Raw genomic sequence first — 1153433 nt, 5'->3', positions numbered from 1 at the left:
CAAACAAATTGACAAAGTAGCTACAGGGAAATAGGATATAATTCATTATGGATAACAAACAAACAAACAAAAAATAGAAATAATACAACCAACAACGTTTGGGTAGAATAATCAAATGCAAAAATACTAGATGGGAAACAACTGGCAAGGTGGCATCTGTAAAGGGAAAATATAAGGCATAATGTAAGCTGTCAGTGCTACATAACTGAAAAAAAAAAAGGCAATTATACTAAATGTATATAGAGAAATATGTTTTGCAAACTACTTAAAATAATTCTTTGAGGTTGGCAAGGCTTCCACTGTCTAGTGAGCCTAGTTTGGGGCCTTACATTTCAAACAAAAAATTGTCAATTAGATTCTACAGGGGACAGTAACCAGATGTCTAATAAGCATAGTCTATAGAAACAGCCAGATTTATTGCTCATAGAAGCAAAATGACTGACGTCTCAAATATTAGGAAGCAGCTGTAAAGAGAAAGGAAATAAGCTATTCTCCATGCCTGGAGAATGAGAAAATGGCATTGAATTCCAGCAAGGAGGATTTAGTTAAGAAATATGAACATTCTCTAATTAAGCTAATTAAGCTAATTAAGATATTTTATTTTATTATTTTGTTTTTAAAATTTTAAACAAATATTTTTAGTGAAAGGTTAAATTTGCAATGTTGTAGGTATAGGATTCTGTCTTGAATCAAAATGGGGAACTCGAACCTTTGAAGTTTTTTCCAGGAATCTTTTTTTTTTCCCCCCAATTCTTTTGATCTTTATCTCCTCAGCCCAATGGCTGTGGGAAAAAAAATAAAATAAAATAAAAAAAGAAGAAAAAAAAAAAAAGACCCACACTTTATAATATTAGTTGCTAATTTTGATTTTTTGAAAAGGTTTTCTTTTTATTCTAAATTTTATCTCATAGTTTTGTTTATTATCATTGTATCAGTTTGGCATTGTATCAGTCAGAAGGCTTTAAGTATCATAAGTATCATCTTAGGATATCCTTTTCATCGCCTGTGGCTTGCACTAAGATGAAAGGCCTCTTAGAAAAAAAGTAGCTGGTGTTTTCTGTAGTGTGTCATTTGCAACAGAAAAAAATAAGATAAAATAAAATTTATGGAGTTGATCACATTCACTGAAAATGTGAAGGACTCATGAGAATACAAATAACTGTAGTCCCACTGATGATTTGAGAAATGTATATGACAACACTGTTGCAGGAATCCTATCACCTTTTCACCTCAAATGCTTGTATTCTAAAACTTTGCTTACTTAAGATCAATCCTTGTGGAAGTTTTAAATCCAACCACAAAATGCATTGGCTTTTTATTTAAATTCTTGCTATAGTTTTGCTTTTTAGCCACTTCCTCCTTCTGGAACTGTTTGGCTAAACTTCTCTATGTTATATATTTCATATCTCTTTTGAAAGCCCACATTAAAAATATTTTCTTCTCTATTTGTAAGATTACAGTTTCACAATTTAAGTTACTATTTGTTATAGTGCATTACGTTTATTAGGAATAGTGTTACCCTTCCATTTTACTTTAATAAAACAAACAACTTTAGTGTTGTTTCACATTTCCCAGTCTAATACAATACACATGAAATATCAAGTATTTATTTGCTGTTTCACATTTATTCTCTCCTTTAAAAGAAAAGATATTAAAAGCTGGGGGCTAGTTATATTTTATTCAAATGTCTGTAGTCTTGTAATGTTTTGAGGAAAACAGCTCAGCTCATTTTTGTTTGAAAAAGATTAGGCATTTAATTCAACAGCCATTTATGGAATTGTAAAGGAAGTTTTCCTTGGGGCAAGTAAGAACTCCAGCCAATGTTTCTAGAAATATTTAGTCTAGGAAGGAAAGCATAATAGTTACACACAAAATACTGCCAAAGCTGTTCTCTGCTTCATTTCAATATCATCAGCTGTTTAATGATCTGAGAGAGAAGATAATGGCATCAAATATTGACATCTGAACTGCTCCACTAGATATTAGTTTTCTGTATGCTATTTTGTCTTTTATGATCAACCCTCTCATACATACTTTATTATTGTTATTGGCTACTAGAGTCTGGAACTAAGGAAAATGTAGCCAAAGGAAATAGACACAAGAGGCAAGGCAATGGAGGCCAAAAGAGAGAGAGACATAGGAAGAGAGGGGGGAGAAGAGAGAGAGATCTGTCAAAGATTAGAATTGGCTGGGAAATTGCTAGCTTTCCGAATACTCAGTGTGAAACAACAGAAAGAAAAGATATGGATCATTAATGCGGCTGTTATGAAATTCTGTAAATTAAAGGATAGAAAATCTCAGTTAAATGACTGTTTCCAACTTCCCTTCTCCAAAAACATCACTGATGACTAAAGGATAACAGATATTTCAGATATTAACACAGTAAGTGTTAAGCTGATGTGTTCCAAATTTCAGATTTTTAATACAAATGCACCATTCCAAATTAGGTTTCCATGTTTCTTGTACCATATACCTGTACATATATCTCACACCATAAAGGTAACTGAATAAAGTACAAGGAATTATACAATATATGAAGTATATTAACACAATATAGTTGAATAAAACACAGTTGTTGACTTTAGTGACAAAGCAAAGAGCTGTTATTTGTTTATTATTATTATTATTATTTAAGCATATACTTAAATATAATTGTAGTCTCTGGATGTGCTTCATTTGGGAAGAAAACAAGGTATGACAAGTTTTCCCCACACACATATATCAGAAATAATATTCAAAACAAAGACTTTGTATTTCCACATGACTTAGGAAAGAGCTAGATTAGATTAGATTTCATTCACACTAAGTCCCAAAAAGGGACATAAGCATTCATTTGACATTTTCAGATGCCTGAATTGAAAATTAAGCTCCTCGAAGTCCATGCAGTACTATTACCTAACTCTGTCACTACATGACTTCCTGCTTCACCATAGTCCTCACCACAGACCGCAGGGGACTTCTGCTCCAGCGCCTTGAGCACCTCTCCCCCTCCTTCTTCACTGACCTTGGTGCCTGCAAGGCTGTTCCTCACTCCTCTCACTCTCCCAGCTGCTGTCTGTCGCAGTGTTTTTTTCCGTGTCTTAAATATGCTCTCACAGAGGCGCAAAACAACATTGCTTATTGGCTCAGCTCTGGTCAGCAGTGGGGCCCTTACCAAACATGGGGCAGCTTCTAGATTCTTCTCACAGAAACCACCCCTATGGCTCCCTGCTACCAAAACATTGCAAAATAAACCCACTACAGATATAAGTCAGGAGAGATAAGTATATTTATCCCTTAAGACATTTACTTAAGATCTGGATTTACAGCTTTCTTGATACTTTCCCTAAGACAAAGCATAGTTCATATTGTGTTAATCTTTATAAGATGTGAGACAAATAAAAGTAAACTTGCTTAAAAATTATTTAAATCTTTCAGAATATGGATATACCTTACTTTCACATCAGATCTTTATAGAAGAGTCAGTGACTGACTTGAAAATTTTCAATTATTTAATCATTGTTCCTGTTTTGAAACTTGTGGAGAAACAGAAGAGTGCAATGACTCTGACATTCATAAGGGAGAACATAAATACATGTAAATGCAAAGATCCCCATTATTTACCACATTTGACACAGATGTGTGTTAAATTCCTTCTTTGCTTATGCAGATTTTAACAAGTTTAAAATTTAAATCTCTAATTTAAAATCTCTAATAAAATAAAGTAAAATAAAATAATAATCTGATCTTAAAAAAAATAATCACAGAATCACAGAATCATCTAGGTTGGAAGAGACGTCCAAGATCACCTAGTCCAACCTCTGACCTAGCACTAACAAGTCCTCCACTAAACCATATCACTAAGTTCTACATTTAAACGTCTTTTAAAAAGACCTCCAGGGATGGTGACTCAACCACTTCCCTGGGCAGCCTATTCCAATGACTAACAACTCTTTCCATAAAGAAGTTCTTCCTAATATCCAACCTAAAACACCTGGCACAACTTTAGCATATTCCTGCTCATCCTATCACTGGGCACGTGGGAGAATAAGACTAATCCCCACCTCGTTACAGTCTCCTTTAAGGTACCTATAGAGATTGATAAAGTCACCCCTGAGCCTCCTCTTCTCCAGGCTGAACAAACCCAGCTCCCTCAGCTGCTCCCCGTAAGACTTGTTCTCCAGACCCCTCACCAGCTTTGTTCCCCTCTCTGGACTTGCTCGAGCTCCTCCATGCTCTCTTGTAGTGAGAGGCCAAAACTGAACACAGCCCTTGAGGTGCGGCCTCACCAGAGCCGAGTACAGGGGGACAATCACTTCCCTAGCCCTGTTGGCCACACTGCTTCTTATACAAGCCAGGATGCTGTTGGCCTTCTTGGCCACCTGAGCACACTGCTGGCTCATATTCATCCGACTATCAACCAATACTCCGAGGTCCTTCTCTGCCAGGCAGCTTTCCAACCACTCATCTCCCAGCCTGTAGCTCTGCTTGGGGTTGTTGTGCCCCAGGTGTAGGACCCAGCACTTGGCCCTGTTGAACTTCATGCAGTTGACCTCAGCCCATCGGTGCAGCCTATCCAGATCCTCCTGCAGAGCCTTCCTACCCTCGAGCAGATTGATACATCCACCTAACTTGGTGCATGTATGAGTTTGAGGATGGATTTAGACTTGAGACTCTTAGATTTCTTTTTTTTCTTTATGCTGCTAATATAGACTTATGAACTATAAAGAAATAAAATACATTATATTAAAAAATACTAACAAGTGGATCCAAAATCGATCTTGATGTTAAACTTAGTGATTAACACCATTTAAGAATCAAATTAAAAGCAATATCAATTATTTCTTAAAAGAAAATAGGTATTGTAATACTACCTGTATCTATCTGTACGTTAATTATCACTCTTTCTAATATCAGCAGTTTTCAGATCTTACCTTTGCTATTTGATAAGAGCACTTACTACTACAGTGGTAAGATTTTCATCAGCATGAAAACAGATTTCTGTTACAACTCTTCATATGTGTTGAACTTGAAATATGGTTACTTAAAAAATAAATAATAGTCCCTAGAAATTCCTAGTACATGCCAAACTAATTGTTGACAGTACTTATAATCTCAAGGTAAAGTTGGAAAAAAACATGAAGAAGAAAACAGATGAAGGGGTAGTAATCTGACTTTTAGAATTGCTTGCCATTTATAATAAAATTCAAATTAACAAAATACACAATAAATTGAAGCAGTCAAAAACTGAATAATTTTTGTGAACTCTACATGGACTACTGAAGGATGGACACATCGTGAAGTAATGTGTCTTTCAGCTTTGTCTTGCAAAGCCCATGTAGACATAACTGAATACAAACCCCAGTATTTTTATGGAAAGATTTCTATAAAACTAGTTCAGGACACTTACACAAATTCAATTCTGGATTGGATTGTAAGAGAATGTATAAACTTCAAGCTTTTATTTCACTAGAAATCTGATAAATGTACTGCTCATTTCTACTTCCATCTGCTTGGACTTGAAAGTTTTATTCATGCTCGATTTAAAATCCTGGATTTAGCTGCTTTAGGGTGGCTTGATGTGATTACCTATCCTACCAACTACAAGTCCTGCTTTCTCTTCCTGAAATGTATTTTCCTTTTGGCTTTCTGCCCAAACACTGTTAAGAAGCATTAGTCCCAAGGCAGGCCTCATCCTTTTCCAGTTAAATAGACTAAGAAGTGCTGATTCCACTATTTTACTGATATCCCCACTATATTACTCTTTATTTTATGGCTTTTCTCTGAATGCTCCCTGACATAAGAACTTGCTGTTCATAAAGTGACGTGATTGCTTCTTTCACACAATTATAAAAGAACTCAATAGCCCTGTTGCTTTTACCTCCACTTCACTGATCTGAACACTGTTTGAATGTAAATTTTATAAACTAGTATTTGTCTGAAAGGAAAGCAAGATAGCACTCTTTTAGTCACAAGGAAATATTTTGATAATTTTTCTGCCTTTCTTCATGAGTGAAGGTAGATAAAGAGATACAGGAAGGGCAGTCAATGCAATTCTGCCACTTATTTTCCATTTATCATAATCTTTTAATATTTTTTGATCAATAATTCCAGAAAATGAAAATGTTAATATTGAAATGTGAGGTGAATTTGTAAAAAAAATTACTGAATTCGGTGATAAACTCACACAGATTTAATGAAGGAGAAAATGTTATTGCTGGTATATGTGCATATGCAACATTGTATTTGCTATTACATCCATGCTATATACAGGATAACAAATAATATAGCTATTTCAGAAAAGTGAATCAGGATCATATTAATATGCCTGTGTTGAGCCTGAGAGAGATATCACAGACTTCCCCACAGATCACACATTTGCAATATAGTGACCTCTCTTCTTCCCTGTGATTCTCTGCCATGTGAGGGCAGTTGCATCTGCAATCTCTTTGTGATAGATATACTCACAATCTGCAGTGATTATGTCTAGCTGTATAACTACAACCACAACCTATTACAATGCTGTATGTGGATGTATAGAATCCTAGAATCATGGAACACCTCAAGCTGGAAGGGACAAGCTCAACCTGGTCACTGAGTTAAGAATAACAGAAAATGTTTTTATAAATATATTAATGGCAAGAAGAGGGCCAAAGAGAATCTCCATTCTTTACTGGACTCAGGGGAATATGACTACTGAGGATAAAGAAAAGGCTGAGGTTGTTAATGCCTTCTTTACATGTGTCTTTACTAGCCAGACCAGTTATCTTTGGGGTATTCAGCCTCCTGACTTAGAAGTCTGGGACAGGGAGCAAAAGAAACCCCCCACAGTTCAGGTGGAAAGAGTTAGAGACCTGCTGCTCCGCCTGGACTGTCCATGGGGCCAGATGGGATCCACCTGAAGGTGCTGAGGGAGTTGGCAGATGTGAGTGCTGGGCCGCTTTCCATCATCTATCAGCAGCCATGGTCATCCGGAGAGGTCCCAGATGACTGGAAACTTGCTAATGTGATGTCCATCTATAAGAAGGATTGTAAGGAGGGCCTAGGGAACTACAGACCTGTTAGCCAGGAAAGCTCGGTACCAGGAAAGGTGATAGAGCAGGTCATCTTGAATGCAATCACGTTTCATATGAGAGACAACTGGGGGACCAGGCCCAGTCAGCATGGGTTCATGAAAGGTAAATTCTGCCTGATTAACTTCATCTCCTTCTACGACTGGGTGACCTACTTGGTGGATGAGAGAAAGGCTGTTGATGTAGTCTACCTAGACTTCAGCAAGGCCTTTGACACAGTCTCCAATAGTATCCTCCTGGGGAAGTGTGATGTGATTGCCTAAAGTAACTTGGAAAATCAAACTACTTTTCATATTCTAAAAAGAAAAGTACTACACTGAAGAGGTTTTCAGGGCCGGGTGCAGCTGCATGACCCAAGTGTTCCCTAGGTTTCTAACATTGGATGTTACCCCACCAGGGGAACCTGGTGTGCTAACTCTAAGAAACAATACAGAGTGTAGAACGGCGTGGAGACACTGTGGCTAGGCTTTGACAAGAGGGGGACTCAATTGCTCTTGTGAACACTGAAACTGATAAAGTGCAAATTTGCCACCCTGAGCCAATAACCTGTCCTGTTTTTGACAAAATGCTGTACTCTAGTGAAATTTTGCTCATTATAAAATCACTACAATACCAAAACACACCTTCATCCCAAAAGCTACCGGCCTCTGAGGTGTGACCCCCTCACTGAGCATGAGCTCTGAATTTCTCAGAACCTATACCTTTAAATGAAGGCAAGAAGACTTTTCACTAATCACAATTAAGATATGCTTGACTAGAGTTACTCAAGCCCCACCTTAAGGATAGAAAATGATATAAATTGGCTGAAGGAAGAGGAGATGTCAGGGAAGATACCACTATCAGGAAAGATACCATCATGAAGATACAATCACGAAGATACCATCCTGACTTCTGGATCAGTTGATGGGCTGAGCCTCTCTTCCCCTCCTTTCCGCTCCCCCCCCTCTCCAACCAACCCCCCGTCATTGGGATGACTTTGGGTGAGATTTAAGTGCTTGAATAACCTCTAGAGTCTCAGTGTCTGTAACATGTTAATAGCAAGGCTATACACCTGAGCATCTCATGCATGCTAGCTTGCCTTTGCAGTCAGTAAATTATCGCTGGCAATCCAAAGAACCGGTGTACCTGTTGCTGTAATAAATTGCACTTAATTGCATTGATCCTACCTGTGATAGTTCTTACTTAGCATGACTAGAGTAAGGGCGTGTTAAGCTGTTGGAGAATCTGTGCTCGTGATAGTTCAGGATCCTGAATCCGGCCAGGCCCACATCGGTTAATACGTTAATGTTGAATCTGTGACCGCGATAATCAGTACCCTGAATCCAACCAGACCTGTAACGGTTAACCAGCTATAGCCCTTTATGATAGCCCTTTTGTGACAGGAAGCTGGCAGCCCATGGCTCGGACAGGTATAGTCTTTACTGGGTTAAGTGGTGTTCCCCAGGGGTCAGTGTTGGGGCCCATCCTCTTTAATATCTTTATTGATGGTTTGTATGAGGGAGTTGAGTGCAGCCTCAATAAATATGCAGATGACACCAAATTGAGGGGAAATGTCAATCTGTGGGAGGGTAGGAAGGCCCTGCAGAGGGTCCTGGACAGGATGGATCTATGGGCAGAGGCCAATGGGATGAGGTTCATCATGGTTAAGTGCCAGGTCCTGCACTTTGGCCACAATAACCTCATGCAGCACTACAGGCTTGGGGGAGAGTGGATCAAAAGATGGGCAGAGGAAGAGGATCTCGGTGTGCTGATTGATGCTCACCTGAACATGAGCCAGCAGTGTGCTCAGGTGGCCAAGAAGACCAACAGCATCCTGGCTTGTATCAGAAATAGTGTAGCCAGCAGGACCAGGGAGGTGATCGCTCCCCTGTATTCAGCACTGGTATGGCCACACCTTGAGTATTGGGTTTAGTTTTGCGCTCCTCACTACAAGAAGGGCAGAGAGGCCCTGGAACGTGTCCAGAGAAGGGCTACAAAGCTGGTGAAGGGCCTGGAACACAAGTCCTATGAGGAGCAGCTAAGGGAAACAGGGTTGTTTAGTCTGGAAAAGAGGAAGCTCAGTGGAGATGTTATTGCTCTCTACAACTGCCTGAAAGGAAGCTGTGGGGAGCTGCGGGTCAGCCTCTTCTCACAGGTAACTAGTGATAGGACTAGAGGGAATGGCCTCAAGTTGTGCCAGGGGAGGTTTAGTTTGGAAATTAGGACACATTTGTTCTCAGAAAGAGTAGTCAGGCATTGAAATGGGTTGCCCAGGGAAGTGGTGGAGTCACTGTCCCTGGGGGAATTCAAGGAAATGTTGGATGTGATGCTTAGAGACATGGTTTAGTGGGTGATCATGATGGTAGGGGGATGGTTGGACTAGATGATCTTGGAGGTCTTTTCCAGCCTTAATGATTCTAAGATCATTGAGTCCTATTGCTGATTCCACACAGGATCCCACAAAAGCCAGACCATGTTTCTGAAAGCATTGTCCAAATATTTCTTGAACTCCAGCAGGCTTGGTGACATGACCACTTCCCTGGGGAGCCTGCTCCAGTACCTGACCACTCTCTCAGTGAAGATACTTTCCCTATTACCCAGCCTGCCCCTCCCCTATCCCAACTCCATGCCATTCCCTCAGGTCCTGTTGCTGTCATCAGAAAGCAGAGATCAATGTCTGCCCCTCTGCTCCCCACAGAAGGAAACTGCAGGCTGCCATGAGGCCTCCTCTTCTCCAGGCTGAATAAACTAACTGACCTCAGCTGATCCTTATACATCTTGCCTTTTAAAGCCTTCACCGTCTTTGTAGCCCTTCTTTGGACACTCTAATATCTTTATAACCTTCTTATATCATGATGCCCAAAACTGTACATGATACTCGAGACAAGGCCACACCAGTGCAGAGTGCAACAAAGAGAAAAGAGCAGAAGAGTGGCTTTAAAGGGGAAAGCTAGACTTTTTTCTTTTTTTTTCCCAGTGGAAAAATACTTTGCAATTCTATTTCTAGGTTTTTATGATGCTCCAACTCTTCCAGCAAGAAAGAAAATGTCTTATACAAGGTCTCATATGACTGTGCATTAACAAATGTTAAACCTACCACTGAGAAAGAGAAATCAAGACTTCTAAAAATGCTGATTCCTTTAGGATGAATTGTAAAAACATTATAGGAAGAATGTTTAAAAACAAGGTGTGGTGGCCACAGTTTAACAGAATTTATGCTGATAACTCAGGCTTTTTTTTTTTTTTTTTTTAATGCTTTACAACTCAGCAACAATAGAATCCTGTGAGTTCCACCATTGTTACACAGTTGTGGATCATGAAAGAGAAGTGCTTACTTAGGTTTCTCTTAAACTTACTGCTTCTCAATTTAATTGAACACCAATCAGCTTTCCTTTTACATGATGACTAATCATTACCATTTCCTCCATATGTTATGGAGATCTCCAGCATCATCTTTGACCTCAAACAACCATCTCTTCAAAGTTGAGTATTCTTAGTGTATTTAATAATCCTTATTATGGTTGTATGGAAGTTTGTATTTCTGATCATCATTTTCTGATTAGCTCTGCACGTTTTTAAACTATTCTAATCATTTAGATTAGAGGTGAGCAAAACAGAATTCAATGTTAAAGATGAGGTTAATCATCAGTACCTTTTAACCTCAGTGTACTCGGTCTGGCTGGGATGGAGTTAACTATCCCTGCAGCAACCCATTCAGTACCATGCACTGCACTTGCAGCTAGAGCTAGAACAGCACTGGTATCACACCAGTGTTGTGTCTGCTGCTGAGCAATACTGGCACAGCATCAGGACTTCCTCTAATCACCCCAGAGCCAGCAGGCTGGGGATGGGCAAGAAGTGAGGAAGGAACATCACCAGGGCAGCTGATCTAAACCAACCAAAGGGATATTCCATTCCATACCATATGCCACATGCAGCAATAAAAGGTGGAAGAAGGAAGAAGAGGGCTCTAATTGTGAAAATGTCTGTCCTCCTGAACAATGGCTATGTGTGTTGAGGCCCTGCTTCAAGGATGTGGTCAAGCATTGCTAGTTTGTCAGCAGTAGAGAGTAATTTCTTCCCTCTGCACTTCCACACAGCCTTTGCTTGATTTTTTTTGATTGTTTGTTGTTGTTGTTTGGTTTTGTTTTTCCTTTCCCCCTTTCCTTTTTCCCTTTAGTTAAATTATTTAATTGAAAATATTTTTTCCTTAATTATTTTTTCCTTTAGTTAAGTTATCCTTATCTCAACTTGTGAGTTGTTTCTTTCCTTTTCTTCTTCCCCTCCTCTTCTGAAATAACAGTTATGGTGGAGTTCAGCTGCCTAGCAAGGTAAAACCACCACAAACATTTATTCAGATGTTAGCATAATGATGTTTGTTTTTTTCATAGGTGTTGTGGCTTAGATCCAGTGGGCGGCTAAGTACCACACAGCTCACTCTTCCCAGGTGGGATGGGGGAAGAGAATCAGAAAGGTAAAAGTGAAAAAAACTATGAGTTGAGATAAAGACAATTTAGTTAGTAAAACAAAAGCTACATGCACAAGCAAAGTAAAACAAATTTATCCTCTGCTTCCCATTGGCAGGCAGGTGTTCAGCCTCTTCCAGGAAAGTAGGGCTTATCATGTGTAACGGTTTCTTGGAAAGACAAATTCCATTGCTCTGAACATTACCCTTTTCCTTCTTCTTTACCCCAGCTTTTATTGCTGAGCATATGGTATGGAATATGACTTTGGTCAGCCTGGGTCACCTGTCCTGGGTGTGTCCCCTTCCAGCATCTTGGACATCCCCAGCCTCCTTGCCAGCGGGGCAGCATGAGAGGTAGAAAACTCCTTGACTCTTTGTAAGCACAGCTCCACAACAACTAAAACCATCAATGTGTTATCACAAGAAATCCAAAACACAACATTGTGAGAAATGAAAGAAATGAAGAAAATTAACTCTGTCCCAGCCAAAAATATAATAACTGTCCATTCTTAAAAATTCCATAAGTTTTATTTGTCATTTTCACAATCGTTGAGTGAAATTTAACAAGTGTCTCCATGACTCCTAGAACTCTCTCCTGTAAAGTAATACCTAATCTATAGGTCATCATTGTGCACCCTCATTCTTATTATTAGATATTTAGCTGCAATGATAATATAGATTAGTTAGGCTTATTTACATTTCATCAGATGTAGAGCTTAGGGATATGGTTTAGTGGAGGGCTGTTAGCGTTAGGTTGGAGGTTGGACTCGATGACCTTGAGGTCTCTTCCAACCTAGAAAATTCTGTGATTCTGTGATCCCTACTAATTTGATATGATCAACAACTTCATCAATTTAGTCTGATCTCTTTCTGCTTCCCTTTTTCTTTATCTCATTCATAAAGAGGTTACAGAGCACAAGCTTTGTCTCATGTTTAAGGGGAACCTTGTTCCTTTGGAGAAACCAACCATTTATACCTAACTTTAGTAACTTTAGTCTCCTATCCTTTAAACTATTATTCCCCAAGAAAACCCAAGGACTTGAGCAAAGTGTTTTGTTTTTTTTTTTTTCTTTTTTTCTTTTTTTTTTTTTTCCTTGAAAATCGGAATCATAGAACAGAATCATAGAATATCCTGAGTTGGAAAGGAACCACAAGGATCACAGACTCCAAATCAAATATAGAATACTTAAAACCTTCATAATTACCTTTTCTATGATATTCTGTAAAACTCAGATAAATCATTCTCTCATCTGTTTTACGTATAGATATGTTTATGGCTTACTTTCCATTTGAGGAGTCAAACTAACAGGTGTATATTCCCCTTGATCTTTTCAGGTCACCTTTTAAACAATTGTTTTGCAGTTGCCATCTGTCATTACTCTGAAACTGAGGAAAAATAAGCAACAGCAACTACAGCTACTATTCATTTCTATCAGTACTTTTTACTGACATTTTAAATTTCTGAGGCAGTTCCTTCCAACATCATCCCCAGTAAGAAACCAGTAAGAATAGTAAAAGAGAGTCATTTAGCCTTGGGCTGGTCTTTGGCCTATTCTCTATTTTATCTGCATTCTATATTGCTGTGTTTGTTAGTGTTTGTTAGTGTTTGTTTTGTTTTTCTTAAATACCTTACCACTTAATTGCAAAGTTCTAACACAGGGTTGTGTATCCCTTTGTAGAGTTTTTCAAAACAGTGCACAGGAACACTCCAAAGCAGAACCAAAATAGAAAGTAATAAAACCAAAAGATACACTGTGATCAACATATGCTTATTCACCTTTTCCTTCTAGTTTCCTTTCTCTACTGGGCCTTTTAAGTCAGCTGCATCTCATCTTACTGATGATGGCCATGCCATCTCTCCGTTATCCCTGTAGAGTACTCTGTTCCACTACATCAACTCCAAGGCACACAGGAGGATAAAGCTGAATATCTCTTTTCCTAGTGTAGTTTTCATTCTTTCTAAACAACTGTGTATAGTCATAGCTCAGGTTTCCTAATATCCTGCTGACACCTGAAAACAGTTTTCCAATCTCAAGGTAATATTGCTGCATTAACTATACTGCTATTCTCTTGTGATGCTGATATCACAACAGTCTTCATCTGGTTCATAAAAATATAGTCTCTGAAATACTTTCACTTAGTTAATCATGCGTCAAACAAAAATAAAAAATACTCAAAGCTGATGTGGATAAACTTATTAACAGAAAATAAATACTCTAGTTATAGTGAAAACAAAGGATAAATATTCTTTCTGATGGCATGTTTTTAATATTGAATAGCAAGTACAATTATTAGATGTTGAATTTAAATCACTTTTCCACTGTGCCATTTGAATGAACTCCTATTAAAGAATACAAGGTAAGTTAATCTCTTAAGTAGAGATGTCTTAGAAACATCTCTAGAAATAACCATTTTTCAAATGGTTTTCAAACATAAGAATTACTAATATTGACAAATTCTGAAATCAAGTTTCAGGTCGCTGAGAACAATATTTATTTATAAAATGGTGTTATCAATCTCCTTCATACACATAAACATTAAATCTGTCCCCATCCCTCTGCCCCTTTGAAAAGCATGGACTACCTTAAGCATGTTACTGCCTTATCCAAGTAACATTTTCCTAATTAATAGCGTACCTGAATTTATTGTGACAAAATTTTATTTGCTGGAGAAATGTTTTTCAAACAGGTCTCAGTCTAAAGGGAAAGAAATTATTGTGAAACATCTTTTGAATATTGAGAATGGTTGGCTTAAGCCTGACAAGATTGTTTTATTTTTGCTTCCAATTATAAGTCCAGATCCATAATTATAACCCCAAAATTGCACTATGTTTACAGCCCTTTAATTTCAATGCATCCCATATGGGTTATAGTATTAGTATTTAGAATTTGGATCTGGATATGTGATTTTCAGATCAAGATTCTGGTACATGAAAATTCATGTACAGTTTATACTTTTTTTTTTTTTTTTTCCCATTCCATATAGCTCCAGTATTTTAGCAGACAGTGAGTATATTCATTTTCTATTTTATTCAAAACTGAAAAAAAACAATTGCAAAAGGATCGGTAGTTAAGCTAAAATGTATTCAGTTTTTAACTGGTCCCCAAAATGACAAGTACTTCTCTAGAATATAATCACAGATATCTTTTTTAAAAGTCAGAGACTGAAAAAACAAACAAACAAACAAACAAAAAAAACAGCAGTAGACAGTCACATAGATTTTCCATTAAGTATCTTCTACTAGGTAGTTAGGGAACTCAGAATTCTTACTTACTTTTCAATAACATAATTACTGCCCTTTCTTATAAATATAGCTTAACTTCAGAAAGAAAAGGGGTAGTTATTCCAGCCATGTATACCCCTACAAGGTAGGTGCCTATATTTGGGTTAGCCACATTAACACCTAAGCTATGTTACTTTGACAATCACAGGAGATAATAAGTGACATTGGGTGGGATACACCTGATGTAGAGAAGTCTATGCCAAGTAAAAGTAATGTGTGAAACATTACTGAAATGTGAAAGAAATTCACATTAGTGAAAGAAATACCAGCCTTCCAATTCACATGTAATCACCTCTCATTCTCTTGTACAAAATTTACATGTATGTACATTCATCAGTGCTATTTCTCTGCAGTTAATGGAGATAATTTAACTCTCTTCTAGAAGTTCTTGACTATCTCACCTACAAATGTATCCTAGATGACAACTTGGGCAAAATGACTAATTTAGAAGACTTAGAAGTTAAATGAAATAAACTGTAGTGCTCACTTCTAGCTAAAGCTGAACAAAATGTCTTTTTGAATACGTTGCTGTATGATTGAATCATTCCCAACAACTCAGGACACAAATTCAATACTGCAATGAGCAGTAAAGACCTCTATTGATCTCACTCATATTTGAACCATAGATTTTTACTACACAAAACGATGCCATAATTTTGGATTCAATTATTGTGTGAAACATTCCCATGTTGATCGAAGCTTCAAGACCATTCTCTGAATTTTCCCCAACATCTTTAGTGAATCAAACAGAAAAATCTAGTGTGAGCAGCACAAGAACTACACATAACACTTGTACACAATTTATGTTGTTTCTTTTCAGTTAGGTTGTAGAAATATTTCAATATAAGAAATATCTAATTATAGGATTATTATTATGATTATTAAGAAACCGAATAAATAATTTAAATGTCTTTGTAATACATTCCTACTTATCATCAACTATCATCATTAATAGTTATTTCTTATATGAAATAAACTTGATAATGGCAAACAACAATCTCATTCCTACACTGTAACATAAAATGATCTGTTTGCCTACATTACTTCCAAAGAATATAGAAAGATTTGTTTGTTAAATTAATCAGAAAAAAATAATAATGCAAAGTAACAGAAATTCATGATCAAGGCAAGCCAGGGAGGTTCCTGAGTCCTGTAAGACAGGAAATGTCATTTCTGTCTTCAAGAATGGAAAGATAGAAAAAAACAGAAAACTGCAAACTGGCCAGCCTTATCTTGATCCCTGTAAAAGGTGACAGAACAAATAATCTTGGGAGCTTTTTCCAAACATATTAACAACAAGAATGTGATTGAGTGTAGTCAGCTTGGATTTACGAAGGGGAAGTCATGCTTGAGCAAGCTAATAACCCTCTCCAATAAAATTACTAGCTTGGAGGATGAGGGGAAAGCAATGTATGTATTTTATTTTCACTTCAGTAAGTAGATGATCTGGATGATGGGACAGTGTGCACCTGTAACAGATTTGCAGATTTTACAAGACAGAGAGGAGTGGTTGATACACCAGAGAGTTGTGCTGCCATCCAGAGGGATCTCAACAGGTTTCTGAAATGGACTAACAGGACCATCATAAGGTTCTGAAAAGGGAAATTAAAAGTCCTGCATATGGAAACAAATAACTACATGGCACCAATACAGGATAAGAGCTGACAGGCTGTGAAGATGCTTTGCAAACAAGGACTTATTTTTTTACTGTGGGAGTGTTCAGGCATCAGCACAGGTTGCAGAGGCTGTGGAGACTCCAATCTTGCTGTTATTTAAAACCTGATTGAACTCCGTCCTGGACAACCTACTCTAGTTGTTTTTGCTTTGAGCAGGCATGTTGGATTAGATGGTCTTTAGAGACTCCTTCCAACCTCAACTAATTTGCAATTCCGTAGTATGTTAAGGTGGTCTGTAATTAATTCAGGGACCACCAGCAGTGAGGTCCTGGGACCAACTATTCTGCCACTAGCAGAATGTAACTGTCATAATAGCATCTATATATATTCTAGACCACTCCTGGAGTCCAGTGTCAAGTTCTAGGGCCCCCAGACAGACATGAAGCTACAGCAGGGAGTCCAGTGAAGGGCTGAATGAAGGGCAATCAAATCCAATGAATCAAATCAATCCACTAGCAGCACCGAATTGACTTTGCCAAGTTAGGTGAAGCAGCAAGAAAAGCATCTTACATGTTGAAAAATACAGTCCCTAACATATACACACATCCATATAAACATGTATTTTCTGAATGGTTAACATGAGTAGTCATTGGGAAAAAACAAACAAACAAACAAACAAAAATTCTTGTACAAAAATAAATTAATTTGTACAAAATGAAAAAAAAATATCATTTTTCACGTTGCTTTTAAAAAGTTTTTTAAAGTGATTTTCCTGACTTAGGTCCATCAGGACCTTAAAATGTGTTTAAATATATCAATTTAATTCACTATAGAAATCATTCAAAATTATATTTTGAAGGGGGGTTTACATGATCTCTGTATCTCTGAATTGTTGTAATTTTCACAAACCTCTCACAAAAATCATTTTCGATTTTATTGTAACTCAAGGCTATTTTTTTCAGTTGTTAATCAAATGTCCTCTGGTCTAAAGTAGCAATCATAACTGGCATTTTTAAACCTAATTGTATTATTTTAATTGGTTTGGATATATAGGTGATTCAGTAACTTAGTGTAATTCTCAAGTTTGATTGGGAATAAAGAAAAGGAAACAAAGCTTCTTGTAAATTCTGTCATGCTACCTTGAAAACAAATAATAAAGAGTGATCAAATTTATGTATAGTCTTGTTACTACTGAATATGTTAATTACTTTTTATCAAAACAATTTGACGTTACTAGGAAACAGAGTGACAAAGGCCACAGGTGGTAATGAAAGGATTAGTTATCAGAAGTGACTAATAATGCTTGAGTTGCCAAAGTAACCAGATTGTCTCCTAGAAATGTATGCTTTGACATTCACTTATCAATGCTACTGAAATGCAACTCTTATCATGTCTGCATAGCAAATTTCATTTCCGTGAAAGTGATGAATATGCAGATTCTTCTATTATTTGAATGTTTCATTTATTTCTTTTTCTGAGCTGAATGCATAGCAGAAAATAAATGCTTCTTGTTGGTTGGTTTCACTCCCTGAAAGGGTTAGGTAGTGTCTTCACTGATTTTTCTTTCTTACAGTTTTGTTTTTGGGTCTTTGGTGATTATGCAGTAATTTCACTTTGAATTAAAGGGTAATCATTTCTCTTTCCTACCTCAAATTATTTTTTTTCCTGTTGTCATACCTCACATCACCTTTTTAGCTGCATACTTTCATTTACATATGATAAAATATACTAGTTATGCTGTTTCCTGGCGAATCAAATAATTTTGTTTCAGATTTGTTTTATATCTGTATTGCTGTGAAACCTCATTGGATCTGAGTCAAAAGAACCTTACAACTTCAGCTACCATTTGCATCTCTGGAGAAAGAGAAATTATTGAACCAGAGAATCACAAAGCAGTTGAGGTCAGAAGACACCTTTGGACATAATCTGGTCCAACATCCCTGCTTAAACGGGGATACCTAGAGACAGTTGTCCATGACCAAATATGGACAGCTTTTGAATGTTTCAAAGTAGGAAGATTCCACAACCTGTTTCAGGAACCTGTGCCAGTGCTCAGTTACCTGCACAGTAAAGAAGCATTTCAGAATGAAATTCTGTGAAGTTCAGAAGGAACTTCCCATGTTTCAGTTTGTGCCTATTGCCTCTTGTCTTGGCACTGGGCACCCCTGCAAAGAGGCTGGCTCTGTTCTCTTTGCACCTTCCTTTCTGGTATTTGTAAGCAATGATGAGATCTCCCCTGAGCCTTCTCTTCTCCAGTCTAAATAGTACCAGATCTTTCAGCCTTTCCTCATTGAAGAGGTTTTCTTTCACCATTTTTGTGGCCCTTCATTGGACTCCCTGCTGTAGCTCCATGTCTGTCTTGTACTGGGGGCCCTAGAACTTGACACTGTACTCCAGGAGTGGCCTAGTTGAGAAAAAAATATTATAGAAAATATTACAGATGTTACTATGACAGTTACATGACTGCAGGGTTGCAGAAAGGAAAACAAACAAACAAACAAACAAACAAACAAAACAAAAAAAAAAAAAAAAACAAAAAAAAACATCAAAAACAACAACAACAACAACAAAAAAAAAACAAACAAAACAAACAAACAAAAAAACACCTTCTAATGAGATCTTTCTGAGCAAGTCAAGGCCTCAGAAAATGTCCTGGTACTGTTACAGCACTGTTGGTATTTTACTTATCTCAGACCCATCAGTGCAGCACTTCTTGCTCAGGGTTTCAAGGAGAAATAGATAAAACATGGAACAGTATAGCAAATATATAGGTACATCAATGAAGAAGTATGAAACAGGAATCAAAAGAAGGGAATCTCATGTTCAGTGCTTGGATTTAACAGATCTGCACTACGTGGAGCCAACTATTTTGACTTAAAGTTTTGGTTTTGGCATATGTGCAAATTATTACCAATTGAAAGACAGTACAAAATCAAATCCTATTTCATTTGTTTATAAGAAAAATAATATGAATTTCTCACCTTTGGAAATTGGCTGTGAAAAATATCTGTATAATTTTCACCAACACAGGCATACAGTGTCATTGTGGGAATAAGTGACTTCAGAGTTTTTAAAGCGGGAATTCAAAACATTTCTCAGCTGTTGAATATTGCAGAATGCTCTCAGTACAAGATATATATAAAAAAATGCAAGCATATCTCATTCAGAAATCAAGCAATAAATTATGAAATTTATCAAGAACTTATCAAGAATTTATCAAGAAATTTATCTGAAATTCTGGGAAATACTTTGCTGTTAAAACAATTTTTTCATATTTGTAGTACTGATTATCGAATGAGATAAGATTTATCTCCCCTGTAATTGCAGACATCTAAAACTTAAAGGTCTAAATTTCATTGTTTGGATGCCTACAATGGCAGAGTAAAATAGACTTCACTGTAAGGGAATTTGTTTGATCTATGTAGATATGTATTTCAGGATGAGATAAACTGTCTATCATTATATATGTCTCTTCTTGACTGTAAAGTGAACCTGGGAGTTCAAGCTCAGACACTGAAGTTTCAGTTACTGATATTATGGGTAAAACTATCCGTGGTTACAACAATACACAAAAGACTGTTCAAACAACTAAGATTTGATGTAAATGTAAAAGCAGTAAGTTGACATTCTGTGGTTGCATGGATACCACAAAGAGTAGAAAGTAATCTTGAGAAATGTGACTGAGAAATCTTTCTGAAAAATGTATTAAAATGTTTTAGAATTATTTAAATTAGCAATGACTAAGACATTGAGACTGTTCTACAAAAACATCATATCAGTACCATCCAAAGCTTAAAAACAGTATTAAATGTTATAGAAATATCCTTACTCCTTAGAAAATCAACAATTTCCTATTCTAGACTGATTAGGATCTGCAAGCCATGTTGATTCGTTAACAGCTTGAAATTGACTGATTGAATTCAATGTCAATGGGCCTATTTAGAGAATATGCTTGGTATCACAAGTGTGGACAAATCTGGCTTTTCTCAATTGTTATTTTTTTTTTTCATTGAACTCAAAACTTAGTCTAAAAGCTAAGAGATGTATAATTATTTACTAGTTCAGATCCAATTAGACATGAACATTTTTCTTAAAAGGTTCAGGTACACATAATTTCCTTCTTGAATACTTCATTCTGATGCTTTCCTGTTCAGGTACTGATCAAGAATGCACCAGAATACGGAATATTTTTGATTTCTAGGAAAACATACATGGTGGTGAATCTGCAAGTCCTGACTGTGACTTACAATAATTTCCAAAGTGGAACACTTAAATCAGGAGAACAGATTAAGCTGGAGCCATTTGTCTGCTCCAATAATTCCAAAAAGCTATTCTACCGGTGTCCTGGTTTCAGTTAGAACAGAATTAATTTTCTTCCTAGTAGCTGGTGGAATGCTGTGTTTTGGCTTAGGATGAGAAGAGTGCTGATAACACCCCGATGTTTTAATTGTTGCAGAGCAGTGCTTATACCAAGCCAAGGACACCTCAGCCTTTTGCTCTGTCCTGCCAACAGGCAGGCTGGGGGTGCAGTAAGAGCTGGGAGGGGACAGACCCAGGACAGGTGACCCAAACTAGCCAAAGGGGTATTCCATACCATCTGACGTCATGCTAAACAATATATAGGGGTGGCTAGCCGGGGGAGGGGGCCGGACTGCTCGGGGTTAAGCTGGGCATCGGTCAGCGGGTGGTGAGCAATTGCATTGTGCATCACTTGTTTGTACATATTATTATTAGTAGTACTATTATCATCATTGTATTATTATTATTATTATTATTTTCCTGTCTTATTAAACTGTCTTTATCTCAACTCACGGGCTTCACTTTCCATTTCTCTCCCCCGTCCCAGAGAGGGAGGGGTGAGGGCGAGCGAACGGCTGCGTGGTGTTTAGCTGCCAGCCGGGTTAAACCACGACAACCGGACACTCCAGAATTTGCCTCAAGGGACCTAATCCCTTTTATGGGTGGCCAAAATTTTCACTCACAGTACTTGTAAGTAACAGATTACTGGAAGGTTTACATTTATTATGAATTGTAGACCTAAATATCAACAGGTTATAAAATTAACCACATCAACACTTCACATTTGGAACAAAACTCACACAAGATGTAAAATTAATATAAACCTATATGTATAAAATGGTCCTGGGATAATATGTCTATCTTCTTCAACATATCGAGCATTATGTACAATATTAATTTTTAATACTTATAGCATTAACATGTTAATGCTATATGTTAATGTTAATACTTATAGCATTAGGCATATCTCAATATAAATACTTATTGAAGAAGAGTTTTATTATACTAGAAGACAAGAAAGACAACAGGATTGGAATCATGCAAAGAATATATACAAACTACTAGAGTGATTATGAAAATGTTTTACTTGGTTCCTTTTATTGTTGTTGCTGTGAATTACATAGTAAGGGATGAATACTAACTAATACATGTATTTCAAAGGGACTAAGCAGCAAAGCAGATTCTGGCTAACTGTTACTATCTCTCACTGAAATACCTAATACATTTAGCAAGGCTAGATGTGTGTTGTGTATATGAACCTTACTCACAACCTCTCCTTTTCTGTCTTAACTTTGTTGTTATTATTAAATAGTAATCATGCCTGAAGTTTCTGCTGGAACAGGGATGGCCATGTTGTTAAACACTCAGTGCACAATGCTCATTGCACGCTTCTCTAAGGAGTTACTTTACATGAGGCAAGTAGGGCCAAAGGGGAAGGAAGGATGTAACAAAGTGATTTGCTCAAAGTCAGTGAGCAGAGTCAAGGGCAAAAACTGAACCCAAGCCCTTCCAGTCTGATGTCCCATCAGTTCAAGTCATTTAGCTCCACGTTATTATATGGCCTTATTTTAAGCCTCCCACTTTCCCATAATAGCAACCATTTAATATTTAATGTTGATAGAAAGTGTTATTGGCCTTGCTCTTAAGCCATATCATTACATGTTATCACGAAGACAAAACAGAACAATCAAGAAACAGACTTTCAGATATGATGGTTAGAAAAAACAATCACAAACGTTATTCCCATCTATTTCATGTGATATGAAATGCTTTACTGGGTAATATTGGTAGTATGGGAACAGTTGGATCCAATGATCTTGGAGGTCTTTTCCAACCTTAATTAATCTGTGATTTCATCTGAAAATTTTCCATTATCTTGGGAATTTGCTTAAAAGAAATGTTTGCATAGATTCAAAGTGTGTTACTCTGTCCATCTGAATTCAAAATTTAAAATCATATGTCAAAAGCTACCAAAGATACACAACATAGTTTTTACTGACATAATTTATATCATGAAAAACAAACAAACAACAGACAACAATAAAAACAATTGCAAATTTTTAATACTACTATTTTATGAGATCATATGGTTGGCAGCTCTCATCAAACCCAAGTCCATCCTGAAGGGAGAACTTGGTTTACTGTCTTCTTCAGGATGAAGACTGGCATCTGGGCTGGATGAGATTCTTTGTTCCAGTGAAACCTCTCAGAACAGAATATTCAGCTCTTGTCCATCTCCTACTCCTCTTTAGGAGGACTTTCTGTAATCTGCTTTTGAATTCCCTGTAGACGATCCATTCTGTTTCTTCAATAACCTTAATGTTAGAAAATGTATTGCTTCTAATACCCATTTATTTTTTCATAAACCCGAACAACATATATTTTCTTTTCTTTCCTTTTTTTTTTTTTTTTTTTTTTTTTTTTTTCCCACATGGTTACTTTTTTTTTTTTTTTTTTCAAGTTTCAAGGTTTTTTCTTAACTTAAAATTTCATTTTCCTCCACCTTTCTTTAGAGGTTGTATCTTCTCATAATTCTTATTATCCTGAATAGACTACCCACAATTGCTCCTTAGTTGTTGTGCCCAAACCTGGACAAAATATCCCTGCATCACAGGACTAAGTATTTTTATATAACTTTCAGATTTTGGGCAATATCATGTATTATTATTATTATTATTATTATTATTATTATTATTATTATTATTAATAATATTATTATTTACTTCTGATTACTTTTCAACTTCTAACCATAGAAACCTTACTATTTGAAATGTTATATAGTTCTGTATAGCCTGTACTTAAAATATGATTTCTCCTAAATTCTTTTTTCTATTTACATTTACTGAATCAAACACTATTTTATTCCTAATGTATTCTCATATCAGAACAATTAGAATTCTTATCTGTTTATTTAATGTTGCATATTCAACTACAAACAGGTTTGTGTCATTTGAAAATTGAATAAGCATTGTTCCTATTTTCTCATCCAAATCAATATTGTGAATATTAAGTAACACTAGGCATAGAACAGACCCTGCAGAATCCTTCCAATACATTCATCTAAACTGACAGTGAAACACTGATAACTATTCTTTGAGAATGACTTTCCAATCAAGGTTATACACTGACTATACAATCAAGGTTATGTATAGCCTGCTAACAGAGCTGATAACAAGTAAATATTCAAAAAGAGGATAAAAGCCTAGAATAGACCTCATGTGACTTAGAATGTATTGTAAACTCATAATCACATGCACTGTTATATATATGTTAAGAAAACAAGAACAGAGAATATTTCTTATTCAAAACACTAGTCACTCTTACAGCATGAAAAATGGTTTTGCTACACTCTCTTATTAGCAACACCATGCATTATACAACAGCACTGCTTGTTCAAACTGTTTTTCTGATACGAAACACTGCATTTCAGAAAGCAACCTCTATTTTAATATTTAATACCTCAGCATATCTAGATCTCTGAAAGTAGCAAGCTATTTAGGCAAGTAGAGCACTTCGTGTAATGTTAAAAGCATTTCTGGCATTTTATGTTATCTGCTTTTTAATGACTGTATTTTCCTAACATTAAAAATGAATTAATATCCCTTTCCTTAAGTAGTCGGCTGAAAGCTGAAAGAGTAAATCTGACAGGGTTACTCATACCTAGAATATATTGTAGAGACCTGCATATCAGTTTGTTTTTCATGCTTTTGAAAAGTAATGGTTTTGCTTCAAAACCAGTATCTCCAAAGCTCATCACAGTTAGGCCTGGGCACCAAGGAGGTTTTTCATACATTTGTTACCTTCAAATTTCTTTAAACTGGATGGTCAAACACTAAGTCACCATGGGCTTTACTAACATCTAAATCAAGTGACTAGGGAGCCATACCAATTCCTCAAAATTACATATGATCTAAAATTTACATAATGAACCCTCAGAGCTTTTTGGTGAAGTCAGAAGAAGGCTGGCAACAATAAAACAAAAACCAACCTGTTTTTAATTTGCCTTTTTTATTTTTTTTTTTCAATTGTTTTTTTTTTTTTTTTTTTTTATCTCCAACTTAAGCTACTTCATTATTCATGCTTCCATCAATATAAAATATGTATTTATGTATGTATACTTAGGCAATTTAGTTTTTTTCTAAGACTTTTGTCTGTCCTTAGTAAGAATTACGTGTTTTATTGTTTATAAAACAGAGACAAAAAAGACAGTTAATTGTATCTCTGAGGTAAAACTGGAATTCTAGGATTATAATATAACACTGTGCACTGCATTTCTGTGATTTCTCATTTTTGGTGTTTCTATTTATTTATTTACATTTTCATATTTACTTCAGATTATATATTGTGTTCTGAAAATTACCTCTTCATTCTAACCTGTGATTGGTCCTATATTTTATCAGACTTTTTCTCTTTTTAAGCCCTCTAATAAGAAATAAAAGATAAATTTAAGATATATCTGAAAGACCTAATTTAACAACATTTTGTTACACAAAAGAAAGTCAAAATTTCTCCAACAAGATATAACTATAAATAGTTCTGAGTAAATAAGTAAATAAATAGATAATTCTATCAGAACCAAACCAATAAAAAGAAGGAATATTCTGTGAGACAGTTTGCATATTGGGAAGCTTTTATTTTATTTTATTTTATTTTATTTTATTTTATTTTATTTTATTTATTTATTTATTCTCACACTTCGTTACTGTCTTTTAAAATTTCTTAGAGATAAAGATAGTGCTTTGGCACAAAAGCTGCCATAAAGATCCATGTGACCTAATCCCATTCTAAACATTAATTCTTCCACCATGTAGACATCATAGTTGTAGAATAACAATGAACTACGGGTAATGTTAGAAAGACACATACAAGTATTTTTTCATTAACATTACACTATATACTACAACTTCTGTCAACATTTAATGGGAAATTAATGCTTTATCGAGAGTGCCATTTTAACCATTCCCTAAATTAACAATAAAACAAATTAGATGTAGTGGCAACAAAATCATGCAAAATAATTTCAAAACCCAACATCAAAGACTTTAATGAATAGCTAAGAATTCGAACACATATCTGCTTGACCTTTGCTCTTTTGAGATAAATATACATCTTGAGATAAATATACATCTTCAATATAGAAAAAGAAGCAATAAAACACTCTTCCTTGACCTTGCTGTGCAATGCTCTAATAGCTGCATTAGCAGTTAAGAATTAAGCCAAAAAACTGTCCTAATATTCTCTAATCCACGTGATTCAGGTTTCTACAACCTGCTTGTTACCCTAGACCCAGAGATTCTATGCTATTCTGCTCATCGGGAAATAGAAATGGTACCTCCTTAGAAAGTATGCATGAAAGTAACTGCTTTTGTATAACTGCAAATAAAGTTTCACTTTGATCTACTTTCACATTTTAAGCTCACTGTGTAAACCCAAAAATGGTCAAACTAGTACTATGTAACTTGAATGGCAAGATTAGCTATAGCACCTATTCTAGGCATGCCGCGTGAATGCGTTTTGCAGCTGTGTTGTAGGCACCTTGAAAATGTTATCCTCCATTATGCTGAATAAAAGTTTGATGCTAGTGGTTATTATATATTGATTTCCTTTTAGAAGCAACAGTTCCTTCACCCACATTGTATATTAGTCTCATGCATTTTGACATTTGCAATGCAATATCTTAAAATAAGTTGAATAGGCCATTTGTCCTATCCACTGGAATTACCCTGTGGAAGCAATGGTAAATATGTGAAAGATATTTCAAAAATTTAATCAAAATCATCTACATTGACTTCTAAGAAAAAAGCTGCTGTTTGCAGACTACCAAACAGTGCTCTACCATCTTGACCTATTAGGCTACACAAACTTTCCCATAAGGGAAAGCAACCACTTTTCATCCTAGTAGTACCGCTACAATTAGCCCCCTACTGAGCTGTCCTTAGCCGAGGGCTCAATTAAGAAATTATATCTGAAGAACAGCATTTCATTAGGATAAACTATAAATTCATTATATACTGTGTCTACTTCAAACTAGTTTTTATGAGTCATTTAATGAGACAATAACTGTACATGACACAGGATATTTGAAATCCCTAATAAGATGTTTGTGCTGTTATGTGTCATCTATATGCCTTGGCTTTGTATTCAAAACACAGACAGTTAGGAAAAAAAGAAAAAAGAGAAAAAAAAATAAAAAAAGGAAAGTTATTAAGGGTCTAAGGGTCACTGGAGTACCTGAAATTCTAATTATTTTATCAATAAGTTTAATATAAGTCAGGGACAGTAGTACTTCAGTGAATCACATAAAAATTAAAAAAGAGTGACTAAGATTTGCTTTAAAAAAATAAGAAAATAATAATAATAAAAATAAAAAGGGACACTCTCTACCTGTGAAAGTTTTGTTACCAAATTCCTCAGGAATTTAAATCAGCATTAATTACAAGCAGATCTTAAGTGATTCAGAAAACTGTTAGGGCTTAGTTCTGCATCTCAGAAAATGTGAATAATACTGTGAAATATTAGAGCAATTTCTGAGGCAACATACGTGGTCTTGTATCAATACATTTTTCACAAAAAGGCCAAATCTGCTTCACTATAGTCTTGAATAACTCACCTTTCCTCCTTGCGTCCCCTTCCATTCTGAAGTGGAAACCTATGTATGTATTTACATTTCCCTTCCTTAATTCTATACCTCAGTCCCAGCTTGAAGCTGAGTGTAAGGAAAACAGTTCTCTTCAGGGGCACAGGTGGTTACCTTGTCCATTATTCAGCCAACAACAGGCAGGGGATTTTATGATAGCACAACCAGGAGTACAAGAGGCAGTCCATGAGGACTTATACCACTTTGCTTCTCCTTACTGGTAGCACTCCCAACCACTACATGCCTCTAAGAATGATGTTGCCTTGTCTGAACCTTTCAGTAGAGTGAAAGGGGACATTTCTCACTGTGGTAGGTGGTGTTCATGCCTGGAATTCTGTTTTCAAGTTGCTGCATTTCAGTGGCCTCTGTGTGAGAGAGAAAAGTTTCTCAGACAGGCTTGGCAGTTATGTTTTGAACATTTGTGTTGTTCCTGCCATACAATGATAACAGTACAAGCAGATGGCAGGCCTGGTATTGGTGGATTTATGCAAATTTATGCAAGTCCAAACTTAAAAATACAGTCTGAGGGTTAGGAAGGTCTTGCTGTCAGGAAAACAAAGTTCCTGCCAAGAAGAATGAAGCTCTGTAGAAAACTTAGGGCATTTGAAGCAGGCAGGCAAAAACTTCAGAAAATGAAACCTGAAGGAGAATTAAGGAGAATTAAGGAGAATTTTTCTTCCCTGCAGTGGCAGTTTTGCCAAAATGGTGTTAAAAGTATTATGTAGTAGCCACCATGCCCATAAGTATGTTCCACCCAGCAGTATCTGGAGGCAAAGAGATCTGAATAGCACAGAAAGGCCTGATGGACCCACCACACAAGAATGTCTCAGGACAGGATTAATTTGCTAACACCCATTTAGCCAGAATCTTCTTGAATATTTGATGAAGAAGTTTCTGTTCAACCATAAAATTTTGTTTTGTCTTGCATGGTGAACAAATGTTAGAAGAAGTGGCTTTGCTTTTATGTAATATCAGTTGAGCTTTCATCCATACTGGAGACACAGAAAACAACTCAAACAGTGTTTGGATACTCTTCCTTCAGATTTCAGTGAATACAGCAGCAAACTGAAGGGAGCAATCAAACTGTGGCCAAGTTTGTCTTCAGCTTTACTGTTTTCCACTTGATTCCCTATGCCCTGAGAAGCCCAAGGTAAAAACACATTTACATGGCTTCTTTGTCCATCACTACTGCTGTATGCTCTTCCTAAAAACCTTCATTTGGTTATCCTGAAAGTGCAAGGTTGGCACCATGCTTTTTGTCTCCTTCCCACTGTGATCCAATGGAGAGCAAATGTAGTGGCCATCCGTGATCACCTTACTGCTTGTGACGGCTCTGCTCTCACCCCAGCTAGGAGACTCAGAGAAGCTTTACATATGTAGATGATTGATTTCTTGTTTATGTGATATATTACTGTTATTCAGGAAACAACCAAGGACACTGAATCTGAAAGTAACTATAATTCTACTGTTCAAGTGCCATAACTTTATACTGTGTAGCTACCTTTAAAAATATGATTGGGTATTATGTTTCTGTGTTATTTTCTTGCTGGAACACAATAAATTCTTGTCAAGTCTGCTAAAACTGGAGGATTTTTATTCAGCTAAAGTTTAAATCAGTCTGACTTATGCAAAATTTAGAGGGATAAAAAAGGTGCCCTTTGCCATATCTCACTGATACTTTGTATACCTTGAGATCAATGTGCTTTCCAATATTCATTGTGATGGGCTTTATTCTAAATTCCCTGGTGCAGCAGACAGTGGAAAATAGGAACAGTACTGCTCCATGGAGATTCAGCTTGGAAAAAAAAGGCTTGGAGAAGATTTTCCCATTACCATTTTAGGATGCACAGTTGGGGTCATTTTTGGTTCTATGGTCAGGCAATAGCCTTAAGACCCTTTACCACTAACCTTTACCTTGGTTGATTATGCGGCCTGTCATTTGGCACCTTCCTGTTGCTTTCTTGGCTTCATACTTAATGGTCTTTTATTGGTGGCAAAGTCCCATCATGCCTTCAAATTGTTAAATCCACATCTGATATCTAGTGGGGGAAGGAGATCCAGACCAAATGGGTAACTGTAATTTTACTGAGGAATTCCATGCCTCCAAATTACTCCTGAATCACACTGTGAGAAGTGTGCACAGGTTGAACCTGAACTCTGAATTAACTGGGTAAGGAACAATCTGTCATTGAGCTACGTGATGAAATAGTATTGAGTAACAAACTGGATTGCAAGTAAAAATAGAAGGTGTGCTTTTACTAGAAACATTTATTTTATTTTATCTGGCAACCCCACTCACTGCCTTTCTTTAAAAAAAAATATAAAAAAAAAATACAGAATCGTTATTCTCTGTCTGCTTTCTCTATGATTTACAATTTCTGAAGGATTTTTCCAAGGATGATGAGGGACAAGATCCTTGTTAAAGAACACTTTGAATCTCATCCAACAAAGATGACAATAAATCTTCAAACCACTTCTGACCATATGTCACAACTCCTGAAGGCAAATGAATGCTTTTACAGCTTTTAAATAATCTTAGCGAATAACAGCTGTTAAGACACTTCTCCTCCTCCCCACTCTTTCCTTTCTCACAAACACAAGGGGAAGGTTGTGCTCATTCACCCTGCATCCAGCATCACACATCATGACCTGAATGACTGTAAATTAAACATTAAAAACAACATGAAAGTTCTACTTAATGTATGCACATTAAGAAACCTGTTATCCACACAGGTCATGTAGCCTTCTAAGTAAATTGCCTTACATTCTTAAACTATACTACTGTTCAAGTGCAAATTGTATTTACTATGGGGTTTCTAGTGCTAAATCAGCTCCAGACACAGAAAAATAAATAATTCTGTTAACTTCTGTATAGAATACGTGCAATAGCTGAATTCTATCAATCAGCCATTTAAGTATTGCAAATACATAAAGTATTTCCTACACTTAATATTATGATTTTTGTATCTGTTTTCTCCTTTGAAAGGCTCAGTTTAGTGCACCAGAAGGTAATATAGAATATGAAAGACATACCATTAAGAAAATGGCATGCTCGCTTAAAACTACAATGGAATGTGTGTCTCTCCACAAATAATCTTGTGAGTTACGCAGAACTGTCTAACAAACCTGGAAGAGGACAGTACTGAAAGGGAATGCATTTATACTTAGTTTTATGTATCAGATAAGAGCAAACATTATGGGCTACATTTAAAAAATATTTGTAGTCGAAAACAATACATAGAAGTGCCTCAGACAAGACTGGTCAGTCTTTATTTACTGGAAATGGATGATTTCTAGAAGCTGAAGACTTCACCGCTAGTGAAATGCTATGTTTACTGGATTCTACTTATCTAGGTATTACACATGGAATCCAAATACAGAGAATATTCTGTGTTCAAATATACCATTTAGTTCTTGATATTTCTTGCAGAATTCTGAGTCTACAAATCAGTTAGTGAATTTCAAACACACACACACTTTTCCTTAATATGAGTAATAATACATGCGATAGACAGGAATAAGGAATCTGATTATAATGTTCTAAATATTCCTCATTACATTTATCTGTTAAACACTAACAACAATGACAACAAAACAGGGCATTTGCTGTATTTTGAAAATCTTCCTTGGCATCCAGGGCTATGTTTATTATAATCTAACAACTATCTACAATTTACTGTAATGAATGGATGCACAAGTCACTGTGTTTCAATATGTGCTGTACATTTAGGAGCCAAAGTTCCATGGGCAAGAAACAGAAGAGAACTTCATCTCCTGAGCTGTGCTCAGATGTTTACAATACTTTTTAGCACAAATATACTTTTAAAAGTCTAGCCCCTCATTTTTTGAAAGTTTTACTTTCACAAGCTTGATGTCAGTCTGGCTGGGAGCATGGAGCTTGTAGCCATTTATACCCACCTGTAGCTATTTATTCCCACCTCTTCTGCCCTTGGAGCAGAAAAGAGTGTCTAGTAGTAAGGCGTTTGTTGACTACTTGACTCTGCCAACCTAACAGACAGACAAACAAACAAAAAAGCAGAAGATGGATGGCATCTGGAATCTATTTGGGCACTGGGATGAACAACTTGGAATTTCCTCAATGGCACAACAATTATTTTATACTTTACATTTGAGGCAATGAGTTGATTTCTACATTTCCCCCCTCCCTCCCCACACACACCCCAAGAAACAGAAGCAAAGAAACAGTTGAAGAATGCAGTGGTGGCTCTCACTTTAAGTGAAATATCTGCATTTAACATTCCCCTCAGTCTATGCCTAAAACTTTTCCTTTCCAAGCAAATGCCCTCATGTCTTGTGTAATTTAGAAAACATTGTCTGTGGTGAGTGAACAAACAAGAATATGTAGGTTCCTGAGGTCCATCTCAGTATTACTAAGTGAAAATAATAGTTAAGCACCACCACCACCACCTTCCTCTCCTTCCCTCCACCCCCTCCCAAATTATAAATGATTCTACTTACAAATTTATAAATCCATTCTATACAGACATAGACATATCTTCCTGCAAACTATACTCACAACTAAACTTGTTGTCTGGAAAATGAGGTGTCTTCACTTTCAGGACATAATGAAATGCATGGCATAGGACGTTTGCTGAAAAAATAAGCGGAAGATGGTATGCATATGCATATTTATTTGCTATGACAAATGAAAGAAATGACATACGCACATGCTTTCAAATCCAGCCAAGTTTCTCTGAGCTGTTTTATACTTCCCATTAATTATATAGGAGAAATGGGAAGAACTTGAAGCAGTCTTTAAGGAGAGAGGCAAATAAATAATTGAATACTGCATTGCTTCAGATAGCTTTCACATTCTTTAGCCCCAAGATATCTCTTTCAAGCTTCAGGGAATTAATAAATTAGACCACTGATCCATCTATTATACCTGCTTCAGGGTACCACAAAAAAAAAAAAAATAAAAAAAAAAAATAAAACAAAACACTGGAAATAGTTAATCTTGCAATTTATTCTCCTCTACTATTGCTTAACATCTTCTCAACTACAGAAAGAGAAGAGAGAAGAGAAGAGAAGAGAAGAGAAGAGAAGAGAAGAGAAGAGAAGAGAAGAGAAGAGAAGAGAAGAGAAGAGAAGAGAAGAGAAGAGAAGAGAAGAGAAGAGAAGAGAAGAGAAGAGAAGAGAAGAGAAGAGAAGAGAAGAGAAGAGAAGAGAAGAGAAGAGAAGAGAAAAGGGAAGAGAAGAGAAGAGAAGAGAAGAGAAGAGAAGAGAAGAGAAGAGAAGAGAAGAGAAGAGAAGAGAAGAGAAGAGAAGAGAAGAGAAGAGAAGAGAAGAGTCCATTAAAAGTCCATTAAAAAATGGATTTTAAAGTGGATCTATTTATTTATTAATTTAGTAGAATATGTGAAAATACAAACATTTATTTCCAAATATTCATAGAAAACATCTATACTTCTTCCAAAGGTATTTTTTCTTAAATATTCATGTATGTTCTTTTAGGAAATGCTTGTTTTTAATATCAGATATGTTAATTTTTGGAGTTATGATAAATCACAAAGAATTATAGGAAAAAATATGAAAAAATATAAGGTAATATATTCATGAATTAATATAAGAAATGACAGTTCAATCTACATTTAGCCAAAATTCATGACCTGTGTTATTTCTAAATTGAGCTTACATTCATGTGTGACTTGAGAGCAGGCATTCCTGTTTTTGTAAGGGGAGGCAGGTTAAGGAATAGTAGATGGGAGTGTCTGCTATTTTTTTTTGGCATTCATTTATTTCTGATTAATGCTTTAATTTAGTATAGACAATCCTCTCAATAAGACAGTAGAATCTCAAAACTGGCACCTTCTCCACCTCCATTTTTAACAATCTTCACAACCAACAGTTGTCTTCCTGAGAATTTTCTTCAAAATCTCCTGTTGAAAATTCATGTCCATGGCTTCACATGTACTTTGTAACATACATTCTGGTTAAAATATTTATGCTGATATTGCATTGACCTCTCTCTCTGTCTCTCTCTCTGTCTCTCTCTCTCTCTGTCTCTCTCTCTCTCTATATATATATATTTATTTTTCTTCTTCCTACCAATGAAAACACTGTAAAGGAGTTGTTACTATCCCTTTCCTCCCTCATGATAAAGAACACCAGAAATGCTGCAGTACAATATGGAAGAAGATTTAAACATCATCATTAAGCTTTCAAACTGTCTAGCTCCAGATTTAGCTGGTTTCTTTCTGCTGATGTCATTTAATTATAAATGCTGGAGCTTTCAGCAGCATAGAATGTTTGGTTATGAGTGATTAAGTGTGTATAAAGTTTTTACCAGCACATTAATCATCAAGTATAGAAAAAAGCATGACACAGGTTAAAAATTCACTGCTTCACTGCCCATGGGAAGTGTAAAGTTTTAACAGACAGTCAAAGAGTACTTACCTTTAGTACAGGCCAAGTGCTGTGTAAGATTTCTTGAATTTGCATTCCCCTAAACAGTATTTTTCTTTTGTTAATGAGAGTAAATGTCTTTTAACAGTATGAATGGCGGGACAGCAGGAACAACCATAATGGCAAAATCAGATTAGGAGTTTTAATTAGTATTTATACAATGCTTATTCCTGGAATCTAAACCAGACACCTAAGAACAGACTATTTCATGTTGAGGTTAAGGGATACAGATACCTCGATACATCTAGTTATTTACCTGCCAATCTCTTCCCAAACTGCCCACTTTCACTATTATGTGATCCAGAAGAAATGGGTTTATGTTGCAGAGTAGCAGCACAGAAATTCCACAAAGCCAGACTCCACTGTGGTACTTTTTCTAAGTTTACACTTAGTAAAGGTCTGTCTTCTTTCCATTTTCAAGTATGTCCAACTGCAAGCACCATTCTGACTTGGAGTCTTCTAGTGAGCTTGCTAATACTTTCACACTAAAGACCTTTCCTAAATGTCACTTGTGTATGAGTACGAAAGTCCCTTTCTTGGCTTCTGTGGCATTAGCCTGCAGATTGGGCCAAGTTACATCCATGTATCAAGACTGAAAATAGCTTGTAAAGCTAGGCAACTGCAAAAGTATCTCCAGCTGTGCAGCTTCTGTATTCAATCCTTCTTTCTCCCCTAACTGAGTGAGGATTTTTTGATGTACCTAAACATTTCCCCTAACTCAGACAGGCTAAGATAAAAAGCCCTGAAAGGCAAATACAAAACAGAGAACATTTGCTAATGTTTATAGTAAACTATACTTAAACTAGATGTGTGAACATGAAATCTAAAATATTTCTCTGTATATGTAGCTCCTCAAGACACCCTGAGGAATGCTGCTGTCCTGCATTCATGTTGCATATCTTTAATGCAAATTTGTTACTGACAAAACATACTGTTATTATAGACTACTTATCTGGCTGCATTTGGCATTTATGCACACATTCAATTCTTCCAAATTCCCAAATTTAATTACCTCTTTGACTTAGTCAGGAGATGATTTAGACAGCCTTCCCACTCAAAGAAAATTTGTCCTGCTGCTGCTGTAGAGATGCAAGCACTGCACTGATGTGGCAGAACAGTGTTTTCTCCTGTACTTGAATGACCGACTACAATCTCTCTGGTTTATGAATAATTCCTTTTTGAGTCTGTATAAAAATTTCAGAGTGGAAATTTCAGTGACTCTATTTACATTTATAAAAATAGATACATTTGTATCGTAACCTGGAGATTATCGCATATACTTGGTATTAATATGAAAATTGGATTAATGTATTTAGCTCATTATGTGACCTCATAGACAAATATAAAACACTTTCATAAACCCAGCTGAGATGTTTTGGAGTGACTGTCCCCTATACTTGCCTTTGGTAGCTACTGCAGTAACTTGTAAACTGGGAAGTCTAGTAATGCCACCATCTAGTTAGGCAAGAAGCACCAAGATAGCTGCAGGAATTTGAAAGAAATTATGAACTGCAGAAATACAGATAGAAGTTTTGCAATGTGCAAGCCTCAAATGCAGTGGGAAGCTTATTTTAGCACTTAGAAATTAAAGAAGATATTGATAAGAGGCCATGTAGATTTTAAGTGGTTTTTATTTTTATTTATTTATTTATTTATTTATTGGTGTGGTGGTTTTATTCCTTATCCAAAATAGTAAAGTAATAATGATCCTTCAAGTAACATCAAAATCCACTGAAGGTTAATAATCAGGAGAAATATTAAGGATATTTTAATACAGTATATGAATGATTAGTATATGATATGATGTATTTAATACAGCATATGAATGAAGCTTGTTTTTTAACCTGTTTGTAACTTGGCTATTGAAGATAGAAAAACTACATTTCAAGATTTCTATTTCTCTCACTCTCTCCCTCTCTTTTTCTTCATGCGGGAAAACCAAATGAGCAAGTACAAAAATGGTCAACTGTAACTATGATTTGCACCATCTCTTTTTTTGCAAACTTTAAGCTTTTTCCTAAAACAGCATATGAAGTCTGCACAGTTGATCTCCAGAAACGTATTAACAGAAAACATGGAAACTCAAGCAAACAACTACAATAATGTCATGTATTCTTACACAAACTGATTGAAGATTTATGAATAAGAAATTAATCATATGCTGTATTAAAATATCTTTAATATTTCTCCAGATTATTAACCCGCAATGGATTTTGATGTTACTTTAAGGATCATTATTACTTTGCTGTTTTGGATAAAAACACTTATCTGCAAGAAGATGTGCTAAAGCATAACTATTAAGCAATTACATTACAAATAACTTTTGTGTTCCTCCCAAGTAATCATCTGATGAATAATATAATATAAGAAATTTTACAGTCACATGAAATAAATATGGTATGTGTAATGAATTTGCATATTAAGGCTACCCAGCAGAAACCACTAACTGTTTTCTAACATTAACATAAAAATAAAACCCAACTGAGATTTCTTTCAGCCTCTCCCTGCAGGACCAGCTACACCTCCTTTAAAGTGAACTTTCAGGATAAAAAAGCAATAACATGATGAATATTCTAAAAGGTCAACATTAATTAACTGCATTAATGTATTTTACCTAGAAACAGCTGTTTGAGGACATTGCTTTCTTTCACATGTATACCACAAAAAGTTCCTTCAAGAATGTTTCCATGAGAAGGCACTTGAAGGAAAATGGTTAGATAACGGGACTTTGTGAACACTTCTATCCTCTTGGTGGGTGTGTGCATACTTTTCTGTGTTTATGTATACATATACACACAAACTTTTTATGACAAGTTTACTCAGATCATTAGTTCAGCAATTTCAAAGTGTGAAAAAGGAAACAAATCATATCCCATATATATCTCATGTATATATACATATCCCATATATAAAGCGCCACTGAAGAAAATCAAACATCTACCCAGATGATGTGAAATTAGCTCCTGTGTTGGTTGAACTCTAACTTGCAAATTTCATCTAAAATCCTTGCATGGATTCAGCTACAAAGAAGTTGTTACTACAAATGATTCATCACAATGTTACCTTCTCTCCTAAAAAAATGGGACTTTCCAACTCAAAATAATCCACCTGTTTGTGAGCGACAAAGTAAATATGTTCCTGGGCTTATGTCTATGTTTACATCATGGGTTATCTTTAAATCATCAAGCAGTACACCACAATTGCAGGGATCTGTGGAACAAAGAACTTTCTGCTTAGTTTGATGGATTATTTTTTTTTTCTCTACAGATTCCTTCTAGTTCATTTTCGTGGTGCACAAGGGATTTACAGAAGCACATCTACTTTAGTTTCATCCCAAAGTTCTTCACTTTCTGCACTCCAGCACTGTTTCCATGATAGTAATGAAAACATTGAAAGGTGGCATTATGATAATATCTCCTTTAAAAACATACTGCTCAACCCAAATAAAGTGTTAATGTAGATGTTCTTACTGTGAAGACATTACATAAAGTCATTCTTCAACTTGACCTATCTCTCACCCCCTTAAAAGATGCAAGATATGAACATTTCTCCTGAAAAGTATTAAACATCTCCATCCATGCACATTTCACAACTCATTCCAAAATGCACTATTGCCCCAAAATGAAGGAAGAAATCGTCTGAAATAGCTTCAAAAGTCTAATTGTCATTCTTCTGCAGAATACACCATGTTTTGGCTTAGGAAAACATTTTGAATAATGATTCTCATTTGCAACACTAAGGTCTCACTTTCTCATCTGTACTGATACCACTGCTGTGGGTTTGTTAGGAATTTTATACTAATTAATGTCTTCCTTAGATCCACCCACTAATATCTGTAGTCAGATATTACTTTATCACTATAGCTTTCTTTAAAATAATCAAATCAAATCAAATCAGTCTAGTTGACTGTATCCAAAACTCAATAATGTGAATTTTAAATGTTTAAAAAGAAAACTGTTCTTTTAATGGTCCAACTTTTTAAAGAATTTACCAGTTGCCAGGTGTTCTTCTGGTTCTAGAGACAGAAGCCAAGTTTCACCTGTGTTGTAACTATAAACTCTTGTTGTGAGACCTTCAAAGACTTCAAAATTTTTCAAAATTATCTTGAATGTAAGGAGCATTTAACTTGCATTTGCAAATAGTTATATTTACAGTAGCCTTTAGTTTTCTAACACGAGTACTGTCTTAGTTGAAAAACCTTTTCCTCACTTTCTGTCCTAAGGGCAACTAGAGCTGTTACAACCCTGGAAATAATGGTAGTTCAGGGGTTCATGCTGAAGCTTATCATGTTGGACATCTGGAGGCTGACTTTTACTTTCCTAGCATTTGCAAGTAACAAGCCTGTTTAATGGGTGTTTTTGGAGAAGAAAAACAGCAGGCAAACTGTTGATATTAATTCTTGCTCTACCATGGGAATATGTTCTAAGAGAGAATGCAATCTCTTCTGCAACCCAATCTGTATTACGATTATGCTTAGGAAGCCAGTGCTGAAAGGCAGATCTAAAAATTCTGTTTACAGTTTGGGAGAAATGAACCATTATTTCCAATCAAAATTCCAAATAGTTTTTCCTGGAATATTTTTTTTTATTTTGTCTCCCCAGATGTAAATTTTTTATACTTCAATTCTTTTGTGGTAGTAAATACTGTGCCCTCCCCCCCAAAAAATAAATAAATAAATAAATACACACACACACACGGAAAAGGAAACATTGCTCCAGTTCATTTAGAGACCAAATGTGCTTTCTCTATAGATGATCATGATGGGGAGTTTCATATTTTTCAGCCAACTACTTAACAAAACAATCATCATCTTATTTAGCTCATATATAATATTTATTACTGTATTTCAGGCTGACTAATCAGTAAAGCCTTCATTCCATAAAAACTGAAAGAACTATTAAAATGATATGAAGAGGATAGACATGACATAAAAGAAAGACCTAAAAATATGTGGTGTTTTTTTTTTTTGTTTGTTTGTTTGTTTGTTTTTTCCCCTTTGAATAGTATATAGGACTCTGCATTCTTTAATAAGACAGAACATAAATCACTTGTTATAAAGCTTTTCTTTATTAGGTAATAAATATCCTGGTTTCAGCTGGCATAGAGTTAATTTTCTTCCTGGTAGCTGTTTTACTGCTGTGTTTTGGAGATGCTGTGTTTTAAGGGTGATGCTGATAACACACACGATTGTATTGTTGCTGAGCAGCGCTTACACTGAGTGAAGGATTTTTCAGCCTCTCATACTGCACTGATGGTTCAAGAGATGATTCAGAAGCTACTGCCTAAAAACTTTCCACTTGATTTCAGAGTGCAAATGCCAAAGCTAGCTCATTTTTGTGAGCTGATAGTACCTTAAACATTTTTCCTCTTGTGTTTATTGAACAGCTTATCTCATTTGAGATCTCTTCATCTGCATGCAATTGTATGGCATTTACAGTGATTGCATTTTTTTCCCCCATTTATTTATTTCCCAGTTAAATTATAACTCAAGGAATTTTTTGATATCTGTAACTTTCATGCTGTCATGTGAGGACATTTGTACACATAGCATGCATGCACAGCTCTTCTTTGATCTCCTTCTGGGTGTACATGATAGTCTTCAGTACTGGAAGCCAGTTCAGTGACTTACTTCTGTGGCCGAGTGAAAGAATACTATAAAGCTTCCCAACTTCCATAGAAGGATGCAGACATTAGGAAGTGGAATCTAATACAAAATGGTCACCTGAAGTTATAAATGAGACCCACAGAGTGAGAACGTCAGATTTGTGCTTCTGGATAAGAAGTTTAAACTTGAGGGGAAAAAATAAAAAATAAAAATTAACTTGATGGTGTTCTGATTGTTTTAAGTTTCACACACCACAAACTACCACTCCTATAGTCAGTCTTTGCTCAGAGCAGCTCAGAACAGTACTAATGGTAGAGCAGATGTAGTTCTGTACATATCAGTTCAAAGCAGTACTATTTATTAATCTTTCAAGTTAAAAAGTATTAAAAAAGAAAGAAAGAAAAAAAAATGTAGAAAATACTATATGTCCTGAGAGTGCAGTGGTCAGGTTCCTAGGCTTCTTTTATTATGAAGATGAAAAAGGCCACAGAAATCTTAACAATGCTGCAATTCTGCTGTTCATGTTCTCTGGCATTTTTGTACAGGAAACCCAACTGAGTTTTTAAAACAAACCACTGAAGCACAATATCAACTGCAAAAATGATTAAAATAGATATATATTTTTTTAATAGATTTAGTGATGTTTTTACTTTTGTACTGTTTAAGACTGATTTGGTTCTTATATTTACTCATCTTTTGTCATAAAGCATTTTCTTAAACCTATCTATGAAATAATATGTCATGTTTCGTTTCATAACATCTTCTACAATGAGTGTAATGTCTGTATTTCTGGTAAATCACAGATTTTCTAGGAATATTATTACAGAATGATTGATTTGCTTTCATTGCCATTCCATTTGAATTACATTAAAATCTCCTTCTTTTAAATGCTGAGTGCAATAGACAAAATAATCATGATCTTTAACCTAAACGAAAAATCTTGAATGTGCATGAAACCTTGAAAATATGCTGAATACATTCAGATAAAACATCAAGAAGAAAACAAAACAAATCTCTAAGATAAAAAGAAATAAAAGAATCTCTATGCTTCAAATTTCCTTGGGTGATAAAGCTGAAGAAATGTAGCGTTTGACTGTTTTTTCCTCCTCTGATGTGTTCAACAGGGTTTTAGTTTTGCCACCAACAGTAAATAACACTTCATAATATCTATTAGTGTGGCAGTGATCTATTAATTCATTTAGAATCTGTCTTTCTCCTGAAAGAAAGGAAGACTCAGTGACTTGTTGTAAATACTGGGTATATTGAAGTCAGAGAGAATTTTATGTTGGCCTTTACAAATGTGAACTCCAGCTCATATTTATTTTGGCAAAGAAAAGATACAGTGTCACAAGTGACAACTTTGAGAAGAAAAAAAGAAAAATATTTAATGAATAAATACTTATCAGAGTTTATAGGCTATATAATCTCTAATTTTGTCTTCATAAATCTCTAAGTCTAATTTTGACACAGAAAATCTATAAATTTGGAAGTCTCTACTGGAATATCCAGCAAACTGAAAAACAGAAAGTAGCATACTATCCTTAAGCGTGCTACAGGCGGTTTAACACTTGATATCTCCTCATGAATTTTTATAAAGAAAAAGTATATCTGAGGTACAGTGAATGAGATTTGCTGCTTTATTATTACTAGGCCATATTTACATGCCCTCCAGACACAAAATATTTACCTCTTCCCGATAAGTCACCTCAACTATAATCAAGAAAGTGGCTGTATTTGTCCAGTTGTAACATTCTACTCCTCTGGCAATATGAGGATGTCTTGATAGACAGTGGTAATTTATGACACTATTTGTATCTGTCATTTCTAGAAGCTATCTAATTATGCCTTTAGAGTAAAGTCTCACGAGTGATCAGTTCAAGAACTTTGCCAGGCTCGAGAAAGTAGACAAATTACCTCAATATGATGCTAGTGAAAGACATTAAAAATGCCTCTCCAAGTTGAGATGTAGATCCAAGTATCTTAATTATCCTGGAATATTCAGGACAGTCTAAAGGCCTGAGACATCACAAAAGATACTTTAACTGCTGACATCCAGGAGATTGCCAAGTTTTTGAATCCAGCAGCTCCTATTGCCCTTAGATTTTAATTTGCCAGCAAAAGAAGACATTATAACTGCGTGCAGTTATAACTGCATTGTTAGCGGCTATGGCTATAATACTCTCTCAGGATAGTTAAATAACAGCTGTCTGCAGGCATCCATAGCATTTTCTGATACTTCACGAAAAAAGTGAAATATACCATATGCAGTCATCCTCTCAAATCTTGTGAGGTACATTTGACAACTCTTCAGGCATCTTAGAACTATTCTTCAATGAAAATCATCAGATAAAAAAAAAAAAAAGCAAATTTATGGATGCTTACATTTTTTGCCTACTAGACTACATGCAGTTTTCATACCTTGCAGCCTCAACCTGTCATTCTGAATAATTTTATTTTACAGAATCATTCTGTGATTTTTTTCCTCACATTGTGTTCCTCTAATAGACACAGCTTAGTGTCTATTAGTATTTAGTATAAAATCAACCTGTATTACATACATATGAAAGATTTGAGACTTTATGGTTATGTAAAGACTTCATATATACAAATAGATTTAAAGTTTGAATTATTACTGGAGTTATTTATTATTTATTTTTTACTCACTGAAATAAAAAGAAATAATTCTTTTTAGAACCTTTTATTTTCCTTTAACCACATCTACGAATACAACAATTTAAATGATGGTGAGTATCCTGTTTTGATGTACACTGTGTAACTCTAGTATGCATAAAGAATTAGGCTGTTTCATCCGTTTTCCCTGATTGACAACTACTCTGTAATTATGATATGTTTTAAAATGACCTCAAATGGACCATACATCTTTCTGTCTATCTATCTGTAAACAGTTACATTACAGAATAACAGAATGGCCGAGGTTGGAAGTGACCTCTGAAGATCATCTAGTCCAACCCCCCTGTCATCTAGAGCACACTCCGCAGGATGGCATCCAGGCAGGATTTGAATATCTCCAAAGAAGGAGACTCCATAACACTTCTGAACAACCTGTTCCAGTGCTCTGTCACCCTCACAGTAAACAAAGACCCTCTCATATTCAGCCTTCCTGTGCTTGATATTAATTACTATCCAGCTCTGTGTTTTATAACTTTCGCTTTTATGTTGTCTGTACGCAACTTCATAAATGGTTTAAATTTGAAGATCCCAAACAGAGTTTTTGTAATGCATTTCTCTCATTTACTGTTGTTTCTGGGGTATATTTTCAATTACTGTTGTGAAGACAACCTAGCTGCATGGTAGGAAGGGTATGAGCATATATCATTGCCTATGAAACACTCAGTAGTATGAATTTGAAGGTTTGAATTATCTCAGATCTGATAGACATGAAAGGCTGCACATGCATACATGTATGTAGCTGACATGCACAGTATTTGTGTCAGCTACCATATTGGTGGCTGACTTTTATGTACAAAAACCAAACAAACAAACAAACAAACTGGAGGAGACTGATACACTAGGCTAATTGAGGAACAGCTCATAAAAGAGAAAAATTTTCTCATAAGAAAGTTAACGCTTTCTGTCAAATTTTAACTCATTAAGAAAGGAGTCAGCAGTGTGCTCAGGTGGCCAAGAAGGCCAACAGCATCCTGATGTGTATAAGAAGCAGTGTGGCCCGCAGGGCTAGGGAAGTGATCGTCCTCGGCTCTGTTGAGGCCACACCTCGAGTACTGTGTTCAGTTTTGGGCCCCTCGCTACAAGAAGGACATTGAGGTGCTTGAGCGAGTCCAGAGAAGGGCGACGAAGCTGGTGAGGGGCCTGGAGAACAAGTCCTATGAGGAGCAGCTGATGGAGCTGGGCTTGTTCAGCCTGGAGAAAAGGAGACTCAGGGGCGACCTTATCGCTCTCTACAGGTACCTCAAGGGAGGCTGTAGCGAGGTGGGTGTTGGTCTGTTCTCCCACGTGCCTGGTGACAGGATGAGGGGGAATGGGCTTAAGTTGCGCCAAGGGAGTTTTAGGTTGGATGTTAGGAAGAACTTCTTTACCGAAAGGGTTGTTAGGCATTGGAATGGGCTGCCCAGGGAAGTGGTGGAGTCACCATCCCTGGAGGTCTTTAAAAGACATTTCGATGTAGAGCTTAGGGATATGGTTTAGTGGGGACTGTTAGTGTTAGGTCAGAGGTTGGACTCGATGATCTTGAGGTCTCTTCCAACCTAGAAATTCTGTGATTCTGTGATTTGCACACAGTTAACAAAAGGTTGAAAATGGAATCAAACGGAGCAGTAGAGAAATACATTCTTCAGGTTTACAGTCACAGATGTAGGTCACATTTGTGTTCAGACCTAGCCATGATAACACAGGATTAAGCAGAGATCGTTATGAAGCGTCTACCTGCTTCTTAGTCGAGTTTTACAGCCCATGCTAAGCACTTCATTGGCATGGACAAAATTAAGATGATACAACAATTTTAGAAGCGTGTGTATAGCTTTCTAAAATCCTACTTCTAACAAATATTTTAACATTGGAAATATAAAGGAATAGAAAATAAAGTTTTTCTCTAGAGATGAGAGATGGTATATTACCATCTATCTAACAGGATAGATTAAAAAAAATAAATAAATAAATGTGTTAAAGAAAAGGAAAGATCGTTCTGGGGAAATAAGACTGGAATCTCTCTGCTTACGTAACTTTCAAGGAAAGATAATGAAATAAACATCCTCTGGCTGATCTGAAAACAAACAAATTAATAAAATAAATTCATATAATAGTATGCAGAATACAGAACTGTTATGGATCCTTAAGTTTTATTACACTTCTGTAGTAGTTCTAATATGTCGCTAGCCTAGAAGTGTTAAACTACATAAATAAGCAGTACACATCTCTTTATATAAATGAGTTGGAAAAAAAAAATGGAAAAAAAAAAAAGTAAAAAACATTAGTTCATTTGATTAAAACTGTGGCCAGAAGGTATTATGAACAAACACACATATGATAAGTTCTGAAACTGCTCTTGAATTTTAGAAGTTATTATAATATTTATGAAATTCATTTTATGGAAGAAAAATGTTTTTTAGAAAATTTAATACTTCACAGTCACATAATAATTCACATAACATGTATTTCTTCTATCTCTTTTCCTTGGCATTTTATCCCATGTGACCTTAGTTGGTCCCTTTCTTGATGCTCAGAAGAAATGAATCATTGTGTAAAGGTGCCAGATTTCCCTAAATACACACACACACAAAAGTCACCAGCTACAACTGGATATACTGGGTCTGTTTTCAGTGCCCTTTGCATATTTCCTTGATATTTCCATTAATGAATACAGGAATCAAAATTCCTCTAAAACCATGATGTTGAGGCTCTCTCTCTTATCTATAGCAGTCAGTAAATACTAAATACTAAATACTATTGTTCATATTTAAAACTGAAGTGTTGAAATGAAACCATCAAAAACCTTCTAAAATATTTTTAGACACAAAAATAGGCAACCTGAATGAATCCAACTATTTTCTATGTCCCGTAACAAGAAAGCCCCGTAACTTTCATAGCAGTTGCATCAAAATTTCTGTAGATTAGCTGCCTGAATTTTTTTAAATTAATTTTATGAAGAATTTTATGAAGAATTTTAAGAATTTATGAAGATCGTAACTATACGATCTTTTCTCTATCTGCCTAAGTTATTACACTATGCATATTACTGTTGGAAACCAGCAATACTGTTTTTGCACTTTTTACATATATATATTAAAAAAGTATGAAATTCTATGCTTAATTTAAAAAAAAAAAAAAAAAAAAAAAAAGATGATAAATCTGCTTCTCATAAAGACTAATACTATGTGCATCAAATTAATGTCTTTGGTGCAATTCAGCTCTAACGTACAAACCTTAGTGCTTCACTCATCTACCTAAATATAGCTGTGTAGTGCCATTTAAGACACCCAGGATTACCTGAGCCAGCCAGATACATCAGAGTACAATGTGAGCACCAGGACCCTCTGGGCACACATCTGGAAGGCAGATGTTTGCCTTGGGACTTGAAATGGCAATGGACTACTGTCTGCTTATCTGAATCACTGATCAATACACTCAGTGTGGTCTGGAGAGCTATTCAGTTTACCCTGAAGTAGACAACTCTACACAGGTAGCTACAATCTCTATCTGAATCTGATTTCTAACACAGGAAAATAAAGCGCTTGAAGAAAAAAATAGAATAATTTCTGTGGTTTATATTTTTTCAGTTTTGGTATGAACACTCTATGCTACTCACTGGTACACATTTTGTCTATGCAGTAGGCATAAATAAAAATATTCTGTCAAAATGTACATGGGTAATCATATATGTGTACTAAAGTTTGAATATGTTTGTGGTATATATCATAGATATATCAATACCATGGCTAATAATAGTAGCAGATTTTTGACGTTAGTTTGAACTGTATATTGGTTTCATCTAATTAGATGTGACTTGGAAATACATCTACAATAAGACTAAAGCAATCAGGCGTACATGACATTTCATACTAATCTTTATCATTGATATCCGTTACTATTAATGGTAACTTAAGCTTTATGTGATGAACATTCCTAACACAGTTACCCTGAAAAAGACTACGATAATAAGGGAAGTATGTATCTTGCTGATACATACTTAACAGCACTTATGTCACTATTAAAACCATATGACATTCCTTTTATTTCTACGGTCAGATGAAATTAGGGACCAATTTTGAGTTGTCTTTAATAATTAATCATAGCACATAGATTCCATTCTAAATATTTCAGCAAATCAAAACAAAACAAAACAAAACAAAACAAAAAAACAACCAACAAACAAACAAACAAACAAACAAAACAAAAAAAAAAAAAAGAGAGAGAGAGAGAGACAGCACTTTTATGGGCAGGCAGGTTTGCATTTCCTGTCTGTCACAAAAAAAAAGTACTTAGTTCTTGATTACTGCTTGTTTTCAGTCCAGAACTAGAAGTCTAGTCTCTACTTTATCTAACAGAAGTCTGGGATAATATTTTGGCTCTAATAAAAACTGTAACAAGAAACATCTGTCAGATTTTAATGTGAAAAGATTTTCCATTCTGAAAACAAAACAAAACAAAACAAAAACAAACAAACAAACAAAAAAACACTAATATTTCTAACTTGGGCATATTGTGAAATATTTACCACAGTGTTCAAACTATTTTATACAAACACAACTATATACATATGTGCATATTTAAAATTTATTTTCTTTCTATTAGGTATTTTATGTAAGTTAAATAAGCTTGAGTTGTTAGTTTGAATAGACTGAGGAAAGTAAAAAATTAACCAATTAAAAAGAAATATTATTTTTTTATTATTGTCATAAAAAGTTCTATAAACAAAATATTTATTTGACACTGTTGCAGCATACATATTTCATTTCTTTTGACATATGAGTCATTGAGGCATATAAAATACAGAAGGAATGTATTTATAAGAGCTCATATTGCACTGGCATTTTGGTAACAATACTATAATGCAAGGAATTGTTTGTAAATAGGCTGAGGTGACATTTTTGCGTCCAGGCATTTTAATATAATTATATTTGCACAGTTGTGACATTCAGCCTTAAGAAAAGAAGACTGAGTGGGGATCTTATCAATGTTTATAAATACCTGAAGTGTGGGAGACAAAGGGGTATGGCCAACCTCTTTTCAGTGGTTTGTGGGGACAGGACAACGGGCAAAATGGCCACAAAATGGATCACAAGAAGTTCCGCACCAACATGCAAAAGAACTTCTTCACCATGATGGTGACGGAGCACTGGAACAGGCTGCCCAGGGAGGATGTAGAGTCTCCTTCTCTGAAGATATTCAAGGCCCATCTGGACATCTACCAGGGCAGCCTGCTCTAAGCAACCTGCTTTGGCAGGGGGGTTGGACCCGATGATCTTTCGAGGTCCCTTCCAATCCCTACAATTCTGTGATAACTATGAAACTAGACAGTCTAGGTTAGAACACTACTACTGTCTAGACTTCGTGCTTACATTTCATCTGGCCACTCATCTGTGATCACAAAACATGTTCCATTTAGTGTCCTACTTGTTAATTTAGATAATCATGTCTGTATGTGCAAATATACATAATTATTATATGTTTAAAATATCAAAAATATGTACAAATGCTGAATTTTGATATCACTTTTTTTTTTTTTTTTTTTAATTTTATGAATAATGTACTTGGAGAAGGTGATACACCAAACTTTATTTGTTTTACCTAGGATTTCTTACCCTGGCAGAAGTCAAAGACTGAATGTGTCACTAGCTTTTAAAGATCTACCTTGCAGGGAAACCTAGGTCAGAACCTTTAAAGAATCTTTATATTTTGTTAAGCTTCTGAGTACATTGACAAATTTACTTTCTCCATAGAGGTTGATGCTTTATTCTATTTTTGTGTTCTGAAATAAAAGACAAGCCTGTTTATGTTAGCTGGATACATTTGGAGGTATTGAACATCTAGATTTGTGTAATGGCCGTTAGAATAATGTAAAATGGAAATTGTGGTTCAGAATGTGGGTCTACATCAGAATTGCTGAAAATCTATAACTAGATGACCCAAAACCTTGGATGACATTACCAACAGGATCCTTTGTCTTACCTAGGATGTCTTACCATGGCAGAAGTAAAAGATCAAATGTGTCACTACCTTTTAAACACCTATGTAGCAGGGAAAACCAACCAACCAAACAAAACTAAGTTTTCCACTACAAGACCTATGGACACTACAAAAGGAATTTAATGAACAATTAAGCCCTGATAATACGGAGTTACAAATCACTGCAGGTCTTTTGAACTCTCTTAGCTATACATAATAGCTAGTCTTTTGCAATCTACTTGGAATATTCACAGACATGGCTTTCATTAAACAAGTAAACAATAATGAAATTATAGAACAGATGCTTTTAATTGTTATTGTTTATAAATTTAGCCTTCCTTTTTTTAAAGTCAGTTACTTATAGAGATACTGAATCACTCCTCCTGTTAAGGATTTTATTTTATTTTACTTTTTTTTTAAATTATATTGTACATTAAGTGATTGAAGATAGATAGAAAATGTTACAAAATAATTCATTGAATATGAAATTTGAGACCTTTTTTAATACTTTCATATTTTATAACCACCAACAGTTCCTAAATATATTCTAAGAGCAACAGTATATTATACAACTATTATGATTTAATGTTTATTTTTGTATATTCTTCAAGATCACACTTGTCTTTTTAGCTTATTAGCAGACTCTGTCTGAAGAGTTTTTATTATAACTTTTATTTCACTCCATTATGTATGGTAGTGTGCTTTTTTTCAAAAACAATCACTATCATTCAACTAGATGGCTTCTAATTTCATTATCTTGCAATTTATGTATTAAACAGACTATGTCATTTTCTCTAATTATAGCAAATTTGGTTTTAGTTGATGAGGTGTGTTCATCTGGCTTTGCAATAATTCCATTTTCAGATTAATGGTTTACTGTTATACAGATCTCTGATGCTTTTCTAATTAAAACCTTTTCAGGTAAAATACACTTCATTACACTTATGGTAAACATGTTAATCCATTAGGATTATCTGATAGTCCAATGGTCCTGGATGACCAACAATTTGTTTGTAGTATTTTTAAGTATACAGTATTACAAATTACATTAACATAGCATGTTTAAAACACAATATTCAGTAAACTAATAGTTAAAATCTGAGCTGGTAAGGGTTATTTTTGTAGTTGTTTTAACCAAAAAATGTATACAGCTGAGCTGACAATAGGGACATTTTAAGCACTGATTCTTTCTCCCTTTCTCCCTTTCTGTCTTTATTTATTTATTTATTTAACATGGCATTATTTTCCAGTTATTTACATTAGTGGTCCATGTCCCTGTTGGAGTAGTCTTCACCCTAGGGAGTAAGAAATTAGTTGAGTTGCTACCTGACCGTCCTCCAAGAACTCAAAGCTTTTCTAATCTGCATGACTATGATGCTTTAGGGAAAATGTTTTTCTTGGGGCTCCCTGGAAATCCAAAAAATCCAACACCTATTACAACCTGATGCACTTAATAAGAGAAATGAGCATGGGAAAGAAAGGAGATTTGGGGACTGGATTTGTGTGCTGGAGATCCATCTGGCTCGTGTGTGTCTGGAGGTATAACCAGGGCTACAATGATACTTCTAGGACACCATGGGCATCAATGTATGGGGACAGTATATTATTCTGGCAGTGTAGTATTTGTCTGTAAACTTATCCAGCAAATAAGACTTTAAGTTACAGGTTTCATAGAATTGGTTGATAAGTTTTCATACTGTTCTTCTGAGGCAAAGAAAAGACGACTGGCAACTAAAGAAAAAAAGTTCTTCACCAAGGGCAGCTTATGAAGTAAGCAGCACAGAACGGCAGCTGAAGGTGTATCATGCACTACATAGTGTATTAGCAATGTAGTTCAGAAATATAATTTTCAAGGTATCTCAAAATTTTTCTTTTAAAATTTATCTAACATTTATTAATATTAAAAAATATAACAACATGTGGGCTAGTTGAATTTTAAAAACTCATTATTAATCTATTAATAGTTTGAGCAGACAGTTCGTACTTCCTTGTCACTGCTGATCTGCTTGGTTATTGCTGACATTTCTATTGGCAACAACTGCCTGAAAAGCCACAGCACATAACTGTTCAGAATAAGCAAGGATGTGTCCACAGAACAGTTGCAACCTCATTTATTCCAGAAAAGAAAGAATCACAGTATGCAAGAAACAGGCTATTTTTCCTCTCATTAAAATATATATTGGTCTGAATAACCATTTTAACCAATTACCATTTTCTTTGTATTTTGGATTTGTTAATAACAAGTTTAAAAGAGAATAAAGGAGATAAATATCTTTAATTTTATACTTCATTTTGCCTTCAAAATACTCAGGCAAGCTGCACATTTCTCCTGTTTACTACTAATTCCTGCCACCTGGTAAGCTGAATATAGAACATTAGTAGGGGAAACATTTAAGCAATTAGAAAGACCACAGAAACTTAGGAAACAGAAATATGTTTTAAAACACATACACATTATTTCAATAGTAAAATTTCAAGCAGATTCACTGCTCTAACCCCACAGACTCATCATAACCTAATCAACTGCATTTCCAGGTTAAAAAAGAGCTTTCATCTGAAATCATTGTTTAATCCAAGAGTGCACTGAAACCACTGCCAACAATATGCACTTGTATTGGATAATCATTCTTTGTATTCCTCAAATACAATTTGTCCATCTGGTAGTTCTTATCTTCTACAAATTTTGGGGACCTTCTTTTTCCATCTGTGTTTGTACAGCACCAATTAAAATTGGATCATGATGCTCAGTTCATGCTAATAAACACTATGAAAGTGCAGATAATAAATTATATGTTAAATAGTCTTGGAGAATGAGGTCAAGCTTCACAATAGGTTTTCAGAAAAGGGAAAAAATCTTTGAATTCTGTGAATAACAATTTAAAGAAAACAATTATGCTTTTTTTTTTTTTTTTTTTTTTTTTCTATATATATCACAAATGTTCATGTGTTATTGAATCAAAAAGTGAAGCTCCAAATTACAAACTTTCACGTCTTGTTTGTTTTCATGCTTTCCGCTTAAGTTGAAGCTCAAAATGCTGAACCAGCATATTCAGAGTCCTTTGCTGGAACTAATCCCTCCTGATTATATAATCACCTTGGAAAGTTATTAATTTTCCAAAAAGGAATAAATATTGTTACTCATTGATTTACAACGCAAAGATTCAAACTCTGTTAGCCAGCATTTATAGACCTCGGGTTTAGACAATCTAGGTAGGCATTTCAAACATAATACTTTAAAATGTCAAAATTAATATAGGTCTTATCAAATGTTTTCTCAGATTAAGAAATTTGGACTGTCTTACGTCTCTGTCAACTTAGCAAAATTTCTAATAGCCAAATATTGAAGCACTAAGTGCTGTCCATTTTTTAGCATTATGCCACACTCGCAAAAATCAATCAATAAAACAAACAAACAAAGAAACAAAAACACAATTCTGAATGAACTCTTGGATAAACTCTTGCTGAATGAAAAGACTAAATAAGTAGTAATTTCACCCAGCATATCCAAACTTAAGGACAGAGATAATTGTTCGTAAGCATATATGGAAGGGAAAAGGTAATGCTTACATTTTAACACACTGTGAAATCTTAACGCAATGTGAAATCTTTTGCATTCTAACAGAGATCCTCTTCCTTCAGAGTCTTTATAAAGCAGACCATGAACATCCCAGGGGTAAGAGAGCAAATATGGACCTTAATATCAGATATGAAGTTTATAGTGCTATGAGAATAAACTGGCCAATAACATCAGTAACCATTAATAATAAATAAATAAAACAGGAAAAAAGCAAAGCAATACAATAAGTGAAAGTTCCATAAATGTGTAATTTTATTCTGTGTCATTTTTAGGCAGATACTTTCCAAAATCATCTGCATTTCAGTACTGGAAAGAAGATGCAGACCCATAGTCTGAATATGAGGGTTTTTATTTGACCTTACTAATGCTAGCAATTTATGATATCAGCCCTTGGTATATGAAGTCATTACCTAGCCTTTCCAATGTCAGGGAAAAAATGTCTGGATAGACTTCAAATTATATTATTTAAAATAAAATAAAATAAAATGGAAATATGAAGGCAGATGAATTGCTTCAACACCCAGCTAAACTTCATGACAAAAGAATGAGTATAAATACAGTTTTGTTTTTCTGTCCCACTAATTCAAAGTTTCTTTTTTGCACGCTCTTCCTCTTAATTTTCTGTGCAACTTAGATATTTAGAGAGAAACAATATTGGAAAAAAAAAAATATATATATATATATATATATATATACAGCTTATCCTAGAAAAAAATTGAGGGCTGACACTGGATTGGAAGTATTGGCTGAGCTACTTGCAAAGAGGTTTCCTGATACACACTTATAACTGTGTTGAGGGATTTTTGAAACAGCAAAAATCCCATGGCTTGTTGTAGCTGAGCAAACCAAGCTACCAGGGCAACTATGAGAAGTTCCCATGACAGTGTTCCCACATCGCCCAATTGAGGAATTCAGAAAAATATTGTTACCAGTAGCTGGCTTCAAGGACAAGGTCTATGTGACTGCTAATCACAAGGGGGTTGTTTTCTTGCAGGTGGGGTTGTTTTCTAGTAGTTGTTTGTCTGAGTGCTTTTGACCAATAATCTTGTGTGAAACACTGTCTGCCCCTGTTAAGTTCACTATAAAAGTTAGGCTATTCGGGCAATAAAATGGAGCATGATCTGACTCTACTGGTGTCTGTCGTGCTTTCGGCCGTGCTTCCTGCAACATAACTGTATTCTCTGAAGCTTTTTTTTTTTTTTTTTCCTAAAGAAATACATGCTATTCGCTTTAAATTACACAATATTCTGTTGCCCTTTATACATCTATGTCTTCTGCTAAATGCATAAATAAATGACTAATTTAAAAGCACTATAATTGATCATTTTGGCAAGGCTTCAATATAATTACATTATCTTACCTGAATATCTACATTACCTAAATTGAGCTATAACTATCTTCTTATTGTTAAAGCAAAGAAGCAGCTCATTTTGTGAGGAAATACATTAAAAATTAGTTTCAGTCCTTCTCAGTTCATATTTTTAAGAGAATATGGCAGTCTATTCAGTGTTTATTGTTATGCTCCGGAATTGCACATCTACGTTCATATTACTGTCTCCCAGATTCATGGTTAATTTTATCTATGTATCTTGTTGTCTGTTGCCATCATATCCTAGCTTCTAGTGAAGCAACTTTCTCAAAAATCTTCCTTGAATGAAACATGCTCTTTGAATTATAAAGTTTCTTCTCCTTTTCCTCATTTTTTTCATGATTATCATGACTACCATGCTTGAACAACAGGCCTTTTAAAAGCAAAACAATATATTCTTTGTGGACGCATGAAATATCAACTGTTATCAAAATCTGTTGAAAATGTTAGTACCATAACCATATGGATTACTTAACAATTATGTTGTGATTTCTTTAACTCTCAAGTACTTTACACAGAAAGCTATTATGATTATTTTATTGGAGCTGTAATAGCCAACTGGGGCCATAAAAATATATCTAGATGTTTAACTAGTACTGAAAACTTTGAACAAAATTATTTTGTTAGTAATACTGAAGTGAGTTCTGTCATTAAAAATGACTTGTTAAAAGCAAAACCAAAACAACAACATAAAGAGCAAACAAACAAAAACAGAGAAACAAAACCCACCACCTATACGTGTCCCTGTTGAAAACAAACAAACAAACAAACAAACAAACAAAATAATTATTTCTTCTGCATAAAACACCTGATTTTCAGGTGTGGTGTGCACTCATAATATTCTCATGGTATTCCAGAAATAATTATTACACAGGATATTTGAGAATTTATGAATATAAGGTAATTTACTTTTTTATTTTATTTATTTTTCTTGACTTGCCTTTTGTAATTCTTCAAAAATTATTTACAAATTTTCCAAAGTTGCCTTTATTGTGAACTTATTTCATTTTTATATTTTAATTAATATTGATTACGCAAAGTTTAATCTACAACTACTACCACAATGAAGGTATATAAAGTGTACATGTATATAAAAAGTACATGTTAATAATAAATTAAATAATATCCTGTATTTGTTATATGAGTTAAAAGATGTCCTGTATTTTTTCCATACTAATTGGAACACCTGATTTAAAACAAAACACGCAGACAACTTTTTTTGAAATTCAACAGTGAGAAAAAAATGCTGTTTGTTTCATGTTCTGTAAAATTCCTGTCCATTTAAGTCTCATTAACACTTTCTTTCTACCTCACAGTAAAGTGTATTTTCACTAATGTTGCCCCAAAGGCAATAGAGTTGTTACTAACCAATTGTTACTTTCACAGTTTCTGCTCTTCACTTAACTGCCAAAAGAGTCATGGTTTTACTAATTTAACATTTCTCCATTCCCAACAAAAAATGAGAAATACAGTTTTGGTATGCTGCACCATTTTTAGTGTAAGCATCAGGCTTGGCCCTGTTCCTAACTAACTATTGTATCCACTTCGAAATTATAATGAGGATTAGTAGTTTCTTCTTAAAGCCAACAAAATATAAACACAGGTAACACTGGCCTCTGCAACAGGACAGGGAACTCAGATTTATACATTACCTCTGCCAGAAGCTGGGTAGAGAAAACACTTCTGTTTTTCCTGCACTTACCATCACGAACCATGCTGCTTGCAGCTTGACAACCTACTCAATGCAAGAATTTGTTAGTTATACATGTAGTTCTTGCCCTGTTCTGCCTGCTTGTCTACATGTCTCCCTGTTTGCTGTCATAGAGCTGCTGGATCACACAAGAGCTGGAGAGCTGCTACCTGGTCTCCAACCACCATCTCAGAAGGATCAAGGAGGGTTTGGTGACATGGCTCATTCTAGAGCCAGCCTTTCGGAGATGATGGGAATGCTCATCCAGAACAAAGGGAAGGAGCCTTTCAAGGGAACGATCTCCTTTCAACTGCTGGCCACATTCATATCAACATTCTTGGTGATCGGAGAGTAGTCATAAAGTACATTAAAATAAATAAATAAATAAATGTAAGATGTATCTTAAATGTACCTTTAGTAGACATAAGCTCCTCAACAGAGAGCTGCTGACCCAGAGACATTATGGCTTTTCAGAAATTAAGCAAAGTTCCAAGGGTACTAGGAGAACCAGCAGACACGTAAAGAAAACTTGGCTCTACTGTGGACAATACTAACATAAACCAGAATATTTAACCCTGTAACCCCTTTTCAGCAATGGCTAAAATATAGATATGGATAAGGTAATATGGATAAGGTAATATATATATATGGATAAGGTAATTGTGTAGGGATAAACTTCTCTGTGACATTCATGTAGTCTTTGTGTACCTGCAGCATACAGCTTTCTTGATTCAGAGATGACAGCTCTGCATTTGCTGACTTTTTACATTGCTCCAACTCCTGTAAAATCTTAGTATCCACAGTAGCCTATGGCAAGCAGTTTTACAGGTTAAAATACACTGCACAAAACCCCACCCCCTTTGTGTATATATATTGTTTCTTGTTATTGTTATTCCCAGTGAGTCCTCCCAAGACCTGGACTTAAGCTCCCCTACTAAGGGAAGATAACATTTCAAGAAGAGCATGGTAATCTCTGCCAGAAACTTCTGACAGCAACACAGCAACAGAAGCCAAGGGCTTCATTAGCCAGCTGACATGAAATTTATAGGCCTGTTTTGACTTCATGAAGAATTCATAACAGATTAACTAGGATAAATACCCTGTCTACAGATAGACTGGATGGATGGCAGGTACACACTATATCACTACCATACATGTATCACAAAAGCCTGTTCCTTATTTTCATCAGTTCAATGTGTCCTATGGGGGAGCAGAAGCAATTGGCAAGACAGTGACCCACTGATTTTTTGCCTCACATCCTGGGTCCCTCTCTGCCTACACAGAAAAAAATGAATTTTTTTTCTGAAGAAAATCAGGGTAGATTATGTGGCACTGAATACTTAGGTCTTGTCATGAAATACAGCTGTGGCTTGTTGCCTATCAAGGAAACAAGACTGGGCTCACTGATGAAGGAGTAAACACAGACATTTAGTCTTTCTTCCTTTCTTCCTTATGAACCCGCTAAGGACCACATACCCTCTGGTACAATCTGCATTTATCAACGCACAATTATTTATGCAAAACAGTTTAGATGTAATCAGTATTTAAAGGTTCCAGATTGCCTAAAATTGCCCATAAGACATTCAAATTATATTGAGAGAAAGCTGAGTATGTTACTGTACATCTAGAGAAAGTTGAAAACACTAAAACATTTTATTTTTACTGGGCTTTAAAAAGTCAGTTGATTTCTATCTTCCTTGTTTGGTAAATCTCAGCTCCATTTTACAGCCTAAGAAAGAGACTAATTTATGGAAAGATTCAGTAACAAAATAAAATCTGAGCTCAAAAGTTAACTCTCATAATTACTAGACTGCTAAGAACTCTGAAGAGAAAAAGTACTGTCAAGTGCAAAATGATAAAAGTTCTTCATTCTAGTTAAGGGGAAATAACTCTTATGTTGAGGACTAACTCTGAGTGAGCTCCCATTGAAAAAAAAAAACAAACAAACTCTTAAAGTGTGTTTAGATAAATTTTAATTGAGATGTGATATTATTATTATTATTATTATTATTATTATTATTATTATTATTATTATTTATTGTGGCTTTGGTCTGACTTCATGATTGGTTTTGCTTCTTACAATTGCTTACATAATTTCAGCACGGTGGCAAGGTTCTTCTGCAGAATGCAGAGTGTACTTAATGATATTAAAAAAAAAAAAAAAAAAGTTTTCTTGAAGAATAGCCTTAAAACTCTTACTGAGCTGTTTATGAGGTCATTCTTACTGAAGACAGGAGGATGTTACTTCATATAGTTGAAAGACTGTATACACACAAGAGACATAATCATTTTACTAACTGAATTTTCAAAAATTCATTCACTTGTTCAAATGTTGTTTTGTCATTGCATTAAATATTTATCAAAAGAGTGAGAATGTTATTATAGAGGTGTAGGCATAGGAATATTAAAGTATTTGACACCAAATCTTGCAAATACTATAAATAAATAAGTAAATGCACAATCTCTTAAAAACTCTTATAACTCTTATAGTGATATTGTTTTCATTCATATAAAAGTAAACTCTCATTTTAGAATATTCAGATAGTACTACAACAAAAGGCCAGGTCCAGCAGATCTGCTAAGAAAAGGATGAGAGAAGATTCAAAAGCCTGCCTGTTGTACTTGTCCTCATTCTAAGTTAATGCAATTACATAAGCTAAAAATAAAGTTATTCTTGCTTTTCAGCAGCATCAAAGCAGAGCTGGACCCCACAGTGTGCTCTGAAAAAACAGTGGTGCTACAGCACAGCAGCATTTCTCATCACTGCAAGCATTTCATCACCTATCACCTATTTTTTGTGGTGGGAACAGAAGGAGCAGTGACAGTGATTCTCATAAAAAAATAAAAATAAAAATCTAGGCAGGCATTATGCCTGAAGAGAGAGATGGCTGAGAGTGAAGCAGGTAGCTACTCTTTATTCCTCATGCTATTGACTAGGATCAGCATGTCAAGCTCATCTGTCCTGTTTCGGCTGCAAAGCAGAGGACATACATAACAGTACTTTGCTCAAGTAAATCTGACCTGTACATTTTCAAGTGACAGCGTCTTAGCATCACTGGGTCTAACAACTGAATTTAATGACAACATCAGGGATGCATATTGTCAGTGTTCAATAAGTTTTATGTGGAACTTCAGTCTTATGCATCAAATTAAATTTCAAATAATCTTTCAGGCATTTGAATAATTTCAGATGTCATTGCTGACTATACATATTTCAAAGCCCTTAAAACACATTCTAATTTCTAACAGATTAGTTTCTAATTTTACATAGTCTTGAAATGTAAAAGCCTGAGTTTTCACTATGAAATACATTTCCATTTTGTTGTTTCAAATTTACTGGTCATATGTTTCAGATACACCCACTCCATCTCCATCAGTGACCCCTCAAATGATTATTTTAAGAGAAATAGGCTTAGTTTATAACAAATCAATAGCCTGAATTTGACAATAATATCTTGCACTAATGGTTTACAGTTTACTCTGAATTTATTATAGGGATTATCATAATCTGTAATTATATAACAAGTATTTAATGTTAAAAATATTCTTTTGCTGGATCAAAGTACTTATCACTTTGTGAAAACAAAACATTACAAAAAAAACAAATTCAAATTCACTTCTTCTGTTGTGCAGGGAAATTTTCCAGATCAGAGAGAAAGAAAGAGAAAGAAAGAGATGTTCAGGTGCTAGAGACTTTCACTACAAACCATCTGTTAAAAATCACTTCCTGGGGTAGACACGATTAGAAATGTATAGATAAGCTATCAGTGAAGTCACAAAACAAACAAACAAACAAATGGGCTAACAAGGGCTTTCCCTTTTACCTGCCACGTTGAACTCCTGTGTTATCTATCATCATTTTACAGATATTTTTGGATGAAAAATCCCACAAATTTGTAGGTTTGATTTACATGAAATTGCTAAACATTTTGTTTGTTTGTTTGTTTTTGTTGTTGTTAATATTTTTATTCACCTTCAGCCTTCTGAAATTGTGTCATGAAGATAAAACTGTTTGCATTATCTATCAAACTAATGATCTTATTGCAGTCTTGGACATCTTCATATATAACGTGTAATGAAAATGAAGAGAGTCTTGTGAGATTTGGCAGGTGGGGAACAGACCCAAAAACCTTTTGAAAAAGTTGCATTTCTAGCAAATGTATTGCTGATTGTCTTCTGCACTAAGCACATAACTTACATGATACAAACTATCTCCCAGTATATCTAAGCAACATGTTCTTACAGTCAGCCTGGGATTCATTTCTGTCCAGCCATCCAAAAGGAAAATATGACCTTTTCCATCTACTGTAAAAATAACTACGTAAAAACGTGTGTCCTTGGTTGTTGTTGTTTACCTTCTATTTAATTGTGTCTGTGTGCATAAGCATAAATGAAAGCACAAATGATTTTTGCATTAGTAAGTGAAAATCTTTTCTCCTATTATCATTTGTAATTTTTGCATAAATAAGTCCATAATCTATATTCACTTTGAATAATTAGTCTTCATTTCATACTCATATTCCCCTCTCATTCAATATTTTCTTAACTTTCATGGATTATAAACCACATAGATCAAGTAACTCCAAAGACACACTGTTCTTTCACCATGCAGGTGAAAAGAACATTTTCAATCACCAGTCACATTTTCAATCTTGATTACATTACAGTAGGTTTTGTCTTTAGATCTGACTTTCCTTCATGATGCCTATGCATTAACCCACACACTTCCAATTTTGTTAAAAAGTATTCCTCAAAAAGAAGTACAAAAAAAATCAAGATACCGTTTCAGTATTGTTTCAGTGAATTAATTGTTATGCCTCATTTTGAGAACTCTTACATTTAATGCTTTGTATTAAAAGCTGTTAGCATTGACTGACTTTTACTAGGAATACAATTATTTATGAAATAGTAGTGTCAACTTTTCAGTATCCAAATATGAAGCTACATGTCCAACACACTGTATGATACAACAAGATTGATGATTCATCCTTCTTTTCTTTTCTTTTCTTTTCTTTTCTTTTCTTTTCTTTTCTTTTCTTTTCTTTTCTTTTCTTTTCTTTTCTTTTCTTTTCTTTTCTTTTCTTTTCTTTTCTTTTCTTTTCTTTTCTTTTCTTTTCTTTTCTTTTCTTTTCTTTTCTTTTCTTTTTTCTTTTCTTTTCTTTTCTTTTCTTTTCTTTTCTTTTCTTTTCTTTTCTTTTCTTTTCTTTTCTTTTCTTTTCTTTTCTTTTCTTTTCTTTTCTCTTTCCTTTCTTTTCTTTTCTCTTTCCTTTCCTTTCCTTTCCTTTCCTTTCCTTTCCTTTCCTTTCCTTTCCTTTCCTTTCCTTTCCTTTCCTTTCCTTTCCTTTCCTTTCCTTTCCTTTCCTTTCCTTTCCTTTCCTTTCCTTTCCTTTCCTTTCCTTTCCTTTCCTTTCCTTTCCTTTCCTTTCCTTTCCTTTCCTTTAATTCATTTGGATATGTGTAATTTTTTAGAGCTAACCACTTCACTTCACATACAACATTCCTAAATTTTCATCAGATTGAGATTATTTCTGTTTGTTTGGATTTAGGACCAGTTTCACCTAACTATTTAAAAGGTTTTTTTATTTTTCTTTTCTTTTTTTTTTTTTTTCCAGAAAACTTTTAAACTCTAATTGTTCAATGTTTGTGGTTCATTTAAATAACATGACAACGTATGTTTTCATTATAGATCATGATATAAACATAAGGACTTCTAACCTCACTTGAAATGAGAGATATTATTCTATTTTACATTTCTATTGATGAATTAAATGACTGAGCATAAGCCACAAAGGAATTTTCTTTTTGAAATATCTGCTACCAAGAAGGCATTGATTGCCCTTTTGAGGTCAGCCAGTTGAGGGGGTGGGAATACAAAAAAAGTAGTTTTTCTTCCACAGAAGAAAAGGTGAAATTTTCCATATTGAGATTTCAAGATCCAATTAAATATAAGTTTATGAACAACAAAAGAGACTTAAGAATTCTATTAAAATCATACTACCAGAGAACAACTAAGAATACCGTAACAGTAATGTCATTGCAGCAGTGAAGAAAACTGTTCTATTAGCCTGACTGTGAAAATCAATCATCAGCATCACATACAAACTAAGCTGAATGAACCTCATTTAGTATTCATTTTAATGACAGTTACATACCCAGGTCTTCGGGCTATGAGCTCCATAATACATAATACTTCTTTCACCAATAATGCTTGCTTTATGAATAGAACAGTAGGCATTTCACCACTAATCAACAGAGGCACAGGCACTTTTTCATTGTTTTCTTACCTCTCCAGCATATCAAATAACATGAACTAGCTACCAGAACAATAATGGGTACATTTGTGTATGACAGTTCTTTCATTTCGAACCACTCAACAGTTTTTATTGCATATAAAATACCATTGTGAAACAAAAATATTTGTTTTCTTGCTCTTTTTTTTTTTTTTTTTTTTTTTTTTTTTTTTTTTTTTTTTTTAGGGATGGGGTGAAGGGGGAAGAGGGAGGTATATTCCTTACTATTGATTTCAGTTGTGGAAGATTTGCAGATTGTAACACATATATATTAGTTTTAAGGAGGCCTTCAATCAACTGCCCAGAGATGCTGTTAAAATTGGCAGATGACAACAAAAATAGTATTTGAGCATAGTGTTTAATTGCTACTATGATTGATGACGTAGTCAGAAACCTATTGATCTTTTTGAATTGCCTGGTCCTGAATTAATAAACTTCTGTTAAATGCATTATTCAGTCATGTCTGCTCTATGCTTACTATATAGTTAAGAATCCAATGGATTTACTCCACACTGCACATTAGAGCATCTCTGAGATGCAACTGAAAAAAAAATAAAAAAATAATATTTGTCCTTTCTTTTTCTCCCTCAACACAGTAAACTTCATCTCCTGCATGTCCACTGGCAAGGAAGATCGATGATGTGGTGATTGCAAAATTATACTGCCAGACAGTACCAGCAGAATTCTCTTGCATACTGCACCAAGAAAATGCTTTTTTTTTTTTTTTTTTCTCTTCTATTTTATAGTACTATTTTTCCACCAGGTTTGTGAATTTGTCATCTGTCTGTGAGATTTATACTAGTGTTTCACCTCATGGGGAAATTAGCCAGTGGGTTCCAAACAGAAACAAGTAAGACTTCACGATAACATAAGCCTTCCTTCACAAGTTTCTAAAACTGTTAAAAATGTTTGATTATTTCCAAACATCTTGGGTGGAATAAATAGAATTGCAATTAAATCCTATCTAAGTGTTTTGAGATCTGCTAATTGAGCATTCAGTGTAAAACCTCAATGTTATTATCTATTGTGATTCTAAAACTATGAAAAAATAAGCAAGCATTATTTAACTTTCACTGCAACTTTATCTTCAGTTTCATGGCTAAAATTCTTCCTCAAATATTTCACCAATCAGTATTTTCTGTAATTGATTTCCCTAAATAGTTTTTCTATAAAAGATTTTTAATTAAATAAACTGGTTAGTTAGAGGTTCAAAATGTTTTGAAATAGAAACTCAGAAGTGTCTTTAGAAAATGCCTATATTTTTGTTAGTTTATTTGGTTTTGTTTCTGTCTTGGGCAAAGCTGTCTACATGTTTTAGCCCAAAGTTTTGAATCTTTTCATTTAGCTCAAAATTTCATGTTGCAAAAAAAATAATAATAATAATATTTAACTGTCCAAAAATGATTGGCTTAGCTTCAGAAAGTATATCTATTTAAGTTTATATATTTCTATTTCAATACATATTTTATTATATAACAAAACCCAGAATGACATAATAACAGGCTAATACTAATGATTATTTAAAAAGAAAAACAAACAAATAAACAAACAAAAAAGACAATCTTATCAGTAATATAAAAAGCTTACTTGTTAGAATAAAATAAAAAAATAAACTCAATATAAGTGTCTGATTGTCTGATAAACAGTAATGTATCAATAAGAATTGTCAAATACAATAGAATGTGCATTCTACTATCTGAAATTTTTAAACAGTGTTCAGGCAGGAATGTCTTCACTAAATGTATCCCTCATACAGCACTGCATGAAATTTCCTGGAATAGTAAATAAAGCAAAATTATACAAGGCTCAAGACTTATTCTACCACACAGTGTTAAAGCAGTATGTTTCTGGAATGTATTCTGTTGTCACAATGACCTTTTTTTTTTTTTTTTTTCTAATTAACTTCCTTTATTTTTTATTTTCAATTTAAAAAAATGTTCTCAATGACTCCAAGATGGACAATTTAAATCATATATATTTAATCAATTAACTATTTAAAATTATTATTTCAAGTTCAAAAAATATTATCATCAAAGTCTCAATAGTCTCAAATATTTATAGAAAACAGGTGGTTAATAGTTCTACCTTTTCTTTATATCTCCATATACAAACAATCAACAGCTTTCCATAACAATTTTATGTATGTACATATTTATTTATTTATTTATTGTTATGTTGATAGCAATCCATTACTCTGTGAAGGCAAGAATGAATTTCTAAAGACAGTAGTCATGTAATTAAGTGACCTAAACTCACATTTTAAGCCCCCTGAGACCTTTGCATAGATATTCCTATACAGTCTTTCCTTGAATATCTGGGCATAACCACTGACTTCAGAAATCATGAGTAGTGTGAAGTATCTCTTTGTAAATACTACAGTATGCTGTCTTTGTTTCTGCTGCCTTTTTACATTTGAAAAATGTACTGCTCCATGTAACAGTTTTTATAGTTGCTGCATTCTTGTTGCTTTTATTGGCTCAATTATATGTAGTTATGTGAAGTAAATTTCTTTACAGAAAGAAGTTACACTTTAGGCATAAGTCAATTACAGACTTTATAAAATTCAGGTGTGTGCTTTTGAAAATATCAATCTTTTATTGACCAAATTATTTCTCAGCTGAAAAGAAATGAACAGAAGGATGATATTCATCAAGTGAAGAGTAATTATCCAGCTAACTCTTCCTTTAACTGTTCATATTGGCTGTTTTTTCACTATAGGAATACAGTTCAATTCAATTTATGGTGGTTTTGTTCAAAGTAGTTTTTCAGTGTATACTGCAAACTTCCTCTAGACACTTAAAAGAAATTGAATTAGCAAGCTGCTTATCAGCTTGCTATTGGATTGAGAGCAGCCCAGAGGAGAAAGACCAGGTGGTGTTGGGTGATGAGAAGCTCAACAGGAGCTGGCAACGTGAATTTGAAACCCAGAAAGCCAACTGGATGCTGGTCTGCCTCGAAGTGTGGCCAGCAGATCAAAGAAGGTCATTTTTCCCCTCTACTCTGTTCTCTGTTCTGGTACCTGGAGTACCGTGTTTAGGTCAGGGGCCCCAGCACAAGAAGGACATGGACCTATCAGAAAAGTCCAGAGGAGGGCCATGAGGGTGATCACATGTCTAGAGCACGTCTCCTGTGAAGACAGGCTGAGGGAATTGGGATTGTTTTTCCTAGAGAAGAGGAGACTCTAGGGATACACTATAGTGGCTTACCAGTACCTAAAGGGGGCTACAGAAAAGATAGGGAGAGACTCTTTATCAGGGAATGTAATGATAGGACATGGAGTAATGGCTTTAATCTAAAAGAGGGTAGATTTATATTGCTCTTATTAGAAAGCTCTCACCTCTTAGAGGGTGGTGAGGCACTGTAGCACTGTAGCCCAGAGATGAGGCTTTAAGCAACTTGTTCTAGTGGCAGGGGGCTTAGAACTTGGTGATTTTTAAGATCCCTTCCAACCCAAGCAATTCCATGATTTTATGATTCTATGCTTCTGTAATCAGAGACAAATTTCTGAAGCAGTGGAAGGAAATACATAATGGCTGACAAGCAGGTCTTGCTTTGATTTTCCTTTGTGCCTGGTGTTGTTTGGCCTTAACAATAGCGATATGAAGGACTGTAACGTGATTCTGATCTCAGTGGAAAAGCATAAAACCCTTCATTTCAGTTTCCCAGCAGAGGGGATATGAGGGATATAGAATTTGTGCATAATCACAGAGTAACTAATTTCATATATGCATAAACATGAGTACTAAAATAAGACAGGCTGAAGGACAGCCTCCTCTAGGAATTTGAACTCAGCACTAATACACATGCTCTTAGGAGCATTTCCACCTTTGAAATATTTTGTAATCAGAAAACAATGTAAAAGCAAAATTTAACTTATTTTCATAAGATCATAGAATCACAGAACCACAGAATCACTGAATCGTCTAAGTTGGAAGAGACCTCCAAGATCACCTAGTCCAACCTCTGACCTAACACTAACCAGCCCTCCACTAAACCATATCACTAAGCTCATAGGATATCATAGGATAATGCAGGTTGGAATGGGTCTCCAATCCAAACTCTTGACCAAAGCACTGTCACCTACAAGGCTGACAGCATCCCAGTCCTCAAGACCTTTCTTTTTCCTCAGTATTAATCAATTGTTCAGTTGACCACACAGAATGTATCGGGTGCCATCTGAGATTTCCCAGGGAACCCATCAAGGCCTGCGGCTGCTAATCCCAGAAGAGCTGAATTTCCCAAATGTTGGTAGCAACTTTCCTAAATGCCCAGTCCTATCTGCCAGCCCTGCACAGGTGTCTCCAGCTGCAACATGTCTCATGTTGTGCCTAACATATCTGTGTGGGCAACCAGACTGATGATGGTCTAATGACAAGACAGAACCACCTGCTGCCCAACACATGCACCAAAGGGCATGCATGGAGCACCACCAGGCCTGCTATAGGAGCAAGCATTCAGACAGCACCAAGAATGGAGCTGACCCCTGCCTTTTCCTCCCTTAGAAGGAAGCATCCCAATGAGTAAATAAATAAGTGAAAAATTCTTTCAGCTGAGGTATTTTTGTTGTTTGTTTGTTTGTTTGCTTTTCCTGAGCAGAAGATTGATTTCCAACTGGCCAGAACAATTCATTTTCTTCTGAGAAATGTTCTGAAAATAATATACTGTATTAACCAATACCAGGACAAGTAAATATTAGAAGAGCATACTTCAATTAATTACCATCATCACCTATTCCATTCCATAATACTTATTCCTTATGATGTATAACTTTTTATTTATTACATCTGTTATTTCTTATATCCAATACATGCTAGCTTAAATATCATGTCAATACTGCCTTTACTTTTTATAACAACCTTCCTCACACAAAGGATCAAATATGCTTAATTTGATTCAACTCAAGAAAGTATTTATTAACAATGAACTACTGCCTCAGCTCAACAAATTTGCCTTTATGCCCTTTCAGAACATAATCACAGCTTTTATGATACATATATAGTGTTTCCAGATAAGTATTGCTTTTTTTATTTTTTTTAATACAATGATGTTAGTAGTTTCTGCAACATTGAAGTAGGCTCATATATAAACTGTAGTAGAGGTATCAACAGAATAAAATATGTACGTATGTCTTAAATATAACGACATTCAACAAACAATGCAAAAGTCCTCCTCCTATGTGCTACCATCTTCTATCATGGATTCCATGAAAAGAACTTTTTTTTTTTTTTTTAATATTTTGGGATGAATAGAAGTTTTAATTCTCAGGAATCTCTCCAGTGTGTAAATGAGTCTTGAAGAAAACTTAAGAAGAGACCAGAGGAATTTTATAAACTACTTGATACCTCAAATGAATAAATATGTCAACAGGAAAATCAGTGGGAGGGCAGAACCAGACTGTGATAGCAGGGAAACAGTCCTTTTGTCTTAACACAGTCTACACAGATTTTGTCCCCAACCCACATAAACAGTTTGTCTGCAACATGGACAAATTCTGAGACAGAAGGACAATCCTCTTGACACAGTGGTTATACTGATTTTTCTTAGCACAGCAATGACACCATCATCAATGAGAATCTGGAAAGGATTATTAAAAACGTTGGCCCCAAATTCTGTATGGAAATATTCTTTTCTCTAAATAATCAATAGAATCATAGAATCATAGAATATCCTGAGTTGGAAGGGACCCTTAAGGATCATCAAGTCCAACTCTTGACACCGCACAGGTCTACCCAAAAGTTCAGACCATGTGACTAAGTGCACACTCTTCTTAAATTCAGACAGGCTCGGTGTAGTGACCACTTCCCTGGGGAGCCTGTTCCAGTGTGCAACCACCCTCTCTGTGAAGAACCCCCTCCTGACGTCAAGCCTAAATATCCCCTGCCTCAGCTTAACCCCATTCCCGCGGGTCCTGTCACTGGTGTTAATGGAGAAAAGGTCTCCTGCCTCTCAACACCCCCTTACGAGGAAGTTGTAGACTGTGATGAGGTCTCCCCTCAGCCTCCTCTTCTCCAGGCTGAACAGGCCCAGTGACCTCAGCCATTCTTCGTACGTCTTCCTCTCCAGGCCTTTCACCATCTTCGTAGCCCTCCTCTGGACACTCTCCAACAGTTTCATGTCCTTTTTATACCGTGGTGCCCAGAACTGCACACAGTACTCGAGGTGAGGCCGCACCAGCGCAGTAAATAATAAGTATAATAAGTAAACTTAAAATTAGATGTCTTACCTTAATTTTTATTTTTTTTAAAGAATTAATAAATTTGAAAAAATTAAAGAAAATTCTTAAAAAATGCAGAGGAATTTGTTTGAAAAAGTACATTTGTCATTCTTGGTTGGAAAAATGGAGAACTGTTAGAGGAAAGATGAACATGTTCTTATATTGCATAGTTATATAATCATTTTATTTCATATTTTATATTTTAAAAGTATAAAAGTTTTAAAACTGAAAGACGAGATTTCAATTTACCAAAACAAAGGAGACTGACCAATTTATTCTTTCTACCTTTCAATTTTCTTCCACAAGTAGTTTCAAAATTTCCAAATAATGTAGAACTTTTTTTTTTTTTTTTTTTGTTTTGTTTTTAATGTGAAATTTCTAATGGTTTATGGTTAAATTTGCACAGTAATTAGTAGCACTATGCAGTAATAGTCAATTAGAGTTTTTTTTCTAAGAACATTTTATTTAAACAATTTTTATTGTATTGCTATTCCCTGTCTCTTACAACTTTTTACTGTATGGTTACTCATTTGGTAGAATGTCACTTACAGTGTTTGCTTTGTGAAACTTTTATATTCACTGAGCCAAAAAAAAACAATAGATGTTGCACTGCATTTTTTTGTGAAGTAATAACAATAAAAACAATTAAGAATATTCACCTCTATTTATGCATGTCTAGAAGGTAGAAGTATTTAATTTCTCACTGTATAATAATGCTAACATTCTCCATTTAACTTAATTTAATTTGAAGTAAATTATAGTTCAGCCCTCTAATGTCATTGTTTTACTCAATGAGCTTAATTCAGGTCTGATGTTTAGATTAGTAGTTTTGATTATTCTGTTTGCATCAGCAACTCCTTCAGTTTATATACAAATGAGTCCAGAGCTTGAGGAAATAAAGTTCATGATTCACTAGACTCATCACATTAGATTATTATAAATAGGGAAATGATGGCATTAACATCAAATCAAATGAACATAAATTTAAATAGAAAGAAGATGCAATAGATAAAGATTGCAGTGTCCGTCCCCCCCCCCCACCCCCCCCAAAAAAAAAAAAAAAAAAAAAAAAAAAAGTTTTTGTTTTGGAAAGTCTTTTTAAAGAAGAAATAGCCTTAGAAGATTTCTAGTTTCTTCCTTTGTGTCCCACCAGGTCTCATGAACTTGTGTATTCCGAGTTGAAGCATTGAAGCACCTTATTCTTTTGAGTTTTTCAGTTCTTTATAAAATAAAAACAGGAAGACTAATCTGAATATGTTCTAGAGAATATTTTCCTTTTTTGTTTTTTTGATTTCGGTTTTGCTTTTGCCTTATTCAAACAAATTTTATTTATTTATTTTTTCCTCCATGCTTCAGTTCCCACACAATTCTGTTCATTGTCTTCATTCATATCTTTACACCAAAATTTCAGGACTTAGCTTCATGAACACAACTAAAAAGTCCCAGAAGTCATCATTTATTACAGGAAGAGAACTCCAAATGCATATGCCTTTTGTGGCTCCAAAATGTCATATTAAAGCCTCACCATCCACAGAGTAACTTTTTCCACATACTATTTTAGTAAAAGATCACCCACTTTTTTTTACTTTTTTTTTTTTTTTTTCATGAAAAAAAAAAAAAAAAGTAAAAATCACAGACCGGCTTGTATCTCACTGATGCTAAAAAATTGTAGGTACATTGGTAAAGCAAATACAACATTTCACAAATCGTAAGCTTGGTATTATAACATCATAAATAAAAATACCAAGAATGCCTGGTGAAAAACACCTAGAGAAGTCAAGAGCTAGCAGTCATTTTGAAGTTTAGTCTTCAATGTCCTGGGTGCTGCTACTAATCTGACTCTTACTTTAAGCAGCAGTGCAAAGTCAATGCCCTTTTTTATTCCTTACAGACTCAAAAGTCAGTCCATTTCTCATCAATCTTTGGAGATTATCAGAATATCATGTACCTATAACAATTACTAATTCCAGTCCTCCAGAAAATGTGAATCAGATTCAAGAGTGTATGTACAAATGAATTGGAACCGCCAACTTGAATTGTCAATCAGGACAAATGATTCAAGGACAGGGTATGTTCTTTTGAAAACTACATTCCTTTGGTTTTGACAAAATGTCTCACTTATGCTGGTTATGGGAATGGGATTATAAAATCATGTACCAAGTGCGTTATCTAGATACCTGTAGCAGAATCTAAACTGTACAAGCCATGAGATCGTTTCCTTGACTGCCGGGTATAGCCTAGAAATAAACCTGTCTCTTGAAATATTATTACATGAATACAAGAAGGCAGAAAGTCTATCAGAAGTCTCTGGACAATTTACAAAGTAAATACATTGGATTCAAAATCACATATTTTTTGTGGAAATGAGGGGTTAAATTTACAATGAATATGACACATTAGAAACTGAGTGAGTGATGCAATACCTCTTACAGGAAACAAAGGCTGAGGCTAAAAGGCTGAAAAATTTGTAGTCCAAATACAGAGAAATAAAACACCCAGAAAGATATTTCTCATTGCAGGGTTGTCCTTTCTTCTTTTGTTCTACATTCATGTATTTGTTGTTGTATGGTAAAACTGTCTATAAACCTATAAACCACTTATTTTAACCTGGACTTCCTGGGGGGGGGGGGGGAATTAAAAGAAGCTCAATGCAAATGTGCATAGGTAGCAATTAAAGCAGAAAAGTCTTCCAAAAGTATCCCAAAAGTATGAAAGAAGATACAAAGATACACTTAGGGTTCATCTCTTTTGTACGATGAGTCAAAAATGAAGAGAGAAGTGGCTTCTCCCAGAGGTAAAGGCCATTGAAAGAAAAATGTTGACAGCAAATGAGACATTTCTATTTCTAAAGTCCAGGTAGAATTCATTGCAGCACACACAAAACCACTAGTTTAATATGTGTACTACCAGTTACACTAATAAATCTGATTTTGAAAAATTGTGTGCATGTATGTATTGCAAAAGGTGTTGCACTATTGATGCAGTAGGAATAGAACAGCAACCTTTATTAATACTAGGTTACACAGTCACCTACACAGCTCTTGGCTGCAATGCAATACATACTTTCTGCAAAAAAAAAAAAAAAAAAAAAGACTTCTGAGAAAGTACAACCTTTCTGAGGAATAGAGTGGTATTCCGCAGAGCCAGGATCTGTGGTCAGGAATCAATACAGCTTTCTGGAGGTGTCTTGTTTGGTTAAATGGAGAGTGAGCAAAACAGAATGATGTGCAGTATAAATCCATAACACTATTCAAATGTCATTTGAGGTGGCTTCAAGGTTAACAGTCGTTGCTATCAAATAAGCTGCCAGAATGGCAGGAAGTTTTCGTTCACTGAGAGGTCTAAGGTCTAATGTGGTAATTAAACCCAGAATACAAAATAAACTGTTCTCACACAGCATACCAGTGTGCAGGAGAATCCTAATGCATAGATAGCATTGCTGATTCTTATTGTGTAAAGAAACCACTATTGCTGCTCAGGCAGCTTTAACTTCTTTTAAGTATCTGGTATATTAAGTGCTTTCTCATGTTTCTGGGAGAAACAATCCTTCATTGCTTCCAAAGGGGAAAAAAATAACTAAAATCAAAACAAAAACTAATTTTTTGTCACTTGTTACAATTGTTTCTAGCTGAAGCACATTTACATTTTAACCAGCTCACAGAGCTTTAGAGGCTCTAACACTGATACAGAATAAAACAGTTCCTAGAGAATGGAACTTCTCAATCAAGTTACAGTCTCTTTTGGTTCTGAGTTTAAAATGTTGGTGTACTGTGTCTAGACATATCTGGGCAAACCTGAGAATACTTCAAGCACCTTCTCTACACTGGAAATGTTAGTTTCTTATGGAAAGGCTATGGAGTAGCTCAAAACTTATTATCCTTCCTCTGCTAAAACGTTAATGGACAAAAATAGCATCTGCCATACAGGTGGCTGCATAGTGGAGTGAGATGATTATGAATTTCTTGGAGCATTACTAAATTAAAAGCTGCTGGTCATAAAGAGGAAGATCTTCCCTAATGGCAAGTTTCTGCTAGATGAAAGCCAAACACAGCAGGCTGCCCAGAAGACTTGCAGGGGCTAAAATGAGTCTCCTCTACCCTACACTCCAAACACCAGACTCACCAAAGGACTGGCAACAGAATATAGGCTATATGACAGATCTGTAAATGTCAAATGTTTCAAAGAGGCCTGTTGAGTAGGCCTCTGCTAAACTTCTACAGCTTATCATCTTTAAATGGGTCAGTTCAGATTTCCAAAGTGCCAAAAACCTGTTTGTATCTCCCAAAAGTACCAAGACATTAATGTTTAGAGCTAAAGCAGTGATATTCAGTGATAGTTAGAAAGGGCCTCTGAAAGGATTTTTGAACCTGAGATTTGGCCTCCTAGACCTAAAAAAATGCACACTGAACCTAGATACAATTATCTTAAAAGCTTCTGTGATTTAATAATTGAGTATATCCATATAGGAAAATAAAGAGGGCAAAAATAATCTCAGGCATGGAATGTCTCATCACCCACTTAGTTGTTTAATTGTTAGTTCATTCCTCACTCTGGTCAGATACAGGAGACTCGATACAGCAATTGGTTTTAGTCATGTGACTGGTGGATATCTGTCCACAGATGCATATACAAACAGAGGGAAAAAAAAAAAAAAAAAAAAAGCAGTGCAGCATTCTAAAAGAAAAAAAGCTTTCACATTTTTTATTTTTGGCCTAATAAGATGTATTTGCCTTAGGTCCTAAACCAACTGCAGCATTATCAATTATTTAGTTCTGTAAGGATTTATTAAAAAACAACAAGAAAAAAATATTTACATTATGCTGGACTAGACATTATAGTTCCTGGAAGAAAACAAACTCTCTAAGTTGGAAAATATTAAGCTTTTAAAGTAAATGATTTAATAGTCTTTTAACTGTGGAATATACAGAGCAATAATTCTGACAAAAGGTGACTTATCTTTCTGGGACAGCCATCAAATTGCATGTGCAGATTAGATACGTGCTCCAAACTGTATGCATAGAGGTACTAAAATCACAAAGTACTGCTGAAAATGTCCAAAATCATCCCTTGTGTAACTGTATTGAAGCCAGGGGAATTATGCTCGTGAGACATTTGTCACGTTTATGGGCACATTTCAATCTCTGTGACAGCAGAACAAAGGCCCTTAGCAGCATGAACTCTGACAAAAGTTCTCATAAAAGAATGCAAGGCACTGGCACACAAAATGCATTAGTGACTAGTTCAAGCCCAAAAAGGGACTGAATGAGACTTGGTAGAAAAGGTTTGACCTAGTAACTTGTGTTTACATGCATATGTGAGCTTCCTGTGTAATCCCAAGAAGGTTTTAAAGTTGTTCCCCTGGTAGGACTGAGAACCTACAGTATTTCCATCAATGTGATAAGTGCAAATGGCATGTCTCAGCAATTTACTGGGGTGAGGTACAGAAAGGAATAACTGCTTAAAACATAAAACTGTCCAATTTTTTTCATAGAGTTCCTCTCCTTCATCCACCTTAGCATACCAGTGTGCAGCATACCAGTGTGCAGGAGACACATTAAATGAAAAATAAAATTTAAAAAGTGGAGGAGTGAGTAAAATAAAGTACATATAAACCTGTGTCACAAATATGAGCAATAGATCTGTAATTTCCACCTGAAGATTTCTGACGATGTCTGAGTGATTATTTAGGGGGTTAATAATCACGTCTACACTTTTAGTATTTCTTCCATTGTAAGAGAATATAGAATTCCAGGGTGAGGAAATTATTTTGTAAACAAAACAATGCCTTAAAGACAGATGAAAGAATGACAATAGCAACTACTACACTTGGTTTTGCCTTACATTGCTCTTGTCTTAATGAGGAGATTGCTACTGAATGCTGACACAACCAGCCAATGACACAACTGGCTCATCTTCCTATCTTCTTCACCTTCTAATTACTGCACAGACTGAAATTCTTAATGAGCCCTGGAGTGGAAAGTGGAAAGTAAAAGAATACAGACATAGAGCTTCAACAAGAGCAATACAGTAAATAGAAAACGGACATTGCACATTACTGTATTTAATAAGATAAATGATTAAAAAAGAAAAAAAAAAGATATTTTTAAGTATGCATAAAATTGGATAAATTCAATTCAAAGGGAAACACACTAATTAAAGAGAAGATGCTTAATAAGCACATGGACTAATATATATATATATTTTTTTTTTCCTACCACTCCTAAAACAGGGAGAATGGAGGTGCTGTCCTAAAGACATATTTTCAGGTACAGATCCTTAGAAATTGAAATCTATAAAGTGAATGCTAAGCGCAGCAAATCACAGAGTGTAAGTGAGATAGATAGGCAGCTCTGGAAAATGGTTATTCAGTATAGATTCAGATATGCTATGATCCCACAAAATGTAGAAAGAATGTAAGAGCAACATCAGTATATAGGCCAATTACCCATAGTTTCCAGTACAGGATATAGGACAAAATTAGACTATTCCTTCCACTTAAAGATGAAAACAAAACAAAACAAAAACAAAACCAGCATTCATTGACTTGTGTAAAAATAATGAGTCAATGGTCCTTTCTCTATCCTATTAAAAAATCAAATTCTTTTTTGGTAGCAGCCAGGATATGCAGTACTACAGACTACATAGACAACAGTAGAATGTCTGATTATTTTTAGAAAAGAATGTAAAGAAAATAAGGCCTCATTAAAAAATAAAATAAAATAAAATAAAATAAAATAAAATAAAATAAAATAAAATAAAATAAAATAAAATAAAATAAAATAAAATAAAATAAAATAAAATAAAAAAGAATATAAAAAATCAGAATGTGAGAAGCTCATTTCTTAAATAAGTAAATAAATAAAACTCATATGGTAGGTTAACTAATGCTACAATATAAAAGACTGCTCTTCAGAAAGAGAGACAGTTAACATCAATATACTGAGTAGATCTACTAACTAGTATACTGGAAGAGAAAATTGACTAAACAGTTGAAACCTGAAGGTTGTAATTTCAGCTAATAGCATGGAAGATTTTAAATAACTACACAAAGATTTCCACAAGTTAGGAGACTGAATAAGAAACATCAATTTCTTATAAAATACATCATGATTTGCATAAGGAAAAATGCATAAGTCTTCTAGTTTGAAATAGGGCATTTATCTAGACTTTAAATAAGGCTTATCAGTGTACAATACATATGAGTTAAAAACAAATGGGGTAACTTTTGCAATTAAAAAGTAGTAATTTATAAGTAGATATGAGAAGGATATAAAATTGCTAGTGTATGTCAAAAGGAAGGCGACAAAGATGGTAATGGGTCTAGAGAGAAAGACATATGAGGAACAGTTGAATACAGTTTGTTCACCCTAGAGGAGACTGAGGGGAGACCTCATGGTGGCCTACAGCTTTCTCAAAAGGGGGAGCAGGGAGGCACGCACTGATTTCTTTCCTCTGGTGATCAGCAGTAGTACCCAAGGGAATGACATGGAGCAGCATAAGGGGAGGTTCAGGTTGGATATTAGGAAAATAATTAGGAAAATAATTTTTTTCCAAAATAATTTGGAATAATAATATTTTTCACCAAAATAATTTGGTGAAGAAAAAGTTCTTCACTAAGAGGGTGGTCAGGCTCTCCCAGGAGTACCAGTTTCATTGCCAGGCTCAGTCATGGCACTGACACTGTTGGAATTCAAGAAGTATTTGGACAAAGCTCTCAAGTGTGTGGTTTGATTTTTAGGTAGTCCTGTGTGGAGCCAAAAGTTGGACTGCATGATCCTTGTGGGTCCCTTCCAACTCAGCATATTCTGTGATTGTGTAATTTTTTGTTATACAAAACTCTCTTCAGTTGATTCTGACAATTTTTCAATAATGAAATATAGAAGAATCTGAAAGATACACATTTCATATTGATTTACTTTCCAAATTTTAAATAATTAGCTAGTTTTTCGCTGACATATTACAATGAAATCTGCATGTTCACTGAAGACCTTTTATCTGTAGCTTGCTTTGGTTCTTATTTATCTGAACAGTGTAACAGAGCAAATGGAGTCAGAATTGGATCTTCTGTACTTTGCTAGGAAGATCATCTCTTTCTATGAGGTCTTGTTAAGAAGGTTTTATTAAATATTTATACTGTGTTTAACTGCATAGAAGGACACATGACAATCATATGGAAGCTATCAATGGTGCATCAACAACAGGGCAGATCTTCACCACTATTTCTAGTCTTCTGGGTCCCATGTGTTCAAGGAACTACCTGTGTTTTGAAGAGCAACAGGTAAATAAGCAGAAAAATCAGTACAAGAAAAATTAGATAGTTTAAAATAATAAATAGTATTTGAAATAATCTGGGTAGAATGGCCCATTTACTTATGAGATCAAGCTGTCACATGCAAAATATTCAACTAAAATCTAGAAAATTCACAAACACAGAGATTACCAGCAGGCATAAATATTCTCAATTTACATAAAGGAAAGCTGTTCATTAAGACATTGGATGTGAGAGTCCTTTTTTTTTTTTTTTTTTTTTTTTTTTTTTGAAATAAACACAAATATTGCAAAATACAACTTCTGAACATCCAGTGTATATAATGCTACTTAAGACCCTAATGTTCCTATATATTGTAAAAAAGATTGGATGAGAATGTCACACATTAAATATGTGTCTCTACAGCATCATTTTTGCAAAGTCACCTCCCAGACCAAAATCATACTTTCAATACTCCTTAGTGTGCTGTCCTTTATGTCATTACTATGCAGGTTCTTTTTTATCCTGGTGAATTATCAGTTTCTTTCTATGATTTAGCATGCTTCAAGGAGATCTGCAAACTCACTATCTCCTCAATATATCACTGTGGGGATAAAAGATTAGGAAAGAAAATAGTGGATTTCAAGAGTGGGGGAGGCTCTCCCAAGAATCTGATAGACTCAAAAGGTTAATCTTCAGCTACACCTTGTTCATTAGTCTAAATATACATTTAAAACATCAATGTGCATAAAAGTACTTTGTCAGTACCCATTAAGAATGTGCATTGCATATTTCAGACATGTCTTAATAGTAATAGGCACTGAAAAGCAGGCACTGTTCATTGTTTTAATGACTGGTTTTCCCTCTGAGTGCACTGTGAAGCTATGATGCACCATAAAGTGACACTGGTATGCCCTGTGGACATGCTAGACCTTCTCTTCACAAACAGAGAAGGACTGGTGGAGGATGTGATCGTCGGGAGCTGTCTCGGGCAGAGTGACCACGCAATGGTGGAGTTCACTATTCTTGGCGAGGCCAGGAAGGGGACCAGTAAAACCGCTGTATTGGACTTTCGGAGGGCTGACTTTGAACTGCTCAGGACACTGGTTGGTGGAGTCCCTTGGGAGGTGGTTCTGAAGGGCAGAGGGGTCCAGGAAGGCTGGGCGATCTTCAAGAGGGAAGTCTTCATGGCGCAGGAACGGTCTGTACCCACGTGCCCAAAGACGAGCTGGCGGGGAAGACCGGCCTGGCTCAACAGAGAATTGTGGCTTGATCTTAGGAGGAAAAAGAGGGTTTATAAGCTTTGGAAAAGTGGGCAGGCCACTAAGGAGGACTTTAAAGAAGTAGCGAGGCTGTGCAGGGACAAAATTAGGAAGGCCAAAGCTCATCTGGAGCTCAATCTGGCTACTGCCGTTAAAGATAACAAAAAATGTTTCTATAAATACATCAACACAAAAAGGAGGACTAAGGAGAATCTCCATCCTTTACTGGATGCGGGGGGAAACTTAGTTACAAGAGATGAGGAAAAGGCGGAGGTGCTCAATGCCTTCTTTGCCTCAGTCTTTAGCGGCAATACCAGATGTTCTCTGGATACCCAGTACCCTGAGCTGGTGGAAGGGGATGGGGAACAGGATGTGGCCCTCATTATCCATGAAGAACTGGTTGGTGACCTGCTACGGCACTTAGATGTGCACAAGTCGATGGGGCCGGATGGGATCCACCCAAGGGTACTGAGGGAACTGGCAGAGGAGCTGGCCAAGCCACTGTCCATCATTTATCAACAGTCCTGGCTATCGGGGGAGGTCCCAATCGACTGGCGGCTAGCAAACGTGACGCCCATCTACAAGAAGGGCTGGAGGGCAGACCCGGGAAACTACAGGCCTGTCAGTTTGACCTCAGTGCCAGGAAAGCTCATGGAGCAGATCCTCCTGAGAGTCATCATGCAGCACTTGAAGGGGAAGCAGGCGATCAGGCCCAGTCAGCATGGCTTTATGAAAGGCAGGTCATGCCTGACGAACCTGATCTCCTTCTATGACAGAGTGACGCGCTGGGTGGATGAGGGAAAGGCTGTGGATGTGGTCTACCTTGACTTCAGCAAGGCTTTTGACACTGTTTCCTACAGCATTCTCCTCAAGAAACTGGCTGCTCTTGGCTTGGACTGGCGCACGCTTCGTTGGGTTAGAAACTGGCTGGATAGCCGGGCCCAAAGAGTCGTGGTGAATGGAGCCAAGTCCAGTTGGAGGCCAGTCACTAGTGGCGTCCCCCAGGGCTCGGTGCTGGGGCCGGTCCTCTTTAATATCTTCATCGATTATCTGGACGAGGGCATCGAGTGCACCCTCAGTAAGTTCGCAGATGACACCAAGTTAGGTGCGTGTGTCGATCTGCTTGAGGGTAGGAAAGCTCTGCAGGAGGATCTGGATAGGCTGGACCGATGGGCTGAGGTCAACTGCATGAAGTTTAACAAGGCCAAGTGCCGGGTCCTGCACGTGGGGCGCAATAACCCCAAGCAGAGCTACAGACTGGGAGAGGAATGGTTGGAAAGCTGCCAGGCAGAGAAGGACCTGGGAGTGATGGTTGATAGTCGGCTGAATATGAGCCAGCAGTGTGCTCAGGTGGCCAAGAAGGCCAACGGCATCCTGGCTTGTATCAGGAACAGCGTGACCAGCAGGGCTAGGGAAGTGATTGTCCCCCTGTACTCAGCTCTGGTGAGGCCGCACCTCGAGTACTGTGTTCAGTTTTGGGCCCCTCGCTACAAGAAAGACATCGAGGTGCTTGAGCGGGTGCAGAGAAGGGCGACGAAGCTGGTGAGGGGCCTGGAGAACAAGTCCTACGAGGAGCGGCTGAGGGAGCTGGGCTTGTTCAGCCTGGAGAAGTGGAGGCTCAGGGGTGACCTTATCGCTCTTTTTAGGTACCTCAAGGGAGGCTGTAGCGAGGTGGGGGTTGGCCTGTTCTCCCACGTGCCTGGTGACAGGACGAGGGGGAATGGGTTTAAGTTGAGCCAGGGGAGTTTTAGGTTAGATGTTAGGAAGAACTTCTTCACTGAAAGGGTTGTGAGGCACTGGAACAGGCTGCCCAGGGAAGTGGTGGAGTCACCATCCCTGGAAGTCTTCAAAAGACGTTTAGATGTAGAGCTTAGGGATATGGTTTAGTGGAGGGCTGTTAGCGTTAGGTTGGAGGTTGGACTCGATGACCTTGAGGTCTCTTCCAACCTAGGAAATTCTGTGATTCTGTGATTCTATGAGCAAACCATTCAATGAAAATCAAGCAATTAAAAGGCATAATGTGTGAGTGTGACTTCTAAGTAGCTATTATTTCAGAGACTGATTTAAGTCCTGCTTCTTCACGCTGTTATAAGGGAGGTGAGGATCTAAGAAGACCTTCCTGATATTGGCCAACTATACTATTATATGGACAGTTGAAAAAAAGACGCCATGATAAGGCTATTATCCCATCTCTGACACAATATATTTTATTTTATTTTATTTTGTTTTGTTTTATTTTATTTTATTTTATTTTATTTTATTTTATTTTATTTTATTTTATTTTATTTTATTCTAATCATTCTGCTAACATAGCTACACTGTGCAAGTAAATATCCTGCAGCAGACAGATTAATTGCTTCTGCCAGTTAAGGACAAAACTATGCCTATACTGCTAATCATCCCTGAGTCCCAGGCCATGTAATGAATTCCCTTCCTCTCAGTTGGACAGGCAGTAAAGTAGCTTGCAGAGCAGTCCCACTCCCTCATGTTGTATCTTTGTGGTCATTAGACAAAATTGTTTGATTTTTAAGCTGTTTCAGTTTGAATACATGAAATAACAGGCTGTTTTGCAATAAGTCAGAGTCGAGTGGTATGTACACAGCATGCTGCTCAGGGAGTGAATGATATAACATCAGAACATATGGTGTCTTTGAAAGTACATGGTCCATTGGGATGACATAGAGGACTGTGTAGGGCAGAAAAAAAACACCTGGCATGCTTCTGGCTGAGGACAATTTGTCCTCAGATTCAAACATCTCCTGAACTGCATCTGAGTTCAGCTTGGAGGAAGGAAACACTTTGGTTGCTTTACAGGAGAGCCTGGGAATTAGCTAACATATCTATCACTTCATAAAGAAGCAACTGATTTATTTGACAGTGCCAATGCAACCCAATAGTCCTTTCTCACTGATATTGAGACCCAGTTGCATAAGTATATGTCTAGTGTGCCAGCAGTTCTGTAAAACTTGAAGGTAGGAGGAGAGGGTTGCTCTGCTAAGGACTGGGCCAGTGGCAGAAGAATGATCATACCATGACAGTTAAGATCATAGTAGCTGCTCATGATGGAAATGAGCTTCACCTGGCAGCACCTCTAACATTGCTCACATTGTTACAGAGGAAGTGCAATCTCCTCTTATTGCTAAACATGCCAAATATGAGTGAATATTGGAGAGCAACTTTCTACATAGGTAGGATAAAGGAGAATGTTTTAAACTAAGAGAGAAGATTTAGGTGGAAATTCTTCACTTAGAAGGTGGTGCAGCACTGGAACAGGTTACCCAGAGAAGTAGTGGATGTCCCATCAGTGGAAGTGTTCAAGGCCAGGTTGGATGCAATCCTGGGCAACCTGATCTAGTGGGTGGCATCCCTGCCCATGGCAGGGGGGTTGGAACTAGGTGAACTAGCGTGAGAAACTAAGTTGCGTTTTTGCAGTAGATAACTAATTTTCTGTATTCCAAGGTAGTTGTGTAGTCATAATAAGGAGAAATGCTAAGTAGATAAGTGAACAGTAGAAGGCCTCACTGTTCCAAAATAAGGCAGAAGCTTGAGAAGAACAGGATGAGCAGTGTGAGAACAGTAAAACAAAGATCACACGTTCTCAAAACATAAGAAAGGAGAAATTAAAGGGTTGAAAAAAAAAGAAAAAAATTACATATAGAGGAGCATCGAGTAGCTGGTAAACCTGTAGCACTCAGCCAATGAGGAAACAGGGGAGATGATCAGGTGTCAGGTAATAGAGAATAAAAGGTTGTGATTTGATGCATTCCTAATTGAATCACCATTGGAATCACAAATAAAATAGCTTCACAGAAGATCCTGTCTGAAGAAAATTATTTGAGATTTTTCTCACACTGAACAATAGAAAGTTAAGAAAGTTAAAGGGGTAGAAAGTTAAGGTCCGTTTCAACCCAAGACTTTCTATGATTCTATGAATATATGTAAAGTATTGCTTCCCTCAGGGTGGCAGCCTAACTGGGAAGTATAAGAATAATACAGGTACTTAAAGTCCAATATTGTTTTTCAAAAAACATAAAGATCATGAAAACAACTCTGTACCTCTAGCACGGTTATAGCATACTCACAGTTGTCACATGAGCAGTAACACATGAACAACTATATTCCATTCTCAACATGGGGAGTCAGAGGACTGGCAGGTTTTTAGCATGACCTAACTTTTATCTTACGCTATAAAAATATTGGAATGAAAAAATAACCATAGTGTAATTTCAAATACTTTGAACTGAGGAGATCTTCTGAGTCTTCCCAACACCCACATGCACGCACACTTATACACACGAGTAATATTTCAGGATTGTGCTGACACTACATGGCACTCTAAGGAGACCCAAGTGCTGCGTTACCTGACACAGTCACTCCCCTTCAGTGGATGCTGGCCATGACGAGCATAGCCAGACCACTCTACATCACTTGACTGAGTGAATGCTTCAGGAACTGATACATTTAGCCTTGTAGATTCAGCCTGCAAAAATGGCTGAACAAACAAATATGCAGAAGGTAAACACAGACTCATGATGACTTTGGAGTGTCAGATATTGCTTGTTCATAGGGCTGACTTTAAATTATTCGGGACACTGGTTGGTAGAGTCCCTTGGGAGGTGATTCTGAAGGGCAAAGGAGTCCAGGAAGGCTGGGTGCTCTTCAAGAGGGACATCTTAATGGCTCAGGAGCAGTCTGTCCCCATGTGCCCAAAGACAAGCCGGCGGGGAAGAAGACCAGCCTGGCTCAACAGAGAATTGTGGCTTGAGCTTAGGAGAAAAAAAGAAGGTTTACAATCTTTGGAAAAGAGGGCAGGCCACTTGGGAGGACTATAAGGATGTTGCGAGGCAGTGCAGGGACAAAGTCAGAAAGGCCAAAGCTCATCTGGAGCTCAATCTGTCTACTGCCGTTAAAGACAACAAAAAATGTTTTTATAAATACATCAACACAAAAAGGAGGACTAAGGAGAATCTCCATCCTTTACTGGATGTGGGGGGAAACTTAGTTACAAGAGATGCTGAAAACACTGAGGTGCTTAATGCCTTCTTTGCCTCAGACTTTAGTGGCAAGAGCAGTTGTTCTCTGGATACCCAGCACCCTGAGCTGGTGGAAGGAGATGGAGAGCAGAACGTGGCCCTCATAATCCACCAGAAAATGGTCGGTGACCTGCTACAGCACTTGGATGTATGCAAGTTGACAGGGCTGGATGGGATCCACCCAAGGGTACTGAGAGAACTGGTGGAGGAGCTGGCCAAGCCGCTTACCATCATTTATCAGCAGTCCTGGCTATAAGGGGAGGTCCCAGTCGACTGGTGGCTAGCAAACGTGATGCCCATCTACAAGAAGGGCTGGAGGATAGAACCAGGGAACTATAGGCCTGTTAGTTTGTCCTCAGTGCCAGGGAAACTCATGGAGCAGATTATCTTCAGTGTTATCACGCGGCACTTACAGGGCAGCCAGGTGATCAGGCCCAGTCAGCATGGGTTTATGAAAGGCTGGTCCTGCTTGACGAACCTGATCTCCTTCTATGACAAAGTGATGTGCTTGGTGGATGAGGGAAAGGCTGTGGATGTGGTCTACCTTGACTTCAGCAAGGCTTTTGACACCGTTTCCCACAGCATTCTCCTCAAGAAACAGGCTGCTCACGGCTTGGACTGGGGTATGCTTCTTTGGGTTAAAAACTGCCTGGATAGCTGGGCCCAAAGAGTCGTGGTGAATGGAGTCAAATCCAGTTGGAGGCCAGTCACTAGTGGTGTTTCCCAGGGCTTGGTACTGGGGCCGGTCCTCTCTAATATCTTTATCGATGATCTGGATGAGGAGATCGAGTGCACTCTCAGTAAGTTTGCAGATGACACAAAGTTAGGTGTGTGTGTCGATCTGCTCGAGAGTAGGAAAGCTCTGCAGGGAGATCTGGATAGGCTGCACCGATGGACTGATGTCAACTGCATGAAGTTCAACAAGGCCAAGTGCCGGGTCCTGCCCCTGGGGCGCAATAACCCCAAGCAGAGCTACAGGCTGGGAGAGGAGTGGTTGGAAAGCTGCCTGGCGGAGAAGGACCTGGGAGTATTGGTTGATAGATGGCTGAATATGAGCCAGCAGTGTGCTCAGGTGGCCAAGAAGGCCAACAGCATCCTGGCTTGTATAAGAAGCAGTGTGGCCCGCAGGTCTAGGGAAGTGATTGTCTCCCTGTACTCGGCTCTGGTGAGGCCACACCTTGAGTACTGTGTTCAGTTTTGGGCCCCTCGCTACAAGAAGGACATGGAGGTGCTTGAGCGAGTCCAGAGAAGGGCGACGAAGCTGGTAAGGGAGTCTGGAGAACAAATCTTATGAGGAACGGCTGAGGGAGCTGGGATTGTTCAGCTTGGAAAAGAGGAGGCTTAGGGTCAACCTTATCACTCTCTATAGGTACCTTAAAGGAGGCTGTAGAGAGGTGGGGATTGGTCTATTCTCCCACGTGCCTGGTGCTCACTGAGGAATTGCTGTTCACCAGAACTAAACACAGGGTAACATCTATATTGTTATTTTTGTTTTGCAACTGTTTGCTACAGAGAGTGTGCAGTAGAATTAAAAATACCTTTTTACCAACAACTGGTGGTTTTCAAATGACAATTGTTTCTCCTTTGGAAGATCATAAAATTTCAATTTTGAAATATTTAAAATCTTTACCTTTGTTTCAACCTTTATTTTATTTTATTTTATTTTATTTTATTTTATTTTACTTATTTTATTTTATTTTATTTTATTTTATTTTATTTTACTTATTTTATTTTATTTTATTTTATTTTATTTTATTTTATTTTATTTTATTTTATTTTATTTTATTTTATTTTATTTTATTTTTTTCTTTCTTTCTTATTGTAGTCTGTAGCTAACACTGTTCTATAAGCTGTCCTTTAGGATACTAATAACATCATTAGAAACTTTTGTTACTGCCTCTAGAAATTCTTTAAAACCCTGCAGCTGAAAGAAGGAAGGAAAAGCAGAAGAAAATTAGAATGAAAATATATGCCTTAAAAGGCAGTTATTTAAATACTTTAAATAATGCCTAGGTTTTTATAAAAGGAAGCAGTCATGCTTTCCTCATGAAAATATCCAATTGAAAGTTCATATTCATTATTTCTTCTTAATAAGGCAACGATGAGGAAAAAAAAAATAATTAGTGCCAAAATCTTTGTAATTGATTGGATGCAGCTGATTGTTTAATAATATACTTGGAACTGTGTTCTTCTGTCTGGACTAGAAGATTTGATATATAAACATTATTAAAAGTTCATGGCACAATTATGGAGCATTAATGTGCAGGAAATATTTCCATGAACAGTAGTTATTTTGCATATCTGCATGCTTTTATTTTATTTTATCTTATTTTATTTTATTTTATTTTATTTTATTTTATTTTATTTTATTTTATTTTATTTAACTTTATTTCAGATGAATGACAGCAATGATTTTGTTTAGGTACAGCTTTTAGAGAATTTAGATTCATTCAGTAGCACTGAAATCAAGAGCACTGTATTTTTCAGGAAAAACAAACAAACAAAAAACAAACAAAGAAACAAAAAACAGGGTTTAAATTCAGAAATATAGTGACTGCACAGACATCTATTTAAAAATTCCCATTTTGATAATGTATTAGGAAGAATAGATAAATTACTCAGTACAAATCAGTACAGATGAACTGCAATTGTCAATTTATATGTACTTGAATACATGGTATCAATACCACAATGAGACCCGCAGGTTTTGAACACAGAGCTGTAACCACAGCAACATTGACTGAGGAAGAGAAACACACAGGACTAAAATTTAGCCCTAGATGACTGTGAACTTAATGACTTTGAACTCATTGGCTGACCTTGCATATGAAAAACATATTTTCAGATACTTTTTTTTTTTTAATGTTTCTTACTCTGAGTCCTTTAAAATGGCTTAAAACCTGAAACCTAAAGATTAGTTCCATTTAAAATAAATAAAGTAAATTTTCTAAATACTTCTGTTCATAGAATCATAGAATCATTAATGTTGGAACAGACCTTCAAGATCATCTGGTCCAACCATTACCCTACTACCAATGTCACCCACTAAACCATGTTCCTAAGCACCAGGTCCAACCTTTCCTTAAACATTCCCAGAGACAGTGATGCCACCACTTCCCTGGGCAACCCATTCCAATGTCTGACTACACTTTCTGAGAAGAAATGTCTCCTAATTTCTAACTTAAATCAAAACTGGACACAGTATTTGAGATGTGGCTTCACCAGAGCTGAGTACAGGGAGATGATCACCTCCCTGGTCCTGCTGGCTACACTATTCCTGACACAAGCCAGGATACCACTAGCCTTCTTGGCCACCTGGGCACACTGCCGGCTCATGTTCAGGTGAGCATCAATCAGTAGCCCAGATGCTTTTCCTCTGCGCAGCTTTTGAGCCACTCTCCCTGTAGCACTGCATGGGGTTATTGTGGCTAAAGTGCAAGACCTGACACTTAACCATGTTGAAACTCATCTCATTGGCCTCTGCCCATCCTGTCCAGGTCCCTCTGCAGGGCCTTCTTACCCTTCGGCAGATCGACACTTCCCCTAAACTTGGTGTCATCTGCAAATTTATGAGGGTGCACTCAAATCCCTCATCCAAGTCATCAATAAAGATATTAAAGAGGATGGGCCCCAACACTGATCCTTCAGGAACACCACTGGTGACTGGTTGCCAGCTGGATTTCACTCCGTTAGCCACCACTCTCTGGGTCTGGCCATCCAGTCAGTTTTTAACCCAGCAATGTGTGTACCTGTCCAAGCCATGGGCTGCCGGCTTCTCCAGGAGAATACTATGGGAGACTGCGTCAAAGGCTTTGCAGAGATCTAGCTAGACTACATCAACAAGCTTTCCCTCATCCACCAGGCAGGTCACTTTGTCATAGAAAGCAATGAGGTTGTTAAGGCAGAAGTTGCCTTTCATACTAACTGGGCCTGATCCCCCAGTGGTCTCACATACATTGCGTTCAAGATGACCTGTTCCATTACCTTTCCTGGCACTGAGGTCAAGCTGACAGGCCTGTAGTTCCCCAGATCCTCCTTACAAGCCTTCTTATAGATAGGTGTCAAATCAGCAAGTCTCCAGCCATCTGGGACCTCTCTGGATGACCATGACCACTGATAGATGATGGAAAGCAGCCCAGAAATCACATCTACCAACTTCTTCAGCACCCTCAGGTGGATCCCTTTTGTCCCCATGGACTTGTGACAGTCCAGGTGGTGCATCAGGTCTTTTGACTGTTTTCACCTGAACTGTAGGAGGGTTCTTCTGTTCCAGACTTCTAGGTCAGGAGGCTGAATACCCCAAGGATAAATGGTCTGGCTAGTAACATAACACATTTACAAGGTGTGTGAATTATATAAAGTACTGGTAACTGTACTGTTTGGAAACTGTATTATTACTTACATACACCTTTCATTGTCTAATATGGTGTCAATTAAAGAAGGATCTCCCTTGCTTCCATCTCTACCCTCAAAACACATCTGGGACAAAATTATTGGTTCAACTTCTTGAGTATGAGAAGTTCTTCCAGGATAAATGTCCCCTGAATTTGTATCTAGATGAATTTATTGCTGTCAGTCTATTTCTATTCTTTAAATGAATGTATATTCTAAGTTCTTTTAAATTCATATAATACATTATCTAAAGCAAGGACCGGATTCTTCTCGTGTTCAAGATGTCTATTACACAAAAATAAAAACTACTTTAATAGGAAATCAGATGCATATACTGTTAAACTGTGATGTAACAATTTAATTTATTTTTATCACATTAGCTTTTACAAACTTTGATGAGATTGTATCTGAAGCTATGTTAAAGTAAGAGTCTACTTTACCACTAATACCAGCATTTTATGGAAGGGAAGAAAAAAATGCGACAAGAATTTGAACTTCTGAAGAGGTGTGGGTTTTACTATGTTTTCTGCAAAGTTTCCAGTAATACTCACTGTAGGCTGTTAGTGTAGTCACTACACAAAATAAGATTGGTTCTCCTGGGCCACACTTCTATAAATTTTATTTTTGACAAGAGTGGCAAAGGCAATAAAAAACAGTCAAGGGAGACATACTAGGAAACTATAAATATAGTATTAAAAAAGCTTGCAAAAGGAGAATTATTCACTTAGAAGGAGCACAGTCTCTTCTGTACTTCCATTCAAAGCCAAATAAATTCTCCATGGCAGCTCCTAATAACCTCCACAGTTATTCAGTGAATTTGCCCTCAAATTACAGGGTAATAAAAGGATAACAAACCCTTGACTGACTAAATGAGGAGGTGGGTCCTCAGTAAAAGAATGACCTTCATTACTTGCCTTTTTCTTTTGCTTGTCCAGCAAAGTAATATCTCAAAACTACAACTAAATCACTAACAATTAAGAATCTAATAAATCTTTGTTATACTTAAATCATTCTCGGGAGCAAAACTGTGTCGTCTAGAACTGGGTTACTGTTTGTTTAAAAGTTAACAATGGAACAACAGTAACAACAACAAAAACAGCTACCCTTATTTCAAATAAGAATACCAAGACATTTGGTAGCATTATCTCTGTAAGAATATGGTCACAGGTTTTGTTTTTTTGATTTTTTTTTTTAAATTATTTTTTATTATTATTTTTTAATTTCAGATAATTAACATTTTTGCATAACATGTAATTGCATTTAGCTGGTTAAAGTCAGGTCTACCTCATAGGATGCCACCTACATATATCCTGAAAATTTGAAAATTACATCTGTGAATACACCTGTTCTGAATCTGACCTGCTTTCAGTTTGACATCCTTATGAAGAGGAAAATAATCTAAATTATTTTAAACAAGAATTTGCCTGGATAATTACATTGCTGCAAGTGAATTCCTACATAAACTATTACTTTCAGTAGTTTAAAAATAGTTTATTTCTTATTAGTCCTATTTCTACATATGCAAGCTTCTTTAAAGAACTTTCTATGCAATAATGTTAGGGGCATGATCCTCCAAAATTCTTAAGTCAAAGACAATATGACCAGTTTTTAAGGGTACAAATATCTACTGCTCTTCATCATCCCTTTTTAAGGACTGTCAGTGCACAGAAGACCAGAGTCCTCCTCTCTCCCTGCTCCTCCCCTCCCCCCAAACAAAAAAAAAAGCTAGAGTTATTCAAGGCAATCACACAGCCTCTAGTCTCACTGGACATAGTCATATTCTTACATGTGCTGACTTAAACAAGTTTTTCAAAAGTGGTGTAACTGTTATATGAAAAGGTTATTATACAACCTTATGTTGTTACTGCCTTACAGTGCACAGGAGCCGACTTACTGTAAACCACATATAAGCCAGTATTAAGATAAATGCAGTGGTAGGTGAGGAAGAAAAAAAAACAGAGGCTTAAAATCTCTGCAGATACCTCAAAAAAAAAAAACAAAAAACAAAAAAAAAAAAAACACGTAATTTAGACAGCAAGCACACAAAAATACTGTGCAAAATAATGTAGATGCCCACTTTCTTCTCTCCAGGTATCCACTAGCTAGGACTTTTTGCTTTCATAAAGTTAAAAACTTGATAGAGTTTTTGAAAAGGAAACTGAAAGTATCATAATTTCTAAAATTGAAAGAAACCTCATAATTTCTAAAATTGAAAGCAACCCGAGCAATCAAAATAATTTTCAAAATGATTTCACTGTGGAATACTGATGTTGATTTTGATTTCACATTGATAAAGTCAATGACTTAGTGTTGATTTCATTTACCCATGCAAATCATTGATTTTACCACACCCTCTACACATAAATGGGAATGAGATAAATTACAAAATGTATGTTCTATTTTTTTTTTCTAATTATGTAGCATGTGAGTAAAGACATTTTATATGTTTACTACAGTCAATATTCTACTACCATTTCTCCTTTCTGAAACTGAAAACTAGAGCCAATCATAGATTGCAGTAGGAAGTCTTTCCCACATATACATTCCATTCTACCTTGGCACCTCAAGTAAAGGATTTTACAAACTTATTTCATTGAACAGGCATATGAACCACATTCCATTTATTCCATCTTCATTAACTGTTTTGTGCATGTTGTAAAAATAATTCTGTGAGAGGAAGCCCTTTTAATTTTCTTTTTTCACTTCCTTTTTTAATAATAAGTTAATCATCCTCTTTGAAAATATGAGTGAATCATTTTTTTTTTTTTTTTTCAGAAGATAAACAGGGCTTAGGTTTTAAAAGTTATGAAGAAATTCAAATTCCACTTTTTTTTTTTTTTTTCCATTGGTACACATTAATAAACACTGGTGTCTAGATATACTTATTTATAGATATATGTGTATATGTGAACTGTAAAACAGAGTATGTGACACATTTTAGAGACAAAACTGTATGATGGGACATTTCTTTCTAAATTATCTTTCTTTTCTACCGAGTTTGTAACTTTTTATCATATATGAATGTTTGTAAAAAAACACTTGCAATTAAAATACTTTTGTCATCTTACATTTTATCACACAAAATCATGTGAACAAAGATAAAAATATTGCCTTATGTTTTCCACACACTTATTAGATGATATTAAGGAGTACAGATTGGATTGTATGTATTGGCTGATTTGTTTTATTGACTGCAGAACAACGTTTAAAAATGTACAAATGTTGGTTATCAGGATAGCATGGCAAGCTACAGGTAAACAGAAACAAAAATAAAGCAAAATTAAACAAACAAAAAAAAAAAACAACAAAAAATAAAATAATAAAAATTAAAACATCAGAAAATGAGACTGTGAGTCATCATATGGCATTTTTGACTCATTGTTGAACAAATGTCTCAGACTGATGATCTATGTTACTGGAGTCAGAGTCTTTCAAATCAGACATGGAACTATGCCCCTGTTTGCTTATAATTATACAGAGGTTTAGAGGTTTCTTATGCCATTTATTTTTTATTATTTTTTTTAACAGTTATAAGTAGAAAAACCCAGACTCACCTGTACTGATGTTGGTGATGTGAAGGGATGCAAATGCTTCTAATCCAAAAAAGACTATGTGAAATACCTACAATTACACTTTGGGGTACTGAAGGACAAATGAAATACTGTTTTTAATCAAAAAGAGAAAAAATGTTTTTCTAAAATGCAGTTATATTACTCATTTTCTTCCAAATTCACAGGTATTCATCATAGCATCCCAAAGCAGCAGAAATAAACAGGATTTAGCAGATTCTTCACAAAAATCATTTACCCATTTTAGGTCTGGTGATTCCCCCGGAAGAAATTTTGTCTTATTATGTTGGCTAGATATATTAGCCAGCTCTAGGGTTCTGACTATGCTGTCTTCACTTTTTAATGTAGTGAGAGTGCTGTGGATAGAATCACCTTAATAGAGCTGGCAGAACTACATTCTAGTAGCAGCTGGAAATCTTGGAAATCTTCTGTAATCCCTAATTGTTCAGCTTATTTTTTTTTTTAGGGCTGTAGTGTCTAATATTATTTGCATCATATCAACAGTTCTGCTAAAGCACCTTGTTCAAACCTGGATTTATTATACAATTCTGCAAAAACTAGTGAGACCAAAGAGGTAAGTACAATTACAGTGCAACACTTTAAACAGCTGACACAACATTTTTAGGTAAATATTCTTCCATTTTTCCTAAAGGAATGGCATAAAAAAAGAAGAAAAGAAATGGAAGGAAGACCTATAATAAAACATGGGATTCAGGGTCAAGGGACATGCCCTGCAGCTCAATGCTAGTTGAATTATCCATACTTTTGCACTGTACTGGGTCTGTCTGGGGTGGAGTTAATTTTCTTCATAGCAGTTTGTATCATGTTTTGTTTTATGTTGGTGACCAAAACAATGCTGGTAACACACTGATTTTTTAGCTACAGCAGAATATTGCATCTGTTTCTCACTCTGCTCCCCCATAGTGGTGAGTGCAAAAGAGTTTATGAGGAGACACAGCCACGCAGATGACTCAAAGTAAACAAACAGATATTTCATAACAATAACATAGAGAATCATGTTAAGAAGAAAGGAAAGGAAAGGAAAGGAAAGGAAAGGAAAGGAAAGGAAAGGAAAGGAAAGGAAAGGAAAGGAAAGGAAAGGAAAGGAAAGGAAAGGAAAGGAAAGGAAAGGAAAGGAAAGGAAAGGAAAGGAAAGGAAAGGAAAGGAAAGGAAAGGAAAGGAAAGGAAAGGAAAGGAAAGGAAAGGAAAGGAAAGGAAAGGAAAGGAAAGGAAAGGAAAGGAAAGGAAAGGAAAGGAAAGGAAAGGAAAGGAAAGGAAAGGAAAGGAAAGGAAAGAAAAGAAAAGAAAAGAAAAGAAAAGAAAAGAAAAGAAAAGAAAAGAAAAGAAAAGAAAAGAAAAGAAAAGAAAAGAAAAGAAAAGAAAAGAAAAGAAAAGAAAAGAAAAGAAAAGAAAAGAAAAGAAAAGAAAAGAAAAGAAAAGAAAAGAAAAGAAAAGAGTTTAGGGAGTTTAGTCATCAGGAATAACTGGCTGTGCATTGGGAAGCAGTGAGTGATCAGCTTTGCATCACTTGTTTCTTTTTGCCATCCTCCTCTCTTCTTCTACTTCTCTTTAACTTATTAAATATTTTTTATCTTGACCCACAGATTTTCTTGGTTTTATTCCTTTCCTTGGTTTTTGTTCCTTTCCCACTATGGGAGTGGGAAACAGGTGGGTGGAGAGGGACAATGGGTGAGTGGCTGTGTGGTGCTTAACCATCTAATGAGGCTAACCTGCAACACACATTCATGAAGGACCCTAATCATTTTTCACACTGAATAACTCTGATAACTCCTAAAGTGACACATGGTTCTACCCCAATACCCAGTATTACACAGAGATAGTTCGTTGCTCCCTTATATGTGTAGTAATAATGAATTAACCCACATTCTCTTCACATCCTCTGTGGGTGAAAGTTTGGAGGTAGCAGGGAGAGCCCTCTCCCTTACTCTGCTACAAGAGGTACTGCTACTAGAATCAGCAGAAAACGCTACAAATTACAGATGTCCATAGGCAGAATATCTTAATTTGTCACCTCTAGTTAGCTATTTCTGCCCTGAATTATTTTTTATGGATACAACTCCTACCTTTTGCTTGTAGAACTGTGTATTTCTCAGTGTTATTTGAGGATTTTAAGGATACAAAAGTTATCTAGGCAGCTTCCAGCACTCAAGAAGATAACAAATGTATTTTTAAAGCAGAACAATCTGAAGCTTGTTATGCTAGAGGCAAATTGTTAACCTTTTCACTATATAATAACCCATGGACATGAAGAAAATAATAGGATGTGGATCACAGTTCATTTTATTTTCTCCCTTTATTCTTTAGAAATTTAATTCACCTCAGATTAAATGGCAATTCTTTCTTTGCCATTAAGCTTTCCAAAAATAGAGTATAGTGTTTAAATATCATTTACATCACAGTCAAAAGAATAATCACATAAATAAGAATTTATGAATAATTAACTGCCACGAGTATTACATTAGCACAATACTATTTTTAATTTATGGGGACCACAATGGCATCTTTACCAATCTGGCAAGGGGCAAGTAGCAATTAAATTAGCACACTGATTAACTGACGACTTATTGTATAGGCATACAGAGTGTGATTGATTGATTGATGAATCTTTTCACAAGTACACTGTGATCATGGCACAGTATACCAGTACAACAAGGAAAATCTTGTGTTAAAACAGTAATCTCAACCACAATAATATAATATAAGTCCCATAAATTTACAGAAGCATTGTTAATGTTATTTTCACTGAAAAAAATAATTATTTTGTTATCATCAAAAAAAGGGATGATTTCTAAATCCTGTCACAGCTGCCATAATCTGCTGAACACTTACAATTCAGTAGGGAGAAAAGAGCTCTGCTTAAGTGCTCTACTAATGATACTTCTGTTTGAAGAGTAACTGAAACTTTCAAAACACTCCAAATACGCACATTTTTATATTCCTGATAGTGAAAGAAAATAGAGTTGTGTTTTGTTTCTTTGTTTTGTTTTGTTTTGTTTTGTTTTCTGTTGTTTGTTTGTTTGTTTTTGGGGGGGATAGGGAGCAATTTGTTTTTTCTCCTTCAGAAAATGTCAGATAAAATATGAACTCTACTTTTGTGCCTTTTTTCTGTTTATCCAGATGTCTACTAATGTGTATAGCTCCATGGAAACAGAACAGCTAACTAAAAAATCTAATAAAAAAAATGAGTACAGAATTTGAAAAGGAAGCTTTTGTTGTGTGTTTCTTTCCTGGTAATAACATGTGAAACAAATACCTGAAAGTTTATTAAAAAAAGCAAAAGTTAAAGCACGGATATCCATTTTTACGTGATAGATCAAGTTGGTATCTCAAAGGAAATATTGAAGATGTAGGTGGTTGGAGCTTTCAAAAAAATTGTTTCTCATTTAGTCTGCAGAACAGATGCTTCCCACACAAAAGTGGAGTTGCTTTTAGCAAAGATGGAACCTCAGGTCATCATTGTTGAAAGGGACCACATGTACACAGTCCCCACCTTTCCACATCCAACAGGTAGCTGCTCACACAGCTCTTGTGTTTTTTCAGAGACAGGTTCACACTACTGTTCTCCCTGATTAAGACATAACTTCAAGTTTATCTGCTTGCTTTCATTCCCAAAGATACTGTTTTTATTCCAGTACAGTACTTGGAAAAGGATTGAAATACCAGAGGTATCTAAAGAGCAGAAAAAATGTTTCATATTCTGTTCTGCTTTCAAATTTCAAAATATTGCCTGCAGATAAGATTTATATGTTTTACAATTTCCTTTCTATTCCCAAATTATCCAGACAGGGGTATTAAGAAACAGAAATTGATGCTATGAATATTTATCCTTACTCCACACAGGTTTATTCTCTAAATTTTCTGTTAAAGATGGAACATATCTTCATTATACAGTTTAGACTTTAGCAATTGTTTTTTATTTTGTTTCAGTCCTCAAACTGATTAATTTGATGATTAATTTTGACGTTAATTTTCTTAATATCAAAAATGTGTAGAATACCAAAAAGAGAAAACCTGTGCTCTAGCAGATATGATAAAAGTTCACTTATGAAGGTTCACTTAAAAGTTCACTTATGGAGATACGTTTATTTAGTTAACAGATCAAAATAAGATGAATAAGTACAGATAGCTTTTAGATCCTTAATTCCAGATATAATACAATTGGAATCCTTCAGGCATTCATCTTTTTAAAATAAGATATCCCTTCAAATTCCTGCACTCCATTCTACTCCAATATCGATATCTATACCTGGGGCTCAAGAGAGGGTCATACAACATAAATGAAGTGTTAGCAAAGAGCTAACAGTTCCACTATTGTCAACAAGGAGGAAGTGTTTTGCAGAATGCAATTAGATTTTTGATGGGACATTTTCTGGGGATGTGTATCTACTTCCACATTTTATGTAGACAGCTGAGGACCACTATGTTTACCATATGTTAATTTCTATGTACATATTGTTCACAACCACAGAATCACAGAATCAGAAAATCACAGAATGGTTGAGGTTGGAGGGGACCTCTTGAGGTCTTCTGGTCTGACCCCAACTATTTGTACACAATTTCTCAGATGTCCTCTTCATCTTAGTCCTTCTGTTTCAACAAGCCACAAAGCATTGATTTCACATGCAATAGGGCTTATGAAATGGTCTTTTTGTTCATGAATGTTAGCTAGCAAGACCAAATGACAAAGTAAAGTAGCAGAATGCTACTGAAGAGCTGAATGCAGCTCTGAATACAGGGCTTTACTGTATTCTGCCCTACCATGCCTATTCCTTCAAAACAGACACTGCCTAAGACAAAGCAGAAGTTGATGTTAAGCCATTGTTACTAAATATGTAAAGCACTTCCATTTAACTTATCAACTTGAAAGTATTAATAGATTATGCTTTGGTTAAATATCTTGAAAATTTGGGGCTGTTGCCCATGGTCTGTTTCTAAGATGCCTATGATAGCCAATGAACACCTCCAGACATCTGAAAGAGGAGTTTGGGGACAGAATAAACACAGAGCACTTCCCAGCTCAAAGGCAGGTGCCAGACAGATATGTGCAGGGTGTTTCACCTGCTTGTGTTGTACAAAGGCCTGCCTATGTCTGAGGCTAGGTGATTAAAAAAAAAAAAAGCCAAGAGAGCAGACACAACAGGCAACAAAGCAGCCAGGTGGAAGAACTGAATCTGTGAATAAAAGCACATTTCATTACCATACTGTGCTTCAGGAACAGTACTGTGACACGAGCCTATTCATTTCACAAAGAACATACAAAGAGGGATTCATTGTCATTTTCTCCTCCAGCACAAGAGATCCTCGGGACTCTAATTACCAGCTAACTTTTCACATCAAGAAGGGGAAATGCTGGTAGCATATATGGAATTTGTTTTTAAGGTAAAATTGTGAGCAGGTTTTTCTGATGAATCACACAACAGCAAATGTAAGCATGTTTACAAACTCCAAAATGGACAAAGAAATTTCAAATAACACTAAAAGAGAAGAGGTGCAAACGGGGATCAAAGCAGCATCTGGTGCTTTCTGAGAAAACAAGAATCTGACTTGATACTAAATGATACTTTGCTGGATTAGTAGTTATCAAAGGCTTCAGTATAAAAGCATCAGATGAACTGAGGAGATGACCAGCAGCCTGTCTGTTGTAATCTAAAAGAACTTTTCTACAAAGTAAACAATGCTAATCAAGCTTTGATTCTGAATTTACTAATGGAATTGATCTACATGTATAACTTGAACTGAAAAACTCAGAAATCATGTTTCATAAATCAGGTATAAATCAGTCATCTAGCTATGAAATTAAGCTTGCCAGAACATTTAGACAAATTTTGTGCATATAAGAAATCTATTCATAATAAAATGAAACTCAAATTAAGAGATATGAGATTGGATGGTTAGAATTTTTGCAATGTTGCAACAATATAATAGACCTGAAATCAAGAGGGGGTAATGGTAAACCTTAAGCCTTAAGCCTTAAACCTTAAGGTAAACCTTAAGCCTTCAATAGTTACTCAATGGTACAACCATAAATACTGTGCTTAGCAGAAAAGAAATAATTAATCACTGAAAGGAACACTTACACTCCAGAAGCCAAGACTACTTCTTTTCATCACAGAACAATGAATTCTTTCAAAACAAATACAAGTTTCTGTAAAATATGTAGGGAGTAAAGAAGCAAAACAAAACAAAACACACACAAACCACAACTGTAATAGGCTTGGGAGTACAAAATTGAAAAAATCATGTGGAAAACAGCCACTGTGAAACCTACACAAATCATGAGTAAAACAAATTTTTCCAACAGTGATGTGCATATAGTAGGGATATCTACTGCTTTCATTCTGAGACACACTGATGACTCTTAAACCGGCTTGTATTTCTGTAAAAGGTCTCTATCCAATTTTGATAAGAAGATCAATTTTCTGACTTTCCAGAAATATTGGACCAACACTCAAGATCATTTCTGGCATGTCATGATGAAGACTCCTTTTCTGCAAGTCCTTTCTGTTTTAAAGATTACAGATATATTTTATTTATCCTACTTTTACAGTACTATCAAGACTCATCAGCAACTTCTCGTGGAAAAGTGAGAGGACAAAAGCAGATTGTTAGCATCACAATAGTGTTTCCCTTCTCTAAGGTCTTAACGTGAGATAAACTGTAGATTTGGATGCAAATTAGTGGTGCTTCATCACATGCCAAGAAATAAGTTAAAATAAATCAGATCTCAGCATATAGAAGCATATGTATGAGTAAGTGAAATGAAGATCTGTTTATGTGTATGGGTGCAGTGAAAAAAGTTTATGAGAAAAAGACATTTTTGAATTTGTGTTATGACCTTAAATCTGCTAGTAACTTTGTCCTTCCAAAAGCCATACCCAATTTTTAACACAAATATATTTATCTTGTTGAGTGAAATACTAACAGACAGTGGATTATGAAAACAAAAACAATAAAATGTAACTCGTAAAAGGTTTTGCTGTACTCAAGAGTAAGGTTATCGAGCACTAATTCACACAACAAGCTTGCAGACACCTATGTGTAGCCAGTCATCCCTATGCTACCTTATAATCAATAGAGAGAAATTGGCTCCTCTAGAGGGTTGATAATTTTATTCTGTCTGAGAAATGTGAGGTGACTAACTGCCCAAGACAGAACTTATCCAAAAAGAATGATATAGATCTTTCTACAACACGGCTCACAATAAAATAAGTATGAATAGAATTGTTGCCTTTGCACAGTGACTGAGAAAGGTAGGCATTTACAGAGCCTTTCAAAAGTTTCCTACAATTGCAAAATTATGTCACTGCCTAGGGTTTCAGGTCCCAGTTTAGAGTCTGATTCTCATGGGTGTAAGGCACCCAGTGGGCATTCAGTGCTTACCAGCTGTCATTTTGAAAGCATAACTTTGAAAGATAAATGAGTTAGAGAGACTTCACATCTAAGAACAAAACAACAGATCCTCAGACTATTGATGATACTTGTTAGAGGTCGTGTCTTTCTTTGTATGTACACATATCAGAATTAAGGTCTTTAATGAAATCCATCTAATTTAATTAAGGCAACCTGACCAGCAAGATCATAACAGATAGCCCAATACTTATGGCTGTAGCTAAGGTCACAAAGAATTTCAGGGAAATCCTCCAAGTTGAAACACCTGATGTGCTGGAAGTATTAACATTAACAGCAGGTTACCTTTTTCTATGTAAAAGATATTAAAGAAGACTCTACTTCTGACTTAGATCCTTACTGGTGTTTAACCACAATGTCAAAGAGTTTCCACTGTGAAGCTATTACATCCGAATGAGAAGCTTTGGAAGAAATTGGTGCTTCAATGAAGTTGTACATCAGTGTATGTGGTTCATTAGAAAGTGAAATGTGTTCTTTTACATTTAAATGGACAAGGAGATGAAAACATTAAATTGTGTTTCATTACAAATAAACATAAGACTGCCCATTTGTTATACTCTCTCCCCTGACTCAGCTGGTATGCAACCAAATCACAAATACAAGCTGGGTATATGAGAAAACTGGGTATCTAGATACTATTTGATAAGCTTGTGCGTTTACTACACTTAGAGAAAGATGTTGATTTGCATCCAGCAGAGTAACTAATATTCTGTAGCTAATTGTGTGCAATGCCATGACGGAACATCTAAAGGACACTACTGCATACATCTCAGAGGAATAGGAAGATTTTTCATTTATAGCCACCCATCTGTCTAGTCAAGGCAGAATTATGTGCAAGCACAGTGCAGAAATTGGTGTGCCCTTCAGGAACACCTCTCCTAGTGCAATAGCCCATCTCTCTGCTCACTCTACTTGATTCACACAGTAGTTTTCCATTTTAAAAGATTCTGTATATTGTACATGTGATGACAGGCACAGAAATTTCAATTAGAGCTTTATAAGGGAGAAGACAAAAACAAAACCTATTATCAACATGAGGAACCACAATTACCTTTTAATTGTTCCCCAGTACAATATTTACATTGCTGATGTCTCCCAGTGGGACATCATGTTGTAAGAGGAAAATACTGCAATTTTCAGCTTCAAGAAGTCTTGCCCAAATGTAGCTGACCAAAGATGAATGTTCTGCTCAAGCACAGAAAATAAGTTTCTATGCAGATTTAGATGACTCAGGCATTTTTAACAGTATTTAACTGTTGAGAATATTTATAACTTATAGTTCATGATAAACATGAAAGTCAAGGGAATTCATTATTACCCAGACTTCTCAGTGGCATACTCAGTGAACACACCTCTTAAAGACAGAGAAAATGTTTTTATGTGTAAGAGTATATCTCTCCATCACCCTGAAGCTCACAGAGATCCTGAAGCTGATGTTGACCATGCTCATGTGTCTGGATGAAGTTGCTCAGCATGATACACTGAACAAAAATGCAACACTACACCTAACACAGAACATTTCTCAGTAGGAATACAGCTTGGATATGGCTGCATACGAATACAGTTACATTGCTTTTAAATTATTTAATTGTAGGTTTTATCACATGATTTTAGAGATGGTGTGAGATATTGCCAGCTTCAGTGTTTTTGCATTGCTACCATTATGTAGTATAGTTGTACAGTGCTGCCAGTGCAAGATTATATTAGCCTTGGAAAAATGCCTTTTAAATGTCTTTATTGCACTTTCAGATCATCTGTATTCTGAGTAACTGCCTTTTCACCAATTAAAAAAAAAAAAAAAGTGTATTCTGTGATATATGCTGACATGTTTGCTATGGTATATTTGCAAGAATATCTGTGTTTGTGGGAGGCATTTTCATGCTTTATTTCTGGCAACAAGCATTTGATCAACTTATATGGATTTCTACTTCTTACAGTTTTAATTTACCCTGTCTCTTCTGACTGTTCAATACAGATCAGAATTTCTACCACTTCTTTATGAGAAAAACTGCAATTTCATTTCAAACTTATTACTCACATCATACTAATCAGTGAAAACAGATTAACTATAACATACATAAACAAGAAGTAAAGACCCCAGCTTTGCTCACATTTCTGATATTTCCATGACTTTTAAGAAGTTACTGTACAGATTAATCAGTTATATCTTGAACTGAAATTGGTGATACTTTTTTTTTTTTTTTTTTTTTTTTGAGACTCCTTTCATAAAAATGAACAGTGTTTCATTCTCTGAATTTGTGGGTCATATTTAACATTAAGAACTTGTATATGGATGAGTCATCACAGAAGGCAGGTCAGGAAATGCTCTAATAGTTCCAGACCTATACCTTCCTACCAAGACCTATTTTCTGTTTTTCTCACCAAACCTGTGCAAATCCAACAAAGTATCTGGGCTTTTGTGTGGAGCCCAAAATATATCAAGGCTGAGCAGGGAGAGGTTTTTACATTGATATATCTGAAGAAAAAGGAAACTTTAGATAGACATTATTTGGGGAAAAAATCAGGGACAGATAATTAGGTATTTTTTAAAGGCAATAAATGATGTTTCATTTTTGCATACCAAGATGAACAGTATGATAGGATATCTTGAGAAATTATATCATAAATCTCCTCTCGCTTAGCCTACATGGCCACCATAATTAAGGATTTTGGAACTAAGAGATTTCCAGATATCCTAGATGAGGGAGATTCAGGAATTTGCCTCAGGGAAAGCTGAAATTGGGAGGCACATTTGAATTTTATGAAAATCCTAATATAGAAGCAAGTAAGATCCCTGAAAAGAGATGGGAAGGGTAGAAAAACAAGTGAAGAGAGTGCAAATAACACTGTGCAAATGGATGTGTATGTGGAGCTGCCAGCCTTGGTGAAAAAACAAATAACACCAGTGCAGAAAGTAGAGATGGGAGGTGAGGAGATGCTGCACAGGAGAAAACATGGAATTAGAAGGATGGCAATATGAGGTTCTGATAATGGGAGAGTAGACGAGAACTAGGGAAGCAAAAGAATAAAGAGTCCTGGGTGTATGTGGTAAGCTTGACATATTTATGAAAAGCTAATTAGCAAAGTAATGAAATATAGAAATATTTTATACAAAATATTTGTGATTGTATAACAGAATCACCAATGTTTGGTATCTCTAGACCACAAACTATTAAAAGTACATATAGTACATATGCAAAAATTTATAATGGAAAAAACTGTAAATACCAGTGAAAATATTTTACACTAATTCAAAAGATGCTGGCAATTAGAGTATGGAGTAGTACCTTAAAAAAAAAAAAAAAATTATCCCCAGCACAAGTGAAATATATGAGATGTCCTTGTTTCAAGTATTTAATATTTTACTTTCTGATTATGCTACTTCAGCAACAAAAGCAGTTAGTGACATAGGAACAAGACTACAATCATCTATGTAACACATACACACACACACACAAAGAAAAAAAAAAAAAAGACCGGTCAGACAAAACAACACAATGGCACAATGGAAAACAATAACAACAACAACAACATGTATAAAGGTTTTTGGAAGAGAAAATGAAAGACAATTAATTAAGTTATTAATTAATTAATTAATTAATAACTTATTAATTAATTAATTTCTTAAATATATCACAGACATACTCTTAATCTTATGTGTGGTAGTTCATTTCAACTTATATTTATATTTATCTTCATTTGCAGTCATTATGTTCCTTTTCTGGCATACTAACTACTGCATTTCCAAATCATATCTGCCACGTAGGAAAGAGTCAGTTTTCCAGTTTATGCTAAATTTAAATTATATATAATATAATATATAATAATAATAAATATTATGGATAGTTATAGACTTATATAGACTTATTATAGACAGATAATAAAAAAGTTACTGTGTCAACTAAAATTGTTGACAGAAAGGCACGGAGATAACCACTGTTCATGTTTGAGGATAATTTAACTGGGGCATGTTACTACTACCTGTTTCTGAAGCTCAGTGTAATAAATACAAAACAACATTCCCAGAGGGGTAGAAGGTCTGCAGAATAATTTTTGAGATAGTAAATATTCCATATGTATCATTTTGTCACAAATCTACCAGTTAAAGCATAGTCACGTGAAGTAGCATCTCCTTGATGAAATGGAAATTCTGAGATTTTAATAAAATCCCAAATAAAAAGGAGCTCAAATTTCAGAGAATGCCAATTCTCTGTAATAATATATTTCAAAGAGCACCACCTTCTCAAGAAATTTGGTACATTGACATTTTGTACATTACTGAAAGACTTGCAAACAATATAATGTGCAATATTTCAATAAAATCAGATTTATTACAATACAGTTGATTTGTTGGCTGTTATCTACAAGAATGTTGTATGTGGAAAAGGACTATCGACTGTTATTACTTAAGTATAATAAAGAAAATCTAAGTGTCACAGTATCTGGGTTGTAAAAAAAACTAAAAGAGCTCTGTGAAAGAGTGCTAACCCTGTATTTAAAATCATGACGTTAGCAAACTAATATATATATATTTAAAATATTTATTATGATAGGACAACATCTCACTTTGAATATCAAGCTGTCTGTCCATGTAGAGGATCTAAAATGAAGATTCATTTGATGTTTGAAGTGTCATCACTAACACAAGAGGACATAAAAGAGTAGATTTAGTTGTTACAGGGCTCTATTGGGAGATTTTAAACTCATGAAAACAGGCCAGACAGACTGGTGCTTGACCCAAGAACTGTGTTAGTGTTAGCTCGCAATAGTAACGGAGATATACTGTGCTTTTTTTTTCTGAATGCTATTGTGTGGTATTTTAATCCAAGTTGTATTTTAAAGATAAACCCACAGGTATGATACAACACCATTAAAAGACCTCACTGCCTTTCACTTAGTTTTCTACACCCACTAGACGCAGGCCCATGCATCATAAATGACAAAATTCACATAATTTAACAAAAACAACCATAGACCATCATCTAATTAATGCCTAAGCCTGAAGGGGATTAATTGACAGACCTCCAATAACATCAGTGTAAGTATTAAAAGGCATCCAGAATTTTTAATTATGCCACAGAGCCCTAAAGCGCAAATTTGTTGGGATATCATGACTTTCTAGAGCTACTAAGAGTAGAAACACTGTCACTCTAGACAGTGGAAGAAGGGAAAATATTTGGGTGAAAGGGCTGTTTGGTTACAGATAGTGAGTGATTGTCTGTAGTAGGAAAAAGATTTTGTGAGAGAAAGAAAGCAAGCTGGCTGGAGTCAAGGGACTGAGTTAAAGCTAAGTGACTGTCGAGCTACAGTTAAAGGAGCTCTCCAGGTGGGAATTTCAGAGTTGTAGAGATTCCCCCAGGCAGCTTCTGTTGCAGCTCACTCAATTTGTGTGTTGATTAAAATCCTGTGTGGAGTGTCCCAGGCAGTTGTCCTATGCAATTGATCAAAATTGATCAAAACTCGGTAAGCCACTTGAAAATATCCAGAAGAAACTATCCACTGATGCAAAAATAGTAATGTCTGCTACATCTACTTAAGAAAGCTAGGAAATATTTTCTATATCATTTAAGACAGTTTCTAAATGTGGACCATGAATGCACTGCAGTGGTCAAATAGCAGCACAGGCAACCAGAAGACAGGTTTGGGAAGTCTTGTCTGATATAAAAATGCTACTGTAAAGACCTTTGCTGCTAAGACTCCTTTTTCCATCCAGACACTGATCAGCTATCCTGTTTGAGTGATTTAATTCCCTAGACAAGCATTACTGTATGCAAAGGTCCAAACTGTTGGGGGTGTGTTTTGTTCGTTTGTTACTTTACTATTTAACAAGAACTTTGTCTGAGCAACAATTACTTGGTATCAAAGAAACACAATTCAGAGAAGATGTAGATCTGTCCAAGCTCTACAAAAAGCTGGGTGAGGGTGCTATTGATATTTCTTCCACCACCCACCAAAGGAGGATGTATTATGGCAAGAAATCACAGTGAGATGGGAACTGCAGAATAACTGTTTCTCATCTTCCCATAGTTTGGGCTTCCCCAACATCCATAAAACTGTAAGATTATATAAGAAAATAATTGTCAACAATGCAGTTAAAATCCAGCTCAAAATTACAAGGTGATAGTTATCTAATACTTGCTTAAGAAGATTCAGCATAAAGTTGATAAATGGCATGTCCTATGGGACATGCACCAAGAAATATGATCTAATTCTACTTTAAAATAAGTAAAACAGAATAAAATAAAATAAAATAAAATAAAATAAAATAAAATAAAATAAAATAAAATAAAATAAAATAAAATAAAATAAAATAAAATAAAATAATAAATGAAGGAAAACAATGCCATTTTTTTCACTCTTTATAGTCTCATCATATAGTCTCATTAACTTCCATATGCAGTTTCATAAAACCTTGGACAAAAGTTTCAAAAAATAAAGTTTTATTTAAGTAGTAAAGCCCCTGTCAGTATCATCACATGTGGAAGTGTCATTATTAAAATCACACCACATCAATTACTAAATTCAATATATGTAAGATAGCCATTGAATAAGGAACCTTTCCTGTGAACTGCTTTACTGAAAGTTATAAGAACATACTAATGTAGAGCTTAGGGATATGGTTTAGTGGAGGGCTGTTAGCGTTAGGTTGGAGGTTGGACTCGATGACCTTGAGGTCTCTTCCAACCTAGAAAATTCTGTGATTCTGTAATGTACCAACAACAGAAGTTCTCCTCCACAGAACTAGTAAATATTATTAAATTCTTTCACACAGCTTGCTGCTCCAGAAGCAGGAGAAAAGAAAAAAAAAAAAAAAAAAAAAAAAAAAAAAAAAAGCACATAGTTAGCAAAATATTAAATTTATTTCAACATCAGGGTAATCTGATGTAAATTTTGTATTTGCTGCAGTGCACACACCAATCCGTCATTTTCTTCTTCCCATATATGATAGACTCACCTTCTTAGCAAGGAAGCACTGATATTAAATGATATTAAATGATATTAAATGATATTAAATGTTCATTTTATTTTATTTTATTTTATTTTAATTTAATTTTCTTGTTTTTCCGTTTGGATTATTTTCACATTTCCACTACTTGATTACTTCTTTCCTATATTAAAAACAGCCTTTTAATGAAACATCAGTTTAACCTGGCAATTCTGCAGTGTTGCACTGAGCTCAGCACTTGCTTTGTATTACATAAACATCCTGACAATTTTACAGGATTATTAAAATAAACTTTGAGGAATATTGTATTAAAAGTAGCAATGTCTAAGAAGGAGGAGAAAAGGCTTACATGCACTCATAAGAGTACTTCATCCAGATTTATTTGGAAAAATAAATAAATAAAACAACACTAATGTTTTTAGGTCAGTGGGTTAACAACAAACACATGAGATAGATGAATAATAATAATAATAATTTCAAACCACTGACAATTTTTATTTATTTATAGAAATACTATGGTTGGAGAGCAGTGATGTGCAGACACATTAAATACTGCAGATCTGCAAAAATCTGTAAAATAAACGTGTGTGGGGAGACAGACTGTGAAAGAGTACTTCAGTAAGAAATTATGTTATGCATTTTCTCCCATTTGTTAACATGCATCAACTGTAACAGTGCAATCACACTCCATTGTTGCCTTTATGTATTTAGTAGTGTGCTGAAGGCAAAAATTTACAAAGCATTTCCATACACAATGCATGAAAAGTGTGAAAGACTGCATCCCTGTATTTCCGCTCTGATTGGCCACATTAAATGAGACAGTGTGGTACAGCCTCAAGATGCTGAGATTGTGCACAATTTCTCATCTGTGAACTTCATTCTATGTAATCAACAGATACACAATTCAATCCTGCACCTGTAACCATCCCCGTGGCCCCTCCAACAAGTCAATTCCATATACTGGTCCCAACACGATTACTTTATTGACATTTCTCAGCTGAGAGACTTTTGCAAATACCATCCAATTTTCCAGCTCTTTCTAAAAGATCAAAAGATGCACCTTGCATAGTAGACAGGAATTTACACTGATGAGTGTCTATTGTCTTGAATACAAATGCTGTTTGTGGTGTTTGCCCAAAGCCATATGTGTATGTCTCTATAATAACTAACTGCAGTTAGACCGCTAAAGCACATTTGTACCAGAGATAAAATATGTTTGTGTTGGAGAATACCTTTTGCTTGAACAACCTCCAGGCTAAGATCTTCAAGGCCTCCTAATTACAGAGGATGGTACTGGGCTTCAAACGTGTCATTCCAAATAAAACAGCTGGAAAGAGCACATTATTTTTTCCTTGGAAATTATAATGATAACGATAGGCTATTGCTGTAGGTAATGGGTCCTGGCACAAACATAGCTTTTGGAAGCAAACAGCACTGGGTTCTGGGTTCAGTTGTGCAATGGGAGTGAATAGAATGGACTCAACAGCCAAAGGACAACATAGTTAAGGTACTAAACTAAGTTTTCTAAGATTTTCTTTGGAGTACAGAAATAAGTTCGTATTTTTTTAAACCTCCTAGACAGTGATAATTTCTCAAACCATAGACTTTAATATTTTAGCTGTCCACATTAGGCAGAACATTGCTCTTTCTGCTGAAAATCACATATTAAGGTTAGCTATAAAGCTCACTTTATCATGTTAATCACTTAAACAAAATGTTTAGAAGATGTGAAGCCAATTTATAGTATTTTTTGAGAACACTACTAGGGAATATTTTCAAACACCTCTTCAAATCCCCTGGATTTTGATGATCAAACAGATGACATTAACTTTAAAACTATTCAAAATGAAAAGCTGTGGGACTTTGGCCACCATATGCTCATTGAATCATGAGTTATACACAGAAAAAAAAAAATCATAAAAGTTACTTTGAACAAATTAAAAAAAAAAAAACATATTATGATCTCTGTGCTGCATAACACATATGGTTAAAGGGATTAATTTTATAGTATTGGATGCTTATACCAAGAACAAAAGAGTGAAAAAAGATTTTATTAGGGTATAACTAGTAAACATAATACTTAATTATTTCAAGTGGTGATGCAGAGCATATCCTTCATGAATAACTTACTTAAAATACCACCTCTTCAGAGTGTATACATAATAGTATTAAAAGTACTCTAATGCAGACATGCATCTTCATAGCAGTTTAAATATTGTATTGTACATATTAGATCAGAGAGCAGCATTACAAGAAATAAAATTTAAGCACATGTCTAACAACGACTCTAAAGTAATCAGTACCACAAACATAAAAATAAATTGTACTATAAAATTCTGAGGCCATGTTAGAGCCTTGCTTATCCTTGTTTCTGATGTAAATGTTTTTACAGCATTACTCTGAATTTCAAAAAACACTTCTCCTACCACATAATTAAATTTTATAGAAATTACAAGAAATACTATTTCTTTTTCTTTTACTATTCAGATTTTTTTTTTGTCTATGTTTTATATATAGCTCTAATTTTTCTTTTAATATTCAGAAAATCTGAATACATACAGATATATACAAATCGTGTAATACTGGGCATGTGACTCAACACAGATAGATTTGAATAAAATAAGTTATTATTTTTTCTATTCTTGCTATTAAACCATACAATACAATGCAAAACTGTTTTATTTCTCATTCTAAAATCTGATATATTCAACTAAAATACCAATTCAGAGAAACGAAACTACTTGTAAAAATAATATGAAAGGATATGTAGAAAACACAAATTATGGATATTTTTCCATGGCACCATGAAAAAATATGTTGACCTATTTACCAACTCCTGAAAATGCAGAATTGTAATAATAACTCAGTTTTCTTAAAGGAAATTAGAACTCTTGCACCTTGAGAGGAGTGGAGAAGAGAGGAGAGAAGGGTGGGGGAGGGGAGGCAAGGCAAGGTGAGGGACACTGTTCTGAACATATACTACAAAAGAAGATTCCACATTATTCTTCAGCTTATGATCAGCACAGTCTTCATTCAGTCTGACTGATTGTTCTCATTCCTGGAGAGTCCCCAGAAAGAGATCATAAACTAAAAGCAAATAGAGGTGGGTGAGGATCTGTTCTTATTATACCCCTGACTACTCATTCCCATGTGCTCAGGGACTTGTGTAGACCAAACATAGCAGAGCAAGACAATGGAACTAACTCCAATGTTGAATATTCTTCATAATACAGTTTATAAAGTGTTGATTTGATTTGAGAAGATAAATTACTGGGAAAAGAAACCTGCAGCCATGACTTTTTTACTATATATGTTTATCATATTACACATATATTGCTTTATATGTATGTGTTTACATGTAGTGTGTATTTTATATACACATTTATTTGTATAAACATATAAAAGTCACATATTTATTTGTGTAATATATATATACATATATTTTAAAATGTTTATCATGAAACTGATTAAGGAGGTATTGGGGAGGCATTGGGGAGGCAAGGACAATCCCCAGACATGGACTGTATATCTCGAAACAAGACACTGGAACTCATGATAAGGAAGCGGCAGACGGACAGAGAAACAAACGTAAGGACTATAAATCTCAAAACTGGACATTGGAATTCATTATAAAGATACAACAAATGGAAGAATTAGCAACAACCAGCTCTTGCAATTAAGAAACCTGCCAATTCAGCAGATTCCTGACCAAAGGTGAAAAGTACACTGTGAGGAAGACTCGGGGTCTTCCTCCCAAAGACCCCTGCCCACGTCCCAAAGACCCCTGCCCACAATTCTTGGAAGGCTCTACGCAGGCGCAAGGTGCCAAAAGGCTAATTAGCATAAGAAGCGAGGGAAGGCGGGGATAGGTAATGCATATGTATAGGTGCTTGTAGAATATTGATAGATTGATTGTATAAATTCAAGACTGCTTTTTGCTTTGGGTATGCACGATAGGTGGAGAGATCCCCCGTGCATCCAGCGCTGCAATAAAGAATATACCACTTAAAGGAATTTCGGCTTCGATCTTTGAATCAATCTGGCGACCCAGATGGGACGACCACTCTGCCGGACCGCAGGACTCGCTGGGGACAGGACTCCCTAGGGTACCCCCGGGATTTCCCGGAGGGACTCCTCGACTCACCGGATCACTGCGGAGGCAGACAAGGACCCCATCATTGTAAGTGAGTATATTCTTTATTCTGGTTTGGTTTTCTGGTAGACCGGTCATCTGGGACTGTCCAGTAAGTCGGAAGGTGACTTCTGCAGGACAGTATTTGGTATATACTTTGTGGTTAGTACCACAAGTATATCTGGGGACCTTGGGGTCCATCTGTATCTGGAACTGTCTGTAAGTCAGAAGGTGATCTTCTGCGAGGCAGTGTTTGGTATATACTTTGTGGTAAGCACCATAAGTATATTTGGGGACCTTAAGGAAAGAGCTCGCTTTAAGGTCCATCTGGAATTGTGTTGTCTATTTCGGTTTTCTGACTAATGGAGTATGGTATTTAACTTTGGTTATTGTTACTGCGATTTTGGCTATTTTTCTGGTGGTAATAGTAGGTTCGTGGCATTGTTATAAGAGAGATATCGTTACGGTGTTACACAGTTCGGTTTTCTGACTTATCGCATGTGGAATTTGACTCTGACTATTGTTATTGTGATTTTAGCAATATTGCTGGTAATAGTAGCTTTGTGACATCGCTACTGAAAGATATTGTGTGCCTGTAATTTTGTGAGTGATACATTTTTGTGATACACTTTTGTAAGTAACACGTGTATTCTGAAAGTGTAAACTGGAAAATGGGGGGGCAAACAAGCAGTGAAATTTTAAAGAAAAGTGTGTTAGGATGTGTTTTAAGTCACTGGAAGGATATTGGAGGATCTGCCGGTGGAAGTGTGAACAGGAAAACATTGATAAAATATCGTAATCAGTGGTGGCCGCTTTATAAGCTGGAATGTGGAGAAAAGTGGCCCCTAAATGGAACTTTAAACTATAATATTTTGCTACAGTTAATGTTGTTTTTTGAGAAGCAGAACAGGATGAAATGTTGTATACTGATGTTTCAGCATCTTGGTGGGAAAAGGTACGGAATTAAGTTGGCCCCGGACTGAGCCTTTGATGATGGCATTAGAGAAGTACAGGCTGGAGAAAGATAAAGGAAGTGTTAAAAGGGTTGTTGAAAGTGTTAAAGGTGTTTGAAGTTGAATGAGCAGGGAAAGAGGATGTAGGAATGATAATAGTTCTGCCTCTGCCAGAGGCAGAGATCTTAAAATCATGGGTGTTAGCCCTTTGGGGCAAAGGGACCATGATGAGTCCGAGAGAGTTCTCACAGAAACAGAAAAGCAGTTAACTCTTAAAACAACCTGAGTTCTTGTGCGAGCTCAGATTGCCGATGGGACCGCTCAGGGAACTGTGGACAATTGCATTCCCCTGACCGACCCCCACTAAGACCCAAATCATCCTGAAAATTATGAACGGTTAAGTAAATACTAAAACCTGGATGAATTGGGAATTGAGAATATGATTCCAACAAGGTCTAAAAGAAACCCCTATGGAATTTTTGGACCAACTCTGAAATGTAATGAAAATAAATAAATAAATAAATAAATAAAACAGTTTGGACCTGGCTTCGGAGGACAAATTGACTAGCCTTTTCCTAGGGTAATCGACCCCTGATTTCAACAGGAATAACGGGGACCTGGGGAATCTACCCTAGCGGATCCTCCACTGGTTATAATGAAGCTAGCAGAGGAATGGAAGCGAAATTTCTTATTGATATGGGGCAACGTATTCAGTTCTAAATCAAGCATTAATGCCTTCACAGAATTATTATGTTAGGGTAAAAGGTGTGTTGTGGTTTAACCCGGCCGGCAGCTAAACACCACGCAGCTGTTCACTCACCCTCCCCCTCCCTCTCTGGGACGGGGGAGAGAAATGGAAAGTGAAGCCTGTGAGTTGAGATAAAGACAGTTTAATAAGACAAAATAATAATAATAATAATAATAATAATAATAATAATATGATGATGATGATGATGATGATAATAGTACTACTACTAATAATGTGTACAAACAAGTGATGCACAATGCAATTGCTCACCACCCGCTGACCGATGCCCAGCCTAACCCCGAGCAGTCCGGCCCCCGGCTAGCCACCCCTATATATAGTTTAGCCTGACGTCAGATGCTATGGAATACCCCTCTGGCTGGTTTGAGTCACCTGTCCTGGGTCTGTCCCCTCCCAGCTCTTACTGCACCCCCAGCCTGCCTGTTGGCAGGACAGGGCAAAAGGCTGAGATGTCCTTGGCTTGGTATAAGCACTGCTCTTTAACAATTAAAACATCGGGGTGTTATCAGCACTCTTCTCATCCTAAGCCAAAAGACAGCATTGTACCAGCTACTAGGAAGAAAATTAACTCTGTTCTAACTGAAACCAGGACAAGGTGTAACCGAAAAGGCTTGTTTTTGTGAACCTTTGAAGTACAAGTTAGGGAAACAATGGGGCATACACAGATTTTTATATATGCCTAGCTCCTCATGGGCACTCTTAGGTAGAGATTTATTAGAGCAAGTAGGAGCAGAAATTGTCTTTGAAAAAGGGAAAATGGAATTAAGTATAGGAGAAGAACAACTAACAAATGTGTTAAGCTTGGCACTAATACAAACTGACCCTAAAAGTGAAATACCTTTAGAGATCATAGATCAAGTATGTCCAGGAGTTTGGGCTACTGAAACCCCTGAAAGAGGTAAAACTGTGACCTTAATAATTATTAAATTAAAGCCAGGAGAGAAACCCGTTAAGGTTAAGTAATATCCTTTGAGGATAGAAGATAGGAAAGGAATTAAAGAGATAATTAATAAATTTTTACAGTATGGATTATTGATTGAATGCGAATCAGAATACAATACACCCATATTGCCAATTAAAAAGGCAGATGAAAAAGCTATAGGCTAGTTCAGGATTTGAGGGCCATAAATAAAATCACTGAGGATATACATCCAGTAGTGGCAAACCCTTATACTTTGCTGACTAAATTAAAGAATAGTCAAGTCTGGTTTACCGTACTGGATTTAAAAGACGCCTTCTTCTGCCTAGGCTTAGCCACAGAAAGCCAAAACCTATTCGCCTTTGAATGGGAAAATCCCGATTCAGGCAGAAAGACGCAGCTTATGTAGACATTACTACCTCAAGGATTCAAGAATAGCCCCACTATTTTTGGAAACCAATTAGCAAGGAAACTCGAAACATGGATGCCTCCGGACACTGAAGGTGCTTTGTTACAATATGTACATGATCTCTTAATATCTACTGAGACTAAAGGGAGTTGTATTCAATGGACTATAAGTCGTCTTAATTTTCTGGGTTTAAACGGATATCAAGTCTCTTGACAGAAAGTCCAGCTGGCTCAACAAAGTGTGACCTATCTGGGATTTGAAATTTCGGAAGGACAACGAGAACTAGGAACTGAACATAAGGAAGTCATTTGCCGGACTCCAGAACCTCAAATGGTAAAGGAGCTACAAACCTTTTTAGGAATGACAGGTTGGTGTCGCCTTTGGATTTATAATTATGGACTATTGGTAAAGCCTCTATGTGAATTGATAAAGATTAACCAGTCAAAGTTAGTCTGGACTGGAGAAGCACAAAAAGTCTTTAAACAACTTAAACAAGAATTGATGATTTTGAAATATCAAGCAATATTGGTAGAACAGGACAACGTGGAAATTGTGATAACTAATATTGTGAATCTAGCCTCTTTTCTTAGTGATGCTCCGGCACAGCCTGTGATTCACGATTGTTTAGAAACTATAGAGACTGTGTATTCCAGCTGACCAGACCTTAAGGAGGAGCCCATGGAAGATGCGGAAGAAACTTGGTTCACGGATGGGAGCAGTTTTGTTACGCAAAGACAACGTAAAGCTGGATATGCTATAACAACTGCTCAGCAGGTAATTGAGTCTAAGCCTTTACCCCCTGGAACATCAGCTCAAAAGGTGGAGATAGTTGCTCTCACGAGAGCATTGGAACTGGCAGCGGGAAAAAGGGTAAATATTTGGACAGATTCTAAATATACATTCGGCGTGGTACATGCTCATGGAGCAATTTGGAAAGAACATGGATTGCTGACCGCTCAGTGAAAACACAAAGTATGCTGAAGAAATTTTAAAATTGTTAGAGGCTGTAAAACAACCAGAAAAGGTAGCTATCATGCATTGTCAGGGACACCAAAAGGGGAACACCGATTTTGAAATTGGAAATCGATTGGCAGAGGCTAAGCAGGCAGCTGAAATAACTGAGGTGAAGGCATTGTCTTTGATACCAGACGGTAAAATCCAAACTATATCCAAATTATACAAAAGAAGACTTAAAATTAATTGAAGATTTGAAAGGTAAAATGAAACCAGATGGATGAGTATATTTAAAAGATAACCACATAGTAATACCCTCTAGTTTGACATGGCCCATAGTTCTTACAGAACACAATAAAACGCACTGGGGAGCTGGCACACTGCATAAGAGCCTGAGTCAGACATTAGTGGGACGATATGATAAAACAAGTAACTCAACAATGTAGCATTTGCTTACACAATAACCCCAATACCAAGAATAGAATAAAATTTGGAATAATCGGTAAAGGAAATTATTCGGGGCAACAGTGGCAAATTGATTTTTCAGAACTCCCTAGAAAAGGGGGGTATCATTATTACTGGTTCTGACTGACACGTTTTCAGGAAGGCCTGAAGCCTTTCCCTGTCGAACAAACAAAGCAAGAGAAGTGGTTAAAGTCTTGTTAAATGAAATAATACCATGCTTTGGGATTCTAGTAGCAATGTCTTCTGATAGAGGTTCACATTTTTGTGCACAAGTGGTACAACAGATAAGTAAGATTCTAAAGATAGATTGGCAACTGCATACCCCTTATAGACCACAGGCAAGTGGACAGGTAGAAAAAATGAACCATTTAATTAAACAATAAATAGCTAAAATTGGATAAGAAGCTAATTTGTCATGGCCTCAATCCCTCCCTTTAGCATTACTTGGAATTAGAGTTAAACCTAGAATAAAAGGGAATTTGAGTCCCTTCAAAATCTTATATGGAAGGCCATAGCAATTTCTATTTAGTGGAGAGGACCTAACGCAGTTAGGATCAGAATATTTATATGCTTATATAACTGAACTTCAGAAACAATTAAATAAAGTACATAAATTTGTTTTAGGGACCAGGGCTAGAGGGTTGGATCAACCAATCCACCCCTTTAAGCTCGGGAATTATATATATATATAAAGACTTTTTCAGGACAACCCCTACAGGAAAAATGGAAGGAAAGTGGATGGGAGCATACCAAGTATTACTGACAACACACACCGCCATTAAGATTAAGAAGCAAGCAGCTTGGATCCACAATTCAAGGGTGAAGAAGGCCCCGGCGAGGATATGGACCACCACTCCAATTGGACCAACAAAATTACGGTTTTCCAGATCCTAATGATTGCAGGGGTGCGGTTCTCGGATTCAGGGTGGGCAACTTGGGATGAGAACTTACACCTGACCTTAATACAAACAATTTCTCAAGTAACTAATAAGACGAACTGTTGGGTATGCACCCATCTGCCACAGCATGGGAATAAGGGTGTATCGTTAATCGGGATTCCGTTGCCTGCAAACTTATCTTGGACTAATTTGTGGGAAAACACATCTTGGGGTTGAAAATATTAAGAAGTTTTGGAACTAGAAGTGAGTAGCTTCATGCCGTTAGAATCCTATTATGTATGTGTACAAAGGTGTAACTCGCCTAAGGGTATAGGAAAACAGCATTGTATAAATACGGATACTACTTATGTGGGAAATCAGACATCTTGTAATTGAACAATTGATATTAGTACGACTAGCAGTTGGGCAAATCCAACCAGCTGGCCAGTACCAGAAGGAAAAGGGTGGTATTGGCTATGCAATGATACAGCCTGTAAGGTCTTGCCTGAGAATTGGAAGGGAACTTGCACTCTTGGAGCGGTAGTCCCCAATATGACAGTACATGATGTAGTGCCTCGAGGTTACTTGAGAAATCATATGCGGAGAATCAGACAAAAAATTAACAATCCATTGATAGAGAGACACACCGCTTTTCATAGTTTTGTTTGATGGTTTATCCCATGGTTAGGAGTGAGTGAATTGGAAAAGGCAATAGTTAATATTTCTGCAATTATAGAGAAGTTAGAAAACAAAACTCTGGATACTATAAAGGCTCAACAAGAAGAGATATCTAGTTTATCACAGGTAGTATTACAAAATCGGATGGCCCTAGACTTGTTACTGGCCGCTCAAGGGGGAGTCTGTACAGTAATAAACACAAGTTGTTGTGTGTATGTAGATCAGAGTGGAAGGATCTCTACCGACCTGGAAGAATATGGAAGCAGACAAGGGGCCTACATGATATCAGTAAAGATGATCTTTCGTGGAGTTTTAGTGAAATATGGAATAAGTTAACCTCCTGGTTGCCTAATTTTCAATGGTTGAAACAAGTGTTCATTGCTCTAATCGCATTAGTAGTGTTAGGAATATTTGTGTGCATGTTGTTTAGATGCCTGCTTTGTTGTGTTACTGTAAATAATGAAAGTATCTGATGCAAAAGAATTTGCATGGGAAAAGAAAAGGGGGGATTGATTAAGGAGGTATTGGGGAGGCATTGGGGAGGCAAGGACAATCCCCAGACATGGACTGTATATCTCGAAACAAGACACTGGAACTCATGATAAGGAAGCGGCAGACGGACAGAGAAACAAACGTAAGGACTATAAATCTCAAAACTGGACATTGGAATTCATTATAAAGATACAACAAATGGAAGAATTAGCAACAACCAGCTCTTGCAATTAAGAAACCTGCCAATTCAGCAGATTCCTGACCAAAGGTGAAAAGTACACTGTGAGGAAGACTCGGGGTCTTCCTCCCAAAGACCCCTGCCCACGTCCCAAAGACCCCTGCCCACAATTCTTGGAAGGCTCTACGCAGGCGCAAGGTGCCAAAAGGCTAATTAGCATAAGAAGCGAGGGAAGGCGGGGATAGGTAATGCATATGTATAGGTGCTTGTAGAATATTGATAGATTGATTGTATAAATTCAAGACTGCTTTTTGCTTTGGGTATGCACGATAGGTGGAGAGATCCCCCGTGCATCCAGCGCTGCAATAAAGAATATACCACTTAAAGGAATTTCGGCTTCGATCTTTGAATCAAAACATTAAAATCAGAAAAAAATAGAAATATATATATGTATAAATATATATATATATAAATATATATATTTATATAATATATATACTATATAATATATATAGTATATATTTATATATATAAATATATATATATAATATATATTGTGTGTATATATATATATATATATATATGTATATAGTCACCAGTGTTGTCCCCTGTCCCTCCTAGGAAATCAAGACAAGAGGAAAGAAGGAAGGCATAAAATGTTCTTATTTAGGAATACAGACAGACCTATTGACTACAGCATCCCTTCTGAGCAGCTCAAGGAGAATTTTCAGCACCTGAAGCACATAAAATGCCTCCTTAAGAACTCTGTCAGGCTTGGGACTACATACAAGAATGTAAAGCTATTTAATCAATCTGCCAGGAAACTGAAATAACTAAGGAAAGTTTCTATTATTAGGCATACCTGCATTAAAGTGTTTTGGGTGTATTTTTAGTTTATTTGCTTGCTTTTTGCTTTTCAACCTTAAATAGTTCCTGTATATATCTTTTTAAACAAACACATTTTCCCTGCGGCTTTTAGAGAAAAATAAAAGAAATAGAATAATCTTTACTGATGAGAGAGCATGATAGACAGCAATATTTCACCCTTATAGGTCTACCAACTTTTAAAGCTATCTCTCAGCACCTCATACTTTACTCTGATATATGCTGTAGGTGATGGGGAGCACAATGTACTATACTAGTATATGCAAGTAATATTTAAATCAAAGCCACATTTTAGAAATTATTGGTAATAATTATTAGAAAACAGCTTATACTTAGCTTCTGAAATTATAAAATACTTTATAATTTGTACTGTGAAAGGGTTAGGATGGTTGCTGCCACAGTTTTCCCTTGTACCAGCTATCATTCTTCCAAGCATGTCCCTGGTACTGTGGATCTGGGCTGTGATGCTGTGAATGTGTTCTTCCTCTACTTCGGCCTTAGTGCTGCAAAATGATACTCAATATACATATGCTATAGTAGCAAGCTCCTGAGAATTCAGCATACTGCAAAACCACAACAGTTTTTTGGTTTAAAAGCCATGATTCACAGTTGCATGCTGAATGCCTGCAAGTAGGACTTGCTGAAACAGCTCAAGTGATGACCGCCTCCACTGTACGCCTCTCTCCTTCCTGGAAGTTACATGAGAAGCAACTGAAAAGGACACCTGCCTCTTCCCAAGCCACTGCTGTTTAGAACCCTGTGCACTTTGTAAACTTAAATTAGCAGTCTACATTAATAAAGCACTCTGTTAAGTACAGCAGCAAAGGAGCAAATAACCATTTTTTCTAACCATGTTGCCTTGGAAAGGTGTAACTATTCTTGCAAAATATCTGCAAACATGAGCTGGGGGCCTAAGTATCCCCCTATAGTTTGCCATTGTGGTTTCCACATGATATAAAATATCACAAAAGGGCCATCAGCAATCACAAAGGCATGATTAGAATTTCAGATAATTTTCACCAAACTGGAAAGCTGCCCACTTTGAGAAACAACTTCCATGTGTAGTACGATTCTTCACTGGCTTTGACAGGCTCTCTGATGCCTATAAGGAGTTTCCTAATGATTTCAGGATTTCATTGAATTGTAGGTTAGTATTTTTACAAATTCTCTGGATAGTAGAGTAAAATAATTGAAGTGTTTTATATTTCTCAAAGTGAAAAAAAAAAAAAAAATACAAGCTATATCTACCATGTTGTTCACAAAGAAGTTATCTATAAATCAAATATATTCTGAAAATAAAATATAACCAAATGCTATCAACTTGCAGAAGTAATTTAAGGCATTATCTGACAATTTGCATAAAAGTACCCTAAAACTGACTGAATATAGTGAAAATGCAAATTAATTTAATATCACCTGTAAATAACCTTAAGATATGTGCAAATAAATGGGCTGAACTCTCATTTTTCTTGTAAGTACAAACACTTACTAGAGTTATTTCAAATAACTTATGCACATGTTAGAAATTACCATTCTTTTGTTTGTGACAGCTTCAGGAATTATTTTTCAATGACTGCTATATTAGCTTGCTGCACTGATTTTTACTACTATTATTGATAATGTATTTTTCCAGCTATATAGCTGTATATAGTTGTATTCTGTATTCCAGTGAGTGCAAAATTTGGGAGTTATATTATATTCATGCTCATTTATGCTCATTTAGAGAAGGTCATATTAGTCATATAATAATCTCTACACCTTGAGGTATTTCCATGCCCACTATATTTGTTTTTTTCCTTAGTTCTATTGTTAAGTATTATTTGTATCAGATATAGACCTAAACTTAAGTTATGTATAAAGAGAGTTTGTGTGTGTGTGTGTGTGTGTGTGTTCTTTTACAAAAGAATGAATCCCAGAGCATTTTAAGACTTTCTGCCTCAGTAAAGTTTGTGCCTTTCATTCAGGTACCCTGCTCCACAATACAGATGGCATATTGGTCCTTGATGTGTTGAGAAGCATATTTTTAAAACAGATTTATTATGCAATGTGGAATTTCTCTGCATCAGCTAATTTGGGCAAAATCGTGAAGTCAACCCTCTTATTCCATGACTGAATTCATATTGCAGTGAATTAAAAACAAACACAACAAAGCAGTCATCTTCAATTGTTTTGAAGAAGCCATATTGCTTCTTTGACACAGTAGAAACAAAGTTAAAATTGCAAACATATGACTTCAAAGACTTCAAAATCAGTGTGAATATGTTTATCAATATCAAAATGAATATCTGAACTTCACTCAAATACAGGCATGTCTGCTGCATGTCTGCTGTCAATGATATAGTATTGCTTCTGTCATGCCTTGCTCAGAAAGGACTGAGTGGACTTACATGTTTTTATTTTTTTGTTTGTTTGTTTGTCTAAATTTAGTCTGCTACAACCTTCAACCTTTAGCCCACTACAACCTGACAAAGTGCAGAAGATACTAAGTAATGCTTAAGGTATTAAGTTTCTGTCAGTAAATCCTGACTTTGGGAGCAGCTGATATATATACATAAAATATATATAATATAAATATATAAAATATAATATTTAGGATTATAGAATGATGATATGGAGGACTTCCAAAAGCAGACATTACACTTAACCCCTCCTAGTGTTTTTCACATATTTTCAATGAACTATATTGAATTCGCTGTTCCTTGATAGTTGCATGCCATCTGCTCAGAGGTCAAATTAGATATATCTTAATAGGAGAACACCAATTCTTGGAAAGAACTCTTGGTTAAAGAAAAACGGTTTTGCTTTTCAAATAAACAGCTAGAAAATCTCTCCTCCAAAATTAGAAGGCCATAGATTTAACAGAAGTGGTTAAGATTTAAGGTTTTTGTTATTTTATTTTTTTTTTTACAAAATAAATTTACTTGCTAAAATAATGATACAATGGCACATTCAAAATCTCTTTTATAGAATTAAAATGAAATGAAATGAAAAGAAATGAAAAGAAATAAAATAAAATAAAATAAAATAAAATAAAATAAAATAAAATAAAATAAAATAAAATAAAGTCACTGCATTTACAGCCAGAAACAAGATGATTTGCTTTGTGTCATACAATCATTTAGGAGTTTCATTCTAAGACCTGGGATTTGAAGAACAGTTTTTTTATGTCCAACACTAAAATACAGACCAATACAGAACACTAAAATACTCAGACCAAATCCTTGAAATCTGAGAGGTAATTAGCTGTGTAACCACACAGTTATTAAAGTTTGAATTTATAAAGCTACAAATATATATACATATATATGATTAGAGATATTTTTCCATAATGAACTATCCCTTACTATCTCACTTTTTGCATTTATATATCCAAATCTCTTGTCATACTTCGAAATCTTGCCTTCCTGCCTTTTCTGTTTCTGGTAAATCATAGTAAGTGAAAAATAACAGTACTTATTCAAACAAAAAATGCAAAGAGAAATAAACTGAGTTAAGCATCTGTAAGAGAAGCTTAATTGTTGCTACAGTAGGATCATAACCAAGGCAGCTGTCAGCTTCTACCTACGGCTATCTTTTTCCATACAAAAATCATTTAAAGGATCATGTCAGGCTATGCTTCATCATCAAAAATACTGTAATGTGAAGAGCAGTGTTGCTTGAATCATGGAAGAAATTAAATTAGTACTATTAAATAAAAAGACAGGAGGTATAAATTCACAGAATCACAGAATCATCTAGGTTGGAAAAGACCTCCAAGACCACCTAGTCCAACCTCTGACCTAACACTAACCAGTCCTCCACTAAACCATATCACTAAGCTCTACATCTAAACATCTTTGAAAGACCTCCAGGGATGGTGACTCTGCCACTTCCCTGGGCAGCTCATTCCAGTGCCTAACAACCCTTTCGGTAAAGAAGTTTTTCCTAATATGCAAACTAAAACTCCCCTGGCACAACTTCAGCCCATTCCTCCTCGTCCTGTCACCAGGCACTTGGGAGAATAGACCAATTCCCACCTCGCTACAGCCTCCTTTAAGGTACCCATAGAGAGAGATAAGATTGCCCCTGAGCCTCCTTTTCTCCAGGCCAAACAAGCCCAGCTTCCTCAGCCGTTCCTCGTAGGACTTGTTCTCCAGACCCCTCACCAGCTTTGTTGTCCTTCTCTGGACTCGCTTGAGCACCTCAATGTCTTTCATGTAGGGAGGGGCCCAAAACTGAACACAGTACTCAAGGTGTGGCCTCACCAGAGCCAAGTACAGGGAGACGATCACTTCCCTAGCCCTGCTTGCCACACTGCTTGCCATACAAGCCAGGAAGCTGTTGGCCTTCTTGGCCATCTGAGCACAATGCTGGCTCATTCTCAGCCGACTATCAACCATCTGTAGTGGGTTTACGTGGCAAGCTTTTGGTAGCAGGGAGCCATAGGGGTGGTTTCTGTGAGAAAGATCTAGAAGCTGCCCCATGTTTGGGAAGGGCCCCATTGTTTTCCAGATCTGAGCCAATAAGCGATGTTGTTTTGCGCCTCTGTGAGAGCATATTTAAGACAGGGAAAAAAACGCTGCGCCACACAGCAGCTGGGAGAGTGAAGTGAGTGAGAAAACAGCCTTGCAGGTGCCAAGGTCAGTGTAGAAGGAGGGGGAGAAGTGCCCCAGGCGCCAGAGCAGAAGTCCCCTGCGGCCTGTGGTGAGGACCATGGTGAAGCAGGATGTCCCCCTGCAGCCCATGGAGTACCACGGTGGAGCAGGGTTCCACGCTGCAGCCTGTGGAGGAGACCACGGCGGAGCAGGTGGCCCTGCACCGACAGAGGCTGCCACCTGTGGAAGACCCCTGCCAGAGCAGATTCCGGGCCGGACCTGTAGCCCGTGGAGAGGAGACCACGCAGGAGCAGGTGACCTGGCAGGAGCTGCTGTCCGTAGGGGAGCCAGGTTGGAGCAGTTTTCTCCTGAGGGATGGACCCCGTGATACGGACCCATATCTGGAGCAGTTCTGGAAGAGCTGCTGCCTGTGGGAAGCCCACGCCGGATCAGTTCATCAAGGACTGCATCCCGTGGGAGGGACCCCACAGCACAGGGGACGAGAGTGACCGAGAAGGAGCGGCAGAGAAGAAGTGCTGTAGACTGACCATAACCCCCATTCCCCCGTTCCCCTGCGCCGCTCGGGGGGAGGAGGTGGAAGAGGGTGGATGGGGGGGAAGGTGCTTTTGGTTTCTTTCCTTTGTTTCTCACTTCTCTAGCTTGTTAGTAATGAGCAGTAAATCTTACTGTCTTCTTATGCTGAGTCTGTTTTGCCCATTAAAATAATTATTGTGTGATTTTCTCATCCTTATCTCAACCCTTGAGCCCTTTTCACATATTTTCTCCCCATTCCTCTTTGAGGAGGGGGAGTGAGAGAGCGGCTGTGCTGGAGCTCGGCTGCCCACTTGAGCGACACCATCACTCCCAGATCCTTCTCCACCAGACAGCTTTCCAACCACTCATCTCCCAGCCTGTAGCTCTGCTTGGGGTTATTGCGCCCCACGTGCAGGACCCGGCACTTGGCCTTGTTGAACTTCATGCAGTTGACATCAGTCCATCGGTGCAGCCTATCCAGAACCTCCTGCAGAGCCTTCCTACCCTCGAGCAGATCAACACACACACCTAACTTTGTGTCATCTGCAAACTTACTGATGGTGCACTCGATCTCCTCATCCAGATCATCGATAAAGATATTAAAGAGGACCGGCCCCAGTACCAAGCCCTGGGAAACACCACTAGTGACCGGCCTCCAGCTGGATTTGACTCCATTCACCACAACTGTTTGGGCCCAGCTATCCAGGCAGTTTTTAACCCAAAGAAGCATACCCCAGTCCAAGCCGTGAGCAGTCAGTTTCTTGAGGAGAATGTTGTGGGTCATGGTGTCAAAGGCCTTGCTGAAATTGAGATAGACCACATCCACAGCCTTTCCCTCATCCACTAAGCACATCAGTTTGTCATAGAAGCATCACTTTGTCATGGAAATTGCTGGAGTATGGGCAGGTAGTCCATAGCATCATTGTATGCTCTCTTGATCTCACACTCTTTCTATAGCATCTGGTAGTGGTGACCCTCGTTGCACCATATTATATTATACAACTCTTCAATTTGATCTGTCACTATGTTCTTATTGTAGATAAAAACATCTATTTTTGTTTGTTTGTTTGTTTCTTTATTTGTTTGAATCTTGGTGTATTTAAGCTTTGGACCATGGAACTACGTGATTAATATAAAGAAAGCTAAAACTTGTATGAGCTGTTTTTTTTTGACATCCTCATACAGTTATAATGTAAGGAAGACAAAGTTATATCCTCAGTCACTTCTATTTTGTTAAAAATGCAACAGGAAAAAGTCAGAACAAACCACCTACATTACCTGGCATCACTATCTTAAATATTCTCTCACACTTCTGAGTAAATACTTTTCCTAATTATATGTTTTGTCTGGAGCTCCTCTGCTTTTGGTTGACTTCTGTCCTATATATTCATTCCATGAACACAAGTTTCTCAGAAGTACTCCCTATGTTTTTTCCTAGCCAAAAGCAGAAGAAAAAAATATTTTTCACCCTTCTATTTTTCAAATATTTCTGACATGAGATTTTTCTTGAAATAGTCATCTTTCATCTTCTGAGATCATTCCTGTTTTTCTTCCTACTTCTTTAATTTTGTAGATGAGAAATTCCTGACATTCTCAATGAAAGCACTCTAAATTTTTATGTGTCTCAGAAAGTTCTTAACTGTCAGCTTAAGATCATAATGGCTATAAAAGAATTCTTAATTTGGCCCTGTCTGAGACCTTTTTACTCTCTCTTTTATATGTCAGTGAATAACTACATTCTCCTCCTAATATACAAAACTTGGGACTTATTTTTCATGGTAGCTATAGTTCCTAATAATCAGGGATATGTGCAAAATCTTTTGGCACAGTTTCTTAAGCAACATAGCTTTTCATCTTGAAATATACATTATTGAAATATGCCAATGCATTCCTCAGGTTCAGAATCTGATCCTGTGTCTTCATTGGTGTCTCCATCTTTTAATCTGTCCTTTTACCTGTTCATTCACAACTCTGTACTGAAAATATTTCCATGTTATTTTATTCACAAAGTCATTCTGTGACCTCACCATTGTTGTTACAGCCAATATTAAAACTTGTCTTCATGTTCATGCCTGACATGAAATTCTCACTATGCCTATTATCCTTCAGTCATGGTTCTTTAATATCGTGATGCTAAGTTTTACTGTCCACAGATTAAAATGTTCAACCCTTCTTATTTTATGATGTTCCAGATATTTCTGAGGAGCTCCACACAAACAGTCAGATGTACTCTCACTCCTTCAGAACCTTCAAATTCTCCTTTATTATGTATGATGTTTGTAAAAAACAAGGAAAATGTTTCTTCCTTTCTTTCTAAATACTTCTCCTGCTTCTTTTGAATTTCTTTTCTGTTTACATGCATCTGCTATTTCTTGTCACACATTTAGTTCTAATTTGGAGAAGTGGGGACATCCATTATTTTTTTACTTGTGTTTTATTATTCCATGATTTGGGATCTAAATATTATGGAAACAAATTAAACGTATAATTGTTCCTTATGCAGTGAGGAAGCAAGTGAATTTTTGATTCACCAGAATATGTAGGATCTAAGGCTTTTGCAAAATGTTCTTGCTCATAGGTTTCCAGTTCTGATCTTCCCTTAAAATATTTGAAAGCTGTATACAAGCATTTCACTTTCAGAGTCTTTTTTTTTTTTTTTTTCAGAATTATGCACAATAACTTGTGACAATTTCGATTAACGTTCCTCTATATGACAAGCAAAGAGATATTACAATAAGTGTATGCACTTTTCACAAGAGAAGGAAGTGTTTAAACAGTCTTTTTTCATACACATCAGAAGTTCCTTCAACTAAAATACCATACATCAATTTGACAGAAGAGCAAGATGCAGCAAAAGCAGTCCTGAAACAGATTTTTTTAGCTTTAGTAATCAATTCATAAAATACTGTGGAGGAGAAGGGTCCCTGAGAAAACTCTCTAAAAAGATACATAACATAAAATCTTTCACACCCTTTACAGGCAATCAGAATGTTTATAGTGTTCCTTTAAGTACAACTTCATTTCCCTACTTCTTAGAATATAAAGTGAAAAGCACACATTGAAAGCACTGCTGGAATGTGATTGACTGACTTCTTAAAACATGCAATTTAAGAACTTGAGCAACTGATGTCTTTCATGAGAATTCAAACTAACTTTAAGAATTTAGTGAACTTTTCCCCTCTCAGCTCACCAGAAGTGTTATTCTTTCCTTCGTCTGTTCATGTATAAATTTGAACCAATCACATTTCCAAGTAGCTCTGGGATAGCTCAATCATTTTTGAGCTTTCTGGGTTATAAGGGCATAGCAAAGGACAAAGAGTATCTTCCAAATCTTGTAGTCAGATATGATCTTTGACTGCAGATCCCACAGATAATAACCATAGTGTCCCCAACAGGTCTAAATTAAATTAACATCTGTGACTTGGGAACTGATACATGATAGCATTATTTGAAAAAAAATGCCGTTTCATTTATAACCCAACTTTTCAAAAAGGATAGATAAGTTTTCAAAAAATCCATACACATGTCTAGTTGCTGTACTTCTGTAATATTTTCCATCCCTCCAGGTAACTGGAGAAGACTCATCTTTCTTCAGTCACATTGCTGACAAACCATTCCTTTTTCAATGTCACTGGAACTTCACTCTTCGTCATTTTTTGGCCTCTTGAGTCTTGAGCAATACAGTTATGTCTCTATGGCATTTTGAAAATGATACTGACTTTTTTATAGACAAAACTCTAACCCAAGTTCCAGTTAACATAACTAATGATTTATGATCAAGAAAATACCATTAAAGTTCTGGGTCCTGGACATATTACGTAATGTCACAAAAGAGATTATCCTTTGCGGTGCTTTCAGGTTTGTTTCGTAGTATTTTAAATATCTCAATATTTAATAGGCAAATTATTGAGAGATAAATTTGGAACCACAAAATCCAGGGTTGCTTTGCTTGTTTTCAGGAAATTTTTTAATGAAATTAGAGATGGCAATTGGCAGGCAAATGTCAGAATACAGAGGAAAGAGGACCACATAATAACTGCTATGCAAAGAGCAAACTACAGAATAAAAGCATCTTTGGTCAAATAAATAAATAAATAAATAAATCTCCCCAAATAAAAGAACTAAGAAATAATACTGCTTCTAACACTTTTATACTAATTATAGAATAATTAATTCCATTAACACAGTTAAGAAATGACTTTATAAACGCTTTTCATCACAAGATTGAAAAGTACAGATTCATCACAGAGAGGAACAATGCAAATCAGCTTAAAGCAGAATTTTCCCAGATACAAGACTGTGTGTGGTGCTGGGTGGGAAATACATGGCTACACAGTGACAAAGATGCTCCCATTTTACCCAGCTATCAGAGAAAAAGTCAAAAAAGGAAAAGAAGTGACATTAGTAACAAAAGTTGTTGTTTATTCCTCCATCTGGAACTTACTATACTTTGTGCTGTCACTTATCATTATTCTATTTCATCTGTTTTCTTGTTGTTTTTTGTTTGTTTGTTTGTTTTCCAATTGAATTATGGCTATTCACATTAGCAGTATGGAAAGCACAATATGTAGGGCTGAACCACATCTCAGTGTTATGAACCTTATAGCTTTCTGATAAGTTTTAGTTTCATAACCAGCACATAGTATTCAGAAGCGGTCTATTTAGAAAAAAAAAATATTGTGGGGATGAATACAAAATTTATCAGTGTCCTCTCAAAGTGGTTGTTTACCACTGTGTCAAGGAATAGTTATAACTTGGCAATGAACTTACATACATAAATTCCCTATTTTTAGTGTAACGTAGAATCATAGAAGCACAATGTTTAGGTTGGAAGGGACCTTAAAGATCATATAATTCCAACACCCCAACCATGGCAAGGGAAATCTTCTGCTAGGTCAGGTTGCTCAAAGCCCCATCCAAGCTGGCCTTGAACACCTCCAGAGACAGGGCAGCCACAGTTTTTCTGGGCAGCCTGTTCCAGTGTCTCATGACCCTCTAAGTAAAGAATTTCTTCCTTATCTAATCTAAATCTATCAACCTTCAGTTTAAAGACATTATTCCTCATCCTATCACTATACTCCCTGACAAAGAGTCCCTCTCCAGTTTTTCTGTAGGCCCTCTTTAGGTGCTGAAAGGCCACTATAAGGTCTTCCTGGAGCCTTTGTTTCTCCAGGCTGAACAACCAGTTTCCTCAGTCTGTCTTCATAAGAGAGGTGTTCCAGTGGTCTGATCATCCTTGTGGCCCTCCTCTAGACTCATTCTAATATTTCCATGTCCTTTTATATTGGGGCCCCCAGAGCTGAATGCAATATTCCATGTGGAGTCTCACAAGAGCAGTGTAGAGAGGGAAAATCACCTCCCTTGACCTTCTGGTCATGCTTCTTTTGATGCAGCCCAGGATATGGTTGACTTTCTGGGTGGCAAGCAGACATTGCCAGCTCATGTTCAGTTTTCATCAACCAAAACTCCCAAGTTCTTCTCCTAAGGTCTGCTCTCAATCTATTCTCCACCCAGACTGTTTCTGTGCTTGGGATTGTCCCAGCCCAGATGTAGAACTTTTCACTTGGCCTTTTTGAATCTCATAAGGATTGCACAGACCGAACTCTTGAGCCTGTCCAGGTACTTCTGGATGGCATCTCTTCCCTCCAGCATGTCAACTGAACCACACAGCTAGGTGTCATCCACAAACTTGCTGAGAGTGCATTTAATTCCGAGGTCCATGTCGCTGACATGGGCATGTTAAACAGTGCTGGTCCCAGTACTGATCCCTGAGGAACACCACTCATCACTGATCTCCACTTTGACACTGAGCCATTGAACACAACACTTTGAGTATGACCATCCAATTCCTTGCCCACCGAGTGATCCATTTGTCAAATCCATGTCTCTCCAATTTAGAAACAACTATTTTACTGGGGACAGTGTCAAATGCTTTGCACAAGTCCAGGTAGATGACATCAGTTGCTCTACCCCTATCCACCAATGTTGTAATCCCACCTCAGAAAGCCACCAGATTTGTAAGGCATGATGTGACCTTATTAAAGCCATGTTGGCTGTCACTAAGCACCTCCTTATCTTCCATGTGCCTTAGCATATTTTCCAGGAGGATCTGTTCCATGATTTTGCCAGGCACAGAGGTGAGATTGACTGGCCTGTAGTTCCCCAGGTCTTTATTTTTTCACTTTTTAAAGATGGGGGTCATGTTTCCCCTCTTCCAGTCAACAGGAACTTCCTGGACTACCATGACTTCTCAAATATAATGGATAGTAGCTTAGCAACTTCATCTGACAGTTCCCTCGGGACATATGGATGCATATGTCCTCAGGTCTCATCAGGTCTCATGGATTTGGACACCTTTATGTTCCTTAAATGGACTTGAACCTGAGCTTCTCCTACAGTGGGTTGTTCTTCATTCTCCCAGTCCTTGCCTTTGCCTTCTGGGAGTTGAGCTATATGTCTAGAGCACTTGCAAGTGAAGGCTGAGGCAAAATGTCACTGAGTACCTAACCTTCTCTGTAACCTGGGTAACCAGGTTCCCTGTTTCCTTCCAGAAAGGTCCCTACATTTTTCCTACTTTTCCTTTTATCACTTTTATTACATACCTGTAGAAGTCTTTCTTGTTGCCCTTGATGTACCTGGCCAAATTCAATTCTTGTAGGATTTTAGCTTTCATAACCTGATCCCTGGTTTTTCAAATGTTTTCTCTGTATTCCTTTCAAGCTATCTACCCTTCCACCCTCTGTACACCTCCTTTGTCTGCTTGAGTTTGGTCAGGAGCTCTTTATTTATCAATGCAGGCCTCCTGGTGTTTTTTTCTGACTTCCTCTTTGTTGGGATGTGTAACTCCTGAGCTTGGAGGAGGAGATCCTTGAATATTAACCAGCTTTCTTGGGCCCCTCTTCCCTCCAGGGCTTTATCCCATGGTACTCTACCAAGTAGATACCTGAAGAGGCCAAAGTCTGCTATCCCAAAGTCCAGGACAGCAAGCATACCGTGCTCCCTCCTCACTGCCTTTGGGATCCTAAAATCCACTATTTCATAGACACTGCAGCCAAGGCTGCCCTTGATTTTCACATCTCCCACCCTCTTTGTTTACATCTCCCTCTTTGTTGGTGAGAATGAGGTCCAACACAGGTCCTTTCTTCATTGGCTCCTCTATCACTTGGAGAAGGAAATTAACAGTAATATATTCCAGGAACCTCCTGAATTGCCTATGCCCTGCTCTGCTGTCCCTCCAACGACATTGAAGTGGTTGAAGTCCCCCATGAGGACCAGGGCTTGTGAACATCAGGATGCTTCTATCTGTCTATAGAGGCCCTCATCTTCTTGGACTTCCTCATCAGATTGCCTGTAGCAGACCCCCACTACAATGTCACCTGTACCTGCCCTCCCTTTAATCCTGACCCACAAGCTCTCTGTCAGCTCCTTATCCATGCCCAGGCTGAGCTCCATGTATTCCAGCTGCTCAATGATGTAAAGGGGGATGCCCCCTCTTTGCCTCCCCTGCCTGTACTTCCTCAAGAGCCTGTATCCTTCCATCCTAACTCTCCAGTCATGGGAGCCATCCCACCATGTCTGTCTAATGCTAATGAGGTCATAGCTCTGCAGGCATGTGTACAACTCTAATTTCTCTTGTTTTTTCCCCATGCTGTGTGCGTTAGTATAGATATTTAAATTGGGCCCATTATGAAGCTGACTTATTTGCTGAAGTGCCTACAATTCCTTTGTGCTGCTCCTCAGGTGCTCTTCCACTGACCTGTGATCCTTCTCCAGGTTCTGGGCATCTGTTGCTGACACTGGTGCCTAATTGGGAGCAGTGGGGTGGACTGAGGTTCCCCTTTCCCCAGAAACCCTAGTTTAAAGCCCTTTTTACCAGCTTTGCAAGCCTATGACCAAATATACTTTTCCCTTCTATGATAGGTGAACCCCATCAGCCCCCAGCAGACCAGATTTCTCAAAGTGAGTTCCATGACCTAAGTAGCTGAATCCCTGTCTGTAGCACCAGTCTGGTAACCATCTGTTGATTTGCCAGATTTGACTGGCCCTTTCAATCCCTTTCCTTTGACCAACAGGACTGATGAAGAAACTACCTGTGCTCCTGATTCCTTTATTGCTGCTCCGAGGGGCAGCTCTATAATCCCTCTTGATACTCCTCAGACTGCTCCTGGCTGCAACACCTATGTATGGACCGATATAAAATAGTATATGAACCAATGTAAATTGTACATGGGTGTTTGTTGGATGGAGATACTTTTCACCAAGTCACCAGACAGGAGAGCCATGTAACACCACACTTAATTCACTCAGAGTTGACATTCAAACACAGTAATTGATACCTGGCCCATGAAAGTTATATGTGTTTCCTTAAGGAAATGGTTGTTTCAGTTGGAGGAATGGTAAAAGGAAGTCCTAACAAAAGTATAAGTCAGTAAGGCAGAAAGAACTGAAGGAGAACAAGTAAATCTATCCTAATGGAATTCATGAAAAGAGACTAGTCACGAAGTTAACAATCCCACCAAGAAGCATTTCTCTTTCTTAAGGTGAACTGGAACTACATGTAAAAAGTATAATCTTCTATGTAATGCATATGGCCATAGAGATACCTTTCAGTTTTATCTTGATGTCAGAAAATAAAGCTTTTTTCTTTTTCTTTTACTTTTTTTTTTTTTTTTTTTTCTCTAACTTAGTGATTAGGTTTTATAAAATTGCAAAATAGGCAGCACAGTAAAAAACATTTTTCCCTCCTTTTTTATTTTACTTTTTATTGAAATTTTTGTTTTAAACAGATTTGAGCCAAGATTTTTCATCCAGTACTGCTTAGCAGATTTATAAGTGGTATTGCAACATGCTAACAAGTGCTCTATGTCCTCAGAATAATTTTCAGAACAACTTAAGTGCAACAAAACATTCCTTCCTTGGAAAGTACCTGGATCAGCTTCAGAGCTTGCAGGTCCAGGGTCCAGAATTGAGGATGTGTTTTTCAGTGACTACAAAACACAGTTTTGCACTGGGGAATCTGAAGCATTCCCAAGGAGCTTGTTTTAGATCTCTTTCTTGACAGATGGATAAAGATCTGCTTAATGCATTTCTAAGATCATGGGTTTAATGAATACATCTAGTAGTTCTGACTGGTTAATTCTCTTGACACCATCTCCATTTAAGAAACATAGTGAATCACGCAGGAATTCAACACACTAACTTAGAGCACAGATGTAGTACATCTGTCAGAACAAATGTGACCTGCCTAGGAAATACCAGAAATTTAGGGAGATCACTTGAGTAAAACAGTGTGGATGATAGTCAGAAGAGGCATGGAGAGTATTTTATTATATTACATAGTGCATGCATCTGCTCATAATCATGAAATATGATCATATAGACTAAAGCAGTGGATTTATGGTAGGTATGGAGTGCCTGGAAAACAGATGATTTGGGGAGGAAAGCTGAAGAGATATGCAACAAAAGTCATATGCAGGAAAGAAAAAAAAAAAGTCAATAAAAGAACAACTATTGAGTGTTACTGGCTTTGGACTAAGCAATTCTCCAAGACAAAGGACTATTATTTTTTGTATTTGAGTTAAGATTAAATGTCTGTTGGTATGTTTAGCAAACTTGTATTGTGAATTCATTTCCACAAAACTTTAGAAAAATGGACCAATTTAACAACACAAAATACTGTCTTCTCACATTAAGGAAACACAACTTATGCCATAGTTAATGTATTCGTAGGCATCTCCCTATGTGACAGCTGAATTTTGATGTAGAACTGTTTACCTGTGCTCTAAGAAGTCTGCAGTCATGAAAGATTTCTAGCAGAAACAACAAAAGCATGCCAATAACACACGGGATTGTCAATAACTTAATGATCATTTATATCATACTACTGAAACATGTCATCAAATACTAAATGCTATAAATGCTTCAAACTCTTCAAGACAAATGAATGTGAATTTCTGGCCATTTTTAAACAGGGAATTTAGAAAAACAGTAGTCACACAGTTCCACTAAGAAATTCCTGTATGATCATTACTCAAAATCATATTCTTTTAAATAAGTTATACTTCACCTATTATAATAAGATTGCAGCTTATACAAAGGACAAAAAAATGTTTCTGAATCAACTACTACTGATTTTGAGATAACGATGAAGCAGATTCCTTACATAAAAATTACCAGAAAGGTAGCAGAAGTTTTGTTGCTTCCTAGTGAACTCCCTGTTAAAATAAAATAAAATAAAATAAAATAAAATAAAATAAATAAAATAATAAAATAAATAAAATAAAATAAAATAAAATAAAATAAAATAAAATAAAATAAAATAAAATAAAATAAAATAAAATAAAATAAAATAAAATAAAATAAAATATAGCATGAGTTTAACTGCACTAAACTGTCAGTTCAAGGCTGGCCTCTAAACTCCAGCCTCTATATATTCAAAAGCTTGTATATTTATCTGTGGGTAACATGAGCATTGGCTTTTTTCTGTTGATGGAGAGGAGAGGAGAGGAGAGGAGAGGAGAGGAGAGGAGAGGAGAGGAGAGGAGAGGAGAGGAGAGGAGAGGAGAGGAGAGGAGAGGAGAGGAGAGGAGAGGAGAGGAGAGGAGAGGAGAGGAGAGGAGAGGAGAGGAGAGGAGAGGAGAGGAGAGGAGAGGAGAGGAGAGGAGAGGAGAGGAGAGGAGAGGAGAGGAGAGGAGAGGAGAGGAGAGGAGAGGAGAGGTCGGGGGTGGGGCAGGGCGGGGCAGGGCAGGGAAGGGGTGGGGCGGGGCAGGGCGGGGCAGGGCAGGGCAGGGAAGAAGCTGCATATATAAAGGCTCAAATAGTCATTGAAAAGTCAAAAAAAAAAAAAGACATAAAAGACATTGCACTTTTTCAAAATTTCATCACAGACTACAGTGTTTACAGGCACTAATTCTATTCTCCACAGTAGAAGTTTCCTTTGGATTTAAAACCCCAGAATTAACATTATTTTAAAAAAAAAGATTCATCTCTCACACGTATGGTTTCTGTGAAAATTTAGGGCAAGATAGGAAACAAAATTGCAGGGCAAGCAGGTGATCAGGCCCAGTCAGCATGGGTTTATGAAAGGCAGATCCTCCTTGACGAACCTGATCTCCTTCTGTGACCAAGTGATGCACTGGGTGGATGAGGGAAAGGCTGTGGATGTGGTCTACCTTGACTTCAGCAAGGCTTTTGACACCATGACCCACAACATTCTCCTCAAGAAACTGGCTGCTCTTGGCTTGGACTGGCGCACGCTTCGTTGGGTTAGAAACTGGCTGGATAGCTGGGCCCAAAGAGTTGTGGTAAATGGAGTCAAGTCCAGTTGGAGGCCAGTCACTAGTGGCGTTCCCCAGGGCTCGGTACTGGGGCTGGTCCTCTTTAATATCTTTATCGATGTTCTGGATGAGGAGATCGAGTGCACCATCAGTAAATTTGCAGATGACACAAAGTTAGGTGTGTGTGTTGATCTGCTTGAGGGTAGGAAGGCTCTGCAGGAGGATCTGGATAGGCTGCACCGATGGGCTGAGGTCAACTGCATGAAGTTCAACAAGGCCAAGTGCCGGGTCCTGCACCTGGGGTGCAATAACCCCAAGCAGAGCTACAGGCTGAGAGAGGAGTGGTTGGAGAGCTGCCAGGCAGAGAAGGACCTGGGAGTGATGGTGGATAGTCAGCTGAATATGAGCCAGCAGTGTGCTCAGGTGGCCAAGAAGGCCAACAGCATCCTGGCTTGCATAAGAAACAGTGTGACCAGCAGGGCTAGGGAGGTGATCGTCTCCCTGTACTCGGCTCTGGTGAGGCCACACCTTGAGTACTGTGTTCAGTTTTGGGCCCCTCGCTACAAGAAGGACATCGAGGTGCTTGAGCGGGTGCAGAGAAGGGCGACGAAGCTGGTGAGGGGCCTGGAGAACAAGTCCTACGAGGAGCGGCTGAGGGAGCTGGGCTTGTTCAGCCTGGAGAAAAGGAGGCTCAGGGGGGACCTTATTGCTCTGTACAGGTACCTTAAAGGAGGCTGTAGCGAGGTCGGGGTTGGCCTGTTCTCCCACGTGCCTGGTGACAGGACGAGGGGGAATGGGCTTAAGTTGCACCAGGGGAGTTTTAGGCTGGATGTTAGGAAGAACTTCTTTACTGAAAGGGTTGTTAGACATTGGAACAGGCTGCCCAGGGAAGTGGTGGAGTCACCATCCCTGGAAGTCTTTAAAAGACGTTTTGATGTAGAGCTTAGGGGTATGGTTTAGTGGGGACTGTTAGCGTTAGGTCAGAGGTTGGACTCGATGATCTTGAGGTCTCTTCCAACCTAGAAATTCTGTGATTCTGTGATTCTGTGAAAATTCCAGTCACAGTGCTGAGATATTAATTAAGACACATTTTTATAAACATACATCAAAATAAATCCTCTTCCTTCCTCACGCACTTTAACATTACCTTGATTAACATTAAATTGTACATAAATTTTCTTGTTAAATTATTAATTTTTTAAATTATTTCTCCAGAACAGACTGAATGACTGAAGCAAGAAAATAAATGTATATTTTAGATTTTGGTTATCTGCTTTCAAACCATAGGGCTGTTTGCATATCCCCCTCTTTAGCCAGCTCCTACAGCTTAATGAATAAAACATCATAAACCACAGACTGACCACAAGGTACTTGAAAGTGCACCAAGCTTTTTTCATTTGTTTTTTAAAAGGGTGAAGTCTCATCTGCATGCAGACAGCTATCTATTTCTTAAAACAATTGACATGGCAGTCTATAGTAAGAAAATTCATTCCAATTCTCAGCAGGTGGAGCTCCTATGTTTATCCCTATCCCCACACTTTTGAGATTTGGTCTGGATTTGGACTCCTTATCATTACTCTTTTGCTATGGCCACCCTCAGATTTCCAGGAATTCCTTTACTTTTGCAGCCAGCAAGCTATTTAGTTCTACTTTTGCTTTTCAGAAAGATGCTATGAGATCTACTTCAAGAAAAGGAATCAAATTATAATTTTATGAACACAGTACATATTCTAAGAAAGCATCCCTGCTGCCTCTGGAAAAATAAAAAAATAAAAAAACCACCTTCAATGTATTGGTGTAGTAGGATAAGGTAAAAAGTGTTCCAGTGGCTTCATGTGAACTTCACCAAAATTAGATAAACACCAACATGCAAGTATCTTCACTTATTTTGACACTCTTTTGCTGTTTCTTTACAGCAACAGATGTAATCTTCAATGAAAATGCTTCTGATTAGCAGTGAGAATCTTCCCCAAAAATTAAAATCAACTCAAAGTAAGTGTAAATGTTTGTAAGTCCAATTCAGAATTTATAGTGAAGTAGAATTCCAAATGTTTGGGTCTGAATAAACATTTTGGAACAGAAGTACAATTATGTGATTATGAATAAAACAATTTCTGCTTCCAAACTCTATTTTATGGTACATTGTGTCTAATTTTTTTTTTTTTTTTTTTTTTTTTTGGTCATTGTAATAGTCATGAGGACCAGATGACAAAAATAATAACGTTATGCTCAGTGGTATGCAAACTGATTACAGTATATTAATGTATCATATATATCTAACTGATGTAGTTCTATCACTGTTTCTGATTTTTGAGTTTAGGCCACTACATTTACACACTCAAAGTGAGATATCTCAGGTAAAAGCTTATAAATAAATGAAAATAAATGTATTTCTCTTCCAAAACCATAACAGTTTCACATTTTAGGAAGTGTCTTTCAAATATTGCTTAGGAAGAACTAGAAATTAAATTATGTGTTCTGTAATTTCTCTCACAAAGTGCACAAAGTACTACAGTAAGTTAAAACTTCTAGTATTTTTTATGATATCAGAAGCACAGCTACTGCAAATTATTGGTGTTTGCATGCAATTCTCAGCACTGAAACATCTATGCTAAATCCCACAGCTCAGGGAAATAGGCCCCCAGTATAACAGGCATTTTATGAAGAACAGGATAGTTATTATGCAGCAATAACACTCAGTTGATCTTGGTCCCCGATCTACTAGGCTGTACACTCATCCATGCCATAATCTCCCATCCATTTTCAGGCATGTACTCATCCTAGATACTCTTTAACAACTGAATTACTGTGTAGCCATCATTCTTCCAGAGCCTTCTATATCCAATCTCCTTGGAAGTGATTGTGTTGCCTGCACTGCTACTGTCACCACTACATTGCTTTACTGGCATTTCACAGACATGGAAAGGGGAAAATTGAGATCAGATTAATGAAAAACAAAATAAGATATATTTGATGTATGTGTTCCTAATACATTAAATTTCAGAGTTGTCTCTATACATTATTTCAGGAGCTTATCCCTTTGGAAATGTTTGAAATGAAGTGGGAGTTTCCTTATCTTTCCCATTTGATTGCTTCCTCCTCTCTTTTTCTCTTTGTCTCAACTATTACAGTGCTTGTATTGAGGCTTGCTGTACTATGAGCCTGATTTTGATGCACAATCTTCCTCCTTTGGGATATAGAGGAGGACTGTTTCTCAGGGGACAGGGCACTTCTCTGTCCTCCTTTTGACTCCATGTGATTTTTCAAATATGGGAGGAAGACAATACCCTTCTTTGTGAGATTTTATATCTCTTTATGTTTTAGCTTTCTTCTTGCTCTGAAGTCTTCTTTTAGGTCTGCATATCTTGAGAAAAGTAGCAGAAATTGCATGGTTTTGAACACACAGCTGGCATAAGAATGATATTTAAGTAGTTCTTCCTCTTTTTTACTCACTACAGTACTCCATTCATCCCTTAGACCATAAAGAAAAACCATTATATTTAAATAATTATTTTATCTAAAGAGCCTAATCTTTGTTAGTTCCAGCTCAAATCAACAGATATAATTAATTTGATATTTATTTCACAGAAACCAATTGAAATTAGAGGGTCCAGACTAACAACTGTGTCTTCCTTCCCCATTTCATATCCACTCCACTTCTAACTTCTCTAGGAAATCCAGTGAAGCTACAGGCTATTGGGCAAGCACAGAGAATAAAATGAGCACATTTACTGCATAGAAGGAAAATTATAACCTCCTTACATCAGGCTTACTGAAAAGTAAAATATTAACAATATGACTTACAAGAACAGTCACCAGTAGTTCTGTGACACTAAAAACAAACAAACAAACAAAACAAAACAAAAAAAAACAACAACACATGTCATCCATCAGGTCTACCTCAGGAGCATTCAGCAAAGTAAGCAGCTGGATAGGTATGACACTACCATGAAGTTTTGTGCTGTTAGGGATAAAGGCAGTTACACTGTGGCAAATTATGGAATCAGGGTTGCAATGACAGGAATCAGGGAAGAATTTTTCAACTGCTGCACATACCAGCCTATCTCCTTCTTCAGCAAGTCCCCTTTTCCTGTCTCTAACCTCCGATGAAAGCTTTATAAAAATGTGGGGCAGATGGTCAAAACAATCTTGACCATTTGTGTAATTTGAAAGTCATTGCAGCACAACTAATGAATTTTTATTACACTCCCAACTGCTGAAATCATAAAATTGATGTGTGTTCCCCCAAAGCCTTCATGTTTTATTTTTATCCTGTTAGCAAATTTGGACAGATTGTATGTTTTAGGTTTCATCTTTTCCTTCCCAGAATATAGACCAATAGAGTGATTTTTTTCTTTTTTTTTTTTTTTTTTTAAAATTTCTTCATATGACCATTCACCTTGCACAAAACTTCTAAACCTAATATGCTTTCATTATATTTTATGTATGCTAATATCAGTATGAATCATATACAGCTGCAAACACACACAAGACTGTAAATGCTTGTAGAGTGTCAGCGCATCTTGCCTTTATGAGACAACTGTTATTTCATTATATCTGATGCATGTGAGTTGTCACTGTAACAGCAAAGTGTTGTACATTGTATAGAAGTAATGACTGACTTCTGGGAAAAAGGGTGGGATACACAGTAACATCCTGTAACACCTATATATGCTCCACATTTTAACACACTCAAAATCATGATGAAATTACCTGCAAGCATACTGTGTAAAACTTACCACAGGTAGGCTGATATTCAGTTCTTTGTTATTTAGAAACTGTATCCTAAACTAATAAACTGATTGGTTAGACAACTAAAATAACAAATATATATTTTGACAGAATTCAAACTGATGTTAACACACTAAATAAACCAAAAAGAAAAATCTTTACAAGGGAAGAGTGTTGACAACATTTGTCATTTAAACACTTGTTGGCAATAGCTCAGCTTGTTAACAGGCAACGAAAGACTGCTCTATTAAGCTCAGGGTGATGCTAAACTGGTTTCATAAAAGATGATAGCAATTTTCCTTACCACCAAGTGAGACTGCCTGTTGAGAAAGACTGTGGCACACTACAGGTCTTTGCTATTCATAGGTATTGATTGTAATGAGTAAGACATTTTATTACTATCTAGTATTATACTGAGTTACACAAACAGCTATGCTTTTATTAGGGGATCATATAAAAGGGAGTCATATAAAAATTACTTAGACTACTCCTTAGTTTAATAGCATTTCCTTTTAATTTTAACTGAAGCAATATTCCATGCAAATAATAAAATAGATTACATAATCCTTTGTTTTTACTTTAAAGCCAGTCTCTGAAAAGGATATGATTTTTTAAACACTACCTTTTAGAGTTTACCTATCAGTTTCATAAATACTTCTTCCTAAGAAGAACTTTCATTAGTTCTTTCTAATGAAAACTATATAAATTTTTTTTGTGCTAAGTGAAATTCTGAATTCTTGGCATCTGTCCAGTGAGTGGGAACCTGGCTTCAGCAAATATTGCAAGACACCCCTAATGAGGCATAAGGAATAAAAAAGAACAACAGAAAAAAAATCCACCAAGAGAGAGGGAAATGTAAACCTATTTAATGGCCAGAGGAGTAGAGAAAATCACCATCTCAGCTCTTTGAACTCATTTTGCATTCTGAAGACTCCAGGCATCATACTGCACAGTAGTACTTTTTATATATTTGTATCAGTGTTGCTATTCTGACATAAATCTCTGTTGGAGGGATGTTTTAAACTCCCTAGTTTAAATATTCTGCTAGCCAAAACCTGGTAAATGCAGGACATAGGAACAAGATCTATTCTATTTCATATGGCAGTTAAATTATACTGTCAAGATAATCCTCTCTGCTAGAGGCAGGAGATCTCCGATAAAAGCAAACCTCTAAATGAAGTTCCTATGGAACACTTTCGTAATCAGTCTATTGAAAGACCTCAGATGTTAAGTGTCTTAGCTGATGCTGTGGCTGCAGCTCTGCCCTCTTCCACACCTAGAAGATCTGACTTTATAACTGACGTTATAACTGTGATGCTGCCATTTCACTTCAGTAAAATTCCATTTGATTTTAACAGAATCAGACCTGTGTAAAACTGTTGTAAGGAGAATGTGAAAGAGGGCTCCAGACTAAAAAGGTTCATAGACAATCTCAGTCTTTATGTTGCTGGATATATATGTTGGGTTCTTCATTCCCCAGGGAGCAAGATGACACTTAGCATTCAGGACTGCTTACAAAGTTTTCGTTAAGTCATCACTGTGTATAAATAAGTTTAGTCTTGTGATCAGTAAATAAGATTTTTCTTTATCGTATATTCTTGTAAACTTTTAGGGCCAAAGAAAGATGATACACACACTTCCTCAGAGCAATTCAGGTCCTAACATTCTCCTTTAATAGTACTGCATTCTTAGCCATCTACCCCTCTGAGGTGGTTTTACTGTGCTGGGCAGCTAAACACCACAACCACTGTCTCACTTTCCCTCTTTAGATGAGGAGGGGGAGAAGTAAAGCAAAGAACAACTCACAGGTTGAGATAAGGATAATTTAATTAAAGGGAAACAATAATAATAATAATTAAAAAAGATTATTATGAACTAAACAATTTAACTAAAGGGAAATAAAAGGGAAAGGGGAAAAGGTAGGGGGAAAGGGAAAATAAAAAAAGGGAGGAAAACAAACAAATAAAATAAAGGCTATGTGGAAGGCTCTTCTTCCTGTTTCCACCTTTTATTGCTGAGTGTGACATCTTATGGGATGGAATATCCCTTTGGTTGGTTTAGGTCAGCTGCCCTAGTGATGTTTCTCTCCTCACTTTTTGCCCACCCCCTAGGAGGGTTAGAGAAACGCCCGATGCTGTGCCAGCACTGCTCAGCAGTAGACACAACACTGGTGTGATAACACTGCTGTTACAGCTACAAGTGCAGAGCACAGCACTGTATGGGCTGCTGCAGCGAAAGTTAACATTCCAGCCAGACCCAGTACACCCTCCAGCTCCAGTGACTCAAGCAGTCGCCTAAAGAAAATTTGAGGATGAATCTGGCCTGTGTTGCCTACTATTAAGAGTTCATGTCTCTAATTAAGCATTTTGATTTGCCATTCATTCTGGGTATCCTTTCTCTTCCTCGCTGCAAAAATAACTTATTTCCACTTTTTTTTTTTTTTTTTTTTTTTTTTTTTTGCTATTTTAGGTCACTTACCATGCCCAAAAGTTAAACTACTAGTAAACTTTATATTGCCCAGGATCTATGTAAATTTAACCATGTTTTAACCATGTTACCTGTTAGACATTGGAACAGGCTGCCCAGGGAAGTGGTGGAGTCACCATCCCTGGAAGTCTTTAAAAGACGTTTAGATGTAGAGCTTAGGGATATGGTTTAGTGGGGACTGTTAGCGTTAGGTCAGAGGTTGGACTCGATGATCTTGAGGTCTCTTCCAACCTAGAAATTCTGTGATTCTGTGATTCTGTGATCATGTGTTTTCATTTTCATCTTCAAACTGTCTCCAGGGGAGCAGCTCTCCCTACACAGCTTCTGCTCCATTTCTGCCTGGGACACAGCTAAGATAAATGGCAATTTCTCTAAAAGTCCAATTTTCTTACTGCAGAAACCCCAGATTCCTTTGGTAAAGACCTTTCAAATATCCCTAAAGATACCGAAATTCTGCCAAGTTAGTGTATACCACAGCCCAAAGTATCAATCACTGATCACCTGTGTCTTCTTTCAAAATACACCTTCAGCATTATTAACATTAGAGAATTGGCTATACACATCAGCTTTTCTTCCTGTGGTGCTATTTCTATTGTATAATACATGCTTGCACAATTGTTTTAATTTGAATCTACAGAAATACATGCTGCATAGCAGCAAGCAGATCAACCCCTGTTTTTAATAAAGGAACACACCGATGATTAAAATTCCTGATGACAGGTGAATTACTGTTAAAATCTATGATTGATTTCTAGAAGAAAGATCTGAAGCAGCAGGGAATAGAGCAGCTAGCAGAAAGCTTTAATAAAAATCAAGGTAATAAACCTTTTGCAAATATCAATTTTAATTATTTTTAAATTGCCTTTTCCTCTTCCATCTCTTTCATATGGCCTAATCATGTGAAAAGTTAATCATATTTTATAATAAAAAACGTTTATTGTTCTGTTTTTTCATCACCTCTATTGGAGTTTTTCAACAATATAAGGCATTACACTAAAATGGGAATTTCTTCAGCCATCAGTGCACACAGATGTTTTATAGTAAAACTGTTTCACATCAGTAAAGGCTATTTATTTATTTATTTATTTATTTATTTTAACACAGGAACTGCAGATTCCCAAGCACAATTACAATTTTGCAAAATATTTTTATTTCTAAATTCCTGTATAGCATTTTTAATAGTATCTGTATAATTACTGGCCAATCTCTTTGTTCTGATAGGCTTCTTTACTTAGAATATTTGAACTATTTGCAAACAATAAAAGAAGCAGATCAACTTGAAAGCCTTCACAGTTAAAGCAGTTAAAGTTTCTAAGATGCTTAAAGAAGTTGTAGAAATGACATGCAAAGCAAAGTTGCAGCTGAAAATTAAAGTTTCCTTCAAATTCTTAGAAGACCAATGCCACAGATCATTCATGTTCATCTCATACTCTTCCTCTCCCACAGGCTGAAGGGGATTTTGGCAAGAAAAAGCTTTCAAGATACTTTTATGTGGGCTGAGAGTTACAGACCACTGCATCTTCATTTTTAGAGGTGAAAGATGTAGCAAATTGTGAAAAGTGATTCATTTAATGGAAGAAAAAGTGCCATGAGGGCCACTAAAATGTGGCATCCACAGCAGGGGAATATCTGGGTGCTTACAATTTTTAGTTTCACTCAACCCTCTCTGTTTTCAAAAGAGCTTTTAGCTTACATTGTATTAATCTTCAAATGGATGTTAATGAAGAAGAACAAACTCTGTGATGACTGGAATTGATCAGCTCTAATTTGCGCCATGCCATGAATAGAGGCATGAATAGAGGGTATTTTAAAAAATGTATCACAGTCAGGAATTTAATCCAACTGACTTTTATTTATTTATTTCTTAAAAGTAATTACTGAACTTTCTCAAGCTTTACTGCCATTATTATGACCACCGTAGTTTAACTCCAGAAGTGACTGACCTGCTCAGAGACAGATAAAGAGTAACTCCAAGTAAATGTTTCATGGTTACTGTCTTCTGCAGGGTTTACAAAAATTATTTAGTAGTTTGATATAATTTTTTTTTTCCCTCAACAAATAAGTTCTTCCTAGATAGGACATGGAGCCAACTGACCAAAGGACAATTGATAAATTGTATCTGTAATACATACATATATGAAATACATGTTTTGTGTATGGGACCAAACAGATGTAGAGCAACTTCTTGTGAAAGAAGACCACTTATTTTACCTAAATATACAGATAATGATTTAATATTCACAAAATAATGTATTTTATATTCTTACTCTCAGTTCATCTGATTTGACTTTTAAATCCACATATCTTATTAGCAGTGGCTGAGAATCATGGGTTATAGCCCCTTTTCACCTTTTCTGACACATGACTAAGGCTGCAGTACTGCAGTGGGAAGGGAAGGGAAGGGAAGGGAAGGGAAGGGAAGGGAAGGGAAGGGAAGGGAAGGGAAGGGAAGGGAAGGGAAGGGAAGGGAAGGGAAGGGAAGGGAAGGGAAGGGAAGGGAAGGGAAGGGAAGGGAAGGAAGGGAAGGGAAGGGAAGGGAAGGGAAGGGAAGGGAAGGGAAGGGAAGGGAAGGGAAGGGAAGGGAAGGGAAGGGAAGGGAAGGGAAGGGAAGGGAAGGGAAGGGAAGGGAAGGGAAGGGAAGGGAAGGGAAGGGAAGGGAAGGGAAGGGAAGGGAAGGGAAGGGAAGGGAAGGGAAGGGAAGGGAAGGGAAGGGAAGGGAAGGGAAGGGAAGGGAAGGGAAGGGAAGGGAAGGGAAGGGAAGGGAAGGGAAGGGAAGGGAAGGGAAGGGAAGGGAAGGGAAGGGAAGGGAAGGGAAGGGAAGGGAAGGGAAGGGAAGGGAAGGGAAGGGAAGGGAAGGGAAGGGAAGGGAAGGGAAGGCTTCCCACTGCAGTACTGCAGCCTTAGTCATGTGTCAGAAAAGGTGAAAAGGGGCTATAACCCATGATTCTCAGCCACAGAAGGGAAGGGAAGGGAAGGGAAGGGAAGGGAAGGGAAGGGAAGGGAAGGGAAGGGAAGGGAAGGGAAGGGAAGGGAAGGGAAGGGAAGGGAAGGGAAGGGAAGGGAAGGGAAGGGAAGGGAAGGGAAGGGAAGGGAAGGGAAGGGAAGGGAAGGGAAGGGAAGGGAAGGGAAGGGAAGGGAAGGGAAGGGAAGGGAAGGGAAGGGAAGGGAAGGGAAGGGAAGGGAAGGGAAGGGAAGGGAAGGGAAGGGAAGGGAAGGGAAGGGAAGGGAAGGGAAGGGAAGGGAAGGGAAGGGAAGGGAAGGGAAAGAAATAAAGAAAAAGAAAGAAACTTCGTCCTCTACCCTGTAACTTGAAATTGTACAAGGAAGAACATTTGCTATTTACAGAATTAGTTTATTGGATTTATTTATTTATTTATTTATTTATTAATAGTAAAAGCTGTTGTACATATTAGCTCAGTTTGATGTTGCATTTTTTAGTGGTAGACAGAGATAATACAAAACATAATGTAATTTACCACTTCATTTCTTCATAAAGTCTACCCAGAAATATTTACTGCTCTATGTAACAGTAGAGGAGTTTAGCAAAATGAGTTAAGTAGGGAGCCTGAAAAACTATAAATAATGCTCTATGCTTCCCTAAGTAATATTTTATTCTCTAGTGAGTGAAATATCAGAAGATTCTTTTTTGATACTGCATCTGCCCTGACGTATGTCTAAGACATCTAAACTTGAGTTAGTCACCCTGCACTAGATTTATGTATTTTCATTCTTCGACAAAATGGACTGTTCAGTTTGCTCTGCCTGTGGACTTTGACAAGAAATACTTGAGCATATTTTTAAGCTTCTTATTATTTTTCTCAAGTTTCTTCTCAAATGTCAGTCACAAAAGAAGATTAAAACTAAGAGATTTTAAAAATAAAATGACAATAATACTTGATGGGCTTTGTTTGCTTTCTGACATCTTCATTTACAAAAGCACAATTCTGTTACTTCAGAAAACAAACAAACAAACAAAAAAAAAACTATACATACGCTTGCTCACAACAACAGAATTGTAGACCTCTTTTCAGACAATGGAGAGACAGAATGGAGAGAGAGAATACATAACCTTTCTAGCTTCTGATTAACACGATTTGTAACAGTTTTTGCCTCTCTAGCACCGTCCAGCAATCCCCTTAATCACTTGCCAGATATGAATTTGGGGGAGGAATCTGTTTCCTTTTCCTTTTCAATGCCAGTTCTGGTAAACACATTTCTCTTTGAATACCTGTAATAGAAAGGTAGTTATTTTAACTATTTCAATTAATATGCCGTTTGGGACACAACTTTGTAGATGTACTTTGTAGAGTACTGCACTGTGACACACAGTAGGTATGAGTCAACCTTATGTTAGCAATCTTTGTTCAGTATTCTGCTGCATAGTGCAGACCTACCTTCACGTATTCTTATAGAAATGGATGGAATTCAGACAAAAATGTACACTTCTCAATTCATTAGAGCTTGTAAATGACAGAAGAAGATGAATGCTAACCTCAAAGGTTAAAAGGTATAATTTCACAGGCAGACTTCAAACTTCACTGAAGATTTTTCCAAAACAGAAATTGAAAACATATTTTCAATCAGAAATAAATTTGGGCAGTCCAAAAGATGGTAGTTTCAGAATGTTATGAGAATGAGAGAATAAAAACAAGGAGGTAGATAGAAAAACAACCTGTAATCAACATATAACCACTTCCAGTGACTATCATCATTGTTCCATTTGACTTGAGATTATTTGAACCTACTGCCCACTGAGAAGTGCTCGGTATGAAAGAAGTTGGTCCTGAACAAAGCACACAGTTGTGAAGGTTAAAAATTTATTTTGAAGCTATACAGTTTAGTTTCAAGACAAATTTATTTATTTATTTATTTATTTTATGCATAGGTTCTCACTAATTTTAATGGATTACTTGATTCAGCAACTTCAAAAATGTCCCAGAGCTAACACCAAAGGATACTACATCCAGTTTTCAGTTTGCACAATAAGGATGCAGAGCCATCCTCAGACCTAAATTCCATCCCCATATAATATAATACAATACAGAACATACTTATTTAAATCTAACTACCTTAATGACGACCTCTCTTCATAGAACCATAGAATCATAGAATGGTTTGGGTTGGAAGGGATCTTAAAGATCACAACCAGTTCCAACACCCCAGCCATGGGCAGAGACACCTCCATTTAGACCAGGTTACCCAAGATCTAACCTGGTCTTGAACACCTGTAGGGATGGGGCATCCACAACCTCTCTGGGGAACCTGTTCCAGTGCCTTGTAGTGTCTTCTCTGAATGAAGAATTTCCTCCTAACCTCTAATCTAAATCTCTCCTCTTTTAGTTTAAAACCATTCCTCCTTGTACTATCGTTATCCGACCAAGCAAAAAGTTGCTCTCCATCTTTTTATAGGCTCTCTTAAGTAGTGAAAAGCTGCAATGAAATCACCTCTGAGACTTCTCTTCTTCAGGTTGAACATCCTCATCTCTCTCAGCCTTTTTTCATAGGAGAGGTGCTCTACCCCTCTGATCAGTTTCGTGGCCCTCCTTTGGACCCACTCTAACAGGTCCACAACATTCTTCTGCTAGGGCCCCCAGACCTGCATGCAGTACTCCAAGTGGGGTCTCAGAAGGACAGAGCAGAAGGGGATAATCACCTCCCTAGACCTGCTGGCCACTCCTCTTTTGATGCAGCCCAGGATGCAGTTGGTCTTCTGAGCTGAAAGCACTCACTGCTGGTTCATGTCAAGCTTTTCATCCACCAGTATCCCCAAGTTCTTGTCCTCAGAGCTACTCTCAATGAGTTCTTCATCCACTCTGTACTCATACATGGGGTTGCCCCAACCCAAGTGTAGCACCTTGCACTTCAACTTTTTGAACCTCATTACACTTACACAGTCCAACATTTCTCACTTTTCCAAGTCCCTTTGGATGGCATCCATTCCTTCTATTAACTGTACCACGCAGCTTATTGTCATCAACAACCCCACACAGCGCTACAGGCTTGGGGAAGAGTGGCTCAAATGCTGGGCAGAGGAAAAGGATCTGAGGGTGATGATCAATGCTTGCCTTAACACAAGCCAGCAGTGTGCTCAGGTGGCCAAGAAGACCAACAGCATCTTGGCTTGTATCAGGAATAGTATAGCTAGCAGGACCAGGGAGGTGATTGTCCCCCTGTACTCAGCTCTAGTGAGGCCACACCTTGAGTACTGGGTTCAGTTTTGGTCCCCTCATTGCATGTCCAGGGAAAGGCTACAAAGCTGGTGAAGTGCCTGGAACACAAGTCCTATGAGGAGTGGCTGAGGGAAATGGGGTTATTTAGTCTGGAGAAGAGAAGGCTCAGGGGAGACCTTATTGCTCTCTATAGGTACCTACTATAGGAAGTTGTGGAGTGCTGGGGGTCAGCCTCTTCTCACAGATAACTAGTGATATGACTAGAGAGAATGTCCTCAAGTTGCACCAGAGAAGGTTTAGGTTGGAAATTAGGAGACATTTTTTCTCCAAAAGAGTAGTCAGACATTAGAATGGGTTGCCCAGGGCAGTAGTCAAGTCACCATCCCTGGGGGTGTTCAACGAAAGGTTGGACCTGGTTCTTAGGGACATGGTTTAGTGGGTGATATTGGTAGTAGGGTGATGGTTGGACCAGATGATCTTGAAGGTCTTTTACAACCTTAGTGATTCTATGATCTGCAAACTTTCTGAGGGTGCACTTGAACTCACTATGTCACTGATAAAGATATTAAACAGTATCAGTCCCAAGATGGTGTCCCTTGAGGGACACTTTTCACCAGCCTCCACCTGAACTTACAGCCATTGACAGAACTGTCTGGGTACAGCCTTCAAACCAATTTCTTATCCACTGAGTGGTCCACCCTTCAAATCCACCTCTCTCCAATTTGGTATGTCTCTTCAAAGGCCTTGCAGAAGTCCCAGTAGATGACATTGGTTGGTCTTCCCTTGTCAGCTGAGGACGTCACTCATCATAGAAGGCCACCAGATTGGTCAGGCACAATTTTCCCTTGGTGAAGCCAAGCTGGCTGTCTTGGATGACCCCTTTGTCTTGCATGTGCCTTGACATTGCTTCCAGGAGGATCTGTTTCAAGATATTTCCTGGCACAGAGGTGAGGCTCATTGGTCTGTAGTTCTCCAAGTATTCCTTTCTACCTTTTTTAAAAATGGGACTGTTGTTTCTCTTTTTCCCGTCACCAGAGACTTCTGACTTCCATGACTTTTCAAATATGGTAGAGAGAGTCTTGGCAACTGCATCAGTCAGTTCCCTCAGGTCCCTGGGATGAATATCATCAGGCCCCATAGACTTATTTCTGTTCAGTTGTATTAGGTGGTTTCAAACTTGCCCTTTGCTTACAGTGGGAGAGACTTTGATCCCCCAGTCCTAAGGATGCAGGGAAATAAGTGATGTGGGAAGCCTGACTGGCAGCGAAGACTGAGGTAAAGAAGTTATTGAGTAGTTCATCCTTCTCCATGTCTGTTGTTACCAGTTCACTCTTCTCATCCATCAGAGGGGGTACACTCTCCTTGGCCTTTCTTTTCTGAGCAATATACCTATAGAATCCCTTTCTTTTATTTTTTGTATCTCTTGTCAAGCTCTGCTCCATCCGTGCCTTGGTTTTCCTTATCCCATTCCTGTACATCCAAACTGCATTCCTGTACTCTTCCCAGGCAATGTGTCCCTGTTTCCACTGCCTGTTCATTTCCTTCTTGTGCCTCAGTTTGACCAACAGGTCCTCACTCAGACATCTCAGTTGTCTGCCTGCTTTTATACTTAGATGTAAAGCTCTTGTGCTCTAAGCAAAACATCATTGCCATGTCTGTTCAGCATCTTTGTCCCTAAGGACAGCATTCCAGGGGATCTCATCCCCTGGATGAAGTTATGATAACTAGACAATGAAGCTCCTCAAATGGTGCACAGTGGGCTGCTGATGCATCACAGAAAGTGATGACTAGGTCTTTACATAGGTAGAAATTCACTCTTTGGAAGTTCAGGGTCCTGACTTTGCTCTTCACCAGGCCCATATTCCTCAAGATGAGGAACTCAACCAGAGCATGGTCACTGCAGCCCAGATTGCCTCCAGTCATAACCTTTTTAATGAGTTCATCTGCATTAGTGAGCACCAGGTGAAGTAACGTTTCACCTCTGGTTGGTTTGTCTAAATTCCTTGGCCAGAAATTTATCCTCAATGCACTCTGGGAATCTCCTGGATTGCTCACAGCCTGATTTGTAGCTTTTTCAGGAGACATTTAGGTGGTTGAAGTCCCCCATCAGGATGATATAATGTGTGCGTGATGCTTCTTGTAGTTGAAGGAAGAAGACCTTGTCAACAGTCTCCCCTTGATCAGGAGGCCTGTAGTAAATCTCAACCACAAAGTGTCTTTTATTGGTGTGGTCAACATTTGTCCACAAGCTATCAACCCATCCGTGGCTGTTCCTCAGAGGAAGCTCTTCAAAATCAATCTGTTCCCTAATACTGAGGGCAATACCCCCACCCTCCCTTCCCAGCATCTCTCTTCTGAAAATGTGACCAAAATTATTACAATCATGGAAATAACATAAATAACAGTAGAGGACAAAAACAGGCTTATCTATGTCTCAATTCAAATTGTTTTTCTCTTTATATTTGTATATATTTTTTTTTCACCTAAAATTAGAACTTGCTAGTATCATCACAGAATTGAGTTTTATTATTTTTTAACTTATTAATTTCTGGGTTCTCGTCTTGCTTGTTGATTCTTCTCATCTTCCTCTCCCACCCACTTTTGGTGAAAATTTAATTAGATAAACCATTATAGCATTGCTCATGTCATTACCAAAAATATCCAATACTACAAGTTCAAGGACACATTCCTACAGAACACACAGCAGCTTGACAAGGAACAATACACTCTGTGTAGTTTTCCAACTAATTACACATTCACATAATAGCGAGTTATTTTTATTATTATTATTTATTTAAGCTTTCATATGAAAATGTTATGTGAGTTAATGTCGGAAGTTTTATTTTTCAAGACACATTACATGTCTTCATTCATGTTCTTCTCAAGAACTGTTATCCAGTCACAAAACTATATTAGACTGATATTACACAATTTCTCCTTGAAAAAAATCATTCTGGCTATTACTCATCTCCCTGCTATTTTGCAGGTGCTTACAGTTCATTTGATTTGGTTATTTGTTCCAGTATTTTTTTCTACAAAATTTAAATTATGCTGATGGTCCATAATTTCCCAGTCGTTCCTTCCTCTCCTTTATAAAGTCATGCACTGAGTCAGCTTTTTTTGAGTTCTAAAACTTCCTCTTCCTCTAAAACAACAGAGAACTGCTAATGGACCTTGAGACTTAAATACTATAAAATAAACTTCATTAAGCCAAACTCATTTAAAAATATCTAATTTATCCATGTGCTCTTTCAAAAGCTCTTATATAATTCCAGTCTAACATCTTATCCCTTTCTTAGGCATAGTAATTATCTGAAGATAATAGGCCTAATTAAGTAAAAAGATATTAAACATTTTTGCATGTTTAGTATAATTTTTCAGTTTCTTTCCTTCCCTATTTGGTAACATATCAACAATTTTCTTGCTCTTATTAACATGTTTATGAAATGACTTTCAGTTTCCTTTTTTTTTTTTTTTAAATTTAAACAATGCATAGTTATGTCTCTTGGCTTTTCCAGTTTTCTCAGCCTTCAATTTGGTGCTACTTTATGCACACCAGTTTAGTACCTTGCTCTAGTTTTCACTTTCTGAGGGATTTTTTCCTGCCCTTAGTCCACTGAAGATGTCAAGACTTAGTTAAGGGAGCTAATTCCTAGGCTTCACAAGAATCAGGATGGTTTGTGCTTCTCCCTTAAACATATTTTCTAGGAGGAAATGCCAGTGCTTGTAAATGTTTTTCCCTTAGATTTAGATTCCCTTAGATTTATTTGCAATGAGATCTTAGTCAACAGTCCTACTAGTTTTCTTTCTTATAATGTATTTGTTTTACTACAATCTGCACTTTCTTTTCCTTGATATAATAAATAAGTAAATAAATAAATAAGATATAATAAATAATAAAGTGCTGCAATGCCTGGCTATAAGCTCTATAGAAGGGACAGGCAGCATAGAAGGGGTGGTGGTGTGGCTCTCTATATTAGAGAGTCTTTCGAGGTTGTAGAACTCGAGGTTGGGAATGACAAGGTCGAGTCCCTTTGGGTTAGGATCGGCAGGGACAACAAGGCTAGTGTCCTGGTCGGGGTCTGCTATAGACCGCCGAACCAGGATGAGGAGACGGATGAGGAATTCTACAGGCAGCTGACAGAGGTTGCAAAATCGTCAGCTCTTGTACTCGTGGGGGACTTCAACTTCCCTGACATATCCTGGAAGCACAACACAGCCCTGAGAAAGCAGTCTAGTTGTTTTCTGGAGAGCGTGGAAGATAGCTTCCTGACGCAGCTGGTTAGTGAGCCTACCAGGGGAGGTGCCCCGCTAGACCTTCTCTTCACAAACAGAGAAGGACTGGTGGAGGACGTGATCGTCGGGAGCTGTCTAGGGCAGAGTGACCACGCAATGGTGGAGTTCACTATTCTTGGCGAGGCCAGGAAGGGGACCAGTAAAACCGCTGTATTGGACTTTCGGAGGGCTGACTTTGAGCTGCTCAGGACACTGGTTGGTGGAGTCCCTTGGGAGGCGGTTCTGAAGGGCAGAGGGGTCCAGGAAGGCTGGGCGCTCTTCAAGAGGGAAGTCTTAATGGCGCAGGAACGGTCTGTTCCCACGTGCCCAAAGACGAGCTGGCGGGGAAGAAGACCGGCCTGGCTCAACAGAGAATTGTGGCTTGATCTTAGGAGGAAAAAGAGGGTTTATAAGCTTTGGAAAAGTGGGCAGGCCACTAAGGAGGACTTTAAAGAAGTAGCGAGGCTGTGCAGGGACAAAATTAGGAAGGCCAAAGCTCATCTGGAGCTCAATCTGGCTACTGCCGTTAAAGATAACAAAAAACGTTTCTATAAATACATCAACACAAAAAGGAGGACTAAGGAGAATCTCCATCCTTTACTGGATGCGGGGGGAAACTTAGTTACAAGAGATGAGGAAAAGGCGGAGGTGCTCAATGCCTTCTTTGCCTCAGTCTTTAGCGGCAATACCGGATGTTCTCTGGATACCCAGTACCCTGAGCTGGTGGAAGGGGATGGGGAGCAGGATGTGGCCCTCATTATCCATGAAGAACTGGTTGGTGACCTGCTACGGCACTTAGATGTGCACAAGTCGATGGGGCCAGATGGGATCCACCCAAGGGTACTGAGGGAACTGGCAGAGGAGCTGGCCAAGCCACTGTCCATCATTTATCAACAGTCCTGGCTATCGGGGGAGGTCCCAATCGACTGGCGGCTAGCAAACGTGACGCCCATCTACAAGAAGGGCCGGAGGGCAGACCCAGGAAACTACAGGCCTGTCAGTTTGACCTCAGTGCCAGGAAAGCTCATGGAGCAGATCCTCCTGAGAGTCATCATGCAGCACTTGAAGGGGAAGCAGGCGATCAGGCCCAGTCAGCATGGCTTTATGAAAGGCAGGTCATGCCTGACGAACCTGATCTCCTTCTATGACAGAGTGACGCGCTGGGTGGATGAGGGAAAGGCTGTGGATGTGGTCTACCTTGACTTCAGCAAGGCTTTTGACACCGTCTCCCACAGCATTCTCCTCAAGAAACTGGCTGCTCTTGGCTTGGACTGGCGCACGCTTCGTTGGGTTAGAAACTGGCTGGATAGCCGGGCCCAAAGAGTCGTGGTGAATGGAGCCAAGTCCAGTTGGAGGCCAGTCACTAGTGGCGTCCCCCAGGGCTCGGTGCTGGGGCCGGTCCTCTTTAATATCTTCATCGATGATCTGGACGAGGGCATCGAGTGCACCCTCAGTAAGTTCGCAGATGACACCAAGTTAGGTGCGTGTGTCGATCTGCTTGAGGGTAGGAAAGCTCTGCAGGAGGATCTGGATAGGCTGGACCGATGGGCTGAGGTCAACTGCATGAAGTTTAACAAGGCCAAGTGCCGGGTCCTGCACCTGGGGCGCAATAACCCCAAGCAGAGCTACAGGCTGGGAGAGGAATGGTTGGAAAGCTGCCAGGCAGAGAAGGACCTGGGAGTGATGGTGGACAGTCGGCTGAATATGAGCCAGCAGTGTGCTCAGGTGGCCAAGAAGGCCAACGGCATCCTGGCTTGTATTAGGAACAGCGTAACCAGCAGGGCTAGGGAGGTGATCGTCCCCCTGTACTCAGCTCTGGTGAGGCCGCACCTCGAGTACTGTGTTCAGTTTTGGGCCCCTCGCTACAAGAAGGACATCGAGGTGCTTGAGCGGGTGCAGAGAAGGGCGACGAAGCTGGTGAGGGGCCTGGAGAACAAGTCCTACGAGGAGCGGCTGAGGGAGCTGGGCTTGTTCAGCCTGGAGAAGAGGAGGCTCAGGGGCGACCTTATCGCTCTTTTTAGGTACCTCAAGGGAGGCTGTAGCGAGGTGGGGGTTGACCTGTTCTCCCACGTGCCTGGTGACAGGACGAGGGGGAGTGGGTTTAAGTTGAGCCAGGGGAGTTTTAGGCTAGATGTTAGGAAGAACTTCTTCACTGAAAGGGTTGTGAGGCACTGGAACAGGCTGCCCAGGGAAGTGGTGGAGTCACCATCCTTGGAAGTCTTCAAAAGACGTTTAGATGTAGAGCTTAGGGATATGGTTTAGTGGAGGGCTGTTAGCGTTAGGTTGGAGGTTGGACTTGATGACCTTGAGGTCTCTTCCAACCTAGAAAATTCTGTGATTCTGTGATTCTGTGAAATCATCTTATGTCCTCACTAAGCAGGTTAAAGAAGGTGAGAGTAAACCCTGTTTGTACTTTCCACTGTGTGTTTCTAGGGGCTTCCTGCTGCTATGAATCTGCCTTCATTGAACCACAGAGCTACTGACACCAGGAAGGACCTTTGGAAGTGATAACTGAAGTCTTCTGCACAAGGCCAGGATAATTTCAAAGCTGGATCAGACTGCTCAGTGTTTCAGATCCATCGTTTTCTGAAAAAGCCCAAGGAAAGGTTGAAGGGTATTCCACCACATCCCACAGAAGTCTTTTCTCTCCTTAAACTCTGTTGAAATATTTTTTGTTGAAATTTGTGACAGTTACCTATTGTCCTTCCATTATCTACTTTTGAGAAGAATCTAACTTCATTTTCTTTAGAATGTCCTACAGGTAGTGGGAAACTGCAGTTAGATTGCTTTCAGATTTCTTTTCTATAGGATAAACAAGACATTTATTTCTGCTTCTCCTTTACGTAATTCTCCAAACACGTTACAATCTTAATGACCATCCACTGAACACGATCTGGTTTGCAAGTATTTGTTATTATGGGGCACAAAACCGAACATGGTTTTCCAGATGTAGTTTCACCAGCAGAAGTAATGAGAAGTCCCTTTCACCAGCAGGCTATGCACTTAACTGCTGCAGCTCAGTAGGCAGCTAGCCTACAACATTGCAAAGGTGTACCATGGATCAGGTTTTTATCAGCCCCCAAATCAGGTTCTTCTGCAGAGCTGCAATGCAGGGGTTTGTCCTTTGTGTGCTACTGTATGGGGTTACTCCAGTCCAAGATTTTGTTTTTAGCTGCATGATATTGCTATGGACCTATTCCTGTAGCCTGCTGTGACCCTTCTGAATGGCAGCCCTGCCCTGCAGGCTCTCATCTGCCTTTAATCCACTCCAGTGTCAGCCACAGATGTCATCCCATCATCCAGCTGTGAATAAGGATGTTAAACATTCTCAGTCTCAGTCTCAGCCCCAAGAAACACCCTTCAGAGATCTGACAGTAGGACTTGATACTACTAATCATAACCTTTGCAGCATAATGATCCTGGCATTTCCCCTTCAATCATGATTTTTCCCTCCACCCTACCTACCCCTCCAGTCCACACTGCCCTGCTTTGGTTAACAGGACACTGTAGACAGCTTTGACGTTGTTCTCTTCTTGTTCTCTGTTCTCTTGTTCTCTGTACGCAGAGATAGCCATTTCATCATGCAAAGCAATCAAGCTGGCCCAATGATTTTCCCTTGGCAAATCTGTCAGCTCCTCCCAATCACCTTTTATTTTATGCATCTGCAAATGGTTTCCATGATGATTTGCTCCATATTTTTTTTTTCCAGTGAATGAGGTGAAATCAATTGGCATATAGGTCCCTGGATACTCCTTCCTGCTTTATTTTTGAAAATGGATGCAACATTTGCCTTTTCTTCATCATTGGATCAAACTGTTATAACCTTTCAAAAGTACAGTGGCCTGATAATAACATCAGCCAGCTGCCCTTCATGAATTTTGTGCCTATCCAGCTTGCCTGAATAGTCCTTAAATTGATACTGACTACAGTGGATATCATCTTTTCCAGGTAATAACTGGTGAGCTGGTAGACTTGAGATAAGCCTTACCAGCAGAGGCCCAGCACAAGGAAGGAACCGAATAGATAAGTTTTTCTCTGTCCTACATCACCATGTTGCCTGCCTTGTTTTGTTGCAGGCATTTCCACATCTTGCTGTGTTGCACCTCTAGCACATGGCAGGATTTTCCATTAGCTGAAGATTTACGCTTTGGATAATTCCAATACTTGTTCACAAAACATCCTCATCCCCACAGGCAGCAATGTTCCATTCATCAGCTTGCAATTTTCAATGTAGAAGTAACAGTATTAAAATTGCAAACCTAGTGAATTTATTTTTTTATTAATTTCACAACTCGCTGTATGGAACTTTGTTTCAGACTAATCAAATTTGTTTGTATTATGAAAAAATCACTCATTTTATTCTTGTTTTCCCTATTTTAAACACTTCAACAAAGTTCCTACTTGTCCATTTGAAGTTTTTGCTTAACTCATTCTACATAACCTTATTTGCTTTAGAGGTAAACTTATATATATTCTTGTGCATAATGACTGAACATTGCACATTTCTGAATCAGGCTTAAAAGGGAAATTGAGATACTGCAAACCATCTGCAGATAATGATGCACTTTGGAATGCTTTTAGAATTTCCTCTAGGCTGCTGTATTACCTGCCAGAGGCTAATATGATAAAAGATTCATCACAAAATGTTCCTTCTATAGCAATGAGACTTTTTTTTTCTTTTTTTTTTTTTTTTTTTTAAACTTTCATTTGAAACCTAAACCAGTGGTAAAGCACAAGAAAGAATATTTTGCAACTGAAAAATCTTTGTTAAAACCATAATCTCTGTGGCATATTCTTACATGAACAATGTGTGGCAGAGGCATCCATACATAACACACATAGTTATTTTTGCTTACAAAAATATTATATATTTTCTTTGCAAAATGGATCATTCACTTTGGCACAAGAGCCATAAAAAAGGGTCTATAAATCCATGAATTAGTGTTTTTTGTTTGTTTGCTTACTTGCTTGCTTGTTTTTTTAAGGAAGCATCATGTGAACTTACTCTTCCTCATTCATATACAATTTGGATATGAATGAATATTTTGCAAGGATTTTGCCATCTACCAGAAATAACACAAATCAAAATAAATGACACGGGATGAGGATGACTTACGGGTGAAAAAAGGTTGAAAACAGATTGTGAGGCTGTTTAACTGTCAGAACAACACACATTCTAGCAGCCTACAGCAGCTGTCTGACTGTGCAGTCCAGTATCTCCAAAGACCCAAAGACAAAATCATTGCTGGAACCTTCTAAGTTCAGCAATGTTAGTCCATTTTCATCAGTCATAAATCATACCTTATAACTGCAACTTAAAGTGTTCAAATCAGGATCTCCCTTGTTATTTATTTATTTATTTATTTATTTATTTATTTATTTTTTCTCATAAAACCTTCCCTGGCCCAGAGGGCCTCAGAATTTGTTAATTCACAGCAATAAAAATGTGCTGGTTTGTGTCTGTCATACAGCTTTAAACATCTGTAAAGATTTACTTTTTGCCAGAAAATATATGTATACCCTCACCCCCCAAATTTTAAGTTATTATTTAAAACATAATAAGGAACAAACATGCAATATCCTTCAGATTTTTTTCCTTTTGTTGTTGCTGTTGTTATGCTCTGTTTTTGTTTTTGTTTTTGTTTTTTTGATTGTTTTTGTTTTGTTTCATTTTTTCTTAATTAACACAGAATTTAATCTTTGGAGGACAAAAGAAAGTTATTTGGAAAGGTAAAAATTTCTTTAAGTGGATGAAAAATCTTAGTGTATGCAAACATTTCTCAGGTTAAATAATAGGAGTTAATTTCAATGTTTAAAAGAATACAAATCCAGCTTCTAAGCCTCAGCAGTATCTATCCAATCTATAGTTCATTCATTTAATCCCAGACATAATTTATAGACATTGCCAAGTGGGGAAGTAATTGCAAGAGGGAAGTAATTTAATCAGAAGTTAACCAATAGTTGTCAGTAAAAAATAATTAATTAATTAATAATAATAATAAAAAAGAATTAGCAGTAAGTAAAGTACTTGTTCCGCCCCCCCTCTTTTTTTTTTAGCTTTGTTTTTTAAGCTTTATTTTGCTTCATAAGCTCAATGCAATAATAAAGATTAATTTTCTGTGGCAATCATCTTCAAAGGGAACTGAAATGAATACATACATTGTAGAACTATACTGATAAAAAATGGTTCAAACAATCCCCATTATTTAAAATAATATTGTAAAATGATACTCATTATAAATTTTCAGCTTATTTCTCTCTATACATTTTTGATTAACACAAAATATACTACTTCCAAGTGTTACTATGCTTGTGCAATGTATTTATATCTATATGATTACTATCTTCAGTGAAAGGTTTAATATCAACATAAATGTCATTACTGGAAATGTTTCAATTTATATTAAAAAATGAAACTGTAAGATCAGCAACAACTGTCTCAACCAAATCAAATGATTCTTCCCACAAGCCAAATATAAATGTTCTCATTTTATTGAAGTTACACATCTCTTTCATATGAAAAAAACTGAGCCATTCAGCTTCATTTCTAAAATTATCCCTATCAACTTTGCTGACTGTCTTTACACAGGACTTATAAGTAGTTTGAAAGGATTTCTTCTGAAAGAACTTGATCCTTTATAATGGTAAATAAAAATTAAAATCTGACAATTAGATTTTTATATAATATTGGCAATTCCAATCTTTTATTTTTATATGATATCTGTGTACATATTGACATTGAAGTCTAGCAATATTTCAGTTAGGTTACTGTGATGTTGTGGACACACTGGTTTCACTTTACAGTTGAGTAGATCAAAATAAAAAAGTATATTTCTATTTGCTAAACCAACTCCTTTTCATTTTTGGATTAACATGACTGAAAAAAATAATGAAATAATGTATTTGGCCAATCTTTACTGGTGGATCTTAACAAAAGGAATAAAAGAAACATAGAACATTTTCTACCCACTTTTGGGGACACCAGAAAACATACTCATTTGCAAAATCCCTCCAAAAAAATAAGAAAGAGGTCACATAGTGTACAGGAATTTTTTACATTTTTATGTATATTTTCGTGCTGTGATAAGTAAAAATTCTGGTAATATGAGAGATCTGTTTTTTGAAATAGGGTCAGAGACAAAATGAAGTATGTACAATAATATCTGAGAAGACATGAGGAATAACAGACACAGGTATCCAGGTGAAGTAAGTCTCCTGACACAAGGTTCAGAGATGTGATACAGACCCTTTGGGAGGATCTAATCCTAATAGATCCTGAGACCCAGCAGCTGGGGAACAGACAGAAAGCACAGGATGTCTCAAAAAGATCTAATCTCAATATAGGACATGTAAGTTGAGACACAGACAGTACAAAAAAAAACAGATGAAAAGCTCTTGATTTTTCTTTAACAACCTGTGGAACAATAAGCAATTCTACAGAAGTTTGTCCCAGACCCATTTTTTTTTCAATATTTGCTATGTGATGCAGAAGAGACTGTGACAGAAGTTAAAAAGAGGAGTCAAATATAACACAAAAAATGACATTTGTAGTATGTTAGAAAGGGTTTGGGGCTATAGGATTGATCCCTATATACATGTAGTGATATACATCACTAACCATACATGACACTTCTGCAGGAAGAGTGCTATCGCTTTGCATGTGTTAACATGAATATTTTATATGTGACACTGAAAGTATTTACTTTCTTCTACTTAGTACTAGCAGACCTCATCTAGAGAATTGTCAGTATTTTGGAGCAATTTTATCTAGACAAATTGGAAAGCCCAAATGAAAACAAGATGCAAAAATAACAAAATATATAAAATTAATGAGGAAATGTTGAGAGGAGCCCATGAGGTGCAGCCAAGAGGAAGTGGCAGCAGAAAGAACCAAGAGAAGATGAATTTGACTAGAGTAGGTAGAAGCTGGCATAGAAAGCATGAGAACAATTTTTCTTGTGGCCATGGTGGATAAGAAGAGACCATCTTCATTTGAAGCAAATAAGTTTTATGTCTGATCTCAGGAAAAGCATTCTTGATTTAAGAATAGCATATACACAAATATCTGTCACATACAGACATACTTGATCCTGCTTAGTATAGGTGCTGAATCAGATAATCTCTTCAGTTTAATTCCAGCTTTACATTTCCATGATTTAATGATTTCAGCTGTCTGAGAAACTTAAGATTTCTTATATGAATATCTACTTAAGATATTAAAATTAGGGGCACTATTTTTGAAAACAAAACAAAACAAAAACAAACAAACAAACAAAAAACACACAGAGTGACATAGCTTCAGAAAAAGACGTAAAACCTTTTGAAGCCCAAGACTTATACAATATAGGTTAACTCAATAATAATGTTTCACAAGTGCCACTAAATGAGTGATTTTAATATTAGTGGCTGGATGCAGATACACCAGTAGATTCTTCTTTCAGTTTTTAAAGTCCATTTTCAAGATACTTTTTAGATTGAGGTCAACTAAAAGGATTCTCATCTCCTTTCTCCTTAAGGTCAAGTATGTTTTAACACTTCTCACGTGTAATATGAAAAAAGAAATAACAAAACCCCCACACACTAAGTTCACATATAGACTGTTTTGAAGAGAATAAATGCTGCTTCTGTGTTTTCTGGACTACGCTTTTCCTCCTGCCAGCATTTCTGCACTTCCCAGGTGTTGATGCTGGCCATCACACTAGCACCTGATGAGCACTGGTGCCAGCACCACCACTCCAAAGGCTCTCTAGAGAAACAGGAAATAATTGGTACAGATGACACTCTTCTGCTAGTGGATGAGAGCATTTCTTCTGCAATAAGTTAGGTTTTATTTTTAAATTCATTCTCATATGGAAAGGAAAGTAAATAATAACCATTTTACTGCCCACTGCCAACAGCTAATTACACAAATATACATGCAAAGCCTATATACACACTAGCAAAATCTGTTAAAAGATATATGGTTTATTACTATTTCACAAAACATTTGAAGAATTAGAGTAACAAATATATTTAAAAGGAAAAAAACAAACAAACAAACATATTTTCATCAGATCAGGCAAAACTAAGGTCTGCCTTCTAACATATTTGTCACTATATTTCAAGAGGAAAACATATTTAACTGAAATGGTCTGAGAATTAAAGCAGCATTCATCTGAAACAGCTGAAGTATTCAGCTATTAATAAAACCAATGAGCTCTAACCAATGAAATGTGATGCCCCTTAACTTCCTTAAACCAATTTATTGTTAGGCAGTTTATGAGCAAGATCCATACTAACCTCATATCAACTTCAAACAAAGAAAATGAAACAATGCCTAGAAACATGCAAACAATTACTAACCAGTATATCTGACTGAAAATCACACTAACTCTATAAAACATGCAAAGTCTTTTACTGGGGTTGGAGAAAGGGGTTAGCATGATCCCTACACGGGTATATTTTCCTTTCGTTGTCTCGGACTGCATAAAGAAAATGCCATTTGTATTCTCTTCATTAATGACTTAATCAAGAAAAGAAATTAAAAGTAAACATAGATATATTAACCTATAAATTTCTCCTTTATCTGAGCACCAGCCTTTAATTTCAGTTCTAAGGAAGTTTAGTGCCTGAATGATTTTGTTTTTACTAAAGACTTAGTGAATTTTCTGTGAATTATTAAATTATTATTTTAGTGAATTATTCCACAATGATTTCTAGGTAAACAATGTTGATAAAAACTATGATCTTTTTCATAATCTAAAATAATTGTTTGATTTTCAACTTAATCAATGTGGTAAACGTACAGTTTTTATATAATTTCCACTTCCTAAATCTTTATCTTATTCAGAATTTATAGCCACCATAAAAGCAATGTTTTTAAGCCTTTAGTTATTATCATGTAATTCATTTTACAGAAATATCTGGATTGCATAATGATACACTATGCTCTTGATTTTAAATGTATTCTTATGCAATACATAAAAACATAGATAAATAAACACGTAAAAAAGAGGATCTGAATATTACCTGAAAGCCATTCCACAATAGTTTTGTATTTTATATATCCTATACTAATATTCCTCCAAACAACACACAGAACATAATAAAGCCAATAGAATGTTGCATTAAGTCTGGGGCTACCTGGACTTTATGTAAAGCATTTGACAGTCCCACACAACATCTTTGTCTCCAAATTGGAGAGACATGGATTTGATGGCTTAACCATTCAATGGATAATGAATTGGCTGAGTTGTCACCCTCAAAGAGTTGTGTTCAGTGGCTTGATGTCCAGGTGGAGACTGGTGATGAGTGGTGCCCCTTGAGGGACTGTATTGGGACCGATACTATTCAATATCTTTATCAGTGACATATACAGTGGGTGCACCAACATATATATTGAGTGCACCATCAGCAAGTTTGCAGACAACACCAAGCTGAGTGGTGCAATCAGCCCACTGGAGGGAAGAGATGCCATGACCTTGACAGTCTCAAGAGGTGGGCCTCTGTGAACCTCATAACGTTCAACGAGGCCAAATGCAAGGTCCCGTATCTGGGCTAGAGTAATCCCAAACATGAACACACAGGTTGTATGACAAGTGGATAGAGAGCAGCTCTGAGGAGAAGGACTTGAGGATACCTGTGGATGATCATTATTTAACCTATAGACTTTCTCTTGTTGTATCATAATCACACACTTTTATTGTAAACATAAGCTTTTATTGTAAACATAAGCTTAAATAAGCTTTCAACTTGTACATCTTTCTGATGTCAAGCTTTCAACTTGTACATCTTTCTGATTATGACTATCATGTTATTGTCTACTTCAAAGTTCATATGTTGTAAAGGGATAGTTAGCTGCAATTTGGTTTTACATATACTTATAATATATATGTATGTTAAGAAATTTTGAAACTGGTAGTTTGTCTCAAGCCTTTCAGTTGAATGGAAGTACAATATCATGAATCATCCCAGTAGTTCCTGGATAAGAGCAAGTGTTTTCTAGTTATAAAATCAGCACAGAAAACAGTAAATAATGCAAAATTGTTGAAGACAAAGCAACTATTGGAAAACCTTAGATTCCATGGTAATGTAGGATATTTCATAGAATCACAGAGTAGTTGAGTTTTGAAGCACAATTTTTATCTTGTACTGTGGAACCCAGAACTTGACACCTTGCTCCAGGCGTGACCTCAGCAGTGCTGAGTAGAGGGGGAGGATCACATCCCTCCATCTGCAGGCAATTCCTCATCCAGCCCCAAACACCCTTGCAGCAAGGGCACATTGCTAGCTCATGTTCAACTTGGTGTTCACCAGGAGCCAAAGGTTCTCTGCTTTCCAGCTGGGTGGCCTGTAGCATATATGAGGTACCTGAGGTTGTTCCTTCCCAGGTGCAGGACTTTGCACCTGGGGAGAAACAGCCTGCAAGGGCAGGCTCATCAAACAGCCTGCCCTTGCAAATTTTATCACATCTCCCTTTTAGAAGTTGTTTGGTTTTATTTTTGTTTTTAATCTAAACTGCCTTTATTTATGTGCTATCACTACTTTGATTCATGCCATCCATATTACCATTTTGTTATCCATCATGAAGACAAACTGCTATTCTGTTTTTCTCAGTAATGCAGAATCTTAGTACTGAAAGTAAGATGTGATCAGTTCTTGACTGAGATATATTTAAGTGTCTAAATATGAACAATTTCCCACTGTAAATTGAGAGTTATACTCAGAACATAGTCTGTACAGAATATCTGCCATCTTTTTTAGTATTTATTAATTCCTCATCTTTGGGATGCACTAAGCCATCTCAAATAACACTAGGCCCATTTAAGAAAATGACTTCTGCCCCCAGTGTTCTTGAAGGCAGAGTTGAATCTGGCTCCACTGTTCCAATCTCCATCTGGGCTGGGCCCGTATTCACCAGCCCTAAATGCGTGCCTCAAGAATGCCAGGGCATATCATATAGCATTAAACACCTTCATTCAGGTAACTGAATCCAAAGCCCCTACCCTTACTGACAAAGTTCATTTGCAGACATTTAGATGGCAACTGGTACTGAATCTGAACCTCAGACTTCAAAGATTTTAGGGTCTTAATACGCCTTTAACAACAACACTGACAACCTCTTTCAATGAATTCCTTACAACAAGGCATATGCTATAAGCCCAAACATTCTATATATAAGACAACTAATTTCATTGTTACTTAAGTGTACTATTACACAACAATTATGGCACTGCTGTTCCCAGTAGCACTACCTGATGCAGAAGGGCAGTGTTAGAATATGTTGTGGCATACCTGCATCCGTTTTTCATAATTTGAAGTTAGTGTTGCTTTAATTCATCATTTTTCTGGTGTTCTATAATGTACTACTATATTACAGGAGAATTTAGAATTATTAAACTCAAGAGATGAAAGTGCCCTTGGTGACCCTAACTCTGGTGTAGACTTCTGGACAGCTAACGTACACTTGCTAGGAACCACAAATAAACATTACCACCAGACTGTTAAAGCAATTTCACCAGAAGATAGAGACATACAGAGACCAGGACAAACTCTCTTGCTGCTATTACAGTTTTCTCATTTCCGATGGTGCATAATCCTAAATAACATCTCAGCTGACAACTACATGACTCACCTGCTTAAAGAAAAAAAAAAAAAAAAAAAAAAAAAAAAAAAATTGTTCATATAAGGAGAAACAGGACCTCAGAAACTATTCATTACCATAGCGCCTTAAGACTCTCACAGCATGATTTTTCAGATCAGCTAGCAATCTGGAATCATCAGCACTCTTATATAATTCTAGTGATTCTCCTTTCAGTCATCTGTTTTTTGTTGTTGTTTTGTCACCATTAAAAAAAAAAATCTGTTTTTTTTGTAGTCAACATTGACAAAACACTTTATACCTTGATAATTATGCAAAGAGCAAACTGGTACATGGAAGAGAAGCTATACAACAAGGAAGGAGGAAAATGAGTTTCCAAGGAGAATGTGGGAAGTGGAAATAGAGACAGAAAAGAAGAAGTGGTATGAATAAAGGAGAAAGAAAAGGCATGGCAGGAAAACACTGACACAAGGAAGACCGATGCAGAATAAAGAAAGAGCTGTGAAGAAAAAAATACTGGAATGAATACGATGGCATAAATGACAAAGTCTTACAGAAAGGGCATATTTCACAAGCAGAACAAAATAGATGCAGCTAAACTACCAGAACTCATAGCATCTAGGTAACTGAAAATTTGGCAGCCCTGAAAATGGCAGCTGAAACCAGTAAACCCAATACATCTTAGATTCTTAAGACTGATGACAACAGCATGTGAAAACATTATTGGAAGTACAGGGTGAATGAACAAATCAATAAAAGAAAACTTGAAAGAAACTTTGCAAATGGAAAGAAATTTGTTGTTCATATTATTGTCTTGAATTACATTTGCAATTCTACTTGTAATAGAAATATTTGGAGAAACGAACTACAGTACCAGAGGGAGCAAGGATGAGAGATGGAAAGATGAATCTTTCATACAGAAAGATGTAGGTCCTTTTATTATAGGCGTATGTATTTATTATTTCTCTGCTCAATACTTTTCAATCTATATCACACTGCTATGAATTTATTGATTTTAGCTGGCACAGGCAATTTGCAGTGGAAGTAATGACCCCAAGACATATTTGGAGAATTTGTCACACTTTGTAAGCCAGTTACTTCATGTTACTACTGTTGGAGATATATTCTTCAGGGTCAGGACACTTAAGTTCAGTGTTACTACTGATGTTTAACTAATTAACTAAAAATGATGTAAATCAGACTAATACCCTCAGTTTTATTACTTTTTGAAAGTTATTAGAAGGTTATTAGAAATGTAAGATATATTATTTAGTTGTGTTATAACTGATCATAGATTTAATTTAGACACGAAAGTAACATAATTCAAGTTGATAATGTTAATTTTTCATCATTTATGTTAACTTAACATATATTAAAATATATTTTTACAAGTCAAATTGAAATTTTAATGCATTTCTACATGAGATATATTTTGTCTGAAAATGTAATTTTGTGAAAGAGAAATTTAGGGAAAAACAGATTATTCCAACTAAATAAAATTTATTTTAATAAAGTTCTTGATTAATAGAATTGTTTATTTAGGCAAAGAAAAGAATATATAACTTTTTCATTTTACTTTTTTGTTTGTTTGTTTGTTTTTATGAAGTGGAAGGTATGACAACCACCATATCAAAAAAAAAAAAAAAAAAGACATTACATTACACTAAACATTCTGAAAAACACAAAGAGCTTGTGATATCAGGACTCAAGCTTCAGTTTGCAAAGCACTTCAGAATTTGTCTAATTTTAACACCTTGTGTCAGATCCACCTGCTGCAAGCAAGGACGTTATATTCATTGTTGCAAAGAACTGGACCAAAGCATACAGTTAAAAACTAATATGTTAATCACAGATTATAAAACCATAAAGACCATAAAGACCTGCATGTTTCTCTAATCTGGCCTGCTGTGTAATAAAGGACAGAGGATTACCCTGACTCTATTCTAGTTTGAGCCATGCGCTTGCAAATGTTTTTCAGTGCCTGAAAATCTTTTTCTCCCTCAAGTGGAAATTGTTGAGAACATATAAAAGATATGCCTGTTTCCTCCTAAGTACACAATCATCACTTGTAAAAAATGTTTTAAAAAGGAAAATAATATAATTAATGTCAGTAAGAATAAACTAATGATGGCTCATTTTGCCTCACTTTAATATTCATATTGTAGTACCTTTCTGAATGAGATAATAGAATCATAGAATATCCCGAGTTGGAAGGGACCCATAAGGATCATCAAGTCCAACTCCTATAAGATGCTATACAAATGAAAGTTTAAATGTTTTTCATTTTTTTACTGCTTTATTAAGCACTCATATCTAATCTCAGAAACAGTAGATTATTGATGACCTTGACCTTTTCTGCTAATACTGTTTTTGAAATGTTATTCAAAGTATATATAGGCTATTCTAGTTAAAAGAGAAGCTCTATTTTTGTCAAGAGTCAAATTATACTGATATACAATGTAATATGGCTAGGACCCTGTCAGTCCTTATGAGCCCATGGTGCTTGCATTATGGATAGCCATCATAAATAAAATAGGAAGCCTTCTCCAAAGAAATGCTAATCTTCATCCTGATCCTGTGGGGAAGATGGCATAGCATATGAAGAATAAGGAGTTCCAGTCCTCTTGCCTGGCAATTTGTGCTTTGAAAATACGCAAAGTGTGAATTATATTACACATACTTACAAATTAAGCATACATATCATTTATTCTCTGTGGAAAGCAATAGGAAGTATTTTTTTTAATCACTTTTACTCTAGTTAAAAATTGTATGACTATTGAGACAGATATTCTGCTAATCATAACAGTCTAGAAATTTGTAACCTGCTTTCAGATGAAACTTATTCAATGTAATCACAGAATCACGGAATCACAGAAACACAGAATCATAGAATCACAGAATGGGTGGGGCCTCTGGATGGGGCCTCTGAAGATCATCTAGTCCAACCCCCCCTGCTGAGCACATTGAGCAGGATGGCACCTTGAGCACGCTGAGCAGGATGGCATCTAGGCAGGTTTTTAATATCTCCAGAGAAGGAGACACCACAACCTCTCTGAGCAACCTGTTCCAGTGCTCTGTCACCCTCAGAGCAAAGAATTGTGTTGATAATTACTCAGCTGAAAAAACGTGATTGATTTTAGCTGCCTTGTGCCATCTGAGGTTTTTCACCACATCCAAACCACTCCAGTTGGCCTAGAGGGTAGGACACCTGTATCTTTCTGAAGCAGCATCTGTAAGACAGATGGGTATCTCTAGTGGGATCATTATGGCCAAACAAATCATATTCATTGTGTTAACTTTAATGTGAGCTGAATAGTACTCCTGGCCACATTGACTACTTTGCCTACAACTGCAATGTCTCTACAGAAAGTCTGGACCCCTTGTTCACATTTAGGAGTGTATACCTGTGTTTAGGTGTTTATTTTGAAGTTGAATCCAATTCTTATTTAATTTTCAGTCATCTTATGGGAAGCAGAGTAGAAAAATGAATTTCCCCCAGTAAATGAAAATACACATATGCATGTGGATGTGCAGAACGTATTTCTCATGGTGTGCACCACTCACACCACAGTACTACAGATGCTGTCTTGGCACGTGCACTAAAATATTGGGAATCCGTAATCCTTAAAATAGTTTGCGAGCTGTATACTCATATACTATACGCACTCCAGATGTTAGAAGGTCCTTTGCAGGCCTCCTGTCAGACCCTGCATAAATGAGTAGAAAGAACAAAAAAACTCAGTTCCTTTAAGCAATTTTTGAGTCCTCTAGTGAGCTTCAGAATCAATCAGGAAGCACACAAACCAGGAAGCAGAAAAAGCTAATGAGATAATAAAAAGGAAAACATATGAGAAGTATGTTTCTTTGCTTTGGTAGCACTCCAGGTAGTATAATCACCACTATGTAATTTCTTCTTAATTGTGTTATAAAAAGTGTTTTGTGTAGCTCCTGTCAAATTGAGTTAAACTGAGGTAAAAATAAGTAGAGGGTCAGCAAAGGATGAACCAGTGCAATGGGTTGATACATTCATAGTAATTGTTTTTTAAAGAATGTAGACTAAATTCCTGAAATTAGTAGTTTCTGAGAAAAAACGTTCACTTTCACAATAGAAAAATATGAAAAAGGTATAAATATAGGACAGTCTTGACACTACATTTTCTGCATTTTAGTTGTTTACCTGTTGCAGTTACCATTATTTAAAGCACTAAATCCTATACAATATCAGGTTTAAAATGTTTTGTAAAATGAAGAACTATCCTCTTTTACCAGGGTTATGCTTTAAAAAATAACATTTGTCCATATTTACTAGAGAGAATACATGCATTGGGAATCACTCCAGCTTGTTGCTTAAATGATATGCATTTAAAATGTACTGTTTAATTACATGCTTAAAGTACCTATTCAGTTTGAGAAAATGTAGTAAATTAAACTTTAAAGTAAAAAAAAAAAATGCAGTAATATATTCATACATTTTGTATAAGTAGCATTATTTATGCAAAAACTATAACCAATTTAGGCTAGCATATAATTACAGTACATTTTTAGCAAGTGTGCTATGTCTATATGAATATACTCATAGTAATTTTCTGAAAATAAATGGGTGATGGTATGCCACAAAAAAAAAAAAAAAAAAAAAAAAAAAAAAAGAAGAAAAAAAAAGATACAAAATCTTATCTTGGCTTCTTCCATTTATCTTATGAATACATATATATATATATATTTATATAATGGTAAATGTGTACGTATGGAAAAAGGGGCCTTTTAACAAACACTGACTTTTAGTGAAAACGTCTTTAACCCATGTCTTAACAGATCAAAATACATACTTTTTCCACTGTCCCTTGTATATTATAAACATCTTTTCTCCTCAAAGGATAAAAATGAAAAGAGAAAGCATTCCATAATTTGAGGGCCAAAACATATGAGCAACATTGTAAGTCACTGAGGAAAACAGCTCTGGAGCCAACAGTCCAGAGGACTGAGGAAACTAACTTTTCCTTTTGTTGTTGTTGTTGTTGTTCAGGTGACTGAATATCTTTACATTATCGCAATCAGTATGAATATACAAATTGAAAAGATATTGATTAAGAGAAGGGTCTCTTGAACTTCTACTCATATCTGTTATTTTTATTGCTACATAAATACTGTAAATTTACAAAGCGCAAATGAAAGAAGTACTTCAAACAGATCATGAAATATCATCAGTGGCTTAAGCTTTCACCATGTCATCACAAGTCATACATTATTTAGTATTTTCCTTAGATATCCATTTAAATATAATTATTCAAGACTTCCAACTTTCATCTGAAACAAGAACCACATTTATTATAAGGAAAAAATACAAAAAATGATAAGCATGTATAAAAAAGCCCACTACAAACATTAAATTTGTTTTCATCCTATTTCATAATTAAGAGATTTGTAACTTCTAAATATATTATTAGATCTCGAAACCTAAGATCTAGTAAAACACAAAAATCTAAGGAAAAATATATCAGAGAAAAAGAAACCATAAAAGGATTAATGCTGCAAAGAAGGATTTTACATATCTTGTAATGGGTTTGAAGAAGATAATTGAAAGTGCAAAGGATGGTGCATAGTGTAAAATAAGATATTTTTTTTCTTGTCGTTGTTGTTGTTTCCTGATAGATACTGTTCTGAAGGCACAAAAACATGAGAATATAATAATACCATTGCATAAAAGTAAACACTGCTAACAATATAAATGGGAACTGGAACCATAAGAACATCATTATCCTTCAGATTGTCCAAGATTAATGCCAGCTCAGATATGATGTAAAACCTAACATAGAACATAACATAAGACTGAGAAATGCCAAGTTTATGGTCTCAGGTTTGCCAGGATGTGCTTAAACAAGCAGGATTTTCTCTGTCTTGCACTGGAGAAGTAGGGCTCTGAGTAATCTTTACCATGCCACCTCTATGCAAGTACAAGAAGCGTGGAAAATGTATGTGGGCTACTTTATCAATGTCTTCTTCAGATGCACTAGAAACTATTGAATTTTGCCTATGGGAACAAAACAAAACAAAACAAACAAACAAAAAGCTATAGTATCAATCCATCGAAATCTGAAACCACTACAAAGCAGACCTTGGACCCTTATCTCCAGTGACCTGTATATACATTTCACTTTTCAAATAATGATAATTATATTACCAAAAGTAACCGTAAAAATTGAAACAAAAATCATTTCTAAACATTTGTTTTCACGAAGACATGCTATTTGTATTCTACTCTTGCATTCCTGTTATTGTTGATGCAAAGCTCAGTATGATGACAGTACTGTATACGTCTCTGTATCTCAGCCCAGCATGGGGAAAGACATATCTGCCTTTTTACATCGCCTATTATCTTCACTTAGTTACTTTGCTCTGGAGAAGCTCCTAGTGAAGGCTACAGGCCTGTCTGTGAGTAATACAAGACAGACTGTGAGGCTTCTCTTTATTCATTATCAACATTGCAAAAACTAGTATAATATGAACTCATCTTAAGATATATCTGAACTCTGTCCCTCTGCACGTACAGTAGAACTAGAAATGTTCAGCCAAGATGGAGATGACAAAGATAAATGAAGGTATGGATCAACTTCTGTTTGAGAGGAGATTAAATAAATAACAACACTTAACTGTAAAATAAAAACGTAAAATCAATAATGTTATAGAGATGATGAATAGGAAACCACATGCCTAAAGAACCATGCACCATAGTACAACTATCAGAGGGCTATCAAATGAAATTATTGGGTCATTCACATGCAACAAGAAAAAGAAGATTCATATAGCATCTGGACAATGCTGAAATTCTTTTCATCAGGAATTTACAAGTGCCAAACAACTAGATGCATTTATATGAAAATCTAACAGAAGCTATTTAAGGGGAAAAAAAAAAAAAAAAACACTCCAGTTTAGAAAATCTCCAAGCCACAGATCACATACAATCACAGTCAATGTATAACTTTGTGTTGATGCAGATCTTACATGCTGTTCTAAGCATTCCCTACTGGGTCTTATTTGACAGAAGAAACTCAGGCTTATGGACAGGGAGTTTGATTTGGTAACCAAGGGTTAACACAAGTTTTTAAAACAAGGAGTTAAATTTAGATTAGGTAGTAACTTTATATGGGACAGAACAAAGATCCTTCAATGCATCATTTGTCTGACACAAGGTAATTGAGACAAACCTTTTTTATAGTGAGGGTGACAGAACACTGGAACAGGCTGCTCAGTGGGGTTGTGGAGTCTCCTTCTCTGGAGACATTCAAAATCTGCCTGTACGTGTTCCTGTGTGACATGATTTAGGTATTCCTGCTCCAGCAGGGGGATTGAACTTTCAAGGTCCCTTCTGATTCCTAACATTCTGTGATTCTGTGTAATCACAGAATGGTTGAGGTTGGGAAGGACCTCTACAGGTCATCTGCTCAAGCAGGGCCACCTACAGGCCCATTGATTATAAAATGAATATAACCACCATTACAAATCTCCTTAATGCAGAACAATCACATAAGACTTCTACACCATCTGCTCCTAGTTCCCAGCAGTGTGTGTTTTCAGGACTTTGTAAACTAGATTTGCATTTGAGTGTTTGACACTCCTTTGGGAATCCTCTTCTATGAATTTATTCAGTCATTGAACAGCTATGTATGTATTTTTGGACTCCAGAGCTGCCTATGGAAATAAACTCCATGATTACATTACACACTGTATAAGAAAATATTTTCTTTTCCTCAATTTTGTACCTTTTAGCTGATAATTTGATTTAATGATCCATGATACTTGCAAGAAAAAGTGAATAATCATTTTTCTACTCATCCCCGGCATGATTTTATAGGCTTTTATCTTATCCACCTTTAGTTACTTCTTGTATCTTACTGAAGCCTTACTCAGAACTCCTTGCCTAGACACCACCCCATATCTACGATTAAACCTATCATTGCACTCCATTTTATATTGATAGATATAGATAGATTCTATGATTCTATGATATCTAGATAGATAGATATTTTATAGAACTATCTAGCTCATAAATGCATTTTTAGTTTGAACAGCCAGTTTAGAGACAATCCCTACATATGAATAGATAAAACTGGTTTTCTAAAACATGCCTGTCTTTATATTTATCATGACTGAACTTCATCTGCAGTGTTACCACCTTCTTACTGAGTATCTTAAAATCTAAGTTTACTACCCTGTATACTATACCCTGTATACCCAGAGTATACTACCCTGAATAATTTAGTATCACTAGAAAATGGCACCTACTATACCATTCTGCATATATAGGGATAAATAGCTGTGAAATTCCACTATTCTACTATTGTGAATATTAATTATTTTTATTCTTTAACTTCATAATTATTCTTTCCTTCATATCCTTAAGCATAGGACTATGGGAAGATGTTCCCTCTTATCCCATGGAAGCTTAATTTCTTATTAAAAACTTGATAAGAAAATTTGCTGAGAGACTTTTGCAAATCCAGGATGACTATATTAACTATTCAGCCTTTGTCCATATTTTCCTTTACTTCTTTCAGAAGACTTTAGCAGACAGAAACACTATTTCCCTCCACAAAAGAACAATCCCTACTATAACCCCTACAATACAGTGGTATTATCCTTCTGTTCCTCAGGTCCAGATTACACTTTCCAGTAATTTGCCTGCTTGCCCACAGGTAGAAGAGCACAGGCCAGTACTATATGCATTTACTCCAAAGTCAATGTCCAGAAATTTAATTGATAGGTTTGCTTCCATATTTTTCAGTATCAATACAGTATTCATCTTTATCTTTGCTAATTTTTAAACTGTCTCAGTCAGGTCCGGAAATACTTTCTGTCTACTGGTAAGATACTTTATCTGATTACCCAACACTTTGGATTTTCAGGAAAGCAAATTCATAGTTCTGTTTGAATGGTTATATTTACACTTTCTTCTTTAAAATACACAAATAAATAAATAAAATTAAACTGAACTTAAATATTCTTCTTTCTAAAATAAGAGAAAAATATTTCTAACAAGGTTTGTAGAGCTTAGGGATATGGTTTAGTGGGGACTGTTAACGTTAGGTCAGAGGTTGGACTCGATGATCTTGAGGTCTCTTCCAACCTAGAAATTCTGTGATTCTGTGATTCTATCTAAGGCCCTCCCTTTCCCCCTCCCCTCCAAAAAAAAAAAGTCAAATGAATAAACTTATTTTACTGTTTGTAATATGATGACTGAGCACTTTATTACTTGAGGTAAGACTGCTCTCACATTTCCATGAAACAGCATATTGAATAAAATATGCTAATGACATGGTCTAAAATGAAAATAACAACAACAAAAGACTACTAGTACATAAAATATACCACTTTTTTTTTTTTTTTATATAATATAAGGAATTATGACTTTGAAAATAAAAAATTAATAATTAAAAAAATAAACAGCAAACTTGTACAGGCAAAGTTTTTTTTTTGTTTTTTTTTTTTTTTAAATTGCACATGGCAAAGGTCAGTTACAACAGGGGGGGAAAAAAAAAAGGAAACTTTCATAAAAGTTAAATGAAGCATTTGTGATGCAAAATCTGAAGAGCAGTTTATGATCATATCCTATGAATACCAACTAACCTTGGGCTAATACAATTCTCCCCACCACAGTACTATGAAAGACAAGCTTATGACCCATGACCAGGAACAAAGTATTTGTACATGGTTTACAAACTTGTGCTTAAAATCAAGAAAGGAGTGTTCACATTAGCTTTAATTCTGGTGACCCTGTGGCAACAGCAGTGAGAAAGGGTAGCTCTGAGATCAGCCTTGGCAAGCAAGTCCAGATCGCACCAGCTTCACACAGCCTACTGTGAAACTCATGCCATAATATTTTACCTGTGATAGTAAGATTAACATCCCCATCACTCTTTTCACTGTTTAGTTTGCTGTGTGAACACCAATGACGCTATGTAAAACCGTCTGATAGTATAAGTTGATACCTGTAAGCAGTTAGAAAGTCAGAAGAAATGATTTACTCAGGTATCAAACTTAAAACCTAAAGTTCACAGCATCTTCTCCAAGGAGATTTAGGCAAACTTATCAGAAAATTCAGCATGTTTCATGGCCTTCGGAATGTCTCCAGGCACTTCAGCGTTCTCCACAGTTTCCACCAATGTTATTCACTTAATAGCTCCTTGTCTGAAGGCACTACAGACCTATCATAAGCATTGCCCACACTGTTAGGGTGAGTGCCTCTGTTTTAAGCTTGTATATTTTATTTCTCAAGTGTAGCTGGCAAAGGTTACACATTCATCATCACTGCCCATAGCTCATTTGACAAGGAATAGCCATGAAGTTTTGGTGTCTTGATCTCCTGTAATTGTTCGAGTATAAAAGATTTAAGAATCATAGTTATGGTTTCTTCAAACTGTGTGTTTGTCTCCAAGTATATCAAAACCTGTGGAAATTCAGAATAGTATAGATAAGAAAGGGTTTTAATCTGGAAAATAGAATATTCCTCAGATTAAAGGGAAATATCAGCACATAATTATCTCTTGTTATGCAAGATGACAAGGACTTTTTTGGTTGCTATGCAAGAGGAAAACATGACCCTTGTAAGTGGCAATATAACAAATGACAAGAAAAATGGTTAAATATTAGAATTATTGTATTTTTAAGTTACATTATCAGAACTTTGTCTTTTTTTTTTTTTTTACTTTTTTTTTTTTTTTTTTTTTTTTTTTTTTTGCATATCAGTAAAATATCTTACCCATGTAAGCCTTATAAGTAAGGCTTGTAAGTAAGCCTTAGTATGTGTACAACCCTTAGAAAATCTTCAAATCACATCACCTATAAGAAAAGAACAATATTCTATATTCAAACCTGTCAGTACTTTCCACTTTTCTTTGTAAAAATACATCCCACTACACAACTGTAGGCACATACTTCAGCTTTGCCCTTTGTTATCCCTTTGTTGTGTCTTGTAAAGTATGTGAAAAGTCTTCACACTTTAAATATTAGGTAGAATGCTTATGGTTGGAAAATATTCAAAACAAAATTTAAAAAGGCTTGCTATATCTAATGAATGTTTCAAATATTAAGACAAACATGTTCTTTTCACCAAAATAATAAAAATATTCTAGTTTTTATAACAACATTTTATTATGCCATTATCAGGAACAGAGAAAGCTGTTTTATATATAAAGTGTGAGATTATTTGGTCTTTTAAATGGTTATCAGCAGGATTCTAGGCTTGTAGAGACAAGAATAAACTGGAGAGGAGAGGAGAGGAGAGGAGAGGAGAGGAGAGGAGAGGAGAGGAGAGGAGAGGAGAGGAGAGGAGAGGAGAGGAGAGGAGAGGAGAGGAGAGGAGAGGAGAGGAGAGGAGAGGAGAGGAGAGGAGAGGAGAGGAGAGGAGAGGAGAGGAGAGGAGAGGAGAGGAGAGGAGAGGAGAGGAGAGGAGAGGAGAGGAGAGGAGAGGAGAGGAGGGCAGGGGAGGGATTCTAAATAACTCATGGTATTATGAATAACTACATTAAAATTATGTAAGAAAACATCTAAGGAAAAAGACACAAAAAGCATTTCTATGCCTATTAAACACCATTTACTGTATATTGTGCTTAATACATTAAAAAATTATATCCCAGATCCAAGCTGGAGGATTATATGACTATCAGACTTGAACTGTGCAATATTTGTGCAATGAACTGTCTGTCCACTTAACTGTCTGTTTTTGTTAGAAAATAGGAAAGATTCTTCTGGTACCGAATTATATTCATATCTACATGTCAAAAGCAAGTTCAAAGAAGCTGAAAGGTGGACTATTCATAAACAGCAGCCTTATTATGCTATGCTTTCTGCATAGTTTTATTAGAGGAATGTAGCATGAAGTAATTTTACAAATGTCTTTAAATTGTAAGATATAAAAGATTTTTTTCTCATTCTAATAATCTAAGTACATAAACAGAATATCAAACAGCTACTGTCTTCATAAAGTATTTACTTATTTATTTATTTCACTTCTCCCTGTTAGGTCTTAATAAAGGAAAAAAAAAAAAATGTCATAGAAAACGGCTAACTAGCCTGATAAACTTTTGAAAAATTCAAAAGCTCTAACCCCACAATAATCCTAATCTGAACTGCCAAACATAGCGTGAAGTTTTTGTGATGTATATCCAACTATAACCAGCATTATTATAATGGCACTGTCATTAAAATTCTGTGTTACGTCTCATTAATGCTAGAAAAAGATGAAAACGTAACCTCTAATTTATTTACAGGAGACAGGAAGTTTCAGCACTTATATTACACAAAACTTTCCATGACATTCCATACTTTCAGGAATATACAATTTTGCTGGTGAAATAAATAAATAAATAAATAATCTATTAAATCTATTACCTAGAATCTATCTGTTTGAGGGTTTTGGTTGGTTGGTTGGTAGGTTGGTAGGTTTGTTTGTTTGATGTTAAGTATGGAAAAATTATTTTGATATTCCATTCCAGGCTACAATTAGACTGGAAAAGAGAGGAAAAGATTTGCTTTGCCAAAGCTTTAAATGTTCTTTCTTCAGTTTATTTGGATAGCTTGTCAGTTTGCTCTCTGGAGCAACAGAGTGAAATGCATAAACAAAGCTGTCTTGAAAAACATACTGGATCTGAACAAAACAATATCCTGGAAGACTTCTCTCCTAACATACTCTATGAAAATTAATTTGGCAACTAAAAGCTCCAAAAAATCCACAGTGCCCCAGTGTGCCCTGGTTCAAGGTTACTGTGGTTAAGCAGGGCATCCCCTAGAGTGTATCTTCTCACTGCTCAGTGTGCTGAAAATGAGAGCAGCACCAGAAACTGTGAGGACTGAGGCATCCGTCCTGAGGCTGAGCTGCTTTCAGCTTGAAATGCAATGTATAGTGAGATGGAAAGATGGAAAGGCCAAGGATTGTTTGGAAACCACACCTAAGGAACAGATGGGAAGAGGAGTGGGTAAGAGCAGTGGAAGATGAGGGTGAATACTAAACACGCTGAGGGGGAAGGAGAGCTTTGCATCAAGTAGGTAAGTGAAGAAAGCAGGTAGCTCATGAACAGCTTCCGAGTAACTTTGCTCCTTCAGCACATCCATCTTAATCCATACACATACTGGGCCTCTCTTCTCAAGAGTGGAGGGAAGGTGGCTCAAAATGGTCCTTATTTTCTCTCTCCTATTTCAGGCATGGAGAACCAAGAATAGAGAGCAGAATGAATTTAAAACATTGCCAAATATTGAAAAAAAAAAAAAAAAAAAGAAAAAGAAAAAAAAAAAAAGGCAGGGCAGGAAAGGGAAGGGAAAAAAGAAAACCAACATCAAAACTTCAAGACTTTTTCTGGTCTTGTGTTTTTTTTTTGTAGCAAAGGTACTGACTGCTGCTTTGGCCTGTATCTAGAATCTCCTGAGAGAATGATTGCTGTTTGGCCTCAATGGCAGGTCAGGCTGGTAACTCTGAATCAGAGTGGAAAGCACTAAAGAAAGCTGCAATAAGCAGAGTGATGATCTCATGGTACACTCTCAAGGTATGCTTTCCAATACAGAAATCTGCTGTGCGATTCCTTATTACTGGTGCTCCCATGAAAATCAGTAAAAGGCAGTATTGCATAAACAGCAATGGCAGGGTGTAACTTTGCAGAGGAAAGTAGTCTTCCAGGAGGGATCTTTTACGATATAAATCCAGTGAATGTGGTACTAATTTAATGGGAATATTTTTAAATGTAAAAATCAGGTTTCAGGATGAGAACTTAATGTAACTATTTTGAAACATAATTCTGGAACAGTTAACAAATTCTGCATTACAGTATATTATCTGAAGTGTATAGGTGAAGGAAACAGCTAACCTTCATTTGTCAACATAAAGTAATTTAAATTGTGTTTGTTTGTTTAATTTGATCTCCATACTACCACTGGCATTTGAGAGAAAAACTGTATCCAGCAACTACCTGGAAGAAATTCCAACAAAAGTATATAGATATGCTACTAAAAAAATAAAAAAACAAAACAGGTCAACATGATGGAAAAAATAATGGATAAAGAAATTGTGACCTCCCTGGAAGACAGGGAGAGAAATAATAAGAGGAAAAGAGGGTAATAAAGAATAAAATATTTTCAAATTAGACAAGCTAGACAAAGGTGGGCTGGATGTGACACTAACAGTGTTACAGTCTAACTAACAGTCTCACCTAGGGAGAGTGATCAAGTGGCTGTATGGTACTCAGCTACCTGCCAGGGATAAACCACAACAGGTTTGAAAATGTGAATGAAAGCATCACTGGTTGTGACTAATAGACCATAATTCTTGTGCACCCATTATATTGCATGAATAAATAAAGAATGAAAAGGATATATATACATATATTTGTCTTTAAGAAATATTTTGTTTTTAACCTACACAATAAAACTGAATTGCAACTTTTTCTATCTGTGATTAGTTTTACAGATTATTTTCCACCCCATAGATTCAGTAGTTTGAAGCAAGACACCAAGCAAGAACTGTTGTTTTAAGATCAGCTCTTAAGACAGTAACACACATCTGTGGTTCTACTGACAGCTACTGCTCTCTGAGGTGTATATATTACAGTAATAACTGCAATGTAAACCCATTAGAAACTATAAATCAAGAGAATGACGTCTTGTGAAAGACAACTCATAACTGAAAAGTTTTCATACGTATGGATTTGATATGTATATGATTTGATAAATAGATACACAAAAGTCAGTGTCTACAATTTTACAATTAGCATTGGAAACAATTAAAAACTGCGGAAGAATACTGATGTCTAACCAAATAAAACCATGCATTTAAGGTTTTTTTCACAGGTCTAGTTTGCATAGCTTTGTTCGTCAGGTACTGGAACCCACCTTCTCTCAGTTGTCCTTCTAGGAGTATATCCTACTTCTCCAATCTCATCTTAAATTAGCCTGCAACTTTCTTGTTTTGCACTTCTGATCCCCATTTCCACAACTGTTCTCACAGTGGATATCTGACCATACCCAGTGCAATATTTGAACAGTAGCAAACTTCAGAAAAAAGTGTTTCAGTGGAAATCTGTCCTCAGGTGATGATGGCAAACAATTCAGGCTGCAAGCCAACACAACATTGCAACATCAAGTTATCATATTGAAACTCCTCAATTAACCATAAGTTTAAATTATTTTATTAGAATGATTAACAATTTCTAAACATACTACTCTGATCTTCTACCATGATTTCTGTAGCCTTTAGAAATTATGAATTTCTTCCAGATGTTTTGCTTTTCCATATTTTTCCTACTGCACAGTATGTGTCTATAATATAAGACATGAAAAAATATCACATAGCTCATTGGATGCTTAAATGTACCAGTTTTAAATGTGTGATTTTGACCTCATCAGTGTCCTCAATCAATGAAATGAAAATGGTGGTTGTCATAACATCATATCTTGGATACATTACGCGGGAATCAGTAATCAGAGTCTGATCCTCACTAAAACTGCTGTTAAATGTATTTGCTAGTACTAAGCTTGATTAAATAATAATAGAGAAAAAAAAAAAAAAAAAAAAAAAAAAAGATTTCTAGAACTCAATAAGCTAATCAAAATATCTTTGAGCAGACCGGAGGGGAAGAAGCATCCTACATCCATCTTGCCATAATCTTGGTCCACTTGCAAAATGCTGCAAAAAAGGAAAAAAAAAATCCTTTCTTGTCATAGACACTATGTCATTGCCTAAATGTGTCTTAACGTGCGTGTATGTCACATGCTACAGATGTTGCAACAAAGATCAACATGTTTGAAGCACTGTTCTGAAAGCAAAACACATTCTGTGTTTAAAAGACTTTTTGAAAAATATTCCTTACCTTCAGAATGAGACTGTCTTCCTTCCTTCCTTCCTTCCTTGTAATGGAAGGAAGGAAGGAAGGAAGGAAGGAAGGAAGGAAGGAAGGAAGGAAGGAAGGAAGGGAGGGAGGGAGGGAGGGAGGGAGGGAGGGAGGGAGGGAGGGAGGGAGGGAGGGAGGGAGGGAGGGAGGGAGGGAGGGAGGGAGGGAGGAAATCAGATATTTGAAGTACACTTAGGGAGAACAAAGATGCCTAAATTCAGGAATGTTAACCTGAAGACCTGAACTCAGGTGAAAGCTAACTCAAGGAATATTTTTTTTGCTGTTCTTGCTGCTCAGAAGGATCCTCCTAGGTGCCTAAGAATTTCCTTTGGCACATACATACATTTTCACCAGATTTGGGAATACTGAGAAGTTATTATATAGCTAATTCTAAACATACAAATTAAGTTGCTAATCTTCTGCTTGATATCCATGATGAACTGAGTTCATGACATGTTCTTATGACACACTGCATCAGGATGAAGGACCTCTAAAGTACAATGTTAACAAGCCTTTTTAAAATCCAACACAATGTGCCAGTATTCACCATTTTTCAACAGCTCAGTGTAGCTTAACCTATTTTCAGTTTGTCACCTACAAATGTTAGACGATGAACTATCTCAGGGTAATCCATAAAAATAACAAAAACAGCACATATACAAACAGTAGACAAATTTGTTATGAATATATATCTAAGATAAAATACTATAGGGGAAAAAAAATCAAACTCTTGACTCAGTGGGTCAAAAATATACTCGGGATGTTTTCAAGAGATGATGGTTCAGCTCCTTTCTTCATCTACTGCAATTCAAGCCCATGTCACCGTGTACAATATTATCATTGAAGAGATACTCAGTCCAGGCTGATGAAGGTTTCAAATAAACTCAAAGAACAGTGTTGAACTAGCCTGGAAGTAGCTGGCAATTAGCACAGTGGATCCATATATACCTTAAGATCTCTCTCTTTCTAGATCCCTGCACAGATGCACAGGGCAAAAATATTTCCTAAGAAGACCCTTCTTTCAAAAATATGTTTGGAATCACTTTCCTATTTCATCCAACACCAATAAAAATCCATCTGTTCCCTTATGTGCACTTGTCTAGTGGATTCAGATCTTGTTTGAGGTGGGAAAGCTGAACATCCAAATTCCCCAGAAACAGCCTTCAAAGTGAATTCTATATCATTCTGTCTGGGAGAAAGCACCCTCCAGCTTTTTTGGTCAACAGAAGAAGCAAAAAGCAGAGTGTGATTCTGTAGTTTTGACGGTAAATCACGCAAGTGAGAGAGAAGAACCAGTTCCTTCTTTGAACACTGTTTATGAAATTTATTTGGCATCAGTTAACATATGGATCTAGACCACTTTGAACACAGATTCAGAAACCCTAGACTCCCTGTTTTCTCAGTAGCAGTTATGCTGTCTCACACACAGTTCTCACCCTTGTAGCTTACATTGTTCTCATGCACTAGATAAAATGCTGATTCCTAATGTAATTTCCAGTCTTGGCATTTAAAGATCACTCAGCATTCAATAGCTAAATCTTATTTTTATTAGTTTTTTGTTTGGTTGGTTTTTAGTTTTTTTTAAGTCTTCTCATGACTGCAAAATCAACTTTATTCCCAACTTCCTCAAAAAGGCCATCCAAAGGAGAAGATGACTTAGTTATAAAAGAGGCAAAATTAGCAGTCATGAAAAGTATAGAAGGCTTGAAATGAAATATATACATGCAGAGGTGGTAAGGATATAAAAGCAGTGACATTGACAATGTCATGTGAAATAGGAATCTGCAGACAGGATTTTTACAGACACTGAGGTCTGTAAGATACTGTACTTACTGCACAGTCAATACGTCCTTTCTTAGAAAGGAAGGAGACGTGAGAGATGGGTGTTGATGAGAAGTCCATAGCCAGTACATTTCCCCTGCAATTAAGCAACAGGTTTACCAAGCCCTGGGGAACCTCCTCTGCATTTTGTGGACCCCATTTGAACATTAGACCCAATGTGTCTAATTCTAAGAGTAAGACTGTCCTCAGACCTAAAAAAAAAAAAAAAAAAAAAAAGAGCAATATACATCAACTAGCAGAAATAGAGAAATAGCAGGGACAATATTAAATGTCAAGTTCATATTTCTATAAAATATTTAAATACTTATTAATATACTATTTTAAACCCAATACATAATTCAAGACATAAAAGACTCCACGTAGGAGAAGGAATTAAAAGAAAAATCTAGAGTCACTTATCAGGACACAATGCTTCATCAGGGTGGGAACACAGTAACTTTTAGGTAGCATTTATGTGTTTGAAACAGTTGGATCCAACAGCCAGGAAAACAGAATTTAAGTACTGACTCAGAGTTACTGCAGTAACTATGCCTCTGCAGTAAGTATGCCTCTCTTGATAGTATTTTAATCAATTGCTCTTGAACTTGGGCAATACGTCTGCTGTATTACTGTATTTCCCAAGCTATTATATACAACAAGTTTCAAGCTGTTGTAATTTATAAATGGACCTCATGTTGTCCTCCCAGTTATTATTAAATGCAACCACAAGCGACCATTCCAGTACATACTCCACCATCTCTACAGCAATAACCACACTTCAAATTTGAAAAAGGATACCAAGAAATTAACCAATAAAATAAAATAATATAAAATAAAAGGTGGGGGGGGAAGGGAGAGGGATGAGGAGGAAATAAAGAAATATCTCATACATATGTTTCAGGGTTTCTCTGGGCTTCCTCAGAGGCTGAGGAAGCAAAGAGGACAGTTTATAATATAATGAATAGATACAGTGAGCTTTGCATGATTACACTAATAACAAATCTCAATTTAGAAAATATCATAGTTTGTAATGTCTTCATTCCCCCCAAATATCTAATTTAGCAATGTTCTTATCCTATGTTGGTAACTATACACTACCATTTACTTAAAGAAATTACAGTGGAAATATATTCTTATGAAGGAATAACGCATTTTATTGTTAGACAGAAGTAGACAACTGAACTGAACAAAGGAAAGTGGAGATGATTCCATGTGACTTCAATTGCTGATTTTAAATTTTATTGCAGTCCTTGGATGCTATAGCAACTCCCATTTTTGTACATCTTGCAGAATGCAGAAACGATCCCACAATGGTTTAAGGGCATTATCTCCAGTGTTTAAGGGTCTTTTCTTGGGGACATCACAGACCAATTCACATTCTCATATAGCACCTTGGGAGAATGGAGGGGGAGGCAGGGATCACATGTTTAGGGCAAATTTTCAGAAGAGCACAGAATTATCTTTGGTTGTTCACACGAGTTTTATATAGAACCTCAATAAAAGCTTTTAAAAACTCCATCCTGAAAGTAAAGATATTAGGTCACCAGTGATGGTACATCAACCATTTCTTTCTAAGCCTCTTAGGGGCTGAAAACCTTTTCCAAGAAACCACTTTATATAGAGCCATCTCTTTCTTTGGGAACCACAAATGTATACGAAAAGATAGAGTTTGTTCCCATTTAGATGTAGTAGTGCAGTCTATTCGCAGCAAGCAATAGCAGAAAACACTACTGATAGTACATTTATTCTCTTAGTGGTTCTGAAAGGGACCTAAACATACCTCTAGGGTATTTCTATCCCCTCACTTGTTTTAAAAACTACCATTAGGTCATCATTCCTATCTTGTGATAAATATGTGTTCCTGGGTGTTTTTTGTTGGAGGGGAAGGAAGTTTTGTTTTGTTTTGTTTTGTTTTGTTTTGCCTTAAATACTGTTTTTCTGGTAACATTCCCATTTACAGACCCACTGGCTGCAATCAAAACTCTTACAAAAGTTATGCAATTCTTCTGCATCGTGTGTGATAAACCTAAACTGTACAAGCATCTGCTTAGCTTAAATAAATACGCAGGAGATACAAGGTGGCTTCCTAAACTGTTTATTATGAAATTAATTTAAATGGTAGGATCAATGATCAAGGACTCTCTCGCATACACAGAAAAAAGACTTGTTATGATTGTGGACTTAACTGTTTCTGAAAAGACTCTTATATGTGCCAGAGGTAAAAATAGATTAACTTTTATGACCTCCTTTACTGAATATCTCCCAAGCAATACATAAAAACAAAATAGTGACTTAAGGTAAGAGTTCCCAACTGCTACAATGATTTATCAAAATGCAAAAATAAGATATAGAAAACAACAGTATCAAAATTAAAAATTGTTTCGGTATTTATGTACATAACAAAAATCTTTCCACATTTTGTACTTCAAACATTTTTAATGTTACATTATTTTTCTAGTCTAAAATTCTGTACTTGCCTTAGCGTTTTGCTAAGATACAATAACATAAAGCTACATATTCTGAGTTCACATGTTATGCCCAAAGCTTGAGACACCTGTTGAGTAATAATATTGGTAGTACAAAAGGCAAAAATTCACTTTTCAGTGAATGAGAGGCATATCTTAAAGTCTGTTGATCCTAGACAAATCCTTTTAAGTCTTCTTAGGAATGTTTTTTATACAAATTTAGCACACACATCTCCATCAGGCATTGCTCTGTTCATCACTTTGAAGTAAGCAGTCACTAAAGCATCACTCGAGGAACCTTAGGGAGGAAGTAAAGAAATCCCTTCACTTCTTCCTCGGTGCCAGAGGTAGTCATCATGAGGAGTACTCAGAAAAAAAAAAAAAAAAAAAAAAAAAAAAAAACTAACACACAAACAAGCAAACAAACAAAACAACAACAAAAAAATCCTTTCTTACATGGCAAGTAAATAGACCAGATCATTCTAGCTCAGGGATGGCAGAGGAAAGCACTAGATTTTATTTGGAAATATTTTCTTTAGGATAAGCAAACTAAAAGGGACGTAGGGGTCTGGAGTTAAGCTTCAATTAATAGAAGGAGAGTCTCTCCTGAGAGAAAAGCAAGAGAGATTAAACCTTTCAGAGAGGCTGGAGCAGTGAAGGAAGACTGCTGTTATTAAGTACAGCATTAATCCTGTTGTATCTTTCTGTGTTTAGGTCCCATTATTGCAAATGTATATTTAATGGCATGGTATTTAGTTCTTAAATTGGGAACATAGCCTGAATGATTTGACAGACAAGAAGACATCCCTGATGAAAGGACAGAGTAAATCTTTAAACAAAAACAAAAGTACTGAAACATTAGCCTCCCCCCCCGCCCCGACTATTTCTAGAGCATTCAGAGATTAAGAAGTATATTTATATGGAACAGGATATTTTAAGGATCAGCACATCAAACATGAGGAAAGGAAGATGGATTTTTCAATGTTTTCCTGGAAATAATCAGGAAAAACTCTCTGGCACATTGCATAACAGAGCATACTTGTAAACTGAGCTAGTTTATGATGGAAAGATTAAAACAAAACAAATAAAATTCTGAGAAGTGAGTTGCTTTTTTTTTTTTTTTTTTTTTCTCCACTCAAGAATTTTAAATCCTGCCCAACCTTTCGGCAAGCAACTTATTAATAGCTAGCCTAACTAAACTTCACTTTTCTGACCTCAGTCCCATTACTAGACCTCAAACATTTCACTCTACTTGATTTTAAATGTCTCAGTTCTCTGTGGTTACAAGCTGTAGCATCAATGCTGCTCCACTATATGAAATACTATATGAAATACGGCTATACTGAGAATACAACACAACAGCTATATTCATTCTCCCTGAACAGTTCCTATCATAGGGTTATGTATGCACTATGTTGCTCACAAAGAACAACACTGCATTAAAACCATTTTTCTCAAAGCACTTCTATATTTAAAAATTAGTAATTTCACCACCGAAGGTACACAGTTTTCTAGCTAACCTGCTTTTAGAAATGTTCAGTGCAACAGTGCATATGGGTCACTCAGAGAAGTTTGGGAAAGAGTCAGCTTTGTTCCTCCCACAAACCATTTGCAGGATTCAAGAATCAGCAAGGAGCTGTGAATGCCTGCTAAAGGAGATTCAGGGGACCTTTATCAAAGGGACAGGGTAATTCTATTTGTAAGTTCAATAAGGAAAAAGAGGGTTCTGCAAAGAATGAAGAATGTCTGGAAGTTTTTCCTGCCTTAAAAAAGGTGTTTCACAGTCATTTATTTTCTTAGATTGATGAGAATTATCTTCCTAATATTTCATTTTAGGCCAGAGGCACCCAAGGTGTAAATGTTATCCTCTAATGAAGTATGTAACTGTAGTATATGTGCATACTTAGATGTACAGATGTATAGCTGTATCTATCTGTCATCTATCTGTTTACATGCTAAATGACTGGGAGCATCTTAACCTGAGCGATCTTAACCTGATTTATGAGGTCCTACTGGCTAGGGTTAGGTTATTTTAGTTCAGGACAAGTTGTTTTACAAGACTAATCTTGTGATCCAAAGGCCCAATAAGTTTGAGGGAACTGTGTGTGAGGGAAGTTTCTGCCCAGTATAGATGGTCCCACCACAAGATCCCTTTTATCTCAACAATATAGGAGAAATGAGGAGAAATTTTCCACAGTTCCTGCAGTACCCACTGGTTATAATAAGACATATTGAGCTGTCATTTGAAGCTGATGTTAAAGCATTAAAAACTCAGTTGATGAAGACTAAGCTGAGGAAAATCTCTTTGGAAATGAGCTGTTTGGATTCTGATCCAGGTTATATTTACTGGGGGAAGAAAATATAGTGAGAAAGAAGGAACTGCAAGGGAAAAGCTAATGCTGATGCCCACAGAAAACAAAGCTGGAGACTTATTTCCTCTCTGGGTAGCCAATCATCTGACTTTCACAGGTGGAGAAAGTGGGAGCATTACTACAATATTTTTCAGTGTTGTTACTTTGGGAAAGGATGAGATAACCACCAAATCATCTTGTAGTGTTCTCTAAATATTTGGGGTTTAACATTTACATACCAAAGGAAAAAAAAAAAAATAAAGGAAAAAAAAAAAAAGAGGGCTACTTAAACTCGAGCACTGGTTCTACAACAATCCCCAGTGTTTAATTAGAATCCAGTTCCCTGAGTATTTTAAACTGTTTTAACTAGCCTTCTTCAAGATAAGTCTAACTGGGTTATCCTGAGACCAATTCCTGACAGCATATAGACAAGGCATAGCTATTGTTTTTCAGTATTATAAGCATGATAACTTTTCAACCTGTGTGTGCTGAAATACTCCTGAGGAAGGCTCGTCTGGAGCCAAGATGACCTTGCTCTTTGTTCTATTATCTGAAGTGGTATGTCCCATTTTCAATATTTTCTTGCAACATATACAGGACTTTAAAAATCTCTATTAGATGATGACCAGGTGGAAAGATTTTGTCTGTCTCATCTGTCAGAATTACATGGGAAAACACTTTTGAAAAATACTGGGTTTTATGGCACATAATGATAGTGTCCTTGACTCAAATAATGTTGTGGTTAAAAGACTATGAGGTAGAGGATTGAAATTTGCATCTTTTATGTCCTCATCTTGTGGGAATCATAACTTTTTATTGGCACTTCAAATGTGGCCACAAAAACACACTGAAAGCAGGCTACCATTAACATTTGGTAAGAATGTTAACAGCTTAACGTATTTCATTATGGGGTAAAGATAGAAGGTGAAAGTTCATCAAAGAGTATGTAAAAGAGTATATGTAAACCAAATCGTAAAAACTTCAGCAACCAAAACACATCAAAATTAGATATTGTAATAAAATTTCTCATTTGAGTTGCCAGCCTGGGGTTAGAGGAAATGAAAACAGAGAAAGCAGATTAAGTATATTTGACAGTTTTGTAAGTCTTCTACTGCCAGTGCTTCAAGCACTCAAAAAAATCAGAATATTCTGGGGCTATTTAATGGTCCTTGAATATAGCTGAGTTTGTTTGGTTTTGATTTTGTTTTTACAGTAAATGAAATTAAAAGAATATAAGTCCCCACTCATGACTTTAAGTCAGAGTACACTGTTGAAATTTCCTCTTTGCTGTTAAGAGTGGCACATATTTGTCCCTGTAACAGCAAGCCAAGATCAAAAAAGTGATACCCCATCTAATTCCCTGAAGTTTCAATCTATTATCAGTAACCTTTCAGAAACAAGTTAACTCAATGTTACATTCCTAAGTAATAGACTGTTTCAAATACATGCACTGAGGAAAAAGGCAAAATGATTTCTAGTACTTCATAGCACGAGAATTCACCACAATGACATAAATCTCCATATTTCTACATAGCATTTCTAGACTATTCTGAGCAGAGAGCTTTTATTGATGAAGAAAGGAAACCCCAAGGTAAGTAAAGTTACACTTTCCTACCTTTTATCACACTAAGGTCCATAAATCTATTACTGTACAATTTTTTACATTTATGATCTTGAAAAATCTATGTTGCTCGGAAATACAGATCATATTGTAAATATGGAAATTCAAAACTAACTTTATATATTATATATATATTTTTTCCTCTAGTTTATATGACCAAAGCAGAAATAATAAATTTATGTACCGATAGCCATTCATTCCTATAGATCTCAAAATATATGTCATGACTTCCCTCCCTCAGATTGATAGTACTATTATAAAAGCTCTGATGCTTACCTGAAAGGAAGAATGCTATTCAGATTTATTTTGAAAATGAATGTTATGTGAGTTATAAGAAGTACTTGTCTGAATAGTGCAATCCTATCTTTTATCGGTAAATGTTTCCAGTTTCAAAAGTGATGTTTGCTTGAAAGTTGTGCGTATAATTCTGTAGTCAAATACAACTCCTGACAGTGATATGTCTGTAAAGCTCACTCTGTCTCTCTGATCTTCATAGGTCTGTAAGAATAATATTCTAAGGTCTTAACATTTTTGGTCTGAAATAAAAATAGGTAACCCTAAGAAATAACTTAATATTGGCATTTCTAGGAAAGATGCTTTTCTTCAAATATGCTGATAATATAGTATAGCAAATTCATTTACTGTTTTTGTGCTAACTCATCTAATTATAAGTACTTATTACTGGTCACCTAAAAACTATTTTTCCTTTTATTTAGTGTGACATTTAGTGCATGGTTCTAGGTTTTCTATAAAGACTCACATTACTTATGCAACTTCTAGGAGTCCTGGTTAGGATGAATCAGTTTTTCTTTGAACAGAGATCTCTGAATGAAAAACAAACAAACAACAACAACAACAAAAAATTCAATATGAGATATTATTCAGATATCTCCCTCTTTCCTATAATATGCACTGCACTCCAAACTACTCTAGAACAGGAAAGCACATAGCACACAAAGTTTTAGCAGCTAAATCAAACCCTGTGCTGGAGAAAGGCTACAACTAGAACACACATATACATATTTTTCCCTTCAACTTCAACAGGATTTAAGAAACACCAAAACAGAAATTCAGTAGAAGCTTGTCTATGAAACAAATGAGTAGAAAATTTTAAAGTATAAAGTATATCCTAAGAAGAAACTAATGTCTCACAAATTCTTAATACTTTGAAAGGAAAAAAAAAAAAAAAAAAAAAAAAAGAAAAAATTGCAACTGATTAACAAAGAGTAGATGGATTTCCAAAAGCCTTCTGATAGCATCCATGAAAGGATCTTTAAGTAACCATGGGAGAAAAGGGAAAAGTCTCTCTGTTTCAATAGATGGTCAGCACACAGGAAATAAATGTTAGAAATAAATGGTCAATATTTGCAATAGAAGAAGGAAGAGTCACCAAGAATGTCTCTCTTGTTCTTGTGCCATTGAACTCATTTCTGAGTTTGAGAAAACAGGATGAAGAATGAAGAGAGTCTGATGACATGGAATTACCCAGAATAGAAAGAATCAAAACTGACTGCAAAGAGATGTGCAAGGATCTCACAATACTGAGTCAACTTGGAAAAATAAATAAATAAATAAATAAATAAATAAAAGAAGAAGAAAAAAAAAAAAAGATGAAATTCTCAGTTGCTATCTGAAAAGTACTGCATATGAAAGGCAAGAAGGAACAGTCCTAACATATGGATACATAACCCCAGGCTCTTATAAATTTTATTAGTATTGATAACCAATTCAAACCTTTTGATTATTGTTCTTCATGCATAGTAACAGTTAAGAACAATTATTATTATTAATTACAGGAAATAATATATATATATATTATTTTTTTACTGTACAAACTTGGCAGGTTTAAGTGGCAAAGTTTTGGTAGCAGGGTATTATAGGGTTCACTTCTGTGAGAAGAATCCAGAAGTGAATTCATTCATGTTAGGGTCCCACTGCTGGCCAGAGCCAAGCCAATAAGTGATGTTGTTTGCGCCTCTGTGTGAGCATATTTAAGAAAGAGAAAAAAACTGCTGTGACACAGCAGCTGGGGGAGAGAGAGGAGTGAGAAGCAGCCCGGAAGACAGCAAGGTCAGTGAAGAAGGACGGGGAGAGGTACTCCAGGCGCTGGAGAAGAAGTTCCCCTGTGGCCTGTGGCAAGGACCATGGTGAAACAGGCTGTTCCTCTACAGCCCATGGTGTACCACACTGGAGCAGGGTTCTACACTGCAGCCTGTGGAGGAGACCATGGGGGAGCAGGTGGACCTGCACTGAAGAAGGCTGTGGAGGACCCTTGCCAGAGCAGAATCCGAGCCAAATCTGTAGCCTGTGGAGAGGATCCTATGCAAGAGCAGGTGACCTGTCAGGAGCTGCTGCCTGTGGAGGACCCAGGTTGGAGCAGTGTGCTCCTCCTGATGGATTGACTCAGTGGTATGGATCCATATCTGGAGCAGTTCTTGAAGAGCTGCTGCCAGTGGGAAGCCCACTCAGGATCAGTTCAGGAAGGACTGTATCCTGTGGGAGGGACCCCATGTTGGAGTAGGGGAAAAGAGTGACTGAGAAGGAGCAGAAGAGACAAAATGATATAGACTGACTGCAGACCCCATTCCCCAATTCCCCTATACTGCTCAGGGAGAGGAGGTGGAAGAAGGTGGATGGGGGGAAGGTGTTTTGGGCTTCTCTCCTTTGTTTCTCACTTCTCTAGCTTGTTAGTAATAGGCAATAAATTTTACTGTCTCCCTACTCTGAGCCTGTTTTTCCCATCTTGATAATTGTTGAGCGATCTCCTTGTCCTTATCTCAATCCTTGATCCCTTTGCATCGCATTTTCTCTCCCTTCCCTTTCAAGGAGGGGAAGTGAGAGAGTGGCTGTGGTGGAGGTTGGCTGCCCACCCAAGTGAAACCACAACTTATAATGCACAACACCAGCACGACAACTTCAACAGGATGGAATACTCAGAAAATGTATCAAGAAGAAAGACCACAATGAATAAACATAAGAAAAAGCTTCTGTACTTAATTTTTGAAGAGATTAAATAAATTAGGAAACTTTAATTTGAAAACCAGTTACATTTAGATTTTATTTTATGAATAATGTCTGCTGTATGCTTGTCTTGGAGTAGACCAGCTAGTTATGTCTCATTTTATTTCTGCCTTTTCAAGATGATGATGCAGACTCTGCCTATATCATTTATATGCGATCATAGGTTTGGGGGATGGGAGTAAAGTAGGAGAAAACCATATTATCTTTTTTTGTGTGTGTGTTTTTTTTTTTTCTAGTATGCTCCTTGAAGTCTACTAGGGCACCAGCTATAGTAATTATGTCAGAAGACAGGAGAGGAGGATGAGAGAAGATAATACAATTTCTTTAGAATGCAAGGAAGGCACAAATGAAATTAGATGTGGGCAATGAACACATTTCAGAATTAGAATTTAAAATTAAGCCTTGAAATTAAGCCTTCAACATGAAAGATCTGCTTCTGGGAAAACCATTTCAGTTGTCAGTTGCTGTGGAGACAGGTAGAATTATGGAGAAGGAGGAGCATTTATGTTGCCAATGAGTCACATGTCTTACTGATACCATACTGCTGGCTGGTACAAGGTTATGGAGCTGCAGATAGAAGCTGCATTACATGCTGCAAACTTCAACATAATGAAAAATGTTCCTGAGATTATGAAAACAAAACCTTCCTTCTTGTGACAGAAATAATAATAATAGGAAACAAGTTTCTCCGTGTACACACAAAATGGTTAAAGTGGTAATCTGATAATGTAGAAGTGGCTTGTGCCAACTGAAAAGTAAGGGATACCACATGATGGTATGTCTCCTAAACCTGGCAACTTCTTCAAATTGTGTAATTCAGTCTTAACTCTAACCTCACTAATAAGTGAGGATGAGGAGATAAGCTAGCTTTCTCTCGTTCGTGGACTTTTGAAGGAGGTCTTGAACTTTGTAGTATGATAACCACAGAAACTCTCAAAAGGAGACAGAAACAATAATAAACTACTCAAGATTAAATGAAGATTCTAGTCTGCTAAAAGTAAATCATTCTAAGAGCAACATTTGAAATAAATAAATGCTTTAGCTTTCAACTCATTTTTTGTGGTGTGTTCAAAATAAGTCTGCATTCTATTTCTGTATGAACCTGGCACTTTAATATACTTACAGCAGTATTTTAGCAGCTGCCGCTTGAACTGAATAAACTGTTTTTTTCACCTCTCTGGAAGAGTTTATGCATATACCAAGCATTAGCCCTTAAACTCTGTTTTTTCCCAGCCTTTGCAAGTGACAGGTCCATGCCACTTGCAAAACATGTTTTCTCATTAGTTATCTCTTGGTCCCCTGGTGACCAATAGTCTTGGAGTAGAATAAACTTCATAAAGAATAGGATCTGTGAGTTAAATCCCCAACAACCCTGTTCATGCATGTATGAACCTGCGTCTCACTCAGATGCTCAGAAGAATCAAATCGTATATCATCTCTATTACTTTTTTCTTTCCTAAATGCCCTTCTGACTTTCCTTTTAGCTTTCCTAATTGAAAAGTAGTATTGTGGTGCTATTTTGTGTATAATTTGAAGCAAATCTCCTGATTTTATCAACTGGTCAATGTTACGGAATACTTAATTGTGCAGCTGATCTAACATTTTTCATCAAATTGTCCGTATTAACACAGTCCCTGTCCATTTTAACACAATTCTCACTAAGTTAATACTTTACGAATACCAGGGAAAATTATCACAGTGCAAAGTTTCTGGAAAGGACTTTTCTTTTAATGAACTAAGACATGATTGAGCAGAGCAGAGATCACAGGGAGACGAATGTGTATTTTATACAGAAAGAATGTGTATTTTATACAGAAAGAATGCATAACAAGAAGAAAGTCTAAATTCAATACACCTTCACTATAACTTTTATATAGAGTCCTGCTTAAAGATCATTATGAAAGTTAAGAAATTTAATATTTAAAGAATAAAACCATTTATTCTGTATCTTATGCATATGTATCACAATAGTAAACAATACAGGTCTAAACTGGATTTAGAACGGTTAAGATTGGGTATTTTTCAGTCTGTAGGACACTTTTATTTTTTTTTTTCTAGTGGAAAGTGTTTTGTGAACAGAGACAGGACTTGAGGCTAGAGAAAGGATAATCTTATGACGTCAAGAGCATTTCTCTGGAGCACAACATTATACCACTATTTTTGCTACAGTTTCCTGCATCTCAGCCAAACTTTCACAAATGATTTTCCATGTACATTAATACTTTTCTAGCATCCAAAATCAATTATGATGGAGCCTGATATGCAGACGTAATACTTGGAGACTGCAGTTGAAAGTATTAGTACTGCTCTGAAAAGGGTTAAGTACTCTTTCAACACAAACCGAGCATCTGAAAATTTAAAAACCACATTTCTTGCTCATCTGTGACAGAAGAAGATCTCAGAAAGCATCGTGAAAATAACGGGTTTTACTAAATTTCCTGATATGGTAGATATGCAAGAAAAGGCTATGATAATATTTTATAGCCTTGCCTAAGAAAAAAAATAAAAAAATCAAATTAAATCCAGTAAATAAGAAAAATAAAGTAATTGCATTAGCACTATTGATAAAAGATCACGTACAAGTATTTGTGAATGATTATACAGCTAGAACTATCTTTACTCATACATACAAGGGAGCTAAACTAAAGTTCCTGCAATTAATTATCTATATTTTTCATAAGCAATGATACAATTCTAAGTTTCTAGTAATACACTAGGATTTTTGGCCCTGCTTGAGAGATAATGTAGTATTTTGAAGTGTTTTAAGGAAAAATATATGCTACAGATACTTATGAAAATCAGTAAACTAGGGAAAAGTGCATCACTAAAGACTGTACTATTCTGTATTTCATCTATTATGGTCTTGACATGAAATATGTACTGGTAAACTATTTTTGGAATGAATTGAGAGCTCTGTGTTTTCTGGGAGGGAGGAACAATATCTAAACTGACAGTGAAACAAGATTTACAGAATAACTTTTGAAAGAACAAGCAGGAAAAAGGAGTTAACACCAGTAATGATTTAGATATTTTACTTAATAGCCCTAGTACAAGATCAAACAATTTGTTTAGCTTTAGCCAAGTGATTACAGACAACTGAATGCAAGCGTGGGGAAGGGTGTCTCAAAAGAAACAGGATATGTGTGTTTTTTTTTCTCCTGTTTGCTATGTTTTAATATATACATTTTTTTGTAATATTATCAATGTAATATTATCGATGTCCCTCTGAAACATAGCAACTGTCAACAACCGGAACAGTAAAGATGCAGTGAGATTCTGATCCAGCATACCACTCCATGTCATTAGTTTTGTTTCAGTGGGTTCCATCTGAGCGCTAACAGAATAACTTGCTGAAGGGGATTGAAATAAGAAGTGATGTGCAACTGCTGTCTGCATTGCCTTACAATATTTTATATGAACAATATGAACTGTATTTATATCACCTACTTGAGACAGATAACGTGAATGTTTCAGTGCCTCAGATTTAGGCACCTTACTGCAAGAGTGATTCAGATGGACTATGCTGATGGTCTAGACTCAACCTGTAGCTAAAAAAGAAAAAGCAAGAAGAAATCTGTGGTTGTATAAACATTAGCAAATAGAGCACTGCAAAAAAAAAAAACCTGAGAACCTGACATCCACACTACACATACTAAAGTTTTGAGATGTATTCTGATCTGGGACTGTGGATTTGAGTATCTGGTAATAATTGAAGTACTGGTTAACCAAAAGAAGTCTAGCTTTTATTCTCAAAGACATTTCTCTTTGTTCTTTTTCAGGTAGTTATGTTGTGTTCATGGCAGAAACATATGCTGAGAATCAAAACCTTTAAAATTACCTTTTCTTTATGAGATCATGAACAATTTATATTTAACAATTTAAGTCTTTGAAAAAATGTACTTGATTGAGCGAGAGTGATTAATTATGAGAATAAAAGCAACAGGATAAAAGATGTGTTGAAGGAACTAATCACAACTATGAAGTTCAGAGACTAGGAGTACTGTCAGAAATACTCCAACAAGCACTTGTGCCTGATGAGATTTTGAAAGCAAATACAATTCTACAGAGTTTATATGCAAAACAAGCAAAAACAAATTAAAGCCTCACATCCGAAGAAAGGTTACAGCTTGCCACTTCCTTCACCTCTGTTTCCCTCTGTGTGCTATTATATGCTGCTTGTGGAGTGCCTCTTATCCTTCCTGCACTTTTTATTTCCCATTTGCTTCCTGTTTGATCCTATTGCCAATGGGCTTCCAAGTATTTTTCTCTTTCAATTCACCTCTTCTACTTCTCCCTAGAATCATAAAGAAATACAAATTCAACCATCATCTCAGTCCAGTCCTCATATTTTCCTCTTTTTTTTTTTTTTTTAACCTCCATTTCTATTCAGATTGAAATCTTTTTTTTTTTTTTTTTTTTTTCCCCTAAAACCTTCTGATGCATTAAACAGTACATAATAATTTTATATAGTGATCACAGTTCCTGGTTCAGCATTTGTATATGTATTTTTTGTGTCCAAAATCTGAATCAGTAAGAACTATGAACTTTTTGGAAGGAATTAGTAAGTAGTATGTTTGTTTGTTTTAATAAACTGTTTCCTTGCTGTACAGATATATATAGTAAGAAGCCAAAAATCAGCACTCAGGGTAGGCTGTTTTGCTTACAAGAGTCAGTAAAATAGTTGTACCTTGACCGTGTATTTTTTTAACATGATTTTAAAGTCAAATAAATCATGGTTAAACAAGGTGCGGGGAGTACTGCAACAATTTAATGTTAACAGAACAATGTGTAAGAATGATTTTGCTGATACACTAATTTTCACTTTCCATGGATTCATATTACACTACCATATTATTATTATTATTATTATTATTATTATTATTATTATTATTATTATTATATCATTTAATATTTTTTTTACTGTATTGGTGTTTTTCTCAGAAAATTTTGATATATTTGCCTGTCACCAAGCCAACAGTTAGGACACACCAAAAACATCAACAAATACAGTTAATGCCTATAGGCAATTTGCAAGCCAGGAGAGGAGATTAAGGTATCCGTAAGTAGATCTGTTAGGTCTGTTATGACATGCATAGACTGATTTAGACTGAAGTTACATCTGCCTTTGGTATTCATCACTTTTAGGTAGTAAGAGTTATTTCTCATAATCTGAAACTATCTTCTTTGGTCAGAAATTGTATTCTTTGCTTTTTTTCTAATATAATAGAGAAATTATACTTTTTGTTGTAACTTTTTTCAAAGCTCATGTATACCTTAAAAATAACTGTGGGGATTGAATATTCATTTTATATTTGTGTTTGATTAAGTTGATTATTTTTCAGCATTGTTCAACAGGATGAAAAAGCTATTGGCAGCACTAGGTGTCTCTGCTCCAAACTTGGTGGAGTAATTATGAAATAATGGCATTAAAAATTACCATGCTAATGAAAAATTGAATTTTCCAGTCCCAAAATACAGTATCCTTCTTTTCATCTTAAGAGTCAACATCTCAGTAAATGGTATATGAGTAGTGTTTTGCTTGGAGCTAGCTCATTTTCACGGCAATTTTGTCAGGCTGCAATCTAGGATAATGACTTTTTTTTTTTTCCCCCTCTATGTTTTGAAGAGGATTTTGACTTTTCTGATTACAGCAGAATGACAAAATAGTACATTTCAACATGTTACTTCCACTTCTGTCTTACTACTGCTTTTTTCTTGTTTTGTCCTTTGTCTGTGTTGATCCCAAAGTGCTGATAATTGATAAGTAAAAATATATTTGTACATGTACAGCCTTTATTATTTATCCCTCCTTCAAGCATGAGGGGGAAAAAAAAAAGGTAACAAATTTCTCATTCCTAATTTCTTCATTTGATTTCCTATCCATTCTCAGACAGATTTAATACCATCATCTACTCCAAATCACATTACTCTCTACGTGGTATAAAACTAAAGAGAGCAGTGTTATTCAACATAAGTAAAGTTATTTTACACAGGAGTGGTTAAGGATGTTTTAAGGATTGGGGTTGAAATATCTGACCTTGTGTGAAGTTCAGAAACACACTTACATATGTGTGTATGCCAGGTTGGCCAGCCTGAGGATCCCACACTACAGGTCTGGTGAAACATCCTTACCCGGGCCCCACCATACCACTCACAACTGAGTGGGACATCACCAGTGCTTTTAATACAACAACCAAGACTTGAAGATACAGAAAAGCTGATTTGACTCAGACTTATTTGACAGCAGAGCAGGATAATATATTGTCTTCATCACCCACCAGTGACCCCTCATAGAACTGTCCTTTCTGCTGGCTCATGAAGCTGCCTCTGCATCTTTTGGGCACATAACGATTTTAGCATGCAGATCCAAGGACCTCTGCTGTGATGGGAACATGAGGGACCATTGGTGGCTTTCAGACCCCTTTTGACAAAGGATAGGAACGTACCGTTTTTAAGTGTTGTAGTCTATAAATTAAATAAAGACACGCATTATATTGGGGTCAGAAAATTACTTTGTAAACAAGATTCCACTATTGTCAAAATTTGCGCAACACATAACTTGAAATTATAAAAGATTATTTCAGTTATTGTGTCTTTTCTTCTTGCAAATATTGCTGGACTTGAACTTTGTGAAGGAACAAAGCATTTAGGAGCACAAAGCACACAAGTTTGCTCTTCAGAGATATGTGAAAGTAGAGGAACAAAGACTGAAGGAGCTCCCTTCTGTATCCACAAGGATAAAAAGTTTCTTACATGTTGGTTTAACCATTGAGCAAATAATTAAAAATTTCCAGAACAAATAGTCCAGGAAAAACTCAGTACAGAAACAAGTCCTGGCCCTTCTAAAATCCAAAAGTTTTGCCATATACTTTGGCAAAACCGGTAGCTGGGAAAAATTTCAATGATAGATCATGAAGAGATGATTTCTGAAACATAGATAAAGCCAAACTCGTGTCTCACAAGCTAAAACTGTAATTCTAAGACAGGTTGACAGAAAATGCACTGGAAGGAGACTAAATCATGAATGTAAGAAGACCACACTCAGTAACACTTTTGGTGTAACTGGCAGATAAAGCTGCTGTTTGGAGTGTCAGAAGCAGAATATTAAGATAATTTGAAAATAATAATAATAAAGCATTAGTAAAAGACTGAGTAATAAGAAAAGCAGCATGGAGTGAAGCTACTGAATATTTATGATCAGTTTATATTTATAATAAAAGCAATACAAATTAAATACAAAGACCTGGCAATGATCAGAGGACAATGAATGAACTCTAGTAACCTAGACAGATAGAGGACATTGAATTGGCAACTCTTCTGACAACTCAAGGAGAATGACTGGTTGTTAAGACTTTTGTATCTATTATGAAACAAGCAAACAAACAAAAAAAGGAAAACCTTTTCTTGAATGCTCTGTGTACAAAACAGGTTTATTGTCCACAGAGGTAAAGGACTCATCAAAGGATGGGTACAGAAAGAAGAGCATTCTGAGACCATGTCAAAGCTTTGAGGTGTACTGTGGGGGCTGTAGAGATGTTGAAAATGCACAGCATATTTCAGGAAGGACCACAGAGAGGAAATCAGAAGGGACTAAGTGGAGGGACTTTCAAAAAGGCATCACACAGGACTGATGAAATCCTTAGTCACTCAGGAAAACATAGTCAAAGATATGTGATAAATGCATCATGTTAATTTCCAAGTTAGCATTAACCAAGTTTCTATAAAATGACTATAAAATTCTTAATAAGAGAGGCATGATTCCAGTTTTATTTTTGGATGAATAGCAGTAAGGAAGGAATTCCGTCAAATAATCTCAGCCTTTTATGTTCACCCATCATCATTCCACCATATATACACATCCTTAGTCATGGTTATATCTATGTAACTGCATGAGAAATGCTTCTTCAGTTCCTACATCTTCCTGTGTTACAATTCAGTAGCAAAATGAACATAAAACTACCTCAGTCCTCCCTGCCCACTCTGCATCCTACTTTCTCTAAAAATAAAATATATTATTAGTTGTATGTATTCTACTATTTTTCTCATTTTCTCATTACAAAGCTCCTCTGAAATTTTCTGCATAAGTCCTGAATGAATATAATGTCCTGAATGAATGAGAATATAATGATGTTAATCACAAAGGAAAGCTGTTCTCATTTATTTTACTATTGCCTGAAATAACCTTGCCAAAATGTTTTCCATCCTGTTAATTTCATTTTAAGTATTTACCTTCAGTTCACATTTATATACTGTTTAAATTGATGTTTGTGCTGTTTTCCACATGAGAAGATTATTAGAAGGAGTAGGAAAGATCATTAGTGAAGGTCAGCAAACTACAATCAATAGATTCATCACATCAGGTATATCGATTCATCAGAACTTAATTTCCTTAAACTTTGTGATATTTGGAACATCTCTTGCATTTAGATGAACAGCCTCTGGATTTTTTGAAAAGTGGTCCAATTAAAAAATAATGAAGCTATTCTTTCTTAAACTGACTCATTATCCTGGTGGTTTCAAACAGCATCTTAGAGCTCAATTTTACATCAAATTATCTTGTGCCTTTTGGCCAGTGGTACCTTTGTAACCTTCTAAGGTGCTTCTGAAGTCAAGTGATTTCCCCAGGAGAAAATATTAAAGCTGCTGTTATTCCCACTGTCGAGATTGTATTTAGGCTCAGAAAGCAAATAAAACTTATAGTGAAAACAGGCAGAACCCATGGGACGTTCAAGGCCTCTCTTCTACCTTAACCTTAATGGAACACCTGAATAGTTTCATCTCAAGCAAAGAACACTAAGATTTCTGCTGCTAAATCTCCATGGAATACTTTCTTTACAGTGTTATTAATAATAATTAAAAAAAAAAAGTAAATAAATAAATAATTTAGAATGAAAAACATTCTTTTGGCAGGGGTCTATGAACTAGGAACTCCTCTACCCACCTCCCACTCCCACTAACAGGAACAAAAACACCTTCCAAGTAACGCCTTCTCTCTTTCATATACAAATTTGAGGAAGAATTAACCCATTCTTGGAGATACTAACTACTGAAATCTCACATTTAATGTTATTCTTTATATATTTCCACTATTTATTTCTGTGCATTTCCAATAGTTACACCCACTGCTTTTTCACAAAGACTCACTCCAGCGGAGAATAGAAAATATTTCCTTGTAGGCTCCTACACCCACAATTATTGAGGATTCTGCTCAGTGGGAGTAGGCAAGACTTAACCCTCTCAAGCTGTGTGATTCCTTGGAACAAAACTGATATATCAGAAGGGATTAAGTCATCTGAGAATCTAAAAGTTGAAGGGTGACTTACACCAGAAGTTGTGTTAAACCAAAGTGGGCCCTAAAGAACCTCACTTGTCAACATACAGATGCTTCTTTTTAATGCAGTTTGTTCGTTTAGAGTACTTGAAGAAACAAGGCCTGTTATCACTACTGACAAATCCTAACAAGGTAATAGTAACATCTAATTCACTCTGTTTTGTCCAATTTAGGATATGCAATGCAATGAATTTCCCATAAAAACCCTTGGAAGATTATTCCATAAACCAAAGCATTTCTCAAACTGCTTTAACATTATTGGTGACTGATTGCAATCTAGCATTTGATTACTAATAATTTAAATAACATTACCAGCACAGAAAGAAAATAGGAATTGTTAAAATATTACACAAGGAGAAAATAAAGGAAACAAACCTTCTATCCTCAGCTATTTTCAAGTTGTTTGAGATTCTTTATCAAGAAATTTTCTAGATATGCAATGTTTTCAAGATAATAGCAGTGTTAGCCTACTTTAAATCTACCTCATGTTTAAATAGATTTACTATAGACAGATTTCTCCTTGTCAAGAAAAAATAATTTTTACATCCTGATCTCAATCACTTTATTGAAATTCTTTTGCTTTGCATGCAGTAACAATTTATTAGGCAGAAACAGAATGAAGAGTGCCCTCACCTCAAAAAAGGGTTCCAGATCCACCCCAGTTGTTTCAGTCAGCTTTACACCTAAACACTTTATACCCAAAAGAATTATACATTTATTGGGCTAGAGCCTAAAAGACTGTTTCAACTCTTCCAAAACTGTGTCCTGCTATGTGCATACAAACATGTACAGAAACAAACATTGCCTCTGGCTTAGCGAATATGCAATTATTCATGCACTATGGAATTGCTTCAAAAGAAAATATCACATGCATACCTCCAGAACAACGAAGATATTTTCTCAAAAGTTGAGAAGTGACAATTCAAATCTCCTACTCATCACCCTCATTCTCAGGAGTGTAGTCTTAGGTTAGATTCACTGCCTGATTACTCACCACAATTGTTGTTATGCGTTATATCTCTTTATGCACTATATCATGTAGCCTTAGATACCTATATGAAAACTCCATCCTGCAAGGCAGGAATATACCTAAAAATAAGAGGTTTTCCATACACACAGAGTTGTCCTAACTCTTTTTAGGAGCATTAAATATTCCAGAAACACAAGAAATGGTAAAAAAAAAATATATGATAAAAATGATAAAAATGTAAAAATAGTGAAAATGGTTAAAATATAATAAATGGTAAACATTTTTTTCTTCTTTTGAAATATGGAGGTATGCATTTGTCTATGTAGAAAAAAACACAAAATATTCTGAGCAGAATAGAAAAGGAATGATTTAGAAAGGAGTCCTCCATAAGCAGTTGAAAAAGTAATCAGAATATATTCTTTAGATCGTCTTTGCAAATTAACTCCTCACTCTTGAAACACATGCATACAGCTCTCCTGTAGAATTAGATCAAGATTTTTTTTTTCTATAACTCTTTGTTTGAATATTAATTTGCTGCTACATGTAGAATAACTTGGTAAATATCTTTGCTCCAAAGAGCTCTAAATGATTAGCATTTGCAGATCTCAGAGGAAAAAAAAATAATAAAATTATAAATAAGAAAAATGTTTATGGAACAAATACTAGTAATATTTAAAAACATGTTTTTCATATTGATATAAGAGTATCAAGACCACAAATGTGTACTAATCATAAAATGTAACTGCTAACTTACTATCATCTTGAAAAATGCTTACCCTACCCATTTTAAACTGGCTCTTGAAAAACAAACAAACAAAAAGCTCATATTTGTGAATTGAAACTAATTAAGATTACATGCAAAGGTATAGAAACAGTACTGTCTTTGGTTTTATTCTATCAGTTATTTCAGCATGACTCATCTGAACAGTCATTGCATTCAACAGTTTGATCAGCTGCTAACATCACAGAATGGAACAAAAGATTAGCATTTATGTATCAGCCATTAAAATGATGAGCCTAATTTGCCAACTCCATTAGTCTTTCTAGAAAGGTTTATTGTTTGTGCTGTACAATAACTGTAATAATGATGTTGAAATGACTATAAAAACTAACCTAAAACTATATAAATCAATGGCAAAGTTACATGCAGGATTCTTTAGCCCAAGTGCAGTTTATGGACCTGTATCTCATTCATTCAGCAACACAGACTAAAAAACTGCATGAATCTGCTCTTTATAATTTTATTCATCTTTCATTTGATTTTGTTCATGTTTCAGAAAAAAAGAAAAAAAAAAAAAAAAGGTCCATTAAGCACGAGGGATGGCATTGACCATCCTACCACCAGAAGAATAAAAATTGTTCTAGAAGAAGCAAAACTAACAATTAAAACTATACAAATGTTAAAAAGAAAATTGGACCTCACTTATGATCCAAAATGTATCCACAGTGAAAAAAGCTGTCTTGTATATGACAGAATTTCAGCATAGTTTTTGAGTGATAGGGGCTGTTCAGGTGCATGAGTATATACAACTATCCATACACTGTGTTTACTCATAATGCACAGACTGTAATATTTCCAAGTGTTCTTCTCAGAAGAGAAAGCATTAATCTCTTGGGTAGCAATTGGGATAGATGAGCAATTTCAATCCATTCATCAGATATGCAAAAATTCCATTTGGTCAACAATCTGTATTTCTGTTTTTCCATCAGCAACTACATTTAGTACACAAGATGCAAGCAAGAGTATGTGGTTTGCCCAGTTTCTGTACTGATTCTGCTGTGAACAGTGATTTACAGTGTCCAGCTGGAGCTGTTTTAGTGAAAAAAACTTTTTTTAGAGGAAACTCAGACACTAAATTACTAATTAACAAGGTACAAAGATGCTTCCACAAAGGATCCATCAATTACTCCAGTAATCTGAATGGGATATGAAGCTGGTGCCCTTTAAAAGGACAACTGAAAAATTAAGCAGTATATTTACTTCCACTATATTTGTTATTTAAGTAATAGAAAAATATTGAAACAATATATACATTGCTATTTTATGATCAAGTGACATGTAAGTCTCATGAGTTAATGTCATAAATATAAAATGTATTTTTTTTTTGTAGAAAGGACTGCACACTGTATTTGCTCAGTGGTTCACACAATTAAATTATAATTTTGAATTCTGATAATCTATTGCTTTACTTAATTTTGCAAAATAATAATAATAATAGTAAAAAGGAAGTTAAATCTCAATTAAATTCTGCCACTCACTGCAATTAATGGAGATGGGCAAAAAACAGTTTTGGCAGAATTTGACTAAAAAAATCCTTGTAACAAGTGTGCATGTGTGGCACGACCAATCTGATTCTGGTCAATTTATACATGGCTTTCAGTACTATGTCTTAGTAATTAAAGAAAAAAGAGGCTTTGGAGTTCTCATTTGAAGAATGGTACAGGATTTCTGAAGATCAACTTTAAGAACAAACAAATTGCTTTTTCAGTGTTCAATTTCAGGTAGCTGTTCCTTCATCAGCCAGGCTACATTGCAAAGACAGGTGTTTGTATTTAATCAATGCATTTTAGTTATGTTCCAGGTATTCAATTAACAATGCTCATTGCTAGCCAATAGCAAGCATGATGGACCATCTTGGAACAGAAGCAGTCAAGGAATATTGCTCCTGGCTTTTCACCAGTTCAATAAATAAAGCTCCCCTGTGCTGTTCTTTTAAATACCTTCATTTTTAAATTAGATTTTGATTTTCTGCTCAGAAACAACTGTATCTCTGCTGAGCTATCACAACCTATTTTGCAACTTTGATTAGCATGATCTTTCCACCCACCCTGCTTTTTTACAACTGTACTGCTAGCAGAGTATAGACTGCTTCACAAAATAAACAGTAAAGATTTTATTAAGGTGGTTTCTTTTGCAGGCCAACTTTGCCAATTTCTTTTACAAACTGCATTAAATATGTACATGTTATGCAAAGTTTAGACTAGATAAGAATATTGTAAATTGCAAGGACTCTAATTGTTTAAAGAGAATATGGTCTGAGTCAGAAACTGTTCAAGAGGTATTTTCCATATCTCTCAAAAACACAGATACTGATGATGGACAAAATCCTATATTGCTAAAGTTTTAAAGCCAAAAGCTAATATAGGAGAAATAAATATTTATTTTCTGCTTATACTGTGAGTCAACTTTTTGAAACTAAATAAAATGTAGTCACTGTTTGAACTCTCAGCTTCTTTCTTTGTCAAACATTGTGTTAGTTTAATAGCTTTGGAAAATGCTTTGTTTGGCCACTGGACACTGGGTGATCATCATCCCTTTACTTTGACAGATCACTGCATTGTTTGAATTTCCTGGGAACTAGAACACATTTAAAAACAAGGGCATTGATAAATTAAAAAGCATTTAAACATTCTGCAACAGTTTCTGGAGTTGGCTGACTGATCACTTATTACATGCAAGGGTACTTATTACATGCAAATAACTGTTCTGCTTCTGTTTTAAACAATTTATATTTCAACAGTACCTCTACCATAAGCTCAATTTTATTTTACGTGTGGAAGCTGCATATAGTTGTGAATGGGTACCCTCAGGTGTAGAAAAGATTTAAAACATGAAAATAACAATAAATGGCAGTATATAAACCTGTGGACTAATAATCCAATCCATTTGCCTCATAAACCACAAATTTCAATATGCAATAAAATCAGCAGACACCTAGTAAACTGACCACATGAACATGATAAGAAGCAGGCAGTTCCCTAAGCATTCTTACTATGATCACTCAGACCAGGCAGATGTTCAGCTCATTCAGTTTTGGAGAACAGATGACTTTACTAGTACAGCTTGTCAATTTTGGTGATGCAGTAATAAAGTCAAGTGCAAAAGTGAGGATAAAATGCAGGAATGCTCAGCTGTTGGTAATTTCTCCTCAATTATACCATAAAAGTACTATACTACTGGCACATTGCATTGTGCTGCCATGTGAAAACAAACAAACAAACAAACAAATAAATAAATAAATAAATAAAATATTTCACTTTCAGTTTCATGATAATCTTAAGGTACCTACCAGAAAGCCACCATCAAAAGAACACATTTAACCTTTCTGACAGAAAACTCCCATCCAGAGGGTTAGGAGTAAATGAAAACATACTTTGACAGTCAGAATCCAAGTCTTTTGCAACTTTTTTTCTTTCTTCTTCTTCTGGTAGAAAGGAAGTATAACCTAGAAACTCAGAGCCTGCTCTCTGAGGTTATGGAGCACAGTTAAATAAAGTTATGACATACAGAACTGTGCAAAATCTGCATTGTTCTCTCTGAAACAAGGCAATTACATATCACACATTGAGCTTGATTTATCAATAGTTTTGCTTTCACAAAGTATACGAAGCAAAGAAAAAAGCTCTGAAGGAACCATTTAACATTGGAAATGCCAAAACATCTTGAATAGAACTTTTTCCATTTTAGAGATTTGGACTGATCAGGCCACCACAATCTGCTTTATACTGGATATTTAACCACCTAGATGATAACAAAAAGGAAAAATCTGACTATACAGACCAAGTAGGGCTCAAAAAAAAAAAAAAAAAAAAAAAAGGACCATCTCTGCTCCCTCCCTTCTTCTTTGTATCCTATTCATCCAAAACTTTGACTAGAATGAATGCACTTTTTTCAGCCTGGTTGCCTTCTCCTCCATAGGGTTTTAACTATGAGAAGGACCTTAATACCTAACCCAATGATTGCAAAGTGACTTGAGCAATGAGAGAAAGAAGTATCCCCATTCATGTTTCATTCATTTTCCAGAAACAGTCCGCTCTCCAACAGTTCATTCTACCTTATATTTTCTCCCCTGTTCTCTAAGTCAGCTTTTTACTAACCTCATTTCCTCTATCTAGAGCTGTATTTTAGGACTCCAAAGCCACAGATGGCAACACTCACAGAAATCCAAAACTATAACACAGATCAATGTGGCATTTAGAAGGCAAGAGAAAGGGTTGTTCTAGATTCAAATGCTGCAATCATAAATACCAACACTTTATCTAAAAAGTTACCCATTACATGATTGAAAATGCCAGAAAAATGAAACTTAGAAAAGAGCAATTGAAAGAGAAACATTTACAGAAGATAGGAAACTGTATCCTGGACTGATAAGAACCTACAGCAAACATACACAGGAGTCTGGTGGGAGCCTCCCTGGCTATAACCATCAATCAGCACAATCACACTTTGGATAGGATAACTGCACATAAAGATCCTTTCCCTAATATTATGCTTCACTTCTTAAAACATAATTCAGTTTAAGAAAGCCACTCTAGTTTCCTATATTAATTACTTTTTATGGGCTGTAAAAGGAAAAATCCAAGGTCAAAAGGGAGCCCAATAGCCCAAAAGCCAACTGCAAACATCATATGTGACAACTGCAGTGAGACACTCACAGACTACATTTTGCCAGATTCGGAGTACTTCTATATACAGTAACAGTTCTCACAACCATGGCAGAATCCATATACCTACTCACGCTATACCATATTGGTGTCTGATACCCAGCTGTGCAACAGCCTCACCCCACGCGTTGACTTCCCTCCAAGATAAATTCAGACGGGTGTCTCTGCAGTGTTTAGTATGTTAAGCACCCAACCCATAAGTCAGTTGGACATAGCCAAAAATACCAGAGGCTGCCACCACAGATGTGGCAAAAGCTAATGCTATGGAGGTTCAGGAAGAATCTGTTTCTGGCAACAGAAAGGATTTGTTTTTTCTTAGAAGACAGGTTGTATTGCTTACTTCTTAGTCAAGCATGAGCTTTGAACTAATTAGATTACCCAATCCACAGGATTGGCACAGGTGCCTTGGCCTTTGATCTTTCTGACATAAATGAACTGAACTCTGCGTAGTTTTTCATTTTGCTTATGTTTGTATTTGTGTGTGCTTGGGCATGTTTTTTCAGAGTGCTCCTGTAAAATAAAGTTTCAGCTGGATCACAAATACCTGTCCTGGTAAGTGTGTAGCTTGCCTGTTTTTTTCAGTGCCTAAATGTGGCTTTGAGGCCATTCCAGATAAAAGTCGTGCTTTCACCTCCATGTATGCATGCACAATACATTATTCTGTAAAGCATACTGAACTGAATAGCCCTTGTAAGGCACCTGTTAAAAATAGTTGAGACTTCCACTTATTCTGGGAAATTTTCTCTGCTATTTTAATCCCAACAGGTCACTGAGCAGGTCCGAGGCTCCATTGTTATCAGAGTGTCTGTAGAAATGTTCCTTTCAGGAGAGGAAAAAAAAAAATAGCTCTCAACGCTCCGTATCCTTTACATCTGCTACTCAGCTGGAAACGCTGTTAAAAGGCCATTAGAAGCTTAAGGTAACAGACCTCGCAGGCTGCGAGAGCCAGAGAGCAATTTGCTGTTTGCGTTAGGAGCACCGGCCCTCGCCGCTCCCTCTCCGTGGACCGAAAGCAGCTCCTGTCGGGAGAGGTGGAAATCAATCCCCAGCCGGGGGCCTCCCGGCTGGGCTGGCGAGGGACGGCAGAGCCGCCTCCTGGGCGCGTCCCGCCTGTGCAGCGCGGAGCGGCGGCTGCACGGGAAATGCGGAGAAAGCCCTCCCACCCCGCAGCCGGCCCTCACGCCTAGGGCGGGCCGGCTCGCCGGCGGGTAGCTCCCGCAGCCCGCGACACCGCTCACCCCTTTCGGGTTCGGAGCTCGAGAGGCTGCGTAGGAAGGTACCGACGCTGCGCTTAGCTCGAAGAAAGAGGTCGTGTTAAGTGAAGGAAGTTCATATGAGGGTGCTGGCGGTCTTTGTGGCAGCCTCCTAGGACACGGGCTGAAAAACGCTGTGAGGGAAAGGCTGGGTTTGGAGCGTGTGCAGCAGCTCTGTAGCAATAAACGGTGAAGAAAGCAAACCTTCTTTTCAGAATGCTTTAGGCTGTTTTTACATACAGAAGAATAAAGTGCTATGAATTAATAAAGTGCTATGGCAGGCACATGTTTTCCTGCCATCTGCAACACATTTTAAATTCCTTTTGCATCTTGTAATATATTCTCTCTGTTTAGCATAATAAGTACTCTGCTTTTAAACTCCAACCTTTAAATGCTGTTCCTAGGAATTTGTGGAGAAGTATTAATTCTTTTACACATATTTAAGCTGCTAAAAAAATTATGTCTGGCAGTATGAACAGTCAAAACCACAGAATGAAGGCTCCCATCCCGGGGAGATAGCACCCATTAACCAGGTATGAAGGGTAGCATAAAGTCATAGTTCATTGAAAATGTAATTTCATTTTGCTAGTAATGGGAGTGCTGATACTTTGATACTGTAATGGAGTTTTAAGCACCAAGCTTGTTATTTCAACTAGAAACTTTAATGTAATTATGCATTTTCACTTTGCTAAGCAGAAAGGAAGATTAGTATGCATAGTTTTCTTACACATATCGTGGGGAATAAGACAGAGATCTCTGAGTGATATTGCAAGATCCTCAAGTCATTCAAAGAAGTGGCAGGTGGTAATTTTAAAGACAGATTACCCAGGAAAGCTTTTATTGTTGATCACTTGTTATAAGATTTGCCATTTGCAAGTAATTGTACATTCAGCTGAAACTGACCTTTTATGAGAGCCAAGTGGTAATATAAATGAAATGAATATATTCTTTATTGCAGTAATATAAAAAGAATGGCCTGAGCTTTTAACATAGTGCTTGACCTCTCTGATGTCTGAACACCACCTAATCTCAGGAGTATTTCACAATAGCATATGATGAAACCAGTACTAATACAGCATTACAACAGTTTAACACAATAGCACTTAAAAGTGTGGAAAATATTATAGCTTTAGGTATGCTTTTGGATTATAAATCAAACAGTTTATAGAAAAAAAAAAAAGATAATTAGAGTACCATACACTGAAATCCATCATTACACTAATTATTAAAGCACTGCTACTTCTACTTTAAATCCTCTTTTCCAAAATACACTACCATAAAATCAGATCAGAAAACTCCAGATGCTAAAATTTATAATTCTCAGTCAAAATCAATTATTTATAAGCATTAAAAACATGCTATTTCTCCTCCAAGGCCCTGATCTTACAAAGAGTACTTTCAGGTTTAGATGTGCATACATAAGTTGTTTTCACTTTAATAGAACTGGTCACATACAAACCAATAAATATGCACAACAGTGATAGCAAAGCCAGGTCTTAGAAAAACTATACTCCCTCCTTGCTAAATGCACACATGCACTCACAATGGGAAAATAGGGCACGTCATAAGGGAGTGTGACCAGAGAGTCTCTTGCTGTTGTAGTTACTGAAATCACGGAGGTGAGAAGCAGTCATACACAAGGTAGAGGATACTTTTACAACAGGGTTAAAACAAGACAAGCACAGTAGATTACATCAAATTCCACATCCATCTTAATTTTCGCCACTAAATTCAGGAATGAATTAACCTCCAGTGGCCCAATTCAGATTTCACAAGTTTGCATTGATTATATTATTGATTTCAATAAGGCTATTCCTTTTTTATACTCATGAGACAACTACACATGGTTTCTTTGAATCCCCATTTGTTCACAGAATTCTCAGTGACATCAGTAAAGAAACGGTAAAAGAAAACATTAATTAAGAAGCACTTTGACATGGACATGGTCAGGAGAATTTTCCACTGTTCTTCTGTAAATCTGTCATTACATATTAGAACTACTTAAAGCAAAGAAAAACATTCATATATTGGAATATTTGGCATGGACTAATAGCTCAATTGCATGAGTGACTACTGAGTTTATTTTTATTATTATTATTACCACTTTAGAGCTACAAGCAACTGTGTTATGTTTGCTAGTTTTCTTCAGCCAACACCTCTAAATTATGCCAGTATGAAACCCATTCATCAAAGTACAATTTCAAGTGACTCCTGACCTTCAAAATGAAGGGTTTGCTTCTGCTTTCATTTCAGTTACTTTCACTATAGTGTCTATGTGTTGCCAAAATCTCACCTCATTCATCATCTGCACAGAACAAAGCCCTCTAACTTCTTAAGAACTATTTAGAATTCAACATCTTTATAGAAGAAACACTTCTAGTGTTTCTTTAAATACACTATTAAATACATTATTATTCAACATCTATTAAAAAAAAAAAAAAAAAAAAAAAGGCAACAAAACAAATCCGACAACAGAACAGTTTGAGGTAAGGACATGCTCCACCTTTAACTTTGATGTCTCATACTCCTGGTTTCCCATACAATGCTTACTTAAAGTTACTAAAATCATGGCTGGATTAAAAACAAGTATAGTTAACAGATATGTGATGTGACTTCACTTTTGAATTAACTTTTAGGTGACAGATTTTCCTAGACTGAAACATTTCTATAAAGTCATGAAGAGCTCTGCTCAGAACTCCTGAATATTGGATTACAGTAGCATGAACCTGACAGTTCAATTCTTTTTCAAATGCAGGATGCTCAGTTCTATAATAGGACAGATTTTACAAGGATATCCCAGTGTACGACACAAACTACTGACACCCACCCTGTGACTGATGCTGGTTTTGCACAGAATCAGGCCCACAGCAGCATAATACATACACAACAAACATTCCTCTGTCTACCCCCTCATCATTCACAGGCAAAGTTCCTTTATTGAGGACTTACTTCCTTTGATGACCTGTGTTGTAAACCATCTTTATATGTCATACTCAGTGTAGGTCACAGCACCAGAATTTGGTGATCAGACAAGATGTTAGATGCAAGCAAGCTGGTTACAAATAACTGCTATACAATTTCATTGAACAATTTAGCATTGTTATAAAGGCATAGCAGATGACCATAATTATATCACTACCAACTTCAACACATTTCATTTGTAATAAAATACAGTAGGCAAACCTTGCCTTACAGTGCACAAACAGGTAGCTTTTAAAATCCTATACTTCCACCTTCTCCATTCAGCATTTTATAGTGAATGCTGGTATAAATAATTTTACAAAAATTTATAAACAAGTTTGTTTTTGTTGCTCCTTTCAGCAGAGGGGTACCTAGCCTCTGTGTGTCCATAGCCTCTTTTATTTAAATAGACTGTTGAGCTCTTCGCATGAGTACATCTGTGCTACCACTTCAGTTTATCCAGTTTCAACAGTCCTTGCCAGAAAGTAGCTTTTTAACAAATGACAAATGGAAACATATGACTACTGCTAAATCAAAAGACATCAACCATACTGTGTATTACTATTTTCTATCATATAACCAAGTCATCAATGAAAAGTCTCTTAAAAACACACTTGTTCAGAAATATGAACATAATTAAAGTACTCTGAACTCTTTAAAACATGGGGCCTTTGACAGACTACACTTGTTTCATAACAGTAACAAATTGCTTTTTTAACCAAATCAGCATGGTGGAAAAGGACAGAAAGAAAACAATTACTCTGAAATCTGTATGTTAATTGCTTTAATTAAGCACTTCCAACATTGTGCCTGGTTGCAAATAGGTAGCTTTCACATTAACAAGATCTCATGCTTCACAAGCAGTTATTATAAAACCTCTCAGCACCACAGGAAAAGTGTTCTCTGATACACACCTTCAACAATCTCAATCTTCCAACAACTGAGTAGGTACACACAAACTGTTTTAAAGTTCATACACCTATACACTAACTAACCAAAAGTCAGATAAGCCACAAAGAAAATAAACAACTTGTAATAAGAAGTGCAGAAAACAATAATTCACACCTGCATAAAACATAAAGTATGTGTTCCTTGTAAACCTTAAGAGGAAACTGAAAAGTAATTTTAGATTTAACTATTATTAAATATTTAGCTACCATGAGTCTTTCTGTATTGGTACATGTTAACAAAAACTTGCAAACTGAGTAACCAGGAGAATTTCTTAAAAGTGCATGGCATCTTTGCTTTGAACATTCAAAAAATAAGTAAGACAATAAAACTGGTCTGTGAGCTGAAAGCAACAAGTGTTTAAACAAACTTACTAAAACACTGAAATTCACTGGAATTCATTCTCCTTTAATTATGACAGGGAATATACCCTGACATATATATGACAGGATATACCACCCTGTCTCCAGGCAGATGGAGTAACATTAAGCAAAGGGAAAGAAAGTATGACCACAGGGTCACAAGAGAGATTTCATAAAACTGTGCATATAACAACAAGCAACTTAAGCAGAAGTTTTTAAATAAGAACACAGAAAGACCAGACAATTGGTGAGCCCAAGGGATGAAGGTGCCTGTGGAACAGTAACATGGACAGGCCCCACTCTCTCCCGCTTTGTTCCAACACATGTTAGTAGGTCAGACCTACTTGTCCAAAGGAACCACCAGGGCTATGCAGAGACGGGATCTGTTATGCATTGGCAACATGGAACAAGCTTCCTAACATTTTTGTGAAATACATCTTCACTGTCCTAAGATATTCCACATTTATCATTCCTCTTGAAAAGTGCTAAATTGTGCACAGTAAGTAACTGTGGCTTTATTTCACCTCAGGAAAAATGTACTGCTTCCAACTTTAAAAAGGAAGCAAGCTAACTGAGGAGCATCTAATTCACTGTACTAACAGCAAAATCTAGCAGCAAAGCGTTAGTGGCAAAGCAGAAACCTTTCTTGAGGGCTCAAGCAGTCCAATTTGAGCAGCTCAAGCTCATGCCTTCTCATATTATTTCTCTCTTTTTGTCATGCTCTCCAATTGCTAAAGGATTATCTGCCTCGGACATATTTTCATTCAATCAGTTCCAAAGATGCAATATGGATAAGGGAAAAGCTGGCAAATAAAAATTACAATTGTAATAATAATAAAACACCTTTTGTACGTAGACTGAGGTATAACCTGTTGTAGGCATGTTTCAGCATAAGGAAGAGCTAACTGACAGGCTGCCCGGCGTCTCCGGCTGCGGAGCGGGGGGGGGGAAAGGGGGGGAGATGGTGCGGAGAGGGGGATTTCTCTCCAGCAGCTAATGCTTCTGATCTTTTTGGGCTGCGCCTCCAAGAGGCTGGCCTCGCCCCGTCAGAAAGGGCAGCGGCGGCGGCGGGGGCACGGAGCGGCCGGGGACACAGGAGACAGCCTGCCAGCCTCGGCGGCCCCAGGCAGGGCTGCCTCTCCCCCCTCCTCCTCCCTCACGCCCCGTCCCCGCTGGCAGTGGGCAAAGTTATTGCCCCCTGCACACAACGGCAGCAAGAGCCACTGCGGAACAGCTTTCTGCCTCCAGCAACCCGGCTGCAACTCTCAAGAAGTTTCTGCAGGCGAACAAAATCGCTGCTGAGGCTCACCCGCGTCCTCGTTTTTTTTCCCCCCTTTCTTTCCTTTTTCTTACCCCCACCCCCATAGCTTTTTTTTGATGTTTCATAAACCCATTCATTTCTTTACACGCGCGCGCCCCGCCGGCGAGCACCGGGTGCCCCCGGGAGCCGGCAGAGCCGCTCCACGCCGCGCACGCAGCCGAGCCCCGCATCCGCGGCGAGTGCGCGCAGCCGGCTGCCGGTGACACCCCTCCTTCCACCACCACCACCATCACCCCTCCGCGACCCCAGCCCCTTACCTGCGATCTCCTGGTAGGGCACGCTGGCCAGGCTGAAGCCCTTGGCGCTGTACGCCTGCCGCACCTCGCCGCAGCTCCGCGCTTTGCTGTCGGTCCCCGCGGCCGCGGGCGGCAGCAGCAGCAGGAGCAGGAGCAGCCCCGCCAGGGCGCAGCGCGCAGCCCCCCGCGCCACCGGCATGGCGCGGCGCGCAAGTCCCGCGCAGCGCGCAAGTCCCGCGCCGTCGCCGCGCAGCCACCGCGCCGCCGCCGCGCCCCCCGGTTGAGGGGGCGGCGGCCCGTGAGCCCCCCGGCCGCCGAGGCAAACTTTTGGGAGGCGGGGGGAAGGTGGTCGCGCACACACACTCATGCGCGCACGGTGCGCAGGGAAAGAGGCAGCTTCGTCCCTCCGGCTGCTGGTCCAAATGCAAAAGGGTCTCGCCCCCCGACAAAAAAAAAATAATAATAATAAAAAAAAATTAATGTGGTGGTGGGGAATCTGGCTATAGGTGGTGGAGATTGACACCGCGGGCGCGTTGCTGCGAGCGGAGTCCCGGGTCAGCGGCGGCGCGATCTGCCGCGGAGCTGCGCCTGCCGCCTCTGCGAGGCTGGAGGTGGTGGAGAAGGCAGCCGGCGTGGGGATGGACTGGACAGCGGCTCTGTGCGTGCGTGTGTCTGTGTGTGTGTGTGTGTACATGTGCATGCGTGTGGTGCACTGGGTGCGTGTGCCTGTATTTACAGGATCCGGGGAAACCTCTGCTCCGCGCAGCGCTGGAGCAGCCTCCTGAACCAGGCAGGGCGAAATCCTGGAGGCAAATACAGCGAGGGAGAGACACACACACACACGCACACACACGCGCGCGCACACACACACGCACACACACACACACACACATGCAGAAACGTGCTACACATTGCATATCTGAAATACAGGAGCAGAAAGCAAATCCTGGCGTGGATCGCTGTTTGCTGTCGGAAGGAAGGAAAAGCACCCACATCTCTGAAAACTTCCTCCTCACCACAAATCCAGGCACTCCTGGCCCTAAAATTACAAACTGCCTGCTAGTGAGAAGTCATAAAAGGTACTCATCGACAGTTTTGCTCTCTGTAATGTCAGATTTGGAGTGGGCCTCATAAATACTTTTATTTTCATTAATTATTATTTGTTGCACATGTAAATGCCTAAGATGAAGAGCTATAATGAGGAAGAGCCCATCATCTAAAGGAGAGGGAAGGAAAGCTGTTTCTGTGCAAGAGACAGAGCAGAATGAGGGAGAGACCAAGAAAAAAAAAAAAAAGAAAAGAAAAGAAAAGAAAAAGCAGTCCTTGACCCAGGTAATTTGCACCACCCTAGGAGAGGAGAACAGGGGACAAAGCCATAAATTCTCTCCTGCAAATGAGCACCTGCAAAGAACTGAATGGGGGAAGTGAAGAAAATTCCTGCAAGGTGAATTCAGTCTCTGCTTAAGGAGAAAGAAAAATATTCTGTTCTTAAGTGTTTGATAGTAAAATCCAAAGTTAGAGCTTGAAAGGATTTATTGCAGTGCTTTTTACAAGTGCTGTAGAGAAGTGTGATATTTTGTCAAAAGTATACAGACAGAGATGTCAGGCCCAGGAGGAAGTGAAGCAGGCCAACAGAAGAGATAAAAGACCACAAGCTTTCAGGCACACTTATCAGTGAGAAGCCACACAGCAATGCCATGTCAGTATCATAATTCAAGATGGATTCAAATTAGACCAAAATTATTAGGTACCAATACTACTGTAGTGTCACAGTAACTGCAATATTAGTCTTGGGTCTGGGCCAGTGTATACAGGATGGTCTCACCAGTCATATACTTCCCTAGCCTCCCTTACCATTTTCACTCTCCCACATTGTCATTTCTTACTCTTCCCTCTCCTTTTCTCTACCAACAGAATGATGGTGCTCTGACACTACTTTTGTACCTGCAGAGAAGCAGAATTCACATGTGCTTGCTTTGTCCTTCCTCTTCCTAGCAAAGTTCTTGGATGTGCAGAGCCAAGGGGCCCAGGAAAGCGTGTATGAGCAATGAATTTTGTTAGAAGAGAGTCTTGTAAGCCAGCCAGTGGTAATATCTAGGTTTATCTAGAGTAAGACAGGATAGAAGTCCTCTGTTACCTGCCCGCTGCAAATAATAAGCTGCTTCTGTGTGGTAGTGACACCAGATAAATGAAATGTTAGGCAAGGTTCATAAATTTACTACTATTTGGAGAAGCTTCAGCAGATCTTAAAATACATCCATGTCACCCCAAGATAGGATCAAGAGGGTGTTTGGAATGTTATGTGTACTTCTTTTGGAATGCTCAAACTTTCCTCTGCACTGTGGTCAAAGCAGAGAGTTAGCTTACCACATATGACAGACGCCCCCACAATCCAATCTTTCTCAACACTTCAACCCAGAGAAAAATTATTTGACACAAATTCAAAGATGCACATGAGTAAAATCAGAGCAAACTGGTTCAAAATGCAGAAATCATTGTAGAAGAGAAAAAAAAAAAAAGACATGATTAACTCAGGAGTTGATCTAGTTAATCAATATTTCTTTTCCAATAAAAATGTAAATTTGCTAGAAAGGAGAGCTTATTCACCTCTTTTTTTTTTTTTTTTTTTTCATTTTTTCTTTCAAATACCAGTTGAATTCATACCTTTGATAGTAGTAATTTATATAAGGGAACAATAGTATGAATTAACATGTATATTATATGGAAAACTGCTGTGGGAAACTCAGACTCATTTCCATCCTTGAGTCCTGCCTCTGACATAAATGGTCAAGACATCTGGCTGCATCGCAGTCCTACATGTTAAATGATCACTTGTTCTCCCAAGAGCTCTAATTGAATCTCACGTTTAAACACAGATATTTTTACCACTTCCACAAATCTCCTACTCATCACATGGGAGAATCATTTTGCATTCTCAGTACATATGTAATTAATTTTATACAAAGTGGAAGATCTCCAAAGAAAGCCCAGGTCAGAATGCTCTCCAAGCCAGTGGCTTTAGCAATCCCTTAGAAACATAACACCTCCTATCAGGTATGATAGGCATAAGATAAAATCTCTCATATTTCAGTACCTAGACTATTAGGATATTTCATGTGGTCTCACTATATCTACCCTTTTTCAGCTGTCTGAGCTTACAAAAACACATAACTAGCATGTTGCAAAAGAGGTGAAAACGCCTCTTTAATTTGTTATTTTAGAAGGAGGAACAAGTGACCACTGGTTGCTGATTTAGAAACAATTTAATATATATAAAATGTTAAATAAAGCCTTCTTCCTCCTCCTTGACATGGTGATTAATACCTTCCTGGTTAAAGTGTTCTCCAGCTGAGATGGACTTGATTCTGAGTTGCTGCATATTGGTGAATTCTCAGGCCTCTAAATTGTCTGGCAAATGCCTAGCTTTTCCGACATCAATTTTGGGAAGCAACAAATTCAGTTAATTTGCATAAGCACCAACAGGAAACATTGAGTTTTAGTTAATGGAACATTTTAATCACCAGGGGGTTGCTTTTGCTTATTTTCTATTTCTGTGAAAAAAATAACATAACATAACATAACATAACATAACATAACATAACATAACATAACATAACATTAAAATAATAAATACATATTTTATTTTATTTTTTTTAAATATTTTCCTTGCTTTGCAACCAGACTGAAAATCAATTATTTACTCATGTGGAGATCCCCCACCACCAAACTTGTTCAATGTAGCAACATACATTACTCCTTGAATGAAGATTTTGCAATGCATCTAGTTTTTAAGTTTACCATGACTATGGGCCTTGTTGTTGGTGATGTTTTTTTCCCAAGTTATTCCAAGTACAAAGTGTTCATTCACATCAAGTTCTACTGATTGATTTTTTGTGAACTCTTTCCCACAGTTGTGCCAAAAATGTGGAAGATGAATAATTTTTAACCTTTGTTTCCAAATACTTTTATAACAAATGAATTAAAAGTAATAATTCACACTACATCATAATAAAAATGTCAATGCAAAGTGGAGCAACAGCCAGCATTAATTCCTCCAACCATTGGAACACTCTGCCCCACATGGCTGAGACAGTTTTATAGTGCAGGAATGGAGCTATGAAATCTCCAAACAATCAGGACGAAAATAAATATTGAATTGCTGCATCATTTGCCAAGCAGACATCACCCTGAGCTCTGAACAATTCAAGGACATGGTGGAAAAATATGATTATGAATTTCAAAAATTGTAATGTGTAGTACATAGGAATGAAATTGAGATTGTAAAAGGAAGTTGTACTCATTTTTTCATATTTTTGAGTTATTTCAGTTTGCAAACATGATAAATGATGTTACTTTGAAAGATGCATAGATTTATTTTCAGGTGTTATCAAAAAAATCTTGTTGATGTCATAGGTATTAAGGGGACTGTATAGACAAAAGCATCTTTCATCTGACTTGACAACAAAGCTTTGGCAAATGTCAAAAAGTTCTATAACTCAACTTTACAAACAAACAAACAAACAAACAAAAAAAAAAAGCTGACTTCTGGACTCACTGTTAAATCTATGTGCTCCTTAGACTTGCAGCTTTCATATAACAGACTTCTAGCAAGAAGGTTTCATGGGATGAGGCAATAATCAGTGGGATTCTTAGATGTTCAATAGAATTATTGCTGTTGAAGTGACTCTGGTGTCTTAGTTAATTTCTAAATGAGGAAGACTCATTTAGAATTAGCCTCAGTCTGTGGATAGAAGGCCTTGTAGAACTGTAGCCCTGCATGTGGGAGTGGCAGGACCTTTTCATCATCTTAAGGGGAGATCCAGTCCTGTACAAATATCCAGTTTTTTAGAGTTCAGAGCACCTCCTGGATATTGAGGACCAAGTCACATACACTCCAGGTGGTACCTACATATGCCTCAACAGAGAAATATGAACATGTTCCTTTTTTGCTAAAACTGTGTGTACAAATAACATGAAGAAAATATTCTTATTCTAGGTCTACGGTGTCTACCTCAGGTGGACATGATTATTTAAAAGCCCAGAAATCTGTAACTTTATGGTGATGACATAACACTGTGAATGAAATTAAGCTATGAATTTGTCCCAATAAAACTTTTTGAAATCAAAGACCAATTCAATGAAGGCATACATGACAGTGTGAAAAGGTCCTTTGTACTTTTTTTTTTTTTTTCCATGTTGCATCCAGAGCCTTCATTGATAGTCTTCCTCCACACCTCACAAACTGATTTTACTTATCATTCTGTGTTAGAAGGAGATTTTATTTCCCTTTACACTGTATAGTGTTGTACTGGGTTTGGCTGCGATGTTAACTTTCCCTGCAGCAGCCCATACAGTGCTGTGCTATGCACTTGTAGCTAGAACACCAGCTACACACCATGCTAGTGTTTTCTGCAAAATTAATACAAAATCCAATTCTTTCCAAAAAATAAGCTCTAGAAGCACAGGTGTGAAGAATTCATCTTGCTCTTGAAGTTGTACTCAAAAAATAGAAATGTCAACACAGCTGGTAGATAAGTCCTTTCAGAAAAGGTTTTCAGACTCATGGCCAAGAAAAGAGACCTGCTAAATATACAAAATAATGAAACACAGCTAGCTTTCTTTCCTCTGAAATTTTCAGAGACAGAAGGTAAAAAAATGATCTAAGATTCCATATGCTCAGTTACACATAATATAGGAGGCTTAGGCTCCCATAAAAAAGGTTTATAAGTGGTAATCAGTGATATCATATTAATTATAAGCAGTAGTGTTTGTTCTTGAAATCTGCAGGCTATGCTATTTTGGGCAAATAGCAGCATTTTATTTTAGCTGTTCATTTTATGAAACCTTTTGTGAACAAATTCTAGAAGTTTATGACTCTGTATTATAAATATCATAGTGACTGAATGGGTAGGTGGAAATGCCTGGGCTTTGAAGTAAGAGTACTCAAAGGGTTGACAGAACCATTGCTCCTTTTAGCTGATGAGTACAGCAAATCATTCAGAGCTGTTCATAATATGTTTTTTTTTTTTTTTTTTTTTTTTTAGGTAGTGTCATGTAATCTGCCTATATTTAATATAAATAATGGACCATATGGTGTTCTCTGTTAAACAAAATTCCTACATTTAGTTTTTCTTTAGAAAAGTCCACTTCCAAAAAGGGAAAAAGTTGAGTGATTTTTAATACCATAACTTTTCTTTAAAATAAAATAACAAAACCATCAGTGCACATATAGAGAGAAATTTGGTTCTTACACTCAATTTCACTGAAGTCCAAAACATTTTTAAAGCTTGAATAAACATTGGAAAAATTCCAAAATCCAAGAATTTGTAGATCTTAAACTGACCAACCACTAGCATTTTAAATATTATGTATTGCTTCTTTTTTGTTTTTATGATGCTTTTCTTCTAAGTGACAGTTCTCTACCTCAGGCCAATTTTGACCAGATCTTTCAATAGTAAAAGACATTTTTTCATGAATAAAAATATATACAAATTAACGTTTATTTTCAAATGGATACTTTTATGAATATGCTCTTCTCTAGTTAATCCATGGATAAGATGCAACATCTGTTTGGATTCTTATCTGTGCAAGAAGATTACATTAAAGATTCCTAAAAATTGCTAAGCATCTTTTTATCCCTGTTTTCCTGCACCATCCTATTGTCATTAGAAAGTAACTATTGAAATAAAACAAAACAAAAGCACTTGAAACACAAAGAAAACTAATAATTTCCAAACAGCATTTAGACTATAGATTAATATCTTTTTTACTAATATTATTTAATTTTAAACAGATGCAGAAGTCAGAAATGAATATTCTATACTGAATATCATATCAATATTACAGAGCTGTAAACATTCAGCATGCTATAGATTACCACCAGAAAGTCTAACTAATTTAGATAATAGTCCAGAGTAATGCAAAAGCCAAAAGGTTTCCATTTATGACAATTTGCATTCATATCTTGTCAATTTTGTATTTTCATATTTGTTTTTACGTTCAGTTGAAAATTGAGGCAATGTTATGCAATGGACAGAACATGGACATTATTTCTGGTAGAAAACTACAGTCTGATATGTGCATTAAAACTGTGAATGCAAGGTTTATAGTTTTTAAATTACAATTTCTGAGCAATGTGTTTAAAAGTATGTGATATGTTCTCTGAAAAAAAAAAGATCAAAGGGCTTAATATATTTTGTAAATTACAGCTATAATGATTCCATTTGCAAAAGATGCAATTTGCTGGTCTATTTTCATAATGAATGGGAGTCTAACGAATCACACAACCTTATACATTCAGCAAAAATAGAGGATATGTTAGACTTCAATTGGCATAAGCATTATGATAATAGTTGAGATTTTATTGGTGACTAGATTTCCTTTCATTTCTTGTCACTCTCACCTTATCAGCTTTTCTTGGCTATTTTAGTTTTCTTTACAGAAGGAAAACATCTTTTAGCAATATCACTGAATGAAGTGTGCAGGAGGAGGCTGCTATGGTGCATTCATTCTTGTACACACACAAGTGTTCTGGAAAAGAAAGGTCAAATTCTTAAGTAAAAATAGACAAGAGGACACTCATAAGGATTAAAGAAAAATGCATCTCAGGTAGAGTTGTATCATTTCATTTTCTTTTGCACTTTTAACAGAAAGATGTTGCCAACTCCTTGTCATGGGGTATGCATGGTGTGTACATGTATAATAAATTTATAATTGTATAGAACGTAAAAAAAAATAGTCTTTCTTTTTTTTTTTTCCCCATGGAAGTTGTATACAGATTTCAGTGGGTTTGCAGAGAGATTAGACAAGTTAATGGAAAAGAAAGAAGCTGAGAATAACTAAACAGATAGAGTCAACTTCTGGTTTAGGAATGATTTGAGAAACCAGTTACAGAAGGATGACAGGTTATCTTAATAAATGTATCCTTTTCTGTTATTTTCATTGGCTCCTGCTTTGGACCACAGTCAGAGAAGAAAGCCAGCTAGGTCTATCCTTTGCTTAAACCCAGTCTGGCTATTTGTATGTTACATTCTTTCTTTGCTTCTTTGTTGTTGGGGTGACAGAGCACTGTAAAAGGTTTCCCAGAGAGGTTGTGGAATCTCCTTTTGTAAAGATATTCAAAACTCATCTGGATGTCATCCTGTGATATGTGCTCTAGGTGATCCTGCTCACCAGGGCAGTTGGTCTAGATGATCTCCAGAGGTTCCTTCCAACCTCAACAATTCTGTGATTCTGTGATTCCATGATAATGTAAATGTAGAGAAAAATCTTCTCTCTCTGGGTTTGGAAAAACATACCAGTTTCTAAAGTACATCCAGTGAATTCAAACCTCCATCATGGGGGGATAGAGGTTTGTAGACCCCTCCCCCCCATAAACTTGCATGCTTTGTAAATCCCTCATAAACCTCCAGTTCATCAACCAGATGCTCTTCAAGCATTATAGAGATTGACAAAATCTGACTCTTTTGCACTTCCCATAGCCAGGACTGTTCACAAATTATCATATTCTACAAGATCACTGGCCAGACAAATACAGTATCTTCCTTCAGAAAATATGTTCTCCTTCAAAGGAAAACAAAATCCTTCCCTTGCTTCCTTCTCTTCCATTATGTCCATCAGACTTACTACTGAGTGACATTACATGGGAAGGGATTTTTTTTTCTAGTCCCCGAAGTAGCTTCTAGTTTAATTCAATGTAGCTCATGTTCGTTTGAACTTTATGTACATCAGATGGCAAAACAGCTAATATTTTATTAACAGTGGTGTAAAATTCTGTAGCTGTTTAGCCTCAGGTTACTAAGTTTTACACATTGAATCAAATAAAAGGATCACTCCTCCTAAGGAGATGAAAGCTCAGAGAATCTCTCTTCTATATTCACCCTCCTACTGTTCAGATTGATGCCTGTCTACCTTATGTTCTTATGCAGTAAGTAATAATTCCAAGTTTATGGGGAAAAAAAAAAAAAAGTTTCTCCATGAGTTTCCCCCATTTCCATTTGTGGAATGAAAAATGAAAGGACTGAATTCATTTAACAATACTTGTGTTCAGGTAGTTCTGTTGAATTGCATTTTTGATACAGAAAAATCAAATGTGGCCACTGACCTGTCCCTATTCAATTCCTTTTTGGCCTATGAGGCCTTCTTGCTTCAGCTACAAGAAGCCTCACATTCACAGTCTCTCATCATGATGGAGGATTTCAGCTACCTGTGTGTCTGCTGGAAAAGCTACACAGCAGGATGTAAGCAATCCAGCAGACTCCTAGAGTGTATTGAGGATAATTTCTGGGCCAAAGTATTAGACAAACTAACCAAAGAAGTGTTTCTGGACCTGGTGCTGACTAATGTGGATGAATTCATTAAAGAGGTAAAGATCATAGGCAGTCTGGACTGCAGTGAGCATGCCCTGGTTTAGTTCATGATCTTGAGGAATATGGACCTGCTGAAGAGCAAAGTCAGGACCCTGGGTTTTAGAAAAGTGAACTTCTAGCTGTTTAAAGACCTAGTGGATAAGATCTCCTGGCGTACTGCCCTTAGGGACAGAGGAACTGATCAGAGATGGCACCTCCTTAAGGACACTTTCATAGAACATAAGAACTCACAATCTCCCTGTGAAAGCAAGGAATCCAGGAAACAGATGGCTGTGCCAAGACCCGTTGGTCAAACTGAGGTACAAGAAGGAAATGTACAGGAAGCAGGGAAACATGGCCTGCACAGAGAACAGGGACACTGTTCAGATGGATGAGAAGGGAGAACCGGTAACAACAGATATGGAGAAGGCTGTGTGGTGGTTTTACTCAGGTGGGCAGCCGAGCTCCACCACAACCACTCTCTCACTCCCCCTCTCCTCAAAGAGGAAGGGGGAGAAAATACAACACAGAGAACTCGAGGTTTGAGATAAGAAAGGTTTAATTAAAGGGAAAGGGAATGGGAGGAAAAAACAGAGACAAAAGAAGCAATCAGTCCGCGCGGAAGCACAGAGAGAGGAAAAATTATTCTCTACTTCCCATCAGTGAGCGGTGTTCGGCCACGTCCTGGGAAGCAGGGCCTCAAACGCGTAGTGGTTGTTCAGGAGGAACAGCCCCCTCCCCCACGAGAGCCCCCCCTTTTATTGCTGAGTGTGACATCAGGTGTTATGGAATATCCCTTTGGTTGGTTTAGGTCAGCTGCCCCAGCAATGTCCCCTCCCCATCACTTGCCCACCCCCAGCCTGCTGGCTCTTGGGGGCTTGGAAGGAGTCCTGATGCTGTGCCAGCACTATGCAGCAATAGACACAACACTGGAGTGATATCAGTGCTGTTCCAGCTACGAGTGCAGAGTACAGCACTGTGTGGGCTGCTGCAGGGAAAAGGTGACTCCAGCTCAGACAGACCCAACACAGGCTGAGGTACTCAAAAACTTCTTTGCCTCAGTCTTCACTGGCAGTTAGGCTTCTCAAAATAATGCATTACCTTTAACTCTTTTGTGATAGTTAGGTTTGTATTCAGCCTCCCTTGGTCTTCAAAGAGTAGCTGGCTTTAGATATAAAACAAATATTTTTTTAAATATTTCAGATGCACTCTACCTTGTTTCCAGGATCACAGATTTTAAATGGAGGCATCTTTCTCTCAGATACTATTTCCATTCTCATATGAACTCTTCATCAAGATATTCCAGTATTTATTTTTTTTTTTCTCCAAGAGCTGGGACTTAATATTAGGATTTCAAAAAGTAATAGGAGTGGGAATGACAGTTCATTCATAGAAAGGAAGAAGAAAATATGGGCCACTTTTTTCACTGCAAGTAGTTCTTTGCAGTTTCCTCTGCAGCAACTACAAAATTGTGAATTCCAAAGCAGTTTAAAACACAGTAGAGAAACTGTGGGAACCCAGAAGATAAAGGTGTATGTATTTATATAGGATCCAGTAGTATACCTGATCCTTATGCATGGCTTGCTCCCTTGTGATATCATGCTCCACAGGCATGTAACAATAATATGAGTAATATATGGCCCCACAGGCATGTAACAATACATGTCAGGAGGCCAGCTGCCTGTGGAAGACCTTTTGCCTAACCTGATAAGGAGAAGATAATTGGCTAAAACACTTCTGATGAAGTCTTCAGATTACTTCTTTATGAAGACAGCAAGCCAATACCCTGCCTTCCCTAGAAGAGAAAAGTCAATGAGGTAAAAAAGAGTCACTTTCATCCTCAGATCTTTGAAAATAAGTCTCTCTGTGGAGTCAGAATATCAAGACAGATATCAATTCCTTTAGAGTAAACAGAAGAAATATAAAACATTTTTTCTGTGTTATCTGTGGTTCCAGTGGGAGTTTTATATACAAAGATTGCTTAATATGTAGAAGGTCATTTTTCAAGAAAAAAAAAAAAAATAAAAAAATCCACTTTTAATTCTTACACATCAGTATAGGTGCTTTCAGTAGTGATGAGACCAGATGACTGTCTGAGTTTCCTCCTGCATAATTTTTTCTATGACTCTGTGACCTCAACATGATATGCTATATTTTGGGTGAGAAATAAAGCTATGCAAAGAAAATAAAATATAATCCTTGAAAAAAAACTTGGAGAAGAGTTCCATCTCTCTCTCAATCCTTTGGAATTTGCTTTGCAAAATGGAACAGCAAAGCTGGCTTGGGAGGACAGAAACTTGGAAGTGTTTCTTTGAGATGGAGCAGAGCTGCAACTCTGTGATGCCTATTCCTAAAATGCAGCCTCCTGCATTCTTTTCTTCCTGTACAAGTGGACTCATCACAGCTCATCATCAGTACATCCCCTTTCTGTTTCTTTAATTAGTACTTTCTTATGTATAGCTAAAATGGCTTCCTGGTGCTTGTTTTCTAACTAAAATATGTATAAATCCTATCACAATAAATAATTACAAAATCTACATCTGATAAAACTCACAATTTTACAATGCTTTTGGAAACCTTAGAAATCACAGTTATCTTAATAACAATTTAAATGAGCTTGGTATCCTGGCACATAGAGTGTGCAGATCCTGCTGTAAATCTGTTTTCCCTTTCTCCCAGGCAAGAGCTACAGAAAGAGTCTTTTAATGGTTTTCCTACATCTTGTGCTTGTTTTCAGATGCAAAGCTTAAAAAACAAAGCTAAACCATGAAAATAAAAGAAGTACTACATTACTCTAATCTGGATAGAATTATTGCAATTGATACAAATCACAAATGCTATCTCTGCTTGTACCTTATGCAGATTACATATTTTTAAATGGATACACTAAATGTATTGTCAGTCTAGTCATGTGCAGCAGATTGTATTTAAACACACAGTCTACCCATGTGCAAGGTCCTTTTATTTGGATTTCAGGTTAGATTAACTGGAGTCTCCTGTCTCCAGCTGTTGAAGAATTCCAGAAAACTTGATCCAGACAATGAACTGAAATAACTGATAACATGCAAAAACATACTGTTATGCAATAGAGAGTAACATGAATAAATAAATAAATAAACAAACAGATATAGGATGGACTTACCTAGATATCTAACCAGACAGTAAAATAAAATAAAATGTGTGAAGAAGGAAGTGAAGGGGGAAAAACATAAATAATAATAATAAAAAATCCTGTTATTGCTAGAATTGGCATATTCCTCTTTCTAAGATTATTTAAGATTAATGTTGCAAACATTAATGTTGGAGATATTCAAGGCCTGTCGATGCCTACCTGGGCAGCCTGCTCTAAGGAACCTGCTTTGGCAGAGGGGTTGGACCCAATGATCTTTCGAGGTCCCTTCAAACTCCTACAGTTCTGTGATACTGTGATTCTGTGATTAATCCAAAAGGTAACCTTTGTTTTTGATAGGAAAAAATACCCCAAATACTGAATAATGTCATTATAGAATCAGTCCAAGAGCTTCAAGCTCTGTTTGTCCATATTGTAGCGATTCTTTTCTGTATATTTGCTCAAGGATTTTATCTGAATGCAAGCTAAAAATTTCATGCAATCTTATCAGAAAAGTTTGTGGCAGAACTTTGCTACCTCATATCTGTAATCTGCAAGTCTGAACACTGCTTGAATACTAAACCACACACATCTTGGAAAAAACGCAAGGATTAAGCAGGAAGATGCAAAGCAGAAGAGACTCAATAATTTAAGTCTTAACGCAGGGGACATGTAAGGCACATGCAAATAGTTATCTGAAGAGCACATTTCCATACCCCATATGCAATCCTTCCATTACATGATCCTCTTATTTTTGTCAGTTTGTAATGAAATTACACTGGCATTGTGACATAGTGTGATCATTGGAGTGAAAGAGAACAATACAAATATTGTGCGGTACACATTTGCTGTGGTGCAAAAGAAAGATTTCATTCACTATCTTCATTGCCATCTTGAATTCAGCCCTGTAATACCTTTGCAGAGCTTCTAGGGATAAGTTTAAATGCTCACATAAAAGTGGCAGATGTTTTGAATTTAAAAACTGCAATTTATATAATATTTTCCAAAGTATATGTGAAAAAGAGCATTAACAAGATTAAAAAGAAATCTGATTCCCACTTGCAGGATAGTTTCTGAACATTAAAATAGTATGTTTATTTTTAAAGGTAATTAATACAGTATTGAACTGCAAATAAGCATGTAGGTGTTTTTAGAGAAGTTATACTCATCCAAGACATTTATGCTCAAGTGATAAATTGTTTTTTTGAAAAGAATGACTGTTTATCATGAATTTATGGGGGAGTAGTCATATTTATCATAAACTATTTGATCAAAAAATTAAGAAGAAAATATTGGATCTTTCCCCTGACCATCAATAGCAATGATACCATACCTTGCTTTGAAAGGAGAATTGAATGATAAGCTTATTTATTTAAAATAATGTTGCAGGTATAGAGGTTGCAAACATGTATTCTATGCACAACACATATATATGTTGTATTATGACCTGAATTTAGGCATTTCTTACATAGAGAGATTTATTACCAAATCTATGGCTAATACAGAAGGTGAATTTAGGACAAATACCATTTATCTTCCCTGAAAATACTGGAAAATTACATGCAACTACTGCAAAAAGAAACAAAAGAGTCACAACTGAAAATGTCATTTGTCATCATTAATACCTGTTTAGCTTTTATTTTATTTATTTATTTATTTTTAAAAGAAAAAAAAAAAGGGGGGGGGGGGGTGATTGGCCCCTCAGTTCCACTAGACTGTTTCACAGGTGATAGAGATAACTCTCTGAAGTCTTGATGGGAAATAAACACTGTATTTTATAAATAAACTTTTAATTTCCATCCATATTTCTTCAATGTATTTAAATGTTTCCATAGGATTTATGGTTTATATTTTTTATAAAGTTATGACAAAACTTCTGTATGTATTGCAGAGTCCCCAATTAAAGATACCCCAAGTAAAGGTGACCAGTGTTAATGAGACACTCTCCTGACAGTGACCACTGTAAATATATTCTATTTAGGCCATTAGACCTAAACCAGGGACATATTTATGGAGATGTTAGTTTAGCAACAGGTGAGATATTCTGAAACTAGCAAATCTTGTGCAAAGTATTAGCTCCTGAGAATTTTACAACATAGTTACTTTCCAAAGGGAAATGGAATATTTGAGCTTAGCAGGAAGGATGAAGTTTAAAAAGTCTCTAAATAGAAAGACAGTGACCTCAGCTTACATTACTGTTAACAAAACATTAGTGACATATTCAGTGACCTCATATATTTCCACTTTACCTTATCTTTTTAGCTACTAAAGACATCTTGAAATCTAAAAGGGTATGAATGTTCATGACTATAACTGCTGAGTGAAGCCAGACATTTTTAGCTAAGAGTTCCCAAAGAATATAAAGCTGAAAACTGTTTCTACCTGTGAAACCCTCAATTATCCTGACTGATAATTTGGGAAGGTATAGACGGCACACAATGTATATGGAATTGATAGCCCTCCTGTGGGCTATCCTTCATCATATTAGTGTTTTCTCCTTTCTGATTTTCTTACCTACATTATTTTGTGAATGCCACAAAGTGTTAGGTACAGAGCAAAACTATGCAATATTAACCCACATTAACTAAAGAAAGTGAAGCTAGCTAGGAAGGAAAAAAAATGACAAAACGGACTGGTTTGAATTCACCCAAGACACCATTTCTCACTAGAGAGTACACTGATGGAATGAAATGTTGACAGAGTAATAACAATATTCTTTTTAACATTATAAAAACTAGAATGAATATTCACAGCAAGTGATCAAAACCTTGGATAATAGGAGGAAAATGGTGAAAAAATATGTTTATTCCACAACAATACTACTAATAAATGAATAAATAATTTTATTTACCAGGACTTTACAGAAAACAAGGAAGGAAATGATCTTATCTTAAAAAAAATAATAATACTTAGAGTAAATATTCTCTTGATTCAACCTCTAGCATCCTTGTAATAAAAATGTTCCTTTAACACATTCAATGATAGAGTATGCTTTTATCATCTCAATCTCTCTGTGAAGTCTGAGCAAAAGTATTCTGTGGGTGGTAGAATAATGTCATTTGAGTCACAGCATAATTCTCCAGATGCTGGAAAAGGAGAGAGTTTTACTGATAAATATTTACCTATTTAAAGAAGCCAACAGGAGTGCATAATATTTAATCATATCGATTTTATCACTTACCTGAGAGTGTTTAATGCATTGAATTCCAGCTTCCAAAGCATTTAGAATTCCAATACAGGAATAAATTTCAAAGATTATATACCATATATGTGATACAGCATGTAAATTTTAAATGATATAATTTTCCTGCTTTTTCCATTTTTCAAAGGACTTGTAAGTCTTCTCCTGATCTTCATTTAAACAAACAAACACACGTTACGCTATGTATACTGTCCTGTATCTACTTATTTTATTAGGTGGAAAAAAACACAAACCCTAAGACATTATGTATAAGGGAAATGGAAGTATACTGAATGTATGTTAACACAAGTTTTCAGGTCCCTAATAAAATGAATGGACTTAATACAGTTGCAAGACATCAGTTTTTAAACATTGGTATCAGCTCTTGTGTTTCTAACCTTGTTGGGTAATTTACTACAATGCTTGATCCAGTCATTTAAAAACATATCCTATGCAAAGTCTTACTAAATTTTACCTGGTGCAGTGGAGATGTTTTACTGTGAGGGTGGTCCAAAACCAGAACAGACTTCCTGATTAGGTGGTTGATGCTCCATGCCTGTCAGTGTTCAACAGGTATTTGGATAATGCCCTTAATAATGTTCTTTAACTTTTGGTTTACCCTGAAATAGTCATGCAGTTTGATTCAAGGTCCCTTCCAATTGAACTATTCTAATTCTAATTTTGGAGCTTTTGACCTTAAGATGTCATATGGCTCAATTAGAACATCTGCTTTTATTTATTCCATCATTGAATATAAGTTCCATTAGTTTCAGCTGTTATCAACAGCTAGCTCAAACTACCTGTTGAAAGGCCAGCCCAGAAACATATGTATTCATCAGGAAATTATGAAAAACAAGACTGAGTATTTAATAAAGTTGTTTGTGTATCCATGCAGGACAGAATCCTTTCAGATCAATACAGAAAATGGTTTTCTATTCAGTCCTTGCACTTAAGAAGAAATTTCCTTTTCTTACCTTATCAACAATGACATGTAAAATAACAGCCTTGTTCCCTTGCTGCTTCCAGAAATCAAGGGTAGAATATTGAAGACATCGTGTCACCCTATACTACAGAGGACAGGCAAGTTCTTTAGGGATCTTTGATGGATTGAGGACTGGCCACAGGGTTTTGGTTATAATTAGAGATATACTATCATATTAAAAATTAATTAATTAATTAATATTGCTTGTTATCTACAATTTCTAGTACTTAGTTTGTAGTTGCACAGAATTTTTAACATTCTCAGTCATACAGGCTTTTCAGTCACCTTGACAGACCTTCTGCAGGTCAGATCAAATTCTTATCAATAAGTGTGTGATAGAACCATGAACTAGACTCAGGCTTTGTGTAAAGAACATGAGTCAGTCAGTACTCAGAGGAAGAAAATGACAGTGGGTGCATCCTTGGCCACAGGGGAGATCATGGATTTTGCTATCCAACAGAAGTTCTGGTCTGTCTGACATGGGTCTTCCTGACGCCTGATTTTACAGACAGTGCTCCCTGTGCTGTTGCACTTCCCTGTTCCAGGACAGATGTCACCAACTCCTGGCAACCTAGCACCTGTGTATTAATAACACTGACGGGTTAAGCTGACCTGGCAGTGGGTGTTCTTCATACCTCCTTGGTGACTCAGTATTTAGGTCTTGATAATAATGTTCTTTACCATGCTGAAAATGGGGTGATGGCCTGGGATGGGGGGAAGAAAGGGACAAGAGTTTACATTAATAGCTCACTTACATATTATGGATATTTGCCTTACTGTTGGTTACACTAACCATAATGCCAGGAGTCAGGAGCAGGAGTTACCAATCACACACTGGTATAGAGATATGTCCCAAAACAGTGAGCTAGATATTTTTCTGATCCTCCCTCTCTTCCTTCCTCCCTCCTTCCCTCCCTCCCTCCCTTCCTATTTTTCCTTCCTGTGCAATGACAGATTTGAATCATCAGGTCAGCCTCAGACTCTGCTTTCTGAGACCACACTTTTTCAGGGTGTATTCTTGGAGACTGAGATTGCTTATTTCATAAAATTTTGGGTTGAAACATTTGATCAGTGCAACAAAAACAATGAAGAGACTATTCACTCTTCTGATCCAGTCTGGCATGATAAAAAATTAACTCAGACCTTGCTGTGTTTCATTCAGTAATAAAAAGATAACAGAAAACAAAACAGCTCACTGGGCAGTATGTAATGTAAAAATATATCAGTAGCATACTACAACACACAGAAGAAAACTCTTGAAAGAAATACCACTAACTCATTCTTGCTATACAGAATGATATTTCAAATCAATTTACCTTACATCCATGCAATTTTTTATCCTTGACTATATTGTGAGGTTGTAAAGATTGCACTCGTTGACATAAAATGTATTGTTTCTTCAGTTGAAAAGACTCGGAGGATTTAAAAGATATAATCAGAATGCTTTGAAATACTTCCTTTTACTAACAGTTCAGAATTGATTTTGTAAATGAAAAGGTGAAATATTAATCAAAAAACACCGGGAGAAAAAAAAAAGTGACGATGAAAATAAGTAGGTGAATTTGAAAGTTAGTTTAATTAACACAACTTTAATATTAACAGATAAAGTTATTACTGTACTGATCATTTGCTTATTTCACTAATGGACAGAGAGTATAAAAACAGGATACAGTACCCCAATGTAGCTTAGCATAATTTCATAATTTTCTCCAAACCCCTTCAGCAAAATTGCATATCTTCAAATGCAACTCCAATTTGCATTCCCATAGCATCATTATAACTGCACACAAACTTTGAGGTTATCAGTGACCTACTTGCGTAATGTAAATTCTGCAGTGAGTAATACCAAGGACTTGATTTTTCTGTGGGACAGGTAGAAAACCTAGGAATATAACAGTTATGTTTTTAATGCTTATAAATGCAAATAAATGTATTATTAAATTATTACTAAATCATCTCATTATACCAAATAAATCTTCTCAAACTTCATAAGTCAAACACCCCAATGATTTTGCTCCAAATCTCAAGGTTTATTCTGGCTGTCAAACTTAAAACTACATATTCTAAGTTGCCAGACATGACTTGTCCAAAATATTTGACAACATGGTTGACATGCAAATGTAAATGTACACTGTATGCAAGTAATTATCATATTGAAGTTAGTAAATAAGGCACTAACGTGTAGTGCCTTGTTTAAACCTTGTAGTTTAAAGATTACAAAAGATATTCATAAAATAATCAATATTTCTTTTTCTCTCTTAAAAGAGTTCTTAATATATACATTTGAAATGCTCATGTATGTCTTATTTCTCATAGTCTAAGCAGCCTTCAAGTTTTGCACAATTCATTTGAATCCCAGTTTTTCAGATTTCTCTCACTTTTTTTTTCTTTTTATGTAAAAACTTAAGGTATTATGAAGTATGAAATTAACATCATCATTATGGATTTATTATTTTTCATTCTTTCAAGGGCCATGAGCATTTCCATTGTCTTTTATATCACATTTTTCCTGTTTCATGCCTGGGGATTTTAGATTTTTGAAATCTTATAAAAATCATCCTTGCAGCTACCATGAGACTCAAAGCAAGAAAAAACTCTATCTGAAGAGGAACTAAAAGACTATTGCTTGAAAGCATTATAATTCAGCATTAGGAAAAAAAAAAAAAAAAAAAAAATTGTCACACTGGTGACCGCAACATTCATACGTTCATATTTCCTTCAAAGAATTGTGGAACTGTATTTGTTTGTTTGTTTAAATAACTTAATTACTTCATTTAATAATTTTAATAAATGGATAAATGTAGAATTCTTTTGGGGGCGTTATTTTTTAAGTTTATACAAAGACATGAAATTAAAACTTCTAATCCATTAAATCATGACTAAAATTATGGTTCAAAACAAGAGAAATTGTATGGTACTGAAGCTGAATCTTCTGTCCTGTTGGTATTTGACAATATTTTTTCATCTTCATAGTTATTGTAAGTTTTGACTTCAAATGTTGTAGCTTTTTTTTTCATTTAGTGTAGGCTGAAACTTCATAGAAGGAGTTAAAAACAAGAAACAAAAGTGGCAGATCAATAAGAAAGCTGATATAATATTTTAGATACATGTCATTGTACTACTCATAAATGTTAAAATATATCAGCTGCATGAAGATATATTTTTTATAAATTCAATCAAAAACGTCTTGAAATTCTTGTTTTAGTTTAATTCTAATAAACAAAATTTATAGTTAAACAACGTAACTTTAGCTGTTTTCATTCAGCATTAAATGAAAAATCATTAACAATTTTTACTGTGAAGATATGAGAGTAGTTTCTTGGTAAACACAGAGCCACATAAAATCCACAATGCCATATGGAAAAATATAAAATAAAAAAGATAAAAATACTAGAAAACTATTATTTTTTTTTTCAACATAATTGCCAAAACTTGATAGTTCTTCCATTACCACCTACCTCTTTGTGCATCAGTCCCTCTGAAATAATGCAGCAAGCCTAATTGTTCAGGGACCTGATCCTGCTGAAAGCTATCTTCCTCACCATCCTTCTGAGAAAATACCGGCAAAAGGAGTGTGGGAAAGATTGGGAAGGGTGCAGGGAGGATCAAGTGAAGGTGAAAAGAGAATGGAATAGATGGAAAATGCAATATCTCTGCAGCACCAACTGAGGCTAAACTACCAGAGCTCTGTACACTGTACTGAAAACCATCCATAGAAAATTAAAGAAAATGGCAGGAAGTGTAAGCTGCAACTTGAGGAAATCCATACAACAAAACACACTTGGTGTTTTAAAGAAAAACATAAAGACCTAAGATATTCACTCTTAAGTTCCCAGAAAGCCGCACAAACTAGTTGTGGTAAACGTACTTTATCTAAAGAAATAAATTCACCTTTAAGGAAAGAAAAGATAACTATGCAGCTTGGCATTTTAAGCTTTATCCTTGATTCATGTCTTTAGGAAACTTTCTTCCTATATGCAGTAGGAAACTTGCCTCATCAACTAGCTCCAGCATCCTTGCTGAATCTTGGGTGCAGACTTGGAACATCATGGCAACCACAGGGATACACTGCAAGAAATGACATAAAGTATATGTCCCATAATTAAGGGAATTAGGGGATTTTTTTTCCTGGTAGACAAAAGCAGGAAAGTGACACCAACAGCTTTGTAGTTGGTGGCACCACAAATAATGAAGTTTTCACCAGTCTTGTGCAACTCTTCCACCTCTACACCACTGTAATCAACACCATGATAAATACCTATGACAAACAGCAAAATTCAGGGGAATTTACTTATCCAGCTGTAGTAATTCAGTTATACCAGGGAAGGAATGAGAAATCCTGTAAGTCCATAAGACAATGAGATCTGTGTACCACATGGAAAAAAAAAAATGCTATACAATGGATAACAGAAGAATTACAGAATCATAGAATGGTTGAGGTTGGAAGGGACCTCTGGAGGTCATCTGGTCCAACCTGCCTGCCACCCAGAGCAGGTTTCCCAGGACCAAGTCCAAGTGTCTTTTGAATATCTCCAAAGAGTACCAGTGTGCCATCACCTGCATGGTAAAGAAATGCATCCTGGTATTTAGACAGAATATCCCATATTCCTATTTTGACCCAGTGCCTCTTGTTCTGACACTGGACACCACTGAAAAAAGACCGGCTCTGTCTTCATTACATACTCCATTGGGGCATTTATAGACATAGATAAGTTCTCCCTTGAGATATGTATGTAAGATATTTTAATAATTAAGATATTTTTGTATTTATATAAATACAATATATTATGTATAAATATATTAATATATCATTAATATATAAAATTATATATAAGTAACATATTACTTATAAATATATATTAATTACTTATAAATATCTTTATTTCATAAGCATAAATTAATTTATGCTTAACTTCATAACTCAAGTAACTACACATAGCCAATCCTTGGAAAATCTGTCCTTGCCACCCCCCCTTTTGTTTGCATATACATGTACAGTAATAAGACAGTATATGAGATCCAATAAGACAGTACAGCAAAGTATGCTACCTTTCCCCTTTGTATTATTTTATTGACACATCACACTCTCTCTCAAAAACAACAACAAAAAAAAAAATCCTTTATTTATATTTTGTGTGTTGCCTAAGGGTTAAAATCAGGGTTATTACTGCTGGCACTGGCTGAAGCAATCCTTCGGATATGATCTTTGTTTTTACTCTCTGTGAAACCCTTTAGCTCACTGACTACGCTGATGCTGAGTGTGAAGAATGAACCTGCCAATCATCTAGGTATTTAAAGCTATTGAACCCTGATAGACCACTCAACTAAGCAAGTGCTTTTCACTCACACAAATTTTAAAATAACCTTGTATCTCCCTTTTGAAAAAGAAATCATGCTTATAGAGAAATCCAGAAGCACAAAACTAATAGGGGAGAAATGCAGTGTTCAAAGACAAACACAGCAGTGGGGTTAGCCTATTGCAACAATTCTTTGTTTATGATCATGTATATGAGAATATAAGACTAAAGAAGAAGATATTTATAGTGTTAAGAAAGTTCAGGATTTATTTTTCAGATTAATTGTTGCATGGTATCAGTTAACAAGAGAATATAATCACAAAATAATCAATTTTGAGTGAATTGAACCCTATCATTAAAAACTTCAAACAACAATATTTATAAGAATGCAGTGCCATAAAAGTACTCTGTGAATCTTAAAACAATAACATTTTACTGTGGTAAAATAAGACAAAATAGAAAATAAGCTCAGGTAACTAACTTTATGTACATGTTAATTAGATTAATAAGTTTTTTACAATCTTTTGGGAGAAGATTGCAATAGCAACTGCATCATTTACGCAAATTGTATCCAAATATACAAAATAGACATAACCAGATTATGAATTAAATTTCTTTTAAGTGATTATTCTGAGTCTATTTCTAGAAAGCAGAAAACCTTATTAAAAGCATTGTCTTTCTATATAAAAGTGAGAAAAGTTTCTATTTTTCTTTTTTATCATACTAGAGTACTACATACAGAAAATAAGTATTAACATTACTTTAAGTCCTCATTTTTCTCCCTTTTGGGATTGATTTTGAATCAATGCAAGTTCTTTGAAAAATTTCTGAAGGATTAAGCAGTTTAAACAAAATACGACAGCTTTACAGCAGCTAGAACTCATCAGAAGTTTGAGTTCAACATGTAGCAACATCCTCCTTCCTGAAGAAAATATGTGGGGAAAAAACATTCCTATATTGAATTAACTCCCTAGCATAACAGAACAAGCATACTATTAGGGAATATCAGAACTTTATCAGGCTTGTTTAGTCATGTCTTGCCTTTATTTGGAAATGCAGAAAAAACTAAGACATAATACCTTACTTAGATATGAATTGTTATGCATATATGTTATATTTTATACAGGGTAATGATTTTCTTTGCTGAATCTATAATGGTTTAAAAGCATATTGCCCTTCAGAAAGCAAAAAATCTGTATTTTGAAAGTATCGTTCCTTTTAAGACTTAGATCAAAACCTCAAAATCCAATTATTGAAACTTGAAATGACCATCAGACCACTGTCACAATGAAACTTATTATCCTACTCCTTCAAATCTATTATTTTAGCCCTTTTAAAATTTAAAAAGTGTAATATAGACAGCAATCAATGAGCCATCCAAACTTCTATCAGCAGTGTATTATGACAACCTGAAAAATTCAGTTCAGGATCATTTTTGTGCTTTTGGATTCCAGCTTTGAGAACTGCCAAAATTCTTAAACAATGGAAAATAGGAAAAGTACAAGACACAGCTTGATCTCTTTCACTTCAGACATACGGTTTCACACATCTGCTGTAGGACTTTTGTTTTAATGTTTGTACGAGCACTTAGCTTAAAGTTTTTCACTTAGCTATACAGAGAAGAAAGGATGAACCAGTATACCAGCAATGAGGTTTCTCTACCCTATGTCCAACAGACTAATTTTTCCAAATACAATCCTGGTTTAATGGGATGACACTCTCTTGTCAAAAAAGATTATTCAAAAAGTAATTTAAATACTGCATAAAAAAAAAAATGTATAAAAACTGCATTAAAACAAGTAGTATGCTGTAATAATTCTGAGGTCAGCAAGTTTAAAATAAAAAATAATAATAATAAAAAAAAAAGTGGAATAGTTGTCTATACCAGTAAAAGGGAAAAAAATAAAAACAAATTTGTGTCTAAAATAAACAACATCTTATTTCATTTTTCTATTTTCCTGAACTCTGGAATTGAAATTGGTTCTAAGTTGTAGGGTTTTTGTTGTTGTTGTTGCTGTTGTTTGTTTGTTTTCTAATATTTTTATTATTTTATTTTTCTACTTACTATTCTGCTTTTATTTTAACCCTACCTAACACATAAACGATCTCAGATTAAGTGCAACATTTTTGACTTGTCAAGATAAAAAGAATTGAATCATATTTTTCTTTCATTTCTGTGAAGTCTGCATATGCACATTCTTATTTTAGAATAAGAGTAGTTTATTTAGATGTCCATGAAATGTTGATGTTTCATATATATATATATTATATATGTATTTTGTTGTTCCATTCTGAACTAGGAACAAATCCCAGATTACCCGTCCCTAAATCAAATCAAGGGCTCTTCATATTGAAAATTCTAGGCCAGCAGAAATATTTTCCTATTTAAATATGATTCTTGGGATGATTATAGGATTTTAGCATTAGAAACAGAAAATCAATGTAAGTGCCATTACATTTACATTTGTCTTTGAAAAATGTGGCTACTTTGAAGGAGATGATAGGTAAAAAGTGAAGAAGAGTATTGGACCTACATATGTTTCTTGAAATGCTTAAGGAATGTGTTAGGAACAGAGTCTCAGTGCTGCTACTGGCTAATAAAAAAGCAACAAAATAGAATTAAAAACATGCGGAAAATACTCCAGTAATTAAAGTTGTCAGAAGTGAGAATATGCAAGTGTTTCTCTGCAAAAATACAATATTTTCTGAGTTACAACCAGACAACCTGTAATGATCTGATTACTTTTCCATAACTCAAGTACTATGTGACTGTATTGTCCACCTCACATAACATGTAAAAATACAAACAATGAAGGGATATTAAACAGATCAGCTTCCATTTGTAAAGATGGCTATGCCAAACATATTGCACTTTAAAATTTATGTTTTATAAATTGTGTTTATAAATTGCACTTTATAAATTGTGTTTATCCATAATAAGCAAAACAGCAATTATCAATAGCTACATTATACTCAGACTTCCAGACAAGGAAAGAAATAGCAAACCTAAAATCTACTGGCAGCTTTCTGAATCTCACAACATCAAAGTCTTCGAGTACTAGTCCAACTGCACCCAACGTTACTAACTTCGGTTATGTTCCAAGAAAACAAACAACATACAAATAGCTATTAATACCTTTCTCCTAACACAGCTTCTGACCTCTTCAGGCAGCATTACTGATCCGCACGTCTGTCTCTTACTAGCCAGCCTACTGTCCTTTATCGTTTTTCATAGTGGGCTTGTTAGCTGGACTTGAGGTTACTGCCCTGCCTGCCTGGTATGGTAATGAGGCTCAGCTGCCCTCCATAAACGTATACAAGACACAGAGAAAGCTAAAAAAAAAATAGCAATGAGGTTTCAAAAAGCTTCTATCAAGTCCCTGGCATCAGTTATTAATCTATATAAGTTTATCTGGGAACTTCATCCAGGCTAAAAATGTAGAGCTTTCCTTTGGACACAACAGATTGACTTGCCAAACCTGCAGGACCTTTCATATTACTCAGCAAAAGGAAAGAACCAGCTCCCTGTTCTTTGGGAGAACATACAAAAATAGGATAGCTAAACACTTTGAGCAGCTTTTAGCATTTCAGACATTCCAAGTAGGTGTGTTGGGAGTGATTCACAGTAAATTTTGTGATGTACAGAATCTCTCAGCTGGTTTGTAGGGTAAGCAGTTTGTACTCAAGTTTAGGAATTGTGTTTATATAATGCATTATTTATATACTTATATAAATATATAAGTATATAAAGTATATAAGTATATTTATATACTGCATTTTATACACTCTCATGAGTGTTTTGTGAAGGTCCTAACCAACCAGGCTCCACTTTGTCACTGTGTCCAGAGGATAAGGCAGATGTCCTCCCTGAAGACATTACAATTTTTATTTTATTTTTCTGTGTCAGAGGACTCAACTGAATGCTGTACAATTTGTTTTCATAAAACAAGGGATGTGGAGAAGGCAGATCACATGCACCTCTGAGATATGTTCAGAGTAAAGCTGGGAAGGACTAGGATGAGCTTCCAAATCTCTCAGTCTAGGACAGGTATGCACATGATGACCTGATTTTAACAAGTGTATTAGTTACAGAGACAGGCTAAAGGGAAGTTCCCGTTCATTGAAAAAGAGTATTAATCATATTTTCAGGCACCACACTACCACTGATTATCTGCTCTCCTCTCTGTCTTAAAAGAACCCATAATACTGAAACTGAGAAAAAATAAATAAATAATAATAATAATAATTAAAAAAAAAAAAAAAAAAAAACACGCATTTAAAGCAGCAGCAGGCCTAAAGTTAGCTAACAGCTACCCATGCCTGAAATCCCAGTACTTTTAGAATTGCCAGTTTCTTAGGAAAATGAAATTAAGAGAAAACACAGGTGTCTTCACCACTTAGCATCCAGATCCTGGAAACTACATATATGCCTGTGCACTGAAAGATGCTAGTAAGATGATGAAGAATCAGGAGAACATGGCATTGACACACATTTCCTACTTTTTAAGACTTGTTTACAAAATTCGAAAACCATTCAATGACAAAATAAAAGCCTAGATTATATTCCCTGCTTATCTAGAAATATAACAGAGCCGCATTTCCAAGTGAATACATAGATTTACTTGTTTTCTGGCCACTGGAATTTTACATTCTTCAGCACACTGCAACAGCCTCATTGCATAGAAGAGAATATAGCTTCTGCTTTGATAGTCTCATAGTAGCTTTAAAATGTGAATTTATGGCTTCCTAGACTGAGAAGAGATGGGAATCTAGATCACCTACATCTATTTCCTAGGAGAGTGAGCATATTCTTCCTCAGCATTTTAAAAATGATGTATATAGTAATAATAATAATAATAATAACAACAACAACAATACTAGTTATCTTCATTATTATTATTATTTCTACTATCATAATATAATTATATTTAATAATTCAAATAATATAAATTAATATTATATTATATCAATCATATCATATTATATTATTAATTGTATTAAATATATGTGATATACACATAAAATAATATTGTACATATAATAAATTAATTAATTTTATGGTCATATTATTTTAATTAATTATAACATGTTATTATTTTCATTATATTAATTATATTATCTATTATGTTAATGATATTTAATTATATCTATTATATAATTATATTATTATGTTATATAATGATGCTAATAATAATAATAATAATTTATTAATATAACTATATTATAAATTTTAATATATTATAATTATATCATAATTTATTATTATTATTTTTTTATTATTATTATTATTATTATTATTATTATTATTATTATTATTATTATTATTATTATACGATTTGTCTTTAGAAAGACCTGGGTATTACATGCGTTCAAAGCACATATGATTTGCAGGGATCAAATGTGCTTCTGCTCCAAAGCAGACCTGATGTAGACAATAAAGTGACCAGCTGTAGATGTTTTTAATAAATTGTTAAGTGTTAGTTTTGCACTAGATCATTTAAAATTTAACTTTATACTGTTTTAAGAAGCATAAAACTTTCTTGAAGCTGGTTCAGATATATGTTTCTACTCAAATACTTCTAGTATAGCACCTCAGTTATTTTTTTTGTATCAAAAAGGAATACATATTAAACAAGCAGGACAACATTTTTTTGGACCAACACAAGATCATTTTACACTACCCTAGTTTTGTCAGTGGAGCAATAAGAAGGCAAATTTTGGGGGCTATGTAAACTCTGATTAAAAATTTATTGGAATAATATTTAAAATCCAATGTATAAAATTAAAATGTGTAGAAATAAACAGAGTTAGCATGCTTTAGAAAGTTCTACTGTTTCTTTGGGAATAATATGCATAGAAAGAATGAATTAAAATTACAAAAATCATTCCTCATGGAATTACTAGCCAACTAAGACTAGAAACAGTGGTGAGAAGAGCTGGGTGGTCATTGGTAGTCATTTATTGACAATCATTAGTTTTTCTTACTTTTGTGACAAGTAAGAAAAGTAATGAAAGTATTGTGGATGGTCAGGGGTTCAGCTCCTGAATTGTCTTGATGGTGTTAATAGTTCCCAAGGTTCAGACCAGTGGGACATTCAGCATGAAACCAAACTTCAAAATGCTGACCTTGTAGCAAAATCCAGAATAAGGCCAAAATCCAACAGAAGACCAAATGTGAGCTATTTTGACACCCAGCTTTTGAGTGGCTGACATCTTCATTGAATCCACATCTTTCTACACACGTACCTCTTCATAGGAACGTAAAATTGGAACCATGACAGGACGTGATAATATGAACATTTTACATTCAGCTGCATGGTAATTCCAAATTCTGTTTTGGTGATGGTGGTGGTGGCGGCGGTTTTATTGTTTATTCATTTATTTTTATTATGATGAAAAACCGTAGCCAATTTGGCTGCCTGATATTAGCCACATCTTGCAAACGTAGGCAGCATGAGAAGTGTAAAAATATAATTGACCATTACTACGTGTCTATGCATCTCTGTTAGGTCCTTGATGCACTAAGGGGTATTAAGTACTGTATTAAGGTGTCTTCTGAGCTCCAGATCCCCTATCTCCTCAACACATTATCTTTTGAAATGTGCTCAAAGCCTAAATATGACACAATTAAGCTTAAGCACATGAGGCTAACAAGTGGACCAGTCACAGAAGAAGAATGGCAAGAATTAAACCATGGTTTCTTGGCAGATTAACATCCCCTCCCCACCTCCCCCACCCCTCCATCCCACCCACTCCCATTCATGTCTGATACTATTTTCCTACTCTCTTTCTTGAGCCTTTGAGCTTGTGAGACAAGACAATGAATCAATTCAGAGAGCTGTTTTGACTTAAAACTTACATCTTTTGCTAGGTTAGCTTTTGACTGGCCACTCATAAATTCAGATGGCAAGAATCCCAAGGATGCATTTCTTTTCACTGTGATGACTAACATCAGCATAACACTTTTTTGTAAGATACATACTATCTCTGGACAGAAAGATCTGTTTATTGGATTGAACTTTGTTGAAAGCTAATTTTGAGGTGATAGACCCAAGAAGATGAAAAGACCTGTTTTGACATCCAAAGGTATACTGTTAAAATACCAATATATGGAACACCATGTAGCTAATTAACTTTTACAGTCAGTATATAGCCAATTAACTTTTTCACATTTACCATATGTTTATCTTCCTGCAGGGAATATTTCCAGGAGGAAAACATAATGGGAGATAGTTTTGTCTTTTATATGGGAATAAGATCTGTTGTTGATAGCTACAAATTCTTACATAGCTCATAGTAGCTTCAAAAGAGTGTGCTGTTTCAAATCAGGGAAGTGAAATACAGGAATTTGGTAATGAATTTCATGGTTTCACGATGTTCATTTCCATAACTGGTTAACTTTATAAATGTTCTTATGTTTTTTCCTTGACAACACCCAAAGCACTCAGTATCAGCAGTACTCAAAAAAGAACAGGATATCAGTTCAGTGAAGACACTAGCTGAATAAATTATTGTAACACATTGGTACAGTGTAGTTCCAAGCTCACTCACTGCTTCTCTTGGGAATCACCATAAATTACTATAATACAGTACTGTTCCAGGTCAAGTCTCAGACCATGTAGCTGTGGTGAAGGCTACAGCCCAAACCTTTATAGAAGGATCTAAAATATTAGTAAACATCTGCTCTTGTAAATAAATGATGATAATTTTTTTCTGCTCTAGATAATAGCCATAGTACCACTGGTGTTCCTATAGCTTTCCTCTCTTCAATATCACCAGACAGAAACATTACAGTCATCTTACAAACACCCAAAATGTGTTAAATGTAGAAAGCTTGACTAGAATTTCAAAACATTTTCTTGAAATTATGAAACTAAAATATATAAATGTATGCACTGACCACCTCCAAAGTCTGACATCGTCTTTGAGCTGTTCGGTAGTTTAGTTCCCCAGTTCTGTTTGCTATCCTGGTCTCTCTCCAAAAGAACCATTAGAGTACAGTGAAATCTCCTTTTTGCAGCTGCATTTGCAAAAGGTTTCCTTCCAGTGGCAAGTCATAGGGACCAGGACTAATTCTTGACCAATTGGAAGATGCTAGTTTGTGCAGATAGATCGAAGGACTTCTGGGTCTCACAAGTGTGAAGTAGCCTACACAACTGGGTCACTAGTATCACTGCACTTAAGAGAGGGAAAAACACTATTGCCATTTGTCAAGTGAAAGAACACTTGCTGCTCTAACAGCAATAGTAGAAGAAGAGAGAGTTGATTGGGTGTTCAGGCAGGTAAATTCTCAAATCAGAAGAACCTGAATGAAAGGAACTAACGAGGAGTAATTAAGTACTGCTGTGGTGAATTGGTTGTTGTTTATCACTGTCTGCAGTTAAATAGTCAGCTCATAATTAAATAAGACTTGCTAGAAAAGGTGCAAGTGTTTGCACACAGGATTTTTCAATTTATTCCAGTACAGTAGCTTATATATTTATTTGATTAACAATGACATTTATCCTAGAATTGCAGTGGTAAAATATTTACTAGGGTAGTTGAGATAATTTATATGAAAAATTGTATGAAAAAATAGATATGAAGGATTATCTCAGTTATGTCTGGCTAAAGGTTGGATCTTAGAACTAAACTCTATTGTTTAAAATATTATTTGAGCTTTCTGACACTGTGTTTTTAACATAAGCATATAAGTAATTATTAAAAGAGTAATTTTACAGCTGCCAGCATTTTAAAAATATGAAAGGAAATATTCTGATTTCAACACTATAACTTGACAAAGGCAGTAGAATATCTAACATGAATAAGACAGAAAAAAAAATATATTTTCAGTTAAACAATAAAATATTTTCTATAAATAGCTGGGGGAAATACACTTATGGGTCAAATTAACAGTCTTCCTCCCTTTTCTTCTTAAAATGTGAATAAACTCAGCCAATGTAATTAATGTATAACACTTTATTTTTGTTATATAAAACTACTGGTTTCATTTTGAGTTATTGAGCACTTTCTCATTTTAATGTAGGTACACATTCAAAATAAAAAAATACATATCAAAATTTTAATTTAAAAATTGCAAAAAAGATATTTTATTCTGAAGACTAAGCAACTCATTCTCTCTCTCTCTCTACATATATATATATTTTGTTTAAATTCTTCACTAAATTTTCAAATTTTGTTGATCACTCCAAAATGTCACTTATCTCACAACTAAGCATTTATTGAAAAAATTATCTAACACTGACAATGATCATACATCAGCACAATAATCTATTAGTTTCAAATATGACGTCTTTAAATTAAATGGATGGAAGAAAGGTTAGAAATAATCCAAGAGCACCATATTAAATAAAAAAATATATGTGAACATAGGCTATTTCATAAGATCTGAGGTTCCAGATAATCTTTTTTTTTTTTTTTTTCCAGGAGTACAATAGGTACTTATAGGGGTATATAATATATAATGACACACTGCCTTTATAACTCACACCTTTCTGAACTAGCAGGTTGTGGTCAGACAGGGTCACAGAATCACAGAATGGTTGTGGTAGGAAGCTGGCAGATCAGGTTATTTAGATTAATAATCTTCAGTCTTTCAACACAAATTCATCTACCTCACACAGAATGTGACAAGTGAAGATTTATTTTAATTATATATTTAACAAGTGTCCACATGTATATTGTGAAAGTCCTTTTAATGGACACTAACTTTCCTGGAGTAATTCTTCCAGTGCACTTCTGGATGACATCTATTCTGAACTATTCAAATGCAACAACTTTGATTCTGGAAGTATTATTGCTCTATTTATTATCTTCAAACCTGCTAATAATGCTTTAATAATGCTTACCTTAATGCTAACCCTAATGATGCTACCTTAATTGTTGGCAGCCTTTTTCGATTTAGTAAAAATTACAGAAAACTGATCTCTGAATAAATCATTGTTAATAATAATCAAATACAATTGGAAAATGCATCTTTGTTTTCTATTGTATGGAAGATAGGCAAAATGCAGGTACAAGTTTATTGTGGAAAGCAAATGGCTAACATGACTTTGGAATGAAATTAAATTAAATAGAATCCCCACAGGACATAAGATGTGCTAAATCACAGGGTAATTCTGCTGCTAGATTTCTGTCTTGAAACATAAACTGAAATATGCATCTATCACAGTTTGAAGTTTTCTCATTAACACTTGGCTTGACAAAATTAAAAGATTTCAAGTATTGTAATACATATTATTTTCTTCAACCCTCCAACATTATAAGCCTTGAAGATTGTGAGTACTGACTTTTCTTTACATTCTTTATCAAATTCTTCCTCTAACATATCATACTCTTCAAATGACTTCTGATTACAATACTCCTCAAAAACAAACTCCTCAGCTATATACCATCCATCCTTACATTTGAATTATGCCCTGTTGAATCTTTCATCACAGCAATGTTGTAGATCAGCAGGGACAGTTGAGAGCAGATATTGAAAAAGGACAGAAATTTGTATGTTTTCCACACAGTTAATCACATTTACTCATTTTTTTTAATTTATTATTTTTAAGGGGAAAATTATTACGTCCACATGTATTGTGTTTAGATGTAGAGCTTAGGGAAATGGTTTAGTGGGGACTGTTAGCGTTAGGTTAGAGGTTGGACTCGATGACCTTGAGGTCTCTTCCAACCTAGAAAATTCTGTGATTCTGTGTTTTTCATTTTAAATTAAAAATTAAGGTCTAAATCTTTTTTCATCTTGATTTCCTTATAAACTTCCTTATTAACATACTTAGTTCTTATTTATTTATTAGCCTTATCCACATTTCTACTATGTGACTTTATAACAGTTTACTATTTAGAAACTTTATAAATCAGAATTATATTTTCATACTTAATTTCTCTTTGTATAATTTCAGTCTAGTTATTTATGAATATTGTTACTATTGAAGCTGTTCTGCAATTAGTACAATCAATTTTATACCAAAGTTTCTGTAGGTTGCTTTTTTTTTTTTTCATATAAAATTGACACGTCAATATTGTCTGTTTTTTTTTGTTTGTTTGTTTTGTTTTGTTTTGTTTTGTTTTTTTCAATATATAGTGCACTACAGGAGCTAAAATTTTTGGATATAATTTTTCATCAGATCTATTGTCTTCTAAATTCTATTTCCCCCTATTTTACTTTTTTTTTTTTTTGAAAGTGATTTCTGATTTTGATTGTATTTCAAAAATTGTCTTAAAATTTTTTCAGGTTCAGTTGTCAGTATGTATTGATTCAAGAAACCAAAATGTGTCATTGAATATACCTATAAAAGCCTTTTAAGGCAAGTAACTTGGGTCTTAAGAGCTAAGAATGGGCAGTTGGGTAAGGGATTCAGAGAGACAGGTAACACAATCAAGCAGCGCACAGAGAAAATGATCTCTGAAAGAGCATTTAAAATGAGTATTTTTGGCTAATATTGCAATTTTCAAGGGGGAAAAATCATTGATGTGAGAGATGAAAAAAAAATCAAGTTCTTTACTTGTTTTCTTGTGTGGGTTGGAAAGAAAGGCCATAACTTAGAAATATAATGCATAAAAAACCTGCAAGTCTTAAGTTTATTAACTATAACTTACACTCTAATTCTCCTGCAAAAGTTGTGTCAGTTATTTATGGTAGTGCAATTGTATTGCCTTCTTCTGCTGCTTTTGGTACATTTAGACTTCATGATTTTTACATGTCTTAAAATATTTTCTTTTGATCTTTTTATTAATGAGGTGACCTTCAAAGCTCATGGAACTGGCAAAGATAGTTGTGATGAAGTAGATGAAAGAATGGATGAAGAAGATGAAATGTAGGCAGGGATGGACCTTAGAGGCAGGACTGAAGTCTTAAGGAGCCCATGCTAGGGCACATTTATGCTAGCTGTATGACAGTCATCAGGGAATCATGCAGAATGTATATTCTCAAAATTTTCCTTGAAGTGAACCAGAAAAGTCATTTAAAAGCAGCTTGGGAAGAGATAAGTCTTAGGATAGCAGTGAAGCTTAAATCTGTTACAGGGCATAGATTAATGTAAGGCTGAATGCATTGCTTCAAGGCATCTGGACTGTCCCAGGGATCAAATGCCAGTCAGGACTGTAGTTAGGCAACTGAAGATACATCTACGGCACTCAAGAGAGAGATTAAAGATAAGTCTGATTTATAGTTTCAGTTGGAGACATGGTTATTTATAATACAACATTCTTGTTTGATGTTCCTGTCTACATTTAATTTTTTTTTATTTTTTTTCTGATAGTGATATCTCTTGCTGCTATTCTCCCAAGCCCTGCTCATTTTTCCTTTCCTAGTCATATATAATATATTTTTGTGAGATCTTGCTTACACATAAATATTTTAATTTGGTTGGTGTCCATTTTGCTTAAAGGAATAGCTTCAGAAACATCTGCATGTAACACTAAGTAGTATTATCTTTGAAAGATAGTTCTTGATATCATAAGAAGTAGTTAATACATATTTAAAATATAAATAACTTATTTTTAATTCACATCTTTTAATATTTTAGCCGTGATGAGAAAAATACATAATTCTCTGGGTAATTGATTGATGCTAATCAAAAACTATTTCAGTTGTCATAGTCTGATAGGGAGAAAAAAAAAAAAAAAAGTCTGTGTTTTTGGGGCAAGAAAGGGAAGCTAGAGGAATCATTCTAAAAGACATCTAAGTGAACCACTTACATAAATCACGAAAATAATGGGGAGAGTTGTGGGTTTGGGAATATATACGTTACAGAATGCTTACAAATGAAACTGATTCATACTTGTACATATTGCCCTCAGAAACATGAAAGTATCAGTTCAGTAAGGCTGAATAATTCTAACAGCAAAATTTGCCTGTTTCATAGGTTAGATTCCTTAAAATTAGGTATATAAGTCAGAAGTAGTCATTCTAAAATGTTGGTGATGGTGGAAGAAAACAGGTACTTTCTGATTAATCTGGCCTTTTTCAAGTGTCTATTTTAGGCTAAGATAAATTATGGTTTGGATCTCTGTTTCTCTCTGCCATCACTAAAAGTCATTTATGACAGACTTAAATAACATTTTGGATGCTTATAATCAGAGAATAATACGCCTCCGTCCACATCTTCCAACCATGCTCATAAAATGAAGACCTGAATACCCACCAGTCTCATTCTTTAAAGTGGGATATTTCCCCTCACTAAGTACCTTTCTGCCTTCAAACCTTCCAAAGGTGTTTGCACCATGAAACACGGAGGAGCAGAACTGTGAATAAAATACTTCAAAGTTCAAAGGGATTCCAAAGATAAAATTTCTTGTTCATTCATGAGCAAGATAAAAGGAGTAGAACTTGTAAAAATATGTCATCTCTGAAAATTAGATAAACTCAGAACAAAATAACTTTTATTTTCTGCAAAGAACCAAAAATAGTTATAAAATATTTAGTTATATTTAAATTTATATTTATATTAGTTATATTTAAATATATATTTAAATATTTTATATAAAATATTTAGTTATAAAAATATAAAATATTTAATTAAACAAATAAACCTGGGGGTCTTGGGTTCATTTGGAAAAAGTTTATGTTTGTTTGTTTTCTTCTCCTAAGGTTAAAGTAATTACTTTGGTTAACAATTATTATTATATATATATATTTTAATTTATTATTCTTTTCAGTCATTTTTGACAAAAGGTTATAAAGGGATCAGAAGGAAAGGGGTTTCAATATATCAGTCAGTCACATAATGATTAAGAGCTGACATGTCCTTGAAGACAGCTTCATAAAATGCAGGAGTTTTAAGACAGCTAGAAAACACTGTATATGCAACTGGATCTCTTTCTCTCTCAAACACATGCATCTTTCACTTTGTAATAGGGCTTGATTATGGTCTTCAGATGTAAAGAAAACCCTGTGATCCTATGAAGTCATTTTTCCACCAGTGCAAGATAAAATGGCATGCACATTTTCAAGTCAAGATAAGCTTTTGTACCGGTCTGGCTGTGATATTTCAATGTTGTACATTGGTTTGAAAGTTAGGTGTTGGTCTAAGACTTTCATAGAATCATAGAATCATAGAATATCCTGAGTTGGAAGGGACCCTTAAGGATCATCAAGTCCAACTCTTGACACCGCACAGGTCTACCCAAAAGTTCAGACCATGTGACTAAGTGCACAGTCCAATCTCTTCTTAAATTCAGACAGGCTCGGTGCAGTGACCACTTCCCTGGGGAGCCTGTTCCAGTGTGCAACCACCCTCTCTGTGAAGAACCTCCTCCTGACGTCCAGCCTAAATTTCCCCTGCCTCAGCTTAACCCCGTTCCCGCGGGTCCTGTCACTAGTGTTAATGGAGAAAAGGTCTCCTGCCTCTCGACACCCCCTTACGAGGAAGTTGTAGACTGTGATGAGGTCTCCCCTCAGCCTCCTCTTCTCCAGACTGAACAGGCCCAGTGACCTCAGCCGTTCTTCGTACGTCTTCCCCTCAAGGCCTTTCACCATCTTCGTAGCCCTCCTCTGGACACTTTCCAACTTTATATACATGAAAACATTCTCACAGGGTGAGGAGTTAATGAAGGAAGGCTAAGCTAGATCAAATTATATGACCAGAAGCCAGGAGTACATATACAAGGAACTACCACACATCAGCTGAGGTTTGTTAAATTGCTGCACTACAATGACTTCTTCATTTGTATCAACCTTTGGCTGCTCTTTGAAATCTACTATATTTTCTTATAGTGAGAATTTTAGGTTATAAATGCATTGTTTGTAGACTATTTCTCCACTTTTTACTGGCCAATTTCCTCCAGCTAAGCTGAATTAATCAACAGCCTCAAAAAAATAAAAAAAAATAAAATGGGGGGGGGCGAGTGAAGGGGGCAGTGGACAAAAAACACTTACAATCCAGCTATGTTAATTTCACTTAAACTTCTTAACTGAATTATATTATTGATTTTGCTTAGTATTAGATTACCAATATACATGTAGAATGATACTTAGTAGTGATATAACATTAATTATCAATAATGAATCAGGTTAAGATAACTTAATTTAATATGCTATAGATTGTACACAACCCACATTTTCAAGGTACTCTTCCTTTAGCACATGGCCTGCTAACATTCCATGTATAAGTTGAATGTATCAGGTCAGTAGCATAGAGTGAATTATTCCTTAACTCAGGACATGTTTTCAACATCCTTCTCTGACTCTGTTTATACATTGGCTGGCGGAGTCACATGTATCTTTTTTGGTACATCATCCTCATGTTTAATCTTGGAAAAGCTGCTGGGGACAACTCAGTAGTAAACTAGTTGAGGAGCTACAGTTATGTGATTGTGTTAATCGGGGGCAGTTCTTAAGTATGTTTCCTCACCTCTTTTGCTCTGCAATATAGACTCAACAGGCCACCCCCCTTTAGGACCCAGTAAAGTATAGGTGACCTGAGTTATGCTGTTAACCTACTACCCATTTGTAGTGAGGTCTGCAAACATTTTTTAGCATATGGTTTCATGCTACCGCAGAGATTATAACCTCTGAGGATACACATGAGACATGATGCACAAGGAACGTTCAATGGACTCAGTGCAGCAAAGTGCTACTGTCATGAACAACAAGAACAAAAACAAACAAACAAACAAGCAAGCAAACAAAAATATCCCAAACAACAGCTGTCACAGTTTCTTTACCATTTGGAAAATCTCTCCTGCTTTCAGGCAAATATCCTTCAAGACATTCAGGATCCTACTCTCCTGTCAGAGTCGATCACTAAATCACAAAGTCTCTCTCTTCCCCCCTCCTCTTCTTCATTCTCTCTCTTTCTCTCTTTGTCTCTGTGAGGTTTCTGGAAAACGTTGTAAACAACTCAGCTACTTTGTCAGACCCTGAGAGATTTTGTCCAAACTGCTGCTCTCCTACAAAGAAACTGCAGGAAGTTGCTCTGTCTAACTTCAACCAGAATAGGTTATCACTAAAATTTGACTGGCATTGTCCCTGCCTGGTAAATACATCACCGACAGCCTATGGTAGATTACACAGTGTACTTTATTTCCCCTCTGCAATACAGTTGCTTTATAAACACCAGATGAACATATAGCCTTTCAAGTGTAGATTCCCTCTGCAACATCCTGTGTTGTGCCTCCATTGCCCTCTCTGAGATCATTTCACTGAGATACATCTATGCTATACATTTAAATTGCAGTAAACAATTTATTTCAAAATGTTTGTTATGAGACGTAAGTTATACCAATAAATTCAACACACTCTACAAACTCTCAAGAGAGACTAAGGTCATCTGTAGTACACAGCATTAGGAAGGATGAATCATTCCTATCCTCGCATTTATCAAGGCTGATATCCATGACAAGCTGAAGTAGAATCAACAGTCACAGAAGAATAGTTAGCCCCTGAATTAAAAGAGCATTTTAAATGGTTTCTATCAATCCATAAGCTTACCCCAAACTCTTTTTCCCATACTCTGCCTTATGTTGAATACTGATGAAGCACCATCCCATTTCTATAGCACCCATTCAGGTTTGTTTTCATATAATACTGGTATTGCAAACATGCTCTTTGTTTAGACATTTGAGACTTTCAGTTAATCTCAGAATTAAATGTCTGTTTTTTTTTCTGTAAATGTTAGACTTCATAAGTTATGAAGACATGAGTATACATATTATCAGGAGAGAAAATCTGGTTGTTTCTATCCAATGCAAACAGACCAAGTCATCAAATTCTCAAATGCAGTTGTGCTTGATCTTTACACAAGATCATATTATACATACCGATCCTCACCAAAAGTGGCAGGAAAACTCTGTAAGCATTCAAGTGCTGGGCAAGGGAATACATTGCAAAATATTAAAACTGTAGAGTCACACTATGCATGAACTTTTAAAAAAATCCACAAAGCAAGAAAATATATTTCACATCTGAATTTCTGAATCTTGTTGAAAGACAGTAGGTCTTTAATATTGCACAGTTGCAGCTGAATAAGGAAACAGATAATTCTTTAAGAGATTATTTGTTTATTTTGACTTCAGTTTCTCAGGGGCATATTAGAAAATATTTCTTTTGGGGAAACAGGACAAGAATTATCAAGTAAAAAACAAACAAACCAACAACAAAAACAACAAAAGCAAGCAAAAAAAAAACAAACAAAAAAAATATAGGCAAGCATGGCATTATAATTATATTACCAGTCACAGAGTAGTCCTTCCTCAAAGGAGAATATATTACAGTATTCATTTATAAGATCTTTTAACAGTCTTGTATGATAAATGTCATTTTGATTTTGTCTGGTATTCTGTTTTGTTTTGAGATGATACTTCTTTACAGTTTAATTTTATTAATGTGGCAAGTTAGAGGATGATGTTCTGGATCCACATAGTGAATTATTCATTACATTTCAAATATTAAATTGTCATCAAATGCTTTCTCATCTGCATTACATAAAGTCATGCTGAATCTCTAATGTTCGGACTGTCTGAATGAAGAACCTCTCAGACATTGTTCAATCAAAATATACTTGAGAGAAAGCAGACACAACATTTTGATAAGCATCATGACTACCCCATAGTTATGCTTTTTTTTTTTTTTTTTTTTTTTTTTTTTTTTTTTTTTTAGCAGGAGGAATCCTCAGAGATCACCACATCTCTACTTCTTAGAAGTGCCTACTCAAGCATGAAAGTTTTTTTATTTTAAATCAATTATGATTACATTATTTAGTGAGTTTCTAGGGCTCCTGATTCTGATAAAGTAGTTAAAATTACATTTTACAGTTCTCTAATTTCCAAGCCAAAAATTATAATAGGCTATAAGGCTATGTAAGAAATATGATACTGTGTTCAAAAATCTGAATGTCACTTTAACAAAGCCATAGGCCCCTTTGGAAAAGTGTTCTCTCCCATTTTCTATGTTCTCTTAGAAAATTAAAATATAAAAATGTGGAAATAATAACTATAAAAATATGTTTGTTATTAACTTGGAAATATTCAACGGTAAATAAGAAGGTTAAATAACATGTTAAAAAAGACTATTTTAGAAGATATATTTTTTATATATATATTTGCAGAATTTGTTGCTTGATCTCTAAAAAAAATATGTTGTCTTTTTTTTTTTTAATTTTAGCATCTTAATGACTTAATTTTCTTTAGTATTTCAGTTTCATAAGCACAAATAATTGAAGTAAAATTTGGATCAATCAGATGCATCTATTTTTTGTTTGTTTTGATTTGGTTTGCTTCTGTGTCATTGGAGGTCTGCAAGACCTCCACATAGAGGTAAACCTGTGTTTCATGCTGTGCTACTAGCTGTTTTCATTTACATCCTTAAACATTAAAAAATGAGACTCTCCTCGTGATATGCTGTAATTCCCAGCCATTCCTAACAGTTTTTAAACTGTGATTCAGTGTTAAGTCACTAGGTGGCATGTGGCAATGAGGAGAAGGAAGTTAATATTACATAGTTCTGGTGAGTGCCAGCTGCACTCACCAGAACTCAAGATGCCTTGAAGCAAACATGTTAAGAGTTTGCCCTCTTCATCTGTTTTATTCACTTGTTGGGCCATAGTCATCTATTGCTAAACGTGCTTTTTTAGCTCATAAATGATACTAAAATGCAATCAAATATTTACTTTTTGTAACTTCATGAAAAATCATTCTGTGTGCCTTATAGTTGTAGAAATTGAGTCTTTTCCACCACTCCCATTCCTAACCTGTTGAATGCACACTTCCTTTATAAAACTAGAGAGCTGCTTGCTATGAACATACCTAAAGTATAAAGAAATAAATGAAAAAATTAGGGACAAGTTGGGGGCGTGGGGAGGAGGAGATGTCGGTATTCTAATACACACATGGCTACATTATTCTGTTATGCTGATATCATTAAAAGAATATATTGTCATTCCAAACATTAAACTTAAATAAAATTAATAAAATAAAATAATAAAATAAAATAAAATAAAATAAAATAAAATAAAATAAAATAAAATAAAATAAAATAAAATAAAATAAAATAAAATAAAGTAAAATAAAATAAAATAAAATAAAATAAAATAAAATATATGTTTTTGTCCCAGCTGTACCTGAAACTGAAGGGAAAAAATTCCACCAGATAAGACAGCTTTTCAACATGGAAATCTGTGTAAAGGTGGAAGTCCTGAAGCTAGAAACACAGGAAAAATATGTCTATTTATAGAAATAAGTGGTAGGAAGAACAGCAAGGTGCAAAACAAATAAACAAACACACACACACAAAAAATAAAATAAATAAACAAACAAGCAAAAAAGCTTCTCTTTCATCCCTTACCCTTTAAGAGAGTTTCTATCCATGTTCTAGAACACTGATCATAGGCTATGCCATAGAACTATGTCAAAATATTTGTGGAAGGAATGGACTACTGTTTTGGTTATGTGTGTCTTTAGAAAAACACCCGTCTTAAATTTTATACAGTATTGGTCAGAAGACAGCCTATGGTTGTCAACTGTTTAGAAGTTTTGGCATCCTGCCATGTGAACTGTGTTCTCTTCTTCTTCTACCCCTGAACACTCTCTTTGCAAAGGTTTGCAAAGGTACATGAAAGATGAGAATTTAGTAAAATGAAATTTGGTGGTACTGAATGAAGAATAATGATTGAATTCCAAAAATATAACCAGTAAAAAAATGCCTATTGTAGATGTATATAATGCTTTGTCTCACCGAAAAAGTCAAAATGAATCTCCTCTCTGGCCTTTTGAAAATTTCAAGTCCTATGGAACAGTAGCAAAACCATGTGCCACCAGATAGTTCTGGTGGACCTCAACACTGATCTTCTCCATTTCATGTTTCTGTACCTTGTCTTCTTGCCACCAGTACTTCTAGCTATGTAACACTGAAATGCACAAATTCTGACCTTACTTAACCAAAAAAAAAGAAAGGAATATCTGCACACTTAAGTACATTTAAGTGCTCTAAACATGCAGCAAGCAAGGTCACAAGGACATATTCATCAGGAGACTCTTGCTGTAAGTTAACATAAATGTAGATGTTCCCCAACACCATAGACATTAAAAGAATACACAGGAAGTACTGTATTTTTTCATCAACCTTCACTTGTTCAGTTCTCTACATAAATCTCATCATTGTTCCTAGAAAATGTGAGATGTTATTAATGCCCTCATGGATGAGAAGCAAAGATTTCTTGTTTTGTCCAATTTCATAGTTCACCAATTCCTACCTATAATTTGGCGTGTGCTTTCTAAATGCAGATTAGGGTTCAGTAGAAAGTTTTCTTCTGGAGTTATGTGTACATTAGAAGTGGCAATGATTTTGCATCATGAAAGAAGTATATCTAATGATATGAAGTCATAAATGATATGAAGTCATAAAAAAGAAGAGTAAAGCGTCCATTAACAAGAGAAGAAGAAAATGTTTGGAAGTGAAGCAGACAACTGAAGTTACTATTTCTCAGTACAGGCCTTATTGTTAGTCCCCCTCATCTTTTATAATGAAGTAAATGTTCTTCTGTCTGGATAATTGAAGTACAGAGTCAGAAGGTCATTTAAGGTTAAACAGGAAGTTCATAAAACATAATCCTGCTTTGCCTATGTTGACAGAGAAATTACCCCTACATTTGTGATTTTTATTTTTACTTTGGCTGTTTGTATGTAGTTATTTTTGCTTTTGCTTGATCTGACACTTTTCTTTCTGAACCTGACCTTGATGAACTTCCTTAAATTTTTATTATATGTTATGTCCCAGTTTTTGTGGATGGCTAAAATTAAATTTCTCTTTAATAAGGCGATTTGTCTTAGCAGACATTGATTATCTACTTAAACTAGCATTTAATCACTCTTAATAAGACTGCAAGGTACCTTCCTAGTATACTGAGGAATAAGAATTGTGAAGGGAGAAAAAGGGGTGGGAGTTGGAGGAAGAGAGAGACAGAGGTGTTTGTTTGTCACTGAAAACTTATCTAGAATTAACAATGTATTTTGAATTCATATATATGAGCTAGTATGCCTACATTTGATTAGTTGTCCAGACTATTTTCATAGACAAGTCTAATTTAAGATGACTGTTTATTAACTCTAAGGGGAGCACTGCAAACTAGTTCAATTGTAGCGTTCTAAAGTTAAGTGAGATGTATCCTACCCATGCAGACAATATATTTAACTGCTGAGGAAAGCTTTCATGTTGATAGATATTCAGCAAAAAGAGCAGTACTTGTTTCAGAATCACAAGGGATGAGAAAATTTCCCAATTTTGGATGTCTAAGTCCATGCTCAACTCTTTTAGAATAAATTTACTTCTGCTTCTGATGTTTGTATAACGATGAGTTAAATCATGGCTTGAAGGCAGTATATGAACAGAGACATTCATGTCATTATTGTCTTCCCTTATAAGAAAACTGTTGCCTGATGTTCAGGCAAACGGCTGTTTACAAAAGGTTTATCATTACATCTGCAATACTCCAGATTATTTTGACTACATCTATATAAGAGTTGGCACTGTACAGTAATACCTAAATGAGTATTTCTGCCATTATCAAGGCTACTTCAAAAAAACTGAAATATGGTTGAAGTACGTTTATTGTGGATTTCCAAGTGTTTCTAGCCTATGACCACTCGAATTTGTACTTAAATTAGTGTAATGTTTCTTACATCATGAATTTGCAAATGGGGAAACAACAACACAATATAGTCATTGTCACAAATCTTGCTTTGTCTTATGTGTATATGTGATGGAATGACAAAGAGTAAAATATAACATTATATTCCTTCTTTCTACATGTTATTTCTAAACTTATCATTTAACCTTTATTCCAGCTACACTTACACAAATTTATCTAGACTTACATATTAGTCAGTTGAATATGAGCCAGCAGTATGCTCAGGTGGCTAAGAAGGCCAACAGCATCCTAGAAACAGTGTTTCGTATGGAAACATCCATAAGAAACAGTGTGGCAACCAGGACTAGGGAAGTGATTGTCCCCCTTTACTCAGCTCTGGTGAGACCGCACCTTGAGTACTGTGTTCAGTTTTGGGTCCTTCACTACAAGAAGGACATCAAGGTTCTCGAGCATGTCCAGAGAAGGCAAGAAAGGTGGCAAAGAACAGCAAAGAAGGGCAACAAAGGCCAAAGAAGCTGGTGAGTGGTCTGGAGAACAAGTCTTACGAGGAGCGGCTGAGGGAGCTGGGCTTGTTCAGCCTGGAGAAGAGGAGGCTCAGGGGTGACCTTATCACTCTCTACAGATACCTTAAAGAAGGCTGTAGAGAGGTGGGGATTGGTCTATCCTCCCACGTGGCCGATGATAGGATGAGAGGGAATGGGATAAAGTTGCACCAGAAAAGGTTTAGGTTGGATATTAGGAAGAACTTCTTTACCGAAAGGGTTGTTAGGCATTGGGACAGGCTGCTCAGGGAAGTGGTGGAGTCACCATCCCTGGAGGTCTTTCAAAGATGTTTAGATGTAGAGCTTAGTGATGTGGTTTAGTGGAGGACTGGTCAGAGGTTGAACTAGGTGATCTTGAGGTCTCTTCCAACCTAGATGATTCTGTGATTAGATATTAAATACTAGACTGTCTTCATAGTCTAAAAAATACTTCCTTTATTGAAATACTTTTAAAATTACTTAAAGACTCATTAGATGAGTCTTTAAGTAATTAAATGTAATTTTAAGTTTACATTAAATTTAAAGTTTACATTAAATTTGCATTAAAGTTTACTTAAATTTACATTTAAGTTTACATTAAATTTACATTTAAGTAATTAAATGTAAATTTAATTTAAGTAAATTAAATTAAAATCATTAGATGGTCATTAGATGTTTGAAGTAGATAAACAGAGCAATGTCCATAAATAAACTCAGAAAATGTCATTGTGCTAAATTTCAATGAATTGATCTCAGTTAATCACAAGCATTATCTCCTAAGTGGAGGACTATTCATTGATGTGCAGGACTTTCCAGTTTTACCCATGATTACACTTTTGGATTAGCTGATCAACTCCAGACAAAATTTAACTTAATGTTTTCTACAGTAGCTTAACTTTTATTCATCTCTACTGAGCAATGATCAGCTTTTATCTTTATTTTTCTACTCTCCTGACTTCTTAAAAAGTTGGCTGTGATTATTATGAAAAGATTATGCAGAAAGAGTTTTTATAATAATAATAAATTAAATATAAAAAATAAAAATATAATGGCAATAATAATGGCAAATAAGCATTGCTAATAAATTTTCATTTGACATTTGTTGTAGGAGTATGTTTACTGTACAGCTAAATAAAAAAAGCTAGAATAAAAACATAGCAAAATATATCCCAGACACAACATAAAGGTAAAAATAACCCCCCAAAATCTACAGCCCATTAAAAGAACAGTTTTAAAACAGAAGGATGTCTGGCTTTGAATTCCAGTTACAATGGTCTTAAAATCAGAATTTCCTAGTTTGCTCCAGTGCCTTTCCTACTGATGACAACGCAAACATCCTACTATACAGAAATCAGGAATGTATTGAAAAACATAAAGAGCTGTATGCTATAACAATATCCACACCACTGAAATCATTGCAATTAAGCTTTAGCCCTATTAGTTATATCCATTAACATTTCAAGACTAAAGTGTGACTTACTCAGTGTTTTGTTAGATAAATAACATCATAAGTATATAAATCATCCTTTTGTTGTATATATATCTCCCATACAATTAAGAGTTTAAATTGGTATAAACATCTCCTAAATAGCTATGAATGCAATGTACATTACAAGAGTTTATTCTCTTGTCACAAAATTACCCTGTTAATAGAGCTGAGGAAAAAAAAAAAAAAAAAATGAAAGGAAGAAAAGGAAGGGAGGAAGGGAGGAAGGGAGAGAAAGAGAGAAAGAGAGAGAGAGAAAGAGAAAGAGAGAGAGAGAAAGAGAGAGAGAGAGAGAGAGAGAGAGAGAGAGAAAGAAAGAAAGAAAGAAAGAAAGAAAGAAAGAAAGAAAGAAAGAAAGAAAGAAAGAAAGAAAGAAAGAAAGAAAGAAAGAAAGAAAGAAAGAGAGAGAGAGATACTAGGAGCAACAGCCTGAGCCTGTGGGAGATCTGACTGTTTGGGGAATGCGTTTGGCAAGTGAAAATTTTCAGACATTTCAGGTATGTTACAGTTCTGTGGGACATTTTGGTTGGGGAATTGGAGACACAGTGATCTGGTGAATTTGTTTTACTCTAAAGTTTACCCACAGTAACACAGATTAACTAAATATGGAAAATTGTATGCATGTGACCTTGCTATTAGTGAAATGCTAATTTTCTGAAAGTCATCAGTGAGCATTTTGACAAGATATATTTACAGAGAAAAATATGTATAAAAAGTTTTGTATCTGAGAGACACATATTTAAGAAGATTGGTTATGGACATCAAACTTTCACCCTGTCTTTTCATTTGAATACAGAATGGACTGCCACTGGTGAAAAATTGTTTCCAGTTGTTTCCAGCAGCTTTAATCTCTGAGCAATGGATTGCATGTTCATTTAATTTCCAAGTATATGTATCACTGACCACAAGTGCTTCTGATTCCAGATGTCTCAGAACGAAACATCCTCCAAACCAGAGCTTCCCAAACAGGTAGGAAAACAAAATCTACCCCCATATTGTTCCAGGTTCATAATATCTTATTGAAGAAAAATTTAAAATTGTCAACCATCTTGAAAGTGTTGACCATAGGCCTGCAATTACTTTGAATTTGATTGTATCCACTGGAAATAGAAATAGAGCATTTTTTTCAGTGCAATACTGGTTATTTAGAAAAAAAAAATATACTCACATGTTTCTCCCTATACATTGAAATACAATAAATAATATAATTACAGAAAAAATAAAATTTTTTCTGTAATTACAGAAAAATTTGACAATGTGGAACAAGAATTCCTGTATTTCTAAATGAATCCTGTGTTCCAAAGAATACTATTGTTTTCCAAAATCTGAAATATCCTGTTTTTGTTGTTGTTGATTTTAATTTCTTTCTATGATATAGCTTGCACACTGTTCCTTTTGCCCCATGCCTTTTGTTGTGGGTTAACTTCAGTATGCAGCTAAGCCCCACACAGCTGCTTGCTCTCTCCCACTCAGTGAGATGGGGAAGAGAGTTGGAAAGGTGAAAGTGAGAGAACTAATGGGTTGAGATAAACAGTTTTCTGTGTAAAGCAAAAACTGCATGTGAAACAAAGGAAAACAAGGAATTTATTCACTATTTCCAATTGATAGTCAGGTGTCCAGCTATTTATAGATGAGTAAGGCTCATCACATGTAGGGGTTACCTGGGAAGACAAACACCATAACTTCTCCCACCTCTTCTTTTTCCTTTTTTTTTTTTTTTTTTTTTAATCCCAGTTTTTATCACTGAGCACAACTTCTTGTGCACCCCCAGTCTAATCTCTGTCAGGGGAGCATGAGAAGCAGATAAGTCCTTGACTCTTGAGCAAGAACTGCTCTGCAAGAGCTAAAACATTGGTGTACTATCAACGTTTTTGTCACAAATCCAAAACATAGCAACTTTGAAGGAGATGAACTCTATCCAAGATGAAGTCAGTACCCCTTTGCAGTTCTGTCCCTAAAACCAACTATTTCACAGGGCTGCTTGTATTAAGAAACTATTAAAAAAAACATTCTGTGATGTGACATCATCTAGAGGCATGATTCAGTTAAGTGAATTCTTAAGGATTAATTTGTGCTTAGAGAGGCTGATCTTTGTTTGTTGCTTTAATAGTCAATGAAGAGAGACAAAGGCTTCTCAGCTGCTAATTTAGTCTGTAAAGTTAGGTTCTTCCAGAGGATGATTCAAAGCAGGATCCTTCCGTTTTCTCAATCAATTTTACAAGAAACCAGACTTTGTTAGTGCTATTGAGATATTCCCTAAAGACTTGCCTTTTAACAAAAGTGAACAGTCTAAAATACTTAAAAGGCTTCTACAAAACCCTTGATGCCAGACTTTGTGAGTACTTCAAGCTTTTTTGTGCATTACACCATACCTCTATTCTATGAGATATTACCTCTGTGTAGATAGGAAAAAAAGTCACTTGTATCATCACTAGAGGTATTAATCCTTTAAGTACGAATAGGTGCCTACTCTTCATCATTTAAAGAGAGCATCATTTAAATTACAGAAATCAAATGGAAAAAATAAAACATGTCAGGGAAAACAAAGCATGTACTGGGAAATTTCAGTCAGACATCTTAGCTCTCATGAACCCTTCTGTCTCGGGTTGGTAAAAGGATTTTCATACAATAGGATCAGCTAATCATGTAAGCAAGATTATGTTATAAAAACATCTTAGTTTCAGCTCTTTGTCCATCTTCTTCATCTTTTTTTTTTTTTTTTTTTTTTTTTTTTTGGTCCATAACATAACATTAAGTAATGGAAGACTTTTGTCTTTTTAATAGTTCTACTACACTGAACGTAGATGCCAGGTAAAATGAAAATGTAAATACTAAGCCACACTGGCAATAGAGACTGTTTAGATAACAGTTAATAATTTCTCTTAAGAGAAATGGGGGAGTCAACAACTATAGTTTGACAACTGGGGAGTCAACGACTAAAGTTTTAGTCTAAATTTGTTGTTGATTTGATAGCCCCTTAAATTACTACCTCCCTGTTCTTCTTCATATGTGGGCTTCCCCATACATGGAGGAATACAGTTTTGTTACAAAAGGTCAGAATTTTAAAGCATGTTACCTCTATTTTTCATATAGATGAAGATAGATAACTCGTCTTAATCTATCATTGAATGCTGCTTTTAAAAGGTCGAATTATATTAAATTACTTGTACTTGTATTTTGCTGACTAACAGCATCACCTGAATCACCTAAAGTAATAAGAGTTACAGTGTACAAATACAGTTTAAAAATTAAAGGAATAGAGAACTAAAAGTTTTACTTTTGAGGAAGGCTCATCAGAATAAGACATATATTCATTTTAAAATATATTTAAAAAGATATGTTTATTTTAAATGTTTGTTACACTCTTTAGAGATCAAGCCTATTCATTATGATTCAATGTCAATGCAGTCACTTCTAAAAACTGGAATTCTTTCACAGTTGTCATTATATGAACAGTGTTATGAACAGCATGAAAAAAAAATCCATCGTTGAAGTCTTGTTAAGATAGCAAGGTGATAAGTTCAAGTATGCCCTAAGTGAACAGCTAATTTTGCATCAACTGCTCTCTCTGCCAGCAGAGACTATGTAAATGGTGTTCAAAGGAAAAATAGATGACCTAAAATCCCAGTGGAAAAGTTGACTACATAATTTGCTATCAGATAGAAAGGAGCACACTTACAAAATATTGATATCACCTGAGCTAGCATATTATATGGAATATAATTCTTAAACAAGCACCTTATATATATTATGATGTTTAAATTAATATATTTTTTGCTTTAACAAAAAATAATTTGTATCCAAGTTGTAAGAACTGCATAATTGAATAATTCATTGTGCATTAGAAATAGAATAAACTCCAAGACTTTGAATTAACTGCTATCTAAAAACCTAAGGTTAATCACTAAATTAAAATAATAATAAAATAAATTTAAAAAAAATAGGTATTTTACTGCTGGAAAGGTGATCACCTAAAGGAAATAATCTCTTAAAAGCTTTAGTACAGTCCTATCACAATCACTGAGTGTCAGCAGAAGCTTTAGAAGGGAATAGATATTTTAGTGGAAAAAATAGCAAGATTTATTTTACCATCCATTTGTGATGAGAAAAAAAAAATAATGATTAAGTTAAAAATACATGGAAAGTGAATCTTTAAAAGGTTTAATTTTAGGATTATGCCAAAGACTGGAGATTTGAAATCTGAAGTTAAAGAGGAAATATAACAGCCAGTATTTGCTAATCTCATTTTTCCCAAATTTCCTCAGGTAAAATATTTTATTTCTCTGTCCATGATGATAGGAAAACCTTTCAGATTCTCATCTGAGTGCTTTTGCAGATTGAGAAAATGGGTATAAATGTACTGTTCTGGAGATAATAATTATGTTTTAAGTGCAGTTCAAAATTTATTTTTAATAAGGAGTTGCAGTTTTAATTGAAAATTACCTTTTACAGAAGACATCTCTCTACTCTTTCTTTGAAAAAGAAATCTCTCTATATATATATATATTTTAAGCATCTTGAAAAATGTTAATGGAAAGCTGATAAAATTTAGAGATACTAAATTCATTAGTACATCTGCAATCTATCTTTCTCAAGTTCAGCTCTCTGAAAGTGATGCATTTATTTTAAGTTAACCAGCTTACCTTCATATATGATGCAAGGAATAAAGTAATCCAGAATGATGTATCTCACCTATAGGTTCTGAAAGTCATTGAATGTTTTACAGAGATTTTCACCTCTTATGTATATAATTTCATCTGCTGTTAATAAATATGAATGACAAGGCAATTCACCATAGGTGAAAGCTAATTGAAATGAAAAAAAAAAATAGTATTTACATTCTACTAAATAGCTTGTTCCAGTGGCTTTGTTGCCTAACCTAAGGTGGTTTAGACAATTCAAAAAAAAGTTTCATTCATTTTTAGGTCTTAAATATTCACTGTATTTACAGTCATTCTGCTTTTAAATATTTTATATAAATATATATATTTTTACAATCTTGAAATTGTCACTTGTCCTGTTGAGACCATTATCTAGAATGTACCTTAGTTTAATGCAGAAAAATTGCACTAATTTCTGTCTTCCAGCCAGATGCCTCCACCAGACTATGGAATACTTAAATAGTTTCTCTTGTAGCTGACTTCAAAACTTGAGGTAATTACTTTATCACAGCAGGTTAGAAAAGCTATGTCTGGCACAGAGGTTGAGTCCTGAAATAAGTATAGACTTATGTTTTATGCATCTTGTAAAGATAAATTAACTTGATTCAGGAATTTCTGATCATGAAAGATTTAGCTCTGGAAAATATGGAAAAATTATCACCCATTCCAAATAATGTTTCTATTAAATAATTATTTTTCCTTTATTAGAAATTTGCATGTGTCATAGAAAAGACATCACTCAAAAGCGTGAAGATTCATCCCAGGCTCCTGGTCTCCTGGTATACAATGTGTTTGAGGTATGCTGCAACAGCAATATGGGCCACAAGTATAGGACAGGGTCCCCCAGTATAAGACTGCCTGCAAAGAGTGGAAGACAGGGGAACAGCACTTTCTTGCTTCCCATAAAGCTTCAGTGCAGGTGAAACATATCAAACCCCTAGAAAATGGAAGAAACTCCATGTTTTTTTCAGCACAAATATTTCAATAGGGTGGCAAAACTTTTGTGGACTTAAATGAGGCTGGAATTTATCTGTCAACACATTTAAGTAAAAGTCTTCAATGTCCTGTTACATGAATTTGACTCCTAGTTCTCTATGACTGGACTTTTGGAGAGAGCAAAAATAGAGGTAAAATAATCCTACTCAGTTGTACGTTTTGTTTTGTTTTTAATAACCTTTTACGAGTTACATTTTATGCTGTACTCTGTTTTCAGTCTTCCTAAAGGTATTAGGTTGTTTTCCCACACTCTTATCTTTCCAAATAAACATTTATATAACCATATGAATGATGTTTCAAGTAATAGCAATATTTTAGTCACCATAGAAGATGTCAATATTAATCTTGCTGTAAGTGTTATATAAAGACCAATCATCATTCAACAGATGATGAATGGGGAAAAGTATCATTACAGAAGTATTTAACTTCTTAAATGCAATGTTGGAGAACAAATGTGACTAACAATTGTATTAGTACTGAATAGCTTTGGCTATTCAGATTTGGGACAGCTGGCAGATTGCTATGTCATTATGAATCAACAAGAAATGGTGTTAAGTTTGTATTGATCTGGTTTTCCTTGTAAGGATTCAATAAAAAATAACCTTAAATCATTCAATTAAAATTAATTAAATGAAAATGTGTTCTGTTAAAAAAATATATATATTCTCAGTTTGAAGTGGTCAGATTTTGAAAAATTTAGGGAATTATTGACAGTTTTGAGAAGCTAACAGTGTTGATTCACAGAAGTCCCAAGACTCCGTCACATTCAAAAGAATTATCAGAATTCTGGAGAAAAAAAAAAAAAAAAAAAAAAAAAAAAAAAAAAGTGAAAAGATGGCATGGGCTTTACTGATAGAAAAATCAACTGTAACATTATCAGGATTAAAGCTGCAGAAAGGAAGAAAGAAAACACTTAAGAAAAAGTGAACAAAGAAAACACTTAAGAAAAGCCTTAAGTGCTGGTATAAGTGTTCTTGAGTTGTCTGAGTTAGACTACTGCAAGAGAAATTAGAACAAAACCAAAAGCAGTTTTATTTTTGTAAATATCCATGAATTAAGACAAATACATCTTGGAAGAGCTACCTCAGACACCAGAAGCAGTCTAACTGTATTAGCACAGAACTGCCAAAACCAATATACTGTCCTCTTCCATTTTCTTTCAGAAGGATGGGATAAAACATGTAGGCAACAGCTTGCAAAAATGTGAGCATGTCTACATGTGAAGGAAAACGCCAATGATCTTATTGTCTGATGTGAGAAGCACTTGATCATTTCTGTCATGAGACCTTTGAAATCCCAGATATGAAAACAACTCTTACATAATCCTACAGAAACTCCTGGAAAGGGTGGAAAGGGGGGAGGGGAAAGGGGTAGGTAGAAAAAAAGCCAAAACTGAAACCCTCCAAAACTGTGGAAGCATGTTCTCAGCTGTGTTAAGTAGTATGGAAGGAAATAGAGTATGAATACAGTCATCCAAATGATCACTCTTTGCAATAATGTCCTTCAAATTATGCTGATACTTATTTCAACCCATCCCTTTTATATAATAAAAATGAATTTTAGGGCAAAGTGGAAAGATGCTGGAATCACACAAAGCTTATACCTGAATTTTGAATTGCAGATTTTGGAAAGATATATCTTCATTGTTAACCTGTAGAAGTGGGACAATTGCTTCTTATTTAATTGTATCCAAACTGCAATTAGAATAATTTTCAAAAATTTTGTCTTGATTAGCTATTCAGGTACATACTTCCCAGATATGGTGAAACTCAGCATGTAATTTTTTACACTAATTATTTTAATTTGTATCTACTTTTTCAAAGATTTGATAGAAAGTAAATAAAGTAATGCATTGAAGATTTCAAAATAAAAAGAGGTGAAATTATCCTTGAGCTTATATATATAAAGACAAAACAATGTCTCTTATAATAAAAATAAACATAAGTGCTCAAAAAAATATGAATATTGCTCATACAGCATTATAAATTATATTTCATTATATTCCTAAAAGTTATGGGGCCAGAAACTTTCTGCTTTGTATTTAAGTCAGATTTGCACTTACATTTTAATTATATTAAGAAAAAAAGTTCAAGAACTGCACTAATCATATGAGATAAATATTTAGATCCTTTCTCAATTGCATTTCCATAAAAGTATTACATTGGTTTTAGGTAATGTACACAAACCAAAACAAAAACAGTGTAAGATACAGAATAAAGTCCTATTGTAATAAAATGAAAAATTGCCTTGTAAAGAAAAACAAAGAATAGTATCTCATAAGTAACTCTGAGTAACCCTGATCCTCAGTTATTTTGGATAACTGGAAAAAAAAAGGAAAAAAAAAAAAAAAAAAGATAACAAAAGATCAAAATCAAGAGATGCCAGCTTTTGCTGGAATAAATCTTGCACCTCAGGAAAAAAAAAAAAAAAAATTATATATATATATATATATATACATATATGTAGCCAGCTAGGAGACTTTTGTTTCTCATTTAAAAATTAAAAATTAAAAATCTTCAGTCAGGAAACAATGCAACAAACTGGAACAGTGTGATAAATTCTGGTATTACCTGGAAGAGGTTGCAATAAGAAAATAACTTGGAGAGAACACAGTGATCTTAATACTTTGTTTTAAATTATGGCAGATCTTTGGATGGTTATGTTATGCACAAATAGATAGTGCTTTATTCTTTTTAGAATTAAATTTAGTATTTTTTTCCTTTCTTTTTTAATTCATGCATCTTTCAGTGAACATCAATTATAGGTTCTTTGGGACTTACTATATGACACTGATTTCTGATATTCAACGGTAGACAGGCAAATATAGCTTTGACCTATTTTTGACAGAGGTGAGAAAATGGGAGGATATTAATCTACAGGCCATAATATCTTTGCAGAAAAATCTGATCAGCTGATCATAATGGGAAGCCCCTCTGTTCTCTGCTTGGTTCAGTCCTTGAACAATGTGGACCTCTGAGTTCCCTGTGTGCCTTCAACATTTGATCCCAGCTCTCTCAAAGCAGTCCAGGATTCTGTATTACTGTCACTGGTAAAAATAGTGTGAGTAAGGAAATTTGCTGTTGCTTTTGTTTTGTCAGATATTTCTAGAATGAGAGATAAGTTTCTACAAGATGCTGTGGATGATATGCTCTATTCATTTTCCTAATTCTTCATGATCAAGTTAAAATTTAACTGCTCATAAAAACACATTTAGGAAAATATGAAATAATGTGTTGTAAAATATATGCCTATATTGTAGTACATACATCTATCCTGCTTTCTCTGGTAAATTGGTAGGATAAGAGAATACAGATATCACTTTTGGACAGAAAAAAATACCTGTCAGATAACCTGTCAGGAACTCCCCATTTCTTTGTTCAGGACCTGAATTTAAGTCCTTGCTCTAGTTCTTTGCCCATGCAATACTGCAGCTGTGCATGTACCCAGCCCTCAGCTGAGGAGTCCTTTTCTTCTGGGAAAATAGTCCTGATCCAGCCTGTGTCATACAGTTCAAAGAAGCTCAGCAGCAAGCATGGCTCCCTCTGAATGTCACCATTTCCAGTCCCACCACATGGTGCTGGAGGTGACAACAAGGTGGACGAGGCCATTGGCCTCTGAAAGAAAGGGTGCTGTCAAGTCATTTGTAAGCAAAAGGAGCAGAGCAGGACTAGTGATGGTTATCATGGTCAGCAAAGAGCCAAGTAATCACTAGGCAAACCTGTTTCAGAAAGTCAGGTCTGAGGTGGAGCCAAGGAGTCCGCAGGTCTGTATCCAGCTGGGCATGGTCACACCTACAGCATAGCTCAGGCAAGGGCCAGAGGCTGTGGAAGGCATCTTCTCAGCAGGGGACAGACACCTCCAGCAAGGCCAGTGGGAGGTCCTTCTGCCACCCAAACGATTCTCCCAGCTGTCTGTTGCAAGGTTAGATGGGCAACCTAACCTCCCAGAATAAGGGAAGCTGCAAAGCCCATGGACAAATTCAGTCCCATGACACTGACTTTGGCCTTCCTTCAGTAATATTGGTAATGAAACAATGGAGAATATTTCTGCAGGGGACAGTGGAGTCAAAATAGCACTGAGGTATAGGAAGGGTATTTAGCAAGGTATCTTCACACCCTTATTCTATGAAATCTCTATGAATACCAGAAAGAAAGAAAGAAAGAAAAAAGAAAAAAGAAAAAAAGAAAAAAGAAAAAAGAAAAAAGAAAAAAAAAAAAACACTTTAGTTAAAAATGCTATGATTTGGTCAAAACCAACAAAAATCTTGAAAATGTGACTTTTAAAATAGAGATTAGACATCTCAAGTCAGAAGCTGAATTCTCTGATGCCTTTATGATACCTACAGCTCTATTTAATGGTTGCTTCAAAATCATTATAAGTCCAATGTGACTACTGAGAGGTGGAAGAACCATTCAAAACTTTTCCTACATATTAGTGAATAAAAAAGCTGAGATAACGCTTTCAAATCAGGTGGCAAATTCAAACCTATGGTGTACTGAATTTTATAAATGTATCTACGTAACACAAGACAAACAAAGCTCACTTTTGCTGTTAGGAACGTAAAAAGACTGCTGTGTATTTACAGTAAATTCTTAAATGGCTGTTAATCTTCACAGATCTTCACATTTCAAACCTACTAATTTACAATTATTTCCATGTGCTTACTGTTTAATTTAATTTTTTTTTACTGTTGGTTAATAACTGTTTTTGCTGTAGTGAAGAGTGTTAATTACTCTCCTGAATCGTTCTGTAAGGTGCATAATGGAGAACATTGAATAGTTTAATTACAGATCATTTTTGCAGGTATAAAAGCTGCTCATTTCATAAGTGCGATGTGACCCATAAGTGTAATTCAGTGCAGCATTTTGACAGCAAGATCAAATGCTTAATTTATTGTGGCAAGGAATTTCTTTTTGGAGCTAAGAGCTTTATTTTTATGTTAACAAGGGCAAGAGAAAAAAATAAATCTTAGTTTATTTTGTTGTTGTTCTGTAGTCTTCTTCACAATTGATGGAAAAATGTAATTATAATTATTGAGTCCAAAACGAATCTCATCATCTTCTGACTAATATTCACAGTAAATACTTTATTTTGTTGCCCTTCTACAAATGCAGTTACAAAGACCTAAATGATTACTCAATTTGACCTATTATTTTTATCTTTAATTTTCAAAGGGGCCTCACTTCTGTGTCCCTTTAGATGTGCATTTTTTTTCCTGCAGAAATAGTCTGTGCATATTTTTCTATAAAGTAGCTAACACACATACTCATATAAGACCTTGGTAGAAATCTGACTAAATAAACCTGTAGGAAAATGGGTTTTAAATACATTAGAAAGCCTGTAAATTTTCTTCCTTATGCTTTTGAATATATAACATTACAAGAAATTTAAACTTTTAAAACTTGTTTTGAAACTACAGTTATTCAAATATCTTAGACATGAAAGAACTTCAACTAGAGGTCGATTCACGTGTTAAAGATAGTGGTCTGCAGCCATTTTTTAAATCCTGAAACACGTTGACTGGCCTGTTGTTGCCAATCCAGATAGGCAAAGGTCTCCCATACATCCTCTACAGACAAAACTTCTGTTTTACCAACCCTGTGCAAAGGTTTCACAGTCTAAAATGATAGTGCTTGTTTAAACATGATGAAAAAGATTCCGTTCCTGAAAAATATTAATTTAAAAGAGGTACTACACAGCTTTGTAAGAAACAATTAGGAATCTTTTATAAAGGTTTTTGTAGCTGCTAAGTTTTTTATTGTCTGAAACTACGCACACAGAAACCTATTACATGATCATCAGGATCACATTCTTAGATATATGCAGATATTTCATCTGCTGGAGCTAAAAGGTATGAAGGAAGTTTCCAATAGTAGTGAAATAAGAACAAAGTACCATTGGGGTGAAAAATAAATAATAGTAATAACAATAACAATAAAAGTAATAATAATAAATATATAACTCTAAAAGTGAACTTGAAATTTGTTTAATAAATTGTTGTAATAAATGACGACTGAGAGGGAGCATTGAAAGTGAACTATTTCAAATTTTATTGGTGAAGTTCAAGACAATACTTACTCTCTTATAAAGAGATGGTGTGGTAATTTTGCCCAGCTGGGCAGCTGAGCTCCACCACAACTGCTCTCTCGCTCCCACTCTTCAAAGACAAAGGGGGAAAAAATACAATGAAAAGAGCTCAAGGGTCGAGAAAAGAACAGGGAGATCACTCAGCAATTATTGTCATGGGCAAAACAGACTCAGCATAGGGAGATTAATAAAATTGATTACCTATTACTAACAAGCTAGAGCAGTGAGAAACACACATACAACAACAACAAAACCAAACTAAATTAAAAGCCATCCACCCTCTTCTACGTCCTCTATCTACCCTCTTCTACGTCCTTCCTCAGTGGCACAGTGGAATGGGGAATGTGGGCTAAAGTCAGTCCTTGACTCTTCATCTCCTCCACTCCCTCATGGTCACTCTGCCCCTGCTCCACATTGGCTCCCTCCCACGGGATGCCCTCCTTCCCAAACTGAGCCTGCAGGGGCTGCCCACAGGCAGCAGCTCTTCAAGAACTGCTCCCACATGGCTCCGTACCACAGGGTCCATCCATCCCCCAGGAGCAAACTGCACCAGCACACATACCCCACAGGCAGCAGCTCCCTCCGGACCCCCAGCGTGGGCTCCTCTCCACGGGCTGCAGCTCTGGCCTGTGGCTTGCTCCTGTGGGGGCTCTCCATGGGCTGCAGCCTCCTCCAGGCCACATCCACCTGCTCAACCGGGGGCTACTCCGCGGGTTGCAACATGGAGATCTGTTCCATGTGGGATCCATGGGCTGCAGGGGGACAGCCTGCTCCAGCACCTGGAGCACCTCCTGTCCTCCTTCTACACTGATCTTGGTGTATACAGGGCTGATTCTCACTCCTCTCTCTCCCAGCAGCAGATTTTTTTTTTTTTTTCCCTTTCTTAAATCTTCTCTCACAGAGGCCCAGACAACATTGTTTATTGGCTTGGCTCTGTGCAGCCAAAGACATCAGTCCCATTGGAGCTGGCTGAAACTGGCTAACTGGCTCTTATGTCTGACATGGGTCTGCTTCTGGATTCTTCTCACAGACGCACCCCCTCCCTCAGCACCCCACTACCAAAACCTTGTAATGTAAATCCAGTACAGATGGGAACACAGATACCATCTAGAAAACTGTGATTAGAAGAAACATATCAAAATACTCATTGAATACTAAGATTGTAACTGGCCAGAGCAGACAGATAAGCGGGTCTAATAAAGTTATAAACTTTAACAAATAGAAAATATATCAATAGAATGGACTTCTCAGAGCTGCAGGCATATAAAAAGAGGAGACAATGTACATATTCTTGAGAAATTACAGAAATGGACTGAAAAATTTGCCTGAGCCTAGTCATATGGAAGCTATTAGATGAGTTTTGCTTTTCAGATCTTTGTTGCATTGTATGGAAACTACTCCTACATTGACAGTCCTTAATTTTGAAGATTCATCCTTATGTGGCACCAGTTCCTTTGGGAACCAAAGAGAAATGTCCATCCTAAAAACTGCCATTTCTCCTTTCCAGAAAGAAATTGCATTCAGCAATACTATGGCCACTATAGCATAACATTGCTATTGTATCTGATAGAGGTGTCAAGTATCTTGGATGAATTGATTCCAGTCCAAGCTCTTAGGGCTTTAAGGACATGCTTACAAAAGGTAATATATCAGTCTGTTAGACACACCTCAGCTAGCTCTAAATGATGCAGTGTGAAGTACACAGTGCAGTACAGTACTACAGATGTAGATTTATGCTCCATTAGACCTTGGAAGCAACATAAGCATGCTAAGGTAACCCCCAGCAGGTACAGGCACAGTGTGATGATGATGTGCCTCTGCTGCCTGCAGTTTCAGGATTAGCTGGGACTCAGACTCTGCTTAGCATTGTACTATGCTACACTGCCCAAATATACTTACAAATTCCCACATTTGTGGGGTTCTTCAGTTGGATCCTTCTGTTCAGCTACAATATATGAGCAGTATATACTATACACTGTGTGTTTAAAAGCTGTAACAGCAGTTTCCAGTGACCAGGAGTCCCTGATCTAAGCAGGGCCCTTCTCTATGTTTTCCATCCCTAGGTTCTGAAAAGACTGGCTCAACCCTTCTTTTCTTTGTCTATAACTCAAAAATGGAACTTAGAATACAGGCCACAGTAAGTTAATGTTTGCCTTAGTACACTTGAGACTGTATTGACATTAAAATAATTGATAAACTTAACTAAAAGAAAACATCTATATGTCACTGAAGATCTGAGCTATGCAAGTGTTGAGTGTGTCAATATAATTAGTTTTGACTAGTATTTCATTAAAATAATTAAATATTTGAAATGAAAGATATCATATAAATTACTATAGTAGTTAATTATGTATGGGAACTAAAAAAAAAAAAGAAAACTGTAAAGAAAGTTGTAGATTGAATGGATACTATAGCAAAATAAAAATTTTACCCAGGACTTCTCAATATTGTACTTCAATACTGTATTTTTTTCTTCAAAGACAATAGTTACCTGATAACAATAAATTAACTTAACTGAATTAATACTGCAGTTTAGTCTCATTATATCATGTCGTTATATCGTGCTATATAATACATTCTATCAACCAAAGTTGAGACTCAGTCATGTAATCAGACTCCTCTGATATTTGGGCATTAGGAACCTGTCACTTGTTGATGATTCAGACCTCAGAGGTTTGATATTTATACTCTCATCTCTTGGTGTCTAATCTGGAGTGAGACACCGGGAAGACCACCCCAGGTGATGCTGGAGCTCCCTGAGCTGAAGAAGGACCTTTCATACCCATCAGACAGGACTGGTAGAGCACACGTTTGTTTCAGTGTTGTCCCAGATTTAGCATCCCAGGCTAGAGATGTCTATGAAAGCATTCAAGCCCTAGAAAATTAGGCCTTCCCATAATAGTAACTGTCTGAAATGACTTTCACAAAGATTTAAAGTTTTCACCTTTCGAATAACAGCTTTCCTTAGAGGAGGTTGAGTCAATTCAGCCTGAAAACCTTTCATCTCCTGAGGCAGTATCCTAACTATTATAATATTTTGGGAAACAATTTCCCTTTTCCACATCTGAAAACAGGTATTTACCTCTGTAGCCAGAAATACAGGAGACAATGAGACAGAGGAACAGCAAGAAGACAAGACTTGTTTATAAAGTCTGACTACAGGGTATTTATCCAGAGCTAGTAAAAATTACTTCTGGCTTTGGCTTTCAAAATTTCTATACAACCGGTCATTGTTTAAAGTATGTAGTGCATATTGAACAGGAATCAGAAGATGGATCTGCTTGTGACTGAACCTTTACCAGCCGTCAAAAGACTCCTAAAAGAAGAGCAATGAAGATCAGTGTCATGGTATAGTGGTGGACTTTAGTACTAGGATAAAGGTTGGACTAGATGCTCTTAGAGGTCTGTTCCAACCTGAATGACTCCATGATTCTAAGATAACAAATACTCAGGCAATAAATATGCAGTTTAGAAGGAAACCTTCAAAGCAACCAGCATTCAAGCCAGAAAATCAGTGACTTACTGCCCACATGAGAAGTACAAGTTAATTGTAAGTTCAGTTACCTAAGATCAATCACCTAGTTGCAGTAACAAAATGTATATGAATTGCAGATAAAACAGCCATGTCAAAATAAATAAATAATGGAGACACCTGAAGTCAAAAGTAAACACTGGAGAGAATTGAAATTTTGAATGAATGCTATAAAGTAACACATTATAATAATACTGTTAACTATGAACAACAATTGCAAATAGTGAGGGCAAAATGCTTGAACTTTTCTAGATTATTTCATTGTTTCCCTTACAGATTTAAAATTAAATGTAACATTTAAATGAGAAAAAGCTTCCCTGGACTTAGACCTTGACTTTAAAAGGAGAGAGCACTGTCTTGAAGATAATGGGATAAATCTGTTCATCTGTTTATCTGGTAATGATAAACAAACACATCACTAATTGGCATGCACAAATTTTGTAGACCTGATGTTAGAATATTGCTACCTTGGGATTTGTCTTTGGAGAGAGTGGAACATCAGATAGTATTTTGCAACAGAAACGCATTTTATGCTTCACTAAATAGGTCTAAATAATCAGCTAAAAATTTGCACCTCAAGGCTTGGATTATATGATATGCATAAATGTGTGTGTATATACATACACACACACACATACATGTATATATACACACTATATATACTGTAGTGGTATATACTATATCTATATATGTATATAGGCATATAGGTACATAGATATATATAATATCTATGTATGTAGCACATTTTTGGTAACTGAGAAAGGAAATGTATATATATACTAGAATTCTTTACATTCTGACATTATGAGTAATAAATTCAGTCAATATATTACATAACAGTGTTAGTGACACTAGATTAACATCAATGGCAGCAGGCCCAGTAGCATCCTATAGAAAACAAAGGAACATAACCTCTATTTCCTAGAAACTTCTTTACAATATGTCACCATAGAGAAAATGGTGTCTTGATAACCATATCACAGATTAACATCATTACAGTCCCCAAAGACTACTTAGTTCTCCCCAAACTCCTTGGCATCATCTTTGAATAAGGGAGACATGAACACTTAATTTTATAACCCCACATCAAACTCATCCTAACACTATTCTTCTGTGACTCACAAATCCTGCTCTTGCCATCTCAGCTTTTCCTCAACATAGACATAAAAGAGAGAGAGTTCTCAGAGTTTTAATTTTGATTTCTAAGTCTTTCAGTCTTAGGTGTTGTTTTTGTTTGTTTGTTTGTTTGTTTGTTTCTAAATCAGTAGAGCTTTCATAGCTGAAGGTGTGGAAAAAAAAACACACATACAAAAACAAACAAACAAACAAACAAACAAAAACACAACCCTTATTAACACTGTTATGTCAGAAAAATCATTTATGCAGGGATATTTCTGCTGACAGAGTCTTTGTCAACTTAGTTTATGTCATTCAGAAGGTTAGTGAGAGTATGATGGCAGAAAAGCATTTTCAGATGCCATACTTTGCATGGCATCTTTGCATTGCGTACTCTAGGGGCTCTACTGGGAAACCACTCGAGATAACAGAACCAGTTGTGAAGACATCAGCTCACATTTGGTGATGTCCTTGACTGATCACATTTGATGTAATTCTTTATGTATGTGTCTCCATCGCCTGAGTTCTTGTGCTGCTGTGGGTGCTGAGGAGACTCACACGGATAAGATGATATACACAAACTTACAGGGTATAAAAATTGTTACAAAGGGTGTAGGTCCTGGACTACATTGCTGTCTTAAATCCCGCTAGTTTTCAATGTTTTCTTTGTTCTGTTAATCTGATATTTTTACATCTCTTGGCAATTTACATGATTGTCTCTGTATAAAAAGTCAGGAAAATGGAAAAGAGTGTCTCTTAAACATGTTCATGATAATAATTAAAATGGATGATCGAAGGTGAAATTATTTTTCCTATAATTCATATCATTTATTTATTTACTGAGAAAATAATTTGATAGCCCTTATCTAAGCAGTGAACAGGCAGAACCACTCTAATACAACCTCATCAGTATCTAAAACATATTCCACTTTGATTTCTGACAGGATATTTTGGGTTAGCACCTCTTCAGCACCTTCATTTACTGAAACATGCTCTCTTCGCTCCCCCCACCCCCCCATAATCTTGCAGATACCTTGTTTACTTCCTGCATCTCTGGTTTGTATTTCAATTTCATTTTTTAAATTATTATTATTGTCATTGTTTGTTTGTTTGTAAAGAAAATTATTCATAGGTTTCAATATCTCTGTTCTTCAGATGTATCTGAAAACATTGACTGCCAATCATCCACTGAAGTTAAACCACATTATTATTTTTCTGTGACAATCTATTTGAAGGCAATTGTTTTAATAAATTGCTTCACTTCGATACTTCACACTGGACCTGTAAGCATCTGACCATCTGTACTTTCCCAAAATGACACTATCAAAATGCCTATTAAGAGACAAAGATATTTGCTTTCTCCCCACCTCTCACTTTCATGACTATGTGTCCCCTGGTCAGTTGTCCCTGGACAGTCCTCCATGATTTTTCTTTTTCTTAGTGCAACATAGATGAACCCAGAAGAATAAACGTACAAGATAAATTATAAGATTATATACTTACATACATGCATACATATATCTATTTATCAACACACAACTCAAATTATTTTAAATCTAGTCCTACATCTAAAAAATAGATGAGCATTCAACTTACCTGTCAAAAAGACTTTTATAGGGATATTTTAACTGACTGAAAGAGGTCCATGAAGAAACTCATAGGAAGGTGATGATGCTTCAAGGCAGTTCACATAGTTTGTGGTTAATATGGGAATGAAGCTCAGCATTCAAAACAGAATTATTTTTAGGTATAGAGCAGTTTCACTGAAAACAAACTCTACTCACCTCTTTGCAGTATCTCATTTCTCAACAGTACAAGCATTTTTCAGACCAATCCTTTTAAGGGAGCTAGTTATATTATTGTTTGTGTACATACATGCACATCCACATATGCATAAAAATTACAAATACATTAAAAATGGTAACTTTGTGAATCTCTAAATCACTAGACACTGTCTTGAAACCACACATTCACCTCATTTCTGTCAGTGAATTTATAATCACTAGAAAGCACATAAAGTTGGTATTGATGGTACGGATTGTCTATCAGAGACATTTTTCATTTTTATGCTTTCTGTCTTCTGCTCTTAACTATCCAACTAACTTGGCCATTGTAGAAGGCTTTTGAGGAAAGGTTAAAAATAGTACTTAGATGCAGAAGGGAAAGGGAGATGCAATTTCACAGAGTTAGCCGCACACTTACTTTTGAGGTTCTGGACTACGTTGCTTAGAAGAGATGAGAAAAACATTTAGATCACATGCCAGCCCTCAAAATTGGCTGTTATTGCTAGATGGCAAAAGTAAAGACCCACGAGTCAGCTCTATGTACAGATGCAAATCAGACTACATATGAATTTCTCTGTTATGATGGGTCTCAAAGGGGATCCATTAGAGCTCAATTAAGAAACAGCTTGATGTAAATTTTCTTTTTTATTTTACTTATTTATGTTTTCCACACATGATGCAAAGGAGAAAAAAGTTACCAGTGAATTTTGGAAGCAATCACAGTCTCTCTTTGACCATTTCATTTTTGTATAGCTTTCTGTTTATTTTTCTCTTGCACATTTTGCTTACAAGCATGTACTTTGCCTACTAGGTCTTTCTGGGAATTTGTTAAAAAAAAAAAAGAAAAAAGAAAAAAAAAAAAAAAAGACAACAACAACAAAAATAGCCAACAAAGCAACAAAACAACCACAAACTCATTCCTCACCTCAAACCTTGTGAGTATTACATAGCAATCAACAAATTAAATGATTTTTTTTCAGTCTAAACAATATCAAAGTGAGCAACAAACAATATTTCAAGATAAAGAAAAGAATTCTGAAAATGATGCATTATTCAGAAGTTTTAGAAGTGTGATTTTCCTTTCACTCATTTATCTTTTGTGACCTCTTAAGAAATCAGCAGCTCAGTGCCTTCAAGGCAGGGTAGTGAAAAGTGGCTGTAATTATTAGTGACAAGTGTTATTTGCTTTACCTTGTCCTGAAATATATGAACAGTAGCTTGCAATTAAAGTTACTGAATAGTAATTAACTACCATCTTGACAGCTGGTGTTAAACCCAAAGTCAATACACCTCAAAAAAGTTCATTTTGTCAACAAAAAAACTGTTTTTCTTTTTCTATTTGTTTAGAAGACAGTTTAGACATTTAAAGTTAAAAGATATGATTGAGACATGCTTTTGTACTGGACAAAACGCCAGCATAACTTTTTTCTTTTAGCAAAAAGTATTTTTATCTGACACTGCTGATTCATCCTAGTTACAGAGTGGGCAAGTATCCCAACAGGAAATTTTGTGTTTCAAAAAATCAACACAAAATTTTCCCCGCACTTCAGGGAAAATTAATCCTATTGAACAAATTAAAATAGATAAATAAATAAAAATAATAAAGAACTAAACTCAATCTGCCACAAATATGCAACTTAATTTGAATGGAGGGTGAATGATGTTCTGTAGGGTGAATGCAGAAGACCAGCAGATAGGAGGCCGACTATCAACAGTGATACCTCATGGGCATTCAGATAATCCTGCCTGCTTCATCATTTTTCCAGTTCATATATTAAGCTGTCATAAAAAGCTGAACCATTAGTGTTGCAGAAGACAGTAGTAATAGAAGGAGATTTATTTCCTCTATTTAATATGCTGTATTACTTTCTATATTCTGCTCATTATTAGTGTAGGTAGGTCATCCAATCAGTTATCAGTTAAGCACCCATAACAATTTCAGAGAAGCGTGCTCAAATAACAGTCTTCCTAAAGAATGAAATTATTCAGTGTGCTCTTAACTAGGTGTGATACAAAGCAAGCAGATAAATGCAGCTTAGTTCTGTTGTGCAAGATATTAATCCACGTATTCTACTTACAACAGCATAACTATAATAAGTACGTTTAAGACATAAAATAATAATAATAATAATGATAATAAAGATAATAAAGATAATAAAGATAATAATGATAATGATAATGATAATGATGATAATAATAATAATAATAATAATAATAATAATTCTATTAAATTCATTATATTTTGGAATTCCCAGGACAGGCTAAAACTTAAGCTTAGGCATTACTGTCTGTGTCTGAAGGATTTTTCAAAAGTCTACCTTTGATTAAAGAAGATAATAGAAAGGTATGTAAAGAAAATAAAACAACCCTTTACTATGCTCAGTTTCTAACTCCCATAACTGTAAAGACTATACTAAAGCCAAGGACAGCCTCTTCAGTTGTAATAAATGACTGATTCCCAAATAAGCTGCAGCGTACTTGCTCTCTTCTGGATCCATGGGTATTCTACTATTAACGTGAATGTTCAGAACCTGACAGACCCAGTCCTCTGAGGACCCAAATATCAGTCAAAATACATGGGGTCTTAAGGGTTCTTTTGGTCATTCTATCATACAATACTGGACCATTTTTAATTTACTCTTTCCTTTTCTGGGGCCCCTATCATTCCAATTTCTAATCATTATTCCTAATGGACTTTCTGGTGGTATGTCTGGTAATTTGCTCCCTTTCTTCTGGTCCCTGGTCTTTGATTTTGTCTGAATTTTATTATGGCAATTCCCACAGCCCTTGGTTACCTTAGTAAGAGTGTCTTGCAGGGGGTTTAGGACCTATCACCCACCCACGAATCCTATAGGAATCACTTTGGTCCTTCACCAGCCAAGTCCCTTGTGGGAGATTGGAACCGCGGTTAGAAGATCTCCACACTCGTTTCGGAACTAAGTTCCGTCTCAGTCACATTCTTACACACACAGGCAACCGAATCCCACCCAACCTAATGGTATATGCCTTAAATACGACTCCGTCATCTTCGTTCAGATCTTCGTGCACAGAATTATGGGCAAAATATAGTGCTGCAGCTGGCAAGGGATCTCATAAAAAAATTAAAATCTTTGTTTGTCTTTATTCAGGTTCAAGATGGCATTAGTCCCAACCCGACTTGAACAGAAGCCACCAAATGGTTGGTTGCCTCTCCTAGATCAAATCAGAATTCAGGAACCAAAGCCATCCTGGATGAGCCCCCAGTTGTAATAAATGACTGAGTCCCAAATAGGATTGCAATTAAAGCTTACAATTTATTAAATGAATAGAGGCAAGCAACCAGTGCTAGATGTGCTGGGAGTCTCTGTTCCACCAAGATGCACACAAGTTACATCAGGTGGCTGCTTTTTATGCTCCTAGGCTCATACATATTCATTACTACTTCTAGAAAAGACAGGGTTATTATAATTAGTACCTTGAATCCGAACTCTCCCACTGGTGCATGCGTACAAGGGTATGTAAGACAAAAGGTCACATTTCATTATATCATGCAGCCCTAGCATTGTTCCATATTGACATGAATCAGATGAACACATTTCACAAGTGATGTCTACCAGGCTACTTACGTGTTTGGAAGCTATAGTTTTGTGGTTGGGTGGATTTATCAGTGAAGTAACAAGCCTGAGAACTCTCAGCAGTCCTGTCACAAGATGTTGCACTGAAGTCTGTCCTTCTTTCAGCTGTGCCTGAATTAAATAGGGGACACAGTTATTGCAATAATTATCCAGTGGGATAAATTAGTCCTATGGTTTACTTTCCTTTTAAACAGTTCTTTCAGTTTGTGTGGTCATTGCATGTTATAGTAGTCTGGTAGTTTGTCTTGTTTTGCTATGATTCTTTCTTTCCAGGATGGGCTGTTGTGATCTGTCTTCAATTAAGCCACAGAATCACTGAAGGAAATAAAACAGACTTTAGAATTCATAATAATATTTTACTTGGAAGGGACCCTTGGAGATAATCTCATCCAAAATCACACTCAAAGCAGGACCAAATTTTCCCAAGTGGGAAGTATGACAACTTTTATAGTATCTCTTCCCAACTGAAGATACAGCAGCTTCCATAATGTAGTGCTGATACTGATTTCTCCATACATTAGGCTAGTTTACCTGCTGATGAGGAGGAGAAATAAAAACAATTAAATTCTCCAACTAACTTTAAAATGTCTATAAAATATGTTGTTGAAACTAGAGAGTTAGCATTAAGATATCTTGGGTCCCAGCTACCAAAATATTATTCTATTTAATAGTCTGCATGGGAGAACAGGTGCTGAAGCAAGCGTCTCATTTGATGTTTTACTTAACACATTTTATAGATCTTACAATTTTCTCTCTTTTAAAAATTTCTTCCACTTTTACTTCTCTGTTTATCTAACCCTGCACTTCTGTATGCCACAAATTAGAATGAAACAGCTGCATAATTTTAATTTAGATTTGTTCCTTTTATCATCCTTTCTAATGACCCTCATACCAGCATTAGAAGTCAAAGTGAAATGTAAATGGGAGAGGGAAAATACTGTTTGCAAGGGTGGAAAGAACAAGCTTAAGGGCGCCTAATATATCCATCAATCAACCTGCAAAGTATAAGTGATTTTTAAGAGACTTCTTAGATAACTCTCAATTTTTCCTAGAATTAATCATTATAGAATCAAGTGGACATCTGGTTAATTGAACTCTAATTAACAGAAACTATATGTCAATCAGAGATCTATGAGGACTTCACAATATGTTCCTCTGGAATATAGTGCCTTTGCTCTTGTGTAGGTCCTAAAATTTGCAAAGCCAGAATATAGCTTCTCAGAAGTGATTCTTTTCTTGTACATCACATGACTTCTGAATGTAATGCTTCCAGTGTTTCGTTCTTCACTGTAGGGTAGAAATCACCAACCTTCTGAAAAGCTTTTGAAATTAAACGTGTCAGACCTGAACAGTTTTCTCCACAAAGAGCCCACCAAGCCAGTGTAAACAATATTAAAGGTCCTATAGTGAAAAAATACTTCTTTATGGCTTTATCATAAAAAAAAAATCAAGGTAATTATGGAAGTACAAATGAATACTCTAATAGGTAGTTTATTTATTTTTCAGTTAAAATTTCTTAATGACTTGCACACAGACCTCAGTTTAAGAACCTAAAGAGCAACCCCTCATAGTCTCAGAGTCCCTTGTGCCTCCCAAGAGGAATGGGCTACAAGTTGCCTAAGGTAGCTTGGACTAGTTTGTCTCATTTTCAGTGTTCCAGTCCAAAAGGATTATTTTTATATTTACTGTGTACTTGGACAAATTTCACTCAATTATTTCTACCTTGATTCCCAGCCCTTCTCCAAGCATGATTGAAATATCTGCAAGTTTTTAAAAGCTGTGAAAAGAAGTCTTAAAAATGTCAACATAAGTTTCCTCCAAGGAGTACAATGTCTGTGGTGGGCACACATCGTGCTAATTCAAAAACTGTCAAACAGGAGTCAATATAGAAAAATATCAACCCCACAAATCTTAACCAATCTGGGGAAATACTATCATGAAACTATATGGCAATTATGGAGCAAAGGGAGAGATAAGACAAATTATAGAATTTAACATTATTATTAGTGGACTATTTTTATTTTTTAAATTGTGTTGTTGAATTGAGTGCTGTGCACTTGATAGCAGTAAAAATTCAGCTGCTGACTATGGCCATCTGCTAGAAAACAGCTGCAGGTACTTGCTATATATAAGCTTTTGTGGTGCAAATAAAGTGGTGACAATCTAACATAATGAATAAAAGAATATAAATTCTTACCTACTCCCAATTGCACAATAAATTTGAAATGTAAATGTATTAATTTTATATTAAATATATTTTTTTTAATAAAAAAGAAAATTTCCTTTAAATCCATTAGATACAAGATTTTCTTAAACAAAAAATGTCATGAGCTACAAATAGGGACTTTATGGCATTGTAATTAAGAAGTTGAATGCAAAGTAATTGAGAAGGTCTCTATGTTTAACAATTGTAATCTCAGATCTGTAATCAACTGTACCTCAATTTAGGTGGTTTTCACATTAAAAACAAACAGACAAACAAACACACTTTTCTGTCAAAGAAATACTTCTATTTGCACTTTTGTTTTTCTTTTATTTTTATTACTGCTGTAATTATTTGTTTTGTTATGAACTTCAAGGGATGTCACCTGATGCTCCTTTTTCAAGTCACATTGTCTTGGCACCCAATGACTGCACAGAAGTAACACAAACACCAATCACAGTAGGGAAATTACATGTAGTATCTTCAAATTAAAAATGTCAATTTTGTATGACTTTTTTATAGTGAAAGCAAGACCATTGCCAGAGAGGTCAAGTTGCAATACAGATTTAGATTTTTACATTTAGTATTCCACTTGTAAATTGGTGTCTAAAATGTCACTGTATTTGTGGGAGGTTTTAGACTTGATTCAGGTGCCTCTTACGATGTCACATGGTGACAAATATTACACAAGATAAGTCTGAAGTAATGAAAAAATAAGTCTGAAAGTCCTGTGTCCTTCCGGAGTAGTATGGGCTGAATGGAATAACATTGATATTTCAGATAGTGCCATTCACTACTGTCTTATCAACTGTTGGTAGCCATGAGAATCTAGAGAGCGATGCAACATATGGCATGATATCATGATACTTATTACCAAAATAAGCCCAACTACGTTGTCTAGATATTTTCTTCTTCTTGAAGAAACAAAGTGAATGCGACAAGTCTGATTTCCCACAATTTTTTTTTCTTTCTTTCTCTTTTTTTTTTTTTCTGACAATTAGATTAAAGAGAAATTATATATGTACATGCGTATATTGTATTACTCTGTAGCTCACTGACATACCAAACACAGCTAGAAAGGTTTCTTGGTTTGAAGGAACCTCTAGACGTCATCTGGTCCAACTCCACTGATCAAGCAGAGTCACCTAGAGGTGGTTGCCAAAGACTTGATAATCAAAGTTACAATTGTAAGCAAACAAACAAACGAACTAATCAACAAAGCTTACAAATACTTCATTCATTACCTGAGAGATTTTATTTGTTTTGTTTTGATTTGTTGTGTTTGGAAAATTTCAGCTTCCAAGGTCATAAAATACAGAATTACAGCATTCAGTTACCTAAACAAAGACATGTAGGACCTTGAAGTTTCCATCATCCACCCTTCGTCTACCATGGTCCTTTTTTAGACCTTATAGATCTGTGCAACTCTATGAACAAACATTAGAGTATCTGTAGAGGTATTACTTGCCCATTTTTAAGCAACAAAATTACTTCTTTCTGAATTGGAAAGAAACATGGAATACATGAGAAATACATCTTAATGAAAATGTGAGAAATAAAAACATCTGTAAAGATTAATCAAAACATTCTGCATCAGTAATTTCTAAAACATTTCATCTCAGTTTTGGCTTTTATTTTTCATTTTATAGATGTATTTATATTTTAATATTAAAAGTCTTTTTCTTCTGAAGAACAGAAAATAGATTTTAAAAGGCCATAAAAGCTTTGACAGCTAAAAATACATTTCTTACCCAGAAATTCAGTGAAACTGTCTTACAAATAGATTGTTTTTATAAATCATGACTTTTTAAATTGAAATATCCCACGTGAAATTTTTAGACTATTTCCATTTATGACATTTCTTTCAAATATAAAAATATACAGTACTTCTATGAGATGCAAAGAAGGATCTTTTTTCTAACTGACTTCATAAGGAGGGTTTTAAGCTAAGAATGTGAGCAGCCATGGGAGGGAGTGATAGAGTTGATGAGCAAAAGGTGACGTGAAAGGAACGGAAGACAAAATCAACAAAACGGGGCTTAAGCAGGGTCACCTCCAACACTTACATGTAAGCAAGGAAGTGCTTACAAGGACTATTATAGATAAATCTCCCAATCCCTTTCTCAAGGGTTTCTCAATTCAATATTCTGGGGTGCCTCTCTTAAGTGCCTGTCTACTAATGCATGCAGTATGGAGATAATATAATGAGTTAGAAGTCTGTGTGCAGTTGCAGGGTTCCGACTTTGTTGGGACCATGGAGATGTGGCTGGATGTGGCTGGATGGCTCCCATGACTGGAGTCTTGCAATGAAGAGATACAAGCTCTGGAGGGAAGACAGGCTTGGAAGAGAAAGAGTGGGAGTTGTCCTTTACGTGAGAGAGCAGCTGGAACGCATAAAGGTCTGCTTTGGGATGGATGAGGTGCTGGCAGAGTTTATGGGTTAGGATTAAAGAGAAAAGAGGTAAGGGTGCCATAGTAGGTGCCTGATACAGGCCACCCAACTAGGAAGAACAAGAATATGATGTCCTGTACAGACATGTAGGAATCACCTCACATTCACATTCACAGAGCCTACTCCTCATGGGGGACATCAACCACCCTGTTATCAGCTGGAGGGACAATGCAGCTAAACCTAAGTGATCCAGGAGGTTCCTGAAATGCATTGGTGATAACTCCTCTAAGTGATAGAGGAGCTAACAGAGAGGTGCTATGCTGGACATTATACTCACCAAAAAAAAGATGGGCCCAAGAAAGCTGGCTAATTTTCAAGGATCACCTTCTCCAAGCAATGCATCCCAACAAAAAGGAAGTCAGGAAAAAATGCCAGAAGGCTTATATGGATGAACCAGCTGTTCTTGGCCAAACTCAAATACAAAAAAGAAAGCCTACAAAGGGTAGCACTAAAGTCAAGTTACCTGGAAGGAATACAGAGATATTGTCTGAGCAGAGATGAAGTTAGGAAAGCTAAAGCCAAAATGAAATAGAATCTGACCAGGGATATCAAAAACAACATGAAAGACTTCTCTAAGTGCATTGGTGACAAAAGAAAGACAAGGAAAAATGTGTGTCTACTGCTGAATAAGATGAGAGACTTGATTACAAAGGCCATGGAAAAGGCTGAGGTACTGAAAGTTGACTTTGGCTTGGTCATTGCTAACAAATTTTCCTTCAGGAATCCCAGGTCCCAGAGATCAGAGGGAAAGGATGGAGCAAGTAGGATGTACCCTCGGTGGAAGAGGACCTAGTCAGGGAATACTTGAGCGAATAGTACATACATAAAAGTCCATGGTATGTCCCCATGAGTGCTGAGGTTGCTAGCAGATGTCAGGATATTCTCAACTGTCCTTGATCAATCATAGGAACTGGGAAAAGTGTCTGAAGACTGCAGGAAAGCGAATATCAATTCTATCTTCAAAAAGAGCAAGAAGGAAGACCCATGAAAGTACAAAGCCAGTCAGCTTTGATCCCCACAAAGACGAAGGATGAAATAACCTGGGAAATAATTTCCAGGCACGTGAATGACAAGAAAATCACCAGGACTAATCAGCATGGATTCACCAAGGGGAAGTCATGCTTGACCAACTTAAGCCGTTGACTCCCTGGAGAGTAGAGAGATCTTGCAGAGAGAACTTGGCTGGGTAATCGCAAACTCAACAAATGTCAACAACATCAAATTCCCTCTGGAATGGGGCAACCCTGGATATATGTATAGACTGGAGGATGAGAGGCTGGACAGCAGCCCTGCAGTAAGGGATCTGGGGTTTCTGGTCAATGTCAAATTGACTATAAGTCAACAGTGTAACTTGGCAGCCAAAAGGGTCCTGGGGTGCATTGCTATCCAGTTCAGGGAAATGATTGTCCCACTCTGCTCTGCACTGGTGCAGCCTCACCTTGAGCACTGTGTGCAATTTTGGGCACCACAGTATAAGAAGGACATAAAACTATCAGAGAGTGTCCAAAAGAAGACTACAAAGATGGTGAAAGGTCTCGAAGGCAAGATGTATGAGGAGCAGCTGATGTCACTTGGTCTGTTCAGCCCAGAGAAGAGGAGACGGAGGAGACCTTATTGTAGTCTACAGCTTGCTTACAAGGAGGGGGTAGGTGCTGATCTGTTCTTTCCGATGACCAGTGATAAGACCTGAGGGAATGGTATAAAGCTTTGTCAGGGGGCATTCAGGCTCAATATTAGGCTTTGTCTGAAAACCAGGTGCTTATTTCCTGGCTTCCTGCTGTGCTCTTCAAACCAGTGTGGGCTGAAGAACTTCTTGATACTTCACAGGCAATTTGTTATATTTGTCCTCTAGTTCTTTAACAAGTTGGAGACTCTATTCTTAGGGGAACAGAGGGCCCTATTTGTCGGCCTGACCCTACCCGTAGGGAAGTCTGCTGCCTCCCTGGGGCCAGGGTCAGGGATGTTGCCAGGAAGCTTCCCAACCTGGTACACCCCTCTGACTATTACCCTCTTTTGATAGTCCAGGCGGGCAGTGACAACATTGAAGAGAGAAGCCTGAAGGCTATCAAAAGAGACTTTAGGGGGCTGGGTCGGTTAGTGGATGGAGCGGGAGTGCAGGTAGTGTTTTCGTCCATCCCTACGGTGGCAGGGAGGGGTTCAGAGAGGACACGGAAAGCCCACCTGTTAAACACGTGGCTCCGGGGCTGGTCCCAACACAGAAATCTTGTTTTTTTTGATCATGGGGCACTTTACTCAGCACTTGGCCTGATGGCCGCAGACGGGTCCCTATCTTTTAGGGGAAAAAGGATCCTGGGCCAGGAGCTGGCAGGGCTCATTGAGAGGCCTTTAAACTAGGTAGGAAGGGGGATGGGGCTGAAGCTAGGATTGTTGGGGCTGTGCCAGGGGGAACAATGGCAAGGCCGAAGGATAAGGCAATGGCCCAGCTGAAGTGCATCTACACCAATGCACGCAGCATGGGAAACAAACAGGAGGAGCTGGAAGCCATCGTGCAGCAAGCAGGCTACGACTTGGTTGCCATCACGGAGACGTGGTGGGACCAGTCTCATGACTGGAGTACTGCAATGCCTGGCTATAAGCTCTTTAGAAGGGACAGGCAGCACAGAAGGGGTGGTGGTGTGGCTCTCTATATTAGAGAGTCTTTCGAGGTTGTAGAACTCGAGGCTGGGAATGACAAGGTCGAGTCCCTTTGGGTTAGGATCGGCTGGGACAACAAGGCTAGTGTCCTGGTCGGGGTCTGCTATAGACTGCCGAACCAGGATGAGGAGACGGATGAGGAATTCTACAGGCAGCTGACAGAAGTTGCAAAATCGTCAGCTCTTGTACTCGTGGGGGACTTCAACTTCCCTGACATATCCTGGAAGCACAACACAGCCCTGAGAAAGCAGTCTAGGAGGTTTCTGGAGAGCGTGGAAGATAGCTTCCTGACGCAGCTGGTTAGTGAACCTACCAGGGGTGGTGCCCCGCTAGACCTTCTCTTCACAAACAGAGAAGGAATGGTGGAGGATGTGATTGTCGGGAGCTGTCTTGGGCAGAGTGACCACACAATGGTGGAGTTCACTATTCTTGGCGAGGCCAGGAAGGGGACCAGTAAAACCGCTGTATTGGACTTTCAGAGGGCTGACTTTGAGCTGCTCAGGACACTAGTTGGTGGAGTCCCTTGGGAGGCGGTTCTGAAGGGCAGAGGAGTCCAGGAAGGCTGGGCGCTCTTCAAGAGGGAAATCTTAATGGTGCAGGAACGGTCTGTCCCCACGTGCCCAAAGACGAGCTGGCGGGGAAGAAGACCAGCCTGGCTCAACAGAGAATTGTGGCTTGATCTTAGGAGAAAAAAGAGGGAAATCTTTGGAAAAAGTGGGCAGGCCACTAGGGAGGACTATAAGGATGTAGCGAGGCTGTGCAGGGAAAAAATTAGGAAGGCCAAAGCTCATCTGGAGCTCAATCTGGCTACTGCCGTTAAAGATAACAAAAAATGTTTCTATAAATACATCAACACAAAAAGGAGGACTAAGGAGAATCTCCATCCTTTACTGGATGCGGGGGGAAACTTAGTTACAAGAGATGAGGAAAAGGTGGAGGTGCTCAATGCCTTCTTTGCCTCAGTCTTTAGCGGCAATACCGGTTGTTCTCTGGATACTCAGTACCCTGAGCTGGTGGAAGGGGATGGAGAACAGGATGTGGCCCTCACTATCCATGAAGAACTGGTTGGTGACCTGCTACGGCACTTGGATGTGCACAAGTCGATGGGGCCGGATGGGATCCACCCAAGGGTACTGAGAGAACTGGCAGAGGAGCTGGCCAAGCCACTGTCCATCATTTATCAGCAGTCCTGGCTATCGGGGGAGGTCCCAGTTGACTGGCGGCTAGCAAACGTGACGCCCATCTACAAGAAGGGCCAGAGGGCAGACCCGGGAAACTACAGGCCTGTCAGTTTGACCTCAGTGCCAGGGAAGCTCATGGAGCAGATCCTCCTGAGAGTCATCACGCAGCACTTGCAGGGCAAGCAGGTGATCAGGCCTAGTCAGCATGGGTTTATGAAAGGCAGATCCTGCTTGACGAACCTGATCTCCTTCTATGACAAAGTGATGTGCTGGGTGGATGAGGGAAAGGCTGTGGATGTGGTCTACCTTGACTTCAGCAAGGCTTTTGACACCGTCTCCCACAGCATTCTCCTCAAGAAACTGGCTGCTCTTGGCTTGGACTGGCGCACGCTTCGTTGGGTTAGAAACTGGCTGGATAGCCGGGCCCAAAGAGTCGTGGTGAATGGAGCCAAGTCCAGTTGGAGGCCAGTCACTAGTGGCGTCCCCCAGGGCTCGGTGCTGGGGCCGGTCCTCTTTAATATCTTCATTGATGATCTGGACGAGGGCATTGAGTGCACCCTCAGTAAGTTCGCAGATGACACCAAGTTAGGTGTGTGTGTCAATCTGCTTGAAGGTAGGAAAGCTCTGCAGGAGGATCAGGATAGGCTGCACCGATGGGCTGAGGTCAACTGCATGAAGTTCAACAAGGCCAAGTGCCGGGTCCTGCACGTGGGGTGCAATAACCCCAAGCAGAGCTACAGGCTGGGAGAGGAGTGGTTGGAGAGCTGCCAGGCAGAGAAGGACCTGGGAGTGATGGTAGACAGTCAGCTGAATATGAGCCAGCAGTGTGCTCAGGTGGCCAAGAAGGCCAACGGCATCCTGGCTTGTATCAGGAACAGTGTGGCCAGCAGGGCTAGGGAGGTGATCGTCCCCCTGTACTCGGCTCTGGTGAGGCCGCACCTCTAGTACTGTGTTCAGTTTTGGGCCCCTCGCTACAAGAAGGACATCGAGGTGCTTGAGCAGGTGCAGAGAAGGGCGACGAAGCTGGTGGGGGGCCTGGAGAACAAGTCCTACGAGGAGCGGCTGAGGGAGCTGGGCTTGTTCAGCCTGGAGAAGAGGAGGCTCAGGGGTGACCTTATCGCTCTCTATAGGTACCTCAAAGGAGGCTGTAGTGAGGTGGGGGTTGGTCTGTTCTCCCACGTGCCTGGTGACAGGACGAAGGGGAATGGGCTTAAGTTGAGCCAGGGGAGTTTTAGGTTAGATGTTAGGAAGAACTTCTTTACTGAAAGGGTTGTGAGGCATTGGAACAGGCTGCCCAGGGAAGTGGTGGAGTCACCATCCCTGGAAGTCTTTAAAAGACGTTTAGATGTAGAGCTTAGGGATATGGTTTAGTGGGGACTGTTAGTGTTAGGTCAGAGGTTGGACTCGATGATCTTGAGGTCTCTTCCAACCTAGAAATTCTGTGATTCTGTGATTCTGTATCAAGTTTTTTGATCTTTCTAACAGGAAATATATTTTTTCAGCATGCCAGAAAGTTGAGTCATTTAAACAAATCTACATATTTTAAGTCCACATCAAAATTATTGTCAGCATTCTTATGAAACTCTGTGTCTCAAGGCCTGTGATTTAAATAAATTTATATTGCCTCCTATCACTTCTCCTTTACTAAGAGAAATAAATAAATAAAGGGGGGAGGGGAGAAATAAAAGAAAATAGTGGAGCCCAACCTCACCTCTGTTGTCACTTTCCCCCAAACCAAAATATATTGAAGCTAAAGCTGAGCCATATGATTACTTAGGACATGTAAAAGAGAGTTTTGAGTTCCTGAAGAATATATTCTAATTTTTCAGAGTGAAGATTGTTTTACACTTCCAAATCTTTTGACATTGTCAGTAGACATATGGATGGTCCTACTCTATATTGAAATATATAGAAATCTATATATATCAGGTCCTACTCTATATTGAAGTAACAATGGAGGTAATGCATTGCCCCATGCTGTTCTTGAGATGGCAACCAAACATCCAGACAGAGAAGGAGACACAGGACTTCTAATGCACAAGACCTAAGAAGCCTTTACAGCCTGATTAACAAAACTCTGTTCAACATTAGAAATGTTTTCTGCTTTTACAACAACATGATTTCTAAGTGTCTGTACAATGTTATGCACTTTTCCAGCCTGTAAGATAGGGCTAAATTATTGTTCCAATTTTTCAGAACAAGGAAAGGCAGATGGCTCCTTCCAGGTAGTCATACCAGACAACAGCTGTGACAATCTATGCTGTTTTCATGATGTGCCCCAGGGTGCCATCCCCATTCCCTGAGCCATTTGGTTCAAAGTATCTTGCTTCAACTCTTTTCTTCTTAGGCCCTCTTTAAAATCAACTAGCCATTTCTTCACTGGAGTGGTTCCTAAATTTCAGTTAAAGCACTGGCCTGTGCCATCCTTCTAGCTCCAATGCCTCTCATCCATGCTACTCACAATCCTGTGCTTCTCATGTAACTGAATAATCTTTCAGGTTTGGGTATTTTGAATCATACTCAGAATGTGTTAAGTTATTAAACCGCCACCACCACTAAAGCCTGTTGAGGAGCAGAAGAAAGACAACAGGTGAATGAGCCCAATAACCATGCGAGTACCAACAGCACCCTGACTCTGCTTTTCCCAGGGCTGCCTAAGGATAACAATGATCCCACTGCCCAGTGTTAAGCCCCTACAATAAGTCAAGGGAAGAAACTTCCTCCTCAAATATGGACTGTAAAGTGGCATTACTGAAACAGGGTGTAGCACACAGTATGAGTTAAAGGGGGAAGAACATTTTAGGACTGTCTAGAGCTTGCTGTGGAATATTTTTAAGGTACTCTAATGTGCAAGACACATTATAAGATGTTTATGGAAAGGACCAAAGGCAAGACAAGGAATAGATGAAGGAGGAAAAAGTCTGGAAAAACAGAGGAAAAAGGAAAAATAAATAAATAAATAAAAGCATAAACTGGTTACCAGTCAGTGCACTCATCTGAACCATACAATTCAGCATTGCAGTCTAGCTATGTTCTCATTAAATCATACATGTATTTGCAACTATGTTCTATGTCACATGTTTGACTGCATATATGCGAATACTAGCCAACTTCAAGACGGATTAGCCAAGTACATGCATATAAAAGGTCAGGACTGGGACATAAAACCTGGGGTCTCATAGGCTTAAATGCTAACATTTGGGAAGAGCAGGAAATTCAGGGGCCAGCCATTGGATAGACTGAGTGTCTAAGGCCAGCTTCTGGACTTACGTGTGTTTTGTTCTGCAAATATATATGTTTATATAAATACAGGTGTATGTGTAAGTGTATGTGGGTCTACATAGTTCACTTCTGTACTTCAGTCCCAATCAGCTGGAAAAGCATAGGATCATGCTGTTCATGTTTGTTTGAGTTTACTTAGGTGCTGTTCTCCACCCATGATAGCATGTGGTGACTGATTGCGTGTGTGTGAATTTTGTGTGTGTGTCTGTACATGCATGCCTGTTGAAAACTTAGCTTAGCCTCACAAGTGGCTGGACCTGTGGACAGAGAGCTTCAGCAGCTGCATCTATGGACTGTGCAACGCCTATCCTGCTGTATTCTTGCAGGTAGATGAGGAATCTCTTCACTTCCAGTAACTTTGATTTCAGGTCCTTCAGCAGATATCCCTTTACAAAATGCCTAAGATAATGAGAACTCTGTTCACATCACTGTATGCTTCAGTTTTTATAGGCTGATACTGACTGTGTGAGCTGTCTGTAGAAGTATGTCATATGGGGATGTACAAAACACACCAGATCTGCTGGAACAAAATAGATACATATGGTTAGGTGAATGAATCACATTTTCAGTGTCAAATCCTCCAGATGAACTCAGTCTGCTGCTCTTACCCAGCCGTGGCTGTAACCACAAAACCCCTGGAGTTAACATGAAAGACAGTCAAAATTTCAAATTGTTGATAAACCTCCAGTCCAAAAAGTGACTGCAGTATTATTTTATATCATTAGGATATTGCAATTCATTTTTGTTGTTATTGCTGTTGTTGATTTTCTTTTTGTGTTGTTGTTTTGTTTCTTTGTTGTTGGTAGTGGTGTGTGTATGTTCAACAACAAATTAACTTTTCAAACTAAAAAATGTTTTATCAGAAATTTAAAAGTTACAGAAAATGTCAAAAACAAAATTGAGATTATTCCAGCACTTTGCTGCTTTTAAATGGGAGAACTTTCTCAGAGCCGACCCTTTAGAGAGAGATTTTTAGTTTAAATAAGTGGAACAATTTTGTCAAAAAGAAAATATTAGAAAATTTGTAAACAGAGAAGCATTTATTTTCCTGTAAAGGGCAAAAAGGTGAAGATTTAGAAGTGAAAAGGCAAATGAAAAATGAATTTATGTTAAGATTGAACACAATTCCCATTTTCTTCTTTAGTGTTTGCTGAGATGGGAGTTTCACATATAAACAATGTAGTTTGGTAATACAAGGGGGTGGAATTTAAATAGACAGCCTTTGATTTAAGAATATAAATATTTCAGAAACACAGTGACTTTCATATCAAGGCACAATGATTTATTTCAATGTTTATTGGGGTTATCCATAATAGCCTTTTAGTGTGTAATGGTCAAATTTTAGATGATTCTTTGTTTTAGATTCTATTCTGGGGTATTATTTTTAGTACTTTACCTTTCTGGTATGTTGTAGGAAAAATATAAAAAAACTTATATATCTGATGAGACTCTTTTTACATTAACCTCCTCATATAGAGTTATTTCAATGTTTATTTATTTGTAATGAAGTAGACAAGGCAGACATGATTTATATATAACTATAAATCTATATAACTATATTATATAGCTATGTTATATAGCTACATTATATGTTACATATTATATATATAACATACATATCTAACTATATAACTATATATCTATAACTATATAGCTATATATATCAGTGTTGTTCTTTCTTCAAATTTGGGGATGAAACAATTTGAAATCTCACAGAAGATTCTCAGTGAGTCTGTCCTATATGTTGTGTCAGGTGGAGAAAACAGTAATCAGTCTTTATTAATCACAGTCCCCTGACAATCTAATCAAGAACTGGCACTGTTCCTCCTCCATGCTTTTTTAGTTCACTTCTTACTGTGGTATTTATGTATTGAATATTGCATTTATTTGCTTCATTGTGAGTTTTACAAAATTTGGCTGCAGACTAAGTCAGTAAAGTGATATTGAAAGTGAAGTTTTAGAACTGAAATTTCTGGATTCAATCTTAGAAGTGCTTGACACTAGAAATCTCATTCAACATAATTATGTGATTTTTATTTTTATTTTTTTTTTGTCATACAAAACTGTTAAGAGCCTTGCTCTTACTACGTTTCTCTTTTCTCTCAGCTTTCACCTATACTCGGGGTATGGTAAAAGGAATTACTCAAAGGTCTGCTCCTCTTCCTTCCTTCCTCCCTCCCTTCCTTCCTTCCTTCCTTCCTTCCTTCCTTCCTTCCTTCCTTCCTTCCTTCCTTCCTTCCTTCCTTCCTTCCTTCCTTCCTTCCTTCCTTCCTTCCTTCCTTCCTTCCTTCCTTCCCTTTCTTTCCTTTCTTCCTTTTCTTTTTCTTTTTCTTTCTTTTATTTTTTTTATCATCCTCATTTTCCAAGTTTATTTTTTTCTCCTCCATGTGTAACTCATAAATGAAATAATATAATGTGAAAAAAAAAAAGAAACTAAGCAATATCAATTTGGTCTGTAGCAAAAAAAACCAATAATAATAATAAAATAAAATCAAGAAGAGAGTAAAGAAAGGAAAAAACCACAATACATTTCAGATGATCTCTTTTTCAGTCAGCTCCAACATTCATTTTACTCTCTTTCTCAATCAGACATCAATAAATGTAGCTAATTTCTGCTCACTAAGAATGCTGTAAACTTACTGATAATTTGTGACTACGATATACTTGCATTTCCTTAGAAATGTAATTCAAAGGAAAATAAAGTATATAAGAAAACTTATAAGAAACAAAACAAAACAAAACAAAACAAAAAAAAACAGCAACAACAACAAAAATACCACAAAAATACCAAAAATACCAAAATAGGAATTGATGAATATTTGCAGCTACATATACCTTGTAGTATACCTGCCATACAGCCAAACATCACACAACTATTTGCTCCTTCCTTCCCCACCACCTGCCCCACAGTGATGCAGAAAAGAAAATTTATAAGAGACATTCAAGAACTCATGGACTGAGATAAGGACAATTTAATAAGAAAGAGGAAAAGAAAACAAAAAGTGATGCATAATACAGGTGCTCACCACCAGCCCAGTCACTCTCCTAGCAACGGTGGCCTGCCTGACCAACTCTCCCCATTTTTACTGTTCAGCTGTCATATGGTGTGGAATATCTCTTTTGCCAGTTTGCATCAGCTGCCCTAGCTGTGTCCTTTCACCACTTTTTGTGCACCCCTAGCCTTCTCTCTGGAAGGGCAGTATGAGAAGCAAAAAAGTCTTTATCTTGGCCCTTAGACATATAAATGCTTTAAAATCAAAAATAAAACTAAAAGATATAGAGTATATATGCAGGCATACTTTCTTAAAAATTAGGTCTATAAATGAATAAATTGCCAAGTTATATATGATTTGTAAGCATGCAGCTTCCTTTAATACATTGTACAGATTCTATTTAAACTATAATAAATCATTATATAAGTTTAATACAGTTAATATTACAGTTTAATAGAGCTTCTTAAAATTTGGAAATGTAGAACAGATTTCTCTTAGATTGTATCATTCTGAAGCTGAGTAGGTCCTTGAAATGAGCTATGTGTTCATCATAAGAAGCATCTGCAGATGTCCAGATTGTTACTGATACTTTTATTCCAAAAGTCCATTATATATGTGTATATATATATGTACACATTTTATATGTATTTATTTATAATTAACCATAACTTACAAGGGACAAAATTTAATTGTGCTGTTGTGTTCGCTTGTTCCTAGGTTATCAACTCATTCACAGAACAAAGTGGAACTTTCTGAAACATTGGTTATGCTTTTGCAGTAGCTCTTAAGGTCAAAAAATAAAAAGTGTCAGGAATGCCTGTTGTTTTGAAACCTACAGACTACAGGGTTTGATGTTGAAATCAAGAATTTACTGATATTTGTTGTTAAGAAATATGTTCATTTATAATTCTCATTCAAAGATGTCAAAATGTCAAAGATGTCAAAGATTTCAAATCTTGAATTATGAGGAAAGGGATTCTTTTTTTTTTTTTTTTTTTTTTTTTTTTTTTTTTTTTTTACGGGGAACAGGTCACCTGCCTCTCCACTCCCCCTCACAAGAAAGTTGTAGACTGCGATGAGGTCCCCCCTCTGCCTCCTGTTCTTCAGGGTGAACACGCCCAGTGGCCTCAGCCGCTCCTCATATGTGTTCCCCTCTAGGCCCTTCAACATCTTCATTGCCCTCCTCTAGACACTCTCCAATAGTTTAATGTCCTTTTTGTACTGTGTTGCCCAGAACTGCACATAGTACTCGAGGTGAGGCCGCACCAGCGCAAAGTAGAGCGGGACAATCACTTCCCTTGGCTGACTAGCAATGCTGTGCTCGATACATCCCAGGATATGGTTGGCCCTCCTGGCTGCCTGGGCACACTGCTGGCTCATATTCAACTTGCTGTCAACCACAACCCCCAGATCCCTCTCTGCAGGGCTGCTCTCCAGCACCTCACTGCCTGGTCTGTACATATATCCAGGGTATACGTACATGTATATATGTAAAAATCTTTAGAAATGTAAATATCTTTAGAATAAAGATATTTATTCTAAATGTAAATTCATGTAAATATTTTTAGAAATGGGAGTTGCAAATTAGGGGGCAATTTAGAATCATAGAATCATAGAATCATAGAATATCCTGAGTTGGAAGGGACCCTTAAGGATCATCAAGTCCAACTCTTGACACCGCACAGGTCTACCCAAAAGTTCAGACCATGTGCCTAAGTTCACAGTCCAATCTCTTCTTAAATTCAGACAGGCTCGGTACAGTGACCGCTTCCCTGGGGAGCCTGTTCCAGTGTGCAACCACCCTCTCTGTGAAGAACCTCCTCCTGACGTCCAGCCTAAATTTCCCCTGCCTCAGCTTAACCCCGTTCCCGCGGGTCCTGTCACTAGTGTTAATGGAGAAAAGGTCTCCTGCCTCTCGACACCCCCTTACGAGGAAGTTGTAGACTGTGATGAGGTCTCCCCTCAGCCTCCTCTTCTCCAGGCTGAACAGGCCCAGTGACCTCAGCCGTTCCTCGTACGTCTTCCATTTAAAATGCATTCTACTTTTAAAACTGCTTTTAAGTTACTTTTTTTTTTTTTTTTTTGCTATTGTTTTCTTTTGTTTTTAGTTTCCTTGTTATTTCAGCCAGTTATTGAAGTTATTTTTCACAATTTGTCTCATTTTCTCTGATATTCATCTGGTTGATCCTATACAGAAATCATAACAATGTAAAAATGTGACATTCTATTTAATATAAATCTGATTACTGCTACTATTGAATGCTTTAGATTTCTTAAATTTTTGTCTTTTAAGAAATACATTGATGGCTTGAATAATTCTTACAGTGAAGCTAGAATTCTGTTGCTACAGATTTAATAACAGTGTTTGGTAAGAAATTTAACAGGAATTAAGTTTAAAAGTTTAGATCACTCAAACAAACAAACAAAAACTTTATAATAGCACTGCTATTAATTGAGGAGCCTGAAAATTACAACAAGCTATAAAAAATAAAATAAATAAATTATTGTATTGAATAATGATGTGTTGTCTTGGATATTTACAGTATAGTAGGTGGGAAAATACATCAGGAAATCATAGTGTATATATTCTTTTTAAAAACAAACAAACAAAAAATCTGTATTTACCTCTTGTCTCTTTTCTACCTTCTAGCTATCTTCTCTAGCTTCATGTACATTTCCCAGAACAACTGTAGCTTAGAATATTTTATAGATGAAAACCGTTGAATTAAATATGTAAGTGTATATGTAATATAAGTAACAAATTGTTGCTACATATATTTATTCATATTTTATCATATACTGTAGTCATATGCAATCAGTCTCAGCATGTAGACAACACTTTCTCAGCAGCTCATTTTCATACAATTGAGAGGAATATGGATTTTATAATGGTCAAAATGAAGAAATGTTATTTGAATTATGTGTGTCCATGTGAGGAAAAAAAGTCTCAGTTACTCTGTCTTGTCAAAAATTAGTTGGTAAGGCTGCAATTCTTAAAAAAACAGTTCAAATGAAATGTTCAGACTAATACCTATTTACATAGATAAGCCTCAGTGTTATTTGAATTAATTTAATATGAACATATGATCTTTCAGTTGACAATTCTTTATAACAGAGGCATATATTTTGTAATCTTTAAGTATTCAAGTAGAGAATATTACTTAGGAAGCCTCAGAGAGATCTTGAAAATAAGATGCTATATTTACTTAAGGAAATCTTGTTTTTGCCACAAAGCTTATTTTAATAGTGAAATTTTGCCTACAGTATGTCTCATGACAGCCAGCTTATGTATAGGATTTCCTATTGTGCCCAGTCTGACTGAAACAGAGTTAACTTTCCCTGCAGTAGCCCAAACAGTACTGTGCTCTGCATTTGTAGCTAGAAGAACATTGGTATCACACCAGTGCTGTGTCTACTGCTGAGCAATACTGGCACAGCATCAGGGCTCTGTCCAGCCCCCTCAGAGCCAGCAGGCTGGGGGTGGACAAGCAGCTGACCTAAACCAGCCAAAGGGATTTTCTATAGCATATGATGTCACACTCAGCAATAAAAAGTGGAAAAAGGAAGAAGAGGGGAGGGGTGGGCTCCTGTTGTGAAAATATCTGTCCTCCCAAATAATGGCTACATGTGTTGAGGCTCTGTTTCAAGAACTTGTCAAGCATTGCTCGTTTGTGGGAAGTTGAGAGTAATTTCTTTCCTCTGCACTTCAACATGGCCTTTGATTATTTTTTTTTTTTGTCTTTTCATTTTCCCCTTTTCCCTTTAGTTAATTAATTAATAATAATTCTCCCTTAATAATTATTTTTCCTTTAATTAAATTATCTTTATTTTAACCCGTGAGCTGTTTTTTGTTTGTTTGTTTGTTTGTTTTTCCTTTTTTTCCTTTTCTTCTTCCCCTCTACTTCTGAGGAAGGTGAGAGAGAGAGTGTTTGTGGTGCAGTTCAGCTACCTAGGAAGGTAAAACCACCACACCTATATGACTACTTCACTGTGAGACTGAGCAAAATAAGAGCAAGCAGGTACCATAGAGAGATATGATACTCTGAAGACCATATATTTCAAGAAACAAAAATGGAAGAAAACAGTGATTACAACAAGGTACTTTGTCTAATCACTTTTTGCAATTTTCCTTCTTAATGCTAACTACTCTTTACTTATACTGTAGTTATAGTGTACTATAATATTAAAAATATGATGACAACAACAAAAATGATGTGACAATTTTTGATTAATAGAATAAAATAGACAATTATATTGAAATCAAATTAATATTTCATAGAATATCATTCATCTTAAATTATTTTCTATATCTCTCAAAATACTTTTTGTCCATAAAACCAAAAATAAATCCCATTAAATCTGTGAAGCAGGACTACATCTACAATGGCACAAACAATAATAATTTGACAATATGATAGACAAAACCAATTTGATACATTTATATATTTTTGCCATTTTTAGTCAGTAATTAGATACAAATTTTATCATTTCATGTGAATATTAATTATTTAAGCCATTTATAACAACACATAATCAGTTTTAATAATTGTAATCTATAATGCACAGTATTTATTTATTTCAGTATCTGTCCTTAACCATAATATATAACAATAGCATAATATTTAGCTAAATTAATCAATAATCATTGACATCAATTAACTTAGATCTTCAAATATTAAATACTGGGCTTTTGTACTGTGCAACTCATTTTAGATAATTTGCCAGTGTGAGTAGCTGCAATATAATCTCTTCTTGGTGATCTTTATTTTATAAAATTGAGATGAAGAAGCAGGCAGAAAAAAGAATGAAACATTTGCTTCTCTTGAAGGGAATTTCAGAATGTCAGAATTACTGTTGTGAAACCATTGTGAATCCAAATGATTCCTTTATTTATTAGTATGTCTTCTTTCATTTCTTAGTCTTGTGAATTACCAGTTCTTTCTGTAAAATACTTATTTCACAATTTTACACTCTTGATATTTATTTATTTAATTATTTTTAAGGAAAGTTTAGTTGAGGTTCACTGTTATCGAAGATTATCAAGCTCTTGTGACGGGTTCCTAAACTTCCATTATATTTGATTTGGCTTTTTGTACTCTCTTTCTAAATTCCTTTCCTAGAAACTGAACTCTCTCAAGTTCTCTTGGACATTTTTCTACAAATTGGGTTTGGGTTAGTGTTCTGGCCTCCAATTCACTCAGAGCATGGGTGAGACACCGAAGAATTGACATTTACTAGAGCACCAGACTTGTGCTGCCTTCATGAGCAGAACCATCACCAATTAAAAAAGGAGTACCTTGCTGTTTACCTGGATTGATAATTCATTTATGCATAATGATCAAGTTATTACTTAATGTTATTTGCTATATATACTTTGAATTTCTTCCCATTATAGATTATTCAAAGCTTTACCAAATAGGAAGGTACAATTTTTTTCACAGGCCATAAATATTTCCATCTTTTTTTTCATAATATTTCATTTTTCTGATAAACTTTTGACTTCCAATAAAACCCTATACTCATCCCTAATTCATATTAAGATCTAAATCAGTCTTTCAGATTTTCAATGGTTGTCTGAGCTCTTCAAAGATGTTATCCTGTTATAATAGATGATAATGTTATCAATAAAATGTTCAATTTATTCTCACTACTTAAAGTTTGCATTATAGCCAGCAATCAAGTAGGTTGGAGTATTGTCTGGGATACAGAAGTGCAATGAAAGTTTCATGGGGTGATGATACTCCATTGTCTGATACAGCATAATTGTTCATGATGCAGTGTATGTTGAAAGGAAGCTAAACGTTTTTAAGAAGATGTTTATTTTTACTAACTTTCATGAACATAACAATTGCAAAGGTACAGTCTGTTAATAAAAATATGTAAACTTTCAAACTTGAAATTCAGACCAAATTATAAGCATCACTTTAAAGCAGTAGCATACTGATCACAACAAATAGATAAAAACATTTACAGAAAATATAGTAGTATATTTTAATATACTATAGTATATTAAATATTATATTAGTATAATTTAAAAAAGTATATTATATAAAAAAGTATAATTAAAAAAAGTATATTAATATAATATAGTATAGTAGAAGTAAAATAAAGTATTATATATATGAAAGTGCAATTTTACCTATGTTTTATAAAACAGCAATAAGTATGTTTTATAGAAACTATAATTTCTGTCTGCATTTTTACGTGAGTCATGGAAAACTAAGGCAATTCAAAGGAAGACTGTGTTAAATCTACAGGAGGACAGTATGACAAGACTGTTCAGGGATGTGTGAGTGTATGGTTCACTCCAGTTGCCATGGGGCAACAGATGCCTACAAAGAACAGTGATATGCAGTGTATATATTTGTCAAAGAGACTCTTGTCAGACATATTTACTTGAACATCTTTAACTGAAGGGATTAAATTAGAAGCCTGTAACATTGTGGCATGTGTTAGATGTCTGAGTAACTATTAATACAATTTACAGAGTAACTGCCACACATTATGCTAATAGATTTAATTTATTTTATATATTTAAAGACGATATAAAATATTCAAGAGAGGGCAAGTAGAGAACAAAGCTGGAGATGGGTTTCAGTTATCTGGATATCTCCTGTCATTTTAGAGCCTGTGAGGAATACCTTTCGGTCTCCAGCTGCACATCCAGCAAGGCATGGATCACTGGGAAATGTTGGAATCTGATTGCCAACCCTACTCACATAACGTCGGTACCTGTAGCATCTCAGACTTTAAGTGCCTATGTTAAGCAATTCAATCCAATCCAGAATGACCACTAGAGCAGAAATAAAAAATCTGTGCAAACTATATTATCGATATTAAAAATAAAAATTGCATTTTAACATGAGTTTACCATACTCCTCTTCTTCTTCTTAAAAAAAAATAAAAAAAAATCTCATGAATACCTAGTGGTAGGTTTATGAAACTTGTGGCCTTGTAAGAAATATTAATATTAATAATAACAATATCCTCTCAGTTCCTAGTAAATCAGTTTATTATTCATGTAAACATATCAAAATATAATAAATTTAAGCACAGTCTCCTGTGCTTGATACAATCTTTCTCTTTCCATTAATAATCCACTATTTAAAATATAAGAGCATTTTCAGCATATTCACTATTTTGGTATTTGAAATCGTAGTCCCACAAATCAATCTATTAGCTTTTTAACTCTATTTTATTATTATTATTATTATTGAATTTCTTTTCCTACAAGCTTTCTTCCTTTGAATAATGCCTGGTTGTTCTTTTGCAAAATGACATACATGTTTATGAAACCTCATGACTCAAGAAATATGCCAAGCATTCACAATAGAGAAATCTCACAAAATGGAAGTACTCTCTTGGTCTAATGAAATGTAGTCATTAAAATGCATTCTGACTTGTAAAAATGAGGTTTTTTAGTTGTCCTCTGTTCTGTATTCTGAATAGACTTACAAAATAATTTGTTTTATAAGAGTTAGGATGTCATTAAAAAAAAAAAAACAACAACAAAACAAAACAAAACAAACAAACAAACAACAACAAAAAAAACACATTGTTCCAGTGTTTAGTTTAATACCAGGGCTAAATTTAGAATTAATGAACAAAGCAACCTAAGCTATAGCCCTTCATTAGATCCTGGCTCCAAGGAACCTGAGCTTATTTACACTGGAACTAAAGGAAAATGCAAATTAAAGGTGTCCATATAAGTAAATATGGAATAATGTATTCTGCTCTATATATCTAGCAACCGAAGATTTAAAAGTAGACAATATCAAGAGAAGTTCCTTATTAATCCAAATTTGTTCACAATACCAAAGTATTATGATTGTTCCAATCATAAAAGTGATCCAGTAGTTTTCCGTGACATTTGTTGATTGTATTATAATCAAGCATGTGTGAACTGTGTTCTGTTAGAGGGAGTGGTGAGCAGAATATATTTCTGGTAAAAAATACGAGATAAAAATGAGAAGAGTAACTATTTTCTTTCTACTCAATAAAAGAGAACTTCAGATGCATGCATAGAATAGGACAATGATACACAACAGGTTCTGTTAATAGAGCTGGCACAAGGAAAGACTGGAGACAGATCAGTGTGGGGGGAAGGGTACAAGTTTGTTGGGGTAGGAGAGAAGTGATCCACATGCCCTCATGAGGAGATGTTGAGAGAACGGGGCTAGTTTGTTCTGGAGAAGAGAGTGCAAGGTGGATCTTATTTCTACGTACAAACATCTAATGGGAGGGTGAAAAGAAGATGGAGCCAAACGTCTCAGAGTTGTACAGTGGAAAATGAGAGGTAATGGACACAAGTTGAGCACAGGATAATGAAATGAAATAAAATTGTCATACATGAGAAAAAAAAATAAAAAAAATAAAAATAAAGAATGCCATAAAGGTGGTCATATAGTGTAATAGGCTGTCCAGGGAGGTTGTGGAACCTACATTTTCAGAGATATTTAAAAATTCACTGGACATGTCCTTGAGCAACCTGCTGAACATTCTCTGAATTAGCATGCTGGTTGGACTAGATGACCTCTGGAGGCCCTTTCCGACCTCTATGAATCTGTGATTCTATCCTCAGTTTGAGGACAATCCTTCAAAGACATAGGAAGTTTTCATTTGAATGCCTTTCCTATTGCTCTGGATAAGTAAGGAAAAGAAGGTGTAGGAATGTTAGGCCACAAAGAGTTGTTGGTTACTCTTTTTCCTTTTCTTCCAAGTTCTCAAAAGATAAATAATACTTCAGATTCCCTGTAAATTGATTAAGATTTTACAGATAATCCAGATCAACCACAGATTAGCAAAAAAAAAATCTGAATTACCAATTGCTTAGGCTAGAAACAATTCATTATGCTAGATCCAGGCAACTTAATTCTGACTATACTTATGTCAAATATAAAAGGTTCAGGCCTAGGTACCAACACAGACTATATCTTCACATATAGCTTGATCTGCCTCAAAATTCTCTTGTTACAGAATCACAGAATTTCTAAATTGGAAGAGACCTCAAGATCATCGAGTCCAACCTCTGACCTAACGCTAACAATCCCCACTAAACCATATCCCTAAGCTCTACATCTAAACGTCTTTTAAAGACTTCCAGGGATGGTGACTCCACCACTTCCCTGGGCAGCCTGTTCCAGTGTCTAACAACCCTTTCAGTAAAGAAGTTCTTCCTAACATCTAACCTAAAACTCCCCTGGCTCAACTTAAGCCCATTCCCCCTTGTCCTGTCACCAGGCACGTGGGAGAACAGACCAACCCCCCCCTCGCTACAGCCTCCCTTGAGGTACCTATAGAGAGCAATAAGGTCGCCCCTGACCCTCCTTTTCTCCATTGTTATTGCAATGTGTTTTTGAAAGTGCTCAAGTTAACTGTAATGTAGGTTTTCTCAGGTGATGACATGACTAGCAGTCTGTAGAGCAACCAAATTGATATAGTACTCCTTATGTGACATCCATTGAAGCAGCATAACTTTATATCCCAAGAGATAAAACTTGCAGAGTCTGGAAGAGAGCAAGATGCAATCCTTAGATGAAGGAATACCATGTCACTCTCTAATGCCTTAACTACTAAGTAGTATGAAAGGTTCTATTTTCCACCTATGAAGAAGTGAGCAAACAGTTTTCACCAAAAGACATTATTTCAGTTTGTGATTTTAATAGACTTCACGATTTCTGAGTTTTAGTTTCTTATAGGTGTTTACCCAGGTCATTCCATTTAAGCAATACAATTTAGGTGCTTAGGCTCCCAAAATAATCAACCAGCAAAGCTATTTTTCCTGTACACTGATTCTATGAGGAACCTGGGTAGTTATGTTAGATGATCAGAATCACAATGGCTCACTCACTAACATTCACTTCTCAAATATGACCATACTTAGGAACATAAAATGGGCTGAGCTATTTTTTCATCACCTTAGCCTATTATAAACAGAAAGAAATAGCTTTTGTATGAAAAGCATTTTTGTCACTAACCTGCATTGAAATTTACAGCAGCCAGTGCTAAATATACAGCCCAAACTAATTAACAGCCTAAACTAATTAATAGGAAATGCTGATGAGAAGAATATGTCTTAAAAATTTATCTTTTCAAGGCTGTGAGTGCTGTTTGAACAGATCTAACAGATCGCTAATATGTAGTGGAGAAGGAGACAAACTGGACAGGAGAAAATGTAATTTCATTTTGAACCACGTTTTTAAACTTTTATTTTGAAGTTGAAAACCTCAAAGTTTTGCTTTAGTAATCGTGTAGAATCTGAAATAGATCATTTTGACCTACACATTTAAACATCTTCCATAGTCAATAGACCAATTTAGGCATTTTCAGAAGATAGTTCTCCCTACTTATCCTAAAGTGTTTTTTTCATGATTACCTTATGCTGAACCAGTGCAGTGCCCCCACTGAGAGAAGTGATCCTGCCTTCTTTTCTACCTGCAGCCACATTTTTTTCTGTCTGTAAGCACTAGTTATTGTAATGCTTTGAAAGGCACAGGAATGGTACATCCATTGAATCCAACTGCTTTCAGAAAAATGAAAAAAATATTTTGAAGCAATTTATAGCAAGCTCAGCTGCTTTTGAATCAACTCCCCTAAACCACATCTCTCAGAACACCATTCCTTCAACCCCATTTAAGCTTTTCAATATACAAATATAGATGAGATTGATAGCAGGATTAACACTATGGCTTCAAGTATCCTATGATGCTTATTTCTGTATTTCTGAAGTTACTGTTCAATCTCAGATTACCCAGAAGCTTGTATCAGGCCAAACTTCTGTAGCAGGGTTACACAGAAATGATGGTTTTGGCTCTTTTCTTTTTAAATTATTTCCTTATCGATTAAAAAAACAAACAAACAAACAAAACAAAACAAAAAAAACCATTTCCTTTTCTTCTGCATTGCTGAGAAACATTTAGAGAAAAATAAATAAATAAAAACACACACATGCACACAAAATTAGAATAATAATAAAAATAAAAGCACCACAGGAGTCTGGATGACTTTTAATCATGTTTTGTTGTTGTTGTTGTTGTTGTTGTTGTTGTTTTCTGTTCATTTATTTTTCATGTTTTCTTCATCATAGTACAAGTAAATGCAAACAAAATGAAACAAAAATTGATATATTGGATCAGATCCTCAAGTACTGTAGATCAACAAAACTGTTTTGTTTTTCAGGAATTTTTACTATTTCCTACTAATTAAGTGTTTAGCCTACTGTAATTCCATCTTGAAGCTCTTTTCAGAAGAAAGATTTAAACTCTTTTTTCAGATTCCCTTGAAACTGTGCATATGATTTTTCAATGAAAAGAAGTTGGGAAGAAGTTTTGATGTAAAATAGCAGTAGGGATATTAGTTATATTATTTACCATTAACAATTAACCTCAGTTCACTTCCTATCTTGCATGTTTTCTTCCGCCATATATTCCTGAGATACACATACCTTGTATTTTCTTTCCACGTTGTAAATTTGTCATATATATATATTAGTGTTTATGTATCTTCCACGTAATAACCTATATTTTCATGAATTTCTATATTCTAATACTTCTGTCATTACTAAAAACAACCAATAAACCAAACAATAACAACAATGAACAAACAAAAAAAAAGCACACATGTATCTATGGTAATAGATATGGTAATAATTGGTAACTACCTCTACATTACTTAGCAGGATATGCAACAATTTATAGCACAGTATTCAGAATATATAGTCACAATGCCTCAGTGTATAGATAACTTCAGAAATACATGTGCAAATAAATTCGTCAGGTTCAGCTTCCTTCTCTCCCTTTTCAGTTGTAGCTGCCATATCTATCTTCTCGTTTCTCATTTTGTAATATCTGCAGTCTTAATTAAATTGCTAAAATGATGTTCCATTCATGTTTTGCTGTATAGCATCTGCCACTGCTCTCTTCAGCTATGTAAATCACCATACAAATGTCTAATTCATGATTTTTCTCTCTCTAATGAGGTCAGAGTGTCTTGTATATTCTCAGAGTACATGAAATTACTTCATTACATATACCTTGATATGTGCAGAATTTGACCAAAGTAGAGTTAGAAAGTTATATGTTCTCACCCAGAAAATACACTTTTAAGTCCTTCCCTTCCCTTCCCTTCCCTTCCCTTCCCTTCCCTTCCCTTCCCTTCCCTTCCCTTCCCTTCCCTTCCCTTCCCTTCCCTTCCCTTCCCTTCCCTTCCCTTCCCTTCCCTTCCCTTCCCTTCCCTTCCCTTCCCTTCCCTTCCCTTCCCTTCCCTTCCCTTCCCTTCCCTTCCCTTCCCTTCCCTTCCCTTCCCTTCCCTTCCCTTCCCTTCCCTTCCCTTCCCTTCCCTTCCCTTCCCTTCCCTTCATTTTCTCACCTCACCTTGACTTGCTTCTTTTGATGTAGTCATGTTGCCCTGTCTTCTGGCACAGTTTCTTATCACTTCTCCTTCATTTCAATATTTTCAATGACATTTATTTCTGGGAGATGAAATTTCACGGAATCACGGAATTGAAGGGGTTGGAATGGACCTTGAAAGATCATTGGGTCCAACCCCCCTGCCAAAGCAGGTTCCTTAGAGCAGGCTGCCCAGGCAGGCATCCAGACGGGCCTTACATATCTCCAGAGAAGGAGACTCCACAACCTCCCTGGGCAGCCTGTCCCAGTACTCCGTCACCCTCACCGGGAATTCTTTCGCATGTTGGTGCGGAACTTCCTGTGCTCTATCTTGTGACCATTCACTTTGTCCTGTCCCCACAAACCACTGAGAAGAGGTTGGCCAAATCCCTCTGTCTCCCACATCTCAGGTATTTATACACATTGATGAGATCCCCTCTCAGTCTTCTTTTCTCTAGGCTGAACAGACCCACGTCTCTCAGCCTTTCCTCACAGGGAAGATGCTCCAGGCCCCGTATCATCTTTGTGGTCCTCCGCTGGACTCTTTCCTGGAGATCCCTGTCTTTTTTTTTGTACCAGGGAGCCCAGAATTAGACACAGTACTCCATGTGAGGCCTGATGACGGCCAGAGTAGAGGGAGAGGATCATCTCCTTTGACCCACTGGACACGTTCGTTTTAATGCACACCAGGATGCCATTGGCCCTCTTGGCCATGAGGGTACACTGCTGGCTCATGGTCAAACTGTCATCCACCAGGACCCCTAGGTCCTCATCCTCAGAGCTCCTCTCCAGCAGGTTGTCCCCCAGCCTGTACTGATACATGCAGTTGTTCCTTCCCAGGTGCAGGACTCTACACTTGCTCTTATTAAACTTCATTTGGTTTCTTCCTGCCCATCTCTCCAGCCTGTCCAGGTCTCACTGAATGGCAGCACAACCTTCTGGCATGTCAGCCACTCCTCCCAGCTTTGTGTCATCAGCATACTTGCTGAGCAAAGACACTATTCCCTCATCAAGTTTGTCCATGAAGATGTTGAACAAGACTGGACCCAGCACCAACATCCACTGCTCTCCCATCATCTACCCAGCTGGTGATGCCATCACAGAAGGCAATGAGGTTGGTCGAGCACAACTTCCCCTTGGTGAATCCATACTGACTACTCCTCATAACCTTATTCTCTTCCAATTGCTTGGAGATGGCATCCAGAACAAGCTGTTCCAACACCTTTCCAGGGACAGAGGTGAGACTGACTGGCCTGTAGTTTCCCGGATCCTCCTTCTTGCCCTTCTTGAAGACCAGAGTGACATTGGCTATCTTCCAATCTTCAGGCACCTCTCCTTTTCTCCAAGACCTTTCAAAGACAATAGAGAGCGGTTCAGCAATCACCTCTGCCAACTCCCTTAGCATACATGGATGCATCCCATTGGGGCCCATGGATTTGTGTGCGTTGAGCCCACTCAGACGCTCCCAAACCACTCCCTTGTCAACAAGTGGGGAGATCTCCACTTCCCAGACTCCTTCTCCTCCCTCCAGTGTCAAGGAGTCCTGGGGGGGAGTCATCATCGACCTCCTCCTCCTGATCTGGTGACCTGTACTAGACCCCCACAACAGTGTCCCCCATATCATCTCACCCCTTAATTCTCACACACAAGCTCTCCACTTGTCCTTCACCCTCCCCCAGGTGGAGCTGGGTACACTCTAACTGCTCCCTCACATAAAGGGCAACCCTACCACCTCACTTCCCCAGCCTGTCTTTCCTAAAGAGGACATAGCCCTCGATGACAGCGTTCCAGTCACGTGAGCTGTCCCACCATGTCTCTGTGATTGTAATGAGATTGTGGCCCTGTGACCAAACACAGGTCTCGAGCTCATCCTGTTTATTTCCCATGCTCCACACAGGCACTTTAGGGAAGCAGCAGGCACAGTTACCCCTGGAGGGATGCAAGAAGAAAAAAAGTCCAGACAGGGTATTGGGATCATTACCTTCTCTGAGAAGCCCTCGGACGATCCTATGGGACAACTCAGAGGTTTTTCCCTACTATCTTCAACAGTGACAATTTCACCTAGCCCTCCTCTGTCACTTTTAGCTCCCCTCCCTTGTCAAACCTAGTTTAAAGCCCTGGTAATTCGCCCAGAGAGCTTTCTCCCCAACACACTTGTGCCCCACTTGCTGAGTTGAAGTCGGTCAGCAGCCCACGTACCCAGCTTCTCAAAGGGCTGCCCAAGATTGAAATACCCAAATCCTTGGTCCAGACACCACCCCCTCAGCCAGTTGTTCACCTGTACCATTCTCCTTCTTCTTTCTGGGTCTCGGTCACCCAGAGGGAGGACAGAGGAGAACACTACCTGCGCCCCTGATCCCTTCAACAACCTTCCCAGGGATGCAAAGTCCTTTTTAATATTCCTCATTTTTTTAGTTGCAGCTTCCCAGGATCCAGCCTGAATGAAAACAAGAGGATAGTAATCCTCTGGTTCAATAAGCTGTGGCAGAGTCTTCCTAACGTCTCTGACATGTGCCCCAGGAAGACAGAACACCCCTCTGGATAGGTTATCTGGGCGACAAATTGGAGCCTCAGTGCCCCTCAGCAAGGAGTCTCTGATCACTAAGACTCTCCGTTCTTTTTTCGTGGCACTGGTTGTGATGCAGTGCTCCGCCCAGCCCCTATCCCTATGCTCAGTACTTCCCTCAATCTTGACACGCTTTGCAGGGTTGCTTCCTGGGTTCGGACTATTATCCAGACCCTCAACCTCATCCTTTTCCCACCTGAGAAGGGAGTCACCTACAACAATTACCCTTCTATCTTTCTTGGTGGAGGCAGTCTTGAGGCGTGGAGTCTACTTCCTCTCCCTAGGCATCCTCCTACTACCTCATCCTTACCCACCGGTCTCTCAAGCTCCAGGGCCTCAAACCTGCTGTGTAAGGGCACCTGGGAAGGTGGGGCCGGCAGGGGGGGGCGTTGCCTGCAAGGTCAAGGAGGGACCTGCTTCCATTCCTCCTCAACTCCCAGGTCCCCTCCCTCTGCCCAACTGTGACAGGGCAGGGGGTCCACCCCCATTTGGGGTGTCTCAGCTCAATACCTTTCCTTCAGGCCTGACAGGCTCCACCAGTCTATCTCCCGCTCACACTCCCTGATGGCATTCAACCTCTCCACCTTGAGCTCTGCCACCAGGTGGACCAGGTCATCCACCTGCTCACACCTCACACACACACAGTATCTCCGCCTCCCTCAGATGGCAGCAACAGGCTCAGATACTCCCTGCATCCAGAGACCTGAACTGCCTCATTTTTGAGCAGGCACTCAGTCTGGGTCACCAGACTTTCTAGAAAGAGCATTCTGCCTAGTGCAGACCATGGCAGTTTAGCTACAGGCATACAGCTGGTAGACGAGCTGTTCTCCTAACCAGGGACAGATGCTCTGCCCTGCCTGTGTGAACTGCCATGCCCCACCCTTCTGATGCACTATGCCCTGCTTACCCGTCTGGGTCACCGCGCTTCTTAGGGGCTGCTTTTGAATGTCCGGGTAGAGAAGGGCGCTGCTGGCTCTGCCTATGCCTCGTCAGCCTCCCTCGTGAGGGCTGCCAGGTCCTGGCGGCTCCCTTGGCTACCTCGAGTGGCCTCAATGACAGAAAAAAAGCTCTGCCTGTCCCGATGTCCTGCTCCGCTGCAGAACGCATCTGCCCCGGAGCCAACCACCTTGGCAAGTAAGATATTTAAGATATAAAATATATCTTAGATATATTTTATATCTTAAAATATATTTTATATCTTAAATATCATATATTAAATATTATAATAATATAATATTACAATAACATAATATAATATTAATATAATATTATAATAATATAATTTTATATATCTTAAGTATTTATATGTTTTATGTAAGATATATTATATAGTAAGATATTTAAGATTATATATAAGTGTGTGTGTGTGTGTGTGTGTGTACAGCAAAGTACTCAGCTTTTTGCCCCATTACCTCTTTTCTTCTGTCTGCCCCTGACATGTTTCTTTTTACTGTTTTAATATTAATGAGCCTTCTTAAAAGTAAGGCAATTTACTCTCCAAATTATTGGTTTTATCACTCTTAGTCTCAGGTTCTAAATGTTCACACAGCATGTGATAGGGAGGTTAGATCAAAAATTGATATGAATTCAATTTAAACTCCAAGACAGGGAGTGAAGGATGTTTTGAATCTATTTCATCCTACTTGTTTGTACTTTTCTGTTTTATTACATTTCTTCAAAGAAAATCTTCAGATTTTATCTTTATTTGGGAATATATTTTTATGGATTATTTATGTGTGTACTTATAACGCTTCAACTTATAACTCCAAAATATTTGGGTATAGGTGACCTGTAATTTTTGCTCACTTACAGTTCTGGAGGACTTCATTTTTGAAAAAAGTCTGAACTTTGTCATTCAATCTCTAGAGAAAATAATAAAAGCTATGTGGATCATTTCAGATTTCAACATCATTTGGGGTGATCTACAATGAGCAAACTGTACATGAAAATAATAAATGAACATTTTATTTTATCTGACGTAATAATGAATCTTATTCTTAAAATGAACCCCTTTGCTGCAAGAAATAGTTCAAAGGTTAAAGAGGAGCATTTAGGAGAACTGGAATTTTACTGACAAACAAGGTGCACTGTACTTAAAACTGAGTATATTACTTGAGGCTCCATAAACACAATGCAACTTGAAATATATGTCTGTGTTCTGGCTACACTACAAGTCCCGAAATCACAAAGGCAGAAAGCCCAACAGCAAGAAAATGTGACTTGTAGATTATTTCCCATGGCAAGTAACCTCCTACAGACCTGTGAAAGAATGGCTGCACATTTAATATCTTGCTGCCTTCCACAGCCATTTCAAGTCTGTGATTTTGAAGTTCTGGGATTTCTGAGTACTGCTGTACTTACCAGGTGTTTTTGCTGGCATTTCATGATTCCCTCTTGGACTTGTCATGTTTATTAGCTGACACTCATCATCCTGCACTGCATGTTCTTGAAGCCAGGGAACATAAACATCACTGGAAAGCAATTTCCAATATTATTTCAGACACTCAACTCTGCTACTTCCAGAGTTCATCCATTCTAAACTGTTTCCTTAATCTACTCCTCCTGCAAAGACAAATTGTCTGTTTCTTTTCAAATAACCTTCAGATTCCAGGGTGAGAAAACCCGTAAACTACTGAAGCAAAAAGACTGTTAGACTGGAAATACTTTGCAAGTAATGAGTCATTATTTAATTGCAGCTGTGCTACGGTAGATTTTAAGCAGCAAACACCACCACCCTGTGTTGTTGTTCTGTCTGCAAACCTTTAATGTTTGCATAGAAGAAATCTTGGTTGCATAAAAGACTATTTGAGCTATATTGCATGTTAATAAAACTTCTGTAAATGCAAAAACATTGTTCAAAGAGTACAAACTCTGGAAGTGTTAATAATGAATCAGAAAGTCTCTTGCACCATTTTCATTAAATGCCAAATCTCTGCTTCTAACTCCTTGGTTATATGTTTTTCTTAGTTGTTTATGAGATGAATTATCTTTCCAGTTTTGATGTGCTGATCATAAAAGACCATTCCCATATTTGGATGCCTTCCCAGAGTTGTATTATACTGAGATAGTGTAGCTCAGTTTTTATATACTTACATGGGCAAAATAATGGGTTGATGAGAATTTCTAGAAAGAAAGAAAAACAAAACAACACAACAAAATAAAACAACATCAAAAAACATATATGTTGAGCAGTATATATTTTTCATAATTATTTCAGTAAAATCATGGAAAGAAAAAGAAAAGTTAATTCATGCTGTAAAATTCATGTTAAGATTACCTAAATACTTGTACATATGTTAATGACATTAAAAACAAACAAACAAACAAAACCCCTGATTTTCAATTGTATAACAGCTAAAAGGATGTCTATTCATAGAAAAAAAAAAAAAAAAAAAGAAAAAAAAAAAGAAAAAAAAAAAAAGACTAAACACCTCATTAGGGAGACAGTCATAAAAAGCTTGATGCTATGTTTATTTGAAATACAAATTTCTGTCATGATGTTTTTTGTATAATTTTAATAAAAGTCATTCCAATAGTCATCTGGTCAAGAGGTCCTGCCATAAGCTTTTAAAATAGTTTAATATAGATTGTCACTTCCCCCCTTTACTTTTTTACATTACCTATTTTTTTTTTACCTCAAACGAGATTTAAACTGCCCCTATGGTCATAACATTTTTACATGTCATTTTCAAAGATTAGGCTCAATTAGAAGTGATTATAACTCCTTCCTTGTTTTCATCTTTCTCTTCCACCTTTCCTAGCAGCACAATGCAGCATCAAAATGACAACAGTTCTTTCAAAATAGTTCTGTGGACTATAGCAGAGCAATATGACATTTCTTTGTAAATAGTTTCCGTAGCCAGGTCTGATGATGGACCAGTGAGTTAATACTTTATATATACTGAGAAATATTTTTTTAGCTCATGGTAAACTATGGCAACAGTCCCGGAGCATGGTGCAGATCATTAAAATTCTTGCTAATGCAGTATTTTACTAGTATCTACTGAAGAGTGAGGGCTTAATGCTAACTGCTATACACTGAGTTTGGAATCCATTATTTTTTTTTTAAGAATGAAAATAAAGTCTCAAAATAATCTTAATCTTAAATCTTAAATGATATAGGCATAAACAGGAACTTCTTTCCATTATTATTGCAATGGTGAGAAATTAATATATTTTTTTCTGTATAAATATTAAAAAAATCCAGAAAATATGAGAACAAGAAACTAACTGAAGTGCTTTGGCAGCTGTTATTTGTTAAACTAATAATACTAGGTTAAAAAGAATGACTACTTCATTGAGGAGGAGAAGGTTGGACTAGAACACAATCATTTTTTATCAGAGCACATTACATCAAGTTTACTGATATAGGTATGACATTCATAAAGTTAGTCCTTTTTGAATCGTTCCTTACTTGACAAAAGTCATAAGGGTATTTTCCACTTTCACACCCCTAGCAAACATTTAATTGAGAAATTTTCACTGCAGAAATGCCACTAGAAATTCTTGACACAGTCTGTCCTGTCTGTCTATATTATCAGTGTATTAGAAAACTTTTTGGCCCACAGTTGTTGATTGCATTGTAACGCAGATTACCTTTCACTCTTGCCACATTACATTCCTTGCCACCATCCATTCCCTGTTTATTTTATGACTGAGAGTTTAATTAAACCTGGAGTTCTGATGAACTGGAGTTCCCATTCCAACTTAAAGTATACTTTATATAGTTATATATAAATATATAGTTATAGTTATATATAAATATATAGTTATATATAAATATATAGTTATACTATGTAAAACTCCTGAAAGAAAGTGTTTTGTTTTGTTTTGTTTTGTTTCGTTTTGTTTTGTTTTTGTGTGTGTGAGTGTGTGTGTGTGTGTCTTTCATAGTTTTTTTTTTCTGTTTGTTTGTTTTTGCAGTAGTTCTTCAGAACTGTGTCTTCTAGATGTTAATATTTTCTTCAGACACAGAAACGACTGAAGGATACCCCTTAGATTTGTGTCCAAAGGAGTGTCTGGATACCAGCTAAAAACCAGTCTTTAGATATAAAACCTCTTCATTCTTTTTCTTCATTTTCTTCTGTGGTTGCATATAGTTGTTTAGTTGTTATTCACTTTAGCTAGTGTACCATTATATTCATCCATTGCTTCTGATACTTAATTGACATATTACATTTACATCTTTTAATGAAATAAGTCTTGTATATTAATCTCTCTTCCTTTTCCCTGTTGATGATGTGCACTAAAAAAAAATGGGGAATTCTACCGCTTAGGTAATGGAAAACACAACAAAGCACTATAAACATATCCTTTCAAAAATAACAAGTTTGAGTATTCTATTTTTACATCTTGTGTCTGTTTTGGAAATTATTTTCTTTCCAGTGATTGCCTAGCCCGGCAGATATTTAAAATGCACATTGCTATTTTCATTTTTAATTGTATGCCAAAAGAGCTAGTGTGTCTTTAATGAAACAATGCACAAAAAATACAAAGCTATATTTGGCAAATACTGTCATCTTAATTCAGTTTTTTAGACATTTCTCAATATTGCTCATTAAGTTTATTATCACAAATGAAGTTTATACAATCCCTGTTTGGTATGCAGTGGTGACTCACACATAATAGAGTAAGAAATTTCTAATAGTGATGCAATCCCACAGGAACTATCTTTTTACTTCTGAAGTAATGCAAATAATATTCTGTGTTACATTAAATTAGCACGAAGCTGATAAAAGATAAAAACTATCAGCTGTATCATTCTCAATTTTGCTGTTCACTGGTAGTGCTAGCAGCTGCAGCAGCACATTCTGAATGATAAACCTGAAGAACAAGTCTTTTAATAGAAGCTCTATATGTAACAATTGTCATATCATGCTAGAGGACCAAAAAAAAACCCTGTAATAATCCAGTAAGTCGCTTATGTGTTCATCTTGATTAAATGAAATGCTAAATATGGCAAGACTGACAACCTTTAAAAAAGATCTGTTATAAGTCATGGCTGTTATAAGTCTTTGTTACAAGTCTTTATTTTAAGTCTTTTGTTGTTTTTTGTAGAACTAATTATTTTGGGATATTTCTGTATAAAATACATAGACTTGTGAGTTGGTGTTTTTGTTGTTGTTGTTGTTGCTTGGTTTATTTGTTTTAGTGTTGTTTTTGTTTTTAATTACAATTATATACCTATTTTCCTAATAGGTGAAAACTAAACTGTGGGAGTTACACTAAAGTTCATTCTTAGTTGAAGAAAATAAGTAATGCGTATGGATCACAACTCAGGGTCTATGTTTTGAGAAGGTAGCATCTATACTACAACTAAATAAATTTATATATGTTGACACCCACTTATTCTTGACTAATCAGCAAGCCACATATATTGTTCATGTAGGCCTTTTGTTTACAGATATTAACTTTAATATCCACCTATATTAAATACTGTTCTTCCCAGGTTTCCCAACTATTTTGAGTAGGAATAAATTAGATTGTCCTTTCATGGGCTAGCTAATGTTCTTTGAACTTTTTACCAGCTACACCTTCTGGTGTTTATATGTTCAGGTTCTAGCTCTTTCCTATCCGTTCTCTGTTAAACCAATTTCACGAAGTGTACATGGAGGAATTATTTTCCCAATATTCCAAATCAAGCAAGAAATCATAAATAAGCACTCCTTTCCTTAACTATCTTTCTGAGTTGATAGTGTAAGTTTATTCAAGCATGCTTGCTTAAAAGTAAGTTATGTACTTTCCAGATTATTTTATTCTAAGACATTTTATAAGGTCTAAATCCTTTCCTACTTTTCACCGCCCTCCATGTTCACTGTATCTCTCTGCTTTGCTGAGTACACTTTCCTTGATCTTTGCAAAGAATAAACCTATTTAGGAACTTCTGTCTTGAACCACCATAATTGTAGATTGCCTCCAGTATCTAGGGACTAGAATATTCCTGTTTTACATTCCTAGCTGACAAGAGAATTACATAAAATTAACATGATGGAGAGATTAAGATTATCAAATAAATCCCTCTTGGGTTTAACTCATATTATGATACACATTTATTTATTTATTTTTTATTTCTAGTCACTTTATTTAAAACTCAAAACTGCATATTTTAAACACTTTACATATTTGTTCTAAAAAAAAAAAAAAAAAGTGTTGAATTTACAAAAGCAAGAGCTCAAGAGGATAGAAATTTTGAGAATTAAAACTGTCTGTGATATATAATATTGTCCTCTGCATTTACATGGATGTATGTAGTTTAACACCTGGATCATACAGGGAGTCTTATTCAGAAAATACACTGCTCACTAAGATGCTTAAAGTGAAATGCAGGAATTTAGAAGTCGAATACAATGCCTAAATTCCAATCCAAAAACCCACTAAAAATCCCCAAATCCTCACCAACAGGTGAACAGATCTTGACATTATTTGGAGAAATGTACTGAGAATGTACATGGCAAAGATTTGGTCATTGCTTCTAAGTGTCCTGTATGCAGTGACTGTCCACTATAAAATATGTAGCAACCCTGGGAGCAGAAGTAAGATGCTCAGTGAGAAATAGTTGTTTTCTGTATTAGGAGTGTATTCTGTACTCTTAAGTCATAGAATCATAGAATGGTTTGGGCTGGAAGGGACCTTAAAGATCATCTAATCCCAACCCCTCTGCCATGGGCAGGACCACATTCAACTAAATCAGGTTCAAAGCCCGATCCAACCTGGCTTTACAGGGAGGGGACATCCACAACTTCTCTGGGCAACCTGTTCCAGTGCCTCACCACCCTCTGAGTCTAATCTAAATCTACCCTCTTTTAGTTTAATGACTTTCCCCTTTATTCTATCACTACACTCCCTTACAAAGTGTCCTTCCTTACAAAGGCCTCCTTTAGGTACTGGAAACTTGTTATAAGGTCTCCCTGGAGCCTTCTGTACTCCAGGCTGAACAATCCCACCTCTCCCAACCTGTCTTTGTAGCAGACGTGCTCCATCCCTTTACCTTCATGGCCCAAATTTTGCATCCCTAACTCTACTATGGCTTCAACTGGCAGTAGTAGAGAGGGTAGATGGTATGGAATAAATGTGAAATTTGGAAGAAAGATTAATTTTTTCAAACATCTTGAATTCTCCAATCTTATATAGAAGTTGGTAACTATCTTTTGATCCTTTTTTGTTGGCCATATTTTCAAGAAAATTATTGAATTAGGCTTTAAATTCATTTTTAGAAAGATGTTTATGCAAGCACTGTGGGAAAGCATTTACAAAGGTTTCACCATACTTTGCACTTTGTCAGCTATCGCAGCCATTTTAATATAGTAAAACTGCAACAGCAACACATTTTCCAAGGAACCCTTATGTCTATTTGATAATTGATCTTACTCTCACGATTGTTCAGGGTGTGTCCCAATACTTTGTTACTACTTATTCAAGACTTTTTATGAAAATAGAATAATTTATTTCCTGAAAAATTCAATTCTGTGTTAGTTTTACCATTATTCTGTCAAAAGGACTATTATAATATGCCTTAAAATGCTGAACTAAAGAATACTGGTCAGTATTACTGTCTGTTGATGTGGAATATGAAAGATAAACTCTAACGAGTTGTAAGAACTGAGGTTGTATTTCTGCCTCCTTGTGCTGAGCAGTAGGATCAGTTTCTGTTGCAGAAAATAAATAAATAAACACATAAATAAATAAATAAATAAATAAGCATAATCTAATGGTGCAGACACTGCTTTTTCCGTAGGTGGATGAAAGCCTGGGATCAAATCTCACATGGATAGACATCGTCTTTCTTCAAAAAGAAGCTCTGAACATTATCTGTTTTAGTTAATTGATTTTAAGCTTAGTGCATGAATCTTTCTCTCACACATAGGTAAGGATAGAGTCAATATACAACAAATGATACGATTTTATTTAGCTTAAAGCTAAACATTTAACTACAGTTCAGAAAATGCACATGCAAGTGCTACACAGGTGAAGAAGTTTCATTGATGCCATCAATTTTTTTGACTTTGTTTAAAAAAAAATGAATTTAAATGAATCTTTCGTGAAGCATGAAAGACAGAGCACTATAGATCTTAGAATACCTTTATTTTTTCTTGCCAATGAATCACAGAATCACAAAATTGTTAACTTTGAAAGTGACCTTTGCCATGTTGATAGCCCTCCATTGGGTTCTTTCCAGTATATCCTGTACTGGAAGGGGAAAGGACACAATGCTCCAGGTGCAGCCTTACCAATGTTGAGCAGAGTAGAAGGATCACCTCTCTTGACCTGTTGGTGATACTTTGCCTAAAGCAACCAAGAATACTGTTAGCCTTCTTTGCAAGGAAACCACATTGATGATTCACATTCAACTTAGTGTCTACCAGGACTGCTAGTTTTTTTTTTTTTTTGCTTTCCAGTTGTGTGGTCCCCAGCCTGGTGCTTGGGGTTTTTCCTCCCCCAGTGTAGGACTTTGCATCTTTCCTATTGAACTTCGTGAGATTCTTGTGAGCCCATCTCTCTACCCTGAAGAGATTCCTCTGAATGGATTCACCAGAGCTCTGGTGAATCAGGCATTCCCCCCAGTTTCATGTAATCTATGCATTTACTGAAGGTGTAAAGTATTCTCTGACCTGTCCCTTCTCCAACAAAAATACATCTTACATGCTCCAGCCTTTCAGTCTTCGGGACCTGGAATTCCTGAAGGTTGGTCTTACTGGTAAAAGCTGAGGCAAAGAATTCATTCAGTTCCTTGGCCTTTTCACTGTCCTGGGTAACCAGGTCTCTCATTTTGTTCATCAGAGTTCTTGAGAACATGTAAAATAAAATTTTGTAATGTAAAATAAAATTTTGTAAAAAGTAAATTTATATATTCATCTGCCTCTAATTTCAGCATTCTTAGAAGGAGTTCATAAATTTAACCTTCACACCCCAAAACAATTCACATAACTTGTTAACTCTTGACAGTTGTTTAATGGATGGAGTTATTTAAAAATAAGTCTACAGGATATTTCTCACCTAGTTGATGTGTCTATAAAAATATTTCATCTATTTCCAAAACTAAGTGAACAGTTTGTCAGAAAGTATATCTAATGTACCTGAAACCAGTAAATTTCACATGAAATCCACTGAAATGTGTCTCAATGTAATTTGCAAGATTTAAAAGTTGTTTTTCTTTTTTTATTATTTTATTTTATTTTATTATTTTTATTATTATTTTCATTATTATTTTTATTATTTTTATTATTATTTCATAATTTTATTATTTATTCAATCGTTTTATTATTTTTTTTTCATTTTATTATTTTTATTATTTCATTCTCTTCTGCTCATATAGCTTGACAGTCATTGAGTTATTTATCATCCACTCAGTTGATAGAATCAGTCTATATATATATATATATTAAAAAAAAAAAAAAAAAAAAAGTGTATTAGAATGGTTTAGATTAGATAGACACCATGCATCTGATAGAATAACCAAGTGGTGACATTTGGTTGTGACTTTGATTGATTTAAGTGAAGTGAATACTTTCATTGATCAGTCAGACTGAATAATGCTCATATACTTCACAGTGACTAAAATCAGTGTTCCCAGAACAGCACCATGTGCTTTCATTCTCCAAAACAGACTAGCAAAATGCTCCACTGTTCTTACACCTGACAACTTTATTTTCACATGTTCAATTTAGTAAAGCTCAAAAGAAATTCCTAAAGTTGTCTGTCTCATAAAATGTTAACCAGATCTCTTACCAAGAAAACTGTTCCACTGTAATGTTCCAAAAATAATGGAAAATAAAATGGACAAGAAAACCACAAGTGACTTGGATAAACAATGATATTTGCTTGAGATTGCTTATAGGCATACAAGGTACAAGAAGTTTTATGCTCATTTAAAATAAATGTTTACTGTTGTAACAAGCAAGAAACTACCTTTAACTTAATGCCTAAACCTGATCTTAAAGTGTTCTGAAGTACAGTTTACTTCAGGACTTTAAACTGTATAACTGTATTCAGAAAACACTTCAAATAAAATCATTTATTAGTAAGAAAGGCTTCTAGGAGGGAAAGTTTACCAGGTGCCAGTCCAAGTGTGTTAAAGCATGTGTATGAGAACAAGTAAAACTGTAAAAAAAAAAAAAAAAAAAAAAAAAAGTCTATAAAAGTCTATAAATACTAAAAATTGATGGGCATATGCTAGGAATAAATACTAGATACAACTCTTCTGTATTTGCTACACGATTCTCGATGATATAAGGATGAAATTGTTATAACTAAAAACCCTGATCATGACTAAATTACTGTTTTAATTAATTATTTATCAAATATTTATTAACATTTTCACTAAATACCTGTTTTATTCTTTTTCTGTTTTTTTTTTTTTTTTTCTCATTTCAGTCTTCTGCCGATGAACAATTCTCTTTTTCGTGGTGTAACATAACAAGAAGCATCAATTACAGTAACATGATCAATACGAACCCAAAATCATCAATTCCATGAGCATCAATTCCATGAGCAGCTGAAAAGCCCCAGTAGTACTGGGATGGTATAACAAGAAGGTGCTTAACTGTTACAGAAACTGTTCTCTTCTATGGTGCCTTCTCTTAACTTGTCTGATCTTAAATTTTATCAATCATTCTTATTAACCATACAAAACTTTTTTTTTTTTTTCATATTATAAGACCTTTACAAATGTCCTGCAAGTTCTGCCATTTTGTTGACAGGGTTTCATTCAAAATGTGGAAAGAGCCATTTCTTTCATTCCTCTTCTGTTAAGATGACCTAACCCTATTAAATCAGTATTTAAAAGTACTCTGAGTGCACATGTTGTATCCAAAGGACAGTGTCTGTTCGTGAAAGCTCAATATAGGGTCTTAATTCAAAACCTATTAAAGCAGAGAAATCACTGGGAAACAAAAAGTACTGATTCCAGTGTCCATGGAAAAAGTCAGTAAATGCAAAAAAAAAAAGTGTTCATTAATGTACTGCTGTATACAACATTAAGGTACATTCGTCACAGTGAATGCAAGTAATGGACAATAGAAAACCATAACAATGTACTTAGCAGTGAGTGGAGTTCTCACAGTGTAACTGGGGTTCAGGGAGCAATTTGACAAAGAAGGTCATACAGCAGATGATTATCAGCTTGCTTTTGCAAGGGATGTTTGACAGGAAGTGCATGGCAGATTGTGTCAGGAGAAAAGATTCTCTCCTGCTAATAGAAGGAAACAAAATGAGAGATAGCAGGGAAGGTGGGGCAACAGAATACTTTAAAGACAGTTAATGTTATATTAAATTAGGGGAGTCAGAGACCAGACTGCAGAAAACAGAAAACAAATTCTGAGTGATAAAACAGAAGGTAATATTGGTGGCAGTATATCTGATCTCAAAGGAAAGAGAAAAAAATTGCAGTTCTTAAGACAGAAAGTGGCTGCAACATCATTGAGAGCTTTAGCTCTGATGCACTGATTTCCTCACACATTTTTTAAAAGAACTAAAAGACAATTGCATCATATTGCATCAGTAGGGAACTGATATGAAGAATAATAAATTTAATAAAATAAAACAACAAGTTCTTTATTCTGGGAGCAAAATATTCAATTGAGGATTTAAAAGTTCTCTATAGTCCTGACATTTAAGACTGCAGGTTTTGTTAAGTAGTTAATTTACATGAAGACCTCAGATCCTAGACACTGTGCAGGGAGATGCCTGGTAAGAATGATGAGTGCAGAGGTAAATCAGAAATCCTAGTATCTTGTTGTGCTGTAGGGATGTCTGTGCATGTGTGCGAGTGCATTTTTCACCTGTTCATGAACACAGATGATGGGTATGTTTTGGATCTTACCTTTCCTAAACAGCCTGTGGTGATTGCAGACCTCTTCATTCGTTTGTGACAGTGAAGTAGATAGGATGAGTGGTCAGTAAAGGTTCCCTACCTTTGCAGACCAAGAGAGTACAAATTCACACCTCTTCAGATCCAAGCGGCTGTCTTCATCAACCTAATTTTCAAGCTACCAGCACTTCTAAGACCAGGGATCCTGTGCATTTTTTGATCTGAAGTGGTGTTCCTGCAGGCAGCTGCTGTTAGAGCAAGAGGCACTGAGACTGAAAAAATAAAAGTAGATTTTGTTTTTGACTGATTAAATTTCCAGCTGGATCAGTAAGTTGATCTGACTCACTACAGAGGTTATTTGAAACTGAAATGCAGGAGGCAGCAGGAATGTAAAACTATAAGTGTAGAACTGTCTATAAAAAAAGTATAAGTGTTTGCACTGTCAGTATAGGACTGTTCCACATGGGCTTGGGGAGCTCAGGAAGTCACAGTGCTGGTGGGGACAGGGAGAGATCAGATTACATGTTATCCCATTGAACAAGTAGGAAAAGCAAAAGAAAAAAAAAAAAAAAAAAAAAAAAAAAAAAAAAAGTTGAAATATTTTAAACAATTTAAAATAAATATTTTTTTGTTTGTTTTTTGAAAAATAGCAGAACTGCATGAAGGACAGATGGCCAGTTGGGATATGTGGGATGTGGACATGGAGGATAGATGGTCAGTTACTGGGAACAAATGGTACAGCTGCAAATAGTCAGCCATAGAAGATAGTGTCACACAACTTGAAGTGTTTCAGTAAGAAAGATTTACAGAGGGAAAAAAAAAATATATATATATATATATATATATTTGTATTTGTTCATCAGAAATTGAAAAATATCTTCAGGAATACATGCCTTTCCTTTTATGACAGTATTACTCATCTAACTGGCTAAGGGAAGCCAGTAGGTGCAATCTTTTTGGATTTTGACAAAGTTTTCAGTCCTGTCCTGGTTCAGTCCTATCCTGTCCTGTCCATAGTATCTGTCCTGGTTTTGACTAGGATAGAGTTAATTTTCCTCTTAGTAGCCGGTAGGGTGCTGTGTTTGGGATTTAGGATGAGAATAACGTTGATAACATGCTGATGTTTTTGTTATTGCAGGGCAGTGCTCACAGTAGGCCTAGGACTTTTCAGCTTTTCACACTGTCTTGCCAGCGGGCAGGCTGGGGGTGCAGCAGAAGCTCGGAGGAAATAGACCCAGGACAGCTGACTGGCCAAAGGGATATTCCATACCATCTGACATCATGCTAAACAATTAGTATGGGGTGGCTGGCCAGGGTGGGGGGACCGGCTGCTTGGGAATAGGCTGGGCATCGGTCAGCAGATGCTGAGCAATTGCATTGTGCATCACTTGTTTTCTACACATTAGTAGTAGTACTACGATTATCATTATTATTATTTTCCTTTCTTTTCTGTCTTAATAAACTGTCCTTATTGCAACCCATAGCCTTTCACTTTTTTTCAGTTCTCTCCCCCATCCCACAGAGGGTGAAGGTGTGAGCGAACAGCTGTGTGGTGCTTAGCTGTCAGCCAGATTAAAACACAATAATATCCTTGTGGACAAAATGTCCAGTTTACAGCTGGACAAGTGCATAATACAATGCATGAACATTTGTCTGATGGGTTGGGCTTAAATGGTTATAGTAAATGGGGTTACATCAGGCAGGTGACCAGGCATTTGTGGGGTTCCCCATGGTTTAATTTTAAGGCCATTTCTCTTCAATGCTTTTATAAATGATCTGAATGCAGGACTCATGGATATGTATTAAGTCTGCAGATGATACTAAATTAGGAGGAGCTGTTTACTCCATCCAAGGGTAAAGAGGCCTTACAGAGACTTCGTGAAAAAATAGAGAACTGGACAATCATGAAGCATAAGAAATTTAACAAGAGCAGGTTCTGGATTCTGCACATGGGACAGAGCAATCCTGAATATATCTATAAATTGAGGGATGAGATGTTGAAGAGCAGCCCCACAAAAAGATATCAGGGGGGCTTAGTCAATGACAAGATGAATATGACCCAACAACGTGACCCTGATTCCAAATGGGTTAACCATATACAAGGGTGCATCAATCACAGCACTGCTAGCTGGCTGAAGGAAGTGATTGTCTCACTCTACTCTGTGCTCTTGAGCTCCACAATATAAGGACATAAAACTATTAGGGAATGTCCAAAGGAGGGCTATGAAAATGGTGAAGGGTCTAGAGGGGAAGATCACCCTCCTCATACATTGAAGAGTGGCTGAATTCACCTGATTTTTTCAGCCTAGAGAATAAGAGACTGAGAGGAGACCTTGTGGTAGCCTACAGCTTCCTCACAAGGAGTGCAGTGGAAGACACTGATATCTTCTTTCTGGTGACCAGCAATAAGATACAAAAACAGCACAGACAAGTGTCAGTGTCAGGGCAGGTTCAGACTAGGTATTAAGAAACTGTTCCTCACTGAGAGGGTGATTGGGCACTGGAAGAGGCTCCCTCAGGAAGCAGCCTTGGCACCTAGCCTGCCAGAGCTCAAGAAATATTTGGACAATGCTCTTAGGTGTATGGTTTGATTTGTAGGTATTTGTATATGGAGCCAGGTGTTGGACTTGATCATCCATGTGTGTCCTTTCCAACTCAAGATTTTCTATAACTCTATAATTCTATGATACAATGCTGATACATTCTGATAGATAAATAAAAGTGAGATAGCAGAGATTCCTTCTTACATTCTAACAGAGATGCACAGAATCAGTGTAGTGAAAACTATGAATGTGTAGATACACAAATATGCAGCAATATTTTTACCAGACCTCTTGCTACCTGAGAGCTTTGTGTTATATTACTACTTGAAAAACAATTTTGAGTCACTGTGCTTGATTTGTATATTATATTAAATATTAACATACCAGTATTAATTACTAATATTAATTACCAATATTAATTACTAATAACATATCAATATTAATTACTGATATTAATTACCACTATTAATTACCAATATTAAATAAATGTTTACTTGTTGCAATGAAGATGTTGAGCTATAGGTCTGCCATGTTATAATTTTTACACATAAAATTGACATTATTTGAGTACACTAGAAACCACTTGGTTTTTAGGAAACATGTGCATTCACATCATTTGAATATATGACAAATTGGAAGTCATTTGAAAAAAAAAAAAAAAAGGATTTTTCAGATGTTATATGAAAGGGCAGCTGTCCTGGAAATCCTGACTATAGTATCTGTTTATTTTTGATGTAAGACTTAGTTTATATCCTAACTAATAATCCTTATCTTTTTAATTTGCCACTTGCTTTTAAATTTTGGCTTTGTAATCAGCATGCAAATTTTCCTTCTGAATGACAGTTGAAAGAAAAGAAAAAAAAAAATATCAACCAAAAGGAAGAAAAGCAAACAAACACTATATACTTCCACTGCTTGCCAATACCCCATTTTATTTTACATTTAATTTTTTTTCAGGATCTCATAAAGACAGATACGTATCAGCACAAAAATTTAGTTCCTAACTCTGACAGTTGATGAAGATAATAGAGAATCAGAATTTCTTTGCAGAATGTACAATGTCCTTATGGTCATAGCCAGATGTTTTCAAAAACAGGAAACTGTACTACAAAACAAACAAACAAACAAACAGCTTGAAGGAAAGGTCTCCTTAGCTAGATTTATTAAGATCTTTAATATGCCATATGGCGGCTTGGCTCTTCCAAGAAACACAGATCTTTGGATGAATGTACTGAAGAGTGCTGAGCAGCACTGGTGGAAAAATTGATGCCACCCTGGGGAAAGACATGCTTTCAGCAGTATTTTTCACTAGTGTCAGTTGTGATGCATTTCCAGGTAGTCCGTTTTGCCCCAGTATGCTTTCAATCAAACCAGTGATCTCCATTTAGCCTGCTGTTTAGAGGGATCTCTAGACATCTTGGTTACAAGGAATGGAGGGCATTTATAAGGTTTGTCATATTATCTAACACAGCTTGCTTTTATCAGAATAATTCATGCAGGAAATCCAAACAAAAAGATTTGCAAAGGTTTTAAAAGCCATTATTCAAGTACATGGAAAAAAAGGCAGAGCACACATTGCTTAAAGTACTGGGGAAATCAGCAGATTTTTTTTTCCTTTACAATAACTGAACACAGTTAACTTTTGCCTATTAATACTTTCTGTCATCCAGGAATAAATGCTTTTATAGCAGTGATTTCCAGCAGAGCATTGTGCTTCCCTTTCATTAGGGAACTATAGAATTTTATAGTTTTATATTTTTACAGGAGTTAGGAAGATGAGCTGTAATATGCATACTAAATGCATCCTCAGAAATAGCGGTCTTACAAACCGCTAGATTTGCTCTTTACAAACCACTAGATATAATTCAATTTTATTTTATTTCATTCAAATCCCTTTTCTATTATGACATTTTCTCTCAAAGCTACATTACTTGACATGTTGTAGCATTAACCAGGCAGTAAAGAAACTAAAGAGAAATACTTAGAAGATGCAAGGACTTTCTCATAAAGAGGCTGATGCTGCCTGTGAAGGCAGTAGCAAAAAGGGAAACGGAGGTTTAAATCTTTCCCTTCCCTTCCCTTCCCTTCCCTTCCCTTCCCTTCCCTTCCCTTCCCTTCCCTTCCCTTCCCTTCCCTTCCCTTCCCTTCCCTTCCCTTCCCTTCCCTTCCCTTCCCTTCCCTTCCCTTCCCTTCCCTTCCCTTCCCTTCCCTTCCCTTCCCTTCCCTTCCCTTCCCTTCCCTTCCCTTCCCTTCCCTTCCCTTCCCTTCCCTTCCCTTCCCTTCCCTTCCCTTCCCTTCCCTTCCCTTCCCTTCCCTTCCCTCTTCCCCTTGTTTTCTTTCTCATCCATTATCTTCCTCTTTGCACTCTTCCCTCCCTCCCCTTCCTTCATCCTCCTCTTCCCCTTTCTCTTTCTCTCACTCTTCCCTCTTCTCTCTCCCTCTCCTTCCCTCTCTTTTTCTCTCCCTCCTTTCATTTATCAACAGCTGTTAATAAATACTACCAAGAAAATTTTCCCTGAATATAAGACAGATCATAACAAGACATATAAGACAGATATAAGATAGGTAAGTGTACCTTGTAAGCAAGCTATTTTGATTAAAATAAATAAATAAATAAATAAATAAATAAATTACACCTAATTTTAGGTATCCTTCACATGTCTGTCATTCAAGCTGATCTTGGCAGTTTTCAGAAAAAAATACTTTGAAGATCAAAAAGCTAATGCTAATAAGTATAAGGCTCCTTTTTGTGCACTTCTACTCTGACGCAGCAATAGTAAAGTAATTGTTCAATACTCTCAAAACTTCTTGCCATTAACTTTTATGATCTTTTTAAGAGGACTTCTCTGTCAATGAAGGTAATAGTTGACAAAAATATATTCCAGAAAAATAAATTTTATTTACCCTTTGAGCATTTTTAGAAGATATTTGTATAGCAGTATTTTCAGAAGATCATTCTGTTTATAAGTTTACAAGCTGTTAGCTCTATTTCCTCTCAAGCAACTAAAGTGGAAATCACTTGTAGATCTTAAACAATACTAGACTGATAATTGCCATTTAGTCCTGTTAGAAATGGCTCAGGATTCAAATTAGGATTAAATAAAAAAATAGGATTTATTAAAAGAATATAAAGGAATAGAGGTAAGCAAACAGCGCTGGGTGCACCGGGAGTCTCCGCTCCACCAGGACCCACACCAGCCACATCAAGTAGCTGATTTTTATGTTCCTAGATTAATACATATTCATTACTACTTCTAAAAAAAAAAAAAACAGGTTATTATAATTAGCTTCCGGGATCCAGTCCCTCCTACTGGAGCATGCGCATCAGTCTCCTCTGGGGGTCTCTAGGGGTCTTTCATGCAGAAGGGTCGTAGTCTTCCTCTCCAAGTCCTTCCCCTTTGTACTCCTTTGGCACCATACCAAGTTTATAGAACATTTTCTGCAAGTCTTGTCTCCCAGCCATCCTTCAGCTTCTTTTTTCTTCTTCTTAATCTCTTGGCCACCTGGCCAGATACCAGAGGTTTGCATAGTATCCCATAACAGTCACTAGTTGTTATCAGTTGTTCTGAAACCCCCAGACATCAAAGACTTCATACAAACACAAATAGCTTTCTTATTGACACTTCATGAGTAATTAAAACATTCTTCACCAGCCATTCACAGGGACAGTCACACCTATAGCAGTGTTAAGTTAATCTCGAAGAAGACAGGAAAAAAGGCTGTAACTGTTAGAAATAGAAGTCCGGAATAACAAAAGCAAACAGGTTCATAAATTTAAGGAGTATTTTCTGAGGACTTGATAAATTGACTAGAATGAGGGGGAGACTGGGACACACTGCATCTGTGGTTCAAGAATTAAATTGCCAATGCAGGGCCCAGAGGCAGACAGGACTGTTCTTTATGGACACGAATTGTTAAAACATTCCTAACAGTCTTGTTTACAGTTCATTTCCAAAATGAAGCAAACAAAAAGATTTCCTTGGCTCTATGCTTTAGAAATATTTAACTTTTATATCTTCAATGATATATATGAACAACAAACATTAATAATTTTATCACAAAAGTGATTAGAATTTACACATTTACATGCTTTTCCCATAACAATTGATATTTTCCCTAGAAACAATGTTGTTTGAATTTATGAGTTAGTGAATGAAGAAAAATTACCAGCAAATTAGAGATAATATAAACATATTTTTAGTTTTGCCACTGGAAAATAGTGTTTTCAGTACTGGCAACAGGATCATTAGCCTTTGTATAATTAATCTGTGATACTGAGTCATAACCTGTGGCAGTGTTACTCTGTAGTCTTGCCTTAAAGCAGAGCTTTACTAACAAAAGCCTGTTCTTATTGCTGTTTTGGTGGTGGTGGATGTGTTTTATAAAACAAAATCTGAGATTATCAGACCTTCAGACTGCTACCCAGCCTTGTCGGTTTTAAATATCGTCTGAACCAAGGAAGCAACTAATCACTCCTTTGGAAATGGACTGAAAATGTAATATTTAATCCATTAGATGTTAAGGTTTTGTTTATTAATTTCATTAGGAAAGATCAAAAATGCACCAGCCTTTCCTTTTAGGTTCAGGCCCTCTCCATCAATATCCATTGGAAATTATTTAGTTGTTTTTGAAGTTTACAGCTTGTAGCTGAAAGCTGAATTTATGTGTAGTCCTGCCAAACTGAATTTGTAGCAATGCTTCTTAGATGGAAGGCAAGATTATGATATTTTCTTCTTTCTAAGAAAAATTTAACTTGCCTGGTCTAATCATGACCCTATGAATATAACTAGTCTGAAATCCTATCACCAGTTCTTTCTTGCCACAGGGCTGCAGTGTTGGTTGGCTGGAATTAACACACTAGAAAAGTAATTGTATTTATAAAGGCAATTAAACCTATGCTTTTTATTTAATGGGTGTACTTTGCTGTTGAATATGAAACCCCCTTACTCTCTAGATCTTGGAAAGGCTTTTTTTTTTTTTTTAAATGCATTTAACCTCAATTGAATTTTCTTGCATGACATTATTCATCCTTCTTATTAACATTTTCATAATCATAACTATATTTAGAATTACTTTAGCTGAAATAAAGAAATAATTAAGGCAATGTTACTTTTCTTGCTCCTGCTGGACATCTGAGGTGGGTCTTGTTATTTGTTATCTCAAAGCTTTGGTACCTTATGTAATCTAGTCATCTAGGCTCTTTTTACAGAGAACTGAGGAAGACTCTCTTCAGTAGGTGATTCATTTCTCCTGTCATAGAAGTTTGTAGTAAAATGTGATGTACTGCAAATGTCTCACAGTTAATTAAGAGAGTGCCTGGATGACAGAAGGCCTGAATCAAACACTTTTCTTTCAGAAAACTAAGCTTAGGTAAGATGAGTCCTACCTCTTCTGTCTACAAGCTCAACGTATTTTACAAGGAAGGTCTTGTAAAGAGACCTTTGGAAGGAAGTTTCAAAATACAAGTTTTATTGTGGTAGATTTCTGTGAACCAGTTTTGAGTATACATGATTTCTGTGAACCTCCTTTGAGTATACGTGAATCTCACAAGAAATCCAAACCACCTTCATTTGATATTTGGATAAGAACTTTGGTGGAGAACTTTGACTTTTCCTTTTTCAATCAGTTTCTCAAACTTTTGTTCAATAACTCAAAGTTTTTGTGCAGTCAATAGTACTCCTCTTCCAAGATACTAACAGACTTCAATATATTTCTTGGTTTTTGGATGAGAACTTCATAGAATTTTGTCAAGGTTTTTTTTTGTTGTTGTTATTGTTATTGTTTTGTTTTGTTTTGTTTTGTTTCGTTTTCCAGACATTTAATGACAGAATGGATGAAGATGGTTGTTTGAATCTCTACACTAGAACTTTCTGAGAAAGGGAAGTAGGGACCACTGTTATTTCCTCTATTAATGACAAAATATGTTATTTGATCACTAATGATGCTATTTCAGCTGTATAGTCTTGGTGAAGTGTCATTTAATATAAATCATAATTTCCTATATGCTGGTATTTACAGCACCTTTGGTTGGCACCTTTGGAAGTGCAACAAATGAGCCCTTAAGGCCACAGTAAAATACTGGTATCTGTCTGTTTTGTGTATTACATTTATTAGATAATTAATGATGTATTATGATTATATCTTTTAAACAGAGGATTAACAACTGGAGAAAACACATAAGGAAAATACTTAAATCTATGCTTACTTCTTCTGTCATAGTCTTAGAAATGTACTTGCAAACATGACATGTTTATGTTCTGGTTCATAGAAATTTCCTACTGTATGGAGTTGGAGGTACATAGCCTTTATTTTCTTGACTTTTTTTGTTTTTTTTTTTTTGAGAAAGTTCAGAATGAGCTGGGCTGTACCTTGTGCGTGTCTAGATTTAGTAACATCTAGAAAGATTTAAAGTATTTGTTTTGGTTTTAACTTTTAGTTATAAATGAGAGTAAGGGAATATTCTGAAATTCCAAAATGGGCAGTCTTTCACGATGTCCTAACGTAAATGTAAATAAGTATATAAAAGCAGAGAGAATCCTTAGCATACATTCAAAGTTTCAATAAAACCATTAAATATGAAACAGATCAGGAGGTATGGTACAAATCCTGCCATGAACTTATATAGCATCAGAGTGAACTATTGATAGTTTCTTTTGGAGAAGATAAAATATTTTTTTGAATTTTTATCTATTAGAGGTTCTCTGCACATTGGACATTGGACATCAATTGGACATTGATTACACTGCCCTATGGATTTCATAATTAAAGCTATTTTAGTCTCACAAAAGAAAGAATATAAGATCTCATGATGTGTTTACTGTGTCATAAAGAGTACAACAACATTTAGATGGGATATTTGAATTTGGAAAATTCAATTTATTTCATAGACTCACTATTCTGAAGCTTTTTGAATAAATGAGGATTATTTATTTATTTATTTATTTATTAAATGGATGAGATACAGCCTGAAGGACAGCAAAATAAAATACAGAGTTCAACAAGCAAGAGTTTTGTTTTTAACCTCACAATCTGAGACTCACCATGAACATACATCATATAACAAAAGCTATAATTTGTGAAAAGCCCGTGTCTGGCTTTGATGTAAAGCTATTTCAATACAATGTGCTGTAGATCACAAAAACTCAAGAACATTTTATCTTGCAGTGTTTGAGAAATTATAATTACTAACCTTCATGAAAAGTAGACTTAATTTTACCTTAACATTTGATAGCTTTATATATAAGCCTTTTATATAAGCCTTTTTTGTGTTTTTGAGATTTGTCAGGGTGACAGTACAAGAAGCTAACATCTTTTATCTAGCCTTTGAACAAACAACACCCACGGCAGCACTGCAGTCTTCCTGACATTGCCGTGTTAAAGTATCATCTTGAACTCCATTTTGGAAGAATCAGTGATAGACGTTGGCACAGTTCACCTTCTTGTTTTTCAAATATCAGCCTTGTTGCTGAAAATGCCAGTGAAATATATTAGTTGCAACATGTCTATAACTGCAGTGTTCTTCAACATATATACTCAAGAAAAAGCTAGAAAATTATGCAAATGGTGTTAATAATTTGGCTAAAATTGTGCAACCTGAAATTGAAACATGTCACAGACACCTTGGTTTATTCAACTTCTGTGATAATTAGGCTAGATTCCTTGGAAAAGACTAGTATATCGTAGAGATAAATTATTTTTTCTGGATTATAGGTTTTCGGATAGGTGATAAGGTGATATCACCTATCAGAAGGTCATATTTTATCAAGAAAATGGAAGTAAAAATAGGAGAAAAGAGCACTGTGATGAAGAAGATGGTGTATATAAAGAGAAATATCAATATTACTGCCTACAAAGATACGTATGATAGATATATGGCAAGTGTATACTCTAGTTAAACTCTGGGGGCTGAAGCTGATTGGTTCAGGCCAGCAAGAATCAGACTATATCTATAATCTATAATCTATAATCTATAATCTATAATCTATAATCTATAAACTATAAGCTATAAGCTATTATATATAATATATATAAGCAAGTGAGCTATTCAGGGATGTCAAACACACACACACACACACACTTGAGCAGCAATAGAAAGACAAGGAATTTATTAATTACTTAGCTTGTTAACATACCAACCCCTGAGTGATGACAAGGGTACCAATGAGCATGATGTTTTTCCCAGTCATTTATGTCCATTACTGTGAGACCCAATAGTTCAAGGATACTTGGCCGGGTCATGATAGGCATCCTTCACTGTGGTAGGCATCAATGTCTTGCAGGCATCGCTGCAGAGACGATCTTGACCTTGGCTGATGTTTTCACCCACTGACACAGAGACACTTGCTCTGTTTATAGGTTTTGCCACTCCCAAACCCAGGGAGCACATGATTGGTAGCCCTGGCCTCAGGAAGCACTCGTCAATCCCTGATGGCTACTGTGATCACACACAGCCACATGGCCAGTGCGTACTGTGCTGATGGCTGTATTGTTTCATGTTGAATGACTTGCAGCATGGTGCCATATCGCTGAACAAGCAATATGTACTATCACAAGGTCAGAGTTCTGCCTTGCCAGCTTCACAACAATACATGTACCTGTTTCACATTGGACCAACCTAATGTTTTTTAGTACTGAAACAGTGTAACACACCTAGCCACTTAACAATGAATGAAGAAATGCTATTTTCCTTTTGAGATAGAAGAGCATGGACTCACAGGAATTCTTGAGTCTTAAATCACGATCTGCCCACCAGGGTTTGCTTTCTATTTAATTATAGTCTTTTTGTTTGTTAGTTGTTGTTGTTGTTCTTTTTTTACTATATATGATTAAGAAAATATATTGTGACAGTCATCATAGGAGATTAAGAAACTGCAAAATGGATGCTGCATCTTGGACTGAAAAGTGTTTTTTAACACAGGACAGGGAGGGACCTCTTTATTCATGAAATGTGCTTACTCTATCTCAGACCATAAACTCACATAATTACTTCCCTAAACATAGCTAGACCTATCTGAAAAACAATATTTTTGAGGGTTGTGTTTTTTTGTTTTTTTGTTTTTTTTTTTTTTTCCCACTAGTGTCATCAGGAAATTTGCTGAATAAATTTACAGTTTTATGAATTTGGAAGATTCTTCTAATTTCAAAGTTGAAGTTTGTTAAAATTACTGACAGATGTCAAATGAGAAGTATGTGCCTGGAAGCAAAAGCTGAATTTTGCTTACCACAATATCTTTTACCCAAGGTCTTGACTGGCTTTCCCTCATATTACTGATTTTTGGGGTATAAATAGTTACGGGAGTAAGCTATATAAACCTGAATAATATTGGGATTCCCCTTCAGCAGACCATGAACAAACATACAAAGAAACAGATCTACTCTGAATATCATTAGCCAAAGTAGAAACAAAATTCTAAAATTGACAAGTACAAAAATCTAAATAAAAATGTCATGAAAAAATAGTGACAGGGTAAGACATGAGAGAAATAGTAAAATGAGTATGCAATTGCAGGGATGAACTGTGATTGTACATCTTTGTATGACTGTGTAGTGAGTGATTGTAGATCTGTGTTTTTGCCTGTATTGCCAAAGAACTTGACAGAGGTTATAGTTATGTAGGGATATAAAAAACACTGAGGGTAATATTTCATATGTTAATTAGTATTTTGGCCCAGTGTTTAAGTTCAAATAGGGAAAATAAGAATAGTGGATATTGATGACATTGGATCTTTTTCATATTTCCTTGTTTTGAAACTAGATTTTTCAATGCACAGAAAAGCAATGTTTCTCACTGAAGATTGGTACAGAAATTGATAGAAATAGTTATGAAGTATGTTGATTTTTTTAGAGATCAAGATCACAATAAGAAAGTGAATGTTCTGTTTTTCTCCTGAGAATTCAATAAGGTGTATGATGTGCTTTTCCTTAACACAGAAAGATGTTCTTCCAAAATCATATTATGACTTAAACAAGAAGAAACCACACCTGCTAAAAATAAAATAATATAAATAAAAACATATAAAACAACGTATAACATAACATAACTTAAAAATTAAAAAAAAAAAAAAATGGAAAAGAGTGCTGGTATTTTTAACACTTGCTTTTTAACAAGTGTTTAAAAATATAAAATATAAAAAAATATAATATATATATATTATAACATATTATAATATGACATATTTTATAAATTTTATAGTATAATATAAAAAGTATAAAAAATATAAAATATTAGCACTTGCTTTTTAATATTATAAATATTTATACATATTTATGTGTATTGGTATAAGTTAGAAAATATTTTTCCTTTCCTCATTTCTGCCCTAAGTGGTACTTGGTTAGTATTTCAGTACTCAGAATTCTGATTCCCATTAGCAGACAGTTTCAGCTAGGACCAGGGAACCCATTAATAATCTTGGTTCTTCTCTCCTGGAGATTGCTGCCTTTTCAGCAATTATATGAGTGATTGTCCTTTCTACAACAATTTAGATGCTAATGTGTTTCTTCAAATTGCTAGACTGTAAGCTGTGGCAACTCAGGAGCAGACATGTTACCTTCTAGGGGGACAACAGCCTCTCTTAGAAGCATATAACAAAAAGCTGCTCCACCATCAAAGATCATACACAATGTGATTTACACACAGACAGCCTGAAATCTTGTGATATTCTTTATGGACTGTGTCAGTATGTCATGCAGGAATAATCAAATATAAAATGCACAGAACACTTAGGGAACAGGAATGGAATTTCTGAGGACTTTCATCAGCGATTTCTATTAAGCTAGTGTCAGGTTTTCATCGCTCTCTCTTTCTGTCTCTCTATCTCTCTCCTTTTTGCTTTAGTTTAATGAATAACATTGAATTTGGTCTGAAAAATTTATATTAAGTTAATACAAAACTAAAGACAAAATCTCAGTAGATATGAAAAAAAATCATTTTTATTTTCTTGGTAAACCACAGATTTCGGCATGGTTTATTTTATTTATTATTACAAAATCTATCTCTATCTGAAATAGTAATGAACATTGCTCAAATTACTATGTCGGTTTATGGGATTATAAACCTCTCAAATAAGATGATCTGAAATTCCAGTTGTTTTCTAGAAAACCAGTAGGTGATTTTTCTGTGATTTTCAGTTTTGTCACAAATACCATTTAAAATATTTATCTATTTATTTATTTATTTATGTATTTTGCTGGGGAAAACCTTTTTTTCTGCTCAGAATTTCTCAAAAACTGAAAAGATTTTGGAGAGCTAAACCACAGTATACTCCATAGTGTAAGCTTATTTTCCAAACTTCTGTTACCTACATCTTAATTTTAAAAAATGTGGTTAATAGAGAATAAAATTATCTGGAATTCTTTCATTATTTGGATTATTATTGAATTATTAATTATCTGGATTGCTCTTCACTGATAAGATTGTTAGCTTTTGTACCTCCTGCTGTACTGTATGTGGTGTTTGAAAATCTTCATTCTAAATGCAATAAATCCCTGGGACTAGCTGTATTTTATCTCTGTATGTATGGGTTCTATCACTGCTGGAAAGAGAAAAAATATATATATATGATCAGAAAGCATTTGTAATTTCAAAATATTTTCAAAATATGTCCTTGTTTTGAAACTAGATTTTTCAATGCACAGATAAGCAATGTTTCTCACTGAAGACTGAAATATTGAAATTATTGAACTGTGATCTGTATGATCTGTATACCAATAGCTGTCATATATGAGGTGTTATTGGCGGAAGACACGAAAATAGTCATCAAAATCCAAAGATTTTACTAATCCTAAGAGGTTACTTAGGAAAAGGTGAGGATTAAGTTTGGTAGCTAAACACGAAGAAATGTATTTATTGCTTCATGTGGCTTATAACAATTTTTAATTCTTCTGACAGAAACAGATTTCAAGCAAAAAGGACCAGATTCAATTTCTAGTACTCTTTTATTAAACTCATAGGCAAGTGTGCCTAAAAACCCATCTAGAAGAACAGAAAATTCAGCTGCATTGTTTGTGTGCTCAGTGAACAATGTCTGCTTTGTAGAAAGCAGTAAGTTACATAAGTGGTACTTCAACAAAGTCAAGATTTAAATGAACCATAAATAACCTAACTTTTTGGCAAACCTCAGAAATCTTTGAAAGACGAAGCTACTATTCTTCAAAGTACACTTGCAAAGTTATTCGTGGTGGATATGGAAGGTAGTCACTACTCTCTCCATACATTTTAATCGTATTCAAAGTTTATTGATCAGCTTAGTACTCCAATTGTTGCTCTTACCAAAGTCATAGAATCATAAAATACCAGGAACTTGAAGGGACCCACCAGGATCATCGAGTCCAACTCCTGGCTCCACACAGGTCTACCCAACAATTCAGACCACGTGACTAAATGCACAGTCCAAACACTTCTTAAACTCTGACAGGCTTGGTGCCATGACTACGTCCCTGGGGAGCCTGTTCCAGTGCATGACAACCCTCTCAGTGAAGAACCTCTTCCTGACATCCAGCCTGAACCTCCCCTGTCTAAGCTTGACACCATTCCCTCAGGTCCTATCACTGGTCACTAAATAGAATAGATCGATGCCTGGCCCTCCACGCTCCCTCATGAGGAAGCTGTAGACTGTGATGATATCTCCCCTCAGCCTCCTTTTTTCCAGGCTGAACATCTTCCCCTCTAGGGCCTTCACCATCTTTGTAACCCTGTTCATCCATGAAGCAAAGAAGTCGGCTGCCTCTTAAAGAGGTGGTTTACAGGGCTCACCTACCAATTCCAGCTTCAAGAATCTCTGTCTTCCTGCTGAGCTGGGAGGTCTTGTGTGTGGTAACAGACTGATATTCTCATACCCTCTTTTGCTAGCATGAATTGTGTTAGTTGTTCATTAGATATGAGATATAGTGAATAAAAAAATGTTGTAGCAATCTTTCCACCTACTTTGATTCCCCTCTCACCCAGGGGACCCCAAGGCCACATTTGTCTGGACAGGACTGTGTTTCATTTACCTCTTCTTTCCTCTGCAGCAACATCTTCTCTTCAAGCCTCTTCCAGCCCTGCTCCACCTTCTCAAGTTTTGTGTATGCTCTGTTTGCTCTGTTATTTTGTTATTTCAGAAAGGGTTAACTTACATGCAGGCTTTGTTCACCAGAAATGGTGAATAAATGAATGGTGTCTGTCTCCCTGGCTTTAATCCTGGCTTTAATACCACTACCAATTCCCCCTCACCCCCTCTCCCCCACACACACTTATTAAGCAGCTCCTTTTTTTTTCCCCAAACATTTGCAAACAACTCTGAGGACCCTTTTTCTGCCTCAGAATCAGACAAGAGCACAGTAAAGGTGATTTTCCTATAAGAATAATCAATAAATCCAAATAGATTCAGGAAGGAAATAATTATATTCTCAACACAAGAAGAAACTAAAGAAAGAAGAAAGAAAGAACTGGGTATTTGATTATTCCATCAGTGTTTCAGTGTTTTATTTTTTCTCTCTCTTTATTTATTTATTTTAAATAAAAATATTTGTTAATGGTATAAGATTTTTTAAAGATGTGAGAAAAACAAAGAACATATCAAGGGTAGGACATAAGTAGAAGTTACAATCAAGTCCTCCCCAAGAGGTATGGTCTTTTGCGTTTGCAGATTCCTGTGGCACATACTCAGAAGTGGTTATTGTGCAGCTAGGAGATATGCATGAAAATCCCAGTTAAACATTTCTTTATGTACATTGGTGAAGCAAAAACAATTGGGCAGGTTATCAGTTTTTGTTTATGGCAGTTTCCAAGGATCCAAAAGGTAAAAGAGGTAAATGAAAATATTTTTAGAATATTAATAATAATCATGATAATATTTCACACTTCCATGAAGTCCTTGCCTGGAAGATCTAAAAGCACACTAGAATTGCTAGTGATTTTAACTATAGCCCTAGTCTCACCTTCTTCTGATAATTTCTGCACCTTTCATGCTATATTATATTGCAGAAGGATTCAACATATATGTTTGCTTTTCAGATTAGAATGAGAGATCTAAATTATGTCAGAGTCAGATAAAGTGACATATTTCTTTAATCCATATTTAAATGGATAGTAAACTAGAACCAACCTGTAGCATGGTATTTTGTGGAAACAGTTTTAAAGCTATTAAGAGGTAGGACTCAGACCAGGCCTGAATGGTGGTGTAGAAGATCAGTCCTGCTACTGCAAGTATCTAAATTCCTCAGGCAGTTAATGAAGAGAAGTAAATACTTTAGAAGCTATTTTTCTTCTAGCAGGAGAAGCTGCAAGGAATTAGCTGTATTTAATCCTATGCTAAAAATGATATTTACCTCTTTTCACACATTAAATGAGTCAGTCTTGAACTATTCATTGCTAGAAGAAATCTATATGACCATAGATACCATTCTTAGTATGAGAGGAATCACTTTTTTAAGGTGCTTCACTGATTATGAGGGCTCAGTTAAGGTGGCCACACAGAAGCCTTTTGGGATTCCCTAAGGCATCTGGCAGGAGCTGGCACAAACATTTCAGAACATGGTAGTAAAAGCCCCTGCCTCTCTGAAGTACCCAAAAGGGTGCATCTGATCCTTGTATAATTGCATAGTCCTGTAACATGGTATTGCTGTTGCTGGTAACCTTCCATTAGCTTTGTAGCAAGTTTTCAAGACCTCTGGGCTGAAGCTCATCAGATTTGCTCAGTGACCTTTTCCTGATGTGCCTGTAGTTTTGGTTGGTTTAGTTGTGGCTATATACACTTACATATATATATATATATACACACAAATATATATATATATATATACACACAAATATGCTGTAGCCACCCAGTCAATATATATATATATATAATATATATAATATATATAATATATATTATATATATCATATATATATTATAATGTGTATTATACATATATATTATGTATTATATCACACAGAATTACAGAATTTCTAGGTTGGAAGAGACCTCAAGATCATCGAGTCCAACCTCTGACCTAACGCTAGCAGTCCCCACTAAACCATGTCATATATGTGTATATATATATATAAATATAATATCTATATATAATTATATCTAGAGATATAATTATATTATATACAGATATATATATATTGACCGGGTGGCTACAGCAAATTTGTTTTACTTTTATCTTCATATGAGACAACTATATTTTTATACAGACAGAAGTGACAAGCAGTTAGTCTACATAAATGAGATACCTATGACTTTAACACAATGACATAATGGAGAAAAATACAGGCTTAATGTAACAGCAGAAGCTTTGAGAATTGTAGACACAGGATATGTTGTAGAGCAGCACAGAGACAAGATGATAAAGGACAGGGCACAGGGCTTGCAGTGGAGCCCCAAGGCTATAAACAACTCACCTGTGTTCAGTTAGGAAATGCAGACCTCAAGCTAGACAAAACTGGTTTTAAGGGTAACAAAGAGAATCTTATATAAATAAGCACTAACTTATATAAATAGCACCATACATAGTAAATTCAGATTGGAGCCACAGAGCAATGGTGGAAGAGCAAAAGTATACAAGCATGTCGGCCAACATATGCAAATGACACAAAGTGAATCCTGAGGTGGGAAAGAACCATCAACGTCAGAATATTCATATAATCATAGAATTATTTGGGTTGGAAAAGACCTGTAAGATTATCTGGTTCAGCCTTTAACCTAGTACTGACAAGTCCATCATTAAACCATGTAACTAAGCTCTACATCTACGGGATTTTGAAGACCTCTAGGGATGGCGACTCAACTTCTTCCCTGGGCAGCCTGTTCTAATATGTCACGACACTTTCAGTGAAGAAATTCTTCCTAATACCCAACCTAAACCTCCCCTGGTGCAACTTTAGGCCGTTTCTTCTTGTCTTATCACTTGGTGATTGGGATAAGAGCTTGATCCCCACATCTCTATAGCTTCTTTTAACCAAACGAGGCATACAGCTATCCAAGCCATGAGCAGCCAGTTTCTTCAGGAGAAGGAGAAGAATAAGTGAAGTCTAGGTAGACCACATCCACAGCCTTTCCCTCATCCACCGAACACGTCACCATAGGGAATGTTTCCTTTTTTCCATATGTTTTCTTCTTTTGTAGGAGACTGGGATCGTCAAGCAGGACCTGCCTTTCATAAACCCATGCTGACTGGGCCTGGTCACCTGGTTGCCCTGTAAGTGCCATGTGATATCACGCAAGATAATCTGCTGCATGAGCTTCCTTGACACTGAAGTCAGACTGACAGGCCTGTAGTTTCCCATATCCTTCTTCCAACCCTTCTTGTAGATAGGTGTCACATTTGCTAGCCAGCAGTCAACTGGGACCTCCCCAGATGGCCAGGACTTCTGATAAATGATGGAAAGCAGCATAGTGTGCACATCTGCCAGCTCCCTCGGTACTTTCTGGTGGATCCCACCTGGCCCCATAGATTTGTGTACATCTAAGTGGTTTATCAGGTCACTAACCATTTCCTCGTGGATTATGAGGGCTTCATTCCGCTCCCTGTCCTGGTTTGCCTCTTCTTCCAAATGTCATAAACCCGCTTTTTCTTCCCTTCCTGAGCTCTAGCTACAACTCTGTTTAGCCAGGCTGGTCTTCTTCCACACCATGTCTTCTTTCTGTATGTGGGGGTGACCTGTTGTTGTGCATTTAAGATTTCCTTCTTGAAGAGCATCCAGGCTTCCTGGATTCCTTTGCTCTTTAGAACTGCCTCTCAAGGGACTTCACCAACCAGTCTCTCAAGACCAATTTGGATGAGGCCCTGGGCAACCTGATCTATAGAATACTTCACCTGTCACTTCATCCTGTTGTGTGATCTATAACAGACTCCCACCATGATATCTGCCTAATTGGTCTTCCCCTTGATTCTTACCCACAAACACTCAACCCTGACATTGCCACTGTTCAATTCTAGACAATTAAAACACTTCCTAACATACAGGGCTATCCCTCGTCTCTCCTTCCTAGCCTGTCCCTTCTAAAGACGTTGTAACCATTCATTGCAGCACTAGTTATGTGAACCATCCCACCATGTTTCCATGAGGGTCTCTGTCAAGCCTGTTTTTATCCTGTTCCTGCTTCAAATCTAGTTTAAAGCCCTACCAGTGAGCCTTGTTAAATCCCAAGCAAGGATCTTTTTCCCCCTTAGAGACTACCTGTGAAGATCCCTCAGATGCTGATGAATCTCTGTAATGACCTCTTCAGCAGTCTGAAACAACCAGTTTTAAGACTCAGACAAACAGTGGAAGGGTGAAAATAACACTAGAAATAAATAAATAAGTTGAGACTAAGAAGTGTATTCATTACAATTTATTTGTGTTGTTACTCTCGAGACTTTTTCTGTATAGAAATACTCTAACTAGGTAATTATGCTTTCTTTCTTTTGCTAGAATAATTAAATTGAGACTAATAATGATACTTGAATTACATCATTAAGATTTTAATTATATTAACAGCAAATCCCTGGTTTTATATATGGCACATTTCCATATGTGGCACATTGCCACATATATATGGCAAAAGATTGAAATCCAGGAAAATAAGACACTATTTCAAAAAATTTATTTTAACCAAGTAGTGTGCAAGTCTACTTGCATATTTGAGCACAAGTGGTTTTCTCCTGCCCTGGCCATTTAGATTACTAAGACTATTACTATTACTAAGACTATTACTAAGACTAATTTTTAACACAAAATGATGTATTTAATAGGAAAATAGATGTTTTGTTTTGTTTTGTTTCATTTTTTTTTTTTTCTGGAACAGTCATATAGGTAAGAGTACACAACATAAATTTTTATTTGCTCAATTATTTTTTTGTTTGTCATGGTATAATACATGTATAAGCATTTTAGAACAGAGAAATACAACTTGCTATTACCTGTAATGTTGGATGCCCCTCTAAAAGCAATCCTATTCTAATAAAATTATTGTTTCAGTTTTGCATGTAAATAAGCTATGCTTGCAGTTATATCCATGGAATTTTATACCGTCACAAATATGTAAAAGAACCTCTCCCATGCACTAGTTACCAGATCTAACAAATGCTCTGACAATATAAATACCTACATTTATTCTTCAGCATCATGTTGTTCTTTGCTTTTATCAATGGACTAGTATCACATATTTTGTTTTACTTGAATAGACTTCTGATCTTTTAAAAAATAAAATAAATAAAACAACAACAACAACAACAACAACAACAAAAAACAAAATAAAATAAAATAAAATAAAATTTAAAAAGACAAGGATTTTAAAGATAGCTCTCTCTACCAAAAAATAAAAAATAAAATGTCAACAGACATTAAAAATATGTTTAAGAGCCAGTATAAAGGTATTGAGTGTATGTAAACTGTAACTGCCCAGGAAATAACATTCTCCTATTATACCATACCAATCCCCTACAGTCCCTATATGGGACAAAAAATAGGGAAATGGCTCAGGCTAAGATATACTGATGTATTGGGCAGTATGCTTCTACCCATTGGTTAAAAAGAAATCTGTTATGGTCTCTCATAAGTAGCCTGTATATGAATAAGATCAAGCATAGCTTTGATTTTTTCAATTTATTTATTTATTTATTTATTTTTAATGATCATATCTTGCTTTAGATAATGAATTATGAATCTGAGATGCAACTATGGAAACATTTTTTGTATATAAGGTTATGTTAATAAACGGTTCTGATGTTTCTAATATTGTGTTCACCTTCTACAAATGTTTTAATTAACTGCCATGAGTACTCTGACCACCAGTGTCATTTTCTGTGGAGATGCACAGTGAACTAAACCAAAGTGATCTTTAGAGATCATCTGACCTGTTTCACTGCGCTGTAAACTCTTGTACCATAACAAATGGGAGGGAGTGGGGCACTGAGAGAAGACAGAAAATCAGAAGCTGTCACTGAGAAAAACCTCCAAGTGACTTAAAATCAAGTCTTAACAATTGATTTAGACTGCCTGACAAACTTGGAGAGAAACAGTTGTGACACTTAAATTAGGCATGCACAGCAGGTGATCTTAGCATAGACCTGTGCACTGTAACGGGTAATGAGATGCGTCGATCAAGTCCTCCCAGCCACAGAAGATCTGCATGTTATTCCTCTTCAGTGGGAACTGGTACAAGAGCTTCATAGGGTATCAGATATATTCTCTGGCATTTCACATTTACAAGTTCTAAAATGAGTAAAAGATAAAATTTCCAAAAGACTGATGTAATTTTTTTCTGTATCTGAAAGTCAAGCAGAATTTTTGTTTGTGTATCACCAGCAGGCAAAAAAAAAAAAAAAAAAAAAAAAAAAAAAAAAAAAAAAAAAAAAAAAAAAAAAAAAAAGTTAGAACTTTATTAATAGCTAGCTAAGCTTTTAAAAAACATAATCTATTTTTTCTTAGAGCTACATTAGCCTAATGTAGGTTAAAAAAAGTTTTGTTGCTGTTCCTGTTGCCTTCAGATGTGTCAGAACACAGAAAAAGAGCATAATTTGATGAATAAGATTCATGTTTACACAATTATTTCAGATTAGAGCTGAATGTTCAAAAAATAATTAAAACACACACACACACACACACAAAACAACAAACCAGCAACAACAAAAACAAAAACTCTGAGGCAAAGATAATATCACCATTTACTTGATATTTCCAAGAAGATGCTATGGAAATTTTAATGCTAATCTGAAATCTTAGATACGTAAATCTGTTATAATCTGAACATATAAGTCATCTGAGTAAACATATGAAAATATCAGTATAGAGAAATAAATTAAATTTTGTATGTGTATCTCTCCCTTTCTCTGTCTCTTTCTCCAGCCTTTGCATGGTAAGGAAAGGAAAGGAAAGGAAAGGAAAGGAAAGGAAAGGAAAGGAAAGGAAAGGAAAGAAAGGAGGAAAGGAAAGGAAAGGAAAGGAAAGGAAAGGAAAGGAAAGGAAAGGAAAGGAAAGGAAAGGAAAGGAAAGGAAAGGAAAGGAAAGGAAAGGAAAGGAAAGGAAAGGAAAGGAAGGAAAGGAAAGGAAAGGAGAGAAGAGAGAAGAGAAGAGAAGAGAAGAGAAGAGAAGAGAAGAGAAGAGAAGAGAAGAGAGAAGAGAAGAGAAGAGAAGAGAAGAGAAGAGAAGAGAAGAGAAAGAAGAGAAGAGAAGAGAAGAGAAGAGAAGAGAAGAGAAGAGAAGAGAAGAGAAGAGAAGAGAAGAGAAGTGAGAAGAGAAGAGAAGTGAGGAAGAGAAGAGAAGAGAGAGAGAGAAGAGAAGAGAAGAGAAGAGAAGAGAAGAGAAGAGAAGAGAGAAGAGAAGAGAAGAGAAGAGAAGAGAAGAGAAGAGAAGAGAAGAGAAGAGAAGAGAAGAGAAGAGAAGAGAAGAGAAGAGAAGAGAAGAGAAGAAGAGAAGAGAAGAGAAGAGAAGAGAAGAAGCTCAATCTTACCAAATAAAAATATCATAGATTTTTGAAAGGTTGTATTTTTTATAATTTTTTATTCATTTAATTCATTTATTCATTTATTCATTTGTATTTTTTATTCATTTATTCAAGTATTTTTTTCCAAGTAACTGTACTAAAGAAATTATTCCTTACAAGTTTCTCTCACCTTATGCTCATTTCTATTTTTTATTGTACTGAAACCAGATACACAACTTTAATAGTAATATCCTTTGCAATTTCAGTATAAACATCATTTGAATGAGTCGTCTATCTGAGAAATGACACATTGAGTAAAACATTCCTACTTTAAACCATATCAGCTGCAATACATAAAAAGCCTATTCAAAACAAAACAGAAATAATCTCATTCAACAAAATTATTTTGTTATTTTTTATTTTTAGATTCAGAAAAGTTTGTACTCTTAAGATGCTTGAGTGGAAACAAATGAAAGCATTTACAACAACCTAGACCTCCATGCTATTTCTTAGGTCACCTGGAGATCTCAATAGCTGCCCTGTGCTTCCTTTATGATTATGCTGTTGAGAACAGCCTCTGCATACCAAGGCTACTGAAGCTGACTGTCTTGATCCATACTGAATACTGTCCACTATTTTTTGTTGGTATAGATGTTTTTATACAGCATGTTAATGATCACTAGTTTAGATTTTTTGTTTGTTTTTTGCCTTCTAGTTTCCCTGTTATATTCTATTTTTGTACTCATTGCTTGCCAATGACTATTCCTCAAATCATTTTTGGGTTTAATACAGGCAACATTTAAGTTTTTGTTGTTGTCAATTATTTTTTTTGTTGTTGATTATTTTTGTTGTTGTCTGTTTTGTTGTTGTTTTACAGTTGCCAACCTTGGAGTGACAATTCAACCATGTTCCCACAGATTCCTGTAAGGCTGCCTCTCTTGCAAGGTAGTCTTGAGACAAATTGCCAAAGAGTGTAGGTCCCTATGTTCCTCAAGGCCAGGCTGGATGGAGCCTTGGCCAACCAGATCTAGTGGGTGCCATCCCTGTCTATGGCAGGGGAGTTGGAATTAGATGATCTTTAAGGTATCTTCCAACCCAAGCCTTCCTACGATTCTATGATTCTTTCCTTATTCTGATATGTTTAAGTACCTAGAGAGGGTTAGGACAGGATGGGGGGAATCTGGTCTACAGGTTGTTGAGGGAACTCCAGACTTATTACAACTGTATTTGTATTGCCTGTGGAAGTGGTCCAAAATCTAGATGGTTCATATCTGTTTGGAAAGAAAAGACCTAGTTTTCCACTCAAGAAAGAATCTTAGAAATGGCAGTGTAGAAAATAAGGAACAGGACATAAACAAATGAAGCAGTAAAAGAGTAATAACATCTGAAGAGGCCTTAGGACATAATTGCTATAATTATTTGAAAATGAGGCTTGTATTTCTAAGGTGTTACAGAATAAACTGTAATCTTGACCACCCAGTGCTACCAGTAGGTACTTTAGTTACATAAGAAAATGTAGAATGGGAATTAAGTGCTTTGGGTTATCAAATCTTGAGTATTGCATATTGTTAGAATTCTCCAGTTAAGAATATCTTATACAAAGATTTATTTCATCTCCCTTGAAGGAACTGGTACCTTTTAAAAAATATATATTAAAAAAAAAATAATAATAATAATAAAAAAAAATAAAGGTGTTGGCCTAGACAGACCTTACTGGTTTGAGCTGAAAAACAAAATGAATGAAATCAGATTTTCTTTCCCTGAATTATCAATGTCATAATTTCATTGTATGATGAGATGATAAGTGAAGTTGGAGGACTGATTTACAAAAAAAAAACAGAAAAAATAAAGAGGTCAAGTAAAATCTATACCCTGGCAAACATGCTTATATAATGATATTTGCCTAGGCATGGAATTGCTCTTAGGAATATTCATTTGCTTTTCTAAACATTATTTTTGTTTACCTGAATGTTATCTTGTGTTTACTAATGACTAGTGAATACATTTGGAAATAAAAATATTTATATATGTTTCTTTATATTTATCTCATATAAAATTAATTGCTTTTGCAGTCGAGGAAGAGTTCTAGATACGAGGTTAGTGCATACAATACTATACTTTTTTTTTCTTATTTTTTTGCTCTTGTGAAGGAAAAAATAACTGCAAAATATTCTTAAATGATTTATTGTCAAAATGACATAGGAATTAGTCATGCAGGATAATCAAATCTTATAACAGTTATATATAATATACCATTAGTACTGTGCAACATTTTAGCTTACTTCATGTTATAAAGTGTAAGAACCTGAGCTGCAATTCAGACTGTGATTCAGATTTGCATTCATGTGTCACCATGTCAGCTAGTTAGGTCCAGGTGTGGATGATGGAGATCTGACATACGATTCACTGGCCCACACATAGATATCTAGATCTATTTGAAATACTCTAGGTCATTTAGCCACCAGCTGCAACTCCACACAGAATCCTTTTAAGGAAGCCTCTGGAATTTCTTTTAAGTCCTGCATTCTGATGAGGATGCCTTGGATGCTTGAGGAAATCTCAGGTTGAACTAGCCAGACACTTTTGGGCAGCTGAGTTCTTTTCTTAGGTGTCTGCTGTAATAGGGCTTCATTGACTGTGTTGACAAGGGACTCGGGTCTCTTGCTCATAGAAAGACTTGAGCCCCTTTGTAACAGCAGCTTGATACCTGGGAAATTTTCTCACAGCATCTCAACTGGCATTAATTGCTGGTGTTTTAACAACTAAATGTTACCTTGCTTTTTCACTGACTGTAATGACAGCATAGATACATATAAAATATATAAACATCTGTATGTAGACATATAGATTGAGATAACATATGATTGAATCCAAGCCCCACTGTTCACAGATAAAATGCAATAATTTGTATGTATGTGTATACATACAAAGTATAAATACGTAGTTTTTCTGAGCTGTGAAAAGTAATCCCTACCAAAACTATCTGAGTTTACACTGTGTTTGTTTGCTGGTTTGTTTGTGGTTTGTTTTTCTCTTTAGTGAGAGAAGGACAAATTCTACATTTTCTGTTTTACAGGATTCTCTTAGATGAAGATAGGAGTTTAAATACAAAGCTCATAAAGTGCTGTGCAACTCTTTCATCGGATGATATCACTTGTTTGTAGGGTTGTGATTTGCAGCACAGAGTCCACATGGAGACCAAGTTGTTCTTGGTTTACCCAGGAGTTGATACTATTTAATTTTTTAATGAGCTAAGCAATACAACAGCAAGTTCTCACAAATGATACTGGGAAAAAAAAAAAAAAAAAAAAAAAAAAAAAAAAAAGATACTGGAAAAACTGGAAAGATCAGCTGATACACCAGATAGTTATTGCCATTTGCAGGGATGTTGCCAGGATGGAGGGATGGACTGACAGGAACTTCATAAAACTCAACAAAAGGAAATGCCAAGTCCTCCATCTGGGGAGGAATACCTCCATGCAACAGTGCATGCTGGTGCTGACTGACTGGAAAGCAGCTTTGTGAAGGAGGACCTGGAGTCCTGCTGGACAGCAAGTTGAACATGACACAGCAATGTGACATGAAAGCAAAAGCAACCAACAGCTTCCTGCACTGAATTATGGAAATCATTGCCACAGGTCAAAAGAGGTGATCTCTACTGAGATTTTTACATGATGAAGATTTTGAAATCATGAAGATTTTTTAATGATGGGAACATCTTTCATTCAATGGGGAGGCTGAGAGATCTGGGACTGTTCAGGCTGGAGAAGAGAAGCCTCATGAGGATCTTATCAATGTATATAAGTATTTGAATGGAGGTTGCAAAGAAGGTGGTACCAGTAACAGGACAAGAGGCAATGGGCACAGACTGAAATAGTATAGAATCATAGTGTAGGTAATATTAAATGTTTTTTTTAAAAAAGTGCTATGATTGTTCAAGCAATGGAAACAGTGGCCCAGAGAGGCTGTATAATTTCCATTGTCAGAGATATTCAAATACCAGTTGGACTTGTCCTTGGGCAACTTTTTCTAGTAGACTCTGCTGTGAGCTTAGGGTTGCTCTGGATGAGCTCCAGGGGTCCCCTCCACAGTTTTGTGAATCTGTGATTTTGTGGTCTCTTTTTACAAATCTCTTTTAGTGGGTAATGGTGGTAGGGGGATGGTTGGACCAGGTGATCTTAGAGGTTTTTCCCAACCTCAGTGATTCTATGATTCCATGGTAGTTAATTTACTTTTTACACAAAATATTGGTAAAGAAAACATGATTTTGCATGAATATACAGATGTTACAAAAATACAGGAAAAATATTATATAAACAACTTTGTTAATATTCATGCCTAAAGTCAGAGAGGCTGATGTTATGTAACCTGTCATAAATATTACTTTATCCACCAGAGCCTTTATTCTAGGCTTGTGACTAGGGATAAGCAGATGACAATGAAACATATATCAAGACAGAGCTAAACAGTTACCAAAGACTGAGAAATAATGTTACCAAGCTCATCAGCATAAATGTCATGTAATCGGCCATTGTTGTACTTCCTACTCCAGTTGTGTCTAAAGTGCTGCCATCGTTGGTTTGATGGATTTGCTTTACATCACTGAGGTTCATCTTGTCTGGCACCCCTGCTGAGACAAATAAGAAAGCACAGTATGATGCCTTGTCACTACTAGTAACATGCTATAGCTAGAAAAAAATATATATATATATTCTCAGCACATGGACTGTCACAGCTTGGTTTCTGATTCCCGTGATACTGCCAAATTCAAAATACTTTATAATTGCATCTAAAAACACATACACTATACTATATGGCTATTCATCGTTGAAAGTAATTCAGAGGCCTGCCAGCTCTGAACAAAACTGTTCTTGTAGAAATATATCTCAACAAACATTTGCAGTCTGAAATGAACAGTTTTGCAAGTCCCAGCTGTACCTAAAAGACCACTGCTCACACTTTCTTGGATTTGAAGGAAAAGGGAAATAATTTAATGTCAAATTGCTTGTGTCTACATCCAAATAATATTCCAAAACAACATATACTTGATGCAGGGTATATAACAAACTATGTTTGTTGCTATATAAAACCCCCCTTTTTGGCATAATTTAAACAGACTTTAAAACATTGTAAGGCAAAATTGTAAATGTAACTTTAAACAGGAAACCTTTTACTGAGTTCCGTCTGAATATTTTTACAGCTTTGGACCAAAATAAATATTTCTCCATCTCAAAACAGTGCTTTTTATAAAACAAGTATGTAATCACCCATTTTATTTCCTCTTCATGGTTAAATAATCAGAAGGGCTTGGAGACATTTTTAGATTTGGAAGCATTGTCAGCTACTTGTATTTTCTATTCATACTTCTAGACTGTCTGATCCCATATAGCAACTTGTGGCATGCCACTATCAATCAAAATTAACAGATTTAAATCCAGTGTTATTACATGCAACAAATATTGACATTGTAATTACACTGAGACTGAAAAAGTCTTTATATAAAGCAAAGTCAATATTTATGTAATTAGGTCAATACATATATAATTCAGAAGGTAAGCTCTACTGTTGGAACAGCACTACTAGAATGAAGCTCAGCTCTACTGAGCTGACATTGATTTTACAGTCTGTTTCTGCATTATTATTCATTGTGTAGGTACTTATTTCCTTTGTATCATTAGTAAAGTTGAGTAAACTACTGATTTTTATTTTATTTTTTTTAGGGGACTGTGATGAAGTATAAATATTTTAGTCATGGATTTTTCCTCTTTGTTAAGCTAGTTTAACAGAAGCTACAAAGAATCACTGTGTTTGAAAGGAACAACTTTTTTGGTGCTTGTGTTAAAAATACTCTTTTCTCTAAAAGCAGCTTGAAAGCTGCTCTTTGAGAACTTGCTGTATGTACTTAAAATCTCCTTCCTGTAGCTTTGAAAAACCGCATTAAGGGAAGAGTCAGATAAAGTCAATCATGTTGTCTGAAAAACCTGCTAGAATGAATTTGTCTTCTTTGCTGCTGTACTCAGACAGCAGAATAGACTGCTATTTTGTGTGGATTTATTGATCCAGTGCTCTTGCCTGGAATTTGTGAAAATTAGCTCCATGAGTACAATGAAAGTGGACACACAAGGAGGAAGAGCAACAATAGAGGCTGAGAAGGAGTGAATAAATTCCTTCTTGTCATGCACATTCAGTAGTAATCTGTCTAGAAAAAGATCAGTCACTCAACACTTCACTGAATGGACGTTTGGTAGATCAAAATGTTTTTTGTTTGTTTGTTTGTTTGTTTGTTTGTTTCAAGGATGTTTTAGAAGTAGATCCAAAAGGATTTGGTGGGGAGCAGGTGTGGAGGGGTGGGAGAGGTGTCATTTCTCCAGAGCATTAGTGAAGAATCTCCTTATCTAAAAATTTCAACAGTCAAAAAAAAACAAAACCTCTAACATGTACAACAAAAAAGTTCACCAAGTGCTATAGGTATAACAAAGCAGATTTCTCCCAGTGTATTTACAGATAATCTATCACATGAAATGTATGGCCTTATCTTAAATATCCAGGATTTTATCTATTTATAATTAAAGGTAATTACCAAAACAAGGAAAATTTCTAGATTTACACTTAAAAAACAGTGGTCTTCAACTAGAGTGTGTGATCTGAATCTGAAGAAAATGAGACAAGTTATTAATTACTAACTGAAGAGTCATCTTTAATAGCTAGTGAAGATTTCATTAACAATAATATGGAAAATACAAAAAGAATAGTTTTCTTTTTATAGGACATGTTCTCTCTCTCTCTCTCCATTTTTTTATTTTTTTTCCCTCTTTCCAACCTGAAATGAAAACTGCAAACTTTAGAAGTTCCAATGAAAAGAGTGTCTATTAAAAATGTTCAGCCATAGCAATACATTTTGCTTTCATCAACTGAAATACCACAGAGTGCTGAATATTTTCTCTGATGTTAAATGGCTATACTTTAAGATTGCAGTATAAACATACAGCAACCCTTTCATCTGTTAAGCCCCATAGATCTATCCCACAAATTTGACTGTATTGAAATGAGAAGTGGAAAAAAAAATATACTTAGATATGATCTTAAGAAAAAAAAATCACTGAACAGAAAAACACTTAAAAACAGTATATTTTAACAGAACCAGTTTTGTTGGTTTCATTGTTGTTTCCCAAAGAACAACTTTTTTTTTTTTTTTTTTAGTTTTCAGTTTGGATAAGTTTTATTCCTATACCATACTTTATATTTAAATAAGTAAATCTGTTGTCCATTATATACCTGGATTTGAAAATGTATGCCATCTTTCACACATCATAGTTAGTCATAGAAGTCATCCTTTCCTCTAAATGAGTGTAACTTTCTTAGTCCACAACAAACTTGTAATAGTTGTAAGACCTATACAAATATTTGTATTTAAAAAAAAAATAAAAAAAAATGAGCAAATGAGCAAATGTTTGGATTTAGTTTCCTCACATTAGACTCTGAAATTTTCTTAAAGAAAATGCATTTAAGATTACCAAATCTTTTAAGTGATGTGTGATAAATGTCTCATTTATATCAAAATCATATTAGAGCTAATATTTTGACTGGAAATGGTGAAATTCAGAAATAATATTCAGAGTTCTTTCTGAAGGAAAGCCATAATTGCAGCAGAGCAGAAGATAAATCTCTAGAATCCAAATATAACATTTTCATGAACCTATATAAAGTAAAATAGTCAATGATCACGTCTCCGACTGCAGCATTAGCTGTGAAATCCAGTTATTGGCTGCAATTTAAAATTTTCTTAGTCAGTTTTAGAAAAGATTAATCAATAAAAGAATTACAGCAAACAGTGTGATATATATAACAGCATCTTATTATAACAGATGCAAAGTATTTCTAATGTTCTTTTAGCTTCTTTTAAAGATATCTAAAGCTTGTGAAATGTAGTGATACTGACAGCCTTGACATCTGACCTGCTAAATTTTCCAGAATATCTACAGCTATTATACAATATCCTTTCAATACACAGCAGCAGATTTTAACTTTGATTTGAAAAGTCATACCTTAAGACATGGAAGATTTTCATTTGACATGGAAATTTTCTATTGAGATTATCAAAATCTTGCAAAAATGGGCTATGACTTTTAAACAGTCTAGGAACCATGCTAGGATTTAAAACTTTTTAAACGTTTTAAACAGAACATCCTTTAATAGTGGCCTGGTTTGAAACCAAACCAGGATTTTTTTGTGTATCTGCAGTCTAACCTCAAACATCTTGCTACCTTAGCTGCTATTTGTTGGGTAGCATATGCCAGAGCTTAGAAGGCTTTTCAAGGGAACAAGAAGCTAGCAAATGAATTTCTGTGGGAATCTGGTTGCACATAAACCCTATCAAAGCTTTACAGAGAAGGAACTACTGGATTTCCCTCTGTGCATCTGCTATGGTTTAACCCCAGCAAACAGGTGTCCAGCCACTTCCAGGAAAGCAAAGCTCATCATGCACAACAGTTTATCAGGAGGAAAAATGCCATCACTCTGAAAGCCATCCACTTCCTCCTTCTTTACCCCTAAGACATGGAATATATATTTGGTCAGTCTGGGTCAGGTGTCCTGACTGTGTCCTCTCCCAGCTTCTGGTGCACCCCCAACTTCCCCACTGGCAGGGCAGCGTGAGGAGGTGAAAAGTCCATGGCTCAGTGTAAGAGCAACTAAAACCATTGGTTTATTATCATGACTATTTTTCACCAAAAATCCAAAACACAGCATTACACTACAAAGAAAAACATCACTCTACAAAGAAAATAAACTCTATCCAAGCCAAAACCATGAAAGAATTATTCTTCTTATGACATTCCAGAAAATTCAAAATACAGCTCTTGTGGCACAAGCATTTATGAGCCTCAAATATGAGGAAGAACTTGAGAAAATGGGATAGTGTTTCAGATAGTTAGGAAACTATTCTGCAATGTAGCTTTTACAAGACAACATTCCTCTGAAGTTGTGTAAAATTCTCCTAAGCAGGGCACATAGTTATTTCAGTCACTATATATATAATCTAAATATCAGGATAACATGTGAGACATGGAAAAAAACAAACAAGCAGACAAACAAGAAAAAACAGTTTGATAACTGGTTCAAGCAAAGTCCCAAAATTCAGAAAAAATATCATAAAGAAGATTTAGAAGAGGGTAAAGAGATACATAGAGTTTAAGTGAACAAAAGGAAAGGCTGCTATACTGTAAACATATGTATAATATGAATTTAGAAATGTAATTTACAGTAGCGAGATACCTGGAAAAAGACAACATTGCAGGGAGTTGGACATGAATTTATTCATATCAGTAAGGGTCTACAACATTTTGTTGAAACAGAAGCAGTTTGATTTAGGTGCAACTGATAAAGTAAATGGCATAATTTATAGGAAAAGGCAAGAAAGAAGACTAACATATTGATTAAGAAGAATGAAGGTATGGTGATAACAGAGTAATAGGTTCTGAAACTTATAGATAGCAAGAGCTAAGACTATCTCCTTATTGTGTCAAGAAAATACCAACATTGATGAATATCAACACATTTTTGTCCTATGAAGGCGAACACAGTATTAGTTTGATTATTATAATTCACTGTAAAGACATCTCAATAATGATTATGCAACCAAACATTAAAAAAGGTATTAGTTGATTTTAACAAACAAACAAAATAACAACAACAAAAAACAACAATGAGAAAAGAACTTTGCACTGGCATTCCAGAAGTTAAAAGTACATAGTAGTTACCATTTTCTTGATCAGATTTTTGCCAGCTGAAACTTTAAAGCCTTTAAAGGTCTTCTCCCTTTCTTTTACTGTTCCTCCCAGCTTTATTCCTAATTCTATAATATACAAAAACATTTCTAAATATAGTTATGCTAACTAGATCACAGAGCTATGTTCAAATGCCTTAGACATGCTTCTGTTTATATGTAGTGGTTTCTGTGACAATTTCCTTTTCTTACTTTAAGAAACATATAAATTTGCTTACTAAAAAATCACGATATATATATATATATATATAAGAAAAGAAATATTCAGTATTGATCAGATCATTCTCCAGATGGTGTTTTAAAGCCATTAATCTTAAAAAACTCACAAAATACTTAATGGTATCCGGTTCTTAGAAAGAAAAGTAGAAACAATGAACTATGAGTAGTATTATTCAGAGACACTTCCAAGTGAAGTTCTTGTGATAATGGCTGTGAAGTCTCAATGAAGGGAGAGAAAGATGGCTGAGAAGAACTACCTTATGAAGGATATATGGCAAATGAGGCCATATTCATATTTTTATGACTGTATCTATATTTGCAGAATCTACATGTAAGGTGTATACCTAAAAAGAAAGCATATGCATTTGTCACATGAACATAGGTCCTTATAGTACACATACAGATGGTGTATACATCTTCTTTAGGAACTCTGTATGTCTTTAACATATTATATAAGTTTTACCTTCTCCATTGAGCAGTAGCTGAAATGAAAAAGAGCAGAAGGCTGTAGTAGGTGATCTAAGAGAACCCTTCCTATCTCAACTGTTCTGTGATTCTGTAAGTATTAAATGTTTCACAATTCAGCACTGGTAATAAAGCAAATGAACAACAAAAATGTATTTCAATAAAAAGTATTAGAAAAGAAAGCGCACACATTACTTTACCGTTCTTTGACTGAATGGCTTTTGAAGAGGGGAATAGTGATATAAGCCATATCCCTGTTGAGAAATTGTCAGAAATTAACATAGTGAAAAATGTGTCTGTTTTAGTTTCTTTAGTTTTCATTTAATGAAGAAGAAATTAACAGCTGATTCAAAGAGGCTAAAAAAAAGAAAAAAAAAAAGTCAAAATTTTCAAGCATTTTTCCAGTGAAAGGAACCTCCTTTGGGAGGTTTTTGGCCTTAATTTTAAAGAAAAATAAATTATCTAATAATGCACACGAATTTGCCATATCTGAATTATAAATCAGTTTACTCAGATGGACTTCTTAACATCTCAAGCATGTAGTCTTTCATATAAGTTCTGTTTGATTCATGGTTCATGTGAAAAGGGCTTAAAGAGTCAAAATGATTCATTTAGAAGTAATGGAGGATTGCTTTATGGAATTTATAGCTACATAAACTTTTGTATACTTGTTGTCACTATCAATTAAATTAATGAATCAGCACAGAAAATTAGCACAGGATTCACCAATATTAAAATTGTATGTTGTAAGATGGCTCTCATTCCTATCCCATTGTGTAATTTTGTGAGGTTTAAAGTCTTAATTTGGGTGTAATAAATTATTGTATCTGGTTGTGTCAATCCCAATAGGTTGTCAGCAACTGTAAGGTGAAAGAGCAGAAAAGGTTCAAAACCAAAATGCATAGATTTTTCCCAAACACTAAAGTTTCTATTTCACTAATTGCTTCTGCCTGTGACCATTGCCTGGTGCTTTAGAGGTTGGAGTAGCGATAGAATATAGTGAACAATTTAGATAACCAGACCACTGGGGCACCTAACTTCTGGCACTGATTAATGTGTGCCCTGGAGCATAGGAATACATATTTATAATCCTTATAAAATGGAATGAATTATTCCATAATTCTCATAAATTCATGCTACTTTCTCTACAACTACTTTGCATCATGCAAGAAGAAAGCAAAGTAAAAGCAATAAAACAAAAACAAAACAAACAACAAAACAAACAAAAGCACCAAAGATTGAAAATGTGCTTAAACCTTCACAGTTGCATGAGATCATTTTTAACTATAAAGGCCAGAGTCTTTTAAATACATTAAAAATATTCAGTACAGCTCTTTTTAAAATCACAGATGAACTCATGTTTTGGCAGAGCAGAATTTCATCTTTTTTGCTATAGTGGCTATATGCATCAGTATGTATTAGAAATAAATAGCTTAAGTGTGAGCACCATCCCTAATGTAACATAAGGTAGTCTTATGCTGATACTAAACTGGTGAGTTTAAGAAGATAATCACAGATGATACCTAAGGCATTATTCATTCCACTTCATTTTTCATTTCTATACTGTATATACTGTGTATTACAAAGAGGATTTTGTTGCCTAAACATCGCTATCTACTGACATGTTAGATGCTGAGGAGGAGTGTATTGCACTTGACATACACCTACCCATCCAAAAGAAGCTTGTTTCTTAAAAAGCCCTGTAAGGATGTTTTGGATATACTAAAGCATCTCCAGTGGCATTTGGCACTTCTATTTAGACAACTGGATCCTGTACTGCATCAAAGTTGCAGCTTCCACAACAGTGAATGTAGAGAGACATTAGTAAATGCAGCAGAAGCAAACGGAGTACTCAGACATAGGTATATAGTCAGAATTTGATTACATTAATTCTTTGTTCGTTCATTCACTACTGAATGATCAAAAAATATTTTCTTTGAATTAAAGTCAAAACTTTAAGTCAAAGTCATAACTTTGTCTTTAAGCATTTCTTGGTTTCAGCATTAAGTTTGTTTGGTGTTGAAGGGCTGCCATTTTGTCAGGAAAATAGTGAATCAGAGTCCAATGTGCACAAACATCTCTGAGGAACCAGTATTCTATGAAAGTATTTCCTTCTGAAATATGAAAAGATCCATTGTAACTATATTTACATAACTAAATACACATCCCACAAGGAGATCCTTGAGTTAAGGTGGTATTGAGTGGCTTATGTCTACTGTGCTCAGATATCAGTTCATAGAAGAAACTGCTGAACAAATCACAACTACGTACTGCAGTGTCCTGCATCCCTTCTTAGCCAGAGGTTGTCTCCTTGGCTAGAAGATCCAATTATTGTTTTATTTTAGTTCAAAGTGCCTGGAAACAAACAATCAAACAAAAACAAGAGGGCTGTGCTGCAACTCACCAGGTGGTGTTTTAATAACTCAAAACTGGAGGAGCATATAACAGGTTCTGGGATATGATATCCAGGCATGGGAAAGTGTTTTGAAAATAACAAGCCAACTGTTGAAGGACTTTCTAAGTCAGAGAAATCCAAACCTTCAGCTGACTGGCTTGTGCTGCCTTTTGGAAGCAGTCCTTGCAATGAATTATCCACAGAACATGAGGTTTGTTTTGGAATGGGGATGGTTTTCCTTATCACCTAACCATGGAGTGAACTGACACTTATCCGGTTTTCCAGTGGAAAACTGGAACTGAAACCAGGAGACAAGGCGCAAGCTGAGATACTTGGCGGTACAGATGTAGCCAGTGAAATTACCAAAATTCAGAGAATTGCTTAGTGTCACAGGAAGGTTCTGTACTTGGACATTGAGGTGCTTGAGCAAGTCCAGAGAAGGGTAAAGAAGCTGGTGAGGGGTCTGGAGAACAAGTCTTACAAGGAGCGGCTGAGGGAGCTGGGATTGTTCAGCCTGGAAAAGAGAAGGTTCAGGGACGACATTATTGCACTCTACAGGTACCTTAAAGGAGACTGTAGCGAGGTGGGTGTTGGTCATCACCTCGCCTCTGTTGCTGGCCAGTTATTTCTTTCAATGAAAAGCAATCATACAAGTTTTCACGTCTGTTTCTAGGAAAGGTAGGTCAGGAACCTGTTTCAAATCCCAGACCAGGACCTTGAGTACAAACACCAAAGTATAAACCTGATTTATTTGCTACAATTCAAGGTAGGACAGTGAAATGTCTATTGATAATTTACCTCTATCTTGCCTTCACAAGGGGAGATAATTTATGACTAGGACTTTTGTTTCCATATACAAAGTATGATGCCAATCATGCCATCATTACTTTTTTTTTTTTTTTCTTTTTTTCTTTTTTCCTCATAGTAATCTTTGCTTTATCCAGTCTATTCTTAAGTGGCAGAGATTTCAGCAGTTTCTCCAGGGAAAGTTATGCCACTGCCCATATAACGTAGTTCTCCTTAACAAGGTGCAGGTAAGACCTCTTTGAAACACATTGTACTGAGCTGTTTTGGGGTTTTGCTCTATCTAAGCACTAAATGATCTTAAGAGTCTTTTCCAACCTAAATGATTCTATGATTCTATTATTCTATTATTTTATAAATATAGATATTGTTATGAAGAAATTTTCTGAAATAGGTAGTAGGTGTTTATTTGGAGGAAATAATTTGACCTAAAATAACAATACACTATTCAATGCAAATAACAATTTTAAATGCACAGGCAATACCAAGATGCAAGTAATCTCACCTACAAACAAGGAATGCTGTTACAGTCATTAGAAAGCAGTTAAGAAGCCTGTCTAATAGCATCAACTAAGAGAATTCTGCATGGTTAGACATATGTTTGGAAATGAATCTGACATATCATGTTTAACAGCATATGTTTTATGAAATTTGTATATTAGAGAGGAAAAAAAAGTGTAACCAATGATCTTAATATAAGTCTGACAAGTCCTTTGAACTACAAGAGCAGCAGACATTAAGTCTCTAGTCTAGTATTTGAAAGTTTTCATTCAAAGTTGTCAGTGGCATTTGTTTCATATTATATATTAATGAACTTAGTATTTCCATGTAGAAAACAAAGCTTTTATGATTTAATGCAACAAAGACAAGTGATGTCACAAATCAAAACATATCAATTTATTTTGCATTCTTTGAGACTCACAAATAGATTACTTTATTTGTTTAAACTGTTAACGTATATTAGGTTTGCTTGAAGGATGACTTTAACATATAGCAAAGTATTTCATGTCTAGAATACTTGCTTTTGTTTTGGACACAAAGACATAACTGTATTTTTCCTCCGAGGCAGAGAGAACCACAGTAACCTTCATTAGCTCTTCTGCTATTGCTTTCTCGCCCAATAACCTCTAAATCCATGTTCATTATAAAACATGTTCAGTGCTCTTGGGAGCTGAAATCAGTATTGTAAATAACATCAGTTTTAGATTAAGAACTCCATCTTTCCATCTTTTTTTCTATTTTTTAACCTTTATCATTAACTTATGCAAAAGCTTCATAATCAATACAAAGTGATAGTAGGGCTAAAGCTCTATAAATCAGACTGGGTAGAAGTAAGCACATTCTTCATTCTTTGAATTTTCATCTGTTCAGTGCTAATTTCTGAGTCAGAATTCTCATATAAATTACCGTCCTTCAGAATAATTTACCTACATGATTCTTTTCTATTTTTTTTTTTTAATCTTTCTTAAATTATCATTATTTTGCTCTAGAAGGTTTATAATCAACAATTCTGGTCTGAAGAATGCTATCATCTAGAAGAGAGATGAATTTGAACTGAAACTTGTGAAAGTAAGACACAAACTCTGAGAAAGTTTGGGTTGAGGAAGAATGCTACTACTTAGGCCCTTTAAAAAATACATATATACAAATATATATATATATATAATATAAATATATATATAATAACAATAATAATAATAATTTATTTATTTAAACTTTTCAGATTTCCAAGATTTATGACTCAATTTCACTGCAGCAGTTCATTGTTTTACTGTTTGTCTAGATGTTGCTTTTAAAATAAAGGTATAAAGCACATCTTTTCTAGAAGTTAAGTGAAATCATTCCACATTTATAAAATGATTACGTAATTTTAGCAATTTATTCTAGTTATTCCACCTAGAACACCAGTTATTCTACTATCTTTAAAGGAAATATAACATGTATATTAGCTTAATCTGCCCAAACACTGATATATTAAACTGTGCTTATTTTTCATCAGTAAATCAGTAATGCTTGATATACATGGTATGAGTGCTTGTAGTGATTTCCTCATCTTGTCTGCCAGATGTAGGAATATAAACCCACCTGTTGCCATGTGCAAGATCCCCGTAGAGAACTAAGTCAGAGTGGAGAGTGATCAGTTCTATGATCTTTTTTTTTTTTTTTTTTTTTTTTTTTTTTTCTGAAGTAGTTTTATTGCATCTTAGAACGACTTCAATGTGGGATCAGATAAGTATTGTCAAGAGAGATAAGGATCATGATATTTTAACCTGGAAAAGGACTTCATTTGTCAGACAAACATAACACCATAAAGCACCCAGAAACATGATGAGAAAAATATAATCTGCTGCTGATTTCTGACCTGAACTCACATCAAAAACTGGACTACCAACAAAGAAGAAAGTATGGAACAGTAGAGAAGGTTGATGCCCATGTGTCCATTCCCTCCGTGTAAACAAAAACACTTTTTTGTTGGTTTTTGTTGGTGCTTGTTTTTGTTTGTTTGTTTGTTTTTACTTATAGAAAAGAATGAAAAACAGAGATCTTCCCTAGTTACTAATTTCTCTTCCTTCCTGGGACAACTTTTGTTTCCTCAAGTTTTAGCTAAACTATAATGTTGGAAATGTACCAAAAGCATAAGACTCAAAAGAGTTTAATTCCCAGTATCCTTTTAAAATTGCACTTTCTGCTCAGATTATGAGGTCTAAAAAATACATTTTTTCATAGAAATTTTCATTTCAGAGACAGCCCTTTTTGGCAGAGTGGTTCATTTACTTTCAGGTTAGATGAAAGCCTTTGAAAAATACTATGTGTTTGCTGATGAATATTGATCTGCATTCCTCAGTGTATTTAGTATATTTATTATGAAATGTCATAGAAAGTCTTGTGTACATCCCACAAGCATAAGATTTTTTAGCTGAAGGTACAAAACATGAGCATTTAAACACTGAAACTAGTGCATTCTTGAAATTCAAGGGTAACCATCAGCAATTCAAAGACTAAACCTGTTACCTGTAGCAGTGCTACCTCTCACTGGCAAAGCTGATCTGGCAGAATTCATATCTGTAGGCAGGTTACACATAAATATATGGTTCTTATTCAGAAACATACAAATAGTAGTGTTTTTCTGGCTCCCAGACATCCGTACTTGAATACATCTGTTCTGCTCTTCACACCCCATAGCCTAAAGAAGCTGATCATCAACTTGATTAGCTTTTTTTGTGTGACTAGGGAAAAGCAGTTTCTAAGAAAAGTTTATCTGTCAGTTTTCAGGCTTATAAGAGAAAGAAAAAATAAATAAATAATAGAATTTAACAAGAAGTCTCAGGATAGCATGTAGGAGAAAAAAAAAAAAGGTTGAGGAAAAAGGTGATTTCCTTGTTTTCCAGGTGAGTGGTGTGGATATGAGTGAAACAAACAAAGAGAGAAACAAAAAGTATATTGTTTCAAGAGTTTTTTGGCTTCTTATAATATAATATAGTTATAATAAGCTATATATTGTAAGTAATACATTATAAGTTCCTTACTGTTCCTTACTTCTAACTGAAAAGGAAAGCCCATCTAACTTAACTTACAGTGAAACATTAAAAAACAAACAAACAAACAAACAAACAAACAAAAAAACACACTGCTATTTCTGCTTAATTAATATTTGATAATTCATATAGCTTTTTTCAAAGTAGCTTTTTACTCACAAGGTACCTCTTCATGAAGAACATGAGTACAGATAGATGAGAAACAGATGAACTTTCATAGTCTTGAGTTTTAGCTTGAAGATTTTAATCCAAGACAGAAAAAGTTGAGCGAACAATGAATGACAGTTGAAAAGCATAGAAAAGAAAATAAATGAAGAAGACCTCTACAAGAACTACTTTTGGTGCTTGGGAGACACTAAAACTGCCATAAAGCCATTTCCAGTGGGGCATGGTAAATTGAACTCTAGTATTGTCAGTGAGGAGTCATCTGAAAATGTTAAAGAAACTACTTTTTCATGCATGGGTGACAGGATATATTGTGGAGTCATTTTGTATGCTTTCTTTCCATTTCAAGACTTCAAGCCCTTATCCTGACCATTTCCTGTCCTTTAAGCAAAATAAATGTTCTTCATGAATCTAAGTATTAACAGATGAAGCATCAACAATTTTTTAAGTGACAATACAAGAACAGGAGATGGTAACAGAATGATTTTGGCAGATAAAAACTTTTAGGAGAGAAAGAAGCATTATGGTAAAGATTGGTCTCAGATTCCAAAGGCAGCACAGCAGAGCAAGCTTATACCCAAGAGTTTATGAATGTACACCTGACAACAAAGAACAATAATTCACATACATACCCTTTGTGTATGTTTCCTAGAGACTTGTTAAGTTGAGGTGTTGAGGTGCCTAGCTCCTCCTAGAGCTGATATATTGGACATTAATAGAAAGGGAAATATTTACAGTGGAGTTGAGCCTGGATATGAAAGTTTCAAACATATGATACCTCTCGGAGCCCTGAAACTATTCTTGTCCTCAAAAATTAGAGTAGGTCAATTGCAAGGAATTTTCAAAGATCAAGTCCACCTGTCTGACCTTTTCATGGCTAACTGAAAGTTAAAGCATATTATTTAGGATATTATCCAAATGCCTCTTGAACACTGATAGGCACGGGGAATGAACTACCTCAAGAGTAAGTCTGTTCCAGTGTTTGGCCATTGATGAGATGGTTTTCATTAAATATTTTTTTTCCTTATGTCTAGTCTGAACCTCCCCTGGCAAAGGTTTGTTCCATTAACATGTTCCATATAATCACAGAATCACAGAACGGCTTTGATTGGAAGGGACTTTAAAGATCATCTAGTTCTAACCTCCCTGCCATGAGCAGGGATGCCACCCACAAGATTAGGTTGCCCAGGCACTCATCCAACTTTGTCTTAAACATTTCCAAGAATGGAGAATACACAACTTCTTTGGGCAACCTGTTCCAGTACTTCACCAACTTCTGCATGAAGAATTTCCTCCTAACAACTAATTTAAATGTCTCCTCTTATAGTTTAAAACCAATCCCCATTGTCCTACCATTATCAGCTCGATTAAAATGTTGCTTTCCATCTTTTTTATAAGACCACTTCAAGTATTGAAAAACTGCAATGAGGAGCCTTCTCTTTTTCAGGTTGAAAATCTCCAGTTCTCTCAGCCTTTCTTCAAAGGAGAGGTGCTCCAGCCCTCTTAATTTCTTTGTAGCCTATATATATATATATAGGCTATATATATACCTAGTCTTTATATATAGCCTATATATATACCTAAACAAGTTTTTAGATAATACATCTAGAATATATGTGGATACCTTAATACAGTGTTTTGAAATTTAATGGCCTGCATTATGCACATTACCAGACTAAATGGTCAAAATGGAATCCATTTGTCTGTGGAACTGTTAACTGTTAATGAGGTAGATTGAAATCCTCTTCAAATGGAATTAATATTTATTAACTGGACTTCTACATGATCTCTCCACCCAAAATCTCTCCAATTATATAAATTCAAGTATAAGTGCTCACAAACAGGATAGCCTGACCTGATAATCTTGTCTTGAGCAAACTTACGGAATGTTTTGTTAATTCTTGGAATACTTGTTGTTGTTGTTTATTTTTATTGAAAATATAGACAACATTTCAAATACTTAATATTTACCATAAGACTATTATGCTTACTCAGTTTGACATATTTTCTTGATCTTCTATAATTTGCAGATGCCTTTGATCTTTAAAAGACATAAAATCAAAACCAAATTTAAATGATTTCTATTATGAGATTATTTATGTCAGGAACACTTTTGACTTGAAATGAATTCATATGTTTTAAATAAATAAATTTCTTAAAAATAGGGAAATCCTTTACTAGCTGAATGTTGACAGATACTTACCTGAAACACTGTACTTAGCACTGTCATAGTCAAATCCCCAAGCACAATCTAGGCACTAGAAAATCTGTTCTGAGCCTCTTCCTAATTCATTGTATTCAGATGATGTTTTTCAAAGTGTTCCTCTGTACAAATACTTTACCCAGAAAGATATTGTACCTCTGGGAATGAAGGTGATTTTTATGGGTTCTTTATTGGTGCTATGAACCTGAGAAACATATGACTAAAAATGAGTAACTTTCCTCCATGCCTGTCATATGGCAATATAGATATATATAAATATATAAGGAATATTTTAAAATAATAATAAATAAAAATATAATATTAACATACAATAATAATATAATATATAATAATGTTATATAATAATAACGTAATAAATAAATAATATGTATATGCACTTAAGGAGTATTTTAAAATAATTTGTGGTCTAAATATTCCATAACACTATTAAAGCTACAGCAAGTCTGTGCTCAGCATTTTTACCGTGTAGAGTGAATATGAAGGAAAAAGATTACTACTCAAATCCACATTTCCTAGACCAAAATTTCAGTTTATATAACAAAAATTACTTGCTCCATCCATTTTCCTTCTCTCTCCAACTCCGCCCCCCGCCTTTTCCACTGGTGATCTCAGTATAGAAGGAATCTGGACCATATTTTCCAAAATAATTGATTCAAATGTAAATAAATACATATTTATTTAAGAACACCCTGATGTACTTTCAGATATTTTACAAGAGAAAGAAGAAAGAATTAACTGTCTTTCCTTAAAAATAAATGAATAAATAAAGACTACAGTTGTCAGCATTAGGAATGTTGATGTAAAATCAAGGTGAATGTTAAGGAACAAGTGTGTTAGAAATCAGCAAGATTTGCATGATTACCTAATTTGATTGTGTTCACAACATTTGGTCTAATTATGGATACCCTCTATACCTTTACAACACTGTTCCCATAAAGAAACATTTACAGATTTGCTGCCTCTACCATTTTACATGATATCTGAAAGACTGGAAACCCAGAAATCCTAGCCCAGTGATCACTCTGTATGCACAGAAAGTCAAGGAAAATAAAGCATGTGCCAGCAAGCTTACCATAAGATTCATTATAACTTCTTTTAGTGTTGGCAAGACTGGATTTACAAGGTCAGTGGTTTATTGTCTGCCTCCAAGCATAAAGCGTGAAAATGATGATATTTTAGTAAAGCTTTCTCTTAAAAGATATAGTTGCTCTATGGTGAGTTTCACTGATACTTGTTCCTCGGACAAAATTGTAAATTTTCCACAGGGCAGAAATTCAGCAACTTTGCAGTTTCTTGAAGCACATGTTTAGTCAAAGATATATCAATAGCAGATATGTTTTTGTTGGTTTTGTTTTATTTTTGTGGAAAGGTATATACTTTCAATTTCTATCCTTTGTAACTATTGAAATATTTCTATTACGTTCAAAATTAACATTCAAAACATTCAAAAGTCTTGATTATGGAGATATTTCTGTGTACAATGTAGGTTTATATGTGTCTGTTTTTATTGTATTACTTTTCTTATATACTCTGAAGTACAAACCAAAACAAAGAAAACATACACACAAATATATAGATTGTTCATTATAAAAAACAAGCTATTATGTCATCGTCAGTATTTTGGTATAAATGATTTAAGCATTTCACTATTTTGACTATTGCTTTAACCATAGAAATAGTTACTTTCCACTCTCCACTTTATTATATTGATCTATTCTCATTTATGTCTTCCAATACACACAGCAATAATGTGTGTAGTGTTTTTAAGGGACACAGTCTGAGACATCTCTGTATGTATGTTATTATAGTTGTAAAAAATGTAACTCTATATCAGTTAGTAACAAATGCTAAGGAAAGCCACTGAGACAAATAGTTAAATAATTTAAAATAATTAATTAAAATAATCAATATATAATACGCAAAATAAAAAATAAACATATATAAATAAACAACAATAAATATATTAATAATGTAAAAGAAATAGATGGAAAATATGGCGTACAATGGCAAAGAGACTTTTCTTGAAGTATTTTTGGTTTTGGAAAACCAAATTTTTAGTAAACCAATGTAATGTTAACATTCTCACCTTTCCTTGTGGGATTTGATGAAACTAAGAAATGCCATATTGTTACATATAATTTTAACTTGTATTAAATCTGAGTAATTTAAATCTACTAGGGATAATGAATTTCTCATATTACCTGATGAAACTCAAAGTGAACTCTTCATTCCATGCCAAATAGTAAGGCAAATACTGCTGATCGAAATATTTCAGTGTTAGTTTTAAAGATTATTTTTTTTTATGACCCCTTCATCTACAGAATGAAATAATTAATATGAAGAATGAAATTAATATGTGCTAGGTCTAAACCTAGCACAAACATGACACATGAAGAATTCTTTTCAGCTTTCCAGACACATAGATTTGCTGTGAAGTTGCCAATATACAGCTCAGTGAAATAGAAACCTTTTTTTTTTTTTTTTTTTTCCAAGTAATAGTTTTTTGGTTTTGTTTAAATTCTGTATTAAATAGATTTCATAGCTCCCTGCCAAAATTTATTTTTGGTTTACACAGCAATGACTAGCTGATAGGCAAGAAATACTAAAAGCTGGTCTTTATTTAATTGTCTATTTTTAGGCTGGGTTGTTGTTTTTTGTCCTTTATTGAAATCCAAACAAAAGTGTTTATTGACTATATTATTTCTAAGTTAGATGCCAATAAGAGCTGAAAAGTTACTTTTAAGAAAACTTTTATTTATGTTATGTAATTACTTCTGAATCAACAATGCTGAACTGTAATATATTAAAAAGAACTATTGTTCTGAATATCTGCTGCTCTCTAAATATTTCCAATATTTACAGTACAAAGTTAACTTTTTTTTCCAAGACTGGAATTCTCTCGTGATCTTTTAAACAATGTGAAAATCAGTAATGTGTGAAGGTTATCAAAATCCACTCAAATATTCAGAGAAACATTGTTTCAAAAAGGTTAGATTTTATTGAGTCTGCACTGATAATATCTAGCTTGAGATATTATATAACTTTGTATCTCTGTTACTAATGCTACCCAAACCACTAAACTATCCCAAATGGTTAACTGGAAGAATAGAAAACTGTCTTGAAGCATTTATTACTGGGCAAACTGCTTCATATCTGTATGTTCAGCACATCTATTTCAATTTGTTTCTCGTACAAACTAATGCAAAAACAAGAAATCACCCAGAGAAAGAAACAGGAATCATATTCAATGATTTCAAAGCACACAATAAACCAATTTAGCTAATAAAACATCTAAAAGATACTTTCAGCTGAATATAGTTTTATCAGAGCATCTAGAAAAAAAATCTAGGTGTAGGAGAGATTTTCAATATTTCAATCATTCTATGATTCTATGAATATTTAACTGAAGTAACTGTATTTTTACTTCTAAAATATGTTTTTGTCTTCATGTATGTGTTTGCATTTGTTTATATCTTGCTTTCTGGGGGGTACACAAGTACATCAGGAAAGTTATATATCTGGCTGAAAAATAAATATATTCAGGAATATTTTACATTTGTTTTAATATTAAATGGAAAAAAATACAAATTTCATAAATTTTTAATTTCAAAAATTGCCAAATTGCCTTTTTTTTTCTTTTTTTTTCTTCCAAGAAGATAGGCTTTCAAATACTTACAGGCAAAAACTGCTACCTGTGAGTTTGCTGCCAATGGTCTCTGATACAATCAGACCACACTTCTAGGAGATGGGTACCTAGAAAGAATATGAAAGACTCCAGTGCTGCCTGCTGCCTGTTACAGGATGATAATGGGGAATAGAGCCCATCCATACTACGAGAACTTTACAAGCTAGGGACAGCTAAATAGCTGACAAGTTCAAAACTTTAGATCTTCAAAGATATCCTGAGTGATGGGATCAGCTGTAGAGACCCTGGTCATTCAAATTGCACCTTTGCAATTGATAAATGTCTGTCTGCATGGTAGTTTTGCCTCTAAATGTTGTCTCTAGTCCACTATTTTTAAAAGCAATTTCTGAACAAATTGTAGGCATCACAGGCTAAGGTGGACAAACTTCCTGCAGAAGTTCCTTTAACAAAATAAATGAAACAAACAAACAGAAAAGTGAATCTTTACAGTGTTCAGCTGGAAGATATATGTGCAGTGAAACAACGATATCTACATAATTTCTGAGAAGTGAGAATGGATTCAACCTCCCATACCCACCTGACACAGATGACACAGATAATTCCTGCATTTCTGATATATTGTACTCAGACCAGTATGGAATTTACTGGGTTTATTTAATTTTATTTATCGATTTATTTATTTATTTCCGCAGAATTTACTGGGAATATCTGGAACAGACTAAACATGATTTAGGTACTGTTCAAACTATCTATCCATATATGTACTGATGCCTGACTTCCAGTGTCCAGATGGGCATTCCTGATCGCTGTTGAATTTACTGGTAACCAAAGAATCAAGATGAGAAAACAGCATTTGAAGCATTTCTTCTCAGTACATGAAATATTTTTGGTCTTCTCTCAGACTTCTAGAAGCAGTATGGAAACATCAGTCTGACTAGTCAATACAATAATAAGAAATGTTAGTTTATGCAAAAGTAAAACAAAATATCTAGATAAAGAGGAAAGACACATTGAAGTATGTGCATGCCTGTGAGTAGACCTGTGGCTGAACAAAAGGAAAAAATAGATCAGAGCAAAGGCAAATAATTGCTAAGAGTGGTTGTTGTGGAGTGAGTACATTGTAAACCAATATGATCTTTAGAAATTATTTCATGCTTTTGCTACCATCTGTTTTTTTACATAACTTGGTGTCAAGGAGAACTTTATCCCTTTCTGACAGACTTTTCTAGCAGTGGAAGGTTGTATTTCTTGAACTGACCTTCAAATTCCTAAACAAAGATACTAGATCGAATACTTTTAAGCATTCCTCTTGGTGATCCAACCATTCAAATTTGTTTGTGATACATGCTTTAGATTTATACATGCTTTATATCTGCTCCACCTACACTTAGTTTCCTTGTTATGTTTTTTGTTGTTGTTGTTTCTAATGTATCTGTTTGTGCACTATCATTTCTTTGTTGCATTTACTAATTTCATAACAATTACCTTAATTTTTCAAAGCAGGCTATTACTGTTAGGAGGAATGGAGATGAAACTGATGGAATATGTATTCTGAATGGAGCTCAGGATGGAACTGACTAAAATATGGATTTCTGCATTCGTTATGTGTATCTACAATGAAGGCCTTGAAACATAGATCAGTAAACTACAGAGGAAGGCCTTGCACATATGTCTTTGCTCTTGATGACGTATCTGAAATGTTGAACCACATAACAGGGAAGAAGCCTGGGTAAGGCATGGGTCTCCTGGGAGAATGAACAAGTCTCCAGGGTCTTTATGATGTCTGTGAATCCCAGCTGGGAAATCACTGGTATGATGAAATAGGAGCAGCACTTGTCTCCTGAATGATGATAAATGGTATGTGATTCAGTTACTTACATATAAATCATAGAATCATAGAATTATAGAACATATTGGGTTGGAAGGGACCTCAAAGATCATCTAGTTCCAACCCCCTCCCATTAGACCAGGTTGCCCAAAGCCCCATCTAACTGACCTTGAAAAAATTCAGGCATGGAGCAGCCACTACTTCTCTGGGAAACCTGTTCCAGTGCCTCACCAACTTCTGCATGAAGAATTTCCTCCTAACAACTAATTTAAATGCCCTGTCTTATAGTTTAAAACCATTCCCCATTGTCCTACCATTATCAGCCCGTGTAAAATGTTGCTCTCCATCTTTTTTATAAGACCACTTTATGTATTGAGAAGCTACAATAATGTCACCCCTGAGCCTTTTCTTTTTCAGATTGAAAATCTCCAGTTCTCTTAGCATTTCTTCAAAGGAGAGGTGCTTCCAGCCTTTAACATATCCACCTCCTTGTTCTGGGGTCCCCAGACCTGAATGCATCACTGCAAGTGGGGTCTCACAAGGGCAGAGCAGAGGGGGACAATCACCTCCCTTGACCTGCCGGCCATGCCTCTTTTGATGCAGTCCAGGATGCAATCTGCCTACTGGGCTGCAATTGTGTAATGCTGGCTCATGTCAAGCTTTTCCTTCACCAGAACCCCCAAGTCCTTCTCTGCAGGGCTGCTCTCAATGAGTTCTTCTCCCAGTCTGTACACCTGTCTGTGATTGCCCCTGCCTAGGTGCAGCACCTTGCACTTGGACTTGAACCTCAGTAGATTTACATGGAGCCACTTATCTAGCTTGTCCAGGTCCCTTTGGATGTGATCTCTTCCTTCTGTTGTATTGACTGTAACACTCAGCTTGGTGTCATCTGCAAACTTGCTGAGGGTGCATTCAATCCCACTATCTATTTTTTTTGATAAAGATATTAAACAACACCAGTCCCAAGATGAACCCCTGAAGGATGTCACTCATCCCACTCATCCCCAGCCTCCACTTGGACATAGAGCCATTGACCACAATTCTCTGGGTGCAGCTTTCAAGCCAATTCTTTATCCACTTAATGATCCACCGTTCAAATCCATATCTCTCCAATTTGGGGATCAGGATGTCATGTATGACTGTGTCAAAGGCCTTACAGATATCCCTGTAGATGACATTGGCTAGCCTTCCCTTGTCAGCTGATGCAGTCACTTCATCATAGAAGGACACCAGTTTGGTCAAGGAATTACTAAGGGATATTTCAGGCACTGCCAGGTATCTTGCTTAATTACTTATTATCACATGAGAAGAATGAGGGCTTTATGTTAAGATTTGTGTTTTAACTGTCAGTCTCATGTTTCAGATACCCTTGTCTTGGACACACTTGGGTGGTGCTAGTGTACTGGGTCTGGCTGGAATGTTAACTTTCCCTACAGCAGCCCATACAGTGTTGTGCTCTGTACTTGTAGCTGGAACAGCAGTGTTATCACACCAGTGTTGTGTCTACTGCTAAGCAGTGCTGGCACAGCATCGGGACTCTCTCTAACCCTCCTACGGGGTGGGCAAAAAAGTGAGAAAAGAAACATCACCAGGGCAGCTGACCTAAACCAACCAAAGGGATATTCCATACTATATGATGTCACACTCACCAATAAAAGGTGGAAACAGGAAGAAGAGGGGAGGGGTGGGCTCTCGTTGTGAAAATGTCGGTCCTCCATCTGAACACCAGCTACGTGCATTGAGGCCCTGCTTCAAGGACGTCGTCAAGCATCACTCATTTGCGCGAAGTAGAGAGTAATTTCTTTCCTCTGCACTTCCACATAGCCTTGATTTGTTTTATTTGTTTGTTTTCCTCCTTTTTTTTTCCTTTCCCCCTCCCTTTTCCCCTTTCCTTTTTTGTTTTCCCTTTAGTTAAATTGTTTAGTTCATAACAACCTTTCTTTTATTATTATTATCATTATTATCATTATTATTATTATTATTATTATTATTATTATTATTATTATTATTATATCTTTAATTAAATTATCCTTATCTCAACCCGTGAGCTGTTCTTTGCTTTACTTCTTCCCCTCCAAATCTAAGGAGGGGGAGTGAGAGTGTGGTTGTGGTGTTTATTTGCCCAGCACTGTAAAATCACCACAGCTAGGCACCTATGAAAACATGTATAGAAGAATCTCACTCTAGCTGTTTTCCACTCTGAAGCTAACAAAAGTTGGTGTGCATTGGCATCGTGACAATGTTTGTATTTAACATGTTTTCTTCATGGTTCATTTCTGTTTACCTCTGTTTAAGTGGACTATAGATATTCCTGCTTTTTGACATCATGAACTTAAAATTTGTCTTTCTTTGCTTGTGGACAAAACAATTTCATTAAATGACTATTCAGTTGCAATGAACAGATGTCTTATCCAGATAAATAACCAAAGGAACATTTATTAGAAGCAAAATGTTTCTAAATTTCTTCCAAGACTGATAATTAGATTGAGATCTCACAGGTGCCTGTGAGAAAGTGCAGTTCTGCTGATTATCTGACTGTTCGCTGCCCTTGGTTTTCAGAAATGGAATGATGATGGATGTTGATGATGCGCACATGAAATTGTGAGAGAAAATAGTATACTGGTTGTCTGAAAGAGTTATGGCAAATTCCTATTTTTATTCTATTCACACACTCTGCATTATCATTTGAAGACAGTCACTTGCATCCATACGGAAGTGTGTACAAGTGGACCGAATTTCTAATGTTTCATAAGAAATTAAACTATTCACTCATATCTTCTTAGTTCATACTTTTTTCCCTGTATTGATATATATTTATACATTATTATTTTATTTTTCAGTGCTTATATTTTATGATCATTTGCTACAAATCACACATCACATGGTTACTGTTATGAACATGTAAGTTTGGATAAGGCATTGATGTTAGACATTGAGGTTTTGTTGCTTCATCTTAAGTGGTGTGTGATGATGATAAAAAAGAAAAATGGTATTCTGATGTATACATTACGGACAACTGGATTTTATCCCAACTCCTGTAGCTTGTTAAGTACATTTTTTTGTTTGTTTGTTTTCTTTCCAGACAACTATATTTCCAGACAACTATTCAGTTAACACAAAAGTACATGAGAGCATGTGTTTAGGCAGAATAATCAAGAAATGGCAGATCCTCCTGTCTATAACTAACCTTACCCAAAATGTCTGAAAAGAATGAGGTAGCTAAAATGAGTCTTTTCCTTTTGTGTTAATCATAGAATCACAGAATTGTCTAGGTTGTAAGAGACCTCAAGATCATTGAGTCCAACCTCTGACATAACACTAACAATTCCTCCACTAAACCATATCACTAAACTTGACATCTAAACTTTAAAGACATCCAGGGATGGTGACTCAACCACTTCCCTGGGTAGCCTATTCCAATGCCTAACAACCCTCTCAGTAAAGAAGTTCTTTCTAACATCCAACCTAAACCTCCCCTGGCACAATATTAGCCCATTCCTCCTCATCCTGTCACCAGGCATGTGGGAGAATAGACCAACCACCTTAAGGAGGTTCGTCTATTAAGGCTACAGCCTCCTTTATGGTACCTGTAGAGTAATCAAAATAAAATGATATATGATACAATTAGCACTCTTTCTATTAAAAGAAAAAACTGTGGAGACCTGTATCTTGGTCATACTGACCTTCATTCAAAGTGACTTTCAGAAGAAGGGAGCTGGAAAATGGTTGTTTATGCCTCAGTCCAGTATTGCAATTGATATGGTACCTTAATGCTACATTCACACCCTTCTGAGAGTTCTTTCAGAACATAAAGAACAAAAACAAAACAAAACAACAACAACAACAAAAACATTTATTCTACTGGTGCTTTCAATTTCCTTGTTTTCATGAAAACATGTCTAGTGTTATATATTGCTATCTTATGAAAGTTCAGAACATATGTTGTAACAACAAGGCTGTGCTCTCTAATCTACACTTCTTGTTATTTGTTATCTTTATAATCCTTCCAAATTCTATACCTGCACAAGAAAAATGTTTCTTTTTATTTTCTTCTTTTTTTTTGAAGTACAATGTGAATCATGTATTACATGATTACATTTCTTCATTGCTCCTTCTCCAGCACATGGAAAAATATTGTTTAAATCAGGAAGAGTGGACAGTAGGAATGTGAAGGGAAAAGTGTCTCATTTAAGAGTCTAATTTCTGCTCCAATTACTTCCAAGTACAGGTCCAAACAATGATCCTACTATTTTCTTCAATATTTCCTATCAATTTAATCTCTGCAGGGGGTAAAATTTACTACATTTCCAATGTCTTCCACACTTTTTTTTTTTTCCTAGAATCATTTTCTAAATCAGAAAATTCTAGTTATAAGTGTATATGGCACCTCAAGTTTGACAGAACTCCTTTATTGAGATATCAAATTTCACATAGCTATTAAAATGGAATAAAAGTATCTGTCTTTCCTGAATCAAAAAACAATATGCTGAATAATTCTGGATAGTAATACATGTACATATCTTGAAAGGAGCTTAATACTGTCTGCCATCTGATGATCATTGGTGTTGGCAATATCCCCTTTAATTAAGGTTTTCTGGACTTTCCATTAATGATGACTAGCTTTATTCTTGCCAAAAATTAATTATTAAAACACAAAAATATCTGCATATTGTTTGTAGAATGAATTCCAATTCTATTTTTTATTTGGAAATGCTCAGTCATAAGGATTAAAGTGTATCTGATTGTCAAGAGATTAAAGGAAAACATACATTAAATCCTATTTTTTTTCATCTTTGGCAGACTTTTCTCTTGTGGGATCATCAATCAAGTTTTGGTATAAAACAGTTTCAGTGGTTGAGAGATTATGCTTTTGGTGACTTATAAAATCTTTTTTATTCATCTGCAAATCTATAACTATGCCCAATTACATATGTTTGAGTACACATGGATTAGAAAGTTGATTTTTCACTTAAATGTCTGAAGAAAACATTCTTTTCAAATTCTTCTCGTTGTGACTAAACTCTGCCTTCTTCATTAGAGTTACGTAACTGACCATGCTTCCTGTGTAACATGGTGAAAGTTCAAAACTTCTCTCTAGATTTTTTCCAAATTTACTATTTGATGTCCTTAGCTGAGCTGGAATTCATACCACAGTCATACCACTATGACATACCACTGTCATAGAAAAAAAGGTGGTCTTCTCTCTGCACCATTCATGGCATCAGACAACACAGATTGGTGGAGTGGCCGGGAAATAATCTGATTTATATGTAATGGAAACAAATGTCTCATTGAGAAGGGAATGTCTCACTGGCTAAATGTCTCACTGGCTAAAGGCATGAACTGATACCACAACTATGAAACTGGGGAAGGAGAGGAAGGAGGTGGAATCTGCAGGAAAAGACTGGAACACTGGAAACCATTTGGCTGGAAAAGGTCATTCAGTTCAATAGAAGAAAATGAACAGGCAGGTGGTGAGATGGACAGGAAAATTACATTTGTGAATGAGGAAAGTAACTAAGCAAAAAATGATAGAGCAGAATGATGAAAAGATCAGCTGGTGAGGCAAATAGACTTTGACATGAAGCTAGAGAAGAAAAGGTGAAGGAGGGAACAAAATACAAGCCTAAAGCACAATCAGAGTGTTAGTTTGTGAAGCCATGTGGAAATGACTGAAAAGACAGATTAAAATCAATTACCCTTGGGTTAAGTGAGCACCAAAGACAGCACTAGAAAGGAGGATTATCACTTACAGTTGGAGGGACAGTAGAATTGCCTAACTGCTGATATGGCATATTTTTTGTTTTGCTTCTGATGTTGTCATGTTATTTTAGTTCAACCAGCAGAGTTTTTACAGTGGATCTGAAACTTCAAGTCCCACTGGCAGTCACATTAAGTAGTTATATAATAAGTAAGTAAATAAATAAATAAATATGGTTTTTGTTTGTTTGTTTGTTTGTTTTTGTTTGTTTTGTTTTGTTTTGTTTTGTTTTCCTGAGATAATTTCTTCTTTGCAGTTTGTTTTTTTAGACCCCCCCCCCAAAAAAAAAAAAGAAAAAAGCTTATGACCAAAAATTTTTAGAGAATTATTATATGATTACAAGTTGTTCAGTTAAAATCATGAAAAGTAAGAATTAAAATTACTTCTACAGAATTGATACAGATCTTTTATTAGATATTTATTACTAGATTAGACAGAGTTAGGGAGTGTTCTATTATGAGAGTGAATCATTTGCAATTTTATATTGTTAGAGTAACCACTAGCAATTTTTGTCCTGAGCTGATACAAACTCTCCAAATCCACTTCCATTCATAGGCTGGAAAGCTGTATGAAACAGATACCATTGCTAATAGTCTTGTTGTTTATGGACACTCTGTTTTGGCAGGTGAGAGGATTTAAATTATCCATACCAATTGGCTTTAGTGTTATAAAACTGTCCTATATACATTTAGTTTACTGGTATAGACAAAGCCATATGATCCAGCCTTTTTTTTTTTTTTTTTTTAAATTTCAGATTCTCATAATACTTTTTTTCTTTCTTCTCTCTGCTTAAATTCCAACAGTTATAAATGACAACTACTCCATGTGATGATAAGTAATATTACCTGTCCTGCATAAGTAATCAATTGCCTATACAGTTTACCATGAAAATGATTCTGGAGTTTTCACTGTTAACAAACTAATTCAATTTTACTTTTACTAAAAAAGCATGCTCCGAAAACAAAAACAACAAAACAAACAAACAAACAAACAATAAACAACAAGGAAGAGTATATTTGCTTGTACAGTCTGTCAGATGTGTAAGATGAGTATGAAGAGTCCTAAAGGCAGATGAGAGATTAGATTTGGGATTCAAAAGTTCCTTTATAGCACTTAGAATAAGCCTACTCTGTTATTTGTCTTTTGTAACAATCTGATGTATGCTTTTACAAGGTAACAACTGGTGATACTGATCTGCTTGAAAAAAATTGTACCCAGTTTGAATGTCTCTGTAATAGTAATAGAAAGCATGGACTGGACATTCTGTGCAAACCACAGAAATTGGACAAAAACCTTCTTCAAAAACCAACAAGAACTAATTTCTTATAGCTGTTCAACTGAGTAACTAACTGTAGAAGAAAAAAATAATCTAATAATAGGTTTAAAAATGCAAAACAAAACCTTCCCCACTAGTATAACAGAGTTTGGGCATCTAAATGCCTTTAAAAATCTAGCTACACACTCAAAGTGGAATAAATAAATAATAATAAATAAAATTAAAAGGACATTCTCTACAACCAGAATCTTCTCATTATAATCATTGTCATCATCATTGTCATCATCATCATCATCCATGTTTACCATTGTTTTCTTAGTGTACCATGAAAGAAATATAAAGTTCTCCCACCGTGAAAAAAAAAAAAAAAAAAAAGTAGCAAAGGCAAAAATCTCGGGACAAAATCATAGACTTATAGACCTCATAGAATCATAGAATCACAAAATCATAGAATCATAGAATGGTTTGGGATGGAAGAGACCTTAAAGATCATTCAGTTCCTATCCCCCTGACATGAAAATGGACACCTTCCTGGTCCACTAGACCAGGTTGCTCAAAGCCCCATCTAACCTGTCTTTAAACACTTCCAGGGATGGGGCATCCACAGCTTCTCTGGGCAACTTGTTCCAGTGCCTCACCACCCTCTGAGTAAAGAATTTCTTCCTGATGACTAATCTAAATCTACCTTCTTTTAGGTTGAAGTCATTTCCCCTTGTCCTATACTCCCTGATAAATAGCCCATCCCCATCTATCCTGTGGCCTTCCTTTAGATACTGGATAGTTACTATAAGGTCTCCGTGGAGCCTTCTCTTCTCTAGGTTGAACAACGCCACCTTTGTGGCTGTCTTAATGAGAGAGTTGCCCTTGATCATCTTTGCAGCCCTCCTCTGGACTTGTTCTAATAGGTCCATGTCCTTCTTGTGCAGGATGATCCAGAACTGAGCACAGTACTCCAGGTGGGGTTTCACAAGAGCAGAGTGGAGGGGGAGAATCATCTCCCTCAACCTTCTGCTGGTCACTCTTCTTTTGATGCAGCCCAGAATACAGTCGGCTTTCTGGGCTGCAAGAACATATTGTCAGCTCATATTCAGTTTTGTCTACCAGTACCCGCAAGTTCTTTTCCATAGGACTGCTCTCTATCCTCTTGTTGCCCAGACTGAATTCATGTTTGGGATTGCCCTGACCCAGGTGCAGGACATTGCACTTGGCTAGTCCCAGTACAGACCCCTGAGTGACACCACTAGTTACCGGTCTCTACCTGGATATAGATGACCTCTTTGAATATGACCATCCAGTCAATTCCTTAGTCACTGAGTTGTCCATCTATCAAATCTGTCACTCCATTTTATGGACAAGAATGTTTTGCCAGACAGTATCAATGAGTCCAGGTAGATGATATCATTTTGTCATGTACAGGTGAATAGACTACTTGAAAAGAGGGAAACCCAAGTTCAAATATCTGCCCAAAGTACAATAGAGACTTGAATCTCTGCATTCACCAGCCCTACAGTCTGTAGGTTATTGTTGTTGGTTTTTTTTTTTTTTGTTTGTTTGTTTTAGCTTTTATTTTTTTTCCTTTTTGCTTGTTTTGTTTTCCTCCAAATTTCTGTCTTCCAACATAGCATGAATCTAAAAATCATCAGTAATACAGGTTGTATCACGGTTTCATTTACAATACCCTTTCCCATGAAAAATAGCTCTATCACAACCAAAACAAAACAGAAAATCTTAAACCACTTTTCTTAGAAAGTAATAATTATGGTAGAACTCTATCTCTCATTAGTTTATCACTGACAGTAGTTCTTTATAAATAAATCACCTTGTTTCTTGTACTCATTACAACTTGAGGAATATTTCAATAAATAATTCAATAAAGATATTTTGAAGTGTGTATTTCAGAAAATGAAGGAATGGTCTTCATGCCCATTTTAATTGTTGTACTTTTTTTTTTTTTTTTTTTAAGTTGTATTAATACAGAAAAGGTATGTTGTGACACCTGTATTAATACAGAAGAAAAATAGTAATATCCTGTGTGCAAACTACCATTTCCCCTGTCACACTGAACAATACCGTTCCATAGTGAGAAGTAAAATTTTTCATCTTCCTAACTGGTCAGCCTGTCCTGTAAGCAAGTCATGAGCTGACATATAAGTGTGTATGGAAGAAGCTAGATTTCTAGTGCATTTCACTCATGGTCATTAGTTTCACAGTGGTAAAACAGATAACATGAGCAATACTGCTGCAGCCAAACCCTACAAAATGGCAGATTACAATGACCATGACATTCTTAAAATCATAAGGAATTTACAGGGAATGATCCTCATAATTTTGGTGAAGGCAGATAGTCTAAAAAAATCCAGTAGAAATTAATGACTTTTAAACCAAGCTGATACTAAAAGACTTAACCTAAAAGAGGGTAGATTTAGATTAGACATCAGGAAGAAATTCTTTACTCAGAGGTAGGTGAGGCATTGGAACAAGTTGCCCAGAGAAGTTATGGATGGCCGATCCCTGGAAGTATTTAACGTCAGGTTAGATGGGGCTTTGAGCAACCTGGTCTAGTGGACCAGGAAGGTGTCCATTGTCGTGTCAGGGGTGTAGGAGCTAGATGATCTTTAAAGTCTTTTCCAACCCACACCATTCTATGATTCTATGAAGAAAAGACAAAGATTTTTACTGATGGCCAAATAAAAAAAAAAAAAAAAAAAAAATCCACACAAAACTTCTTTATCTATGCTCTAGTATGGGCATAGTATTTAAAATTCATGCAGTTTGATGCATTGATCTAAATAAAATAACTTCATGTCTTGTGAAAATGAAGGGTACACACCATTTCACTTTAATTAAAAATAAAAACAACACAACAACAACAACAACAACAACAAAAAACACCACTTGAGTAAACATTAAGACCATTTAATTAAGATTGTGTGGGTTTTCTTATTATGTTTTATTATTCAGGACATGAAATTAGAGGATACAAGCAGCTGGAAGAACTCCTAATTTAAGCATTTTATATACTCTGTGGCTAGAGTACTTGGTCAGTGTTTTTGAAAAGAACATCCTTTTCTGAATCAATCTTTTCTGTTCAGAGAGTCTCATACTTCTTATTCTGCCCCAGTCATATTCTTAAATAGTGGAACCTCTCCACTATTTATCAAATATTTCAAGCTGCTGCTGCCATTTTTTTAAACTCATTTACATAGAGTATTCAAAAATATAGCCAATCAGGATTCTATGATATCTAAAAAAAAATCCACAATGACATTGAAAATGGGTTTTAATGTACAGTAAGAAGATCACTACTTTCCTTTTGTAGCTGTGAAAAACTTCCATGATTTATTATTTTATTGTTTTTTTTTATTATTATTATTATTTTTCATTAGACATAAAAACTACATTTAATCTCAATTAAATTTAATCACCAAGAAGAATCCAACATGTATGTTGGAAATTTAAAGCAAAATATTTACAGTTCAAAACAAATAGAGACATTTTTTGTGAAATAAAAGTGTTTCCATGGACTACAGTGGTGCAACAAACAGAATGTCGGGTGAGAAGTATATTCAACATCAGTCATGAGGAAATCTTATTCCAAAGTAGATGACCTATTTATTACACTTTGATAAAATTTTTCTCTGTAAATTTTTGGCACAAAATGCTAGCTAGAATAGATTTCTAGGGAATTATGGGTATTTGCTTTCTGCCTTTTCATTGTACACACTAATACTGCCTGCCTACCTATGTACCTACCTTATTTCCTGTATGTATTTATGTATATATGCATATACGTGTATGTGTTTTTGTGTATATATATTTATATGCATACATATGTATACATATGCATGCAAATGTTTTTATATGCCACTTGGCATGTTTTATTTGCTTATGACTTTAAACAACACATCATTTCTGAAATTTTTAAGGCAGGTTTCATCTGAAAAAATATTTTACTCATAATATTATACACTTCTTTAATTCTTTCTTAAAAAAAAAAAAAAAAAGTGTACAAGAACTTGAATGCAGTGATACCGTTCTCATTGCAACATTTCACATAGTCAATCAGGCTGAAAGAAAATATAAATGATGGATTTTGGAGTTTGAACTAGAGGCATCCAAAGGACAATAAGCACAGTAGACCTGTGCAAAAGCTGGCAAGTGTGATTTTCTGAGTTTTAAACCTTGTTTTTCACAGAATCACAGAATCACAGAATTTCTAGGTTGGAAGAGACCTCAAGATCATCGAGTCCAACCTCTGACCTAACGCTAGCAGTCCCCACTAAACCATATCCCTAAGCTCTACATCTAAACGTCTTTTAAAGACTTCCAGGGATGGTGACTCCACCACTTCCCTGGGCAGCCTGTTCCAATGTCTTACCCTTTTGGTAAAGTAAGTAAGGGTTTCCCCCCTTACTTATATGGTTTTAAAGTTCAGCAATCACTTTAAGATTCTGAACTATCTGAAAGAAGTTTTTTACCAGCTTCATGAGACCACATACCTGGGTTCATTTTGTTTAGATTTACAGAACAGATTTTTTTGTTTATTTGTTGTTTTGGAGTCTTTTTGTTTGTTTGTTTGCCTGTTTTAGGAAATTCTATGTTTTGTTTTCAAAACATGTACTCCATTAAAGAGGCTGAAATAACATTTTTATAAATTTGAGTTTTTACAAAAGATGCATAGGCTCCAAAATTTTTAAATTATGCCCAATAGTAAGCCCATATTTTAACCAAAATTGAGTTTTAGATGATTTCCAGTTTAATTTCAAATGTTTTTCTATCTTTAATACATGTTATTACAATGACGATTTTATTGACATAAATAATCTAGTAGAATAAAAATAGGATTGTAGAGAACACTAGCAATTTGGGCATCATTTCAGAAAAGCACTTAAAAGGAAAGTAACTTCATCAAGAGAGACAGCAGACTACATGAGACGGAGTAGAAGACTGTCTCAAAAAGTAAAAGATCCCAAGAGAGTTAGAATTTGGCAGGAGTATAAAGCCTCAAAAATGGAATTGGATGGATAGGAAATGAATGGAAATTGGCCAGAGATGAACGAGCATTTTGAGGCAACTAAATTGTTTGGAAGGCTGTGATTGAACCTGAAAGCTGTGCTTCAAACTTTACCAAAACTTATCTCTGTGATATTGTAGATCTGGTCATTAGTATGAAATCCTAGTAGCTGGAGAGGACACTAAATAGTATGACAGTCTACAAAATCATGATCAATTGAATAAAAAATGATTTTTCACTCTTCTTGTTAATAAAATAATAAAAGGCAAAGAAATTAAGTTAACGATAGTCAGATGTGAGACACAGTGAGACAAAACAAGTAAGATGAAATAAACAAACAAACAAACAAAAAGGGAATTATGTTTTCACTAAACATACATGAGCTGTATGGAACTCCTGCTACAGGAAAACCCAGCCAGAACTATTAAATACAAAAGGCTCAATTTATTTACTTAAACATTTGGTGCTTATTTCATTTTATTTTTTTTAAGCATTTAGTGTTATTTCTGATACCTTAGAAACCTGCAAGTGACCTGTAAACCTGCAAGTGACAAAAAAAATGTTTCCTTTCTTGATCAGAGTTGGTGAGATAAACTTGAGTACTTCAAAAGAGAATAGGCATTTGTGCTTTAGCATCTGAACAAAATATGTATATTTTAGCATGAATTGGATTTCCCTTGAGGTTCTATTGACAGTCTTGACTAGACAGTTCATTAACTACATGCAAGTCCATTAACTATAATTAAAGCTTAGACATCTAGCTCACATCTACACAGTTGCATGGAGACATTTAAATGATATCATATTAATGTTTCACTGAATACCAAAAGCAACTACTTTTAGCTCAAGAAATGGGCAAATTGCTGACCCACCAAAACTGGGAAAATATGCCAGGAAATGATCAATAATCATCGTATTCTTGCTGTATTTGTAAATCACTAACTAAAGCAGCTACCATTAGACAGTGAATACGGATAATGCATAAAATAGATGAAACTAATGGACCTTGAACCATCCCAGCATAACAGTTTATGCAACAGCATATCTTTATGTTGTTCTCTGGGAACAGTGTGTTGTGTATTCTTTCATCTGAAGTTCAGATGAAATCAGTAAAGAGAAGTTATAAAACATGAGCTGTATGAAACTTAACTGTTCCCCAAAGGATTGGAGTCTAGTTAAAAGAAAATAATAAATAAATAAATACATTAAATTAAATAAACTTCTTGCTGCAGGTCATGGCATTTGTTTGTTTGATCTGCTTTATTTGAAGGCATAAACACATTCAAAATATCAGGGACCTACCAAGTCTATGTTTCCTAAACAACTCATTTTCCCCATTTCTCCCCATTCTGCCATTGCATCATTTGCATCATTGCATGTCTGTACTGCAAACCTTGGTGTCTTTACCTTCCAGCTATTTCCAATATTTCTTTACATGTTCTCTAGATCTCCATTTATAACAACAATTTGCACAAACCAAGAGCAATAGGTTTTATCAGTGGCATCTTGGTAATGGTTAGTTCTGACATGGTTTAATCCACTTCTCCAAAGAGAGCCTAGGTGCCATTTGACAAAGAGAATGCACCATGGGATGTTCTCAATAGGCAGAGTATATAATACTTTTTTTCTTCTTGGAGAGGAGGAGTCCAGCCATATGATTTTAAAGTGTCCTAACATTCATCATGTTTTATTTACTAACACATATGTAACTAAGTTTTGCTGTTTGTTGTTGTTTTTCCCCAGAAATTATTTAACCCACTTCTCAAGCAGAGTTGCAAGCTACCCTGGGGTACCAAAACTTATTGCAGATTTATTATTTATTTCTCTTTTATCCGTTATCTTTGCACTTTCTATGTGCTTATTCTCACATTAATGTTTTAAGTACCCTCTACATCTGATCCTGCTATGAGCTTCAGGTGGTTAGGTCAGTGCTCATATAAAACTTCACTGTGCTTTCTGTGAAGCAGCTAGTTCAAATGTAGATGCTATGAATTCTGTTACAGTAATCCTTTCTCCCCATAAGGAGAAATGGTTTTTAATAACAGCTACATCATGATGCAGTACAAAGACAAGGTAAATAACGCATAGAATTTCAGAAAAGTGTACAGCAAGAAAAGTTATAGCTTTATTTCTAGAAGTAAAAAGAACAAATTCTTTACAGAAAAAAAAATATATATATATTTTCATTCTTTTCTCATAAATTGCCTAACCCACTGACATCCACTGGAATGGAGATGAAACTAGTCAACGCAGTTACTGGATTGCAATGCCATTATGTACACTGGGTTCCAGGTACATGCCACATCATTAATCTGTTGAGAAGACTGAGATGGCTGTGCAATTATCATGGCCGCATTTGATAGTAATAAAGAAAACTTTGCTTTCCAAAAAATTTTAAAGGACAAAGAATGAATTAAAATCTTTTAAAAATGTCATAACGGAACTAACCTCAGACTGCTACTAAGAACACAGTCATAAACTACAGGTTGTTCACTCCAGAAACTTGGGAATTTGTGATAGGAAGATATAAGTGTATTTAAATTCACGCCAAGGGACCTATAATTTAATCATTTCATTTCTGTATAAATTGTTTTTCAAAAGTTCCTAGCTATGTATCTAATAGTTCCTGTTGCCTTCTGAGTCTTAAAGGAGAAATGTGAAAAGGGTCTGGGACTGACCCTGCACAATAAGTGATTTGAACTGTATCTTGTGTGATTGAATGTAGCAAACATTTCAGAAAGTACTGTACACTAAGAAAACCACAATCATTTTTTGTTATATTTTTTCCAATACTTATTTAAACTAGATGTACTTTTTAATCCATCAAAGTCTACAAGCCCTTGTTATAAAAATAAAACAAAATACATCAAAACAAAACAAACAAACAAACAAAAACCTTCCCAAGCACATATGACTGTGAAATAATAAGATAGAAAGTTGTGGTGGCTTTACCTCGCTGGGCAGCTGAACTCCACCAAAACTGCTTACTCACTCGCCCTCCTTAGAAGAGGGGAAGAAAAAAGTATGCTGGAAAGAAAAACAAATAAACAAACGAACAAAAACCTAATGGGTTGAGATAAGTAATTTAATTAAAGGGAAAAGGAAGAAGGAAAAAGCAAAACAAAACAAAAACCAAAAGGTCAGGCCTTGGATATACTTCTGTGATATCACACAATAAATGTTTTTTTCAGTCTGATAATAAACCACAGTTAATTCTTTCGTAAAATAGTTTTCCAACAGTTTTTATCCATGTTGCAATTGTTTAATCTGGACAGTATTTCTTTTGATTGTTTATAAGACTGCCATGTGATAATTTCCAAACCTTTCTAAAATATAGTTATAAAAACACTAAAAATATAACAACAAAAATAAAGATATAACAACATTACTCTCCCTTCATCTACACCTTTTATTAAAATGTAATGGATGTTTAGTTGGAGACTTCTATTTGCTTCCCATGAAATGTTGCCAATTACACAGTAACACAGTTCAGTATTTCTGGAAATTCATGTTTCCTGGAGGTATTTAATAGAACTTAAATTTCACCACTATTTGATAAAGTAAAAATTAAATGAAAGTGTCTGACTCTTTGAATTAAAAGCAGTTTAGCAGCATGGAGTGCTGAAACCAGTTTAATTTGCTTCATATATTCACTTTCTGTTTGCAACTAACTGGATTTTTCTCTATAAAATACTTTCAATTTAACATTATATTATGTGAATCTGTGCTGAGATGTAATTCAAAGTAACTCATGTTTTTGCTATATTGTGTGCTTTTCTCTGTAGTGAAAAAGTTTGGTTTTGCAGAATACTGAATAATTTGCATTGACACTATGTTGATATTAACTTCCTAAGGACAAATTACCATTTATATTAAAGACACTCTGTGGAAAGCAAAAATACAAAAGACTTCCCATACACTCATTTTACTTCATCATCTTGGCTAAAGGCCCTCCAAAAACTTCCTTCTGTTACAGTAAATTGTGAATTATTTTATCCTGCAGTACAATGTCATATTCTATCAATGATATGATCCTATGCATCATTTTTTTCCAGCTACATTAATATTCCTGAAGGTTCAAAGACATCATATCATAACACTTGATGTTCATTTACACCATTAGTTTCAGTGACATTTTGTGCTGAAAAACAGCTAGAAGGAAGAGTAGAAGTATGCCTTCTGTCTTTTACTTAATTATTCAAACAACACTGCAGGTAATGTCAGTAAGAACATAAAAAGGGAAACCGTACAACTCATAGCAAAATTTTGCTGAAGCAAATTCATAATCTTTAAAGAAGAAGAACAAAAAAGATACTGGAAAGCTAAGTAGTCAGTATAAGAGCCATGAGTAAGCTTCATCATGATGCAGCTGTGCTTCAGAGACACTTTTTTTTTTCTTTTTTTTTTTTTCTTTTTTTTCTTTATAGAAATGTGAATTTGGTGTTTTCAAAAAGACTTTATGAGGAAGACCACCACCTTATTATTTCATAATAAGCACATAATAAGCACAGAGTGACTCCAGAAAAGTAACAATAAATAAATAAATAAATAAATAAGACTGTGCTGATGAGAAGTAGAGAGCATTTTTTTAGGCACTGCGCACTGCTAAAATGCCTGATACCCAAAGGTTCTGCCAAACTGTCTTTGGCCAATGCTAGATTTTGGTCATGCTTCACTCTTATTGACAACACATATGTCTCAGTATCAGTTAAATGAATATAACTAGGGGAAAGTCAATGGATGCAAAATATTTTTATTTCAAATATGCAGATTTAAAATAGAAGTTGGCAGAAGGAAAGAGTGGACACAGAACTTAACAAAAATAAAAATAAAATTAGTGATGGTTGATTTAACTGATGGTAGGAAACTTATATGTATTCTCCCTGTTTTCTTGAGAAGCTTCTTTAAAGGTTTATACTCCTGTTCCCAGTAACCAGTGTTTTCCTAATCAACGTCTTCTTATGCTTCTGCCAGGGAAAGCGGATGGACAACGCAGGGAAGGGGAAAATACTGCCTGTTTTAAGGCAAACAGAAAAAGTGCGTGCACACACACACATACACAAAATCAATACCAGGAGAAAAAAGTAAGAAATCATGTCCAAAGTCAGCAGGAGTTAACTCTTCACAATCTAAGAGTGAATCTCTTAGATTGTGAAGAAATCTTAGATTGTCATAGAAATCTTAATTGCACATTGTATCCTGGAGTTGTTAACTTACAAATAAAATGTTATGTTGGGGTAGGTATGTTAGATTGCAAGTAATGCTGTTTGCCCAACAGGTTTACAAAATATAGTCTGCAGATTGTACTGATAAAAATAACGTTTCTGTATATATTTCACTTATGTAGGAGGCTAAATCTAAGGTGTTATTTTCTTTGCATGGGACTTGAAGATCTGTCTTTGCTATTTATATTTACTGACCACTGAGGACAGTGCTAAAAGGTTAAACTATGAAATCACTTGCCAGTTGCTGCTGGCTTCTCCTCTGAAGGTTTCTGCAAGTTCCTTCCTGACTACAGTTGTGAAGGAGACCTCTGTTGCAAATTGTGCTTCTGCATTGCTCAGTGTCTTCTATCAATGCATGCTGTATGCCCTCTCTAAATGTGTAACTTTTTCCTAGTACAAACTTAAATATAAAATAACCATACTAAACATTTCTTTGTATGTTCAGGCACATTCTGCTTCATTTTAATATTTATTTTGCTTCTTCAGATATTGATGTTAGTTCCATCATTTCAATTCTTGCTCTGGCACTGCATCATTCATTGGATAAATTCACTCTTGTGATACTTTCATCCTACTGCTCTGTCTTCTGTCTTATCCTCTAGCACTTGTCAAAACCTTGTATGACCCTTTATATTAATTTGTTTGAATATTTGCTTTTGATGCTCCCAAAATGTGATGCTTTAAATTTGTCATATCCTCAGAAATCTCAACATATGCTACCCATTTCATTTATTTGACAAAAAATGTGTGTCATTCTCCCAGGCTAAATCTAGGAGACTATTTTGATTTGATTAATTCTGCCTATTTCTGGGGTCATAACAGAGAAACCTAAGGCAAAAACTCCTAGGGCTCCTTTATAGTTCATGGGAGACAGTAAATTTGCTTTCCAGGGAAAATAAGAATGCTGTGAGAAAGTGTTTTAGGCAACAGTAAATTTCTTTCTCCATTGTCTGTCTTAAGAACTTAACATGACTGCAGTTCTAAATTAAATCCCTATAGTAAAGTGGCATGAATGCACTAGTTGTTGTTTCATTATTCTTTTTTCTTTTGATTTGTCTTCATACATGAGGAAAGACGTTTACATTCACAGAGCTAAGCTATATCCATGAGAGAAGACCATGTTTATTTGGTTGTCAGAGATTTTCTTTGCAGACATCATCCCATATGCCAAAAAAAAAAAAAAAAAAAAAAAAAAGAAGAGTATCATGCCTTGTCTGAGCCATCTCAAGGAGATTTCTACAATATACACTGAAAAATCATCAGTGTATGAAGAATAAGAACACAGTAAAATATGCAAAATAGTATTAAAATATATGTTACTTGTTCTTAAGTTAGTTTTATTAGTATTAATATTTGTGTTCTTATTTGTCTTAGCATTAAAAATTAAAAAAAAAAATGCAAATAAAACCACAGGATTTTTATATTGCTACATAATGGGAAGAAAAGAAGCATCAGTTATGGATTCATGTTATATTTTTGCACTGTAAATATCCTTTAGTAGAAGTTGATTTGATCTGAAGTATAATCCTTTAGTAGAAGTTGATTTGATCTGAAGTATAACATTTTCAGGTACATTAATGCCAGATATGAAAGTCATAGTAGTTTATACAGTATCGCTAGTAGAGTTTTTGTTGAAGCTATATCTTCTTGAACACTCCTGGAAGAATTTTTCTGATTATAAATTTCCTCAAACAATCTGAATATATTACTATATTTTAATCGTGTGAATTTACTCAGACACTTAAGTGTGTGATATATTCAATAATATGTATTGCCATTGTTTCTCTAAACAAAGAAGCTGGGCAAATAGAAGGGGGAAATTAGTTCTCTGATTTACATCTAGAGAAAGACTTATTTTGTGCAATCTACACAAAGTTATGAATAAATGTATATATATATGCAAATGAATATGCTTCGATTCATTTCTTCCTTTTCTTTTTCTTTTTTAATTCTGTTTATGAATTTATATTTCATTTTTTTAAAAGTAAGATAGCTACCATAAACTGCCAGGCTAAATGCATGCAAGTGTGATTGAGCAGCTGCTTTGTTTCATTGTCTCCCTGACTGACAGTGTTTGTTGAAGACCATCCTCTCTTATCCAAAGCACTGATTTATATTGATGAAATATAGGAATCATCTTTGACTGTTAAAATTATGAACATAGCTGTTCCTGTTCCTTTTTTTTTTTTTCTTTCTTTTTCTTTTTAAGTTATAAGCCTCCTACAAATATCACTTTAATAGAAAATAGTTGGCAAATGTAAGTTCATATCCCTAGTGAGAATATGATTAATGTGGTTCAGTGAAAATGACATGGTCACAAACAATCAGTCCAGAAAAATATGGAGCATTACCATTTCCTTTTGAATTCAGTAGAAAATGAAGTTACTCAAAAGATCACTAGAAATATTCAACATGATAGGAAAGCCCAAATGCACTGGAATTTGCACTGGTACTGCAGACCCATTTTACTTTTAAAATTGTTTGTTTCTCAGTACCCCTCAAATGAGCTAAAAAAAAAAAAAAAAAAAAAAAAAAAGAGAGAGAACCAAGAGAGAACCATCCAAGTTTAATAAGTTTAATTAGTAAGTCAGCACTAAAGTGTAGTAAGCATTTTGAAAAAAAACACATGTAAAATGAGTACTTCTGATCCTTTTACAATTTATTAATCCTCAAATTGAAATAAATAAATAAATAAAATATCAGGGTGGTACTTCATCGAGGCTTAAAAGCAGTAGAGAAAAAAAAAAAAAAAAAAAAGGCCTTGAAAATCAAAAACAAAACATTAAAGTGGTTTTGCAAAATAACATTAACGTTCATGAAATAATCTTGAAGTGGAAATTGTTTTTGGAATTTGGGAAATGTTCACATAGTGATATATGTTATCGTAAGATGCAAAACGCAGCAATGAGTCAAGAGTACAGTTAAAGTAAATGCAATATTAAAAGAGGAAAAAAAAAAAAAAAAAAAAAAAAAAAGACTACAAATTCCTGAAAAAGTCAATTTCTTTGGTAACTGTATTTTTTTCCACTTTCATAAATACTTTTGATTACCAGCCTCTTCAACCTTTTTCAAAACAAACAATTAATAAAAGATTTGTTTAAATCTAGGATTACCTATATTAGGCTTATTTCAAGGCAAGTGTTTACTGCTTTGTTTATTTTGAGAACAAGAGTGTTTCAGTGGGGTTTTCAAAATAAAGAATATAATTTTAAAACCTCTTTTAGGCAAGGAAATTTCTTTGGATATTTTTGCTTCTGCATTTGTTATAATAACTTTAAATTGATCTAACGTACCAGTGACATCATTTGCATGTTAAGATTCACTAGGATTCTGAGAAATAGAGAAATTCTGAGAAAAACTATTGATTATGGGCAGCTTCTATGTTTTTGGCATTTTTTTTCCAACTATAGCAGCTGGCAAAATAATAGATATTCTCCCTACAGCCTTTCTTGCATTTATGTTTATATTATCACAGCTAAAACAACACTACTATTAGAAAAATATTGTTGTGCCAAGGGAGTTATTCAGATTCTACGCGTTGTGTGCTATTTAGGCAGAGGAAGACAACAGGCGCTGGTCTAATCTCACCAACTAAGCTGCTTTTAGTTGCCAATGTCTTGGGAAAAAGGGGCTGTCAGGCTCCTCCAGAGCCAGCCCTGCCTGTGCCTCGATTTTTACCTCATGCCTACACCCAATTTACCAGCCCCTAACAAGCTGCATCATTTCTGCAACAGAGATGCTGGAGACATTGGTCTCCGCATGGGCACATGACTTGACCTGACAGATATGTTGGAGGGTGCTGTAACTCCTTTTCGTTTTTGAAGCAGACACCCTTCTACTCTTGCAGGCCTGCAGTCCTGCTTTCTCAATGGAGGTAAATAGGTCCAGGTCCTCTTCTTCCTACCTGTACTGCTCTCTGCAGAAAACAGAACCAGCACCTAGGCTTCTTTATGGGAGTGATACCATCCATAGCCATCATTATTTACTGGTAAATCATTAATTACAGGTAAATTATAAACTACTGATCATCCATTAATTTTTGGTAAATTTCCTGTCATAGTGTTGGCCAAGGAACCTAAGCTATCCTTCAGGAATGACTAGACACAGAGAAAGCACAGGTTAGTTGTTCCTGATGGCAGTTTGAGTGTAGCCATCCTCTTCCAATGAATAGCTATATGGGATGTGCTACACAACGACACTTAATTCAGATAAGATCCTGATGTAGCCTAGGTATAGCCAAAGCAAGAATGTGTCTAGCTAGGACTACAGCTAGGTGAAGAATCCAGGTTTCCATAGCAATAATAAAATAAGAAAACAAACAAATAAACAAAACAAACCATGTTTCACTTCAGAAAATCCATGTAGAATTAGTATGTTTTTATAGAATACCGACATAGAATACCGATATACTGAATACTCTCATAAGAGTATAGCCCACTGTGCAACAAACTTCTGAAATGTATTTGTAGACAGCTACCTTGTGCCCCCTGGAGTTTTAATAAACCAAAACAAATTATTTTCTCTCCATCTCCAGTCATTTATGGATAAAGTATTCAGATTTTGAACAAGAGTTTAATTCCATGAACTATGGATACAGAATTCATGAATAGATTTGCAATGTTGTGAGGAAGTTTCATCAGCTATCCAGAAAGCAATATTAATTGTGTAATTTGTCAATATATATTTGAATGCTGCAAAAAGGAGGAAAAATGAGGTAGAGATTGGTGTAATAGCATTGTAGAAATGAGTGTTCCCAAATATTTTAGATACTGATATTGTGGATAAGAATCACGAGAATTACCACTACAAAGAAATCTACAATAATGACACACGGCACAAGTGACACTAAAAGTTCAGTTATTTGGATCCGTTTCTTTACTCTCACTTCTGCCAGCCTGAACATCTATTTTGGCTATTAAACAGCTTTAGATTTGTGTCTAGCTCAAATACACTTAAATAGATTGGTCTGAGATTGAGGTATTGCTAAGCTGCTCCTTGTGCAATTGCCCCTCTTTAGGAAATGCTTATTCTTGTTTGTTGTGCCTTTTTATCTAGGAAAGCCACTAGCTGAGAGAAGTCTTCTGTAGTGAAAATATTCCGTGTTATTTATTTATTTATTTATTTATTTCCCAAAAGAGCAAATGGTTGCAGCTCTTTTGTCAGTTAAAATATTTGTGCTTTTATGGCATAGAAATGTAGCAAATACAAAAATGTCAATATAAATCAAATTCATTTCCTTAATAACAAACAAAATATTGCCATTTTAGTCACTTGAAGACAGATTCCTACTTTAGCAATATGAACAGCTCTCAGAATTGATAAAGGCTTTCCAAGATAAGAAAATTTCGAGCTAAACCTGGAAGAAATCCATCTATTGAGAAAATGAATATGACTTTCAGCTTTGCCTATGTAGTAAACAAAGAAAAAGAACTACACAATCTGAAGGGGATCTGCAAGTATAAAAAAGTATATTCTTGCCAATGCTGTGGGAATCAAAATCTCTCACATGAACTGCCAGTTTCTACATTCTATTCCTTTTTTTCACTTGTGAAAGTCAAATTACTGCTAGTATCAGGAGTTTCAGAAGAAATTTCAAAAACCCATACTTGGAATGATTTCCATTTTCCCACTAAAATTGTACTTTAATTTAAGTGGAAGTAAGAGGGGTCAAAACTCACACACAAAAACAATTTTTTTAAATACAGAACTGTTTTGAAGTAGAGCTACCATTAAACAGTTTAGCCAAACCTTTTACTACTGCATGTAGCTTTGAGCACCAACACCTGCTTACAATATGGTTTAATATTAAACAAGACCAGCAAGTCATCTCTGTGGTTTGCCGTATGGTGTCTCACCTGCTTTCTTTTCTACACAAAGCCTTGATTTGAGCTGCTCTTGTTGTTTAATATGTTAGTCTCTGACTACAAGTCTATCTTCTCCTTCTCAGTCTGTCATCCAGAAGGAGTTGGCAAAAGTACCTGATGAAACAAATGTGTCCTGTCACTGGTCAGAAACAGCCTAGGTATTGAGGTAGGAGCACCAGTTTCTTCCATCAGCAACCATAGCCTGTTTTCCTGATGGAAATCAGGAAATTGACATCACATACCTGGACTTGTGGAAAGTGACACTGTCCCCCCATGATATCTCGGTCTCTAAATTAGAGAGATGTGGCTTTAATGGATGGACTTCTCAGTGGGTAAGGAATTGGCTGGATGGTTACACTTAAAGAGTCCAGGTGGTCAAATGTCCAGGTGGAGATCAGAGATGAATGGCATTCCTGAGGGGTCAATACTGGGACCAGCGCTATTTCATGTCTTTGTTGGTGACATGGACAGTGAAATAGAGTGCACCCTCAGCAAGTTTGCCAATGACACCAAGCTGTGTGGTGCATTCAACACACCTTGAAGGGAGAGATTCCATCCAGAGGGACCTGGACAGGCTTGAGAGGTGGGTCTGTGTGAACCTCACAAAGTTCAGCAAGACCAAGTGCAAGGTCCTGAACCTGGGTAGGGGCAATCCCATGCACAAATACTGGCTGGGTGAAGAAGATTGTATCTCAGTGGATTGAAGGCAACTATGATGAGAACCTGGGGTTGTTGGTTGATGAGAAGCTCAACATGAGCTGGCAATTGTATTTGTAGCCCAGAAAGACAAACGTATTCTAGGCTACATCAAAAGGAATGTGGCCAGCAGGTTGAGGGAGATGATTCTCCCCCTCCACTCTGCTCTTCTGAGACCCTACCTGGAGTATCGTGTTCAGTTCTGGAACCTCCAGCACAAGAAAGGCATGGACCTATTAGAACAAGTCCAGAGGAGGGCACAAAGATGATCAAGGGGCACCTACGAAGACAGGTTAGAAAAGAGGGTAGATAGATCAGTCTATCTAAAGAGGGTAGATAGTCATCAGTAAGAAATTCTTTACTCAGAGGGTGGTGAGGCACTGGAACAGGTTACCTAGAGAAGCTGTGGATACCCCAACCCTGGAAGCATTTATGGCCAGGTTGGTTGGGGCAACTTTGGTTTCTTTTATTTCTTATCCATTTATGCCTGGATCCTGCTGAACTACCCAGCATGGTGGGTAAAGAGAGTGGGCAGGGAGGATCTCACCCATGCTAATGATGCCACTGCCCAAGGCAGCTGTCTCTGCTAAGATGCAGCCCTTAGTGAAGCCTAATGAGCCTGTTTAGGCACTGCTGCTGCCTTTTTCTAACAGCGCTCCATAAAATAGTCTCAGGGTTTCCAAGAAAATATATTTTAAAATTTTTAAATGTCCACCTATAGATACAAAAGTGTTGAGAAAACAATAGTTAGTTGTCACAGGTATTCATTTAAATGTTTCAGATTTAAAAAAAAAAAGTACACTAACAGAAAAAAAAAATACAATAGGCCAAGTGTAATATTTTCTTCTTTATTTTAAAGACCAGATATTACCCATAGAGGTAAATGATTTCAAACATAAAATCAGAAATACTGTCTCATTGCCTCCTCATGCTCATTTCATGTTCTCTGGCACAACTTTGACAAACTGGCAATCAGTAAAATAAAAAGTCTAGTAGGGACTTTAAGGAGTAAAAGCAAATGTATGAATGTGAAAACATAAGTCTCACACATATGTTGTTAATGACTGTTAATATAGCTTTTTTAGGAGTTTTACCAATGAAAATATGCAAATGCCATTATTTTTAAAAGCACAAAAATAAGTTGATTACATTAATAAAAAATAAATAAATAAAGCCTTCCTGAAAATAACAGGCAACTCACTAGGGCATCACTGACCTATTCCTTTCTTACTTATTAAATGAATCTGAGGACTGTTTCTGGGGATTGTATTGATTGTGTTTTAAAAATGACAGATGACCTCCAGATCAGTTCACACACCAGTGTCTCTTAATGGAGCACAGAAATGCTTGTCAATGGTGCCCTCAGAATTGAAATAGATGTTGATGGACAAGACCTTCAACTGCCTATTAAAAATATGTATATTTCCCCAATTAAACTGATCTTTTGTTGTTGCTGTTGTTTTCTAATGAGCTTTTATTGATTAGGTTTTTACTGCTACAGTATATTAAAACAATGTTCACAACACCATAGTTAAGAATAAATATGTAATCACTGTCATTATAAAATGAAGTTTTGTCACAGGTTTATAAACAGGTTGATGTTATTAGCTGTAAATATATCCCTCTCTAGTGCAGTACAAAATGTACAAGCTTGACTTTTTTTTTTTATTTTGAAAAAAAAAAAAGTATGAAATTTCTATCAGTAAAACAGGTAGATGCATAAATATCTATTACTTCTCACAAAATGTAGCAAGATTACTTCTAGAGGAGTCAATATAGTGGTTGTACCTCAAAATTTGCTAAGAAGTTTTAGTGTTGAAATATGAAAACAAAAAATGTTATTTTAAGCAACACCTATGATACTGTTACATGTTTGTTTGTTGTTGTTGTTGTTGTTGTTGTTTTGTTTGTTTGTTTTTCTTCCTACAGAGCAATAGTGCAAACCAAATAGTAGTTTTAGAAATTGTGGGTATTATATGCATTTTCTCAGTGCCTGCTTTTTCTGTTGTGACATCCATTGTCTACATAGTACTTCACTACGAAGTTCTGTTAAAAAAATAAATAAATAAATAAATAAATAAAGAGATCTCGATCATAATTACAGCAAATTGTTATTGAATACATGTAAGGAAAAAAAAAATCAGGTTATTTATAATCGTTTATTGAGTTACTCTGCAATGGGGCTTTCCTGTTTTTGTTTTCATTTTCTAAGAGAGAAATAAGTGTTATAGAATTGTAATTGAATCTACGCTGAAGCACATTAACAATTCCTCCAGCTTGCTGTGATAATACTTTTTTTAGAAGTACTATCAATCATCAAAAATATTTGTTTCAAAAGTATTTGCATTTTCTCTCTGCTTTTTCCTTCTTTGAATTAGATTACCCTCCTCTGTGAGGAGAGCTGGTAATGAAAATAGTACTAGACCCAGAGTGGGCTCATGTATGGGGCTATAACACATCACTTTCCAGCTTGACAGTTTTTAGGTAACAATAATTCTCTGTGTGATTCTGGCTTGTGTCAATTACACATACCTTTTTTACACTGTAGGTAAATCTGAAGTATTTCTGTAGTTATTTTTCTTCCCATTTTGCATTTCAACTCTCATGACTTTGGATTGAAATTCTTCACATCATTTGACATGAATCCCATTTGTTCCATCCCAAATCCCATATTTTTAAGAGTTTAAGTGAGGTAATGGATATAATATTAATTCCAATAAAGACACGAATTTCATTCCAAAACTCCTGGGGTGACATTTAGACTACCTTACTCCATCCAAGACTGGTGCAGGCAGATTTTGGACTCATTTGTCTTGGCTACATGAGTTAGGATGGACACAAGGTTCTCTCTCTGCAGTTTGAACTGAACAACCATGGACCAGTCTAGAAATCATGCAATTGCATTTATCTTTCCCCTGTGCTAATATGTCTTGCCTCTCAATAAAGAATATCCACTCTGTTACAGCATACTGTTAATGTGTGTGGAGCATAAACCAGACTCAGTTTAAGTCTAGCCAGCTAGGAAAACAGACAAAGTAAATTCAGAATTTCAGAAGGCAATTCAGACTATTTCTTTTTCAAGTGCCACCATTAAAAATACCTAAATCAGTTGTTGCTCACAAGTGAAGGTGAGCACTGTAAAAAGAGAAAATCTGGGCTTTCCCCAACCTCTTTTAACGTAAGAGCATTGGTATTTTCAGTAACTGAGAATATACTGAACCACAGACTTTCATTTTCTTATTCCAGACAGACAACATTTCATGGGTGAGTGATAATAAATAAGGAGCTATATTGTGTCACCCGATGATTAAGACATGTTAAATAGAGGAGGACAGTATCAGATCCTGGTACTTGCTCCAGGTACTGTTGTGCATTTTCCATTGTCATTAGTATGTAAAAGAGACTTTGAACAGGAATGAAAAACATGATATCCATTCTCCACACCCAGTTACAAAATGTGATAATTTCTGAGTGAGATGAGAAGATTATTTCTTGCTTAAGTGAAATAAACAAAATTGCAAGAGTATCAGAAAACAGATGACACTGAAAATGCAATGATTCATTACCTTAACATTTGTGATATATTATTGCATCTTCAGCAATCTATAAAGTTATTGGTAATCCCATAATGAAAGCACAGCAGCAAATTTTGGATGTTGGAGGGTGGCCCTGACATCCAAAGTGCTCACAAGTTCAGAAACATTATAAAAGGAAAATATGCAGGAAATAAAGCCTCTTCAGAATCCTTCAAATAATATTACAGTGTTGGAAAACAATTCTGAGTCAACACCTGAAATGCTATCAGCAATAGTCCTCTGACAAAGTGTTTTTTAAAAAGTGTGTATTTTTTTTAAAGTCCTTCCAATTATAAGAAAAAAAATACTTTAGAGATTATAGGTAGGTGAATAAATTTGTTGACAGAATTATTTTTATTATTTTCAACTCTTTTAATGGTTTGACCATGTATTATTTTCATTTTAAAAAAAAAAAAAAAAAAAAAAAAAAAAAAAAAGAATAGCATTTCATGGCTAGGTGTATTTACATTATATTTCTATAAAGAGTTTTTATTCTGTTTGTTTTTTAATTTTAAATGTATGATCACCATCCCTGAATGTATCTCACCATCCCTGGAGGTTTTTAAAAGATGTTGAGATGTAGATCTTAGTGATATGGTTTATTGAAGGACTTGTTAGTTTTAGGTCAGAGGTTGGACTAGGTGATCTTGGAGGTCTCTTCCAACCTAGATGATTCTGTGATCACTACATTTCTAGACTAAACAGCTTCATTCAAGGTCTTGGCAGAGGCTGAGAAAAATGTTATATTCTGTTTCATTCTAAGGTAATGACCAAAGAGTAAAGACATTTTATTTTACCATAAAATGGGAAATTCATAATGAAATTTTGTACATAAATTAATTGTAACAGTTACTTAACAATGATTACTGATCACATTATTTCCATATCAATTTTATACCTCTCAAAGGGATTCAAATGGTATTTTTGCATACCTTGGAGTTTTCTCGGTTTAGTTATCACAGAATCACAGAATCACAGAATTTCTAGGTTGGAAGAGACCTCAGGATCATCGAGTCCAACCTCTGACCTAACGCTAGCAGTCCCCACTAAACCACATCCCTAAGCTCTACATCTAAACGTCTTTTAAAGACTTCCAGGGATGGTGACTCCACCACTTCCCTGGGCAGTCTGTTCCAATGTCTAACAACCCTTTCGGTAAAGAAGTTCTTCCTAACATCCAACCTAAAACTCCCCTGGTGCAACTTTAGCCCATTCCCCCTCGTCCTGTCACCAGGCACGTGGGAGAACAAACCAACCCCCACCTCGCTACAGCATCCCTTGAGGTACCTATAGAGAGCGATAAGGTCGCCCCTGAGCCTCCTCTTCTCCAGGCTGAACAAGCCCATCTCCCTCAGCCGCTCCTCATAGGACTTGTTCTCCAGGCCCCTCACCAGCTTCGTCACCCTTCTTTGCACCCGCTCAAGCACCTCGATGTCCTTCTTGTAGCGAGGGGCCCAAAACTGAACACAGTACTCGAGGTGCGGCCTCACCAGAGCTGAGTACAGGGGGACGATCACCTCCCTAGCCCTGCTGGTCACACTGTTTCTGATACAAGCCAAGATGCCGTTGGCCTTCTTGGCCACCTGAGCACACTGCTGGCTCATATTCAGCCGACTATCCACCATCACTCCCAGGTCCTTCTCTGCCTGGTAGCTCTCCAACCATTCCTCTCCTAGCCTGTAGCTCTGCAAAAAGCCTGGATTTCTGTGATTCTCTCTCTCTCTCTCTCTTTTTTTTTTTTTCTCCTCATCATAAAATTAGCTAATGTTTAATTTAAAATGTATATCCTAGTTGCTTTAATTCTGTGCCTGTGAATAAAATTTTAAAAGGCTCACGAGCCAGGGCTATAGTAAATACACCAGGAACTGGAGCAATATGCATTCCAAGGCAAAGGCAAATTTCTGGTGGGTTACCATGGTTTCACTAGCTAACTGGACAAAAATAATAAATTTTAAACTAAGGTGAAAATAATAATTATTCAGCTTTGAATTTTAGAAGAAAATACATTGAAATATCCCTTTCCTTAGATGAATTGTTTCTTTATACAAGCAAACATCTATGGAAAAAAAAATCAATCAAACAATAACAAAAAAGAGGCTGACCAAAATTTGTAGCTTGTAGAGGTAACATCCTCTTCATAAGATAAAGTATCAACATTGTTGTAACTGTTAGAGTTGTCCTTCTGACTGCAACTCTCATACTTATTAATCTGATGCACACTTGTAATGGAAATGTATTTCATAAATAAAATGAACTGTTCGTTATCCTCACTGGTTCATTTCCCAAACCAAAATTTTTGGCATGAAATCCTGCCCCTATATATCCTACACTAAAATTTTCATTAATCCTAAAGCAGCTAGTGTTTCACTCTTTCTTATTGGCCTTTAAAAGTATCTTATTATGAAAGCATAATGAGAAGCTGATATACCTGTGCCATTAGTAATAAAAGACCATATCAGAGCTTTATGCTAATACAAAGCTTTGTGGTGACTTCGCTCCTGAGGTTTCCTTGCATTTCAATGAAATAGAAAATTCCACTGATAATAATATAACACATTCTAATTAGGATGGTGGAAGATGAAACATGGTTCTGTTGTTTCAAGGACCCAGGAACCTTTTAATTATTCTATAAATACAGCAGGCACATAATTTAAACAGAATCTGACTGTATAACAGGGTGTGCTAAGCCTTTACGTACCACTTTCCATCTTTAAAGTCTTGAGCAAACACTGACTAAGTACACTAGGTATGCTGATAAATTTGCATTAAGTGAAGGAATAGCTTTTCTGGCAAGGACTAGGAAGGCTAATTGCCATGGTACTGTGAGCTGTATACAAGTCAGAAATAGAGGCTCTAAAAAGTAAGATGGGGAAGTTAACTATAGAAGAATAAAGAAAAACATTTCCAGATAAGAGAAGTACACTTTTCAGCTAGAATACAATTTGTGACTTCAAACAGTGAAAAGTGAGTGGAGAGATGCTGTGAGAGAAGTAGTTTGTGCAAACAGGAGCAAGAAGTCTTATTTAGATTTTGACTCTTTTCATAACAAGCTCTGCTAAACATCTGAGTGCATTAACTTCTATTTCCCCTGCTATGTTTACACTCCTAGTTTCTAACATACACTTATTTGTTTTGTTTATTCTTATTTGACATGGCAAATGATTCAAGTTTCATCAGGAAAATCTTTAATCACAGCTTTATCATTGCTTCATATTGACAATGTAAAGCACTCAAAAGCAATAAATCTGATGGAAAAACAAACAAACAAACAAACAAAAACAAACATAAATTTAGCTCAGAAAAAAAAAGACAAGAAATAAAATTAGTAAACTTGAGGGCTCCATGTAGGCTGCCATCTCATTTCTGGGTTGTTACATTACACTTTCTTTATATATTAGGCTTTTACTTTTTCAAAATCATAAGAAATTGAAATACATTTGAAAAATAAATAGATAAAATATGAGATTCTCAGGTTATTATATAAGCAGCTGGGGTTTAAGGAAAAATAGCTAATCTTATTAACATGTTAAAAATGTGAATGTGGATACTACAGCTTACTGAAAGCATTATGTTTACTCCTGTACAGTTTTTTGTTTTGAAGTTTTTAAAAATCTAGCTAAATGTGAAGACTTTGACTAACAGCTGGCCAAGCATGTTGATTGGAAAGGAACTAGATAAACAGATACTGATAAAAGTATCTTTTACTGAAGTATGTTTATGTGTAATTAAATCCCAGTGATTACTGAATATATATATAGTGTTCTTGAAAATTATATTAAAAGATTATTTTAGAAAGAAATGATAAAACAATATCTATGTTGTTGCACCTTCTAACTACCTCTTCCAGAACATAAAATAATTAGCACAAGCTGTTATTGATTTATTGATTTTTCCAATGTCCTAGTGCATTTTCTTAATGCAGCTAGACTTTGCAAAAAATCAAAACTACCCCCCCCCCCCCCCATACAAAAGCACTGGAAATAATGAGCTTTTAAAGAAGTTCAGAAGTCACCATGCAGTCCCAGTTATAACATCTCTTCATCCATTTACATTTTATATAATTTAATAAAATTGGTTTAATAAAAGTTGTAAAACCAAAGTCTGAAATCCTTTCATGATGCAAACAGCGTGGTCAGTGCAAGACATAACATTGATCCATATTAAGCATCTATTTACTTATTTAATTAGCTATACAGATTCTGGCAACTGGTTCCACAACCAGGTAAGTGGCTAAGAAGTGTCTCACAGTACTGTCTCAGGAGCCTCAGTGTGGTGACGCTGAAGCAAGCTAGCAGACATCTGCATTCCACCTGCAGTCATCACTGAACAGTGATTTGCTTAGCAGAGCTGAAATTTTTGGTTTTGCTCTGTAAACTCCTGAGTAGATTGGCACTTGCTATTTCAGAACTTGTTTCTTTGTACTTGCTCCTTTTGCCAGAGATGGATTGAGCAATCACAGGTAACCTTGTTTCTACTTGCTATATGAGCATGTTGTCACAGAATCACAGAATCATTAAGGTTGGAAAGGACCTTCAAGATCGTCTGGTCCAATGATCACCTTACTGCCAGTATCACCCCATTAAACATGTCCTTAAGCACCAGGTCTAACTTTTCCTTGAACACCTCCTGGGATGGTGATGCCACCACTTCCTTGGACACCCCATTCCAATGTCTGACTGCTCTTTCTGAGACAAAATGTCTCCTAAATTCTAACCTAAACCTCCCCTGGCGCAACTTGAGGACATTCCCTCTACTCCTGTCACTGCAAGTCTTATCACTCTGTGAGAAGAGGCTAACTGCCAGCACCCCACAACTTCCTTTCAGGTAGTTGTAGAGATCCACAAGGTCTCCCCTGAGCCTCCTCTTCTCCACACTAAACAACCCCAGCTCCCTCAGCTGCTCCTCCTAGGACCCGTGTTCCAGGCCCTTATATGTAAAGGACTGCTCCATTTGATATGTTCTTTTACCAGGGGCTGTAATTATTTTACAGGCTGTAATTATTTTACAACCAAAACCAAAAATAGCTTTTGAATTTGAGAGATAGTACAAGCAACTAGCTGAATGTGGGAATTTATGTTTACCATGGAAATACAAAAGGCAATTATAACCTATGCTCAAATTCTTACTGGAAAGATCAGTAAAGTAAATGTTCATTTTTAATACATCTAAATTTTATGTTTTTCCATGTTAAATACATACACTATATCACATATAGTTACCTCTAGTAAAACCATTTTAACGTTAACTGCAGGAGAACATTCCTCTATAATATGCTTCTATTTTTAAGCATTCTTTGTAGTACTATATGGATATTCAATTTAGCAGCCTAGAAGGCAACTACTGTAAACACCACAATCCATTTAAGAAAAGTAAAAACAATTCATGGAATTTTTAATCCAAGAAAAAAAGTTGTGAGTGACCAAATGGAACTGCAGATTGAGGCTTAGCTACTATAGGTCATACTGTGTTAAAGATTTACTGAAATAAAAGGGAAGGGAAGGGAAGGGAAGGGAAGGGAAGGGAAGGGAAGGGAAGGGAAGGGAAGGGAAGGGAAGGGAAGGGAAGGGAAGGGAAGGGAAGGGAAGGGAAGGGAAGGGAAGGGAAGGGAAGGGAAGGGAAGGGAAGGGAAGGGAAGGGAAGGGAAGGGAAGGGAAGGGAAGGGAAGGGAAGGGAAGGGAAGGGAAGGGAATAATAATAATAATAGTAATAATAATAATAATTAATAATAATAATAATAATAATAATAATAATAAGTGGTTTAAATACAAGCTACTGGTTGCCTCATATGTGCTGCCTGACAGGAAATTTGTCTGGGGAAGCTGAACACTTTCACAAATAAGCTATATGGGCATTATTCCTATCTTTTGAAATAAATCATCTATAGGAGTGTCTTTGCAGAAAAAAAAAAAAATCTTTACAGTGATTAAAATGTAATTGCTCACTGGGAACTTGTTGCATAATTCAGTATCTGTCTCTATAATGGGAACAAACTGTATGGTTTGAACATGCTTTTAGATGCAGATTGAGCTCTTTTCTATCTCCAAGATGAAAAGCAGCCTTGGACTTGCCTGATAACTGCATTTGATTTTAGAATGAAAGTAGACAGACAAATTGGGAAAGAAAAATTTCAGGATCAAAGCTCCATCACAGAATCTTTTACAAGCCTGAGAAACAGAATACAATAGTTAGGGTGCTTTTATTCAAAGGTGTATCAAAAGTGCATACTTGATTTTAGAGACAGATTTGCTTTATCTTTGGGCTAGCACAGATAGAGCAGAAAAATAACCATGGTCAGAAAAAGCTTTTGCTTGCCCATTCCTGAGGGTGCTCCTGATGAAGGTATAAATACCTTCAAAGGAAGGTATTTATATCCCTTATATTTTAATATAGTATTAGTCTTTGTAACCCATTTGCCAAGGGTTGTTAGGAGGCAAGGTCTAGAAATACTCAAAGCACTTTCATTAAATACACACACACACACACACACACACACACACACACACGCATATTGGGCTCGGTTTCAGTCTACTATTTTTATTTTCTCATCCAAGGCTTTAGAAAAGTGGAAAAAAAAAAAAAAATAAGCCCCCCAGTAAGCCCTTTTCACTATCAAGATTAAATCAGTGTTTAGATACCCCAAACCACTCACCTTTACTGCTATTGTTTCCTTCCTAGGTAGTTCTAGTGAACATGAAAAACACAATTTCTTTTGTTCATACAAAAATAAAATTAGGAAATAGATTTTCAGAAAAGGCAATGCTCAAGATACCAGATATATAAATGCCATATATTTATGCAGATCACAGCATATTGGACCCTGTGCTCTTGCAAAATTCCTAGGTTCTCAGAAAGGTTGTCAAGAATCAACAATATAGAGATTCAAACATACAACTGTACATGCACAAAGACAAATTTTGTTTCCTAATGTCTATCCATGATCCATCACAGTAATCTCCCACCCCCATTAAAAAAATAAAAATAAAAAATCAATCAATCAAACAAACAACCAAAAAAACTAACCTAGTTCCTCAAGGGCAGTGTATTTCCCAGAAACATACCTAGGCATATCCCCTAGGTATAGGTCACCTAACTCACCTTCCATCATAATTCAATATTTTGAGAAAACAAAGATATATGAATTAGGTGTGTTTGCAGCTGCCAATTTGTTTAGTAAAAGGATTTTCCATAAATTTTGAAGCAGGTGGAGTTTCCTATAGGATGATGGTTTCATACCCAGGTATGCTGCATTGTCTTAGCTCAAATGATAAAAATACCTGAAAGCAGGCCTGCTAGCCTTTGAGCAAGTGCATGCACTGGTGGTTTTGTAACTGCTGATGTCTCTCACAGAGAAATCCAAAAGCCCTCCCCCTAATTATTTGTGGCCATAAAGCATCCAGCTGTATCTGTAAACATGTCAAAGTATTTTCTTCACTTGACATAACCTCTGTCCTGTTTGCCTTCAGTATCAGTTCTTGACTTTTTCATCTGGGAGATGATATCTGCTAAGAAATGGTTTATTTTATTTATGTTGGTTATGTTTGGTCTGGACAAAGAGATGACATTGCTGGAGCCCATAGTGTTTCACAAGCTCATATACAGATTATGTTAGATGTTATATACAGCCAGACCTGCTCATGGCCCAGCAATGTTTCTCTGCTGACAATCTGTGTGTGCTCATGTTTGCGACCACAAATTTATGCAGGAATCTTTAAGAATGAAGAACCCCTGGAGCCTCTTTCACAGAAAATATTTGAATTTCAGCTTCCAAAGGGAATTCCTTGAGCATATATAATGGGCCAGGAAGGAAGACAATAGAGAAATCCCTTAACCTCCATGACCTTAGATGGAGTCAAAATAGGCCAAGGGTAAGGAAAAACAAGAGAAATATAGAACAATGTTGATCAGCTTCCTCTCTAAAAAGCTATTTGTTAGTTCTACTTCCTGTTTTTCCAAGACAACTAATGATTAGTTATTCAGGCCACCTACAGGCAATTTCTTACATCTCTGTAAAAATTGACGATATAATTATTCGGTGACTTTGCAAGTGTTGGTTATGTTAAGGAACTGACAGGGTTAGGAGCATGTAAGATACTAATCTTGGTTAATTTTGACTTAATGTAATGACAATTTATTTAATCAAGAAGAAAAATTATTTAGACAATATGGATCATGTGGCAAACAATATAAGAAATCACAGTTGTTTTTTCATGTTGTTTTTGTTTCCTCTTTTTGTTTTCCTAAGGCCAAACTTCCATTACTTTTTTTTTTTTTTAACCCAATTTCAGTTTGAAGTGTGCCACTGTGCCACTTACCCATATATCTCCTCTTCTCTTAGTTTTACTCCTTCCCATGTAACAGTAATGATTTGAGTCACAGCTGTTTCATTGGAAAAACATACTCTATTTCAATGTAAAAAAAAAAAAAAAAAAAAAAAAAATAGTAAATCTGTTTTAAACAGCTTCAGTAGTAGATTAAACTAATCTATTTCACTTTCAACAGAAATGGACTGGAAATTAACGTGATCAGTTATGGCATCTCAGCTGTGAGTCTGGTAACAAGCAGCTGTGAGGGATAATTTCATAAACCATTTCAGCTAGAGGCATAAGAGCATTTCTGCTTGTGTGTTGACATATTGAGAAGTCCTGTAGTTTGTGGGCTAGTTGCAGGGCAAATGAATTTATTTTTGTCTATATATAATTAATAAGCAAATCACTGCAAAGGTATTGTGAAAGCAGATCACACTTTGCAAATGATCATGATATTCGGGTAGTTAAGGAGAGATGATCTGGACGAGGGCATTGAGGGCACCCTCAGTAAGTTTGCAGATGACACCAAGTTAGATGCGTGTGTCGATCTGCTTGAGGGTAGGAAGGCTCTGTAGGAGGATCTGGATAGGCTGCACCGATGGGCTGAGGTCAACTGCATGAAGTTCAACAAGGCCAAGTGCCGGGTCCTGCACCTGGGGTGCAATAACCCCAAGCAGAGCTACAGGCTGGGAGATGAGTGGTTGGAAAGCTGCCAGGCAGAGAAGGACCTGGGAGTGATGGTTGATAGTCGGCTGAATATGAGCCAGCAGTGTGCTCAGGTGGCCAAGAAGGCCAACAGCATCCTGGTTTCCATAAGAAACAGTGTGACCAGCAGGGCTAGGGAGGTGATCGTCCCCCTGTACTCAGATCTGGTGAGGCCGCACCTTGAGTACTGTGTTCAGTTTTGGGTCCCTTGCTACAAGAAGGACATCGAGGTGCTTGAGCGGGTGCAGAGAACGGTTACGAAGCTGGTGAGGGGCCTGGAGAACAAGTCCTATGAGGAGTGGCTGAGGGAGCTGGGCTTGTTCAGCCTGGAGAAAAGGAGGCTCAGGGGTGACCTTATTGCTCTTTACAGATACCTTAAAGGAGGCTGTAGTGAGGTGGGGGTTGGTTTGTTCTCCCACGTGCCTGGTGACAGGACGAGGGGGAATGGGCTAAAGTTGCGCCAGGGGAGTTTTAGGTTGGATGTTAGGAAGAACTTCTTTACCGAAAGGGTTGTGAGACATTGGAACAGGCTGCCCAGGGAAGTGGTGGAGTCACCATCCCTGGAAGTCTTTAAAAGACGTTTAGATGTAGAGCTTAGGGATGTGGTTTAGTGGGGACTGCTAGCATTAGGTCAGAGGTTGGACTCGATGATCTTGAGGTCTCTTCCAACCTAGAAATTCTGTGATTCTGTGAATATGCATCTGCCCACATATGCAGATCAAGTCAAGAAAGCAGAGGTGCAAGTGGCAGAGCATGACTTTTTTTTGTGTGTGTAAAAGATGCAAAAGTACTTCCAACAAGACAGAAACAGCTAGAACAAGGAGTGTGATGGTGCAAAGCAAGACAAGTAAAAATTGAAAATTGGTGTATGGTAACCTATAAGACATCGAATCTGCCATTTGATTGTTGCTTGCAAAGTTTATGGTAAAATGAAGACCTGAAGGGCATGCCTTGGTTATCTTCAGTTAACTGATGTGTAATCACAGATTTCTAAGTGTTTAAAATGCTCTAAGATATCCTCCTTGTCTTCTCAGGGGCTGCTCCCAAAGGGTTCAGAATTCCCATGGAATATATGCCATTTTTGCCAGCATAATTTAGAAATGTTAAGTCATCTAAAACGGTACATGGTATATACATTTAGGCAATTGAATTTAGATATCTGAATCTAGAGCTGAATTCCAACCAAAAGCCTCAGCCAGGGAGAAATACTCAATGAAACTAGTAGAAAGAAATGCAAATTAAAATCTTCTGGACTCCTAATTGTGGCAAGGATTTAACTTTGGTAAGTGTTTTATCTGAGTAACAAATCAGTCCTCAGCAAAAGGATCTGATCCAGCTTTGGGATTGCCTTTTCTGTGGAAACAATCTAAAAATCTACTGTATGTTATTGCAAGCAAACACTGCAAAACACACAAAAATAAAAATGAACCTATAAATTTCCAGCTGTGTGATAAAACACTTATTTGGTTTGCTTAATACATGCACAGAACAAAGTTGGTAAACGCTTGGTGTATGCTGTTGGAAAAACAAAACAAAATAAAATAGAAACAAAACAACAACAAAAAAACTTTATGACAAATAAAAGATCTAATGTAATTACAGCTATCTTACAGATAAAGAAACAGTGATATGAAAATGGCTCCTGTTAATCTGCTAATAAATTGTTTATCTTAAGTTGATAATTTTAACTTTACTATCAAAAATAGAGCTCAGTTGTAGTGAGTAAAAGTTATATTAGAATGAGAAAAAATATGAGTTGTCAGGAAACAGATGTAACCATATAGTCCGCCCCCCTCTCCCCAGCATAGGCTCAGTTGCACATAACTCCTGACAGACTTTCCTAGCCTGCTCCCAGATGATGGAGGCTACGCAATGTCCCCAGCTACTTAATTCAGTACTTCACTAAGCTTGCAATTCACAAAACTGTTTGATTGTTTTCTCTAATGTATCTTTCTTCTTTTCCGTTTGATTTACCAGTTATACACAGTGTTCCCTTCCTGTTGAGTTTATCAGGCAAAGGCTGCCATTAACTCAAAACAGAACTACATTCTGACTGTGTCTACAGAAATTCAGTTTTCTCTTCACTTCAGACATGAACACATTCCATCACTGAAGGCTATTAGGCAACTAAAACAGGTACGGAGAAAATTAAGAGTGAAACATTTATAGGGTTCAGGTCTATCTATACCTATGTATGTCTGGACTGTTATTCAGGTTCCCTAAACCTGACCTCTGACATTCAGGTTCCCCAAATCTGATATCTACATTTGCTCAGCTGACCAGGTACTATTGCCTGTATTAACTAGACAACCATTAACTACAAGGGCATTTATGTACATGTATCTACAGCTATGATCCTATGATCTCCATGGGCTGCAGCTCTGGCCTGGGGCCTGCATCTGCAGGGGCTCTCCGTGGGCCTCAGCCTCCTCCAGGCCACATCCACCTGCTCCACCAGGGGCTCCTCCACCTATGGGGGGGCTGCAGCATGGAGATCTGCTCCATGTGGGACCCATGGGCTGCAGGGGGACAGCCTGCTCCACCAGGGGCCTCTCCACAGGCTTCAGGGGAACTTCTGCTCTGCGTCTGGAGTACCTCCTGCCCTCCTGCTGCACTGACCTTGGGGTCTGCAGGGCTGGTTCTCACTCCTCTCTCTCAGCTGCTGTTGCTCAGCAGGGTGTTTCTCCCCTTTCTTAAATCTGCTCTAACAGAGGCACAAACAACATCGCGTATTCCCTCAATTCCGGACAGCAGTGGGTCTGTTTGAAGCCAGCTGGAACTGGCTCTTATCTGACATAGGGCAGCTAATGGTCTCTCTTTTTACAGAGGTGACCACTGCAGACCCCTTGCTACCAAGCCCTTACCCTGTAAACCCAATACAACCATATAATGGTTTGGGTTGGAAGATCACCTTTATGATCATCTTGTTACAATCCCCCTGGCATGAGAAGGGACACCTCCCACTAGACCAAATGGGGCTCAAAGCCCCATCTAACCTGGCCTTGAACACTTCCAGGGATAGTGCATCCACAGCTTCTCTGGGCAATCTGTTCCAGTACTTTATTACCCTTAAACATTTTTTTTTTCCTCATATCTAATCTAAATCTATTCTCTTTTAGCTTAAAGCCATTGCCCCTTGTCCTATCAATACATTCCCTGATTAAGAATCCTTCCACAGCTTTCCTGTAGGCCCTCTCTAAGTACTGGTAGGCCACTGTAATGCCTCCCTGGAGTTTTCTCCAGGCTGAACAACCCCAACTCTCTCAGCCTGCCTTTTTAAGAGAGGAGCTCCAGCCCTCCAACCATCTTCATGGCCCTCTTCTGCACTCACTCTATTAGGTCCATATGTTTTTTAGGTTGGTGGCCCCAGAGCTGAACACATTTCTGCAGGTGGGGATCTCATGAGAGCAGAGTAGAAGGGGACAATTACCTTCCTCAACCTGTTGGTCATGCTTCCAGTCTGTATATTGTTGACTTTCTGAGCTGTAAGTGCATATTGCCGGCTTATTCAGCTTCTCATCCACCAACACCCTCAAGTCATTCTCCTCAGGACTGCTTTCAATGCCCAGCCTGTATTTGTATTTGGGATTGCCCCAGCCCAGCTGCAAGACCTCGCACTTGGTCTTGTTGAACTTCATGAGTCCATCTCTCAAGCCTGTCTAGGTCTGGATGGCATCCATTCCGCCAAGTGTGTTGACTGCTCCATGCAGCTCGGTGTAATTGGTAAAATTCGTGAAGGTACACTCGATGTCACCAACACGTCAACTGTCTATGTCAGCAATAAAAATGTTAAACAGCACTGGTCCTCATATTGACCCCTTGAGGGTCCCTGAGGAACATCACTAGTCACTGATCTCCACCTGGACATTAAGCTGTTGACTACAACTCTTTGAGTGTGACCATCAAGACAATGCCTTACCCACCGCATGCTCCATCCATCAGATCCATGTTTCTCCAATTGAGAAACAAAGATGTTGAGTGGGACAATGTCAAACACTTTGCAGAAGTCCAGGTAAATGTGGTCAGTTGTTTTTTTCCCCTATCCACAAATGCTGCAACTCCAGATTTGTCAGGCACAACTTGCCCTTAGTGAAGTCAAGTTAGCTGTCACCAGTCATCTCCTTATTTTCCATGTGCCTAAGTATAATTTCATCAACTAGGAGCATCAAGGCTACATGATTTTGCCAGACACAGCAAAGGTAGGACTGACTGGCCTGTAGTTCCCCAGGTCATCTTTTTTTCCCTTTTTAAAAATGGGGGTTATGTTTCCCCTTTTCCAGGCAGTGAGAACTTCACTGGACTGTCATGACTTCTCATATATGATATATATATGATATGGTGGCTTAGCAACTTCAACTCCTGGTTCCCTCAGGACCTGTGGATGAATCTCATCCAGTCCCATGGGCCTGTCCACCTTCAGGTTCCTTAGCTGGTCTCCTTTAAAGCATTTACATAATGAACATGAAAAACAGGAGGTGGGATCTGAAGATCCAATGGGTGATTAAGACATAAAAGTAATTCTCTGAGAAAATGACAAGCTATCTTAGAAGCTAAGTAAATGTATTCATAGATGTTCACCATGAGAGAAATAAAGCATTTCTCTCTTTTTGCGTAAGGAAGGACAGAAGAAGTTGGACAAACAGGAGAATCAGGAGGAAAAAAAATAGGAAAATTTGACAAAATGAATACTAACAAACAGCCAGGACCTCAGAATGTCAATCCAATTGTTTATTAACAGTATGAAACCTAACACTTTAGAAGATTATTGGGATTAGAAAAATGGAAGGTGATAAATATAACCACAGATGATTCATTTATAAATGAGTAAATCTGAATCAGTAAAGCTAAATCTCCTAGCATACTCATGAAAGTCACAGTAAAAACTAAGTGTGAAGATGGGTAAATCAACAAACTTTTTCTATAAAGATGAGACCTTGCATAAAAATTATACAGTCAGAAGTGTTCTGATTGGCATATTTTAGATTACCAAGCAGACATTTTAAAGTCTCCTATAAGAGGCTTTTTAAAACAAACAAACAAACAAAACAAGAACAACCAAAACAATAGACTTACTGTATCAGTCAAAGCACATCAAAAATTAGGAAAAACAAAATAAATAAATAAATAAACAAACAAATGACAAAAAAGCACTTTTTTTTTTTTTTTTCTTTCTTGCCATCAGAATGCATTCAAATTAGGTCCCTCTTTCTCATAGTATGTGTTGTTCAGCATACTCATTAATTATCTGGAGAAGAAGGTAAGTAGAATAAAATTTGCTGATAAGTTAATCAAGGTAATAAAAGTAAAAGATGACTATAAAGATGTGCATGTGCACAAGGATGTCAAAATATTGACTGAGTAGGCAATAAAGTGGCAAATGAAATTCAGTTTTGATTAGTGCAAATTAGTACACATAGGAAAACAAGACAAACTATACAAAATGACTGATTTTAAACAGCTATCCCCACAGAGGTAAGAGAACTTGGATTTACTAAATACAGTTTTATCAACAGTTTGATTCAATGTTCATCATTAAAAGAAAGAAGGAAGGAAGGAAGGAAGGAAGGAAGGAAGGAAGGAAGGAAGGAAGGAAGGAAGGAAGGAAGGAAGGAAGGAAGGAAGGAAGGAAGGAAGGAAGGAAAGAAGGAAGGAAGGAAGGAAGGAAGGAAGGATGGAAGGAAGGAAGGAAGGAAGGAAGGAAGGAAGGAAGGAAGGAAGGAAGGAAGGAAGGAAGGAAGGAAGGAAGGAAGGAAGGAAGGAAGGAAAGAAAGAAAGAAAGAAAGAAAGAAAGAAAGAAAGAAAGAAAGAAAGAAAGAAAGAAAGAAAGAAAGGAAGAAAGAAAGAAGGAAAGAAAGAAAGAAGCAAACTTCAAGAACTATCAGACAATGAACAGTAAAAACAAATAAAACAAATGCATCCTTATATGTTGTGCTGAATCATCTTAAATATATGGACTTCTGATTCCCCGTTGTGAAAAAAAGTACAGTAGAAGAGGTATGGAGAAAATAAAGAAGTTTTACTAAAAGTTTCTAAACAGCAATGTGTGCAGAAAAACAAAACAAAACAAAAAACAATCTTTTTATGGATGGAGAAATTGAACACAACAGAACTCATTGAAAGAGAGAGGTGAAGAAGAACATGAAAAAGAATCACTTATATAAGAAATGGAATTGGAAATGCTTATTCACCTGACAGTAGTGAAAAAATTGAGGTCAACATTTTATTTCTGGGGGTAGTGGGCATTAAAAAAAAAAAAAAAAAGAAGTGTACGTAATTAAACTACTGCACACATCATTCCGGGATGAAAGAAAAAAATCAGCTGCTATTAAATATAAAGATACAACTCAGCTGCAGATCTCCAGAAATGAGGAGTGGCTTGTACAGGCTAGTATCACTGTGTTCTTCTGCTCTTTTACTTCTGCATATGTGACCCTCTTAAGATATGCATTACTGGATTGAATGATCAGGTTAAAAACTCTGTGGAACTGATGTAGATGCTCTTATATTCTTATATCTGCATTGAGAAAATAGTTTTATGATGGCAAGCGTATGGAGTACTTGTTTTGCCTAGAACAGAGTTAATGTCCTTTAGAATATATCACATGATGCTATGTTTTGGATTTGTGACCAAAACTGTGCTGATAACACACCAATGCTTAGCTGATGCTGAGCAGTGCTTACATTGAGTCAAGGCTGTTTCTGCTTCTCATGCTGTCCTGCCAGCAAGGAGGTTGAGGGTGCAGAAGAAGTTGGGAGGGGACACAGACAGGACAGCTGGCCCAGACTAGCCAAAATGATATTCCATACCATGTGATGTCACGCTCAGTAATAAAAGCTGGGGTAATGAAGGAAGAGAGGGACATTTGGAGTCATGGCATTTGTCTTCCCAAGTATCCATTAAATAGATAAACATCTGCCTAATGAATGAATTCCTGATTTTGCTTTGCTTCTGTACACGTTTTCTGTTATTAAACCATTTTTATCTCAATCCATGACTTTTCTCACTTCTACGTTTTTGATTCTCACAAATATTCCACTGGGGGGAAGGGGGATGGGGAGTAGGCGAGTGGCTGTATGGGGTTTAGTTGCCTACCTTGGTTAACCCACAATACAGGATTAGACCAAAGACCCATCCATCAAAGCATCCTGTGAAGAATAAGCCTCAGGGGAGCGGGAGCATGCTGGTGATAAATTGGCCACTTTTGTTTCATGTGTTTGGTGAGACCCAGCACTGGAGGCCTTAGGAGACTGAAGGGCACTGTTAAGGGCAGCTCTCCTTCGTCACCGGTAGGAGGGCTGGCTGGGCCTCCTTCCCACTGCTCAGCAAGTTGAATTTCTGACTACAGCAGATGAAATAACTTCCGTTTTCTTTCTACCACACTACACTCTCTGCATTCCCCAGATGAAGAAGCAGAAGACTTTAGCAGAAAGTAGATGCCTAAGAAAGAATCAAATAACAAGGAAAGCATTCAGAGGATACAATTTCCCTGGAAAACTCATTCAGCCTTAAGCAATCTGGGTTTTCAGTACTTCTAAACAAAAGCAATGTCTTTTCACTCAATACCCTGATAGATTTCACATCTATAAATATATCCATGCCCCAGATCAAATCAGATCTGCACTCAGAACAAGGAAATGAGCGCACAAGTGACATTAAGCTGCTTTCATATCCCAGTGCCCTGATCTAAAACCATATTTAACACATCTGAGGACAGCTGTGGAGCATTAGGATGTCCTCCAACATCCATGCCAGTATTGTGGCTTGGAATATTGTGCAGTGTCACATTGCTGACCATGTGTTATGGGATCAGATACCTCATTAGAGCGCTTCAGTGGCCCATTTTATGAATACAAAGAAGAAGAAAAAAAAGTTCTTTGTCTACCATATTTTTCTCTTATAGGAAAGATATCAGAACTGATGTTAGAGATTGGATGTAATGACTTTTTTGTTTTCCTTTTTTTTTTTTTTTTTTTTTTTTTTTTCTTTCTCCTCTACAGAGTATAAGAGTATGAGATGATTTGCAGAGAGCGGTTGATAACATCCTGCCCTGTGGAAGCAATTCAAATTATGGGAGCAATGATTTTGAGGCAAACACAACAGAAAGCAGACTGTAAACACAGTGAGAAGCTGCTTGTAGTTGCAGTGTTGATTCTTTTAATTAAAAGTCAGTTACCTTTCAGAAAGAGTGAGCCTTCTCGCTTTATTAGCCTGGAGGTGGTACACGCAATAACACTATAGCCCAAAAACTGGGAGACAAGAGCAGTTTTTCTTGCTTTGTAAGAACAACTGGTGGCCTCCTTCTGCCTTCCTTACTAAGTTTAAACTGAAAAAAAAAAAACCATCTTAATTCAAGATTTCTTTAACTGTACTTATTACAGGCAGAAAGCAGAGCAGGAAGCCTTACTTTTGCCTCTGTTTTAAATCTACCAATTAATTCCTCTGTTTCACTGACTCAATTTTGTTATGTTTATTATACAAATGCTGTTTTACCTCAACATTAATGCTGTTCCATTTTCTTACTCTTCCATTTACATTTTTCTTTTCTCAACACATTTGATTGTTGAAATAAATACATGGTTATGTAAAATGAAAAAACAAAACAAATCAAGCTCCAGATAGTGAAACCATGCTCATATTAAATGCTCTGCTCTACTTTGGAGTACTTCTGCAGTAGCGGGTTAGCCAAACAAGAATCTTGGCTGAGCTGAATTTGGAAAATAAATTCTTTTACTTGTTGATTTCAAAGATGGAAATTGCCATCTAAAAAATCTCTCTCTTTGGGCTACATATACTTTGATAGATGAAAATATCTGCTGCAACTCAGGATCTACTCTCTTTCAGGACACTGGAATTTTTATCAGTTTGGACCAGTCTGTTTATAGGTTTACTGACAAAAAGGAGAGAAAGACATCCCAGACTGGAAGTATACAACTGCATATGTAAAACCTAAACTGTTGCTATGTGAAACACCTTTCATCCAAATATAAGCTGTGTGTGCACTGTACTCACTAATATGGTAGTAGTCTGGTGTAATGCCCAGGAAATGATGAAATCAGAATATTTGCTAGGGTGCAGTAATAGGCTGGTGTACCCAGGGTGCATTTAAAGTGCACACTGTTCAGCCTACCTGGTTTAACACTGAATATAGCAACTTTGATCAGCTGTGTTAGTTCAGCTGTTAGTGTGGTGCACTTTATTATGCAGTGTAACCATGCTGATGTCTTTTCCCAGCAAACAAGAATTACTTGTTTTTAAAATAGAAGGTACTGTACTTTCACATCTTTCTTTGCAGTAACTTGCATTTACATTTCTGTTCCTACTTTATGTACTACCATAAACCGTATTTGTGTTATTAACCATTTTTATACAACACATTCCTTGTTTATATATCACACATGCTGCCCATGTAATAGCGGATTTTAGTTTTTCTATTTTTTAAACGCTCCAATGTAAAATTGAAATGGTCAGATATTCCATACTTAATATACTCCTGGTTCAACTATGCATGCGGTATTTCTGTAATTGAATCTCCTGTGCTGATATCTCAGTAGCAAATCACAAACACTCAACAGAATATAACACCAGAATAGTGTGTCAAACGGACACTTCACAGAAATATTTACATGATGTCATAAACAGAAACAGACATTTAAATATTAAGAGGGAAATCAATACAGCTTCAATATTAAAAACTGATTGTTAAAGGAAAGCAATATTTTACACAGTTAATCCTTTATCCACACTTTCCTATATTGTTACATATGTTTGGGCAATAGCACAGATTCATGACATAAAATGAAGCCCAGGGACATGCAAAACCTCTTATCTTTTATGCCTCATGTTTCACAAATACTTTCAAACTGAAATGAGCAAGCCGGTACACCTAAAGGTAGGAAGAAGAACACGATCACATACAACCCTTCTTCTAGGGGTAGCAGCGTTTTATCCAAATATCAAGAGGCAGACATTTGCTGTGCCTTAAAGCTTCAGATTCCATCATCATATGAAAATATTATTTTTCGCTTTGTGTGGCACAACGTCTCCAGCATCAGAGAGATTTTTTACTGAAGTTTTTTTCATTCTCAGATTTGTTGAGAACCTAATTCATGATGGTTGCATTCTTTCAGGTTAGCAATTATTATATTTTCCTATTGTTCTCCAGAGTTTTTTGGGTTTTTGTTTGTTTGTTTGTCATTTGTCTTTAGGAATAAAAGCTACTGCTGTGTTTTAATTTGAATATGATTTCCTGCACTGATATAGCCTTTGGAAGCCAAACTTCATCTCAAGAGAAATCTTATAGCTGAACTGCTTTTGAAGCTTTCAAATGACAATAAATGAAATAAAATGGTGTACTCATAGCAAAACATGAAATAATTGAAAAAATAAATGAAAAAGAAAAGATGATTTAAATTAATAAATTAGAAAACTTCTATTAAATGAGCTATTATTCCCACAAAATGGCAGATATTCCAGTGTTTTATCAAACACTTGAATAGAGAGACAACTTAATTCAAACTTAGCAAGAAAAAGAATAATATATTCTTCACATAAAAGAGGTTAAAAAAATAAATTGGATATTTTCTGTCAAAAAGACACTAAAACTGAGACAATGATGTTGCTGCTGTTACTTGTTTTAACATGTCTTTCAATCAAATATTGAATAGACAGCATATATCTATGACTTGTTAAGTTTAATCATTGAATCATACAATATCCCGAGTTGGAAGGGATCCATAAGGATCATCAAGTCCAACTCCTGGCACCACACAGGTCTACCCAGAAGTTTAGACCATGTGACTAAGTGCACAGTCCAATTGCTTTTTAAATTCAGACAGGCTTGGTGCAGTGATTACGTCCCTGGGGAGCCTTTTCCAGTGTGCAACCACCCTCTTGGTGAAGAACCTCTTCCTGATGTCCAGCCTAAACTTCCCCTGCCTCCGCTTAACACTGTTCCTGCGGGTCCTATCACAGGTGGTTACGGAGAAAGGTCACCTGCCTCTCCACTCCCCCTTGCGAGGAAGTTGTAGACTGCGATGAGGTCCCCCATCAATAACAAAGTTTTTCATGATTTAAAACCAGATATCTATAGTGCTATATGGAAAGTAGAATTTTTAGAAAACAAGTTCAACTCTATTTTTAATTAAAATCTCAGAGCTTCAATAATGAAAATTATTCTTAGAATTTCAAATAAAATTTAAATATCAGAAACTAAGCCAAACATGTTAATTTTAAACTTTCATTTCGAAAAAAATCTAGAAAATATTTGTGGATTGAAAATACACTTCCGCTTTTCCACCATCATGTTGTCAGCCTGCTGTAACAAAAAAGAGTTTCATCAAAATAAATAAATATAATCAGCTTTTTTTTTTTTTTTTTTTTTAGGAAAATGTGAATGTGTAAAGTTGTTCCCTCTTATAAGTGTGTGACACTTATAATACCAATAAGCTTTTTTTTTTATAATACCAGTAAGCTTAAAATAACAGTAAGCTTTGTGCCTAATCCTCTTTCAAAGACAGCTGCACCTCCTTTTAAAGAGCAACTAGTGAATTCTATATTCTAGTCTTTTTTTTTTTTTTTTTTATAGGATTTTCAATGCTTTTTATTTACAATGAACATTTATTTACCGAGAAACAGAATGTTGCTTTCCTCCGTGACTTTCTTACTTCTAGCTGACTGTGAACTATTAAAATGTGCTTATCAGAGTTTTATGGAGAATAGCCCTGGAGGTTAACTGCATATAATGCTTCTGATAAACCCTGAAAAGATGGAATTTGGGCTTGTCTTTCAACCAAGATTTAAGTAAGCTGGCATTAGTAAAAAGGATTTAAAAAGAGCTATGCCCAAGTCTGACTCATCATTGACCTTACCCATATATGAGCAGGAGAGGGTGAGTAAACATGATTATATCCTCCCACTCTGGTTGTACTGCAGATATTTCGAATGGCAGTGTCTCAGTGTAGTATATTATGGCTTGTTTGCTGAAAGAAAAGGCAATTCTATAAAAAGAGGTAAAGAGAAAAGGAAATTAGCTCATGACCTAGTATTTTTCTGTCACCCACAGGAGAGTCACAAAAAGGGTGTCAGGCTTCTCTGTAGGATGAAATTTCCTTCCCAGTGCTGAAGAAGTTCCAGCAGAGAGCATGGCACACTGACCTGGAAGAACTTGCTCTTGTAAACTTTATTTCCTTAATCACAGTGAGGTGCCTGACTGTTTTACTGCTGTTAAACTGTGGCACAATCACCTTCCCTTATTTCTCAGTATGATAAAAGGTTTTCATAATGCACCACATAGTGTTAGTGCAGTTCCTACCACTGTGTTCTGTATTTTGCATCCTGAAATGGACTCTGGAAAACATAAACAAAGCAAACAAGCAAAACAAAACCTCCTTTTATCCTCTGGCCTTTTTCTTTCACAGGAACATAAATGCCACATTTATTCAAAACAAACAAACAAACAAACAAACATAAACAACATTGTCACGAATGGACGGTAAAGCTCATGATGTTTTGAGGTAAGTGAAAAGACAATTAAAGCCAATGAAGTATTAAAGGAAACCAAAGGGAAATTTAATATGAAAGTGAAAAGTAATGCAGAATCCTACATATCAGATTTGTAATGGAGTTCACTTTCTCTTCAGAGGAATAAAGTCAGATGCACAGAACAGTGACACAATGAACAGAAGTTTCTCTCTGCAAAGATACATCCATTGCAAGAGTTTGACTGGGTACGTGGGGAAAAAAATCACAGCAACAACAGAAACATTTTTAAACTTGCAGGATCTGTCTCAGATAGAAATTGTGCAGGGGAAGACTGCAAAGCAAAACCCAAAGTTCATTCTGACAAATGCAGAAAGGAGGTGCCTTACTATCAGGGAGACATTGCAGTCTCAGTTGCACTGTCAAAGCAAAGATGGCTGTTGACATTTGGGCTGCCCTGGTTTTTACTTCCTGACCATGGGCTGCATCTCCTGAAGGACACAGGCCTTTTATATGGTATCTGCCACCCTTCTGTGGGGTCCTAGATACATTAGGCCATGTCAAATAGCACTGAATTGCTGTGTTGACTGTATCAACACTTTCATAGGTTAGTGTATATTTTAATATATGCAGATTAATTTTTTATTTAATGTATTTCACCATAGAAAACCTGAATGCAGTCTTCTTGGGCCTGTTTAATATATATAAAATATTTTTTCTGCACACTGATTGTACCTTCTTAATTAAAAAATAAAGGCCTAAAAATAGAGCAAATCACATGAACAACATGAGTCAAATAGGTCAGTCCAAAGTTCATGTTCTGTGGGACCTTCTGTCTAATAATGACTTGTAGATGATATTTAGGGAAAATTTTGATAAGTGTGATACTTTTCAGGCTATTTTCTCAGCTTTAAACAATCTACAGTTCAGGGGCTTCCTCAGGCATAAGTGATATCTCTGTGTTTTTAGATTTTTCTTCCACGACTATCAGAGGCCAAACAATCACTCATTCCAAGTGAGTGATGTGACTGTTTTCTAGGAGTTTATTAACAACAAATAAAAATAAGAAATGTAGTTATTATGGATAAAAATGAACTTTTTGAGCAGTGCATATGATATAACCAGCTTCTGGAGAGATCCTTTATATACATATATATATATGTGTGTGTGTATTTTAAAAAAATCAGGATTTTTATGTTTCTGAACATAACAGGTTTACATTTTTGAATTGGAATGCGTAATTTCAAATGTCACAATGCAACGGTGACAAAATGTACTTTATGTTGGTTTCATCACTCAAAGCAGTATGTGTTACATTTTATCAGAAAGGACAGTAATGTCAGCAAGATGAATGACAATAGCTGTTTAGGTATGGCCCAGCAGAGAGAAGGAATAAAGGAATTTGAAAGGGCCACACAATTCAGTTGAAAGGTAAGTTGTTACTGACTGACAGCTTCTTTTTTACATAATGTCAAAATAAACTTACGCAACTGTTATGAAAAGACACAACAAAAGAGGATCTAAATTCAGGATCGATTCTGTCCCACAGAGCATATCAATAATTTTAAACTGTTATGGAAATAAAATATTATTTTCTCTCTGTTTACATACACTTTACAGAAAAAAAAAAATAACAAAAACATGGTAATTTTTCCTTTTTTTTTTTTTTTTCCCATAAATTATGGGCTTTGCTTAAATCCATAAGATTGTATGCTATATAAATTCTAAGACATTGCGCTTTTGCACTTAAATATCAATATTTTACTGCCATGTAAGTCAGGGAAAAAAAAAAAAAAAAAAAAAGAAAAGAAAAAGTTGATTTTAGATGAAACACTTTATCATTAAAAAAAATCTCACTTTTCTACTTCTTTCCCCAAGGAGGAGCTTAAAACATAGCACTCACCCTCATTAAAGCTGAAAAAAAAGAATAAGAGGAAGTACACTGTGCTTTTCCATAATTATTAACTAGAATATTGTTTTATCCATATGTTTTATAGCCTTATCTCATGAACATATACAGTAGTTTGACCTCTGAATGACCCAAGAAATGTTTTATTCCTGTTTTAGGAATAGAGAGGAACAAGGGGGTGCTTAAAATTAACATGCTCCATGCAGGAAGATAAGGAGCCTGGTAACACATGCAGTGTAAATAATCAGGCTGAATAAGCCTCTCAGGGAACAAACTGATGGTACCTTTCCCTCCCCTTACAACAAGCCACATAATCTTCCATCATTTCCTTGTAAGCAAACAAGCTCCTGAAATGTTTTAGGGTTTTTATTGATAGAAACATTGTAGGATATTTACCCAGAGCATACACACTGTGTATTAAAAGCAATCTAACACAGTACCAGCATGGGATTCACTACCAGCCCTTGCTTCCAGTCATGAGTAAGTAAGAAGACAGGACAATTTCTAGAAAGTCTCACCAAAGACCTACGATTACATTTCAGGATCTCTGTGCTTGAAATACATGTCATAGAAAGAAAACCATGAGAAGAATATTTTTGCTGTTGGATTTTAGTGTATAAAAAATCCTGTAACAGTACAATATGGTGAACAATAGTGGTGTCTTGAGTGTATAGATGTACCTCGGAGATATAGCTTAAGACAAGTACAAAAGTTTGCTTGTTGGTTGTGTTTTCCTCTTTCTATTTTAAAATTAAATATATTCAAGGTTTGAATTATTTATTTATCTATTTATTTCAGATATTTTCAACTCTATTTTCTTTTTGTCTTTCTTCCTCCTAGATTCTTATTTTCCTTCTTACATATCTTCTTTTTCTTTTTGCCACTGGGGAAATAAAAAAATAAAAATAAAAATAAAATAAAAAAAAAAAAAGTGGTGCTGTTAGAGAGAAAAAAAAACAACAACATTTTCTATTAAAAAATATATATTATTATTATTTTAATGTGCTATTGACGGTAATTTTTATCTCTTGTATATATTTCATTTTACTTTTGCAACAAGTTATACATCAAGAATGGGATTGCTAGCCAGTCAAGGGAAATGATTGTTTCGCTGTACTCTGTGCTGGTGCGGCCTCACCTTGAGTACTGTGTCCAGGTTTGGGCACTACAGTATAAGAATGTAATAAATGGCTCAGTCTTCAAAATAGGACCATAATCAAAATTTACAATTTATTAAAGGAATACAGGTAAGCAAACAGTGCTGGGTGTGCTGGGAATCTCTGCTCCACCAAGACGCACACCAGTTACATCAAACAGCTGATTTTTATGCTCCTAGGCTGATACATATTCATTACTACTTCTAAAAAAACCAGGGTTATTATAATTAGTTTCCAGAATCCAAACTACTGGAGCATGCGTATCAGTCTCTGGTGGTCCCTCCTACTGGAGCATGCGTATCAGTCTCTGGTGGTCCCTCTGGGGGTCTCTAGGGGTCTCTTATGCTGAAGGCTCATAGTCTTCCTCCTTTGTCCAACTTGGCTGTATGTCAGAGACTTGTGCAACATCCCCTGCAAGCTTTGTCTTTTAGTTTTTCTTCAGCTCTCCCTGTCTCCTTAATCTCCTGGCCATATATCAGAGACTTGCATAGTGTCCCATGCAATAGTCATAATAGTTAGCAGTTATTCTGAAACCCCCCAGATATCAGAGACTTCAAGGAAAAGCCTACAAATGCATTTCCCTTCAAGCTCTCTATTGACACTAAATGCTAAATCATTCCTTTGCAAGATACAAGAATTATATACATTAACCACTCTGTTTTTCTTAGACTCGTGGTTATACAAGGGTATGTAAGGGTATGTAAGACAGAAGGTCACATTCATCATACAATGCGGCCCTAGCATTGTTCCATACTGACACGAATCAGATGAACATATCTCACAAGAATGACATAAAGCTGTTAGAGTGTCCAAAGGAGGGCAACAAAGGTGGTAAAGGGGAAGACGTATGAGGAGTGGCTGAAGTCCCTTGGGCTGTTCAGCCTTGAGAAGAGGAGACTAACGGGAGGCCTCATTGTGGTCTGCAACTCTTCCTCACAAGGGGAGTGGAGAGGCAGGTGCTGATCTTTTCTCTCTGGTGAGCAGCAATAGTACCCGAGGGAATGGCTTGAATACGTGACAGGGGTAGTTCAGGATGGATATCAGGAAAGGGTTCTTCACCAAGAGGGTGGTCGGGTACTGGAACAGGCTCCCCAGGGCAGTGGTCATGGCACCGAGACTGTCAGTTTGAGAAATGTTTGGGCAGCACTCTCAGACACATGGTCTGCTTTTTTGGGCAGTCCTTTGGGTCCTTGTGGGTCCTTTCCAACTCAGATATGCTGTGATTCTATCATTGTATGATACTTTTTCCATCTCATATAGTGTGGAATTGGTACCATGCTAGAATGTCTTTAGAAAGATAAAACATTCTTAAGCCTGTATCTTTTTTTTTTTTTTTTTAAATGTAAAAAAAATGTAAATGTATACATGGATAATCTGAAGTTATGACTGCTGTATGTTATATACTAACTGAAGACTTTTGTAGTTCAGGATCAGCTTCTCCTTCTGTTCCTATTATGAGGATGGCATGGAAGATGGGAGGGAGAGTGTGAAGGGGAATGATTGAGCCAACACTCCCTGTCTGAAATACAGACTTGAATCATTAAGTGAAGTGCTGGCATCATGGAAAATAATGGAAAAGCTCTTTCTTAATTCATCAGAGTGTGAATTTCATCACTAGTTTAATGAGACAGCTAATGTGCAATGCATTAAACACATCTTTTGCTCTTTACACATGCAGGCTTCAGACTCGCATTTACCTATCAATATTTAACTTACCCTTGTTTTATCATCTCACAGGATGTTTCACTAAAGCTAGCACCTAAAAGGCATCTAAAATACTGGATGAATCAAAAAACAAATGCCAGAGAGAAAAGTGATATTTATATATATATACATATTAATTTATTAAACCTAATGTTATTCATACCTCTTTTTTCCACCTCTGGTCATAGTAGCATACATTGTATTACCCTGTTTCCTAAGTAGTAGTAAATAATTGTGAGTGACTGTGAATATAAAGAACACTATTCTATGCCACTGATTTTCATCTTACAGCAGCGAAGGGACCCTGGTAACTCATAAATATAATTTTCCTATTATTAATTATTTTAAGTACACATGCACGATATTGTCAGCTCTCATGCTGTTGTCATGTCTATTAATAGATATTGTTTAACATCTATTAATAGATATTGTCTAACAATAGATATTGTTTAACATCATTTAACATCATATCAATAGATAATGTTTAACATCAATATCTAGCTCTTGAAAGAGATGATAATGTAAGTATTTCAGATTTCATTAAAGAGAAAAAAAAATCCAACCTTAACAGCTCTAAACACCTAAGTAGGCCCCACCTCACCAGAAAGAGCCTTTTGCTCTTTCTCAAATCTTTTTAGACATTTGGGCTCAGGAATGATGAATATTTGGGTGCTTTTCCCCTATACCACAAGGTCTAATTGAGTAGGAACTCTGATGCCTTCTTTATCTGTCAGTTAGTTCCACAGATTTATTCATCTCCCATTCACATTGGTGTTACTTGTATGTCTCATGTCATGTGAGATGACAGTGCAGAGAAAATGAAAACACCCAAACAAGTCTTCTTTCCTCACTTTTTGATAGTTTATTCCACTGGAGATGGAAGATTTATTTATTTATTTTTAATTCACAGGATGTCTTGTACTTCAAAAGCCCATAACGCTTCTGTGACTAATAAGCTAGTAAGTTGTCTTCTGGTCTTTTAAATTTATTGCAGTAGACTTTATTCCCTCTAGAAAGTTACCTGAAACTTACATGGCAAATTTTAAAGATGAATAGGTAACTCTTTTTAGAACTTAGGACTTATATTTCATAATAGTAAAAAGTCTGACAAATTAAAAAAAAAAAAAAAATACATGGTACTCTATTCTTGGATTCATTTGTATCAACAGAAAGAAAAAAAAAAAAAAAAAAAAAAAAAAACAATTCAGTAGCAGGTAATTTTCAATACACAGTATTACAACGGAATCATCTTACTATAGATTGTCATTGGCAATAAAAAGGGAATAAAACTCAATAAAAGGGAAAGTATGATAAAAAATAAAATGTTATGATTATTTTTTCTGTGCTATCTTATCCAGTAGCATTAAAATTTTAATTTTTAGACAACTAGAATGACTAAGGAAAACTTATTTTTCTCATGGGTCAATCCTTTCTTTCATAATATAATTCTGTTTTTATATTAAATTGTCTAACCATTTTATTAGATACAATAGCCAGATTGTCCTGTAGAAAGGACATCTGCTTTGTCAAGTAATACATTTAAACAAGCAAAGGAACAATATTTCATATTTTCTGATTGTATTGTTGTAAATGCATGCATATTTGCATATGCATGCATATATACACATGTATATATGTGTATACGCACAGATGATCTTCCTTCAATGACATCTCAAGGCATTGCTATGGGAGGATTGTTTTCTTTACCCTTGACTTATGTTAAGTATTCCACTCAGGTTAGGGAAGATGGTTGTCTGATTGCCTGCCCTATTTTTCTTTGCCAGAGCAGAGTATGCTTAAAAAAAAGCACTCCAGAGCTACATTAAGCTTGGACACCTGTGGAGCTTGTCAGCACGGGTTCTCATGCAGGTCACTGGTTGCTGGGGCAGCTTCAAGAACAGAATAGCTAGAACTATTTGATATGGGAAACACACTTTTTTTTTTTTTTTTTTTAATTAGCATACTTATTAAAAATTCCCTTGGATAACGACATGTAAAAGCTCTCCAGACAAACTTGGCTTTTGTGTTAAATTCTGTATTTTTTGTCATCTTTGAAACAATTATTTTTATTCTTGAATCACAGAAAAATTTAAATCTTTGGAGTGACTAGGATACCTATGTATCACCTCCAATTCTTCTTAGAGAGATCTCTTTGATTTTATGCTGTGACTGAAAAAAGAACAAACGATGAAAATGCAGGCAGTCTTTCCTGTAGCTTTCACTTTCAGACAGAGTTTAGAAAAGAAAGCTCATAGACACAGATAAAGAATTGACCACCTGTGAAAAAGGGGGATAAAAGGGGGATTGGAATATGAGCCGTAAGAGAGGATTTGTCATGAAATCATACTATGGCTACAGGTTTTTAGGGATTATATTCAGTTTTGCAGTCATAGTTGCCTGGTGACCTCAGGCATCTGAGAAAATTCTTTGGATACCTAAGACAGCTACATATCTCAGTCAAGAGCCATAGGAAAGTTATGGTTTTCTAGAATGGAACTAGGAAGGAGAACTCTCAAAATCTAAAAATATATGAGACATTTATGTTCAGGAAACTTAACTGGTCACCACTAAGTTTTACTTTTCATTATTGTACTGCTGTGTAATGGACGTAACCCTGCGCTCATGTAGAGATGTTGGTAAATGTTGAGATTCTCAGTGACATCCTGCCTGGCCCTAGAGGGTCTTCTGTTGGTAGTGTCTCCAATAAATCAGTGTGTCAAAGCTGACATACTTAATGCAATTGTCTCAGCTTCTCTAGCACATCTCAGATAATGTAGTGGGTTTATGTGGCAAGGTTTTGGTAGCAGGGAGCCATAGGGGTGGTTTCTGTGAGAAAGATCTAGAAGCTGCCCCATGTTTGGGAAGGGCCCCATTGTTTTCCAGATCCGAGCCAATAAGCGATGTTGTTTTGCGCCTCTGTGAGAGCATATTTAAGACAGGGAAAAAACGCTGCGCCACACAGCAGCCGGGAGAGTCAAGGGAGTGAGAGAACAGCCTTGCACCAAGGTCAGTGTAGAAGGAGGGGGAGAGGTGCTCCAGGCGCCGGAGCAGAAGTCCCCTGCGGCCTGTGGTGAGGACCATGGTGAAGCAGGATGTCCCCCTGCAGCCCATGGAGTACCACGGTGGAGCAGGGTTCCATGCTGCAGCCCGTGGAGGAGACCACGGTGGAGCAGGTGGCCCTGCACCGACGGAGGCTGCCGCCTGTGGAAGACCCCTGCCGGAGCAGATTCCGGGCCGGACCTGTAGCCCGTGGAGAGGAGCCCACGCAGGAGCAGGTGATCTGGCAGGAGCTGCTGCCCGTAGGGGAGCAAGGTTGGAGCAGTTTTCTCCTGAGGGATGGACCCCATGGCACGGACCCATATCTGGAGCAGTTCTGGAAGAGCTGCTGCCTGTGGGAAGCCCACGCCGGATCAGTTCATCAAGGACTGCATCCCGTGGGTGGGACCCCACAGCACAGGGGACGAGAGTGACCGAGAAGGAGCGGCAGAGAAGTGCTGTAGACTGACCGTAACCCCCATTCCCCGTTCCCCTGCGCCGCTCGGGGGGAGGAGGTGGAAGAGGGTGGATGGGGGGGAAGGTGCTTTTGGTTTTTTTTTTCCTTTGTTTTCTCACTTCTCTCGCTTGTTAGTTGTAGGCAATAAATCTTACTATCTCCTTATGCCGAGTCTGTTTTGCCCGTTACAATAATTATTGTGTGATTTTCTCGTCCTTATCTCAATCCTTGAGCCCTTTTCACATATTTTCTCCCCATTCCTCTTTGAGGAGGGGGAGTGAGAGAGCGGCTGTGGTGGAGCTCGGCTGCCCACTCGAGCGGAACCACGACAAATACTAGATGCTTTGGCATGAACAGCTGCATCAAGCTGCTGAGTAAAGCTGGTAATAGACTGTCCACTGTAAATAAAGTAAAAAACAAATGAGGATACAACTATATTTTTTTTCAATATTTTATATGAAGATACTCTTTACCATTCTGAGTAACTTCTGCATAATAGTAAATGCAGGATAACAATATTGTAACAATATACTCATTTCCTATAATTCTGGAACCTCCAAATTATTTCTTAACTGAATAATTTTATTAGCCTTTTGCACAAAAAGGTTACCAGGACAACCAGAATTTCTGTATTATCATGTAAAGATTAGTGTATAAGTATTCCTGTTTTCAGGATATACTTGAAATGCTTAAAGTTTTTGTTTCACATATGTCTGCTGTTTTAAACCATGGATATTTTAAACAAACAAACAAAAACCTACAAATTTACTCATTAACTTATTTTCTGGTAATTTCCAATTAACATAAAGCTCTTACTTGACACTGTTCAAATTTCTATGTAACAGACTTTAGTTGTAGATAAACATTTATCCCTACAGATATAACCATAGGAGATTTGTTATTAGTCTACTGCATAACCCTGGTCTCATACAATCACCTAAGATAGATTCACTAACTTGCCAGCAAACATCATGCAGTTTCTGGCTATCATCTATATAATATTTCCTTTTTTTATTAGTCTGCTTCTTGGTTCATTCATTTCAGGAAGCTTTTCACAAAATATAATTCCCTTAAGTGCACAGCCATTACACAAAAAAATATGATATAATACATGTAGAAGTGAATTCTCAGTATCATAATTATTTTGAATTTACAAATTTTGTTATGTAATTTTAAAAATGTTTTATTTTAAACACTGATACAGTTTGACCATTTTCCTTTACCTTACAAACTGAATTTCTTTAAAGGACAGGCACTACTGCTAAATTTTGAGTATAAATATATAATTTATATGGATGTTACACCTTGTTTTAGGCACTAAATCTGTCCCATTAATTGTAGGTAATAAATATATATAATATATATTTCCCAACCACAGATTTATCTTCAGGTAAGATTCTTCAGTAAATGAATATATTTCCTTCTATAAGTGGTTGTCTCTAAGGGATCTAATAGTTACACAGCAAGTACAGTCAAGCATCTGGTGCAAGTTTCCTACCTGACTTTTACTGTGGTAGTATTGGTGTTTGAATCCATGATAAAGCTGAAGTTGTGTCAAAGCTTATTTAATAAATAATTAAATAAATAATATGTCATTTCTTTGTATATACCTCACCTTCACCTATGTCTCTGTATAAATTAAAAATATATATATACAAAAAAAAAAAAAAAAACAAAAACAAAAAAAAAAAACACCATTGTTTGGAATAGCTGATTGTTGATCTTTTTAAGGAAAGCTGTGACTTCAGGGACCTCCTGAATTTCAGTCTACTCATAACTAACTAACATGAAAGTATTAGTTAAAATATAAGGTTTGCTATAAAGTTTCAAAATATTAAGCAATGACCATGTCCTGGGCATGATATCTGTAGATGCAAAGGATCTACAGATACCAACTTTGCAATGACCTAATATAAAATCAAAAGAGAACAAATAGTTTGTAGGAAAAATGTTGAAAACTTCAGAGTTTGAGTAATGTACAGTATAGTACAGAAAGAACATTAGGAGGCATTGTTACTTTTTCCTGGTCTAAAGATTCTTGTAATTCTTCACATTGTTCTCATATAACCTTCCTTTTCTGTATAGTTTTATAGTTTTTCTTCCCAGCCAGTAGTCAGTAGTGCAAAACGTAAGGATCAGGGCCGGATGGAGCACCGCATTGTAACCTGTGCCACAAAAAAAGAGCGGAGAATCCTGGTGACTGGGGACTCCTTGCTGAAGGGCACTGAGGCTCCTATCTGCCACCCAAATAACCTAGCCAGAGAAGTGTACTGTCTTCCTGGGGCACATGTCAGAGACGTTAGGAAGGCTCTGCAACGACTCATTAAACCGGAGAACTACTATCCTCTCGTAGTCATTCAGGTTGGATCCCTGGAAGCTGCTATTAGAAAAATTAAGAATATTAAAAAGGACTTTGCATCCCTGGGGAGGTTGTTGAGGAGATCGGGAGTGCAGGTAGTGTTCTCCTCTGTCCTCCTGCCGGGTGACTGGGATGCAGATAGAAGGAGCAGAACAGCACAGGTAAATGACTGGCTGAGGGGGTGGTGTCTGGACCAGGGATTTGGGTATTTTGATCTTGGGCCTTCCTCTGAGAGGCCGGGTATGTGGGCTACGGACAGACACCAACTGAGCAAATGGGGCGCAAGTGTGTTGGGGAGCAAGCTCTCTGGGCTGATTACCAGGGCTTTAAACTAGGTTTGACAGGGAAAGGGAGGGGAGCTAAAGGTGACAGAGAAGGGCTGGGGGAAGTCGTCACTGCTGTCACTGTTGAAGACAGGGAAAAACTTCTGAGCTCTGCCATAGGATTGTCTGAGGGCTCCTCAGAGAAGGTAACATTCACGATCCCCCGTCCAGTATCTTCTTCTTTACATCCCCCCAAGGGGTAACTGCACCTGCTGCTTCCCTAAAGTGCCTGTACACCAAGGAATGGAGCATGGGAAATAAACAGGATGAGCTTGAGATCTGTGTTCAGTTGTGGGGCCACGATCTCATTGTGATCACTGAGACATGGTGGGACAGCTCGTATGACTGGAACGCTGTCATGGAGGGCTATGTCCTCTTTAGGAAAGACAGGCTGGGGAAGTGAGGGGGTGGAGTTGCCCTTTATGTGAGGGAGCAATTAGAGTGTACCCAACTCTACCTGGGGGAGGGTGAAGGACAAGTGGAGAGCTTGTGGGTAAGAATCAAGGGGTGGGCTGGTATGGGAGACACGGTGGTGGGGGTCTACTACAGGTCTCCAGATCAGGAGGAGGAAGTTGATGAGGCCTTCTACAAGCAGCTGCTAGTAGCCTCATGATCACGAGTGCTGGTTCTCATGGGGGACTTCAATTACCCAGACATCTGCTGGGTAAGCAACTCAGCCAGGCATGAGCACTCCAAATGGTTCCTACAATGTGTTGAGGACAATTTTCTGACGCAGGTGGTGGAGGAACCGAGGAGGCGTGGGGTGCTTCTGGACCTTGTTCTTACCAACAGGGATGGCCTTGTTAGGGATGTGAAGGTTGGGGGCAGCTTGGGATGCAGCAACCATGAGATGGTGGAGTTCCAGATGGAACTAGGCAAAGGAAGTAAGGCTAAAAGCAGGATTGCTACCCTGGACTTCTGAAGAGCCAACTTCGACCTCTTCTGGGACCTGCTTGGGAGTATCTCATGGGATAGGTTGCTAGAAGGCAAGGGTGCTTGTGAGAGCTGGGATATTTTAGCAGCACTTCTTCCATGCTCAGGATCAGTGCATCCTGAAGAATAGGAAATCGTGGAAGGGGGGCAGGAAACTCGCATGGATGAGCAAGGAGCTCATCAATAAGATCAAAAGGAAGAGGATGGTCTATGAAATGTGGAAAAAGGGCCTGTCCTCTTGGGAGGAGTAGAGATGTGTTGTCACGGCCTGCAGGGACGTGACGGGGAAGGCTAAAGCCCACCTAGAGATGAGGCTTGCAAAAGAGATAAAGGATAATAAGGTTATTTTTTCAAGTATGTAAACAGCAAGAGGAAGACTAGGGATAATGTGGGTCCCTTGCTGAATGAGGGGGGTGTCGTGATCACGGGAGACACTGAGAAAGCAGAGATATTGAATGCTTTCTTTGCTTCAGTCTTTGCTTCAAGGACACTCCCCCAGGACTCCTCACCCCTGGCAATAGGACACAGGGTCTGGGAAATGGAGGGCTCCCCCCTGGTGGACATGAGAGTGGTTCCGGGGCATCTGAGTGGGCTCCACGCACACAAATCCATGGGCCCCAATGGGATGCATCCGCATGTGCTAAAGGAGCTGGCAGATGTGATCGCCGAACCACTCTCTATCATCTTTGAAAAGTCCTGGAGAACGGGTGAGGTGCCTGAAGACTGGAGGATAGCCAGTGTCACTCTGGTCTTCAAGAAGGGCAGGAAGGAGGATCTGGGAAACTACAGGCCAGTCAGTCTCACCTCTGTCCCTGGAAAGGTATTGGAGCAGCTTGTTCTGGATGCCATCTCCAAGCAATTGGAAGAGAAGAAGGTTATGAGGAGTAGTCAGCATGGATTCACCAAGAGGAAGTTGTGCTCGACCAACCTCATTGCCTTCTATGATGGCATCACCAGCTGGGTAGATGGGGGGAGAGCGGTAGATGTCATATACCTTGACTTTAGCAAGGCTGTCAATACTGTCTTCCATGAAATCCTGATACCAAAGCTGAGAAAGTGTGGGATAGAGGAGTGGACAGTAAGGTGGGTTGAGAACTGGCTGACTGGTCGAGCTCAGAGGGTGGTGATCAGTGGCACAGAGTCTGGCTGGAGGCCTGTGACTAGTGGTGTTCCCCAGGGGTCAGTGCTGGGTCCAGTCTTGTTCAACATCTTCATTGACAACCTTGATGAGGGAATAGTGTCTGCCCTCAGCAAGTACGCCGATGACACAAAGCTGGGAGGAGTGGCTGACATGCCAGAAGGCTACCATTCAGAGAGACCTGGACAGGCTGGAGAGATGGGCAGGAAGAAACCAAATGAGATTTAATAAGAGCAAGTGTAGAGTCCTGCACCTGGGAAGGAACAACCTGAAGTATCAGTACAGGCTGGGGGATGACCTGCTGGAGAGGAGCTCTGAGGAGAAGGACCCGGGGGTCCTGGTGGACGACAGGTTGACCATGAGCCAGCAGTGTGCCCTGGTGGCCAAGAGGGCTAATGGGATCCTGGCGTGCATTAAAAGGAGCATGGCCAGCAGGTCAAGGGAGGTGATCCTCCCCCTCTACTCTGCCCTGGTCAGGTCTCACCTGGAGTACCGGGTCCAGTTCTGGGCTCCCCGGTTCAAGAAAGACAGGGATCTCCTGGAAAGAGTCCAGCAAAGGGCCACAAAGATGATACGAGGCCTGGAGCATCTTTCTTATGAGGAAAGGCTGAGAGACCTGGGTCTGTTCAGCCTGGAGAAGAGAAGACTGAGAGGGGATCTCTTCAGTGTATATAAATATCTGAAGAGTGGGGGACAGAAGGATGTAGCCAACCTCTTCTCAGTGGTTTGTAGGGATAGGACAAGGGGCAATGGCTGCAAATTAGAGCACAGGAAGTTCTGCACTGACATGCAAAAGGTCTTCTTCATGGTGAGGGTGACAGAGCATTGGAACAGGCTGCCTAGGGAGGTTGTGGAGTCCCCTTCTTTGGAGATATTCAAGGGCTGTCTGGACGCCTACCTGGGCAGCCTGCTCTGAGGAACCTGCTTTGGCAGGGGGGTTGTTCCCGATGATCTTTCGAGGTCCCTTCCAACCCCCTACAGTTCTGTGATTCTGTGATTCTGTGATTCTGTGACTTGAAGTTCAGCTGAAGGCTAGTCACTTTTAAACTGTAATTAAGCAGCTTCTATTGAACAATTTTACTAGGATTAATTAAAGATGTCTAATGGTTTTCCTATTGTATTGGTTTTACATGGCAATGTTTTGGTAGAAGTTGATTTGCATGTCTGGCTTCTCTGAGAAGAGACCATGAGCTGTCCAATGTCAGATCAGAGTCAGGCTCCAGTGCTCCAGCCAGCTCCAAAAGGGACCCACTGCTGGCCAGAGCTGAGCCAGTGCACGATGCTGGCTGGGCTTCTGGGACAGAAGATTTAAGAATGGGAAAAAGCTGTTGTGCAACAGCAGCTGGGAGAGCAAAGAGTGAGAACCAGCCCTGCAGACCCCAAGGTCAGTGCAGGAGGGCAGGAGGTACTCCAGACTCAGAGCAGAAGTTCCCCTGTGGCCTGTGGAGAGGCCCCTGGTGGAGCAGGCTGTCCCCCTGAAGCCCATCGGTCCCACATGGAGCAGATCTCCATGCTGCAGGACATGGAGGAGTCCCCGGTGGAGCTTAAAGTTTTTTAAGCTTTAAGCTCCAGGATGTGGCCTGGAGGAGACTGCGGCCCATGGAGAGCCCCCACAGGAGCAGGCCCCGGGCTGGAGCTGCAGCCCATGGAGAGAAGCCCACGCAGGAGCAGGACATCAGGGGGGAACTGCCGCCTGTGGGGGTTCCATGCTGGAGCAGTTTGCTCCTGGAGGATGGACCCCATGGTATAGAGCCTTGTGGGAGCAGTTCTTGAAGAGCTGCTGCCTGTGGGCAGCCCCTGCAGAATCATTTTGGGAAGGATGGCATCCTGTGGGAGGGACCCCACGTGGAGCAGGGGCAGAGGGTTACCGTGAAGGAGTAGTGGACACAAAGTGTTAGGGACTGACTGCAGCACCCATTCCTTGTTCCACTGTGATGTTTGGGGGAAGGATGTAGAAGAGGGTGGATGAGTGTGAAGGTTTTTTTTGTTTGCTTGTGGTTTCTCACTGCTCTAGTCTATTGATAGGTAATAAATCATATATAAATATATATCTTATGAAACAATATATATATATATAATACAATAATAAAATTGTTTTGCCCATGACAATAACTGGTCAGTGATCTCCCTGTCATTGTTGCAACCCTTGAGGCCTTTTCATCGTATTTGCTCTCCCTTTTCCTTTGAGGAATGAGAGTGAGAGACAAGTTGTGGTGGAGTTCAGCTGCATAGCAGCTTAAAACCACCACACCTATACGTGAGTAATATACATTAATTTCTTACACATTAATTAATATTAAATGCAAATATTCACATAAAGTAGGCGTAGTCTTTTAAAGGGCACAGATAAAACAGGCCACCACATACATTAATTCTGAAAACACAATTGAAAAAATCTCTGGGACAGTTGAGAGCCCTTATATATAAAGAGATTAATAACATTATTTTTAACAGTTTTGATCTCTTTTGAATGGATCTGATCTGAAATATGTAATGCAAATAGTTATATGACCCTAATAAAATAGTCTGTCTTTATTTAAAAAGTCTGTCTTTAGTTGTATGTTTGTTTCTTCCCCTGAAGAATATCTCTTTGATTCTTTGGAATTTGTAGCTTATAAATGTCAGGTCATAGTTCCTCATATTCTATTGTGAGAAATGTATTCACCTTCTATGACACTACACAAAAGTGTTTAGCACTCAACTAACAAAGTGTTCATATTGAATTGGAGATGATGCATAATTCATACAGTCCAATTTAACATTTTTTCTGGGCATTAGATGATAATTTAGAATAGGGCATAATTAATGATTTCTGAGGTACTGAAATTCAAGAATGTACACAGTAATATTTAGAAAATGTACAAAACTATGCTTTCATAGATAATTTAATGCAGTGGGTATTCTGTGTCAGTCTTATGGTATATTAAATTGTACAGCATGTGTATATGCTTTCCCCAGATACTCAGAAGACACTCAGCAATTCTAGCATAGAAATATAAGATGAAATATTTGTTAATATCCCATCAGTAGGTTTTGACAACCTTGGCATTTCCACCTTGCCTGTGAGAGGAATTCCAGACTGGTAAAATTATTTTATGTTTTTTTCCTTTTGTTTTTTACTACCTTTTCCTTTTGGCCTAATGAGTCTATATATTATGTCATATACAGTCTAAAATCAAGGCCCAGGACAGAAGTAAAGGAAATCTACCATGAAATACTACTAGTAATCCTATTAAAATCCTTTTAGCTTTGGCATTTTTAAAATGAGCCAAGATTTCACTTCTGTGTTCTCTCTTAGGTTCTGTCATAAATTTTGTATGTGACTTTGGGAAAGCAGCTTGGGTCAATCTTTTCATATTGGGTATATGTCTATTGTTCTTGTTTTTCTCAGGTAAAATCATTATAACACCTTGTACCAGAAGAAGGGTGAGATTTTGCGTGTTTGACATTCATTGACATCACATTGAACTGGTGCATCAGAAGTGATCACTGCATGGTGGTTCCTCTTCTGGAAGCAGGAAATCCTGTAGCAAGGACAAAACCTGGTACAAGTTTATGTAGGCTGCTGTGACGTTTTCATTTGACACCATCACAAGGGCAAGTCAGTGTGTAAGCAGCTTAGGTAGTAAGTGCTGCAGCTGGCCTAACATAAAACGAAGCTTTGTTGAAAAACGAAGTATGTTGACTAGACTGTGTTACTGTTTTTAGTAAACACAAAATTGTACTCTCTTCTGCGTTTCTTGAGATACTAAGAACAGACTTCAGCAGTACCTATTTGGAAACATCAAATTTCTTGTAGAATACAAGAGTAGAATACAAGAGTAGAATACAATCAGAGTTCTTGTAGAATAACTACCATCAGCAAGTTCAGACTACCTTGACAGCTCAAGACAGCTTTACTCTAATTCCAGCAATTTTAAAACTATTTCACTTAACTGATTTTTATGTTGCTGCTAATTAATCCCACTGGCAGAGTTAAGAATTGTGTCCTAAAATATACTTCATTGTTATTCTCTATGGTTTTCTACTCTGGGATAGGGAAGGGAACAGAAAATTTTCTTGAAGAACAAATCCTGTTGTGTTTCATAGGTCAGGCAATCATATTGGTGTAGAGAGTGTCACTGATGCTCATTTTTCTATCTGGAGACTCATTTATCTTCTAGGAAACAACTTCTTTCTGAACTAGAGTCAATCCATTAGTGATTGTCAACACAATGTTGCTGAGCTAACTTGGATCTCCTATCTTCTTGTTTTACCAGCTATGATGAATGAAATGTATTTTGTGACAGTAAGTCTAACAATTAAGGGCTAAACCTGCTTTAGAGCTTTCCAGAAGAATTTATTTGCAAGTTGACTTACACTATTATAAACTGTAGAATCTCAGGATTTATTTGATGAAAATTGCTGCAGTCTTTATTCTACTCAAGCAAAATACAGAAATGTCAGGTTTTTTTTTTGTTGTTGTTGTTTGTTTGTTTTGTTTTGTTTTTGTTTGTTTGTTTTTTTACTTCTCACATTGCATAAAAAGGATGGTTAACTGGAACATAATCGTATATATTGGTAAGGATGCTGAGAAGCAGGCAGCTTAGAAACCTTGTTGTAGGCAATAAATGAAAAGTGAAGATGATATTCAGGAAATCATAATTTCACAGAATCACAGAATCACAGAATTTCTAGGTTGGAAGAGACCTCAAGATCATCGAGTCCAACCTCTGACCTAACACTAACAGTCCCCACTAAACCATATCCCTAAGCTTTACATCTAAACGTCTTTTAAAGACTTCCAGGGATGGTGACTCCACCACTTCCCTGGGCAGCCTGTTCCAATGTCTAACAACCCTTTCGGTAAAGAAGTTCTTCCTAACATCCAACCTAAAACTCCCCTGGCTCAACTTAAGCCCATTCCCCCTCGTCCTGTCACCAGGCACGTGGGAGAACAGACCAACCCCCACCTCGCTACAGCCTCCTTTAACATACTTATAAAGAGTGATAAGGTTGCCCCTGAGCCTCCTTTTCTCCAGGCTGAACAAGCCCAGCTCCATCAGCCGCTCCTCGTAGGACTTGTTCTCCAGACCCCTCACCAGCTTCGTCGCCCTTCTCTGGACTCGCTCGAGCACCTCCATGTCCTTCTTGTAGTGAGGGGACCAAAAACTGAATACAGTACTCGAGGTGTGGCCTCACCAGAGCCAAATACAGGGGGACAATCACCTCCCTAGCCCTGCTGGCCACACTGTTTCTTATGCAAACCAGGATGCTGTTGGCCTTCTTGGCCACCTGAGCACACTGCTGGCTCATATTCAGCCGACTATCCACCATCACTCCCAGGTCCTTCTCTGCCTGGCAGCTTTCCAACCACTCATCTCCCAGCCTGTAGCTCTGCTTGGGGTTATTGCGCCCCAGGTGCAGGACCCAGCACTTGGACTTACTGGACTTCATGCAGTTGACCTCAGCCCATCGGTCCAGCTTATCCAGATCCTCCTACAGAGCCTTCCTACCCTCGAGCAGATCGACACACGCATCTAACTTGGTGTCATCTGCAAACTTACTGAGGGTGCACTCAATGCCCTCATCCAGATCATCGATGAAGATATTAAAGAGGACCGGCCTCAGCACCAAGCCCTGGGGAACGCCACTAGTATCTGGCCTCCAACTGGATTTGACTCCATTCACCACGACTCTTTGGGCCCGGCTATCCAGCCAGTTTCTAACCCAGCGAAGTGTGTGCCAGTCCAAGCCAAGTTTCTAGCACTGTGCTTGATATAGCAACACTTTCTTTCAAAGGAAAGTTGAAAATACAGAAAATAAACATATTACTCCATCACAGAAATGTGTTTTGTTACATTTTGCATTATTTATTAATTATGATCTTTCCTCCAGTTTGAGAAATTTCTTTTTGTGCCTTATTGCTCAGAAAAACGGAAAATTGTAAAAGTCACACGCAGCAAAAGTAATTTTGGAGACTCAGATAAACATAGGACTGGGTGGGAAATAGCCAAATTAACCTTAAGAGTAGTACAATGTATTTGGTGGCATTTTTTTGCATCTAAGATCCAAACCTGTAGCTTGACATAGGACCAGGATTCCTTTTGTCCATCTGCAGCCTCACTAAAGCTTGGGTTTTAAGAAAAATGCCTGGTTTTGCAAGAGTCAGTTTCCATTTCCCAAAGTGTTCCTACTCAGCTCCTGAATTTCTTGACTTCAGGAATTTAATGAAAGTACCTAATTTAGTAACGTAGTTGCTCTATGATTCCTGTATTGTTGCAGAAGAGAGACAATAAATTGATTTAGAACTTCTTTATATTATTTCTCACCATTGGCTGCAGAAGGAGATATTCTAGTTGAAGAAATAGCACTGAATGAAGTGCTTATGTGCACTCAAGAACTATGCTAATACACAGATTATATATATGTAATATATAATATATATTATATATATTATATTATTTATATAATAATATATATAATATATACCTTTGCTATAGACAAATACATTTAAACTTGTGTAAGTACAGAGAAATAAAACATGGATGATTAAAGGATGGGATTTCTGAACAAGGAACATCTTTGAATGGACTAAGGGAATTTGGTTTATTTAAACTAACAAAAAAAATAATATGGGAGATATTCAGTAAATATTTTGGAATGAAAAGACATTAACACTTCAGATAAAAAGGATTTACTTTGGCTGAAGGATATAAGGAAAACTGAGACATAGATAAGATATGTATAAACCAGAAAAGAAAAAAAATTAACCACCAAAAGTACTGTGACTGTGCTACTACAACTTTCTAGTAAAACTTGGAGCATTGTTCAGAGAAGTTCACGTAACTGTATCTGAAGCTACATATGCATTGTGGCATAATTTCAGTACTGTCTTTGCTACAATCCAGCAATCTATAACATTGTGTTATTCTGCATATTTAACAACAACAACAAATCCAATGGTAAATTAGTTTATGATTTAAAATATAGTCACTAGGATATACAGAACATATATATATAATATTTTGGACTGTAAGGTACCTTAAAGATGACCCAGTTCAACCCCGTCTTCATCCCAACCCCTCCACCTCCCAGGATGCGCATGCATCTCTCAATAGATCAGATAGCCCAAAGACACATCCAACCTGACCTTGAATGCTTTCAGAGATGGGGCATCCACAACTTCTCTCGGCAAACTGTTTCAGTATCTAACCACCCTCACAGCGGTTTTCCTCCTTCTACCCTCTTTTAGTTTAAAGCCATTAGTCTTTGATAATGGCTTTAGTGGGTTTGGGGTTTTCATGTACTGGGTTTGCATGGCAAGGTTTTGGTAGAAGGGAGGTGCAAGGGTAGCCTCTCTGAGAAGAATGCAGAAACTGCCATGTCAGATCAGAGCCAGTTTCAGCTGGCTCCAAAAGGGACCCACTGCTGGCCAGAGCTGAGCCAATAAACAATGTTGGTTGTACTTCTGTAAGAGCTAATTTTAAAAAGGGGAAAAAAGAGTGTTGTGCAACAGCAGCTGGGAGAGCAAGGAGTGAGAACCAGTCCTGCAGACCCCAAGATCAATGCAGAAGGAGGGCAGGCTCAGAGCAGAAGTTCCCGTTCCCCTGTGGCCTGTGGAAAGGCCCCTGGTGGAACAGGCTGTCACCCTGTGGCCCATGGGTCCCACATGGAGCAGATGTCCATGCAGCAGCGCATGGAGGATCCCCCGGTGGATCAGGTAGAGGTGGCCTGGAGGAGGCTGTGGCTCATGGAGAGCCCCTGCAGGAGCAGGCCCCAGGCTGGAGCTGCAGCCCATGGAGAGGAGCACACGCAGGAGCAGGACATCAGGGGGGAGCTGCCGCCTGTGGGGGATCCATGCTAGAGCAGTTTGCTCCTGGGGAATGGACCCCATGGCATGGAGTCATGTGGGAGCAGTTCTTAAAGAGCTGCTGCGTGTGGGAGTAGTGGCCACAAAGTGTTAGGGACTGACTACAGCCACCATTCCTGTGCGCTGCAGAGGGTGGATTGGGGGAAGGTGTTTTTAGTTTTCTTTTAGATTCTCACTGCTCTCACATGGTAGTAATAGGCAATAAACTTTATTAATTTTTTAATAAAAAAATTATATAATTTATAAAAATTAATAAAAAATCTTTTTTTTAATAAAAAAAAGAGACTTTGCTGAGTCTCTTTTATCTGTTTTGTCGATGATTATAATTATTGAGTGATTTTCCTGTCCTTGTTGCAACCCTTGAGCACTTTCCATTGTATTTTCTCTTTCTTTTCCTTTGAGGAGTGGGAGAGAGGTTATGGTGGAGCTCAGCTGCCCAGCTGGGTAAAACCACCTCAGTCTTATCATTACATGCCCTTGTAAAAAGTCTCTCTCCATCTTTCTTATAAACCCCTATTGAGAGACTGCAATAATTTCTCACTGGAGCATTCTTCTCTCCAGGCTAAACAACCACAACTCTCTCAGCCTTTCGTGATAGGTGTTCCAGCCCCCTGATCTTATATTTGTATTAATTAAAAATTACATTTTATACTGTATCTTTATAATAGTATTATTTAGAATAAATATATGTATGTTTTTGAGTACAAATATTTATTTTTCTGAAATGTTAGAAAATATACTCCAGATTTTCTGAAGGTACCACATGTATGCATACACATACACTTACACGTATATGTATATAGGCACAGACATGTAGATATTTTTTACATAACCTCACAAACTTTTTGATTTCAGCTTCCTCAGTTTCAGACCATGTCACCAGCACAAAAAAAAAAAAAAAAAAAAAAAAAAAAAAGAAAAAAGAGAGAGAGATTATTATTGAAGAATAAAAGATACTAGGGAGAGGATATCCAATTTAATGTGAAGGGACTTCTCAAGGAGTTCTTTTTTTTCTGAACCATCAGGAAGTTGTAATCTCTGAACAACCAAAGGGAAGGTGAATTTTATAATGTACGTAGTCAAGGTAGGAGTTCAGATGAAGGGACATAATAAATTTGTCAAAAGCAACCAAAAATTAATTAAACAAATAAATCAACCAATTTACTCAGTAGTGGAAGTGTTTGAAGCACTTATTATGTGTCTCATGTTACTTGCTAGATCTTCAGCCACATTTATAAATTTTACTTTTGACTTGACCCAACTTTGTTCCCATTTAAGTGGTAAGGAGTGACAGTGTCAGTCTTTTAACTGCAGAGGGGAAACGACTGGGGGGAATTGATAACAAAAACTGGATCTCGTTTAGCAATACAAGCAGAGTATGTATTCAGTATATTAAAAAGCACCAAGTAGAACTGAGTTGACTTACACAACTGGACAGAGAAGATAATTGCTGTTTGTTTTGATGACTTACTCATAAAACATATAGTCATTTTCTAAGATCCAGGTCAGAAATATAGTCAGGGTATACTTTTAAATCCATGAGGCTTTGATCATATAATCTCCATTTACTTTCAAGGGAGCTGTGAATGAGATCCCAACAGACATCGACAGTGGACTTGGACTACTAAGAGAATTTCCAAAATCCTTTGTAACATGTCTGCCTCTTGTATTTTAACTGAAAGTGGAATCACATAACTGAAATATATCGGTGAGTATTATGAAGAACATTTCACATGCTGCTGAGTCTAATGGAAGTACAAGAGAGGAGAAAATGTATTATAGATTAGGAAGTTTGATCAGAATAGGAGTGACAGGTTCATTTTTGTGAAGCATACTCTCTGTCTAGTGAAGACAATATTTTGAGTTATTCTATACATTAAAAATTATAAAATACTTTTTACTCCTCTTTTCCATGTAGCAAAGAATAAAAATGCTCTGTGTACCCACCAAAGAGGCCATTCTGCTGTCCTGGGCAGGATCCCAGTATAATATATATATATATATTTTTTTTATATATATAAATATATACATATATATATATATAATTTTTTTTTTTCCAGTTGGGAGGAAAAAAGTCCAGACACAAATACAACAAAACTTCCTGGAGACGTGCCTCATAACAGTATAGACTGGCAGTGATAAAGGAAAATGATGCAAAAGAAATTCCCAGTCCATTAGAAATCTTCCTTAGCAGCCTTCTGTATTAGAATATTGGCAGTGAAAATACGGACAATGAAGTCTGCCTAAAATTAACTCTGATGTAACAAGAGAAAAGAATAGTAGAAATCTATGGCTTTGCTCTAAGGAGAATGTATCACCAGTCTCATGACATTTAAATTAAATATAGAGGCTGTCAGTTTAAATGTCCCAGCTGATGTCAACTACTGATATAAAGCAAAAAGACAGAAGAGGTCTGTTAAGATACTTAGGAGTCAAGCATTAAAAGGTTTTATGGGCAAAATACAGTTCCTTGAAATGTACTTGAAAAAGAATGAGAAGACAGAGAAAATGTTTTAGGACTGGTGCAATGCTTTCTTGCTTGTAAAACAATACAGGAAGGGGAACAAGTGTTTGTTTGTTTTTTGTTTGTTTGTGTCGTGTGTTGTGGTGTTCCACCAGCTACTAGGAAGAAAATTAATTCTGTGCTAACTGAAACCAGGACAGTTTGTTTGTTTTTGATTGTTTTGTTTTGTTTTGTTTTGTTTGTTTTTCTTCAAAAATATAATTTTCCTGTGGTTTTCAGGTGTAGATTTAGCTCGGTTCAGTTGTATGCATCTGTAAGTGGTCCACAAGTGGGCCAACTAGCATTTGATAAAGAAAAAGAACGACACATATTTGCAACCAGACTACATTAATTCTGATAGAATCTCTTTCAAACATTGAAGTATTTTAAGTAATAAGACAAATTTAAAAGAATTATTTCAATGCAGTTCTGAAAATATGTTTTCTTATTGTTACGTAATTAGGCTACTGTGACTACTTTTTGTTTGCATCTACAGCTTCTCTGGACAACCACATCACCCTCTGAGTAAAGAATTTTTGTCTTCCTTATATCTAATCTAAATCAACCCTCTTTTAGTTCAAAGACGTTACCCCTTATCCTATCACTACACTGCCTAATAAAGAATCATAGAATCATAGAATCATAGAATATCTTGAGTTGGAAGGGACCCTTAAGGATCATCAAGTCCAACTCTTGACACCGCACAGGTCTACCCAGAAGTTCAGACCATGTGCCTAAGTGCACAGTCCAATCTCTTCTTAAATTCAGACAGGCTCGGTGCAGTGACCACTTCCCTGGGGAGCCTGTTCCAGTGTGCAACCCCCTTCTCTGTGAAGAACCCCCTCCTGACGTCCAGCCTAAATTTCCCCTGCCTCAGCTTAACCCCGTTCCCGCGGGTCCTGTCACTAGTGTTAATGGAGAAAAGGTCTCCTGCCTCTCGACACCCCCTTACGAGGAAGTTGTAGACTGTGATGAGGTCTCCCCTCAGCCTCCTCTTCTCCAGGCTGAACAGGCCCAGTGACCTCAGCCATTTCTCATACGTCTTCCCCTCAAGGCCTTTCACCATCTTCGTAGCTCTCCTCTGGACACTTTCCAACAGTTTCATGTCCTTTTTATACTGTGGTGCCCAGAACTGCACACAGTACTCGAGGTGAGGCCGCACCAGCGCAGAGTAGAGCGGGACAATCACCTCCCTTGACCTACTAGCGATGCCGTGCTTGATGCACCCCAGGACACAGTTGGCCCTCCTGGCTGCCAGGGCACACTGCTGGCTCATATTCAACTTGCTGTCTACCACGACCCCCAGATCCCTCTCTTCTAGGCTGCTCTCCAGCGTCTCATCGCCCAGTCTGTACATGCAGCCAGGGTTTCCCCGTCCCAGGTGCAGGACCCGGCACTTGCTCTTATTGAACTTCATGCGGTTGGTGATCGCCCAGCTCTCCAACCTGTCCAGATCCCTCTGTAAGGCCTTTACGCCCTCATTTGAGTCCACAACTCCTCCAAGTTTGGTGTCATCAGCAAACTTGCTCAAAATACCCTCTATTCCTACATCCAGATCGTTTATAAAAATATTGAAAAGTACCGGCCCTAAAATGGAGCCTTGAGGGACCCCACTGGTGACCGCCCGCCAGCCTGACACAGCCCCATTTACCATAACCCTTTGGGCCCTGCCCGTTAGCCAATTGCTCACCCATCGTATGATGTTTTTATTTAGCTGTATGGTGGACATTTTGTCCAGTAGGATCCTATGGGAAACCGTGTCAAAAGCCTTGCTGAAGTCCAAAAAAATCACATCAGCTGGTTTCCCTTGGTCCACCATACGGGTGATCTTATCATAAAAGGAAATCAGGTTAGTTAGGCAGGACCTACCCTTCACAAACCCATGCTGGCTGGGACCAATGACTGCTTTGTCCCCCAGGTGCGCCTCAATAAGTCCGAGAACCAACTTCTCCATGATTTTACCAGGCACTGACGTGAGACTGACAGGCCTGTAATTGCTAGGGTCTTCTTTCTGACCCTTCTTGAAAATTGGCACAACATTTGCCAGCTTCCAATCTACCGGGACCTCTCCAAATTCCCAGGATCGTTGAAAAATAATTGAAAGAGGTTCCGCGATGACGTCCGCCAGCTCTTTCAGCACCCAGGGATGAATCCCATCCAGACCCATGGACTTGTAGGGATCCAGGTGGAGTAGCAAATCCCGCACACGTTCAGGGTCAGTTGGGAGTTTGTCATCCCCACAAAGAGTGCCTCCCCAGCTTTCCTGTAAGCCCCCATTAGGTTTTGAAAAGTTATTACAAGGTCTCCCTGGAGCTCTCTTCTCCAGACTCAACAACCCCAACTCTCTCAGCCTCTCTTTGTAGGAGAGGCACTCCAACCCTCTGATCATCTTTGTGGTCCTCTCTCCTTCTTGTCCTGGGACCCTCAGGGCAGAACACATTACTCCAGGTGGGGTCTCATGAGAGTGGAGTAGAGGGGAAGAATCATCTCCTTTGACCTGTTTGTCATGCTTCTTTTGATGCAGCCCATGATATGGTTGGCTTTCTGGGCTACAAGTGCGCATTGCTATCTCATGTGGAGTTTTTCATCAACCAACACCTCCACGTCCTTCTCCTCAGGGCTTCTCTCAATCCATTCTCCACCCAGCCTTATTGCATAAAATCCTGTATCCTGACTTGAAAGAGACCCACAACTATTACTGAGTCAAACTCCTGGCTCCACGCAGGGCTACCCAAATACCAAACCATATTTCATATTTCTCTGGACCCTTCACCATCTTCACAACCCTCTTTGGACACTACCTGATAGTTTTCTGTCCTTATATCGTGGTGCCCAAAAACGCATACAGTACTCAAGGTGAGGCCACAATAGTGCAGAGTAAAGCACTTCCCTTGACTGGCTAGCAATTATGTGCTTGATGCACCCCAGGATATGGTTAGCTCTTCTGGCTGCCAGGGCACACTGTTGACTCACATTCAACGTGCTGCTGACCAGAACCCCAAGATACCTTTCTGTGGGATACCTTTCCATGGGGCGGTTCTCCAGCCTCCCATCCTGTGGTCTGTAAATATATCAGGGATATATCTGTAAGTATATTCAGGGTTGCAATATTCCCAGGTGCAGAATCCATCACTTTCTCTTGTTAAACTTTGTGTTTAACAAGTTAATTTTTTAATTTGAGGGAGGGAGGGGTTGCCCCAACCCAGGTGCTGGACCTTGCACTTGGCCTCGTTGAACTTCATGAGGTTCACACAGGTCCACTAGTTTTCCATGCATCCATGGATGCATCTTATCCAGTCCCATGGACTTGTGCACCTTCAGGTTCCTTAGACGGTCTCAAACCTGATCTTCTCCTACAGTGGGTGGTTCATCATTCTCACAGTCCCTTTATTTGCCTTCTGGGACTTGGGCTGTGTGGCTAGAGCACTTGCTGATGAAGGTAGAGGCAAAAAAAAAAAAAGTCACTGAGTACCTCAGCCTTCTCCATATCCCATAGTCATTTCTCCTGTTTCCTTCTGGAGAGGGCCTACTTTTTCCCTACTCTTCTTTTATCACCAACTTACCTGTAGAAGCTTTTATTGTTGCCCTTGACATCCTTTGCCAGATTGGCTTTAGCTTTCTTAACCTGATCCCTAGCTGCTTGGACAGTTTCTCTGTGTTCCTCCCAGGTTATCCATCCTTGCTTCCACCTTCTCTAGGCCTTCTTTTTCTACTTGAGTTTGACCAGGAGCTCCCTTTTCATCCATGCAGGCCTCCTGGAATTTTTGCCTGACTTCCTCTTTATTGGGATGCATCACTCCTGAGCTTGGATATTAACCAACTTTCTTGGGCCCCTCTTCCCTCGAGGGCTTTTCCCCACTGTACTCTAACAATTAGATCCCCGAAGAATTCAGAATCTGCTCTCCTGAAGTCCAAGGTAGCAAGCTTGGCTGTGCACCCTTCTTTCTCTCCTCAGGATCCTAAATTTCACCATTTTATGGTCACTGCAGGCAAGGCTGCCCTTAAGTTTCACATTCCCCACCAGCCCTTCCTTATTGGTGAGAACAAGGCCCAGCATAGTTCCTCTCTTTGTTGTCTCCTCTATCACTTGAAGAAGGACGTTATCAACAACACATTTCAGGAACCTTCTGGATTGCTTACATCCCACTGTGTTGTCCGTTCAACAGATATGGAGGTGATTGAAGTCCCCCATGAAGACCAGGGCTTGTGAACATGAAGCTGCTGCTATCTGTCTGTAGAAGGCCTCAATCTTCCACTCAATCTTCCTGGTCAGGTGGCCTGTAGCAGACACCCTCTACAATGTCACCTTTCCCTGCCCTCCCTTTAACCATCACCCATAAGCTCATAAATCCATAAGTCAGTTCCTCATCTAAGACAGAGTTCACAGAATCACACAGAATCACAGAATTTCTAGGTTGGAAGAGACCTCAAGATCATCGAGTCCAACCTCTGACCTAACACTAACAGTCCCCACTAAACCGTATCCCTAAGCTCTACATCTAAACGTCTTTTGAAGACTTCCAGGGATGGTGACTCCATGTCGTGGTTTAACCCGGCTGGCAGCTAAACACCACGCAGCCGTTCGCTCACCCTCCCCCCTCCCTCTCTGGGACGGGGGAGAGAAATGGAAAGTGAAGCCCGTGAGTTGAGATAAAGACAGTTTAATAAGACAGGAAAGTAATAATAATAATAATAATAATAATAATAATAATAATAATAATAATAATAATAATACAATGATGATAATAGTACTACTACTAATAATATGTACAAACAAGTGATGCACAATGCAATTGCTCACCACCCGCTGACCGATGCCCAGCCTAACCCCGAGCAGTCCGGCCCCCTCCCCCCGGCTAGCCACCCCTATATATTGTTTAGCATGACGTCAGATGGTATGGAATACCCCTTTGGCTAGTTTGGGTCACCTGTCCTGGGTCTGTCCCCTCCCAGCTCTTACTGCACCCCCAGCCTGCCTGTTGGCAGGACAGAGCAAAAGGCTGAGGTGTCCTTGGCTTGGTATAAGCACTGCTCTGCAACAATTAAAACATGGGGTGTTATCAGCACTCTTCTCATCCTAAGCCAAAACACAGCATTCCACCAGCTACTAGGAAGAAAATTAATTCTGTTCTAACTGAAACCAGGACACTCCACCACTTCCCTGGGCAGCCTGTTCCAATGCCTAACAACCCTTTCAGTAAAGAAGTTCTTCCTAACATCTAACCTAAAACTCCCCTGGCGTTTTGACCATGACTCCAGCTGGTCATTTACATAAGGGGTGACACCCTCTCTATTTCTGGCTTTAGTCCTTTTTTAAGTGCTAAAAAGCTATCATTTTTCCCATAGGTATAGCATTATCCATCAGTATGTGCTTAATAAACCTGCTTATGAATTAACATCTCCATTTTCCAGATAAAAAACCTAAAACACAGATAAAATCTCTCACAAAATCTCACATCTTATTAGCAGAAAATAAAATAAAAAATCCCACATATATTTTGATTTCTATTATCCAAGTCTAAATGAAAAACAAACAAACAAAAACTTTATTTCTCCATTGCAATTACACTGTTGAATAGATATCTGAAATGAAAAATCTCTTCAAATCTCCATACCCTGACATATCTATATGAAAAGCAATTCAGGTTTAAACAATGTTAAAATATATTTCAGTTTCCTAATCTGTGAATTAGTGAGTCTTGGTTGTTAATTATCTCTGTTAATTTTATTTAGGTGACTAGAGGTCACCGTTTCTTTCCTCAAAAAAATAGTGTTGTCTTCACAGAATAATTCATGGTCATGTGTCTTTTCAATCAATTAATTCAATTAATGAGACTTCACTGCTTTCACCCATGCACCCTTAATTAAAAAGGCAGAGGAGAGAGGCACAAAGAAATAACATATGGCACAACTAGTGTTGTGCCCAAGAGATCTATTTAATAACAGCTCAAGCTGTTTATTGTTAATAAAACCTAGTCATTCTCTCAAACTGCAGAGGATTGTATGGATAACCTGTGAACTTTATAAAGTTTGTTAACTATTCTCTGCATCAGTCCTGATGAATAAACATTCTACCTTCAGTAGCAGTAAGGTGGAATATTCACAATGACAAACCTGGATTTAATCATGTCAGCACATATCTTGAACAGAAGTCACTTGCCACTCTTCATTGCTGCTGATGAGTTTTGGGTAGCTAAAACTGTGTGCAGATTGAGTAAAGTATGTATTCTTCAGGGAGATACACTCTCTGAAGAGTATTGAAGAAAATATTTATGTAATATAGTTTGTTTCTCACTGGATCATTTTCTGAGTTTGTTGGTGTAACTAAATAAATGAATTAATCTTAGTGACCAAAGGAAAGAGCTAAAACTGAAAATACATATATATATGTTTTATTATTATTACTACTATTATTTTTGTCATGTGAACAATAGGCAAGTGTGGGGATCTGGAATAAAACAAATGGTACCTGGAGTGCTTAAGTCATATGTGTGACTTCTCTTAAGTGATTGTCTTTTCCCCTCCTAATTTCCTAACTCTTAAGAGAAATTAGGGTTTTTCACAAACACTACTGCATTACTGCACATATGCACACACCACCATCCTGAATAAATCCTGGAGGGAATCTACTGGGAGTCTGGTTTTAAGACCTCAACAAGATCCTTCAAGACACCTACTGCACAGCAGCAGAGGGAAGTCAGTGGTGGCATGTGGCATAACCCTGAAGGCACATAGAAGTGTGGACAGAAAAACAGCAGCTAGAAATTACAAGTCTTTTATTTACAAATACCTAAATTATCTGACTTTGCCAGTGGTTCTGTGCATGCAGTTGTATCTGAAGAAATTCTCAAATTTCATTCACAAGGAAAAAATAAGAACTCTTGCTATCTCAAAGCTTTATAATAGAGTAAGTTCTTCCTTTTAAGCACAGAATACTCAATAATTTCTTAGTCACTTCCATTCACATGAGAATCATCTGACTCCCTGTTGGTAGAATTTCCCAAGTTTCTCCCAAGGAACTAAATTAACGCTTTGCAGATGGATTTTAGTATTCCAATCTGTTTGTGTTCATTGGCAATACATTATATCAGTATACATTCAGAATAATTTCATTCAGCTCTATGACTAATTTTAATTGAATGCTTTAAATAATCAGTGCTGTATTACGTTTCTACTAATATGAAAAAGGTGCAAGCCATTCACATGAAATAAATATATTAATGCATGGAACTGCATAGACTTATTTTAATTAAATGAGTCTCTATACCAAGGCAAATAAAAACATATAATAATTAATAATCAATAAAGCTGTATCTGTGGTGGATATAGGGCATGAAATTTTGTATGCTTCCCACCCCCCATCTTGCCAGTCCCCCCAGCAAAATGTATTTATTTTTCTTTATTACTAATAAAAGTTAATTTCAATAACCTTTTTTAGATATGAAAAGCACCTCTTTTCACTTTAATTCCTACACCAATTATCTAATGGTGGGAAATATCTAAATCATGCTTACTATTTTTGTTATTTTCCAATAACAAATGTCAATAAAAATGGAGAGAAAGCAGATTTTTATTCAAAACCAGTGCAGAATTTTTCTTTATATCATTTTTATTCTATTTTATTTTTAATGTTTAATGTATCCTGGATAAGGAAACTTCCTGAAGATAATCTTCACTATTACTTAATTCTAGTTGTTTTAAAATTAAAACTAAACCATAATTTATTTCATTATATTGTCCTAGATCTCTCATCACAATACTCTTTTTATTGTTCTAGTCTTTCTGAGTATGTTCCTTTACCATCCAAAAAAATTGCTTTCTTCTGGTTTAGATTTCTGAAATAACCACAAGGACAGAAAAGTGTCAGCTACTAAAAAGAAGAAATCAGAAATGTCCAGACAAGTGTATAAGTGAAGAATTAATTGAAGTAGCACCACTGTAGATCAGCTTAAACTGTTGCAGAACTGTACTGTCCACTGTTTCAAATACTTGTATTATACATATTCTGTATCTTTTCTTAATTAGCATCTGGAGAAGCTAGACACATCGAGCCATTTTCGTTGTTCTACTTTTATTTATTTGAATCCCTTAAACAAGTTGTGGTTCTTGAAATTTCATTTTATTTCTTCTAAGCACATTTTACATCCATCCATTGGAAACATTCACAACTGGGAAATTTACAGAAACTTACTAATACATCTCCAACTCCTGTCTAATTTTTATGACATTAATAACAGGCCACCTCACCACTTGTGGTTGTGGTGAATTCTTTGAATTATGTTAAGAAAGCAAAAGAGAGAGTGAGAATCTTAACTGAACTGTCTTGGATTCAGATAGTAGATTAAATTATGCCCACAATTTTACTGATTTATTTATCTGATCACTTTCCTGGCACAAAGGATTTTAGTCATACTGACATATCTTTTTGACATGGATTTTTTTTTTTCAACTTCCCCTTTTCAAACATCTGTTTTGAAATAATATTTTTTCTTCAACACAGACACATACATGTCTCATGTGTCTCATGTAATACACAGTAAAAAGGGGGGAAAAAAAAGGAGAAAAATTAAAAATAATAATAAAAAAAAGAGTTCACTTGCAAAGAGACAATACAGTGAGCTATAAAGAATATAAAGGCAAGGAGATTAAACAACAGGTTTTATATTTTCTACTGGTAGTTGTGTGCAAAATCTTGGTTAAGTTCTGTATGTCTCTAAAAGTAAAAACATTTCAAACCAGTTTTAAACATCTGTTTCAGTGAAGTCATCTGAGTTACACAATACCTCGCCTGAGCAGTCAGGCTAGTATTTGACAGGCCTGAGTAGTTTAGATCACTAAAAACAGGTCTCTAAGATTCCTTATGAATTATTTAAGAGGCATAATCAATTCATCCGAGGTAGTAGAAACACGTTTAGTCTACAAGTGGTGAAACCTGTGCTCCATGTCTTTCTCACCTTTCTCACATTCATACATATTTGGTATGACCAAATCTAGGCCAAGATGAAGAGTCAAGTGAAACCATTCTTATGTCTTTCACTAAAGCTGGATGACTGTGCACATAAATACAATGTGCACAAATCCAGAGATGTTATAAGTAAATGCAAATTTGTTTCTATATCCCAGTTAATAAAGAATCTGTTTGCTGGTCTATGTTCCAAAACCTCTCTGATTTGTTTGGTAACAAAGGCTAAACACATGGCAAGGACTGATCAAAAGTTTATTGATGTCATAAGTTTAATGATGTCAAGTAATGTTTTTTCAACTTATTTTTTTCCTCCTGAGATTTTGAGTGAGAACCCCCCCCCTCCAAAAAATAAAATAAAATAAAATAAAATACAGATTCTAGGTGTTTATTATTTCAGATATTGCATGAGTATTTGTCAGTATTCGGATTACAAAATTGTGCTAGATAGGTAGAAAAAATGATAAACTCAATGTTCTAAATATATAAATGAATGACTTCATGCTCTTTTTCCCAGTGCTGGTCTTAGTGAGACATTTATACATTTTACTAGAGCTTTTATAAGGAGCTGTTCTGTTCTCAATCTCTTCAGGTGTTAATTTTGTATTTAAAATGTAATTATGATAATCCTAATCCCAGGTGCATTATTTTCTCTTAGTTGAGGATCATAAATGGGAAGAGTAGGGGACAGCAAAATTCTATTTTTTAAATTAAAAACTTGGCAAGTCACCTTTTAATAGATTTATATATGCACAGGGATTTATATATATGCAGTAAAGACGTATAAGTGGAGACAGCAATTAAGAATTATCCTATGGGATATTATTATGTGAAGCCATCATTTCCCCTTTTGTAAAAAAGCTGTGTTTCCTATCAGATGTCAAACAGCCTAAGCACCACTGTCAATAGGCATTAAAGGAGCAATCACTCTGGAAGTCATGGACAGCTCTATGCAGGACTGGATCCTAGATGCAATGAATAATGTTCTCAGATTTCAAATTATGCTCAGCATCATAAAGGAAAACTAAGATGAAAATAATTTTATTGTTCTTCTACATGTGGGCAAAAGACAGAAGTGTCGGTAAGGCAATGAAGATTCAGCCCTGGAACATCTCTATCCAGGGAACTGTGTGGAAGGGGAGAACTCATCAAAAATGTATTTGATCAAGCTAGCTAGCCTAGGATAAATTATTCAGCGAAAGAATATGTTCAAAATACCAACTGCTTTTGTTTCTTAAAAGATATCTGGATGATTGTAAAATGTTGAATAAAAACCATAAAGTGCCTAGGATAGTGGATGGGAATCACATAATATGTTTGAACAGATGACCAACTTGTAAATTTAGGCTATGTGAGGCAAAATAGAACTCAGGAAGGCAGAACAAAATTCTACTTTTAACATATTTTTAGAGTTTTAAATAAGTATTTAATTAGCCCTTTGTAAGCATTCTATCTGATACGTCAGAAAGGTAAAAGCAACCAGTGACATTTGCAACAATGATAATTTCAGGAATTGTAAGTGAAGAGAAAATAGTAAAGAATTAATATAATGTTGGTGCTCTTAGGCTGAGAATTGCTCTGACCTTTATGAAGATGGCCAAGCCTTCAGTCTTGTAATTACAGGAACAGTTGAAGAATTGGCCTTATGACAGAACTCATAATTCCTTTAATCACTAGTCTTCAAAAATAAATATGAGAATCAATTAAGAATAAGAATAAGAATAAAAGAATTGAAATGCATGCATATAATTAAAATGCTAGAAAATTTAAGATGGGGACAAAAATATATATGTATTATTTTAATTTATTTTAGGAATCAGCCTCATTCTTTATTTAGGAATGCTTAACTGCTTGGTTTGCATGGTTTATATCTCTATATCAATATATTTGATGCCTCTGCTTTCTTTAAAGTACCTTACACAAATGACAACCTTCTTTAATTTTATTTTTTTTTTTATATATACAGCCAAGATACTCGTATTCAGAAAGGCACCTGTAGTAATTTTGAACAGTAAATAGTTGTACAGGAAGTTAATAAAGAATTGTGAAGTGTGGCACAGATATAATGAAAGATTATATCACGATAGATAAAAAGCACAGCAATGCTTTTCTCCTTGGGATTTTGAAAAGGACTTGACTTCATTTATAGTCTTAGGTACTTTAATCCTCGTTCTTTATTCACAGTAATAAATAAATCAGTAACAAATTTACTGAGTTAACTGATGAGAAATATTCCTTATTTTAGATTATATTAGCTCCCAAACTTCTCAAGGGATAGATCAGTTGTGTCAAACTGAGGTAATTTCTAAGATCTTTAGTAACATAAAAAAAAAAAAAAAAGAAACACATATGCTTAGAAATGGAATAATATATGCTTATTCCCGTGACATGGAGAACAAAAGACCTTTTGTTCAAGATTTCTTTTTTTTTTTTTTTTCAAAATTCAGTCTCATACTTTCCCTGAAATTATTTTGTTGTTTATATCTATTAGATCCACCATCATCACATTCAGTACTTAGCTAAGGAAATAACATTTGGAGTCTAGAGTTGTCTTAGAGCTCTCTTATGGTCACTGAGAGAAACATATATTTACAGGGGACATTTTTTAGTATTCTTTTGGATTTCCCTGTGGAGTTATTGCTGTAATAGTGCCAGTGCATAGTATGTAAAATAAAGTGAAATGAGTCTATGTGACAGAAGTTAGCAAACATATTTGCTTTGAAACTTTAAGAGAACTTGGCCTATACATGTTTAGGTCCATAGGTTCATAGGTCCATAGGTCCATATGTCCATAGGTTGTGCAAAACAATGCCACACTACTACCTTCAAGGGAAGTACAGGCATGTTGGCTTAACACTTCCTTTAAAAGCAATTAAAGAAGGACATATTCCAGAATTTCTAAACACCAATGACCTGGCCTGAACAGTAGCTTTGATCAGTGGCCAAATATGTAATTGTTCTGAATAACACCACTGAGTGATCACTATGCAGTCAGTGCAATGCCTCCAGAACACATGGAGCTTATTGTATCCATGTTGGCCATCTGTGCAGCTCATGGGCAAGTGCTCAATCACATCACAATGTAAGAGACTAACCGTATGTTCCTTGTACATCACATACCCTCACCTTTCCTGAAAGAAAGTGACATTCACAGAAATGGAAGGAATACTTCTGAAACCACTTGATACAGTTACACCAGTGTTAAAACCTCTTGTCCCCAGTTAGTTTGGACATCATTATCTACTTGTTCATGAAAAAGTGTCATACAACAAAGGCTGTTCTATAGGCTAAGAATTACATTCTCTTTATTTCAAATCCCAGTTTTTCTCCTTCTCCTAAGTTAAGCAGTCCAAATACATAAAACTTTCCTCGTTTGTAATCCTTTGCATATTTCTAAATATATATATATATTTAGAGATGCTTTCTGGACACATGCAGAAAGTGCTGCAGAAAGTTGTACATGTATTGCCATGGACTGGAATCTTGCTTTTCAGGATAGGCTGCAAAGAACCTTTATCTCATTTTCAGCATTGTATTTGCAAGCAGACCTTTGTGATTTTGTCCCTGATTGCTCGAACAGTGGAGTTTCAGTGGAGAAGTTTTGAACAGCCTGAGAATGAGCAGACAATATATCATTAATGTATCTAGAGGGTTGCACTGCTTTCTGGATCTATTCAGAATGAAGTCTTTCAGTGTGATAAAAGATGATTTGGGTGGAAGTTCTTCTCCCCTCACTAAGTTCTCCTGGTAGAGTCACATCCAGAACAGTGCTATAAATGTGGTGTATACATTCGGCTACCACAAGGCACAGAGGGACAGATAAGTAACTACTCTTGAGAATAAAATGAGGATATCCACTGCAATCAGTGATATCAACTAGTCACACATATTCAATTGTTGAAAGTTAATTTATTAAAAGATACATAAAATCAAGCTCTTAAAAATAGTCCTTGACATAAAGGTAGATTTACTTCTAACCTCATACTTATCCCTTCTTGTGGAACTCAGTTTTGTTTTCTTCTGTTTTGGCTATGAATCATAGAATCATAGAATCTCCCAAATTGGAAGGGACACACAAGGATCATTGAGTCCAACTCCTGGCACCACACAAGTCTACCCAACAATTCAGACCATGACAGTCCAAACACTTCTTAAACTCTGAAAGCAGTGCTGTGACTATGTCCCTGGGGAGCCTGTCCCAATGTGCAACCATTCTTGCAGTGAAAAACCTTTTCCTAATATCCAGCCCTTCACAGCTTGACCCCATTCCCTTGTGTCCTACTGAAATTTTACTGAAATCCAAGAAGATTACATCAGCTGTTTTCCCTTGATTGACTAGATGGATGATCTTATATGATTCTTGCTTACCAAGACTTTATTACCATGGAACTGTTTTGTGATTCTCATCCTAGGGTATTATTTTAAGGATGAAAAGGGTCTGGAATGGAAGTCACACCTATGGGACTCTGTCCACTATGTTCACTTCTTCCTCTTTTTAAAAGCAAAAACCAAAACTATCCAAGTATGCATTTAGTTTGCTGCCAATTCTCCTTGTTATCAGAAATAGTGTCTCTGTTTAGTAATAACATCAACATATGCAGTCATTGGGCTCCTGGCTGTAGCTGACTTGTGGAGCGGGACACCATTTGTCCTTTACACCTTTGAAAAATCTCTTCTACCTGTTGAACAATTTCATTAACATCTCAGGAAGCACAGCATCTCAGCTGGCTGATTTGCACATGTTCAGCCTTACTTTCACAGGGTTTTCTTTCCTTGTTGAGTATTCATATATATATATATATATATATATATATATATTTTTTTTTTTTTCCACAGTAATGGAAAAACTGTCAGCTATTTTTAAATTGACACCTGTTTCATTGCATGCATTATTTTATCATTTTAATAGATCTATTTTCTCCCCCTTAATTCATTTGCCACTGATATATTTGTATAATATTTTCTCTTTCACATTGACCTCTATGATTAACCTAAACACATTTTGATTTTTACTTCCTGTATTTTATCATGAACACCAATAATATGCATAGTGTTACCTGGAAATCCAGATAGCATTAATGCCATTACAAGTCAATGAATGTTTTCACCTTAGATAATAGTTTTTGCTGGGGAGTAAGTTCAAAGACAAGTGTGTTAAGAATGCATAAATGATTTTGCTTGAAGCTTCGGCAGGTATTGAGTCATAACCCATTAATCTTTTCATATACTCCTCAACACGAACAATTAGTATCTCACTTTGATGAGGCTATTAAAAGAACTCGTGATGTTAAATATTAAAATTAAAATTTAAACAAGCAGACAAACAAAATTTTAGAGAGTATTAAGTGAGTATTAATTATTGCTAACCAGAACCAATACTGATTCAACTGACCAATACTGATCAGTTCAACAGAGGCTTACCATTACAACAGATAATATACTTTCAGCTCTGAATACTGCCCCATAAGATTTAAATTACATGATCATAATTCATGCTGGTGATAAGCCAGATTTATATTGACGTAATTTCACTGACAGCAATAAGGATACATCTGCATGAACGCAGAGTAATGTGTTATGTTGTTCATTTTAGTAACAAAGGACTTAGCTAGCTATATATATATATAAAATATATAATTATATATAATATATAATTATATATAATATATATAATAGCTATATATATATATATATATAGCTATATATGTATATAGTTCCGTCCTAGAAAACAACAATGGTAGAGACATATCAAGGAAGAGGATTTAATGTTACAAAACATAACGACTACTATGTAAAATCTCAAGGAAGGCATTTCTGCACTGTTCATAAAATCAAGACAGAATTCTAGACCAGTTTGTGTTGAGACCCTGTTCCATAAAATATTGTTGGATAATTTGGGTTAGCTACTTTTAAAAAAAAAAAAAAAAAAAAAAAAAAAAAAAAAAAGTTATATACTGTAAAATAGCTGTGGATTTACAAACCTTATTTATTTATTTATTTATTTTTAATTACATCTGTAAGAAGTCAGGCTCTGCCACTATTACAAATTGGAACATAAATCTCTGTACAGTGGGAATGCTGCAGTAGAGACACTGGAAAATATCCTCTGGAATTAAAGGTTGCCATTTACCCTTACAGTCTTGCAATATATTAAACTTTTGGAAAACAGGAAATTGGGTCTTGTCTTACCTAATTTTGTCTCTTAATTGAACTTGTAATAAAGAGATATATTATCAGCATGAACAAGGAGTTCCAATTGCTCGAAGGCTGATTTGTTTGAATATAGAGATCATGGTTATTTCAGAAACTGTAAGAAGTTCAGTAGTGACAGTACGCAGTGTTCAAAGGCAGCAGCAGATTCTTTAAGAAAAGTTCCATCCTTTTTCCATGAGAAAAAGAGTCAGTCTCCTAAAATTACTTTTTAATGTTCGTTACTTTTTCAATTAAGTAGAAAAAGTTACATCAAAAATAGGACTAAACACTAATAACGTCAAACAATGTTTTTAGTTAAGACAAATTTATACTTTAGGCACTTTATTGTCTCTGTAAGTTCTTCCTGTGCAGGAAAATGGAAGCTGAGTTTCAGCTCAATGAGTTTTCTTCCATTATGTCTGGATTGTCATCAAAGTCATATAAAAAGATTCAAGTTAGCATCGTAAAGCTTTAGATTAGGTCTCTATTAAGGTGTAAAAGCCTGCTTTTTTCTTTCTCATACGTAGTTTCCTGAATTTCTCTCTTATGATTTAGGAATGCATGTAGCCTTTGGATGTAGCATTTTTCTCTCTCCCTAGCACTCTTGAATGACACAGCTTCTGTTTAAGTTTTATGAAAACGATGCTGAAGGAGCTCTACTGAAAAATGACCTTACACCTGAATGTAGATAAACTCTCCTAGAAGAGTAGGCAAGGTGGGAAAAAAAGATCATGCTCTTATGGAGATTGGGAAAGGAAGGCAGAATATTATAATATGGATATGATCCATTCTACTGTTGCCTTTTCAAACAACTGAGACAATATTAAGCCTTTCTGCCAAACACAGAAAAGGCCTTTCATGAATTTCTCAGGATGCAGTTATATTGCAACTGAGATTCAAATGTAACTCAGATGTCTACAAGTTAGATATCTGAGTTAATCACTCTAGCTCAATGTAAAGTTTCTACCAAGACGATTCATCTTATCCTGAGAAGTATGTACAAGAAAAATACTTTGGAATCGCCCTTTCCATTGACTGTAGAAGCTTAAGGTGACCAATTCAGACATCTCAATTTAGGTGAAATAAGTTGCAACACAAGTTGAAAGCCTCTGGAAATATATAAAATTTTATTCCTCAAAGAAAAATACACTTACATTAAAAATAAATAAATAAATAAAAATAGATTGTATTAAAAATGTCTGGTTTACAAGGTTTCCTTTTCCTAACAATAAGGATCTTGTTTTAGCAGACTGGGAACATATGACTTTAATCAAATGGTGTATTAAGTTAGGACAGATGAATCATTCCCAAAACATATCCAGAAAATGTCACTATTTTGGTACATGAATCATCTGTAATTTCTAAAGGTATAAATTATCAGAAATCATTACCCAATGAACATAGAATATAATTCTTGCTCAGTCATTTATGGGAATTTCAGTAAGTTTCTAAGTTATTTTGGACTGTCTAAGTAGGCCTCATGGAATATTTCTGTTCTCTGATGAGATTAATATAAATCCTGAGATCTGATGTGTTAACATATTTGAATGTGAGTTGGAAACTCACTTCTTGCATGATTTATATTAAATATGTCATTGACAGAAACATGTGAAAATGTGTGTTAAAACAGAGACATAGAATGCATGACATTTTTGCTTTTGAATTTGTTTCAGTGAAGTGGACATAAGCTATTTTTCATTACCCGCTTCAAAAAAATAAATAAATAAATAAAATAAAATAAAATAAAATAATAGCAGAAAGCAAAGTAATCTATGGTCCAGAGCAGACATATAATGAGAAGAAGCACAGCTTCATAGGTTCTGCACAATAAATATAGTCTGACCACTGCTCTTATTTTCTCCTTTTGCCTCAATATTTTTTGAAATTTTTGTTGCATGCAATCAGCTGCTGCCTGAGCAGTGGTTGCAGCATCCCTCTGGGGGATTCAAAAATCCTGTCTCCTCTTCCTAAATCAATGCTTTCACCACAATATTTTGGAATGATGAGAGGTTTTCACTTCTGATTCCATCAGATAAGCTGAAGCATGGCTTTTAGCTCCATGAGCTACAGGTATTCATGCAGGCAGCATGAAGACCCTAGGTCACACATGCTCCAGTTCCTACTGTATCTTGTTTATGTGACTCATGATGACAATATATAAGTGAACAGCTTTTTAGGAGTGGCTATTTCATCTCCTTTAATCATACCATGATAAGTTTTCCATCTCTATACTGGCCTATATCCTGCTATTTGTAGGGGCTACAGTGCCTGACAAGTCATCTCAGCAATCTGATTACAGCTGTATGACTACATTAATAGTTTCAGGATTGAATCTTTTTCCAGTCCCACAATTTAATACATCACTTGGAAGCCACATCCTGAGAAAATCTTGAATAAACAAAAGAAAACAAAACTAAATAAAGGAAAGGTGTACATAAACCAACAAGACATAAAGGTTTATTATCAATAATTTGGATGCCCACTATGCCCCAACATTTTCTTTCTTTCAATTATAGAAACCCAAGCCTTTTTATCTGTGCCAGTCAATTACCATTAATTTCAATGGATTATTTTATGTGTGTTGGAGGTCAAACTTTTGAGTCACATAGCTTTATTAAAAAAAAAAAAAAAAAAAAAAAAAAAAAAAAAAAGTTTAATTTTAACAATTAAAACTCTGTGAAGCAATGTATTGTCATCTACTTTTTACTGTCATCTATTTTTATTGTCATCTACTTTTTCTACATTTAGGAAAAAAAAAAAGATTTTGTGGTATTACAAAATGACATATACAGAAATAAATAGGACTGTAATCAATCAGTTTCATAAACCAGGTTTAAATTTCCTAACTTTGTAAAGTACATAATTAACTGGAAATAGTTAATTTGTTTTTAAAATGATTTACACTCATTTAACTTCTGCCTATACATCTACACTGCAGCCATATTTTCCACTGTATTTTCTAGAAGAATCTTTCATCTTCCAGCAGAATTAAAATCCATACTGGGGTTAATTAATGACTAAATGCATAGCATAAACCTCATGAGGGGTGCATACAAAAATAATTTAAGGCATAAACAAAAACTTTTCTAGATGAAATCATGTATGTCATGTTACTAATTGAACACACTGTTCCTTTTCAATGCTATATTTAATGACAATAAAATATTGTTCTGTCATTTTAAGCTGTCTTTTTAGTCTCAGTTTAAATGAAGAAAACAAATAATGCTCATGAAACACCAACAATCCTTTCCTAGAATTTGGTTTGGTCTTTTAAAACAACTAACATGAAACTTGCTACGCACAAACATGCTTGTTTCAGTACTCCTGTATTTTCACCAGCCATTCAAAAGGTAGCTGAGCAGAAATAAGTTGACTTTCTATTTTCTCACTTTTAGATAAAAAAACACCAAGGTGAATAATTTAAAATAATTTTATTTTAGAATATTTTTAAACTTTGTGTTATATATACTGACTCATCCCAAGAAACAGAATATTGGTAATTTATATCACAGTTTATGATATTCATGACTTTGTAGTTTTTATTTATTTATTTATTTATTTTGACCAGTAAAAAGGCAAAATGTTTGTTTGTTTTGGGTTTGGTTTGGTTTTTGTTTTATTGTGATCTGTCACAGAATTGTTCTAGGTGTTTGCATAAGTCATTTCACCTTGCTTTTCTCATACAAAACACAACGGATTACTAGGTACACACTTTTGATATCTATAGGCAAGAATTGTTAAGCAGGTGCTAAAAGTGCACAGTAGTAACAGTTAGTACAGCCCTCATTAATGCTCTGTGCATGCTACTTCATTGTTGTCAATGTTGTTTGGAGCAGAGACTGTTACTGAACTTCTAGAAAGCAGGTAAAAGCAGAAATAGAAAGAAAATTAGCAGGCCTGTTTGCCATTGTACAAAGAATTTTTGATAGCTGAAGGGAAATCTGCCTCCATGACTGGGCCAATCATCTGTACAAGGTAGGGAGAAAGCATGGTGCTCTGCCAGGACCAGACAAGCCCAGGGAACCAAGGGACAGAAATAAATGCAGAAATCCTGCTCACCTCACATACTCTGTGAAATGGCTCTGATTAGATGATGAGAAAAAAGTGAGAAGTGTTTTAGGAAGGTGGAAAGAATTTTCAGTTATACTCACTCAGCTATTTACAATTGTACTAAAACCTTCTGCTCATCTTCATCTTGCTCAGGATCCCTCAGATTTCTTCAAGACTACAGTCTGTCCTACCAAATACTGCTTACTTTCTCAGCTAGTTTCTCAGGAAGTGGCATAGCATTCCTACCAGTTTGCCCAAAATTTCTAGCTTCCTCTAGTGCAGTATCATGACACAGGTGCTCTTTTTCCGTGTTTTTTTTTTTTTCCCCACTAGTTTGTTCACATGTATGTTCATTCAGCTCCAAGTAGCATCAAACCACTAATATACTTTTTCTCAGCTGAGTCTCCATAGCAGCAAATTACAGCCTTTTCAATCAGCCGGCACTGCTCTTAGTGCTCCTGGACCTGACCTAACAAACATGGACAGGTTAGCCTTGGGATGGGCAGGGTATATGCCAGTGAAATAGAAATGGTAGCACAGAGACTAGGTGTAGAAGAAAACAAGCAAGAACATGCACTGTGAGCAAAATGTTTAATGAAAAATATCTCCTTTGCATAAAAGGAGAGAAAACAGAAATAGATTAATTACCATTTCCCAGTGTCATAGGAACAAGGTTTGGGCCTAAGTTTAGATAATCTGAATCACTGTCCACTGGTCACACTATATTGCACTGCCAATGGTGAAGAAAAGAGCCAAATAGTAATTGGTGCTTAACTAGAATTTACCCCCAGGAACTAATTTCACTATCTTTAAACTAAGGGTAATAATAACTGCTGTTCAGTTGTGACATATGTAAAAACATTACACTTAACGGAGATCCATTTGGCTGGTGTTAGTGTGTTAAATGGTGTGTAGCCACTGGTAAACAGATGTAAAATTTTCATCCTTTCAGTTGGAAAATGAAAATGGGAAAATAAAGATAAAGTTAAGTGAATAGGATCTTTACTCCTGTGCCATTATTTCTGAAGTGATGTAAATGCAAGATATATTTAAATTTTGAAAGCAGAACAATCTGTTCATTCAAAAAAGAAACAAAGCCATCATGAGGAATCCATTGCATAATGGTATAAAATTTAATAACAGACAGTATTTATAGCGCCAATGCAAACCTCAAAAAATTTCACTTAATACACTCTCAGTAAATACAAAAGGGGATAAAAAAGGAGGGCAAATATCAACAGACTTTGAATATTGTAAAAATAAGTCAACAGTAGACTACAGCAGTGATAAAAGTCATTTTTTAATTATTGTTTTATTTTGTTTTTCCACGTGGTATTCCCACTAATTTCTAAGAATAGTAAAAAGCCAAGAATTTTAAATCCTGATTTTACCCTTTTTATGGAGATACTTTGACCTGAAGTGCACTACAAGGATGATCAAAGGGCTGGAGAATCTCTCCTATGAAGACTGGCTGAGAGAGTTGGGGTTGTTGAGCCTGGAGAAGAAAAGGCACTGGGGAGACGTTATTGTGGCCTTTCATCACATAAAGGGGTCCTAAAGGGGAGGGACTCTTTGTCAGGGAGTGGAGTGATAGGACAAGGGGTAATGACTAAATTAAAAGAGGTTTAGGTCAAAACTATTGGAAAGAAACCCTTTACTCTGAGGGAGGTGAAGCACTGGGACGGGTTGCCCAGAGATGCTATGGATACCCCATCCCTGGTTAAAGGCCAGGTTGGATGGGGTTTTCAGCAGCCTGGTCTAGTGGGAGGTGTCCCTGTTCATGGCAGCTGAACCCCACCACTACCACTCTCTCACTCCCCCTCCTCAAAGGGAAAGGGGTAGAAAATATGATGCAAGGGGCTCAAGGGTTGAGATAAGGACAGGGAGATCACTCAACAATTATCATAATGGGCAAAACAGACTTAGTATAAGGAGATTAATAAAATTTATTAGCTATTACTAACAAGCTAGAGCAGTGAGAAACAAAACAAACAAAAACAAACACAAAAAAATAAAAACACCTTCCCTCTCATCCTCCCTCTTCTAGCTCCTCCCCCCAGGTAGTGCAGGGGAACAGGGAACGGGGGCTGCAGTCAGTCCCCAAAGCTTCAGCTCTGCTTCTTCATAGTCACTCTCTGCCCCTGTTCTAGCATGGGGTCCCTCCCACAGGATGCCATCCTTCCCAAACTGCTCCAGCATGGGTCCCCCACGGGCAGCAGCTCCCCCCAGACCCCCTGTTCCTGCGTGGGCTCCTCTCCACGGGCTGCAGCTTCAGCCCAGGGCCTGCTCCTGCAGGGGCTCTCCATGAGTCGCAGCCTCCTCTAAGCCACATCCACCTGCTCCACTGGGGGCTCCTCCACAGGCTGCAGCATGGAGATCCACTCCATGTGGGACCCATGGGCTGCAGGGGAACAGCCTGCTCCACCAGGGGCCTCTCCACAGGCTGCAGGGGAACTTCTGCTCCAGTGCCTGGAACACCTCCTGCCCTCCTTCTGCACTCACCATGGTGTCTGCAGGGCTGGTTCTCACTTCTGTCCCAGCTGCTGTTGTGAGTAGGTTTTTATTTTATCTTATTTATTTATTTATTTATTTTTATCTGCTCTCACAGAGGTGCAAACAACATTTCTTATTTGCTTGGCTCTGGCCAGCAGTGGGTCACTTTGGAGACAGCTGAAACATTCTTATCTGACAAGGGGCAGTTGCTGGGATCTGCTCACAGAGGCAACCTCTGCAGCACCCCTCTACCAAAACTTTGCCACATAAACCCAATACAGGGTTGGAATGAGATGATCTTTGAGATCCCTTCCAACCCAACCCATTAAATGATTCCATGATTGTACTGCCAAAAAAAGAGTCCAGTAACAAAAGCTGAAAACCCAAAGGTCCCATAGAACAAGGGCTGCAATTTAAAAAAAAAAAAAAACTTTGTTGAAAGAAGGATCATGTTAATTCATCAAATTACACTAGAAATGCTTTGACTTTGTGGCATTATTTTTCTCCAATAGAAATATTCTCATCAAAGAAGAAATAAGTATATCCAGCATACAGAGTTCAGATGCTGAAACTTATATATAGCTTTTATAATATCAGCTTTCTTCATGACAGAAAATGACAGCAGAACAAGACTTTTTATGTGGTATTGTTAGAACAAATGAATACAAGCAGGCAGTGTTAGAACAATTGAATACAAGCAAGCCTCTTTGAGGGTTTAGTAGAGTTTCATCCAGTACCTGGTTTCCAGTTTTGCAACACACATATGTGAATATGTTTCAGTATGGAAAAAGAATAGCCTTTACTATGATTACATCAGTAGCCTTTATCAAGTATTGGATTTATATTCCCCCTTCACTCTTTGGATGAATTCAGATATTTTCAGATTACAATTCCAATTATTCTAAGTGAGGAAAAAAAAAAAAAAAAAAAAGGTTAAATGAAGGAAGATACTAAGCATTTTATCCATGCTAAGCATTTTTGCTGAAATATACAAGCACTCTATTTCATAAAGCAGAAGCAATGAAGGTTGTATTCAAAAAAAGATTGCTTTTTTCTGACCCCTTCTTCATTGTTCCCATAAAGTAGTCTCTGAGCAAAATGAATATAAGCAGTAAGAAAACAAGACTAAATTTAACTAAAGAAACTGCATGAAAAAGTTATATCTTCTATTGAAAATACTGTGCTATACTAACTGTCTTGATGGGTAAAAAAAAAAAAAAAAAAAAAAAAGCACAAAAAATTTCTTAATAATATCATACCAGAAACCAAAATATTCTAGGCAGCTAAAAATTCTGTACCCCAAAGACCTTCCAAATTAAAATTAATATTGTGACCTCACTAGGAAGTACTAGGAAAAAATACATTCTTTGCAGTTCGCTTATACTCTAAGCAGCTGCACTTGAGTCTGTGGGTTGCACAGGCTGTAATAAAGATTTTGTATATACAATATATAGTTTATCTACTTAAAAAGTAGATACTTAAAAAAGTAGTACTTAAAAGTCTGTCTCCTTTAGCCCAAAATAAACTAAATTTGTAGTGAAAAAGACAACAGCCCTACTCTTAAAAAAATACGGTGCATTAGTGAAGTAATTAAATACCTTTACTTCAGTGTTTATTATGGTATTTTTAGAAAACAATATTGGCTGTAAAGCTTGTTACAAAATTTCCTTATAACCAGATGCTCTTTTGAGACCAAAGTCCTGCTGACTGGCAGAAGCATCTGGCTAGCTGTCAGGATTAATTTGGCTCAGTAGAAACAGGCATGAATAACAGAACGGAGGAAGGCTGCAATTACACTAGACAGTAACCCCTCCAATTCCAATAGGTTTGAACTAACCTGACACCTGATAAAGAAAAACAAACAAACAAAAAATGATACTTGCATTAGCTAAAAAAAGATTTCACATAGTGAAATTTCACTGGCTCTTCCTCAGCAGCACCCTACAACAATCCTGCAGGAGGAAGAAATGGCAACTAGAGAAGAAAAAGTATGAGAAGAAAAAAAATATGCTGTACTTCCTCCTCTTTTTCACTAGCTTCTTTATGCATAAGCTTTTTATTTGTTATATTCTGTGTCTGTTAATGACTCACATTTGCAGTGTCCTCATAAGTACATTCTTGTCAAATGATTTGGGTTTTGTTACGTGTATGTGAATCCTCCCATGACTGAAAACTCTGACTAAAGAGTGTTGTGGTTTAACTCCAGTAGGCAACTAAATACTACGCAGTCACTTGCTCATTCTCCCCAGGTGAGATGGGGAAGAGCATCAGAATGATAAAAATAAGAGAATTTGTAAGATAAAGACAGTTCACTAGGTAAAGAAAAAAACATGCATGCAAGCAAAGCAGAAAAATGAATTCATTTGCTACTACCCATCAGCTACTTCAGGAAAGCAGGGCTCATCACATATAATGGTCTCTTGGGAAGGTAAACTCCATCGCTCCCAACATGTCCTCCCTTCCTCCTTCTTTACCCTTCTCTTTTTTCATGACATCATATGGGATGGAATATCTTTTTGGTCAGTCTGGGGCAGCTGTCCTGGCTGTCCCAAATTCCTGTGTACTCCCAACCTCCTCTCTGGCAGGGCAGCATAACGCTCTGTATAAGCACTGCTCTGCAACCACTGAAAACAAAGTTGTGTTATCACCACTACTGTCATCACAAATCCAAAATACAGCAAACATTATACAAGATTCTATTAATAAAATTAACTCTATACCAGACAAAACCATGACAGTAGAAAAAGGCAGGAAGGAGCCTCTCTGCTACCTTCAGTGAGAGCTGCAATGAGCTGCAGTTAGCTGGCACATGACAGATTCTATGACAATTTGTATATGTCACTTTTGTATTGTCAGCTTTCACTGACATTAAGAAGACTGCTAGGAGAAGAAAAAAAAAAAAAAAAAAAAAAAAGAACATATCTGTAATACCTCTGTCTGTCATCTTACTTTCTTCTGTCTGTATTCAAAGGCCATTATGTACTCTCGTATTAGAAGTACCTCTATAAATATATGTCTCTTTCATCTGTAGGAATATAAGGTATTGAGGGGATTATAAAGAAAGAACAGACCACCAGCATACAGCAGGGATGTAAAATAGAACCAAATTATCTTTCAGAAATCTAGATCCAGAGACCACCCAGCCCAAGTGGACTGTTTCATACCAGGTTTCAGTCTGTCACAGAATCAACAGCAGCACTATAGCTTCAATGAGAGTATGTGCTGAAGTGCAAGAAACTGCAAATTTCTTCTTGTCCTACAGGAAGGGATAGAGATTTCCTGAGCAGTATAACCTGGAGGATATTAAGTTCCTTATAGAACAAACAGAATTCTAAAACTCCTGGAAAACTTTTCCCCCCCTCTACATAGTGAGTTTATGTCTTTGAAAAACAAATAAACAAAAAAACATATTTTTCAATCTTATAAATGTTTCATGGTAGAACTATTTCCCTACTGCTATCTATGCAAACAGTTTTAACTTTAAGAGGTGTATCTCTTAAAGCGTATGCAAAAAAAACCACACACAACCAAACATTTTCACTGAATGTGTAAGTAGTGCAGTAGTGTTTTTCTTTGCTGCTACTGAAAATTGGTTTCTATTAGAACAGCCTGAACAGTTCTAAAATTCTTACCTTATATATATAAATGTATCACTCTTTGATAGTTATCAAAAGTGGAAAAAGTACTTTAATAAATCCTAAATGAAGGAGATGAACCAGTCTGCAATCCCTCAGGTCATACTAATGGAGACAGTATGCTTTGTTGGTACCACTACCACTGTTGTAAGGAGTTTGTACTTTCCATGGCTAGACATACAAGAGCTTAGATACTGCTCAGAACTCCATTACTTATATTTAATGGTATTAAAAAGTCAAAGAAAAATTACCTCTGCCTTGTTTACTGCCATCTCTTGCTATATTTGTTTACTTCAGCTGCTAAAATGGCCATGGTAGGAAGTTATCATTCAAATTTTCTAGGGCATTGTGCACTATTAGTTCAGATTGACATTGCTGTGTATCATAACTCATGAACAATATCCACAGTCTTATAAAAATCAGTATTATCTTGCTGGAATGGGATCTCAGAGCTTCTTCTGGGAAGGGATTAGAGTCACAGAATGTTGCATGTAGAAGGGACCTCTGGAGGTCATCTAGTCCAATCACCTGCTCAAGTGGGGCCACGTGGAGCAGGTTTCCCAGGACCATGTTCAGGCAACTTTTGAAGATCTCCAGGGAAGAAAACTCTGGAAAATCTATGCCTGTGCCTGGTTGTCCTCAGAGTAAAGAAGTATTTCCTGATGTTCAGAGGCAACCTCCTGTCATTCACTTGAGTCTGTTGCCTTTTGTCCTGTTACTGGGAACCACTGAAAAGAGTCTGCCTCCAACTTCTTTGCACCCTCCTTCCAGATAAACTGATAAAATCCCTTCTGAGCCTTCTTTCCTCCAGTCTGAACAGTGTCAGCTCTCTCAGCCTTTCCTCAGATGCTCTGGACCCTTTATAGACATTTTCTGGACTCTTTCTAGTAAGCCTGTCTCCCTTGTATCAGCAAGACCATAAATGGACATAGAACTCCATATGTGGTCTCACCGGTGCTGACTAGAGGGGAATGATCACCTCCCTCAACCTCCTTTGCCTACAGAGTCCAAGGCACCATTAGCCTTTGTTATTCCAAAGGCACAAACTATTTCTGAAAATTGCCAGGAGACCCAAGTCTTTATTTTGCCAAGCTGCTTTCAGGCTGAGTGGCCCCCAGCATGTACTGGTGCCTGAGGTTGTTCGTCCTAATGTGTAGGACATTGCAATTCTCCTTGTTGAACTTCATGATGTCCTTATTGGCCCATATGTCTGTGCTGCCCAGGTCCCTCTGGATGACCTTCTGGTGTATCAACCACTCCTCCCAGTTTTGTGTCATCTTCACAGTTGCTGAGGAAATACTCTGCTCCATCATCCAGATCATTATCTTTAATGATCATATTGAACATGCTATGTATTTGAAAATCACTGTAATAGGATTACTGTGGATTTTATCAGTTGCATCATTGGCTGAAAACATAAATGCTAGATATAGCCCATATGAAATGTTCATTGGGTTTTGAATATGAAGTCATATTTAGAATATTAAAATTATTACAAAATTGAAACACCTGTATATTAGAAATTGAATAAATGACTTAAAAATTGACAGGCACACAAACAAATATGTCAACTGAAACTACACAGCATCTAGATAGAGATGTTTTGTAATATGCTATTGGTCTAAGGTATCACAGGACAAAATAAAGGTGTAGAAGAGGACAGAATACTATGACCTATCTTTTCTATGGTGGATTTTATTAAGCAAAGAATAAAGTGTCTGTTCACACTCTCTTAATGGATTTAAACCACTGAATGAATACTAAAGGATAAAACTAAACCACTTAAGAAGGTATTGCATTAATAAAATCCCTCTCACCTGTCTCTGTAAAAGAGGATATACAGAGCAGAGTTTCAGGGGGTGATTAAGAGAGCATCAGGTTACAGTGAAAGGCTTAAAGGGGACAGCCTTTGCTGTACATGGAGATAAGGCAAAGGGCTGCGAGGCTTAGCAACATATTACAAGCTTACAAGGTTTTACAGACAGATTAAACAGGGTTTTTTGTTGTTGTTGTTTTTGTTTTTGTTTGTTTGTTTGTTTTTAAGATACTATGGGGATATCATATGACAAAATATCTTGAGGCTGTTTATGTATCTAATAAAAAAGATGGCAAACTGCTGGGCTAGAGCTACCCTCAGGGCTGCTTGTTGGTCTTATTTATTGCAGCCAGAATTATACTTGATTCATAGCTGTTCTTGTATTCATTCTGTAGAATGCCTACTGGGACGTGTGGGGAAAAATGTGGAGATTCAGTATGACTTCATTTCATTTTAATAATAAAGTGTATTAGATGTAATACTTTTATGAGATTGTTAGTTTATAAATATGATCCTCCCTTTCTCAAGCTTCAGTGATTGAATCCCTTATACCAGTGTCTTTGAGCCTTTTTTTGTTTTGTTTATTTGTTCTCAGATGGCAGCTGTCTTCAGAGTTTCACAGATTTCTGGGTCTAGAAGGCCCTTATTTCTTGGAGGTGAATAACCACTCAGTTGTACTTCTATCCTACCATGACTGAATAACTTTCTGGAGTTATAACAACCATTAAAAAAGATTTGGTTGACTAGGTCTATCACCAAAGATTATTAGGTAAATTATAGAGTAAAAGGTCTTTGTATGTATTTAGAGATGATTAAAAAGAGAATCAGAAAGTGACAGTAAATGGCCACTCTTCACTGTGAATGGAGTCCAGTAATGAAGTGCCTTAAGAATTTGAGCTGGGACCCACATCATTCACCATAAATTCATAAATGACCTAGAAAAGAGGGTAAGAGTGACCTAGGGAAATATCTATATCTATATCTATATCTATATCTATATCTATATCTATATCTATATCTATATCTATATCTATATCTATATCTATATCTATATCTATATCTATATCTATATCTATATCATCTATATCTATATCTATATCTATATCTATATCTATATCTAATCTATATCTATATCTATCTATATCTATATCTATATCTATATCTATATCTATATCTATATCTATATCTATCTATATCTGTATCTATTGCTGAAGATACCAAGCCATCTGAAGTAGCAAAGACCTGGCCAAATCTGAGGACTCTGCCCAAGGATCTTGTGGGATTTGGGAGGAAAATAGTCAAAGAAATTAGATGTAGATAAATATATGTTCATGGGAAACAATTATCTTTCATTTTAAGCTCTGAGTGAACCACTATCAATCAGAGGAAAGATGTTGAAGCTATAACAGACAAAAATATGAAGATAGGTGAATCTCAGTAGCAACAACTACTGAGTTATTAGAAATGAAACAGAATAATAACAGAATGTCATTATACAGCTGTATAAATAACTTTGCTTACTGCGTGTACTTTATGTCCCCAGAAAAGGGGGACATAGAACATCTACCCCAGGGTGTACAGGAACTGTGTATGGTCAAGAGTAGGGCAACGAATCATAGAATATCCCAAATTGGAAGGGACCAACCAGGATTATTGAGTCCAACTTCTGGCTCCACACAGATCTACCCAAAAATTCAGACCATATGACAGAGAGCATAGTCCAAATGCTTCTTAAACTGAGACAGGCTTGGTGTCATGACTATGCCCCTGGGAAGCCTGTTCCAGTGCGGGACCACTGTCTTGGTGAAGAACCTTTTCCTGATATCCAGCCTGAATCTCCCCTGTTGCAGCTTGACTCCATTTCCTCAGATCCAATCACTGACCACCGGAGAGAAGAGATTGGTGCCTACCCTCCTCTCACCCTCATGAGGAAGCTGTAGACTGCAATGAGGTCTCCCCTCAGCCTCCTGTTTTCAAGGCTGAACAAACCACATGACCTCAGTCACTCCTCATATGTCTTCCCCTCTAGTCCCTTCACCATCTTTGTCGCCCTCCTCCAATATTTTCACATCCCTTCTGTATTGTGATGCCCAAAACTGCACACAGTACTTCAGGTGAGGCTGCACCTCTGCAGAGTAGAGCAGGACAATCACTTCACCTTGACCAACTATCGATGCCATGCTTGATGCACCCCAGGCTACAGTTGGCCCTCCTGGCTGCCAGGGCACATTGCTGGCCCATATTCAACTTGCTGTCAACCACAATCCCCAGATCTGTTGGGCTTCTCTCTGGCGTCTCATTGCCCAGTTTGTATGTATACCCAGGGTTGCCCCTTCCCACCTGCAGGACCTGGCACTTGCTCTTGTTAAACTTCATGCAGTTGGTGACTGTCCAGCTCTCCAATCTGTCCAGATCTCTCTGCAAGGCCTTTCCACCCTCGACAGAATCAACAGCTCTTCCCAGTTCAGTATTATCAACAGACTTACTCAAAACACCTTCTAGTCCAAACCATTTATGAAAACATAGAAAAGAACTGGCCCTAAAATGGAGCCCTGGGGAGCCCCACTGGTGACTGTCTGCAAGCCTGATGTAACCCCATTTACCATGACTCTTTAAGCCCTACCCATCAGCCAACTGTTCACCCATCGCATTATGTTTTTATCTGGATGTGTTTTTATCTGTATGCTGACATTTATTCCAGTAGGATCCTATGAGAATCTGTATCAAAAGCTTTACTTAAATCCAAAAAGATCACATCAGCTGGCTTCCCTTGATCAACTAGATGGGTGATCTGGTCATAAAAGGAAATTAAATTTGTTAAACAGGACCTACGCCTTGTGAACCCATGTTGGCTGTGACCTATGACTGCATTGTCCCCCAGGTGCACTTCAATAACTCCCAGGATAATCTTCTCTATAATTTTACCAGGCACTGACATGTGCCTGACACACAGGTCTGTAGTTACCAGGGTCTTCTTTCTTGCCCTTCTTGAAAATTGGCACAACATTTGTCAACTTCCAGTCAACTGGGACCTCTCCAGATTCCCAGGACCTTTGAAAAATCATTGAGTTCCCATGATGACGTCAGGCAGCTCTATGAGTACCCTGTAATGAATCTGAACTCATGGACTTGTATGGATCCAGGTGGAACAGCAAAACCTGTAGACTATCAGGGTTGGCTGGGAATTTATCATTCCCACTGTCATGGCCCTCCAGCTCAGGGCACTTGGGGTCCCAAATCCCATCATTAGCATTGAAGACAGAGACAAAGAAGGCATCAAATGTCTCTGCTTTGCCTATGTCCTTTTTTGTGAGGTGATCATCCCCATCAAGTAGCAGACCTATGTTTTCTCTGGTCTTCCTGTTTGCATATTTTAAAAAGCCCTTTTTATTGTCTCCCACAGACCTGGCCAGCTTCAATTCTAATTGGGCTTTGGCCACACAAATTTTCTCCCTACAAATGAAAACAGCATCCCTGTAGTCTTCTCATGTTGTCTGCCCTGCTTCCAGCAGCCATACACTTTCTTTTTATGCCTAAGCTCCAGAATAAGATCCCTGGTCAGCCAAGCCAACCTTCTGCCCCACCTGCTTGACTTCCATTATTTTGGAATTGTCTGATTCTGTGCTTTCAGGAGGGAATGCTTAAAGACTGACCAGCACTGAAGGACGGCAACGCCTTCAAAAGAAGTTAATAAGAATGTGAAAACTATGAAACAGTTTCTCTACAAGGAATAAATAAGTAGTCTAGAACTCTTCAGCTTGGAAAAGAAATGACTGAAGGGGGAATGATAGAGCATGTAGAGAGCTGATCTGTTGTTCTCTGTCCCTTGACAGCAAAAGAATTAGTAGGCATCAAATGAAGCTGTCAGCTGTCAGGTTCAAAACACAGTTAGGGACAGATCGTGTATCTCCTTGACACAGAGTGTTATGGATGATAAAAATGTAAATTGACTCAAAAGAAGACTATAAAATTCCTGTTGGAAAAATCTATAAAAAACATTTCTGCCTCAGGTAATCTTGTAGGCTAGAAGTATTACAATATGTTGTTGCGTTATTTTTCTCTGGACTTTTACCTACAGTTGATGTTGGAAACCAGCTCGTGTGCTAGCTTAACCTTAGGTTAATTTTGTATGATGTCTTAGTATCAATTGCCCCAGTGATGCCAAAATCTACAAAATCTAACAAGACATCTACCAACAAAGAATGAAGAAGACAATGAAAGCATTTATCAAGAACAAACAATATTCTTCTATTTTTCCCCCCTTTGAGCTGCCTTGGATAAAGCATTTCAGCTAAAGTTATCTTCAAGTCACTTTATTCCCATAAAGATGAAAATCTGTGGTCTAAAGCAGTTTTTTTGTTTTTTTTGTTTTTTTTTTTTTTAAGTCAATTATATTGCTTTATAGGAATTTGATAGATTAATGATAACTTTCCATGGAGAAAGAAATCAGGCATCTTATAACTTCAACTGTAGATGACATAAGAAAGTAGAATCCTAGAAAATTAGCTCATTGGCAAGCAGTGGGCATGATGTTCAGGCTGACCTGATGCTAAAAGTGCAGATATTTATTTACATGTGAGCTATAGGTGTATAAGTTGTGGTCAACAAAGAGCCACTGAATTCATCCTTGAGGAGTTAGAGAATGATTCCATCAACAGGAGCTTTTGTATATCTAAACAAAAGCATCGCATGTCATTTGAAGTACTCAGTAGCATTTTCCCAGGGATGGCAGAGATGCAATTTGCATCTAGGCCTGCAACAGATCTGCATTCTTCTGGAATATCAGCTGGAGGTTTAGGCATCATGCATGAAAACATCTCAAATGTTTAACCAACTTCATAACATCCTGTTGCCTACTTAAAGATGAGGTTATCATTTTTTCCACTCTATTGACATTATCAACTACATTTTCATTTATGATAATCAAACTTTATGCATCTACTGCCTATGTATATACCAACATTATTGTACTCCAAATAAAGGTATTCTAAATCCCATCCTGAACTTTTAGAAGAAATTCACAGAAAGAACAAATTTACCTAGCAATATGATCTCTTCTATTTTGTGATTCTAGAACCCTCTCATTGCTGTGCATCAACTATGATGTATTCAGCAGAATCTTTCTTCCAGCAGGCTTTTTGGAAAATCAGCTATAGATAGATAGATAGATAGATAGATAGATAGATGGATGAAATGTAAATATTTGCAAATAAATATAAAAATAAGCAAAACCTTAAAAACTCTAATTATAAATATATATAGTACACTTGTCTGACAGAAAATTCACTGTGATAACATATAATGTATTTTCATATTTCACAATTCATTACAAATAGCTTGAATATATTTAAAACCTATGCATAATGAAAATGCAATTTTTCTGAAAATGAAGTAACAAGAGTTTTAGTTGTTGCTGGTAGGTTAGAATAAGCCATGACACATTCAAAATGAAATAAAGACATTTATGCCAGCTAATGATTCTGTACGCCATTTGTAATGAAATATACATTTCTTAACTAAAGGGAATGCATAAGCATATGTTAATGTGTTAAAATTAATCTTTTTTTGAAAGTCTTATGCCTGTTTATAAACAAACTTTTCATAAGTCATTGACAGACAACCATTTAAATCACTTCCAGAAAAGTATCTCAGGTGTATGTCTATTATATTCTGTAGTTACAGCAAAATTGTTTCTCATAGAATTTTTGTAAATGACATAATTATGTGGAATAAATACTCCTTATTTTAAGATCTACATATAAAACAGTATAACTTTTTTTTTTTGAACAATTAAGTTAATACAATTGTAATTTGAAAGCAAATATATTATTTTTTTTCTGTTGCAAGTTTCATGTTATGAATCCAATTTTCCACTTCTGAATGATACAAGGAATGATGATAAATTTTAAGATTCTGATCTCAAGAAACTCTGGAATATCTCCTTCTGATTACTTATAAAAATGCAGTATGTTTGTAACATTCTTTACTTGGACATACCATGTTTCCTTGCCAAAGTAATAAAAACACAATTGTAAAGCTGTTGAAAACAATGGAAAATGATGATATAAAAGTCTGGAAGGTGTCACGTTTTATTAGGTGACTTTGCTGAACATACACTGGAGTTTCTGTTCTCTTTTTATGGCACATTATAATTTATAACTTTTACACTTCTTTACTATAGGTATTGTATATTAGTAGGACTGGATAAGTGTTTTACGGATTACAGTGTATGCAGAATTTCAGAAATTGGATGCTGTGCAAATGCTTCAGGAATATATTTCTTTGATATGGTTGCCTATCATGGGAGGTAGCTCTTTTGTTCTGACAAATCCCTTAAATTGTCAAAATGTGGTTTGCAAGGCCAGACTTATGAGGCGCTGCAAAATAAATAAATAAATAAAGGTTTACCTGAGAGAGTAGCAGCCTGTGTGTAACTAACACAAGTGTCCTGAAAATGAGACTGAGAAACTTGCAAAAAGTTTCTAAGAATCGTTATATGTTATGCTACCAAAAGGTACCATACGTAATACGTGTTGCGTATAAGATTTAATACTACCTAGTGAGTTGCTTTTGGTTGTTGTTTTCCACTTTCTTTCCAGAGTCCTTTTCATGCTTGTTTCAGGGACTCTGTTATAAAAACCTTGGTTCTAACACAATAAGGCAAAGAAGACTGAAGTAAGATTTGTGTATTTTGAGAAAGATATTTCTCTTTTGTAGAATAATGGTCACAATTAAAAAATAAATAAATAAATAAACACCAACAAACAAAGAAACATTTAAACCAGGGTTACCACTCAAGTGCAAAATGTATTTTTTCCACAGCACTGGAAGCTGTGGAAGCCCCATTACTGTTAGCCCTACACCTTGTTAAACATGGCTGGGCTAGTTTTACATATTTCAGTCATTTTTAATAACAATGATTTACTCATTGTGGCATGAGAACTCTTCATATTCTTCACTTCTAGTTTCCTTTAATAAATTGCACCTTGGATCTTACTCTCAACATATTCCATCAAAATTATACCTTCCTAATTTCCCACTTCCTATCTTACATGGCCACTGAAAGAAAAACAAAACAAAAAACAAACAAACAAACAAACAAAAAAAAGTAGGGGATTCATACATATTCTGTTGCCTTCTGAAAAATGCACAGGAACTGACACTAGTACCTATCTTATGTAGGATATAGAACATAGTATATAACTTCCTTTTCAGCCCTTCCTCAGTAGAAGACTGCAAATTAAGTGATCTCAAGGGGATACCCAAGAATATTATTACCAGTTTCAAGTTTCACCAATACTTTTTTTTTTTTTTTTTTTTTTTTTTTGCATTAGGATTTCTTTTTCATTTGAACTATGACAGCAGTTTGGAAAAATAACTCCATATTTTTGCATCTCTTTAGACAGCTTGGACTGTCTATATATCTCTGAGTTATTAATAATGGGATTTTTACTTACATTGCTCTTTCCAATGGGAAGATATAACAAATGCCAAAAATAAACATATGTCTTAGCTATGTCTATAGCTATTTGAATCCTAGAGAAGCGTGGAATCAATGTAAATTTGTAGGGTCTTAATTATGGCATAATTTCATGCTCAACTTCTATAGCATCTGGCGTTGCTGTGACTACATTACAGCCCTTTTATTATGCCTGTGTGGCAGAAGGTGTTAAAATAATAATCAGGTATTTCTTTTATTTGAAGTGATTCCTTTTTTAGAGAAGAACACATCTGAAAAGAGCTCAGATTGACTGAGCTCCTTTTTAATGCAGATGATCAGGAATTATTTGAAGCATATGTAGGGTTTTCATCTCTAAGGACTGTATGTACCATACTGGGACTTAGAGTATAAAAGGAGAAGCCAGGAAAACAGTGAGGGGTGGGATTCATCTCATCCACCCTCAGAAAAAATATAATAGACATAATATACATCATCAACGTCTGCATAACAATTAGATGTTTAGATTCCATCTATTTTCAGTGAAAAAAGCACTTATCACAGTTCATGTCATGCTAAGATAGATGTGTAATAAAGCTCAGCTAAAAAATTTGCTCTGGGAATGTTTCTTCTCTTTATTGGCAGCTAAAGAAAGACTAGTCTCTCAGTATCTCAAGCCAAATGAGATGGTTAATATTCAACCCATCTGGTTAAAAATTTTAGTGGTCAATGCATCTAGTTAAAGAGGAAGCATAATTAAAAAATAAAGGACTGGCCATCCTCTGGTCTTGAGGCGAATGCATCTATACACTCCCTTAAATTCTCCTTCCCCAGAAGATCATTGAAATTACTTTCACGAGTGTCGTGGTTCCGCTCGAGTGGGCAGCCGAGCTCCACCACAGCCGCTCTCTCACTCCCCCTCCTCAAAGAGGAATGGGGAGAAAACATGTGAAAAGGGGCTCAAGGGTTGAGAGAAGGATGAGAAAATCACGCAATAATTATTGTAACGGGCAAAACAGACCTGGCATAAGGAGATAGTAAGATTTATTGCCTACAACTAACAAGCGAGAGAAGTGAGAAAACAAAGGAAAAAGCAAACCAAAAGCACCTTCCCCCCCATCCACCCTCTTCCACCTCCTCCCCCCGAGCGGCGCAGGGGAATGGGGCAATGGGGGTTATGGTCAGTCTACAGCACTTCTTCTCTGCCACTCCTTCTCGGTCACTCTTGTCCCCTGTGCTGTGGGGTCCCACCCACGGGATGCAGTCCCTGATGAACTGATCCGGCGTGGGCTTCCCACAGGCAGCAGCTCTTCCAGAACTGCTCCAGATATGGGTCCGTACCACGGGGTCCATCCCTCAGGAGAAAACTGCTCCAACCTGTGTCCCCCACGGGCAGCAGCTCCTGCCAGGTCACCTGCTCCTGAGTGGGCTCCTCTCCACAGGCTACAGGTCTGGCCCAGAATCTGCTCCGGCAGGGGTCTTCCACAGGTGGCAGCCTCCGTCGGTGCAGGGCCACCTGCTCCACCGTGGTCTCCTCCACGGGCTGCAGCATGGAACCCTGCTCCACCGTGGTATCCATGGGCTGCAGGGGGACATCCTGCTTCACCATGGTCCTCACCACAGGCCGCAGGGGACTTCTGCTCCGGCGCCTGGAGCACCTCTCCCCCTCCCTCTACACTGACCTTGGCACGTGCAAGGCTGTTCTCTCACTCTCTTGACTCTCCCGGCTGCTGTCTCGCGCAGCATTTTTTTCCCTGTCTTAAATATGCTCTCACAGAGGCGCAAACAACATCGCTTATTGGCTCAGATCTGGAAAACAACGGGGCGCTTCCCAACCATGGGGCAGCTTCTAGATCTTTCTCACAGAAACCACCCCTATGGCTCCCTGCTACCAAAACCTTGCCACGTAAACCCACTACAAGGAGTAGTCCCTGCACATCCTGCCTAAGCATGTGTAGGAGTGTGCAAGCTAGCATGGGCCAAACCTGTTGGGGAGCAGGCAAACATATCTGTTTTACAGCCAGTCACTGGAAAATGCTTGAGGACATTCACTAACCTTATATGCATGGCTAAAAATTCCTCCAGACTAGAGTTAGACTCTGTAGCATATACAAATACAGTAATTGATAGAACAAGAAATTTTGAAGTTAGGACATTGGATGGATCTACTAAAACATTCTTTCTCTGAATGCAACATACTGCATTTTATACCTGTGTGGAGTAAACTGTGTAGTTAGTATCTCCAGAGTACGGATGGTTCCCCAAAGGCCATACAAAAACCCTTTTACAATGGCCCATCATTTATTTATTTATTTATTTATTTATTTATTTATTTATTTATTTATTTATTTTTCACAGTACTTTGTGCAGAATTAGAGTTTAAAAGATTTCCATGCATACACATTATAGATTAACTAATCTTGATTTTCTGAGTTACGTATAATTGTGATTATAGACGAATGTCAGGGAAAAATAGAATTGCACAATACAGGCAGATTCAGCCCTGCCCTGTCTGCCATCTCCCAAATAGACTTACAAGGAATAACACCCTTGGGAAACATTATATGGTTTCTTAACCCAACAAAGAAGGGCATATGGCACTATATTGCCTGTCTCAAATGTGCAAATAAACAAATAAATAAATAGAGATATATTCATTTCATGATGTATACGTGCTGATGGCTCCTCTTTGAGAGATGGACCCTCTACCTGTTAGCGAAGTCCATTCCTAAAAAGAAACGGATTCAGGCTAAACCCAGATATTTGAATAACATGGTTTTAGCTCATTCATTTGGATACATATGATACAAAGATGTTTCATTCTATTCCACTGACCTTATTTTGCAACTTACCTCCCACACATATGCAGTCTCATTAAAAAGAAACCAGATATGTATTTGGAAAAACGTTAATGACTAAATGATATTTCTATTTGATCAATTCTGAAAAGTAGATAAGGAAGTAACAGTGCTAGAGATAATTACCAAATTTCAATATTTATAGAAATCAGGCACTTGTGTAGATAATAAGACAATTCTCAATGTGCTTTGATGATGACGAAGTGCCAGTTTTCTGTAAATATTGAAATAAGGTAATTATCACTTGAACTATTCATTATTTATCTGCTTTCAAATCTCAGTGAATACAGTAAAATTGCCGTTTTTTCATAGGAACATAGATCTAAAAATAAGTATTGTATTAACCTTTTATATACTCTTCTCTTGGAATTAGCTTGAAAAGAGTTTTTAAAAATTCAATGAGAAAATCTGTACATCCACAAGTAAAGGCAAATTCATCAGTTTATTCTTGAAGTTAAAAAAGATTTTCTATAAAATGAACTATCCAACTATTTTTTAATCTCTGATCCTGCAAACTCTGACATCCACAGATAAATCTATTGGGAATGTATATGTGTAAATCACAGAATCACAGAATCACAGAATTTTCTAGGTTGGAAGAGACCTCAAGGTCATCGAGTCCAACCTCCAACCTAACGCTAACAGCCCTCCACTAAACCATATCCCTAAGCTCTACATCTAAGCGTCTTTTGAAGACTTCCAGGGATGGTGACTCCACCACTTCCCTGGGCAGCCTGTTCCAATGCCTCACAACCCTTTCTGTAAAGAAGTTCTTCCTAACATCTAACCTAAAACTCCCCTGGCTCAACTTAAGCCCATTCCCCCTCGTCCTGTCACCAGGCACGTGGGAGAACAGGCCAACCCCCACCTCGCTACAGCCTCCCTTGAGGTACCTAAAAAGAGCGATAAGGTCACCCCTGAGCCTCCTCTTCTCCAGGCTGAACAAGCCCATCTCCCTCAGCTGCTCCTCGTAGGACTTGTTCTCCAGGCCCCTCACCAGCTTCGTCGCCCTTCTCTGCACCCGCTCAAGCACCTCGATGTCCTTCTTGTAGCGAGGGGCCCAAAACTGAACACAGTACTCGAGGTGCGGCCTCACCAGAGCTGAGTACAGGGGGACGATCACCTCCCTAGCCCTGCTGGTCACGCTGTTCCTAATACAAGCCAGGATGCCGTTGGCCTTCTTGGCCACCTGAGCACACTGCTGGCTCATATTCAGCCGACTGTCCACCATCACTCCCAGGTCCTTCTCTGCCTGGCAGCTTTCCAACCATTCCTCTCCCAGCCTGTAGCTCTGCTTGGGGTTATTGCGCCCCAGGTGCAGGACCCGGCACTTGGCCTTGTTAAACTTCATGCAGTTGACCTCAGCCCATCGGTCCAGCCTATCCAGATCCTCCTGCAGAGCTTTCCTACCCTCAAGCAGATCGACACACGCACCTAACTTGGTGTCATCTGCGAACTTACTGAGGGTGCACTCGATGCCCTCGTCCAGATCATCGATGAAGATATTAAAGAGGACCGGCCCCAGCACCGAGCCCTGGGGGACGCCACTAGTGACTGGCCTCCAACTGGACTTGGCTCCATTCACCACGACTCTTTGGGCCCCGCTATCCAGCCAGTTTCTAACCCAACGAAGCGTGCGCCAGTCCAAGCCAAGAGCAGCCAGTTTCTTGAGGAGAATGCTGTGGGAGACGGTGTCAAAAGCCTTGCTGAAGTCAAGGTAGACCACATCCACCTAAGTACCTAAGATGAGAGGGCATATACAGAGTCACTGCACTTTGTACTTGTAACAGCTGTGCCATGGCACAATAAAGCTGAAAAGCATCTAGACCCTTTTTTAAACTGACTGTCTTCATTGACCTGTTAGTGTGAAGATGTACCGGTTTTGCTTGGAATATAGTTTACTTTCATCATAGTAGCTCATATAGTGCTGTTTTTTGGATTTGTGATAAAAACAGTATTGGTAATATACTGATATTTCAGCTATTTCTGACCAGGGCTTACACTAAATCGAGATCTTCTCTCTTCCTTATTCTTCCATGCCAGCGAGGAGGCTAGGAGTGCACAATAAGCTAGGAGTGGTGTATTGGGCAACAAGGGCTTGGTAGCAGGGGGGCTACAGGGGTGGCCTCTGTGAGAAGAGCCCAGCAACTGCCCCATGTTAGGTAAGAGACAATTCCACATGGCTCCAAAAGGGACTCGCCACTGGCCAGAGCCAAGCCAAGGAGTAATGTTGGCTGTGCCTCTGGGAGAGCAAAATTAAGAAATGGAAACAACTGCTGTGCAACAACAGTTGGGAGAACGAGGTATGAGAACCAGCCCTGCAGTCCCCAACGTCAGTGCAGCAGGAGGGCGGGAGGTGCTCCAGGCACCGACAGAGAAGTCCCCTGCGGCCTGTGGAGAGGCCCCTGGTGGAGCAGGCTGTCCCCCTGCAGCCCATGGATCCTACATGGAGCAGATCTCCACGCTGCAGTCTTTGGAGGAGTCCCCGGTGGAGCAGGTGGATGTGGCCTTGGGGAGGCTGCATCCCATGGAGAGCCCCCGCAGGAGCAGGCCCCAGGCCAGAGCTGCAGCCTGTGGAGAGGAACCCATGCAGGAGCAGGATGTCTGGGGGGAGCTGCCGCTCATAGGAGACTCATGCTGGGGCAGTTTGCAGTGAGAAGTGGCTGTGTTGCAGTTCAGCTGCTCAGCAGGGTAAAACCACCATGAGGGGATTTAGCCAGAACAGCTGACCCCAACTGTCCAAAGGGATATCCCATGCCATATGGCATCATGCTCAACAATAAAAACTTAGGGAAAGAAGCAGTGGGGGGAACATTCAGATTGATAGTGTTTGTATTCCTAAATAACTGTTACAAGTCATGAGCCATGCTTTCCTGGAAATGGCTGAACATCAGCCTGTTGATGGAAAGTAGTGAATGAATTTATTGTTTTTCCTTATTGGCATGCACAGCTTTTGCTTTACCTTTTAATTTGTCTTTATCTCAACTCATGAGTTTTCTCACTTTTACACTTCCAATCCTCTTTCCTATCTCACTGGGCGGGAATCAGCAAGCAGCTGTGTGGGACTTTGCTGCTTGAAACTGTTAGACCACAACACATGACAATGCTGTTTCAAACCTACTTGCTCAAAATGGAATCTTCAAATTTACCATTAGAATTAATCCTGAGTAGTTGATAAACATTTATTCTTATGTTATTATTGCTAAGTATATATGAAAACATTTTCAAGAAAAATTCTTGGCATGTGCAAGGACTATATATTTGCTCTGTTCTCTATTTCATTATAGACACAGAAATACTTAAATGCACTATTCTTTTTGTAGATACTAAAACACTACATCACTCTCAGTGCATTTATTTTTAGGATTTCTGATAAGGCATCAAGTGACACACTGAATTGTTTGCAAGAGAAGTCTGATAATAATTTGGAAACACAGAGACATTGAAATGCAAATTAGCATGCCTAACAAAGATTTACCTTATGATGAAGTGATGCCTATAAAACATTAAGTTCTGTAGTATTTTACTGCCTGGGTGTACTACACTCAGAATTATATTTTATTTTTTAAAGTCACAATGATCACATATTTCTTTAGCACCTGATTCAACAGTATATTTTTAAGCAAGTAGCAGGAACAGTCTGGTATAATACCAGATACATTGACAAAATAAAAGATCATTTGATTTTTTTTTCACTGCCCATTTGAAAATCAAATATACTCTATGTTTTTTAAAACTGTATGACCACAATCCCTTAAAATATTCAGAGATACATTTGCAGAAGGCATTTAGCTGTCATGGAACCTAGTCTTAGGAGTGCTGGCTCTGCAGGGGCAGACTTTGTGGATTTCCCTGCATTCAACAATTTTCCCTTTTTCTCAACAAGATGATGCCTCTCCCCTGCTTCTCAGACAAACCTGTCTGGGATTCTTGTCTTGCTATCTATGAGACCCTTGGAAATGTTGTACGGATTCGATGTGGCACAACTCTGATTAGGTATTTTATTACAACAAAGATGAGTTACTGTTAGTCTTATGCACCTAAAAAAGATTTGAGGTGAAAACATGCTTCTGTTTCTTTTCCTTGAAAGCACTAAAACTCTCTATATAAGAGAATCTGTAATAAATGGGGAAAGATAAAATTTTTGGATAAAACCTTGCAAGACATTACAACATTTCACTGAAGAGCACTTAAAACAAAATAAAATATGCCTGCTAGCTCGTGGTCATAGTCTTGGTTCTTTTTGAAGAAAAACTATTTACATGTATAACTACATATAAGTAAATAAACTGGGGAACATTACAGTGAAATTCTCTGGGGACAGGCTCTTTTGGTTTCTGGCTAAATAGCTTGACAGATCTGGCCATTGTTGTGGTTCAACCTAGCAGGTAGCTAAATACCACACAGCTGTTCAGCACCCAAATGCTCCCCCCAGTGGGATGGGGGAGAGAATTGAAAAGTGCAAGACCTCATAGGTTGAGATAAGGACAGTTTAATAAAAAAGCAAATAAAGAACAAAACAAAACAAACGGCAAGGCAAGGAAAATAATAATTTAAAAATATACATAACAACAACAAAAAGAATAAACAAAGCAAGTGATGCACAATGCAATTGCTCACCACCAGCTGACCAATGCCCAGTCAGTCCCCGAGCAATGGCACCCCCAAACCCAGACAACTACTTTCAGCTTTTATTGTTCAGCATGATGTCATATGGCATAGAATATAATGGAGAGCTGGGCGATCACCAACCACATGAAGTTCAATAAGAGCAAGTGCCGGGTCCTGCACCTGGGACGGGGAAACCCTGGCTGCACGTACAGACTGGGTGATGAGACACTGGAGAGCAGCCTAGAAGAGAGGGATCTGGGGGTCGTGGTAGACAGCAAGTTGAATATGAGCCAGCAGTGTGCCCTGGCAGCCAGGAGGGCCAACTGTGTCCTGGGGTGCATCAAGCACGGCATCGCTAGTAGGTCAAGGGAGGTGATTGTCCCGCTCTACTCTGCACTGGTGCGGCCTCACCTCGAGTACTATGTGCAGTTCTGGGCACCACAGTATAAAAAGGACATGAAACTGTTGGAGAGTGTCCAGAGGAGGGCTACGAAGATGGTGAAAGGCCTTGAGGGGAAGACGTATGAGGAACGGCTGAGGTCACTGGGCCTGTTCAGCCTGGAGAAGAGGAGGCTGAGGGGAGACCTCATCACAGTCTACAACTTCCTCATAAGGGGGTGTCGAGAGGCAGGAGACCTTTTCTCCATTAACACCAGTGACAGGACCCGCGGGAATGGGGTTAAGCTGAGGCAGGGGAAATTTAGGCTTGACATTAGGAGGGGGTTCTTCACAGAGAAGGTGGTTGCACACTGGAACAGGCTCCCCAGGGAAGTGGTTACTGCACCGAGCCTGTCTGAATTTAAGAAGAGATTGGACTGTGCACTTAGTCACATGGTCTGAACTTTTGGGTAGACCTGTGCGGTGTCAAGAGTTGGACTTGATGATCCTTAAGGGTCCCTTCCAACTCAGGATATTCTATGATTCCTTTGGCCAATTTGGGTCAACTGTCCTGGTTCTGTCCCTTCACAGCTTCCTGTGCACCCTCAGACTCCTCACTAGCAGGGCAGTATGAGAACTTGAAAAGTCCTTGACTTAGTGCAAGTATTGCTCAGCAACAATTAAAATATCAGTGTGTTATCAACATTGCTTTCATCCTAAATCCAAAACACAACACCATATTACTAGAAATTAACTAATTAATTTTAATAATAATAAATTCATTATTTATTTATTTATAATAATAATTATTATTTTTTTTAATAATAATTAAATTGAAAAAACTAATTCTATCCCAGATGAAATCAGGACACCACAAATGGGATTTATGCATCTAAACACAGGTAGTTCACCCCATGTACCCAAAACACCTGCCCAAAGCTGGCAGATATCAAACAGGTGTTATGTCAGGGCCACACTCTGCAGCTAGAGACCTATCCCAGAGACTTTAAAAACAGCACTAGATGAATGAATTTAAGCAACTGAATCTAAATCAGACAAATGTCATCTGCCATTGACATCTATGACTTTAAATGTGTGCAAACTGCAGGCTGCAATGAGCAGGATGTTCTGCTTTTTGGTCTGTTGTAGTTATGTGGTATTAGAAATAAAATCCTATGGTTATTGTGAAAGTGGTTGCAGCCTTCTTTTTTTAAAAAAATAAATAAATAAAGCACAAGAAACAGACCAGAAGAATACATTACCACATCTTCAGCATTTAAAAAAAAAAAAAAAAAAGAGAGAGAGAGAGCAAGAGAGCTTCAAGCTAACAATCCTAAGGGTTACTATTTTATTTCATGCAGACAATAACTGCCATTTTTTTCTAAATATGTTGGAAAGCAAAAATAAGTAGTGAAACAATCTGTGGGATCATCTGCAAAATTACATCTACAAAGTAAGTTCCATTTTGTTTCTGTGGTTTCATACACTACAGCCTTTCTAAGGATGTGTGGCTTCTTTACATTTTTTCCAGTCTATTGTAAATATACGTGCCATGGCTCATTGGCACTCGTATTTACATGTGTGCATGAGGGAGTGCATATCTATGTACAATTGCATGGGAGAAAATATATATATATATTTATATTGGTGGATGGGGGTGGCATAACAATGCTGCAAGCACATGTAATAGAAATCCAGAAATGAATGCAAAAGGAGTGTAACTTGATATGGATAACGATATAAGTGAGTACTCACATGAAGGTCAATTGCATATCAGCATTACAGCAGTATTAACTCTACAATGCTACAAATAGGAAAGAATTCTTACTCCTGTTTAAATAGTTAAAATCCTGTTTCCACATGGGCTGCCTGCAGCTGGGATTTGTGTCAGTGCCAGGTCCTACTGACTTCAGACAAGGATCATAACCAATGATAGTTTATTCATAGCACTACAGTTTGTTCCAGTCTGTGTATTATTAAAGCATACATAAAACATGCCACCACACTCAGAATCGTTACTTTAACAGCACATTGTTTTTAAGCATAGTATGATGAATATTAGCTTTTGGATAGGTCTAATTAACTGCATTAAAGCAGATAGGCAGCACTGTGGTTTGCTCTTATCTGTATTCACACAGGTTAAAAGTGTGCCCTGGCAACATAAGAAAGATGTAAAACTATTAGAGAGCATCCACAGGAGGGCTATGTAGATGGTGAAGAGTCTACACAGCAAGACATATGAGGAGCAACTGAGGTCCCTTGGTTTGTTTAGCCTAGAGAAGAGGAGGCTGAGGGCCTCATGACAGCCTACAATGTCCTCATGGGTGAAAGAATCACAGAATTGAAGGGGTTGGAAGGGACCTCGAAAGATCAGTGGGTCCAACCCCTCTGCCAAAGCAGGCTGCCCAGGAAGGCATCCAGAAGGGCCTTACATATCTCCAGAGAAGGAGACTTCACAACCTCCCTGGGCAGCCTGTTCCAGTGCTCTGTCACCCTCACCATGAAGAAGTTCTTTTGCATGTTGGTGCGGAACTTCCTGTGCTCTATCTTGTGGCCATTACTCCTTGTCATGTCCCCGCAAACCACTGAAAAGAGGTCGGCCAAATTCCTCTGTCCCCGACACCTCAGGTATTTATGCACATTGATGAGATCCCCTCTCAGTCTTCTTTTCTCCAGGCTGAACAGACCCAGGTCTCTCAGCCTTTCCTCATAAGGAACATACACCAGGCACCGTATCATCTTTGTGGCCCTTTGCTGGACTCTTTCCTGGAGAACCCTGTCTTTTTTTTTTTTGTACTGGGAAACCCAGAACTGGACACAGTACTCCAGGTGAGGCCTAACAAGGGCAGAATAGAGAGGGAGGATCACCTCCCTTGACCTGCTGGCCACACTCCTTTTAATGCACGCCAGGATCCCATTGGCCCTCTTGGCCACAAGGGCACAGTGCTGGCTCATGGTCAACCTGTCATCCAGCAGGTCCTTCTCCTCAGAGTTCCTCTCCAGCAGGTAGTCCCCCAGCCTGTACTGATACTTCAGGTTGTTCCTTCCCAGGTGCCTTTCCACTTTCCACTCTACACTTGCTCTTATTAAATTTCATTTGGTTTCTTCCTGCCCATCTCTCCAGCCTGTCCAGGTCTTGCTGAATGGTAGCACAGCCTTCTGGCATGTCAGCCACTCCTCCCAGCTTTGTGTCATCGGCGTACTTGCTGAGGGCAGACACTATTCCCTCATCAAGGTCGTCGATGAAGATGTTGAACAACACCGGACCCAGCACTGACCCCTGGGGAACACCGCTAGTCACAGGCCTCCAGCCAGACTCTGTGCCGCTGATCACCACCCTCTGAGCTCGACCAGTCAGCCAGTTCTCAACCCACCTTACTGTCCACTCCTCTATCCCACACTTTCTCAGCTTTGGTATCAGGATTTCATAGGAGACAGTATCGAAAGTCTTGCTAGAGTCAAGGTAGTTGACATCCAGTATTCTCCCCTCATCTACCCAGCTGGTGATGCTATTATAGAAGGCAACGAGGTTGGTCAAGCACAACTTCCCCTTGGTGAATCCATGCTGACTACTCCTCATAACCTTCTTCTCTTCCAATTGCTTGGAGATGGCATCCAGAACAAGCTGCTCCAATACCTTTTCAGGGACAGAGGTGAGACTGACTGGCCTGTAGTTTCCTGGATCCTCCTTCTTGCCCTTATTGAAGACTGGAGTGACATTGCCTATCCTCCAATCTTCAGGCACCTCTCCTGTTCTCCAGGACCTTTCAAATGAGGAGCAGGCCCTGACCTCTGCTCTCTGAGGACAGCAACAGGACCTGAGGGAATTGCATGGAGTTGGGACAGGGGAGGGTCAGGCTGGGTGTTAGGAAAAGGTTATTCACTGAGAGGGTAGTTGGGCACTGGGACCAGCTCCCCTGGGAAGCGGTTAGAGCACCGAGCCTGCTGGAGTCCAATAATTGCTTGGACAATACTCTCAGACATACAGTTAGATTTTTGGGTGGAGCTAGGAGTTGGACTCAATAATCCTCATGTGTTCCTTTCAACTTGGATATTCTGTGATTCTATAATTCTTTTTTCTTTTTTTTTTTTTTCTGTTATTGAAACAAAATTTGATTTCAGAATATCTCTGCAATTCAAAATATCTCAGTCCTTAGGGGTGCTTATCAGCTTTTATAGCTCAGAAAATACAAAGCTTAAGATTCTTTGGAATAGTACCATATGTTGACTTGGGAGTTTGCATAATACTGAGAAAAAATTATATATTTTTTTTTTCAGAGTATCCCCAAGATACACATTTTTTTAGATAAATAATAATTCATCTAAATAATACAAGCTGCAAAATTTACATCATTGCTATTTTCCAGACACATGCTTGACCTTTTGGGTTTGTACATGTGCATATGGTACATTCAAAAATATGATTTTTTTTTTAAGTATGTATCAGAGACAAGAGTCATAAGCTGTGTTTCATGGGCACCAAAGGAAGTTTCTGGCTCAGTTCCATCCATTCCACATTAACAAATTTAGAATCATAGAATCATAGAATCATAGAATATCCTGAGTTGGAAGGGACCCTTAAGGATCATCAAGTCCAACTCTCGACACCGCACAGGTCTACCCAAAAGTTCAGACCATGTGCCTAAGTTCACAGTCCAATCTCTTCTTAAATTCAGACAGGCTCGGTGCAGTGACCACTTCCCTGGGGAGCCTGTTCCAGTGTGCAACCACCCTCTCTGTGAAGAACCCCCTCCTGACGTCCAGCCTAAATTTCCCCTGCCTCAGCTTAACCCCGTTCCCGCGGGTCCTGTCACTAGTGTTAATGGAGAAAAGGTCTCCTGCCTCTTGACACCCCCTTACGAGGAAGTTGTAGACTGCGATGAGGTCTCCCCTCAGCCTCCTCTTCTCCAGGCTGAACAGGCCCAGTGACCTCAGCCGTTCCTCGTACGTCTTCCCCTCAAGGCCTTTCACCATCTTCGTAGCCCTCCTCTGGACACTTTCCAACAGTTTCATGTCCTTTTTATACTGTGGTGCCCAGAACTGCACACAGTACTCGAGGTGAGGCCGCACCAGCGCAGAGTAGAGCGGGACAATCACCTCCCTTGACCTACTAGCGATGCCGTGCTTGATGCACCCCAGGACACGATTGGCCCTCCTGGCTGCCAGGGCACACTGCTGGCTCATATTCAACTTGCTGTCTATCACGACCCGACTTGCTGTCTATCACGACTGGTGGATTTAGATACCACCAGACACAGTGTCTGGTGGTATCACAGAGGTCTTGCTAGAGACCTCTAGCAACCTTTCATCACAGTGAAAGGGTCCATCTCTCATTGTTTCTACATAAGGAACAATGCAACATAAAGCAGGTTCATTGAGCAGCATTTGATGGAGCTCACTGAGCACGTAGTCTTTCTACAGGTAGACTTCAGAAGAGATATGAACATGATTTGTAAATTAAATTGCTTTAAGAAGTGTTTTTGTCTCTAGAGTAACATCTATCTATGAAAATTAAAGCATAAATAACTATAGACAATCAAAACATTTTTTTTTCATCTGATTTATTGCAACAGAAATACTTCGGGGTTTTATCTTATATTTTTAATATAAAACAAGTTATACCAATTGATTTCTCAAGTTTATTTTTTAATTTAATGTTTATTTTTACATATGCTAGAGAAACAGACTTTTTTCTTATCACTTACTTCTTTGAAGACATGAAGTTGAATGGCTTGTGCCTTAGCTTGATATCTTGTCCTGACTGGCTAATCAACAAGCATGCATATGTCTTCACTGAGAAATAAGCACAGGTCCACTGAATCAGTTGATTTATTCTCCATGTCTTTCCTTTGAGTCTATGCATAGCATGACAATCAGAGGTCATACTACCTTTTTATCTATACAGGCCATGCTATCTAAATAGGGAGTATAATACATTCAAAAGGTAGTACAATTGTTTCTGAAATAGTTACATATATTTTGAAGGGCTGCTCTACTGCTCTAGCTAAACTTCAAGCTGACTTTCAAAATTGGTTAGTAACAGTGGAAAGGTAACTTGTGTATTCTTACAGGTCAAGATAAAAAAAAAAAAAAAAAAAAAAAAGTCGAGAAAGCTGGAAAAACTAAGTTAAGGAGTTAAGGTGGAAATGAATAGTATGGTAAAGAATTCAGGGAGAAAAAGCATTTCTGCTGGTAATACAAAATGAAAAATGGTCAAGTTCTGTGTGATTTGACAGCTCTCATTTTATTATAAGGCCAAAGGCAACCAAAATCTGGTTTGGAAAGTTACGTGTCTAAGAGGTAAAAACCATTTGCCTTGGAAAAGGCATGTACATGAAAAAGGATCAATAGAGAAATAAAGCTCATTTTCTGAAACTGATGCTTGCTTTAGTCAGTTTGGCACCTCATGTAAAATTTTAATTGGAATAAAATGAATCCAAGAGTGGTTCAGTTGCCTAAGAAAAGTCTTTGAGTGCCATTTTAGATGCCCTGGGGTGTCCACATGGCTTCCAGCTGTCTCTCTGGAAAGACATCAAAGGAAAATTTATAGACACCACAGGGACCATTAAAACGAAAATTGCCTATTTTCAAGTTTATATAGCATTATTTAATGTCTAAAAAAGGAAACAAACAAAAAAAAAAAAAAAAAAAAAAGAAAAGAAGATTCTTGAATTCTTGAATACACATAGACATCTATCATCTTTACTTTGTGTGAAGCATATTTGATGCCTACACGTCTAACTTGGAATTATATAAAATTTTGAAATCATCAAACCCAAATCTTAGGCAATGCCTTGTAACTTGTGACACCTTCTGCTCAGAATTGGCCTAGGAATCACTGTTCTAGTGACAATACAGTGTTCTTGAAACACAATATTAAAAAATAAATCACTATTTCTTTGAACTTTAGTCTGGTAATTATGATGGATGAATTAGCAGAAAGTGTAATTATGGCCCTTTGTGCATTTGCTTCCCCTAAAATATTAGTGGTAAGCCTACCTGTCTCATAATTGTTAATGCAAAGTTAAATTAATTTGTTAAATACCATAATAAGATATGTGATATTATTTTTACATTATTATTTACAGAAGTATTGAGGCCACTTCAGAGAAGTCGAAAGAAATATGTAACAGGTGTTCCTTAGAGTCACTGAGGAAAGACAGACACTTCTAGAGCTTCAGAATAGAAGCCTATTGTAAGAGTTCTCAACTGTTTTTTAATCAGAGGAGGAATCTGGGTAATTAGCTGCTTGAGACTAGCTATAGCCCTGTTGATCATGTATATACTAATACATAAAAGACTAGCCTAAACCAGAGATTGCCCGTGCTGACCTTCTGGCAGCAAATGCCCTGGCATAGGCCTGGCCTGTCTGGTTTACATGCTGTCTGGAAAGTTCAAGGGATAGTACTTAGAATAAGTTATTCTCCATGGACAGCTTTGGAGCTTTGCACAAGACTGCTTCAGGCTGGGATCTGCCACCCTTCCCAGTACTCCAACATTATTCTAGCAGGTTTTGTACCTCCAGGTGTTCCAGCATGCTTCATGCTGTAACATATCCAGAACATTCTGCATATGTCTTACTTCAGTTTCATGTTATGCAACTATCAATGTCATGACCTACATGACCTACTGTCCTTATATTACATTAAACATTGTGAAATTACAATACACACAAATGATATTAATCCTTTCTTATGTCCAGAGTTGGTTCAGGGTTAGATTCTATGAAGGGGGAACTGTTTTTTCTTCAAATTCAGGGCCAGAATAGAGCCCATGGACCTTATTTGTTAGCAGAATGATTAACCACTGTTTATACTCTTTTTTAGCTTCCTCTCTGCTCTCTTCTTGACAAGGCCTCATCATTTGTTTTATGCCTGTGCCGCCATGTTTATAATGTGATTTAAAAATTTGCGCTGCACTGATTTCAGATCTTGTGAAGATGTTTCTAGGGCCATGTCCAAAAATACTGTTGTCAGTTATTCCTAAATAATTCACCTGAAGCTTTCTTCCTCTAAAGGTTTGATTTGGTCCCCAAACTATTTTAAATATAAAGCTGTGGTCATGCATATTCACAATATCTCTTAGGTTTCTGTTTTGAGAATAAATGTATAGATATCTATTAGAAATCAGTAACAGAAATAGTATAATTTATCAAGATTATTTTAAAAGGCTCAAGAGACATACACTTCAATTTTTTCTTCATAATATCTCTTTTCCTATGTATAAATAATAAAATATAAACTAATAATAACATTATATAAAATACTAAATATGTAAATAATATAAATGCATATGTATTTTTACATGTATATATTTATGTGTGTGTAATCACAATGGATCTACCAGAAGACAACACTGCCACCTTTTCTTATTGGATTTTTATGAAAGAAATAAGCATACCACCCTGAAAAATGACAAGACACAAGTTGCACCCTGTAATTCTTCCAAAACACAGTTTCCCTATTTTGCTCTGAAATCTTGTCTTCACAGCTTGAGCAACCATTATTGATAATCCTATTAAGCTGCATATACTTCATGCATGACAATCTCTTCAGTGTTTCCCTTCCATCTGGGATTTCTTAATTTGAATTTATCTGAAACTCAGTGTCAGCTTGTAGCTCAAGAGGATGCATCATCTTTAACATCCTTCACCTAATACCAAACATGACTCTTCTCCTTGGCGTTTGTTGTTTTTCTTTTTAAGACCTTAAGACAGATGAAAAAATTATTGTTTTTTAAACTGAAATGCATTCTGTTTACTGAATTTCAAAGATAGAAGTGTAAAGGCTTTATGCATGTTAAAGGCAAATGCATGTTAAATGACTAAGACTTATTTACGACAAACTTCTAATAGAGTGAAATCATGTTTGTCCTTATTGGAGATAAAAAGTTAAGATAGGACAAAGAGATATGGTAGCCACTTTTCTTTGCTGATCAAAACTCAGATAAAACATATAATTTCTTCTTTGGAATTTTTGTGCATTTTGAGAGGTACTTTTTGCTACATTCTTTTATTGTCACAATGGTGCAGTTTTACAAAACTTTACCGTTAGAGATCCAACTGCTCGTTTGTTTTGCAAGCCTTTCTGATAAGAAAATGGTTCTGCAGGATAAGTAACAGCAGGGATTGTATTTTTATTACTTGCGAAGTACCAGTGCCTTGCCAGAACAGCCTGAACTTCAAAGCCAGACTAAAAACACTATACACAGTTTATTTGTTTGGAAGATACAAAAAATAAAACCAGAGCTGGAGTTGCTACAATGGTATTTCAAACAAGCTATTGTGACAGCCAAGTATTTGTCAAGGGCTGAATAAGCTTTTCATCACAAAACTATTCTTCTGTTCCTGAAGTTAGTAATTGATCGCTAACTTGACTGTTTTATTGCTACTCAAACTGTCATACTGTATCCAGAGCACAGAAAAAAAAAAATCTATTCCATCCTTTTATTTTCTTTAATAAGCAAGGCTTCTAATAGTTGCCTAGTCTTAAATTCCTGTCAGGCTCCTTTAATTGTTTTTTGACCTACATACTATTATGGGCCTGATTAACAATTCCCCAGTCAAAGTTGCAAAACATTCTTCTTTGTGTTCAATAATTTAGAGATCCATGTGGGAGATGTATTGTTGCTCATGGTCTCAGTGTGAATTTAGTTCATTCTGTGCATGTATTCTTGAGATTCATTTGAGACAAAGTAATTTCAAATAAAAAATAAAATAAAATAAAATAAAATAAAATAAAATAAAATAAAATAAAATAAAATAAAATAAAATAAAATAAAATAAAATAAAGAGCTTCTAATATATACCCAAAGAATGCAATGAGTCTGTAAATTGTATTTCTCTTTCACTGTTAAAGAAAACTACAAATTCATTTGTCAGGTATATTGATAATTAGCAAAATGGCATGTTTGTTCTACTGGAAGCATTTAGGACTAAATATTAGCACAATTACTTTGAACCATGTAGTCAGAGTGCTTTATGCTATTGAGTTGTAACGGGCAGTCTTGAGACGAGCATTCCGATTCCTGAACAAGTCACAGAAGATGACATAACATTTACTTCCCTCCTTTTCTACTGCCAGGAATAAAGGAGGAAAGTAGGAAAAGCATCCTGAACACAAAATACTGAAGTGTTGTGTTTAGAGGTTTCTAAGGCCAAAGGTCTCTCCAAGCCTAATTGGCCTGTAAATCACTTTGTTTCAGTAGCCTCAAGAAAAACAGAGCAATGCGTGCAGCTTAAAGTCCACTCAACATTTTCCCATGGGAACAAATGCCCTTTTTGAAAGCCTAGCAGGTCATTGGTCTTACAGGACCTTAATGACTTCAGCCCTGGTGTCTACTTCTTGATTCTTCCTAAATCAGAGACCCTACCATAGCAAGAACCTTCTGCTTTCCTGAAAACATTTTCCTTTCCACACAGAAAATTGCTGGCTTGGATTCAGATGTGTTTTAAATGTAGGGAATGCTTTTAGATCGTGCCTCAATTTCTTTGCAGTTTATGCCTTAAATATAAACACCAGAAAATATTATATGTGTGATCACTGTCCTCTTATGTGATTCCAGTGATTGATTCATAAGGTTGGACAATTTCTTTCACAATTGGTTGGAAAGGAACCAAGAGTGCTGTAGCCGAAACTGCTCCTAAGTACACTGGCATAAGAAAAATCTGGAGAAACACATGGTACTGTGGACAAAGTTTTCCTCAAAAAATGCATACACAAAGTTTAAGTCAAGGTGTTTCAGCTAGTTTGCTGATGACCTTAGCTAGCTGTTTGGCAACTTAAAATAGTAGCTTTAGAATTACTTAATGAACATCCTAAGACTGAAGATGAGGGAACAAGTTCACTGATAAACCTGAGACCTGTTCTTTACAGCCAGGGAAATTTATGTCTCAGAACAGACTTTTTAAGGAATAAATGCACATTTAGCCAGATGTCTGATGCTTTGCAAGTCAGTTTTCCTTCAGGGAGCTATGTTGAAATCCATTATAAATATTCACCCTCAGACATGTCTGTAGATAAATTAACAAAATCCATTAGGTAATTACTTTTTGCAAAAATCATATGAACTATTTTCATCACCAAGAAGACAAGAAAATGTTTATAAAATATGTTCCTTGTGAATAATGTGTGAGCAGCAAAAATTGGCTGAAAAGTTCTTTTAAACAATTTCTACAGCATAACATGAAAGCTGAAGAGTATTTGTTTCATACATTATTTTATATTCTTAGTTTTCTTCAATGTTTAAAAGTGTAATGTGTATCTTTTATTGTTTACTTTTGTGTAAACTACAATTATGAAAATGCATTTGGTCCTTAGCCTTGTTTCCCTACATTGTGACAGAAGCAAATTTGCCACATTTTAAACAAAACAAAAATTCACATCTAGCATGGTTACAGGGACTCTAATGCTATTTATGGAATCTAAGGGGACACAAAATAAATAAGATATAAACTTCAGAGTCAATTTTAAACTCAGCAGATAGATTATATTAATAAAATTTAGACCCTATCAGATAGACATTATCAATGCAAAGGTTATCAAGATGTTGTTTGAATGTTTATATTAAAAGCCCCAAACAGAATGCAAATTATAGGAACTGTTAAAGAAAATGAGTGAAAAAATCAGCATGCGATGTACTTTTATGTCAAGGTTATAAAAGCTCTCCCATTTATGTACTATATTCACTATGTATCTGCAATAAATTATATGCAATTTAATTTAATCTAAAACACACATTATAATTTCTGAAGCTAATGAAGGATCTGGGGAAAAAAACTTCAGAGAGCACATAGAAATTGGCAAGAAAGCACTAGGGGTCTTAAACTACATAAGAAAGTGAACTGTAATTGCTAAAGATTTATCTAAATGTTTAGTCAAGGTAAATGATGAAGATGACAAGCTCAAAGGACTTTCCTACCTATTAGGTTTAAAAGTTGTTTCAGATCATGACAGTGTTGGACAAGATCAGTTTGGAATAATAACAATAATAATACATTTTATTCAGTTACATACTAAGAAAATACTTAGTCCAACAAGTTTCAAGTTTCAGTTGATGTTTTGAAAAAACAAAACAAAACAAACAAACAAAAAACAAACAAACAAACAACAACAACAACAACAAAATGTTGTTGAGCTCTTCACAGTATTTCTTTTCATGGGAGACAATCTAAAAATTTTCAGACTGTATTAAGTGTATCAGATTTGCACGGCAAGTTCCTGGTTGCAGGGGGGGCCGCAGGGGTGGCCTCTCTGAGAAAAGCCCAGAAGCTAACCAGAGCCAAGCCAATAAGAGATGTTGTTTACAGTTCTTGAGAGCAGATTTAAGAAGGAAAAAAAACCAAACAAACAAACAAACAAAAAAAAACTGCTGTGCCACATGAGCTGGGAGAGTGAGAAGTGGGAACCAGCCCTGCAGACCCCAAGGTCAGTGCAGAAGGAGAGCAGTAGGTGCTCCAGGCACCAGAGTAGAAGTGCCCCTGCGGCCTGTGGAGGGGTGGAGAACCCTGTGGTGGTGGAGAACCCTGCAGCCCATGGGTCCCACATGGAGTGGATCTCCATACTGCAGCCTGTGGAGGAGCCCCCAGTGGAGCAGGTGGATGTGGCCTGGAGGAGGCTGCAGCTCATGGAAAGCCCCTGCAGGAGCAGGACCTGGGCCAGAGCTGCAGCCCATAGGGGACCCATACTGGAGCAGTTTGCTCCTGGGGGATGGACCTCGTGGTATGGAGCCATGTGGGAGCAGTTCTTGAAGAGCTGCATCTGTGGGCCGCCCCTGCAGGATCATTTCAGGCATGACGGCATCCTGTGGGAGGGACGCCACGTGCAGCAGGGGCAGAGACTGTGAAGAACTGGTGGACACAAAGCCTTAGGGACTGTCCGCAGCTCTCATTCCTGTGGGAGCGTGGCCATGGGGGTTGGCAAGTCCCATGGTTGGTGATAACATCAGACTCTTAATGATGAGGCCATCAGGAATGTAAAGAATTTAGAGGGAACAAAGAAGGGTGATTCAGGAGACCCTGTCTGGGACTACTAGTTCTCCAGCCCATAAGACATGGAAGTTGCTGGGTGTTTGCTGTTGCTGGGGAAAGTTGTTTGACCAATGAATGGTTAGTGGAAAAGTACTGCTGTGGGGCGAATGGGATAGGAAGGGATCCTGTCTTCAATAAGCAGATGAAGTTATGCCCTCAATATGAGGAGGAGTTGAAGTTATGTCATCAATAAAGTAGTAGCAGTTACTGATCCTAAAAGAACCCTGGTGTCTGTGTGGTCATTACACGATACATTCCCTGTTCCCCTGCACTGCTCAGGGGGAGGAGGTAGAATAGGGTGGATGGGGGTAAAGATGTTTTTATTCTGATTGTAGTTTCTCACTGTTCTAGTGTGCTTGGTTAAGGATGATGATGATGATGATGATGATGATGATGATGATAATGTTTTTATAAATATATTAATGGCAAGAGGAGGTTCAAAGAGAATCTCCCTCCTTTACTGGATGCAGGGGGAAACATGACTACTAAAACTAAGGGAAAGGCTGAGGTTCCTAATGCCTTCTTTGCATCTGTTTTTACTAGTCAGACCAGTTGTCCTCAGGGTACTCAAACTCCCAACCTGGAAGTCTGGGATGAGGAACAGAAGAATTCCCCCACAGTTCATGTGGAAACACTTAGAGACCTGCTGCTCCACCTGAACTGTCACAAGTCCATGAGGCCAAATGAGATCCACCCAAGGGTGCTGAGGGAGTTGGTGGATATGATTGCTGGACCATTTTGCATCATCTATATCAGGGAACATGGTCATCCAGGAAGGTCCCAGAGATTTGGAGATGTGATGTCCATCTTGAAAGGTCATAAAGAGAACCCAGGGAACTACAAGCCTGTCAGCCTGACCTCAGTACCAGGAAAGGTGATGTAACAGGTCATCTTGAATGCAATCACACAGCATGTGTGGGAAAAAATGAGGTTCATGCCCAGTCAGCACAGATTCATGAAAGACAAATCCTGCCTGACCAACCTCATCTCCTTCTATGACCAGGTAACCCACCTGGTGGATGAGGGAAAGGCTGTTGACGTCGTCTACTTAGACTTCTGCAAGGCCTATGACATGATCACCTATAGTACTCTATTGGAGAAGCTGGCAGCCCATGGCTTGAACAGGTACACTCTTTGCAGGGTTAAAAACTGGCTGGACAGCTGAAGAATTGCTGGAAAGCTGTGCAGAGGATAAGGATCTGCGGGTGTTGGTCAATGCTCATCTGAACATGAGATGGCAGCATGCTCAGGTGGCCAAGAAGGCCAATGGCATCCTGGCTTGTATCAGGGATAGTGTAGCCAGCAAGGCCAGAGAGGTGATCGCTCCCCTGTACTCTGCTCTGGTGAGGCTACACCTCAAGTGAGAGGTTGAAGGGGGAGTGAGAGCAATTGTGGTTGAGTTCAGCAGCTCAGCAGGGAAAAACCACCACAGAATTAATTAATTAATTAATTAAAACATAAAATGGAATTTAAAATATTAATTGAAGAGAAAGGTGAATATCTGAATTAAAACCATGACTTTATGAGATTAAATGCTGATTAAATGTTGAACAGGTTTTCAAAAACAAACAAAACCAGACAATACTTATTTAAAAATTATTTTATTAGAGAAAAAAAAAAAGAAAAATAATAAAACAAAAAACCTTCCAATTTCCTTACACATTTTTCCAAGAGAACCTACATGACAAAGTATTCATAATTTTGAATTCTGCTGCTTAGAAAGAATACACTATGTAGAAAATACATAGTTTCATCCATATTAAAGTGCATTCTCTATTGTCTTGTGCACTTTACGTTTCCTGTGAATATTTTAACAGTGACTGTACATTTGTACAGTTGGAATGGGTGGTCACCTATTCCTGAGGCTATTTTTAGAATACATTCCTGTCTTTACAGATGGAGAAAGGAAAGGGAAAGGGGAAGGGGAAGGGGGAGGGGGAGGGGGAGGGGGAGGGGGAGGGGGAGGGGGAGGGGGAGGGGGAGGGGGAGGGGGAGGGAAGGGAAGGGAAGGGAAGGGAAGGGAAGGGAAGGGAAGGGAAGGGAAGGGAAGGGAAGGGAAGGGAAGGGAAGGGAAGGGAAGGGAAGGGAAGGGAAGGGAAGGGAAGGGAAGGGAAGGGAAGGGAAGGGAAGGGAAGGGAAGGGAAGGGAAGGGAAGGGAAGGGAAGGGAAGGGAAGGGAAGGGAAGGGAAGGGAAGGGAAGGGAAGGGAAGGGAAGGGAAGGGAAGGGAAGGGAAGGGAAGGGAAGGGAAGGGAAGGGAAGGGAAGGGAAGGGAAGGGAAGGGAAGGGAAGGGAAGGGAAGGGAAGGAAAGGAAAGGAAAGGAAAGGAAAGGAAAGGAAAGGAAAGGAAAGGAAAGGAAAGGAAAGGAAAGGAAAGGAAAGGAAAGGAAAGGAAAGGAAAGGAAAGGAAAGGAAAGGAAAGGAAAGGAAAGGAAAGGAAAGGAAAGGAAAGGAAAAAGAGATATAAAAAAGAGATATAAGGTAGATAAAACATAGCCTTTATCAGTGTGCCTTTAGGGATAACTGACAGCTTCAACCACGATGGAATTACCCTTGTCAAAACAGGTGGTATTAGTAGTGATCAATGTTGAAATTGTAGAGGTATTTGACTGAGTTCTCCAAGAACAGTATCTAATATTTTTTCCTCTGTTATTCACTTACAAAGAGTGGACTTTGCAGGTAACCAGATCCTTGGCAGTAGCTACATTAGATATGGTTCAACCTCATTTAAAACTCAGTAATGTTTCCAGGCACAACTAGTCAAAGCCATCAGCACCAGAGCTCCAGAAAAAGAGCGTCTGAGAATTCACCTTTGGTAACACAGCTACTGTTGTCCAATACTACTGTTTGAAACAGGACCCTATAAGATGACATCCTAAATTGCCATGCTCCATCCCCTATCAAGAAACTTGTTTCTGAAAAAAAAAAAAAAAAAAAAGGAGGTAATATTCATGACTGTTGGGATTTATTTAAAATATGAGGTATATTCTTGTGATTTTTTTTTTTTTTTAAATCAAGTTTCTTCTTCATTTTTCAGAGAGAGGAAACAATTCTTATGGTTTCCCTTTCCCCCATCTTCAGACATTCAAGAGCTGTTCTGAAGATTTCCTCTTTAAAAACCTTATTGAACACGAAAGAATTGGGCAGAGTGAAACTTAATGAAATATAATGAGAGCAAATGTAGAGTCCTGCATCTGTGCAAGAACAACCCCAGATACCAGTATAAGTTGGGGACTGCCCTGCTGGTAAGCAGTGAAGGGGAGAGGGACCTGGGGGTCCTGGTGGACAGCTGCATGACCATGAACCAGCACTGTGCCCTTGTGGCCAAGGCCAATGGCATCCTGGGGTGTATCAGAAGTGGTGTGCAAGAGAGGTTCTCCTCCCCCTCTACTCTGCCCTAGTGAGACCACATCTAGAATATTGCGTCCAGTTCTGGGCCCCTCAGTTCAAGAAGGACAGGGAACTGCTTGAGAGAGTCCAGCGCAAGGATGATTAAGGGAGTGGAGCACCTCCCTTACAAGGAAAGGCTGAGGGAGCTGAGTCTCTTTAGCTTGGAGAAGAGGAGATTGAAACCTTATTAATGTTTATAAACATGTAAAGGGCAAGTGTCTGGAGGATAGAGCAAGCCTCTTCTTGGTGACTCTTTTTTAAAAGTGCATACAAACTTCTTGAGACTAAGATATGAGACTTCCATGCTAGATGGAACATCGAATTTGAAGAGGGTCCAAAGCTGTGTCCTGCCCAATTGAAGTTGAAAATAAGTACACTTCAAATGCCATAGAACCAGTAAAAAAGCATGTGTTATAAAGGTTAATTCTTTAAATGTAAGTAATATATATATATATTAAAAAAAAAAAAAAGAACAAAATTTTCAATTTTTTATTTTATTGATACTTGACCACAAAGTGCATTTGCAGCTGGAGTATTAAAGAACTGGTCATAAATCTCATTGTGATATGCAACAGTATCTTCAATAATACTTTCCAAAAAGAGCTCTGCAGAAAGCTTTTTATTCAGTGAGCGTTTCATGGACAGACTTATTTACAGCAAATTTTTCTATCTATTGAGAGAATTGTCAATAGTTTGAGGACAGAAGGCACAGAGGGAACAAAATGCATAGAAAGACACATATATTTGTCACAAGAGAAAGAGAAGTATAAAAACATCTTCAAAATTCTTCAGAAATAAATTAATCCCCTTTTTCCCCTTCCATCTAGTGTTACAACTCAGACGTCTTAGTGGAGTGGAATGTTGTAATCGTTATCATGAGCCTGGTCTAGTTAACAGAACTGTTAGTATAAGCCCCTGAAATTTAACCAACTTTTTGCTGTGGCAGAGGTAAACAAAATATGATCAACCATCTTCTCCAAACAACAGAAAATTGGTATGCTCAAGGAGATACATAGCTGAACTACAAAAAACAACCAGTTGATCATCATGAAGTGCAATCATATCCGGGAAAGTCCAAAGCAACAAGACTGTGAGCACCAACAGCAAAAGCAAATCAGTTAACAGTGCAAAGCAAATCAGTTAACAGTGCATTTGATCAGACTAACCATCAATGAGATACCCTCTACCCAATCCTGCAGATGAGGACACTTAAGGATACCCACAGTAACTGAGAAAAGCCAAAGAATGACACTCCATAGGGGACCCAGAAAAAGGAGAACATGTGAGTCTCTGAGGGGCCTCATGGTTCAGGATGCACTAGGACCTGTATTATCTCTTTAAAACCCCAACAAACCCTATGACACTACAACTGCACACACCAGACCACTGCAGTAACCTCCCAGACTGCCTCCAGTCAGAATTCTCTTCTGACTGCATCCTCTCTCCCATGAAACATGAACACTATGTAATTTGTAAAACTTTGTATGCCTGTGATTGTGATTTAAGTGTTTTGACATTCAACTCCATTTAGCATTCACACTATGATTTGCTCTAGACCACAAGAATAAGGTTTATGTTAATTTATTTTTTTTTTCCTACACAAGCAAGAAAACAAGAAGGGAGTTTTTAAATTAAAAGTTCAAGTTTTGGTCCCCTGCTACATCACAAAACATATCCATGAAGTTCCTGAGAGTCTCTGCTCTTACAATCCACTTGAATGGATGAAAAAACAAGACTGAGCAGGGACATGGGATGCATGTCTGTATGCTCGCTAGAACAGTCCTCTGGATAATCACAACTTCTTCTGCATCTTACCCATGCTACAATGTAGATGTAGGTATGCAAGCCTAATCTTGCAGAAAGGATCTTATCACACTGCTCAGGGCTAGACACATTAAAGCAGTCCAGGCATTTTTCTGTTGCCCAGCACTTTTCCTGGATCTCTTGTGGGACCAAGATGTAATAATTATTTCATGTATTTTTCTAAATGGTCTGGGAGCAGTGTGCTGAAGCCTAACAAGCTGAGTTATACCACATGAAACAGAGAACAAGTATGATATTCTGGAAATATGGCATGACAAAACAATGTATTTTTTAAGGCCTAGAGGTACTTGTGAACTAGAGACACCAGTCTTAGTCTTGTCTCATTTGTATTGACTGTAAAAGCTACTCAGGAACAAATTATCCTAAAATTCGTTTGGTGTTTTGTATCAATGAGAAAATAAGTGTTTCTACTCCAAAAATTATTCCAGGGACCCAGTTATCTGACACATCTGATTTTACCAGAACAGTTTGGAATTGAAAAGATATATGGGTATTTTATACATCATCATAAATCCTTGAGATTTTGCCCATGCAGACATAGCACATAATTTCATTGTGCTTGAAAGACAATCTCACTCCCATGGAACAATGTCTTATGCACATCTACCACACTAAATCTGCTATGCTTGATGCCCTCAGACTATGAAATCTTCTAGCAATCCTGCATAACTACTAGGTTAACATGTTAAATAATTATCTTTCCATCTCAAAATAATGTTAGACATTTAAGGCCACATCCATACTGTCACTACCTACATCATTTTGTACTCCATAGAATAATTTAGGTTGGAAAAGACCTTCAAGATCATCAAGTCCAACTGCCAATCAGACCAACTGAATGCCATCACTAGGCCATGTCTCTTAGTGCCACATCCATGCATAAATACCTTAAATGTCTCGAGGGATGAAGGGATTTTAAAAGTAACCATATAGATTAAATCAATGTACAGAAGCACTTAAGAAGCAATTTAAAAATACCAACATGCTTATTAAAGCCTAATAAAGAAAATATGAAGAAGCAAACCATGTTTATCATGTTTTTAGAATCTATATTAGCATTTAACAGTTTGGCTATATGGAAGAAAATATTATTCAGTGAACTGAAGCATCACAAACATCCAAACACACTGGAAATGCAACAGTGAAACTAATCTAACAAGTAAATTCTCCAACAGATGTGACATTTTAAAAGATTAATTTAATTATTTAAATAGCCATTGGAAATTGAAGATGTTAGAACTTTTTCTGCTGCACTTAGTATCACACTGAAGTTTCTGACATTAGTTAGTTGTAATCACACTTTTAAAGGAAATGTTTCTCAATTTGTGTACAAAGTAAGGAAACTGATGCCTCTGAAATTATATCCCGTGGATGTATTTATATATTTGATAACAACTTATTACATAATTATGAAGTAAACTAATAAAATGTGCACTTTCCTTATCTGTAACTTCACTGACATACACATGCTATATTAAGGAGTTTGGATAGGTAGTAACAAGAATATCAAGGCTGGGACAAAAATATTTGGAGTGGTGCAAGTTTATTCTTTATTTTTCTTGCTTGGTGGTTAAATTGAAAGTTTATTTTATGAAAAAGCATAAGCCATAGAAATGTTCTGATCCATACTTCTGATCTGTACTTAAATGCAAAATTCTTCAGTAATGAGAGCACACAGTGATGTCACCAAAATATGAAATTTGTTCTCTGAAGACCTCAATGTGCCTTTATGTTAATTCCTTGAAAGCTGAAAATGCACATGTAGAGTTCTTTTGACCAGAAATATTTTGATCTGATTAGACAAGTTAATGCTGCATCTGTTTAACAAAATCCTGCTTAACAAATTTAATTTCCTTTTATGATAAGATCACCCCTATCTAGTCAACCAAAGGAAGCCAGTTAATGTAATCTTTTTTGGATTTCAGTAAAGCTTTTGATATGGTTTCTCATAGGATTGATTCTACTGGAATAAATGTCCAGCATAAAGCTAGGTAAAAACAAAACTGGCAAACAATTGGCTGATGGGTAGGGATCAAAGGGTTATGGTAAATGGGGTTAAATCAGGCTGGCAACCCATTACCAGTGGTGTCCCCCAGGGCTCCATTTTAGGGCCAGTCCTTTTCTATGTTTTCATAAATGGTTTGGATGGAGGTGTAGAAGGTGTTTGGAGTAAGTTTGCTGATATTACTAAACTGGGAAGAGCTGCTGACTCTGACAAGGGTGGAAAGGCCTTGCAGAGAGATCTGGACAGATTGAAGAGCTGGACAATCTCCAACCATAGGAAGTTTAACAAGAGTAAGTGCTGGATCCTGCTCCTGGGAAGGGGTAACCCTGGCTATACGTACAGACTGGGTGACGAGACACTGGAGAGAAGCCCTGCAGAGAAAAATCTGGGGAAATCTGGTAATGGAAGTGACTTATTTTTTTTTTTCTTCTGTCTTCCCTTCTCCTTCTCTCATCTATTTATCCAACAACAACAACGACAAACAACAACAACAACAACAACAACATAATAATAATATAAAACTGACAGCTTAGCTTGGATAATGGGAACACTACACAGTGTCCCAGTAAAAATGCAAGCTAAAGCTTATGCTGACTGTGCAAAGACCTATCCTAACCTATTCTTCTTGTTATCAACTTATTATGAGAACTCGGTGTGTGAACTGGAGCTTAGTATCAGGTGTCTCTTGGTATGATGTAGAGTTTAAGCAAGGGATAATAGAAATTGCCTTGAAAATATTGTTGATAACAGAGGACCAAGACCTATAAACAAGCCACAGATGGTCAATTAATTACTGGTCACTGAAGAAACACAATTTTCACGGTGGGGAAAAGACTGCTTTCAGCATACGAAAGAAAAGAAGCTGATAAGCAAGAAAAAACAGTACTTGTCAAAGTATTATCTTCTTTATGGAGTGCATATTCCAGGGTGCAGAGAGTGAAAACTGCCTAGAAGCTCAAACATCCTCTAAAATGACAGGATTTGGAATCGGGTGGGGTGATGTGGGTACTGTTAGGGGGTGAGGAGTGAGGTGCAGAAAAGAGGAAATAATTATTACAGGTACTGTTCTGCACAACCAATATAGGATTGCTGGAGTTCCAAGGCTGCTGTCTGCTTTCCCTGCCTGTTCCAAGAGTAGAAGTTCACTCTCTCTCTTGCTGCTTGTCTGATCCAGAAGCTCTTCTCTCCTTAAAATAATCTTTTGACCTGATAAGGCAACTGTCCAGAATTGTGTATGGAGGTGTGTGTATTTCTGTCTTTCCCTGCCAAATGTTATGTATATCTCCTCTGTAACATTCTAAACCTTTATTATACATAAACACAAATAAGACATTTTGTTTCCTCATTTGCTCTTTATTTGACTCTATGTCACTCAGTTCACGTACCCTTGTATTACACAGTTTGACACTGACTAGGCTATTTTACATCCCCGAAAACACATTTTGATGACTCTTAACACCAGTCCAAATATTCAACATGTTATATGCAAGGAATTTATCAGGAGTGGATGGCTACCTATATCTGTCAGTCAGTTTAGTATTTTGTAGTCAGTGGTCTAGTAATGAGTTTAACCATTATTACCCTATGTCTGTCCCTGATCAACTTTGAATCAGCTCACCTTCATAAATGGTTCTTTGCAAGTGAGGGGTCAGTCAGAAGACAGAGCTTGTTCTGTTGCTGATGGAAGCTTTTCCTCTCTCTGAGGACTAAAGAAGATAACGTCTCTGTAAGGTTAAGAGATCTTGATAGACTTCACAAGTCTCTTTGTTTTAAATCTGTTTTTCCTGTATTTAATAAATCTGACTTAAAAAATTTGACTCTTACATAGGTATTTCAGCAGTTTACTTCCAAGGGCATAACAAGCTTTAAACTACAAAGTAGAAACGTGAAATAAGTGCTAAATGACACAGTCAAAGGGCATGGGTAGAATTTGTCTTTACCTCAAGGAAATGTTATGAAAAATGCAAGAGCAGATTTCACTCTATAGGAAATGACAACAGCATCATTGAGCTGTTAAGAGAAGTAAGATGCCTGGTTTGTAGAAAATTCTCCTGCTAGCTTCTAGTCAATAAATATTTTTGCTTTTATTATGTTTTCCCTTTTTCTTGTTTCTGAGATGAAATATCTTCCCAAGATTGAATAGGGTAAAAATTCCCAATAGTGAAATCTATTACATGGTGAAATAGTCTCAAAAGGGAAGTAGTAGAAGCTTTATTGCTAGGTACATTTAAATCTAGATGAGACAAAGCACTGGAAAATATACTTTAGGGAACAATCAACAGAGTACATGAAATAGAAGACCAAATAGGTATTTTCAACTTTAATTTCTACCATTAACATCCATGTTATGGTACGAATTGAAGGTTATTCAGAGATTAATGAGTTACAGTGCTGCTAGATGAGACATTCATTATGTAAAAAATCTGTATTTCACAACATTGTGCTCATTATTATAGATTCTAGGGTTAGTAATTTAACCACACTTAAAAGGATGCATACATTAATAAGGATTGAGCTGCAGCCAAAAATATCCACCTGATTCTAAGTGGTTGCTTTTCACATAGCAACTAGAAAATCACATTACTAATCTGGCCTTTCCTCATAATCATAGATGTTGCCAAGGAATAGCAATTCAAAGAACATGTCAATGAATAACTCTCCTCGTGTTTTAATAGTTTAAAAATGGATAACAGAGACAGAAACAAGAAGACAGAACACTTCTGGCTGACGAATATCTATGTAATAAAGGGTTTTTATTTATTTATTTATTTATTTGTTAAGTTGTAGAACTGGAATGCTTATATTGCTACAGACTACAATTAAGCAATATAAAGGGGGGATATGGTATAGATTTTATTCTTCTTTAGATTCCTTTTCACAAATATAGCTAATTCAGATACAAGTGAGCACTCCTGACACAACTGAAGGAATTTCACAAACACTCTGTACTAAATAAGAGGCCTATCTTCCTATCCTTGGCACTTAGAACAGAGTGAAATGGATATACATGTAAGCCTTACATTTCAGTTTCAGATCCAGAAACTAACTTCCCCTGTGTCTTGAAGACACTTTATTTTGTTGCTTTATTTGTGGCTAAAAGTGATGGGCACTTGGAATCTTTGCTTTTGAGTCTGTTTTGTCACTAGACTTTCCTTTTGATCCCTCTGCTCATAAAAGATGTAACCCTATATACGAAAAGTGGCAACCAGGAAAATCAGTCTTGCCTTTTTGGTGATGTGTAGTCAGAATTATTATAGCTTCAGGTGAGTAGTAATTCTTGAGCATGTTATACGAGGAGACAGATGGGTAAAAATCAGTGCAATGCAGTACCTTTATAATGACTCTGGCAGTGAGAGTGTGAAACCATAGAAACAGCTACCTATAGCCTTCCTAACATTAGAGAAGATCCATAGCATGTAAAACCTCCTCTAAATCACGCAGGAAAGCTTCAATGTTTAATGTAGAACACTGCTGGCAGAATGTTGAAGATAGGACTAGAAAAGATGTGGCCACATGCCAGCTTCAGTGACAACATAGAAAGTAATACAGACCATAGATATAACGTGGAGGAGGAAAAGACAAGAGGAAGCAAGGAAAGGATTAAGCTAATTTTTCCTATAGGTTGCTGTCTTTTTGGCATCTAAAAGGAGGTCAACAGTACAGAAAGAATGTGCTGTTCTTACAGGACAGAGAAGACGAAAAACTTTGGATGGACTTGAATTAGTGTTTTGAAGCTTTCAGGCATATGTTGACCTGCCCCTGGTCCCATGTTAGCCTTGCTGCTGCATAGCTCATTTGGCAGGCCAGCTAATATCTTTGCCTTTAGCTTTTGCACTTTTGCACACATCTCTTTTCCTTACCATTCCCCTGCAGCCAACATACACATATTAAAACAAAAAAAAAACAAAAACAAAAACAAAACAAACAAACAAAAAAAAACACACTTCAAGCAGAAATGCAGGTTATACTGTAGCTTACCAAACTATCTAATTCATGTTGCTTAAAACACAGCTGGTGAGGGAAGAACAGTTTATTAGAGATCAAGCAATCAAATTATTTAAACTAGAATGAAACTATGTTTCACTTACCATTATTTTTCTTACAGAGTGAGTTTTATTCATTTTTAATGCCTAATTTGCAGTTTTTAACTTCAAAGAAAATATAAAAGGAATATTCTGCACCTTTTGTAGAAAACTATTTCAGTAGTTCTGAAGCTTCCACGTATTCTCATTTGTAAAACTGTCCATTTACGGGCTGTATATGACTCTCAGAGGAAGCGACCAAAAATCTTGCTATTTAAATAAGGTTCCTACTGACGGCTAAAACTAAAAGTGCCCTAATGAAAAATAGGCTCTGTTATCATTCTCTCTGTCCCTGGATGGCATTTGCTTTCAAATAAAATATGCTGATTTACCAACCTAATCCTTTACTGGCAGAAATATAATGTTATTCTGTATTTACTGCTGGAATGGTGTTGGAAGGACCTGGAAAAAGCACTGTCAGAAAATACGTAGATATCATCCAGAAGGATCAACATTTAAAATGTACTTTACAATAGGGACTTTACCCTTTTTACTGTTAGGATTTTTTTTTTCTATTGTGATTTCCAGCTGTATTTGAGACCGGGGCTGAAATTACTGTTGTGATTCATGTGCACTAAGGCTATGCTACACACAGTAAATGGAAAACTGGGGGAACTTAACGTTTGTCAGCTTTAATGTGTACAAGTAAAAACATGTGGTAGGTAGACCTTACCCAGCGGCCAGATTCCTACCCAGCTGCTCTTGCTTCCCTTCCTCAAAAGCACAGTGGAGAAAATAGGATGAGAATTGTCATGGGCTGAGATGAGGACAGGGAGATCACTTAGCAGTTACCATCATGGGCAAAACAGACTGGACTTGAGGAAAATCAGTAGAATTTATTACCAATTAAAATAGATTTAGATAGTGAGAAACAGAGACAAAATTCAAAACAACACCTTCCCCTCACCTTTTGCCCAGAGGCTCAACTTTACTCCTTCATTCTCAAATCTTTTACATCTCCCTGCTTTGAGTGTTGCAGAGGGGATGGGGAATGGGGGACTGCAATACATTCTTAACATCTCCTCTCTTCTGCTCCTTTCACCTCAAACTTTTCCCCTGTTCCTGTGTGGGCTTTCCACAGACTGTAGTCCTTCAGGAAATATCCATGTGCTCCAGCATTTTTTCCCTTTTCTAGTTATATTTTCATGGAGGCATCACCACCTTGGCTGCAGGGCCCAGCTGTGCCCTGTGGTGGGGTAATTAGAGCTGGCTGGAACCAGCTGTGTCCATGGCCTCTCCTCACAGAGGTTGCCCACCAATCTCCTGATACCAAAACGTTGCCATCTATACCCAATACAAAAGTATAGGAAGTGGAATAGCCATCCTGTCATTCTAGTCAAGTATTAATTTCAAAGATCTAGCTAGACTAGTTTTAGTTCCTTTCAGGAGCTGAAATCTTCTACAGGAAGTCATCTTGCAAAGCCCATCCTTTCCAAGAGGATACCACAGTGTTAACAGGTCTGTTGGCTTCTCAGATCATAGAATTATAGAATGGTTTGGATTGGAAGGGATCTTAAAGATCATCTTGTTCCAACTGTCTTGCCATGGGCACACCTCTCACCAGACCAGGTTGCTCAAAGCCCCATTCAACCTGGCCTTGAACACTTCCAGAAATGGGGCATCCACAGCTTCTCTGTGCAACCTGTTCCAGTGACTCACCATCCTCAGAGTAAAGAATTTCTTCTTTATATCTAATCTAAATCTATCCTTTTTTAGTTTAAAGGCATCACTCTTTGTCCTATCGCTATACTCCCTGATAGAGAATCCCTATCCTACTTTCTTGTAGGCCCCTTTTAGGTTGGAAAGCTGCAATGAGGTCTCCCCAGAGCCTACTCTTCTACACGCTGAACAGCTACAACTCTTTTAGTTTGTCTTCATAGGAGGGGTGCTCCAGCCCTTTTATCATCTTTGTAGCCCTCCTCTGGACTTGTTCTAACACATCCATGTGCTTCTTATGCTGGGGGCCCCAGAGCTGAATGCAATTCTCTAGGTGGAGTCTCAAAAGAGCAGAGCAGAGAGGGAGAATCACCTCTCTTGACTTTGCTGGCCATACTTCTTTTGATGCAGCCCAGGACACAGCTGGCTTTCTGGGTTGCAGGAGCACATTGCTTGCTAATTGCTGGCTCATCAACCAATACCCAACTTGATGAGGGTACACTTGATCACACTATCCATGTCACCAAAGAAGATATTAAACATCACCAGTCCCAATACTGACCCCCCTGAGGAACACCACTCGTTACTGAACTCCACTTGGACATTGAGCCATTAATCGCGACTCTTTGAGTGTGACCATACCACCTAGTGGTCCATCCATCAAATCTATGTCTCTCCAGTTTAGAGACAAGATATCATGTGGGTTCTATAGGTTTCTCATAATAAAGGTCCCTGGTCCTGATATACACAGGAGTAAGCAGAGTTCCAGGGAAGGCAAACAACGGACATTTGTGCTGTCCCCATCACTGTTTTTAAACCCTGGTCATGTACATGTATGACACTTCCTGAAAAGGAGGGACTAGACTTAAAGACATCTGCAAATAGATTTTTTTCTGTATTTCTCAGCTACGTAATGCACCAAGACTCAAAAGAGTTCCTGAACTGCATATATGATTCAAGTCTGCAACTGAGGTACCAGAGAATCTCTCTGATACTGCTAGTAAGGATTTTCTATTATTCTGGCTTTTGTCACAAGGGAAAAGCAGAACAAATACAATTCAGCCAGAAACTTCTAATAGTACTCATCTTGAGGTGGTGAAGAGAAACTTAATGTAAATTTTATGTCTGTTTTTTGCCTAAATAATATTTGTTGTTCAGATATATGAGCTCCCTAGAATTCAGAAAATAACTCAAAATACATTGTTACCTTGCTAGACATTTACAAACATAAGATTAAAAAACAAAAACAAAAACAAAACAAAACAAAAAAAAAAAACACTGGCTTTTAGCTTTCAAGGACAATACAGTAACAGAAGTTAAAGTCTCATCATCTAAAAATTCAGGATTTTCTATGTGCATAAATTAAGATACCATTCCAAATTATATATTACAGAATCACAGAATTTCTATCATTCTGCTTCACCTTTCCTAGAATCCTGATGTATTTTTTCCTCTTTCTTTGGCTCCTTGAATGATTATTATTAACATAACCATTCATCTTGTTGGCATAATGAAAGATATTATGAAGAGTTATTTAATGTAAAAATTTTAGGGAAATATGTGTTGCTTGGGGACATGTAGTTCTTTTAAAGTCATTTGAAAATGTACACTCAGGTACTGCAAGCCTTATTTTCCTGCTAAGATTTATGCTGAAACCAGCCTTTTTACATGATAATGAAAGGACGAGCTAAAGCAATGAAATATACTTTTACAAGGGAAAGATCCTCTCTGTATTAGTTTAGCAATATGGCTGGGAAACAAAATGCTAAGATTGCTTTTTCACTTTCCTGGTTTTAGCTTTATGTGACCATGGGTTTAGTGTAAAATTCTAAGCTTTTTGCTGAGCCTTAGTTCAGAACCTCTATATGTATACAATTTTTTTTCATGTATATATACATATATGTATACATATATAATATATGTATATATATTTTTTTTTTTCATGGAATATAGAGTCCAGGCACTTGCAGAGTCTTTGATACCAAGGGAAACTCATTTTACTTAGAGGTACTCTGAACTGAGAAAATATGGTGGTTGTGGTTGTTGTTGTTTTGTTTGTTTATTTGTTTAAGAAAGACATTCACACATTTCTGGAAGAGAGCTGTATAAAAAAATCATTATTCTTGACATGAATCCTTCAAAAACACTTTTTTATATATTTTAATTGCTACATGATAAATCATAACACGGGCGAATATCTAAGTATTTCACAACCCTTGGACTATTTGCAAAAGTACATTTAAATCTTCCTAGGAATGATAGAAACTTTATGCTATAAATTCCTCTAACAACAGAACTATAAATATGACTTTATGAAGCCTGCTTCTGCCTGTGTTTTGTAGGTTGCCCTGATCTGGCTCTTGTTTAAGAGATCTCAGATATTACCTGTGAAAGATATAAGGCTTTTCCTTCCCAAAACCATCTGCTGAGAATCACTCCAGACATACCATCACACAAGTATTAATAAAAAAGGCTTAAACATGAGATCAGTCACTGCTGAAATGGATCTCATTTTAAGTCAAAACGGGAAGAAAATTAAATTGGAAGTTAATGAGAAAAACTTCCTGTACTAGAAAAAATGTCATCTGGAAAACAAAGACAGGTTGTTTCCAAAATAAATGATTTCTCAGATTCTGGGCTACCTAAGCATTACCTCTAACAGCAGGCAATAATTTATATGTATTGAAGAATATAAAACAGGATGTGTATAGGGTTGGCCTACTCTTCCGTTTCCAGACTGCGGGGCTTTTATAGTGAGAACTTGCATCTGTATTGTAATGTCTGGTGCTCACAGACTATTTCTCCATGAACTTTTTGAATCTTTTCTTGACAGTTTTTGGAAGGTGCAATATCTTGTGCTGAGTGAACAAGTATTGGTGTAGCTTATTTTAAACCCATTTCCTGAGAATTTCTTTAGATCCTTCAAGGTTCTCACATTTCATGATATAGTGATAATACTCCTTATTCAACTCCATTATTTAAAGCAACCTAATATACCACCGAGGGTCACATGAGGTTTTCTAAACAGGAAAGGTAAGAGAAATACAGCGAGATAGATGCAAAATCACAGAATCACAGAATTGTAGGGGTTGGAAAGGACTTCAAGAGATCATCAGGTCCAACCCCCCTGCCAAAGCAGGTTCCCTAGAACAAGTTGCCCAGATAGGTGTCCAGACGGCCCCTGAATATCTCTAGAGAAGGAGACTCCACAACCTCCTTGGGCAGCCTGTTCCAGTGCTTTCGCATGTTGGTGCAGAACTTCCTGTGATCCATTTTGTGGCCTTTACCTCTTGTCCTGTCCCCACAAACCACTGAGAAGAGGTTGGCCAAATCCCTCTGTCCCCTACACCTCAGGTATTTATACACATTGATGAGATCCCCTCTCTTCTCCAGGCTGAACAGACCCAGATCTCTCAGCCTCTCCTCATAAGGAAGATGCTCCAGGCCCCGTATCATCTTTGTGGCCCTTTGCTGGACTCTTTCCAGGAGATCCCTGTCTTTCTTGAACCGGGGAGCCCAGAACTGGACACAGTACTCCAGGTGAGACCTGACCAGGGCAGAGTAGAGGGGGAGAATCACCTCCCTTGACCTGCTGGCCACGCTCCTTTTAATGCACACCAGAATCCCATTGGCCTTCTTGGCCACCAAGTTTAGTTCTGTCAGTGCCTTGGCTTTCCTGATCCCAACCCTGCACATAGCGACAGCATCTCTTTACTCTTTCCAGGGTAAATGGCCCTGTTTCCACTTTCTGTGCATTTCCTTCTTTTGCCTAAGTTTGACTAGCAGATGATACGGTCCTTAATTTTATACACAGGCTCTCAACCTGCTCTTGGCTGTTTCTTAGAAGGAACTTTTCACAATCTATTTCTTAACATAGAGAGCAACACCCTCACCCTTCCTTCCCTGCCTGTCTCTCCTGTAAAGCTTGTAGCCCTCTATTCCAGTGTTCTAGATATGTAATCTGTACTCATTTCTGTGATAGCAATTAGATCATAGTTTTCTAACTGCACCATGCATTCCAACTCCTCCTGTTTGTTTCCCATGTTGTGTGCAATATTTTCCCTTCCATGTGTGTTACCAGCTTGGTTGGGGTATATTGTCATTCTCCCCATTTGTTTCATTGTAGTCTCACTCTCATTACTCCCATGAATCTCAGGTACATTTATAAATATGTGACTGAGAATATTCTCCTCATTTCTCGTTTATTTCCTAATTTCTATTTCCTACAAAATTCATGAGTTCTATCCACATCCTTTTGCAGTATACCTTCACTCCTGTGTTAAGTAGTTTATTTTCTTTAAGGAGTCTAGTGATACAACCAATTATTTTAAAATTATAATGCCCACTAAAATTATGATGCCCACAGGTGGGGTGATCAAAAATATAATTGTGTGACTACAATTCATTCTTTCAGAATCCATGCCAGAAGTGCCTTAACAACAGGAACAGAAGAATTTTATTTTTTATGACAGGCTTTAGGGTCACACTTCAATTTCTAATACTGATTGAATCACTTCATTTTATGTATTAAATTGCTTGTCCTTTTATGTTGTGAAATTGAGTAGTCAACGTAGCAGAGTAATGTTATTATTCTCGTTTAAAAAAAAAAAAAAAAAAAAAAAAAAAGTATATAGTTGAAAAAAGCCAATGATAAATATTAAAATTAAGTTTGATGGTGTGCCATACTATGGCATTTGCTTTGGAAAAACGTTTGAAAGAATAGCCACAGAAGCTTATTTGATGAGATTTTTTTTTTTTTTCTTGAGTAAAATACATGTATGTCACAGTTCCCTGGGATGGGAGGTACAAAATACAGAAAAGTGATTTTCTCCCTCATCTACAGTTCTGCACAGTGCTTCGGGATTTTTTAATTGGTTGGTTGGTTGGTTGGTTTGTTGGTTTGGCTATTTGTCTGTTAGCTTACTTTTTGGTTTTGTTTCTTTAAGAAATCTAGAAGCATATTAATAACTCTTTGAAATACTGTTATAACTCATAGTACCAGTGGTAGAACATTCTTCCTCTCTTCCTCTCTCTTATCATTTCTTGTTTGTCCATTCAGTTGCAGGTCACCTTTTTCAAACAGTTGAATTATTTTAATTTTAATTCTGACTTTTTCTAGACTGACAGTAAACTTCTGTCCTACTGGCTTTGAAAAACATGGGGTACATACCCTATAATTCAACACATGAAAGGAAAAAAAAATCATATGCCCTGTGTTTTATGTTTAAACATAAGAAAAGGATAGTCATCTGTGCAATTTACTGTATACAAAACCTGGTCCTGCTATTCCCATTTTCATTGAATAGTCTGCCAGTAAGAGTTAGTTGCATTGCTAGCACACCATATGGCAACAACATTGAACTAGGTCTACGTTCAATCATGAAGACTTATTGTCACTGCAAGTAAAGAACATAATGCCTACTCCAAAGAACTGGCTCAGAGTCAAAAGTAGACAATAGTCAGAGATGAAGGCTTACTATGACTTCTTTATTGCCCTTTCTGCATAGTCATTTTGCAGAACAATAAGCGATTTGTACACTCAGAGGAAGATTTTGATGTTTTCCACTATATTGAAATATTCAGCATAACAGGATTCTCAACAACATGGATCCACTTAATTAATACTGAATTACCCTGGAAATCCTACCAAAGCACTTACAATAATTATAATAATACCAAATGAATTAATGGAAAGTAATGTTATACTAAGATATACACGATATAGTATATAGTATATATACTATATACAAGATACACTAAATGAATTAATAGTGGTAAAAGTGGTAAAACACTCGGCCTAGAAACGTTGAATCCTCAGAAGGATAGTTCAACGGGATTGAAAAAAACAAACAAACAAACAAACAAAAAAAATACTCCAGAATGTTCATATATGGAGGGATCGAATAGCATTTTAGTTCTTATTTAGAGGCTCATATGCAAATTAAATATACACACTACATGTGTGAATACATCCGTATTTCTCAAAGATGAAACTAATGGAAGGATAGAGCCTTTTCTAAATGGCATTGTCAAAGCTAAAGATGAATTAGAAATGTCACCTTGGCATTTTCCTCAGATGGGTAGTGCTTGCAAAAATAAGAATTTCACATTAACCTCCTTCCATCAGTGGCTATAAGAAGACCATCTGGACCCTTGTAAATTAAGAATACCAAACTTTCCAGTAATACTTTGAAGTTGGAGATACTTGTGGTCTGTGGAAAAAAAAGTTTGTGTATGTCTGTCTTCCTTGTCTTTAATTGGGTGGGAATAACAAAGGAGAAGGTCAATAGTAATTAAGTAGTCCTCAATACAGCATCCTTGATGGAGACCCGCAAGAAGGGAAGATAGTGTTAAGTCATCTAAGAACATGCCTTTTTAGTACTTCACTGCCAGACATGGATATTTTTCAAAATTCAAAATTTGTCTTCAACTCCCTATGCATAAATGTTATTCATTACTGAAAACAAGTATTCTATCCTCTTTCAATTTTCTATATGGAAGTCTTGACACACTTTTATTCCCCCCCATCCCCCCATGCCCAGTACTAGTAATACAGTAATTAGCAGAGCAGTTGGCTATGTAGGAAAAGAATAATTTGCCAAAGGATTGTAGGCAGAAGCAAACTGTTGGGACCCAACTGGGAGCCAACAATAGTTGTGTATCACAGTATATGCATTGTACAATACTAGTGGTGAAAAAAATATATTTTTTATAACAAGAATATATGAATAAATAGAGGGAACTCTAAGCCTAAATTTAAAAACTGGAAATTGCAAATTGGAACTGGAAATACTGTAAATTGAAAATACAAAAGAAGGAAAAATTATAGGATCATAGAATCATTAGGGTTGGAAAAGTCTTCCAAGATCATCTGGTCCAACCATTACCATACTACCAATGTTACCCACTGAACCAAAGCACCACATCCAACCTTTTCTTAAACACTCCCAGGGACGGTGACTCCACCACTTCCCTAGGCAACCTGTTCCAATGCCTCACTACTCCTTCTGAGAATAAATGTCTCCTGATTTCTAACTTAAACCTCCCCTGGCACAACTCTAGTCCTATCCCTAGTTATCTGTGAAAAGAGGCCGACGCCCACCTCTCCACAATTTCATTTCAGGTAGTTGGAGAGAGAAATTTCTATTTTTTAAAAAAAGCATGGTGATGCTTTCAGTAATGAATCTTTACAATAAAGCTGGATTTATTATATAACTTGAATGTTGATACCATTTAAATGGAAAAGAACTTTAAAGTAAAGTTACATTTCCCCATTTAGTTTATACTACTACCATTACCACTAAAATATGAACCAGAAAAGAGAGAGTAAGAATATAATAGAATCTATTTTGGGCTAGAACAAAGAAGTATAAAAAATTCAATCCTATGTCTTTGCGGAGTTGATGAAATATTCTATTCAGTATATACTTTAAATTTACTGTGCTGTTTAGATGCTTATTGAATTACAGAATTACCATAGCACTTTCTATCATGGAATTTCAACTTATTTTGCAGTATAATATAATAACATTACATATAATAAAACAATATTTTATTACAAATTGTCTAACAGAAACATATAGTTTAATATGAATATACTAATTAAACAGTTAATACAAGACTAAAACACCAGGTATTTCTTTATAATGAAGACATCCAAGAAGAATTGTCCAGGAAATTTGTGACACAAAATACTTGCTGAGCAAACAGGGAATCCATTTCACTCAAATTGACTGACACTGCTCAAAGGGGAGATATTTTATTTGCCTTTTTTTTTTTTTTTTACTTTTTCTTTCACTTTCAATGTCTTCAAATAAATTGTTCCAATTGACACATAAAAATAAATAATAGTCCTTTATCTTGTGATAGACCCTTTGCTACAAACAGCAATACTGACTGTAGTTATAATGTGGAAACTCCAACAGAGGACTAATTCACATTGAAGTATTAATTTCACAATAGCCATAAAAATGAAAAAAATACAAAAGACAAATATAGAAAGAAACAGAATAAAAAGATGGAGCCCTTAGTAGAGATCTACGATGTTTTCAGTACCACCTCCATTTTCCCCCTATATAGAAAAAAAAAAATCAAAACAGGTAGTTTAGTGGGTGTGTTAATAAAAATTTGTATCTCCATGTGAATACATTAAAGCACTAAGGAAGTGACTTTCAAGTAGTTGTCCTTCTTAAGAATCACTTGGCTAATTGTTTAGCTTATTATCAGAGTGCAGTGTGCATATATGATTGGCAATGACAACATCCTTTGTCTTCTGACCCTTCTGAATCACTTGGTTTTGGTAGCCAGGTGGGGGGGACCCCTTCTGTGAGAAAAGACCAGGAGCTGCACACATGTCAGACACAGCTGTTTCCAGCCATCTCCGAAGGGGACCCACTGCTAGCCAAAGCTGAGCCACTAGTGTCACTCTTGTGACAGGATATTTCCAAAAGGGTAATAAATTCTGCAGAGCAGATGTGAGAGAGAAGAGTGAGAAAAATGTGAGAGAAACAACTCTTGCAGACACGAAAGCCAATGAAGAAGCAGGGGGAGGAGGTATTACAGGCATCAGAGATCAGAGATTCCCCTGCTTCATTCCCCTTCATGGGGAAGAACTTGTTGGAGAAGGTTGTCCCATGGAGCCCATGGAGTACCATGTTGGAGCAGATGTGCACACTGCAGTCCATGGAGGACCCCATGCCAGAGCAGGTGGATGTGTTCTGAAGGAAGCTGCATCTCATGGAGATCCCACATAGGAGAAGGCTTCTGGCTGGCACCATGGCCCTTTGGAGAGGAGCCCATGTAGGAGTAGGTTTTCTGGCAGGAACTGTGGCCCCCGAGGGACCCACACTGGAGCAGTTCTTGAAGTACTGCCTGTGGGAAGGAGCTATGTTAAATCAGTTCATGAATCCCTTGGGAAGGACCCCACAGGGGGGCATGGGAAGAGTGTGGAGATGAAGAAGTGGCAGAGACTAAGTGTTATGAACTAACTGCAACCACTGTTCTCTTGCACTGCTTGAGGGGATAAGGCTAAGGAATTGAAAATTAATTTCCCCACACCCCTGGGGTGTGGGGAAGGTGTTCTTAGTTTTGTTTTTAGTTGTTAGTATTCTACTTTGTTATTAATTTGAAATGAATGGAATTAGTATTCCCCAAATCAATGCTGTTTTACCCATGATAGTAGTTACTATGTGATCTTCTTGTCCTTGTCTCAAAACACACAAGCTTTTCTATTGTATTTTTTCCCTTGCCTTGCTGAGGAGAGGGAGTGAGAGAGCAGTCTGGTGGGCACATGGTGACAAGCAAAGGTTAACCCACCACACAAGGTTATAAAGTAGGTTAAAGTTTAATCTTATCTTTTTCCTAATTAAGGGTTCCGTATAATATAAAAACAAATGTGAGATTTTTAAGGATAAAATTTTTATAGTCTTACATGTTAGTGAAATACATCTTGCTCTGACACTTTTTACCTTGGGTGATGCTGCTTAATATGAAAAAAATCTTAGAAGTGTCTCAACTGAATCTGTAAATGTGTGCAAATAATTTTTCTAAAATACACAAAATTATGAGGGATATTTTCAGTAATTGTTGTCTGTTTTGTTTTAAGTACTTCCACACATAATAAACTCTGTACCCTACGAGTGAATGAAATCATAAGAAAGAAAGAAAAAAAAAAAAGAAAGAAAAAAAAAAAAAAGATTATCTTTTATTAATTAAAGAAAGCTGGAAAGGTCAGAACATGACAGGAAAAAAAATCTTGAAGTATGTAACAGGAACAAGAAACTGATGTATTTGTTTGTGGCTTTTTCTATTGGTTTGAATGCTTTTCCTGTCACTGTATGAATCTCTGATGAACTGTGGGAATGTGATTGACTGCAGAAGAGATGACCCAGTGCTCTGATGGGTACTGTGTAAAAATCTTATATTCAGTTCTAGCAGCTACTGGAATGAGAAAACTCCAAAAGGAAATCTGAGGAAAGAAAATATATTGCAAAACAAAACAAAACAAATCCTTTTAGACTAAAGCATGTTTTGTGTTTGTTTTTGTTTTGTTTTTAAACTAGTGAAAGGGAACTCATAACACCAAGAATTTGATAGAAGCGTAAGTTCTTTGATACAAGAAATATTGTCTGGTGATACTTATACTGTCCTTTCAAAAATCTAATTTTGAAGAATGATAATTTCCTTCCAATATTAGAGAACATTACTGTTTATAATAGTTAAATGCAGGCACAATCCCCCAAATATGAAATGTATATATTCCTTTCTGAAATGCATAGCATAAATTGTAACAATCTTAACAATACAAATATTTTTGAATATCTATTCCCCTGTAATAATTCATTGCATGATCTAGCTAGAGACTGAGGAATGTATTAACAAGAACTCAGAAAATTAAAAAAAATCTAATGAAGGAGTTCCTCCTCAAAATATTGCATGACTTCATCACAGCTTTGATCCAAGTCAAAGAAAATACATCAAGCTTTACCTGCTTTTATTTATAATTCATATTCTATGATTTTGCATGGAAAAATTTCTCCCTTTATCCTTTTTCTTAAGACAGTAACATCTTTTTATTGCCAACTTATTTACAGAGTTTAAATCTACACAACAGGGTCTAAAGAGTTTGCCAGATTCTAGCATAAGCAATAAATTACTTCTACTTTCTAAATATTTATTTTATTTTTTTTTTCAGCACTGAGAGGAAATGGAGTTTCTATTTCATTGGGTGTTAGAGCACCCTTCTGTGTAATTTCAGCCTGTCACCATCAGAGAACCATAAGGCTCCAAAAATATTGCTGTATGACTTGCTTTTCTAATATAATAAAGATCCTGTGCCTGTAAAAGAGGTAAAAATATATACATTAGAGTAAAGGCCTGATAGCACTTGCAGGAATCTGCAACGTAGTAACGGTGTGGTAGTACCAATGAAATATAAATGGCAAGTACTAGGCTTTAGGACAAGCCAAATTCTATTGAGTTTATGGGGCAAGGTTTCGGCTGCATGGGCTGCCTCTCTGAGAAGAGCCCAGAAGCTGCCCCAAGTTAGATAAGGGCAGTTTCAGCCTGCTCCAAAGGGACCTACCACTGGCCAGAGCTGAGCCAATGAACAATGTTGTTGGTGCCTCTGTGAGAGCAGAATTTTAAAAGGGAAAAAACTGCTGTACCACATGAGCTAGGAGAGTGAGGTATGAGAACCAGCCCTGCAGACACCAAGGTCAGTGCAGAAGGAGGGCAGGAGGTGCTCCAGGCACACAGCAGCAGTTCCCTTGTGGCTTGAGGAGAGGCCCCTGGTGGAGCAGGCTGTCCCCCTGCAGCCCATGGGTCCCACATGGAGCAGATCTCCATGCTGCAGCCTGTGGAGGAGCCCCCAGTGGAGCAGGTGGATATGGCCTGGAGGAGGCTGCAGCCCATGGAGAGCCCCCACAGGAGCAGGTCCTGGGCTGGAGCTGCAGCCTGTGGAGAGGAGCCAATGCAGGAGCAGGACATTTGAGGGGGGGAGCTGCCACCCATGGGGGACCCGTGCTGGAGCAGTTTGCTCCTGGGGGATAGACCCCATGGTATGGAGCCATGTGGGAGCAGTTCTTGAAGAGCTGCTGCCTGTGGGCAACCCCTGCAGGATCAGTTTGGGAAGGACAGCATCCCATGGGAAGGACCATATGTTGGAGCAGTATCCTGGTTTCAGTTAAGACAGAGTTAATTTTCTTCCTAGTAGCTGGTAGAATGCTATGTTTTGGCTTAGGATGAGAAGAGTGCTGATAACACCCCAATGTTTTAATTGTTGCAGAGCAGTGCTTACACCAAGCCAAGGATGTCTCAGCTTCTTGCTTTGTCCTGCCAAAGGGCAGGCTGGGGGTGCAGCAGGAGCTGGGAGGGGAGAGACCCTGAGCACCTGACCCAAACTAGCCAAAGGGGTATTCCATGCCATCTGACATTATGCTAAACAACATATAGGGGTGGCTAGCCAGGGGAGGAGGGCCGGACTGCTCGGAGTTAGGCTGGGCATCGGTCAGCGGGTAGTGAGCAATTGCATTGTGCATCACTTGTTTTGTACACATTATTATTAGTAGTACTATTATCATCATTACTGTTATTATTATTATTGTTATTATTATTTTCCTGTCTTAATAAACTGTCTTTATCTCAACTCACGGGCTTCACTTTCCTGTTTCTCTCCCCCATCCCAGAGAGGGAGGGGGGAGGGTGAGCGAATGGCTGTGTGGTGTTTAGCTGCTGGCTGGTTAAACCATGGCAAGCAGCTGTAAAGAGTGACCATAAAGGAACAGTAGAGACAAAGTGTTAGGGACTGACCACAGCCCCCATTCCCTCAGTTCTCCTGCAGCTCATGGGGAAGGAGATGGAAGAGGGAGGATAGGTGTTTTTAGTCTGTTTCTTTTTGTTTGTTTGTTTATTTGTTTTTGTTCATTTGTTTGTCTGCTCTAGCTTGTTAATAATAGCTAATAAATTTTATTAATCTCCCTATGCTGAATTTGTTTTGCCCCTGATGATAATTGTTGACTGATCTCCTTGTCTTTATCTGAACTCTTGAGCCCTTTCCGTCATATTTTCTCCCCCTTTTGCTTTGAGGAGGGGGAGTGAGAGAGTGGTTGTGGTGAAGATCAGCTGCCCATCTGGGTAAAACCACCACACAAAGGAAGCAACTCAGTGTTCTGCAATTGCCTTAAGAGCATCCCTATATATAGATTGGGGTTTGGCTAAAACAATGGAAATAGTTCCCACCAAGTGTCAATTTTTACTATTTATTCTTGTAATATCTTGGTTTATTTTTTCTCCTTGGAAAAAAAAAATCTGTTCTAGTCTCATCTCATCCTCTTTCATGCAACTCTGATATGTCAAGGGTCAGGGATGGGTTCTGCTATTGCACTAGTGTAATTTTTCCTTTGCCCATACTTTCCCCATAAGCTTTAAATCCAGTTCAAACCAAATAACAGCCTTACCAATAATTGAAACCAGTGTTGATCATGGCTAAGATGCATGGTTTTTAAGTGAGATTGCAGACTTAGTCCAGAAGACTAAGAAGAAATAAAACTCAATTTAAAAACAAGCACATATTTTATGTCCTGTTACTGAAAACAAACAAACAAAAACACCAACAAACAAACAAACAACAACTACAAATGGCTTTGAATTAAGTTCTAACTTATGAAATATATGAATCAACAGTTTTATCCGCCAACACTGAAAATGTCTGATGGTAAAAAATTTTTGCCCCTCTCATCTGATGACTAGAAAAATTGGTATTAGATTGACAAGGAAGTCACAGTTATCATTTTAAAACTACCACTGGTGACAGCCACAAAACTATATGAAACAGAGATTTGCCATTCAAATTTTACTCTTCTTTATTTTCAGTATTATTGTGAGACCAAAATTATTCAGAACTGTATTAACAACCCCTTCAACTATCAGTTTCAAAATAAGCAGGTAATATTATTAGGAAAATATGCTTAGTTTTACCCATGGTAAAGCTGTGTCTATTCAACAGATAATAGAGTTTCTTGTGGACGTATAGAGCAGTTGACACAACTGACCTCTTCCAGAGCTGTCACAGTTTGCAATGTAAATATGCATGAGATCCACATTTTTAAGCTGATAAAAGGCAAATTCAACACATTTGAAATGTGAGGCTCAAAGGTAAGTGCTGAATCAATGGAAAGGCAAAGATCATCACAAACCACAATGAGAACAGAAGTTGCCTGGAATTTGTTCAAGGACAAACTTTTAGATAAAAAGAGGGGCATTACACTATTAGTAACTTATTGTAAAAAGTCATAAAGAAAAAAATAAATAAGTTCCCCTCTAATTTTACATGTTCACAAAATATTCTCTCTGTTACTCAAAACCATCTTAGCAGAGAGGCTAAACACATGAACAAGAAATCATCACAACAATGACAGCAAAATAGTAAAAGTACTGTAAACAGAGAAATAAACTATATTAACCTCATTATAAAGTGATAAACTCCCGATAAACTTTACATATTGTGACAATGCTTTTTGTAAGTCTCATCTGAGTAGAATCTCAGTGACATACCAAATGGAAAGTGCAGTATGAGTGTACTTTTTTTTTCTTTTATTTATTTATTATTACTTTGCCTTTGCTAATACAGAAGCTGCAACAGGGAAAATAAAGCTTCAGTCATGTTGCTATAAACAGCATTTAGCAAACCAAGCATGGTCACTGTCTGAAAAGCACATGAGAAATATACACAGATGAAGAATAAGGGCAGTGGGAACACTACATTAAAACAGCAGTCCAAACAAACAAACAAAACGTTTTTCAGGTTTTCTGCATCTTTGTCTTTATTTTCCTCTATCTGAAACAAAATAGGACAGGTGATGGGAGAAAGGGGAACTGTAGAATATGATGAGCTACTAGAGAACTAGAGAAAAAGAGAAAAGAGGGAAAAAAAAGAAAAAAGAAAAAAAAAAAAAGTAAAGGAAATTAGTGAGAGAAAGGAAGACAGGAAGAGAACCACAAAGCAGGAAAAGGGGACAGTGCAAATCTTTTCCTCCAGCTTTCACTCATTTTATACCTGCTATGTTGAAACTGAATTCTAAATCAGAAAATGCAACAAACAACTGTCTGTGAGAGAATGATCAAAGGTGATGTGCAAGTTTTGTTCTGGCAAGGATGGTGAAGATATGAGTAAAAAAAAGCAATTAGCTTGGGATCCATAAGAATATGGAACCCAGAAGCCACTGACCTATTTTTTTCTTAGCCAATTCATTAGTCCAATTGTTGAATGAAAACCAAGATTATTTCCTGCAATACTTGTGCTGTACATGATTACATAACTTTGCTGCATCCAGGTCTGCAGGATGGTACATGCTTCTGCTCTCTGAATTTCTATCACACTGAATGAACCTCAAATTCAATGTGAGATTTGGCAGAAACCACACAATTAACAGATCTATCAGTGTGTTTATGATAATTCTGCATGTGAAACTCCATACGTTTTTCTCTTCATATTAGCAATTTAACCGTGTTGTTAGAAATCTGTTTTTCATTTTCAAAATACATGTTCTTTATTGTAAAGACAGTGTGTTCATGTTCACAATATTTCCAGATCCAGAGTGTGGAGAAATTTGTGAGAATCCAGGGAAAAAAAAAAAAAAAAAAAAAAAAGAGAGAGAGAGAGAGAAGAGAGGAGAAGAGAGGAGAGGAGAGGAGAGGAGAGGAGAGGAGAGGAGAGGAGAGGAGAGGAGAGGAGAGGAGAGGAGAGGAGAGGAGAGGAGAGGAGAGGAGAGGAGAGGAGAGGAGAGGAGAGGAGAGGAGAGGAGAGGAGAGGAGAGGAGAGGAGAGGAGAGGAGAGGAGAGGAGAGGAGAGCAGAGCAGAGGAGAGGAGAGCAGAGGAGAGGAGAGGAGAGGAGAGGAGAGGAGAGGAGAGGAGAGGAGAGGAGAGGAGAGGAGAGGAGAGGAGAGGAGAGGAGAGGAGAGGAGAGGAGAGGAGAGGAGAGGAGAGGAGAGGAGAGGAGAGGAGAGGAGAGGAGAGGAGAGGAGAGGAGAGGAGAGGAGAGGAGAGGAGAGGAGAGGAGAGGAGAGGAGAGGAGAGGAGAGGAGAGGAGAGGAGAGGAGAAGAGAGGAGAAGAGAGGAGAAGAGAGGAGAAGAGAAGAGAAGAGAAGAGAAGAGAAGAGAAGAGAAGAGAAGAGAAGAGAAGAGAAGAGAAGAGAAGAGAAGAGAAGAGAAGAGAAGAGAAGAGAAGAGAAGAGAAGAGAAGAGAAGAGAAGAGAAGAGAGAAGAGAAGAGAAGAGAAGAGAAGAGAAGAGAAGAGAAGAGAAGAGAAGAGAAGAGAAGAGAAGAGAAGAGAAGAGAAGAGAAGAGAAGAGAAGAGAAGAGAAAAAAGAAAAGAAAAGAAAAGAAAAGAAAAGAAAAGAAAAGAAAAGAAAAGAAAAGAAAAGAAAAGAAAAGAAAAGAAAAGAAAAGAAAAGAAAAGAAAAGAAAAGAAAAGAAAAGAAAAGAAAAGAAAAGAAAAGAAAAGGAAAGAAATGAAAAGGAAAGAAAAGAAAAAGAAAAAAAAAAGGTGAGAGTTCTAGCTCCTATGGCTTAGTATGAGAGTTCATAGAAGAAAAGAAAATATGAACATGTGATAGCAGTCAATAGTTAATGTATGTAAAAATGCATGTGTTGTTAGTGTCCAAAGTGGAGAAGACAAAAAGTATCATTCTTCAAGTAAAGCAAGAAACATTGTGCATCATAATCCTACTGAGCATATATATTTTGTAACATGCTTTTATTGTAAACATTTGTTCCCTTAAAGTAGGGTTTGCTGCTGATTGATTTATAGATTTAGTATAAAGAAAAAAGGAAAAAAAAAAAAAAAAAAAGGAAATAAAAGTAAACCTTTGCTTTTACAACATGTGTCTGTATGTATATATGTCTATTATGACAACTCTTATTTTGACTTAGAGTTGGAGGAAATCTTGAGTTCTTAGGGTCCTCTGATGACACCACTTGTTAGTGTGTATTATCTTCAACATGTTAACAGTATTAGTTCATATATTTATATTTACATTTTTATTTCTTATTTAAGCTGTTAAATAGTAATAAATTAGATTTTCCACTTCTAAATTTAGAAGAAAATATTACTTCCAATTACTTAAAATAACATGCTAATATAATGTGCTGGGGCTTTTGTACATGCAGCCAACTGTTAAAATACAATTACTGCTGTATTTTATTTGTTTTGATTACTTAACCCTGTTAGGGAATAGTAAGTTTTATTCTTACATAAAATATTCAAATGCACAAGTAACCTCATAAAAACCAATGAGTTACACATATGTTTAAAACTAATCATGACAATAAACCTTCGGAGACTCAAGACCTTTAAATTATATGTACCAAAAGTATTATAGTAACTTTCAAGGAATGATAACAATTGTTATTAAAAAAATGCAGCAACATCAAATTGCAAAACACTTCTTTATACATTATTGAGCAATACCTTTGGATATTTACTTTTTCCATTAAATATCCAAACCCTAAAACAAATTAAATGAAGCTTGTCATTTATAAAAGGAAGAACACTAATTAAGACACATATGTGCTAGAAGGAAGAGGAAAGAGGGGTATAGTACTCAGAAAGTTGTAACTTAAAAGTAATTTCTAAGCACAGTTCTATTCAGAAGAATTTTAGGGCTGGATTTAAAATGGTGTTATAATCATGAAATGCAACTTATGAGAGCTTTAACATTTAAGAATGTGATCCAGACTTCATTACATTACATATTTACATAGCCTTTACAAAGGAGCCAGTAGATAAAATTCATAAACAGACGCAAAGAATGAGTCACAGCACAAGACGTTTCCTGCCCCTGTTATGCCTACGATGTTATATTTATGCTTTCCTACTTTTACCCCTCGCTCAGACATTCCTGTATTTCTTGGCTGCAATATGGTCCAACTTCAATCTCAGCTATGCATATGTCACAGGCTGTATTCCAGCTGGAAAGGTATGAATTGTATATGCTTGAGCTGAGTAAAGCATTGGACCCAGACCTTTTAATCTCTCAGCAAGAGTGATAATGCAAAAGGTGGAAGCAGTTTGCCTGTTGAACAGTGTCCCCCTCCTCTATGGCCATATAATGAAGGTAGAGAGTCAGCTATCAGTATCTGAAAGGATGATCTGAAGTACATCAGTATGGGTCAAACTGAGTTAAGATGACAGCTGCCCAAATTGGTAAAATAGAAGGTAGCTGTAGTTTGAAAACCCTGTAGCTGGACTCTTACAGATGACAGCCACAATAGTGACCTGTTAAGGTCAGCCTGACTGATCTTTGTGCAGGTACAGACTTGGAGTAATGTTATGTATCTATTTTTAGATTCAATACATCTTATGGCCTGCTTATGGCCTGCTTCTTCAATGTGTAAGTGGAAACGTGTCATGCTGATGCCTCCCTGTACTACCATGTCATTAGGCTCCTGAGTTAATTAGTATGTGTCTTCCTGGGCAAGGATTCTAGGAAACCTACCTGTTTCTGTGGATTTCAATATAGAATTATAAACATTACATAAGTACATGATTTTGCTATACATAAATCCTTGGGACCTCATTTCCTTATGACTTAACAAAAGGCATTTTCTCTGATCAGCTGGGAATTAGCAATTTTTTCTGAAACCATATGAACAAAACAGACGAAGTTTTCACTGTGTACACTGAAAAATCTTCTAACTAAATGTATTGGGCTTATGTGACAACGTTTTAGTACTGGGGGGGGGCGACAAGGCAGGGGGGGAGTTGCAGGGTTTGTCTCTATGAGGGGAGTCCAGAAGCTGTTACATATTAGATAAAAGCCAGTTCGAGCCTGCTTCAAAAGCCACCTGCTGCTAACCAAAGCTGAGGCGCTGGGTGATAATGGTTGCACCTCTGTGAGAGTGTATTTAAGAAAGGAAAAAATAGTTGTGCAACAGCATTTGCACAGAAAGGGGAGTGAGAAACTGGGAGAGAAAAAAACCCTGTAGGCACCAAGGTCATTGAAGAGCCAGGGGGAGGACATCCTCCAGGTGCCGGAGAAGAATCACAGAATCACCTAGGTTGGAAGAGACCTCAAGATCACCAAGTCCAACCTCTGACCTAACACTAACAAGTCCTCCACTAAACCATATCACTAAGTTCAACATCTAAACGTCTTTTAAAGACCTCCAGGGATGGTGACTCCACCACTTCCCTGGGCAGCCCATTCCAATACCTAACAACCTTCTCAGTAAAGAAGTTCTTCCTAATATCCAACCTAAAACACCCCTGGCACAACTTTAGCCCATTCCCCCGTTTCCTGTCACCAGGCACATGGGAGAATAGACCAACCCCCACCTCGCTACAGCCTCCTTTAATGAACTTATAAAAAGTGATAAGGTCTTCCCTCAGCCTCCTTTTCTCCAGTCTGAACAAGCCCAGCTCCCTCAGCCGCTCCTCATAGGACTTGTTCTACAGGCCCCTCACCAGCTTCGTTGCCCTTCTCTGGACTCGCTCAAGCACCTCAATGTCCTTCTTGTAGTGAGGGGACCAAAAACTGAACACAGTACTCGAGATGTGGCCTCACCAGAGCCAAGTACAGGGGGACAATCACTTCCCTAGCCCTGCTGGCCACATTGTGTCTTATGCAAGCCAGGATACTCTTGGCATTCTTGGCCACCTGAGCACACTGCTGGCTCATATTCAGCCGACTATCAACCAATATTCCCAGGTCCTTCTCCGCCTGGCAGCTTTCCAACACATCATCTCCCAGCCTGTAGCTCTGCTTGGGGTTATTGCGCCCCAGGTGCAGGACCCGGCACTTGGCCTTGTTGAACTTAGAGGACTGGTCAAACTGGGTTTGACTCCATTCACCACAATTCTTTGGGCCCAGCTATCCAGCCAGGTTCTAACCCAACGAAGTGTACGCTCAGAAATGTTCAGTTTCTTGAGGAGAATGCTGTGGGAAACGGTGTCAAAAGCCTTGCTGAAGTCAAGGTAGACCACATCCACAGCCTTTCCCTCGTCCACCAAGCATGTCACTTTGTCATAGAAGGAGATCAGGTTCATCAGACAGGACCTGCCTTTCATAAACCCATGCTGACTGGGCCTGATCACCTGGTTGCCCTGTACGTGCCGCGTGATGACACTCAAGGTAATCTGCTCCATAAGCTTCCCTGGCACTGAGGTCAAACTGACAGGCCTGTAGTTCCCCAGGTCTACCCTCCAGCCCTTCTTGTAGATGGGCATCACATTTGCTAGCTGCCAGTCAACTGGGACCTCCCCCGATAGACAGGACTATTGATAAATGATGGAAAGCGGCTTGGCCAGCTCCTCCACCAGTTTTCTCAGTACCTTCGGGTGGATCTCATCTGGCCCCATTGACTTGTGTACATCCAAGAGCCGTAGCAGTTCGCTAACCATTTCCTCATGGATAGTGAGGGCCACATTCTGCTCCCCATCCCCTTCCGGTACTGGGTATCCAGAGAGCAACTGGTTTTGCCACTAAAGACTGAGGCAAAGAAGGCATTAAGCACTTCTGCCTTCTCCTCATCTTTTGTAACTAAGTTCTCCCCTGCATCTAGTAAAGGCTGGAGATTCTCCTTAGTTCTCCGTTTTGTGTTGATGTATTTGTAAAAACATTTTTTGTTGTCTTTAACGGCCGTAGCCAGATTGAGCTCCAGATGAGCTTTGGCCTTTCTACTTTTGTCCCTGCACTGCCTCGCGACATCCTTATAGTCCTCTCAAGTGGCTTGCCCTCTTTTCCAAAGATTATAAACCTTCTTTTTTCTCCTAAGCTCAAGCCAAAATTCTCTGTTCAGCCAGGCCAGTTTTCTTCCCTGCAGGCTTGTCTTTGGGCACGTGGGGACAGACCGCTCCTGCGCCATTAAGATTTCCTTCTTGAAGAGTGCCCAGCCTTCCTGGACTCCTCTGCCCTTCAGAACCGCCTCCCAAGGGACTCTGCCAACCAGTGTCCTGACCAGTTCAAAGTCAGCCCTCCGGAAGTCCAATACAGCAGTTTTACTGGTCCCCTTCCTTGCTCCTTCAAAAATGGAGAACTCTACCATTTCATGGTCACTCTGCCCAAGGCAGTTTCCAACCACCACATCTCCCACCAGTCCTTCTCTGTTTGTGAAGAGAAGGTCTAGCAGGGCACCACCCCTGGTAGGCTCACTAGCCAGCTGTGTCAGGAAGCTATCTTCCAAGCTCTCCAGAAACCTCCTAGACTGCTTTCTCTGGGCTATGTTGTGGTTTCAGGATATATCTGGGAAGTTGAAGTCCCCCCCAAGAACAAGTGCTGACGATTTCGCAACTTCTGTCAGCTGCCTGTAGAACTCCTCATCAGTCTCCTCATCCTGGTTCGGCGGTCTATAGCAGACCCCCACCAGGATGCTTGCCTTGTTGGCCTTCCCACTGATCCTAACCCATAAGGACTCAACCTTATCATTCCCAGCCTCAAGATCCATGACATCAAAACTGTCTCTGATATAGAGAGCCACACCACCACCCCTTCCATGCTGCCTGTCCCTTCTGAAGAGCCTATAGCCAGACATTGCAGCACTCCAGTCATGAGAGTGGTCCCACCATGTATCCGTGATGGCAACCAAGTTGTAGCCTGCCTGCCGCATGATGGCTTCCAGCTCCTCCTGTTTGTTACCCATGCTGCGTGCATTAGTGTAGATGCACTTCAGTTGGGCCATTGCCATCTCTACCAGCCAGAAGTTCCCCTTTGGCCTGTGGAGAGGCCCCTGGTGGAGCAGGGTGTCCCCCTGCAGCCCATGGGTCCCACATGGAGCAGATCTCCACACTGCAGCCCATGGAGGAGCCCCCGGTGGAGCAGGTGGATGTGGCCTGGAGGAGGCTGCAGCCCATGAAGAGCCCCTGCAGGAGCAGGCCACAGGCTGGAGCTGCAGCCCATGGAGAGGAGCCCACGCAGGAGCAGGATGCCTGGGGCGATCTATCACCCGTGGGGCCCCCATGCTGGAGCAGTTTTCTTCTGACGGATGGACCCCATGTTAGGGACCCATATTGGAGCAGTTCATGAAGAACTACATATTTTGGGAAGTCCATGTAGGATCAGCCCATGTAGGTTCAGGAAGAACTGCATCCCATGAGAGAGACCCCACACTGGAGCAGGGGAAGAGAGTGACCATGAAGGAGCAGCTGAGACAAAGTCAGACTGACTGCAGCCCCCATCTCCCTACACTACTCAGGAGGAGGAGTTAGAATAGGTTAGATGTAGGGGAAAAAGGTGCTTTTCATTTTCTTTTAGTTTCTTATTGCTCTAGTCTGTTAGTAATAAACATTAAATTACATTAATCTCCCTATGCTGAGTCCGTTTTGCCCATGACATTAATTGATGAGTGTTCTTGCTCTCTGTATCTCAACCTGTGAGCTTTTTTTTTTCATCATAGTTTCTCACACTGATTTTTTGAGGAGGAAGAGTGAGAGAACAATGTGGTGGAGCTTAGCTAAGTAATCAGTATGAAACCACCACACTAAACAACCCTAGAGAAAACAATCTAGATAGAACTGCTGATCAAAATTAGAGAGAGGAACAAGTCTTGAACTTTTAAAGGACTGCTACTCCTGGAAAGATATTTTTTTTCCCATAAACTTGGACCACAACAGCAATAACATTAATAAAATCATAGAATCATTAAGGTTGGAAAAGACCTCCAAGATCATCTGGTCCAACCATCACCCTACCACCAATGTCATCCAGTAAACCATGTCCCTAAGTGCCAAGTCCAGCCTTTCCTTGAACACCCCCAGGGACAGTGATGCCACCACTTCCCTGGGCAACGTGTTCCAATGCTTGACTACTCTTTCTGACAAGAAATGTCTCCTGATTTCTAACCTAAATGAGTATATCAATATATATATATATCAATATTTATAAATTGCTATGTCAATGACTATAGCATCTTTTAAAACTACTTACGATTACTTATCAGATGGCAAGTCTTTCCTCTGCTCTCCCACCTCCTCCTTTTATAGCAAAAGACATACTAATGCTGTCCTTAATCCTCAAAAATAAAGCAACTGGTCAGCCTTTGCCATTAAGTAGCACGATGTTAATTCCTACAATCAAGAGAGAAACAGATACATTTGGAAAGTGTCATGGTTTAACCCGGCTGGCAGCTAAACACCACGCAGCCGTTCACTCACCCTCCCCCCTCCCTCTCTGGGATGGGGGAGAGAAATGGAAAGTGAAGCCCGTGAGTTGAGATAAAGACAGTTTAATAAGACAGGAAAATAATAATAATAATAATAATAATAATAATAATAATAATAATAATAATAATAGTAATAGTAATAATAGTAATAATACAATTATGATAATAGTACTACTACTACTAATGTGTAGAAAACAAGTGATGCACAATGCAATTGCTCACCACCCGCTGACCGATGCCCAGCCTAACTCCGAGCAGTCCGGCCCCCTCCCCCGGCTAGCCACCCGTATATATTGTTTAGCATGATGTCAGATGGTATGGAACTAGCCCTTTGGCTAGTTTGGGTCACCTGTCCTGGGTCTGTCCCCTCCCAGCTCTTACTGCACCCCCAGCCTGCCCGTTGGCAGGACAGAGCAAGAAGCTGAGAAGTCCTTGGCTTAGTAAAAGCACTGCTCTGCAACAATTAAAGCATCGGGGTGTTATCAGCACTCTTCTCATCCTAAGCCAAAACATAGCATTCTACCAGCTACTAGGAAGAAAATTAACTCTGTTCTAACTGAAACCAGGACAGAAAGTAACATTAGGAAAATAATTTCAAATTCACAAAGCACTATTTGTCCTTTTTCTTTGTCTGGAAAAACCTGATAATGTGAAGATGTTTGCTACTGTCTTGTTATTCTCATTTTACAGAGATCCTCTAATCCTCTTATCCTCTAATCTTGCTGTGAAGGCATTCTGCTCCTTGACTATAATTCTGTTATATAGAGACCTTGTAGGTTGAAACAAAGTTCTTGTCACTTTTCAGTGATTTCTGTTCTTAATCATACCCACATAATTGTGCACAAATCTAACACTAATCAATAGGAGCAGTAACACTACTAACTTATTTTGCATATAATGGAAAAAGCTGATCAATTTCTGTATTGTTGTATACATATACACATATGGAGAGCATATAAAATACCTTTCAGAGCATGATGAAAATCAAAGGAAACTACTGAGATACAAGCTCACTCTGACAGAACAAGGAGCCAAGCTTAAGACTGTCAGGCACTTCCAGCTCCCATCTTCATGACAAAAATTATTCTGGTATTCCTGGCTACTACTAGATCTATTTACTTCTGGCATCTTGTGGGTAGTTCTTGTTAGATGGTCAACCCTGAAGTTACAGGTTCAATATTTTTAGGTTACATAAAACATGGACTTGTGGTAAGAAGATATCTCCCAAGCCTAAAATGTGGTTGGTCTCCAGCTTGAGAGTTGCTAGTCAAGAATCTAACCAGGAAAGATTTCAGAGGATAAAATCTGTAGAAGTAAACATGGTCTTAATAGGGTTCAAATGTAGTAATGAAAATGGTAAAATATAAAAATAAAAGTGAAACATTAGGGGTTCAGCCCATAGATTTTCTAGTGAAAGCCTTCTCAGAAAATTTCCATTTAGTTCTATTTGGTATGGAAATTATCATGCAGATGTATACTTTCCAGTCGTGTATTATATGGCAATTAAGTCTATATATATGTATGCAGATGTATGATATATGTATCAAGCACTTCTACCCTTCTATAACGATTTCCTGTGCCCTTTAATATGACAGAACTTGTCACGGATGAAGAATTCTCAAAGCCAGTAGGAACACACACACACACACACACAGGCGAATATAGGTATATAATGTGTTCATCAGGAGTAAGAACAACAAATAAATCAGAACTCTGAAACAGGTCTTGCATATTTAGAAAACACAATGAGGCTCCAACTGACAAAAGGCGTTGAGATGCCCAGCCCTAATTGCCCAGCATTAATCCATTCATTCATGAGTTTCAGTACTGAAATAATCACTGCCCTACATGGTCCATGATTTTGAAAAGGGCTTTATATTCCCAATAAGGGATTGCAATGCACAGGGGGCGGATCTCTGGGTAAGCAGACATCTTCTAAGAAAATACATTATGGTAGTACATAGAAAATAAAGAAAATTTTAAAATATTAATTGCTTATGGAATATTATAGATAAATATCACCCTGAAATTAGAATGATAAACTCTAAGAATAACTGTCTTCAGTCACTAACCCATTAGCTAAGTCTCACATGCACTGACATAATATGAACAGCAAAACTGGCACAGTGCACAGGCTGCTCCTGACAGAGAAGACAATTCTGGGCACATTCCATTTACACAAACACATCATCCACAGAAACTGCATGGGAAAGTTCACAATAGACCACGGAACTGCTGAGACATTCTGGAAGGTCACAGTGCACAGGTGTCCTTGCCTCACCTAACATGGTAGTATTGTGATTCCAGGATCTTGATCATGATTTTGTTTAATATTTGATCAAGCAGGGAGGCAGTGGAGACATATTTCCTCGATCTCTCTACCTGATGTTGACTACCTATGGCTAGGTAGTTACTATCTTAACAATCAATAAATATTAACTTCAAAGCTACTGGCAATTAGTAAGCTTGAAAGTAGACACTTGTCTGAGCATCTATTAGTCAGACAGTGATGATATTTGCATCTTCTTAAAAGCCCCAGCTGCTGTGTTTAAATGAAAATGTAATACTGTTATCTGCTTTCATGTATTTAATAATAATAGGAATATTAAAGATGTGGATGCCGCTTCAAACTTTTATTACAGAATGACTTAAATGTAACATAAATTCAGATAATTATCTTCTGATAATCTTCTGAAAATACCTCCAACTCAAAGAACTTTTCATCATTAGATCTAAAAGCACTACATGAAAGCAACTGTGTTATCTCAGAGCAGGGAAACAGCAGCCATAGTTTCACATCTGTTTTCTTCTTTTGCTGCCCTTGAGAGGCCACCTCAGTTTAGAAGGTATAATGGTTTGTGACAACATGCTGCAGAGTGGATCAGTATCAGGTAGCTGAAGTGATTTAGTTTAAAAGTGTATCTTGAGGGGAAAAAAAATAAGAAAAAAGTTTATAATCACTCACCATGCTACAGCAGAACCCCCCCAGACACATTTACATACACATCCATACACATTTACAGTGGTTCAAATGGAGCTGGGCAAAGGTATCTAGGAATAGTGGTGGAAATAAAACTCTGTAAGCAGCTGAGAAAAAAAAAAAAAAAAAAAAAAAAAAAAAAAAAAAAAAAAAAAAAAAAAAGATGGTATGAATGCCTGATTCACTGAATGGTGAAATGTCTACAGAAGAATTATCCTGCTGAAAAGGAGCATACCATGTAAATGGTTGCAGATCCTGTATCTTCACAGAATACTTTTTTCTTTTTTTTTTTTTTCTCCCATTTGGCTAAATAAACATACAACAAACAGAACAGAAACTTTTCAGAAAAGAACAATATCAGTGATTTAGGTTAATTACTTAAATATTCGGGTTTTATGATATTACTAGCTATCTGTCAGAAATACCTGCCACAGGCTACATTGGAGGAAATTAAATCAGTGACCAGTATTCTGGTTTAGAAAGGAAGACGGGTTTACTTTATGATGTATTAATTTCTTTAAATTACAGACTGCAGTCAGTTATACCAGCTTGTTGCTTCTTTATAGTGCTCTTTGGAACTTTGGACAGAAATGCCATTAATTTACATGATCATTATTGGACCGTCCCCCTCTACTTTTTTCAGAAAGGAAGTACAGTGGGTTTTCTCTCAGAGGGTTCAACACAATGTATTTCCCCTTGGGAAATTTGTTGGTATTCAAGGGTTTTCCTGTTACTTGTTACCCAGGATATACACTAACACACAGATCCAGAATGGAAAGGCATACATTCTAGGACTTCCTTTTAGCACCCTGCTGCACACATGAGGGCTTCTCCAATATTTTTTAAACCACTATGTAAGCAAATTTAAAATATCAGACCTCAGCTGGCATATCTGTTGAGTAGCCATTCAAACATGTAATGGGAGCAAGCACAAAAGCAGAGACTCCTCAATAAATAAAGAACATTAACAATAGGTGAAGTGTAAAATGTTATTGGAGTTAATCTGAGAAAAATAAATTAAAAAAAAAAAAAAGTTTTTAAAAAAAGAACATCCAGTTCAGATATCAGCTGACATTCAAACTGATTCCTACTTTGTATAAGTTCAGCCAAGCATAATAAATCCTTCACAAACAGTAAAAACTCACACAGTGAGAAGAACAGTATCACTACTTTTCATCATAATACAGGATCATTGTAGATTGATTTTCTTCCTGAAGACTTTACAAATGCATTGCAGCCAAACCTCTTTATGCCTAATGACAGGATGAACAGCTTGTAGTGAGTTACAATGTCTACAATGGGTGGAAAATTGTTAAAGTGGTACAATTTGATTATATTAAGCTAAATATCCAACACCCATTAAAATCTGTTCTAGTTCTGTTAATGAATTTTAAAATTATTTTAAAGCATTATGATAGACAGTTTTCTAGGCTCTCAGAATTAAATTTTTCAGCATCGTCCCACAGTCTGCAAAACTTTTCTTGTTGAACTGGTATTTCCAAGACTCTGTGCAACCATTAGTACAGTGTTGGGTTAAGCCATATAAGTATATAGCAAATCCTTTTTCTGTTACTGTAACTTACCCTCAGCTATGGAAATCAGTATTTCCCTTTAGGATGTTCTCCATAAATTATATTTGAGAAATTTATTGTATGTTTATGTAACTAAACATACATATACATAAGTTACATATGTTTATGTAACTAAAAATAAGTAATAGAAAATGTTATTCCTTATTTAGTTCATATGCAATGTAATTGTGATTTTTATAACTTCTCCTCCCACCTCCCGCAGTCATTATGAAGTGCAAACTTTATCTGCAGCGCAAGTTAAAAATAGATAATACAATAATTGATATTATAGGTAGGTACAGCCAATATGTTTTAATTATCTGTTTCTTCCGCTAAATGATTATGAGTTGAAGCAGTTCAAAAAAACATCATCATAGCACTGCAACTTTACTATCAGGACATCAAAAGAGTAAACTCTTATCATAGAATCATAGAATCATAGAATCATAGAATATCCTGAGTTGGAAGGGACCCTTAAGGATCATCAAGTCCAACTCTTGACACCGCACATGTCTACCCAAAAGTTCAGACCATGTGCCTAAGTTCACAGTCCAATCTCTTCTTAAATTCAGACAGGCTCGGTGCAGTGACCACTTCCCTGGGGAGCCTGTTCCAGTGTGCAACCACCTTCTCTGTGAAGAACCCCCTCCTGACGTCCAGCCTAAATTTCCCCTGCCTCAGCTTAACCCCGTTCCCACGGGTCCTGTCACTAGTGTTAATGGAGAAAAGGTCTCCTGCCTCTCGACACCCCCTTACGAGGAAGTTGTAGACTGTGATGAGGTCTCCCCTCTTCTCCAGGCTGAACAGGCCCAGTGACCTCAGCCGTTTCTCATACGTCTTCCCCTCAAGGCCTTTCACCATCTTCGTAGCTCTCCTCTGGACACTTTCCAACAGTTTCATGTCCTTTTTATACTGTGATGCCCAGAACTGCACACAGTACTCGAGGTGAGGCCGCACCAGTGCAGAGTAGAGCGGGACAATCACCTCCCTTGACCTACTAGCGATGCCGTGCTTGATGCACCCCAGGACACAGTTGGCCCTCCTGGCTGCCAGGGCACACTGCTGGCTCATATTCAACTTGCTGTCTACCACGACCCCCAGATCCCTCTCTTCTAGGCTGCTCTCCAGCGTCTCATCGCTCAGTCTGTACATGCAGCCAGGGTTTCCCCGTCCCAGGTGCAGGACCTGGCACTTGCTCTTATTGAACTTCATGCGGTTGGTGATCGCCCAGCTCTCCAACCTGTCCAGATCCCTCTGTAAGGCCTTTACGCCCTCATTTGAGTCCACAACTCCTCCAAGTTTGGTGTCATCAGCAAACTTGCTCAAAATACCCTCTATTCTTTCTGTTCATGCACATGTTATTCAACGAAGCAGCTCTAGAAATGTGGAGTTTGAAGACCTAAATTTAAATACACACTTTAAGTATCTGTGAAGTCAAAACTATTGTCAAGAAGGAACATCAAATTTCTGGTTGTTATTAGTCACAATGCTCTACCACATTTTGGTGTTCTAAAGGTAAAAGAGGTTTATAACATCATAAATATCTTTTTTTTTTTTTTTTTTTTTTTTTTTTAATATCTATATATAAATGGACAGTTTGATCCAATGAAGAATCCAAATTACTTTGCTTTGGTCATATGGAATAATTCAACACCACAAAGGACATGGAATGGAAATTGTAGGAGAGTAAATAAATTATTTGAACGTGTAAGTTTTCAGTTCCTTTTTAATTAGGATTATTAACAAAAATAAACTTATTGTTTAGGCAAGTGTACAAGGATGAAATAGTCTAGTCACTCAAAGAAGCAGGCTGCATAAGAATGTACCAAACATGATCAAAGCCATGAATGTGTTAGCCATAGATACGTTAGAAACATCTGTTAGAAGCTGAGATTACAGTGCCTTCTGTTTTCTGTCTTAATTTTTACTACCAGTAGACACCTGCCCTCAGCTAATACTTTCTTGTTGCACCTGGAGTAGGCCTCCATAATTCTTTCCAATACTTTTAAAAAGATTGAATAGGTGACTGCAGATCTTACTCTCCAGAAGAAAAAATGTCTGCAAGAATTCTGAGAACGGTCACAGTAAAGTTAAACACTATTATTTAGGCACTATGAATGATCTAGAAGGATCCTCTTCTCTCTCTACTATTATAAATTAAATTATAATTTATAAATGCACTTGCGCTGAACTATACCTGTACCTAGAATAACACAGATAGAATGTAATTATTTATTACAGGAGATGGCATATTAATAGAAGATATAGCTCAGTTCTAGTCAAGAAGTTCGTATATCCAGTATCACCCAAATTAAATTATTCAAATGTATGCACCCTTAAGGTTAATCTGTGAAAGAATCCCATATTCTGTGTTTGCAGAAGACTACACTAAGATAATAACTTCTACAGTGTGCCTTAGAAGACTGTTTCCTGCCTCCTTCCTTCAGAATATTTCTGAAATTCTCATACACTTCTCCAGAAACTAATGTAGCCACTAAAGCTTTATATATATTTCTACTGTACAGTTGGTCTTTATACCTTAGTTCTGTTTTGATATGAAATTACTAACCTGCTTGCAAAGACTGTCTATAAACATTACAAACAATGTTAAAATAAAAAAAAAGATCCAGGAAAAATGTGTTAGTTCATTTCATAAGATTATTCTTATCAAAAACTACTAAAGGTGTTTCATTAAACAAGGAAGTCTTACTTTCATAGTGTTTCTAAGAAAGAAGGATCAGTTTTTCCAGCAGCAACTGACGAGCAGTTCTGTAGCTGGGGCACATTTTAATGCATAGAAGCTGTGAAAGCAGACTTTGTCAAGATTTTTATCAACAGATCTTTAATATGTTAGCCTATCAATTTTCTTCAGTTCCTTGGCTGTGTTCTGACTTCTCTCTATCCTAACTGCAGCTAACAGAGTTCAGCTGCCTTCTGACTCTTTACTTGGCTTGTAATTGCACACTGCCCTCTGTGTCTTCTAATCTGTTTACTGAACGACAGTATGTGTTGGCATTTTGTGGCTTTTGGATAGAGTCTGTGAAAATATTTGCAAATATTCCTGCATCAGTGTTGCATAACCAGCTGTGTGAGGAACTATTTGCATTTACAGGCAAAAAAAAAAAAAAGATTTAACTTGTAATGTTTCCATCTGTTATGTTCCACATACTCATTAAGGTCATTCATCATTTCTCCCACCTCTTCTCTTTTTTTTAATGGTCACATTTGATTTGACATAAAAAAAAAAAAAAAAAAAAAAAAAAAAAAAAAGACCCTTTCTTAAATATATTTATGTATATTTATGTAAGTAGAAATCATCAGAATCTGTAAGTTACATGTTTCATGTCATCAGCTTCCCTAGCAAAGACCAAAAAGTACTTATTTACCTTTCCACTCTCTCTCAGACCATAACCCCGTTGAGATGGATTTCATGGTCTGTGTGACCCAATTCACAGTGCAGGAAAGAATGCCTAGAATAACCAGTAACAAGTATTTTATAGATCAGTTGAAAATTTGGGTCCACATCCTGATACAACTTTAAAATTTTTGGCAGCCTGAGAGGTCTCTAAAATATATGCATTATGCATATACTAGGAAAAAATCTTTCCATCAAGAAAAGAATTAAAGAATTTCCAATTAGTACATACTTTTTAAAATCTAAAGTATTATACCTTCTCTTACCCAAAATTTTTCTTTTCTTTCTTTCTTTCTTTCTTTCTTTCTTTCTTTCTTTCTTTCTTTCTTTCTTTCTTTCTTTCTTTCTTTCTTTCTTTCTTTCTCTTTCTTTCTTTCTTTCTTTCTTTCTTTCTTTCTTTCTTTCTTTCTTTCTTTTTCTTTCTTTCTTTTTCTTTCTCTCTCTCTCTCTTTCTCTCTTTCTCTCTCTCTCTCTCTTTCTCTCTTTCTCTTTCTCCCTCTCTCTCTTTTTAAATTTTCTTTCCTTCTTTCCCTCTTTCTTTCTTTTTTTTTTCTATTTCCTTCCTTCCTTCCTTCCTTCCTTCCTTCCTTCCTTCCTTCCTTCCTTCCTTCCTTCCTTCCTTCCTTCCTTCCTTCCTTCCTTCCTTCCTTCCTTCCTTCCTTCCTTCCTTCCTCCAGATAATAGTTTAGCACACCTCTGGAATGGTTTATCACTTCCAAGTAACTATTGAGGTACCTGGAAGAGGAAACCTTTCTAAATTATCTGAGCAGTACAAGGAGTAGCTTGTTGTTTTCATATTAAAGGAAAACATGAATTTGTTTGTCTGGTCTGCTTGAAAGAGCATTGTGGTACAATGTTCAACTTACATTTCTCCTTCCTATCTGGAAAATGGCAGCTTCCTGCTGCCAATAAACTTTCTTTCTTCTGAGTATAATAACTGCTGAAACACTGCTCAAAAGAGTCAGAAAAGCACAATTCAATGGGCAACCTGATCTGGTGGGTGGCAACCCTGCCCATGGCAGGGGTGTTGATACTGGATGATTTTTAAGGTCCCTTACAACTCAAGCCATTCTATGGTTCTATGAAAATAAATTAGGCTTCTAAATCACCTTCTGGTGGTGCTTCTTTCCTTTCTCTTTGACTTCATCCTACATATACGAATCTCACGATTAAGACACATGTAGTGGAATTAGACTTCTGAGAACTTAATTTGTCTGTCTGAATCCATTCCTGAGTACTTGCCTCTCTTAACAGAATGTCACCTTTACTGAAGTAGCCAGTGCTTTTGATAACCATGTGTGGTCCTTCTGGTTTGGGCCTTCCAGATTTCAAGATCTCCAGAAGATTTCAAGATGTCCAAGTTTCCATTGAAAACCAGACAGGCAGATTTCCAATAACCTCAAGTTAGTGGACATAGTGCACATATGAAGAAGGTACCTGATGTACTTCAGTGACATTGACATGCAACCTCATTAAAAATATGATATGTAGTCTTGCAATAGGGTCTGTACTTATGCAGGCACTAAGTCTGATTGCTGAGTATACAGCAATTCTACTGCTTTTTAAATGCCAGTGTCAGTAAGACAGCTAGATGTTGGAACATATTCTCTTCATATGATTTGAACACCAGTATGTACCATCTGTCCTAGATAACCAGACCTCTGCAATTTGTTTAACCATTACTATACACTAGAAACTCTGACACTAAAATGTTTGTCATGGTTTTGAATGGGATAGAGTTAATTTTCTTCATAGAGATTCATACAATGCTGTGTTTTGGATTTGTAATGAAAATAATGGGGACAGCCCACCAATGTTTTTAGTTGTTGCAGAGCATTGCTTTTGAACAGAGTCAAAGACTTTTCTACTTACTATGCTGCCCTGCCAGTGAGGAGGGTGAGGGTGTACCAGAAACTGGGAGGGGACACAGCCAGGACAGCTGACCGAAACTGACTGAAGAGATATCCCATACCATATGGCATGATATTCAGCACTAAAAGTGGGGGTAAAGAAGGGCAGGGGAGAGGGGGGCGAAGGGCGCAACACACATTCAGAGTGATGGCATTTGTCTTCCCAATAAACCATTACACGTAATGAGCCCTGTTTTCCTAGAAGAGACTGAAAACTTGCCTGCAAATAGGACGTAGCAAATTAGTTCCTTATTTTACTTTGCTTGTGTGTGTGGCTTTTGCTTTACCTGTTAAACTGTCTTTATCTCAACCCATGAGTTCTCACACTATTACCTTTCCAGTTTTCTCCCTCTTCCCACCTCAGGAGAGTGAGTGAGCAGCTGTGTGCATCTGAGCTACCTGTCAGGGTTAAACCACAACTCTACTTCTTCTCATTTAATATCTTTAAACTTAGTTTTATTGTTTCTAAATACAAAGGTAAAATTTCAAATTTGTTGTATGCTCTGAAGTATTTTTCATTTAAAATTCTAAGTTTACAAAATAGGATCTTAGGATATGTTCAGTAATATATGTGTTCTGTGCTGGGCTGAGCAAGCTAGCTCCTGCGGAATAAGAATATGCTTTCTGTGGTTCCTATTTAAAAAAGAAAAAAAAAAAAAAGTAGCAAAGAATAGTGTAGCAAAGAATGGTCTCAAGCTTCACCAGTGGAGGTTTACAGTGGACATTACAGTTAACCAGTGATAGGACTAGAAGAAATGGCCTTAAGTTGTGCCACAGGAGGTTCAGGTTGGAAATTAGGATAAATTTCTTCTCAGAAAGAGTAGTCAAGCATTATAACGGGTTGCCCAGAGAGGTGGTGGCATCACCACCCCTGCGGGTGTTTAAGGAAAAGGTTGGATTTGGTGCTTAGAGACATGGTTTAGTGGGTGATATTGGTGGTAGGGGAATGGTTGGACCAGATGATCTTGGAGGTCTTTTCCAACATTAATGATTCTAATTTTAGGAAGAATTTCTTCACTGAGAGATTGGTTAAGACTTGGAAAAGGATGCCTGAAAAAGTGCTGAAGTCCCTGTTCTTGGAGGTATTTAAGAAACGTGTGTGTATGACTAGTGATGGGACTCAGAAGGTCAGGCTGATGGTTGTACTTGATGATCTTTAACATCTTTTCCAATCTAGATCATTCTATATTTCTATGATTCTAAGAATCAATATTTTTCAGAGTAGCAAGCATTTAACTTCTTTATAGCATTATTTTCAGCTTTGTGTTACAGGTTTTCTAAATTCGAAGCAGGACTGGAAGCAAGAAGTTGCACTAGAAATTCTACAAGCAGTATTGTGAGGGCTGTATGTCAACTGTGAAACCTCAAATAAATGTATTTTAAATGGTGCTTTGCTCTGCCAGCTAGTCAAAATCTCCAGTGTCCCTCATCCTATTGTTCTATTTGGGCTTAGCTATGTACTGAAACTCAAGGAAACATTTTCAGTTTCACTGAAGTGACTAAATGGGAAAAAGAAGTGGTCTTTTGTCCTTCAAAAATATGGCTGAAGAAGCTTAAAGGGACTGCTAGTGTGTTTAGAGACTGGCCTATGGGATCTTCTGCATTTATTTTTTTTTTTTTTGTCATTATAGATGCTCATTTTAGATTTTTTATCTATATAGTTAGCAATGAAAAATATTAAAAATTAACTCAGTGTACAGAAGTGTTTTTTAATGATGGAATTGCCCATTATCATTGTTTTATCCTTGAGAAATGGCTCATAGATGGTGCTAAGTAGAGTCAATTGCTACCCACTCTCTTGTGCTGACAGATAATCACATTGCTCTTGAGGACATTTGTACAGAGCAGAATTATTTTTAGTTGCAGATACTTGGGAACTTCAAGTCATTACTGTTACACATGTGGCATTAAACACCTGCAGCAAACTGCCACATCTGACAAACTTTTCTGTGAACCAAGAGAGACTACAATGATCCTGCTTACAAGACCAGGAATGGCTAACCTACTTTTTTTTCTTCCATCTAGACTTATAAAAGACTGTTAATTACATTGATGATATATAGTCATGCTTTTTTTCTGATGAGGATTTCAGTAAAAACCTACAGCTGTTTATATCAAATATTACTACTTCCATCACTGACTAAAATTTAAGTAATTTAATTAATTTATTCCTTTGTGATATTTTGGAAATGAAGTATCTCTGAAGTTGTCATTGAATGGAATCTTAATATTCTACCAAAGCATATTCCAACATAAATCTAATTCTCTCAATAAGATGACACTTTGAATATAAAAAGGTAGGAAAAATGAATCTTTTTCTTAGTATGAAAAAGCATGTGCAGTTCAGATATCCTGGAAAAATACTTCTGCTGAAAATAAAGATTGATGGAAAACTGAAATTTACTTGAGAGTAGGTGGTTTCTAGAAAGGGTGCTCTCAGTGGCAGTGGTGATTCCACATATTTTACATATTCAGCCTCGCTCACAATTGATGGGTGCTGCCATTAGTTCTTACTATTTCCTGGAACATGTTCAACAGCTAATTTCATAGCCTTCTCATCCTTCTACAGACACATTCCAAAAAATTATTCTCATCTTTTATATTTCTTTATAATTTGCTCTTTTATTGCTCCAAAGTTAAACCTAGTCTGCCCCTACTCTACTTCCACTTCACAGAATCACAGAATCACAGAATTTTCTAGGTTGGAAGAGACCTCAAGATCATCGAGTCCAACCTCCAACCTAACGCTAACAGCCCTCCACTAAACCATATCCCTAAGCTCTACATCTAAGCGTCTTTTGAACACTTCCAGGGATGGTGACTCCACCACTTCCCTGGGCAGCCTGTTCCAATGCCTAACAACCCTTTCAGTGAAGAAGTTCTTCCTAACATCTAACCTAAAACTCCCCTGGCTCAACTTGAGCCCATTCCCCCTCGTACTGTCACCAGGCACGTGGGAGAACAGGCCAACCCCCACCTCGTTACAGCCTCCCCTGAGGTACCTAAAAAGAGCGATAAGGTCGCCCCTGAGCCTCCTCTTCTCCAGGCTGAACAAGCCCAGCTCCCTCAGCCGCTCCTCGTAGGACTTGTTCTCCAGGCCCCTCACCAGCTTCGTCGCCCTTCTCTGCACCCACTCAAGCACCTCGATGTCCTTCTTGTAGCGAGGGGCCCAAAACTGAACACAGTACTCGAGGTGCGGCCTCACCAGAGCTGAGTACAGGGGGACGATCACCTCCCTAGCCCTGCTGGTCACGCTGTTCCTAATACAAGCCAGGATGCCGTTGGCCTTCTTGGCCACCTGAGCACACTGCTGGCTCATATTCAGCCGACTGTCCACCATCACTCCCAGGTCCTTCTCTGCCTGGCAGCTTTCCAACCATTCCTCTCCCAGCCTGTAGCTCTGCTTGGGGTTATTGCGCCCCAGGTGCAGGACCCGGCACTTGGCCTTGTTAAACTTCATGCAGTTGACCTCAGCCCATCGGTGCAGCCTATCCAGATCCTCCTGCAGAGCTTCCCTACCCTCAAGCAGATCGACACACGCACCTAACTTGGTGTCATCTGCGAACTTACTGAGGGTGCACTCGATGCCCTCGTCCAGATCATCGATGAAGATATTAAAGAGGACCGGCCCCAGCACCGAGCCCTGGGGGACGCCACTAGTGACTGGCCTCCAACTGGACTTGGCTCCATTCACCACGACTCTTTGGGCCCCGCTATCCAGCCAGTTTCTAACCCAACGAAGCGTGCGCCAGTCCAAGCCAAGAGCAGCCAGTTTCTTGAGGAGAATGCTGTGGGAGACGGTGTCAAAAGCCTTGCTGAAGTCAAGGTAGACCACATCCACAGCCTTTCCCTCATCCACCCAGCGCGTCACTCTGTCATAGAAGGAGATCAGGTTCGTCAGGCATGACCTGCCTTTCATAAAGCCATGCTGACTGGGCCTGATCGCCTGCTTCCCCTGCAAGTGCTGCATGATGACTCTCAGGAGGATCTGCTCCATGAGCTTTCCTGGCACTGAGGTCAAACTGACAGGCCTGTAGTTTCCTGGGTCTGCCCTCCGGCCCTTCTTGTAGATGGGCGTCACGTTTGCTAGCCGCCAGTCGATTGGGACCTCCCCCGATAGCCAGGACTGTTGATAAATGATGGACAGTGGCTTGGCCAGCTCCTCTGCCAGTTCCCTCAGTACCCTTGGGTGGATCCCATCCGGCCCCATCGACTTGTGCACATCTAAGTGCCGTAGCAGGTCACCAACCAGTTCTTCATGGATAATGAGGGCCACATCCTGCTCCCCATCCCCTTCCACCAGCTCAGGGTACTGGGTATCCAGAGAACATCCGGTATTGCCGCTAAAGACTGAGGCAAAGAAGGCATTGAGCACCTCCGCGTTTTCCTCATCTCTTGTAACTAAGTTTCCCCCCACATCCAGTAAAGGATGGAGATTCTCCTTAGTCCTCCTTTTTGTGTTGATGTATTTATAGAAACGTTTTTTGTTATCTTTAACGGCAGTAGCCAGATTGAGCTCCAGATGAGCTTTGGCCTTCCTAATTTTGTCCCTGCACAGCCTCGCTACTTCTTTAAAGTCCTCCTTAGTGGCCTGCCCACTTTTCCAAAGCTTATAAACCCTCTTTTTCCTCCTAAGATCAAGCCACAATTCTCTGTTGAGCCAGGCCGGTCTTCTTCCCCGCCAGCTCGTCTTTGGGCACGTGGGAACAGACCGTTCCTGCACCATTAAGACTTCCCTCTTGAAGAGCGCCCAGCCTTCCTGGACCCCTCTGCCCTTCAGAACCGCCTCCCAAGGGACTCCACCAACCAGTGTCCTGAGCAGTTCAAAGTCAGCCCTCCGAAAGTCCAATACAGCGGTTTTACTGGTCCCCTTCCTGGCCTCGCCAAGAATAGTGAACTCCACCATTGCGTGGTCACTCTGCCCGAGACAGCTCCCGACGATCACGTCCTCCACCAGTCCTTCTCTATTTGTGAAGAGAAGGTCTAGCGGGGCACCTCCCCTGGTAGGCTCACTAACCAGCTGCGTCAGGAAGCTATCTTCCACGCTCTCCAGAAACCTCCTAGACTGCTTTCTCAGGGCTGTGTTGTGCTTCCAGGATATGTCAGGGAAGTTGAAGTCCCCCACGAGTACAAGAGCTGATGATTTTGCAACCTCTGTCAGCTGCCTGTAGAATTCCTCATCCGTCTCCTCATCCTGGTTCGGCGGTCTATAGCAGACCCCGACCAGGACACTAGCCTTGTTGTCCCAGCCGATCCTAACCCAAAGGGACTCGACCTTGTCATTCCCAACCTCGAGTTCTACAACCTCGAAAGACTCTCTAATATAGAGAGCCACACCACCACCCCTTCTATGCTGCCTGTCCCTTCTATAGAGCTTATAGCCAGGCATTGCAGCACTCCAGTCATGAGACTGGTCCCACCACGTCTCCGTGATGGCAACCAAGTTGTAGCCTGCCTGCCGCACGATGGCTTCCAGCTCCTCCTGTTTGTTACCCATGCTGCGTGCATTGGTGTAGATGCACTTCAGCTGGGCCATTGCCTTATCCTCCGGCCTTGCCATTGTTCCCCCCGGCACAGCCCCAACAATCCTAGCCTCAGCCCCATCCCCCTTCCTACCTAGTTTAAAGCCCTCTCAATGAGCCCTGCCAGCTCCTGGCCCAGGATCCTTTTTCCCCTAAAAGATAGGGACCCGTCTGCGGCCATCAGGCCAGGTGCTGAGTAAAGTGCCCCATGATCGAAAAACCCAAGATTTCTGCGTTGGCACCAGCCCCGGAGCCACGTGTTTAACAGGTGGGCTTTCCGTGTCCTCTCTGAACTCCTCCCTGCCACCGTAGGGATGGACGAAAACACCACCTGCACTCCCGCACCATCCACTAACCGACCCATTCCCCTAAAGTCCCTTTTGATAGCCTTGAGGCTTCTCTCTTCGATGTTATCACTGCCCGCCTGGACTATCAAAAGGGGGTAATAGTCAGAGGGGCGTACCAGGTTAGGAAGCTTCCTGGCTACGTCCCTGACCCTGGCCCCAGGGAGACAGCAGACTTCCCTACGGGTAGGGTCAGGCCGACAAATAGGGCCCTCTGTTCCCCTAAGAATCGAGTCACCAACAACAATAACCCTCCTGTCTTTTTTGGTGGAGGCAGTCCTGAGGCACGGAGTCGACCTCCTTGCCCCAGGCATCCTCCTGGGAACATTTGCTACCTCTTCCTCACACACCGGCCTCTCAATCTCTAGGGCCTCAAACCTGTTGTGTAAGGGCACCTGGGAAGGTGGGGCCGGAAGGGGAGAGCATCGCCTGCGATGTCGAGCAGGGACCTGTTTCCATTCCTCCTCAGCTCCCAGATCCCCTCCCTCTGCCCGACAGGGACAGGGCAGGGGGTCCGCCCCCATTTGGGGAGTCTCACCTCGGCACCTCCCCTTGAGGCCCTGCAGGGAGTTACTCCAGAAGTCTATCTCCCGCTCACACTCCCTGATGGCCCTCAACCTCTCCACCTCCTCCTTGAGCTCCGCCACCATGCGGACCAGGTCATCCACCTGCTCGCACCTCACGCACGCAATTTCTCTGCCTCCCGCCGATGGCAGCAACAGGCTCTGACACTCCATGCACCCGGTGACCTGAACTGCGGCATTTTTTAACGGGTAGTCGGTTTGCGTGTGTACCGACTTTCTGGAGAGCACGCCGTGCCTGGTGGCAACCATTATCGCCTAGTTACGGCTGTTGTTAAGGAGGTGTTGTTTGTGTGTAGGGGGAGAGCTCTGCCCTTCCTGCGCGCCCTGCCTGCGCGAAATGCCGCGCCACTCCCTTGTGACGCGCCACGCCCTGTTTGCCCGCCCTGTTCGCCGCGCTCCTGGTCGCTCGCGCTCCCTAGGGGCTGCTTTTGAATGGCTGGGGAGGGGGCGCTGCTGGCTCCGCCTTCGCCTCGTCAGCCTCCCTCACGAGGGCTGCCGGGTCCTGGCGGCTCCCTCAAGTAGGCTCGATGCCGGACAAAATTAGCCCTGCCTGGCCCGATCCCCCGCTCCGCTGCAGAACGCGTCTGCCCCGGAGCCGATCACCTCGGCAAATGGCAGTGAAATGGCGGTGGGTCCCGATTTAAATAGCCCGCCGCTGACTCTGCTGGCTCCGCCTTCGCCTCGTCAGTCTCCTTCACGAGGGCTGCCGGGTCCTGGCGGCTCCCTCAAGTAGGCTCGATGCCGGACAAAATTAGCCCTGCCTGGCCCGATCCCCCGCTCCGCTGCAGAACGCGTCTGCCCCGGAGCCGATCGCCTCGGCAAATGGCAGTGAAATGGCGGTGGGTCCCGATTTAAATAGCCCGCCGCTGACTCTGCTGGCTCCGCCTTCGCCTCGTCAGTCTCCCTCACGAGGGCTGCCGGGTCCTGGCGGCTCCCTCAAGTAGGCTCGATGCCGGACAAAATTAGCCCTGCCTGGCCCGATCCCCCGCTCCGCTGCAGAACGCGTCTGCCCCGGAGCCGATCGCCTCGGCAAATGAGGGCACTTGCTCCTTTCTTTCATCCAGTGAAGTCATATGCGCTTTTCTCAGACTTTACAAATATGTATGGCTCTCCATAATGACTTCAGGGTAAAATTTCATTAAAAAATTAACTATTAAAAGTTGTTTTTTTTTTTTTTCTTTCAAAGACAATACTCATGTATTTAATGAAACAAAAAAAAAATATATATATATATCTTCCTTAATTTTAAAGTAACATTTTCATGAACAGATTTTTTTTTGCAAACAGAATTTTATTTTTTTTTTTGTAGCAGTGATGCAATGTGCATTATCTCTAGAAAAGGTAATTAGATATTTCCTATATGAAGATAATTTTCAATAATATTAGACCATACTAAGAGGACCTGAATAAGCAGATACATCTAATCAAAGATAATTTTATTTTTTCTCAGATGAAGATATATAAACATTTCAGTGAAGGGAGGGTACTAATAAGAATTATGATTATAACTTGTCAGTTGGATACAGCATGCAGTTATTGCACTTCCAAAAAAAGTAAAAATAAAAAATAAAATCATGTTACATAATTCTTTATTAATATCTATATGCATCTCCTAATTAATAAAAATAAATGTATACTACTTCTAAATTAAAGCTTTGCTTTCTTTTCTCATTTTTGAACAACTACAGAGCAACATCAAAATGATGCAGGTTCCCAGAGTAAAATGTTCATCTTAATCTAAATTCTATGATTTCATGTAACTATCTTGTTCATTAGTTTATTTTGTTTTTGGTTTTTTGTTTGTTTGTTTGTTTTTAAGTATATTCATGCAGGCTCAGATGTTTTGGATGTTCCTACACTACAACTACTCTATTTGACCACAGAATCACAGAATCACAGAATCACAGAATCACAGAATTTCTAGGTTGGAAGAGACCTCAAGATCATCGAGTCCAACCTCTGACCTAACTCTAGCAGTCCCCACTAAACCATTTCCCTAAGCTCTACATCTAAACGTCTTTTGAACACTTCCAGGGATGGTGACTCCACCACTTCCCTGGGCAGCCTGTTCCAATGCCTCACAACCCTTTCAGTGAAGAAGTTCTTCCTAACATCTAACCTAAAACTCCCCTGGCTCAACTTAAGCCCATTCCCCCTCGTCCTGTCACCAGGCACGTGGGAGAACAGACCAACCCCCACCTCGTTACAGCCTCCCTTGAGGTACCTATAGAGAGCGATAAGGTCGCCCCTGAGCCTCCTCTTCTCCAGGCTGAACAAGCCCAGCTCCCTCAGCCGCTCCTCGTAGGACTTGTTCTCCAGGCCCCTCACCAGCTTCGTCGCCCTTCTCTGCACCCGCTCAAGCACCTCGATGTCCTTCTTGTAGTGAGGGGCCCAAAACTGAACACAGTACTCGAGGTGCGGCCTCACCAGAGCTGAGTACAGGGGGACGATCACCTCCCTAGCCGTGCTGGTCACGTTGTTCCTGATACAAGCCAGGATGCCGTTGGCCTTCTTGGCCACCTGAGCACACTGCTGGCTCATATTCAGCCGACTATCCACCATCACTCCCAGGTCCTTCTCTGCCTGGCAGCTCTCCAACCATTCCTCTCCCAGCCTATAGCTCTGCTTGGGGTTATTGCACCCCAGGTGCATGACCCGGCACTTGGCCTTGTTGAACTTCATGCCGTTGATCTCAGCCCATCGGTGCAGCCTATCCAGATCCTCCTGCAGAGCTTTCCTACCCTCAAGCAGATCAACACATGCGCATAGCTTGGTGTCATCTGCAAACTTACTGAGGGTGCACTCAATGCCCTAGTTCAGATCATCGATGAAGATATTAAAGAGGACCAACATCGACATGAAACATAAAATGGGTACTCAGTTTGCATACAGACAGTTTACATATGGTATGGACTCATGCAGCCTTGTACAGTTCAGAGAATCAGACTCTTACTACATTTCTTTGACATTAACAGTCAGCTAAGTGCATGTTTAAAACTAGGCAAGTACTATGTGATTTTTCTAAAAAAGATATTTTTTAGGATTATGTACTTTTTTTTTGAATCAGTTCACCAGGTTTGTGACATGAGTAGAGTAGCTAAAGTGGTAGCTATGGTCATTACAATAACTGCAAGTATTGCTATTTTATCTCCAGTGAGAACTGTCAGTGCCATCTTTACATCTAAATATAACATAGTAAGAATTGCCACAAAGGAAGGCAGGGTTTATCTCCTCCACACCAGAGGGAGAAAATATCTTCCTTCACTCTTTGCTACATGAACCTCATGTATTACTTGAAACACTAACAGTGTTGCTTACAACTTACTAATGACTGAAATTTCAGAGTATAAAGCATAAAATAAAATGATTTCCTCAAAACAAATATGAACAGGAGATAAGTTATCCATGGGCCAATATGGGCCATATGCACCAGGTAGAAAATCACTTAGTGTGAACAGGCCTCAATGTAACTCTTTTTCTTGGCACTGACTGTGCAATAATTCTTGCTGAGGTCATTTTAGTCTATTTGAGAATGGTGAAAAAACAGCTACCCTTCTAATAAGGGAGCAGAGTCAATGAAGTCTATTGCAAAGGTATCACAGCCAGCTTGGCCGTGGGAGGAAATAAAACATTAAGTCATTTCTGATATGACTCAATTTTGGGGTAATTGGTAGTTACCCTCTAAACTACCTGGCACTCTCAAGGCAACATATTCTAAATTTCTGGCAGCCGTTAGAATGCTAATGTTTAAGGTTGGCATAAATTATACTTACCCAAGCCAATCTATTTCATGCTACTATAACATGCTTCGGTTGAATGGCTCATGTTTTTGTTACTATTTTCTGTGGATTGCTGCTTTTATTTTATTGCTGTTCTCCAAGACAGATGCATTTTGTTTTAATTAAGTCATTACTGCTATCTGGTAGATTTGCTTAGCATTTTCAATGTTTAGCAATAATCTACATCTGTAATCTTCATCTCTATAATTAATGCTATTTTTATGATATTTTAATGTGAAATCAGTTTGAGAAAGACATCCTTTAGCTGCTAATGTAAGCTTTAAAGAGATAAAGCTCCAAAGGCCAGAAACAGCTTTGATCCTCAAGGCTTATTAATGAAAACAACACACTTAGAGCTGTTCTTACATATTCAAATATTTTCAGATAATCCGAATCAAGTCTCAAGGCTCTACAAATTTGCATAAGTGGTTCAAATTTCCTAAAGCTCTGAATAAACTGGCAACCTGGGGAGGTGAGCTGACAAGAATCTCATGATCTCAATGAGCATAAGTGCAAAGTCCTGCACCTGGGAATGAACAACTCCAGGCACCAGTACATGCTGTGGGTCACACCAACGGAAAGCAGATCTTCAAAAAAGGACCTGGGGGTCCTAGTAGACACTAAGATGAACATACATCAGCAATGTGCCCTTGCCACCAAAAAGGCTAACCGTATTCCTGGCTGCATTAAGGAAAGTATTGCCAATATGTCATGAGGTGATCTTTCCCTTCTCAGCACTGGTGAGGCCACACATTCAAAATGGCCCTACTTCTCATAACCACCAATCCCCCTCATTCAATTATATCTGATTTGCACTTACTTTCTGAATCTGAAATTTGCTCAAGAAGAAAGTACATGTAAAATGACAAGAGATGGGATGAATCACAGAACTGTGCATGTGCTCACTTCCATAGATATAAATGATGCAAAAAGGTCCCAAATTTTTGCAACAATTTCTTTTGATTACTTTGTGATTCTTCACAACACTCAGACTTTCACTTACTTAGCATCATATACCTGGAGATATTATCCATCCCCCATGAGCTGCTGCAATTTTTTCTTAAAATATTCCTGGCTTCTTACCTTTTTGATTAAATTAACTATAAACCAGATATTAGCATTAAACCTGGTATATAACAACTGATTTCGTTATGTATGTTATGTTGCAATGTAATTTCAATTGATTTTATACTGTAGTTGTCCTAGAAACTTTAATCAGATTTCTCTCTTCTATTTGGAATATAAAACTGTCTATTAATATATAAGAGATACAGCAACTTATGACGACACATGGAAGCTCTTTGCAGCCAATGTATTATTTTTAAAAGAATGGAAAGGAATCATACAGAACTTTTTTTTTTTTTTTTTTTTTTTTTTTTTCTGCTGGAAATTGTTGGAGTTTACATTAATTTGCAACACATTGTAAGCAAAAGCACTTGAACACAGAAATATAGAGTGTTTTCTTCTGAGATTAAAGGAGGCATCTAGGCCTCTGCACAAATATTAATATACATTAATTTAAAAGCATTGCACTTCTGTGTGTTTTTTCATCATTCTGTTTTCATATAAATTTAATCTGGGATTTAAACAGTATGAAAAAATATACAACAATTTTTAATATAGCTGTGAAGGTGAAACTGTTCCAAGTAAGAATGGAAAAGTAAGCACTGAAAAAAAATATGAGCCTTCCTATTCAATACTGCCAAAAATTATTTTATTCCAAAATTAGATTAGATGGTGTATAGAATTTCTTATTTACAAAAATACAACAACAACAAAAAACACCAAATTATGAATTGTGTCTCTATAAATGTTTCAGCAGCTTGTGCAAATGATATATTTGGATTCTTTTAATGACTATTTTATTAATACACCAAGAAGGAAAACTGTGTCTAAGAAGGGAACAAAAGAATAACTCTGCACCACTTGCTTCCTTTACTAAGCTTTCAAAAAACAAAAACAACAATAAAAGTTAAGTAAAGCAAAAATTTTTGAGCTTTTTTGTTATGTAATAATGAAGTTCAGACATATTGCCATTTGTTACTCGGATAGATTGTATTAATAACATATTCATTTGGCAAACAAGAAGCAGATTTTGTACATTCTTTCATAAGAAATCAAGATGAGATATAAGTGTGACTGTAGTGCACTACTGAAAGAAATTTTAATAATTTTTACTATCACAAAAGCAATTTGAAGACTGGAGAGACTAGTTCATTGTATTAATCATCAATAGCCACATAACTGCTCTGTACTATTACTTAACCTTTTTAATTTCAAGTATTTATGGTAAAAAACAGCAGGTGTATTGAAAGTCAGGTGGCTCAATTTGCTTGACATACATTCAGATGAACAGACCTGTTTTAGTCTATATCTGAACAGGATGCCAGGTCACTCAGTAAAGAATGGTCAATAAAAATGGTGAAATAGGTTTTGTCCCAAGGACTGATGGCTGGATAATATGTGAAAAGGATGGAGAAGAATCATGAAATGCCTCTGGATCAATGGCTATTAATTTAAGAGCAGCACATTTCCTGGAATGAAACAGTTGATGTTGCTATGTGGAACAATTACCATTTTCAATTAACTGACATTTCACATAGCTTTGAGACTAGAAGACAATAACCCCCAGCACTAATCTCAGCTCTCTGTTAGGTGAGTCTTTTGTCAATAGTTTTGTGGTATTATTTTGAAGGCAAACCCAATACACTGTGAGCAATTACTTTCTTTGTCTTAAAACACTAAGAACCACGCAGATACAGTTCAGGCAGAGTTCAGATACAATGATCACTATGACAACCACAGCATTCCATGCATATACATATATTTAAAAATGTGTGTGTGTGGTTTTAAATAGCTATATATATGATTTTTTTGTTGTTGTTTTTGTTTGTTTTTTAATATTTATGGTACTCTTATCTCCATGGCATTTCACTAACATGAGCAGCTCAGTGAGCTTGTTAGTTAATTATAGTATGTCCCAATAAAATGGTTAAATAAATATCAGTGATATACTAGTTATTAGAATAAAAATAAGTTGTATGCACATGAACACTAAGTTTTATATCCTGCTGTATAAACCACCATTTAATTTCCTTAATTAGCTAAATATAATTATTGGGATAATTCAATGAAATAGTCTCAGACTGCTTTCTTTTTCTTTTATTAATATCACAGAATCACAGAACTATAGGGGTTGGAAGGGACCTCGAAAGATCATCGGGTCCAACCCCCCTGCCAAAGCAGATTCCTCAGAGCAGGCTGCCCAAGTAGGCATCCAGACAGGCCTTGAATATCTCCAGAGAAGGAGACTCCACAACCTCCCTAGGCAGCCTGTTCCAATGCTCCATCACCCTCACCGTGAAGAAGATCTTTCGCATGTCAGTGCAGAACTTCCTGTGCTCTAACCTGCAGCCATTGCCTCTTGTCCTATCCCCACAAACCACTGAGAAGAGGTTGGTTACATCCTTCTGTCCCCCACTCCTCAGATATTTATATACATTGAGGAGATCCCCTCTCAGTCTTCTCTTCTCCATGCTGAACAGACCCAGGTCTCTCAGCCTCTCCTCATAAGGAAGATGCTCCAGGCCCCATATCATCTTTGTGGCCCTCCACTGGACTCTTTCCTGGAGATCCCTGTCTTTCTTGTACTGGGGAGCCCAGAACTGGACACAGTACTCCAGGTGAGGCCTGACGACGGCCAGAGTAGAGGGGGAGAATCACCTCCCTTGACCTGCTAGCCACGCTCCTTTTAATACACACCAGGATCCCATTAGCCCTCTTGGCCACAAGGGCACACTGCTGGCTCATGGTCAACCTGTCATCCACCAGGACCCCCAGGTCCTTCTCCTCAGAGCTCCTCTCCAGCAGGTAGTCCCCCAGCCTGTACTGATACTTTGGGTTGTTCCTTCCCAGGCGTAGGACTCTACACGTGCTCTTATTAAATCTCATTTGGTTTCTTCCTGCCCATCTCTCCAGCTGGTCCAGGTCTTGCTGAATGGCAGCACAGCCTTCTGGTGTGTCAGCCACTCCTCCCAGCTTTGTGTTATCAGTGTACTTGCTGAGGGCAGACACTATTCCCTCATCAAGGTCGTCGATGAAGATGTTGAACAAGACTGGACCCAGCACTGACCCCTGGGGAACACCACTAGTCACAGGCCTCCAGCCAGACTCTGCTCTGCCAATCTGAGCCCTCTGAGCTTGACCAGTCAGCCAGTTCTCAACCCACTTTGCCGTCTACTCATCTATCCCACACTTTCTCAGATAAATATGGATGAAGGGAAGGGAAGGGAAGGGAAGGGAAGGGAAGGGAAGGGAAGGGAAGGGAAGGGAAGGGAAGGGAAGGGAAGGGAAGGGAAGGGAAGGGAAGGGAAGGGAAGGGAAGGGAAGGGAAGGGAAGGGAAGGGAAGGGAAGGGAAGGGAAGGGAAGGGAAGGGAAGGGAAGGGAAGGGAAGGGAAGGGAAGGGAAGGGAAGGGAAGGGAAGGGAAGGGAAGGGAAGGGAAGGGACCTTGTGTTTCAAACTATTAAATGTATAGAAAGATAAAGAGATGGTTGAAGGACAGTGGTACAAAAAATATAATATTACACTGTCAACATTAGACTAATAAAGGGATATCATATCCCCCATTTGAGGGGACAGAGTTAAAATTCAGGAAGAGCCTGATACAGTTTGCTTATCAACAGCTACAAGCTGGTGTAATTTTGCACTACTCCGTATCTCAACTATATCTTTCTTGGTACTGAATTCAGTCATCATCAGTTCCTTCTGACAGTCAAATACCGTTTTGTTGCATTGAACACTGAAAAGGTGGATGATGTGTCCAGCAAACTCTGAAACAAGCTCAAGAAAGTAGAATACGAGTGACAGATGAAACAAAGGGTGGGACTGCAGCAGCCAGTTTTTACATCAGTGTAGGCTGCTTTTTAGTTTCAGCCACATTAAGAAGCAGTGTATGCTACAATTACGGAGGTTAATGCATTTTTAAACACACACCAAAAAAAATCATTTTCTTACACTGAAGATAAATTACAAACAATATGACAAATTTTAATGAAAAAGTATGAAGAATGCTACATGATATTTTTATGTCAAAATAAAAAGTTAAAATCCTTAAGAAATTTATCTGAAGTGAACCTCAATGTGGAAAAAATAATAATAATAACATTAAAAATATATAAAATGATGAAGAAAAAAATAACTGGATTGTATAATTATACGAAAAGATGAATTTGTTTTTTGAGCTTTGGAATTGTGTTCTGGAGACTTCAGGTAACCACTGATGTAGGATTTGACTACCAAGAAGTAAGCAACTTATTTTATATAATGAACTAAATAATGTAAATTTATTTTTAATATATTGGACTTATGTACAATTTGTAAAAATATCGGCTCCTGGTATAAAGCAGAAATCACAATTGGTGTAGATTTAAATCAGGAAATTAATAAAATAAATGAGTAAGAATAAACAAGATAAATAAATAATTGTACTACTGCTTTTGAAACAACTGGAAAAGTTCTCAGCTTGAACCAACTTCTGTGTGAGATCAAAATAAAATCCCATCCAAAGAAGCTAGTTTCTCTTGGAAAAAAAAAAAAAATATATATATATATATATATGTTTATATATATTATTTCTTTACATGCTTAAATGCATCTGCTAGAGACAGAATTGTTAGAAGTATATCCCAAGTGTTTATTTAAATTGGATTTAAATCTTAAATGAACTTTTGTGAATAATGAGCAAATTTGCATATAAGACTATTAACCAGGATTATTTTATGTTTCAAACATGTGGCCACTGATTTAAAAATATAAAATGTTTGGGTTTTGAGTAGTAATAACAATATTTTTCTATACTGTAGAAATTCCTACAATATACTAATTTTTGTGTTATCAGAGTATGATACATTCCAATAGCATTCTAAGTAATGACATTTATTACTACTGTTATTATTTATTATTACTGTGACAGTAATCTGTCACAACTGTGTTTATCACATATGTATTCTCTCACCCTCTCTTTAAGGAGAACACACATGTTCCTCCATTTTGAACATTTCTAGTTTTGTTTTGCTCTAAAATCTGCACACATCTATACTGGAGAAATCATAGTGAGAGGCAGGTGCCTTTTATTTACAGAAAGGTGTGGTGGGATTTATTATAATTAACACTCAAATAGGTGTTAATTATGAAATATCTGAAATTTTTATACACAGCAGAAATCATTTCCATTTTTGAAAGATTTCTGCATGCCAGAGTTGCAGAACATCAGCCCTGATTTTCAACTTGGAATTCTTAGATACTGTTGGTTTGGTCTGTTGAGCAGATCTTGAATATAATTCAAAATATTTTTATAAAAAATAGTTTCAGGAAGTATGCAAATGTCCTGTAATTGATGCATAGTATATATATCCATGTAATAAAGTCTTATGCAGATATATCTTTCTGCAGTTAATGAAAAAGAATAATGATCTTAAGGTAGGCTTTTCTCAAAATGGGTGGAGTCATTGTATCCCAACTCCTTTCTTCTCTCTCATCCCCATCTTTCTCTCTCCTCTCCTCTCCTCTCCTCTCCTCTCCTCTCCTCTCCTCTCCTCTCCTCTCCTCTCCTCTCCTCTCCTCTCCTCTCCTCTCCTCTCCTCTCCTCTCCTCTCCTCTCCTCTCCTCTCCTCTCCTCTCCTCTCCTCTCCTCTCCTCTCCTCTCCTCTCCTCTCCTCTCCTCTCCTCTCCTCTCCTCTCCTCTCCTCTCCTCTCCTCTCCTCTCCTCTTCTCCTCTTCTCCTCTTCTCCTCTTCTCCTCTTCTCCTCTTCTCCTCTTCTCCTCTTCTCCTCTCCTCATCTGACTCTTTGTTCTCTGTAAATTTGTTCAGCTCACTAAATCAACAGAAATCTATAGGCAAAATTTGCAGTGAAGTTTACTTTCTATATCACCCGGACATTAAAAATATACACTGTAAAAACATCTAAGTAAAATAAGCATATGTAATATTGCTGGCTCTTGGTTAAGATCAACTACATCCATGCTGAGGTAATTGTTCCTTATTGTCTTTCTTCTAAGTTTGCTGTAAACATGGGTGGTATTTGCCTTGATTAAATCAAGATATCCGCAGTGTAGGTGACCATATGTAATTGTGAGCTCAAATAGCCAGCTAATTATACATATGTAGTACAGTTTGAGATAATATAGAAAGTCTGAGAAATTCACAAGCTAGCATTAATGACACAGGACCTACAGAAGATGTGTACTGAAACAGTATATGCGGACTTAACCTTAAATCTTATCTGCTACACCTTGATTTGAATACATCTTTGAAGACTAAAAATCTAATTGTGAATCCCCATTTTAGAACTTTCAATTTTACAGGCTCATCTAAGTCTTCAATTCCTTATAAACAGGTCCGAATTAAATAGAAAAAAGAAATGCTAGATAGACCTGATTCTAGAATATGATTTTTTTCCAATAGCTGGGAAAATTGTCAGATAAGGACATGCATTTATGAATAAAAATATATCTATAATATAGAGAGATATTATAGAATATATATTGCATAAAAATATATGGTGTGCTAAATTACAATTCAGAGACTGTTCAACTGTACTGATTTGGGTCTTGATCCCACATACACACATTTGTGTGTTTGTATACAACTTGTGTTTGAATTAATCATCTGTGTAAAATGTGGTCAGATTAAGATCTTGGGTAATACACTCTATCATCTCAAAATCTGTTTTGTTCAAACCTTAATTAGAATAAGGAAACTATTAGCTTGAACTATAGCTCTTAAAATCCAGCTTTTATGTAAATGTCATATTAAATGATGGGGCCACATTTTTTTCTGATACACTAAAATTTAACTCCTGTTAAGGAGTCCTGTTAGGACCAAGTATCAGTGTAAATTCCACAAGTCAAAAACCATTCCCTATTCCATTTTCTAATATGAATTTTGATTTCATATGTAGTGTAATTATGTGAAGTTTAAATGCTAATACATTTTCAAATTATCTCCATATTTGAAAAGACATGAATCAATTCCTTAATAAGTCAGACTCCCACGTATCGATTTGTCATGGGGATCTGATGTTCTTTGTAAGGTATCATTTATATGAAATTAAGATGAATGATAATCTTTCTACTATAATATTTAAATTCTTTCTTATTTATCTAACTAAACAGTCTTTTAGCTTTCTAATTGTTTGGATGAATGCTCCTTTGAGATATTCCCTCTTTACTGAAGCTCATACTTTGAGTCTTCATTGAAATTGCTGGTTAAAGAACATATATTACGATTAACATTACATCACAAAGGTCCTGATTCTATCAGGAGTCTCTCAAGGAGCTTACATTGCCACAAATGTTCTGCATTATTTAATTGCCTTTTTCTCAAAGTTGTTCTTCAAGGTTTTTACAGGCACAGATGTTATCTTTTCCAAGTATACACTTTGGGCTAAATCTTCCACTGTAGCCAAATCAACAAAAATGTTACTACGCAGTGTGAAAGGAAACATTTCCAACACTCTAAATAATGACACAGTTAATCTGAACATCAACCGATCTGAACTGAGTCTTTCAACAAACCATCCAAAAGCACTTTATACTTAAACAGTAACTTTTATATCATCAAGCCCACAAATATCTGCTAGAGGAAGAAATAAACTGTAACTTTTATATCATCAAGCCCACAAGTACCTGCCAGAGGAAGAAACCAACACCCTTTCTCATATTTTCAGAGACCCCTACATAGTGTGATTATAAAAATTATAGTTGAAGCTTATCTTTTATAGAAGCTTCCTATTTTCTCTTGTTCGTAGTAGTCGTATTTTTCCTCTCTGGCTGATACTTTGATTCTTGATTCTTGAAATACAGCCCATAAAGGACATCAATACTTAAAATCTACATCTCCTATTTTTGGTAGTCAGCCACTGGCTTGGAATCCATAATCCTGTATTAGGTAGTAAACTCCATCTATACTTTTATAGTGTATTGAAAAAGTAAGGCAATACCTTTAAAAATAAATAAATAAATAAATAAATAAATAAATAAATAAATAAATAAATAAAGAGAAAAGGAAAGAAAACTGAGTCCTAAAGTGGTCCAAAATGAGCAATAAATAATTTGGACAATAAATTACCTGGACAATAAAAAAATATTTTGTCAGGAGATGAATTATGTCTTAGACCAACCTATTTGTATCTATTAACTGAAAAGAGAACTTCAGGTAGCTGTCATAGGTATGGATATCTACACTATAAATTTGGTCAATGAATACCACATTACGTGTTCTGCCTTTTTCTCTTGAGAATGCCTAGTACAGATCAGTAACACAGAGCTTACTGCCAATGTGTTTTTTTTTTTTTCAAAAGGAAGAATGGAAAGTGCGTTTTACCCATTTGTTATTAGAAATACAAATTGCCAGATGAGGTCCCTATTTTCAACAGTATTACTGAGTTTTTAAAGAGGCTGGATGTGGAGTACGCCACATTCAATTGGCATGCCAGTGGGAAATAGAAGACCCAAGTTTCTACATGCTGAAAACAGTATTGAAGTAGGAAGCTCTCCTTTTCTCTTTCCTATTTCTCTGACCACTACAGTACTATATAAAAGAGGAGTAACATCCCATCATCTAACCAACTTTAGGAGAAAAAACTGTAGACTTTGTGGAATGTGATCCTGCCAATCTCCATTAGTTGTTCTCAGCATACACAACATGCAAGGCACTTGAGTGGAAAAACTGCTGATTTAGACCCTAAATTTAGTTGTCACCTAGATGTCAAATTTCTGTTCCAGTCAACAGAAATTTGGAATTTAATTGTCTTGCTTTAACATAGTGCTATTTGAGATGTATGTCTGTTTACAAGACATCCACATAATGCTGCCAGGTTTGATAAGAATTTACAGTGAAATCTAAGCCTTTCTGAGGTGGGGAATGGAGATTAACTTAGGTCAATTTAGTTTCTAAAAGGTTACTTTCTATATCTCAGATGGCACTAGATACCAGCCTGAGGTTACAACAACAAACTGTAGATCTCCGTTCATTTAGGCACCTGGTTTAAACATAGACATCTGAATATTTTAATGTGACAGCTTAATCTTTCTCTATTTTCTGAACCAAAGCAAAGTGGTAAATTTGTTTTCAAATTCTGATAACATCTAAAGAGACCTGCACTGAGTCTAATCCTAGGTTATTACAGCACAAATTAAAACTTTAAGTATGTATGGTTCAAATTCTGTATTGATGTATAGTTTACAGACCTTTCAAATAAGAACTATGAATTTTAAGGTGGCAATAATATTTTGTTTGCTTGCAAAGGTAGCACATTGTGGCAGTGTTTATGGATGGGGTGCATGTATAACTTTAAAGTGGGGTACACATAGAAGAATGATGTACATATATGTGTTTGCAGATTTGATCAATGTTTTTATTTCTGAAATCAGTCTTTACAAAAGCTTCCACATGCTCTGTACTCACCATCAATATGTTAGTCTAAACACAATAATGGAGGGAATATTATAGAAGAGGATAAGACAAAATTATTTGCAGACATGAGTATTACACAGAACTGTTAGAAAAGCTAGAAACATTTACATTTTTTGGGGGGGGAGCCATTAACCAGGCTAAAAAATATCATATACCATGAAATGCATTGCAGTTTATTGATGTTTGATTATACTTGTTCTTTGGACCACAAAAGTTGTGTGAATTTGTTAAGAAAACAATGCAAAAGAAGCTGGGCCATCACAGATTTTAAGCATATATGGAGACGCTACCTCTAAAATATATAGAATTGGCACATTCTACTCTCAGCAATAAACTATATCATTGTAGGGGCTTTCTATAAAATAAGTTAGTATTTCAATTCAGCATTCTTTTCCTAACACAGCTTTTATACTGTCCTTTAAGAGAAATTAATATATCACAACTTATACATATGCATTTCCTGCATTTTTATCAAGGTTAACAGGGCTGTGACACCTATACTTCAGTCCAGTCCAGATAAATAAACGTTTTCCTCATTTTTCACAGGATTTTTTTTTAGGTATTTCTAATTTTGTTTTGTTCATTTATGGGTAATGTACTTTAACAGTTTTCTGAGGAGGAAAAAAAAAAAAAAGCCTTCCACAGCCTTGGTTACCACAGAATTTCACTCCTGTTCCCCTGAATAGAATGTGTAGCATTAACAAGGAAAACAGTGTTACTGCATTTTTAACACAACATTTAGTGTGTTAGGCATTTCCCTACTTTTCTTTCCACTAAAATTAATTAGAATCTGTCAATGTTTGATAGATTAGGAGAAAGAACACTTTTCACTTCTCACTTCTGAACTGCTTTAAATATTCTTTTAAATATTCTGCTTTAAATTGTTGGGATCAAATACTTTTTGTAGGGTCAAATACTCCTGTCAAAATCTCCTTTTGACAGTAATATGTATTACTATAATATATAATCATAGTAATGGTAATATTGTTATAGTAACTATAGTAACTATAGTTATAGTAACTATAATACCAGAGAGATAGTTAAATATTAGGGCTAAGATCAAACCAGCAGAATTTGCATGTGGAACTCCAGATGTATATCCTCTCAAAGAACTTACTCCTAATCTTCTTTTGCACACAAGCATTTACAAGATTTCTTCGTGAATAATTTCTAGGATTGGAGTACTACAGGGCAGAAAGCTCACACACTATGTGATATCATTTTGTCTATCTTCTTAAGTCTTAGAATCTTAAGGTTTAGAATCTTGGAAGCCTTGGAAGGCTGCTGAACCTAATGTCTTAGAGACACAGCCAGATACGTCTTATAAATACTTCAGCCTACAATGAAAACTTTGACCAGAAACTGCAATCAACTACAAGACACAGCACTGAATGAAATAGCTTCATTGTTTCTTATGTTCATGGAAAAGGAAATTACTTGTATTTTCTTTGTGAAAAGTTTAGTATTTTTGCTTTTACAAAAGCAAGAGGTAATTTCCCTCTGTGCTGTCCAGGCCTTTGTCAAGGATAAAAATAAATAAATAAATAAATGAATGAATAAAAGTAATAATAAAATTACTTGAAATGCATAACAGGTATAGCTATGTTAGCAATATATTCTTGCCACAATGTGGCTCAGTGCCACGTCTTTTGCATAAAATACTTATCCCTCTCAAATGTTCAGTCCTTAAAAAATATTCTCTCTTCACTACCTTTTGTAGCAATAAGCTTATTTAAGTATCCCTTCCCCCCTCCCCCACCAAGTTTTATGTATAATGTATGTTAAGAAGCATTTTAATTCTAGGCAAGATCCTTTGTTTTCACCTGTTTAAAGAAATAGCAGTTTTATATTCCTGTGCTAAAATAGTTAAATTGGCTAAGGGCCTTGATTGTTAACATTATTGTTATACAAAACAAATGCAGCTGTTCCGTGTAGTAGATATGACAAAAGATCGTAATAGCTATATATCATGTGATAACAATATAAACTAAATATATGCATATATGTTATCTGTGCTCTTTAGACCATATACAAAACACTTTTTTTTTTTTTCTTTTAATTCCTGGCTTTTGTGTAGACATTTATTGTGATTAGAGATGAAAAGTATTTTAACAAACTCTGAAATTCTATTCTTTGCATGACCACCACCAATGCAGTTGCAGTATGTTCATGTTTCACAAACATTAACCTATTTACTATCACAAAATCCCATGGAGACAAGAAAGTATCATCTCCACCTCGACAGATGTGGCCAAAGACCATGCAGTTAAGACTACATCAGACACTGGAACTGAAGTACTCTAAGCCACAGCCCAATATCTTTCTGGTAAGGCCATTTTCCATTATCATTCTCATAAATTTCCTTGAAGACTCCCTTTTCAGTTGTCAAAAGTATTTCAAACAATACTCTATAGCATGAAGTGGTAATTATTCAGCGCTCTTCAAGAGTTTCCACAACTTGAAACTCGGAACATTTTCTTTAGTATAAAGGAAGTCAAGGTCACATGTTTTCTTCTTCCCTTATACTTTAAATCCAAGTAAAAATACTTTCAGTTGCCTTTAATAATTCCAACATTGACATTAATGCAATATACCTGATTACCCATAGTGTGTGTAGCACAATATGCCTTCTAATAGAAAAAGGAGAAATAAACAAACAAACAAAAAAAACAAAAACAAAAACAAAAACAAAAACAAAAACAAAAAGGAGAACATTTTAAGGGATAGGCCCTTTCTTGATATAGCTGTCAGTACTCTTACATTACCAAATATTTCATGCCTATCTTTTTATGGTTGTATTTAATCCAAAGATTTATGTTGATAGACTGCTAAAACAAGGTATTTATGAAGGGAAAAACAACAACAACAACAAAACAAAACAACAACAAAAACAAACAAAACAACAACAACAACAACAAACTTAAAATATCACACTTGCAATACAATCTTTTGTTCTTTTCTTCTGTAAAGAGAGTGGTTTTGTGTGTGTGTGTGTGTGTGTTTGTTTGTTTGTTTTATATGTTTAATAGAAAATGTATATTTTCATCTATTAGGAATTTACAAGTTATTAGATGTTGCAGGAAGAACGGCTGAAAGCACAACAGACACTAGTATGGTCAGATCATGCTCCATTTATTTCCCAAATAGCCTAGCTTTTATAGTGAACTTAACAGGGGCGGATAGTGTCTCACAGAAGATTATTGGTCAAAAGCACTCAGACAAACAGCTACAAGAAAACAACCCCACCTGCAAGAAAATAACCCCCTTGTGATTAGCAGTCACATAGACCTTGTCCTTGAAGCCAGCTGCTGGCAACAATATTTCTCTAAATTCCTCAATTGGGCGATGTGGGAACACTGTCATGGGAACTTCTCGTAGTCATCCTGGTAGCTTGGTTTGCTCAGCTGCAGCAAACCATGGGATCTTTGCTGTTTCAAAAATCCCTCAACAATTAGATATCTCGTAATTAAATGTTTAATTTTGCACTAGTTAATAATGGTCCCCTTTTACAGTTGATGGAGAAGATTAAGTAGTAAATGATTGATCTGACCCAACTTGAAATGAGGTGAAATTTATTCCTGAAAAGTCTCTATCTTTCTAAATACACCAATAAAGATATTTTTGAGGACTCAGATTTTGACGTCTAACTTTTGGATACATAAATTAAGAGTGATTAATTCTATCTCTATTTGTAAAAATAGACATTCCTGATCTGATAGCAACACCCTGGTGTTTTTTCACTTCACTGCTCTTTTGCAGAGCAATATGTACCTTCTGACTGAATAACAATATAGTTTTTGAACTGTACTCCTTGTTAAGCACACTAGCACTTTATTTTAGAGAAAAATTTAAAGATAAATTTTGACTAGTACAACTTTTTATATATTATGTACAATGCTTTAGGTGTTTCTTCTGTTTATAAATTGAAAACTAATGCTATTTTTATTCTGTCCTAAAGATTATATCATTTCAAAAAATCATTTCAAAAAATAGAATTAAGTGATTGTCCTCCAAACTGCATCCATCATATAATGTAGATAGCTTCATAGTTCACATCTATTTCTACAAAACCTAAAAAAGAGAAACACTTTTAAAATGCACTTTCAGAGAAAAAATAGTTTATAGATTTTATCTTTTTTTTTTTTGTTTTATGTGAGATTAGGAAATATTTTGTATTTCACAACTGGGGTCCATCTGGCAGGCAATACAGAAAAAAAAAAAAAATGTTTTCTCTCATGAGCAGCTATGACCATGGGGACACCTTATTTTTTAGGATGCAAGATGCACAGATGCAAGTCAAACAAGGAGATTATGGCTTATATCTGAAATTTGGTCTACAACCCTAATGAATGCATTAGTAGCCACAGACAGAAAGTGATTTTTACAATATCATTATATTATTAGAATTGATGTTGTCTTTGTAGTTCAGAATAAGGCTAACATGATCAGAACACAACCAGGGTAATTTAAATAAATACATTTCACTGGGCAAAACAATTGACAAGCAAGAAACCCACATTTGGTTACTATGCTTTCAGAAACAGAAATAATTGGAATGTGCTATAAAATTGTACTAACAAAACAGCAAGCAGTAATCTGACCACAGCCTAAACAGTGCAGGCAGTCCCACATGGCTCTTCCTGGGCATTGCCTCAGAACAGTCCAATATCTATGGTAATTCTTTGAGAAGTATATCTTCAGTGATGTAGGGCAGTCAGTACATTGGACTGACTGAATACAAACAGAAAGGATCCATCAGTTGTCAGTTTATTTCATTTACCTCACCCTGCACATGTGCAGATACTGGAATACTCCAGAGGGAGGAACAATAGGGGAAATATAGAGAAAAATTTTCTCTTTAAGGCAAATATGAGTATAACTGGTCCCATGAAAAGTATGTCAACAGCTAACAGTCATTAAACAAAGCAGAATATTTCACCTGTCCACTTCGTACTACAAACTGATTCGTTCTTAGTGTACTACATATGCATATAATGTATAGTATATATATGTATATGTATACATGTATATGTATAGCTAAGTAGCCTTTTAGCTACTAAGGGAAAGATATTTCTCTGGGGACAAAAGCCTGACCAAAATACTGAATGGTGAACTTGTTTATGGATATTTTCTTTACTGTGGTACTGTTAGGGTACCATGTGGGCCTATCAGCAATAGCTGTAGTGCTACCTTATGGCAGTGTTTGGATGTACTTCATTTACTGTTTGATCAGCTTTCAATATGTTTTAGAGAAAGTCTGAATTATGTTTTCAGTCTTTCTGTGTATTTAATATACTCAAATATGGGTTAGTTTACAACCTTATTTAATTATGATTTTGATTTTTTTCCTGTGACTCACTGGGTCTTAGAAAATGGTAAATAATATAAATACTTCTCAAATGTAGTTAAAAATAATATTGAATCTGATAAAAGCAAGATACTTCCAGCTATTACCTTTTGTATATTTGCCATTAGCACATACCTTGAAACTGATTTTATAAATGGCATTCATACTTGTGTTACACATGCTGGGTGCTATTACCAACTATAGCTATGAGAGGAGTTCATTAAATTATGATTGGGTGACAGCTTCCTAGTGTCTTGGATAAAGATTTCTGAGTAGGTATATTGAACATTGAATTTCTTATTTAGAATTGTATATATACATTAGAATGCATTATCAAAAGTATATATTCAGGCTTGACAACAAAAAAAAATAATTTAATTGACAACAAAAAAATATTTTAAAATCTGTGCTTTCAGCTGTAAGGATTGCGTCTTCAAAGACATTGGTATTTTACTGGTACCTAAATAGTATCACACAATACACAGGCCTTATCCTGGTGTTCCTGAAGCCTTCATATTAAATGTAGTGGAGGAATGGTTAAGTGAAGTAGGTCATGTGAATGTTGAGCAGCTAGGAGGTCGCGAGCTAACAAAGTATCGAACACAGCTCATATGAGCCTGAGAAAGTACGTAAATGCGGCCTGGGAAGGAATGTACGTTCTGGGAGGTTTCAGGGAGGTTTCAGGGAGGTTTCAGGTACAAGAACATGATATCTGTTGGTATGCTGGGAAAGTACTAACTGTGTTATTTTGGTGGGAAACTAGCTGATAGAATAGAGAAATGCACTAACCAATCATAAGCTTAGCTTTTGCAATATGTATGAGCTAATTATATTGAATTAGATAAAAGACGACTGAGCTATCCAATAAATCGAAGTTCACTGATCACTCATATTGAGCGTCTGTGTCTTCCTTCCGTCGACAGCAAATGTCCTCGCAACAAATGGCGCCCGAACAGGGACCTTCTGAACGGGAACAGGAACTTCGCTGGAGTTGAACCTGCGCTGGAATTGTACCTGCGAGCCACGGTTGGACGGAATACGAGGACCGGTCCTGCAACGCAGCTCAGGAGGTGAAAAGGATTATAAATTGCTGAATCCCTGCATCCAAGGTCTGAAAGGTGAATGGACAAGAAACCTGGAATCCCCACACCCGCAGCTCAGAAAGGGAGTCCTCGCACCCGGGATGAGCCTATAGAGGGTCCCGCCGGAAAGCGTTGCCGAGGTCTTTGCAAAGGCTGCAACGGTACCGACGTATATAAAGGTATGGAGAGACAAGCGGCGTATGATTTGCTCAAATGCTTTTTAGAAAAGCAGAGCATGCAGCTTATAGACTGCAAAAAGAATTTACCAGGATTATTAGCATATGGGGTAGCTAAGGGTTGTTTTATCAATCCTGATACAGTTTTTGAACAAACAGAGTGGCGTAAATTTGGGGACAAATTGTTTGATGAAAATAAGACTGCTAAAAAATTATTGAAGCCTTGGAGAGCAGTCACTAACGCCTTAGTTATACATCAGGCTGAGCAGAGAGTTACTGCTACCGCTACAGAGCGACTGGGATTGCCGGGAAGTGCTGGAGCTGGGGATTGCCCACTGCCGCCTTCAGTGAGAACGATAACGCTGCCTCAGGGGGCCACGGGGCAATGGGAGCCTCCCCCCCCTCAGTCACCGCCACGAGCAGCGCTGCACTCGGAGTTCCGCGGAACCGAACGGCAGCCGACCCTCACCGTGTGGCGAGTCGGCACAGAGCAGAGGGACGGACATCAGGACCCTGCAGCCTGTCTGACGTAACCATGGAAGCAGCGGCAGCTGTGCTGCTTCTCTCTGGCATTCTTTTTATAAGAGGTTTACCTTGCAATGCAAAAGGGATACTAACTGGAGTGTTAATAATTGTATGTGTTATTCTTAAATGTCCAGGTATTTTGTGTTGAAAGTATTTGTGTAAGGGTAAGGTTTTAAAACAAAGTGTTGCAAGTCACTTCAGGAGGAACACAATGAGAGACAATACTTGTTTGTTTGGTTATGATTCTAAATTATATTGGCCGCACATATTGTTTGCTTATCATTCTAAATTATATTCTTGTGGTATGATTGAGGTTGTGGTATGATTGAGAGTGAGATGTGCAAGAGGCCTCTGAGTGTACAATTGTGCTCTGAGTGTGCAAGTGTGCTCTGGGTGTGAGTGTGCTGTGTACTGTGTTAGTGAGAGCCCATTTATTGCCATAGTACAGGCTGAAATCATAGGAAATTAGTACTGGTCAAGCAAAATCATGTTTCACAAGTATGGGGTCATTGTGTGAAGTAGCCACTAGGAGAAACTTAAGGGAACGTACTGTTTAAAACTTTTTGATCAAAAATGTTATAGAGATTTTGAAATGGTGCTGGAAACAGGTACCCAGTGGATCACTGCAAAGTGGACTGAAGCAGCTTTAGAATCTGCACACGCCGAAGACGACCAGGAAGAGGTTCCTGATAATTATTCTGACAATGACGTGGGTTGTGACACCTCGACAACTGTCAAGAACAGCCTTCGATCACCATCAAGTGATTAGATTTAAGTGTGTTACTATTAAGTTGTGTTACTTACTATTAATTGTGTTACCATTAAGTGCTTACAGTAATTGTAGTGTTATTAGGGTTAAGTTGTATAGTTGTGTTATGTTATGTATCCTTTTAGAACATGCTTATTTGGGGTCCCAATAGGGGATCCAAAGGAACTGAGCGAAATGTTAGCACCATATTCTGCCAGTATTACTCTGCTTAATTGATCTTTTTCTGACTGTAGGAACTGCACACGCTTTGACTAACATTAATAAGCTTGCTTGTTGGGCTGTTAAACAATCAAATGTAACAACACAAGTTCTTTCTGAAATGTCGCAAGATATGGAGAGCATAAGACATGCTGTATTACAAAATAGGGCCGCTATTGATTTCTTATTATTAGCTCAAGGACATGGGTGTGAAGATGTAGAAGGAATGTGTTGCTTTAATCTCTCTGATCATGGGCAATCAATTCACAATCAATTAAAATGGTTAATGGATCATACACAAAAAATTATGATACAGAATAATTGGTTTGATGATTGGCTTAAATCTGTCTTTGGAAATGTAGGGGGATGGGTTTTTTACTTAATCAAAGAGGGACTTCGCCTTTTGCTTATAATTGTATTGATTATAATTGCTGCACGGGTAGTCGTTAGCTGCTTATCTAGGAAACTAGAACAACTCACAGAGAACGTGTTTGTAGCCCAAAATAAAAACGGGGGAATTGTGGAGGAATGGTTAAGTGAAGTAGGTCATGTGAATGTTGAGCAGCTAGGAGGTCGCGAGCTAACAAAGTATCGAACACAGCTCATATGAGCCTGAGAAAGTACGTAAATGCGGCCTGGGAAGGAATGTACGTTCTGGGAGGTTTCAGGGAGGTTTCAGGGAGGTTTCAGGTACAAGAACATGATATCTGTTGGTATGCTGGGAAAGTACTAACTGTGTTATTTTGGTGGGAAACTAGCTGATAGAATAGAGAAATGCACTAACCAATCATGAGCTTAGCTTTTGCAATATGTATGAGCTAATTATATTGAATTAGATAAAAGACGACTGAGCTATCCAATAAATCGAAGTTCACTGATCACTCATATTGAGCGTCTGTGTCTTCCTTCCGTCGACAACAAATGTCCTCGCAACAATGGACGTTCATTCATCAGAGCTCTTAAAACATCTGTGTTAATAAGCTTTACAGATCTGTTTGATTCGGGAGTCAAATGACTCTATGGGCCTTCAGACCTCTGATAAAGTACTTTGTCTCTTTAGAAGACCCTTCATAAGGCATCCACTGTAAAAGAAAGTGAATGCAATTTCCAAGGATTTCAAGGGCATTTAAGGCCCTAAATATCCTTAGGCCTTGGGGCCTTATTTGGTAAAGCATTTAGTGATGTGCTTAAACATTCTTTTTTTTTTTTTTTTTTTTTTTTTCCAGTTAATTGTCACAGAAAGGAATGAATAAGGTGCTTCTGACTTTAAATGAGCTTACTTCTCTTTTTGACCTCCTAAAGCAGGTGGTCACATAAGTGTTAAAATCTAGATATGATATACTGTCTGTCATGAATGTCAAGCAATAAGGACCTACCAACTTTGGTATGCTTTTAAGTAACCCTTTCATTACTAGAAATATGTAATTTTGTTTTGTCAAAACCAAATAACTGACACACACACACAATTTTATTTTAATTCAAAACAAAGCTATTCTTTTAAGTATTCTTTTAAGCAGCGAAAATCACTTACAAATATTCAGTTTCCCTAATGAAAAAATGCAGTTATAGCAATTTCTTTACAGAATAATTTGACTGTAAGTGGCTTTAATATTAGCCCAGATTTTCTTTGAATAGGTGAATATATCCTTTTCTGCTAGCTGGTATCTTAATTAATATATTAATTTATCCTCCCCGATTTTCACAGCCTAAGAAGTGTCAGATTCTTTTTCACAACATAGTAATTATTTTTCATTCATTCACAGTTTGCATGGCTCATGATAGTATATTAGTTATTTAAAAATTAACTCTTTACTCTGGAAAGTTTACTTCCTGTAAATGGTATTAAGAAATGGTATTAAGAAAATGTTTGTGTATTTCAATTTAATTTATATGTTGATAAGGCAAGAACTGCAGAGATACCGGCATACTATAAAATAAATAATAAGGTTTATCTTCTTCTTAGAATAAGAAATGAAGGAAGCTTTTATAAAATATTAAAATGGTCATTATTTGGTTCAAAACACAACACTATATACAGGAAAGGTTTTATCTTCCTCTATCTGAAATATGATGAAATAGCTGTGGTATTATTAACATCAATATTTATTGCATTACACTTATACACTTCTAAGTAAATATCTAACAAAAATCTAACAAAAATCTAAAAAATCTAACAAAAAGTAGGAATTTTTCCATATGCTTATTATGATCAGAGGACTTTAAAGCTTCTCATGGACTGTTGAATCTGGTCCTGTTATGTAGCAGGTACTCCATAAAAGTGCTTCAAGCCTTAGATGACAATAAATTAGCTCTCCAATTGCTACCACTTCTGTTGAAAAGATTTACATGAGTTGTGTTTACCCATCACTGCCACACCACCTCTTAAAATTCCAGACTCAGTTTCTTCATAAAATGTTACAAATGTCCATTCTCATTCAACACCATCTTAACATACAAACTTCTTCCTCTCTTCCCAGCATTTATTCCCTTGATCTTTTTATAATCGATATGCCTTCTCCTAACTTTGGTAGGCTAAGTAAATTATATTATTTTACTCTCCTCTTACAAAATAAAATATTCTTCACTCTCCTTATTTTGTTAAGAGCCATTTTTACATTTGTTTCTTCTTAAATTAATCTTTTTTGAATTTGAATGTCCAGAAATACACACAGGACTAGATGATGCCTTGTGAGTACAATGCCTTGTATCACAACACTGATGTCTGTAATGTAAATATTTCACATAATACCTGTAATATTTTGCTTTTAGGAAAAGTGCTTAGGAAAAGCAAAGATGCCTTACATTGCCCATAAATCTTGGGGTTTATATATATACAAAATATAATCATAGAATGTCTTGGGTTGGAAGGGATATTAAAGATCATATAATTCCAACCTCCCTGCCATTGACAGGTACGTTACCCACTAGATCAGGTTGCCCATGGCCTCATGTAACCTGGCTTTGAACACCTCAAGAAATGGGGCATCCACAACTTCCCTGGACAAACTGGCCTCACCACCCTCTGAGTGAAGGCTTTGTTCCTATCATCTAGTCTAAATCTACCCTCTTTTAATTTAAAACCATTCCTCCTTGTTCTTTCATTATCTCCCCAAGTAAAAAGTTTTTTTTTGTTTTTGTTTTTTTTTTTTTTTTTAAGACCCCTTTAAGTACTGCAAAGCTGCAATTAAGTCTCCCTAGGGCTTTTTCTTCTTCAGGTTGAACATTTCTTAATAGCAGAGCTGCTCCATACCACTAATCAACTTTGTGGCCCTCCTCTGGATGAGCTCTAACAAGTCCACATCATTGTTATGCTGGATGCCCCAAACCTGGATGGAGGGCTCCAAGTGAGACCTCACAAGGGCAGAGTAGAGATGGACAATAACCTCCCTCAACCTGCTGGACATGCCTCTGTTAATGCAGTTATGTATACATGTATATGTGTGTGTGTGTGTGTGTGTAATACTGAATCTTTCTTGGGTTATTAGTTGTTTTTTTTTGTTTGTTTTCTGTCAAACTTTTAGTTCTGTGTTCAATGTCATTAGGTTTCACGACATTGTTACTGCCTGGATCTTCAACAACAGCGATATTTTACTGTTCCATATATAAATGTTGCTTCTGAGTTAGTCATCAGATAATTCCTTCACAGTTTGCCTGTAACTTGTGTTTAAATTCTTACTGAAAATATTAAGTAAGACTGTGTAATCCTAAAAAACTCCACTGCTAACTTTACAGATCCATATTTCTCCTGAAGGACCAGTTGATTAATATCAGCTTTTCACTCATTTTATAATACTTGAAATAATCCCCATTTTTGAACCTAGAATTATGAAATCTCATGTGTCACCAATAAAATGGGTTTCTGAAATCCAGAAACTGCAGAAACTGCTCTGCAACAATTAAAACATCAGCATGTTATCAGCACTCTTCTCATTCTAAGCCAAAACATAGCATTCTACCAGCTACTAGGAAGAAAATTAACTCTGTCCTAAATGAAACCAGGACAACTGTTAACTCTTCATCTTTGTCTCCACATATTATATTATTAATTCCTTGTTGAGAACTGGGTCATACTTGAGATAGGAAAAAAAAAAAAAAAAAAAAAAAAAGGTTTCCAGTTTATACAGTGTGCATTAGTTCCAAGACAGCAAAATCATAGGAGGGAGGAAATCATTTAGGTGGAATGGGGCCATAAGGGAAGGAAGAAATCAGTAGGGAGAATGCATAGAAGATGTAAGACATACTTATTGGAAAGATGCAAAGGGTCTGGTGGGCATAAAAAAGAAAATTATGCTTGACTGATACAACAATTGTTCAGACATTAAGAAAAATCTTGCAAAGACCTATTTCTAGATGTGACCTTGGATAGAATAAATAGTCTTATAGTGATAAGCACACACTTTAGATGAGACACGTCAAAGCAAGTAACAAAAAGAACATCAAACAAATTACTCTGAAAGAAAATGTAATGCCCTCATTGTTAATGTCTAGCAATATGGTAATGTCTAGCAATGTCTAACAATAGCTCATATCAATTATTTTCAGTTTTTACTTTCTATAATTCCTATCAGTTTGTCATAGTGTATCCCCTGAACAATAGCTTGAAAAAAATATTTTTGTTTTAAGTGTTTATACTGAGGTTTATTTATTTAAAAAAAAAAAAAAAAGTTATCATACACTGCAGGTGTTTCTTTTGCTTGCTTATTTTTCTTTTTCACATAATAATATGGTGCTTCAAACATTAGCAAAAATATTTTGTACAGTATTACAGTATGTGCTTCTGGTATTTTACCCATTACATAATTTTTGTCTAAGTATCAAAGAACACACATTGTGAATCAAAGATGTTTGTACCTGGGTAGAGTTTGGGGGATGTGAGAGTATGGCATTGTGATGAACAATGCAGATCTTGCAATACATGTAGGAGGCTCCAGAATTTTGACAAATGTTTGTTTCCTTCAGCTTCTCCTTCTCAAAACCCTTTTCACTGTAGTTAGTGGAAACCAAAACCTTTTCTTGGTTTTGGAAGGTTACTGTTTCCTGTACTCCCTTAAATAAGCAATTTTCTTTCTCTTCTGTCTCCTTTCACACTAAACATATGTGAGCTACTCAGACAGGAAAGATAAGCCGTTTAATGACAGTGCAGTTCATGAAAAAAAAAAAAAAAAAAAAAAAAAAAAAAAAAAAATTAAGTTAAACATTGTCCTGGGTTTGGCAGGGATAGAGTTAATTTTTTTTTTCATAGTGGCAGTTATGTCTGGTGTTTTGTATATAGGATGAGAGCAATGTTGATAACACATCAATGCTTTAGTTGTTGCTGAGCAGGAATACAACTCAAGTGCAACAACTAAGCCAAAGACTTTTTAACTTCTCATACCACCCTGCCAGTGGGGAGGCTGGAGTTACATTGGAGGTGTACCCAGTGGGGAAGCTGAAAGGGCAGAGAACCAGAGCAGCTGGCCCAAACAGGCCAAAGGGATATTCAATACCATATGGCATCATGATGAACAATAAACTGAAGGGAGTTGGCTGGGGAGGCTGCTGTTTCTCAGGGCATTATCAGCAGATTGTGAGCTGGGGGAAGCTTTGTGCATCACTTGTTTTTATTTGTTTGTTTGGTCTTCTTTTTTATTCTTCTTTTCTTCCTTTCTCATTAAACTGTCCTTATCTCAACCCACAAGTACTCGTACTTTTATATTTTTCCTATTCTCTCCCCCATCCCACTGGCAGAGAGTGAGTGGATGGTTGAGCAGTGCTTAGCTGCCTGCCAGATTAAACCACAACAACATAAAAAAGTGGTCTCAAAAATGGAACCTTCTGTCTGATGGGTTATCTCTTGCAACAACATTTGTCACCTCATATATACCTATACCTATACCTATACCTATACCTATACCTATACCTATACCTATACCTATAGGTATAGGAAAAGGAATAGGAATAGGTATAGGTATAGGTATAGGTATAGGTATAGGTATAGGTATAGGTATAGGTATAGATTAGTTATAGATAGATAACTAATAGATAGTTATAGATAGATAAATATAAATATAGATAGATAATATAGATAGATAGACGCTTCCAGTACAAGAAGCATTCTGCTAGGGCAAAATCATTCAATAAAAGTCTAACAGAAATTCTCAGCAAAGGCCATAGAAATTTAATCTGTATAGGGATTATGTAAGTATTGAGGTGTGAATAAATAAAACAGCAAAAAATAAAACAGTTTCAATTCTGACACATATATGAGAGATACTGAGAAAACAGCAGGAATTTTTGAAGACAGGATTAATATGAAAGGATGTATATTTAAGATGGATTGTATAATTCACAAATTAAATGAAATTATTGTATTTCTTTTCATTTGGGGCTAATTCATACTGTCCTGAGGGATGATATAGTCTTTTTGAAATAAATGCTAAACAAAGAGCATGTTTGCAATGAAAATAATTTCATGGTTACAGAAAAACAAAGTAATCAATTTTATTGATTTCACAAACTGATTTAATCACAACAATTTATATGCATAACTATCCATTAGTGCATTTCAGAATAACATTGCAATTTTTCATTCAGCGTATCTACTGTGTATCTTGTCCTTTGAGTTAAGATTAACCACAGAAAGTAAGGAGCAAGAAACTGACTCCAAAAATATTTCATGTTGCTTAGCTAGCTAGTACTTGCTGTTCAACAGTTGGGGCATTTGTTAGTTTTCTGTCAAGATGTTGATCAGAAAACTCACATTCTTCTTGATGTATATGTTGATTCTTCTAGGAATATATACCTACTTAACCTCTTTCAATTTTACTGCATTTACAAGCAAGTTTTATCATAGAATCATAGAATCATAGAATTTCTAGGTTGGAAGAGACCTCAAGATCATGGTGAAAAGAAAATCATATGGTAGGGATTGATAAAGTGTGTTTCTTGTCACATTGAAATGCATCTAGTATGTTTTAGCTTATTTTAGTTTTTCCATTATGAAAGGATCATGAGGGGAAAAAAAAAAAAAAAAAAAAAAAAAAAAAAAAAAAACATAACTAAGAGTATTTTGAAGAAAACCACAACCTTTCATATTCTTGCTGTCACCCCAAGTTTAAAGCTGAATAAACAAAATACTTATTTTATCTGCCATAAATAGTTGCATAACACTCAAGGCATTGTTGTTTGGGGTAGGGTTTTTTCTTTTAAGTTTTTACTGTTTATTTGGCTGGAGTGATCATAAGTATTTACACTAATGATCAGTCACATGTTGATGTTCATCGTTATATAGTTCCATGTAACTGGGTAATTAAAGCTTGCAGGAGACACAGAAAATTCATTAATAGTCATGTCTTTATGGAAGGTCCAGAAAACTCTTAAACTCTTTTTTATTTTATTTTTTTTTTTTTTGATTCTGTCCTTTTTCTGCTTGTTATAAACAAACATGTATGTTCTACTGCCTTCACTTGTTCTTACAGCCTTCTTTCCCTAATGATCCTGATTGTTTTACATGTTTGTATGTCTATGACTATCAAAATCCCATCTGTAGTCTTTCCAGTTCCTGAAGCCTACTTTTCAGTGACTGTCCCTTGCTCTATTTAATTGAAGAGTTTTTGTTGTTGTTGTTATTTTTCCTCATAGGTATTTCCCATATCCATTATTTTTGGAGCTAATCTGCATATTTTGATGTAAAAGTGCTAGTCAGGTGTTTAAGTCCCTGCAGAAGAAACTACAGAGATGGCACTAGTGATTATTTTTCAACATAAATTGAAAACTGGTCCTGAAAATCATGTTACAATTTTGACCTATTTGAAGTGAGAGAAATCCCAAAATCTTACAGAACTTTTCCACAAACAAGAGTAAATCATTAATACTCAGGACTGATTTAAGATCAAACCCTATACAGTGGTCACAAATAGGTACCCTCTGATACAACAGAAACCTCTGAAAGAACCATAACCTTTGAAAAGTTATGAAAAAAAAAAAAAATGCATATCTCAGTCTAGAGCTGAATCCTACAGAAGTTTATAAAGCTCTAGGTTCAGATTAATTCTTCCTAGTTGTAGATATATATTTTAGGTGACTATTTCAGGATACAAGTTATCACAGTAATCTTTATATACACTCTTTACTAAAACAAATAGTATTCTGAAGGGTTAAGAAGTACAAGGAATGCAGATTGCCTCCAAAGAGTACCTCTAGTGAGATGAATCTGTTCTCTAGGTATCCTGATGTACAGAGATGCATGCTTATTCTAAGGTATAGACTCATTTTTAATGTAGCCTCCAAAAATGACTTTTTACTAAAGACTGCCAGTCTTTATAGTAATGTGCAAATGTAAGCTATTCTGAAATTAACTAGTCAAATAGGTATTAATCTGCTATATAAAAAGAAAAGACATTCCATCTCTAAAACGAAGTATTTAAATAGATAATCAGGGCAGTTAACCACTAATGACACCAATTAATCAAGAAATGAAAGCACATTCACCTTGTAACCCCCCCACACCCACACCAAATCCATTACATTTTGAAAGAGATTGATTGTGTTTATACAAAAAGCCAACATTTTAATTTAATTATTATAAGACAATGTCAAACAGCTTGTAAATTTGGTATAAGAACTACAGTCCTTGTTCAGACTAGTCTTGCACAGTCGTTAAATGTTTTGCTGTGTAAGGAGTACAGGACTGAACACTACTTGAATAAGTAGGAGCTAGAAACTAGAGGAGGAGAAAAAAAAAATCCCCTGTGAAAATAAAATAATAATAATAATGTTCTTTTTAAAGTATTCTAAAAACAGACAACAAAAAACTTAAACATTGCCAAGATACAAATTTCATCCCAAGACTCATTCTTATACAGTTAATGAAAAGGAGTTTTACAGAAAGGTAAGATCAGTTTTTCTGATCCAAAGGCATTATAAGATGGAAAAACATAGAATTCTACAAAAAGGAAAGAATACAGTTGATATTACTAGTGAGGCTGCCAAGAAAATAGACATACCTATAGAAAACCCAACACCACCACACCTCTGACAGAGACTACTAACTGATTTTAGTAAGAATCACAATTTTAAAATTGCAATTAACTGTAACAGTGACTGCTTGGCTGACACTATTTAATCCTTTTTCTCATCTATACAAGTTAATTAAATCAGGATTATATATTTATTTGCATTTTTTTTCTTTTTTTTTTTTTTAACGGAAAAATTATGATGACTTTCTGCTCTTCCTCAGTGCTTTAATTTTGTTTACAATCACTTATGTGGTTATAATGTTCTTCTGTGATGCCAGCAAGAACCAGCATCACTGAGACATATGCAGGATTCTGACAAATACAAGTATCCAGGAAAGGTCAAGAAAGATAAAACACAATCAGAATATACCAAACTGATGTACTGATATAGGAAAGATAAATCTGAGAACAAAATAAGAACAGAATTACCACTCCTCTATCCTTTCATTCTGAAACTTTCTGTAATATTTTATTGTTTGCAGCAGAGTATTCATAGAGTGAGATATCTGATGGTCATTGCTTTCACAGAGAGTATACAGCTTAATAGTACTGATGTGCTCAGTCAAGGTGAAGATCTATAAGCTTCATGAGATCAATTTGTTTTGAATCTAAATCTCATGCAGTGCACAAAAACAACAAATAACAACAGCAGCAACAACAAAACACAATCATTAGTGTGTATTCTTAATTGTGTAATGCAGGACGACAACTCACAAACAATATATGTTAAGAAAAAAAAACTCTCTAATCATTATTATTAACATTTAAGACCATTGTGGCCAAAAATTCCGTAAGATTTTAAGATATTTGGCAGTCATGTTTTTCAGATGTTTAAAATGAATGTTCAAAAGTTGCCTGCAATCGCACTCTTAAAATATACTTTATATCTTGACTTCATTAGAAAATAGGTGAAAGCTTTCGCCTATTTTCTAATGGACAATGCACACTCTATATAAGAAAAGACTAAAGAAGGTCTTCTGCAATTGTATTATTTGATATGGTATATAGTACAGAAGATTATCACTGACCAGTTCTAATCACCAGAAGGAATGCAGGGTTCCAGAAGGAACCCTTTTCTTTCCTCAACAGTAAAGTTCTCACACACAAATTTTGAATTCACCATCAGTATATGTAAATCTGATATAAATAATTATGTTCCCATGATAGCATTTCTGCTTTCATCTGATTTTGAAGAATTTTATATTCTAAGTTTTATGGTTAATAAAATATGTTTCTTATTCCATATAGCTGAACAGGTGCTACCGCACACCCCAAAACAAATTGATGAGTACTAAGGATGCAGAAGCAGCCCTTTCAATACAGTGGAGTAAATTAAAAAAATAAAAAAATAGTTCTCCAATTACGTAATGAAGTAAGTTCTAAAACTGCCTCAGGGGAAACACAAAACAAAACAAAACAAAACAAAACAACAACAACAACAACAAACTTAGAAAAGACACTGATCAGGCAGATTGGTTCTTTCAACCCTTACAGCAACTGGACTGCTGCTAAATTTAAGGTCACTGGAAGTCTATTAGCTCTTGGCAAGAAGCTTGACATATTCTCTAGCAATTACAGTAATTTAATTGTAGTTATCTTACAATATTAAAGTGTATGAGCCAATTTCCTGTAATAAGCTTGATTAAGATGCTTCTCATATATCCACTGATACAGTTTTAAGTCTCCTTTGAAAAAGATAAATCATGAACAATAGAACCTGTTTCCCTTAATTGCCTGTAAAGGGTGCACAAGTAATTAGGACACAGGTAAATGACTGCTTTGTAGACCCATCTATTTGACCAGCTGAAGATTATCCTCCATGTCTACTATACGTGTTTTGACACAAATGATTCTCAGGAATTGCATTCATATTTTGTCTTATTTTCCATAGGAATCTACGTATCTGCAAACATATCACTTCAAGCCCCAGCAATAGTAAGGTAAAACATCAGACTCAATCAACAATGAAAGAAACAGAAAACTGAGGTCTGAGTCACATGGCACACACAGATAGAGGCAGAAAGTCATATCAGAAAAGTAAAAGACTTTTTCCAAGCATCAGATGCTTAAGCTACTTACTCATCCATCATTTTTCCACAGACTAAAACACAGTGCTAACTTAAGCACAGAACCGTTAGGTCAATGCTCAGTAATTTAAGTAAATATCTCACATCTATATGGGCCAGACCTTTTTAGTTATAGTGAAGGACTAAATCATGTAATGTCTGTCTGAAAGTCAGATCTTGCTAGTGACTTCAATTGTCAGCTGAACCACAACAAAATTCCAGTCTTGACAACACCAAAGTATATTATTTTTATATAAAAGTGTATATGCAGAACGTTAAGATGAATTCAAGTTTTTATGACCTTTTTACAAATCCATTCATCTACCTATCAGTCACAGCTATGAGTTAGAATCTATGTAGTAAGATGAAGATAACTATATCTCTGTTGAAATTATCCTTGATATCTCTCTTGAGTTTTTTGTTTGTTTGTTTCTTTGTTTTTCATCTCTGTGAGTTGTAAATCAGACAGCCTTATTTAGAAATGTCTAGGCTGTTTGTTATTAAGGTCTTAAGATGAGTATCTTATGGTGCTCTCATGTCATTGATTTAGACAGAATGAAAAAGCTGTGCATTGAATTCTTGAAAATCATTTCCTGTATTAAACTAGTCATGAGTACAGACAGGAAAGACACTTTTCTGAAAGTTCTTTTGAGTGTTAATATCCTTGAGCCTGAGATGAAGAAAGACTTTGCTAAAGGTCATTATTCTGTCCATCGAGAGTAATGTCCATCAACATAAAGTTCTCTGAAGATCCCTGAATTTTTGTCTGCCTTGCACAGTTATTGACTTTATAAATGTTCTAACTGTTATGATTTAATTTCACATTTGCTTTCTGGAGGGATAATCTTTTGAAAAAAAAAAAAGTGTTGATATCTTTAATGTATGGAAATAGGGCATTAGAATGAGGGGTTTGGTGCGTATAAGATTCACATTTCACATTCGTAATGGTAAGGGCAGAAAAACTGAAAGGCTAGAAATATGCCCTGCTTCTATTAAAGAAATGTAGTACATGAGGAACATTGAAGGAAAAGAACATACGTAGAAAATAATCCAAGAACAAATATTGTTCATAGATACCCATGGTGGAGGGCATTATTCATTTCAATAATGTTAGTTGTCTTCTTTTAGTGTTTTACTACTATGACAGTTTGCCTACTGATAGTGGTCCAGTCTTCTCTAGGAAAAAAAAAAAAAAAAAAAAAAAAAAGAAAGAAAGAATCTGACAAAGTCCTGAAATCATTGTGACACAACTACTCCGAAACTATACTGAAAGCTTTTCTGTTCCAACATGAAAATGACACAGAATCATGAAAGAAAATGAAAAACAAAACAAAACAAACAATCAAACAAACAAAAAGATAAAAACATTAGGCACAAATCTTTCTTTCAGGAATCAAGGAATCAAAGCTATCACTTAATTTCTCCTCTTGGTACATGTTTAGCTACCAAGTCTTTGACAGTTTAAGTCTGTGCATCATTTGTGCAAATGGGCAGATCTAGGTTTTGACATCTTTGTATTTTGCTAAGCTAAGGAAAGTGATCTTTTATAAATGAACTACTTTATTAACTAAAATCACTTATCAATTGGGCAGCTATGTTAACAAGAGTCATTTGTATCATTTTAGACTTTAAAGTTGGTTGCATATAGCAAGTTTCCATCTAGATGGAATGTGTGTTCTTAATAAAGATTGTTACATCCATTTTTTAATTGAATTTTTAAATATATAAAATCTCTGGACTTATGAGTTGTATTTCTATATTTGGAGTCAAGATATTTTCTGTACTGATTATAATGTATAGGTATTGTAATATAGAGAAAATAATAGGTGGTAAAAGATTTTTTCATATAGGAGACAAAAACATTTTTATTTTGTAGGTGGTTAGCTATTAATACAGACTATTAGTTAACAGTTAATTTACTGTTATACTCAATATATTGGAAACCTATTAATTTTTGAGTATTCTCTGGTACCAGAAGCATATTCCGGTCTTGTTATTATGCAGTACTGAGTGTCATTGATAATTTCAATGTTCAAACTATAGCTCACAACTTTTGGTTGGAAAATATAAATGTAAGAAAATTCATATAAATCACCTTATTCCTGTAGAACACATGAGAAAAAGTGTAAGAACACTCAGGATTAGCCTAAAATAACTCTTCAGAACTGTCTCCTAGTGTCTAGAATCAGTGGTTTTAGTTGTTGATACTTTGATGTTTTTTGTTTGTATGTTTGTTGTATGTTTTTTCTTTTGGCTGTGGAGCAAGGGTGTCCTTAGATTTTAGTCTGAGGAGGTTTGATTTTCCCCAGTGATATTTTCTTCTACAAAATTTTCACAGTTGCTTTGTAAACTCATATAATCACCTATGTGGTGAGGAATTCCACAGAATACTGTGTGAATAAGGGTCTTCTTTCTGGGTAGGAGTTAAATATGACTGCAGCTAGTTTCATTATGTCCCTTGTTTTTTAAAAGAAAATGCCGTTCCCTTCTATTTTCAATGCCACTCAGGATTTTAGAGACCTATTTCAATCTTATTTCATCTCCTCTTTTGCCCCCTGACAAGTTCAACAAGGCCAAGTGCCAGGTCATGCACCTGGGGTGCAATAACCCCAAGCAGAGCTACAGGCTGGGAGATGAGTGGTTGGAGAGCTGCCTGGCAGAGAAGGACCTGGGAGTGATGGTGGATAGTCGGCTGAATATGAGCCAGCACTGTGCTCAGGTGGCCAAGAAGGCCAACGGCATCCTGGCTTGTATAAGAAACAGTGTGGCCAGCAGGGCTAGGGAAGTGATTGTCCCCCTGTACTCGGCTCTGGTGATGCCACATCTCGAGTACTGTGTTCAGTTTTGGGCCTCTCACTACAAGAAGGACATTGAGGTGCTTGAGCGAGTCCAGAGAAGGGCAACGAAGCTGGTGAGGGGCCTGGAGAACAAGTCCTACGAGGAGCGGCTGAGGGAGCTGGGCTTGTTCAGCCTGGAGAAGAGGAGGCTCAGGGGCGACCTTATTGCTCTCTACAGGTACCTTAAAGGAGGCTGTAGTGAGGTGGGGGTTGGTCTGTTCTCCCATGTGCCTGGTGACAGGACGAGGGGGAATGGGCTAAAGTTGTGCCAGGGGAGTTTTAGGTTGGATGTTAGGGAGAACTTCTTTACCGAAAGGGTTGTGAGGCATTGGAACAGGCTGCCCAGGGAAGTGGTGGAGTCACCATCCCTGGAAGTCTTCAAAAGACGTTTAGATGTAGAGCTTAGGGAAATGGTTTAGTGGGGACTGTTAGCGTTAGGTCAGAGGTTGGACTCGATGATCTTGAGGTCTCTTCCAACCTAGAAAATTCTGTGATTCTGTGATTCTGTAATATTTTCTGCTTCGTTATCCATTCACTGTCTAATTATTTTCAGTGTATGTTTTACTTTCATGTTCATTCCTACTGAGCACTGGTAGTTTCATAGAACTACCTATTAAAATCTTAAGATCTAATTCCTGAGTAATACTTTATATTTGTCATAAATTTGTTGACTTCAACTACATGGGATATCTACATCCAGATAGAGAATGACCTCTTCATGTTTTAGAACTAACCATTCATTCACGATTTTGTTGTTGTTATTGTTATTGCTTCTTCACTTCTTGACTTTTTATAAGTCTTTAGTGGGGACTTGATCAACTGGTTTCAAAATCCAAGAATACATCGTTGTTCATTCCCTGACAGAACTCTAATAAATGTTGTGACTCGTGGTTTCATTTTACAAAAGGCATTTCTTTCCTTTCTCAATGTACCATATCAGTCCCTGGGCTAGCTAATACATTCTTTAAAGTAATCTGTACATGTTTTATAGCATGTTGAGCACTCTTGTGCTTTTGCCACCATTGTGATAGTGTCTTGGCCACTGCCAGGACAGTTTCAAACAAATGTGCCGATGCCTATTTTATCCTTGTTTTAGAACAAGGATAAACAAGGTAAAACATTTACAGTAATTTGTTATAGTTTTGTTGTTGGTGGTGGTCTGTTCTGCAATGTTTTCCAGCAATATTTTCTATTATGAAACATGATTGCTAATGCATTTCACATTAAAAAGTTCTCATCTGGGACTCTTCAAAAGCTGTTCTCTGTGAAATAAAAACTGGGATAAAATAAATAAATTATATATATATATATGTATATATATATATATATATATATATGTTCTGACCATGTATTATTTCAGTGCTCCTTCATATTTTAATTGTATGCTGATCCTAAAAGTAATAATAATTAAAAAAAAAAAAAAAGTAGATAAAAAATAAGTAAATAATTAAATAAAACAGACAGAAAAAGTTATTTGCAAGTGAATTTTTTAACTCTTTGGTTCAGAAAAGAGTTTACAAAACAAATGTAGGATACAGGCAGACTGAGATAACATAATTGTTTTTATAAGGTATGTATTTGTATCATCATCAAAGTTTAAAATGGGACACTGTCTATCGAACTATATGTAGTACCTCTAATTTGCAGTTAGCATTCTAGCTCAGTACACACGAACAAGCATTTTGTGATTCAAACAGTTCTGGTGGACAGGAAGAAAATGAATATATCAACATCTCACACCCATCCCCAAAGAGTCTACCAACCTGAAATCAGTTGTCAAAAATGCATCAAAAACACATTCCAAGAGATGAAAATTCACAGGAGTATTCAAAGAAAATAAAACATCAGAGCAAACCCTCTGACTTTTTGACCTACAGTCAGTCCTGTCTAATGTAAACAACATTTGATGTAGGTCAAAACACTGAAAATTTTTATTCTGAGTAACCTTCAGTTGAGCAAACAGAATACTTTCTCTGAATGATATTTTTCCCTCTTGTGTACTCTCTAAATATGTATGTGTCTGTGTGTGTGTGTATTCCAAACATAATACAGGTGTTTTTATTTCTGAAATAAATAAATAAATAAATAAAAATTCTGGTTTTAGTTTAACACTTAGGCTCTTCAACGTAACAATAAGAACCTCCTTCGTTCTCTTTATTACTGTAAAAATGCCTTTTCTAATCCTTTTGCCTTTTTTTACATTGTGAACACAGCTGAGACTAGATTCCAGCAGCAGATATGTTAGCTTTTTATCTTGCCAGGGTAACATAAAAATCTCTGTGTACAAATGTGTCAAACATTGCTATTTTTAACAATGTAATGGAAAAAAAGAACTTGCAGTCTCCAGTAAATTTGAATATGCATAAGCCAATTTTTAGAAGCGTTAGCCTTAAGAACTGCTGAGTTTGACAGCTTACTTATCTGAATTTAGTAAATATTTATTTATCAAAAATAAATTCTGAATGTGTGATTCCTTGCAATAGGTGTGTTACAGTGAAAAAATTATTTCCCACAGGATCTTTTTTCACTGCATTCAGACTAATGAGTATCTTCACAGAACTATTTATTTCTACCTGTGTCAGTAGAAAATAAAATTATAAAAATGGAGATGATACTGTATTTTGAAAGCACTATTTGTGACTACAATTCAAGATCGTCTTTAATTCACGGACCTGTGACACAGATACATGTGATTTTTATTTTTTTTTTATTTAAATGATATTTTAAAGATGTTACTCAAAGACAATTAATTTAAAACAATTCTAATTAAAAATTGATTGGTTATGGTATGCAAGTAGGAAGTAAATTTTTCACCTTCCTGATTTTTTCTCAGACACTACATTTAATTCTGTTATACATCATTGTAACTTTGAACACCATTGCAGTTTGATGAGATCAAACAGAATGGTACAGAATAAAGCAGAGCATTGAGATGTGATGTGGCTCTATAGAACAGCAAAAAAAAAAATTGTCTGCTTTTCAAACTATTTAAAAAATGAGTGAAAAACCTTGGGAAAACTCTCAAATATTTTTTCAATATATGTATATTTAAAAATACTGATTTATTTTTTAAATCATTCAATTTTTTAAATTTTTGTATCTATTTTATATATAGAAAAATAATTCTAAAGACTGATTTTTTTTTTTTTTGGTAAACTTCCCTAGTATTGTAGAAGCAAGTTTTACCTTGATAGATTTTGTAAGATAGATAGGTTTTGTAAGAAAGCAGGTAAATTTACAGTATAATAGCTACTCCACTTGTACTTTAAATTGATAAATATTTAATATTTAATAAATTGATAGTATTTAAATTGATAAATATTTAACATTCATCCTTAATTCATTGGACAATGAATTAATATCTTAATTAAGTTGTGAACAGGTCTACTTTTCTTTACTGACTACAGAAAGATTTAGAACTTTTGTCTTCATTTAGATGCCAAGGACAAAGACCTGAGCATCCTTGTCCAACCTCATGTCTGGCCCTGCTTTGAGCAGGAAGCTGGAGCTGGAGAGCTCTTCATGCCCTTCCAAGCTGAATCATTCCATTATTCTGATAGAAGAGAAGAAAGATAGCCCCAAACCACTTTATGTGATGTTCATTGTTCCACTTTGATATTTCTTATGCTTCTGGTTAGATTTTTCACCCTCAGTGTGGTCCTGTTACACCACAGTCACATGAATATATGAAATGTGACATTTAAAACTTGTGTTATTACACCATGCAGTGTCACAGCAATCAGTATAATGGACACAGACACTGAGAAAACAAAGGGGAGGGCTTGGGGTAAAATATCCAGTAAAGGGTCACATATCTGGAATATACTGGGAATTATTGTAAGCAGAGGCTTTGAGCGCACTTATCCTGTCTGCATATTGTACAGCTGAAATTGCCCTTAATTTTGAAAAGCTTTGTCCCTTAAGTTCTTAAATAAGATACATATCCAATAGATGATTTACAATGTAATTACAAAACATCTAAAAGTATTAGTTCAGTTACTAGTAATGCAATAATCAGTTTTTAATTTATGCTTCACTATTTTTCTCCTGTCTTCTAACATGTATCATTTCAGTTTTTAGAAGAAATGTTAAAATCACATCTGTTAAAATGAAGGCCTGTATACAAAACAGTCTGGTGTACTATGTGACAAAATTACTCCCTGCTAGGCCATGCTTCATTATGTCTATTAATTTTAAACAATTACCTCTGAAGGAAATGAGTGATAAGCAATTTATGTGAAGAAGAGCTGATAGTTATCTTGGTCCTCTAAAATATATGTTTTAATTACATATTTTTGTTAGTGTTTGTACTTTAAAAGTTCATAAAAAGAAAGTAAAATATGATAAAATAGAATACCGTGTTCTTATGTAAGAGAATGTACATAAAGTAATGAAGGAACAAACGTTACAACTTACATTTTTAAGAAAAAAAATAAATGCGGCTAACCTTGTAAATTTTGGTCTTGAATAGGGGTGTATGTATGTACATGTGTGTGTAACTTGTATGTGTGTACTTGTGTGCCTGAACTAATAACAACAGTAAATGAATTGAAATCTTGAATCACATACATGCATATAGACTATGCAATTTTTATGTACAAAATTTGGGGGAATTATACATACTTATAAAGAACACATTTTTAAAATATATATTACAGCAGTAGAATGTTTTCAGCCTGCATTCACCTTTAATTTTTCTGTTAGCAAATTGCATGTATTTTTAGTGCTTTTTTTTTTTTTTTTTTTTCCATCTGTTCCTTTCATAGGTCATCCACTTATCATAAAATCATAGAATACCTCAGGAAGGAAAGGACCTTAAAGATCATCTAGTTCCAACCCCCCTTAGGGCAGGGATGTTGCCCATTAGATCAGGTTGGCCAGGGATGGCCTCATCCAACATGGCCTCCAGGGATCACCACCAGGGATGGGGGATCCGCAACCTCTCTGGGCAACCTGTTTCAGTGCCTCATCAACCTTACAGTGAAGAATTTCCTCCTAACCTCTAATCTAAATCTCTCCTATTAAAAACATCCCCTTTGTTCTGTCATTATTTGACTGAGCAAGGAGTAGCTCTCCATCTTTTTTATAAGCCCCCTTTAAATATATTACTTATAACTCTAAAATACCACAGAGTCTATGCATGCATATGTATCAGCAAGCATTACATAATGGAAGCACAAAGGCAGAACAAATAATTAGAATAAAATGTCAGGAATACATATAAGTACATATGAGTGCTTAGAAATGAGAATATCAACATACTCTTGAATTTTTACACAGACTGAATGTTAATGTTAAAACCTACCCCTTTTATTTTGATCATTATTTTTCAGTTCTTCCCACTGTGTATGATAAGGGATCTCTGAAGTATTTCTATTTTAATTTTGCAAGAGATAAATGATAAGCTTTTCTCTTCATTAAAAATGACTAGGTACAGAAAAATTTGTATGTTTTTGTTCTCTCCAAATATTTTTTCTTGTTGTTTTTCATTAGATGTAAAAAACTGGATGACTAGTATAAATAAATGTTGTAGTAAACATCCATCCTACAAACAGGTAGTCAGATTATTTATACATGTATTGTTGTAAAGATAAAGCAATATGTCCAAGTAAAAGTCCTAAAGCCCACTATTACTTGAGAAATTGCAGTTGTGTAAACTTAATTTGATGATGTGATTCAGTGAGGTGAATTAACCAGTAATATAGTAACATACAGCAAATGCAATCACAGTATATCTTTTTTTTTTTTTTTTTTTTTTTCCCTAACAGGTTCTGCTGTGGTTTAGTCTATGTTACAACAAAGTCCGATATTTCTAATGTTGGTTTCTGAAATCAAATACATTCAGAGCATTAGAAGAAAATACAACATAGCAGCATTTTCCCCTGTAGTGGCAAGTTCCTGCTGCTGGATAAATAGGCTTGTAAACTAAAGGTTTACAACTTTTGTGGACTGTACCAATGTAAAACCATGCACATTTAAAAAACAACAATAAAAACAACAACCACACACACACACAAATAATAATAATAGTAATTTTTGTTGTTGTTGTCTACAAACAAGATAATTTGGGCGTAAATATTCTTGTTCTCTATAATCACTGACCTCCCAGAAAGTTCTGGGTCAGCATTTAAGTTTCTTAGGAACTTATCAAGGGTATAATGAGCTCAGTAAAAGCAGAAAAGAAAATTCCAGCATGGTCCAGTGTTGATCTGGATCTGTTCTTTGATGTGTCTCTGTGGCTGCAACACCGGGCAGAATGTAGCATCCAGGAGTGAGCATCTAAGAAGACCAGAGGAAGCCCATCTAGTTTCATTTGACATTACTATTGGTTTATGAAGGTTTAAATGGATCATGAGTTTAAAGCTTCTAGTTCCTGAATACTTTCAGTGGGAAGAAATAGCACTCACCTATGTGTCAGGCCCCTTACAATGTAGAGGCATATATTTTCATCATTGAGTGGAAGGGAAATGGGTTCCCATCTTTGTACTTCAATCAAGTACTGAAATTATCAGAGATGAAATTGAGCCTACAGAAATGGCAGAATTTTACATTTGAATAACTAATTTTCTCTTTTTCTCCAAAGGAAGGGTAGATAACTTGTTGACAGGCATTAATAGAAGTCAAATATTTCACAGCATAGTTAATTTCAGAGATTACAATGAAATACCACATTTTAACTGCTTTGGACCTACGCAAAAATATCTTGAATGGATTCCAAAATTCTTTTAACACGGCAAATAACGTAATTTTATCTCATAGGTTTTTGTTGTTGTTGTTGTTTGTTTGTTTCCAAAACGTTACTCATTATTTGTAATCATTCTGCCACTGCCTTAGTTTCCTATTACAGAGGTTGTGTTTATGTCAACAGCGTACATAATGAGTTGCGTGTTACACTATTAAAAATTATGAAGCTACCATATTAATAACTTTAATATTTTTAATATTACTTAGTGCTAAGTAAGCAATAACCATAAAGAATTCTCCAGACATATATGGCCCTCTAAAGCAAAAGAGAGACATCTAAAAATACACTGTATCATAACATGTTACAGGCAGTCTGAAGAAATTTGAAAGAGGTGATAGGAACTTCCACAAAACTACACAAAGTCCATATCTGAAGTTTGCTACAGTAAATAAGAAAGGCAAATTAAGAGAATTCAAAAATGCATCTTGGCATCTGAAAATTCTTCAACTTTATCCAAAAAAATTACAACATCAGGTTAGGACACTTTTCCCTTCTACATATTTAAAATTGTGCCAGAGAGAAACATAACAAATCTCTTGATCTTTCAAGTGTTCTATTTCCCCCTAAGCCTATCTCACACAGACTTTCTTCCCCAACTGTCCCAGTGAGACTTTTAGCTTCCTTTTCATTTGATCCTTCCCTGACACAGCACACAATAAAATTCAATTTTCTTCCCCTAAGACAAAGGAAGGAAAAAAAAAAAAAAAAAAAAGCGCAACATACCTTAATGTTTGCTTTGAAAGGGGAATGGAGAGATCAATTTTAAATAAATAAACAAGCAGATAACTAGATAAATAAATCAATAAATTAATCAAATAATGAAAATAATCCAAATAATAATTTATGTCTAAAAACTTCAGTATTAGTAGTGGCACAAATCATCACTGTCACAGATAAACTTGCTGCTTGATTTTTTTGGATGACTGAATTGATAATAGCACTCAGGATTAGTTGAAATTCTGTATGTTGTTGGAAGCCAAACTATTCCCTAGAGGGTTAGCAGTACATTGAGCAGATTACAGTTACTACTTTTAGGTAATTTCTTTTCTGAAACCTCTTTTCTCATCTTCCCACACATTTTAAAATAAACAAATAAAAACTCCCATTTCTGAATTTTGTACTGTCATGCACAGTAGGATCAAGCAAAGGGATGAGGCAGAAGAGTAGAATTTCTACTATAGTAGAAATTTTACAGGTGTTACAGAAATGAGAGTCTATTGTGCCAGTTCATTTAAGCTCCATTTATGTTCGAAGTAGTTACCAAGACACTAAAAATGAACAAGTCCTGCCAGGCTTATTCAAAAGCATTTTCAGTAAACCAGCCTGCACTGCTTCATTTAAAAGTTACAAGTTTTAATTTCATGTGGGAATAATGGGAAAAGTTTACGTCTACCATGATTTTATCAGACTGATTTTATCCCCCCTCATCATGCAAGGTCTCTCTTTTTTATTTTTTTTTCCCATGCATAATTGGCACACTTCATAGATACATCTCTAATCCGCTCAATTATCTACCTACACAAATTTTCAATTAAAGAATCACAGTATGCATTATGATCGTATGCACACTTCTTGAAAGGCCACAGTCTCTGTATGCAAGCTAAGAGTTTTGTTATCAGAAAGGGTATACACTGATTTTTACCTGACATTTCATCTTCACTGTAGCCCAGCATGAACATGAAATATGAAAGAAGCAATCCTTAGTCTATTTCGCTGACAAATATTTAATAGAACAGCAGTAGCTGTAAGTGTTGGTGGCCTTAGCTCTGAATTGAAATGTCAGTAGTAGAACTATAATGCAACGTCTATCTGTTCAGACACTTCAGAGAGTGAAATCTGAGCACAATACTTATAATAAGACACTAGCATTTATCAGTGCACACAGGGACACACACACAAAAAAAGGTACAAAAATATATGAATTATTGTAAGATGTTTTAAGAGATGTTATTGTCTATATTTTCAAAGGTCAAGTCATATATAATGGACATAGAATTACAGACTGAAAAATACTACCTGTTAACCAAATTAAAGAATTTTTAAAAATGTAAATTTTGTCCCTCCAAAGACGAAGCCTTCATTACAGAAAGTCAGTAATTATATTTGGAAGAAAAAGATACTGAATTCTGCATCATCTCATCAGCAAAAACCTCTTCCTCCACCTTTCCAGGTTATCTGGGTCCAAACCATTTGCTCTTTTCAATAAATATATTTCACTTTTCATGTTGTTCATGTAGTATAATATTAAATAAATTATATAACCATGTCTTAATTAGTTCTGGATGCTTTTAAAAAGCCATAGCTTTTTAAAGGGTATCTAGGATGTCAATATCAGGCTACCCATGTATAGATTGGACTACCGCATGATATTTAGGCTTCTGCTCTCTCAGCCACACATGCTTTATTTGACTTAAAGATATATTAACTCTGCTCTGGTTGATCTTCCACCATTTTCTTTATCCAGCATAAAAAAATTATCTTTATCTTTATATTCTTTATTCTGATCATTTAATGACTGAGTTTATTCCCTCTGCCCACTTTCTCAGCTTCTCTGATAAAATGTTCTGTTTTTATGTTCTCCTCCCCATACATTTACAGTGGACTTTCTCTAGGAAAAAGTCATGAAACAATCCAGCAAATTTTACTTTCCCATTATAATTCCTTCACAGATTGCCAATTCCAATGCTTCTCATCTGCCTTTTTAAGAGGTTTTATTTTGATCATCTGTATTAAAGCAACAGATTTGACTGCACTGTCAAACACAGAGCAGATGTCCAGGATATTCTTCCACTTTGAATCTCATTAGTGAAATCTAATGTGCTAATTTAATACCACTTTGGGGCCCAGAGAACAGGCATAGATAATGTATAAAACATGTATTTATCACGTCTTCCTCTGCAGCCTTTTTCTCCAATTGCAATAGAGAGAGTGCTATAGTGTTCTGCTTGTAGAGGCATTAGCAAACTAAATTTTAACCCTGTAGGTAATAATAGCTATTACTTTCTTTAATAATAATAATAATAGGTAAGTAGAGTGTGACGTATTTGATAGTAGATATGTGGGATGCCTTCCTTCTGGAGAAACAGCTAGATCTAGGCAGGATACCTTGGGGCATCTCAAAAAGCACTGAACACCTACATTTAGGCAACTAAATTCCACCCTGTTGTCTTGACCTCTACTGATTACAGCAGCCAGTGGCTCACTAATCCACTTGTACCTTGTGCCATGGAAGAGAGAACTCGAAGAGGAAAAAATAAATAAAATAAAATAAAATAAAATAAAATAAAATAAAATAAAATAAAATAAAATAAAATAAAATAAAATAAAATAAAATAAAATAAAATAAAATAAAATAAAATAAAAATATATTGGGAGGGATTGAGAAAAAGACAGTGTAATAAGTGAAAGTAAAACAAACAAAAACAAGGGATACAAAGGCAATCACTCACCACTTCCCACCATCAAACCAATGACCAGTCTCCAAGACATTAACTTGGAAAAACTATCCCTAAGCTTTATTGCTGAGCACCATGTCATATGATACAGAGTATCCCTTGGATTGGTTGGGGTCAGCTGTCCTGGGTGTGTTCCCTCACAGCATCTTGTGCATCCCCAGCTTCCCTTTTTTGTTTGTTTGTTTTGTTTTGTTTTGATTTGTTTTGTTTTCCCCCAGCTTTTTTGAAGTAGAAAATTTTAGAAAGTTTTGACACAGATGACTGAACTGTGACTTTTTTGGAAAAAAAAAAAAAAAAAAAAAAAAAGAGCAGTATGTACTCAGTCATACTCTGTCGAAAAGCAACATGTATCTCTGTATCTTTAATATTTTTTTAAGCCCTTATCAAAAGCAGTCTACTTTAAATATGTGTTTTACTGGTGCTTTTACCAGTGAAAGAAATAAATAAGGAATGAAAAAAAAACGAAAAGGAGAAAGAGAAATGAGCACTAAGCTATCTTGGCAGTGATCAGTCCTGATTAATTTAAAAAAAATACATACAAGCAGAGGTAAAATAATAAGATTATAAAAGAATGAGTAAATTAGCCAAGTGAGCTGGGGAAGAAAGAAAGAGAAGAAAACTGTACCTGCCGTACACATCACCAGTTTCTAAAGATTCAGTCAAAAGAATAATAATCAATATTATTTTTAAAAATGGGAATCAGTTCTTTTAATTCCAAGTATTGTCCGAGTATGTCTGTGACAGACAGAATTACATAATTGCTCACGCTGATAACAGTAGTGAGATAAGAAACATACTTAAATTCTCAGGAAAGAATCAAAAAAACTTTGTCAAAAACATCAAAAGCATCAAAAAACTTCAGATTCTTCTGTATTTTTCCGTACAGTAAAAATTGAATTTTATCCAAGAGTTATCCAAAGTTATTGAGAAAATCAGATCTTTCCAGCTTAAGACTACTCCTAACTCATTAGTATCTCAACAAAATTCCTTCTGTTTGTAGTATATGGGTAACTATCATTTGCACAATTAGTGTTTTCGGAGAATATCTTATATTTCTATCTCTGACATTTGTTTCCTTGGTAAGTACCCAGGGATATATTTAAATTACATAATTCTCTATTTTTTATTTGCAAATGTTATGCTTTCGCATTTTAATTTTGTGGTGAAGTTGGCAGTGTGATTCCAGCTCACTGTCTATAGTATGGTTTAGTTTTGTGACAAAGCTCTCAAATGTGTCTCAGAATCACATAGCAAATGTGATTAATGATCCCTTGGCAAAATTATCTGGGTTAGTAAACTTTTTTTTTTTTTTGTCCAAAATGTCATACTAAATATGATAAATATACATTTTATATAACAACATAATTATGTTTAACTGTGTATTTTATAAAGGTGTATTTATATATTTCAATGTTTTTTTCTCTTATGTAGAGAAATGTGAAGGTATAAACATTCTTATTTCAAGTCAAATGTACATAATAAAAAATAAACACATAATTCATACGAGAAATTGTCCCAAAAGCAATGTGCACAAAATAAATACTCAGAGGCTATATAAATGCAGCAATGAAGAGGCCTGGGTCATGAAACTACAGCTCTCGTTAGTTTTTGACAGATTGCAAGAAATAAATGGTGGTTGTAAATTTTTAACACTACTATAAAGCTGTTGTGACAAGAGGAAAAACTGGAAATGAAAAGGAATCAGACCGCGTTGTAAAACTATCTATGTAACAACATAATTTGCAACTAAGTATATTTTTGAAAGCTAAAGTTTCTGCTTCTTAGCAAGGATTTTATACTCAGATCTTAAGAGAAAAATAATGCTACCTACATCTCTTCACCTAATGAAGTTGGGAAAAAATATTTATTTCAGTTATCTTCAGAACTGTAAAAAAAAAATATTCATTGATAAGTATATTTCTTTTAACATTTGCATTTTTTACAGAATACTATATGTGAGTATATTTTGACTCCTAACTGTCATGTAGTGGCCCAAGTAATCTTTCCACCTACAGGTACCTACAAGATTGCATCCAGATTTCGGACACCAATCATTATCTAAGACCTACTTCACCTTGGTAGGAAATAATCACAACTATATTTAGCTGCTGGAAAGTTAGTAACTTATGCTAAGCTTGCCTTTTTTTTTTTTTTTTTTCTTTTATGAAAAGTCCAAGAAGCACTTCCAGATATCTATCCATCTAAAGATAGACATCCAAAATAGTAAGGATGTCATCTTCTGAAAGAATCCTAGAATCATAGAATTCTATGGTTGATTCTATGAATGATGATTGATTCTACAAATGTCTCAGGTTAGAAGGGACCTTAAAGATCATCTAACTCCAACCCCCCTGACATAGACAGGAATGCTGACTCCATCAAGTGAGCCAAGGTCCCATACAGCCTAGCCTTGAACACCTCCAGGGATGGAGCATCCGCAGCTTCTCTAGGCAACCTATTCCAGTGCCTCACTACCCTTACAGTGAAGAATTTCTTAATGTCTAGTCTAAATCTATCCTCGTTTAGTTTAAGACCCTTCCCTCTTGTCTTATCCTTATCTAAGCTAGTCAAGAGTCCTTCTCCATCTTTTTTATAAGACCCCTTGAAGTACTGAAAGGCCTCAATGAGGTCTCCCCAGAGCCTTCCCTTCTCTAGGCTGAACATCCACAACTCTCTCAGCCTTTCCTCATGGTAGAAGTGCTTCAGCCCTCTAACCATCTTTGTAGCCTTCCTCTGGACTTACTTTAACAGGTCCCATCTTCACTGAGCTGAAGCCCCAAACCTGGATGCTGTACTCCAAGTGGGACCTCACAAGGGCAGAGCAGAGGGGGACAATCACCTCCCTCGACCTGCTGGTCACACCTCTTCTGATGAAGTCCAGGATGAAGTTGGCCTTCTGGACTTCAAGTGTGCATTGCTGGCTCATGTTGACCCTTTGTCTACCAGAACCCCCAAGTCCTTCTCCACAGAGCTGCTCTCAATGAGTTCTTCTCCCAGTCTGTACTCCTATCTGGGATTGCCCTGACCCAGGTGCAACACTTTGTACTTGGACTTGTTGAACCTCATGCAGTTCAGATGGGCCCACTTCTCCAGCCTGTCCAGGTCCCTTTAGATGTCATCTCCTCCTTCTTTGGTAACAACCACACCACTCAGCTTGGTGTCATCTACAAACTTGCTGAGGGTACACTCAATCCCATTGTCTATGTCTCTGATGAAGATATTTAAAAACATCAGTCCCAAGACAGACCCACAGAGGGACACTGCTTGTCAACAGTATCCACCTGGACATAGAAACATTGACCACTACTCTCTGGGTAAAGCCATCGAGACAATTCCTTATCCACTGAATGGTCCACCCTTCAAATCCATGTCTTTCCAATTTAGAGATTACGATGTCATGTAGGACCATGATAAAAGGCCTTACAGAAGTCCACGTAGATGACATCAGTTGTTCTTACCTTGTTAGCTGATGCAGTTACTTCAACATGGAAAGCCACCAGATTGGTCAGGCATGATTTACCCTTGCTGTCTGTCTCGGATCACCTCCTTCTCCTGCATGTATCCTTAACATTGCCTCCAGAATGATTAATTCCAAGATCTTGCCAAGCACAGAGGTAAGGATCACTGGTAAGTAGTTCCCCAGGTCTTCCTTTCTACCCTCTTTCAAAATGGGAGTGATGTTTGTCTTTTTTGCCTTTTTTTGCGCAAGTCGATGGGGCCAGATGGGATCCACCCAAGGGTACTGAGAGAACTGGTGGAAGAGCTGGCCAAGCTGCTTTCCATCATTTATCAGCAGTCCTGGCTATCGGGGGAGGTCCCAGTTGACTGGCAGCTAGCAAACGTGATGCCCATCTACAAGAAGGGCCGGAGGACAGACCCAGGGAACTATAGGCCTGTCAGTTTGACCTCAGTGCCAGGGAAGCTCATGGAGCAGATTATCTTGAGAGTCATCACGCAGCACTTGCAGGGCAAGCAGGCGATCAGGCCCAGTGTGCATAGGTTTATGAAAGGCAGGTCCTGTCTGATGAACCTGATCTCCTTCTATGACAAAGTGACACGCTTGGTGGATGAGGGAAAGGCTATGGATGTGGTCTACCTTGACTTCAGCAAGGCTTTTGACACCGTTTCCCACAGCATTCTGCTCAAGAAACTGGCTGCTCTTGGCTTGGACTGGCGTACACTTCGTTGGGTTAAAAACTGGCTGGATAGCTGGGCCCAAAGAGTCATGGTGAATGGAGTCAAATCCAGTTGGAGGCCGGTCACTAGTAGCGTTCCCCAGGGCTCGGTGCTGGGGCCGGTCCTCTTTAATATCTTCATCGATGATCTGAACTAGGGCATTGAGTGCACCCTCAGTAAGTTTGCAGATGACACCAAGTTAGGTGTATGTGTCGATTTGTTCAAGGGTAGGAAGGCTGTGCAGGAGGATCTGGATAGGCTGCACCGATGGGCTGAGGTCAACTGCATGAAGTTCAACAAGGCCAAGTGCCGGGTCCTGCACCTGGGGTGCAATAACCCCAAGCAGAGCTACAGGCTGGGAGATGAGTGGTTGGAGAGCTGCCTGGCAGAGAAGGACCTGGGAGTGATGGTTGATAGTCGGCTGAATATGAGCCAGCAGTGTGCTCAGGTGGCCAAGAAGGCCAACAGCATCCTGGCTTGTATAAGAAGCAGTGTGGCCAGCAGGGCTAGGGAAGTGATCATCCCCCTGTACTCGGCCCTGGTGAGGCCGCACCTCGAGTACTGTGTTCAGTTTTTGGTCCCCTCACTACAAGAAGGACATCGAGGTGCTCGAGCGAGTCCAGAGAAGGGCAACGAAGCTGGTGAGGGGTCTGGTGAACAAGTCGTATGAGGAGCGGCTGAGGGAGCTGGGCTTGTTCAGCCTGGAGAAAAAGAGGCTCAGGGGCAACCTTATTGCTCTCTACAGGTACCTTAAAGGAGGCTATAGTGAGGTGGGGGTTGGTCTGTTCTCCCATGTGCCTGGTGACAGGACGAGGGGGAATGGGCTTAAGTTGCGCCAGGGGAGTTTTAGGTTGGATGTTAGGGAGAACTTCTTTACCGAAAGGGTTGTGAGGCATTGGAACAGGCTGCCCAGGGAAGTGGTGGAGTCACCATCCCTGGAGGTCTTTAAAAGACATTTAGATGTTGAACTTAGTGATATGGTTTAGTGGAGGACTTGTTAGTGTTATGTCAGAGGTTGGACTTGATGATCTTGAGGTCTCTTCCAACCTAGAAATTCTGTGATTCTGTGATTCTGTGATTTTTCCAGTCACCTGTGACTTTGCCTGACTGCCATGACTTTTCAGATATGATGGAGAGTGTTTTGGCAACTACGTTAGCGAACTTCCTCAGCACCCCGGGATGCATGTCATCAGGGCCCATAGATTTATATTTCTTAAGTTGCATCAGGAGGTCCTGAACTTGCTCTTCATTTACAGTGGGAGTGACTCCAGTACCCCAGTCCTCACCTAGAGGTTCAGGGACTGGAGAGATGGGGGAAACCTGCTTCTCTTAGGACTTGTGTTCCAGACACTTCACCAGCTTCGTAGACCCTCTTCTGGAGGGAGCTCCCTGTTCTGGAGGGAGCTTCTTGGAGCCAAGGCCTTGATGTCTGTCTTGTAGGTAGGGGCCCGAACCTGAACAGAGTACTCAAGGTGCAGCCTTACCAGAGCAGAGTACAGGGGGTGATCATCTCCCTGGTCTTGCTGGCTACACTATTCCTGATACAAGCCAAGATGCCATTGGTCTTCCTGGCCACCTGGGCACACAGCCAGCTCATGTTCAAGCAAGCATCAACCAACACCCCCAGATCCTTTTCCTCTTCACATCTCTCCTGCCAAACTGCCCCAATCCTGTAGTGCTGCATGGCGTTGTTGTGCTCCAAGTGCAGGACCCAGCACTTAGCCATGTTGAACCTCATCCCATTGGCCTCTACCTAACCTGTCCAGGGCCTTCTGCAGGGCCTTCCTAAACTCCAGCAGATCAACACTTCACCTCAACTTGGTGTTGTCTACAAACTTACTGAGGGTGCACACAATTCCCTCATCCAAATCATCAATAAAGATATTAAAGAGGATGGGCCCCAACACCAACCCCTGGGGAACACCACTCATGACTGGTCATCAGCTGGATTTAACTACATTCACTGCCACTCTCCGGGTCTGGCTGTCCAGCCTGTTTTTAACCCAGCAAAGAGTATACCTGTCCAAGTCATGGGCTGCCAGTTTCCCCAGAAGAATACTGTGGGAGAAGGTGTCAAAGGCTTTGCTGAAGTCTAGACAGACTACATCAACAACCTTTTCCTCACCCACCAGGCATGTTACATGATTATACAAGAAGATGAGGTTGGTCAGGCAAAACTTGACTTTCATGAACACATGCTGACTGGACCTGATCCCCTGGTTGTCCCGCATATGCTGTGTGATTGCATTCAAGATGACCTGTTTCATCACCTTTCCTGGTACCGAGGTCAGGCTGACAGGCCTGTAGTTTACCAAATCCTCCCTATGAGCCTTCTTATAGATGCGCATTATGTTACCAAGTCTCCAGGCCTCTAGAACCTCCCTGAATGACCATGTTCCTTGATAGATGATGGAAAGCAGTTTGGCAGTCACATCTGCCAGCTCCCTCAACACCCTCAGGTGGATCCCATCTGGCCCCATGGACTTGTGACAGTCCAGGTGGAGTAGCAGGTCTCTAACTGTTTCCACCTGAACTGTGGGGGGTTTCTTCTGCTCTCCGTTCCAGACTTCCAGGTCAGGAGGCTGAATACCCTGAGGATAACTGCTCTGATTATTGAAGACAGATGTGAATAAGACATTGAGAATCTCAGCCTTTTCCTTATCCTCAATAGTTATGTTCCCCCCTACATACAGTAAAAGATGGAGATTCTTCTTGGCCCTCATCTTACAGAATCACAGAATCACAGAATCACAGAATAACAGAATTTCTAGGTTGGAAGAGACCTCAAGATCATCAAGTCCAACCTCTACCTAACGCTAACAATCCCCACTAAACCATATCCCTAAGCTCTACATCTAAACGTCTTTTAAAGACTTCCAGGGATGGTGACTCCACCACTTCCCTGGGCAGCCTGTTCCAGTGTCCAACAACCCTTTCGGTAAAGAAGTTCTTCCTAATATCTAACCTAAAACTCCCCTGGCGCAACTTTAGCCCATTCCCCCTCGTCCTGTCACCAGGCACGTGGGAGAATAGACCAACCCCCACCTCGCTACAGCCTCCTTTAAGGTATCTGTAAAGAGCAATAAGGTCACCATCAATATATTTGTAAAAACATTTTTATTTTTTTATTTTTTTTTACCACAGTGGCCAGGTTGCTTATGCTGGGCTTTAGCTTTTCTGGTTTCCCTGCATATGCTAGCAACATCCTTGTACTGTCCCTGAACTGTCTGTCCCTTCTTCCACTGGACACAAACTCTCTCCTGGACACTCACAACCATGCAGGTCTTCTTCCCTGCCGGCTCATCTTATAGCACATGGAGACAGCCTGCTCCTGCACCTTTAAGACATCCTTCTTGAGGAGCACCCAGACTTCCTGGATGCCTTTGCCCTTCAGGACTGACTCCCAAGGGACCCTCCCTACCAGTGTCCTGAACAGTTCAAAGTCTGCCCTCCAGAAGTCCAAGGTAGAAGTTTTACTGACCCCTGACTTCACCAAGAGTCATAGAATCAAAGAATCATAGAATATGCTGAGCTGGAAGGGACCCATAAGGATCGCCAAGTCCAACTCCTGGCACCGCACTGGTCTAACCAAAAGTTTAGACCATGTGACTAAGTGCATAGTCCAATCACTTCTTAAATTCAGACAGGCTTGGTGCAGTGACTACTTCACTGGGGAGCCTGTTCCATTGTGCAAACTCCCTGTCAGTGAAGAACCTCTTCCTGATGTCCAGCCTAAACCTCCCTTGCCTCAGCTTAACACCATTCCCACAGGTCTTATCACTGGTGATTAAGGAGAATAGGTTGGTGCCTGCCCCTCCACTCCCCCTTGCAAGGAAGTTGTAGACTGCGATGAGGTGTCCCCTTAGCCTCCTCTTCTCCAGGCTGAACAGAACAAGTGACTTCAGCCACTCCTCATACATATTCCCTTCTAGTCCCTTTGCCATCTTTGTCACCCTCCTCTGGACACTCTCCAACAGTTTCACGTCCTTTTTGTACTGTAGCGACCAGAGCTGCGCACAGTACTCGAGGTGAGGCTGCACCACCGCAAAGTAGAGCAGGACAATCACTTCCCTCAACCGACTTAAATGCCATGCTTGATGCATCTCAAGATACGATTGGCCCTCCTGGCTGCCAGGGCAAACTGCTGCCTCATATTCAGCTTGTTATCAACCAAAACCCCCAGATCCCTCTCTGTGGGGCTGCTCTCCAGCATTTTGTCCCCTAGTCTGTACATATAGCCAGGGTTGCTCCTTCCCAGATGCAGGACCTGTCACTTCTTAAACTTCCTACAGTTGGTGATTACGCAGCTCTCCAATTTTTCCAGATCTCTCTGCAAGGCCTTTCCACCCTCAGCAGAGCCAACAGATCCTCCCAGTTTAGTATCATCAGCAAACTTACTCAAAACACCTTCTAGTCCTACATCCAAACCATTTATGAAAACATAGAAAAGGACTGGCCCTAAAATGGAGCCCTAGGGGACCCCACTGGTGACTGGCCACTGGCCTGATGTAATCCCATTTACCATAACCCTTTGAGCCCTACCCATCAGCCAATTGTCCACCAATTGTATGAAGTTTTTATCTAGCTGTATATCGAACATTTATTCGATGAGAAATCCTAACCTATGAGAAACAGCATTGAAAGCTTTACTGAAATCCAAAAAGATTACATCAACTGATGTCCCTTTGTCAACTAGATGGGTGATCTTATCATAAATGGAATTTAAATTTATTAAGCAGGACCTACCTCTTGTGAACCCATGTTGTCTGTGACCAATGACTGCATTGTTCCCCAGGTACACTTCAATAACTCCCAGGATAATCTTCTCCTTAATTTTACCAGGTACTGACATGAGACTGACAGCCCTGTAGTTATCAGGGTCTTCTTTCTTACCCTTCTTCAAAATTAGCATCATTCTTCTTGAAAATTGCACAACATTCTTTACATTTTATATTAAATATCTTATGAGATATAAAACAGAGAAGAAATGTTAAAGAAAACTTTGAATGTACTTCAAAATGCTAAGAAATATAGCATAGTTATAAAAAATTAAAAAATTATAATTGATTAACAATGCAAAAAATGTTATGCAACTTTTTCCATTGATCTGATTTTAAACGCAGGACCCAAATATAAAATATAACTCAGCTGTTATAAATGGCTCAGGATTCAAATTAGGATTAAATAAAAAAATAGGATTTATTAAAAGAATATAAAGGAATAGAGGTAAGCAAACAGCGCTGGGTGCACCGGGAGTCTCCGCTCCACCAGGACGCACACCAGTTACATCAAGCAGCTGATTTTTATGCTCCTAGACTAATACATATTCATTACTACTTCTAAAAAAATAGATTATTATAATTAGCTTCCGGGGTCCAGTCCCTCCTACTGGAGCATGCACAGTCTCCTCTGGGGGTCTCTTCTGGGGGTCTCTAGGGGTCTTTCATGCTGAAGGCTCATAGTCTTCCCCTCCCCCTTTGTACTTACTTGGCACCATTCCAAGTTTATAGAACATTCTCTTCAGGTCTTGTCTCCCAGCTGTCCTTCAGCTTCTTTTTCCTTCCTCTTTATCTCTTGGCCCCCCTAACCAGATACCAAAGATCCGCATAGTATCCCATAACAGTCACTAGTTGTTATCAGTTGTTCTGAAACTCCCAGACATCAAACACAAACAGCTTTCTTATTTGACACTTCACGAGTAATTAAAACATTCTTCCCCAGCCATTCATAGACACATCTATAGCAGTGTTAAGTTAATCTCGAAGAAGACAGGAAAAAAGGCTGTAACTGTTAGAAATAGAAGTCCGGAATAACAAAAGCAAACAGGTTCATAAATTTAAGGAGTGTTTTCTGAAGACGTGATAAATTGACTAGAATGAGGGGGAGACTGGGAAACACTGCATCTGTGGTTCAAGAATTAAATTGCCAGTGCAGGACCCAGAGGCAGACAGGATTCAAACAAAATTGTTCTTTATGAACACGAATTGTTAAAACATTCCTCACACAGCCTCCAGATGATGTCAGAATCTGTAGCTTGATAGCTTCAAAATATACTCTTCTCAATGCTAGTAGCCCTCAAGACTTCTGTTTTTTTGTTTTGTTTTTTGTTTGTTTGTTTGTTTGTTTTGGTGGTGGTGGTTGTTTTTGTTTGTTTGTTTGGTTGGTTAGTTTTGTTTTTACTGGGATTTTCTTGATCATCTTGGAGAACAACTAGAAATGACTATTGTCCAACAGTTTTAGCTTTAGCCTAGCTTTGTACAATAGTGTGGTATAAAACTTTTTGTTACAATAACTTTGGTATATTTGTGCAACTATACAATTTCAAAAAACAAAAACAAACAACAACAACAAAAAAACGGTAGTTTTTCTATATAGTTAGGGGGTTATAACCCCATAGACTGCAAAAGTCTATGGGCAACAATCCCCAGTAACCGCTGGGTCCATCTGAGTTACTGGATTCTTCCTATCATGACACCTTTCTCATTTCTTGCATGTCATCTTGTCTTGAGGACAGATTCTCAGATATATTTCCTGGCCTGTTTACTGAAACTGGGGTATTGAAGAGATACTTCTGACAGTGAGCTTCTGAACATATTGATGTGGGATAACATCAGTGTCCCCTGAGAAAAAAAAAAGTAGTGTCTATTTCCAGCTGTTTATACAACGCAAGTACAACAAGCCCTAAATAGAAAAGCATGATCATTACAGACACCAGAGAAATCATTCCCTAGAAGTACTTTAATTTTCAATGTGTTAAGTGCCTTCTATTTGTTAGGTACTTTAATAAACCAGATGATTACTGAACAAATAGACTCAGTCCTGTTTGTATGAAGTGTTGGTGTTAAGCTCCACAGTAACAAGGATATACAATTCAGAGACCAATTCATCCTGTCCTAAGATTTGTCCATTCCTCTTGATTAAAAAGGAAGACTATACAAGAAGTAGCTCAGACTCTCTACCTGTCCTTGAGATTATTATTTTAGTGATCTATATTCAATATAGATCACTAATGCAAAGGAGCATTCAACAATCAGTTTTCCCCTTCATTCATGACCGGTGTTTCAGGGTACTTTTGAGTACCACTACACACACTTTATTTGACCATTTAAAAAAATAATAATAAAAAATGAAATTGCATTTGCAAAGCTGGCCAACTGGTACTTTTACTGCTTGTATTAGTGTATATATTTTTCTCTGTAGATATAAGGCAGAACATAGCCATTAGCACAGAGATTGTTCACTATTTTTATTAGTGTTTTGATAGACCTGAACATTGAATTTACAGAAATGTTTTTTACTTTGTGTTTTTTTCCCTCACAGAAATTCTATTGCTCTGGACGTGCAACTCATGACATGCAACTCATTTTTGCATGTAGTAAATTGAATCTGGAATAAAAATATATTTGAATCATTTCCCCAATGAACTTATCCATGTTCAAAAGTTTCTGATAAAATCTTCCAGAGCAGCGCCATCTCCATTCTTAATAATAGTGTGATTGATCTGGAAGCATTAGAAAAGCTGAAATTGAAATTGCTTTACGTGAAAGGCTTAAGGAAAAAAAAAAAAAAAAAAAAAGGAAAAGAAAAAAAAAAAGTAACAGGGCTAGTCAGAACCTATTCTTCTAACAACCATCTGTTACATATGCATGAAGTCAGTCTAGTATTACTGGAGTGAAATTACATATTAGTGCATCCAGCACAGTCTTGTCCATAAACTTAAGTCATAGAAGAAAGATTGCTTACTGTTGAAAAAATGTAGCTGTCTGATAAATGTTCATAAATTCATCAACTATCGAATTTAGAGGTTTTCCATTTCTGATTTCTAATTTCCAAATACCATACATCTTTTCTGCATCTGGAGTTTTTTTAGTCTTTCTGTAATCATGTAGCTGTAATATGAATGATATATTTAACTTGTTCAAAAAAAGCATGAGTTTTTCACATAAGAAATCAGACAGCATAAGATGGAAGCTTACTAACAGGAATTAATTATAAATATGAGAAACACAATAGCAAAAGAAATGAGTTTAGTCCACAGAAGAAAAAGCTGTGCATGTAATATTTCAGTTTTTACTATTTAATCTGTCAGAAGACATCTCAAGAACTGGAAAATATTATACAACAATTTTCTTCTCAGTACACTATGCTCAAATGGTGTTTTTTTTGTTTTGTTCTGTTTTTTAATCAAAGTTTTTGTTTCATAAGGCTGTATAGACAATAGTTTTAAGTACACTCGTATTTAATTTCATATTCTAATGAGTGAACGACGAATGAGCAATTAAAATATAGTTGCTACATTATTAAGGAAATACTAAAAATGCTAAGAAGTTAAAATTATGCATAGCACATTAAATTTCCTTCTTCCCCATTGTTTTTCTTGTTTTTAAAGTTGTTTATTTATTTTGTTTAGAAAAGTTATTTGCTACAGTAATACATTGCAGCAAATATATACATTTCAGGTAATAAAACATATCCTAGGTACGTATTTACTCATTTATCAACATATTTCAAAACTAATAAGTATTAAAAATCACAGATTACCAAAGGATTCTACAAAAGGATATTTTGAAGTAGATTCTGTTTTCAAAAATGCCTATATAAAACACTAAATCAAAATATGCTGTTGTTACACAGTAATACTGCAGTTCCTTGGGATTCCAGTGTTTTCCCCAGAGATACAAAAATATACGTGTGTCTTCATTTTATTATCTCACCTGTTTCTTTCTCATTTCAAACTATTTATTTTTTTTATTTTTTTTTATTTTTATTATTATGCTGTAGAGAAAAGTAATCCCTTTTGTATTATGTGTCCAGAACATTTATAGATGCATTCAGAACTCTTTTTTACAGCACCTTAAGGATTAGACAGAGTTTTATTTCTGCTATTTTATAAGCAATTCTTTCAATAACTTGCAGGTATTCTGCTGATCAGATTCAAACAAGATGAATAAAAATATTCCCTCTGTTGCAATGATTTACAAGTTTTATTGCCTAACTCAATAAACTCAGAATATATCCTGTAGGTTATTGGACATCAGTGAGATGTGTGATATGAAGCTTTTTCTCCTAGCTAGTTTTATATTATCCAGTTTAGACACAAGAGAAGTATAATTTTACCATCCAGTTGATTTTTGCTTTATTTAAGCCAAGCACTATACTTGAGAAGTATAATGATAGAAAATTTGAAGACCTACTTTAAAAGACTAACAGTTATCTGCAAGAGTAATATGTAAAATGAGGAAGAGGGATGATATGCCTAAAATGTATTTGGATTATTTATTTAGTTAGTTATTTTTGCTTATACCACTCTACAGTGGCTCTAAACCTAATCACAGAATACCATTTTAATTCAAGGGTTAGACCTCCTTAAAAACCTCCTCAGAAAACTGATATTTCATGCCACAAAATGATGTATCTTCCATCTTGGCACGCTTGTTAATGGAATTTTGTCCATTAGGCAAAAGAGTTAATTCATTAATGTTGATTTGCATTACCAACAAAATAGTTGCCACTACTTCTGTGAAGTGTACCTTAACAAAATTTTAGAAGTTATATCAATGCCTAGAAATGGGATGACCATCCACCTCATTTTCTGAATGTTGCAAGGTTCCACAGTTGATTATTGGATTCTTCTTCATCATAAAATAATAATAATAATAATAATAATAATAATAATAATAATAATAATAATAATAATAATAATAATAATATAGTAAATGAAAAAATAAGTTGAACAGACCGATCTTTTTCATATTCCAAACTACAGGCTGGTCAGCTCCACCTCCCACCCTGGGAGGGCGATGGAGCTGCTAATCCTGGAAACCATTTCCAGGCACAGGAAGGACAAGAAGTTTATCAAGAGTAGCCAGTATGGATTCATTAAAGTTTCACCAACGTGAAGTTGATGAAATCATGAAATGACTGGCTTGATAGCCAAGAGGATAGCAGTAGATATTGGCTACCTGGATTTCAGTAAGGCTTTTGACATCCGTAAGATACTCATAGAGCAGATGTTGATGTATGGTCTAGATGAGCAATGAGGTGGATTGAAAATCTGGGCTCAGAGAGTGGTGATTAGTGGAACAAATTGTGGGTGGAGGGCAGTAACTATCAGTGTAGCCCAGGGGTTGATATTGGATCTAGTCCTGTTTAATATCTTCATTAATGATCTGTATGATGAGGCAGTGTTCCCTCAGCAAGTTTCAGATGCCACAAAAGTGGAAGGAGTGGTTAACAGATGAGAGCTTTATTTTGCTATACTTTAACATGGTACAGAAATGGGCTGACAGGAACCTTATGCAATTCAACAAGGGGAAGCGTAGAGCTGGAAAGCTCTACAAAAGTATGAAAAGCTCTAGAAAAGTATGTGTGGGATCCAGGTGGACATGAAGTTGAACATGTGTCAGGTATGTGCCATTGCTGTAAAGAAGGCTAACTGTATCCTGGGGTGCATTAGGCAGAGTATAGCCAGCAGGTCGATGGAGGTGATCCTTCCCTTCTACTCAGTCCTGGTGAGGCCAGATATGGAGCACTGTGTGCAGTGCAGGAGCACCCGGTACAAGAGAGACATGGACATACTGGAGAGAATCTGGCGAAGAACCACAATGATGATTAAGAGCCTGGAGCAACTCTCCTTTGAGGAAAGGCTGAGACAGCTGGGATTGTTCAGCCTTGAAAAGGCTGAAGGGGAAACATCAGTTAATACAATACCTGAAAAGAGTATGTAAAGAAAATGTAGCCAGGCTTTTTACAGTGGTGCCCAGTGACAAGAGGCAATGGGCACAGTCTGAAACACAGGAAGTTCCCTCTGAATGTCAGAAAATGCTTGTCTACTCTGAGGGTGACCAAGTGCAAGCACAGGTTGCCAAGGGAGATTATGGAGTCTCCTTTTTTAGAGAGATTCAAAAGCCATCTGGACATGGTCCTATGCAAGTGGCTCTAGGTGATCCTGCTTAAATTAAGTAGGGCGGTTGGACCAGATGGCCTCCAGTAGTCCCTTTCAACCTCAACTATCCCATGATCTGTGATAAAAATTCCTAGTCTAGAAACCTGTATTCACTTAGGTTTTTCTACCCAGCTGATCTCTTTGTTCTACCCAGACCAATTTCAGTCCATCCATGTTTCTATTAACATGTAAATGAGTGTGGCAAGGAAACATGGTGCTCAGATCACGAAGCATTTACATTTGGAAAGTCTTCCTGTCATTCTGGTCCACTTTTGTAACTACATTTTATCAGAAATTCGCTAGTCTTCCAACCCTTTCCAATTAAGGGTTATCTGAAAAGTTCTGACTGATAGAATAACATCTGTGAGACTGTATTTTTTTTTCATCTCACTTCTTGACTTGAGAAAGATGAGATGATACCATAGAGACCTGAATGATAGATCACCATTAGCATTTTATTTCAAGCACAAAATGTGCTTTTGAAGTTAATTTTCCAATCATCCCCATTTACCTGATTTAGTTCATATGGCAGATTTTGGAGAACAGTAAAAAAAAAAGTCCTTATTTGGATGAAACTGGAAGAGTCACTCTAGGAGTGAACTTACTGCATTACAATGACTAACATTCAGACCACAGGATCAGCCTGGAGCTAGATAGCACAACGCTACAAGTATGTATCATAGAATCATAGAATCATTAAGGTTTGAAAAGATCTCCAAGATTACCAAGATCAACTACCCCTACCACCAACATCACCCACTAAACCATGTATCTAAGAACCATGTCCAACCTTTCCTTAAACAACTCCAGGGATGGTGACTCCATCACCTCCCTGGGCAACTCATTCCAATGCCTGACTACTCTTTCTGAGAGTATCTTCTAATTTCCAACCTAAACCTCCCTTGGTGCAACTTGAGGCCATTCCCTATTGTCCTACCACTAGTTATCTGCAAGAAGAGGCCAACCTCCTGTAGTGGGTTTACGTGGCAAGGTTTTTGTAGCAGCGGGCCATAGGGGTGGTTTCTGTGAGAAGGATCTAGAAGCTGCCCCATGTTTGGTAAGGGCCCCACTGCTGACCAGAGCCAAGCCAATAAGTGATGTTGTTTTGTGCCTCTGTGAGAGAATATTTAAGACAGGGAAAAAAAATGCTGTGACACAAAGGAGCTGGGAGAGTGAGAGGAGTGAGGAACAGCCTTGCAGGTGCCAAGGTCAGTGAAGAAGGAGGGGGAGAGGTGCTCCAGGCACCAGAGCAGAAGTCCACTGTGTTCTGTGGTGAGGACCATGGTGAAGCAGGATGTCCCCCTGCAGCCCATGGAGTACCATGGTGGAGCAGGGTTCCACGCTGCAGCCCGTGGAGGAGACCACGGTGGAGCAGGTGGCCCTGCACCAATGGAGGCTGCTGCCTGTGGAAGACCCCTGCTGGAGCAGATTCTGGGCCAGACCTGTAGCCCGTGGAGAGGAGCCCACGCAGGAGCAGGTGACCTGGCAGGAGCTGCTGCCCATGGGGGAGCCAGGTTGGAGCAGTTTTCTCCTGAGGGATGGACCCCGTGGTACGGACCCATATCTGGAGCAGTTCTGGAAGAGCTGCTGCCTGATCATTTCATCAAGGACTGCATCCCGTGGGAGGGACCCCACAGCACAGGGGACAAGAGTGACCGAGAAGGAGTGGCAGAGAAGAAGTGCTGTAGACTGACCATAACCTCCATTCCCCTGTTCCCCTGCGCCGCTGGGGGGTGGAAGGTGCTTTTGGTTTCTTTTCTTTGTTTCTCACTAGCTTGTTAGTAACAGGCAATAAATCTTACTATCTCCCCATGCCAAGTCTGTTTTGCCCATTACAATAATTACTGCGTCATCTTCTTGTCCTTATCTCAACCTTCGAGCCCTTTTCATCGTATTTTCTTCCTGTTCCTCTTTGAGGAGGGGGAGTGAGAGAGCAGCTGTGTTGGAACTCGGCTGCCCACTCAAGCGGAACCACCACACCTCCAGCTCCCCACAACTTCCTTTCAGGTAGCTGGAGAGAACAATAACGTCTCCCCTAAGCCTCCTCTTCTCCAGACTCAACAACTCCAGTTCTCTCAGCTGTTCCTCACAGGTCTTGTGTTCCAGGCCCTTCACCAGTTTCGTAGCCCCTCTCTGGACACGTTCCAGGGCCTCAGTGTCCTTCTTGTACTGAGGGGCCCCAAAGTGAACACGGTACTTAAGGTGTGGCCTCAACAGATCTGAATACAGGAAGACAATCACCTCCCTCTTCCTGCTGGCTACACTATTCCTGATACAGACCAGGATGCCATTGGTTTTCTTGGTCACCTGGGCACACACTGTCGGCTCATGTTCAGGTGAGCATCAATCAGCACCCCCAGATCCTTTTCCTCTGCACCACTTTCCAGCCACTCTGCCCCGAGCCTGTAGCTCTTCATGGGGTTGTTGTGATTTTATTCATAAAAAGATTACTTTCTAGGAATAACTAACTTTAACAAATGCATGATATGTACAACCTTTTTTGTTTTGTTTTGTTTTACTGAAAAATAACATCCAAAATGGCCAGCTGTAGAGAGTGGTATGGTTTAGTAAATTTCTTAATTACTAACAGTAAACACACACACACACAAAATAAATAAATAAAAAATAAAAATACTTGAGCAAAACCCTTGGACAGAGTCTGGCAGTGGTGGTGTTCTTCATGTTAGCAGGAAGGAAGCCCAGCTGGGAGTGGTTTGTCAAGAAATCATCATGGACTGCAGAATGTCATCTTTCCAGTCCCAGACAGAGGGAGAAGAAGAGCTGTGGAAGCAGCAGGTTATGCTCAACCGAAGACCAAATCACACTTAGTCTCATACTGATTCTTAAGAATACAGGAGTTGAACAATTTCATGGTCTGTGTAAAAGAGCTTAACAGGGCACTTTCAAGTAGAGTTATCCTTAAGCACAGTATGGCAAGAAAATGGGTCTTATAAGATATTAAATGACTCGCCTAATGTGCCGTGAAGCATGATGACGGCTTCACAATGAGATGAGTTTTCAGGATTGCTCTTGTTGGTGGTGCATAAGCAAGAAGCCAAAGGACAGGGAGATTTACTGAAGGATCAAAGATGTGGAAGGGAAGTGGCAAAAGGACTAACAGTCTTTCACTCTACTTTTTCTTACAGTGCTTAAGATTATACACAGAAAATTGCTGCAAAGCTTTCCATCATCTTTCTGGCTACATCCAGTCTGTGATGTTTTTCAGGTACTTCAACAGTAAAAGAGGATAAATTGTTTTTAAAAATATTCCTTTTATTTGCAGTTCACAGAGGAAAAAGAAAAAGAAGGAAGGAAGGAAGGAAGGAAGGAAGGAAGGAAGGAAGGAAGGAAGGAAGGAAGGAAGGAAGGAAGGAAGGAAGGAAGGAAGGAAGGAAGGAAGGAAGGAAGGAAGGAAGAGAAAGAGAGAGAGAGAAAAAGCAAGAAAAAAAGAAAGAAAGAAAGAAAGAAAGAAAGAAAGAAAGAAAGAAAGAAAGAAAGAAAGAGCAAACTATTTTCAATTTAGTTCAAAGTTAAGTCCCCCTCCCCCCCAAAAAAAAAAAAAAAAAAAAAAAAAAAAGTGCAGGTGGTAGGCTTTTTTTAACCCAAAAGACTTGAAATATTCATTGATGCATGTCAGAAGACCCAAAAGCTACCACAATAAAAAGGAATGAAATAGCAAATAAATTTTTTCAGAGCAATAACTTCTTCATGAAATTGTTTACATGTTTCTGTAGGCAGATTATTTGGGGTCTTAGGACAAGTTGTTGTGGTGGTTTTACCGTACTGGGCAGCTAAACCCCACAACCACTCTCTCACTCCCCCTCCTTTAGATGAGGAGGGGGAGAAGTAAAGCAAAGAACAACTCACGGGTTGAGATAAGGATAATTTAATTAAAGGGAAATAATAATAACAATTAAATAAAGACTACCATGAACTAAACAATTTAACTAAGGGGAAATAAAAAGGGAAAGGGGAAAAGGGAGGGGAAAAGGGAAAAATAAAAAGAAGGGAGGAAAACAAACAAACAAAATAAATGAAGGCTATATGGAAGTGCAGAGGAAAGAAATTACTCTCTACTTCCCACAAATGAGCGATGATTGACCACGTCCTTGAAGCAAGGCCTCAACGCATGCAGCCGGTGTTCGAGAGGAGGACCAATGTTTTCCTAATGAGAGCCCACCCCTCCCCTCTTCTTCCTGTTTCCACCTTTTATTGCTGAGTGTGACATCACATGGTATGGAATATCCCTTTGATAGGTTTAGGTCAGCTGCCCTAGTGATGTTTCTCTCCTCACTTTTTGCCCACCCCCTAGGAGGGTTAGAGAAAGGCCCAATGCTGTGCCACTGCTGTTTAGCAGTAGACACAACACTGGTGTGGTAACACTGCTGTTCCAGCTACAAGTACAGAGTACGGCACTGTATGGGCTGCTGCCGGGAAAGTTAACATTCCAGCCAGACCCAGTACAGTTGTAAAAGTGTGATTTTGCAAACTGTCTCTAATTGTAAAGTTTAGAAAAAAGATTTGTTGCTTGTCTCTGTGTAGAAAGCAATTACTATTTTTACCTTCGTAACTTTCTCTTGCTGTGCTTGATAATGTATTATATAAATTTATCTCTTTTGCAGTTCAGCTTAAGATGTGCTGCATTCTTTAGATTAGTATTATTCTTGCTGAAGAGTACTGGATGTTAATGAGATGTGATATTACTCTTTCAGACAGTTAATAATAATTACAATCTCTAAATTGTTCTGTCCTCACACAATGCTTTTATCTTTTTACTTTTCATTAACATTACACAAAAGCCTCAAATAAGGATTATGGTCCTAAATTCATGATTCTGAAATATTTAGGGGGTTTGGAGATTGTTTTTTTCTTTAGGATTAAAGTTATATAAAATGCACAAGCAAAGGAACATTCATGAAAACATGATGTCTTCTTGTTCACAGCTAAGAGTCCTACTTATCAGATGCAGAAACATGTTACTTCATGAAGCCTTCCACAGGATTTTGTGAATCTGAGCTTCCTCCATGAAAAGAGGTCTGGCTTCAACAGGAAATAGAGGCAGCTCCCATCCACTCCATCCTAACTTATGGCAGGAGTTGTTGACTCAGCCCCAGTTTAGGCTACTAAGAAATAAAACCCAGGTCTCCACTCTTGAAAAAATGGCCTTAGCCTTAAAGTTACTGCACAACATCTTGGCAGCATCAAGACTATAAGGCTGCCTTTTGAAAGTAAAAGGCTAAGACAGACATGGTAAAGGGGGAGTGTAGGACTGGTTACAGAAGTGTGTTTCATATGCTTGCAGTTGGAAGTTCAGAGGTGAAGTACAAGTGAGCCACTGTTTCAGAAATACCCCTTGTTTCCATGCCCTATGCATCCATATCTGTACCCTAAGACTTGCAATGACACTTTGTGGTACCCCATTTCCTTGATTCTACTCACTATGTCAAACTTATATTAAGTTAGAAACTTCATCTTATAATTTTCACAGTGAAAGCCAAACACCAGTGTATTATATGGACTTAAACACTGTAAAAGGACGAGAGGTAGAATGAGCAGAAAAGGATGTGCTTATGAAACAGATCTAGCCATGAGAGGCCTCTTTCTGGTATTAAAATGGGGTAAATGGGACTTAAATATACTTGGGAACAATACAAATGGAAAACATAAAAAAATCACTTTGATCACTGCCCAGCTTTAGAAATGATTTTCAGAGTCCTTCCAGCAGGTAATTTTCAGAATTATTTTGAATAGATAATGACATATGACTGTAGTGGGTTTACGTGGCAAGGTTTTGGTAGCAGGGGGCTATAGGGGTGGTTTCTGTGAGAAAGATCTAGAAGCTGCCCCATGTTTGGGAAGGGCCCCATTGTTTTCCAGATCCGAGCCAATAAGCGATATTGTTTGCGCCTCCGTGAGAGCATATTTAAGACAGGGAAAAAACGCTGCGCCACACAGCAGCCAGGAGAGTCAAGGGAGTGAGAGAACAGCCTTGCACCAAGGTCAGTGTAGAGGGAGGGGGAGAGGTGCTCCAGACGCCGGAGCAGAAGTCCCCTGTGGCCTGTGGTGAGGACCATGGTGAAGCAGGATGTCCCCCTGCAGCCCATGGAGTACCACGGTGGAGCAGGGTTCCATGCTGCAGCCCGTGGAGGAGACCACGGTGGAGCAGGTGGCCCTGCACCGACGGAGGCTGCCGCCTGTGGAAGACCCCTGCCGGAGCAGATTCTGGGCCGGACCTGTAGCCCGTGGAGAGGAGCCCACTCAGGAGCAGGTGATCTGGCAGGAGCTGCTGCCCGTAGGGGAGCCAGGTTGGAGCAGTTTTCTCCTGAGGGATGGACCCCGTGGTACGGACCCATATCTGGAGCAGTTCTGAAAGAGCTGCTGCCTGTGGGAAGCCCACGCCGGATCAGTTCATCAAGGACTGCATCCCGTGGGTGGGACCCCACAGCACAGGGGACGAGAGTGACCGAGAAGGAGCGGCAGAGAAGAAGTGCTGTAGACTGACCATAACCTCCATTCCCCGTTCCCCTGCGCCGCTCGGGGGGAGGAGGTGGAAGAGGGTGGATGGGGGGGAAGGTGCTTTTGTTTTTTTTTTTCCTTTGTTTTCTCACTTCTCTCGCTTGTTAGTTGTAGGCAATAAATCTTACTATCTCCTTATGCCGAGTCTGTTTTGCCCGTTACAATAATTATTGCGTGATTTTCTCGTCCTTATCTCAATCCTTGAGCCCTTTTCACATATTTTCTCCCCATTCCTCTTTGAGGAGGGGGAGTGAGAGAGCGGCTGTGGTGGAGCTCGGCTGCCCACTTGAGCGGAACCACGACAATGACTTAAGAAGTACACTGAGTTCTTCATTACTCATTTACCAAAACTGTGTTACCAGACCAGACCTCTTAACCCACTCAACAGCCTGAATTTTGCTAGCATGATGAACAGGAATAAAATTAGGAATAGAGTTTATTAGGAGGATGGACTGTGGTAATCAGGCTAGGGCTTGTCCAGACAAATATATCAACCAGCAGGTTATTTACATGTGCCCATCCATCTTTATCTCCTTTCCTTCCACATTTGTTCTCCCCAACCTAGTTTGACTCCAGCTTCACTTAGTTTTTGTCCTTTCCTCTAGGCATCCTATACTGATTTTTTCTGAATCCAGCAAACCTCTTCAAATATCCCAAGATAAATTTGTTTTTTCCCCTTGTAGTGGGTTCACATGACAAGGGTTTGGTAGTGCGGGGCTGCAGAGGTGGATTCTGTGAGAAGAATCCAGCAGCTGACCCATGTTAGATAAGGGCCAATTTAAGCAGGCTCCAAAGGGACCCACTGCTGCTCAGAGCCAAGCCAATGAGCGATGTTGGTTGTGCCTCTGTGAGAAGAGATCTAAGAAAGGGGAAAAAAAAAAAAAAAAAAAAAAAAAAAAACAACAAAAAAAAAACACACAACACATTGACACATTGCACAACAGCATCTGGGAGAGAGAGGAGTGAGAAACAGCCCTGCAGATACCAAGGTCATTGAAGAAGGAGGGCAGGAGGTGCTCCAGGTACTGGAGTTCCCCTCCAGCCTGTGGAGAGGCCCCCGCAGGAGCAGGCCCCAGGCCAGAGCTACAGCCCATGGAGAGGAGCTCATGCAGGAGCAGAGGGTCTGGGGGGAGCTGCTGCCTGTGGGGGACCCATGCTGGAGCAGTTTGATCCTGATTGATGGACCCTATGGTACAGACCCATATTGGAGCAATTTTTGAAGAGCTGCTGCCTGTGGGAAGAAAACTCAGGATCAGTTTGGGAAGGACGGCATCCCCTGGGAGGGATCCCACATGGAGCAGGGGCAGAGAGTGGCTGTGAAGAAGTGGGGGAGATGAATTGCTATAGACTGACCACAACCACCATTCCCTGTTGCCCTGCACCACTCAGGGGGAAGAGGTGGAAGAGGGTGGATGGAGGGAAGGTGTTTTTGATTTCTTTCCTTTGTTTCTCACTTCTCTAATTTGTTAGTAATAGGTAATAAAATTTATTAATCTCTCTATGCTGAGTCTGTTTTGCCCATGATGATAATTGTTAATTGATCTCCTTCTCTTTATCTGAACCCCTGAGCCCTTTCCATCGTATTTTCTCCCCTTTTCCCTTTGAGGAGAGGGAGCGAGAGAGAGGTTGTGGTGGAGCTTAGCTGTCCACCTGAGTAAAACCACCACATCCCTGAGATCCATTATATTAATTTCCCCCTTCTTACCAATAACAAAGTTATGATTGAACCTCTTCAAGGCTTCTAGTGGTTCATTCAAAGGTCCATCAGGCAGTGATCCAACTGCTCTAGTCTTTGCTATTACATCTCCTGCTTCTTAGAGTTCTTGTACTTGGGTCCTTAAATTATTACTTCTCGTGTCTCCTGTCCTAGTTATTATTACTGAATAGCCATTCACAAGCTAGTTTCAGAAACTAGGTATCTTTACATAGCACATACCCTTACACGCTGAAGCTACATATCTTTCTGTCTACCTATTGAGATCATTAATTAAATCACAAACTACAGAGCAACAGAAATCCATTTTAATAAAAGTAAGCTAGAAGTGTTAGTGAAATATGCAGCAATGTTCACCAGTCAGAAACCCATACACCATGGGAAACAATCAAGATGTGTTGCATAAGTGAGCCCCAATTAATATTTCAATATCTAAACTACTTAAAATTTTGAAAAGAAAAACTATTTGATTGCTTTACTCTTTGTCAATGACCATTTGGCTAGCAAGTCTATATAACAGGTCATTATTAAACTTTTCCATCTCATTAATAAAGTTAATTTTTTATTTTACTTTTTTTTTTGAATATTAATTTTTGTTGTGTAAGTATCAGTTTTGTGTAGAATTTGAGCATCAGCGAAATCAGATATTAGTCTTCTTTTTAGAATTCTGAAGCATTATAATGCTTCCATAGCTCCTAAAAAGAAGCTAAAGTCCAAGGCCCAGGAGATATCCTTGTTATTAAATATATATATAAATACTCACATGCACACATATACCCATACATTCTGACATGAAAGGACCTAGCTGAATACAGAAGTGTAGAATTGACTTTTGTGAGTCCTCTATTAATATAACATTAATAAAGGCAAATATTGTGTCTCTTGCTATTAATCATTTAGGAGGTGTCAAAAGCATAAGGCACAACAGGAATATTACTAGAGCAGGTCATGTGTGTTTTTTTTTCACAGAGAAAAAGAAAACATAATTTGATAGTACTTCATTAAATTAATTATCCCAAAAAGCAAGGTTGTAAGAAAGATTATATAGGACAGAACAAGAAAAAGCATAGCAAAAATACATGAAAAATCCATGCTGTAGACTAGTGAGAAACAAAATCCTTAAAAAAAAAAAAAAGGAATTAACCATGTAAAGAAAAATAGATAATCTGAAAAGCAGATGGCATGGTCTGTTATAGATACGTCTATAAATGTCTGCATTTGGACCTTAGACAGAGGGGACAAGATCACTTGTGTCCAAGCTGCTCAGAGCTAGCCCCTGCAACCACCTTCATCTACGGAATCAACAGAAACTGTCCAAAACAGTATCATAAACCTAGCAATTAAGTAGTGAAAATGATCAAGTCTTCATCTCTTAGTATTGCCACAAGTATTTTTTGTTTAGTTCAGATGAGTCTAGAATATTAATCTAAAAAGATTAAGAGAAAAAAAAAATAGGAAAATAAAACATCTGTTAAAGCATCCACAGTTCTCATGAAATTTACCCCTTTTATCAGAATCTGAAATGTAAATATAAATGTAAATGTAAATGTTCACTTTTAAAATGACGAAGATAAATAACTAAATAAAGGACTGCAAAGACACAAACAGAATACTATAAGCTTCAGATATAGCTTTTTACAACATAGAGTGGACTTCCAAAATATAACTTATCTTTAAACATGTTGACTCTGATGAAAAAAGTGCTGCTTGTTTTTAGCAAAGGTGCAGTAGCACTACCTAGTTTTTCCACTGCAAATGGAGAGACATGCTCCGATACAACAAAAATTCTTTGTTACAACTAGGTAAAATGCAACATTTCACTTTCTTTTAATAAAACAGGAAGCTTTTCGAACACGAATGTCAAGAAACAACTCTTTTTCAAGAGGCAATATTTTAACCTGTCTTCCTCACCACCACATTTCTAAGCCGTTAGAGATTTTTTACTACCATTTTTCAGGTAACTCAGTTTCTCCAAGTGGCATATGAAGAAATAATGAAATGCTAATCTGTTCGTTTATAATATATTTGAAAACCACTCTGTGACTTCTACCTGCAATACTTTTTATATTTAATAATTGTTTTCTAAGCCTGTGCAAACCATTAAATATTAAAAGCGGTACAGAAATGTACTGTATATATTTCTCCAAAATAAAAATGAGTACTGCCAACTATTAAACACTTCCCAATGCGGAGTATATTTATGTGGGTATTTGTGTAGCTAGTTCAACTTTATTAGTTGCAATTTCTCTGAAATCATAATTTTGTTTTCCAGTTTAAAATGTGCATGGTTATGTGGGAGGCAGCTAATGTGCAAAGACAGAGCAGTATTTCCCTGCTGCACATTAAACTTGACTTGCACACTACCATAATATTTGTATGAAGAGCATCTGAATAATACTATATTAAGCTATGATTTTGAAAAATGGGCAAAAAGAACAAATGCTACAGCTGCATTGCAATTAATAATACTTATTAAAGATATGGTGCTCTTATGTAGTTCAACTACACAACCATGAAGTAATAAAATATCACGCGGGTTTCACACTGAATAAATGTAAATTAATAAATACTGTTCTTTAGAAATAAAAGTCATTATCTTTCAACAGGATTGCAGATTTCTGTTCCAATTCTCCATGAATTAATCTGTGCAGAATAACTGGTCAAAAAAGTTACACCTCGTTGTTTCACTTCCTAGTAAATATAGAAATAAAATGTAAAAATAAATAAATAAATAAATAAACACTATATAGAGAGATTTAAAATGTTTTATAAACAAATGTAATAATAACCATTAGATTATATGATAAGCATATTTATTCATGAAATACACTTTGATGCATCTCATTAGTGCAACTCATCTGCTGGCTCAGATTTCTTACAAACACATGTGCCTAATACTATCAAAGTGTCACTTATTGTCACACCAGCCATTTGACATTGGCCACACCCAGAAACTGAGCTGTTTCACTGCTATAAACAAATAAGGCACCTACCCTAGACTTGTTGATAAGGGCCAGCACCTGCCAGCTTCAAAGGGGCCCACCACTGGCTGGAGCTTGAGGCAGTGAGTGGTGCTGGTTCCTCTGGGAGAGCAGATTTAAGAATGGGGAAAAAACAACAACAAAAAAATCACTGCTGTGCAACAGCAGCTGGGAGAGAGAGGAGTGAGAACTAGGCCTGAATACACCAAAGTCACTGCAGAAGGAGGGCAGGAGGTGCTCTAGGCACTGGAGCAGCAGTTCCCCTGCGGCCTGTGGAGAGGACCCTGGTGGAGCAGGGTGTCCCCCTGCAGCCCATGGGTCCCACATGGAGCAGATCTCCACACTGCAGCCCATGGAGGAGCCCCCGGTGGAGCAGGTGGATGTGGCCTGGAGGAGGCTACAGCCCATGGAGAGCCCCTGCAGGAGCAGGTCCTGGGTAGGAGCTGCAGCCCATGGAGAGGAGCCCACACAGGAGCAGTGGGTCTGGGGGGAGCTGCCGCCCATGGGGGCCCCATGCTGGAGCAGTTTGTTCCTGACAGATGGACCCCATGGTACGGAGCCATGTGGGAGCAGTTCTTGAAGGACTGCTGCCTATGGGAAGCTCTCGCAGGTTCAGCTTGGAAAGGATGGCGTCATAGCTTGTTAGTAATAAGTAATAAAGTTTATTAATCTCCCTGTGCTAAGTCTGTTTCACTGTGATGATAATTGTTGAGTCATCTCCCTGTCCTTATCTCACACCTTGAACCCTTTCCATTGTATTTTCTCCTTCTTTCCCTTTGAGGAGGGGGAGTGAGAGCAGTTGTGGTGCAGTTTAGCTGCCCCACTGGGTAAAACCAGCACACTGCTGAAGTGTCTTATGCATCACTCTTTACTGAAACTGTGGCCTTGAATCAGAACATATTCATAGAACAAGATTACATGATATTCTGAAACAATGTTGAACTCAACAGAATTTTCATGGAAAATACATAAGGCATAAGCAATAATATTGTAGGAAAAATTGATTTGAAAGAGAACAGTAGAACTAACATAAAATGTGCTTTTACTTGTCACACTAGAGAATTAAGTGTGAAATTATAGTGAGCATTATGGGAATTATAGTGAGCATTGTGCAATGTATTACTCTAAAGTAAAAATAGGCACTTGAGCATTATAAAATTTTCACACAAAATATTTGCACAATATTTCTGTCTTTAAAAATACGAAAATAGGAAATTTGCCTACTCATTTCAGAAATTTCTAAACATAACTTCAAATATAAAAAGCAGACATTCACTGATTTTATCTATGAAAACTTAACCATCTATGTTTAATTTTCAGTGTGGACTGTAAATTTTGTGATGTTCAAACAAACACCCACAAACCATATTTGCTCTCCATTTCCAGTCACTGATAGTCTGCTAGAAAGGATTTGAAGTGCCATTTACCTCACAGTTGCTCATATGGTGTTATACTAATAAAAGCAAAACAAAAAAATGGTTACCTGAAAATCACCGTGTGATACCGGAGATTTACTCTGAGTATACAAGCTGCAATACAATAGTAGAGGAGACAAGTGTGTCTAAATTGCTGACTTAGGCAGTAATAAAACAATTAGCTTGGGTACCAGTGATAACAAGTTAGCAAGGAGGGTGTGGACTGCTTTGTGAGTTCAACTGTTGTGATTGTCAAGTGGCTGTTAAGACCATATATCCTGATCTAATGTGTTCCTTATATATTGTTGTACTTACATTATCAGTTTAGCAGTCATCAATTATTATCAGTTTAGCAGAATATAAAACACAGCAAAATATTTGAAATTAATGTCTACATTAGCAGAGACTGCAGCACACAAGTGGGATTTATAGAGTGTAGATATGTGGAACTGGGACTGTGTACCGAAGCCTGCTTTATACACATTTTAGTGTATAAATTGTATAAAAAGTGTATTTTTGATGAATTCTGGTTCTTTATGTCTTTCCACTAGCAGGTAGAGGTGTATTCTTAGACAGCATCTTCCAATCTGAGTTATTCTGAAATCTCCTGTTTGTACACTCTAAGACAGCTGCACTATGAGAGAGTAGTAGCAGAGCAATCAGAAAATATGTTTCAAATGTGCATTCCTCACCCAAACTCAAATGTTAAAGTAGATTAATGCTTATAACACCTTGCATCTAAAAGTATATCACTTTAGCACAGTGGGAGGCTGACACTTTAGTACAGGTAAAGTAGAAAAAACCCAAAGCTCTAATCCTACGACTTACAGCTCTGTTTCCTGCTGCACTTGTTCTACCCAACCAGAATTTGAAAGCTGGGTGCAAGATAGCTGGAACTAGATAAAATAACAACAACAACAACAACAACAACAACAAAGCATTCTTATAGTCATTATAGCAGAGAGGTTGAGAACCTAGTGCATCTCTGCAGTTAGTAAGAGTATTTCAGCCTGGAGGAGGTAAATGATTACATAAGTATTTCTAGTCTGTATCAGGACAAACACAAGTACATTCATTTAAACTAGTAAATCAACCTCGCCTTCATGTGAACTAGGAGAACTCATACAGTTACACGGTTACAGAGGAGAAATATTTTCAGAAAAAGTTCCTCACTGCCTCTCAGCTATGAGCAAACATCTAGCTGAAGTGCAATATCTGAATGTAACACTGCAAGTGGTTTTAGCAGATTCTAACATATTAAGTAAGGATATTAGTCAGTGCACAAGCAATCAGCTGTCATAATAGATAATTAAATAAATAAATGAATAAATAAATAAATAAAATCATGATCTCATTCCTGCCCAGATTCATTCTCAACTACTTAAGAGCTTGACTTAACTAAAAACGTGCCTAGTTACAGGTGTTGTTCCCTTGGGAGCATAAGTAATACAGCTACTTAAATTTTCTGTACAATTACTAAAGAGAAATAGCCAACTCCTAAGATCACTAGATCATAAGGCAATCAATTTACATTAAGAATCTTAAGAATCTGTAACTGAGGTTAGGCAACCAATAAATCAGGGCTGGTTCCTTTAGAAAGAAGAGAGAGCAGCAATGTTCCCTCTCCACCACAGTTGCAAAACCATTTATTAAATGATATTCACTCTAGAAGTGGACCACCAGGTCCTCAGCATCATGAAGTTATAACTGATCTTTGAAGGGATTCCCAGCATGAGGCACTTTCCTCTTCTTTTGTTGATATGGGCAGTCAAGAGACCAGAAGGAGAGGGATCAGAAAGGACTTGTGACTTTTTACAAGGGAATGAACAGAAGTGGGAGAAGAAGACTTAGGTCCTTGGAATATAGATGTGAAACTGTCCTAGTAGAGGAAACTGTTGGTTTCGTTCAGTCTTTCATACTCCATACTCTTATTCATACTCCAGCTATACTCGAGACTTGGATTCTTGTCACAGTGTCTAGGTATCATATTTAGTCCTTCATTCCTGTAAACCAGGAGAACCAACATCCCACAACTTAAATTCTCACTTTAGTTTTAATACTTCCAATCAATTTTGCCTGGTTTGGTTCTTGTGTTTTTGTCTGTGTGTGCATGTGTGAGTGGCAGTCTCTAGAGTAGGTAGTTCTTTGGTGGGGGCCAAGCACTTAAGAGCATCTGCTTAATACACTGGCTTCAGGCTAATCTGGATGCTGATCACATACAATTTTTTGGCACAAGACTGGATGAGGAGGCCTCTGCTCTGATAAAAAAGAGATTTAAGACAATGTGGTTTTGTAAGTGTCAAGGGTCAATATATGATTAAAAATGCTTCTTACAACACTCAAGCTGGAACTCTTTACAATCCTAATAAAATACTTGAGGGAAAAATCTGTTCAAGAAAAAAGTACATTTCTACAATCTTTTCAATAACTAAATTAACACAAGCAATACAATTTAAATATCATATAGAAGAAATACTGAAGAAGGAAAAATTACTAGGAAAACCACATTTGCAAAATGTACTTGTGTCCCAGGAAGCACAACAGAGATTTAGAGCAACCAAAATGTTCCATATTACAGGTAACATACTACGTGAATGATTGTATTAAAGCCAGATTATGTATTGTGTGTTTTCCATATATCAAGAAATATCTCCTCTTCCACAGGAAAAATAAATAAATAAATAAATAAATAAAATTGTTCAGTGTATTAGAAAATGAAGTATTTTAAAGCTTTTTTCCAGTCTTATACTGGAGATAATCCAGATTATCTCTAAAGAAAGAAATTCTTTGCTAAAGAAAGAAATAGACATTCCTAGGACACATCCCACACTAATATAGACATTAGTGCTAAATTCAGTTACCTAAATGTCATTTAAGATGTTCTAAGATATCAAAAACTTGGGAATTGTCAGATGTTTGAAGCTGCTTTCCTAACATTTTGGAAAAACAAACAAACAAACAAAAAACCAGACAGACAAACAAAACAACAACAACAACAAAACTTAGGGGATCTGTGATATGTTGTTTCCCTTCTGGATCAGCAGAAGGCCAGATGGGATATCTTAGATCTCCTCATGAAACTAGGCTTGTCTAGTCAGTTTAAGTGAGCTTTTGGGACTGTGGTAAATTGTCTCCTAAATGAGCCCATTTCTCTCTATTGTCTGTAAAAGGAGCTTTCAGAGTTAGCTTGGATGTAGATTTTATCAGATGAATCCTCCCTGGAAGTTGCAAAATGGCCTTCCTTACCACTGTAGGACTTAGTGTTAACCTGGGATATGCAAATTATATAGGTGCTGTATTCCCTTGAGTTACCTTAGCGTTTATCCTTGATGGATGAGCTAGATCATAAGAGTGCCAAGTTCTAGAAAGTATAATACCAGTTGTATACTTTATAACACTATATAGTTATAAAGTTATAATGTGTCTGTTCATCAGGGTAATGACAGGAAGGGGGTAAAAAGTCATAATCTTCTTGCGTGTAAAAACTACACGGACCCAACCTGACGATAAATGCATCAACGACTTCATTTTGAACATCTCATTTTTTTTTCTGCACAGTACTGAATGCTAGATTACTCACAGAACAGTATTGTGTTGAAGAAGCATTTAAGAAACATTGCAGCAATGTCAATGACTCCCACAACATGTAATGCTCTGAACTGCTACTTCAGTTGGTGGAAGAAGAGGGTCTCTGTCATGTGAGAAATGAGCTTAATTTATCATAGGATTCTCCCACAAACTGAAGAACCATTCTGTTACTTTTTTTCCAAAATCTTTATTGCATTTGAAGAAAGTATGTTCTCTAGACATTAATGAAATATTGCATAACATCTTTGTATACGCAGAACTTTCCACTTATACTGAAAAAAAAAAAAGAAAAAGAAAAAAAAAAAAAGGACAAGGACTCGTATAGTATAGGAAAGAACTGAGAATTTACTTCTCAGTAAAGTATTGATTTCAGCAAGAACTGGATAAAGATAGAACCCAATGTTGGAGAATGCATTTTTTATATTTTATTCACTAAATGAATAAACAGAAATTGTTGTAACAGAAATGTACGTGCTTGTTGTGGTTCCGCTCGAGTGGGCAACCGAGTTCCAACACAGCTGCTCTCTCACTCCCCCTCCTCAAAGAGGAATGGGGAGAAAATATGATGAAAAGGGCTCAAAGGTTGAGATAAGGATGAGAAAATCACGCAGTAATTATTGTAACGGGCAAAACAGACTCGGCATAGGGAGATAGTAAGATTTATTGCTTATTACCAACAAGCTGGGGAAGTGAGAAACAAAGGAAAGAAACCAAAAGCACCTTCCCCCCATCCACCCTCTTCCACCTCCTCCCCCCAAGTGGCGCAGCGGAACGGGGGAATGGAGGTTATGGTCAGTCTACAGTGCTTCTTCTCTGCCGCTCCTTCTTGGTCACTCTTGTGCCCTGTGCTGTGGGGTCCCACCCACGGGATGCAGTCCTTGATGAAATGATCCGGCGTGGGCTTCCCACAGGCAGCAGCTCATCCAGAACTGCTCCAGATATGGGTCCGTACCACGGGGTCCATCCCTCAGGAGAAAACTGCTCCAACCTGGGTCCCCTACGGGCAGCAGCTCCTGCCAGATCACCTGCTCCTGAGTGGGCTCCTCTCCACGGGCTACAGGTTTGGCCCAGAATCTGCTCCAGCAGGGGTCTTCCACAGGTGGCAGCCTCCATTGGTGCAGGGCCACCTGCTCCACTGTGGTACTCCATGGGCTGCAGGGGGACATCCTGCTTCACCATGGTCCTCACCACAGGCCGCAGAGGACTTCTGCTCTGGTGCCTGGAGCACCTCTTCCCCTCCTTTACTGACCTTGGCGCCTGCAAGGCCGTTCCTCACTCCTCTCACTCTCCCAGCTGCTGTGTGGCGCAGCGTTTTTTTCCCTGTCTTAAATATGCTCTCACAGAGGCGCAAAACAACATCGCTTATTGGCTTGGCTCGGGTCAACAATGGGACCCTTACCAAACATGGGGCAGCTTCTAGATCCTTCTCACAGAAGCCACCCCTATGGCCCCCTGTTACCAAAACCTTGCCATGTAAACCCACTACAGTGCTATGGCACAAGTTGTGGAACAGAGGTTAAAATAGATGCATTCACTTTATATAACCAATGGTTGAAAAAATAATTCACTAGACTGCTTCTGGAGCAGAACAATGATTCCTTTTCATGTTTCTGAAGAGTCATGGAAATGAATGTAAAAAAGATTCTTTTGAAAAGACACACATATAAATATAAATATAAATACATATATATAAAAATACACATATATATAATATATATTATAATATATAATGTATATAATATATATATATATAATGTACATATATAATATATAGAGAAATATACATATATATATGTGCTCCAAGGACAGCACCAGCCATAGAAATGATAATAGTATATAGCATTTGTCTATGTCTACAATAAATAAAACTTCTGTAAACTAATGAAGAATTCTTCTTTAAAGGGAAGTATTCCACTGTAAAAATGTATGAATGTCCACATAACAGCTCTTCTCCCCACACCACACTGTTCTCAGAGATCTGAATAACATGACAGGTTTTTCCCAGATGTTAACAGGAGTTTGTTAGTAAAAAACACAGCATCAAAAGCATTAATTATAATTGTCTCCATATGTCCTTATGCTTTACTCCTTCCCAGTCTCCAGATTAACAAAAAGCACAAAAACTTTCTCTAAGTATGTTATGCAAGTAGGCAATATCCCCTTCTTTGCACACATACTGAGATATCTTTGCACGTTCTGCAAAGAATAATTTTAAATGATGCTTATCAGCACTTTAAATCCATCCATAACATGGTAAACTTAAATTTAGCATAATCAATGTTTGATGTAATGAAAATCTCTTGACAGAAGTTGATATGCTTAGAAATAAGACTCTGATGCTTCATTATGCATTTACAGAAAGGTGAAATTTGTGGTGATTATCCACACCTCTGAAATGTGTCTCATTGGATTAACAGCTATAATTAGCATTTAAATTTATGAAAGTCAGCTTAAAAATATTACTTCTTCTACCACAGATAATACTCTTATTGTTAATAATATTTTATTCCATGAGCAAAAATAAAGTACTATTATTTTGCAGAATAGCAATTACTGTATTTAATTTATCACTGATTGAAAAAGTCAGGCTTTTCTTTCAGTCTGGAAGCTTTTGCTGATCTAAATTATCTGTATGCACAGACATGTTTTCCTCACCACTCTAAAAATGCTAGGGAAGCAATTTCAAAGCACTACTTTCTATGCCAAATAGAAATAGGGGACTGTCTTCTAAAAGTAGGGACAGTCTCAGTAAATTTCCATGACCAAATCCAGGAGTATGTGCTTCATATTATTTTTATTAACTAAAGAAATTCCAGAAGTAGCAAACTTCAAGTAATGGCTACATGGATCAAATGTTTATGTCATGCATTAAGGAAACCTACACTAAGTCACCGTGGTGTGGTTTCACTGTTACAGTAATGGCAACAGATTGCATATGTCATTTGGAAGCAACAAAACAGAGAAGAATTTTCTTTGCTAGACAGATGTGTAAATAAATGATGTCTGTGTGGCCTACTGCAGCACTTTTTTAAAGGGACTGTAGAGAAAGGTAGTACTTAATCCTTTCATTAAAGCGGTGATAATTTTTTATCTAAAGTGATGTCTGTATACATACCTACAGATGTCTGTATGCAAACATAGGCAAATATATATGTATGTGTTTTAAGTATTTATAACATATGTGGATTATTTCATCCAGAACGAGTTTTTCAAATGATGTAGACAACCTGGAATACTGTTTCAATCTCAGTCACTTAGGTAGCCAGTAATTTTTTTAATTCCACAGTGTATGTAACATCTAGAAAGCAGAAATGTTCCTGTTACTAAATGAGAATTATTTCAGGAAAATTTATGAAACAAACAAACAAACAAACAAACTTTTGCATTTAGTTGTAATTTTAATTTAATTATTATTTTTTTACCCCCAAAAATATTTTATAGATTCATAATTTTGGTGTTTTTGTTTTTTCTAGCAGACACTCCTTGTCTTACAATTCAGAAGGTCACTGATGGAGTAAAAGCTTTGTATGAATTGCCGTTAGCTACAAACCTTCACAGTCTCTGCTCATTAAAGATTATAGATAAGAATTCCTATGTTAGTGCACTAAATTTAATCAAAGCTTAGTCCTGGGCACCGTCATTTGACCATCCAAGATATTAAATTGCAAGCATGGGGCTGGCACAATTTTGGCCTGAGACAAGTAGCACTCCCAGGAAATGCCTGGGTATGATTTGAGTGTTCAGGGTAAGTCTGAATAGGCCTTCTGCATGTAGGTATTTTTGGGAGAAGGCAGGAGAGTTTCACTGCCTGTAGGTGAGCTGTTCCATGCCTGCTGAATTCAGAACCAGTTTCTGTATATTTGCTCACAAATATATAGGTTAGGGAGTCAGCTCAAGACACTAGGGCAATAGCAGGCTACAGAATATTCCAGTCAAGATACACTGGTTTTGTAATGCGAGTTTGCATCCGCCACCTATAGTGGAAGGTTATACTATACATTTTTTTTTAATTTTTTTATTCATAGAAACATTTGATTACCAGATTATTGTTGGTTACTAACCAGTTTTCCTTGTAAGAAGTTATTTTTTGTTTTTTAAGTATAACTTAATTATTGCCTTTAGTTAGCACTAAATGTGTTTATAGAAAATAATGATATTTTATATAAGCCTGTCTTTTGCCTGACAGAAAGGTCAAACTCTTTTAATCTTTTAATAAAGTAAGTTCTCTAATTCCCTCCTCAGAGAAGTACGTTGACTAAATCAAATATGGAGTAATATATATATTTTTTAAGTTTCAAAACGTGGTTTTACATGGGTCCTGTAGAACCAAACTAAAAATACTTCATGTGATGCATCCAGAATAATGCTTGCTATTCTCCACCATTGCCTTATATTGATAGTTCATAGTCACCTTGCAACTAGCTAATATATGCACTGTTTCTTTATTGTTTCTTTTCAATACCACAGTATTTCAGACAGTCTATATTATTGATGGGTTTCATCCAATTACTGTTATTCAGTCACCATAAATATCTCGTTATTCCTGTGAGATATTCCAAACCTTCTCTGTACTGATGAGAATGTCGTCAACAGATTTCATGACTACATTCCTGATCACTGCACAAAGGTCATTTAATCAAAAATGATGATAAAATAATCTTCAATCCTAAGAATGATTGCTGAGAAACTCAACCAAACACCTCCTTATGGGCAAAGCTTTGCATACATATGGTACCCAGTTGTCTTCATGATGTGTTATCTGCATTTAGAAAAATCAGATGAAAAGAAGATGAAGAAAACTGACACATACTCATATTTCCAATAAGTCTCTAATAATGGGTTTATAATTACCTTCAGCTATAGAATGAAAATTTGAGGTTATTGAGGTTATTGCACTTTAAAGAACATTTTGCAGGATCACAAACTCATTGTATCACAGAGAGGAGGAGAAAATACAGAGAAATGTTGGGGTGCTGCATTTATTCATTTCCACCCTTATTTTTGGAATATAATAGGGAACCAGAAGTTCAGATAGGCAGAATTTAATTGCTATAACTAGTATGTTTTACTTTTATCAGGCTTACAAAGGGTTAGTATTATCTATACTCATTTTAACTTAAAATAATTTCCTGTCTTTTTCCAGGGTTCATATCAAGCAGATTTAAATCAAAGCACTGGCAACGCTTCATCAAACTTTGACCTTTTAGATTTATATTGGACACCTTACCAAAGTCTTTCCTAAAATAAAGGTAAAATACATCCATTATGGTACCTTTAGCTTAATCTCCCTTTTAAAACACTTTCATAAATATTTCAATCAGAACATTGTTTTCTAGTCCTCCTTTACGTTTTCCTCTTCTAGCAGATCTTATTTCTAATTTAACTTTACAATACTGTATCAAAAATTAACGGCTGTTGGTTTACTTATTTTAAATACTACAGTTTGGCCCATTTCTTTCAGCGACATAATGGCTTGCCATTTCCCAAATGTGTCTTTGCAGGATTTTGGCAGTGTCAATAAACTCAATGGAGTTTTTGTTACTTATTTTTGTTGTATTGTAATACCTTTTTTTGTATCTGTATTGTTCTGTCTGCAAGTCAGATATTACTTCATTATACTGGGTTTTTGGCTACAGATGTATTAATCTCTATTGTAATAATCACCATATATGGATATATGTTTAACATATAAAAGGGATAACCAAAAAAGCAGTCTTGAAAGTGTAACTCTTTAAGTAGCTGTAGTGGGTTTACATGGCAAGGTTTTGGTAGCAGGGGGCTATAGGGGTGGTTTCTGTGAGAAAGATCTAGAAGCTGCCCCATGTTTGGGAAGGGCCCCATTGTTTTCCAGATCTAAGCCAATAAGCGATGTTGTTTGCGCCTCTGTGAGAGCATATTTAAGACAGCGAAAAAAACGCTGCGCCAGACAGCAGCCAGGAGTGAGAGAACAGCCTTGCACGTGCCAAGGTCAGTGTATGAGGGAGGGGGAGAGGTGCTCCAGGCGCCGGAGCAGAAGTCCCCTGTGGCCTGTGGTGAGCAGGACCATGGTGAAGCAGGATGTCCCCCTGCAGCCCATGGAGTACCACGGTGGAGCAGGGTTCCACGCTGCAGCCCGTGGAGGAGACCACGGTGGAGCAGGTGGCCCTGCACCGACGGAGGCTGCCGCCTGTGGAAGACCCCTGCCGGAGCAGATTCCGGGCCGGACCTGTAGCCCGTGGAGAGGAGACCACGCAGGAGCAGGTGACCTGGCAGGAGCTGCTGCCCGTAGGGGAGCCAGGTTGGAGCAGTTTTCTCCTGAGGGATGGACCCTGTGGTACGGACCCATATCTGGAGCAGTTCTGGAAGAGCTGCTGCCTGTGGGAAGCCCACGCCGGATCAGTTCATCAAGGACTGCATCCCGTGGGTGGGACCCCACAGCACAGGGCACAAGAGTGACCAAGAAGGAGCGGCAGAGAAGAAGTGCTGTAGACTGACCATAACCCCCATTCCCCCGTTCCCCTGCGCCGCTCGGGGGGAGGAGGTGGAAGAGGGTGGATGGGGGGGAAGGTGCTTTTGGTTTGCTTTTTTTCCTTTGTTTTCTCACTTCTCTCGCTTGTTAGTTGTAGGCAATAAATCTTACTATCTCCTTATGACGAGTCTGTTTTGCCCGTTACAATAATTACTGCGTGATTTTCTCGTCCTTATCTCAATCCTTGAGCCCTTTTCACATATTTTCTCCCCATTCCTCTTTGAGGAGGGGGAGTGAGAGAGCGGCTGTGGTGGAGCTCGGCTGCCCACTCGAGCGGAACCACGACAGTAGCCATTATGAAATAGCATATTTGGGGCATTGTTTATTACATTAACTCAAACTCTAAAGATGTTTGTGCTCTGTGAAGAGAAAAGATTTATGGAGTGTTATGGAGTGTAATACTGAATTGGAAAAGACATCTCTCTCCCTTCACTGTAGGGCATTTTGGGACCCCATGAAACACCACATTCTACCAAGGTGCATTTAGATTGTGCATTAACATTGCCATATGGGAAATATGCTCTCAGGGAAATAAGCTCTCAGGATCTCTGTGAATGACTTATTGCACTCTTCTCATAAGAAGCAAACACATCCAAGATGGTTGAGCTGTGAAACATTGGTATTTCATGAACAGACAGACACAGACAAAGAGGATTATTTTCAGATTATAGTTTTAGGACCAGTTAGAGTGGGACCTGAATTTCACTGCTTGACTCTTGCTTTAACTTCCTTAATTTTAATTCCTTCATTATATGTGACCCTAAACTAAGGAGTAGCTTTAAGTTTTGTATTTTTTGTGTCACTTGGAAACAATCAATACTAAAATAAATAACAAATACACTAAATAGCTAGATGACCATGCCATATAACAGCTTATTTTTGCATAATGTGTGTGTACTCTGTTAAAACTAATGAGCTGCTAGAAACCTACAGAGTTTAAACTTGCATTAATATCAGTATTAACAGGATATCCTGTAAAAACAGGATACAGAAATCCTTGTGCAAATCTGTATGGTACTTTTAATTTTTCAGAAAACAAAAAGTCCTGTTTTCTGCATTCCTGGGTTATCTTTCTTATAGCATTAATATGTAAATTTTTGACATCTTTTGGAATGCTTCCATTATGGTTTTGTTTTCTCCCAAATGTTTTTATATTTATTATTGTTATTTCATACATTCTTATATTCTTGTAAGTATCCAGTTAATTTACTGGCATGACAAAGGATCTGACCTGGCCTTTATTATCAGTTATTTCTAAATGCCTGTTTAGTAGCAATGACTATGATTTCACGTTCTCCCAGTACAGCTTCAGGAGCTGTAGAAATCATGTTCCTGTCAGGCCATGCATTGTTTGCTATTGAATATACTTGACCCGCTTAACTTCAGCTGATAGTGACCTCGATCAGTGAACTGCTCCTAAACCAGTGCATTCTAAGAATGTCTATCTATCTATATCATTTTATGTATTCAATAAGTCTATGAAGAGTTTCATCTATTGAAATGTACAATAAAATTTACAGAAAACATGAATTGAAGTCCTTCTATTCCTCCTCCTCCTCCCCCCCGCCTCTCTTCCCTTTCCCTCCCTTTCTTTTTCTCTGTTTTAATCCTGGCATATCTTTTCTGGTACAAAACAAGGTATGGTGAAATTGACTTCCTGTCAGCTTAATAAATACTGATGTATTGGATGCAGCCAAGCATCACCCTATGTGATCCATCATTAAAGGTAAAGTTGTTTTGCAGGAAGGTCACAATTATTTATTGTTCACACATTCTTTCATCTTTGGAGAGAAATCATTATGTAAATATTGAGAACATTAATGAATAGATAAAAAATATTTTGGGTACTTTTCTTAGAAGTTTAAACTGGTAAAATCCATAAAGCTGCCAGCAATATAGTGAGACATTTTTTTAATATTTTCTCTCTAGTGACCAGTATTTTTTAATACATTTTTCAGCATGGTGTGGTTCAATTCCATTAAATGAATCTAATGTGCTTATTTAAGTACATTCTTTACTAATTCTATTTCATATTTGTAGATTTGCTCCAGTGTAAAAGTGGTCTGAGATCTAATTTGGATCAACATTATTCAGTTGTCAATACAATAATACTTTCAACACTAACACAGTTATAAATCCCAACATTTTGGAAGTGTTTCAGAAACAAAACATTTATAAGGCCTTCAAACTGAATGCAAGCCAAAGGTATTCCAGGTTCCAAAAGGTTAGGCTCATTCCCTTTTGCATTCTCTCTATGTCTAATAAAGTGATACAAGAAGAAGAAATATGACAGAAGTTGTTTATAATAAAATATGCATTTTTTTTTAATCCATATCATAATTAGTCAAAGTCAAATTAATTCAGAGAGTCAGAAACAAACTGCAAATTGGAAAAAAAAAAAGCCTTTAGCCATTGGCCTTTATATGAAATTTCCTGCAATTAAAAAAAGACCATCATAAATTAAATTTCTTGTTTTGTATTAATCATAAAGTATAAGAACTCCAGGATAAATGCAAACATATGTAAAATGTTTTAAGAAGGATGAAAAATCTGATTTGTCCTTGCTGAATTGTTTTGAGCTATTTTTATTAATTTACTAATTCTGAGCAAAAAATTACAAATTGTCTTAATATCTTTCCTCATGGTGAAATTCCTCACTATTTTCTGTAGTCTGGATGCAGTAATCTCACTTACACCTTTGCAAATACAGCTCAGTTTTCAAGTGCAGCTCAGTTTCTCATAAAAAGCTTGTTAGTACATTATTGATTGTGCCTAGTTTATTGAAAAGTTAATTGCAATATGTCCTGGTTTAAGCTAGGATAGAGTTAATTTTTGTCCTAGTAGCTGGTAGGGTGCTGTGTTTGGAATTTAGGATGAGAATAATGTTGATACCACACTGATGTTTTAATTGTTGCAGAGCAGTGCTTACACTAAGCCAAGGACTTTCCAGCTTCTCACTCTGTCCTGCCAACTGGCAGACTAGGGGTGCAGCAGGAGCCGGGAGGGGACAGACCCAGGACAGCTGACCCAAACTGGCCAAAGGGTTATTCCATGCCATCTGACATCATGCTGAACAATTAATATGGGGAAGCTGGCCAGAGTGGGGGGGGCCAGCTGCTCAGGGCTGGGCTGGGCATTGGTCAGCGGGTAGTGAGCAATTGCATTGTGCATCATTTGTTTTGTACACATCATTAGTAGGAGCACTATTATCATTATTATCATTATTTTCCTTTCTTTTCTGTCCTAACAAACCATCTTTATCTAAACCCACAGGCTTTAATTTTTTTCTGATTTTCTCTCCCATCCCAGAGAGGGAGTGGGGAGGGTGAGCAAACTGCTGTGTGATGCTTAGCTGCTGGCCGGGTTAAACCACAACACAGTAGAAGAGTTTTCAAATAAAATATCTTCTTGCTGTATAATTCTGTAAGATAAATCAAAACATTTTTCCAACTTTTATAACATTCTATAATATTTTGGTTTAGAAGTTTTAAGAATATTTCTAATTTTGGTTACTATACAGTAGTTTTTATTTAAGACATTTCCTTAAAAAGTAGTGATATTTAATATCCTATTCTACAACCAAACAGGATCCTTCTCCAATTTAGAAATGCATTATTGTCCTGCAGTAACTTTCTGGGAATAGCCAGAAATGATTGCCTTAGGAAAGACCTCTTACACTATTACCAGGTTTCACACTTCCGTCTTGAAATGATATGTGTACCTACTCTGGACTAAACCTAAGCAGGTAGAAGATTGCTTTCACCCACATGTGAAAGCTAAAAAGTTGCCACAGCTGCAGAGCAGCCTGTGCCTTTGGAATTTGTTGGCGATAACAATAACTAGCACAGAGCAGTGAGATGCCAAAAACAATATATTAGAAATTGTAAGGATGATGGATGATTTGCAGCTTCTCTCCAGGGATCTGAGTCAGCAAATCATACATAGCCCTTATTCCTTGCCTTGATGTAAGCATATGAGCCCTTTCAGAGGGGGACATCAATGTTGTATTTTAAAACAGGGTAGGTAAAGCAGGCAGTGCTGGAAGCACCACTGAATCACTTCAGGTACTGGAGACACAACAGCTAAGAACGAAGTGTCACCTCATTCAGCTCTCAAGGAGCATGTGCTCACCTCATCCTTCCCATTCTGCCATCATTAGTTTTAACTAGAAAATTTCCTCCTAGGCCTAGTAAAAATAGCATTTTCCAGGTGGAAGTACTTTTGTCTGGTATTTATACTGACCACTGTTTTGATTTTCTTTCTTTAAGAAATAAGACTGCAGTACTTAAAACAGAGGTTAAGACACAAATGCTTCTTAAAATCTTCATTTTTTCTATCATACTTAGAGCTTATAAAATGCCAGGATTTAATTGGCTTGATAAATTATGTCAGTGTACTATGCCAATCATGTATCACAAACACACAATTTAATTGCATTTTAGTTTGTTTTTGTTTTCAATTACTGTAGTAAAAAGAAGTCATGGACAGCAATTCAGTGAGGTATGGTTTTAACTTTTCCCATATTCATTGCTAACATTGCTTCAATGGTATCCATTCTATTTTCACACAATGTTCCATCAATCTACTTTTCAAAACTTCATAAAATGTTACCATTTGTTATGATACTGCATTGCAAATTTCATGTATTATTTTTTTATTTGTATAGACTGAATTTTAGCATATATGGCCTTACAACAGCTTCATTTTTTTTCCTGCAATTCTTATTCTAAATTTGAAAATTTTATGAACTTAATTTCTTCAAATTTTCTTTCTTTTTCTTTCATACAGAGGGTTTTTTTAACCAACATTTTAACCTGTTAGACCTTATCATAGTTTTAATTCTACAACGAGCTCTTAAGTTTGCAGGGTGTAAATTTCATAACCTGGTTACTTTTACCTGAAGATAATTTTACCAACACCCCAGGGTCCTTCTCAGAACTGCTCTCAATCCATTCTCTGCCCAGCCTGTATTTGTGCCTGGGACAGTCCTGACTCATGTGCAGGACCTGGAGAGCAGCTCTAATGAGAAAGACCTGAGGGTGTTGGTTGGTGAGAAGCTCGACATGAGCCTGCAATGTGCACTTGCAGCCCAGAAAGCCAACTAATGCAACTGCGCTGCATCAAAAAAAGGTGACCAGCAGGTCAAGGAAGATGATTTTCTCCCTCTCCCCCTCTGCTCTGCTCTTGCAGGACTCCACCTGGAGCACTGCTTTCAGATCTCCCCAACATAAGAAGGACATGGAACTATTAGAGTGAGTCCAGAGGAAGGCAATGAGGATGATCAGAGGGCTGGAGCACATCTCTTATGAAGACAAGCTGAGGAGATGGGGTTGTTCAACCTGGAGAACAGAAAGCTCCAGGGAAACATTATAGCAGCCTTCCTCTACTTAAATGGGGCCTATAAGAAAGCTAGAGAGGGTCTCATTTTCAGGTATGTAGGGCTAGGACAAGGAGTATTGGCTTTAGGAGTAATGGCTTTAAACTAAAAGATAATTGATTTAGATTATATATGAGGAGGAAATTCTTTACTCAGAGGGTGGTGAGGCACTGTAACAGGTTGCCCAAAGAAGTCGTGTATGCCCCATCCCTGGAAGTGTTTAAGGCCAGGTTGGATGGGGCTTTGGGCAACCTGATATAGTGGAAGGTTTCATGTCCATGTCAGCAGGGTTGGAACTGGTTGATCTTTAAGGTACCTTCCAACCCAAACCATTCTATGATTTTATGATTCTACGATTCAACAAAATTGAATTTCAAGAGGATTGCACAGACCTCTCAAGCCTGTGAAAGTCAATGGCATCCCTTCTGTCCAGGATGTCAACTACACCGCTTGGTGCCATTCACAAACTTGCTGAGGGTGCACTCGATACCCCTATCCATGTCACCTAGCATGATGTTAAACAACGCCATTCCCAATACTGACCCTTGAGGAACACCATCATCAGTTTTCACTCAGACATTGAGCTTTTGACTAAAACTCTTTGAGCATGACCATCCAGCCAATTCCTTATTCACTGAGTGGTCCATCCATGAAATCCACATCTCTCCAATTTAGAGACAAGGCTCAAATAATGAGTTTGTCTTCTCATCTATAAATCCTTGCACATCTTCAGAGGCATCATAGCAATTATCGGTAGCCATTATAGCCATTATCAGTGTCCCATATATAACTGATGAACATTCTCTTTGTTTTCCTACTTTCTGAAACCCCAGGAATGAATATGAATCTAAAGAGATTTTTTATTTTTTTTTCCCCTTAAAATAATCATTTTCTTATGTTCAGAATGTACCTAGTAACAAGAGCGATGGTGTTCAAACTGAATGCTAGCTTTAAAATAGCAGGGCTCTTGTTTGGCTTGAGAATTTCTGGAGCTCCAGCACAGTTGCACATAATCTGCAAATGCAAAATCAAGTGAATCTCAAAGAAAATTTCCAAGGCACATTTATTTCCTAGGATTTTTTAGAGTTAGGACATTCATGAACAAAATCTATAAATATTGTTATACTTGTTTGTTTGTTTGTTTTACATTGTGCCTCCTATACTAGGTTACATCATTCTTTCTTATAAACCTTGGATGGTGTTTTGCTGATGAGCTGCTTGCTTGTTACTGTATTCAACCCTGCCACTCATGGTCTGGAATAAGTAAGTTTTTATTTCTATTTTTATTTAGGTCTAAAAACACAATATACAAGTAAAATGTCCTCAAATAAGTTGTTAATGCACTATTTTACTAGGATTCACACTACTACTAAACTTCTGTAATGGCTTCAGAGTCAGTACCTTAGAGGATGATACCTCCACTAACACAGAAAGAGGAGATAATTAAAATCTTTACAAAGCATCTGTCAGCCAACTATACTGATGAGGGATTATGAAAACTGCAGATTACAACAATAATAAATAAATAAATAAATAATCAGAAGTTAATACATAAAAATAAAACACAATCTTTAATGAAAAACAAAAAGACAATGTTTTAACCTTCACGGAAATACATGAAATACACAGATGTACTAAAATAAAATAAAATAAAATAAAATAAAATAAAATAAAATAAAATAAAATAAAATAAAATAAAATAAAATAAAATAAAAATAAAAAGGAGAAAAAAAACTTTCGGTATCATTTTGATGCATAAAAAAAAATCACCATGTAGCATTTGCTGAGAAAAATCAGAATGATGAGATAGAGTGTGGATCACAGATTATTGCACTTTAATTTATAAATGAGCTTAGACATCTGTGAAATTAAAACCCCAAGGCTGACAATTTATGTGACACTATGTTGAGAAAGGAACAAAGCTTTGAGATGCAAATTCCAGCTTTACATTGCGTCAGAGCAGGTAACCTTGCAAACAACCTTCACACAGACCAGTCCTCTCCACTCTGACTGATGTCTCCCATATGTATCTATTTCTCCTCTGTTTTCCAATCAAGTTGACAGCAATCCCCAGTTCATTTTCTAAAGAGACTGATAAAAGCCAGGCTGGACCTGTACCTATCATTAACCTCTGTTGTACCATTATTACTTATTTTTCTCCTTTGAGTTAAGCAGTTACATTGCACTTGCTGATCTTTGCATGTGATGTGTTATTACATAAAAATGGTACTGCAAATGTCAGCCTGTTACTGGTTCATTAAAGTCAGGTCATGATATTTGAAAATTTGATGTTCTTAACCTTTTCAGGAGTAAACCAAAATATATCATGGGTTTATTTGTCTTTGTTGTTTTTGTTGTTGCTGTTCCTCACATTAATTATTCATGAATACAAAAGACTATAGTACACTAAAAAAGAATTCATGAAATTTAATTGATTTATACATATTATTGAATAAACTATGATTTAATCATTAAAAATATTTACATTATTACCTTTGCTGGCCAGTTTGAGGCTCCTTCTTCATTATTTTGAAGGAATAACCTTGAACTTGACATATGCACAAATAATTTGCCAAATCTTTTCCATATATACTATGCAAATATAAATGTCATTGTTTTGTTTTCTATAAGTAAATAGGGTTTTCCTGCCTGTCACTAGCATAATTGTATCTTCTTTTCAGTTATGTACAACTTCATATTTGTCACAAAACAAATATTTAACTGTGATAAAGAAGGTTAAGCCAAGCAGATAATAGATATTTCTCATTTTTAACTACTATAGAAAATATTCAATAAAAGGTATATATGAAAATAAGCTGGCATGATATTTTGCAGATACAAATTAAATGCAAATCTAAGGTAATATCTGAAACCTATCCTGTCAGAGAGGCATTCTAAGATGCCAAAAACTGTGATACTTCCTTTTAAAAGATCAGTCCCGAACGATAAATATCTCAAGAGTTAATTGTTTGTCGCAAGACTAGCATCACTCTGTGTCAGCACCTGGCAAAAAAATAAAAAATAAACAATAAATAAAAATAAAAACAATAAAACATGAATAAAAATAATAAATGAATAAAATTAAAATAAATAAATAAATAAAAGAATGGGACTTGAAATTGTATCAGAAATCTTTTGGGGAAACCATTCAGAACAGAGTTTAAGAACCCAGACTCCATCTTCCACTCAGATAGTCAGATTCTCTAATAAATCATTCCAAGAGTACACACTTTAATTTCTTGACTTTTGTACATAACACAGGAGCCTATGCTTTCTTCAGACAACCTATTAATATGAGTTGTCTGGTGCTTTTTTGAGGTATTAATTTGAAATTCTTACGTAAACAACATACAGAGAATAAATTTTCTATGTCTACATAAAATCATTTTATATATATATTTAAAATATGTTAAGTTTTATTGATTTGTTCAATATACTTAATGAAAAGAGGTAATTTAGAAAATATTCTATGAGAACATTATTTGGTTGCTACTAAAATAATTTTTGGAAGTTACTAAAGAAACCATATTTATACTACATTTTATAGATGGTTTTATAGATGAATACCAATGGAAGGCTGACCATCTGCTGTCCAGCTTTAAGAAGTGAATTTTCATTCTTCATCTTTAAGAAGATATCACATTTTTCCCCTTATATCATTGTTCATGGACAAATGCCCCTGAAAGTTTTAAACAAATCCCAAAGGGACTATCCATTGTTTTCAGTTACAATACTCAAACTCACTTAAAATGTGCAATTGATAACACCATGGTAGAAAGAATACTTTGCTTATTTTTGAAACAGAATTTCCATAGATGGAACAATATAAAAAGGCAGTTGGACAAACTAAGGGTTAAAGAAAAAAAAAAAAAAAAAGCATTTCTCAAACTATAAACTGCACAAGATTGCAGCATTACTGTATTAATCACTTTAATTTATGAGAAAAAATGGCATGAAATTGTTATAACTACTAGGCAAAATAAGCTGTAAAAATATCACATAGTAATGACTCTAGCAGTCAGGAAGATATAAGCTGCAAAAGTGATTTATTGCCTTCCTGGGAAAGTGGATGAGCACCATGTGATAAAACAATTCTGAGAATGTACATTTTTAGGGGAAGCTTTCCTTTCATGTTATCACAATAAGCTCTTGGCTCAGTTTCTGAATGTGACACAAACAGCCAGGGGTCACATCAGAGGGTCACTCACCTGGTGAAATGTATTATTCTTCCTAGAAGTACTGATATGGTAAAATTGTCTCCAAAATGCAAGCAGTACGGCTTTTCATATAAGGTTTAGTTCATTTATTCATTTTTTAGTTCACTTTTTTTAGTTGATTTTTCTTGAGTAGTTCTTACTACTTTGTGGAAGAAGCTTCTTTTGCCTTTTGTTATTGTGTTATTTCTGCCACTGGTAGAAGTCCAGTGGAAGTGGAATGCTAACGGCATACCTTGATATTTGAACTGTTTTCTTTCTTTAAGAAATCCTCATCTTTTTATGATTATCTTAGACCTTTGATTTTATTTATTTATTTTTTTAAAAGATGTTCTGAGTTTTTAGTCAACATTTACTAGAACAAGAATGCATAATCTGCCTTACTTTTGAAGTAAATATTTCTCCAGAGTTTTGACCCTTCCTTCAGGGAAATATTCCCCTGCCACATTTGAGAGAGAAATTGTTTAAATGAACTTTCTAATAATTTTTACACAGTATCTAATTGTAGACTAGACTAGCAGGAAGCCCCAGCAGGTGCATTTCTTTCAAAAATAATTTCACTGCATCTTCTATATAATTGAATTGACTAAGTTCTGCTGCATCATGATGTTTTCTCTCATTATAATGACAGCTGTGATATATTGCAAGTTAGTTGCTCAAGCAGGAAAAAAGTGGGAAAAAGAGTGAGAGGAAAAAACATCCAATTCAACTATAATTCTTCAAACTAAGCATCTGGGGAAAAAAATAAAATAAAAAATCCATGCCAAGATAAGTGGCCAGTAATCTGGAGTATTAAATATTTTTGTTCAAAAAGTACCTAGACTACCTGCACTTAAAATATTATTCTTTGTGAGAACAGAAAAAAAATATTAATACATTTTTTAGGTTTCCCAGCAGTGGAACAAGCTCTGAAGTTCTGCAAGGTAATGTAAATCAGTTTTTCTTTCACTTTGCTCACCAAGAACACCCATTTCAAAGCAGTCAGTTAATATAAGCAGAACATATCATATGAATCATCTGAATGTCACACTGTAAATGCAATTTGCAGCCTTTGAGGAAGTGCCCTAGGAGTATTTTGCTTTCAAAAAAGGGAGCTTAATCATAAATAAATAATTAAATAAATATGCCTCTATATCTGTTTTCAGAAAAGTACAAGGAGTGATTTATTGTGATTGAGAACAGTGACTACTGAATTAAAGCAGTACCATATAGTAGCAACATCATAAGTAGCTTTTAGACTCAGCTGTATTGTAGTGTGTTCAGTTTTCTAATAAGCAGAAATAATCTTCCTCAAATAGGACTTACTATACTGCCATAATTATATTTTTTATACTGAATAATACTTTTTATTTCCATTTGTAAACATACGTCATATGAGATATATAAATAATAAGATTGTTTATCTATTAACTAATTCACTTGTCATTACCAGTTCTCAAAGATTTCACCTGATGTGACAAATTGCTATAGTTCAAAACATCTTTTAAATGTTTATCAGAATAAGTATTTGCATGATTATATTTTACATTCACCAAACATGTTCCCTTTCTCAAAACCTTTAAGATGCATTGAGCTACTATCTTTTACTATCCTGTGCACTACCATTCAGAAACAGATAGAATGATGACATTAGACACTTAAGGATGTGGTGGTTTTACTCAGCTGGACAGCTAAGCTCCACCACAACTGCTTTGTCACTTCCCCCCCCCTCCCCCCCCCCTCCAAGAAGAAAGAGGGAAAAAATAGGATGCAAAGGGCTCAAGGGTTGAGCTAAGGACAGGAAGATCACTCAACAATTACTGTCATGGGCAAAACAGACTCAGCATAGGGAGATTAATAAAATTTATTACCTGTTACTAACTAGCTAGAGTAGTGAGAAATGAAAGAAACAAAAAACACCTTCCCCCCCATTCACCCTCTTCCAGCTTCTCCCCAAGTGGTGCAGGGGAACAGGGAATGGGGGCTGTGGTCAGTCTGTAGCACTTCATCCTTGCTGCTCCTTCACGGTCACTCTCTGACCCTGCTCCACATGGGGTCCCTCCCACAGGTTTCCATCCTTCACAAACTGAACCTGCGGGAGCTTCCCATAGGCCCTTCAAGAACTGCTCCCACATGGCTCTGTACCATGGGCTCCATCTGTCAGCATGGGTCCCCCATGGGCAGCAGCTCCCCCCAGACCTGCTGCTCCTGTGTGGGCTCCTCTCTTTGGGCTGCAGCTCCGGCCCGGGGCCTGCTCCTGCGGGGGCTCTCCATGGGCTGCACCGTGGAGATCTGCTCCATGGGCTGCAGGGGGACAGCCTGCTCCACCAGGGGAACTTCTCCAGGAGGTGCCTGGAGCACCTCCTGCCCTTTTTTTGCATTGACCTTGGGGACTGCAGGGCTCTTTCCCACTCCTCTCTCTCCTCGCAGCTGTTCTACAACATTTTTATTTTCCCTTTCTTGAATTTGTTCTCACAGAAGTGCAAACATTGGACATTAGCTTGGCTCTGGCCAGAGGCATGTCCCTTTTGGAGCCAGCTGGAACTGGCTCTGATCTGACATGGGGCAGCTGCTGGATTCTTCTCACAGACACCAACCCTGCAGCCCCTTGCTACCAAAACCTTGCCACATATACTCACTGCACTGGAAAGATTTCAGTCTGTGCAGAAAGGCGGGCCCAAAGAAGAAAAATGTAAATTAGTAATATGCATCCTACGTGAGGCTCTTTGCATATGCATGGGGAGATATGTGGGGATTCTTTTATAGCTTCTCATATGAATGACACACAGACCATATGTACTGCTCAGTTGTACTGCATCAGACTGCTCCCAGCTGCCAAGTGTTCTTCTTTCCTTCTTAGGACAACTAAAGATTCAAGATTATATAATGGTGGGAGACCTGAGAAAACCCCAGGGAAAAATAAAAAAATAAACAAATGATGCCTGCAAGGAGGTTGTTGCCCCAGGTATAACTCAGCATATTTGCTTACAATTTGTTCATTGCACACTGAAACCTTTTTTTTAGAAATGTTGACAAACAGGAATAGGCTTCAACATTTAGTCTACCATCCTGCCTTAAGTGGCAAAGCTCAATCCAAGCTGGAGAGTGGATCTCCATTGATTTTAATCAAAATTTATAAACCTAACTCATATGTAGACACAAGCTCAAAGTGTCATTTGAGAAGCCTTTGCCTCACCTGTCAGTGAGGAAGTGGTTTACTGGATCACACATCAATGTCTACAACAAAGGTGTCTACATTTGCTTTTATGTGCTGCATTGAGAAGTTTTTGGGTGAACAAGACAGAGATGTCATCCTCGGAACAGGAACAAAATTCTAGCTCTTCCTTGTTTCTACTTAATCCAGAACTGTCAGGAATTGTTTCTTGATTTCAGTTTTGCCCTCTCTTAACATTGCTGTCTTTGCAACAGAATGATTTGAACAGAAAGATACATGTCAGTGTAGTCCATATCTTGAGAACTGTCAGACTCTTATGAGGATCCAAGCGTAAACACCATGGGCACAGAAAGAAAAAAGATTCAGATATTCCATTCCTGAAGATCTATTCCACCACTCAAATAACAAGACACTTGAGAAAATTTTGGCATGTCAGCACACATTACTGTACCTTCTAAAATGCAAATTATGACATAAAACATGAGACATTGATGAAACTCTCCAAGTGGAAATAGGAACAAGCAGATCTACGTGACCCTATCAACCTATCTGAAAAGCTGATGTGCCATTTGTTTTCACATTTTGCCATAGACCAGATGTGATTTGATACACAATATGTTTGAACAGCTAATTAATATTTGAAAGTGTCATTCTGGCATATTCTGTATAAACACACATTTGGAAAACACAACATCCTGTCAAATATAATCTAAAAAATGCCTAGCTAACTGGCTCATGTTCAGTAAAATGGCTACAAAAGTCTACACAGTTGCATATGATGTGAATACTTCTGTCTTTATTGAAGACAACACAAACACAAAAAAGAAGCCATTTTTTTCTCTCTTCCCTCAGAAAATTAAATATCTATAGAATCACCTTCTTGTTTTTAAATAAAGTGAAAACGTAGTTTCAATTAAAAACCATTTGAAAAAAAATCAGTTACATCTATCTGTCTTTAAAATAATTAAATTTTACTGTTCGAAATAGTAAGGCATTTAGTAATAATTTAGTTATGTAGTAAGAAAACCAAAATTTTATCTTTAATTCTGAATTAGTACTTCGAATAAATGTTTAATATCTATTGAATTATATTATGAGCAACCTACAGTTAAATAAGTAATTTATAAATTTAAAATCTCATACTATTTTCTTAAAAGGTGATTGACAGAAGTGTTTCATCTACCAATTTGATTCATACTTATTCAGAAATTAAAGTTCATTTTACTTCACTGTCACCATAAAAATAAATAAATAAATAAGTTGGGCCATCTGCAGTGATGTCTTCCAGGTTGTTTAGTTACAAACAAAATATACAAAAGAGAACTACTCACCTGCCATACTGCAGCTATGATTAAAGAAGCACAAAGCATCAAGAAACTAGACATGATTTCTGAAGCTAATACTGTTTTTATATGAAAATGCAAAATGCCAGGAATTGCCATAATATCCAGTGCTTAATTTCCATTCTGTCTTTACCAGTTCTTTGAGTTTTAACAGTTCATTAAGTGGAAGAATATGGAAGCCCACTGAAATGTTAACTTTTATAGCCAACACCTTCAGGAGCTTTTCTGTAACACAGGATATAGTACAGCAACAATATCAACCATAAAATATACTTTTAAGGTTTTATCTAACCCTCAATATTATAGGTAACTTCCTTTTTTGTAACATTTCTCAGACAGTTAGATTCAAAATTTCACACTATATAATGAATATTTACATACCTGTGTAACTATAGTCAGAAGAACTTTGACAGCAGTAACTAAATTGAGAAAACACTTGTATTCAAATGTATACCAATCGGTAATAATAGTAAATTACAAAATCTGAAACCTAAAGCATCTAATGTCTTTTAATTCATTTAGGACAGTTTGTGGAGTTGCACATGTGGAAAATCTACTTTGTAATGAATAAATTAATGGTGTGAGAAATAAGGGGTGGTCTATTCATCTAACCATAAATTGATCTATCTTATTCAGGTCATGGACCCTAGCATTATAGATGCATGGAGGCATAGCTTTGTAATCTAAATGTTTTTTACAAAAGGCCATAAAAAAGGTGTAAAAGTAGGGTGACCAGAGAAAAAAAGAAAAAAAAAAAAAAAAAAGCAATATAAAGCCAAGATAAAATAAACAGCTGTATTTCAAGAACTTGTCCCAACAACTTATCAACAACAGACCTATATTTTATTATAAGATTTACTAATACAGAGGTAATACATATCACATTTTACAAAAAAATAAATATTAAATGGCAAGCAGTGATATGTGGTATATTTTGCTACATTTTACACAAGGGAAGTTGAGGGTACAAGTAATTTCTTCTGTATCACAGAATATGTAGAATCTGAGGAAGAAAATTTTAGAACCCCTGTTTTCAAGGAATGTACTAAATGGTGTCTTGCTCATAAAATGTTAAATAGATCAGAAGAATCATTCTCTAAACAGCTTGTTGATATCTACAGATTACAAAACAGTCTATCTTGTTTAAATTGAGATATCCTATATAGCATGCAATAGCTTGGAGACATTAATATGCCATCAATTTTCTTAGGCAGTGAGATTTATTTAGTCTAAGGTTCCCATTTCATCTTGGCTGCAGTTAACTGCGCGGTCAGATATTCCCCCAAAAGATATTGAAATCAAACATGTATCCTCCTTGGCATGATTTCAGTACTGTCCAAAGACCTGCTTGAAGTTGGTCATTTGACTTATAGTTCTGTAAATGTACTGAGAGCTATGCTGTTGATTTTTATTTTTTTCCCAAGCATGTTTAAAAAAAAAGTTTTTCCTGCCCAAAGTATCCTTTATCTGAGAAACTTTGGGTGAATTCTGTATTTAATAAAGAAATAGCTGTGCATTGTGCATAAAGGTCAGAAGCAACACATTGATTCATTAGGAATCACAGTATTGCAGACTTTCAGTAATGCATTCAGTTATTTTAATGTCCATTGAATATTTGATAAAGTCCAGTAGACATTTCATTATCTAGTCATAGTTTAATATATATATATATTTTAGGATGCAGTAGAGATCCTTCTAATCTGGATGATGTGCACCCACAGCAAATTTGCAGAGGATGTGAAACTAGGGGGGGTGTCTGAGGGCCTTGCTGCCATCCAGAGTGACCTGGACAGGCTGGAGAGGCGGGCAGACAAGATATCTGATGAAATTCTATGAGCAGAAATGCCAAGTTCTAAACCTGGGGAGGAACAGCCCCAGGCACCAGTACATGCTGGGGGCCACCCAGCTCTGCAGAAAAGGACCTATGAGACCTGGTGAACACCAGGTTGAACATGAGTCAGAGAGAGGGCAACTGTTAACATACATCTACCTAGCTTTTTGTTTGTTTGTTCATGATTTCAATATACCAGTTGAAAAACACACAACCGCCACCCCCTCCCCCCAAAAAAAGACGTTTTTTTAGTTCCATTTTACTAGTTCCATGAATTTTGAGTACAAAATGTCTCTTAATTATAAGTAAATAAATAAATAAATAAATAATACAAAATAAACAATAAATAAAAAAAATTGATTCGCTCCTTTTCATAGATAATATATGATAAAGACATGTTGAATGAATGGTTTTAAACTAGAAGAGGGGAGATTTAGATTAGAGGTTGGGAGGAAATTCTTCACTCAGAAGATGGTGAGGCACTGGAACAGGTTGCCCAGAGAATTTGTGGATGCCCCGTCCCTGGAGGTGTTCAAGACCAGGTTGGATGAGGCCCTAAGCAAACTGATCTAGTGGGTGGCATCCCTGCCTATGGCATGGGGGTAGGAACTGGGTGATCTTTAAGGTCCCTTCCAACCTGAGACATTCTATGATTCTATGTTGACATTTAGTAGACTCTCTTCTCTCTCAATCTGCTGTTACAGCAATGTAAAGTATAGCATTAGATCATGAACTATTTCAAGAGCAGTTTTTCAAAGGAGATTGCATGTGTTTGTTAGGGCCATTGACACTGTTCTCATAATTTTCCCCAACAAATTTTTATTTTCTTTTTAGTTTTGTCGTTGAAATAACTGTGTGATCTGTGTAGTAAAGTTATGTATTGTTGGATTGCTATATTGAATTTTTTATTTTATTTTTTTTTTTATCTTGATGCACTTGCATTTCAGAGAAACATTAACACAGTTTATTATATGAAGTTGCTAAAGCCCTTCCCAGTGGAAGACAGGTTGTACATAAACATAAGATGCTGTATCAGAAGACAGAATAACTTTTCCTTTATTCGTACTCAGCTCATATTTCTGGGTGAAATCCTGACTTAAAATTAATTAAATGGGAATGCTGCCATTGACTTTCTTAGAGCTGGAATTTGACTGAAGTTTCTCTCCTTCCCAAGATCTCAAGAATCTGAACGGATTCTTTTGCTTTTTCACACTCGTATTTCATTTATTGTTGAAAGAAGTCAGTATCACTGCAAACTCATTTTGAGTTTTCATTAAGGACTACACCACAAAAGCACCTGGCAATGTTGCTGCTCAGCTTTATCACATGTAACTTTCAAGTTCCTGCCCTCCGTAACTTACAGCCCTTAGCTAGCCTTTGAGTTAAAATCTTTTCTTTGATTTTATGTCAGCATTGCTCCTTTGGGGAGAGAGCTTATTTTCTCTATTCTGTTTAAAAATAGGTGGAAGACCATGGTCATTTTTTTATGTTATCACTTTGAAAATTCATCATCTTAGCAACTACAGCCATATTATATTGTAGACATTTCTGAGATAGCTGGCTGTATAGTCAGTCAATGGGCAGAAAGAAATAGGTATTGCTAGAATTCATTCTTCAGTAGATGTCTAAGCTAGGTCCCAAGCATTAAGGAATCTTTATCAGAGTCAGTGAGGTAAAGGTGAGGAATACTGGTATACATCAAATAGCTGAACAAAGCGTTTTTCTCAGTCATGATGCATTACAGCTTTAGCAGTCATTTGCAGATCTGTAGCTTACTTTAAAGCAAAGTTCTAAGTATGCTTGTATAAGTATGAAGAGCATCACCAAAGTACTTGGGATGTATCACATATACTAGCATATATACATATACTATACTAAAAATATTACATATCACTTTATCCAGTATGTAGGTATATGAATGCTTCAGTCAGAGATAATTTCCTTTTTATATTCCCAGCTTTCAAATACTGCTATAGTTAAATATAATATCTTGTAAAGTTTCATATTAAATTTTAGTTAAGCTATTTATCTCTAATTTCCCATTGTAAGAACTGCTGGGACAGTTCAGATGAAGGCCCTAGAGAGGTGTGACCTGACAATTTACCATATTTATCTGGTAATTTGGGAAAACCTAAGAGTAGTAGGTGCTGATGGACCCTTAATACTAAAAATGAAAATGAAACTACATTGTTCTTCTGATGCTAGACATGTACTGGATGCCTGGCATTGGTAGTCAGATATTGGGAAGTTTAATTGACAATGAATTCTAACATAAGACATTTTTTAAGGAACACAGGTTGAGTGGTGTAAAACACAATTAATTGCAATGAACTTCCAACTCCAAGAAACATGAACCACTTCAACCTCTTCCAATTTCTTAAGGGCCGTGAATTCTAACTGCATTATTAATATTTGACCTTTTTCTGTTAGAGCAAGTGCACTCAATAATCATATGAGGTGCTAAAAATAATATAAATACCATTGAAAAGAAGTGTGAATTAATGAACAGACTGTGATAAAATGATGCTGAAAGAAGATGCTGGATAAAAATTTGCTTGATATCCTTTCTCCCATTACATGCTCTACCAAATTTTACAACATCAATAACTTAAGAATACCTGAGCAAATCCCTTGCTCCAGTATGCATATCACTGTTCTACTAGATGAATATGCCAATTTGCATTTGTTTTCAAAATATTGAAAGCTAGACCCATGACTGTTGTAAAGAAATTATTGTGAATTATTTTTTTAATAAATGTGTACTAAAGGAATTAAGTTTCTCAGGATGAATAATTTTTAAATTCTACCCATTGCCCATTTATTTTCATCCTTTTCTCACTGCTATTTTTCCTCCTAATACTTTTGTAATGTTCAATATTTTTGCACTAAAAGTTCTTACTCCCAAGAAACATTAGTCTTCCAGTTCTACATTCTGTACTATGCTTTTTGATTTAGTTTATCTGCTCACTTTCACTCTCAGGTCACCTCAGATCACTACTGTCCACCTGCCCACCTGGCCTGCCCTGACTGTGAGGTACTGCAGAAGCCTTACCCACCTTACTGGCTATGTTTACATTGCTCAGTGAAACAGGAACATGGTACGTTTTCTAGCTGTGACACCAAATAAAGGGCATAACTGAGCCATATCCACACTACACCTGCTTCTGGCTGTTGTATGTATCTCCTCAGATTTATCTCATTTGTACTTTATGTACATATTTCAAAATGACATAAATAACTGGAGGGTTGTGTTGAAACCTATGAGCTTAGTGCTTTCATAGCAAGAAATGGAGGAAGAGGGAGAATGGCTGCAGGGACATTTCAAGGTGCAGTGCCTGCAGGCACAGCACTGAGCAAGTGGGTAGATTGCATCACAGTCAGAAAATGGTCTTGCCTCTACATGCCGCTTCTCTCTCTGCCTAAGGGATGCCTGGCATAGTTCCTGCCCAAACTGTGCCTGAAGGGGGATCTGAGGAATATGGCAGTTACTTGCTTCGCAGGCCTCTTTTGGCAATATATATATATATATATGCTCCCAGAATCCATATAATTTCAGAGCAAATATTTCTTTTTAAGGAAAATAACCTGAGGTTCTTTCTTTTTAGGTGTTCCAGGATTTTTCCCCACAGTTATCTCAGCTGCAAGATAAAGAATCTGTCCTGCAGAAGAAAGAACAACTCTTGACAACATATAGGAAGGCTTTCAACAACTGTCAGCAATCCTGCTGATTTGCACCTTCTCTGAAAATAGATGGTTACAAAATGAGATCAGATTCTGCTTATATGATAAGAGTTTAACTTATTGTTCTGCTCAAACAAAATGAAATCTGGCCAACTTTATAACTCACACAATGCCACATTCCCTTTGGATGTCCCCACTCAAAACTCATTAAAGCACTTTCAGGTAAAAATTAAGAAAAAGTAGAACAATAAGTAAATAGCCATAATCTAGAAATTATCACATTACAGAGCCAATCGTATGGCAATTTCATATTTAGATCATATAAACTGTTAAATCTCTGAACTCTACATTTTTAGAATATCCAAGGGTTCATCCAAGAATGTTTATGGACCAAAATTATAAAGCCATCACTTCCATACCTGAAGAAAAGTTACCTCTTTTGCTAAATGGAATATTTTAGTAGTCTAGTGTTCACGTTGGTCATTTTTTACATTTTTTATCATGTAAACTGAGAAAAAAAAAAAAAAGATTAACGTTGTGTATTTCTGTAAATCTCTTGGAAGCATCATGGTGACTGATTTTCATTTTTTTCAAGAACAGAAATTAAAGGTGGAGTACTTTTATTCATATCTGTAAAGTACACATATCAGTTTGTAAATACAAATCAGAATCCTGAAATTCCAGTGATATACATTGCTCCTCTACCATGTTCCTCTGTGCCTGAACTGCCATAGCAGAATCAAAGCTGAAAATGCTATGTAACCATACTAATTAAGACATTATTGAATGCTGACATTTGCACAATCTGGTCTATGAGTTTTGTTTATTCTTTAAACAAAATCATCACCACGTCAAAGGTGGACAGAAATATGTACATCAATACATGTTGCATTTAATCCCATAACCCTCTTTTTCTTGTCAAAATTTGCTTATCTGGCCTGTGTTTCACAGTATTCTAGGGCAAATATACCTAACTAATTTAACCAAAAAGTACGAAAAGATGTAATAATATGAAAAATATTTTTTCCTACTTTCATCTTGTACAGTCTATCTGGTTTCTTAAAAGGTGAGTAGTTATTACAAGATATATGCTCATCATTTATTCATGAACATATAAATGTATATGCATCATGAAGGAAAGAATGGAGATAGTTTCCTTTTCCACATTTTCAATATAGATAATGCTATATCAGATTTTATAAATCTAAACAGTTTCATGTTTTATTTCTGTTCAAATGTTCATTTTTACTTGGAATTAAGTTTTTATTTATATATGATACTCACAGCAAGTTTTGTTAGCTTTTAAGTTAACTTTTCATTAGTTTGCTGCATCAGCACAGAGCAGATTATTTTTGAAAGGCATGGTTTCATACAGCCAAAGAATCTCCAGAGATTAATATATAATTAAAAAAAAATCCATTTAATAATAGCTATTCTTTGAATGAAGTTTGATTATACAGGATCAAATACAAAAGCTAGAAAATGCTGAGTTTCCTTTTTAATACCCTTTTCAATATATATTTTTAAACAGTATAACCAGAAAAAAAAAAAAAAAGATAAAAAGATGCAAACACTACAGCAATAAACATTTTAAAAATTATAGCAGCAAACATACTGAACTACCTTCCCTTTACCAGTTTCCTTCTCTGTTGCTGTACATTTATGTTTGCAGAATATGAAATACTGAACTCAAGTTCTCTGTATTATGGAAGTTACAAAAAGTTTCTCAATACAGTATCATATAATAGATAAAAGTATATGCATATGTAATGGATATTTTTAACAGCTAGATTAGATTTCCAGTGATTTCATGTGCATATAAGTACTCTGAATGCAGCAGTTCATAAAATGAAACACTGCTTCAGTGGTATTTGGATTCATAAATATTCTAAACAGTTTCTTATAAACAGTGATAAATATAAACTCTTAATGCCATTTAATATTCTGAATTGCTAATTTCAATTTCTTTTTCAGCACATACAGTAGTATTTTCTTTCTTATTTTTGCTTCTTTGCACAACACAATTTTGGCTAATACAAGCAAAGTAACTCAAACATGGATGAGGAAGATATGACGTGCCTTATTTTTCATAATATCTTATTGTTTACATGAATATCTAAGATGCTGAAGACAAGCACTGAAGAGTTATGCTTATTTATTAAATATTTTAAATAATTACAAAATTAGAGCGCATAGCTGACAATGTATAAGGCTCAGGAATAATTATATTTGTTATGCGGGTTTCACTGGTATAGAAGTACCATGAGAAATCACCAAGTAATACAGCTGTAAACATTCTTGATACGTATGAAATAAACTGAAAAAAAAAAAAAAAAAAGGAAATATAAATGACTATTCAGTAAAACCTCCTTACACATTCATATCATATCACAGAGAATAAACTATATGTAACTTTAAAATTTTAGTGTTGACAGCTAACAAAAAAGATTAGTGTACCAAATAATCTACAATTAAGATGAATTAATTAAAAAATCAGTGAGGAAAACAAATGTAATAAACTTGAAATGTAGTGGAAAATAGCTTTTTGAAACTAGAGATTTAATACGTTAGCATTTTCTGAGCAATTAACAAATAACACTAGGGAGTTTAAAGATGTATATGTAACACTCAACAAACTTTTGATCTTAGTTCAGTGAAGACAAATAAACATTTTTTTTTAATTTCCCAAATTAAGATTTATGCATTATGCCATTCTGCAAGCTAGTGAAAATACAAATAATTCAAAATTTCTGTGGGTGTAAAAAAATAGGAAAGTATTTTTTACTATGCCTGTAGAAGTGGTAGGAAAAAGAACAATGACAAGTTGTTATCTCAACCCTTTGAGCACCACATTGGGCCCAAAATGGACTGTGGTGTTTTTAACCAGCTGGGCAGCTGAACTCCACAACCTCTCTCTCACCCCTCCTCTTAAAGGAAAAGGGGGAGAAAATACAGTGGAAAGGGCTCAAGGGTTGAGATAAACACAGGGAGATCACTCACCAATTACCATCATGGGTAAAACAGACTCAGCATAGGGAGATTAATAAATTGTATTGCCTATCGCTAGCAGACTAGACAAGTGAGAAACTAAAAATAAACTAAAAAGCACCTACCTCCCATTCTTCCTCTTCTACATCCTCCCTCAGACTGGTGCAGGGAAACCAGGGCATGGAGGCTGCAGTCAGTCCCTAATGTTTCACCTCTGCCGTTCCTTCACAGCCACTCTCTGCCCCTGCTCCATGTGGGGTCCCTCCCAGGGGATGCCGTCCTTCCCAAAATGACCCCATGTTTTCTTCCCACAGGCAGCAAGAACTGCTCCAATAAGGGTCTGTACCACAGGGTCCATCAATCAGGAACAAACTGCTCCAGCACTGGTCTCCCACTGGTGGCAGCTCCCCCCAGACCCCTGCTCCTGCGTGGGCTCCTCTCCACGGGCTGCAGCTCCAGCCCAGGGCCTGCTCCTGTGGGGGCTCTCCATGGGCCGCAGCCTCCCCCAGGCCACATCCATCTGCTCCACTGGGGGCTCCTCCATGGGCTGCAGGGGAACTTCAGCTGTGGCACCTGGAGCACCTCCTGCCCACCTTTTTCACTGACTTTGGTGTCTGCAGGGCCGTTTCTCACTCCTCGGTCTCCCAGCTGCTGTTGCACAGCATTTTTTTCCCCCTTTCTTACACCTGCTCTCCCAGATGCAGAACCAGCATTGCTTGCTGGCTCTGCTCTGGTCAGCAGAGCCAGTCTGCTGGGAGTTTGGAGATAGCCCCTATCTAACATGGGGCAGCTCCTGGATTCTTCTTGCAGAGGCTGTCCCTGCAGCCCCCCACTATTAAAACCTTGCCATGTAAACCCAATACACATATATAATAAGGCAGTGGTAATAACAAACATTTATTAGGAAACTAACACATTTTAATTTTGCAAATCTAGAAATGTGGATGTCTCTTGGAGTATTTTCTGTGCTCCAATAGGTAAGTTTCTACTCTGTGCTAGATTCTAGAACTAGGTTTGATGGGGGAAGGGAGGGGAGCTAAAGGTGACAGAGAAGGGCTGGGGGAAGTTGTAACTGCTGTCACTGTTGAAGAGAGGGAAAAACTTCTGAGCTCTCCCATAGGATTGTCTGAGGGCTTCTCAGAGAAGGTAGCATTCCCGATCCCCCGTCCAGGATCATCTTCTTGCATCCCCCCAGGGGTAACTGCACCTGCTACTTCCCTAAAGTGCCTGTACACCATGGAGCATGGGAAATAAACAGGATGAACTCAAGATCTGTGTTCGGTCGTGGGGCCACGATCTTACTGTGATCACTGAGACATGGTGGGACAGCTCACATAACTGGAACGCTGTCATGGAGGGCTATATCCTCTTTAGGAAAGACAGGCTGGGGAAGTGAGGGGGTGGGGTTGCTCTTTATGTGAGGGAGCAATTAGAGTGTACCCAGCTCCACCTGGGGGAGAGTGAAGGACAAGTGGAGAGCTTGTTGGTAAGAATAAAGGGGTGGGCTGGTATGGGAGACATGGTGGTGGGGGTCTACTACAGGTCTCCAAATCAGGAGGAGGAAGTCAATGAATCCTTCTATGAGCAGCTGCTAGTAGCCTCACGATCACGAGTGCTGGTCCTCATGGGGGACTTCAATTACCCAGACATCTGCTGGGTAAGTAACTTGGCCAGACACGAGCAGTCCGAATGGTTCCTATAATGTGCTGAGGACAATTTTCTGACGCAGGTGGTGGAGGAGCTGACGAGGCAGGGGGTGCTCCTGGACCTTGTTCTTACCAACAGGGATGGCCTTGTTAGGGATGTGAAGGTTGGGGGCAGCTTGGGATGCAGCGACCATGAGATGGTGGAGTTCCAGATGGAACTAGGCAAAGGAAGTAAGGCTAAAAGCAGGATTGCTACCGTGGACTTCTGAAGAGCCAACCCAGTACAAGAAAGACAGGGATCTCCTGGAAAGAGTCCAGCGGAGGGCCACAAAGATAATATGGGGCCTGGAGCATCTTCCTTATGAGGAGAGGCTGAGAGACCTGGGTCTGTTAAGCCTGGAGAAGAGAAGACTGAGAGGGGATCTCCTCAGTGTATATAAATATCTGAGGGGTGGCGGACAGAAGGATGTAGCCAACCTCTTCTCAGTGGTTTGTGGGGATAGGACAAGGGGCAATGGCTGCAAGTAAGAGCACAGGAAGTTCCGCACTGACATGCAAAAGAACTTCTTCACGGTGAGACTGATGGAGCATTGGAACAGGCTGCCTAGGGAGGTTGTGGAGTCCCCTTCTCTGGAGATATTCAAGGGCTGTCTGGACGCCTACCCGGGCAGTCTGCTCTAAGGAACCTGCTTTGGCAGGGGGGTTGGACCCGATGATCTTTTGAGGTCCCTTCCAACCCCTACAGTTCTATGATTCTGTGATTCTGCATTTCTCCCTCTACTTGCTCAGCTGCCCTGTGTTCATCTGGAAAAGCTGTTTACACAACAGCATTGAAAAAATATATATCATTTTTTTACTTGTTGTTTTGTTTTGTTCTGTCTGTTTATTTTTTCATGGTTTTCATTTTAGATAGGTCAGTTTCTCAATCTAGATCTTTGTACAGCTGCAAAAATGTCCATGCTAGCACAGAACTGCTGAAGGTGCAGCTGGGGTAGAACAGGGAATTACAGAATGAAATAGACACATTAACAGCAAGTCACAGCAAGAAATTATGGATGTCAATTAAAGTTCCTAAGTTAGATTCCTATAAACTCAGAGTCTCAGATTTCCCACATTCTACTGCCCAAAGTATAAATTTAATATAGGTAACAAGGATAAAAGACAATAAATAAATAATCTAAAAGTCTCGGTGTTTGTACGAACTAAGAATTCTACTTCTAAGAAGCACTCCAGAGGAATCAAAGGCATGTTTTCAGATATATCTACCAGCAGGAATAAAAATAACAGGTGTTTCTTTCCTTTTTATTTAAAACTATACGAGAGGTTGTGCTTTTTTTTTTTTTTTTCCCTTTCTTTTTTATCTCAATGAAGGAGCTCATTTTGCTGTTTCTTTCTAGAAAGAAGTAAGAAAAGAATGTGGTAACATTTTATTTTATTTTTTTTTTTCAGTTTATTGCAATGTTGCTTGGGGAACTAGCTGGCTGTTAGCTTTCTGTGTAGACTGACTCACATTTCACTTCTCAGCTGTGAAAATGTTCCATTCTGCATGAAAATCCTTTCCTATTACATAGATGCTTTTTCTTCCATTCTGGTATGCTGAGGTTCTATTAAGACATAATCAGTTAAATCATCATCTTCTTTTCCTGGTCCATGTAGCAAAAGCTATATGTATTCTAGACAACACAAAATACATTATGGTTTGGGAGTTCAATTTGCATTTCCAGTAATCTATAGCAATGCCTAATGTAGTAGAAACTGAGAGGGAGGACAACAAAGTACAAAAGAAACACAGAGCTCATCCCAAACATAATAGGCCCCAGTCAGTTTGTATCTGGAATGTCTGGGATTTGAGAAGTTGGGACTCCTTTACATCAAAGAAAAATAAAATAAAAATAAGCCAGTCAAAAATTTTCTGGACATCTTGTGTCTATTGCTGAGAGACATTTGGTTCAAACACTCAAATGGCAGATGTCATTATTATATTAACACTATTATATATGTGAAAAGTAATGTGGTGTGGAAAGCAAGTGGTCTCAAATTACACATAGAAAATGTTTACATTTTTTCCTGAAAGAATACAGGTTAAGAAATTGCTCTAAAATCTAGTGCATTAAAAGAGCTATGTAGCACAGGGTTCCCACCATCTGAGCATTTACACAGGGTCCCAGCTCATTCAAGATAATTCAGGACAAAACACAGGACAAAAATAAAGTTCACCCTTTTGCTTCCTGACTTCCAGGTACAAATCCAAATTTAATTATTTTAATGTATTTTTATATGGCATATATTATAGAAGTAGTAACTGGATCTGAAAGGAGTATTTAATAACAACATAACTGTTTGCTCCTAACTACATAATTGTTTGCTCCTGGGCAGTCTTTGCATGTAAAAGTGAAAGTGGCTTGCTTTTTTTCTTGTTTTTGTTTTTTAAATTATAGCAGCAGAAACATCTTACCATATTACTGAATTAAATCCACAATTAATGAACAATTTAATTGATCAGATTAGCATACAAACACTCAAAAATCTTGAAATTTGAATTAAAGTGTTTTCTTTCAAAGTTGTCTTCTATTTTTAAAAGATTTTTTTTTTGTTTAGCTTTTCCTGATAACTAGATTTATTCCCTGCCTCACACACACACGCACGCGCCAAATTAAAATGGACTTTCTCATGTATTCCTAATGGGATGAGGTTCAATATGGCTTAGTGCTGGGTCTTGGGTTCTGGGTCCTGGGTCCACTTTGGCCACAACAATCCCATGCAGCACGACAGGCTTGGGGGAGAGTGGCTCAAAAGTGGTGCAGAGGATAAGGATCTGGGGATGTTGGTCGATGCTCGTCTGAACATGGGCCATCAGTGTGCCCAGGTGACCAAGAAGGCCAAGGGCATCCTGGCTTGTATCAGGAATAATGTAGCCAGCAAGACCAGGGAGGTGATCACTCTGCTCTGGTGAGGCCGCACCTCCAGTACTGTGTTCAGTTTTGGACCCCTCATTACAGGAAGGACGTTGAGGCCCTGGAGCATGTTCAGAGAAGAGCTACAAAGCTAGTGAAGGGCCTGGAACACAAGTCCTATGAGGAGCGGCTGAGGGAACTGGGGTTGTTTAGTCTGGAGAAAAGGAGGCCCAGGGGAGACCGTATCACTATCTACAACTACCTGAAAGGAAGTTGTGGGGAGCTGGGGTCGGCCTCTTCTCATGGATAACTAGTGATAGGACTAGAAGGAATGGCCTCAAGCTGTGCCAGGGGAGGTTTAGGTTGGAAATTAAGAGACATTTCTTCTCAGAAAGAGTAGTTAGGCATTGGAACAGGTTGCCCAGGGAAGTGGTGGAGTCACTGTCCCTGTGGGTGTTCGAGGAAAGGTTGGACATGGTGCTTAGAGACATGGTTTAGTGGGTGATACTGGTGGTACAGGTACCACCAGATGATCTTGGACCAGATGATCTTGAAGGTATCTTCCAACCTTAATGATTTTATGATTCTTTGGGACTACGAAAGCCCTCAAACTATGTCATGGTTTTGGCTGAGATGAAGTTAATTTTCTTTGTAGAGGCTCATTTGATGCTGTGTTTTGGAGATTTGAAGAAAATAGTAAAGATAACACACCAATGTTTTTAGTTGTTGCAGAGAAGTGTTTGCACAAAGCCAATGACTTTTCTGCTTCTCATGTTGCCCTGTTAGCAAGGAGGCTGGGGGTGCAGCAGGAGCTGGGAGGGGACACAGCTAGGACAGCTGACTGAAACTGGCGAAAGAGATATGCCATACCATATGGTGTCATGCTCAGCAATAAAAGCTGGTGTAAAGAAGGAGGAAGAGAGGGACATCGGGAGAGATGGTGTTTGTCTTCCCACGAAACCATTATTTGTGATGAGCCCTTCTTTCGTGGAAGTGGCTGAGCACCTGCCTGCTGATGGGAGGTAGTGAATGAATTCCTTGTTTTGCATTGCTTGCATGTGCAGCTTTTGCTTTACCTTTTAAACTGTCTTTATCTCAATCAATGAGTTCTTGTAGTTCTACCTTTCCAATACTCTCCTTCATTCCACCTGAGGGGAGTGAATGGACAGCTGTATGGTATTTAGTTACCTGCTAGTGTTAACCCACAACAGTCTTTTTGGCATCCTACGTGGGGCTTGAAGGGTTCAACAAGATGCCAGATTTGACTGGAGTGTGGAGCATGTTAAGTCAAATTTATAGATGTTATATCTGTTATATTATATCTGCTAATTGGTGGACTCCTATGCTTGTCACAGGGCTTACTTGCCTTATTGTATATTTGAGTTCAGTGCTTGTTAGTGGCTGCTTTTACTTTTGCAGTTTTCTCTATTCCTTATCTTCTTGCTTTGCTGGGCCTGGGAACATTTTGATAACAGCTACGGCCATGAGCCTGGGCTGGCAGATGGCCAAGGCATCACTGCTGTTCCCATGCTGCTGCACTGGACAGGCTGGAAGTCTAGACTGAAATCAAGTCAGAGGGACTGTGACCTTTGGATGAGTCCATGTGGAAGCATGTACACCCTGAAGCATCTGTGACCACAGATAAGTCCACTCTGGAACGAGTACACCTTGAAGCATCTGTTGCCACAGAGAAGTCCAGGTACACCTTGCAGTGTCTGTGTCCATGGAGAAGGCCATGTCAGAATACCACAAAGTATCTGTGACTACAGATAATACTGAAACACAACAGGTGTCCGAAGGGACCTCTGAAGGAACTGTGGCTAATGGAGAAGGCCGCAGCAGAGCAGGTACACCTCTAAGCAACTGTAGCTATGGATAAGTCCATGCCAGGTAGGTATACATCTGAAGTGGGTGTGGCCCATTAATAAGTCCACACTAGAACAGGTAGACCTCAAAGTGTGGCCATGGATAAGACAACGACACAGTAGGCAGACCTCCGAGGGGACTGTGGCTCATGGATAAGCCCATGCCAGAACAGGTATACCTCCAAGGGACTGTGGCCAATGGACAAGCCTAGGCTGAAGAAGGAACAAGGAGAGGAGTTCACTGCAATGTTAAACCCTATGGCCTGGTCCAGAAAGAGAAAAGGTGGAGATTGTAATGGATATGCCTCTGAACTGTTGTAACCCATGATTTGAGCTGCATGTTATAGGAAGGACTATAGTAGGGACCCCTTGCCACTCACCAGGGGAGGGAAGGAATTCATTGTAATTTTAAACCCCAGTCTGAAGCTCTGTGAGTAGATCAGTTTTCTGCCTATATAAATTGGCAGCACACCACTAGGAAATTCCTGCTGTTGAAATGTGCTCGTCAGGGTCTCAACAGCTTTTAAGGGTTTAAGGTTTTAAGTAATTCTGATATGGATGGGGTAACAAAAAGAATCTTCTGATAGTCAGCATATGAGCTGCTTCAAAATGTGGGAAGTCTTCAAAGACATCTTTAAGGAATAAATTTCACTACCTTGGAAATATCTGAGATATTTCTTTTTCCTTCAGTGTTCCACACAGTGGAAAAAGTAAGCCTTAATCAGAGTTTTTTTGGCAAAGTTTAAAAATTTAATCACAGAATCACAGAATTTCTAGGTTGGAAGAGACCTCAAGATCATCGAGTCCAACCTCTGACTTAACGCTAACAGTCCCCACTAAACCATTTCCCTAAGCTCTACATCTAAACGTCTTTTGAAGACTTCCAGGGATGGTGACTCCACCACTTCCCTGGGCAGCCTGTTCCAATGCCTCACAACCCTTTCAGTGAAGAAGTTCTTCCTAACATCTAACCTAAAACTCCCCTGGCTCAGCTTAAGCCCATTCCCCCTCGTCCTGTCACCAGGCACGTGGGAGAACAGGCCAACCCCCACCTCGCTACAGCCTCCCTTGAGGTACCCATAGAGAGCGATAAGGTCGCCCCTGAGCCTCCTCTTCTCCAGGCTGAACAAGCCCAGCTCCCTCAGCCGCTCCTCATAGGACTTGTTCTCCAGGCCCCTCACCAGCTTCGTCGCCCTTCTCTGGACCCGCTCAAGCACCTCGATGTCCTTCTTGTATCTAGGGGCCCAAAACTGAACACAGTACTCGAGGTGCGGCCTCACCAGAGCTGAGTACAGGGGGACGATCACCTCCCTAGCCCTGCTGGTCACACTGTTCCTGATACAAGCCAGGATGCCGTTGGCCTTCTTGGCCACCTGAGCACAGTGCTGGCTCATATTCAGCCGACTATCCACCATCACTCCCAGGTCCTTCTCTGCCAGGCAGCTCTCCAACCACTCCTCTCCCAGCCTGTAGCTCTGCTTGGGGTTATTGCACCCCAGGTGCAGGACCCGGCACTTGGCCTTGTTGAACTTCATGCAGTTGACCTCAGCCCATCGGTGCAGCCTATCCAGATCCTCCTGCAGAGCTTTCCTACCCTCAAGCAGATCGACACACGCACCTAACTTGGTGTCATCTGCGAACTTACTGAGGGTCCACTCGATGCCCTCTTCCAGATCATCGATGAAGATATTAAAGAGGACCGGCCCCAGCACCGAGCCCTGGGGGACGCCACTAGTGACTGGCCTCCAACTGGACTTGGCTCCATTCACCACGACTCTTTGGGCCCGGCTATCCAGCCAGTTTCTAACCCAACGAAGCATGCGCCAGTCCAAGCCAAGAGCAGCCAGTTTCTTGAGGAGAATGCTGTGGGAGACGGTGTCAAAAGCCTTGCTGAAGTCAAGGTAGACCACATCCACAGCCTTTCCCTCATCCACCCAGCGCGTCACTTTGTCATAGAAGGAGATCAGGTTCGTCAAGCAGGACCTGCCTTTCATAAACCCATGCTGACTGGGCCTGATCGCCTGCTTCCCCTGCAAGTGCTGCGTGATGACTCTCAGGAGGATCTGCTCCATGAGCACTGAGGTCAAACTGACAGGCCTGTAGTTTCCCGGGTCTGCCCTCCAGTCCTTCTTGTAGATGGGCGTCACATTTGCTAGCCGCCAGTCAACTGGGACCTCCCCCGATAGCCAGGACTGCTGATAAATGATGGATAGTGGCTTGGCCAGCTCCTCTGCCAGTTCCCTCAGTACCCTTGGGTGGATCCCATCCGGCCCCATCGACTTGTGCATATCCAAGTGCCGTAGCAGGTCACCAACCAGTTCTTCATGGATAGTGAGGGCCACATCCTGCTCCCCATCCCCTTTCACCAGCTCAGGGTACTGAGTATCCAGAGAACATCCTGTATTGCCGCTAAAGACTGAGGCAAAGTAGGCATTGAGCACCTCCGCGTTTTCCTCATCTCTTGTAACTAAGTTTCCCCCCACATCCAGTAAAGGATGGAGATTCTCCTTAGTCCTCCTTTTTGTGTTGATGTATTTATAGAAACGTTTTTTGTTATCTTTAACGGCAGTAGCCAGATCGAGCTCCAGATGAGCTTTGGCCTTCCTAATTTTGTCCCTGCACAGCCTCGCTACATCCTTAAAGTCCTCCCTAGTGGCCTGCCCACTTTTCCAAAGCTTATAAACCCTTTTTTTCCTCCTAAGATCAAGCCACAATTCTCTGTTGAGCCAGGCCGGTCTTCTTCCCCGCCAGCTCGTCTTTGGGCACGTGGGGACAGACCGTTCCTGCGCCATTAAGATTTCCCTCTTGAAGAGCACCCAGCCTTCCTGGACCCCTCTGCCCTTCAGAACCGCCTCCCAAGGGACTCCACCAACCAGTGTCCTGAGCAGCTCAAAGTCAGCCCTCTGAAAGTCCAATACAGCGGTTTTACTGGTCCCCTTCCTGGCCTCGCCAAGAATAGTGAACTCCACCATTGTGTGGTCACTCTGCCCAAGACAGCTCCCAACAATCACATCCTCCACCAGTCCTTCTCTGTTTGTGAAGAGAAGGTCTAGCGGGGCACCTCTTCTGGTAGGTTCACTAACCAGCTGCGTCAGGAAGCTATCTTCCACGCTCTCCAGAAACCTCCTAGACTGCTTTCTCAGGGCTGTGTTGTGCTTCCAGGATATGTCAGGGAAGTTGAAGTCCCCCACGAGTACAAGAGCTGATGATTTTGCAACTTCTGTCAGCTGCCTGTAGAATTCCTCATCCGTCTCCTCATCCTGGTTCGGCGGTCTATAGCAGACCCCGACCAGGACACTAGCCTTGTTGTCCCTGCCGATCCTAACCCAAAGGGTCTCGACCTTGTCATTCCCAACCTCGAGTTCTACAACCTCAAAAGACTCTCTAATATAGAGAGCCACACCACCACCCCTTCTATGCTGCCTGTCCCTTCTATAGAGCTTATAGCCAGGCATTGCAGCACTCCAGTCATGAGACTGGTCCCACCACGTCTCCGTGATGGCAACCAAGTCGTAGCCTGCCTGCCGCACGATGGCTTCCAGCTCCTCCTGTTTGTTACCCATGCTGCGTGCATTGGTGTAGATGCGCTTCAGCTGGGCCATTGCCTTATCCTCCGGCCTTGCCATTGTTCCCCCTGGCACAGCCCCAACAATCCTAGCCTCAGCCCCATCCCCCTTCCTACCTAGTTTAAAGCCCTCTCAATGAGCCCTGCCAGCTCCTGGCCCAGGATCCTTTTTCCCCTAAAAGATAGGGACCCGTCTGCGGCCATCAAGCCAGGTGCTGAGTAAAGTGCCCCATGATCAAAAAACCCAAGATTTCTGCATTGGCACCAGCCCCGGAGCCACGTGTTTAACAGGTGGGCTTTCCGTGTCCTCTCTGAACCCCTCCCTGCCACCGTAGGGATGGACGAAAACACCACCTGCAGTCCCGCTCCATCCACTAACCGACCCAGTCCCCTAAAGTCCCTTTTGATAGCCTTGAGGCTTCTCTCTTCGATGTTATCACTGCCCGCCTGGACTATCAAAAGGGGGTAATAGTCAGAGGGGCGTACCAGGTTAGGAAGCTTCCTGGCAACGTCCCTGACCCTGGCCCCAGGGAGACAGCAGACTTCCCTACGGGTAGGGTCAGGCCGACAAGAAAAACTATTTATAACAGAAATTGCTACATAACCTTGATTGCCTTCAATTTGCCCAAGTGAAAATTAGGGAGGATTTACAAATAATTGAGACTAATAAACAGTCTTCCTTGTCTACTCCCAACATGTTCTGAATTAGGAGTATAAATGAGAAGCAGTAATTTGTTTTGAAAGTTAAAAACAACAATAATAACTTGTTTGCATGGAACATGTTATTCACTTTGAGTAACACCTTCTTCTGCAAATCCTTAAAAAGATTTCCAGGGAATTATAATGGATTAGATGACTGTTCAGAGTAAGACTGGCAGAACTAGGTCCTAGGAGATTTCCTGTACTTTGCTCTGTTTCCTGAAGAGGAGTAGGAATTACACTATTAAAATTATATTTATCATTTAATATATAGTTTAAGAAACATTCCCGCAGTTGAATGGGAACAGACAAGAGGACTTAAAGAGTACACATATTTTTCTCATGTGTAATTCATATGACACTTTTAACTTGATCCTTATCAAACATAATGCTGTTTAATTTTATTTTTAAATCTAATGAATTATAATTCTTTCCATTACTGGAATATATTAAAATTATTGTCTGAAACTATGAACCCTGTTACAGAAGGGTTTTCTCTCCTTTTCTTTTTCTTTGTGGGGAGGGAAAAGGAATAGGATGCAACCATGGACCATATGATGGGAGAAAATAGGAACAGGATAATTATACAGTGATTTATTTTGGGAAAATGAAATAATATAACACCTCACTGTACACTGAAAATGAGATATTTGAGACACTGAACAAAGTGAATTTCACTAATACATCATCAATAAAGAAATACTAAATGAAATAACTTGATATGTCATCTACTGTGAATATTTTCAGTGTTCAGTGACTTTCATTTCCTTTTATCTTACGTGCTTTTTCAGTATTCATAGTTTCTTATTGAAATATTACAGTATTCAAAAGTTATTTGAAATGCTTTCTGTAAGATTTTTTAGAATAAGTAAAGCTTTTCAAGTGTGCATCAGGAGCACTGTAAGGACCTTTGAAACTATAAATACTCTACAAAATTGTCTGTAGTCCTGATATCACTCATATTTCTACATGATTGTTGTTAAAAGACAGAACAGAACGCCACCTTGTGATCTGACATATCCTTGTAGAGGAACTCTATAAACCTAGGTGCCCTGCAAAAATCCCTTACTCTTCTGTTCTGTTTTATCTTCTCTTATTTTTCCTTCATGTTCCTTTTAAAAAAAATGTATATATATATCTTTTTTCCTTTGTTTTCATGGAATCATAGGATGGTTTGTGTTAGAAGGGACCTTAAAGATCATCTAGCTCCAAACCCCTGCCATGGGCAGGGATGCCTCCTACTAGACCAATTTGCCTAAAACCCTATCCAACCTGACCTTGAACAGTTCCAGAAATGCAACATCCACAGCTTCTCTGGGCAACATGTTCCAGTGCCTCACCACCCTCTTAGGTAAGAACTTCTATATGTAATATAGATATAACTTCTATATATAATATATTTAATATATTCTAAATCTCCCCTCCTTTGGTTTAAAACCAAAAAACCCCTTGTCCTACCATTACACTCCCTGATAAAGAGTCCCTCTCCAGCTTTCTTGTAGGCCTCCTTTAGGTACTGAAAGACTGCTGTTAGGTCTCCCCTGAGCCTTCCTGTTTCCAGATATTTGGGAGTTTTGTTGTCACTTTGGGGACTCTATTTTTAATTTGTTGTTGTTACTTTTCCTCCTCCTTCCCCCCCTCCAGTTACCTCTGATATAACCTATAAAAACACACATATTACATAGCAACATGCTTAAACCACAGTTAAATGTGAGCTAGTATTGAAGGGAAGCATTTCTGGAACTGCTATGAAATGAAGGGCATTACTTACTGAACTCAGTGGTGTGTCTGAAGAAGTGGAATCTGTGCCTCTAAGGAGCAAGAAGAACTGTGTGCTTCATGACAGATGCTTCTTAAACAAACAATATGAAAATGAAGAAGCACACAAATGGCTAAGAAGGAAAATCTAACCTCAAATCAGTTTTTCTTTGATTTTCTTGATTCACCTTGATCCAGCTCTGTTTCCCAAACAATCACATTTAACCGAAGGAGATTTGTATAATGTGTAAATAAAATACAATGTATTAAAAAAAAAAAAAAAGTTTTTTAAAAAAAAACAAAACCACCACCCATCACCACCAAAACAAAACAAAACAAAAACACAAACACCAAAAACCACAAGAATTAGCACATTATCCAGATAACAATATAGGTAAAATATTGCCTATAATAACAAGAGTATGCCACCTGGTATGTGTTCAGAATCACTGTTACTGCATGCAAATCAGTTTTTACCATATGAACGCACTCTTGAATAGGCAATTTTCTCATCTGCATTAACAAACTTGGGTCTCAAACACATAAAGTTTTTGTTTTGTTTTGTTTTGTTTTCAAAATGCAAATTGGATTTGCACACCTGCTTGACTCTTTGACCTTCTTTAGAGACCTATTCTAGACTTTTTATAGTCTTGGCATTATTGATTTTATTCCTACTGCTCTTTATTTATTTTCTTTTTTCTAGGTCTCTGTATCTGGTTTTAATTTTTCTGTGCTTGTTTCTCTTGCTTGTTTATTTTTTGCAGTTAATTTCAAAGAGCACTCTGCCATCCCCTGTAGCTTCTGCTGATTGTGCTTCCTACTTTCCATTAAGTATTGTTTGAGGTAAGTGGATATCGGGGGCCATAATATGTTACAGAGGTACTGCAGATGCACTCTTCCACCCTCAACCTGTCCTCAACAAATACCGAAATTAGCCACATCCCAGGGGAGATCTTTCCCCAGGCTGCCCTGCCCCTACCTACATCTGCATCTCTCACCCTCTCCCAGGGTCTGTTCCCTCACAAAAAACTCTTCTTCTCCAAAGTCTATCCTCTTTCTCCACCTAATAGCTATTACTGATGTTCTTCAGTTCAGTTTTCCAGTTCAGAGCTGCTCAAATATGGTAGCTACAGAGGCAGGATCTTGTTTCAAGTTGTTCCACTCAAGGAAATAAGAAGTAAGGGTAGGCTGGATCAAAGGCCTGGTGGAAGGATCTATGAAACCCACACAAGGCTGAGAAACTGTGATCAACCAATGTCACCAATTCTCCCATGTGTTTAGCTGCTTATGCAGAAGGTGTATGTCTTATTTTTTGACAGCATGTATTGGGTGTAAACCCCCCCCCAAAAAAAAAAAAAAAAAAGAAAAACGTAAGTGGCAAGGGTTCAGTAGCAGCAGGGCTTCAGGAATGACTTCTGTTAGCAGATCCCAGAGACATGTGGGAGCAGTTCTTAAAGAGCTGCTGCCTGTGGGAAGACAACACAGGATCAGTTTGGGAAGGAGGGCATCCCATGGGAGGCACCCAACATGGAGCAGGGGCAGGAAGGAGACGAAGTGTTAGGGACTGACCACAGCCCTCACTCCTCGATTTCCCTGCACCATGCGTGCAGAGGACATAGAAGAGGGTGGATGGGGGGAAGGTGTTTTTCAGTTTTAGTTTCTCACTTCTGTAGCTTGTTAGTAATAGGCAATAAATTTTATTAATCTCCCTATGCTGAGTCTGTTTTGCCCATGACAAAAATTGCTGAGTGACCTTCCTGTCCTTATCTGAACCTTTGAGCCCTTTCCATTGTATTTTCTCCCCCTTCCCCTTTGAGAAGGGGGAGTGAGAGAGCGGTTGAGATGGAGCTCAGCTGCCCAACTGAGCAAAACCGCCACAGCAATATTCAAAATTTAAATTTGGGGTTTAGCATTGCATTAAAATTTAACTACATGAATTTCAAGTCAGACTATGGATTTTTAAATCCTTTTTTAATGCAAGAAGCTTCTGAGATTGTTAAATAAACTTGACCTTGCAGCAAACTTAATAGAAATTTTCAGTTATAACCAAACCCCTAAATTTTATGTTAATCTTTATGAATTACTGTACTTCTAGTAGGCATGGAGTATTTAATTTTGTTCCTGAAATAGCAATATGATAAAGTACAACTTGTTTATAGTTCATTAACCTATGCAAAGGTATTTTATGTACAGCTTGTTTAACTTCATTTCAAAAGAGGAAAAAAAAAAAAAAAGGGAAAAAAAAATAGTATCAGATATTCCACATAAATTATTTCTATGTTTTGTATTTTAGAGTAGCTGGAGCATTCCCTTCATTTGTTTCCCTTCTTTTGCAGCCTACAGGTATGGGAAATTCACAACATTTAGTACTTTATTTAAAGGTAGGTTAAAAGTTTTGAAGAGAGCACAGAGCATAAGAGTTGGGAAGGTGACTCTGAGCTGTACACCTTGCTCCTCATTCCTGGTAACATGGTTACCATAAATAATGCTGTTTTACAAGGCATCATTTCTTTGTATAAGGCCATTCTCTGTGAGTTTGTCATGTATCAGCCCTCTTTCCTCTCCTCATCAAGCCTTGGAGGTCCCTGGGTGCCAAGCTGTCTTCTTCCCTCTTTACAAGCCTTGAATGTCCCAGGCACCTGGCTAACCTGGTTGTGATGTCCCTGTCTTAGAACAGGGAAATATAACAGGATGCACAGCACATAAAATCAAGCAGCTATAAGTCCTAAGTAGGTCTTAGACTGGAACTGTCAATTTTATGTTTGTTATATTGCACACCAAGTATTAAGATTTAACAAAGCTCTCTGCCTGACGGTAGCATTAGGTGACAGTGAAGCAGCCAAGTTCACATGGTTACATGTGGAAAGCAGAAAAAGGAAGGGAAAGCAACAGCAGGGGCCAAATAGAGCATAAGGACAAGAAACAGACATAAGTATTTAGGAACAAACAAGAAAGAGCTTCCATCATGGAAGATGAGTAAAAGACAAGAATTATCTTTGGAGAAACTATGCAGAAAAAGGGGAAAAAAGTCAAATTTAGAAACTGTAAGGAGAGGCACAGATGTGAATTGCTTGCATCTTATATGTACCTTTTTCTATGTACATTTGCTGGAGGTCTCTCATGGATTGTACTTTCAAATATGTAGGCAGAGATAGTATTGAAGTATTACTGAGAGAAAGTCTTTGTATCGGTCCTGACTGATCACATATATCGCAACAAGCTCAGATTATCTACCATCAATGAAGTTTTGCAGATCAAGTACTTTCAGGAATAGAGATATGGGAAAAAAATAAATAAAGGAAAGCAGTTCTGTTTTTAGTTCCAAAACTTAATAGGATATCCAAAATATCCAACCTGGAATCAGACAGATTTTCATCTTTATGGGTAATTTCTCCTCATCTTCCTTTCCTTCTCCTACTCAGACACCTTACCAATCACACAGATCCCTCCAGAACAATTCTGGCACTGTCCTTATTTCTCATTTTTTCTAATTTTTGCTTCATTTGTCTTTAGAGAACCTATTTTGAATCAGTACAAATTCACTCATATAATAATGTGCCTTCCAGAAACAGGACAAGAAAGAAAAACAGCAAAATACGTGGGAGAGAAAAGCAGACAGAGTAGTTAGGACAAAACTAGGGTTGAAAACATCTGGTAATGTATAATTAGCATACACCATGTTCTAAAATCCAGATTATTATTTCTGTAACTTAATAAAGTAATTCATATAATTGTGAAGTGCTTAGCATGGGCAGTGATAGCATGAGATAGCCTTTTACGTATAGATACTGTGAATACAGATCACTGCTTCCTTGTAGTTTCACTCTTCTCCAAATTTTCATACAATACAATCAAGTTTTTATACAATACAATCCAGGATTATATAAATAGGTTAATCTCAGGTTAAAATATGACAACATGCCTTATGTCATACAATTTACTAGCTAGAAATAGCTTTTTCTTGCACCCTTATACAGGCAAGAACTACAGACACATGTTATGGTGTTCTAACCAAGCAAACAGACTTAGAGGGGCATACTTATACAGGATAACAATTTACTTATGGTAAAAACGTAAAAGTAGGTTAATGATTAGGAAAAGTAATTATCAGAAAACAATAAAATGAAGGTCATCACTTAAGCAAAGGTGTTATTACTGTTTGCAACAGCATGAATTTCATAGCCTTTGCCCAGCCCTTTGTCTGATATCTTTACAAATCTTAGGAATTCCTCTAGAGGATGTTCATCATGAATAATATTATAATGAAATTGTTTACACTGTTGTAGTTAGTGATGTACCAGCAATTTCTCTGTAATCTTTGGTTACAAGGGTTCAAAACTCTATAGTAAAAGTGATCTTGAATGGAGCTTGGCACACCAAAGTTCAATCATGAAAACACTAATTCAAAATATGAAGAAAAATGTGTTTGTTCAGTTTTGAGTTCTGACAAGAAAGGAGTTAAAATAAGTACAGCAGTCTAAAACTTATTTTATTACTTTAAAATTAAGAAATTTGTCAAGCTTCAGTGTGCCTTTTTTTGTGCGTTGATCTGTTTCTTAATGAAAATAGGTTCGCTGTGACAGACTAACTTACTTAATTTTTTTTCAGAAGTATTTCAAGTTGTCCAGTCCTCTGCGTGTGCTCACTACCATGTCAGCAAGTATCCTGCAGTGATTTTTAGCCTGCTAATCGTAGAATTACAGAATCTCAGAGTCACAGAATTGCAGAATCACAGAATGGTTTGGGGGACCTTAAAAATCATCTAGTTCCAACCCTCTTGCCATGGGCAGGGACACCTCCCACTAGACTGGGTTGGTCAAAGCTTCATCCAACCTGGCCTTGAACACTTCCAAGGATGGAGTACCCACAATTTCTCTGCATAACCTCTTCCAGTGCCTTAGCATCCTCTGAGTGAAGAATTTTCTCATAACATCTAATCTAAATTTTCCCTCCTTTCGTTTAAAGCCTTGTTCTATCATTACCTGCCTGAGTAAAAAGTTGTTCTCCATCTTTTTATAGGCCCCCTTTAAGTACTGGAAGGCTGCTATAACATTTCCCTGGAGCCTTCTCTTCTTCAGGATGAACAACCGCAACTCTCTCAACCTGTCTTCATCAGAGGTGCTCCAGCCCTCTGATCATCTTCATGGCCCTCCTCTGGACTCACTCTAATGTCCTTAAACTGGGGGCTCCACAGCTGAATGCATTATTCCAGGTGGGTCTCAGAAGAGCAGAGCAGTGCAGAGAGGGGACAATCCTGTCCCTCGTTTTGCTGGCCACTCCATTGTTGATGCAGCCCAGGATGCAGTTGGCCTTCTGGGTTGCAAGCATGCCCTGCTGGCTCGTGTTGAGCTTTTCATCCACCACAACACCCAAGTCCTTCTCCACAGGGCTGCTCTCAGTTTGTTATTCTCCCAGTCTGTGCTCATGTCTGGGATTATCCCGACCCAGATGCAGCACTTTGCATGTGTCCTTGTTGAAACTCATCAGCTTCACATGGGCCCAATTCTCAAGCTTGCCCATGTCCCTTTGGATGGCATCCCTTCCTTCTACTTTATTAACAACACCACTCCGCTTGGTGTCATCTGCAAACTTCCTGTTGATACACTAGATTCCATTGTCTATACCACTGGTAAAGATATTAAACAGCGCTAGTCCCAAGGCGGACCCCTGAAGGATACCACTTGTCACTGGCCGCCACCTGGACATAGATCCCTTGACTACAACTCTCTGGGTGCGGCCATCTAGCCAATTATTTATCCACCAAACAGTCCACCCTTCAAATCCTTTTCTCTCTGATTTAGACAAGGATATTCAGATATCCAAGATGAATAATACTAGGTAAAGGCAGGAATAAAGATGTAATGCTTTAACCTCAAATAGTTAAATAGTTCTACATTTCAATTCCCCCCCCACATACACACACGCACACAAAAAAAAAAAAAAAAAAAGGTGTCACAATTATAATTTTGGTCCTCTCAGTCAGTGTTCAAAAGCCAAGATTACTTTAAGCACCTCATAAATGTTGAAAAAGGGACATTGCTTAAAGTAATTTTTAATTTAAGGCTACTTTATATGTTTCCATTCAAAATATTGCAAGTTATCAGTAACAAAGGCCACAAGACTTCCATTCTTGTAGTAACAGACAAGAAAAAAAATATATATATATATATAAAAGTTCAAAATTTAATGTACATTGGCAAGATGAATGTAATTTTTAAAGTGGATGTCATTTCCTTTGCTACTAATAACATTAGACTTACAAGGCTGAGAAAGGAGAAGGTAATTTAATTTTCACAATTTGTGTTGTCTGCTGGCAAAGGTCAGTTTCTTTGGAGAGCACTCTCTGTATCTGCACTTGGTAGTATGTGAATAAGTTCACAACCAATTCCACCAAAAGAAACAAAGAAAAATGATATTAAAAAAATCTAATGATTCAACTTGTATTTAATAGGAGAGATGACGTTTTGAAAAGCACTGAGCTTTTGAGTAAGCAAACATATTGTTTACAGGGCACATACTCACTTGGAGCCCAAAAGAGTTAATTATTTACTAACAACAAAAGAAAGCATACTGCTAGATTTACCACCTTAGTAGATCTACTACAGCAAAATAGTGACTTTTTTTTTTTTCCACAGAAGCTTTAGGTCTCCAGACAATTTGGAAATCTAGAACTGATCAAGAAATCCAGAACTGATCATTCACTCTAGACTATCTTGTCTGCTTATAACAAATGAATTTGGAGCTGAAAGAAATCTTGTTGCTACTTAACCTTATTAGTTATTTGTTATTTGTTATTAGTATGCAGATGGTACTATCTTAATAGAAAGAGACCATTTAATTATTCATTGCTTTAGTATCCCTAAAGACAGCAACTGAAATCTCTTACAGCAAATAATAAATATGTATCCTGCCTCAGATAATGTCCAGAAGGGCAAAGCTACTATAACTTTAATTATTCCTATCTCCACTGAAGAATAAGAAAGGCACCCCAAGTAGCAGTAAAGATGCATGACAAGACAGTAGTGTGAGCTCTTGCCAGTGGGTGCACTTGTCTATGAAATAGTTAAGAATGGAAACTGAGACCAATGCTGCTGGAGTGCAGCAAGAGTACCTAAGCAAGGCATGGAGAGATCAAAGTTGTTTACAAAATTGTTGCAAAGGGTAGCTTGCTCCAGCCAAAATCAGAGGCAGAACAAATGCTAATGTAAGAATATACATGTAGTTAATAAGACACTACACTGAGCAGATGACAAGCCAGAAGTCTTGTGCTACGTATATGTTCTTAACTTTCTTTAGAGCACTAATACTTCTAGTAATAATCTACTATAGGACACTTATAAAAGTGTAACTTATGTCCATCCATAAAAAGACACCATATCAAGCCTTTACAAATACAGTAATATTAAAATTTCTATCCACAAAAATACCCTATTATTCTTACACAGAGTCCACTTGCTGCTTACAAAGAGCTAAAGAAATCTAACTAGAGTGTAAACTACAACTACAAATATTATTTGTCTCCCATAAAATACAATTACTATCTGAGATTTAGAAAGAAAGGTATGAACAGAAAGAATAAAAAGTACAGTGTTACTTTGTAAAATTCATGTTAATATGATTTTTTTTCCTAGATACTAGAAGTTCATCATGTCCATGTAAATAAAGAAAAAGAATTTCATTACAAAGTTTTGCATTCAACAAAAATTAAGTTTAAAAAAATACATAACAGTAAATTAAATCCTATGGAAAAATAAGCACATTTAAAAATACTATTCCTTCATAGTTCAATTAATTCATGTTATTCACAGAAGGGATGTTTCTTATACTGTCTCCATTGGGAACTGTTTTAGATAGCAAATAGTCAGCACATAATTGACAGGTCAAGAGTGTAGGAGCCCCTCAGAGGTTGAAAATATCCTTCTACATTTGTAATATTAATGCCTTGTTTATCCTTGCAAAGAAACAAAGACTGTTTCCTATTTATGCTGAAAGCCCTTTTTAAGTTGAAATTCCTTTTTCAATAAATTATGTGAGCACTTGGTGTGCTTAGCATGGACTGGTATTGTCCAGGATAAGAAATAGAACAGATTGGATTTGATTTATTAGGTTCTTGTAATAGTTGTCCTTACTGGAACATATAGAATGAATGCAACTTTAGACTGTTAAATCGGTTATGAAAAATTACACTAAAGTATGAAGAAAATGGTATGCATTAATTATTATATTACATGAAACAGTCTCAAGATATTCATAATTTTACATCTGTTTACATATGTTCTTAGAATTTTCTCATGAATGCTCTAGAGATTTAGTTCTCCAGTGTTGCTACAAAAAATTATATGAACGTTCTCAATGGACTTCTTATGTGCTAATATAGAGAATTTAGCAAGCATGCCCACAATCATAATTTAGCAAAATAAATACAAATGCAGTTGTTTTTAAAAAAGAAATATTGAAAGGTCATGTACACAGTTATGTAATGCACTGCATATTACAGTCATTATTTTTGTAAAACAAGAGCTGTTTTTGGCAAAAAAAGTATAGGTTATTATTAGCTGTATAGTCTTCACAGAACCAGTTAACAGTGCATTAAAACCAGATCGTTTTCACCTACATCAACTCCTTTGAGAAATGACAGGAAAAAAAATAGTCATTGCACATTAGGAAATCTAATCTCCCAATAATCTCCTAATCTCCTAATAGTCTCTTAACTTTCCTAAAAATGCATTTTTATGTTACATATCTATTATTAGTGTTTATAAGTCAGCTTGCAAACTCAGCCTCTTAAATATTTATTATGAACCAGTTTCCTCTGGTTCATCATTTAGCTGTATGCTGGACATTTTGTCCAGAAGGATACTGTGAGAGACAGTATTGAAACCTTTGCTAAAATTCAAAAAGGTTACATCAACTGGCTTCCCTTGGTCAACTAGATGGGTAACCTTGTTGTAAAAGGAAAGATCAGCATTACTCCAAAAAATAAGCAATCTCTTTATATAAAACTTTGAAATGCAAATTTCTGTCACTGACTTCAGTTTGCCATATATTTGTCTGCTATTACATATTTCCTTTTCCTTTCCTAGTATCTGTAGCTAATTATATGTAGCTAAATATATGTAGCTAACTATACTCCAGGCAAAATGTAAGAAAATACAAATAAAAAGATTAACTAAGATTTAAGAGTGAAACATAGACTTTATATAGTCTTGTATAAAAAAAAAAAAAAAAAAAAAAAAGGAGGGGAATCTGGAGTACTGTATGTCACATCACATTTGTATAATGTAATCAGAAAAAACGTATAAATGACAATGTAAGTTTTTTTCCATTGACAAGGGTTTCTCATAGCTAAACACAAAATACTTCTATACTTAAAGTTATGTTTCTTTACTGTTTTTGCTTAATAATTTAAAATAATTTCATCGCATTTTCATTTCCATTTTTCTTCTGATGTAATTTTATGTTCAATCAAAAAAAAAAAAAAAAAGGAAAGAAAAGATTGAGTAAGTTTAATAGGACTATTTTGTCTGATTACAACATTGAAATGTAATCACAGAATCACAGAATTATCTAGGTTGGAAGAGACCTCAAGAGCATTGAGTCCAACCTCTGACCTAACACTAACAAGTCCTCCACCAAATCATATCGCTAAGTTCAACATCTAAACGTCTTTTAAAGACCTCTAGGGATGGTGACTCCACCACTTCCCTGGGCAGCCCATTCCAATGCCTCACAATCCTCTAAGTAAAGAAGTTCTTCCTAATATCCAACCTAAAACACCCCTGGTGCAACTTTAGCCCGTTCCCCCTTGTCCTGTCACCAGGCATGTGGGAGAATAGACCAACCCCCACCTCTCTACAGCCTCCTTTAATGTAATTATAAAGAGCGATAAGGTTGCCCATGAGTAATGAAGAGTCTCGTCAAATAATGTGAATTGTTTCATATCTTTACAACTTTCATAAATCCTTTCAGACTATTCAGGCTCAAGTAATTATTTAATTCTAAAAATAAGTTTTCATACTCAATATGGCTGTTAATATATATATATATATTTTCTCCTCTGGATTTCCATCACTTTAGATAAACATCTTACTGTCACTGTCTAGTTTTGGATATAATTGAGTAATTTCATGTATTTGAAGGCTCTTCTCAGTGATATGGGTAAATAACAAAAATTCTGTATGCATAAAGCTATATAGGAATATATAAAAATAAGAGAAATTGAATTTCTTTTCATCTGTGCAATGACTTACTCTGTCAAACTGATATTTCTATCTAATAGTTTGGGCCTGATGATGGGAAAGAGGATTTTACCATCGTACACACATATATTCAATCTCACATCTACTGTTGTGCTGTTTTTACCCAGCTGGGCAGCTGAGCTCCATCACAACCATTCTCTCACTCCTCCTCGTCAAAGGGAAAGGGTAAGAAAATGATGAAAAAGTCTCAAGGGTTGATAAGGACAGGGAGATCACCCACCAATTATCACAATGGGATAAACAGACTCAATATAGGAAGATTTATATAATCTAGTGTCTATCATTAGCAGACTATCACAGTGAGAAACTAAAAAACTTAAAACACCTTCTCTTTCATACACCCTCTTCTACATCCTTGCCCCAAGCAGCACACAAGAACAGGGATGGGGGCTGCAGTCAGTCCTATAGCACTTCACCTCCGCTGCTCTTTCACAGTCACTCTCTGCCCCTGCTCCACGTGGGGTCCCTCCCACAGGATGCCATCATTCCCAAACTGATCCTTCAGGGCCTGCCCACAGGCAGCAGCTCTTCAAGAACTGCTCCAACATGGGTCCACACTACAGGGTCTACCCATCAGGAGCAAACTGCCCCAGCACAGGTTCCCCATGGGCGGCAGCTCCCCCCAGACCCCCTGCTCCTGCATGGGCTCCTCTCCACAGGCTGCAGCTCCAGCCCGGAGCCTGCTCCTGCGGGGGCTCTCCATGGGCTGCAGCCTCCTCCAGGCCACATCCACCTGCTCCACTGGGGGCTCCTCCATGGGCTGCTGCATGGAGATCTGCTCCATGTAGTACTCATGGGCTGCAGGGGGACTGCCTGCTCTACCAGGGGCCTCTCCACAGGCTGCAGGGGAACTCCAGTGCCTGTGGCATGTCCTGCCCACCTTTTTCACTGACTTTGGTGTCTGCAGGGCTGTTTCTCACTCTTTGGTCTCCCAGCTGCTGTTGTGCAGCAGTTTTTTTCCCTTTCTTAAATCTGCTGTCACAGAAGCACAAACATCACCCATTGGCTCAGGTCTGTCCAGAAGCAGGTCCCTTTGGATCCCACTGAAACTGGCCCTTATGTAACATGGGACAACTTCTTGATTCTTCTCACAGAAGCCATGCCTGCAGCCTCTTGCTACCAAAACCTTGCCATGTAAACCCAATAGATCTGTAAATTCAAGAAATGAATTCAAAGTTCTGGTGTAGGGTAAAACTTCTCTTTAAACTCATTTGATCTCTTTTTCCACATTACATTTTCTGGAGGCTGTTGCAAGAGGATTTTTTTTTTAATAGTTTTTTAACTAATTAGTGTTATTAGAAGATAGAAAAATGTTATATCCTTACTTTCAAAGAATTACGGAAATGTAATCCTGCTACTGAAAATCACTATGTGTTTCTTTTAGAATGTTATAAATCATTTTAACAGACCAAGTAAATTTGAAATATAGGACATTTTTTATCAGTGATTCAATTCCTTCTGATTAACCTTTCTGATTAATTCGTAAAGGTATACTTCCTGCTTAGGATTCTCTAACAAGACATGTTTTAGCAAAATAAAATGGCAGACTGCCAAAAGCACACCAGTTGGCATGAATGCAAGAGATAAACCACAGTTAAAACAAACAGTAATTTAGATTCAGGAGTAGTCTTCCAAATCGATATAAGAATAAGGACTGTTTTGCTAAGAATAAGCTCAAACATAGAAGGAGTGTCTACAGAAAAAGTAAGTCAGGAAAAATGAAAGCAATTTATTAAGGCAGAGCAACACAATAAAAAATATATGTGAGTTTGCAGGTTTAGATCACAGAATCACAGAATTGCAGATGATTCACAGGAGTTTAAGGTAGAAAATACAAGTTAATACTGTGGAAGTACAAGATCAACACTGTTTTGTTGTACTTGAAAGAAAATGAGGGGTTAGTAGAGAAGGAAGTTAGTTTATGACATTTTTAGCTTGAAAGTGTTTATACATGAATACACATCATTATCTGAAGAACTAATATGATTATATTCATAAATATTCATGGATACTCGAAGTACAATTGAGATGGTGAGATCCATAAAAGTGATTTAGCAGCATCAATAGCCTTTGTTCTTTCTAGAATGTCATCCACAATACCGAAGAACATTGCTTGACTTTCACCAGAGTCATATTACACATCCCGTAAAAAAAAAAAAAAAAAAAAGTCTCCAAAAATAGAAGAATAAGCAAATAAAATCGAAGAGATCTGATAATACTGGTTGATTAATTTCTGGAGATGTGTTGTTATGATGGAAAGGATCACATACTTTTCTTCTTGACTTTCAAAAGGTGATGTGCTGGAGGAAAGTTTCTGAGAGAATAGTCTAGGTACAAACCACGTTGTAATTGTGAAAGTCTTACGGTGTACACTGACATATAACTACTGAGACTTAACTGAGAAGTGATAATGTATCAAGCTCCTAAAACTCAATTATGTGGCTTACAATTTAAAAAAGAAAAAAGAAAAAAAAAAAAAAAGGAAAAAAAAAAAAGAGGAAGAAAATATGTAGAGTTATTAGAATAAAAAATCCACTGCTTTCTTAACTAAAACTCTTCTGTTTCTGAATTTTCCTTTATAAACATTTTATTTAAATTATTCACAATGGAACAATCGGTTCTTAATTTTATAAGCAATGAATATTAAGGTAGCACTTATACAAACAAAGATTTTAAAATCTCTTCAGATCTGCTCAGAAAAGATAAAAATAAATGCCAAGTATATTATTCAAAACTGTATTTAAATATGTAGGTTAGACAAGTGCACACCGCACCGAAATTGAGGGGATTGGTTGGGTTTGACCTTGAGTAGGAAACTCCCAGGCAGAAACTGAAAAAAAATAAAATAAAATAATGTGTGGCATTAGCATTTCCTCATATCTGTTTTTATCCATTCTTATTTCTAATGATCTAGTCAGAATGTCATTTTTTTTTTCTCTAATCATCCTTCTTCCCTGGCAGAATTTGGAAACATATGGGTGCCTTCTGTTGGAAGCAAAACTACATGTATATACAAGTTTTTTTAGGATTCCATGAAGAGGTAATGGATAGCATGCCTTAGTATACTTTAAACATTTTTTATCTTAAATGCCACATACTTGCATGGATATGTTTTTATCTCCAACTGAGAGAACTGGGCTAATCACATACTTCCACTTAGAAGTTCTCTTTAATGACAGCCCAGGTTCTGGAGCAAAATTACAAACCAGGTCTTCATTCTTAGTAATTTTTTTGCTTTCAAATTATCTATAAAATATTGTAGCTAACTGTGGAGGAGAAGACAATTGTACTCAAAGTGAATAAATACTTTTTTTTTTTTTTTTTTTTTTTTTTTTGTCAAGGAAGAGAGATGTTTGAGGGAATTACAGAGTTCTGGTTTGAAGTCTGAAGGATTACTGAAGTCCTTACTCAAGCCAGAAGGACCATCAGAAGCAAAGCTTCAGATAAAAGATGCAATTCTTTGACCTTGATTTGTAACGAATAAAAAATTCCAATACACATGTAGTACTCACTCCATGAGGAAGAGGAAAAAAAATCATATGACACAACAGGTCATTAGTCATGTTACTTAAGTTAAGTAGTGATTGTGTGTTGATAACCATGATACAGAAACCTTGTTAGGTTTCTATTAGGAATAGCAAATTCTCCTTCAATAATCAGCTATTGGAACAGAATTATCTTTGATCTACTTTTGGAGTCAGTTGACTCACACTGTGCACTTCTAGGTAGTCAACACTAATCCCCATAGGTGGGTGTTTTTGTTGTTGTTGTTGCTGTTTGTTTGTTTTTCCCACTATAGGAAAAGCAAATCTCATTCTCAATCTTTGACTGACTTCCCTTATAACATTAATTCTTTTTCAGTGTTGGCCTATTTTCCTTAAAAAATAAGGCATTGCTAACATTACACTAATAGTTTCTGTGTGTTTTACCTATGCTATACAAAGCAAAAAGAAGGGTGTATGTAGTTAGTCAGTATCTGTTAAATTGCAAAAATCCTAAGTCAAAAACACTACATAGGGCATACATGTTATTGCATAATAATAATAATAATAATATAATCAATGCTCACCGTTTAGATAATTGAATCTTTAATAACTTAGTTATTTATAATTTTATAGGGTCTTTTGATTAAAGAACAAAAACCTGTTAGTTGGAAAAAAGTAAGTGCGCAAGTCACTATTTGATTTTATATGTATTGAAATATTTCATTTGGTTTTACATAAATGTTTATTCAGACCAAACAAGCTAACTATGTTCATTCACTATTATGTATGGCTTAGAGCCAAATAGGCTGCTAATAAAATAAAGTTACAGGAGCTGGTCATCTTTACAGAGAGAGAGTCAAGTCTCCAACTGCTTCTATCCTCTTCAGTGTCTCAACAAAGTATGGAAAAAGAAGCAGCGATACATTTAGTATCTCTTCAGTTCTTGATCTCTTGGGGAAAAATATATTTATTTATTTATTTATTTATTTATTTTCTTCAAACAGATGAAGAAAAGGAGGATACTGATTTTGTGTGTGGTATAATCAGTGAATTAGTCTAGACTAGACTGGACTAGACCAGACTAGACTAGAATAATTCTTTTTGAAGGAAGGGACCTTCAAAGATCATCAAGTCCACCTGCCTGACCTCTTCAGGGCTAAGCAAAAGTTAAAGCATGTTACTGGGGATGATACCCAAATGCCTCTTGAACACTGACAGACATGGGGCATCAACCACCTCACTAGGAAGACTGTTCCAGTGTTTTTGACGGTAAAGCAATTTTTCCTGATGTCTAGTTTGAACCTCCCTTGGTGCAGCTTTGTGCTGTTCCCTCATGTCCTGTCATCAGGGAGAAAAAAACAGAACCTCTCTCCCCACTTCCCCTCAGGAAGTTGTAGAGAGCAATGAGGTGGCCCCAGCCTCCTTTTCTCCAGACAGGACAACTCAATTGTCCTCAGCCTCTCCTCATAGGACATGCTTCCACTCCTTTCACCAGCTTTGTTGCCCTACTCTGAATGCTTTTTTAACATCTTTTTTATATTGTAGACCCCAGAACTGCACAAAATATTCAAGGTGGGGCCATACCAATGGTAAAGATAATGGGAGAATCAACTTGTTTGACCAGTTGGCTATGCTATGTTTAATGTGTTCTAAAATGAAGTTTTCCCACTTGGCTGCCAGGGATACTGACTCATGTTGTTTGCTGATGACCAGATTCCTTTCTGATGAACTGCTCTCCAGCCATTCATCTCCCAGTCTGTACCTCTGTCAATCATTGCTCTGTCCCAAGTGTAGAACCTGGCATTGTTCTTTGTTGAACTGCATGCCATTGATCATTGTACGATGCTCCAATCTATTGAGACCTCTCTGTGAGGTTTCTCATCACTCCAGAGAGTCAACAGCACCTCCCAGTTTAGTAGCATCAGCAAACCTGCTGTGGATGCCTTCCACTCCTTCACCCAGATAACTGATAAAAATGTTGAACAGGACAGGCCATAGAATTGAGCCCTGTGAACACCACTAGTGAGCAGCCGCCAGCCATTTATTATGACCCTTTATAGCAGCCCATTTATTATGACCCTTTGAACTCTGTTGTTCAGCCAGTTCATCACCCAGAGTAGTGTTAAACCCATTTGTTTCACAGCTAGATGATTTGTCTGGAAGAACACCATGTGGTGGAGTGTCAAAGGCCTTATTAAATCCAGAAAGTTTCCATCCACTGCTTCGTCTTCATCCGCCAAGTAGATGACCTTATCATACAAGGAGATAAAATTACTAATTAAGATTTTCCCTTGATGAACCCATGTTGACTATGCCTGATTACACATTTGTTCTTTAAATGTCTTTCAATATCTCCCAGGATATTCTACTCCGTAACTTTTCCAGGGACTGAAGTTAAACTAACAGACTGGTAGTTTCCTCTTCTGTTATGTGCTTTTTCTAGATGTGTATAGTGTTGGCTAGCTTCCAGCCAGCATAGACCTAACTGGATTCCCATGACCTTTGGTAAATGGTGTACAGAAATAACATCCACTAGCTCCTGTCAGGAGTGAATTCTGTCAGGTTTCATGGATTTATGAGCTGATACAGCTGTTCACTTAGAATTTTGGTGACCACAGATGGAAAGTCACTGTACCCCCAGTCATGGTCATCCAATTCTGAGGTTGGGGCAGCCCAAGATCTTTTGTTAAAACTAAAAACCGAGGAAAAAAAAAAAAAAAAAAAAAAAAAGAGCAAAAATAAAAAAAGCATATAATGCCTTTTCCTTATCTTCATCCTTACTTGTTAAGTGACCATCTGCTGCAAGTAACAGAAGTAACAGTCTAGCGTTTTGCTCTGATCTCCTCTTTCTGCTACTATACTTAAAAAACAAAAAAAAAAACAAAACAAAACAAAACAAAACAAAAAAAAACTTTTTTTTGTTGTCTGACACCACAATGGCCAATGTCTACTCAAGCTTTGGATTTTTTTGTTTTCTCTCTGCAGATGCAAACTGCAGCTCTGTACTCTCCCTGTGAAGTCAGGCCTTGTTTTCAGCTTGTTTCCAGCCATCATATATTTCCTTTTCTAATCCATTTCCAGGAGAAATCTCTATTTAGCTAGGCCAGTCTTCTGCCCTGCTTACTCGACTTGCAGCACAATGGGTTCAGCTGCTTTCAGATAGGCTTTCAAAAGATGCTTCTTGGAAAGTGACCATTTCTCATGGATCTTTAAACCCTCTAGAGCCAATTCCCAGGGAATGCTACCTACTATCTCCCTGAGAAGCTCAAAAGTTTCTCTGTTAGAGTCCACGGTGGCAACTCCGCTCACCATCTTTCTCCTTACACCAAGAAATTTGAACTCAACTATTTCATTATCACTGTGGCCTAGACAGTCATCTATCATCACATCTTCCACAAGGCCTTCTGTATTCTCAAACTATAGATTTAGAGAAATTTCAAAGTTTTGAAAATTTAACAGCTTAGAAACAATAAAAGTGGGATAAAAAGAAATAAAGTACATGTAAATAAAGTACTCATGAGGAAATTCAAACCCATTAGAAATTTGATTTTTGAGGAAGTACATTTTTAATGGATATTCAGTGAACCTTGTTGAAGCAACTTGAGGACTTCCCTTTATTTAGAAAAATAATAATAATAATAACAGATGTAATCATATGCTAGTCAGAAAACTAAAAATATATATATATAAAATCTTTGTTCAATTTGAGAACAGGGAGATTACATCCTAATGAAAATGAACTAATAACACAAATTTGAAGACTCACTAAATAATTAGGTCACAGTGAGAAGTGAAGTACAGAAAAATGACACAGAGGTTTCAAGAAGAAAAATCCATTTACAATTTTTATGTTTTATTTATTTCTGATTGCAACTAAAAGGCTGGATACAATCTCAGTACACATTAATAGGATATCTTTTGATGAAAATTCCAAATAAATAATATATTCTTCAAATATATTCTTGGTGAAGAATGAACTTTTTTTTTTTTTTTAACCAAAAAAGTCAAAAAACAGTCAAAGGAAATGAAAAATTATGCAGTCTGAACAAACAGTCATGAGACTACATAGTCTCATGTGATACTGACCACACAAAACATTAATACAATGTTCTATATTGTATTCTTCTTTCTCTTCATAGGATTTTCTTTTTGATGTGTTGGAAAACTCTTCTTCAGAGCTTATAGTAATATATATACTACAGTAGACACACTGTACATAAACTACTGGTTTAGTTGTAAAATATCTTACTGTTGTGATTGATGGCAGTTTGACTCTAGAACATTTTGGCAAGAAATTAAAAGGATGAACAAAAGAACATTCAAACGAACTATTCCCCATGACTTTGGGAAAAGTGATTAGTCTGATTAAAACATTTGTTTAAAAGCAAACCACCTGGAAGCTAAATGATGATCTGTTTCCTATTTTCGTACATCTGTATTACGTCTCACGAAGCCTGATAAAAAAGGCTTTTTTTTTTTTTAATTATTATAATTATTTTATTAGTGGTACTATTTTAGCCATCTTGCCCTCACTGCCTGGATCTCCAGGTCTTCTACTTTCAATCCCAGCTTTGAGTTTTTCCCCATTGACTTGAAAAAATTATCAAAATCAAAATATATAACACTCCCACCCAAACTTCAAAAATGAACTAAAAGCTCATGTGTGTTCTCTTTCTTTCTGTTTTGCATCCCTCCTGTAATTTAATGAACTATAACAAATGTAATTTATTAAAAGGGAACATTCAGGAGTGATCCATCAAAGTGTTTCATTTTAATTACTTTCCACATTTTCTCACAATATTTACCAGTGCTGTTTTCCAAAATAAGAGAAGACTGAGAAATGGCTACAGTTGTGACAAAATGCTTCATCACAATAATTTTATCTATTATACCTTTTTTATATAAGCAACAGATGAAAACAATGCAGTGAATTAAGAAATGAGCAGTTTGTCATTGCAAAATTGATGTGTATAGTGACATATTTGTTGGCCATCTCACTTGCCCTGCATTTGAGTAACTGAAAAATTTTCTGTTGCATAGCAAATGCCTCAGCCACACAGTACTCTGACTCACAGGTACCCACAGGTACTTCTGAATAATACATTTCTTGCTGAGCAGCAGTAAACATGAAACCCATAGACTATAGTACAATGTTAGGTGTTCACTAGTATCAAAATTCATTTGGTCCATAATTTTTTTTCAAGTCTACCTTTACATTTAGCTGTATGTAAGGTAAATATTTTTTGGATAAATCCTATTTTCTGAAGTTGTTGTAGTTACTGACAAAGTAACTGTAGTTACCGATAAGTTTGAAAAAAAATGTGCTATGCAATTTACTGACTTTATATTCTTTGTCAAAATGTAAAGTAATTCTGTGCATCAGAAAAATGCTGGTTGTGCATTTAAGGCATTAATTTGCCTTTTAATTATAAAAATGTAATTTAACAATGTAACTGTATTTTATATCCTTAGATTTAGAATGTGTTCTTAGTATTCACAAAATCAAAATTAAAAAAATAAAAAATAAAAAGTAAAAGCAAACATGTGATCTTATGAAGAGGTAATGCAAAAACAGTTACCGTAATAGTCAACAGAACAATGCATAATTGCTATAAAACATTTTTGTGGTGAGTCTAGCAAGAAGGCTAAGGTTCAATCTATAGGACTGCCATCACTTAAGACAATTTTGTGTTATTAGACCAATTTTATAAGAGTGTTCAAGTCCTTTGGCTGTTCCAACAAATAAATAAATAAATAAATAAATACTTGGTAGAAGAATATTTTAATCAAAATTATAACAGGCATATAATATGTCAGTTGTAGTTACGTCCCATAGTAATGAACTGTTCAATATTCTCTCACTTGATTAAACATTATTTCCAGTTCCTTCCTACATGCTACCTCACAAGTTTGAAAGAAAATACAGACTTTTCAGCTAATACTTATGAAAATAGCTAAAGCATAAATTTCAGTATTGTAAAAAGCATCCTCAGTTTCTCCATGTTTTGGTAGAGATCAATGTGCCTTTCAAAGCCATGCACAGAGACCACCCTCATATTCCACATGGTACCCTCAGAATTCAGATGACAAATTCTGTTATTTGCAACTAAAGAGATGAAAACTACTTCTAATAATCAAGCTATCTAGCTTACAGAACAGGCTGAACAGTTGTGCTGGAAATAGAAACATCATTTTTGACCAACTGGAAAGAACCCATCTCTATACCCAAATTCCACGTTGAGTTAATTTATGTCTGTTTCTAATAGGCAGGAGCACCATCAACACCTACTTAACCTCAAGACATAAAGTCTGTATGTAGTTACTGAAAAATACATCTTTTTTGCTGATGACGAAACATAGAGTTTGCATTGTGCATCCCTTGTTGTTTGTTTTTTTTGTTTGTTTGTTTGTTTGTTTTAATGGTTGGTTGGTTGCTTGCTTGCTTTGGTTTGGTTTGGTTTTGATTGTTGTTTGTTTGTTTTTGTTTAGGCCTCAATGTGTTTTAAATGTTTCATAGTAGAAAACACTGCACAGCTGTGGTGGTTTTACCCAGCTGGGCAGCTGAACTCCACCACAACCACTCTCTCACCCACCCCCTCCTCAAAGAGAAAGGGGGAGAATATATGATGGAAAGGGCTCAGGGGTTGAGATAAGGACAGGGAGATCACTCAGCAATTGCTGTCACAGGCAAATCAGCCTCAGCAAATAGGAATATTAATATAATTTATTGCCTATCATTAGCAGACTAGAACAGTGAGGAAAAAAAATTGAATAAAAACACCTTCCCCCTCCATCTATCCTCTTTTTCCTCCTCCCCCCACATGGCACAGGGGAATGGGGAGTGGGGGCTGTGGTCAGTCCCTAATATTTCATCTCCTTCACAGGCATTCTCTGCTTCTGCTCCACATGGGGTCCCTCCCATGGGATGCTGTCCTTCCCGAACTGATCCTGCAGGGGCTGCCCACAGGCAGCAGCTCTTCAGGAACTGCTCCCACATGGCTCCATACCACAGGTTCCATCCCCCAGGAGCAAACTGCTCCAACACGGGTCCCCCACAGGCGGCAGCTCCCCCCAGATCCCCTGCTCCTGCAGGGGCTCTCCATGGGCCACAGCCTCCTCCAGGCCACATCCACCTGCTCCACCAGGGGCTCCTCCACAGGCTGCAGCGTGGAGATCTGCTCCATGTGGGATCCATGGGCTGCAGGGGGACAGCCTGCTCCACCAGGGGCTCCTCCACAGGCTGCAGGGAAGCTTCAGAACCCGGAGCATCTCCTGCCCTCCTTCTGCACTGACCTTGTGGCCTGCAGGACCGGTTCTCACTCCTTGCTCTCCCAGCTGCTGATGTGCAGCAGGGTTTTTTTGTTTGTTTGTTTTGTTTTGTTTTTGTTTGGTTGTTTGGTTTTCTTTTGCTTTTCTTAAATCTGCTTTCCCACAGGCAGAAACGTCATCGCTCACTGGCGCAAGCTCCAGCCAGCAGCAGGTACCTTTTGGAGCCGCCTTGATCTGGTTCTTCTCTAACATAGGGCAGCGGCCAGGCTCTTCTCACTGAGGCAGCCTCTTTGGTCCCCCTGCTACCAAAACCTTGCCACGTAAACCCAGTACAACAGTTAAATTTCAAGAACTCATTCTGGTGACATTTGATAGTGAATTGAAGTGTCACACTGTAAAACTTACATGCACACATGCTTTCAATATACATGTATATGCTTTCTTTTTTACATAGGCATCATTTTATCTCTTAAAAAAAAAAAAAAAAAAAAAAAAAAAAACACACAAATTAATTGAGAACTTGTTCAAAAGATATGATTTTAAAGACGCTTCTTCCACTGACTGTATGTCATTACGGATGATAACTTTGAGCTTTTTTTGACCATCAGTGGGGCTGATGGTAACCTCCCTCCCTCTTCTCTTCTGTCACCAGGAAATCATCCTGCTGCCAAGAGGTAGTAGTTTCAAATTGTTACTAAAATAAAATAAAATAAAATAAAATAAAATAAAATAAAATAAAATAAAGCATGTTTTTTGATATATCTTTGTGGGAAGTTTGTGTTTTGTTGTTGTTTTTGGCTGGCCTCTTTATTTATTACCTGGGGAAAAGCATAGTTTCTAAAGCTAGTGACGGAATGCTCACTACTGGCATTTTTTGGGAAAATGATTTTAAAAAAGGAACCCTGACACTGTTGTAGATAGAGGATATTGAACCTCTCTACGATTAGCTGGGTGTAGAAGAAAATGAAATAGTAACCTAAGGAGAGATTTATTTATTTTTTTTTAAGTGATTTATACAGTATATTAAACAGTGGGGAAATCCTTTCTAGAAAAACCCCTTTGAGAAAGAACATTTACTTACACTGATGTTTGCTACAATGTCATGCACATACATATCTATGTTGGTTAATAATGTACTAGGATTTCACTTAATAAAATTATGCCAAAAAAAAACAAAAAACTAACTATTCCCTTTAATTCCTGAACTCCAGATGCTTTTCTTTTCTGAAAAAAAAAAAAATATATATATAGATAGATATAGATATAGATATAGATTTCAAAATCTCATTCTCCAACAAAATTAATAGCCTTGACTTTTAGGATACTCCCAATAATATCTTCTCAGGAGGAATCAATCAGATGCTGCACCTGATAATATTCATACTCTTCTCCCCTGCCATCAGTCTTTCCAGTTTGCCAATGAGTTCTACAGTGGCATCTTCTGGCATACAGAAGAACTAATAGCCATCTCACTGTAAAAGAGCATTTCCATTAAAAGCATAAGCTAAAAAACAAGCTTAAAGAACTGAAATAATAAAGCACCTGTTGCTCTTCTTCAATTATTCTGTTTAGACCAATTGAAACAATAATGAATGATGAGAAATTTAAATCTAGTGGCTTGATAAGTGCCCCTTTGGGCCTGAGAGTTTACGTATGAGGCAACTGCTTTGAGGGTTATTAGTATTCCAAATAACAGCTTTATAATTGTATCACTTGACATAAGATGGGAAATGATAATTAATTAGAAAAAGGGAGAGCAAGAAAAAAAAAAAAAAAAAAAAAAAAAAGGTAAAGGCAACATATAGGACTACCAAAAACAAACAAACAAACAAAAAACATACAAACAAAAAAAAAAAAAGAAACTGATTTTTATCTCTTTTTGAATCCATCTCTCTAAACACTTTCTGTTATCACTTACATTTAATAGAAACAACTGTTTCCAGCCAGCTCCAACAGCCCCAATGCAGGGCATGGCTGGGCCCAGCAGCAAAGATGGTGGTGCCTCTGGGGTAGCAGATTTAAGAAAGCAAAAATCATTGCCTGGCAGTGTGAGGAAGACAAAATCCCTGTGAATTTCAAGGTTAGAGAATAAGGAGAGGGAGGAGGAGCTGAAGCAGAAATTCCTGCAGCCCATGGAGGATTCCACACTGAACCGGGTGGGTGTTCCCCAAAGGAACTGTACCAGATGGAGAAGACCCACACAACAGCAGTTCTTGAAGGACAGCAGCCCAATGAGAGGGCCTATGCTGGAGCAGGGGAAAATATAAATAAAGGAATGGCAGAGATAAAGTATTATGATCTGATCACAACCCCCTACTCCTGATCCCCCCTGAACTGCCTGGGAGGGGAGGTAAAGGAGTCAGGAATGAAGGAATGAAGTTGAGCATGGGAAAAGGGGATGTGTGGGGGAAGTGTTTTAGTTTTTGTCTTTGTTTCTTACCATCCTGCTCTATTTTAATTGGCAATAAGTTAAATTAATTTTCTCCAAGTCAAATCTTTCTTGCCTGTGATGGTAACTGGTAAGTGATGTCCTTGTCTTTATCTCAGTCCACAAGATTTTTCCTCTTTCTTTTTTTTTTTTTTTTTTTTTTTCCAAGAGGGGGCATGAGAGGGCAGCTGGGTGGATATCTGGCAGCCAGCCAAGATCAACCTAAGATAGCTATATTCATGTACAGCAGAAGTATATTTGGTTTGCCTTAAAATGTTGGTCTCCAAATTGTTTTGGTTGATTTCCAGTATCTTGCATAATTCCACTATTCTGGCTAGAGGAGACACAGATCCAGAGGAAGTGCAAAGTGATCAGCAGAACCTACCTTATTAACTAAATCAGTTTGTAAAACGGGAATTGATGCTCTTAGTTTACCTATATTTAAGGTTTGTCTAAGTGTCTTGTGAGTCTCAGTCTTGAAAGAGAGAGACTAGCACAACATAAACTGGAAACCTATTAATGTTTTTTACTATCTTCATTTAAATATATGAGCATGCATGTTTAATTATTGAATATAAATTCCCTGATGTGTACTTTTAAATAGCCAACATTTAGCAAACAATAAATGTTTTAATAAATCTCAAGTACTTATCCAAGTCACAATGTATGATCAATATTTTTGTCTGCAATGAGCTTTTGCTGAACAATTTGATTAGGAAACCTTCACCTTAATTAATAGTTATTTATTTCTTTCTTTTTTCCTAATGACTGAATTTGTGTATGTAAGGTATCCACACAGTATGTACAAAGTGATTATTAGACAATTATTTAGTTCATATGTAGCTTCTTCCTTTGTAAACAACTGTATTTTTCTGATTTTTCTTCCCAGTATTTCAGAAATGGTCATTTTTAACAGGCAGTTGTCTCCATGCTGTCTGAAGATGGACATATTTTCCAAATGTCACCATTGCAATCTGTAAAACACTCTTGTTATACTTTCTATATCGCTACCACCTGTGTAAGTGTTTCTCACATACAAAAGCTGGTCACAGGATCCACCCTTTTGCCTTGGAAATGCAATCTTATACACATCAGCATTTCTATTCAAGCCTACAAACTTAAGAAATGGCAGAATAGACACAGTAAAGGTAGTGAAGAAGGAAGTTTATGCCTGTTTCTCATATGTCTTTCTCAACTCAGACTTGTTCTCATTCAGATATTCCAATCATACTTGTTCCTCAAGAAATTGTTTTCTTCACCTCCAGTTTCTTATTCTTAGGGTTTCCATCTCAGTCTATAACCTTTTTTTAAGGCTAAAGTTTTGTTCTTCTAGGTTGGATCTCAGGCACATTTTGGCCCTGAATTACAATGACATTGATTGATTCATTTCAATAATGCCTAAGATTGATTCATTATCAATAATGCCTAAGGGTATTATTGATAATTAAATTTAAAACAGGCTTGGTGCCCTTCCCTGAAGCCTGGCACAACTTTACGTATGGTTTGTCCATGCTCACAGCATTCATAATTCCAAATCACGTCTGAATGAGAAATGTACCATCTACTCAGGGAGCCCTTATTTTAAGGTTGTGCAATAAAAGCAGTTACGTAGGGATGACTGTATACAGCACGTGTTTGTATGAAGCCAAATGGGAGAAAAGATACATGTTTCAGAGACCTAATGGATTTGACATAAAAAATACTAGTGACTATATGATACCACAAAGGATATATTTAATGAAGTCTGTGTCTATTGAGCTGTGGCATAACCCTCTGTGCCTCCAAACGGGTAAATCACAATAAAGCAGGAAATATTTTCTTCCTTAATCACGTCCACTGGCCCTAAGCAGAATCTGCTAATGGGACTCCAAGTAAGAAAAATGACTCATGTTTAACATGTCTAATCTCACTGCTACTGGCCAGCATCTGGCAGAGTGTTGTTCTACTTAGCCAACCACTGAAAACACAAAAAGTGGAATTTATCATCAGATTCAGTTACCTAAATGTAGTTGTCTACAATACAGGGTTTAATGTGAGCTAGCTATTGTTGCTGGAGACACAGTTCATACAGTTAGAAGGAACCAGTGAGCTATTCAGCACATACTGAAACAGATTTGTGAAATGATCTGCAAAAATGATCTAGGCATGATCATGTCTAGGCAATGTAGTTCCACCCCTACAATTAGGTGTCTGATCTAGAGGGGAAATCTTCCCAGAGGATCAGGACAAAACAGAACACTCTTTCTCTGCATTTCTTCACAGAAAGTACAAAACAGTACTCATGCCTGTTAGAAGACTAATTCTAGCAAGCAAGCATCAAATTTGTAGGTCCGATAGGAATTACACTGACCTCTAGCCACTTCCCTTTAAAAGAACAAAAGAAAAGGGAAACTCAATTGCTGCCCTGTGGATATGTTGCTTTGGAATATGTAGGTCATAAGTATGACTATAGAGTAGATTCAACATTTTTGGGGAAACTTTTGCAGAATTTTTGTTTGATAATAACACACCTTTTGCAAATTTTATAAACTAGTTCTAGCATCATATTCCTATCTCATGTTATTTCTAAAAAAAAAAAAAAAAAATGTTTTGTGACAAAAAAAAATTGATTAATTCTCTCTTATTTAAAAAGTTTAAAATGATCTGAACATGAATTATCAATAAACAGATTATTCAAGGCATTGGATTTGTAATTTATAATAATAGAAGACACAAATAAGAAATTAATGTAAGTCTCTGCACATGATGCAAAAGAAACTCTTGAGATTATGTATTTTGATTTTTAAAATAAATATAGTAAAGACTGAAGACATCCATGCCATGCAGAGGGACTACTTTTCATTATAAACTTTGATTTTTCATTTTCATTTCACTATTTCATTATAATCTTTGATTATACAGATGTGACATTTATCATGGTTACTACCTGTTCAAACATAGATTGAAAAACAAAGGTCTGATGTGATTCACAGTTTTGAGAATGAAACAGATTCTCATAAGCAGACAAAAAGTGTTTTACTGTTCCTTTTTAATTCAGTGAAAGAGTTCATTTTTAATTTAGTGGTCTTGATAGTTTTAGTTTGCTGTAGATTTAACATCTATTTATCTGTATTTCAAATCTAGAATGAGAAAAAGATAAAACAGACACCAAGACACTTTGAAAACTAAATATACCATGGGATTCAAAGCCACTCATACATCCTTTTGCTCCAGTAACCATTATCCCCATCACATATGATGGAAAAAAATAGATTTCTTCTCCTACAAAATTAGTCTTTTCAAACAATCTGAATCCCACTTTACAGACATTATTGCCTGTATTTCCAAGTAGCTCCTCTGCTTTATGTTGCAATCATAAAATCATTAGCGACCATTATGATAAAATCATAACATACATTGAAAAATATTTAACTCTTACATAAAAAATAAATACAATGAAATTAAAACCAAAGTGAAAGCAAAGGAACCTAACTTAGGGAAGGATTTGTCTGACTAACTAGATATCTTTACTTGAGCTACCAAGGCTTCAGTCCTTTGACAATCATTTGAGAGAAGTGGGATTCTAGGTTGCAGTTTTCATCCTAATAGAGTTGCTTAACAACTAATGAATTGTGCCGTCACATATTTACTTGTTTCCAGTGAAATATATTTATTCCTTTCCGGTGACAATAAAAGAAAGCTAAATTCAGGCATAGATGTTTACATTACCAACGGCTAGTATGAAGTAAGAAAAATCTATTATGCTTAAAGTAGGATTAAATGCTGAGGAAAACAGAAATGAACAGTAGTGTATAGCTATCATCCAACATTCATATTTAGATTTTTGGTAGTAAGAATGTAGTGTTTTTATTGTAACATTAAATTACCTAACTGCATGGATGAGGGAAATGTTACTAGAATATGTTGATCCTTTAAAAATTCAGAGGCTAGCTTTATATTTCCTTTCCCTCAAAGTAATAAGAAGAGTCTGTTTCCACCAAAAAAAAAAAAAAAAAAGCTTTTTCCTTGAGACTTTTTCTTTGAGGCGTTATGTCAGTAAAGTAGGAACACAATAGAGGAGTAAAAGAAGCATAAAAAACAGATCATAAAAGCTATCACAGAAAGTATGAGAAATGAAATATCAACACTGGTCTGGTTTTTGTGTGTTTGTTTGTTTGTTCATTTTGTTTTATTTTCCCATAGAAAAGTAAATTAAAATATAGAATAAATCTATTTATGAATATTTTTATTTGTATAGATCAAATATATATTTCAAAAATCTATTAATTAAATGTTATATATGTAAGCATTTTTGTGAGAAACCTCATGCTCATTTTTATTTTGTACAAGGGAAATAATATAAATTTTATTTCACAGAATTTGTGGAAGAACTTAGTAGAACAATAAAGATGTTTTGGTTACGGGTTGGGAGACCTGGTCACCCAGGATATTGAGAAGGCTGAGGTACTCAATGGCTATTTTGCCTCAGAGTTCACTGAAATGAGCTCTAGCAACATGGCCCAGGCCCCAAAAGGGAAGGGCAGGGACTGGAAAAATGATCAACTGCCCAGTGTAGAAGAAGATCAGTTTCAAGACTATCTGTGGAACCCAAAGGTGCACAAGTCCATGGGACCTGATGATATGCAACCATGGGTCCTGAAGGAAATGGTGGATGAAACTGCTAAGCCACTATCCACCATATTTGAGAAGTCATGACAGTCCAATGAACTTCCCACCGACTGGAAGACAGGAAAGAGAAACCCCATTTTCAATAGGGAAAAATACGAAGGCTCAGGGAACTACAGGGCAGTCAGACTCACCTCTGTGTCTGGCAAGATCATGGAGCAGTTCCTCCTGAAATCGATGCTAAGGGACATGAAAAATAAGGAGGTGATTGGTGACAGCCAACATGGCTTCACTAAAGGCAGATCATGCTTGAAAAATCTGGTGGCCTTCTACAGTGGGGTTACAGCATTGGTGGACAGAGGAAGGGCAACTGACATCATCTACCTGGACTTGTACAAATCATTTGACACTCTCCCCATAATATTCTTGTCCCTAAATTGGTGAGACATGGATTTAATGGGTGGACCACTTGGTGGGAAAGGAATTGACTGGATGGTGGCACTCAAAGAGTTGTGGTCACAGGCTCAGTGTCCAAGTGGAGATCAGCAATGAGTGGTGCTCCTCAGGAGTCAGTATTGGGGCCAGTATTCACATATTTGTCAGTGACATGGACTGTGGGACTGAGTGTGCCCTCTGCAAGTTTGCAGGTTATGCCAAGCTGTGTGGTGTGGATGACATGCTGGAGGATGGGATGCCATCCAGAAGAACAGAGAGGTGGGCCTGAGAAAAACTCATGAAGTTCAACAAGGCCAAGTGCAAGGTTCTGCATCTGAGGTGGGACAATCCCAAGTACAAACATAGTCTGGGCAGAGAATGGATTGAAAGCAGCCCTGATAGGAAGGACCTGTGTGTGTTGGTTGATATGAAGCTCGACATGAGCTGGCAATGTGCACTTGCTGCCCAGAAAGCCAACCTTATTGTGGGCTGCATCAAAAGAAGCATGGCCAGCAGGTTGTGGAATAATTGCTAGAGGTGACTTATTGAGGCTAAATGTATGTCCACATCTTAAGAGAAAGTTCAACATTGAGGAAACTTCCAGGGTGAGGTGCATCAGATATTTGAGCAATCTCTTCCATGACAGTCCCCTTGGTGACATAACCTGCAACCTTAGGTATTGATAATAGCAAGGGAGCTTGGTGTCCTGACTCTAAGAGAGAGAGTACAGGGGGTGGAGTAGAGTGAAGACACTGTGGCCAGGCTCTTTGTTATCACTGTAGGCATGGGGAACCTGATAGTACTATGGAACTGATAGACTGCATGGCCAGCCCTGAGTCTAACTGATAACCAGATCATGTCCTCTGGGTGAACTGGGTGAACTTTGCTCATTACAATCTTATTATAATGCCAAAACACATCACAAAGGCTACCCGCCTCCAAGGTGAGACCACCCCTCACTGAGCATGCACTCTGAATTTCTCTGAGCCTATACAGAATCACACAGAATCAGAATTGTCTAGGTTGAAAGAGACCTCCTTTAAAACAAAAGCAAGAAAAAATTATACCAACCACAACAAAGACGGGTATGACTCAAGCTCCACCTAAAACTAATAAAATAGTATAAAAAATGGCTCAAAAGGAGAAAATGTCAGGAAAGAAACCATTACAGACAAGTTGGAAGGAGATTGCTGAATTCTGGGATCAATCAATGGGCTGAGCCTCTCATCCCCCCCCTTCTCCCCTGCCCCCTGCAAAGGGATGACTATGGGGTGAGATTTAAACTATTGGTTATTCCGAGTGGTTCCCCGGGAAACTTAGCATTCTCTATAGAGTTGTTTCATAAGTTAGCACATGTGTAGTTGGTTGTGTTTGTCATATTCTTGGTATTTGCATGTGCTTTGCAGACAGTGTGAATCCAGTATCACTGTGAATCCAAAAGAACCTGTAATCCTGTTGCTTCAATAAACCACACCAGTCATTTATTAGACAGAAAGTGTATTTCACTATTTGTGCATCTGTGATCATGATAATTCAATATAATTAATGCAACCAGACTTACAGTACTGCAATATTGTGCTATTTGTGCATCCATGATCCTGATGATTTAATATATTGAATGGGACCAGACCTATATTGCCAAATTGGGCATCACTGAGAATTTAAGCCCAGCCACACCCAGCCCCTCTAATATCCAAGTAAAAGCTGGAACGCAAGGGGGTTTAGGTCCTGCAAAAGTTCCTTACCCCTTAATGACAGGATGAGGGATGTGACTTGTGAGAGCATCTATCTGCTCTACTCTCTTAAGACCCTACCTGGAATTCTGCATTCTGCTCTGGGGTCTACAGCGAAGACAGACTTGGAAATATTAGAATAAGTCCAGAGGAGTGCCACAAGGATGATCAGAGGGCTGGACCATCTCTCCTATGAAAACAGGCTGAGGGAGTTGGGATTGTTCACTCAGGAGAAGGAAGGCTCTGGGGAGACCTTATAGCAGCCTTCCAGTTCCTAAAGGGAATTACAAGAAAGCTGGGGAAGAATTCTTTGTCAGGGATTGAAGTATTAGGATAAGTGGGAATGGCTTTAAATTAAAAGAGACTAAGTTTAGAAAAGATACAAGGAAGAAAATCTTTTCTCAGAGAGTGGTGAGGCACTGGAAGAGGTTTCCCAGAGAAGCTGTGGATGCCTTATCTCTAGAAGTGTTCAAGGTCAGGTTGGATGGAGTTTTGGGCGACCTGGTCTAGTGGGAGGTGTCCCTGCCCATGGCAGGGCAGGATAGCACTAGATGATCTTTGAGGCCCCTTCCAGCCCAAACCATTCTATGATTCTATGATACAGTGATCCCAACAGTCATAAAAATTCTTCTTTTCAGATCCATAATACATTATTATAAACTACATTAAAAAAAAAAAAGGGGGGGGTTTACAAATAATAACAAATATGATTCAGTGAAATAATGTTAGAACTCCTGCTAAAGTCAGAATGTGTTTTCTCAGGAAAATACAAGCTCCTATGAAGTCAGTTAAATGATGCTTACTGACTTCAGAAAGAACCTGATCAGAATTTATTCAAAATGTAACAGGTATTAGCCATAGTACTGTAATATTCTGTAATTGACCAGACTTTCTATAAATGAGCAGTGTATCTTGATTTGTTTTTGCATATCTCAGATACACAGTAAAAAAATTAAAAAAAAAAAAATCATGAAAACAAAGTCCTAAATTCCCATCAGACACTGTTGAAGTGGTTGTTTTATTTCCATCCCACATACTAGCTGAATGACTTTAACCACAGCTGTAGAAACAGCCTGATTATTATCTCCCTACAGTTTTCCCTCATCTATCCAAACTAAAGAGTCTTTGGACCAGAGTGAAACAGCCTTATAATAAGTAAAGATGGGAGACAATGTACTTGGGCACAAGCTGCTTGGGCATAGCCTTCTATGATGAGACGACTAGCTGGGTAGATGAGGGGAGAGCAGTGGATTTGGTGTACCTTGAGGTAGATCTTGAGCAAGGCCTTGAACAAGGTTTTTGATGCTGTCTCCCATAATATCCTCATAGACAAGCTCAGGAATGTGGCCTAGATGTGTGGACAGTGAGGTGGATTGGCAATTGTCAGGATGGCAGGGCTCAGAGGGTTATGCTTAGAGGTGCAGAATCCAGTTTTAGGCTAGTGGCGTCCCCAGGGTGCAGAAATGGGTGCAGCGTTGTTCAGCTTACTCACCAACGAGCTTGACAATGGAATGGAGTGCACCCTCAGCCAGTTTGCTGACGACACAAAGCTCAGAGGAGTGGCTGATTCCCCAGAGGGCTGTTGTGCCATTCAGGGGGACCTCGACAGGCTGGAGGAACGGGCTGAGAGGAGCCTCATCAAGTTCAACAAGGGCAAGTGCAGGATCCTGAATGTAGGGAGGAATAACCCCAAGCACCAGTACAAGTGGGGATGGGGGGGGCAGGGGGTGACCTGCTGGAGGGCAGCTTTGCAGAGAGAGATCTGGGAGTCCTGGTGGACAGGAATCCTGGTGGACAGCAGTCTGGCCATGAGTCTGCAATGTGCCCTTGTGGCCAAGGAGGCCATTGGTATCCTGGGGTGCATTTGCAAGAGTGTTGCCAGCAGGTCAAGATCCTCCCCCTCTACTCAGCCCTGGTGAGGCCACACCTGGGGTATTGTGTCCATTCCTGGGCTCCTCACTACTACAGAGACATAGCACTACTGGAGTGAGTTCAAAGGAAGGCTAAGATGATTAGAGGACTGGAGCACCTGTCGTATCAGGACAGGCTGAGAGAACTGGGCCTATTTACCCTGGAAAAGAGAAAACTGAGGGGAGACCTCATCAGTGTGTATAAATATCTGAGGGGACGATGTTGAAAGGATGGAGACAGTCTCTTTTCAATTGTGCCCAGCTAGAGGACAAGAGGCAACAGGCACAAACTGAAGCACAGGAAGTTCTGGCTCAATATAAGGAGGCACTTCTTTACTGTGAGGGAGACAGAGCACTGGGACAGATTGCCCAGAGAGGTAGTGGATTTTCCTTCTCTGGAGATATTCAAAACTCACCTGGATGCCATCCTGCTCAATGTGTTCTAGGTGATCCATCTCAGCATGGGGGTTGGACTAGATCTTCAGAGGTCCCTTCCAACCTTGGCCATTCTCTGATTCTACACTGCTTTTTGAAGGACTAACCTTAATCAGTTTTCCACTGGCTCATTTGAAGGTACTGGATTAGTAAATAACATGAGTGTAATCATATTACATAATACATCAATAAAGTCATCATAGGTTAATATTAACTGGAAGGCTATTGTTATCTCATCCTTCCTTGCCACAGTAAAACTGCCATAAATCTCTTCTCTCTCTCTTACCCTTGTCTTTCAGGAACTGAAAGTCTTTTGAAGAGAAGGATTTACTGTAATCAGTACATTCCTGTGAAAAATGTACATTTCACTAAATCAGTATTTTATTTCAGAAAGAAGACACATATTGTCAACATATATGAAGTTCAAAGATTTTTTCTGTATGCATGTTACAAATGTTGGCACAGAAATACAAATGATATAAATTACTGAAACATAAACAAAAAAAGCCACAGTGATACCCAAGTTCCAGTGATTTCCATGATAAAATCTCACTTGTGGACTATGTACAGCCCACCACCAGTCTATGAAGTTTGAGCAGGTAAATCCATTGAATGTATAGACATGAAGTCATGAAAGAACAAAGCAATTCCATTTGAAGTATCATGTGAAAACTGAGATAAATTAAAAGATAACTTCCTTGCATCTTATTTTACTAAAAGGTATACTGACATGTTCATATTATCCATCTGGAAAAACAAATGATGATATTTTCCACTCCTGCTGTACTCTGTGCTGGTGTCACTCTGAGCAGTGCTTACAGTTTTGGGTGATACAGTGTAAGAAAGATATAAAACTATTAGAGAGTGTCCAAAGGAGGGCAACAAAGTTGAAAAGAAGCCAAAGATGTTCTGGAGGGGAAGATTTATGAGGAGCAGCTAAGTCATGTGGTTTGTTCAGCCCAGAGCATGCTGAGGGGAGGCCTCATGGCAGCCTGCAGCTTCCTCACTGTGGTGGTTTTACTCAGGTGGGCAGCCGAGCTCCACCACTACCACTCTCTTACTCCCTCTCTCCTCAAAGAGGAAGGGGGAGAAAATACAACCCAGAGAATTCAAGGTATGAGATGAGTAAGGTGTAATTAAAGGTAAGGGAATGGGAAGAAAAGAAACAAAAGAAACAAGTCCGCGCAGAAGCACAGAGAGCATATTCTCTACTACAGAGAGTATATTCTCTACTTCCATCAACGAGCGATGTTTGGCCATGTCCTGGGAAGCAGGGCTTCAAAACATATAGTGGTTGTTCAGGAGGAACATCCCCCTACCCCATGAGAGCCCCTCTTTTATTGCTGAGTGTGACATCAGGTGTTATGGAATATCCCTTTGGTTGGTTTAGGTCAGCTGCCCTGGCGATGTCCCCTCCCCATCACTTGCCCACTCCCAGCCTGCTGGCTCTTGGGGGCTTGGAAGGAGTCCTGATGCTGTGCCAGCACTATGCAGCAATAGACACAACACTGGAGTGATATCAGTGCTGTTCCAGCTACGAGTGCAGAGCACAGCACAGTGTGGGCTGCTGCAGGGAAAAGGTGACTCCATCCCAGACAGACCCAACACACTCACGAGGGGAGCGGAGGGGCAGGATCTGAGCTCTGCTTTCTGGGGACAGTGACACGACCTGAGGGAATGGTATGGACCTGAGACAGGAGAGGGTCAGGCTGGATGTTAGGAAAAAGTTCTTCACCCAGAGGGAGGTCGGGCCCTGAACAGGCTCCCCAGGGAAGAGGCACCGAGCCTGCTGGAGTTCAGGAAGTGTTTGGACAGTGCTCTCGGTCATATGGTCTGATTTTTGGGTGGTCCTGTGTGGAGCCAGGAGTTGGACTGCATGATCCTTGTGGGTCCCTACAAACTCAGGATATTGTATGATTCTGTGATTTCAGTTTTGAATTGCTTCCTATTTAAAGAGTATCAACTCTCCCACTTGAACACAACCATTTGTCAGGAGTCAACATCTGTACATATTGTGTAATGAATTTAACTTGATTAATGGATTAAAGCTGAGCTGTCAAGTTGGATCATTACTTCAAAAACAAATAAAGGGAAGGGTTATGTAAAATTTGTTGAGGGAATTCACACAGAGGCTGAAATAAAGTCAGCTAATGCAAAATCTTGTACATTTCAACAGTGCATTTTCTGGTATTGATATGTTATACTCAGTAGGAAGATTAAATTATGACGAACTACCACAAATGCAAACAAAAAAGCACAATTACTTTTCAAAGGCTCTAAGTTATCAAAAAGCATTTAACAAGTATACTCACTAGTCTAAAACACAGTGCATCAGAGCAGTGTAATTATTACAAATTACCTGCATTAATAACATGAGGTTATATTTTACTCTATAAAAATACCACTAATTCTGAAGTTACCAGAAAATTGGAGTCTTTTACTGCACATATTATTTCACTGCAACCCATATCTTAATATTAATATTCACAGTTACCAGTAAAGAGACAAACTTTCCAGCAAAGTACCAAGATATATTGCTTCCTTATTCATTCTTCTACATTTCCTGAGGAAAAGGAATAAGCTAATAGTTACTATAACTATTTATCTGGACAGAGAATGGCCTGAAGGCTTTCTGCAGCAGAAGGAAAGTAGCCAGTGCTACTCTTACAGAAGAGTTACCGTTAGTGTTCAACCACCTGTCTCTTGAACAAATTCAGCCTTACTACTCCTCAGTTTTTAGTAGCTTTCCAAAAAACTGCTTCCTGCTTTATGCTTTCCAAAATAGATCACGGAGGATACACTCTATCACGTCCTTTGTGTTCTGAGTTCTCCTTGTGAAGGTTATAGCTCTTTAGGAACTCTTTTTGGAGTAGTCAGAGAAATACATAAAATTATATTGTTTGGTCAAGGTATGATGTAGCTTGTGTATCATATGAACTACTTTTAAATTAATGGGCTATATAAGAATAAAGTTGGCATCCTGAAGATATTCACTTTATGTGGTACTGGAGCAGTAAAAGGTTAATTTATCAATCTGGAAAATAGTGGGGTTCCAATTAACAGGGCAGAAAAGAATGCTCACTCCTTTCTATGGACTCATTCACTTCTAAATTTTCCTTCACATCAGCTGGTGTACCCTTCAGGCTGTTTCATTGGTCAGAGAGGGGAAAATAGAACAACCTAAATTCAGGTCTTACAGATATGTAGACAACCTTGGGCTGTTTGAGCCAACAAGTTACATACTGAATGAAGAAATAATACAGTTTGCTTGTTTCACCAGACTGGCAGTTACAGATACAGTCCTTGCTCAGAACTGACATGACAGTGACTACTATGCCGACACCCACAGTGGACTATAAAATTGATTCTGAATGGTAATCCATTTACATGAGGGTAAAAACGCTTTTGTGTGAAAGTATGTTTTTGCCTGGAATTAATGGAGAAGTCACAGTGGGTGTTACAGTGGGGCAATGCACCCTCTTCTTGCATTTCAAAATGGAATGAATTGTTCCGTAAGATCCCTCATCTTTCTGATCCTCCTCCACCATCATCTTTTAAACATTCTCTCAAAGATAACCCATCAACTATCAACAGAATTATTAGACAGGGAATAAACAAAGTCAACTACTGAAGAATTTCATAAGGTTAAAATGACATTAAATGCCATTAGGTTAAAATGCAGTTCAATCCCATCAACATACAAGAACTATTGTTAAATATCAGTTCTTCTAGCTAAACAATAAATGGTTAATCATACTCATTCCATAAAACACAATGTAAAATCTGAATAAGAGCATTTCACATTAACAGTGGGGGATTAAGAAGAATACTGTTGTGTATTAAAATAAAACCTGAAACCCTACTTAGGCATAAAGGTGCTCTCCCTTTACTGAAGTAACAGAGAATGCAGATTAGACTTTAAAACAATGTAACAGATGGCAAACATCATAACAGAGATTTTAGTGTTTTCACTATCTGGTGAATATCATTAATCATAAATCTTTGAGTCCCAAGACACTCAGAAATCTACTGAGAAGCCCTTCACCACACTGCTTCCATGATGGTTTGGACCACAGTACTGCTTCATTTTTGGAGCTGAGGATGGTGAAAGGGGTAGAAATAGCAGAACAGATTGGCCAAAAAACACAAGAACAGATTCACTGTGTTATGTGACACCATGTGACACCATCAATTTATGACTGGAAGTGTAACTTTCGGAGTTATCTACTTATTAGTTTTTGTCTTCCTTTTTTAATTAGACAATAAATATTTAAGGAAAGTGACCTGTGACATGTGCAAAAGATGCTAGTGGATGATATTCCTACTACTTTAATATGACTTGCTTTCTGAAACAAAGATATTGTTCTTCCAATATGATGGGATAAAGATGCATTCAAAAACACTAGACAACAAGTTAAATATCTGTGACAGAAGCACTGAAATATTTTGAAGTAAATCATAAGATTCAGATTGGACTTTGCAAATAGAAAACCCTAAAAAAACATTTTTGGATAAGCCATTTTCCAAAAGTCAGGTCATTAAACAATTATTGCTAATCAGAATGCTTTAACCTATATAATTTGTATACATATATTCTTAAATCTGCATCTATATGAGTTAAAATATGGATTAAGTTTATGTTTTATGATTAAAGATCTCTATTGTTTAGATGTTCAATAATCATCTAGAGTCTCTTCTTTTCATGTTTGACATTCTGCGTGGTTGTATATCATTTCCACATCAGACTGTAAATTCTCATTCTTCAGATTAAAATTTTACAGTGAATCTATCTCAGTCTAGTGTTGTGATGATTCATTTAAACCCTACCTACGTAATGACAGATGGATTTTTTTACATGTATAATAAACACAGATCTAGGTAAATGCAGTCAATTTGTCACATTTACTTTTGCTGCCTAAAATTTTCATGTCCCAGTCAAGCACCTTGAATGAACATTACCTCAGTGAAATCATGTGTTACAGTATAGCTAAGATTTGTACTCAGCCTAGTTATTTTGTTCAGTGAACAGTAACTGGTCAATTTCAGTACTTCTAGGATAGGAATGAGAATGGCTGATGAAGCACTTGAGAAAAACAGCTGTACAAATGGCTGATACCTTTATCATTGTTGCCATTGTACTGGAGAAGGGAAGGGGAAGGGGAAGGGGAAGGGGAAGGGGAAGGGGAAGGGGAAGGGGAAGGGGAAGGGGAAGGGGAAGGGGAAGGGGAAGGGGAAGGGGAAGGGGAAGGGGAAGGGGAAGGGGAAGGGGAAGGGGAAGGGGAAGGGGAAGGGGAAGGGGAAGGGGAAGGGGAAGGGGAAGGGGAAGGGGAAGGGAGTGAACCATACTGAAGTAAGTGAAAGAGGAGAAAAAGTGTCTGCAACCTGAGAATGTAGTACACAATCATATAAGAGACATAGATTAGTTTGTGTGTATCATTGTACCCTCTTTTTATATGGAGGTCAAAACATAAAGCCTTTTCCAACTTATCGCGCTATTGCATAAACTGAACAAGACTATAACTTTCAATGAATTAAGTAGTCATAGAAATCAAACATTTTGGAGACTTCTTTCCTCAGACAGGGTGAATATCAGATGAGACAAAATTCAAACAAGAGACAAGATTTGCCTGTATATAAAATAAGCACAAAGCATAATTTTACATATATGAGCCCTGAACATGGCTGTAACTTAAAAATAAAATAAAATAAAATAAAGTTAGGCGATAGCTGCACTGAATTTTAAAAAGATGAAGAAGAAAGGCAAAGCAGTGGTACAGCACTTTTCAAAAAATTAGTGGTCTTGGTGTAAGTCCTATGAGAATTTTAATAAAACATATTGAGTACCTCAGAGGAGTGATAGCAGGATTAGCTCTTCCTTGCTATAGCTATTTGAAAATAGGTTCAAATCAATATATAAATAATAAGTATTTGTCATTAATACCTCTTGAATTCGGAAGGTTTGTTTGTTTGTTTTGTTTTGTTTTGTTTGTTTGTTTGTTTTTTGTGGAGGTAATTCATTGTGACACATGAAATAGTCCTGTGGGAATTGCTTGGTTAGGGTAAAATAAAACTATCAAATGCAGTGTCAAGACTTTATACTACTGTTCATTTTATACATTTAAAGTGCACTATCACTTGTACCATTGCTCCAAAGGACAGCATCAATTTGCTATATTTTAAAGCTACTTGCAAAGAACGAAGCAGTCAGAGCAATTGTAGGACTTTGAAACACCGAATGACTGTTAGATATAAAAACAAATTTTCAAAATACAACATATTTTAAGCGTTGGTGTAATGCTATGGCTATCATTTCTGAGTCATAAATAGAAAATTTCTTCATTAGTCTTCCAAAGTCTAAAGCCTGTCAGCACAAATTTGACACTCTGCAACACTAAGTGAAGACCCTTCTTACGTCTGTAACACTGAATGGAAAAATAAGTCATCTTCAACTTCAGGGGCTGTTAACATACATGTATGTGGTTTAGTAACATACACATTTTAACTGGATTCATTATGCACATGGAAAGTTTACTTTATATTCTTTTGGTACATGCAGGCATATAGATGGTGTTATTTTTTTCCTTACCAAAGAAATTTTTCATAGTCTTTTGCTTCTGGTCAACTTTTCATTTTTTTCATAATCAGCCGGGAAAGAAAAGGAGATTGCTACGTATTTCATATTATAGTAAAGTCTGGGGGCCTTATACAAAGCCAACTCTCCCCTTTGTTAGCTATTCCAAAGATGTTCACAAAGGGGAACGATCCTGTTTCCAATAAATTCATAATCTAAATAAGCTGATAAAGTATGATACAGAATTATCCCTTCTAAGCACATTATTTTTTATAGAGGTAAAAAATGTAAAGGCAGATGTGTATCTGCCTTTTCTGAGATCATGTCATTGTCTTCTGAATGTGTATGATTCTAAGATCTGGGAATAACAGAAAGGAAGGGGAAGATGTTTGCCAAGATAAAACTTTACATGTAGATATAAATATAGTAGTCAGACATCTATGGCTATTTGTATGCAATTAATATATATACATATATGTATTGGGATGTATAAAAAGCATCAGAACTAACAAACTACCTAACTAACTAACCATGGTAGACCATGCCTGATATTTAGTCATGTTTTACAAAAGCAGTAAGCAATACAGGCTGCATAAATCTAGCATTTCAATTTAGAAATAGGGAATTCAGGATCTGCCTTAGCTTGGAATCAGCAGCAGTCATCTGAAGCTAAGAAATTTCCACCAGATTAAATAGTGATGATATTTATTTCTTAATGTTTTCATTCTTGTTCCTCAGGAATCTTGAAAAGATATTTTTGTTTGCTTACTACAATAGGTTTATTTTACATTTTTTGGACTTTCAACTTAATTTTTAATTCCTAAAATCCTACTTGTATATCCCAGAGATGCAAAAGAATTATCTGAGCTTCAGTTTGTTATCTGAAGTATACCCTTAAGTGATTTCCCAAGATTTTCATGACCTATACTGTAACAAAATTTGTACTACATGGAATCTTTTAATAATTCACAACAGGCCACTCAAGCAACTAGTAATCAAGAAATATATAAAAGTCATAATATAAACCAGTATGGACTCATATTTTTGTTTACTAGGGTCTTAGAAAAGGTTTGAATGAAACAGCATTAAATGCAAATTTCAGCAAGCCTAATACATAGTTTATAATCCCAGAGATGCACGTAAAATAATGAGAATACAAAGTTTAATTAGCTATCTTTTTGACATTTTTAAAAGATTACATTAAATATATTAATATGAAGAAAAATAAAATGCAGAGTGTAAAAAAATGTGCAATTCATTCAATATTTTTGCAATGTTATACTTGTTTAATATCCCTAGTCATTTCTAAGACTATTTTACAGTTTGTCCATACGATTGAGTGTCATTATCAAATAGATATATCCAGTAGTCCAAAGTATATCTGCTTTTAAGTATTTGATCTCTAACTTCTTTTTTTGAGTTTACATGTGTATGTTCAAAAAAGCCACTCTCAGGAAATAAATGCCTCTTAACATTCCATCTAAAGAAACATCAGCAGGCCTTGAAAATATGTATAGTAGGTAGCAGTGCAACAGCATCTTAGGCTGAATGCAGACTTACCTGCTAATGCATGCCCAGAATGCTCGGAGTCTCGTTTCTCCAATTATTTAAATTGGAATTAGGCAAGCAAGTATGACTTCTCTGCGACTGAATTTCTAAATTGTCTCTTCACTATCAAGTCAAGAGGACCTATCCTCGGAAACCCAGAGCACACTCAAATTCAGTAAATATAGGTAAACTCAGGGATTAACAACAGCCTTTACTACTTATCTATTAGTACTGAATATTGAAAAATATAATTTTGATGATGGCAGGCATCTATTCCCATCATCTCTGCCTATATTTCTACACTTGAAAGAGAAGTAAGAGATGCACAATATAGCACCAGTTCAGAGAACCAGACAACTTACTTGTGCTTTAACCCAGTTGCTCATACTCATAATTCTATGTCGCTGAAATGCATAAACAAAGGTCTTACAAATATTCTTCTTACAAAATTCTTACAAAAGTGGTTCAGGAAAAAAATTAAAAAGTAAGCAAGGCAGAAAGAAGTGTAAGCAGTACTAATGGCACTGATGCTTAGTGGGCTACAGCACATTGATTCCAATAGTTTTCTAAGAAATTCAACTACCACAACTAAATCTTAGCTTTTTGCCATAGTTCCATTACAAATTAGAAACAATTTCTGTGCAAAACTTCCAAGTAATACTTTTCATGCTAAATCAGTAACTCACATAAACATGTCATTGTACTGACTTTTAATGGGCTAAAATACTGTGTTGAGGTCAGTCTACATAATGCAAATATGTAGATATTGCATATGCAAGTATGCAATGATGAAACTGATACTTATCATCATACCATTCTCATAGAAGCCTTGTAATTATAGTCCTATTCCTGTATATCTTGGAAACAAACAGACAACTTTTCCACACCTTTTTCAAGATAATTCAGTGGTATTTCTTAGTGGAAAATATGTCAAATTCACTCTTAAAATGTATGAAGGAAACAGAATCATGGACTTACAGTCTGTAATTTTCATTACTCTTTTTACTTCTCCAATTCCTGATCCTCCACAACCATCTTCGTCATCACAATCTCCACTGATTTCTTCATCCACACTTCCACCACTGCCTGTTTGTCGCAGATCCCAGTTATAATATTTAGGAAATGATTTGCTCTGCAATAGCTGAAGACAAGATACAGTGTATAAGTTAGCAATACAGATGGAAAACTTCAGTGAGCAGCCAAAGTTTCAGGTATGTCTCTCTGATATTTATATGCTTTAAAAGGAAAACTTTAGGTTCCACATAAAGGTAATTCTGATTTTTTGTTTCCTCTGGTTTGCAGTTAGGTTTAAAAGAGTGGTATCTGGACATGTATACCTCAGTTTTAATTTAAAAATGTGTAACATTTCTGTATCTATACTGCTAAATAAGAGAGGATAAGGCATTAATCCCTAGCCCCGAGGCCAAATCACATGGATAGAGACATGTCCTTCACACCTTCATACTAGTGTCCTTTAGAGCAGACAGACAGCATCCATGTTACATAGCAACTGGCCCTAGGTCTTTTCCAGACCCGTGAGGTGTCCACATTCTATGATTCTATCACTAGGAATGTGTGGGTTTTGTTCAGTCCTGTAGGGATTGGTAGGTCTTCCAGATCATTTAGGATTTTCATTAATAACCTGGAAGGCAGTATAAAACACAAACCATGCTGGTAAATCTTCCACTGCTATAAAAACTCGAGACCTACTAAGTAAAAAAGAGAAAAGTAAAAAAGTAAAAAAGTAAAAAAAGTAAAAAAGTGGCAAACTGTCTAATAAGGTACCTCATCTGGTAAGCCAGGCAATAGAATGAATTTTTAAATACATACTATAATAAAACAGACAAAAGTAAATTTGCAAGTCTAAATATTGTATTACATTCATATTAAAAGATAAAATATTCTGTTCTATGAAATAGTAGGCTATGAATTATCAAGACTAGTGTTCTAGCCAAAGGTTTTAATGGGATAGCTTTGAAGACAGAAATAGGAATACTAAATTAGATTAGGTATGTTATATTACTCCCAAATCCAGGTCTTGCTTCCTCTGTTCAGAAAGGATGGCACAGAATTGAGTTATACTGGGGTGTTTAAAAAAAGGGAATAAACAAAATAAAACAAACAAACAAAAATATGGTATTTTTAACCAATGTGAAAATAACAAATGAACCAAAAACTTTGATTTATTCTTTCAATTAAATCAAATGAATCCACTTTATCAATATTGTACATTAAAAATAAACCAAACAAGGGTTGTTCTATATCAAAATAATTTATTAACAGTTGTGGTCTTATATTATATATAATATATATATATTATATATATACATATGCATGTATTCTGGTTCAGACAGAGGTTTTAGTCTTAAAGCAGGAATTAATCCAGAAGTTCAACACCAGGATATGCAAGAGGTCAGAATAAGTAACCAAAAATGGCCCCTTCTCTCAAAAATGTATGAATCCATGTAACTAAATTTGGTTTAAATGGAAGACTGAATTCTTTTTTATTTCCAGTGCTTGTAGAAAGTTACAAGTGAGTTCATCTCTCATGAGTGATGAACACTGGAAGGTGAGGGAGCTTATGTTTACACTGTTGAAACTGATATGATACTGGTTCCCTTTCAACAAAAATCTAGTATCCCATTTACTTATCGTACACATCATACACCTTCAGCGGAAACATTGTTTTTTTATTAATTTAATTTTATTATTTTTTTTAACAATAACATCTTGATGATATTCTATTGCAGTCAATGTGAACTAAGCTCAGTCATAATATTGCTTCTCTTTCATTTATGTGCATACCTTAAACACCTGTGGAGGGAATCCCAAAGGAGACCAGCAGTAAATCCAATTTACCTAATCAAATCAAGCCTAGAATAATTATTTCTAGAAGCATGACTGTTTTGAACTCCTTCAGATGAGAAGGATAAACTATGCTAAAGTTTATTCCTCTGCTTAGTATTACATATGTAAATATTTAAAAGGACAACATTTCTCTTTAAAAAAAATACTCATGCCTCAGTCTTCTCTATTTTAAAAATCCCTCTTCATATCTGGGAGCACATTGTACAGCTAAAACCCCTCAATTCAGGTTCTCACATGATTTCTGTCATGAACAACTGATTTTCTTTCCAGTTATTACTAGATTTGAGTGAAGAGAGAGGCAAAAGCTTTGCTCTTGTCCCTTGATACACTTCCTACTAGCCTAGCTATGCACACTATCAATTTGGTTATTTCACAAAGTATTAATTTTTTTGGTCTCTGGGAAAAACAAACAAACAAATAAATAAACAACAACAACAACAAAAATGTGTCTTACTAACTTCTCACTGCAATTTAAGTCATCCTCCGAAAATTAAGTAAATGAGTCAGGCATATCTAAGATAACCAATGTAAGCAAAATTAAAGCCTAGCTTGTACTCCTTTCTGTCTAGGTAGTAGAAATAGCAGAACAAAGTCATATTACATATGATTAATGTGTAGAGACTAATGTTCTTTGCCCGTTTCACCCATCCATGAAGATAGCATAGCTACAAACAGAAATAAATGAGAAAAATAACAAGAGAAACTTAAATTTAAGAGGTAAAACAGGCCAACAACAATGGGGGGGGGGGGGGGGGGGAGGATGGGGAGAATCATCAGCAAAATGTCATTTAAAACATTTCTAAAGTTATTTTACGAGCATTTTTAGCATCTCTTCTATAGAGCCATTGATCTGCTTGGATTTTTTATTTCACTGTTCTTTACTGCTCACCTGTTTCATTGTATTTGTTTTAAGGTTATTGGTATAACCCCCTCCACTAGACAGAGCAAATATTTTGCAGCTAATTTGCTAATAATTTTACCTTGATTTCATTCTCATGTGAATTTTACACATTTCTCCCTCAGTAAGAGTGGATACGAATAGCCAGGACATCTACTTATTCCCTATTTCTACCCTATTGTGAGTGAGGAAATTGGTGATTTATCTAAAGAACCAATTTCAGTGAATGTAATTCAGTGGCTGATCAGGGGAGCTGGCTCACAGCAAGCAATACTGCTTCACACGGTGTTTTCTCTTACACACCAGAAGCATGATAAAATTACTTCTTCACAATATTTCCAAACCCCATCTGAGTGGATTCTGGTACAAGTGAGAAGAAGATGGGATCTTGGAATGAGATAGACTAATTCTTAGAACACAGCTACTTTGCTCTATTGGCAAGAAAAACAAATTCAGATATTGAAGATTTGACTGTATGATTCCTAAAATTTCACACTGTTGAGAAGGTATGCAGGGCAATTAAGACATCACATAAGGAATGCAGTTTTATTTGCATTCCACATTATACCAAAAGGTAGCTATTGCTAATTCAGTTAGAAATCAGCTATGGTCATTTGCCCTGGGAAGTCAAAGATATACAAAACTGCTGGTAACAGCAGATGTCCTTTTGCTCCTGGCTTAACAAAGTGCATGAAAGTCCTGTGAACTGACTAAGCATTCAATGAGTATTTCCTTGTTGTGACACACAGTACAAATCTTTGCCTTAAAGAAAACAAATAAACAAACAAACAAACAAACATGCTACATCTTCTTAATCATCTGTTTTATCTGTACCATTTGGTTGTATAAAAAATCAACAAATAAATTCAGTTCAATAGACTTATTCAGCTACTCCATACAAAGAACTGACTGAACTTTGTTCATCTTGATTTACTGGCTAACTAATTACATCCTTTTTAATTATTGCGTAAAGCTTCGGAAATAAATTAATTTCTACCAATTTTGACATTATAATTTAACCTCACATCCACTATTTTACAATTTGAATAAGCTCTATTGACAGATCAAAAGTATATTACATTCAGGTGAGGCACTGTGCATGTTTGTTACACAACAGTGGATAAAGTTATCTTGGATTATAGCCTGGTGGAATGTTAAGGAAGTTAGAGAATTAATTCCTCATTTTTGCCACTTCCCAAAGTGGAATTTCTTTCCCCAGATCTATGACATTTTCAGATAGCACTTATCCAGATCTTTGTAAAGAAAAATGAAATCAAGAAGCAAAGGAAATAATGTTTGCTTACATGAAATGGAAGATGACCTCCCAAGGAAAAAAAAAAAAGAAAAAGAAAAAGAAAAAGAGAGACCACTCATCTGAAAGCATCTACTTCGATGTTAGAATTTGGACTAATCCACTGGAACAATGATTATTAAAATATAGTATGAAAGATGCAGATGTGAGGAATGATAGCTCCTCCTAAGACACACTGTAGGAAAGTATTCCATAGTCCGGTTTAAAATATGTAGGGGAATAGCACAGGGCAGTCATGCCCAATTTGTATCACTCTGATTATTAAATAGTTTCTGAATAGAAAAGTAAGAAATAATATTACAGCAGGAAATAAGAAAGTCAGAAAACAGCAAAGAAAGTTGTTTCTGTTCAAGTATAATGCCAACATAATATTGTGCCAATTTGCAGGCTCTGTGCAGCTGAATTGTTCTGACAGGAATTCTGACTGCCACAGTTCAGTTACATGAATAAGCCATGAAGCTAATGAATGATTATAAAGTCTATTCTCTGACAACTAATAATGGCACCATGAAATAATTCACCCACAGTTTATCAGTACAATCAGTGAGATAGGGACCATTATCACTGGTGCCTAGCATATAATGCAGACTAATCAACAAATTATTGACAAACAGGACACAGAACACTCTTAATTCCTCAAGGAGAAAAAAACATCTTTCTTTTAGTCCTAAAGAGGACTATTACTTTACTCTTAAGTAATGCAAACTGGAAGTAAATTACAATGGCTACTGGCATATAAGAGGTAGACTTTATATTCGTGCACATCACTGATACCCACAGCAGCACAGTGGAAGTGAGCAGCTCGGGGAAAAAAATAGCTGGGCCACAAGCTGTGTTTGTAGCAGTCCTTAACATTTCAGAAATCTCTGCATAAATGTCAGAGTATGCCTCTAAGACACTTAAGTCTACCAACAAATAATTGCTGTAGAAGGCTAGCTCCACAAAAGAGTTGTGGTTTGTACTTAGCTGGGAATACAGAATATTCTTCTAAATCTGCATGTGAAGCATTGATTCTTATAGAGTCTAGGTCTGAAAGAATGATTACAGAATAATGGCTTATGCAGTCTTCCATTAGTTCCAATCGAACTGAGGCATACACAAACAATAGGTGCTACCACAAGTGATATATGCAGACAGAGAAAAGAGAGACTCTTATGCACAGTTATCACTGAATTACTGAATTACAGCAAACTATGACACACTTCATCACATCTCATTATGTCAGAATCTTATAGGCAAAAAAATATTTAAACTGTATTTTTATAAAATACAGTTTTTTTTTTTGTCTATTTTTTGTCTATTTTTATAGACAAAAAAATATTTAAACTGTATTTTTATAAAAACCAAGTTAAATAAAAGAAGGCAGTAAAAGGAATCCATTACTTTTGCATTAGCCATTGTTCTGTAGATAATGTATGTTATAAATGATCACTCATAGTTAACAAAATATAAACATTAAAAATACATTTCCATCAACAACAGCTGCACATGTATTTTTTTTCTCATATCAAGGCATTCTAAATTGATATAGAAAATGATGTGGGAGTAGACACCTAAAAAAGTAATAAAAAACTCAACTACTATGAAAGAAAAACCTTGAAAAATCATTTATCTCCCAATGAACTATATCTGTGTTGATTATAGAGTAGTTTTGGTGGGGAGAGATTATCTGTGCAAAAGTAATTTCCCCCCCTACTATGAAATAAACTGAGCAGAAACTTAAAGTTATTAATAATTGAGAATCTCCTTAGGTAAGCGAGATCAAGTAGCAATTACAAAAGCATATCACCAGTCCTTAACTATGACTGTGTCTGGACCAATCCTTTATGAAGAGTTTGCTGCATTTCTTTTCCACAAAACATACCATAGAAAAAGCATACATCAAGAGGCCTTCTACATTATTTACCAAGTTTTTCTTAAGGTCCAATATATCTTCTTTTAATTTGCAGTGTATATTCTTAAATCAGAAAGCTAGTAAAAACTCGCATACATCATTTACACCCCACTTAAGCCTTACAGAGAAAGTTTTCCAGTTTCCTTCCAAACAAGGCCTTCCTGACACACAATTTACCCCCTGCTCCTGTTCCTGAGCTGCCATTTATTTTTGTGACTTCTATATAACTATACTCCTCTGGCTATGCTCATTGCGCAGCAAGGCTGCTTTGCATGAATTGAGATTCATCACATATGAAGGGTTATATTTTTTAATCCTCTTTACCACCAAACTATTCTTGAAATAGACCTTTCTACTGCCTAGTCTTGTCAAAATTCATTATGCCTGTTTTTCAAAAACTTCAAGAGAATTAAGGTATTCTAGAAGCATGGAAGTGGTGGAGGAGGGGATACTATATTAGTTGAGAACAGTTTTCTTGGTATATAAAGAAGTGAACCATTTGCAATCAGAGCCTTCTGAATGGTTTGATAGAACTATTCTTTAAGTCCCATTGGGTCTTTGTACGTGTGATAAGGTTGTAACTTTTTTTCAGAAAAACTAGCTTCAAGTTCAAGTAGCTGCCTATGTCATTTGTCTGCAACATTACTTATTTAGATGCAATCAAACATCATGCAGAATATTATCACATAGAAAAAGCCTTTTTTGAAATTCCTGAGAAAGCCTGGCTCATCCATTTTGCAGCTGTAATATGTGCGCAATACTCTAATTATAGTAATCCTAATCTATGCAGACTATGTCATTAAACGTGACATATACTTTAATTGTTGACAGATGGCTTTGAACCCTGCATAAATATTTATAAAGTCACATGTATTCCTACAGCTAGCACACATAAAAATTCCAGGTACATTAGTCTGTGTTTTCAGAATCGTTTTACATGCACATGCAAGCTCAGGATTTCCATTATCATAACTATTTTATTGTTTAGGTTATCTGAAGTCTTCAAAGGGACCACTTTCCTCCTAGAGTGAAATGAGTGGTGTATAGGTTATGGAGAGTTTATATTATTTTGGAAATCAGATAATTTTTCAACAGTACATTGTATTGTGTTAGGCCATGTGCTCTCAGTTATTAAATATTTCCATCACACCATTTATTTGTAATTAACCCTGTTCTTCCTGCTCCTGCTAATAGGAGAAATTAACAGAAATCTTTCAGTCTTGAAGAACAGTTCAGAATCGGGATCAATCCAGCAACACTGCTCATTGATGTGAATTTAATTCACTATTTCTTCTTTTTTAGAATGCAGAAATCCTAGTTTCATGACATATAGAATAAGAAACTTGTTTATATGTGCATTATAAAAGCAAAACTATACACAACAGAGTAGAAAATAGGTAGCATTTACAAACAGGAACATGATGCAGCTGGTTAGTGAGCCTACCAGAAGAGGTGCCCCACTAGACCTTCTCTTCACAAACAGAGAAGAACTGGTGGGAGATGTGGTGGTTGGAAACTGCCTTGGGCAGAGTGACCATGAAATGGTATTCTCCATTCTTGGAGGAGCCAGGAAGGGGACCAGTAAAACCGCTGTATTGGACTTCCGGAGGGCCGACTTTGAACTGGTCAGGACACTGGTTGGCAGAGTCCCTTGGGAGGCAGTAATGAAGGGCAGAGGAGTCCAGGAAGGCTGGGCACTCTTCAAGAAGGAAATCTTAATGGCGCAGGAGCGGTCTGTCCCCACGTGCCCAAAGACGAGCCAGCGGGGAAGAAGACTGGCCTGGCTGAACAGAGAATTTTGGCTTGAGCTTAGGAGAAAAAAGAGGGTTTATAATCTTTGGAAAAGAGGGCGGGCCACTCAAGAGGAATATAAGGATGTTGCTAGGGAGTGCAGGGAAAAAAGTAGAAAGGCCAAAGCTCATCTGGAGCTCAATCTGGCTACTGCCGTTAAAGACAACAAAAAATGTTTTTACAAATACATCAACGCAAAATGGAGGTTGAAGGAGAATCTCTAGCCTTTACTGGATGCAGGGGAGAACTTAGTTACAAAAGATGAGGAAAAGGCGAAGGTGCTTAATGCCTTCTTTGCTTTAGTCTTTAGCAGCAAAGCCAGTTGCTCTCTGGATACACGGTACCCTGAACTGGTGGAAGGGGATGGGGAGCAGAATGTGGCGCTCACTATCCATGAGGAAATGGTTGGTGACCTGCTACGGCTCTTGGATGTACACAAGTTGATGGGGCCAGAGGGGATCCACCTGAGGATACTGAGAGAACTGGCGGACGAGCTGGCCAAGCCACTTTCCATTTATCAACAGTCCTGGCTATTGGGGGAGGTCCCAGTCGACTGGCGGCTAGCAAACACGACACCCATCTACAAGAAGGGCTGGAGGGTAGACCCAGGGAACTATAGGCCTGTCAGTTTGACCTCAGTGCCAGGGAAACTCATGGAGCAGATTATCTTGAGTGTCATCACACGGCACTTACAGGGCAAGCAGGTGATCAGGCCCAATCAGCATGGGTTTATGAAAGGCAGGTCCTGTCTGATGAACCTGATCTCCTTCTATGACAAAGTGACATGCTTGGTGGATGAGAGAAAGGCTGTGGATGTGGTCTACCTTGACTTCAGCAAGGCTTTTAATACTGTTTCCCACAGCATTCTCCTCAAGAAACTGGCTGCTCGTGGCTTGGACTGGCGTACTATTCGTTGGGTTAGAAACTGGCTGGATAGCCGGGCCCAAAGAGTTGTGGTGAATGGAGTCAAATCCAGTTGGAGGCCGGTCACTAGTGGCATTCCCCAGGGCTCGGTACTTGGACCAGTCCTCTTTAAAATCTTCATCGATGATCTGGATGAGGGCATTGAGTGCACCCTCAGTAAGTTTGCAGATGACACCAAGTTAGGTGCGTGTGTCGATCTGCTCGAGGGCAGGAGGGCTCTGCAGGAGGATCTGGATAGGCTGGACCAATGTGCTGAAGTCAACTGCATGAAATTCAACAAGGCCAAGTGCCGGGTCCTGCACCTGGGGTGCAATAACCCCAAGCAGAGCTACAGGCTGGGAGATGAGTGGTTGGAGAGCTGCCTGGCGGAGAAGGACCTGGGAGTGATGGTTGATAGTCGGCTGAATATGAGCCAGCACTGTGTTCAGGTGGCCAAGAAGACCAACAGCATCCTGGCTTGTATAAGAAGCAGTGTGGCCAGCAGAGCTAGGGAAGTGATCGTCCCCCTGTACTTGGCTCCAGTGAGGCCGCACCTCGAGTACTGTGTTCAGTTTTGGGCCCCTCGCTACAAGAAGGACATCGAGGTACTTGAGCGAGTCCAGAGGAGGATGATCAAGCTGGTGAGGGGTCTGGAGAACAAGTCGTATGAGGAGCGGCTGAGGGAGCTGGGTTTGTTCAGCCTGTAGAAAAGGAGGCTCAGGGGTGACCTTATTGCTCTCTACGGGTACCTTAAAGGAGGCTGTAGCAAGGTGGAGGTTGGTCTGTTCTCCCACATGCCTGGTGACAGGACGAGGGGGAACGGGTTAAAGTTGCACCAGGGGTGTTTTAGGTTGGATATTAGGAAAAACTTCTTTACTGAGAGGGTTGTTAGGCATTGGAACAGGCTGTCCAGGGAAGTGGTGGAGTCATCCCTGGAGTCATCCCTGGAGGTCTTTAAAAGACATTTAGATGTTGAACTTAGTGATATGGTTTAGTGGAGGACTTGTTAGTGTTAGGTCAGAGGTTGGACTTGGTGATCTTGAGTTCTCTTCTAACCTAGATAATTCTGTGATTCTGTGATATAGAATATTGATTGAGTAGTTGTATCTGAGCTGTTCAAAGATGTCCTAGGATAGGCTTATACAAATGAAAGGTGAAGACTAAAGGGCTCACACCAGTCTCGCAAACTGCTTATGTATTTTTTCATCTGTTAGGGTGGGAGTCACTTAACGTAACTTTAGCAATCTAAACTTAGGCGTCTATCTTTGCCGAAAGACAGGTAAATCCAGGGATTCTTTCATCTCAATCTAAAGTAAAATGAAAGATGTTTATCAAAGCCAAAAGTCACATTCACAGAATCACAGAATCACAGAATGGCCAAGGTTGGAACAAACCTCTGAAGATCATCTAGTCCAACCCCCTTGCCAAGCAGGGTCAGCTAGAGCACATTGTGCAGGATTTCTTCCAGGTGGGTTTTGAATATCTCCAGAGAAGGAGGCTCCACCACTTGTCTGGGCAACCTCTTCCAGTGCTCTGTCACCCTCACAGTCAAAAAAAAAGGCTTTCTCAAATTTAGCCAGACGTTCCTGTGCTTCATTTTGTGTCCATTGCCTCTCGTCCTCTCACTGGGCACAACTGAAAAGAGACCAGCTCCATCCTCTTGACACTCTACCCCCTGTTCTAGTCTCAATTTTCAGCTAAGAATATAAAAAACTAGCTTCTTTGTACAAATGAGGTTTAAATGTTCTTCACTGTAGGATTTGTGTACTAAATTTAAACGTCTGCAGGCTAGCTAAATGGTACTAGACACCTTTTAGAGTCACTAGATCTTTCATAGTCAATGGAAAGAAGTAGGCATCTTCAGAAGGTCGATCTCATCTTACAATAAGCCATGTAAGAACACACAGACATGTTACTGTTTTTGGAAGGGTATTAGATTGCACTACAAAGTGCACTCCATTGCACTCCAAAGAGGGCTAATTATTTCATTGAATTCTTGCACTAAAAACTCATTCTAGCAAAACTGACTCTGTCAGAAAATGAAAGATGGGGGGAGAGAAAAGTGACTATTTAAAAGAACAAAGTGAAAATGAGAAACTTTACTATGTAACTAGGAAAACCCTAATACTAATTCCTGCCAAGGGGGGGGTTACAATTTCTTCCTTCAGAGTCTCATGAAGAGATCAATAAGAAACGAAGGAAAGAAAGTAAATGTCAACCTTTTGATGTCAGACTTCCTTCTGTCTCAAAGACAGAGAAAAAATGTTTTAAAAGTTCTATCTGAGAGCAAACTATAAAATAATTTATTTTATTCATTTGGCTTGCAATTAATATATAGATGTTATGGTAAGTTTTGTGCATTGTTTTAGCACAGCAACAGTAAGCTTTGAATGCTTTTTCTCATATTCAAAATACTTCACATAAAGCATGCCAACAAATAAACATCAGAAATATGTGAGTCAGCATTCTACAGCTTTTATGAAACATAAAAAATTCTGAATTCCTTTAAGATGAGCTGTTCTTATTGTTTTGTGGTTTTTTGTTTGTTTGTTTGTTTGTTTGTTTTTCTCCCACATAGAACATCTAATTGGAAGAATACTAGAAACACCTATTCAATGCAGCTATGTGTTGGTTCTTTTTTTCTTTTTATTGGGAATACGAATATCATTAAAGGCCTGGCTACAAAATTAAGAAAATATTGTTAAAGCCTAGAAGAATATCTTAAGACTTTTTCTAAGACATTTTTGGTGTTTTCAATTTATTATAATCCAATTACATATGTGTATATCCTTGCTGCTCCAGAGATAATATGCAAATAATATGAGATAATATGGCAAACTGAGTTTGGATTTTGTTTCAAATGCTAGTAGAATTTCTTTATAGCACTTAACCTGACAAGGATTTCATTATTGCAATGCATTCATTTCTGCATGGTTCTGTAGTGTAAATTTATGCAGAAATAAGAATCATCACAAGATCAAGTATTAATGCAGAGAAATACAGAACACCTTTGATACAATATAACATATGAAAATACAGCACAACAACATATAACACAGTACAACATATGAGAAGTCTGGGGCTTAGTTTCTAGGGTTCAGTGTTCCCATTTCTCTTTATATCTTTAAAATATCAAACATTTAATAAATTATAAGCTGAAAAGGTGTTTGAGTCAGAAGTTTTGCACATAATCATTTCAATAATAGACTACTTGAATACATGTACTATAGATGTTAGTATAATATGGTTGCATTTATAAACTAAAAGTCACTAAAAGATCATCTATCTATCACATTTAGCAAAATGCTATCTTCTTTTTTTTGTAGTGTTATTGTAGTGTTCTTTTACATCCAGAACTGGGCTATACTACTCTATAAATTACAAAGAAAACCAAGTAGTTTTAATGGGAGCTGGTAGAGTGTAGTGCAGTACTAAGCACTACCAGTAGATTAACAGCTTGGTAGAAAAATAACCCTCCTAATGTTCCCCAAATGCAAAGATCATTCATATAGGCACAGCATTATGGAAGAAGATACAGAATTAAGAATCTACATGTTTCACTGTTTCCTAAGTTTGAGCCAACAGAAGAACAGACATTACTCATTATCTTTCATGTAATAGCTTCATTATTAGGGGTTTTTATGCAGAAAATGGGAGATTCAGACTGAAGCACTTCCACTGTCCCCAGTGATTCATACCCACATTTTCTCCTATTGTCTAACTCTCATGTTGTATTCCAGTTTTATTAAGATAAAGGAAGATGTGTTCTCAAGTTATTCTTATGAAAATGCATCAGTGAAGAATAAATTACTAGCATTTTCTGGGCCCAAAGTTCTGAAAAGAATGCATAGATTAGTAGCCTTATAGTTAAGGTCACAATGGTCATCTGAATGTTATACTTACTGAAGGATAAACAAAGTTCTTCCTTCTCAAAGATCCTACAACTTTAACATAGAGGATCTCTCAATGGAGGAAGCTGAACTTGGAACTCTTACTTTTCAAGCTAGTACTTTAATCTTTAAATTGTTATTTGAGGAAAAAGAAGAGAAAGAGCAGCAACTTTTTCCCTCAGATCTTAGAACACTTCAATATTTAGATAATGTGATTAAATGATAATCTTCACTAGTACAAAGGAACATATTGACACAATGATGGGAGAGGAACCTCAATAACCCAATCAGAGCCCTTCCCAGAAGATCCTCAGTCCCATATGCTGGGAGAATACCCACCACACCCACTGGGACACAATTTCCACAGATCACCTCAGAGACTACGATGGTTACTCCATAGGTGTGGAATACATTACGTTATGCACGGGACGGACATTTGGGATTATACTAGACTGAATATGAGATGCTTCTAAACTTAATATGGAATATTTAGGGGGAGAACCAAAGATGGGGAACAGGAGAGATCAAGGGGATTTAGGAAGGAATAAGCATGGGAAAATAGAAACATAGACTCATGGAATGGTTTGGATTGGAAGGGACCTCAAAGATAACCTAGTTCCAACACCTCTGTCATGGGCAGGGACACTTTCCACTAGACCAGGTTGCCCAAAGCCCCATCCAACCTGGCCTTGAACACTTCCAGGGATGGGGCATCCACAACTTCTCTGGGCAACCTGTTACAGTGCCTCAGAGTAAAGAATTTATTCCTCTAATGCCTAATCTAAACATACACTTTTTTAGTTTAAAACTGTTATACCTGTCCTATCACTATACCCCTTGAAAAAGAGTCCCTCACCAACTTTCATGTAGCCCCCTTTCAGTACTGGAAGGCCACTATAAGGTCTCCCTGGAACCTTCTCTTCTCCAGCCTGAACAACCCCAACTCTCTCAGCCTGTCTTTGTAGGAATGGTGCTCCAGCCCCTTGATCATCCTAATGACCCTCCTGCGGACTAATAGTAACACACCCATGAGATATATTAGAATAAAAGGGTAAAGAATAGAGAATAGAGGAAATAAATAACAGACAATAAATAGATGGTTAAAGAGATGAAGAGAGGTAGTCATTTGTAAACAGAGGCTTGTCAGTACACATCTGGCCATGCCCTGCACATTATCATCACAGATCTGCCCTGTCTTCTCATTAAACATAATCTCTAACTGTTATTTAGAATGAGGAACTTTATTCTGTGTTTGTGTGTATATGTGCATGAGGGTATGAGTGCTGTCCACTGTCTTGTAGACCATTAGTCACACAGATCTGTGTATCTGTGTTGCCATTGACAGGAGGCATGGGTTTGGGTTTTACCTTTTTTTTTTTTCATTTTTGTGGTGCAGGGGTTGGTGTCTATTTCTTACAGAGGATGAATAGAACCCTGAAGAGAGGCCACAGTCACAGCAGATACACTTTTCTGGTTGGTAGGTTGTGCAAGTTCTGTGATTCTGTTAGAGTCTTGCATACATTAACAAATACAGGCATACAGTACATAGTCAACGTAAGAAACATGGCCGTTCTTTAAGAGGTACATAAACTCCCTCTGGCTTGAGCTCTAACATTCTTTTTTAAGCTTGATTTCACAGAGGAATTACTTTTCAGACTTGATGTCAAGATTCAGATTCATTATTAATTTTTCCCTTTTTTCCTAACTAATATACATACAGACACACACACATGCCCAAAAAAAAAAAAAAAAAAAAAAAAAAATAGTTTGAGTCCTTAACTGCAAGGTGAAATACGTATACAAATCCGTATTTCTAAAGAGTTCATACAAACTCTTGGCAAGTCTTTCATATGTTAATGACTGTATGTTGGCTGGTCCCCCACATGCTTCAATATAGATCTGTTGTTTTAAAGTAGTTTTGACACTAGTTATGTTATCAGTTAGTATGTGAGGAATCATTACCCTTCTTTGTATAAAGAACAGTGAAATTGTGTGGTATAAAGTAATTCTAGAGTTTCTATTACCATAGTAATTAAAGTGTAAACATTGCCAGGTTTTATTGTATTTACTACACGGGTCCCAAGGACATATTTATATTTCAGCCTACATTTCAGCCGTACTCATATGGAATTAAACTTCTCATAGGTTTTTTAAATCTGAAATGATCATATCTTTCTTAGTCTATTATTTAGAATTTCGTAACTTTTGTTTATATGCTGTAATATATAACATCCAGGTAATCTGTTCTTCACTAAAATGAGTTGTTCAGGATGAGAAATTTATAAACTCTGTACCATCAAACTGAAATCAAACTTTGATCAATGATTTTTCAACAGGACTATTTCCTATTAGAATTCTAGCACTTCTATCTTCATTTCTATTGAAGATATTTTATTCTTGCCCAAACACGTAACATTGCTGTCAGTTTTTATTTGTGCACAGATTTGGACCAATTTCACAAGTCATTTCACCATAAGCTTTACAGTAAAATCTTTGCGTATAACTCAGCTAATCATGAGACCATTAGATCTAAGAGTTAGCATAGGTGTAACAATATTCAATTTAGAAGAATTTTAGCTTAATGATAAGTATGTTTACAGAAATGCTAAAGATTCAGGGCTGTAAAACTGTTAAGAAGAACCTCCAAGCTAGTTTTACTTAATAGACTAGTTTGAGACCCTCTCTTTATGTATGGACAGACTCAATGAAGTAAAATGGAAAAGAAAATATGTGGTATGCAGAAACTCATTTTCTTTTGTTCCTAATATTGTTTCCACTAAGTTTGCCATGTAGAGTTTTACCCAGACACAAGAAAGACATACCTATTCAGCACAAATTCTTTCAAACATTTCAAAGACTCATTAAACTTCTTGAAGTATTTACTTTTGTTTACAGAAAGAGAGCAACTAGCTTAATTTTGAAATAATATCATAACTGTGCTTCTGGGTCTTTAGGCCAAGTTATAGTTGTCCAAATCGGGCATTTAATAGGTTAGTTATTTCAACCTTCATTTCTCTCACTGTTTGCAAAATATTCTTGGCATGTGTAGCCCAGAAAATTTCTTCCTCACTAAGAACAATCAGCTCTCTAAACTTAGCTTTGTATAAATTTTCAGTGAATGTATGAATTCATCAGAGAGCCAATTGTTTGCAGTCTGTATGAAAGGGAAAAATATATATGTATGTTCCTTTGTGGAGTAGAATTTTATTATTAATTTTCCCTCCTCTGCCCCCATTAATAAAATTGAGCTCTCATTATTGCAATTAGACATAGGATTCAGACGAAGGAGACAAGGCAACACTATTTAATATATATCTTCCTCTTCCTTGGGGAAATACAGGCAGTGTTTATACAGAATGAACACACCTTTGGAAGAAAAGCTAAAGATCTCAGGTTTTACTTGCTTCCAAAAGGCTAATTTTTTGCCCTTTCTGACTTTTCTAATGAATCTCCTACCTTCCTGGTAGGAGCTTCATGGTTCCAGCCACATCAGGATTTGGAAGAAGCAGACTTAATCCCTTGTTTTCAGGGCAGACCACTAACCCTTCGCTGCTTTAGGAATGCCGTCTTCCCAAGTTTATTACACTGGTGTCTGGAAAACATGTGAGAGGATACAATCACAGGTTTAGCTAAGTGATTTGCAAATAATCCAAGCAATTTCCTTGAGCTCCAAAATGCGTTAAGACCATTTTGAAGATGTTTACTGGAAAGTCTGTTCCACATTTTATTTCTGTGCACTGTGGCTCTACTTTAATTTTTCTCTATATAAATTGGACAATTTGCCTCACAGTAGGTTTTTTACCATCTACCACAGATTCTATCCCCACCCTCCTACCTGGGTATTTAACAGATAAGGTAAATCTTTCCTAAATTTCTGGTGTGCTTGCAGCAGTCCCTAAAAGTTTTGACTATAACTGTAAGCAGTAGCTCTAAATATATTTCATATGCTTAATGGTTAAATCATAAATTAATAACAGAGAAAAATAGAAATGCTGTTAATGATATGTTAAGTAGTATGTCCTTTAATACACAATTACTTATGCACAATAAAAAAGTCATTAAATAGTTACTGGTATGATCAAAGAAAGTCCTCACTGGATCAAAATTAAAGATTTACAGAATCACAGAATCACAGAATTTTCTAGGTTGGAAGAGACCTCAAGGTCATCGAGTCCAACCTCTGACCTAACGCTAACAGCCCTCCACTAAACCATATCCCTAAGCTCTACATCTAAACGTCTTTTGAAGACTTCCAAGGATGGTGACTCCACCACTTCCCTGGGCAGCCTGTTCCAGTGCCTCACAACCCTTTCAGTGAAGAAGTTCTTCCTAACATCTAGCCTAAAACTCCCCTGGCTCAACTTAAACCCATTCCCCCTCGTCCTGTCACCAGGCACGTGGGAGAACAGGCCAACCCCCACCTCGCTACAGCCTCCCTTGAGGTACCTAAAAAGAGCGATAAGGTCGCCCCTGAGCCTCCTCTTCTCCAGGCTGAACAAGCCCAGCTCCCTCAGCCGCTCCTCGTAGGACTTGTTCTCCAGGCCCCTCACCAGCTTCGTCGCCCTTCTCTGCACCCGCTCAAGCACCTCGATGTCCTTCTTGTAGCGAGGGGCCCAAAACTGAACACAGTACTCGAGGTGCGGCCTCACCAGAGCTGAGTACAGGGGGACGATCACCTCCCTAGCCCTGCTGGTCACGCTGTTCCTAATACAAGCCAGGATGCCGTTGGCCTTCTTGGCCACCTGAGCACACTGCTGGCTCATATTCAGCCGACTGTCAACCATCACTCCCAGGTCCTTCTCTGCCTGGCAGCTTTCCAACCACTCCTCTCCCAGCCTGTAGCTCTGCTTGGGGTTATTGCGCCCCAGGTGCAGGACCCGGCACTTGGCCTTGTTAAACTTCATGCAGTTGACCTCAGCCCATCGGTCCAGCCTATCCAGATCCTCCTGCAGAGCTTTCCTACCCTCAAGCAGATCGACACACGCACCTAACTTGGTGTCATCTGCGAACTTACTGAGGGTGCACTCGATGCCCTCGTCCAGATCATCGATGAAGATATTAAAGAGGACCGGCCCCAGCACCGAGCCCTGGGGGACGCCACTAGTGACTGGCCTCCAACTGGACTTGGCTCCATTCACCACGACTCTTTGGGCCCGGCTATCCAGCCAGTTTCTAACCCAACGAAGCGTGCGCCAGTCCAAGCCAAGAGCAGCCAGTTTCTTGAGGAGAATGCTGTGGGAGACGGTGTCAAAAGCCTTGCTGAAGTCAAGGTAGACCACATCCACAGCCTTTCCCTCATCCACCCAGCGCGTCACTCTGTCATAGAAGGAGATCAGGCTCGTCAGGCATGACCTGCCTTTCATAAAGCCATGCTGACTGGGCCTGATCGCCTGCTTCCCCTTCAAGTGCTGCATGATGACTCTCAGGAGGATCTGCTCCATGAGCTTTCCTGGCACTGAGGTCAAACTGACAGGCCTGTAGTTTCCCGGGTAAAATATATTTAGAGATAATATAGTCAAGTATATAGATTCACTTCACTACCCATGACTGAAATACTTATTCAATTCAAGAAAATGAAGAACAAAATAATTACTGAGGACTCCAGAGGCTTTTTATTTATATTTGCTGTCTAGTTAATTGTAAAAGAATATATTGAGATATGAAGTAGTGTCGTTCAGCACAACCTTTCTACTCCTGTAGTTTTGTCATTGTTCATAGTCCAGTTTAGGCACTGGTCTATAATACTGCACAACTAAATTAGTCAGTTTGGTATTGGGTTTTGTTGTTATTGTTGTTTGTTTGTTTGTTGTAGAATTTGCTATGTAAGCCAGGACTCAAACAGTACATCCCAGAGTCCTGGTGCTCTGATTGTCCAGGTCAGGCAGACCTGTGAGAGTGTACCATGATCTTGTATCTGCCTCTATGTCAAAACTTTTTCAACTGAAATCAGAATGCAAATATGTAATGGTTTCAGCTGGGATAGAGTTAATTTCCTTCATAATATGGTGTGTGGGAGGATATGAGCAGGTATATCATGACTGTCACATCCAAAAAAATCAGGTAAAGCCATCTGGTATGATGTACTGTGGCAAGGTATTGCTGCCTGGGTAGAGAGCCTAGTTGCAAAAGTACATCATATAGATGCTCACATACCTGACGACTTGCTGTCTTCCAGGTTAAATCACAAGTGAATGTATAAATGAAGAAGCTGAACACCCAGGTTTCCTCCCGAAATGTAGTCTACAGATAGCAAGAATGTGAATGCATTGTATAAATTGAGAAAATGCTCTCTAGACCTGAAATTTAGAAACACCTAACAAATATCAGTCATGAACTGAAAATACAAATCAGTGTTTCAAAAACCCATAGTGTGAATACCTTGATAACGTTTCAATAAAAATAAAAGCAATTTATTCAGCAAATGTTCTTTATCAAAATCCAATTCAGTCCTTTACCCAGCGTTTTCTGTAATGTGTCAAAGGGTCCACTACACTAGTCAGCAGATTGCTTCAAGCCTGCCAGAAAGGAATTCTGACAGTTCTGTGTTTGCATCAGGACCAGAGGTAAAAGAAGCAACCAAACAGCACTCCGAGACTAGAGAAACATGCAAAATACAGTGAGGGGTCATGCACCTAATGCTCTATAGAAAAGCTTCTATTTTTCTGGATTCAAAAAAAAAAATGATCTGAACATCATAACTGACAAACATCTTCACTGGTTGAACAATACTGAAATTTTACATCAAAGTCTCTTTTTATGAAAGTAAGATAGCCATTAGATATGTTAAGATTCTGTGGTGCATGTCCATCAAGGCTTCAGCAATGCTTCCTGTCTTAGTAATTTGATCTCCTTCTATAATAAGGTCATCTGCTTGTTGAATGAAGGGAAGGCAGCAGACATAATCTTTCTGAATTTCAGTAAGGCCTTTGATACTGTCCTTTGCAGCATCCTTCTGGAGAATTTGTCCAGCTGTGAGATATTGATTATATTCAGTCAAATATTGTTTGTTGCATGAAAATCTGGAACAAACCTGAGCTTCTTTCATATCAAGTATATCGTATAGTAAGAATAGACAATGTTGAATCCCATTTTCTTTATGTAGATTTAATGCCAGCTCATTTCCTGATCAGAACATAAATAAAAATCAGCTTCTTTAAAACGATCTTTATCATCACAGACAAAATAATAGAGGGAAAAAATCAGCAATAATCATATTCATATCAGTGAAGTGATAATACCTGAATGTCGTAGACTTGTATCCACATTACAAACATTATAGCAGTAGCAAAACCTTGAACTGCAGCAAATGAAGAGATTTAATTTTCTTAGATGGTAACTGCTGCTGTAATCAAAGCTTCCATCTCATAACAATTGCAATATGCTGAATTGAGATGAATCCCACCCTAAGTATAAGTAAATCCATGGTAAGTGTCTATGTGAATGATTTTAGCTAATGCACTATTACTTGAATTGTTAGCTTTCTATCAGTAAAAGCTATACATACTCAATCTTGTCCTGGTTTATGAATGCATATGCTCATAATTACTGCATACAGTAACTGCTTCAACAGTTAGCATATAGCAGTTTATTCCTGTGTTTGAGCCATAGGTTTGCAACTTCAATTATGGATGCTGCTGTAAGGCTATATTTACATTAGCAAATTCTGTGCATCAGCAGAAACAGACCTAAGAAACAAGGCAGTATTGTAGTCTTAAACTAAAGAAAACAAGGAAACCTTGAAGAAAACAGGGAGACTGGTAGCCTTGAGCTAGTAAAAGCAAGGGAGATAAGGGATGAAAACTAGAAAACAAGAATGAGGAAAACAGCTGAAGCTGGATTCCAGACTTACCTATGGTTACCTTTCGCTCATTAAGGGTCATTAACATATTAAAAAACACACCCATCAAACTGGGAATGTGTGGAATTGTGGGATTTGGTGTGTCCCCTCCCCTGATGGTTCTCTGTAATGTGCATGCTCAATAGAGATAAGTTAAGTGAGCTAAAACAACCATTCAGAAGCAGCCAGAGAGAGGTTTCACAAGTTAGCTGTATGTATATGAAGGTGTTTCAAGTCAGAAACACCTTCTTTGTGAAGAACTGTCAAGCACCTGATTCTGCAGAATTATATAATTAATTACTTAACTAAAAGACCTTCCTCCTCTTTAATATCTTTATTGATGATTTGGGTGAGGGAATTGATTGCACCCTCAGTAAGTTTGCAGAAGACACCAAGCTGGGGGGAAGTGTCGATCTGCCAGAGGGTAGGAAGGCCCTGCAAAGGGATCTGGAGAGGATGGGTCACTGGGCAGAGGCCAATGAGATGAGGTTCAACATGGCTAAGTGCTGGGTCCTGCACTTTGGCTACAACAACCCCACACAGTGCTTCAGGCTTGGGACAGTGTGGCTGGAGAACTGCACAGGGGAAAGGCAGCTGGGAACGTTGGTTGATGGTCACCTGAACATGAGCCAGCAGTGTGTCCATGTGGCCAAGAAGGCCAAGGGCATTCTGGCTTGTATCAGGAATAGTTAATTATTGAATTGAGTCATTTAATTTTTTTTTCTTTCAGCAGATCATTTTTCCCTGATTCAAAACTTCCAAGTAACACAAGTCAGGAATAGCAATATGAAAGCCAGATATTAAAGCAGACATATTTTTCTATCAGGAGACCTCAAAGCAATAGATGATCTAGGAGAACATAAGTTCACCTATAGTTTAGACACTAGGGCCTCATTTTATGATTTTAATTATTTTGTTTAGCCATTACAGTTTTAAGTGTTTTGTGGTAATCAGCAGAAACTAATTAGGCATAAAACTATAAGACATTCATTTTCAAACACTTTATCTTAATTACATTGCAAATGCCAATATTAACAGATTACACAGCAGTTTGTTTGGCTGCTTCATTAAATGATTGCTAGAGAGTGTTTCAGAAGCAGTAATAAATGCACACTAATGCCTTCAGAGTCCACAGTAGATGCGGACAGCTGATGGAAAGACAGAAGTCATGTACATGTACCTTCAAGTACAATAGATACAGAAAGGGCCATTACTTATATCCCCGAGGTTGCAGAGTGATTTCAGGGCCACCTTCCATCATTAAGGACAACAAAATATTCTTGGACATGTGTTGCAGGAAGAACGGCCGAAAACAAGACAGACACTACTATGGTCAGATCATGCTCTACTTTATTACCCGAATTGCCTGACTTTTCTAGCAAACTTAACAGGGGCGGATAGTGTCTCACACAAGATTATTGGTCAAAAGCACTCAGACAAAAAACTGCAAGAAAACAACCCCACCTGCAAGAAAACAACACCTTTGTGATTAGCAGTCACATAGATCCCGTCCTTGAAGCCAGCTGCTGACAACAATATTTTTCTAAATTCCTCAGTCGGGTGATGTGGGAACACTGTCATGGGAACTTCTCATAGTCATCCTGGTAGCTTGGTTTGCTCAGCTGCAGCAAGTCATGGGATCTTTGCTGTTTCAAAAATCCCTCAACAATTAGACATGAATGGATAAAACAGAAATGTGTCTACCACATTAACTCTGAATTGTAAATCCTCATAAATCAAAACAAAACAGAAGACATCCTTGAGTAAACAAAAATAAATAAATAAATAAATAAATAAATAAAATCAAAATGGCATTCAATTACACCAGTGGAATAATTCAGTAGTGATAGGACTACTTAAAGGACAAATGCAGCTCAAAACATGAACAAATATATATTTAATTACATTCAGTTATTTCTAGGTAATTATGTAGTTTTAAAATGCCATCAATTTGTTTTGGCAATATCTCTGTGGTGAACTGCTATTATGCTGCTGAGAATTTTCCTCCTGCAACGGGATGATTATAAAAAAAAAAAAAAAAAAAAAAAAAAAAAAAGCTAAAAAAAGCTAAACATACTAATGTGACATGCTATTAGAAAAAAACGTACAAAGAACCTTGGCTTAACCCTAGCAAATACTTCTTTAGTTTGTTGTGTTTATTCCAAAAGTCCCAATTCAATAATGGAGTAAAATCTTGGCAAATCAAACAGAAGACAAAACAGCTGGATGCATTCTTTCCAGGCAGTTTCATAGTTCATAATGCACATGTGCACACACACACAAAATATGGACAGAAAATAATTATTAGATTTTTACCAAAAATCTTTACCCTCACATCTAAACACAATAGCGTAACCTCACTTTTGTCCAGAGAAGGGCAACGAAGCTGGTGAGGGGTCTGGAGAACAAGTCTTACGAGGAGCAGCTGAGGGAGCTCGGATTGTTCAGCCTGGAGGAGTCTCAGGGAAGACTCTACACGTACCTTGAAGGAGGCTATAGCGAGGTGGGGGTTGGTCTGTTCTCCCACGTGCCTGGTGACAGGACGAGGGGGAATGGGCTAAAGTTGCGCCAGGGGTGTTTTAGGTTGGATGTTAGGAAGAACTTCTTTACTGAGAGGGTTGTTAGGCATTGGAATGGGCTGCACAGGGAAGTGGTGGAGTCACTGTCCCAGGAGGTCTTTAAAAAACGTTTAGATGTAGAGTTTAGTGATATGGTTTAGTGGAGGATTTTTAGTGTTAGGTCAGAGGCTGGACTCGGTGATCTTGGAGGTCTCTTCCAACCTAGATGATTCTATGATTCTGTGATTTTCCTAAAATTGACCCATGCTTACTTCAAAGTCTTTCTGCAAAACAATCAGCATGCCAATAAGTTCAACAAAAACAAGACTAATTTTACCTTTTCATTATCAGAAGAAATCATGGGAAACCATTACAGACTTCAGTTAAATTTGGAACAACTTTATTTTCTCTGCTTTGGATGCAGAGCATGAAAGTGAATCATCGCAGTTTTGTATGACACAAAAAAGTAAGAAATATAGGGAATGACAGCATGTATAGAATTCTGTGAAAAGTTAGTATTTGACCACTGATATGCAACAATTACACTATCTGTTATTCTAAATATAAAAGAAAACTCACCATGACAAAGCTGAATTTTAGCTGTATCAATTGTACGTTAATAATCTACACACTGAGGATCCTTTTTAAAGCTGGCACATAAAATAAGCTGAACACTTTCAAAGACTGCCATGGAATTTGTGAAACAGATTTTACTGAAGTAAATAAAATGTGAATAACTTCTGTAATTTAACAAAAAATATTTGAAAGACTGGTAGATAGGTGTTGTCTTGATATGTCTTTCACTTTTGAGTTTAGGAATTTACTCCCTAGTCAGTGTCTTTTAAAGATTTACATGCATAATTTAATTGTATTCTGTAGAATCCACCCAAGGATGTCTGAGAAAGTTGCTTTCTCAGACAGTCCTTCATCTTCACTATCCTGTATAGTGAAGACTGACTGTATCAGTTGGCAAGAGCCTTAAGTTCCAAAGAGTATATTAACATTTAAACATTATGGTTGATCTTATGTTAGTGCTTAGGCTGGCCTCGTGCCTTATCCCAGTGTGGATATAGCCATCCATCCAGTCCAGCAGGGTGATGTTTAGTGTGTCCATGTGAATTGTCATATAATAAAAAGGATATTGACAAGCACAAGACTGAGGCAGTCAGTAATTATCACAGAGCTGTTGACGCATAGGATTAGACTGCCCGAAGTTTCTAAGCTCAAATTCATACAAAATAGAATTTGGTCTTCATTGCAATACTTAGTCTCATTGAGACTATTCCTAAAACATTAAAAGCAAAAGGCTTTTAATGCCTTTTTATAAAGTTTGGTGAAATCAATGAAGTAACTTTATCTGATTACAGAGGCTGGTGAATCAGACTGCAAATGTGTGGAATAGTTATAGTGTGAAACAGTGAAAAAAAAAAAAGATGTAAATTGAACAGCATATTTGTTTTAAATGCATCCTCTGTAAAAGCGAATGAATGATTTAATATGTGGGACTCAGACTAGAAGTAATTGTCAGAAGTAAAAATCAATAGATTGAAGAAGAATTGCAAAATTTCAGCATGACATACATGTGCAACTGACTGCTGAGAGAAGAGTTGAGTACTGAATTATATTCAGTTTGTTTACACAAAATATGAAGAAATACTAGTGATAGCTGGTATTTGCTTTTTCACTTTCAAATAAACTTTTTCAGTTTCATATTCATCATTTGAGTTCTAAGTAAGTTACAACGCCAACTCAGTTTGGAATTCATGGTTCATATTATTCTCAGCACAATACTTCCTAATCATCCATTATTGCCTACAGGCATGAAGCCAAAGAAATCAGCAGAGTAAAATGTATTTATTTATTAATTTTAATCAATGCAGTTAATGCCAGGACCTTTAAACCATCTGCTTCAGTTAAGATAAAAGTATGGACCACTGGTGATGTTACTATTGAAAAAAAAAAAAAAAAATTTAAAGGAGAAACATATGTTCTGATAGCATTTGCCTCCTGAGTGCAGAGGAAAAGAGGTAAACACTTAAAATACAAAAACAGGCTCTGTGGCTCTGTGGTTACCGTTCCAGTATTATGAATATTCTGAATTGCCTTCCTTTTTTCTTTTTTTCTTTTTTTTCTTTTTTTTTTTTCTTTTTTTTCTACAGGTCTGGTAATGCTCAAGGAGGTAAGGGAACAGAAAAAAAAAAAAAAAAAAAAAACTGCAAGCAGGCAAAAACTCTCATAATTGATGACTGGAACAGCAACCTAATCTGGTTCACTCAGACACACTCAGACTAAAAACAGGCAAGCTTACCATACATAACAAGCTTACCATAATTGACATTATGGTTTAACATGGATACAAACTTTTAACTTAACCTCTGTCACTGCTACTTTTACTATTTCCTGGTTTATACACATTAGGAATCCCAAGTTAAAATGGTTGTAGAAGGCCAGAGGCATGAGTAAAGGGCAGAAGCTGTTTGTTGAGGCAAACGATTACCTTCCTTCATCATTTGGGACTGACCTGTGTCCAGGGACCGCATACAGAGGCAACACAGTGCAATGTGGGCAACTCTCATGAGAGAAATTGTTTTGTCACCATCTCGGCTACAACTCCTGCCCTTCCTATCCTTCTTTACTGTAACTAAAAAGACTGAAAGCACTTCTTCATTGAGATTGCATTGAGGCATGTCTCTCCACAGAAAACATGAAAAGGCAAACAAAGAAAGAATCTCCTATGGAAAGAGAACTGACTGAAAAATAATCTAAAAAAGATTTGTCTGTGACCTTCTTACTGCTAAGTAAATGAGGACCAAGAACCAATCCCTCCTCTGAGCTTTATATTGCTTTAAGCAAGCTCTGACCCCAAGATGCAATGATTCTTTCATGGGATTTCTTTTTATTTGAGTGTTTAGAATAACATGAGGGAGCTGTGCCAGTCCATCATCTGTGCTTTTTCTATATTAAAGAATGAATATTTGTGGCAACTTCTCAGTTGCAGTATGAGTATGTGGTGGTGCCTGATGCTCTAAAGCCTGCTGAAAGTCTACTGAAGGTCTGCAGAGATGCAAGGAACCAGACTTACATGAGTAGCAGTACAGCCTAAAAAAAAAAAAAAAAAAAACAAAAAAAAAAACACTCTCTAGAGTGTAGTAATCTTGAACTACAAATTGGCAAAAGACTGTTCTTTACAGATGTAAAACATACATTCGTGCAAATGGCATTTACACACGTGTATTTGTTATGATTGACAGTCCTCCCAGGAAGCCTTCAAAAAATCACTACAGTGCAGTAAGCAGCTGAGTGAGCTGATCAATCACTGAGAAGCCATTCATGTGAAATGAATAGAATCTGGTATTCATTAGGCAGTATGCTCTTAAATGGTATATACATCACATACTATTGTATATGTGGTTATTGTTTTGTTTTTTTTAAATAAAAAATAATTTCCATGGATTTCTCTGTTTTTACAGATCATTAATGTTTCATATGAAGAAAACAGTTACTATTTATTCTGTATGAAAACTGAACTGAGATGACTGTACACCCTGTAAGGATTTATTTACGACATCAGCATTGTCTTATCCTTCATTGCACCCAGCAGGCATAGTGTGAAGTGCCTAAGGAAAAAATTCCTAGAAAGGATTTCTGAAGGAAAACGTAATCGGAATTATAGCTTCTTTTTTTTTTTCTTTTGTGTGTGTGTGTGTGAAAACTGCTACAGAATATGGTCCTTTCAAAATTAAAAGTATAGATGTAATGAAATTAATTGGGAGTACATACTTATGCATGAGATATAAAGTTGGAAACATGTATCTGAAATCTGCCAGCATGTAAAACTAAACAGCATTCAACATGTATATATTACAGAATTATATTGTTTCATCAAAGCATAAAATTTTAAAGGTATCACCCTTTGTGAATAAAAACAGCAATTATTTTTTTTTTTCATTCAGTCAATTCCTAAGGGTAAAGCAAACAGACAAACAAAAAATAAAAATAAAAATAAAAATAAAAATAAAAATAAAAATAAAAATAAAAATAAAAATAAAAATAAAAATAAAAATAAAAATAACTGCTACTTAATTTTCATATCTGTAGATAATATTAAACTCTTTCTGCTATTCAAATGCAGCATCAATGGCAAGGCCCTCCAGAAAGACTGAGTGACTGGCAGATACAATTCAATGTAGGTAAAGAAAGTACCATCACTAGAGAAAAATAATCTCAACCAAGTCTATGTGATGCTCAGGACTCAGTTACAAATCAGAAAGAGGACTTTGAATTAATTTTGACAAATCTTTAAAATTTGACCTCTCAACAAAGTCAACAAAATTCTGATGATATTTCAGAATAAATCAGATTTAAAAAAAAAAAAAAAAAAGAGAGAGAGAGAGAGAGAGATAGGGAAGGTAGGGAAGGTATAGCAGGATAACAAGGATGAAGCAATCGCCACATCAAGAGACGATAAATAAGCTGGCACTCTACAATTTGTGAGGAAAGCAATTGAGCAGATATGTTACTAAGGTGAATTAAGCTGACAAAATAGAAGTATGACTGAGTGACTGACAAGGCAGTGACATAAAGACTGATGATATGCTGAATGCAAAGATATTATTCACCAAATTCTGCAATATTAAAGTTGTGCAAGAATGCTTTTGACGGTGCTAATAATAGATAATTTCAGAGAGATAAAAGAAAGTAGATCAGGAAGTTTATTTGTGGAACTTTTTGCCATAGGAGACTGTGACAGTGAACAGTATTAGAAGTTTCATAGAGGAATTCAGCAAATTCCTGGATGACCTTAAACATGTCCATTAACACGTATCAAAAGGGACAGGCAAGAATGTATCTTCTGATACAAGTATTGTGAATGCTAGAAGAATGTAGCAGGAATGGAGCAAAGATGGTGACCAGGATCACATTCTCCTCAAATAGCACCTCCTATTGCTAATATTAGAAATAAAATATTGGACTCTGGATCTATTTATATCACTGGTCTAAATGGAGAGGGTATTTCTGGTGTTCTTAATCATTTGACACTGTAGCAATATACATTTGAAGGGAAAGAACGGAAAATTCTATACATAGGATTAACTAATGCTATATCAGTTGGTGGTTAATTAAAAATAAAAAAAATAAAAATAAAAAAAGGAGAAGAGAGAGTCTTTGCAAGGCAGAAGAATAGGTCTGCTTTAAGGCTAGAATAAAGATGATGCTATATTTCCATATATTTTAATATTTAAAAGTTGCTGGTGTAATTTCTAAATAACATCACATCCTGGCCTAGGAACATAAATGGGTTTGCTATACTGTGTGTTGTCCAAATCCATATAGCACCTGATGACGTAGACATAATTGTGCATAAGCACCTTACTGAGCTTCAGACATTTGAATGATAAGCACATGGGGACACCAATACAGGACAAATATTTGCATAGAAGATTTAGATAGAACATTTGAATTTAAAATAGATTTTGAACATTTGGATTAAGAACCAAAGCTGAGTGAGAGGGATGAAGACAGATTAGAGCAGAGAAAGTTATCTTTCAGCAATACGCCTTGAGATGCATAACTGTAGTATTTATGAATTCTAGGAATCATTCACACTTGAGATGTTTTCTCTTAAGAAATTTGAAAAAAAAAAAAAAAAGATCTCAGGAATTCATTTTTCAGTCCTTCACATTTTTCCCTCATTTAAATTTATCCAATTTTTAAAATGAACCAAAAAAAAAGATACCTAATAAATGTCATTACTGTACAGCTGTCCCAACTGTATTAATTAGCATGAAAGTTTTTTTTAAGAAAGCATTATTCACTTATCACTTTGAACAGCTAAATTACAATTTATAAATTATAAATTTAGTCTGAGTTAAAGACCAAAAGGATTAATGGGATAACAGTTAAGTTTCTTGTAGTTTTTAAACAGTGTCTGATTCAGTGGTATTCTAATAAGTTTCTGATTAATCATACTCAAAATAATCACAGTTTGTTTTTCTACATACATGTAATGATTTAATATGACACAACAAAGGAGAAAAAAAATCTCTGCAAGAGTTCTACCATCTAGAAATAGCTGTCCTGGTACAATAATCAGGAATAAAAAAATTCTTTCCTTCCCCTGCATTGGGAATAATGAACGTTCATGCAGTCCACAATGAGATTCCCTCCTTTGGATAATTCAGGCATTTGGCTGTAAGGCCAAGCACACTACTGTTGATCCACTAGTAGATATCCTAAGATTTGCTCTTCCCAAATACAATGTGGATGTGTTTCAATCAGATGAAAAGTTTGAAATATGGATGGAAACGTTTAAATCTTTCAGTTTGCTGTTGGTCACTATTTTCATACAACAGTAAACATACTGTTGTATGAAAATAGTGACCAACAGCAAACTTGTTGCTACTTGCAGATTAAGGTGTAAAACCCAAGCCTCTGCAGTCTAAGCCACTGTGATGGTAACTATATTGTTCTATCCACTATATATCTATAGTGTTCTACACTAGTTCTACACTACTATATATCTATAGTGTTCTATTCACTGTGATGGTAACTATAATACCTGATCAAAGATTTTGTAAGAGTAGAAAATAACCTCTGATATTGACATTAATATTAAAAATACATATAGAGCATGATGCTAATAGAACATGTTCATGACAAAATACTGTTCTACATTCAAGTAAACCTTTCAAATAGGCTGCTGGTTGACAGTATACAATATGCAAGGCAGAAAATATATTTTTGCTTTCGCTAGAACAAGTTTGGCTTTTACAAATAATATTTTTCCTAATAAATATCTTATCAGTGACATTACAGTAGTATCAGTGGGGCTGGTGACACCTTTTATGGAAAGAAAGAAAGAAAAAAATAGACAACAAACATGTTTTTGTTTTTGTTTTTGTTTTTTCCAAAATAATCCCAAGGAATGATATTCCATGATAAAGCTTCCATTGTTTGCCTAGGCTGCAAAAAGAAATAGCCACTTAAAACTAAAAGTTTTTGTTCTGAGTAATGTTTTATGAAAAAGATATATGACACAATTTCATTCTGACAGAAATAACACGATGAAATGGCCATCTGTGGGGAAAATATTTCTGTTAAAATTAATTTCTGTTGTGACCTTTAATTCTAAATATAACTTGGGTCTACAAAATTTAGGTACCACTGTGATAGCTAGTAGCTGATGCAGAACTTATCACAGAAGTCATATTTATAGTAAGAGTCCTTAGCCTAAAGAAGGAAATTGCTTACTGTGATATTTTATTTTAGTTACAACACAAACCAAACACCAAAACCTTTGCTCTTGCCAAGCATAAAAGGGAACATGGCCAGAAGAAAACATGGTACCTCTTGGTAATGGCTTTATTTTAAAGAGGATGGATACCCAACACCTAGTCTGGTGAAACTCCTTATTATCACAGAATCACAGAATGTCTAGGTTGGAAGAGACCTCAAGGTCATTGAGCCCAACCTCTGACCTAACACTAACAAGTGCTCCACGAAACCATATCGCCAAGTTCAACATCTAAACGTCTTTTAAAGACCTCCAGGGATGGTGACTCTACCAGTTCCCTGGGCAGCCCATTATATTATATATATATATGCATATATTTTTATATGTATATATAAACGTATATATATATAACTATATATATATATATATGCTTAACTTTTTGAATATTTCCATTACAGTCAATATGATAATTTAAATGCTTCCAGGATGAAAAGAGTACATTGAACATTTTTTACCACTGAACAATGAGCAATGAATAGTATAAACATTTTGAACCTGATCCTCAGTAGCTACACAGATTTACAGCCACAAAATAAACAGAGAACTAAAAATTTGTTAAATGCAAAGTATGGAAGAAATGCCACCATTTAATCTCTATGCCACCATTGCTCTCCATGAAAGCAAAAAGAAATAGTTTGCATTGATTAATAAGACCATGGATAGATACCACTTTCTGGTAATATTCCATTCGTTTCCATCACACAAGGTAAATATTCCATTAAAATTGAGCTAATAGATTCTACAGTTTTCATAATGTAGTCAGATTAAAAAATGAAAATAATTTATTAACAAATAAATAATCATCTTGTAATTTTTCTCAGAGATTCAAATACGTTCAAGGAGCTAACAAGATATGAAAATCAAATAAAAATGATTTGAAAGTGACATTATTTAAGTATTGAAATACATTATGCACAGCAACAACACTAGAGATTATAATTCGTTCTGAATTTCTGTCTTTCTTTCTAATTTTCTAATTAAGTATATAAACTGGCTTCTACTGACATTTTAAAAAAGCTACTTCTAGAGTCATGCCATGCTTTAAATTATTCCAGTTTGAAAGAATTGATTCATGACCAGTTTATCTGATTTTCTTCCCTGCCAGATGGTTACAAAGATACAGCAATGTTCTGTTTCACCAGCTGTGCTACTGGGTCTGGGAAAATGACTGGATTATTTTATGCATGGCACCTGAAGTGGCTTTCAGTAATAACAACTCCATAAATCATCTTAATAAATAAATTTAACACTTAGTTTGCAATAGTTATTGTTCTTAAGACTACAGGAGAAGAAAAGTATTTCTTGAATTGCGTTAGCACTTATAGGATAACAGGTTCCCTTCTGGGTATCATGAACATGCACTTTGAACAGAGAGTCTCATTTTATTGTGATCAAATGCAGAATCCCAGCAAAGCCTTTATTAGTGATATCCCATGTGGGGTACATATCTGAAATTGAAATATATAAGCTTTGAAAATTCCAAAAGATAATGATATAAGAAAACAATTGAGTCTGGCTTAAATTCTGCGTTTCAATATGCAATATGGGGAAAACTTAATCTGGCATCAGTCTTTCCAAAGTCCCCCCCCATAACACTTTCCTTGTCAAATTAAATCTCATTGAGAAGAGCAGTGCTATGAAATTATTATTATTATTATTATTATTATTATTATTATTATTATTATTATTATACTTATATATATATTTAAATTCTTTATTTTTTTCTTTTCTGTTTTCATCACATATTTCTTCATAATAATTTTAAGATGAATATAGGAAAAAAAAAAAAAAAAAAAAAAAAAAAAAAAAAAACAAGAACTGTAACTTAAAGAAAACATCACTTCAGCATTTTCCCTCTATCATTCTCTATGCAAGCACTCTTTAAAAGCTCCAAATTTATCCATAACACTGACATCTAATGTGCAACCTACAAACAAGGGCTCAGTGAACGTCCAATTCATTCAGTATGATTTATTTTTTCTCATTTTTATATGCATATATTTAAAATTATGCATATAAACATGCACATATGCTCCTCCTTTTGGCCTAATACATTAAATGGGTATCTTAGTCATGCCTGTACATCTACAGTGGTTGCCTTTGTTGTACAATTCAAAACAACTAAGTAAAAATCTAGGCAGATGAAGAGGACATTCAATAGCCTAAAACCTCATTGTTATTGATGAAGCAGTTGAAGTCCACAAGCGTGAGAAAAAGATCAGCTAGTTAGACTGTTTTGGACACTTTATTCATTCAAAACATTAAAAAGAGTGTCTGATTTTTCTAAAGTCATATATAACAGAGCATCTCCCTGGCAAGAAGGTAAACTGGCAATAATCACGAAATTAGTACTCTAATCAGAACAGCGAGCAGCACTCATGGAAATTCCCTCCTGAGAATTTCAAGAACAGACAAAGTTCATTTATTAAAAGCCCTTGGTGGCACCTGCTGCAAAGGAACTACAGCAGCCTCTGAAGCCAAATCCTGGTACTCACATTGTGAAAGGAAAAAAGACAAAGTATCTTTAAGCCCAATGTTATCATTAAAGCTAGTAAACAACGCTGTTCTTTATAAATAAAGTGCTATGTAATATCTTAAATAAGCTGAGAGAAGGTGCAAAAAATCTTGATGTAGATCCATTAACTTAAAACCAAGTCACATAATCGCCACAAATATTATGTTGATGAGGTGTGATTAGCATGCTAGGTGACCTGATTTTATTTTAATTATTGTCCTTTAATATCTAAAAAATAAAAATAAATAAATAAAATAAAATAAATAAATAAAAAAGAAGGGCAGCAACTGAAAAAAAAAAAAAAAAAGTAGTAATGAAATGTTAAGCATAAAAATATGCTCTGAGGTACATTCTCCCATTGAAACTACTTGAACTAATAAGAATAAGCAGTGCTAGAAACCACTGAAAAAGTTACAATTATTGAGTGACAGTTACTTTAGGATGTTGCACAGGTATTCCAACTAGTAGTTTCAGATGCATATTTGTATGCAAAGATAAAAGTGCATCCACGTGTCATGTATAATCATTGTTAAGAAATTGCATTATTTGCTATCTTGACAGTTGAAACTTGTAACTCATTTTTCAAACCCTTAAATAATTTTGACCTATAAATTATCAGATACATAAGTGGAAGTGTACAGAGATGTTTTATTTATGTTATCTTATCTCCTCAGCACATCCCACAGAAATTTAGGTTATACTCATACTACACCACTTGGGAGCACTTCTGATTTCCTGGACTTAGGTGTTAACACCAGCCATACTGTCTCCATCCTTAAGGATGAAAAGGGATGCTACCCAATGTTGAGATCAGACAAAGGAAAATCTTTTATTGGAAATTAAATGCAGACATCCCATACAGACTGACTCAAGCCATGCTCAAGGTTCTTAGCTGGGATCATTTGTTGACAAAGGTACGTCCTGCCTCAGCTTGCCCCAGCATATAACATAGCCACGTCTTTAATTTTATTCTGTTTTTAGACATAAGCTCCTGTTTGTGCATTGTAACAATACACTCAGACTTGGTTTCGCTGTAATACATCTGTGTTTATAGCCTTCTGCATGCTGATATTCCAGCAAGGTATATTCAGAAGTTATATTGAACATGTATTTACTTTAACATCCTAACTACTTTTTCCAGATACTCTTCTTGAAACTGCATATATATTCAGTTTCAAGAGAGAATAGTTTCCATATTTCATTGGCAGATTGCAAATTTAATCTTTATGATATGTGGATTTTGTTCAGGGATCTGCCAAGGAGCCATGCATCAGGATTTTATATTCATATATTTCAGCTCATTTTAAACTTCAAATAATGCCTATGATTAAAAGACTGAACTTCTGACAATATGTTTCTGATTGTACATTCGTTCCTTGGGGTTCTCTAGGGCTATAAAGTATAGCTCAATAAAAAGCTTAATATAAATATATGTTGCTCATCATTTAGAAAAACAGAAAGTTTAAAATCTTACAAAATCTAAAAAGGTCTTTTTACCAGTACCCCCAATTTTTTCTGTACTAAACTAAGATTATTTTTCTTATTTTACCACTAGCATTTTCAAAGACATAGAAGAGCTGATCTGGTCTGTTAATTCAGTTTATGCAGAAAACTGCCTTGTGCAACAGATAGCACTCCTGTGAATTTTAATATATTTAGTCTGCTGTACTACCAGAAGACTAACAACATTATGCTGATACTTCAAAGAGCAATCAGTCAGTGCTCTGAGTGAGCAGGAGGTGAGCTCTGGAACCCTTCCCCAGCTGCATCACCGCTTCTGTGCTTTAAAATTAAAGAAGGCTTCTTACTGCTTATCTTGACCAAATGATGAAACTAAAATATAAAATGCAAAATGGGAACTGAAATCCATTCTGGTTGCAGTAAAGGGAGGAGAAAAATACAGCAGATTCTTTATTGAGGTTCTCCTACTTACATCTTTTTGCTCTGAAGTATGTAATCAATCTCTATCATATTTACCCATTTGACTGATTTTGAAATGGAATCACTACCACTTAAGGGCACTAGACAGAATTACTATGCATTTTCTGCTGGCTTCTGCATTAGTTATAATATCTGGTCTTCATTTTATTTTTCCTTTTTGCGTATTTATTTTAGCTTGTTTCTGTCCACTGCCACAACTATTCCTAATTGCACTCAATATTTTGCATGTACTTGAGGTTGGATTTTCATTATTTAACAATAATTTACCTCTCAAATGCTCATAATTTACAAGGTTGCTGCACAGCACATTGTATACGGGAATATGCATATAGGAGTATAATAATACACCTTGAAGCATTTTCTTCATGTTGTATTCTAAATCTTACTCCCTTTGACACCTTTGCTGTGTTATTCTTGATTTGAGGAAAGGGATAGGTCTATCCTTACCACAATTTGTGTTGACTTTCTTTTATTCCCTAAAGGTTAGTTAAAACAGCTGATTTTTAAATAGCTTTTATAAAGTAAAATAAAGGCTTTTGTAAAGCAGCTTTTACAACCATTTAGCTTATTCTACTTTATTAGCAAAACTGAAAACTGCAAGGATCAAATTTCAGCATGACTAAAATTTCTGATGCCAAAACATAGAGAGATCAGAAATATAAAAACAGAGCTTGTTAGATCAAATAATTCCAATGCATGTTTCCAAAATTATAAATTATAAAGCCACAGTAAATACTACAGTCTTCCTAGCTAACACTTGTTCTCACAGCTTTTGGCACTGGCAACAGGAGCATATAAGTCCTAGCTAGATCTCTTTCTCCCATACAGGAGGAAACCATTACCCTCACACCCTACACTCTCTCATTCCGTCACTAGGCCCAAACCAGTTGATAGTCCTCTAGTAGGATGTTAACCCCACACCACCAGTTTTTCCTGACAGCCCTTCAAAGAGGTACCCTCTCCATCCGTTTAACTTCCTGACATTCTTTCTACTGAGAGCTGTAATCACCTATGGGCAGGGATGTAATTCTACAGCCAGAAGCTAGCACCTCCATAAAGGCAGTTATTACTCTGAGACTGTTGAGCTTCAAAGATTTAGATATAGAACCTTCACAAAGGCAATCATTAATAACTGGTATCTACATTATCTAAGGCATCCACCCTGCAACGCAGGCGAGCTTCTCAACATGGGCTATGGGATCTTACAAATATGTTTCCTGTAATACCTTTTTCAGGGCTCAAGCAGTCTGAGAAGTCTGTAGGGAGGCTGAACCATCAGATTTGATAAAACATTTATAAGTCAGTGGTACCATAGTTCCTCCTATTTCACAGAATTTTAAAATTTAATCAGGATACTGATCTGGAAAATCATGACTGGACCAGAATAATCCAATCCAGACTAGTGAAAGTAACAGTTTCTAAGTGTTTTGGGAAGGAATGTATTTGCATACATGTATTTCATCTTTTCTCCAAAGATATGAGAGCTCGACATTTTCTGTTCTGGAAGAACAAAAGTGGATTTTTTCAAAAGAACTGTTCTTTTAATGCCTTTCTGACAGCACATACCTAATAATTTTTAAAGGCAGTAGTGATTTTCAAGCAAATTTGATACAGGTACTGAAGTCCAGTATTCTGTGGAAGACTGGAAATCAATGACTAATAGCCATTTCAAAAGGCAGAAAGGAGAGTTTAGTTGTGTTTGGCCATGGTCAACTAACAAGTTGTGACTTAACAGAAGTGAAATATAGGAAGTGGGAGCGTTCAAAGGACATGTCTGCAATATACACTATGAATGGGCTTGTGATGATAATGGATTAGAACTGTGCCTATTTTAATGATAAAAAGTTCTTAAACAGTAAATGAAATGCCTAGAAATAATCAAAAACTTTTGCCAACCTAATGAACAAATATGGTAATTAATTTTATTAGTTCAATAATGCTCACTTCAAATTAGAAATTACCAATTTCTTTAACTCTGTTAATTGTTTTCTTTTTCCATCAAATTTAGTGTCTAATAGCTGTATAAGACCTAGAAAATGTGAAGTGAATGCAAGAGTATTCTTTGAGAATGGACATTAGGTTCTACAAGTCCAGAAAGAAAATAAAAAGAAATAAATGTTCAAGCAATTGTTGGAGTCTAGAAAGATGAGAAATCAAAAAGAAAATGCGCAGAAGCTGGTATTTGAGTAATATATATATATATACTAATTAGTAAACTGGTTTACTATTGAAATGCTATTTTCTCTTGAACAAATATAATAGCACTCCGACTAGAAAAGTCTCAGAGAGTTTTATTATGCATGGATGCCACCTACTGGAAATCAATGAAAGAAGAAAATCTTATCAGTGCTCAAATACTTAAAAGAAAACGAGTGAATTACTGTCATATATAATGTCTAAACTCATAATCCTTGAGCAAAAATACAGGCACACTTGGTGCCAAAATTAAAAATACAATACTATCTAGGTCAGTAACCCAAGGCAGTGCTAGGAATATCATACCAAAGCAAAGGAATCTGTCAATTCCCAACTTCGAACTCTAAACTAAATGACAAAAATGGTCATCATTGCTTACAGGATTCTGAACTGTTAATTGCTTTTGTGCAAGGTAAAATGTTAAAAAAAATACACAAGCACAGGAGACATTTAATTATAGCCTCAGGCCAGGAACAAAGATAATTTCTGTGGTAAGATTTGAAATAGACCTTCCAAACATATTTGGTCAAAAACATATGAGAATTCCTAACAAAACAAAACAAAATGAAACAAAAATGGGGCAACAGACTGTGTAAAATGAAGTCACAATATTATATAAGAAGAGTTAGTAGGGCCTCCGATGTATCCCTAATGAGGAACTTGAGCAAAATACAAATTCTCTTGAATATTATTTATTGACTTGAACAGCAGCTAGTATAGCCACTTAATCAACAGTTTATGTTCTAAAGCAGAATGGGTCGTACTCCTATTCAGAATATTAACATATTTTGTTCTTTTTTCCTCTCACTGATATCTTGTTTTAGTTTTTGTTTTGTTGTTTTGGTTTGTGTGTGTGAGTGTGTTTTAATCACAAACACACACATATACACATTCTAGACATAAATACTTCATGACAGTTCAAAGGGCCTGTGAAGTCAAACTCCACACATCCTAATGATATAGTTCAGTTCCTACTGTCACTCAGATCCTGCCTAGAAAATACCAGAACACTTTTTAAGTACAAGCTAAAGTGTGAAAGCACAAATTACAAATGATATAAAATGATAGATATTCTTAAAGGCAATCACTACTGCTCCTAAAATAGCATTTTATTTTTTGGGGGATATTGCAATCATTTTAACAAAAATAAAAATCAAAGGTTGTGCTTGGTTCTTAGTGTCTCTACTGCTCTGGTCTCTTCAACATATCTAGTCTCCTCAACACATCTGTATATGTTACAAATCACAGAATCACAGAATCACAGAATGTCTAGGTTGGAAGAGACCTCTAGATCATCGAGTCCAACCTCTGACCTAACACTAACAAGTCCTCCACTAAACCATATCCCTAAGCTCTACATCTAAATGTCTTTTAAAGACCTCCAGGGATGGTGACTCCATCACTTCCTAACTTATACAAATGAAATGCTTCAAACAGAATTAGAAATGGGTAGAAGACATGGAAGAAATGGAATAAGAATGGAAAGAAGAAGAGAGGAATTTGGCCAAGTAGTCTTGCTATAATAGCTTTACTGAAACAAAAAACAAACAAACAAACAAACAAACAATATTTATATATATATAAAACAAACTAAATAGAATGTGACAAGAACAAATCCTGTATTGGATGTTGAATCTACTAAGAAATAGTTGTTTGTTTGTTTGTTTGTTTTTTAATAATGCTCTGTAAATGATAACATATATTGACTATATGTCAATTCCTTTCCAGATTCATCTACAGACCTTTATCAGTTTGATACAGTATATATCTCAAGAAATAAACCCTATTCCAAAGAAAAGTGTTGTTCCCTTGTAAAATGCCAGTATTTTTGCACTGCTGTTGGCAAACACAAAAGTAAAGTGTAAGGGAAAGATTTGGACAGTGATAGTATCCTGCTAAGCTGTAAGCACATTCTAGTAGTTCTTGCATAGGAAAAAGAATCGTGAAGGGCTATGTAGGTAAGATACATGCTGAACAGAAATTGTAAAAACAGTAAGTCTGGTCCTAAAACTACGCAGAATATACTTTACAGTTACTAACTGATCACATATATGCAGTGACAGTATATTCCCGCCAAGATAAGAGAGCATGGAAGCAGTTTCCATAATCTTAGCATAGTTATAGCAATATTGAAATTCCTTAAAGCAAGCAGAGTGATTTTGTCTCCATGGCTGCATTCTCTGTGCATCAGTTTTCACTGATCTTGGAAGAAGGAATTTTAGATACAAGTACAGAAAAGTCAAACGCCATGTCTCCTTATATAACATTTTCAAGTACTACAGATGAGCAGAACAGGTCTGACAAAGTACAGCTAGCACTGAACATAGGGGATGATCTGAGGCATAAAGTAAGGTCACTGTAGTTCAGGAAATCCAAGCAAACAAATAGATCTGAAAAAGAAAAAGGGGAAAACAAATTTTCAGGAAAATCAATACATGCAATTGTCAGAATGGAAGAAAGCCTGACTACTCCCTTCTCTCAAACCTCACACAACATGAAAAAATCTAGACTTCCCCAATTACCAAACACTTTCATGTCCTTGAATTTTATAAACTGTATGTAAGATAAGGAGGAGTCATGCCTGACCAACCTGATAAGTTTCTATAATCAAATCACCAGCCTGATGGATGAGCAAGCAATATCATCTTCCTGGACTTCAGTAAGGCCTTTGACACCGTTCCCCATAAGATCTTCATACACAAGCTGTTGGAATATGGGCTGGATGAGCAGACAGCTTTGCCTAATGCAGCCAAATGCACATTTATATATATATATATATATATATATGGAGTTCTGCAAAAGAAATAGAGGTCCAGATCAAATGAAGGTCCCTGTACCTCCAGCAGAACTGATACGGAGTTGGGTAACTGAGCTCTGTACAGAGAGCATGACAAGAAATACATGTAGTTATCTAAAAATCCTAAGCATGAAGATGTCCCTTGGCAGCAGGCACAGTTCATAGAGAAAATGTGGAGAGAAAAGAAAAAAGAGTATGAAATCCTATCATTTTTTGCAGTTTAAGTATACATTGTGGATTCCGTTACCAATAATCACTTTTTAAATCACACAGAATCACAGAATCACAGAATTTCTAGGTTGGAAGAGACCTCAAGATCATCGAGTCCAACCTCTACCTAACGCTAACAATCCCCACTAAACCATATCCCTAAGCTCTACGTCTAAACGTCTTTTAAAGACTTCCGGGGATGGTGACTCCACCACTTCCCTGGGCAGCCTGTTCCAGTGTCTAACAAATATTTACAGCTGTTCTTTCAGATAAATAAGTAACTAGAGCACCCACATATTCCTTCTGGTTCTGATAGAGATACTGCATCCTATGTGTGTGGTACTCCTCTTGGAACTGTTTTCACTGCTCAGCAAAGAATATAAGGAATAAGATGAGTAAACACCTGAAAAGGTTACTAGTGGCTACAGCTAAGAAGACACCTGTTATGAGTTCTTGTTGCAAGGAATGCACATAAGTTTTTATGCAGTTATGTTTAAAACAAGAACTACTATACCTGAAATAAAATGCCAAGCATTTCATACTGAAATGCTGAGTTGTTTATCTTAAGGTCCTTATGAACTGCCCATGGTTCTTAGGTTGGACAGGTACAGCCAAATTTTAGGAATGTAGGAGAGAAACAAGTCCTTAATTAAAGACTTCTAAACTGTCCCATTAATACATATTAATGGTTTAACCATAATACTATGGTTAAATCTGGTGTGCCTTGGACTTATATCTGCTTTCTCATATGTTCCCTCTGCCTATGTTCACTGAAATAAAACTGCGTCTCACCTCCACCTCATCGTTACAGCAACCCTGCTGCAATTCTGTTCTCCTCTGACAGTTCTCCATCCCACAATAGTATTGACAGGTCCTGCTACGCCCTCTGCTTCTCAGAATTTAGCAGTCTTTCATCACCAAATCCTCCCTATGATCCTCAGTTCCCTCTAGCAGTAGTTCCTCCAACTTCAGTACCACTAGCTCCCTGCCTTCCATTTTGGTACATGAATCAACTTAGTCAAAATCCTTGCAATTTCCCATGACTGAGTGACATCTATTCTTTTGTTAAATGTGGTTCATGAAGGCTACAAGTTCCAGAAGCTATCAGGAGAACTGGCAGACGTAGCATCACTGTGAAGACTTGTTTTTTTTTTTTAAAGGAAGCTACAAAAATGTTCATGACTGATTAGCAAATCTATTATTGTAGGCATCAACATTTGTATGTTCCTATTTCTCTAAAACCTACTTTCTGTTGCAAAAAGAATGTGTTCATTCATTTTTATCCAGATGTAGTGCTGCTGGGAATTTTTTAACACATTGTATTTAATTAGGCCAATGATTGGCATGTATCTATACTGTAGTCAGAAATATAATTTTTGCTAACCCTTTTGTATCTCAGCAATAATCTTATGTATCTTACAAGCATGTCAGTGATGCATACTCAAGTTTCCCACTATAGAGATGCATGCTACAGGCATAACAGTTTTAAAGCAAAAGAATTAACAGATTTACTCCATCTTGAATCCAAAATGGTACTCAGACATGTTAGTCCAGTTATGAACAATGTCTGCTATTCAGGTTCAGCTTGCAATGTGGTTTTGTGGAATTTTAAACCACATCTTTCTTTCATTTCAATAGACAATTTCCTCATCTGAAAATAAATTACACTTGAAGATATTTTGGTGAAAGGAAAAAGTTTCCAAGCATTTCTCATACATAAAATATATCAAGTACATGTGAAATGCCTCAAACAGAACACTCAACTTGTAGCAGTGGCTTTCAATTTTACCTTTTATTCTCTGTAATAGTTACAAGCAGTTTTTCCCTTCTTTTCTGTATTTGAATGGCATATTTCATTTCACACATCCATTGCTTTCTGCCCAGCACTGTAATTCAGCTAAAGAAAAAAGCTTAGTGTTTGAAAATGTCAGCTGCCCAAAAGATATTTGGAAGTGTGTGAATGTTAACCTTTCTAACATTTGCTTAAAGCCATCTGAAATTAATTCTCTTCTCTGCCTTCCTGTATCTAAATAAGGAGAAAGAACTATTCCAAGATGCCTATTTAAGCAGAAACTGATACAAAATGTAGTATGTCTTTGGGGAAAACAGGCCTCCTAATACATGTATATAACTCCCATTCACTTTACCAGAACTGCAAAGGAACAGATTACTGTGTCCCTAGATAGTTATTCAGTAAAACAAAGTTCTGTTGACCCCTCTCAGTTCCTCTTACTTAGTCTCATAAAAAGTTTTCTCTTCTGATGTTCTGTGCACACCATTTTTATTAGTTCATTATACATAAAACTAAATGAAAATAGATATACAAATAGTTTTAAATAATCTTAGAACTCAGAACATTTGTTTTAACCACTGATTATCAATTCAAGTCAAGACTACGGGCAGACATAAATACTGAAGAAAGCTTTGAAATGATTATCATAACAAACAATTAGGGCTTCATCATTTAACCACAAAACACAACTGAACGACAAAGTAAAATCTTTTAAATTTCTGGGTCATCATTAACATGAGCCTGAGACAACACACTATATGTTTGATTGCATCTTCTCTAAGTAAAATGAAGCTGTAGTTCTGATTTAAAAACAAATAAATAAATAAATAAAGTAATACTTTCAAAGAAACACAACAGAGATACAATTGTTTATGAAAAAAAAGTAATCATTTAAAACGATTTAAGTAATGATCTTAAAATGATTTATGTTTGAAGGAAGTAACTTTTTGTTATTCATTATTAATACAGTTTGTTCTCTCTATCACAACAGGCTGTTTTAAACTTTGCCTCCAAAAATAAATATCATTTCTTTGACGTAAATATGTCCCATTTGGATAAAATGATACGAGTCTATAAAGGTAAATCTGAAAAGTTTGTTTTTTTTATTTTTTCTTTTCCTTCTCTTGCCTAGAAAAAAAGTAAAAGGCACACCCTCTCTAGCTGATATATAATCACAGCCTTCTGCAGAAAAGTTGCTCTGGTCCATGTAAGTGGAAAAATGACCAGGGCAATCAGAGCCAATATTAGACAATGGGAGGCCAAAACCAAGACTTATGTAAAGCTCTACATTTTTCCTTCTGAAATACTTAGCCTGTGCTTTTCCTTTCAGAATCACACCTAAGAAGCATCTATATCGCTCCATCATCCATTCAATTTTTCACACATCATTATCTTCCCAAAACATGATGTCTAGCCTCCTACCTGGACTATCCTACCAGATATCCATCTTCTCAACCCATGATAGGTACATTCCAAGTGTCCCCCAAGGAAGACCAGAGATTCCTTTTTGCACAGCTGAGTAGTTTGTTAAACTGAGATTGCAACAAGTGCTAGCTGTCTTCTTGGTCACCAATACTTTGCGGAAGGAAGGAAGACAGGGCTGTTAGCTATAGTGTGTAGAACAGACATCTTGTAGTCTTTGCAGAACAGCTGGCACCAGGTATACATCTACAAATATAACATGTTTGGTTTGCTTTGCTTTGTCTTTTTGCTTATTTGTTTTGCATATGGTCTTCACCTCACAGGAGGCATAGTTCCATAATATATGGGTGAGGGAGACATTGCCATATTTGAATTGGGAATAGATAATTATGTTCTTCAAAGATTAAAAAAAAAAGGGGGGGAGGGGGGAAGAGAAAAAAGAGAGAAAACAAAACCAAACCAAACAAAACAAAACAAAAAAAAAAAGAGAAAAAAAGAAAAAGCTACATCTATACTAAATTCTGTGTTTGTACTAGGCAGCATGCTCTTCCTCTCAAGTCTACATGCTATCTAAGTCTCAGACACACTGACCTGGCCAGTCCAAATCCAAATTATACATTGGAGAATAGGTATTGAATCATAGAATCATAGAATGGCTCAGGTTGAAAGGAACCTTAAAGATCTTCTAGTTCCAACCTCCCTGTCATGGGTAGGGATGTCACCCACCAGAAAAGGCAGCCCAGGGCCTTATCCAACCTGACCTTGAACACCTCCAGGGATGGGGCATCCACAGCTTCTCTAGGCAACCAGTTCCAGTGCCTCAACACCTTCTGAGAGAAGAATTTCCTCCTAAACTCTAAATCTAAATCTCCCCTTTTTTAGTTTAAAACCATTTCGCCTAGTCCTGTCATTATCTGACTGAGCAAAAATTTGCTCTCCATCTTTTTCAACAGCCCCCTTCAAGTTTTGAAAAGCTGCAATGAGGTCACACTGGAGCCTTCTCTTCTTCAGGCTGCACAGCCCTGGGTCACTCAGCCTGTCTTCACAGGAGAGGTGCTCCAGCCCTCTGATCAACTTCATGATCCTTTTGGTCAACAAAATATCCAGCAACATTTCAAACATAGCATAGTATCAGCATTTCTACTAGATCACAATGCCAATGATCTAACCCTTGTGCATCATGTAAGGAAACATGCAACACATTTGCTTTGACATTCACTTTGAACACATCTTCTTGCTGTTTCTACTGTGCTGTTTCTGCTCTTTGCATTTATTTTTGCCATAGAGACAGACACTTCTGACAGTATTACTGCAGGAAGAGTCTTTATTAAAAGGATGGATCTGTCATCCTTAAGCAACCAGTGGGGCAATTGGCAGAAAGTCAGGGAATATCTGCCTGGAACATTTCACACTATTCTCCAAGACAAGAAGTCCCTCTATTCTTAACAGAAGATTTGGCACAAAGGAGATATGCTCTTATGTATATGATCTTATTCTGTGCAACTGAGAACAGTATCAATGCAAGGCATTTAGGAATGGCAACATTTAAGGTCTTTTCCTAGGAGGTAATACAACCTTTCAAGAACCACTCTCTATTGAGAAACAGTCGCCACTATTTCAATCTATCAAATAGATTATTAATGGGCAATAGACAGCCTTCTGAGGTAACCAAATTGAACATGGATCTGGTGGTAGCTAAAGCCTAAAAAGAGTTGTTTCTCATGTCATTAAGCTTAACACGATTTGCATAAATCACACCCACAGCAAGAGGCAGGTCTTCACCCAGGCTGAATTCCACAACTCTAGGCAGGCATTAGGGGACTGTCTCATAAACACAAAATACCACTAGACTCAAGTTAGACCTTCACCTCTCAGGTCCTTCAACAGAGATTGCCAGTGTGCATGGTGAACCATATCCTCTTGCTGTTTTAAGATGTAGAGTTATATCTATGATCTGGATATCTGCAGTTTTCAGCCAAGATTGAACTACTGTAAAACTCTACACACACCTTCAGGCAACTTACTAGATGCTGAAGGACTCTCGGGGACAGTCATTATGCCTACATCCCTAAAACCTTATGAATTATCATGGTTTATTGTACCTTGCTATATTTTTGAGAGGATTCTTGAGAACTATAACACATGCATGAAATCAAAACATCCAGTTCAACTTCTAGTTGACCTGGAACAACTGCTGCCAGCTGTTCTGGTAATCAGGAAAGGAGACAAATGAAACATGCACAAAAAAAAAAAAAAAAGTCTGGAGGCCACACTGCCATAGCTGACATCAATGGCACTGAAACTTTATTCTCCGCTTCATCCTCCCCTCTAACAGAATTTCTGCTCTGCTTTTCCTACCCACACAGGAAAACCAGGAGGCCTATTAACAGGACACTGCATCTGCCAAATAAATGGCTTTTGTCTGTTTGTTTGTTTGTTTCTTTCTTTTTCTAGTCATTACACACACATGTACGCATAGGTAGATGATACAAGGAAAGTCTCTCTAAAATACTCCCATGTGCTTCCCCTCACCAAACCTGAAAAACCTCATAAGTGGAGAAGCCCAATTGTATTCTTGCCTCCCTGCTGCACCCAGAGTTTGTCCCCCTCAGACTGGAGGTGGATTTCATTCCAGTCTGATGTGAAAAATTTTGGTCATATGGGAACATGACAAATCAGAAATCCCACAAGACTGGCAACCATCTCTTTTCTGTTGCTGCTTATTTCTTCTAATCATTGACCTACCTGGATGTGAGCCCCTGCGGGCTCATGCCTTCCAAGAAGACTGCCCATTCATGCAAAAAAATGCAACAGCGGGGAGAGAAAGAAATGAATCACATGAGTTTCTAGAGAAGAAAATGACAGCACAGCACATACTATCAAAATGTAAATTGATTTACAATAAACTATTCTAAAGGGCCAGTGTAGCTTAAAATTAAGGCACTACCTAATCTGTCACTGACTCACAGAATCAGCCAGTCTGGCTGGAAGAAAATAAAGAAGGGGAGGGAGAGGGAAAGAAAGTACACTCTGCCTACCTGTATCAGCCACATGACAGTCAGCCTGATTGCTGAAATGAGATGAGTGATGGTATCCACACATCTGTCTTGATCCTGGGTCTCATGTGATTCTTAAATTACATCCTATATGTTTCTAGGCCTTGGTACAGCTTTGATAATGATTTTATAGTTAAAGGCCTGATATAGGTCGATAAAGTATATATGCCCAACTGTCCAAATGGCAATTTTCTAGAGACTTTTTCCTGCAGCCACCAACTGTTCTACAGATGGGTATGCTTTGGATAGGAACAGTGGGCTTCCAACAGGATTGGTTATAGCATTGCTGCAGAACTGAGCTCTCGGGGTTAGGCTGATGTTACACATACTCACAGGTAAGAACAAGCTGTGGCCAAAGGACAATCCTCCTCCTGTCAGCTCCTCAGATGCAGGTTCCCACCATCACTTGGTGTTAGACCTAGCTACCATGCAGCTGAAGACTAAATCAACCCAAACTGAAGATCTAGCATAAATTGCCAGAGCCCTGAGGGTACCACCAGGCCTCTCTGTCCCTGCCCAGCTTCCCTCACTCTGCCCAGGACACCATTTCAGCACTCAGGGCCATCAGTCCCTGCCCCAGCAAGGTTGCAGCTGGGCTGGTCTCCAGCTCCACACAGCACTGCCCTGCCCGGCCATGGGACCTGATAAGCTGGACCCATCTGCAGGGCCATGTCCTGTCCCAGCCTCAGCTCACCCCTGGACCCAGGGAGGTGTTCAGTGTCCATGGCTGGCTCTGTCCTTAGTGCCCCTGGCTGCCCTGCTCCTGGCTGTGTTGGTGGGACAGGTCCTGGATGCCAGGCCTTGCCCTTATGGCCTCCAATGTGTAGCCCCTGCCACCCCCAGCATCTTGGCCCATGGGAGCAGCTGGCCTGCAAGCAGAATGACAGAAACCTTTTTCTGAGGACGAAATGAGCATTTAATCAGGTAAATTTACTCTCCTCACAGCCCTGTTATCATCAGCTCCAGAACAAGTGAAATACGAGGGGAGACAGTAAGGGTCATTAAGAATTCGAAGGAGTACCCTTACAGCCTTTCAGTTTCCTCTGAAACTCAAAATAAGATATTAGATGTATCAGAGCTAACAGACTGGTCCTACAAAAGCAAGGAGATTTAGAAAGCTCTTCTTCACCACCTGTCTCTGCCTCTCTCTGCTTTTGGCTATATACTCCACCTATTTTCTGTTCATTCTAAGACTCGTGTGCAGCTCAACACAAGTTGATATAATTGTCTACTCAGTAAAACACAGGAGAAAAGAAGGTGAAATTAATATAGACATTGTAGATTCTCACGCTGATATCCATATCACAAACACTTTAATTGTCATCATCTTGCGTGGCAACTAAAAGAAGCAGCCTTGCCTTTGCCTTCTCCCTAACTTTCCCATTGTATTTTTTTTTTATTGGTGGTGATTTTGTTTGTTTGTTTAATTGTTGTTTTATTTTGTTTTGTTTTGGTGGGTTTTGTCTGTTTGTTTGTTTGTTTGTTTGTTTCCTTCACAGAGCTTGTGCAGCCAGGCAAAGAGCTGAATCTGAAAAATAACCAGCTTGCATCAGTTGTATGATCCAGTTCACTGTGTGGTTAGATGGATATACATGCTAGCACAAAAGATGTAGCTGTGCTGGGCAGGGGAGAGGAAAAACTGTCTCTTTCAGAAGCTGTGTCATTTGATAACTACTCAAAATGTGACAGCCCAGTGAAAGGTAGGGTAAGAATACTAGTCATGTATTTTTAAATAGTAGTTAGGAAGGATACATAGGTGTAGGAAAATGTGGTTAGGCATCTGCATCTCATTACAAGCCAAAGACAGGAAGAACAAATATACATTTCAAGTGTGAAAATCTGTGCCATCTACAGAAAATATTATATTTAATTGCTCTGACACCACAGCGATACTAATAGGCTCAAGTGTGTGTCAGTAACAAAATTATGTATAACTAAGATTGTTATCAGCATTAGGAAATTTCTAAACTAGACTAACAAAATAATACTTTTAATGACCTTTTATCCTCACTCAATTGCTCTTGATCTTATTTTTGGAACACTGAAATTTGGTAACAGCAATAACAGCATATTTAAAATACTACCCTCCTTCCTTCTTTTTTATGACTAAATCAGATTTTCCACAGATGACTTCAGTATGATTTTATGGTTAAATGTAACTAAAAACTCTTAAAAACTTTCTCGAACTGATTTCTTCCAAACGTTCACTCAAAGATTTTTCCATCCAGTATGCCCCAAATAAAATTTTGCATCCTTCCAAATGCACTTTCTTGTGTGGTGGAATGTCTACCGCCAGGCCTTGCCTTGAAGTAGTTCACATATAGCTCTTATTTGAGGTCAGTGCATGTTCAGCTGTGAGAAGTACAATTAAACAAATTAAACAAATCTCGCAGATGACACCAAGTTAGGTGCGTGTTGATCTGCTCAAGGGTAGGAAGGCTCTGCAGGAGGCTCTGGATAGGCTGGACCAATGGGCTGAGGTCAACTGCATGAAGTTCAACAAGGCCAAGTGCCGGGTCCTGCACCTGGGGTGCAATAACCCCAAGCAGAACTACAGGCTGGGAGATGAGTGGTTGGAAAGCTGCCAGGCAGAGAAGGACCTGGGAGTATTGGTTGATAGACAGCTGAATATGAGCCAGCAGTGTGCTCAGGTGGCCAAGAAGGCCAACAGCATCCTGACTTGTATAAGAAGCAGTGTGACCAGCAGGGCTCGGGAAGTGATTGTCCCCCTGTACTCCGCTCTTGTGAGGCCATACCTTGAGTACTGTGTTCAGTTTTGGGCCCCTCGCTACAAGGACATCGTGCTCAAGTGTGTCCAGAGAAGGGTGACAAAGCTGGTGAGGGGTCTGGAGAACAAGTCCTATGAGGAGCAGCTGAGGGAGCTGGGATTGTTCAGCCTGGAGAAAAGGAGGCTCAGGGGTGACCTTATTGCTCTCTACAGGTACCTTAAAGGAGGCTGTAGCAAGGTGGGGGTTGGCCTGTTCTCCCACGTGCCTGGTGACTGGACGAGGGGGAATGGGCTAAAGTTGTGCCAGGGGAGTTTTAGGTTGGATGTTAGGAAGAACTTCTTTACCGAAAGGGTTGTTAGGCATTGGAACGGGCTGCCCAGGGAAGTGGTGGAGTCACCGTCCCAGGAGGTCTTTAAAAAACGTTTAGATGTAGAGTTTAGGGATACGGTTTAGTGGAGGACTGTTAGTGCTAGGTCAGGGGTTGGACTCAATGATCTAGAGGTCTCTTCCAACCTAGAAATTCTGTGATTCTGTGAAATTCTCAGATAAGTTCTTAGAATAACAACAACTGAATACATGACTATGTACATTTTTAAGGTGCTGTGTTTTTGTTTGTTTGTTTGTTTGTTTGTTTTGTGGGGGTTTTTGCTGATGATGACTTTTTTAGTTTTTTGGTTTGGTTTGGTTTGGTTTGGTTTTGGTGATTTGTGACCAAAGTCAGCTTGCAGTGAAAACATTTTAAAAACTAGTCAATTAAAAAAGAAAATGTAAGAAAAGTTGATTAAAATCTATATGAAGAACTCAGGATGACAATTAACTTCACGGATATCCTGCTACATGTCTGTTTTGCTCATGGTGATGTGTGAAGACTTAATATTTTCTGATTCCAAACAGTGAACAAAGAGAAAAATATATGAACTGGGGAAAAAAAAAAAAAAAAAAAAAGTTTTAATTTTGGAATATCAAAATTAATCTTATTTATATATTTATATAAATATGTATATTTATATAAAATTTAATTTTTGGAATATCAAAAAAAGTGTGGATTTAGGAGCCCATGTATCAAAGATCATATCAAAGATCAAATTAAATTCTATCATAGCTGACATTGAGTGACCTGACCCATGCAAAACCAAGAAGATCTTAGAAAAGCAAATTCATCCAATTGAATTCAATCTTCCAGACTTCTCTTCATATCCTTTTATGGTATGAAATAGTTTCTTTTTTTCAGTCTTCCTTTTATTACTGAATATAACACGTTACACATGAATACAAAAAACTAAAGATATGTATATTAAAAAAAATAATAATAAAATACAGAGGTTTTTAGCTAATTTACCATAACTTAAAAGTAATTGCTTATGCTTTTGTAAGTGTTCTAAAAATCTGATACAAAAATGCATTTGTAGTGATGTGAGATATCACAATAAATTCATTAGCAACAACTAACGGAAATCACTAAAACTTCAGGATTCAAATGATCTTTTGAATTCCAATATTCCTACCTCAGTAATTAGTACGAAATATGTTCAAACCCATGTTACTGAAAATAATACATGAAATTTTCAACTTGAAAGATAATCATAAAATATCATAGGATATACTAAAGATATGATTTCTTTTTTTATGAAGTCTCATTTCAGAGCATTCAATATGTTAGCACTGTAGTTAGCAACAGATTCCCAGTCTCTTGACTTCTGATGGTGATCTGAAGTGAAGAAAAACATATTAAATGACAGATGTTCACAGCTGTTGCCTAAACTTCAAAGCACTGTACTAAACATATCGAGGATTTTAGATCCTAAAAAAAAATCTGCAATAAATTCATACACTCAGTCAAAAAGACTGAAAAAAAGAAAGAGAGAAAGAGAGAGAGAAAGAAAGAAAGAAAAAAAAAAAAAAAGAGAGAAGAAGGAAAGAATGAAGGAAAGAAGGAAAGAATGAAGGAAAGAAGGAAAGAAAGAAGGAAAGAAGGGCAGCAGGGAAACAAGAAAGAAAGAAAGAAAGAAAGAAAGAAAGAAAGAAAGAAAGAAAGAAAGAAAGAAAGAAAGAAAGAAAGAAAGAAAGAAAGAAAGAAAGAAAGAAAGAAAGAAAGAAAGAAAGAAAGAAATTTAACCTTGAAAGAGAAATACTGCAGTCTTTGCATGCATCCGTATATTTCTTTGCACATTGCTTTTCTGTGACTATCCACAATTGAACACATATCCACATGGACAAAAATTAAAATGATCAAGGCTTTCTCAAATTCCCTAGACTCTGCAGAATTGCACCATACTGTGGGGTCTGGCTTGGCATCTGTCAGCAGGTGCACTTCTGAACTTGCTTAGTATATTCCTTTATCATAACTATTATCATTATTTCCCCTTTCTTTTCTGTCCTATTAAACTGTTTATCTCAACCCACAATTTTTACTTTATTTTTATTTTTTATTTTTTTATCTCCCCTATCCTGCTGGGGGAACTGAGCGAATGGTTCTGTGGTGCTGAGTTGCCTGTCAGATTACACCACAACGTTTTATAGGGTATCAAGGTCCTCTGGAGAGTGGAATGGGTGCTCTGTGAGATCCTTCTGACCCAGGCCTAGGGGAATCAGAACTCTGTGATCCACACAGCACCTTCCTAAGCCTATGCTTTCATACAAAAACTATAATTATACTTGTATGTTCAAATCTTGAGAAAACATCATGTGTAAGTAACAGTACTGAAGTTTTTGTTAATACAAATGATGCAATTTTTGCAAATTTAGCTATCAGCAGTGAATTGGACAAAGTTCACATAAAATCCTTAAATAGTATACAGGAGAAACCTGTAAATAAAGTGGCAATACATCTGTTCTGACTTTCAGTCTTTGTGTAATATATATGGAACAAATAACTTTTAGAAATTTGTCAAAAGAAATGAAATCAAACAACAGATTATTTCCATCAGCTCCTTACATTCTTATAGACGTTTTACCATCACAAAGTAGTTAGTGTAAATTTGATACAGACCCTGAACCACATATTTTACGTTATGGCTTCTGGAACTCTGAAAATGAGATTAAAATTCAGTGATGCTCAATTACTTAAGATGATATCCATTTTTTTCCTATGTTAGTATAAAAAAAAAAAAAAAAAAAGAAAAATCCAACAGAGACATACTTATAATGAGCAAAAAAGTACACATAGGTCAGTGTGAATGGACACAGCAAGTAAAATGTTGTAACAATGTCATTGGTGAATCACAATCGTTCTAATTAAGTAATAGGAAATATTCATATCAGCCAAGCTTTATTTCAAAACACTGCAGTTTGATTGTTATATATGAAAGTAGGATAAAGAAGTTAACTGATTCTATTATATGTAATTCTCTTAGGTAAATCATGCCAGTTTAGTAGGCTGATTGTCCTGACTTCAATGAGTCTGCACTAGGGGAACTAAAGTGATGTTCTTGGCATTTGCAAGTGTGGTCACGTCTACAGTGAACAACCGGAAAATTAGGCTAAGTTGCTAAAATATATATATATATATCACTTATTTAATTACTAGCTGTTATTAATTATTTCTGTATTTTGAGAAAGTTTTATTGCTGTAGTGCTACACTTCAGACTGATATTACAACTCTCTTTTCAACAAGGAGAAAAAAAGGGAAACCAAGGGAAGTATCTTGAAACTGATGATGCTGCTTTTCAGGGTGAAAGCTAGTTCTTTATATCCTAATTTCAACTGACCACCTATAAATCATAGCCTTCAAACTTGTTCTGCAATATGAGTCTATACATACGAAAAATGTAAAATTCCTTAATCACAAAGAAGCTAAAAGCAGGATGACATTACAGAGCAGCAATGGGTTTGCCGGGGGCCAAAGAGAAATGTCACCATCAAGCTTTTGAATTCTTACTCTTGTCTTCTTGCTAATTATTTTCTAACTTCACTACAGTTTTAGGCTTTACTCTTGAAGGTTTTATAGTGGTTTAAAGTTCAGTTTAGATTACCACACGCTGGTACTCATAATTGCCATGGGCTTCACTTCTGTGTTAAAAGGGAAGGTAGTCAGAGCATCATGTGGAAGGCAGTGGAGGTCAAAGCTAGCCTGCAGAATACATTCTAAGACAAATAGGCTTTGCATTTCAGACTTACGTTGAATGATAAACTGACACTTAGAACTGCAGAATTCTTTTGTCTGATGTCTTGATTAAAGTCTCTGCTTGAAAAACAAAAAAAAAAATACCACAGAAATCTCAGTTTGTTATTTATGTCACAATACATTTCTTTCTCTCTTTAAATGCTGGTTAACAGCTAATAAAACTCAAAGAATCATTTCCCTTAAAAACAATTTTTTTAGGGAAGCAATTAGCTACAACAGACCCTTAGCTAAAGACAGATGGGACTCAGAATCAATGGTTTTAATTAATAAATTAGCAAATGTCATGTAAAATATATTTAAAAGATCTCACAAAGTTTTTGTCCAGATGCAAAAGCTGCATATCTGTCCTTAGCTGTTAGAGAGATGTTTCGAAGTACACTGAAGAGGTTATCATCAATATTAACAATGCTAAACAACATGAAAAATAATGTGTCCCATTCACTTGCAGTAGCTATCTGCACAAATGAAGTCTATTTATAAGGAAGAAATAAACATAGCATATAGAAGCACTTAAAATTATCCCCAAGCATCCCTAGCAAATGTTCAAGTATAGTGGACTCCCCAGAAGAAATAATATTTATTCTTTTCCTAAGAAATTTCCTATTCTTATAATTCTTTTATGTTATTTTGTATAGAGTATATATTATCCTAAGAGTAACAATTATTAGAAATTAAATTTCTAATTATTATTTAATTCTGTGGAAGAGGTAAATAGAGTTTTCTACAATAGTCTATTCGTTTCAAATAGATTAAAACAAATAAATATATGTAAATAAAAATAAAAAGTACTGATATACAAAACAGATGCCCAGATCATGGCTTATTTTGTAATAAAGAACATTCACCTCTACTGTTTTGCAACAGGATGGATGTTGAAAGCTGTCACAAGCCATAAGAAAAGAACCTTCTTATCTTTGGACATCAAGAGATACAGAGAACATTTAAAGCAGCTCACTGGTTAGGATCCACACTCTTTTATATGTCATGAAGTCATCATTCTGACAGCAGAGGTACAAAGTCCTGAGCCATTATGCCAGGTTCATTAACTTGAATAACAAGTTAATTTGAAGTACAAGATGAGGTGCTTTTTATCTGGTTATCTCTCAAAAATCAGCCATATGTCAGAAACATTCAAGGAGAAAATCCAGGTGTACTGAACCAATCTCTAGAAATGTCTTCCTCCCTGAATAAGCAACTGTATTTGACTAATTACAGAGACAGTATAGGAAGGACCATTCCTAATTTAGGTGTTTTGGTTAAATACTTAAAGGTAAGTGAAATGGATCTAGTCTTATAATGTACTAGAATTTTGGACTCTGGCCCAAGATCTGAGCAAGTTGTCTCAGGTGCTGAAAGCAACACAGTTATGCTAGTACAGTGCTTCAGGCAAAATAAATATACCGCTGGTAAGCAAAGTATATTAGCTGAGACAAAGCATCATACTAGTAAGGATGGATGGCTTCCAGCATGTCAGCTAATTTAATATAAATTGAAATATAAATTGAAAAATTTATATTTATTATTTATTATTTATTATTTATATTATTATTTGAAATATAAATTGAAATATAAATTGAAAAATTTATATTTAAATATAAATAATTTAAATTTATATTATTTATCCTTGAAAAAGCAGATTTTTGAGCTGTGAGACATATTGAAGATCCACCAGCTAGCTTAGCTGTTGTGATTGGCACAAATACAAAACTACAAAATTATTTATTAGCTTAGAAGTGGAATTTTCAAAGATAGTTTCTTTTACTCTCCTGAACTCAGAAATGATTCTCCCACTTCTCCCACTGACTGCTTTTGACATTTTATTCTAAAATGAAAAATTTGGACAAACATTTAAAAAAAAAAAAAAAAAGGGAGAGAGAGATATTAAATGGAATTTTTAAAATCAGACCATGAGACTTTAAGTTCTACTGAAAGTCAGTTGGACCTGTGCTTTTTAGACATTTAGATTTTAGTAAAAATATTTCCCTAGTATAGACATATCTGTACTTTTCTGCAATTAAAGAAAATTGGTAGATGAAACAGACAAAGGGAAAATAATTTGTAGAAAAAAAAAAAAAAACTCTCAAAGAATTAAAAATAAATCAGATTACATATTTATATCTCCATGCTAATGCAGTGTATGCTCTTCAAACTAGAGAAAAAATCAGTCATGTACAGTACTTTTAAACTTTCCCATTCACATTGGATGCATACCAAATTCCAGAGTCCCTGGTTGTTTAAAATGACACTTAATCTATGACCTAATCTTGAATCTCTCTCTCTCTTCTCTCTCTCTCTCTATATATATATTCAACATTATTGGTCCAGACAGCCAACTCTATCTAGTTCAGCTTTCTTCTTAGAAAAAATCTGTATATATATATATATATAAATATTTATTTCAGTCCTTTAGAATTTTAACTTACATCTATGAGAAACCACAAAACTAAGTAGTTAAGTCAAGCATCTTCACTTATCAGATGTTTTTAACTGTCAACTTGGAAATTCAGAGATGACAAATATTTCCAGTGCTTCTTCAGCACTTTCCATCACTGAACATAATTTTATGCTAGCAAAACAACAGAAATGCAGCTCATGTCTTCAGAGTTAGAAAAAACTTCCTTCAACACATCTTTTGATTTTGCACTCAGTAGTGGTGTGTGCTTTCATAAGTGGATAATAAATTTTCACAAAATATGTGTTGCTTCCCTAGTTCCAGCTACATTTACAGGTGTCCTTTAACAACAGCTATTTCTTCTTTTGCACTGACTAGTTGTGTAACAAAAAATCCGTTCTATTCCTGTACGATATATATATCACTTGCTGTTACCAACAGCTTGTGAAGTTGAACATATAAAGGAGTTTTTGCCCACCAGTCAACATGCTGCAGCTGTAGATTGTTATAAATGAAGTCTCAACTCAATCTGAATTTAGTAATATTTATACTTATAAAAGGTATAAAAGGCATAAAAGGCAAGTAAACAGTGCTGGATGTGCAGGGAGTCTACGCTCCACCAACATGCACACATGAACATCAAACATTCTAAATATACAGAACATTGTTTTACATACTAAACCCAAGTATGCCTATACATACGTACAATCAGGAAAGAACAATCCTTTAAGTTCCATTACTTACTAAACTTGAGTACGCCTATATATATGTAAAATCAGAAAAGGTAACAAACAATCCTTTAAGTTCCATGACTTAACAGTCTCTATTTTCCATTCCTTTTCTTGATTACAAACAAATCTCAATTTTCCATTCCTTTTGAACAATATGTCTCGCTTTAAGTTGTCAAGCAACTCGATCTTCAGGCCTTATGTATCCCGTTCTTCCCGGATCGAAGAAAAGCATATCCATCTCCTTCTCAAGGCCAATAAGCCTGGGTCAAAAGGCACATCCAGGTCAGCAGGGGGCATAACAACAAAGGCCTGTGATGGCAGTAGTGGTGCTGGGGCCCATGGAGTAGCAGAAGGATCAGTGGATGAGCCCGCAGCTCCCTCACTGTCTGGCAAACCACACGTTTCTGACTGGTCCCACATGGCTCTTTAAGGCCTCAGAGACTGCTCACCAGGTGCCAAGCAATTCCACTGTAACCTCGTCATTTTTAGTTGCAGAGTCCCACACCTTGACATCAATTTGGTCCCATGTTTCAGAATCATAAACTGTCCAATTGTTAAGAAGGAGAATAAACTGTAAGGCTACCAGGAAACTCTTTGATTCTGAGGATGTATGATTCCCCATAATGCGCAACTGCTTACCAGTGAGAGGCAGTTGTGTGCACAGGTCCGCTTCTCTCAGCTTGAGCTTCTCTCCAGCTCCAGTGCGCCTATTTCCAGCGACTTTCTCTATGAGCTTCTCTGAGCAGTTTGCTGAGTCCGGCCAAACCTGTCTTCATGAGGCGATCAATGTTCCTGTTCCCGTCCTGGCCTCCATTCCGCTAGCCTGTTCCTTTTCATTCCTTCTTTCTACTTCTTTATTGATGACATAACTTCATCATATCGCGTTGCCTTTTTTTATCATGAGGGCAGGCTCGCCTTTTATACCCTTCTCTCCACAGCAGTTCTTTTCAAAACAACTTTGAATATAACAACAACAGCAAACACCCAGAAACTTCCATGCCTTAATGGCTGGAGAACAAGAAAACCAGCTGGAGAACAAGAAACCAGAGACTGCATGGAGTCTCCTGAATCACCCTTCTTTGTTCCCTCTAAACTCTTTTATATTTCTGATGGCCTCATCGTTAAGAGTCTAATGTTATCTCAAGCACGGGGCTTTCCAACCCCCATGGCCACATTCCCAAATCTCCCCCTTCTTTATTAATATCAACCATTTTCTCGACACGAATTACCACTCCATATATAACAAGATCAACAGCAAAACTGTTGTCCGCATAGTCCTAAAGTAAAATTTAAACTTGAGTTTATCAATAAAAAGCAGAATTCTAGTTTTATTTTAGATTTTTGCATTTTCAGTTTGTTGAAATAACCTGAAAGGATACTGGGAAAAAATAAAATAAAATATATTTTAAAGATTTAGGTGGTAGTTCCTGCAACTGTCTCAAGGCATATTGCTACACACAGGCCTGAAATCATCATATCAATTTCTGAAAGCAAATGAGACTGGGGAAGGAAGTAAAACTCCCTTCTTCATGACTGGAGAGAGCAAAGAGTCTATCAGTTTAAAGGAACATTTATATAATGTGCAGAATCCCTCTTTGCTCTCAAAACTGGTCACTTCATGGGCTTTGTTTTTTTTTGTTTTTTTTTCTTTTTTCTTTTTTTTTCCTCTTTAAGAACTGTAGTCATCTCTTGTGAGAAACACTCTGTAGCCAATAACTTAGGCTCAGGCGAGGATCTCAGTGAAGTAGTAATTTATTCACGATTGCAATGCCGGGCGCCCACAAGCAGGAGAGCGCATCTACTAGTTCCAAAACACAGTTTATTTACTTTTTGATGACAGGACCCTCCCCTGTTTCCCCACTGAGTGGGTAATCCAGGTTCACAATCTATCTGATGCTTCACAAACAATGCATGGCCTTCAGTTGCTGGCCTGATAAATTTCAAATTTCTTTTGACTTTTTTACTGTTTGAAGTGGTAATGTTTCTTCTCTTATCTGACTTAACACCGTGATTGTCACCTAATTGTTCTAAGGAGTCTGGTTGTCTGCATTTTACAAGGTCACCTGCTCAAGCTTTCTTATCACTCTAAGCATATGTCAGTACCACATTCCTTCCTTCTAAACAATGTAACTCTGCAAAAACAACATTTCTATTCCCACACTCTGTAAACTCAGAACAGAATGATGCTCCTATAAATCTACCATCTCATACCAAACTCAGTGAATCATATCATATGCATGTTTTTACCTCAGGATATTTCATTTTTCTGCAGAGACCTCTTCTAAACAGCATGCTTCTTTTAAAGGCCTCAATGTACTTGCAACAAATATACATATATATATATATATATATTTTTCTCTCTTACAGACTGTGTTACTGTGAAAAAAAAAAAAAGGTAAAGCACCTTACAGACTTGTGCATAACTGAGTACTGTTTTTATTTGTCTTTAAAGTCCAGTCTAATAAAAAATAATCTAATTTTAAAAGAAAATCACAGTTTCTGCATAGATGGCAAAGAACAAAATGAAGACTTGAGACTTATTGTATGGGAAGCATAACAGGGCATAGTTAGATAGTTATTACAATTCTTAATTGCCAGTTGAGGCACAGGGTCAGTGACCTTCAACCTTCAATGATTCATTTAGAGCAACATAAAAAACACTGTGAAACACCTCCTTCCAATGATGTAATGATCTACCTCTATTTGTTTTTCTACTCAGAAGAGTGAACAAATTGTTCTTATTAAAAACATACAACAAACAGTTTCTTTCAAAAGCATACGCTGAACTCCTGTTAGTGTTATTAAAACTGATAAATGTTCACTGAGCAGAAAAACATACCCTATTGTAGGACCTGGGTTAGCTATCAGTGAAGCATTACATAAAGTGGCAGACTCCAGGCTGGTCGGAAGCTCTGTGAAATGCAGACTTATTTGACCTGTGGCGTACAGGGTGTGCAGTACTCAGTGATGCTTTAATTACATCTGTGCACCTATCAACTGGTGGTATTAAAAAGGCTTACTCTACAGCATTCCATGGTATATAATATATATTGCTAATAATAATAACTTACAGACTGTGTGGTAAATTTTATTATATTCACAGTTTTTGGGGAAAGTACAAAATAGAAATTTCAGCAAGCTAATCAGCATGCATAGTTAGTGCATTAAAATTCTACCAAAGGTAGAAAGAGATGAAACAAAATAAGTCATATTTTAAATTCCTTTTTTTTTTTTTTTTTCTGAAGGTAGACTTCAGATATCAAAGCTGGAACTCTAAACTCTGTTATGTTCCATACATAAAAGTAAAGTACATAATCTGTAAAGTTCCTGCCTCAAAGAGCATAAAATATGTGTAAGTAACAGAAGAAAAGGATAGAAAAAAGGAAGCTCTGTCTAAATGTTAGAAACCCTAAATTTAGACCCAGTGAGACTCTAACCACCTAAACATTACTAGAATGGTACTATAACCAGGGAGTTACTGATGTCTGTAAGTACTAATGAAAAGTCTATCATCCTGCCCTCAATGTTCATAAAGATCCATAAGTCTTAAGCACTGTTATACTGAATTCCATGACTTCTACCCAGACATGCATGACTCAGTTTGCTGTAGAGGTTGGAGGTCACACAACATATTCTGTGCCACAGAAATCAGTTACAGAGAAATGCTGAATAGAGGTATATCTAAAAGGGCATCCTTCTGAGTGGTCTAGATACTTAGGTGTGCTTTAAGGATTGCTGTCAGAATTGCAAATAACAGCATTTACTGTGAGGATCAAGCCCATTCAAAATCTACAGTTTTAGAATATGCAGAGAAATAAATTAGGCATGGATTTGAGAAGATGCCTTTTTGAGTGTCTAAACTGTACAGACACATTTAGTCTCACCAGGCGTATGTCACTGTGAATTTTAACTTTAGTAACCCATGTTTCCTGAATTCCAGGCAAGTATTTCCACCACTACGCCAATATTTTTTTATATAAAGCCTTAATACTGTAGGTAATGAATGCACTTGATGTTAAAGTCTAAAATCTATGGTCCCTTAAAAGCCTTATAATTTCATTCTCTGTTTATATAAGCATGTATCATCAAGGAATCCCTCTCTAGCAGACATCTGTTTTTGTTTGTTTGTTGTTATTGTTTTCTTTTTCAGGTGGAATCAGTATGGCTTGTTCCAAACTAAAATGGACACCCTTGTCTTCCACTGAGACATCTCATTAGTTCATTAATTGAATTGGGGTGGGGAGTAAGAGAACAAAATAGGTAAACAGATATATTAATATTTATAGCATGCCCATTAGCACTTTTTTTTTTTTAATTACAAAAAGAATACATTCCTCCCCTCAGATCTATTTGCAACCAGCCAGTTGCACCAGTGCTATAGGTTTGTGGGATCACTTAATGAATGAATCATCCAATTAAGAAAACCTGTAGCCAGAGTCCATCAAAAAGCCACAACACCCTAAAACCACAATGGAAGTGGCAATTTTCATGTGTTTTGTAAAAATTTACCGGAAGACCACAGTTTTAACAACTGTATTGTACTGACTACATTTCATTAGCAATTCTTTCCCCAATCTTTCTGTATGTTTTGTCACTTGAGAAAAAATAAATAAATAAATAAAATCTTTATTAAAAAAAAAAAAAGTGGTAACTAATTATACCACCTCAGAGAAAAAAAAAAAAAAAAAAAAAAAGTAATGCTTAAAAATTACCTAAATTATTCAAATTATTTTAACCATGCACCAATTACCTAATAAGATTGTCTTTTTGTAACAACTATATCTAAGAATTAAAAACAACAAAAAAAAAGGCACTAATACATAGAATCACTCAGCTGAATTTAATTGTTGGAAATAAATTTCCTGTGCACTAGGAAGAGAAAATAAAATAAATGTGATGAAATCACTTAACTCTATTACATTTAATTAGATAAGGTCAGAATTCATTAGCAATTTTGAACTATTCAGTTCTGGCTAAAAAAAAAAAAAAAAAAAAAAAAAAAAAAAGATTCAACAAACAGCAGTGATTATTTTTTATTATACAAAAGTAGAGCAAGTGTATGTTGCCCAGGTATTCAAGATCTAGTTGATTCTAGTCATGTATGTTGTGGTTTAACCCAGGGGGCAGCTAAGCACCACACAGCTATTTGCTCACTACTCTTCCACCCACAGTGGGATGGGGAACTGGGAGAAAAAAGGAGAAAAAAAAAAAAAAAAAAAAAAAGAAAAAGGTACGTTTGTGGGTTAGGATAAAGATAGCTCAATAGTACAATAAAAGGAAGGGAAAATGATGATGATGATGATGATGATAGAATGTACAAAGCAAGTGATACACAATGCAATTGCTCACCACCCGCTGACAGATGCCAAGACTCTTCCTGAGCAGCAGTGTTTCCTCCTCCCATCCCCTCAGTTAGTTGTTCAGCAACAATATTAGTTGTTCATCATGATGACATATATAATGGAATAGCCCTTTGACCAGTTTGGGCCAGCTGTCCTGGTTTTCCCCCCTCCCATTTTCTTTTGCACCCCCAGTCTCCTTGCTAACAGGGCAGCAAGAGAAGCCAAAAATGCCTTGACTCTGTGTAAGCACTGTTCTGCAACAACTAAAACATCTGCGTGGTATCAGCCTTTTTCTCACTCTATATCCAAACCACAGCACCATACCAGTTACTGGGAAGAAAATCAACTCTGCCCCAGCTGAAACAAGGACAATGTATCTGGGAAAAAAAATGATGATTTTCGTCTTTGAAATACAGGGATATCTGTGCTTTTGAAAATTCAGTATTTACTCATAAAGAAAAGAAAAATCATTCTTCATGCAAATTATTTTTATTATTATGGTTGAAATAGGCAATTGCTCTTTGGCTAAATGTGTAGAGACAGAAGGGCATTTAACATTATTAATGGCTAAAATTGTCTTTCTATATACAAGCACATTTTTTTACACCTAATATTATATTCATATGTTACAAAACTTAAATTACTAAACAGATTAACAAGCTTTCTTTCTAAAATGTAGTATTGAACTATCTGTATATGTCTCCTTAAGACTTTGCACATGCCTCTAAATTTGTTTGAAAAACACAAGGGATATTTGTATTTCGAATAATTTCAATATTGTTTTTTAAAATTGAAACAGCTCATTTTATTAAATGGAAAGAGACGTAACAATCATTATAAATGTTTGAAATTTACCAATACAAGGTTTAAAAAGTATTGTGTGTTAGAGTGTAAAACTATTAAACTTGGAAATAGCAAGATATTTGGTAGTTGCATATTTCATCAACTTTTCAACAACTCATTAAGCCAAAACCACTGATAATGAGGAGCCTCAGAAGACGTTAAATATGGTGAATAAACAGGGAACTAAACATATAATGAAAGTGCTAGAAAAACAAAATCATTTACATTAAAATAACTCTACTGATAAGCCACTCTGAGATCCAGGACTAGAGAATTGACTGCAGAATAATTAGGGATAGATGGATTCTTGCAATCAAGAAGGCTAGCAGTATGATAAGATTATTTGAAAGTGAAAAGGGAAAAATACAGCCCTCACAACAATATATGTTGGTAGAAACTTTTTTCATCAATGCTGCATAGATTCTTTTCCACTGATATCAAATGGTTATAAAATGGCTGCTCACTTCAGCAACTAGTGAATTCAGTAGATACTGGGTCAGGTCATATTTAATTTCTCAGATTGAAAAGACATTTTTAAGAAACTGAAATAATGGTCTGGCCTGAGAAAATTCTAGTAGAGTATTATAACTGCTAAATCATTAATGTGAAGACAGTGAGCAAAACTCAGATTTTTTAATAAATTCCTTTTCTGTCTACTTAAATTTCTATTGAGTAAAATGGAAATACAGATGTTTTGCCCATGAAATGAAATATCACTATCTTCAGGATGATAAGGTATTCTGAATATAAAAAATTATCAAGCAGATGCTTCCTCAAGTCCATTTTTTATTTAAAATACAACTTACAAAATCATATAATGTTCATATAAAATATTGATTCATTTAATTGTTTAGATTTAAAATATACATTTAAAGTTCCTATCCAATTCTCATTTCCTTTTGTGTCATACACAGAGACGAGAAGCAGTAGCAAATCATGGGAGATATACCAGCATTTTATAGCAGCTGCAGTTCTGTGTTTATGTCAGACATCATGTCTTCTTAATTAAATAACTAACTGTTCTCAGTGACATATCAGTGGGGCCCAGTCTGCAGGTTATTTCTGCCTTTCTTTCCTCACTCTGTAATGTATAACTAAAAAGGAAAAGAGAATCTTCGAAATAGGAATGCAAGGAGGAACTTGAAAATTCAAAAAATTCAATTCACAGTGCAAGGTGATCACCATGGTGACAAACCAGTAAATATATTTATTGCATGTTACAATTTAGGATATTGTACATATTTTACTGGTAAAATATCTTTTGTAGACTTTAGAGAATACAAGTTTTATCTTCAATATAAAAGAATATTGAATTATATATTGAACTATTAAATTATTCTAACATAAATTCCACATACATTCCAGATTTTATTTTTAGGCACCTTATTTTGAAAACCAAAATTATCTTGTAAAATGTATGCAAATTTTAATATAAAATACCAATATATACTACAGGAGAATTTTTAGTAGTGTTCCAAATTATAACATTATAACTTCTCCTATGAAGATCTATGCACTGTGAATAATGACACTACACTATGATGATACACATGAAATGTACCATTACTGGTTGTTTAGGCCTACAGAGCTGAAATTCTTGAACAGAGTCTTTTCTGAGACCTGCATTATCTTCAGCATTAAGTTCTTCGTAGTGTGTAATATGACTCTTCCTCATATGAATCATACCTTATTATTTTTTGTCCCATCCATCACGGCAATAAAGAACAAATATTTATGTTCCTCTTTACAATAAAGTTTTTATAGACCTGAGGTCTCCTATTTCTACTTAACTTTCTTTTTGTTAGCCCAAACACTCAAATTCTTTCTTAGATTGTATTTTAATAAACATTGATTACTCTTTTTGAGGCACACTTTACAATCAAAATATTGTCACAATACTCCAAAAGAGAACTTATTAATATATATGCAAGAGCTAGAAAATCCCTTGCATAAATTCAGAATGCTGAGGGGTGAGAAGATCTGTGTAAATAAGACTAATTTTCCTCTTGCTATTTCTGCAATATACCCTCAGTATGTCATGTAGTTAAGAAGTCATTGTAAAAGCAGTGTTCACTGAGGTGGAATTTTCATATATACTAAATGTATACTACAAGAAAAATACAATGAATATATTAATGTTTATGAGAATATTCACTTAGAACTACCTAAATAAAACTACATAAAATAAAACCTCTCTGAAGGATGTCCTATAGAGATCTTTAGTGTTCAGTAAGTTTAAGTTTGTATGGAATTTTTAGACAAATAGAAATTCTACACTGTAAGTATCAATGACTTCTCTGAGTAGATAACATTAAATCCAATAACTGAGCTCCATACACTACATATCAAGCTGCTCCCTGTACTTTCTAAATATATCTATATCTCTGTTGCTGATTTATGATTAAATGTGATTCTACTCACAGTGAGTCATAAAAATCCTATTTTTTCCCATGCACATAAACATAGGCACGAATTTATCACTACAGTTATAGTCATATGAAAAATATGGGATTGGAACTTGAAAGATGAAGATATGTTTTGTTTCTCTTTGACAACACTAAAATGTTTTCCAAACTAATAGATATAAATATTTGTTTACACCTATAGTTACTGATTTGAACCTTGACAAATGAAGAATACTGTATGCTACAGAAAAGTTATCCTTGGGGAAAAAAAAAATCTAAATACAGAATAATTTTTCTAAAGTGTACAATCAAGAGTATAAAGGTTTACCATATTCATATTTTGACCAAACTTGGGAAGGTACACAAGCTTTCATTGTGCTGTGACTCACGCCATTGAGATCTTATCTTTTATTCTTTTATGTCAGAAATAAAGGCAAGTTGATATATACCTCGACAAGCTGTATGCATACCAATGCCACAAAATCCTTGCTTGCATAAATTTCTGAGAGCTGAATAGCGTTATTTACTATAGGTACTCCTATTCAACTAAAAATCAAGACAGTCCAGGGAGAGGTCCACTCAGATTTGGAGAAGTAGCAAGAAATCCTGCCAATTTTGGTCATGACAACTGCTGTAAAATTCTTGGCCCAGACAAAACCAGAAAAGTTTATAGACAGATTTTGTATATATTGTATAAATTGTGTATTATTAACATAAATCATATGTTACACTTTGTTTTACTAACTAGTAAACTTTTGGTAAGTAAATTCAACTGCTTAGCATTTGAGGGAGAATGTTATCTCATCACAAGATACTAAAAAGTGTTTAGTTTTGTCTGCTTGTAGAATTTTCACAGAATCACAGAATTAGTTTGGTTGAAAGGGGCCTCTGCAATGGCCTGGGCTAACTCCCTGCTAAAGGTAGGACCTACTAAAACAGGTTGTTCAGTACCTTGTCCAGTTAGGTTTTAAATATATAGCCAATGCCTCCATAATGCCTCTGGATAAGCTGTAGTGTTTGACCACTCTCAAAGCAAAACAAAATAAATCAAAACAAAACAAAACAAAATCATTTAATTTAAATAGTATTTCCTGTATTTTATTTTGTGCACATTGCCTCTGTTCTTTGTACTAAGCGTTGTTCTGTCACTAGGAGACTGACTCTTTACTACTCTCACATCAGGTAGCACATACTAATAATATCCCCAAGCCTTGTCTATTCCAAGCTTTTCCACCTCTCTCATCTTCATTCCATATGAGATTTTTTTAAGATTTTTTTCCAATCCCTTCATCATTTTCAAGGCACATTCTTGAGCTTGCTCTGGTATTCCTATGGCTCTCTTGGACTGTGGAGTCCAGAACTGGAGGCATGGCCTCACCAGTGCTGAGAATCCCCTCCCCTGACCTGCTGGCAACAAACCCTCTTCCTGATGCTTGTAACAAAGCATTTGCTGCAAGGACACATTGCTGGCTCATGCTCAGCTTATGTCGAAGACACCAAGTTTTTTTCTGCCTTCTACAGGCCTTCTAGCCTGCTCCCAGCATGCAAAGGACTTTGTCTTTCCCTTTGCTGAACTCATGAAAGTCCATCCATTTCTGCAATGTCAATCCATTTCTCCAGCTTGTCAAGACAGCAAAACCATACAGTGTACCAGCTATGCCTCCTAATCCTCCAGTTCACCACAACTACAACAAAATAAATGGTATTACAACAAAACAAATGGTCTCCTGATAATGCCTCTTTCTCACCACTAATTACATGTATACAGGAGTCTAGATGACTAGCTCATCCTATACACAGAACTTTCCAACTGGTAAGCTTAGGCAAGATGAAGCTATGCTGAGTTATGTGTCAGAAGAACTATGGGAAATCCAAAAGTGTATAGTTAGTTCACCAGAGAAAATGCTTCACTTTTCTCAAACCTTCTCTCTTTAGTAGTGGAAGTCTTGGATTTACATTTTGTCACACATTACATCTCTACATTTTATATATTAAAAAAGAAACAAATGAAAAAAATAGACAAAAATAAAATCATTCTTATTTATCTAGTATAACATTTGTATATCAATTCAATAATTCAACTTAGCATCTAGATTTCATTAGCCTGTTGGCAGAAAAATGTTTATTGAAGTTTTGCTTTGTAAATCCTTCAGATCAAGGAAAATATCGTATTTTAAGGGTTTTCCAAGGCAAATAATAAGATATGTCCACAGAGTAATAAATAAATAAAATAAAATAAAATAAAATAAAATAAAATAAAATAAAATAAAATAAAATAAAATAAAATAAAATAAAATATTGTCATTTAGCCTGACAGAATGAATGATCTTTAAGACAGGAGGCAAATATATATGCAGTGGCATATGCAGCATTCATTACAGTCTACATATTCCCAAAGCAAAGAAGTTTATTCTGTTTAGGTATCTGGATTATACCTACTCAAATATTATCAAAGTAAGTTTTGGCCTCATCACCTCTTACAGATTCTGTTTGATTTTTTTATCATGTTTTTCTAGTATTCATGACTTTGGCAAATGTTAATCCTTCAGGCTAAAACTTCTCAGAAAAGAAATCATATTGTCAGTGTAAATCATAAAAAATGCCCAAGTTCAATCTCAGACTATCATAACAAGTCCAATTTGATATTGGACACCAGATGGGACACACCAGGTGGAACAAGAGCATTGTGGGCAGCACACTGGTTGAACTTATTAGCAGAGCTTTAAACCATATTCAGCAGAGGAAGGGGGTGTACCTCTGAGTGACAGAAAAGAACCAGGGAACAGCAACACTTTCGGAGTAACAAGATACACCTGTGAATTATCCCAAAAGGAATTAGGGAGGACTCCTCTAAAAAGGTGATGGGGCCAATAGCCCAGCTGAAGTGCCTCTACACAAATGCACACAAGATGGGAAACAAGCAGGAGTTGGAGACCACAGTGCTACTAGAAAACTGTGACCTAATTGCTAGCACAGAAACACGGTAGGATGAATCAGACAACTGGAACACTGGAATTGAGGACTACAAGCTTTACAGAAGAAATAGGCAGGGAAGGAAGAGTGGAGGTGTTGCCCTCTATATTAAGAAATGGATAGATTATAAAGAGATGCCTCTACAAAACAGCCACAGACAGATTGAGAATTTATGGGTAAAAGTTAAGGACCAGACCAACAAAGGACACCTTGTGGTTGCGGTCTACTACAGGCCCCCCGATCAAGGGGAGCCTGTTGACGATGCCTTCTTGCTTCAGCTGTAAGAAGCATTGCGCTTGCATGCTCTCATCCTGATGGAGGATTTCAACCACCCAGATGTATGCTGGGAAAGCTACACAGCAGGATGCGAGAAATCCAGGAGACTCCTAGAACGCACTGAGGATAACTTCCTGGTCCAGGTGTTAGACAAAACATCTAGAGAAATGTTACTGAACCTGGTGCTCCCCAGTGTGGATGATTGCATTAACGAGGTTATGATTGGAGGCAGTCTGAACTGCCATGTCCGTGCCCTGGCTGAGTTCATGATCTTGAGAGATAAAGGCCTGGCAAAGAGCAAAGTCAGGACCTTGAACTTCTGAAAAGCAAAATTCCAGCTGCTTAAAGGCCTACAGGATGAGATCCCCTGGGACACAGTCCTTAGAGACAGAGGAACTGATCAGAGACAGTAACTCTTTAAGGACACTTTCCTTAGAGTGCAAGAGCTTTCCACCTCCATGTTTAATAAATCAGGCAGGGAAGGCAGGAAAACAGCATGGCTGAGAAATGACCTGCTATTCATACTGAGGTGTAAGAAGAAAATACACAGGCAGTGGAAGCAGGGACAAGTGGCCTGGGAAAAGTACTGGGATGCCATCTGGATGTGCAGGGATGGGATCAGGAAAGCCCAGGCACTGATGGAACTGAGCTTGGCAAGGGATGCAAAGAATAACAGGAAGAGATTCTATAGGTACCTTGGCCAGAAAAGGGAGGTCAAGGACCATATGCCTCCTTGAAAAATGAGTACAGGTAACAACAGACATGGAGATGGCTGAGGCACTCAACAACTTCTTTGCCTCAGTCTTCACTGCCAGTCAGGCCTCCCAGCTCTCTTGAGTCCCTGAACCTGCAGATGAGGACTAGAGGAGAATAGTATCTCCTACTGTTAGCAAAGAGCTGAACAAGACCACCTAATGAAATTAAACAGGTACAAGTCTATGGGGCCTGATGACATGCATCTCAGGGTCCTTAGGGAATTGGCTGATGGAGTTGCCGAGCCAATCTCTGTCATATTTGAAAAGTCTTGACAGTCAGGCGAAGTCCCTGGTGACTGGAAAAAGGGAAACGTCACTCTCATTTTTAAAAAGAGGCAAAAGGAAGACCAATGGAACTACATACCAGTGAGCCTCACCTCTGTGACTGGCAAGATATGGAAAAGATCCTTCTGGAAGAAATGTCAAGGCACATGCAAGACAAGGAAGTGATCTGAGACAGCCAGCATGACTTCACTATGGGCAAATTGTGCCTGACCAATTGGTGGCCTTCTATGATGGAGTGACTGCCTCAGTTGACAAGGGAAGACCAACCGATGTCATCTACCTAGACTTCTGCAACATCTTTTACATAGTTCCCCATGACATCCTGGTCTTTAAATTGAAGAGATATGAAGAGTGGACAATTTATTCAGTGGATAAGAAATTGTCTGGATGGCCACACCCATAGAGTTGCGTTCAGTGGTTCTATGTCCAGGTGGAGACCTGTGAAGAGTGATGTCCCTTGGTGTCCATCTTGGATGCCAAGGGACAGTTCCCATGGCAGAGTGGTTGGAATTAGATGATCTTTAAGGTCCCTTCCAATCCAAACCATTCACTAACTCTATGATTCTGTTACATTTTTAACATACATTTATTGTTGTTTTCTATGCATTACATACATACTTCTGCTCTTGAAAACACTTGTAGACTTGCTGGACTCAAACTTTAAAATGCTGAGTGTGACCGTAGCACAATTAGAGGGGAAAAAATAGCTGGGATTGTAAGCAATTCTATATCTTTCAGTGGTTTTGGGGATTGACAGTGTACATAATAGAAGTGCTGCAAGGTATATGAGTTCATCAGACATATTTTCAATCAACCTAGAAGTTTTATTGGTTTTGTTTGTTTGTTTGTTTGTTTGTTTTTTATTGGCTTAATAAGATTCTTTTTTTTAACTGAAGTAGCTCTCTTACTTTGTGTCACGTTAAGGGGTGTAGCTGATCAACCGTTATGGGCCCGGTCAGATTCAGGGTACTGAACTATCACAATCACAGATTTCACCAATAACGCATCAACCGTTAGGGGTCCGGTCAGATATTCACCAATAACGCATTAACCGTTAAGGGTCCAGTTGGATATTCACCAATAATGCATTAACCGTTAGGGGTCTGGTTGGATTCAGAACACTGAACTATGACAGTCATGTATTCACCAATAACGTATAACCAGCCTTACCCTAGTCGCACTTAATGAGAGCTATAACAATGCAATCAAGTGTGATTTATTACAGCAACAGGTACACAGGTTCTTTGGATTGCCGGCGATAGTGACTGTCTGCAAAAGCCAGCTATCATGCATGAAATACACAAGTGTTACAGATGCACAACCTAGAAATTAATACGTTAAAAGGATTGAAGACTCTAGAAAGATTTATAACCAAGTGTTCAAGTCTCACCCAAAGGCGTCCCAATGTGGGGGGAAGAGAGGCTCAGCCTGTCGACTAGTCCCAGGAGTCAGGGGGTCCTAAGGATGTTGTATCTCCTCGGGATGGTGGTATCTTCCCTAACATCCCCTCTCTCTTAGGCCAATTTATATTATTTTCTATCTTTTAGGTGGAGCTTGAGTGTCTCTAGTCAAGTGTATCTTAGTTGTGATTGGCAAAAAGTTCTCCCGTCTCCGTTTACAGTAATAAGCTCCGAGAAATTCAGAGCGCATGCTCAGTGAGGGGTGGTTGCACCTTGGAGGTGGGTAGCTTTTGGCATGGAGGTATGTTTTGGTATTATAATGTTATTATAATGAGCAAAAGTACACTAGGGTACAGCATTTGTCAAAACATGACAGGTTGTTGACTCAGGGTAGCAAAAAGTGCAGCTTATCAGTCTTGGTGTGCACAAGAACAATAGAGTCCCCACCTGGTTACAGAGCCTAGCCATGGTGTCTCCACTCCACTCTACAGAATCACAGAATTTTCTAGGTTGGAAGAGACCTCAAGATCATCGAGTCCAACCTCTGACCTAACGCTAACAGTCCCCACTAAACCATTTCCCTAAGCTCTACATCTAAACGTCTTTTGAAGACTTCCAGGGATGGTGACTCCACCACTTCCCTGGGCAGCCTGTTCCAGTGCCTCACAACCCTTTCAGTGAAGAAGTTCTTCCTAATATCTAACCTAAAACTCCCCTGGCTCAACTTAAGCCCATTCCCCCTCATCCTGTCACCAGGCACATGGGAGAACAGGCCAACCCCCACCTTGCTACAGCCTCCCTTGAGGTACCCATAGAGAGCGATAAGGTCGCCCCTGAGCCTCCTCTTCTCCAGGCTGAACAAGCCCAGCTCCCTCAGCCGCTCCTCGTAGGACTTGTTCTCCAGGCCCCTCACCAGCTTCGTCGCCCTTCTCTGCACCCGCTCAAGCACCTCGATGTCCTTCTTGTAGCGAGGGGCCCAAAACTGAACACAGTACTCGAGGTGCGGCCTCACCAGAGCTGAGTACAGGGGGACGATCACCTCCCTAGCCCTGCTGGTCACACTGTTCCTGATACAAGCCAGGATGCCGTTGGCCTTCTTGGCCACCTGAGCACACTGCTGGCTCATATTCAGCCGACTATCCACCATCACTCCCAGGTCCTTCTCTGCCTGGCAGCTCTCCAACCATTCCTCTCCCAGTCTGTAGCTCTGCTTGGGGTTATTGCGCCCCAGGTGCAGGACCCGGCACTTGGCCTTGTTAAACTTCATGCAGTTGACCTCAGCCCATCGGTCCAGCCTATCCAGATCCTCCTGCAGAGCTTTCCTACCCTCAAGCAGATCGACACACACACCTAACTTGGTGTCATCTGCAAACTTACTGAGGGTGCACTCAATGCCCTCGTCCAGATCATCGATGAAGATATTAAAGAGGACCGGCCATACTGTTCCTTAGAGCTAGTACACCAGGTTTCCCCAGCACAATAGCATCTAAGGTTGGAAGCCTAGGGAACGCTCAGGTAATGCAGCTATGCCCCACCCTGAAAGCCTTTTCAATGCTGTACATTTTCTTTAAAATGTGAATGTTAGTTTTATTTTCCTAGTTACTTTGGGCAATTACACCACACATTGTTACCTGCAGAATTATAATTAGCTGTTATACAATAAAGTTCTCTCCCTTTAAAATGTATTTATGATATATCTTTTATTGCTTAACTTTGATCACAAATTTTGGCACCTAAAACACCTCTGTTTTTGTGGTATGTACCTTTTTTTTTTTTTTTTTTTTTTTTTTTTTTTTTTTTTTGTCATTTATTACAACTTTTACTTCTGTCTCAACATCTGAGATACAAAAGGCTAATCTGTGAACATGCTGTAATTCCATGCTGAAAAAGTCTATTTATAAAGAAAGCAATTGAAAAATATAAAAGAAGAAAGAATTGATTGTGACCTTCCAACACTCACAGAAGAAATACTTATCTTTTATAATCAACAGAAAAATGTTGGTTCGGAGGATTCAATGAGAGAAAGGAAACAGAGGAGATTTATCTTCACTGGAGGCAAGGGTGAGGAATGACAGTTTGGCTAACCACTTGCATATATATCCACCTAGCCAGCATGCACCTGTGTAGTTGAAATTCAGGTCCCTTTTCTGTTAGTACATATGTTTTGTTTTTGCAGGTGAAGGAAACCATAGGGGGATGTTTAATTGAACTCTGGTGTGGAGGACAGACACAGGGAAAGCAGAATGGCTAGCAGCTTTCACTTACGAATTAAATAAAATCCTAAGGGATCTTTAACAGCAGGCATTTGGAGGAAATTAAATGCTAATGGGTGTAGTTGTACTTTTTACACCCACAGACATCAAATATATAAAGACATTAACTCCTCTTCTGTTGTAGAAAATTCATAATATATGCACAAGGTGTAAGGTTAAATCTTACAAAGTAAGGTAGGAATTCAATATCAAACCATGCACTTGCAATTTAACATGAGCCAAGACATCTTCAACCTTAAACTGTTAAAATAAATGAGTAACATGTTTTATTTGCAGAAATATTGCACTACTGCAGAATTAAAGAAGGTCCTTGTTGAATACTACAATGTGAATTATGCCCAGGAGAATACAGTAAATGAGATTCTGGGATGGCATAAAAATTCTTATGCAGAAGCTTTTGGTAGTTCCACTCAAAGAAAAACATTTCAAATATTTTCTTCTTAAGAGACTTGGAAAAGACTTCAGCAGCTGAGGATAAAGAGTATCTACCAATAATGGCACAGGATGAATGCTGGTCACAGTGATTAGAAAGGTCACATGCTTTATCATAGTGTTTTTTTTCTTTTTTCTTTTTCAAGCTATGAAGAACCTGTGCGTGTATATAAAAGACAAATAATTATATTATTATTTATGTTTTATTACTGTCAACTTTAGGAGAGAGATCAGAATGCAAACAGCCATCTTGGGAACAAGTTGCAGGGCAAAATGATTTGGGAAAGCACTGGATGACCATTAAAACAGACTTCAAGAAAAAAGTCAACCACTGAACATATAAAGAGATGACAAATCATGTAAAACACATGCTTTAAAATTGAAGGAAAAAAATTGAGTTTAAAATAAAAGGTTAATTCTTAGGTTTTGTTTTTCTGCAAAGAACAAAATAATACAGCTGTCTCCTTAGAAACCCAACATTGGATACTACAGTTTGTATGACCTAGTTGCTATCTAAATCTGAGCTAGGCTTATTTTGCTGTCAGTGAAGAGAAATTGCTACTTAAAAAGTCAACCTAGATGAGTAATCTTTAAGCCTTTAAAGCTAACAAAGGTGAATTCCTTCCCAAGTTCTTACTAACACTTTTGCTTGACATTATTGAATTGCTTGGTATGGAAGTCTGTAGAACTTAGGCCAAGGTGAAAACAACGTTTCACCTTGTAGATAAGCATGGTACCTAAAAGTTAACTGTTTCAATGGTATAGTCCTTTTTTAAGTCTAATCTTTTGTAAACACAGGAAATCAAAACAGAAATTCATGGAAAAGGATTCAGATACTAAAATGTTAGAAGAATCTAAAAAGATAATAATTGGAAAATAAAAATAACAAAATGTCCTTTGAAAATGACATAGGAAAAGTTAATGAATAATGCAAAGGAATGCATGCATGTACAGTCAATACATCTAGATAAAAAAACTCCCAGTATAGGCACGGCAGTGATTCTGCAAAGCTTTGTTGGATTTCTGTCTCAGCTTGGTCCTCTTTCTGCATCACCATGTAACCTGACTCTTCTAATTGCTCTTCCTTGTGTGAAGTCTCTTCCTCTGGTCTCAAATGTTTCTAATACACATTAGGCTGCCACACCTTTTACATCCCTTGAGCACACTAGTGGCACTTTTAATGGAAATGTAGAACATTTTCTAGAAAATGAAAGCAGACTGTGGAGTCCCCACTCTTGCAGATATTCAAAAGCCAACTGGACAATGATGTGAGCATCCTGTTCTAGTTCACTTTGCTTTGAGCAGGGATGTTAGAACAGATGACTTCTAGAGTCATCTAGTTTCCCTTTCTGAGAATAACTTGGTGTTCAAAACAAAGGCTCTATATGCCTTGGAAAAAATCTATTCTGCCACCTGCAAGCTAGACCTACATTCCTCATAGGTTGTGAAAACTATTGTGAAATAGCAGGCCAGAATTAGAGCTGTACTGACAGTTGCACCAAGAGAGAGAGAAAACCACGAAGAACCACGAAGAAAATTTCATTGAGTGGCCAAAAATTATCTTCGTACATCTCTTGTTCTGACCTCCCATTCCTGCTGCCTGACAGTTTCTTGCAACATCTGTAAACAGAACCCTTGAAACTATCATTGTTCCTTATTCTTTTGTTTAGTAATAAAGCGTTCAGATGCTTGTAGTGTTTACTCCAGTAAATGAAGAGCTTGAGGATGAAATGTGCTTGGAAAGCCTTTCTTATTGCTACAAAAATGCATGCTACTAAATTAAAAAATGTATCTTTGAATGTATTTTTAGTTGTTTTTATATACATAAACAAACAAACAAACAAACAAAGAAAAAAAAAAAAAAAAAAACTGAAGCATACTAGCAAAGAAAGCAAACTGAAGAGTGCACATTTTCTCTTACCTTATATCAAAATGTTGCTCAGCAGAAAGGACCTGGAGGCGCTGGTCAACAGCCAATTGACCATGAGCCAGCAGTGTGCTCAGGTGGCCAAGAAGGCCAGTGGCATCCTGGCTTGTATAGAAATAGTGAGGCCACCAGGACTAGGGATGTGATTGTCCCTTTGCACGCAGCACTGGTGATACCACACCCTAAGTTCACTCTTAGGTCACTCACTATAAGGATATTGAGTTGCTTGAGCATGTGCAGAGGAAATCAACAAAACTGGTGAAAGGACTAGAAAACAAGACTTATGAGGAGCAGCTGAGGGAACTGAGACTGTTTAGTCTAGAGGCTGAGGTCTCCTCTCTGTAATATAGGTATACCTCACCACTCTCTATAACAACCTGAAAGGAGGTTGCAGTGAGGACTAAGTCAGTCTCTTTTTCTCAGGAGACAAGTGGTAGGATGTGAGGCAATGGCCTCAGGCTGTGCCAGTGGAGGTTTAGATTAGATACATGGAAAAATTTCTTCACAGACAGAGTGGTTAGGTATTAGAATGGCTGCCCAGGAAGGTGCTGGGGTCATCATCCCTTGAAGTATTTAAGATATGTGTGGTATGGTGCTTAGGGACATGGTTTAGCAGTGGACTTATAGGGTTAGGGGGATGGATAGTCTTGATGAGCTTAAGGTCTAAATGATTCTATGAAAATCAAGGATCTTTTTCCTTACTAACCAGGACACTAAGTGGTGCTGCTCACTCACTGTCTTTCAGGTTAAGAATTCTGAGAATGTTTTTATCAAACAAGGTTATTATAATGACCAAATGAATTTTAATACTTTTAAAGAACACTCTTGATGTTGTCTGCAAACTAAATCCCCTCTACAATAAGCTAAGCTCCATTCCACTCCCATGAGATTTATTTTTTTTTAATACTAGAACAGTCTAGTAGAAATAGAAGGCTTCTACTCCTTTAGAACTTATTGTTAGTAAGCAATGAGAATATCTCCCAAGTTGATGAACATCTTTAATACCATATATGTAATGAGCTCTTCCACAACTAGAAACTTAAAATAAAAAGTTTTTCCTGAAGAACAGCCATGGGATTCCAGAGAGGAAAAGAGAAAAGGTTAATACATGTAAGTTTACATGATGTCAAAATATTTTCTTGTTCACAGAAAGATATGTGCTTTACTAAGTTTCCAAACTCTCTGTCTTCCACAATACTCAAAATGTTTAATACTTCTATTCCTGACTTCTATTCCTTCTATTCTCCCACTGAATTATGTCTTCAAATTCAGTCACACTGAATTATGTCTTCAATGAAGCTAAGATGCTAGCCAGATGGCTGGAAGCTATCCAATGGCTACTTAACAGAACCCAGGCAAGATTTATGAAAAACTATTGTTCATAGGACAATATTGACTCTTAACAAATGTCAGTGAATGAACTGGTTTATATCAGAAAAGTGAAATTCATATTGCAAGTCATAGCATATTTCAGGTTTAGTTACAGCCATTTACTAATGTCTATCATTATTCTTTTTCGAATCAGACATATATGCATTGACTTTACTTTTGTTCAGGGATCTCATTTCCCATAGAACATGAGAGCTGTTATAGAAGAGTATAAAAAAAATTGCTGAGGACACATCATGAATTCATGTACGGTTTAATTAATTTTCAGGAACTTACAATGCCAACTTGTTGTACACTTTGTCATGCAGGGTACAAAGAATGCTTCTCAAGAAGACTGTTCCATATCAGGAGTTTATCTTCCATGAAATTCTAGAAAAATCTAAGACTCGAAATGAAGATGCTTGGAGAAGTATTTTATTAACTGCTATCTCTGAAAAGAATGCACATTTCTCTGGACAAATAAATTAATATTCATGGTTTTAGAAGTACAGTCACATACTAGAATTTTCATGCCATAACATGCAAAGATGACTGAAATTTTTCTACTGACATGCACACGATGAAAATGCATACAGGCTAAATGTACATTTTCATCTTTCCAGGTTGCAAAGCCTTCTGTGATCCAAAAGATTAAATATAACTTCGCCTACAGAACCCCACAGAAGATCTCCACAGAGGCTGTTCGTTGCCTTTTAAAAGAAAGGACCGTTTCTCTTTCTTGACTTAAAAGACAGAATAAGCGTTATCTATCTCCAAGGCAGACTTTCAAACCATAAATATTGTCCTCCAGGCTATGAGACAGAGTAGACTGAAACCACAGGTCTATCAGCCCATGTATTCTGTTCTAGGTAGTTTAAGGCACTTCTGCTGTCTCTGTGCTGCATATAACAGAGCTCGTTCTAAAGCACCTAAGAATCCACATGCTAATTATTTTGTTTAAGGTCCAACAATGTTTAGTTTAGGAGTTGCAGCATAAGCTCAGGATTCTCCTCCAAACAACACAACAAAAACTTGAATCTTATATTCCAAAGGAAGAAAAAAAAAAAAAATGAATCATTTCTTTTCCTTTTTGATATAGCCTATTTTATGTAAATCGAGAACCAGCATTCTCCATCTCCAGAAAAATATCCCAGTTCTAAAGTCACTCAGGTCTCTGTCCTTTCTGTTCACAGTTTCCTACAACATCTGGAATATGGATGGATACGTTAGTTGATTTTTATGTTGGCCAGGTCAATAGAATAGGAACACATATGTGTGCTGACTTATTTCTAGTGTTCTTTGTTTTCAAAATTCCTATTGGAACATGTTCCAAAAAAAAATAAAGAAATTTATAGACTAAACATGCCATGGTGGGTTTATTTATTCATTCTAATGTAAGATTTGCTTACATTTGACTTAAGTAATTTTGCATGCTATTAGCTATCCATATAAATATTAGGAGGGAACCTATAACCTACTCTGATCCGGGGACCACAGCTAGTTTTTATATGGCATAGCCCTGTGCTTTACTGCTATACAGGTTTACCAGCTAGCTCAGGGATCTTGCAACAACACTGCACAGACATTACTGTTCAGTGCACAAAACAACAACAACAACAACAACAACAAAACATCACCTCATTGGTTAGAACTGCCAGCAGAACTGGCCTTGACAAAAGAAGACAAGCTAGGGCTGAAGAAATGACAGGACTGGGCTTGGGAGCTCCATGCCTAAGAAGAAAATGACTGAGCAGAACCTACCTGTGGTACCAACTGGGAGTAAGTACCAGAGGAGAGGTTTTACCTCTGTAGTGGCCCTATATAGCTGAAGTGTTATGATGCTGTTGTGATGGAAGTTAACAATTGTACTTTATGGATATGGTTGCAATAACAGTGTAGATTTAGTAAAATATATGGACATGGCAAGAAACATTTCAACTTTGCATTAAAAACAAAACAAACAAACAAACAAACGTTTTAATTGCTTTGCTACAGAATATTGCTTTCTATTTATCTAAACTGTTGCCAATCCATTGTAAAGAATAAAATGTATTATTCAAGGCAAAAGTATTTTGGGGAACCTCGGCCAAACTAGTCTACCATTATTACAAGGAAGAATGTAGGGTTTGTTTATTTATTTGCCTGTTTTTTGTTTGTTTGTTTGTTTTTTTTCTGAAGTCCCTAACCAATTTGGAAGCATAAGTCCAGTACACTTTGATACATCTAGAAATTGTACTCTACTGAATGTTTTTCTTTCTCAGATTATGGGTTTTAAAAACATACAAGGTGTACAATGTTCAATATAGGTGTATAAGATGTTCAATGAATACTATACTAGCAAGTGTAATGCAAGAAGATAACAGGCTGATATATCCCTGAGAAAGTGTGAATCTGCAACTGCTATTGGTTGTTCAAGCTGATAGAATTGAAAATAGTCTGGAAAAATAAAAATCTTGTCTGAGAAAATATAAAACAGCATCATCTATTGGCTGTCATAGAAGAAAAACAGAAATTAATAGCATCTATTGGCTTCTTAAAGTGATATTGTTCTACACACCCTTAGGTCTGTATAACATAAAAATGGCCTGATTTCTACGCAAAATGGAGCTTCTCTAAGAAACTTCCCATGCTGCACATACTTCTCTCTGTTAAATTGGCTGAAACATTACTAGAACACTGGGTCCACTTTTATATCTGCAATGCTATGTTAGATTAATGGTTAAGCTCTATGATGCTCCAAACCCTGTGATGCGGGTCTACCTTGAAGTGACTTTCAGTCTGTTATTTTATTGGTTACCTTTCCGGTCCCACTCCTGGGGGCTGGCCTTTTCTGAAGTCATTCTTTACTGGTCCTGTTCTGAGATTGGTTTTCTTAATTAGGTCCTGTGAGGTTGGTTTGTCCCCCATTTCTGGGATTGGTTTTGTAAGGAATGTTCCAGCAATTCATGTCAATAGAGGGCTTGAAGGGTAAACCTTCAGTCTCTGATATCCAGGGATAAGAGAACAACGGGGTTTCAGAATAACTGCTAACCATTGTGACTATTGCATGGGACACTATACAAGTCTCTCGTATCTGGCCAAGGGATTAAGGAGAAAGGGGAAGCTGAAGGACAACTAAAAGACAAAGCTTGCATGGGATGCTGCACAAGTCTCTGATATCTGGCCAAGATGGACAAAGGAGAAGGACAAGGACAAAGCCTGGGAGGAAGACTATGAGCCTTCAGCACAAGAGACCCCCAGAGGGACCACCAGAGACTGATACACATGCACCAGTGGGAGGGTTTGGATTCCGGGAAGTAATTATAATAACCCAGACTTTTCTAGAAGTAGTAATGAATATGTATTAGCCTAGGAGCATATAAAACAGCCACCTGATGTAACGTGTGTGTGTGTTGGAGACCAGACTCCCTGCACACCCAGCGCTCTTTACTTGCCTTTTATTAACCCCTAAATAAACCCTATAAAGCTAAATTGATTCAGAATTTACAACAGTTTGATGCAGCACTTGGTAGTGGTCATTTTATTATATATATATATATATACATATATATACATAATCTGTCATATGTATAGTATTGTTAAGGATAACCTGTCATAAGTATAGGCTTGGTAGATACAATGATACAATGATATGATAAATCATAGAAACATAGAATCACTCAGGTTGGAAAAGACCTCTAAGATCATCTATTCCAATGTTTAATCTCATACTAAGGTACACCATTAAACCATGCTAATAAATTCTACATCTACACATTTCTTGAAGACCTCCACGGATGGTGAATTAACCACTTCCATGGGCAGCCTATTCCAGTGTCACACAACCCTTTCAGTAACGAAATTTCTCCTAATATCCAACCTAAACCTCCCCTGACACAACTCAAAGCTATTTCCCTTCATCTGATCACTTGGTGCTTGGGAGAAGAGCCTGATCCCCACCTTGCTATAGCCTCCTGTAAGGTACACCATGATAAGGTCTCCTCTGAGCCTCCTTTTCTCTAGACTAAACAACCCAGGTCCCTCAGCCACTTCTCATAGGACTTGTTTTCTAGACCCTTCACCAGCTTTGTAGCCCTTCTCTGGGTATGGTCCAGGGTCTCAAGTCTTTCTTGAAGTGAGGGGCCCAAAACTGAACACAGTATTCAAGATGTGGCCTTACCAGAGCCAAGTACAGAGGGAAAATCACTTCCCTAATCCAGCTGGCCACACTATTTCTGATACAAGCCAGGATGATGTTGGCCTTCTTGGCCACCTGAGCACACTGCTGGCTTATATTCATCTGGCTACAGACCAATAACTACCTCCAAGTCCTTTTCTACCAGGCAGCTTTCCAACTACCCTTCCCCCTGCCTGTAGTGTTGCATGGGGTTGTTAAGCTTCAAGTGCAGGACCTGACACTTAGCCCTGTTGAACTGCCACCAATCAGTCCAGACTATCCATATTCCTCTGTAGAGCCTTCCTACCCTCAAGCAGATCAACACTTGCGCCTAAGTTGGTGTCAGGTGCAAATTTACTGAGAGTGCACTCAATCCCTTCATGCAGATAATTGATAAAGATAGTGAAGAAAAGTGGACCCATTACTGAGCCCTGGGAGACACCACTAATGATTGGCCTCCATCTGGCCTTAACTCCATTCACCACAACTCTTTGGGCCCAACAACTACAGTGGTTTTACTCAGCTGGGCAGCTGAGCTCCACTACAACTGCTCTCTCACTTCCCTTCCTCAAAGGGAAAGGGGAAGAAAATACAGTGAAAAGGGATCAAGGGTTGAGATAAGGACAGGGAGATTACACACTAATTATTGTCTTGGGCAAAACAGACTCAGCATATTGCATTGGGTCTGCCTGGGATGGAGTCACCTTTCCCTGCAGCAGCCCACACTATGCTGTGCTCTGCACTTGTAGCTGGAACAGCACTGATATCACTCCAGTGTTGTGTCTATTGCTGCGTAGTGCTGGCACAGCATCAGGACTGCTTCCAAGCCCCCAAGAGCCAGAAGGCGGGGGGTGGGCAAGTGATGGGGAGGGGACATCACCAGGGTAGCTGACCTAAACCAACCAAAGGGATGTTCCATAACACCTGATGTCACAGTCAGCAATAAAAAGGGGGGCTCTCGTGGGGGAGGGGGTTGTTCCTCCTGAACAACCACTATGCGTTTTGAGGCCCTGCTTCCCAGGACGTGGCCAAACATCGCTTGTTGATGGGACGTAGAAAATAATTTATTTTTTTTCCCTTCTCTCTGTGCTTCCGCGTGGACTTATTGTTTCTTCTATTTCTTTTTTCTCCCCATTTCCTTCCCCTTTAATTAAACCATTCTCATCTCAAACCTCAAGCTCTCTGTGTTGTATTTTCTCCCCCTTCTTCTTTGAGGAGAGAGTGAGTGAGAGAGCAGTTGTGGTGGAGTCGAGTTTTACTTGGCTGCCCACCTGAGTAAAACCACAACACATATGGAGATTAAAATAATTTATTACCTGTTACTAACAAGGTAGAGCATTGAGGAACAAAAACAAACTAAAAACATCTTCCCCTCACTCACAATCTCTCCCACTTCCTCCTCCCAAGCAGTGCAGGGGAACGGGGAATGGGGGCTGCAGTCAGTCCCTAATGCCTTGTTTCTGCCTCTCCTTCACAGTCACTCTCTGCCCCTGCTCCATGTGGGGTTCCTCCCACAGAATGCCGTCCTTCCATCCTTCTGCCTTCAACACTGATGATGGGCTTCGGGACCCAGGGTGCCCTGAGTGGGAGGACCATGACAGTGGGAATGACAAACTCCTAACCGACCCTGAACGTGTGCAGGATTTGCTGCTCTGCCTGGATCCATACAAGTCCATGGGTCCGGATGGGATTCATCCCAGGGTGCTTAAAGAGCTGGCTGACGTCATCACGAGACCTCTCTTAATTATTTTTCAATGGTCTTGGGAATCTGGAGAGGTCCCAGTAGACTGGAAGCTGGCAAATGTTGTGCCAATTTTCAAGAAGGGTAAGAAAGAAGACCCTAGCAATTACAGGCCTGTCAGTCTCACATCAGTGCCTGGTAAAATTATGGAGAAGATGATCCTTGAAGTTACTGAAGCACACCTGGAGGATGATGCGGTCATTGGTCCCAGCCAACATGGGCTCATGAGAACCTGCCTAATAAATTTGATTTCCTTTTATGATAAGATCACCCATCTAGTCGATCAAGGAAAACCAGCTGATGTGATCTTTTTGGACTTCAGCAATGCTTTTGACATGGTTTCCCATAGGATCCTACTGGACAAAATGTCCAGCGTACAACTTAACAAAAACATCATACGATGTGTGAGCAATTGGCTGACATGCAGGGCTCAAGAGGTTGTGGTAAGTGGGGTTACACCTGGCTGGCAGATGGTCACTAGTGGGGTCCCTCAAGGCTCCATTTTAGGGCCAGTCCTCTTCAATGTTTTTATAAATGATTTGGATGTAGGACTAGAAGGTGTTCTGAGCAAATTTGCCGACAACACCAAACTTGGAGGAGTTGTGGATTCAGATGAGGGTGGAAAGGCCTTGCAGAGAGACCTGGACAGATTGGAGAGCTGGGCAATCACCAAACACATGAAGTTTAACAAAAGCAAGTGCTGGGTCCTGCACCTGGGACAGGGCAACCTTGGCAATACATACAGACTGGGCAACAAGATGCTGGAGAGCAGCCCCACAGAGAGGAATCTGGGGGTTGTGGTTGACAGCAAGTTGAATATGAGCCAGCAGTGTGCCCTGGCAGCCAAGAGGGCCAACCGTAGCCTGGGATGCATCAAGCATGGCATTGCTAGTCAGTCAAGGGAAGTGATTGTCCTGCTTTACTTTGCGCTGGTGCGGCCTAACCTCGAGTACTGTGTGCAGTTCTGGGCACCACAGTACAAGAAAGACATTAAACTGTTGGAGAGTGTCCAGAGGAGGGCAATGAAGATGGTGAAGAGCCTAGAGTGGAAGACATATGAGGAGTGGCTGAGGCCACTGGGCGTGTTCAGCCTGGAAAAGAGGAGGCAGAGGGGGGACCTCATCGCAGTCCACAGCTTCCTTGCAAGGGGGAGTGGAGAGGCAGGTGACCTATTCTCCATAAACACCAGTGATAGGACACACGGGAATGGTGTTAAGCTGAGGCAGGGGAAGTTTAGGCTGGACATCAGGAAAAGGTTCTTCACCAAGAGGATGGTTGCACACTGGAACAGACTCCCCAGTGAAGCAGTCACTGCACCAAGCCTGTCTGAATTTAAGAAGAGATTGGACTGTGCACTTAGTCACATGCTCTAAACTTTTGGGTAGACCTGTGTGGTGCCAGGAGTTGGACCTGATGATCCTTATGGTTCCCTTCCAACTCGGGATATTGTATGATTCTATGATTCTATGATTCCCAAACTGATCCTGCAGGGGCTGCCCACAGGCAGCAGCTCTTCAAAAACTGCTCCCAAATAGCTCCATCCATGCACAGAGTCCATCAGTTGTTGTGGTTCTGCTCGAGTGGGCAGCTGAGCTCCACCACAGCTGCTCTCTCACTCCCCCTCCTCAAAGAGGAATGGGGAGAAAATATGTGAAAAGGGCTCAAAGGTTGAGATAAGGACGAGAAAATCACGCAATAATTATTGTAACGTGCAAAACAGACTCGGCATAAGGAGATAGTAAGATTTATTGCTCATTACTAACAAGCTAGAGAAGTGAGAAACAAAGGAAAGAAACCAAAAGCACCTTCCCCCCCCATCCACCCTCTTCCACCTCCTCCCCCTGAGCAGCGCAGGGGAACGGGGGAATGGGGGTTATGGTCTGTCTACAGCGCTTCTTCTCTGCCGCTCCTTCTTGGTCACTCTCGTCCCCTGTGCTGTGGGGTCCCACCCACGGGATGCAGTCCTTGATGAACTGATCCGGCGTGGCTTCCCACAGGCAGCAGCTCTTCCAGAACTGCTCCAGATATGGGTCCGTACCACGGGGTCCATCCCTCAGGAGAAAACTGCTCCAACCTGGCTCCCCTACGGGCAGCAGCTCCTGCCAGGTCACCTGCTCCTGCGTGGGCTCCTCTCCACGGGCTACAGGTCCGGCCCGGAATCTGCTCCAGCAGGGGTCTTCCACAGGCGGCAGCCTCCATTGGTGCAGGGCCACCTGCTCCATCGTGGTCTCCTTCACGGGCTGCAGCGTGGAACCCTGCTCCACCATGGTACTCCATGGGCTGCAGGGGGACATCCTGCTTCACCATGATCCTCACCACAGGCCGCAGGGGACTTCTGCTCTGGCGCCTGGAGCACCTCTCCCCCTCCTTCTTTACTGACCTTGGCACCTGCAAGGCTGTTTCTCACTCCCTTGACTCTCCCGGCTGCTGTGTGGCGCAGCATTTTTTTCCCTGTCTTAAATATGCTCTCACAGAGGCGCAAAACAACATCGCTTATTGGCTCAGCTCTGGAAAACAATGGGGCCCTTCCCAAACATGGGGCAGCTTCTAGATCTTTCTCACAGAAACCACCCCTATGGCCCCCTGCTACCAAAACCTTGCCACGTAAACCCACTACATCAGTCAGGAGCAAACTGCTCCAGCATGGGTTCCCCATGGGTGGCATCTCCCCCTGGATCCCCTGCACCTGCGTGGGCTCCTCTCCATGGGCTGCAGCTCCAGCCCGGGGCCTGCTCCTGCAGGGGCTCTCTATGGGCCACAGCCTCCTCCAGGCCACATTCACCTGCTCCACCGGGTGCTCCTCCATGGGCTGCAGTGTGGAGATCTGCTCCGCAGTGAGACCCATGGACTGCAGAGGGACAACCTGCTACACCAGGGGCCTCTGCACAGGCCACAGGGGAACTTCTGCTCCAGTGCCTGGAGCACCTCCTACCCTCATTCTGCACTGACCTTGGAGTCTGCAGGGCTGTCTCTCATTCCACTCTCCTAGCTGCTGTAGTGCAACACTTTTTTTTTCCTTTCTTAAATCTGCCATTCCAGAGGCCCAACCAACATTGCTCATTGGCTCTGCTCTGGCTGGTGGTGGGTCCCCTTGGTGGTGGTGGGTCCCCTGTCATTGTTATAAAGTATCATTGTTATACTACTGATGTATGCAGTCCTTGCTAAGTATATTCATTACTCTAGTATTGATACGTTTGTTGAACCTATAATACCAACCTATATTTGCTGCTCTACTACTGATTTTTACTACCTCTAATTGCTTTTCTACTACTTCTAATTCCTGCTACAATTAATTAGTGCTACTCCCTCAATATCTACTGCAAATATATTTACTTTCCTGGTAATATATATTGTTTGTATCTTTCTATATACTCGCCTTATTAATCATAGTATACTCACTGGTGGCAGTATGTGATAATCTGTAATAAATAGAACTTTTAGAAAACAAAGCCTCCATGTCCTTGTACATTATGGAATCCTACCACTTCTACTATCTCTGCACCTACAGGTCAGGTAACCCTTGAGATCATGATAACATTGTCTCATGTCCTTTGTGCACCATTGAAAAGAGCCTGGCTCCATCACCTTTGCATCCTCCTCTCAGGTATTTATGCACATTGACGTGATCCCCTACCAAGCCTTCTCTTCTCCAGGCTGAATAGTCCTGGCTCTGTCAGCCTTTCATCACAGGAGAGATCTTCCACACCCTTCATCGTGTTAGCTTTCCTTCACTGGACTCTCTCCAGTATGTCCATGTATTTCACGTACTGGGAAGCCAAAAACTGGACACAATACTCTGTATGTGGCTTCACCAGTGCTGAGTAGTGGGGTGCAGGAAATAGGCTGATAAAATAAATAAATAAATAAATATTTTTATTTTTTATTTTTTTTAAAAAAAAACACCTTCAGATGTTCAATAAGGGGAAGTGCGAAGTCTTGTATCTGGAGAGGAACAGCACTAGGTACCAGGGCACAGGGCATTCTGAGGGCCACCTGGCTGGAAAACAGGTTAACAGACAAGGACTTGGGGGTCCTGATGGACACCAGGTTGAACAAGAGCAAGTATTCTATGGAATAACCTCATGATATTACATTACATTTGTTCCCAAAAGTCCTTTCAATATTTTGACAAGTTTCACAAAACTGTATTTTAAACTGATTTCTTTAATTCAAATAAGTAAATCAAAACAGAAATCTGGATTGTAGTATGTGTGATCACAACTGAGTAGCAACCTGATGCATATTCTTGTCCGTCTGTTTCAGTGGAACTTCTTCAAGAGTCAAGTGCTATCTAAAATAAGTATATGATGTTCTCTTATTAAAACTGTGTATGGATTATTAGTATGGAAATTAGTTGGGAATGTACTCATTAGTCTATATTGGAAGTAGAATTTAAAATTAATATTGGTTATTAGACCATGACTAATTTTGGTTTGATTTTATTTTACCTGTTTCTATGAAAAAGAAAAAAAAAAAAAAAAAAAGCAATCACAATTGAAAGGAAGTTATAGAAATGTGGAATAGTGATAGCTAGTAGGCAGGAGAAGATGAACTGCTACAGCGCTGTTTAAATCCACAATTTTCCACATTGATCCTACTTCCAACTATTCTATTCACCGCACAAATACATTCCAATACTTTTGTGAAAGCCTGGTAAGAGTTATCAAAATCAGAGTGAGATCAAAACAAATATTTGCTCTCCAAGACTTCTGTAGGGAAAACATGACCAGAGAAATACACTATACAATGCTTTTCCAGATTTAACTTAATGACAAGGAACTGCCAACAACATATATCACCAATGGAAAAATAGAGAAGCTGACAGGCATGTGTAGTCTTTGACAATGAGGAAATAAAAATAATTGATAAAAGAATCTAAATATATTCATGAAACTTCTAAGGCAGATATTAAGGCTAATAAGTATGACACTTTGTCTGGAACAAAAAAAAATATATATCTATATATATATATGTATATATACTCTAGCACTGACATATGACCTAACATTGATGCAGATGGCAAATTCATCAATAAATCATAATGAAGCATACCAAACGAGTATAAGAATACTTCTATGTTTGGAACAAAGAGAGGTGAAATATTCTGCTGTTAGTGATAAAAAAAATACCTCCTATCCCATCACTAAATAAAATGTTTTTAAATGACAGCTGTTAAATATTTAAAATACAGTTTATTTTTAAATGATAAAATATGGACACTGAATTTCACCACAACATAAATTGAAAAAGTTGTAGTAGGTAAGTCAGAATATACATGCAAACTAATCAGAGTAACTTGTAGGAAATAACATTGAAATAATGGATCAAATTGCAGTTTGGATGAATGATGAAGATTCTTTAACAAATTTCAGGTTACAGTGTAGGGTCTAGGGAATTTAAACAAGCTCTCCTCAGTATTTTTAAAACGGAAAATTGGTTGTCTAAGGCAACTGTGGGTCTGTTACATCAATCTCATGAAAAAGAAGAAAAAAATTACATGGGTTACAGTCTATAAATACTTAACAGATGGCAATAAAATCTTTGCCAATTTAACATGGCTTATATATATGTCTTCATGGACAAGATTTATACATGTGTATATTCTGATATGCATTTTTGTTTTTATGCATATATGATCATTTATATGGGTGCATATATTCATATGAATAATCATCATTCAGAACAAAGAAAATTAACAATAAAATAAGATTTCCATCGAATAAAGCATTCATGTTTTAAAGGCATTTAGCAACCAACCTGTCATTTATTTCTGTCTTGCATTACATTAGAAGAGTGTTAGACTAAATCAGGGACATCCTTTTGTCATGTTAAATTCATGAATACTCTATTCAAACAAAGCAACATATCGTTACATGTTTATGCTGATCTCTCAGGCAGGAATGTGTTTTAGCTGTCTGTCAAGACTGGGGGGGTGGAGGGGAATGTTTGGTGATAATGTTTAGATGTAGAGCTTAGGGATATGGTTTAGTGTGGACTGTTAGCCTTAGGTCAGAGGTTGGACTCAATGATCTTGAGGTCTCTTCCAACCTAGAAATTCTGTGATTCTGTGATTCTGTGATAATCACACTGAGCTTTTTTTACTTCCTTTTAGGAAGGAAAGGTGTTCTTGGCTTCTGTTTCCATCTTTTTCCTATTTGCTTTCATAAACTACTACTGTATAAACATGACAGATGTAGTTTATCTATTTGCTGCTAGAAACACAAAATTTTAAGACTGCTTTGTAAAAGGCCAGACTTGATTTCCTTACTAAAGAGCTAGTACTGCACCTGTTATATGAATTCCCTGTTCAGAACCAGGTGAAGCAAGAACAGGGAATGAAGGTTGAGCATGCAGGTCAGAACCTTCCTGTTCATAATTAAGTAGCTGACTAACTTAGAGTTTGGCTAGAACAAAAAGAGGTGTAGACAACAAGGTGGACAAAACTGAATACTCAAAACATGCAGGTATACCTTATGTATACATACATAGCTGTTGTTCCAAACATTACCCTAGAGGAATGCTGTAGAACTGATTAAATGTGTTGGAGCATTTGACAAGGGAGGTTTTTGGTTTGTTTGTTTGTTTGTCTTCTTCCTTTGGGGAATGATATGAAAATCACAATTTACACAAAAATTCTACCCTCGCTTGTAGCAATTACATACTGATCTAGTTCCAATTTTCAAGAGATGAAATACAGGAACTAAAGCTCTTAAAAAAGATAATAAGAATGACTATTAACTCAAGAGAAATAAAGGTATGCTGATTCAACAAGCAGTGGTTCTCTTCAGCTAAATCAGTGGAGGAAAATTAAGGTTCTATTTTCCTTCTCTTCAGGATTCTTCTAAATCCAGATTTAGAAGAATGTTGAGTTTCCTTGTTTTGTTTGTTTGTTTTTTCCAACCCCCACTCACATAGATCTCACAGACCTCTAGTCTCATAAAAGTATGTACTAAATCTCTATTTCATTTATAAGATTTGCCTTCTTTGAACAAGCCTTGTTCATACTGTGTATATGTTTTTTTTTTTTAATTTTCTTTTTTTAAGATGAAATGTAGATATTACTTTCACAACCTTTCATGAAATGATTAGCAAAATAAACATGTCTACTGAACACTATATAAAGTTGTGGCACTGTGACAAAAATCTCAATAATTTTCTTCAGACAGGACCTTCTGTGAAGCTATTTTATTTACTATTGCAATGGGGGGCATCCTGCAAACACGAGCGCACAGTAAAAGTTTATCGTAACCTTAGTAAAAGTTTATCGTAACCTTATATTCCCCATTACCCAAATCCTTATTTCTCCCCTGTTTCCTCATTGAGTACTAAAGGTTCACAACCTACTCAACACACTTCTGTATGTACAATTTAATTTGACCAACCGCTAATTTCTCCTTTTCCTTTCTTTTCCAGTCTTCTCTCATGACTAGAGGGCCCATGATTTTTGTTTTTACTGATTTCGTACCGCCCATCCTGTTTTTCTTAACTATCCTCCTTATTTTGGAACAGTGAGACCTTCCCCTTATCTGCTTAACATACTCCCCACTGCTATGCTACACAATCACTTTTGAATATGCAAGGTTAGTGGATTTTTCCACTGCAAAAACACCTTCTATTGCAAAAACACAACCTTGTTTTTCACAGCACAGTCTAGTTGCCTCCTCTACAGTCTGCACCTCAGTGTTCTACTTAGGAAGTTTTAGAAGAAAAAGCTAAGGTGTCAAGGAGTGAATGAGTTCCAACATGTGTGAGTGACACATCTTTTACAAACTCTTGTTAAGACTGAATAAAAAACAAGTCCAGCTCTTCAACTCATTTACTAATAAAGAATAGTACTTACATTTACAAGCCTTGTAAATTCTCTTTAGGCATGTCCACTGCATAATGTGAGAGAAGTAAATCCCTGCTCTTCTTGTCAGGATCATTAAAGGCAGTCTGAAATCACTGAAGTATTGTCTTAGCAGAACTTCAGGAAATCTTTCTTAAACCTGTTTTGCTTAAATACATATTAACTTTGCTCTTGGTTTGTTCTGATTTTTAGATTCTTTGGCTCCACTTGTATTTTCCTTGCAATATCCACAGGAGGATCTCTTTTTTTGCAGTTCATTTGGTGCAGGCTGCTTGCATTCTACTCTTTGTTAGACTCCTCTACGGTGGACTGACTACAACTCACTCCAGGACCTGGAATTAGCCTTGGCTTGGTAACTAAATGCCCTATAGACCTTTATTCTTATCCATCTACAGGCTCTTCAATGCTTTCCACATTCTATGCATGGTATTTTTCTGCTCAAAAAATGCATCAAATTGTGCAGTTTAAATATATTGTTTGTTGTTGTTGTTGCTTTGTTTTGTTTTATTTGTTTATTTTTATATATCCATGAACATAGCCTGGGGCTGCACACACACAAGTCAGAACCACCATCTGCAAATGTAGAAGGAATTGTAAGTTGCTGATTTGCCATGAGAACTCATAATAACACCTTCTAGACCTGAAACATTTAGATATATTTTTAAGATGGTTTAATAACTTACTAAGTAGTACATCAAGAAGATGTACACAGATAATATGTACACATGATAATATGGACAAATCCCTTCATCATTTAAAGTAAATGATGGGAAAAGCTGTGTTTATTTTTTTGTTGCATTTTCTTTTGTTTGTTAGGTGTATTTTTAGCATTCCTAGTATATCAGGCCATTAGGGAATACAGGTAAAGATACAAGTGCCTGGTCTCAGTTTCACTTCAAACTCACTTAAATTACTTTATGTAATTAGTGATTCTTACCATTTTTGCAGATTTTTTGCAATCTGCAGATTATTTTGTCTAGCTCCTCATCTGTTTTCTATCTGCCTGCAGTATTTCTTTAGTATGAAGACAGATTAAAGAAGATGGAATTCTTTCCATGTACTATACTACTCAGTACCTTAAAATCAACAGCAAGAATCACAAAGGTGGATATTAATCATAACGCATTGTTAACTCTGTATCACTTAGTTGTTCATTCGTTTCTTTAAGAACCTATTAATTGTCAGCTTTCTCAAGCATCTTATTTATTCATTTAAGCAGAGAAATAGAAAATCCTGCAGGCAGGAACTAAAGTCTATCACATAAAGCCTATCCATTCACCTTTCAGCATTAGTCTGAAGCTCTTTTTAAGGCAACTGGCTTTCACTTGGCAAGTGGTCTTAAAATAAGTAAACAAAGACTTGTCACAAAATACAAGTAAAGACTATAATATCTCATGGCAACAAACCCTTCAAACCTTTTCTAGTTAATGACTCTAATGCTTCACGCCTACATTTTCTTTTTTGCTTTTGAAATTACCAAACCTTGCTTAAAAATAAATAAATAAATCATATGTGGATGACAATATTATCACATTCTCCCTAACTTACCTAACTCTCTTTAAGATAGATGTCCCACCACTCTCTGAACATAACTTCGCTGTTTCCTATTTCTACCATTTGTTATAAAAGAAGCTGAGTGTTACCAGCTTCTAGGTTTTGATTTTTAGATATTTTAAGTTATAGGATGTAAATCCCACCGAAAGTATAGTTTACATTAGTTTGTATTCTGTGTAATCCATAATGTTTACCATTAGATGCTTTGAGTATAGAAATTAATAATAGTTAATTCTGTGATTTAGCAAGTGTTACAGAATTACTAAATAGAGTTCAATCATTTCAAAATTCCATGTTGACAGATACATTTCTACTAGGTGTTTATAAATATCTCACTATGATATTTATGTAACAGGAAAAAAGAATCTACAAGTATTTATTATTATAATTAATGGCAAAAAGCAAAGGAGGAAAATTCTGTGTAAAACCTAGTCCTCTGGTTACCACATTGTATTTGACAGTGTGTTTTTTAGCATCCTAGGTGAAGCGAAGATTAAGATATAGTTTGAAACTTTGATCTTGTTAGTACTGTGTTCATTAGGAGTCCAGGTCAGAAGCTAGAGCATTAAAGTCTATTCTTAGGAATATTGTATTTTAATAAACAGTTAGATGGCTCTATGTTCACTTATGTTAGATTTATAAAGCAGTTAACTAATATACTAGTGACTCTATCACCATATTCCAAATTTTCTTTCTAGTTCACTTCACCAGCCCTCGCTTGTCTTCTTTTGTCAAGTCCCCATAGTAGTTTTTCCAAAGCTATCAGGCACAAAAAAGGGCAGTGAAAATAATACATATAACAAAATAGTCCTGTTAACAGCACTCTGTCATAATTAGAATATCTGAAAAGAACTCAGATCTTTAAGTCTTTTTAAAATATTAAGACTCAATTAAAAGAACTTGGACTGCTGACTCATACAAAACAAAACGGAAGACATTCAAAATAAATGTTACAATTTTATTTTTCAAGTATGAAAATAATATGAATATTTCAATGAATATAGTATTTATTAATTCATCTTAAAACTATGAAGATAAGAAATATGCATGCAAGACTAACCTCAATGGTTAGCCAAACAGTGAAGATGCTAATTAATCATGTCATTGCTTTCTGATTTTATGCACACCTGACTGAAAATAACTAGATGTACTATGGCTTACAGAGTGTTTAGCTGTGACTGTCTTAAATTATGGAACTCAAGACTGATATTTTAAATGCATTACCTTTTTCCTCTGTACAGCCTTTGTGGTATTTACAAGGTTTTTAATCTCTGAAAACTCCACAAGTTTGATGGATCTAAGACCATTAAAGACAATGTGAAAAACTTAGCAAATTTCAGTGAGCTCAAATCGTATTTTGGGTAAGAGCAGTAAAATATTTTTTCCCTCAGAAATGTTATTTCTTAATTTAGCAGTATAGAAAAAATAATTGCAATTTGAATTTAAAATATAGACATAGAACTATGACAATATTTTTTTTTCTTTTAAAAATCTTACAGAAAAACAAAGGGTTTTCTTTGGGATAGTGTCCCTTTAAACAATTCATTCACCCCCATCTTGTTTGGATACGCTACATTTTGTTAATAGGCAGCTAGATCTTTTCCCTTTTAAATTCAGTCAATGAGATATGTATCATTGATTTCAGGTGAGGGATAGCAGGGAGCCTGGACGTGAAAGGGCAAAAAAGAGACTTAAACACATTTGTTTATTGATTATAGTTGACCACAACCACAAACCCATTAACAACTAGAGAGGAGAAGAGGCCTTGCCTTTCTTATTGTTTTGGAAAGGAAAACAGAGTGCACACAAATGTGAGACAGTTACAAGAAATGAACTGGTTTTGCAGAAATTACATTTTCTGAGTGATAGCAAGGCTAAACAGGCATACTGTGTATGTATATATGTTTAAAGTAATCCAGCTTTTAAAGTCTAAATATATGTTAATATGTTGATATCCTTCAGAAGAGAGCAGCTAAACTGAATTTCTGGTACTTCATTGGTCAGTACTACTCAATTTATCTTTATAAAGTTAAATTGCTGTAATTAAAATTAACACATTAAATGATTCGTGTTCACTTTTTTTTTTTTTTTCAAAAGTTAAAATATCACAGCAAACTAAGAATTAGTAAATAGGACCCAGAACAGATACCCAGACACAAGATTAGAAATCCCAATAGCAACATTTTGGGAGGGACTTGGGGAAGAAGGAAGGGGAAGGGCGTGCAATAGAAAGAAAGGAAAAAAAAATCTGATAAGGAATTTTTAGGTTGTGGTCAAAAAGTGGTAGCTAATAAATCAGATATTGAAGTGAGCTGGAATGCTAACAGAGCATTTCAAGTGCAGCTGAGGGATAATTTCACTAAGTTAGTGAAATAACTGATGAAAATATATGTTTCCTCTATCATCATTGCCTAACATGCATTATTCTTCATGAACAATTATTAATAATAATATTGGATTTCAAGCTCCAATTGCCTAAGTGTTGAACAACATAGCCACACTTGGATCTGTGTGGACCAACGGAAGCGAAAGATACACAGACATATTATTCCAAACCAGAGTACGTAACAACTAACTTTAAGTCCTCAACTTAAAACATAAGATTCAATGTCACAAAATGAGTCGATAAAGTTAGTGGAGAAGAATCCTACTTTACTCTTGCTCAGAAATTTAAGACAAGAATGGATCAAAAACTGCTTACTGTCAAAAATAGGGGGTGAGGGCCTTATAGTTTGTAAATACTTGCTGCTCTGCTGTTCAAATATGACCTGCCCTAGACCCAGCCATAAAGTTTTACTGCTTTACCCACTTATATCTGAACTAAGTCTATCCTGAAAAAATGTGACCAGTTCATTGAATTATATCTGTTCCTTAAGCACTAAAGACCAGAATTTCCAAACAACATTCACAGGAAGATACTATGAATAATCCAGGCCACTTACAAATACTGTGGACTATTTCCCTCAATTACTCAGAGAAACAAAACAGTCGGTAGGCCTTCACCCCGTCCTTCTCTACATTTTGTTCTCCAGTAGTGTATATAGCCTGGACTCTACAGTGCCTTGATGCAGAGAATGATATGAAGGGGAACAAAAAAGCAAGCATGACACACTCCACTTCTCAGGGCTGAGGGAATAAATGGATACATGGTATGCTTATGTTCTGATAAATTCTGGGGCTATCTGGAGTCAGCTCAACCCAGCATCAACTTCAGAAGCTAAAAATTTTTGGATTTATAGTCCCCCAAATTAATTCCCTGGATACTGTTATGGTAACTAAGAATTCTTGAAGCACATCGAGCTATTACTTATATAACTTCCTTTTCTGAGAAAAATTGACCGAAGTCAGTAGAGGGACAGACTGATATAAAACAGCATCCCCAAAGGACCATTCTGGCCGTAAACCCAAACAAATATATTATCATTTCAGCAGTGTCTTCTGGTCATTGTTTTATTCCAAATAATATATATATATATATATATATTTTTTTTTTTTTTCATAAAAAAAATAAATAAATTCAACAATTGGCCTTTATGCAATACTTTGCTGGCCTGTTACCTGAACAGCTCTAATAGTGCCAGCACAGAAATATATTCAGTGCCATATGTCAAATGAAAGAATGAAGTACCAAGAAGTGTTGTGCACTGGATATGCAGATGTGCCTATCATGCATGATTAGCATAATTCTGTGACACAGGCTGAACAATGAGGCAATTACAGGAACCATCCTGCATCAATCCATCCATTGAGGAACCATCCTCAATCATCACTTCAGAAAACATTTTGTACACACAGACAGTCATGTTGTTTGGAAAAGAACTTATTTTGAGATTAGAGCTGATTGATTGAAGTCCCTGGGGAGAACATTTTAACCGAATGTGCTTTACTACAGCTTACTGCACTTTAGTTTGTGTTTACTGTATGCAGTGCTGCATATTCATTCGTAGACAATGATGTCTCTGTCACATGATTATTATGATACTGTGACTTTGTTAGCACGTAAATCCATTTCCATTAAATTATTTGCATCATATTCAGTTCTGATGCAACTCGAAGGGTTTCACTGAGCAAGGAGATGAAATAGAGTTCTACAGTCTAATGTGATATTACCTCAAAATTAAGGAGTAAAAAAACGTTGAAAACAGGATGCTTTCCACTGCTAAAATCAATGGCGGCTAGTCATGCTATTTGTAAAATGTAATCTGAATTTAAAGTTGTCTTAAATATCAAATCCATTTAAAGTTAATTATACTTTAAATCCACTTACTACTCTGTAATACGTTTTATACTTGTAATAGATAGGCTCAGCCCATTAAAACAATAACTTTTTATTAGTGAGATGAGACCAAATTAAAACAAAATGAATCTGTGGATGGAATGAGGATGGCATTCCAGTAGTCTAATATCTGAGACACAATATACACTTGCCAAGGGCACCCCTATCAGTATGCACCATATCATTCCACAGTGTAAAATATACTGAATTTGTCAGCCTTTTTATTCCACTATGATGGCCTCCAAGAACTGGCTTTGGCTTTATATAGAATAAGAACTACTTCACACTAAGTATGGGAAAAAAAAAAAAAAAAAAAAAAAAAAAAGTTCATTTTGGAAACAGTTGTTTCTCATTTCAAAAAAAAAAAAAAATAAAAAAATATATATATATATATATATATATATATATATATATATATATAAAGTAGTCATTTCTGGGTCTCCGTATAAGTTCTGTCAACACTTTCAAGTGAAGCTAGTGTTTTCTAATACATTTGCAGAGAACAGTAAATCTGTTGTGGCAACATACATAAACAAAGACATTTTTAGGCTATTCTTGATACAGGAATTAATACTTCTTAGCTTTCTTTTTTGCAGCAAATTTCCACACTCCTCAGGAATACACTAGGAGAATGATGCATCACTCTTGCCAATTGGTTATTTTTTCAAGACTGGCTCCGTATCCTGTAAATACTTAGCAACAGTTTCTTACGCCTAAAATTCCGTTTTCTTTTCTCTTCACTTTAGGTAATATGAATTCTGTATTTTGACTGAAAAGTTTACATATAGGATAAATAGGATTATAGCTTCTATTGCATCCTAAAGTTTATCTCTTAATCATATAAGTTATTAATTCTGTATATGCTAAAAATTCAGGTAACTTATACCCAGAAGGAACCACAAAGATTTATTATTATAATTGGCACTAAAGTAGATTTCTCATTGATGTTAACATTAAGCTGAAATGGTGGGGGGGTGAATTAAAAAAAAAAAAAAAAAAAAAAAAAAAAAAAAGATACATATTCATCATGACTTTGCCTGAGATCTTATATGCGTTTTGGCAACTTGTTGATCAGTTTGATTACTGCTTAAAATTTGTATCTTACAATATCTTACATTAGGTTTAAGTATTCACTTCTAATTTCCAGCAAATTTCTTTTTTTTTTTTTGACTGTGCTTACAAGTACAGAACAACATTTGCATTATTACATAGATTATGACATTCCTACCTATGAACTTTGTTTTAATTGACCTCAAGTTGCACCAGGGGAAGTTTATGTTGGCTATTAGTAAAAAAAATCATTACTGAAGGGGTTGAGAAGTATTGGAACAGGCTACTCAGGGAAGCAAGTGAGTCACCGTCCCTGGAGTTCTTCAAAAATGTGTAGATGTAGAGCTAAGGGATATGAGGCTTGCTTAGGGATGCAATGAGCTTACCTGTGCTAGGTTAAAGGTTGGACCAGAAGATCTTAGACATCTTTTCCAACCTAAATAATTCTATGATTCTATAATTCATTGCAAATTTTAATAAATATTTCACATTTATAAATTAGCATTTTACTACTGAGCACTTCTCTGGAGTTAGCAGTCAGATATTTTACCTGCTCTTGCATAACTACTGTTGTATATAACCTTATTTAAAAGTTAAAATTTATAAATGTTACAGTTGCAAAGTCAAATAGAATTAAGTCTGTCACACTGAATTAATTCAGTTTCTTACTGCATGTATATGTATTATAATCATCTTACTGAAGTTAAAATGAGAGTCCATAACATAGCCAAGAAGATAGCCCCATAATATAAGATTACTCTTCTATATTTTCAACACCAGAAAAAATAATTGCTTAGCTTAAAATCCTCTAAGTCAATCAACATTCTTGCTCATCTTCAGTCCTGTCTCTGAACAAAGACATATTCAAGGGTTCCAGCATTTCTTTCCTACTCGAATGTTTTAACCCAAAGCTTTTAGCTGGGTACTGTTAAAATACTTTACTTCACAAACCACAAAGTGCCCTTTTCATTCAGAGTATATTGTTAGTACAGGATGATTGTATGAAACTCATTGCCCATATCTATCCTAAATCCAAAAGTTAAGTGATTAAAGATGTCCTCCAGCATTTGTAATACATTGGCTCGTTTTTTCGTTTGTTTATTTTGTTTTTAATTTTTTTAACCTTAAAGCTTTAAATCCATGTTTCTCCAAATGGTGTTGTAATGATCAGGTATAACTGTTAGGGGTACTTTCAACTTCTGTAGCTGAAGCTTATTCTTCACATGTATTCACAAATATTTATTAGCTAGAACAAGAATGACTACTGCACTTTACCAATTAGCATACTGAAGGGACGGGTTGTACAGCTGTCATTTCTGAATCTACTGTTTAAATGAGTTAAAACTAACCACGATTCTCTCATTTGAAATGTTAATTTATTTAATGGTAAAGGCTATATTATTGCTTATTGTATGCAAATAAAATGCTGGCCAATTCCTCCAACCCATTCCACTTTTTTTCCCCATCCATCTTCCGTTTTGACCTTACTGATACGTAAGGTCTGATAGACCTTATAGAACACATGAGAGATGTTTACACATCAGAAATGTAAGGTTTACATTATGTGTCTTAACTCCCATACAGGCACAAAGGGCTAGAAAGTAAGTCTAAGTTTTACTTCTTCTCCCTTTTATATTGTCAGTAATAAAGCTAATAATAATAATAATAATAAAATAAACTAATATTGGTAGGCCATTAAACAACTATAAATTATACCAAACTGATCTTAGTCAAGCTTTATAGAGTCATATATTTCTCCAAGGAACATCTAAATACCATTTTGATATGTTTCCTTTGTTCTCATTTGGCTTTTTAAATAAAAATCATAGATTAGAGTTATTATAAATCTTTCCATTGCAGAAAACTCCTGAGTATCAGGATGAGAATCAAAATATTATACTGAATACAATGATCTACTGTACCGTTCACCAGCAGGGTTTCTGTCACTTTTTTTGTTTGTTTGTTTTTCATTCTCACAGTCCTTAAAGTGTCAACAACGGACACTCTCTTCTGGTCATGTAAAAACCAACTGCTTTATATTAGATAGTGATTATCATGTGGAGAGCAAAAATAGAGTTATATCTTGTTTCTCCAGAATTCAGCTTAAACCTGTTTCTTTATAAGCTATTAATTGTTCTTCTCCATATTTGATATGTTTATGATGTGTTCATTTAATATAGATTGTTAGTCTTGATATAATATAAAGCATTATTACTGAAGAATATTGCTGTAAAAATCAATAGAAAATCATAAGCTAAAGTTACATCAGGCAACATCTTAAAAAATAAAGGAAAAAAAATCTATTTCACCCCTTTTATACAAACACACTTTCTCTGGGCATATTGAAGTAGTGAAGTATTTCTGGATTGCAGTATTTTTTTACTACAGTAAATGGTAAATGTGAATCTCTACAAAGTCCATTATTATGTTAGTATTGAAATATCTCACCATCTACTGTTTAAATTGCATTCACTAAATTGTGCAACTGTGTTAAAGATGATTTCTAAACAGTTTTGAAAAAGGCACATTCACAATTACACAGCTGAAACTGTACTTTGCGTATAGCAGTAGTTTGTATTTACATTATATAGGAAAGTGTATTAAAAACAATAGGATGTATTGATCTGTATATACCTACATCTCAGCTACATATCAAAATTGGTTTTGTAATCAGTGGAAAAAAAAAGATACTTTTAAGGCATAAAAATAAACTGCCAACACAAGATGGTATTTACATAAGAGATCTAAAAGACTTCAAAGATAATATGGTTGAACCAACAACAATAACGTTATCTCATCTGTTACTTACAATAGCCTTTGTATCTGAGGACTGGGAATAGCAAATACGATATCTGTGTTTAAAAATAAATAAATAAATAAATAGAGAGAGAGAAGAAAAGAAGAAGAAGAAAACACTCTGCAGTATCTTAGAATTTGAAGCCAGTAATCCTGATTTTTCTTCAGCCAACAGAAGCTACAAAACACAGCTAAATGAGTGGATAGCTGTATAATATATAATATATATTAACAAATCTCCTATGAAGAAAAGCTGTTGGGCAGTTTAGCCTAAACAAGAGAAGAAGAAGAGAAGAGTGTGACCTTATTGCAGCTTTTCAATACTTAAAGGGGGCTGATAAAAAAGATGGAGAACAAACCATCAGTGAGATAGTAATAGGACAAGTGGGAATGATTTTAATCTAAAAGAGGGTAGGTGTATATTAGATATTAGGATGAAGTTCTTCACTCAGAAGGTGTTGAGGCACTGGAACTGGTTGCCCAGAGAAGCTGCGAATGCCTCATTCCTGCAGGAGTTCACGGCCAGGTGTTGGAGGCCCTGGGCAGCCTGATCTAGTGGGTGGAATCCCTGCCCATGGCAAGGAAGGTTGGAACCTGATTATCTTTAAGGTCGCTTCCAACCCAAGCCATTCTATGATTCTGTGATATATATATTATTAATAATACTATATTATATATAGTATTATTATACATAGTAAATATATTATGCAATTATACATATTATACGAATTATACATATTACTTATATATATCTATTTATTGCTTTCTACAACTACCTTAAAGTAGGTTGTAGTGAGGTGGGTGTCTCCATCCCTGAAGGAGTTCAAGACTCCACTGGATGTTACTCTGAACCTAAACATGCTTTCAGGAGGCTGTTGAAGGAAGTGACCTCAGAAGGACCTTTACAACCAACCTAAATTAAAATTATGATTTTCAATGTCTTCATTAATCCATGCCTTGAAAAAGAAACTGGCAGTGAAGTCTGAAGGATATTTTATGTTACAAAGTTACTCAGATTAATAAGGTCAAGGTTCAACTATGATCATCTGTGCAAGTATCTTATAAGTGATTTGCTGAGAGAATGGGTGGTGTCATTTAATGGGGACAAATAAAAAATGGTTCATATGGTTAAAAAAAAAAAAAAAAAAAAAAAAAAAAAAAAAGAATTCCAACTTAATATCCTTAATATCTAAGACAACAATAGGTTTTGATTTTTTTTTCTCCAATTTAGAATATTAGCCTTATGACAACCAATTCCATCAAAATAGCAGATCAATCAAAAAGAGAAAACATATGCTAGAAATTATTAGGAAAGAATCATGAAACAATACAGGAAGCCCTAGAGAACACTTCAGCATTTCAAAATTCATAAGTCACACAAATATTTAGTTCTATGTACAGTTCTGGTCACTCCTATTAAAAAATAAAATATATATATTTTTTAAATCATATAATATCTGAAGTTGGAAGGGACACACAAAAATCATAGAGTCCAACTCCAGCTCCACACAGGACCACTCAAAAATAAAACCATGTTGCTGAGAGCATTGCCCAAACACTTCTTGAACGCTGGAAGACTTCATGCTGTGATCCTTTTCCCTGGGGAGCCTGTTCGAGTGCCTGACCACCCTCTTGGTGAAGGACCTTTTCCTAATGTTCAACCTGAACCTCCCTGATGAAGATTCATGCCATTCCCTTGAGTCCTCTTTCTGTTCACCAGGGAGATCAGTGCTTGCACATCCACTCCCCCTCATGAGGAAGCTGTAGGCTGCCATGAGGTCTTCCCTAAGCCTCTTCTTCTCTAGGTTGAACAAACCAAGTGACTTCAGATGCTCCTCAACCATCTTGCCTTGCAGCCCCTTCACCACCTTTGTAGCCCTTCTTTGGACATACTGTAATACTTTTATGCCTTTCTTATATCAGGGCACCTAAAACTGCCCACAGTACTCAAGGCTGCACCAGTGCAGAGCAGAGTGGGACAGTCCCTTCCCTCGACCTGCTAGCAGCAATGCTATGCTTGATGCAGCTCAGGATAGAGATAGCCCTTTTGGCTGCCAGGGCACACTTCTGACTCATTCAATTTGTAGTCAACCAAAATCCCCAGATCCCTTTATGAATTGGAGACTCAACCTGTTAATGTAAATTAATGGTTATTGAAAATACAGAAACCACACTGTAGTAAAATGAGCATTAAATGAATATATTTTCCTTTTTTCTCTCTCTTCCTTTGGTCATCTGTTCTAGCTAATGTTAGAGATGGGATATTGGACTTCACAGACCTTTGATCTGATCCAGGATAACCATATCAAGTTTTATGGTATGATTTATCTGTGTGCCCTAATAAAGCTGAATCTTTCTTCAAGGTGTGTTTGATCTGTGTGCCACAAATCCCACTATCCGACAAAGTATAAAGAATGAAAGTATGCCAGTCAAAGGCAATTATTATAGAATCATAGAATATCCCGAATTGGAAGGGACCCACAGGAATCATTGAGTCCAACTCCTGGCACCACACAGGTCTACCCAAAAATTCACACCATATGACCAAGTGTACAGTCCAAACTTCTTAAACCCCAACAGGCTTGGTGCTGTGACTACTTCCCTGCAGAGCCTTTTCCAGTATGCGACCACCCTCTCAGTGAAGAACCTTTTCCTGATATCCAGCCTGAACTTCTCCTTTTGCAGCTTGACACCGTTCCCACGGGTACTTATTGCTGGTCACTTAAGAGAACAGATCAGCGCCTGCCCCTCCACTCCCCTTCTTGAGGAATCTGTAAACCACAAGGAGGCCTCCCTTCAGCCTCCTCTTTTCCAGGATGAACAGACCAAGACCTTAGCCACCACTCCTCATACTTCTTCCCTTCTAGGCCCTCCACCATCTTTGGAATTGCCTGATACTGTGCTTTTAGGAGGCAATGCTTAAAGACTGACCAGCAGCGATGGATGCTGATGCCTTCAAAATCAGTTTCCCAGTGGACCGCACTAACTAGTTCCCTGAGCAGTCTGAAGTCTGCTCTCCCCACATCCAGGGTTGAAGTTTTGGTGGCAGTTTCTCTCCCTGTCACAAAAAATTTTCAACTCAACCGCTTCATGGTCACTATGACCAAGATGGCCGCTAAAACAAAACTCTGACCTACAGCACACAGTATTCCCAGGAGGTCACCCCTCCAAGTACTAACTGGACCCAGCCCTGCTTAACTTGCAGAGATTTAGATGGGATCAGGCATGGTCAGGGTGGTTTGGCCATAGACAACCACAGCTGAATGGACCCTTCACTTAACAGCAGAGTGCAGTTTCTTCACTGCTAGCCAGGAGCTAGGAAAGTGAGAAAAATGGCTTTGGGGGTTTCTGTGAGTGCTTGGAGGAATGACAACCAACTTAAAGGGCACATTGCTGATGATATCTTGCAAATGCTCTTCTTCATCCCTTCAGCACCTGGACCACATTTATCCCTCACTTGCTTCTTGGCAACGGGAATTAAAAATAGATAGCATGAACTAGTTGCAAAGGGGAAGAAGAAAAAGTATTACAGCAGAAATGTTTCTGAGAAGAGACAGAGAAAGAAGAGGAAAGGTCTAGGCTCAATGCGTTATCTAGAGCATGTAAAGAAATAATCACTGAAGTAAAAATGCAGGAGGGAAGAGCATGGCTGCTGGAGACAGGAACAAGAAATTACTTTTAAGAAACACACTGCATGGAAGAGGTCATTGTAATGTTTACAATGATCTCAATCAGCAGCCAAAATAAAGCTCTCACTGATATTTATTTTCTGGGGCAAACTTTTTCACATAAGCATGCCATAAAAATGTGTGGGTGCGACGCTGCTGTACAGTGACGGTGGCTACAGTCAAGTATGATGTTTACTTTTGTTTTCATATTGCATCAAAGTAAATGTGAAGGGAAACTTTCAGATGTATATTTTGTGCTGGTTCACCAAGGGATGTTTATTAAATCACTGTAATTTAAAATAAAGCACTATGATGTTCTGTTTAAATTCACTTTAAAAAATCCTACTTATTTTACAACTAGAAATTCCCCATAGTCATGACATGGAAGAGAGTAATTTCCCTGTAATACTTGGATGGATAAATAAGAGCTGACAGATGGTATAATGCTCAACAAAACTTCCTATTGAGTTTGGGATATATATTACATAAACACAATACACATGTTCATGTATTCCCAGTGGCACTGATCTAGATCCTAGTGAAATCATCAGGACTATTTCCACTAAATCTGTTGTATAGCACAAGAAATTTAACTCTTTTCTGGTAATTTCATAATCAAAAATAAAGAGAAAAATATTGTTTGTATAGACTATTGAGAAGCATTGATTTTAATAATTCATGATCCTCATTGTGTTTTATGTAGTACAAGCTGAAACTATATGATTAAGAAATTATATGGAAGATGTATGTGGAGTGGCTGAAGTCACTGGGTTCTTTCAGCCCAAAAAAGAGAAGACTGAGAGGGGCCTGCAGCTCCCTCACGAGGGGAACAGAGGGTCAGGCGCTGAGCTCTGCTCTCTGGGGACAGTGACAGGACTGAGGGAATGGCATGGGATGAGGGAGGTTCAGGCTGGATATCAGGAAAGGGTTCTTCACCAAAAGGGTGATCAGGCACTGGAATGGGCTCCCCAGGGAAGTGGTGACAGCACTAAGCCTGCCAGCATTCAAGAATTGCTTGGACAATGTTCTCAGACACATGGTCTTATTTTTTGGGTTGTCCTTTGGGGACCCGGGAGTTGGACTCAATGAATGCTCCTTGTGTGTACCTTCCAGTTTGGGATATTCTATGACTCTATGATTCTATAAGAAAACTATATGGTAGTTAGGCCAGCAGGAATGCGTAAAATATATGTAGTAATAGCAACATTTAATTTGACTCTTTGAGCATGGATTCACTCTATGATGTCCACAAGAAACACAACAATAAATGTCAATAAATGTTAAAAATAGGTAAACCTGATCATTACTAAAATGATAAAAAGAGGGGAAAAAAAAGTTCACATTTGGTTGATGATAAAAGTCCCAACTCAAACAACAACACGTCTAGAGAATTTAACCTGTAAGTACTACTTCTATTGTTCTTGGGTTCTCTTTTCCTAGTTGTTAATTGTAAGCTCAATTTGATTAATTGATAAATAATTAGAAGATTTTGACATTTATGTATGACAAAAAAGGAACATGAAACTGTTCTTCCTATTTGTATTTGGCAAGTAACTTGATAGCTGTGACAGAAAAAGGAATTCCTTAGAAATGATTTTCTTTCTTTTCCCAGAAAATTGTTTCCTTTTTAAATAGCTGAAGTAGAAAAAAAATAGCATGTTCAAGGAAAAGAATTGTAATTACAAAGATCATTGCACTTTCTGCATTAAAACCGATCAGTTTGTGAAATATATTCATCTGATTCGTGTCAATATGGAACAATGCTAGGGCCTCATGATGAAATGTGACCTTCTGTCTTATATACCCTTGTATAACCACAAGTCCAAGAGAAACAGAATGGTTAGTGTATATAGCTCTTCTATCTTGCAAAAGAATGGTCTAGCAGTTCATGTTGATAGAGGGTTTGAAGGGTAAACCTTGAGACTCGGGTCTAGGAGATAAGAGAACAGGGGGGAGTTTTTTGAGATAACTGATGACTATTGCACGGGACACAACTTTCTGACATCTGGCCAAGAGAAAAATACGGAGAGGGGGGAAGCTGAAGAACAACTGAAGGGCAAAGCCTGGGAGGAAGACTACGAGCCTTCAGTACGAGCGACCCCCAGAGGGACCACCGGAGACTGATACGCATGCGTCCATGGGATGGTTCGGGTCCCGGGAAACTAATTATAATAACCCTGCCTTTTCCAAAAGTGGTGATGAATATGTATTAGCCTAGGAGCATAAAAAACAGCTGCCTGATGTAACTTGTGTGCGTCTTGGTGGAGCGGAGACGCCCAGCGCACCCAGCGCTGTTTACTTGCCTCTATTCATTTAATAAATTGTAAACCTTAATTTAATTGCAATCCTATTTGGGACTCAGTCATTTATTACAAGTTGGTATACCAAAGAAATGACAAATTACCAAAAAAAAAATTCTTTCAAAAGGTGTAGGACACCATAAACCTGGATTTTCCTTCATTTCATTTACCTTATTCCTTAGCTTTTCAAAAAGCAGATTTACTTTTTATTTATTATTTTTATGAAATGTTTGAACTTGACAGCTTTAGCAAAATTAAACTTCAGGTAGACATGAGGTAGACCTCAGTGATTGTGTTTGTCCTCATACGCAATTATCTGTGGAAATGTTAGCTTTGGTGAATGCCCTGTTCCCTTGTAGCCAAATAAAATGAGCTCCCAATGGCAAGTGTGTGTGTCATCCTTATTGTGCTTTTTGATTTTTTTTTGATCTGTTCAAATTGAATCTTTTATACTTGAGGTGTTCTGTTAAGTTGCCTGCTCCTTGGGTTTTCCATATCTGTTTTCTGAGATTTATGTCTTTATATGTTTTAAATGCCACCTGGGTCAAACACAGCTCTAGCCACTTTAAATTATTTCTGCAAGTTTAAATATTTGTATCAGTGTATTCTTGTTACTTTTTTCTGCTTCTATTTTTCAATGATTTTCAGGTCAGAATTCTTATGTATTTTGCAGACGTGCAAGGAAAAGATGAGAGGGCAGTAGTTGTGAAAGCCACTCATTCTGGTCCATCTGTCTATTAAGCGCAAGGTCATGCATTTCATAAAGTGAAATTATGAATATGTGATAAAATTGTCTTGCCAGAGATTAGAAGGCTAGAATTTGACAACAGTGGGCTTTGAGAGATGTACTTTTCTGCATGGTAATCTATAAGGAAAATAGGTGAACAATTTCAAAATATCATAGAGTCATAGAATCATTCAGGTTGTAAAAGACCTCTAAGATCATCTAGATCAAACTTTAATCTCGCACTGCCAAGTCCACTATTAAACCATGTCACTAAGCTCTACATCTACACATCTTTTTTGAAGACCTCCAGTGACTCAACTACTTCCTTGAGCAACCTGTTCCAACACTTCACAACCCTTTAAGTGAAGAAGTTTTTCTAAATATACAACCTGAACCTCCCCTGGCACAACTTAAGGCCATTCCCTCTTGTCTTATCACTTGATGTTTGGGAGAAAAGCCCAAACCCCACGTCACTATAGCCTCCTTTAAAGTAATTGTAGAGCACAGTAAGGTTTCCCCTGACTGTCCTTTTCTCTAGGCTAATCAGCCCCAGCTCCCTCAGCCACTCCTCATAAGACTTCTCCAGACCCTTTACCTTGCCCTTCTTTGGACACGCTCCAACATCTGTCCTTTTTGTAGTGATGGGCCCAAAACTGAACACAGTATTAGAGGTGCAGCCTCAACAGAGATGAGTACAGACAGATATGGTAAACCATGAAGTAAGGTAAGAGTAGAAAAAATATCTGATTAGTTTTCAAAAGATTACTTGAAACAAAAAGTGGAAAAAACAGACCTTGAAAATTTTATATATTATGGTAATTATAGGCAAAGCAATCACTGAACTTTGAAATCGCCAGAAAAGAGAACTGCTAAACAATTTCCAGAGGTTCTGCTGATGTTAACTTCAATTTGTAAAGGACTTAAAAAAAAAAAAAAAAAGGTTTATATTTTAAATTAAGTATAATAAACATCTTCAGAAGAAAAAAAAAAAAAAAAAAGGCTGTTAAGAGATTTTGGAAATAAAATAATAGTAACACAGACTTATAGTTCAGATAGATCTACTGCTGATCCCCTCTGCCTGGGTTTTTAGAATAACTTTTAATAAAGGTTCTTAGATAGTGAGCGAACACTAGAAGAAAACTGAAGTGCAAGGAAAAGATATTCCAGTAAAACAAAGATCACAAACAAAGAACATCTCTTTGCAGATATTATCTTACACTGATGTTTCTGCAATTTCAGCAACCAGTAGTTGGAGCATCACAATGCTCTTTGGTTCTGTTTGGGAGTAGTGGTTGGAAAAATTATTTTTTAGGTCACTGTGACTTTAAATAACAAACAAACTAACAAAAAACTAAAACTCCTAGCTGCAAACTATTACACAGTGATTCTCTGTTCCCTAGGTGAAGTGAGACGAAGAATGATATGAACGTATTTATCTGCATCTCCCAGTTCCTTGCCATAAAACTACTCATATACCCATGTCAGGAATGAGAATTTTTCTCAAGATGCTCAATTTAATCTACAAGACTTTGTGTGTCACTGAGAATTTCTAAAACTCTGTTTTCAAAGGAAGCCATTACTGTGCTATACCATAGGAAAAAAAGATGGAGATTGACCATCTGAGGCCAATACTTCCTCCAGGCTAGAACAATGTTATTCTGTCATCCACATGAGGTAATTCATGTATGCAAGGATTCAGATCTAGCCTACAAGCGTAAGTTTATCTCTAAGCTAGGAGTCTAAACTATCATTATAGTCAATGCAGATCCAATCAACAGAGCTATTTGTGTCACTGTAAAACCAGACATTGACATTTGATCAGCTGGTTCCCTAGACACTATTGTTGTGCTGCCAAGGGGCTCAATTCACTTCACCACAGATATTGATTTAGTGTCATTTGAAATGGCAAAGTGTATCCTGCCTGGCTTCCAGATGTTGATTCTATATGACACTTGTAGGTTCTATGTTATATTTGCCAGCCACGTGCAGGTGCCTGAGGCTTGCACAAGCCTATGTATGGGCAGCAGAACTGATGCTTCATTGTCTGAGCATGTATGTAGCAAAGGAATTGAATTTCATGGCACACCCATTTCCAGCCTCCTTCATACTTATCCTCTTCCCTCCCCATCTGCAAACCAGGACATTTGGGGGCATAATAGAGCTCTTTCATATCAAGTACTGCCATCAAATCAGAGGTTGGGACATGAGAAGAATAATTTATTTTCAGGTTACAATCCCAGCACGTTTTCCTAATGTATGAAACTGAGACACTATGTAACCGTATTTGGACATAGCCTTAGAAAGCAAGGTCAGTGATACCATATTAATAACATGTTTGTGATGCAAAAATATTCACTATAGGTGATTAAGTAGCCATAACCATAGACAAGACTGACTGAAAGTCAGAACAAAAACTCAGTATTTCTTGAGTACTGAATGTTCTGTTAAGTAAATTACTTATTTCTACTGGTTTTACTCTGATTATGTGCAGTTTTTTAGAACATACAAAAGTGGTATTTTTTATTTTTTTCTTTTATTTTTTTACATTTAGAAATTATATACACTCTATGAGACAGCAGTTAAGCTTTTACAGCTAGGAAGCTTGGGTAAATTGAGAACTAAATTACTCATATTGACAGGTATAAGTTAACATGACACCATATTTTCATTTGGAGCATTTTAGAAAAGCTCCAAATTTTCTAGAAATTTCTTAGAAAATTTCAATTGTAAATTTTACGACTTTAAACTTCTAAGCTTTAGGTGTGCTTTAAGTATTTATTTTGAAACAGCTAAACAAGATTAAGTTAATCTGTTTTCCTAAACAACCGTTAAAAACAAAATAAAAACTCATAAAATCTAACAACAAATCAGTACAATAAGTACTTTATATTATTAAAATTAAATTTCAGAAGGCTTATTCTTTTTTCCTTTTTTTTTTTTTTTTTTCTTTCAGTGTTAGTGCAATTTGTGATTCACTTATTTATGACAATGAAAATAAACTAGTCAATTTTAATTTTGGTTATGTACATTTGAGTCTTGTAATCTCTAGATCTGTGCTTCACTTTCAACTGAAAATTGGAAGTAGAATAATGGAAGTATTTTGCCTTTGAGTCTGAATCTATCCTTTTTTTATACAAAGGCTGGATTGACTGTAAATTGCACTTAGTTCTATATTTTTTTCTAATGCAGTATTTGATCATATAAAAGCAGAAGCAGGGTCTGTAAAGAATTTAGAAACTCACTTTTTCAAAATGTAAAGAGACTTTTTTCTACAGATATCAATAAAATTACCTATATACTGTTTTTTTTTTGTTTTGTTTTGTTTTATTTTATTCTAACAGAGTAGTGAGTGGGTATTAGGATTATGTTTTCAATGTTCTAAATTATAGAATTAAGGGTATGTTTAAGAATATTTCATAGGAAATGGAAGTTTAACATAGAAGTCACTTTTAAGACAAACCTTAATAATCTAGTTGGTTATTTATTTATTGTTAGTTTTTCCTCTGTGTGCTTTTACAATGGAAGTTACTATGAAAAGAGAAAGTATCTGAGTTTTTTAGATGCCTTGGGATGCCCTAAGATAACCAAGACATTCTCACTCAGCAGACATGCTGACCCATGAACTTCTGTTTTGGTAGGTAGAGGCCAGGCATTTCAGATGGCACAAGATGGCATGCAGTAAAATTAATTGAATTCTCAGGACACATTCAACTCACTTTCAATTCAAACCCTGAACTTAAGACTTAAGTATCTGTTGCCCTCTTATATGCTATATTTTATGCAGATTCCATCTGTCACTACAGGACAAGAATCTCCTCTACATTCTGGATTTGCAAGGTGTGCAAGCTTCATGCAGATACCACTTACAGAGGGCATTTGGAACATCAGCAGGTATATATGTTCAGGAAATTGAATCCTGCCCATTGTATCGTAAAAAGCTTTTTCACTGAGTACACATCAAAACCTGCAGTGTAGGTGCTTACTTGTAGATATCTGAATCTAGAGGTGAATTCCACTGTTGGTTCCAGACAGTGTGATCAATTTGTGAAAATGCCACCTTCTCCTTAGATTAGAATGTATTTGTACATTTTTTTTTTATTCAAATCCTTAGCCAAAACAAAAGGCTTGTTTTCACTTTCTCTACAGCTGTTTCAACATCCAGATTTTTTTTAAAAAAAAAAAGGATAAAACATCAGAATATATGTTTTTTAGTTTTTGATAAGTTAAGTCTCTTTAGTTATTGTTTATGTTGAATACAAATGGGTAATACTGATGCCTTGATCCCTTCTTTTTGCAGTATAACTATTCAAATTTCTTATATTTGAACTAGTGTTAACAATACTTTATATATGCAAAATTTCCTTTATTGGTCCTTAAACAACTTGATCAAAAGAAGAGCTCTGAAACTTATTCTGAAACCATAAATGTTGCCCTTTTAACTTTTCTTTTTCCCTTGTGTTATTTTTTGTTGTTGTTTGTTTGTTTTGTGTGTGTGTGTTTTTTTTTTTTCTCCACAGTATGAAAGGAACTGTCATTAAGCTCTGTTAACTGAGCACACCTTGTACTTGCAATGATCCTATTCCTTGTGCAATTCTCTTTACAGTATCAACTGAAGTGCTGAATTTTCAGTTCACTGAACTGCTTATTTTCTTGCTTATATTTGGATTCATGCCTATTCTATTTCACAAATTCAGCACTGCTCTTCCTTACAATAGCCTAGATCAATATACATGGCTTCAGAGTCCACTTCTTCCATACTGGGCTCAGAGCTGTATCTCTAACATTCCTAAGTATTCCATCTAGTTTCCATCCTGTTCATCCAATTTCTCTTTCTAAAAGCTGACTTCCATGTTGGCCTTTCACTCTATGATTTCTCTTTCCAGTGATATCTCCTTTCTGTGACTCCCTGCTACAGATCCCCTGGTTTCCTGGCTGAAATTGATGCAGCTGGACTGTCCTTAAGTGTCTAGGATGTTATAATTGCTTCCTCAACAACGATTTCATCTCTGATTGTAAGTAATCTACCAGAACGCTTCCAGACAAGCTTTGATTTATTTGACAGGAGTAACATCCCCCCAGGGTTCATCTATTCTTGTGCAACAGCTTACCCTTTTTAACTTAATGACAACTGAAGATCACGTGCTGGTTGCTGAGGCATTCAAGTTCATAGCCTGGCACATTCATTTCCTGTGCTACTGGTTTTAATTCAAATTGATATAGCAGGTGATGAACTTTGAATTGTAGCTATGTGCTTGCTTCTGGTAACTCTGGTTTCACTGGGGCAACTTCTGGAGAAAGATACAGCTGAAGAGATGTCAGAAATAACCTCTTTAATTACATGAAGAACAAGAGTTTGTCTGTAGTTATTACCACTTTGGAAAATATCTAGATCTTATTTTAATTCCTTAATTGAGGCCTTCAGCTCCTTAAGTTTTACTTCAGATTTTCTGGGACATGCTTGAATTCCCCATTCTTTTTTTTCTATTTGATTTTTTTCAGAAATGTACAAGTACATGCATTGCCTCCATGGACACTGAATACTATGTTTGTCATCAGTACTGCCCTTTTTGACCTACTCGATTAGAAAAAGTTCAGGGCTGTGTGGAGTCAAACAGTCCTTATGTGAACTTTATTTACTAAGGATATGCAGAGCTTTCTTTCCATGGACACAACAGAATTCAAAGGAGACATTTTCTCTATATAGTGGCAAATCTCTTTCAGGCAACACTTGGTCCATAATCTTTCTTCATTAACTTTCTCTCTGTTACTGTTGTATTGCCTTTTCTCTCCTTTTCTTCAGTCCTTCTGTTCTTTTATGGGAAATATAAAGCTTCACAGAAAGTTATCAAAGAAAATTTTCTTCCATGTGTGCCTTTATTCAGGAGGCAACACCACCCTGAGTTTGAGGGAAAGGCTCCTATTTTTGTATATATTGAAGGTCTTCTTACAACTCTTGTCAAATGAGGTAAAAGGTTTATACTTCCAGAACCAGTGAGGATGAACCTGGCTTATAGTAACACCACGAATCATGGAATTATATTGATTTCTAACACAATTTACATTATGTTACTGTAGATGTTGAACAAAGCAAGTTTTCTTTTATCTGTACTCAGATTTTAATGTTATGACACATCAGTTTTCCTACTGTTTATCAATGCTTGTGGCTTTTTGCCAGTATGCTCTTTTCTAGAGTCATAAAAACTCCAATGAATGGTAACTTGTCTTGCTCTAGTATAACTAAGTAACTCATTCACTTTCCAATTAAGTATTTCGAATAGATAAGAAAAGCAGTCAAGAATACCTATAACATTTATCTAGATATGGTTAGGACTGAGATGATCCCTCTGGCAGATTTCATTCTTTTGGTTGTTGATTTTCTGTTATAGAATAAAATATATAGTGTGATATAACTACTGAACCTAGTTATATTTTATTAAAATTCTCTTCAGGTATTCAGAAATGTTTTGAGGCATCCATTTCTTCACACTAATGCCTAGCTGCCTGATTATCAGTTCATTTATGCTTTCCAAGGAATCATTTATTTTTTTAAGACAATGTAATTTTTGTGCAAGCCTGACTTTTATCCCATTTGCTTGCAAAGTGACAATTAATACCTGATACATAGCCTCTAGTGTACAGTCCTCGTCAGTTACATAGTGAAATGTTCAGACATTTGCTTGGAAGTCTGTAAGAAAAAATTACTAAAACTTGTGTAAGTCTTGTTTTTTATTTTTTAATACACATGAAATTAATGTAGCCACATAGGTTTTGCATATTCACTACAGCAAAGCAATTTTTATAAATTGTATTCACAACTACATTACTCCACGTCTGATGATGCTGTCATTTCTTTTTCTTTTGAAGTTTTCCAAAGACTGATGTTTTAGACAGAAAGTTCCTGAGAGCACTTCCTTAAGACGATTGCTCTAGAAATTAGCTGTCTAGTGTGACCATCTGTTTGAAAGCTAGTTAAGTTAGTAAATTACTTTCAAACAGAAAATTACATTTAAAAACTTTAAAAATATATAGGTGACTTAACTTCCCCTAAACACGTAATTGCTCATTAACACACATATTTGGAATGGAGTGTTTCTGACTCAGGTTAATAGGAGTTATGCCTTTGATATCAATGAAAGCCATAGAAAACATTCAGAGAAATGTGGGAGGTAGAAAAATATCAGCCAACACAGCAGACATCTTTAGATGGTAAACTTTGACGGACTGAAGCAATATGAAGGGTATAAAATATCAATATCATTTTTAACCAAGGAAGAATTCCCTCAGAAAAATACCGAGGCAGGCAGACAGCTAGAGAAAACAGCTAGAAGACAGCCTAAAGAAGCTTTAGCAGACCATGTGGGGAAAAATAAAATAAAATAAAATTTAAATTTAAAAAGTAATGTAGGGAGTAGGGGAACATAGATATCAGTGAAATTTACATATTTACATCAGTAGAAGTAGTCTAGATTTGAAAAGATGGGAGAAAAAAAAAAGGAAAAAAAAAAAAAAAAGGAAAAAAAAGGGAATTAATACTGATCTGCAACCTTGAACTGAGCTCGGTTCCCATTCCCACACCTGTAGGAAGTTTCTTTTTTTCAATAGGACTAGTTTATTTTGCACCTAATTTTGCCTCTAGATTAGCTGTCTTTGTCCTAAAACAGGAGATTACTAAAACATGTTGATGATAACTTCTTGGTACAGGTACTAAGGGAGCCAACTAGGAAAGATGTCCTCTTAGATTGTTGCTTGTAAACAGGTTTTGTGGGTGAAGTGGTGATTGGTGGCTGGTTGCCTTGACCAGAGTGACCATGAAGTAGTGGAGTTTAAAATCTTTGGTGATAAGAGGAAAACTGCCACCAACAGTTCAACCCTGAATATGGAGAGAGAAGCCGTCAGGGTGTTCAGGGAACTAGAAGAGCAGAAAGCCAGCTTGGCTGAGCAGGGAACTTCTTCCAGGTCTTAGGCAGAAAAATAAAGTATATGGCTACTAGAAGTGAGGTCAGCTGATGTGAGAGGACTACAGAGATGATGTTCATCATTGTAGGGAGAATATGTGTGTGGCCAAAGCTCACTTAGAGTGGAAACTGGCTAGGTCTGTGGGGTACAACCAAAAGGTGTGTTGTATTTTAATCTGTTAATAGCAAAGGGAGGACCATAGATAGCACTGATCCATTATTTGCTGAGGACGGTCATCTCACAGATAGAGATGTAGACAAAGCAGAGATGTTTAATGCCTTCTTCATCTTTGTCTTCATCATCAGTGATGGGCTCTGGTACCCCCAAGTGCCCGGAGATGGAGGACGATTATGATAAATTCCCGGCCAACACCGAACTCTTGTGGGATTTGCTGCCATAATACATATAAGCTTGTGGGACCTGGTGGGATTCACCCCAGGGTACTCAGAGAGTTCACTGATGTCACCAAGAGACCTCTCTCAATTATTTCTCAGTAGTCTTGGGAATCCAGAGAGGTCCCAGTCAACTGGATGCTGGCAAACTTTGTACCAGTTTTCAAGTAGAGCTAAAAGAAGACCCTGGAAATTACAGGCCTGTCAGCATTGCTTCAGTGCCTGGTAAACTTATGGAGAAGATTATTCTGGGAGTTACTGAAGAACACTTGTAAGAAAATGCAGTCATTGATCATAGCAAGGAGGGATTCATGAGGGGAAGGTTCTGCTTAACTAATTTGATTTCCTTTTATGACAAGGTTACCCACATAGCTGACCAAGGGAAGCCAGCTGAAGTAATCTTTTTTGAATTCAGCAAAGCTTTCAATACTATATATATATATATATATATATATATATATATTATTTTTTTTTTTTTTCCACAGGACCCTTCTGGATAAAATGTCCAGCATACATCTTGACAAGTACATAATATGAGTGAACAATTGGCTGATGGGTCAGGCTCAAAGGGTTATAGTAAATAAGGTTACATCAGGATAGCAGCCAGTCACTTGTGGGGTTCATCACAGCTCCATTTTAGAGCCAGTTCTCTTTTACAGTTTTATAAATGATCAGAATGCAAGACTTGAGCATAAACTGAGTAGGTTTGTAGATAATACTAAATTAGGAGGAGGTGTTTATTCCTTTAATGGCATGGAGAGGCCTTGCAGAGAGATCTTGACAAACTAGAAAGCTGGGCAATCACCAAACACATTACATTTACCAAGAGCAAGTGCCAGATTCTGCATCTGGGACAGGACAATGCTGGATATATGTACAACTTGGTGGATGAAAGGCTGCAGAGTAGCCCCACATAAAGCGATACGAGGGTCCTGGTTGATGGCAAGTTGAATATAAGTCAGCAGTGTGCCCTGGCAGCCAAAAGGGCTAACTCTATCCTGGGTTGCATCAAGCATGGCATTGCTGGTAGCAGGTCGAGGGAAGGGACTGTCCCACTCTGCTCTGTGCTGGTGAGGCAGTTTTAGGTGCCCTGATATATGAGTGTGTATTAGAGTGTGTCCAAAGGAGGGCTACAAAGGTGGTGAAAGGGCTGAAGGGCAAGATGGTTGAGGAGTATCTGAAGTCACTTGGTCTGTACAGCCTAGACAAGAGGAGACAGATGGGAGACCTCATGGCAGTCTACAGCATCCTCATGAGGGGGAGTGGATGTGCAAGCACTGATCCCACTGGTGAACAGAAAGAGGACTCAAGGGAATGGCATAAATCTGCATCAGGGAGGTTCAGGTTGAACATTAGGAAAAGGTTCTTCACCGAGAGCGTGGTTGAGTATTGGAACAGTTTCTCCAGGGAAGTGGTCACAGCATCATGCCTGGCAGAGTTCAAGTGTTTGGACAATGCTGTCAGCTGTACTGTTTTATTTTTGGGTGGTCCTGTGTAGAGCTGGAATTGGATTCAACAATCCTCATGGGTCTCTTCCAGTTCAGGATATTCTATAATTCTAAATTACAGCAAGGCTAACTGTTATGCATATATCATTTTTTAAAATATTTTTTCTATTAAAAAAAAAAAAGTAAACAAAGTCTTTGTAGCAATAGTATAAGGATTCCCATTCTCATCCTACTGAAAGTAGCAGTAAAATTTGAAGTGTTTTTAATGAATTTTGTCAGCATTAATGAATGTTTAACCAGAATAATGCATCTGTCCCCTTATCTAGAGTAATGGATTCTAGAAGCAAAAAGAGAAGGAAGAAAGACTATACAGTATTAAAAGATAAGAGCAAATCCAGAGCTAACATATATTATTTACCAGACAGAGGCTCCAATTTAAAGCCCAGGAAACAGAATAAGCAATAACTTTGGGTTGATATTGCTGAGCTTTGCATGACTATGATAATGACTTCATTAATCTGCAATTGCAAAGAATTAATTTCCATTTGTTTTACTGTCCAAACGTTGCTATTTTTTAAAGCTCCTAATGCATCCCATTCCATACAAAGTTATGTTCTTATTAAAAATATATATTTACATAAACTTAGCAACTTGGAAGTATACTTGAGTTGTTTTCCAGTATCATCACTAATATAGCAATGGTAGGACAGGAAAATAATTTGATCTAGTGAAACATATGATAGAACAAATTTATCTTTGAGCTCAATCAGACAAATCATGAGAACATTAAACATTTAAACTCTATGCGATAACTGAGAGCATGAGTGACATGTATATGTATATATGCAAAGTCTGCAATTCATTAGGAACTTTCTCATCTCTGTAGACGTGCACACAAAAGAATTAAGTATTCATTTCTTTTTTTCCTACCTCTCTTTTAGTTTCTCTTTTTCAATGGCACCCAATTTTTTCCTTTCTTGGGGGTAAATTTTCTTACCTTTTTTTCTCCATTTTTAAGTGTTTTTTTTTTTTTTTTTTTTTCTTGTCTACATATCCCATTAAATATTTACTAGCATTTCCCATTTTTTTCTTTAGACCTTCTATTGTTTTGCCACACTTTTTATCTACCTTTCACTGCGTCTTCATAATTTATATTTATCTTTTACACTTTTCTAGATCTTCTGTTCCCCTTTCTTCTCCTCCATTCAGTTTTTTAATTATTTCTACTCAGCTTTCCATTTGTAATAATCAATTTTAGGTTGGACTTTTTTTTTTTTTTTTTTTTTTTTTTAAGTCATGCAGATCTTCCTGGGTAGTTGTGAATTGCATGCAGCACAATATAAGCATCACATTACCTGTTCTAAGACAGGTTTCTCTGCAAAGCTTAAGTTACACTTTAATTCATTTAAATATGACAGCAATAGATAAGACTAGGCAGAAAAAAAATCTGCTTCAGCATATTTGGGAGTTGTAGTGAGGAGATATATTACTTTAATAAATTATCTATTACATTCAGTTTAAAGTTATTTTGAAACATGCCATATTGTCATTCTGTTCATACTCTTCTCTATGTAGTACTTCTTGTTGATCTCAAAGACTGTCAATAAGTACTACTGCAGCATTCCTTGGGCTTCTCAGTCTTTTGTTTTCTGCATAGGTATCAATTTGTTAAACAACCTGGATCTTTGACAACTTACACAACAGTTCAGCTAATGGTCCATGCTTTAATGCATCTTTTCAACTGCAAACATCTGCCTAAAGATGGCTGTGCTTTCATGACTGTCAAGCTCTAGGGAAAATGTGAAGTTAGATGTTATTTTGTTGATCGGGTTTAAAGCAAGAATGGAAAGATAAAAGATTCCTGGCTCTAAGCAGAAATTCCATGTAAATAATTTATAGTCTAAAAATAATGCACTATTCAACACTCGCAGGAAGGAGTCTTCTTTCTGTGTCTGTTTTCTAACTGTTCCTTTAGAATGATTCCAATTAATATTCAAAGATTACCAACTTCCTACTTATAAATGAGTTGCTTATTAATATAACATAAGCTGTCCTTCTTTCTTCTTAAGAGGCAGAGCACAACATGCTGTAAACAGTATTGACAGAAAAATACATGGTCTGGAACTGTAGTGAAGCCATTTACCATTCATGAAGTAACTTACTAATAATCATTGTCTGCTTATGAATTTCTCAGTATAGTACTAAAACGAAAATTCTAATGTTAAGGTTTTAACAGGGCAATGAGATCAAAAAAAAAAAAAAAGAAAAAAAAAAAAGTAGTGAATGACCTAGAACTGATTTTATTTTAATTATATATATGTATATACACACAGCTACGTAAAGGGTTCGTTTTGATTTGCACATGCAGATATAAGAAATGTACTTTTAGTTAGTTGGAAAAATCAGCAAAGAAATATGGTCTTATGATAAGCTAACGCAAAGCTCAAAAACTTGCAAATAGACCTAATACTGGCCATAGCTAGTAAATAACAAAAGGGTATCCTTCCATCAGCATGCCTTTGGGGAAATAGAATAACTATTCAAACAGGACAAATTTAAAACAATTAACAATACTCTAATTAGTGGTCAAATGCTAAGTAAAGGTTACGTTTCATAATGATTTTACAACTCAAGAAGTAAACAAAACAAAACAACTTACATCTATTTGCCTAAAAGCATGTAAAAATCAAACACAATAGCAATAAATGTAAAGCAGTGCTACGTTGAATGCAGCTTCATAACTACATGCTGATTATTTTGACAAGTTCAGCTGTTCAATATCATGCCTGACTGCTCCTTTATGGTTGATGGTTTCCTTTTCTTCAATATGACAAGGCTAAATGAATTTGAACCCAAGTGAATTACAACCCTGATTCATTTACTTTGGCTAAAACCCCTTATGCACAAAAGAAATGTGGTTGGTTTTGTTGTGGTTGTTGTTGTTTTTCTTCTGCTAATTCATTGGTAGAAACATTTGACTGTCAAGGAATACATCTAGTTTTTGCATATTCCATACTTGTTTTGCACATGACAAAAGACTCAGACACTATTCCTCAGAGGAGTGACTAAAGCCATCTTATGGCTAAAACTAATTTTTTAAAAATAAGTAAATGATGAAGATTTTGCTGGCTCTTGATATAAATTCAGATCAGTTTTGTAGATAATAACTGTGGTATAACTTTGAAAATAGAAAATAGTATATTATTAGCATGAGAATAATGTTTCCTGAAGGACACAAAAAGATTGCTAAGGAATGAACAGTTTCTGTTCAGGCAGAACTATACCAGGATGCAATACTTTATAGACTAAAGTTAACCAGAACATCACTGGGATGGGAAGAAAAACATGTGATGGCATTTTCTTTACTTAATACAAGCATCAGTGACTCTTTAATTACTCTCAGGAGGATCACTACTACAATATTGTCTTTCAAAAGCAACTCAAGCCTTTGCTAGATAAAGAGGTAGCAGGTAGATGTGCTATAAATGAATTTCTGAACACCTACAGTACAGCAGGTGTGACCAAGTCCTGTGTTTCAGGAGAAGAACCATATTGGTGTGTGCTAATGATGAGGCAGCATACAACAGCACCAAGCTATTCCTGACGTGCTTGAAATTCTGGTTTTGTAGGAGTTTGCACTCTGACAGGGCTTTGATTAAAAGAATTTGTTTTCCTTATCCTACAAGTGGTTCTTTCATAGGGAGACTTACTGTTTATTCACAATCACCCTTCCCTGTCCTCTTGCAATAAAAGCAGACAGCTGTGATTTTCTATATTCAGTATAAAATAAGGCAAAGATATTGGATGTGTTTAGTTAAAGCTTGGGTTTGTTACACTGGAAGGAACTCCGTTATTTAAATTTAGAAACTTTGTTAGTTTGTTTGAAAGCTGAAAGCTGTGAGCAGATTCATAAGCTGGTTCAGACACGCACAAACACAAGACTTTAATACTCCACTGTAAAAATTCATTAACTTAAGACAAATTTTTACTCATTGAAAAGATATATTTATTCCATAAACATATTGCACACATCCCTTTAAAATTCTCACCAAACTTTACTCTGGTCTCCAGTAACTATCAGATTTTTTTTTAATTGTTTCATTAAGGCTATACATCCCCAAAATGCTTTGGGTTTGTTTGTGTAGGAAAAAAAAAAAATTAATAAAAAAAATCTCCTCTGTTAGCACCACGTATTGTCTTGGGGGACATGTGGAAAATGCAATTTCTCAGGTACTCTTCTGTTGTTTTCTTTGTTGTTGTTGTTTTAAAGGAATGCTTTGATTAAGTAATTCATTTGGAGAATTTAAATAATTGCCCTTTTGGAAATCTGGACTGTACAAAGTCTGCCTTAGAAGTAAATTCAAGGAGCTTCTGAAAAAATAAAAATAATAAAAAAAATAAATCATACAGAATAAATACTTCTCAGGAAAAAAAAAATCCCATGGAGAAATTTTGCAGTGAATCTTTTGCAGATATTTTTTCTTTAAAGCATTGTAAATATTTGGAACATCCATTTTAATCCACTGTGTGATAGCTCGTATTGTTTACATATACCTGAAATAACACAGAAAGTTACTGCATCATGCACCCACTCTAGTAATGTTTTGTTGTTGTTGTTGTTGTTGTTGTCTTTTTAAATAACATTTTACTGAAATGTTCTTGTTCCAAAGAGAGGTTATAAATTCTACCATTTGACAGTGGCTTCGGAAACATCGGTAAACTGGTATGTAAAGAGGTTACTATATTTCACAAAGCTTTCTGAGCTAACTGGTTTAAAAATTAAAGAAAACCCTTTCAAATATATATATATATTTATTATTTTTTTTTTTGGGGGGGGGGAAAGCAAATGGTAAAGTACTTCCTGCTTGATTTTCCTTTGTTTACCTGAACAGCAGTTTCCTAAAGTGTTTCTAAAACATGAAAGCTATGGTCTCATCAATTGTGTTCAGGAGTTCAGTTAGGTGACAGGCTAATTGCTGCAACCTTGGATTCATGTGTGGCCTTATAAAGCAAAGGAAAATCTGGTGTATATTTCTGTCACTTCCTCCTTCAACAACACAATGCACTATGTCATCAACATCACGTATGCTTGTTCCTAGGCTATAACTTTTTTTCTTCCCTACATGGTTTCTATAGCCCATAGGCTATATAAAGTAATTTGGACGCACAAGACAGCAACTCGTCTATAATGCTGTTAGTATTCCTGGGATTCATTTATGTTTGAGCGTAACATACTGACTCTGAAAAATAAAAACATACTTTTTGGAATTCAAACTACAAGTCGGAATACAAAATGAAACTGAAAAAAATAAATGAGCATTCTTTCACACATACCTTGTCTTCACTAGTCAACAAATAGATAATTAACTTGTGTCCATTTGCACAAAGCTCTGATCATGCAAACACTCCTATCACCGTTCAAAAAATTCTTAGATTTTTGTCAGCTTGTACTGGGCAGACCCCTGCTGATTTCAATTAAAACTTTATTGACTGAGAATTAAGTAAGGCCTGCACATTTCAGCTTTATAGTATTACAATTCTGGATAAAGGCTTAGTACAGAAGCAGGCCTACAGGGTAATGATGATATTGATAATTCTGCAACTTCCATTGTGGTATACTGTTTTAACATGATAAAGACATAAATCACTGATATTTAAAATAAGGAGAAACAGTTTTGATGAAGTAGTTAGAAGTGAAAATACATATATTTACCTGTATCTACTTATATACATATATAGATACAAGCATATGTTTAAAAAAGTCATACTGTCAAAGAAAATTTTGAAAAGTGGGATGACCTTAAGTTGTTCTCTAGTCTCAAAGCCAGTCCTAGTTTATGGATATGCTTTTTAGAACATTTGAGAGTATGTGCATCCTGAAGGAAGCTATACTCTTGTATACTCTTGTCTTCTTGCCATTCCACAAAATATGTGTATGTAGTTCTTCTCTTGTAAGAGTCCTAAGATTCTGTCAGGGTACAGATAGGAGAAACATAATTCAGTTCCTGTCTAAGGAGAAAAGGCAACAGTAATAACTATACTTTCATTGTATGACTGGTTTTGTGTAGAGAAATTAAAATTAGAAACCACAAAGACCATGCAATTGCAAAAAGTGATTTCTGAAGCTCATACAATTCAGAATTCCAGTTAAAATAAACTATTAACAATCAGCTACAAAATAGTTAGTACTGTCATTAAATGAAATGACTTCTAAGCATTTTCTTTTATAAGTGGTCAAAGGATACTTTTTTTTTTTTTTTTTTTTTTTTTTTTTTTTTTTTTAAATGTGAGCATCTCTTTGGCTGCATGAATGTACAGGAAGCAGAAACCATTAGTGGATGTTCCTTCCAGATGAAGACCCAAGAAAGTCAGCACACTCTTAAAGCATCCTATGAATATTTTAATGCTGTTTGAGTGGTAACAAGGTAAATACCCTTTGTGCTTTCTTATTCAAAAAACATATGCATTTTCTCACTTAAGAGATTACAGCCTTTGATGAAACTGAATTAAAAATCCTAGTTTCTGTTACTTTTTTTCATGTAGAAACATACACTGAAATCCCTTACCACAGTCACCAATATATGTTTTTTAAATATGTAGGATATGTTAATTGTTCTTTCTTTTCATTTCTCACCTGAGAAATGCTGTAATACCCTAAAAACTAGAGGTCAAACTCACTGGAGGGGCAAACTGGGACAGCTCTACAATTGACATCTTTTTCACCTCAGGCCAATCAAATGCTTTTCTTATAAAGAATTCTATTGCTGTTGAGCTATCAAATTATTTTTTGTTTCTTCTGATATCTTCAGTGGAAAAAATATGAAAGGCTACCTTTTCTTTTCAATTCAAAATTTTGAATGTGAGTTCTTGTGTGTGCCATAAGCATGCCAGAACGCCATATGGAAAACATGATATGTGAGGATAGATGTAGGAAAAAACATAGATATGAAAAGGAAGGAAAACAAAAGACAAATGCATTTTCAGAATTAGTGGCATGGATTTGTGGATGTTTTTAGAATGTGACTAGGAGGTAAAATAACAACAGTGAAATAATTAGGATCCTGTTCTTAGATTAAACCTGGTCAAAATATAAACAGGAAGTTCTTATATTTTGCTACCCTTTTTTGTCACTAACAGTGGACAAAAAATAAATAGGATTTGTTGTTGAGATGTTTGTTTCATTTAAGCTTAATTCAATAGCTATGAAGCTTTCTCTGGTACCCAACCACTGGAGTTAGTGTTAAGTACCTTCCTAACATTGAGGTAAATGGCATCTGCTTCTTTACTTGTCTGCAAATCCAGTGATTTTATCACAGAAGACAGTCATCATTTAATCCTAGTAAGATGACTTACACCATGGTTTTCCCAGGGAACAAAGTGGAGCTGATGAGCCTGTAAGGTTGACCTTTTGACATTTCTTTTTTACCAGTCATTGGGTAATGGCATGAATCTTTATGTCCTTCCAAAGATGATGGAGAACAGCATTGCAAGAATATCAGCCAATTCTCAAAACACTCCTGGATGCAGCCTATAGGGTGCCAAGGACCTGTATGAGTCATTTGTTCTTTTGTAACTGTCCCTGTTTCCACCCCAGTATGCCGCCTTTCTGCACTGGAGCATTCTCATGAGCTCTCTGTGTAACCAAGCCGGTCTCTGGTCTGCTTATTTCCCTGTATATCATGATGAACTGTTTTTGTGATAGAAAGATCCTGTCTTTAAACACCTATTGTCTTTCCCAACCTCTTTGTCATTCTGTGCTGCTTCCAATGGGATCCCACTGAACAGTTTCCTGAAGAAGACAAAGTCTGCTTGACTACCTTCTAAGGCCTGAACTCTCCTGCTGCTGTCCTCCTTACTACTCTTTGGATCCCAAACACCATGATTTCATGTTAACTGCAGCCACAGCTGCCACTGACTGCCATATCCCTAGGCAGTTCTTGTTCACGAGTATCAGATCCAGCTGTGAGTTGATCCATCCCCTAGTTGACTCACTTGATACCTGCAATAAGGAAATATCTCTGGCACCCTCTGCTTGCATCTTTCTGTGTAGCTCTTCCAGCAGCTGGCAAGGAGTTTTAAGTTTTCCATAAAATCCAGGTTCTGTGATAAAAAGATTTCCTCTAGTTATTTAAAGAATTTGTCTTCTTCCTGACCCTGATCAGGTGGCCTGGCAAAATTTCCCACCACAATGTTCACTGGCTACTCCTCTAATTTCCAGGTTGCCACACCTTTTCAACCAGCCTGCTGTCTGCTGTATACAAGACCTATATACTTCAAGCTCTTTTGCATAAAGGGCAACCTCTCCTCGATTTATTCCCTGCCTGCCCTTCCTCCCTTTCTGAAGATCCTGTATCAATTCATCACAGAACTCAAGTCATGCAGGCTGTGACACTACATCTGTTATTTCGTCACCAATGATGTCACAACTCTTCATCTGTATGTGGAGCTTTAATTCCTTCTGCTTCCTTCCAAGGCGGCATGCATGGAGGGTCTTCATTTGCCCCATTTTGTTTTTCCTAAAGTGTCTGTTTTTCCTGGCACTCTGAACCATTTGCTTTTCCTGGCACTCTGAACCCTGTCAACAGCTTCCACACTTCCAACTGGGTTGTAATTTCTCTCCACCTAGTTTAAAACTCTCCTCAAAAGCTTTGAGGTCTTGGCCAAGAGCCTTTTGCTCCACTTCACCAGGTGTGTCCTGTCCTTACCCAGCAGTCCCCAGGTTTGGACCACTTTGACTGCAGCTTTGTTAAAAAACAAAATGAAAACATGGCATATGAGGCAGAAAGATTTCCTGAAAAACACTGATCATAAAGCAAAGTGATGTATAAAAAAAGAAAAACACATCCACATCCACAAAACTAATAGCAATACAGTTATTGAACTTAATGAAACTGGAAAGAAATGGACAAAGTTAAAAGTTACAAAACATGAAAAAATATACCAGGCCAACAACCAGGATTTTGCCAACTACAACAGTTTTTGATAAATGTCTAGCCCAAGTAAATGGGGAACTTTTATTTTGGTAATATATTGCATCTTAAAAATGAACTCAGTTTTTATTGATTTTGAAAGTAACACTTGCAAGTATGAAGGTAATAGCTTTTTGATTGATTCAGTCAGGATGAGTTAGGCTTTGTGAATAAAGAGGGAATTAATCAGTAAGGGTTTGATTTAGGACCTCTTTCATAATATAGATTTCCATTTTTTTGTGTCATTGTTCTGTTGTTAAAGACCTGATGGACTGTTTGTACTGAGGTGAATGATTAAAAGACTGTTACTGAGAGTGACTGAAAAGTGAGGCCATCTCAGAAGAATTAAAGTCTTCCTGAAATTAAATGCAACAATCAAACTCAATCTAAGAAAGCCTGCAGGAACTTATACAGTAAGCAAGCAGAAATTAAAACATTTTCCATTCCAAGCAAAACATCTCAGAAAAGAGACAGAAATGGTTCAGAGATTAACTTTCAGAGAGAGAAAGAATTGTTTAGGTGGAAATACATAGAGACATATATTGAGGTATTTGTGACAGGCATTCAAATGAGTGACATACTTCCTACCCACATCATTTTTATTGGCAAGAATCACTGTATAAATCTTTTCCATATTGTCTTTTGAGATTCTTCCCTTTCTTCTCTCTCCCCATGTAGATAAACGCTATCTTGGCAAGGTGCAAAATATTATTAGGCTTGCTAATCTGTGGTTGAAACAGATCCTTGGATACTGAGCTGATCAAATAGAAAAATTTTTTTTTCTTTGTCTTCAGTGATTAAAAGTAATTATTCAGGAGAAGTTAAACTACGGGAAGTGAATACCGTTTCTTTTTTAAAATTCTTGAAAACAAATTGCCTTTATGCTATGTGACTAGTTCTATTACAGGATTATAATCTATATAAAAACAAATAATACTGAGTTCTTACTTCTTAGGAACATAAGAGGCCCCTGCTTCCTACTACCCATGAGCAGAGGACAATTCCACCACAGCTCTTTATTTATTATTATTTAATAATGACACATATCATAATAATTTATGAACTCATGTCCTTCAAATTGTGATGATTCATAATATTGTCACCTACATCTGTGCAGTATCAGAAAAATAACATTAGGGAAAAAAATGTCACAGAAAATAATTTAGAAATATTATTTCTAGCCCACATTTTGTGCACTTTTACTAGGTTTATTGTACACTTTTAGTTCTGATAATATTTGAGTCATAGTATTATTTCTAGGAAATTATTTTAGGATAATAGGTAAATTATTGTAGGGATTTATAACCACTAACATTTCAGAGTAGAAGAATAATTGCACATTACAACAGGCAAATTTGTGTCTCTAAAAGCAAACTATACCAAAGAAAAACAGAGCAGATCATGTGAAGTTGAATCTAGTGACAATAGTATAAATAAAAACAAATAAGAAAAACCCTCAAAAGGTTTTAAATTATTCAAAGGTGCCAGAAGTCATATTGGTATGAAGGAGTGTTGTGGGAACCCTGATACCCTTTGATCCATGCAAAGTATATTTGGGAAATAATTAGACAGAATCAACGTCAGGCAAATACTTGGCATGGGTTTTGGGGTCGGGGTTGTGCACAGGCGAACTGCCAACATTTTGCAATATGAGTAATATTTGTACAGAAATTGCAAATATCTATTTCCTTGAGCTGACTTAACTGCTGATGAATGGCTAGTCCCTTTTAGAATCTAGGCTTCTTTAAGACAGCATAGATTAAGAAAAACTATAAAATATGGCTTCATGATCTAGAGCTACAATACCTGTGACATCAGATAATTTGAACAGAAAACTTGATTCTGGCAGACAACCTACATTAGACACGGAAACCAACCATTCTAATAGAGATCAGACACAGCGTAAAATAAGAAAGATGGATAAGAATAACTTTTCATTTCTTGTGATGAGTAGAACAAGTATTTCCTTGGGGAGTGGGGGGTTGTTTTGCTTTGTTTTGCTTTTCCAGATTGCCATATAGTTTCTACAAGTTCAGTTTACTACATTTGATTAAAAATGTTATGGTTATGCATCTGGGTGGAAGTCAACTTGTTTATGTTGGCTGCTGTCTTCCAGGTCAGCTGGATATTTAATAGACCAATCTAATGAAACAAGATAGATAGTCAGATTCACAAAAGAGCACTAAGAAACATTGGCACTAGGATTTCCTGGACTACGCAGTGCTATTCCCTGTATTCCAAAGAGGGGAAAGTCATGAATAGCACTCTCACCAATGCACCATGAGAAAACTGTAGCAAAATACAGAGAATACTGTGTAGTCCATCACACTTCAAAAGAACCTACTGCTGTGGGCAAGCACACAGAAAAGATAATGGATCTTTTTTCCCTTGAACATAATTGCCAATTTTCTCATCTGGTTTAGTATCAGTCATATTTGGCACCACATATGCCACACTAACCTATATAGAAGAGGTTCTAGGTTAACACGAGAGAACCATTTGCAGATGCAAATGTTTTGTGTGTGTGTTTTTTTTTTTGTTTGTTTTGTTTTTTAATAAAAAAAAACCATTGCATTAAAAAAAAAAAGAGAGAGAGAGAGAGATCATTAGAGGTGTTTTGTTTTGTTTTTCTATTTCTTTAAGCAAAAAACAAAAATCTTGTATGTGCCTGTTTTTGTATTATTTTGTTTTAATGTGTATAGACTGCATAGAAATGGCAACACAAAAGGTAGAGAGCTGCTGGGTAGGGCAGGGGAGTCACTTAAGGGTATGACAGGTTTCCTGTCGAATACCCGCAGATCCCTCCTGTTCTAACAAAGTATGTCATTAGGACAGTTGAGAAACCATCCCACAAATTGTAGTGGATCTCCCAAACTCTAGATCAAAGAGCATTGCTGGAAAAATTTCAAGCATGCTGTTTCAAGTATGCTGTTTGGACAGGAGTCTCTTGACCCGTGTCTCTATATTCTTTCACCTTTGTTCCCCCTGACTTTACATGCCCCATACATTCTGTACATTCTGTAGAAGGAAAGCTGTACTGAGAAAGTCATGTTCTTATCCTTGCAGACTACTCTTGCCAATGAGGGAGATATCTGGGGCATCAGCTGTATATTCACTATACTTTTGTTGCCCATTAACAACATATGAAAAAATGAAACGTGCGTGTTGGGTGCTTTCAGGTGTACTATCAAAAAAGCATAAAAAACAGTGCTAAAAGTTATACATAGACGTCATGACAAGAAATTCTTTTGCTGAGGCAGATGTACATTTAATGAAAATTTGGGAACACAAAGTACTAAATTAATGGATTTTCATACAATACTTTCAAATATCTTTTAAAAGTAGCTCCGATATCTTATTTCCTAGTGTTCATTTTATGTTATTTTTCTTGCCAACAATAAGCAATAATGTTTGTTGTTGTTGTTGCTGTTTTGTTTGTTTGTTCTTGTTTTGTTTTGTTTTGTTTCCTGTGGCAAAGCAATTGTACAAGGCAAAGATTTTTGGTGAAAATATTTTTTACTTCAGTGGAGGGACTTCATTAGAATAAGGGGAGAAAAAGCTATCAGAAGACTCTATAATCAATGACAATTACTTGCTGAATTGAAAACTGGCTGAACTGGATAGGCCCAGAGGGTTGTGATCAGTGTTGCAAAGTCCAGTTGGAGTCCATTTACTAGTAATGTACCCCATGGGTCAATACTAGATCCAATCTTGCTCAATATCTTTATTATTGATCTTTATTATTTTTCCTGTAAAAAGGAATTCATAATAAATAGAATTATGTGGGCTTTTGGGGAAAAAAAAAATATATATATATATATATTTTATATAAATTTATTCTAAAGCTGGATATATATATATATATATCCAGCTTTAGAATAAGCATAAGCCATTGAAAAATAATAAAAAAAGAATGATATAGCTAATGAAGGTAGATATTTTAATTAATGCTTTTCATTTTTATTAAGCTTTACACTTACTAAGAAGAGAAAAAAAAACTGTTTAGGTATGTGAATATGAAAAAGGTACAAGACAGAAACAATTAAACATTTAATTCAAAGCCTGTTTTCCACCTCAAAGTTGACTAATCAGAGAATTAAAACTGGAAAGTTACTTGGGAGTTCAACAGGATTTTATTTTTCTTGGATGAAGCTCCACATTCACTCAAGGGTCAGCAGACACTGAATTTTAATAAAAGTGTTTTTATATATTTTAGGGCTGTGCATGAAGTTTGGGGAGTAATCTGAACCTTCAATTTTACTCAATTTACTAATAGTCGAAATATCATTTCTGTCAAGACAATAAACTCTGAAATAAAATAAGTTCTTCAACAGAATTTCAAAAGAATGTGGAAGGCACTGTTACAATCATTTTTAAAGTACCATTGATTTAAGTCCCAGCTATTCTTATTCATGTGATTTCATGAAAAGCTCCTCAAAGTAACACAATCATAATTTTCTGAGAAGAGTAAAAGAGAGGAGAGGAGAGGAGAGGAGAGGAGAGGAGAGGAGAGGAGAGGAGAGGAGAGGAGAGGAGAGGAGAGGAGAGGAGAGGAGAGGAGAGGAGAGGAGAGGAGAGGAGAGGAGAGGAGAGGAGAGGAGAGGAGAGGAGAGGAGAGGAGAGGAGAGGAGAGGAGAGGAGAGGAGAGGAGAGGAGAGGAGAGGAGAGGAGAGGAGAGGAGAGGTCGAGAGAGTAATTTTTTCATTTTCAGGAAGCAGGCTATCATAACCAACTTTAGAATGAAAAAAAAAAAGAAAGAAAGAAAGAAAGAAAAAGTTTAATATTTATATATTGATTGCAAGTACTTAAATGTCTTAATAAAACAGAAGTATGTAAATATAAATTTACACTAGCATCTCTTCCTTGTAATAATATGAACCACTAAAATTAAGCATAGGATTTGAGAAACAGACTGGAAAGTTGAAAGGATTTCAGTTTCAAAAAATAATTAATGTATATATTTATCCAATGGTTCCCCTCCCACACTGAAATTTACTATCATATTAATAATAATATTATTAAAGCCTTTCTAAATAAAAAAGCATAAAAATAAAAAGGGAAGCAATAACGTACTGAATTTGCAGAGCAGAAATAGTAGATTTGATTTTATATGGTTTATAATTCTAAAAGAATATTTAAATGTGATATCGCTTTAGAAAAAGCATTAAAGTTCCTTCTTCCCCTAAATGCATATGTCATCATATTTTAATAATATACAGAAAATAACTGGGAAGAAGATAAATAAATGTTAAGAAACCATCCCCAAATCTCTAGCTGTGCTGAAAAATAAGCTTCCCATGAATCCAAATTACAGGGGAATGTAGATGACTCAAATCAATCTGCTGATCAGTTACCCTGGTCTTACCTTCCTCATTTGCCTCCAGCTGATGAGCTTCAACCTCATGGAAATTCTTATTACTAATTGGAAGGCTGTCTCTTATGCACAAGCTTACATTTTGCATTTTTGTATTTCATCCTATTTTTATTACTGCATGACTTAAATCACTTATTTGTTGCTGTACAATCTGACTTGCTTCTGATTGCCAAATCTCATGTATGCTGGGTCTGGCTGGGATGGAGTTAACTCTCTCCACAGAAGCCAATATATTGCTGTGCTCTGCACTTTTAGCTAGAACAGCATTGGTATTGCACCTGTTTTCTGTATTGCTGAGCAGTGCTGGCACAGCGTCAGGGCTCCCTCCAACCTCTCGACAGGCCAGTACGCTGGGGGTGGGCAAGAGGTGGGGAGGGAACATCACCAGGGCAGATGACCTAAACCAGTATGACATCACACTCATCAATGAAAGGTGGGAAAGTGGAACAAGAAGAGGGAACTCCTGTTATGAAGGTGTCTGTCTTCCCAAGCAAATGCTACATGGATTGCTTCCAAGATGTGACCAAACATTGCTCATTGATGGGAAGTAGACAATGACTGTTTTCTCCTTTTGCTTACATATGGCTTTTGCTTTTTTTTTGTTTTGTTTTGTTTTGTTTCTTTTCAGTTACTTATATCACTCCTTATCTCAACCCACAAACTTTTCTATTTTCTCACCCTGTCCTTACAAGGAAGGGTAATCAGAGAGCAGCACAGTGGAGCTGACTTGTCAATTGGTTGTTAAACCACCACATCACGTTATTTCCAAACTCATAAAATAAGTGATTTTTAAATGAAGATTGTTAAAGAAAGTATTTAGCACTGGCTGCAGTGCCAATATTTGAGGAACTTTCTTAATCTTCCTACAGCCTAACAACCGCTTTTTTAAACATAGGTGTTGGCTTCTTCCCTCCCTCCCTCCCTCCCTCCCTCCCTCCCTCCCTCCCTTCCTTCCTTCCTTCCTTCCTTCCTTCCTTCCTTCCTTCCTTCCTTCCTTCCTTCCTTCCTTCCTTCCTTCCTTCCTTCCTTCCTTCCTTCCACTACAAGGTCTATACTATTTATAGTTCTATCTAGGGAAAACAATTCATACAACATTATAGTAACCATCTTAATGACACACAGAAAAATGTCCTGCTATACTCCTTCAAGCAAAGAAAATACAACAGGTCACTTGCTTGGAGTACTGGCAAGAAACTATCTTGCTACATCACAATAAGCTCTCTGTAAAGTCATGTTGTCTCTGAGCACATATTCTGTTTTCTCCTTCTTTCACATTTTTCATCAAACTGATTCACAGAGGTGTGGTCCATCTCTTAGGTGTACAGAAGCCTGAATTGAGCCTTACATTTTTTTTTCTTTTATCTTAATCATCTATATTTTATTTCCTTGACCTCATTCCCATAACTCATTCTCCTTTATTCAACATCAGCTTTTTTATTGGAAATGTTTGTACTCAGTTCTCCCTAACTTGTTTTTACTAATCTTGATGAAAATTTTTATTACTATTTTGTCATTCGCCATTTGCCGAGGCGATCGGCTCCGGGGCAGACGCGTTCTGCAGCGGAGCGGGGGATCGGGCCAGGCAGGGCTAATTTTTTCTGGCATGGAGCCTATTTGAGGGAGCCGCCAGGACCCGGCAGCCCTCATGAGGGAGGCTGACGAGGCGAAGGCGGAGCCAGCAGCGCCCCCTCCCCAGCCGTTCAAAAGCTGCCCCTAGGGAGCGCGAGCGACCAGGAGCGCAGCGACCAGGGCGGGCAAACAGGGCGTGGCGCGTCAGAAGGGAGTGGCGCGGCAGTTTGCCCGGCAGTTCGCGCAGGAAGGGCAGAGCGCTCCCCCTACACACAAACAACACCTCGTTAACAACAGCCGTAACTAGGTGATAATGGTCGCCACCAGGCACGGCGCGCTCTCCAGAAAGTCGGTACACAGGCAGACCGACTACCCGTTAAAAATGCTGCAGTTCAGGTCACCGGATGTAAGGAGTGTCTGAGCCTATTGCTGCCATCGGCGGGAGGCAGAGAAACTGCGTGCGTGAGGTGCGAGCAGGTGGATGATCTGGTCCACACGGTGGCGGAGCTCAAGGAGGAGGTGGAGAGGTTGAGGGCCATCAGGGAGTGTGAGCGGGAGATAGACTTCTGGAGTAACTCCCTGCAGGGCCTCAAGGGGAGGTGCCGAGGTGAGACTCCTCAAATGGGGGCGGACCCCCTGCCCTGTCCCCATTGGGCAGAGGGAGGGGATCTGGGAGCTGAGGAGGAATGGAAACAGGTCCCTGCTCGACATCGCAGGCGATGCCCTCCCCTTCCGGCCCCACCTTCCCAGGTGCCCTTACGCAACAGGTTTGAGGCCCTAGAGATTGAGAGGCCGGTGTGTGAGGAAGAGGTAGCAAATGTTCCCAGGAGGATGCCTGGGGCGAGGAGGTCAACTCCGCGCCTCAGGACTGCCTCCACCAAGAAAGACAGGAGGGTTATTGTTGTTGGAGACTCGATTCTTAGGGGAACAGAGGGCCCTATTTGTTGGCCTGACCCTACCCGTAGGGAAGTCTGCTGTCTCCCTGGGGCCAGGGTCAGGGACGTTGCCAGGAAGCTTCCTAACCTGGTACGCCCCTCTGACTATTACCCCCTTTTGATAGTCCAGGCGGGCAGTGATAACATCGAAGAGAGAAGCCTCAAGGCTATCAAAAGGGACTTTAGGGGACTGGGTCAGTTAGTAGGTGGAGCGGGAGTGCAGGTGGTGTTTTCGTCCATCCCTACGGTGGCAGGGAGGGGTTCAGAGAGGACACGGAAAGCCCACCTGTTAAACACGTGGCTCCGGGACTGGTGCCAACGCAGAAATCTTGGGTTTTTTGATCATGGGGCACTTTACTCAGCACCTGGCCTGATGGCCGCAGACGGGTCCCTATCTTTTAGGGGAAAAAGGATCCTGGGCCAGGAGCTGGCAGGGCTCATTGAGAGGGTTTTAAACTAGGTAGGAAGGGGGATGGGGCTGAGGCTAGGATTGTTGGGGCTGTGCCAGGGGGAACAATGGCAAGGCCGGAGGATAAGGCAATGGCCCAGCTGAAGTGCATCTACACCAATGCACGCAGCATGGGTAACAAACAGGAGGAGCTGGAAGCCATCGTGCGGCAGGCAGGCTACGACTTGGTTGCCATCACGGAGACGTGGTGGGACCAGTCTCATGACTGGAGTGCTGCAATGCCTGGCTATAAGCTCTATAGAAGGGACAGGCAGCATAGAAGGGGTGGTGGTGTGGCTCTCTATATCAGAGGGTCTTTCGAGGTTGTAGAACTCGAGGTTGGGAATGACAAGGTCGAGTCCCTTTGGGTTAGGATCAGCAGGGACAACAAGGCTAGTGTCCTGGTCGGGGTCTGCTATAGACCGCCGAACCAGGATGAGGAGACAGATGAGGAATTCTACAGGCAGCTGACAGAGGTTGCAAAATCATCAGCTCTTGTACTCGTGGGGGACTTCAACTTCCCTGACATATCCTGGAAGCACAACACAGCCCTGAGAAAGCAGTCTAGGAGGTTTCTGGAGAGCGTGGAAGATAGCTTCCTGACGCAGCTGGTTAGTGAACCTACCAGGGGTGGTGCCCCGCTAGACCTTCTCTTCACAAACAGAGAAGGACTGGTGGAGGACGTGATTGTCGGGAGCAGTCTTGGGCAGAGTGACCACGCAATGGTGGAGTTCACTATTCTTGGCGAGGCCAGGAAGGGGACCAGTAAAACCGCTGTATTGGACTTTCGGAGGGCTGACTTTGAGCTGCTCAGGACACTGGTTGGTGGAGTCCCTTGGGAGGCGGTTCTGAAGGGCAGAGGAGTCCAGGAAGGCTGGGCGCTCTTCAAGAGGGAAGTCTTAATGGCGCAGGAACGGTCTGTCCCCACGTGCCCAAAGACGAGCTGGCGGGGGAGAAGACTGGCCTGGCTCAACAGAGAATTGTGGCTTGATCTTAGGAGGAAAAAGAGGGTTTATAAGCTTTGGAAAAGTGGGCAGGCCACTAAGGAGGACTTTAAAGAAGTAGCGAGGCTGTGCAGGGACAAAATTAGGAAGGCCAAAGCTCATCTGGAGCTCAATCTGGCTACTGCCGTTAAAGATAACAAAAAATGTTTCTATAAATACGTCAACACAAAAAGGAGGACTAAGGAGAATCTCCATCCTTTACTGGATGCGGGGGGAAACTTAGTTACAAGAGATGAGGAAAAGGCGGAGGTGCTCAATGCCTTCTTTGCCTCAGTCTTTAGCGGCAATACCGGATGTTCTCTGGATACTCAGTACCCTGAGCTGGTGGAAGGGGATGGGGAGCAGGATGTGGCCCTCACTATCCATGAAGAACTGGTTGGTGACCTGCTACATCACTTAGTTGTGCACAAGTCGATGGGGCTGGATGGGATCCACCCAAGGGTACTGAGGGAACTGGCAGAGGAGCTGGCCAAGCCACTATCCATCATTTATCAGCAGTCCTGGCTATCGGGGGAGGTCCCAATCGACTGGCGGCTAGCAAACGTGACGCCCATCTACAAGAAGGGCCGGAGGGCAGACCCGGGAAACTACAGGCCTGTCAGTTTGACCTCAGTGCCAGGAAAGCTCATGGAGCAGATCCTCCTGAGAGTCATCAGGCAGCACTTGCAGGGGAAGCAGGCGATCAGGCCCAGTCAGCATGGCTTTATGAAAGGCAGGTCATGCCTGACGAACCTGATCTCCTTCTATGACAAAGTGACGCGCTGGGTGGATGAGGGAAAGGCTGTGGATGTGGTCTACCTTGACTTCAGCAAGGCTTTTGACACCGTCTCCCACAGCATTCTCCTCAAGAAACTGGCTGCTCTTGGCTTGGACTGGCGCACGCTTCGTTGGGTTAGAAACTGGCTGGATAGCCGGGCCCAAAGAGTCGTGATAAATGGAGCCAAGTCCAGTTGGAGGCCAGTCACTAGTGGCATCCCCCAGGGCTCGGTGCTGGGGCCGGTCCTCTTTAATATCTTCATCGATGATCTGGACGAGGGCATCGAGTGCACCCTCAGTAACTTTGCAGATGACACCAAGTTAGGTGCGTGTGTCGATCTGCTTGAGGGTAGGAAAGCTCTGCAGGAGGATCTGGATAGGCTGCACCGATGGGCTGAGGTCAACTGCATGAAGTTCAACAAGGCCAAGTGCCGGGTCCTGCACCTGGGGCGCAATAACCCCAAGCAGAGCTACAGACTGGGAGAGGAATGGTTGGAGAGCTGCCAGGCAGAGAAGGACCTGGGAGTGATGGTGGATAGTCGGCTGAATATGAGCCAGCAGTGTGCTCAGGCGGCCAAGAAGGCCAACGGCATCCTGGCTTGTATCAGGAACAGTGTGACCAGCAGGGCTAGGGAGGTGATCGTCCCCCTGTACTCAGCTCTGGTGAGGCCGCACCTCGAGTACTGTGTTCAGTTTTGGGTCCCTCGCTACAAGAAGGACATCGAGGTGCTTGAGCGGGTTCAGAGAAGGGCGACGAAGCTGGTGAGGGGTCTGGAGAACAAGTCCTACGAGGAGCGGCTGAGGGAGCTGGGCTTGTTCAGCCTGGAGAAAAGGAGGCTCAGGGGCGACCTTATCGCTCTCTATGGGTACCTCAAGGGAGGCTGTAGCGAGGTGGGGGTTGGCCTGTTCTCCCACGTGCCTGGTGACAGGACGAGGGGGAATGGGCTTAAGTTGAGCCAGGGGAGTTTTAGGTTAGATGTTAGGAAGAACTTCTTCACTGAAAGGGTTGTGAGGCACTGGAACAGGCTGCCCAGGGAAGTGGTGGAGTCACCATCCCTGGAAGTCTTCAAAAGACGTTTAGATGTAGAGCTTAGGGAAATGGTTTAATGGGGACTGTTAGCGTTAGGTCAGAGGTTGGACTCGATGATCTTGAGGTCTCTTCCAACCTAGAAAATTCTGTGATTCTGTGATTCTGTATAACTATTCCCTGCAATTTTAAGTCAGCTTGACTTTTCACAATTCCATGTTATCCCTGCACTTTCTAACTAGATATATTTTTTCTCTTTATTGGTCTTCCATCAGATCTCTTATTTCCAGTAGGCTTTTCAATTTCTGTTTATCCATTGCATTTGGATCCCCATGGTGTTATTTTATTTTTCCTACTGTTTTGTGACATTCAAATTAGAGACAGTATCTACAATTCAGATACATTCTGTATTCAAAATTATGAACCTCTCAGCAGATTTGCTTTCATGTCCCTTATTTTTTTCAAAGTTTGCTGTTTGAAATAAAAAATAATTAAAAACAAAACAAAACAAAAAAAAAGATTGCTACAGAACTTTTGTGCATGAATGGCTTCTTTTTCAGCAGTATGTTAATTTAAAATGTAAGGTTTTAAGGTGATTAAAGCAATTCAGTAAGGTGGAAAATGATCTACTGATGTCACTGCCAGCAAAGCATACAGGACTACATTTAGATTCCTTCTAGTAAAGAAAAGCCCATTTGAGTGCCATCTATTAAGGTGAATAGGGTAGAGACTGCACAAAAACCTTCACAGTGACACAACATTTCCTCTTTGCTTACTCTTTGTCCATAATTAAAGTATATTTCCTGAAAAGCATTGCAATTCACACTCTAAACAAAACAAACAAAAAAAGCATTACTGGATTGTTATTGCAAACTTTTCTTGCTATAAATTTTACAATTAAAAATAAAATAAAACAAAACAAAAAATACAATTCAGCCCTTCCATCTGAAGTTTGGGAATTATAGAATCCCATATTCTTTATTAAATTAGCTTTGGGTTCATTCTTACCCTGCTTTACAATGGCCTAGAACTGAAATTTTACATTTTCTGGGCAAGCACCAAGTTATCAGCTAAAGTTATTTTATATGATCTCAGCCCTGATTTTTTCTTGTCCTTAGAATTATTTCACTACAATCATATATGTATTAAGGAACAGTACTGATGGGAAGAAAAATTTTGTCTTCATCTTGGCAGTCCTGAGATAACTGGGGACCTCTACTGGTACTCAGAGCTGGGTAAAAACAGTCCTCTCCTACCTATTCATACCCCACCCTCTCACACACACACAAAATAAATAAATAAATAAAACAAAATAAAATAAAATAAAATAAAATAAAATAAAATAAAATAAAATAAAATAAAATAAAACACAAAAAAAATCAGATAAACCAAAGACTCTGAAAACAAGAATGAGGAAAAGAACACTGAGGGAATCCTTTACTATTTCTGCTAAACCTTTATGTCATTAAAATATAACCTGAGTTAATTAAGTACGCTCAAATTACTCCTAATAAATCAGCTCATCAGGGTTTTTTAATGAAATTTGTGTATCTGGGGAGCAGATAAAAGGTTTTAAGAACCTACTGTGTTTTTGTGGTGCTAAAAAGTTGTTAATCTGTTCTTGAAAGATAGCTACCTAAGGTCAACATGAACACATGCAAACTGAATTTGGTGTCACCCACAATGAATGAGATTTTATGTTTTCTTCCAAACGCATCCCATCTATCTATAACATATCTCATCTGTGATATCACCATTTGGACTGTGATCATTCTAGAATGCCAAAACAGAAAAATTAGACATTCTAGAGTGTAACTGAGGTCATCTCAAGTGTCAATTTATTCCGTAGGTGCCTTTTTCCCTTCATTAAAAAGAAAGTCTCAGGAACTTAATGATTCAAGATGGTTTGACCCCAGGTTACTACATTGCTTTCAACATCAAAGGAATTATAGCTATTCATGTTTGCTTTGCTTTGTGTTGTTTTGTTTTCGAGAAGTACACTCAAACCCAATGAACTATTTTCCTGTCCTGAAGGACCTTGCATATTTCATATCCTGAATAATGGAACTGTCATACAACTTGGAAAGCAATAAAGGTAGGAATCAAAAATAATTATTGTAATGCTTGAAATTTGCTATTTTAAATACACTGGCACACAAAACAGAGAAGGAAAGAGATGGAAAATGAGCACTGAGCTGTATAAATATAAATAAAATAATAATTTTAAAAAAAGCTTTACATGTGAGCCACCCATTCCTGTGCAATATAGAAGTACAAAGGTAAAGAACACAGTCTCAGGATTTGCAGATGACTTTCCATGTTGGTCTATGACAGATAATAGCCTTGAAAGTAATCAGATGGTGCTTTAGCTAAAATTTCCAGAAATAAAAAGTAGTAATGAAAATAATTTTCTGTTATTTGCAGTATTGATCCCTTTAAACAGACCCAAGTCTTTCATATTAGAAAAATCATCTGAAATGTTTTTAAAAAAATAATTGCAAGATATATCCTCTAAACCCAGTTATTTAGTAGCAAAAACAGCAACAGAACTGAATAAGACTTTTTTTTTTTTTTTTGGTATGACGTGGATCATCAGTAGTTTAAAACTACTAAAACTTTCTCTGAAAATTCTCTGAGGGTTTTTGTTACAAATAACATCTAAGACCACTAAGGATGAAAAGGAATATATTCCACTTGCTCCATTTTTAAAAGTTATTTCATTTTTCAGGCCCTTATGTGTAGATACATTCCCTGTAGGTTCTCAAGAAACACTTTGTTCACCTTACTTCTCCACACCCTCACAACTGCAAAATTCTCTGAGCCAGGAGGATGCTGGCACAGTAGTAGCTAACTGGATGGTTGCCCTCTAGTATCATGGAGAGAGTTGCATTTCACCCCACCAGTTATGCTCTCCTTACAGAAGTCTGTTTGTAGAGGAAGGGAAGTAACTAGATGTACTGAAGCTGAGAGAACCTTGTGGCACCTGGAGTGCAGGGGGTGTGGAACAATTCAAAATAGCATTTCCAAGAGTTGATGAAGAAGTATCAATGGGGTAATTCTACCAGTTCTCATAACAGTTTAAGGTACATTTTAAGGTGTAAAATTTAATACCTTGAGCATAAGGAGAAAGGTAAACATAGATTTCTGCATTCAAGGGACTTAAACAGTATGATTAAGGGTCTGACATGTGACGTGTGCAGGCTCAGCAGTTCAGAAAAATATGAGTATGAACTGAATAGACAGAAAGACTGGCAGAACACAAAGAACAGATCATTAAGCCATGCACAAAATGAAAACATGAATAATTCACAGCACATGAAAGAAAACTAGAAATAAGAATTTCAAAAGCTTTAGAATATATCCTGACTGATATCCTAAGAACTTCATACACTACACTAGTGCAGTCTCAGCATCAAATACAATACAATACAATGGGGAGCAATAATACCTTTCTCAGAAATATTAGGTCTTCTGTATGTATTTATAAACACATATATATATACACACACAAGTATTTTAAATCTTTCCTGGAAAAATCATAGAAAGCTTCTTTTTTTCACATCGTCTTTAACTGTAATTTCTGAAATGTTCAAGAAAATACTGTTATTTTGAAAACAATAACCAAAACACACATGCACATGCGTGTACACACAAACACAAAACAGTCATGCTGACATGCAATTCTTTGGAAGATGTGGACAAAATATACAAATTTGTCAAAATTAGAAATCTTCAGTTATCTCTATTAAAACTGAAAACAGAATAAAAAATTAAAAGAATGGTGAAGGGAAAAGTTCTGAAGAGAACCTATTATATAAATATCAATATAGAATTGCAAATACTCACTGCTGTTTCTTAGTAATTCTTTTTTTTTCAATAAAAAAATACTATTCTAGAAAAATTTTATTTTTATTTTTATTTCAGTAAAATTTTCTTTTTTTTCCCCATTGAAAAACAGCACTAGGAAAACTAAAAAAAAAAAAAAAAAAAAAAAAAAAAAAAAAAACAAAACAAAAAAAAAAAAAAAACAGAAATTAAAAGTATAGAAAACACAATAAGGTATTAAAAAGTAGACAAAGTTAAAAATAAAATCTTTTCAATTGTGTCACTTAAGACAAATATTTTTTTTCTCTTTTTAAAAGCTCCAGATAAAAGCTTCCTTAGAATCCCCTTGAACTGTCATTTTTACTATTTCTTAGATTTATGCACAAAACATCGTTTCTTGATAAAACTCCTGTTCCCCAAATGCTTGTAACTAAAGAGATCTCCTCCTGCATAAGAAGATACAAATCTTCCCACTGATGTGTATGAAAATTATTTTCTTGCAACTCGAATTCTTGAAGGTGAATTCTACACACATACTCCCTCAGGATATATCAAACTGACTATTATTCAGCTCATATTACCTCAATTTCAGACACCAAAACACAAATATATGTTTGTAAACATCTGCAGACTTTAACTATAGTCAGATGAGAGAAAAAGACACTTTCAGGGTACAGCGTGACCAATCCAGTATCCTGTAACTGCCAAATGAAAGAGTCTGAGTTATGAAAGTGGGTTCTGGAAACTGGAGATGTCTGCACTTCACCAGCTAAATCCTAACTTTAGATTTCTAATCTGATGATAGTAACCTCCTCAAATAAGGCTACCTTAAAAGGATTGAAATACAATCAAACATAATAGCGAGTGATTTTTTGAAGGTTTTGCACAGAATACTAGTAATAGTAATATATTACTAGAAGTAATATAAGCAATAACAAATGCGATCTTTATATGATTTGTAGTAACTAACTGATACTTGACAATCAAGGTTTTTCATAGAATCAAGTTATCTTTTTTTTTTTAAATGATTCCAGCTTGATCTTTTTTATTTTTATTTTTTAATTATATATATAGATTATTATTTTTTAATTGTGGTACTGAATTTAAAATAGCATGACTGGAGGGTCCTAGCATTTTTTGAAGCCATTGTCTGTAGCTACTGAATTTCTAATAGAAGATGCTTAATGAATTTGAACACCCTAAGATCTTTCTGTTCCCGATAAAATAAATCTGGTACTCAATCTTTCTGGTACTAAATACAGTAAATATTTACTTTATTGAGTAAATACCTGGAACTGTGTGTGTCAATAAAAACGTGGATTGCCTCCAGAAGGATCTTAAATATATTGTGGTTCATGTTCTGGTTTATCTGATATTCTTCTTACAACGTTCAGTGAGCACATATCACAGAATCACAGAATTGAAGGGGTTGGAAGTGACCTTGAAAGGTCATCAGGTCCAATTTTCACTGCAAACACTTCAAGTATTCCAGGAGAGCCTGACTGTTCATTTGACTCCTAGCATAGCAAACCACTTCATAAAAGTTAAGGCTGGGAAAATAAGAAATATTCTTGAAATTCCCAGGTGATTCCAACACCTACTCAGCTCTTCACCAGTCTTGCACGGTATGAGCCCTGTGTCTTCATGAATGAAACTACACCACCTGTATAATGAAGTGGTTTGGTAATACATTGTAAAGATAAAATCTGAAAAGACTTCTCAAAAGTAGTAACTAACCTGCCTTGTAAAGACATATATAAATACTTATTCAATACCAATATTGACATGAATATTGATATTGAAAGCCATGATTTGTTATATATGTAATGAACCTTGTCAAGTTTTTCTCTGTGAATGATTTTCCTTTTTTTTATTCTGTGCTTATTAGAGAAACAACTCAGAATCATTTTGGTTGGTTGGTTGGTTGGTTTTTGTTTTTTACAATGTATCAGTCAGCTGAATACTAAGCAGTTTAATACTCCCCTTCCTGAAATACTTTCACTACAAACCTAAGAACTAACTTCAATCTGCTAGGAAGTATTTGTATCTGCCTGTATTGTCTCTTGAAACAAAAACTAAATTAAAAATTGCATAGCTCAGCTTGTTTATGCCACATTAAGCCATAATGCTGAATGATGAGGCTTCATGTAAACTACATGCTTTCCCTTCAGCTCTGATTCTTCAACCAGGTGCTGGCTGGCTCTCTCAAGATAACAGCAAGGCTTTGCTGAGCAAAATGTGTGTCCTAAATATATTGTATAGTTTAAAATATAGATATATAAATATATAAAAATAGATTTCACATGCACATCACAGGAGTGAAAAGTAGTTTAATGCCAGTGCATAATACTATCATGATCTTCTACAATTTTCTACATTTACAGAGTGAAAAAGACTAGGCAAATGAGTTCTTTAGGCAACAAACAGCTCTCATAGATAACACGGGATTTTTGTTTATAAGACATCAAAGTAAAAGATTGTTTTCCAGACTATTTCTTGTGCCTGCAGAATGCATTGCTTATTGCACAGGCTGACAAGTAGAACAAATTATGATGATACCTGCGGCAAATGACTTGCTCTGTACTGCTGTCTACAGGCCACTGACTTGGAGGATTTCCCAGGGCTGAGAATAGAAGGAAATAACCTGTCTCAAATAGGAAACATTCAGTATGCTTAAAAATGATGTTTCGTTTTTCAATTCAAAAAGTCTGTTGACATCAACTTTCTTCTCAGTGACTGCATACCACTGAAATACTGCTACAGTTTCTTTTTCGTAGTGTTGTACTACTGTGGTACCTGCTTTGTTTTAGATGCCATAGCTTTGCACAGTGAGCATTGCATGTATTCTAAAAATATTTTTATGATAACTGATAAAGACAGTTTCCTTTGACTTTCTGTTTTGTAGTTGATGACAACCTGTTTTCGTGGTTACAGCACTTATAATAACTGTTCAATGTGTATTATTTGGTGTTAATAACATACAAGTTCACACAGTAGAGCTTACCAAAGCTGTAGAACTTTGACTGGCAAGAGGTAATATATTTCCATTTTATCAACACTTACAGAAATGTGATTATCTTTGAAATGATCTCTGCTGCTATACAGAATCCACAACCAGTAAATTAAAGTGGAGAAAGTACTGATCATCAAGCAGTAACACAGGAATGTATACACGGCACAGTCATCTTGCTTATTCCCTTAATACATCAACCTAGAAGAACTGCTCACTCAGTAATTTCCATAGTACTGGTGAGACCAGAGTTTCTAAGTGCCACTTAGATCTTAATGGTATCTACTCTAATTCCAGTTACGGTTCCAACTCTTTCTTTTTTTTTTTTTTTTTCCTTTTAAATGAGTTTGCTTCATAGAAATTATTTAGCTCATGTTTTTATGATATTGACAGACTACATCTGACATTAATTAGTATTAAAAGAGATAGTAAGATACTTCTCAAATTTTTGTTGATATCTTCCATACAAATGTGATATTTGCTTGCTGAGCCTCTACTCAGAAGAGACTGTCAATGAAGCTGTGTGATGGTTTTATGATATGTATCAGATTTCATAAGTTAGAGTCACTAATTTGATTTTCTCTTCTGGCTAGAGAGTTGATTTCCTGCTGTACTTAAATCTTTTAAAGTCTCTTTTCATATGAAAGTCCACACCTCTCTTTCCCAAATATATTGTCCCAAGTATGTCAGTTTGGGAATATTTTATTCTAACTTTTATCACTCTGTTAGGTTTTTTTTATTCTCTAACTTTTATTTCTTTAAAGAAAAAAACAAAAAAAAAACGAAAAAAAACAAACAAACAAACAACAACAAAAAAAAAACTCTAACTTTTATTCCTTTATTGTAGAATCATCATAGGATCATAGAATTGTTTGAGTTGGAAGATCACCTAGTCCAACCCCCCTTCAATGGTCAGGGACACCTTCCACTAGGCAAGGTTGCTAAAACCTCATCCATCCTGGTCTTAAACACTTCCAGGGATGGGGCATTCACAGCTTCCCTGGGAAAATTGTTCCAGTGCCTCACCACTCTCTGAATGAAGAATTTCCTCCTAACCTCTAATCTAAATCACCCCTCTTTTAGTTTAAAACCATTCCCCCTTGTCCCATCAATATCTGCCTCTGTAAAAAGCCACTTGCCATCCTTTTTATAAGCTCAAATATAAGTACTGAAAAGCTGCAATAAAGTTCCCCTGGAGCCTTCTCTTCTTCAGGCTGAACAGCCCCAGCTCTCTCAGCCTGTCTTCATTGGAGAGATGCTCTGGCCATCTGATTATCTTTGTGGCCCTCCTCTGGACCCATTCTAAAAGGTCCACATCCTTCTTGTGCATGTATCCCCCATACATGGATGCAGCACTCCAGGTGGGGTCTCACAAGGGCAGGGCAGAGGGGGACAATCACCTCCGTTGGCCTGCTGGCCTCCCCTCTGTTGATGCAGCCCAGGATGCAGTTGGCCTTCTGGGCTGCAAGCATGGGCTGCATGGCCTTCTGGGCTGGCTCACAGCTTTTCATCCACCAGAACCCCCAAGTCCTTCTCTGCAGGGCGGCTCTCCATGAGTTCTTCATCCAGTTTGTATTCATGCCTAGGATTGCCCCAACCCAGGTTTAGCACCTTGCACTTGTCCTTGTTGAACCTCATTAAGTTCACAGGAGCCAACTTCTCAAGCTTGCCCACGTCCCTTTGGATGGCATCCCCTCCTTCTGTTGTATCAACACCTTGATGTCATCTGCAAACTTGCTGAGAGTGCACTCAATCCCACTGTCTACGTCATTGGTAAAGACAGTAAACAGCCCTGTTACCAAGACAGACCCCTGAGGGACACCACTTGTCACTGATCTCTGCCTGGACATTGCGCTGTTGACTGCAAATCTGTTGAGTGCAACCATCCAGCCAATTCCTTACCCGTTGGTCCATTCACCAAATCCATGTATCTCCAATTTAGAGAGAAGGATATCGTGGCCACCAGTTTTTCCTGTTGCGATCTGTCCTTAGTGAAGCCATGTTGGATGTCACCAATCACCTCCTAATTTTCTGTGTGCCTCAGCACAGTTTCCAGGAGGATCTGCTCTATGAGAGCACAGAGAACACAGAGGTTAGACTGACAGGCCTGTAGTTGCTTGGGTCTTCCTTTTTAAAAATGGGGGTTATGCTTCCCCTCTTTCAGTCATTGGGAACTTCACCGGACTGCCATGACTTATCAGATATGATTGATAGGGGCTTAGTAACTTCATCCAATGGTTCCTTCGGGACCTGCAGATGTATCTTATCTGGTCTCATGGACATGTGTATGGAACCTTCAGGTTCCATAAATGGTCTCAAACTTGATCTTCTACACTGGGCAGTTCATCATTCTCACAGTCCCTGCCTTTGCCTTCTGGGAACTGGGCCATGTGGCTGGAACTTTTGTTGGTGAAGTCTGAGGCAAAATAGACATTGGGTACCTCAGGCTCCTCCATATGCCCACCAGGGCTTTGTCCCGTGGTACTCTACCAAGCAGACCCATGGTACTATACCAAGCAGACCAGAATGAAGAGGCAAAAGTCTGCTCTCCCACAGTCCAGGGTAGTGAGCTTGCAGTGCTCACTCCTTACTGTTCTCTGAATACAAACTGCACCATTTCATGATCACTGCAGCCAAGGCTGACGTTGAGTTTCACATTCCCCACCATCCCCTCCTTGTTGATGAGAATGAGGTCCATCATAGCACCTCTCCTCATTGGCCGCTCTATTACTTGGAGAAGGAATTTAACATCAACACATTCCAGGAACCTCCTATGCCCTGCTGTGTTGTCCCTTCAACAAATATCAGGGTGCTTGAAGTCCCCCATGAGAACCAGGGCTTGCAAATGTGAGGCTGCTTCTATCTGTCTGTAGAGGGCCTCATCTGCTTGATCTTAATCAGATGGCCCGTAACATTCTCCTACTATAATGTGCCCTGCAAGCTCCTGGTGGGTCTCTGCGCTCCCTTGCAGGGGATGTTGCATACTTGTTCTGTTTGAGTTTTGCTCATTCATGCAGGTCTCCTGCCCCCTTTGCTTGCCTTCCTACTCATAGGGATACATCAGTCTTGAGCTTGGAGGAAGTAATGTTTGAATAGTGACCAGCTCTCTTGGACCCCCCCTTTCTTCTAGGATCATAACCCATGGGATTCTTCCAAGTAGGTCCCTGAAGAGGCCCAAGTTTGAACTCCAGGAGTCCAGGGCTGCAATCCTACTTTTTGCTCTGCTTCTTCCTTTACAAGATCCTGAACCCCACCATTTCCTGGGCACTGCAGCCAAGGTTGCCTCCGACCTTCACATCTTCAACCAGACCTTCTTTGTTAGTACAAGGTCCAGCAGCACACATCTCCTTGTTGGCTTCCCCACCACCTGTGCCAAAACGTGGTCGTCAATGCACTGCAGGAACCTCCTGGACTATTTGTGTCTAGCTGTGTGATCTGCCCAGAAGATAACAGAATGGTTAGAGTCCCCCATTAGAACAAAGGCTTGTGATTGTGAGGCTACTTCCAGCTGTACGTAGAAGGCTTCATCTACATCCTCTTCCTTATCAAGTGGCCTGTAGCAAACACCCACAACAGCCATGGCAGCCTGACTGTTAATCCTTACCTGTAAACTCTCAGCTTGCTTTTCATCCATCCTTAGGCAGACCTGGATGTATTCCAGTTGCTCTCTCACATAAAGAGCAACTCAACCACCTTGCCTTCCTGGCCTGTCTTTCCTAAGAAGATTGTAGTCCTCCATGACAGCATTCCAGTCATATGAGATATCCCACCATGTCTCTGTAATTGCAATAAGATCATAGCCTTGTGACCGCATGCAAATCTCCAGTTCTTCCTGTTTATTTCCCATGATGTGTTCATTGGTATACAAGTAATGAAAACAATGAATAATGCAGTTTGTACTGCAAGTAGCTGATGCTTGCATGCATCTCTGCAAAGTACAATTGTTGTTCCACATGAGAAGAAGTGGATGTGGTTCTTCAATCATAAAAAAGAAAAACTTTTTAAACAAATCCAGATTCCATTAGGCAGGTCACTTTCAAGCTGAATTCCTAACCTCATTTCCAGTTAATTGTACACTAATTGGCATGGTTGCCATTGCAAAGCAAATGATTCTCTAAATGTAAAGGCCAAAAGCAAAAGTAATCAACAATACTGCTCCCTAAAACTATTGTCTACTAAAAGTGTCCTGAGACAATGTCCAGAGTACGCACCATTGTACATTAGGGCCTTGAAGCCCTCTTGAACTCTATAGTCTGTCCTATTATATATCAATATGTATATTCCATTTCTTTTCTAAACTGAGATTGGGTATTAAGGGCATCAGAAGCTCCTTTTCACTTTCAAAATTGCCATTATTTTCATGTGGTACAGGAACAAAACCCCTTTTAGTTTTATTATCTATGGCCACAGTTATGGGGAGTCTGAAATAAAGTATTAAAAAATAAATGAATAAATACATTTTTATCAGAGTCAAGGAGCATAAATGATAAATTATAAATAAGAAAAATAAAATTACATGGTTTTTCAGACAGTAAAGTAGAACAGATTTTCTAAAGTAAGCATCAAAAAAACCTGTGCCCTGACCATATTCTATATTGCCATAGAAAAAATCCAAAAATCTCAAAACCCTCCTTCCTTCACTTAATATTGTACTTAAGAAGATAGAACAATACTTCTCTTTTGCTGAGAAACCCTAGCACAAGCAGTTTTTACCAGTTATAGCAGGAAGCAATTTAGGTGCAAAATAGGCTTTTGTAGAGAGAATCTGCACCATAATTAATAATTGTTTAGTGTCGCTGTCCACCTAATACTGCTGGAAAAGTCTGTCTTGTTTTCTGTGCCACTGTTTTCCGCACTAAATGGATAAGAATTGATAGTACCTCCCTGTTGCATCAATGTGCATGTTTTCTCACTGTGCACTGTTTTATAAGCAAAAGGAGGAGAAAAAATAATAAAAATACAAATGTAAGTTGTGTTGTTTTTTTTTTGTTTTGTTTTGTTTTCAATTAGCTTTACACAAATTTAGACCTTAGCCATAGTTCCAGAAAGCTCTGTAAAATGTACATTATTTTCTTTTGTTAGTCACATTTAGGAAAATCAAAAGCTTTTCATTTAAGTACAAATAGTATTTTAAATCATTTGTGCTAAATGACTGGAACTCCGATTAGCCTTTAATAATGTTGGTAAACTTCCTAGTGAAAAACAAAATAAAGCAGGAAAAAAAGATTATTGAGCTTTTATTACTGGGGGGAAAAACAAACAAACAAACAAACAAAAAACCACTATGCGGTTAATGACCATCAATGACCATCCCAACATTGGGAGATGCATGTTCTCATCTTCATGCCCTCACAATCACTTTTTCCTTCTCTGTCTTCATTCTGTACACCATATAGGTCTGAGATTACACATAGTTTATTACACATAGGACATGCAATCATCTCAGAATGTTCACATAAATTTTGGTGTTTTGAATTTCAGGAAGAGAAAGGTTACCTTTGTGAACAACAAAAAGAACAAGTAACTTCATTATAATCTCAGAACTGTTGAGAGAAACTTTTCACTCAAGAGATTTGAAAACATCAGCAATCCTGAACTTTTGATATTTATTTTTGAGGTTGAAATATATCGTAAAAGGAGGAGGATGTAACTCAGAAAAGAATTTCCCATCTCATCCCTAGCTATTTCCTACTCTGCGGAAATTATGTCAATATTTTATGAATAATGGTAATACTCAAAATATTTAACATAACTTCAGCTAATAGTTAAATTAATACTATGTGATAAGCCAAATTGATTTGGCCATCTTTAGATGTGCCAAAACAAACAAACAAACAAACAAAACAGTAACAGCTTACAACAAATACAGAATAAGTTTCTCTGTCAAGTATGAATATCCTCATATGATGACACATAATTCTGCTATCATGCCTTGCCATAGATGGAATTTGTCCAAGGGTTTGTAGCATGACAGTAGTATTGTATTAATTACAGAAGTACAAGGAAAAAACAAGCAAACACATAAAAAATTAAAGGGAGAGCCAACAAATCACTGGAAAAAAAAAAATGTAATGAAGATATCAAGCTGTTCTCTACCTGCAGGAGTGTGATAATTTTAGAAGGAAAAAAAAAAAAAAAAGTGGAAAAGGCAGAAAAAAAAAAATCTATGCATTTGTAATATGTAAAACAAAACAAAACTTGTGCAACAGTCTTTCCCATTGAAAAAGAAACAAAAATAATAAATAAGCAGTTTAGGTGCAAACAGATGAAATCAAATCTAGCACAAGTGAATGTTGTATGACAAAGTGCACTCAAATTTTACTTCCCAATTACCTCAATGGGATACCTGTTACAGAACGATGCAAAGTGCAGGCTAAAATATAGCAACAAAAAAATTTTGAGTAGAGGAAATAAACAACGTTTTGAAAGTGTGTTTCAAGAGCTTGTTCCTGTTTCTGAAGAGTATATCAAACTAAGGCCCTAAGTATCTGAATGTTAAATGCTGTACACTTCAGAATTCACTTGTTCCATGAGAAAGAACTGCATTTCAGTTATGAATAAAGTCATCAGAATATATAATTCATTAAATTTATACAGCAGTTTGAACTGTTCTAAGAGGAAGAGGGATTTTAACTGTTAGGCAATTATCATAATGCTAAAGAAGGAACAAACATGTTATCAGTGATCAAAGGGAAGTGCAACTGCAAGTACCACATCTTGCATATGAATAATTTAAAAAAACAGTTATTTGTATGTATAGTTGAGAATTCAGGCAATGTGTTCCATCACCACTTCCAATATGTACTTGGCTTTCACAAAAACATATATTAATTTGCCTGTGTTGTGTCCTATTAATAAAGCTTTTTTTTTTTTTTTTTTTTTTTAAAAAAGCTGCAAAGTGTAGTTAGTATGAAAAATCACTGTCAAAATAAAATCCTACCTTACTATTTTTGTGATATTTTTGAGACAGGTAAATAGACAAATGATGGCATGGTCAAACACAGTGCTTACAACACAGTAATAATGACCACTAGTAAAGGAAAAATAGTTGCCACATTTCATGTCTTTTAAAGTAATGGCACCTATTCATTCACTTAAAGGCTATAGACATCATTTTTAGCCAAAGCCTATGCTTGGTGTGCACACGTAGTCAAAAGAAAGTAAGAAATGTTAAGATGCATAAGGAAAGAAATAGACAAAATTACTTAAGGAGGCCAAATTAACCACATTTCTGCCTCTAAATTTTTTGAGTCATCCCTAGGGAGTCTCTGACAATAGGTAAAAATAGAACGTGGTATTAGATTTAATAGCCCATAGGTCCAATCATAGAATCATAGAATCATTAAGGTTGGAAAAGACCTCCAAGATCATCTGGTCCATCACCCTACCACCAATATCACCCATTAAAACATGTCCCTAAGCACCACGTCCAACCTTTCCTTAAATACCCCCAAGGATGGTGACTCCACCACCTCCCTGGGCAACCTATTCTAATGCCTAACCACTCTTTCTGAGAAGAAATGTCTCCTCATTTCCAAACTGAACCTCCCCTGCTGTAACTTGAGGCTGTTCCCTCTAATTCTATTACCAGTTACCTGTGAGAAGAGGCTGACCCCCAGCTCCCCACAACTTCTTTTCAGGTAGCTGGAGAGAGCAATAAGGTCTCCCCTGAGCCTCCTCTTCTCCAGACTAAACAACCCCAGTTCCCTCAGCCGCTCCTCACAGGACTTGTGCTCCAGGCCCTTTGTGGCCCTTCTCTGGACACGCTCCAGGTGCCTTTCTTGTACTGAGGGGTCCAAAGCTGAACACAGCACTCAAGGTGTGGCCTCACCCAAGTTGAGTACAGGGGGACGATCACCTCCCTGGTCCTGCTGCCTACACTATTCCTGACACAAGCCAGGATGCCGTTGGCCTTCTTGGCTACCCAGGCACATTGCCAGCTCATGTTCAGGCGAGCATCAATCAGCACCCACAGATCCTTTTCCTCTGTACATCTCTCCAACCACTTTGCCCCAAGCCTCTAGCACTATATGGTGTTGTTGTAGCCAAAGTGCAGGACCCAGCACTTAGCCATTTTGAACCTCATCTGATTGTCCTCTGCCCATTGATCCAACCTGTCCAGGTCCCTCTGCAGAGCCTTCCTACCCTCTGGCACCTTGACACTTCCCCCAAACTCAGTGTCATCTGCAAACTTACTGAGGGTGCCCTCAATTCCCTCATCCATATCATCAATAAAGATATTAAAGAGGATGAGCCCCAACACTGACCGTCACCTGGGGGACACCACTTGTGACCCGTTGTTTGGTAAGGGCCCCACTGTTTTCCAAAGCTGAGCCAATAAGTGATGTTTTGCGCCTCTGTGAGAGCATATTTAAGACAGCGAAAAAAAACGCTGCGCCACACAGCAGCTGGGAGAGTGAGAGGAGTGAGGAACGGCCTTGCAGGCACCAAGGTCAGTAAAGAAGGAGGGGGAGAGGTGCTCCAGGCGCCAGAGCAGAAGTCCCCTGTGGCCTGTGGTGAGGACCATGGTGAAGCAGGATGTCCCCCTGCAGCCCATGGAGTACCACGGTGGAGCAGGGTTCCACGCTGCAACCCGTGGAGAAGACCATGGTGGAGCAGGTGGCCCTGCACTGACGGAGGCTGCCGCCTGTGGAAGACCCCTGCCGGAGCAGATTCTGGGCAAGACCTGTAGCCTGTGGAGAGGAGACCACGCAGGAGCAGGTGACCCGGCAGGAGCTGCTGCTCGTGGGGGACACAGGTTGGAGCAGTTTTCTCCTGAGGGATGGACCCCGTGGTACGGACCCATATCTGGAGCAGTTCTGGAAGAGCTGCTGCCTATGGGAAGCCCATGCTGGATCAGTTCATCAAGGACTGCATCCCGTGGGTGGGACCCCACAGCACAGGGGACGAGAGTGACCGAGAAGGAGCGGCAGAGAGGAAGTGCTGTAGACTGACCATAACCTCCATTCCCCCGTTCCCCTGCGCCGCTCGGGGGGAGGAGGTGGAAGAGGGTGGATGAGGGGGGGAAGGAGCTTTTGGTTTCTTTCCTTTGTTTCTCACTTCTCTAGCTTGTTAGTAATAAGCAATAAATCTTACTATCTTCCTATGCCGAGTCTGTTTTGCCCGTTACAATAATTACTGCGTGATTTTCTCATCCTTATCTCAACCTTTGAGCCCTTTTCACATATTTTTTCCCCATTCCTCTTTGAAGAGGGGGAGTGAGAGAGCGGCTGTGGTGGAGCTTGGCTGCCCACTCAAGTGGAACCACGACACCAGTCACCAGCTGGATTTAACTCCATTCACCACCACTCTCAGGGCCTGCCCAGCCAGCCAGTTTTTAACCCAGCAGAGAGTGTACCTGTCCAAGACATGGGCTGCCAGCTTCTCCAGGAGAATACTGTGGGAGGTCATGTCAAAGGCCTTGCTGAAGTCTAGGTAGACTACATAACAGCCCTTCCCTCATCAACCAGGCAGGTCACCTGGTCATAGAAGGGGATGAGGACTGCTCAGGCATGGGTCTTTCATGAACCCATGCTGACTGGGACTGATTTCCTACCTGTCTTGTACATGCTGTGTGATTGCACTCAAGATAATTTGTTTCATAACCTTCACTGGCACCAAGGTCAGGCTATCAGGCCAGATCCTCCTTATGAGACTTCTTATAGATGGGCATCACATTAGCAAGTCTCCAGTCATCTGGAACCTTCTCCAGTTGATTTTGATACTATGATTACTGGCTTTGGACTGCCTTCTGCTGATGACACACACAAATATATGTACTCTTACAAATCTGCACTGTACAACTTTTCCGTTTGTCATAGTTAGTCAAGGATTTTGCCAAAATTTAGGCTTCATTTACTGCCGCATGATCTTGAAAATTCTTTAATCTGATACTATTTATTTCACAAACCCATTCAGCTTTTATAGTTACTCATTTGAATGCTGGGTTTAGTCTCCCTTTGGCTTTTAGAATTTCTATCAATAACAAAAATACTATATTATTCTCATTTTGGAATAAATTTTGCTAGTTATGATCAGATAGTTTTTCCATTAGTGACATTTTTCAGCCCTTCATGGAAAAAATAAGTATTAATCCATGTATATCAGCTAGTGATACAGGGGTTCTGCAACGTAAGACGTGATCCCTTCCAGATAAGTTCAAGCACATCTTTTGCTACACCCAGAAATAGGAAACTATTAATCCTAACCAAAGTGTTTAAATTTCCAGTATAGTCAATAGAGAGGAAGGTGCCTCTGGAAATCTCTACAGGGAAATTGTCTGCCTCATATTGTCAGATATACACAGTGGTATTTTCTACTATGGCAGGATTTTCTAAAATTAGCAAGTGATTATTTCACCTGTTAATATGAGCTCCAAGGAATGGCTATTATTTTCAAACAAGTATCTCTCTGAGATTATCTTTTAAAAGAAGAAATACATTGAAATGACCAAGATCCAATTGCCTGTAATCACAGCACCAAAATATCATACTTACTTCATAACCTTAGTATTTGTACTTGCAGGCAAGATAAATCATGTTTTTAAATTACTGGGGAAGAAAGAAAAATAATTACCATTATTATCGCTGCCATATGCAACTGACTTTGCTTATCATGATTGCCTATTAAATAAGAGTGATAGCTACTGATTTCAGTACATAAGAGAATATGCACTGAACCCATTGTTGGCCTACCGTGAAGATAAATGAATGAGGAAGAGCCCATCATTTAAAAAGCTCTCCAAAACACCAGACTGTACAAGTAAGGATTTTTACAAAAGAAGGTGACTTTGTCAAACCCTTTTCATCACTGACTGGTTCACCTGAATTCATGCTAGCTCCTCTAATTGTACTTCACTGCTGGGAGTACGAACCTGTGGAGTCCAGAGCACAGATTATAGCAGTCAGGGTCCAATGGAATCAAAAGTGTTATTGATTTTTGGTAAATCCACTATTTACAGAAAAAGAAGGAGGTTTACTGTGAGCCTCTCACAAAGGAGAAATGACATATGGGCCACTGTGGCATATACTGAAAAGGTCTCTGCCATAAAGTCTGTGAACAGTTGTAACTTAACCCTAGCACAGTAGCCCAGAAAACAAACCTTACTGGGAAGAGTTCTCCTTTAAGCAACAAATTTAAGCAATGAGTTAAAAATTTGTAATTAATAGAACCTAGAAAAGAGAGACTATGTTTAAGCACCAAACATTTACATATTTTGAAGTAGATTCTTGGCTAGGGATTTTTACATGCTTGTATATCTGCCCAGTAAGAAAAGAGGAAATACTAGGAGACCCTTATTCTTTTCTGCAGGCAGGTCAAAATAGTATTTGATCTATTTTCTCATGTACACATTAAAGATGACCAGGAAGCAAATTTTAATGTATCTGTTCTTCTTTTGCTACTTGATAATATTTAGCCATTTGACAATAAATTTGTATAGTCTGATTTTCTGAGAGCTTGCTAGGTCCTCCTTGAATGAGCCCTCCCTTTACATCTCCAAATATTAACTTCACTCCTACTCTCCTGCTCAGATCCTTGAAAGTACAAAGAAAAATGTAGTGCAATTGGTGAGAAAAGGGATCATGTGCTTTGATGACAAAGAGAAAGGAACATTTCAGAAGACAATGTATTTCTTCTACCTCTTCATAGCAGAGATAGTTACTTTTTCTGTTCTAGAAGAGCAAAATATAATCAGGATGTATTTCTGAATCTGAGTTTAATTATGTACTCTAAATACCAGACTGTTCATCCTCTTCAAACTAGTCTTTCTATAATTTACCTTTTTTTTTTTTTTTTTTTTTTTTAAATGATTAGAAAAGACTACATAATCATAAAATCAGAATTGTGTCAGGAGCTCCCCAAATGTTTGGACATATCTTTTTGAGTTCCTGACTCTCTGAACTGTACCTAAGGTCTCAATCATTTCACAAAAATTAAAAACCAAACAAATAAAAATGTATCCTAAGTACATGCACTTCAGACCAACTCAGACACCTGCAAAAGCAAAAGGCTTCATTTTCCAGCAGACATTAGGTTGTTTTATGGTTTGATAATTCTGTGGTGCAACATACCCTTTGAAAAACCAGAATGTAGTAGTAGAATAAGAAGATACAGTGTACCTACTAACTATTTATTAGAATTAGAAAAGGACACATTTCTAGTTTGTGTTTTCCAACTGGCATCCTCTTGGAAAGGGCTCAGAAATATGACACAAGGTGAAATCCTTCAGATCAGGCACTTAACTGCAGATGTTTATAATGTAGATGCCAACATGTGGGCAATACACCCAAACTCATTTTATATAGTCTGAGGCTAAAGACCTACTTTTCTTATTCTGAAGCACACACTCAGATTTGGCCAAATGAACAGCTGTCTAAGCTTCATGGACTAGACCTGCATATGAGGGAAGCTTAAACACCTCAATGTGTGTGTTTGATTACAGAAATAAATCCTATCCCAGCTGCAAATAAATGTTTTATGTTATCACTGATTACATAACATTTCAGTGCATTTCACCATATTTATTGTGCGAAGTACCAGAAATAAAACCTCTGATTCTTTTCTGGATACTGATATTCACCAAATGTTAGAGGCTTTTCATTTCTGAAGGTCTTGGCACCATGACAGGCTATACAAGCAGAAGAAAATCAGACTACACTTACACTGATACACACAGCTCTAACTGTGATTGGAAGGAAGGGCCATATCCTCCAATGGCATCATGAGACAGAGAGCAATGCTGCTTTGATATCTTGTATGGTGTTTAAAGGCTGATGTGAAAGGTCATATAAACCTGAATTACCACTCATTTCCATTTCCCAACGCAGAGATCAAATTGCCACATTTCATGCTCCATATAAAACACAAATAACAAAAATGGACTTATTAGAAAGCAAGGCTACAGCAACATGGAATTTATATAGAAATATATATAGTTTCCTACACAAATAGAAGGTTACACATCATGTTGCCAGTCTTAAAACTAAATTAAAGTATATAAACCTTTATAGATTACAGGAATTATTAATTATGAAAAGTAGGACAAATATGATTTTTTTCTACAGAACTACCTGTTAAAGTTTTTGTATTGCATAATACTACTCAGATAGAGTGCTGGAATTAAGTAGATAGAACTAGGACTTATACACAAGAGGTGACACCACAATCCATTAAGCTCCCCTTATTTAATCTCTCCTTCATAAGCTTAGTATGTGATTCATCCTTTTCATATCACAAAGGACAAAAAGGTGATCTTTTGTATTTGAATCTCTAATTTACCCTCCCCATCCTCCTTTTCCAAGCAGTAAAAGCTAGAGAAGAAAGCTTTTTCTGCAGTTTCTTCATCCCTTTTATCTGAGGAAAAACAGTTATATATTGGGTCTCTAAGGTATTTGATGGTCTCTTTATCCACTGCCCCATTTCCATACTCAGAGCTACAAGAAAGGAAACTATGATATAGAAAGATAATATATTTGCAAGTTAGTAGGACTTGCAGTATGTAGGTTATAAGTTCTTCTTTCCAAGACCCTCACCAGTCTTCTGAGACAAGGACAAATAAGCTCTGAAAATGAAATGCCTTATAATGGAATTGTTCTATTCCATTTGTTTAGATCCTCACCTAAGGAGGAAACAACACAAATCCTAGCCTCTAGAGGAAAACAATACAATAAACTCTACAGTGCAGGTTTAATATCAAAGGACAACATTCCTGACAGATAAAAGACTTACCCAGTAAGATTTGCAACATATTTCTTTGTAGAGTAATTTTTAGTTCTTAATTAAGCCATAGCATCTATTCGGACGCAAAATTATATTTATTTTCTTACCATGGTAGTCACAATTTTAATAAGAAGTAGAGACAAAAGCATGCTGAAGCTGGAGGGCTAAATACAGTGTTTTATTTTAGGAGGAAGGAAAAATGACTGCCTTTGAGCTTGAATCGGGATTCCACTTATCCCAGAGAACAACCCTACTGATGGAAAAGATTCTATTTATTTGTTTATTTACTATTTCACCAATTCTGTCCTTTTGTTGTCAGTTATTTTTTTACCAATAGAGAAATAAGAACCCAGAGAGTTCACCATGAAGTTATCGGTAATGTTAGAATGGCTTGCCTATTTCAACTCAAGAAACCATTTTGGAAACTGTACTTAAAAGCAGCTGTCAAGAAGATGGAAAAACAAAATTAAAGGAGCAGTCTTTAAATGGAACTCAATGCACTAGGCAAGGAAGAGCTGATTAATATCTCTTCTCATGATTAGAAAATGAGGTAGAGAAGGGGAATGGAGAAGGTAAGGTTGCCAAGCTTGCATGCCCTCCCTGAACAGTCTCTTTTCACCAGTGCAGATAAGAGGTTGCTGGACTAGATGGGACCATGACAAGAAATGCTAGTAAAGTAGTTCTTATCATTCAGGCTTCAGATCATGGTGGAAAATTTTATTTTCTAACTGAAATACAGAATTGTCAGCAAACTTACTGGTGCTTTCAACAGAGTCAGGTTTTCATCCTGTAGTTATGGCTATCCATGATACAGATGATAACAGTATAACAAAACATACATGTAATCTTAAATGTATTACAGTTCTACAGTTGTGCAGGATCATATTGGAACTGACTGCTTTATAAGCCTTAAATTTAGTAACTCACAAATATTCAATGAACACCAACTTGCTTAGCAAGCATGCTATTCAAACTTTCTAGTGTTTCTATCTGATTAATAAACAATAAACCTTGCAGCAAGACTGATTAAGAAAAAATCTCAATTTAGTATAGATGGATGAGGGAAATTATGTTTTATTGTTTTTAAATGTTAACCCAGTTAATATCCCTAAATTATTCTCTTTGTTCTTCTGTACAATTAATGAAATGCTATACTGGTACTCACAGGTACAAGTGGCCCAGCTAACAAATTCTTACTTCCTACACTTCTCTACCATATGCAAATTTTTTGACTACATCATTTCCAATAACTGAAGTGAGAGGGAGCAGATTTTTTTTTTTTTCCTGGTGTTGACATACATTGAGCAATGACTTGAATTAACAATTACCCTTTAATGTACAGTAAATTCATACTTTCACTAGAGTTGCCTTTAATATTATATTATATTTATAGGTAAAAGAAGCTTACCTGAATTATATGTTTCAGCTTGTCAATAATTTGATTTATTACAGGATCTGTTCCTTTCACCTTTACTTCTGGATTCCCAAACTGAGCTTTGATTCCACTGCCAACCACGCGAAGAGTATAGCTATTTCAACACACAAATACACACACAAAGATGATTTAGTAAGTTATTCTGCTCTCAGAGAGTCATCTTCTAGTTCATATTAACTCAATTCTCATGGCACCAACATTGCATTTTAATGAGATGCATTAATTTTGTGCACATATTTTTAATAGAAAAGAAATATAGCAGAATATAATTACTTCATTCCACAAAGTTGTGTTATTTATTGTTGCTTTAATTTTACTGCAAACTTTAACAAGAAAAGAGTTGTTTACATTTTGAAGGAAGAAACATTTATCTCTGCATATTTTTTGTGTATGAACTGTCCTTCATTTTGGTTTTGTTAAATACAAGTGAAACCGTGATTATCTAAAAGCATGACATATCAGGTTAAAAACAAAACAAAACAAAACAAATAAATAAAACCATCCAGAGACTACACACATGGTAGGTTCAGAACTACATCTGAAGTTTTCTAGTGTTTTTGCGAATGCACATGCAACTACAATATTTATTACAGGACAATAGACAAGTTATGCATATATTATTTGACATTACATAACTGATACAAGTACAGAGAAGGACAAAATTTACTTCATAGACAGATATGTGCAAAAGAAGCAATGGAAGCCAGATATATTCTCATTCAAGAAAGAATTTACATAGTAAGTAAAGCATTGGTTCTAACATGCCAATATATCAAAACTCAAAATATAGACACTAAAATTAACCACTTTGCAGAATTCTGTGGCTTATGAAGATGCAATTCTACATTCAACTTCCTATTTTTTAGGTAATAGTCAAGTTATGCAAGAAAAAATGAATTGCTACATTATCACAAATACCCATTATGCAAATCCCCTCCATATGTTATGTTTTGTCTGCATACTCTGCAAGAGGATAGCTCTATATATCTCTATCTCAAAACTATTGTCCCAGCTGCTAAGCTGTAAGAAAAAGAAAGGAAAGACCACTATGAGGAATGGAGTACAGAAATGCCTAATTCCTGCCTACCATTACCACATATGAGCAACACAGTATATTTGAATTCAGCAGAAGCTGAGTTTTATGAAAAACATTGCAAGACCTCTAAGCTCAACAGGAAACCTTCCATATATGAAGCAACCATAGGAAGATTAGTCTGCTGCCTGAGTTTGCAGAAAGCTATGAAGTATAACTCTGAGGGGCAAGGACTGTTTGCCTTTTGGCCGTCATATATGGAAAATGCCCAAGGAGAGCACTTTAATTTTTCATTTATTTATTTGTTTATTTGTTTATTTATTATTATGGTGAAATTGAGAAAAGGAATTACCAAAAGGATGAAGGGGGCTATGAGCTGAGTTATCATTAGTGGGAATTAGCACACAGAAAAGAATACGGAAAGAAAATGAGAGGAAAACTAAAAGGGCAAGAACAAAGAAAGAAAAAAAGGAGGATGTGAAGAGGAAAAAAAAAAATAACACTTGCAAAGTATAAACATGTTTTCCCCACTTAACTGTATTTAAGAGAATGCTAAATACTGAATGCTGGTCATTAAAGCCAGGTTACCACATAGCAACATTTTTTTGTCATTGATCTTTGCTTAAATATCACCTTAAGTGAGACTGAGGATATTTCTAAGGAGGCATACAATGGTCCAGATACCATTCCTAAAGTGACATTGGCCTTGTTCATGGATATAAATTTACTCTGTCATACAAAATGACTTGTTTTCCATAGGAATCAGAGAGTAATTCGCCTTCATACAAATACATTGCTGCATGTTATATTGAGGGCAAATGTTCTATTTCTTTTGCACTCATTTTAGTATGTAAATATACCAAATTTAAATTCAATTATGTATCAAGATATTGCATCAATGATTACCTGGAATTAGTCACAAGTTAAATATCCCAGCTTTTTTCACTCTTCATTAGAGCAAATACATTGTCAGCTGTATTTAGCTAAAGTAAATACTAAAGTAATATGCCCATTACTAAAGCCCTTACTGAGTCTGTCACTAATTCACGAGCCATACTATAACTTGGAATAGATGTTAATACTGCACAATTAAGATAGCAAGGCTTAATGAGCATAATATAGTTCACTTGAACATGGTAGTTGAAATTAGATTTAAAAAAAAAAAAAAAATTCTTCATAGCAGTGTTGAATACACTGATTATATGAATGGCTTGTATTCTCCACAGTGAAGTATTTTGGTTTATTTGAGAAAGTATTGATTTGAGAAAAATTTGATTTGAGAAAATATTTAACACTGCAATTTGAGTAGAGTCAACAAATTTTCTGGTAGCTCCTAAGAAAATAGAAGAGGAGAGGAGAGGAGAGGAGAGGAGAGGAGAGGAGAGGAGAGGAGAGGAGAGGAGAGGAGAGGAGAGGAGAGGAGAGGAGAGGAGAGGAGAGGAGAGGAGAGGAGAGGAGAGGAGAGGAGAGGAGAGGAGAGGAGAGGAGAGGAGAGGAGAGGAGAGGAGAGGAGAGGAGAGGAGAGGAGAGGAGAGGAGAGGAGAGGAGAGGAGAACCTTCTTCAATGCTTTACTTTGGAAATCCATCTTTCTTAGTCATTTGTGTACATCAAAATAGATAATTCAGAATGGATTTACAAAGCTCACATCCCTTCTTCCCTCCCCTCCTTTCTTCCTTTTCCAGATGAATAGTGCAATACAAGTGCTAGGACAAGTGCTTTAACTAAGTACAGGAATTTTTCTTCATACTATAACACTATAAGAAATTCTTAAAAGGTTATGGATATCCATCCTTTACAGTGCTCTCATTTTCTGTATTGCAGCATGCAAAACCTATATTCCTCTTACTTTCTGTCCCTCTTACTTTCTGTCACTGAGTTTTTCAATTAACACCTTTCATGAAATGCTGTAAAACCAAATTATTGTACATTTGCCTATGAAATGCAGAACTATGTGAAAAAGAATACCTTTTTTTTTTTTTTTTAATTCAATTGATAATACTCATTTCTCTAGCCATGCAGAAAGAAATAAGCCATTGATTTGGCTACAATTTTATTAATTTAGCTCAGCTGGGAATTATCTGGCAATGACTCATTCAAAGCTGGCTATCATTCTATTTTCATTTATTTTCACAATGAAATCTGCACCTTTGCACAACTGGTCTTTACTGTAGGACTAACTCTCTTCCTCCATTTGAGGGCAAGGGACACTGTCTTGAGAATGAAACAGATACTAGGAGCGTCAGTTATGTTCCATAAGCTTTTCAGAACTTTCATCCTCTTATGTTCTTCTTCAGTACCAATGTATTTACTTGGGCTCAAAACTTACCTGTAGAAAGTGTAAGTTACTTCTCTCCCACTCCTTGTCATTATGTTATAGTTGTTTTTCCATATTCCCTCAAAGACAAGATTTATATCTGCTCCCTAGGCAGAGAAGTCTAGTTTTGTTGTTGTTGTTGTTTTGTTTTGTTTTGTTTTTTCTACATGATTGATTCTCCTCTCTTATGCAAGAATAAAATAAAATAAAATAAAATAAAATAAAATAAAATAAAATAAAATAAAATAAAATAAAATAAAATAAAATAAAATAAAATAAACACTCTTTTTCAAATTTATACATTTTCAATGTTTTAAACCTTGTGTGGTCCAATGGCTCTTCACTGTTTTGGGTTGGAAGCTTTAAGTCATCCTAGAAAGAGGCTCTAATTCCACTTGAATATTTTCTCAGTTCTGATGGCTAAGCCAATTCCTATACAATGTTCAGATGTTCATACCCACTGCACTGCTCACGATGTGCACAAGTCGATGGGGCCGGATGGGATCCACCCAAGGGTACTGAGGGAACTGGCAGAGGAGCTGGCCAAGCCACTGTCCATCATTTATCAACAGTCCTGGCTATCGGGGGAGGTCCCAATTGACTGGCGGCTAGCAAACGTGACGCCCATCTACAAGAAGGGCCGGAGGGCAGACCCGGGAAACTACAGGCCTGTCAGTTTGACCTCAGTGCCAGGGAAGCTCATGGAGCAGATCCTCCTGAGAGTCATCAGGCAGCACTTGAAGGGGAAGCAGGCGATCAGGCCCAGTCAGCATGGCTTTATGAAAGGCAGGTCATGCCTGACGAACCTGATCTCCTTCTATGACAAAGTGACGCGCTGGGTGGATGAGGGAAAGGCTGTGGATGTGGTCTACCTTGACTTCAGCAAGGCTTTTGACACCGTCTCCCACAGCATTCTCCTCAAGAAACTGGCTGCTCTTGGCTTGGACTGGCGCACGCTTCGTTGGGTTAGAAACTGGCTGGATAGCCGGGCCCAAAGAGTCGTGGTGAATGGAGCCAAGTCCAGTTGGAGGCCAGTCACTAGTGGCGTCCCCCAGGGCTCGGTGCTGGGGCCGGTCCTCTTTAATATCTTCATCAATGATCTGGACGAGGGCATCGAGTGCACCCTCAGTAACTTTGCAGATGACACCAAGTTAGGTGCGTGTGTCAATCTGCTTGAGGGTAGGAAAGCTCTGCAGGAGGATCTGGATAGGCTGCACCGATGGGCTGAGGTCAACTGCATGAAGTTCAACAAGGCCAAGTGCCGGGTCCTGCACCTGGGGCGCAATAACCCCAAGCAGAGCTACAGACTGGGAGAGGAATGGTTGGAAAGCTGCCAGGCAGAGAAGGACCTGGGAGTGATGGTGGATAGTCGGCTGAATATGAGCCAGCAGTGTGCTCAGGTGGCCAAGAAGGCCAACGGCATCCTGGCTTGTATCAGGAACAGCGTGACCAGCAGGGCTAGGGAGGTGATCGTCCCCCTGTACTCGGTTCTGGTGAGGCCGCACCTCGAGTACTGTGTTCAGTTTTGGGCCCCTCGCTACAAGAAGGACATCGAGGTGCTTGAGTGGGTGCAGAGAAGGGCGATGAAGCTGGTGAGGGGCCTGGAGAACAAGTCCTACGAGGAGCAGCTGAGGGAGCTGGGCTTGTTCAGCCTGGAGAAGAGGAGGCTCAGGGGCGACCTTATCGCTCTCTATGGGTACCTCAAGGGAGGCTGTAGCGAGGTGGGGGTTGGCCTGTTCTCCCACGTGCCTGGTGACAGGACGAGGGGGAATGGGCTTAAGTTGAGCCAGGGGAGTTTTAGGTTAGATGTTAGGAAGAACTTCTTCACTGAAAGGGTTGTGAGGCACTGGAACAGGCTGCCCAGGGAAGTGGTGGAGTCACCATCCTTGGAAGTCTTCAAAAGACGCTTAGATGTAGAGCTTAGGGATATGGTTTAGTGGAGGGCTGTTAGCGTTAGGTTGGAGGTTGGACTCGATGACCTTGAGGTCTCTTCCAACCTAGAAAATTCTGTGATTCTGTGATTCTGATTCTGAAAGCGGATATACAGTATGGATGGGCATGCTCTACTCTGGGAATATCCCTGTCCTTCATTCTTTTGCCTGCCCTTGCAGCTTTGTAAAGAAATTGACTTTGGTAAGCATTTTATTCTTTTACAGCATACAACATGATCCTTAAAAACATTGAGAAGATCAAGAGGCCTCGGAGCAGCAATGCTGAGACCCTCTATTAAGTGTCAACGTTTGAACTTGAGAACTGTTCAGTCACACATAACATAACATAGTTATATCAGGCTACTTTTCCTTTCTGTTGGGAAGGAAATCCATTCAGTCACTGGCCTGTCAAAGATCCTACTCACATTAGTTACCTAAGCTGTGCCCTTGCTGACTGATCTGAGGTAGGGTTTGCTCTTCCAGTTGAGAGTGGGGAAGGGATAAAAGCTGAAGCAGAGATGGCAAGTGAATTGATGCAGCAACAAGCAGCACACTAATACTTGGTAATACCACAATTTTAAGTGTGTTAGCATTGAAAAAGTAGATCTTTAGGTACTAGAAGTAACAGGCTCTGTATTGTTTGGTGTTACTTGCTCTGAACTGTTTAGCACCATTCTTTCTACGTTCTTTATATCTCTTGGCCTTTCTCTGACCCGTGGCTGGTGTGATCCATTCCATCTCTGAGAGAAGTGATTTTGTGATTCCAAACCACCTACAGGCTCCTCCTCTACAACTATATTCCTAAGCAAAGTAGAGCACCTCCACAAACAAAACCATCATAAATGCATTGTCTGCCACCAAAATAGCTCAAAACTTGCTCTGTGACAACTGATACATTTTAGCCCACCCTTCTGACATTTTTGTCCATTGCAGGCCCCATCAGACTGCAAATAACACACAAGGTTACAGGCATAGTAAACACAAAGAAAGCTTTATGTCCACGATTGATACAATCACTACTCATTTCAAATGCTTCTGATTTATCTTCAGGTCAAAAAAAAAACTTGTTTGAATGGAACAAAAATAATACAACATCATTTTTGAAGTTGGAAGCAAGAATGGTTTCCTCCAAATTTGACAATACTGTCTTTGTGTACCAGTTCACAGAATAAATGTTAAACTGAGTTTTTCACAATGCATTGCTAAATGATGGAGGTCTCAGTATAGAATACATTGGAGTAAATGAACTCATGTGATTGCATTTTTTCCTGATACTGGAAATCCTAACCCATATTAAATCTACCTTCCCTGCAAAGTGATCTGGCTTTGAGCAATTCATATTAAAACCCATACTCTAATTATTGGCTCCAATAATAACAAGGCAGGTTGACCCCCGTTTTCTTCTTCAGATTGATAATAAGGCATTGGCAAAGCCTAATGAAGCATTGTTTCATTGATTCTTACCATGAAAGTAAATTTATGAATGTCAGCCTCTTGTTTAATATATACTTTTTTGCTGATTGAAATGATATTTTTTGCATAAAAATTATAACCTTACTTATATATTGCTGTTTTATTTTCCACATATCATTGTGTTTAATTAACAAATGTCTATAAATATAACATCTTCAAACACTCTAATGTGGACTAAAAGATCTGTTCGAACTAAATGAACTATTGGGAATCTAAGCCTGGTACACAAAACTTCATCCCTGTAGACTTTCATTTGCATGCAAAACATGTTTCCATTTACTTGGCTGAAAAATATATAAATCTCAAACTCTTTGTTTGAAAGCCTTCACTCATTATAAAGTTTTAATACAGCATTAATCACTTTCTGTTTTCTTTACTCCAAATGTGCAAATAATGGAAAAAAAAAAAAAAAAAAAAAACATTTTAAGGATTCCCACAGACATAGACCAACTTGAGTAAGTGTCGGTCAAATTTGAATCCTGGGGAAAAAAAAAAAAGACAAATTTCTTGCTAGAAATAATAGACCCACCATCTGTGCTCATTTCTGTACAAGCATGGTAATGTATCATAGCACTTTAATAGGCAGACTTGGTCCCCAAATACTATTCATTTTCATCAACACAAGAAAAAAAAAAATAAAAAGCACCAATATATTTGTATTCTATAAACATGTTTTTAAATGATGAATAACAAGTTGCCCATTCTCTAAGTTCAATATTCATATAAATATGCTATTGCTCTTTATTGTATCTATGAATACAGTTTTTGATTTTTACATTTGATTGTATCAATATCTCTATTAAAAGAGAAGGTCACACTCTGTTGGCTATCACTTGGTTTTTGTAATTAGAAAAGCTAATAGAAATTATATAGATAGGAATTCTGTTCAAAATCAGCCAAAATTGTGGACAAAGTGCTTAGAAGATCTGTATCTCTATATTACTTCAACATAAATAATCTATATTATATTGTGATAACAACGAACACTGATACATTATATTTATTGTCAAAAACTAACTGACCATGATTTTCCATTCCTTTGCACTAGCTTTATGGAGTTATATCAGCATAGAATCACAAAATCACAGAATCATAAGAATAGATGCATCAGAGTATGAGATTGATGCTAAAATGGGTCTGAGCCATAAAGTTTTGATCTAGATACAAACTTCCCCAGAATTCAACAGGTAGTGCTGGCAGCATTTTCCTTCCTACATGTTGCCTGGGGAACAACCCAGAGCTGGACAACTGGACCTTCTAGGAACAGGTGCTACCAAGCTCTTTAACTCTTTCAAGACCCTAACCTAAGTTTGAAGAGTCAAGAGCTTTGATAGGTGGTAAGGATCCTGAACTCCAAGACATCTCCAATCATTCTGGAATTCTGAACTCTTTATCCCAAACTGTAAACTTTTTTTGTTTGGTTTGGTTGGATATGCTTTCCAGTTAAAACCCAAAGTTAAACACTTAAGTGAGAAGCATGGCTTTCTAGTGTGTTTGTAGAGGCACAACATCATGTCTTCAGACTCACAGCAGTATGGCATAGCCCTGCCACTTCACAACACAAGTAAAATGAGTGCACATGCTCCATAGACTTAACAATGAATCCAAGAGATATGCATGCAGTATTCATCCATTAGAGATGGAAAGCAGATATGTAAGTAAAGGGAAAGTAGGAGGGGAATATGGTTAGGATAGACTTGTTTCTAATAGACTGGCTTATAAACAGGTATATATATATTTAAATAAATAAATAAATAAATAAATAATAACCAATTGTTAAATAGAAAGCTTATGTTTTTCCTTGTTCAGCATAAGAACTGAGATGTAGTGAAGTAAATGTGCATAGTTCCAAGAAAAACATGGCATAGTCATGAGAAAGCCCAGATGAGATCTCAGGCTTAGTTTGACACTTTCTAATAATTGCACCAGTAGGACCCTCTCAACTGTGGGAAAGCTGCATCTTTAAAGTATAGGAAGATTTCAAACTGCTAAATAATTTCAAAATGTTGACAAAAGTTCATATTGTTAGAACAGAATAATAAGAATTGTGTAGACAAAGATGCTTATATAACTATGAAGATCATTCATAAGTCAAGTATTTAAAGAAACTTATTTTGACTTGTACTTGAAGATAAAGTGCAGTATTACCTGAAGAAAATTACATATAGTTGTATATATAGAAAGTATGTGTATATGTAAACATTTTAAACATCAAGATTCCCTCCCCCCCCCCTTAATGTCTCATTCTGCTGATTGTCTGTAGGTTTGACAGGATTCAAGCCCATGAGGAATTCAAGCCCAGGAAACTACAGGCCTGTCAGTTTGACCTCAGTGCCAGGAAAGCTCATGGAGCAGATCCTCCTGAGAGTCATCAGGCAGCACTTGAAGGGGAAGCAGGCGATCAGGCCCAGTCAGCATGGCTTTATGAAAGGCAGGTCATGCCTGACGAACCTGATCTCCTTCTATGACAGAGTGACGCGCTGGGTGGATGAGGGAAAGGCTGTGGATGTGGTCTACCTTGACTTCAGCAAGGCTTTTGACACCGTCTCCCACAGCATTCTCCTCAAGAAACTGGCTGCTCTTGGCTTGGACTGGCGCACGCTTCGTTGGGTTAGAAACTGGCTGGATAGCCGGGCCCAAAGAGTCGTGGTGAATGGAGCCAAGTCCAGTTGGAGGCCAGTCACTAGTGGCGTCCCCCAGGGCTCGGTGCTGGGGCCGGTCCTCTTTAATATCTTCATCGATGATCTGGACGAGGGCATCGAGTGCACCCTCAGTAAGTTCGCAGATGACACCAAGTTAGGTGCGTGTGTCGATCTGCTTGAGGGTAGGAAAGCTCTGCAGGAGGATCTGGATAGGCTGGACCGATGGGCTGAGGTCAACTGCATGAAGTTTAACAAGGCCAAGTGCCGGGTCCTGCACCTGGGGCGCAATAACCCCAAGCAGAGCTACAGGCTGGGAGAGGAATGGTTGGAAAGCTGCCAGGCAGAGAAGGACCTGGGAGTGATGGTGGACAGTCCGCTGAATATGAGCCAGCAGTGTGCTCAGGTGGCCAAGAAGGCCAACGGCATCCTGGCTTGTATCAGGAACAGCGTGACCAGCAGGGCTAGGGAGGTGATCGTCCCCCTGTACTCAGCTCTGGTGAGGCCGCACCTCGAGTACTGTGTTCAGTTTTGGGCCCCTCGCTACAAGAAGGACATCGAGGTGCTTGAGCGGGTGCAGAGAAGGGCGACGAAGCTGGTGAGGGGCCTGGAGAACAAGTCCTACGAGGAGCGGCTGAGGGAGCTGGGCTTGTTCAGCCTGGAGAAGAGGAGGCTCAGGGGCGACCTTATCGCTCTTTTTAGGTACCTCAAGGGAGGCTGTAGCGAGGTGGGGGTTGGCCTGTTCTCCCACGTGCCTGGTGACAGGACGAGGGGGAATGGGTTTAAGTTGAGCCAGGGGAGTTTTAGGCTAGATGTTAGGAAGAACTTCTTCACTGAAAGGGTTGTGAGGCACTGGAACAGGCTGCCCAGGGAAGTGGTGGAGTCACCATCCTTGGAAGTCTTCAAAAGACGTTTAGATGTAGAGCTTAGGGATATGGTTTAGTGGAGGGCTGTTAGCGTTAGGTTGGAGGTTGGACTCGATGACCTTGAGGTCTCTTCCAACCTAGAAAATTCTGTGATTCTGTGATATGAGACAAACCCCAAGAACTTGTACTAGAGAGAGGGAGGGAGGGAGGGAGGGAGAGAGGAAGGGAGAGAAATTTTTTTCAAGCAGCTCCAAAAGCCAGGAACTGTTGTATCTGAAATCCAGAGGTCTTGCACTGTGTTTTCATAGCTGTGTAGAGTCTGAATTAGGGTCTAGTATTCATGATATTCTTTGTCTAATTGTTCTATATCTGTGTCCTTCATATTCCTGAGGATCCCAGCCTCAACAGGAGAAAGAGTGCTCCACAGTTTTCAGGAAATGCTTTTAATAAGCAAACATTATTTGCTGAGTTGCCATCAACAGCAGATTTTCAGGCAAACTGCACACCACCAAACACCATGGTTTCTTATTTCTTATTTTCTTTTTAGTGCAAATAATCCTTTTAAACAAAAGCAAATGAACTCAGAGCCACCACAGATGAAGTTTCTCTTGATCACATATTAGACTGCAGGAGAACTTGGGAAGTCTCTATCCATATTTTTAGTAAAAGATGCTTCTGCATGTTTTCATATTCCTGGGAATCTGCAGTGAAAAATGTAGGCACAATTCAAGCTAGTAACTTCCTCCACTTACTAGCAAAAAAAATCAACATCTATAACAGTTTGTAATAATAACATTTATTTCTTATGTATGTAAGCTTGAAACACTGCACAGACAAGCAGGTGAGAACTGCATTCTTCCTTATGATGCTAAAGAAAAGTGAATGACAGAGTGATTAATCCTGCCTTTAATGTTTTCAGGTTGACTGGGTATGTGCAAGCACATCCAGCAAAAGATGAACAGAGAATACTGAGTGGGATTCAAACTTGCTGTTTGGAAGAAGTGACATTGAGCTTCTTTTAGAATGTGGACCATGTCCCACAAGTGACATTAAAGTAACAAAATGTGCATTAGCTCAACAGATTATGTTTTCTGGAACAACCCTAAGACAGGCAAGCCTCTCCTGAAAGATCTGGTGATGTTCTACACTTCAGCAAGTTCAGCTGTTCCATGTAACCTAATGTCTGTCTACCAGATGCTATCATCACCTTCTACCACCACCTTCTTGGGCTTGTTAGTGTTTGGCCCTACTGAGTTACTCAGGAATCTCTACCTTAAGTTGCCCAGTTACAGGATCATGATATTGAGAAAATTTCTCTGGTCTTAAAGGGTATAATCAAAGGGTTGCATTGCCTTACCTCTGATATGTCGGTGTGTATCGGATAGGGATACTGCTACTAATTTGGTATAAATGAAGCAATGTTTATTTTCATCAGCTGACAATTTAAGTAAGAACAAAAATGCTAGGGAAATTGTTTGAAACTGGGTGCCTACTTTCTGTGGGTTCCTCTGAAAGCTCCAGTCAGACAATATTATATACAGGAGACCAAATAATATAATTTAAAAAACAATCGATTTACTGTATTTACCCTTTTAGTAAAAACCTTTAATTCACCTCCTTTAACTGACACTGATACAGTAATCAAGATACACTTTTCTGCAATATGTGCCTCTTTCACAAACTGTGTTTTCTTGTTTTCATGTTCTAGTGTGGAAAAGTAGGTATTGAATGCTAAAGGACTTGTTTCATTCAGCTTCTCACTTCAGTTGAATACTAAATTACTTCACAGCTTAGGCTGCTGGCATTCAAAATTACAAGCAAGCACCTGTATTTATATAGTTTATATAGTCTCACTGTGGTTTAGGAAAGTATGAACACAGTGTGTCTACTTCTTTTTTTTTTTATTTTTTTTTCTTTTCCATTTAATTTCAAATTGGTAAATATATATATATATTAAAATAACTCCTTCCTAGCTTCCTTGCTTTATGATTGCTGATAACAGCTGTTTTACACCTGCTATTGCTAATATCTTCATAACTGCTGTACACTTCAAGATTACAGGTAACTTTTAATTGAGAAATCAACCATTACCTGAATACTAGTCAAAAATTAAACATGTACAGGAAAAAAAAAAAAAAAAAAAAGTATAAGAGCGTTTGGTAGTCCAAATTTTAATTAATAAAGCTCAACAAATCAAAGAATCACTTAAATCATTAAAAACACTTGGAGCTTGGACAGGGGTGTTGGCTGGCTTTGCTTAGCATATAGAGAGTTTTGTAAAAGCAAATACTATTGCAAAGGAAGCATCAGAAAACCCATCAAAATATTTTATACCTAGTTATCAGAGACAGCAATTGTACTATTTCTGGGACAGATACCATTTTTCCTACACATTTCAAATACTTCTAAATTGATCAAATTTATTTTTAATGAAAATGAAATGGCTTTGAATTTTTGAATGAGAAATTACTTTTAGGTCTGTAATGTGGTATATGTTTGGGAATAAAATAAATAAATAAATAAATAAATATGATTGTATACTCTATTGTTAAATTTAGAGATTGCATAATTTGTGCTTTAGAAAACAAATCCTGTAACCTTTTAGGTTAAAACATGTCTTATAAAGTATTTACATTTATTTTTTCATCATTGAATAGAACTGCCTTTTAAAAGAAAAAATAGCAAGTCAGCCTTTGAGTTTCCTCCACTGGAAAAGTGACATTTGACTTCGGAATACTCCACCTTAAATAGATAATTCATAAAAACCTTCCTTGTTTGGAACTAGATCGATGTCATTGAGACAAATCACATAAAGTAACACTTGCAGAGTTTTTCAGAATATTTGAAAGAAACTCCAAGTGTAACCTACTGCATATTTAGAACTAGCACAGTTCTGAGCAGTTGCCACAGCTGTAACCGTTTTGAAATAAACCAAATTTGTCAGGATCTTCATTAACTCATTGCAGTAATCTATTTCAACCTAAACTTGTATAAAGTGTTTTAAGGACACGATCTTTTCCTTCTGATTTTCCTTCTCCCTTTTCTTGGATTTCATCTGAATGAAGTAGGCCACATGAACCTACTCGTAGAATCCTAAAATAATTCTACCCTATGATATGAAAGCTTAGATAAATTTCCTTGTAACCAATGTTATTTCCTGCTGTAAAAATTCTGTATTGTGTTACCAACCTCGGGGAATTTGTTGTTGTGTGTGTGTGTGTCTGTTTTTCTTTCATAAAATTTAATCTTTGCATTGTTTCAAAAGTTCAAGAACTACAGGAATTCTCACTTGAAAGATAGCATGGAAATTGGTCTTCAATTAATGGTAACAACTGTAATACTTATCTACATATCATCTATCTGTGCTGCAAAATGAGCTCCACAAAGAACAAGACAAAACACCCTAAATAACAGCACTATTCTGCCAATGACAAGCTTAAACTCTATCAAGTGTTGCACACCCAAAATCATTTAAGGAAAATGGGAGAGTTTTTCACTCCAATGATCTCCAAATTCTACACTGAGGCAAGAGAAGAGGCATCTGAGAGGGAATCACTATCAATCTGCAGTGCTCCTTATTAAATAAATATGTTCTAGTAATTGCAAGCTCTGCTGAAGAGAAAAGAACTGAAGATGAGCTTTGAGACAGATATTTCATTCAAACTAGGTGCCTTGGGTAAGTCACATTTACAACTGAGAAAATAAATTCTTACTACAATAGAAAATAACTAAACAGAAGATATATGCAAGTACGCTAAATCTACATATCTAAGGACAACAATATCTCCACCTTCTTGTAGTATTCTTGAAATCTTCCTATTACTTTAATAATTCTACCATAACTTCACTTAATTGAGCAATGAAAAGAGATATGTTAATTATCATAAACAAGCACATAAATGTTTACAGCAGATAGCTGGCAAAACAAAAGGAATTATCTTGGAGAAACAATATAATCAACTTGGAAATATGAAGCTTTGATACACCTAATTAGTCTAAAATTGGGAAACCTGCTTCCGTATAGGAATTAAGAAAAGCTCTGCTTGGAAATGGCAAAAGGGTCATGTAACTATGGCGTTAGATAGGACACAAAACCTTGGAGACAAAAGTCTGACATTTCATATTTTCTCCAACATGATGCTTCAGGACACAAACCGAAGTATCTACTAGAGACTTGGAATGTACCTGATAATTTTGGGACTGATACCTGACACAATGCTGACATGGTCAATATTTATCTTACAGCAGCATGGGAGTTACTCAAATACAAATCATGTCAAAGGTGCAATCCCACAATCCATTCTTTGTTATTGAGTGGTTTGGTTTTTCTGAGGTTATTTATGGAAAATAACCACAAAATGACAGTTAAGTTACGGTGAAGGACTATCAAGCAGATAATAAACTTGAATAACATTATTGACAAAAGAAAAGAAAGTCACTCAGCAAATAAAGGTCAAATGAAGGAATCAGCCTAAGTTGCTGTGCAATGCCAAGTGAAATGCAATTTCAGCAAATCCCCTCACATGAGCCTCTTGACAGATCTTCCCATTTATTCTCAACAGTGAAATTCCCTGTGGTGGTAAAGCTGCTTTTTAATGTCCCTCTTTGTTGGCAGAATACACTAAGAGTTAGCAAAATATTGGTAGATTAATAATCAGTCCATATAAGTCACTGATTCATCTCTGTGGCATTGGATTAATCGTATCATCCCAGTTTATCTGAATGTGCACGAACGACAATGCTGCCAACTAGGAGTTGATGATATGTATCGAACACATTGTGTTTTTCATCTTAAATGTTTTATGACTCCTATGTTCTTCATATTAATTGTGGGGTGTTTTTATACTTTTTTTTTTTTTTTCACAAATAAAACATTTTCATCTAAGACATTCTTGGTTTTAATACTGCAAAATCCTAGACAATATGAAACTGTCTTCAGGACACATAATTGTATCTTCATTTAAACCAGTTTTACACTTACTCAAGCATGCTGTCTTCTTGTACACCTGTATGGGAAGAAAATCAGTCCACAACTGTATTAATACACAGTTTGGATTGGTTTCATTTTCCTACAAAGGATATCACACAAATTACAGAAAAAGTGTTTTCTGAACAATGAGAAGTTTGTTCAGCTACTAACCCATAACTGTATTCTTATCAGAGCTTTGTAATTCACAGTGCCTCTCCTGAATGCATGTTACCTGAATTGCAAAACGCCTGCATTACCACTTCTTAGAGTACAGTGAATAGCTTGTTAAAGACACGTACAGTGGTACAGGTCAGAAATTGTACAGTATACTGTATTCTATTAAACAACAGAAATGAGCATTACAATTTAATATGTGTTATGTGCTTGTCTTAGTTAATCTCTATGGGAATTTAAAAGCTTTTTTGAACATCATAAATTGCAATTGAGTAACAGTCTCATTCAGTACTAGTCTTTAACTGGTCTTATACCAAAGATAAATATAGCTGCATTAACTTTCTTAATTCTTGATGCATTTTACTATCCGTGATGGTAGGAAATTTTTAAAGCATTTCAGGACAAATCACAAAAAATACAGACTTTAAATAAAGTCATATTCAAAGATACTGCTGTATGCATGAGGAGCTCCAATTTCAGAAGAGACTTTTATCAGAGTAGTCAACTGAAGAGTCTGTAGAAGGTTAAAGGGTTGTGTGTGAATGCACTAAGAAGGTATTTGAACTGGCTTATTATCCTTCATCTCAAATGTTGTTAGACAAAATCATATCAATACTACACAAGCATATTTTAGATTATACATTTTTATATCAGAAAAAAATATAGGAAAAATATAACCACTGTATAGTACAGGGAACATAAGTAGGGATAAAAACACCTTTGAGGATGTTTCGGTGTTTTCCACATTTCATCCTGACTGTACTTACACCCATGTACAATGTAGCACCATCTTTTAATGTTTCTTTAAAAACAAGAAATTCTTCTTCCTTTGTGTGCATAACCTATATATATAGGTTATATATATATATACATATATATATGCATATATATATATGTATGCGAGCTAGCACTCCCTTCATAATTAATACTAAATTATTTAAAATTAGCGATTATATTGGAGGTTTAAGAGCATTAATAAACCTTTTGTTTTTCACAGAATCAATGAATCACAGAATTTCTAGGTTGGAAGAGACCTCAAGATTATTGAGTCCAACCTCTGACCTAACACTAACAAGTCCTCCATATCACTGAGCTCTACCTTTCTTCATATCCTCTCCTTTTTCTGTCTCTTTTCAAAAACCAAATACAAATTTCCCTTATCACATTGAGTTATTGTTTTATTTTAGATCTAAATGAGTGAATGTAGTTATATATATTCATTTTCTCTTTGGTGAATAATGGTTCACTGTACAACAGCAGCAAAAATATCTTTTACAGAAGGGTAAAGAAGATCATACTATGAAGACCTAATGAAAATAGCTGGTTCTCATTAGTTGCTCTTTGTTTCACTCAGTGATAAACATATTACAACAAAAATATGACAGTGACTCAGTTTCACATTTTTCTTCCCATTCCCCCAAAACCTAGCAAAATAGAGACTCTAGACAAATATGACATCATTTTCATCTGAGAATGCCCCTATAAGAAGAAATATGAAAAAATTACTTTCATTTGTACTGAAAATCCTATCATCCTGCACATCCTATCTTTAACTATTTAAAAATAAGGCACCTACTCCCTAAGGACCTATTGATCAAACTTCCCCTATAGTCAGAGTTGGGGAAGAGAGGAAAAAAAAAAAAAGAAGAGCCAAGGCTTTGGTAGAAATTTAGCACCTATGGTAAGATGGAGTTATGACCTCTCCATCTCTGCTGGACATATCTCCTAAACAACTAGCCTGGACATTATACTGTTTAAATAACTAAACTGAAATGAATGTCATTTGCATTAGCCTTGGAGTGCTCATGATGAAGTCATAGGGCTTCTGCAGCAAGCTTATTATTGCCTCAGCTTTCCAGATTTCCATTTCTAAAATCATAGTAACTCTTACATACCTGTGTCATGGCAGGTACAATGAAAAGACAGTGATGAAAGTTAAATATTATGATGCTTCTAGATATTCCAGTAATGGGAACTGTGTATCTGAGCAGCAGTTCTTATCAAAGAACTTTGATTTTTTTTTCTGGCACATGCAGTTCAGTGCATTCTAGAAAACATTGCAGCTAATGGCAAGCTTTTATCTTTCTTTTTCTTCCTAATGAAGCTTGAAGTATTTCATTTACTGAAATACTCAGTAGATCCTGACAAATTGAAGGACAAACTTATAAGAAATTTATACAGATTGTAATGGACTGCTGGAAGCTAAACTCTTCCTAATAGAAGAAGGGTTCCACTTTCATCCTTTGGGATCAAAAGGAGAAGTCTATTGTCTGCTGTAAGTTTGGAAGTGTCTGGAGTGAAGTTCTGTGTGACTGCTTAGTGTGCAGTCTAAAGGGAGAATCAATCCAGACAATGTTATTCTCAGAGATTTGATATTTAACTTCACTTGAGATATTGCCTTAGTTACAGAAATTAATGTCAAGTAAGTAACAAGGGGTTCAAGGATAATGTAAGTCAAACAGGCTGTCTTCCCTAAGGGAAAAGCTGCCAAAAGAAGGAAAGAAAATGGGGTCAAACTGTTGCCAAAACTGTTCTTTAGGGAAACAGCACCCTGCAGCAAGTATTACAAGTCTGAAAACATTAAATGAATTTTATGTTGCAAAAATATATACCTTTGCATAGGTATATATTTGTATGTGAGGTTTACCAAAAACAGAAGTTTTTGGTTGTCGTGGTTTAACCCGACCGGCAGCTAAACACCACGCAGCCGTTCGCTCACCCTCCCCCCTCCCTCTCTGGGACGGGGGAGAGAAATGGAAAGTGAAGCCCGTGAGTTGAGATAAAGACAGTTTAATAAGACAGGAAAAAAAAAAAATAACAAAATAATAATAACAATAATAATAATGATGATACAATGGTGATAATACGAAAGTAATAATAGTATGTACAAACAAGTGATGCACAATGCAATTGCTCACCACCCGCTGACCGATGCCCAGCCTAACCCCGAGCAGTCCGGCCCCCTCCCCCCGGCTAGCCACCCCTATATATTGTTTAGCATGACGTCAGATGGTATGGAATACCCCTTTGGCTAGTTTGGGTCACCTGTCCTGGGTCTGTCCCCTCCCAGCTCTTACTGCACCCCCCAGCCTGCCCGTTGGCAGTACAGAGCAAAGGCTGAGATGTCCTTGGCTTAGTATAAGCACTGCTCTGCAACAATTAAAGCATCGGGGTGTTATCAGCACTCTTCTCATTCTAAGCCAAAACACAGCATTCCACCAGCTACTAGGAAGAAAATTAATTCTGTGCTAACTGAAACCAGGACATTGGTAAACAGTTTTGACATCCAAAATAGTAAGGATGTGTCGTCTTCTGAAAGAATCCTAGAATGGCTCAGGTTGGAAGGGATCTTAAAGACTATCTAACTCCAACCCGCCTGCCATAGGCAGGGATGCCACCCACTTGATCAACTTGGACAAGGCCCCATCCAGCCTGGCCTTGAACACCTCCAGGGATGGGGCATCCACAGCTTCTCTGGGCAATCTGTGTCACTACCCTTACAGTGAAGAATTCCCTCCTGAAGAATGTGCCCTCCTTGCAGCAAAGTGGTGCGACAAGTCAAGGTTCAACAATCCTTCCCTTCTACCCAGCACTGGTGAAGTTGCACCTGGCAGACTGAGTCCAGTTCTAGGCTCCCCAGGACAAGAGAGACATGGAGTTACTGAAGGCCACCAAGATGATTAAGGGAGTGGAGCATCCCACAAATGAGGAAAGGCTGAAAGAGTTGGGACTGTCCAGCCAGGAGAAGAGAGGACTCCAAGGGGATCTTATCAGTGTGTTTAAATATCTGAAAGGAGGTTGCAAAGAGGACAGACAGGCCATTTTCAGTGGTGCCCAGTGACAGAACAAGAAGCAATGGGCACAAACAGGAACACAGGAGATTGTCTGAACATCAGGAAATACTTTTTTTTTTTTTTATTGTAAAGGTGGCCAAGCACTGGCACAGGTTGTCCAGAAGAGATGTGAAGCCTCTGTCCTTGGAGATCTTCAAAAGCCATGTGGACGGGGTCCTGAGCAAGTGGTTCTAGGTGGCCCTGCTTGAGTAGGGTGGTTGGGCTAGATGACCTCCAGAGGTCTCTTCCAGACTCAGCCATCTTGTGATCATGTGAATGACACTGCGTTGAGTATTATGTTCTTATCATTACAGTCTTACTCACACATGCAGCTGTGTATAATTGAACAGTTCAGACTAATCATTGCAACTGTGTGGTAACTGTGACTTCCCTCAATAGAAAAATTAGTCCTTATTTTTTGTGTGTAAATTTTATTTCAGATTTGAAGAATGTTGAAAAATGCAGGTTTTTTAGGTTTGTAACCAAAGATATTTTTTTTCCATAAAATTCTCAGCCTGCTACCAAATATTTGGCTACTTTGTCATTAATTAAAACAGTCAGAAAGTTGAACAACTGATTCAAAAAGTAGACCACTTTACACATTATTTTTTCAGTGGATTTGAGCAGAAAATTTCTTAAATAGGACAGGATGCTAAGCAGCTTCCAAATTTTGCTTTTTTATTTTTTTTTTTGTAAACTGCCAGGCATGTTGCAGGCTATACCTATGAATGAATGAACTGCTTCATAGAGTGGCATCCTTGGAAGAATGCAGCGACTATTACTTTGTATTTGGGAGGTCAACCACATAATAAAATGGCCAGTGAAGCACACAGGTACTAAGAAGAGCAACCCAGAACTCTGCAAATCATAAGAGACAGCAGATAGCTGGGCAGGGCAATGGGGTCTCCAATGGACTAGACCACAAAGAAAAAAAAATAAAATCAGGACCCCATGAAAGTTTCTTTTTTGACAAACAATGCTTTTCCATAGAAAACTATTTCATAAGACAAGTTTTGTTTACACTCACCTATTTCTAATAAGAACACATATTAGCTTGTCAGCTAGTTTTTAATTCTGTGATTACATATAGTAGTTGAGATGCATCAAGACCTTGGTGAACATGTTACACAGGCTAGAAGATTATAGTGCCAGCTCTAAAATACACCCTTAAAGTTGTATATTAAGTGGGCCAGGCTCTAAGTATGAGGTTCTTTGCAAATGGGTTCCTTGGCTGCAGTTTAACAGGCTATTCAAATACCTGAAGCTCATTGTTAAGCATAGATCTTAATTTCTCCTTAAATTATCTTAAATTCTCCTATATGCTGCCAAACACCACCCTAAGCCCTCCAGCATGGTAGACATGAGATTTGATTCAATGCATCCAAACTGAAAGTAGTTTGCCTAGTGGAATCAAAGACTGACAGAAAGTGCTGTATATTAAGTACGAAAAAAAAACTGAACTCAAAAGTATCACTGATACATAATTCTCAACTCACTTTATGAATATACCAAGGATCTAACTAGACAGCAACTGCACAGAAGGAATTGTGATAAAGTCATTAAATATATATATATTCAAATCACATTTCTTTTCACAGTCCCTGGAATCTCTTAATCTAAAGCTTGGCCTGAGAAGTGCAGGGTATATACTTTGGGGAAAATATGTACATTTCTGTTCTGGTACCTACCTCAAGCCCTTTAATACCTTTTTTCCAATAAAATAAGTTAACAGTGCTTACTTTCTACTTGTATGTAAGGTAAAATAAATCTACCAAATAACTTTCAGAGTGACTAACAGCTTTTTTGAAAACTTCATAATATTGATGGAGTAATTTTCAGAATGCAAATATGAGATAAGGAAGTTTACTTTCTGATTCATCTGCTGGAAGTGTGATTCCAAAACTGCTTCATAAATAAAATGTTTGTCCCTCAGAAAAACATAGCTTTTAATCCTACATTTCTGGTTTTTACTTAATTTTGATATTTTCCAATATGATTCATGGTGATCTGAATTTTAACTGCTAGTTCTCTTCAGTCTTCAGTTTGTCCCATATGGCTAACTCTAATTTTCTAAAAACATGTTCTCTTCATTCCTGCTCATGAGTCTGTTCTGTGTTTCATCCTTGCAAATAATTTTTGGGGAAATTTTGTTTGTTTGTTTCAGGCCAACTGTTCTTTAAGTGTATGCATAGTTACTGCACAGCCTCACTGGCATAGCCCTGAAATCCTTCTATGAGATACATTCTCATTTTGTCTGAATAGCAGACAACCTGTCTTTCCAGACAACCAAAATTCTGGATAGCAATATTGTCTTACTTTAGCTCTTAGTAGCGGTTGAGGACAAATCCCATCTTGTTCCCCATATTCCTATTTGTAGCCCTGAAAGATCATGGAAAGGTTTCACTTGCCAGGTCAGATTTTGCTCCTTACTAAAAATCCTACTGGCATTGTTCTTTACCAGACTACTGGTACACTCTTGTGCCTGAACAATTTTTAAGAACTTTTCTTATACACAAAGGGCTTTTATCCCTTCCCTTCCCTTCCCTTCCCTTCCCTTCCCTTCCCTTCCCTTCCCTTCCCTTCCCTTCCCTTCCCTTCCCTTCCCTTCCCTTCCCTTCCCTCCCCTCCCCTCCCCTCCCCTCCCCTTCCCTTCCCTTCCCTTCCCTTCCCTTCCCTTCCCTTCCCTTCCCTTCCCTTCCCTTCCCTTCCCTTCCCTTCCCTTCCCTTCTCTCCCCTCCCCTTCCCTTCCCCCTCTCCCTCTCCCTCTCCCTCTCCCTCTCCCTCTCCCTCTCCCTCTCCCTCTCCCTCTCCCTCTCCCTCTCCCTCTCCCTCTCCCTCTCCCTCTCCCTCTCCCTCCTTTATTTTTTTAACCTGGTGGTAACAAAAAAAAAAACAACAAAGAAAAGTAATTAATTAATTAATTAAATGAATAATAAAAAAAAAAACACAGTGTAAGCTATGTATTAGCTTTGCTTTGTCAGTTTTTCTCCTAAGGATGGGACAACAGCTTAATTAATGTAACATCTTTACCATTTATAGTTTGAGCTTCATTCTGTTTAGTTATTAATCATAGACTGTAATAAATAAATAGTACCTGGAGGCCAACACTACAGCAATGTTCGTATGTGAAGGAGACCTGTCACAGAAGCAAGCATTGAGGGAAATGGATGAAAAAGCAAGGTCAGTTGCTGTACATGTATTTCTCTCTGAAAATGTGTCTTGAAAAGTTTGGTCACTGAGGGATTGACTTGTGAAACTTGTGACTAGGAAGTGCTTTGCTAATATGGATGTGCTTACAATATGGATGGAGCATTTCTGCTTGCCTTTCTCTGTAGTTATTCATTAATTTTTAATTGCTTCTGGAATGGTTTCAGCCACCAAGCTTTATTGTACTGCAGCCCACATTGTGATCTATGGAACATAAAATCAAAAAGGAATGGAATAGTTTTGAGAGCTTCACAGTGTCTCTCCAAAGTTAACACTCACAGGTTTAGCTTGTAAATTGCATGGATCATTCAGTCATAAACTTGGCCACACACTGAGCTTAGATTTGATTTCCTAAAGAGCTAAATGCTTTCTGAAAAGCTTGTAGGTCATTTCACTTAGCTAGTTCTGCACTAATTGTTTAGATTTCCTTTTCCTTTAATTAGAAGATCGAACATGTCCAGAAGTGTTATTTATCTCCTTCAGATATACAGTGAACCTAGTGTGCCTTAGCTCAGCTGCAGACATCTAGGATACAGTTCAAATTCTCACACACAAGTGTATAGTGACACTTCAAATGCCAAGATTGTTTTCCATAGGCAGAACAGGTTTCATATCTGACAGAGGGGCTAGAGACCTGCACCCTTCTGGCATGGCACATAGGTGCCCAACAGTGAAAGGCACTGATGTCCAAGTACCTCAAGCAAACCCTGCGTGAGACCCATGCAGATTTCATCAACATACATGTATGTAACAGGCCACTGTTAACTGGAAGAAGGCACAAAAAACAGCAGACCCTTTGGTTTAATAGACTCTGTGTCATAAATGCTCCCATTTCTGAACCCCACAGACATTTCAAGTGCTTGATCCTGAGCTGACATGACATACATCATTGAGTCAAAGATATTAATTCATTAAAGGGTGTTCAAAGTAATCCAGAATGTTTCGCTATTTAATTAATATAGTGAACCTTTTGAAATAAGACCAAAGAATTTGCACTGGAAATATGTTACAATATAAAACATCTTTATGAACTAAACATAGTATACTAATAAAATGATTAATATGCTGTTTTAAAATATTTTGGTGGGAAGTCAGCCCCTAAATGAGAAACTCAAACAAATATGTAGACTAACTTCAAGCGGTTCCTCCAGACAAACAGAGGTACCCTAGAGGCCATGCAACATTTCTATCTCCACTATCATACTGCCAAGGAACTGAATTGCACCCTGGAGATATAGTGATCCCTCTCAGCAGAGCTTAGAAAGCAGATCACCTCAGTATAAGGCTGGAAACTACATTTCATCATCTGAATCACTTTGTAAACATCATTAATTGTATTGATTGAATTGTCTAAACATGGGTGTCTAGTGCTATTCAAGATGACATTGAGTATCACATCTGGTCAACAGCTGTTGCTTCAGAGTTGTGCAGATCTCCCATGCTATATCTGCCTGATCCACGCAGGTCATCCTAGATACTTACTGCAAACAGCACACCTTACCCAACTGTAAGGTTTAGTACCTCACTAAACTGAAAGTCAGTGTTATGAATTCCAGACCACCAGTAGAAAACCCGAACATATTTATCTGTAGTTATAAATTAACACTAACCTAAACATATATAGCAGTTTCTAACATCTATATTGAATGGGACAGTTTAATTTATTTGTTATTTAAAGAAAGGTCACACTTAAATTTAACCCTTTGATTATTATTATTTTTTTAGATATCTGTGTAACTTTCATATGTGATTTTTTTTTTTTTTTTTTTTTAATTTTTCAGTATTACCCTCTGGGTCTTGCATGCCTCCTTTGCCTGTGCTCCAAGTTGGATGGATGCCAGCCAGCCCTGATCTGAGGATTGTGAGCTCAAGCTAATATGGTAATCCTAATGAGAGTACAGCACCGTGCTAACAAAGATGCACAGCTTTTGGATTGAAGTTTACTGGCCTTCAGCCAGCTCCGTGCACAAGCTAAATGACTGTAGGTTTGTCTGCAGAAGGCCAGGAAGATATGATGTGACTTGCAATAAGGCAGATTCCCAGCACTTCATAAAACGATCAAGTTATTGGCTCAGCCAGGTGTTGAAGGGCAAAACCTCTGAAAACATCTGTGGCTAATGTTTGAATAAATACAGCATATATCAAGACATCTTTCTTGATAAGTCTTCTAAATTATAAAAATGAAAGAATGAAAAATTAAGTCCTGGTGACATCTAGCAAAATGGTATAGACATATAAACTATTTTTACAGTGTTTTTTACCCATGTTAACTGGGGATAAGGTACAAAGATAAAAATGCATACATACTGGGTTTAGGTGGCAAGGTATTGGTAGCAGAGGGCTGATGCAATGGTGACCTCTGTAATAGCAGCACATGAAGCTGCCCGATGTCAGATCAGAGCCAGCTCCAGTCAGCTCCAAAAGTGATCTGCTGTGGCCAGAGCTGAACCAGTGAGAAATGTTGGCTATGCCTCTGGGAGAGCAGATTTGAGAAACAAAACAAAACAAACAACAACAAAAAAGCTGCTGTGCAACAGCAGCTGGGAGAGGGGAGTGAAAACCAGCCCTGCAGACACTAAGGTCAGTGCAGAAGGAGGGCAGGAGGGCTCCTGGCGCTGGAGCAGAAATCCCCTGAAGCCTGTGGAGAGGCCCCTGGTGGAGCAGGCTGTCCCCCTGCAGCCCATGGGTCCCACATGGAGCAGATCTCCACGCTGCAGCCCCCCATTGGTGGAGGAGCCCCCGGTGGAGCAGGTGGATGTGGCCTGGAGGAGGCTGTGGCCCACGGAGAGCCCCCGCAGGAGCAGGCCCTGGGCCGGAGCTGCAGCCTGTGGAGAGGAGCCCACGCAGGAGCAGGGGTTTGGGGGAGCTGCCGCCTGTGGGGGACCCGTGCTGGAGCAGTTTGCTCCTGGGAGATGGACCCCATGGTCCGGAGCCGTGTGGGAGCACTTCTTGAAAAGCTGCTGCCTGTGGGCAGCCCCTGCAGGATCAGTTTGGGAGGAACGGCATCCTGTGGGAGGGACGCCATGCTAGAACAGGGGCTTGAACAGGTGTTTTTAGTTTGCTTTTAGTTCCCACTATTTTGTTGTTAATTGGCAATAAATTAAATTAATCTTCTCCACAACATGTCAGTTTCACCTGTGACAGTAACCAGTGATCTTCTTGTCCTTATCTTGACCCATGAGATTTTTTGTCATACTTTCCCCTTCTGTTCTGTTGAGGAGGGAGAGGGTGAAGTTAAACCTACCGGGTTTAAACTGCAACTGTATACTAATTAGGTGTGGTCCTGATATCTGTACTGGTTCACAATTGGGAATTTTGAAAAGCCATTTAGTTAAGTTAAAATAATAGTATAATTGGAATAGACAATATTTTAGATTGATCTGATGAAAAATTGAAATGAAAGACTTGTGTAGCTAAGGAGAATGTAATTCCATATTCTTGAACCTATGTGATTTACAAATGTCTGGAAAATGAAAAATTTGCAAGAGATAGAAAAATGGCATAGGAGTTATTAGAAATTACGTTTTTTACCATCATGACAACCTATTTTGTCAAGCCACATTAAAGAATAGAAAAAGATTGCATGTACAGGCATAAATAACAGGAATGGAGAAGGTTTTGTCTATTGTTGTGCATTGTTTTTTGATGGAAGGTAACAGCTTGACACTGAAAACAATGTTAACTCATGACCTTTGATTTCTGCAGAAAGAAACCTGTGACATCTTACAATAATTATAGAGTGACTGATAAAAAATGGATCCAAAAGTTTTCAATTCTACCTAACCTAATCAGAGTCAAGCAAGAACTTCATCAGTATTACTTCTGTTGATGCTGCCACTTGAGTTACACAGAAAAAGGTAGTTTTCCTATTCTCTGTTGGTTTGCCACTACACGTTTTTGGTTATGGGGGGAAAATAGCACTCTTTTTTTTTTTTTTTTTCCCTAATGTGAACATGAAGTCAAAAAGCCAAAAACAAAAAAGAAAAATGTTTTTTGTATTTTAAATGTTTTGTTTTTGTGCTCTCTTTCTTCTACCTTTTTAATAAAATAATGAGAAAAAAATAGCTTAACATAAAACTGTTTTAAACAGGTATAAAATTTACCTGTAGGAAGTCAGAGTAGGAAATACTACTACCTCTGTCAAATCTCATGGTAAGCATAGTATAAAACATGATAAAAAATCAACTGTGTTTATTTTCCACTTATTATAATAATTGAGATCTTATATTATCAACACCCAGTTGAGATCCTTACACTTAGAGCAAAATTTCAAAAGTTTATCCCAATAAACATCCTAATACTTAGTAGGAAAAAAAAATCCCAGCAGGATCTGACTACTACTAAGTTAATAATCCCAAGAAATGTACTAACTAAAAATATGCATCTACTCAAGTACAGGGAGAGATTAAAATTTCTTTTGGTTCTCAGAAACTCCTCACAGCAAAGCTTGTGATGTCTAGTAATATAGTCCTATGATAGTTTCACCATCAAGGATATACACAGATTCACCAACACACACACATACACTGGATATGTACATACCTGGGGAAATGCACATATATTTGAGAACATACACATATGTGTAACAAACTACAAATATGGTGATTGATCAAATCCCTGAAGTGGAATTTAACGCACAATTTCTTGGGTTAGTCTGCTATAATGTACTGTTAACAGAACAAAGTGTAGAATAAAGCAGTCAAATGCTGACTGTAATATGAAGTAGAAAAAAAGACTTTTGACCTGCTTTAAAAAATGATATTATCACTTTTTAGACAGTTCTCCAGTGGGAGGTCATTGTCTGGAGACACACAGGCTTGCGTTAATTCCACCTTACTAAGTAATTTTTTAAAAGCACTACTGCTATATACCCTGGCCCAAGCACCCCTCTGTAGTGAATGAAGAGACAGAGGTAACTTTGAAAGGAGGCGTATCCCATGTAAGTCTGATTCGGGTTTTATAAACACACGAATCTGTGCACTTATGACAATCAACACACCTCTGCCATGAAGTAGGACTAAGAGGAGGTGGGCAAGAATAATAAACTCAGGAAAGAACATAAGGAATGACTACCAATTACTGTAGAGAAAGCTGAACTGATCTCAGCAGAGGACATGGAGGACTGAATCTTTGCTTCAGATATTTGGCTATACCAGTGGGTGATCAGGTTGTGTAAACAGCCTTCCCTGAGATAATAAAAAGTGTAAAGTCACCCTGAGCTAGCCAGACCAGCATGGGGCTGTGGGGAGTGTACACATGGCTCAGCCCAGTATAAAAACGGGGCAACTAATAAGATGAACTTTGAAGAGGGCGTTGGGCTTGAGTTGGCTTTAACCAACATTTTGCTTCCCAGTGACTGAGGACAAACTGTGTCATGATGGTGATCATACAGAGACCAGTAACGGCAATCATGTTTGCATTGTGATTCAACTGCATGTTGCACTCACTATATTGTGCTTCTGTTGTAATTTCAGTACATTGCTCTTTCACTCTGCTAAATCAAAATCTCATGTGATGCTGAATACCTTCAAATAAGTAAATTTGGTATTAAGTAAATTTGGTATTAAACGTTAAAACCTCCTTGTGTGGAAAATCTAAAAGAACCTGGTCAGAAAGTACTGGACTTTGACTCCACCAGACATAGAAGGCTGTAGGACACAGAGGCTCCTACTTTAGGAGACAGGCTAGTCTTTCAGCTAAGATCTGATGAATGAGGGCCAACTGAGATGACCCAGTACATCAGCATTCAGATCACTGGATTTTAAGTTATGGTGCCTAACAGGATTTTAGGGACTATGCATAGCTGGGTTTGACCAGTACAGTACAGCACACTCTCTTAGGAAAGAATATGACATAATAACATCTTGAAAAGCATTTTTCCAAATGCTTGTGTCCCTATATACTGAGTACACTGTCATTTTGGAGGAGCATAGAATGTTATATGAATGAGTATATTTTAGTAAACAGTAAATAAAATTCCACAAACAGTTAATCAAGGAAAAAAAAAGTCTATTTTTCTAATATGGGGCTTACCCATAACAAGTAATAGACATTGTCCTGATAGTGCTGTGAGCAAATAGTGGTCAACATAGACACCCTAGAAGGTGTAACTTTATATTAATCACATTAAAGAAAATGCTGGTGTCTCACATGCTATGATAAAAAAGACAGACATTATTATTGGTACAGGAGCTGCACTTTCATCAATCACTTTGATCATCAAAATAACTTATTCTAATAGGAAGATTCAAGGGAAGATGAAAGTGCAGCCATATATTATACAGGGAAAAAAATTCATCACGGTATCATGTAATTTACAGATCAATTAATTGATTGCCTTAGGTTCCTGAATTTTTTAATTCATCTATTGTCAGTACAACTACTGTAGTTCATGCCAACACCATATGTTAACTGACATATACTCCACTCCGCTGCTATGCACTTTCATATAACTAAGTTCTAGCAGAATTATTTACTGCCTTGGCTGAATCAGTTTATAAGGTTTAAAAAAGCTTAGCTCCATGTGCTGAGGCATGTCTTAAGATTGCACTAGGCCTACATGCAGGCTGTAATTGGTAGTAGGAAAACAGATAAATGATACATTCTTGCTTAAATAAGCCCTTGACAAAGGTTAGAAGAGGAAGAAATAGATAAGAAATCTTATCGACATAGATTTGTTATCTATGTTAACAAATGTTAACATATGTTAATGAAGTTAAAATATTCTTAAAATCCATTTGAAATCAAATGATTTAGCTAAAATAGTAATAAAAATATATACACAATTTATTTTTTCCTATGATATGATGAGCTCTAAATTTTTTTTAGGATTTACCAATATAGTTGCCAAACAAGAAAAAATAAAGTACAACTTTATATTTTAAATTTGTATTTTAAAATAAACACTAAAAATATAGACTTTAATATGAATGGAAGCAAAGCTGTATATGCATTCAAAAGCCAAATAAAGATATGAAAATTAAAACAGCTGTAATTTTACTGGAAAATCATATTAAAACACTTGAAAATACATAGTGTTAATGAAGAAGACTTTAAACTTTTCTTCTCCAAAAGCCACAGAAAGAGATATTTATCTTTAGTAGTATCTCAAATAATTTAAAAATACTATATTTGTACTATAATCCTTTCAGTCTTGTTAATGTTTATCCACAGAAACTGTCTCTCTGTTGATATATATATTTATATGCTTATGTATATATGATGCCTTATACATTTTAAAGTGATTTTCAGACTGAACATTACTGTCATAATGCGTTTCAGCAGACTATTTAGATTACCTCAAATAATTCAGTGTAAACTGGGTCTTTGTTCTCTTGTATACAAAAAGAGTAAGACTAAAATTTGCTTAAAGATGCTATAAGCTATCACAGTAAAGAAGGAAAATACCATAAATTTTATTCCCAGACTAGAAAAGGAATTTTGTTACATTGCTCAGCTATTGAACAATTATTTAAGACAATTAACAGAACACGTGGCAGTTACCATTTTGAAAATAAAACTGACTGTCACCATTATGATAGGTGTAGAACTCATCCAGAACATTTGATAGGTGTGTTGCAAGTATGTCTTCAGATAGGGCCCATATAGGTTTTAGCAAGAAGAAAACGTAATTTAAAGAATCAGGAAGAAGTCGGGATTTGAGATAACAATCTAGTGGGAGGTGTCCCTGCCCATGGCAGGGGTGTTGGAACTAGATGATCTTTAAGGTCTCTTCCCACCCAAACCATTCTGATTCATTCTGTAACCACTTGAAATTATCTAAGATAACTTTGCCTATGCACAGAAGCAGAACTTCTGGCTCCCAGTTAAATTTTGTGTTGACTGTTGGTGCCAAGGTAGGTATTTTGATGATCACAGTTTCTTACATGTACATACAAATCCTTTTGTGGATCAGAGCCAAAATTTGTGATGCAGAAAGTCTCTGGCAGAGGCTGGGACTTGGTGGATACTTGTAAGCAAAGGCAGCTCGTGATTACAGACCTGATCTGGAATTAAGGAAATAGCTGTTTTAATTCCCTTCTCTGTCACAAACTTTCTGTGACCTTGACCAAGTCATGCTGAATACATTCATTTACATGTGTAGGTACATCCAGCTTTCTTTTAAATTAATTACTGTGAATCTCTGAAGCAATTCTAGTTACATACACACAGACAGACCTGTGAAGAACATAAGTCTTTGGAAGCTAATTCACTCAATTTCTCTTCCAGTATTTCCTTATCAGCCAGATTGAAGGAATGGAAATATTTAAAATAATTAAGTTTTAGTAGCTATGAATTCTTTCTCAATGGAAAGAAAAAAAAAAAAAAAGGCAATTTAATCACCTTCTTTTCTACTCAACATGGACCAAATATTTACTTGAAGACACTTTCATTATTCTGATTCAGATACAACCAGATGGTATTTTTTGGTATTTTTTGCTAAATTAAAATTAGAAAATTTTACAGAGCTGCTACTTCAGTATCACTAGCAAATGGGATCTTGGATGATGGCTTCACTGAGTCCTATGCATCACAACAGTTCACACAGTAGATAGACATCATTCCTTCGCTCCTTAGCATTATTGGCTAGCATTGATCTGTCAAGCTGAACTTTCCTGTTCAAGTATCTTTAATAAAAATAATGCAGAAGGATGACTAGAATTTTATTCTCTCACCTCTTCAGTTTAAAGTAATAAAAAACTTGTATTTCAATTCAAAGAATAAAAAATTAATCATTTCAAAAGGGGTTGAACAGGTTTAATATGACAGTATACATTTCCAGAAGTCAAAAGTATTACATAGGTGTTTTAAGACCAATGATCTTAAAATCAAGACAAAGCTTATCATTGAATTTTTATTCCTACTTAGCACTTTTGTTTCAGGCTCTGGAAGAGCTGGACAGCAAAGCGACTGCATAAATAAACCTGTCATTCTTTTCAGCTGTGTTTTCAGAAAAAAAAATTATGATAGTGAAATTGGAAGACTTAAGGAAGGCCATTTATGTTACCCAGGAGAATACAAATCAATAAAAGTTCATGGCTCAGAGATTCTTATTGATTGGAACATACTGGTAGCACAGTAATTTCAAAAACCAATGTAGGGTTTGCCAACCACACCACATTTTCTGATTGTACACAATAAAACGTTATGACCTAGAAACAGCTCTCTACAGTACAGGCCTTTGAATGTCTTAATGTGTTTGACTTCAACATGGATCAGCTGAATACTGACTACTTGAAACGTATTTCAAAGAATTATAAAACTTCTTTAACATAAAATGTTTAATATAAAAATCTATAAAATATCCTAGCCTGAAAAGCATAGACATTATAAAGACAATAGAGAAAAGTAATATTTCAAGGAAAATTATATTTTGTAAAAATGCACTTGTATACTGTGTAAGACCTTTCAAAAAATACCTAGCTAAACTCTTCTGTTAATTCATTACTTGTTGAAGACAGTATTGGCTGTCAGAGTCAATTCATGCATGTCGCTGTGCCAGTAATTAACTTTAGGCCAGGGTGGGCAGGGAAAAACAAGCACTCCCATTGCTTGTATATCTATATCAGTTAAGTTCTCAAGCAAAAATGGCCTATTCTATCTGCTGCTGCTTTGAAAAAAAGCAGTTTATGTCTGAGCTGTATTGTAGCTCATTCAGACCCATAGGACACACTGTGAATGAAAACAGTTTCAAACCATGCAACAGAGGCCTACATAGTACATTCACTCCTGCTGAGCCAAAACACTTAGTTTAGTTGAAGAATACACAAATAATATTTAATTTTTTCCACTTAAATTTACTACAACTGTAATCCCTATTGAGTTATGATAAAACATGCTGCTTTGTGAGGGAAAAAAAAAAAAAAAAAAAAAGTTAAAAATAAAAGAAAGATAAAGGTGATCATAAAATTATATAGCATATGGTATCTTAAGTATTTTCCAACCTTATTTCAAATTCATGCTAAATAGGAAGATCACTCATTTTCAAGCAAATGCTTGGTTTTGGATCTTAAATATAATTAATGGGTCTAATGCAAATTTCAAAAACTACAGCAAGGATAAATCTACCAAGAGTTCTCTGGTAAATCCAAGAATATCGTTTACCTCATTTTCTGTTTCACATACTCTTTCACCACTGGAGGTAAATGAAAACTTATTGAAGCAATGAGTCTCTTTTCATTGGTTAAAACTTGTTTTAATAATGAGATATGCAAAGTAACTATAAAATAGGTAAAAAAATAAAACTAAATATAAAACATAAACATCATTAGGAAAGATACATTGAATTCCCATCTGCCTTTATTTTCACATTTATGCTAGACGTTCCCCTTCATACCAAGGGAGGTTACCAGATTGTCTTCCTTGTCCTCAAGGACATAGATAGGATGTTTGAACAGAACAGTTAAACAGGTAAAAAAGTAATCCTAGATCTGAGACTGGTACGTGTTTTCTAAAGTGCAGTACAGTTGGTGGTCAAGCATTCAAGACTCCTCATTTCCTGGGCTGAAAAAAACAACTGAAGAGCAGCAACTGCACAAATGTTATTTTTCTTTTTACACATTTTGGTTTAAAGCAATGAGCAGGTTTTGCATGGATGGAACATACTGTAGTCCACCATTTTCTCTTATTCAGTTTGGCTTTATCCTGTCTAATCCTCATAGTCAATAACCTCATATTCCTTTACTTCCCTCTATCACATGTGCCATGTCCACAACTATATTCAGGACCTGTTCTGCAGCTTTTGAAGGATGGTTTCTGCCTCACTGTCTCTGTCCAGACTTGATAAAAGATTTTGTAAATTCCTTTTTCACTGTCTGGAAAAATACTTGACAGTGTCTTTCTTCTAGTTTCTTTCTTGTTTCTTCTATTGTATTTTGAAAAGTATGTCTACCAGACTGCTACAGACAGTTCATCCTACACCTCTGTCCCTAAAACCATATAGGAGATGGAAGAAATTGCTAGTGTCCACAAATTGATTTATTGGTAGGTGATTCTAGTTCATTTCCCATCTGCTGCCTCCACATCTCTCATGGATGCCAACAAAGCCAGATACTCCTATAACCTCTGAGCCTAATTTGATCATTCTCTAATTTATTACCTTCACTTAAATATTTCAGGCTAGAAAATCCCCCAGTTTGTCAGTTTGCTTACTCTTGCTTTTCACTTTTCTTTATTTATGTTTGTAACAATTAAATTATATTTGCATGTAATCTAAAGGCCTATTAAAACATATTCCTTAGTTGTGAGCCAGAAAATTGACTTCAAGCCAAGTGAACATATATCCTGCCAGGTTTTTCTTCTCAAACCATCTGAGAAATCTTCCCCACCATAAGTGGGTTCTGTCCTCACACTGTACATGGAGTCTAAGCAGTCTTCCCTTCTTTTATCTTTTCATATTTTGTCCTCTCCTGCTCCTAGCAGCCCCCTCCTCAACACCTTACATACTCCTGGAGTGAAAAGCTGTGCAATACAGCCTGGCCTGTAATATAGCTAATTTTCCTTAGTCATACTGCAGAGCATCTAAGAACCAGCAGAGATAGAGTCAGTGGAGTTTGAGAAGCCCTGTGGCTGCCCTGAGTTGCAAGGTTTTGGGCAGATGGCTGAGCGCACTTCAAATAGGTTGGAAAACAGTGTAGAAGGGACAGACAACACCTTTCATAAATACAGAAGAGAAAAAAAGGCAAAACCAAGAGGTAATTCTTCTTCTAGAGTCAACAGGATAGGATCTACCAGGTTTCTTCTTTAAGGCAGGAATGAAGATTAAACAGAGGAAGAGGGATGAAAGCTGTACAGAGGTTTTGGGTTGCTAATTGATGCTTGCCTGAACACGAGACAGCAGTGTGCCCAGGTGGCCAAGAAAGCCAATGGCATCCTGGCTTGTATCAGGAATAGTGTAGCCAGCAGGACCAGGGAGGTGATCATTCCCTTGTACTCAGCTCTGGTGAGGCCACACCTCAAGTGCTGTGTTCAGTTTTGGGCCCCTCAGTACAAGAAGTGCATTGAGGCCCTGGAGTGTGTCCAGAGAAGGGTTACGAAGCTGGTGAAGGGCCTGGAACACAAGTCCCATGAGGAGTGGCAGAGGGAACTGGGGGTGTTTAGTCTGGAGAAGAGGAGGCTCAGGGGAGACCTTATTGCTCTCTCCAACTACCTGAAAGGAAGTTGTGAGCTGGAGGTCAGCCTCTTCTGTCAGATAACTGGTTATAGGACTAGAGGGAATGGCCTCGAGTTGTGCAAGGGCAGGTTTATGTTGGAAATTAGGAGACATTTCTTCTCAGAAAGAGTAGTCAGGCATTGGAACAGGTTGCCCAGGGAAGTGGTGGAGTCACCATGTAGTCCCAAAGATTGGACGTGGTGCTTAGGGACGTGGTCTAGTGGGTGACGTTGGTAGTAGGGTGATGGTTGAACCAGATGATCTTGGAGGTCTTTTCCAATCCTAATGATTCTGTGATTCTAAGGTGCTTACTTCAGACCTAGACATTAGCCTTATTGTAAGATGAATGGCACTATGGGGAAACTTTGTAGTAATTTTATATGCTTTGTCAGCTCTTCTTGATGAATTGTCTGTGAATTGCACCTTTTTTTAATGAACTGTATCATTGTCCAGTTCAGCTTCATATTAATTCTTATGATTTATTTATTGTTTATTTTTATTACTTATTGTCATAATCATTGATAAAATCCCCAGGTCGTTACAGACTAGAACTACAGATTTTTGGAGGATCCTGGACATTCCGTTAGGCTGACCCTATGGACTGAGCACTAAAGTTTTAACAGCTACTTCAGAAAAGAGGTCCTTAGAGGAGTTTCAGAAGCTGAGACCAATCTCTTCCATATAAAGCCTGTATATAATGGATAACTATGAAGCTAAACCATTTTTTTTATGCTGATTATTCTCTGAGGGTGACAAAACTGACCAGAAGCGAGCATCACTAGAGATACATCGACACATCTTCACTGCTCTCCCAGGTGGCAATGTCCCCAAAAGCAAATACTGGCTTACAGAGCTTGTCTTCAGTATATATCAGTATACCCCATCAAGGTGGAGAGGTCTCTCTGCAACCTCCATCTGGTACTTCATTATATATTTAAATACAACTAAGATAAAACAAAGGTTAGATTAGAAAAAGTACCTTCATGTGCAAAAGCAAAACCACCATCTTGCAAATCACTCTTACTTTTGTTTTTAAGCCAAAAAAAAAACCAGCACATCCTACTGCACAGATATCTCAGTTTCCAGACTTAATAGGCTACAAAGTAAATACATATTCCCACAGGTTCCAAAATTAATCATAAATTGATGAGATTTCCTTGCCCCAAATAATTATGACTTCTAATTACAACAAGGTTCAATTTGTGTATATCCCAGTATTATAATACAAACTAAGAACAATTAAAGTATGTTGAAAAAAAAAAAATAATAAAAGGCTAAGAATAGGTACCCAAGAGGATAATTATAAAAATATGTTTCTGTATCACCTGTCAGTTCAAAACACCTCTACATACAGTCATGGTTTAATGTTTCCTATTTATCTTCTCATGTTCTTTCAAGTCCTCTCTGCTGCAACTAATAGGTTGGAGCCAGTAAGCACGGTGTAAATCACCCCCAAACTGGTGCTTCTGTGATTTCTCCTGCTGTTCTTCCTCTTCCAGCTGCTTCTCCTTCTGCTCTTTTGCCATTATACAGAATAAAGGTGATAATCTGAATTTTGCAGGATCGTCAGTTGACAAATATTTTTGAAAAAGAATGCCAGCCTTTAAGAATACCAGTTTCCAAAATGTTTTTTTTTTTTGGTAATCTCCATAATAATTTCCAATCTGGTAGCCACTTTAGTACTGAACGCTCAAATGGAATTGTTTTTGCCACCATAAAGTCATACAAGTTGCCAGCAATAACTTGGCACCCTTTTTTTTCTTTATAATCTTAGGAGAAAAACTGCCACTAAAACTTCAACCCTGGCTATATGTACAGACTGGGGGATGAGAGGATAGAGACAGGTGCTGATCTGTTATCTCTGGTGACAGCAATAGGACCTGAGAGAACAGCATGGAGCTGTGTCAGGGGTGGTTCAGGCTGGGTGTTAAGAAAAGTTTCTTCACTGAGAGGGTGGTTGGGCACTGGAATGGGCTCCCCAGGGAAGTGGTAATGATAACGAGCCTGTTGGGGCTCAAGAAGCATTTGGACAATGCTGTTAGCCATACGGTTTGATTTTTGGTTGGTTCTGAACCAGGGGTTGGACTTGATGATTCTTGTGTATCCCTTCCAACTCCAGACATTCTATAATTCTGTGATCCGCAGTTGAATTTCACATGGGAAACATGGCATCATGGACTTTTGTGAATGGTATCGATTTTATCTAAAGATTAACATCTTTCATGGTAAAGATTTCATCTAAAAATCTTGACTTTTTTTGTGTCCAGTTACCATAGAGACATACAATATAATTCAAAACACCCAGTTTTTCCTCTCTACTATGCAGAAGCCATAGCAACTGAATACTCCTGTAGCCCTGGATTAAAGTTTGGGAGACTAATTTAGGAAAGAGAAGTTGTCCCAGTGTGCCATCTTTTCCTCATAAAGCAACAGCTTCAACAGAACAGCCATCAACTAGTCCTGCTATTATTTCAACTAATAGAGCTATTTAAGGCAGTAGATAATTGGGTACATCAGAGCTTCATCTGCTCTTCATTTCCAGTACTTGAAAGATTAACAAAATGAATCTAACTGGCAATAAAATTTTTAAGAGCTGAAAAAACTATTTGGAATACTGCCAAAACTAAAAGTAGTATCTGTATCTTAAAATGCCTCATTTGCAAAGCAACAGTTCAGTATATCTTTACCTGAATGACATTTATCAATTTGCTTCTTATTTAGCTACTCAGAAAAAATCATGTGTCCTTAAAAGAGATCACACTTTTTGCTGATTTTTCAGGTATTCATTTTGTTGATTGTTTTTGTTTGTTTGTTTGTTTTTCCTGCATCTTTTATTCTGTATCCATAGTCCAAGAAGAAATCAAAATGGCCAGTTGTTTTACAGCAAAGATCATAATGAATTGTAACAAGTCTGTCTTGATAAATGTCAGTTCTTTCTGTATTTATCTAAAATGAAATACACAGTTTTACAATAACAAAACACAAAATTAAGTTTAAAAAGAAAATGCAAGAACAAGTAACAAGATAGGGTTACCATAATATTCAGTGTGCTTCCCCTCTTAATGCAAGAACAATCTTTTTAAAATAGTTTCTATTACCATTTTGACCCTTGTGCACAATACCTTACTTAATGCAATGTCTCTGTTTTGTAATAAATCCTAAGAGTATCTCCCTCTAATAGGAATATAATACATTTTCTTGATAAATAAATAAATAAATAAATTATTTGCAATACATTGAAAAAAAATCTCTTTTATCTCTGAATACAAAAGTTTGTTATCACATGCAATTAGTCAAAACTAAATTGAATTCTATGTATACTGGTCATATCTTTTTGATGCCTGGGTACTGAAAAGTGAACACACTATTACTAGATTATATAAAGAAGGATACAGCCTCCCTGCTTCATATGCATTTTAGAAAATCACAGTAGAATTTTCTTTCTGCCTAGTCAAGCTGCAAGGTAATGCATAATTAGCTAAGTAGGAAATGTAACAGAAAAGAGAATATTTATATCCTGCAGGGTCAAATCACATTTTGAACTGTTCCTTGGCAAGGACTTTGAGTTTGCTATCTTCTCTTTAGCAGACTTATAATATCCCCCAGTTCTATTCATTTCAAATGCCTGCAGAGACCTTTTTCAGTCTTTAGAGAACAATTGAAACTTTTCATCTTTCATCAGGAGTCTTTGATGATGCATTGACTACAATGAGGTGCATTATCATAAAGGCTTCTTAAGTCCTTCACTGACCTATTCATTAAATACGATATCATATAAGCAGCCTTTGGAACTCCTTCTGAATTTCTGACCACATGGGAAAGAAATAGAGTCACAGAGCATAACAGTAGCTTCCTGCCTAGATGATCCATTTTCAACCCCTTTCCTTCGTGTTTTCTTTATAATCCTATCATATATGTTTTGTTCCATTTTGTTCCATTCAATTCATGTGAAATACAGTTTTAAAATTCTAAATAAAAGACAAATAAATATATAACTATTCCTTTCCATAAATAGAAGAGAATTATTTTTTGTTATGTTTTAAAACTTTTTAACACTTTTAGTTGAATTTTGCAAAAGTTGGTGGGTTCCTCAGGAAGGTTGCAATTTTCAATAAAAGGCTGGTATTTTGAAATGAAAGAAAAAATCTTGTAAAGAGTATTTCACTTAGTAATCACATAGTACTTTTCATAAGCCATGATATGCATGTTTATAGAGATAAAATATACATGATTTAATTCCAATTTTTTATAATGCAAACTCATCATAGGTGATGTGTTCATCATTGTAAATTTATAAATGAAAGCTTTGCTGTACATACATACAGTGGTATAGTAAATCATTCAATTTTTACAGGATATATGGGCACATTGGTCTTTGTATATTGTCCTACATCCAAAACTGCTATTACTATTACTATTGTAATCAAGTGGAATATGATGCCTATCTCTCCACCTCCATGTAAAAAATGTGGTCTTCTCCAACAACTCCAACAGGGTTGTTCCTGAACTAAGAACAAAAAAAGTGAATTTAAATTCCAGATGTATATTTATTACCTGGGTAAAAATGAATTTATTAAAATAAATACATTAGTGTACATTAATACTTTTTAAGCATACATAGAGCTCTTAACCTTCTAATTCTTATTAAATTCATTTCAAAGTAAAGGCAAGACAGTCTTACTCAAGAGCTTGAAGAAAGCAGAAACATGCCCTCAGTAGATGGAGAAATGAGGCATTAAGCAATTAAAAAAAATAAATATAAATAATATTTACTATTTAGGAAAATCAGGATTTTCAGAGACAGTTCTATTACTACAAAAAGGCAAATTTCCTTATTGTTCAGACTTGGAGACTTACTTGACACCAATACTTCAGTTTTCTTTTTCTTTTTTTTTTTTTTTTTAATAAAAGACTTCTTAAGGTTATCTTTATAGGTTACTTCCATTGAATAAATCAATGCTGTATGATAAGTATTTCTCAGAATGTTCTCTTGATTATATTTAAAAGCACTGTTTCTTGGCTTGCTAATAAAACTAAATCTCCAAGGTGCAGCTTTTTCCAGCTCTGTAAGGTCTTCAAGAAACTATTAACATTACAGATCCTTCAGTAAATCCCATGTTTGCACTCCAGGCTGTGCCTGTTTATCCATTGTCAATACTGACTGCTCCAATGCATATGTGTAATCCCATCACTTTTAGGGAGCAGACTCACTTGGCTCAAAATATAACTTACTAGACTGATATCAGGACACTTAAATTTCATTGGCTGTGTGATACAATGTCAACTCAGTGGTGTAAATAAAGGCATTGAGCATTATCTGAGATCCAGTGTATTCTATACATGGAACTGGCAAAAATGATCCAAAATCTAACCTGTACCCATAACAGTATGTCCTTACCAACTGACAAGTAGGCAGGAAACACCACAGTAGCTAAAAAGGTGCTAAACACCCTCTTTGGACAACTCAGTAGAGCCTCAAGGTCTGACCAGCTGGATAATTCTCTGCCTACTACTGTCCAGGATGATGATCATTGGCTACAACAAAAGTTCAGGTACTGAACTTTACTGTAAACATATATGAAGCTACCTTGCATTTACATGTGTGCTGTCCTCAATGAAAGAAAGGTAGCCTTGCATTGTTCTAGATTACAGGATCCATTACCCAATGGGGAGAAGAAAGCTCCCACCTCCAGATCTCTGAGTTACTCTTTAAAGCCTCTCAGAAGCATTTCACACTCTAGGAAAAAAAAAAAAAAAAAAAAAAAAAAAAAAGGTGAGTGTAGGCTTTTAGTTTAGGCAGCATTAATCACATTGGTTTAAGTGTCAAATCTGCCTTCTAGATGCAGGTTCCAAAAGTGTTTGGGCAGTATTAATGAATTAAATTCCATGACAGAGCAGAGTATAGTGTATCTGTTGAATTTTCCACATGAATTCCAAAGTCCTCTCTGCTACATATAACAAATTTTTCTTTATCAGCTACGCTTACTGCTGCAGAACCCTATCTCCACTTCACCTATCACAAGACATGTGGTATGTGTTCAACTTATGACAAGATTCATTGAATTCTACACTCTAATTTGTGATTTTAAAAAACATGTATTTTACAACCCTGGACTAAAAATCGATTTTTCTTATCTTGCATAGAAAGATAAGAAAAGATGAAAAAATAAGATTTTTCTTTCTTGCATAGCAACAGTCCTGTCAGAGAGTATCTTAACTCATCTGTCTGTTTGAGAAGTCCCATCCATATGTTGTTACAAACTATATGGACAATTCTGTATGCATAACAACATTCCACAGATCTAGCTTTTATCATATATAGAAAAATTGAAATATTTTGCAGTTCTCTTGCTAGCTGATGATGAATTCCTTGCTGATCATTTTTCTTAAAAAAGTAGTCACAATGATAAAATATGTGAAAATTATACTTAAAAGAAGCCTAAGAAATAAACTTTAAATATGCATTTATTTAACTGTGTATTTGCATTTGTCTCCACATGTTAAATCTATCCTGACCAGACCAAAAACTGGAACTAAATAATTCTGGTGATATTTCACAGGAGAAAGATTTAATGCTGGGAATCAGAAATCAGACGTCCATATGGAAGGAATGTTTAATTAATAAATAAAATAATCTTAAATGTAATCCCACAGAAAAATGTTTGTGAAATGTTTCTTCAACTTTTATTACAGATACATACATAGATTGGTAATTAGATAGACAAATATCTGGTAAATATTCAGGTATATACCAAGCTATTATGGCTTTTGAAGTTTTAGAGAAAAAAAAAAAAATTGTACTCCTGAATGTTTCTGACAACTTTACAGCACAAGTAATTCTTAAAAATTACAGATGACCAAACCACATTTTTTTTAATAATGGGATGTTGCTGAAAATTTAACAATAAATATTTTATTTTCTCTATATAACAATAATTAGGAGAATGTGTAGTGAACATTTTTGAGCATAATTATATCACCCATATTGTGGTGGTACTGTGGTTAAGGCCAAGACTGCCTGATGAATATCAGCCATACTTGTTCCCCAGGGTAGGCCACAGCTTTTATTTTACCAACTGTTTCAGATCTGCACTCAGGAAGATTGCCTATTTTTTTCAGATATATAATTTGATTTAGTAAAATACATTAATTCCGTCTATGAACATTCTCTTATAAATATCTCGAATGATGAATTTTTCTGTTCATCTGAGATTCTATTTATTTGTATGATGCAGTAAACAGCATGATGAATATCCAATTTTCAGTCTTCTGATTCACATTTTATAAAAGATCTGGCCAAATTAGAGTATCTTAGGAAAACTATTTTAAATCTTTATCAGTACAGCATATTCTGATTTACATATAACACTGAAAAGATTTTTTGAAACATTTGGACTTTTCCTATATGACTATATCTAGTCTGTTATGATATAAGGACTAAAATTATTAAGATGAATTCTCTGCACCTTTCTACCCCAATAGCCCAAGAGTGACACTACTTCTTTTGGATTTGTGGCCAATAGATATATTTTCTGTCCTACACTGAAAGTGCCTCACAATTTACTCTGCAGTTTCATGATATATAAATTCTCTCCATGGAGAAAAAAAACAAAACAGCATGGCCCTTAGGGCACAAGCTTGAATCAAAGGGAAAAAACATACTTTAAATTGCTCTACTCTTTCCTACAAAAAAAAATACGCATTCTCTTCCAATACAGTTGTGTACGAAAAATAACTCCTGCCAAATTTCAATTACCACTTGATAGGCTTCTGAGGAACTTCTAATTTCACCATTACATATTACAGTGCAGTACTGTGGTACTCAGTTTCATTTTCTGGCTTTTCTGGCTTTTTATATTTCTTTCAAAATAAACACTTTCTGAGTTCTGTAAAATATACAATGAGTTTCCCAAAAGAGAAAGACTATCTTAAAATAATCTTTTCATTAAAATGTTAAATTTCATAAATTAATAAGAGGGGATATTTAGATTGGACATGAGGAAGAAGTTCTTTACTTAGAGAGTGGTGAGGCACTGAAACAGATCGCCCAGAGAAGTTGTGGATGTTCCATCCTTGGAAGTATCCAAGGCCAGGCTGGATGGGGCTTTGGGCAACCTGGTGTAATGGGAGGTGTCCCATGGCAGGGGGGTGGAACTAGGAGATCTTTGAGGTCCCTTTCAACCCAAAACAGTCTATTATTCTATGATGATTGTATGAAAAAGAATGTGAAAAGACTTATTTATCAGTGCAAGACAATATTTAAAGGTTATATTTTAAACACTTTTAATATGTATAAGTAAGACACCCCTTTATCAAGCAATGGTGTTTGTGTATACTTCCTCATTTGAAATATTTAACTTTAAATTCTAAATGAAATAAAATAAAATGAAATAAAATTCTAAAATAAAATGAAATAAAATAAAATAAAATAAATAATTTTAAAAAAGCCCTCAGTTCCTTATGACAAAATTCTATAGTGGGCCTGTTTCTCATTTAAACTGAAAGCCATTTACACATTTCTGGCAGGGTTAAGGAGACTTTTAGTGAGTGTAAATGTAATTTATGCTCAGCTAAAATTGAAGAGTTGATCTCTCCCTGTTCTGCAGTTACATTCTAATGCATAATTTACATATATCTGAAACATTAATGTCAGCTGAAATAATTAATTTTCAAAATCCTACATAAACTTAGTACTAAACTTCATCCTTAAACAAGTTGCTAGATGGACTTTAATTTATATGATGTACAGTAACCTTTTCCACTGGTAAATGTGCAGTTTGATCTGTCAATTAAATTAAAAAGCTATTCATGCCAGGGAAGATGTTCAAAGGATGAGCGCATTCCTGACAGGAATACCTGTAAAGCTTCTTTGCTTCTCAAAATATAACTAGATAACATTTCATCAGTACCTAACATTAACACAGATTTTGTTTTATGTGATGCTGTCCTTTAGCAAGTATTGTAGAAAAAAAAAAAAAAAAAAAGCTTGATAATACTAACCACAGCATTATCTAATCCAGACCTCTACTCTTGAGAAATTTCTTTGTATTAATGCTACCTCTTCAAATTTTATTAATGTTGAGCTTGGTATCTGAAGACAGACAAAAAATTAACTTAATTCTGAAAGATAATGGTAAGAAATAAAATTAATCACAAGTTACAGAAGTAATATATAAAAATATAAATAAATGCAAATTACAAAATGATTTTAAACATTGAGTGAGTAACATGCATGTCTCCTCAATCCTAATTCACATTTTCTTTTTTTTTCACTCTGAGACTGCATATATATCTAATAGTTGATCTTTCTCAGAGCTCCCATAGGAGGATGTGTCCTGCAGTGTGTCCAAGGTCCAGCCTATCCAGATGACTTGTGTGATTGAACTTGCCATTGTGCCTGTCTGGGTAACATTTACAGGTTTTATTTCTGAGGGAACTGGTGCATTGGCTTCTCTCACAAGACTTAATCAGGATGCAGCCCAGATGTGCTCCTCAGCTCAGAAGCCCTGATATCCCTGTGCAAGGTATTGGTATGGTCAGGGAAAGAGATCATATGACCAACCATAGTCACATTAATGCAGGTAGACATTGGCAGTTTTGTTTTTTCAAGCAGACTGCCATATATGTTTTATTTAAATACGTTGGTATTCTGTTAGAATCAGCATATTCAATTTTGCTATAAACTTCCGCATCAACATTAGTAAGCGCATGTATCATCTGAGATGTGATGGAGCAAGTAGATCTGACATGAAAGACCAAGAAAGAGTGGCCATGCCAAATGGATGAATTTAAGAAAATGATCTTTGCAGAATCTATGACTGGGGCAAAAATAAACATGTAGATCTAGTGATCCTAGTTAGCTATTTTATTAATCTTACTGTATCATTACCAATCTAGAACTATATTTTGGAAATTTTGGGTAAATGTGGGCCACTTTCTTTGCTGCTGTAAACCCATGATGCTTGTTTACACCATGTGAGAATCTGGTCCACTGACTACAACAAATTCTGTCTACTTAGCTAAACTAGTTTGATGTGAGTGTATTCTATTCTGTTTATTAGCAAGGAAAAGATCTATGACCTTGGTTACTTTCTTGTGAAAGCAGTCCTTTATCTCAGGATACAGAGTAGCAGTGTGATGTGAATAAAGCTGCTAAACAGAAACCTGAGCAAGAGAGTGCTACATGGGAAATATGGAAATAATGTATTAGGAAATCCCCTATGAGCTTCACAGTCTGGCATTTGTGACTGAAGGCCCTATTTCTCTGTAATGGTGACATTCTTAGTATCTTGAGTGTGAATAAAATAGGCAGCTTCCAGGACAACAGCATTTTGATATCTGTAAGCAAGCTAAGGCTGTGACGAAATGTAGAAGCAAAATGTAAAATAAATTCACGTGTAATTTTTTTTCCGCTAATGTTCTAGAACTTGCAACTGGAATATGTTTCCATTATGTTGGAGTGTGTATAGGGATTATATGGAAATTGTTTGTTTGCTTTTGTTGTTTGTTTTCCTTTTCTGTAAAGATTGCAGCAATCTCTGTTCCTGAATTCCTTATTACAAATTTATACTGCACAGCTGGTGTTCTGTATAAGCCATTGGGCATTTGTTGACACTACGCTGAACAGGTATATTTACAGTTCTCAAGAGAGAATGGTATTGCATTTGTTTTCAAAAAACTCCTAAGATATCTGCAAGGTAAAATGAAAATAAATAAATAAATAAATAGAGTATGTCACCTCACTTAAATCATCAAATGCTGACTATTAGGAAATAATTTACCTTCTACTACACCCTTGATAGATTATAGTCATTTATCTTATCTGCCAGATAAGGGCAAGACCAGATTAAAGTTACCCAGACATTCAGACATTTCAGGATGGTAAAAACTATAGGAAAGTATACATGGAAAATTCTGTCACTAGACAATTTTGTTCAAATCTGGTGTAGAAAAATGAACATATACAATCAAGTTCACTTGGAAGAGATATAGCTACCAAAAGTTATTGTTTTACTACTTTGGGGAGCTATTTTAAAAATCAACAAAAATAGCACAAAATGTCACCTTAATCTGTTCAGAGTGATGGATGCCATGTAAACTTTGGTTATGGTTATGACTGAAGTTATATTACAACATTAAGTGTTATTATTGGAAAGAAATAGTAAAGTCCATGTTTGCAAGGGAGACTAATCAAGATGGTGGATAAATAGAAAAGGTAACAGCACAGGAGTGCCTATAGATGTCAGTATTTCTGATCAGTGAAATAAGCATTGGTTGTCCTGTGTTTTGGTAAGCTTTTATTTGCTGAGGGTACATTCTCTGAAATAAATCGAATGCAAAAAAAAAAAAATAAAAAAAAATCCCTTTTCAAGACAGCAGAAGAATTATAAAACTTAACTGCTCACAGCAAAGGGCACGATAAACATACTGCTGTGATTATATGGTTTTGTTTTTTGTGGCAGCATGGAGGGTAAGTTCATTACACAGTAGACCTCTTCCAGACATATGTTCTTATGTCTGACTAGTTGGTGTTTGATTAAGTTGACTAAACATACATTTCTAAACATAACAGTTTAGTGCCATTAGATATACCTACGTTTCTACCTTTTAAACTTCATCCTATTTATGGCAACTGAATTTAGGATAAAAGTATGTACTCCTTAACACAGTCAAGGGCATTTGGGAGTCCCAGTCGTTTTGACTAACCCTCTACCAGTAAATAAACTGGACCAAGGCCTATTCCTGCTCCTGAGAAAAAGTAGCATGATGCAGCCCCATACAGTTGTCTGCTCCTCCTTCCTGTGGTGAGGTGATCATGCTTGATCACCTTGAGGTGATTTACTTGAGTAAATATTCTTTTTCCCTACAGGTGTGTCTGTTTTGGGAATGCAGCAGAATATCCCAAATTAAAGGGTAGTTTCTGCTCATTCCCTTATGCATAAAACTGATATGTAAGTCTCCACTAGTCTCCTGGCTTATGCACCTCGAAGGGGCCAAAGCAGACTGGAAAGAGGGAGGAAAAAAATTTGCAGTGCAGGCATGGACCTCAGCAGATTTCTCCAGTCTCTTGGTTCCTTGTTCTTACCACACTGGGTGTAAATATCTTGCTGTACTAGTTTGCAAAGGGCCTCAATCCTAACTATTTACTATTAATTCTGTACTCCTGACTGCATTTAGTCTAATAAAGAATAATGATGATATTGTGAATCCTACTCTGAAAAGCCTACAGGATTGTTTAAGAAAACTCTCCAAATAATCAAATTAATATAAAATTATTTTGCACTGTCAGTCCTTTTCCTAAGAAAAACTGGCCTGAACATCTTACAGTGCTGCAACCATTCTGTGAGACATTGTTAATATGATTTGCACATTTGTGTATACTTTAGTAAATTAAAATTGTAGCTGTTGTATGTTCAATGCCTCCCAGGTTAAGGGGTATGTTTCAGTAAGAAAGCTTGCTAATCGTTTCATGGTTGTACTGCAGGTTAAAAGTGCAGATAGTGACTGGTCATCTAACAGTAGACATAATGTCTACTGCTAAAAGCTTTATTTGAAAGTATTTTTCACTGATTTTTTACTCATAAAAGACAGTCTTTTGGAAGGGTGAGCAGAAGCAGTCTTCCTTTTTTGCTTTAATTCTATAAACATTTTGTATGGATTCTAGTTTAGAGCAACAAGTCCACTTTCAGCTTTTGTAAATCAGAATCTGTGAAGATTCTCCTATTATAACCCAACATGAGAAAAATCAATGAATGTTAAATTTCTCTCTGTGGATGCCTGCTAGACAACGTTTATGAAAAATGCTGACACCAACAATGCGAAGGGAGGCCGTGCTTATCTGTAAGGGAAAAAGGAATGCATTACTTTTCCTGTTGCCTTGCATTCTGCTTCAAAAAAATTGGTATCCTGGATTCTAGAGCACATCTTCAACTCTCCAGGTTGATTACTTGGTAACAGAAGTCAGGAAAGCAAGATTTATCAGCATAATTAATTAGTTTTGCCTTGCATACAGTACACTGATGCCACCTATAGACATGAGTAAAAGCATTCCTAAATACTTCCAATTCAATCTGTGAAGCTGCTACCCTAGATATTAATTAACATGTTTATTTCACTGACTGTGACTAGACTACTAATAGCTTACCCATTGGAGATTAGATCCCCCTTGACTAAAATAAAATAAATGTCTCTCACCAGTTCAGCAGAAACTGAATCAGGTCCTGAATCAGTTTTTCAGGCTTGTAATAAACCCCCCTCCCATGCCCTGCAAACCAAATTATGTCCTCTAATTTTACTACTCAAGACAAAATGTTCCCTCACATGCAGATGGTTAATTTCATTTGATTCTGACCAAAGCCTTATGAACCACAATATGTTCTGTTACATCATGTATATCATATCAGCAGACTGTCTCCCACCTGAGCTTATCCCAACTAAACAGTCTTACCTGACAAATGCCAAGAAAAGACTAGCAGTGTAAGGCATACCCTCGGGCATGGCCCTGCATTGCTTTCACATTCATAGATCATTCAGGTCTTTGAAAGGTTCCTCTTCCACTCACTTATCTCTATTTTAAGATTAAACAAATGCAGTCTGATGTGGTTTGGATTTTGTTTTGCATTTTTTTCTTTCCTTTCATGTCAGTCAAACCTAGAATAAATAAGACCCTCTTAGCCTTCATTATGTCCCTTGAGGAATTCTGTTATCTCACCTGTCACTAAAATTTTGTTCAAGATATACTTTGTAACTGCAAAACCTGGGACAGTTTATTTCTGGAAATATCACACTGAATGCAGGCATAGTCACTAGTTCATTTTAAGTAGATGCTCTTTTAACTTCATTTTTAGCAAAGCTGGAAGTGTTCTGTCTGTTGTACAGTGTCTGATGAGGGAGGTTCTTGCCAAGACATCTGAAACATGGCTGAATGAATGTCACTAAAGTGTGCTCCTTCCTTTGAGATTACACTTTCTAAAATAAAATTATGTAAAAAAATTGTAAATTCTTTATTACTAATCATGATATAAGATGTTTACAAAGTCAAAATCATTATATGTATAACCTCTTTTTCTGTATGGCTACAAATGTGGGAAAGATCAGGGCCACTGAGAATAGTCAGCACAGATGTACCAATGGCATATTGTTCCTGATGAGATGACTGGCTCTGTGGATGAAGGGAGAACAATGAATGGTGTATAAATTGACTATAATAAAGGCTTTGCAATGGTCTCTTACAGTATCCTTATAGCCAAACTGGTAAGCTATAGTTTGGACAAATGGACTATAGAATAGATGTAAAATTGGCTGGATTACTAAGCTTAATGACTTGTGATTAGTAGTACAAAGTTTAATTGGAAGCAACTTCAGTGGAAGCAACTTAAGTGGAGTTGATAGTGGAACTGATGTTGTTTAATGGCTTTATTAATGACCTTAGAGATGAAAGGAAATTAATGCACTTTCAGCAAGTTTGTGGATGATGTCAAGTTGTGGGAGAGCAGGCAATCTATTGGAAAGCAGGGCTGCAATCCAGAGGCATTCCTACAGCCTGGAGAAATGGACCAATATATACCATATCCACGCGTAGTTATTACATAATATCCCTTATTCACCTACTTAACAGTAGAAGACAGGAGAAAAAATGTCTTTGTGAAAAGTCCTGCTCCAGAAAAATGTGTATAGCACCAAATATCATAACTATGTTGGAGAGAGAAATTCCAGTGAGAACTTCTGTATGGGTGCCAGTATGATGAAGTAAGGATTAATGCCACCAAATCAAACATACACTGAGAATATATATATTTTTTTTAATCTTGGAAACAATCTAAGAAAAAAGGAATAAACATCCTAGAGGACGCTAGAGTTCTGTCTTTAGGAACATATAATTAGTTAAACAGAAGGAAAATGTTGGCATAAAAAATATTATAAACTGGAGAATTAAAACATTTAAACTTAAATCAAGACTTTATTATCCATTAGTAAAACAGGGTTCATAACAGTATTCCAACCATGAAATACAGGAAAAAAAAAGATTAATTCATTTTCAACTAGAACTTATTAAGATTATGAAAGAATAAATATAGCATCATTGCTGCTGACAATAAAAGTGCACAGTGATCCAAGTTGCCTATTCCAATCCCATGCTCCAAAACTGAAGCTTTATTGTACTCGTTTTTTTCAGAAAGAATATGGGTTGCCTAGGCTTGGACCTCACTCAGTGATCAGCTTTGCAAGGATATGTGTTTTCAGGAATTATTAAAGGCTCTTACAGCCTTCAGTAAGTATGGAGAGAGATGTAAGGATGCAATCTGTGAGGCAGAAAAGAATTTTCTTAAGTAAAAAGTCTTTTAAAAGAGAGTACAAGGAAATACAGAGAGATATCTCCAAAACTAAAATGAAGGCAAAGGTAATATTTTTTCCTTAAATTCACTTTGTAGAACACAAAGAATTGGTACCTACAGCTTCTGTCTAAAGTAGAAGCTACCTAGGCCTTAGCACTGCTGGAGATAGTAGCTGTTCTACCTTCACCCTGTACTCCCTTACAGTGCAATGATGATGACAACTAATATTTTGTCAGAATTGGTGGAAATGAAAAAAAATCTGAACATTTCACTTTAAGTGCATAAAACTGGAAAAGAATGTTCAGATAGTTAAGTGAATTATCCAATATGTTTATATCATGCTGCTATGTAGAAGTGTGTGCTTTCTTAATATATTCCTCTTTTATTATTGATTGAGATTGAAATATGAAACAGGCTTTTTTGTTTCCTTCAGCAAAGCAACAAAGAAAACAGCTACATTTACCCAGTTTGAACATATTTTACTGAAGATTTTTGAGACGTGTATACGTAACTATAATATATGCTATAAAAGAAAAGGGTACTAACATAGATAAAGTTCTTTGTTTTTAACTTTATCTTGTGAAAGAAGATGTTAACATAGCTGTCAGAGCTCATGAGCTCCAGCTCATATGATTCAAAGCAACTAGGATAATTTTGCTGAGAGAGACAGAGAGACTCAGCTGATGTATGCACATATAAAAATTTACAGCAGCACAAATGTGAGGCGACTGGCTTCACTAAGAACATGCTGGATTCTGTGCACACAGAAAACAAAAATAGCCTCCAAAATACACTGGCTAGTCAGTTGATTAACAAGCACACAAAAATGCTTATATAGTTGGACAATTAAGACAAAATTATGGTAAAGATGCATATTGAGAAAAGAGCACTGAAGTTTGCACAATGAAGTCTGTGAAAAAGCAGAACTCAAGAAATTTTGAACTTAAATCTTGTGATCTGAATAACTATAAAGCAAAGGTTGAAGTTACTGTATGAGGCAGTCACATTGCAAACTGACTTTTCTACTGTTCAAACTGTTCTTGTGTCCACACAGAGGTGGCTATGTTTTCTGAAATTCAAATGTTCAAAGTTGTTTTGTAATATTTAAATCTGTTGATGTAAATGACATCACAAGAATCATCTTTTTTTTAGGAAGAAACTTCTTCGGTTAGTAAATTGTGAAAGGTGACTTCGAAAATTTTCTATCCAGATTTGCTTTTTTTTTTTTTTTTTTTTTTGACATTTGTTTATTAAACAAGAAAGATGCAGCAAAACAACAGAGGAAATAAATGCATACAGTAAAAATAAATAAATAAATAAGATTAACTGAAAAAGTCTGCAACTATTTCCAATATCTCTAAATACCCATAGACACATACAGTTGCTACAAACTGACCACAACCAGCATACTCTGTCCAAATCAAAATATTTATGCATTTAAATGGAAAACAGATATTTTTATACTTAGACTTCTCACAATTGTAATATTATATGAGATCATTTTACTGTAAGCATTCAATTATATTTTAAATTCTTAAAGAGATTAATGATGTAAGTATAGATTTGGCGCCAGCTATTTTCCAGTCTTTAACAAATATGATTCAGCGAGTTCTTGAAGCTGGATGTCATATAGATTGAATAATCTTGAAAAAAGTATGTAAATGCCAGTGTCTGAAATCCATTTCAAACAATTTAGATGAACATGGAGTAAAATGCTAGAAGTTAAACAGCCGTTTATCAAATTCCCTCTTAATTATTTTTGTGGTTGCAAAATCTGTACAAATTAAACATTATCTGTGGGAGGATTTATAACCATTCTACTAATGAAAAAAAAAAAAAAAAGAAAAAGAAAAACAAAGTGTGAGAGTTCCAGTCAGATTTCATATTTGTAAAACATTGGAGGAGATCTGCTTTTACACTGAAACCTTTTTGAAGCCATTTCCAACTAAATTTCAATTTGCCAGGGTGATTTCTGAGATAAAAAAATTTAGGGTCCATCAGGTAGCTCAGGGCTGGGTGGCATGGTGTGAGAAGGACTTTGAGCTATCAAAGAGCATCTAAAGGAAGGCTGCATGGATGGTGACAGGTCTGGAGATGGAAATGTGAGAGGAGCAGCTAAGGTCCCTTGGGTTGCTCAGCCCAGAACAAAGCAGGCTGAGGGGAGGCCTCATGGCGGCCTGCAGCTCCCTCACGAGGGGAGCGAAGGAGCAGGCGCTGAGCTCTGCTTTCTGGGGACAGTGACAGGACCGGAGGGAACGGCATGGAGCTGGGACAGAGGAGGGTCAGGCTGGGTGTTAGGGAAAGGTTTTGCACCTGCCTGGTGGTCGGGCACTGGGACAGGCTCCCAAGGGCAGTGGTCATGGTACCAAGCCTGCCAGAGTTCAAGAATTTTTTAGACAGAGCTCTCAGACTCATGGTCTGTTTTTTGGGTGGTCCTGTACAGACCCAGGAGTTGGACTGAATGAGCTTGTGGGTCCCTTACAACTCAGTATATTCTATGATTCTTTGAGCTCCAAGACACATGTGCCCATATGTAGATTGGCTATTCTGAATGGTCCTTCAACTTTTGCTGACTCCAAATTATCAGAAATATGACTAGTCATGCTTTGCAAGACTGCTGCATAGCACAAAAGTGCCCCAAGCCTTGTTCCAACAACATAAAAGTAAAATTTCTATAAGCTTCAGCACTACACTATACAAAAATACACATTTCTGTGAGATGTAGAAAAGCTTATGCCTTCCCAGAGACTATACATCACATATATGTAAGCTAGTCTCCTTATGTAGTTTCTGAATGGTAGACATCTAATGTCAGATGAATCTGACTTCTAAAATAAGAGATAAATACTTGTTAGTTAGCACATATGATATCTGACACTTTTGCATATCATCCTGTTGTTAGGGAACATGATTGGGAAGATGCCAGTACAATCAGGCCAGGAACAGGCACCAACATAGTGCCTGTGGTGTTCACCTGCTAGCCAGGGAAATCACTTTGCTTCATCCTAGACATCTTGGAGATTTGACCTTTAAACACAAATTCCACTTTAAATATTTGCAAAGTTACATTGAAATGAAAATGGAAAAGTATATTTGGATGGAGTTATTTGGATAATGGTATACTTTATTTTAACTTAGAAAATTCATGGTGCCTGTGTGTTATGAAAATGTAACACTGAAGCAGATGGTCCACTGTGACGAAGCAGATGGTCCACTGTGACTATGTCCAAATAGAAGTCACCCTAAGATTTGTGGCTTATAGAAATGATGTAAAATATGGGCAGCCTAGGTCATTTGGACTGTGAGCAAGAGACTGGAAGGAGGTTAGAAGGAAATTAAGCAATTTTGGTATACATTATAGAATGGTTGTTTTCCTCAGGCTGTCTTCATAAGAGAGGTGCTCCAACCCTCTGATCATCCTTCCACTGGACTCATACTAATAGATCCATGTCCTTCTTGTGCCGGGGGCCCCAGAGCTGAACGCAGTTTTCCATGGGAGTCTCATGAGAGCAGAGGGGGAGAATCACCTCCCTCAACCTGCTGGCTATGCTTCTTCTGAAGCAGCCCAGGACACGGATGGCTTTCTGGTCTGCAAGCACACATTGCCAATTCATGTTGTTCAGCCTGGAGAAGACTCCAGGGGGGACCTCATTGCAGCCTTTCAATACTTCAAGGGATGTTATAAACAGCATGGAGAAGGACTCTTTACTCAGGTAGGTAATGATAGGACAAGGGGGAATGCACTTAAACTACATGTAAAAGAGGATAGATTTAGATTAGATGTTAGGAAGAAATTCTTCACTGTAAGGGTAGTGAGACACTGGAACAGGTTGCCCAGAGAAGGTGTGGATCCCCCATCCCTGGACGTGTTCAAGATCAGGTTGGATGGGGACTTGGCCAACCTTGTCTAGTGTCCTTGTCAGTGAGGTTGGAACTAGATGATCTTTAAGGTCCCTTCCAACCCAAGCATTCCAACCCATTGACTCATTCTGTGATTCTGTGATTCTTTTCATCAACCAACACCTCCAGGTCCTTCTGCTCAGGACTGCTCTCAATGCATTATCCACCCAGCCTCTATTTGCGCTTTGGATTGCTCCAGTACAGATGCAGGACCTTGCACTTGGCCTTGTTGAACCTCATGAAGCTTGCACAGGCCCACCTCTAAAGCCTGTAAAGGAATCTCTGGATGGCATCCATTTCCTCCAGTGTGTCAACTGCACCATGCAGCTCGGTGTTGTCATGTGTTGCCATGTCTCAGTTTTGCATCTAATTTAGAATGCATCCATTTAGATGTATTCAACTTAAAATACACTGTATTCATTTACTTTAATGCAAATCCAAGAAAACTAAATTCTAAACTCTCCAGCAAAGGCAATGTGAGTTTGGGAGACAGACAACTGAAGGAAAGATAATTACACTGAAATGGCAAATATCCAACCTACATAGAACCTGATTACTTCAATTCATTATCTGGTATACCTGATCTGTCTGTATTACATTAATTGACATTTCTGTTCTACAAACATTCCCTGACACCAAGATAAACAGGTATGGAACAGCCCTTGGTATGCTAGTAAAATCTCTTAGCCTTCAAAACTGGGTGACTACAGCATATTGCTTATTGGGAACAGTGCCTAGAACCTTCTAACTCCCAAATTATGCCTGGGAATTGTTAGGGAAAGTGACAGTTGACACAAATCCAAACCATTCCAGAGACTGTTGTAACAACACAACAGTGATTATCATTTTTCAATGCCTAGGAACATTCCTGAACACTATCTACTTTACTTTACTACTTTATATACACGCGTAAAGAATAAATGCATGCATATGTACATACAAAAATACACAAGTGTGTATGTGTGTATATATATACATATATACATGTCACTTGTGTGAACAGAAGTTCTGCTTGGCCAGAAGCAATTAATTTTCCAGAAAATCCAGTAAAAAACTTAAAAATAATATTTTGCTCCAGATTCCAATGACCAGAACTTTACTTGCCTTCTATTGGACAGCGCTCGGCATTGCCAATAGGGAATCAGGACAACAGGGAGTATATACCCACTTAGCTTCTCCTTCCACTTTCTGATGGGTAACATCTATTTATAGAAGCATACTTCATCTGACTGTGGAACGGAGAGACTTGTGTAGAACACAATAATTTATTTATTTATTTTTCTGGATTTTTAATACCAAATGAGCAATCACCATGAATAAACAAAAAAAGAGAACTATCAGCAGGGGAGGCACATATCAGCTTCCACAAGAATATTTAAACATATATAATCTGGGTTTGGGATAGAGAATAGAATTTGATTTTTTATCTATAAATTCCCTAATGTCCTGCAATTTACTTGGCAGATGGCTGTTGTCCCCTCTTTAGGTAGTACTCTTATAATAAACAATGGGGATAAAAAACTCCCTGTATATCTTACAGTTGGCTGCCAAACAGCATCATACATTCCCTTCCCTTTGCAATTATCCCTTTATTTCTGGACCTATCACACCCCATAATATTTCAAACAGGCTACACAGACTGTCTTCTCAAGCCAGCTCTGGTGTGGAATTTCTATTGGGAAAATGAAGGGATGCAGTGGGATATTCTTAAAGTCAGTTCACTGCTAATAAGTAGCATCTGTGGCTGGAAGGAAAGTAAAATGTTGCTGGCTTGATCAAATTTGTTTTGTACCTGCTTTTTCTAGTGTTCTGAAAATGAATATACACAAAACCCTGGACTGGCATTCTATGGAGAGGAACTTTGAGAACTAAAAAAGCTTTAAAAAATACAGAAAAAGTAAAGTGAACTTACTGATTAAGTGTCCTTAATAAGAGTGATTTCCTTAAGTATGCACTGCCTATGTCATATGCAAGGCAAGTAGCATAATACTGCTACTTCTCATAATCTACAGATAAAGGCATGATGACTGAGCATGCCATTTCCTCAGCTACCACTAATGCTGTCCTGTTCGAACAGGGACATAGCCCTGCTCTAGACAGGGCTTGTATTTCTTCTGAATGACAAAGTACTCCAAAAACAACTAGTGATAATGGCTTTATATGGAGGGCAATCTTCTTCTGGTATTTTTTAGCAAATAACCAAGAGAATGCCATCACTTTCTGTAAGCAAAGACATGTATACAGCTCACATAGACTCAGATGACTGAAATCCTGACAGAAATGCAATCTAATAGGGTTATTTATTTATTTATTTATTTATTTATTTTCAGCCAGAAGCTTGACTGTTCACACACATTCCTACATAGCTGCAACATCCTGGACTCCATGCTCTCTGGTTACAAATCAGTCCAGTATATATACAAAAACTGAATTGTGTCACACCATTGAATGTAACACGGATATAATCCTCAATAACACCGCTGGTATTATTCATCCATCCGTTTCAAGAACATGGTTAAATATATACCCAGTTCAATGGTACATGCTGTGTGTATTCCTAATAGCAGACAAAATTTCTTCCACTTTTTCCTTCCTTAGAACTCTGAGAGAATAAAAAGTCCTAGTCACAGTTAAATCCACTGTGCTGTGGGATTGTTTTTTGTTTGTTTGATTTTCTTTTGTGTTTATTTGGTTGGTTTGGTTTGTTTGGGGGTGTGGAGGCTGGCTCTACACCAGCATTAAGCTGTTAGTCTCTGCTCTGCCTCTATCCCCTCTAAGCAATCAGGCAATGAAAAATTACTTAAAGAAGAAGGCAGGTATCTTTGCTCTGTTCTGGAGCTTCTACCTCTGATCTGGAGCCTCTGGGCTAGGGCTACAAGATACTACTGTTGCATCGCCAGACTACAGTGCCAGAAATCTTGGCAGACAGACAAAAGCTAATGAAAATTTCAAAAGTACAAGGCTCTTCTTGAAGCTGCAGAAAGTGACAGGGTTGTCAGAGGGATCATAACAGAAACATCTAAGTAAAAAGGAAAACACCAACAATAAAAAAGCTTTTTTTTTTTTTTTTGCCTTTTTTTTTTTTTATTCACAGAGAAAACTAAGAGTCAAGTTTACAAATATTGTATTTGTAAAATACAATATTAAAATAAAGTAAAAATATATATATTTTAAAATAAAAATACCTTCCCAATGCTCAGGAGGTTGTTGCTATTAAAGGAGCTGGCATAAAAGGGAAAGTGAGGGTTTTTTTTGTTTGTTTTGTTTTTTTCTAAGGGCAGAAGAAGTACATCTCACATTAAACATTTAAAAGCCTGGCAGGACTGAAGAATAAACATACAAACATGGGTGGCATTCTGTGTCCCACAGTGTAAATGTCTCTGAAACCACAAATATTTCCTCAGTCTGGTCTTTAAAAAGGGAGCTATATTTTCAGACTGTAGACACAACAGGTATTAGATAAAATCTTGAGTGGTGTATTTAAAATTCACCACGTACTGATCAGAAGAATGAACACTACAATAATATGAATATCTATGTATCTGTGGATTGATTTATCAAGATAATTTTTTTAATCATGATGGTTTTAAAATTTTTAGTTTATTAACCTGAGACTCAGACTTGAGCATGCTTCAGAAAATAAGCTTGTGTTATATATACTGTATTTAAAACAACCTGCCTCAAGCTTTATGAAAATACATCCTTTTTACAACTCACCAAAATCATAACCTGTGCTTTCAGTTCTATTTATATATGCTTCATAGATTTGCAAAATCAGATTAAGGAAGGTATCTGACAGGGAGAGAAAACTCAGTTCTATATCACGTACTTTGCTTTCATCCAAAATGTCATTTCAAACATGAACCTATTACTAACTTCACCAATAGTCGCATGGGCAATGCAAGGGTGAGAAGAGAAGTGGACAGAGAGATCCTTCTCAAACCCTTTCTATATCTCCCCTTCTGCTATATGGGTTAAATAAGCAGTACACAGCACAAGCTTTCTTACAGCTGCCTCTGTGTCACAGCTGATGCAGCAAGAGCTCCCCCCTTTGTTTTCACAAACTTGAAACACTGCTCACTTCTGAAAGGGATTCTAGATTCCTGGAAGAAAGAAGACAGGAAAAAAAGAAAGAAAGAAAGAAAGAAAGAAAGAAAGAAAGAAAGAAAGAAAGAAAGAAAGAAAGAAAGAAAGAAAGAAAGAAAGAAAGAAAGAAAGAAAGAAAGAAAGAAAGAAAGAAAGAAAGAAAGAAAGAAAGAAAGAAAGAAAGAAAGAAAAGAAAGAAAGAAAGAAAGAAAGAAGAATGAAAAGAAGCTGCTATGCCTTATTGGGGGTGGGGGAAAGGAAGGAAGGAAGGAAGGAAGGAAGGAAGGAAGGAAGGAAGGAAGGAAGGAAGGAAGGAAGGAAGGAAGGAAGGAAGGAAGGAAGGAAGGAAGGAAGGAAGGAAAGAGAGAGAGAGAAAGAGAGAGAGAGAGAAAGAAGGAAGGAAGGAAGGAAGGAAGGAAGGAAGGAAGGAAGGAAGGAAGGAAGGAAGGAAGGAAAGAAAGAAAGAAAGAAAGAAAGAAAGAAAGAAAGAAAGAAAGAAAGAAAGAAAGAAGGAAAGAAAGAAAGAAAGAAAGAAAGAAAGAAAGAAAGAAAGAAAGAAAGAAAGAAAGAAAGAAAGAAAGAAAGAAACCTTGTTATTTATTGCAGCAGAAAATATATAACCTGTGTGTTTTGGTTTCTTTATGTCTGTAGTAGCCTTTACAAATCTGGCTACTTCATGCCAAGCTGAGCTTGCTTAGGTAACAAGATGTTTTCAAGTGTTCAGCTTGTGGAGAAATAAGTTTGTGTGGCAAATACTTCAGAAAATCTGTCTGATAAGTCAATTTTTTTATTTTTTTTTCCCTAGATCAAGCCCCAGAACCTTCTGAAAACAAATGAACACCTGGCATTTCTTAAAAGATCTGAGTTTCCACAAGCTGCTAACACTTCAGCCAACAATCTGGCCGCAAAGCAAGGGCCTCTTAGGTTGAAGTGGCTTTTACTGAAACCTGAAGCAGACATTTGAAGAATTCAAGTACATCCTATGAAATTCAGTAATGCACATCTATTGAAATGCAGTAAAAATAACAAGAAATAACAATTCTGGAAAATCACCTAAGATAGGTAGGAAAAATTCCTAATTTCTCTCTAAAAATGAGAGTAAATGTTTGACTAAGAACAGTTACTGAGAATTTCAGTAACTCTAGTAATTAAGACAGATGCTATTAATTCTATTTCATTGGGCATAAGCTGACTTCAAAAAGGAAGACTTCTGGGGCTTTAGTACTGCTTGTTTAAGGTAACATGCCTTATTCTCAAACTCTAGCTGCATGAGTCAGGAGAAAAGTTGAGGTGCATCTTTTTAAATAGAAGATACTTATACTATCATATGATTATGGAGTGGGGAGGGTCTCCTAATCAATTTAAAATGCAGTTGCACACACACCACACCTTATCTAATGCACTGGCTCAAATGCTGCTGTTTCAGGGAGTGTGTCAGGGCATCTCTAAAAGTTTCTGACTAATTTAGTTGTAGCTCCACAATGTGGCCAATGTGAGAATATATTGAAGGAGAGTGAAATTTCCAGTGCATTTCCAGTTGTTATGTGCATGCTTTCTCCAGCTTGGCATCAATAGCCATGTGCATAATAGCCTCCTCTCCCACCAGTAAAGATTACAGGCTAGTCCACTGATAGGCTTTTTGCCAATATTAACTTCAGGAACTTAACAATATTAACTTCAGGAAGCTTAACGGCTTTTCACAGATGTAAGATGATGGCTTCTTTAAACAACTTTATACAGCAATAAATAAATAAAATTAGTATACCATTGACAAAGTCAAAAGATACATCTACCTAGTAGATTTCTTTGGTGAAATCATGGAGTGTCAAGGAGGGAAGCTGCGGATATTTTAAAGATTGTAAACATGATTGCTTGATACTCTGGAACAATCTGCTAATTATGTCTTATTGATCATTAAATTATCTTACAAATTACTATATTATTAAGGTGAATTATTTGTTTGAAAAGCTTAAAGGTAAATCCATTCAGATTATTTGCTGAAATATCTATATGTGTGCCTAAGCTTGTTTGATTTAGAGTTGGACCACAGCTGTAGATTCAAATATTCCTTGAGGTTATTTGGAGACAATGCTGATCCATTGTTCATTCAGTGTAAGTACTTAATTGCAACGAACTTTTAGAATAAATATATTAAAATTTCCTTTACTCTTAACTACAAAAGTGATTAAATGTTCTTGAAGTTTAGGAATATAGTTAATTCTGTGCTACTGTTGCTGAACTGATTCATTCAAGTCAGAAAAAAAATTAAACTGGCAAATTACAATATAGTTAAGGTTGCCAGTTTGCATTAGTTTATTCCTAGTTAAATTTTTCAGGCATTCATAAATTGACCGTAAAGATTTGCTCTGGCCTGGGGCCACTGTGATATATATTAGGCTGACAATCTGTTCTCTATTCAGCTTGCTACGTCTAGATAAGAAATATCACACGTTATCCCAAGTCGGCCTGCAAAATCTGACAACAGTATGAAGTTAAGGATCCAGTGACAGATTTTATCTCTGATTTTCTTATATCAGTTGACAGTGTTCTATACAATTTTGGTCACAGACTTTTGAATATCTTCACGATAATATTAACAGTAATACTTCACCAGAATACTTAACAAGCATGATTTAATGAATATTCATTATACCTTGTAAGGGAGTATACATGTATAAGGTAAGTGTTACTATCCTTATTTAGGGAAACAGAGAAAGGCAAAATGACTTGCAAAATACTGTATAATGAATTCATGTTAAAACAAGATTAAAACTGAGGCTTTCCTGACATATGTATTTTTCCAGATTATACCTCCTTATGTATCTATTAATCAATCATATTTTTATTCACATTTTTATATAATTTCTTTTGAAATTAAAATATTTTTACAAAGCAAATATGCTTTTTTGTCATATATGCTATTAAATTTTTGTACACTGATGAATTCCACAAAACAGTAACCTTCCAATTCTGTCTGTCTTACAGCATAGCACAATTCTTCCATATTAAGACATTTGATACTGTGGATAATATTTATACAAGATACAAATATAAACTCATTATTGCTAAAGTCATAATACCCTTTTGTTCATAATTAGTTCTGCGATCCAACTAAAAATTGGGACTGTATTTTCATTTTAAAAGAAACATAAGAAAATTCCAGTCATCACAAATATGTGCTACACAAAAACAGACTACAGGAACACACTCATAGGCTACAATTCACTTCAGTTTATGTTACACCACATAGACTGCCTTGGAGGTAAGCATCACAGAGGACTGCTTATTCTCTGCATTGCAGAATGCCCCTTGCAATGGCCTAACTCACTCTGCAAACCATCATGATATAAGGGGCATAGAGCTATCTCCTGCCTGCCTCATTCAGAAGAATATGAATGGACACTTCTGTTTTAGAATGTCTTCCAGAAAAATCTAGTATTGCTAAACAAAAGGATGAAGCATTTTTGTGAAGGAACAGAAGAATGAGAGAGAATCGGTTTCAGAAATAAAAGTATTGGACATTGTTTTAGATTTAGAAATTAAAGAAAATCCTCCAAATTGCACATTAGTATCCTTTTGGGATTTAATGATTGATGGTATGACATTTAGCCAAGGAAACACATAGCTTTGCTGAGTTTTTAATTATTATCATTTGTGGATCACCTACTGAAGTCATTAAAAACAGAGTACAGCAAGTATAAAAACAGTACCATTTCTAAGGCTTCACTGATAATTGCAGTCACAGTCTTCCGTATAAGCTTTCTTTAAGCATTCTATGCCTTTTTTTTTACATTTTTGGAGTATGTTTCACTGGCAAAGAGTGGATCGTTTTCTTTTATGTTCCATTGTCATGTCATCAAAAGATGTGAATATATGCTGTATTTTAGTTTCTATAATGAAACTTTTTTTTTTTTTTTCATCTGAAAGCATGAAGAAATATCAATTCAGCCTCTGTTTCTGTGTTCCAGAGACACAGAAAAAAATTCTAAGTAACACAGTGAAAAAGAAGAGATAACCTTGACAATATTATGTTAGTAAGAGCACAAAAAGAGCATCACAGAAGAAAATCTCTAAAGCACTTAGAGGCTGTGCCCCCAAAATCTTCCCCCCACCTCCCCCCCTGAAAAAAAAAAAAAAAAAAAAAGAGAGAAAGGAAAAAAATAATCCACATGGATGAGTACTCTCATTAAACCGAAAATCTGTCAATGAATATTTATCTTTGTTCTCCTGCCCAGAAGGGAGGCTGGAGAAAGACTGAGCAAAAACACTTATTTCTGTCAATGAAGCTTAGTAATCATCTCCATCACCAGAAGTCCTCTTACTGCCAGCTGTCATTCAGATGACAGGTTATTTCAATATATCAGCTGAGGGCCAGCTGGCAGGGGGATAGAAATGACATCCTTGCTCGAACAGTGAAAAATATTTTCAGCAGAATTAGCACGGCTGAGTTGTCTGTATATGTTTGGGGATACTAGTCAAGCCAGAGGTGGAAGGTATTTTAGCAAATAAGCATATTTATTCTCTGTCTTCTGATGAAAGTAAAGAAATATTTTCTTCCAAATAACAAAAAGTATGCCACTTGCAGTTAATTTAATGTTTGATCTGCTTAGTAAATTACCCTTTCCTTCTCTATGTTTATTTTTCAGTGTTATTCTCCTGCTCATACATTCAACTCTTAGAAGTTTCATCTCATCCCTGTTTCATTGCATGATACACAGTCTTTTCTTTGGACTTCTTTTTGCCATTGTAACTTTTCTTTCCCTCCCTTTCTTTTAAAGATTCTAGCTCTTATTTTATTAGTTATCTCAGATTCTTCTCAGTCTCTGCCATTTCTTCCTACTTTGCATTCATCTGAATTCACGTCACCTTAGGGGTTTAACTCCAGTTGACTTTGAAATGGGGTGCTTTTGAATGGATAAAACTCATGCTTTAAGAACTTCACTAGTTTGCTATGGTGTGGTGCAATCATATGAAATTTGCACTGACTTTATCTGGAACTGAAGGTATCAAAAAGTATTGAAAATCAGTCTCTAATTGCAATTATAGGCAAATGAAAACTTGGCTTTCTTCTGCTACATATTCTGTGCATTTCTTTTATTTTTCACTTATACTACCTCATGTGTGAGGCACTGGTAAACTTAATTTTACAGTCTTCTGTTACTTTTTGAGATGTAATGACTTTTGACATCTTCAGTTTTGGAAGTGTCTTTTGAATATGTCTTTTCAATTCTGACTTATTTCCATTAAAATGTTCACAAGCCCCTTTACTGAAAGTTTCCATTTTCACAGGCAAATTGTGGATTTAAAGTGATAAAATCAAATTAATTGGAATTCTGCCCCCTACTCCTGGATTTTGATTGTACTGTATTAAATAATCATTTTCACCTATAAAAATCTTGTAGAATTCAAAATGTAAAGCAAAACATGCACATAGGTTCTACTTCCTTCAATTTCCTCTAAGTAAATCAACTCTAAAATAAATATTGTATTTTATATACTTTTAGTCACCTGAGTTTATTGAGCTATATAGTATATTGTAGAAAGCACATGCAGTTTTTGGAAATTGGAAAATGGAGGGAGCTCATATAAAGGCAAATCATACCAAGTATTTCTCATGCAGCAAATTGCATTACCTGGAGAAGAAAATATGCCTAGATTAATGTTTCTTATCATATGCATGCCCTCTCCCACCTGTTTTCTGTAAACATGGTCTCATCATCATGGATCACCACAGGTTGGGCTGTGAGAACAACACAAATTTCTGAGCAGTACCTGGATTGAGTATCAATATCCACCTTGTTCTCCCAACAACATGTTGATATGCTATTTATATATTTTTAAGATGCCCCAGGGCATATTTTTGTAGTCTACTATGATATGCCTTGGATGGGTTCAGAGACATAAGGTAACAAAACCACTATCTTCAACCATCTGAAGAAATTTATTAATTCACTAAAAATACCCTAAAGAGTTCTAATTTTATAATGGTATACAGGTTTTTAATTTTAAGATGACATTTCAATAACAAGAGGCTATTTAAAACATAGCACCTTTCAAATTCTAGATTATTTACCATATGAAGTATAAGATAAAATACCAGTATGAATAGTTTTCCTTTTGCCACCTAGAAGTCTTGCACGACTCCATATTAACTTTCAAAAATGTAAAGCCAATGTCGGTAAAAGACTGAACAAAATTCAAAGCTGATTTCAAAATATACCTTATAATATCCTTAACCAGCTTCTGAATATTAACAGCAAGTTCGAAAAAGACTGGGAAACTCTGTGTTTACCTGTGAGATGTGTCTGCATTACTACATTTGCTTTCCTTTATTTGTACTGAGGTATTTGCACAGACCTGGTGGCATCCCTCAAGGGAGCAGCCCTGGGTCTTTGGAGGTACTTGTAAAGGTGCATTTGACACATCCCATTTACTTGGCACTGTAATAGCTTTAAGTAGCAGGTACTGCAGCACCAGCAATGCAGCACTTCCATATCAGTGTTTCTTTGGAGTGCCTGGATGCAGGCACTCCTGGCTTTTCCAGCATGAACACCAAGACACATGAGCAATTCCAATTTTCTGTTCTGTTCTTATTTGCCTTGGGATCACCTTCATATATGGATCATTTTTGTTCTCTTCAATCATTCTACCCTTCTTTCCAAAAGCTTTGTATTGATACTGAACCAATTTTCATTAGTATCTCACTTGTTTTGGCTGGCTGTTAAGAATCAGAGAAGTTCTGGCCACCTCTGTGTTTGTGTGTATGTATGAGTGAAGAGATGTGTACAGGCTCTATATCTGGATCTCTATAAGTTAGTGAAGTTTAAAGATGTGGGGTTACAAGCACTATAAAAATTTCTACTGAAACTTTTAGCTGTTATTTTGAGCAATATGCAAAATGTTAAACTTTCTGCTGTACTACAGATGCAATTACACTAAGTACACCACCTCAACAGACCTGTTGGAAACCATAAAATACAATTTAACAATGTTTTCACAAGAATAAAATACTTAAATTCTTTAGTGTTTTTGTAAGGAACTATATAATCAGCTGCTGTGGGTTTATATGGCAAGACTTTGACAGCGGGAGGTCATAGGGGTGGCTTCTGTGAGAAGAATCCAGAAGCTGCCCCATGTTAAATAATGGACCTGTCCCTGGCCAGAGCCAAGCCAGTAAGTGACGTTGGTTGTGCCTCTGTGAGAGCATATATAAGAAAGGGGAAAAAAGCAACTGATGGGGAACAGCAGCTGGGAGAGGAGTGAGAAACAGCCTTGCAGACCCAAAGGTCAGTGCAGAAGGAGGGCAGGAGGTGCTCCAGGCAGCAGTTCCCCTGTGGCCTGTAGAGAGGCCCCTGGTGGAGCAGGCTGTGTCCCCCTGCAGCCCATAGGTCCCACTAGGAGCAGATCTTCATGCTGCAGCCCACGGAGCAGCCCCCGGTGGAGCAGGTGGATGTGGCCTGGAGGAGGCTGCCCATGGAGAGCCCCCACAGAAGCAGGCCCCAGGCCAGAGCTGCAGCCCATGGTGAGGAGCCCACGCAGGGACAGGGAGTCTGGGGGGAGCTGCCGCCCATGGGGAACCCATGCTGGAGCAGTTTGCTCCTGAGGGATGGACCCCGTGGGACGGAGCCATGTGGGAGCAGTTCTTGAAGAGCTGCTGCCTGTGGGCAGCCCCCGCAGGATCAGTTTGGGAAGGACTGCATCCTGTGGGAGGGACCCCACATGGAGTAGGGGCAGGGAGTGACTGTGAAGGAGCGGCAGAGACAAAGCATATTTAAGTTTCACTTGGGTGGGCAGCCAAGCTCCACATTAACAAAAAGCCAAATATATATTTTGGGATGGACAGTTGAAAAAGCAGGAAAATTATTCCTGATGCTAATATAATCAAGAAAGGAATTTGAGAAAGGTTAGCATTCAAGTGACGGATACTTGAAAACCAGAAAGTTAAATACCTTAACTGCAAAACAATTTCATAGAGATCTCCAATATAACAGAATCTGAAATGGGATATATCTAAGGCAATGATAGCAGTATATCTCCAACACTTTATTTGCACAGTGATTTTTTTTTTAACATAGTTTTTAATTGGACAGCATTTGAGGGAAAAATGATTTAGTAAATTTATTTTCCTAGCAACTTTGAAGACATGAGCACAGGTATCACTTAATATTCAAACAAACTGTTTTATTCTAAGAGAGAAAATGAATAGCTCAAAAGAAAAATTAAAAAAAGCAATTATAATAGAAAATAATAAAGACTTGCAGTCTTGATTAGTTTTGTGCTACTGCAAAACTATTCCCTGTCATCAATTTATCTTTTTATGTGCCTGTGAAGCCATAAAAAGTCACAAATAGCTTTTTTTTTAGCATTCTATGTAGGACATTGTTCTTAAGTGAAGGCATGCTAAGATTTCTCAAGATTTACTTGAAGTCTTTTTTTCCATTCTCCTACCAAAGCTGTAGCCTGCATGCAAGCCCAGTTACCTCTTCTGCTTCCAACACCACCAACTTCCAATAGCAGGGATGGGATTCAGTTCCAGACTGCATACACACAAACGCTGTTGTCAGCCCAGGAGATCAGTATCTATACTCCTACTACAGTAAATTAAATTTAGGGCTCAATTCAGTAGTTTGAATAGAGGCATCCAGTGTCATTTGATGGCATCCACAAAGATATCGTCACTCAGGTCTGTCTCAAAGACCGGAGGACTTGGACTAGGAAAACCACAGAGGTTCTTTCCAAGCAGCATTTGTATGAATCCTACTTGTCAGCTCAGTGCAACATTTCAGATACCCTTGGCATCTCAACTGGGACCTGGTGTCTATGCTTTTTACATATACAATACGTAACATTTAGCATATTTTTACAGTGTAACAGAATTTTTATTGTACCATTACAATACCGTTGTAGCATTACAATAACATTTATTCAGCCACCAGTCTGCAGCAGAGTCCTACCAAACAGTACACTCTTTCTCAGTATCTTAGTAACAACTTAGACAACCTGATCGTGATTAACTTTTTCTCACACACTCTTTTCAGATTAGACCCTCCAACCTCATTCTAAGTGTCGATACATTTTTTTATTTCTTCCTAAAATATTTTAAATATTTACCATTGCTATTGTAATTCTATACAGATATGTGTAAGCATGCTTATTATTAATAACAGTGTGAGAACACACTTTCATTTAAAAAAAATAAAAAATAAGTAAATGCGGATATTAGTAAATCACATTCAATTATCAAAGGCAAAATACTGTTTTATGAAATATACAACACTGACAGCTACGATGTGTTACCTCTGGGTTTACATGGATACTATATAAAATATTTTCTTTCATTAAGAATCACATATTGCATATGAATAGAGCCCTTCAACTCAGGAGTACACTACAGTAACAGCTGACTGAGAGCAATTTGAGGAATGATCATGACAGCATCATGATTCGACAGAACATGGGGAATAGAGGGAAGTACTCCTCTGCACTGGAGTCTGTGGGGTTATTCAATTCTAAATTATTCTCTACTTCTTAGTACCATGCAAAATCCACTTCCAGTATCATTTGATATCACACTGTCAAAAACATTAAGTCAGGAGCCCATAGGCCAATTAATATGTTCTATGACACTGAGAGGGGTGTATAACAATGAAAACAAAAGAAAACAAGATTTGTCAAGGAACAAGGAGGAAAACAATACATGAGGATATGTTAGACCAAGTTTTTACCAATCTCCTATATTGCTTCTACAGGTGTGGAATCATAGAATCATAGAATGGCTTGGGTTGGACGGGACCTCAAAGATCATCTAATTCCAACCCCCCAGCATAGGCAGGGATGCCACCCAGTAGATCACATTGCTCAAGGCCTGGTCTTGAACACTTCCAGGGATGGGGCATCCACATTTTCTCTGGGCAACCTGTTCCAGTGTCTCACCACCCTCTGAGTGAAGAATTTCCTCCTAATCTCTAACCTAAATCTCCACATTTTTAGTTTAAAACCTTTTCACCTTGTCCTGTCATTATCTGATTTTGCAAAGAGTTGCTCTTCATCTTTTTTATAAGGCCTCTTTAAGTACTGAAAAATCTCAGTGAGGTCACCCCGGAGCCTTCTCTTCTTCAGGCTGAACAGCCCCAGCTCTCAGTCTTTCTTCATAGGAGAGGTGCCCCTTGATCATCTTTGTGGCCCTCCTCTGGACCCACTAACCCTCCTCTGGACCCACTAACCTTTCTTGTGCTGAGGGCTCCAGAGCTGGCTGCAGTACTCCAGGTGGGGCCTCACAAGTAGAGAGGGACAATCACCTTCCTCACCCTGCTGGCCACTCTTCTTTTAATGAAGCCCAGAATGCAGTTGGCTTTCTGGGCTGCAAGCACACACTGCTGTGTCATGTTGAGCTTTCCATTCACCAGAACCCCCGAGTCCTTCTCTGAAGGGCTGCTCTCAATCAGTTCTTCTCCCAGTCTGTGCTCATGTTGGGGATTGCCCCAGCCCAGGTGATGCACCTTGCGCTTGGCCTTGTTGAACCTCATCAGTTTAACGTGGGCCCAATTCTCAAGCTTTTCCAGGTCTTTTTGGATGGCATCCCTTCCTTCTGTTGTATCAACCACACCACTCAGCTTGGTGTCATCTGCAAACTTGCTGAGGGTGCACTTGATCCCCCTGTCTATGTCATTGATAAAGATATTAAACGGTACTGGTCCCAGGACAGATCCCTGAAGTACAGCACTCATCACTGGCCTCCACTTGGGCATAGAGCCACTGATCTGAGTGCAATCTTAAGGAGAACTCCTTATCCACTGAATGGTCCACCCATCAAATCCACCTCTCTCCAATTTGGAGACCAGGATGTCATGTGGGACTGTGTCAAAGGCCTTGCAGAAATCCAGGTGACATTGGTCAGTCTTCCTTTGTCAACTGATTCAGTCAGTCAGTCATAGAAAGCCACCAGACTGGTCAGGTGTAAAAACCACAAAGCAGTAATATTGTCTAAACATTGCCAAAACTCAAATAACGTCAAGTTTTAAGCCTTGTCTTCAATCAAATGCAAAACAGCCAAGTGAAAATCCTGCTGTTTAGGATCACTTCTATTATACAGTAACATCATGAAGATACGCAACCAGAAGCATGCCAGGTTCCTGTAGTTTCAATCACCTGATCTCATCAACTGGGACAAGGAAAAAAGATGGCTCAGTAAAAACATCTACAGTATTGAATGACTTTCTGATTGTTTTTTAACAAAAACAATTTATTTTTTTTTTGTGTAGTGCTTAATTGTTATTACCATATAAATACTTCCTGCACTGGGAAAAATAAAAATAAAAATAATAATAATTAAAAAAAAGAAACAGGAAATAACTCAGTTTTCATGCAGTCATATATCAAAAACTTCCATGAATCTTACTCACAGTACCTACTTTTTCTTCCTTCACTGGAATGCTGACACTGAACTCTCACTATTCAGATTTGCTTGCCATGCTTTACTTTAGAGGCTATCCCAGCAACTTGCCATGAGCTCTCTTTCTTTGTAAAGTAAGGACTTATAAATCTCAGTGGTAATTGAAAGACCTACTGTCTCGCACCTTTCCCCATGAAATATTCTTTGAAAACTTTCTCTGTACCCTTAAACAATGTCAAAATGGTTTTCCTCCCTCAGTGCAATGCTTCGAAAGGTGAAACTAAGTAAAACTTAAGATATGACCGTTCCCTGTTTCTCATGACAGAAGGAAAGGTGAAACTGCTGTTTATACTTTGACCAAGCAGTACTCAATGTTGTTTGGTACTTCAACAGTAGAATGACAAGTGAGATATAAATACACAGAATTGCTTGAAAACAAACAATAAGAATACTGATCTAAAGCCAGTCCTTAAAATGCATGACTGCACTATGTTTCTAATAAAGGCACCTTGAAGACAGCATTACTGAAAGCACAGAGTGGTTCTGAGTACCCTCTCCCAATCCTCTTGGGAATTTATTACATTATAGAGAGAGGGGGGAAAGGTAGACTCTTCTGAAATTAGATACTTGAAAATTCCATGATGCAGCTTATGGCATAGTCATTAGCATGTTATTTCAAATATAAAAGAAACATTAGAGGATGGTATAAGAAAGTGAATATAAACAAGCCACAAATCACATAATTAGTTTTTCCTTTTCTGGTATGCATCTCTTCATTTTTCCTCTTATTGTCCCTTCCCTGAAATCAACTGAAATTGCTTCAAATCCAAACAAACCTACCCAAGACAACAGTGTTCAGGACTGGAGTCAGCTCAGTCTCACTTGGACAGCTGGTCACCATGAATTCAGTACCCCCCATTTACCACATGTGCAAGAATTCATATTCACATGGTGGTACCTTTCATGTTAAAAGCAAAAAATATCATAAGAAAAAAAAAAAAAAAGTGATAATTTTCATAAAACTCAAAAAGATATGCTTAGGAAAAAAAAAAAATCCAGAAAAACACACAAAAAAAATTAAATGTGTTGTTGGAAGACAACACATTTTAAGATTTTAAACCCGAAATCTTTTCAAAGAACTCATCTCTGCAAATCCACAGAAGTATATCAACCTACTGAATCTTAAATTGCTGCATGGAATGTGTTTTGCAATGTTTAAGTATAATCTTCAGAATTTTTAAACTTCTGACAGAATAGATTTTAAAAGGTGATTGAATAATCATCATCAATGACTCGAGAATGTCTAGAGCAAAAGAGGATGCTAAAGAGCATAAGAGGATGCAAAGCAGAGAGGCACCCAAAATGTTGAGGAGACTGACAAAAGGCTAGTTTTGAATGATATCATCTGATAAAGAAATTAATAAAACAGAAGTCATTAAGGAAATAAACCCTTTTGTAATGCACAACTCTGCTTTCACTAACCTTGCTAATAAAAAAGAGTTAACACACCAAACGAACATTTGGACATACACTCCTAGTTTTTATGAATCTTTGTCTGAGAGACGCAGAGATAAAAATAGTAATTATGAAATATTAGCTCATGTAAATAGTTAAGGAAATACGTAAGTATTTGGTTGGCTATACATTGTAGGCATCAATGACTATTCAGTCATGAAATTTTTTTAATGGTCTCTTTGAGTTCTCTACATTCTTTCTTTGCCTGATATTCCCTGCGAAGTAATGATGTATTATTTATATATTTTTAACTCCAGCAGATGTTGAAGACTTGACTTAATTTCTTAGAGTCTCCTGTAGATTTAACATATCCCCTTGTGTCACGTGGTGCAGCCTAGTTCAACCCATGAAAGCATGCCATATATATAGAACTAAAGTGATTTAAAGAATTGTTGCCACTATAAAATGGTCATAAACGCATAAACTGACTTTCTGGCTTTTTTCAATTTCTTTTCCTCTCCTCTTCTTTTCCCATTTCACACTTGATCCATCTGTCCTTTTAATAACTTGCCTCATGGTATCATTCATCTTTTGCACCTCTACCTGAGCTGTAGTAAAAATCTAGATGTGCAATTTTTCCTGCCTTCTACAACATGATAATCTCCAGTTTTGTCTTTACTCTAACTCCCACTCTATAATTGTCCCATACAACCTGTGTTCTGCTACAGCTCTAGTAGTGCTGCCTTCCCCAGCATGTTTCCATCCCATGTCTGGAGTGATTCTTGATCACCAACTACCCACCGATCACACCCTCAGGTGCTGGGCTGCTTTACTGACCTGGGATTTTATCAGGCCACTGCACTGTGTTGTACACATTACCCTATTCCAAGACTTTTGAGAGTTAAATGGTGGTGTTTTCTGGTTCTGCCCAGTCCATTTGTAACAGCTTGTTTTGTACCAGATGTTTTCAAAAGAAGTAGTGTCTGGTAAGATATTCAGCAGTTATGGAGGTTTCTGTCAGAGTAATTAAAGGTTGTACATATAAACATAAATAAACTCATGTGATGCCACGTCCAGCAGCACTCTGTCCAAAAAACTTCAGTGACTTAAGCTTGAATACTGTAGAAAGATATAAACATAGTTTTGCAGCTTTTGCACTGCACAACATCAGTAATTGTGCTGGGATTTTATGATATTGCCAGGGAGGTAGGAAACAGCTGATATTTACACGTGAATCTATAAACCATTTTTATTCATGCTTATTCAACTGATTGATTTAAACCAAAGTTAATCCTCTAATTTATGGAACCCCATTATGCATGTTTGACAATTACAAGCATAACTATAGATACTATACAAGTAACTTACATACAGGTATAAATGCATAAATAAGTACATTTATACACAATTAATTAAATTTACATCCTCAGCTACTCCAGCAATGAAAGGGCAACGGTTTCACAATGGTCTTAAATGCATTCACAATATCTTAAACACTTGAACTGACAATTTGCAGGTATTTGATTCTTCTTTGATTATTTGTTGTATGCACTTTTATTATTTAAGACAATAATTATATTTTGGGGGAAAAAGATCAAGAAGTATTAGCACATATTTTCATTTATTTTTCTCTAGGTAAAGAGATTATGTAGGAAAGAGGAATGGGAAGAACATAAGAAAATGAGTTTAAGGACTGGATTTTATGACGTAATGTTTACTTTGCTGGTATTGTTAAATTAATGTTTGATATTTCCTTCTAGAATGGAGGAAAAGCTTAAATAATAATGGCCAAATATAAAAAGCAATATACTGAAACTGAGCACAAAAGGATCTTATATTCATAAAAACTAACAACTGAAAAAGAAGCTTGAAATGTTCAAAACCACTGCATATTTCAGATACACAAACATATGAGCACTTTGAGCACAGTTTGATATCTCGGAAAGGAAGTTTTATATAAAAACTGTTGCCCTTAAATTGGCAAACCAACTTCAATATTGATATTCTCAGGCATGTGATTTGGGCATAATTTCCCAAAGCTATCAATTTTTCAGGTCATACTTTACTACTCTGCAAACCTCACTCCCTGTAACTGCTTAGCAAATACTTAGAACCACTTCAAGAGTTTAATTGCATCTGCAGATGAGTTAGCATTTTTAGCATTTCATTCCCAAAGAGACTGACACTTAAATTCCATAATTTTTGTGTTCCTTTCTTCTGTCTTCAAAAATGCTTGGTCTCTTAATATTTTGCCCACAAATAGTTATTTCAAAAGTCATATTAATCATTCCTTGACATACGCATCTCATCCAACTGATAAAGGTGGTGAGAAATACTCATGTTGCTTCCTCTGACAAGAATAAATAAGACAGGATTTTAAGAGAAGGAGATTGATCTTCTTAAGGAAAAAAATGTCAAAGTTGTCAATCCTTTATCACTTTAATTACTTGCAAATCTTTACAGAGTATACAATATAGACATTATGCTTTTAGAAAAAAGTTCAAATCTTGATTTTATATATGACCAGTGTATCAATGCAATACATTGGTTATACAATAAATTATATTTATTATGTTTATTATACAATATAATTAAACAATATAAGAAAAGCAATTATTCTTGTTGTGAAATTAATGTGTATTGTGACAACTGGGTATTGGAGTTCTGGATTGGATATTTAATTTATAACACAAATAAAAATCTTCAAAGTTGTTTCAAATGTTTTTGGCAGAAAACCAAATAGGTATAATCTCACTCAGCTCATGACACATAAATATAATTGTGCTTATGAATATTACTTGTTAATAAATATTTATTTCATAGAAGAAAATACATCTACCGAGGGGAAAAAAATGCATTAAAAATAAACCATTTTCTTCATTTAATTTTGGGGGAGCAGAGCGGTGGCTGTGGCGGATTTGTTTCCTTTGATATTGCGGCTTTGATATTGTGCCATATCAGGACTGTTTTAGTTGGTTTACATTCTGCTTGCAGAACCTACTGGCTCCAATGAGTACACCTAATAAACTGCCAAGGAAGTAAATAAGTAAATGTCTGGTATAAGATACATATAAAGTGAAACAGTATATATGTATATATATATTTCTTTTTTCTTTTATTTTATTTCTTTTCTCATAGCTCCAGTACTTAGAGTAGCAAGGTAGTCAAGTTTTTAACACAGAACTCTTCTCCAGAAACAAGGCAATCCTACACCTTCCACCTTGTTTCAGGGTGCCATTGGCCTTAACCACAGATTAACCTGTGGTTTCTGTCAGCAGGTTAACAGCCAAGTTACGGATTCAAAAGGGGGAAAAAACGATACAGAACATATACTAATTTTATATGAATAATAGAAAAAATATTATGGAAACAGTTATTATTTTATGCAGAAGACTTTCTAGTTTGACAGTAATCCCAGCTCTTGCAGTCTGATTGAGTGCCTGACCTTTCTTTCCCTTGAATAAGTCTTTTAATAGTTTTCTTCTACATATACAAGGAAGAAGGGGGTAAAAGCTGCAGTCAATCATCTTCTGCTCTAGTGATCACAACCAGGTCAAGCGTAACTGTCCAGTATCAGAAACGGCAGAGTGTAATAAACAGAAATAACGTCTGTATATGCATGTGGATATGGCAATAGAGTTGGAAATTCTTTATAGATACAGTTGTATCTATGGAATACAGTAGCCTAGTTTTTTCTCTGTTTATCATAAGACCCTTCACACAAGAGTAAAACTGTCATCCTCTGGTGAAAAGTACATATAAAATATTTGAGTGACTGTGGCTTTTAAAGTTTCAGTCAATCTTTGCAAGAATTTCAGCATAAATACATTTTTTATCTAAACATAAACATGAAAAGAAATACCACAGTTACTGATTGCAAAAGTAGAGCCTGCTGCTTACTATTTATTTAACAAATAACTCTGCCAAACACAGAGCTTCTTCCTCAAAGACTTCATTATCTAACACCCCAGCTTTGCAAGTACTTTTTTGTGTGTGCTTACACACATAAGCAGTTCCTTTGATTTCAGCAGTATTCCTCTGACTGCATTTACCTTCCAAAATGCCTTTTCATGGTCTGAGTTTAAGCAGATGACAAAGTCAAAGGAAAGGAAGCTTGCAAGAAAGACAAACTGGGGAGATTTGGGCAAGGCTTCCCATGTTATCACAAGAGAGAGGTAGGTGTTTCTTCAAACCAGCTTCAAAAGAAGCAGCTAAACTCAGGTCTTCCCAATCATCTTCCTGTAGAGTCTGTCCAGCTCTATTTGCTGCTTAGGAAGCCTAAGAAGATTAGTCTAGGAAAAAGCCCAAAGTCAGATGCCTAAACCAGAGATTAAAACCATTCTCCATTGTTCCCACTGCTTGCACACCAAGACCTGAAGCACATAGACATCTATCTTGTGGGAACATTAAAATGTAGCTTTCTGGACTCTTAGTCCACTTCTCTGACTAGGCTAGAGAATTAAGATCCTAGAACAGCAAACATGAAAGAAAGCTTAACACTCAGATTTTAGAAAACAAAAAAAGTTTGTTTCCTTCTCCCCACACGGGTGAGGTATGCAGAGATGACAGTTTGTGAAACATTTCCCTCTCAACATGAAAGAGAACTCTTCCATTAAGTGTATTTATGGTGATGCGCTTAGTGTAGTAATCTGGACCCAAAACACTTTCTACACCTAAGAAATATTTCAAAATATTGAAATAATTTTATAATTAAACTTTATAAAAAGTTACAAAGTTAGGTAGTTTTAATTTCTACATATGGTGGACCAGACATTTTCTTCTTGGTCTTTGATAATGCACTAAGAAGATGCACACTCACACGTATATGGGAATGACATATTCATCTAATAAGGTTTTTTTTTGATAAATGATATGAAATATATACTGTCACCTACAAATGCTTTGAGTTTATAGAATTTTCTTTTTTTTTTTTCTTGCTCAGATGTGTCAGCAGGCACACAAAGCTAATACATATGTACATATCTTGCTGTTACCCCATATCTAAAATAATGTATATTTGTTTTTATTCAAAAACCAAAGACTTAATAGTTTCTAATTTTATAAAGTAATGTACTTCACATAACTTAAAAATATTAACAATCTTTTCTTCACAATTCTTGGCAAGTACACAATTTAACAGTTGCTTATTTTGTGGGGTAAGATAAGAAAAAGAAAAATTATATAATAAGATATTTAAGATAAAAACTCAATCATACAAATATGCACTTGCCTTCAAAATTTATAAGAAAACTTTCTCTTTCGAAACCACTGAAGACTCTGAAGACTAATTTTTTTCTTCCATTTTTCAAAGTATTTAAAATCTTTACCTCACCCCTTGTAACCATTGGCTGAAATAAAAGGTCTGAGTGCTCATGATTTACAGTCATTAAATTTAGATTTTATCAAGAGGCTTGCACTGCACATTTAAAAGAATACATATATATCATAAGGAGAAACTACTTAATCTGGATGAATCCCACTTTAAATGCTGTTTTATAAATTATGAGTTTCATTGATTGTTAATTCAAAGAAACAACCAACAACGGTTACTGACATTTGAAAACGTTTCACTAAGCAGTATACACACTTCAAAACTGAAAAGAAAAAAAAAAAAAAGGTGACCTGTCACTTTTTCTAGTCACCAGTCTCTTGATTACACTAAAGTGCTCCTCATTGTAGATGACAGTGTTTTAAGATTTGGGACAACAGGAAAAAGATATTCCACTGTCCAAGGATTTTTTTCAGCTCTGAAACAAATACTAGAGAGTTCAATACAGAGAATATCTGACCTTTCAAAAACCAATGCAATCTGTATGACTTCAGAAATGCAAAGTAACTGTTTCAAAACACACACAAGACGTCTATTAGTCTGCACTTGCTGTCTTTTCAGAAGAGAAAGAAAGCCAGTTCTAACCTACCACACAACCAGGCTCATCTGGACACCCTTATATGAATCTCCTGCATTTTATCTTTTCCTCAAGCTATCACATAGCATTGTAGCATTCATTCATTCAATTTGTCTCCTTTGCTTTATTTATTAGTGATGGACCAGGTAGTCTTTTGATACTGCTTACTGAAATGAAAGCACTAGCAAATCACCATCCTCAGTGCCCCACTTTCAAGTTCATTTTTCCCCCAACAGTCAAAAATTTCTCTGCTCTGCTAAGATCATCCCTTTGTTCCAGATGATCATAGCAGTAGGATTTCAAAAGATGTCAGCTCCTTTATTATAACAGAAAAACAATGGCAAATACCTATCACAAAGCACAGATAAGACTGTAAAAATCACAGATTTTCATACTAATAACAACTTTGGTAAAACTAGCAATTTCTTAATTAGTACAGCTAAATGAATCCCTATTATATCTGCAGCAATTTCAGCAAAAATGCCTGATACCTGAAGATTTTCTCCCTTACTTTAAAGGATTAAATGGTTCTGTTGCAGGCATCTTTACACCCATAATACGGAACCCACACTGAGTGAGTATCTATACCCAGGGAGTATAACAAGCAAACCTTAATAACAGACTCAGCAAGAAATCTCAGTCACTTTGATATCTTTTTACACAAGACAGGCTGAGAATACACAAGGAGCAAAGCCACAAGTAATTTGTAGCATTTCACAGCTATATTAACACCTCTAATTGTAACTGACAGGGCAATTAAGGCAGAAAAACATCCCAGTACAGTAGCTTGTACATGATGATTGCCCCACTGAAACAAACAATCATGTATTCCATTTGGAGGAAAACTGTTTCATTTTATTTTCCACCATAGCAGTAGATGTCCCAGTTCATCATGTCTCATTAAAAAGGTCTGTGTTGGTATATACATTGTTATTTCAAACAATTACAAGCCTTTACATCTAGTATACAGTTTAACAATTCCCTTCTCAACAAAAGTATCATGATTCTTTAAAAAAAATATATATAGTTAATTACTATCCGTAATCCATTTAAATAACATGTTTTAGAATAATGAACAGGCAATATTCTAAATGCAAAAACATTTAGGACACATGCTCCCCCTTTTTTTTTTTCCTTTCTTTTTTGACTGAAATCTAAGCAATTGCCCTCTCGTGCCTGCATTTGCCAAGTTTTGTACAGGGTTTTTCCCCTTTGAAACTGGTACTATTTTATATCCAATCTAAATCACTGTACTGGCAATTCACCCTCCTCCCTTTTGCTCTCCTACCTCCCCCCAACATACACAATTCACTATGGTGAGGCTATGTACAAAATCAGCAGGGAGTGAAACTGTGTAACAATAGATTTACAGAAATTTGTTTCTGTAAAAACAAAGGACTCTATATCTTCAAGACTTGTATTTGGAGAAGAGAGAATGTTTCCAATTAGATCTACTATAATCCCAAGGGACTGAATATTCATTAGTAGTTAGGTTGTGTTAGGTGCAATCTTCAGTCGGATCTTTCAATTGAGTTTCATCTGAAAGGAATCCAATTTATTTGCCTAAAACCACTACACAACATGAACTGAAGTGCAGCAACTAGGAATGAATGAAAGATTTCCTTCAAAAGTACACTCCTGATCCAAATCAAAATGTTATTGTAGATGCATCTGTATCTGCTTCTTCACATAGAAAGCAGATCAGTAACATGTCCTTAAGTCAGGAGGAAATAATTCCTCTCCAGTTCCTGTTCATCTACTTCAAATTTAAAATGGGTGGATTTTTTTTTCTCCTCTTTTTCTGCTTTCTCTCCTGTCTCTTAGCTGTTGACTGTTTAATTTTTCAATTGCATTCTACTATACAAATGTGTATATCAAACATAATAAAACTGTCCATACTTTACACAGCTGAGATTATAAACACAGAGGGGAAAAACAAACATTAAGCCCAAATCCCAAAATGTTTTCCCACAATTACAGTCTTAAAAACAGGAAGAAAAATTGTCTGAAAACTGAATAAGGAGGTAACTAGTTCTGGCAACTAAAAAATAAACAAAATGATTGGCTTTGCAAAAATATCTATGACCAAGGTGAGATAGAGTTCATGTTAAAGGTGAGCAATTTCAGAATGTGAGTGTATCACCTTTCCCAAATTACACTTGAGACACTCAGCCAATAAAATAAATTAATAAAGAAACAAAAACCCACAACACAGCAAAACAAACAAATAAAAATAATCACAAAAGTCATGGCAACATATGGTCCTTTATAGGCCTGAAAAGTGAAGTAAATCCAGTAAGATACCACCAAGATGTTTACAGAACTTGAGGTATGAAGAAAGGCTGAATGAACTGTTTGTTCAGTCTAGGAAAGACCAAGCTCAGGGGGGATCTAATCTCAGACTTCAGCCTCCTGGCTTGTATAAGAAGAAGCGTGGCCAGCAGGGCTCTGGTGAGGCCGCACCTCGAGTACTGTGTTCAGTTTTGGGCCCCTCGCTACAAGAAGGACATCGAGGTGCTCGAGTGAGTCCAGAGAAGGGCAACGAAGCTGGTGAGGGGTCTGGAGAACAAGTCCTGCGAGGAGCAGCTGAGGGAGCTGGGATTGTTCAGCCTGGAGAAAAGAAGGCTCAGGGGCGACCTTATCACTCTTTATAAGTACATTACGGGAGGCTATAGCGAGGTGGGGGTTGGTCTATTCTCCCATGTCTGTTGACAGGACGAGGGGGCATGGGCTAAAGTTGTGCCAGGGGAGGTTTAGGTTGGATGTTAGGAGAAACTTCTTTACTGAGAGGGTTGTTAGGCATTGGAATGGGCTGCTGTCGTGGTTCCGCTCGAGTGGGCAGCCGAGCTCCACCACAGCCGCTCTCTCACTCCCCCTCCTCAAAGAGGAATGGGGAGAAAATATGTGAAAAGGGCTCAAGGATTGAGATAAGGACGAGAAAATCACGCAGTAATTATTGTAACGGGCAAAACAGACTCGGCATAAGGAGATAGTAAGATTTATTGCCTACAACTAACAAGTGAGAGAAGTGAGAAAACAAAGGAAAAAAAAAACAAAAGCACCTTCCCCCCATCCACCCTCTTCCACCTCCTCCCCCCGAGCGGCGCAGGGGAACGGGGGAATGGGGGTTATGGTCAGTCTACAGCACTTCTTCTCTGCCGCTCCTTCTCGGTCACTCTCGTCCCCTGTGCTGTGGGGTCCCACCCACGGGATGCAGTCCTTGATGAACTGATCCGGCGTGGGCTTCCCACAGGCAGCAGCTCTTCCAGAACTGCTCCAGATATGGGTCCGTACCACGGGGTCCATCCCTCAGGAGAAAACTGCTCCAACCTGGCTCCCCTACGGGCAGCAGCTCCTGCCAGGTCACCTGCTCCTGCGTGGGCTCCTCTCCACGGGCTACAGGTCCGGCCCGGAATCTGCTCCAGCAGGGGTCTTCCACAGGCGGCAGCCTCCATTGGTGCAGGGCCACCTGCTCCAACGTGGTCTCCTCCACGGGCTGCAGCGTAGAACCCTGCTCCACCATGGTACTCCATGGGCTGCAGGGGGACATCCTGCTTCACCATGGTCCTCACCACAGGCCGCAGGGGACTTCTGCTCCGGCGCCTGGAGCACCTCTCCCCTTCCCTCATACACTGACCTTGGCACGTGCAAGGCTGTTCTCTCACTCCTGGCTGCTGTCTCACGCAGCGTTTTTTTTCGCTGTCTTAAATATGCTCTCACAGAGGCGCAAACAACATCGCTTATTGGCTCAGATCTGGAAAACAATGGGGCCCTTCCCAAACATGGGGCAGCTTCTAGATCTTTCTCACAGAAACCACCCCTATAGCCCCCTGCTACCAAAACCTTGCCATGTAAACCCACTACAGCTGCCCAGGAAAGTGGTTGAGTCACCATCCCTGGAGGTCTTTAAAAGACGTTTAGATGTAGAGCTTAGTGATATGGTTTAAGAGAGAACTGGTTAGTGATAGGTCAGAGGTTGGACTAGGTGATCTTGAAGGTCTCTTCCAACCTAGACAATTCTGTGATTCTGTGACATTAGTTTCTAAAATGTAGGTACAAGAAAACGAGGGGATTCTATTTTTCCAAGGATGCAAAGATAGAGCAAGAGTTAAGAGGCACAAGTTGCTTACGGGAAATGTTACCTGTCTATAAGAAAACATTATTCACTATGCAAACAATTAAACACTAGAATAGGTTGCCCAGACAAGTGGTGAAATCTCTTGTCATTGAAAATATTCAAGTCAACTTGACAAAGTTAAGCCTATGGCCCTGCCTTGAACTGAAAGTTGATCTCCAGAGGTCCCTTCCTCACTCAGGTTTGTCTGTGATTCTATGACCTCAGTAATAAAAAATGTCTACATACAAGTGGAAAAAAAAAATAATAATCCCTTTTGGATTCCTGAACAGTTGCAATTTGTGCATTCTTTTACTTTAAAAGTAAAAAGTAGTCTGCATGTTTTGGGACATACAACAAACAACATATACTTAGGTATAAGGGCTACTTGAGACATTGAAGGCAGAATCGGCTTTGCCCTCCTCTCCTCTCTCTGAACAAAGACATTGGGGTAATAATGTGAAAAATTGAAATACTGGTCATTTAGTAACAGCTTAAAGAATGGGCCTGCATTTCAGCTGCAAATATATGAGGGACAATTTGAAGAGTTTGAATTTCTGTTGCTTTCAGACTTTCTAAAGAAAGGAAACACTGAGACTGTGCTTTGTAACTTGGCTTTTGTCATGGCAATGGCCTACTACAGACTTCCAAAGTAAAGAAGATTCACCCATCATCTTATTTCATTTGTGTTTGGTCCATTCTGGAAACTCATGGACCAGGGCAGAATGATGGCTGCTCAGGAATTGCTTCTGATACGGAAGCTACTGGTCACAGTCTTCCATATTTGTTCCTTAGCGTGATCAGTGTCCTAACTTTTATCTTTTTTTTTTTCCCCTACTTTTTTCCTTTTTTTTTCTTCTTTTGTTCCTGTAGGTCAATTCAACTTTATCTTGTGTCTCTTTTCCTTTAAATACTTAAAGTATTTCCTCATGATATACTACTTAAATAGTGGTGGTTGCCAACACTTGCCTAACTAGTTTTGTATCACTTTCCAAGCACTAAGTGAAGTGAGTACAGAATGGGTCAGATGATTCAGTAATATAAACTGAAACCTATTTTGTAATGCTTTTTCCTCAAAGCTGTGAACTGGTTGTTCAAACATAGCTAAGGCCAAATGAAATCACCACTCAGCATCTGCGTTAGAAGAGATTTTAACAGCACATGGCATAACTAACAAAAATAAAAATAAAAATCTTGAAACTAATGTAATCTTTTTGTGGAATTCAAAACCCTGCTACAAATCACAGCTCTGATCCATTGCCATATTAATAACTTTTTAATATTACTATAAATGGATCTGCACTGTTGAATTGGGATGTTGTATGTCATATAACACACTGGTCAAAACTGAGAAATATTTAGAGAACACAGGTAAACCCAGGAGGTTTTCTCCTTAAAATGCTGTGCTATTACTAGTTCACCTTTTAAATCTGCATTAAAGCTACTCAAAACAAACAAACAAACAAACAAACAAAAACAAAAAACAAAGCAAACATTCTACTTACTGAAGGCACCCACAGTCTTTTCCCCTACATAATAAAGGCAGCTTCACCATGAGTAACAAAGCTTCTTTCTGCAACAACTAGAATTTACAGTCTTCTCCACTGGATGGCAACCTAAGATCCAGCAACAGAATGAATAGCTTTCTCCAAAGGACCACCAAAACGAGAAATCCACCACTATGAAGGTTTACCTAAAGTATGTGCTTCTGTTGCTGTTGCAGATGCCATGCTATAAACATGAGAAAAAAATGAAACCTCAAACAATTGTGAATGATTATGGCCTCATCATGTTGGATGAGGTTCAAATCAGTACTAACATAGCCCTAAAAATATCCCATTTTGTGTTTAACTGTTTTTCTGTTCTTTGTCTTAATAGTGTCACGAAATATGAACTACAGTTGCCATTAGAAGTACTTGAAAGTAATGCTGATTTCTGGTAAGCATTTTGTCACATACATCATGAGTAGAGTTCTGCAAGTTCTTTTAGAGAATAAATCGTTTTAGTAGTCACTTGAATTTGTAGTAGGAAAATGTAAGATGCAAATGGTGGGGTGGAGAAGACCAGATCTTATGTCTCTGATTTGTTTAAAATGCAGAATGCAATTTCTCCCAAAAAAAATGAGAGGAGAAGACAGATAAAAGAGAAAGGAGGAAAAAAAAATCACATAGGCATTTTCCAGAAAAATAACAGGAAATTATATATAAATTTGAGCTCTTTGTACTTTACAAAATTAAGAGAAAAAATGTTTCTACAGTGAGGAAGCCTCTAAGAGTTGAAAACATTTCTGCTATTATCTCTAGATCTCAATTCCCAATTCTGAGCAATTGCTGAAAAGTAGGACATTGCATAGCCTTGATAGCAAGAATGACCTTGACAATTAGATTATATTGCTTTATATTCAAGTGCCCATCACTATCTTTTTTTTTTATTTTTTCAAGATGAGAATGGTTCACAGCAGTATCATGGACAAGAAGTGACAATAATTCTTGAAGAAATATCTCCACTCAGCAAGCTTAAATCTAGTAGCAGCAACCACTGTCCCACTGTCTAAAGTTAGCCAGCAAGAACTTGTTAAAAGTGTAATACTACACTTTCTCCCTCTTCTTTCTTCGGAATTGTCACCCAGTTTATGGCAATTTATAGAAAGCAGAATTAAATCATAATTTCATCACCAGTCATTGCTGAATTCTTCCATTAACTTATCTAGCCTCTCTTTGAACCCAGGTACACTTTTTGTTTCCACACTATCTCAGCTCAGTGATTCTGTGATTTAACTGTGCTCTGTGAATAAATATCTTCATTTTTAAGTCAGCTGGATAGAGATCATTTATTGTTGGCAACTGTGAAGGACTATTGCCTGTTCACTTGTTTTGCAGTTTATGAGCTGGAAATCTGTTTTGGAGTAAGATCTCCAAATACTCCAGGAAAGTGATCTCACTTAAACAGACAGCCACAGTGTCTCAGAAGAACCTATCATTGTCACTATTCTCTTGGTGTCCTTGTGCGGTGCTTTTTTGCTGTTGTTTGTTCTGTTTTGTTTAGGGGGCAGGAGTGCAGTGGGCAGCGGGGAGGCAGAAAACATGTCTCAAGATAATAGGAACACTAATTTTAACAAGGCATTACATAATAGCTTTTAATGTGGATTTGTCAAGGGTTATTTTCATTGTGACTATTTTGGTGCTGGATTTTTGTTTGTTTGGACACAAAATTTTCCAGAAGAAAGTTGTTTCTGACTTTATCAAGATATAGATTGTTTTTTTGCTTTACTCCCAGATACACAAAAGTTTAAATGAACAAGCTCAGGACAATGTTACATGCACATAAAAAAAAATGAGAAAAATGAATGTGGTGCATAATTACACTGCCTATTTATCAGGTGAGACTTCCTAGGACATGAACTGTCCTGTCCCTTGAGAAAGAATTTGTTCCTGCCCTATGAAATGATAATCTTGCTTATGCAGCACAATACTAACTGCTAACTTTTCTATACTCAAGGTCTGTTTCCTGTTTATGGAAATGGAAAAATGTCAATTCTAATCCCACACAGTTTAAAATTTGATGGAAGTATTAGAGAAAACTGCTCATTTGAACAACAAGTGTAGGATCTATTTTACATATGGCTTCTCTTCATGTCTTCCACTCTAATTTGTGTACACAGCTGAGACGAGAGTTTTTCCTGTCATGAGCATCTGTTTGACTCATAGTATGTGATCTGTCTATCTCTGTGAACTGTTCCAACGGCAGTGCTGAAGCATCTGCCACAGTGGCTCTTTCTCTATAGTGGATTCAAATCTCCTACAGAGGAATTTGAAAGAAGGATGAGGAGAAAAGCAATTCATTGAGCCTCTGCTGATGTTCAGAAAACTTGTTTTTCTTTTACCTTCAATGGTCATCTTCTGGTGACATTTACCTGAGTATGGTGCGCAGTGTTATACCTTTAACTACAGCTCCCTGAGGCCCAGGGTAGAAGCAGCCCATTTCTGTAGTCTCTTTCTGAGAGTCATGACGTATGTTCAGAATTCTTTCTGCTTGTCCTTTTACGGTGCAAACCTTTTTCAATCTGACTTGCATGTTCTTGAGGGCATGATTCAGATCATCTAAGCCATGCAGCTCCTCTCAAGATGATCAGTGGATCATCTTGGCTCACTCCCAGTGATTACAATGGGTAGAAACAGGCAGTCCACAAGCACTAGGCAGGACGTGGCACACTCCGTTGACTATACAGTCTCTAGGAGCCTAGATAAGACACCTCAATTTTGCATAGCTTAAAATGTCACTTGAATTTCACTCCCAAAACAAAGTCTTCTTTATGTACACAAATATGGCATTATAAAGGTAAAAACCAAAAGAATTAACTGTATTGACTGCATGAGCTGAATTTATTTTTTTTTTCAATCTTTCACAAGTGTCTAAGCAACTTCTCACTGTTCTACTGAACTTCTTTATTCCTCAAATATATTCCTCTTTACTAAGAAATTAAAAGTAGAGAAGAGGTGGCACAGGCTACCTATAAACTCTTGAAATGGCTAGGAAAAACTTCTCTAGATATAAAAATATTGGTTTGAAGTTAAATGAGTACTGCCAAGATCTCTAAGTACAGTCTGTGCTGTCAAAAGGCTGAAGGGCAGTACTCCAGAATGAGCTTTCATTGGTTTGGATCATAGTCAAATCTTTTCTGAGCTAGATATGCATGAAATCAAGAGCCAGTTGCCCCGATCTTGGAATTGCTGTTCAAGGAACTGAGGAAAATATAGTGATAATCTGCACATATAAAAGACCTTTGCTCAAAAAATAACTGTAATGATTTATTCGTTTTTTCTCCATTAGCTGCTCTTCCGAACTCTTGAACAGTTCAGTATTGCTCTTCTACCATATGGTACCACCACATGTTAACTGACCACATCTATAATACTTTTGAATGAAAAAGTATTTGATTTTTTAATTAGTTTTTATTACTTCAAACAGCTTCTCTGCAACAATTTCAGGATGCACTAATAATAACATACTTTTCTTCTCTAAGTAGAATATAATATGCTGCTTTGATGTTTGAACTGAAAGCAATAATCTTAGGTATCTGCCATGATATCTTTGTAGCTTCCAGAAGTGTTTCACTAAACAAAACAAAACAAAACAAACAAACAAAAAAAGTAGTTTTATTAGACTGCAAAATAGGATAGGCTTATTACTTCCTCTGTTACTGCTGTCCTTATGTGTGATTCAGAGAAGATTTTAAAGACATTGGGATATGAAAGTGAGACGTACTAATAGGAGGATGAGTAGAAACATACTTGTGTACAGGAACATAAGCTTCCCTCAGATAATGTTGCCATCATATTTCATAAAAGAACATGAATATTCCAATTTTCATAACACTATATTAGAACTGGACATTTAAGACCTGAGTTCTAGATGCTATAACCTCTCCTACAGAGAAAACAGGCTTAGGAAATAAAGGGAAAATGAAAGAAAAAAATTATATTCTTTCCACAACTACTCTAACTCACCTCAGATCCATTACTAATTTTATTTAACCTTTACAAACAAACAACTTCAAAACAATTATGTTATAGTTTTAAAACATAAAACTGTATACCTCATTCAAGAATATGTTTCACCTTTGACCAAAGATAAAGAGCTAGTGTTGCTTGGTCCTGAACACTGTTATCCCATAAAAAGTTATTTTCATATGTCAATTTAACCAGAAGACTTGCACTATCAAAAACTGATCGGCACTGCTATATGTTACTTTTAGAATATGGATCAATATATTTTGGTGAAATATCTCAAAGACTTAAGCATAATGGGTTTGGATCAATATCCCAGGTTTAACACCCAGTGTTTAAGGTATTTTGTTTTTTCATCTTAGTGTGGATACATTGCATTGTTCTTGAAAAACATGTAAGATTCTATATGTTTTAGACAGATAATATAAATCCTACCACTACATTTCAACGTCTACACTGATGACCTTCATAGCCAATGGAGAGAAACATGACCTTCTAGGAATTTCTATCCAACTACTTAAGGACTGAATGAATTGAGTCCTGCAAAGGCCCACATATTTATTTACTGAGAAAAGCCAGAAGACCAGTCCAGGTATGCATTTCTTCACATGCACCTGGAGTAGAAGATATGAAGAAGAGCAAAAGTTTCAACAGTGCAAGCTCTTATTAACATAAGACATTAATGTTGCCAAAGCATGTGTTTAAAAACTAATGTGACAGAAACTCAACACTCAGATTCCTTTGGTAGATACTTAGGAGGAAGAACAGTATTACACAGCAGGATGCTATAGTGCAATTCCTTCTCCTGCAGGCATATTTTTTTCTTAAATATATATAATGAGTCCTAACAGTCTGATGGAAGGGCTTGCTGGCACTTATGTCTTTTACAAGCCATGCAGCAAAGGTGTCTCTTTTACTTAGGAAAGATTAAACTCAAAACATCACTTTGAGTATATTAAAGATGCAAATGCACTAACTGGACTAGAAAAACATTACATTTCTGTGTGAGATACCACACCTTCATAATAAAAAATCTTTCTGAAACAAAGTGTCTTCAATTTGGTTTTCTCACTCAATGAACTAAGTCAAAAAAGTTAACAACCCTGACTTCTAAATTCACATCCTTCATTAATTCAGCATAATTTTCACCGAGTGCCCGTATTTGGACAAGTAATGAAGTTAGACCTTGAGAATGCAGTGTTAGAACAGCAACAGCTACAACAAAATGGTCACTTTAATGAATACAGGCCAACTTGTGCTTCCCATCATAAAATCCTAATGGAATACAAGAAGATGAGCTGCTAAGGTAGGTAAGAAATCATAACTTTTATTAAAGAGACCAGACAACGCTGTATTTTTGAAGTAGATGCTCGTAGACTCACAGTTGTGAATGGCATATCAGTTTTACTTCATTAAAGAGAAAATGATGATTCTTTTAACTACAAAAGCAGCAAGAATAATTTGATACAATTGGAAAGAATAATACTAATTTATAGAATAAATAAAGTGAACTGTCATTCTTTGAATGCATTAGCAAAATTATATGAATACCAATTTATCAACCGTATTACATAAATGGCATTAATGAAATTAGACTTTACACAAAATAATTTACAGAATATCCACCATAATAGGACTACAAAGCAAAATTGCTCTTATATAGCAATTATAAGAGCTTAGAACAGCTTACTGCAAACTTCACAATTAGACATATAGAAACTATCAGCGATTTTCTCATATGACTCCCAACCAATTTCCAGATTTCTAAAATCAGTCCTGATTTAGGATAACAGAAGTAACTAAGCCTAATGTGGAGATGTAATAAATAAATAAAATAAAATAAACAGCAGAATCTTAAGTTTCACTAGTATAGATACAGTCAGTGCAAGATGCTCATTGAAAATCTGACCTACAACTGTTGTGAGGAAAGTCGTGAGCTGACAACACATACAAAACAAAGGTGGAAAGGAAAACCTGCAAATGCTGAAGTGCTGAACACTTGCACAGTCATAAGTACTCAAAAGTTTCCTGCCTGGACTAGTAAGCCTGCAGTGTTTATTCAGGACTGCTGTGAACACTACAGTGAAAAGAGGACCCCTGAGAAGATTTTTCACAACCCAAAATATTGTTTAAATAATTCAGTGAGAGCTGTTGAATTACATTGCCTTTGCTACAGATGATAAATAATTTGCATTTAAAAATATAAAATGCTTCAGAATATCACTGTATAAGGGATCTTATTGTAAAATATCACTAAACACGTTACTTGAAAGGTATCATATATATAAAAGTTTAATCCAAATAGATTGGATTTCATTTATACGAACTTCAGTGAGGCACAAATACACAAATCTTCTGTCAAGTATAATCACCTATGATTCATATTTATTTTACGTTATGCTTATTTTTGAACTATACAGCATGAATTTTCATTGGTAATAATGTCAAACCTTACTATACAGAAAAAGAGATGACAGATCTTTCTGCCTCCATTGTTGCATTTCATAAACCATGGTAAAGTGGCCCTGAACTCCCTAGGAAAACTTTTAATAGTCAACAGTTCTCTAATGCTAAATTCTGGAGTAAATCTGTGGATTTTTGTTTGTTTGTTTGCTTGCTTTAGGGCTGTGTAAAATGAAAGAACAAAACACTCCAGAATGAAGGTATTATAATGCCAGAATTCAAACTCTTAGAATACCCTTGGTCACTGTTCTTTCTCTTGTCTATCTTTCAGACTTTATAAATGCTAGCAGTTATTCAACACAGCTCAAATCATGCTTTTCAGTTTAAAAGACAATACACTTTGTAAATTATTACCAACTTATTAAAAATAAATTCACCCAGCATTAGAACCCTTCCATTATAACTCCTTCTGTGCATGACAAAGGACAAACAGTACAGAAAACTATGCATTTGCTCAAGTAAACAGAAGGATAACCAGATCATTTATTTACAGGTAATCAAATGCAATACATATTTTTTTGCTTTTAAATAATTAAATAAATTATATTCTGAAATGTCATGAGACTTGTCTAAGTATATACTGAAAACTATATTAACATATAACTATACTATATTATAACATTACTATTATTAAAGCAGGAATTATTTATTATGTGTATACTTCCTGACAAAATAGAGAACAAAACCCACAATTAATGTAAACAAAAGAATCATATAACATTTCATTTTTCACCTAATATCAGACTTGGATCTCCTAAAAACAACTGACAGAGGGTTCAGAATTTCAGCCTTTACATAAAGTAAATAGTTTTTATACAATCTATTATCAAACCAGTATTTTTCTTTCTTCTGTTTTTTGCCTTTCTCTGGAATAGTTCAGATTATATCCTTACCTGTAATTCCCAAATTCATTAAGATAACCTAAAAATAATATTTCAAGTTTCTCAAAATAAAAGATATCAAAAAGTTACCTCCAGAAAACCAGCAACTAGACAAATATTGTTATTTTATTATTGAATTACATGTTGATGACAAAAATAGAAATGTCTTTTGTTTTCTGTGATGACACAGAAAAAAATTGTCATAAGACCCTCTCATTTTTCTCACAACCAAAATAGGATCAATATCAACTTAATGGTGTTTCTTTTTGGGGGTGTGGGTGGGAGTGGTAAAACTAATGGCATTCCCAATTAGATATCGAATATAACCTGAAAACAGCACTTTTCCAAATGCAGGTTTATAAATTGTAATGAAAAAATTCTCCTGAATTCATGGAGGACCTTTGGAGCTACATATTCTTCTTACAGGTCAGATGTCCTGATTCTTCATTACAGCCGAGGTGCCATATGCTGGTGAACCATAGGGATGCTCTTCCAAGTATCCCTAAGGGGGCAGCAGCAGTTCTAAACAATATTTCAGACTTAAGGCATTTGGATTTCTTTCAATTGAAGGTCAAAACAAAACTGTGAACAATTCTGATTCCAATTCCTAATCGTGGGATGCTAGGCTGATTTTGGAATGCTGTTGGTGCTAAGATTTCATGAGTTCATGAGAAGACTAAACATTCACTGTTCTGGGGCAGGCATTGCCAAATTTGGCAGTTGTAAGGACACACAAATTTACAGTTGCTTTTCTCTAAGCATCTGTTGTTTGTCGTTATTGACAATAGCATATTAGGCAAAGCAGTAAAAGCCACAGTTGGCTATTCTTAACATTTCAATTTGCTCAGGCTTTTGGTTTTTTGTTTTTTTTTTTTTGCATAGGTTGCAAGTGGTGCCTTCAATAGTAGTTTCACCTCTGCCTCATTATGATTTGAGAGCTAGCTCAAATAGAAGAAAACTAAGAGGAATTCATTATATCTCTTTACATCACCATTTATCTGCTTTTTTTTGGCTAAGAACTAATTTGGGATTGAACTCTTGTTTCAGAATATTTAAGAGTCTAAGGAGAAAATTCCTTCCCCAGCGTAAGAGCTGTGCTAAAGCTAAACATTTATTTGATGATAGATGCTTATTATAATCATTTTCTAACAGCTTGCTCAGCAATTAAAATCAATCAGGCTGTTTAATTCTTCTTAATTTGGATACTTTTGATATGTGTTTCATATGAAACTCTTCCTTCCAAACTTGATTAGCTGTTTTTAATAATCCCTGTTAGTTCTGAGTCCATCAACATGCATAATTTTATTATTTCCTTCTCTCACATCTATTTTTGTTTCAGTGGAATCACTGGTCTCAAGATGGAAAGTCTACATTCAGCTCTCCTCTGTGGACTTTTAATTCATCCCTGTTCACATTCTAGCCATGTGCTTTGGACAACCAAAACTGTGTAAGTGTCAGTTAAACCACTTAATGAACAAGAAGAAAGCTGGTAAAAGGGCTGGAAAGCAGGTCCTGTGAGGAGAGGCTGAGGACACTTGGGTTGTCTACTCTGGAGAAGAGAAGGCTAAGAAGCGATATCATCATTGTCCTCTACAAATTCCTGAGGAGGGGAAGCAGAGAGGGAGATGCCGGCCTCTTCCATCTGGTAAATGATGATGGAACATGTGGGAATGGCACAAAACTGTGCCAGGAAAGGTTCAGACCGATCATTAGGAAAAACTTCTGTACCATGAGGGTGTTAAAACACTGGAACAGGCTTCTTAGCAAGGTGGTTGATGCCCCATGCCCCATGCCTGTCTGTGTTCAAGAGGCATTTGGATAATGCCCTGATTAATATGTTGTAATTTTTGGTTAGTCCTGAAGTGGTCAGGCAGTTGAACTACATGACCTTTGAAGGTCCCTTCCAACTGAACTCTTCTCTTCTCTTGAACAACATGAATACAGCAATTTAGGGATTCTTATCTCAGTTTTGATAAAAGTGTGAACCTACACCATGTAACAGGCTAGACCCAGAACAAGCTCTAGTTTCTGAATTAAGGGCCAAATTGTCATGATATTATGGTTATTTTAAAAAATAAATAAATAAGCCAAAAAGGAAGCAGCTGAAGCACGTGAAATGTAAACTGTTAGGAAAGCTTTCATTTAAATAACACCCCCTTTTTTTTTTTTTTTTGATCTGTTCCCATCCAATCTTGATTGTATGAAATATGGCAAAAGCTACAAGATTTAACTGAGATATGGTATTACAGCTAGCTGTTAAAACTCTAAACAACTTCCTTTAAAAAATGCACAAAAGGACAAAGAAGAGCACCAAAGATTTCATTTATTCATTTTTACCATATCCATCTTCTGTCTCCAGGGCTTATTTGCAGTTGTTTGTTTGTTTGTTTGTTTGTTTTTGCAAGGATTTATTTGCAAGGCTGTTTGCAGTTTTAAACACAGATACAGCAAACTCTTCCAGTGCTGATACACATGCACCAGCATTATGTAGCCTATGGAATTGCTTCCCATGTCAGGCCTAAAATTGCGGTCATCAACAGCTATGGTACATGATTTTTAAACAGAAAGCAAAAACAGAGAGAGATGAAGAATGTCACAACAGATAAAAACCATTTACATTCAATTAGTTTGAACAATACTGATTTTCCCCTCCTCTCCCTGAGTAGCCAGAAATACTACACAGACAAATTCACTAGTGTCTCTGTATGTGTGTGTGTGTGTGTGTGTTTGTGTAGGGTAGGGAAGAGAAAGTTCACAGGTTCAGGTGTTCTGTATCTACAGAGAAAAGTGGTGATGTCTGCTCATGTCATTATTGCTTCTAAAATGTCACAGTATTCTGGGATCATGAGAACAGAAGTTGAGCAACTCAAGATTTAGATAATTCTAGACTGAGAATCAGAAGGCTGAAGCAGCTCTTACGAGGTTATCCAATTCACATTGGTATCTCTAAGGAAAAAATTTTTTTTGCTGCATTATTTCTCAGTACCTTGCTCTGCCTGTTATTAAACATCTTCATGCAGGCAAATACCAGACCTGAAACTACCAGCTTTTGTCGCTTACCATCCCCACCACTAGAAATCTCTCCCAAGTACTGGCGGAGAAGGACCTGGGAGTACTGGTTGATAGTCAGCTGAATATGAGCCAGCAGTGTGCTTAGGTGGCCAAGAAGGCCAACAGCATCCTGGCTTGCATAAGAAGCAGTGTGGCCAGCAGGGCTAGGGAAGTGATCGTCCCCCTGTACTCAGCTCTGGTGAGGCTGCACCTCAAGTACTGTGTTCAGTTTTGGGCCCCTTGCTACAAGAAGGACACCAATTTGCTCAAGCGAGTCCAGAGAAGGGCGACAAAGCTGGTGAGGGGCCTGGAGAACAAGTCCTACGAGGAGCGGCTGAGGGAGCTGGGATTGTTCAGCCTGGAGAAAGGGAGGCTCAGGGACAACCTTATCACTCTTTATAAGTACATTAACGGAGGCTATAGTGAGGTGGGGGTTGGTCTATTCTCCCATGTGCCTGGTGACAGGACGAGGGGGAACAGGCTAAAGTTGCACCAGGGGAGTTTTAGGTTGGATATTAGAAAGAACTTCTTTACTGAGAGGGTTGTTAGGCATCGGAATGGGCTGCCCAGGGAAGTGGTGGAGTCACCATCCCTGGAGGTCTTTAAAAGACGTTTAGATGTTGAACTTAGCGATATGGTTTAGTGGAAGACTTGTTAATGTTAGGTCAGAGGTTGGACTCGATGATCTTGAGGTCTCTTCTAACCTAGACAATTCTTTGATTCTGTGATTCTGTAATATTTAATCATGCCATAATTTACATGTTACGTGTCCTAACCATTATAGAAACAGATAATAGCTACTTTTCTTCCCCTTAGCAACAGCCTGCTTGCGCTTTGCTTTTTCTCCCATCACTCTTTCTTTTCCAGGTTAAACAGGTCCAGATATTTCATTCCTTTTATATAAACTGAGTTTCCTAGATTCTTGATTGCTCTCATAATGCTCCTGGGAATACTCTTCAAGTTTGCCTTTTTTTTTTTTTTTCTGAAAAACCTGTAACTGGGATTATGCTGAATTTCATCAAGATGATTTTGAACCACTTGCCCTACTTTTTGTATTTGTATTCATTTTGTCCCTTCTAAATTGGACTGATTCATTGATCCATTCCGACTGTCATTTTCCAGCACAATACATGGAGCAGATTAGGAACCTTTCTTACTTGAACATATTCTCCTTGCGTCTAAATTTGCAGAATTTAAGTGTGTTGAAAGTGTTTCTGAGACACAGTTTGACTTTCCATAACCCAAGAGAATACTTCAGGCACTGCACATCTGATCTGTACTCCTGCCCTGAACTCTTGTGTTACATGTGCCTTGTTTTGATAGCAAGCACACGGAACTGCCTAAGAATAAAAGTGCCCATTTTTCCATAGCTTAGCAATTCAGTAGTAATATTAAGAAAAAAAATAAATGATTTCAGGATGTGCAGGATGGACATTTTTCCCCTTCAGTTATAAAAGAACAAATAAAAAAAAAAAAAATGAAAATAGGACATTTTGACTGAGTAACAAGGCAAAATGAATGGGAGGAATGGGAGGAAGAGCACAGTCATACAGCTACTGAAGCAGAAGAATATGCATCGTGATATAGTGTACAAGTAGAGGTGCTGAGTTGTGAAAACTAATCTACAGGCTTCAGCTCCAGCTGATAACCTAGAGTAACCCAGAGCATTCTGCTCTTCTGGTTTTAATCAGTTCTCTCTACTTCTAAATATTATCTACATAGTACTGTTAGCTCTTTCAGAAAGTTAACATTAAAATTTAGAGATAAAGTCAATATAAAAATAATATCTACTTTTATATAAAAATAAAATACTTTAGTAAGGAAATGTATAAGTTAAATTAAAATCAAGGAAGTCTTTCATTTAAGATATGGAATTCTTGTCACCGCCTATATCTTTAAGTTGAGCCACAAATAAATTGTGCTAATTAATTATTTTAATCAAATAAAATTACTTTTAAAAACCACTGTAGTCTAGAATTTAATGAGATGTTTCATTGATGTAAAAGGACTGAAGCTTCTAATCATACTTCTTAAAATATAACAGTGTAATAATAGTAACAATATAATAATACATGTATAATGACTAAAATGTAATAGTACTGTATAATAATATAGTTTTGAAAATATATAATATATGGATACTAAGCCCACCTGCATATAAAAATTAGAATACAAGAAATTTTTTCTTAGGAAATCTGTAATTACAAGATGTTTACTTCAAATTCTTACTGAGACATTTAGTAGGAGTACTATAACTCACTTGGGAAAAAGCATGAAAATAAAAGCCAGGATATAAAGTTGAAATTAAATCTGAAATACAGGTATCTAAGAAAGGATAATTCATCCTGAGAAGATTGTTGACAAATTAGGACAATGAGAGTGCCAAGGGTCAACCACTTATTGGGCCTTAGTGCTTGCAAAGCACTACCCAAGATGATAAACTAAAGCAGATCTCTAGCTGTTTGCTGAAAGGGTATGTACTGTTTTCTTAGACATCACTAATCAATACATTATAGTTCCTACATAACCTATTTAGAGATGCCTGAATCCTAAAATCATAGAATTATTTAGGTTGGAAAAGACCTTCAAGATCATTGAGTCCAACCATCAAGCTGACTTACTGAGTACCATCACTAAAGCACGTCTCAGGGCCACATCCACGTTCTTAAATAGAATAATTGAATAACTACGGTTGGAAAAGACCTGCAAGATCATGTGGACCAACCATCACCCTACTACCAATGTCACCCACTAAACCATGTCCCTAAGCACCAGGGGATGGGGACTCCACCACTTCCCTGGGCAGCCTGTTGTGACGCTTGACCACCCTCTCCTTTTCTGCTGGGCAGCTTTACAGTCATTCTTCCCCAAGCCCATACTGCTGCATCGGGTTATTGTGTCCCAAGAGCAGCACCCAGTTGCACCCAACCTTGCTGAGTGACTTGCAACTGGATGCAGCCCATTGACGCAGCCTATCCAGATCCCTCTGCAGAGCTTTCATACCTTCAGTTGTCCTGCCTAACTCAGTATTGTCTGCAAACTTTCTGAAGATACATTTGATTCCTTCATCCAGATCACTGATAAAAATGTTAAGCAAAACTGGACCCAGTGCTGAGCCTTGGTGACTGGCTGCCAAGAGGATTAGACTCCACTATGACTTCTGGCCATCCAGCCAGTTCTTCACCCAACAAGCTGTATACCTGTCCATGCCAGGAGCAACCAGTTTCTACAAGAGAATACTGTGGCAACCACTGTCCAACTCTTTACTAAAATCCAGGTAGACAACATGAACAGCCTCATCTACTAAGCCTATAATCTTCTTCTCATATAAGGAGATAAGGTTAGTCAGGCAGGACCTGCTTTTCATAAACCCATGCTGAAGATGCAGACTGTCAGTGCCTGATCTGATTAGTACCAGCTATCTCCCATTTTACTAACACACCTTTATAGCCTTTATCCACCTTCTTTGATACTACCTCATCTTGGTAATAAGAGTATGATCTTTATAAAACGTAATTGCAATGAACCTCTCAATATTTTCATCTGTCACCACAAGTTCAGAGAAATACTTGTTTTCTTGATGAGAGCAATAAAGCAAAAACACATATCTCATTTCTCTGAAAATCCATCTGACATTCACAAATGATAGTGTCTTGTAAGTCGTGAAACATATCGATTCCAGAGATATGCATCCAGGAGCCTAGCAGTTTATTTTTATCTCTTCTTTGCCATTGCTACTGAGTGATGTCTCCCAGGCTAGTGCATACATAAAACAATACAGGTGTTTCACCTTTAAAACATTTTATCTTAGTGTCTTAACTTATGGTGCTCTCCTGAGACACCACATATATTAAGAGATTAGTTCATTCTTCAGAGCCAGAGAAAGTTTTAAGCAAACAGCTTGTCTGATATCACAAACTCTGTATTAAAAGGAGCACTTTATAAAGATCATCCCTGAAAAGAAAAATCCATATTCATTTTTTCCAACTATAAATGCCAGTCCATCTTCTCCTAACCAGCATATGATTAAGCTCCATAAATTTGATGCAGAAATGTCTGAGGACCAGTAATATTCTTTTTTTCTTTAAAACATAAATACAGGTTGTTTTTTAATTCTGTTTATAGATGAGGCCTGAGAGAAGGAAACCCATGCTGACTTGTTTTCCAAATGGGCTTTGACATATACCCAGAGAAACAATGCATTTGACTCCACTTGGCTAATTTAGAGCAATGAGAAATACAGAAGGAAAGACAGAAGTGAGTTAAAAAGGTACCTTCTTACAACATCTTCTCCATTCCAACACGGGAGTCCATCAGCAGCTGCCAACTCATTACCGCACAGCTGATCAGCCAGTCCGCCGTAAAAGGCTCTGTAGAGCCGGAGGTGGCTGATAAATTCTCTGCACAGAGGAACATGGGAAACAATAGACAGTGTCAATCAATAACATTAAGCAGTACTGCTATTGTGCATGTCTACAAGAAGATACAGAATATGCTTTTTCTAATGTTCTCTCCTGGTTCCAATGATGTTTTAAACCAATTTGTCAATTTCTTATTACCTAAGTTAGATTCTCTCTGACACATTTCAGTAGTTTACAGACTTGATACTCTTATTGTCAAAATTAAACAATTTACTCATGCTCTGGAATGTGAGTTATTTTCCTCCACCCTGAAATTTTCTTGCATAATTTTGATACAGCTTGCAATACTACACTTGTACAAATGTAATAAAAAATGATCCAAAGGAAAGCATAGCAAATAAAAAAACAGGTGTATATTAATGTCACCTGTTTTTCAGCGCTACCAACTGGTCCCCTACAGTCCTACAAGTACAAGAAAGAGTATTGGTGAGAGTTATGGAGTAATTCAAGATTTAGGTAGAATGGGTTTAAGATGTAGATGTTAAATATTTAGTGGATATTTAAATTACTGTCTGCCAAAAGACATCAATTTTATCTTGTTATGCTGCTAAATTATAAATTATGTATTGCTATTTTAAAGAATTGCCAAGTTGCCCAGAGCTAATGATAAGGTTTTGCACTTAAATCAAAACAAATGAATGACTTTTTAGCTAGTATGTTTGTAACTGGATTGAGATATTTATGTTTATAAATTGTTTGCTTATGTATTGAAAATCTCTTCCTGGGAGACCCATTCCTGCTGTGAAAAATTAAAATACTTATTTATTCTGGTTTAGAATATCACAGTATACTGAGTTATCTGTGACCCGCAGGCATGAAGAAGAAAGGTACCGACAAATTCAGTACTCATTGCTCTATGAGCCAGCAAGTTTCTCATTATGCTAACTTCTTGAACGCTGTCTGGAATTTTAAAAAAAAAAAAAAAAAAAAAGAAAATAGCTCTAAAAGTTCTAGACATTTCATTACATTTAGTTAACACAGATCTAAAATGGCATATGGAATTAAATTTTTAATTTTTGCTTACTCAAAATTAACACAAATAAAACATGAGTAATTTTATATATTCTGTCATTGAAAAAGCCACTTTTTAATTGTAATTGTAGGGCAAATATTCTACACAAAGCACAGTGATTCAGATTTACTATGATTATTTAAGGGGATCTAAGTGCATTACTGTTCTGAAACTACTGTTCTGAAAATCTCAGGTAGGGTCTTTTTTGACTATTCATCATGTAATTGTATATGCACAGTTTATTTTAAGTATATAAATATGATTCACATACACTTTCCCAACCACGGATAGTTGTATCCTGTATTGTTCCATCCCCCAAATTGCATATAGTGTGCATAATATGTTTGCAGATTTCCTCCATATCCCATTGAGGGGGATTGATTCTGATTTTGACTATGCGTTGTGTTTATGTTCTGGATGAATACTAGTGATTAAAGTCTTCTCATAATAAATAGTTGAAATTTCTTCTTCTGTACAATCAATCCATGTATTATAAAGAAATGGAAATGAATACAGCTGCTACAATATCCTATACCAAACTGCGTTGTAACAGAAAGGTCAGTTATTTAGTTTATTAGCAGATGCATCCTGAGGCAAAGCCGAAGTTAATACAGAAGTAATAACTGATTTCAGCCCCTGTAGATGTCTGACCAAAGTAGTTAGAAGGGCAGATGGTTTGAATGTCAATTTTCACATCAACATCTTTTAGACCAGATAGCATGTAATTATAGGCAGCTGAGCACAAATGTGCAATTGCAGTCAGTGCAAGCTACAAACATTTCTTATCTGTTTGGCAATGTTTTTGTTTGTTTTTGTTCTTACAATTTTATTCTCCTTGTTATAACCTGTCTGCAAAGCTAAGGTTTGGAGAAAAAATCATTATGTATTTTTAAGATTGTATGTTATTTTGTAATGTTCCGCTTAGCAATTTCAAAAATTCATCTGACATTTTTAAGTGTCAAAAGCAAAGTGGAATTTCCTTTTCTTCTTGTACCACATAGTGCTTGAAAACACTTGCCTAAGGTGTTGATGTTTAAATTGATGGTGTTTCTGATAGTGAAAATTATTTAGGAAAAGTTCAGGCAGTAGTCCAACATGTACATTGTTCTTTAATGCACATGTACATGTAAACTTTCATCTGCAGCTGGATTTGAGAAATATTAGGAAACTGGGGAACTCTTGGGAGTCACACATTTAATGGAGTCCTTTTGTTCACTTGTTTTTTTCCTAAGATAATTCTCATTGATCAAACCTCCACCATTTGGGAGAAGCCTATTCTTTTCAGCTAAAGTTTGTGAAAGTTGCAGAGAGCAACCCTGTTGCCAGAGGTAAACAGGTCGGAAGGTAAAAAAAGCAGAGTTTGACTGGGAGAACCATGCTTCCTTAAAAGCAGGCTGTAAGGTTGCTGAAGTTGCTCTTCTGTTGCCATGCAGTTGCCATGGGAATATGGCAAATATAAATATAATATGGCAAATATAAAGTGATTGTGACTAATAAGGAAGAAGGGGTGATCCAGGAGATAGCAAGGGAAGATGATATGGACTATGAAGTTGCTAAACTGAAATTTCTGCCAGTGCATCTCAAAAACTTTTTTTTCTCATTCTACACCCCCCAGCTTTTTGGTGTAGTACCTGTTGCAAGCCATTAAATGGTTCCAGCATCTCAGACAGGAATAAAACATGGCAAAACAACATTGTTTTCTGCAGCCCACTGGCTCTGGTGTCCCATATGATCTCCCTGAGGTCCACCCAGACACTATTTTTTTGAATCAGAACGGTCCCAGATGAATTGAGATATTAGAATGCAATTTTGTGTTTGCAGAGTGCTAGCATTGAGTAAACATCAGGAACTTGCTTAGGAACATAAAGAACATTGCACTAGCTAGAATGGTCTGCCTTTGAAGCTCAGAGGCACATTTTCTTCTCCAGACATCAGAAATGAGTAATTATTACTTGGAATTCTCTCGTTTCAGTCTCCTTTTGCACTACAAACTCAAATGAAAGAAAAAGAGGCCAAAGAAACCATCTCTGTACTTTAGTGGACACTGTGACGGGAATGAAATTTCTGATTTTTCCTTTGCATATGATTTGCATTAATAGAGCCTTTAATCTCACCAGTAATACTATCCTTACTCCTTACAGTGCAATTACTCCTTGCAGGCATTAAAGACTTGATTCATTTGTCTAAAGATAGAATATCTGGTGGCCTTTAAGGTGCCTTCAGCTATCTGAGATCTCTGCACAAGGCTGCAACATATGGCAAAACTTACAGGACAACTGTATCCTTCTGGAAAGCAGAAGATCAGTTGAGATACCTTAGGGCATCCTCAAATGGCACTGAACTCATGCTGTTGTGTGGGCAGCTGAACTGAGTCCTCCTCCCCACTGAATATAATGGCAGCTTAAACACTTAGCTCCTACACAGTTAGGGAAAGTTTACGCTGTAATGCTGAACCAGATATAAATCAAATACCTACGTTTTGTAGTCACCTGAATTCACTATGTACTGGCTAAAGAGCCAAAGAAAAAAATCAGCAGGATTTGCTTCAACAAGAACTTCAAGACTTAAACCTAAATGCTTATTTTTCTCGTTTATCACAATAGTATGTAAGAATGAAGTCATTACGTTTTTTGTCTTATCAATTTGTACAGTCTTCTGGTAAAAGGGACAATCAGGTCTTGACAGATGCAGTAATACCCAATGATGTGCCATTTAAATGTAATTTGAAAATTTACACACAGAGTTGATATTCTTATTCATATTCATATTTTAGTTATCCACTCTTTTAAATATTTCAAAACACACCAAATGAACCCACTCATACATCCATTATACTGGAAAACATAAAGTCATAAAGTCATAAAATGACTCTTTTCAAAATGTAACTGAGCAGACTGTGTTGCTGAAATGCTTCATTCTTTGCATGCCACTGCACTGAATATAAGCTATTCTGTTGTAAAATTAATGGCTTACTTTATTCTTTCTTTCTGGCTGTAAAACTAATGTCTTACTTTCTTCTGTTGGCAAGGGTTTCTTCACTGTCTCTTGAGAACATCTTCAGCCCTTCATTATCTTTGTTCTGATCAAAAGAGCAACTTGGAGACTGTGCAGGCTTCCTTACAGGAGGGCCACATACCTTGTTCACCTAAAAGAAAAAAAGTCATTAGAAGGAAAGAAGATATGTAAGCAAAAAATATTACATATCCCTCAATTCAGTTTAAGTCCATTTTAACAAGAAAGAAAGTCTATGGACATATGATAAATATCAGCTACAAAAATATCATTAATTATCATATTTGTCAACAGTATGTCTATAACGAATGCAGTAAACACAATTCTATTTCATTTTGTAAAAGAAAAGAACAAACAAAATTACTCCTTTTGAAGGAATATAAAGTGTATAAGCAAGTCACCACATGTATTTTATTGAATGTGGCTTTTTTGCCTTTTATCAAGAAACTGTATTGTTATGCAGACAGCGACAGTAACTTCAGAGATCAGAATGTGTTGTGAACAGCAGCATATTTCCATTTTTCTGTATTACACCCCAATCACATTTTTTAATATGTATTGAACTCTGTGATTTCTTTCAGGGTTGATGAATTATTATGGCACGTTCAGCATAGTTATTCAGAGCATATAGTGAACACTTAGCATGGTGTAAACCTGCATTACAACTTTGCGAGATGTAAATTTAATGATCCAAGATGCACGTTTAATGATTCAGACCATAGATGTTGAAAACACCAAGGGATTTTGTATGCCTGGTTTTCTGATCCAGATGTCAATAGATACAAGTTCACATGAATTCCCATTTTCTTCTTTGTAAAATGTGATAGTGAGCATTTTGTGCTATACATGATACCAGTTCATGTTCATTGCTCATTATTCTTCCTAGTCACTGAAGAAAAATAATTAGTGCCATACATATTTATTAAGCAAGAGATACTTGACGGCGAGGATCACGTCAGAAAGTATGTTAAGCAGACTGAAGGGCACGTATCTTCTTTAACCTAGCATGTATGCAGTACCAAAAAACTAATACTGCATGTGATTTATTAAAACTCAGTTTTGATAGTCAGCCTTCTTAAAAAGGGCTTTGGGCTCTACAATAGGTATTCAGTTTTTGAAACACAAACACAAGCAGTGAGCGTCAGATCCAGATGTTTGGGAAGGAGCACCTCTCCCATGACAGGCACAGGTTATGTGTGTAGGTTGTGCTGACTTTGGCCCTTGGATGTCTGAAAGAGATGCCACAGCTGTCCTGGCACTCTCAGAGACTAACTGCAGGGTGTGAGCCTGTGAAGGACAGAGAAACACGGTGTCAGCGATTTACCAGCTAATACAGGCTCTAAGGAGGTGAGTAATGCTCCTTTAGGAAAGAGGAAAAGGAAAAGGGGAAAAGGAAAAGGGAAATTTAGCTCCAGTTGTAATAAACTGAAAAAAACATATGTATTTGTTGCTCCATATGTATTCCTATTGCTCCCCTATGAAGGCAGGAGAATCCACAGATATCTATATTCCTTGAAATTAAATTTAAATGTCTTTAAGTTTTACTCAACTAAAATGAAAAAATAAAGAAAATCAGTAGTTCTTACAGTCCTAGTGGCTTGCAGTACGGACAGTGTTCATTTTTTACATTATATGGCTGCTTCAAAATACTATCTCATGACCTTTCTCTCTGTTTACTTACTTTGAGTGAATGTCTCAAGAAATGCATAGTATGATTTGGGGAATTTTGCATTCACTGATACATTTACAAATAAACCTTAGTTTCAAATATAGAATCTTTAAAAAAAAAAAAATCTTATATAAGCTTTACATACATATCTATGGAATATTCTGAAAATACCAGTAGTTAAATTGTAAAAAGTGCCTGTACAGGAGCACACACACCTCTGCAATTCCCACAAAGAAGTACACGCCAGTAGTCATACTGCTGAGAGCTGTTATATTAATGATAGCAACATCTCTTGCAGCTGAAAGTTAGCTCACTAACCTTTAGCAAAGTCACTTCCTTCTTCAGAGTTTCTACAAGGTGAGCTACTTCAGCATGTACGAGCAGGTACTCTGATGATGTCTTTGTCTGTTACCTTTCTCTTTTTTATTACTTTTTTATTTTTATTTAAAACGCTGGGAACACTGCCTGGCTGGATAGCTTTGTGTGGTGTTGGTTTCTTTATTTTGTTTGACACATTACACTTGCATCACTCAACCAGCTGAACATGATCTGTTGTTTTGTTTTGTTTTGTTTTTCAGCTGTTCACTGGTGCCTGACATCTTTATGTCATATTCAAACCATTAACTGTACATGGATGCCAGATATATTTTTGCCTTCCTCTCTGTCCCAGTCTTCAATTTCACACAGTTTCTTCAGTAAGCAGTTGTGCACATGAAAAGGTCATATAGTAAGTACTATCTTGCCTTCAGGTGCCTGCTGTGTCTGTGAGACAAATATTTTAAAACTAAAATGTCAGAATTTCATTTTCCACATGATACACTTAAAAAAAAAATCATAATAATGTCTACTGTTTTTTGTATGTATTCCTTAAGTATCTAGAAAGTGTACATGGAACAAGTGTAATGCCAGTTAATTGTATTTCCGCCAATTCCAGAAGGATTTTAACAGCCTTTCAGCCACATCATCTCAGTATTCTTAGCCTTTGGGCTGTAAAAAATTCATCCAGTGCTATTACTGTCAGTCCTTGGAGACATAGACTTGAATCTTCACTTTGGAAGAAGGGGGTTGCTCTCAATACACTAATGAGCTAACAAATGATCATTTTGCAGCAATATCCGATCAGAATGTATTCTTATCATCCTGCCCTCCAGTTGCACTGAAAGGGTATTTATTCTCACTGAACATTCCCACAAAAATTTGAGCATTTTTCTTGGCCACGAACACAAGATCCTTGAAGAGCATACAAAATGATTCTTGAAGAGGACTGAAAATACCCTGAGGAAAGTGAGACTGAAAGAATCACCGAAAATATTATTCTAAAGAGAATTACAAATCTCACTGAATTTCAGAAAGAATTAAAGATAACTATAAAATTTTAAAACAGACAAGCCTAAGCAACTTACTAGGATTTTTTTCTTTTCTCCTTATCTCCCCACTTTGGTCCAATTTTCTTAAACAGATACTGCACAATATTTAATGGCATAAAAGGAAACCTCAGAAAATTATAAAACTCACGATTTTCACAGTTCAGACAAACCTATTGTCATTATATTCAGCATGCTGTTATTATGCACAATTTGCATGCCACAGAATGATGATTGGGTTAATTAAAAGCTCTTGTAATAACCATGCAGTTAAATTGCAATTAGTGCCACACATGAACTTTATGACAGTTTGATTTTGCTTGGTGCATAGTTGAACATCTCTGGTTACACACAGTTTGGAAAACTTGAGTGTCATAAGCCTTCACATTTAAAGAGGGCTGGACAATGATGTGAGCATTATGTTAGTAACAACGGGACACTGCCATATCAGTTCACAGGTTCAATAGGGCCAATTGGTCACATCCTTTGGGACTTTTTTGCACTACAAAAATGGTTCTTTCTGACCTCAGCGTTTCTACTGAAATCATTTCACTATTTTTTTTTTTTTTAATTATGAAATTCAATAATCATTCCTATGTTTAATTCAAAGGCTGAAAATAAAAGTGCCACTCCCATTCACTAGACTAGGACACAGCCTGCTTGGTGTGCTTTCAGTTACTGAACGATAGCTTTTTCTTGATCCCCTCAAACACCTGTGGGAAGGGAAGGGAAGGGAAGGGAAGGGAAGGGAAGGGAAGGGAAGGGAAGGGAAGGGAAGGGAAGGGAAGGGAAGGGAAGGGAAGGGAAGGGAAGGGAAGGGAAGGGAAGGGAAGGGAAGGGAAGGGAAGGGAAGGGAAGGGAAGGGAAGGGAAGGGAAGGGAAGGGAAGGGAAGGGAAGGGAAGGGAAGGGAAGGGAAGGGAAGGGAAGGGAAGGGAAGGGAAGGGAAGGGAAGGGAAGGAAAGGAAAGGAAAGGAAAGGAAAGGAAAGGAAAGGAAAGGAAAGGAAAGGAAAGGAAAGGAAAGGAAAGGAAAGGAAAGGAAAGGAAAGGAAAGGAAAGGAAAGGAAAGGAAAGGAGACAGAGAGATAGGAAGAGAGGAAGAAAGAGAGAAAGAGAAAGAGAGAGAGAGAAAGAGAGAAAGAGAGAAAGAGAGAAAGAGAGAAAGAAAAAAGAAAAGGAAGGAAGGAAGGAAGGAAGGAAGGAAGGAAGGAAGGAAGGAAGGAAGGAAGGAAGGAAGGAAGGAAGGAAGGAAGGAAGGAAGGAAGGAAGGAAGGAAGGAAGGAAGGAAGGAAGGAAGGAAAAATACTGAAGTGCAGTAGCCCTAGAAGCTAGAAGGAGATAGCAGAACAACTGGTTTAAACTATATTGCCACCAACAACAATAAAAACTGTGGTTAATTGAATGTTTTCAGGTTTTCTAGGAATGCACAAGTTGAACACTTTGTTCAATAAATAAGATTATTGATGTCACAAGGGTTTCCAGCAACTGATTACTAACCAAACTGCCCAAAACATTTATCCATAAACACAAAGCCTTACAAGTTTACAACATTTCCTGATTCAGATTCAAACCCTACAAATGGATGTGTAATCCTTGCAGGTAGATGGCTGTGTGTCATACAGAGGAGAAAAAGAAGAGCAGTACAGCAGCACACTCTGTCCTGTAACTCCTTCTGCTAGCCGGCCATTGCTAGCAGCAGAGGAAAGGTCAGCTTCTTGGCATTTGGCACTTTTTGATCATCTAAGCAGGTAACAATGACGATTTCTCAAAGCAAAATTAGCTTCTCCTCCTAACTTGTAATAATCCCCAGCTGAGCTCCTGCAGCAGGAGCCAGTACATCGGCACACTTGGCGCTTGTTGAACTTGCTTTTCCTTCTTTCAGTTAAACCACAAGAGGGAGCACCAACATTTCAGTATTTCCAAAGACTTGAGCAGGCTTTTATCGTTTATTGTTTGTAACAGTTGCTTATTTAATATCAAACTTCTATTGCAACGAAAAAATGTATTTTGAGATGTCAGAGCGCGCAGAGGTGCATGAAAGAGTAAAGGACTCCCTAATGAGACAAAGTTCAAGTTCTTAGATACCAGGAGAACGGGCATTTGTTAAAACAGGATGTTTTTTTCTTCAAATTGGGAAAAAGATGTTAATGAGATTGCCTTAGGAAAGAACAGTGGGGTGCCACCAGTATTAGCAACATAGGAAGATCATGGAGAAATACTGTATTGTTTTCTTTGTTAATTCTTTTTCTGCAACTAGTCTATTTTTCTACTGTAGCCCCAGGATTCTTGGCCATACATCTTAAACATCCAAAGCTTTAAACTCCAGAGTTATTGCAGCAACCTAAAGTTTTATAAATTTCACAAATAGGTTTCATCATTTTACAGAATTTATGAGAGAAGCCCAACATAATCTAGAAGTGGAAAATGTGAACAACAGCCTAGAGCATTACAAACTGAAGCTGATAATTGAATGATGCTTGCACAAATCATTAAACACTCAATTTATAATCACCTGCAAGACTTAAATAAACTTGTTAAATAATTACAAATGAATTTTATTCAAAACTATAATTAAAAATTCAGCTGATACATGAGAAAGTGTATTTACAAATTTTTCAAGTAAGATGGAGTTGTGGTGGTTTTACCCAGCTGGGCAGCTGAACTCCACCACAACCACTCTCTCACTCCCCCTCCTCAAAGGAAAAGGAGGAGAAAATACAATGGAAAGAGCTCAAGGGTTGAGATAAGGACTGCGAGATCACTCACCAATTATTGTCACAGGCAAAACAGACAGAATAGGGAGCTTAATATAATAAATTGCCTGTCACTAACAGACTAGAGCAGTGAGAAACTAAAAGCAAACTACTAACACCTTCCCCCATCCACCCTCTTCTACCTCCTCCTCCCAAGCAGCACAGGGGAACAGGGAATGGGAGCTGTGGTCAGCCTCAAAATGGGGGTTGTGTCCAGTGCAAAGCAGTAGTAGCCTCATCAGGAAAAATAAATAAAAAATAAAAGAGGATTATATGTTGAAAAAAAAAAAAAAAAAAAAAAAAGGAAAATATTTTCTGAGATATATAAATAAATGTACCACTGGACAACTAATTATTCCACTATGTTTGGTAGTAGTGGGGCGTCAGTGTCATTGTCATGCACCTTTCTGGGAAATGAAATCTATACTGAAGATGGAGGGCCAAAGAAGAGATGAAGAGACAATAATGCTAAGTATTTACAATATATATATATATATTTATTATTATTATTATTTTTTTTTTTTTATAGGGGTTTGCAAAAGACTGCTGTCCAAGCTGTTGGATTGGGACCCACAGTTCATGGCTCGCATGTGACTGAGACCTGTATCCTCCTCCTCTACCAAAACCAGTGTTTCAGCCTGGGTTCTTCAGGCTGTTCTCATGTCTTATCAGTCTTTAATTATCTCTGATTTCCTTCCTCATTCTGCACATTGTAACTGTAAAATAAAATCTGCTAGCTCATTAAGTATGAGTTTCTTAATATAATTTCAATTTATGTCTTCCACTTTTTAATTACTAAATCTTAAATTGTTTCAATTCTGCTGCTCCTTTCATGAAGGACTAACACTCAGTAAGTCTGGCAGTAAAAAAAGAGTTTCCTTTTCTGAATGGGGGTGAGAGGGAAGGAAGTGATTTTTTTTTTTAATGGCTTAATGTTAGGGGAAATCCTAATGTTCTTGGCCAAGTTATCCTGCAGCCAGAATGCAGCACTGCCAGTTCAAACTCCTCAAAGGCAGTTCAACAAAACTGCTTCTTGTGAGAGGCTGCCAGCTCTCCCAGTCCAAGTCTGCTTCAGTGGATGCCAAGGTGTTTCATTTACGTTCAGTGAAAACACTCTGTGGTTCTCCTCTGAAAAGCAATTATATAAAACCGGCAGTAGTCCTTTCCAAAGATCAGCTCCCTGTGTGTACTGAGACTGACATATCTGTGCTCTCTAGTGGCTAAAATATACTTTATTGCTCCTTATTTCTGTGTGCACTGCAAGTATAGCTCTGACGTAGAGGGCTGACATTATTCTGCCTTCTCATCTGATACTCAGAGAATTGTTCATTAAATCTAAATATAAGTCTATCCAGGGTCACCAAAAGAAACTCAGTAGGAATGCAACTGTCAATGAAAAGCAGAATGGGGCTCTATAGCCTTTATCAGGCATGCTGCTCACTTAAAAGAAGAAACACATTACAATTTACAACACATAAAAGAGTTTGTGGAAGCAAAACAAGTTCACCGTGTTTGCATATTTGCACTCTGTGCTTACACTTTGTGGCAGGCTCCAATTTAAGTTTCAAAATTGTGAAGGCAACAGTAGTTTTGAAAACAAGGTCTGTAACAGAAGTATGTGTGTTAATAAAACCATGCACATATACAATAACAGTCATAATACATTATTTCATTCAGTGTAAGACACCGTCATCCATTCCTTAGATAACTGGAGGTCTACCTTTTCATGATAATAAAGAATCAAAAACCACTGTTTAAAAAGGGAGGGAGGGGAGGAACCTTACTACTGAGACAGCTAACATTGCAGAGAACCTATTTTTTTTTTTTCACCCATTTCAGACTGCACCTTATGAGATTACTGTTTTTCCTTCTTTTGTCTGTATGTTGAGTGTTTCAATGTCTCCTCACCCTCTCATTTGAACCTCAAAAACAGTTTTCTATGACGATCTTTATTATGTACAAAGCAGTCACTTATTCATATATGTATATATAATGTAAGGGACCAAATTAGTCTAAAAAATTCATTTGCTTCACAATCTCTAGATTTGCCCTCATATAGTTTTTCTCTTGCAGTACAAAGAGCTGATTTAAGGACCAGCTGAGAACCAGAAAACTGCTCAGCTGCGTAGCTCACTGTTAATCTGTTTCAGAATGAAAAAGGAAGAGCAAAGAAAAAAGAGAAAATACAGACTACAGAAAGGATTTGTGGTTCACTTCTTCCTTTACACTTGTTCAAGCTTCTTACTTGGCTTATGGAAAGGAGTGCAAAGCCTCCTTTCTTCTCTTTCTGCAAATACAAAGAACCACACTGTTGCATTTTCAGCCTCTTGGACCATCTTCCTCACCTTCAGTTAGTTTCCCAGTGAACACATTCAGACAGCTTGCCATGGTGCCAAAGCAGAATTAGACATCCAGTATGCTATCTAAACCCAGAATGTGACGGCAGTCCAGACTACTTATTCCACATTATTTTTCAGACCTCTGAGTCTGAAAAAGTCTACAGAATGCAGTCAATGGAAAGAGGAGGCCCATTTTGGATCTGTGCATTTTGTCTAAATTATGCATTTTGTCTAAATTTTGCCCAACCTTCTGTTAAACGTTTCCCCTCCCATTCCCCCCAAGAAAGAAGGTATATTAAGGACTCTATTATTTCCTGACAAAGCAGATCTCAATTTAAAAAAGGAAGTGCAGCAAACTTGAAGATTTAACAAAAAATGTTTCAGATTGTGATGCACATTTGATTTAAGCACATTAAACAGGAATGCATAAAGCATGCCATGATATGTTTCTACATTATTTGGCAGTCTATATTGAACTTACCTTATGCAAAACTGCACTGCTTGATGTTGCTTGCCAAAGCCATGTCTGTGTTGATCATGTGGGGGGGGATGGGACAGCCTGTTCCACCAGGGACCTCTCCACAGGCTGCAGGGGAACTTCTGCTCCGTGCCTGGAGCACCTCCTGTCCTCTGTCTGCACTGACCTGGGGGTCTGCAGAGCTGGTTCTCTCACTTTCTTTCTCGTTGCCCTCTCTCACAGCTGCTGTGTAACATTTTTTAACCTTTCCCATGTAAGTTTTCCCAGAGGTGCCCATCCATGGCTGCTAGGCCCAGCCATGCCCTGTGGTGGGGGTGTTGGAGCCAGCTAGAAGTGACTGTGTCTGGCATGGGGCAGCCTCTCAGAGGAGCCCCGCAGCCCCCTGCCAGCACCATGCCATGGACACCCAATAAAATGAGTATCTCCAGCGAGGCGTTGCAGAAGAGGAACCCAAGCAATTTGACAAATGGATTGGAAGAACCACAAGGCTTTTCAGAAAGGCGTGAGACATGAACTTGACACTGGATTTGAACCTCTTCTCACCAAGGGTGAGAAATATGTTCTCTTGCATTTCTATAAATAAAAGGAAAATTGGCTGAGAGAAGAGGAATAGGAAATGATGCATCTTGAAGCAGGTATTGAAAGCTGTGCCACCATACACTCAAATACTGAGAAGAAAAATTAATGTAGCCGTCAACTGTATTTGATAGACATGGTTCCATGGCTTCATGTTCTGCTCTAGTATTTAAGAAGTTCTTGGCAGAAACAAGTGCTTCCAGTGTTTGCCACATATCTGTTGGTGTATCATAAACCTTAAAATAAAGACACTAACAGAATATTAACAAGCGTATGTCCAGCATAACTTATCTTTTTTTATTCTTTCCAATTTGCATTTGAAAAGTGATGCCCTGCTAAATGAAAGGGATGGATCGTATCCTAACATATTTTTTTTCCAAAATGCATGTATATTTATAGATGCATTACTGCTTCTGTTAATATTTATTCTATCCATGGTTGGAAACCTTTTTTTTTTTTCTTTTTTTTTTTTTTTTTTCTACACATTAAAAGCAAATAAACCTATTGCAGTGGAAAAAGGCACACATTTTGAGCTGAATCAAGCATACAACAGGGATTCCGACAAACAAGAGATGCTGAGGGATGTTTGCTACCATTTTTATGTTAAATATGGTAGCACTATAAATGTCCAGGCTGTTTTATAGATTTAGTCATTATTTGGAAAACACTGTTTTTAGTTACAAAATCCATAAAATATTATGGGCATTTATAGTGGTAGAAAATAGAGTGTTGTGAAAAGGGCAAAATTACAGAAACAAGGGAGATTAAGCAAGAAAAAATAAATAGGAAAACAGATAAGCAGAGTCTGGAAATGACTTATCATGCATAAGATGAAATTATGTAAACATACTCAGTTGTTATCCTTTATACAAACATCTTTCAACTAATGTCTACCATACCTGACTTTTTGTTGATCATTTCATATGTTTAAAGAACAAATATAAGCATATATCTTCAAATTGTTTTATATTGGACAACAGAGCATTCTGTCTATTAGAGTTTAACTTTGGTTTCCTCTATATTTCACTTTAGAGTTGTAACAGACTTGCAAATCAAATTGTCTATCATTTACGCTACCAACATCACTGAACTTACACAACACCCATGAAAACCTCCACACAGAATTCCAGATTTTAACTTACATTTTTGATTCTCTAATTTATACTCACCTAAAAATACAGTCAATGGTGTCTCAGAAAATCAGCTCCTGAAAGTTGTTCTAAAATAGACCATGCTTCAATGCTGTTCATCTCTAATTCAATCTCTAATGCTGTTTTGTTTTTACTTTATTTGTGCATAGAAACCAAGACCCTTAGCTGTTTGTTGTTGGTTTTTTTGTTTGTTTTGTTTTTTAATATACAACCATGCAATAAATATGTATATAATACATATATATGTATATTAACATGTATATTTTCCATAAACCTCAGAGTTTCTTTAAAAATGTTTGTCAAAGACTACCACAGTAAATACTCTCAGGTTGCTTGGCACTAGAGAGACCTGGGTTTCTTTAATTGAAATTTATTTTCATCTTAAACACTGATTTTCTGTAAAACTTGTGTCAGATTTTTCTGTGTTCTATTTGCATTTATTTCCCTTAATACCTGCAAAAGTGGACTGTGAATTAGTTTGTATGTTGCTTTGTAAGTACTTAATATGCACAGGTTTCCTGATAAAGGTCTTTCCTTTTCCAGGCAATATTGTGATTGAGCATTGTTCATTTAAAACACCAAACAGCATAAAGCTTCAAGACCAAATATGAGACTATTCATCTTCGGGTCAGCGGATGTATCCCTCTGTGGTCATATAGGTGATGGTGTTTTTTTTTTCATTTTCATTAGGAACCCTGACCACAAGTTCTATTCTCTTTCCTCAAAACATTCAATAGGCTTCAAAACTTACCTTAAAATTACTGTCATCCACTACTAGCTGAGAAGAGTTTATATACTTCAGTGTTGCTGTGACTGCAGTGGTGAGAAATAATACTTGTGATCTCTTCACTGCCCAGTGACTTCCCCTCTTTCACGTCAGACATGAAATATGGCTTAAACCCTCCCATGCTTCTTACCAATGGTTTTGGTAATTTCACTAGTTCCAAGCAAGTGATAAAAACTTGCTTTGTTGATTTTCACTGTTTTCAAAATTTTCCATTCTTTTTTCTTGTGATTGAAGCTCAGTTAAGCCTCTGGAGAAAGCTTCTTGACAGAAGCAGGGAGCTTTTCCACTTTGAACTACTGGGGAAGTGAAACATAACACTAGAGGAGGTCATGACTGCAGTACACTAGCTCCTTGCTACAATCAAAAAATGACTGATGTATAAAAATATTTTATATAATTTATTATATAAGCACACGTTTTTTCACAGCTGCAGTTGGATGCTTATCTGTGGATGGAGGGAAATGGAAAGTGATGGTGTTCAACTGTGTTTTAAGTTAGGTATCAAACCTTCTTTTACAACACAATGAGATTAGAATACAGAAGTGTTTAAGATGAGGACTTTGAATTCAATTACTGTTCAGCAGCTTTCACAAATCAGTTTATATTGATCTTCTGAAGTAATTTAAATTAATCACTTTATCAAGTTATTTAAATTCAACAACGTAAAGGTGGCACAAGCATAAGCCAAAAGTTTCAGGCAGAACTCCACGATTTTACTCCAAAGTCTGCTTTGCTGAAAATTACATAGTTCAGATTTTCCTTTTTTCAAGAAGTATATGGCATGTAGCTCACTCTGGTTCTGTCTTTTGTAAATTGTTAATGGGAATACATGTTTGCTTAAAGTTAAATGCACACAAGGCTGAATACAGTTAGACTTTTTGAATGAAGAAAAATATAATTTATTTTATGATTAAAATTAAAGATATAATACAAATTGTAATTTTAAAATATAACTAATTTTATAACTGAAGATCCCTTTCTGCTGAGCTGCTCTCCAGCCACTCATATCCCAGCCTTTACCTGTGTCCAGAATTACTCTGTTCCAGGTGCAGATCCTGGCATTTTCCTTTGTGGAACTTCATGCTGTTGATGACTGTCCAATGCTCCAACGTATCTAGATCCCTCTGAAAGGGCCTCTTGTCCCTCCAAAAGTCAACAGCACCTCCTACTTTGGGATCATTAGCAAACCTGCTGAGGATGCATTCTACCCCTGTATCCAGATCACTGATAAAACTATTGAACAGAACTGGCCCTAGAATTGAGCTCTGGGAGCACTGCTAGTGACCAGCTGCCAGCCAGGTGTAGGCCCATTTATTACAACCCTTTGATCTCTACTGTTGAGCCAGTTTTTGGCTCAGCATAGTTTGAACCTGTTCATCTCACAGTTGGATTATATGTTTGATCTATGGAAAGTTGGATCATCTAGTTCAACAGCCCTGTTCAAGCAGGGTCAACTTGAACAAAGCAGCTACAACTTACCCCACCTGCAATGTACACTGTATTCCTGACAAAATATGAGATGTTGCTGGCAGTGGAACCTGGCAATGACCTTGCTCCTCTGCTGCTGCTGTAGTGTAAGCCTGTGAAGAGCCAAAGGTTGACAGAGTGTGGGGCACCTGCACATCTTCCCCAGGATCCACTTCTATCACGCCTACTCATACTCCCTTTCATAGAATCCCAGAATCATTAGGGTTGGAAAAGACCTCCAAGATCATCTGGTCCAACCATCACCATACTACCAATGTCACCCACTGAACCATGTCCCTAAGTGCCAGGTCCAACCTTTCCTTAAATACCCCCAGGGACGGTGACTCCAGCACTTCCCTGGCCAACCTGTTCCAATGCCTGACTACTCTTTCTGAGAAGAAATGTCTCCTAATTTCCAACATAAACCTGCCCTTGCACAACTCGAGGCTACTCTCTCTAGTTCTATCACTAGTTACCTGTGAGAAGAGGCCAACCCCCAGCTCCCCACAACTTCCTTTCAGGTAGTTGCAGGGAGCAATAAAGTCTCTCTCCCCTGAGCCTCCTCTTTTCCAGACTAAACACCCCCAGTTCTCTCAGCCACTCCTCACAGGACTTGTGTTCCAGGCCCTTCAACAGCTTTGTAGCCCTTCTCTGGACACTCTCCAGGGCCTTGATGCCCTTCTTGTAGTGAGGGGCCCAAAACTGAACACAGTACTTGAGGTGCGACCTCAATAGAGCAGAGTAGAGGGGAAGGATCACTTCCCTGATCACTGCCCTGATCCTCTCTAAGTCTCTGCATCCTGTCTCAGAGAAAATCCTCCTTTGGAATTAAACATGTCTGTTTTCCTTTCCAGCCAGAAACTGCAAGTGATTCCCTATACATACAACATGGGCATACATACATACTTCTATATGCACAGTGTGGTTTGGTGATTCAATTCCAGAAGTAAACATGCTGTAAATCATCTTGTCTCCCTAACACCCAGACTACTAGTGGTAACAGGACTGAAGTTTGGGAAAAGCTATATAATCTAGGCCACTGGTCCTTACCATGGCCATCCTGTGATAGAACACTCCATCCAACACGGACAGCGCTTCTCCTTTCTGCCCACACAAAGTGCAGCTGGAGACTTATGTTACATGGGGCTTTCTTGTGAACAAAGAGGGAGTGATCTCAAAGGCAGTAAGAGCAATCATGACCAAGGAGCAGGAGCGTGTGTAGAAGGAAGTCTGGGAGTTGAATGTAGTAAGTTGTTCCTGATCTCAAGCTGCTCTTTTTTTTTTTTTTTTTTTAAACTACAGAATTGGAGAACTCCCTCATAATGATGCTGCCTGCACGTCTCTGCGTTGTGTAAATGCTAAAATATGATGCCCACACAGCAGCAGATGAATCACAGACAGATGAAGTCAACTATTTGGAAGAGCCAGCTAGATACTTGGCTCTACTTATCTATTTCCAATCAGATAAAGTACACCTAGAATGTCTGCAATAGAGAAATTTACTATGCAGCTTAAATACCAAGAATACATATAATAAACCAAAATAGTCATAAATTATATAATGCAATATAATCTGCTTAATGTGTAAAAGAATAACTGAATAGGTTACTCTGTAATAATTGCCAGTTTTGCTTTAGTATATACAGGAAATTAGGCTGTGAAATTATCTTTTCACATAGTTAATTCTTCTTATATGTAGAACTTTTATTTCTTTTTAACTATTGTTTTGATTTTCAGGCAATGTTATTTCATAAAAGCATCTAAACAGAAGTTTTTATTACATTTAATTTACAAATAACAAAATCTTGAATGCATCACTTTCAAATGTTTCTCATTTCATTTTATATTAAGGGAATGAGAAGACTGAGGTGGCAAGAGAAAATGTGTGAAGTTAAGGTTAAAGCCCTTAGCCATTTTGATAAAGGTTATGCAGCATTCCCATTCATAATCCTCAAAATCAAGGAATGATGAATTGCTGATTCCTCCAGCCATGAGTCAAAATAAGAGAAGTTGGTGGTAAAATAGTTACTGTAGTTGAGTCAAATGTGGGTCTCTTCTGTGTGTATACTGTTAGGTGCACTGAAACATATGGAAATAGTATTAAAAGACATTCATATGGCAGTGTTTAATTAGAGACACTGAATTGTTTTAGAGTAAATGTTTATTATTTTCCTCATTTCCGCATTTTTCTAAATCTTCATTTTTAATGGAAGTGTTGTGGGTTTCTTTTTCTTCAATTTTCCTGAATTTTCATTTGATGGTTAACTCTTAAGCTTTTCAAATAAATTCAAGGGCAGATATTTTAAATAAAACTTAGAAGTACAGCCTAATATTTTCCTTACAGTAAAATATTGTATCTCTGACTGTTATCAAATCAACAACTGTTTTTGATAAACACTGTACTGTGTGTTCTTACAGGCATCTGATACAGAAGTTCATTTAAGGTGGGCTGAATATAGCTCACAAGCTACAACTTTGTTTTTAAGTATGTGATGAATTTCAGATCTCTTTCATGACCTGATTAATGTAGCAGATTTATAATTATAATTTTCCAGAATTAAGATTCCTTTAAAATTAAAGTTTTATTTTTAATATGATCAAATAGCTTCTGAACTTATTTAACATGAAACCACTCTTAGCAAGTAACCAAAGTGCAGTAGCTATGAAGCAGTATGCATAGTACTGCTATATTTGGAGGTATATAAAAGGGATTTAGATAGTAAGGCAATGGATTCACAGGATAGCTATTTCAAAAGATGCCAATTTCTTGCAGCTCTTTAAGTGCCTCAACTTGTCAAATTATGAAAGTTACTAAATATCCAAGTATGGGAATTCCCACAATTAGAAATATGGTTAATCTGGTCTTTTGTTGACCAGCAAGCTTCCTCCTTCCCTAAAATAAAAACTGCAATTGTACTGTGGCTTGCAAGCAAATAAGTGTGTATTTGGGTCATCCAAATGTGTTTTTCATTGCCTTCATTCAGTTTCTTTTTTAAATCTCAGGAATGAATTGGTTTAGTGCATTTCTGTAAGTACTTTATATTCTGGAACGGCATTGAATACGGTTGTGCAATTTTGCACCAGAAAAGCCCCAGTAAAAAGTAAACCAGATCCTAGAAGAAATAGAAAAGCAAATATTCTATTGATAATGTTTTTTAATATCTCTCTTTCTGGGAATATGAAATTCAGCATGTCACTACTGCAGCAATTCAGACTGCTTAGGTGTTTACAAGTAGTGAGTGAGTGTGGTGGTTTTACCAAGTTGGGCAACTGAACTCAACCACAACCGTTCTCTCACTCCCCCTCATCAAAGGAAAAGGGGAAGGACATAGGATGAAAAGGGTTCAAGGGTTGAGATAAGGACAGGGAGACCATCCAGCAATTATTGTTACAGGCAAAACAGACTCATAATGGGGAGATTAATATTTTTTAATATTAATTTATTGCCTGTCACTAGCAGATTAGAAGACACAAAACAAAAGAAAACTAGAAACACCTTCCCCTCAACCACCCTGTACCACCTCCTCCCCCCGGGGGAACAGGGGAACAGGGAATAGGGGCTGCAGTCAGTCCCTAATGCTTCGTCTTCACCACTCGTTCACAGTCACTCTCTGCCCCTGCTCCACGTGGGGTCCCTCCCACGGGATGCCATCCTTCCTGAACTGATCCTGCGGGGACTGCCCACAGGCAGCAGCTCTTCAGGAACTACTCCCACATGGGTCTGTACAATGGGGTCCATCCCCCAGGAGCAAACTGCTCCAGCATGGGTCCCCCCACAGGCAGCAGCTCTCCCCAGACTCCCTGCTCCTGCATGGGCTCCTCTCCACGGGCTGCAGCCTCCTCCAGGCCACATTCACCTGCTCCACCAGGGGCCTCTCCACAGGCTGCAGGGGAACTGCTGCTCTGGTTCCTGGAGTACTTCCTGCACTGACCTTCGTGTCTGCAGGGTTGTTTCTTACTCCTCTCTCTCCCAGTTGTGCAGTTTTTTTTTTTTGTTTTGTTTTGTTTTGTTTTTTTTTTTCTTCCTTTTCTTGAATGTGTTCTCACAGAGGCTCAATCAACATCACTCACTGCCTCGGCTCTGGCCAGTGGCAGGTCCTTTTTGGAGCCATCTGGAGCTAGATCTGACGTGACATGGGGCAGCTGCTGGGCTCTGCTCGGAGAGGCCACCCCTGCAGCCTCCCTGCTACCAAGCCCTAGCCACTTAAGCCCAATACAGCTAGTCATTTCACAAAAAAATAATAAGTAAGCAGAGTTCTAAATATAGTGCATTAGCTTCTTACTGCTGGCATTCTAAGACACAAGCACAAGAAAGATATATTTTTTTTTTCTATTATCAACAGTATTTTAAAAAAGAGCAGGACAAAAGTCTCTTTCTGTACAATATAATCATGCACATTTTCAGAAGACATATAACTTAGAATTTCTTTCAGGATTAAGCTAAGAGAAATATAGGCACGTCTTTGTATGCATATATAGCTTTCTACATCATAGTCACATACTTCATTTTCCTCCAGATCCCCAAATCATGAGTGCCCAGAATATACAATGAACAACTAATCAATATTTCTTTTCATCTCTTTTACTCAGCATTAATCTCATACACCGTCGATCTTTTGGGATTCAACAATAGTAGCTTAATGTTAAGTTTAGTTTGGAGGAAAGATTTTAATTATAAAGGCTTATGCCTTTTCTCATTCTTTACTTTACTGATCCCTTCCCCTCTTCCTTCAGCTCTTGACTCAAACCCATTTCACCTCCTCTCAAGTCCACCATGATGCCAGCACATGACAGCACAATTCCTTACACCATGAAAATAAACCAGGGCTCCCTGAAACAGCTTTTTTTTTCAGCTCCCTAACCAGCATCCACACAGGGAAAGGGATGAAGAAACATAGCTGAGGTTGATGCCAGACCAAGACGTAGCAAGCCAAAGTGAGGCTGGTTTAAGCTGTCATTGAGCCGCATTGTAAATGACACAGGAACTTGACTTTCCATGGCATGTGACCCTACCTACCATCAGCACACCCAGAAAGGGTGCATACATACTCTTCCACAAAGAGTACTCTGTGGAAGAGTACATACTCTCCCCAGGAAGAGTACATACTCTTCCACAGGGTACAATATGGTTAATCTACACTAGAACTCTAGAAATCTTATCACAATCTCTCTTTTTCCTTCTGTCTCATGACTGAGATGCAGTGTCTAGCATCCATAGATGCAGTGTCTAGCGTAACAACTGTAAAATGGAAGTAACATGAAACAATTTATGACCACGTGTAAAAAGTTTCCATAATTTCTTTTTTTTTTCTTTTCCTATAAACAATGTTTAAACATGTTACAAAGTTCTTGCATATTCATTAGCCTGTATGGTTGCCCTCACTGGGGATTTTCCTGACTATGCCATAGTTCACACAAAACAGCATGTTGCTTAGCACAGCGAGCATAGTAAGAAGTTACAAGGTCCTGTATAGAAACAGGCATTTTTACCTGTTATCCAGTGCAACTGCACAATATCATCTTTTTCAGATTATCTTAATAACAAATAGCTTATACTATTCTCACTTTGTACAATGCTGCTCTCTTAAAACTCTGTGGCATTACATTTGCAGGAGTGTACATGCAGAAGGGTACTAAAAATGTTTCTGTTTCAGCTCCTACTAGCTAAAAAGCACAGAGCACTCTGCACTGAGCATAAACAGTGCATAAATGGACATATGTAGGCTTCAGGAGCACAGAAGAGAACTGGCATTAATTATATGCCAATACGTATATGTGAGCATATATAAGTATGTGAATATTTGCTCAACCCACAGATTTCCACTAGAGTCCGCGGAATAGCATGGGAAAATGTCCAGGTATAAAGATGATGAACTGATGCTGCATTTATCTGTCAGTAAATGGAGCTGTGGGAGGAAGGAATTAAAGGTGTGAATTCAAAATAGGAAGAACGAAGGGAAAGAGAGATTGCAACTGTAGACAGCATGGCACTGCTCTGATGGCCCAAGCAGAAAAGTGAACAAGTTGTAAATTACTGGGGAAAAAAAAAAAGTTTTGTAAAAGGAAGTGGTGTTATGCAGGCATTGGTCTTTCCACACCAAACAGAACAACATAATGTATGAATATACACTAGATTTAAATACAGATAAACACACAGCATGTTAGAAAGAAATCCTTTACATACACTTATTTACACAAACATACGTATGATTAGATACAGAGCTATACAAATACATGTATCACTGAATAGGATACACTGCTGATTCTCACATTAACATTTGCATATACATATTCCATATTTCCATACATTTTAAGATATTTTTTTTCTTCTACCTGCTTCTTTAACATTCAAAAAAAGTACTTACTGTGATGAAATTCAACTTTAAAACTGCAGAGGCTGCTGAATGCCTAAGCAAGCCATTATTTGCTGGCTCATAATCATCTTCTCTGTGTCTGTTAGGATCACTGATGCATTAATTGCTTATCTAAATTTGAAATAGTTCATGAGTCACTCTGAAGATAAATAAATAAATATTAATGAGCCAATTTCAACAGAAATCATATCCTCTTCTTCTAAAAACTGAGAGACTGTCTTTATTCCATGTCAGAATCAGCTTTTATACCTAATGTATGGGCAATCTGAACTATAATCAAGCCATAATCAACAGATCAATACTGACCAACACCATGTTTGAAGGGATCAATGTATCACAGTCTTATTGACCAAATTACGTATCAAAGAGGGAAAGAACTGATCAACTGTAACAAAGAGATTAAGTGAAAGATGCAACAAGATTTATGAATAGTCTAAACACGTGGATCTGATGCAGATTGAGAGAAAAATGATTTTTTTAGCTTTTCAGGTTTGGAAGTGATTCTATATGAAAAGACGTTACTGCAACAGAAGTAAACAGTTGATCTTCAAACAAATACATTGCCACAGAATATCACTGCTTAAGAAATTTTCTTATTTCTGATGTCTTCTGAGGAAAAGGGACAAGAAAGACATAGTTTTCAGAAACATCAAAATAAAGCATTTTGGTTTGGACCAATCTGAAATTTTCATAAAGCCAAAACACTGGGTGAAGGACTCTTCACCCATTTAGTTTTTCATTCAAATTGCATGAAAGATATTATGTTGGAGAGTAAAAACTTCCATTTTGAAAACACAAGTGTGCCAAGAGACTTTAAGCTTAGGGCAATGCTGGTAAACCCTTCAAAATGCAACTCTAAATCTTGAGAGGGGAGCTTTTCTCATACCAATTTCCCAGCATGAAGCAGGAAAGAGGCCCTTCCTTGAATCTTTACTTACTTTTCCTAGCTCATTCCTGAAAATTGTAGGGTAAAATATTTAAAAATAAATAAATAAAATCTTAAGAGGAACAAGGACTATCCCTAAAAGGTAAATGTAGCTTAGGAACACATTAGGAATTGGACAGACATCAGTGAGGCACCATTAAGCCAAAATATTAGTGAAAAACCTCTTCAAAAATCACAGCTTTTCTTAATACAGTTCAGCAGCTAGAGATTTTGGCTAAAGTAGCTGTCTTGTGTAAAGTAGATCAAATGGGAAATTCTGAGAAATGGTCAATTTACCTATTACTCATTGACTACAAGCAGGATTCAAAACCTGTTTTAATAGACTGTGGGTTTTAACACAGTAAGAAATGATGAATCCTCTATTTATTATGCTAGGGCAAGTAATTTACTGTCAGCTACTTAGCAGAAAATGCTGCTTCAGCTTCAGCTAGTCAAGTAAGGAGGAAAGTTGTAGTACTCCTAGAAGTATTACTGGTACCTTCCACCCCACAGTGGTGCACAGCCATAAATGGACCTGTGTACCCTTCAAAAGTGAAGACATCTACTTAGACCAAGATATCCAATCCAGCTTTAAGAACAGAATATGCCACTGTCAGTGAAATCTGCATGAAGAAATACACAGAAAAATACACTTACAAAACATATCATGGATTAAATATAGGAAGAATTTAAATTTTGCTATTTACACAGCTTCAATGAATTTGCTGATATACTTTCATTCTAATGTGTAGCTAAATACTGTGTATTTCCCCAAACTGTATTTAAATTCTTCACAGGCATTCACAGATAAGATAGCTGCCACTTAACTTGCTTTTTCCCTTAAATTTATATAAGGAAGGACTTAGTTCATGTTGCAGATGAACTGTGCTACACTTCCTCTGAAACGCATATTATGAAAATAATATACTCTACATTATGGGTTCTGTGAGACAGGCCATTGGTATCTCAAGAAAGAATTGCTTGTATTTATTGTTATGAGAATATAACAATAAAAAGGTTAAACAATTTTCTTACGTAGAGCTCATGAAAAACAGGTTTTTGTGCTCTGAAAAGTTATAAGAAGATACCAGTTCCAAAACAAACATTAATGCTGAGACTTATACTGTCATTTTTCCAAACTTTGGGATATTATTTTGTCTTTAAAGAACATTTGAATATATGGATAATATATATTTGTGGAGTTACTTTTTCACAAGATAATTTACTGCCCCCCTTTTAATCTTCATCAGTGATCTGGATGAGGGCATTGAGTGCACCCTCAGTAAGTTCACAGATGACACCAAGTTAGGTGCGTGTGTCGATCTGCTCGAGGGTAGGAAGGCTCTGCAGGAGGATCTGAATAGGCTGGACCAATGGGCTGAGGTCAACTGCATGAAGTTCAATAAGGCCAAGTGCCGGGTCCTGCACCTGGGGCGCAATAACCCCAAGCAGAGCTACTTGATGAGTGGTCAACTAGGACATGAGTGGTTGGAAAGCTGCCAGGCAGAGAAGGACCTGGGAGTGATGGTTGATATTCGGCTGAATATGAGCTGGCAGTGTGCTCAGGTGGCCAAGAAGGCCAACAGCATCCTGGCTTGTATAAGAAACAGCGTGGACAGCAGGGCTAGGGAAGTGATTGTCCCCCTGTACTCGGTTCTGGTGAGGCTGCACCTCGAGTACTGTGTTCAGTTTTGGGCCCCTCGCTACAAGAAGGACATCGAAGTTCTTGAGAGAGTCCAGAGAAGGGCGACGAAGCTGGTGAGGGGCCTGGAGAACAAGTCCTATGAGGAGCGGCTGAGGGAGCTGGGCTTGTTCAGCCTGGAGAAAAGAAGGCTCAGGGGCGACCTTATCGCTCTCTACAGGTACCTTAAAGAAGGCGGTAGCGAGGTGGGAGTTGGTCTGTTCTCCCACGTGCCTGGTGACAGGACGAGGGGGAATGGGCTAAAGTTGCACCAGGGGAGTTTTAGGTTGGATGTTAGGAAGAACTTCTTTACCGAAAGGGTTGTTAGACATTGGAACGGGCTGCCCAGGGAAGTGGTGGAGTCACCATCCCTGGAAGTCTTTAAAAGACATTTAGATGTAGAGCTTAGGGATATGGTTTAGCGGGGACTGTTAGTGTTAGGTCAAAGGTTGGACCCGATGATCTTGAGGTCTCTTCCAACCTAGAAATTCTGTGTGATTCTGTGTGTGATAAATATTATGACACAGTCCATTGTTTACACTTGGTCAGTGTAAAAGAGAGATAAGATAAATTAAGAGATGCAGTTGTAAAGTTAAGATAACTTAAGAGGTGCAGCTGTAAAGCTAAACCTAAAACTATTCGGTACATCTATCGATAATATCAACTTCTAAACAAAAATGGTGAAGGAATTGAAGTTTCCATTCAAATTTGCAACAAAATTTTCACTCAGGAAATTTTTGAAATATCTGTGGTTTCAAGGGGAAATATGTTTCGACATTACTTCACATATCTAGATGATTCTGATTTTAAAATATCCATTTATGAATTTCTTTCATTTTTAAAATCCTTTACTTTAAATGCTGCCAAAACACTGAATCTCAACTTGATGCCAAACTTGTGAATTCATTATGTGAAATTAGAAGTTCATGTGGATGATTAAGGTACATCAAACTACAGTGTTGGAAACACACATTGCTAAATAAAGCTGAATTTTGATACAAATGTGTTCATTGGCATAAAAACGGCCAAACAAGTATTAGCTATTAGTGCTACTTTCTCTAGTGTCCTGTTTGCACCAAGCATGGATAACAACAGCTTCTTACCTGCTCAGATAATTCAGGTCCGTGTACACGAGCTTGTATGAGAGCATCATTAACAACTGAATGAAAGTTTAGAAGCACGTGCTCAATGTCATATGTCCCACACATGGCGCTTGAGAGCTCCTCCAAGGACTGAATGTATGCCTGCCAATGAAGATCAACTTCTGCCATGTAGGCTAAGCAGCCTCGGATGACATTGAGGCAGTAGCCCATACAGGGTTTACTTAAAGTCAGCCCTTGGCAATGGGGGCAGTACTGCATTCTCAGTAAAGCTCTGCTGCAGTCTTTAGAGAAATGCAGATGATCTGTTGTATTGATCACTTCAATGCCCAAATTCAGAGCCTGCAGGAAAGTCCGGCTGGGTAACAGTGATCTTCCCATTTGTCCTATGACCTTCTTGGGAATGTTACCAAAGGGTCTGATATCTCTTCTAGCCATTCGGAGGCACTCTGCGTATTCCAGTGAAACATCAGTCTGACCAGGGCTAATAATGTGGTTGTAGACCACTGGGAACAGGTTGTCAAAAAATCTGTTGACAAATTCCTCTGTGTTGATGTCTGTGCCAAATATGAAGAGTCCAACATCTGTGAAAAACTCCTGAATGCGTGTAGCAGCCTCAGCAGCCATGTTCCTATATGCATTGCAGAAAAGTGTGCTTGTGTAATTCTCAGCTAGTCTGATGAGCGTTTCAAAGGTTTCTGTAATAAAAACGAATAAATTAAAAAATAAATAAAATTAGAGCAGGAACTTAAAACAATCACACAAGGATATCTTACATTTATCCTGACAGCATTTTTGTAAAGATTGTGACTTAGAGTTTATGCAGAGGGAATACTCACAAACTCTGACAACTACATTTTCTATGCAAGCAAATACCTTACAAATAAGGTTACAACACTGTAATAATTTATCTGTATTCTTGGAAGAATTTATTAAGTACAGTCTAAACAAATATAAAAGGAAATCAGTTGTAAGCTGAGTTATTAAGCTACAAAACACAACAAAGCTTTACTGTACCTGTCTACACATATACATACATGATCTCTCTCATCCCACAACTCATTCTGCAACTTGCAATAAAAAGAGAAATGCTCTTAGTCATTCTACCTCAAGTCTTTCCTCTTGCTATCTTAAATGGTTGGGCAAAAGTAGTATTAAACAATTGAAATGACTCTTCCATTCCATTAAAACTTAACCTTTAAAAGACAAAGAGTTTGTCTTCTTGTCTTCCAAAGGAAGGAAATGTACTAAACACATAAGAGAACAAGCTTTTAAAAATAATGCTGGTTAAAAATAAAGCTGTCAATTGCTGTGGTCAAAGTGATGGAACATGGAGAATTTCTCTTGCCAGTCATTGTTCTGGATACACCCATTCTAAGCCTCAAGATCTCCATAGCCTGTTAGAAGAACCCTTAATTTGAAAGCCTTAAGTAGACAGAGTATCAGAAAAAAAAAAAAGTCATATCGATTCCTGTTTTAGATGATTTAAAATAACAGCCAGTAAAATGGCTATTTTTGTAACTGTAGATCCAGTCTACACAAATTTTGCTAATGCTTCAGATGAAATTTATTCAAGGAGGTAATGGTAGTAAAATAATGATTTTATAATAATCTCTTTAGAATGACATGAACAAGATTTCTATGACCCTTTTCAATTTTTTATTATTACTTTTTCATGGATGAAAAACATAAAGTATGTGATCTAAAATGTCTGCTATAATCTACGGCTGCAATATTCTATTAACAGCACAAATATTAGATGAAAGAATAAATCAAGCTGCACATGGATAATCAATTGAATTTACAATGTAGTCTAAACAATAACAAACTTCTGAGATTGAATTATGTTTTAGTACCTCAGCAACCCACAGATGAATGGGTACAATAATCAGCTGCATGATTTATTGACTATTTGTGCTTTTCTAGACAGCATATGGTAATACTGGCTACTTGTATTTACAATTCTTCATCACACTGTTTAATTGTCATTTTAGCATTTTATTTCATTTTTTAATTTGTTAATCAGACTTACTCTACTGGCACATTTCTTGCTTCATAACTTCCAAAACTATTCAAGAAATTTGTTTTGCCCACAGACAGCTTGAACAATGACAGAGAGCAAAGCAGATCTATGTTTACTTACAATATTGAACAGCTCCTGTGAACATCTACAACAGCAATCTATTTACAACACTTTCAGAGACTTCAAGGACTAACCAGGTTATGCTGATTCAATACTGCAAGCATAAATTTAACAATGTGTTTCTGTATATTTTTAAGTCTATAGGCCCAGACTAACATTATCAGTCTTAATTACTGAGCAACATAAAATAAGTGGCAAGTTTTCAATCAGTATAAAACCAATACATTTTAAATGTAACTAAGATGAGCCAGACAAGCTCTTTTTACTGTTATTAAATGCTCACTTGTTTATAACTGCTTCTCTAATTTTCAGGCACACAGGTGCTCAGTGCCTCTTATCTCCATCCTTTATGAGATCTTTGTCATAACCACTATGGATACTTTCTGCAGCACTACCACGAGTGGTATCTAGCATCTACCCAGGGGAACATGCAACTATATATTTTTGCTAAAACAAAAATTATGATTTGTACATTCCTAAGTCAAAAATCAGGGCCGTCAATATATTAGCCCCTTATTTTTTTTGAAAATAAAATAAAATAAAATCTTTCTTGTTTCTTGTAAGCAACAAATCACAAGACTTTAAAAAAAAAAAAAAAAAAGTAGATATTTACTGCATTTATTCAGAGGATTCTTCATATCTGGATTATTTTTTGTTGTTGTTGATAATAGCATATTTAAGTGATTACAAAGTGTGATGTAAAACAACCATCTAGCTCAGTGCCTGCCCCTCCGCTCCCCTCGTGAGGAAGCTGCAGGCTGCCATGAGGCCTCCCCTCAGCCTCCTCTGCTCTGGGCTGAACAAACCAAGGGACTGCAGCCACTTCTCATACATCTTGCCCTCCAGGCCCTTCACCATCTTTGTGGCCCTCCTTTGGACAGTGTAATATTTTTATGTCCTTCTTATATTGTGGAGCCCAAAACTGCACACAGAGGTCAAGGTGAGGCTGCACTAGCACAGAGTAGAGCGGGACAATCCCTTGCCTCAACCAGCAAGCAATGCCATGCTTGATGCATGCCATGATACAGTCGGCTCTTTTGGCTGTCAGCACACACTGTTGACTCATATTCAACTTGCTGTCGACCAGAACCCCCAGATCTCCATCCATGGGGCTGCTCTCCAGCTCTCCAGCCTTTCATATGACAGTCTGTATGCATATCCAGGGTTGCCTTGTCCCAGATGCAGAGTCTGGCAGTTGGTCTTGGTAAACTTCATATTGTTGGTGGTTGCCCAGCCCTCTATTCTGTCAAGATGTCTCTGCAAGGCCTCTTGGAGTTGGATGGGAGTTTATAGTTACCACAGTCATAGTCCTCCAGCTCAGGGCTCCAGGGGGTCTCAGGACCCATCATCAGCATTAAAGACAGAGGCAAAGGAGGCATTAAGCCTCTCTGCTTTATTTACCTTCCTATTTGTGAGGTGACCATCCTCATCAAGTAACAGACCAATGTTATCTCTGGTCCTCCTTTTGCTTGTAACATACTTAAAGAACATCCCCCCCTCCCTTTTTTTTTTTCCCAGCAATACTGGCAACCTTCAACTGTAATTCAGCTTTGTCTGCATGAATTTTGCCCCTTCAATGGTGAATAGCATCTCTGTAGTCCTTCCATGTCACCCAACCAACTCACTTTTCAGTCTAGCTTTCTGGCCTCATGAAACCAACCAACAAAAAGTCAAAACCTAGATTTCCTTATGCAGTTCACATATGTACGTATGTGGTCAAGATGCAGTCTACTTTATGAAAATTGCTGAAAACCTATCTTGTAATAGCTATTGAGAATTTTCATGAGATTATCTCATGAATTACTACCTGATTTTTGTTGGCAAGATGCTTTTTAATGACTATTAAAGTTTAATTAGAGCTCACTCAGTGGACCCTAGAACAATAGAGGTTAAATTTAGACACAAATCAATAATGTTTACTGTCGTATAAGTAATTACGTAACTATGTGTTCATGTGCTTATTCCCTTGAGCTTTGTATTTCAATGCTCTTTAACCTTCACCAAATTCTTTTCAAACATAACAAAAAAAAACTTTTTTAAATGCAACATTATTTCAATTTAGAGACACCATTAGTATAACAGTACATTATCTATTTTTATTATCCAGCTTCACAGGGGGTGCTCATAGTCTTTCACTGTATTTGTAGATGCTCTGCTAAGCTGTGTTTTGCAAGTCCTGCTAGAGCACTGCCAATTAATAGGTTCCCAAAGCAAGTAATGGCTTCCAGGAAGGAGATGGATATAATAGTTGCTGGGAACATGTCTCTTCCAAACTATAACCCCCCTGTGAATTCCACTTTATTATATGATTCTACCCCATCGTGCAATACAACAAGGGGTACACTCAAAATTGAATGGTTACCTCCCCATTCCCTTTACATCTGTGTAACCTAGTTTATGAGGAGCTAGAATCTGTCTCAATAAGTTATAAAACCACACAGAAACACAGGGCTAGGAGGAACATGAGATGTCCTCTAACACATCCTTTGAACACAGGACAAGTTTAACTATATATATGTTCTCATATATTAACACATTCATATAACTTATTCTTAAAAAAAGCACAGGGAGGCCACAATCTCCAGGAAAACCATTCCAGTGCTTCACCATCCTCTCATATATTCACTACAATGCAAATAAATTATTTGCTTCTTCCTCCCTTTAGGTATTTCAGCTTAGATCACCCCCACTTGACTGCAAACATCTACAAAGCCCAAATGGAGCTCTGAACTAGATGTTTGCATCACAGCTAATCAGTAGAGAGGAATGGGCATGATTCATCTGACCCAATTTAGGTGTCCACATGGAAATAAGACGAATCACGCTGCTTCTCCCCTCTAATTATAGAGAGAAAGAGGTTGATTAGTTCAGAGAACATATGTAAAGTCAGGTGATTACTTAACACCTAAAGGTGTTACTTAACATCTCTTCTCACATACCCACAGTTTGGTTCCCTGACATGCATGGAAATGAGATTAACTTGGCCTATCTTGTCCCCAGTAAATAAAATTTCATTGTTTCTTATCAACTTGATATTTTCTTGTACTTAGTTTCTAAATATTTCAGCCTGAAATTAAGTTAACCAGTCTAAAATGATCTATCTGTCCCCTTTTTTATTTAACAAAAACAAACAATTGCTTATTCCACTCTTTTGCTACCTCTACATGTCCAAAGACAACTACTAGTATACTTCAAAGCATGCATTTTGACAAGTGAAGATCCTTTACATGCTTCCAACACTGCTCCATAACTGTGCAGAGGTCCTTCATCTGTTAGAAGTGTGATCATCATTGGCGATATCTGGGCTCCACATATGGCATCAGCAGGGCTGAGCAGCTGGGGAGGATCACCTCCCTTGACGTACTGGCAACACTCTTAAATTAAGCCCAGCGTGCCCTTGGCGTTCTTGGCCACAAGGGCACGTTGCTGCCTCCCTCCCAGTCCACCAGGCCTGCCAGGTCCCTCTCTGCAGAGCTGCACTCCAGCAGGTCAGCCCCTAGCCTGGACTGGTGCTTGGGGTTGTTCCTCCTAGGTGCAGGACCCCGCACTTGCCTTTGTTGAACTTTGTTGAACTTGATGATCAAAGGAGGAAGGTGCTCAGAAAAAAAAAAAAAAATCAGCCCATGAAAAGGCAGAGTTAAAAAAAAAAAAACAGACCAAAGGAATCCCGTATGTTTCGTAAATGATTTTGAATGCATGCATGCCAATACTGATGAAAGCAGAGATGGATACTAAACAATGAGAACTTCCAAACCCCAAACCCACAAGCAGAAAGGGCAGCAAAAGATTACATCACCTTATCACACCTATCACACAAGCACACAAGGTGGTGATTCATCTCAGCTACCACCTCAGCTGAATACCATATTCTCTTTTTTTTCTCAGTGGAAAGTAATGGGGATGTTTAAGGTGTGACTCATCTTACCTATTTTAGATGTTTATGGGAAGATGAATCATGCCAAAATGTTTATGGAGAGATGAATCATGCCAAAAAAAGTGTCTCTCCCAATTTACTATAGAGATTTCTGAGCGTGACAAGCTTAGCAATCCATTATCGTCATTAGTTTTGCCATTTCACCTGTATAACTCATTTATCTTGGTTACATATTTAGTTATAAATTCTGTATTATTGACATATTTACTTATATCTTCTACATTATTATTACTTATAACTTCTGTATTAACCTGTAGTATCTGCATCTGAATTTCCACTGTAGAAAATTAGATCGAACTGTGTCTCCTCCAGAGATTTCTGTCCAAAGACTTTTCTGTAACTAGATCTGCTTTTAAAATGTTATATTCATTGAGATTCAACTGCACAAATGCAATCTATAACACGGATTTTTTTTTTTTATGAACTCTTAAAGAGAACATACATTCTGTAAAAACAAAAAAAAAAAGCTGATCAATATACCTCAGTAAGTTAAAAGTGATGTCCCATTTCTTTATGAAGTTTACAGCGAGTTGAATGTTGGCCTATCAGCCACACAAATGTGTATTCATTGACTTTTATATGTGCATACTGAACATATATACACTTGTATACCTGAATGCAATTCCTTCACTAAAAGAGGAAATTTAGAAAAATATATATTACATTATCAACTATAGTTCTTTTATCTTTTAATTTCTGTCTCTGTCAAACTATTTTGATTCTGTGTTAATAACCAAAACACGTAAGGTGAAAAAGGGTGCAGGACATAATGGAGGTAAATTTTTGCTTATGCAGACAGACGAATTTTAGTGCCTTTTTCACTAGCAGTGACTCTACCAGCATAGACTCTCATAATTTCAACCACTCTTCATAAGTAAAATGTGTCATGAAAATGCAGTCTCGTTTTTCAAAATCTCCCTTCTATTCACTGTGAACATGACTCTCTTCCAGAATACCACTACAAAAGATGTGTAGTACATAATGTAACTGTCAATACTTGAATGCTAAAACATCGAGAGACAAGCCAGAATTCCAAAAGGAATTCTGTACTTTGACAGTACTTACAAAAGATACATGCAGAATCTCTCTGTCTGAAAAAAAAAAATATTTTCTAAGACACTGAAGAAAGACAATGTATTTGTAACATTAAATTAGACTGCACTGCCAGCTTTCCACACTTCTAAAGCTATCCACCAATAATGAATAACAAGCCCACTGCAGAAAAGAGGTCTAGGGAAAGAATTTGACCACAAGAGCCATAACCAATCGTTTTCACTTATCTTTTTTTTTCCAGGTCATCCCTACTAATTCTTTCCAAAATAACCTGTGTGATTCTATAGAGAAAATCTACTACAGGTACCACTCCCAAAACACAGTATGGATGACACTGTGTAAGTTTCGGCACTCTCCGGAGTTTTCCAATATTACTCCAGAATGCTCGATAACCTCTGTATCCTTCTGACACTCCAGTAGAGCACCTCAAGTTCATTTTGGTTGGTGTAGTACATTCTTCATACTATTTCTGACTGAAACAAAGCATTAAAAAATAAATTAAAAATAATGTAAAATCAGGAGTACACACACAACCAAGTAGAACATGAAAGGATGTGTCCAGTCTGTTCCAGAAGGAGTTGGCCCTAAGTGGTGTCAACACAAGCAACATCACTGCCTGGCCTGTGGCCTGGTAATGTCTCCACAGATCTGCACAGGCAGCAGTGTTGATATCGCTAAGTATGTCCAGTTCTCGCCAACTTCCTTCTGTAATCTGGGAGACAGTGCTGTAATGCTCTGTCCTTCTTGTATGCCTTCCATCTCACTGCCAAATTTTCATTTGGTTTCAGAATGGCTGATGGGGCTCCCTCAACCCTCTCCTAATAGAGATGGAAGAAATAAAAGAAGTACAGGGTAGAAAAGCATTGAAAGCTGTGTCCCCTATTAAGAGTGGTGGCCCCATTTCCCACTCAGTTTAGCAGACACATTTTAACCCCCTGCCAAATCCAGTTTCACAAGCAGATTATATATTAAACTATTTCCTGAACTGGCCACTTGCCTAGCACTGACAAAATGGTTGTAACCACAACTCTTCAGCACACTGTTGAGAACAAGAGCAGGGGGGAAAAAAAGGAACAACAGAAAATACTTCTTTCTCTATTGTGACCATCCAAGAAAAGAAAACTTCCAGTTCCAGCAGTATGTTTCTTTTATAAGAAAGGCATGTCAAATCATCCTACTTTAATCCTAAGGGACGAGTGATAATTCATCTCCTGAACACATAATGTTACCCTTGAATACAGGGTACTCCAAAGATGTAAAAGCTTTCTGCATGACCGTGAAAATCATTTCTCTAGAAAACAACATTCTGCTTTCTCATATGCAGTGCATTCAAGAAATACACTTCCAAATTACCAAAAAATGTGCCGTGAAAACAAGAGAAGGTTGAACAGTAAGGGAAATTCTTGAGAATCTTAGATGTGTTCTGCTACTCACTTTGCAAGTTTGTGTATATTAAATGTTACGGGAATTTTCAGTTGTGAAAACTAATTACCTTTCTCACTTTATTTGTATGTCTTATTGAAATGACATTTACGGCAAAGATACAGGAACGTCTTGCTCTTTTTAAAATGTCCTGTGTACCAGTGGTTCAAGGAGAATCCCCAAACCAGTGAATGTTATGGACTCTCGATGAAGGACTCTGCTTGAGGAAGGGAAATGCATCCAGAAGCTGTCACTTGACTTGAAGCAAATGGCATGGAAGGGCCATTTCCTTTCTCCTTTAGCTGGCAGATAATGCACATTCATATCCCTTAATGCTGCTCTATAGTAAATACATGACCAGTCACATGCTAGGAGGCTGAAGAACAGAGCATGTGTGCAATGAGTAGCACTGAAGTGTGCTTCTGAAGCAGCATCATTTATCTAAAGTTGAGTATCAAGCCATTATTTAAACTACTAATTCTTAGATTCTTTGAGTTCTTCCTTGTTTTTTTTTTGCCTTTTTTTTTTTGTTGTTGTTGTTGGTGTTTTTTTTTTTGTTTGTTTGTTTTTTTCACTTAACATCTTTCTGCATGGTTTGGTTCAGCTGTACAAATTGTTGCTCATGTATAGCATGATGCAGTACTTTATTTCATGCAACACTAATACATTCCTGCTATAAAATCTATAGTCTTCAATGATTAAATATATATATATATTTCAAATTTCTCCTGGATGGCTTAGTTTATATAGGTATGGAAGACAATTCTAAAATTTGAATTTGCCACTGACGATGTTCTGATTTTGGGGAAAAAATAAACTAGATATTATTTTGTCTTTTCTATATGTTTAAAAATGGTAATTTGTAGTACCATAATAATGAGGAAATTTCTGCTAAAATGTCTTTTTTTTTTTTTCTTTCAAAGTGCAAAGCAAGATTCACTTCAGCTTACTTTATCCATCTAGAAGTTAAATACTTAGTCTACCCTACCTATGTAGATGATCAGTGGGTTCAGAAAGGCAACTCCTTGTATTTTATCTCTGACGCAAATTCAGGAATACTGATTAATTAAATAGATGCTTTAACTGTGCAAGTCATAGTTCCCACTCAGACAGACAGCTCTGAATGGCAATTCGTCCTGATAATGGCAGCCATCCACCTTAGGGTAGGATGAGATCCACTCTAAGTTGCATTTATTTCTTCATGAACTATGTTGAGCCTAAATGATTGATAGATTAGATACTCCTTTAGCTACTTTGTGGGTAACTAAAATTAGAAAAGATGAATCCCACTCATACAGTCTGCAAATTCAATCAGGTTTAGTGCTAAGTAAATTTAATATTGACCTTACCTACATCACAGGTCTTCAATTGCCACAAAGATATTTTATTTGAATTAATGTATAGGTAAAAAAAAATAATATTAAATAAAAATAAATACTGTAAGATTCTTCCTTATTTGAGAACCTTTGGCTGTTAAATTAATTTTGCAAGGGCTTTCAAGTGTGGATGACTATCACAGTTGTGAAATGTAATTTTTCCTCCTACTCGATTATGTGCTAACTCCTGGTGAAGACTAAAAGGTCTAACCTAACATGAGTTAGTTACTTTCAGCAAACATTCCCAAAACCTCAGGAATCATGAGGGGGAAAAAAACTGACAAAAATCTCTTCTTAACGGTGCACTGATTTTGTCCAGCACAAATCAGGTATGTTGCTATTCATTTGTTCAGTCAACCCCTGAAACATTGGATAGCATTCAATAAAGGGCAGAGGAAAGTCTTTTAAAATCCTATTAATTGTATCCAACTAAACCATTAGTTCTTATTAAATATATATTCACATTGGATGTATATGAACAGATTTATTTTTTTATTATTATTTAGCTTAAATTTATCAGTAATGTATATACTAACTTGAATGAGTGTGTTGCTTGATATACTGGTCAATTATCACCCATTCAAGAATTTGATAATATACATTTTCCCCAAGGTAAGGATGCAACACACTGTTATTTTAATATAAATAATACTGCAATACTTTCCTAAATAATACTATAGTATACTGGTATGATTTTTTTCTGATTCATCCCATAGTACTAAGTAACTAGAAAAAAAATACTGCAGTAGCAACTGTCTGTATTGTGCTAACTTTATTTAAGCTACCCTTTTATAGCAAACAGTCCAATCATAGAACAACAGAATAGCTTAGGTTGGAAGGGACCTCTGAAGATCACCTGGTCCAACCCCCCCTGTCGAGCTAGAGCACATTGCACAGGATGGCACCCAGGCAGGTTTTGAATATCTCCAGAGAAGGAGACTCCTCAACCTCTCTGGGCAACCTGTTCTACTGCTCTGTCACCCTCTCGTATTCAGATGGAATGTGAAATGACTTTCTGAACTACATCTTGACTTCTAAAAAAAATCATCTGCCATTAAGTATTCTGAAGATCTTTATCTCCACATACCCCAGAATTAATTTTTCCTGGGTCTAGCTGAATGATCAGTTAATTCCCTGACCTGTGCTGGGATAAAGTACAACTACTTAGTGATTTCCTGTCCCAGAAAATAAACTTCAATTAATTTCCCTAACAAGGCCCACAATCAAAATATCCATGAGAGCAAGACCTGAAGGTAGGAAGCCACTGATTATTAATAACACTTCAGTTTTCCGGGAATGCTGGTATACTAAGTTGAGCTTCCTATATAGATATTTCTAAACAATACCCTAGCATACTGAAGGTGAAAGAAAACTTTTTTAATAAACCGATGCTATTTGATATTTCTAACTTAGAAAGAATTAAAATACCAAAGTTTTACTGACACTTTGGCCAGCAGAGTCTTTTACCTTCAGTGGAAGATGAAGAAAGCAGCTCGCATAACTTCTCAGAGTATTTCCTTTTGATCGCTTCTACTATGCATAAGGGAGATTATTATTTAAAAGCTAATATCCCAAAGACATTCTGACAGCTAGTTATGTGCACCATTGGAAAGTAAGACACCGCAAGCTGTATTGTTAATGTGTAAGTGCAGCCAAGGTTGTGGTACCCATCTATATCCCACACACCAGCATAAAACAGAAAAAATAGCCTGATTTCAATAAAGCTTCATAGATAATGGTTTTCAGACCAGAATAAAAAATATCCGGTAACAGTTTCAAAGTTCCTTTGAGAAAAATGATGCAAGTCACTGCTCTGTTGGATCATCTACTCCTACTTTAACATGTAATCACTTTCTGATCCTTGATCTCAAAGGCCAGAGGGGAGAATGAGCTTGGAAATTTCATACTGTTCATAGAGATAAGGAAGTCATTGTTTATTGATGTTACCGTCTCTTGATCTTTTTTTGTGCTGTACTGTGGTCTGATCCTTGACTGTGAAACACAGGAAGTTCATTCATGTCATGTATTGCTGGAACTTGGTGATTACTCTTTCATTCTGTCCATGAATGAAAAACTGAGCATGGGATGCTAGCTGGAGAGAGCCTGGGTAAAATGTTGCCAAGAAAAACAATTGCATTTTCAAATAATGTGTTAAGTATGCTTATCTGGAGGAAATCAATTTTCTGGATTGATAGTGAGAATAAAGTTGTTCTTTTATTTAGCAGAAACAAAAGAAAAATATTTCAGAGAGTAGAGTTTGAGACGTTTTCAAAGCTGCTTGAGTTTCAGATTGCATTTTCATGATGAATGAGTCAAAAGTTGCAAAATAAATGTTTTTAATTCCTTCAGATAGAAAGCAACTGTACCCGAATCTCCTATATGCTGTGCATCGTTATAGACTAGTACATCAAAGGAGACTACCAGTACCACAGGAGCCTCCAAGACAAATGCCAGGGCCGCAACAGTATTTTGTAGTGAGCCTAATCCTACATACTCTCTGAACTTCTGTGACATCCAGGATCCCAGGAAATTTGGCACGGGGAGCTCTAATTTTCATATGCCTCTAAAGTTAGGTTAAAAGCTTGTAAAGTTAATTAGAAATCAGATGTTTTTACATACTTACGCCAGCATAATTTTGTAGTATCTTTGGGATTTTAGAAACTGCAGTGGCTACAGAGTGTCAGCTAAATGCCAGTTTTTCAGAGTACAGTTCTGGATATAGACAATACCATTTTTTCTAGCTTCTGGTATTTCACTATCAGTCTGAGATAAGTTTGTGAATGAGTCATCCAAAAACACTGCTGTTCAGCAGGACTTGATTGCCTTCTGGCACCACATGAAAGTCTAAAAGTCACAGTTGTCAGCTGTACACATTAATCCTATTCACACACTTGTATCGTGAATGTCTGCCAGTTTACAGGTTGATATAGAATATAAGCCTCAGCAGGCTGACACACATCACAGTGAAATTTGTGTGTCAGACCTTAATATGAGAAGGATGCCTGAGCCCATGGAAGTCAGTTTTTAACTACTGTGTTTGGTGTTTAATTGCTTCTCTGGACTTAGCTTCTTAATACGACTTTTAAAAAATTACTTGCATACTTAGTAGCTTTATGTCATTGCATTTCAAGTACTAAAATCTAAACAAAAATCCATTTTAATTCAATTTTTCGTACCATGTGATAATATAAATCACTTGTTAGTCATACAACATAGTGAGCTATTTAATGGCACTTTGAACTGTGTATTTTATTGAGTTAGGCTAACAGGCTAGCCTGCTCCTATTATTAAAAGCTATCCAATCTTAAGATGAGATCTATTGGAACCTTACTTGTGTCAACAGCAGTTCGTAGTACTTTGTTAAAAAAAAAATAAAAAATAAAAATACAGCAAGAGCGGGATGCTTTTGGATCATGTTCCAACCGTGCTTCAGTAACAGAAATGCTTGCAGACTGTACAAAACTAGCAGGTATTCTTATCAAATGTGCTGTTATGATAGGGTTTTGTAAGAAATCTTTTCCGCAGTACTGCAATATAATTACATTATAGTGGCAAGCTGCCTCTGAGATAACAGACTGAACTGTAAAATAGGTTATTCAGAATTGAGTACTGAGGGCCAGGCAGAGCTAAATGAGGGTATGGAAAGTAAAGTAAAATAGCTATTATCTTCCATAATAATCTTTAGGGTAACTTGGATTGCTGAATAATACTGGGAATCAGGAAGCCTCAAATTCCAGGAACTTCCAACTGATGTTTATTCCAGCAGGATTATCTGGTGGAGGACTTCTAAGCTGGGTGACAATCACAAGAAACACACCTCCCAGACACATCAATTGGTGGGCTATCAGCCTGGACTTTGTAATTGATAAGACTGTGAAGCCACGGCCCCAGACTGGGAGGGTGCAGAAACTGCAGCACTCTGCAAACCCATGGGGGTGTGCAGGGGGTAGGAGCAGCAGGAGGAACCAAAACAGGGAAAGGCAGACAAGGGGATAAAGGGGACAGCTGCATGTAAAACGGGGCCATTCAGTCTGTCTGACTGAACTCTGGGCCTGATCACCAGTCTGTCCTATCTTCCTATACCTTTCATTCTTTCCTTAACTATCTCCATGCGTATTTGCACACTCTTTCCTGCATGTACATGTGCTGCAAGGATTAAGTGCCAGCCGCTGGCGAGACCTGGAAGGGGGTGAGTGAACCTCAGCAATAGCTCCTGGAGTCAGGCTGGGGGTGTAGGCCCTGTGGACCAAGGTACCAGCTACTGGAGTGAATGAGATCCTACCATCACCTACTGTAGGCAGTGGGGTCTTCTGCTCCCAGACACTGGGACAGGACCAGTATGTGCTCCTGGGTGCTGGGGAAGGTCCCAGATGAGTGAGATGAGTGTGGGACTCCCCAGCAGTGGCTGGAGCAGGGCCACAACTCATATGCCCGGTGCTGGCTGCTGGGGAGCCGAGTGCTGCCCACTGGACAGGGGGGCTGTGCCAGGTGCTCAAAAGATCCATGAATGTGTGTGAGCTTGTGAACCTGGAGAGTGCTGTGTGTGTGCCTTCAGCATCTCTACCTGCCGGGGAGGAGAAAGGTGTCTTGGCTGTCTGTGTCTATGTTTATGTGAGACCTACAAATAAGTCTTGTTGAAGGCAGCCTTTGCCTGGGACAGCCTGTGTGACTAGCCTGTCTCTGTACATGTATGTGTCTGTGTGTCTCTGAAATACATACTGAGCTTTTCTACCAGCTGAGCCTGAAAAGGGGAAACTAGCAGCCACATCCCCTAGCCTGGGCAGAGACCCCAGGTCCCAAAACACTAAGCTTAGCCCCCACGTCTGGGCAGGAGAGGTCCTTGGGCTGGAGTGGCTGGAGGAGGTAGCTGTGCTCTTGTCACCGTTCACGTAACAGTCAGACCACCAGGAACACATACAAACTAAGAAAAGCAAAGGCACAAACTGTGGAACAGCTAGCAAGAAACATACAAAGATAAACCAAAAAAGATTAGTAAGTACTTTAGTTGCAAGAGGAAGACAAAGGAAAAAGCTAGTTCACTACTCAATAGGAAGAAAGGCTGTTAAATCAATGCACTAACAAAACCCTAAATGTTTAATATATTCACTGCTTCAATCTCTACTAAAAAGGTTAGATGCAATCAGGCAGGTAATGCAATTAACATGAACAACAAAGCAGTTAGAATTTAAAACAGAAGAAGGAAACAGGTTAGAGAATACAAATGTAAACAAGTTAGTTGGTTTTAAATCAACTGATGAATGGAATTTTGGAAGACTAAAAGAGATCAAACAAATTACTTTTCTATCCATATAAAAAGGGAAAGCAAAAAGAGCTGGAATACGGTAGACTAATTTCCATTTCTAGAAAAAATCTAGAATATGTTAGCAAGCAAAAAATACTGTGAACCTCAGCAAAAGGGTTGATGACTAAGAGCCAAAACAAATCATCAAAAACAATTCATGTAAGTCTGGGAGGAGGTAAGAGACTGGAACTGCAAATACAACCATATTTGAAAAGAAAAAAAAAGCTTTTAATACACCTTCTGATACATAATTTTCTCATAAACTGTATTAAAAAGGTCTACATGAAGTTACTATTATATGCAAAACTCATTGCAGAACTGTATTTGGAGAGATTTCAGTGTTTCCCTGTCAAACATGAAGAAAATACTGATTTGAGGTTCCTGGAGATCTGCTGTTGGCCTGTATATTTTCTTAATGATAATAATAATTTTCTTAATGATAATAATAAAATGAAAGTTTTGAGGAATGTGAAATTACAAAATCTGAAGGTGTTGCCAAGCTGGAGATAACTGTAGGCAGTCCTGCTGACAGAACTAAAATTGGAAAGGACCACCGTATATTAGAGAAATGTTCTTTAAAAGCACAATGAATTTCCACAGAAAGAAGTGAAAAATAACAACACTCAGCTAGAAGTCATCAATGGCACAAATGCAAGCTCTAGGAAAAAAAAAAATAAAAAAAAAATCTGGAGGCTGGAGTGGATATCAAGGTGAACATAAGTCTTCTATGTCTCATCAAAAAGAAAAAGACCATGCTACTGGCGTATAAAAAAGAGTATTATAGCACATATAATATGTAAATAACCATTCAATTGTAGCTGGCTTTAAGATGCCTTTGGCTAGAATACTATATATGATTTTGTACCAGAATTCCCAAATAAGTGGATTATCTACAATGAATAAAGAGTACATCAACAAAAATCATCAGAGATGATTTAAACACGACTTGTAATGAAAAAATACAAGTAACTGGGGCTGTTGACTACAACCTAAACGTGAAGCAGGACATGATAAAAAGTAACTGCAGAGAGGAACAGAATAAACTATTTTTCATGTCCACTGTGGGTAGGACAAGTAATAATAAGCTTTAACTGCAGAAAGGGAGATTAATTTAGACCTAAAGAAAAGCCAACCAGAAGTGATAACTATGCTCTGGAACAGATTGTCTTGTAATGCTGCAGATAATCCATCAGTGGGAATTTTAAAAAACAAGCTACACAAAAGCTGTCTATTTTTGTCTGTTGTTTACTATCACCAATAAAATTTTGCGAGTGTCTATCTTGTAAATATAATGCCACCTTTGCTTCCTAGATTTTCTGAACTTGTTGCAGTGCTTGGTACCCTCATAACCTAAAGGGGTCCCAGTACCTAAAGGGGTTCCAAAGGAAAGCTGGGGAGGGACTCTGTCAGGGAGTGGAGTGATAGGACAAGGAGTGATGGCTTTAAACTGAAATAAGTTTTTGTTTGTTTCTTTGTTTGTTTGTTTTTTCATTCAGATTACATGTAAGAAAGAAACTCATTATTAAGGGGGTGATGAGTCCCTGAAAGAGGTTGCCCAGCAAAGTTGTGGATGCCCCATCCCTGGAAGTGTTTAAGGCCAGGCTGGATGGGGCTTTGAGCAACCTGGTTTGGTGGGAGGTGTCCTTGCCCACGGCAGGGGAACTAGATGATCTTCAAGACTCCTTCCAACCCAGACCATTCTATAACCAACTGGAGAGGAAGTCTAGTGATCAGCAAGATCCTGTAAAGGTAGAAAAGAAATGCAAGAAGGAAATACTGACTGTTGGTCACACAGACAAGAGAGATGAAAAGCTGAGGCTGGCTAGCAAACAAGTTGGAAAATACAGAACCAAGGTTCAAACTGAGCTTACCAACCTCTGATAGCCAGGATGTCTGAGAAATGAACAGTTTAGCATGGAAGATAGTTATGGATTTGGAGGACAGGTCAAAATTCTATGATTAATCCACATGTTCATGTGGAATATGTGTGCCACTGGATCAGCATTTTCTAGTGAATCTGCTGCCCTAGCAAAATATTGGAAAGGAGTTTTCTGTAATGGAAATGTCTTGGTAGCATGGGGGCTACAGGGGTGGTCTTTGTGAGAAGAACCCAGAAGCTGCCCCATATTAGGTAAAAGCCAGTTCCGGCTGGCTTCAAAATGGACCTGCTGCTGGCCAGAGCCAATAGGCAATAAATCATTATAAGTACTAAATTATTTATTGCCTAATGATAGGCAATAAATTGTATTAATCTCCCTATGCTGAGTGTGTTTTGCCCATTACAGTAATAGCTGAGTGATCTACCAGTCCTTATCTGAGCCCTTGAGCCCTTTTCATCATATTTTCTCCCCCTTTTTCTTTTAGGATGGAAAATGAGAGAACATTTGTGGTGGAGTTCAGCTGCCCAGCAGGGTAAAACAGCCACAGAACTAGATCTCAAAAAGTTGCTCTTGTTCAAAGACACAGAATCACAGAATCACAGAATTTCTAGGTTGGAAGAGACCTCAAGATCATCGAGTCCAACCTCTGACCTAACGCTAACAGTCCCCACTAAACCATATCCCTAAGCTCTACATCTAAACGTCTTTTGAAGACTTCCAGGGATGGTGACTCCACCACTTCCCTGGGCGGCCCATTCCAATGCCTCACAACCCTTTCAGTAAAGAAGTTCTTCCTAACATCTAACCTAAAACTCCCCTGGCTCAACTTAAGCCTATTCCCCCTCGTCCTGTCACCAGGCACGTGGGAGAACAAACCAACTCCCACCTCGCTACAGCCTCCCTTGAGGTACCTATAGAGAGCGATAAGGTCGCCCCTGAGCCTCCTCTTCCCCAGGCTGAACAAGCCCAGCTCCCTCAGCTGCTCCTCATAGGACTTGTTCTCCAGACCCCTCACCAGCTTCGTCGCCCTTCTCTGCACCCGCTCAAGCACCTCGATGTCCTTCTTGTAGCGAGGGGCCCAAAACTGAACACAGTACACAAGGTGCGGCCTCACCAGAGCTGAGTACAGGGGGACGATCACCTCCCTAGCCCTGCTGGTCACACTGTTCCTGATACAAGCCAGGATGCTGTTGGCCTTCTTGGCCACCTGAGCACACTGCTGGCTCATATTCAGCCGACTATCCACCATCACTCCCAGGTCCTTCTCTGCCTGGCAGCTCTCCAACCATTCCTCTCCCAGTCTGTAGCTCTGCTTGGGGTTATTGCGCCCCAGGTGCAGGACCCGGCACTTGGCCTTATTGAACTTCATGCAGTTGACCTTAGCCCATTGGTCCAGCCTATCCAGATCCTCCTGCAGAGCTTTCCTACCCTCAAGCAGATCGACACACGCACCTAACTTGGTGTCATCTGCAAACTTACTGAGGGTGCACTCAATGCCCTCGTCCAGATCATCAATGAAGATGTTAAAGAGGACCGGCCCCAGCACCGAGCCCTGGGGGATGCCACTAGTGACTGGCCTCCAACTGGACTTGGCTCCATTCACCACGACTCTTTGGGCCCGGCTATCCAGCCAGTTTCTAACCCAACGAAGCGTGCGCCAGTCCAAGCCAAGAGCAGCCAGTTTCTTGAGGAGAATGCTGTGGGAGACGGTGTCAAAAGCCTTGCTGAAGTCAAGGGAGACCACATCCACAGCCTTTCCCTCGTCCACCCAGCGCGTCACTTTGTCATAGAAGGAGATCAGGTTCGTCAAGCAGGACCTGCCTTTCATAAACCCATGCTGACTGGGCCTGATTGCCTGCTTGCCCTGCAAGTGCTGCGTGATGACTCTCAGGAGGATCTGCTCCATGAGCTTCCCTGGCACTGAGGTCAAACTGACAGGCCTGTAGTTTCCCGGGTCTGCCCTCCGGCCCTTCTTGTAGATGGGCGTCACATTTGCTAGCCGCCAGTTTCTTGAGGAGACTTATCTTTCTTGCTAAAGGAGACTTATCTTTCTTGCTAAAGACTTATCTTTCTTGTCTAAAGACTTGTATTAGGTGGCAATTATGTTATTATTTTCAGATGAAACAAGTTTCAATAAGTAAATGCAATTTACAGTTGAGTAAAGAAACTGAAAGAACTTCTGGCTGTTAATGATTGATACTTCACTCATTCATGTCACTTATGATGTTAAGATATTCATAGAATCATTTAAGTTGGAAAAGACCTGTAAAATAATCTAGTCCAACTGTTAACCTATCACTGCCAAGTCTACCACTAAACTATGTCCCTAAGCACTACATTTACACATCTTTTGAATACCTCCAGGGATAGTGACTCAACTACTTCCCCGGACAGCCTGTTCCAATGCTTTATAACCCCTTCAGTGAATAAATTTCTTTTAATATCCAAGCTAAACCTCCCCTGGTGCAACTTGAGGCTATTTCTTATTGTCCTATCACTTAGTGCTAGAGGTAAGAACCTGATCCCCACCTCGCTACAGCCTCCTTTGAGGTTGTTGTAGAGAGCAATGTCTCCCCTGAGCCTCCTTTTCTCCAGAATAAACAACCCCATTTCCCTCAGCCACTCCTCATCACTCTTGTTCTTTAGAGCCTTCTCCAGCTTTGCTGCCTTTCTTTGGATATGCTCCTGTACCTTGATGTCCTTCTTGTAGCGAGGGGCTCAAAACTAAATGCAGGATTTGATGTGTGGCCTCATGAGATCCAAGTACAGAGGAATGATCATTTCCCTAGTCCTGCTGGTCACACTATTTCTGATACAATTATAAGGCTGATCAAATATGGGTCACTTAGGTTTTTTGCTGTTTCTCCACAGTGATTCTATATTCCTTACCTGCCCCAAAATTTCAGCAGGAAAGACCAAATCTTGGGCTGATTTTTCCAAATGGCCACACCAATAGCATAGCAGCTATGCACGCTATATGACAGTGCATAGCTGCTGTCAGCAGCATGTTAGGCACACAGATGGATGGCAGCAGTACAAGGGTCAGGAAGAGCTAGCTGAGCAGCCCTGCTGATGGTCCCGGGGTAAGCAATCAGCACAGGCAGGACACGGATTGAGAGGAACAGGGAAGCTCAGTGGTGTGTTACAGGGCTCACAGGAAAGTGGGATAAGGTCTTGGGACAGGACATACTGGGTACTTAGCGTGGATGAGGTTTGGGAGAATACAGTCCCTGAGCTGTAGTCTCGAGCAGGAGATTAAGAGGAGTCATGGAGCTTTGAGTTTAAAAAGCTCAAAAGAACTCTAAAAAACTACACTTTAGAGCTAGCCGGACAGGGAGACCTACAACAAACTTAGTGGACCTCTGCTGAGAAGTCATCAAGGTTCTTGAGCAGCTGTGGTAATAATTCAGTTCTGGGTAAAAGAATTATGGTTTGGCATGTGAAAGGGTCTGGGTCAGGAGAATACTGAGTTTTTCAATCTTCTTCCTCCCTCTAACCATCTATAACCACAACCAGAACCTGGGTTCTAATATAAGAAGGGATCACAAATACACACAGCTTCTCCTGTGGCCGACATTAAGTCTGCTGTGTTGCCATATTGAACTTTTAACATGTTTCTGAAGAACATTTATCTCCCTTAATTTTAGATAACTTCTGTGTAAACATCAAGATACAAGTTAGCTGTATAGCTTCTCTTTATTGTCTTTATGAAGAGAAATATACTGAAATATACCCTTGTATGACTACTTCCACCCTAAAATGTACAACTAATAGGGAACAGATTACTCATGAACTACAGATGTCAACTTTGTTCCCCAACTATACAAAGATTAACTCAGATATAAAAACCTAGACTAAAAAGATATAATTAGATGAGCTGAATCTCAGTTCTTTGCACGATAAATCTGCTTCTAAAAATACTATTCAGAACCGTTCATGCACATTAATTGTTAAATTTAAAACTGGATGAATTAATGCTAAAATTAAATAAGTACTTTTTGTAATTGTTAAAGAAAAAAAAATACCACTACAATTTTGGTGGTGTGAGCACATGTCCAATGATCACATTTTTTCTTAGGTTAAGTATATTGTTATGCTTCTATTTCTCTGTGAGCTTAATCGGGTTACTATCTATAATTACATGCCCATCAGCAGCTTCTAGGTCTTGATTAAATATGGGGGCCTATCTTGCACAAACAAGGGATTGTCTTCAGCCTTAGATACCCAAAAATCATATTATAGAAACTGATTTGGAAAACTTTACTACTCCCCTTTGTCATGTTAATACAGTTCATTTTGATTCATGTTGCCAATAAATGAATCCCTGTGAGACCTTCAGAGAAGACCACAACTTCTGCAAATTGCCCAGAAACCCAGTGCTGGTAAGTGGATCATGCTTCAGAAGCTGTTCTGTTTTGCATTCCAGCAGCAGCTGTCAGTGCTTCCTCACACATTTGTTATTACAATGCTGGATTGAAATTTCTCTCATTAACTAATAACATTATGCCGTTTGTTTTATTACTGTCATTTGGAAGTATTGCTCTGCTGTGCTTTGTAGAATCCGTTGTGTATGCATACAGTTAATCAATGTGGCAACCACTTTGTAAAGCTAGATTTCTACAGTTCTATACCTGTTTCTATCTCATCAGAAAATGCTAAAAGCAAATATCAGTATCGTTGACGGAACCCCACCACAATATTTATTTAAATAATTTTACTAAATATATTCCATTCATTAATTAATTTAAAAAATAGAGATGGTATCTCTCATCTGAAATCACTGCATCAGGGGTTTTAAAGAAAACATTCTGGTGTCACAGAAATGTATTTCTAGAACAAATTATAAAAGTATAGATGCTGTTTTCAGATAGTATTTGCAACACCATACATGGACATTTTTGGACTTTTTCATATTGAAATACTCTTTAAATATGTGCTCTCCTTTCCTCATTTCTTATTTCTCAATGCCAAGGTATACTAAACATAGTAACAGTAAACATAATACAACAAACAATTAAGGAAATCATTAACCTTCTTTTTAAATGTCTCAAACTCTTCGATGTGGTTCGGAATTAAGATTCAAAACATGATAAAATTAGCTTTAAATTAACTAAAATACTAAAAAAAGCAGGATCAGTTCTCACCTTCAAAGTCACCTATAATTGGTTGACAAACTACAACATAAAGCCAAATTTACATTTACATTCAGCAAATGACAATAGCAAAATATTCAGACTACTTCTAGTTACTTCAGAGCACTCCTTAGGTATTCCAAAATTGAGAGGGGGATGATTATTTGGATGATAAAGGTCAGATTATTATGAATTTAGAACCAACAACATCAATAAAACCTGTACAGTTCTTAGTGATATCAGTCATGCTCCTAGGACAAATCATTTGAACAGGATTTGTATAAACTAGCTAGACAGATTACAAGATTTACGTGGAGAAGAATGACTCTGTCCCTGAAGCTTGTTCACGTTGATGGACATTTTTCTGTGACTTAAATGGACTTTGGACCAGACCTTCTGTATATACTGAATATGTAGTATGTACATATCACATTGAACAATATTATCAGAAGACTGAATTTTCTTCCAAAAGGAGAAAATACTCCAAAATAATTTTCACAGTGCAAAGTAGAATTTTTATGCATTAAACTCATTTTCATGTTCAAAAAACAATCAACGACAACAACAACAAATCAACTACATATACGTGTAGTATATTGTGTACACATACATAATTAGGAATTTATGTACTGGCATATCCTTGAATGAGAATGTAATTGAAGTATGTCTTCTCTGTATAAGTTGTGTAATGGGTTCTTGTACTCTTAAATTCTTGTATCACAGCTGCATTATCAACACCATGCTTGCTCATTTTATTGCATGGCTGGATGAAGAGCCCAGAACAGCCTGATAGACATCAACTGCGAGAAAATACACATTTACTTTCTTCTTTCCTAGCTGCAGCAAATGAAAGACATTTATTAGATGAAAAGATATTTAGAAACTGGGCATATATGATTATTTTGAAGAAATGTTTTATTATATGAATCTTTTGAGTGACAAGAAACTGTTGAAGGTTCTTGAGGATTTGCTCACATGGAAGTGATTTTTTTTTAACATACTTGAAAGGAAAATATATGACCAATTCAATTGAAAAGGTAAATGGTGGGATGTCTGATCTCACTTTGATTGTTAGAAAATACAATAGGTAAAAAGTTATACTTCATTCTTCATTGCAATATAATACAATATTGTTATTATATTCCCTTTCCTTCCTCTCTTTAAAAAAAAAAAAAAAGTTCTCTAAAGTACAATTTCGACAGCATCTAGACATATTACTCTACACAAACTCTCTGCAGACATAAAACTTTATTAACTGAATTAAAACACCATCAGTATGATGAACACATGAACTTTTATAAAATATAATTAAGAAGATGTTTTTGTGAATCTTAAGATTTTTGTTCACATTTTGAACAGTTTTAAAACCAGCTGTTCTAGAGAAAAAGGCAAGAGGTGCAGACTAAAAAACATATTCAAGGATGTAAGAGAAATTAAATTATTTTGGTGTTGAGGAATGTCTTTCAAATATGTGCTGCTTATGCCAACTTTTTCATTTACATGTTATAAATACTATCTTTGTGTGAAAGGCTTCACTATGCATAATGTATTTTTTTCCTGAGACAATCCATTAGCTTGCAGTGCTTTTGCTCTGAATAATTCCCCTTCACCTCCAGCTAACATTTCTCATCCTTGAATTTTGGTGGGCAGAGGGGTCTGGAAAATGTTGGTCTGTTTGGCTTTCTAGATTATTTCTAATTGTTTTCCTGATTTCCTCTATTTCAACCCATCATTCTTTCTTTTAATAAACAGCATTTTTTTCTCTCAGCACTTAGTATCAAGAACTAGTGCCTAATTCTCAAATCCAGAGATGGACAGCAGAGATGGACAAACATACCTGTCCTACTCCTGCTACTAAAAAGGTAAGACTGATGATTGCAGTCTCAGGTCTGAAACACTGACAAGATTAAGTATAAAATTCAGTTAATTAACTTACATAAACTCTCCATAATTTACATGCCATTTTACTGTGTCTAAACACTTCAGATTTGTACTCAGCATATGTTCTGGTATCTTTAAAATCCACAGGAACTAAATATTTTTAAATGGCTGGTAACTGTTCACTGTGACAACAAATCTGTGAGCTTTCTGAGAATACTCCACAACAATGTTAAATTCAAAATAATCTCTTTATCATACTCAAAGTATTCTTGTAATCTAGTGTGATTAATATAAGCAAAGACATATCTGCAGTTTAGATGTTTATTTCAGCTACCAATTCTAGATTTTTTACAGTGGCATCTAATGCAGTTGCAGTGGAATAAGTCTGGAATATGCCTTGCTTGTTTTGTTGGTGGTGGCGGTGGTGTTTTTTCCACTGACTACAAAAGGAGTGGGGACTACAAATTCAAAGGTAACTTCTAATATTATAAACATGAAAGGTTAAATAGGAGAAATCCTATATTATGTTCGTGAGCATTATTTTTTCTTTTGCTTGCCGTAAGGCAAATTTTCCTATCACCAGGACACCATAGTGCCTTCACACGTTGGAAGGTTTGTAAAACACTTGGAGATGAAATGTGCTACAGCACATCAAGTACAGTCTACAAGCTTAGTCTAAACTTTCTGTAATTCCAACATATTCCACCTTCCAAACCATTTTGTTTGTTATGTGCAAAACAAAATGACTTTAAAGGAAATGCAAGTAAAGTCTGAGAACATTATATAAAGCAACATACTGATAAATTTAAATCTGGAAAAAATGTGGAGAAGACCAAAAAGCAGTTTGTGACAATAAAGTAAATTAATTCATTCCAAATGTTACGCTACGGTAGGTTATATGATTCTGCCAGATGTTTCTCTTTACATGAATTTTATTATGCCACAGAGAGCAATTTGTTTTAATGAGAATATTTTTTCAGGGCAATATTTGTTCCGGAAGGCAGTACTTTTCTAGCTTCACATTCTAATGAGAACAATTTCCTTTGATTCATTGGTGTTACTATTCTTTTGTTGACTCAGTCAAAACACCAATTAGCTGTATGAATGCTGCAAGAGTGAGAAAGTGGGAAAATGCTGATAAGGGGCCCAATCCTCAAAACACTTGAGCAATGTCATTTACTTCAGTGGAGTTCTTTACATGAACTGACTGCATGATAAGGAGCTTAAAAGATGAGAACTTAAATGTGTAATTCCAAACACAAGATCAGATTACTTGCCTCTACATTTGAATAAACTTCTCAAGTCCACTTGGTACCTATCTTTTAATTAAAAAGTTAAGAATACCTTACTGCTATTGTTCACACTGTGTTATCTTCAGCTGTTTGACTTTCTCAGGTATACTATTGTTGCAACCCTTTTTCTTCAACTCACTGAATATTTGTCTCTTAGGCACTACATGTTACTCATCTAGTGCTTCAGGTTTAGAATTTGAAATCTCTCTGATATAAAGCTGTGACAAAACTAAAATATTTAACTACAAGTGCTCTGTTTGGTCCACCTACACCTCCCTTCATTTACTCACTCCCCTTCAGGCTGCTACCAAAAGGGCTACAACAACCTGTATTTTATGCTGAAAAGATAAAAAGTAAAAGAAGTGATTTTATGGAAGAAGATGAAGTTGTTTTCACTGGGATTTGGCTTGCAGTTTTGTTAGTGGTGGTGGTGTTTTTTGTTTTAATTTATTTCTAGTTACTTTGGCCAACACAGATTTTCTCGGGAAAAAATAAGTGTGTGTTAGGTCTAGAAAGATTCAGGTGTTTAAGCAAGGAAAAGCCTAGTTTATCTTTCACTGCAAGAATGCATCTCATAAATTTCTGCATGTTTTAAAAAGTGTCTGTCAGACTTAGGAATCCCACAAAATTTATACAACACATTTGTCATGGATAAACTCAGAGTTGTTCATTTCTTGAATTAACAGGCCATATAAAAATGGTTTGTTGTTTACAGAGTAATCTCTATAGGTGATGCTGGCAGTTATAAAGTTTTACTTTGAAAATACATTATATTTTAATGACTATTAAAACTTATCATGTCATTTTTCACAGCTGGATTGCTGGAAGTTTGTCTTCTGATGCTGACTGCAATGTTATAAGCAAAATGATGCAGAGTTCTCTTACCCCAAAACTGAATAATAAAAAATCTTGTAGAAACCAAATTGTAGCAAACAGACATATAAATGGAAATTACAATGACCACGGAGAGATTCTTCAATCTTTCATTTTGAAATTGCAGTAACTTGCAGCAAATAAAATACAACAGACTGAGTGATGTTCTGTACATAGTAGCTCTACGAAAATACCTCCAATAAGGATAAGGAAATTTGACAGTTTTATAATAAACTCAAAACCAGAATTATACTGTAAATGTGATTTTTGCTTTTACACATAAATGAAGCAAGGCCATTAATCCAAACTTCTATTACGTTCTCTGGGTTATTTTACAAAAAAACATCAGTTACATAGTTCAGTAAGCATCAGCTAACTTACTACATAGATGACCAAGAATCTCTTTGAAATAAATGGAATTTTAAACTTGGTTTTGAAAAAAATCAAAGAATCATAGAATCCTTTAGGTTGGAAAACGCCTTCAAGATCATCAAGTCCAACCATCCACCTGACCTACCAAGTCTCATCACTAAACCATGACCATTAGGGCAATATCCACACATCTCTTAAACACCTCCAGGAATGGGGACAGCCCCACTCCCCTGGAAAGCCCCTTCCAAAGCTTGACCACCCTCTCCACGAAGAAATTCTTTCTCATGCCCAATCCAAACCTCCCCTGGAGCAACTTGAAGCCACTTCCTCATATCCTATCTCTGGTCACCTGAGAAAAGAGACCAACATCCATCCCACTGTGACCTCTTTTCAGGTAGTTGTGGAGAACGATGAGGTCTCCCCTCAGCATCCTTCTCTCCAGGCTAAACAACACCAGTTCCCTCAGCTGCTCCAAGTCTTGTTTTCTTGTCCCTTCACCAGCTTTGTTGCTCTTCTCTGCATGTGCTTGAGCAACTCCATATCCTTTTTGTCATGAGGGCCTCAAAACTGAAAACAATATTCAAGGTGTGGTATTACCAATGCTGCACCCAAAGGGACAACCATTTCCCTAGTCCTGCTGGCCACCGTATTTCTGATGCAGGCCAGGATGTCACTGGCCTTCGTGGCCACCTGGGCATACTGATGGCTCACGGTCAGCAGCTGGCTGTTGACCAACACTCCCAAATCCTTTTCTGATGGGCAGCTTTCCAGCATCTCTTTTCCTAGCCCATACTGCTGCACCATACTGCTGACCCAAGTGCAGCACCCAGGATTTAGCCTTCCTGAGTGACTTGCTATTGGACTCAGCCCATTGACACAGACTATCCAGATCTGTAGGCCCTTCTGTAGGGCCTGTAGGTTCTGTAGGGCCTTCCTACCCTCAAGCAGATCAACAGTCCTGTCTAACTTGGTATTGTCTGCAAACTTACTGAGGGTGCACTTGATTCCCCCATCCAGATCACTGATAAAAATGTTCAACAAAACAGGTCCCAGTACAGAGCCCTGGGGAATGCCACTGTTGACTGGCCACCAACTGGATTGATTTCCAGACAGATAGTTCTTCACCCACGAAACTGTTCAGCTGTTCAAGCTGTGAGAAGCCATTTTCTCCAGGGAATACCATGGGAAATGGTGTCAAACGCTTTACTGATGTCTAGGTAGACAAAATCCATCACCTTTCCTTCAACTACTAAGTGGGTCACCTTCTCATAGATCAGGTTAATCAGGCAGGACCTGCCTTTCATAAACCCTTGATGGCTGCATCTGATCACTCTACTGCCCCTTATGTGGCACATGGTGACATTCAAGGTGATCTGCTCCGTAACACTCTCCCTGGTACCGAGGTTGGACGGACAGGCCTGTAGCTCCCTGCATCCTCCTTCTGGTAGACTGGAGTCACTTTTGCTCACCTCCAGTCAGCTAGGATCTCCCCTGTTGGCCAGGACTGACGGTAAATTACTGTAAGTGGTTTGGTGAACACTTCTGCCAGTTCCTTCATCACCCTTAGATGAATCCCGTCTGACCCCATAAGACTTACGGACATTCAGCTGATCTAAGAGGTCACTTCAAGTTTCCCATTGGATTATAGGAGCTTCATCTCGCTCCCTGTCACCGTCTTCCAATGCAGGGGGCTGGCTTGCCTGAGAACAATTGGCCTTACTAATAAAGACTGAGTATCTCAGTCTTTCTCCTCATCTTCTGACACCATGTTTCCCATCACATCTTAGAAAGGGTGGAGATTCTCCGTAATCCTCCTTTTGCTGTTAATGTATTTACAAAATCGATTTTAATTGTCTTTTACTGCAGTATGCAAACTGAGTTCCAGCTGGACCTTAATATGCTAAAGGGTTGCATAAAATATGGAATAGGTTGTTAAAAAAATGTGTGCTTCAACAAAAATGTGACAACAAGGATTTAGTAATAAGATCACTGAGGCACAATTTGAAGGAAAAAATGGATTGTTACCTCTGTTATATCGGTTTCCTTTATTATGCAATACTGCAGTTCACAATGAAACATAGTTCATCTTTCCTATTCTAAACTGATCTCAATGGTAATTTTGTACTACCTAAATAAATCATATTTTATTACAACAGCACTCATTCATCCAAATCAGAAAAAGAGTCTCATCATGCTATATAAAATATACATTAGATATAGCTCATTGCCTATGACACGCTAGAGGGAAGGAATGCCATTCAGAGAGAGACCTTGACAGGCTTGAGAAGTGGACCTGTACAAACCTCATGAAGCTCAACAAGGCCAAGTGCAAGGTCCTGCATCTGGGTCAGGGCAATCCCAAGCACAAATACAGGCGGGGTAGAGAATGGATGAACGCAGCCCTGAGGAGAAGGACTTGGGTGTGCTGGTTGATGAGAAGCTTGACGTGAGCCAGCAATGTACACTTGCAGCCCAGAAAACCAAACATATCCTGGGCGGCAACAAAAGAAGCATGACCAGCAGGCTGAGGAAGGTGATTCTCCCCCTCTGCTCTGCTCTTGTGAGACGCCGGCTGGAGTAATGCATTTGGCTCTGGGGCCCCCAGAACAAGAAGGACATAGGGCTGTTAGAACAAGCCCAGAGGAGGGCCACAAAGATAATCAAGGGGCTGGAGCACATCTCCAGTGAAGTGAGGAGATCTGCTCCATGTGGGACCCATGGGCTGCAGGGGGAGAGCCTGTTCCACCAGGGCCTCTCCACAGGCTGCAAGGGAACTGCTGCTCTGGCACCTGGTGCACCTCCTGCCCTCCTGCTGTGCTGACCTTGGGGTCTGCAGGGCTGGTTGTCACTCCTCTCTCCCTTCTGCTGTTGCCTAGATGGTTTTTGATTGTTTGTTTTCTCCTTTCTTAAAGCTGCTCTCACAGAGGTGCAAACGACATTGCTTATTGGCTTGGCTCTGGCCAGCAGCGGGTCCCTTTGGAGCTGGCTGAAACAGGCCCTTATCTACTATGGGGCATCTTCTGGACTGTTCTTATAGAGGTCACCTCTGCAGTCCCTCACTATCAAAACCCTGCCATATAAACCCAAAACATAATGATAAAAGAAAATACAAAGCAAGTAATGCCCTATGCAATTGTTGACCACCTCCTGACAGATGCCCAGCCAGACCCCAAGTAGCAGCAGTCCCTGCAGGCAATTCCCCCAGCTTTATTGTTCAGCTTGACACCACACAGTATGGGATGTCCCTTTGGCCAGTCTGGGCCAGCTGTACTGGTTCTGTACCCTCCCAGCTCCTGGTGCACCCCCAGCCTCCTCACTGGCAGGGCAGCATGAGGAGCTAAAAAAAGTCCATGGTTCTGCATAAGCACTGCTCTGCAACGGCTAAAACATCAGCATTCTCATCCTAAATCCAAACCACAGCACCATACCAGCTACTAGGAAGAAAACTGACTCTATCCCAGCCAAAACCCCCAGGGCTCGGTGCTGGGGTCAGTCCTCTTTAATATCTTCATCGATGATCTGGACGAGGGCATTGAGTGCACCCTCAGTAAGTTTGCAGATGACACCAAGTTAGGTGCGTGTGTCGATCTGCTTGAGGGTAGGAAAGCTCTGCAGGAGGATCTGGATAGGCTGCACTGATGGGCTGAGGTCAACTGCATGAAGTTCAACAAGGCCAAGTGCCGGGTCCTGCACCTGGGGCGCAATAACCCCAAGCAGAGCTACAGGCTAGGAGAGGAATGGTTGGAGAGCTGCCAGGCAGAGAAGGACCTGGGAGTGATGGTGGATAGTCGGCTGAATATGAGCCAGCAGTGTGCTCAGGTGGCCAAGGCCAACAGCATCCTGGCTTGTATCAGGAACAGTGTGACCAGCAGGGCTAGGGAGGTGATCGTCCCCCTGTACTCAGCTCTGGTGAGGCTGCACCTCGAGTACTGTGTTCAGTTTTGGGCCCCTCGCTACAAGAAGGACATCGAGGTGCTTGAGCGGGTGCAGAGAAGGGCGACGAAGCTGGTGAGGGGTCTGGAGAACAAGTCCTACGAGAAGCGGCTGAGGGAGCTGGGCTTGTTCAGCCTGGGGAAGAGGAGGCTCAGGGGCGACCTTATCGCTCTCTATAGGTACCTCAAGGGAGGCTGTAGCGAGGTGGGGGTTCGTCTGTTCTCCCACGTGCCTGGTGACAGGACGAGGGGGAATGGGCTAAGCTGAGCCAGGGGAGTTTTAGGTTAGATGTTAGGAAGAACTTCTTCACTGAAAGGGTTGTGAAGCATTGGAACAGGCTGCCCAGGGAAGTGGTGGAGTCACCATCCCTGGAAGTCTTCAAAAGACGTTTAGATGTAGAGCTTAGGGATATGGTTTAGTGGGGACTGCTAGCGTTAGGTCAGAGGTTGGACTTGATGATCTTGAGGTCTCTTCCAACCTAGAAATTCTGTGATTCTGTGATTCTGTGAAAACAAGGACAAAACAAAATTATGCATTCCTTCTAAAGTCATTTCATTGTTGTTTTTTTTAGCCAATTATCTAACTAATGCAGTTTAAGTATATAGAGAGGGTAAATTAAACACAAAGTGTGTTTATTTTAATTTCTGATGCTTACTATGTTGATTTTTAAACTACTGTGAATGTATATTATCTTAAGGTAATGACCCTAAGACCACAGGTAAAATTCAGAAGATGCAGCACACTGATAGCAATCAAGCAAGGTAACAAGAACCAAGTGCCTGAAGGCTTTTCAGTCATTTGATACATATTTATAATAGTCTATGTAGCATGTATATCATGTCATACTCTGAAGTGCAGCTAAGCCTGTAATACTGTTAGCTTGATCAGCACATGCAGTGCTGCGGCTTATCACAGCACTTTCCACAGAAAGAGAAGAAAGAAGTAACTGCAATCTATTAAAGAGGAAACATCTAACAACATCAGGATAAGTATAATTTCTTTTTTGCCTTTGTATTTGAAGATTAAACAAACAGGAAACGGAAGGGAACGGAAAGGAATGGAACAGAAAGGAACGGAAAGGAAAAGGAAAGGAAAGGGAAAGGGAAAGGGAAAGGGAAAGGGAAAGGGAAAAGGAAAGGGAAAGGGAAAGGGAAAGGGAAAGGGAAAGGGAAAGGGAAAGGGAAAGGGAAAGGGAAGGGGAAAGGGAAAGGGAAAGGGAAAGGGAAAGGGAAAGGGAAAGGGAAAGGGAAAGGGAAAGGGAAAGGGAAAGGGAAAGGGAAAGGGAAAGGGAAAGGGAAAGGGAAAGGGAAAGGGAAAGGGAAAGGGAAAGGGAAAGGGAAAGGGAAAGGGAAAGGGAAAGGGAAAGGGAAAGGGAAAGGGAAAGGGAAAGGGAAAAGGAAAGGGAAAGGGAAAGGGAAAGGGAAAAACACTATTACTACTATTGTAGGACTGATCCTTAAGTGACTAGCTACTTACTGTAGCTAGTGGTTTCCCTAGTGTCTCATGTTTGTCTGGATTCACTAGAAAACTAGCAATTGGAACAATAAGCATTTCTGGAAAAATCAAACAGACACTTGCATTTCCTGTATATATACAATTTCTAGAAATATTCCTCAATATCAATGAAGTGTGCAAAGAGATGTCCTTCAGCAATATTTACTAGAAAAGTGGTGCCTATTTAAATAAATATTTTTCAAGATGAACGAAAATATTCATCATTCATCAAATAAATTTATTTTTTTTAAAGCACTGAACCATATGATGTAAACACAGAGAAGTTAATGTTGAAGGAGAGACACAGCTTTTATGCCAATTCCAATGAAACTGTTCTGCTTTCCAGATTTCAGATTTCTCACTTTTGGCTGTTTGAGATTTTATTTTTTTTTCCTTTTTCTTTTTTTTTTCACTTCTGTAAATCCCTTCTCTCAGTCCCACTACACTGTTTCTATCCCAGCACACTTTAATCCTAAATATTATTAAATATATAAAATAAAACTTGATTTAACATAAACCCATTTGTCTTATCCTGTATTCTTCCTCACTGTATGAGTAGGTTATTTGTTACCTTATTTTTGCATTATTAGTCTGATTGTCCCATTCCAACTGCAGAGCCTAAGAGATATCTTGAGTGGAAAGAAACACATAAACACATGCAGAGAGAAAAAGACAAAGAGTTCAAATATACAGTGCTAACATGTATGTAGAAATAAGTATATATACATACAGGAATGAAAAACTAACTTGTATGAAAAAGAACTGTTTTGACTGAATACAGGCTGAGAGATGCCTTCCATTATTTCATTTCAGACTGCTTAGGACTCTGAAGACAGTTACCAATAGCACAAAATTCCATCTGAGAGGGAAAACAACTATGTTATATCTAATCCCCCTCTCCATTCTTTTCCTTTTTAATCACTGCCAGTAATAATATTCTGGGAGTGCAATTCATTACTTATAACATCATTCTACTTAGTGGACTGGGGTCTTTTTCAAACTAGCTGCCTACTACTCTTTAATTTACTGTTTGTTTCTAAGGCTCTTTTTTCTTACCCTTAAGGACTTAATTTAGACAGACATGACAGGATTTATGAGGATCAGTGCCCTCCCGCCCCCTCTTCTTTTTGCAAATCAGTGCAATCTTAGCTCTCTCTCTTAATCCTCCAGTGCCTTCACACTTTTTTTCCAGCATAAATTACACTTGTAGCCAACTGTGCATAAACGCACAGGGTCCTTTCATATTTATGCAATTTGCAAATTTCTTTTTGTCCAACTAGTGTTAAGTCCAACTGTCATTTACCCTTCTTTCTTTGCTAAAGGTGAGACCGTGACCCAGGCCACAGCAGAGACCAGTAGTGCCAGGGGTCCTCCCGAGCAGCCTCACACATATACCAGCTGCAGCTCGCTGCCTCCAAGGCACCGTGCTGTCACTCCTCCCTGCACACTATGCACAGAAGCTGCATGGTCGTGACTGACAAACGCAAAGGAAGCAAAGGCTAAGCTATGGATCTCAGCCATCTGATGCTGTGCCTGCTTTTTGCCCCAGCTGCACAGCAACGTCTCACCTGAGACTCGGGGTAGGTCCCAGTGTGCCAATCCACTCCTGTTTGCTCATGACTTTCCTTCCCCCGCCCCCCGCTCACCGAGATTGATTTTTTAAAAATCACTTAAGTACTTGGCCACTTAGAGTCATTAATCATTAATTTAATCCACCTTTTAATTTATTAATAAGCTTACTTTCTCTCAAGCCCTTCATTTTCCCTTGATTTTCCTCTAAAAATTGTATCCACTCTGCTTGGAATTAATCTGCTCTGTTTTGCTGTCCTTACCTTTTTCCCTGAATTTTACATCACCCTATATCCATTCTCAGGCGCCCCAAGAACAGACTGTAGCAAGCAAATGTCAACTGATCTGTTTTTGCACAGTCTCATGTTTATATACTATATGTAAGGGTGAAAGACTGTACGTGGAGTAATTACTCTAGACCTCAATGCATTCAGCATCTATCCTGTGATCCAGTTGGTCACCCAGCAAGGCACCTGCTGCACTATATACAGTTTGGGTGGCTGAAAGCACTGGATAGCATTTGAAAAGTGCAAAAAGATTACCTTGGGGGAGAAGAACTACAAGAACAGGAAGATAGACTGAAAAATGTGAAATTGCATCAAAAACCAATATTTTCTATTACTATTGTTTCCTTCCTGATCCAACTATGGCTTATACTTCAAGCAAGCTGTAAGTGAAGGAGCAGCATTTTTAAACAAATAAAATGTGAAGTCATAGTGATTTAAAATAAAAACAAAAAAACACTAAACACTACAGGTACAATAAACGATGTAGGCAAGGAAAAGCTACATTAAATTAACACAGATTTAAATTCTGCAGGTTTAAATGTATTCTAGGAGTTAAGATGTAGTTTCTATTTTCTTTGAAGTGTATTCTTACATCTGGAATATTTTGGGCACAGTACCCACCTTTACATGCAAGATTAGATTTTTTTTAACCTTCTCAGCATTGAACTGTAAATGTAGTAGAGAGAGGCTGGCCCTTGCTGTGCCATGATGATTACAAAGCATTTATGTATACTGCCATGTAAACTTTGTGGCAAAAAGTGGCAAAAAAATAACATGAGATTTTTAAGTGCAGAAACAGGCAAGTAAAATTTACACACAGGGCTTCAAAAATAACAGTTTTACCAAAATGTAAGCCTACCAGAAATAACAATCTTAATTTCTATAAGCATGCCTGCTATCACATCATGATAGAAAGTACAAGCTGCCTTCTATTGATTGATCACACCCTGCATAATAAATAAGGGAAGTGAAACACCGCCCTGTGCTGCATCAATCTTGGTTGTAGATTTGGAGTTGAAACTTGACTTCAGTCAGACCAGCATCTCATTGTTCATTTCTTCTAAGAACTGACCCTTTAAAAAGTAAAATAGCAAAGAGTAACATCCACCCTAAACCCACATTAATATGTTCAGACCAGATGATGTCATCACAAAGTCCCAACAAACCCATAGCATCCATAGGTGTACTACAAGACCCAGTCATCTTTCAAAAGAAAAAAAGCTTTCTTTTTTGCAGAATTTTCATCCTAGCTATAGTTACTATTACAAAACAAGCATCCAAGCAAACAAACAACTAAATGAAAAAAGTGTAAAGGGATTGGTATGTTTTGTCTTTGCTTCCAGAGTTTATGTGTTGAGTAAAAATTAGCAAAGATATAGTGAGTTTAGCTGAATGTTACCATCAGTGCTAACATGAGTCAGTGTTATGAGGTAGGCAGGAATACTTCCTGATTAGATTCATCACTTTTGCCAATGCACTAATATTTAAAAGGAAACAATTATTCTCAATAAATAATAGGTTGGCTGTTTTGGGATTTCTTTTCTGCTGCATTTAACTAATTTAAATAACTTAAAGGCTGACTTTATTTATAATTACAATTAAATATTAATTTAAAACATTTCAGAGATTTGATTCCTTTGGTTGCTGCCATTTATAGGGTTAGAATGAATTGTATATTTCTCTGATGTCTTCCCCTAGAGGCCTGAATTACCCAACCCTTTTCTCTTTTAAAAATCTACCTTTCTGCTATATTATTATTCTTGAGTCTCATTCTTATTCGCATTTTGGAACGGTAATGTACTTTAATTTTGTTGAGAATTTGTCAGTGGAGTCTCTGTGAGAGGATGACAGCTACCTAAATATATATTGTTATTCTACCGATGTTTCATGGTGTGTAGGATAATTACCCTGCTAGGTCTACTCTGCTGGGGCAGATTCAGGTCTAGAGTTATCAGCAACCTGGAGCTGGCATAGGCATGCAGAGATAGGAGAACTCACTGTATCCTATGTCCTCCTGGGGGGCTTCACAGCCTTACCACATGAGCATTAAGCACGTATTTTTGATGGCATTATTGTCTTGTTTATGTAATGAGATTTATATTTTATTTCATGCATTTTGCTTTAAACTTTCTTCCAATACATACGGTAATGCGATGGGAGCATAAAAGCAAGAACCACTAACAAAATCAACTTAACATCCTACATGAGAATAAGGACACAAAAAGTACATGTAACGTTTTGTCACCAAGCAGCAGACTGCTGTCACGAGGAAATACAAATGAAGTGTAATACAGCTGTGTGGCAGAAGGCTAGGATTGACACTGAAAGGACAGTATTTGGATGCATTTAAAAAAAAAAAAAAAAAGATTGAAACAGGAGTGAAGATGAGACAAAAAGTTAGAAAAGGCATAATAGCACAAAGAATAAAATAGGGCCAAGAGATTTATGTAGACGTACAAAAGAAATGCTGAAACTACGAAAGAAAATGAGAGATGATGATACACAGAGGTAGGAATCTTAAATCACTAGTACATCTGTACAGCATAAATCAGCCATGTTCTTATACTTTTCCTTCATGAAACAAAATGCTGAAACTGCTTTTCCAAAGATGCAAAGCATCGTTCTTCCTCTCTAGAAAAACAGGTCAAGTAAAAACTCAAAATAAAATGATTCTAATAGTCTGAATCACTCAAAGTTTAATTCAGACTGTTCTACACCAGCAACTCCAAGCAAATCATCTTTCCAACCCTTGACCCAGCTCCAGCACTGCAGAGGTGCACCTGCCAGGCTGGCAGGACCAAGCATCATGTCTGAGCTCATTGCATCACATGCACATAGCTGCAGCCCCCACTGACACATGCCATGGCACGTCCCAGGTCCCTGGAAAACAAAACCTTCCTCAAAAAAACAAAACCATGACAAATGAAAATAAAGCACACTGATGGAGTTATGAACTATTGATTCAAGGAATCAGTATTTCGTAATATTAATCAATATATCAACTGTCCTCAAGGAATCATTGTGAGTCATTTAGCAAAAGTGTCAACTAGTTTCCTGGCAACTGCCAAAAATTGAATTTTAAGAATTACTGTGAGAAAAGAAGAAAATAACTAATACCATCTTCCACGGCATAAATTATTAGGTATAAGAAATACTCTAGGCAGTCACACCCTAATCATCTCACATTCAAAAGAAAATGGTAGGGTTGGAAAAGGTGTAGAGGACAGCCATATACATGTACACTTCAATTTCATTTCCAATACTAGCTTACTGGTATGTCATGGCTGATGACAAATTAACAGCAGAAGAGGGACAATATTTTGTAACTTACATCCAAAATGTTAACAGCAAGTGAAAAGTGATTCCATTTTTCCTTATAATGAAAACTCCATAAAATTTTACCTTCAGCGGTTCGCTTACACGTTAAAAATAAAAACTGAAACAAGTAAACAGCTAATTTATTTTCCTCGTCACAGTTTGTTTCTTAAATGCATATTGTTTGTTAAATGCAAATACCCTACCACAATCTGGATATGTTAGTGGTAACCTACAGTATAGGTATTTACGCTTAGTTTAACAATCTTTTATTAACTATATTTTTGTCTTAGCCATAAATAATCCACACCTTTGAGATTTCAGAGGGTGTCATCTTGCAGGAGACAGGATTGGCCAGCCACACTTTCTTCTCCAATGAAATATAGATGCATGCCATGCTGTGTTGTAAAGGACAACTTCTCAATAAATTCTTCTTAATTACAAACTCTTACTGGAAATTCTCACAGTTACTCACAATTTTGTGCATTTTCCTACTACTCCCAGGTATTAGAGGAAAGTTCTTGCTTACTCAAGGACTTCCATGCTCAATAGAAAATCTCAAGAGCAAAAGAACTAAAAAAAAACTAGACTGATGCAGTTCAAAAGATGAAAAGAATGCTTAGGGATTCTGCAATATTACAAGAATGTCTTTGCTGATCTACATGAAGCATGACAGGTATAATCCAAGCTTTGACGGGAAAGATTAGTAAAAATCCTACCACAAAGACATGCAAAACACCAAACTATGCTGTCATTAAAACATTACTTTTTTAATATGTATTCAACAACACTTCAAAAGATATAAATGGCTCAGTATTACTAGGGGGAACCTCTACTGCATATCATATTGTATTGCCATCATTCGTTAAGAATATGACTTGCAGAATGAAGCAACAATAATATAGTAATTAAAATAAAAGTAATGGACACTAGATTATCGTTCATAAAATGAATGGCTTTGTTCTTTAATTTGTCACCAATTACCTGTGGAACTTAAAGGAAATCAATTTATTCCTTTGTACATCACTTCTCTTTCTTATTTACTCACATTGTGAGCTTCTTATGATTGAGACTTTCCTTACTATGCCTGTAAAGCATCAGAAGCAGATATTTGTCAGTGAAATGCATACTTTGATGTGGTCCAATAGCTATTTTAGTACTAATAAGCTATTTTTATATATATTTTAGCACTGCCTAATCTTACAGATTCAGACACTTCTTTACTCTCTTCTTTGGTTGTCCTAAAAGTTTCCTTCATAGCAATCTATAGAATTTCTTGTATCCTAGGTCAGAAGTGCTCAGAAGCAAGCACGCAGCTGGCTGTTTGCTTCTTAGACTCCAAATTGTTATTTTAAAAGTCACAGTTGCTTCTGAAAAAGATAAAATAGAGTTAAAATAAAAAGATTAAATGAGTTTAGTTGTAACAAAATAATATTTATTACGGTAGTATAAAACTACTATAGAAATCAATTTGAAATGAGAAAGATGAACTACGTTTTGTCGTGAAAGGCAGTATTGAAAAATAAACTGATATAACAGAGGTAACAATTCAATTTTTCCTTCAAATTGTGCCTCAGTGATCTTATTATTAAATGTTGTCATCCTATGTTGTCATATCAAATGTTGTCTTGTTCATCTTGTTATCAGGGCTGAAGCTCACATTTTGTAACAACCTATTCCATATTTTTATGCAACCCTTTAGCATATTAAGGTCCAGCTGGAACTCAGTTTGCATACTGCAGTAAAAGACAATTAAAATCGATTTTGTAAATACATTAACAGCAAAAGGAGGATTACGGAGAATCTCCACCCTTTCTAAGATGTGATGGGAAACATGGTGTCAGAAGATGAGGAGAAAGACTGAGATACTCAGTCTTTATTAGTAAGGCCAATTGTTCTCAGGCAAGCCAGCCCCCTGCATTGGAAGACGGTGACAGGGAGCGAGATGAAGCTCCTATAATCCAATGGGAAACTTGAAGTGACCTCTTAGATCAGCTGAATGTCCGTAAGTCTTATGGGGTCAGACGGGATTCATCTAAGGGTGATGAAGGAACTGGCAGAAGTGTTCACCAAACCACTTACAGTAATTTACCGTCAGTCCTGGCCAACAGGGGAGATCCTAGCTGACTGGAGGTGAGCAAAAGTGACTCCAGTCTACCAGAAGGAGGATGCAGGGAGCTACAGGCCTGTCCGTCCAACCTCGGTACCAGGGAGTGTTACGGAGCAGATCACCTTGAATGTCACCATGAGCCACATACAAGACATATACATCAAGTATAAACGCAAAATGGTGTGTCTAATTCACGTAAATATACATGATGATCAGCATCTGAACCCCCTTATACTTCAAAAATGGCAATAGTAAAAAATGCGTAGTAGTCCTGGGAATATATTTTTGAAACATCACTATCTGTTTCACCTTGTGTAAGGCAGTTAAATTTCATGTTATGTATGATACATTGCCTCAAGTTAAAAAAGAAGGCCAACATCTTAGAATTACAAATTAATATCTGCAAATATAAAAATAAGGATTTTCCTTTACAACCTTTAATGATGCTATTTTCAGTTTACTCAAATAGGCAGTCCTCTAGAAAAGAAAGAGACAGTTCCATTTCCTTCATTTCAGTCCCAGAAATCTCCACAGCTTGACCACTTACTGTTCGGGAAACCATTAAATTTACCAACTGCGTGTATCTGAGATAACTGTGAAAATATCATGCCTTGCTTGATAATAGTAATTTTTAATTTGGTTCACTGTGCTTAAGATCCCACTGTGTCTGATAGTGATTTGGATGAGGTCACAAATAAACACCAGAAAACAGAAGCAAACTACACCCATGCCACGCTGATCTTCGGATGGTGTCAATGTGAATTCATCTGACTGACAGAAGTTAGAAATGTTGTCCTCTTAATTTATTTTCTTGAGCAATTTAACCAAGAGGGATTCAGAGACCCCACACAAAGTGGACGTATTTACTATGCAGCTGTCATTACAGACAGCAGAATCATACGTTGAAGACCACCAACACTCAGAAAGCTTTGAGCTGTGCCTGGAAACTTCCGTAACTGTGTTCAGGTACATTAGCTCTATTATATTTCTTGCTTGCATAAACTCCTACATCAGTCTACTAAGATCACTGATGTGGCAAGATTTAGGTTCCAACTCAGCTGAGCGTTTAAATACAGGTTTATATATATTGCTGTCTAGGAAGGGGTTCAAGCACACGGTTAAATGCTTGGTGTGTCATACCATAGTCTTTACAAACCTGAAGTATAATGTCATTTTTATTTCATAAGCTCTTCTAAACATTTACAAAGTCATATAAAATAGCATAGTATTCCATTTTTATCTTTGGTTGTTTAGCTTTCAAAATCAAGGAGATGTAATGCTTTGAAGAATTTAACAAAGTGTCAGACTCTGCAGAGACCTACCAGGAGAGGCTCCAAGGGTGCAGCTCTCAACTCACATCAAGAGGCTTTCTCCTTCCACATCACAGACCTCTGCAGGAATAAGCTTAAAAGTATCTCAAAGTATAGTCATAAATCCACAAAATCATTGTTGGCTTCTTCTGTTTAGCTTTTTTTAAAATTTGTTTTTTATTATTATTCAGTATAAATAAACACTTTTTAAAAGTCCCACAAATGCTCCCAAACTAGCAACAAATGTAGCTTATCTCCATTTACCTCATTAAGTCAGAAATTAAATGTACTGTTTTCCCTTTTGCCAAGATGATTAGCTGTCACATTAAATAGAGATTTTCATGAAAAACATAATCCAGATGTTACTAAAAAAGCTAAGAGAACAATACATGGAAATTATCCTTTTTTTTTTTTATGTGGTGTACAACTTACTGCTTTTTACAGCATTTTAAATATCCACTTTCTTCTGCAATACATTAAGCAGAAATTTCCAAAACAGGCATAATGCATACTGTGATATGTAATTCCCAGGATTCATTCTGCACAACTTTGTAACAAATTTGAGAGCTACTACCCCAATGGTATTTTATTTCGTGTAAATCTAGTTTCCCAACAAAAACCAATACTGTGTGGGTTCATCCCTTGCCCATGGTATCTCCTGGAATCCGAATATTCTCACCTACAGCACAGACGTAGAAATCCTTTTCTACTGAATTCCCTTCCTCCATTTACTGCCAAGAGGCAGTAAGGTCATAGTTGACCTGCTACGGCTACAAGGAATGAATAAGGAATGTCAGAAAAATTTGTTCTCATTGAGCAAGATGTATTTTTGAATGAACATACTTCATGTGAAAATAAAAGTATTCCTAATACAGAACCTTAGACTTCTTTTTCCAAACAAAATTGTGCATCTGCACTGAAAGCAGGTTCTAACCTACCTACACCACTTTCATTCCCATGACCTCTACATGCCTGGCCATATAGCACCTCAAGGGGAAAGATGAAAAATATTCTTTTCAGTATAAGTTAGACCAGGGTTTCCCACATTTAAAAAAATCGTGTCTCTCTGCTTCTGGCTGGCTGGATAAAAATACAGTAATGGTGGGACACTTACTTAAAAACGACCTCTTCTATCATGGAATCACAGGATGGATCCACTGCAGGACAGGGACAGGATATGAAGATATTTTGTAACTGTTGTAACTGATGGGTTAAATAAAACCTATTAAAATGATCGTGAATCATAACAACAAATATTGTACAGGAAATTAATTTGTCTATGAGATGAGAAAAGTAGAAAACTGATGTACATCCCTTGCAGTGTCAACTCCTGAGCAACATGATATTGCTAAGGTTTTGTGAGATAACATGTCCATCATATTTGTTTGCTGGTACTGAAAATTAAAGATAAAAGGACAAGGCACCCATTGCAATCAAGAAATACCATTAATGAACATAGGGTGAAAACAATGCCAAAGTGAAATATATATATGTTGAAAAGGGAAAAGAACCTAAGAGCAGGTACAGTAAGAAACACAATAATTTAGTTTTGATAGGCAAAGCATAATAATCTAAATATTCAACTGTGTGTGTAACATCAATTGCTTTATCCATATTTTATGTTTTGCTGTCATTTCATTTTATTTCCTGTTAAAATCAATTCTCCTTAAACAATAGTTCCTTTCACTTCGTGCTTTTCTACACAATAACAGATGTAAAAATAAAACATCTGTGAGTCAGCTAAGGAAGAAGTCTGTTACACAAAGGTCAGTTAACCTGCCCATGGAGTCAGCATCAAAAAGGCTTCTGACACTGGTTCCCATAGCATTCCTCTGAAGAAGAAGGCTACTCAAGGCCTGGACAGGTGTATGCTTTCTTGGGTTAAAAACTGGCTGGGCCCAAAGAGTCATGGTGAATGGAGTTAAATCCAGTTGGAGACCAGTCACTAGTGGTGTGTATCCCCCAGGGCTCAGTACTGGGGCCACTTCTCTTCAATACCTTTATCAATGATCTGGACAAGGGGATCGAGTACACCTTCAGAAAGTCTGCAGATGACAGCAAGTTACGTGCAAGTGTTAATCAGCTCAAGGGTAGGAGGACTCTACAGAGGGATCTGGATAGGCTGGACCAACGGACTGAGGCCAGCTGTATGAAATTCAACATGTCTAAGTGCTGGGTCCTGCATTTGGGGCACAACAACCCTAGGCAATGCTACAGGCTGGCAAAAGAGTGGTTGGAAAGCTGCCTGAAGGAAAAGGACCTGGGGGTATTGGTTGATAGCCAGCTGAATATGAGCCAGCAGTGTGCCCAGGTGGCCAAGAAGGCCAACGGCATCCTGGCTCATATCAGGAATAGCATGGCCAGCAGGACCAGAGAAGTGATTGTCCCTCTGTGTCCATCTCTGGTGAGACCGTACCTCGAGTACTGCATTCAGTTTTGGGCCGCTCAGTACAAGAAGGACATCAAGGTGCTGGAGCGTGTCCAAAGAAGGGCAATGAAACTGTTGAAGGATCTAGAAAACAAGTCTGATGAGGAGCAGCTGAGGGGACTGGGGTTGTTTGTCCTTAAGTTGCACCAAGGGAGGTTTAGGTTGGGTATGAGAAGAAACTTCTTTACTGAAAGGGTTCTGCAGTACTGGAATAGGCTGCCCAGAGTAGTGGTTGAGTCAGCATCCCTGAAGGTCTTCAAGAAACATGTAGATGTAGAACTTAGTAGCATGATATAGTGGTGGACTTTAGTACTATGTTAAAAGGTTGGACCAGATGATCTTAGAGGTCTTTCCCAATCTGAATGATTCTATGATTCTATGAAAAATGAATTTTCCATCGGAGTATATTCCATTTCAACCGGTTCTTCACAGTAATTGCTTACAGATAATGGTAGAGCACTCAGTAGAGAATACATACGACAACAGCTCTGAGAGGAAAACAAGTTTCACTCTTTATTTGAACGAGTTTGAACCTAGCACAGAGCACACAAAGCTAACAGTCTGGTTAAGCTCTGAGCTTCTTTCCTGACATTCCAGGTCAATGGAAAGAGACAACAGGCCTATACAAGACTGTCAAAATACAGTAAGGTATATGAGGAAGTGATAGATACATGTGCTATGGATACACATGTATTCTTATACAAAAAATATTGTTTCCTATTTTCATAAAATATTTAGTTTTCACGAAAGTAAAGACAAAGCAAATGACATGACAAGGAATCACTGCTGTCACACCATTTGAAACTGTAAAGCCCACCCCACCCACAAAAAATAACTCTTATAGTGACCCCAGACAATAAATAATATCGCATGCTACTTCTGTAACAGGCAGCAGACAGAGGTATGTCCATAATCCACTGGCAATAACAGTTTTAGGAAGTTACTTTGGAAGAAAAAAAAATCTTTGCATTGTTTTACTCATACAATACACTAAGTTTAAATGGATAACTAAAAAAAGAGGTTTGATACCAAAAAACAGGTATAAATTTCTGTCTAAATATCTGCATATGTGTCTTATTTATTCATGATTTGAAAAAGTAATTTCCTTCCCATAAATGAGACACTTCTTACATATTCCACAATTAGGTCACAAGGCTTAGCATCCACAGAGAACAATTTTCTGAAGAACTCTGCAAATTTCCAGAAATACTGAAGCAGAAATGAACTTGTTATTCAGTGTAGCTGCCACTACCATGACAACATCTCAACTTGGATGCAAAAATGACTTTTTATTTCAAAGTACTCCAACAGTAAAAGAACATCTGAGAAGCATAAAATATAAACAAGTGCACACACACACAGAGACACAGGAATGCTGAACTCAGTAAAACTTGTCCTCAAATATATACATGTTAGTAGAGCATGTGCTGCTTGGCAAACAGAGAAGATGATGTTTAGAAGACCGGTATCAGCCTCTAGTGTTATGGGCAAACTGTGGGATCAAGAGTGTCCCCAGCTATTCAGAACATCTCCAGCTCTCCAGGGACACATATTGTGACTATGTCCTAGGTGCCTGTTGTGATGAGAGGTGGGTGTGCATGTGATGCTTGTTCTCGTTACCATTGGAAGAAAGCACTAACCAGTAGGGAAAAAAGGAGCCAAGGACAAGCACATCTGTTCTGATACTGACTGTGGCCTCCCAGGTCTGCAAAAGTTTCAAAACTCTCCTGAAAAAAATTAGAACTCTCAGTTTTCCTTATTTAAGAATTTCCAATGAACAAGACTGGAGGGATGAATATATTTTAAAAACAACACTACTACTTAATCTTGGATGACGGCAAGGCCTGAAATTACCAACCGGAATAAATGCGTAAAAAAACATCTTCCAGTGTTTTTTTTTTTTTTTCCGTACTGAAAAATACATTAATGCACTTATGCTGTTGTCTTTAAAGAAATAACCTCTAAATTCAGACAGGAGGAATCCCTGTATAGAGAATGTTGTTTGAGAACCATGCTGTAAGAAAAAGGGAAGCAGAAATTCTCCCTAGCTTAAAAAGCTGCTCCTACTCTCCTTATTATTCTGTGTCTGTAATCTCACTCTGCATCAACCAGCACATTGTACTCTGAAGATTTTATCATAGAATATTACATCTTTATTATAATGTGTTTTTTTTCCAGTTCTGAAAACACTTTTTAAGACTAATTTTCTCTAAAATGTAAATAATTACGTACTTTTCATTTTTAGAAAGAGAGGGGAAACTGAAATATGAGTCTTTCTTATTACAAAACTAATGATCATGAAAATACTACAGAATGTGCACCAATAAAATTGTTATTAAAATTATGGTATCTTAATAACTGAGAAGCCAACGATAGTGCAATCCATTTTATTTTATTCTCTTTTGTTGCCATTACATTAGCAGGAAATAGAATGAAATAAGGTGTAACAGCTGGCTATTAACAAGGAGTTAAACTAAGAAGTGATGCATGAATTCCATGGAAAAGTACTTGACTTTTTTAACTTCTTTATTTTTTAATTAAACTAATTATTCTTGCACTATCAAGATCCTTCTGAAATAATTCCGTACTGGCTGAAGGAAAATTCACTGCTGGGAGAAAATCAGCTGATTCTTTGAAAGATGCCTGAACAGACACACATAAGATGCTACAGAATTCAAGCAGTTTTCAGACTCTAGGATTAAGAAAACTTTACATTAATGTCTTCCAGTGGCATTATTTACAAAACCTGACATACTTGAGCTTTGCTGGGCTCCAAGGTCAGTAAGAAAATGATATAAAAATATTATATTTGTTATCACAAGTAAACCTATGAGCCTATACCAAACTCTGAGAGCATAGTATTTATACTGCTGCCTAACCCTATATATCTGGAAGTCTAATAGGAAGGGAAATTCTTTACATAGATCCTCACAACATATGCATGGCTTTTCCCTATTATATTTAGCTTTAGTCAGGGTACAAGAAATATAAATACTGCTGTGGTAAACACGTTATCATCACAGCCATGTGAGCCAACTGATTATGAAGACTGATGGTTCCCACAGATCAGTTTCAGTAACAAAAAGAAAAATGTAATTTATTCTTATTCTAAGACATGTTTCATCAACTTTCTTTAGTAATAAAATTTATTGTTTGCTTCTAGAGGCACTTTCAATATTTGGAAAATTGAAAAGGAGGATGGAAGGCAAAAAGAAGGTGATGGATGTTGCTTTTCACGGTACTGTCTTTGGAAATTAAGAAGTTGTCAGTTACTGAAAGGATGGCCATGAATACTAACTATTGCTCCCAATAACCAAGTGACCAGTCCTGAAATGAAAGCAAAAAGCCTATAATATATGGATTCGCCCATGTTTTTTATGAGAATTTTTCTTTGACTTACTGATAGAAAATGGGTGTGAGAACATGTAAATCCTGCTTATGTTTCTACAAAGTTACCAAAAATATTCCAGGACAGGATATACTAACATTCAGAACGCCTGTCCACATGAATCCCTCTTTGCTTTGGAAGCTTCTTTGCCATTTAATTGCAATCTGCTACATTTCCTTATTTCCAAAAGATTTTGCTCTTTTCTCCAGTCTAGAACAGCATTACAATACAAGTTTGGGTATACCGGCATTAAGACTCCACCTAAGATAACCAAGGGGAACACCAAAAATGTGTGTCATCTGCAGCAGGATGTGTAACAGATATTGCCTACATTTTGCACTGTATGTTTGTGTTCAAAAATAAATTCTAGCTCCTAAGCAAACTTAAGGGGACTGAATCTTTTTGGACCCTGAACACTTGGACATACTTAGTATTTTCAGCCAGAGAAAGAACCTAAATCAGTCAGACTGGACTGTTTGCCTGAGGCCATTGTATTCACTAACTGCATAGGAAACACCCAGCTTTGCACAGCAGACTGGATTATCCCCACCCCCAAGGCCAAGCAACCCAAAAGTGAGGTAATGCCTTACTCAGCATCTTCAGTCAGACAAGCTGTATTCCAAACTTTATTCCTTTTGTGACTTTCTCTTCTGTGAGGTTACTTTATTAATTAAAACCAAGCTATGTGCTGCACGCTCTTAAAGAAACTGAAAGAGTTCATTTTCATTTTATTATCAAAGAAATGAAAATCAGCAGCTCAATACATCAGTGACAGCAGAAAAAAAATGAACATTAGGAAAATACTGGGTCCTCTCTCTAAGAGATATGCTAAAAAGTTGAAGAAAGCTGTGGAGGGGCTCTTTATCAGGGATTATAGTGATAGAACAAGGGGGGATGGTTTTAAACTAAGAGAGGGTAGGTTTAGATTAGATATAAGGAAAAGGTTGTTTACTCGGAGGGTGGTGAGGCACTGGAACAGGTTGATTTTATGATATGTGTACAGACTGTATGAAAGGAAGGTAACAAAGATTTGAACATTTGGATTTATTTCATTTTATAAAAACATATCTTATCTGTAAAAGTCCTTACTACACAGGTCAGAATGCACCCAGTAGCTTCTCAAAACCATAATTATGTGCAAGGGAGTCTAAAGAGCACTTAGTTTTCACATGGAAAATATTCAAAGGCAAAGAGTAAGATATGAAATTGAAAAGTGGAGTGACAGAAAACACAAAAGTATAGAAGCTACAAATCCGTACAAAGTATGATTGACAAAGGAATGAAGAGTAAAACAAAATATGATTCCCAACTTGTATCATCTCTCATTTTATTCATGGTATATGCAGGGCTTTTATTTCGTTTGTATTTCCTAAAACATCCACCTCACGAAATTCAGAAATGATCTAGAACAAAGAAGAAAAAGCACAGGGGAAAGAAATGAGAGCACTATTATTTATGTGACATTCAGTGCTCCTAACTCTCTTTAGATTTTCTTTTAAGTGGATCAAGGCATTTCCCAGATATTTTGTACTACAATTTCATCTAAAATCAAAGTCCTATAAGATATATCTTTCTCCTGTAGTCACCACTGATGTCTCCTTGGTTCCAAAGATTTTACTGCTCAAGGATAAATTGTAGTCAGATAAAAGTAACATGACACAGCATCAGTTCCCTTAATTACTTCATTTCAAATTCCTCCAGAACTTTTACCTTCTACAGGTCAAATACCTGTGTTTGGCTTCCTTCATACAGCAATGACAAACCTTGATTTATGACACAAATCAGAAAATAAGAAGACCACCAACATGAATTAAAAAATAGCTTTATTGAATAATTATTGCCAAGTGAGAAGTAATCTTAGTTATCTTCTCCATATACATGCTTCCTAACGTAAGTTATTTTTCCAAAGAACTGCATGGGCAAGGTCCTAAGCCAAAGGTTTACTGTAATTACTTCTGTTTAAAATAGCTACCAGGTGAAAACAGAGTCCTTAACTTAATGAGCATGCAACAGAGGTCTCTTTAACAGCAAAAATTACAAGAAGAACATGTAAATACAGTAAACCTTTTCCCTGAGCTTCCAGTTGAGAGCAATTATCTTTGTCAGTAGCTGACAGCAATTGATTTACTGTGATCTCAACACTAATTATGCCTATAGGGAGTCACTGCTCTGATAAATTACTATTTACTTTCTCATGTGGATTCTAAACAACATGATCACAGTTTGCTAAATAGCACTCTCTCTCAATAACAGCCTCATGTACTTGATTGAAAGTATAAAGAACAGACCAATTATGAGTGTCCCTTAGTTATTTCACTATTTAAAGCCCAGGTTGTGATGGACTTTGAAAAATATGAACAGAGGAGCCACACTGTGACACAACACGTGATTGCTTTTCCTTCTCCGAGAAAAATTCAGAAAGGGTAAGTTACTTATAGGCTAGTGGTGCACAGTACCTATTAAGATGACAAAATGAGGCTGCAGCAGTCTGAACGGTGAATTTTGGGTTGTTTTAATGATTTCTTACACTTCCGATTCAAATCACAGTTGAGTCCAAAGTGTAATGCTTGAGTTCCGGGATAGCAAGTCCGCTTGAGGGAAGATGCTCTAGAGCATGAAAGCTAAGTTATACTATAATTGGTGTTTTGACAATCTGTATTAAGATGACCTCACCTTTTAGCACCTTTAGCTAAAAAATAAATCATGAACAGTTTGGATCCTTTGACCTTGAATCATAAAAATCTAGAAATTTCCAGGACAAACAACTTCTGTCTGTATGGAGAGTGTAGCTGCAAAAAATAATGTACAGAACAGAATGGTTCAGATGAAATTCAGGAATCATTTTGGCAATTAGGTTATCTGTCAGAATATATGTGAACTTTTGTGTAGGGCGTATCAGCCTTAAGCACCTTTAATCTTCGGCTAAAGTACCGCCAGCTAAGAAAACTGTGACGTGACAGAAAGAATATTACAAAAAATGTTAAGAATTATGGAACTCATGTGGATTCCTACCAAGATTTCAGGCAAAGGTGCTGATATGCACAGAGATCATAAGAATCTGTTACAAAACTTGTATAGCATTAGAAAAGATATAACATCACCAGTATCAGGAACTTAATGTGGAAGCAAAAGCAAAGAATCTGCAAATTTCTCTTCTGAAATTACCTGCTCCTAACTTTTTTGTCCCATTGCAAATTTTACTTTTGTATATTTCTAGTAGATTTAACAATAAAGATGACTCAAAAGATTATTTGTGAGATGATTAAAAATGAAACTGTTCTGAAGAATCACAGAATCACAGAATTTTCTAGGTTGGAAGAGACCTCAAGATCATCGAGTCCAACCTCTGACCTAACGCTAACAGTCCCCACTAAACCATTTCCCTAAGCTCTACATCTAAACGTCTTTTGAAGACTTCCAGGGATGGTGACTCCACCACTTCCCTGGGCAGCCTGTTCCAGTGCCTCACAACCCTTTCAGTGAAGAAGTTCTTCCTAACATCTAACCTAAAACTCCCCTGGCTCAACTTAAGCCCATTCCCCCTCGTCCTGTCACCAGGCACGTGGGAGAACAGGCCAACCCCCACCTCGCTACAGCCTCCCTTGAGGTACCTATAGAGAGCGATAAGGTCGCCCCTGAGCCTCCTCTTCTCCAGGCTGAACAAGCCCAGCTCCCTCAGCCGCTCCTCGTAGGACTTGTTCTCCAGGCCCCTCACCAGCTTCGTCGCCCTTCTCTGAACCTGCTCAAGCATCTCCATGTCCTTCTTGTAGCGAGGGGCCCAAAACTGAACACAGTACTCGAGGTGCGGCCTCACCAGAGCTGAGTACAGGGGGACGATCACCTCCCTAGCCCTGCTGGTCACACTGTTACAATCTGATACACTGTACATCCTGATACAAGCCAGGATGCCGTTGGCCTTCTTGGCCACCTGAGCACACTGCTGGCTCATATTCAGCCGACTATCCACCATCACTCCCAGGTCCTTCTCTGCCTGGCAGCTCTCCAACCATTCCTCTCCTAGCCTGTAGCTCTGCTTGGGGTTATTGCGCCCCAGGTGCAGGACCCGGCACTTGGCCTTGTTGAACTTCATGCAGCCTATTTCCTATAGATCGAAGTTCTAACTTGATTCTTTCCTAAAATATTCTATTATTGAGCAGGTAAAGCTATCTGTAAGATGTAAGAATCAGTACTTGCTAGAGAGCATTTCATTTTTTTAAATCAGGACATGCGACACTGCCAATGCAACCAACATGTTTCGGGTCTGATCAAAGAAATAAGCTGAGTATCACTTAAATGCTCCAGGGTTAAATTTCACAGCTATTGCATACTGCCAGTGTGCTGTTTATACTTTCCCTCTCCACACAATAACACAAATTCCTTCCACAGATGATAACCGAGGTGAGGATTTACATCACATATAACACCAGATTTTGAGCACAGAATACTTACTGATTTAACAGCAATGACTAATTTAATGAGACGTATTTATTTCCAGTAAACTATTAGTGAGCTAACAGTAAATAAACTAATATTAAATAAACAGTAAACTAATTAGTAAACTAATAGTCTAGTAAACTATTAAGATCATTACTCCTCGCTTATCATCACAGCACGCTTATATCCTCTAATAAATAAAACAAGGCATTCTTCAAACTATAGGGGTAAATAGAACACAGGAAGAAATTTATCAGCACTTAATGAAGAGCTTGGTCTATTTTAAGTGCAGAAAGTATTTACGGATCTTTGACATCAGTAGCAGCACCCAGTGTCCAACTATTTGGAGACTTCCAGTTTCAAAAGTGAGTTGTTGTGGCCAATTACATTTTTCTACACAACAGCCTTGACTGGCAAAGAAATTTCTGTCCATGGTACCAAGCAAATGAACATCCTGCCAGGAAGGAATAGCTTTGGCTGTAAAACATGTTTTTGCAAAACCGAGATGCCAGAGCCCTGGCAGAAGGAGGGCTTATCAGATGAGTCTATTATGGACAGGACAAAAAGTAAGAGTAATTTTTATTCTACAATTTGTCGATATCACTTTGCAAAGTCTTATAAACAATGGACACCTTAATTCCCTATCTATAAAAGGTCTTTAAAATGTACCAATAAGATTTTTAAGAACAGTTCACCATTTAAATAGCTTTGCTTGCAGTGGCAGGAGAGACTGATACAAACAGGTATTCCTGATAAGCAACTGGTCAATTCTCCAGAAATTTGTTACCTTGCTGTTCCTTTCTAGCAGATAAGGAATAACCACGGTCATTCCATGAGAGGAATGCCAAGGATGACAGGTCTAGAGTTTGGTACTACAAAGAAGAAGTGAGATAAGAACTACAGCACCCATAAGTGACAGACAACTGACCACAGAGTTTGCCAAACTAGTGAAGTCTGGCAAGCTATGTATTTACATTACAACCCCTGGCTTTGTTTTATTTCAGGTGGGTTTGATTTTGTCCTGAGGAAGAGAAAATACATCTCTAATGGGATGTTCCAAGAGGGTTTGCCTAGTTCTCTAAGGCGCCAAGTGACACCTGAAGTAGTTCTAGGACTGAATTCCACATGAGACTGGCAAGTATGACACGGCCTGTATGACTCACACCTTTCTGAACTAGCAGGTCATGGTCAGACAGGGTCAGACAGGGTCACAGACAGAGTCACAGAATCACAGAGTGGTTGGCGTTGGAAGGGACCTCTGAAGATCTTCTAATCCAACCCCCCTGCCAAGCAGAATCACCTAGAGCACATTGTGCAGGGTGGCATCCAGGTGGGTTTTGAACATCTCCAAAGCCTCTCCTAGGGGCACAACCAGCATCACTCACTCGCTAAGCTCTGGCCAGCAGCGGGTCCCTTTGGAGCCTGCTGAAACTGGCCCTTATCTAACATGGGGCAGCTGATGGATTCTTCTCACAGACGGCACCCCTGCAGCCCCCCACTACCAAAACCTTGCCATGTAAACCCACTACACCACCCCCATTATGATTTCCTCCAACTTTTTCCTTTTACCTTGGAGGACTTTAAAGCAAGAAGAGTGTAAGAAAGGGTATTTAGATACAGGAAATAGTAGTCTTATAGCTTAAACACGAATGAAGAGAGTGATATTCCTTGCACCATAAAACATTAACTATGGTAGAAACTTGCAGGGTGCTGTTGGTTTATTTTTCATCATTTTGACACCTCTGGATCTTGATGCCGTAGTGTACTTTCCTACATTATACCACTGGACATAATTTTAGTTGACCAGGGATGGATTTTCAGACTTTCTAGGAACAGGAACCTTCATTCCAAGCAGTGGAAGTAGCTCCATATTAATCAAAGCATGCATAAACTATGTCTATCCCTGAAGGAAATAAACTGAATGGGATGAATTTCATCTCACCCTAGCTTAATACTGTTGTTTAATAAAGTTGGTTTAATCTCTAACAGGCATACATACTCACTTTAGAGTGAATAAAGGGAAAGAGACACCTTCAGAAGACAATTTGTTTCATTCTGAGAGAAATGTTTTAATAGGTCAAATGAATTGCTCATTGGATTCCTAAGTCCAAAAAGCGCCTTTTCCAAAAATTGAGAAACTGTGAGAGACACTAAGATTTATCTGCCCTGATGAAAATATCCACATCTGAATTAATCACACTAGTTTATGCTGGTAGAATTGATATGGACAACTTAGCATTGCAAACCACAATATATCCCCTTCTAAAGTATACAGTAAAACATGTTGCTGTGTAAGTGCTTCTTTCTCTCCAGTGACTTTAGATGAAGTCTGGAGACCTAGCTCAGGTAGAGATCTCCAAATTATCAATACCTGAATTTGGGCAAATTAAATTCCACCCGAAGTACAAAAAAGCTCAGACCAAATGAGAGGGACAGGACTCCCTGTGAGAGCAACACTAACCTGGTTTACACTCATTTAGAAAACTGACAGGAAAAGGAAAATTATGTTAAAGAAATAGAAAATGAAACTATATTGTTACAAAGACATTTTATTCTACAGAATTATACTGGATAGCAACTACTACATTTTTTTTCAGTGAAAACAATTACAAGGTGTTCATCCAAGGGTATTACAAATTACCTCTAGAACAAATTATTTGGATCTTTAAAAAACAATTGATTCTAGGGGATTTCTGAAAGGTTGAAAATGTTGTGGTGACATTAAAAAAAATGAAAAATGATAGAGTTCATTCATTTAACTTACACTACCCTGATGCTATTTCCAGGCAAAATGGTGTAGGTGTTACTGGAAAAGAGAAAATTCAGAATGTTCTTAAAAGATACAGAATAAAAGCACAATTAATGGCAATATGCATGACTTTGTGGAAAATAGGTCTGCTTGGCAACCTTCTCATTTTTTAATGAGTTCACAAGATCTTTTAGTTGATAAAGGCAAATAAGAACCTAAAATTCTTTACATTAATAATTAACACAAGAACAAGCACTATTTCAAGCAAAAATATTGGAATTCTTATCATTGTTGGATCACTACAATTAATCATGAGGTTTTCTAAGATCCTGTGTGTTGACTTATTGCATTTCTTAGAATAAATGATAAAATCACTGCTGATATAATTTGAAAATGTCATTTTGCAAATGACATAAAAATGGTGGAGATACAAATAATGAAGTGGCCAGGCCAATCCTACAGCTAAATCTGGATCTTTTGGTAATATGCAATTATTTGCACAGCCTAAGACAAAATATAGCTGTCAAATGCAAGGTCAAAAGCGTGTAAAGAGTAATGCAGTATCTTGAAATAAACTGATACCGAGACACAGAGATCTAAGCTCTTTTGTGACAGTGTAGTTATAAAGGATAACACAATCCTTGGGAGCAAATTAAGTCAGAATTGATACACACATATTTGTCCTTTGGAAATCTAGCTAAGTAACTATTTTTGTCATATGGCTGATAGCTGATTTATTGTGGTAATGGTTGTAACATCACCAAAAAAATTAATTCTGCCATCCAGAATTAGACTAGCTCTAGAAGGTGCTTAAACCTCATTGTAATAAACAACAGGAAGGATCAAAATCAACAGTAACATACTGCCAGGCATGAACTCTATCATGCATAATACCAAAAAGTAGAGCAATACACAAAAGGAACATGAAGATACCAAATACGTACCCTCCACATTTATTGCAGGAAATGAGTAACTTAACAGATGCAGAAAACTAATTAAACAATTATGCAAATGCGTGCCTCCTTTAAGAATCTTAAGACAGTCCCTCACATGCAGCAACTGCTGCAGAAAAGATTTTATAATGTTACTGAAGAGATAACAGTAACAAGGTAAAAACAACAGGCATTTTACAGGAATAAGGACTATTGCTTTTTAAAACAAAAAGACAACTTCATTCTGATAGATGTCCTTGTTTCATATTTTTTTCTAGTTCCCATTTTGTGGTATAACCTGACATAATACTGGAATAAGAATTTCAAATCTCTTAAAAGTGATATGAATGAGGCTACAACATGAACTGAAATCCCACATAAAGAGAGAAATGATTCTTTGTAAGAGAATGTCAGGAAGGAAAACAAAACAAAAACAAAAACATGCAAACAAAAAGAAAAAACAAACATAACTCTACTTCTGTAAGGACAATGACAACTATAGAGACACCTGACTAAATATGACCTGAAATGTCATTACTTACAGGTTGCATTTAATGTTGGCAACCTATGACAGATTCTGTATGTACAAGAATAAACCAGTTCCAGAAATGTCATTTACAATGCACAGAACCACATTTATCCTCATACTGGCTATATCGAAGTATTGCTACTAATCACAAAGCTTATAAATAAATAGGGGGTTCAAGGTTGAGTGGTAAAATAGATATAATTCAGGTACCTGACATTCTCTCCTGCAGAGTTCCAAATTTTCTTTGCAGTGTTTAACAGTGACAGAAATCTCTGTTTCAACCATTGTCAAAGGCATACAGAAGTAACACAAGAGATCAATCAGGTAAAGATTACTCTCTGCAGATGACAGTAACACATTGTCCCAGTGTCTCAAGTACAAACAAAATAAGCAAAATGTTTCCAGTCATCACTCTTCCTGCATGTAGTATTGACAGGCAGTCAAGGACAGAGGTCACAATACTTGATTAAACTGATTTTATTCATTCTTATTCCTTCTTATCTCAGCCCACATTAAAGACGCAAATTTATTTTCTTTATGTTTTTTTATTATTATTCGAAAGTTTTTATTTTTCATCAGCAGTATTGTTTTGTTTGTTTGTTTGTTTGTTTTTTTTAACAGTATATACATATCTCATGAAACCCACTTTATGAAAATCTCCCTGCCTAGCCAGTTTTTATCAATTGGAATAATTAGGATCAATTTGTGGGTTTAAATATTGTCTTATGAACATCACCTTATTTAGCCTGAATTTCTACTAGACATTTTAGACTAAATTTTCTGAGTAGTATGCTTCAAATTCTAATATTAATTGCAAATTACATAGAAATATTAAAAAAATGTACAAGTTCAGATGCCACAATTGTGTTATATACATATATATATATATACACAAATATATACGCCACCATTATGACATGAGAAGGTTATAAAGGCTAATAAACAGAAAAGCCAGATCATCAGTCTTACAGGCTATAGAAGTGCATCATCTTCACAAATACCTAAGACACATGCTATTCTTAATATATACCTGGAAAAGCTATTTCCATTCCCTCATGTGAGCACAAATAAATTCAGTTTCATGTTTTTCTTTATTCTAGGAGAGCATTTCAGAGACCACATACTTTAAGTAAAATGCATAACTTCAACCTACTTCAGTCACGTCCAGTGCTTCAACTAGCTTCAATGTAAAAATGATATATGCAAAAGCAACGCTTAGAGATCCCTCACTACACAGTGCAATACATTTTCTCTTTAAACCTACTGTAGAAGCAATGGAAAGCCAAAGTACTTTTCATGCTTGTTCTTCCACACTTTCAGTGCAATGCTAGTTTATTTTTCTAGCTCTTTGGCAAAGACTGCAGCATAATTAACCATTACATAGATTCTAGATAACCTATAAACTCATGAGCCACCTAAGTCTAATTACTGTGAAAAAATTAAATCATTATTATTTAATATTTGCATATTATTTATTAAGTAGAAATTATTGGACTTCCAAGTACTTACCAGAAAAACAAGACAATAGTTCTCCTACTTTTTTCAGCCATGACTGGCTTTTCCCTCCTGAAGCAGATACAATGTAGTGCCTTTGCTAATGAACAACTCTTTCATTAGGACTAAGTTTAAGACCGAATCGTTTTTATGTTAGTAATGACTGACAGGAGGATTCCATTAAAGTTACTGAAACTCTGTGCACTGATCACACACTATTTCTCGTATCATTTCTGAACATCAGCCTCACCTTTGGACCGGGGATCATTTTAAAAGCTTTTATGCAATACAAAGCATATGACCACTGTACTTCAGCAGTGATTCAATCAGACAATAATGAACAGCTCTGCACGTAGTTTGCCATTAAATGGCTTTGTGAATCCTTCATGTTTGCTTAGCACATTCTTTTGCAAAGTCTAGGAGACATATTCCATTGACTAAGACGTTGCTTGGTAGCAGTTTCATCATTTGATTCTTACTGGAAAGATTAAACCTAGAGCATTTCAACACTGCAGTCAATTTCTAACACAGTGAGTCAAGAAAGAAAGGCAATGAAGAAAAGATCTAATCTGAAATTCACATTAGCACAATTGCTAATCAGATGCAGCTTCCGATAAAAATCCCACATAAAAGCTTTTTGCTTTAGATATCACAGGCCAGAAGAAAGCACAGTTGAGAACAACATTAAAATATGTCTTCAAACCCATTGTGACTCAAAAAAAGAAGAAAAAAAAAAAAAGAATCCCAAATGTAAATGCTAGTGAGTAAACTTTCAAAGAATTTTAATTATGTGATGGTATAGTAGTGTCTTATTAAAAGTAGACTATGGGCAGTTTGATAGAAGTGATGTAGGAGTAATTTTTAGAACTTTAGGTCTACAGGCACCTAACACACTTAAGGTTCATGTTTTACTAATAAACTGAACTTGGCTGTGACTATCCTTAGTCACAGAAGCTGTTTCATGGAGTGGCCAACATACACTCCAAAACAGCATGCAGACTCCAACAGTGGATGTTCTTGACCCATATTAACTGCACAGCTGTACAGAGGAAGTTTGTGATATCGCGCTCCTCACAAGCAATCAAGGGACTCTTCTGATCATTGAACAACACGCTGAGTTCCAGAACACAGGCACATGCCCTGGCATTTTCTGATTAATCGGGGAAAAAAACAAACAAACAAACAAACAAACAAATAAAAATAATAATAAAAAAAAGTTTTAGTTTCCAAAGACTTAAAGTTCCTAGATGGGACTTAAATGGAGCACAAATCACAATTAACAAGCATAAAAACATTAGTAAACAAACACACAATGATGAGGAATCCAGTTGTACCAGGGAGGTTTAGGTTGGCAACGAGAAGACATTTCTCCTCAGAAAGAGTAGTCAGGCATTGGAACGGGTTCCCCAAGGAAATGGTGGAGTCACTGTCGCTGCGGGTGTTCAAGGAAAGGTTGGATGTGGTGCTTAGGGACATGGTTTAGTGGGTGACACTGGTGGTAGGGGGATGGTTGGACCAGGTGATCATAGAGGTCTTTTCCAACCTTAATGATTCTATCATTTGATGATCCCTGACTTTGGAAGGGTGGTTCACAGGAACAGCAGTGAGTGAAATAATAAGAAACCACACAAGCAGTGGGACTAGGTGTACACCTCTTAAGCATACAATGATTTCACGTTTAATGATTTAATGCTTTATTAACAGTGGGGTACTTCTGTTGGCAACCTACAAGTAGTAATATATACCTTGAGTAAGTACTGGAAAATCCTGAACACAAAAGGATTCCAGCATTCCCATCTTCTGTGGCATTCTGGAGCCTTATTCAAGACTTTGCATTAAGTACCTCCAATTACTTGCCACTTACAGTCCATAAACAAAAATCACTTTCTGAAAATCTGAAACAACATGACTGAGCCACTACTAGTAGCTGTGTCAGCTTACAAAATCTTTATCTTGTTTAGACAAGAAGGGTGAAATCAACTCCTTGTGTTCAAAGAAGCAAGCAGGTCATGCCTTCAAATTCTTAACATTAATTTTCAAGGAAAAGAGGAATTTAACATAAATACAAATTAAATTTGGGGTGACTGATCAACTATGATAAGGTCACCTGCTTGATGGATGAAAGGGAGGCAGCGGACATGATCTTTCTGGATTTTAGTAAGATATTTTATACTGTTCCTCATGTCATTCTTCTGGACAAATTGTCCAACTGTGAGATGAACAGGTTCAAACTATGCTGAGCAATGAACTGGCTCAACAGTAGAGATCAAAGGGTTGTAGGAAATGGGCCTACACCTGGCTGGCGGCTGGTCACTAGCGGTGTTCCCAGAGCTCAATTCTAGAGCCAGTTCTGTTCAGTATTTTTATCAATGATCTGGGTGCAGGAGTGGAATGCATCCTCAGCAGGTTTGCTGATGATCCCAAAGTAGGAGCTGCTGTTGACTTTCTGGAGGGACAAGAGGAGCTTGAAGAGGGATCTAGATACGTTGGAGCATTGGACAGTCAATGGCATGAAGTTCAACAAAGGAAAATGCCAGGATCTGCACCTGGAACAGAGTAATTCTGGACACAGGTCCAGATGGGAGATGAGTGGTTGGAGAACGGCTCAGCCAAAAGGGACCAGGGGGTGCAGGTTGGCAGCAGGCTCAACATGAGTAAGCAGCGTGCCCTGGCAGCCAAGAAGGGAAATCACATTTTGGGGTGCATTAAACACAGCACAGCCAGACAGTCAGAAGAGGTGATTTTACTGCTATATTTAGCATTGGTGTGGCCTCAGTTTGAATATTACATGTAGTTCTGGGCTCCACAACATAGAAACGATGTTAAGGTCCTTGAAAGCATCCAGAGGAGGGTAACAAAGCTGGTAAAAGGGCTGGAAGCATGTCCTATTGTTGTGGTTTAACACAGCCAGCAGCTAAACACCACACAGCCATTCACTCACCCTCCCCCCTCCCTCTCTGGGATGGGGGAGAAAAATGGGAAAGTGAAGCCTGTCAGTTGAGACAAAGACAGTTTATTAAGACAGGAAAATAATAATAACAATAATAATAATGACAACAATAATAATAACAATACTGATGACAATAGTACTACTTATAATAATGTGTGTGAAACAAGTGATGCACAATGCAATTGCTCACCACCCGCTGACCGATGCCCAGCCTAACCCCGAGCAGTCCAGCCCTCCTTCCCCCAGCTAGCCACCCCTATATATTGTTTAGCATGATGCCAGATGGTACAGAATACCTCTTTGGCCAGTTTGGGTCAGCTGCTCTGGGTCTCTCCCCTCCCAGCTCCTGCTGCACCCCCAGCCTGCCCATTGGCAGGACAGAGTGGGAAGCTGAAACGTCCTTGGCTTGGTGTAAGAACTGCTCTGCAACAATTAAAACATTGGGGGGTTATCAGCACTCTTCTCATCCTAATCCAGAATGTAGCACCCTACCAGCTACTAGGCAGAAAATTAACTCTGTCCTAACTGAAACCAGGACACTTATGAGGAGAGGCTGAGGACACTTGGGTTGTCTAGTCTGGAGGAAAGAAGGCTGAGAGGCCACCTCGTTGGTCTTTACAACTGCCTGAGGAAGGGAAGCAGAGAGGGAGGTGCCTGTCTCTTTTCCCTGGTAACAGATGACAGGACATGAGGGAACAACACAAAGCTGCACCAAGGGAGGTTCAAACTGAACATTAGGAAAAATGGCTTTATCCTCAGGGTGGTCAAAAACATTGGAACAGGCTTTCTAGAAACAGAGGTAGTTGATGCCCCATGCCTGACAGTGTTCCAAATGAAGCATTTGGATAATGACCTTAATAACACACTTTGACTTTTGGTTAGCCCTGAAAATGGTCTGTGTAGCTGGACCCAGTGGCCTTTCCAGGTTCCCTCCAACTGAACTGTACTTCTTTATTTCTTACTTGGGAGACGAAGCATTACATTCCTAAGTTTCGCTTCAGAGAAGTCTACAACTTAAAACAAAGGGTTAACCCAAAGTAACATAATGAAATATATCAAAAGTAAAGAGGTCTGATTTGCCTGATGAATCCAGTGGCCTTCTACAGCAGGGTTACAGCACCAGTATTTAGGGGAAGCGCAACCGACATCATCTACCTGCACTTGTGCAAAGTGTTTGACATTATCCTCCACAACATCCTCATCTCTAAATTGGATAGACGTGGATTTGACAGATGGACCACTCGCTGGGTAAGGAGTTTGCTGGATGGTCCCACTCCAAGAGTTGCAGTCAATGGCTCAATGGCTCAATGTCCAGGTGGAGGTCAGTAACGAGTGGTGTTCCTCAAGGATATGCTCAGTATTGAGACTAGCACTGTTTAATATCTTTATCAGTGACATGGACAATGAAATGGAGTGCACCCTCAGGAAGTTTGCAGATGACACTGGACAGGGGCAATCCCAAGCACAAATACAGGCTGGGTGGAGAATGGATGAGAGCAGCCCTGAGGAGAAGGACTTAGGGGTGTTGGTTGATGAGAAGCTTGACATGAGCCAACAAGGTGCACTTACCGCCCTGAAAACCAAACATATCCTGGGCTGCACCATATCGTGGCCAGCAGGTTGAGGGAGATGATTACCTCACTCTGCTCTGCTCTCATGAGACCCCACCCGAAGCACTGCATTCGGCTCTGGGACCCCCAGAACAAGAAGGACATGGACCTATTAGAATGTACCCAGAGGAGAGCCACAAGATTATCAAGGGGCTGGAGTACCTCTCCTATGAAGACAGGCTGAGGGAGTTGGGGTTGTTCAGCCTGGAGAAGAGAAGGCTCCAGGGAGACCCTATAGCCTATATACCTGTTTAGGTACTGGAGCCTTCCAATACCTAAAAGAGGTCTACAGAACCACTGGTAGCTAAGTAAAAGAAGAACACATGCCCTACCTGAGGATATTATTTACTCATAGGACACACACATAGACCATAGTCAGTAGGATGAAGCATTACTCATTTAATGGACAATAAATAAGGAAATAAGGATAAATATGCCAAAGCATGAAATTAGCAATCCACATGCATTCTAATTTGCCATCTTGGTTGTGGGGTTTTCTTTTTTTTTTTTCATTAATAGGAATCTACTGACCTCTGACATAACAGAGAAGTCACTTTTTGACAGTTTTTGTTGCAGAACAGAATGCTGTTAGTAACAACACAGTAACATCTGGCTTACTAGTTATAACAACCTACAACACTGCACACTAGCTCATAAATGCAGGAGCAAGTATCATTCACCACAACAATCCTCTGAAAATTTTTGAAATGTACTTTAGTGTTAATTACTTATGCCAAAATCACATTAATGTTCTCTGTACTCAGCAAGTATTCCATGTGATATTTGTAAATCCAAAAAGGCTTTGTAACGTGACTTATCACTACCATTATGTGCTTTTTAAATCTTCAGTGAAATATATGAAGTGTTAATTATGACAAGGGTACATATGATTAACTTCTATATGAATTTATAAAGTTATTTCTCAACTGAATACAACAATATTAATTAAATAAATTGCATTCTAAATTTCTATAATGTATCATTTATAGAGTATATATATGTTAAAATCAAAAATATTTTGCCTGATTACCTATTTTAAAGAATAGAATCATCCTTAACTTAAACTGATATTTCCCAATTAGCATGTAGCAAACATAACAACAGTTAAACTAAAAAAAAAATTAATAATCATCATTTTTCAATGTAGTTCTTACAAACAGGATACCTGAAGGAAAACAATGATTTTTCCACTCAGAACACCATAAATGACATTTTGATTTCACTTAATCTCCTAACAGCCTGGTTGGCTCTATCATAACTGAAAGGATTGTGGAATATTTAATTTACTCATAAAATTGTAACCTTTCTTTCTTTCTTTTTTTGCAGGTTTGTGGCTAAAATGTTTTTCCATCTTAGGATACTCATAAAGATGTTGGTGGGGAGTCCCTTGACTCTGCTTTATGCCCTAGAAAGTACTTTTTGACAGAGGGGAAGAAAAAGAAAAAGGTTTGTTGAAATGCTCTCTTTCCTGCAGATGTAGATGCTGAATAGAATAATTAGACTCTCCTACTTTTCCATTGAGAGAGTTTTATGAGCTTTAAAGGATATTATCCAGATCACCAAGATGTGTAAATTCAACATCTGGCATGTGATCCTTCCCATAAAGCTGTGCTCACAAAAATGATCCTTCACCTAGAATAAATTATCCTTTCCCAGGAACAAGCTAATGGGGTTCTTTGTTTATTATGTTCTGTTTGCAAGAAAGATATATGAGATCTCTATCAGACTACACTTTTTACATTTATTTAAGGCAATTTGGATATGGATCCAAATAAGTTCTACATCATATGGAAACAAGTTATCTTGTCTTATATCCTCTTAAAACAATCAGTATAAAATTAATTCATAGTATTAACATTTAAAATTACTGTATTTCAGTGTTAATGCTAATATTATAAGGAAAACCCAGCTCCAGTTTATGAAGTAATTGCTTTTTGTTTTCCCACAGATATATTACAAAACCACATTATGCTTTATATAAGAGGTAAAATCTTTTTAAATGAGTCTGATGACAAAACCTACATTAATTTCTCACCCCTAACCTTCAGAGTGTAAGGAAAAGTTGACAGGAGAAAAGTGAAGAGTCTCTTCACCTTTTTGGATGAAGAAAGGAACAAGAGCTTGATGGAACAAAAAGACAAAGTTCAATGAAGATCCACAGTTTAAGGCTAGGGCACTCAACCATAAAGCAGAATATTGTCTTCCTTTCCTCACTATTTGTATTTTTCTTGGAAAAGAAGTGAGGCATTTTATTAAAAATAAAAAATAAAAAATGAAGGCTTCTGCTGCCAATAGAGCAGCAGAAATTACGTCTTATGAGACTAAGACATCTCCTAGCTGCTTTGACTGTATGAATGAGACTTTGAAGAAGAAAGACGTAAGGGAACAGATTTTTTTATTTTTTACCATTCTGCAATCACTACATACACTTTCAGAATAAACCTTATCACCTACCTATCTGCATTTAAGATCCTTCACCAAGAACTAGAGTGAAAAATTTAGGCACAGTAGTAGCTGATCTGCAAGTAGGGGCTGCACGTAATATTTGAACTTACTCCGCAACCAAATTTAAATAAGTTTTTCTACAGTTCATACCTCAATCAATATTTCAAGATGAAAATACAGTAGTATTAATCAACACCTACTGAAAATAAATATTAACAAATCCTCCATATTGTTACTTTGAGTACAAAGTTTTATTTTATGAAAATTTGAAAAAAATCTGTTTGACAAACACTGGCAACATGCCTGTGCAAGACATTATGTACCTTGTTACTAGAATAGACTAAACGTGGTGAACAGATAGATTTTGCATGCTGGTCTTTTAAAATAAAAAGGAAAAATATCTGGGTTTGGAGAAAATGTAATGGTGCTCTTAACTAAACGAAAAGTTATTCTGTTTCAGATAATAATTACAAACTCCCACTGGCAAATATACATATTTTTACATATTTTTTTTACAGTCTGTAAAGAATTAGATATTGAATATCCACAATTGTCTTCTTTACTTTATGAGAATTATATAAATGCAAAATGACTAAATAATAATATTTTTTTTCAAAAAGAATATCTACTAGCAATTCTCGATAAATAAAAAAATCCTGAATTAGCATCTCTTTGGATTTTAATTTCCCTACCTTTAAGTGGTTTAAATAGTTGCATAACGCCATTGCCCACAGTTTTTCCTTTAGCCTACGTTTATATTACTTTTATGATCCATATCAAATAGAGGAAATAATTTCATCTGCTTATAATACTGGACTGGATCAGAACAAAAATCCATCTACATCCATATTGTGTCCGAAGTGGTGGAAGAGATGCCTATTGAAAAACATCACACCAGAGCTGCCATTCTCCAGGACCCTTTCCCAGCTTCCAGCCATCTGAGACTGTGAGACTTCTTTAGCCAGGGGTGGTAACTTTGCACTTACTAGTGAACTGCTTTGTGGAACAGAACAGATGTAAAATTTTTGCAACCACTCCAGCCTGATGCCATCAGTTTCACACCCTGTATGTTCTGAGAAGAGCTGCCTTCTGGTAGGTTCACCTGATGTCCCCTACTTTTTGTATTGGAGGAAAGAATGAAAAGTAGCTCTCTGATTATCCTCTCCATGACACTCAGGATTTTATACATCTTTAACATATCCTTCCTTGTTAAACCCTTTTGTAGGTCAAAGAGCTACTCTTGTTAAAGACTTTTCCAGAACTAATTTGTCACTCATCACACAGAAGTCTCTCTGTATCTGTGATAACTTGTTTCCCTATCTGAACCATTCCAGTTCTACTACAAAACCCATTATGAGATGAATGAAAAAGAGATTAAATTTTTTTCAAAAATGCAAGCCTACTGTGGCTTTTTGTTCCAATATCTAATGCTCTGTTTTCTTCTCTTTTTGCTGAATTCCTAACACTCCATTTGGTTTTGGTGGTGTTTTTTTTTTGTTTGTTTGTTTGTTTTTGTTGTTGTTGTTGTTGTTTTTTGATTTGTTTGTTTTTACTCATGTTGAGCACTGAACTAACTGACTTAGAAACTATCAGAAACCCAGTATCTCATCACTGAATGGAAACAGCTCAAAGTCACTTTTTTTTTTTTTTTTAATAAAATTAATATCTTTCTTTTCCATGAATGCCATTAATCTCATACTGTTATCTAGCTTTCTAGCTTTCAGGTCCTCTGTCTCTCAAAAGATACCTCTGCAGCCCTGCAAGGTTGGTCCTCATTTTTACTACTCTGAAATACTCACTACCAGTAATTTTCATGTTGCTGTCCCCTTTTCAGATTACTTAGAAATACGATGAACTGCATAGTGCCCAAAACATATCCATCTAGAAGTTTTCCTTCCATTCTGAGAATTGAATATTTTTTTTATCCCTTAATTTTTATCTGTTAACTTATTATTCATCCATACAAGACGTTGTACTTTATTATATGACTGAATTATTTGTCAAAAGCCTTTTGGAAATCCAAGTAGACTAAGGACCCAATTACTTCCAAAAATTGCAATAAATGCGAAGGATGACCTCTCTTTACAAATCCACAGCGTTTCTCTGCCCACGTTACTTATAAATATATATATTTGCTAATTCTGTTCTTCACTACAGCCTCTACCAATTTGCCCAATGTATCCTTTCCCAGATGGAAAATATCTGCAGACCCTTAGCTGACTGGAAAAAGTTGTGAAAGCCCTAAATAAACAGAAAACTTTCCATGCTCAGCAGTATGATACTTGATTCATTGTTTAACAGAAGTGATATCAGCCCTGGTGGCACAGAGAACAAACTGAAAACCAAAACTATGAGTAAAAGCCTATTATGGAACCAGTGTGCTCTTACACCCTTCTTACAATTACATAAAGCTTACAACATATAATTCAAGGGCACACATTCTTCTTGTATTTATTTGTCGGGAGAAGGGAAAAAGAGAAAAAGGGGAAACGGGAAAAGAAGTCTGGAGAAGCAATAAAATGTAGCTGGAAATGCTAGTGTGAGCTACTCATTGTAGTAGCACAGTACCAAACATTTCCATGAAAATATGCCGGATTCACTTTGCACTTTGATGTGCAGTGTTTGTTTCTTGAAAGTGTTCTGCATCGCACTGATAACTCCACGTACTGTTTGATGCAAAACTGGTTACATAAGTTGCCCTTAATGAATTCCCTTCGGGCAACTATAACCTGAGCTCTCATATTAAAAGAATAGACTAACAACTTCTCAAACTAAAAGGCTGAAATCGCAAATCAATCTATAAATAAAGCGGTATTTTCATGGAGCAACCTCAGGTCATTTTAAAATCCACATTTTCTTCATCTTTTATATTAATAGACTCTCAGCTGCAGTTTTGTCAGAAAATCATAATATTGACTCAGTACAAAGACATGGAGTGTTTCTCACATGCTATTTAATGTAGTTCCAAAATATATGTCAACACTTGATCATACTTTCATTAACTGGTAACAGCAGCCAGCTTTCCAGAACAGCAGTATCCTATAAATCACTGAAAAACACTGCAGTGGATTTCCAACAACTGTGCTGAAGACTGAAAACAGAAGTCAACACTGACACTGATTTCCTTATAGCTCCTCATGGTAAGTTCCTGATTAAACCTTAAACAAAGTTCCCCTTTGTTCTGATTCAACACCTCAAAGTCTTTGTATTATTTATCAAATTTTATATTATTTTCAAGTAAAATCTGCCACCTCTTCTCACAATCCTGTGCAATATTTTCTGGAAATCTATTTTCTATCTCAGGTCGAGAGCAACTGGATCACTGGTTTCAGAAATCTCGTCTCAGTCAAATTCATTCCAACAGTAACTAGAAAAATATTGTAATAAATATAACAGTCTATTTTGAGATATTTCCATCAAGATACACCATCACTTGTATTTATATCATCTGGTACAGACAGGAAAGCTCATAGTATGATATCTTCATCTGAATGCCTTTTATCCTATAAATAAATTAGGACAAAATTAGATGAATTTTGAGCTAACAAGCTAACTCCCAATTGCCATTAGTAGCTCATCATTGCCTGCTTAAAACACTGTTTTTTTCACTGCTTAAAACTCTGCCCCACTCTATCTTTGAAAACAAATTACTTAAAATCTGACTATCATTCCACAGAATCATGGAATGGTTTTGCTCGGAAGAGACCTTAAAGACCACCTAGTTCCAAATCCCCTGCCTACAGGGACACCACCCACTAGGTCAGGTTATCCAGGGCCTTGTCCAACCAGGCCTTGAACACTTTCAGGGATGGGGCATCCACAGCTTCTCTGGGCAACCTGTGCCAATGACTCACCACCCTCACAGTGAAGAATTTTTTCCTTATATCTAATCTAAATCTACCCTCTTTTTAGTTTAAAGCCATTCCCCCTTGTCCCATCACTATGCTCCCTGACAGAGTTCCTCCTCAGCTTTCCTGTAGGCCCCCTGTAGGTCCATGAAAGTTGCTATAAGGTTTCCCCAGAGCGTTCTCCAGGCTGAAGAGCTGTGATGGTTTTACCCAGCTGAGCAGCTGAACTCCACCACAACTGCTCTCTCATTCCCCTTCCCCAGAAGAAGCACAGAGCACAGCACTATATCGGCCGCTGCAGGGAAACTTAACTCCATCCCAGCCAGACCCAGTACTACAATCTCAACTCCCTCAGCCTGTCTTCATAGGAGAGGTGCTCCAGTCCCTTGGTTATCCTCATGGCCCTCCTCTGGACATGCTCTAACAGGTCCATGTCCTTCTGGTGCTGTGGGTCCCCAGAGCTCAACACAACACTCCAGGTGGGTCTCATGAGAACATAGTAGATAATTATTTCAGGAGAGTAGAGCAGCAGAGTAGAGAATTAGATTTCAAAAAAAATATGTTTTCTAAACATTGCTAAAGATTTTGGAAATTGCCTCATCAGTTTTCTGTGGAAACAACTGATTTGATCTCTAAACAACGGAACTCTTTATAAACATACTTTGTTTAGTCATTACCTATTGAAAGTGACTGGAAAAATCCAGTGAAACTCTGAAGGTTCAATCCTGTAGGGAAGGTCTAAAGTACAGAGATAGGACTGCGTGCATGACAGCAAGCAGCTAACACCATGTAACCCAAGCCAACAAAATACATGAATACAGGATATACGCACACCCAAACCCAAACAAAATCTTCTTTGTTTGGGTACACGTATATTCTGTATATATAAATATCCTATGTAACACAAGATTCTTCCTTTCTATTTGGTTTTCCTAATTACTCCGAGATTTCTGTTAACTGTTACCCTTCCTCTGAATCACAGAATCACAGAACTGTAGGGGTTGGAAGGGACCTCGAAAGATCATCGGGTCCAACCCCCCTGCCAAAGCAGGTTCCTCAGAGCAGGCTGCCCAGGTAGGTGTCCAGACGGGCCTTGAATATCTCCAGAGAAGGAGATTCCACAACCTCCCTAGGCAGCCTGTTCCAATGCTCCATCACCCTCACCGTGAAGAAGATCTTTCGCATGTCAGTGTGGAACTTCCTGTGCTCTAACTTGCAGCCCTTGCCCCTTGTCCTATCCCCACAAACCACTGAGAAGAGGTTGGCTACATCCTTCTGTCCGCCACCCCTCAGATATTTCTATACACTGAGGAGATCCCTTCTCAGTCTTCTCTTCTCCACGCTGAACAGACCCAGGTCTCTCAGCCTTTCCTCATACGGAAGATGCTCCAGGCCCCGTATCATCTTTGTGGCCCTCCGCTGGACTCTTTCCAGGAGATCCCTGTCTTTCTTGTACCAGGGAGCCCAGAACTGGACACAGTACTCCAGATGAGGCCTGACCAGGGCAGAATAGAGGGGTGGGATCACCTCCCTTGACCTGAATAAGCCTACTGAGGTACAAACAATCATGTTACTGTAAATAGCCTAAAACATAAAATAATAAAGTGTGTTAAATATCAATTAGAAATATCAATTAGCTGATTACATTAATGCTCCCCTACAAAAGAAAGTCTACTTAATTTACTATAATGTATGCATAAATGCCTCTCATCAGATTGTTAAAAAGAAGATAAACAATAGTTAAGAGCAATGGCTACACTTTCATTTCAATAAAACAGTATAAATGGATGGGAAGTAGATGGAAGTACTAGACGCAAATAGAATATATTATTTGGAGAAAAACTTGTAATAGGGTCTAAAAAAGAGAGAGTTTGGTAACGTTACAGGGAATAGTCAGACTTGTTAGTGTCACTGATAAGCATCAGCCTTGGGCAAGGGAGGAGCTGAGCAGTTTGCCCCTGCTCCTCTCTTATACAACATTTGTGGATGGAGGTCTGCAAGCTTGATGTGAGAGGTTACTGAAGGAGGGACTCTTGTGGTGGCAGGACGGCCCTGTTTTGGTGGTGGAACAGGATCTTGAAGGCCACAGTGCCTGGAGTGAAACCTTTTGCTTCATTATTTGTAAAATTAATATTAAATTTAATAATCCTGTATATGACAATGAGCTTAATGAAGAATAGGCTAAATGTATATAATAGTACTCGACTCTCCACCCAGATCATGCTAAACATTGTCCTGGAGGGAAGAGGGGGGATGACAAATAAGGTTAAAATATTAAGGATAAGAGGGAAGTCTAGAAAAGTGTTAGTGTTAGGGAAAAGAGTCAGTGTTAGCATTAGCAGCTTGGTAATCTCTGTGCCTCCACCCTTTGGTGAGGAATACCCAAGATAGCATTTATCTTGCACTATTATCATATATTTGTACTACTGCAGTAAGTGTATTTATCATTGGCAATTCCAAATCTGTTATATCTGTTGCCTTTGCAAAACTGTCTCAGTGCAAAGCCCTAGGTAGGTCTCTGAAACAGGCAAACATTTGACTCTGATAAGTACCCTTTAACACAACATATATTATCATGCAAAATCAATAGATGCACACCTGTTCTAACAGAGGCAGACCACTTCCAGTCATGAAATGACAGAAATCAGTGTGCCAAATTTGAGGAAGGAAATTATTCATAAAAAGTCTGCAAACATTAAGATTTGGAAGGGGAATTTTCTTCATTCTCTTGTCATTGGTAGAATACAGAGGGAAAAGCAAACACCTCACATCTCAAGTCAAGAAGTGACAATACGAATCAACACCTCTAAAGGCAGTGAGAAGACAGTGTTATTGCATCTTGCATTCACCATGAACATACAAAGTTTACAAACAGTATTCCATAATCCATAATCTTTTCAAGTGCTTAAAAGTTCTTGGTTATTGGAAAAATGCTGTTTATTGGATTTAGGATGACAATTTTATTTGTATGCAACTTAGTGGAGTTTGGTTTTCAGCTTTCCTCCTTTGACTCATTAGTTCTACATTGCAAGCTTTCGGGATCAGAAAGACATTATCTGTATACTACAGGTATTTAAGACCATTGTTTCTTAAAAATTCTCCAAAAGTTTCACTTAGCAGTAGGTGAAACCTTGAAGTGTTTGGGTAGGGGACACTGTGGAGGAAAAAGTGCAGTCACCTCTCATCATACTCAGCTAATCCTGAAAGGAAAAAATGCAATATGAGATGTGGTAACAAAGATTACATGCAGGTTCAGGAAAAAGCTCTGTTATATATAAACACGTAATAAGAAGAATGCAATAGAAGTACAAGAAGTACAGAGAAAATATAACTTCTGTAAATGGCATTGACATGATTGATGCCATAAAATCCTATGTAGTTTTTAATAACAACTTTTTTTTTCATTTAAAAAAATGAAGAAAAAAAAAGAAGAGAGATACTGAAGGAAAGAACCAGTAAAACTATTTGAGGATCAGATAAAATGTTTTACAGTAAGGTGTACTCTTAGAGAGTTGCTTCACTTACTGAAACTATTATTGAGAATTGTACCATTACATTCATACAGCGAATATTATATTGAGAAAATACCGAATATTAAAGGACTCTTTAATCTACCAGAAAATATGTTCACATACACTATAATTACCTACTAGATCTAATTATCAAGGAAAGCAATGGTTTCATCCTCTCCTCATGAAAACTTCAAAACAAAATTGGATTTCTCTCTGGAAAACATTAGTTAAATTTTACGTATTAAATTCAATATAGACGTAATTATATAACATTTGACTAGACAATCTACTGAAGCAACTTAGTCAAAGGTTTTACCACAGTTCAGACAAGGCTCCAGCTGTCAAAAAATACAAGCAAGTAACTATATGAGCAGGTCTCTGGGAGAATAATATACTTTTCTCACATGGAGGTGATGATAGCAATGGTGACTCCCCAAAACTTAGAGCTGGTTATCAAAAAGTACAAACTAGCTACACATCACAGAGTTATAGACTTGTACTACAGCAGAGCAATGCAACCAAACTGACACAGGGAGTCGTGTCAATATGCACCTTAAAACATCTGGATTTCTGTAGGAACAGTAATGGCTGCAGAAGGAATAATTCAGCCCTGCAGGCTTGACCTCATTTAGCATTTATGTCCTTTCAAGTTCACAGTCCAGAAGCTGTGCATTAATATAGCTATAAGTAAGTGAATGAACACACTTGCAGTTATTACAACAGAAAACGGAAATTTGCTTCCTCTTTCTTACTACATTTAATCCATCTCATAATGTTTCTTTTAATGTTGCTTTTCTCATATGGTGGTATTTCATTCCCTGGAACATTGGCTTATGTATTTTATTCCACAGGATTTTAACACAACAAGAAGAGATTTTGTGTATTTTTTATCTATTCCAGGGATAATGTATGATTCAAAGGGCAAATCAATTCTAAAATCAATTCTAAAAATCCAATTCTGTAGTGTGAGTGAATTTATTTACTATACAATAAGTATAAGAAGGTTAGTAATCTAGATTCCACATTTTTAATGTGCATTACTAAAGTTGCATATAGCTAACTGAATAGGAGGGGGAAGAAAAACATTTAAAAGAAACAAAAAAAAAAAGCATCTCTTTAGATGTGATTATGAGTAAGTGGAAATGGATAGTATGTAGTAACTGCAATAAAATGGATTATCCTTATCTAACAAAATCATATTTAAAGGAATACTTTGAAATACATGTGACAGATGCACTCTCTTTATTCCATGCTGGCAGCTCTCTGGCTCAGGCATTGCTGATAATTGGACACAAGTGCTGTAAAATTGTAGAGTCACACCTCAGAAGAACTAATTCATGTCTAACAACATGAATTCCTATGCAGAGGTGGTGTAGTTGATAAACCACTAATGAGAAAAGAAATGATCAGCCTGTATTGCATGACTGTAAATGGAAGAAGCTTGACAACAAGTCAACAACTTTACACTATAAATATTTGCAGCCACTAGAGCCCATTGAGCTCTCCTGTATGGCAGCAGGCTGCATGACTGTGATCTCCCCTTGAGCTGGGATACTTCTCAAGGTTACTCCTAAAGAGAGGAGAGATCTCTTACCCAGCATCTGATGTCTGCAGCAAGGTAAGTGACACTTTTTATATGCATGCAACATTCATATATATCAAGTGTAAGAGGTATGTTTTGTAGCTATTAAGCTATCTTAATTATTAGACATGTGCTAAGTAGTATAGTGCTTGACTGTCATTAAATATTGATTAAAAAGCCCTTTTGGCTAATCTCACTTCAAGAATTTGTTTCCGTAATTCACCTGCAACAATATGCCAGCCACAAAATGCAGTAAGGATAAAGAAATTTGGTCAGGTTCTTTTGGTATGTCTTTTCATACCCATCATCAAGAGTAATTTCTAGGTCCTCACAGTTCCTAACACCTACAACTGTTTTGGTTTTTTTTTTTTTCCTTTTGTCTTCTCTAGCACATGACACAAGTGGCACAAGAAAAAACCTTGCCAAAGAGCATAATAATGCTTGGGCAACCTGTATAAAAAATAGCTTCCATCTTCCTCGCAGGCAGTGCATTATTTATTAGTACAGAAAACCTCAGAGCTAACTGAAGTTAGAAAGCATGAATATCATACAATCATAGAAACACAGGGTTGGAAAGGACCTACAAGATCATCTAATCCAACCATCCTCCTATCACCAATACTACCCACTAAGCTACTAAATCGTATCTTGTAGCACCTCATCCAGGCACTTCTTGAACACCGCCAGGGACGGTGACTCCAACATCTCCCTGAGCAGGCCATTCCAGTGCCTGACCACTCTTTGAGAGAAAAAGTTTTTCCTGGTATCTAATCTAAATCTCCCCAGGTGCAACTTGTGGCCATTTCCTCGAGTCCTATCGTTAGTTATCTGGGAGAAGAGGCAGACCCCTCTCCTCATCACAACTCCCTTCATGAAGTTGTAGGATGGAATGAGGTTTCCCCTGAGCCTCCTCTTCTCCAGACTAAAGAATCCCAGCTCCCTCAGTTGCTCCTCATAAGACTTGTGTGCCAGACCCTTCATCAGTTTTGTTGCCCTTCTCTGGACACGTTCCAGGGCCTCGATGTCATTCTTGTGCTGAGAGACACAAGACTGATCACTGTACTCAAGGTGTGACCTCACCAAAGCTGAGTATAGGGGGACAATCACCTCCCTGCTCCTGCTGGCTGCACTATTCCTGATACAGACCAGGATGCTGTTGGCATTCTTGGGCACCTGAGCACACTGCCAGCTCACACTCAGCCAAGCAACACTCCTAGGTCCTTTTCCTCTTCACAGTCTTCTAGCCACTCTGCCCCAAGCCTGTAGCACTACATGGGATTATTGTGGCCAAACTGCAGGACCTGACACTTGGCCTTGCTGAACATCATCCCGTTTGCCTCAGCACAGCAATACAGCCTATCCAGATCCCTCTGAAGGGCCACACTACCCTCAGGCAGATCAACACTACCTCCCAACTTGATGTCGTCTGCAAACTTACTGAGGGTACACGCAATCCCCTCATCTAGGTCATCAATAAAGATATTAAACAAGATAGGCCCCAGTACTGACCTCTGGGGGACACCACTTAACAGAATCACACAGAATCACAGAATTTCTAGGTTGGAAGAGACCTCAAGATCATCGAGTCCAACCTCTGACCTAACGCTAACAGTCCCCACTAAACCATTTCCCTAAGCTCTACATCTAAACGTCTTTTAAAGACTTCCAGGGATGGTGACTCCACCACTTCCCTGGGCAGCCTGTTCCAGTGCCTCACAACCCTTTCAGTAAAGAAGTTCTTCCTAACATCTAACCTAAAACTCCCCTGGCTCAACTTAAGCCCATTCCCCCTCGTCCTGTCACCAGGCACGTGGGAGAACAGGCCAACCCCCACCTCGCTACAGCCTCCCTTGAGGTACCTATAGAGAGCGATAAGGTCGCCCCTGAGCCTCCTCTTCTCCAGGCTGAACAAGCCCAGCTCCCTCAGCCGCTCCTCGTAGGACTTGTTCTCCAGGCCCCTCACCAGCTTCGTCGCCCTTCTCTGCACCCGCTCAAGCACCTCCATGTCCTTCGTGTAGCGAGGGGCCCAAAACTGAACACAGCACTCGAGGAGCGGCCTCACCAGAGCCGAGTACAGGGGGACGATCACCTCCCTAGCCCTGCTGGTCACACTGTTACAATCTGATACACTGTACATCCTGATACAAGCCAGGATGCCGTTGGCCTTCTTGGCCACCTGAGCACACTGCTGGCTCATATTCAGCCGACTATCCACCAACACTCCCAGGTCCTTCTCTGCCTGGCAGCTCTCCAACCATTCCTCTCCTAGCCTGTAGCTCTGCTTGGGGTTATTGCGCCCCAGGTGCAGGACCCGGCACTTGGCCTTGTTGAACTTCATGCAGTTGACCTCAGCCCATCGGTGCAGCCTATCCAGATCCTCCTGCAGAGCTTTCCTACCCTCAAGCAGATCGACACACGCACCTAACTTGGTGTCATCTGCAAACTTACTGAGGGTGCACTCGATGCCCTCGTCCAGATCATCGATGAAGATATTAAAGAGGACCGGCCCCAGCACCGAGCCCTGGGGGATGCCACTAGTGACTGGCCTCCAACTGGACTTGGCTCCATTCACCACGACTCTTTGGGCCCGGCTATCCAGCCAGTTTCTAACCCAACGAAGCGTGCGCCAGTCCAAGCCACGAGCAGCCAGTTTCTTGAGGAGAATGCTGTGGGAGACGGTGTCAAAAGCCTTGCTGAAGTCAAGGTAGACCACATCCACAGCCTTTCCCTCGTCCACCCAGCACGTCACTTGGTCATAGAAGGAGATCAGGTTCGTCAAGCAGGACCTGCCTTTCATAAACCCATGCTGACTAGGCCTGATCACCTGCTTGCCCTGCAAGTGCTGCGTGATGACTCTCAGGAGGATCTGCTCCATGAGCTTTCCTGGCACTGAGGTCAAACTGACAGGCCTGTAGTTTCCCGGGTCTGCCCTCCGGCCCTTCTTGTAGATGGGCGTCACGTTTGCTAGCCGCCAGTCGATTGGGACCTCCCCCGATAGCCAGGACTGCTGATAAATGATGGATAGTGGCTTGGCCAGCTCCTCTGCCAGTTCCCTCAGTACCCTTGGGTGGATCCCATCCGGCCCCATCGACTTGTGCACATCCAAGTGCCGTAGCAGGTCACCAACCAGTTCTTCATGGATAATGAGGGCCACATCCTGCTCCCCATCCCCTTCCACCAGCTCAGGGTACTGAGTATCCAGAGAACAACCGGTATTGCCGCTAAAGACTGAGGCAAAGAAGGCATTGAGCACCTCCGCCTTTTCCTCATCTCTTGTAACTAAGTTTCCCCCCGCATCCAGTAAAGGATGGAGATTCTCCTTAGTCCTCCTTTTTGTGTTGATGTATTTATAGAAACGTTTTTTGTTATCTTTAACGGCAGTAGCCAGATTGAGCTCCAGATGAGCTTTGGCCTTCCTAATTTTGTCCCTGCACAGCCTCGCTACTTCTTTAAAGTCCTCCTTAGTGGCCTGCCCACTTTTCCAAAGATTATAAACCCTCTTTTTCCTCCTAAGATCAAGCCACAATTCTCTGTTGAGCCAGGCCGGTCTTCTTCCCCGCCAGCTCGTCTTTGGGCATGTGGGGACAGACCGTTCCTGCGCCATTAAGATTTCCCTCTTGAAGAGCGCCCAGCCTTCCTGGACTCCTCTGCCCTTCAGAACCGCCTCCCAAGGGACTCCACCAACCAGTGTCCTGAGCAGCTCAAAGTCAGCCCTCCGAAAGTCCAATACAGCGGTTTTACTGGTCCCCTTCCTGGCCTCGCCAAGAATAGTGAACTCCACCATTGCGTGGTCACTCTGCCCAAGACAGCTCCCGACAATCACGTCCTCCACCAGTCCTTCTCTGTTTGTGAAGAGAAGGTCTAGCGGGGCACCACCCCTGGTAGGTTCACTAACCAGCTGCGTCAGGAAGCTATCTTCCACGCTCTCCAGAAACCTCCTAGACTGCTTTCTCAGGGCTGTGTTGTGCTTCCAGGATATGTCAGGGAAGTTGAAGTCCCCCACGAGTACAAGAGCTGACGATTTTGCAACTTCTGTCAGCTGCCTGTAGAACTCCTCATCCGTCTCCTCATCCTGGTTCGGCGGTCTATAGCAGACCCCGACCAGGACACTAGCCTTGTTGTCCCTGCCGATCCTAACCCAAAGGGACTCGACCTTGTCATTCCCAACCTCGAGTTCTACAACCTCGAAAGACTCTCTAATATAGAGAGCCACACCACCACCCCTTCTATGCTGCCTGTCCCTTCTATAGAGCTTATAGCCAGGCATTGCAGCACTCCAGTCATGAGACTGGTCCCACCACGTCTCCGTGATGGCAACCAAGTCGTAGCCTGCCTGCCGCACGATGGCTTCCAGCTCCTCCTGTTTGTTACCCATGCTGCGTGCATTGGTGTAGATGCACTTCAGCTGGGCCATTGCCTTATCCTCCGGCCTTGCCATTGTTCCCCCTGGCACAGCCCCAACAATCCTAGCCTCAGCCCCATCCCCCTTCCTACCTAGTTTAAAGCCCTCTCAATGAGCCCTGCCAGCTCCTGGCCCAGGATCCTTTTTCCCCTAAAAGATAGGGACCCGTCTGCGGCCATCAGGCCAGGTGCTGAGTAAAGTGCCCCATGATCAAAAAACCCAAGATTTCTGCGTTGGCACCAGTCCCGGAGCCACGTGTTTAACAGGTGGGCTTTCCGTGTCCTCTCTGAACCCCTCCCTGCCACCGTAGGGATGGACGAAAACACCACCTGCAGTCCCGCTCCATCCACTAACCGACCCAGTCCCCTAAAGTCCCTTTTGATAGCCTTGAGGCTTCTCTCTTCGATGTTATCACTGCCCGCCTGGACTATCAAAAGGGGGTAATAGTCAGAGGGGCGTACCAGGTTAGGAAGCTTCCTGGCAACGTCCCTGACCCTGGCCCCAGGGAGACTGCAGACTTCCCTACGGGTAGGGTCAGGCCGACAAATAGGGCCCTCTGTTCCCCTAAGAATCGAGTCTCCAACAACAATAACCCTCCTGTCTTTCTTGGTGGAGGCAGTCCTGAGGCGCGGAGTTGACCTCCTCGCCCCAGGCATCCTCCTGGGAACATTTGCTACCTCTTCCTCACACACCGGCCTCTCAATCTCTAGGGCCTCAAACCTGTTGCGTAAGGGCACCTGGGAAGGTGGGGCCGGAAGGGGAGGGCATCGCCTGTGATTTCGAGCAGGGACCTGTTTCCATTCCTCCTCAGCTCCCAGATCCCCTCCCTCTGCCCAATGGGGACAGGGCAGGGGGTCCGCCCCCATTTGAGGAGTCTCACCTCGGCACCTCCCCTTGAGGCCCTGCAGGGAGTTACTCCAGAAGTCTATCTCCTGCTCACACTCCCTGATGGCCCTCAACCTCTCCACCTCCTCCTTGAGCTCCGCCACCGTGCGGACCAGATCATCCACCTGCTCGCACCTCACGCACGCAGTTTCTCTGCCTCCCGCCGATGGCAGCAATAGGCTCAGACACTCCTTGCATCCGGTGACCTGAACTGCTGCATTTTTTAACGGGTAGTCGGTCTGCGTGTGTACCGACTTTCTGGAGAGCGCGCCGTGCCTGGTGGCGACCATTATCACCTAGCTACGGCTGTTGTTAAGGAGGTGTTGTTTGTGTGTAGGGGGAGCGCTCTGCCCTTCCTGCACGCCCTGCCTGTGCGAACTGCCGCGCAAACTGCCGCGCCACTCCCTTCTGACGCGCCACGCCCTGTTTGCCCGCCCTGGTCACCACGCTCCTGGTCACTCGCGCTCCCTAGGGGCAGCTTTTGAACGGCTGGGGAGGGGGCGCTGCTGGCTCCGCCTTCGCCTCGTCAGCCTCCCTCACGAGGGCTGCCGGGTCCTGGCGGCTCCCTCAAGTAGGCTCGATGCCGGAAAAAATTAGCCCTGCCTGGCCCGATCCCCCGCTCCGCTGCAGAACACGTCTGCCCCGGAGCCGATCGCCTCGGCCCCACTTGTAATGGGATGCCAGCTGGACTTAACTCCATTAACCACAACCCGCTGGGCATGGTCCTCCAGGCAGTTCTTGACCCAGAGAAGAGCATACCTGTCCAGGCCATGGGCAGCCAGTTTCCCAGGAGAATACTGTAGGAGACCGTGTCAAAGGCTTTCCTGAAGTCTAAGTAGACTACATCAACAGTCTTTCCCTCACCTACCTGGTCATGAAGTCGTAGAAGGAGATGAGGTTGGACAAGCACAACCTGCCTTTCATGAACCCATGTTGGCTGGGCCTGATCCCCTGGATGTCACGCATGTGCCGTGTGATTTCACAATATGAGCCTAAGATCACAATGTTGTCACCTTGGAAGAGGCATGTATGTGGTGTGAATCCACATCTTTGTGACCACGTCACACCTTTCCCTGACTCAGAACTGTCAACATAAATCTACCCTTGTGCCCTCTAGGTCAATTATTGTGATTCTGTATTCTGTGATTCTAGGTCAATTCTGTGATTTTGTAATTATGCTTCTTTTTGTTTGACAGGCTGCAGATAGCCAATTGCTACAGTTTTTCTAAATAGCTGAAAACTGGTGTATTTGCGAGCAGAAGGGACTTTTTTTTGGAAGGGACAACACACATCTAGAAGGACTTACCACATTGAAACAAAAAGGATGTTTATGACAGCAGCTAATATAAACATTTGCCTGTTTCTTTCAGTTTTAAAGTCTCTCCAGAAAAGGGCTTGTCTACCCCACATTTTGTGGGATACTTCCTTACCTAGGAAAAAAAAAGGCATCTTTCACACTCATTATTTATTAGAATTACAATTTTATGAACATGATGAAGCTACTAAAAGCCCAGCAGACTCAGGCAATGATATTACTAAGAATTTCTTTGATTCATAACTGTCTTCTGAATTATTATTTATCACATTATATGAATATGTATTTTTGGTAAACCAAATCTTTACTACCTTTATTTTGAGATAGATGTTAAACTTCAAAATTCTATTTTCTTCAGATGGATGAGACTCTGAGGGATAGAAGAAATATTTTAAATGAAACACTAGTTTCCATCATTGCAACTTCAATGCACCCTTACCTTTTACTCTGAGTTTGATTTCTGCTGAATTTCAGGGTTCGGTTCAAAAATTCTACAGTAACTTACAGATCCAATTTGTGGATCACTCACATGTGACACTAGAAATCTCTAATATAAATAATATTTTTTCAATTATTGCTATTTTATTGATAGAAGTATGTGTATTGATTAACAACCAATATATTTTCAGTCTGCATTGTACAGAACTCATGCAACAAATTTTCAAACAAATTCTTATGAAGTTGAAATACTGGTTCTCATCCATTTTATATTTACTTGAATATTGATAGCCAATATGAGTTAAACTACTCTATGGACAAACTATGCCTATTTTTCAGTTAAATAGGTTTTAATGTTAGTTACACAAAGCACTTCATGTGATGAGACCACTTCCGTTCCCTGAACTTGAAGCAGCCCATTTGATTTACAGTACACAAACACTATTAATAATTACATGTTGGGATGAATCTATATCTCTGTTCTAATAGGAAAGATTATGAAAACACAAGTTATGACAGACCCATAATCATAGCTGTCTTTTAATTATAAGCACTGGAAGTAGCTCAAAAGCACTGTGTCTAAGGCTATGGTTTCACAGATCTCTGGCTGCAGTACCAGACAGACATGCAACTGTTTGTGCAGCTGCTCCATGAAGCAGATCAGGAAAGTATCCAATATAAAAATAATACAGAAGGAAAATTATCCAGCACCAGTTTCCCACTCTAGTTCACCAGCCACAAAAGTGTCTGGGCTACCACAAAGAGTGACAGGCACAGCACGCTGTCAAAGAGGCAGGAATGTGCAGAAAGGAACAGGAAAACCTGAAAGTTCGTATCAATGATAAAAGTAAATAAATAGAAATTTTAAAACAGCTTTATGAATATCCAGAATCAAAATCAGTACTTTACTAAAAATTGCCAGTAAAAGCTATCCCCTCCTGCTTGAATGGAATACTATTCCTCAGCATAAGAATCAATGAAAAATAGAGTCTGGTGAGTAAAACCAGACAAAACTAGCTACTTCTGTTAAAAGCCATCTCCAGTACTCACCTGGCATGTGAGCCTTTCAATGTATTTCATCCTTCCTATACCACAGATCCTTAATGAGGTAAGGAGATATTATATACAAGCACGGAAACAGAAGATAAAAAATCATGCTCACAAGAGGATGAAATTCATACTGATTTAATGTAGAAGCTACATAAAATAAGTATGCCAGAATTGTTGGGTGCCTCACATAGCCAACAGAGAAACTGCTTTCTGACTAAATCTACTGAACTTCTATTTGCACAATAGAAGAATAGAGTCAGAACATAGATATTAGAAACCAAAATACTTAAAGGTAGTGAATATACCTTCTTAATACCTGAATTCGCAATGCCAAGCCTACTCCTGAAATCAACCTAATACCTCAATTCATGTTGTCTAACTTTAGGTACCAACCGAAGCATCCTATCATGTCACCCACGAAGGAGGAGAAGCAGACTCATCTTCTGCAGGTATCTTTCTCTCTCTGCAGACTACACCACAGCCCTGGAAAGCTAAGTTCCTAAACATAGGTGTCTCAGCTGAGAGGAAAGAAGCTGGGTTCTGAAGACTGTAGATTTAGGACAGCAACTCAAATGCACTCCACTTAAATGCAAACAGTAAGGAGTGTCACAGCCCCAGGCTCTTTCTCTGGTGTTAATGGAGAAAGGTAGCTCCTAGACTCTGACTTGGGTGCGCTGCATTAACCTTCCTACAGTCTACAAAGGGGCTTTATGTGCCTAATTTAAAGCAGAATTACATTCAGCTAATTTTCTAAAGATTAAAATCACTAAGTATGAGCAGACAACAGTAAGAAATCAGTACTTTTAAACAGCTAAGTCAGATGACTTGTCTCAGAAAAGCCTTTTAGCATGTCCTCAACAGATGACTTCATTATCTCAGTGATTCCAACACTCGCCTGTCAAGTGACTTAATGCCAAATCACCATACTATTAAGCTAATTTCAGTGAGGTGTACCCTCCACTTACCAACTCTCAAATTAAAAAAAAAAACAACAACAACATAGATCCTGGACTTCAAAGTCTTCACACATTCAGTATATGCACACAAGGGTGGCAAAAGTAATCTATCTGTAAGAATTTATAAAAAGAAAAAAATATATGCGTGTATATGTAACCTGAACACAATTGTGTACGCTGCAAAACCTCCTGCTTTTTCTGTACCAGAGGAGACAATATGCATCGAACTCTACTAGGTTACTGTGCTTGTAGGTTCAAAGCAGAAAAAATTGTTTAGCAGTATATGTTCCTCAAACCCCTTTTCCTTCAGACTGATAGTACAGGTGTTCAAAGCAAATATTTGTAACCGTTGCACCAAATGCAACCACAATGGCTTTTTTATTCTTCTCAGAAGAGAAGTATTAGATAAAAATATTCATAAACCATTACATGCAATCATTCATGGTTATTCTTAAGAGATTTTCATGTGAAAAATTAGTAAAGAATAGAAACCATCAGTATTCACTTTCATGTATTTGTAAGTGTGAAGGAAAGGGTCAAAGGCAAGAGTAGAACTTCTCACAATACCTTCCTTGTGAATAACAGCTGAGAAGTCTGGAAAGCAAACTAATTGCTTTGCTTTCACATGATCAACAAAGCTGTCTTTTGAAAGTGCTGTTAAAATTTCGGTCATCTGTTATGTTTGAGCAAGTTAGTTTGGACTGAAATGCTCTCACTGTTGAAAAAGAGAGTTCTATTTTCTTTAAATAGAGTTTCAGAGGCTCTTAAGAAAATCCTGTTTCTTTTGACTTCTAAAACTTTTGGGAAGAGGTTACAGGAAAAGGAATCCTCAAGTACTACCCATCAGATCAATCTAAGTGATGAAACAAAATCATACCAAGTTAGAAAAAAATGTAGACTGAACAATGAATGTCTGTTTATTATATTATCTTGTCTTTCTGATACATTATCATTAAAAATTAAGGGCATGTGATTCTATCACATATATACAGCATGTCAAACAGAATTCATGTTTCAAGTCCCAATCAGCAAAAAGGCATTGCCCAACACAACTCTTGACAGGAACTGAATCTGGCTCCCAGGTATTTTAATGAGCAACAGTATTGGGAAAATGAAAGTTGAATTTCCACAAAAATACCCGACTAGTTCTGCATTAGGCCATCTGTGTGATTCAGACATGAGTCACGTTTCTTTGTCCCACCACTGACATCAAATCCCTCTTTGCAGGAATCATGACACTATCTAGTAATTATGGCCCTTTGATTGCTGTCCTTTTATCCCCAGAAAACAGCTGTGTAACTTCAGCAATGCTTCAGCAAAGCATATCATTGTATCAAATACCTTCTTGCTCTTACTTGGGAAGACATGTTTCTGCATGAGTTCCAGTACACTACATACGTATGCTAAAGTTTTCCTGTCAGCCCAGTAAAAAACTGCTTATCCTCCCAGTCTCAGTGTTCAGATAATTCCTGAATAAGTGTTAACAACGTAATTGACTATCAGTTCCACTGGTTCCACTGCCATCAAAACCACTGTCAATAAAATCTGCTTTAAAGAAATTTGAATGCTCTTTAGTTACCTAAACACAGACATACAGTGAGACTGGAAAAGCCCCTGAATACCCATGACAGCCAGGAAGATTTGACACAGGATCTCCAGATCCCCAGAACAGCTAATTGAGGCCAGTGAAAAGGTTCCAGGTCTCCAAATACAGTGTTAGATGCTTGTGGTTAGGAAACTAAATCAGATTCAAGGGAAGGTATTAGACAAAAATTATCAAATTAAGTATTGAAAAGAAAGTTATAACCACAAACAGGTAAGCCACATAAACCAGAAATGAAATGTCTGAGCTAGAGAATGAAATATTCAACTTAAAAAAAAGTATGACAATACACACAAAAAAAAGACTCCTTATACTCTGCATGACTGGTATGTTTTTGTTCCTTCCCACTTTCTCCAGTGAAGAACTCAGCACATCCATTAAATGGGGAATAGGGGTCATCAAGCATTCTCCCTCATCTGAAAGTGATTACCATTGGTGTTTCCTGCATTTCTGTGGCAATATAACAACATTTATATTCGCAAGAGATGTTGTCGTGGTTCCGCTCGACTGGGCAGCCGAGCTCCACCACAGCCACTCTCTCAGTCCCCCTCCTCAAAGAGGAATGGGGAGAAAATATGATGAAAAGGGCTCAAAGGTTGAGATAAGGACGAGAAGATCACGCAGTAATTATTGTAACGGGCAAAACAGACTCAGCATAGGGAGATAGTAAGATTTATTGCTTATTACTAACAAGCTAGAGAAGTGAGAAACAAAGGAAAGAAACCAAAAGCACCTTCCCCCCATCCACCCTCTTCCACCTCCTCCCCCCAAGCGGTGCAGGGGAACGGGGGAATGGGGGTTATGGTCAGTCTACAGCACTTCTCCTCTGCCGCTCCTTCTTGGTCACTCTCGTCCCCTGTGCTGTGGGGTCCCTCCCACGGGATACAGTCCTTGATGAACTGATCCAGTGTGGGCTTCCCACAGGCAGAAGCTCTTCCAGAACTGCTCCAGATATGGGTCCGTACCATGGGGTCCATCCCTCAGGAGAAAACTGCTCCAACCTGGGTCCCCCATGGGCAGCAGCTCCTGCCAGGTCACCTGCTCCTGCGTGGGCTCCTCTCCACAGGCTACAGGTCCGGCCCGGAATCTGCTCCGGCAGGGGTCTTCCACAGGCGGCAGCCTCCGTCGGTTCAGGGCCACCTGCTCCACCGTGGTCTCCTCCACGGGCTGCAGCGTGGAACCCTGCTCCACTGTGGTACTCCATGGGCTGCAGGGGGACATCCTGCTTCACCATGGTCGTCACCACAGGCCGCTTGGGACTTCTGCTCTGGCGCCTGGAGCACCTCTCCCCCTCCTTCTTCACTGACCTTGGCTCCTGCAAGGCTGTTCCTTACTCCTCTCACTCTCCCAGCTGCTGCGTGGCCCAGCGTTTTTTTCCCTGTCTTAAATATGCTCTCACAGAGGCGCAAAACAACATCGCTTATTGGCTCAGATCTGGTCAGCAGTGGGGCCCTTTCCAAACATGGGGCAGCTTCTAGATCCTTCTCACAGAAACCACCCCTATGGCCCCCTGCTACCAAAACCTTGCCACGTAAACCCACTACAGATGTACTTTCTGAAATTGGTGAAGAGATGATGCAGACAGCACAACTGCTTTAGAAAGAAGGACCAAGAACTTATCTATAGAAATAAAAGAAAATGACTAAAACAAAGGGCCTGTACGCACACTGCAGCATTCTCCTGAAGTAAGATATGCTGGAGTTTCCTAGTACAATATTTGGGAATGAAGTTTAATTTTCTTCCCTGAAGATCACATTTCTCCCTCCAGCTTAGCAACAGGCCTTTCAATCATTTTTTAGCTATTTATTCAAGCTCTCCTCTTTGCAGCAAAACGACTCAGTTTTCTGTGGCCTCCTCTGGCAAGGAAGAAAGTAACAACTGTGCTGTACTTGGTAAAAAAGCAACAATAGAAGGGATTGGGATCCCCATGTTGTTAAAATACCAAACACCTAAACTATTGCCTGTTTTCTTGAAGATGTATTAAAACCAACAGAACTGAATTAAGTCTTCACACACATTACTCAGAGAAAAAGCAATAGAACAATTAAAGTATATATATTTATTGATTAAAAAGAAAAAAAAATCATTCCTCAGATTAAAAGGTAAGTGCTCTGTTCTCCTCATGGACAATTTACAGTTCCTATGACCACATAATAAACAACTGCCAGATTTGAATTCTCCCAGATTGATGGCTGCTATGAGTCTCTGTCCTGTGGTTTCTTAAACTTATAGAATCACAGAATGGTTTGAGTTAAAAAGGACCTTAAGGATCGCCTAGTTCCAACCCCCATGCCATGGGCAGGGACATCTCCCACCAGATCAGGTTGCCCAGGGCCTCATCCAACCTGGCCTTGAATACCTCCAGCAATGGGGCATCCACAGCTTCTCTCTCTGGGCAACCTGTGCCTACGCCTCACCACCCTCTGAGTGAAGAATTCCTTCCCTTTACCTAATCTAAGCCTACCCCCTCTTAGTTTAAAGCCATTATTCCTTGTCCTATCACTACACTCCCTGATAGTTATGCTACTTACATTCTCCCAACAATTTACTTTTACAAAATCCTTTGCTTAACACTGAACCAAGTCCAACCTATACTTAGTTATAAGCCTGTTTTGAAGACCTAGTGTCTGGATCAGGGATGTGCTGTTCTGCTCTTACAGAGTCTAGCACATAGAGTGTCAAGCTAAGAAAAGATCTGCACTCAAAAGGCAATCCAGTAGGATAATCTTACTCTTTTAGCACTACTATAGTCAATTTCTGACTTTCTTTCCTTTTTTAATGATGACAGTAACCTCAGTTATCATTAAAATCCATTCCAAGCAGAACAGTTGGGATTTGTAAATCCTCCACTCCTAAACACCACCAGAAGATGGCTCAACTGAAAGGATGGACCAACTCATGTATGTCTGGCTGTGTTTCACCAGCTAACTACTGTCAAACTGTAACAGCGCTTGAAAGAAATGCTCCTGAAACATTCATATTGAAAATAAAAATAAAAATCCCCTCCAACCTTTCGATTACAGAGACCTATAATGGGTCATCTGAATTCCACCTGTGTACTTAGGCGTGCTAGAAAATTCAGATTGTTTCCAACCACCAGTGATGTTACAGAAAGATTCACCTCCACCAGTGCTGAACCCTCTAAAAGCTCAAAACACCACAGCAATATTAGCTATGACTAAGATTAACCTAAACAATCTCACCGTTCTCTGCTTTTGCTTTTATGAGTGATGGTCCCTTCATCAGCTTCATGGCTCTCTGCTGGACTCCCTCTTACAGCTGTTGCACCATATAGTTGCACCATATCTCTCTTGCACTGGAGAGCCCACGACTGGACACTGTACTCCAGGTGCACCTTCACCAGCGCTGAATTGTCAGGTTCATCAACAGGTCATCTCCCTCAATCTGTTGGCAACAAGCCTCCTAATACAGCCCAGAAGGCTGTTGGTCATCTTTGCCACAAGTACATATTGCTGGCTCTCAGGATCATAGAATCATAGAAAAATTAAGGTTGGGAAAGACCTTCAAGATCGGCTGGTCCAACCGTCACCCCACTACCAATGTCACTCACTAAACCAAGTCCCTATGCACCAGGTCCAACCTCTCCTCCAGGGATGGTGACTCAACCACTTCCCTGGGCAACCCATTCCAATGCCTGACCACTCTTCCTGAGAAGAAATGTCTCCTAATTGTTTTAATTTTTGAAGAACATGGCTCCTTGTTCAATTCTTTGTTTTAAATATCGAAGAGTACGGGCATGACATTTCCATTCTTCCACTCAACAGGGACATTGCCCGAATGACAGGACTTTTCAACTATGATGGAGAAAGGCTTAGTAACTCCATCAGCCAGTTCCCTCAGGACCCTGGGATTCATGTCATCAGGTCCCATAGACTCCTACCTGTTTAAATTCATCAGGTGGTGTCGAACCTGCTCTTTGCTTACAGCGGGTGGGACTTTGATCCCCCAGCCTCCATCTACGGGTTCAGGCAAATGAAAGACTTGGAAAGCCCATCTACCAGCGCAGACAGAGGCAAAGAACTTGTTGAGTGCCTCAGCCTTCTCCATGTCCATCGTTACCCGGTACTCAGATATAGAAACTCACTCCTAATATAAGAAATTAGCCACCTGTAATCACTTACACACTACTATTTTCATCCCTCACTCTATTTTCACAAATGTTAAAGGTGCATGGTGGCCCTCTGTGGCCACCCATGACTCCTCCTGTCACTCTAGCATAGCAGCCTGGAGAAAGCTGGGTTCTCCTGCTCTTCCTCGAGGCTCTGTTCAGAAGGGATACCACCTCTCACACAAGGGCTGGGGAATGGGAAAGAAGCACTCACACAACGCCTGAGAATTGGGAAGAGTTCTTTATTGCCGGAACACCTTGCAGTTAAGCCTGCAGGATGTCCATGGTGTTTGGTGGCTCCAAGCTAATGCTTGGGATGGAGCCTGCGTGACAAGTAGGGAGCTTACCGGGCACTCCTGCGACGCTGCTGGTGTGCTCGCATGGCAGAGAGTGAAAAGGTGCCGGAGTAGTCAAAGGTCTGGTCTGGCTGAGATGGATCCACCTCCATTGGTTCCTCCACATCTTCTGGTGGATCCAACTTCATAGGCTCCACAGTATTTGGAAGAAGGACAAGCCAGTCCTTGCCCGGGACTGCCCACATGGGATGCCTTCCATTTGGAATGTTCTCAGGCCAGGGTGCCGAACCAGGGGGTCATCCAGTTCTGTGCCTAGGTCCCATGCCACTGTCCAGTTCATTTCCATGCCTAGGTTTGATGCTGCCATCTGTTTTATGGCCATGGCTGGGTCCCACACTGTGTTCTGGATGACAGGCATGCCTCTGCTCCACACGGCTGTCCGGCTGACACTCCTGCCTTCACTCCATGCCACCGTTGTGCCAATGACAAGGCCCAGGCCCCCTGTCGCTGTATGGCTGAGGGGGCAGCCTGTTCACCGCATCGTGGCAGTGCCAGTGGTACCACTTATTATAAGTGTCTGTGGGCTGGGCGCCAGAGGTCCCTCGGGCACTGGTGTCTGTTGTGCCGCAGGCGCTACCCCTCTGCCCATGACACTTCTCCTTCTTGTTAGGTGCATTCCTTCTCGGTGCTTCCTTGGACTGCATTGCTGTCCTCACACAGAGGAGGCCTGCCGCTCACCTTGCTGCTTTGGCTCTTCTTCCTGCCACACGAGTTGGCTGTCAGAGTGCCTAGAAGCTCAGCGAATGGTGGGCCAGCTGCAGGGGTCCGCTTTTACAGGGCCCAGAGCAAGGGTGGGGCAGTTGTGGCCACTGTGACCTCAGCAAACCTCTGTGATGTAGTGGCTGTGCATGGCCAAAGGAGGCTGTGTTGGGAGCGACCTGGAAGATGCCCTCACGTGGAAGGAGGAGGAGGGTTGGGGGGCTGAGGGTCCCTTTTCTGGGACTGGTTCCCCCAGGCCATTTGGCTTGCCAGAGAGAAAGGCTGCCCGCCGCTCCGCCACAGGGTCTGCCCTCCACCTCCCATCCTGTGCCCTGGGTTTATTTTTAACACTGGTTTTTAGGTAATTAAAATTAATTTACAGAAAAGAACAGAAGCAAGGTGCATCTTCAGCCCTAATTATCGCGTGTGCTTTGTGCTCTGAGTGAAGAACTTCTTCCTCACTTCGCATCTAATCTAAATCTCCCCTCCATTTGTTCAAAGCCATTATTCCTTGTTCCATTGCTACACTCTGTGATAGAGTCCCTCTCCAGCTTTCTTTTAGGCCATTTTTATGGGGTTAGGTTAGATGCCAGAACTGCAGGACCTTGCAAATTGCAGCCTTATCTACCTTGTTCCACGTGATGTTTTTGAGCTTAGGCTCTAGCCTCTCATCAGGGTAACACAGAAACATAGCATCATTCAGGTTGGAAAAGACCTCCAACATCATCTGGTCCAACCATCCCCCTACCACAAATGTCACCCACTAAACCATGTCCCTAAGCACCACATCCAACCTTTCCTTGAACACCCCCAGGGATGGTGTCTACCATAATCCCCAATACCTTTTCCGCAAACATCACTTCCAGCCATCTGGCTTCCAGCATCTACTAGTACATGAGATTTCTCCTCTCCATGCACAGGTCTCAGCATTTGCTTTTGTTGAACTGCATGATGTTGCTGTCAGCTCATTTCTCCAGGCTGCTATACTGAGATTATTTAATTTCCATAATGATTAAAATTTATTATTGCTGAAGAGTCACTGCGAAACACATGAATTGCTTAACATGCTTTAAAGCTCTCTCAAGTACAAGAAGATGTCTTAAATGGGCTTCTAACATTTTTATGTTATTATATAAGATACACGAACATGAAGGCAGGTATCATCAGCCTTAAAGACTTATTGAAGAATTAATTTAAGAAGTATTTAAGAATTTGATCTCCAGAAGTACAAAATATTCTCACCTCCAAAAATGGTAATAAGGATAGCTAATTCCTTGCCAGATAGGGCTAGGGCTAGCTTTGTGACTCAAGGTCACGCAGGCTATGTACATTCAGAAGCCCTGTGGCATAATAGAAATGTATCTACAGAATGAAAAAGTTCATACAGATGATCCATTGTTCACACTACTTGCATTTTGGAGGACTTTCCTTCAGATGAGGTCAAGTCCCACATATCCCATGCCCACTAGTGGCTGGAGAAAAACTGATGTAATCTTAAAACACATCTTTCAGTTAAGATTCATCTGTAAGGAACTGAGCTTTTGAACTTCAGGTGCAACTGCTCTGTGACGTGAACTGAAGTGGAGTCTGAGGACAACAGGGGGAATCACTTTTAAAAAGACATCTCTTAATCCAACCTGAAACATTAATGTAAATGCACCCACACAAGCCCACATTTCTCATTTCTCCTGTCCTCTATTCCATCAGCTTGGCTTTAAATCCTTCCCTTCTCTCTAAGTAGAAATACACATCAAGGACAAACATATCTATTCACTTTAGACACCCACATACTAAGGTAGTGTTGAAAAGTAGTTTGTCTGCATCATTGGCTAGAATTCAGCTATACTTCTAATGGCTCAACTTTAGGTAGGCCTTAGACTGAATTCTCCCAGGATGACTAAATGACTTCTTAGTTCACATAGGAAATCTATGGCATTGTTTATGATTGAACACTGTGGTCCAGCCTACTTGATTAAAACGTAACTATTGTTCTGACACAGTATTATATAAAAAGATCAATTATCAGGTTTGCAAACAAACTACTTAATCTTATTGGGGAAAAAATAGCACTGTATTAAGCTTATGTACCTACAAACAAGAAACAAACAGGTAAGTATATTAAACCACTAATTCACATACACTGATGCACACAAATCCAAGCATTAAGTTGCATTCAGTCTGGAAATGCACAAATTCTCTCCTTTAAATTTGGAGGGAGTCAGATGGGACTCCCCTGTATGGCTATCAAGCAGCATGGGAGAAAACACCTTCCACCTCTCCCATGAAAGCTCAGGCAATCACCCTCTGACCTGGAACATAAGGTTCCCATAGCCTGAATGAGAATAGGCAGAAGAAACCTAGTTCTAACTGATTGATCAAAAACTCTGATAAGAGCAGAAAGACTGTTTCCAAAATCTCTGTTTCCAAGACAGAGAACAAGGATGTCTTGTCAGTGTTGGAAGCATTCCTGTTCCTACTGTTGTTTTGAATCCAGTGGCTCTCCACAATAAAACAAAATACATAAATACAACGGAGAGCAGAGTCCAAGTCCCCCTACTGTCCATTTCTAGAGAGGCACCTTCTCCCTCCTTGAATGCAAAGAGATGAAATACGTGTTAGTATAAAAGTAGCATAATTAAAGCTTCATCAAACACCTTACCATGTCATGCTCCAAGTCCAAGGAAGATTTTTTACCAACGCAATCTCAACAAGTGAATACTTAGAAGCAGGTGTTACATTTTTTTTTAAAAGCTTGACAAAATGACAAGACAAAAAAGTCAGTCACAAGTAAAAATCCTAGAATTTTCACATAATGCATTTCTCAACGGCATAATTTTACTAGGTTAATCACAGCAACTTGATTACAATAGGCCTTGGTCTTCACAGGGCAACTAGACACCAGTATTAGAAATAGACCTGGGAGTGGACAAAGAAAAACACTTTCAAAAACTCCTGAAGCAGAACTTAACTGAGATAGTACTGAGACAAGAATTTTGTCTTCAGATTGATTGTCATTTATCTAAAATCTTTTATCTTATACCTCTAGTGACCTGATGCAATAGATAAGGTCAGGGTTTGCAGACAGAGGTATTAAGAGCTCAAACAACACAGTTGAAAGCTTATCCACTCAATTCAGAACATGAGACATTACCCCCACCAATTTTTGCCTATTTTATAAAAGAAAATCTAACAAAAATTCAAATTTTAATGATGCTTTATATGACATTCGAGTTCTGTTTTGTCATCCTAGCATGTTCATCTCCTTCAGATACGCATGTTCTCAATTCTATACACTTGCCATAGTAACACTGAGTCATGCATCGTAAAAGATAAAACTGGATAGCAAGAAAGAACATCTGTTGTTCTTCACTAGAGAAGATTATTTCTCCATGAAATAATGTTCACTGGAGAAATGTGTATACAGTATAACCAGGTTTCACTTAACACACAGGTAACTTAAACTGTTTTTTAAGATTTAGCCCACTAAAGAAAGGAGGGGAAATGTTATCTCACACAGAGTAAAGAATCATTAAATAAGTAATAATAAATCATAGCAGCTTGCTTTCATATTTATTCTTTCCTTGTATTATGCTAAGGATTTCATTCGATAACCTAAAGATTGCATGGGGGAAGATTGGAAGGGAGATATTTCTTCACTGTAAAATAACAGCGTTGCAATATTTCAGGATGCTGAAACTATCTTAGATTGGTAAGAAACAAAGCAGTTGTCACGAACAATCTTTCTCCACTTGTGTCCAATAAATCCCACTTAGTTGTAAAGCTGCTCATAGAACCTGAATTCCATTCAGGAACCTGGTTTTCCATTAACTATCTGCATGAGGAAGAATATTGTGGGATAACATGCATAGGGTAGACTGCATTCAGTTTTCTCATTAAATTGATGTTACTCACCTTTCAAGAAAGGGATCATAGAATCTGACTGCTCTAACACACCTTAGGCACACAAGAGATTTCTTTGTTAAATGAGGCAGTGGCTGGCATTTGAATACAGCACATCTACAAAAGCTGATGTTAAACCTCAACTGAAAAACCTGAGGTGGGGTTGATAATCTATCACTCCCCTAGATAGTCTGCTTCAGTGTCTCTCCTAGATGGGCTTGGTTCCCTCCAGCCTATACAGCTGACCATCAGTATTTCAGCAGCATTTGCTACTCGAGTACCACCATTCGCCCCAACACCATACCTAAGAGTTTGCAACACATAGATTTGATGCAATGCTATAAAAACACTGTGCAGACAGGTTACCATCATCATTTCATTCTTAAGTATTAAAGACATTCTTAAGCAAAAAAGAAAACCTTGAAAAATAGTCATATGTTACGGAGTACAGGGACAGCATACAGCACAGCTCAATGCTATGAAAATGGATGTGGTTAGTCTGCTGCAGAAACACTGCCTTGAATATTGCTTATGCCTGGATACTGCATATGCCAAGTTGCCTCACAATACGTGCATGCTTCCTCAAGGTCTGGGAACACCCCCATAGGATTTGCATTTAAAAGCATGTTGTTAATCTACACATCGACCAGATCCATATGCTGCATGCTTTAGATAACCGTGTTTACCCTATGAAAGTGAATACACTGGGACTGCAAAACAATGCCACTAACACTGCAACTCCATATTAAAAAGGCAGTAATGACTTCTACATTTTAAGATAACAGAAAATCCAGATGTAGCTCTGTAGAGCACACATAGCACCGTAGAACAGCATATATTTTTTTTCCCAGAATTTGTACAAATTTTAAAGTTTTTGAGTCAGATTAACCATTTCCACTTTCTCCTACAGTATTGTTTGGGGAAATTCATCTCACCTTTATGGGAACTGAAGAAAGTTAATTGCTTTTTTGAGAAACCACTTTGAATTAATCCCAACATGTTCTATTTTGAGTGCTTTTCTTGCTTCATTTTGTATGAATTTGACTTTTCTTGGTCTTAGAATCTTATTTTTTCAGGAAATGTTCTAACTCTGTTCTTATACTGTATGAAATTTCACACTTTCAAATGACAAATTAAAAAATTATCAGCTGTTCTGAATCCTTGACGTACACAGTGAGAAAATGCTGTGGTTGTCCTTCTTTAAACATTACAGAAGACACTTGCACGTAAATGGTTCAAGATGAAGAAGTATCCCTTACAGTTCCTAGTGATAATATGTTTCAATGAAAATTAATGTTAGATGATGCAAAGAGAGGAATCAGTCTCTAAAAAACACAATCAAATTTTATTTTCTTCACAGTACATAAGTAGAAGCATTCGCATTTGAAGAGTGGACAAGCAATTTCCTGGACTCTCTGTGACAACCTGCTGATTAACTGGACACCAAAATCTTAATGCCGTCTTCAAATTCTCCTTTCTGTTACATATTCATTTTAGGCTGTAATTTCTCCAAGAAATTGGTCATAATTGGTCATATACTGCAAAGCATGAAGGAAATGAGAGCATAAAGTTCTATAGAAAAGGAAAAAAAAAATGAAAAAGACCACACCTATTTCCCCCTTTCTCTTTTCTTCTTTCTTCCTAAAGCTCTCATTCTGTACTTCTCCCATTACTTCCCTAAGGTTTTGCTTTCTAGGATTTATTCATATTTGGTTTGTTGTTTTTGTTGTTGTTGCTGTTTAATTGATCCATTTCTTGTTTGATTGCCTTTCCTAGTGCACTCACTTAAGCTGATGCTTTGATTTTTTTAAAGATCTCTAATTGACATGGATATGTTTAATTATTTAAGTGACTTGTGTAAGTGCTCTTGATCGGTTTTATGAGAGGAGCTGAGTTTTAAAAAGAGATGCAAAAAGCTTAAGCCTAGGTGCATCTTCCTCAATCAGCTTGACAGAATGCTCCTGTTCCAGTTGCATTAGGTACCATAGCAACTGCAGGGAGAGAAGCGGAGAATCAAAGAACTATTTCAGCTAGGGAAGCAAATCTGTAGTTAGAAGCAAGAACAAACCTATGATCATGATTTTTTTTTTCCCCTGCTACCTTTCTGTTCTGTATCTAATTCAAAAAGTGTGAGGTTCAAGATGAGCAGCAGTCTGAATTACACTTTTTTTCCTTCCCGCCCCAGGCTCCAGTGACTGTTCTGTACTGGTGGCATTGTGTAAGGCCTTTATACTGCCGAGTCTCTTTCTTTTTAAATATTAATATACAGTATATACACTGAATGTAAGCAAAAACTGTATACTATTAAAGTAAGTGCAGTCACTGGAGCCCACAGTGTGTCTTAACTCCACTTAAAACAGACATATTTGATCTTATCTTTGGTTGTTATGGGACCAAATGCCCTTAGCTCACATACAGACACCAGATGTAAGCATCTACAGTCTGAAAGAGTGAACTTCAAACTTTCAACAGAATTATAATGTCATTTGATATTCCCTGGGTTGTGCAGGACACCCACTACAGGATTAGCAGATACGATAGAAGACGGACAGGACCAGCACCTCTGCACAGGTAGGTCTGGAGGATGGACAGGACACCAGAGGGCTTCTGAAACAGAACTAGAGAGATGTCTGTACACAGTCAAATTAAGCCCAGGATTTTATCCCAATGAATTGCTGCTAACACCTTTGTCTCTGGGAAGGCCACACTCTATTACATCATTACCTTTTTTTATTCTGTTAACAGCTGCCTCCTCATGGCCCCTTCTAACTTCACAGTATTTCTATTTGCTCATACTTTGGGCAACTCAGCAACAGAACCCATAAAACAGGTTTAGATTGCACAGTACCATCCACTGAGAGTGTGCCTCAAAGTTTTTGACCTGTCATTCAAAAGTAATTGAAAGTCTGTTTGATAAAGGAAAGAAAATAAATGAGAGGAAGCAAAATTTAAATTTTTTAAACCACGGGAGTCATTAATCTATTTCACAGTAAGGACTAAGCACCATGATTGTAGCAATGGCTATATTTAAACCTTAAGTTGTAATAAATACTCAAGAAAACATTATCTTTAAAAGAAAACAGCAGGTTCATTATCACCAGGTGTAAAAGAAAGAAAGAAAGAAAAAAGCCAGCTTAACACACCATTAAATATAAAATGGAAATATTAAATGAAAAACAAAATCTTTCCCAGGGGGATAATTCCCACAAAAGTTCCCTAAATATTAGCTTCTACCTATTAACAGAGTAAAGGAAAAGCCTTTCAGTTTTCTGTACTATGCTGACAATCGTTTACAATAAAATCAGAATGATAAAGGGAAATTGTCTGTGGGGACCACTGAGCCAGGTAACAGTTTCAGTTTGACACAGTTATACTGAAAAAAAAAAGGTAAATAGAATTTTAGAATTTTAACATGGCTGAACGAGGCCTTACTTTGCTTACAGATTTTTTGCTTGATGCTTTCAAATAATATATGAGTGACAAAACTGAATGCTGACTGGTGATAATCAGCTGTCCTACATTATCTGCACTTTGTTTAAAATAACATGAGGTTAAAGCTGTGTTAGGCAAAAACAGAAAAACTGGATTACAAACTACATTGAGTTTAAAATTGCCATGATATATCAGAAGCACAATACAAAACCACGCTATACCTTAAAATTTCCAGTCCTCCTTTTTACATCTACAAACCTTGCAAATTATAACAATATAATATTCTCCCAGCCTCCAAATCACAAAGACTGCATGATTTATAAGCACAGCATAAAAAAATATATATATTTGCAATGTTTAGTTATTTTTAGTTATCTAGCAACAACTGAATATATTTATACAAACATACTGCATTTTACATAAGCAGAGAACAAGTACATGCTATATTCTGAAATAAAAATGACACATTAATTTGATTTGAAAGAAATTTACTCAGCCACCTAATTAGCATGATCTTGCAGAACATGTATTGTATAATTTGCAAAGTTTATCTCATTCAAGCCAAACAGGCAGACCACAACTATCACAGCGGTGGTAGCGGAGGGGAACAACCATCTGGAATTTACATTCTCCCTTCTTTCCGTTTGAGAAGTTAGTTGGCTCCCGTTCAGCACATAATTCCTTCTTTTCAAAGTCCTGCTGACAGTATGCGATCCATTGAAAAGGGCAACAACAAAATTGATGAGATCTAGACAACTAGAAGTATAACCAGCCCAGAATTCACATGTGCCTTGAGAAACACTTGTTCAATAGTGATTCAGGCCTGCCAGGTGATGCTATGCCAGTGCAGTCCCTGTTTATATATAATTCAAACAAAAATACTTACTGGAGCAGGAACTTGCATCTTTCCTTTGTTGCAGATGAATACCTAACTACTGAACTAGAGTTATTTTTTCACATTGCTTCTGTCATAATGAATATTAAGTAGTTACACAGAACAGAACAGCTGCAGCAGGAAAGTTTAAGAGTTACATGCTGCAAAATAAGAAATAACCCAGAAAGCAGCCCACTCTACTCAGTAATCTGTATTTTTAGACACTACATGAAAATCTTGCACAAATAGCTACTATACACATATTAAACTGCTATGCAGCTGATCTACAGCAAACCTTAGAACCCATATCACGATTTGCTATGCGTCATTTAAATGCACACGCTTTTAAAAGCATGCACTCAAAAAAATGAATATAAAATATTCTCCTTTGGCACTCCAGAATCAGCAGACCTCTAGCCTGCACAGACCTTAGTTCAAGCCTTTAATGCAAGCTGAAATTTGTTGATTTATTAAAAATTGACACTACTTGTATCCATATTCTTTTAAGGATCAAAGTAAAGCTACCTATGCCTGCTGCTGAACTGTTTAATATCAGTAAAGGCATGTTTCATTACCACTTTTAAAATTACTACACCACCTACTTTATTCGATGAGATGGACATACCTTTCTGCTTCATTACAGTAAAAAAAAAAAAAAAAAAAGTGGGAAAAAAAGAAAAAAAAGAAAAAAAGTAGATAATCATTTCATATTTTGCATGTCTGGCAGGAGGGAAGTAGCAGTAAACCAGGTTTCATTCACTACAGGGTAAAAGCAATCACCTCTTAGTAGCTGATAGGCTGGAACCTTAAATATCGGCTTATTCCTCAATAACCTGCTCGTGTTCCCAGACCTTAATCACACCCTTGAGCTACATTAGACCTGGCTGCTGTAAGATTTCAGAGAGCAGGGAAGTTCTGGGAGCTGTTACTTTGGCGTGTATAATACACACACTGTGGCACAGCTCCAGACAGCGTATGCATCTAAATACTTGCGTCCAAGCTTTCAATACAGTCAAGGACGACAGAGGGCTCAGTTCAGTTGCTTCACCATAGGTTTCTAGTGGCATTCAACATGCCCTAAGGTATTTAGCAATAACTTTGGATTCTTTATCTCCACACGAGCAAAATTCTCTTCCCAGCTTTCTGCTTGCTGTTCAGATCTTTTCTGCAGATTTCCTGGGTTATTTCTCTTTTTATCACTCATCTACTTTTCAAAGTAAAGGTGTAGTCATATACAAGAAAAACCTCAATACTTGCTTTGTTGAATTTTGTAATAGTGTATTTTAATGTTTGTCTGATGAATATCAATTTGATGCATATCTGCCCTCCCTCACTTTTCCTTTTTTTCTATTTTGACAAGATTGTTTTCTAATTAAAAATATCACTTAAAATACAATTATATTTACCTGATTAAGATGTAAAAACATTCAACTTTAAAAATTTCACCTAAGTGCAGACTATTTTAGTTTTGCTGGGAAAGAGAACTGTTTTTACTTCTCACAAAGCCTTTGAAAATACAGTACATAGTTCCATTTCTCCTAAGCATTATGTTCACTGAGATGCAATTTGGAGAAAAAAAAAGGGGGTGGTAAAGATAAGACTATATTTCAAAAACTACAAAATTAATTGAATTTCCTGTGTGGAACATGGAGTTCTTAATAATATAATTAGTAACTCCACGTATTTTGTAGCTCTATGCACAACAGTTTCACTGTAAAAATAATAAATAATGAAATTATTTTGGGGGTACAAAGTTTTGAACAAATGAATGTTCATTCATATAAATATATCCCTATACTATATAGGAATGTAGTATTCTAAATTTAAGTCCATCTTTATGTTTGAAGCAGTCCATCCCATTATGTTAGAGTACATGTCAGATCATAGCACCCAGTGATTAAACTTAAAACTATTTAAAACATTCAATTCCTTTAACCTTTCTTTATTAATCACATTTTAAACCTGATGTAAGGCTAAAAAGCAGGTTGAGCAGTCTAGACTGTCCCTTCTGCCCCAAAGCATGATCAATCATATCTACTATATAATTCTTGGCACACGTTGTCCTGTACAGCTTGTTTCTAAGACATTTGGACATTGAACTTCCCTAGTAGTTTATTCAAATATTTTTAACGTTTCATTGGAAAATATTTCCTCATATTGAACCTACACCTCCCTTGCTACAATATAAAACCTTTTTCTTTTTAATGTACCCCGCATAACAGAATACAGGTAACTTTCTTCTAGACAGTTATCATCCATATTGTTTTTTAAGAATAGTGTAGTTCTTCCCTAGGTCTCTCATTTTAAAGGAACCAGGGCTGTCCCTTTTTTAAGCTACATGTTTAGATTTCAGAGTACACTTTTGCTCCCTTTTCTGGCCCATTTTCTTCTTCAAGTAAGCTATCCAAAACCGAACAGTCTTCCAGCTCAAGGTTTATCAGCACAAAACAGACAAGTTTCGGTTCACAAATCTTATCTGCTGTCTTTCTGTTTAAGAATCCTGAGATGATAGCTGTCTTCCCCACAACAGGAAGAGATTGCTGTCTTCTGTCAACTTTTGATCCATCATTATTCCAAGAACTTTTCTTACAAAAGAGATCCACAGAAAGTTATCCCCCATCTTGTTATTTCTTCTGTTTCTTCGCAATTAAAAGTAGCACCTGTATTTGCTCCTAATAAACACTGTTTTTCAGGCTTTGTTTCTAACTTCTCAATATTACTTTAAGTTCTGTCTTCCAACAATACTTGACTGGCTGACAATGTAGTTCATTTTCTTAACAGAGAAAATAGAACTACTAAACAGAAATATAACTTTTCCACTTGTAATTGAAAATCCTGGAAATCTAAATGGCTACAGAAAAATGTCGTCTTTGAAACAACACTAAACACTTGTCCTAAACCACCAATTTTATACTGCCTTCTCTTGGACTTTGGTCTCCTTTCAATCTCCTACATTCTACCAACAAATCAGCTTCCCAAAATTTTCAGAATAAGCAGTATGCAGGCATCCACAGTTACATGAAAATGCAAGCCACTTCATAGAAGGAAATGATGTTTTAAATTTGTACATCACTTTTCTTTTTTCTAATGTGTAAGCATGGCATAAAGTATAAAAGTTTGAGATTAGCATATGTCTATACTGATCACTTTGTTACAAAGACCTAAACCAAAATAGCACTTAGCTGAGCATTAATATATATATTGCATATATATTATTATTATATATATAAATATAAACGTTATATATTATGTAAAAATCTTAGTATTTATCCAGCATTTGACTCTGAAAATTTAGCTGATATCCATGCTGACAGGACTGCATAAATACCAGTCTACATGTATGTAAGTCAGCCTTACCTGTAACTCAGGTATTACTGCAGCTAGTAAAAATAATTAAGTGATTGTAAGTAACCATAGTTTGAGACAAGAATCTGCAAGCCTAAGAGCACACCAGAAGAAACAGAATTTTAAGAGAAGACTGATGTGGTGAAAACTGTTATTACAGAATCCCAGCGCATCCCTGTGTTTATAAACCTCAGAAATGCCTGTAGCAAAGCATACATGTATGCAAGTAAGTATCCAAAAGATAAGAATGAAATACAATGAAAGTAAATCCTTCCAGAATCATAAAAGACATTTTTATTATCTGCAATACAGAAATAAAACTCAGGATTAGTGCTTAAAAGTATTAATCTAAATATTGAGATTTCTGCACTTACAACAGCCCCTTAATGCTGTGCTTTTTGTGCATACTGGGTTCAATTCTAAGTTACAATAGTACACTGCTTATCCTGGTTTTTGCATTATAAAGAAAACAAAATACCATCTGAATACATGATTTCTGAAGTTAATAAGGCTTCTGTAACAACTTTGCTCCCTAGACCAACCAGTGGGTATAATCATTGTCTTGCTATATTATATCTCTTACTATATCTCTACTTTTATTTGAAAATTCATGGCAGACCGTTGAAGTTTCCACCAACTGGAAGGTGGGAAACATAACTCCCATGTTTAAAAAGGGAAAAACTGAAGGCCCAGGGAACTACAGGCCAGTCAGACTCATGCCTGTTCCTGGAAAGATCATGGAGCAGATCCTTCTGTGAAGTATCCTTAGGCACATGGAAAATAAGGACGTGCTTGGTGACAGCCAACACAGGTTCACTGAGGGCAAACCATGCCTGACAAATCTGGTGGCCTTCTATGACAGGGTTACAGCACTGGTGGATGGGGGAAGAGCGACTGACATCAACTATTTGGACTTGTGCAAAGCATTTGACACTGTCTTGCATGATATCCTTGTCTCTGAATTGGAGAGACATGGATTTGATGGATGGACCACTTGGTTGGTAAGGAATTATCGGGATGGTTTCATTCAAAGAGTTACAGTCAATGGCTCGATGTCCAGGTGGAGACCAGTGACGAGCGGTGTCCCTCAGGGGTCTGCACAGGGACTACTACTGTTTAATATTTCCATTAATGACATAAACAGTGGGGTTGAGTGTGCCCTCAGCAAGTCTGCCAATGATACCAAGCTGTGTGGTGTCAGCAACACACTGGGGGGAAAGGATGCCATCCAGAAGGACCCGGACAGGCTTGAGAGGTGGGCCTGTGTGAACCTCATGAAGTTCAACAAGGCCAAATTCAAGGTTCTGCATCTGGGTTAGGAAAATCTCAAACATTACTACAGGCAAGGTGATAAGTGGACTGAGAGCAGCCCTGAGGAGAAGGACCTAGGGATGATGGCTGGTGAAAGACTCAACATGAGCTGGCAGTGTATGCTTTCAGCCCAGAAAGCCAGCCATGTCCTGGGCTGCATCAAAAGCAGCATGGCCAGCAGGTCAAGGGAGGTGGTTCACCTCCTCTCTACTCTGCTCTTGTGAGAGTACCTGGAGTACTACTTTCATCTCTGGGGCTCCCAGCATGACAAGGGCGTGGACCTGCTGAAGCAGGTCCAGAGGAGGGCCATGAAGATGATCAAAGGCTGCAGCACCTCTCCTATGAAAAGAGGCTGCGGGAGTTGGGGCTTTTCAGACTAGACCTCTGGGGAGCGCTTAAGAGTGACCTTCCAGTACCTAAAGGGGCCTACAAGAAAGCTGGGGAGGAACTCTGTCAGAGAGCGTAGTGATAGGAATAGGAAATGGTTTTAAACTGAAAATTGATGGATTCAGATTAAATATTTAGAAGAAGTTGTTTGCTCAGAGGGTGGTGAGGCACTGGCACAAGCTGCCCAGAGAAGCTGTGGATGCCCCATCCCTGAAAGTGTTCAAGGCCAGGTTAGATGGGGCTTTGGGCAACCTGGTCTGCTGGGAGGTGTCCCTGCCCATGGCAGGGGAGTTGGAACTAGATAGTGTTTAAGGTCCTGTTCAACCCAAGCAATTCTGTGATTCTTTCCTCAGCCCAAGAGGTAACACTATCATAGCTATGTGTAGTGGGTTTACGTGGCAAGGTTTTGGTAGCATGGAGCCATAGGGGTGGTTTCTGTGAGAAAGATCTAGAAGCTGCCCCATGTTTGGGAAGGGCCCCATTGTTTTCCAGATCCGAGCCAATAAGCGATGTTGTTTTGCGCCTCTGTGAGAGCATATTTAAGACAGGGAAAAAACGCTGCGCCACACAGCAGCCGGGAGAGTCAAGGGAGTGGGAGAACAGCCTTGCACCAAGGTCAGTGTAGAAGGAGGGGGAGAGGTGCTCCAGGCGCCGGAGCAGAAGTCCCCTGCGGCCTGTGGTGAGGACCATGGTGAAGCAGGATGTCCCCCTGCAGCCCATGGAGTACCACGGTGGAGCAGGGTTCCACGCTGCAGCCCGTGGAGGAGACCACGGTGGAGCAGGTGGCCCTGCACTGATGGAGGCTGCCGCCTGTGGAAGACCCCTGCCGGAGCAGATTCCGGGCCGGACCTGTAGCCCGTGGAGAGGAGCCCACGCAGGAGCAGGTGATCTGGCAGGAGCTGCTGCCCGTAGGGGAGCCAGGTTGGAGCAGTTTTCTCCTGAGGGATGGACCCCGTGGTACGGACCCATATCTGGAGCAGTTCTGGAAGAGCTGCTGCCTGTGGGAAGCCCACGCCGGATCAGTTCATCAAGGACTGCATCCCGTGGGTGGGACCCCACAGCACAGGGGACGAGAGTGACCGAGAAGGAGCGGCAGAGAAGAAGTGCTGTAGACTGACCATAACCCCCATTCCCCGTTCCCCTGCGCCGCTCGGGGGGAGGAGGTGGAAGAGGGTGGATGGGGGGGAAGGTGCTTTTGGTTTTTTTTTTTCCTTTGTTTTCTCACTTCTCTCGCTTGTTAGTTGTAGGCAATAAATCTTACTATCTCCTTATGCCGAGTCTGTTTTGCCCGTTACAATAATTATTGCGTGATTTTCTCGTCCTTATCTCAATCCTTGAGCCCTTTTCACATATTTTCTCCCCATTCCTCTTTGAGGAGGGGGAGTGAGAGAGCGGCTGTGGTGGAGCTCGGCTGCCCACTCGAGCGGAACCACGACAGTCTTTTTTGGCGCCCAACGTGGGGCTCAAGGAATTTGAGATAAGGATGATAGTTAGTAGAAGTAACGGGCAAAAATATGTGCAGGATGATTGTTAGGAATGTACAAGTTGTGAAGAATTTAAGAAAGCAGTAACTGTGATATGTTAGTGTGGTGAAGGGACGAGGGGTGGTGTGTGTGTAAAATGTCCACCTTGTCGGTGCTGTGATGATGTTATGTTTATTTTGGTGTGGTGAATTCTTTTTCTTTTTGATGTAAGTGAAGTTTGTGAAGGTTGTTGTGATAATTGTAAAGTGAGAGTATGTTGTGAGTAGTCTTAAATATGTTTTTAACAGAGGCGAGGGGTGGAATGTAGTGGGTTTACGTGGCAAGGTTTTGGTAGCATGGAGCCATAGGGGTGGTTTCTGTGAGAAAGATCTAGAAGCTGCCCCATGTTTGGGAAGGGCCCCATTGTTTTCCAGATCCGAGCCAATAAGCGATGTTGTTTTGCGCCTCTGTGAGAGCATATTTAAGACAGGGAAAAAACGCTGCGCCACACAGCAGCCGGGAGAGTCAAGGGAGTGGGAGAACAGCCTTGCACCAAGGTCAGTGTAGAAGGAGGGGGAGAGGTGCTCCAGGCGCCGGAGCAGAAGTCCCCTGCGGCCTGTGGTGAGGACCATGGTGAAGCAGGATGTCCCCCTGCAGCCCATGGAGTACCACGGTGGAGCAGGGTTCCACGCTGCAGCCCGTGGAGGAGACCACGGTGGAGCAGGTGGCCCTGCACTGATGGAGGCTGCCGCCTGTGGAAGACCCCTGCCGGAGCAGATTCCGGGCCGGACCTGTAGCCCGTGGAGAGGAGCCCACGCAGGAGCAGGTGATCTGGCAGGAGCTGCTGCCCGTAGGGGAGCCAGGTTGGAGCAGTTTTCTCCTGAGGGATGGACCCCGTGGTACGGACCCATATCTGGAGCAGTTCTGGAAGAGCTGCTGCCTGTGGGAAGCCCACGCCGGATCAGTTCATCAAGGACTGCATCCCGTGGGTGGGACCCCACAGCACAGGGGACGAGAGTGACCGAGAAGGAGCGGCAGAGAAGAAGTGCTGTAGACTGACCATAACCCCCATTCCCCGTTCCCCTGCGCCGCTCGGGGGGAGGAGGTGGAAGAGGGTGGATGGGGGGGAAGGTGCTTTTGGTTTTTTTTTTTCCTTTGTTTTCTCACTTCTCTCGCTTGTTAGTTGTAGGCAATAAATCTTACTATCTCCTTATGCCGAGTCTGTTTTGCCCGTTACAATAATTATTGCGTGATTTTCTCGTCCTTATCTCAATCCTTGAGCCCTTTTCACATATTTTCTCCCCATTCCTCTTTGAGGAGGGGGAGTGAGAGAGCGGCTGTGGTGGAGCTCGGCTGCCCACTCGAGCGGAACCACGACACTATGGGGAAAGTTCTACCAGGTAAGAGAATTAGGTGCATAACTCAACTGAACCTGAGACATTTTTGAGACCCTTATCCCTCAGTTCAACAACCCAACGACAACTGGGTCTCAGCCTGTCCACTTCGTTGACTTTTAATATACTCAGTTTCATTTAATTAATGGAAGTTGGGATTCATAGGTACTTGGATTTTAGCTTATTTTTATCACACTTAAAATACAAAGGATTACAGAGAAGAGAAAGGGAAAATATTGGAACTTCAAAGCAGCTCTTTGCATTGCAAATTATACAGAGGGCAATCATCATTTGAAACCTTAAGTGAGATACAGCAGATCTTGCTGAAATAGTTTTCTAATTTTCAAATAATTCTTCACAGACTTTCACAAATGGAAAACAATTGAAACAGTGCCAGAGCAGATATAGTATTACAAGGTTGAACAAAATTTCATTATTTCTTATGGCTTAGCATGCTACCAGAGAAAGCAGCTCAGAAGCTTTGAACACATTTTCTAGTTCATATAATTTACTTTAGCTACGGGCTACAACTTTATCATATTTAAATGTAGCACGTGTACTGTGACCTCAAACAATCTGATATAAGTTTGATTTCACTTAATTCTGATCAAGCTTGAAGTCAACATTGATCTATTATGTAATAAAATTATACAGAAAAAAAAAAAAAGAAACTGGTTTGGGGCAAGGTGATTCAATATACTCCAGAGCTTACATCACAAAAACTGTAGAGTTTTCCTACATAGTAGTAAAAGTGTCAGGAAATGCTGCAGTGAAAGAATGTCATTTATTACCTCTTTCTTACAAAGGTATACTTGCCAAGCCCACTATTTTGGTGAAAGGCTGCCACATTCTTAAACGATTCAAGGTTCCATTTTTTTAAATCAATTTTATGACACTAGAGATCCTAAACACAGTAGCACAAACCAAAATCCACTTACTTTCAGTAAATTTACTGATTTACTTTCAGTAAATGGATTGTACTTAATTGTCCTTTTACTTAATTATCTCTTAATTTCCCTTTCAACCAGACAAGCTGCTATGTCATATACTGCCACTTTCTGAAGAGTTATATGCTCTGTGTGAAAAAGTAACAGTGACACAAGATCTGCTATCCTTTGCCCGTAGCTCCACCCCACTCCAAATCACCAGCTTCCTAGATGACTTTAGTTCTTCTTCAAGTGGTTGGAGAGGAACTCCTCTCTGTTGTGATTTTTTTTTCCCCTAAACATAACTTGGCACTGCACTGTGACTATACAAGGGTCATACATCCATGACATGGTATGGCCAGGGTCAGGAGGAAGCCTTTTTTATGGATACAGGACGCAAGTTCTTTCTAGTCTTCCATACCCATCATTTTGGCTGCTTGTTTTTTTATTTCAAATGTTACTAGGTGAGCACTGGTGTTATGTAATAAAGCATTGTACTACATGGCAGCTTGTGTCACCTGTAATATGTCATCACATATGAAAACTCTTCAGGTTTCTCTTTCACATTCACAATACTGCTCTGCATCATGTCTTACTGGACTTGGCTATAAGCATCATTTGGAGGAGAAGGTATTGCCCTCACCTCAATAAAGAAAACCTGAAATACAGAGGATTTAAATCTTTTACTGCTTTCCCTTGTCAAAAACAGCAAACGGTGATACTAGAGTAATTTAGAAATCATCCCTAGACAATTCAATGACACCCACTGAGGTTCACTAGCATTTCAATACCAGCACTTACTTATTTCAAACCCAGCTGGCACACATAATGTACTTTTATTAAAGCCTTATCATTGTGAAATTCAAATGTGTTTCCCTCATGACAATCAAAGGCTCTCAACTTCGTTAAGCACTACCTCAATGCTAAATTTTAACTTTCTCTCCCAAATCTTTTGAATTGTAGGATGGTTCAAATCTTGAAGAAAGTATTCGCACATGAGATAGGTAAGAAGACTCCGCTTGACAGTTTATTGACAAGACTGTGCTGAAAACTCCATTTTAGTCTCAACCACCTATCCTGTTCTGCAAAGCCTATCTGGCCTGAAACAGATCAGACAACTTTTTTTCCAGAACCTTTGCTTTGCTCTCAGAACAAACATTTTTTCCTGGTACAGGTCACTAGTGATTTTTTAATTTTAACTGCAGTCCCCATCCTTTCAAGAACCTATTGCAATGCCAAATATTGAAGAGACTGTAAAATAAGAAAAACAGATACCAATTATATTGGTAGAAAGCATTTAATAAATTTGCACTTTGGTCTTTATTGTAATAGAAAGGTTTTCCCTAGTAACATAAAGGGAAGCTACAGGCTGATTCCATTTTAGTGTTACATATCTGATTCCTATAATCTAATTCACAAATCTGTGCCAATATTCCTGTTTCTTTTATGAGAAACAAAAGGTAAGTATCACCATAGCACTGTCATGATGATAAGCAATAGCAAGGCTAGCCAGTAAGAAACTAACAGAGTGATGTCTGAAATCATTCTTCCTAAGTCCTGAGTGCCGTATTGCTTATTCAACCACTCTTTAAGCAAAACAGATAAGCAAAACTGTGTAAGCTGACTGATTGCTGAGTCTTTCGCTGCCTAGGCTACACCCATGTCACTTCCAACCTTAACCAAGCACCAATCTTCCCAGCAGGTCCCAGGCTCTGGCAGGGTACACAGCATCCTCTGCCCTGTGCCAGTGGTAGCTGACCCTGCAGGTGTGAACACTTTCAGGCAGGGAGCCAGACAACCACTTCTGCCTCCTCCCTTCTGTGTTGGACATCTCCACCCAGCTCTCCATGGAACAATGCCAAAATATTTTTGGAGGAACGGTTTGTGCCAAGATCTCCTCCCAAAAGACAGTATCAGCAATGTCAGGTTTAAACCTCTCAACACTACAACAGCTCAGCAAGCCTAGCTAACACACATCTATGTTCCCTCTTAGATGTTCACAGTGAGGAACTGCTGAGGAACTGCTGTAGTCTTCACATGACTACATGACTACAGGTACTTTGAACTAAAAATAAAAAATAAAAATCTGCCAGCCCAAGACTCATCCCAGAGGAAACTTTTGGCCAAGTGCTACATAAGAGTGTCTGGGAACTAAAGGTCCTACAGGCACCATTCCCAAGCAAGACAGTTACAAACCAGACCATGCCAGTTGACCACTGTTGGCTCTTGGTCTTCTTTCATTTGGAGGTACCAACAAGGGTCAGCTTGAACCTTGTGTAGTATTTAAGAACTCTGCAAAAGTGTATATATATATATAGGTCTACAGCATATAAAATAAAGGTTAAAAAAGCGATTATTTGTTTTTATGGCTTCCCCTAGAATGGAGTACCTAGCATTGCAGTACCTGCACAGTATTCACAGTACTTTTCTCACTTGTTATTAAGACAACAAATGCTGAAAATGCAAAGATGTGCAAGAATGCTATCCTACGTAAAATAACTGTCTTGAAACACTGCTAGCATGCAGCCTAAGGTTTGTAGTCACCTTCCCCAAGGGAAGAATGATTTCTTGCTCTCCACAAAATATCTCCCACTTACTAGATTAATATCTAGGCTGGCATATATTATCTTTTTTAACGTCACTCTCTCTTATCCTTCTGTTCCCTCATCCCTCTTCAAAGGTATTAACAAGAATCAAGATGTGGAGTAAAAAAGCAGACTACATTTTAAAATGCCCTGAAATGTAAGGAAAAACCGTAACAGTACTTGCTAAGAAGCAGTACACAAGTGGTACGATTTACATCATTTAACCTGACGTGTTTTAAAAGGCCTGGATGGAATTTTTGCAACATTTGAAAACTGTAAATAGAAGGCAATGCTTACCACACTATAGTACCACAGGATTTAAAGAAATATTAGCAGGTGGCATAGACATGTCATATACAGGTATTTTTACTCTCATATGAAGATACATGCACACACAGAATTAACAGATAGACACACAGATGCTTTATGAGCAAATACAGTGATCCTAAAGCACTTAGTGATCCTTTAGTACTTAGTATCTGGACTTCATTTAATGCGTACAGAAAACATGCCTCTGAAGACCTCCGAAGGCAGACACAGATGACTTATTTTAACTACCTCTCACTACTGAATATGTATGAAACTGAAAGAAAACATTACCTATTTGTTTCATTTGGAGCCAGTCAGCTCTTTCAGGCCAAGGCATCCAACCCCAACAATCAAAGGCAGGTAATAACCGTGGTGAAGTCCATGACACCTGCTCCCATCTGCACACACGCCAGGAACCCCCTTCACACTTTCTGCCTAACTGCTGAGATGCCTGACCTGTTGCCAAAGTAGCAGGAAAACTTGGTAAAGTTTTCACTTCGAGGTAATCACACTTCTGGCTGCACGGCCTAGCCTGAACAGAAGATAAGGGGAATGCCTAAAGGTATGATCTTTCTCCAGGTGGTGAATGCAGAGACAAAGGCACTGGGAAGGGCCTTCTGGAGGTCTTCGGTCCAAACTCCTGCTCTAAGAGGGTTAAAAACGGAACTCAGACCAGGTTGTGCAGGATTTTGTCCAGACAGAAGTATGTCTTACTATGTTCCTAGAGTTCAAAACCCAAAAAACATCAGCAACATCGTTTTATGGTTTCTGAATCTGAAATCATACAGCCTGAATTTCAGCTAGCAATAGTAGCAATTCTTCAAAAATGAATAGTATGTACAACTTCATGTTTTCCCACAAATTACTACTTCAAGAGCAAAGGTTTTTTATCTCAGCAACTCTGGAATCTACTGAATATTCTCTCTAATTATACTTCCTTGCATAGATGGAAATAAAAGACTAAAGTACCAAATCATATAATTTGAAATATCTTAAGTATGTAACATATACAAAATATATACTTCATAGTATATGCATTGAAAAATATTAGTTTAAAAGTAAATAATGAGAAAAAGCCAATGGGATTAGTACTGAGTGTTTAGGCTACGTATTTGCGAAAGATGGCTTAGGTTCCTGCTACAAGCACTGGTCACGTGTTTTTCCCCAAAAGATGAAAAAAATGTAATCCTCAAGAGGGCCTCAAACCATCCCTCTAGTGGGAGGATGAATCATCACTAGTGCTTCCTGAAACCCTTTCTACGCTGTAAAATGGCATTAGTGGGATAATTTTAAAGTGCATTTGCTCCTTATTAGCCTCTAAATTGGTGATTAGGGAGACTTCCTGAACTTGCAGGGGTTACAATTAAAATCTTTAAAAGGCAAAAAGAGCCTAGAACCCACATGCTGAATAATTGCTAAGATTGTACATGAGGGAAACACCTCATCATCATTTCTCCTCAAAGGCATGCATACTCCTGCCTTTCAGGGAGAACTCAGCTACAGGGGTAGGTTGCACACAGTGTGAAAATATGCAAGGTTGCACACAGTGTGAAAATATGCAACAGACTGAGCCTCTCAGGATGTAAAAGCAAATGCAAAAGTCAGCTTCTGGGTTCACTAAGTTCACTAACATCACTTTAATTTCACTTAAATCCAATTCCTGTCAAGACTAAGAAATTCTGGGATTGCACAAGTATATAACCTAGATATGTAAAGGTGTTTTTTGTTTTTGGTTGGTTGGTTTTTTGTTTTGTTGTTCTATGGCTGAGGGAAGGTAGGAGGTGTTAAAATCCCACAGCAGAAAGCACAGCCCTCACTTAAGGAAAGTACCGCTGGTTCCTCAGCTCTACAGAGTCTACAGCATCAGATCAGCAAAGGAACACAACATATTGCAAAAGAAGACGGCTAATCTACACACGCTGGAAGGAAGAATGGAAGCAGATGACAGGGCACAAGATCTTTCTTTGTGCACTTTACCAACGATCTTCTGATCATGACACACACTGACAGCTGTATTATCCAGGCTAAATGGCAATGATTCCAGAAGGCAGACAACAACCTGGTCTTAGCATTAGACAGAACCTAAACTTCAAAAGATGGAAGGCCTTAGGAGCTCAGAGTCAATTTGGGGTCCATTTTATGAACAGTAGTTTTAAATCTGCTAATCATTTTAGATTCAAAGGTTAAAAACAAGAGAGCCACCAAAGGGACAACTTACAAAGCCTGTACATCTTATCCCATCCACCCAAGTAGTCATAAGTGCACAATAAGGCTGTAAGTACACATTAATAGACAAATGACAAGACTGTAGGGATTTGCCCATAATATGTATGAATCCTATTTCTCTTTCCATCACATACAAACGTACATTGCAACTATTTCTCACATATTTCCAGTTCCTGACCAATTTCTGCATTAATTGATGCCTTATTATAAATTCAGAGTAAGATGAATAGTATGCAGGAAAATTTCTTAAAGGCAATCCCACCACCAGCTCAAACAGCTTATAATTCATGAGATAGTTTTCCATCATACATTGAAACAAATGAAATTCACTGGATTCAATTTCATTTTACCAATTTAATTTCAATTTAATTAAAATTCAATTCAATTTGAAATTCAAATTTTACTTATTTTTATCAACTCTAAAAAAAAATATAAAAAAAATTCAAGAACCTACATACCTGGAACAAAATTTGATCTCAGAAACGTACCTCAGGAAAACAACACCCAAGTATTTCCATTAAAACAAGACAATGTGGTAAGCAGAAATAGAATAACAAAATCTCTGTTTTCTAGCACACCAGACAACAGTATTGCCAAATTAATTAAATTATCATCCAAATTAAAGAGGTCTAGGAGGAAAGCCAAGGTAGTGGTTTATGAGCTTAGTCAATCTTTTTAAAACTGCTTCTTTCTTCTCAAATATTATTTTTCAAAAGTCACTAATTCCAAAAGCAATGCAGTTGCTTATCACCTACATGATTCAGTGCTCCTTCTGCAGGGAAAAGAGAAACTAAAAAATAACAGATAACTTTTATTATACACCTAAACTAATCAAAGACTAAAATCAAGAAAAGTATGAACAGGTTTGAAGACAAAAAGCAGGAAGCCTTACCTTGAAATGCCGCTGCATTACGAGATATTAAAAATTTTAATGTAGCACTTGATGTTTGAAGCACTTGCTGTATATCTTGCATCGCTGCAGTCTGATATCTTTCTTCCATCTTTTTGTTGCAGCATGTTGGATTTTTTGAAGTACAAACCTGGAGATCAACCCCTAGAGAAAGAAGTAATTACAATGATTACAATGAAATAGAGGTACACAATACATAAAGGCACAGAATTTTTTTTTGGTTTTAGCATAGGTATATATGCTTAAAAGAAATACCCAGAGCTTCAAAGGCATCAGATCTTGTTAAACAAAAATTAGATGGGGGTAGTAACTAAAATTCTGTGGGAAGAATACACTTATTTCAGTTAATTAGTGTCATATAACAGCATTTCCTTGACACTGCAATCTTATTCTAGCTTGAATATTACTGGCTAACGTTGGTCAAATACATTGGATACGCACTGTACATCACCTAGAATACTGACCTGCTGGGCTAGCTCATGTCTGGCACTCTTGTTCTCCTGTAAAACTTGGGCTGGAAAGGGCTAACTACTGCCAAATATTAGAGACACGACAACAGAAAGCCCATTCCTGATACGAACATGCTCATATTAACTTTTATACGGAGCAGTCCTAAATTCCAATATAATCTCTCTTACTGGATTTCTCTGATGTCTAACACTCCCATGCAACTGTCATGCCAATTCACTACGTCACTACTGGGATGGGAAAAGTTCATAGAAATGAACATCTTTTCAAGTTGTTGGCACACTGAAATTCAAGAGGGGGAATTCGGTACTGTTCTGACAGCTGTTTCATTTTTATTTTTTTAAACAACTGGAGATAATCAAGCAGGAAAACACCCTATTTGCCCTCTTTGTTATCATGTGGCATTAGAATGCTTTATATTGAATCAAAAAAAAAAATCTAAAATGAAAAAAAAACAAACATTCCATGAAAGAAGGAAGATGTGAGGATTTAAATGACATTAACACAAAAATTGTACTGTTCAATTCAAACTCCGCTCTGATACACTGTTTCACTGACAGGAATCACATTTTTATTTGCTCTGTGGGCTGAATCATAATTTGGTGGTTGTGTGTATATACATAATTCTTTCTTCATAATAAGTAGAAAGGGAAGATAATGATTGGAATAAAAAAGCAAGACATTCTAAAGTGAAAACTTAAATCTGTGGCATCCTTGACTCTACTCTCAGTTCTTACACTACCTCCCTGAAGCTAACCTTTTCATGTGAGGAAGGTACCCTAACATCGCTTTTAAATCATACTTCTATTTTTTTTTTCTGTATTTTCTCTGAAAACTCATTCAGAAGTAATCTGAATATAGTTATGGGGAAAGGGAGGCCTTACACATTTGTACCCTCAATATTCCATTAGTTACGTAAGTTAGGTGGTTTTAAATAACATATTCCAAAAAGCTTAAAAAAAAAAAAAAAGAGCTACTGATCATTCTTGGAGAATGTCAAAATGTTTAAATTCATTATATCCAATGTATGTCCCTTTATGTGTGTGTTGGTTGAAGACATCTTAATGAAGGGATTCCTGGTCCTGGAACTTCACTTCAGCTACACAGTGGGAAAAAAATTTATTCACAGACAGCAACAGCATGCCTGAAACAGGAACCCACTGCACCATATTCAGGCAAGTAGAAAAGATTAAGAAGATTCCTTAAAAATCATATTTAGAAAAGCATTAGAACAGAATGACAAAGGTAAGTAATATGGACCATTCAAAAGTTGTGTTCATCTAAGACTCTAGATAAAACTTGTCTCTACAATACTATACAGAGGTAATCTAATTCCCTTGACAAATATAGCATATAACAGATAATATGGTCTCTGATTTGCTCAACATTTCCTTCTGGCATTGGTGGTTTCCATTGTCACAATTCCCTTGTTCTTCCATACCTGCTTTGGGATACATTGCAACCTACAGTATTAAAGATACACTGCAACCTACAGTATTAAATATTACAGATTTTCTCTTCATTTTTAAAGAATCTTTTTCTCTTCATGCATATTTTCAGGCAAAACAAATTGATTGCAGTGAAGAGTGCTGTTCAGGAATTGATAACACGGCTTCATATCTATGAAGACAACTGTTTTACTCCATATACATCACAAACGTTTGACCCCACATACACAGAACATTTCACCACCCATATTAAGAATGTGTGCCTTGAAATAAATCCATTTCACAGACAGGACCAGGAGTAAATCTCATTATGTTAAGGGAAGAGCAGTAGATACTTCAAGAAATCCTGCTACCACACAGAATTCAGAAATCTGAGATTGCCTTCATGGAAGCATGCAAAAGCAAGAATGTGACCTCTGGATATGAAAATGAACTCAGGCGAGCGATATCCCTGTAAATCTCTGAAGTGATTCTTGGCAGAAGTGTAACACAGCAATTGGCACACCTACGTGCCACAGTCCAGGAAGCTGAACCCAACAGAAAGATAAAACTTTATTCTAATGCAGCCACAAATCGCTGAACTTCTGCAACTATTAAGAAATTATATTCTAGTACAAGATACCTTTTTCATCATACTATTAGATGTTTTTGAAAGCTGTTTACCCTCATCATTTATTTAAACGTGATTTCCATGTTCTTCAGTATTCAAATTTTTACAGTTTATGAAATAATTTCTCCTGGCAAGCCGCCTTCACAAATGCCACATAAGAAGGTACACATCCCATCCCCAGACATTCCAATTCAGCAGAAAAAAAATGAAAATAAAACTGCAAAATTAAAGGTTGTCTATTACATTATCTATTAGGTACTTTTGCATTCGTTATGCATGCCAAAGAAAATAGCATCAGAGACAGCTGCTCCCTCTCCTCCATTTCCAGTCCTTCCCCAAGCCTTGGAGAAGTCTTCTGACCCTACTGACTCCCATCTCCCAACCCCATGCTGAATCTCCAAACCAAGTCCCCTAAACTGCTGACCACCTCCAACTTCCCACAGCATTCCCACATTCCCGGTCCTAGGCAGCACCCCCAGATATGGAGACTCATCCCATTTTGCCTTGCAAAGATAATGGCACACCAAATCACAGCCCGAGATGCAACAAAATTTAGGACATAGGAAGTGCTGCTTCACAAAAGAGCAATATAATGCCAATTCACTGCTCTGGGTAAGGGCCCCTCTGCAGAGGGCAATTCCTGCAGAGCAGCTGAAACACAATGAACAGAAAGAGAAGGAGCAGCAGGAGGGATGAACCAGGTCATGGTACCCCAAGCACATACTTCGGATGCTTAAGGCTGGCCACACCTAGCATTTAAAACAGGCAAAGCTGGAACCTGAACTGCGTGAAAGTCTGTTTTTCTACAACCTATAGCTGAAACTCTTATGACATTTGTTTAAAAGTGTTGTGGTGTTTTTTTTTTGTTTTGTTTTTAATCAGTGCAGCGCTCATGGCTTCAGCAAAGTTTGGTCCAGTAAAGAGATAGCAGGTTACTCCACAGAATGGGTCAAGAGGACACATTAGTGATGCCTGACTCAAACCAAGAAATAAAAGTATTAAAACTATGTTAATACACACTGTTCCAGGGGTGAGTTACACCACATGTATATAAAACACTTATCATTTCAGGTGCAATTATCTCATATGCAAAACATGTCCAAGCTGACACTGTCTAAGGGATTAAAGCACTGCAAGCTTCTATTAAAACTTTTTAAATCCTCTGACTTATGATCAGATACATTTGCTGTCATAAGGAATACTAATTAATTTAAATATTAGCTGCATTAAATGAGAATTTTAAAATAACATACTGTTAAAACAGCAAGAGGCAAACTGGACTAATATACCACCCACCTACACGCAAATTAAAGGAATGATAATAAGCCTGCAGCAACATTTACTCATCATACCAGAAAGGTCTATTCAGAGGTACAACATGCAGTTCTCTGATTTTTTTTTTTAATCACTTCGAGTTTATCACACAGAGAATATCACAGTACAGGGCAAGCCAAGGTATAGTCTGTAGCATGCCAGCAGCAATACAGCTACAAACATCAAGAGAAAAAATGTTTATACTGATAGCAATATTCCCAGCATTGCATTGCAACAGCCTTTTTTTTTTTTTTTCTCTCTCTTTTTTGGTTACTGAATATTATCTACTGCTTGTAACAAAAATCAACTCACTGCTGTTAAAAAAGGCAGCTACCTTAGTCATGTAACTGACACTGTAAAAGAGAGGAACCATGTTACTAAGTTGTTTGGACACATTTCAATGCCATGCCAATTTCAGACTTACTATATTCTTTATTCCCCTACATGTGTTCTTTAAGTTCTTTACTGAAAAGGAAAGGCTTTCTTTATATTTTCTTATTAAAAAATTGATTCTGAACTCAAATGCTTGTTGTTTTTATAATTATTATTTGTGCATAGATTTTGTCTTTCCCAACCTTCAAATAAACCAGCAGAGTGCTCAAAAGGAAAGAATTAGTCGTATAGTCAAACCTGATCTACTAGGGTTTGTCTATTGGTCATACATTGATGCATCAGGCAGTTTTACAACTCTTTGCAGTACTTTTTCTTCCTTAGACCTCCATTCCTGCTTTTTCAGGGAAGTCTCTTACCTTTATAAAGAAGCTTCCAGCCACCATGACTTCAGAAGAGAAATGGGGGGGGGGGGGGGGGGGGAGGCCACTGATACTAATACAAGTCTAAGACAGAGTGCTTTTTAACCCAGATGCATGAATAAGAAGGCCTCAAGAATAGATGTTTAGAAGTTAGACAAGAATACATCGTTTTATTTAATCAGACCAACATATGGATTAGATTACAAACTCTTATGTTGCTGAAACCTCTCTGGATACGAGAAATTGTACTACGTGATGTGTGTTAAATTCATGTCTGACCTTGTCCAAAGCCTGTCTTGCTCAAGAAACCCGCTCAGCACCTACTGACACAGAAGCTGATCTGGAACAGTGCAGAGCTTGGGTTTCTCCCTAAACTGCAGCAATTTCATAGGGACAAAAATATTGTGAAATGAAAAAATTATTTCATTTCTAGGTATCCAGAAGATAACCCAATGCTCCTACACTATTCTGAAAAAAGTCTCTCCACTCTTCCTGCAATTTGTCCCTTTAGTTTACCATTAGCTCCCAATGACTTTGACTTCCAAACCAACATACTCCCAGTTTCACAAAGCAGCCTGATCCATTCATCTTTTACCTCTCTTTCATAAATACCTAATATCATAATATATCTATTAAAATATTTTGTTTTCTATTATAATTCTCAGTACTTTTCATGTTTCTTGATTTCACGCTTTTTAATGTTTATCTATCCTTTTCTTCTTCTTGACCTAATCGCATTTGATGTATGATTATGAGCCCAAAAAATTGTCAAGATTAAGAAACACAGCAGTTGTTTGAACTAGAATTAAACCACAATGAGGATTTATCTAGATTAATCTATTATTAATCTAGATTAATTTTACTGAGCATTGTCTACATCAGGATTTCCCTGCAGAGAACTTGATGACAAAGGCGCGACAGAACTAAGCAGTGTTACACTGAAGACTCACATCCTCCACTGTGCTTTTTACAACTTGCTTTTCTGTAGCAAAACATCAGATATAAACATTGTCCTGAGATGAATTCAGACACAGAAGTCTACATTCTATATGCAGCACATTTTGAAGGCCACAAACAACTAAAAAAAAACAAGAAGTTATAAAAGCAGAAAATTTTGAGGGTTAGGCTGTTAATTCTTAGGTGTAATGTAATTAATACATTTCAAGCCTGCTTTTCAGGGCTAGATTAGCTGGTTTACTGCAGTTGAAGTGAAAAGCATTAAGAATCAGAAGGATAATTAAAAAAAATTAAAAATCAGACACCTCTACATTATCAACATTAACAAGAATTTAGTATTTCTAGCTAGACATTCTCCAGCGGCACCTAGACAGTGATTAATCAGTCTTTACTGACTGGTTTTGAACTTGGTCTCTGCTCTTAAATATCAGTCTGAAATATCAAGTGCATCTTTTTTAGAGTGCCACAGGACTACTTTCACAGTATTCAAAGTATCACAAGCAATTTTTCTGAATTTCTTTATAACATATGACATTGATTACTTAATTGAAGAAGCACAGTTCGTAAGTGCCTACAGTAAAGCTGATCCAAACAGAGCACAGACAATTGTTTTATCCTGCTTTTACTTCTTTTCATGGGTGACATCCATAAAGGTCTTCTTGTGTTTTCTTTTTGTTCTGTTTTTCTGTGTGTCTGTATGTAAATATGGTGGGGACCAGGGAGAAGAATCAGCTATGAGTGGTGGGGGGAAGGCTTGCAGCTAGCTGAATTGCTTCAACCATGACTGAAGAGCTAGAATACAATTTTTGGCTTGCAACCCCTAGGGAAAAGGATGGCAGCAGCTACAAGGCAAGAATGACAAAACCACCAAAGCAACCAAAAACCCAATTAATGAAGCAACCCGTCAAAGCATGCAGAACGCTTGCTTGAAACTGGTAATTCACAAACTGGCAATGTTGCCACTGCTGCTTCGTTTTCCTGTTCTCGTTTGCATGCAGAAGGGCAGCGCGAGAGAGCTCCTCAATTTTAACCTCGGCAGTGCCACAGGGGTGTTGTAAGCCTCAGCCACGGGGCTGCAAGGCAGCAGGCAGTGGGTGAAGGGAACTGTGTGGTCCAGCTCCACGAAGACTTGAGGACTCTCACACACTCCGGGTTAGTTGTTACTGAGGTGAAGATTAATTTACTGGTGTTAAAATAGGGAAAGGGCTATAGTCATGCGGTTTCTATCATTGATTAAAGTCAGTGATGATTAAACGCACACAGAGATACCATGTTTTTTCCCTGAAACCCTTCCCTGAGAATTTAAAATGTCAAACACTCTACCCTCCTGGATGGCTCTAGGCTCTAAATTACCTGAAAAGCAATTCTTGTCCTTTTTGACATTCATTTGAGAACACATTTATCACAGTGCTTTAACTCAATTCCGTTTCTAGTCCAGAATAAAAAGAGAATGCCATGTTTTCCTGATGCTATCCTCAAGTGTAACACTTTGTTTTACTAGCAACATACAGGCATCACATTTTACAGAACCAAACTGCAGTCACTAATAAACTGCAGAAGATTTTTTTTCTTTTAATTAGAAGATTCCTTGAAACTACAACCTTTCATTTGTTTCACATAGAAGACAACAAGCAAAGCACAATTTCAGCAGTTCAATTTATGGATTTTGATTATTTAAAGCTGTTTTCATTTATTCTTCTTTACATAATCCACTTATTAATTTAAATATGCAATAAACTATTAATGTTTCCTATAGTTATTGCAAATATTCCTATTCTAAAGAAGGTCTGATAATTCAGTATTTGACTTTTCCATGGCCAGAAGTATTCAGCTAGGTTTGGAAAACCTGCTTTCTATGACACAACATGATCTTTATAATTTATACTGTTCCAGACAATACTGCAGTGGATAAATATTAAACTCTTCAATAAACTTATTTCACAGTCTGGATACCAAAACATTCAAGAACTAAAAATCTCTCTGAAAAGTCCAAAAAAAGGAAAACCAGACATAGTGTGCTTCTCTTACATCACTGTAGTCTTACAATTTTCTGATGGGTAACTTATTAGAAAAATATTATAAAATATTGTACGTTACAGAAGTCTCCACATTAGAGCTCCTCAATCTTCAGATTTCAACACAGCTCATATATGGACAGGCCCAAATGCCAGCAGGGGACTTAGAGCTGTTCCCAGTGAGGAATATAGCTGTGGTGGGTTTGGAGAGGCTTTTTGCTTTTTTGTCATTTGTTTTTCTTTGTAAAGTATTTAAACAGTCAAAAAACAATTAAAATTAAAATAAAAAAAGAAAGAAAGAAGACTCTCAGTACCATAAGTGTATAAGATGATTTGCCTCACTCTCCAAATCTTAGCAGGTAGTAACTACACATAAATGTCCTCTCTCTGCTTGGAACCAAAAACATTACAGAGAAAACCTGACCAAGTATTGGTCAAGTTGCCTAAAACTCAAACAACATTATGTTGCATGTAGCATCATTTTGCACGAGGGCATCATTGCACAATAAACCATAATTTTGTGATGAGAAGTGTGTAGCTGAGCCACCACATTAAGCAAAAAACAGAACTTCTAAGTACTGCTCCTCATTCTCCTACTGAATGGCGAGTGTACCTTTCACAAATAAGCAACAAATTTCATTTCTTAGAAGCAATGATTTCCTTTTCCCTACAAAGTTCAGAAAAGCTGACCTTGCACAAAACCTTTGGACAATTTTTCCAAGATGTAAAGTATAAACCCTGCCTTTATTTCATCTAGTTATTAACAACCAATATACACAGCACCTGCTCACATGCAGTTCTTTGTGCATATAGTCACACATATGCATAATGTTTGTTTAGTATTAAAATTAAATCACCTGCAAATTAGGTGTATTAACCAAATTGTGCTTAATATTTTAAATAAACTTTAGGCACTACTTAGCTTTCAAACTTTGTCATTTTCTCTCTCATAAAGCAGGAATTAATACAAAAATTAATCCAGGCTCGTAACAGACTAGTTTCCAGAAAACATTTAGATTTTTAGCAAAACTAAAACAATAATGATTTTTTTATGGTTTCAGCTGACTCTTCAATATTCTCTTCTCCCTTTGATTTTATGGTAATTTTTTTTTAAGCAGCATATTTTTAATATGGATATCATTCCCAATCCTAAGGGAATTTTGTTTTTACTTTAAGACTGCTAATCACGTACATATAAAGTACATTTTATTGACTTAATTCTGTTCCAGCTCATTAAACACAGCTGTTTTCAATGGTCAGGAAAAAGTAACTGAGAACAACATGCAAAAGAACCAAACAAACTACAAATCTGCAGAGGGGCTTTGTAGTTGTTTCTCAGAGCATTGTGGCACAAGCAACAGCGTAAGGACAGCGTTTCAGGAGAGCACAGAAGCAACTGATTCAGGTCATCCCATTTCAGTACAAACAATGTAAAAAAACCACACACTTTTATGTGTTTTCACATCTAAGAGTCCTCCAGTTTTCAACAAGAACTGTTTATCAACAGCCATTTATCCTGAAATACAGCGGGAAAACAGTTTCTGCTCTAATAAGCGATAGTGGCTCTTTTCAGTACTAAATTCTGAAGGCACTACAACTGCAACCTGGGTTTTTTATACAAAACCACAGGAGAAAGAAAGTGAAATAACTTAGCCTGTTATGTGTAGACAGATATTAAGATATACAGTTACAGTCTAGGAAAGGTTTCATAATTGAAAACAATCTAGATGGGTGCAGAAAAAGAGCTCAGCAATAATAAAATGTAATAACACTGAGGTGTAATTTTACCTATTTCCAGAAGATCTGGAACTGATTTCAAACTTTCATTCATGGTCTCAGCCCTACAAATCCATATTTTCAGTAACTTGAGATAAACAAGTGCTGACAGGATGATGATGTTAAATGCCAGGAAGAGAAAATACCACATGTGTGGTATTTCTGCCTGTCAGCTTATACAAATACTTCCATGAGATCAAATCCAGAGTCTGATAAATCCCAAAACAGACCTAGGATTGTCATGATAAACAGTCTTTTAAGAGACAGCACTGAAATGCCACAGGGCCTGGAAGCTGTTGTTCAAACAAGTGGTTTGCTGCAAAACGGACTTGCAACCTGTGTCAGACACGAGTCTCTCACGCTCACACTTTAACATCTATTTGCTAACTCGTCTTCGCTAGAGCCACTGCTCCACACTCAGCGTTCATAACCACCATTAAGACTCCTGTAAAACACTTCAGCCTGGTTAAATAAAATAGGTAACGATCAAACTCAAGCACGTGACCCTGACTGCCCACACTGTTGCACAATTTACCCAACCTCCTTCTGTGGCTCTGTTTAGACAGTTCCAGTGTGTCTATCTGCTAGAGGAGGTGCATTTTATGTATGGCCTTCAGAGAACACCACAGGCAACAGGTTTGGCTCCTTAGCACCCTCAAAGATCACCCTCCTACTGGCAGGCACCCTAGCAAGGTATAGGCAGCTCTACATTTGCTCATGGCACAGCTCAACGCACAAAATATGCATTCATGTCACACTACATCCAACATCTCCAAAAAGATTTTCAATTTTTAAGATTGTTTAAACTGGCAGAAGTGGGAGGACACCCCAAAACTCCAGAGTACCTTGGTATTACAGAAGTATTACACTAGATCCTGAGAAAACTCCAGGGCAAACACCAAGTAGTGAGGATACAGTCAGCCCATTTGACAAAATACCAGCCTGAAGCACCACAGACACGAGCCAAACTATGCCATTCAACATGTTGGTCCCATCCTCTATTTCGCAGTCCAGACACCACTTTTCAGATCGTCCCAGACAGATCAAGGCTTCTCAGCACTACTGACTTTCTAGAAGTGGAAATACGGGAAATAGACATGGGAAAGCTGCCACAATGCTGATTCCCACTTCTTTGTTGTTTTTAATCCCAGAATATTTTTTAAAATCTATTTTTTTCCCCACAGCAGTCATTTTGTGGATCCAGGGGTGACATGCTACTTGCATTTAGAAGCCAACAGCGCATGTTCAGACACAGAAAAACAACACAGGCAAAAATCCTTACAAAACGCACAGATGTGATAAAATGGACCTTAACAACTGATACAACCAAGCAACTGCTTCCATTCCCACCTATATCCTTTTCTGGAGATCTGTATGTGTTCAACAAACAGCATAATCTGAAGTAGGCATACCCACATACAAATCCTTGATTTGAACACCAACAGAACCAAAACCTAAGTTACCTAAATTTAGATCATAAAAGAACCCCAAATTAAAATTCAAAGAATAGGTTGGAGTTTCATCAGTTTGACCCAGATCTTTAATTAACAGTAAAAAATCAGTTTAAACTGAACTAGCAAGAGTATTTTAACTTGAGGTAGCAAAAAAAATAGACATCAACTTTTTCTGAGATTACGTCACCCTTCAAGCACAGTTTTTTGCCTGTTACTCAATTTCATATGTATAACTGCTTTTCATCAAAAAGTCTTTGCAACAAAATTTATACTAATCAAAGAGTCTTCACTCCTTTTATTATGCTTTTTGTTCTTCTGACTGCAAAAATGAGCTCCAAAAGACTGCTGAGAAGAACCCTAGATTGATTCCTGAAGGTAAAAAAAAAAATGCTTAGAGTTTGGAAAAATATCTCAAACACTTTTTGTCTACATCAATAGGAAACGTTTGATTCTACAGTTCCAGGACATTTAACTTTTTTCAATAAGCCATGGAACTCAGCTTTTTGGTGCAAAGAGAAGCCTGACAATTTGTTCACTAACATACCTAGTGGAACCCTTTATGAAGAAGGCAAGGGAGACTGGTTTACCATTCATCCTATTCTGCTGTTCTGGGGGATTCTGAGAGAAGGAAACAAGAAGGAAACAATCTTATTTGCAACTGAGAACAAGGAGATTTGAGAAATGAGCTTTCCATTTCATCTCTCTGAAAAATGAGCTGATTATATAAGCTAAAAATTCTAGCTTTACTAGCATATATGGGGTAAAGAAGTGGAATTCTTCAATAGACAGAAAATATCAGAAATAGAGACTAGGAAATAAAAATATCTTTAAAATATAATTTGCAAACAAAACACCATTTTTTTAAATAATCCAACAGCCATACATACACACACATAAAAAGAGGCCTTTTTGTATTTATTTCATGCTTTGTATATTGTTCAATTCTCCATTTCAATTAAAATGGTCTTTCATAACTTGAAAATCATCAAGTTTTACTGTACAGTCCTAACACCAGTGCACATGTAGCACAGAACCAGACAGGCAGAGAAATTAAAATCATTTTTGCAACTACCATTTAAAATCAGCATGACAGTGATAAATGTTTCATTTTAGCATGCGATGGGGCTGACCACAGGTCTGTACACAAATCACTGCTACAAGATTGTGCATAGTTAGATAAGTTTTTCCACTGCTGAGGGCAGCACTAAAAATTTTATTGTTGTTAAGGGTATTCATTTCTCTTGATTATTAGTTGCCAATTTCAACACTAATCCTGTGTTATGTGAACAATAACACAAACTCAAATGTGAGGTCCCCATATCCTTGATGATAATCTTCGCTATACACTTACTGGACAATTTTGCATACTGTTAGAGAGAGTTTTGCTTATTATACAGAAACTACACAGAGGAGCTGCAAAACTAGTTATATAAAATGCATGTGTTTTTTTTTTGTGCTGATGCATATTCAAAATATGGACACACACCAGTCCCTGAATGACACGTAACTACAATTTGCATGATTTGCCGGTATCAGGCTGTTTCATTTCTATCAGCACTAAGAAAAGGAAAAAACAGAAACTATGAATGCTGTTATTTGTATTTGAATACACAAAAAGAGAACAAGGCCAAAATCAGCCAACTTCCTCCCTGTAGTTTGACTGACTGTAGACTTTACCTTCCACTGCATGCTAGTGCATATCCCAACACTCCCACTCCCCTTCAGCTAGCAATCCTTCTCCACATGAAAGGTGGGATTCGGCTTCAGACGTTTAGAAGGTGTCCTTATACAATACAGTAGCACTAAAACAAACGTAGGCAATACAACGGAGGCAGAGGGGCTGCACAGCTCACCCCCAAGCCGCCACCCAACATTTGAGCTGAAAAGGAGCAGGCCCCAACCTGTGCCCACCGCTCAGTGTGGTCACCCACCTGCAGTGCCAAGGGTTCCCACTGTGCTTTCCCACTCCACAAGGTGCCCCAGAGGGATGGGACCTGACAGCCCCACCAGGATACTCCACAGGCTACAGGGAATCCCCAATGCTACCAGAAGCCTACGTTTGGGCAAGCGAATTGAGACCCTTAACTGCAGCTCTGACGCCTGTTTTCACAAGCAGGCACCTACCTAAGGTGCTTATTCATATACATAGGATACACACACATTTCTAAATGCCTTCAGAAAGAGTTTTAAAATATTTTTCACTTCTTGATTCAGAAGAAGGCTAAGCATAGAAGATCATCAGCAAAAGTGACGCTTCTTTCCTATTCCCATTATGTTTCCAACCTACGAATACCTTTAATCAAACTTAAATCATCTAAAACACTCATTTAATCCCCATTTTCTTGTCATCCAACTCTGAACAGATTTTAGCATTCAGAACCATTTGTTTCATGTACCTCTGGGATCAAAGATACTCTAAGCAAGAAATCCTGCATGTGCTCGGCTCCTTGAGGTTTTCCAGGCTGCTCACAGCACCACAACTCCTTGAAAGAGTGAACAGCTGCACCGCACCTCCTGCTGACCACTACTCGCAGGACACCGGAGGAGAAGGGCGTTCTGCTACTCTGCACAAAACCAGCTTTTGCTTCAGGATCAGGAAATTCAGAAAAGAATAAAATGAGAGTGATGATATGAAACTGTTATAGAGGAAGGGAGAAAGACAGACGCAGGGCAGAAGGAACATGCATGAAATACCACAGTTGTTTCCTCTGGAGGCAACACGTTTTCTCCCTGTCCACAGTACACAAGTGAACATCTGGTGCCAAAATAAATGGTATTGGCAAAAGAAAGTGTAACAGCTACACCAGTCTACGTAATGAGAACACAACCACAATAGCTCTATCATTCATCCTGATGTCATTCACGTGATTAATCAATACCGAACATTTAAATCACTAACAGGGCTTTGACTCAGATTTCAGCTTCCAGATGAAGTATCTTCTTTTGCACAGTACCCATCCAGCCAGGCTTTCCAACAAAAGCAATTATTTATTTTTTTTTGTAAAGACGATGATAAAATTTTTAGCTAGAGACAATGTAAGAAGGCTACGTATATTATTATAAGTACTGGTGGCCAAAATATAACAGATAATCGTAAAAATAACACAGAATTACAGTGCACAATTTACAAGCCAGAGTCTTTAAAAAGCTGTATTTTGAAGTGATTCCTCTAGGAATAGACACAGCATGCCTTGCAGGATGAATAAAACTAAGCAGATCATCTTAAATAAAGGAGGAGGCAGCTGCTGTTTCCAAGTAGGGTGGATGTTAATTTAGCTCCCGCTGCACACAGAAGTCATTTTCTGCCAGGAAAGCATCGACTCGCGCTTACTAGCACGCCTGACACCTCACCACGAATGGATTTTACACGCAGGTCTTCATTTTAAATTTGTGAGGAGCACCACTGAGGTACTCACACGGCTGGAGGACGCAAGCCGCAGACCCCAGAAGGTAGGTCTCCTCGATGCGCTCTGCCACAGCACTTTGCATGCGCTTACAAAGTTTCTCTGCCCGCACTACGCTGAGCTGCGCTCAGATTCCTGCTATTTAGCACGCTACTTTCCGGGGAGTTTGTTTAATTACAGCTACAGCGATGCAAACCCCTCTCCCTCAGCACACGGCTAACTCGGCTTCTCCTCGCCCCGGTCCAGCGGCACCGCGACCCCCGGGCTGGGCGACCCCCCCCTTACCTGCCCGCGGCGAGTCCGGCACCCCCCGGAGGGGCCCGAGCTGTCGCAGCTGGAAAACTTTCCGCACCGCCTCGCAGCCCCGCGGCTCCCCGGCCCCGCGGGCGGCCAGCAGGAGCAGGACGACGAGGCCGAGCCCCTTCCCCGCCATGGCCCCACCGGCAGCCGAGGCGGCGGGGGGAGGCCGCCAGAGTCGCCCCCTGCGGGCGGGACGGGACCGGGACCGGGACCGGGACGGGCCCTCCCCCGGTCCCCGCCCGCAGAGTGCGAGGAGGGGTCCCCGGAGGTGGCCCCTCAGGGGATGGGGGCTCGGGGAGCGGCGCTGAGGGAAGAGGAGACCCCGGCAGCACGGGTGTGAGGGGAAGGGGCAGCGCAGCGCTGTGTGAGGAGGGAGCCCCCGAGGATCCGCCTTGAGGACGGCCCTCAAGCGACCTGCTTTTAGAGACGCTGCACAACGGGCTCGCAGCTGGCGGCAGTGGTCGCGGAGGGGTTTTGTGAGCTCGCCTTCTGATGCCAGGCTTGCGCTTTCCTGAAGAGTGCCTCCAAAAACTCAGCTGCCTCCAAGGTAACTTCAAAAATGTCGGGTTTCATAGGCAAAAGTGAAAGAGGACTGGTTTGCAAAAATCTCTGATTTTAGAAGCCAATGTCCAGTGGTAGCTGTCGGAGCAACTGGGGAGGCAGCTTCGGTTCATCAGGTTCTGAAATTGCTTCTGAGATTCAGAATCCCCTCACGAATCCCCTTATGAAGCCCACAAGCTTTAATGATGCATCTTACCCCATTTAGCTGGAAATATTTTCTTACTAAGTTTTGAAACTGCCAGTGATCATTCAGCACTTTACAACATCTGCCTATCCTAGCTCTTGCTCAGATCTTTTCACTGAAATCTTTTAACTGTGGCAGCAATTTCAACACAAGACCGCAAAAAAAATAAATGTGGAGAATGTGAATTATTCTACACAGCCCTTTGAATAAGGGTAACAAATTGAGACATCAGTTAGAAATCAACTACTTCACTGCTGAGCAAAGCAGTAAGAGAAGGGAGCATTATATTGACATCCCCTGTACTGAGTGACAATTTGTAACAAGTGGAAAGAACCAGCATTTCCTTTTTTCAGCCACCTATGCTCATGGACTTGGCAGTTTTCTTCTGTCAAGAAATTCCAGCATATATTATTTGAAATGTCCTTTAACAGAATTTGTTCTACTGCTCTTCTACTGTTGGTAAACAGAACCATGGCATTTAATGTAAAGAGTGAACACAGATTACAGGTTACAATCTTTTGATGAAGCAAACTACAGCAAGAGACGTGGGGCCTTACATGAAGAAAAAGAGGGGAAAGCAGAACATGATGTACCCCTGCAAATAAAAAGATTTTTTGGCCAAAGAAGCTTTAGACCAAAATAGAAATAATTAAAAATGCAATGCCTTGTCTGTAAGCTGTTAATGGACAATAAATACCTTGTGTGGTGGTTTTACTCAGGTGGGCAGCCGAGCTCCACCACAACCGCTCTCTCACTCCCCCTCTCCTCAAAGAGGAAGGGGGAGAAAATACAACACAGAGAACTCGAGGGTTGAGATAAGAAAGGTTTAATTAAAGGGAAAGGGAATGGGAGGAAAAAAACAGAGACAAAAGAAGCAATCAGTCCGCGCGGAAGCACAGAGAGAGGAAAAATTATTCTCTACTTCCCATCAGCGAGTGGTGTTCGGCCACGTCCTGGGAAGCAGGGCCCCAAACGCGTAGTGGTTGTTCAGGAGGAACAGCCCCCTCCCCCACGAGAGCCCCCCCTTTTATTGCTGAGTGTGACATCAGGTGTTATGGAATATCCCTTTGGTTGGTTTAGGTCAGCTGCCCCAGCAATGTCCCCTCCCCATCACTTGCCCACCCCCAGTCTGCTGGCTCTTGGGGGCTTGGAAGGAGTCCTGATGCTGTGCCAGCACTATGCAGCAATAGACACAACACTGGAGTGATATCAGTGCTGTTCCAGCTACGAGTGCAGAGTACAGCACTGTGTGGGCTGCTGCAGGGAAAAGGTGACTCCAGCTCAGACAGACCCAACACACCTTGTCAGTTAGTAGAGCACAAGTTCTTAAAATAGAATACTCAAATATTGAAAAATAGTATTGGGGAAAACAATTTGGATGTGGGAGCCAGAAAGTGGAGGATCTTATTCAGCAACTTGAAGACTGTAGAGGAAATTCTGGGAATCGTGGAACACCAACTTCAACACCTAACATAAGACATGCACAGCATTCACAATAAATCTATGAAAATTATTAGAGGAGAGGGGAAAACCAGGAAAAGAAATAAAAGTATTCCTGCTTTAAAAAAAAAAAAAAAAAGCAAGTTTCTTGTTAAAAACACAACTGCACAATAGTTTGCCAACAGCAACAAATGATCCTGGACGCCAGGGATTTACAGTGAACTGATCCCATCTTCTGCCAGTTACAACGCATTGAAACCTCTACACTAATTCTACAGATTAAGGGGAAAAAGAGGGTTTTTTTTTTGTTTTTGTTTTTTTTTGTAAAGACGTTTTATATACATCCTTTAGCTATCTCATTTGAGATAAGGAAGGTTCATTTAGTACAAAACTTTGTTCTGAATGACTTTAGCATAAGAACTATGAAGGAAATAATTAACTTTAGCTTAAATAAGAGACCCAATTTATTTTTCCTGCCAGTTTTATGTTTTGAATCTTTCCTGATCTTAGTGTTATAGAAAAAAATACATATCTTCTAGCTCACAAGTTTCATGAAACAAATATTCTGGACAAAGTTCCTGCATATTTGCAACAATATGCATAAGAAAATAATTTTCTTATTTTAACATGAGGATATATAGGAACTTGGTGAGAGCAAACATCAGCATTAGCTACAGTCTTGCCCCTTTTCCTGACCAAAGCTTTGACATATACATCGGTGTCTCCTCTCTGATACCTGGCTGTCCACTCAGAATGACTAAAGAACAGCACTTCCACACATTCTCATTTTGCCTTCTTCCTTTCATCGTGAACAAAACCACTACATTACCTCAATCCTCTGGTGCAACTCATCTCTCTGAAACTCATCAAGCTAAAATGAAACTTTATTATTTTGGGCATACAGCACTTAAGTTTCCTATTTACCTACATAGCTAACACTCTTAAGACTGCCATCTTGTTTGCAAATACGGAAACCCTTTATTTGGCTGAACTGCCTTCCCTGACTGGATGCTTTCAGAGGGTGGCTACAGAAATAACTTTCCTGACCCGTTGCTTTATCCACACCTACTTTTTGCACATTCCTTTTGTCATGTCAAATGCAAGTCTTTGATCGAATATCCCTTTACTGTTCCCATCTCACCAATAATGTAAAAAATATGTTCCCACTACAAGACCTGCCTCCATCTTCAACTCCTGAAATGAGGAAATACTTTCATACTATCTCCTGTTTTGCTTCACGTATCTGAAAGTAGTTCAAACATCTGTTAAGGTTTTTCATTCTCCTTTAAGTCATTCTTCAAGGCTTTCTAGGTGCTGAGTCATAACTATTATCTTCACATGCATCATAGCACGTAAGGAAGCTTTTTCTTTATTAAGAACATGGACTGTTGTCTTGATTAGTATGTTCACACCATGTCCCTATGGCAAATTCCAATCATCTATTTCTGCTCTACTGACCAGAGCTCTTTGTAAGCTCTTCATTCCAACACTATCCTTTTGTTTTGAACAGAGCGGGAGATCCTAACACTCAGATGGAGCTCCTTGAAGAAACAGCAGGGAACAACTTTTTTTTTTTCCCCTCTACTTATGCAGAACTATTTTACAGTTACTAAGTTTTTTTTTTTTTCCCCTTTTTACTTTAGGTTGAGCTAATTAAGCTAGTAAACCAGAACTAAAAGCTATGCACCATTCGGATTCGTAACACTACCTTACTCTGCTACCAATGACCCCATAAATTTACATAAGGCCAGTAAAATAGCACACTCATTTTGAAATTTAGCTCATCTAAGGATCCATCAACTGTAGCACTGAAAGTATTCATACCAGTATTATGAAAGTTTGAGAATGTATTTACAAATACAGGTCGAAGTGTGGATTTTCATTTTGAGTTATTAAATTTTACCAAAAAATCTTTATAAAAATGCTAACAGGATTTTTGTTGTTGTTTTACTATTTGCAATTACAATGAGTTATCAACATGGAGACAGTTGGTACAAAATGCTGGGGAAATAATTGCTGGTAACAACAGAGCATCATAGCTTATTCTCCCACCACCACCATACCCACACCATACCACACCCATTTTGGTGGTTTTACCCAGCTGGGCAGCTGAACTCCACCACAACCACTCTCTCACTTCCCCTCCTCAGAGGAATGGGGGAAAAAATATGATGGAAAGAGCTCAAAGGTTGAGATAGGGACAGGGAGATCACCCAACTATTGTGACAAACAAAACAGACTAAATATAGAAAGATTAATACAATTTATTGCCTATCACTAACAGACCAGATTAGTGAGAAAATAAGAGCAAACTAAAAACACCTTCCCCTCTCCCCAACCTCTTCTACATCCTCTCCCCCAAGCAGCACAACAAATGGGGGCTGCAGTCAGTCTACAGCACTTCACCTCAGCCACTCCTTCATGGTCACCCTCCGCCCCTGCTCCATGTGGGGTCCCTCCCATGGGATGACGTCCTTCCCAAACTGATCCTCAGGGGGGCTTCCCACAGGCAGCAGCTCTTCAATAACTGCTCCAATATGGGTCTGTGCCATGGGGTCCATCCTTTGTGGAGACCACATAACAAACACCCTTCTGCTATTATTGCAGAATGTTGATCAATGCTTATCCCCCTGTATATTTTGCTCCGACCATCCCTTGTGTCCCCATTCCCTGCCCCTGTGCATCTCCTCACAGCATCGTCCTGCTTCCCACAATACCACCAGGCCCAGATCCCCAAAAAGCAGCCCCTAGACCCCGAGCAACACCGCTACATGTCACGCTCCAGGCAGGCAGCCCCCTGCCAGCAGGCAGGGAGGAGCCTTGTCCTGCCTCATCCCCCAACTTTTTTTTTTTTTTTTTAATTATTTTTAAAATCACTGCTTCCCTTAAAGGGAAAAATGGTTTTAGAAGTGTAGGCAATGCATGCTGCCTGAAGAGCTTCGGTTCTTTACAGTAATTTATGAGTTCAAGCATTCACAGAGAAATGTATCCCTTATGTAATTGCATACATATTTTTTCATATAGGTTTTATTTAATTAATAATTTACACTTCAAGTATGGCTCAGCAATCAATGTACTTTCAAAAGTACTTTTTACTGCTAGGTATAGTATTCCCATGGGGACTTCATCAGATATCCTCCTGTTGTACATTCTTACTCTGTTTCCTTTCGATTAGTATCACTCGTCTTGCTTTCACGATATTTAACTCAGGCCCACCCAATTAAGACATGATCAGACAAGACCATCTGCAGTGTTTCTCTAAGAGGGAATTCAGTAAGGAAGACTGCAGCAGAGGAAAGCAGCAACTTACACAGAATACTCACATGCAACACACAAATGTAGGTGTCACGTAACTAGAAGTACAGCTCTGCATTCTGATCCAAATATAAAAAAAGTCTGCATTCAATATCACTATTTACCAACATCAGTATTGAAAAAAGCATGCACTTCATTTGATACTTAAATATTCTTCTTTGAAATATTTACACAAGGTTAACATGCTATTTTGGTCACCCCTAAGCACATAAGACACAGGAAGCACCTATTCCTTTTCCTGCATGTCAAAAATGGAGAACTGTGCCTATCAGTTAATAAAATATTCAAGTCTCATCATGCCTAGAGAGGTCAATTTATTTCCTTTAGTCCACATGTGATGTTTGCATTACTTTTACTTCATCAGAACAACAATACCCAAGGAGACTTTGCAACCAGATACTTGTTCAACAAGAGGACCAGGCACCATCCTAATGAATTGGACTTGATGATCCTTATGGGTCTCTTCCAACTTGGGATATTCTATGATTCTAATTAGCAGGTAAGTCAACGCTCACATGCAAGTTACTGTATGAGCATTTATACATCATTCACAATGTCTGCTATTTACTATTCTTTACGCACTTGCAACTGGTGAAGCATTTATTCCAACTCCGTAGCTGATGCCCAGTTTTTTTCTCTTTATTTATTTATTTATTTTTTAAGTGCAAAGAATATGAAAAGCTATTTCTAAGAGGTATAATCCACAGGACTTGCATCTAAACAACATACGTACTTGATCCTTAAACTTCGTGCAACTTAATTAAGTGCTTATATTGTCATGAATTTTAGCATTCCCCCTTTCTACAAGTGCAAACTAGAGTTACATTCATTCTACTTAAAACAGCACCAAAAATTAAAAAAAAAGATATATTTTGCAGAGTGCAATTTCAGTCCTAAAAAAAAAAAAAAACAAACAAAAAAAAATAAACCCACAGAGCTACAACCCTTTTTGGCGTTTTTCCCTCAGCTCTCATGTTTTTCATAGTGTGGCTTACTGTTTGTAGAACAAAAGAATCCAGGCAGTTAAAGGGGACCAATTCATTGGCATTAAATACAGAATTCAGTAATTTTAAATTGTCATTTAGACAAAACTAGACACTGCCAGAAGTCAATAAGGGCTTAAGTTTCCATCAGTAAAGGCTCTCAGACACTTTTGTTTAGAAGCAGGCTGTTAATAACTACACCCTGTCAGTGTTGAGCAAGTGACCTATACCTCATCACTAGGTCCCACCTGAATCCATAAATTAAGTGAAAAAAATAACCAGAAGTTCAGCCCAAAATGCTCTAACTGTTATGTTTTGTGGTCAAATATCAATAAGGGTGTTTGCACCTATTTTTTGTTTTCCCAACACATACTATAACAGTTGTGCTGTAATAGTTGTAGCAACTGGCCTGAGTGAGAGTAGAACTTCAGTCCACCAAGTTGAGGTACTGGAAGTCAGTACTGGAGTCTAATCTCCTTTGACTTATTATCAAGTATTTCATATATTGAAGTTCTAGTGCAGATCTTTCTGCACTATAAATAAACAAAATAGAGCCATAACTTTCTGTTGAAGGGCTGTTGAGCCTCCCTAACTACATCTCATGCTCTCTTCATAAATCACTGCATATTTAACAAGATGCAATTTACACCACTACATAAAGCATTTATGACCTTGGTAAGGAACTCCAAAACATTGTAAGTCAATTTCCAACCTTACATTTCATGAAAACCACACTGTACATATAATGATGTGCATGTCTACCTGCCCCCTAATAACTAGTTAATGGGTACTTTTGGGGAGTTGTATGGTATACTTTCTGGGAGGTGTAAGATCAGAAATGTCTGTTACAGAAAAAGCCAAAAAGTGTAAGTTTGATTGCTTCAGACAACAAAAACAGCCACAAAATGACAAGGTTTTCTGCTGTTCCTGAACTACCTATTAAGTTGTACTTCTCATTTAGTTCTCCAGTTTGTAAACAGATAACCTAATGTATGGAAATAGTTAGGCCTAGATCCTCATTATAAAAAAAGAAAAACAAAAACAGTGTGGTTATGCAGATACACACATACCACCAATTCTCATACCATCCCTTATCACCACTCTTAAGAAACTGAACTTCCTCTTGCATAGGAAAAAAGTGTATTTTATAAACTGCAAACTCTCCCAGTTAGTGAGCTGACTAGCTTGAGACATACCCTGGAAAAGGATCTCTGAACTGCATGCATTTCCTAGCTTGTCAATAACATTAACATACATTTCATGGAAACTAAATATTGCATGTGAATGAGGAATATCTAGTTTGGGTCTTACAAATCCACTCTATGAACAAGAATTGGACATTACAGCATGTAAATATTTAGAAAGTTAGCCTGATGTTATCCACCTAGCATTCCAAAGCAGTGTTAAAACAATACAAAGCTAAGTTTAATCTTAGGCTTCATCAGAATTCATGAACACTTGGTAACTTAAAATACTAGAAATAATAAAATAAGACAAAAAAGGAAAAAACATCTGTGAAGTGTTTCTGTAGACTCAAAGGAAAAGCTAAAGCAGCTCTCCTTCATGATTCCTGTAAATAGTGTACCTCTAACTGCATTCCAGACTTGTCTTTAAGTGGAAGTCCTGGATGACTTTGTATACACCAAAAAGAGTCAGGAGTTCAGAAATCTTAATTTTATAAGCCAAAACAATGAAGGTATGAGTTGAATAATATTTATTTTCACATCATTTTGCTAGAATATACTGTTTGATGAACTATTGCAAAGATACTATGATGTTATAGAGCAATTCAAACTGTCATGCAAATTCTGTTCAGCAGGGCTATTTTTGTTCTTTTATTTCCTCCAGGAGACAGAAAAAAAAGCATCTTTGCAAGGAATTTTGTTTGCATACAGCCAGTGCTGCCCCCCATGCTGCCAATGCCCCAAGAGAACTCCACTGGTGTGTAACACTGAACCCTACAGAAACAGAAAAGCTACACAGACTGCACACTCACCTTGACTCACAGTGGCCTACAACTTCTCAGGCTGCTCTCTACCTCACTCTAGTTCTGAGGGCTAAACCGTATCTGAAGGTTGCTCTCCTCATATTTTTGTCCATCAGGGCTGTTCCCGTGATAAGCTACAGAAGTTTAAAGAAGGAAACATGGTAATACAGAAACAGGTGAGAAACAAGGCAAAAATGAAAACAGGAACATAAGGTACCTACACTAGTTCAGGACAACGTAATACAAATATTTCAGGTTTTTTTGTTTGTTTGTTTTTAAACAAAGGAGAAATTAATTCTACATTTTCATTTTCCAGCAAAACATGTAAACTCAGGGAGGAGTTTTCCATCTCTTCAATTACATTTTCAGGGACTTTGGGGACTTTTTTTTTTTTTAAAAAAAAATGCAACACACATCCCTGGAAATTTCTAGTCCAATTTCTACTTTTGTTTTTTAATCCAAACTTTTTTTTTGCATATTTCTAGAGCTAACACTTTCTACAAAGTTCTCAATTCCACTTAAGTTCTCTGTTTAATAAATGTTTGTGCAGTCACATGAACAAAAATGACAGCTCACCAGCATGGGCTCTTCTCAAGTTATGATCTTACTCTATCAAACTCCACTGCCCTCTAAACCCTTTACTTCAAGTCAAAACAAAACATTTCCCTTTTTAGGTATATAAGCAATTGCCTGTCTCTCAGTTTCCAGATTGACTACATAGTAGACATGCTCCTCTCTGCCTCTTTCCTAGAAACTGTTTGACTATTTTCCCCTGCCCCCCTTTTGGTCAGGATAGCTGTCATCTGTCTTGCCTGTGCAATCCTGCAATATGGAGTAGGAGTGGTCTGTCAGCTGTGCTGGTTTCAAGAACATTGCTACTGATTCTGAATTGGCATTTTGCAAGGTAGCCTCTTACATTTTATATCAAGTTTGACAGGAATGCCGGAGTTAGTGCTTATTTAAATATTAAGAAGGGATCTTACATAATGGCTTAAAGTGCAAGCTGGGTGTGTTTGGCTATTTACTTAGTCTGTCATTGTAAGTTTCTAACTAGTTCAATATATACAGCTAGAACTGAATTAGCTTATTTTGGCATTATGCATACTGACAGCTGCAAAGCATTGGAGCCACCAACTGTTCAGACATGGCAACAGCTAGCTAACTTCTATTCCAGAGCAGTTTATACAAAACACAACATGCAAAGTAAGTTCTGTCACCACTGAGTTTCCCCTTATTTCTTAAGAGGCAATATTATAATTCTTATCCTATTAAAATTCTGAAAGCTTTGCATTTGACTAAAGAAAGTTGGGTATTTATTTTAAAATATTTCTACCTCTAGTGACATGGCATGAACTTAACCTAGAAGCTCTTCCAGTTCTCAGTTCAATTAGGCACCTAAATTAAAAGACAGAGTCCCTGGTAGAGGTATATAGAAGATATAATTCCTGTGTACTAGTTCATGCAAACAAGTTTCCACACAACTTCAATTTTGCACATTTATCACTAAAAACAAGTTTATCACTTATTTTCAAATACTTAATGGAAATTTAACAACAGATTAATCAGCAAAATGAGATATGCATACCTTGGTATCTGATCTAATAGTTTTGCCCAAGTTTGAAAATTTATCTTGAACTTTTATCTTGAAATCTAGATCCGTATTAATTCCCTCTCTTCTGTTTCCTCACAGAGCCTACTTTAACCATTATTTTCCATTATTAAGCTGTACCAATTCAACTGAGGCAGCCAAACTTGTCAGCTGTTGTGAGCCCTGCCATTGTCACCTGCTGAATTCAATCAGCACAGATGATGAAACCTGGACAACATGAACTGGCAACCTTATTAGTATATTTAACCAGCATACAACCATATAACCATATGTACTGCTAATTTCAGTCTCTAAGGCATCCTGAAGTAAGCTCAATTTGCGTCACAGCATTCCAGTACTGAGGTACTGGAGCAGACCTCAACATTTGTTGTCAACTACAGAAGAAAGCTCCTAGAGGTAAGTCAACCACACAGCACAACTTAAGGCTGGAACTTACAAACCTTTAGCAGATGTTGAACAAGGCAAAGACTCAGGTCATAGGAACAAGCACCAAGTTCTTAAATTGGAGGGGGAAAATCACAAATAGAGGGATCAAGATTATCATGTTTTTACTATCACTTTGTATGACATTGCACTCAGTGCTTTGAACAACTGATAAATTTTAAGGAAATAATTATACACAACTGAAGTAGACCCTAGTGAGAAAATCTCACTAGATCAACTTCAAGTATTTAAGCTGTCCTAGCTTTCCTACCACCAATTCCATAATGCCTCCATCAAAGAATACATAACACTCCCCCACAAGAATATGAGGAGGGCTGTGGCAAGGTCATACCACAGCTCTGTTCACTCAGTATCCTAACTCTAATAGCAGCTTCCTAGGGCTATCTATAATTTTCTCCTTAATGTCCTTCCAACCAACCATCTGTCACTTTAGAAACACTCAAGTTACCAATCACATATATGTGTATTAAAAAACACATCCCTTAATAGGTATTCTCCTCCCATTCATTTCTTCCAGTTGCACCCACACCACTCAGGACACACTTGAGCATCTTTCCACAACTGCTCTCCAGCTAATGAAAGAGCTCAACTTTCCAATAGTTCAGGGAATTCAAGAAAAAGGAAGAAAACTTGTGTATATTGTGTACCTCCAGGTTCAGCACCTGCACTATCCTCAGCCGATTTCAGTCATCAGAAAATGCATTCAAGCCAAAAAAAAAAAAAGTTTCTTCCCCTCTCAACTGACAGGTTTTCCTGGAAGATTTTAGTTTCACACACACACCAACAAAGTAAGCATAACATATGCATCGAGTAAAGAAATTCTGTCAAGCAACAGTGATTTTTTTTTTCTCCATATCCTGATCTTTTGTAGCAGATACTATGCAGGAAGGCATTTTACTAGCCAACCTGTTCTTTGCAATTGTGAAAATATGTCAGCTTTTGTGTATTAGTAACATCCCCCTTTATCTTTTGGAGGTGTAAATATAGACATATGTACCTATACAGAGACATACACACACAGTAAGAGAAAGCATGGACTAGGGAAATAAGCAGCTGTGAAGAAATACCATTTCCTGAAGTTTGAAGAAATTAGGAAGGTTCCTGATTTGTTTGTAACATTTCACAACCCCTTCCAGGATGAAGATGTAAAGTCATTAGTAAGTACAGTTACTTTTTGGCCTTGCATGCTCAGGAAAAGGCTAGCTGTAATAAAAAAAGTCAGAACTATCATAGAAATTGTAAACATCTGCAGCTTCATTACATGTCTCCTGTGTTTAGTGGAATCCATGGAAAACCTAATTGAATTCACCAAGTCAAAACTAGATTTTAATATTAAATAATCTTTATTCTAAATAATGTTATAAAATATTTTTCATTATTTATACCTGAATGGTGGGACAGGGAACTATAGTTAAGTGTACAACATCAGTACATCCTGCAATGACAAATTCCAAATCTGGAAAAGCATGGTTGTGGTAGACCAAGAACACAAAAAGCTTTCTGTGCCAATGTCCAGTAATTTCCTTGATTTTGAGGTAATTAAAAGTGACCTTCCAAAGGTATACTAAAGTTCAGAAACAGGATTCCTGCTATCTACATTAAAAAAACATTAAGTCCAAAGGAAGACCTACTCCGTAGTCTCTCCAATTTGAGGCCTGGAATCTGAGTCACAACCCATGGGGAAAACAAGCATCTTTGACAAAAAATTACAGCAGTCCACACCTCAAAAAAAGGGGGCCTTCCCATCTTGAACACACGTTCATCAGTGTTGTACAGGTTCTACAGATGAACACAAAACCTCCCACACAAAGTATTGTACAATCAGATTGCAACAGGGCAGTTTGTCATGTGAGGTAAAAGGTATCAAACATTCCATCAAAAGGATGTCCACAGATTAGAAGTAACAGAGTTCAACTACATAAATCTATTAAAATGAATGCTATTATCACCTTAGGTTTGTCTTCATGATGCATCCAGAAAAGTTTTCGAATACTTACCTCACACTGAGGAAATGTGTGTTGCTTGGTCTTTTCCAAGTCTTGAGAGCTTAATCCATCTATTTACGGATAAGTACCTCTGAGTTTGTTTCTGATATCCCTAGACAAATTAGGTGGGAAGACTGTAAGCTCCAAAGGCACAAGGGTTGGAAGCAGCACATAAGACACCAGTTTGTTGTGATTTTACTTCATTAGGCAGACCTGGAAACTTTCTTCATTTGGGCAGAAGACCAAGTGTACACTTTGCTAGGTGTTGTTCATAAAACATAGAACTCACCCGGTTACTCATCTTTGCCAGCACTCCCACTGCTTAACACATTCCCTCCTAGTTCCATATTGCTGAGATCTGTGGGCTTCCAGATCAAATGTATTTCTGGATTATCTACCGCTTTCTTGTGGATTTGTGTTTGTACGTGTGGAAGTCACTTTCGTTAGAACAGTACTCCAGGATTCCATTGCACACTAGTCTAAACTCCCTTATCTGACCAAGAAGCATGCTTCATACTCTATTTTAGGCAGAAAGAGTCATTTTACACTAGCGTCACAATGGACTAGAAAACTTTCAAGAGTACCAATGTTCCTAGACTTTGTTGTAACTTCTGCACTTTCAGATCTATTGGCAGACTTAAGGAGTATGAGAACTCTTTGCAAAAGGCAAGCATGATCCTGATACTAGAACAGACAACTTGGTTGATCAGGGATAAACAGCTGCATAGTTACAATTTCTGAAACTCTCTGAATAAGGTAATGCGTTAACTTCCCAACTGAAAACCAGGAACACAAAGCCAACAGATGTTAATCTCAGTCTCAGTAACATCAAGATAGATCTCTCCTCAGTGAATGAGGATAAAGCAGCTAACCACTGTTCTGACAAAGTTCAAATTGTGTGGGAGACTCACACAGTGATAAAATGCACCAGTTCTACAGGTTACAGCCATACTGCACATGCTTTTCCTCAGCAAGCAATGTATGAGCTCACACTGCACATGCTTGGTATCACCAATACAGGGTGGTATTGCTGCCCTATGAAGCTGGTGCTGCACACCTTTCATGAACTGTGGCATAGTCAGGAGCTGTCGTTATTTCTCTGAATACCAGCAGACTTGGACATCAGGCTAAAAAGGGCACCCACACACAGGAAATTCTTGGCAACCCAGGTTTTTGAGACTTCAAAAAGTCATGCTTCCACATCTGGTCTTATTGCAATGGTAAGGACCATTTAATCTCAAGGAATGTTTGTTTCAATGCAGTGCCTTGTCAGTTTGGGACTGTGAACCAGCACCACTGTCTGGTAGAAGCCATAACAAAGACCAATTGTTACAACAACAGTCCTAAGGATGATTGATCAATCTGGTTTTCTGTTCTGGGCACAAAGCAAATCTTAACAGGTTTCCTTCTCATTGTTGCTCATTGTTGGAAGCCAGTATTATGAAAACACTGAGAAGGGACAGGTATTTTAATTCCCAGGTTAATTTCATCCAGCTTTTATAGTTTTCTCCTTTCAGCATGGTAGCATCCCTTGGCTGTAATCACACAATCTTCAACAAGAAGGGTCCTGTAACATCGCTCTCCCCAAGGCTCCCACCTCCTCCCAAAAAGAGCTGCAAAAGTTTGGCTGGCAGACCACACAGCCTCAACACTACTTTGGTAGCTCTGCTACAGCACTGAGCTCTCAGCATTTCCTTCTATCCCTCTTTCAGCACAGGAAAGGAGTACAGATGTATATTTTTATGCACCTTTAATTGTTCTGCTGCACTTTATTAAAATAAAACCCTCTAGATTACAAGGCAAATGGCTTTTTACCCATTTATTGTTTAGACTGTTTTGCTAAAGACTCCTTTGCACGTAACTTTTGTAAAAGGTGAGGCAGATTTTCCAAGTCCCTTACAGGCTATAGAAGACTCCATTTAACACCAACAGAACTTAAATGACTACTCATCTTGTTTTACGAACATAGCATACCCCTTAAATTTCTGAAGTGCTCTAAGTTTTGCTTCTGCAATGCCTGCAAGAATACACTTACATCCTGTTGGCTCCCCACGCTTTTTTTTATGACATAAGGCAAAATGTAACCTAATTTAAATGTCCTATTAATCTGCAGACTTCTAAAAGTAGGTGAAATGTGCTATAGCTTCCTTATCCCCAAAGGGGAACAGGCCTACAAATCAATATATATTCCAGACTTTGAACTCTTTAATTCAGTACTGGAGATGCACATGAAGGGAAACTACATATATATACACTGACGGATCAGATAATTTTCATGATTTTCAGGTTAACTGATTTAACTCCATGCGGCTCCATTACACACTGTGTCACCCAACCATCAGTTCAACATCACCCAACTGAATACCTCTGCACATACTTCTGTTCACAGTTTCCACATGCTATTTCCCCAGGAGACCACTCACACGTCAGAGGCATGAGGCATGTCTGTCAAGGCCAGTCGTGGTGCTCCACTTGGGGTGGGAATTATACTGGTAGGTGAAGAGGTTAGCCCAGATTCCAGGTTGTGTCCAGACATGTTTTTGTTTTTTTTTTTTTTTTGACAATCACTACGTGAAAGCAACCCAGAGAAACATCCAGTTAGTGTAAGGGTTACCTCTTGGTATACTGAGCTAGATACACTGCCTGGAAACAGCCTTTAGACTAGAGAGAAAAAGAGGTGGTCTTAATATAATATAGAATCGGTCATCTTCAGTTGGAATCCAGGACAGTATCAATTCTCTAGGGTTGTGAATCCTTTTTAACCATTATTTTCCACATTATTTTCTCATAAGGAAAAAGATGATTTTTTTCTTCAATTCACAAAAGCCAATTTGAAGTAGTGACCTGCAGGACTCTCAGTATCCACCAAAGTGCAACTGATTCATGTCAAAAGAAAAAAAATCTTCACTTATTTGTTAGCCCAGTTCAAAAATTTAATACTCTATATTTTTATCCTCTTAAAAACATAAAAACACAAAGCCTCCATATGCAATACATCACCAGAGCAGGACTGGATACTTTTGAAAAGTCTTAATACTTAGGGCGCATTGAATACCTATATTAAGATATGACATTAAGGAAGAATTAAGAATAGTCCACTGATCCAGCAAAGCTCTGAAGGCTTTTGTCACCCCTTCCATCTCCCTGCACCAAAAACAAAAAGTAACAAGGAAAAAGAGTTTACTTTTAATGAAACTGGGCTTTCAACATATACCTCTACAGCGCTGTGGAAATCCAGAGTGCCTAAACTGTTTCACTCAAAGCAGTCTATCTCAGCACTTTCTTCAATAAAGTTTTAACCTCCCCAGCACGTAGACTTCTAGTAACGATTTTTCTCCCCTTCCCTACACTAGGGGAGACTTTTAACCCCTATCCATCTCAACCTTATGTTTAAAAATGTTTTATTCACACAAATGTGGTATGAAAAAATGTATTTCTCCTCCAAATCACAAGGGAGTCCATGTATAAGCATCTCTTTCAACTCACTAGGTGCTTTATTGGTTAAACTTTAATAAATAGATCTTAAAAAAGGACAAAAATAACTTTAACAGTAGACACTAACAAGTGAACATCTGTTGTCAAAGCCATCAGTACAATCCTTAGACATGAGTTGCTAGGAAATAGAAGTAAAAAGAAACATCCTAACTCAGAATTCAGCTTCAAAGAGGAGCTGACTCAGGTCTGGTCAGACAAAGAACACACTTTTGTTTGCACCCATCTGCGTGGATAACCCCTGTTACAGATTGCTCATGCAGTCTCACTGGGCAGAACCTGCTTTCACTACCCTGCTGAAGCACCCTCTCAGACACCGACCATTAGGATGTATTCATAGCTTGACCACTTGATCTCACCTCAGATCACTGGGTTTTCTGCAGACGGAGATACCTGAGTTGGGAGAACAGGAAAGAACTACTTCTCCACTTCTCCAGACACACAGATATTAAAGCGCATCAACAGAATTAGAGGGTTGGGCTTGTTTGTTTGTTTTTACCACCTCCAGTCCCAGTTTGCCACAAAGTCAAGAGTGTTTGCAAGCTCACAGGCTGACTGTTGATACTATTCCAAATGCCTCTGGTATGTTTGTTGCTCAAGACAACTCTAAAATTCTCTCTACGTGTATTCTGGCAAGTATGTCAGTAAGTGTGCTTGAGCTTCCTAACACCTAGCTAGTTCTTAGAACATAGTCACCTCCACAGAAATCCAGTCCAGCACTCTCGGAAACACTATCAAGTTGTTTCTATAGGACATTGGCTGTATTTCTACTAGAAGAAACTGGAAAATACAAGGAGCACACAGAATGCTAAAAAACCTTCAGACTGAAGACAACTTAAGAACTGAATAGTTCACAGATAGGTAAAACTCGATCATAGAAGTTAAGCACCCTGTGCAATATTATACTGCACTGAGAACTTGCAGAGTTTTTATGCGATGGTTTAAAGGGAGGCACTTTGTAACAGAGTGCACTAAGAGGGACCATTTCCTGCCACAGACCTTGGGAAGGTAACCATAATGCAATTTTGAGGAGTTTCCATGACTTGCATCGGAACAGCATTTTTACAAGACATACAGATACATACGTCACAGCCTGCTTTCATGCTTTATCTGATAATACTGATGAACATGTCATTTCAGAATCTGAGTAGTACCTTGCTTACTATCCTATGCTATATCAGGAACTATTTAATATAAAGGAAATATGCAGCTGCATCTCATATATACATACCAGATTTCACTGAAAACTATGTTCAGTACTATTTCAGCGAGCATGCTCTCACTGAAAAGCTTTTGCTAGATAAGAATTGGACTCGATAAGGTTGGACTCGATGATCTTGAGGTCTCTTCCAACCTAGAAATTCTGTGATTCTGTGAATTAGGGAGTTTTTACCTAGAGGTTGGTAATCCACCAATTAGCAGAGCTTATCATAGACAATGGCACTCTTACCTATTCAACTATGTATTTATCTTTTATTTTATACTTACTTAGATCACACTTCATATTTTGAAAGCTTTCCATAAACCAATGTTTCACTATTTTGTTTCAGTATTTTTACTGCACTAATAGAAGAAATCTGATGAGCCACCTAATAGCACTGATTTTTAGAATGAACTGATTAGATACTTGAAAAAAAGCTTTTTTTCAGGATGCCACATTTTTAGTCTTTAGGAAAAAAAATAGGAAGGCCTGTAGAGCTTTAGAGTTTACCATGTAGATATTTTCTATTTCAAAGTATTTATAGCCTTTAAAATATTAAGGGGATACTTGGAAAACTGGAGTAAAGGTTGATTTCCCACAAAAAGTATGGGCCTTTGCCAACATACTGTGTATATGCGGGAATGGGAAGGAGGGGGAAAGAAAAGAGATGCACATATCAAAACAAGTAATCGGTGACTCAGTACTTCCTAAGTGCTCATATTTTACAGCTCTGCAGAGAGGACAGTAAAAAAAAAAAAAAAACTAGAGAAGTGCCTAGAAAAATACACTAAACAGGAACTAGCTAGATTTCTTCTATAGCAGGGAAGGGAACTGTAATAAACACACTTAAAAGATGTGGGTATCTGGAACCTTTTAAAGATTCTATAACATGCCACCCAAAGGATTTCTTATTGTTGCATGGCGTCTTATCCATTGTTAAAACGCAGACCATTTCTATCCAAACTGCTGACATGCCCCACAGCAGGACAGTCGTTCTAACATTCTTGTCAGTCACAGCTGCACAGAAGGCATAGAAAATACCAATTATTAAATAACACAAGTTATAGTAGCCTCCTGCTTTAACTGAGCTTTTTCTTTTCCCTGTCCATTCTTGTATTCATCTACCCTCCCTTCAATGGCATCCTTGATCTCCTCCCATCTCCCAGGCAGTATCACACATTTTTCCAGCAGGCCTGTGTATTTCTACTGTAAGTAGGACATGGCCAGCCATCACTTATCTGCAGGTCAGACTCCATGTAACACGCCTCTCCTCAACCAAACTCAGGAGAGCAAAGACATACTTCAGTAACTTCACTTTCCAGCATTACACCATTAAGGGCTCAGGCTACGCACTAGCTAGCACTCATCAACTAGATGAGCTGGCAGCAATCAAAGCCAGTCTGAACCCCAAACATGCGCTGAACACTCATCTCCAAAATGAGCGTTTCTTCAGTTAAAATGGTCTCAGCTAGCTCTGTTCACCAACCTTGTGCAACAATCCATGCATTAAGATAGCTTTAGGTAAGAACCATTAAGAACATGAACTATGGAGATGCCGTCCCACAGCCTCAGTGGATCCCTAAACCTGATCTAATTTACAATGGTTGAAATAAATCAGTAGTATTTTTTTCAGTAATGAACAGAAATACTAACCTCCTCAAGTCAAAGAAAAATATTTAAGGCTACACAGATCACAGCTATTTGCTTTTATGGCTCTGTCTACGCAGTTTGCTACATATTTATAGAACCTGATTCAATTCCTAAAGAGCCTGAAGAAGTCAGCATGTGGCTGTAACCAAGCTTTCTGTATTTGGATACTTACACTTAAATTACCCATGTGTCATGTCACCCTGGCAATTTAAGGATAATGAAAAAACACCCCACCCTGAAAAGCAGGTGAGCCTGAAAGGAGACTGAACTCACAGAACTGTTCACCCATTAAATCGTTTTGGGATGCTACAGAAAATTAGTTTTGTTTAACAGTAAGAGTTAAACACTTTTTTCTTAGGAAGGTGGAAAGCTTAGAATAACTGAGCAAAGATTCACATTTAGAACTTTTAGTCTCTACTCACCAGGCCAGCATTTGAGTTTCTTACAGCCAGTATGATTCCTGGCTGGAGAGTATTAGCATCCTTGTATTAAACCCTGTGAAAAGAACATAACCCACACAATTCACCCAACATTTCCTGTTCGTCCTCCGTGTCCCAAAGTATCTCCTGCAACCAGAAGCTTCAGAACTGGCAACATGAAATGATGCTAGGGTGGGAACTCATTTCCAGCCTCGGTGATGCCAGACCAACAATTCTCATGCACATGAGCAGGCATCATTCTCTACTCTTCTCCTGTTCAACACACCAACTGAATCAAGACAGATACTTGTTAAAATTGCTACACAGAAGTAGAAGACAAGCGCAGCAGATAATCCATCAGCAAGGTAAGAGAAGTATTTACTCAGTGGACTAGAGATAACCTCAGACCTTTATTATTTTTCAGTACCTTCTTACCTAAACCTATTCCTAAATGAATTGATGAAGCAAGCCACTGACCAGAAATGAAGATTCTTTAGGAACAGAAGTGCAGACTCCATAGCAAGGCTGTGATAAAGAACCAATGCATGATGCAAGCCCACTGCTTTATGATCAGCTGCTTTAGCTCCTCCATCAAGTAACACTTACGTATTCTACCTGGTGAATAATATTTGCATCAATTATTCTGAAGCTACTAAACCCAAACATTTATGAGGGAGAAAGCTGCAGGAATGAATGTCTAGTGACAGAAGGTGGTGCAGAACCAAACCCTGATTTGAAGAAATCTTCAGGTCTTGAAGTGAGACTTGAAGACATCATTTACAAACTACAGGAAGAGATGTGATGTACTTCAAAGACTAGAATTAGAGAAAAACAGAACATCAAGTGCTCTGTTCAGTTTCTCATGATAACGTCAGCTATGCAGAAGAGACAACTCCATGCTGCCACAGCAGGGGATGTCCCCCTCTAGTTTTATGTTCATTTAATGACTATGAACTAGCTATTACTCAAAATGTCTGCTCCTGACAGTCATCTCACTAGTTGCTTTGATATTTGCAAGTCAACACAAGAAAGTCAGTTCTAAAGAACTGTTTTTTCGGTATCATTCAGTGACAAATCAGTGAAAAAGCCGCATAATTTCCCATCATGCTTTCATATACTAGGAGTGTATAGAGAAAAGTTTTCTATGATTAACAGACAAGGTTTTCCTTATAAGGCTAACTGTGATCATGCTAGAAACTCCAGGCAATTAATACTGCTTGGAATTTCTTACTTTTTTGTGCAGCAAGACAGACTAAGTTACAGTCTTCCTGCATAATACAAACTCAAAAGTCGTTTTATAAAATTTCTCAAAATTTCTGCAGGCTTATCTTCACTAGTGCTAAGCTTACATCAGTGTATATGGCTCAAACTAATTCATAGCAGAAGATTGCCTGAAAAATATGATTACCTGTACCAGCAGGAAAAATAAGCTTCCCATTCACATGAGTGTTTTAAGAAACATCTGAACACATCTGCAGAAAATATCTGTTTTGGTATTTCAAATATAACTTCCACACATTTCTTAAACTGGCGCTTGTTTCAACTATCTAACCACTCCATTCCAGTCAACCTTTACAGAAAGAAAAGTTACAGGGCTCTCAACTTACTTTATTAAAGCCAAATGAACTTTGTAGCAGCATTATTTCTTACACTACACTGTCATTCAACTACTTTAATGCCTCCACTTCACTGAAGCCAATATATATTGAAAAACAATTATTTATGTGGAATTTAGCAATAGAAAAAATGAGAAATGATTTACGTAACTTGATGCGACTTACTATATAGCCATCAGAAAGCTACCGATCTGTTGGAATGGGCTGAATCCTAGGGTAGATTTAAGTTTTTCCTCAAAAAAATAAAAATCATGGGACAAGCTTCTGGTAACATTTCACAATTAGTAAGACAAAGCTGTATTGAAAGCATGCACCTAAGATTGTTATTACAGTTACAAAGGCATTGTTATAATTACCCCTTGACAAAGCATGGCTAAGTCTTTAAAACACTAGATAAGTTATAAAATTATTCCTCACAGACTTGCAACATTTTTTGTGTGCACTTTTTTTCAGGCTGGGCAATTAAAGGATTAAATGAAGGGAACAGTAATAATTGTGACAGTTGTTTTTTCTACACAAAGGTATTAAAACTAGGTAGGTACTCTCCAACATATCTAATGGACAATTTCAGACTCCATGAGTATAAAAATCGCTTCCATAAGTGCTCCATTTTAACAAGCTTTGTTGTCTAAGATGCATCTTCAAGAAGTTAAAAAATGGGATGCTTGAATGGCAGTATAACCATCACCACATATTAAAACAATTCCTGCATTTCAACTTCTAAGAATGCTGCTTTCAAATTCAAAAAAGGGAGATAAACCTGTTAGTACTAACAAATTACTGAAAAAAAAAAAATATTGAACAGCAACCAGGACATGAGACGCTTGCCTTCTTCACCTGGTGACTTCACTGAGACAAGCTTCCTCTTATCTGTAAGCCTAAAGAAAATTTTAAGCTTGGGAAAAAAGTGTTTCGTGTAAGAAACCTACTCCAAATTCCTTGGATAGGAGTAAAAGGGGCAGAAGTGGAGTAGCACATAGTTAAAGATTAAGTTGGCTTAGCTACTTCAGAAATAAACTTATAGATGCCAAATCCACCTCGATCTCCAACATTTTGCTACACAATGGAGTAATATTCCATGCAGCACCACAGTATACATTGACCGACTCTGGAAAGCACTGCCTTGGAAACAACAAGTTAATGTTGTTTTAATTTGAGGCAAGAACAGCAAGCAACAGCAGCACTGACCCACATACCCTTATTTTTTCTAACACAAAAGCGCTTTAAAAGGAGCATATAGTTTGTATAGTTTGGCAGTTTAAGCAACAAATTTGATACTTATCTGAATTTACAGCATTATTTCTCAGGAAGCCCATCTTAGAAAAGAAAGCCGTTGATGTTTGAGCGAGAAGTGCAGTTTACTAACATGTGGGCCATTCAAAAAACTAGATGTGCCAAATGCTCCACTTAGAGATTTTATACTTATGCTTCATAAAGAAGCCAGGTACCCAGTCTTCCCCAATCAGCCTTAGTCTTTTTGAAGCAGTGTTATGGGTGAGCTTTTCAGATAGTTTTAGAGATTTTCTGCTTTCATTGCTATGCATCCTATCCTAATCACATTATTCCAAAGCCTGCAAAAGCTGACTAGTGTTAGACTCACCACCAACGTGGGTACTTCACAAGAAGTGGACACCTAACTAGTATTAAAGATTCCACAGGTGTGGCATGATTAAGGCCCTGCCTGTAGCCTCCTTTACTATGTTTGAACTTGACAAATTCTAGATGAAGAACAAAGATTAAAAGCCCATTAGAACATCCCCAGTTTTGATATAATAAAAAGCAGTACAAAAGAAAGCTAAAGAACACTTCATGTAATTTGATTTCGAGAAACAAGCTTACAGCGTACAAGTAAAAGTTCTCATCAGGATTTTTTGATGCTTACGACCCATTTCTTCCCAACAAATTAATGGAGAAGAAATTGTAAAGGAGAATCCACCTCAGTTTAATAGAAAGCTCATAACAGCCTTTTTTAAAAAGGAAACAAAACTCACACTCAAGGACTTCAGCAAATACTTATTATCGGCAACAAATCCAATGCATACAAACAAGCCAGGTACAGAAAATGAAAGTCTAGTTACACAGATGGTTACATAACTTTTTTTTTTTTTTCCAAAAAAGAAACTGAAGGTTTTAGTTTCCCAGATCAGTGAAGGAGGGAGAAATTCCTTAAAGCTATGAAGTGTTTCAGCCTCTATCCCCACCAACCTCAACAGGCCGGGACAAGTGCAATACCACAGAAACACACAGCATTGCAACTGATCCCAACCTGTGTAGAAAGGGGTACAATTTGTCCACATCTACTGACTGACTTGTCACTGCCACAGTCAGTTTTGCATGGATTTGCACAGCAGAGTATCATACAGCTGGATGCAAACCTGCAAAACTAACCAGAGAACAGTGTTCAATTAAACAACAAATAAATTGCGAGACACGCTGAATGTGTAGTTCTACAGCTAGCAGTACTTTAAGTGCTTATAATGCAGTAGATTAGTGAACACTACCTGCACTATAAGCACTTTAGTGCTACACGAGCTGTTATTCGCTAGACTGCTGTTAAAAGTAAGAAAGGTCACCAAATATCCCATAATCAGCAGAAAGCATTCAGACTCCTTGATGTAGATTATAACAGGCCACCATCAGTTTTGCATAGATTTGCACAACTACATTCTTCTTGTAGTGCAACTATGCAAAACTAACAGAAGACTGCAAAGCAGAAAACTACTGGAACATCTACAGTCTTAACCTGAGTGACTGGATGAAGACATAACTTCTTATGCCAGAAGGAGCACTTAGGGCAGTAGATGCTAATCTACTTCACTATCTGCACTAGATGCACCTTAGTACAAAAAGCACTTGACACCACCACACTGTACCTTTCCAGTCTCTGAAGTCCTGCAAGATCTCCCGAAGCAGTTGTCAACATAATGCTACAAGTGCCTTCACTGCAGTAGGTTCTACATATCACTACCTGCACTGTAAGCACTTTGACATTACTCTGACGCAACCAGCGCTTTTAGAAATTCAAGATATGTCGCCTACTTTGTACCTGCTGAAAGAAAGAACAAAGTGAGTATTTGATCAAATTTTGAATCACAGTTTTGACAACCAAGCTTTGAAACAAATATTCAGGGTGTTTTTTTGTTTTTTTTTTCTGTACTGAAGACCTCCCTCAGAAAAAGCTGAACCAGTGCATTACCCCATCCAGGACTCTCACACAGAATTACCAAGAGAGCCAAAATCAATACCTATGACAGCAGAAGAGTCCAATTGTGAAAATGAGTCAACTACTTCTCCCATATGATTCTCATTCTCAGAACACCAACTTGTGGAGGTAAAAATAACTATTAGTTTTCAGAGACCCATCTCAAGTAGGAAGGGCATTCTCCTTGATAAAAAGGGTAAGGCCAGCAAGTATTAAACAAATATAAACAAATTTAATGCCCAATTTAGCTAATTAGACACTTAGAAGTTACACTCAACAGTTTGTACCTCTTAAGCTCAGACTTCTTAAGTCCAGAAAGCGTATCATACCATCATAACATGCCAGGTGTTATGTTTTCTACTTATTCACTTTGCTGGCAGAATATAGCAATTACTGCTACAGACACCTTGCCTCAACCTAGAATTCCTCCCCACTGCATTTAGTTTGGCCTGCCCTGAACTGAAAAAGTTTCTAATGATGGCTCTATACGCAAATATGTAATAGCCACAACCAAGTTATGGCTGCTTACTACAGACTTGAGATACTATAAAGCAGGAGAGTGCTGTATTCAAAATTTGAAAGCACATTTTATTCCTTCTGTAATAGGGCATATTGCACCAATGTAAAAGTCTTACCTGATACAGCAAGCTTACTACCATGGTTTTAACCTACAACAGAACTGTAACTTTTGTTGTACTTCAGAATGAGCTTTTCCCAGAAAAATGAAGTCCCAGATATTGAATTAAAACATTTTGAAGACTTTCTGACCATCCAGCTGCTTCAAAGTGTGTGCTCAAAAGACTTGAATTATTCTCCTCTAAATGAGAGAAATTGTGGGCTGCTAAACCTGCCTCCAGACCCAAAGAAGTCTTTGCAATTTAGTGCTCTTCACCAAACTCTCATGCTTTGACTCAGATCCACAGGCTCTGCCTCTACATTAAAAAAAAAATAGCAAAAAAAATAAATACTTACCATTTTCTGCAAAAAAAAAAAAAACACAACTTTCTCCACGAATCCTCTACCTCCACATCCCCAGCAAGCCTCGTTACCTCCCGCCGCACGTGTCCACGCTGCGAAACCACCGCCGAGCTCCTCGCTTTCTGCCTGCTGAGCAGAGAACAAAGTCACACGCCGAGTTCCCCAGCACCGCCGCCTCCCACCCGCGCTCCGCCCGCCACGAGGGCGCCAAACGCCCGGCTGCCCCCCGCGCACCTCAAAACCCCCCCCACACCCCTCCCCACACCCCCAGACCCCCCCCGAAACCCCCTCCCCGAGCACCCCCACACCCCCCTCCCGTTGGGGACCCCCCCGGGGCCGCTCCCCCGAGCTCAGGGCGCTGCTGGAGGCCCGCGGGGGGCGGCGAGGAGCGCGGGCAGGGCGCGGGGCGGCGTGGCCGTGCTCGGCGGGCCCCTTCCCGGCCGGGCCCGCCGCCCTCCGGCCGCAGCACGTGTTCGTGCCGAGAACACAGGGCCGGCGGCGCGGACCGAGGCCGCCAGGGGGCGCCGGCAGCGGCGGCAGCGCGGAGGTCACAGCCCGGCTACGGCGTGACGCCCCCCCGGGCCCGCCGAGCCCCGCAGCCCCGGCGGAGGGGACGGGGATGGGGATGGGGCCGGGCCCGCCCGCTGCACCCCCCCAGGAGCCGGGAAGGGTCCGCGGGGCGCCGTGGGGGAGCCGTCCCCGCCGGCCGCCGCTGCCCACACGCGGCTCGGGGCCTAGGAGGGAACAATCGGCCCCAGCACGCAGCCGCCGCCATGTCCCCCGCCTCCCTCCTCCCCCTCCCCAGCAACATGGCGCCGCCGAGGCCCCGCGCCTGCCGCCGCGCCGATTTCGTAACGGAGCCGCCGGCCCGAGACCGGGCCCCGGCCCGCAGCCCCCCGCCCGCAGCCCCCCCACACACCCGCCCGCGACCCCCCCCACCCGCCCCCAAAAGGCCGCCGCCGCCGCCCAGCGCGGCCCGGAGAGGGAGAGGGGGAGGAAGAGGAGGGCCCGCCGCCCCCGCCCCTCCGCGAACAAAAGCCCACGCGGAGGGGCCCGGGACGCGCTCGCAGCCCGCGGCGCTGCCCCCTCCCCGGGGCCCCGCGCCCCCTCCCCCGGGGGGCGGCGGAGCACAAAGCCGGGAACTCCCCGAGAGCCCCCCCCGCGGCACCACGGCCGCGCACACCCCTCCCTCCCTCCTCCTCCTCCTCCTCCTCCATCGCCTCCTCCTCCTCTTTTACCGCCGCCGCCGTTCCCCGAGCTGGGCGTGGGCGGCGAGCCGAGCCCCCGAGCCGCCGCGGCCTCTGCCCCATGTGCTGCTTTGTTCTGCTGCCGCCAGCTCCCCCCCGCGCCGAGCCGGGCACGCCACAAACTTTCCCGGACGGGGCCTTCCTCCCCGCTCCCTCCCGCCCCAAAAGCCACCCCCCGGGGGGCTGCAGCCCCCTCCCCGGCACCCTCCCTCCCTTCCCCCCCCCGCCCAGCTCCCACCCCCGGCCCCCAGCCGCTGCCATTGTGCTGCGCTCCGCTCCGCGCCGCCCGCCCCGGGGAGGCTCGGCCGCTCCCGCAGCCCGCCCGGCGGCTCGCCCCGGGCCCGGATGGCGGCGGCGAGGGGCAAAGGGAGAAAGGAGGGGAAGGGCTGCGGGGGCGAGGGAGGGGGGCGCCGGGACTCACGGCGGCAGCGAGCGGCGCGCACGCTTTTCAAATCTCCCTCATTCCGGCCCCTCCCGCCCCGTCTGCGAGCTCGGGAGGCGCCGCCGCCGCGGCGGCCGCTGCCATGCGCCCTGCTCCCGCTCGCCCCTCGCCGCCCACCCACCCACACCCCCCTGCCGCCGCCGCCGCCCCCCGGCCGCCCCCCGAGCCGCCCGCGGAGCCCCCCGCACCGCCGCCCGCCCGCCCCCCGCACCGCCGGGCGACTCACAACAGGTCTCCCGGCAGCGACACTCACCAGCGAGCGAGCGGCGGCCGCCACCATCTTCCCTCCTCCTCCTCCTCCTCCTCCCTGCGGGGCGAGGCGAGGCAGCGCCGCCGCTGCTCGGCGGGGCGGATGGGGGGCGGGGGGAGAAGCGGCGCCAAGGCCGGTCCCGGTCCCGGTGCTGGTCCCGGTCCCGGTCCCGGCAGCGGCAGCAGGGCTCGGGGACCATGTGGGTGAATGAAGGGCGGCGGCTCCCGCCTCAACGTAAATATCCACAAGCCCCGCTCCGCCCTCATTAGAATAGAAAACAAAGTGCTTCCGAGCGCCGCGCCGCCCAATCGCCGGCCGCAGCACCCCCCACCCCCAGCGCCAGCACGCCCCCGCCCCGCCGCGCTTCAGCCGCACGGCGGGCGGGCGGCACCACGGCCTGGCCCGGCCCGGCTCGGCTCGGCCCGGCCCGGTTTAGCACGGCTCAGCACGGCTCGGCTCAGCACGGCTCGGCACAAACTTTGTCGCCCGCCGCCGCCGCGGGGAGCGTGGTGCCCGGCGCCCCGCCATGCGCGGCTCCCGCTGCGGGATGGCGGCGCTGCGCGCATCCTGCCTGCGCAGGCGGTGGGGAAGGGAAGGGAAGGGGAGGGGAGCAGGAGGAAAGGAGGGAGGGGAAGGGTGCGGTGCGGTGCGCTGCGGGGGGTGCACGCGGTGGGGAGGAGGCTGAGGGGGGTCCCCGCCGCCGCCGGGGATTGGGGGGGTGTGGGGGGGGTGCGGCCACCATTTGCTGCAGGTCTCCCCCCGCGCGGAGCCCAGGCCCTGAGGAGCGGCGACGGGGCGCAGGGTGCGCTCCCCAGGTGGGAAAGTGATAAAAAAAGTGACAAAAAAAGTGACAAGGGGGTGCGGGGGGGCACGGCCGGCCCCTGCCCCCCCTGCCCACGGTGCTCCGGCGGCAGCTGGGCGAGCTCTGAGCTTCGGGGTGACGCAGGAGCCTGCTTCACAAGGATGTGCTGGACTCACGGCTCTAAAGGGCGAAAGTGCCTCAAATCTGGAGTGTTTTATGCAGCACAAGGCCAGCAACATCTCCACGGTCCCTTCTCTTCGTATAACCGGGGATACCATGTCATCTTCCAAACAAAAAAGTCAAAAATGATACCCAGCATTTGCCATTCCCAAAGCGCCTGGAGTTTGTGTTTGCTGCCGTCCCACTGCAGTGATCTCTGCAGACGCTGGAATATATTTATTTTTACCTGTTACGCTGGTTACCTGCAATAAGTATCAGAAAAAGTGTGCTTGTTCTCAGTTCGTCTTGTTTGGTAGCTGTTGGTAGCAGAACACACGTGGTTCCCAAACTGCTCACTGCATTTCATTAGGGCTACAGCGTTATCTTTCAGATGGCTTTGCTGTGTTTGAGCCCTCAGAAGGTGATGCACATTCAGTATTTTTTAGCATTTCTACGTGGTGTTGAATCTCATGGGCACAGACTTTGAGGTTTCTTCACCCACACTCCTTAGTTCGTTTTTTTTTTTTTTCTTTTAGCTTGAATGTACGCTTGCTGCTACACACACACTTATTTTACAAAGCTGTATTTCATAAAAGACCATTTCAGTTGAAAGCCATAGCTGATCTTTTACACCACAACAGTATAAAACGTAGTCGTTTTTGTATCGTATTTTAGTAGTAGTGGTGTGGCTCTCCCTCACAACCAAGATGCAGACGCTCTTTCCACTCCTTAACCCTATTCCTCCACACTCCAGTTTCCTTCTTTTGCCTTTTTTTTTTTCTTGCTTTTTGTTTTCTGTTTCACTTTTCGCAAAAAGGCCACCAAGAGGTAATAAGATGTACATATAAACATATTTTTGTTCTTGCTGCTTTGGATGAAATTCAGGCCTTACCAAAGTTGGTGGCAATATTCTTGCTGGTGGGAACAGGTAACGTTTCAGTCCTTATCTTATATCCAGAGATCCCACAGAGCTTTTGCAAAGGTGGGCAAGCATTCATCTCAGAATATAAATGAAGTGGTAAAGAAAGTAAAGTCACAGAATCATCTAGGTTGGACGAGACCTCCAAGATCACCGAGTCCAACCTCTGACCTAACACAAGTCCTCCAGTAAACCACATCACTAAGCTCTACACCTAAACACATTATACCTTACTGGTGAAAAGTGTGCATGAGAACAAATAAAAGTGTAGGGTTTTGTTATGTTTTGTTTTTTACCCCAATGACTTTGATCATTTGCAACAGAGGGGATATACTGAATTCAGGAACCAGGTTTTTGTGTCCCTGCCACCACACCGTGCCACTGATGAAGAGAAAGAAATGTGCCCGAGTAGTCGTTCACAGGGGACCAAATCTGGCTCTCACTGAAACCAGTGGAATGATGTTCATGAGGTCCCTGGGCACATAGATTATCTGCAAACACACGTGCCCTAGTATTTTGTGTTTCCGAGCTTTGGGGTATGCTATCAAAAACTTTATTTGGAAGTATCTTTGAAATACAATCCACTACATTAAAATGGGTCTCCTGAGAGGAAGAAGTCAAAGTCAACTTTCCCTTACAGTTGAAATATGTGTTAAACAGTAAATACTGTTCTGCATCTTGTAGATAAAACTCACATACAAAGGTCCTAAGGTCACTCTTCTTTAACATGTGCTAACTCATCTTTTTGTCCTTTGTGGAGTGCTATCCATCTTACTTTTCTTTACTAAAGCAGCTGAGCACATCACATTTATTACAATATTTATCCTCACAACACAGTGGGGCATAGCAATTGCCATTGCCACGTTGCAGATGAAGAATCTGACACAGTAAGGAGCAGACCTCATCTCTTTCACAACCAAGGCTGACACCGTAAGTGCATCTGGTTTTCTCTGTTTTAATCAATACAGAGAATATGGAATAAATCATTATATGTCAGTCAAAATCATGGGTAATATTTATGTTATGCAGTAAACGCTGATGAGAAATCTTTGGAAAAAACTAATTTACCAAGCACCTGTAACCGCTAAAAAGAAAAAAAGAAAATAAAAGAAAAAAAAAAAAAAAAAAAGAAAGGAAAAAAAAAAGTTAAAGATCAAAAACTTATAACGTGTTTAAACAACCATAATTACCAAAATGCATGTGCAGTGGTGATGCTAGCTCCTTGTCAAATTGCAATTTCTGAGCTAAAGACAGTGAGGGATAATCAAAAAGGCATTTGTAACATTCTTTTTGGTGACTTTAGGGTTATTTGTTCTAAAAAATAAATGAACTGAGTACTGACAGACTGACAGAAGTTGCTCTACTTGGTATTTTACTTCCAACATTTGAAATTTGCCTTTCCTTAGATCCATATGATTATTTCAAAACTTCACAAACTGTTTATCTGTAGCAGAGATGACAGATTTAGTAGATTTCAGTTAGAAAAATGAAAACAGGACAAAAATAATATCCCCAAATATCTTTTTATATTTCCCTCTCTCAGCTAATGCATAATATAAGTCAGATAATAATAAGTCAGATAATAATGTACTTGAAAAAGTAAAAATTTTTGGTGTTACTGATTTGTCAGAGCTAATACTTACTCTATTCATCGTTTCAAGTACATTATATTAAATTAACTAGACAGCAAACAAACAAAAGTGGTGCAAAAATGGCTGCTCTGTTTTTAGGATTAAAATACACTTTCCCATCATGCTGTTTTTTTTTTTTGTTTGTTTTTTAGAATCAAGCCTTTAATTCCTACATATTTTATCATACTCCAGCACACAGAAATCATAATTTCAAATATTTGTATTTTGAAGGAGGCATGCACTCTGTAGGGGGGTGAGTTATAACAAGATATAGGAGTCCTCAGTCACAGACAGTTAAACACCTATATCTGATTATTATTCTTGGGAGTTCAGTACTGTTCAACCAATAATTTAATTTCCCAGTGTTTATGATGTTATCCTGTCTGGAAATCAGTGTTTGCACAGACTCTACCTTTTCATTTCACTTGTAAAGCATTCCACGTTATATATTAGCTTCATTTGAAGTATAGAAGTTTTTAATTTGTGGATACATTTCAGCATCTGCAGAGAGATGAAAATTTCACAGCTTTCACAGCATGAGAAGAGGGAACACTTACAAACGGAGAGTGTCAGCTTTGCAGCATCGCTTCCCCTATCTCTGTCCTCCTCTAAGGCTCAGGATTTGCATACTCTGAGGCTGGAGTGGCTGGGTACAGGCAGGACAATTCTCATGCTGGTCAAAGTTGTCTGCTTCTGTGATTTTTATGGAGCCAAGTTTCACTGCAAGGTGCCTGGGTTTCTTCAGAATGCCAACAAGAAACTGGAAATGCATGCTCCTTCTGGTTAGGATGTTGGGCTATTCTGAAATACTTTGGAGGGATCTTACTGTGATCTACACTCGGAAGAAGCAAACAAGTTGCTGGGAAAAGAAGAACTAAAGATGAGCTGTCCCATCGTCAACTGTTCTGTCCTCTGTCTCACAATTTTTCTCTCTTGGCTGTTGAAATTCTCACTCCTTACTGTTTTAAGCTGTTCGCTGCCTTTCCTTTTCTCAGTTCCTAAGGATCCTCCCTGTGCTCTCTTAAATAAGCAATCTAGGGGGATGTAGCATGAAAAGCACTGAACAGCTGGAAAACAGGAGAAGCCACAGAATTTACTTCTGAGCATGTAGATTTAAAAACATGGGGAATAAAAGAGAGCATGGGTACAAATGTGGTCTTTAAAAAGAAGGGATTTCAAAAGCAAGAAAAAGATGCTGAAGAAGCAGCTCTGAAGTAAAAGGGGGAATTAAAACTGGAGAGCAATAGGGACAGGATTAAGATTCTCCAGAATTAATCTGTGTTCTGACATTTTATACAAACATCCAGTAAAATCTGTCCACGCTTTTCAGGTACTTTTAGGTGTAGTTCTTGCCTTCCGTACCCTTTGCATTCATGCAAAAAGCATGTACTTTTTTCTGTTTTGTGAACATCTGCACAAATGAGAGCATGGTTTAAAGCCTAGCGGTGCTTGTTCAAGACTAGATCAAAGAAGATGCCAGGAGAAATAAAGTAAAATAGTTGGTGTACTGGTGATATTGCAATGCCTTCCTCAAAATCCCCTCTCCACACTCTGTGGGATAGACTTCTTCCACTGTTCTGTAGGAATGAATCCCAGTGCATTAACATGTATAATTATGTAATATACCTTCACAGACATGTAAGAACAATTATTGAAACAGATGCAGTTACAGAAATATGGTTATCTTTTGGAGATTCCTGTAGCTAACTCAAATGCTGTATAGAACTACCTGTCTCCTGGATTAATTTGAGAATGGAGATGAGCAATGAAGGAGTGGAAAAGGAGGAAAATAGAACATTTAAGGACAGGGACACTACATGTACTGTATGGGTTTGGGAACCTGACAGTTAATAGACTAAGGGAGAAAGTAAACTAGTGTATAAAAGGGAATTATTGTGTAAGGTAGAGAAAATTGCAAGTGGTGAAAAAACTGTGGGAACTGGAGAGACATTATGCATTCATGTAAGAGGTAAAGCTGAAAGCCAAGGTTCAGTGGGACCTTATAAATTATACAGTAACACCTGTAGATATCATTTTAGATATTGTTCATAATACTTTTGATATTTGTATTTAAGGATTTTACACCTCTGGTTGTACACTGAGTCTGTAGGACTACTGTAAAATTGTTCTTCAGGTCTTCTTCTGAGATTCCTGCTCTGTTGGGGCACTTTGACCCTGAAATTAGCCACTGAGAGCCACCAGTGTGGCACCAGGACCAACATAATGTCTAGTAGCAAGTGATAATGCTTTTTGAAGCATTTTCCAACCTTCTTGGCCAAACGTAACCGTACTGTTCAACAAGAGGCCCGAATAATTGGGCTACAGAATGGACTCAGATGACTTGAGAAACGTCTGTTCATGGAGGATATTCAATAACAAATGTCACCTTGCCCTTGTTGCCTGCTTCTTGAAACACAAATCTAAGACACCCTTTGGCAACACCTCCTGAATGGTGCCCCTACAGCTGGGGGAGAATGAAGCTGTCCAGCCTCTGCAAGCTGTGTGCTCTCCCTCATGGTAGACTGTACCCTTATTTTGCACTTCTAGAAACCCTCACTCCTCCTCGCCCTCTCCAATGACATCCTGAGCTCCTGCAAAACCTTGTGCTGCAAAAGTCCCTTCTTTCTGAAATGGGACACTATGAGAAGGATATAGATGAAAAGGATATACACAAAATGTATTCTCTTCTAATTTTAAATCATTCGGAAACTACTAACAGTAATCAAAATACAATGAAACTTCGTGAATTGGTTGGCCCCCCTTTAAATGTAGCTTTACCCAAACCTTGTTACTCAACCTATCATAACAAAATATACTAATTTCATTCTCTTCAATTTACCTGGGCAGCTGTATGAGCTGTGTACTGTCTTTTAAAAGGCGCTCCCTGTTAGTGAGTAAAGTTCAGTAAATCTGAGTGGATTGCTATTCATACTTATGTATTGAAGACCACAATGACTCTGCCCTTTATTGTGGGACTGTTCTTAAAACACTATAATAAAAACAAAACAAAACAAATCAAAACCAAACCAAACCAAACAAAAAAAAATAAAATAAAATAAAAAAATCTGAACAGTATATATAAGCGCATGCATGCACCGATAAAAATGGTATTAATGCCAAAAACATTCAGCTTGCCCTAGTCTACTGTAGAAGATTTGGCTAATTGTTCAGATTTCTCTGTAGCTTTGTGTCAGTGAGACTAATGGCGCTTGGTGACATCAATGTGCCCATAGATGAATGCCCTGTGCTGGGTCAGCAACTTGTGAGAATTTATGACTATTGCAAGCTGGGTTGAATATAGTGGTTCTAGAAGAGGATGATAGGTCCTTTCATACGAAGAAATTCTTCTGAAATGCTTAACCACCATTTTAGATGGCTTCAGTCATTGAACTAAATGTATTTTCATAATTCTAATTGTGATCTTCCCTAGCTGTTACAGACAACAAGTTGTCTGTATCAGTGTTCGTATTGTTCAGCTGACTTCAACTGATGAGCACTCAGCTGCTTACAAGGTATTCTTGACTAGCCCACAACCTCAGTAAGGATAGAGTAATAAGGGAGATACTGAGCCTGCATTTGTAGGAAGGTGTATAGCAGGGAAATAGGAAATAGTAGACAACTATTGGCCTAATTCTTTGACTAGTCCACTTGCCACTTCTTCTTTCCTCCTATCAAAGTGTTATGGAAACTACTGGGAAGTTCAGAAGTGAGGTGCTGGACTAGATGCCGTCACTATGCTGACAACACACAACTCTCCATTTTACGTGTCTCCTGTGCTATGATTCACATCTCTTCAGTAGAAAAGATAATACAGCATCTGCTGGAGACTGTGGCTTGGACAAGAGCTACCTGGTCAGCTAACATTGCAGTAACAGAGCTGGCAAAAGAGAAAAAAAATGGTTCTTTTTTTTTTTTAATTAATGAGTTTGACTGCCATTTGTGACATGTATT

At 37.6% G+C, this 1153433-nt stretch overlaps 2 protein-coding genes and 2 long non-coding RNA genes across 9 annotated transcripts in view; 1 reads left to right on the top strand and 3 right to left on the bottom strand.

Annotated features, from left to right (window-relative positions):
• Nucleotides 1-212702, bottom strand: part of GPC6 (glypican 6) — a gene marked incomplete at its 5' end in the record, with an annotated part of 825666 nt that extends 612964 nt beyond the window's left edge. Inside the window, one exon of the mRNA XM_084506834.1 lies at nt 212357-212702. Coding sequence (XP_084362960.1) covers nt 212357-212702 — 346 coding nt within the window. The remainder of the gene's footprint in view (nt 1-212356) is intronic.
• On the bottom strand, nt 171577-199614 carry LOC311430322. Its single transcript, XR_014688695.1, has 3 exons — nt 199473-199614; nt 173114-173193; nt 171577-172801 (listed from the first exon to the last, which is right to left on the bottom strand). It is a non-coding gene; the product is annotated as an uncharacterized lncRNA (long non-coding RNA).
• A 130826-nt stretch (nt 212703-343528) lies between the features above and the next one.
• GPC5 (glypican 5) lies at nt 343529-1119131 on the bottom strand. Of its 5 annotated transcripts, none has more exons than XM_084506835.1 (9): nt 1118952-1119131; nt 1104451-1104612; nt 992998-993692; nt 970331-970464; nt 966161-966286; nt 869179-869299; nt 710771-710933; nt 349570-349700; nt 343529-343918 (listed from the first exon to the last, which is right to left on the bottom strand). In XM_084506835.1, the coding sequence occupies exons 1-9, from the start codon at nt 1119097-1119099 to the stop codon at nt 343784-343786; spliced, it is 1815 nt and encodes a 604-aa protein (XP_084362961.1). In that variant the 5' UTR covers nt 1119100-1119131; the 3' UTR covers nt 343529-343783. The 5 variants fall into 5 exon arrangements, 4 of the variants coding, with proteins under 4 accessions (XP_084362961.1, XP_084362963.1, XP_084362962.1 ...); XR_014688693.1 differs by lacking the exon at nt 343529-343918 and adding an exon at nt 414736-414885 and having other exon boundaries at nt 349573-349700; XM_084506837.1 differs by lacking the exons at nt 343529-343918; nt 349570-349700 and adding an exon at nt 622231-622298.
• LOC311430291 lies at nt 1016728-1019647 on the top strand. 2 transcript variants are annotated; one of them, XR_014688671.1, is made up of 3 exons: nt 1016728-1017098; nt 1017472-1017589; nt 1019223-1019647. It is a non-coding gene; the product is annotated as an uncharacterized lncRNA (long non-coding RNA). The 2 variants fall into 2 exon arrangements; XR_014688672.1 differs by having other exon boundaries at nt 1017461-1017589.
• Nucleotides 1119132-1153433: the final 34302 nt, after the last annotated feature.

This window comes from Aythya ferina, assembly GCF_964211825.1.
Source record: "Aythya ferina genome assembly, chromosome: 1".
NCBI classification, from domain to species: domain Eukaryota; kingdom Metazoa; phylum Chordata; class Aves; order Anseriformes; family Anatidae; genus Aythya; species Aythya ferina.
This window is presented reverse-complemented; position numbering and strand designations above follow the sequence as displayed.

What these genes read in the sequence shown, in the direction of transcription:
- GPC5 (XM_084506835.1), bottom strand. Translation starts at nt 1,119,099, where the DNA reads ATGGCGGGGAAGGGGCTCGGCCTCGTCGTCCTGCTCCTGCTGGCCGCC. An exon ending in TAATGCAGCGGCATTTCAAG is followed by an intron (nt 993,693 to 1,104,450) that starts GTAAGGCTTCCT and finishes TTTTTATTACAG; the next exon opens with AAACCTTTGAAACGCTCATC. An exon ending in GACCTGAATTATCTGAGCAG is followed by an intron (nt 970,465 to 992,997) that starts GTAAGAAGCTGT and finishes TTTTTCTTTTAG; the next exon opens with GTGAACAAGGTATGTGGCCC.